We start from the raw sequence: 1,049,438 nt of genomic DNA on the forward strand, positions 1-1,049,438 counted from the left end.
AGAAACTGTGAAAGAAAGAAAAAAAATGTCTTTCTCCCTTTTTGAACAAGGGGCTGGCATCTTCATTGGGTGTGACCCACACAAATAATGTTGCTGCCTCTGCACATGGCTGTTAATGGAAAGAAGCAAAAAGAATAAAGAATAAAGAAGAGGAACTAGGAGGTATGAAAATTAATGGGGTATGCCTGGGGGAACAAGGAGCTAATTAGCATTCAGAGGTTGAAATGGTTGAATTCCATATTGTTACAAATGGGCCAGATACATTCTTTTCCAGCTAATACTTTATTTCTTTCTGGTTAAAAGCAAAGTATGTCACAAAATATTCAGACACTAAAGAACTGAATGGAAAACCACATTCAAAGAAATAACATAGATCAGGGTGTTACACAGTATCTAGAAAATCACAAATTACCACCAACCCATCCCAATTCAGTCAAGTGCTACCTACTCAGTGGTAGGAATCCAAGTCTCCCATTTTTGCCTGGCATGTCCATGCTTTTGAACCTGAGCTTACAATTTAAGAACATTGTTTTAAGGAAATCTAAACACAATGCAGGTTAATAAACAGTGAGATCATTATCTTTTCACCTCAGCATTAGCTACCTCCAATTTGACCAAAGGGTATCTTTTGTTTTTCAGCACTTTAGCCTGCCAAAAGATGACGTTCTCTAAACACATTTTCAATGTTTTCTTTTTAACTGTTAATATATTTCCAGGATGCAAGTCCATTTCTTTCTAAAAAGTTCCTAGGACACCCATTGAAAAGTCAAAAGCAATGAACTAAAAGGGATTGCTATTTTGTTGGAGAAGAACGACACCCTTTGTATCGAAGTGGGGAATTGCAGACTGTGGTCACCCTCTGCACAGTGTCTCTTTGTCAAGTAATACATGCTGAAAAAAAATAATACAGATGGGAAAATATTGTGCACTGTCAGATCTTGGAAAGGGCCAAAGGATTTTTCCTCACCAATGTCTTGTCGATGACTTTCACATTCTGGCACCCTGAAAAAATAATGCATACATTTAATATGAAATGAATGCAATAATAATCAGGCAGGTAATCGTTTTCCCAAGGAATGTAAAACTTGACAAATGTAAGGTTTATGATTCACGGTAGCCCTGCCAAATCTTATGTGGCATGAGACCATTTTTATTACCTAAACAGTCCTTAACACAAAATGACTGGCACATATTTTTATTAACACAAAGAGTGTATTCTTTCTGCCACATTTAATAGAGAGTTGGTGACTGAAAGCTCTCTTTTAGGATATGTCTGTAGCAAATTAAAAATGCATAGTGAGGATTCACAGAACAGCATTCTTCTCACACAGGCTGTGTCCACACAGGCTCTGCACAGTAGTGAGCTGACCGTGGATCCTGGGCATTCTATTCCATGGGGACAATCTGGGTGACATGGATCACAGAGCAAGAAACCCTCATTACCTTCAAAAGTGGGGGAGTTGATAATTAACTCAAGATTATTCTTTGCATCTAGTGGTCAATCTGAATAAAATTCAAAACAGTTACTAGTAATAATGGTGCTTATTTATTCATTCATTTATTGTGCAAATGCTGTTTATGTGTCAGGCACTGCTCTAGACACTAGAAACACTGCAGTGAAGACAACAGACCAAGATCCCTGCCCCAAGCCTCTTATATTCTAGAGAGGAGAGAGATAATACATAATGCACATAATTTAAAAAGTAAAGCATATGACAGATGATCTATAGAAGGTGAGAGGTGCTATGGTAAAATGATGAAATAATAATAGGGAACGTCTGGCCAAGATGGAGGCGTAGGTAGACACGCTGTGCCTCCTCACACAACCAAAAGTAGGACAATAACAATTTAAAAACAAAAAAACAACCACAACTAACAGAAAATCTAACTGTATGGAAGTCTGACAATCAAGGAGTTAAAGAAGATACACTCATCCAGACAGGTAGGAGGTGTGGAGACCAGCGCATGGAGAGGACTTGCAGCAAGGTGGTGGCTGGAGGACCAGGGCCAGCAAGGTTGCAGCTGGCAGACCCAGCACTGGATTGTGGAGTGGGGTGGTGTGCAAGGCTGCAGCTGGCCAGCAAGGCTACAGCAGCAGCTGGTGGAGAGGGCAGTCCCACAATTGTGCACAGATAAACTGGGAGGAACAATTGGGGAGCAAGTCAGATCATGTAACCCAGAGCTCCAGTGTGGGGAAACAAAGGCTTAAATCGCCGATTGAAAACACCCATGGGGGTTGAGGCGGCAGCAGGAAAAACTCCCAGCTTCATAGGAGAGTTTGTTGGAGAGACTCATAGGGTCCTAGATCATACACAGGCCAACCCACCCAGGAATCAGCACCAGAAGGGCCCAATTTGCTTGTGGGAAGCAGGGCAAGTGACTGAAATCCAGCAGAGAGCAGAGCAAGTGTCACTGTCCCCTCTTGGACCCCTTCCCCACATACTGCATCACAACAAAGCAACGTGGGTTACCCCTTCCAGGTGAGCACCTAGGGCTCTACTCCTCATGCATAAGAGGTGTGTCAAGACAAAAAAATGGCCCAAATGAAAGAACAGATCAAAGTTCCAGAAAAAATATAACTAAGTGTCAAAGAGATAGTCAACCTATCAGATGCATAGTTCAAAACACTGTTGATCAGGATGCTCACAGAATTGGTTGAATTTGGTCACAATTTAGATGAAAAAAAATGAAGTGAAATAAAGGAAAAAGTGCAGAGAACCGATAGTGATGGGAAGGAAACTGGGACTCAAATCAATGGGGTGGACCAGTAGGAAAAAAGAAACATCCAATGAGAAAAGAATGAAGAAACAAGAATTCAAAAACATGAGGAAAGGCTTAGGAACCTCCAGGACATCTTTAAATATCCCAACATCCGAATTATAGGGGTACCAGAAGGGGAAGAGGAAGAGCAACAAGTGGAAAAGTTATTTGAACAAATAATAAAGGAGAACTTCCTTAATCTGGCAAAGGAAATAGACTTCCAGGAAGTCCAGGAAGCTCAGAGAGTCCTAAAGAAGTTGAACCCAAGGAGGAACACACTAAGGCACATCATAATTACATCACCCAAGATTAAAAATAAGGAGAGAATCTTAGAAGCAGCAAGAAAAAAGAAGACAGTCACCTATAAAGGAGTTCCCATCAGACTGTCAGCTGATTTCTCAAAAGAGACCTTGCAGGCAAGAAGGGGCTGGAAAGAAAGATTCCGAGTCATGAAAGGCAAGGACCTACATCCAAGATTGCTCTATCTAGCAAAGATTTCATTTAGAATGAAAGGGCAGATAAAGTGCTTCTCAGATAAGGTCGAGTTAAAGGAGTTCATCATCACCAAGTCCTTATTTTATGAAATGTTAAAGGGATTTATCTAAGAAAAAGAAGATAAAAAACATGAACAGTAAAATGACAGCAAACTCACAATTATTAACAACCACACCTAAAACAAAAACAAAAGCAAACTAACCAAACAACTAGAACAGGAACAGAACCACAGAAATGGAGATCACATGGAGGGTTATCAACAGGGGAGTGGGAGGGGGAGAGAAAGGGAAAAGGTACAGAGAATAAGTAGCATAAATGGTAGATAGAAAATAGACAGGGGGAGGTTAAGAATAGTATAGGAAATGTAGAAGCCAAAGAACTTATATGTACGACCCATGGACATGAATTAAAGTGAGGGGGGAGGGGAATATGTGTGAGAGGGGGTGTGCAGGGCAGAGGGGAATGAAGGGGGGAAATGGGACAACTGTAATAGCATAATCAATAAAATATATTTAAAAAATAATAGGAAAAGAAAATTGGAAGTTTAGTGAGTGGATGGAGAACAAATTGTATTTCAAACAGGGTGGTCAGGATGAAACCATTTGAGGAAGTGCAATTCAGGTGTGACTTGAAAGATGTCAGGGAATTAACCATGTAGATTTCTGGGGAGAGAGCCCTACAGCTAAATCGTGTCTGGCATAGTCAAGGAACAGCAGGGAGATAAATGGAATAAGTGATGGTGACAGTAGCAGTTGAGGTCATAGGAGCGACAGAGGTCAAACCACATAAGGCCTTGCACACCATTGCCAGCACTTTGGCATTTACTCTGAGTAAACCCAGAGCTGTTTGAGGATTCTGACCGGAAGAGTGATGTGATCTGAAATAAGTGAAAGACATAGTGCTGAATGGGCGGGGAGGAGGAGGTAGGTAAGGGTAGACAGTAATACCTGAGGGAAGAGAGATGATGGGAAGGATACACAGACTATCATAATATTCAAAGTAAAGAGAGATGAGGATGGCTCTGGCCAGAGTGATGGCAGTGGAGGTGATAGGTGAGATCAGATTCTGATTCTTTTTTTTTGCAGATGGAGCCTCTGTGGATATAAGGGTGTGAGGAAAAAGAAAAGTCAAGAATGACTTGGGATTTTTTATCTGAGCACCTGAAACAACGGGGTGAACATGAACTGAGATTAGAGAGTCTGCAGGTAAAACAGGTTTAATAGGAAAAGTTAGCAGTTTAATTTTAAACAGGTAGAGTCTGAGATACCTAAGTAGAGGTATTGATTAACCAGTTACATTTATGGCTCATGTGTTACAAAAGAGGAAGAGTATGATGTAGCATTCACCCTTAAGGTACCCATCCAAATGATTCCATCTTCTTCCCCCCTCAAATTTACTTCTCTCCACCAAGGAGCATGGCTTAATGACCACTGGAGGAGAAGAAAGTTGTCAATTGTGATGACAAGTCTTACCACTCAGAGCCATGGCCAGCCGGAATTCTTCCTTTAGTATCTCCAGGACATCTTGAACACCTTTCTCTCCCTAAGCAAGTGAAACATACAGATCTTTTAGTTAAGTCATTCTGTCTTGTTTCATGTATTCATTTCACCGTTGAGTTATCTACCTTTGTTTTATTTATTTATTTATTTATTTATTTATTTATTTATTTATTTATTTATTTATTTATTTATTTATCTTCCAATTACCTGGGAAGCCAAGCCCCAGATGATCGGTCTCCCCACAAACACAGCCTTGGCTCCCAGGGCCAGAGCTTTCAGCACGTCAGTGCCTTTCCGAACACCCCCATCCAGGAAGACTTCTACCTTCCCTTCCACGGCCTCCACAATTTCTGGCAGAGCATCAATCTGCAGAAAGAGGAGATCAATAATGTGATGACACTCTGCATGAAAAATTGTTATCCAGCTCAGCCTCCACAGCCCACTGACCATCTGACTAGGGCTCAGAGTAAAACAAGGTAGGTAGATTTATAATCACCAGTAAATCGCTCCTGAAATTAAAAAAAAAAGGTGCACATGCTAGAGAATAAAACACCAAAAAACTAAACTTGGAATGAAGTGGCTTATTTTTCTTTCAGGGTTCATGATATTTTTTCTGTTCCTGATATTCAAATACAAAGGTCATGATTTAAAAAATATATAAACACAATTTCAAAATACTTGATGACCTTTTATAGCTATTCTTTATAAGATACATAAAGGTAAATTAAGTATCTTGCTCATATAAATTATTCTGAACATTATTTATTCATGGACAGTCAATTGCTAACATTCATGCTCAGATGGGAGTAGAAGCAGTGATGTATAAAAATACAAATATGGCTAGGTGAAAAACTTAGTGTCTGATTTCCCTGTGCAACATACTTTGCCTCCAGCCATAGAGAACTCTCCATGAAAGTACTTCTCTTGTTTTAAAGGAATTTGACCATGTGCACCTTGAAAGCCCTCATCTTCTTTGGCAATGGATGGTGGGCTTTTATCATCACTTGAAAACACAAGATCCTCACAGAGATTGATCTGATATTTTGCATCATTGTTCACACCACTCTAAACCCACTTATTTTTCAAGGCAACTTTGTAGTTTCCTGCTTTAAAAAAGTGCACTTGCCCAGTCCTTGACATTCACCTTGGCCCTGCAACATCCTTTGGCCAATAACATGAGCAGAGGTGGCAGAGTGTCATGGGTCTCGACTTTCTCTTGTACCTGTGGTGTGTGCCATGAGAGGAGAATCCCTGGGCAATGCTTCCCCTTTAGCTGGGTCCCAGGATAAATAGTCAGGAAGCACAGCCAGCCTAGCCAAGCCCAGCTGGACCTCAAACTGGGAGCACAGCCACCTAACCAGAACCAAGTCCATACCAGCAGACCTCCAGTTCACACAGAGTTTCAAGGAAATAAATTACTGCTGATTTAAATCACTGAGTTTGGAATCTTGTTTTATACCATCACATGGCAATAGTGAATATAGTTGGCTAATAGCCAATATAGTTAATAGCTAATAGCTGACACAGTCGGCTACTTTGATGTAAATCTTTGCACTTGAGAAAGAAAGCAATTGCAAGGTGATCCATAGGTCAAAATCTGTAGGAATTAGTCATATTCATAACAACATATTTAAGTCTAAAATTAAATCCAATTCCCATTCAAAACACACACTGAAAAGGCTACCACACATTCAAATGTAGTTTTCCTCAAAATAATTGTGCTGAAATCACTCAAAGGCTTTCCCACTTCGCCCCTAAAATTTTAGAGGCTCAACTTTAAAAGAGTTTTATGTAAAAGGCTGAAAACCAACCCCAGCAACAGATTTGGAGGAAGTGAAGGCAACATTTGGCATGCGGCCCCTAAATGTTTGGCAAGTAATGTGATTTTCCCCTTTTCCTTTTGGCTTTTCTGACTTGACAAACATGCTCTGGATCCATTTACATGTGCCCCTTTACCTATACATAGTCCTCCTCTTACAGTCAGGCCAGTTACATCAACACATAAATGCTACAATTTCCAAGGGATGATGCAAGCTATAATTAAGCATATTTCCCCATTTGAAACCAGAACCAAAGAAAAATATTAGCTAGTTTGGGTTCAATACACATTTCCAATGTCATGCAAATCAAACCTCTTTAGGTTATTTCCATGCCCAACCTGGCCTAAAAGGAAACTGTTAAGGATGCTTAAAATGTAAATCCTGTGTTATAAAGCAGAACCCAGATTTGTGTCTCATACGTCTGTGGACAGGGATGTTCTATTGCTATTTGTTGCTGAGGATTTCTATCCTTCCTCTCCCTCCACCTATTTTTTTCCCTTTACTGCAGTTTTGGTAGGCATGTATTTCAGAGAATAATTCTGATCAGAGGAGATTAAATAAGTAAATGCCAAATCCATTAGTTTATGCTGCCTTCTTTTCAGCTTGCTACCTACCTATGAGACCATTCATTCCAGCTTTCTTTTCCTTACTGGTTCTTTAGACAACTAGCTGTGGGCTTAACTCCAGTGGAGTTAATATACAGAAAAATATGGTCAGATCTGAATATACTATTCTTCATTCATCCCCCTCATCAAGGACCTGGTATATTCAAATCACTATGCCAGGTGGTTTAAAAGATCAGAAAATAAAACATCAGAGATGCAAGAAGAATCACACATGAATCCAACTCGCAGAGACTCCTCTTCCCTGTTCCTGCTCTAGTCTGCTCCCTGCCCTCCCAGACTCCCACTCACAGGGGGCTCTCCCCTTCCTACTTTCCTAGAGCATCTATTATTATATTCCTAATTTCTGACATTTTAGACATGGAACCTTTTAAAGGTTTCAAACCAAAGCAGTTGAACATACATAAAAGCAGATAAAACCAGAGTTGCTTTAGTTAAAAGCAAAGTAGACAGAGTCCAGGCCACTGCCCATAAACCCTTTGCTCTTTGTCTTGCTCCTCACACTTCCCCAGGCATCCCTGGGGAGTTTCTGCTAAGCCCATGTAGAAAGTCTCTGGCCCATTTTGGCAAGCCCTGATTCTTTGCAATTGCAAAAATGGCCACAATTATTTCCCTCCCTACCTTCATTTCCTTGTAATGTGACATTTCAGCTTCCCCCATCATAGGGGAGAAATGTGGCCACAAGAGTCTAGTTCCTCACCCCTTGACCAACAGAACATCAGAAAAGCAATAACATGTCTGTTCTAAGCTTAGATCCTAAGATACCTTGCATGCTTGCACTTAACTCTCTAGGAAATCAACTACCTCATGAGAACCAGATCAGCTAATGTGCTAGGTGTGAGACAATGCAGAGCTGTCAGTCACCCTACTGAGGTCATTCTACAGCAGCCTGTCCAAGTAGAGCCAGCAGTGGACCACAGAGGTATATGAGTAAGCCCAGCCAAGACCAGAAAAGCCTCCCGGTTGAACTCAGGCCAAATTGCCAACTCACAAAATTGTGACATACATAAATGGCTATGGAATTTGGGCCAGTAAGTTTCAAAGTACTTTGTTACACAGCAAAAGCTAACTGATACATCAAGTGTTTCTCAAAGACAGAATTGCATGAATCCCTTTTAAAAGGGAAAATAAAATCTCTTAGATCTCATAGAAGAGGCACTAGGACTCAATTTTGGAAACACATGACTCAGCAACCCAAATTTTATGAAACTAATTTTATGAAAATGTTCTGCAGTTAAGAATTTTCACTGGAAAAAAAAAGATATAATTTTAAGCTAAAAGTAGTTTGGGTTCAGTTAGCATCAAAACAAAAGTGAAAAAAAATATTCTGCTATGGCTCAAAGGTTTTGGAGAATCTGTATTTAGACCTCAATTTGAGATGTTCAGTACTAGGGATTTTGGAAATAGATTTGCTCTTCTCATATTGTTCATTAATTGCTTAAATATTGATCTTGGTCACATGATTTCCTTGATGGTAAGGGCCTTGATATAAATGTAATCTTTAACTCCTTTTGGGTAGAACAGTGGTCTGGCAGTCGTTCTCAATAGCATGGTAGTAAGACGAACTGATGTAAGACTCCTAGTGATAAGTATTTCCCCATCCAAGGGAACTCTGTTTATAGAAATGGGCAGATCACAGAGTCAAGCTGCATTGTTTTTACAATCAACAAAACACTATGAAGAAGCTCAGACTGAAAACTTTAAGCAACTTGCTTACCCAGGTTGACAAAACAAGACAAGGACTTCAACCCAAGACTCTGGACTCCTATTTCAGTGCTCCTCTCATGACATCACTCTGCCGCACACTAAGCCTCTTTGACTTTGACTTATGATGTCACAGAATCTGCAGGACAGAAAGTCTTTCTGTGTATCTACTGAAAAGTTCTACACCACAGCCTTCTTCAAGCCTTTTGCCACCTACGTCAAAACCCACATAGTGGGAGGAAAACATCATCATGTAAACTGAATCCTTTTTCATATTTCTCTCACCATCACCAGCCTTAAATTTACTCTAAAATATGAGGCAAAACTCAAGCAAGCATCCCCTCTCTTACACACAGCAAGCAAAGGGGAGGGTCATTGTTTTTCTTAAAAGTCTCTGAGACCACAGCTCAAAAGCCCTTTTAGATAAGTTTCCATATTCCCTCAGCCAGAGTGCAATAAACCACACCATTTAGATATTTTCCCCTTAAAATCTAGTTAGATTTGATTTCAGTAGATTTAGATTTTATTTTTAGAAAACAAACTTAATTTGGCCCGCACACTAAGTCTGTGTCTTCATACATAAGAGAGGTATAAATCTGCAAAAAAGCCAGGAGCTGTGACCAACTTTTTCTCCCTGCACAGAGAACATTCCTCACTCTCCACCTCTATTTACCCACAGGCAGCATTTAATATCACCTAAAAATATGGTCTCTATAAAGAAGGCTGAATTGGAAAGGGTGGAAAACTTTCAGTTTTATGATTTAAATTGACAGTATAAGCCCTGGCTGGTAGCTCAGTTGGTTGGAGTATCGACATAATAAGCCAAGGTTGTGGGTTTGATTCCTGGTCAGGGCATATATAAGAATCAATTGATGGGTGCATGAATAAGTGGAACAACAAAAATCAATGTCTGTCTATCTATCTGTCCTCTGCCTAACTCTTTCTCTCTAAAACCAATAAATGAAAAATTAAATATCCTCTAAAAAATAAAATAAACAAATTGATAGTGTAATTCTACAGTGTGCAAAGGCAAGTTCATTCCTACCATCAGTGCTTTAGGAATAACTGTGAGTACAGGTATGTGTGCCCAATATTCCCCTGTAGCCATTGAGTCTGCTCTAAGACCCACACAACTGTCTATGGATTTAGCTAAATCAACCTGTTAGCTCAATAAAACAATAATCCACTCCTACATGACTAAATTATTTGTTCTACTCTACTCCAAGTTGTTTGAATAAGTTCAACTGGTCATCCCAATTAAAGCCATTCACTATAATAATGATGACTGAGTGATTCTGATACATGTGTTGGTACAGTTCAGAGGTAGTCTAGATAAAGTCCATCCACATTGTTTGGTAAATATATTTTTTTTAGTTTTGTTACATGATGCTAGCTTACTTTGCCTATAATAATCAGACTATAGGATGTTGAAGTTTAAAGGCACTAAAGAAATAATCTAATGATGTTTGAACTTTAAAAGATGAGGAAACTGAGGTTTGGAGTGGAAATTACTCCCTCTGCCCTGTCACAGTTCAGGTGTGTGCCCTGTCATGCTTCCCTCTTTCCTGGACTGTCATAGTTATCCAGGCAAGCTAGCACATGGATCTTCCTGCCTCCTGTCATGCCAAAATCCAATTTATAAGACTCACTGTTGCTAAATCGAGATGCTTCTATTGCATATCCAATGACTCATCATATTCAAGAACCTCCTCCCTTACCTGTGGATGGCATACTGGATTCCCCAGGATTCTCTCACCCCAACCAGACAGTGCAAACCAAATGAATTACTTGGAAGTATTCCCAAACACATCCCATTTTTTTCCCACCCCATATTTAAGTTTACACCTGTAAGAACAGGAGTCCACATGGGGACAGAGCAGAGGTGACAGGTAATAATAAAATCCTCACTTCACCCAAAAGAATTTTGGCAAAGTCCCCACAAGTGGATAGCAGGGGAAAGAACTACTTTTTAATGCCCCACCCCACCTACAGCCCCTGACCCTATTCGGGATCATGGAGGCCTAAAAACCACTCCTGGATATGTGTCTGTCTCCATGACTTTGATCTACATCTGGGCCCCTAATTCTTGATTTTAAAATCTGCCCCAGTGCTTCTGTTGGTCTTGGGATTAATTGTTCTCCTTTATAGTTTTTAACTCAGTACCACACCTTCCAGCCAGTTTAGTTTACTTTTACATCTAGATTTTCGACTCTGATTTGCCTAGCACAGTGTGTACAGTATAAAAACCATAGATGTACTTCAGAATCACCTGGATAGCTTTATGAATTACTGGTGCCTCTCCCCACAACCCCCAGAGATTCTGATGAATTTATCTGGGTTGCAGCCTACCTGCCTCCCCTCACCTGGGTCATACAATTTCCATCTCCTTTCCCAGCCATCCACCATCTCTCTACAGGTTGTCAACCCCCATACCCACAGGCAAGTACAGTCTTTCCTTCCTCCTGACCTCCTGTCATGGTTACACCAATTATCTCAAACTTCACTAAAGCCTTGTGCAATTACTGTAACTGTTAGCTCCTATCCTTTGGATTGCTATGGCATAATTATTTCTTTCATATTTCCATTTACTTTATACTTATCAGCATACCTGTGAATACAAGAATAATCCCTGCCCACAAATGACTTATTATTTAACTTTTTAAGTTTGCAAATAAATGTATTGGACTAATTAATGATCAAACATAGGTAGTTACGTGCCACTAAATTTAAAATCTGAGATCTCATATATTCACATACTCATATATTTTACCTTAAGCATTCACACAAAACCATGTGCAGAGAAGAAGCAGACACAGAGATAGAACTGTGATGGAAATGGGAAATCCAAAAAGCAATCTCAGCCTTTGATGCAACTTACAGTGGCTGGCACCCCATCAAGTTGTCGAGCTCCATGATTTGACACCAAGATCCCATTCAAACCATGTTTAACTGCCTCCCTGGCATCATCTCCTAGAAAGAACAAGACAATTATTATAAGAAAGGACTAATTAACAAAAGGCTTGGGTTTACAGGTTGAAGGATCCCAGTCAAAGGGAACCTGACCTCAAATATATACCTTGCTAGGAACCCTCAGCATAGAAATATGAACATCCAAGGGTTAGATATAGAGTAGCATATCTATCTTGGTCAAAGAAAAAGCAGTTATAACAGTAAATTATAAAATAAATTTATCAATGGATAGTAAATTGGCATGCCCTTAAATTTGTTTATCTTCTTCATAAGGAAGTACTTCTGCTAAGTATGTTTTATTATTAATTATTAATAAGATCATAGCAGTAAGCAGAATCAATCCTCTACAATTTTGATAGCATAAAAGGATATGTAAGTGCCAAGCACTTTAATAAGTAATGAACAAGTCTAATTCAAAAACATTATTTAATACAAAGTTATAACCTCAATAATTATTTTAATTTATACTGTTCTATAAGTAAATGTATTTTGCCCACTGAAGTATATAAAAATCTAATATTAAAATTATATCTTAAATCTCTAATCAGTCTTCAAAAGATATTGAATTCTAAAAATAGATTAACATTATCTTAAATCAATTTCCAACATATATTTTAATATTTTATATTTTAAAGTATTATTCTCAGCATGTTCCCAATAACAAACTATTTAATAACATAGTAATGAAAGTAATTCTACTTCTCAAGTTTAACAAAAATAGTTGGTCCAAGGTTGTAATGAAAGTCATATTTTGGAAACTTCAGCAGATGTATACAGAATATTCTACAAATTTATTAATTCAATAATGGAGATCAAGGGGAGACCTGATTAAGAATAATTTTAAAAGATTCATAGGAGAACCTTTAATTCTGATTATTTTCATATTGTATGCTAAAATATCATTTCCCAACTGTGTTTCACAGAATACTAGTTTTTAAGTAGTCCCATATTTTAAAATGATGCTAGTATTATTTTTCTTCTAAAATTATAGATATATGAAAATGTTAAATCTGTGTTTTATGGGCTGAATGTTTATGTCCCCCTGAAAGCCTTATGTTGAAGCCCTAACTTGCAAAATGATCGTCTTTGGAAAATGTTTAGAGTTAGATGACGCCATGAAGTTGGGGCTCTCATCATGGTACTTGTACCCTTATAAAAAAAAACACCGAAGAGCTTGCTCCCTGCCACCCCCTCTACATCCCCACACAGAAGAGGTCATGTGAGCACACAGTGAGAAGGCTGCCTCTGCAACCCAAGGAAAGAGTCTGCACCAGAAAATGAGCATTGTGGAAACCTTATCTCAGACTTCTGGACTCCTAAATTATAAGAAAATGAATTTCTGTTGTTTTAGCCACAAAATCTATAGTACTTTGTTATGGCAGCCAAGTCAACCAAGACATCATGCCATCATGCTATGGTCGCTGTTGTCAGAATCCATTTTTAAGTAATGCTATGACAACCCCTACAATGCAATGAAATAGTATGAAAGGTGTTCTGATATGTAAACATCAGTGTTTACCAACTACTTTGCGTGTATCTATTTGCCTATAAGCCTGGACTATTATGCATTTGGTCATGTACTCAATAAATGACTGATATCCTATATTTATCCCATGATAAATATAAACTCTAATGTTTCTATGGGACTATTCTAGCTATCTGTTTCCATCCAAGGGTGTGTTACACCTTGTGAGATCTCACTGGCAGCTGTCGAGTCGCTGGTAGGGAGAAGGCCCTAGACTCAAGATGGAAAGATGACTTTTCTCCCAGACTCAATGAGTGATTCATATTTTACATTTTAATGTTTTACATTTGGACCATATGTGTTTTATTTCATTTTTTAAAGATTTTACTTATTTATTTTTAGAGAGAAGGGAAGGGAGGGAGAAAGAGAGGGAGAAAGAGAGGGAGAGAAACATCAGTGTGTGGTTGCCTCTCACTTGTTCCCCACTAGGGACCTGGCCTGTAACACAGGTATGTGCCCTGACTGGGAATTGAACTGGCAACCCTTTGGTTCACAGCCCACTCTCAATCCACTGAGCCACACCAGCCAGGGCATGTTTTATTATAGATCTTTGTTTTCCTAGATTTCTAATTGCCTTCCTTTTCTCTTTTCTCCATTTATTGTGAGATTTTGGAGTTCCCTTAAGTTCTTGAAACATTTCAATTATTCTATCTAACCTATTTAAGCCACTTTATTACCTTCCGAAGACATACCCTGAGCCCTTAACCTCCCTGCTCTGTCTGCCCTGGTTACTCAGCCTACTGCCACCTGTCACCCTATAGGGTTGTTCCAACTCTCTTGGGGTTGAGTCTCTTGTTGTCAAGTTTAGGAATTCATTTGGCTTAAGTCTTCATGTATAATGCATTCCTTTATAACTTCCAAAAAAGAAGAAGCCTAAACGTACAGGTCACTTAAATCACTTCTTTAGTGTTTGAATAGTTGAATTAGATACAATATTCTACATTGAAAATCCTTTTCCCTTAGAATCTTGAAGACATTGCCCCTTTGTCTTCTAATGCCCATTGTTGTTGACAAGAAGATTAAAGGCAGTTTGACTCCAATTTCTTTGTGAGTAACCTGTTTTATATTTGTTCTCTCTTTACACACATTTTTGCTCCTGAAATTTCATAAGAGATGTAATAAGCTGTGTTTGTTTTCAGTGTAATGATGTATGTTAGACAATGCCAGCACTTGGGCATTGTCAATCTCCAGTAATCTCCTCCCTGTCTCTCTTACCTTTTCATCTGAAGACCTTGTCAATTAAACATTGGACATTGTAAAGGGATTTCAAGGCTCTCCTTTATTTAATCATATTTTTCTTTTACTTGTCTTATTGTTTGGCATTTTAGGAAATGCCATTGAATCTACTGTTTAATCAATAATTTCATTCTTAATTCCAGAAGTCATATTTTTAAAGTATTTGGTAACTTCTTTTTATATTCTGATTTTATTTTCATGGCATACTTTTCTTATTTAGGTATATTTTCAACTTCTCTTAGTCTATCATTTGGAATTTTTAAATTTATTTGTATTACTTTATCTCTTTCTTCTAGGATCAGCTTTTCTGGAGATTTATCTTGGTCTTTTATGTTTTGATTTTTAAGATATGCCTTGTGATGCTAATTTTTCCATTTATATTTAAGGGAGAAAGACTGGGGACTGCTATAGGCTTCCTGGGCTGTTTCATGAATCATTTTAATTCCTACCAAGTCTTAGCCTGGAATAGAATTGGAGCATCATGTAGGGCAAGGCAAAGAATGCTAGGTATGGGACTGTTAAACTGCAAATTCCTCAAGTGTCAGAATGAGGATAGCATCATATCGTATTGTTAATATTATCTACCCATAGGTTATCCCAGCCATCCATGCATTTCCTTAGAAAGGATGCTAAGCTGCCCACAAAAGGTAAGGGAGGGGGACAGGGTTGCTGGCCAGTACAATAGTTTCACAAGAAAAACTCTTTTGCTTTCAGTCTCCACTTGTCATTCCCCATCCCTGTCACACTTTCAGGTTAGACATGCAGAGCCTGTCAGTCATTTCATTATATATAATTTCCCCTGCCTCCTTTCAACTCTCACCCTTACATTTTATTTCTTTAATACACTTCTTGAAATTTCTCTGCTGTTTGTGCCCCTCAGCTTCCTTTGCTTCGCTTCGTAAGTCATATGTGTTTTGGGGTTTCAGTACTGTAATTTCAGTGAAGTCCTAGGTTTGATGAGAGACTATGAAAGTACTTAGTCCAACATTTTGAACCAGAATCCCAATAGTACACTATTATTTGAAATATTTAGAAAATGGCTACTAAAGTTACAGCCTTAATAAAGTGCAACAGAACTTGATCTGATGACATATATGTTCCAGATCTGCCTGGTTCTACACACAGTAGCCACTAGCCACATACACCTATGAAGTAATGGAAATGTGGCTGTGTGAAAAACTGGGATTGTTCTTTTATTTTAATATTAATGAACTTAGCCACATTTGGCAAGTGCCTGTTATATTGGACAGATCAGCCTTATTGATTTCCTCAATTGATCTAATAAGCTAATTCTAATAAACTTTATTCTAATAAAGATATGCCGTGTGGTTTTTTTTTTTTTAAAGTCTGGGTATAAACATAATAAGCCTTAACAAACAATGTAAAATATATTTGAAATTGGTGTAGTCTGTGCTAGTTATCTAGTTGTATATATGATTCCCAAACATTAAATCAAAAGTAAAAATAAAAAGTCAAAATACATGAACTGTAATATTTTATGAACCTCATGACTGAGAATGCATGTAACCCTCCAACTTATATCCAGGTGTCTGCCCCCATGTAGCTGCACCATATGTTTTGAGAAATTGGATATTATCAATAAACATATCCTACATCATATAAGAAAGTAACCGTTTAGGCTTAGTAGTCAGACGACGTAGATTTGAATCCCTTATCTGCTAGTTATATAAGTGGCAAGTTACTTCACTTTGCACATGATTGTCCTAAACCATACAATGGGGATAATAATCTATATAAGATTAGTTTGTGGATTTAATTAGTTGAATGAGCATTTAGAGTAACATCAGATACTCTATTATCTGATGTTATTATCATCATCGTCTGGTGGGGGAAGTATAAATTAAACAGGTGAATAGGTGGAGAAAAATTCACTTGCTGGGTGCTTTGGCAAGTCTGAGTTTTGTTAATAACAATAAAATTTTCATCCTCGTAAGGATTAAGATTATAAACAGCCTTTCATTTGAAGTAACTGCTACTTGAATAAGAATTTATTATCTTCTATCATCCAAGTGAGCTCTCACTTTTTCTAGGCAGTGCTGGGAATGCGGGAAATGGTTTGCTCAGAAGACAGATCCTGAGTATCTAGCAAAGCAAAGGAAGAAAGAATAATTGGTGAGCAGCTACTATTGTAGCTACTAATGAAACACTGTCCACAGTTTTATAGTTTATATTAACCTATAGAGAAAATAACGTTGCCTTAATGAGAGAGTCAGAATGTTCTGATTTAGAAGAATATTCATGAATCTTTGATTTCTCATTAATCCTCAGAGTGAACTAATATAGTATTCCACATTTGTTAATTGGTCAGTCACTGCCTTAATCGACAAATAAAATAGTCAATAAAAAATAACTGTTTGTTCTCTTATTAATGTATTGTTTCCATATTTAATCAAAAATGCCAAAGTGAAATGTAAACACTCAGGATTCACCCTCAAATCCTTGGAGCTTTCCCCGGGGACTCTGCCATCTCACGGGATTTGAATATGGAAATTAGAGGCACACGGCTGCAGTCTAAAACAGCCCAGGGAATGTCTAAGTGGGTGCTTTTTGAGAGTGGCTTGAAATAACTGGATATAGGAAAAGAGCTAGTTAGAGAGCAGTTTTTGCAAAACAAAAAGCCACTCTGGAAGTACAACAACCTAGTTTTAAGAAGTTTTTTAATTAAAGAAGAAGAGAAAGCTCTAAAAAGCATTATGCTTTGCTCATAAAGCCATTTGTTCCTTAGCGTGAGTTCTGGCGAAGACCAAATCCTGTCTCAAAAACATGTTTGGAGTTCGTGTTAAAGTTTTCCAAGGGCAGAGTTTAACCACAGCAAGAGATTACATCTTGATCTCCAATTTGCATTCATTAAAATGCAATTCTTAAAATGGTGGAAAGGGGGAATATTTCATTGATATATTGCCAGTTTCCTGTGATTTTCTGTGGCTCAAACATAACCTGCATCTTTCTGGTAGAAGGAAAATGAGGGAGGATGGGTGGCTCTCACTCAGTCCATGGGACTTCTGGATGGAGATCTGTGAAACAGCGAGCAGTGGATTTCCCAGAACTCACACCGCGCCCTCTCCACACCCCCACCCTGCCACAGGCTCCCGCCCCCTTCCCCACACTGAGAATGTGCACTGACTTGGTGCAGTTGCTGTCGTAGAAATGACTCTTGTTTGTTAAATAAATGAAATAAATAGTTACAGAGAAACTAGATGATGTAAACTGTATGTGTATAAATAAGTTATTTCCTTTCAGATGCCAAACGTCCCATCTCTCTTTCTCTTGTTTTTGAGCTCTCTCTAATTTATAAATTCATATAGTTTCTACTGAGGATTTTACTCAATAAACATTGGGGCTGTCTACTGTGTGCAAAACATTATGAAAATATTAGAAACAAGTCACACAGTCCATATGGATGAGAAGGAAAGAGGTGATGGTGGTGATGGTCCCAGGCTAAGGTGACCACAGAATGAAGTTCTAGAAACCAAAATATTTTTTAACATAACACGTAATTGTAATGTCTGATTCAATAGATTTCCATCATCCCCTGGAGGACAAAATTGTAGAAAATGATACATATTGGGGATCTTAAATTGAAAAGTTAGTTAAAAAATTAAATAACCTCATTTTTATATTTGTTCCACACTGTAAATGGACAAATATGTGACTATACTAAAATTGTATTCTTTTTTGGTGTTTTTAAGCCAGTTGCCTAGGACACCTCTGTGATGAGAGTGAATTAAATGCTGGGAACTACACCAATTTTCTAATTCAATACAGCTTCTTGCTTCCCTCAACTCAGCCCCAATTATCTCTTGCCTGAGCAACAACAGTTTCCTAAGTGTGCTCCCTGCCCCCAGTTCTGCCACATCCATCCATTAGATCCATTATACAAAGTGTGATTTTTCTAAAATGTTCCTCTGATGAGGTTGCTTCCCCGATCAAGATCCTTAGTAGTTCTCAGACATTGTAAAGTCTCCATTTTCTAACATGGTTTACATGTTTCATTAATTGTTATTCATAACTGCTTTACTTGGCCATGAGTTCAATCCAAGAGTCATTTGACCTGATATCATAGCAAAGCTGAAGCATCATCACCTTTCATCTGAAATGAAACCTTTCTTAACCCACCCTTGTAATTGCCCACACTGTTTTAAACCCACCCTGATCTTGCACAGATTTCTCTCTCAACACTTGTAATACCTTACCGCACCCAAATTCTTCTTTACTCATCCTTTTCCTACAGGAATGGGCTCTCCTTTTGACCAAGGACCTCAAAATATTATCGTTTTTTAAAATTTTATCACACAGTAAGCATGATAAATATTTATGAAGGAGTGACTGACTGAGTGAATGACTAAGTAAATGGATCAATGAACAGATGAGGCAGAACCTTCAGGTTAACGATCTCAGGACCTACAGCTGAATGTAGCTGCTGGAGGTAGCACAAACAACCATGGATGATACTCTGGATACAAGTAAGGTAAGTGAAACTTCTCTAAAAGTGTCTGTAACACCAGGATATACTCATTGAAGCATAGTTCTCAGAAACTGAACTAGAACAATGATCAACAAGAAAGAGTGTAACAATATTTTTTTAAGTACAGATTAAGACAGATCTAGGTTTAAACATATTTCCTCTACTTGAAAGCTTCACTGGGCCCATTCTTTTTTTATTAGCATCATTTCTGCATACATAAGATTAAAAAGATAAAGTCAGAGGCATGCCTAGAGCTTTATAAACAGGGGCCATGGGATTCACACATATTCAAAGAAAACCTATAAAAAAGTTTTGATTCTAAATCATTGTTAAGCCTGAGGTAAGTTAATAGAATTCTCTCATCCTAGAGTCATTTACTTAAACACTCCATTTAAAATAATATGTGTTTGGCATTTATCTATTTAGCCATACTAAAAATATGTTTTCAAAGGCAAGAGACCATATTTGTGGGCGAACACATCCACACTCCAAATTATTAGTCACTGTACCTCCCTGTGGGACTCAATACATGTGGGTACAGGGGAAGTAGTCAAGTTCCTTAATACCCACAACTTGATCACTGAGGTTTTCAGTGTCCTAGTCAACTGTTCTTTGCAGAGAGGTAATATGGAATTCACCACATTCTTAAGTCAGCCCCCATCTTTGGTACTGGGAAGGAAGAGGAGAAAAATATTAAGAGGTTCTTAAAACAGGTCTGGTTATCAGAAAATCATCCTTGGAGCTTCTCATTGGCTTGAGAGTCACTACTGCAGCTTTCAGCCAAAGCAGGACCTTCTACCTAGACCTCATTAAGTTCCACAATTTGGTGACAGCTGCAAATAAAGGCAACAAGAGCCTCATGCTTGAAAATGGGTAACTTCTTACTTCATGGGAGACCTGCTCTCCTTCAGTGCATCACCTAAGAATGAGGATACTATCTAATTCCTAACATCAAAAGGGAGAATTGAGAGATGGAATGTCTCTTTCAATCTCCATGTTAATTATTCCTGATTATTTACCTTTAAAAACATGATCATGTCCACAAAGGATCGTAAAACCAGTATGAAGTCAAATGGAAGAGTAAACAAACCTCTCAAAATGCCTTTGGCGACGATTGGCAGCGAAGTCAGCCCTCTCAGCCATTTAATGTCCTCCCAGCTGATTGATGGGTCTATTGCTTTAGCGACATAGGTAGCAAGTCCACTGTTGTCTCCAAAATCTTCCTTAGGAGAAAATGCTAAATCATTGGTTTCAAAATTTTTCATTCTGAAATAAAGAGGTATATAAAATGAGAGACTCCTAAAGTTAGAGATATCTTTACAATGACTCATTCTATAGAAAAAGAAGAGTTACTCATTTCAAATCAACTGGGTGTTCACTACTCAACCATCTAGAGCAGCCATTTTCAACCTTTTTCATCTCATGGCACACATAAGCTAATTACTAAAATTCTACAGCACACCAAAAACTACATTACATTTTTGCCAATCTGACAAAACTGGATGGCTGTTGTTGTGTGGCTGTTGTCATTTGTTTTATTTGACAACTTAAGGGAAACAGGTCAGTGCCTCTGAGTAAATGGTCAGGTACTGCAGGTGTTGAAACTCCTGTAGCACACCAGTGTGGCACAGCGCACTGGTTGAAAATCACTGATCTACAGGCTGTTTGCATGCATATTTTCCATCTTTGATGTAGGATTCCAGGCTAAAATGGGACAATCTAGTGGACTTAATGGGTCACTTAGAGTTTATTTTTCATCTTAGGCTGTTTTTCTGTAAATAAATCAGTTTCAAAGAAAAATACATGGCCGAGTTCAAATATCTCTATCTTCTTAAGCTAATTTATGAATATAGACAAGAGATTTGATGCTACTTTCAGCCAGCAGTGTACACTAATCACAGTGATGGACATTTACATGGTGCATTACAATTTACACAGGGCTTTCATGTACCAATATTATTGCAATTTTTTAAAATTTTAGAAAATAAGATTGATACTCTTAATACCCACAGCTTGATCATTGATTCCTATTTCACATGGAAAAATCTAGCTAAGGTAGCATTTGGGCTCCACACTGGGTCTCTTTACTCCTAATTACATTGCGTTTGTTTAGATCTCAGCTGCATCCAGGCAATTGCATTTGACTTCAGGAAACCTTGCCACATCCTTGTGAAAAACTCTAGGGGAGACTGGAACTTCAGTAACCCACATTAACTCCTACCTGTTGCCCCTGCAGATTCTTTCCTGCCTACTGTTGTATGGTCACAGGCACAGGGAGAAAGGGGGTGTTTCTCAGCAGATGAGCTATCAGCTCCTGCTTTCCCTCCTCCACTTAGTTGTTCTTTTTGTGGCTCTCTGCTGCTAACTGAACTCTACAGTCTTCTCGACAGTCCTGATCAGGGCATGAGCTTTCCTTTATCTCTTTGCCTGCGGTTAATTTTACATGTCTGCTTGACTGGGCTGAGGGATGGCTAGATAGCTGGTAAAAGGTTTCTGGGTATTTCTGTGAGGATGTTTCTGGTGGAGAGTAGAATTTGAATTAGTAGAGTTACTAAAAGTGATCATCCCATCATCCAGTATGTTAAGGGTCCACCTTGAAAGAAAAGGCGAGGGAAGGGCTTATTTGTTCTCTCCGCTTCAGCTGGGATAGCCATCATGTCCTGTTCTTGACCACTGGAGCTACCGGTTGCCAAGCCTTCAGACTCATACCAGGACTTACACGATAGGTCCCCTGGTGCTCAGGCCATCAGGATGAGGCTGGAACTATATTGATTTTCCTGGGCCCCCAACTTGTAGACTGCAGATCATGAGACTTCTCAGCCTCCATAGTCCGTGAGCCAATTTCTCATAATCTCTCTCTCTTTCTTCCCTTGCTCCCTGTGCAGCCACCTGGGCTCCTGCTGCTACTATCTTTGTGTGTGTGATTACTTTTAAAAATAGCTCTAATAAGTTATCATTCACATACCATACAGTTCAAGTAATATTATAAACACACACATACATACACATGTATATCCTATTGGTCCTGTTTCTTTGGAGAATCTGATTAATACACATAGCTTCTCTTGTTCCTGGAGTTTGAGTCACAACTGATACAGCAGACTTGTAGTATCAGGTATTTTAATGTATAAATACCCCAGCTCCCTCACCCCCAAACAGACTAACTCTAAGATATCTTCTACATGATATCTTCCAGCATTCCCCAGCAGAATTAGGCTTCAGTCGCCCACAGTTGTAGTTGTATTGATAACATGACCTTTGCTCATGCCTTCCCTCCCATGCACCCCTTCCCCACTCCTTTACCAATATTCTCTTCATCGTCTAGAGGAACCATTGGCATTGAAACCACTGGCTCTCAGGCTGCTCCTGCAGAAACCCACACTGCGGCACAGCTCCACTGAGTGGCTGCCCTCCCCTATGTCTATTTTCATTAACTCAACTTAGGCCAGGGTTTGTCTAACTCACCTCCAAGGCTCTGCTCCTGGCTCACTCTGTATACCTGAAGTCTTTTCTTTTAGTCTAAGGTCCTGATATCCTGACTAGATTCTGGCAGTTCCTTAAACTAGGGGAAAAGTCTTTTCTGCCTGCACCTCTGACAACCAGCTGGGTGGATGGACATCTGGATACACAATGACACCATCCATGTGACTCAGCTGCCTACAAACCCAAATGCAATTTCGAACTTCATTCTTCTGAAAGGCTGTCTTTGAATGATGGGATGACCTGGATTCACCTTGCTTTTCTTCACGTTACAAATTACCCTGCTAGCCAATCTTCTCTTTGGGTAAAAAATACAGCTGTATATAGATCTCTGATTCGATCATAGCTCTTTCTTTCCTTCTACTAGTTCTACCATTGAATATAGAAAGGATCTTGGAGAGACAATTTTAAGTTTTATTTAAGCATAGAATTACATAGCTATACTATTTTAAAATTACTTTTAAGAGAATCACAGGGTTTCCTTTAATATAAAACTATGTTACATTTTCGTGTACTATCAGCTAAAAAAACAGGTCGAGTAGCTATGGTCAGGTATATATAATCATAGGACATGAACATTCACATCCCACATAATTATTCAAGCCATTGGCAAATTTTTCATAGTAACAATTAAACAATAAGCCCTATAGTTTCATGGATGTAGGTGGCCCTTATCAGTCATAGAATATTCCAACTCCAGGAGAGTCACACTAGTATCCACCCATTTGTTGAGCTTTGGTGTGGATTTTAGTTGCAATACTCAACTATCTCTTTTTATCAGACCATTCAGGTTGTACATTTTACCACAGACTTTGGTTTCCCATTGTCATCCTAACTTGAATTAAGCTAACCTTCTGGTCAGTAAACATATCCGCATTATGGAGAGCTGTTCTATTACTTAGAAATGACATTAAGTGATATTAAATTCCAAACTTTTAAGTAATATTGTTAATAGGTAGAAAGTCTAGTCTGTCTCTTGTGTAGCAAGACCAGAGGGGAAAAAAAAGAAAAACATCTGTATGTGTATATACTCTGCACAGCACCCCACCCCCCTCCCAAACAAGCTGCAGTGTTTCAGCAGGGGCGGGGTGAAAGGGTGAAATGGATAGGAAAAAACAGAAACATGGATAAAATTATATAAATAACTGTTGTTATTCTTGGACGGTGAAATGCAGATCAACACTTGAATGAATGTTGCCTTACAGAAATTTCAGTGCACAATGAAGCCTTGTTGTTACTCTAAAACGTTGTTCAAAGCCAGACGCCAAGAAAAAGTTTTCAGATATCTTGACAGAGACCCGCGATGGAGTGTGTTACCAATGGCTCCAAAGGAAACCTCCATGAATGCTATTTTTATTTGAATTATGACATATACACAAAAAAAAACACTTAAAGCGGCTTCTGATAACCAAAGTATTCCATTTCGTAAGGAAGGAAAGGGGCAACATCAAAATAACAACACGATTACTTATGACTTAATTCTCTGAATCCCAATCTATTTAATGACCCAAAGGCAAGGGGTACAATTTCTTCTTTGTAAGGAACTCATTGTACCTTAAATGTTCCTCAAATATGCTTTTTAATCTAATATAGAAATTATTTTAGCTTTTAGTCAGTTAGCATCATAAAAACAGTAACAACTACTAAAAGAAAGTTAAACATTACTGAATTGCCAATAGTAATACTAGTACTAAATATTATGGAGAAATATATATTATTTTATTGTAAGTATTGATAATATGATACTAAAGATAAAGCTACATGCCTCCATAGCAGGAAACAGATAAAATAACAATCAGTAGAGCCTGTGGTATCAACACAGTATAAGAGAGACAGAGAAATTCATAATATGGATAGGAACTGGTACATGGACCACCAGCCTTCAATTCTGTGGTGACGAAAAACACTTGTATCAAGAACATAGCCCTGCTAATTTCTTCCTCCATGTGGCTGGACAGTTAGAAGGATGGTGGAAAAAAATGGATTTTAAGTTTGAGGTCAAACCTGTTTAATTTCCTACTAGTCATATTTCATTGGTTAAATCTTATATGATCTAGTACACTTCTATTTAATGATTCAACATTACTTATTGAGTGCCCACAGTGTGCCAGTGTTTTAAATATTTAGGATATATGTATAAATAAAAGTCAAAATTTCCTGGCCACATAGGGTTGGCATTCTAGCAAGAAGAGATAGAAAATAAACAAAAAATATAATCAATAAGTAATTTATGGAACATGGCAGATCATAAGCGCTATGAAAATAAAGAAAAAAAGTAGAGCAGAATAAGAGGTGAGTGAGCTAGTAAAAGCTTAACTTGAAAATTGAAATAGGCTGATCAAACTTGGCCTCATTGAGAAACTACCCTGTGGAGGAAATTAGCGGATCAGTGTTATTGTGTATGCTTCTTGTTGCTGCTATAACAAATGACTACAAACCTAGAGGCTTTAAAATGATGTCTTAGATTACAGTTCTGGAGGTCAGAAGTCCACTGTACTACACTCCAGGTGTGGACAGGGCTATCTTCCTTTCAGAGGGTCTGGGGCAGCATCCATTTCCTCACCTGTTCCTGCTTCTAGAGGCCACTACCTTTCCTGACTCCCGATGACAGCACCCCATCCTCTGCTCTATCATCACATCTCCTTCTCTGACCCTGACACTCCTGTCTCCATCGAATGAGGACCTCTTCATTACATTAAGTCTATGAGATAATCCAAGATAATCTTCCCATCTCAAAGTCTATTTTGTCTTATAAAATAACATATTCACGGGCTCCAGGAATTAGGACATAGACATCTTTGGGAAGTCTTTATTCCATTTAACACAGTTATATTGTGGATGTTTTTCTAACCAAAGAATTCAGAGGCTATTGGGCCATGTATCAAGTTCACCTTCACAATATGTCTCTCCCCAAAACCTTTCCAGGATCCCCACATATATCATGTCTCTGTTCTAATCTCTACTGTTTCTTTTTATTTTGGTTTCCCAAATAAAGACATGTAGAGCCCTCCCTGACATAATAATGTAAGAAAAGTGAAGACCTTGGTGGTGCACTGATTTGGGGGAGGAATGTTATGGGCAGAGGGAAGAGTCAGGTCTGAGGCTCTAAGGCACAAGCACGCCCAGCACGGGGACAGAAGAGTAGGGGAGCTGGTGTGGCTCGGGAGACAGAGTGAAGATGAGGATGCTGGGAGATGACGTCAGAGAAGTAATGAGGGGCTCAAAAGCCATTTTTATCGTGAGACCTGGGAAGACAACGGCAGTCTGATCTTTGTGTGTGTGTGTGATCTGTTCTGGGTATCGTGATTAATAATTCATTTCAGGGCTCCAGGAAGCATGTCTCCAAGCAAATCACTGAAAGGTAGGTGTCATGATTTACCTTGTACTTAGCCAATGATTGAAAATTATTTTATTCTCTTTCATATGCCAGTATAGATTTGGCTCTATATCAAATAGCCAAATCTTTACTCAGGGTAAATGAACCATTCCGGTGGGGTACAGAGAAAGAAAAGGCCCCTGCCTCAAAGCCTCTGGAATTGGTCTAGTGAACTGGCTCCATTCCTTGCTTCTTCCACGAGAAGATGAGAACTCTCCTTTCTCCCCCTTCCCTCAGTTTCAGGAACCTCCGTGCCATTCAGAATGTACACACATACATGTGTTTTGCATATAGACCAAGCAGAGACTACCAAACTCCTGAACTCTGGCTGGTCCGCGATGCCAAGAGTCAGAACCCTCCCCCACCCCGGCAGAGGAAGTAGCAAGAGCTGGAAGGAGCCACAGCTTTACAGACTCATTCTCCCCTGGATTTCCTGCCTCCCTTGCCTGCCAAACCTCACTTCTGAAAAGCCCAGCTTCACCTTCTATGAGTCAGGTCAGTTGCAGAAAAGAAACCCGATTTCCTATCACACTGTAACAGATGAGCTTTTCGGTTGTATGTGGCTTCAGGCGGAAGCCTGGGCCTCCCATTAGTGTGCTCTGCCTTCGGCCCCTGAATGTGGGCTGCAGGGAAACCGACCAGAAGGTGCTGGCCTGCCCTGAAGGCTACTAGGAAGAACAAGGCCAGCGGGCGCTCTCAGGGGTGGGGGAGCTGGGCTATGGGGTGTTTCCTGTGTTCCCAGTAATCTGGATGTATTGCTCATTATTTGATCATCTTCAGACGGGAGATGTGACAAGCTGCTGAGCCTGGGCCACTCCTGTGCACATGGACAGCTGAAAAGGGCCTTTGTCTCATAGTCTTTTGGGTCATCTGGGCAGGAGCCCGGGAGCAAAGGCAAAGGGGAAAAAGCAAATCAAGCTTCCGCTCCTGACTGAGTGGCCCTGGCACCAGAGGAGCGAGACATGCCAGCCAGAAGTAACAACTGTGTCATCTCCCCCATCTAAGTAGATACCACTGTGAAGACATTTTGTTATCCAGAGCAAGAAAGTGTTTCTTCAGCTAAAAGAATAATCCTACAGTTAGTGTTATTGTTGTTAGTAGCAGTATCAACAGGAAGGGGGAAAATAGCAGAGTCCAAAGGAAAATAATGTTTCCTGTCAGAAACCTAGAGCAAGAAACTAATTATTTTGGAAAATCTAAAAAATAAGGTAATCAAAATAGAGAAATAATGTGAATGCAGATCTCATTATTAGGGAAATTTGAAGCCATTTAATTTCTGATGAATTTTGGGGGGAAAGCAGGTAGGAATAGGTCAGAGACCTTTTGCTTTTGTTTGGATAACTCTGTATCTGGGATGCAGGAGTCAGGTCTGACTGGGAAAGCACTGTCTCTTTCTGACGTTGGCCATTGAAGCAACCACATGCAGAAACAATACCCTACACTTGCCTGGAGGTAGAGAACATCACACAGCTAGTTTACATATGGCTCAACAGCAAGATTCTATGCACATTAGTTCGTACTCAAAGAGGTGCATACTCAGCGGGGCTGTATGACAGTTACGTGACACACAGAAGTACATACAGACTTATGTGCTAGTTGAGACGCATCCTATTTTATAACATCTGTGGAATTGCTAGCTTCCAGCAACTTCTTGTCCTTGTGTGGAATGCTGATTTTGTTCTGACTCTTGCAGATTTTTGATTTTTTAGAAGTGTTGAATTTCAACGTAGGCAGAAGAACAACAGCCCAGGTAAAATGAGGCCTAGGATCCAAAGCAGTCATCCCTCATCATTTCACATCCTCTCATACAGGCTTGGGAATCTCATCATCAAAGCGTCTTCCATTAAAACTAAGATTTTGATTCCTGTTCAAATGCATTTAGCCTTGAAGGTTATCAGTCACAGATTGGTATGAAAAAGCTTAGGGAAAATTTTGTTGGGAAATGGGGGAAGGAAAAAGCAAAAGGGAAAAGAGGTCTGCAGTTTAGGGAGGTTGGGGTCTTTCTCAGGACACTCTACTGAATTCCCAGTATAACTAAAGATGGTTCTCATCCTAAATCATTACAGGAAAAAAGACAGTTCCTTGCCAATGGACAAGCTGAATGACCTAATAAAACCATCATTGTTCAGTTACAGATTGATAGGCACATTGTTTATGCTAAGATGACCAAGTGAGTGAATAAATGGACGAATGAATGAATGAATGAGCCAGTGAATAAATGACTTAATGTTCATCTACAACTAAAGAGGGATATTGCTCGAAGAAATAGTTGATGAGGGCTCAAGCATGCAGCTTCTTTTGTCTCCACTCTTTAATCTTTCTTCAACTTTCCTATCCATAGTTGTCCCACATACAATAACATATAAAACTATTGCCTGGGCTGTGTTAAATATCTTCTATTCACATGGTAAGTCATACTTTCCAAAGCCTTCAATCCACTATGGTACATGAATTTATTTGACTTTTTTAAGTATAAGGGCAATTTCTATCTCTCCTTTATTTAACTCAAGTATGTGACACCCACAAAAGGGGTGTGATTTGCTGGAAATTATGTGGATATTTGGCAATGAAACTATCTCTAGAATGCAGACCTTGTCATTCCTAGATAAGATCCCTTTCAGTCATACTTTGGGACCAATGTTCTGTGAAAAAACTAATGCCCCAGGCCATACAGTTGGAAAGTGGAGAAAACCTTTGGAGCTGGCTCATGACAAGAGCAAAGAGAATTAGAAAGCCATCTCAGGGGCCCAGGAGATCAGAGACCCATGGTTACCTGAGTTGGGGTGGCAGCTTGAACCTGTTACGCACATCATCGAAGCGGTTGCCCAGGTAGGGGGTGTCTACCGTCACAAATATGGCCTTGTAGCCCATCCGTTCAGCCCTCCGCACTAGCTGCTTGGTGACTTCACGGTCCTTGTAGATGTACAGTTGCAACCAGCGAAGTGCCTCATGACCAGCCTTGGCCACTTCTTCAATTGAGGAGGTGGCCCAAGAACTCAGCATCATGCCAGTTCCCAGGGACTTGCAGGCTGAGGAAGAAGGGGGAAGATCAAGACAAGCCTAGCATTTTCCCATAACAAAGACTTCTGCTATAGCTCAAGACTAAAGACATGTACAAGGGTGATTTGGCAATAAGGAGTCATATCTTCAAATAGTTACAAATAGCATTCCCTTCCACACTCTGTAAATTGATCTCGAAGACAAAAATGAGTCAATTAGCCAAAGGGGTGCCATATGTATGTGAAAAAATTGGGAACCATCTAACCTTAGGGGATTGGTTAAAATATAGTTTATATATAAAATAAAATGTACATTCCATTAAAGATAACTTTTTTGTGGTGGTTAGTTTTATGTTAATTTAGCTAGCCCATGGTAGCCAGGTATTGGCTCAAACATGTCTGAATGTTGCTGTGAAGTAATTTTTTTTAATGAGATTAACATTTAAATCAGTAAACTTTGAGAAAGGCAGATTACTCTCTGTGTGTGGATGGGCTTCATCCAGTCAGTCAAAGGCCTTAAAGAAAAGACTGACCTTCCCAGAGAAAGAGGAAATTCTGTGAGCAGTCTTTCTTAGACTCAAACTGCAGCATCTACTGGAAAGATTTTGTATTGGCCAGGCTCCACAACAGTATGAGCCAATTCCTTAGATCAGGGCATCAAACTCATTGTCACCGGGGGCCACATCAGCTTTGTGGCTGCCTTTAAAGAGCCAAAATAATTTTAGGACTGTATAAATGTAACTACTCCTTAACTGTTAAGGAGCTGAAATTGCATTCAGTCTTTTGAAAGCAACCGTGAGGCGCATGTGGTCCCCAGTGACAATGAGTTTGACATCCTCGCCTTATATAGATAAATAGATGACATTGTATAGTTTTAAGTTTCAAATTTTTTAAATTTTATCTTTAAAAATTTTATTAAAGGTATATTCTACCACTTATGTTGCCTTTAAAAACTTTATAAAATATATACACTAGACATCTCAAGTAAACAGCAGTTTTCCCACATTCTTTTGGGCAAGATATGAAAAAAATGAGCAAATAATGAAAATTGGAATTCTCTAACCACTTGTCTTAGAAAACTTGAAAGAATGTGGGTAAGAATCTTTCCTACAAAAATAGGTGGTACAGTTGGGGTCAGCTTTAGTAGAGGGAGAAATTGATATAATGCTTATATGCAAAGACATAAATAATAAACATAGAGACGATGTGACCCCGGGTCATTCGACTTAACTGTGTGCCCCCATATATCAAGTGAGAGCAAAGTAGCTGTCCAAGTGACACATGGGGCGTTGATGAGAATCAAGTGACGTGCTGCTGAAAAACAACTTTAAGAGGTTAAAAAGTGTCCATGTTTCTCAAACTTTAGTGAACAGACAAATCCCTTGGAGTGTTTATGAAAACACAGATAGCAAAACCCACCCCCCAGAGTTTCTGATTCAGCAGATCTGAGACGGGGCCCAGGAATGCACCTTTGTAACCAGCTCCAGGTAACACTGTTGCTGCTCGTCCTGGACCACAGTTTGACGTCTACTATTCGCATCAACATTTGATAGTAAAACTCTAAATTCAAATGACCATAAAATGGATTTTGTTTTTGATAAATATTAATGTTCCTATGCCTTTGAAGGTGTTTTTGTTTTTTTATCCCTGTTCTTCAGGCCATAGGCTGGATAAAGAAGATCTGAGCTACAGATTATATCTTCTATCTATCACTAATCTGTTCCCTCCAAGTGTTCCTTTGATAATTTCTCATCACTTATGAAATGTTGCCCAGCAAACCACATTTTATTAAGTATTAAAACAGATGCACATCGGGACCACTGTGTGATTTTCATCAAGGTCTGTAAATACGAAAATTAGCTCAGGGCATCCGCTGTTGTTTGGAAGGAATGCCAGGGGGCATTGGTAGTTTGGGTCAGAATCCCCTAACCAACAATTTCCCACAGAGAAGTTATATCCTGAAGAGGATGTGATGTAACAAAAGTCACACAGAGGTGGGCCGCAGAGTGGGAGAACCCAGCACATCTGACCACTTCTCCAGAGCAATGATCTTTCTAGAACTCCCAGATGCCCAAAATTCTCCCCTGATATCAAGCATAGATAAATGCATTCCCCCAATCCTTCAGGGTCATGACAACCGAGAAAGCAGGTTTGCCACATGCCCGAGGGACACTACCACACTGCCAGCTCTGGGAAGGCATGGAAATGGAAACCAATGGGCAAGGCCTGTCACACACTGTAAGAGCAGAGTGGCTACACAAAATGGTTCAGCTAAAAAAAGCACCAAATGACAGGATGCCACTTGTAATTTACACAAAGGCATCAGCAGCTCTGCTAAAAATAATTTAAAATCTTCAAAAAGATCTTTAATTTATAAAAAGTATCTACAGACATTCCATACAGATCATTAAAATCCTACAAACCAATGCATGAAAAATATTGACATCACCTGAACCATGATGCTTGCATGTCAGTGCTCACAAACATTTTGCCCCAAACTCCTGCAATATCTGCCCAAGGCCAGTCCAGGCATCTATTTTCAGAGTCTCTTGGCTCAAGTACCAGTGGCTCCTGATGTTATTGGTACTGTGTGTTTTCCAATGATTAAATCATCAGAGCTGAAAGTTTGATTTGGGGCCCCCCAAAATCCTGAGTTAGCAGTTGTTTCCAGTTGTGGACATTCAGCAAATATTTAGTGATTTGGTGAATTTAATGAGACTCCCTCCCTGGATTATGGGGGAATATCAGAGTCAGTGCAGACGTATTATGAACTGAGGTTAAGATATTACTCCCAGAAGAGAACAGGAGCGAAACTTAGAAGCATCCACACTGTTTGGAACATATAATACTCATCACTGTGATCACCATTTACTTGTGATTATTTGCTGTGATCAAGGAAAATCATTGATGAATTACATCCATTGTTTTCAACACTGATTTATGTTAGAATGAAATAAGGGAGCCTGGGGTTTTCAAGAACCGTTCAGAAAGGCTATCATAAATTCACCTAGTTCCACTAAGGACAGATCTGGGGTTAAGTTGGTGCATACCAGAATAACAATGCTGCTTGTGAAAATACTGAAATACTTCCATTCTAACTGGTAAGTAACCATGGCTCTAAAGTAAACAATTCCCCTTCCGAGTCCCTTCTAAGTGCCATCACTCCAGTCCCTTGGCAAGGAATCCCCGGCTCCCTCCCCCAATCCAGAAATTTAAAGGTTAATGCCTGGCAGAGCTGGGGGCATCCAGAGCCCTGTGAGAGCTCTAGAAACAGCATCTGAGACTCTCAAGTGACCTAGCACAGTCAGACTTTGTTAAGAAGCTCTGATCAGAGTCATGCTAGTCTAGTGCTTGAAAGCACAATGTTTTTGAAATCTGTTTTCTCTCCCTAATTCATTTTCCACAATGAAACTCTGACCTGCTGCTCTGAAGAGCAGCAACTTCCAGATTTTATTTTACAAAGGACAGGGGTCAGCTTGCATAGATAGAGACCTGCTTCCAACTCCTGGGTAGTAACAGAAGACTGTGGTGCAAGTTGCACTTTTGCAACTCCTGGCAAAGTGGAAATTACCTCTGAGGTGATAATGCTATAAAGGCCAGGCCTGCTCATGATGAAGGTCCATAGTGTGAATCTAAGTCTAAGAATCTTGGCTAACACACCCAGGAGGCTGCGTCTTCAAGTAAACACTGATTCCACATGACGGGACACTACTCTTACTTCCACTCACCCCCTTTATCATCCCTGACACATATCTTCTGGGATGGACACTTAAACTTTCAATGCTCTAAGTCAGTTTCAACCTTTTTCACCTCTTGGCACACATAAACCAACGGCTAAAATTTACCAGCACACCAAAAACGATACTTTTTGCCAATCGGAGAAAAAATAGGAATAATTTTGATTCATTCACACCAGATGGCCACTGTTGTGTTAGTTGTCATTTTTTTTTAATTTAATAATTGAAGGGGAAAGAGATCAGTGCCTCTAACTAGTCAGGTATTGCAGGTTTCAAAAATACTAGTGGCATGTTGGTTGAAAATCACTACTCTAGATGATATATTCAGACTATATTTGACATCTCTTTCTCTTTTTTATTTACAGGTTACATTAATACATTATACCACTGATATTTTAAAATGCCTTAACATACACACATGCACTAAAAGAGACACAAGTAAGTTCTTAGGCATTGAGTCATTAAAGACGATGCCATATGCATAACCTAGGAAACAATATCTGTATCTCAGAAAGACAACAGGACATAGTGCATTGAGGGTCAGAAGGCCTGGGCTACAGCCCCAGCCTGGCCACCCACAGCGCACAGTTCATCTGCAAAATAGCGGCAAGTGCAGGGGCTGCCCTGTCCACCCAGAGGATCACTGGATAGTCCACTGAGACAATGTTTGTGAACATTTTCTGTGTAAACTCTAAGGTCATGCATTGTTAAAGGGTTAAGTGAGAGAATACCTAACATTATTTAGGAAAAGAAGTTCTACATAGCTTTTTAAATTTTCTTCATTTTGCCAAGACCTGGGTTTCTTAACATCATTATTCATAATCTCCATGCTCAGCTTTCCTCTGCAATGCTTTTGATGCTCAAGACACCCACTCCTCTTTTCTCCTGCACATAAGGTGTAAAATGTGCATGGCCCTAAGGAAGAAAATGATTAAAGGACAGAGCAATTTTCTCCAGGCCAAGGAACTCCCTGCTAGGCCCTCTATATGATGAGAATATTAAAGATGATTCCTACATTCCCAGGGTGCACTTCACTTTGAAAAGCCAGGAGTAAACAACAGCAAATAATCTGAGAGATGCAGCAGAAATATGCTTTCACCCCACCCCGACCTCTAATTTGTCTACAGATTCCATGGTGGGAACAGCAAGTAGATCTTAAGGGCTGTCAGTATTTGCTTAATCCAGCTGTCAAACAATAATACCTGGAAGAAAATAATTAAGTTTTTACTGTATTCTCTTGTTTCTCTACTCTTTCATTTCCCTGCTGGGGCACTTGCACTTCATAGGTGACACCACAGACCCAAAGGCAAGTGCAGCAGAAGGCAATGGTGAAACCATTGCTGCATGTGGTTTTCTTTTCTTACGTTCCCTTTTTCCTTTTGTCTTACTTTGAAAACCCTGTGGGCAGAGTCCAAAATGAAGCAAGAGAGAGCACTGAAAAATGAGAACCCCAGGTCACAAAGTACTCAAATGGTTACTGGGGAAGAGCAGAGGACAAGTAAGCCATTGGCGCATGTCTGCAGTAGCTGAGCAGGGCTGCTGAGGACAGGACATAGTGGACATCACTCACTCATTCATAGGGTCTCAGGAGTTGGAGTTGACTCAGTAGCAGCTGACACACATTCTGCCATTTGTAATACAAGTGTAAGTATAATTATATAGAAATAAATGTGATCAATGTCATTGTTAACCCTCACCCACGACACCTATTGCCCCACCACCATGAAACAGGCTACGCGCTAGTGGAAAATGTTGGTGCATTCTGTTTAACAGAACAAACATTACCCTCAGACCACTCACAATAAAGTTTCTTATTAGAGTTACATCACATGCCCTAGGGTGGGAAATGCTCAAGGGTCTGCAATGAGCTGGCTGAAGACTGAGCGCAGTTCAGCATGCCCAAACTACCATTCATTAGAGAGTTAACTCAATTTCCTATGCTATGGAACTTGAAATCCACTACAGAGGTTTATATCAACTCATATTAGATATAAATGCAGCCACCTCTGGGGTTGATGTAAATCCTAAACTCCAGTGTACAGTGATTGAAATGGACTAGAGCTTTGCAAAACAGCATGAGCTGGTAGAATCTTCCCTATGGCTAAGAAATGCAATGTGCTTCTAGACTTTGGTAGGGTTTTGCTTTACCTCAGGCCTTAATGAAAATGTTTATTTCTGATCCAGGTAATCTGGATGTGGAGGAGCGAAGACAGGAAATCTATTATGGACTTAAGTTTTAGGGGGCTGGACACTAAGCTTAACTGTCCCAGTTCTTTGAAAACCACTTTGTACACATCTACACATCTATCTCATTTATCTAGAGTCTACTTCTTACTTCCTGCAACATTTTAGGCAGCTGTCCTGAAATCAGCTGGCTCTCAGAAGATCTTAGAGAGTCTTCAAATGGGAATGCCATTCATTCTACATTTAACAGTTTCATCTTTGAGGGTTTGAATTACGCCTTTTCTCAGGAAGCACCAGGAACTTTCATTTCAGACTCTTTCCAGTGCTTCTCAAGTTTTGATATGCATAGGAATTACATGGGGATGTTGATAAAATTCAGATTCTGACACAGTAAGCCTGGGATGGGACTTGAGAGTTTGCATTTCTAACAAGCTCTCCAATGGTATTCACGCTTCTGTTCATGGAGGATACTTTGAGAACAAAGTAGATATTTTCATTTGCAAGGCTTCATCCAAGTTCATGGGAGGTATCTGATGGTCCAGGTAAGATAGGACATTATAGAAAAAGGAGGAGTGGGTGGTGGTGGCGGAGGCAGTGGCTGGTGCATGGCTTTTCAATCACCAGTCACATCCTGCTGATGGATGTGTCTTTTCTCTCCACTGGCATCCCTATGGAGGGAGGCACAGATACATGTGCCACACTCTCTTATGTGTTCATCTCTTACTAGTTTTAAAGTCAAGGTATTAAATTGAACTATAGTAATAGCCCTTCAGCATACTTAACCATCATCAGATGTATTTTATAAGCTTGCTTGTCTAGGATTAGCCCAGTTCCCTAGCTTTTAGATTAGAAGCAAAAATAAATGACAAAATAAAAGTAAAATGGCAGAAGATGAGAAAGAAGAGAGGTTACTCAAAGCTGAGACGGCACAATTTACCAATTGTAAAATTGCTTCCAAATGTTTAATGTCAGGTTTACACATATAAAGAAGATGCTGAGTCATCAAGTAAAACTAAAGTTTGCCATGCTATGATTGATGAGGAAGGGGGTTGTGATACATTTGAGGATGATGTTCATCCGCAGCCATGATGACAACACCAAACAAAGGAAAACATAAAACCTTAGGTATCAACGGGAGTAAATGTCTATTATGTGGAACATTGATTCATGTGGGACAACCACACACCCAGATTAGGGCAGAACAATGAAGCAATGTGCTACTTTGGGTTCAGATGATTCCTTTGAAAATAGCTCTCCTTTATGGGAAAGGTGAGTTAAGTTTCCCAAATTATGTGTTTGAAGGAAAAAGGGTAATATCATCAAAGGGCCTCAAGTTTTTTTAAAGTACATTTGATTAAAAAGCTCCTGCAAAATTTAGTCATCAAAACAGCTGTGCTGAAACTTTGTTAAGAAAATGCACTTTGTCATCTGCACAGGAAGTCATTATATAATGGTGAAAATATGCAATGACAAAGTACCAAGTGGTTGTGTGGTTCCCAACTCAGGGTCTGACACACTGTCGTGTTTGCATCAACATGCACCCTCACATCCACTGAGTGTACCAACCTTTCTTTGCACAGGAACTACCATTACACAGGTTTATTAAAGACACAATTAACATTGTCCTGTGAATGTCTAAAATTACCATTGAGATTACTTAGAAAAAGAATGTTCTGAAGTTAGTGATCTAAGAAAAGAACAAAACTTCCACTAAAATTATGCTTGCAATACTTAGAAGTGGTCAAACAAATCTTAATTTACTATTTAGGAAACTCAGTCAATTTAAACACTGCCAGGAAAGGACAGGAAACCCGATTTCATCTTTCCTATACCTTCATCACAGTCCGTTGACTGAGTTTGGGCAGTAAAATCACGAGTGATCACTCTGTCACTATATGGTAAGAACTCTTTTTCACTGTATGGAAATATTTTTGAGGAAAAGTTAGTTCCAATGACAACTTAGTCCCTCCCTCCTTGCTTCCTCTTCATCTCTGTGCAGAACTCTGCAACAGAATAAAACAGTAGCTGCATTGCACTGATTCCCAAGTTATTACCCCGTCATTGTATCGACTTGTCAGGTTTGGGCATAGCTGGCAGATGGAGACCACCCCATACTAAGATGCCATTTCAAAATTGTTGTGAGGGTTATCAGCTCTGCACACGACGATGTCCATCGCCTCCCTCAACTGAACAGCCTCTGTGTTGGGATACACAGATGAGCCTCTGACTTCTCAAAGTCACGCTTTGTCATCAGGCACACTAATAATCCCAGAAGAAGCAATTTTATCCCCTCCAGAAAGCTGCCCAATAGCTCAAGTTAGGGTACAAAATCTTCAAAATCATATCTTGCGACATTGGTCTTTAACATTGCTAAAGTCTAATTTTTAATAGCTATTTAAACCTTGAATCTATAATTTTTGAAAAAATTTAGATATTAATTATATACTTTATATAAAATGTATATGCATAATATATAAAGAAGTCTATAATCTTTTAATATATACATGTACATGTGTGCAGGAGTGTTCCACTGAGTTTTGATTGTTGGCAAAAAAGGTTAAAAACAAATCAGCTGAAGTAATTTAAAAATGAAGATGAGAAAAGGTGTGAATCAATGTTCTTTAATACAATATCGCAGAGGTATTTCCTGCCAAATGTTTAACTGATGTAATTTGGACAAAGTTTTCTCCATTAGTCCCTCCTTACTTTTGTTTCTCAGTAAAAACTGATAAAAAATGAACAGAGACAAATAACGGAGTCCAGCTGGAAAACAAAGCAGATCCAACCCCGCCTTAACCACTGACCAGCTCTAGACCTCCGGCAAGGGCCTGCTTTCCCTCCACGTCTAGTGAGGGGAATGATGAATGATGATCGTTTTGCAGGGCTATTGTGAGGATTAATGATAGGAACGTGAAGTCCAAGCTTCTGGTGCATAAGATACTCCCTTCAGAAAGCGAAAGTTTCACTTAAAGCAAATCTGGTGTTTTTCCTGGATTTAGGGAAAATTGAGAATAACGGGGATATTTTCCTCGTAGTTATGCTGAAATGTATATCTACTAGGTCACCTAGTACATCACATAAATATATAAATCAATAAAGCTTTCAAAAATACATCGTTTGGGTCTGGAGCAAAGGAAATGACAATTTTTCTTGCTGAATGGTCTTTCACTCAATGTTAGGGTTGATCACTTAATCTCGGAAAATCCAGAAAATTCAACAGCTAAAGCTCTCACCTACACCCTAATTCCGTTCACTGGGGTCTGTATGGCTCTTTGTGTTTCTCCGCAATCCGCTCCACCTGCACCTTAATAGGTGGTCAAGTCAGAGCTGAGTCCCAAAACTTCACTTTGGAATGTTCTAGCCTTTTAGGCTCAAAAAGAAAGTGTTTAGATTTAATGGTTTTATGGCCCATCAAATCCTGTGTGGTAGCCTCTAATTGCATCCAGGGGCAGGAATTTCTTTTAAAAATCTTTTTTTTTTCTTTTGACAGTTTAATAAGAATTTGCTAATACGCTGAGCATTCCTGGAACACGTCAGGTGGGCTGGATTTCTCTGTATTTGAGGTCCCAGCGCTCCCTCCTGTGGCGTTCGTCTGTATGGCAGGTTAGAAGCAACGGGACTAATGCCTGTTTATTTAATCCCTTTTTTTCCCTCTTGCTTTTTGCCTTTCCATATTTAAATGGAGCAAAAGAGCTAATGTAGCTCCTAAGATGGTGAAATACAACTTATTACAGCCACTGTGCACAAAACCAGAGGGAATTCCATGATAATGTCCTAAAAGCCTCAGTGAGCATTTATTAATTGGTTCCTTAAGAAGTCAGAGATGCTCTACTTGTCTTGCAAGATGGAAACTTAACCTAAAGACACCACCTATCTTATATGCTACTAGCATTTATGTTTATTACTGCTATTTTCTTCAATATGTTAAATACTTGTAGAAATGATTTTGTAATCATCCCTGAAGTTTATATAAAAAATCAAAAACCAGCTTAGTTTCAAATGAGTGTGCCATTATAAGTACAAGAATTTATATGACTGCTTAAATATAATGATTGTCAATTACCAAACTGTTGACTGGATCACTTAATGCAATAAATCTCTGAGTCACGATACAGTGCACGCCAAACTGCAGTCCACTTAGTGCTTTCCAGCTGGCTTCCTTCTATCTTAACAGTTAAGACAGAAGGAAAATTCTTGTTAAATTTTTGTTTGTTTAAAATTCAAGCCCCTTTATTTATGTTTCTGAAATCTATACAAGACTCGTATTTCCTAATGAGTTTCGTATACTTTGGTTTTGTAGCATCCTTTCAAAACTAAAGGGATAAAACTATAAAAACAGAACATTTGCAGTTAATATTCCAAGACTATGGCATAGAGCTTGTCTTAGGGTTCTTGCTGCCATTAACACCGTTTGGAAGTAGCAGTAACTGACCACAATATTATTGACAGCGTTGTGTATGTGAACCATAACCTTGAGCAAAGTATTCAACCTTTGCAAGCTGCAGTTTTCACATCCTCAGGAGTTGGAGAAACAGCTTTGGGCTCACACGTGTTTGGATGGTGCTCAGGGGTAGATGAGTTAATAAATTCAAATTGCCTGGCACACATCTATTGTTATCATTATTTTCCACAAGACTTTGAAGTATCTCTTTTTAAATTTATATAGCATTTATTAAACACCTATTTGTGTTTTCAGGAAGATCCAGTGATAAATGCCTATCTCCTTGTTCCCCTCTATTCCAGAAATGCAGCTATGAGAAAGGAAAATCAGGCACACAAGAGCTCTCTCCATGACCTGTGTTCTCCAGGGTGTAAGAGGCAGAAGATAGAGATGGGATTTCAAAAAACTAAGAAAGGTCAGTTCTCTACTTTGAATGTTCTTATAACTATGCACACTGGGCTTTGGCCACTTGGCACCCTTATATACAACTCAACAATTGTGTTGAGGGAAACAGGTTTTTATTAATAGGCTTCCAAACTTGGGGGTGCTGAGAGCACTCCTGCTCTGAGCCTTTCTCTTTCATGAGACCCAGAACTTCTCCTGCTCCCAAAAGGCTGCAAGCCAACACCATGCCCAGAAGTTCCCCATTTCCTTATCTCTCCTTAAGCCAGTCACACAAACAGACCTCCATCCTCTCTGGCATGTGCACTAGTGGGTTGCAGAGTCATCATCCTCTTGCAGCAAAACCGTGTGCCATGTTACACTGGATCATAGTGTCCCACAGGCTGGAGCCCAGGAAGGCACATGTCCCAGTGTAGGACCCTGTCTCCAGGAGTGGACTTCCATCCTCCGCAGGGTCTAAGCTGCTGATGGGCCCAGCATCTCCTGGTCCCACAAGTCTTCCCATCCATGCAGGGAGCAGGGCCAGAGGCCCAGAATGTCCAAATGCCAAAAGTCCAGAAAGAGAGCTTGCACCAAGCTCCAAAGCAAGAGAGAGATTTCTCCATACCAAGCACCCATACCAGAAGCACAAGCAAGCGAGAGAGTGAGTGCCCTCAGAAGAGAGCCTTTCTGCCCTTTGCTTTTAAAAGGCCCTCCTGAAATCCCACATGTGCAGGAAGACAGTGGTAGTGCCGGGTTTTCTTGTGGTGCATCAGTGCCTGTCATTTTTGTCAGCTCCCCAGTGTTTTTGACTCTCTTTCAGCAGCCATCTATAGTCAGGGCAAAAGGTTCCCAGCCACGCAGAGGTGCACATGCATCTGTCAGTCCAGTCGGGCATCCAGCCCCCCACAGCTCATGCAGGTGCTGTATGAGCTTCCCCGACCCCCTCCCACTCCCCCCTGTTCTGCTGTGTCACTAGTGGCTCCACCAGCGCAAGTTCTCACAGTCATATTTTCTTTGTGTACAGTTTGCCCCTGGCAGTAGCTTCTTCCTTCCACAGCCCTTCCCTTCAGGAAGGCACAGGGCTGTGTTACCTGCCTTTGTTCTGAAATGTGCTGTGAGTACTGTGCCTTCTGGTCCTTTGGCACCTTTCTGCCCCTTCTGCATTTCTGCAGAATTGGGGGAGCTCCCCTAGTTTTCAGGGATCTCCCCTGTTTTCCAGGGACCTCTGCTCCACACTACTCCATTACAATCTCTCTTTATGTATTTGATAAAATTTTAAATGGGCACAAAACTAATACATACAGAATAAAAATTATAAAGATCATCTACTCCTCTTGGGAACTTTCTGTTTTTGTTTTTTGAGTTTTCTCATTGTAAAGGGTTGTTTTGTTTTGATTTTAATCCTCTCCCAAGGATACAGTCATTGATTTTAAAGAGAGAGGGAGAGAGAGAAATAGCAATGTGAAAGAGGTGACATGAATCAGCTGCCTCCCGCATGCGCCCTGACCAGGGATCGAACACACAACCTATTTGGTATAGGGACAACACTCCAACTAACTCAGCCACCCAGCCAGGGCTCATTGTGGAGTTTTTTTCCTTTGCTTTTGTCTTAGCAGCAGAACTTTTTCTTTAAAGAACTGTTTGTTTGAACTGCAACATACAACGTAGGTGGAACCTAACTTTTCTGAGATCCTTGGGTACAACCCCAGGCTCCTTTGAACACGGTAAGCAGCTCACTTTATCAATGAGGAAACAAGGTAATCCTAGAGAGTGCAGAGGACCCGTCACAAGAAGTGAAGCTAGTTAGTGGTGAATTTTCACATAAATCAGATGTTCCAGCCCGGCCAGACAGCCCAAGGGACAGTTGTAGCCCACAAAAGTATTTGCTTTGGCCCACACATTGTTGCCCCAATTTTGATTTATGCGCCAACATTTAAAAACTAGGAGATTGCACATAAAAGTCAAGATTTCTAGCTTCTCTTAAAATTGTGAAGATTGGCAGCCCCACATCCTCACTCCTCCTTGGAGCACCAGTTAGCTGGCACCAAGCCAGGGCTGCCCCCTGTGGATGGAACCTGGAATCTCAGGTTTGCTGGTCTCCAGCAGGGAGCTTGCATTGTTGTTTCCAGAACTTCCTTTCTCTTTGGGTATTTACATTACCAGCCTGGCCCTTAAGACCATTTTTTGAAGTTTAACAAACTCCATTTTCCTGCATAAAGTTTAACTAACAAAAATGTCTTCAGCAAAGTAAAAAGAGCCATTTTCGCTCCCATGAAGTCATAAATGGAGTGTACTTTTCTAAAAGTGTTTTTCATGTGTAGGAACGAAAGATACAGGGAACTCTGAACTCTGAGCAGAAAATAAAACTCTGAGGGAAAGCTTTTGGGAAGCTTTCCCTAGCATTAATCTCGTGTAACCCTCACAAGAACCCCTAAAGGTAAGAGTCTTATTCAGTTAGGGCTGCCATATATAGCAAATAAACATATAGGACACACAATTATAATGATTTGTTGTTTATCTGAAATTCACATGTTCGTCGCCACTTTGAAAATGAAAAACAAAAAAGAGTCACTCATTGGCCCCCGCACAACCACACAGCCGTGTGAGAAAGTGGAGCTCTGTTGCCAGTTCATACCACGGATGTGCCCGCAGTGGCAAGAAGAAAGGCCAGGAGCCCCTGAGTCAGCGCCCTGTGAAGATGAGATTGTGATACCATGGCAATGTCCAGACCTTTCTGGAAGCCCACTTTAATTATTCAGGCCAGACCATTTTCTGGGGATTTTAAATAAACCCCACCAATACTTACCAACCAGGCTGAAAGGAATACTTTCTCCAGAGAGAATTGCTCACTAACCCCAATCTCTTGAACTTGGCCCCAACTTCTTCTCACTAGGGGCCAAGGCCCTAAAAACAGGAAACCTTAATGTGGGACCAGATCATTAAGAGATTGGAGGAAAAAAAGTCCTCTAAACAATTTCCATAGATTTCACAATTTCCGCAAGGATCAGGCTTGCTTGAGAGGATTTCCATATTTTGAAACAATAAAGTAAATCAAATATCAGCTGCATAATGCCATGCCAATTTTTCTGAGTTTTGAGAAAAGAAAGTAATCTCTTCCTTAAATTTGCTTGGGGCTATATATAACCTTGAGGTAGCCTCCGCCTTGGTTTGCATCCTTCCTGAAGCCAACAAGGAGACAAATACATGAGCAAGTCTTTAATCTGGGAATCAGCACAAGGTAAATTGATGGAGTAGGAAAGTGAGAGGCATGGGAAGGTAGTCAGCCAAGTGGGAGTTAGCGAGGAGGTAATTTCTGAGGGCAGTGGGGGCTCAGTCCCACTGGGAGCCCTGGGCAACAACGTTAGAAGCATGTCAGTGATCCCGATCAAAGAGAAATGGGGCATTGCTAAAACTCCTGTGCATCATCAGCTGAGGGGTCCCTCCCACTCACCCACTCCCAACCCACCCATCCTGATGTTTGTCATTCTGCCGCCAGAGAAAATAGCAGGCAAAAAGCTGCAGGTTCTGATACAAATGGTAAGTAACAGGGGCTTATATCCCAGGCACCAAGGCACACACCCTTTCCTTCCAAGGCACCTATCCATCCCACAGCCAAAACATGCCAACCAAGGAGCACTCTTTGTGATGAGCTGATTGCCACTGGCTTTCAGGATTAGTCTCAATACTAAATAAACCATCAACCCAGAGGTGGTCACTGGAATATAGAAGAAAACTTAAGGATGTTTAAACCCTGGAGGGAGAGTTCTGCTACAAATCTACTACAACTCCAGAATGTAAACTGTGATGTCACTGCCCAGACAGACACCTGACCTGGAACAGATTCTCCAGGGCACTTTCATTGCCAATTGCTGTGTTCTCGTAGCACCCCACCTTGGTTCTGCCAGATCCACCTCATCCAGGGTCTGTCAAGTGTCTCACTCTCCTGGGGGACCTGCTTGGCAGGCTCTTCAGGTGATAAAATAATTACTTTTAGGAGATTGTAACTGACAGATAAATGGGCTTCCCCTCACGACATTTGATGGGATATTTCTGGAAATTCAAGGTTAAGAGCCCAGATCCGAGAGCCAGGCGGCCTGGTCTGAATCTTAGGCCAGGGTTGTTATATGTGACTCTGGGCAAGCTGCTTATCTGCTGTGTAAAATGGGCTTCATCATAACACTACTTCTTCAGGCTGTTCAAAGGATTCAGTGTTTTAATACTTGTATTTAGAATAGTGCCTGGAATGTGCTACTTACTTTATAAGTGTTTGATCAAGAAATGTAAAGGAATAATACAATAGGTATTTAATAGTGCCTCATGGTCAGGGCCAGGAGGAAATAATGTTAGATAAAATAGTCTAACCCAGGCTATCGTATTGTACTTTTGAGGTAAGTTTTCTTCTCATTTTTCTTTCCACCTGACCAACAGTAAGGAGCACAGACCTTGGACCCACTGGAAGGGAGGTGGAGAGTAAGTCCTGTTATTTCCTAGCTACAAAAACCCGCTTTCTCTAGGACTCTAGCTCTTTGCCCACACAATGGGCACAGGGACCCCTGTCACATATTAAATAAAGTAACACATATACAAGTGATCGCAGGCTCTCGGGTGTTTTACAAAGTGAGTCCTGCTGACTGCCTTCTTTTACTTCCTCTATTTCTTTTTCATTCTCTTCATGGTCCTGTCTCCATTTTTCTTACCTCTTATACAGTCAGTTTTTATTGTTTTCCTCTTACAAAATAATTTAAAGGAAATTTTATAAGTATAGACCAAAAATAGGAAGAATATAAAGTCAGGAATAATCCATCAGTCGTCATATATAAACAGTCGTGAAGACTAGCCTGCTTCTTAATCTTTAAAAATAAGTGCATTTTAGCATCTTCCTAGTCTTTGTAACTGATTTTAGAAATTTCTTATATTTTCACTTCACAACACTATACTCTGTCTACAATATGATTTTTAAATTGTTTATCCCATTTTTAATGCACCCTCTTTTTTGCAACCTACTTCCAGTTATGGGACATTTGTATGTACTTTTTCCAAATTCCCTCCTATTAAAAATAACAGAGTTATGAAGATCCTTGGAGAAATGTCTTTCCTCAAAATCATTACTATTTCCTTGGAATTCTTAGAAGAGAATTCACATCATCACAGAGAATTTACATTCTTAAAATGTTGATACACAGTGCCAAATTTTCTAGAATGATGATTTCACTGTATCCTCTTGTCAACAGTATTTAAAAAATACACATTTTTCCTTCTAACCTCATCAAACTGTATTTTTTATTGACTGATTTTAGAGAGAGAGGAAATTAAAGAGAGAAAGGGAAACATCTATTTGTGGTTCCAGTTATTTGTGCATTTGTTTGTTGCTTCTTGTGTGTGCCCTGACCAGGGATTAAACCCACAACCTTGGTGAATTGGGACGACACTCTAACCAACTGAGCTACCCAGCCAGGGTCAGACTGCATGATCTTAAAATAATAATTTGATGTTCAGAAGATATACTATGATCATAATTTAATTTATTTATTTGTGAAATTGAACAATTTTCATGTTTATTGGTCATTTTAATTGGCCATTTTATTGCCCATTTATGAATTTCTTATTTATGTCTCTTTTCATCAATTTTGTGGTATATGTTATTCTATTTTACAAATATAAGGGCTCTCTGCACAAAAAGGACATGAATGAACCCTTTGCAGTGTCTTATTTTTTTATTTTTTATAAGTTGGTGTTTTGTTGTCATTTTTAAATAAAAATTTTAGATCATGGAAGTTTCATGTTCTTATGTGGATTTATTTGCTTTGGTTTTAATGGTTGTTGTCTATGGCATGATTGGGAAGGCCTCTACTATCCCAACTTTAAATAGACCTCCACCTAGTATCCCCCTTCCCTTTTTCTTCTCCCTTCTCGAATTTCAGGGTCACCGTAGGCAAATGTCTGGGGCCCCAAGGCCTCTTGTCTGTGGGTGGTCCTAGAATTACAAAAAGTCCCGGGCTCTGACCCCAGTGCAGACTCACTGGCTCGAGCTGATACCCCTGGCAGAATTCTGTGGAAGCCATTTCAAGAATGGAAATGAATCCACAAGATCCTTAATTCTCAGAACTAAAATGCTTTAAAATAGTATTCAGTTGCAGCTCTTTGGGCCTGAAGTACCTGCCCTGCTTAGATTCAAAAGAAGTCAGATAGACTTCATTCCAAACTATGAATTTCTGAAGCAGAACGTAGGGAGATTAATCATTGTGCATAACTTCTCAATGTTCACAGTTTCTGGAGGAGTGGGAAGTTAGTAAATTAGCCCTAATAAGAAATTTCTTTACATCATCTTTGAATTTCTCATCCCTCCTTTCTCCTAAGGCAGCTGGAAATACTCTATTGGGAATATAACCTATCAGTTTTAAAAAAATCATGATCCAAAATCATGACAGGTTGCTGAATTTGTTTTTCCTTTGTGAGAATCTCATGGGTTTGGGGGAAGCAGGAAGGGCTTTGAAATAAGGTAGCCATGGGGTTAAATCCCATGTGTGCCACTACCTAGCTGTATGACCCCAGGTGAGTCAATTTCTCAGGCCTCCCTTTTCTAAGATGTTGATACTAATACTCACAATCTAATTAAAAGTTATTGAGCCACTACTGTGTGCCAGACACTGTTTCAAGCACTTCATATTGTATGTGCAACCCGAGGAGGTTTGTACTGTTTTTACCCTCATTCGACACCTGATAAAACCAGAGCCACACTGTTCGAAAACAGAGTTGCAGAATGGGCAAGGCCAGGCCTTTGGATGGCGTAGCCAAAGGGCTTATTTCCACTGGCTGTGAAAACATCCAGGGAAGTGTCTGTACCATGCACACAGGGAAGGGAGTCACTACACGTTAGTCCTCTTCTGTCCCTTTGGGTGAGAACCTTCTTCCTACCTCGCACAGTTGCAAGCTCCCCATCCACGTGAGCCATGCACTGCATGGCTGTAGCCCCAGCGCATATTGGCATACTGACTCTCTGGCCTAAAACAGAAGTCGACAGGTCTACCTCAGCAACGTTCCGGAGCATCCGTGGGTAGAGCTTCCATCTAGAGTTTAAGGGGAAACAAAGTTTTAGAATTTCAAAAGCATAATTAGAGTTTTGACGTTACATTTTAGTTAAAAAGAGAAAATTTTCTTCTATTTTTCCCACCAAGCAAATTACTTTACAGAGCTAAAGGAAAAATGGAACAGAGCTAAAGGAACAATTTGAATGTTTGTTAAGATAGTTAGCAATAAGATAATAATGAATTTCTCAAGCCATTATTCAAAGTGAGGTATATTTAACATACAGTAGAGTTCACCTATTTGAGTGTAAAGTTTTCTGAGCTTTGACAAATGCATACAGTCCTATACCTGCTAAAACAATCAAGATCTAGAACAGTTTACTGTCCTGAAAAGTGTCTCCATCAGCCTTTGTAGTGAAGCTCTCCCCGACAACTCCCCTGATAACCATCAATCTGCGGGGGGCAGGGGGTTGTGCCTATAGTTTTATTTTGCAAGAATGTCATGTAAATGGAATCATACAGTATGTAGGCATGTAAGTCTGCTTTCTTCGACTAAGCATAATGCATCTGAGATTCATCCATGTTGCTACAAGCATCAGTAGATTGTTCCCTTTGGTTGCTGAAGAGTATTCAGTGGTAATAAGGTAGCAGAGGTTATTTACCCATTCCCCTGATAAGAGACATTTAGGAGGTTTCCAATTTGGTACAATTACAAATAAAGTCACATTTCACTTAGAACATTACCTTAGTTTTTTGTGTGTGAACGTAGAGTGTTCATTTCACTTCCTCCAAACCATTTGAAGATGGTATACAGAGGAACTGCCTCAGGCAGTTCCTTTTAAAATTATAATGTTTTCATTTTTCAAAATCCTTAAGCTGAATTCTGTATGCATTGAAGTATAATAATAAGGGAAGACAATTTTTTTCAATGTAAAATTGAGTCTTTTCTTCAAAAATGTTATTTGGCAAAGATTGGAGTTTTTCACTTAAAAAAATTTCGACAACTGAACATTATCTTAAATGCCTTTTCCTGCAATTGTTTTGGGTTACAGTAAAAATACCAAAACCAAAACCCAAAACTTCACTAGCAAAATTTACAGGAGAGCTAGTTCTCTTTCCTCTCAGCAAAATTTGTACCTCCTGTTTGTTGGGAATCATTTTGCTCCTCGTTTGTAACTGATGTGAGCAGAAGAAAATGCAGCCCTGTTCTAATGAGCATTGAGACAATAAACCTTGAGGACACACACATACATACCTATCCAGCACTTAGTTTTCATTACCGAGCTTTAACTCTGCTTCCAGAATATCAAGGTTTTTAGTTAATGTAGTGAAATGTGATTTGGTAATGGAGTAACCAAAATAAATAGAACCTCCAAAGTCTTAAGTGAAGCCCACTTCCTGTAGCGGAAGCAGAAATTCTGCCTTCACGTTGCTTTGAGCAATAGCTAACAGTCTGTAATCTAACCCTTCCCCACATAATGAAGTAAAAACATCCAGCTGCTGAGAAGCGTAATAAAGAAATTTTACTGTGTGATTTCTTTGCAATTCCTTTGAACATCATAATCGTCATTATTTTCCAGCACACCACATGCTCGGCTGCTGGAAGTCTTTTCTTCTCCCCTGACCCTAACTGCCTGATTCTTTTATCTCCATTTTGAAGGGGGCAAGGCAGAAGCTTTAAGGAGAGTTTTTATTACCAATCACTGCTAAGTGTATTATTAGAATGAAAGAAAAAGATTTTAATAGCAGCCATTGAAGTGTAGGTCTTGGGAGACATTAATATTTACTTAGGGCTAAGGAAACAATTGAAGCTTTTATGAAAAACACACACAGAACTGCAGGGTATCAGCTGTATGCATATGTGTGTATGTGCCTGTGGCAGAGGGACATTTTTAAATGTCCAATTCCCACTTAACCCAAGGTTCAATTCCATCTCAGGCTGTAGCTTTACACTTGTCCACACGGTGGCGCAGTCACTTTAACTGTGTGGTCCAGCTTTCCTACACATCTTGTTTTGTTCAGAGGATGACATTAGATAGACTTATCAGCGAATGCACAAAATGCAATTCCTAGACAAAATTAGACAAAAAGCAATAGAGTGGGAAAATGTATGTTCTCTAAAAAGCCCTCCACATTTTGATATTTTCCAAAGAGCAATTACAAGTAACTTTGTCAGATATTTTCAGTAACTTTCTAAGCCCCATCCAACTCCATCCCCAATTTAAGTGATTTTTTTACCCCAAATCATACATAAAATAGGAGTTGACTATAACTGTGGACTGTGCTCTTCTGAGACCTCCGCTTTGGGAAAGGATATGAAGATTAACAAAACAATTGAACAAATTTAATAATAAACCATTTTCTGAGGATGGAAAAAAGATACCTGAGTAAAGGAAGTAGGGTAAAGATGGGAATCCTTTAACAGGACTTTTGACCCATACTTCACATCTAACAAAGGGCTCAAATTTTATTTATCAAAAAATCAGATGCCATACACACTGCCCAAAGGGGCTACTCTGTTGAAGGAAGGTATTCACTCATCATCAGCTGTTTATGCTGTGTGCTGTTACTGAATCCCACCAACTGAACACAGTGAACTAATGTCTTATAAATCCTGTGAGGTGATCACATTGCATTCTAATTTTTCCTCACTATTTTATAAGCATTTAAAACATAAAATACATGTATAGAAAATATACCACAATTTTTATAATCTTATTGTTTACCATTCATTTTTTAATGGTTTCTTCAGCCCCTTGAACCTCCTGAAATGGTGCATGATTGTGTGTGTGTGTATGTGTGTGTGTGTGTCTGTGTACACTTGTCTGGATGAAGAAACCATGGCTGTGGGGGGGGGGGGGGGAAGGAGCAGTGGAAAGGAGGGGATAAAAGCACAGAGGGAAAAAGGAGAAGGAAAAAATAGTTGGGATCTGAAATCCCTTTCCATATGAATCCTCAAAAATAAGAGATAATTAGCTGCTTTTCATAATGCAAGAGCAAAAAGCAACATACTTACCCATTTTACAAACTAGCTAGATGATTCTGTGACATTTACACCTTATGAAAAGGATGCTGAAAATGCCACTGGTAAGTTTATATTGGTTCTCATATATTAAAGAGAAAGAATGATATTACTTTTACCATCTGTTATTTAGAAGTGTCAATAAGCGATGCAGCAGGACTGAGACTAGCTTCCTTTTCTAACATCACGAAACTTCCAAATGCCCAAATTCTAGAATCATTTTCTACCAATGACAGTTCCACAATAAGCCACAAAATATGTGAAAAACATGCTTGAGAAGGATACATTGAGTTACTATATAAGAGAATCAAATTAGTTTTATTTATTTGATTTATTGACTTTTAGAGAGAGAGAGAGCAAACGGGAGAGAGAAACATGGATTTGTTGTTTCACCTGTTGGTCAACTCCTACATGTGCCCTGACCGGAGATCGAACCCACAACCTCGGTGCATCAGGACAATGCTCCAACCAGGTGAGCTGCCTGGCCATGGCAAATAACTGTTCTATTTGGAATTGACTCCAATCAGGTCAGACCAAATAAGATGTAGCAAGCTGACATTTGCTCTATTCTTGTCAAGTTTGCAATAGAATACTCTGTTCTTCTGGGTGGTTCTGTCTATTTAACTTTATTTGTCCTTTTATTGAGGGGGACACAATCATATTGGAGTTCCAAGTGTTACCCAGAAATGTCTCCAAGCAACTGCTGGGTCACATAAGTGGCTCATGTCCCCACAACTCCAAATTGTGGTTGTCGGAGCTAAGTGCAAAGAGACAAAAGCTGTCACTGTGCATGACCTTCTGTTGTACTTGTCAGAGGGAGAGGTACATAAATCTCATAAATGTCTTTAAAATGCCCTGTCATTGTGTCACAACAGGCTATTTGAGGTCGGTGTCTTGTAGTCTTCATTTAAATCAGAATGAGAGATTTCAGATCGATTCCCTTCATCCCATCACCCCAAGGCCACACTGATCCTGGCACAAAATCCACTCTTAGTTCCACGTGATCAGCTCATCACAGGGTGAAGGGTCGCCGAGCAAGTTACACAGAAAAGAGGCCTGAGATGCTAGATAGGCAATGGTCCCGGATGTTTGTTGTAATAAAAATCTCCTCAAGAATTTTAAGCCCCTCCTCTACTCTTAGCCAACTTTTCCCTTCCCGTGGCTATTCCAGCACCTTTTCAGCTCACTTGGTTTCCAAGGAACATCTGAGACAAAGTCAAAGCTAAAAGGGGTTTGGGAGAAGCCCCAAACTTCACCCCATTCTTGAGCTCCTACACTGATTTTCAGGGAATCTCTGCTGCTTGCCGATGAACACCTTGGTTAGCATGGTTTCGTTTCTCCTAATTCACCCATGGAGAGCAATTTTGAGGGATTTTGCTGTAAACTAAAGAAGAAATCAAGAAGGAAGGAAGGTTCTTTTCCCTGGATAATTTCTGCCTTTTCCCCTTTAATTTATCGCCATCTCCAAGCACCCACGACACTCATTGGCTTCACTAAAGGCTGTAATGTAAGTGGCTGAGCCTGAAAGACTCCAGTGGAGTAGGGCTCTTCTTGCCTACTTGAGCAAATAAACCATTTTTATAACTGTTGGGAGATAAAATACTCTTTTAAAGTTATTTTGCTTCTTGTTTTTATTACAAGCAAAAACATATAAACCATGATGCCCACCATCTTACGCTTTGAAATATGAAAGTCAGGGGAAGACTGGCTTGGGAAGAGAGATGAAACTCTTTGCAGGAGAGATAAAACAGCAAAGTTGAAAGATGAATGCTACCGAGACAAATTGAGGTCTAAAGTGAAAGTTTAGATGACAGTAATCAAAATGAATGACAAGGGGGAAAGCCAGCAGGATGGAAACATTTGAGGCAACAGTCTGTTATGGCTCAACCGGGAATATGCTTATCTTGCATTTAATGTTGTCTTGCATGAAATGCTCCTTCCTACACCATGAACACACTCTCACTGCCACACTCAGAGACAAAGGAAATGGGGTTGTCAGAATTCACCACTATTTTCACACGCAGTTAAATTAGTTAATTCATGTAATTCCAAGTGAGGAACCTTAGGGTTGGCTTTTTCAGTCAGTTGTTCAATATAAAATACTTTATATATAATACTTGAAATACCTTAAAATAATCTAAAGCCCAAGATGTCTCACAACCCCAAGAATTTTCCCCTCTCTGCTAAGCATATATCTAGACAAATGACTCTACATCATCAACATTGAAAATAGGAGAACTTATTTTGGTAGAATGTTTTTATGTAATTTTAACACATGCCTTAAAAATAAATAAGATTTCTTACCTGGAAAATGCTGCAATATTATCAGCCAAGGTTTCCTGATCATTTGCCCCAGACCTGTAATAGTCATATACAGACTTTGGAAGTACTGATTTAGCATGTTGTTCATAATCACTGATGCAAACTAGCCGGGTGGACATGTTCACAGGTTATTGCAACCCCAGTTTGTTTTTGTTTCCTGTGTTGCCTTCTACATCTTGATAATTCTGTATTTGTCAATTATTAATAGACTTTTTCCAAAGTTCAGATTTAGTTCTCTGGTGTAACATTAAGTGAGCAAACATATGCTTAGACTTGAAATTTCATTTGGAGCTATCGGCCAAAACAAGAGCAACACCTAAGCCGTCAGAACTGGGGCTGGGGAGGCTGTGATGTCTGTCACATTTCAAAGGCAGAGCACTGAGTTGAAATTAACGACATAGAGAAGTACTTGCATGAATGCTCTCTTGGCTCAGTTCTGCATGAGGCTGCGTGAGATTGTATACCTCCACACATACCTGCCTTCGCTTCTTACTTGGTACCCAGAATGGACTGCCCCTCATTTTCCTCCCACATATGGATCATGCACATGTCATGTGAAGAAGAGCTTATTGGAATGAGTTGGCCATCCAATAAACATGGAGTGTCTATACACAATACGAAATTTAGCAGATTATAAACATTTGGCTTTAGGAAGGAACCTTAAGGCCAAATATGTAACTAATTCTTAAAAGGTCTTACCTTGCTCTGGAGAGGAAGTAAGGAAGGGCCATTCCAAAGGACCCTCTGGTTTCAGGCTAGAATTTCAGTTAGTCATGGAACACCTGGAGGATTTTCCCATTACTCAGACTTGATTCAGAAAGCAATGGATTTGACATCAGTCACGCCTGAGTTTTAGTCTAGGCACCTCCACTGAGAGCCAGCTGCTCAGCAGCTGAAGTCCATCTGCACACACCTGTACAAGAATTTTCTCTTGAACTTGGAATTGGAGCCTGCTGTCTTCCAAGCATGTGACATACTAACGTGCTATGGAATCAAGACACCCTGGAACAGCCCACAACAAAGGCCTTAAGGGAGTTGGTGCATAAAAACCCACCACTCACTCCTCTGGTGGCTGACTCTTCCACGGGTATTCCATGGTGCAGTTGTCCGCAGTGTTAGCGTGTGCTTCCTTTTCAATCTCACTTCCTTACCCCTTAATTTAATTTAGAAAGTTTTATACTACTAGGATTGACATTTAATTATCTATAGGTTCATTCCTAAAACTCACAAATGCTTACCTTTTGCATCGGTGTGGTGCCAGGTAATGTGACATTAAAATTGCCCTTGGAAGGAGAAAATTAGTTAATATGATACAGGAGTCCTATAAGAAATAACTCAATCTCTCATTTAAGTCATTGTGGAAGTCGATCTGTGGGATCCTTATTGCTGCTGAGAACTGAATCAGAATTTGCATACTAGAAGCTTGACATTTTATTTACATATTTATTTATTTGCAACTTTAATAATTATTAAAACTGTTAGCACCTTGCAGCTAATGTAATTTTGATGAAGAGGCTATTTAATATTCTAGCATGGATCTTAAGCAGGCCACGTCCTGACAAAACTAAGGAAGATAAGGGCCAAGTGCCGCTCCAAGTGTGGCCCAGACCAGGAGCGTCAGCCCCCTCTGGACACTTACTAGAAACCCCCTCTGGACACTTACTAGAAACCCCCTCTGGACACTTACTAGAAACCCCCTCTGGACACTTACTAGAAATGCAAAGTCTCAGCCCCACCCAGTCCTGCCGAGTCAGAAACTCTACAGCCCTTTGTGCTTAACAAGACCTCCCTGTGATTCTGGTGCATAGTGTTGTTTGAGAATCACTGCTTTTGTGACCATGTAGAAACTTTACTCCTTTAATATGACCGCTTCTCTTTTCCTTTTGATTCCGACTGGCCTTACCCAGCACCCGGACTCACCTGCCTCCTTGTCCCCTGCATGGCCACCCCCTTAATCACTAAATCCTCAGGACAGTGAGGTACTAACTGGCATCAAATGATCTTAGGAACAAAGCCTCAGGTTTGTTGACCACAGAGACAGAGTTTAGGTCAAGCTAGAGATAACAATGAGGCCTCAGCTGTTTCGGCTCAGAAACGCAGCAAAAACAGATGAAGTGAGGTCATGGATGACTTCAGGACCAGCAGCACTGATCAACTATCCCCTCCCCTAGTGCTGAACAATCAGGGGAGACCATGACCCTGACCACAACCCTCACTCCCTTAGTCACTGTGATTAATGATTTTTCCCCTATGCAATCCATCCCCTGGGAGCCATCTGTGTCTCTGCAGGCTACTGCCTGAGAGTAAACCGTTACTTTCTTTGCTGCAGGCTCCTGTTTGTGTCTTACTGGGCTTCGATTCCCGCAGGCAAACTGACCCCTTTCGTCTGGTAACACTTCGGCAAGATGGAAAGTAAAGGAGGTTTGTTTGTTTTGTTCTGTTTTGTTTTTACAGGTTTGAATTTCTAAAAATAAGTTAAACTTCTACTCTCATTCTGTATTATTGCAGCCCAGCAGCCGATCTGGAGAACCGTCTTAGTGGATACACTAACATATAATGTCCTCATTGCTCAATTAAAAAGTGGCTGGAGTTTAGAACAGTTTTTGTTAATTACCTCATTTAAATACCTCACCTTATTTCAGAGACAATACCTTCTGGAAAACTCCTCCCTAGGCTTCAGTGAAGTTGAAACTGCAGAACTAGCTCAAAACAGTCCTCCCCTGTTTCTAACAAGAGACTGGGTTGCCTTTCAGAGACAGCAGACTAACACTGCCAATCACACAACCACATGTGTGCAGAGGAGAGTGTTTTGACCTCCGGCTTCACTGGGAATCAAAGTGGCCTCCACCCCACCAGAACCAAAGTACCCGAGCGTGACAGGAACTTGAACACTGAAACCTTTCAGCAGAAAAGGGTCCCTTGTGCAGGAAGATCCAGGACTGAAGCCAGTTACCATATCTTACTATAAATGGCCGAGTTCCAAACTTCTCCATTCAAAACCCACACTGCCAGTGCTTCTGTGTACTAGCCTGGTCCCCCCAACCTCTACCCCTCAATCTTTGCCTTTTAAAACTATTCAAAGACATTGAGGAGTTCCAGCTTTAAGCAATAGCTTCCCATTCTCCTTGCAAATAAAACAGCTTTAATTGCTATAGGGAGCTGTTCCACATGGCATGGGAATGTAGCTCAGTCCCCACGTGGAAAACCAGTGGGGAGCAGACTTGGCACACAGGAGCCACGCCCACAGATAGGTTCTTCCGTGGGGAATCAGGCTGGCATTGTACCTAGGCTGCTATGAGACTTCCTTTTACTAAAACTTCCTCACCCTGAATTGAGGCTGCAAGTGCTTACTATAACTTCCTAAAGTCTGTGCTAAACCTCCCAAGTATGGAGTGTAACCAATTCAACCACTTCCCCGCCCCCCCCATCTGTAACATCCTTCTCTGAAGTAATTAGCAACATTCTTTCCATTATCTGTAAAAGGTAATCATCTGCAGCGAACCTGTGCCTAGTAAATGAGGACCATCCTCAATGTACTGTACCCAGAGAAGCAATAAAAGCCTGTCCAAGCAGGGGTCAGGGTCCCATCTCTCTCTCACTTAGAGAGCGGCCATGCTGTCCCTTTTTCTCCACAGGACTTCTGTTGTCCATGTGTATTTGTTCATAGCCACCACAACACGCGGATCCTGCCGGGCAGGATCTGCATCAAATTGCTCCATTGCAAACCCGATGTTCTGTGTTTGGCTTCTCTGTGCGTGCGGTTGGCAGACCCTCATTCCATTTGGTTCCATTACAAAGTGAGGTGCCGAGGACATAACATGACAGAACACGGTCAGGCCTTGCTCAAGCTGCTAGAGTCTGTGTTTGCCAGTTCCCCACCCCCCACCCGCCAATCCGGGAAGCAGGATGGTAAACACCAATATAAGGCATCTGCTGGAATTGAGTGTTCTCCTTCCCAGTGGCCAAAAGAATAGGGATTTTTGTTTACTCAAGACTTAATGCAACCTTCCCTAATATCCAAGTAAAATGCCTCACAATCTCCACCACCCTTGGGTGTTTTCCAGACCGTGGAACTCTCTTCCTGCCTGCATCCCACGTGAGAGCTCGCGGGAAGCCACAGAACTCCACCCACATCCTCCACGGGGTCTTCATTCTCATTTGTCTCAGGTGTAATTCAGAATATCACTTGGAGAATGTCTTATTTTCTGTTTTATCTTTTTCAGAGGTTTTCCCCTGTAAATGAGGTACAGTGGGGTTAGTAGAATCTTACTCATCTCCAGTATTCTAGGCTCTAGAAAGGGCTGTTTGAGACATTGCAAGCACCGATATTCAGATAGACTAAGAGAGTGGTGCCTCTTACGGGCCAAAAATTACTTCACTTGGGGCTTTTCTTCTCATTTTCCTGACTGCTAATGACTTTGATCACCTTTTAATGTGTTTATTGGCCTTTTTTTTTCTTCCCACTTTGTGAAATGATTGCTCACATCCTTGGCCATTGTTTATGTTAGATTTGTTGTTATTATTGGCTAATAGAATTTCTTTTTATACTTTGGACACAGACACTTTGTGGTTATACATACATGTATGAGGTACATTTTTACTAACTTCTTGACTTTTTTTGCATATAAATAATACCAATGTCAGCCTCAAATTTGCACAATTAAAAACATTTGGTTAGATATCTCCATTTTTTCTTTCTCCTCCTTCCTCTCTCCTTTTCTTCCCTTTCCCCCTGCCTTTCTTTCTGTTTTCATCTTTAACTTAGTTTCCTTTGTCATGTTCTCTTTCTCTTTTCTTTTCCTTCTCCTCCCATATTATTACAGTGTTCCTATTCCCCCACCTTGTTCTAATCACAGCCAACTCCTAGAAAGGCAGGTTGCTTCTAGCAAGGTGGACTTTGTTTTCTGGTTCACCCACTGAACTTGTTCCCCCTGGGGTATCGGCTTTCAGCTGGGGTGAAAGGATACACAATTTTTACAAACTTCTGTGTTGGGAACCACCCTGACTGGTATCAGAGGCTGAAACCCCCGCCTAGCTAAGGCTAAGGGGACGCCCTTGGAACCGTAAGCCGGCAAGGAGACAAAAGCTTATCTCCCTGGCAGGAATGCTGCTTCTGCTGCTTTATTCATGACTGAACCCCCAAAAGCTTGGTCGGTTAGCCAAAGACGGGTAAGATTCCCCACGGGGGGAACGACCTAAGCCAGGCACGATCACTTTGGGAGGCCCCCCCCAAAAGAAGGACTTGGGGGGCTGCAGCAAAAGGGGGTGATGGACCCTCGCTCCTCGGCTTTGACATAGCCTGAGTTCTCATCGTCTGGGAGAAAATCTCCTTATCTCTCAGTTGCCTTAGTTCCCTTGCTCCACCTAAGCCTGAAACAATGACAGGGTGGTGCAGCTCGGTACTGAGAAGTGCAGATTCCCTGGGTGATCAGGCCTAAGAAAGAATATGTAAAATACTGTGAAACCTTCTTTGTTTAGAATGCTCTCAGTTGAATGAGAAGGGTCTTAGGAGGAAGTTAGTTTGTTCCTCAGTCTTACAGCTCTTTGACCCCCAACTCAATAGACCAGCAGAGTTCTTTGTTTTCTATAATTCCTTACTTCCCCTAATGAGTACTGTACTTTACCTGAATTATTATGCAAAATGAGCCTAATAAAAGCAGGTATGGACGGTAAATCAGCGCGCTCCCCCACTAGGGGGGGTGGCCATTTCGTCCCTACTTCCCCACAGAAACTAGTCTGTCTCTGTGCATGTGTTGTTTTTTCTCGCGTGTTTTGTCGAGCCATCCACACAGCGTTCCGTGGTCACTGCTGGCCGGTGACCCACGCGCAACACTTCTGGAAAGTCCCCTCTTTCACATGGTGCAACAGGGCAGGATTTTGCAAGCAGTCGCCAGGGAGTGTTCAGAAGACATAAAAGAGGGGTACAAGGAGTTTACTTGTGCTTTTCTGCAACCCTGAATTAACACCCTTTTGAGAATCCACCTTGAAAGTGGTGTTAAAACTGGAAAAGCCGGCATTCATGCTGCCTGTCACCTACCAGACCAGATAAGCAGAGACAGGGACTGAATCTTTATGGGTGCTTTATTCAGACCACCGGCGATCTGAGGGGAGGGTGGGTTTGTACCCTAACAGACCGTCTTACATTTTCTTTCAAGACAGCCTTTTCATGAGGGGGAAGAAGTGTAGGTAAGGGATTTGGAATTCAGGAAAGGTTAATCAGATAGATAAAAGCTGCAGCTGGGCAACTTCCCTAGCATCCTTCCGTCGGCTGACCGAGCATTTTCTTTATCTGTGTCCTGGGCAGTGGACTGTCCCTCCCTGGAGCACAATGGCTCAGGTGCCACCTTGGTTGCTCACGGTCTTTTCTGGAGCACGAAGGTCAGATTGCTCCTGGTCTCCCAGAGTCAGGGTGGGCTGAACCTTCAGTTCCTGAAACAATAGCTTTTTACAGCATTGACCACTAGGCTTATTAACTACTATATTAAACTAAAATTTCCCAACTAAAAGTCCCCCGTCAATGCGGTTTGTCTTCTGCTCCTCCAAGGTCCATGAGGCTATTGAAATAGATCTACAATACAGGGTTCAGCACATGCCCTTGCAGGAAAGAGTAGCTTTAGGACTCTGCTTACTTCTCTGCTATCCCCCATTGTTTGGTCTGTTTATTCTGTGCTGTTTTATGAACATTTTGACGCTTTTAGAAATATGTGTGTTGAATTTAAAATAACAGTTGGTTAGAGCATCGACTTGGTCTGGGTGCATACAAGAAGCAACCAATGAATGCATAAATAAGCGGAACAACAGATAAATGCTTCTCTTCCTCTCTCTAAAACCAGCAAGTAAAAATTACATAAAATAACTATGAATTATTTCAGCAGGATGATTTGGGTTCACATATTTATATAGATCACTCAGTTAGTAACTATGGGTGACAAATCATTTGACCACTCACTGCCAGTCGTGAATTAATGATTCGGTTTTGTTTTTCCTGCCATCCCAGATCCAGTGTGTGGCAGCAGGCCATTTTCCTGGCAGGCAGGGATGTTTCCTCCACTCTCCTCCCACTGGTCACAGGATCCTTCAGGTTCCCATCTTTATACAGGCGTCTCCATGGCTCTACCTCCCCACCCCATGGAGCTATGAAACCAAAAGCACAGGGTGCAGGGCTGAGCAGATGTCCTCCATACATCCTTCAGCCTCAGCAACATTTGCCAGCCGGTTGGGCCTCTGATTGGTTTTGAAGTTTCTTGTGGGGTTTTTTTTTTTTGGTGTGTTTATTTATTTACTTGTTTGGCTTCTTGAGAATATCCATTAACTTCCTGCCATTTCAGCAACACATTATAAAATGTACTTTTCACATTTTATCTTGCATCTGTAGGCATTTTGTGACCTTTTTAGCAAACCTAATTCACAGTATCTTAAAATACTGAAATCTATGCTTTTTCTTTAATTGTGGGTCTTTTATCATACAGACATTAAATTTTATAATGTAGTCAAAGTTATCAATAGTTTTAGGGATGGCATGAGCTCTTAGGTCTTACTTAGGAAACCTCAAGAGGTCGCAAAGGCATTCTCCACCTGGAACTGATCTGCGTGAGCTGGGGTAGTCACTATTGCTCTTCCAGACCCCCCTTAGGATTGTGTGCCCTGATTGCATGTGGTAAGGTTGCAGCATGACACCTGTCCTGGCCAGAGAATCATGGGAGGAGGTATGTTGTGTTACTTCTGGGACAGAGCAGTGTTGCAAATGGTGGCTCCTCCATCAGCCTGAGTTGCCAAACATGGGCATCACGAAGCCCAAGCTTCTGTTTAGCCAGTTCAGAATGGCTCGATAGGATAAGTAAGAATAAACTTTTGTCATTTTAAGATACTGAAATTTTGAAGATTTTATTACTGCAGAATAATCCATCCTACCCTGACTAACTTAAAAATTGTATTAGAAAGTGAAAACAAAAACATGCTGGGTATTCTGTTAGGGGATGAGTGGTGGGAAAACTTTTGCAGAAGGCAAGAAGGATGAAAATTCATGTCACACAGTGGCAAAACCATGGCTATTCATGTCACTTACAATAACCTGGAAGGCAGATTGTGTACTGAATAAACACACACCCCTAAGGGAAGGGACTAGAAAGTAAAGTACGTAGCATGAAGTGGCTACTATTCATTGTATTGGGTGAATTATTACAAGAAAAGTATATAATATTATAAAGATTTGGCTGGCCTATAGACAGGACAAAAAGATTCTGTAAAAAGAAAGCCCAGAAATTTGAGACTTGAAACACTTGTAGACTACTGGTTCCCAAACCCTATCGATAAAATATAAATTTTAAAAGGTGTTTGATGAAGGATACTTCAAACTTGATTCCATGCAAGGATCAAATCTAGGGCATGGCACTCATATCCCTTGTTGACACAACTAAGTAAGCCATCTCAGAGCAAGACCCAGGGAAGAATGTGATGCTAAATAAATCCTTTCATCAGGACAAGATGGCCTGGAGAAAAGAGTAAAAACATGTGGATGGCAAGCCAAGGTATGCTGTTCTAGTTATTCAAGGCTACAGAGCAAATCATCCCAAATTTAGTGGCATAAAGTGACATCCATTTCATTATACTCACAGATTTTGTAGGTAAGAAATTTGGACAAGGCAAGCAAGAATGGTTTGACTATTCCATGATATGTGTGCCTCGGATCATAGGACACAAATGGATCAGTGCTAGAATTGTCTACAGCACAGGTGGCAAACACAAAGCCCGCAGGCCAAATCCAGCCCTCCACCTTCTTTTATCCTGCCCTGCACCTTGTTTCTACTCAACGGCAGCTCCGAGCTCTCACTTAACTGTTAAGGAGCAGTTACATTTACACAGTCCTAAAATTACATTCAGCCCTTTGAAGGCAACCACGAGGCTGATGTGGCCCCTAGTGAAAATGAGTTTGATACCCTGGGGCCAAAGGCTAATCACTCACATATCTGGCTCCTGGCTGGATGTCTCAAAGGTTGGGGTAGCTGGGGTGTCACCCAGAGCACCTACTATGTGAGGCTACTTTATGTTGCTAGGACTTGCTCACAGCATAGCAGCCTTGAGCGATTGCACTTCTTACTTGATGACTTACTCAAAGAGTGAATGTTCTAGAAAACTGTGCAAAAGCTACGTCACTCTTTGCAGCCCAGTCTCAGAAATCACATAGATTTATTTGTTCTACTTTTGGCCTAAGTAGCCTCAAGCACACTTAGATAAAATAGGAAAGAGAAAGCTCAACTCGATGAAACGAGTAGCCAAATAGTATGGCCACATTTTAAAGCCGATATTTATGCACATTGAAGTCAAAAGAAAGACAAAGAGCAACATAGGGGCAAAAAAAGTGGAAAAGTGCAGCATTTGCCTCTTAAATATCAGCAATCTAAAAAAAAATGTCATAAATTGTACAAATTGAGAAACTACTTTCTATTCTTTAAATGGAAAAATTACAATATGGTAAATCTCAACATTCAATTCTCAAACAATTTCCTAAAAACAGAACTAAAATAAAATAAAACACCTACATGTAAGTTCTAAACCAGCGATTTTCAACCAGTGTGCTACAGGAATTCTTAAAACATGCAGTCAGGGGCTCTGGCCTCTTCTCCCTGAGACTGTCAGACAATGACAGCAGCCAACACAACAACCATCCAGTGTAAATGGATCAAAATTATACCTATTTTTGTCAGATAGGCAAAAAATATATATTCTGGGAGTATGCCACAGAATTTTAGAGATTAGTTTATGTGTGCCATGAGATGAAAAAGATTGAAAATTGCTGTTCCAAAGGATCAAGTCAGGATGTAAAGTGCTTAGAACTCACTTCCTGGTGACGGAACAGTGCGCAAAGCTGTTAGCAGGGACGGCGCAGGACAAGAAGCCAGTGTCCTGCGGACCCTTAGCGCACTGGTCAGTACACCAGCGCGTGTTCTGCCACTCTGCGAACTGTGATTGATCACATGTAGGGGATATAAATACAAATGTCTCCCTGTGGACAGTGTCCAAAAATCAGTGGAAATTACATGTAGGTTTTGTATGTGTATGAATATTAAAAACCAAGATGCGTTTTATCAGAAAACAAGATAGGACTTCAGAATTACTGTAGGGCCTACTGAAGATCACCGTTCTCCCCTTACACGGTGCTTATTCGGTGACTGTCAGTCCGCCTACTGGACAGTGCTCACCAAACAAAAAAGTGACTCTTACCAGAATCCCCTGGGATTTAAGCATAGCTTTCTGGGCCTACCTTCAGCAGTTCCAATTTAGTGGATCTGGCACGAAGTCAGAGAATTTACATTTGAAATATTTGATGCTGTAGGTCCACAATTAGAGTCACTGCAGAGGGCAGGAAACTTGCTCCTTGGAGTTCATTGGTCTCCAGGAAAAGAGAAGTTACATTCCGATTCAAAGTAGAAATTCTCATGAATCACCACTGATGTCTAAACTCCCACACGTCACAGAGTGGGGATCCTGGCTGCTGAGCGGAACACCATTATTAGATGGGATTTTCTATTCTTCTGCCTCAGGGAGAGAATAATTTCATTTTGCTTCAGGAGACAAACTGGGGTAAATATTTAGTTCAACAAATATATCCAGCTCACCCCTTCAAGGGACATGGAAACATTGTATGCTCTTATTGATTCCCTTGTGGTAGGGCCCTGCTAATTCTGGGCCCCCAGGTTCTAAAACCCAGTCCCAATGTGTGGAAGGGGGTTTCCCCCAGCACTACCAAGCAATGTTCAGGGCACCAGCTGGGTGTCATACAATTCAACACAACACAATTCTGGCAATACCTACTCAGAGGTAGACTCAGATTCCACAGACACAGGGCTTGGTCTTATAAGACTGCCGGCCAATCAGAGACCAATTGCAAAACCAGGTCATTACCTGTGCTTGTGACCAACTGGCTATAAATCGGAGATTTCACAAGCCCCTCTGTGTTTGATGAATTTGCTAGAGCAGCTCAAAGATCTCAGAAAACCCACTTACTCACTAGATTGCTGTTTTATTACAAAAGATGTTGAAGGATGCAAATCAACTGCCAGATGAAGAGCTCCACAGGGAGGGTCCCCAACGAAGGAGCTCCTGTCCTCGTGCACTTTGGTGCCCGGCAAGGAGGCCCGTGGAAGCATTCTGGTTCCCCACCCTGGAAGCTCTCGAACCCCGTCCTTTTGAGGTTTTCTCTCTTTTTGTTGTTGTTGTTGTTCAAATACAGTTGTCTGCATTTTCTCCCCACTACTCCCCCCCACCCCAGCCATCCCCACCTCCCTCCCCTGATCCCAACCCCCCTTGGTTTTGTCCATGTGTCCTTTATAGTTGTCCCTGAAAACTCTTCCCCCCTTCCCACCTCCCCACAATCCCCTCCCACCTCCCCTCTGGTTGCTGTCAGTTTTTTCTTAATTTCAATGTCTCTGGTTATATTTTGCTTGCTTGATTGAGTGGATCAAAAAACTATGATACTTCTAAGTTTTTGTGGAGGCTTCATTAAACAGGCACAACTGATTAAATCGTTGACCTTTGGTGATTTATTCAACCTCAAGCCCTTCTCGCCTCCCTGGAAATCAGGTGGGACTGAAAGTTCCATCCTTCTGGTTCCCCTGACAACCAAATCCCTCCTTAGGTGATTTCCAAAAGTCACCTCATCAACATAACCCAGGTGTGGTGGAAAGAACCTTATTATAAATCAACAAGACACACACTTCACCTTTATAGCTTTGAGGCATATTCAGGAACTGAGGATAAGAGACCATTTAAAATAAAGTATGGCACAGTGAGTTGGGCATCGCCCTGCAAAGCAAAAGGTCACCAGTTTGATTTCAGTCAAAGCACATGCCTAGGTTGCGGGCCATGTGAGAGGCAGCCGATTGATGTTTCACTTCCCTGCTTTAATCCTTCCCTTCCCTTCTCTCTAAAAGTAAATAAAAACAAATGCTCCCATTGCTGTTATCATTCAGAAAATTCCAAGAGTTTTGGGAGCTGTGAGCCAGGAACTGTGGACCATGATCAAATACATATCAGAAATACATTTTGGTCATCTAAATGACTAAATACATATTTCTTATAAAAACACAATATTGCAAGGGTCATGTGGTTAATTCTGGCCAGTGAATAGTTAGTGGAAACGATTGTGTCTTTGGCACTGGAGCATTTAATTGCCAGTGCAAGAAAGATGCTTCTTATTTCTCTTTCCCTTGGCACAGCAGCCAACGATGCTCTAACTGTAGCTGCTCTGTCAGCCTGGGTGGCAGACTGAGAGTGAAGCAAAGAGTCCCAGGCAACATGTGATGGTCATATAATGTGATTGCAAATTATAAGTTTGTTGTTGTAAGTTTCACATAGTGTCCCAATCTTACCTATATATATATATATAAGGCCTAAGGTAAAAATTATTTTTCAAATAACTAACTGATTACTTCACCATTAGTTATTCAATAACCTATCTTTTAATATTATTCTTTAGGACAAAATATTTCATACTGTTAATGGTGGACAGCACCAGATGTTACCAGTAAAGTTAGACTCAGTTATTGAGTTTGGCTAAGAAAGAATTCAGGGCCAAGAGCTCAAATAAAAGTGAAAGTTGATTTAGAAAGTCACAGAGGTAGAAGAAGTGAGCCAGCTGGGCTGTGTGGACTCAAGAAACAAGTTACAGAGGCAAGTGAAGGGCTGTTAGAGCTTAGGAGGAAGAAAGGCAAAGAAAACATGTTGAGGGAAAAGAGGAGGAAAGGCGTGTGTGTGTGTGTATGAGAGAGAGAGGGAGAGAGAAAGAGAGAGAGAAAGTGCAGTCCAGAACCTCGTTGTCCTGAGGGCTTAGTGCCTAAGGGAACAGTTGTGCAAGAGATTATATGAGAGTCTTAGGAGGCTATACTCTGGCCCCCTTGTTCCTCCTCTAAGGGGGTCTATCATGTGACTAGCAATGTGCCAGGGGAGGAAGCTCAGGAGAGGGCCCAACCACATGACCAGCTGAAAGGTCAGGGGGTCTAAACCACACAACCAGCAATATGCTAGGGGAAGCCCCACCCTAAAATACTTGTTTGTCCAGTTTTGCCCATTGCTAGTTACCCAGGGCTTTCCGCCCCGGTGACCTCCTGCACCTGGCCTATTCTTCCTACTCTGTGTCTGTTTCACTCCCTACACTATCCATACTATTCATATAACGAATAGAATCTAAAATTTGTCCTTCTGAATAAAAAACTGACTTTATGCACAGTATTTCCCAAATAGACATGAAGATATTCCAAAAATTATTTGTGAAAGAAGATGGGTAATGAATGCTAGAAATTATGCTCTAAACAGTATACAGAAAGTATATACCAGTAACCTCCAGAGGGGACTGTTCTTTAAAAACAGCCATCCTTGGAACACATGAGCAAGAGTAAACTAGCAAATAATAAACTGTCACACTCTCTGGTTTTAGAGATTTAGTATCAGAATTGAAATGACCTCAAACAGTGTGGTTTTGTCTAGACTCTATTCTTCCATTAGGAGGAAAGGCACTTGACACTCAAACACGATGTAATTCTTCAAGAATATAATTTGAAGCTAGATGGGAAAGACTGTGCTACCTAAAAGGCAGTGCTGAGAGCAGATTACTGCACTTGGGTGCACATCCCGGAATAGGCTCTCTTCCTACAAACACCCTGTCTTAGCAGGGGAGAGAGAGGTGCGTGTGGTCTTCCCACATGTGTTAACTACTTGACACTCTTATGTTATAGATGAGTATTAATAGCATGATCATTGTAAATCATTTCCAACCACTAAAGACTGAAAGTCACACGCCCTGTTAGTTTATTTACAAACTGGGAATTTGTAGGGGTCAGAATCTTTTGGGAATTGCTAAGAGATTACTTTTATGAGCAATGTGTGTGTGTACCATGCAAATTACTCAAAGCAAGTGGACTTGCAAAAAGGAACGAGCTGAATGAATTTGCATCCCTCCTTTCTCATTTTGTTGACAGTGATAGTTTGATAGAATAAAAAAGGACATGACTCAGTTTTTTAAAAGAATTATACATTTTTTCCCTGGCTGGCATAGCTCAGTGGATTGAGCGTGGGCTGTGAACCAAAGTGTCGCAGGTTCGATTCCCAGTCAGGGTACATACTTGGGTTGCAGGCATGACCCCCAGCAACTACACATTGATGTTTCTCTCTCTCTCTATCTCCCTCCCTTCCCTCTCTAAAAATAAATAAATAAATCTAAAAAAAAAGAATTATACATTTTTAATATTCTTATATGTCAACTCAATATGATATAGGCTTTATAAGCTATAATAATATAATCTCTGCTTTCCACTGTAAATATATTTGCTCACTATATTATATTGATATGCACTGTGTACCATATACCATATTACTATATATAATATAGTATCATAATATAGAATATTATGACAAGCTAATTGATAAAAATTTATACAGACCTTAGGCTAAGGCAAAATTGGAAAACATTAATTATTACTTGTGAAAGGCAGTTTCTTTGGAGTAGTCACTTCTTTAGAAACATTGGGTCCAAGCGGGATGAGGCAGGGGCAGAAATAACAGTGGAGGTCCTTTCTCAGTAGCGCAAAACCAGGACTACCTACCACCACAGTCTCTGTAGGGCAATGCCCTCCATTGGTAATTCCAATATTAGCACATCAGCAAGAATTGTTTTTTTAAGTTAGTATTATGTATCGGTACTACAAAGATCTTTCACGTATTTGTCTCATCAAATTTTACATTGTCAGGTCCTAGGAAACAGAAACAATGGTTACATTTTAGAGTTGTACACTATGTTGTCCAAATGGTGTGTGTTTTATGTGTTAGAAGAAAACAACCCTGCTTGCCCCTCCCTGCTTCCACGTGGCCCCCACTCTAACACCCCTCCCGGAGACAGGCTCCACTGGCAGCCCGCCCTTTGCCTCTCCCACCCCTGCTCCTCTTCCTGCCTGGCATGCCCAAAGCTCCAGTGCCCATCTAGGGACAGGGAGCTGGCCTGAGGATGGAGACCAGAGATGAAGGTAGCAGGGCAGAGACAAGGAAACTGGATCCTGAGGCCAAAAAAAGCCACCATCCAACTTCAAACTGCCTGTTTTCTGACTTGCATTATGTAACAGAACATCACCCTTCAGCTTTTTTAAGTTTTTCATAGTCGGGGTGTCTTCTGCTATCATCCAGGAATAGCTCCTCAACAAGCTGGATCTCAGTTCATTGGAATGCCAGGAAAGGACATAATAGGGTAATAGGATGTATAACATAGTAAATATACATACATACACACATGTATGCTATATAAACACACCATATTTGCATATATGTCAATACATGAAATTTAACTTTATATCATAATATTGGCTTGTGATTTATATTTAACTTAGAATTAAATGTGACCATATTGCATTTCTAGAACTAGAGACATTAGAAGTCATTGAAATGAGTCTCAGCACAATCCCAGAAAAACTCATTAGTATTAGTTCTTGTTCTGTTTTATTTTCTACAAATTTATTGGATAAGCATGGGTTTGTGTGTGTGCTTCTGTGAGTTTGACACTCAACATTAAAAGAACACTTTTGATTTGGAGGTTCTGCTTTGGTTCTCATCGACTGAAATCCTTCCGTGTAGTTACCCACTGTCAGTGGTGGGGACAGAAACTACCAGAACACTGGCAGCTGCCGCTTCTGGTGCCACCACAACGGGTGACTGATTCCTCCCCAGTCTCTTTACAAACTACTCTTTCAAAGCTACGTGCTGCCAGACTGGAGGACCTCACAGTTTCTTAGACTGGAAACAGATAAAATACCTAATCAACCAGGTCATTTGGCTTTTTAAAATTCCAGCAGAAGAATGTTCTGTTCTGTACAAGAAGACAGATAGAAGACATGTATTCTGACCCTGAACTGCAGGTGGACATTAACCCTCACAGCTGATGAGGCAGAGTAGCATTAATGTGACTCTGTCCTTAGTAATTACCCTTTTTCTATCTTCACAAACCCATCCAGCAGCTGTCAGGCTCAAAGAAAGACTCTCCCAATCTGTTGAATGAGACCTTACTATCCCAGCTCTTTCCTTAATAATAAACAAAAACAGAATGTTTCCCAAGGTTCTGGAGGTTATTATAATTTTTCTCATGCCAATAGCCTCCTTATAACCAGAACAACAAAGCTGCTCTACATCTTTCATGCAGCCCCGAGTGAAGTCTACCAGTCAGTTCATTACAGAAAATAAAAGCAGACAATTTTTCAGGTGTTCAGTTCTTTACATCTCTGTAAAGCCCTAGCGATGGGCAGCTCAGGGAGTAAAAAAACAAATTACATGTTTTTTATGGCCGGCTCTCTTTCCACGCTAGCATGAGATAGTGTCATAATAAAACCTTGTGGCTCTTTTCTTTTCTAAGCCATGCTTTACCCACTGTGGAATAACTCCTGGAAGTTAAATATGTGTGTGTTTAAGAATCTTATTGTCATCCTTGTCTCAGAGAGATAAAACCATGAAAAAGATAGGAATCATTGAAAAGAGTACAGTGAATTTGCAGCAGAATGACACACAGAAAAATCTACCTTAGTTTTCTCTATAACATGAGACTTTCAAAAATTGTCCCCTGTGAGCCTTTCTATCACTCCTGAGAACAATAACAATGTATCAGCCTCTGGAGTTTTCTCACAAGTCAGCACACCTGTGTCTGCCTCTTTCTCCTCCTCGTCTCCACATTCATCTCTTCCGTTCAGTCAGACAACACTGGGAGCCAGGCCAGCTCCACAATTCTCAGCCCTTTTACCTTAATAGGATTTTCCAGAAGTCATGCAGACATGGATCTTACCAATTATGCTCTTCGTCAGCTCTCAGTAGCAGGAAAGTGTCTGCTAATGAGATTTCAGTGCTGATAGACAGCACTGTTTTCCAGAAAGGAGACAGCATCATTTTCAACATGCAGGAAACAGTTTCTCAAAGGATAACCTAATTTAAAAAGCACAGGAAATATAAAATGATGGGCTGAAAATTATGGTTGTATGAGCAGGTTATTTATTTTTGGTCAATATTTCTCAGCAGAAATAGATTGGGTTTTATTATTGTTCCGGTCCAAAGTTACTGCCTACCGCTCCAAAAATCAGCTTTTGATAACAATAAATAATTCCCACCCACAGAGGACAAGCAAGTTCTCAAAATATTTGACTACACATCAAATGAGCAGTACCTGGAGTTCAGGTTCAACTAATGAGGCACAATCTATTTTGTATATGCCTTCTTCCCCCATTTCCCTTGAATGACACACAAGGGGTGAGGCAGCAACTTCTAAAGTCATTTCTCAAAGTGGGTTCCATGGATCACTGATGATGTTCCTTGATGGAAATATCTATAGGAAAAAGCATGTGCTTCAATACAGACTCTGGTTGTTTAGGTCATAACCTTCCAGGTCATCCAATTTTAGTCTCTCGTGGTCTTTGAGCTGTTTAAAACTCTGCATGTTCAGACATCCAGTGGAAATGCGCAGTGAATCTCCTCTGTGAGTGAGTGCACTCGGCCCATCCTGAGTGAGATCAGCAGACTCCCCTTCCCCTCCTGAGGGAAAACCAGTGTCACTCCCAGGTAAACATGCATGCTAATGCTCCTGATCCAGAAGTGGGTCTGCTTTTCAATCTTTTCTGTTTGGTTCTCTCATTGATTATCAGGTAAATAAAATCTTTAATGTAGATTCACTTTTATATCTGTGTGTGTAATTTTACCCCTTTGTAAAAATTACCTTTTAATGTGTGTATGTGTGTGTATTGGTATGTATGAGGTCTGTCCAGAAAGTATCCATCCATGTACTATGAAAAATAGTGACATTTATTGAAAAAGATACAAGATACAAGAAACATTGTACATAGGACAATGACACCTCAGTCCCCTTCAAAGTAGGCACCTTGGGACCTCACACAGTTCTCCCAATCACCATCAGTTGCCCTGTCATATTTTCCTTAATCTCATCAACAGTCTGAAGTCTCTTCCCTTTCAAAGGTGATTTTAGTTTTGGGAAAAGCCAAAAGTCTCAGGGCACCAAATCTGGGCTGTAGTGGGGCTAAGTCACCTGGGTGATTTGATGGTTTGCTAAAAACTCTTCAGGAGACATGATGCATGAGTGGGCACCTTTTGGTGATGAGGCTGCCAATCACCAGTTGCCCATAGCTGCAGCCTTGTGAATCCTCAGAATAGATTCCACAGAGTAATGTTCAAGCGTAATGCAAAATCTGATGTGTATTTGTTGCTGTACTTGTTCAGGCATTTTGAATGTAATGGCTACACAGTACACATGCTCACTCAACAGTGTCTACCACTGCCACTGACTAGTACAGTGAAGTCATCATTGTTCACACATGCACATTCCAATCCATTCTCCTTGGCTACCAAGTTATATCAATGTTGCACAAACCATTCTGGTTATATTAACCATGGCTGGACTTTCCCTGGACAGTTTGGAAAAGGTTGATAAAGAGAAGCTGGGACTCTGGGACCTGCAGTTCTTTTCCAGACTACTTTTTATTTCAAACAGAATCAAAAATAGAGAGAAAAGTGCAATGGCCTTCCCTCCAGTTAACTACTCTCTGACTTCTGTAATTGCCAGCTCACAGCCAAGCTTATTGCTTCCATCCTTTCCCCACAGCTTCCAATGGGATTATTGTGAAGCAAATTCTAGACATCACATCATTTTAGGTATCTCTAAAAGATAAAGGCTTTAAAAAAACGTAGTTACAATACAATTATCATACCTAAAATTTAACAACCTTTTCTTTAAATGAGCAAGTATTCATTTATTATTTAAATTGCAATTTACTGATGAGTCATTTTCTGGTTCTGAACAGCACTTCTTAGTCAAAGAGGCAGAGTTCCTAGGACCCTGTTCATCTCTGCTGTGCTATTTGAAGATGCATCTTCAGGGATATCTTGCTTTTATGCAATGGCTACACTTCCAAAATATTGAGCTCGGTGAAATTTTAGAAATCAAACACTTGTCCAAATGTACCACAATGAATTACTACTTAAAGAAAACCAGCAGCAAATAATTTTGAATGGGCATCTCACATGAATGTGTTTGTATATCTAGATTTTGAGGCGTCAGCTCTTCTAAAATGAGCCACACCTTCACTGTTGATCTCCTTTATGAGAATTCTTAAAGGATGACTGTATTTCAAAAACACAAGCAATAACTAGAATTACAGTCTCTAAATTGCTCTACAAGGCCATGAAAGTAAGAGGCATTCACTTAACATGTTAGGTCTGCCTTGGACACCAATAGGACGTACTCTGGAATTAAGAGATGGAACGGCCTTCACTATTCATACATAAGAACTGTCTTAAGTCAGCCTGAGCAAAGAAGAATGTAGGTCTCTGGAGAGACTTTTACCTATAAAATTAAATTCATACAGGAAAACAAACAAACAAATAAACATCAATCATTGCATACTCTTTCTTGGGAACCTATGGTGACCTAGGGAAGGAGGAGGGTGGAGAGAAAATTCTTCTTGTGCTGGATTTGCTTTCTCTACATCTTCAAGGCTAATTTACTTCTGGGAAAACAGAAAGAATTGAATGGAATTAATATAACTAACATGGGAACTCATTATAACATATTTCATTCAAATGTAAAACTTGCTGGAAGAAAACATTTTATTTCTAGTTTTAGACTGAAGACTCAAAGTGTCAAACTTAAGGAGAGACAAAAAAGGGGGAAATGGATAAGGAAGCTGTGGGCAAAAATTAATAGAGGGAAAAAATTCCATCAGCTGTAATGTTTTCTTTCATTGCAGTGGGACAGTATATTAATTTTTGAGTAATTGATGATGCCCCATAGCAAGGAATAGCATAGCTGTGTCCCACTTGTTCCTTTGCTCTCCTCCGTACCCCTAGACCTTATCATTGTAAATTTAGAACAGTCAGGTGGAGAGGGGAAAAAGTAAAAGATAAAAAAGATTTGCAGCAGAAAAAGGATGAGATTTGTTTGTGAAAAGAGAAAAAAAATGAGGCATGGAAGAAAAAGGGAAGAAGGAAAAAACATATCCAGAGTCCAGGGGAAAGTTTGTGGGGAAAAGAATGGAGAAAGAAATAGAAGGTAAAAAGTACCCATGAAAAAATTATAAGAAAATAAAATAAATCAAGCATAGCTTTTAAGAAATGTCAGTCTAGACAATGAGTTGGACTTTCCTTAGTATCTTTCTAGAGAGAGAATTAATTGCTTATAAGTCTAGTTCCTGGGCTGAGTTGTATTGACTGGAAGGGCTGAACCATGTAGAGCCACTGAATTAAGATGAGTCACATTTTGGGAGTGAATCTCCAAGTCTTTGGATTTATGATAAGATATGCACCTTGAATTAAATTGTCCCGAGTCAATAGTGCATTTTGGCATGAAGGCCAGAGTCTTGGAACAATGAAACAAAGAGTGGGTTCTTGAATTAACTCCAGAAAGTCAGGCATTGCTGAAATGAAAACTGTAATTGGAAGTAGGAGAAAGAAAAATAGTTCCAACTTGGAAATCAGACTTTTGAAGTAAATAGAATATATTCAGTTGAGATTGTCTTTAAAACAAAACAAAAAAATTGCCTTGTGAAATTGCAAACTGGACACTAATCTTAAGAGAGATTCCAAGACCATCTAACTTCTTAAAAATTATATCCTGTTCTCAACCGAAGGAGCGGGCCTGTGTCAATCCTGCTTGGAGCAGTCAAAGGCTGCTGCCTTGCTCCACTGGTGGGGAACAGGTTCATTCCAGGGAGATCTGGCTGCTGCCATGGACGTCAACTGGAAACATACTTTGGAACCACTGGAACAGGATAATAGCTCCCAGAAACTTGAGATTTGTGCTAATACCATGCCAGAAAAAAGGCCAAATCAAAAAACCTTGAGTTGTGACTTAAGCATTCCACCAAAATGATAACAATGCACCTCCTTATCATGCCAGCATCCAGCATTCTACACCAGGGGTGACTTATGAAGTCAAAACTAGAAAAGTTGTCATTAATGTTATGGTTTTGACAGAATGTGTCCAGAAGAAGTAAGTGGCTAGAAGAATTACTAAAGTGAACCGTCTGCCAGGGGTGAGGAGGCTTGGCAAATCTATTGATTGGAGTAGGTAGGTGAGTGAGCCAAGGTTTGCTGGGTTTTAATCCCGAATCAAGAGCTTCATGAATTTTCACTATCGACGAAGCAGACCTAGGCTGAGGCATTTAAAGAATAGATTGCAATGGATTTAGGACCAGCTGGCCTTAATGGGGCTCACACAAGAGACCTTGATCAGACTGGAGTGATAGCAAGGATATTCCATCTTACCCAGGTTTTCTTAGGTGAGCATAAACAACATGCAAATCTCAAATAGAGACCCCCAAGAGACAGTTTTTATTGCGGACAGGGCACAAATTTGCTTCTAGTCCAGGTAGGTTTCCTGTGATGGGAGATTTGAAAGAACCCAGCATGGGTGAGTGCTTGTAGAGGACACCTGGGGGACTAGACGGGCCAGCATTGGCTTCTGTTGTGGAAAAGAGGAGCATCTAGTGGTAGCCTCTACTTCAAGGGTGTCTGTCAGATGAACCATCTTTCGTTGTATGAGGAATGGGGACTAGAGGAGAGGAGTAGAGATTCTTGGTGAGGGAAGGGATTAAGTACTAAGTCTGATCTGTTGGCCATCAGAGAGTTTTCCCATTCTCTGCCTTCAATGTTTGTGGAAAGGACAATGCTGAATTTTGGCAGAGACAACTGAACCTGGCAGGGATTTTGATCTGCCCAGAATAAACTAGAGAAGTTGGGGGCTGCAAATGGAAAGTGTAATAGGTGCAAAGGCCCAATTTCTTTTGACACCTGGGTATTCATGGCCTCTCTCTCCCCTCACCTCCCAATCAAGGAAAACTATGGCAATGTCACTTTGGCATTTTCTACTTTTCTGGAACTCTGTGGCTTAACTGTGCAGTGAAAAGGTCCTTATCAGCCAAGATGGGGTATCTGTATCAGAAAGGAACTTTCTCCAGGAAAGGTAAAAGTTGAGAGAAAGTAGGGAAGAGCCACACAGAGGGAGAAACAGTTCACACTCTGGGGAAAATATTGAGAGTTTTTCAGGGATAGACTAATGAATAAAAGAGGGGATAAAGCTGGCTTGAAAAGAGATGGCTTTTGGTGCTAAAAGAGTCAGAGAATGAAAGGAATATAAGGAAATTAATGTTTCCTTTTGATTGTTAGATTATGGGCTTTGAGTGCAACAAACCACAGAGACTGGGCTATAGAGCCCCAGGATTCACCTAGACCACAGAATCCTGTCTCGTAGAAAAGTAAAAGGGGCAAGAGAACATACTATTCAACTTAATAACTCAATCACTACCCATTTACTTCCTCCCAGCATTTACGCTTGCTTCCAGAATCACATCAATCTAACTTTAGGAGCTGAATAGTCAAGGCTGAGCTGTGGGGCCCTGTCTGACATGGCCACCGACCAGCAGTGACCACAGAATGCTGCAGATGGTTCATCAACACGTGAGAAAAACATACACAGAGACAGCCAGGTCCTGTGGGGAAGTAAGAACGGAATGGCCACTCTCTCTAGTGGGGAGTGCACCGTTCCCCCGCCGGGGCAGCTTTTTATTGGGTTTGTTTGCATAAGAATTCAGGTAAAGCTCAGTACTCATTGCCGGGAAGTAAGGATCCAACAATAGATAACAAGGAAGTCTGAGGGCCTATTTTGAGTCAGGGTCAAAGAGCTGTAAAACTTTGAGGAACAAACTTACTTCTTCCTTGGACCCTTATCATTCAACTGAGAGCATTCTAAACAAAGCAGGTTTCACAGGATTTTGCATATTCTTTCTTAGGCCTGATCACCCAGGAACCCACCCTTTTCAGCACAGAGGTGCACCACCCTGTCATTGTTTCAGGCTTAGGTGGAGCAAGGGAAGTAAGGCAACCAAGAGATAAGGAGATTTTCTCCCAGACAATGAGGACTCAGGCTATGTCAAAGCCGAGGCGTAAGGGTCCATTACCCCTTTTTGCTGTAGCCCCCAAAGTCCTTTCTTGGGGGCCTCTCAAGTGATTGTGCCTGTCTTAGGTCGTTACTGCCTTGGGGAATCTTACCCGTCATTGGCTAACCGACCAAGCATTGGGGGCCAGTTATAGATGAGGCAAAAGGAGCAGAAGCGGTGCTCCTGCCAGGGAGATAAGCTTTTCTCTCCTTGCTGGCTTATAGTCCAAGGTCATTCCCTCAGCCTTAGCCTTGGCGGGGGTTACAGCTTCTGATACCAGGCAGGGCGGTTCCCAACACCTGTCTACTTCTGGATCATCCTTTCTTTCTAGTGTGAGCCCTTTCAGAGACCCAACCCAATCAAGGGGTTTCCACAGGCCCTCCCTTCCTTAGCCAGTCGTTGTCTCCTCAGGCAAAGCTTTCAAGAGCATCACCCAGACTCTGTAACACACTCTTGCCCCTACTCTTAGGAACAGCAATTGCCCTCAGGAGAAAAGCAGCCCAACACCAGGAGCTCATTCCTAACCTTTCCAGCCTTCTAGACCCTGGCCTGGTGACCTGGTAATCCATTACACATGCATCTTTTAAACTCTGGTGCCTTCAAGAACTTCAGCATTGGATGTGGATTTCCCTTGCCACTCCCATGGTCAAGGTGAGCCACAGAGAAGCTAGGTAACTTGACTGACTTGACACCAGTGGAAAGTGCAGCACCTAGGATGCAACCTCAGGAGGATCTGCTCTAGTGTCTGTTTTCTCAAGTTTCTGCCCCTCACTGATATATGTTGCTTTCTGGTGATCAAAGAACAAATCTTTTTAAAACCTAAGGAATATATTTCTAACACTCCAGTATTTCGACCAAAGATTCATATTAGTAATGTAGTCCTGGGAATGTTTCATTATCAGAAGATAATGGGCCAGCCCCAAACTAGAAATACTACATGTTTGTCAGTTCATTCTGGAGAATGAACAAACAATGTGATATTTATTTCATTCAATGAAATTCTATACAGCAATAGAAAGGATGAACTGAAAATACATCATTCTGAGGAAAGAAGTACCGTATTCTACTGTGTTTTATGTTCAGTCCTTTATGTTTTTAATAAATTTTGAAAGTTTAAAGTTTTTTAAAAATCTCACAATATTATTTCAAGGATCAGGGCAAATCTAATCCTGCTGTCTGATGGATAGTTTCTGTGTGTAATTTGTGATTTTGTATTGTGAGTTCATCTTAGTGGGGCTGCATCTATAGGAATCTTTATGCCAGGTTGAGGGTGTTTTCAATAGCAGTTAGTTCTGTGCTGAATTCTGCTAGTTGACCCCCCTTTTCCATTAGCATTTTTATGAGTATTTCTTGGTTTGAAGACTGTGAAGCTAGTGTAAATTCAAACTTCACTTTGTGTAAGGTCAGGCCCATATGTTTTCTCAGGAAAGTCTAGTTTTTCAGCACAAAGACAGGCCAAGACAGATGAGCTTTCTTAGAGTCTCCACGTGCTGGTGAGAGATTTTTGTTTTGTTTCACTGAGGACATAGCTGGGAATTTTATGCAATTCAGTTCCCACACCCCACCTTGCTACAGTCAAAACCTTACGTCCTATACCTACACGGCCAGTGAAACCCACACTGTCTGGTGACCTAGGGCAGCAGCAATCCACCACCTCCACCCCTGGGGCAGCCCCAGGGCCAGCTCATCTTCACTTGCCTCATGGTTGTTGGCTCTTGTGTATTTTGCTTTCTTTTGTGGTCAGCTCTGCCTTTAAAAAAAATGTCAGTTGCACATTCGCCAACATTTCTAGTGTTTGTAGTGGGAGAGATTTCCAATTTTCTGCTCCACGATATTGGCTGTTAAATAAGTTTTAGAAGTGTTGAAGTCCTCCTTGGAGATTCATATCATTGGCCTGCTGAAAGGTCAATAATTTAACCCTTTTCGGAAAAATGTACATTAAGACCTCTCTTGACTTGGGTTTACCCTAAATTTGTTTGCATATTATAAATTAGGCAGCTCTCCTTGCTCAAGAACAGTTGGGAACCTTTCCTGAGGCCTCTGCTCTAACTGGTCTCTAGGATAGTGTGTAGCCACGGGGAGGGGCCTTATCTTTCTGCTGCAGCACGAAAGCAGGCCTGCAGTCTTAAATGCCAACACTACTTATATATGTCAAAAAGCATGGAAGAAAAAGAAATTGCCCTATTTTATGCCATTTAAAAGGACAGTTTGCTCTGCTAAGAGGTACCGCTTATGTTTCCGAACAGTAGAAAAAACTCTCTGAGGGAGGGTCAAATGACTTGCTGCTAGAGCTTAACCACATGGCTTTGCCCACAGCTGGTTCCCATTTATGGAGCAGTTGGTGATACGAGAAGTTTAGAATACTCTGCACAATATTGTTATTAGTCAAAATAACAAATAGTCAATAGTCAACCCATAACCTGCTAGTTTCTAATGCTATTTATTAGGTTGAGACTCATGCTTAGAATTTACTGCACAGAGAGTTTGAAGGATAGTCCTATAGAATAACAACTCTTTAATTTTGTGAGCTTAGCAGTTCGTCCCTTTGGGGCACAAATGTGGTCTGGGTTTGGGATAGTAGAGACCCTATCGTCTCTACTCTAGTAACTATAATAATTTTAGGAATTCTCCTTGCAAGCCCTCCAGTAACAACAGAACACAAGGAATTCTGATGGCTTAAATCTTTCCCAAGGGTAATTCTTCAATTAATGTGATCAATCAGATGTCCATTAACTAGAATCACACTTAAGGAGATATATGGAGTCTGTAAATTAATGATTTCAATATACACTGATTTCAAAGGTGTTAAAATGGGAGATAAAGCTCATGCAAAGCTTAAGTTAAAAGAAATAAGAAAAAAACGATGCCTCCATCACTCCCCCATACAAGAGGGAAATGCGGCTCAGAATCTACCCCTGATGGCTCCACAAAGCAGCTCCCATTGGGATAAGCACCCGTCCTGTTTCTCCACGTGTGTTCTGGAAGGTTGCTCGTGTGCATCCGAGGGCTCCGGAAGCCGTCCCTGCCACCACAGTTCTTAATCCTGCCCTCCTGGTTACACATTACCACCTCAGCCCTCAGCCCAGATCCGATTTCTTTTTCATAAACTCACACAGCATCTCTTCAGCTTTCCATTTGGAACTCTTATCCCACTTATTAATGTCCAACCTCCCAAGTAGCATAATTCCCATGAGAACACACTGTCACAGTTTGAAAACTCTGGAAACCTGCAGACCAACACTGGTCAATTCCGGAAGGAAGACCACCAGCACTGGGTCTGTGGGGTGTATTTTCTCTCCTGCCATGTGGGTGTTCATACTACTATTCCTCAGTTTATGCTTGGGAGGCACTCAGTTTACAAAGGTAGGTAAGATGAAGTCATTGTGGCCGAGATGATGGATCCCAGCCTCCCTTTCCATCAGCTGTGGCCCTGTCACTAAGTCCCTTCACAGGAAATATGACCAGGAATGGTGCATGTGTGTCTTTTGGCAGCCTACCCTTAAAACCTCCCAGGAATGCTGTGCCACACACTTTCCCCTTTTGACTGGTTGGGATGAAAGTGACCACAGCCACCTTTGACGCCATGTGTTAGAGGACAAAGCCTCCCTTGACCTGGGTCCCAGAAAAACCTGCCCAATGCAGAGCCACTTCTACCTAGATGCCTAAGGTGGACTAAGTGAAAATGAAATTCTCGTTCTAAAAGGTCCTGAATTTGAGGAATCTGTTAACCATCTAGCTAGCCTAATATAGTTATCAACCTCAAGAAAGTTCACGTTGTAAGGAAGGCTCCGTTACTGTGCAACATGTTCCAAAGAGCCTTCAAGACTGCGGTAAAGCAGGGGCTCATGTTCCCCAACTCAGTGTCATCGACTGCAACAGCTACAGGTTCGGCTCCCACCAAGGACGGGTGGCCAAGTGCATGTAGGCTGATACTACTTAATGGACATTTTTCACTATATAGACAAGTATGTATTCTGAGCCAGTTTTTCTGAGGGAGGGACTTGGTGATATGGAAATTCTATCATTTTACTACACATCCCCCTACTTTTTTTCAAGTGAAAAATTTCATGTCTTATATTAGTCCCCAAGTGTGTCTGCAAGAGCCACCTCATCTCCACTGTGCTTTTCCACTGCTGTAGCGACGGGAAGGGTTAGATGCAGACGAGTCTTCAGAATGCCCTAGGAAGCGCGGTCAGGCCCGTGTCTTGAAGCCCACTTGCCATCTGCTCCAACCCTGGCACCCCCAGACCTCAGGACAGAGGGAGACCTGAGTGGTGAGTGCAGTTTCTAGACAGACAATGGGCTGTGACAAGGAGCCCCCTGATGGTTCTTCTTTGGTTGTGTGGCCTTTCCAGACCAGCCAAAGGCACACGGTCTGGGTTTCACCAAGCCAAGCAGGGAAGAAAAAAAATGAACAGACTGGACTGAGGATGGACAGAGGAAAATTAGCTTTATATCAAAGTAATATTTTACAGTGCCTAGGCAAAGGACTTGTGTGAAAATACTTATATAAAAAGCAATAGATTGTTTTGTTCTTACTTAGTTATCATTATACTTAGGTTTTAAGGCAAATGGGAATTTACATAAAGTGAAAACTTACAGGATCAGGGATTATGTACAATTTTGTGATTAGGTTCTTTACAATTCAGGCAATGTACTGCTAGAAACTCCTATCTTGATTCCAGTTGCTGTAGATACTATTTGGGGAAGCAAAGAATACATGGATGATGAGAAAAATAATTATCAATAGTATTGATTAAATAATCAATACTATTACAAAAGAATATAAATAATAAATTTATAACATTGAAATACAAATAAGTATTTTCAGTATAAAACTTGCATTTGCACAACGAAGCTCTTTAGTAACAAATACAATTACACTATATTGGAAACACATCAATGGCACGAGTCACACACATACAATGTAGCAATTCACACGAAACTGGACTGAGAACAAGGCCATGTGCTGGTCTGAAGCTATCACAGGCCTTTCAACTGAACCTCCTGGTTCAGGAAAACTATTTCAAAAGCTGTCATGGGTTCATCTGAATTGATGACACATTTGGTTTTTTCAAGACAAGCTATAATCCTCAAGAGGACTGAAATGTAGGGCTGAGGTAAAGAAATACTAAACAAGGATCTTTTCTGTTGGCACAAAAGATTTAAATACTTTCAAAAATGTTGTTATATTTGATATGGTGGGTATACCACACATTTATAACACTGGTAGAAATAACTCTTCAATACTGAGATAAAGGACAGGTAAATATTGATACATCAGCAAAGCACCAATCTCCTTTATTTCTCTCACTTTGTGCCAATTTAAGGTTATATGCTGCAATCTCAGGAATATTCTACCCTTTTGTGTGTATGGCTCTTTAATGTTTCCCATCCTGTAAAGCAACATACTGGGTCAACTTGCAGGACTCAGTAATAAAACTTCACATGTTAAGTACTTGCCCTGAAGGACATTTTATCATCTACCCCAAAGGTGTTACAGGATGCAGATTCTGCAGGCTTGCACATACCCAAATCACATAGCACCACCGTTGCTATCTACAAGGGGATTTGGCCATAAACAAGTCAAAATTTGGTTTTCTCCAGTGTCAAAAGCCAAACTGGCCAAAGCTTACTTTTTACTACGTAAGTTGGAATTTCTCTACGTAGCGGCCTGTGGCTAGCAGGGGTCCCATGCACGAGATTAGGTTACAAGCATGAGCCGACGCAGCAATCTGAATGAGCCCTGTCCTCACCCACTCAGTGCTTATACTTCAGAGGGAAAGACGTGGGTTGGCTCTGGGTTGCCTTGGTGTGAGATCTCCGAGCAAGTTGGGATAGGGCAGCAGAACTGCCACAAGATGAGGAATAGAAGAAACTACGGGAAAGGCAGCTAAGTTTCTACTTTCCTTCTAATCAATGAAAAGCACCCTGCTACAACTACTCACACACAGAGCAGTGCACTCCCATTTCAAATTCCAGTTGCTTTTGATTAGTTCACCTAATTTTGATTTATACACGGTACTATTTTGTATTTAAATTACTGACATTGCAATGAGAAGAGCATCATAATTTTTTACTCTTTATATCAAAATCGTGTTTCCATGTACTTGACTTCCAGAATCAATGTATTAGCTATAAGAAATATCCTTAAAATTCTACTAAAATATTAAACTAATTTCAAATTATAGTAGATTGACTTTTTCTCTTTAGTCTTACATTGTTGGTACTCAAAGCAAACCTAAACACTACAAACAGAAAAAAATGAAACTGGATGTGTACTTATCAGACCATTTGGTAAAAACCATCTTTTGCCAGGAGGTTAAAAATAGGAAAAATGGTTTTCATAGCCAGGCATTTAAACTTTTAATGAATTTTCTTCTCCAAGATGTTTTTCTCCCCTCCATTTTTTTAAAACTATTGCTGAGGAAGAAAATACATTTTTTAAAATTATATAATTAGGTACTATTTGGGGTCCAACTGGAAATTGGCCTTACATTTCTAAAAAGCCAAAGTAGATTTTATTCCTCATTCCCTCCTCTCTAGTCAAAAATTCCACTTTAAAAACTTATTTTATTATGAGGGAAGGGATATTATACAGAAAAAGCAAGTTGAATCCTTTATTATTCTATAACCCTGAACTTGAACTTAATGACCTTTGAAAACTTGCTTCCACTAGTTGTAAGAGAAAAAAATTCAGTGACAGGAAAGCCCACCCACCTCAGCAATGACCCAGAAAAGCTTCCTGGTATCAGGGAGCTGGAGCTGCCACCATCAGAAGGATGGCACTTCGGATGAAGATGTGACAGAGACCTAGCTGGTGCAATGGAAAGGAAATGAACGAAAGTCAAGATTTTCCAGTCCCTCAGTTCCCTAATGGCCTTGAACTGGAAGTCTTGATGCTATCTTTCTGAGAGAAAAACTACTGGTGACTCTTCTGGGGGTGGGGGGTGGTGGTGGTGTGTGTGTGTGTGTGTGTGTGTGTGTATGTGTGTGTAGGGCAGGGAGGAGGGGGAGGGGCTCCAGCCATCTTATTGAGGGCCTGCGGGAGAGGGTCAAAGTGCTGGGAGGACAATGAGATCTGACATCCTCTGCCCAGCGGGAGCTCCCAGCTTTACAGCCGCAGGAACTGGTCCCCCTTCATGAACCTCACCATGCTGTGGGATGAGACTGTCAGGTAATAGAACTGGAAAGATGAAAAATAACCATCTCCAAAACTGGTTTCTCACAGAATAAAAACTCCCTTTGTGTGAGGTTTGCAACAGGCTCATTCGAGTGCAGGATAGCAAGTTGCAGAGCCTCCTCCTCTCCCCAGGAATCCAGCGTTCAGAGCTCATAAACGGAAAGGGTTACCTAAACAGCCAGGTAAGAGTACACTGCACATTTCTTCTTTAAAATGACAGAAACTTTTGAATTTCATAAACCTGCATTGCTTATTATTCTGTCCAGACCCAAGGGGTATAGAATCAACTTCAGTCATCTCTCATAAGCTGGGAATCTAATTTTATGAATTTATTCTAAAACATAAATCAGGTAAGGCAGAAGTAGATGGATGGATTTTTTTAAAAGAACTTGGGCCCCCTGAGTACTTTTAGCAGATTGAGCATTGAGAGATTTACAGGGATAAAATTCTTTACAAGATTAAGGAAGAAGGAAATGAAACCAAATCTTTCATTTCCAGATATTCACTTTCATTAATTCTTTCAGCAAAAGGACATCGGTGAAGGAAAACCAGAAATGGTTTTTCAGTTATTAAAGTGGTTCAAATCAGGGAACCCCTGGAGACAGAAAGAAAACAACACCGTTCAATTTTCTTCACAAGGCTACCTTGTACTGGCAAGACTTAGGGGACTTCTTGGTTGAAAAAAAAAATAGTGTTAAAAGAATTTTTTTGAAAAAACTTACATTTTGGCAAAAAAACAATAAAACTCTTTCCTGTAAAATCTACTTCCTTTGAATCTCCAAAGGTTACAACACAGCATTTGAGGGGCTCGGCAGTCACAGCTTCGTGGCTGCAGTTCTTGATTACCTGAACCCTGAAGCTGAGCAAACACAGCCAATGTCCACCCGGCTGCGGTCTGCCTCCTCTCGCTGCAGCGGGGTGAAGAGTGTGGGGAACCCACAGGCCTGTGATGGGATCACTGGAAATACCTCAAGGTCAGAAGTAAAGCATGACAAAGGAGATTTAGAGTCGGGGTAACTTCCAAGCTCATTTCTACAATATCCAGGGCCCTCTCAATTTCCATCTCTCCAAAAGGGACACTGTACTACAATGCCTGATGTTTCTTACAGTTTGACAAAAAATACATATTTAATGCAAGAGGAAGCACAGCTTCTGCTGCACTTGAGATGGCGGCTCTGCCATCAGGTGGCTCTGCTTTCACCGCGGGGCCTGCAGCCTCGTCCATGAACGGTGCTCCCGAGGGCTGGAGTCAGCTCCTCAGGTCCAGACTCTCTAGCTCCAAGCAGGTAAACTTGTGCCCATCCCAAGCTCCCAAACATATTCTAACACCACGTATCCGGATTGTCATGCCTGAAAGATTCTCCTTTATATACATTAGGCTTAATGTCATGAGACCACATGACTAGAAATTGTTTTTTTCTTTTTATAAGAGAAGCTTGCTCACTCAGGAAACAATGAGGATTTGGTTTAAATGGAAGACCAGAAGGAAGCTGACATATCCCTCTGCTCTATAGTCTTGTAAATACTGTCTTTAAACCTATGGTCCCTTCTCAGCATGCTGACTTTTGCGCTGCCGCAGGGTGTCTTCCGTTGCCTCCATGTCAGGTGAACGGGGCTGCTCAGGGGCATCTTCCTCAGTCTCCTCAGGTTCCTCCTCCTCCTGGGCCTCCCTCGGAGGCCCCTGGTCCCGGGTGTCACCCCTCTCCTCATCCACACCAGTAGCCAGGTTGTCCTCCTCCTCGTCTTCCTCTGCTTCGTCCTCATCGCCAAAGTCCTCCTTCTCTTCTTCATCATCTACAAGACTGTCCTTGTTTTCTTCTTCGTTTGAGTCATCTTTTTCTTCCTCCGCATCCAGCAACTGGTCGGCCCTATGAGCCTCCTTGGACTTCTGATTCTGCTCTGTAGAGGGAAGAGAGGGGAATGGCCTCTGAATAAGCAATGGTCATTCAGCAATGAAATAACTGGTTTTGCCTGTGAAATAAAAAAGGTGGTGGGCACATGGAGGTTTTCTCCATATTGAAGCTGCTATTACACAGGACAGACCACTGGTTGGCGCCCCAGCCCCGTCCAGGGTCCAGGGCTTCTCCATCCCTCTCAGGAGATTTCACTGACCGTGTTGACTCTGGCAGAGCATGCAGTCAGGGAGGGCAAAGGTCCTGCATGTTTTGTATTCTGTACCTTTTAGAAGGTTCAGTGACCCACTCACTGGTCGTGGTAATCAGTTCACCATGATAGGCTGGGCCAATCAGAGTTCCCCAGCAGTTTTGGCAGAGTCAGAAGGAAAAGCTTTCTCTCTACAGCGATCGCTATTGCTGTTGACAGCCACTCAGTCACATGGAAAGAGAAATCTAACATCCCTTGGGCTGGGCTTGAATCTAGAACCTCCCTGGAGTGTCAGTTATGTGTGCTAATAAATCTTTCTTTTTCTCTCCCTACGTTACTTTAAATTGGCTTTCTGTTACTCTAAGAATTCTGTGGAACATAATATAACTTCTAATTATAGTTATGTTCCACATCACAACATTTCAATCAACGATGGACTGAGTATACATACCAAAGCAGTCCCTTAAGATTATGATGGAGATGAAAATTTCCTATCACAGCCCTCGTGATGCAGCTGCACTGCATTACCTGTGTGTTTGTGGCGATGCTGGTGCAAACAAACCTGCTCTGCTGCTAGCCGTGCAGAAGCGTCACACACAGAGGCTGCAGCGGGCTGTGTCATCTATGCACGTGTAAGTGCTGTCTGTGGTGTCTGCACGAAGGCCAGCTCACACCTAACAATGCATTTCTCATAAGTCTCATAAGTATTCTTGTGCTTCAGTGGTACATTGTTGTACCTATGGAAATCTTGAAGCCTTGAAAACTTCAAAACCAAAAAGAAATATAAGCTTATTTAAACCCTAACATAAAATTCAACCATTACAAAGTCTCATAAAAGTCTTCATGACAAGTTTCAAAAACAGGATTGAAAACATGCAAATTCAGTGCTATTTGGTCTCAGAAACAGTGTGGAACAATACAAAGATTTAAGGATACTTCTTATAAAGCACTTTGAACAGTTATTGGCACACAGTAGAGACTCAATAAATGGGAGTTCCCCTCCCTCCCTTTTCATTCCAGTCTGAATGAAGAAAAAAGGTGTCAACTGACTCATATGCTTAAAGGGGAAGAGAAATTGCCACAGTGAAATATTCCTTAATTTAAGAAAGTGCATTTTTGTTCAAGTCTATCTACAGAACATATTTCAGGGGATTTGGTAGCAGTGGTGGTTTGGTCACCTAGCAAACTGGGGAATGAATGTCCACCACCCACATGAGCACAAAAGGACATAGCACAGAATTCCCAAAACACTGCTGCGTGAGTTTATCGTACTTACCGGGGTGTTCGGACAGATGCCTGGGACCTGGCACACAGAAACATTCTGATATTACCACCAAGACCTGGAAGGGGGGAAATGTGATTTTATAGTGAGTAGACAGGACTTTTATTACCGAGGAACCTCAAAATTAAGACGTATAGGACGCAACCCTCAACTTTGTCGCTCATTGGCTATGTGGCCCAAGAGGCTGCTTAACTGCTCCCTCAGTTGTACTCTCTCTTTAAAAAATGGGTTTGGGCTGGCCTATCATCAAGGTGTGTTTCATGTCCAACAGTGCATAATTCTGTTACAAAGTCTTTCTTTTCAAAAACTGGGAATAGAACTCTGTCATTCTCTCATATTCTCTCAGTTCCAGATCTATTTTCTGGTCCGGAGAGCCATTCCCTCGGAACGTGTCACTTTCTGAGCCACTCAGAATGGCACTGTTTAATAAGGGGGTAGGTAGGGGAACGGTCCCTTCTTCTTCATCTTCCCTTCCAGGCTTTTATTTTCAGGTTTCAGCTTTTACCCGGGGAGGTGCAGACGGACATGCACCTAACTGAGGGGAGCAGATGGATGTACGGCCTTCCGCCGACAGTGACATGCTACAGTGAGAGGCTCTGCTCTAGCCACTGGTCATCAGTGTGTAGAAAAATAATCTACCTAAGCACCAAAATTTCAACAGTGTCTATATCAACTGAGACGGAGACCAGACAATAAAGGCGAAACATTGCTGCCTGTATTTTCCATTGCTTTTCTCCTTGTCCAGTGCTTTGCTATTCTACCCTTCAGAGCAGAGTTACCCTTCAGAGCAGAGTTACCCTTCTAGCAGGAAATGATGCTGCCAGAGTGATTTGATATGTAGACTGCACTTAGGGATCTTTCCATATTGGTTTAAAATCCAAAATATATACTTGATTTCTAACATGTGAAAACAACATTTAGTAAAATATTTCAACCATCACTAGGTTCAATCAAGAAAACAAACAAAAATCAAACTAGCAGTCTTGTTTTACTTCCCATCTTTTAAAATTAGGCACAAATAGGAAACTTAATAGTCAGGCTTATAGGAAACAGTGACTTGGTCAGGAAATTCTTTTCCATGAAATCATCCTGCTGCTCATGTCCACTATACAGGTTAAATGCCAGACACACTCTTAGAGGGAAGGAGAACCTCCAAGGTCAGCAGGGCCCAGCTTCACCTGTCTGCAGGCCTGGGCTCTACTTTGCACCCCAGGCCATGGTGAAGATGACACAGTGCACTCACCTGCACACCTGGAGACCTCACACAAGACAAAAATTCTAGTGATGTGTGTTTTAACACATGTTATAGCTGCAGAAAAGGCATTTTAAGTAGAGATATGTGTATGCTACTCTATGAAAATGTATTAAACAATTTGAATCTATTACTATTTTAAAATTATTTTGTTTAAAAAAGTTTTCTTCCCAACTTCTTTTTCCCCCCAACTTCTTATAAAGAAGTAATGTATCACTTAATCACTTGAACAGTCTTGAATCAACTCTCTTCTTCCTTTGGGTCAAGCCTCTAATAACCTTCCTACACTGATTATTTGAATCTAAGTTTCCAAATGAACATAGGGCATAAGCAGGCCTGATGTTATTCTTGAGCTTAAATTCAACCTCAAAGATAAAATTTAAAACTCTTTACGCAGAGAAGACTTCTCAATGGTCTTGCAATAGGCTCACACTCAACCTACAATCCCCATAACTCCAGCTCAGAATCTTCTAGGATCCCATGCTGTTCCCCCTACAAGAACCTCCTACTTGTGTGGCTCCAGAACACACCGCAAGAAAAACCTACCACTAGACAAGTAGATGGGAGAAGCACATTTGCATCCAAAGTCAAATTTATATAGAGAGTCAAATCCTTTTAGGCTAGAGCATTAGAGACATGTTAATAGCAGTAAGATTAATGCATCAGAACAAAGTGTTCCTAGGACCTAACGAATGACATCTAAGCCCTGCCCCCACCCATGAGGTTAGTTAGCATCAGCAGTCAAATCTCAAATATAAACCAGAATAAGAAGTAAGCGCATTCATGGCAAAGTAAAATTGAGCCTCCTTGGCTCCCTGGACTTTGTCACAAGAACTTAGAACTTGCTATAGAGACAACTGCTAGTATTTTAATCTTATTTTTAAAAAGACTTTGCTAAAGAGCCAAAATTCATTATAAAATGTAAAGACAGACTTTTAAGATATCCTTAACTAAAAGTCTGTCCTTTTAATATAAATTTTTACTAATCATTACTTACTCCCATCAAATAGCGTTTAGAAGCTATGTGATTAATATGTAGTATAAGGGCTTTTAAAATTTATATTAATTAGTTTAAAGCTCAATCAAATTGATCAAGTGTAGGCAGAGAGAAACATTAAAAAATTACTATCAGAGAAAAACATGCCAAAACACTGTAAAGGTTGCCTTTACAGTTAAATAAATAAATGTATTACTCCAACTCTTCCTAAAATATCTAAAGAGGAAATACAAGATACTGACTAGACACTGATTGTCATACTCAAAGAAGACATAGTGATGTGCTTTGCATCTTACTTTTTTTTTCACAATATGGACTGTGTTTTTTATCAACATTATCTTATAAAGTCCACCTTGGGAAAACCAGCATGTATGCATTAAGTAGCTGGCCAGGATTAGAGGTTCAAGTGGAAGACATGAACAGGAAAAAACCATCTCACCTACTCAAGGAATAAAACCACAGCCTTGGCCTTCACACCGCAGTGCTCCCGTCAAGTGGCAATGCGTGCGATCACAGCTGATGGGGCTGTCTCGGAAACTATCAATTAAAGTACGATCTCTCTTTCTTATTCCATCACTGCTTATATTTTGGTCAGCACACATCTTCATAATATTTAAGGGACAGGATTAGGAGTAATGATTTTATGATTTTTCCATTATATCTCAAATTACCATTGAAAGCAAATCAACAAGCAAATACTACCTAACTGCTTAGATTACACACAGAGTTATATTTGTTTATGTGCTTTTTCTTTCTTGGCTGCTCTGTAGTTTTTCATGAAACCCATTTGACTTTAAAGACAGGAAAAGAGATTGACAGTTTCTCTTACCAGACCCATGAGAAGGCCAAGGATCAAGGTGGCTATGATGAAAAAGACATAAGAACACCAAGCAGGAATTCCAAGGGTCACTGTGAAATAGTTGTGAAGATGCTGTAATCACAAGAAAAAAAATTACTTATAATAAGGACCAAAAATGTTTAAATCTACTTCTTTAGCTGTAACTCAAGTCTGCAAATTGTTTCCACATATAAGAACTCCCACAAAGGTGATCCTGTTGTTTATGCCTTTATGATTCTTCAAGAAGTAGTCAAACTTTACAACACTGAGATTCTGAGAGTAATACTCAAGGTTATACCGAGTGTGAGTTATATTTCTTTGGAGTTCATGACCTGATAGAACTCTGGTAGAAGTGGGCACCAGAGTGCCTTCTTCCATGATGATAGGTTTTTTAGTCACTCTCTGCTAATAATTATATATTCCTCAATTTTTTACTCATAATTTGGCACACATAAAAAATTAAACTTCTTGGGCCTTCACCAATTTTTAAGTAGAACTAAGTATACTACTTACAGAGTATCAACATTTAAATGTCTCCATACTTCCTTTGTTTAGTTGGACACTGATTTCTGTATCCCTACCCATCCGGAACAACTCTCCTAAATCACCATAAAAGCTAAAATGTAGTATTAGACAGAAGGTTTTCCCAGATTATTCATTCCAAGGAAATGAGACTTCACCAGGCTTTGAGTAGAGTATACATCCTTTTACGCTTACTATTCCTTGGAACTCTATTTGATACCAAAAATCAAAAAAGAATGAAGAGATACAATCTGAGCTAGAAATTATTTCCATGCTAAAATTACACAGAAATTACAGATATGAACTGGTAGTTTGGAGTCCAAGCCCACATACATGTGGACATGCAGGAGCCATGCTTCCTCATGATGCTAGTCATCATTGGTTTTAGGTCCTTACTGCTTCAAAAATAGTCATTCACTACAATCCCAGCAATTACTAGGTAATTTAGCAATGAGGTAGCTAAAAATGAGTGCAAACCCTATTTTAATTTAATGTTGTATTTCTCAAAATCTAAGATACTCAAGTATCTCCCATTGGTTTCTCAGTTCATAAATGTCAATACAATGAAATAATATATGTCATCCTGGCTTAAGTCTGAATGATAAACAAATAAAAAAGCTTATTGAACTAATCTAGAAAAATCTGAGATCTCTTCTCTCCAATTTCTTATTCAGTTGAATACACAGACCTAAAGACAGCAAGTATTTTAAACGCTGACACATAATCAAAGTGTTTAATAAATAATTGTTAGGTAAGTAAAAGACACTAGCAAATCTTCAAACTATTCACAGGAAATGCAAACAACCTCGATCTGTAAAACTGTCATTTGTCCTCTGTTGCCTATATTGGTCATGAATCTCTGTTCAGCCAGGGCAACTATTTATTAAGAATAATCCAGCCCTGGCTGGTATGGCTCAGTGGGCTGAGTGCCGGCTTGTGAACTGAAAGATCTCAGGTTCAAGTCCTGGTCAGGGTACATGCCTGGGTTGAGGGCCAGGTTCCCAATTGGGAGCATGCTGAGAGGAGGCAACATAAATATTGGGATATTAAAATGTTGTTTTATTCAAATCCTTTTCAACAAAAGTTCTTAAATGTACTGCACTAGTCCCTCCTTCAGAAAATTCTATGTACTGAACACAGTCTATGCTTTTCTTGATGACTCAGTGCTGTCATCAGGGTTAATCTCTGAAATGTGCCGAAGAATTAGGAGACCGAGAAAGCCAGTCAGCCTTTGTGCTGACCCATGGATGTAAGAATTCTGGAGCTTGCTGTATAAATAATATCTGCCCACTTGCCTTACTCATATGATTGGAATGAGTAATGCACAGTTTTCAGTCCTTCTAGACAGGATCTTTGCCTTTCCTGTAAAATAAATGATTTACGTAAGCCTCAAGAAACTTTCTATTTTCTAGAATGCAGTAAATGATTTGCCTTTGCATCATTTACATTCTGACTCACATTTCTTAGCACAGTCAAAATACTCTCCACTTCAATGTTCTTATATCAACTTATACTTTAAAGTATTTGTTTGAGCTTCTTAGAGAAACCCTGATAGAACTGTGGTAGAATGTGGTCTTTTTGGTGATTATTACTGAAGTCTCATTAATCAAGTTCTATTTTCATAACTTCAGACATAAATCTTTATCTATTTACTTTATCTGACTCCACAATGGTTTTAGAGTGCCTTAAGGGTGTTAAGGTTCTTGCCCTGACTGGGTAGTTCAGTTGATTAGAGCATCATCCTGATATAAAAAGGCTGTGGGTTCCATCCCTGGTCAGGGCACATACAAGAATCTACAAATGAATGCATAAGTAAGTGGAACGACAAATTGTTGTTTCTCTTTTTCCTTCAAGAAAAAACTTGTAAATTAAAAATCAGTAAATTAAAAAAATTTGTTTAAAGAGTGTTAGGGTTCTTGGGTATAGGTACTTGATATATATATATATATAGTTTTATATATATACATAGAAATAAATATGTGTGTGTGTGCATATAATCTCCAAGCAATCTGAATCAAAACTGATCTAATTCAGTTTGAGATTTCTGTGTTTCTGTTTCTTTAATTGCCAGGCAATGATAGCTTTCACTTGTGGAAAACACTGATCCTTGTTGAATACTATATACGCTCACACAAGCATCCTACTCTGTGTCCTTAAAATATACAAAAATGTTGCCTGATGGGCCTGATACCTTGTATTGTCATCAATGACTGAGTTAGAGCCAACTGGGGCTACACAGAGATTTCAGTAAGAAGACTGAGTGAAGATACCATTAAAGAATACATAAGGACATTCCAACCAGCGGTCAGATGAATAAGGAATGGAGGCAGGCCAACATTCCTTGGATCCATTCACGGATCAAAGGTAGAGCCTTCCCTCACCCAAGGAGGCCAGGACTGCCTCTAAAACCCGAACTACTGAACCACTGCAGGTCCGATTAGGTATTGCCCACGGCACCCACCCATCCCGCTCAGTGCAGTCTCATTCAGACCTGGCATGGCCCAGAAGGGCAGAGAACCTTTTGAATTTATATCCCACCTATGTCACAGGATATGCTCTGAGGAGTTTGGGGACAAGCCCTATATACTTCTCAGACACAGATCCTAATCCTCAAACTACAATCTCTGTGTGGCAGCAGCTCAGAGAGACTTCTCCAGAGATGGCCTAGAGGTCACTTCCCCATCCATGTCACACCCTCCTCAACGTGGGAACCGAGACACACCCTTGCAGCCCCCCTCAGCACTGAGAGATCTATCAGTGGATGTGTACCATCTCACCTTCATATTGTTCTAGATATTGGGTACGAGAACCCCCATGCCCAAAAAAAAGCAGTAAGAGAAAAGGTGCCACTATCTATTGATAAAATACAGGGGATATTTTAGAAATTTAAAATATACTCTTACTATTCTCCAGTCTAAATACTCATGGCCTTTAATTCTCATCATGCGACATTTACAAAGCATTAGATCTCCTCCATCACACAGATTATCCTCCCAAAGATGCAGTGCAGCTTATTATAGCTAAAATTCCCCATGCGCCTGCACCAAAAAGTAACACTGAAAAGAGTTAAGGTACTGTATTAGCTCAGTGAGCAGCACACAGTCACCAAATCAAATAATATCTAAATATATTCAAATGCTAAACCTAGTTAGCAAAAGTACACATTGTAAACTGCTATAGAACCCAATTTTAATACTGCTATCAGATTTTGTTAAAAAATAAATAAAAGCAAAATAGTCCTTTATGCCTAATCAGAGTGGAAAAATAAAATAATGATGACAATAGTGATTGGCTATAACTAACAAAAGCAGTTATCAAGTACGTACTAGGTGCCAGGTTCTATGCTAAGCATTCAGTGTTCTAGCAACAACAGTTTATACAGGAAAAACAAATGGGTTCAGAGACATACACACAAAGTGGAAAAGAGAAAAGACAATGCTTCCCTGCATCACCGTACACAACTGCAAAGAGAGACCAGAAGACAGGAAGACTACAAAGTCTCTCCAAACATTGGCCACAGACAAAACCTCAACCCAGATCCCTGACCCTGACTGTGGCGCCACTTCTGACAGTGGTGCTCCCAAGGTCAGTCTTCTGCCCATCACTCTCATGACATTACTCCCACCTCATGCTGTCCTTTAAACTAACATTTTTCATCAAGTTGAGTCACCTTTTTAAAGCTGAATGCAATTTAAAGAATACTGCTACTATAAATAGGAAGCCAGTATCAGCTCTGTATCTAGAAGACATCCACTGAGAGAGTCCCCTAGCTGTCCATCTTCCAGGCTTCAGTGACTCCGGTGAGGCAGGTAGATGTCAAGACTATACATGAGGACAGGTATTATAGCTAAAGTAACAGTGACTTCTTCTGTGTCCATATAAAAACTAGAATACATAGGGGAGTACCATCATGACTAGGATGGGAAAACAATCTGAATATTGGTGATGGAAAAAACACTTGAGATAATCTATCCTTCCCCAACATTGTGGTACAAATTACCTATCAAGGATCCCAAGGATTCCAGCTGACAGCAGGAAGTTCACAGGATCTGGCTTATAAACTATTCAAAGGACTTCCTCACCTCAAGGGTATACCCAAGCAAGAACATATGGGAGGCTGGAGTAGACTTAGGAAAGCCAAATGCAGAATCAGACGAATCCCCTGGGTTCACAGGTACTCGGCTGTGTGGATGTGTGTCTCTTCACCACATGATCCTGACATCCAATCCTGAAGAGCAGCTTTCATTTCCAAAACACCAGGCCCAGCAAGCATGGCTTCACTCCTAACTCCTCAGGCAGAAACTCAAGGAGTTTAAGGAATCATTAAGCCAGTGGGCTTTGGTCTTAAAGATAGTGCTCATTTTTGTTTTATCTTTTTCACACAGAAAATTAGAAATGCAGAGAAAGATAAGAATGTTTTTAAAGAAATCAGCCATAATTCCAATATTAGTGATAGCCATTATTGATACCTGATGTATCTCTCTAGGTGTTTTCCTGCATACAAATAAAAACTTTATATAAACATAACACTATACATACTGTTTTATCATCACACTGCTGAATAATATGCAATTTTCTCCATGGAAGTATTTATATTAACCAACTATCCATCCAGAGGCGACTTTTGCTGTGGACAGCCTGACACCCGGGCTAAAAGAGATTGAGGATGGGCATCAGCAACTGTGCCTCACTGGCATTAGCCACTCTCTTTCCTTCTTCCATGTTTTTACCTTCTTCTCGAAGACTTTTTCCTCTTTTATTTCTAGCTCTATTTTCTCTCTCAGTCTCTCCTTCCCCCATCACATGCTGTGTTTCTTCTATTCACTGTTAACCTGGTTGCACTACAGTTTTTTTTACTGTCTAGACATGAGTTAAAAACAGATTATATTCCCCACAATCATACATTCAGCCCTGATGAAAGGATCTTGAGCAAGGAAGAAGAGCCAGTTAAATAAGCTACCTGAGTTGGCTGGGTGGTCAGCCAGGACTGTCTCAGTAAGTGGTTCTATAAGAGCAACATGTTAAGACTGCACCTAACGGTTAAAGTATTGGGTTGGCCACAAGGTCTGTTTAGTTTTCTCTGCAAAATAAAAGACACATTTTTCATTCTCACCAACCACTTTATTGATTTGGGTATTTTGAGTATGTCAGCCATCTCCTGTGTAGTAGAACATTGCTTGTTCTTCATTAATGTCTTGATTTGAGCACTATCAACTTCAATGGTCTACCCGACTGTGGAGTATCGTCCAGCAAGAAATCTCCAGCATGAAACTTAGCAAAACACTTTGACCATGTCCGATCAGTCACAAAACCTTCTCCATACACTGCACAAATCTTTTTTGTATGTTTCAGTTGCGTTTTTACCTTTCTTGAATAACAAAGCATAACATGCCAAAGATGTTGCATATCTTTCATATTCAATATCAAAATGGCTACACAAAAATTCACTAATCTTGGTACCTTTTTTTAAATGTGCACTGTTATGACAGCTGTCACAAACCACCTAACAAAATTGTTTCAAATGAAGTTAAAGAAAACTAAGTGCTACTAGAGCCATCATACAGAAAAATACAAACAAACTTTTTAGCCAACCCAATGGAAACCAGAGACCAACATGTAGCCAAGGACTGGATCCTACCAGGCCAGAAATTCTTACTCTCTGCAAACAAACAACTGGGCTAAAATCTAGAAACACAGGTGGTGTGAGCCCTTCCCAGAAATTTCATGAAAGGCTAGGAACTTGTTTTTAAAAAACAAAGAAACCAAAAAAATTGCTAAGCTGCTTGGGCAAGCTATATGATGACACAGAGGATATACCAGATTTCTATTACAGATTTTTAAGGTAACATATATACACATGAGAAGATCAAAATTATCTACAAACCTACCTTTTATGTTCTTTTAGTCAGGTGCACTCCCCCCTCCACACACACACAATCTACAGTCAGAGCAAATGTATTAGTGATCCCAATAAATGGACTAAATGGACTAAACCGATCAGTTAGAAGAATTAATTCTTGATACATACTTTCTACAAGACTCACTCATACAACAACAAAAAGATTGGCAGGGGAAAAAACATCCAGGCAAATGCTAACCAAAAAGAAAAAAAGTATGGTTTTAACATTAGATAAAAGCAACTTTATGAAATGTAAAATGAAAAGTTTTGTGTGTCAAATTTATAGTTTATCTTATAAAACTGTCTTTTTGTTCCTTTTTAAATATGTGTAAAAACATTCTAAATATACATATAAACATCATATATACCCTACTTGTCAATAACAAAACTGAGTATCTTAATTGGTTACTCAGAGATGGGTCATATTCTCTTCTCCAAATGGCCTTTCTCTGCAGCCCAGTGCATCCACACAGAATCCATCCACGCTGTCCATGGCTGGGCACTGCACATATACAATGATAAAACCACTTTTCCTGGCCTTGATGTGACAATGCACATTGTAATCATTTGCCTAATCTAATAAAAAATTTTAACTTCTTGCTTAATTTTTTGTTTATCCAAGTACTAAATGCCAAGTCATATGTGATCAGGGCAATCATTTCTCTGATTACTATGTTTGAATGTAAAACACTTTAACCATGTGTGAAAGCCATGACTAACTTCTACCTAAAGTGCACATTAACCCATGGAACAAAATTCATCTCTTGACCTGCACTTATCACAGGTTATATGCTAAGACCATGTCTCAGTGATTGCTGACATCCATGCATTATAATTATCCTATTAAATTGGACATTTTAAGGCTTAGGCTCTCAGGTGGCTGCAAGGATAAATGTATGACTCTGTCAACCTTTAGTACCAACATATTGCAAAACACAGAATCCCTTACTCTCAATTCCCAGTTGTAAATTCATAAATCTCAGCCCTTGAATAAACTTCTCATCATTATTAAGAAAAGAGTAAAAGGAAACCATATGAAACTTATACTATCTGGAGAGGAAAAAGACCAGTTATTGTTTAATGTAACATCCAATTACAAAAATAAAAACAAAAACCAGTTAACAAATTTTGACCAGAAACAACTGTACCCAAGTGACCAATTTAGCTTCAGTTGTTAAAAAAAAAAATCCTGAAGTTGGCATTCTATCTCACAACACAGAAAACAAAATATAACTAAGAAACTGGGATACAAAATGTTACTCAATTTCCCTCGGCATCCTTGTATCTCAATGTGCAGGAGACACAGTCAAGGAGAATTCATGAGCTCCTTGAATATTAAGTTCCAAGTGTGACACCCTGACCTACATTCATAGCATAGGAAAGACAAACAGAGGAACTCATTTCTGCAGATTTGGAATACTTGAAGGATATGTTTAATTCCACAGCAACAGTGTTAAATCTAGCTGGATTTAGCCCACTTTACATAAAAAGAAGCACAAGATTTTGTGACATTCAAGGTTATGTAATTGTCCAAACTTTTAACCTAAATAACAGTTCGAATTCACTGAAATGATTCAGTGAAATGATATAATCACATATAGCAGGGGTGTCCTAACTTTTTCTTGAAGGGCCCAAGTAAATACTGTTGGCTTTTCGGCCACATGGTCTGTCACAACTAATCAAGTTTACCATTGTAGAATGAAAACAATCATAGACAATAGGTGATAAAATGAACATGGCTATATTCCAATAAAACTTTATTTACAAAAACAGGTGGCCAGCCCTCTAGCTATAGTTGACATACAGAACACTTTCAGGCTTAGATGATCTTTGATCTGTAGAGATTATGACAACGGGAATATAAGAAGAAGCAAAACCACATAACCCTCATTCAGCTTTGACAGAGATTCATCACTGATCTACGAAAATATAACTCTGACACAGCAGTTAGTGGTCGTGTTTATTTTATGCCTTTTTACACAAAGAGACATTTTTGCTGGGGACCCCTTGTGAGAGTAGTTGTGTGGCTTCAGAAATGAAATTATAAAAGTATTTACAATGTTTATTTCCATTTAGAAGTTATATTCTTACTCTTAAAAAACCCTCTGCAAAGATAATCAAAATGGGTATATTTAAGGTGACTTACCCATATCTTGCCAGAGATGGTAAAAAGCCCAGCCATTCCAGACATCCTAAAAAAGAGAACCACTGGTGATGCATACTATGTAAAAACAGAACTCGGTCACAAGGATCTGCCCTTCCACTTTTTGCAATGCACTGTTCCCTCTCCTGGATTCATTCGTGTTCATACAGAGCTTCAACTCCCCCGCCATCATTTCAGCCACTGCTGTAAATACAGTCACATCCCCTGGCCCTCTCTCCCTCTATTGTACATACCTGGCAAACACCCCGTGGGCAGCTGTGTGTCTCTGGGGAAAACTCAGGGGAGCAGCTGACTGTTCTCCCTTCATAATCACAAACCTCAGTGAGCACTCTGTATGGCATCTTTCAGGCTCACATTTTTTCCTCTCTTCGCACCTTCACACCCCCCCCCCCCCAACCCTCCCTCTGTAGTCTCAGATAACACTCCTCAGTATCACTGTGAAATCAGAAGCCAGCATGTGATCTCTCTTATCTTCCCACCACCAAATCTGAGCCTGGTGCACACCTACAACCCCTCCTCTGATTCCCACGCAGAAAGTCTATCTGCCCTCCCACCGTCTAATTGCTCCACTTGTGCCTTGGACCTCACCCCTTTGGCTCATCAATGACTTGCTTCTTTTTTTCAACCCCTCTGCCTACAATAGCAATTTCTTTCTTTCTGCTGGATCATTTTCATCAGCATGAAAACACGTTCTACCCTCTCTCACTTTTTAAAAAGAGCCTCATGGGCCTCACATGGCCCTCCTACTTCTCCTAGGAATAGTCCTCACTTGCCATTTCTTCCTCCTTACGTTATCTTTAATCCATTCAAATCTGCTTCTGTCCACACTACTGCAGTATCACTGCTTGTCAAAGCCACAATGACCTTGCATTACTTCATTCAATGTCCACATCTCACACTTGGTATTCTTTCACCTCTTGCTAACATGGGACTCAGTAACTACTCTTCATTCCAGAGCACCCTCATTTACTTGGCTTCTAGGAAACACATACTCCTGCTTGTGCTCCTGACTCACTAGTACCCATTTTCAGTTTCCTGACTTCTTTTGCTGACTCCTTCTCTACCCAAATTCTTAATTTCAGAGTACCTGAAGCTAGGTCCCGAGCTCTTTTCTCTTTTTCTCTCTCTAGATGAGCTCCTCCCTTATAAGGCTTCAAATGCCATCAGCATGTTCCGTATTTGTATTTCTCAGTTCTCCATGGAGATCTATCTCCATGCAACCAATCTGACAACTCTGCAAAGAAGTTTGCATCTCAAACTTATAACATGTTTAACACTGAACTTGGTTCTTTCTTGCTTGAATCAGTAACTGGTACCAGGAACCACCAAGTACTCAAACCAGAAACCCAAAAGATTTTTTGTGAACCTCCCCTCTCCTTCACCTTAGCCAGGTCTCCCTTCAAAACACGTATTAAAACCACCCACCCTCTCCATCCCACTGTTGCCACCCTGACGTGCACCGGCACTGTCCCAAGGCTAGATACTGCAACAGCCTTCTCACTGTCTGACCTCATCTGCGCTTGCCCTCCCCAGCCTCTTCTTCTAAGAGCCACATTGTCATTGCATGCAACTGATAACATCCAAGTTCCTCAATGTGGTCAGAGGCCTGTATGATCTGGCTTCTGCCTGCTCTCTTTTCCACCTTATATACCATTCACTGTCTTGAGCCCAGCCGCCTTTCTGCTCAACACACCAAGTTCTCTGCATGTTTTGGCCTATATGCATGTAATCCATGTTCCTAGGAATATTGCCCCCTGCTCTTCACCTGACCAGGTTGCTCTATATGAATCCTCCCCGAAAAGTGACCTCTCCTAGGCCCTCATCCAGTGGAGATCTATGCCCACAGTGATTCCCTGTCTTAGTAAAGGCTTTTATTTGGTATTTTTTAAACAGCCTATGATTCTTTATATCCTTAGTTTTTTTCTTAATCTGCTTTACTTTAAGTTACCTGAGAACAGAGGGACCATGTCTGTCTTGTTCACTTTTGAATTATTTAGCACCTAGAACAATGCCATTTTTATGGCATAAAATCATTACTCAAATATTTGTATAATGAAAACCTGCTTTTAGACTAAGCTATATATTTCCTGAGTATTATATAAATGTTACTAGATTATTTATTTCTGTATTGCATAATTCGATCCTTTTTCAGCAGGGATATTCCTTACCCTTGTATATACTAATCAAATTAATTACAACTATGACAACTCATTCAGAGTGAAAACCAACTATGAAAAAAGTTATTATGGTTTGGGCCTTATCTACCTCACCAATTATTATGTAGAGTGCCATCATGGCCATAAGTTACCTAGCAGTGTTCTGCTAAGCAGCCAAAGACACCGTAGGTTTTATTTTCCACATTGATACAATAGCAATTGCTTCATAAACTATAATTCAAAAAAGAGTCACTCCCATATCTTATCGATCATTTAAAAGGAAAAAAGAATGGTAAATTGGTAAATGTGGTCAATACCGTATTTTGTAAAGGGAAAACAGTTGGCATGGCTTACTGTAGAAGTTAGGGGGAGGCTTTCTGTAACCCACTTGAATCTGGATACTACTTCCAATACAGGAACAAGCAGCTGACACATATGTAGGTGATAAAACCAGAAACACAGCATGGTCTAACCATGGTCATGTGTAGTCTGGGTAACCGGAAGTGAATGTGAAGAAAAATGTAGACTTTCAAGGTCCATGAACTGTTCACTTGATACTGCCTGTTTTATCAATAACACCTTCTCATTTAAAAAAAATTACAAGTTACGTTAAAGAAGCAGGGGATTTCCAGCCAGTCAGAGGCTCAACTAATTGCCATTTCTTCTGTACAATATAATTCTGCAGGTCTTCGTAGATTCCTGGGCCACGGTAGCGACGGAATATCCCATCCTTTGCACTATAAATTAAAAAAAAAAAAAGCCCATTAAAATAACAAGTGTTACAGATAATAAAAGTCAAAATAATTATTGGTTTTACCTATGAACTACACTCTGAATTTTAACTTGGCTCAAATAAAGAAAAAATTATACTTAGGCATAAATCAGAAAGCATGCATAAATATTAATCTATTACAAGTGAGAAATTCCAAAACAGAAAGCATTAAACATTCTATTTTATCACTGAAAAATTTGTGATTATAAGCAAAATTCCTGCCAAGTAACTTTTCATTATTTTTGCTACCAAGTATTTTAATTTTTTCTCTTACAGCAACAAAATAGCTATTCTTATCAAATTTTAAAACATTTATGTCCCCTGAAAATTAACAAAGCACCTCCTATTTTCACATACTACTCCTGTCTTCCCTCACTTCTGCTTTCTCTACACAGTCAAGCTTCCTAACAGAAGAGTCTACATGTGCCACTTTCTCCTTATATACTACTTATTCACGACTCGTGCAACTTGGGGTTCTGCCTCCCTGACTCCACAGAAACTGCTGAAACTGCTCGTATGGGAGGTTTCCAATGACTCTGAAGTGCCATACCCATGAAACACTTTTCTGCCTTTTTTCTTTTGTCTGTCACTGGCACTGCCCACTACTAATCACCCCTTCCTCCTTCCTCCCTCTTCTCTGTTGGCTTTTATGAGCTCTCTGGACTTCTCCCTCCTACTCTGACCATCAATTCCTTCCCAGTTCCTTACTCCCTGTCCTAAGCTTGGTCAACCCCAAGTTCTATCCATGGCCTACTTCTATTCCCACTGCATGTTTTTTTTTCTAACTATATTTCAACCCTTATCTATCTCAATGCTATCTCCAGTCTAAATCCTTCTTCTGAGCTTTAGATCCTCAAATCAAACTATCACCTAAACATCTCTATTTGAAGTTAACAGACACTTCACACTATCTTCTCCTTTTTGGCTTCTGTCTTCCAAACTTCATTTTATTCTAGTAGCTTTTACTAGTCACACATGGCCTACTGGTTGTCATCACGGACTTTTCCTTCTTTATGGCTAATCAGTCACCAAGTCCCAGTGATCCCACCTCCTAAGCATGTCCAGAACCCACCTCTTCCTTCTCTTTCCCCTCTCCCTACCTGAGCCTTCTAGCCTCATTACCCAGTATAATCCAACCCTTTGGGCCAGCCGTATGGAACTAGTTACAGTTCTCATAAAGTAGCTCATTTTCTGCAGGCTTTTCCATGATATCTCCTCCCTCTGGAAAGTCCTTGTCTCCCTTATCCATTTAACCGATTTCTACTTATCTATTAAGAATCATCCCACCTTTTATGTCATCAGAAAAGTCTTCACTGACCCCCTCCCCCAACTTCACTGCCTGGAATTAGGTTCTTCTCCCTGAAGCACTCTGGGCAACCCTGTCCTCCACCAGCTATCATTCCTGTAGAGCTGGCCTTCAAATGTGAAGCTGAATGTGTAATGGTTATGAAGAACAACTCAGAATTCCTGGTATATGCCGACTGATTTTTAATATTTACCAGACCAGAAAATTATTTAAACTTACTGAAAAAATGCTGGAAGCGTGGTGACAAAGAAGCGGCCACTTAAACCTACAAGAAGCAGAAACAAAAAAAGGTTACCAGTCAAACTCAGACTAACCCAAGCACCCAACCTAAGTTATAATTATAAGAGCAAGCAGCCTTGAGCTTGCTTTTATAACCACATTATTAAATCACATATACTATTTACTTGTTTGACTTAAAGAAAATTTCTTTTTACCCATTTTTATTACCTAACACTTTCCTGCCACTGACATACAACTTACGTATCTTTGATGTGTCACATAGGAGTTTTCTGTCTTGGGCCATCACTTGGAATTGTACGGTGGCTGACATCACAGGCTAGAGTCATGCAACCTGGGTTAAAGCCTAAATTCTCCACTTACTAGCTTTATGACCTTAGATAAATCACTTAACTTCTGAGTTCCAGTTTCCTCACCTCTAAAATGGGTATATTAAAGTCTAACTGAATTGTTTTGAAGTTAATTGGTTCAGTATGTTAAATGCTTAGCACATGGTAAAAAACTCAATAAATTATAGGTATTACTACATTAGATGTAGGTTTAAACGCATAATAACAAAGAATCTAAAATAAGATCATGTATAATCTTTGCACATTTATAAAATCTGCAAGTACTGTCAAGGGACTCTATATACACTAAACAGATTTTTTCAATTTGTCTTAGGAAACCTTTACTGAACACTAACTACATCAAATGCTATGCTAAGTACATCTGAAGACAAAGACAAATAAAACCCTTAATCACTCAGCAAAATATTCACGAATTATCTTCTTTGTTCAGGGACAGTGGTTAAGCATTCAAGACAGAGACAAGTAAAAACACTCACAGTCTTTGTTCTCATGGGGCTTACTGTCTAGTGAGTGGCAAAGGAGAAAGAAACCTTAACACTTAAAATTGTAATTATAAACAGATAGATGATATCAGGAAAGGGGTATGCAACAAAACCTGAACAGGACTAGGAGTGAAGAACAAATCCCTGGCTCTTGCCATGTTTACAAGTAAGCAATATTCACGTGGGCACCAAGAATGAGCATCCCTGGTTCTGGCAAAGAGAAGGGAACTTAAAGGATGCTCCCAACCAGCATGGGGACATGAGGGAGACATCACTTGCACATTTCTCATCACTTCTGCCTTTCCCACTGAAGAACAGTTTGCACAAAATCAAGCATCTATTCAAACAGAGTAGCTCAAATTTCTTATCTTTTGTGGTCACTTGCAATTTGAAATGCTGAAGGTTTACTTTTAATGACACAAAATCTGCTAATACCCATTTTACAAATTAAATTTGCATTCAGCATAATAATGTATTGATTAGTGATGAGACTTCTCAAAGACGGGTTCTCAATTTTTTTTCTCATATCAAATCAAACAGACTCTAAAATGGCGCTAGGGCACCTAAAAGAAAACACAGTACTCTGAAGGCAGTAAAAGTCAATGTTACTAAAAGAAATATTTACTGCATACATTTATCACAGTACACTTAAAAAAAAAAAAAAGGTAGTTGTACTGGCAGTAACAAAACACAAGTGACTGGAGAACTCAACTGAGGACTGCTAACAAGCACTGTCTGCAGGGCATTTCTGCCCCTACCACTGTTTGGAATTCCGCCCTAGCAGGGAACAAGGGTATCTCTCTTGGTGTATTTCCAACTCTAAATTGCCAAAGGAAAAAGGTGTTGTCGGTGGGGTTACAGCTCCTGAAACCAGGTAGGATGGCTCCCAACAGTAATCCCAAGGACTTAAAAATTATCATCTGCTTTTGCTTACAATAATTATTATAAACTATTTCATAGCTCATTTCTTTACTAGCTAGAGATTCCCATGACCACCCAAAAATTTTATCTAAGGAGAGTAACAATTCTAATGAATTATGCTTTACATATATATGATCTTTTAAAATGGAATAAACACTTCAACTTTCTATTTAGGTTTTATTTTTATCAGAAATGTATACATATAATTTCTAATAAATGTTATCACTAAGACAATATTTTTAAGTTGTTCTTTAAAATTCTTCATATGTTCTTGGTCATCGCAATAACTTAAAAAGTAAACAATAAATATAAAACATATTATTTTGGGTTGACCAAAAAGTCAGTATGGTTTTTTTTTGTAAAAAAAAAGACACATTTTTCATTTTCACCAATAATTTAATTGATTTGGATATTCTGAGTATGTCAGCTATCTTCTGCATGGCATATAACATATCAGTTGTTCTCAATTAATGTCTCAGTTTGATTGCTATCAACTTCAACTGGTCTACCCGACTGATGAGCATTGTCCAGGGAGAAATCTCCAGTATGAAGCTTTCCAAACCACTCTTGACATGTTCCACCAGTCATAGCACCTTCTCCATACACTGCACAAATCTTTCTTTGCATTTCAGTTGCATTTTAACCTTTCTTGAAATAATAAAGCATAATATGCTGAAAATATTGCGTATTTTCTTCCATCTTCAATATTAAAATGGCTACATAAAAATTCCCCAAGTTTGGTAAGATTTTTGTTTAACACACATTGAGATGACAGCTGTTACAATACAATCTAACAAAACTATTTCAAATGAAGCTAGGACAATTAAGCGCTACTAGAGCCATCTCATGGGAAAAAACAAATGAACGTTTTGGCCAACCCAATACAATATGCGACAGTATTTCCAATGTCACAGGCCTGTTTATCTGGAGTCAAACCCCACTTCTGCCTTGTATTAATTTTTAACCAGACACATTAAATTTATACTCTCTGGTCTTTCATTTTATTATAAATAGGCATCATAATTTCTCATAGCATTTTACTATTAAATAGTTTTACACTTATAATCACAAAGAAAATAGTATGCAATATGTAATAAGTACTACATAAATGCTAGCAATTAGTTGCTATACTAAAAATCCCTGATTCAAAATTGGAGTAAAGTGAGAGGATGTAACAAATACAAGCTAACTTATTTTACCTGCACTGGAAATTCTACATTACTGGATAACATATCCTTACTAATTAATGTGCTCATGGAAATCAATGAGTATGGAGAAAATAAGAAAAAAGGAACCCAGTGACAGATGGTCTCTACAACTATTCTGCATCTTTCTGATTCAGGCTAGAAGGTATGACAGAATGCTTACCCCCAAAATTGCCAGGATAGAGGATATAAGAATTTTATAGCTCTTGATATGAATTCTGAGTTGTTTTCAGTAACAACTGTACCAATACACAACCATTAATTAAGGTTCACTTAAAATAATAACCATTATTGATAAATTGTTGCACCTCAAGATTGCTTTGATTTATATTTGTTAATATTTCTTCAAATGACAACCCATGTGGAATAGTAACAAGGTTACAGCATCTAATTCAGGTATGACTTCTGTTTGTTGTCTGGAATAATATATTGTCGCTGAGTATGTATTTAGTAAAATCAACAATGACAAAATCAAGAGCAACCAAAGTCATCCCTAGATTATGACAACTACTAAGCCCTTAAAGATCCAACACCATAGAGAATTCATCTCAGATAAATGTCACTTCTAAGAGGTTGAGAGGTTAGAACATATAAGTGTTCCAAAAATGTCTCCTAACCTTTAACATCAATATTATAAAGTCTCAAGGGAGACGTTCATTACCTGAAAAGATGATCAACTTAAAACAAAGAAGCACCATCTTAGGCTATGGCTTTAGGGCTTGAAAACCAGTTAAGTGTGGATCTTAACAAAGAATTATAGCAGCACAGTGTGGCAGCAGTTCATTTTAGATCTGCGCAATGGTTCACTGCAACAAACTTCAGTAAGTGTGGAGGAGAAAAGTACACTCTTAAACCTTCAAGTAAGAGAGATGAAGTGTGACCACAGGTCTCACAAAATTTCTACATGCCTTTTTCATTTTAAGGGTTAGCTACCACTTAAAAATAAAGACTATACTGCAACATAAAAGAGGCATGAATCCAAAATGCAGAAAATTTTTCTTATTAGCAAGTTTATCTTAAACATACATAGCAAAAGAAAAAGAAGAATTAAAACATGGGAGAAAGAAAAATTATGACAGAGACCTATATTTTATATGAAAAGCAATGGAAATTATTTAAGTTCTATATTAAGAAAATGGTGAGAGCTGCTAGCTTTTGTTCGACCATTTATCAGCTATATTACCTTGAACATATGACCTAACCTGTCTCTAAGCCTCAGTTTTCTGAGTAGTACAGAGAGAAGTTTGCTCTTCCTAGGGTTGTTACGAAGCTGAAATGTATATAAGTACCTAATTTTTCGGACTGTAAGATGCACTGGACCATAAGATGCATCTAGGTTTTAGAGGAGGAAAATAGGAAAAAAAATTTTGAAGCAAAAAAATGTGGTAAATATTTAATAACATAAATAACATAGGCCTCCCCCACCACAGTGAGCCAGGCAAGCTACATTTGGACTATAAGATGCACCCCTCTTTTCCTCCCAAATTGGGTGTGTGTGTCTTACAATCTGAAAAGTACGGTAGTGACATAAATGCTTAACTAAGTAAATATTAATTATCACCAAAGAGAGAAGCAGAAGGAAAACAATGAATAAAAAGTGGAGTGAACCTCATCTTTGAGACTGAAATAAAGTTGTCAATAGAATAGAATGCAAAAGACTAATTTTTATAATTAAAAAATATTAACACTAACTGAAGTACAGTAAACTGAATCGGCTTTTGTCATTAATTAATGGTTTTAAACACAAAGCTTACTCTTGGCCATGGTAGAGGTCTGGTTCACCTCTAATCTAGTCAGCAGCTACTGTTTTCCTGTCCATGACAACTATGTTCATCTGCATGGAACAGAAGGTTCAAATACATACGCATTAAATTTAATGTCCCCAAGTCAACTTAACCGACACATCACCTGATTTATGCAGTATTAAACAGGCAATGCAATGTCACCTAATCTTCCCTCAATTTCTACATCTAGCTGTGAAAATACAATGTGTTTACAATCCTGTCTTTATAATTTTGAAATCCTAAAAAATTTCTTATTAACTATACCAATGGAATAGCTACAGAAATAACTAAAGAACTACGTATGAACACTTCAAAAATTCTTGCTTTCCTTCTTTTTAAATTTTACCTGCAGGGAAAAGAAATGAAATGATCTCTTACCAGCACTCTGTGACAAGGCAGAATATACTAATAGAGATCTGTAACCTAGTATAAGTCTGCACACAGAAATACCCAGTGAAGTGCTCAATTGTGAGGAAAAGTAGTAACGTTTCAATGGCTTCCCAGTGCTTGTTCAGGATGTTAGATTCTATAAAAGTGAAGTAAATAATACTCAAATAGCTTCCCTGAATAGAGACAAGCACCTCAGAAACGTGCTAGTGAATCAGTACCATATAAGTCACTCTTTGCTTGGCTTCTAGGATCCTCTATTTCATCTCCTTCCTACTTTTCTTTTGCTTGCGCTTCCTTTCTTCTGAAAGCTGGAGTCCCTGGTTCTCAACCCTCAAAACACTTCTTGGCACACACTCCCTAAGTAATTTCAATTCTTCCCATCATTTCAAACATTGCATATACTGATGATCCTCAAATGTGTACCTCAGTTCATCTGTACTTGGATTTCTATGAAATATCCCAAACTTAAATCTGTCCCAAATCTGCTCTTCCTTCAATCTTCCATCTCTTTCTTTTTCTTAAATCATTTTTTGTTGTTATTCTATTGCAGTTTCCTCAATTTTCCCCCTTTGCCCTCCCCTGCCCATCTCACTCCTCCATCTCTCCTCCTACCAACTGCTACCATAATCAGTCTATCAGAAGATACCTTTGGATATTCTAGCCAAATGCAGTCTCTCAAATCCAGCCACTTTCAGCTGCCACTAGTCCGAGCCAACATCTTCTCCACTCTGGACAACTACAGTAACATCTTAATGTCTCTTTTGGCTCCCACTTCTGTCCTACAGACAATTTTTCATATAGCAGCCAAAGGAATTATTTTAAAACATAAATCATGTCATGTCACTCCCCTGCTCAAAACCTTCCACTAGTTTCCTTCTTACCACATTTAGTATAACACTGAAACTCCTTGCCATGGCCAACAAGACCCTACAGGATCTGGTCCCTTGCTACCTCTCCAGCCCATTTACCTGGAGCATCACACTGGCCACCATATTGTTCCTCTGAGAGGCCAAGTACTTGCCCCACCTGCACATGCTATCTGCTCTGCCTGGATGCTCCTTCCTGAAAGCTTGTTGAAATTCACTTCCTCAGTCTGTCAAGATCTCTGGTCAAACAGTCTTTCCCGATCAACCTATTTAAAATAGTGGATCCCAGTATTTTCTACATTTTTACCCTGCTTTCTTTTTCTTCATAACCCTTGCTATCATCAGACATTATTTTCCATTTTATCTTTGTTAATGTCTATCTCCTTTAGTAAAATGTAAGTTTAATGAGGGGTCAAGTCTTTGTCTCCTTCTTCCCTTGTACCATTAATCACCTGTTTCTCATCTGTATCATTGGTACCCAGAACAGGGCCTAGTACACGGTAGGAACTCAAATATTGTTGAATAAACACATTAACCGACAGCACTAACACTGTAAGTTAAACATATAAATATATGACAGCATAATCTGAAGTAAAATATTCTCTAGGCCACCCAAGCAATCAAGTGTGTAGACTTCTGTGTCCTAATTTTTGTTTATGGTAACAGTAAGTTTTTATCATTTAAAATAACTCTAGAGCCTGTATTTTTTTAAAAAAAATTTTAATACACAAAACATTCACTTTTGCTTTTTGGACTTGGTTTTTTCACTGTTCATACAGAATACCAGACGAAAGACCTTTTTTTCTTTCTTTGATAAATATTTCAAATATATATATATTGTTTCTATTTACATAAATAGTCTGAGTCAATGATGAATTTGTTTCTAAAATATATTCATCATAAACAATTTCTATTACCTCATTCATCAAAAGAGAATAAATTGACAACAGAAAAAATAATTGTAAGTCAACATTTTAGATGGAAAGACTATATTCAATTAGACTTTAGATTTGTGAATCCATGACAAAGCTGCTTAATTCTTTTCATTCAAATCCTTCTGTGAATTGACAAGAGATATACCAAATGTCTGCATTTTCAAGAAACTCCTCAAGAAATGTGTCTGGTGCCCCCTAACGAACAAGACTTACACCTGATTCACTGAACTCAAACTACTAAAAGATGAAAAAAAGTATACAGCAAAAATATAATTGCAATGATTTGACCTCTAAACAGAAGAACTCTTTATAATAGCCAAAACCTGGTCTAATAACTATATTTTCCATCTCTAAATAGCAGATGGGCAGAAATGGTTTTGATTCCAATGTTTAAAAAGGTGGAAGCCTGAGGACAGATAGTGTTTAACAGAAACCTCTGTCCATGTTGTCAAGACATTGATCTTAACAGACACTATCAATTTTGTTGTCCAAGTAACTGGGAATTCAGTACTGAGTCTTTTTTGAACTCACAATTATTACAGAAAGTTAATAGCTACACTTCCATACCTACTTTCTTTTTCCTTGTAAAGGAATACAATAGGTTGAAATAAAATGTAGATAAGAAAAAATGCCTAATAAAGTTTGAAAATAGTAAAATTTGAGATTGGAATCATAAAATCCCAACTTTTCTCCTAAATTTACATATAGTACACAATTATTTTTAAAACACAAATACAAAGATTCCTCTATCTTCCTCCTCTTTCTTTAAAAAAATTACATCAACAGCTAATAGATGTCGATGAAAAAACAGATTTAAGAGTTTACATTCTGGAACCCACAACAAAACACTTGATTCAGATAAGATCATTATGTATCATAAAACCCAAAAATCACCCCACAGATTATTGCTAATCACAAAGTGAGATCTTTTCTTTGCAACTGAGATGTTTAATGTTACCACCTTCACCAAGTGCTTAAACTCGCCATCACTAATGGTAACAGCATGTGTCTTCTGATAGCATCAAATATCAAGTCATAGCATCACCTATGAAGTACTCTCGCTGTATAAATCTAACCAAATCATGCCTCTAGGCTGAACTTCAAGTTCACAGAAAATGCAGGAAATACAAAATATAAGGAAACACCTAGGCAAATATGTGGCTTATTCTCTTCAGAATATCAATGTCATGAAAAAAGCGAGGGACTATTCTAGACCAAGTACAATTAAAACACATACCAACCAAATGTAAATGGTAAACCTCGATTAGATCTTGGTTCTAAAACTATAAAAAGACATGTGGGAAGTAATTGGGGAGATTTTAATATGCCCCAGTGTTGAAGGTAAAGTATCATGATGCCTGCAACTTATTTTTAAATAAATCAGCAAAAGAAAAAATAATAAAAATATAAATATATGTGTGTAAGTACACACACACATAGACTCAGATATACCAAAATGTTATCTGTTGATTCTAGGTGGTCATTTCATGAGTGTTAATATATTCAACTTTCACATATTCCTGAAAAATTTTGAAATAAAAAGTATCAAATTTTTGCCTTTAATGCTTGACATTTACAGTACCTGGTTCTTGAATGACATCTACCTTCCCCACACTGATATGAAGTAGTTCACCAATCTTCGCAAATGTCTCCCACTCTGCATCAGTCTGCTGGCAGGATGGACACCAAGGGGCATAACTATAAAAGAAGAATGGCTAATCAATATAAACATATGAAAAACATCTATAAAACAAAACAGAAAAGCAGAATACTTAAATTAAAAAATAAATCTGTCTAAAAGGAAGCACAAAAGCAAGTTTTCTCAAAGTCATTTGATACAGAAAAACAGGAGCATTTTGACCCCCTATAATTTAATGTATGAATATTATTTCACTGGGAAAAATTAGCCAAAGTTTAGGAAGATTTTCACAACTATTATAATACATAAAATACTTTATTTTGAAGTCATTATTACAATCAACCCAAATGTTGTCACTTTCTAGGTAGCTTTTGATTTTTCAGGGAAAACATTGCTTTGACTGCCCCACTAAAGGAGGGCAGTTTTCACAAGTGTGTTCTTAAACTAGACAGACCAGTTTCAGATCCATCAAAGCTACAGGTGTGATGAGGAGAGACAGATTTATTTCTAGTGGGTCCTCAGGTATGCAGGTCATTTCCAAAGATGTGTGGCAGCGACTGTGGACAGTAGAAGCTGAGGGCTAAACCAGCTCTAGCCAACACTTTCTTAAATAGAAGAGAAATTAGAAATAACTGGGCCTTCACCCAGATCCCTGGTTTTTACATTTATCTTTTCATTCAATAAACTGGAACTGCGTACAATGCTGGAAGCTGAGGCTACAACTGTGAACATGACAGATGTGGTACTCCTCTCCTTGTACATACAATCCAGAGATGCACATTGGTAAGCACAGGGATGCTATGTAGACACTCAGAAACTGGGTGGTCTCAGAAGGGCCCGCAGAGGAAAAAAGCATCTGTGCTAAGATCTAAAGTAGAAATTAACCAGAGAGGGGTCAAAGAATGTTCTATTCTAAATAGAGAGAACAGTGTGTGTGAAGAAGGCTCAGAGAGCTGAGAAAAGAGGGTGAAGACATCATCCATAGCCTTTAAAGAGTGGCATAAGGACTTAGGATTTCCTTTGAAGCACCATGGTAAAGCCTAAAGAAGAAGAGAAGTATGTTCAGATTTACATTTTCAAAACACAACCAAGCAGTTTGTGGAATAATGGATTAGGGAAGGGTAAGGTGGAAGCAAACAGAACTGGAAGTGAGGCAGGAGACAGCATAGGAAGAACTCTGAGACTGCACTGCTGCTACTGGCCAGTGTCTAGCATCCTAGTTGCCAGGCAACACCTTCTACCACTTAGGTAGAATAAACAGTAAACTGAGGCAGAGAGGAGGAAGGAGACATGTCTCACACGCTAACTCAGTAGTCCTGAGCCTGGCCTCATAATGTTGCCAGGTGTTTCAACACCACAAGAAACACTATGTTAGCAAGAAAGAGAATAAAGTCCTTGAAATTCTATGCAGTGTTTCCACTATCTGGGAAAGAGAGCCTTGAAACTGTGCTTTTATCCCAGGGCCTGGAATTCGGGAGAGGTTCAATGGTACCCATAGAAGAAGCCCGTAAGACAACTTTGGTTAATTGTCTACCTCTGGTCACTATATGTTTTATGAGGGAGTCCCTAATGCGTACAGAAAGAGCCCATAAATAACTCTGGGAAGTGCCCCAGTTTTAATTAACTGCCTCCTATCACATATTTGTTTTATAATAAGATGAACAAATGGAGTCTGGAGCAAGATGAGGATTTGGGCTAACAGACCCTCACACATACCTAAGTTTGGTTAGTCACATTCCCCCAGGAAAGCTGGCACCACATTTATCCATTAATCAATATGTACATTTTTTTTATCTCCTATCCCACCAATTATATAAGTCCTCTGAACAAAGGACTCTCTCTCGGGGGCTTGAGGCAGTCCTGGAGCTCTTGGCTTTCGGGCCACCGGGCCTCGGGCCACCCAAGCGCTTGCCAACCTGGTCTTCAGCTGCTCTTCCTTTTGCCACCCTACTTTGCCCTGAAACTTTGCCTTTCACCCCCCACTCAACCTAGTCCCATTTTCTTCCATGGGAATGGATCACTAATAAACTGATTACATGTTAATAGATTTGCTGGTAATTCTTTACACCTGTCAGCAAGAAGCACCAGGTCTCTCCTGTCAACAGGAGGCTGGGCTATCTGCCTGGCAACATGCTAATAGCCTTACAATTCTTTTCCATGACCTTGAAAAATATCACAAATACTCGGACCACAAAGCTCCGAAGTGGTCTAGGATTTCACCTGCAGAAGTAAAATGGGAATCCAGAGAAGTCTGCTATTTAGACAGTATAGTGGATCGAATACTATCCTCTGAAAAGATATGTCCAAGTCCTAAGCCTCAATACCTGTGAATATGGGACCTTACACATATAATTTCTTTGCTTGGGACGAGATCATCCTGAATTTAGGTTAGGCCATAAATCCAATGACTGGTGTTCTTATGAAAGAAAGAAAAAGGAGGTTTGACACAGAGACACAGAGGGAGGCCAGGCAACGACAGGGACAAAGGCTGGTGTTAGGCAGCTACGAGCCAAGGAACACCGAGGATTCCAGTAGGCTCCAGAAACTAGAAGAGGCAGGGAATGGACACTCTCCGAGAGCCATCAGAGGGAATCGTTTATGCCAAAATGTTGATTTTGGATTTCTGGTTGCCAGAATTATGAGAAAATAAATTTCTTTTGTTTTAAGCCACCAACTTTGTGGTATTTAATTTGCAGTAGTCCAAGTCACCCAAGATCTAGTATGCTTTATTAAGCAAGTGATGAATTGGGCAGCATCCCATCTTCCAACTAGAAGGGTGCCCTGAGAAACTGTACAAAATGGAAGAGTTTTAATAGCAAAGGGTGGGGCAAAGGATCTATTAACAAAAGAAAAGAAAGGATTATTTTTGAGCAGGACACTTTTTCTTTGAGGGGAGCGCCCTGGAAGGGTTTTCAAGCAGATTGCCCCTTCTTTGAGTTGGGGAAGGGCAGGCAGTGGACAGAGATTACTGGGGCTTGACCAGAAAATTCCTGACTGATTATGTTTCTGGGAGAGACTGAAACTGCAAATACATCAGGTTTTAATCTAGGTTTGGCATCGTCGGCTTTTAGCACTAGTGATGCCATTTTGGGCCTGTGGTTTTCTTTTTAACATTTCCAAAGCACTTTTCTGACACATTAGCTCATCTGAACCTTACAACCTCACTGTCAGACAAAACACATTTAAAGAGACTTCCTTAAGGTCACCTAAAATCACATAGAATAAGAACCCAGAAGGAGGTATTTATGTGATAATAATCTCCAAGTGTAACAGGGGGCAATCAAGGGGGGGGGGCCAAATAGGGATTTGTAATGGGGTTCAGAACTCAGGGTGTCCAGGAAATATTAGGAAAAAAAATATATAGAATGTCCTCAACCCCACAAGTCTGAGTTGGGGGAAGGGACACATGGAGCAGGACCATTGAGAGCTGTTTTGCATAGCAACAGTTTTGCAGCTAACCTCTGGCATGGTCATTTAAGGTATCTATAACCTTTAACTGGTTGCATAGATATGTTAAATAGCTGTGGCCTTGCTTTGAGCCAGGAGGATGGAAGTGACTTCCACCCAAGATTTAACTGGGAGGCAACTCCCCCTGGTTACAGGGCCTGCATGAGAGTTTGGAGATGATTGGCCCCATGCCATGGGGCCACACCTGCTCAGACTTACTCTGGCAGCCCAATAAAGCTGGAAGAATACAGGAATGCTGGCAGGTGTAACTGATTGTGCTAGGAGTCAGAAATGGGGCCACAGGGAAAGACTGGTGCAGGGATTTAAACCCAGGTGTGGCAGCTGGGCCAAGTGGGGACCATGTGGCTTTGGTGGAGTCAGGACCAGGTGGCTTTGGGGTGCTCCCTTTGGCCACGTGGCTTAGGAAGCAGGAGACTTTGCCTGGAAGAAAAGGGGTGAAAAGATTCTTGTTGGTGGGCCATGAGAAGGGCCACATGGTTTTGGATTAACTGGAGAGTGTGGCAGCGACAGAGCTGTTATGCAGGGATGCTGAACCATGGACTTCTACTTCTCTTCCTGAGATACAGTACCCTGAACTGGACAGAGGGAGAAGGAAGGACTGTGTGCCTCTGTGGGTATTCTAAAGGACTTTAGTATTTTAATGAAGACATTAAGTCATTACTCTTTAGTCTGTACAACTTTTAAATAAATAATCCTTTCCTTTTCACCAATCTCTGGCATTGAGAGACATCTCTCCCTGGCAGCAGGCAAGGTGAACCTACTGGGGGGGGACCCCCAGAGGAAAAAGGGGGGTCCTTTAGGTGATAGTATATCATTTGCTCCCCCACCCCATCTGTTCTATAACAAAGAAAATAATACCTAATATCAACCAAAAGAAAGAGGGAAAGAGGAAGTAGAGAAAAAGAACAAATAAAAAATTATGAAAAATAAGGAAGAAATCTTAGAAGTACCACTCAGTGAACTCTAGACTCTCTTTGCTTTGTTTCCTTAAACCTCGGTTTTTCCATGTAACTCAGGGACCCACATGCTACCCTCAGTAATTACTAAATCTTGCAAATCCCATCATTTAGAAAGAATCCCAGTCCCTAATTTCTAGACAGGCTAATATATAAATTGGGTTTTGTTTTGTGTGTGTGTGTGTGTGTGTGTGTGTGTGTATTATTGACACTCAGATATACAAACACCATTGAGGTAATTTTAAATATTCCATTTTCTATGTAGCTGCTACCCACTTGTCTGTAGCACTGTTAATGCTATTCTCTCTGAGATTTAATCACAGCTTATTATATCAGAATGCACCAATATCATTCATTCACCTAGTGTTTTCTTTTGGTGGAGGTAAACCAGCTCCAAGTCTCAGGTGTGGGAATTGGTCCTTTGTTGTTGAAGCTTTTTAAATTACAGTGGAACCTCACTTCTGGAATTTAATTTGTTCTGAAAAGCTGTCTGAGAAAGCCATTTCCTTGAAAACTGAATCATACTCATACTCGCGCATTCTCCCTTTGTCGCCTGGGAGATGTGTATGATCACACAGATATGAGTATGAAAGGGTTGTCAGGTGGAGAAACGAAGTTTTATTCGACAACTGAGACATCTTTTTTCCATGAACAACTTGGTCGAGAAACAAACTGTTCAAGATGGGAGACATTCAAGAACTGAGGTTTGACTGTATTAATATTCTTCTACATTTAAAGGCTGGTCATTTAGGCAGTAATTTAGAACCTACAAGTAAAATACCTCCAGAGGCTGGGGGTGGGGGGCAAAGGAAAGTCATGTATGTGACTTTCTTGCTGTTCTTTATCTATATATATGTATAATTTATTTTATGTACATATGCATGAATAAAACTCATGAAAAATATTGAATGCAATATACAGTTATATTTCTTACAACTAGTTCAGAGTGGCAATCTTCTCCTAATTACAACACAGAACAGACCTGACTAACCTTTTCTTTTATATATAAATTAATCTTTCAATTTAGAAGCCTCCAAGAGAAACTGGTACCTTTACAGCCATGGAAACCATACAACAGTATCTTTCCTATTTAAATTTCTGCAGATGACAGTAGTATATAAAAGTAATAAGCTTCATAAAGACATTTGAAACATATTCCAGATAGCCAAAAACACTTAAGTTCTGCTGTATGAAAGGTGGCTGACGGCCCTTGATTCTTTAATTGCATAACTCAATTTGGCATGAGATTTCATTAAGTGTACTAAATGCTTCAGGGAAGGAATTAATTATATTTCCTAGAAATAAAGTTTTACTAAAAATACATTTTTACTCTCCAATAATGGGCAATTTTTCTTCTCTCCTGGCTCAAATTTCACCAGTGCTTCCCAGCATTCTCTTTGCTTATCCTTGCAGAAGTGAGATGGACAATGACAAATACAATTCATGTTCACTTAGAACTTCCTGTGACCAAAATACTTGGAAGAATCTGTGACAAAAACATGAAACAGGTGCACTAGGTTCATCTTTCTGTGATTTAACACATGAATCTAAATCAAATGCAAACAAATGGTGCCTTCACTATGTCAAGTGCTATTTGAAAGGGTCAGACCAGTTTCCCAACCTGCCCCACCGCTCCTGACCCAGTCAGGCCAGTTTTCCGACCCTCTGGACTGCTCCTGATTGTTGTCCCGACTCAACTGATAGATGGCGGCTTAATCAAACCTCCCCGACTCCTCGCGAAACAATGTCTGGCGCCAGCTGCAATGGCCCACGGTCAGACTGACCCTCCAGTACCCGGGAACAGCCCACCCTTTACCTAACCCATAGTCCGGACTCACATTTTGGAACCCTGAGGCACCCACCTAGAAGAACAAGAAACTAATCCGTCCCTCACTCCCTCACAAACCCCACACTTTTTCTTTTAAAAACCCCATTCCTGCCTCCCCTCCCAGCCCAGTCAATCCCAACTCAGCCTGCCTGCAAGCGCAGCATCAAATAAAGGCACTTGGATCAGATTATCCAGTTCCTCCAGCCTCTATTTCTCACGCATTTCTAACACTATTCTTCATTTCGGAAAATCCAGAAAACCTCTTAATGAACCAAGATTTGAAAATCTTTCACTTGAATGTATTTCTTTAGAAGTTCATTTCTAGGAAATGTTATAAAAATGTAGAGAGAAAATAAAAATTGACAGCTGTACAAAAACTGTAACACTTACTAGAGAAAATGGAACTGACTACTTTCACTAGAATTAACACTCCATTAAGGTGGTGACTGGTGCATTGCTTGTACCTTAAGAGAGCCTGGCAGATCCTAGTACACAATAAATGATTATTATACCAATGGACAAATGTTAGATGAGAGTGACTATCATCTTAGTACCTAAGAAAATATATACAGATATTTCCTTGAGTGATATACTTGAGAAAGTTCTTCATTAAAGAAACAAGTCTATTACTTATTCATTCACTTAGTCGAAAAGAATTACTGAACACACCTAGTACTTGGTAGTTACTCAGGCTCTTGAAATAAACAGGAAGAAAAACTTAGTTCCTCTTCTTAAATGCTCATCCTCTAGAGGAGGAGTCAGACAAAAACTCAACACAAAAGCATATGTTAATTGTGATATGGGCCTTGATTATATGCTAGATAACAGTGAAAATGAATTTTCCCCGGGGGGCTGGGAAGTCAGAGCACCTGTTTCAGTGGTGAGGCATGAAAGGAATGACTATACAGCAATAATGCTCTTCATCTGCAGAAAGTAGAAACACAGTAAAACCAGGGACAGTCAGTCCTTTGTATGCCACAGGGAAAAGGACTGGCCTTATGTGGGCCAGGGCTCTGGCTAGCTGGGAACCTAAGCACTGATTGATTAAGCAGACTCTGGGCCTTCCCTCAGGGTCCTCAGCGACCCAGCTATTCTCCCTGGCATGCATCAGAGACTGTAAAGCACAGGGCTGCATTCTGGTTCTGGCCTTGCCCACAACTAAGGATCCAGTCTTAGTCAAAGCTTCCATCTTTTCAAGTATTCATCTCCCCTAGTGAATGAGCATGAGAATAATGCTCTACCTGAGTACTGGGATGATCAAATAAGACAGTATTGAGAACTTGTGGTATAAGCAATATAACTGTTCACTGTGACTGAAATGAAGAAGATGATGATGAGGGGGGATGGTGATGTGGATATATTCCGTTCATGGAAACAATCTGAAATCAAGTACTTCTGTTAGTTTAAGAATTCTTTTTTTGCATGTTTTAAATACCCATAACAGTACCTAGGCAGTGGTTTGCACTCAGAGATATTTGGAAATGTGCATCAAGGATGCAAGTTGTTAAATTATTCTGATATCACATGACTACTAAAAAGACAGGTTCTGCAGTGTGAACCATTCCCACACATCAAAGAACTGTCCAATCCAAAATGCCAATAAAGCCCTGGTGAGAAACACTGCTAGATTCTCAACAGATAGGAAATATTTGGTGAATATTTGCTAAATAAATGAATGGTTCATATGATATCTATTTCTTTCAGGGCACAGTAGACTGCCAATCTCTTGAAATCAAGGAATGTAACTGGTTGACTTTCACCTTACCAGATCCCCAACCCTGAAACTGACACATGATAAGCAATGACTATCTGAAAAATCCCATCACCAAATCAAGACAATCTATTACACTACAAGAAATTATAAGTATTTGGCATGGGTAAGGTAAGGCAATAGTGTTAAAGATGTTCTCTTCAAGTCTGGTAAAGACATTGGGAAAACAATACTAAAACTTAGAGGTCCAAGTGAAGTAAATGAGGCTTTCCTCCATCACCAGATGACTAATTGCAATTTGTAAGCACGACCATCCCAGTAACTAAGTCAGAAAGAGTAGTGGCTTTATAAAGATCAATATGCTTTGCAGAGGAATTTTAACCCAAAGCCATACTTTCTCTCTGGATATCAATTTAAAGGTAGGTGGGTCAAAATTAAGATATTTGGATATCTTCACATTTCTTTTTTGAAGGGAAAGGCACCAGAACAGTATACAGAATGTATTACATTGCATACTTTTGTGTTTCAAAAGAACAAAATCAGTTTTCTCAAAGACTGATTAATGGGAGCCAAGTAAGTGTACAAAATAGCAAAAGGTTACAAGTCAGTGAATAAAAGATAGTATGAAACAATAGAAATAAAACATTAGAAGGTATTTTAAAAATTAGATAGCCTTCCCTAACCTTGACAAAGAGCAAACTTTCCATCAGAGGTTGATAGAAAAAGCACAAAAAGCCAATTATATAAATGTGGCAGAAATGGGGGTACAGATTAAAAAACAATACATGAAGGCAAAAAATAAGATCAAAACAACATATCACTCCACAGCATTAAAGAAAATGTAAATGAGTAGTAATGAAAGAACTTCTCAGATCTGAAAGTTTCAGAATTGCAAATATTCATTTTTAATTGACCTTTCTACTTAGCATAAAGAAGTGCTTTTTAAAAACAAATTCAATCACAAGGATCAAAAAAAACTGACTTAAAGAGGAACAAACTAAATTTTACAATAAGAGCTTTTCAAGTCTCAGCAGACAAACACTGTTAGGTCCTTAAAAATGAATTAAATTATTGATACCAATATAACAGGAATTGTATTATAGGAGCTCTGTATAAAGTGGAATATAAAAGAATTTCCAGAAGAGAGGAAGCATATAAGTAAATGAAAAAATAACTGTCAAATTTTAAATACCGTCAGAAAGCCTAACTTGGTTCTGTAGAGAAGTTAAATTCACCAGCTAACAATGTGGGCCTCTAATAATTTCCATTTATTATGACCAGTCCCCCTGAACAAAGTGTTAAAATGGAAACTACTATTAACACACTCTGTTTGTTATATATATCAGGGAAAGAAATCTGATAACTTATTGGCTATTTAAGTGAATTCTCAGGCGGCCTATAAAGGTACTGAGAATATAACGCATTTTATATTTTTAGAAGTGTTCAATTTGGTCAAAGGGGAGAAAGGGAGTGTCACAAATGGATAACAGCCACAGTACTTCTTCAGTACAAGCACCTAGGTTTGGTATAGAGAAGTTGGATGCAATGGTTGAAATCCTCTTTCAGCCTTGCTTCCAATTCCGAAGTGTACTAGATGAAGCAAGAACTTCTAAAATGATCAAGTGTCTACACAGCTTCCAGGTTACAAGTGTAATTGTGTGTCACAGCCCAAACACATTCCATAGAAAGGACACATAACAGGCTTAGAGTAACTGATTACTACATCTAGGCTTATACATTTATGAAGAAGTAGTCTGAACTGTCAACATGGCCAAGCATAGGAGTTGTTGCCTATTTATAAGCTTAACATGGTTTACACTTACTTTTAGTATTCTTAGTTCTTTTACTTAAAAAAACAAAAAACTATTCCAAAAGGAAATGTAAATGAGCTGAAGCCTTTCTGCTTTGACTTTCATCACGCACACACAAACTCAGTTTTAATCAGAAAACACTTCTAGAAAAATTCCATTTTGTAAATACTTACTGAAAAAAAGAACTATCTGTAGTACTAGGGGACAAAATGCAGCTGCTACACTTTTACAATTATTATAAACATGAGTCCAGAAAAAGCTCTACCTCCTCAACTCCATTCAAAGTAGTTAAGTGGTTTATTTTAACAAGAGTATGTCTACAGATCTCTTTAATAATTTCATTGACTTATTATGATCTCAAAGGCTTTTTACTTCAAGGTCTAAAATATCCCCTTCTTTGCAACCAAAAGGTAAATGTATATTTGAGGGGTAATGTGCATTCTGTTCTTGAACAATGTATTCTGCTAAGTGACGTAACTTCGGCCCTGGTCTCTCTGGGATGTTTGCACTTCGTAGGCTTCTGCTCACACCTAAAATGAAAACTTTAAAATTTAGCCTTGAACAAATAAAGGAAAGCTCCAGTTATATGAGTGTCTCCTCAACAAAAATCTACGTATCAAATAGCAATTATCAAGTATGTATACCACAGAAATCACAGGAGAAATTAAGGAGACGTGGTCTGTGATCTTTTCTCCATTCTCCATTTTCTCTGCAAACCCACCATGAGTGGTCAGACTCTCAAGCCTATTCAAACATCTGCCCCGACTACTTCAAATCTTGCATATGATCGCTTTCTTCCTAGCAGAAGCTATTTTAATCTATGATGACCAATCCCTTGGCCTGTGCCTAACTCAAATCTCCATTTTCCCATCTCCTCAGGCAAAAGCACTATCCACGATTTACTTTCTGTTATTCAAAGGAGGCAATTTACTAATGTCCTTTTCTTTATGACACTAGCACAAGGGAGTAATAGTTACCCATAAAGTCTTATCTCTAAAAATTACAAGTATCAACATTTGAAATCTTGTTTTAAAGCTTCAAAATCACACATCTTTGTGCTTTTTCACAATGTTATCTTGGGATCCTCAAAATAAAGACTAAGATACTTTACACAAACTTGCTTGCCCTTCACCGTGGTGCAATTATTCATTCAACAAACACATTGCCTAGCCCACTGTATTTGTACTGCACAAAAATGTCACTGAATGACTGACCACCTTTCTCCTCTACCTACAAACCCATATCAAAAGCACGCTATTTTTCCTGCAGATGGCCTCCGTCCCCCCTCCCTATACCCTCCCCTTGTTGCTCACCCACCGCATCTCAAAACACTTCCCTAAAGTAGGGGGCAAGCAAGGTGAAGGAATGGAGGAGATACACTTCACCCTCAGCTGTCAATGCGTAGGGCTGGGAACGCACGCGCAGCGCGGGCAGTTAGGTCCGGTGGCAAAGTGGGCCCGGGGCCTGCACTCGACCCCTGCGGGTAATGCTGGTTGGGAGCGGCCTGGTCGGCCCTGGGAGGAGGTGTCTGAGGGGACAGTGTGGTGTGGGCCGGTCGGGCACACTCACAATTTCAGCATCCACTCGCCCTCCAAAACCAGCGTCCAGTTGGAGGCGGTCATGGGAAGCACCATGCTCCGCTCAGCCGGTAGCGAAGCCTGCTCCGGCCGGACCTCCTCCGCCGTCTCCGCAGCGACCCAGGCGGCTAGAAGCACCAGCAGCAGCGGGCTGCAGCGCCCTCCCGCCATATTGGGGCGCGGAGCGAGGCTCCTCCACAGGACGCGTGGAGAAAAGTAGCAGCGGGTCCACGGCCTCACTTGCTGCACCACTGGGCCTCTAAAGGTAGACACAGGGGCGGAGGGGCGGAGGGGCGGAGGGGCTGCGTAGCTTCCGCTCAACGGAGCAGCCTACAAACCATAGTGGGTGGAAGAGGCGAGGACCGCCTCTTATCAGCCCGACGGGTGCGCTGAGGCCACGCCCCCTCCCGCCTAGACTTGCCGCTGTTGCCCGGGCTGTCAGTTGCCTAGGCAACAGCCTGCCATTCTTCCGGACCACCAAACTGAAAATAAAGAGATGACCCGATGTTGCTCAAGTTAGAACGTGCTCCGCCTGCGCCCAGGCTACCCAGTAAAGAGAGGCGGGGCAGCGGCTGGATGGCGCGTGTGGGTTTTTCTAAAGAGAAACTTGACCAGTAATTTAAGAACTCATCCTCTCTTCGATGGTAGCAAAATAACAACCATGGGCTGCAAAGTAAACCTGTTTAACGAAGAATGGAGTGGGCATGCGTCTCTTGCTAAAAGGACAGGAAAAGTTTAAGTACTCTCTGCATGTGTATATTGAAATATCATTGCCTAATTGGAGGTAATTGTGAAACTAGACTATGAAGTTTCAAAACTGTATGTTCTTTACAAAAACAATTTTAATTTTATAAAAACTTAAAACGTGGGTACTAGTAGATAAAATGAGTTAATTAGAAAAATGCCAGCCACAATTAAGTGCACCTCACACTTTCCTCAGTTACAGTTAGATCTAAAATGAAAGTAGCCTTCAATATTTCCAAATTTCTTCCCAGATACACAGTAGTACATTTGTACCTGGAGGCCACCACACTCTTGTATGACTGAAATACATATTAGAGGGATGGTGAGCTTTTCAAAATGTGCTTTATAAGAATTCATTAGGTGTTCAAAGTATAAAACTGAGTATGTGATGTGAATCCTGAGAAAGAAGACACCCACTAAGAAGGGCTTCTGGTAGCTAACTGGACTAAAATTGTTTAAAAACAGAGCCTAGCAGCCATTTCTGCACAGCCTCTTCTCACACAAACTGCACTGTAGAGAATCCTGCACTGAACCACCTGCCTGTGCATGTAACTACCTGCCTCTGTACAGAACTTCCTGCCTAGGCTGTGTTTCTTGGAAGCTAGGATGGGTATGAGCCAGCCCACATAAAGGAGTTCCTGGAATCCTACTTCAACCAATAGGACTGAAACTTTCCCCATGTAGTAGAACTGCACATCTCCAAACAACCAGAGTAGCTCTATTCCAACCAATCAGGAGAGTACCTTTTGGGCCAATCAAACTTTGAGGATTTGGATTCTTCATTTGAATGAGGAGAGACCAATCAGGAACCAAGGGCGGGGACTTTCATCTATATGCCAGTTTTCCTGTAGCTGTGAGAGTACACATTCCCTTTCCAGCTAAGATGAAGGCAGTATTTTTCCCTGTACTGCTCCAAAGTCATTCTGTTTTCACAGACTGCTGTGTTACAGTTAAGCCTTTTTGTACTGAATAAAATTTCTTTCTTCACTTCACCCCAGGTTGTAGATTCCTGTTGGCATTGAATGGCTGCCAACAACCATCAGTTGACAGTAATCAATATACCATGAAAAATATGTGATTTTTGTCCTTTTATTTAGCACAAACAGCTATACAACTATGATTATCGCAGGGCACATAAGATGAATCTACAATCACTGTGTATAGCAAAGAAAGGTTAATTTTGCCTCCAGAGAAGGTCTTACCTGCCTTTGATGTTAATTCGTAGTAGCTAAATTCTGTATGGAACCTGTCCTTATCAAGTTATGACTCAAATTTACAAACTATTATAAATTTGGAAAATGTTTCTGCAATAAATGTTACTAAGAGTCACTGTTATACACAGATTATTATCAAACTCAAGGGATTTTCAGCTTGGGGTGCTCTATTCAAGAAAGTTGTTGCAAGACAGTTTTATTTACTTTGAATATAGATTCACATTCAAAGCTCTGTCTCCTCTAAGGAATCCTTAGTCATTGCTTATAAACACTATTTGGTCAATTACATGTTGGTTCTTTTTTGCAGATGGCTACACTCACTTATCAGGTTGGGTTCCTGTCCAGCACATTCTGTTTATAGCTGCATCTGCAAAATGCTGTGCTACATTTTAACATTTGGCAAGAATAGCATTTAGTAAGAACTTCTCAGACCTTGAGACCCTTTCCTGTCTAACAAGATCAATCTTTAAATTCAATTGAAAATGTTTGACTTTGCTTAAAAAGCAAGGACTCATTTGTGTGAATTCTACCATTCTATTCAGTTTAGTGTGTATGTGATTTGTTTTAAAAAAGCTATTAAGAATAGGATCTGATAATAAGGAATTACTATTGATTTTGTTGGGTGTAATAATGGTGTTATGAATACGTATTTTTAAACATGTTTTGGTTACATAGTGCCATACTTATGGCTGAAATAATATACTGTCTAGAATTCACTTTTTAAAAGTCCATATATAAAATTTGGAGAGTGGAGGGAGGATGGGTGAAACCAAAGTGGCACAGTATCAGGTAATGTTAAAGCTAAGTTCATTTTTACTATTCTATCTACTTGTGTATGTTAGAAATTTTCCAAAATTAAAAAGAGCATATCTGAGACACAGAGAAACTATTGCTTGCAACAGCATGGATGGAACCAGAGGGTATTATGCTCAGTGAAATAAGTCAGTCAGACAAAGACCAATACCATATAGTTTCACTTATAATGTGGATCTAGGAACAAAATAAAGCCAACAAACAAAATTGAAACAGACTCATAGATACAGAGAGAAAACTGGTGGTTGCCAGAGAGGAGAGGGAGATAGGTTAGTAGGTGAAAGAGGAGAAGGGACTAAGTACAGCTACAAAATAGTCATGAGAAAGTAAGTAAAGCATAGGAAATATAGTCAATGACATTGTGATAACTATATATGGTGCCAGTTGAGTACTAGAAATATGGAGGGGAACATTATGTAAATTAAATGATTGTCTAACCACTAAGCTGTATACCCAAAACCAATACATAATTTTAAAAAGAAAGAAAGAAACTATTGCTGAAGCTTTGCCTATATCTAACACAAAATATATGTTCAAAAATTGAATTTCTTGGCCTTCAGACTAAGGTGAGTAGGAAAGAATATATCAAAAATGTCTGTGAACTAGTGTGTGGTGGGGTGGCACAGACCAGGGTCAGGAAAGCAATTGCTGTCAAACCATGATTGACATCTCAGCCTGACACTTCCTACTAATGTGACTTGGGGCTAAAACTATTTAACACCAAGGTTCTATTTAAATGCAGGTAATAATAGAACATACTGCATGTGATGGTTGTGAAGACTGAATGAGATAACTATAATGCCTAACTCATGGTATAATTCAATAAAGGTTATGTACTATTATTTGGAGGCAACAGCATGTTGTAATGCCTCTAAGGCTCTCTACTTTTCCTAAATTAAAATCAAATTCACTTAGCATGGTACACAAAGTCCTTTACAATCCAGCTTCAGTTTTGCCTACTTCACGGTCCAGCATTCCTATAATTCTCCATGTTCCAGTAATTCAGAGCTACTTCCCATTCCCCAAACAAGTGAGAAACAGGGGCATCATTCCAATAGCTCTATAGAGCAGAATCCTGTGAACAACCACAAAAGTGACCTAGAAACAGATCTTTCCCCTACTGTTGAGATGACTGAGCCTTAAGAGTGACCCAGAGCCAGAAGGAACAGCTTAAGTGGATCCTCTAACCAATAAAAACCATAAAACAATCAATAAATGTTGCTTTAAGCCATGAAGGTTTAGGGTAATTTTTCATGCAGCAATAGGTAACTAGGAATGTACACATTTAAAGAATGGAATTATAGTTTTAAGAAGATTGATACCTGGTACTGGGGAAAAGAGCTTTTTCCCTGGAGTAGAGTCCACAGGTAGCACTGTGGAGCAGCCCTGGTTACACAAAAATACATGGCTCCAAGTGGGAAAAGGAATACCTTGTCCGCTGATGAGCTGCTGCAATAGCAGGAGAGAGAGGAAGAATGTGGCAGATGCACATTCAGTTCCCTTTTCTTTTCCTGCCTGCAGAGCAGTATGCTTCCACACTCTCTTTGAATTTAGGCCTACCATTGTAACAGTTCTAGCCAATGGTCAGCAATCAGGAGGGATGTGAATGTATCACTTGGAGTTTGAAGCATTTAATCACTGGTGCCAGGTACTCTCGTTTCCCTTCTCCTATTGTAGAACTTTTACAGAAGGATCATGACTGAGGAGTCCACAAGACAAGAGAAGCCTGAATTTTTAAGATGGGTCATGGAGAACAGTTACCTTAATGGTCCCCTGGATTCTTAATGAACTCTGAATAGGCAAGAAATAAATTTCCATGATGATAAGCCTATTTGGGTTAGCTATTGCTGCATAACTCACCAGTATCATGTCTAATGGTTCTTGGAGTTGGTAGGCTCAACTAGGCTGTTTTTCTTCACAGGATGGGTACCAGACACTTGGAAGCTAAGGCTACAGGTTATTTGAAGTCTTTTGTGCTCAGATGTCTAGCACCTGGCATAGGATGGCTGGAACAGCTAGGGACTCATGAAACACCTCTCTTATCCTAGCAGTCTCTCCATGGGGATAGCTGGGCTTCCTTTAGCATGGTAGTTTGAGGGCTCTCATACTTCCTTTCTCTAGAGCAAGAGTTCCTAGAGCCCCCAGGGGAAGCTACGGTGCTTCTTAAGATCTTAGAAATCTAAGAATGTCACTTCTACCACATTCTATTGGTCAAATCACCAAAGGTCAGTCCAGATTACAGAGAAGAGGAATTAGACTTTACTACTTAACAAGAAGCAACAAAATAAATTGTGGCCATCTTTTATCTATAAAAAGTCCCCTCTGAAAAGTTAGAATTGTTTGTCACTGAAGCATAATCTACCTGTTCTGATTAACTCTCTATCTTCCTTTGATGACTTAGTCAAGAGTAGTTTGGGGGGGTTATGGGTATTGGTGATATTTCCAGAAAGCAGAGTAGGAACTACCTTTCTCCTTTTCCCTTCTGTGGGTAGGCCTGCCTTGTGATATGCCTGTTTGGGCAAAAGGTATGGGAAAGGATGGTTTTTAAGCCTTTGAGTTTAACATGCTGACACCATGGTATCTGAGCACTCATAAGACTTCACAGGATTTTCATTAAATTTGTTCCCCAAAAATCCAAAAGAATATGATAAGATTTATATAAACAGGCTCATATGGATCAGATACCTGTCTTTTGCATCCAGAACCCTTTTTAAACATTGAATGATGCCAAGAAAGATAAGAACATATATTTCAATGGTAGAAACTTTAAATATATATAGTAACAAAAATAAACCTTAATAAAATTGGTAACTTGGGACCTGATATTAAGAGGATAATCAACCCTGACTGGTATGGCTCAGTGGGTTGGGCATCATCCTGCAAGGTGAAAAGTCCCAGGTCCCAGGTAAGGCACATGCCTGTGTTGGAGGCCAGGTCCCTGGTTGGGGGTGTGTGAGAGGCAACTGATAGATATTTCTGACATAGATGTTTCTCTCTCTCTCTTTCTTCCTCCCTTCCCCTCTATCTAAAATAAATAAAAAAAATCTTTAAAGAAAGAGGATAATCAATGAAAGATAAAAAGATTGTATTAAAATTACAAATGCCATAACCATAGGCTGTAGAAATAATAAACAATGGTTTTCCTGTTGAGGATGGTGAAACTGGTATGGAAATATTAAATAAGCTACACAATGATGTAAAATTAGTCCATAAAGTAATAATGGTACAGGAATTTAATTACACAAACAGATTTGTTAAATGCCTTACAGGAAGAAGAGATGGAGAGAGAATTTAAATAGGACATTTTCTAGAACAGATGGTAGAAGAAACCATAAAGGATGAAAATGCACTGAATTGTCTGAGGTTAGTGACTAGAAACAAATCCTAAAGGAGCCTTGATAAGCTTCTGAGAAATAGTAACCCTAGGACTACCTCTTTGTTAAAGAGAATCACTGATTTACTTATTTATTTATTTACTTGCTTTAATTACTTTATTCGTTTATTTATTTAAATTCTCACCCAAGGACATTTTTTCATTGCTTTTCTGAGAGAGAGAGGAAGGGAGAGAAAAACATTGATGTGAGAGAGAAGCATCAACTACTTGCCTCCTGTCAAGGTTCCCAGACCGAAGATCATACACACTGCACTGGGGGAATCAAACCTGCAAGTTTTTGGTTATGGGACAATGCTCCATCCCAACTGAGCCACACCAGCCAGGGAGAAAAATCACAAATTTTTCTGAAAACTAATAAGTGAGCTCAGGAAAACCTGCATATAAGAGAAATACATACCAGTAAGAAAAAAAAATTCTAATGTAATATAGGCAAATATCCCATTCAAGAACAACAAAAACTATTTTTAAAAAACTAGACTTCTGACCAAGATGGAGGTGTAGGTAGGTACACTTTGCCTCCTCACACACACAAAAGAAGGACAACAACAAATTTAAAAACAAAGAATAACCAGAACTGCCAGAAAAATCAAGCTATATGGAAGTTTGACAACCCAAGTGTTAAAGAAGAAACATTCATCCAGACTGGCAGTAGGGGTGGAGATGGGCAGCCAGGGCAGCTGAAGGACCAAGCGAGGGGGCGACTGAAGAGCGGGTAGTCACACATTTGCGTGGAGATTAACTGGGGGGAGCAACTGGGGAACAAGACAGATGGTGTAATCCGGGGTTCCAGCACAGGGAAATAAAGCCTCAAAACCTCTGACTGTAAAAACCTGTGGGGGTCGAGGTGGCAGGAAAAACTCTTAACTTCACAGGTGAGTTCATTGCAGAGACCCACAGGGTCCTTGAATGTACATGAAACCACCCACACAAGAATCAACATCAGAAGGGCCCAGTTAGCTTGTGGGTAGCAGAGGAGTGACTGAAAACTGGCCAAGGACAAAGCAAGAGGCATTATACCTTCTTGGACCCCTCCACTACACACAGTGCTACAATGCAGCAACATGGGTTGCCCTGCTTGGCGAATAACTAAGACTCTGCCACTTATTACATGACAGCTGTGCCAAGACAAAAAAATATGGCCCAAATGAAGGAACAGATCAAAGCTCCAGAAAAATACAACTAAGTGATAAAGAGATAGCCAACCTATCAGATGCAGAGTTCCAAACACTGGTAATCAGGATGGTCACAGAAATGGCTGAGGATAGTCGAAAAATAGAGGAAAAAGTAAAGACTATAAAAAGTGAAATAAAGGAAAACATACAGGGAACCAGTAGTGATGGGAAGGAAACTGGGACTCAAATCAATGGTTTGGAACAGAAAAAAGAAATAAACATTCGACCAGAACAGAATGAAGAAATAAGAATTCAAAAAAAAAAAAAAGAAGAAGAAGAAGAAGAGGAGAGCTTAGGAACCTCCAGGAAAATTTTAAATGTTCCAACATCCAAATCATAGGGGTGCCGGAAGGAGAAGAGGAAGAGCAAGAAATTGAAAACTTATTTGAAAATATAATGAAGGAGAACTTCCCTAATCTGGCAAAGGAAATAGACTTCCAGGATGTCCAGGTAGCTCAGAGAGTCCCAAGAAGTTGGACCTGAGGAAGCACACACCAAGACACATCATAATTAAGTTACCCAACATTAAACATAAGGAGAGAATCTTAAAAGCAGTGAGAGAAAAGGAGACAGTTGCCTACAAAAGAGCTCCCATAAGACTATCAGATGATTTCTCAAAGGAACCTTACAGGCAAGAAGGGGCTGGAAAGAAGTATTTCAAGTCATGAATGGAAATGAACTATCTCCAAGATTACTCTATCCAGCAAAGCTTTCATTTAGAATGGAAGGGCAGATAAAGTGCTTCTCAGACAAGGTCAGGTTAAAGGAGTTCATCATCACCAAGCTCTATTATATGAAATGTTAAAGGGACTTACGTAAGAAAAGGAAGATAAAAAATATGAACAGTAAAATGATGACAAACTCACAACTATCAACAATGGAACCTAAAAAAAAACCGAAAACAAAAACAAAAACGAACTAAGCAAACAACTAGAACAGGAACAGGTTCACAGAAATAGATATCACAGGGAGGGTTATCAGCAGGGGGAAGGTGGGGGCAAAATGGGGGAAAAAGTACAGGGAATACAAAGCATAAATGGTAAGTACAAAATAGACAGGGGGAGGTTAAGAATGGTACAGGAAATGGAGAAGCCAAAGAACTTATATGTGTGACCCATGGACAGGAACTAAGGTGGAGGAATTATGGTGGGAGGGGGGTACAGAGTAGAGGGGAATACAGGGGAGAAAAAAATGGGACAACTGTAATAGAATAATCAATAAAATATATTACAATTTAAAAAATGTGTTAAAGTAAGAATTTTACGTAAAGGAAGACTCATGAACAGAAAAAATAAAATTAAAGGAACAAATAAGACATAAATAATAGCTAGAAGACTTTATGTGGTGGAGATATCAATTTTCCTAAATCTATAAATCTAATGTAGTGTGATTTAAAATTCAAAAGTTGAGTTTTATAGAATTGTAAAAATCAATCTTGAAAAGTAATGTCAGGATTTTGTAAAAGAACAATGATGTAGGTCTTGCCCTCTCAGATGCTACAATATGCTATAAAGTTATGATAAAACAAGGAGGTATTGTATTCATGTAAGAAGAAGCAAATAGATAAATGGATCAGAGTTAAAAACTCAAGAATCAAATCTATATGGATATTTACATATGTTAAAAGTAGTAAGTGAGTAAAGGTAAAGTAGACTTACGCTGCAGTTAAACAGCCCACAAAATCTCTGAGGCCTGACCCATAAAGCTCATTTCTCTGCATGCAAAACCCACCTTGGACCCCAGAGGCTCTCTATTCCAGGGGTCCTCAACTTCCGGGCCATGGACCAGTACTGGCCTGGGCCTGTGAGGAACCAGGTGCACAGCAGGAGGTGAGCTTGAATCATCCCAAACCACCCCCACTCCAGTCTGTGGAAAAATTGTCCTCCATGGACCTGGTCTCTGGTGCCAAAAAGGTTGGGGACCACAGCTCTAGGGAGCTGAGCATGAGACAGGATCTTCACAATACAGCTGCTTACATCTCACAGCTCTGCCAGCTCAACATGAAGCCTCCTCCCTGGTCATCGCAAGGAAAGAGAAAAGTAAAATGCTTCAGGAAACTTTTGGCTTTCTTAGTCCAGAAGCAGCACATATACTGTTCAGCTCATAATCCACTAGCTAGAACTAATCATAAGACTGCCTAACTTACAGGAACCATGGTATTCCATGGGAACTTACTTTTGATGTACACTAATAATGTCCACAGTGGTATTTCAGCTTAATGGGAAAAACTGCATTCATTCACAGTAGCGTCAAGACAATTTCCTCTATATCAAGAGAAAAATCTATATATAGTTTCCTAACAGGAATGGCCCAAGCAGATCTGCCTCGGGCCAGCCTATTGTGTTGGGGTTCTTGACTTTGTGGAGGAAAGGTTTCACAACATGAATCCAGGTGATTTTGAGAGTACATTTATGAAAGATGAGGGTGTTACAGAACAGACGGGGGCAGGGGTCTGCAATTATTGGGCCCACCCTGGCTCACCAAAAACTGTTATAGAATACAGGGGGCCAAGGGCGATATACTATTACCAAAAGGAGCCCCCCAGGTTCGTTATGTCTGCTGCCTTATAGGAAAGACATCTCTCAATGCCAGAGATTCATGAAAAGGAAAGGAAATGTTTATTTAATGCTATACAGACTTAAAGTAGTGACCTAATGTCTTCATCAGAATCCCAAAGTCCCTTAAAACACCCACAAACACACATAGTCCTTCCTTCCCTGCTTTGCCCAGTCTGGGGTACCATATCTCAGGAAAAGAAATAGAAGTCCATGGCTCAGGCAGTCCCCGGTTCTTCCCAGTAACCCGTCTTGGCTGGTAGGCCTCCCTTGGTTCCCAGCACCATCAGCGGCATCGCTGGGATCTCCAGCTAAAGCTGCATGGTGGGTCTCTCTACTAAAGCTGTGGGGGTCCCCACTCTGGCGAAACCATGTGGCTCCCTCACATGGCCGCAGGGGTCCCCACTCTGCCAGAAGTGCATGGCTTTCTCTTACATGGCTGCAGCCACATGGTCCTCTCTCCACTGCCACAGTCACATGGTTCTCTGCACTGCCACAGCCAAATGGCCCTCTGTCTGCACTGCCACAGCCATGTGGTCCTCTCTGCACAATGGCCGCGGGAGTCCCCAGTCTGGCAAAGCCGTGTGGTTCCCTCTCTAATGGCTGCCACATCTGGGTTTAAATCCCCAAGCCAATCTTCCTCTGCAGCCCCATTTCTGACTCCTCCCATGATCAGCTGCACTTGCCAGCACTCGCATATCCTTCCAGCTTTACTGGGTTGCCTTAGTGGGTCTGGCAGACGTGGTCCTATGGTGTGGAGCCAATCATCTCCAAGCTCTCACGCAGATGCTGTAACTAGGGGGAGTTGCCTCCTGGTTACATCTTAGGGGGAAGTTCCTTCCATCTCGCTGGCTCAGAGCATGGCCACAGCTATTCAACATATCTATAAAGCCAGTTAAAGGTTATAGATAAGTAAATGACCATTCCAGAGGTTAGCTGTGAAGTTCAGCTATGCAAAACTGTTCTCAATGGCCCTGCTCCATTTGTCCCTTCCCCCAACTCACACCTGAAGGGGGCAAGGGGTGAGAACATCTTATATATCTTTTTAATATTTCCTGGACACCCTGAGTTCTGGGCCCCCTTCCAAATCCCTATTTGAGCCCCGCATTTTGGCTGTACACTGTAACAAGGGCAGTGGAACAGAGGAATGACTTAGGGTAGAAGAAGCAACAGGAGAGAGCCTAGGCAGTGCTCTTCTTTGGCACCTTAGAAATGTTATAGAAAAGAAGTGAGCCCAGACAGGGCTGCTGTTAGCTTATTAGGAAGTGCAGGTCACAGTGACCGAAGTGAGCCAAAGTGAGGCTGCTTTTAGCTCACTGGGAAGCCCGAGGAAAGGGCACCTTGCAGAGGGTAAGCCTGGGAAGAGTTGCCACTGCCCACTGGTTGCAAGTCTCATGAGGACACTTTGAGTTGAGGAGGAAGTAAATATTCAACAGTTCCTGCCTGAGAAGGGACATGAGCGTGCACTAGAGCAAGCCTGTACAGGTCTTTGTCTTGAGGGTTTTTCTCTCTCTTTTGTGGGTGAGAATCTTAGGAGAGGGTTTCAGCAGAATATGTATTAGCTTTCCAGGTGCATTTTTTACATGCAATTGCATCAAAATGAGCATATAGGAGTGTTTGGGATTATTCTTTAGTCTGCTATACTGTTTTACTTTTATCTTGAGTGTGTCTGGTTTTAATAGGATTTTTATTGTGTTTCCTTGACTTTCATCTCTCCTTGGGTTTAGCTGGCACAAATGGCATTACTTGGGTCTCTGTTCTCTATTTCCCAGACCAGGGTGCCTTAGGCTATGTATTCTCTGGTTAGGGCGAAGAGGTATAAATCATTCGCTCTCAAGTGTCCTTGTTAGGGATGATATGGTAGGTCTCGTGAGTCACTGGCTCCTGTAAGTTGTTTAAATTGTTTGACCTTAAGTTTCTTATCTACTTCTCTATTCAACTTGCCCAGGAATTTTCCTGGATTTTTACTATCCTTTCACAATACATCAATCTATACATCAAAATAAACTCCAGATCAACTAATGAAAGGGCACAAAATAACAAATGCTCTTGGAAAATGCTCTTCGGAACACATAATTTTATGATTGTTTAGTGGTCAAAACCTGCCTTAGTAACATATGAAACCCTGAGGCCATAAAAGGATTCTGATAAATGTGCTATAGAATACAAATAATTGTTAATTAAAGCCAAACCTGGCAAAATGACCTGAAATATAAACAAGAGTTTTATATTCCTGAAATTCAAAAAGTCCTACAAATAGTTAAGAACCAGACAACCCAATAGGAAAATAGAAAATATTGTAAATAACCATATAAGAGGGAATACATATGGCAGCTGAATATGAAGAGCTGCTTGTGTACACTGCTGACCAACACAGTACATTTCAGTGGTTAGACAATCATTACTCTACAAAGTGCCCCCCTGATATTTCCAGTATGGAACTGGCACCATACTCAGCTATTGCAATATGATTGACTCTTTCCCATGCTGCATTTTGCATCCCCATGACTATGTTGTAACTACCAATCTGTACTTCTCAATGCCTTCCTGGTTTCTACCCAGTCCCCCAACCCCCTGCCCATCTTGCAACCACTAGCCTGTAAACCTGAAATTAATACACAATAATATTGAATGTAAACTGTAATTGAAAACATTTTAAAAATCAAGTAATAAATAAAAATTAAAATTTAAATAAAATACAGGAAAATTTTTAGAGAAGTACATTTTATAGCTGTTAATTTGGTAGTCCCCCTCACTCCATTCTGAAGATTTGCAACCTGAGATTTCCGTTAATTGAGTTCAGCTACAATACAAAAATGCTAAATGGAAAATTCCAGAAAAAACAGTTCAGAAGTCTTAAATTACAAGTCCTTCTCAGTAGTGTGATGACCTCTCATGCAGCCCTGCCTAGACATGAACCATGTTTTTGTCCAGCGTCTCCACGCTGTGTTCAATCCTGCCTGTTAGTCACTTGGCAGCCACCTAGGGTGTCAGATCGAGTGTCACAGTGTCACAGTGCTGTGTTCAGGAGACCTTTAGTTTACTTAACAATGGTCCCAAAGTGCATGAGTGGTGATGCTGACAGTTTGGGTATGCCAAAGAGAAGCCCTAACGCCCCTCTCGTAAGTGAAAAAGTGAGTACGAACAGTACAATAGGAAATTTTGAGAGAGAGATAGACCACATTCACACAATTCTTATTACAATCTATTGTTAGAATCGTTCTATTTTATTATTACTTATTGTCAATATCTCACTGTGCTTAATTTAGAAATTAAACTTTATATTAGGTATGTATGTACAGAGAAACATAGTATATATAAGCTTTGGTATTATCCAGGGTTTCAGGCATCTACTGGAGGTTTTGGAACATATCTCCTGCAGAAAAGGGGGATACTGTAGAGTTTATTTGATGATTTCTTGTGATTCTCCTTGGGATTTAACCAAACATTATTAGGACAAGTTGTTATGGGAGAAACTCCCAGAAACTTGGTTCTTCTTGCAAATGCAGTAAAGAATTACAGATCAGCAAGTCTATTAGTGTGCAAGCAGGGCTGATTGGTAATCTGTTTCCATGAAAGAGAATGGGACTAGCTAAGGTGGGGGTGAGGGGGTGAAAGACAGGTTCAGGGCAAAGCAGGGTATGGACAAAATCAAGGCAGACAAAGGCCGGGTAGCAAGTGCAGGGATGGCAAGAGTAAGAATGAGGGAGTGAGGGAGTGAGGAGTGAGGGAGTGAGGGAGTAAGGGAGCAAGAGCAATATCCTTTGCTCTGAGGATTTATATAGTTGGTGGGATAGGGGTGTGAATACCCAAAGGTGTTCATGGGCTCCTTTCTTTAGGCACTGTGGGTCCTTTCTGGCCTTTTAGGCCTTGGGATGAAAGCACATTTTCAAAGGCTTTCTTCCCCAGACAATGGAAAAGACACATAGAATTTCAAGCACTGCTGAGCCAGTGGCAGGGTATGTATCCCTCCTCCTCCCTGCCTTTGTTTCCCTCTGGCCACTCATTCTATCACAACAAAGGGACCCCAATATTACAAAATCCTCAAGCTCCCCTTCTATAACTTCTTGCCCCAATACTTTTTATTATACTCTCTGATTACATGATATTTGGGAACCTGGCCTTTGTGGGTCAATTTTAAAGGAGAATTAAATGGAAGATGGAAACAAGGGAGTCATAAATTTTATTCTATGGTAATTGTGTGCCTCAAACCTGGCTGACTGTGCACAGAGAGGAAAAAATACTTCAATGAAACCAAAACTTACCTACAATGTTTGTAGGTAAGAATTACCTACAATGTTTGGTGATCTCTAATAATTACCAGGTCCTGGACATTGGAGCACACCAGCTGGTGTCTTCACTTCATTCAACAAGTTTTATGCAGCATATAGGGTGGGGCAAAAGTAGGCTTACAGTTATTTGTATGGAAATATACATAATTAATAAATAATAATACAAGAATAAACTCTTGTGTTCTGCATACTCACAACTGTAAGCCTACTTTTGCCCATCCCTGATGTGTGTGTGCAAACCCTGGATTAGATTGTGAGATGCATGAGTATTTGTTCTTAATGAGCAAGGCATTAATTGAGAATGCTTTAAATAATAAAAGTTAAATGATGTTCAAGAAAATGCTAAGTGTTGGATGGTCAAGAGCACTTCAGAATGGGAAGGTTGAGAATATGCCATGGAAAATATTGAACTTTAGAGTTACTCTGACATGAAGGTAGGAAAATAACATAAAGAAGAGGGGCTGCCCTGGTGGTGTGGCTCAGTTCGTTGGAGTGTCATCCCGTTCACCAAAAGGTTGCAGGTTCGATTCCGGTCAGAGCACACACACCAAGTTGTGGGTTCCATCCCTGGTCAGGGCACGGATGGGAGGCAACCAATAGATAGTTTGTTTCTCACATCAGTGTTTCTCTGTCTCTGTCTTTTTCTTCCTCTTTAAGTCAATGGAAACGTGTCCTCAGGTGAGGATACAAAAATAAAAAAAGAAGACGGGCAGAGAAAATTTCAGACAGAGGAAATAACGATATCATGAAACTAAAAGAATCTCCAAGTTAAACTCTCAACCTTAAAAAATTTGAATCGTGTTTCTTATGAACAAATATCTGTTGTCTTTATTTGAAGGATGGGAATTCAGGAACTGTTTTTGTGCACTTAACACATTTAGTCAGATTTATATTTATTGCAGAGGAGAAACTGGAAAGGAACATAGATGTCCATGGAGTTTGTTGCTCTGCCCCAAGGAAATAAAACCTGTTAACTAAATCATCACCTCTTGGTATCTACACAGGAATTTGACTTACATAGCCCATTTTAGTAAATATTTATTTACTTATTTATTTGTTTATTTATTTACTTATAGAGAGAGAGGAAGGGAGAGAGGGACATCTATGTGAGGGAGAAACATCGATTGGTTGCCTCCTGTATGTGCCCCAACCAGGGGCCAAACTGACAACCCAGGCCCGTGCCCTGACCAGGGATCAAACCTTCAACCAAGTGTACAAGATGACACTCCAACCACCTGAGCAACACCTGGGAGGGCTGTAAATATTCTTGGTATTTGAACCAAGTATTTCCCAATATACTTAAATCATGCTTAAAAAAAACAAGTTATCATTTTTTTTTACATTTCAGTGAAAGTAGAAAACAACTGTTCACTTATAAAATTTAATACATTTATAAAATTTATAAGTATAAAATTTAATACACTTAATTTTGTATTCCTAAGTATAATCTTTTTCCCTATTTCAAGCTCCTTTCCCTTTGTCATCAAAGAAAATTTTGGAAGTCAAAATTAGATACAGAGAAGCATTAAAATTTTAGCTAATGCAGGCCAAGAATTCAGCATCTTGCATTTTACTTAATAAAATACTTTGGGATAATTGCCTGGCAGGAATTTTTATGTTCTCTGGTAGAGCTGGGAGGACAGTTAAGGTATATTTTATAAGAGAGAACATAACTAAAATGTAACTAAAACAAAAGTCCGTAATTCACATAATCAGTAGCATAATTTGCTACTAAAACATAAAATAATAATTTAAAATTATAAATGCAGTAGGATAGATTCTATGTAACACCATTTAACTCAACCATTAGTGGCATGCTGGCCAATGTTTAACAACCCACATCCTTGAGGCCGAGAATCCTGATTTGTTGAGTTTTCCAATTTCCATGCTCTAAATGCTCCCACCACAACTGATTTCAAACTGCCAACTCAATGTCCACCAGCTAGCAAAATTTCTGAAAATTTGTCAATTGTCTGTGACAGTCTAGTGCAAGGTGACTCCAACACCACAATGCAAGTACTGATAATATCATACCACCACCTATAATATGCTTACCTTTTCCTTATTATTCTAAATACTAAAGAAGTGGATTTAAAACCACTGACATATTTTTAAAATATATGAATATAGATATGTGTGTATATGTGCTTTGCATCTTTATGAAGGTTAAATGCTATACTTGATTTAATCCCATGCTTTTAGGCATTTATTAAATTTCTTTCACTTAAAGCTTTTTTAAAACATAATCAAAGAAAAAACATAACCATTCACACATGCTTTGTGTGAATTTTACATATAAATGTAACTGGTGTTGCGTTACTGCCTGTGTCTTTGGTGCGTGCACACGAGCACACACACCCCCTCATTAGTCATTAAGTCACTCAGTTTAGTACAGGTGGTCAGGCTGTGGCAAAAATCCTCTTTCCAACATAACTAAATGACGCTTTTCTTATATTCCATGACAGAGTTATGACACTGTCTAAAACCCAGTGAATAACAATATTAGTTCTTTTCTCAAAAGGCACTTAAAATAAAAGACGACATGTGCTTTAAAACATCTCTAATATAAAGCATGCATTGTGTTGGTCGAATTTTCACCTTTTATTATTTTTTCCCCAATACAAATGAAAATAAAGCTAAGTAATACTTAAAAACACTTGCTTTCCCCATATAAAGAACCAGAAATATTAGCCTAGTTTTATTTTTCCATGTTTAATTTGAAAGTATAAGCACTCTCTCCATTAATCCTATTCTATGCCATACAAAAGAGTTTTCATCACATTATCGAAGGTGATTTAAACGTCCTCTCTAAAAAATAATTTCCCCTAAAACTCTCACAGGATAAAGGAAGTAGAAAATAGAAGCAACCTCAAACTCAGGATTAGGAAGAGCAACAGAAAACATTCTTCCTGGTAAAGGCTCACACACCATTTTGTGCTTTGGTTAAAAAGGTGGTAAGTTCAAGTAAAAATCTGTGTTGACTATCATAAAAAAGTAACCACCATTCTTATAATAGTGATGATTTTTGTTAGAAAATTACTGTATCAGTGGTTCTCAATGGAGGATGGGGGTGACTGTGTTCTCCAGCTGACATCTGGCAATGTCTGGAGATATTTCGGTCCTCACTGCTTGGGAGGATGTTTCTTGTTTCTAGTGCGTAGAGACCAGGGATGCTGCTAAACCACCTACAGTGCACAGGAAAGCCTCCCACAGTGAAGACCCAAAGATCCGTGGAAGCCTTTCACTATACCCAAACATTTATGTGCACGTAAATGCACACAGGAAAAGAAACGGAGTATCACCAGCGCCACAAAGCCCCCGACATACCCATCCCCATCACAATCCCCCAGTGCCCCCAACAGTGATAACTTCTATCTCAACTTACACAGCCATTGTTTTCTTGTCTAACTTTATTGTTTTACTATCTACATATGTATCACTAAACATTAGAGAAGAGTTTTGCCTGTTTTGAATTTTGTATGAATACAATTTTTATATGAATTTTGTACCTCCATTAGGTATTTTTTTGCATCTTACTCCTCCAATCTAACATTGTGTCTGTGAAGTTTATACATTTTGTGGAACATAGCTGTGGTTCCTTAGAGATAGGGGAAGGGAGGGAGAAAGAGAGGGGGAGAGAGAGAGACATCAATGTGAGAGAAATACCAATCAGTCGCTTCTCTTACACACCCCAAACAAGGACTGAACCAGCAACCCAGGCATGTGCCCTGACTGGAAATCCAACCTGCGACCTTTCACTTTGTGGGACAACACCCAACTAAACACCTGCCAGGGATTGCTATTGCTTTTACTTCTACCAATCTGGAGAGTATATAATGATATCTCATTGAAATTTTAATTTCTATTTATCTAATCACTTACAAAATTGAGAACCTTCACAAATGTTTATTGGTCAATTTTTTCTTTTCAGTTAAGTTCCAGTTCAGGTCTTTTGCTCATTTTTTCCCCCTTTCAGGTTGTTTAATATTTTTTATCAGCTTGTAGAAGTTCTTTATATATTCTGGATATTAGTAATTTGCCAGTTACATGTAGCTGCTTTTTCACTAGTTTTGTGTCATTTTGATAATAAAATTTTGTAAAGTTTAAAAGACTTGTATTTACCTATATTTTCCTTTTTGTTAATGAATTTTTTGTCCTATTTAAGACATTTTTTCTAATGTAAGATCACAAATCTATTTTTCCTATACTATCCTCTAAATATTTTTCAGTTATACCTTTAATTAAATATTCTAATGTTAAAGCAACCTTTCATTATTGGGGAGGGGAGGTTTTGAAAGCAAATTAATTATGGTGCTGTACCCCTTTACAAATTTTTGGATTCAGTTTGCCAATATTTGATCTAGAATTTTTGCATTTATTTAATGAATGAGAATGATACTGAATTTTAATTTTTTTGTCTTCTGTGTATTTTGACATTGAGTATGCAAGTATATTCTTGAGCTCTCTGAAAGACTTATGTGAGATTGCAAGGTTTTTTTACCCCTTGATTGTCTTTTAGAAAAGAGTGGTAAGGCATTTATAACTGAAGGACTGCTGAAGCATTAGATAGTGTCTTTAGGTTGTCAGTATAATATGATAGAAATGCTAACACTCAGAAACACTCAAATATAGCAAGCTAAACTTGTTTTCTTGGTTGATTATTGTCACAGAAACATATCTGCAAAAATTGAATGAGACTCTAAATCAGTACTCCATGAACTTACTTGACCACTGAACATTTCTTCAATCTTAATTTATAAAATGGAGTGTGTTTCCTGGCACACACTGATAGACCACACCATTCATAAAGGCCAATAATAACATGATAATGAAAGCAATTGCGTACATATTTGGTAATTTTTAATTATATTTGTGAAGATTTTTCTAAGAAAAAAATTTTCTTACGTTTGATTTCTCCTAATAGATACCTACCAATTTCCATGAATACTGAATTTCCAAGAATCACAATTTTCACAAACTTTACTGATTTTTAAAGCATGATTTGGTAGTTAAATGTATTTCATAACCATTTCTTTCAAATTCCCATTTTTAGGTGACTTACAAATGCTCTTGTTGACTGGGTGGAGGTAGGCAAAGGGGAAAGGAATTGGGGACATCTGTAATAGTGTCAACAATAAAAATAATATAAAAAAGTGCCCTTGTTAAAAATGCACTAAAAATGAAATTGATAGCTATAGGATATAGTATATATGTCAACCATATTAAAGATACTCAGAAATTGCTCGTGGCTTTAATTCATAAGAAGACTTTATCATTTTTTGCCAAATCAGTTTATATACATAGTTTCAACTTCTCATATATCATACAAGGCACACTTCAGAAGATCAGATTTGTAAATGATCAGCTATTGTTTTAGTATAAAGAACACTCTAACATAAGTTTCAGTTAATTCATTTTCAGAAATTCAAGTAGTAATTGGACTTCTAGTCAAGATGGAGAGATAGCTAAGCACAGCTCACCTCCTCATACAACCACAGCGAAAATTACAACTAAACTTCAGAACAACTATCACCAAGAATTGTCAGAAAATTGAGCTGTACAGACAACGAAGAAATTAAAGAAATCACATTCATCCAGACAGGCAAGAGGGGCAGAGATGCAGAGATGCACAGAGACTCACAGAGTTCCAGAGACATGGTGACATGGAACGAGCAGCCCCACACCCACTGTGGTAGATAAAAATTGGGAGGGATACCTCAGGGCTGGAGTGAGGGATTCCAGCCTTAGAGCAGACCACCCAGCCCAGGGTTCCAGTGCCAGGAAGATAAATTCCCATTACTTCTGGCCCTGAAAACCAGTATGTGGGGGGAGGGGGGGGAGGGGAGGTTGGGGTAGAGGAAGAAACTACATGACTCACAGGAAACTCCTCTTAAGGGACCTAAAACAGATTTAGGACTTGTGCAGACGGCCCCCCTCTGGGCTTCAACACTAGGGCAGCAGCTCAAAGGGCACCAGTGGCATATGGGGAAAAACTGAAATGTCTGGCATCGGGGTGAATGCTGGGGCACAGCTTCCTCCCAGATAAAACTCCAGAGGCTAAGCAGCAGCACTCTCTCCTTTCTCTGCCTTCCCACACATAGAGTCACAAAGTGGCAACACCATATTGGAGACTCCATAACCTGGTTCACACAGATTGCCTTGCACTGGCGATTACCTAAGGTTTCACCCCATCCAACTTACAGGAGCACTTTCCCACAAGAGGACACACGACTAAGACAGGGAGTCAAAGCAGCTCTACCTAATATATAGAAACAAACACAGGGAGGCTTCCAAAATGAGGAGACAAAAAAGCACAGCACAAACAAAAGAACAGAACAAAACTCCAGAAAAAGAACTAAACAAAATGGAGAAAAGCAATCTATCAGATACAGAGTTCAAAACACTGGTTATTAGGATGCTCAAGGAGATAACTGGGTATTTCAACAGCATTAAAAAGACCCGGGTAAAAATGCAGTTTACACTAATAAGTGACACAAATGAAAATTTACAGGGAACCAACTCTGGAGTAATGAAGCTGAGAATCAAATCAATGATTTGGAACACAAGGAAGAAAAAATTCAACCAGAACAGCAAGAAGAAAAAAGAATTCAAAAATATAAGGATAAGCTAAGGAGCATCTAGGATAATTTCAAATGTACCAACATTTAAATCATAGGGGTGCCAGAAGGAGAAGAGGAATAGCAAGAAAATGAAAAATTATTTGAAAAATTAATGAGAGAAAACTTTCCTAATTTGATGAAGAAAATAGATGTACAAGTCCAGGAAGCACAGAGAGTCCCACCCAGATAGATGCAAAGAAGACCATACCAAGAGACATTGTAGTTAAAATGTTAAAGGTTAAAGACAAAGAGAGAATCTTAAAATCAGCAAAAGGAAAGCAGAGAGTTACCTACAAAGGAGTTCCTATAGCATTATCAGCTGATTTCTCAAAGGAAACTTCTCAGGCTAGAAGGGACTGGCAAGAAGTATTCAAAGTGATGAAAAGCAAGGATCTACATCCTGGATTACTCTATCCAGCAAAGGTATCATTTAGAATTGAAAGGCAGATACAGTGCCTCCCAGATAAGGTAAAGCTAAAGGAGTTCATCACCACCAATCCATTATTATATAAAATGTTAAAAAGACTTTTTTTAAGAAAAAGAAGATCAAAACTATGAACATTAAAATGGCAATAAATTCACAACTATCAAACATTGAATCTAAAAGACTAAACAAACAAGTAGAACAGTAATAGAATGATAGATATGGAAACCATTTGGAGGGTTATCAGTTGTGAGGGAGAAAGGGGAAAATTGGTGAAAAGGTACAGGGATTAAGAAGTACAAATTGGTAGGTACAGAATAGACAAGAGGGTGTTAAGAACAGTATAGGAAATGGAATAGCCAAAGAACTTACATGCATGACCCATGGACATGAACTAAAAAAGGGCTTGTTGGGGGAAATGGGTAGTGCCTGGTAGATGGGAAGAAAGGGGAAAAATTGGGACAACTGTAATAGCATAATCAATAAAATTTATTTTAAAAATGTAAAAAATAATGAATAAAAATTATAAATAAATAAGGTAACCATTGGCCCTATATTGCTAATGGAAAATATTTTGATATGGTTAATTAAAACAGAAAATTTGGAATACGCATAGAACATTTCCATTTGTTAACACGAGATTTTATTCCCAAAAGGACTGATGATGAATTTATAAGCAAGTCAGGAGAGAGTAGGTAGAGATTGCCAAGGGTATTGTGAAGTGGGTTTGTTCATTGTGTGATAACTCATTGAGCTAGACACTTGTAGTTTGTATATGCTTTTCTGTGTGTATGTTACTTCAACTAAAGCACTTGAAAATTTTATCTCCTTGAGTTTTAACATAAGATAAAGTTGATCATATTGGAAAATATAATAAATTAGGTAAGTTATGAAATAGTACATGTATTAGGTAGAGCTGCTATGACTCCCTGTCTTGGTAGCATGGCCTAGTGTAGTAGGTGACCTGTAGGGTCAAGTGGCACAGCCTCCCCTACCACCCAAGATGGATACTAGAGGTATGCCCTTTCTGTGGGCTGAGTACACCCTCCTCTTGTAGTGGAGCCTTGATTTCTGTTAGAAGGTCTACGGAAGGGATTACCCAGGCCAGTCAGCTTCAATGATTGTCTGTGACCACTGACCACCAACTTCTACCTTCCATGGAAGATCAGCTGTGCAGGGGCAGGGTGGTGGTGTTCTGATGTGGCCTGTAGCTGTCTACTTGTTGCCATGGGCTTTGGGGTTTCTTGGGTGGTGCAGGCCAAGGTCAGTCACCCTCTATATTTTGCCTGGGGCTACCCTGCCTGAGCTGTAAGGCAATCTGAGATGGCTGCTACTTGGGCTGGGCTTGGAGATTTCCAGGATAAGCCAAGTTGTGATCCAAGGCTGGTGGCTGCTAGTGCTAGGCTTGAGGCCACTTAGCAAGTGGTATGGGGGCTGGCTGCTCACTGAGGGTGGATGTTGCTTGTTTGAGAGAATTTAGGAAGCTCTACATACTACATAGAAATAAGCACAGGAAGCCTTCTTAAATAAGGAGACAAAGAAACATGGCCCAAATGGAAGAACAGATCAAAACTCCCCCAAAAGACTAAATGAAATGAAGATAAGCAATCAATCAGATGCAGAGTTCAAACACTTGTTATAAGGATGCTCAAGGAACTTAGTGAGGACCTCAACAGCATAAAAGAGATCCAGTCAGAAACAAAAGGTACATTAATTAAAATGAAGAATAATTTACAGGGAAACAACAGTAGAGTGAATGAAGCCAAGAATCAAATAAGTGATTTGGAACATAAGGAAGCAAAAAACAGCCAATCAGAACAACATGAAAAAAAAGGAAGTTAAAAAAAAGAAATGAGGGTAGTATAAGCAGCCTCTGGTACAACTTCAAGCACTCCAACAGTCACATTATAGGGGTGCCAGAAGAAAAAGAGAAAGAACAAGAAACTGGAAATCTATTTGAAAAAATAATATAAGAAAATTTCCTTAATTTGGTAAAGGAAATAGATATGCAAGTCTATGAAGCACAGAAAGTCCCAAACATGATAAATGCAAAGAGATCCACTCCAGGACACATCATAATTAAAGTGCTAAAGGTTAGAGATAGAGAGAATCTTAAAAGCAGCAAGAGAAAAGAAATTGGTTACTTACAGGGGTGTTTCCACAAAACTGTCAGCTAATTTTTCAAAAGAAACTTTACGCCAGTAGGGATTGGCAAGAAATATTCAAAGTCACGAAAAGCAGGGGCCTACAGCCAAGATTGCTCTACCTAGCAAAGCTATGATTTAAAATTGAAGGGCAGATAAAGAGCTTCCCACACAAGAAAAACTAAAGGAGTTTATCATCACCAAACCATTATTATATGAAATGTTAAAGGGATTTATTTAAGAAAAAGAAGATCAAAACTATGAACAATAAAATAGCAATAAGTACATATCTATGAACAATTGAATCTAAAAAACAAACTAAGCAAACAAGAAGAACTGAGACAGAATCATAGATATGGAGAGCATTTTGATGGTTGTCAGAGGGGAGGGTGGTGTGGGAGAATGGGTGAAGAGGTGAGGGGATTAAGAAGTGCAAATTGGTAGTTACAGAATAGCCATGGCGATATAAAGTACAGTATAGGAAAAAGAATAGCCAAAGAATCTACACATGTCTCATGGACATGAACAATAGTGGGGAGATTGCCTAAGGGAGTGGGAGTGGTAGGTGGAGGGGGCCAAAAGGGGAAAAATTAGGACTATAATAGCATAATAAATAAAATGTAATTTAAAAAATAGCTCATGTAGCATACTATTTTGGAAAATACATGTATTCCTGGACACACAAAAAAAACTTGAAATAGTACACCAACAATTTTCTAGCAGTTAATGTTGCAGTGTAGCTATAACTAATACAGTTTGTAGATAATGCTATAGTATTATATATAGAATTTCCTCATTTTTATAGCTGGCATATTTGTGCCTAATTTAATCAGTTTTATCTCTATGGTACTTAGGTTATTTCTAAACTTACTCTCCTAAACAGTGTTGCAATGAATAATCATGTACATACTGTAAACTGCATATGTGCAAGTACATTTGAAGAACAGTTTCCTAGGGGTGAAACTGCTGACTTTAAGGAAACATGCATTTGTTATCTTGACATCCAGGGCCAAATGGTCCTTTGTAGAGACTGTCTCAATTTATGCTCAAATAAGCAATGTGTGAAAGTAGCTATTTCCACACCCTCAATGCAACTTGTATTACTCCATTTTACCCCCAAACTTGCTTACTTCAGAAAATGCAAAAACCATACAACAAACCAATGTTTCAGTGACATTATAAATGATCCCCTCCTCGTTCATTTTTTTCTCTGCTTTTTTTTTTAGATTTTCTAATTAACAGGAAAATGTCAAGTTACAGAACAGTGTGTATAATGCACTACCATGGTGTAAACAATTGGGAGAAAATAGAAGTATGTAGTTATTTATATACATGGAAGTTCTTTAGAAGGTGAGATAACACACACACTCCCATGAACTGGAGAGGTATTTCCCAGTATCAAGCTTCATAAAAAATGGCAGAGGCCTTCACCATCAAACTACTCAGATGTTGCAGAGAGGTCTGTGATGTCATGGGGCTCTCTCCTTCACCCGTCATCAAGAGACGCATTCTGTATGTGAGGTTCACAGCATTATCTCCCACATGTAATCAAGCTTCTCCATTTTATATGGTATACCTACTTGGCACCTCAAATATTCTGGTTCTACTCACTAGAGGCTCTCCTTAGCCAGGGACTACCTAAGGGCCTTTCAGGGACAATGCCTCTTCCTCCTAAACAAATGTCAATTAATTCATTTGGAGGACCAAATGAAAGTGTGAGACCAAGTCCCTTGCCTTTCCCTTGGGAGGCATGTCCCCTGTAAAGCAAATGAGCAGATGTCAGAGGGCTAATGTAAACTCCTTCCTCTCAGCAAGATACACAATAGTGTCTTAGGGAAGCTGGATGGTTGGGAATGGGTTAAGATATGTATTTTAAACAGAATATCTTTTGGTCCATGTGAATATATTACATATTATTATGATTATGCAAATACAAATAGCAGAAGTAATAAATTAGAAATACTCAGTTTATAACCAATAGAGTGTGATATTTCTGAATTCTTATTTTGTCCACTTTCACAGAAAATGCTTCTGTGCTGTAGTTAAACATTGCCAATTTAATTTGGTAATGGAATAGTTGGCAGAGGGAAGGCTGGGAGCAAGGAAAAGAATGTAACAAGATTAAAATTCTTTGGCTAAGGACAGCACAGATCCTTGTGTTTGGTTTTGGAGCTCTGCCTAATAATAGCCTTTTATTCTTCCTGAATTATATTAGTGGATTTTATGTGCTTTTGGAATATATTAATGACATTTCCATTTTTAACTTTGACCATTGGATTTTGCATTTTCTGAAATAATAGGTAAGCTTCAGGACATTACCTATTAGTCTGTCTTTGTCACTTTACTGGCTTAGCAAGACATAACTGTTTTGCCTCAGGTACAGATATAGTATATTACAGGCCTAGAATTTGGGTTGAATTTGGCCTGCCACTTGCTTTTATGTGACTTCAAAGTTACTTAAGTTCTTTGAATTTCACTGATATCATCCATATAACGGGGATATTAATGCCAACTGTTTTAGCCCAGGTTCCCGAGGGGAAAAAAGAGCCTGAGGCAGGTTGAAAGCACTGATCCTTAATTTGGATGAGCACCCTGTGTGTCTAAAAATCTGGAGCAGCAGGAGCAATGGAAAGAAGGGGAGGGAGGCACAAGGAGAACAGAGCCAGGGTAATCAGCAGATACATATCCACCTGGCACATGCATCAGACCAGTCCATTGGAGGGAAGAAAACGAGGGAATATATTAGCTGGCCTTCACACATGTCCTCTTCCCCCCCGGGCAAAGTTTGCATCAATGGAATTTAACCTTTCCACACTGTCAAGTGGCTTCATTTGGCCCTTTCTGCCACCATTTGAGATGCCATATACAAAGCCCTGTGGTACGATAGTTCATTGAAATTCTCAAGTGTTTGGAGGAGTCAGAACTAATAGAACTGTCTGGCTGCTTAGTGGTGGCCATGGGGAAGTCCAGCCCCAGGCAGTGTGCATGAGCTGGAGCAGAACTGACACCCACAGGAGGGGGCTGACGTTCCTGAAGGTGGCTAGTGTCTGGAGAATTGAGGATGTACATAATAATGTTTGCATCCAGATGGTATACGTACTTTTCCTCTATGTGTGCGTGAGATGGTAAAATAAAATAAACTGCTTCATGCCTGATGCACTGAAACATTCAACAATGCTAGTTCCCTTAACTGGTTATAATAATTATTCTATTTCTCTCCTTGGGATATGAGTAAAATTAGTAGGTGTGTTTATCCTTTGGACACTATAAAGAATCTTTCTTGAACATTCTAAGAGTGAATTCTAAAAGCTCCCATCATAAGGAAAAATATTTTTCCTTTTTTGTTATCTAAATAAAATAATGAATGTTGACTAAACTTATTGTGGTAATCATTTCACAGTATACAAAAGTCAGTTCATTATTCTGTATACCTTAAACTTATGTAGTGCTGTATGCCAATTATATCTCAATAGAATTGAAGAAAAATCCCTTTTAACATCAACTAGTTAGTAGTATTTTGCCAGTATTGCTTTGTTAATATCTTCCTACACAAATTTTAAAGCAAATCCTTGGTATAATAATGTTTTACCCACAAAAGCATCAGAATTTATTACTAACAAATAAGAACTTTAAAAAAATCTCCAAATTACATGCTTATCACATCCAAGAAAACAAACAAAATTACTTAATACCATTTGATACACAGTCTGTTGAAATTTCCCTAATTTCTTGACTATGTCTTTTAACTGTTGATATGATTAGTTCCCAAAGTCAACGTATTGCATTTGGTTGGTAAGTCTTAAGTTTCTTTTATACCATTTATATTTTGAAGAAACCTGTTCATTTTTTCTGTAGAAGTTCCCTATTTGTAATTAGGATGAGGTGGTCAAATCTACCCTCATCCTTAACCTCTGGTAATGACTGATCTGGTCCATACAGTTTTGTATTTTCCAGTATGTTGTCAAATAAAATCAGTGTATGAAGCCTTTTAAGTGACTTCCTTCACATCACATAAAATGTTTGAGATGCTCTCATGTTGGCATATCAGTAGTCAGTTCCTTTCTATTGTTGAGTATATTCCACTGTTACTGTGTCTTCTTCTAATTAAGGGCCATTTTAGTTATTTCCAGTTTGCAGCAACTATGAATAAAACTAATATACATATTAGTTTTAGCATACAGGTTTTGGTGAGAACTTGGGTTTTCATTTGACTTGAATAGGATTTCTGCCAAATAGTAAGGATATGTTTAACTTCATAGGAAAACTGCCATCTGTGCTCCCTGGAGGCAGTACCAGGTTGCATTCTCATGGTCAGTGCATGAGAATTTGAGTTGCTTTATATCCTCACACTCACTTGGAAGCTCAGGGTTTTTGTTTGTTTGTTTAATAGTTTAGTCATGCTAGTAGGTACGCAGTGTTCTCTTGTTCCAGTTTGCATTTCTCTATGATGTGACCTTGAGCACCTTTTCATTTGCTTATCTGCCATCTATGTATCTTCTTTGGTGAAGTATTTGTTCAAATCTTTGCCCCGTTTTTTATTGGGTCATTTTGTTTTGTTATTGTTGAGTTTTTATATTTTTTGGATATATCATTCATTAGACATGGAAATAGCAAAAAACTATTTTTTAATCAGTTTGTGACTTATCTTTACATTCCTTTCAGTTTCTTTCACAATGGAAAGTTGTGAATTTTGATGGAATCAAACTTATAATTTTTTCTTTTATAGATTATGCTTTTGGTGTTGTATCTGAGAACTATTTACCTAGCTAAAGGGAACAGACATTTTCTGTTATGTTTTATTCTAAAAGTTTAATTGTTGAGTTAATTTTTTTATATGTAGAATGAAGTATAAGTCAAGGTTCATTTTATTCCTTGTGGGTATCAACCTGAGCATTATTTGTTAAAAAGACAACAAATTATTGTTTTATTAAATTGCTTTTGCATCCTTGTCAAAATTCAATTAACCATGTTTGTGTGGATCTATTCCTGGATTTTCTACTCAGTTCCACTGAGGTAGGTGTCTGTCCTTCCCCACTACCTCAGGAGGAAAGAAGGGGTGGTGCTGCATCTCCTGAAGTTAGCAGTATAGCAGGCTCGCATGTCTTTCCCTCCTGCCTTTCTCAGGGTTACTTGAATCCTTATGGGTGCAGGGTGCAGGATAGTCCCAGATCGCTGGACATCGGGTTCTCACTGCAGGCAAGGAGAGGTGCCAGGGGCTAAGGTCTTTTTTTCAGGAGAAAAAAAATAGCACTTTATTATGTTAAGTCACTGAAGTAGTGCTTCCTATTAAACATTAACTCAATTCTCAAGGACATGTTATTATTTTTATCATAAATGCTAAACTGTACTATTGCATTTTCTTTTTATGCCCTCAAAATATACACAGACTAACATCCCAGCCTACCATCTCAGCGTGCACCACAGCTGGGCATGCAGTGGGCTGAGGAAACGCACAAAGTCCAGGGTCCTGGAGGCGAGTAAGTCGGAGGGGGGTTCGTAGACAAATTAGCACAAATAAATAGAAAACTTGAAGAGGAAAATAACCAATAAAAATCAATAAAGATGCTCATAGCTTTCTGGTGAATTATATACATTTTGAATAAAGAGGTAATCTTGGTTTTAGAAAGGAAGCCCTATTGAGATTTTGTAAATGTTCATTCTAACTCTGAAGTCTCAAAGCAGTTCCAATCAAAATCTCCACAGGATATTTTAAGAAACAGAAAACTATTCTTAAATTTATGATAAATAATTATGTTCCCTTTGAACAAAGAAGAGATAAGAGGAAGGACATGCCAAACTAACCATGTGTCTGCTGCTTCAAAGGGTTTGTGTCCCAGATAAGGAAAAGAACTCCAGTCTCTGGTGAAGTCCCATTTCACCAGAAATAAAGACATGCTATAAACCCATAGTAATAAGAACAAAGTCCTGAGACCATACTGAAAGCTAACAAAATAATCATCAGATTCATGTGAATGGAAACTTGGTATAAGATAGAGGGGACACCTTGAATCAGTACAGAAAGGATGACTTCTTAACTAAACAGTGTAGTGTTAGGGAAACTGGATAAACATTGGAAATAAGGTTGGGTCCCCTCCTCACACTATATCTTCAATGAGTTTGGGGTGGCTAAGGACTTAAGAAATTCTCAAAAAAGCACAGACCATTAGGTAAAAATATTAGGTGGATTTGCCTTACAAAATAAATAAGAGTTTTTGTCAATGTAGTACATCATAGACAAAGTTTGGGAGAGGAGAAATGCTGCGTCAAAAACCTATAAGATATTCATATCAAAATATGCAAGGGCATACAGGCAAGAGTGGATCCCAATAGAAAAATAGGCAAAATATCTGAATAAGCCATTCATAATAGAGACAAAAACAGAGAACAAGAATATGAAGAGTTACCTTACTGCACTAGAAATCAGATTCGGGAATGCAACAATAATGAACATATATTTTTTGGAAAAAACAAAATAAAAAGCCCCAGTGATATTATATCAAGTGTTAACTAGGGATGGGAGCCCTTATGCATTTCTGGTACAAGTCTAGACAGTGCAGTATTCAGAAGTAATTCATTATTTCATGAAATCATATCTGTAAAATCCTTAGAAATTACCCCTGAGAATATAAACGATAGAAATTCCTGCATGAGGGTCTTGTGCAAAAATGCTTATCTATGTGTTACTTGTGGTACCAAGAGTAAGAGGGAATCTACTTGTCTATCACTAGAAAAAAAACAGAAGCAAAAAAGTGATGGATATTGTGTGGTAGTCAGACACCAAGAACTAGAAGCAGAACCAGTAAAGGGAGGGTCCTAAAAAGAGGTTGGGGTGACAATAAGAAACCGAACAAGATCTAGAGCAAAATATGGGTGGTGATGATGCAGGTGATAAACTAAGATAAAGTAAGAGGAGGGCTTTGTATGTAACTTTGACAGTGTCCCAAGAGTCAGGTGCATACTTGTTCTAACTCCACACTTAGCTGAACCAAACCAAACACATCAGTGTGTGTCTCCACTGCAGACATGCAGCCTGTCTTGTTGAGACTACCCTTTGTCCGACATCTGCGTGATAAATGAACACTATACCCACTGCCAAAACAAGTTTCTATCCTATATACTTCCTGTTTTTATCCTCAACAGCATTAAAAATCATTTTTATTAAAATGATCAACACACATGCTTATAATGTCACATAAATTAGGAAACCCAAGTAGAAACATACTTATACTCATGCACATGGTCTTTTCCTCACAAGGGTGAGTTATGGGTCTTCCAAAGCTTGATTGGTATGTCTTAATATGGTGCCAAAATAATTTATTTTTACCTTATTTTTTAGGTTGTTGATTTTTATGAATATGATGATCATTTTAATTGCTATCAAAATCAGGAAAACACAGCTCAGGAAAAACTGTCCTTACTACTTCAAATAGTTTAAATAAATAAGAAAAAGTTCTATTATCCTCAAACAGTTTAAATAAAATTCATCAATAATTTTTATATTTTTATTTAAAAGAAAATATTACAAGTTATTATTTCTAAAGCAACAAATACCCTTTGTTTTCTATGAGGAAAATAAAAAAAATTTCCTTAAATAATAATATTTTTTTTCACCTAGTAAAATCATACATAAGCACATTTTTTATTCTGCTAACATGATTTTCCTTCCACTCCTCTTCTTCCTTAGTCTAAATAAGGAAGCCTATAACTAATATGTGGACACTCCACACCACTCGCTCTACTGTATACTGACCAAGAAAAAAGAAAAATTGCATTCTAGAGTATTTTGAATATTCTAAGGTATCTGCAATTCAGATTGGTATTTTGTTTCTGAGAATGAATGAATGAAGCTGCAAGTTTCCAGGCAGGTGGGATTCTAAAATTGTTCAGATTGGTTCTAGCTGATTTTTAGGATTTTTGCCACTAGATGGCGATAGAGTTTATAATTACACAGTTCAAGTAGGCCATAGGATCTTTTAATTGCTGTACTATTCATGCATTTGATTTATTTTAAATTATTCTTTATTACACAATTTTAATTATTACTGAGATAACTGAAAGATAATATTTTTAGAAACTTGTCTCTATTTCTTTATGTAATCTTTAATACACCACATAAGTATTACATACTTTTAAAATGATGTATGTATTACATATAAATTTAAAATATAAGGTAAAGATAAGTGTTAAACAGCAGCACATGCACCTTTGTTCACTGTCTCATAAGTCAAGTTTAATCCCAGGACTTTCTGAATTTCTCAATGGAATAAAATTTTTTTATTTACCCATTTGGTAGTTTGACAAACAGCAAGAACATAATATATGTCAAATAATTGGAATCGTTTTGCTCTTGTCTTCGCCTAGATGCTACTCAAGATAACAATAATCAGTTCAATAACATGCTATATCTTTAAAAATACAATTACATGAGTTGAATTTGACAATCATAACAGAGTATAAAACTCAGTGAGTAAACTGAACTCAATCTTTGTTGCATCTCTTAAAATAATCATATTCCTGCACTTGTTTTAAAAGTTTCCCTGTCATCAAACACACAGAGATGAAAAAAATAACTATACCTGTTCAAGTGTCTAAAATTGGATGAAGCTAAAATGTGTCATGTGACTATAAATGAGAGTAAATTTCACATTTCCCTGGTTCACGTGACTTCTTGCGTAACTCCAAGAAGTCACCAAACATCGTTTAACAACCATATAACAAAAGAGGGCCCCTTAATTACGTGAGGGATGTGTACAATGTTTACTCAATGTCTATATTTTTCCTACATAGTCCTCTCTCCCAGAGAGCAGGCAATCTCTGACCCAGTCCTGAACTGTGGAGTAAACTTTAATATGTTCCCAGGTTCTTCTCACTCCATGGGGCCCTGGCTCTGAGCTGAGAGACACCAGTGCCAGCTACTGTGCTAGTCAGAGACGTCTGGGTGCCAGACCTCCACGGCCTCTCATCCAAGCCCAGATGGCCAGTACCCGCTCTGCAGAGGTCTGAGGTTCAGCTCCACAGTATCTCTTTACTCAATTTCTCATTTTAATTAATCCAGCACTTTCCTTTTATTTCCTTAGCCCTGGGGGTGCTAAATTGCTTCTTGCAGTTGCTAATTCAGCAATACCTCTGTCCTTTTTTCTTTCTTTTGTATTTGATTCCTTCAGTGCTGGGTTAACAATTCTTATACTGAATTTCTCACTGTCAGCTAAACAGGCATGGTTTCTGTTCTCTGAGTAGACACTGACTGATAAACCCTTCCATTTGCCTGAAGTGCTCTTCAAATCTTCTGTTGAAATCTGGGTAAATTTCTCATCCAGGATGAGAAGTGAACTAATATATAGTAAACATTTATCTTTCTTCTGAAATTAAAATAAGAGGCTCCAAATGACAGGATAAAAAAACACAAAGGGAGATTGAGCAAACATGCCCATTATTTTGACAAAGTATGTATCTTGATTTGACAGTGAAACCATATTTTTATAAATGTTACTTAAGCCGACTGAAAAAATACAGTTTGACCACTTTAAAAAATGAGGAGACACTTTGACTCTGAAACTGGAAGCATCAGTGTCCCATAAAATAGTGAAAGAAAGCTGATGTTTGAGGAATTGCATTACATCGTCCATAAAATTAGCAAAAACACCTTGTATTTTAAGTAACTTCTTGTTCTCAGAGATGAAGGAAACCATTTGGACCATTTCATTCTTATTCAACAGCATGCCTTTCTCAAAGAGTAACCACAGTTTAATTGGGAAGGAATAGTCAGAGGAAAATTAAATTAGCTGGGATTAAGATTCAAGTATTATGGCTTTTTATCTATTTGATAGTTCCTGTTTATGTATAACATTTCCCAGATCATGAACTAGAATAAATGGCTGTTTTATTTTGTTTTGTTTTGTTTAATGAAATGTCCTAGCTTGTTTTTCTTATTATATGTTACCATTGTGACTATATTTCTGAAGATTCAATTCTTCTTCTCATGATAAACATACCTGCTTTTTAAACTGAGCTTATTTCCTTACAATAATAATTCTTGCTTTTCTTGAAAAAAATTAAGATATATTAAATTATATGGAAGAATGTAAAAATCACCTGAAATCTCATCATCCTAATTCATTATGCACACATATTAATATATATATATGTATATATACATATATATACATATATATATGTTTATGTAAAATCTATGATAAAAACTTTTTCATAGAGCCAGGCTAACATACTTTATTCTCTAAAAGATTGTTAAATAATCCATCCAACTCCTCCCCTCAAGACAATAGATAGGAATTTAAGGAGAAATGCTGGTGGAAGCAAAGCTTGGGGCCATGGACTCTGGACTACTAGTCACAAGTCTTCTCATCTTCCATTGAAGTTGAAAATGCAAAATTTTTACCTTACAATGGATTGTGATTGTAGTGCCTGACCTTATGCCTTAGTTCTGAGATTAGCAATGTTTTTTCTGTCAAAGGACCAGAAACTAAATATTTTAAACTTTGTGGGCCATAGGGTCTCTGCAACTACTCAACTGGTATTACAGAGAGAAAGCAGCCATAGTTAATAAGTAAATGAATTTGTATGACCGAGTTCTAATAAAATTTTATTTGCACAAATATGTGGAAGGCGAGATTGGGCCCACGGGGCCATAGTTGCACATCTACTCTGTGAGTCAGATAACTAAAACTTCAGAAGTTATGGTGATTAATTATATTAGCAGACATTCTGCCTTACTGTTTATTTTAATGGAGATGGTTTTAGTGTTTTATTAAGGAGGATAGTGTCCATTATGTTTCTTTTTTTTAAAGGAGAAACATTTTATTTTATAAGTAAAGCTAAGATAATTATTTTTAAAACTTTTCCTATATTTAAAAATTTTTTAAATAAATTTTAGTTTTCAGTTTTATTTGACACACAATATTACATTAGTTTCAGTTGTACAACACAGCAATTATGCATTCATATAACTTATGAATTCCCTTAATAAATCTAGTACCCCTATGACACCATACATAGTTATTCCAATATTATTCACTTTATTCCTTGTGCTGTACTTTACACCCTCATGACTGTCCTATAACTACCATTTGTAGTTCTAATCCTTTCAAAGTTTTTCACCCAATACCCCAAACCCCCTCCCATCTGGGAACCATCAAAATGCTCTGTGAGGCACTACCTACGAGTCTGTTTCTGTCCTGCTTATTTGTTTATTTTGTATTTTAGATTCCACATATAAATGAAATCATCTGCATTTATCCTTGTCTGACTTATTTCACTCAGCACAATACCCTCTAGGTCCATCCATATTGTTGCAGATAACAAGATTTCATTCTTTTTTAATGGCTGAGTCATATTCTATGGGATATGTGCACTGTTTCATTATCCATTCATCTGTTGCTGCTTAGGTTGCTTCCATATACTGGCTATTGTACATAACACTACAATAAACGTATGGATGCATATGTCTATTTAGTTTCATGTTTTGTGTTTCATCAGATAAATACCCAGAGGTAGAATTGCTGGGTCCTTCTTTGTCTCTTGTTAGAGCCTTTGTTTTAAAGTCTACTTTGTCTGGTATAAGTATTGCTACCCCGGCTTTTTTGTTTGTTTGTGTCCATTTTCATGAAATATATTTCCAACCCCTTACTTTCAGCCTGTGTGTCTTTTAATCTGAAGTATCTTTTAGACAGCATATATAAGAGACTTGTTTTCTTATCCATTCAAGACTTTTGAAGTTTGAAAATATTAGTTTCTTTTCCCCAAATTTTATTTAAATTTTTATTGTCAAAAATCTAAAGATGGCAGAGGAGTAAGTGGAAGCTACACTAACCTCCCCCCAGGACCAAACTGGAATTACAACTAAATTATTAAAAAAATCATCCTGGATAACCAAATGAACACCAGCTGGAGAGAAGCCTTATAACCATGGACAGACTGAAGAAGCCACATCACCACAATGTGACTTGTAGGAAGTGTAGAGGAGGTGTGAGAGGGCTGGATCGGGTCACATCAGGAGAAGCTGATCCTGGAGGGATATTTCAGCTGCTGGGGGGTTCCCCCTGAGAAGTGTGTGGTCTAAACCTCAAGCTGGGCTCCCAAGTCTACAGCACCAGAACTGGGAAAAGAATCCAGATAATGTATGGCTGTGAAAAACAGTGAGGTTTCAGTCCACCATTGAGAGATGGCTAGCGATGCAGAGAGCCTTTTAAAGGGCCAAAACACAAACTTTCATTTGCAGCCACTTACCCTGGGCTCCAGCAGAGGGAGGGCAGAGTGGACTAGAGACACATGGGGAGAGTCTGGGGCTAGTGCCTCTGGGGACAGAACTGAAGGAATGGCAGCCAGGATCCCTGTGCTGCATCATTCCCCATACTACAGGAGCCATCTTTCTAAGATAGAGCACTCCTCTCTGAAAGTCATCAGCCTGAAGGGAAGCAATAGTCCTGCCCACAGAAGTCACTCTTGTTTCACCCAGTGGTTTTAACACCTGCTGCTGAGGAGCACAGCTGGAAGACTTTCATTCTTTAAGCCTAACAAAAAGCCTGCAGTCAGTAGCAGATCTCTGGGAACTCTGAGACTTTAGTTGATCCTCTTCCAGGCCCAGTGCTGATAAAAGTCAGCTTTGGTGTGCAGCCTGATTCTTTCTGCTCACAAACAGGCTCAGCAGAGGGAGCCATACTCTGGATCACTGATAGCTCCAACAGGTTGACCAGGGCCAGTCACAGGCAGTATTTGACATATGGTTGTACCAGAGTCTTTACAGATCTGCCTAATACATAGGAACAAACACAAAGAGGCAGCCAAAATGGAAGACAAAGAAACAGGCCCCAAATGAAAGAACAAGAGAATTCTCCAGAAGAACTAGATGAAATGGTGGCAAGCAATTTATCAGATAGTTTACCATAATGATCATAAGGATACTCAGCAGCAAGAAAAAAGACATAGAAACCATAAAAAAGGACCAGTCAGAAATAAAGAATGCAATAGCTGACATAAATAATACACTGAAAGGAATAAACAGCAGGTTAGATGAAGCTGAAGATCAAATCAGTGATTTGGAAGACAAGGTAGAGAAAAACACCCAAGCAGAGCAGCCAAAAGAAAAAAGAATTTTAAAAAATAAGGAGAGCTTAAGAAACCTTTGGGATAACATTAAATGTAACAACCTTAGCATCATGGGAATACCAGCAGGAGAAGAGAGTGAGCAAGGGATTGAGAAACTATTTGAAACAATAATGACCCAAAACTTCCCTTATCTGGTGAAGGAAAGACACACAAATCCAGGGAGCACAGAGAGCCCCAAACAAGTTGGGCCCAAAGAGGCCCACACCAAGACATATTAAAATTAAAATAGCAAGGTCTAAAGACAAGGAGAGAATCCTAAAAGCTGCAAGAGAAAAAAGCAAGTAGTTACTTTCAAGGGAGCCTCAATTTGACTGTCATCTGATTTCTCAACAGAAACTTTTCAGGGCAGAAGGGAGTGGCATGAAATACTCAAGGTGATGAAAAGCAAGGACCAACAACCAAAGCTACTTCACCCAGTAAGACTATCATTTAAAATCAAAGAAGAAATAAGGACTTTCCCAGACAAGAAAAAGCTAAAGGAGTTTGTTAACAACAAACAAGCACTGCAACAAATGGTAAATGGCTTGCTTTAAGAGGAAGATGGAAAAGAAGAAGAAGAAAAAAAGAGGAGGAGGAGGAGAAGGAGAAGAAGGGGAAAAAACAGAAAAATAAAACTGCACTAAATACGTATCTATCGATAATGGCTTAAATGTAAATGGCTTAAACGCTCCAACCAAAATTATAGGGTAGCTGAATGGATAGAAAAACAAGACCCATGTATGAGGTCTGTCCAGGAAAAGTCCAGCCATTGTTAATATAATGAGAAATATTTGCATGACATTGATGTAACCTGGCATCAAAGGACAGTGGACTAGAATGTATATGCCTGAACAATGACAATTTCACTCTACTAGTCAGTGGGGGTGGTAGACACCATTGAGTGAGCATGTGTACTGTGTGGTTATCACAATCAAAATGACTGAGCAAGTAGAGCAATGAATCCGCATCAAGTTCTGTGTTAAGCTGAACATTCCTCCATGGAAACTATTTGGATCACTCAGAAGGCTGCAACTATGGGCAACTGGTGATTGGCAGCTTCATCACAACAATGTGCCTGCTCATACATCACATCTTGTACAGAGTTTTTGACAAAACATCAAATCACCCAGGTGACTCAGCCCTCTACAGCCCAGATTTGGTGCCCTGTGACTTCTGGCTTTTCCCAAAACTAAAATCACTTTTGAAAGGGAACAGATTTCAGACTGTTGAGATTTAGGAAACTACAATGGGGCTGCTGATGGCAATTGGGAGAACTGAGTGAGGTCCTAAGGTGCCTATTTTGAAGGGGACTGAGGCGTCATTGTCCTATGCACAATGTTTCTTGCATTCTGTATCTTCTTCAGTAAATGTCTCTATTTTTCATATGACATGGCTGGACTCCTTCTGAACAGACCTGGTATATGCTGCTTCCAAGAGATCCACCTCAGATCGAAAAATACACACAGACTAAAAGTAAATGGATGGAAAAATATATTTCATGCAAATGGGAAGGAAAAAATGCTGGAGTAGCAATACTTACATACAACAAAATAGTTTAAAACCAAATGAGAGACAAAGAAGGACACTACATAATGACAAAGAGAATACTCCAACAAGAGGATATAACCCTAGTAAACATTTACACACTCAACATAGGAGCACCTGAATACATAAAGCAAATCTTGATGGATGTGAAGGGAGAGATGTATAGAAATACAGTCATAGCCAGAAATTTTAAAACCCCTTTGCCTTCAGTGGGTAAAATTTCCAGACCAAAAAATCAATAAGCAGACAGTGGCCTTAAATAACACACAAGATCAAATGGATTCTGTTGACATATTTAGAGCATTTCACCCCAAAGCAGCAGAATATACATACTTTTCAAGTGCACCTGTAATGTTTTCTAGGATAGACTACATGATGGGACACAAATTGGTCTCAGTAAATTTAAGAAGATTGAAATCATATCAAGTATCTTCTTAGACACAGTGCTATGAAACTAGAAACCCATCACATGATGAACACTGAAAAACACACAAAGACATGAAAGATAAATAACATGCTATTAAGCAATGAATGGGTCAAAAATAACATCAAGGAGAAAATGAAAAGATAGCTAAAATAAACTAAAATGAGAAAACAACAATCCAAAATCTGTGGGACACAGGAAAGCAAACCTAAGAGAGAAATTCATAGCATTACAGGCTTATCTCAACAAAAAGAAAGAAGAAAGAAAGAGTGAAAGAAAGAAAGAAAGAAAGAAAGAAAGAAAGAAAGGAAGCTCAAATAAACAATTTAACTTTACACTTAAAGGAACTTGAAAAAGAGCAAAACAAAGCCCAAAGTAAGTAAAAGGAGAGGTGTAACAAAGATCCGAGCATATATAAATAAAATAGAGTCTAAAGAAATGATAGAAAAGAGAAATGAATTTGAGCACTGGTTCTTTGAAAAGATAAACCAGATTGACAAACCTTTCACCAGGCTCATTAAGAAAAAAAGAGAGAGAACATAAATAAATAAAGTCAGAAATGAAAGATGAGAAATAACAATTGATACCAAAGAAGTACAAAGGATTGTAAGAAAATATCATGAACAAGTATATGCTAACAAACTGTACAACCTGGATGAAATGGATATATTTTACAAACATACTATCTTCCAAAATTAAATCAGGAAGAATCAGAGAATATGAATAGACATATTACACCTAGTGAAACTGAAGCAACAATAAAAAAACTCCCAACGAACAAAAGCCCTGGATCAGATAGCTTCATAGATGAATTTTACCAAATATTCTCAGAATTAACACCTCTCCCTCTCAAACTATTTTAAAAAATTCAAGACGGGAGAAGACTCCTGAGCTCATTTTACAAGGCCAACATTCAAACCCAGATAAAGACACTAGAAGAAAAGAAAATTATAAGCCAAAATCCCTCATGAACATAGATGCTAAAACCCTTAACAAAATATTAGCTAACTGAATACAGCTGTACATTAAAGAGTTTATACACCATGATCAAGTAGGGTTTATTCCAGGACTGCAAGGTTAGTATAACATTCGCAAATCTATAAATGTTAATCACCACATAAACAAAATGAATGCTAAAAACTACATGACCACACCAATAGATACAGAAAAAGCATTTGATAAAATCCAGCACCCATTTATGATAAAACCTCACAGCGAAATAGAAATAGAAGGGACATACTTAAACATAATGAAGGCCATATATGACAAACCACTGCCAGCATCATACTCAACAGACAAAAACTACAAGTGTTCCCCTTAAGACTGGAACAAGACAGGGATGTCCACTTTCACCTATCTTATTTAACATAGTACTGGAAGTCCTATCCACAGCAATCAGACAACAAGTGGAAATAAAAGGCATCCAAATTGGAAAGGAAGAAGTAAAACTGTCTTTATTCCCAGATGACATGATTCTGTACATAGAGAACCCCAAAAATTCTACCAAGAAACTACTAGAACTGATAAAGTAGAGGATATGAATTCAACAAAGTAGAGGATACAGTATTAATGTCCAGAAATTAGTTACAGTTTATATCCCAATAACAAACCAATGGAGAGGGAAATTAAGAAAACAAGCCCATTTACAATTGCTTCAAACAGAATAAAGTACGTAGGAATAAACCTAACCAAGGCTGTAAAAGACCTGTACTTGGAAAATTAGAAACACTAAAGAAAAAAATTGAAGAAGATACAAATAAGTGGAAACACATACCCTGTTCATGGATAGAAAGCATTAACATCATTAAAATGTCCATAGTATCCAAAGCAATCTATAGATTCAACACAATTCCTATCAAGATTCCAATCATGTATTTCACAGAACTAGAACAAATATTTCAAAAATTTATATGGAACCATAAAGGCCCTACATAGCCACAGCGATCCTGAGAAAAAAGAATAAATTTGGAGGAATCACACTACCTAATATCAAACTGTACTATAAGGCCTAGTAATCGAAACAGCATAGTAGGGGCATAAAACAGACAGATAGATTAATGGAATAGAACAGAGACCCTAGAAATAAACCCACACCTTTATAGTCAATATTTGGCAGAGGGAGAAAGCACATACAATGGGCTAAAGATAGTTTATTCAATAAATGTCGTTGGGAAAATTGGACAGATACACGTGTAAAAATGAAACTAGACCACCTTCTAATCCTACACACAGAATAAATTCAAAAGGGATTAAAGACTTTAATGTTAGACTCGATACCATAAACATCCTAGTGAAAAACATAAGCAGTAAAATCTCAAACATTGCTTTAGATTTAAAAAATATATATAATAAATAAAATAAATATATTGCTTGAGATTGTAGCAATATTTTTTTATATATCTCCTCAGGCAAGGGAAACAAAAGGAGAAAAAACAAGTGGGACTATGTCAAACTAAACAGTTGCTGCACAGCAAAGGAATACATTGACAAAATAAAAAGACAACCCACAGAATGGGAAAGCATATTCACTGATATACCTGATAAGGGATTAATATCCAATGTTTATAAATTTCTTAGAAAACTCAACACCAAAAAAACAAACAACCCCATTAAAAAATAGGCAAAGGACCTGAATGGACACTTCTCCAAAGAGGAGCTATAAATGGCCAATAGACACATGAAAAGATGCTCAATATCACTAATCATCAGAGAGATGCAAATTAAAAATACAACGAGATACCATCTCACATCTGTCAGAATGGCTATCATCAATAAATCAACAAGTGCTGAGGATAAAGGGAAACTTTTTGCACTGTTGGTGAGAATGCCAATGTGGAAAGCAGTATGGAGATGCCTCAAAAAATTAATCTGCCTTTTGCCCAGCAATCCCACTTCTGGGAATATATCTAAAGGAACCCAAAGCCCTAATTTGAATGAACATAAGCACCCAGATGTTCACTGCAGCATTATTTAGAATTGTCACTGTATGTATGGAGCAGCTCAAGTGTCCATCAGTGGGTGAGTGGATAAAATAACTATGGGACATTTACACAATGGAGTACTACTCAGACTTATAAAAGATGAAAATTTTACCCTTTGCGATAGTATGGATGGACATGAAAAACATTATGCTAAGTGAAATAAGCCAGTTAGAGAAAAACAAATACTATATGACTTCACTCATATGTGGAAACTAATGAATAAGCTAAACTAACAAGCACACTAGATACAAACTCAGAGAGAAAGAGCAGGATGACAGCTAAATAGAGCAGGGGCATTTTAGGGTGTGGAGGGATTGAGCAAAATGGAAAAAGGACTCATGGACATGGACAACAATGTGGTGATTGCTGGGAATAGGAGTATAAGGGGACTAAATGGTAATGGAAAAAATACAATAAAGACTTATTTGAAAAAAGAGGAATAAATTTTTATTTTCAATAGCAAGTGAATTTTTTCAAGTCACTTGTTAATATCTATACAATAATTTTTTGCTTTCTTTTTAATTTATTGACTTAAATAATAAATGAAGAGATTTTCCTGATATTGTGCTGAGTATCCTGAATTCCACCGTATATTTCACATGTATTATTTTTGAATTGCTGACTTTATATAAACAAGAGTGAGAATTTTCTAAGTTTCTTCCTCTATTAAGGGGTGACAATAAAAACATATATTCTGAAAAACAGCATTTACATGACTTTACTGCCATTTTTATGCTTTTTAAAGAATAATTATGTTCTCAATCTCTTTTTAGGCAATTGGCCCCCTCATGTATTTTACACATTTGGAGGTCAGTTTGGGTAATTTTCATTTTTCTAATAAAGTATCCATTTTCTCTAAATTTTCAATTTTAGTGTAACAGAATCACATATAATCACTAAATTTTGTGTAACAGAATCACATGTAATCATCTCTTCATTTGTTTTTATTTTTATTTTTTTATTATAAGTGAATATGTTTTACTTTCCCTTTTATCCACTAATCATATTTATCTATTTTAGGTTTAGCATTTGTTTATCCATTAGGCTATATTTGTTTAAGTTAATATTTTAAAATTTTAGTTTATATCTTTTTCATCCTCTTTTCATTCTCATTTATTGTATGTTCTTCCAGTTTCTAAATGAGTGTGAACATAGTGGTTAAGGGTACACATGGAAACCAGACTTCCCTGGCTTTAAATACTGGCACCAGCACTTGCTAGCTGTGTTACACTCAGATTTCTTACTTTCTGTACCTCAGATTCTTCATCTAAATAACAGGGACAATAATATCCACTTCATAAAGATTTGTAAGTAAATAACTATATGTAAACATAGTTATATATATTAAGAACACAGTATAGTTATATACATAAAGAGCACAGTACATTACTCAGCATATACTTAGCATTGTGAACTACAAGAATTTTTTTTGTTTATTCTCTTTCTCTTTTGATAATAAAGGCATTTCAGACTGTATGTTTTCCTCTGATTATACTTTAGCTGTTTCTCAACTGTTGTGAAGTGTTCTTTGTAGTTTTTATATGTAGATTTGAATTTAACTTTATTTTCCTAATTCAAAGTTCAGTTGGTATTATGTTTAACAATTTTAATTGTTCATTTTTGGACATAAAATATTTATGTCTAGAGATTATGATTAGAAGGTGTGGCATATAAAATTGATTTTATCAGTTTTGGTTGGTCAATTATATGGTTTTTATAAATACCTCATACATATGAGAAAATTGCATAACTCTACATATAAATATTTGCTGTATTATAAAATCAGTTATTGATCATTACTCATATTCTACTCAAGAGCTTACTGATTCTGGAAGTGGTATTTATAATATCTCACCATAGTTTTATATTTTATTAACATCTCCCAGCATTTCTAACTGTTTTTGTTTTTGCATACTTAACTTTCATATTGATTGGTTTATAATCTTTATATCTTCCTCAATAACTGTGCCTTTGCTTTGCATAATATTCCATTATCCTGTTAGTGCATTCTATTTATGTTCTCCTACTTTACATTAGCATTGTGAAACATGTGTTCTTTTAATTTTTGTTTGACTTAGAGCTACAATGCCACGATGAATATTTCTCCTTTTCTTAAAGGAATACTTTCCTTCTTTCTTAAGTCTGGTATAAAATTCTGTTTATTCTTGAAGTTCAGGAATTTTGCCAGGATATGACAAGTCTCATTTTACCAGCATTCTGAGAAATTCATTCAGTCCTTCAACTATGAAGAATTTATCTTTCCTTCATTCAGAGAAAATTTCTTTCATTATTTAATTACCTCTCCTCCATCTTTTCCTTTATCTCTATTTGGAATTCTTATTAACTACATATTAGAATGACTGGAGTTAAACTTCACTCCCAGATAAGGTTAAGTTAAAGGAGTTCATCATCACCAAGCCCTTATTATATGAAATGTGAAAGGGACTTATCTAAGAAAAAGAAAATGATAAAAAATATGAACAGTAAAATGACAATAAACTCACAACTATCAACAACTGAACCTAAAAAGCAAAGACAAACTAAGCAACAATTAGAACAGGAAAAGAATCACAGAAATGGAGATCACATGGAGGGTTATCAGTGGGGAGAGGGAGGGGAGAGAATGGTGGGGAAAAGGTATAGGGAATAAAAAACAGAATAGGTAGGCACAAAATAGGGGGAGGTTAAGAATAGCATAGGAAATGGAGAAGCCAAAGAACTTATATGTACAACCCATGGACATGAACTAAGCGGTGGAGAATGCTGGTGGGAGGAGGGGTACAGAGCAGAGGGGGAAAAAGGGGAGAAAAAAAATGGGACAACTGTAATAGTATAATCAATAAAACATACTTTAAAAATCTAAAAAATACACAAATTAAGTTATTAAAAGCAATTTAAGTTCATCTGAGAGGAGCAACTATGGTATCTTTTATACCCTTAAAATTTACAAAGGGAAGTTTTTCAGTATTTCTTTTTTTTTAAATCAGACAAGAAGAAGAAATAAAAGGCATTCCAATTAGGAAGGAGAAAGTAAAACTGTCATATTCAGATGACATGATAGTATATATGGGAAATCTTAGGGTGCACCAAAAAATGACCATTTCTAATAAGTGAATTTGGCAAAGTAGCACGATAAAAAATTAATATTCAGAAATTGGTGGCATTTTTATTAACCAACAATGAACTATCAAAGAGAAATTAAGTAAACAATCTCATTTACTATTGCAACAACAACAACAAAAAGTTATCTAGGAATAAATTTAACCAAGGAGGTAAAAGACTTTTACTCAGAAAATAATAAGATACTGAAGAAAGAAAATGAGGAAGATATAAATAAGTGGAAATATATATCATGTTCATGGATAGGAATAATTAACATCATTAAAATGTCCATACTTACCAAAACACTCTACTGATTCAATACAATTCTTATTAAAATACAAATGAGATATCTCACATACCTAGAACAAATATTCCAAAAATTTATATGGAACCACAAAAGACTCTGAACAGCTTCAGGAATCTTCAGAAAGAAGAACAAAGTTGAAGATATCACACTATCTGATATCAAACTATAGCAAAGCCATTGCAATAAAAATAGTGCTGTAATGGTATAAGAACAGGCAACAGATCAATGGAACAGAACAGAGAGCCCAGAAATAAACCCATGCCTTTGTGGTCTATTAATATTTAACAAAAGATGCTAGAACATACAAAGGAGTAAAGATAGTCTCTTTAATAAATGGTGTTGGGAAAATTGGACAGATACATGCAAAAGAATGGGACTAGAGCACTCACTTATACCATATACCAGAATAAACTCAAAATGGATAGAAGGTTGAAATGTAAGTAAAAAAACCCCATCAAAATCCTAGAAAATATATGCAGTACAATTTCAGACATTTCTCATAGCAATATTTGTGTTGATATATCTTCTGAACCAAGGGAAACAAAGGAAAACATAAACAAATGGGACTACATCAAACTAAAAAGTTTTTGTACAACAAAAGAAATCATCAACAAAATGAAAAGGGAACCCATTTGCCAATGATACATCTGATAAGGGCTTAATATCCAAATGGTTTTTGACTTACCTCATGATTTCCAAATATTTGTAATTTTGTTTTGTATTTAGAGATACTAATTCCCCAGGATCCTACTGCCTCCTATATCTGGTCTCAGTTGTATTGCCCTCCCTGTGAACATCTCTCCTGAATCACAAATTTGAAAAGTATTTGTTTTAGTTTTTAGTTCACAAATGACCTTTATGTTTTGTAATTAAATCCCTTCACATTTATTTATTTAGTCAAAATTGCCATCAGTTCCCTACAGTAGTTTTTTGGATAGAACCCACCTATTCAAAGTGATCAGACCCATCACCCCCTCTCTGACTTCTGGGTTAACCTTACTTTAGTGTTATTTTTTCCCTTAATCATTATTGACTTACCCTTGGGACTCAGTATTAAGTAGATGTTTGGAATCTGCCAGAAACTCCCACGAAAGTCATAATTATGGCTAAAATGTAAGAGGAATTTCTATTATGGTCTTAAACAAGGCAAGGGTAGCTGTTATCATGGTCCCTGTGTTGTCAATCTCAGCCAATATGGTAATCCAAGGAAGAAACTGAATACATTAATTAGAAAGGAAATTATAAAAGCTGTATTATTTAAAGATGTTATCATCTGCCCAGAAAATCTAAGAGTATAAACCAAAATATTATTAAACTAATAAGAGAATTTATTAAGGGGATAAGACATTACATTAATGTACAAATCTCACATATCATTTATAAGCAGTGTTACAAATTCTAAAATGTCTAGAAATAAACCTATCAGGAGATAAGTGTAAGATATATAAGAAGAAAACTCTATAAAAGGACAAAAATGCATGAGTATGTAGAGAAATGTAAAATGTTAGATGAACATGATAGTGTACATAGAAAACTCTATAGACTCCACAAAAAAAAATTTGACCTAATAAGTAAATTTTGCAAAATAGCAGGATACAAAGTCAATATTCAGAAATTAAAGGCATTTGTGTACACCAACAATGTAATATCAGAAACAGAAACTGGCGGGGGGGGGGAATCCCATTTACTATAGCAACAACAGAAATAAAGTACTTAGGAATAAACTTAACCAAGGAGGTAAAAACCTGTACTCTGAAAACTGCAGAACAATGAAGAAAGAAATTGAGGAAGATATGAACAACTAGAAGCATATAGCGTTCATGGGTTGGAAGAATTAACATCATTAAAATGTCCATTCTACCCAGAGCAATCTACAGATGCAATCCTTATTAAAATATCAATGACATACTTCACAGATTTAGAACAAATATTTCAAAAATTAAAATGGAACCAAAATGACCCCAAATAGCCTCAGCAATTTTGAGAAAGAAAAACAAATTTGAAGAGATTACAATACCTGATATCAGACTATATTACAAGGCCACTGTAATCAAAACAGTCTGGTACTATCATAAGAATGGACACATGGAACAAAATAGAGAGCCCAGGAATAAACTCATGTCTCTATGGTCAATTAATGTTTGACAAAGGGGGAAGGAACATACAATGGAGTAAAAATACCTTCTTCAACAAATAGTGCTGGGAGAACTGGAATGGTACATGCAAAAAAATGAAATGAAACCACCAATTTACACCATATATCAGAGCAAACCCAAAATGGATAAAAGACTTAAACATAAGCTGGGGCACTATAAAAGTCCTAGAGATAAAAATAAAGTGGAAAATTTCAGTTATCCCCTCTAGCAATATTTTCACTGACATATCCTCTAGGGCAAGGGAAATATAGGAAAGAATAAACACATGGGACTACATCAAATTAAAAAGCTTCTGCATGGCTAAACATAATCAAAACCAACTGTATGGGCAAACATATTTGCCAATGATACCTTGGACAAGGGTTTGATCTCCAAAATAAATAAAGAAATCATACAACTCAACACCAGGAAGACAAACAATCCAACTAAAAAATGGGCAAAAGACCTGAACAGACATTTGTCCCAGGAGAACATATGGAGGGCCCATAGACAAAGATGCCCAATATCATTAGCCATCAGAAAGATGCAAGTTAAAATCACAATGAGATACCACCTCACACCGATCAGAATGGCCATCATAAACAAATCAACAAACAAGTGCTGGCAAGGATGTGGAGAAAAGGGAACCCTAGTGCACTGTTGGTGGGAATGCAGGCTGTTGCAGCCACTTTGTAAAACAGTATGAAATTTCCTTGAAAAACTAAAAATGGAACTGCCTTTTGACCTAGCAATTCTACTGCTGGGATTATACCCTAAGAATCCTGAAACACTAATCCAAAAGAACCTATGCACCCCAATGTTCATAGAAGCACAATTTGCAATAGTCAAGTGCTGGAAACATCCTAAGTGGCCATCACTAAATGAGTGGATCAAAAAACTGTGGTACATTTACACAATGGAATACTGCACAGCAGAAAGAAAGGAGCTCCTATGTTTCATGACAGTATGGATAGAACTGGAGAGTATTATGCTGAGTGAAATAAGCCAGGCAGTGAAAGACAAATACCAAATAATCTCACCTATAAAAGGAGCCTAACGAACCTAATGAACAAAATAAGCTAACAAGCAAAACAGAACCACAGGCAGTGACCAGAGGGGAGGGGGCAATAAGTGGGGGAAAAAGAGGAAGGGTCTAGTCAAGGAACAGGTATAAATGGCCCAGGGACATGGACAACAGGGCAGGGATTGACTGTGGGAGTGGGGGAGGAGGCGTGGGAAGGATAGGTGGGGCAGGGGAGAGCAATGGGGTAAAATTGGGACAACTATAATAAAATAACAATAAAAACAAACAAGCAAATGTTAAATGAGACAACTCAATGTTGTAAATATTTCACTTTTCCACACATTATTACTTAAATTTAAAGCAATAAAAAATTCACACTGGAATTTTTATATAAACTTTAGAAAATACATTTAAATTTCATTTGAAAGAGGAAAAAAAACAAATATAAAAAACAAAAGAATAACCAAACACTTTGCTTAAAAAATTATAATAAGGAGTGACTTGCCTAATAACAGAATTTATTCTAAAATTATAGAATTAAACCAGTGTAGCAAAAATTTTAGAAAATTAATTTAGAGGAGTCAGATAGATGGAATAGACTAATAACAGATTTATCGTAAATGGAAAGTCCAGCATATAATAAAAGTAACATTTTAAATTAAAAAGATTAATTGTTCAGTAAAAGTTACCTGTGAATTTGGCATTTGAAATAAACATAACTTCAGTGAACTACTTCAAATTTGTTGCATATTGAGTTTCCCAGGAAATAGTTTTTGAGACAGATTTGTTGGCAGGAATTTTATTGGGGATTTGCTCTTTGGATCGCTATCTGAGGGGGAAGGAAGCAGCAGTGGGCAGAGAGAGAAGTTTGAGCTGCAATTTAGTCTCAGTGGCATCAGCCAACCCTAAGTGGAGGTCAAAGCTGGGGTGTATTACATTTAATTTTCAGCCCTGGGGTCAGGGAGCTTGCATGTTATAAGTCCCAGGCGGATCAGTTGCTGGATGTGGGCTGCCCCTGGGAAGGGTGTGTGTCCTTGAATGAGACAGCCCTCCTCAGCTGAGGGCAATTTTCCAGAGAGGGTTGACACTATAACAATATTCACAAAATGAATTCCAGATGTGTCTAAAAACTAACTGTAGGAAACTAAAATATCAGATGTGGATTTTTTAAAAAGTAGAATATATTTATAATCATAGGATAAGAAGGCCCTTCTAATGATCGATGAATTTGAAGCCTTGGAGTTGAGAATGCCTATAAACATATTTTAATATAAAGAAAGCCAATGTAATATAAAGAAATATCTGCAATGTGCTTTAACCAATGCATGATATATGGGGTATAACAAAACGTAACTTTACTTTTGCCTCCCAACAGACATCCTAAAAATTATTTAAGTGGTTCAAGCTTCAGTAGGTCCCATGACTTTTCTGTACTATATTCATGTTAATTTAAAAACATATTCTCATTTCAGTCCAAGATATTAAGCAACACTTTAAGGTTCATTTTAAGATAAGAGTTTTCCTCCTTTTCTCCAGTTCTGTGTTGCATCATGTGGAGCCCCAGCATTTGAGAAAAGGGATGTGGTTGGATTCTGTTTCTTCCTTATCTCTTCTCACCTCATACCCTCTGGCTGCCTGTGGTTTTACACCCTGCGTCATGGTAAAGGTTAAGGAAAAGGGAGGAGGGGGAACAGGATGGAGCAGGAAATGTTCTGCTCAACTGGGGATGGCCTCTGTCACAGCTATTTCTCATTCTGTAGGCCTGGATGATGTTTAAAGAGGACTCTCATGGGAAAAATTGGTGGGGTCTTTGGAGACATGGATGATCTCCCTCAACTTCAGTCATAGAAGTCATGCCTCTTTGGTTGATAACTTTGGTAACTTGTGGACCACTCCTCAGTCTCTCTCCCAAGTTATTTTGGTTATTTTGGGCACAATTAGGAAAGACTCCCACATTCCTGGATCCACTGTGAGTGGGAAGGTAGTTACTCCCCAAATGCAGCCCTTTGCACACTCTGTCACTAGTCTGCTTTTCTCCTTGCAGTCACTTTGAGGACAAACAGCAGTCCACTTTTACCAACTGCAACAATATGGAGAATGTTGCTCACTAGGTGTGAGAAGAGAGAAGTATTTGTATAAAACAAAGCCTGGGGTTGGGAAGGAACTCACACTGGGCAGAAGCTCTCTTAAGAAATTCCTTTATAGATTTCCCGCCAAGATGGAGGTGTAGGTAGACATACTGCCTCCTTGCACAACCAAAATAAGGACAACAAAAATATAGAAACAGAAAAACAACCAGTACTGACAGAAAATTGAACTGTATGAAAGTCCGACAATCAAGGGATTGAAGTTAAAGAAGAAATATTCATCCAGACTGGTAGGAGGGGCGGAGTCAGGCAGCTGTGTGGAGAGAGGTCGCAGCAAAAAGAAGTGCTGGCTGGCAGACCCTGGGCACACAGACAGCAGCAGGCAGACTCAGCAAAGAGGTGGATTGTGGAGGGGCGCAGCACACAAGGCGGCTGGCAGATATTTGCATGCAGATAAACTAGGTGAAACTGGGAATCAAGACAGACCATGCAACCCAGGGTTCCAGTGAGGGGAAATAAAGCCTCAAAACATGGATTGAAAACACCTGTGGGGGTCAAGGTGCCGGGAGAGACTCCCAGACTCACAGGAGAGTTCCCTGGAGAAAATTGCAGGGTCCTAGAATGTACACAAACCCTCCCACACAGGAATCAGCACCAGAAGGGCTCAGTTTGATTGGGGGAAGTGACTGAAATTCAGCAGAGAGTAGAGCAAGCACCATTGTTCCCTCTCTGACCCCTGCCCCACATACAGCATCACAACCCAGAGAGGTGGGTTGTCCTGCCCTGGTGAACACCTAAGGTTCCACCCCTCATTACATAACAGGTGCATCAAGACAAAAAAAAATGACCCAAATGAATGAACAGATCAAAGCTGCAGAAAAAATACAACTAAGTGACGAGGAGGTAGCCAACCTATCAGATGCACAGGTCAAAGCACTGGTGATCAGGATGCTAACAGAATTGGTTGAATTTGGTCCCTAATTAGATGAAAAAATGAAGGCTACGCTAAGTGAAATAAAGGAAAATGTACAGGGAACCGATAGTGATGGGAAGGAAACTGGGACTCAAATCAATGGGGTGGAGCAGAAGGAAGAAAGAAACAACCAAACAGAAAAATAGTGAAGAAACAAACATTCAAAAAAACGAGGAGAGGCTTAGGAACCTCTAGGACATCTTTAAACATTCCAACATCTGAATTATAGGGGTACCAGAAGGAGAAGAGGAAGAGCAACAAGTGGAAAAGTTATTTGAACAAATAGTAAAGAACTTCCCCAATCTGGCAAAGGAAATAGACATCCAGGAAGTCCTGGAAGTTCAGAGAGTCCCAAAGAAGTTGGACCCAAGGAGGAACACACCAAGGCACATCATAATTACATTACCCAAGATTAAAATGAAGGACAGACTCCTAGAAGCAGCAAGAGAAAAGGAGACAGTTCCCTACAAAGGAGTTCCCATCAGACTGTCAGCTGATTTCTCAAAAGAGACCTTGCAGGCAAGAAGGGACTGGAAAGAAGTATTCCAAGTCATGAAAGACAAGGACCTATATCCAAGATTGCTCTATCCAGCAAAGCTTTCATTTAGAATGGAAGGGCAGATAAAGTGCTTCTCAGATAAGGTTGAGTTAAAGGAAATCATCATCACCAAGCCCTTATTATATGAAATGTTAAAGGGACTTATCTAAGAAAAAGAAGATCAAAAATACATACAGTAAAATGACAGCAAACTCACAATTATTAACAACCACACCTAAAACAAAACCAAAAGACACTAAGCAAACAACTAGAACAAGAACAGAACCACAGAAATAGAGATCACATGGAGGGTTAGCAACAGGAGAGTGAGAGGAGGAGAGAGGGGGAAAAGGTACAGAGAATAAGTAGCACAGACGGTAGGTAGAAAATAGACAGGGGGAGGTTAAGAATAGTATGGGAAATGTAGAAGCTAAAGAACTTACAAGTATGATATATGGACATAAACTAAAGGGGAGGAATGTGGGTGGGAGAGTGTGTGCAGGGTGAGGGAAGTGAAGGGGGAAAATGGGACAACTGTAATAGTATAATCAATAAAATGCATTTTAAAAAGAAAAAAGAAATTCCTTTTATAGACTTCCTTTATAGACTCCCAGTCAAGATGGCAGAGTAGGTAAACACTGTGCTTGCCTCCTCCCATAACCACATCAAAATTACAATGAAGGATATAAAGAAGTCATGACTGGATGAGGGCAGAGATGCAAAATAAGCTGACCGCACATCCATGTGTGGCAGTTGAGAATTGGGGGGATTATCTCAGCTGCAGATATACCCCCAGAGGAGCAAGGAGCGCCAGCTTGCACATCAACCTTCCCAGCCCAAAGCACCAGAGCCAGAAAGTAGAGTCCCCACATCTGGCTATGGAAATCAGTAGAGCTTCCATGAATCAGGTGAGATGGAAGGCTGCTAGAAACCCAGACATCCTCTTAAAGGGCCTGGCAGTCTTGCTCACTCCTGTGATCCAGTGAAGGGACAGCAGCTTCAGGCACCAGAGAAACACAAGAAGAAACTGACTTGTGTAGCTTTAGGGCACAGGTGGCAAACACAAGGCTCATGGGCCAAATGTGGCCCTTCACCTTGTTTTATCCTGTCCAACACCTTGTTTCTACCCAGCAGCAGCACCAAGCCCTTGCTTAACTGTTAAGGAGCAGTTACATTTATACAGTCCTAAAACTACATTCAGCCCTTTGAAGGCAACCTTGGGGCTAATGTGGCCCCTGGCAAAAATGAGTTTGACATCCCTGCTTTAGGGCAAAGACTGGTAGTCAGCTGCTACTGTGCTAGTGTTGAGCCTTCCTCCAACACAGCTAGCAGGCAGACGTCATCTTTCCTTTGTTGAGCCCTACCCCCACATGACCAAATTTGAATTTACACTATCCTGGTGAACACTACTCACCTTACCTGATGAATCTCTGAGACCCTGCTTCTCCAAACTTGCTTACTGTCCAGGGCTCTTTCAGTGGGTAAGCCTTGTGTGAAGCTGGCAGGTGGTGGCAGGCCTAGGGGTGCCCTATGTCTTTTGCTGGGCTGGGCAATGGTGGAAGGTGGTTTCATTCACAGCATGGCCTCTCCCACATGCCTCCAGGTCCAGCATGGGCAGTTACAAACCACAGATCACTTTGCAGATCATATGAGGTAGCACTGGGCCAATAACAGGCAGCTGCTGACCTTGGTCTTCAATGAAACCTCTCTCAAATGGCCCTAGAACCAACACACTTGGTCATCACCTTTAGACCGCAACAGAGCACCACTCAATTAGCTCTACAAGTAGCACATCAGAAGGCAGCCAAAATGAGGAGACAAAGAAACATGAAAGGACCAAATGAAAGGAGAAAACTCTAGAAAAAGAATGGAATGAAAAAGAGGAAAACAATCTACTGGATCTAGAATTCAAAATACTGGTTATAGAAATGCTTAAGGAACTTAGGGAGAATTTTGAAAAAGAGACAGTAAGCATAAAAAAAGACATAGAAAGTATGAATGTGAAGCAGTCATAAATTAAGAATACAACAACAAAAATAAATATAATAGAACACATCAACAACTGATTCAATAAAGCAATGATTGAATCAGCTATTTGGAAGACAAAGTAATAGAAAATACCCAATTGAACAACAAAAAGAAAAAATAATTTTTTTAAAAAGAGGACAGTTTAAGGAAGTTGTGGGATAACATCTACTATAACATTTACATCATAGGGTACCAGAAAGAGAGGAAAGAGAGAGCAAAGGATTGAAAACATGTATGAAGAAATAATGACGGAAAACTTTCCTATCCTGGTGAAGGTAATAGACATACAAGCCGAGGAAGTACAGAGAATCCCAAACAAGATGAACACATAGAGGCCTACACTAAGTCACATTATAATTAAGATAGAAAAAGTCAAAGACAAAGAGAGAATCCTAAAAATAGCAAATAAAGTGCTGTTAGTTAACTACAAGGGAGCTCCCATAAAACTGTCAGCTGATTCCTCATCAGAAACTTTTCAGACCAGAAGGTATTGGCAGAAATATTTGAAGTGATGAAAAGCAAGGACCTACAACCAAGACTACTCTACCCAGCTGAACTATCATTTAAAATTGAAGGAGAGATAAAGAGCTTCCCAGATATGAAAAAGCTAAATGAGTTCATCACCATCAAACTGGTATTACAAGAAGTGTTAAAGAGATTTCTTTAAGAAGAAAGGGAAAAACAACAATATAAAATGAATAATGAAATGGCAATAATTACATACCTATTAATAATCACTTTAAATTTAAATGGATTAAATGCTCTAATGAAAAGACATAAGGTAGCTGAATGGATAAGAAAATAAGAACCATATATATGTTGTCTGCAAGAGACCCAATGCAGATCAAAAGATACGCACAGACTGAAAATAGGGGTAAAAAAGATATCTCATGCAAGTGGAATTTAAAAAATCTAGGGTGGCGATAATTATATCAGACAAAATAGACTTTAAAACAAAGTCTATAATAAGTGATAAAGAAGGAATTTTTATAAAGATAAAGGGATAAATTTGGCAACAAGTTATAACCCTTTGAACATTTATGCACCCAACATAGGAGCACTTAAATGTATAATTCAAATCCACATTGATGGACATAAAGGGAAAAATTGACAGTAATAGAATCATAGTAGGGGGCTTTAACATCCCATTTTTATCCATGCATAGATCTTCCAGATGGAAAATCAACAGGGAAACAGTGATCATAAATGACACATTAGACAATGTAGGGGACCTGTTTGTTTCAGTCTGGCAAATGTGACTCAGCTCTGTATGGAAAACCTACAGAAGCGAAGTGGTGGGCAGGAGCCAGACCTTCAAACTGAGTTTTCCCGTGGGAATCAGGCCTAGAAAATGCATACTGACTGTTATGGCTTGCTCTTGCTAAAACTCCATCACCCTGGTCTAAAATAACAAATGTGTATTGTCTATCTTCAAGGTAATTTCCAAAGTCTGTGTGAATTCACCCAAGGACAGAGCTAATCAGCTCACCATCATTCCCCTCTGCATGTTATTTTCATTTCCTTGATTGTACCTAAAATGTAGACAATAATATTCTAAGTAATAGATAATAAGTCTTTCTCTGATGTAAGACCTGAGAAAAACAATAAAAGCCTGTCTACGCAAGGGTCGGGGAGCTCTCCTCTTGAGAGAGTGGCCAAGGCATTCATAGACACTTTCCCCTTGAGGAGTCGCCATGCCATTCCCTTTTTCTCCACAGGATTTCTGTCTCCCGTGCATTTATTTTCTCTTTCAGCCACAACAGACAGACTCTACTACTGGTCAGAGTCCACCACAAAACAAGATGGATTTAATTGACATTTTTAGAGCATTTCATTCCAATGCAGCACAATATATATTCTTTTCAATCATACATAAATCATTTTTCTGGATAGATCACAGAACACATCTCAATAAATTTAAGAGGATTGAAATCATATCAGGCATTTTTTCCCACCACAATGGTATGAAACTAGAAATCAATTACAAGAAAATCTGACATGTACACTCATGGAGGAAAAATAACATGTTACTAAACAATGAGTGGGTTAATAATGAGATCAAGGAAAGAATCAAAAGATAACTTGAGGAAAGTGATAATGAAAACACAACAACCCCAAATCTCTTGGATGCAGCAAAAGCAGTCTTAAAAGAAAAATTCATAGCAATACTTGCCTAACTCAAGAAATAAGAAAAATCTCAAACAATCTAAACTTGCACCTAAAAGAACTAGAAAATGACAGCAAACAAAGCCCAAGGTGAGTAGAAGGAAGTAAATAATAGACCAGAGTGGAAATCAACAAAATAAAGGGGAAAAATACAAAAGATCAATGAAAGAAAAATCTGGTTGTTTGAAAAGATAAACAAAGCTGGTAAATTTCTAACCAGAATCCTCAAGAAAAAAGACAGAGTCCCAATAAATAAAATAAGAAATGAAAGAGGAGAAATAACAACTGACATAACAGAAATACCAAAGATTTTAAGAAAATACTACAATTATATGACAACATATTGGACAATCTGGAAGAAATGGATAAATTTATAGACATACATTCTTTCAAAACTGAATTTAGAAGAAAGAGAAAATCTGAACAGACTAATTACTACTAACAAAACAGAATCAGTAATCAAAAAACTCCCAAGAAACAAAAGTCCTGGACCAGATGGTTTCCCAATTTAATTTCACCAAACATTCAAAGAAAAATAATACCTCTCCTCAGACTATTCCAAAAATATTAAAGAGGAGAGAAGGCTCACACACTCATTTTTTAAGGTCAGCATTATCCTGATTTCAAAACCAGACAAAGACATTACAAAAAGAAAATTATAGGCCAATATCAGTGATGAACATACATTTAAAATTTCTCAACAAAATATTAGCAAACCAAATTCAGCAATACAATAAAAAGATTACATACCAGACTTCCAGCAAGATGGAGGCATAGGTGGATGCACCGTACCTCCACGTACAACCAAGATTAGAACAACGACAATTTAGAGGCAGAATAATACCCAGAACTGATAGAGGATTTATCTGAATGGAAGTCAGACAGCCAAGAAGTTGAAGTAGACAGGTTCACCCAGATCGGTAGGAAGGGCAGAGAGGAGCAGCCGGGTGTGGGTTGCAGCATGGGTCGCGGCATAGAGAGCAGAGAGCAGTGGGCACATAAGGCAACCGGGAGTGCGTAAAGCATCCAGGGCGTACAGGATCCCAGCGGGTGGACCCTGAGTATGCGAGCGGCAGCTGGTGGACCCAGTAAGGCGGCGATTGTGGACCGGGGCAGAGCGCACCGTCCAGGATCCCAAGGAAGGGACTGAGGTCCCAGGAGATTGGAGCTACCGCCATCGTTCCCTCCCACCCTCACCCCCACACACAACATCACAATCTAGTGACTGGGGTGCCCAGCCCTGGTGAACATCTAAGGCTCCGCCCCTCACCATAACAGGAGCGACCAGACCAAAAAAAAAAAAAAAAGAGAGAGAGAGAGATGTCTCAAATGGAAAAACAGATCAATGCCCCAGGGCTCATCCTTTTGAGCGACCAAGACATAGCCAATCTATCAGATGCACAGTTCAAAACACTGGTGATCAGGAAGCTCACAGAACTGGTTGATTTTGGGCACAAATTACATGAAAAAATGCAGGTTACCATAAAAGAGATGAAGGGAGATGCATGGAGAACCAATAGTGATGGGAAGGAAACCAAGACTCAAAACAATAGAGTGGACCAGAAGGAAGAAAAAAACAACCAAACAGGAAAGAATGAAGAAATAAGAATTCAAAAAAAATGAGGAGAAGCTTAGGAACCTCCAGGACATCTTTAAATGTTCCAGCATCCCATTTATAGGGGTACCAGAAGGGGAAGAGGAAAAGCAACAGATTGAACACGTATTTGAACAAATAATAAAGGAGAACTTCCCCAATCTGGCAAAGGAAATAGACTTCCAGGAAGTCCTGGAAGCTCAGAGAGCCCCAAAGAAGTTGGACCCAAGAAGAAACACACCAAGGCACATCATCATTACATTAGCCAAGGTAAAAATGAAGGAGAGAATCCTAGAAGCAGCAAAAGATAAGGGGACAGTCACCTACAAAGGAGTTCCCATCAGACTGTCAGTTGATTTCTCAAAAGAGACCTTATAGACAAGAAGGGGCTGGAAAGAAATATTCCAAGTCATGAAAGCCAAGGACCTATATCCCAGATTACTCTATCCAGCAAAGCTCTCATTTAGAATGGAAGGGCAGATAAAGTACTTCTCAGATAAGGTTGAGTTAAAGGAAATCATCATCACCAAGCCCTTATTTTATGAAATGTTAAAGAGACTTATCTAAGAAAAGAAGATAAAGAAAAAACATGTATAGTAAATGACAGCAAACTCACAATTATTAACAACCACACCTAAAACAAAACCAGAAGAAACTAAGCAAACAACTAGAACAGGAACAGAACCACAGAAATGGAGGGCACATGGAGGATTAGCAACAGGGGAGTGGGAGGAGGAGAGAGGGGGAAAAGGTACAGAGAATAAGTAGCATAGATTGTAGGTTGAAAATAGATAGGGGGAGGGTAAAAATAGTATGGGAAATGTAGAAGCTAAAGAACTTATAAGTATGACACATGGACATGACTAAAGGGGGGGATATGGGGGGGGAGAGGGTGTACAGGGTGGAGGGGAGTGAAGGGGGGAAATGGGACAACTGTAATAGCATAATCAATAAAATATATTTTAAAATAAAGATTACATACCATGACCAAGTGGGATTGCATTCCTGGGATGCAAGATGGGTTCAATATCCCACATCAATTAATATGGTACACCACATAAACAAAATGAGGGATAAAAGTAATATGATTATCATATTTTTGGATCATAAGACGCACCTAGGTTTTAAAGGAGGAAAATAGGAAAAAAATTTGAAGCAAAAAATGTGGTAAAATATTTAATAACATAAATAATGTAATATTTCACTGATGTTAACATAAACAGAACTCAACAGCAGCATTAACAACCATTATTCCTCCCTAATTTGGGGGGGGAAATTGTGTCTTATAGTCTGAAAAATATGGTATATCAACAGGTACAGAAAAGTCATTTGAAAAATATCCAGCATCCATTTATGATAAAAACTCTCAGCAAAGAAGAAATAGAGGAAACATATTGTGACATAATGAAGGCTGTGTGTGACAAGCCCTCAGCTAACATCATGCTCAATAGGAAAATTCTGCATTTCCCTTAAGATCAGAAACAAGACAGGGATGTCTACTTTCACCTCTCTTATTCCACATAGCACTGGAAGTCCTAGCCACAGCAAGAAGAAGAAATAAAAGCAGCTGAAATGGAAAGGAAGAAGTAAAATTGTCATTATTTGTAGATGACATGATATTATATAGAGATAACCTTAAGTATTCCACCAAAAAATACTACAAATGAAGGAATTTAGTAAAGTAGTATGATTTAAAATTAATATTCAGAAATTCATTGCATTTGTAGGCACCAATATTACAGTATCAGGAAAAGGAAACAAGAAAACAATCTCACTTACAATTGCATCAAAAAGAAAACAAAATACCTAGGAATAAATGTAACCAAGAAGGTAAAATATCTGTACTCAGAAAATTGTAAAACTCTGAAGAAATTGAAAAAGACACAAATAAATGGAAGCATATACTGTGCTCACGGATAGGAAGAATTAACATTATTAAAATGCCCACACTACCCAAGGCAATCTACTGATTCAGTGCAATCCTTGTGAAAACACCAGTGGCATTTTTTGACAGAACTAGAATAAAAGTCCAAACATTTCTCTGGAACTACAAAAGACCCCCAAAAGCCACAGCAATTTTGAGAAAAAATAAAGTTGGAAGTATTTGGCTACCTGGTATCAAACTATACTATAAGGCTATAATAATCAAAATGGTACGGTATTGGCCTAAAAGCAGATACATAAACACATTCCACAGATGTTTTATATATATCAGAGGAACAGAATAGATAGCCCAGAAATAAACTCACACATATACAGTCAATTAATCTTTGACAATGGAGGCAAGACTATAAAATGAGGTTAAGACAGTCTATTCAATAAATGGCATTGAGAAAACTGTACAGATACATGCACCAAAATAAAAAAGAAACTAGACCACCTTCTTACATTACATATAAGAAAAACTAAAAAATGGATTAAAAACCTAAATGTAAGACCCCAAACCACAAAATTCCTAGAAGAGAATAGAAGTAGTAAAATCTCTGACATTTCTCTTAGTAATCTTTTTTTCTCATATATCATTGCATGCAAAAGAAAAAAGAAAAAAAACAAATAGGACTACATATAACTAAAAAGTTTCGCACAACAAAATAAAGCATCAATAAAATGAAGACGAATTACTCAATGCAAAAACGTATTTGCTAATGATACATCTGATAAAGGGTTAATATCCAAAACTGATAAAGTACCCATACAACTCAACACCAAAAATACAAACAATCCAATAAAAATATGGGAAGAGGACTCAAATAGACATTTCTCCAAACAGGACACCTAGATGGCCAATAGACATATGAAAAGATGGTTAGCACTAATCATCAGGGAAAAGCAAATTAAAACCACATTGAGTTATGACCTCACACCTGTCAGAATGGCTATCATCAATAAATCAATGAATGAGCGTTGGTGAGGATGTAGAGAAAAGGGAACCATTATGCACTCTTGGTGGGACTACAGATTGGTGCAGACACTACAGAAAACAGTATGAAGTTTCTTCAAAAAGTTAAAAGTGGTACTACCTTATGACCCAGCAGTTCCACTTCTGGGTATTTATCTGAAGAAATCCAAAATACTAATTTGAAAAGTTGTATACATCCTTATGTTGATTGCAACATTATTTACAATAGCCAAAAATTGGAAACAGCCTAAACCCAATAATAGACAATTAGATAAATAAGAGGTGGTGTGTGTGTGTGTGTGTGTGTACATACATATATATTTTTATGTATATATATATATATATATATATATTACTTGGCCATAAAAGGGAATGAAATCTTGCTATTTGCAATAATGTGGGTTGACCTAGAGGGTATAATACTAAGTAAAGTACCTCAGGCAGAGAAAGAAAAATGCCATATGATTTCACTTACATGTAGAATCTAAAGAACAAAATAAACAAAACAGAGACAGACTCAGACACTGAGAGCAAACTGATGGTTGCCAGATTGGGGAGCTGGGTGAAAAAGGTGAAGGGATTAAGAAGTACAAATTGGTAGTTGCAAAATAGTCATGGGGATGTAAAGTACAGCCTAGGGAATAGCCAATAACATTGTAGTAACTGTGTGTGGTGCCAGGTGAGTCTAGACTTATCACAGGATAACTTTGTAAATTATAAAAATGTCTAGCTACTATGCTGTATACCTGACTAATACAGAATAATGCTGTATATAAACTGTAATTGAAAAGATTTTTTAAAGACCATGAAAAAGAAGTCCCTTAGAAATCCCAGACCATCTTTTCAAGCCCTTGTGGATAAGATTGTTTATCTATTCCTTTTAGGTTCAAATGCATTCTTTTTGAAAACATCCCATCACAGTATGTAACAGAAAATGGATTAATATCCAAAACATATAAAGGTCTCTACAAATTGATATAGTCAATTCACAGAAGACAAATACAAAAGGACAATTATACAAAGAAAAGATTCTCATATTCATTAGTAATCACCAGAATAGAATTTAACTCAGCTGGATTTGGATCATCCAAAACAAAGAGATTCAAATAATCTAGTTTGGCAAAGATGTGGGAAGTGGATATTCTCATTATCTCCAGTTGTGAAATGGAAATTGAACAAGGACTATTAAAATGCTGGAGTGCAATTTGGCTGCATAATTTAAATTTGATTTGCTTATTTATTTATTTTGATCCTCACCTGAGGATATGCTTTTATTCATTTTAGAGAGAAAGGAAGAGGGAGGAAGAGGGAGAGAGAGAGAGAGAAAGAGAGAAACACCGATGTGAGAAACAATGATCAATTGCCTGGTTGCCCCCCACCCCACCCCAACTGGGGAACAACCCAGGAATGTACCCTTACTAGGAACTAACCCTGCAACATTTTGGTGTACAGGACAATGCTCCAATCAACTGAGCCACCTGGCCAGGGCTATAATTAAAATTTTAAACTCTTATACTCTTCAATCTGGTAATTCCACCAAAAGTGACTATAGTAAGTTTTCTAATGATGAATGGGAATAGATCATTAGAGGTCAGGTAAATATACACAGTTGTAAAATAAAGATTTATTTTTGCGGACATCTGATTTGTGACTATTATAGTTGTATCTGCAGCATATATCTTACTGGAGATTTTTTAACAAGAATATATTCCTATAATGCTTGTGCTTTTAAAATATTTTTGAGGCCATTTTAGTTTATTATTCTTTTGCAGTAGTTTATTTCCACAAACACATTTTAAAATAAGGCATAAGATGATATCACCAATACATTCTCTTTTCCCCTGTTCCAGCCTACGACCTTCAAAGACGGAAAACAACACTTTTTTATCAAACATTTATTGTGAAAAGAAGTATTTTAAAATGTCAGAATTCAACGGGCAAGACATTTCTGTAAGTCTTGCTTTCCCAGTTTCTATATTCTTTTCAGGTTATAAACACCATAAAAACTCTAATTTTCACAATTAAAATAGTTTTCATACAGTAAAATGAAAATAATTTTATTTCCACAGCCAATCTATGTTAAAATTATATATCTTCTAATTACAGAGGTGTCTGCAGAGCTGTTTTCTAATACATCCTGGGCTATCAACAATGTGGTTTGTACCACAGGGCCCTGTTTGACTTGTTTTTATAGTTGATTGGATCTAAGTGTTCACATGGTCCAAGATCCACAATCAGACTCCAGTCCCTGGTATTTAGGAATGAGACTGAGAGGCAATAAAGTGTCTGTACTAGTTGTTTGAACAGAGGACACAGAAACTCAAGAGAGACAAGCAGCAATGTTAGACATATGCATTGAGAAGGCAAATCATCCTGCAGAGAGGAGAGGATTACAGCAGACACTGAGAGAAGCTGAGTGGGAGACAGCAAGCAGTTTTCTGGGTTTGTAATAGTTTTTCTTGCGTCGGAAGTAATCACAATTAGTCATAACATTTACTGAGCATTTACTGTATTCTGCGAACTATTCCAACCACTTATATAGATATAATACTTCTTTCAGTCTTTATAACAAATGACTGAATACTCATAGCAACTCTGTAAATGGAGGGAGAGTTCATACTGCCTGAGCTGTGATGACTCTGTGGCTAAATTCAGCTGTGATTGTCAACTAGAACACTTACACATGACCATTCAGTGTAGCTTGGGCTTCCTAACAACATGGCAGCCTTAGGGTAGTTAGGTTCATGACTCCATGACCAAATGTTCTAGCATTAAGGTGTAAAAATTCAAGGTCATTAGTCACCTTGCCTCAGAAGTCATATAGTGTCAGTTCTACTCTACTGTATCCATCAAAGCACTCCCAGGGGAGGAGACACAGACCTCCAACCTTTTTAAAAGTATATTTTGTTGATTATGTTATTATAGTTGTCCCATTTTTTTCTCCTTTATTCCCCTCTGCTCTGCACTAACCTCCCACCAGAATTTCCCCCCTTAGTTTGTGTCCACAGGTTGTACATATAAGTTCTTTGGCTTTTCCATTTCCTATACTATTCTTAACCTCCCCCTGTCTATTTTGTAACTATAATTTATGCTTCTTATTCCCTCTACCTTTTCCCCCATTCTCCCCTCATTTCCTCCCCACTGATAACCCTGTATGTGATCTCCATTTCTGTGATTCTGTTCCTGTTATAGTTGTTTACTTAGTTTATTTTTTTTAGGTTAAGTTGTTGATAATTGTGTTTGTTGTCATTTTACTGTTCATATTTTTGGTCATCTTCTTTTTCTTAAATAAGTCCCTTTAACATTTCATGTAATAAGGACTTGGGGTTGATGAACTCCTTTAACTTGACCTTATCTGGGAAGCACTTTATCTGCTCTCCCATTCTAAATGAAAGCTTTGCAGGATACAGTCATCTTGGATGTAGGTCCTTGCCTTTCATGACTTGGAATACTTCTTTCCAGCCTCTTCTTGCCTGTAAGGTCTCTTTTGAGAAATCAGCTGATAGTCTGATGGGAACTCCTTTGTAGGCAACTATCTCCTTATCTCTTGCTGCTTCTAGGATTCTCTCCTTCATTTTAATCGTGGGTAATGTAATTATGATGTTCCTTGGTATGTGCTTCCTTGGGTCCAAATTCTTTGGGACCCTCTGAGCTTCCTGGACTTCCTGGAAGTCTATTGCCTTTGCCAGATTAGGAATGTTCTCCTTCATTATGTTTTGAAATAAATTTTCAAAATCTTGTTCTTCCTCTTCTCCTTCTGGCACCCCTATGATTCACATGTTGGAACATTTGAAGTTGTACCGGAGGTTCCTAAGCTTGTCCTCATTTTTTTGAATTCTTTCTTCATTCTGTTCTGGTTGAATGTTTATTTTTCCCTTCTGCTCCAGGTCATTGATCTGAGTCCCAGTTTCCTTCCCATCACTGTTGGTTCCCTGTACATTTTCCTTTATTTCACTTTGCACAGCCTTCATTTCTTCCTCTATTTTGCAACCATCCTCAGCCATTTCTGTGACCATCCTGATTACCAGTGTTTTGAACTCTGCATTTGATAGGTTGGCTATCTCTTCATCACTTAGTTATATTTTTGGAGTTTTGATCTGTTCCTTCATTTGGGCCTATTTCTTTGTCCTGGAACACCTGTCACATTGTAAGGGGCAGAGCCTTACATATTTGTCAGGGCGGGGCAATCCAGGTCACTGGGTTATGGTGCTCTATGTAGGGGAGGGGTCAGAGAGGGAAAAATGCTGCTTGCTTGGCCCTCAGCTGGCTTTCAGTCACTTCCTCCACTACCCAAAAGCAAATTGGGCTCTTCAGGTGCTGACTCCTGGGTGGGTAGGTTTATGTATGTTCTAGGACCCTGTGGGTCTCTCCAGTGAACTCTTCTGTGATCCTGGGAGTTTCTCCCACTACCACAACCCCCACAGGTTTTTACAACCAGAGGTTTTGAGTCTTTCTTTTCCCACACTGGAACCCTGGGTTGTGTAGACCTTCCACCTTTTAATGGGAATAGTGTCAAAGAATTTATACTATGTTTTATAACTACCAGAAAATCACTGATCTTTTGAAGAATCCATGCCAGTTAAATAGGTTTCTAATCATTACGTCAAAGGGTACTTTCACACATTATCCTATTAGCTTTCCAATTTATTTTCTCTAACTCTAGTCTTAACCAAATTTCTATTATTTAAAACTAAAAGGGCTCTAAACAACAGGGCCTCATTTCAAAAAAGTTTAATTACACTGAACTCTAAGTATGCTGTATTGGTAATAAGCAGGCATGTCTTCAACAAAAAACTGCCTTTTATTACTGTGGAGAAAGACTATGACCTTCACTTCTATTACTCATGTCACCAAATCAAAGCAACACATAACACCTGCAACTCAGAAGGGACATTGTATCACCTGTAACTCGAAGTAACATTGAGCCACAACAACTCATAGCATGCATCACAGCATATTGCAGGAAGAAAAAAAAGAGTGGTATGTTGCTCTTTTTAAAAAATGAGAAGGAAATGTAATTATCAACTAAGAACACATTCATAGAGTCAAATTCATCTTTCCTGGTATGCCATTCTTTGAGTTTTGACAAACTAGAGTATATAGTTATTGTCATGTAACCACTATAACAATTAAGCTATAGAACAATTTCATTTCCTCAAATGATTCCTTACTGTGCTCTTATAGTCAATTCTTTTCACCCATTCTCTGCCTTTGGCAACCACTGACCTCATTTTTTCCCTTTAGTTTAGAATTTTTCAGAAGGTCATATGTACAGAATCCAATCGTATGCAGGTCTTTTACTTGCCTTAATGTGTTTGAGAGTGATCCATGTTGTTGAATTTCTCAGTAGCACATTTCCTTTTATTGCTGAGTAGTATTCCATGGTAAGAATATGCAAGTTTTAAAAATCCATTTATCCAATGAAGGAAATTAGGGTTGATTTCAACACATAACATTTTAAAAACAGACGGAGAAGGTAAAATGAATCTTGTCATAGAACTTTTAATCTCTTAAATATCTTCATATTTTATGGTCATTTTGAGTTATTATTAGCAAAGTTAGAAATCATCAATCTGATGGAAATCATGCAGGCTTTGGGGGGAGCAATGGTCTCTGTCTAATCAATCATTTTCCCACTGAATTCCTTCTGATTTGATGCAACTGCTCCTGTTTCTCAACTAGTATGTTTGTGGAGTGTTGAAAGAGGATTATGTTCCAATAAGAAACAGCTGGCCTCATAACAGATGGATGACAAAAGGATTATCCAAGTGTATAACTTGCAAAAACTGGGCCAGGAACTGAGTAGAGGATGGAGCAACCTCTTTGGCTGACTTTAAGGCTCAACTTCTAAATGATGCTTTCAGTAAGGCAATCTTGGGCTTTCTGCAGGATGGAGAGTGAACAAAGGCAGTGGAAGGCCCCAGAGAGAAAGAACATGGGTATCTCTGCTCTTTCCATTTTCCAGGTCCCTCTCAGCAATCACTTAGGGCTAGTCATTTCACATGCTATGCAAGATTTCAGTAGGTTAGATGTGAATTTTAAATCCATTAAAAATGAGCTCATATCCACACTGTCTTCATGACCCCTTGCCTTTAAAACAACAGAGAACAATGCTGCCTCACTGACTTTCTCGTTCTGTTGTATCATTTGCATAAAACAGGTGTGCCACAGACAGTTCACTGCCAAGTCTATGTGCCCGCGCAGTTCCTAATTTCACTGTCAATGCAGTAATTTTCCTCCTTTGTTACAAGCCTCTCAAAATCACTGTAAGTAATGTCAGTGCATACCGAATTGAAGTCAAATAATACATTTGCCTTTCCCGCTAACTTTGAATCTTGACAAAGCAAGATCTGAAAAATTAGAGATGGGTCTGGAAGTGAGTCACACAATACTAAATTTCTCTGGTTTTGTGACAGCCAATATTTCTCAAAACAAGAAAAATAATAGGAAAAGTTCTCCATCATGCGTAAAGCCTCAAGTTATGTTTTATTTTTTTTAATCACTTTTACTTTATAATGGTCCTTTCCTTTAAGGAATTTTTATCAAAAAATGAGATGAATATCCACTTAGATTTACATGTTGACTGTTTTCCTTTTTATGTCTCTCAACTAGCTTCCCACTAACACTGCTTTCTTAGTAATTCATGAGCAGTGTCCTGATTATAAATGACTAGACACTTACAGATTTATTTACAGATATTTCAAGAGGATCACAAAACACACTTATTTGTCTACACTGCTCATATGTTACAATGATTCAGAATGAAAACCGATTCCTCTATTGTCATCACCCATTAGTGTATAAATAAATGTATATAAATAATTACTTAAGTATATATCTATATTTTTAAATGTGTATCTAATAAAACACAGATACATCTAAGACATATTATATATACATGTGTAAATATAATGCATATACAACTTTTATCAAGTGGGCTCATGGAAGTCCCATGATTGAACCCCCAGTGGCATCCTGCCTATGGCTACACCTGCAGCAGCTCCTGTACTCCTCTGACCATATCCCTTGCCTTGTTTGCTTCACTATGACCCCACAGGCCTCTTAGTTTCTTAAAGACAACAAACTAATTCCTACATCCTGGTCTTTGTGTTGAATATGCTGTTGGCCTCAGAAAGCTCTTCTGCTAATGTGAGGAGAACTGAATCCCTCTCATCTTGCATATCTTGGCTTAACGTCACACACTGAGAATGACATTTGTTGGCCAATTTAACATAGCTACTCAACAGTTCCAGTCCTCTTATGTTTTTCTGGGCTTGCCTTTGTTCTTTACTGGCATACCATCTGTCCCTCTGCAGCAAAAGATAGGTGCCTCTCTAGGCACCTTTCCTTCCCTTGGTTCCCTCTTAGTGCTGTGGCTCCCACTCTAAGCACCTTATCTTCTCTGCCTGGGGTCTTCTTTTGGTCACAGGAGCATGCTCAGCCTGAATCAGGAGGCAGCCCAAAGTGCCAGCAAGTTTATATCCCAGAAGCAGCCCTAAACCAAATGAGTGAAAGTTGATGAACCTTAGATTCATCAACTTTGTGAAATAGCCCAGAAATCCATGGTAGCATTGAGTTATAATTGTCCATGGCAATTGCATTTAACACACTTTTCTAATCTTCCTTCTCTTTGCTCTTTCCTTTCCCTCTCGCCTACCTCCATCATCTCCCGAGTAAACCATTTGTACACATATACTTGTTTTAGGGTCTGCCTCTGAGAGAATGCAACCTAAAGCACTCCTTCAGCTAGAATGTAAGCTTCACTAAAAGCAGGAAACATCTGACCTATTCATTATTACATACCTGTCATCCCAGTGCTGGGCACACATTAAGCACGTAATAGATATTTGTTGAATAAGCAATCACATATGAATGCTTGTATATGTGGAAAGATATAATTTGGATATCTTTGAGAAGTCTTTCCCAGGACCCTAAGATCTACCTATCTCCCAACATAGAAAGCTCTTCATTGCCTTGGAGCCCAAATACCAAAGAGAAAATACAAAAGCATATGGAGGAAGTGAAAAGACAATCTGGGACTTTGGGGATTCTAAGTTGATGTTTAAAACTGTGCCTGAAAGTTGAACATTTGATTCTGAGAGGAGGATTTTTTTTAATGACACAAGTTTATTTTTTATAGTTCTGGGGGCTGGAAATCCCAAATCAGGGTGCCAGCATGGTTGCCTTCTATTCTGAGACCTCTTCTCTTACAAGGGGCCACCATCTCACTGTGTCCCCACATAACCTTTTCTTTGTGCGTCATTCCACAGTGAGGGAGAGGGGGAGAGAGGGAAAGCCAACTTTCTTTCTTGTGTCTTTTCTGACAAGGGCACTAATCCCATGGTGGAGCCTCATTTTCATGGCCTCACCTAACCTTCATCACCTCTCAAAGAGCCCATCCCCAAATACCATCACATTTGGTATTAAGGCTTCAAGATAATGAATTTTGGCAGCACACAGACTTCCAGTCCATAACACCTTACACATAAGACTTTGTAGAGGACTCAAAAATGTTAACAAGATGAGCCCTTGCTGGTGTGGCTCACTTGGGTATAGCTTTGCCCCATACACCAAAAGGTTGGGGGTTCAACTCCCAGTCAAGGCACATATCTTGCGAGTTTGATCCCTGGCTGGGGTACATATTGAAGCAAACAATGGTTCTCTGAGAGGAGGATTATTTGAGAGAGAGAGGATTCTGTTTGAACATTCACATTGTGAGAGAGTCATATGTTAATATCATTTAATAAAAATAATTACCATAGACCTATTACATATTGAACATTCACATTGTGAGACAGGTCCTGAATTACATTGTAGGGAGTGAGGATGATAAATCAGGGGAACTTGCCACTCTGCAACTGTCTGGCGATATTTCTCCGCTGAGCTGTCTCTGCCTTAACCAAGCAGAAAAAGGGACAATTAGATTTCCCAGAGATTGTCAGTGGCTTTAATAAAGTCTTATGTTAATATAATTTGATTGAAGTAATTATCATAGACCTATTATATGTTTTCAGGAACTGTTTAGGTTTTTACAATGAACCAAACAGCATAAAACTCATGCTCTGGCAGAGCTGTATTTGAGTGGACAGAGGCAGTTCAAAGAGTAAATTTTTAAAATGACAAAGATAGTAATATTAGTGGAGAAAATTAAGTAAAGTAAGGAGATGGAGAGAAATTCTGCTGTTTTATATGTGGAGGTGACATTTGAGCAGCAGCATAAAGGAAATGAGGAAGAAAGCTCTGCAGATGTCTCTGGAGGGAGAGCATTTGAAGCAAGTAAAACAGCTCAGGGCAGAAGCTATGAGGTAGGGCTGCACTTGGTATATTTGAGCAGCGGCAAGGATACTAAGGCTAGCTGGATTGGGGAGAGCAAGATGGTGAAGGGGTGGGGCTACAGACAGAGCAGGAACCCTCTGGTATCAAGTTTAAACTCTCCATTATTTCCAAATGTCTCTATTTGTCTCCAGGTCAATTAATCTGACAATAATTGCACATTAATCGAATAGCTGATCTATGATAATGGTGCTGCATGGTCACAAAATGGCTGCTGTCCTCTAGCCTCAAGCCACAATGTAAGGAAAAACAGCAAATATTTACTTCTATATGTAAAATTTTGATCAAAGAATAAGCTGTGTATTGAAAATTGAGAAAATCATAAGTATGCAGCATGATGATATTTTCACAAGCTGAACATATTCATATAACCAACATCGAGATTTAAAAAAGAAGTTAGTCAATCTTTCAAGGGTAATCACTATTCTCACTTTTACCACTATATATAATTTGCCTCTTTTTGAACTATATAAATGGAATCAAATAGTATATATTCTTCAGCATTTGACATCTTTTGGCCGACATTATGTTTATAAGCTACATCTATGTTGTCATACATGGTTGTATTTTGTTCATTCTCTTTGCCATATGTTAATTATTTCTGGTGAATATACTACAGTTTATCCATTCTGATATTGGTGGACATTGGTATTTTTCAGTTTTGACTACTATAAATAGTGCTTCTACAACTATCCTTGTCCAAATCATTCAGTGAACATTTCTGTGGGTATTTAACTAGGAGATGAATTATTGCATTAAAGAATATGCCTCTTTTTAGCTTTAGTAGATCTTGCCAAACAGTTTTCCAGACTGACTGGCCAATTTTTTTCTCCCTTCAGCAATGTATTTGAATTTCAGCTGGTCCATATCAGACAACTGGTATTGGCTGTCTTTTTAATTTTATGTATTCTATGTACAAGTATTAGGTTATGGTTTTAATTTATATCCTCTTCATGATTAACATGGTTTATAACTTTAATTTTTGTTGGAAATTACATGTTTATATCTGAAAAGCAGCCTGTAAATTGGTCCAAAGTAGTTACAGGAATTATAAATGAGGACAATAATAGTGCCCACATCACAGGTTGGGAGACAGTCGCATGAAAGGATCAGTTTACAAGTACTCAATATGACACCTGGCAGAGAGTGAGCACACAGCTAATATTATGTATTATCATCATTATTTTATGTGATAAACAATGAATATCCTAAAAATGTGATTATCTTTGCTACTAAATATTCTATTTGAAGTTCAAATCCAGAAGCGCTGCTGAGTGAAAATGAACAAACAATGACTCACTTTCGTAGAGCCAGGAGAAACACAATGGTACTGGAACAGAAATAAACTAACCAAAATAACATCAGAGACTGCACTAGATTTATTTCCATGATAAGTATACTCTTGAATGTCAAAGTGAGGGTCAAAATAGCAACATTAAAAGGCTTCATTTTTAACAGCTTGTATGCACTTTAGGTTTGATTATTGACATATTCATTGAGCTAGATGTTTTCATCTTTGGCCTGTGAATTAATGTTCTTTGACAGTTTATAAAATGCAGTCAGTCATATTCAGTACAATTCATCTGAGATTTACTGTATATTTACAAATGTTACCATTAGGTATCAGCTGGGTCATTTAATAGAGTCAGGACTGAATTAAAGTCAACCTACTGCATAGAAGAAACAGAAATCAACATGGTGGAATGTAATACTGGACTAACATCTGATCTTAACCTTAAAGAATGAGAGTGATTTATTGCAGTCAAAGGCAGGAAACACACATGAGCCATTTTAAAAATAGCAACTAAAGAACTGACAAAATACTGTACATGTAATGTTCAGAGATCATGAGGTTTGGAAACATAGATACACAATACGTAAGTAGAGGTTGCAAAGATTATGATGGCTCTTTATCATGGTGGATTTGGTTCTTTAGCCTGTAAGAGCTTGTGAAATGCTTCTGAGTTGTGAAATAGCATGCCTATATTCTGGAAAGATAACCTTGGAAAGAACAAATGTGTGACATTAGGCTTGGGAGCAACATAACGCTAAAGACTTGGTGCATGATGAGAGCCTGACCATAGTAATAACAGTGAAAAGCAAAAGTAGTGGTTAATTAGAAACATATTTTTGAAAAAAACTTGATTAAGTTCAACTTGTTGAGTGAAGAACATTGAAGAATGGTCTAAGATGACACTGAAGATTCTAGCCTAGTTTTAGTGCTTTCTAATTCTAGAAAGTATTAATAAGACTAGATGGAGACCAAATTTGGGGAAAAGATAATGAGTTTAGTTTGGGACTTTTTGATGCTGATAATTTACTTCTTCTGCATTTGTTAACATAATGGAAATACTAATTAAAACTAATGGAAAAAATCAAAGGTGAAAGCATTTGTGGGGAAAAAGATAAATTAGGGGCAGGAGAAGAAAGATAAATATGAACAACTATGGGGTCAATTTATGAGACAAACAAGTTTGGACAATGAAGCAAATTGGGATTCTATATGGATGAAAATTTATGATAAAAGTCTAAAGCATAACATAGATTTTTTTCTGTAAATATTTAGAATCTCCTTTCTGGTATCTTCATTCCAGCCTAATCTGAGTGGTGAGTAATCAGCACCAAAATAGAGTAATTAAGAGAAATCATAGTAATTAACTTCTATATTTTTAATACTCTTAAAATTGGAAAAGAGATCTTTCAAGTGAATTGTCTTTTCAAGTAATTCTTTTAGCAATGCTTTGTACTACTATAATTCATTTATTCAAAACATACTTATTTTAAATGTCTTACTATATGCCGTGCACTATCCTAAGTACTAGGGTGTAGCAGTGCATGCAATCAATCCCAAATCTGTCTTCCTCAAGAACTTTTTAATGGTTATCTGGAAAGTAATTTTTACCTGTAAGAATTCACAGTAACTTCTTCTTTGTTTACTTACTTTCTCTTCCCCCTCATCAAAGACCACAACAGCCAAACATACCCATGATTGTAATATGTAACATGCATTAGACTTGCCAATTGCAGTGGGATGAGTGACATCTGCCTAATAGAGATGAGTGGGTATTGCAATTTCAGCACAACTATGCTAAATATAAAATGCTAAACAAACATTTAACATGCCACCTGAAATTCAGTAAGTATAGCCACTATTTTATGAATAGATATTAATCTACTTTCATGACTGTTCTAATTTTTCACATCTTGAGAGCTTTTGACATTGCACAGTTCATTTTCCCAGAAAGGACAGCAAGTCCTAAAAATATTTAACTAACCTCTGAGTGAACTAGCTCTGCTGTCACTGTAAAAATTTGGGTGTACGCATTGTATTAATAGGCTTTGGCTCATTTCTGCTTTTTCTACTTCCATCTTTTAAGAACAAGTCTTATTTCTCAGTGGTCTGCATTGTGAAAAGATAAAAGGCATATTTTAAATGAACCCCACCATTGCTATTCACTATTATTTCCCATTAGAATTTGATTCTGGAACCTTAAATAGTTAAACCATAAAATCAAAGGCAATGAGGACACTTTATCATTGTAAGAAACTCCCTTACATAATGTTGGCTCACATTCTTAAAGCTGGCTGATATTTTATCTTTATCCCAGAAAAGTTCCCAGGATTTGAAAGTAAATATATACTTTTCTCAATTGTCATTAAAAATAAAATGTTCACTACTGATGTTAGTAAATACTTATTTTAAATCATATTCAGACATGTTTTTATCTTATTTGAACTGTGGCCTCTGTGTATTGTAAATCTTGCTTTGAAAAGTTGTTGTTATTGTTACTTAATATTTGCTGCTTTGATTAACACAATTCAAGACTCACAAATATTCAAGATGTCTGAAGTACTAAAATTTAATTGAAATAAAACAAAACATTTCAAAATAGTCATATTGAGGACATCCAGAATTTAGAAAGACATTCTTACCTTGAATGAGCATCATTTTTTGTACAGTAAGGTGCTATTCCATTGTATTTATAGTTTTTACAGATGCCTGAAATATGTGTCTTTCCTTTGAGACAATATGAAGAAAGTTAAATATCTACAAGAACTCCTAAGAAAGTATGTTTTAAATAAAACTATCTATGCAAAGAGAGAAAAAGAAACTTGAATAGATTTTTATTTTTCTCAACACTGACTGGTTTCTCTGGAAAAAATTCCACTAAGGGAAGTCATAAAATAAAATTATAAATAAGGTAGCTTGCTGAAATTATTATGCATGAAAAACTTCCTCTGTAGTGTGTTCCAAGATGAAAGGAATTTGTATTCATGTTTCAATGTTAGTCATACATTCATTACATAATGTTCTATTTCATTATATATTCCATAATTCTCAGATTAGATCTTAAATCTTTTTATGCATTATATCTCCAAGATTTTATTTGGAGTATTGGCTTGATTTTTCAAAATATATGATTAAGATGGTTTGTATGCACTTTTGTTTTTAATACCACACTATTCATATCTTTATAGGCTTGCCATGTCTCTATGTGATAGTTACAATAAAAATACTGCATGGTCTTGAGTAAAGCAATGACATGCAAAGTTTCTCACTCTACCGTAGGTCAAGGTTTATTTCTCACTCTACTGAAGTTCAAAGTTAATTTCTCACTTTGCTGAAGTTCTGAATTTATTTCTCACTTTACTGAAGACAAAATACATAAACAAATCTCTTTAAAAATAAACCACCAAGAGTGCAGTGGACATGAGTGTTGCGCGTGGGTCACCGGCCAGCAGTGACCACGGAACGCTGCGGATGGCTCGCCGAAACACACGCGAGAAAAAACAACACATGCACAGAGACAGACTAGTTTCTGTGGGGAAGTAGGGACAGAATGGCCACCCCCCCTAGTGGGGAGCGCCCTGATTTACCGTCCATACCTGCTTTTATTAGGCTCATTTTGCATAATAATTCAGGTAAAGTACAGTACTCATTCGGGGAAGTAAGGAACCATAGAAAACAAAGAACTCTGCTGGTCTATTGAGTTGGGGGTCAAAGAGCTGTAAGACTGAGGAACAAACTAACTTCCTCCTAAGACCCTTCTCATTCAACTGAGAGCATTCTAAACAAAGGAGGTTTCACAGTAATTTACATATTCTTTCTTAGGCCTGATCACCCTGGGGAATCCGCACTTCTCAGTACTGAGCTGCACCACCCTGTCATTGTTTCAGGCTTAGGTGGAGCAAGGGAACTAAGGCAACCGAGAGATAAGGAGATTTTCTCCCAGACGATGAGAACTCAGACTTTACCAAAGCCGAGGAGCGAGGGTCCATCACCCCCCTTTTGCTGCAGCCCCCCAAGTCCTTCTTTGGGGGGCCTCCCAAAGTGATCGTGCCTGGCTTAGGTCGCTCTCCCCGTGGGGAATCTTACCCGCCTTTGGCTAACCGACCAAGCTTTTTGGGGGTTCAGTCATGAATAAAGCAGCAGAAGCAGTATTCCTGCCAGGAAGACAAGCTTTTGTCTCCTTGCTGGCTTACAGTTCCAAGGGCGTTCCCTTAGCCTTAGCTTGGCGGGGGTTTCAGCCTCTGATACCAGTCAGGGCGGTTCCCAACACATGAGTAGCATGGTGGCATTTCTTGGAGCCAAAGTCAACCATGCATGTGTTGTTGAAAATACCTACAAAATGTTGAGGCACGTATCTGTTTACGATGCCTTTGGATTTTAAAGTGAGCTAAATCTATCCTAGTCAGTTATAAACAGTCACATGGGTTGACTAAAGCTGCTGGGAAAGTGTTCCATAGTTGATGTGTACTGAGAAGGTGCTGTATTTTGAGGCAGAAACACCTAGGTTAATAGCAATCAGCTTCCTGTTTCCACAACTCACTTGTTGGAGAAAGTCACAGGTGTTCAGGTGGGTGTGGGAGGATGTGTGTGCGTGGGAGGAGTTTTATGCCACTCTTTTTCTAAGCCAATCTGACGAAAAATAGGTATAATTTTAATCCATTCACACTAGATGTCTCTTGTGTTGACTATTGATATCTTTTTTATTTGACAATTTATGGGAAAAGAGGTCAGTATGCCATGGCACACTGGTAGAAAATCACTGATATATTAGGATAACTCTTGGGTGTGTGTTTTACACTATCTCCCAGAGTTCTCTAGTGAGACTGAGCTCCAATAAACTCACAGTGATGACTTATTCCCTTGCTAGCACACCCTTTGTTGGCTTCTTTCTCTGACTCTGTTCCCAACTCCACTACTGATACTTCCTGGATCACCTAGCAAATAAACTTCTTGCAGTCAAATTCTTATCTGTGAGTCTGATATAGGAAACCTATTAAGACAGATGGGATATGTTTAATTGATTTAGTGTTAGCCAATGGAGTCATGTTTGAGTAGTACTAAAAACTATGTTATGTGTGTACATATAAGTGATAAGAATGACTAGAGAACAGCCTACTGAAGTGCATAAGCCCTACCTACTCATACTTTTATCATTTGTCTTTCTTAAGGTGCTTGGGGTTTGCTTTAACTTCACCAATAAATTAGAATGATATTATATTTTGTGGTCAATATTATTTCACATTAGCTCATAAACCAAGGCCTACTTAAAAAGGTTTTACAACGCAGAAGGATATATTCTGAAAAGAACACACTTCACTTTGTGTCACTTTTGTTGTTTAGGCTTTACTGAGCTGAGGGGGGGACATGATGACTAAAGGTTATATACTCAATAATTGGTGATGGGACAGCCAGGAGCATGACTGAAAGGCTGTTTTCATACATTGGGCTGGCTTTGTGGTCTTTCTCTTTCAGCCAGTGCATTTCTAGAGAATCACAAATTTTATTTTATAAGAATGATCTCAGATCTCACTTAGTAACACTATATTATTATATGTTTTGGGGAAATAATATTAATCACTTCATCTCATGTTAAAAATAGGAGAAAGGAAATAGAATTAAAGACGGAAGCTATTACTGGGACAGATAGAATAAGACATATTAAATTGATAATAGTCAATTACAACTGTGGATACTCGACTATATAACTGGTAGAAAATAGATTTTTTGTTCAAGAATCAACCCTACCAATTAATATCCTCATTATATTTACTTAGCAAATAAAGCTCCTATTCATTTCAAGTTGCCCTATTCTCAGCACTTTACAGGTCCCTTAACACAAGCATACACAAGAGTTGTGTATAATGAGCAGTCCTACAAAGTGCCAGAAAACAGACCACTCACTAAAATGACCAAAACAAATACAAAATATGAGCCTTGTCCTCAAAGGAAGGAGTAGGATGATCCACAAAGTGCAAGGACTTCCTTCTTATCACTGGAACATCAAGAATGCGTGAGTCAAAAGTTGGATTGGTGTCCTCCTTAGCTGTAAAATGTAATGCTTCTATCAAGTAAAATTGTGAAGAAACAATTTTCAAATATTAGTAATACTTATATAGCATAGCTTAATTAAGTAAATTAACTTTGGAAGTGAACAGTGTCTGTCAGAGGTCCAGTTTTTCAAGTTGCTACAAATGGTGTCATTCTACAGAAAATATCACGGAGAAGTTAGAAAACAATTTCAAAGTCTCAAAGCTGATAAGTCTGGATCTAGACACTGCCTTCTACCATTACACTATGACTAAAGAGAAACAGGACCCAACACAAGTATGACATAAGATCTGTTAACTTGAAAAAGTGGAGATGGGAAACATGAGGTAGTGCCCTCACAGGCCATTGCAACCCTTTTGAACAGAGAAGATCATTCTTAATTTTATTACATTATCCATAACTTATGGACTATTCTCAAATTTATGAAAAGGATAAAAATTCAAAACAGACCTTGTTATTAACCTTTGAAAGTATAATAAATATTTTTCCATCATTTGTTTTGTCTTTGTTCCATGGCCAATTTTACGTATTTTTCTGGGAAACACAAACAAGTGAGGGAAATCTCATTCCAGACACTCTCTGTTCAGTTATTTTCCAACCTTTCATTACTTGAGGTCAGTCTTGAAAGCAAAATATCATCTGATTGTATGGGAGTTTCCACATTAATGAATTGGCTGTGATAATATCTCACTAGTCATCCAAAGGGACAGTAGCTCATACTTTTATTTAGTTCCATTATTCTTTTGCTTCCATTGTTTACTTGGCTATATCTTTGAAAGACAAATAACTAGGAATAAACGTAAGCCACGAATGCATTGTAAATCTGTTAGTGATATTATTTACTTCCTATGAAGAGCAACAACAGACTACTCAAGTTGTGCCAAATCTGCTGGATAAGTTGTATCAAAATTTTAATAAATTTGGGTAGCTTTTTCTAGCAGTAGCTATACACACATCACAGAATGAAAAACATTAGAGTCACTAAAGTAGGAGCAATTTTGTAGGCCTTCTCTCCTGGAACCTTTTTTGCCCCTAGTGACAGGAAGCCTAGTCATTAAGATCCTTGTATCTCTGCCCTGATCAAGATTCCATCTCACAGTAAGCCATGGTATCAGCAAATAACCGAGGGCAAAAATATTGGGCACTGGGACTGATTCTTATTAGCTAATGACAAGACATATTATATTGTGTATCAGACTGCCTTCTCTAGAAGCAACCCTAAAACCAGGGTACCTTGCAAATGATTTATTAAGTGAGTGTTCCCAGGAAAAGCAGTAAGAAAGAAACAGAATAGGGAAGGAAAGCTAAACAAAAGTATGACTTCAAGTAAAGTTTCATACTTGGCCTGATCCCACAGGAGCTCTTGAGCATAAGCCATACTTTAAGTTGATCCCTGCTCGAGACAAAGAGTGTGGGCTTCTATCCTCCTGTGTCAGTCAGGCCTTGGTTACAGACTGTCTCTAGGGAAACATGAAAACCCGAATACTTCTGACGCTCCAAGAACCTGATGAAATAGCCCAATGGCAATCTTTTAAGGAAAATTACAAGTATGAGTTGTTAGGAAAAAAACACATAAAATCAGAGACATGGGTGCACAGAAATAGGACAGAAGGCCTGAGGGGTCAGAGGTGAGGACAGTGAATTCTTACTATTCATACTAGTGTGCAGTTCTAGTACACTGGACATGATAGTACTTGCTAGTGTCCATTTATAATTGAGCTTAGTTGTGCTACATTAGCCAGCTTTCTTGGTTAAATAAGAAACCCAGTTTAGTTACCTTATTTGAGGAAGGGCTGGATTTTGCTCACACTCTGGGCCATAGTTTGCTGATCACTGATTAAGTTTAATGGTGTGAAATAAAGTTGCTGTACAATTGTACCATTATTAATACTGAACATGAGGATTTTCTGCCTAAGCTGAAACAAGGCAAATCTCTTATTTTACCCCCATTGCTGGGATGATGCTCATAGCATTAGTCCATAGGGTCTGACACTTTTATTTATTTTAAAAGTTTCTTGTTCCCATTAACTTTGCATTTACTTGCACTCTCAATAAGACATTTTGCAGGAGAAAGAAATAATTTTGGTATCAAACTGAATAGGGAAAAAGAATTAAACCCACATGTTTCTACTGTAGGACTTTAAGCACTATTAGTATATATTGTAAATCACCAAGAAAGGCAATACTATATACGAAATTATCACACTGAAGTGATTGTGTAATCCTTAATGTGTGGGGCATCTTTTAAGACTAATATCCATGGATGCACTTTGGTGAATTCTGTTATGAATAATTAATACAGAAAATTTATAGACCAATGAATATTTGCTCATGATTATAGATGCAAATATCCTAAACAAAATGTATGCACATTGATCAGTGTATAAAATGATAATATATAAATATGATAAGATGATTTAAGTTATAATAATGTGTAAAGATATTTCATCACATTATAAGAAAAATATATATAATAATTTTAACAGGTCAAACAAGCATTTGCAAAACATATGCCTATTCATGATTTTTGAATAAAACCCAACTCATTAAAGTAAAAGTAAGAGGAAATTTTAAGTTCTACCAAAAATTGAAAAGAAAAACCTAAATGTGATCAAATGTCATTCTAAATGAAGAAATATTTTATGTATCCTCTTTAAAATTAATTGTAAAGATCTCTGCTGTCATTAGTTTTACCAGTTGTATTAGAGGTCATGGCTAGTATAGTAAAAAAGAAAAAAGAAATGAGACACATACAATTTGAAAGTAAGAATTACATCTCTGGTTATTTGCACTGGATGTTTGCTGACATAGAGAACACAAAAGAATTCACAAACATTATTAGATATAACAGAGTTTATTAAGATAGGTAGTTATTAGATTAATAATCACAATCCATTTGTATATTTATACAATAGTGCATATACCTAGTGAACATAATTAAAGAAAAATATACCATATATAATAACATCAGAGACCTGATCCAAAGTTAGCTCCACTGTAAATGTGGTCCTCTATTTCCAGACAAAAATAATCCATTCTTCACTCACTAAAGATACCTAAAATAATAATATGTATACATTAATACATATGAATAATACATATTCAGCATTAGTGAATTCTCAAACAGACCTTTGCTCAGTATCTACCTAGCCCCAGGCACAGGGCCAGGTACTGGGACAGGAAAACAAGCATGACCTGATCATTGTTCTTGAGTTCCCATATACATTTAGGCAGGAAAGGCTGTTAAAAAATGAGAATTATGCCATGAGTATATCACTTATAATGTTATGCAAATATAGTACACACTGCTCACTATCAGAGTTCAGAGTAAGAAAATAACTTGTCTGCCATTCACAAAACTGACACACTTTATAGGCCTGCAGGGATGCTTTAAATAAGTCTCAGGACAGAACTGATCAGAAGCAGGCCTATTATATACTTGGAAAAAATTACCAAGATTAGTCAACTCCTGGCTTTTTCTTTTGATATAGCTCAGATGACTGTGATTTTGCCAAAGTTATAAATAGCCAATAGGCCCTCAAAACACATTTTCCTTATCATGAAGCATAAGTTTTATATCTTCTACTTGGGTAAATTTTATCAATGTCAACTATAAGCAGCCATTCTAGAAAAAAGGCATGAACCTAAGTTTAGCAGAGATGTCTGCCTCTTTGGGTCTTCATTTATTGTGCCTTTTCTGTTATATATTTGTAAATTCTCTACATACATAAATAATAATTGACCAGGTGTCCTTTCAGCTGTCTGCATTTAGAACTAAAAAAATTATAATACATCTTTCTTCCTTTTTTCCCATTAATGATTTTACTTTGAGCCAGGCTTGACAACTGTAGAAACAATGGGGCCTTAGCACATCATTTCACTTTCGGTAATTTGAAAGACAGGGTGAAACCAATTTCTGTGACTCATGCTTAGATCTAAAGTAAAAGAGACAGAGAGAGAAAGGAGGGGGAGGAGAGAGAGAGAGATTCAAAGTCAGAGAGGGGTTTAATTGTTTGGTGATATTAGAAAGACATAATTTTTCCCCACTCACTAGAGTGACTCTTGATGTATGGAGAGGATCCATTATCATTACTTTAAATTCCTAACAGTGTATTTAAATGCATATGCCTAACACTGACAGAAAGCATGAGACATTACAAAATAATGCAAATCGTAAAACTGAATCATTTTTTCACGTTTAAGAAATTGATTTCAAACCTTTAAGAAAGTGGGGACTGGTATAAATCAGTTCTCAATAACTGATAATGCACTTGACAAAGGTAATTTTGACAAAAACAAAAACAGAAGCCTGAGGTCAGCCAACCATAGGCAACTTTATATAGTAACCTTTAGGATGCTTGATAGTATATCTGGCCTGCATTTTTAGAGGAGTTTTGAATACATGGTTTTATATTTCATGTAAAAGTCTTTAAAAGTGAATATGGTAATTTTCCAAGATGAAGAAATAAAATCATCTTTGACTCTGTTGCTATGTGTTTATTCTAGCAAGCAATTCTAGAAAGCAGTATTAGGAATTAAGTTGTTAGGCAGCTTATTTTTGTTAATGAAATTTTTTTTACCAAAAAGATATTCCTGTATTATAGAAAGATTTTTTAAAATAAATCTTCAATGGAAAGGATGGCATTCTAAATCCATTTTTGAAAATGGTCTATTTTCTGGTTAGCTACTGGACAGAATGCATTGGCTGTAGGACACTGGCCCTGACCTCCCTTGGACACTCAGAGAAACCAACTAGCTGCATTTCTGAGTCTGTCTGGCCCCAGGAAATCACTGACTTAAGTCAGAATCATGAACAGACCATTATCAACAACCTTAACATTGGAGGAGAAAAAAAATCTGATGTTATGAGAATCCATATCTTTCCTGCTTTCTGGAAATGCCTGTCTGATCCCCCATGGGTATGCCTGGGAGGAAAATGAGCAAATATTTAAAAATTTGTTTAGTAGATATTATGCTCTCAATTATTCATTTATATTCCCCCTATGGCTTTTAAATGAATTTAATTTAATTCATTTTTATTATCTGGATTAATACATGGATTCTGGGATTCTATTGATAAATATTATGTCTAAAATAGTAACTAAAATGAAAGCACTTTAAAGAGCCACAAATCCTAGCCTCTCCACAGTGTATTCTTTCACCCTTTTCCCTATATGTATATGCGGGTGTGTAAGGGTATATGGATGTGTGTGTATGCACTCATATACTTACAAAAAATATAGGTAATGAGTGCCCTTGAACGTATTTCCCATATATGGTAGTTATTGGCCATTTGCATTTTTCTCCTCTATAAATTTTCTATATAACAAATTAAAATGAGTTACTTATAGAAATATAAATCTATAGAATTTTTTTTTATATAAATAATTTCATATGCTTGTTTTACTGGACAAGTCACTTAGAAATGTTTCAGAGAACTTTCCTGGTCAGAACATAGAGAACTACTAATTTTTTTAAACTGCTGTGTATAGTGATTCCACAGCAGAGATTGAAAAGGTTTTCTTTATCCATTCCCTTGTATGCCTCTCTGCATACATGTAAAATTTTTCCAGCATAACCAGAGCAGAATTGCTCAGTCAAAGGGGATACACATTTTAATTTTTAAGAAATCCTGCCAAATCTCCTTCAAAACTGCTGTGCCAAATTATTCTCACCAGTCATGCATGAAAGTTAATGTATCTCCCACCTTGCCAACATGAGGTTACCATTTTAATTTTTGCCAAGCCAGTTCAAATCCCTGAATCAAATTTGTTTGAATCTTCTGTTCCCTGGGTAACAAGTGCAGTTACATATATATACACATTTTTAATCTATATTTTTTCCTTTTTTATTGATGTTCAAATACAGTTGTATCCATTTTCCCACCACCACTTTCCCCTGCTCTACCCACACCCTCCCTTAATCCCCCCACCCCAGTTCCGTCCATGTGTCCCTCATTCAGGTTCATTTACATCCCTTTCCCTTCTTTCTCATGTTATTTCCTTCTACCCTCCCCTCTGGTCACTGTCAGTTTGTTGTTGATTTCAATGTCTCTGGTTATATTTTGCTTGCTAGTTTGTTTTGCTAATTATGTCCCACTTACAGGTGAGATCACGTGGTATTTGTCTTTCACCGCTTGGCTTACTTCACTTAGCATAATACTTTCCAGTTCCATCCATGTTGTCTCAAAGGGTAGGAGCTCCTTTTTTCTTTCCGCTGTGTAGTATTCCATTGTGTAAATGTACCATAGTTTATTGATCCACTTGTTTACCGATGGGCATCTAGGCTGCTTCCAGCACTTGGCTATTGTATATTGTGCTGCTATGAACATTGGGAGATATATTTTTAATATAGTTATTAGACAGTTACATTTCTTCTCTCTGAATTTTTATTTATGACATTTAGAGAAGAAATGCAATGATTCTATTGAATATATTACAATAACTTTATCTTTTAGCTATATTTTGTGAAAGTATTTTCTTGTTGAATTAATGTTATTTATATGTCCTGGATATCTGTTTAAATTGTGTATAAATGCTTTCCCCTACTTTATGACTTGCATTTAACTTTAATAATGATATATTTTGTAATTTTTAAAAAATATCTTTGAAATTGCACTGTTAAAATTTATTAAACTTTATAGCATTTTGGGGACTTTCCTAAAGCTATAAATATATTCATTCATTTTTATTAAGGTTTTGTTTGTATATACAGATTTTAATCCATCTAAAATTAATTTTTGTGAGTAGTGGGTGAATGGTAGGGTTTGAACTTTTTTTTTCCAGATGAAAATACTGTTGTCCCAGTACATTTAGTGATTACTTCATTTTCTCACTGATAGAAGATGCTACCAAATTTATATGGGACATTCTCATAAATACATATATGGTTTGACTCTCTAGCTTGTTTCATCTAAATTTTAAAAATTATAGCACTTACAAATATCAGGACATTAACTATTATTGGCAGCCATCATCATCTTTATTCATTTAACAATGTTTATTGAGTTCCTGTTATATGTGTTACACTATTCTAAGCCCTGGGAGAAAACAGAGAATTAAACAGGCCAAGTCCCTGTGATCATGGCTGTTACAGGCTGCACTGGGGTCAGGGGTACTGAAAGCATTAATAAGGAATGGGTATGATACAGCTGATCTGCAAGATGTCAAGCTTCAAAAATTTTAAAAATATATTTAATTGATTATGCTATTACAGTTGCCCCATTTCCCCCATCACTCCCCTGCATACCCTCTCCTACCCTCATTCCCCCCTTTAGTTCATGCCCATGTGTCATACTTATAAGTTCTTTAGCTTCTACATTTCCCATACTATTCTTAACCTCCCCCTGTCTATTTTCTACCTACCGTCTATGCTACTTATTCTCTGTACCTTTTCCCCCCTCTCTCCTCCTCCCACTCCCCTGTTGCTAACCCTCCATGTGATCTCTATTTCTGTGGTTCTGTTCCTGTTCTAGTTGTTTGCTTAGTTTGCTTTTGTTTTAGGTGTGGTTGTTAATAATTGTGAGTTTGCTGTCATTTTACTGTACATGTTTTTGATCTTCTTTTTCTTAGATAAGTCCCTTTAACATTTCATATAATAAGGGCTTAATTAGGGCTTGGTGATGGTGAACTCCTTTAACTTGATCTTATCTGAAAAGCACTTTATCTGCCCTTCCATTCTAAATGAAAGCTTTGCTGGATAGAGCAATCTTGGATGTAGGTCCTTGCCTTTCATGACTTGGAATACTTCTTTCCATCCCCTTCTTGCCTGCAAGGTCTCTTTTGAGAAATCAGCTGACAGTCTGATGGGAACTCCTTTGTAGGGAACTGTCTCCTTATCTCTTGCTGCTTCTAGGATTCTCTCCTTCATTTTAATCTTGGGTAATGTAATTATGATGTGCCTTGGTGTGTTCCTCCTTGGGTCCAACTTCTTTGGGACTCTCTGAACTTCCAGGACTTCCTGGATGTCTATTTCCTTTGCCAGATTGGGGAAGTTCTCCTTTATTATTTGTTCAAATAACTTTTCCACTTGTTGCTCTTCCTCTTCTCCTTCTGGTACCCCTATAATTCAGATGTTGGAATGTTTAAAGTTGTCCTGAAGGTTCCTAAGCCTCTCCTCATTTTTTTGAATTCTGATTTCTTTATTCTTTTCTGTTTTGTGGTTTCTTTCTTCCTACTGGTCCACCCCATTGATTTGAGTCCCAGTTTCCTTCCCATCACTATCGGTTCCCTGTACATTTTCCTTTATTTCACTTAGCATAGCCTTCATTTTTTTTCATCTAATTAGGGACCAAATTCAGCCAGTTCTGTGAGCATCCTGATCACCAGTGCTTTAAACTGTGCATTTGATAGGTTGGCTACCTCCTTGTCACTTAGTTGTATTTTTTCTGCAGCTTTGATCTGTTCTTTCATTTGGGCCATTGTTTTGTCTTGGTGTGCCTGCTACATAGTGAGGGGCAGAGCCTTAGGTGTTCAACAGGGCAGGACAACTCACCTCTCTGGCTTGTGATGCAATATGTGTTGGAGGGGTCCGAGAAGGAACAATGGCACTTACTCTGCTCTCTGCCAAATTTCAGTCACTTCCTCCACTTCCCACAAGCAAATAGGGCCCTTCTAGTGCTGATTTACATGTGGGTGGGCTTGTGTACATTCTAGGACCCTATGTGCCTCTCCAGGGAACTCTTCTGTGAGGCTTGGAGTCTCCCTCAGCACTGCAAACCTCCACAGGTGTTTTCAATTGGTGTTTTGAGGCTTTATTTCTTGGCTCTGGGGCCTTGGGTTGCATGGTCTGTCTTGATCCCCAGTTTCACCTGGTTTATCTGCATGTGAATATGGGACTGCCATTCTGCCAGCTGCCTTGTGCGCTGCACCTGTCCACAATCCACTGCCTCACTGGGTTTGCCCACTGCCACCTCATGCCCGGGGTATGCCAGCTGCCACCTGTGCACCCAAGGTCCATCAGCCACTGCTTTTTTTTTCCGCAACCCCTCTCTGCCCAGCTGCTCAACTCCTCCCCTCCTACCAGTCTGGATGAATGTGTCTATTTTAACTCCTTGGTTGTTGGACTTCCATACAATTCAATTTTCTGTCAGTTCTGGTTGTGTTTTTGTTTCTAAATTTTTGTTGTCCTTATTTTGGTTGTGCAAGGATGCACAGTGTGTCTACCTATGCCTCCATCTTGGCCAGAAGTAAACTTCAAAATTTTTGACCTTCATTTATAGTCATGTTAAAGAATATAGATTTATTTTAGCTATACTAAAGTCTGTATAACACATTTTTGTTTTGTTTCTTTTTACTGACTCATTATTAGACTTCACATCAGAGGTAATCAATATGCAAAATTTTTAAAGTATAGAAAAAGCATATGGTAAGTCCTTTTCCCTCAAAAAATTTAAAATCTATCTGGAGAAATGAGATATAAGTCATCAAAGATATGATATAAATAGACAAATTCAATAATAAATGAGAGGCTTCAAAATATTACAGCGTTAATTTTCAAATGAACTGTATAAACCATCAAAACCAGGCCAAGTTGAGGGACTGGACCATTGTCATGTGGAAAGATTGATTTGGACCCTGAGTGTAGCAGTGGAAATTCAAATAAGTGGATACAAAGGCCACACATTGTTGATCAGGAGAGTTCCTCATTTCTTATGTCCATTTTATTGAAATGGAGAAAAGGAACATGTGTCCATTAGAAAATAGGATGAAAAAACAGTGTGAGGAGAACTTTTGATAAGACTCTAAATAAGAAGTTTTGAATGTATGTTATATCCATGAAGGGAGATCAAAACAAAACTTTTAAGCAGAAGAAGAACATGGTCAATATGTGGTTTCCAAGAACTGGCATTCCTGGAAACCTGGCAGGGAGGGGCTGCCCTAGACAGCAAACTGTCTTCTTTATTTTGGTTTTTCTTTTAGAGTTCCCTCTTCTCCCCAAGGTCCTCAGTGTCATTGGGCTGACCTTTTCTCCTGTGATAGTGACTTTTGTGTTTTGGACCTTTCAGAAGTACTGACTGTTCTTCTCTAAATTTCAGCCCCAATGAAGAATTAAATAGATTTTGTAACATGTATAGTGAATCTAATGATGACCTATAATCCAGGGTCACCTGAACATATCTCTCTAGTGAAATACATTTGCATTTCACAATTTGCTGAAGGGGATCAGGAGATGAAAAACTCTATTAGAAAATATGTGAACATTTTAGATTCTGGGGCATCCTGGAAGGAGAGATGCTTTTGTTCTGGGGAAGTTTCAGAACCTGCGGTAGCCTCTAAAATGACCCCCAAAGATCTTCCACTCTGGGTTTTTATACCCTTTTGTAATCTTCCTTTTTTGAGTGTGTGCTGGACTTAGTGACTTGCTTTGAGCAAACCAGAGATGGCAAAAGGGGTGGGATATCATTTCTGAGATTGTTTTAAAAAACTGACTTTCCTCTTGCTAGTCTTCTCTGGTTCTCTCTCTCTTTTTTGTTCACTTTAATGCAAGCCAGTGTGACAGAGAACTCAAGGTGGACTCGGTCCAACAGCCTGTGTGGAACTGAATCTTGTCAATCACCCAAATGAGCAAACTCTTCCTGAGTGGAGCCCTGACTGATACCGTCATTGTGGTCTGTGAGAAACTTTGAGACAGAAGACCCAGTTAAGTCATAGCCAGATTCCTGACCCTTAGAATATGTTGTCTTAAGCCACTACATTTTAGGTACTTTGTTATACAGATAACTAATTCAGTCCACCGCACAACAAAACATTTTGTGGGTATTGCAAGGAATCACAGAATTGTAGGATAGGAAGAGACTGTAAAATCATGTTTAAAACTCTCATAATATTCCTGCTAATGACAGTCAAGTCACACTCAAACACCTTCCATGTTCTGAACATTTTAAGATAATTTTCAATTGGGTTTGGAAATTTTCCCTGTAATAGTCACTAGATAATGATGAACTTCCATGTCTCTGTGACAGGTGCCATTAATGTTGCTTTCTCATTTGGGAATGGGGAAGTTTTATTATTGGTTAAGACTGATAGAAAAGAAGAAGCATGCTGTCCAGGAGAAGGTCATGCATGTTTGGTCTAATAAGCCTTTCGGTAGTCCAATTTCTTGTGTAAAACATATTGTCTCAGGAAACAGAGATGGAAAATGGCAATTTAATAGTGCTCTGAAACCATACTAAACAAGAGTGAAAAATGAATTATCACCAGAGTTGTAATAAAACCCACAACAATTTTCCTTAAAGATAAAACACATGTGACAAATTTGCCTTGACATGGCAATGATTTGGCTTCTTTAGGAAGAAAACCTGTACAATGATAAACCAGGTCATAAAATCACTTTATTAACTTCTCTTCATTAAGAACAAGCATGGGACACATGCAATGTGTTTTAGAACCCCACAGCCAACTACATTGCTAACAAATTGAAGTCGTATACCCAAAAGTGGTGAAACAATTCATTCAATAGCAGCTGGGAAGGACTGGTCAGCTTAAAGAGGCTCTAAGGATGATTTAACTGGCAAGGACAATTGAAAAAGGCTGCATTCCTGCATGATTTATGTAGCCTAGGCAATTGAGAGCCTGCTTTTATTCCCTTGGGACTCACCCCCCACCCATGATGAAGGCTGCTTATTGCAAACAACTGCTGCTCTTTGCCTGTGAGCTTTAATTCTGGTGTGGGCTCATGTCTAACTGAAAATGCCAGAGAGAGGATAATGTTCTGGATGTTACATAGGGAACTATGTTAGTTCCCTAGTCCACTACCAGTGTTCCCTGAGATCACTTCTGATAGATATTTATGTCTCTGAATTTGCCCACATAAATCATTCAGACACAAATCCACGTCTCAGATTGAATTTGGTGGAGTTCTATACCCAGCGAAATACTTAACAATCAAACACCCCAAATGCAGTAAGTTTTCTTGATTTAAAAGCCAAAACCAGATTTAGGACCTGGCCTTCATGTATCTTATGAATGATGTTAGCTTTTCTTTTTCCTATGTTTAATTTTAAGGTGATACCAGAAGCCCACCTGCTTTTATTACAACAGTGAGTTCCAACATTGTCTCCAAACTTTCATGAAATGGAGGGTAAAATGTAGTATTCCTCAACCCAAGAAGACTCTGCACCCATACAGAAAGGTTCACAACACAATAAACACACTTACTGAATACTTATCATGGGCCAGGAAGTGTGACTTTAAACTTTAGATACTGTTCTTATTGTACTTTTTTTGTAGCAAATTTGTTGTTGACATAATAACTGCACATGTTTACAGTGTACGATTATATGTAAACATATGCATATATGTAAAACCATTAATACCATCAAAATAGTGAACACATCCACAACCCTCAGAAATTTCTTGATTATTTTTTATAATCCTTTTCCATTTCTTACCTCTTCTCCCAGCTTCCTCAGGCAACTAACTGTCTATATAGATAGATTAGTTTGTTTCCTAGCATCTTACATAAATGAATACTACAGAATATATTTTTATTGTCTAGCTTCTTTCACTAATAATTATTTTGAAATGCATCCGTATTGTTGTGTCTATAACTCCTTCCTTTTCATTGCTGAGTTCATTCATTGTATGCACTTTCTACAGTATGTTTCTGTGCTTGTCTGTTGAAACATACTTGGTTCTTTCCAGCTTTTGATGATTAAATGTGAACATTTATGCACAACATCTTATATGAACATATGCTTTCATTTCTCTTAGATAAATACTCAGGAGTGGATTGTACAGTAAATGTATGCATCACATTTCAAGAAATGGCTATTGTATCCTTTCATATTTCACCAGCAATCAAGGAGAATTTTACTTTCCCACATCCTCACTAGCACTTGTTATGATTAGGCTTTTTATTTTTAGCAACTCTGCAAGTGTGAGGTATTATTTCTTTGTAGTTTTAATTTGCATTTCTCTAATGACTAATGATGTGCATTTTTTCATATGCTTGTTGGCCCTCTGTATATCTTCTTTGGTGAAGTGTCTTTTCAAACAATTTGCCTATTTTTATTTGGTTGAAAGTTTTCTTATTATTTGGGTTTGAGAGACATTTAGTCATTCTAGATATAAATCTTTTATCAGATATGTGATTGGCAAATATTTTCTTAAAGTATACTATTTGTATTTTTGTTCCCTTGGCACTGTCTTTTGAGGAGAAAACATTTTAATTTTGGTGAAATCCAATTTATCAATATCCTTTTATGGATTATACTTTAAGCATCTAATCTCAGATCTCTTTACCTAAACCTAAGATAACAAAGATTTTCTGCCATGTTTTCTCTTAAAGTTTTAAGTTTACCATTTGAATTCTATGGTTCCTTTTGTGTTAATTTTTACTTATGGTAAGAGATATGAATCAAAGTTTATTTTTCCTTTGGATATCTAATTGAACCAGCATGGATTTAATAAAAAGACTCTCCTTCTCCACTAATTTATTCTTGTATTTGTTCCTAAGATCAGTTGTCAATATGTGGGTTGCTCTACTTATGGATTTTCTATTCTGATCCACTGATCAATTTGTCTATCTTAACACAAAGACAAGATGCTGTCATGATTTTTATAGCTTCATAAGTATTAAAATAAGGCAGTGTTAGTCCTCCAAGTTTGCTCTCCTTTTTCAAGTTATTTTGTCTATCCTAGGTCCTTGCATTTCCATATGAATTTTTAAATCAACTTGTCAATTCTTACCAAAAAAAAAATCCTCCTGAGGTTTTGATTGGGACTGCATTAAATCTATTTATTAAATTGGAAATACTTGCCACCTTAACAATACTGAGTCTTTTGATGCATAAACATGAGATATCTTTCCATTTATTTAGGACTTTAATTTCTAGTTAATTCAGGATATATTGTAGTTAAAACCATAGTTTCCAGTGATTAGGACTTCCTCATATTTTCTCAGTTTTATCCCTAAGTGTTCATATTTTTGATGCTATTATAAATGGTGTGATTTAATTTCAATTTCTGATCACTATTAGAATAAAGAAATACAATTAATTTTTGTATGTTGACCTTCTGTCTGGCATCCTTGTTAAATTTACCTAGTTCTAAAAGCTTTTTTTGTGTAGATTCCTTCAGATTTTCAATATAGATTATATGGTCATCTTTGAATGAAGACAGTTTTACTTTTTCCTGTCTATTTTTTGGATGATTTATATTTCTTTTTCTTGCTTTATTCAGTGGATAGAATCCCCAGTATGGTGATGAAAGAAGTGATGAGAGTGTACATCTTTGTTTTGCTTTTGGTATGAGAAAGCATTTAGTATTTCACCACTAACTATGATGTTAGCTATAGATTTATCATAAAAGTCTATTAAAAAGGCTGTAGCATTTATCTTTTATTCTCAATTTGCTGAGAATTTATATTAGGAATGAATGTTAGATTTTATTGATGTTATTTTTGGCATTTACGGAGAAGATAATGGGGTTCTTCTTTTTGATCTATTAATGAGGTCTGTCAGTAAAAAGTCCAGCCATTGTTAGTATAATGAGAATGGTTTTAGGAACATGGATGTAACCTGGCAGCCAAGGAGAGTGGACTGGAATGTGCATACATGAACAATGATGACTTCACTGTATTAGTCAGTGGGGGTGGTAGACGATGCCATTGAGTGAGCATGCGTAGTGTGTGGTTGTAACATTCAAAATGACTGAGTGAGTAGAGCAACAAATCTGTGTCAAATTTTGCATTAAGCTTGAACATTCCTCCACAGAAACTATTTGGATGATTCAGAAGGCCACAGCTTTCTGGGCAACTGGTGATTGGCAACTTTATCACAACAACATGCCCAATCATGCATCACATCTCATGCGGAGTTTGTTTTATCTCAGCCCCCCTACAACTCAAATTTGGCACCCTGCAACTTCTGGCTTTCCCCGAAACTAAAATCACCTTTGAAAGGGAAGATATTTCAGACCATAAATGAAATTCAGGAAAATACAAATATGGGTCAGAAATCCAAACTGAGGTCCTCCTCCTTGGTGCTGTTCTTGCGAGACCGAGTTTGGTAAAGCAGAGCAGACACTTCATTCTTTGATCAAGGAATAGAGAAGAGTGAATTCATACTCTAATAATACCTTTTCTCTAATGAGGAATGAGCCTTCTGTAGATACAGTTTATGTCAGGAAGATTTAATTATTCAGGCCCTGGCCAGGTAGCTCAGCTGGTTACAGCATCCTCCCTATATGCCAAGGTTGTAGGCTCCATGCCTGGCCAGGGCACATCCAAGAAACAACCAATGAATGCATAAATAAATGAAACAACAAATGGGCTTCTCTCTCTCTCTCACCTTTCTCTCCCTTCTTCTCTTGCTCTAAAATCAATTAAACATCATTTTAGGCATGTGTAGTTATTCTTCTGTTGCACTTGGGCCTTTTGCACACAATGTCCCATTGCCATCTTGATTTTTTCATTCAGTACCTTGATCTTTGTGGTGGGAAATCCTTTTTACTTTTTGTAAGCAAACATAGTTTAGTATTGAAAAATGTTAGGGTCTTTTGGGTAATATTCTTTTACCCAAAATCCCTTTACAATGAGAGACATTTGTCTTTTAATTAGATTGTTTCAGTCATTTGCATCTAATGTGATTACTATCATGTGTTTTCCCTTTGTCTTATCTATTCTTTGTTTTATTTTTCCTTTGTTTGGATCAATTGAGTATTTTCAAATTTTTATTTAATTTCCTTTATTATCTTATTAGTTATAACTTTTTGTTTGTTTAGTAGTTCCTGCTAGGTTTATAGCGTGAATCTCTAACTTATCACAATCAACTGCCAATTATTATTATGCCACTTAGCATATACTGTAGTTTACAAAGCTTGCAATGATATGCTTCCATTTCTCTTCCAGATTTTATGATTGTTGCCATACACATTTACTTATACCTATACTATAAAGTGTATATTACATTGTAATTATTTTTGCTTAATAGTCAATTCTCTTTTAAATAAATTTTAATAAGAAAAACAATCCTCTATATTTACACATGTAGTTTCTATTTTCAGTTTCTTTCATTGCTTTATGTAAATTTATAATTCTGTGTCATTTTTCATTTGCCCCAAAGAACTCTATTAAGATTTCTTACACTGTCCGTTGGCAGTGAATTCTTTCAGGTTTTGTATATCTGAAAAAATTATCACCATTTTACCTTTTTATTTAAAAGTTGTTTTCTCTGTGTACAGAACTCCGCATTGATAGAGTTTTTCTTTTGGGGGTGGGGCCAGGGAAAGGAAGGTTTCAGTATTTCAAGATACTGCTTAATTATTTTCTTTCTTGCAATGTTTCTGACAAAAATCTGCTGCTATTTTTTGTTGTTGTTCCTCTACCCAGAAAATGTCTTTTCTCCTCTCTTGCTGCTTGTTAGATTTTCTCTTAATTATGATTTTTAGCAATTTGATTATGCTGTACCAAGTTATACTTTTTCATATTTCTCAGACTTGGTGTTCATGAGCTTGAATTTTTTGTTTTTTAGTATTCATCAAGTTGGGAAAAACTTCAACTTTTGTTTTTTTCAGTAACCCCTATCCATTCAGAATTTCTATTGACATGTATAAGTGGGGCACTTGATGTTGTACCATAGCTCACTCATGCTATTTCCAGGGCTTATTTTTCTCTTGATATTTCATTCTGTACATCATTCCATCTTTGCTGGAAGATGAATTAAGGAATAAGCAATTCCTCATTGTAATTCAATACATGAGTAAACTGAAACAAAGGGAATAACATGCTCAGGTGATGAAGTCAGCATTCAAACACAGATTTTCAGATTTTAGAGCATTCATTCTTGACTACGACTCTGCAATTTTTATAAATAATACTTCTGTTCTTGCATTAAAAATTACTTATTCTAATATAATAACAAGAAAATATTATATTGAAGTTAAAAATGTAAATGAAACTGGAGATATTATTGTAAGAACCAGATTACTTACACACAGGCAAGAGACTCTAGATCTTAGTAGCTAATCACATGAAATACATGACAAAGGAAATCAAGTACAGACATTAAAGAGTTGTTTTCAAATAGCTAAGATTCACCATAAAGAACTAGATCTGAATCCTAACACAGTGCATTCAGTTTAAACATTAAGAAGTTCTTATTTCTAAATATTTAAAACACTTTACATCTGTTACCGTAAGTTGTGAATCAGATACACTGTACTTGTACGTATCACTAAATGTTTTCTCCAGTGAGTGCTCCCCAGAAAGCCACTGACTTAAACCTTATCAGGGCTGCTTCATGGAATATGGGCTAAAATTTCTAATTAGATCCCTTTCTGGAAATTTGTCAATGAGAGGCCCATAGGATCATGTATCAGCGTTAAGCGGGGAAAATAGACCTTACCAAAGAGTAGTTCCCCATTATCCCCAGTGGATACATCCCAAGACCCCCAGTGGATGCCTGAACCCACAGATAGTACCAAACCCAATACATTCCATGTGTTTTTCTATACTACAATACATGCCTATGATAAAGTTTAATTTATAAATCAGGCACAGAAATAATTAAATGATAATAATAGAATATATAATAATAATAGAACAATTCTAACAATATGCTGTAATAAAAGTTATGTGAATGTGGTGTCTCTCTCTCTCTCACTCTCTCTCATATCCAGTCTGATAGCCCGGATGGCTGCTGAGTGATGACTAATGAGTAGACAGCATATACAGCATGAGTACATTGGTCAAAGGGATGATTCATGCTCCTGGCAGGATAGAGAAGGTCGGAGAGGAACAGTGCGACATTTCATTACACTACTCAGAATGCTGCAAACTTTAAAACTTAAGAATTCTCTATTTCTGGAATTTTCCATTTGATATTTTCCAACTGTGGCTGACCATGGGAAATTGAAACATTGGAAAGCAAAACTGTGGATAAAGGGACTACTGTAGTTTATTTTCATAGTTTTCTTTAGTTTTAAGTAGTGGGCATCTTTCTCACTTTGTTTCTGATGTGTATATAAAACTATGTACTGAATTAACATATATATATTTGCCACCCACAAAAGGCCGATAAACCTAGAAGTGACATCTTACAATCTCTTTCAGCCCTTTCTAATTCTAACCATTTTTCATGGATTGCAGTAGCTGGCAGGTAATACTTTGCATTTGACGGCTGAGAAAGTAATGTTTATTAAAAACCTTGAAGTGGGAAAAATACAGAAATAGTTTCCCTTATTCTTCCCTATCTGTCTCCATAGAGCCAGGGAAGCTGGCAAAATGCCTGGTACAGAGTAGGTGCTTAATAACTGGCACCCATTGCTTTTATGAATGAAAATGTTTGGGGGATAAAAATATTCCTGGGAGAGAGGATAATGTGGAACTTGAGAAAAAGGAAAAGATAGAAGAGGGGACAGTGTGGTATGGCACTAAGAATAATTCTACACCCACTCAGAAATAGAAAAATATGTAGGAGGTGCAGATAAAACAATGAAGAACACAATCAATCAATTTTTTGTCCTGATCAAGATCAATTAACAAGTTATCCAAAGGCTCTAAAAAGGGCAAAGTGCTCAATAAGCTTGGTTACCATCTCCTTTGACTCTGGGGACACCTTTAATCTCAAGGGGACTTTAAGGCTACTGACCCAAGGAAAGAAATGCAAAACTGAAGATTTCAATACGATTGAGGTGGGGGGATAAAGCAGAGAGGAATTATATTTTAAATGTAGTTATTTCAGGACAGGTAACAAGTCAGGCTTGGATGACAAATGCCTCTCCCACCATAATCCTTCCCCATGTTTGGTAATTCCATGCTGATTTCGGAGGCTTTGTTCTAATTTACTTACTAAATGCTTCAATTTTCACAAGTGTTTTGTCCACTTAACAGCCCTGAAACAGAAATTGAGTATATAAAATACTACATATGTTTAATGGAACATTTCCATATTGTAATCAATTTTGTACGGGGAATATTATCATTCTATTATTTTTCTCTTAAAAAAACTACCTTCAAATGTCTTATCTTACCACCTCCCCTGAAATTTTTCAGCTGATATCTGTTCTTTTCTTTTGCAATTTATTAATTGTTTTGTATGCAAGTCCACTGTACTGAGTCAATTTTCACTCACACCTACAGTCCTGTAATGTTTTTTTCCAACTCTTCAGACAATAGATATATGAGTATTACAGGCAATGGGCTGTTATCTGCAACTCCCAGAAGACACAGTCTCTTAGATATTCTAAGTATTTCATTACAAGCTGTGGCAATAAACATTTAGGAATGAACTGGAAAGAATTGTGTCCACTTGTGCAAGATAGTTCTGTAGTTGCAAAAATTATTCTGGAGAAATTACATTTTTCATCCTCCTTCTTATCATTTAATAGCATGCTTTGAAGCACATGCACCTTTTGGGGGAGATATGCCCTCTGTCCAATGAGATTTCTAGTAGAGAAGACCCCACTGACCTTTTCATCAAACCCTCATTGATCCTTTTTCTAGACTGAGTTTTTTTTGTCATGCATATATTTAGCTCTGAATTGGAAAATATATGGAATCCAGGTCTGAGAGACTTAGCAAACAAATCATGCATGGAAATTGTATAGTCATCTTCTCTCTTGAATTGTCTTACAATATTGGTTTAATGAGATGGAGACAACAATGAGCTTTTTCCAATTACCATTTTTCTAATTCAGCATTCAGTTGCTGAGTGTCAAAGAGAGCTCCACAAATCATTCAAAGGTCAACAATTTAATGCTGTGACCATAGGTTTAATGCTTTCACTTTCTCTTTTTTAAGATAAATTTTGGTAATCTTTTAATGTTCCTCTTTCCATTCTGAAATGTTAGGCCTGTGGGCAGTGCCTCTCCTTTGCTCCAAAACACAGAGGAAAAATACCGTTTTGAAATATGAGGGCTTCAAAAGCTTTTTTATCTAGATGGTAAGAACCATTGCCTAAGAACATGACATTTAGAGTGAAGAGAAACTGGCTCTTTTCTTTTTAGCTGTGGGATATTAAGCAAATTACAAAGCCTCTGGTTCTTTTCCTGAAAAATGGGAGTAATATTAGCTATTGTTACAGAGCTGTATGAGGGTCAAGTAGATTAACACATGTAAAGTTCCTGGTAAAACACAGTACTGTGCATTCAAATCTTGTCAACTGCCCAGAGGTAGAAAAATCAGGAAAGTATCAATATATACCTGTCAGGATTCATGGTTTGCAGTGATATGTGGGCCAGTTTGATATTTAATAATAAGGAATCTTGTCCTCTAGCCACATAACTTTCCCCAAGGAATTTGCATAATTCATCTTAGCATTTCTTTACCTATCACAGTCCTAAAGGCAGCTAACTGCTGTGGGACATACAGAAAAACTGGAGGAAAACCTGCTGGTTTCCCTGGAGTCCAGCAGATTGGTTGCTTTTGCTAGCCTACTGTGGAAGTGTGGTCTGATTCAACTCTACTTTTAATTTCTGGATGCCCTAAAACCACATTTAACCCCCTAAATCTGTAATAGCCAACATTTCAGTTTTCCAAGCCCATCAGTAAAAATAATTTGTGTATACCATCTTCAAAGTACATTATCTCTCAATGTTATGCATGCATTTTGTGCTAATGCAGTTCACACATTTTCAAACATTAAAAAAATAGAACTAGAAGTTCTAATATTTTCTTGCCGTGTTCTAATAGGTCATTGTGCACATTCTTCACTGCATTCCCTGAGACTGAATGCTTTTCCTGTTGAAACTTGTGTGATGGTGGGGAATGTATGGGGCAGAACAGTTGATGCTAGAAACTAGCATTGTTTTGTGTTGGCTATGCTTGCAGATTCTCCTGATCTCATTTTACAGGCAGCTGAGTCAGGTTCCTTTACTTTGCCAACAAGGACTGGAAGAAACTGGACTTTTGGCTGAGTGCCAGCCAACTCTTCTGCTATCTTTGTGCTTTTATAACCAAACATTACATTATGTCCTTTGAGATTTACAAAATTGGCCTGAATCCCCACCCTGAGTCTTAAACAAATTTTCTTGCCCTCGTTAAGATTTCCACAAGTTCCAGGGAGGTTTCTATCCCCATGGTTACCTTTCTCTCCACTTTCTTATTCTTTTGAAATTCTCCACCTTGTTTACTCTTGCAGCCTTGCAGGGTGTGTCCCATATGTGAACGTCAAGCATCATTAAGGCTGTAACAGGGACATGTTGTGTCACTTATTTAGACAAATGGATCTCCAACATGGGGTTCATACCCAAAACAATGATTCAGTGAGGCAAAAATAAAATCTTGCAACTTATATTTATGTTTATTTTCATCTCATGCTTTTAAGTTTAAACTTGAATACATGTAATGTGCACAAGCCAAAGTTTTAAAACATAGCCATAATTTCTTTGACACCATTCTCATGAAGAAGTAGGTTCTTCCTTGTCCCTGCTCTGGAGTTTGAATTCATTTATATTAAGAGAGTATGACACAAGGAAAACTATGTGCCCTCCTAGGCTAGGTCATAAAAAGTCATGTCACCTTCATTTTGCTGGCTGAAGCACTTTCTCTTGCAACCCTGAGCCGCCATGTAAAAAGTCCAAATATCCTGAGACCACCACGCTCCTAGGGAGAACAAGCCAAAAAATATCCTGGTCCTTCAAAAGTACTGTTGAAACCAGCCTAGGTACCAGACATGGGAGTAAACAAGATTTCAGATAACTTCAGATCTGGGCCTTTTGAGTCACTCCCAGCTATTTGAGACTTCCCAAATGAAGGTCTAAGGAATTGTGGAGCAAAGACAAACCATTCCTTGTCCAAATTCCTGACCCACAGAGTACATGAACATAAGAAAATATATGTTGTTTTATATTATTTTAGGACTTGTGATGGTTTTTAATGCAATAATAGATAGTCTGAAAACATAATATATTAGTAGATATAAGTAATTTATGGATAGAGCTACATTGTAATAATATGTGAAAAAGGTTTTTACTGACAGAGTGCAAGGTCAAGAAATTTGGAGACTGCTGAGCTGCACATAGACAGTGATCATAGGGCAAATAGAAACTAAAGGTACGGATAAGAAGTTTGCATAATGAGATAGGCTAGTATGGTAGAAGCCCAGAGTTGAACAGCAGAGAGGAAATGCAGTGTATTAGCCAAGCAAGTAGTCAGAAATCAAACTGCACAAATGCAAGAATCAAAGACTTCATAGAAATTAGGTAAAACACATTCATCTACGTAGGTGAAGTAGAAAAAGAACTTAGATATTCTGAGGTGACCTAAAGATGTAGAGCACAATTTCAGGCCCATCAAGAGCTCTCACACACTTTCTAACAGGGTAGGAGGAAACTTCAGGCCAGTGAGACAGCAAGTGCACCAAACCAGAAAAGGGGGCTGAGTGGCAGCTCACAGAGGCAAATCCTGCAAGTGAGGGTTCTCTTTATCAGCACAGATTTGTTTATTTTTTGAAGGACTTTGCACATTTCATTCAAATTATTGTGATATAACTCACATACTATAAAACTTACCCATTAAAAGTACACTGTACAGTGGTTTTCAGTACATTCATCACGTTGTACAACTATCACCACAATCTAATTTCAGAATATTTTCATCATACCAAAAAAAAAGTTGAAAAAAATAAAGTGGGAGGAATTGGTTTGTTTGATTTTAAGAATGTTTATCTAACTGCACGGGTCAAGGCTGTGGTACTGAGAGAGAAACAGACATACAGATCAATTGAACAGAATAGAGAACAAAGAGAAGGATCCACACATATATTCCCAACTGAGTTTTGACAAATTTGCTAAAGCAATGCAATGAAGGGAAAAACAGTCTTCTCAACAAATGGTACTGATGCAAGAGGTCTATCGTCCATGAGCAAAAATAAAATAAAATATAGTCTGTCATACACTGGACTTCCCCAAATTTAAAAACATTTTTTGAAGAATTTTGTCAAGAGGATGAAAAGACAAGCTGCATAATGGGAGAAAATGTTTGCAGAACAGATTAGTGGTGGCCAGGGTTAAGGGGACATGGCTGCAAAAGGACAACCTGAGGGAGTCTTGTGGTGATGGAACTGTTCTTATCTTCTTTGCATCAATGTCAATAACTTGCTTGTGATATTCTATTGTTGTTTCCAAGGTGTTATCTTTGGGGGAAATTGGATATAACATACACAGGCTCTTTCTATATAATTTCTTATAACTGGATGTGAACCTACAATTACGTCACATTAGCCTGGATTCAATTGTGATGGCATCGAGATGACATGATGCTGTTAATCTGTTACCACACAACAGTCCATAGCAAAAGAGGAAAAAGCACTCAATTTCCAGTTAGGCAGGTGCAAAGAGTAACCTCACAGGTGCAAGGCTTTTCTGCAAACAAAATGGACTTTGTCCCTGAAGATGCAACTCATTGGATACATAGCTTGGCATGGGGAGAATGGTATGGATTTCAGCCCCCCATGATCAAACACATGAGGAAAGAAGAGTCCTTCTGATCTCAAATGACAAGGATTGTATGCGGAACAAAAAGGGGTCATTTTCAGTCAAAGAGAATGGACAGTCAGAAACGTGCTGCAAAGGAAACATGAAATTGTAGGGAGATTTGTCAGGCCACTGATGGTAGAAGACAATTCACAAGGGCAGCCATCCTAGCCCACCTGTTACAAGCTGTTTCACTAAGCAGTGCAGATAGCTCCTGGAAATCTGCTTACCTTTCATGAATCTCTCATTTTAGGTTGAAAGTCAGTGGGGGAAATTAGAAAGTGTTTTTGTGACATTCACACTGTAAACACACTTGTGGTATTTATATCTTCTTTTCATATTTTAGTGAGCTTATTTCTAAGTCTGGTATTTCTTATCTGTAAAATGGCTACCACATAAAGTTTTTGAAAAAGTGGAATATACACAAATTCCTTTTTCTCAGTAACTGGCACATGGCAAGTTAGAAATTTCATGACATCTCGACTCCTGTCCTTATGATACACATTCAACAATGTTCTGAGATAATCTTTGTGAAATTATTTTCTATAATTAGCTGAGACAAGTATAACATGTGATGGGGATAATATGTATTGTGTCATTTTAGTTGCAACCTCACAAACTAATTACAGAATTTAAAATTTGTTACTAGCTCAAATAACTAGTTATATCTGGCCTACTTGCCTATTGTATTCTAGGAAGCAACTTTGGGGGAAAGATGTGCCTTTTCAGTTCAAATCTGTCCATTCCATTATAACACACAACAGTTCCAGTGTTCGTCAGTGCCTCTCATAGTCACACTTTAGGTGTGATACATTACTCATGAATGTTTTCTGGATTTCTTTGTAAGGCATTCTACTTTTTTCTTTCCTTTTTAAATTCAATATTTTGAGGTGACACTTGTTCACAAAACCATACAGTGTACAACTCAATGAAGCCTCATCTATACACTTCACATGGGCCCACTGCCCCAAGCCAAGTCTCTTTCTCTGTCCATATTTCCCCCCCAGTTTTGCCCACTTCCACCTGTCCCCCACTTTCCTCTCCCTCTGGCTATCATCACACTGTTGTTTACACATACACACACACACACACACACACACACACACACACACACACCTACCTTCTAACCCCACTCCCAGCAGCTGTCAGTCTGTTCCCTGTGTCGCTGCCTCTATTTCTATTTTGTTTATCAGTTTATTTTAGTTCATCAAATTCCATACATAAAAGTTCCCATGAAAATGAGAATCAGATAACCAAAATTTGAAGTTTTTGTTAACTTCTTATAAAAGTAATATATACAAATTGAAATAAAAGTTAAAAATGTAACAGGACAACTGAAGAGTAATTCCTTCCTTTCTGACTGCCCAGCCCCACTTCTCAGAGAGAACCATTTTTAACTCTTCTATGAATTGTCCTTAATTTTAAGTAATTATGTTAATTTTTATATTTCATGTTGCAAACTTTAAACTGTTTACTGGCAGTTTAATTAAGAAAAGTAATTTATCTCATTTCTGCCTTTTTCTGTTTACTTCCTTCCCTTGTCAACTTTTGTTAGTTTTGTTTTAATTATTAGTTATTTCATTGGATATCATTATGCTTTTAAATAATATACTTATCCCTGGTTCTTTTTATTTTCTTGCTTCCAATGTCCTCAATGTTCTTTAATTTCCTCTGTATTTGGCTGAGGTACATCCTTAAGTAGAATTTTCAGAAAATCTATTTGAATCTTCTCATGTCAGAAACCATTCTTTATTTTCCCCTTACTTACTTGATTGGTAGTTGGACTGAGTTGGAATTGTTAGTCCCAAATAATTTGTCTTCCAAACTTGAAAGACATTGTATATCATCTTCTGGCATCTGTTGTTACCGATGAGAAATATGATGTCACTCTGTCTCAAATTTCTTGGGAAATCACCTTATCAGTATTTTTCCTCTTTGAAAGCTTATGGGCTCTTGTTGTTGTTGTTCTATTAATTGATTTCAGAAATGGATTTTTTTCATTTATCTGAATTTCAGTGGGGCTTTTAGGCAGAAGACTTCTGTTTTAATTTGGCAATGGGAAATTTGTTGCTATAATTTCTGTGAGTATTGTCACCAGTCGTCAGCCCTGTCTCTGGAACTGCTATTGTGTGGATACTATATCCCGTAAACTTACCCTTGATGATTTAAACTTTTCTTTAAAATATTTTTTCTCTTTTTATTTATATTTGTGCTTTTAGTCTTGGCTTTTCATAATCTCTTCCCAAAATAGTAGCCAGAGGGAGCAAATTATGGCATTCTGACTCAAAGAAATGCAGCGGCTCCCCATTTCTCTGAGAGTGAAACAAAGTCCTGGCAACAGTAAATTAAACCCATACGATCTGCCTCTGGTGCCCCTGTAGCCGCATGTTCTGGACACAAGAAGCGTGTGTATATTTCCACTAGTATAACCCCAGCACCTACTACATAGCATCAGACCCAGGCACATAGTAGGAACTTAACTAATATTCATTGACTGAATGAATAATTTTATGTACTGGAAAAGTAAATGATCTTTTCCTTCTAGCTCCTCAATTTGACATTTTATTCAGTAATTATACTTCAAATTTACATGAGTCCTTTTTTCCCCTCATTCCTGGATTATAGCTTCCTGTTTTTTTATATACTTGCAAAATTATCGTATGTTGCTCTGAAGGTAGTAATTGGAACATATTTCTAAGTCCTTTTCCCTCAAATTTTCTTAAGAGAAAAGGTGTATCCTAACTTTCAATTCATTTCCTCATTTTTCTCTTAACCTACATGGCAATATGCAACAATCAAGACTTGATTGTCAGTGCCAGATACTTAAATCAAATTAGCTTAAGAAAAGAAAAGATTTATTTCTTTTTTTGCTGATGTAACTGAAAAGCTCATGGGTATGTCTGTCTTGATTTATAGATAGATGAATCATCTATCTCATTCTCTGTCTGTTCGATGGGTTATCTCCTCATGGTGGGCAAGATATGTGTTCTGTCAGGTTACAGATCTCAGTGATACATGGGATTCTTTCCAGCTTGTTGCAATTGCAGGAAAATAATTTCAGTGAAGATTCTGATTGGCCTGCCTTGGGTCACATGGCCAATCCTAAGCCAAGCCTGTGGCCAGGTGTTTGGGAGTCTTTGATTTTTCAGACCTAGGTCATATGTTCCTAAGATGGAACAATGTAAAAATGAGCTGCCTCACCTAAATTACATAGAGCCCCATGCAATAAAGAAAGATTTTTATTGCTGTAAGAAAGGGGAGACAAAAATTGTGCATTAGACATAATCTCTGCATGTTTTGAGGAAAACATTGATCCTCATTTTTTAATCAGATAGTTTCAGTTAGCAGGTTAGATAAAGATACAGAAGATCATTTATATTCAGAGAAGGCCACCTGAGTGCAACCAGTAAACTATTTTATTAATTGCTTTTTAAACTAGATGAAGCAATATCTTCAAACTCATATCTGGGCAGAGTTATTTATGTCTCAATGGAATGAACAGGATTCCACTGATACTGTGACTTAATTTTTATAGTCTATCATAAATACTGCTTGCTGAGGATGAAATTAAATTCACAAGATTAGATTTTCAAGGTATTTATTCTTATTTCTTTAAACTCATGCTAGACAAAAGTTTTCCTGGAAAGGAATAATACCTAAGCTGCTGATAAGACCATAGAGGAGCAAACATCATAATTAATTCATTCTGAAAGGGTAAGCAGTAAGGTAAGTAACATAATAACATAATAACATGATAGTGATACTTCTCATAATAACTTTACTGTTGAATACTCTTAAGTATGTCAAAATGTTTTCACCTGTATCATCTAATGACTTATTTTTTTCATCTTGTAAATCAGCAGGACGGATATCATTGTGCTCATTCACCAAACAAGAAATTGAACTCTCATATAAAACACCATATAGCCTTTATCACATTGTGTTAGAGGTCTTTATTTATGTCTCTACCTCATCCGTTAAGATTATGAGCTACGTGAGGGTGGTGTCTTGTATTATTTATTTTTGCATTCCTAGATCCTAGTGCCTGGCATATATCAGGTGACAAAAAATTAAAATAAAATTTAATTGCCAGTGGTTACAAAGTTAAGTCACATGTGGCTGGGGTGAAAAATAAGTTCTTATGTTGTTCAATACAGCATGTAGACTGCTTATTAAAGTGCAATGATCATGTTACATGTGCTTCTAAATAAATGAACACAATAACCTTGAATGGGTCTAGTGGGATGCCATCTAGCAAAATATGTGTCAGGGGTCCCAGCAGGAAGCAGATGACACACTTAAACAGAATAATTGAAGAAGGGTAATAAAGGGCTACTGTAAAGGTTAAGGAGGAAAACAAGGGATAGTGCAGAACCCTGGGTCTAATAATAACAGCAGGGAGCCACTACTATTCTTAGACTTGAAGAAGTAATGAGAAGTAGTTCCCAAAACTCATGGATAGAGTTGTAAGTCCAGTTTGGTAGGAGCTGGGGTCCTCAGTAGATGGGACCAACTAACACAGAGATCTAGCAGGCAGGGAGCCAGGACAATGAATACCCTCACTTTATCCTCCTTCCTTTCTCTCATCTCATCCTTGTGTACTCCATGACTGAAGCCAACTTCAAGACAGAGAACATGATATTTCTGATAATAAATCCATCCAGGCCAGCATCTAGATGCCAGAACAAAAGGTAGAATGGAAAAGGAGAGAGAGTGCATCTGGCAGGGAGTTGGCGGGGGGAGGGGTCAACAGAAGATATGTGGCATGGAGAGTTTGCTATTCTAAGCCTTAAGTAACAGCAGTGAAGACTCTCTTGAGTACTTATCCTATGCTTGACAGGAGACTGAGGAAGCTGATATACTTGGAAGGTACTGATGTGCTGATAGAGCTGCTGCCAGTCTTTGGAAGAGTAACTTGTTCTTGTCAAGAAGCATTCACAGGTGGGGTCTTAACCCACCACTTACACTGCATGCCTCTGTCAGTTGTGGCTACAGTCCTGAGCTCCAGAGAGTTGCAGGCTGTAATTTGTATCCAAGATATTCTAGAGAACAACAGGCATATCCTTTGCATAGAAGTACAGGCTCAATGTATTCATACTGTTAGTATCAAAGGATATTCTTCATTAATTGAATATGACAGTATAGTTACCCCTCCTTTTTTAGAGAACAAAATACTGATTCAAAGATTGTTCTATGAACTCCAAGCAACACACCCAACAGAAGCCAATGAATCAATTCAGTCTATTTATTCATGAATAGAGTCTTCTGTGTGGTGTGTCTGAGGGAGTCCTAACTTGCAAAGTCTCAAAACTGCTCAGCCTGGCTAAGCCAGCAGGAGTCTCCCTTTTAACTTGGCATGGCTTTTCCTCTCAGGTCACAGTGATCTCAGCTGTATGGGTGTGCAATATGTACACCCAGAATATCAAAGAAATGACCTGAATAAATCTCTTTCAAGCAAAGAGTTTCTGGTGTTGGTGTCTAAAATGTGGGAAGAAGTACATCTGGTTTCATCATTGTATGGTCCCGGTGAACTCATTAACCTGTCTAAACTTTGGCATTTCCATCTATGGAAAGAGACATTTAACTTTTCTTCCTACATCCTCAGGGTTTTGAAATCTCTGAAGTGGTATCTAATTATAAGATATAAACACATAATATATAGCTATCAAGCAAATAAATTAATACTAGATATTTGAAAGGGTTTACATTGTCTTTTGTTCTCTCCAGAATAGTTCATGGGACTCATGACATAGCGTGTCTTAATTAAACTGGAGGAAAGGTGCTTTCATTCCATGAAAAGCATAAAAATAGGAAGGTCACATGAGTTTTAAGATTCAGATTTCCTGTATGAGAAATGGGGATGATAAAGTACATCCTGGATTTTCTCTGGAACTAAAAGAATAGGCACTTAAAAAAGATGAAGTATCTTAAAAATGAAAGTTACTCCTTAGGATAGTACCTGAGTCATATCATTTGATACATCAATTTATTTTCATGTTACGCAAATATTGTTTTGTTACTCTTGACTAATAGTAGAGTCAGAATCCTAATCTGTGACAATGGAATTTTTAGGGTTTTTATAAAGACACTTTGAAAGTCATGACCTGAATGACTTTGGCCAAGTGGAAGAAACCTTGAATTTGCAAGGAAAGAACACTCAAGAACTGACTTTTTAAAAAATCTTCTATACATTTAGTGAGGTTTTGGTTTAATAGCTAGGAACATTCATATTCATATAATTTATTCACTGCTGCTACAATGCTGTGCTATAAATTACTCCAAAACCTAGCAGTTTGAAATGGCAGACATTTATGACTGCTTATGAGTATGTGAGTCCACTGGAAAGGGCTCTGATATTGGTTGGACACATTTCTGACTATAGTCTGCTATGAGTTGGGAGGCAACTTTGTTGACCTTTGCTGGGTTCTGTCACATGCTTGAGGGTGAGGAGACTGTCAGCTGGTCTAGGATGGGTTCAGCTGGAATGACTAAGCTTTACTTCACTGGTTTCTCACATCCCTCCAGCAGGCAAGCCAGGGCTTATTCTCATGGTGGCTGGACATGGTTAAGGCTAAGGCTCAGAACTGGCATACTGCCACTTTTGCACAGTTCTTCTGGACAAACTGAGTCACAACACTAACTCAGATTTGAGTAGTAGGCAAAGTTTCTGTTGCAGGATGGAAGAAGCTGCACTATCACATTGCAGAAGGTATGGCTATAGAGAGGTGGGGGAACTGGGGTCAATTTTGCATTCAGTCTACCACACTACACTACTTGAATTTCCCTACAAGAAATAGTTAAGGGCTTAAAAACATCTGCAAAGCTTTAAAAATTTGGATCATTTTACCAGCATGCCAGTATGACAAGCAGCCTGCATAGAGCAAGCCAAATTTGTACTTAGAGGGATTTATAAGACATGCCAACTATTTTTATGAATGTACAAGTTTGGCTGACATACCTTTTCTAATATCTGAAACATCTCATTTGTGCTACTTGAACAATCAAATCAGATGCAGTAACTGGTGGTGTTACTCTTATAATAGGATAATTCTTAAGCTGCTATTTATTTTACATATTGGATTTAATTTACAGAATAAACATACATCGTTGTTTGAAAACTTTCATCTCATTTGCTTGTATTTTTAGAGACAGTGGAGTTAACTTTATTTAATCATATTATCAAATATGGGCCTTAATATGAAGGGCAGTATTACAATATATTTACTTGTATTGCTAATCACTAAAAAGTGCATGTGTGGTGTAGAGGGGAACTTGGGGTATTTAAAATTCTTTGCTTCTGCAGCTGTGGACTATTTCTTCATTAAAACATGAAGCTTCAAAGAGAAATTTAGATCAATGACCATAATATATTTTTCTTTGCCTTTGTTAACATTTTTTACTTGTATAAATATTGAATATGAAGAAAACAAAATTGAAAGATATTATTGGGACAGTAAAACCAGATAGTTACAGTGAAATTACTTAAATCACTACAGAAAATGTAAAATTAGATAATTAAGAAAACAGTGACTATAACCCCACTGATTGTTTTAGATATTTGAGAATGTGGCAGAGGCAGCTGCCTGGTATGGTTACATCTAAGAGAGAGTTAGGCATTATGAAATGTAGCAGTAATGCACTTAGAGAAGTGGACAGCTTTCAAAGTATATTCAAGTTTATATGGCAATAACATGTAAACATGAAATATAGAAATAACTAAAATTAAGGTAGGTCTGCATCCATGTTGAGATAATGAGGTAAGGGAAAGGTGAAGAATATTGAAAAAAGTAATTTACTCATGTTCTCTGCTGACAAGTAAACAGATAATTAACAGTAAGAATCAGTAAGTAGTAATATAAATATATTTTCAATGACATGGATTTAAATGCCAAGAGAATCAGGGAAAATAACTGAAAGTACTTGTATACTAAGAGAGACAAATTTGGTGGGTTTCAGACAGGAGCTGTTTCTACTTATAAGAAGCTTTATGGATTTAGTCGTCACTTAGAAAGCAAATGTGTAATTTGATGAAACTAAAATTTAAATGTTAAAAACAATGCATACATGGTACTGCTGTTATTGGTTCAATGTTTTGAAATATGAAGATAAATGTTGTCCAGTTCAGCAGGTGTGTGAGAGCTTCGAAACATGTACAGTCGCACACAAACACTCTGATGGCATCACCAAGCAGCTATTCGCAAGATGCAGCTCTTTGTCTAATTTTTTCTGTAGATTTCATCTTACATTCTTGAGAACCTGACAAGCAACTTTACAGCTAAGGAGAGTTAACAAAAACGCAGTGACCAACCATCTCCTTCTGCCTTTTCTGGGTTAAACAAATCAAATACAGTCGTGCACCAAAAAACAATGTTTCAGTCAATGAAGGATCACATATGTGATGGTGGTCCCAAAAGGTTATAATGGAGCCAAAAAAAATTCCTGTCACCAGTGACTGGTAGCTATCCTGGTGACAGTGCAATGCATTACTCATGTGTTTGTGGTGATGCTGGTGTGGACAAACCTACTGTGCTACCAGTCATATAAAAATACAGTGCATACAGTTAGGTACAGTGCATAATACTCGATAATGATGATATATGACTATGTCACTGGCTTATGTATTTACTATGCTCTACTTTCACAATTATTCTGAAGTGCACTCTTCCTATTTATAGAGAATTCCTGCTGTAAAACAGCATGCCATGTTATGCAGCAGCAGCCTCACACATCTCATGTCTAGCATGTCTCTTCATTGCATCATTTTCTTTTGTGCTTGTCTTAGCCTTGTATTGTTTTGTAACATGCTGTACAGGATTTTAGCCTAGAAGGAATGGGCTATACAGTATAAAATGCATAAATATAAGCTATATTTTATTACTAAAGCATACATACTTTCAAAAATGGAGGAAGAAAATAATTGGTCTTATCAAAATTTATAAACATCTTTTACTAAATGAGGGATTAAAAATTAAATACATAAAATGGAGGCAAATAATTATGGAAATAGATAATCTAAATATTTAAAAATTTAAGTAGAAATATTAGCAACCTAGAATCATGTAGTGCCTTTTTACAAGTAGTATTGGTGATTGTACTATCAGAACAAAAATCAATTCTCTGAACGTTCAGAGGTGAAAAAGAGGGAAGGCATTCAGACAGGTGAATTCTCTGAGTGCAGAAATTATTTAAGCAGTATTTTAGCTTTTCCATTTGCTTCAATCTTAGTTCTTTGTCATAGCACAAAAAAATTATTTGAACATGAGTAACTAGCTGATTGATATGTTACCATTGAGAGTGGAATCAACATGGATATTTTCCCAAATGTCCATCAAAGTTCAGCATGTAGTTTCAGCTATTTTGCCAGCAATGTACATCACAGGAAATGAAGGTGATTATTTTATATATAATAAAATAATTGGATTCTCCACAATGTCAAGGTATTCCTTGATAAGAAATTAGATTCTAAGGAAGATGGAACCAGAACTTCCCAGGCACTGGAAAAATCACTTGCTCAACGATACAACTAATACACTACATGGGTATTTCTTAACTTCAGTTTGCACACCAATCCCTTGGGCTTTTGGCTTAAATGCACCCTCTGATACAACAGGTCTGAGATGGAGCTTATGAATCTGTATCTTTAACAAGTGTCCAAATAATGTTGATGCTGCTGGTATGTGGACCTCATATTGAATAAAAAAGTGATAAATGATACCATAAGCTTCCCATTTACTAGTTTACTAGCTTCCATATGAGGTCTTCCCAGAAAGTATCCATCCATGACATATGAAAAATAGAGACACTTATTGAAGAAGATACAAGATACAAAAAACATTGTACATAGAACAACGACAACTCAGTCCCCTTCAAAGTAGGCACGTTGGGACCTCACATAGTTCTCCCAGTCACCATCAGGTACCCTGTTGTATTTTCCTGAATCTTATCAATGATCTGAAATCTCTTCCTTTTCAAAGGCGATTTTAGTTTTGGGAAAAGCCAGAAGTTACAGGGCACCAAATCTAGGCTGTAGGGTGGCTGAGTCACCTGGGTGATTTGATGTTTCACCAAAAACTCTTGCACCTGCACAAGATGAGATGCCTGAGTGGAGGCATTGTTGTTATGAAGCTGCCAATCACCAGTTGACCACAGTTTCAGCTTTCTGAATCATCTGAATAGTTTCCACAGAGGAATGCTCAAGCTTAATGTAAAATTTGATGCAGATTCATTGCTCTATTTGCTCAACCATTTTGAATACGATGGCCACACTGTACACATGCTCACTCAACAGCATCTACTGCCCCCACTGACTAGTACAGTGAAGTCATCATTGTTCACACAAGCACATTCCAGTCCACTGTCCTTGGCTGGCAGATTACATTGATGTTGTACAAACCATTCTCATTGTATTAACAATGGTTGGACTTTTTCCAGACAGACCTCATATAATGGTGTAGAGAGAGACAATTAATTATAGGGTTCTATAGATTGCCTATCACAGAGTAGGAAGTCAATATCATTTGAATTACTATATTATTCTTGAGAAAATATGGAGTTAAAGAGAAACTCTACAGACCATATCTTAGCCATATTTAATTAAATTTAGGCTTTATCTATATTTGGTGCAGTTTTATATTTCATTTATATGAATAATGCTAATGAGAAATGCTATTTTAATAACTGAATTTCTCACATATTTGCAGGAAAGATTAATTTAAATAGTTATAAATAAGATACACCAAAAATTATTTTATGGGGAATATGTATTTTGTTGGGTGATTTTCTTTATTGTTGGGTTTTGCTATTTCCAGACTGTTTTTGTTGCTATGGTGTTGTTTCAGGCCAAAATTTTGTATTCACTTGTATTTATCACCTAGTTCCATTATCCGTCTTCATACACAAGACATATCCTGCTTCAGGCCTGCTGTGTTATGTGGGCTTATGTGTTTATAGTATACTAGTAAAATTAATTAAAGCTATCCCTCCTACACCACAGAAAAATAAAGAAATGATACACTTATGGGGTAATACATATTCTATTAGTTTAAGGAAAAGTTAAAAAATACTGTACTTATTTCTTCCTATAGAAAACAGAGGTTTGCAAACTGAAGGCTACCGGCCACATCTAGCTTGCTACCGTTTTTGTAAACAAATTTTTGTTGGAACACAGACACACCCTTTCATTTATATTTGGTCTATGCTGTTTGCAGTCTACAATGATGGAGTTGAATAGTTCCGACAGAGACCATAAGGCCTGTAAATCCTGAAATATTTACTCTCTGACCTTTACTTAAAATGTCTGCCTATCCTTGCACACAACTGAAAATTATATCTGCTCTGATAAATTAAATTGAACAGGTAGCAGGAAATAGCATTATTATATTCCTATGGTATTGTTAGAATTAGAAGGTAGAATCATTGCCAGTCTTACATTGTTTCAGCCTTCTGAAGGTGCAGCAGCAACATAGCTCAAATAGCAGAATGTAATTCATTGGAGCATGGATGTTCTCTTCATTGTCTTTTTTGCAACTTTATTTTTCTTTTGATAACAATCGCCAAAACAAAAGTGACTACTTTTTTTTTAAGGCATTTCATTCTTTTTCTCTGTAGTCAAGCAAAAGGTGTGTGTTTTCCATATTCACATTGATGATCTGAAAAATTTTTACTACAATTTTAAGTAAACCATTTTCCAAGTTATTTTTCTTTTTTAATTCATAACATAATCACTGCCATCTGTTGCTTGGCTTAGCTGTTCTCTGCTCTCTACATGTTTGTATATGGGAATCTGATGTTCAGTGTACACCAGCGGGGTAATATATAATAGGGAAATGCATATATGTTTATAAAATATCTGTATTTAACCGACATATATATGTACAAATTGATTCAAATTTTGATTTGCCTTGAAGTATTAACCTGGTGGATGCAAAATTCCAGCTCAATGTTCCTTCTTGTTTCTATGACTCAGTTGGGCACTATAAAGCTGGGGCCACAATGATAATGGGATCATTTATGTGCTTATTTCAGTCTTTAAAATTCAAACACTGAAATGCATTTCTCTTTTTTTTGTCACGTTATTCAGTTAGATGAAGAATGAAAATTCCCTAGCACATTAGAATGTCAACATTAACATAAAAGATGATATTCAAATGAGAAAAAGCAAAACTTCATAGTCTGTAAATCATCATAGATTGACATACATGGCAACATTTATTTCTAATTATTTAACTGCTACAGTAGCATTGGGACTGATTTTTATTAAAATAAATCACTGTGCTGGTTCCCTTATGAGCTACCCTCCCAAACACACTGAGTATAATTCTTTTTCATGAAAATCAGTGTTTCTAGACTGATTCTGAATAGGTAGAATGACTGAGGACCAGTGATTTCTGCCGAGGAAGTACATGGAAAAATGGAAAAAACAAAGGACCTTTCGTCTGACCTGCTGGCACAGAGCACTGGAGGCCGCTGGAGACTGGACATGGGGAAAACAATAGCTCTAGAGTCACCTGACTGTTTGGTGTTTGCTTCTGTATCAGGTAGGCTAGTTGGAGCTGCCCAAGCTAAAAACTCCAGAATGGTAGGGGTGTAAATAAGATAGAAAATTATCTTTTCCTCATTTAAAATGTAAATGTACCAGGGCAATGGGGTGGTTGGGTGACCAATGACTTCCCTGGCTCCCGGCTTCCATCCTCAAGGCCACTTCATGGCAGGAACTTCAGCCATCAAGTAACAATTCCATGGAGCAAGAAGGAGGAAGGAGAAATGGTGAACAAAGTACATTGTCCTTCTAAATTAAACTGAAGTTGTTGAAGGAAGTCATTGAGAGGACATGACCTCTGGTTTGACCCACAAGCTGAAACTGGGCAATCAGAGGCTCCTCACCCCACCCCTGTCCTTGGGAGGTGTGCCTGTTCAATCTACCATTCCCACTGTGGGAGCTGTTTTCCAGGAACGCAGACTCAAGAGAGCAATGTATTGTTGAGACGGGGAATGCAACTGAACCCATTAATACATAAATTTTTAAGATTCTGGAGGGCAGGGGTGGAGATTTGCTTGCCATCACAAGCCTTGAATGTGAGGCTATTGTTTATTAAAACTACCACTTACCCACCTGAAGTGGTCTGCCTCCTTCTTTGAGCTCTCGCTGCCGTCTAAGTAAAGGGGCCAGTTCCGAATTTCCCCCAGACATTTCTGAAGTTTTGAAACAACAGAGTCCTACTGCTAATTGACTTTGGGAGAATGGATTCAGGACAGACACCCAAAGCTCCTCTAACCGAGCCTCCTTGAAAAGCAGCTTCCCCCCACCAACTTTGTATGTTTTAAATAATATGAATAGTTACAACCAGTCTGAGAGTTTGCTCTTAGATCCAGGTGGGGCAACTGAAGCAAAATGAGAGAATGCCAGGCAAAAGCAGTCCTAATCTGAAACAAAGTCCTATTCTTTTTTGTTAAAAACCCTGGAATTGAAAAAAATAGTTTTCCATATTTTATAGCTATTACTATAGTAGTAGATGGCGACTGCATTTTTTGTGTAAGAAAAACAGGTATAAAACTGTACATGTTAACTTCAGTGTCATTAGGAAATGGATTATTACCTGAAACCAGTCAACAGTCCAGAAGACTTCTTTTAAACATGTGAGTCCATTCATGGTGTTCAAAAGCTCAAAAACAAAAAGAAATTTCCTTTAAATTCTGTTGAGTTATCACTAGAGACACAATGTCTGGTGGTTAATTTGAAGCGAAAGAAGATCAGAGATATGTTGACATTTATTTTTATAGAACAAGAAAGGTGTATGTCTGGAAGATAAAGTGACTCATGAAGATTATGTCTTGACACTTGTGCATCTCAGTCTCTGTTTTGGAGGGCCCAGAGATGGCAGGAGGGAAATTGGATGAGGCGAAGAGTCTTTCTTCAGTGCTTATCCTTAGCCTGAGGCACTATCTCCATGGTCCTCATCCTCCAACACCTGCATTTTCTGGGAAGTCTGGATTCTGAGACAGTGTCTATCCTTAAACATTTTTGGATTTGGGTTTCCAAATTCTTTTTTTCAAAGTAGGGTTTAAGGTGATCAGACAGATTTCAATGAAAGCATTTGCTTTAAATGAAGGCTAAAATAGAGGGTAAAAGAATAGCAGGTCATTTTTCTTATTTTTCAAGAAGAAAAACCCCCACCATTTTTGGAACATAACTAAAGCAATCTAAAAGCTTTTTTCTTTTTGTGTGTTGGAATTTAGAGAAAATGTATTGTGCTATTAAGAAAGGGTTTAAATAAGAGCCTCCAGGGAAGGAGAAGTATAGCTCTTTTCTGTGCTGGTGGTAATTTTAAGTTGTCTTCTTTTGAATCTCTGCCTATTTCAATGTTTTACTTGTTTTACTTGATAACAGATCTCACTGAGTCAGAACTTGGCAATTTCATCTTGATGCATGTTCTTATTTAACATCTGAGATGCATCAACATTATCTTTTCTATTGAAGTGAAGTGTAATGATGATAATAATAATGATGCTAATGACATTCATTTCTTAGCTTAAATACTCTAAAAGTATATTTCTTGTTTAGGAATTGTATTGGGCAGGTGAACAAGTGATGAGGATGGCCTTCACTCCTCCTCAATGCAGGGCTCCCAAGATCCCATTGGGGATCATCTTCATTTCAGACAGCCAGGTAGGGAAAGTGTATGGGGCAGTGCACGTGGTAGGTTCGATATACCAAAGAATATTTAATGTAACCTAGCTGTAGTTGGAGTAAAGCTGGTTCTAGGCAGTTTTTCTCCATATCTCTTTGTTATTTCAAAAAGGATAGAGTTAGAGGAAGCCTGATGCCTAGATGCAATTAGAGCTCACTTATTCATAATGGAAAAGAGCTTTTGAATTCTAAAAGTTTAGAGATGAAAATGGGTTGATTAAACTTTATAGAATCAATATGGGCAAATAAGTTGACTAAATCACATACTACAGAATTAAGATGCTGTCTTCAAATACTGCACATAAAATGTTATTCTAGGATACATAAAGGTAATATAGTGCAACTTTAGAATAATTAAAATTGCATTAACTACTAATGATTAGCATTTTATGAAAGAGACTTAAATACATGATTTCATTTGATCTTTATAATAATTCTTCAAGACAGTGTAGTGTAGTGATTAAATATGCCCGCTCTGGGGCCAGACTCCTTGGGTTTGAATTTTAGTTTGTACTTACTGGCTGTAAAATCTTGGATAAGCTTTTAATTCTTCTCTGACTCAGTTTCCCTCACTATAAAATGGAGATGATAATAGTAACCCAGTTTATGGAGTTAAGGCAAGAATTAATGCATTAAAAGTGTAAAACACTTAGAACAGTGACTGGCACATAATAAGCTTTTGCCATTTTATTATTTATCTATTAACACATTCATATTAGGCTATTGTATTTCAGAATGGGTAAAAGACTTTCTCAATGCCACATATCTAGTAATTAGTAGAAATGGCTGTTAGAAAGTATGCCTGGTCAAATTAACACCTGTCCTTCTCAGTGTGGCAGGCCTGAAGAGAGTTGTGAATGGATAAGAGACTGGGCTCCGTACCACACAATCGGCTTTCTAGGGGAACTGGGAATATTTATATTATGTTGTGGTTAAAAGTAGGGGGACACTACTCAGATCTGAGTTATAGGTTCTAGAAGTGCCTGGCATTGTGGTTAGGAGATAAGTTCTGAAGTCAGAGTTTCTAGGTCTCAATTGTGTGACTTTGAGCAGGTTAATTCACCTTCCTGTGTCAGTATGGTAACTGGTAAAATGGAAGATAATAATGTTGTCCAGCAGATTAGTGGAGGGTAACAATAAGGCTTAAGCAACAAATACTTTTATTGCCTCACCTATCAGGAAGTCTAGAGATGGTTCAGAAGGTTAACAATCTCATGAAGGACAAAAGCTCTTTGCATCTTTCTACTTGGATATTTTCTTTGCACAGGAAGAGGAAGAGAGGGGAGAGAAGAAGAGAGAAAGTATTTCACTGAAGCCCCATCTCCTTTAATCCAATGGCCAGATGTGGGTTCCTTAACTATCTCCTAAACCAACCATAGACAAAAGAGAATGGGATTCCGTAATTGCTTTAGATGAACAGACCAGCAATTTTCAACCAGTGTGCAGCAAGAATTTTTAAAACATGTGATAACTGACACCTCTTTTCTCTTAGATTGTCCAATAAAAAAATGAAAACAACCAATGCAACAATAGCCACACAGTGTGAATGCCCTATCTGGAATCATAAATATGAGGTCTGTCTAGAAAAAGTCCAGCCATTGTTAATACCAGAATAGTTTGTGCAACATTGACGTAATCTTAGCAGCCAAGGAGAGTGAACTGGAATATGTCTGGGTGAACAATGATGACTTCACTGTACTGGTCAGTGGAGGTTGTAGGTGCCATTGAGTGAGCATGTGCACTGTGTGGCTACTGCATTCAAAATGACTGAATGAGTAGAGCAATGAATCTGTATCAAATTTTGTGTTAAGCTTGAACATTCCTCTGCAGAAACTATTTGGATACCTCGGAAGGCTGCAGCTATGGGTAACAGGAGACTGGCAGCTTCATCACAACAAGGTATCAGCTCGCACATCACTTCTTGTGTAGAGTTTTTGGCAAAACATCAAATCACCCAAGTGACTCAGCACCCCTACAACCCAGATTTGGTGCCCTGCAACCTCTGGCTTTTCCCAAAACTAAAATTGCCTTTGAAAGGGAGGAGATTTTAGACCATCGATGAAATTCAGAAAAATACGACGGGTCAGCTGATGGTGACCGGCAGAACTGTGTGAGGTCCCCAAGTGCCTACTTTGAAGGGGACTGAGGCATCATTGACTTATGTACAATGTTTCCTGTATCTTGTATCTTCTTCAATAAATGTCTGTTTTTCATATTATGTGGTTGGATACTTTCTGGATATAACCAATAAGATGTAACTCTATTATGTAACCTGTAATATAACCTTAGAGTTACACCTTATTGGTCATGCTACATAATAAGGATATGTCTGATTGGTTAATCCTTATATACAGGTATAGGCACCCAATTTTTTAAAAAGGCACTTTCAAGCAAAGAGAGTAATTGCTATTATTATTATTTTTGAAATCAATCACAACTATACCTATTTTTGTCAGATTGGCAAAAAATATATAATATATTTTTGGTGTGCCACAGAAGTTTAGTAATTAGCCTATGTTTGCCATGAGATGAAAATGGTTGAAAAATTGCTGCAATAGACCAATTATAGTTTATTCCCTGGGAAGAGGGAGGAGCCACCTTCACTATGCACCATTGCCGCCTAAACCAAATCAAGGTTTGCTTACAAAAAAAAAAGGGTAAGAGGGTGCTGGTGAAGAGTAAGTGTTCTGGGAAGTGCTTAGCTTAGTGCTCTGGCTTGTGAGTACTTGGTTAATAAAGGTCAGTTTTGCCATCTCCCTGAGGCTGGCATTCCAGAGGGCAATTCTGTGCTCTCACAGAAAACAGACCTTTTTATTGTTTTAAAAACAGAGCAGAGCATTGAATTTGATGGATCATAGGCCTGGCTCATGTAATTTTGGATGTTCTTACAGGTCCCTTTGCATGCAAAAATTCCCACACTTTAAAATGTTTCTTTCTTGTATCCTTAACCAGAAGTGGAGAAAACAAAGGAGCTGAACCAAGCTGCCTCAAGCCTTGTCCTACATTTTGGGAGGTTTTATCTCACAGTCCTCTTGGATCAAAATGCATCTGTTTGCTGGCAAAAGAAGCTCTCACAGCCCATATTTGTCTTGAAGATGAATACTGTTCAGAATTATACAGCTTGAGCCTCCTTCTTACATTCACATTCTCAACAACAGCTGGGAGGAATCAAGAATACTAGATGAGTGACTCAACCAGCTATTGCCACAAAAATGCTATGTTAACAAATGACCCCACATCTCAGTGTCATTCAACAATTAGCATTTATTCTCATGCTCATAATCTGCAGGTTGCCTGGGTTCTGGCAGATCTAGGATGGGTTCTGTTGGCTTTGCTTGCAAGCTGCAGATTGGGCCTAGGTCTTCCCCATGTCATTCCCTGAGATGTGTTTATCTCATGGCAACGATAAGAAACTCAAGAAGGTAAGCCAACCTCGCAAGCATATTTCAACCCTTTCCTCATGACGCATTTTCTAACTTCCCATTGACCTAAGCAAGTCATATTGTCCAACACCAATGAATAAATTGATGATTTAAGTTATTCATTGAATGAATGAATAAGTACACAGGGTGTCTAGTTGAATACTGTAAGGTCACATGGAAAAATGTGTGGATACAGAGAGGGCAAGGAGCATGGAAAAATGATGCAATAAGCCACCACAAAGAGGCTCAATCTACTTTCTCATTTAGCTAAAAGCCATTTCCGATCTCTCAAATTTCTCTTCTAGGGGGCACATCTCTTATCTGCCTTGCTTTCCTAAGCAACTTTGGTGGGTAAAACCTATTTGACTAATAGTCTTTACAGAAGGTAAATGAGAGATTTTGGGGGGAAGAAAGAAAGGGAAAGAGAAAAGAACACCTCTGGTAGAATCAGTTGTAAGGACAATTGGGAAGCCCAGGAACCTTGGAAGCAGAGTTTTGTTGAAGTCCTCTAGGGTAAAGAAAAGCAATGTGAGAATGTGATTGGCACCTTCCGTGCTAGCAAGCCAAGGCTGCTGGTTAGGTCTATGGACAGTATACTTAATTTTTAGTTTAGGGGCATCCGATCAAAACAAGCCAGTTCTGAAAGAGACTCTTTGTAGCTAGTGGCTTCCAAGGACCAGGAAATGGCCCCAAAAGAGCAGGAATTAGGGGCTGTGTTAACCATGTGATTATTATATAGCTGATGATGCAAAAATATTTTTGAATGCATCAAAATATTTATTTTCTGATCAGATTTTTGATAATATTTTGACTGAATTTATAAATATTGGGTTTTGGAAGCCCCAAAGCAGAGGACAGGGAGAAAAAACACTTAAGGGAAAGGAATGTTTCTCTCATTACTTGTTTTTGCTTCTTCTTTTTAAAAAATCAACTTTATTGAGATATAATTTACTTACAATAAATTAGGCATACAGTTTTATGAGTTTTGACAAAAAGTGCACACACATAATACAAAACATTTCTACTCATCCCTCCCAGAAGTTCCCTGGTTCCCCTTCTCTGTCAATCTCTGGTTTCGCCTGGCCACGGGAAACCATAGACTTGCTTTCTGTCAACTTATGCTAGTTAGCCTATTTTAAATTCCTCTAGTGGAATCATGTAGTATGTATTCTATTGTGCCCAGCTTCTTTCACTTCATCCATGCCCATTCCTTTTTATTGCAGAATAGAGTTCCATTGTTTGGGCATACCACAATTGATTCATTCACCTGTTGATTGATATTTTTGATTTCCAGTTTTGGCTGTTGTGAAGAAACCAATGAAAATTGCTGCACAAGTCTATGTAAACATATATTTTTCATTTCTCTTGGGCAAACACCTAGGAATAGAAGTTCTCAGGTTTATTATAAGGTAATGTTTAGCTTCATAACAAACTGTTCTCCAAAGTGGATTTATCATTTCATATTTTCTCCAGCAATGGATGAGATTTCTCAAGCACTGGTATTATCAATCTTTTAAGTTTTATCCATTCTAATGGGGATATCTCTTTAAAAAAATTGAGAAATGTTTGCTGGATGAGTGAACACAAACATTCTTAGACCCCTGTTTCTAAATTCTCTCTCTCTCTCTCTCTCTCTCTCTCTCTCACACACACACACACACACACACACACACACACACACACACACGATGGGGCCTTCTGTTTCCCTAGGAAATAAAACCGTGGCTTCTCTGAGGATGGGCTTTCTGTCTAGAAAACGCAACTTAACCGCATGCCTAGGCTTCAAAACCAGTGCACACTAACTCTCAGGCTCAGAGACGTTTCCCCAAAGAGCTCTCACTCCAAGCCTCTCAATTACTTTCTTCTGTAGTAATAAATAATAATTGTCTTCAAAAAGCGAGTTTGTGGCCAGCGCTGGAGAGCTCCAGGTAGAAGGGAAAACTGTGGGTTGACTCTCTAATCGCTTCCGAAGGCTCCTCTACCCACCAAATTTGGATCCAAACACATTCCCAGGATCCCACTCAAGTTCCCAGGAAAATCTCAGGCACGGTAGGGCTCCTGGACACCCCCTGGCATCCCTACAGTCCCAGCACCAGGCATGCTCCTAGTGCGTGCGGGAGGCTCGGGCTATGGCTGCAGTGGGTTCTGGGAGCCGAAAGGTGCCGCTGCGGCCCCGCTACCCAGAGCCTGACCCAGTGCGCAGAGTTGTGCTGGAAGCCGCTGGGGGAAGGAGGGACTGAGCGCGCGCGGGTAGCGGGGAAGGGTGGGGGTAGGAGAAGGGAGGAGGGTAGAGGGAGGGGGGGGCGAGCGTGTGTCACTCGCTTTCTCCCTCTGTGTATAGAGGATGTGCTGAATGGTGCGCTTGGAGGCGGCAGCGGCTAAGGAGCAGTATCCGGCGGCGTCTGGAAGCCTAGGCTGCGGAGCTCGGCTTCTCCTCACCCTCCCAGGCTCCACAACCACCGCGGACGCCCGACCCCCGCGTCCCGCCCGGGGCATGGCCGGGCGACTGGCCCCCGCGTGCCCCGTTTGCTGAGCCGCACCAGAAGAGGTGTGGAGGCCGGGGGAGGCCGGCGGGGGAACAGAGTCGAGAGCCTCTGGAGCAGAGAAAGCAGCCCGTGCCCTGCGCCCCGTCTCTGCCGCGATCTCCCGGGCCGCCCGGAGCCCCGATGAGCCCAGATGGCCGGGGCTCAGCCCGGAGTGCACGCTTTGCAACTCAAGCCCGTGTGTGTGTCCGACAGCCTCAAGAAGGGCACCAAATTCGTCAAGTGGGATGATGTAAGTATTGGGGGACCGGGATCGGGGAGCTGGCCGGGGCACTGGGCAGGGTGGTGGGGCTGACGGCGTGGGGGTGGGGCGAGGGGCGCGTTATGCAATGGGCACACGGTGATCCTACAGGGGCGTCCTCTGGGGCACAGGTTGGTGACTGCCGAGGTGGGGAGCAAAGAGCAGGGGCTTCGCGCGCGCGCTCAGTGTTCTCGGAGCTTAGGAGTTGACATCCTTACTGGGTCTGGCAGGCGCCCCTGAGGGTCTTCAGTATTTGGGGCCAGTGGAGTAGGAATGCCAAGCTTTGCCTTGTGGCGGGTCCTGAGAGTTTGGAAAGTGGAGAGTGTGAAGTTGGGACTGTTTGGTAAGCGCTTGTGTGAACAAGACGCTCCTCTATTACCTCCTTGCTCTCTTTCAAGAAGGAACAGCCGCGAAGTCCAAAACTGTTTAGTGACTGCTAACCCTCTTAGCGCTTTCACGGGAGACCACGCGTCTGAGGACGTCGCGGTCCAGCCGACAGGTGGTCGATGATGCCGAACTACAGCGCTTGGCTCCCGAGTGAGGGGCCCTGAGAAGGGCTGGGGAGGACACACCTCGGGAGGGCTAGAAAGCAGGAAGGGCATTGAGGGGTCCAGGACGGCTCAGTGGGCCTGCAGACAAAAGGGGAGGGCTAGTTTTTGAGAACTGAGCTGGCCGGAGTCTGCAGCTTGAAATACATCTGTTAAGACATTCCCCCACAATTTACCTGCATCTGTTGCCAGATGGGGCAGAGCTTAGCCCAGCCTCCTATCAGCAGTGTTTCACCTGAGCCCTGGACCCTAGGGCTTCAAGTTATTCCCGCCCCCCTCCCCGTCCCCTTTTCCCCACAGTTTGCATTCAAACACTTGATCTTGTTGAAAACATGAGAATCATCAGATGGAGGACCATATCAATTTTGTGTCCTGGGGGTCATTCAAAAGGTGTGACAAGAACACAAATTGAGCTTCCGGAATCTGAGGAAATTTAGGTCCATACGACTAAGACATTTCTTTAACCAGGAGGAATTATAGGAGAATGAGGTGTACTTCTTGTTGAAAACATTTCCACCTAGTAAATTATAGCCTATTATCCTCCAGGGTATTTTTCTTTAATCTTCTTAAGCCATTTTCCAGTGTCTAAAAACAATTTAAATATTCCAGGTAGCGAATCCAATTACTTAGCTGAGTGGGTCTCTGTGTCTGTTTTGTCCAGCTGAAGTGCAAATGGAACTCGGAGTAGGAGCCGCAGCTTCCTTGAAAGCGCGTGCCAATTACTGAATGCTGTCCACAAGGATGTAAACATGCAGCCTTTCACTGTGGGCTTTATGCTTTTCTTCTTCTGTTCCAGTCTAATGACTATATGTTTTTATAAATGGAATAGAATCTAAACAGTAAGTTCAAACACAGATTAAATGCTTTGTGTCAGGGAAAAACAAAAAAAAAAAAGAAAAAAGAAAAGAAAACACAGTTCAACAACAAAACAGTCTATCCCATCTTGAGGTCTTCGAATAGGGAGCTAATGTGATGATGGATTCGCTGAGAAAGAGAGTGAAGAGCAGACAACAAGAGAAAGAAACGGCGCAGAACAAAAAGAGGGTATTCCAGCATAAGCTTGGGATTTATTCACAGTGATGATTTTAAACTGCATTTTAAGTAATTCCCCAGAATGTCTTGTTTGGAAGAAACTGTCCATTGTCACTTTGGAAGTGCAGGTCTTTTATGGAAACATTTTTATGCATCCAGGTAGATGGTTTTTATTACTATTTTTTCTGCTACATATATTTCTTCATCTACCCATGCCAGGCCCTGGGGTAGATCCTGGGGTAGAGGAAAGTGGACAAAATCCCAGCTAGGTAGAGGAGAAAGACAATTATCAAGAACACCAATGATATAGAGATGCAATCTGAGTGAGGCAGTGAGAGTAATGGAGAGTCAGATACCACCTGAAGGTGAGAACTCCCTCTGAGCAGTAGAATCTCTGACCTTTTATAGGGAAGAACTCAGATTGAATCCAGGAGTTAAGTTCCCTTAAATTTGGTGAACCATCCTGCAAGTTTCTTGGGTTTCTTGGCCTTTATGGTGATTTGTGGATTAAGAGGGACCCAGGCTTTCCTAGGTTGCCTGTTTTGTCCCTAGGTGTCACCCCTCTACTCTTCCCAGTTATTTGTCCTAGAATCAAGCCCATTAGTTGATTTAGCTAATTATATTGTATCTTAGCGTGACTGTGTTGAAGATGAAAGAGAACTAAATGTTGAGTCCAAACACTTGGGTTAACCTGTTGGTTCTTTTTCCAGTCAGCTGTGTGACTTTAGGTTAATCGGTTAACCTCTCTGAATCTTTGCTGCCTCATGCAAGGCTGTGAGAATGTTGCAATTCCTACCTATTACATCTAAAAGTCGGGAATAGCCAATAGGATACAATAGCACTTATAACACCTGAGTGTGCATCAGAAATACCTGGAGGGCTTGGTAACAGCCAGACTACTGATTCAGAAGGTCTGAGGTGGGGCCTGAGGATCTGCTTTTCTCATTAGGTCTTAAATGAGTATGATGCAGCTAGTCGGAGGAACCATACTTTGAAACCACTGAGGTAAGAGTTGTGAAAGAACTTGAAAAGTGTGATAGATAATGCAGTCTTGTTGGCCTGTGTAGGTGTTCACCGGTTTGGGAATTTTACTTTATCTCCCTGTTTGCATTTTGAGAAAGTCATCCAGTTGCTACCCAAGAGTTAGAAAGGTCTCAATGACATAATCCTGGACAATCCTTTCTCTGATGCTCAGGCTGGCTTAACTCACATTTAAACAATTCTTTTGAATTTTTTATATGCAATGAAAAATTTCCAGCGTGTTCACCTGCTTCTAGTGGGGTTGTAAGAGAGGGAAAGGAAAGAAGATTTTTGAGAGGCCATCTAGTCTTTCTGTCTTTGAGCAGGGGAGGCCTTTTGACCCTGTCTTTGGAAGATACCTGCTGCCCTCTGCCACAGGCATATCTCCACATCTGCTCATCTAGAAGAAAATACATGCTGGAAATAACTTTAAAATCCCTCCAATATCTCATTTCACTTACACATTGTGGAACTAAATTGTGCTGTCTGGTCTTTAACAGGAAGGCTGGGTGAACTCATGAAACAGATTCTCAATAGCCCATCAGAAAACATAAAGGCACATTTGAAAGTGATGAGTTTGGAGCTATTTAGTATTGTAAAGAGATTATCTCATTTCTGGAGTGGCTAAAGCACTATAATTACCAGTCCATTGTCTTTACCACCCTATGGAATGGAAGATGTTACCCAGAGTTTGCAGTGCCCTGTGTAGTCTGTTTGTGGCCTACCAATGCCATGGTGAGACTGTGGTAGTCAGAAACTTTAACACGGCACTAACCCATCATGATAGACTGCAGGTGGGTAATGGAGCCGGAGTGGGGTTCTGGAAATACCCTATTGTTCCAGGGCCAAGCATTAACCTTTCTTTTGCCTAATCATGGAGAGGTCTGGGGGTCCCCAGGATCTGTGGAGCATATGGAAGCATTTCATTGAACAGCAAGGCCAAAGCTTGTCCTCCAGAGCTTGGTTAGCCACTAAAGAACTGATCGGCTGTGACTACCTGTTTCACCAGTGATATCAAAGGATGCCACTTTATTCTTGCTTTTACTTTGCATTTGTATATTATCAGGCTCTGGTGGTGGGAGGTGGGTGTAAAGGACTGTAGCCATTAGCGGAGAGTTCTGGTGAGGTGGACAGTGGAGGGGGTTACTTTCTCCATCTCATTGTAGGGAGCTTGGGAGATTGTAAGCCTGGCCTCTGTCATTTCTGCTATTTGGCCTTGCTCTGTATGGGAGAGCACATGGAGGGCCGGAGGAAGGACAAAAACCATATAGAAGGCTTCCCTATTCCCGATTTGCCCTGTTTAACGTCTGAGGACCCTGTCTCATTGTTCCACAACCTCTGGGGGGACAGAAGACTTCTTATCTGTTTGTTCTTTCTTTTTCTCCACTTTTGCTCTTCAAATTCAGATCTGGCTGTGGGTGAGTTACTACATGTGTCTCAACCTTGGCTTCCTTATCCGTAATGTGAGAACTATAGTGTTTCTTGCTGCTAGACTGGCTGTTAAGGTTAAGCGAGTGAAGGCATATACATTGCTTTGTGTAATGCCTGATGTACAGGAAACCCTCAGTAAAACACGTTTTTAAAAGTTACTGTCTCCCCAATAAAGGCCCATGAATTTTATCAAAGTGGTCAGTGTGTGTTAGACGACTATTTTATTCCATAAGTGGGAAGATCCAGACCTTCCTTCCATTTCCTTTAAGGTGTGCTTTGAGTTTCATACTTGATATTTTAAAAAGAAACAAATTCAGTTTTTAGATTTTTAAAAAAACTTTAGGTGTTTCAGAGAAAATGAATCCATGTAAAAAGTCTGTTTACAAAGCATCCAAAAGTTTTATTTCTACTTAAATTTCTTTAATATAAAATCACACACACACACAGTAGGTACACAGGTATGATTCCTGGAAGGAGGGAACAGTTAAATAAAATTCATGTAATTTAGTAAGAATATATGTATATATATAAATAATCATAAAAATAATCTTATATCATACAACCCGTCTTGCATGCATCATCTGACATTCAACATTTACAGTTGTGAGAAGGCTGAGGAAACTCAGAGGTCTGGATTTGTATTAATGCCCCATGGATTTAAAACCAGTAACTCCTTCCTCTTTCTCCACCGTTCCCCACTTCCCTGTGCACAGCTAAAACAGGTAAAAATGATAATAAAAATCATGCTAGGATAGTGCACATTTCTCAGCATCCTACACAAAAGCTTATTTAGAACTTTTGCACTGCATAGAACCTACAGTGACAGTTTCCAAAATGACAAGATGACAGGGACAAGATTAATGAGGGAGCAGAGGGGAAGGCTTGATGAGGTGGGCACTCAGCAGAATTCACACTGGAAGGATTATGGGGAATTGGGGAGAAACAGCTCTGGTTGGTAGGCGGTGGATCCGGATGTGGTCCACATAGATTTTAGACTGGAAGGCTGCTGGCAGGTACCCTCTAAAATGCTGCTTGAATTTGCCCAAATATGTCCATTTTTCATTTCCAAAGAGATGTTGTGAATTTCTCATTGACAGTAATTACTGTAACCTAAACGTGAGAATATTATTTTTCCAAATAAAGCTCTTTTAAGCTTTCTATCAGAGTGTAACATGCATTTGGTATTGTAAAACATGCAAATCTTGTGTCCAGCTGAACATATTTTCACAAAATGACCCCTCCCAGGGAAGCAGCACCAGACCAAAAAAAAAAAAACAGCCTTGCCAGCCCCTGGGGTCCCTGAGTGTTCCCTTTCAGTCCCTACACCTGCCTCCACCCTCCATGGGGAATGGTTATCCCGACTTATAACTCCATAGATTAGTTTTGTCTGTGTTTGATTTAATAAAGCTATTTTTATTTCAAGTGAAAAGCAAAACAAAACAAAACAAACCCTCTTTAGCCTAAAGCATTTTTATTATTGCCAAATGAACCTGTTTGAACAATATCAGCCAAACTAACTAATCTTCTGTTTCGATAACACTTGATTTGGTCCTTATCTGCCCTAAGGTGAAGTCTGGGAAGTGAGGCAGGTGTAATGAATGCTCAGAAGGAGGAAGGAGTTAAAGCTCTATATAGCATCTAGGCTGTTATTGGCATAGCAAAGCAAAGCAGTAGAGTGCTTTTGCTGCAATACATTTTCCTCTCATAGATTTTCTTTGCTATCTTTCTCGACTGATAGCCTCACCTATGGTGCATTAGGGTAATTTGCTCTGGATATTAGCATATCTCAAATACTTCCCTCGAAAGTTTAACCTATCAATAAATAGTTTACCTACGACATTAAAATGAAACAGGAACATTTTGCTTTTTAGGTTGAACTTAATAACCTGTAGTTAAATATTCTTTTTTTATATAGAATCAGAATTGTTTCATGTTATCATGAACAAGGAGTGCTAGCAGAAAGTAGAATGGGATTGATTGTGAATTGTAGACCAACATCATGGGTCTCTCTGAAATAATGAATCCTTGGTAACTGAAAGCATTAGTTTTCTTGTTCCTCCAGTTAATATTAAGTTCTTGCAGACTTTTCAGATTATGTTGTAAATTCCATCTGCTCAGACAGATTTTATGATGCTCCCTTTCCCCATCTATGCCATGTGTGATCCCCAAATCAGAGCCCTGTGTCCCCATGTACCAATAGGGAAGGACACATAGATGAGACATATTTCTGAGATCAGTTAGTTATACATGAGATCCTAAGGAAGCTATCAGTTTCTGTAAAAATTAACTGAAATAGCAGAGAAAGAAAGCCAGAGTCTTTAAAAGTCTTTTGGATTCTCCTCTGATATCTTTAAGGTATGTTATTTGATTTTACATGTATTAGCTTCACATGTTAATTTCAATTTTTGGAAATTAAAAAGATTGCATTCTGAACAAATGTTTAGGTGTATGTATTAATTGATGTCAACTAAATCCATACATTTATCAAGAAACTAAATAATTGTGAGTGGGGAAATAGATGATTACATAAAATAAGAACAACATTTAATATTAATGATATTAATATTAAAATTATTAAAACCAAAATATTCATAATGAAATAATAAAATATTTAATATTTAAACAGAATTTAAAAGCATCTTACATATGTTTTTCACTACAAGGGCTCCTTTAGTTCACAACATTTGTTTAACATTTTGTTTCTTTTTATTGCATTGAAGTTTTATGAGCTTCAGGGAAATGGATTAATTAGCAAGAAAAATAGTCTTACCTGAACTAATCATGATGGATATCAATATATAACATTGATATGTAGGAGATTAAGAGATTATTTTTCTGTTATAAATCAGATTTTTCTTAGGGACTTGTTTATGAATTAAGTAAGGGAAAGTTAATTTGATTCATTTTATGCTAGGGGCCATATGAGCTCAAAAAGGAGATGGAACACCACAGAGTAAGTTAGCAAGTGGTCTGGTAGATTTAAAAAGAAAAATGAAGGATGTTAACCACGATGCTTCCTCAGGTGTGCTGCCTTGGATATAGTTGGGTCTTATTTAGCATCCCTTCCCATGCCCTCTTAGTGGGAGTTTATATTGGGTTGGCCAGAAAGTCCATTTAGTTTTTGCTATAAAATAAAAGACACATTTTTCATTTTCACCAATAATTTTATTGACTTGGGTATTTTGAGTATGTCGGTTATTTCACACTATTGGCTTCTACTGGGTAGAGGCCAGGGGTGCTGCTAAGTGTCTTCCAATGCATAAGACAGCCCTGCAGCAAGGAGTTATTTGGCCAAAATGTCAGTAGTACCAATAAACTTCACAAATCACTTTTGACATGTTCGATCTTTCACAGCACCTTCTCCATACACTGCACAAATCTTTTTTGTGTGTGTTTCAGTTGCATTTTTACCTTTCTTGAAATAATAAAGTGTACTATGCCAAAAATGTGGCATCTTTCCTTCCATCTTCAATATTAAAATGGCTGCACAAAAACTTACCAATTTTGATAAGTTTTTAAAAAAATGCATGCTGATATGACAGCTGTTACTATACAATCTAACAAAATTGTTTCCAATGACATTAAAGACAACTAAGTGCTACTAGGGCCATTATATGGAAAAAGCTAAACAAACTGGGTTTGGCCAACCTAGTGTAACATAGTCGCTGGACATTTAAAGTTATATTTACTAGACTCCTTGAGGCGTCTAATATTTTGGCTGCCAGTTAAGTTCCACCGATATGAGATGCGCTCCTACAAGATGTAAAGGGCAGAAATGTGAAAGAGGCTACTTTTCTGCATTCTTTGGGTTGTTTCTACAGATAAGTGAGATCTGAAGAAAGAAGTGTTGTCTTCTGTGATCTTCTATGGGTAGAAAGAGCCAGTGGTGATAGTGGCTGCCCCTGTGCTCAGATGGCTCTTCCTTTGTCTTTAATTAAGCTCGTGTGTGTTTGACCCCAGGAGTTCCTTCTTGATCTCTGACCTTTCTGACTGTGGTGGAGGCAGTAGCTCTCCTCAGGGTCAGTGCTGAAGCCCACTGCTCCAGTCCTTTGAGGGATTCTGTCAAGTGCTTTCTTGTCTATAATTAAATTTTTTTTATGCTCACAAATTCTAGAGAGGCTTTTGTTTCCCTCCCTAACCCCTGCCCCGCATGGTCTCTTATGGTTCTAGGATTTCATGACTTTCAGCCCTAATGTGCAATAACCATCGAGACATCCTATGTAATTTTTTTCCTGCAATATTCCATTTGAGTAAGACAGAATTTTGTGATAATGCTGCCTTGAGTTCAATTAGAGAGTGACATTTGTAAGTGTAACAGGCACTTATATTTGGTCAGCACTATAATTTATTTACATCATCCCCATGCTGTTATTGAGACCATGTGAGTGGTAAGAAAAGATCAAGTGTATTATTCCCATTTTTCCATGGGAACACACTGAAGCTAGTGACTCTTGACTTGCCCAAGGACTCACAACTAGTTAGAGCCAGACTCAGAATATAAAACTAGCTCTTATGGTTAAATTCAGGGCCCTTTCCAGGCTACCGTGGCCCAAACAGGATCCTTGTGGTAACAAAAGACTTTTAATAGAATCTAAATGATTATAAGTTGAAAGTAATTCATTGACTTTTCCAAAGGATCTCCTTAATTTTAGGATTCATACAAATGAGGCTTAAATTCCTACAGACTCATCCCTTTTGGCTAATGTCTTCCAAAATAGGTGTTTTGATGGTATACATACAAACGTCACCTTGGTCTACACTCTGCAGGATGTGGGGATATTGGAAAACTTCATGCTGCTTTGAGGCACAGAGGCCATCATACCCTGTAGTCTACAAATGGTCTGCATCCATCAGTGAATGACATGTGCATAGGAAGGTATTCAGGAATGGTGTTAAAACAAAGGTCATTTTTTTCATTGCCCTGCGACACTCTTGTATCTAGCATGACTTATGACATAAGCTTCTCCACCTTTTTCTCTTCCCAACATACCTACAAATGTTGTCTTTTGTTGGAATCCCATTAAGACTGGTCCCATGGCTTCTTATGGAAATCTTTGATCTTGGAAGGTTAAAGATGTGAAGGAAATGTGGAGGATGTCACCTGCCTCCAAGCAAGATACACAATGGCTTGAAATTCAAAGTAGTATCTAGATCCAGTGCAGGAAGCTGCATACAGGGAGGGAGACAGGCCTTGTCTGTGTCACAACTGGACCAGGGCTGCTAGAGGACTGTAGCTTTAATATTATCTTCTTTCCCTAGGGCAGAGTGTAGATCTGGCCCTCAGTTGGTGCTCAGGGAATGTTTGTGGAATGAAGGGAGAGTCTGGTGTGTGTTTAGCTCACAGTAGGTTCACGCAGGGGAGAATACAGTCTCAAGGCAGACGTGGAGCGCAGTCATGCTCCCAAGAGCCCTTCATGACCCATTGCCTGTGGTGTTGGTGGAAAGGCTCTGCTCTACACGCTCTCATTCCATCTGAAATCTCCCACAGTCCAAGGACCCCGTGGCCTTCTTAGCTAGGGTTTCTCCACAGGGAGATATTTGTTGTCAACACAGAGCTGACTGCTATCACAGCACTGATTTCCTGTACGGTCTAAATACACCTTGAAGTTGAGTGTGTATGCCATTGTGACTCAATATTGGTTGAAAATTATAATGCTTAATCTACTGGCATCTGATATGGTGAATGTTACCAGTGGCTTCTGTTTTCTGAAAAAGAGGCCCATACATGTCCCCAGGTAATGCAATGAAAATTGCCCTTAAAGAAATTCTGTCACTGTTGGAGTGGCAGAACAAATGACTGATGGTTGTGAAAACATTCTCTTTACCACAGTAATGATTCACAAGAAGAAATACGAATATATGAGCTTTATTGACAAAATGAGAAAAATATCAAATAAAAGACATACAGTTTAAAAATCGTATTTATAATAAAACGTCCTCCTGTGTTATTACCTCTGTACAGAGGGAATGGAAGTCATTGGAACAATATTATTGACTTCCTTTCCTCCTGACTTTTAGTTTGATGTAGTGGGTCACCTACATTCTCCCACCTTTCCTCTTGTCCCTGGGAAAGCAACACACCTTCCTTATGTTCTGGCTCATAGTAGGTTCACATAGGGCCCTCTGCTTCCTGTGTTTTCTGGATTTTGGCTTCATTATTGTTACCCTTTGAAAGTGTCTATGAAAGCTTCCCCTCTGTTGAAGTTCTAAGAAGGTATCAATATCTTCTTAGTCGTAAAAATCCCAACATACAATCCAGTACAATACCCTCTAATCCCCCTTCCTCCTGCATGACTGGCCTGTTCCTTACCCTCTTCCCTCCACCATTTCCCTTTCCTCACATCCCACCCTCCTGTTCGCTGCTCCAAAGCCTTGTTTTGCCTTAGTCTTTGCTTTGGAATTTCTCTTGCTAAGGCTACTGGCAAACTGCTAGGTGCCAATTCCAGCTGGTACTTCTTTAGAATCTACCTTGCTTCCTGTCCTGCAGTATTTTTCCATCTATCTATTCAGTATTCAGACTTTAAATACATTTGAATACAGGTACACAAATCCCTAGTACAGTGCCTGAAGTAAGCTACATGGTATTTGAAGAAACACACTTCTGACTCTTCCCTGTATTGTATTTAAAGGGATTTTTACACCTGTCCATAAAAGGCAGTTATCTTAATGGTGTTTTTTTCTACTGTTTTGCATCCTCTCTCCTGGGCCTTCTTACCTCCTCTGTTTTCCTCTATTTGAGGAGATTTCAGACTGACACACTCCTGGAAGAAATGCTGATGATGCACTTAGAAGTTTTGCTTTACTGATTCTAATCTAACACGGTAGCACCCAGGATTGCCTTTATTGTGTGTGTGTGTGTGTGTGTGTGTGTGTGTGTGTATTTATAGTCAGGACTGCATTGCTGACATTTGGTGGGCATCACATCTGATTTTCAGTGATCCATAGAATTTTTTCCCTTATGTAGCTATTTTTTTCCGTAACATATACATTTGCTGTATTTGGCTCAGCTGTTTCCTGATGCAAGGCTTGGATTAATTGCTGTGGAACGTTGGTTGTTATTTTTCCTTGTTGACTCTGTCATATTGAGTAGTTTAGAAGTGCACATCTTGATTCATGTGCTCTCTCTTGTAATGGCCTAAGAACACAGAGTCACTTTGGAGTCAGGATTGCAGTCAGCCTTGGCCAATAGACTGTCTGACAGTGGTACTAAGGAATGCACGGTGGGTCTGTGCCCTGGTCTTTGACCTTAGCCTTAGGGTTCAGGGTTATAGCTTGGGTAGGGTCACCATGATGGAGTACCAAGACTGAGTAACTTAACAGAAAGTTATTTTCTCACAATTTTGGAGGCTAGAATCCGGAGATGAAGGTGTTCCCAGAGTTAGTCCTTTCTGAGGGCCCTGATGGAAAAATCTGTCCCAGGCTGCTGTCCTTGGCTTGTAGGTAGCCAGCATCTCCCTGTGTGGTTGCCTCTTCCTTCTGTATGTCTGTGTCCAAGTTTCCACTTTTTGTAAGGATACCAGTCCTATTGGGTTAGGGCCCACCCTTTTGACATCCTTTTAACTTAATCACCTCTGTAAAGACTGTTTCCAAATACGGTCATATTTTGAGGTACTGAGGTTAGGACTTTAATAGATAAATTTGCAGGGGGAGGGGCAGTCCATCCCTTAACATACCTCAGCCTGATAAAGCGTAGCTCAGGGGGTGGCAGCTTGATGGCTCCAGACAAGTATTTGAAGACTGACGCTTAGAGAAGCAACTAGATGGTTTTGCACCACTTGGAACACAGGTAGCAAACACAAGGCCTAGGGGCCGAATCCTGCCTGGCATCTTGTTTTATCTGGCCCAGAACCTTGTTTCTACCCAGTGACAGTGCTGAGCTCCTTGCCCCTAGTTAAGGAGTAGATACACTTATACAGTCCTAAAATTACATTTGGCCCTTTGAAGGCAACCTCGAGGCTGATGTGGTCCCCAGTGAAAATGAGTTCGACACCCCTGGCTTAGACATTCAAACCAGTTGGTAGCTGCATATATGGAAAACCCCAAAACTTTCTAATGAATTTCCTGACCAAGTTTGCTTTGTGAAGAAGATGTCCCCATTAATGAGAAACCTATTTCCCACGAAAAGGTTTAGGGCTATATTCCCAATAGAAATATAATGTGAACCACATAGGAAATTTAAAATTTTCTAGTAGCCACATTAAACCAAATAAAAAAAAACAGATGGAACTGATTTTTAACAATACAGTTTATTTAATCCATTATGTAGATTTCAAAAATCAATATCAAAAATTATCAATGAGTGCCCCAGCCAGTGAGACTCAGTTGGTTGGGTGTTGTCTCGTAAACCAAAAGGTTGCCAGTTCAATTCCCTGTGGGGGCACAGGTCTGGGTTGTGGGCTCAGTCCCTGGTTGGGGCGCATGCAGAAGAAAACTGGTCCTTCTTTCTCACATTGATGTTCCTCTCCCTTTCTTTCTCCCTCCCTTCCTCTCTTTAAAATAAAAAAAGATCAATGAGCAATTTTATATGCTTGTTTTCATTTTCACTTTGAATCTTATGGCACATCTCAATGGAGCTAGCCATGTTTCAAATGCTCACAGCCACATGTGGCTTAGGGAGCCCACCTGGACAGCGCAGGTGCAGAGCAGGCACTGTCAGGGGGCCAAACCGTCTCCACAAAATGGTAAACAGTCCTTGAGGAATGAAAAATGGTCTTTACTTTTATTGTGTATAAAGCACAGATATACATCCAGCACATAGATATTCAGAATATCTGTGATATTAAAATTTCGTGGAGATGATTATGAATATAAACATTTAAAAAGTTTTCTAGAAGGGCAGTGATGCAACAATGTTGAGCAACACTGGCATAGGAGCAGGTGCTTAAAAGTTTAGTTTCCAGTGCTTCCCTTACTGGCTTAGGTGTGTTTCCTCAGGCAAATTATTTAACGTGAGCCCTAGGCTATTTATCTGTAAAACAGGAATAATAATAGTGTCTCCCTCTTAAATTATTATAAGTAATAAAGGAGAAAATCCATTAAATATTCATATTGCATTGATTATCTCACAACAAATGTTCAGCTCATGTCTGTTATACTGTTAGGGATTTTTGTAAAGAATATTTTGGTGTGTGAGTGTGGATTACTAGTGTCTTTGTCATTTCCTCCCAGTTTCTTTAGTACACACACACACACACACACACACACACACATATGTGCACACACCCATGTGCACACAAATATATGTGTGTGCATATATATCTTCTAAATAATATTTTATTCTGTTTTAAAGTGACTTACTTTACTTTTACATTTCATCTTTTTTGAGATATAATTATCATATAACATAGTAAGATATATGATTGATTTAATACTGAACATTGATGAGACAACCATGGTAATGAAGAATTGTAGGACTTTGTAATGTTAATGTTGATTCCAGTGACTCTTTCTCTTGCTCAGATATTTCTCTTTATTTTGGATGTTGAGGTTCTTTGTTCCTTGACTGTCTCCCCCCGCCTCATTTGGGGATTCATGTAAATTGCAAAACAGCAAATTGCAAAACCTTTTATATCATTACATTAGTCTTCACTAGTGATGAGCTAGGGAGGAGGTTAAATGGTTTCTATCAAATAAAGAGGAGTAGATGGAAATTTACTGTACATCATGCACTAGTACTAACTTAAAACAGGCATATATATTAGGGTTCTCTTCTTCAAGGTGGGTATTTATTAGAAAAAATACCTTATAACTTTAAATGAGCAAGTGAAAGTTGCATTCTTAGAGGCCATGTGTTTACAAGACATGGGTGTGCTTACATTTTATTTTAATCTTACTGTATTCCTGATCTAAAGCCTCAGCCAGTGGATCTCAAAGTGTGGTCCCTGGAGCAGCAGCAGCAGCAGCAACACTGAGAGCTTATTTAAAATGCAGATTCTCAGTCTCTTTCCCATACTTGTTATATGGGAAACTGTGGAAAGAAATTGCAGATTTCTGCGATCTCTGCGATCTCTGTTCTCGCAAGGCCTCCTGGTAAAATCTGATGTGTTCAAAAGTTTGAAAACCACCATGTTGTGGACTACATGTCTCATAGATATTGATGGAGAGATAAAAAATAAAAAACAGCCTGCCTGAGAGTTGTCTCCATTTTTCTGCAGTAAAATGCTGTGAGAGTCATAATCCATCTGCAGTTGCTTCAGAAATGAAGGGCGGCCATGTATTTCAAACCTCAAACTGGAGCACCTGTTCTGACAATTAAAAATACTTGAGATCTGGATTGAGTGGCTACTTTGGCTTGGAGAAAATATAAAAACTTGTCACTATGTGGGAGGTTGGAAAAAAGCAGGTGGAACTGAAAATGGATATTCGTGTATTTCTGGGTCAGATCCTGCCTTGCGTGGTAAGAATGCCAAGTTCTGGCTGATCTTGGAATGTTAGAGGTGATTATGGAGGAAGCAGGCAGGGAGCCGAGATAAATGATCATTTAACAGAGGAACTGTGTCCGGAAGAGTGTGGTCAGGAAAATGTTGAACAAAGGAGCTTTAATTTTGAAGGAGGAGAAGGAATAATCTAGAAATGGCAGTATCTGAAACAATGAGGCAGGCTACAGTGTTCCAAAATATAAATTTTGAGCAGTTTTATTCTTTTAACTTCAAATATTTGAGTGGGATCTTGCAGCGAATGGTCACTAAGAGTTTGAGCAGAATCTTGTCACTCTAATAAGAAAAGAATTGACCTGAGAATAAGTTACACCTGCAGTTAGTTCCAAATTTACCTGGAAGTGGGGATGTGTGCTGTGTCCAGCCTTTTGGAAACTGCATGTCAAGAGTGAATCTTAAGAATATCAAGATAAAACAGAGTGGCATTTTCTCAAATAATTAAATACAGAACTGAGACAGGATAGCAAGAAGCTAGAATTCCTTGGCAAATGGAACTGGGAGACTGAGACAGAGAGCTGAACAAACCGGAGGAGTAATTTACAGCCAGATATAGAAGGTCACTTCCCTAGAGAAAACATCCAGGCCTCAGTTGTGTTTCAGCTTCAGGTCCAGAAAAGCAGCAAAACCAGGTGGGTGTCCCTAGGACCAGCTGCAGTGACTAATGACCACGCCCCCTCCTGCCCCTGCCCCCCTCCCACGGCACTGACCAGTGGGTGGAGACCATGACCCTGAAAGGGCACACCTGGAGAACTGATGAACAGTCTATTGAAACCCTTCCCCAAGACCACCCCTAAGATTCCCACCTGCAAGAAAGTGGTAAAAGCCTCAAGACAAAGGCCTCACTCCAGTTCTTTCCCTCTGGAAGCCTGCACCATTCCCTTTCCTTTCTTCTTCCCCTACTTCTTTCCCCACAGGCAAGCATCTCTTAAACTCTAAGGCAATGGGCAATGGCAGCCTGTCGCAGGCTAATCCCCTGAACCTGTCCCCAAAAAACCCCTGTCCTCTGACTTCCCAGTGAGCTAAGGCAGCCCAGCCTAGGCTCTCTTGTTGCTTCTTCTATGCTAATCTCTTCCTTGTTTCACTGTCCCCAGCTTTAATAAATGTACCTGTATTGCCACCTGGACCTGTGTTGTGAAATCTTTCCTACACCAAGTCAAGAACCCACTACCAGCTGGCCCTAGGCAGACTGGCTCGGCTCAGTCCCAGGCCCCCTGTCTAGTGACAGAACGGCGATCCAGGTATACCACTTCTGGGTATACATACTGAAAACAACTGAAAGTATGGACGCAAACTGATATTTTGAGACTCATGTTCATAGCAACATTATTCACAAAATCCCAAAGGTGGAAGCAACATAAATGTCCATGGGTGAATGAATGAGTAAACAAAATGTGATATACACATACAATAGAATATTATTCAGCCTTCAAAGGGAAGGGAATTCTGACACATGCTACAATAAGGATGAACCTTGAATACATTCTGCTAAGTGAAGTAAGCTAGACACAATAGGGCAAGTACTATATGACTGTACTTCTTTGAGGTACCAAACATAGTCAAGTTCATGGAGACAGAAAGTAGAATGGTGATTGCCAAGGGTGAGGGGAGGGAGGAGGAGTCAGTGTTTAAGGAGTATGGAGTTTCAGTTTGGGAAGATGAACAAAGTTCTGGAGATGAATGGTAGTGATGAGTGTAGTTAATTTAATGCTGCTGAATTTGACACTTAAAAATGGTAAGTTTTATGTTACATATGTTTGCCTCAGTGAAAAAGGAATGCCATGATAAACTTTCATTTTATATGTTTTAATAAAGCAGTTTGTAACCACAATTCACTATAACAATAATACACATTTTTATGTGCCAAATATTGGTCTAGGTGTTTACCCAAATTATCCTATTTAATTTTCACAAAAACTTTCTGAGGTAGGTATTATTTCTCTCCCTCTCTCTCTTTCTCTCTTTTTTTCCAGCTGTGGTTGTATAGAATGAGGCACCGAGAAGAGACAGGCAGAAACTTGAACCCCAGGGGTAGGCTTCTATAACCTGGCTCTTGCAATAAAATTTACCGTGTTGACTAAAACCATCAATCTGCTCTACCCACCAGTAAAAGAATCCCCAAAATAATTCCTGAATTATCTCTCTGTGTTCTAATTTTCATTACAAGTCTTTTTGATCAGATAAAGTATAAATGATTTCATAATTACAATGTGTATGAAAAAGTGGAAAGACACTTGTAATTTATGTCTCTTTTTTTAAAAAATGCAATTCCTGCAAAGGCCTAAGTATTTCAGTATAAAAACTCATATCCAATGACGTGTTTTCTTGTGCAGATGGTATGCCTTTCTGAAAATTGCCAAAAGGAAAGCACACAGATTTTAGAAATGTTTGATATTATAATTACAGTATATGCAGTTTTTGCTTTATAATGTGCATGCTTTAAATTTGCCTGATGTTTTATTTCATCATGTGAAATTTAAATTTGTAACAATTTTGTGTATACCCTTCTGAATATGTAGAAGATGGCCTTATTTACTGTTACCTTGGAAACAGCAAGGCCCAAATGCTATGTTAACTCTCTTTAGCACAATTAAAAATAGTTTTATAGAGCAAATGTAATTTAAAATATTATTGCAAGCATGGATTTTAATTAATTTAATCATGAAATTTATATTGATGTTTAATGTTAAAATTATTTGGAAAACTAAATATAGCTTTTTAAAGAAAACATGTCACTGCCTTTAAAGAACTTGTCTTAATTAATAAATATATTCATTGCTGGGCTTTTCCTTTACAAGTAATGTCCAAATTATCTGATTATTACTAAAGTATCTCAGTAATTAATAATCCTATGATATCAAAGATGCCATGTTTAATTTTTTGAAATTTTTATTAATAATTGATTATCTTGTAGAAACTCTGGAAGATTATTACTTGTTAAATAACTTCTGTGTAGGACTTTCTACAGTGATACATATTGATATACATGTTTTTTTTCTTCCATTTCTAGGACTCCACGATTGTCACTCCAATTATTTTGAGGTCTGACCCTCAGGGATTTTTCTTTTACTGGACAGATCAAAACAAGGTAAAAAATGATATTTGTCTTTCTTACATTATCTAGTTGCTGATTTGCAAGGTATTTTATCTACATAAGTATATCGGTTCCATAGATGACCCTTTATAATTTATTTAAAGATTCTACTTAAAAAGTATATCTAATATTGACATGTCTTAGGATTTTCCAAGGACTCTAGCCTGAAATATTAGATCTGCTAAATCATAGAACAATTGGTATTTTCAGGAGAACAGGGGAATGTGAATGACATTTGTTGGAGAAGAAAATTGGCCAGTATTCCTGATTTAAGTCCCTTCTCCAACTCTACCCATAAAGGATGAAGAAAATGATGAGAAAACACTTTTGATCTTAATGTCTATAGCTCTGACTTTTACTTTCTCTTCCTTTTGCCCTTTGCTGCTCACTAAGGGTTCTCCTAGCCTGAGCAAGAATTTGGCCCTGATCATTTGTTCTCACTAGAAAATCAAAAATAAGATTCCTTTAGCCTGCACTTCAATTATTCAGAAATTTCTTCCCAAGCTAGTTTTCTGTTCACCATATCATAAGTTTAGGATCTCATAATTATGAAACTGATGGAGATGATTCCACATTGAATTATTAAAAAATGGAGTGTCTGGAGATTGTAAGATTTATTTGGTGTTTAATGGGCAGTTAGACCAGAATATTCATAAAAAGTGGTTATTATTTCAATAGACAATGGCTATTCTGTACTTGAAACTATGAGGCCACAGAACACAGAATGTTTGGGCTCTGTAAAGTCCGATATTTGGAGCTAGGATAAGCTTTATCTGGAGCACTGAATACACATTGAACACAGTAAAATGCCTGGCACCAAACTGTGAGGTGCTATTAGCCTTTTCACATCCCCACATTAGGTCTCTATACCCAGAGTTACTGGAATTTGTCAGTCTGGCCTTCTGCTTTCTGGGCAACCTGGATTGCACCTGTGAGCAGTGGTACAGAACTGGCCCTGTGCAATGGCGTGTTTGGGGTCAGGGCTGAATCTGGGCGAAGCTCTTAGGGTGCTGCAGAGTGACATCTGCTCCCCAGGGCCAGTCCTGAAGGGGCTTGTTTATACATCATCAAAAGGCAAGTTTCTTAGCCTTGTGGCCCCAAAGTTTCCTACTGAATTGGGGTTCCCTGGAATCATCTCTGGGTACAGGAGTTGGGGCTAAACTGTAGACTCTACACTAATCTCAAAAAATGTATTTGAGTGAGACTTCATATTCAATGTTCATGTTTATTACTGGGTGTGTTAATCACTTCGTCTTTGACATTCTGTTTGGTTTCCTGCTGTTATGTATAAAACAATGGCTTGAAAGAGGTTTTTTTTTCCTCCAAAAAGCTATTTTTAGAACTGTTGAAGCTGTATTCATGAAAGATATATTTATAATGCCTAGAGCATTTTAAAATTTTGGGTATACATACAAGAGGCTAAACTGTCAGTTTGATTTTTTTAACTGGTAAATCAAGCTTCTGTAAAAGCAACAGAAGGTATTCGGGGTTTTTAAATAATTCATGGCAACTCAGTTAAGTCCCTGTGTAGGACCAATCATAAGTATTTCTTTGCTTAAGAAAGAGAAAGATTTTAGAGCTAAAGTCTCTTTGGTGCCTCTCCATTGTTCTGTAAACCCAGTGTTTCGACTCATGCTTATTTTCATAGTTAGGGAAATTTCTTTACGTTTTTTTATACTGACCATTTTTTCTTGGTCATGTTGCTCATTGTGACCAATTAAAACAAATAATGCAGTACCAATTCTTTTATCTCTATTACTTTTCTTTTCATGGATATTAATCTTACAGTTCTAGCTAAGAGCTGGTAAATTTTATTTTTTACTTTTTGAATACCTTAGGCATTCCTCAGTCATGTATTAGAGGTTGGAGCTTTATTTTTTTAGTCAGTGATCATACATCAGTAAGCAAAAGATGAGAGGATTTAAGAGAAAGAAAGATTAAGCTTTCTGTGCTTCCAAGGTTGTAATTTTCTTCTGGCTTTAAGCCCAGTCCTGGAACCAGAAGGAGTAGTGCCTCTCCTTTGCAGGAGGTGGACTCCTGTAAGTGGTGTGTTAGAGTGAGTGTGTGCTAGGAGAAGTCACCAGTGCTCACGAATGAGGGGGCATGCCAAGCTTTTACCCATGTTTTTGCATAAGATCATTTGAAGGCACTGGCCAAGTGGTGCAATCACAAGGTTACATACAGGCCCACTTTCTTTAAAACATGTTTTGCTGACAATTACTCTCAGTAATGTGAATCTAGCGCATTTCCCATAGCGATGATATATCAGAGAAAAAATAGGATACTTGTAAGTTTATCCCTTGTTTTACACATTGTGTTCTCCATTGGTCTAGAAGCCTATACTGGTACTAAGTGTGTGCACCTCTCTTCTCCCTTCTGGCTCCTTCCCAACACTTTTCTTTTTTGTCCAGGAAGCCTGTGCTGAAATGCTTTGATTAGTAAATGCCGGGGACCTAGTCTGCTCTGAGGCAAGCTGAATGGCTTTAAGAAGCTCTTGGTAAAAAAATATTGTTCCAAGGTCTTTCTTTTTATAGCATCGAAAGAAAATCCTAACATTTTACACTGAGTCTTACCCACGTCCTTTTGCCTGTCATGGCTACATTATACCACAGAGCAGAGCCACCCATAAGCCTCTGCTTTCACTCTCAGGGACAGCAGTAACATGCTTCTTTCCCCAACCCCAAGGCAAAGAAGTTGGGCAGCTCAGATGATAGATTTAGGAATTAAAAACCAGAGCTAGCAAGTGGTTTTAGGTAGCTCTGGTGAAACATGGAGAGCCTGTTTGGGATTGATGGAAGCAGATAAATATGTACATCATCTTCATGGATACAGATGTATGCTCCGTACCTGCTATGCACTTATTTTCATTATTCTTTTCTCTTTATTGTTGGCTCTGTAAATCTTATTGACTCCAATTAGCAAAAATGAGTTTCCGAAATGACTATTTTAAGCCTGGTGGTTTTTCTCGTGTCAGCGAGTATTATGCGAAGAGGATCAGTTTAGTTGTAACCTTGGGTGAGAAGGGGCTCCTGAGTTTTGGAGAAGTTACCCCATTAGGCTCAGCCTTTACTCTGGAGTGCTGCCCTGCTGGGACCAGAAACCAACACAGGAAGGGTCAGCCATGAAAGCCATGTGAGCTGCAAGAAGACTCTGCATCACAATTTTGGAAGAAAGCTAAAGATAAAAAAAGGGGCCAATGCTATAGAGAGCTAATAAAAACCTATCCTGCTAGGATATGAAACAAAGTAGACCTTTGCCTTGCAACTGGATGCCCTGCTTCTGTGCCAAGAATGGTGTAAAAATAAAACTAGCCACTACTAGTTCAGATCGAGGAAGTTCAATGGAGTTCAGTACACTCTTCCTTGCATCACTGAAACAGGAGTTGGGAGGGGGGCAGTAGATGTATTTCAATTAAAAAGAAATAGGAGAAAAATACACATTTTAAGTGAAGGACTCCAACTACTTTCTCACAGCTTCTTGGTATCTTTCCAGGTAGCTTTTAAATGAAGCTGTATATGCATTAACTGGGGGAATGTTTCATTTTATTTTGTTTATGTCCATTTGTATCCTAAATGATGTATTACTTTTACTGTTCCACAAACTCGCTTTTCACTTTACAGGTGAATTAGAGAACTCTTCATGTAAGTACATGTGTATCTACCTCATTCTTTTAAATTGCTCTATCTTATCCCACGGAGTGGGTTACTGAATTTTATTTAACAGAAAAATTTCTCATTGCTGGACTGTTGTTGTTTGTCTGTTTCTAATTTTGGACTACAGGCAACAATCCTGTAAGAACACTCAGCTTTCCGTGTCCCTCTCTAGGTATATGGGTCAGGGTTTCCCTGAGGTAAATTCTCAGAAGTACAATCTCTGATTGAAGGCTATACATATCCTAAATTTTATTTAATAGTTGTGTCATATTATAATCCTTCAGGCCTTGTGTGGGAGAAACTGTTTCCCATCAATGCTAGTAAGAAACATTTTAATTTTCTCTGCATATTCTACATGTGGTTCCTTTAGCTGTTATAAATGTTGCAAATACTTTCTTCCTGTCTGTGGCTTGTCTTTGAATTTCTTAACTTTCAACTTCGGCATGACAAAAGATGACTTGACATTTTCAATTTTGATGTATTCACATTTCAACCCTTTTTTCTTTTTGCCTTATTTAGGCCTCTTATTCATTGTCCTCATTGCCATCATTATTATTAATTTGGGTTTTTAATCCATGTATAATTAACTTACTCCATTTGGGCTCTATAATAAAATACCAGAGACTGGGTGGCTTATGAACAACAGATGTTTATTTCTCATAGTTTTGGAGTCTGGAAGTCCAAGATCAGGGTGCCAGTAAGTGAGGGCTCTCTTCTGGGTTACAGACCTCTCCTGGCATCTTTCCATGGTGGAAGAGCTAGGAGTTTCTCAGGGGACTCTTTTATAAGGGCACTAATCCCATTCGTGAGGACACTCCCCTGGGGATCTAATCATCTCCCAAAGGCTCCACCTCCTAGTACCATCCTCGGGTATTAGCTTTTCAATATATGAATGGGGGATGGGGGCAAATGTTCAGACTATAGCATTCACATAATATATTTTGAGGACTGGTGTGAGGTGAATCTCTAATTTGATTTCTTTAAATAAGTGGGTAGCCCTGTGTGTTAGGGACTCCCTTCTTTCTGGTTGGTTCCAGCTGTGATAGCACCCTCTCCTTTGGCTTTCTTCTAGCTCAGGGTGTGGAGGGCCTGGGAGGTAGGAGCTGAGATGGCAGGTTGACCTCAGTTATGCTCCCATTCACTCCTAGTGCTGACACCTGCACCACCTGGTTTGGTAGTTCGTAGATCACAGGTGACAAACACATGGCCCATGGGCTGAATCTGGCCCTCCGCTTTGTTGTATCTGGCCCAGCACCTTGTTTCTACTTGGCAGCAGTACCGAACTCTCACTTAACTGTTAAGGAGTAGTTACATTTACACAGTCCTAAAATTACATTCAGCCCTTTGAAGGCAACCTTGAGGCTGATGTGGCCCCTGGTGAAAATGAGTTTGACACCCCTGTCATAGATTCTCTCCTGTGTTTTAATGCCTGTGAGCATTAATGTCCTTTCCTACTTCATTTTTATTTCATTTATCATCTGCCTTTCATACTTTTTGATTCCACAAGTGCAATACTTTCTGTTTACTCATGATTAGAGATTACAGACCTAAATTTAACCTGCATATTTGGTCATTTCCAGGATATCAGGACAGGAGCGATGGGCTCTACCATCTGCTCCATCTGCCCTCTCGTTCTGGCCTGTGATTTTCCGTGAGATGCCTTTGGGATCCTTGCACAGAGCGATGATTAAGTTCTATGAATAGCAGCTATAGACTGCCCTCTCCTATGGTAACCTTAAATTTTTTTTTACAGAGTTCAAAAGCAAAGTTTAAAAATTAAATATTTACATAAGCCATAGTGACATATTTCAGCATGAGTCCAGAGTTCAGTAATATTTTGAACGATGCATAATAAACTTCTACAACAAAATCTAGGTATATCCTATTAAAAAATTAGTCTGGCCTCCATAAAGAACCACCTGCATGCCCCATTTCATTAATCATTGTTTAGCAAAGGTGCTTCCTCTTTTGGACACTCTTCTCCAGTATATCCCAGAAACATCAACGTTGACCTTTATTGTGTATGATGAATAGGGTGGAGCACTGAACACTTGAATGAGTGCGATGAAGGGGTTATGAATTAAGAAGATGAACTCAATTCGTTTTCATTTGGTAGCTTCCCCCAAAGCCTATAACAATAACTGAAATCACCTCTGTAAAAATCAAGGTGGGTGTGAGGAGGACTGGGACTGCTGCTTGTCTGAAGCATACACCAATCATTGCCAACTGGCCTAAGCCTTTTCCTTTCCCCTCCCTGAATTCCTGAAGAAATTATTAGCCAGAGGAGATGCAGCATGAAATCCATATTGAAGTCCTCAGTACTCCAGAGGCCGTAAGTTGCAACCTAGTGGCTGGCATTTGCTTTTTCTGGCTACTAGAGCTTATTTTGTCACCTATACCACTGGGAAGTTCCTAGGAATTAATTCCCAACCTGATGCTTGGAGTTTCATGGGTAAATATCATAGCTCCCTCACCTCTTGGGTGGGAAAATTCAAAAGTACATGGTTTATGTCTTTTCCCAGCTCTCTGCAGTGGTATTGAGCCCATGTATGCAGAGTGGTAACTGGCTGGAAGACACACCTTTTATGGGCTTCCTTCTCTTCCTTTCTTGATTCCCCATTCATGATGTATCCTGGAACCACCTTTAAAATAAACAAATTTTACTACAATCCATGTCTAGGAACTGCTAAATATAGGTACTTAGTGCTTGACAACTCAATACAGATGCCCTCTAATTGAGGGTGTTAAAAGGATTCCTTAGCAAGAGGCTCTGGTACCTGTTTTGTGAATACTTTGTTTTAAACCAGGGCAGTTTTCTTAAAACTCCTAATTAGGGCGGTAGGAAGGTGATTAAGAAAACCAGGTTTGAAATCAGATGTGGGTTTGAGTTCTGGCTGCACCTTATATTAAATGAGTCACCTCTGGAGAATCTCCCACAATCCAAGCTTCACTTTCACCAACTGTAAAATGAGTTATTACCTTTCAGAGATGTTGGTAGATGTGATGCATGAAGTGTCCAGCACAATGCCTGGCAATTCGTAAACTCTCAGTCCTTTGTGGTGGCTTTAAAAAAAATGACTAATTTAATTTTACTTTTTAAGTTTCACTTTCATTGAGGTATAATTGACAAATTAAACTGTAAGATATTTAAAGTATACAATGTAATGATTTGACATACATATACATTGTGAAAGGATTCCCCCATCTAGTTAACACATCCATTACCTCACATATTTATTATTTTTTGTGTGTGTGGAACATTTGCGTTCTACTTTCTTAGCAAACTGCAATGGTACTGTACAGTATTATCAATTATAGACACCATGTTATACATTAGGTTTTCAGGCCTTGATCATCTTGTAACTGAAAGTTTGTCCCCAAAGCTTCCCCCTCCCTGCACCCCCTCCCTGTTTTTGGCAACCGTGTTTCTACTTTCCTACTTTTTGTTTCTGTAAGCAGATTTTTTTTCTCTATCTGGCTTATTTCACTTAGCCTAATGCCCTCAAGGTCCATTATAGTTGCTTTTATTATTGGTATATAATAAACAATTAGTCTCTGACTAAACAATTAGTCCCTAATTGTGAGGGACCACAAATGTGCTGTTTTGAAAGCCAACTGACCATCTGTTTACATATAGTTTTAAATCTATTTTTTTCTTCTTAAAGTACTAGTGACTTGTTCTCTCTTTAGCCTGTGTTGTGGTCTTTTGCTCTAAAGCATTGAAGCTTAGGTCTGCTTGAACAAATAGGATGTTTATGTATTTCATGATGTTTGGGAAACAGGGCCATGGAAGGCAAAAGAAGGCAGTTATTTTTTAGAAGACCTTATCAAGATAACTCTACTGCATCATAAATGAAAGTTTTTTGGACCCTTGGGAATTTGAAGAATATTATGGAATAAACTGTAGGATGATTTAGAAGTCTTGGTTGGGAGAAAATGATATTCATAGCAAGAATTGGACTCCACAATTGGGTGAAGAATTGGGTGTCTGTTTTCCTAAAATAATGACTTTAGGATTATCCCAGCTATATTGGCATCAGGCAGCTCCTCCCCATTCACATCCTTCACAGTACCTGTTCCTTAGAGTTTAAATGTTGGGGCATAATTTAGATAGTCAGTTGTCTGTCAAATTGCTGAGGAACAAGTTTCTCATCATCAAATCCACTTCCAGATTAAGCTCCATGTATTCTTAACCCAACCTTCTTTTCACTAGCATAAGCTCCAAAGTTTTTACCTCAGTGAACTCCGGCTTATACAGGATAATCAAATGTTATGACTGCTTAGGCTATGTACGTGCAACATAGCAAGGAATATTATTAAAATGAAATCTTTTACAAGTCCTTCTTAGAGGTTGGGATTCATGGATTTTTAGTAGAAATTTCAATCAAGTGTGACCTGTTGAAATGTATTGTGAAATTAGGCAGCTTATAAGAAATGGCGTCATTGCCGTTTCTTTGGAAATCATTTTCAGGGTGTAGGTGCATTAGTATGATTTTCATGTCACCATCAGAGCACTTCATCGTGTGAAGAACAACAGCTGTGCTCATTTGAATACTTTGTAAGCAGGGTTAAAAAATGTATAATTCCCTGGATTTAATTCAAACTTGATTACTCCTAATATGGGGCAGGCACAAGTAGATTTACAGTAGCGAGTGCACAAAACACAGTTAATCAGTTAATAAAACTGTTGTAATAATCATAACCTGCCTGTCTTTTTCCATAGGAACAATTGTAAACCTACTTTTGCCCACCCCTGTATAATTTAATTACAAAATTATGCCTCAGTTTTTTGAGTTGCTTTTATTTAGCTGGTCCCAGCCTAACATGAGAAATTACATTGAGTGCTTTCCATGCTCTGGAAAGCTATTATACTGGGATATTTTTACCTTTTAATATCAAAATTAGTTTGAGACACTGGATTGGAGGAATGTGTGCAGGAAATACATTTTGTGTATTGTTCATAATTTGATTTCCTGTTATGTGGAAAACCCATTTGCTTTGTTGTGAATAGAATTCCCAGATACCTGGTATTGACATAATGTTGTGCTCCTTTGTTTGAATTACAATGTTGTAGATGGAGTGAACATTTCTGTTTTTCTCTAGTTCACTTTCTCGTCAATCCAAGATTGTTTGACCCTACCGATGGGGTTCTTGTTAAGCTCTTTCTACATTTAATAGCAAGATAGCCTCTTTTTTTTCCCTTCAGGATAGTGCAAACTGCCAGTTGTAATAACAGTCACGGGGATGTGAAGTACAGCATGGTGAATATAGTTGACATTATTGTTATAACTGTGTATGGTGTCAGATGGTGATTACTTCATATAAATGTCTAATTACTGGGTGGTACACCTGAAATTAATATAATATTGTATGTCAACTGTAATTAAAAAATAAAAATATTTAAAACAAAACCAAGAAAAGAATAAAGCTTTTATAAACAAAAAATTAGATGAACAGTTGAGTCATTTAAGCATTTATCACAATAAAAATAAGCTAAAATAAAAATGTAATCATTACTTTTTTCATATTTTATTGTTTATTCTATTTAAATTTGAAAGGGCAAGAACAAATTTTGAACATGCTTTAATACAATTTGCATATACCTTTAGTTCATTGTTTGTATTATCAATGTTATCATCATCACCAGTAATAGCAAAACACACATATGGTGTTCTCTGCATGCCAGGTACTGCTCTAATACATATATATACACACACACATGAACACACTCATTTAATCATTTCCACAAGCCTCTGAGGACAGGGCTGTTATTGTCCCCATTTGCAGGTGAGCACAGTGACATGCACACAGAGGTTAAGTAGTGAACCCTGGTCATCCAGTTGGTTCATAGGAGAGGTAGAAGTAGAAGTCAGGCAGCCTGGCTGTGTGTCCTGGTTCTTAATGTATTGCGTTTTGAAGAACCTGTTTAATGTACAAAGTTAGGTTTCCCTGTGAAATGTTTTCCCTTAGAGTTGTCTGAAAATAAACCTCAACAGACACATTACTTTTGTGAGAAGAAGGCAACCAGTATGAAATGGTTCTCAACTTGGACTGTTCATTGAAATCACCTGGAGAGATTTACAGAATGCTGATGCCTGGGCCCTGCCCCGAGAGAGTCTGATTTAATTGCTCTGTGGTGTGGTCAGGACATTGGGCTTCTTTTTTTTTTTTTTTTTGAAAGGTTCTCTCATTTGATTCTAATGTGCAGCCAAGGTGAACACTAATAGAGAGCAAGCTGACATCACAAATTAATTCAATAAGCTTCCTGAGAGGATGTGCTCACTTTGCCTTTCCTGTTTGTGGCCTCATTTCTACCAGAAGTAATGCTCAGTTTGAGCACCAAGAGGCCCGGCAAGATTCTGAATTATTTGGCTATGATTGAACGATATCCCCTCAATTGGACTTAGGAAGGCAGGAAATTGCTAGCATTTTGAAGGAAGATTCTCAGTATCTAAGACTGAATCAAAATAAATATTTGTGTTAAATTAAGTAGATGGAAATTTATTTAATTTCCTATTCCCTGAATGTTCCAGGTATTAGGTGTTTGTTTTATCCTTACTGAGTGTGTCCTCAGCCTTCACACCCTGTTTATGCGCTTCTGTGTTTATGTTTTTCTAGATCTGTCAGAGGATGTTGCTGTTTGAATTCCATATTTAATTAAATAGCTGCACTGTTGAACCAGGGAATGTGATTTAAAAAATGATTTTATATAATTTCATTTTATATCTTAAATTTCTATTACAGATACAAAAACATATATCTTATTAAATTACAACATCATGTCATTTCTTATTAACATGTAGTAGGAATCCTTCCTTTATTGACACATACACCCATAGGAAAACCAGAGAACCAAACCCTACATAGGTGTGACAGGAAGTTTGTCATAGTCATCTTTACAGAGTAGATTTGAGAGTGGTAAAATTCATGTTTCTCCTGTTAGAATTTTTGGTTTTCAGTTGTGTCTCCTGTGGGGGACATGGTTGCGATGAGTGCTTTTGCCGAGGTTTCTCCTCAGCATTGTGCACCACTCCCCGCTCAGGCACCATGGCCTGGAAGTTGTGTGGCATGGCGAACAGTGTACCCGTTTGAAGTGAATGCCTCAGTGAAAGTTTTATGGGGCAGAACTAGTTGCTATGCTAAGAAATGAACTGTTGTGTGGTATAATAATGGGTGCTATTTTTAGACAAACATTTGTTTCTGTAGCGTGGCCTCCTTATGCAAGAGGGCAGCAGTCTCAGCACTGTATTGTGAATATTGAGCTATCAGAGCACAAGAGTAGATGGGACTTCAGATGATGTTGTGGATTTTTCATGTAGTTCAGCCCTGATGTATTTCATTACTGGAAGGAAACAATTAAAAACAAACAGGCAAAACACTCAACACAGTTTCATTTCAGCTTTATGGTCTTTGTAGGGTGAGTTCTTCCAGTAGCTGGCCCCATGACGAGGTTCAAACTCAAGTAGTTTATTTGGAAGGGGACTCTAGGAAGCATAGACAGGGCAGTGGGGAAATGAGATAGGCAAGGGAGAGCAGCTGATAAAGTGTGAGTTACCAAACAGTTCATGCTCTGGGCAACTCAGGCTCCATGCCACCAAGAGCCTTGGAAGGCTTATCCTCAGAATCATCCCAATTGAGAGGCAAGAGAACTGTTGTATTTTCCCACCAGGTCCCACCAGTGTTTGAAGGTAGCTCTCCTTGGGGCTGTTGTGCCCTCAGCACTCTGCCAGCCCCTCAGAGGTTGGGCAGGGTGGGGACCTCCAGACCAGTGGCGTGAGAAACCCCTGAGGTATAGTTGCAGTTGGAAACTGTCAGTTGGCATGCATAGGAACACATGGGCACCAGCACCAGCGACTACTCTGAGGCTTTAATTTTTGGGTCAGACTTTATAAATCTGCCCCACAGGATGCAAACTGGAGGCTAAACCCTTTCACAGACAGACCTTGCTTAGCCTGCATTAACATATTAAAAAATGTAAGCATGAGTTGCCAGCATTTAAAAATCTGGGGAGTTCATATACAAAACTGGTTTCTCAGACAATCAGAAGGCATGGCAACATGGCTAGACATACCTTCCTGGTCACACTGGGCTGCCTGCTTTAGACAGGACATGTGGTATCCAATAGGCTACAGTCCCTATCAGGCCAGCCTACCTCATTTATATGACCTCTTTTGCTTATTTAGACCTTTGAGTGTAAATATCAGGCCTCTATGTGGTAATGTCCTTTACTAGAAGCTTCAATGAGCTAATGATTATTATGAAGCTTCATTTGGAATGAAGTTAATTCTGTCACACTGGGTTTATGGAACACTGTGGCATAAAGACTGAAATGTAGCTGAAGGTCCCATAACCAGGCCCTAGCCATACGAGCCATAAACAAAGCAGTTGAGGCCAGAGCCCATTTTGTCTCTGGGAAATATGCATCTGAAGCCTGTGAGCCCTGAGGTCGCTCTCAGCTTTAAAAGGCTATTATTCCAAAATGACTTTCATGTGGAATTGTGCCGGGTAAGATTTATAAATATGACTTGTTGGCAAAAGATTTCATGTGGAATTGGGCTGTTAATCTACAGGAAAAAACAAATGATGGACTTTGGGACACCAGGCAGAATTGCTTCCTTTGTGGATGGATAGGATTACCTTCATCCCCAGCTCAAGGCACCGGGCACCAACTAGTTCAGCCAACCAGTGTAAACCACCCTTCCTTCACTGTCCAATATGGTAAATGTTGCTTTTTACATTTAAATTTTAATTAACTAAAATATAGTTAAAAATAAATTTATTTCCTCAGCCACACTAGCCACAATTTCATGTGCTCAGTAGCCGCCTGTGGACACATACAGTTAACAGACATTTCTATCACTGCAGGAAGTTTTACTGAATGTCTTTGCAAAGAGATTGAATTAGGAATGGTCTATTCACAGCCAATGCAAAGTGAGGGAAAGCTTTTTTGCACTGGTGGGCAAAGAACCTTTCTGTATTTTGCTGGATCCTGAGTTGCAAGGATGTTATATGGACCTGAAGTTATTTATATTTTTCCCATGAATGAAGGTGTTGGGATAGTTCAGATACCACTTTGGGAGCCTAGCAGGTAAGTTAACCCTGCAGAAGACAAACTAGTGTGAACCAAGTCCTTGGTGACATCATTTGATATGCCAGGTCAGGTCACTTCAATGGCATGAGCTAATCAATCTGCTTCATTGTCTAAGCTGGTTTAAGGCGGGGTGTTGTCCCTTTGCAATCAAGATTGCTAACTGATACATTGGACATTTATTTATTTAAAGATAGGCAGGGACTCAGATATCTAGGATACTGCTGCATCTGGCCCATAAACAGGAAATGGAAATAAAAGAAGGCGTAGAATTTGTGCAGTCTTTATTTATGTAGTGGCTTCAATTCCCAATGGAAGATTTTATTGTTCATTGTTTTATATATTTTTCTAAGTTGGACTTTAGCTATCAGGGATAGTTTAAATGGTTTCTAGTTGTAGTTGGGGAAAAATGTGTCTTGAGAAACATGGGGAAAAGTGAAAATTTTTGCAGAAAATTAAAGTTTATGGCAACTTTCTATATTAGCCTAATAGTCTCCATTGTACCAGGAGGATTTCTAGGGAAGGAAAGTTGGATGTATTGATAAACTTCTGTGTCATAGTCACCATGCCAAGGTGCCTTATGCAGACTATCTTATTAATCAATTGGTTGATTTTCCTTATTTCCCATTGGGGAAACTGAGGCTATAGCTAAGTTTATTTTCCTGGAAGGCTGTTCCTAACCTGGCCAGTCTAGAATACCTCATGCTCACCTTTACCTCAGCATTTACCTTTTAATCCTGTGTTAACTTTACCTGACTCATTTTACTGCCCAATGGATGGTAGTCTTTGAATTGAAGAACTTTATCCAATATTTGGCATTTCTAGCACACTGCTAGTACACAGTAACTGCTCAGTCTGTGCTGGTCAAATGAACGAGACTTACAAAGCTGTGTCACTTGTCCAAGCTTATAGGCTATTAAGTGGTGGAGAACCAGGGTCTGTGAGGCTAGAGGTCCATTGACTTTTTGTACTATTGCCAGTTCATTAACACCTTCTCCTTATGTAAACCTCCAGTTGCCTCTTAGCAGTTTGTGTGACCTCCAATATCTATAGGAAAGGGAAGGCACTGGAGGGCAGGCATCTCCACCTACTCTGCCACCAGCCTCAGAAGCCCACCTTTGTGGCCATCTCTACCTCTTTGGCCCTAGACCCTGACTTGTAATGATTTTACACTAACATAATCTCATCTATTTCTTGTGTTATCAGTATTTTCCCTTTGACAAGATCCATACAATAATATTAAACATGACAAACCTCGCCCTTCTTAAGAGACAATTCTATACTCTCTGAATGTGTTCTTTTCTTTCTCTTTTTATTTACAGCAAACATCTTTAAAGAATTGCCTATTCTCTCTGCACCCACTCACACCTTCCACCAACTCCTCAATCCACATCAACCAGAATCCTATACTCATCACTGCTCCAAACTCTTTTTTCTCAAGCAACCTATAACCTTTATGTTTCAAAACATATTGGCCATTTATAGCTCTCTTTGTGCTTGATCTGCTTGATCTTTTATTAGAATTTTACATTGTCGTTTGCCCTATTTTCCTGGAAACATTTTATTTTCTTGACTTCCTTCCTCTGATACATTTTTCGCTTCAACCCAAACACTCCTCTAAGTTGCAGTCTCTCTCCACTCACCAGAATCTCATCTTCACTTCTAGCTTCATTTACCACCTGGACACAGTGGCTTCCAGATTTATATTTCCATCCAGTGTCCCTGAGATACCTGAAACCTAACATTTCTTAGGTTGGCGTTGTTCTCTTCCTCCCTTTGCCTCTGAGCTGGTTTTGCTGCTGTGGGAATGGCATTGCCCTTCACAGTGTTGCACAGTCTGTACCTGGAAGTCTTCCTTCACACCACCTTTGTCACTTTCCCTTCAAGCTCTTGGCGCCTTGCTTTTTGTGTTCTATCCACACTAGCCCTCTTCCATTCTCAGAGCTGGCATATTCCTTTAGTCTGAAGTCTTCACAGTACTGCTCTGCTTGGAATATGTGTGGTCTCTACACATTAAATAGAATCAAATATTTTGATTCTAGAATCAAATATTTTGTACATAGTTTTGTAATGTCAAGCTCCCTTATTAGAATGTTGACTCAGTGAGAGTAGTACAGTGTTGTCCCAGTGAGTGTTTAACAACTGGCTGTCCTGGAGGGAAAAATGATTTGTAGCATTTGCTGATTTCCATGGTGTAAATACTTCTGCTGAGTCTGATTTCAAGCTACCAACACATTGTCACTGAACCTGTACTAATTGGGAAAGAGAAGGACCCGTTTGGCTCTTATAAGCTTAGAAGAAAGGTCTAGCTCACAGCCAGGGCATGTCTGTCCTCTTCACTGCTGTATCTTCATGACTTGGGACAAAGCTTGGCACACTGAAGATAACGACTAGTAGTTGAAGGGATAAAAGCAGTGTTTTTAATGCCACTGTAATGATTTAGTCCAGGGTGTAATGTTGTATAGTGGTGTAGTTGAGCATATCATAAATCTACAGGAGAACAAGTAATGTCTAATCATCCCTTATTAATTTTGTCTTGTGTTGAAAAGGACTTTTCCCTTTCTCATTTTTCCCTTAATTATCTGCTATAGTTATTTATAGAACAGATATATTAGTCACCTTCTGCTGTGTAGCAAACCACCCCAAAACTTACTGCCTTGAAACAACAAGCATTTATTTAGAGTACTCCTATATGGGTTGGCAGTCTGGTGTGGGCTCAGGTGGATCCTCTTTCTAGTTCAGCTGGCTTCCTCTGGCATCTGCAGTTAGTTGTGGGATGGACGTGTGGCCCTGCTGATCAGGGTTGGCCTCTCACTGCGAAGAGGCATGCCTACAGAGAATGATTTGTGGTGAATATAGAAATCACATACAGAAAAGGAATTGTTTCCTTAAATTGTAGAAGATTCTCTGTAATGGTGAAGTGTCTCAATGGAGGCAGAACTGACCGGTGGTTTCCTCATCTTCCTGAAATATCGAGGCAATGCTAAACCGTAGTCAGGCAATTGTGGTAATTTCACACACCCAACATTATAGCCCTTGTGCTGCTCTGCTGTAGTGGTTTCTCTCCCCACCCTAGACTTTGGAGTCCTTCATTGGTGTTTGAAGATGAAAAGATAGGTGTGAGGTGTTGGGGAAGAACAGTCATGCTCCAACCCAGATGTACGCAGGCAGCCCCTCCTGGCTACAGCTCTGAAAATTAGAGAGTGTTTTCAAGAATGGGACTGGATGGGGGTAACTGGAACCAGAGAAGGACCTCAATTAATCTTCAAGGCTATGAGTTTGCTGTTATCAATATCTCGCTTTCTTGAACTATTTTTCTCTTTTTTCTCTTCCTAAATGACTTTGAGGTGATTTTTTCTGTGCCAGATATAGCCTTTTTTTCTTTCTTTCTTTTTTTTAATATTCTTGTGTTTGGAATATGAAAATAATTCTAAATCTGTAAGAACACTGGGAAAGTGGAAATTAAACCTGAGGATTCTTCACTGTTGGAAAATGAACATGGGGAACTTTCCACAAGAGAAGTGGAAATCATTCCCAGTCATTTCTCCCAGCCTGGTCAGGGCCACAACATGAATTTTTCTGGGATGAGAAACACATGAGTTTGACCAAGGGAGAGTTTGGTAGGTATTGTCAATGAGGCATGGGAAGGGATCAGTCCTTACGCTAAGCTCATTTTTTTTTTAAAGCTGAGTGTGCTCTGGGGAGATGCAGGTATCAGCGTATTTATATATGACTGAGGTAATGGAATATGCAGTGAAAGGGAAGGAAGGCCGTTATCTGGTGAATGTATATTTGGTGTAAAGCCATTGAGGCTAAAACATTTAGTTTATTGCCGTCTCTTTATTTGTGCTTTGTAGAATTAGTTCATGACCTCCATAATTGTTTTTTTTAAGATATTCTGCGTAAGATTATGAACTCTAAAATCCAACTCCCTGGATTCAAAATGTGGCTCAGATATTGTAGGTTTCTCTGTGTAAGGCTTTTCACCATTCTGAGCTTCAGTGTCCTCTTCTGCAAAGTGGGAATAACACATCTTCTTTATAGGAATCTTGTGAGGATTAAATGAGATAGCACATCTAAAGCACTTGGCATAGCACACAGTGTAAATGTTCCATACTTGTAGCTATTTTTAGTAGAAATTTTAGTAATTTGAATGTGCATGTGTATGTGAATTTGAACTCTGACAGGTGGTCAGGTACTTTGGGTTTATATTTTAAATTTTTTTTTGCACCTGACTTACTTGGAAAGTTGGGGTCCCCAAGGAATGCTATTGTCTCAGGATGCCGATGCACTTCTGAATGAGTATAGATTGGGGGACTATCAGAATTAGTATGTCCACTAGACACCCAGTGCTCTGGAGTGCTGGTGATCCAGATGCCCGAACTCAGAGAGAACTTGAGGCATGTGGCCCATGTCTGCAGACCTTAGGAATGGAAGGCTGAGTGCGAGAGGATAGTTTGTCATCCAAACCAAGGTTCTGGGCCAGCCTATTGAGCCTGTGTGCTGGGTTGGCACTGTAAAATGAGACTAAATTTTCTACCTTTTTTGCAAACAGGAGCTATGTGTGATTTCTCTCTGTGTTTCTGGCAGCTTTCAGCAAGGCTTCTTACATTACAAGAGTGACATTAAGGTCTCAGTCAAGATGATGGCACAGAGGGACACTGATTTAGTTATTCTACTGGTCATTGTCAATTATGTTCCAGCAAGTTCCCTGAAATCTCTTTGTTTCCATCCATCCCTTCTGAGTGCTATGGTACAGTGTACTCTTCCCTGTTGTATCTGAGGACTCTAGCTAGGGAGGGCTGCTCTAATTAATAAATTATCCTATCTGCCTTAAGGACAGATAAGGAATCTACTGAGTCTGGGGAAAATGGCATATGTATATACACACACACGTGTGTGTGTGTGTGTGTATGCTTTTTATATTAAATTATATGTATATAATTTAAAAAGAAGATCTTTAAAGTAGCTATGCTTGGATATCTACAGGACACATGTAATAATCTCTATTTAAAAATAGAGGTAAGAAAGAAGAGGGATGTGAAGTTAGGACTTTGGAGTAAATCACAATTTTATTCAAATGTAAGTGGGAACATTGAAATAGGAAATAATTCCATTTGCAGATTTACTTTAAATCATTTAAATTTTTAGTCTTGCAAGTCCTGGATGGAAAAACAGAATGTAATTGCTTAGAACTTCTTAGGAAAACAAGTCAATGCATCAGTGGGAAATAGGCTCTGCTGTGGGCGTTATCACAGTTTCTGCGTTCTGACCTGGAAGAAGCACATTACATTAAAAGGGTGTGCTACCATACATAGAGTTGAGGTGACTTCTAATCTCTGACGTTATAGAAATGTAAAAACCATGGAGAGATTTTAAGAAAAATAAAAAAAATTGAGACTTGACTGTATGAGGTGGAGCCATTTGAAACTGGAGATCAAAATGGTAAAATGTATAGGCACTTTCACATAGCTCAATGATATAGTCATTCATAAACAGCAAATTTTACTTTTGCTAAATTGACCTAATGATGACAGCATAGAACCTGACATTGATGTGGCAAACCTGAGTTAACTTCCTCTGTTGTTAATGAGTGTGATTTTATTCCTATAACTTAGTAGATGGTATAACACTTCATAAATAACAGGAGAGAATACAGTACTTTTAAGAATCTATGCAGGTTTCTCCTGTTTAATTATATGCATTTAATTGAGTGCAAGTATGACTTTTGTGTAAGAGGTTAGCTTCAAATTGGAGATTGAGGAAAATAAATTGGAATTAATTTTTGTTAGTATTTATCACTTTATATTCTAATGAGTTGTGTAGGAGAGGAACTCAGGTCAGTTTTTATTTTCAGTGTAGGGTGGTAGTTAAAAGTATGGACTCACAACCATCTGCCTAGGTTTGAATCCTTGTTCCATAACTTGTGAGCTGTGTGACATTTTGCAAGTGACTTACCCTCTCTGTACCTCAGTTTTCACATATATAAAAAGAAGATAATAATAACACATCCTTAAAAGGTTGTTGTGAGGATTACCTGAATTAATAAACATGTTTAAATCAGTGCTTATCGTGTTAAAAATGCTATGTAAGCATTTATTATTTTTCATTGTGGTCTTCTTTCTGCAACTTAAATACAAGTTTGTCTGGAGAATGACTGCTTATCTCTCAAAGTGAGAAGCTGTACTAATTCTCTTGTAGTACCAGAAATTCATCTATGGGGAGTGTCACTTTGCCAATATAAAGTCTACACAAGCTAGATGAACCTACAGGGTGGAGTTTCCTTAATCAGTTTACATTTAGTGAAAAATGGTTGGTGGAAATAAACTACCTCTGAGTGTTTGCTTGGATGGGAACTATCCCACCTGCTCTTGCCTTTGTATGTTCTAGTGCAGTTTCTCTACAGGTGTGTCCTTTCCCACAAAGCAGTTTGGTGTAACTATTCTGAACCTCAGTAAGTGATGTTTGGGTCTGAGTGTATGAACGTGCATCCTCTTATTCATTCATTTATTCAACACAGTTTTATTGAGCACCAACTAAATGCTGGGTGCCCTTCTAGACATACTTTACAGATAATAAACACTGCCTACATGCTTAGTAAGTCAGATGGTATGCTATTGAGAGAGATAAGAGTGATGGGGAGAGTTGAGAAGAGGTAGTAGTGACCATGTAGGTATTCAGGGAAGGCATCTCTGAAAAGCTGATTTTTTGAGCAGAGATATAAAGGAGCCAGAAGATAAGCCATGTAGCTATTTGGAGGGAGAATATGCCAGGCAAAGGGCTTAGTAAGTGTGAGGTTCACGACTTCTGGTATAGTTTGATGAACACAAAAGTGGCCATTTGTCTTGAGCAGAGTAAATGGGGGACTGGAGTAACACTAGGAGACAAGGTTAGAGAGGTCTCTGTAAGGCAAGGGCAAATTATATTGGGGTTTTAAACCATTTTAAAGACTTTGGCTTTTTCCTGAATGAAATCTGAAGCTGCTGTAAAGTTTTGAGTAAAGGTATGATGTGAGTAGACCAGTATTTCAAAAAAGGACTTCGAAAGCTTACAGGCCGGGCAAGATGGTGTAGATACATTTCTCTTCACTCCTCTCCACTAATACCGCTCTAAATCCTAGAAATAATGGAAAAAGCAACCAGTGGATGACTGTATAAGGAGCCCAGAGAGAGGCAAACCAATATGTGACATGAGGACCAGAGGAACAGCACCGTGGCAGGACACTTTATGTTCCTCCAATCAGCTGAAAAAGGTCTCCCAGCCAGCACTTACCCCTAACCCCAAAAGAGTAGGTATCTTAACAGGAGTCCCCCCAATATCACCAGGAGCACTCAGCACCATTGAGGATTAATTGGGATCTCAGCTAATGATGAGTGGCTAGGAAAAGTGCTTTCCTTCTTACCAGGCCTGAAACGTCTCTCTCCACCAAGACACCCAACATGTGGGTAGCTAAGGGAACCAGCAAAAAGGATCCTGTCAGGGCAAGCAGTTTATCCTGGGAAACCTCTTGTCCCCATGGGGTGGCAACTTCCCTCCTACACCCAGAGACTCTGGGACTTCTGGTTTCACCAGTAAGAGGGATTGCCCTGAAGCAAGTACTTGGCCTGGGAAATCTGTTTGTCCCCACAGGCCTGACGCTCTTCTGCTCTACCCAGAAACACTGGGGACTGGACAGACCCCTTCTGTCCAGTCAGGACCTGTGGAAGCCACAGCAGTATCAGATCAGTGGAACAGACTAAAGTAGCATAGCAAAGGCTCTGAAAATTAACTGTCAGTGAAACCACAGCCCACGACACTACACCAGGACCCACATGATAAACTAAATAGGGTGATGGTCTGATAAAATAAAAAATTTAAATAGGATTCAGAATCTTCTAACATTATAGATAAAATATCCAGGATGCAGTTGTATAAAGAGTATTTTAATGCCATGTCAGTTAGTATAAAACTAGTCCAGGCATGTTTTGATATTCCGATATCAAATTTGAAATTAGCTAGAGAAGAAAACTGTTTTAGTTTTTGTAAATATGGCTTGCAGAAAAGGTGTTTAAGTAAAATAGAACAAAGTGAGCTTTGACTTATTCAAGTCAACTTTTCACTTTACAATGTCAAATACAACTGTCAGTCTGTAGGCACATCAGGGTGTGAACCTCATCTACCCTTGAAGTAAAATTTGCATGCTCTAATCGGGTAGTGGCACGTGCAGAGAGATAATTAATTATAAACTGGCTCTATTTAAATACATTTGCACCTTTTTGTTTCACAGCCCACAGATCCCTGTATGATTTTGAAATATAGAAAAGCACTTTGCAAATAAAATCTCATCAACATTCAGAATTGTTTTATTTGTAGCCGTAGAGATAAAAGTTGACTCTTGATATCTTTAGTTTATTATTAGAATAACTCAAAATATTACTCTTTTATCCTTATCTTTCTAAGAAAAAGAAAATGGTTTTCTTTGTTTGGCTGTATATTACATTCTTTGCATATATCATCTTCACAATTCTGAATATTTTTAGGTTTTAAATAATAGGTTTTTGTAATAATGATAATCACTTAAAATTTGAAGTAATGAAGAAATTATAAATGAATAAGATAAAAATTTCTTCTAATATCTTTACTCAGAAAAATACATAGACCTGTGCATTTATACACATTGCAAAATAGTGCAAAAACAGGAAAGCTTTTAGAACAACTGGAACATAAGATGCATACTAATCCAGTTTATGTTTTATATTTAATTTTACTTGAAATTAAAAATAAAAAAGAAGCTGAATATAATCTGAAGAGCTGAACTCCAGATAACAATTTCATTATACAATAAGTTGTCTCTAAAAGACCCCTCTAAACTTGAGGGGAAAAATGATTATAAAGAACTTGATGTTCAAGTCATTACTTATGTAAGTAACATTTTGCCTTTCAACCATATCTAATTCTTACCGTAAAAGATGAAGAAATTAGATTATGCGTGCTTCCGTTTTACTTTACTTTCTCAGTCCCTAAATGTATTAGTTATAATATTATTTTTCCATTTTTAAGGCTTCTGCCATGCCATGATGCTCTGTGGTAATAATTCCTAAATTTGTTTAAAGTTAATTCTGTGAGAAAATCAGCAATCCAGTGAAAACAGGAAATGCAAAAAGGGCTTAGATATGGAAAAGGAAACCCAAACCCATTCATAATAGTAGAAATGCAAATTATAACCATATTGAATTTGCATTTCTTACCTATCTGATTTTCAACAATCTAAAAGTCTGACAACGGTTTTTCTAATGGTGAGGCTGTGGGGAAATAAGCTTTATCATGCATTGCTGGGAAAAGTGCTGAAAGCCCCTCTCCTATGGAGGGTAATTTAGTAGCATTCACCCGAACTGTAAATTTTGACCCAGTAATTTCTCTACTGGATGTTTATCTGTGTATATTTGCACATGTATAAATGGCATATGTACAAGGTTATTCATCTCAGAGTTGCTTAGGAAAGCCTATCTTAGAAACAACCTCAGTGTCCATCAAAAGGGGACTGGGTGAATAAATTGGAAACATTTGTACAATGAAATACTTTGCAGATAAGGAGGAACAGGGGGAAGGAAGGGAAGGGAGAAAGAAGAGAGCTTTGTACTGATGTAGAAAGAACTCTAAGATATATTTATTAGTACATGTTCATGTCCAGAAAATGTGTAATAAAGGGAATTAATAAGAATATACTAGCTTGTATTGGTATATAGACCTATCTATATGACATTAATGAAATTGTTTACCTGGTGTGGGAGGGAATAGGACAGAAGGGGGCACTGGTAGACTGGTCACTGTAGCTCTTTAAATTATTTTGATTAACCAGTGGCCATTATTTATTACAAAAAGAAAGTTAAGGTGTGAATTAAATGGATTCAGTTCTCAACAGCATTTTTTTTTCCTCAGGCTCTTCATTCATGACTTTTTAAATTTGATTCAGTGTTTGGTTTGCTGGATTTTGTTATCCAGTTTATTTATGAGTGTTCTATGCCCTAAATTGCTGCATGAATGATAACATCCATCACAATTTTGTGAATCTTCCCTCAAAAACCTTTAAAATCCTTTGGTCACATGTATTTCTACCTCAAAACTTTGTTAGTTACTGTCATTTCACTTTTTTCTAGAATGGAATAATGGCATTTTCTCCAAAGTGGAGTATTTTTCCTATACTTTTTTTTTGTTGTTGTTGTTGTAGTTATGGTGGCTTCTTTTAAGGTGGAGCAGGTCTCTAAAAATGAGTTGTGCTCTTTCATCTTACCCAGAAATTTGGACTTCTTTTGCAATTATCTTTTACTGTTGTATTATTTGTGGATGTTAGCTTCATATCTAACTTTCTATTTTGGAATATACTAAGGGAGTATTTTTATCTCTTAAGAGATTTAATTTTAAAATTTTCTTTGTGAAATTATTCAAATATTCTTCATGAATGTGTGAATGAAATATAAGAATAACCTGAAGTTTTTTATTTGCTTGCATTGTGGATGCCAGGCAACTGGTGTCAGTCTTCACTGTACTGTTTGGGTTTTGAACCATGTGAGCCTTCTTTAACAGGGAGGTAGGCTACTTAACAGTTTGATTCCACATTGACTGTAATACAAATATGGTAGAGTAAATTTTTCTTTGTGCAGAAGGTACAAAATGTCCAGCAAACTTCTGTGGGTTTTCCTCTGTGATGCCAAAACAATCTGATAGAAACAGTAAAGGGAGGAATGTCACCCTGTTACTGCTACAGAACTGGGCAAAAAGTAGGCTTACAGTTGTTCATATGAAAATAATGCAATAATTAATAATACAAGAATAAACTCTTGTTTCACATACTCACAATTGTAAACCTACTTTTCCCTCCACCATGTATGTACTTGTGAGACTCTGCGAAGCAGATTCTGAGATGGAATTTTATTAGGGGAAACACCTGTGTGAGTAATAATAATAATAATAATAAGGAACTGAGAGAGACTGGGGGAGCCTTCTGACTGTGGTGTAAATTTGACCTAGAGTGACAGAGAGAGCAGAGGAGGCTGGTCGGAAGTGTCCTCAGCTGGCATGCATTTTAAGGAAGGTACAACAAACCTGAAAGAGAATCCTTGAATGAGTCAACTGTCAGAGAAGTCCCATGTCTCCTAGGAATAAATCTGCCTTAATCTCTCTGTTGGGGTTGGTTAATGGCTGGGAGCACCAGTAGGGGCCCTATCCTCAGTATAAGCATAGACATAGAGATGGCTCTTAGAGGTGGGCAGGCTGAATCCACATTGCATCTTTCAAGGCTTACAGTGGCCTCTTTGTATTTGTTCTTGATTGATCTCATCCACTCCTAGCATATAGACTGTCACTTAGTCTCAGTCTATAGACCTCCTGCTGAACCAATTTTCTGGTTGCCTTCTGTCCATCTTCACTTCGCTGTTCCACAGACCTCCAAACTCAACACCCCTCAATGAGCTCATGGCCCTTCATGAACTATCCCTCCTACATGATCTGTGACTTTGTTTTAGTTCAATCCCTGTCTTAGTTCACCACATCATCTTTCTTCCCCTTCCTATTTTTCCACCTTCACCTCAACTATCCAACTGGTTGGTATGCTTTTGCTGGTGTCTAAAATTCTAGATTCTGATTCTTCCTCCCATTTCTATTGTGACAGTTCTAATTTAGTCCACAGGCTCCTCTTCATAATTAAATATGTTTAATTAAATTAATTTAATTTCTCCACTTTTTGTTTAGCTAGATTTTGTTACCCCACTAATTTTAAAGAAAGATCCATGAGTTTTCTGCTTCCCAATTGCTGCATGAATGAATAGAATGGAATGGATGGGATCTGCCACTCTAAGTCCATCCCATTTCTTACTGGTAGTGACTGACAAGTGTCTGTCCTCCTCCTGGAATTCTCATTGCTGATATCCTTTTCTGCAGTTCTTTGGCACTTGTAATTATACAATTGGTCAAAATCTGCAATGACAGATACTGGCAGAGTACTGACAATTTTTCCACCTCTACCCATCACTTGGGTACTATGAATGTTTGCATGTGTGTGTATAACATATATGTGTGTGTATACATATACTAGAAATGCTAAAGACTTACTTAATTCTTTACTGTGTCAATCAGTTATTTGTGTAACAACCATAGGATCTCTGTGGCATACCACAGTAATTAATATTTCTAGTTCTCTTATCTGTAGGTTGGCTGGGATTAGGCAGGGGTTGGCTGATCTGGCTTGGCTCAACTGAGCATGATTTCAAGCTCTGTGTTAGACCTGGTCTGCTCTGGGCTCTGGCTGTGGTTTAGGTACTGGTGTTCCCTACATGTGTTTATTGTGGGACCCAGGCTTAAGAGCCAATGTCCATTCTTAAGAGGCTTTTCTCAAGGTGGTGGCAGAAGTATCAGAAAGTAAGACCAACTGCACAAGTATGTTTGAAGTCTTTGCTTATGTAATATCCACTAACATCTTCTTTTGGGCCAAAGCAAGTTACATGGCCAAGCCCAGCATCAAAGGGTCTGCTGTGAAGAACTGCAAAGGAAGTGGACAGAGGGAGGGGTGAAGTCCTGGGAACAATAATGAAGTCTAACACAATTACCACAGTTGCTTTCCATAAAATGAAAACAGATATAAAAATACCCGGGCTCTGTTGTGTGCGTAGCCTTTCATGCTGTATGTTTAACCTTATCAGGAGGGGAGGTGTATTTTCTTGTTAAAATGGGAACCTGAAAGAAGCTGAATATGGGTTTCAAGACCAAGGAAGATTTGTGGGATTATTACTTGGTAATCTTTTGATAAGAATAGCCAAGAACTTATAAACAGTATTCCTGGTTCTTTTGGAAGCTTCTCAGGAATTGTCCATTTTCATTTGCATATGTAATTCCTGACCCAATCAAAGTATTGTGATTGTTTTTACTTTTCAAAACTAGTCTTATCTAACTATGTTAGGGTCTTATATAATGAGCTAAATACTCAGACATTAACACATGAGCATTGGCTGTATCAGGAAATGGATTCCCAGAAGATGAATTTATAATTCTTAAAGTATTATGTACTAAACTGCTATAACTAGTAAATAATTGGTACTATTCTGATTCGATTGGTAATTAAAATATTTCAAATCTTTCCGAGGAGAATTCTGTAAAGCAAATTATTTAGAAATTAAAATGTGGTGTCCAAAGAGGTGAGTAGTTGTAATATTTAAAAATAATGTTGCCTGAATGCACATGATATAAGTTTTCTTTTATTAGTATTAGGAAGACTTATTGTATGGATAGACAAAAGACATTTCCATTTGAATTTTGTAAGGAACAAAGATATTACACAGAAAAACAGGTCTTTTACTTCTTCACTGTAAATGTTGGCAGGTGTTTGATCCAGACACAGGTAACACAGCTTGTGGTTGAAAGTGCTAGAATTTTCTATCAAATTTTAAAATTTGTCAAAACTATAATACATTATCAACCATATCTTCTTAAGAAACATGGATATGGTAATGTATTTAATTTTCAGTGATTCAAATTTTCTGTGTTCATATTATTCATGGTGAAATTTATTCAACAACTACCTGTTCCAACTTGGAAAGGTTTAAGAACTGACAATTTCCCACCTCTTTGATATTTGTCATCCTCAGATTCCCTTGGAAACCTCCACACCTAACCCTTTACAATGCATTAAGGGAATGTTTTGCTTGGAAAAAAACTTGCACAAGTGTGGAAGAGCAGAAAACTATAATTTCACAGAATATTCAAGAAAATGTTGTGACATGAAAACTAGATAACATGTTCCTAGCAAGTCCTGAATTGATGACCATGTGGCTTCACTCATTTTCTTTCCCCCATATACTATATATGAGAAACATAGATTCCATACCAATCACTAAAGTCAGAGTTCTCATATAATATTCTTTAAAAAACAAAATTCTAAAGGGCAGGTGACACAAACACTAGTGTGTTACTGAAGTGTGGTCTGCATTCCCATTTGTTCATAGTGTACATTCCTAACACCCTTTTTGTGAAACCTGGTTAATCAGTAAACAGGTCAGAGTGTGGGCACCACCTGAAATTCTCAGATAAGTACTTCCTCAGTATCTCTTTTTGTATTGACCTACTGTTTAAAAAGTTAGCATTATTTCTGCTTTATATGTTAATTTGTTCATATTTACAAGTTTGTTTTCAAACTAATTGTTCCTGAGTACTGGTACTGTGATTTTGAAATGTCTTAACCTTCCCCAACATGGACAAGTTATGTTTTTGTAGTTAGTGAGCTCAATACCCACATACAGCTCCGGGTTTATGACGGCACAGCAAACTGAAGATTGTAGACAATTATTTTGATAGGCAGGCATCCAGATTGGCTGGCTGGTCTGTTTATAGGCAAAGCAAGCTGGATCTTGGGCTGTCTACAGACAGCCTGTTAAGTACATAATGCTCCAATTGCCTTCTACGCTCAGTGCCCAAGTCACTCCCTGTTATAAGCTGGGTATTTAAGAGCAAGCATTAACTCTTGTGGGTCACCAGGGAACCATTTAATAAGTAACTAGTGGCCTGGAGATGTTCATGTATTCCTCTAAATGCCCTGATTTTGTTACGGGTGCAGTTCACTGAAGGTCACTCCAGTTTTAAATATTTAATGTCCTTTTGCAAGTGAGTGAGCCAGGTCCAGCTGATTTGTTATTTGTTGCCAGCCAGTACATAGTAAACTAATCAAGTTCATGATTATTATACTCTGCCAAGGAAAACCTGATCAACAGATGTAATTGGAGTTCAGAGAGGCAAAATAAAACTGAGTTATGATAAAACATCCTCATTAGGTGACTGTATATATGCAGAAGGATCTTAGGTTACATACCTTTGTGGCTATTTTTCTGGTAATTTTTTATTTTGATATATTTTAAATGTACAGAATATTTGCAATATTAAAACAAGGAACAGCTATATATCCTTTATACATTTTACTGATTGTTTATAATTTTCCTCACTTTTTCCCATCATTCTATCTACCAAATTGTCAATCCATGTAAATTTTATTTTTCCTGAATGTTTTGAGGTAAGTTGCAGACATGATACCCCTTGACCTCTAAATAATTCAGTATATATATTCTAAGAACAAAGATCTCTGAAAAATAACTACAGCATGTAATTATCAAAATAGGATATTTAATAATGATATATGCTGTTACATAATTGTGGGATTTTTTTTTCCTGATAAATTATATCGTATAGTTAGAAATAATAAAATGAAAGTAAATGATTTCACTTTCAAAATGCTATCACATTAGCTGCACTGGAGCAGATTGTTATGCTATGTCACTGTAAAATACAGCTGACTGAACTATTTAGTGGTCATATGTTAGGCTAAATTTCAGTTATTAAGTAGCTAGATGATCTGAAAGTCAATTAAATGAGGGTTACTTATTCATCAACTTCTTTGCATGTTTTGCATATTTTAGTTCCTTTGAAGATTCCTTCTTTCCCCCTCAGTCTTGCCAGTGAGATGATTATTGGCACTTACTCAAGTCCAATTTTCAAACTGCATTTGTAAAGCAGGTTTGAATTAAAGATGCATGGAAGGTTGACTTTGGCCTTAATATTCATCCAAAATTACACCTCTTTGGAGCTAAATATTTGGATGAACTTCAGTGCTGGCATCCTTGAACTTGATCACCATTATACAGGATTTCTGGTTTTAAGTATAGAATTTAGTAAAAATATAATTGAAATATCATAAAAAGCTTATAGAATTTACCTAAAATAAAGAGAACTGTTGACTAACAACACACTTTGCAGAAGAGTCAGTGTAATAATATAAATAATATAAGGTACACTGTTTGGATATCAGATTTTTTAAAATGTCATCAATTTATTTAGACTTTCTAATATAGCAGTATTGTAGCAGGAATTAAAAAGGTTAAATCCTATTTCCTGAAGACTTTAGGGAGATACCTGCCTTATAGAATCATCTGTTCCCACCTGGCTATCTCATTATCATTAATATAGTCCATGTTTCAAAAAATGTCATTAAGCCAGGTGTAGTTCTTTTGCCTTAGAAGACCATTTTAAAAACATATGGCTGGACTGTAGATTGCTAAGTGGGGTTAAAAGGAACACTAAAGAGCCACATGAAGTGCAGGTGGAGCCACCTGTGAGGATGGCTTGGCTGTGCAGGAGAGCCCTCCTTTAGCTATAACCTTCTGAGTGTCGTAACATCCAAGCCCCTTGGATGGTATGGGGAGTCCAAAAAAATGAATACAACATCACCTGTGCCATCAAGTTAATTACAGAGGCAGGGCATGTATCATTCCTAAGCCAAATATAGAGGCAGGACTGCACTCCAATCGTTGACATCTGTAACTACATGAAGACATTCGCTCATCCACATCTTGAAGAAGTCCATCCCAGGAATCTCAGAATTTGTAACACATATATAATAGGATACATTAAGAGGCTGACAGAGGACATCCAGAATAAAGAGGACTGTTAAACATTTTGTAGAAGAGTCTGCAGGAAAACAGGCATGTTCACATGTTGCTGGTGGGAGTGTGAATCATTACAACACCCATGGAGAATAACTTGGCGATATCTATCAAAATTGCAAATACGTCACATGCTCTTTACCCTGGAAGTCCAGCTTTTATGATGTTTCTTACAGATTCATTTATACACAGTGCAAAATAAGTTGTGTGCCTTGTTAGTAAGAGAAAAAGATTGAAACCCAAATTGAATGTTTAAAAATGGGGTCTGATAAAATAAACTCTGATCGATCTAGCCATGGAATATTATGCAGCTGGGAAAGAAGAATTAAAATAAGAAGAATGAAGACATGCTCTATGTACTGATTTGGAAATAGCTCCTAGAGGGAAAACAAAAATAATCTCATTTGCATGTGTTTGTATAAAGAGACTAGAAGGATATAAAAAATGAATAAAAGTGCTGTGTGGTGGGTGGAAACTGGCAAACGGATTCAGGGGTAGATGTGAAAATCTTCACTGTGTAAATTTTTTTATAGTTTAAAATTTGTGAACTCTGTTTAACTAGTTAATGAATTTAGTTAATGAACTAGTTAAAAAAATTGAAAGGGCTATTGCATTCTTATAGGAATGCCAGAAACTGTTAATTTTCTACTGCACTATCTATTCCCCTAATTGTTTTGCTTTGAAGCCATAGTATTGTCTCTGGGCTTAAAATAATATTTTCCCACCTTCTCTTGAAGCTAGGTGTGGCTCTGAGACCAATGAGATATGTTGAGAAGCGTAGTGTGAGACATCTTGGTACATTTTACATGGATCTATTCATCCATGAGGGCCTTGCCTTCTTCTTCCTAAATATGGATTTGATGTTGAGGGCCTCAGCAGACATCTTAGGCAATGCAATGACCTTGATATTGGAGACTATGTGACAGAGCAGAAAGAAACATGAGTCCCTGATGACACTGTGAAGTCAACATACAGGCTGCTTCCTTGGTCTCTTTTGCAAAGAAACAAAACCAACAAAAACTCCAGCTCCTCTCTTGTGTGCACCACTCTTACTTTGATTTTTATGTTGTTGATTATACTTTGGGATCTAACCCAGTATTTACACTCAGTATAGGAGAATTATATTTTGTTTAGGATCTTTTGTGGATTTTGGTAGGGGGTACTAAACCTCTGCCCTTATTTAAAATCTAGTCCCTCTTTGGGTTGATATGTATGGCTCGTGATGAGGGTTTCCAGAGACTCATGAGATATGACTACCAACTGCCTCTGACTGTTTTGCAGTCCAAAGTGCTGATGTTGAAAAAATTCCCATAAGTGTATCACGTCATTCTTCTTTTTAATATAGATGTATAGCTGGTTTTAATATTTAATATGCAGTTAAAATAACCATGTCAAATAAATGTTCAATCATGGACTTAAAGATGTGAAAATGTATTGATTTTAGGAATGGTGCATGTCTATGTTATTGCCATACCTATAATTCAGGCAAAAGAGTGTGATGAGTAATAAAGAAATGGACATAGAGACATGGATAAAATTTATTTTTTAGATTCATAGGATATTTGCTGTAGTGATAGAGGGGAAGGTCTGATGTATTTTCAGCCACAATTCTATTAATGTGACTATAATAAACCACATGTACTAAGTAAATACTAACCTTTTTAAAAAATGATTTGAGAGTGAAAAATATATCTCATTGTGGGAAGACTCGCATTTTTTCATATTAGAAAGGGAAGAGAATTTCATCAGTGGTCACCCAGTATGATCTGTCTAAACCACTTTTGCTCACTGAAAAGTGATATAATAATCCCACTAAAGAGCAACCTTAAAATACTAAGAAACAAACAAATTCAATTAGTATTTCATAATATCTAACTTCTTTTACACCTGGGATGACTTCTTTGGGGCCCCTAATGCTGATTCTAATTTGCATGACTTATTTACAGCCATTTCTTGCCTTAATTAGAAAAAAAAATTCTAAAACACACTTTTCACATAGTTATTCTACATTATGGTGACAGGTTTTCCTGCATGGTATTATGTAGAAAATCTTTTAGGAAAGTCAAGGAAAAAACTATGCAAAAAGAAATTTTTTGAAAGGTATAGCAATAATTTTTCTCTGTTTTATTCAAGATAAGGCTCTTTTTCCTTGTCAGAGCACAATAAATTTTAGAGAGAGGTGATTTGACCTTTACAGTAAATATATTCTTTGTTCATTCACATCTGTATTTATTATTCTGAAGTTATTTATTAATCATTGATTTGTGCCAGAACCTTGGAGCTGGAGATAATGGAGTTATTCCCTGATGCCTCAGAGCTTTGTAAAGGAATCTTACACTGAATGAACTCCTCAGTAAATGCTGGTGATTACCACTGAGACAGGTGCTGTGGAGAGAGTAGGCCATTCTGCAAGGGGGTATGACAGAAGAACATGACTGAATCTGTGGGTTCAGACAGCCCTGTGCAAGTGGAAGCTGAGGTCTAGGTAAAGTGTGGGGTGCACCACATGTTCTAGGTGGATGAGTGCTATAGCTCTGCTATGTGGGGGAGATTTACCTCTGGCACCTGTAGAGCTTTACAATGTGAGGCCAGTGTCGGTGGAACTTAGAGAGCAAGAGGGAGAAACAGGTGAGGAAAAGGGAGAGGGAGGTGGGGCAACACCATTTAGGCCTTAAGCAGTTCCTTCTTTATCCCGTAGTCATGTATGTTTCTTAATCTTTTATTTTGAAATAATTTTAGATTTTGTAAAAGTTGCAAAGTAGTACAATTTCCCTTAATACTAATATCTTATTTCACAATAGTATACATTCATTGACTATGAATACACAGCAATATCATGATTTTTCAAGGCTGAACAATGACCACTTCTGTGGATGATCCATCCAAACTGGCTTTAATTGCCCTCACTCACATTGATGGAGATGTCACCATTGTCAACAGTGTTGCAATGGACATCCTTGTATGGTGGTTTTGCACTGTACCCAGATGTTTTCCTTGCAATAAAAGTGCTGGAATTATTCAATCAAGTACATAAACATTTAAGTATTTGGCTGCATATAGTTAAATTTATTTCTGGAATAAGACTTTTGATTTTAACTCTCACCAGTAATGTACAAGAGTATCCATTTCCATGAATATTTGCCAAAATAAGAAATTTTCAACAATGTGAAAGTGAAAATATCCCTTTTTTGCCTCAGTTTTATTTCTTTATTCTGACATTGGAATCTCCTTGAATACATTATTCCTTCTTTATTTTACCATTTTTTAGTAACTTGTGTTATACTTTAATTTTCAGTTAGGTTGCATCTTTTATTCTCATTGTTTTAAAATATTAAGTGTATTAAGATTTATCAGTTATATTGCAGATAATTCTTCTGGTTTATAACTTATCTTTTGCTTTCATAATTGGTCAAATATTATTTATGAAATAATTAAAAACATAGCATAATGGATATATTTGTACCTATGACTCATATTTAATATAGTAATGAAACAAATACTTTGATTATTGCAATAGGTACTGATCTAAGTATTTAAACATATTAGGTCATGTGATCCTCATAAAAATTACTTAAGATAGGTTTTCTTACTATCTCCATTGTACAAATGAGCATACTCAGGCACAAAGAGGTTACTACTGCACTTTATTACTGATTACAAAACTCTTTATTCTGGATACTCATTCTTTGTCAAATCATTTGCATTACAAATGTCTTCTCCCACTTGGAACTATCTCTTTTAATTTTGTTTATGCTATCTTTTGGCATGCTGAAGTATGTCATAACTATTAACCATTATATGACCATAGTAATGAGGTCAATTTTATCAATCTTTTCCTTTGTGGGTTTTGCTTTCTTGTAAGATGCTTATGAAATCTATTAACTCTTATGTGATAAAGATAGGCTTTAGTACTTTCTTCAAAACCTCTCAAATTTTTATTTTTGAATATTTAGAGCCTGAAATATGAACATGAAATTGACTGTATGTTTATGTATGAGGTAGGAACATAATTATTATATGTTATTATCAAAAGCTTATAGTCTTAGCAGTACATATTAACATAATTTTCTTTATAAAGTTATGGGCCTCATATTTTATTTATTTCTGGATCCTTTTGAAGTTTTATTTTTGCAGAGAATGAAATAATTTTGTTTGCTACCTTTTCAAATTGGATAATCTAGTGTATAGGAATGCTGTTAGATCTTAGAATATTGATCTAGTAACCATTAACCTTAGTCAACTATCTTTTGCATTTGATTAGTTTTTCTGAAGATTCTCTTGGATTTTCTAATGTAGGAAACAAATAAGTATATAATCTACACATAGTCACATTTTTTTCAAAACTTTTTACTACTTAATTTCTTCTTGCCTTCTTGCCATCACCTAGGGCCTCTGGCACAATGCTGAATAAAGGCGGAGCTGACTGGGTCATGTATTTTGTCTGATCTTAGAGGAAAAGCCGCTTATGTTTGTTTTACTATTAAGCATGCTATCTGCTTTAGATTAAAGATACTGTTAAAGATACTCCTTAACAAGTTAAGGTAGTTCCCTTCTGTACTTGAGTTGCTAAGAGCTTTTAAACAGTCCTCAATCGATGTTATGTGTTTTGTCAAATGACTTCTCTGCATATAGTGAAATGAGCTTTTCTATTTTTTGTGTTAGTATAACCTCCGTTTGCTCCTTGCTAATATTTTACCTTGCTCTATACTCAGAAGTGAGACAGAACTAGAATTATTCTTTCTTATATTTTCCTTGTTAAAATATCAAGATAATAGCCCTGGCTGGCATAGCTCAGTGGATTGAGCATGGGCTGCGAACCAAAGTGTCGCAGGTTCGATTCCCAGTCAGGGCACATGCCTGGGTTGCAGGCCATGGCCCCCAGCAACCGTACATTGATGTTTCTCTCTCTCTCTCTTTCTCCCTCCCTTCCCTCTCTAAAAATAAATAAATAAAATCTTTAAAAAATTAAAAAATATCAAGATAATAAAACTTTATAAGATAACTTGGAAATTTTTTATTTGTTTCTTTATTAGTTATTTTTTAATGTTCCAAAATCATCGCAGTTATTCTGGTCTCCTGGTCTTGTGTGCTGTACTTGTTAAGGAAAGGCTCCCCTGCCAACATTATAAAAATGCCCATCTCTCCTTTTTTTTTGTATTTTAGATACTACATTTTATTCTGTTAGCCTTTAACTCTTAAATCGATAATTTAGGGTTTTTCCTCCATGTACATGACCAAGATGGGGTTATGCAATTCTTATTTTAAAATCAGAGAAAAAAATCCAAAGCTGTTTTTAGCAGGAGCCTCAAATATATTCTTCATGGTACCAGCTGGGATGCCCAAGAGAATTGCTATAGATTTCAGGCTTAAAATAAATCCAAGTCTCTACCTAATTCAACAATATAATTCTGTCCTTAATGCAGAAGTAAGCCTTCATCTCAAAATATAACTGAAGAAGAAAATTTACTTAGAGAATCTTTCCAACTCTTATAGACTATTACTTAGTCAGAGCGAAAGATTTTAGCAAGCAGTTGGAATTCCCAAGCATACAGGAGCAAGGTGAATAGCTTGGGGAAAGAATGTGATATTTTGCACCTCTGGAGCAAAACTTTCTTTTTCAGATTTGCAACCAATGATGCTGTCAGTGACATGATTTTATTTCATGTTGAATAAACTTAAAGCAAATTATAACTTTTTAAAAAATTTTATTTTAAAAAAAGATTTGTATTTATTTTTAGAGAGAGGAAGGGAGGGAGAAAGAGAGGGAAAAAACATCAATGTGTGGTTGCCTCTCGTGCACCCGCAACTGGGGACCTGGACCACAACCCAGGCATGTGCTCTGACTGGAAATTAAATCAGTGACCCTTTGGTTGGTAGGCTGGCACTCAATTCATTGAGCCACACCAGCCAGAGCTATAACTTTTTTAAAAGAAGCAGAGGCATGATGGATAAGTTCATCTATGTTGTCTGTATTGAGTTATGTAGGTCCTTCTTAATTCTGGCCTTTATTCAATACATCTGTTAGAATGAAAGTTTCCAATGTGGTTATTTATAATATTGATTTTATTCCTTAGCTAGTATATTAGGGAAGGCAGTATTTTGGTATGCTGTTCTTTTCTTCTTAGCATTTGCTTACTTTTTACTCTTGTTAATGTCAATATTATACTCTCTGGAACTTCCTCTATTGTATGTTTTGTGTGTGCATGCATACACTACATAAATTGTTTCTATAATATCTATCTGCCTGTGGATACTTATGACAGATATGCAGACATTCAAATGCAGAAGACGTTCAAGTGTTTGGATTAGATAATTCTGGTATTAGACATGTAGACATGGGAGGTTGCTTGTTTGTATTTAATTTAGTGATATGTGTTTAAATTACATTTTGTGTCAGACAATGCATTGTGTTCTGACTGTCACTCACAGGAAAAAAATAGAGAGTGGGAGAGTGTCTACAACAATCACATCATGGTAAAATGATTGATATTCCAGTATTATGAATAATGTGTTAAGAAAGCATGGGGGAAGAATCTGTTTATCAGAGGTTTGGATACACTGAGTAAGGATCCACAGAAAATGTCAGATTTGGTGTAGGCCTTGAAGGAAGGTGTATTTCAGATAGAAGGGGCCAATGCACTAAATCATGGGTATACTTTGCCTCTGGGGAGTAGTAAATAATATGGGGAGTATGTGGGGAGCAGTGAATGGTGATTATGGAGAGGAAGGTTGGGTTTGATGGGCTTATCCATTTTTTAAAAAAGAGTAATCTGGCAGTTGTATGGGGGATCATTTGCAAACTGATGAAAGTAAAGATCACTACAGAGCTGAGAATACAATTCAGAGGCTGAATAGTGGTAATATTACGAATGTGGGGAGACACTAGAGAAATGGAATTAATGACCAAATTGATATGCAGAATAAGAATGAGGAAGAAACAAAAATGATGTAGAGAAGTCTAGTTTGAGTGACTGGGGAGAAGGTAATGTAATAAGTGGAATGAAGAATTAAGAAGAAAAAATTGTTTGTTTTATTTTATTTTTAAATTATTTCCGTGGTGATGATAAAGAGAAAAATACAGTGAATTTGGCTTTGAACCTACTGCATTCATCAGCCTGCCTGCTTATTTGGAGGAGATGTGTATGTACGGTAGGGGAAAGAAGCTTGGAGCTTTGGAAGAGTGAGAAGTATGTATTGCCAGGACATGAGATTGGATGGAGACAAGAGAGAATGAGCTTGTCCAGAGAGAGATACTCAGGAAAACCAGGTTCCTGATCAGTAGAAACTTTTCTGGAGTATGATGGGGAAGACTAGCCGCTGGCTGAAGAACAGTCAGTGTGATGTGGGAGAAGAGTTGGAGAACACTGTCTTGAAAATTGAAGGACCAAGGTTTCTAAAGAGAGTAGCCAACAAGATTATGGACAGGAGTTGTTTCATTAATTTCCTAACTTCTTTGCTCCTCAGTTGGTACAAACCTGAAGTAATTCCCACACAATCTTTGAGAATCCTTGGGCAGGATTTAGCCCGTTTCCCACAGGGAGGAACTTGCTCATCAGAGCACCCTTTCTTGCCTCCACTCCTTTCCCTGTCTCAATTCTCAACTCCCCTCTGAATGCCTCCTGGGGTCACCTCAGGATAATCTACTTGCATGTAAATTTTTGAATCAAGTTGTATTTCTGGGGGGAAACAAACCTAAGACAAAGGAAATGGAAGTTTGCTTTTTTCTTTCTGAAAGTGGAAGGCTGGAATAGGTTAGAAGGAAGATAAACTATGCAGAGAGAGAACTCAGATGTGGTGAGGTGAGAAACAAGTAATATTCAGAAGAACTAGAGGAATATCAGGGGCTCTTCATCCCTTGAACCACAAATGAAGAGATTGGAAGGAATAATGTTGGAAGTGTGATCATTCTGGATCATTCATCCTATCTTTTCTTCTAGAAGGAGACATTTACTGAGCATGCCCCTGGGATAGTCCATCCATTCTAAGTCTGTTGTCATTTTTAATTCAACAAATATTTACAAAGCACATTATATATGTTATACTCATGGTTTTCTGTCCTAAAAGCTAGGGTTCCCTTCCATCATTTTTTCTTTTGTCACTTATTTGACAACACTGATAGCTTGTACTTTTCTGACATTGAATTCAGTTAACCCTACTCTGCTTTTGCCATCTATGATAATAAATATGTTTTGAATTTAAGTTGAATATCCATCTTAAAATTGCCTTAAATTCTTTGTGGTAAATCCACTGATAAAAATAATCAGGAAAGACAGAGTGAAAAAATCAAATGATTTAAAATAGTTCATTTAATAATGTTGCTGTGAAATATAGGAGGACTAAGAGAAGGTAATTAATGTCGTGAAACTTGCAGAAATAGAGCAAAATGACATTTTTTCTTATCGTATTCTCTTATCTGGTTCTTTTCTGCCTTTTAACTTTATTAACATGCACATATTACATTTATGTAATTAAAAGTCTTGTTAATACACCACCTATGATGTCGTCTTGGGGAAAAAAACACAAACCTGACATTATGAAGCCTCTAGTGTTAATTACTGATTTACTGGAAATACTGAGAAAACAACATGTGACTAGTTCATGGTGGCTAAGTGGACAAAATGTATAGCATAGGAAACCAGAAACTTCAGGATAATCAACCTGGTTTAGTAAACCAATAAATTGCAAGAAAAAAATAAGACACAAGGGGAAACTATAGTTTAAAATACTCACCAGTTACTTTAACCAATTGTAATGTATAGACTTTATTTAGATTGTGGTTAGAAAAGAATTGTGACATTTATGAGACAATTTGAACCTTCAGTATTGATGATATTTGATGGTATTCAGTATTTGATGATAAAAAGTAATGTTATTTTTAATGTGTTTTTGTTATGTCAAAATAAATAATTTACTCCTTTAAATGTCCATTCTGAATTGTTTACAGACACAATGATAAGATATCTGGGATTTAATTAAAGTGGAATAGATGAATGAGGGAAGAACATTAGCTGTGGTTGGGGCAGACAAAATTTGAGGGTGGTTTAGGTCTATGGGTATTTATTATATCATTGTGTTTACTTTTGTGTATGTTGACAATTATCCAGGATAAAAACAAGAAAATTAAATTAATACAGATAGGTCACATTCAATGTATGAACATGTGTGGTTTATGTTTCTATTAAAATATCATGGTTTCTTAAATTCATGTACTTTATAGAAATAGAATAGGTTGAGCAAATTCAAGAATCAATTAAAATCATCCTGTATTAAGTTTCTTTGAAAATCCAGCTTTGACCTTTATTCACAGAAAAGAATATGAAAAGAACACATTTATGCATGTTCTTTCTCTTATAGATGTTAGCACAGTGGATTATTTTTTTAGTCGATTCTTCAGGTGTTTTTACACCCCTCTCCCATTATCCTATTATCTTTTTAAAAGTATTTTAATCAGTAGTATATATTGCCAATATTTTGAATAAGATGTCTAAGACTTATACTCTCCCTCCATTAAATTTGCTTATTTTCAGAACTGTAGGATTCAATAAAATGAGGTAAGAATGAATGGTAGTTTAATAATGGAGTATGAAAGTGTTGTCATTGTTGTTATGTCTTTAAAGGAAATGTCCTGAATGTGACTTTGAAATCTACAGTCTTTTGTATAATATAGTAATTGGTAAAATTAATGAAATTTATTTTGGGAGCTTAATCTAGACTTTGTTTCTGCTTAAAATGATATAAAATACAAAATAAATAACATCTTATACTGTGTTTTAGCTAACACACTAAGTTTTTAATTATTTTTATTCTTGAGAATGGTATTAAGAATTATCAAAATTGCTATGCTGATTCCTGTACATGTATCCTAAGAAATTATTTCAAAAGAAGAAAAAAATAAATCTGCATAAAAATAATCACTATAGTACTACCAGGACTAAAAATATTAGACATGAGTTGAATGATAAAAAGTTGCAAAAAGTAAATCAGCAAAATGAATTATTGAACGACCATGAAAAATAAATTTTAAAAATGAAGCAACATGGAAATATTTAGATATAAAATTAGGGAAAAATAAAAGCAGAAAAAATTATGCTTGCAGTCTGATTGTATATATAACATATGTTAATTTATAGCTAAAGAATAGAAGAGGATATTAAAAAATGCAGCCAGCCGTTGCACTATAGTAGTGGTATTAAGGGTGATTTATTTATTTTTCTTTAAAATTTCCTTTAGTCATTATAATGATATAAGAAATTTAAAAGTACAGAAAACAAAAAAAATGAAGTCATCCATGAAAATCTCTAATTATATTGAAAACACAATCTTAAAGGGAAGAAAAAGGAAGATTAACTTAAAGTTAACCCTAAGAAATACAGTGAATAAATTGCAATGAACTGCCGTATGTTTTAAAGTCTTGTTCGTACTGTGAGAGATGATGTGTGGCTTGTCATGGTTCTGTCCTTATGAAGGGAACATGACACATACATCCTACACTGTTAATGACTCATTGCATCACTGAGAAGATAAGTTTGATCTCTTTCTCTCTCCTTGATGGCCCAGTGCCTGTACAGTATCAGGTTCTAGGTGAGCACTTAGAAAACACTAGAGGAATGAAGGGCTGATGGGGTGCTGTGAAGTGCTTTTATCCTACGTTCGTTTGGAGCTCCCAGAAGCACTTTCTTTATGATACTTTCTTTGACAGCGTCACATTTTGAGAGTGTCTCATTAATACTGAGCTACTTGTTTTCTTTTGTTAAATAATTGCCTTTCTTCTCTTCCTGTATGACTGCTTTGCAATTGTAGATAAATGTTTTCAAGTGCTTGTGTTGAGTCCCACTCTTCCTGCATTTTTTTTTTTGAGTTTGTTACTTATCATGTATTGGTTCATGTCTACAGCTTAGTGGTTAGACAATCATATACTCCACATAATGTTGCCCTAGATATTTCCAGTCTCCAGCTGCTACCACACATAGTTACCACACTATTATTGACTGTATTGACTGTGCTTTACTTCCCTGTGACTATTGTATAACTTCTAATTTGTGCTTCTTAGTCCCTTCACCTCTTTCACCCAGTGCCCAAGCCCCCCTTCACCCGCAATCATGTTCTTTCTCTGTATATGTGAGTGTGTTTCAATTTTGTTTGTTCATTTTGTTGTTGTTGTTTAGATGCCACATGTAAGTGAAATGATATTGTATTTGTCTATCTTTGATTGACTGATGCTCAGTGAAATGTCAGTTTTCCTATATTCTTGAGGAGTATTTACATACTGGTGGAAGGAGGAGCCTGGGGAGGGAGTTGGCTTTTTATGAGGGTTTGTTGCACTGGGAGGCATTTTCACAGCATCTGGATGTTTCCCATTGTCAGAGCCCCAAAGAGCAGACAGGTATTTGAACCACACTGTTGGTAACTGTTTCTCTCACTTTTCCTCAAGATGCTGTAGGATCATCTCCTAAGGTCCCAATGATTTGTTTCACAGACTTAAGGAAATTCTTGGAATGTGGGATCAAGAAGGCAAAATTCTGGAACTGAAGGAAGTGTTTCTTTAGCTAATTCCTTTTTACTCTACAATTACGTTAAAATGGAACTCTGAAAAGCTGGCTGCTTTTTAAAAGATTATTCATGCAACCTTTGATAAGAGCTGGCAATGGGAAGGAAAGGGAAGGTTATTCATAGACATGCTTGGTTTGGTTCATTCCATTACTGGGACATTGCTGCTGGGAAACAAATATCGCCCTGTCTCTTGTTTATGTAGTGCATTTTTTCAAGTTAATTAAAGGGCTTACCAGGCATTATCTCACTAAACACACGGATGTCCTAATAAAATGTGGACAGACCTATGCTTAGTATCATATTACATCTGTTTTATAGATGTCATGTGGAGTGCTCTTGGAATATAAAAATATGGTCTTGTCCCACAGAGTGTTATGACCTTTTGATGCACATGATCTAGATATCAAATATGAGGAAATTGACAGATTGAATTAGAAATGAGGGCTAAGCACTGCTTTTCATTTATTTCATGAGATGATTGAAAATAATAAAAAATTTAAATACTCTTTTAGATAAACTAGTGGGCAAAATAAACATTTTATTAATGAATTTAATTTGTTTAACCAAAGTCACAGGTCAGTTAGTTAAGTGAAGCAGAGAATGGAAAAAATTTTGGCCTGAATGATGTTAAAATCTTCTTCAGTTTTTGTCTTGGCTTTTCAGTGAAGATTACGATCAGGTAGTCAAGGTTGAATTAATGTCTTTGTTTCTAAAAATGCTTTGCTGGCACTTATCTTTGGAGACGATGATTAATAGTGGGCGAGATAACGTTAAAGAAGAACCGACTGTATGACTTTTACAGATGGTCTTCAAGGGGCAGCTGCTCTGACCATAGGAATGCTGGCTGCTATTTTAATTAAACCTGAGGGCAGAAGAGAAGGGATATTTTTGTGGGTGGGAAGTAAGTACAGAGGTTACACAATGTAACCTTGAGGTTTGTCTACAATTGTGGAATAAAATGAATACTTTACAGGAACAAACCAGTATTCAGTTTTTCAGTTCAGCAACCAGTTGACTTTTCCATTGTAAGTGAAAGTAGGGAATGGATTTTCTTGGCAAATGTAGCATTTGTTCTCAGAGGAGTTAGTTATTGCCTTAAAACAATAGGTATATGTAAAATGTAATTTAGGAAAAGAAAAGGAATGTATAATCAGGGTAATTTAACTGTGGTATGTTATATTGTTTTACTTCTCTGATCTTAAAATCATGTTTTTGTCATTTTTTAATGACAAAATTAGTATTTGCTTATTGATCTCTGTTTGTAAAGGAAAACCAGATGTACCTGCATTATAAGTATGTTAAATTAAAAAGTATAGTTCTCTCTTCATGTCCTGACCCTCACAGAAGTCATCATTGGGATAAGTGTGATGTGTTGCTGTGCAAAGTATTTTATTCTAAGTGAGAAAAGCATTTTATTAGCATTTTATTCTAAGTAAGAGGAAGACATACATATACATGTAAAGGTAATATCTAACATTCATAAGTGTTTTCTCAGCCCTACCTCTATTTAGGGACTTTTACATACATTCACCATCAATATTTTACAGCCCTCTATAATATAGGTGCTTTTTCAACCTCCATTTTACAGATGAGGAGACAAGACAAGGAGAAATTAGAAGCAATTTGTGCAAGGTGACCCGGTGAAAGGCTGAGTTGGGATTCAAACCCCAGAGTATGTAATCTAAGCCAACATGTTTAATGATCACATATAACCCTAAATAATTAATAAACTGAAATCTGTATGTGTCCAGATGTATAATTTTCGTTTATTTATAAAAATAGGAGGTAGTGCTGCGAGTTCAGATTCTTAGAAGTGGGGTTGGATCAGAAACTGTGTTTATTGAAATTGTAAAAGCTACTGCTAAATACTCTGCCAGTTTACACTCTCATCCAAAGGATGGTTTATAATAAAATAGGACAACCTAAGAAAAATATAATAATTCAATCAATAATTGAGTTCTATACCATGCATTCAGGAGTTTTGTCAAAAAAGGACAAATTCCTTTCCCTCTGGAAGCTTCTGATTCATTTATGTAGGCAGAAATACAGAAACTGACAGAGAATATTTCTATACTAAAGCAAGGCCATAGTCATATTTTATGGTTTCCTAACTTTGATCTTCTCCTACTGTTACTGAGCTAACCAGGGCTCAGCCACCTGGTGCCTTTACATATGACCCAACAATTAGTGTTGAAGGAAACAGGATTTTATTAACAGGGTTCCAACCTTGATGGGGGTGAGGGTGCTGAGAGCACTCCTGCTCAGAACCCCTTTCTTCCACCAGACCCAGAGCCTTCCTTGCTCCCCAAAAGGCTACAAACCAAATCCATGCCCAGAAGTTCCCTGTTTCTTCTTCATCTGTCCTTCAGCCAGTCCCACAAACAGATCACCATCCTCTCTGGAATGTACACTTGTAGGTTTCAGAGTCACCATCCTCTCGCAGCAGCTCTCTCCTTCAGGAGAAGCATGTGTCCTGTTACACAGGATCATGGTGCAGTCCAGGGAGGTACATGTCCCATGAGAGTGACTTCTCTGTATGTCCTCCTGTCTCTCTCCTGGACATTCAGACCTCCTGGCAAAAACTCCTCTCTCACTCCAGACCTTGTGGCTGACCTCTCTTTTAGGCTCTCCTAATTCAAATGCTTGACCTGGAACTTGCTGCATGACTTCATATCTGGTCCTTCCTATGGTGTGCTGGTGTCTGCCATTTTTGCCAGTCCCCTGTATCTTTTTTTTTAAATACATGTTTTTGATTATGCTATTACAGTTGTCCCATTTCCCCCCTTCATTCCCCTCCACCTTGCACACCCTTTCCCACCCACATTCCCCCCCTTTAGTTCATGTACATGTGTTATAAGTTCTTTAGCTTCTACATTTTCCATACTGTTCTGACCCTCCCCCTGTATATTTTCTACTTACCATCTATGCTACTTATTATCTGTACCTTTTCCCCCTCTCTCCTCCTCCCACTTCCCTGTTGCTAGCCTTCCATGTGATCTTCATTTCTGTGGTTCTGTTCCTGTTGTAGTTGCTTGCTTAGTTTGTTTTTGTTTTTGTTTTAGGTGTGGTTGTTAGTAATTGTGAGTTTGCTGTCATTTTTTCTATACATGTTTTTTATCTTTTTTTTCTTAGATAAGTCTCTTTAACATTTCATATAATAAGTGCTTGGTGATGATGAACTCCTTTAACTTGACCTTATCTGAGAAGCACTTTATCTGCCCTTCCATTCTAAATGAAAGCTTTGCTGGATAGAGCAATCTTGGATGTAGATCCTTACCTTTCATGACTTGGAATATTTCTTTCCATCCCCTTCTTGCCTGTAAGGTCTTTTTTGAGAAATCAGCTGACAGTCTGATGGGAACTCCTTTGTAGGTTACTGTCTCATCTCTTGCTGCTTCTAGGCTTCTCTCCTTCATTTTAATCTTGGGTAATGTAAATTATGATGTGCCTTGGTGTGTTCCTCCTTGGGTCCAACTTCTTTGGGACTCTCTGAGCTTCCTGGACTTCCTAGAAATCTATTTCCTTTGCCAGATTGGGGAAGTTCTCCTTTATTATTTGTTTAAATACCTTTTCCACTTTTTGCTCTTCCTCTTCGCCTTCTGGTACCCCTATAATTCGGATGTTGGAACGTTTAAAGATGTCCTGGAGGTTCCTAAGCCTCTCCTAATTTTTTTGAATTCTTGTTTCTTCATTCTTTTCTGTTTGGTTGTTTCTTTCTTCTTTCTGGTCTACTGCATTGATTTGAGTGCCAGTTTTCTTCCCATCACAATTGGTTCCCTGTGCATTTTCTTTCATTTCACTTAGTGTAGCCTTCATTTTTTCATCTAATTTATGACCAAGTTCAACCAATTCTGTGAGCATCCTGATCACCAGTGCTTTAATCTGTTCATCTGATAGGTTGGCTATCTCTTCATTGCTTAGTTGTATTTGTTCTATAGCTTTGATGTGCTCTTCCCTTTGGGTCTTTTTTTTTGTCTTGTTGCACCTGTTATGTATGAGGGGTGGAGCCTTAGGTGTTTTCCAGGGCAGGGCAACCCAGTTGCTGGGTTGTGACACTATATGTGGGTGTGGGGTCCAAGAGGAACAGTGGCGCCTGCTCTGTTCTCTATTGGATCCCAGTCCCCTCCACCATTTCCTCCAAGAAAACTGGGTCCTTCTGGTGCTGATTCCAGTGTGGGTGGGCCTGTGTACTTTCCAGGACCCTGTGGGTCTCCCCAACGAACTCTCCCTCGAGGCTGGGAGTCTCTCCCTGCACCTCAACCCCCACAGGTGTTTTCAATCCGTGTTGAGGCTCTATTTCCCAGCGCTGGGACCCTGGGCTGAGGAGATTGTTTTGCTCCCCAGTTTTACCTGGTTTATCTGCATGCAAATGTGGGACCACCAGATCAGCCAGCTGCCTTGTGCACAGTGCCTTGCTTCACAATTGCCACCTCGCTGGGTCTGCCCGTTTCCACCCAAGCCTGGGGTCTGCCAGCAGCCGCCTGTGCACCCAGGATCTGCCGGCTGTGGTCTACATGCCCGGGGTGCCTTGTGGGCTGGGTGCCACCATTTTTTGTGCCTCGACCCCTCTCTGCCTGGCTGTCCTACTCGGCCTCACCTATCAGTCTGGATGAATGTATCTATTTTAACTCCTTGGTTGTTGCACTTCCACACAGTTCAATTTTCTGTCAGTTCTGGTTGTTATTTTGTTTCTAAATTGTTGTTGTCCTTATTTTGGTTGTGCAAGGAGGCACAGTGTGTCTGCCTGCACCTCCATCTTGGCCAGAAGTTCAGTGCCCTGTATCTTTTACCTTCTTTTGGCCACCACATTTAGTCAGGGCAAAAGTTCCCAGTAAGGCAGGGACATCAGGGTGGGAATTCACTATGTCACAAGTCACTGTACTATCTCTCAGTAACATCTGCAATTCACCCTGGGCAGCAGTCCTCTTCCTTTCAGGAAGGTACAGCTGTTAACTTGCCATTGTTATGCAATGTGTCTTAAATGTAGTGCCATCCACCACCCTTCCTTTCTCCCAGTCAAGGATTATGTGGATTATGCTCTGTACCCATTTACACTGGGGTCATACCTCATGGGTAGTAGAGGCTTGAACTCTACTCATCCTTGATCCAGACTAATCAAATATTTAGCTAGTGTACCCCTGGAAATAATTTTGAAAATGTATGTATCTCTTCACAAATGTTTACATTAACTTCTATATTTTTTTTCATGTGAAGTTTAGATAACCAGAGAAGATGTAAATTCTGGTTGTATTTTAATAAGGAACATTAAGAAAAACTATTTGATCACCCTAATGTATGCCATGGAATCCATATACCATAGTTATTTCACACCAACATTTAGAAAACATGTAAGTTTTCTCTTACCAAGAGATTTAGGATTATTTTTGCTTTAACTAGGAATTATACATTCTTCCTACCATTAAATTTTGATCTAACAATATTATTTATTCATGAAATTCTTGTACTGTTATTTTATCATGTGTTTCTGCAGTAACAGTATATATGTGTGTATACATGTATTTATATGTGAATTAAATTTTTTTTTTCTGTGACTGTAAGTTTCTAAGTATAAAAAACATTATTCTGGATGGTGTATTTCAATCATTAGTAGTTACACTTTACAAAACAACTGTTTCTTGATAAATAATTATTAAACATTCTATAATTTATGTATATAATAATTTTTAATATAAAAAGTAAACCTTTTGGGGGATACATCTCTTAAAGACACAAATAAGACTATCTTTTAAAATTTCATTATCTCTAGAGTAAAAATTACAATTATTAAAATAAGCTTCAATATCATTATCATTTCTCTTATTAGTGTGCATGCTGAGAAATATGTTCAGATCAACAAATGGGAGGTAATAGAAATATTTTTTTTGTAGCAATGCCCTATAAGTCTTTTAACTCCTTGGTTATATACCAAAAAAGTCATCACTGATCTATCACCAAAAGTCAATTTATTAAGTAGCTGGTAATTTAATTAGGCTTTTCTCAATCTTGTTAAATCTAAAGAATTGGGAACAATGTGACTTGTAAAATGATTTGTTTACCAGTATTGAAGTCTTTTTCTCAATTTTTGGGAAAGCCTTCTAGAGATCATCCTCTATACCAGTTAGTTTTACACATAGGGGCAGCATGTGTAACTTAGAAAGGTTTTAGAAAATCAGAATACTGATAATTTTAACTAATATTGACCATCTAATATTTTCTTATAAGAAAAGCTTTTATCATAATTTTATGTCTATCCAAACTTTGGTGTTAAAGTTTTAACTCATTCAATTTCTGGGAAATATTTATCATGGATATAATTTAATTGAAAAATCCACCCCTTGTTATCAGAAAAAGGCTGATTTTGTCTCCTTTTTTTCACTTAAATAAACATGTTAATGCACACTGCCATGCTCTTCATCTCTTCCTGAATCCCGAAGGTGAGCCAGAAGAGGCACGAAGCCTTGCCGTGGGTTTTTTGCTTTGGAGAAGCAACACTCTGCTGATGTCAAGATGTTCCCACCCTGTTTCCATTTGTTCTCATGGGGCTCTCCCTCAGGGGGTAAAAAGACAAGTGTAGTAAATGATACTTGTTAGGCCTCCTACTGCCTTACTCTCCCATAGATGTCTGTACAGAAAAAGTCAAACCATTGTTAATACAACAAGAATGGTTTGCACACTGTGGATGTAACCTGGAATCCAAGGAGAGTGGACTGGAATGTGTATGTTTGAACAATGATGACTTCATTGTACTAGTCAGTGGGGGTGGTATATGCTGCTAAGTGAGCACGTGTACTGTGTGGCTGTCACATTGAAAATGAGTGAATAGAGCAATGAATTGGCATCAAATTTTGTGTTAAGCTTGAACATTTCTCTGTGGAAACTATTTGAATGATTCAGAAGGCTACAGCTATGGGCAGCTCATGATTGGCAGTTTCATCACAGTAACATACCTACTTGTGTATCACATCTCAAGAAGAGTTCTTTGGCGAAACCTCAAGTCACCCAGGTTACTCAGTGCCCCTACAACCCAAATTTGGTGCCCTGCCGCCTTTGGCTTTTCCCAAAACTAAAATCACCTTTGAAAGGGAAGAGATTTGAGGCTGTCAATGAGATTCAGGAAAATATGGTGGGGCAACTGATGGCAATTGGGAGAACTGTGTGAGGTCCCAAGGTGCCTACTTTGAAGGAGACGGAGGCATCATTATCTTATGTACAATGTTTCTTGTATCTTGTATCTTCTTCAATAGATGTCTCTATTTTTCATATTATGTAGATGGATACTTTCTGGATGGACCTCATGTATCTGAACTCCAGATACATATGTAGTGGACTCATGGAAGACCCAAAGCACCACTGCAAGATAGGAGATTATTGTGTCCCAGTGGACTACACTTGCTGGTATACTGCCCTCAGTAAGATTCTGGTTGGAAGAGGGGCATGGCTTTGCTTTGTCATTAGTGAGAAGGGTGCCAGTGAAAGTGTGCAAGAAAAGCGAATGGCCAGCATTGCTATGGGTGTCTTGTTAGGCTAACCAGATTTAGGGAAGTTGAAAATTTGTTGAAATCTCCCTTAAAATGCTCCATGTCCATGTTCCTCTTAAAAAATGTTGGTGTGCCAGCATATCTCTGTTTGAACAACAGTATCCTAGAGCATTTAAGTGGAAGAGTTAATTGGTTAATATGAGAAAAATGCTAGTGATGAGCATTTACAAATTTTACTGAATTTGAAATTTAGATTCTCTACCTATAATTATATTCAAATAAAAGTCTAGGGTGGTGTGGATTGGTCTATAAAAGTCTTCAAAAAAGAAAAAGATGCAAAACTATGGGTCTTAATCATGAAGTAAAATGGAAAAATATTAATCATATTATTTTTGATTGTTGAAATTGTTTACTTCAATTTTGTATTTTATAGTGGAAGACAATGTTTATTCCAATTTCTGTTAAAATCTTGCAATTTTCTGTTTTATAGATAAAAATATTGAAAAATCTCTTGGTATATCAGTTTTTCTAAAATAAATTATTAAAAGCAGTTCATTATCTAAATTCTACCCTGAGTTAAAATAAAAATCTGCTTTCTAGGTCAATCTTCATTAAGCTATTAATATCCTTTTCATATTATAAGACTTCTTAATTTCTTTTATAAGCAACTGCAAGCTGCTGAAATATGAATGTCATTACTTTGAGTATTTGATTTTTGAATTGTCTTCAGTGGTTTTGCCCTGATGTCAGCAACTCTCTAATAAACAGAGGTACATTGTCTATATTTACTGAACTGTATTTATGTTTTTATTTTACTTCTGCTGACAACTGTGCCTCTTTTCTTTAATTTCATATCAGCAAGTTCAAGAATTGTCATGGAGACACTCAGTTATTGGTGAATCTGGAAAAGCCTGAATTTTATTCTGCTCTATTTTCAAGAAGATCATAAAAACCTCTTGAGCATGCATAAATAGAAGTCAACTTTCAAAGTTCAGAACAGTTTCTGAACATTTGGTTCACTAATATATATTTTCTTAAAACATTTTATGTACATTTTATTCTAGATAAAATATGCATGAAGGAAATATGATTGATAGAAAGTGCACTGGAGTAACAGTCTGGTGATAGAACTTTCCTTCCTGCTCTGTGACCTTTGCCAAACAAACCTGTCTCTGAGTCTCTTTGCTCTAATTTATAAAATGAAATAGTTGAATCATAAGGATCATTTTTATTCCAAGCTATGTATTTTAGGACCTTCAAGAGAAGTAATTTTAATTGTTACTTTGTTTTAGAATTATAAATGGTATAAAATTAAAAACACAAACCATATAGATAATATATCACATAAAAGGCAAAATATTTCTGTGTTTTCTATCCTTGGCTAAAGGCACTCACAGTTCACTGTTTGGATGGCTGGATGATACACACTTGCACACTATTATTTATTTATCCCTCTCCAAATGTTGAAGAGCATTTGGAGTCCTTTCAAGTTTCAGTTACACCCACATGCAGAGACTAGACTCTCAAAGAATTTTCTTGTACATATTTTTGAGTTCTTATGTGAAAATGCTTCATCAAAATATGTGAACATTTAAAATTTTAACTTTTCTACCATAAAAGTTATACCAAAAAATGGTCATTCTGAAGTTTTGATTTATTTGCAAATCTGGAAGATGGAAAACAAAGTCTCTGTCTTCTCAAGTTCCTTCCTCCGCCCATTAAAGTGTTTCCAGGTGACCTTTTGATTGTACACCGTGTTTCTTGCTAGACAACTCTCAAAGCTTGATGGTGGCATAAAGTATATTTACCAGTTCACCTAAGAATTTATTGGGCCCAGTATTGCATGGAGGCTGAGGCTACAGTGGTGAACAAAAGCAGTATCTTCTGTAGTTACTCTCATGGAGCTTAGAGTTCAGGTGGTCAGTGGCAAAGATGTGACTTAGAGAATGGCAGAGATACCTGTGCTGGGGGTACATTTCTCAACCGAAGACAGAGACCTGTCAATATGGAGGGACCTGTCTCAATCTGATGATGGTGGCTGTCATGGAAGGGCTCCCTGGGCAGTGATCTGAAGGTGAGGAAGAGTGAATTTCTCAACCTGGTGGGGGCAGTAAGTGAGCTGAAAAGAAGAACACTGTAATAGAGGAGACCGAACATGCAAAGGCTCTGTGGCAGGAGGTAGCAAAGCAAGTTTGAGGAGCTAAAAGGAGGCCATTGGCTGAGACCAGAACACAAGGTGAAGGTTGGTGAAAGTTAAAGCCAGCACAGGGACTTGAATAAAGCCTGCCCTCTTGGCCAGATTTGATTACATCTTAAATGCAGTAGAAGGATTTAAGCAAAGGAGGAAATATAGGTGGTGATGGTATGTGTGTGTGTTTTGCTGACGTAAGAAACATCCAAACCTGTAGAGAATTTTTATTTGAGCCAATTTGAGAGTTTACTTGAGCCAAAGTGATGGCAGTTGCCATGGAGCAAATTCTCAAGGAATTGAGAAAATACTCCGGAGAATGGCAGTTTTGCAGCTTATTTTATATTTTAGAATCAAAGAAGGAGACATAAGGAGGGCTGCATGAAATTTATTGGTGGTGGTTTAAGGGGGTTGGTAAGAAAGCAAAGTGGGGAAATCTCTGATTGGCTAAAAAGTAAAACAAGGACATGCATACTCCTTTTATATTGGTGGGTCTAGGATATTAGTAATTAAAACTTACAGGACACAGAGATGGTCTGTGGGGAGTAATGAGGGGTTCTGTGGTCTGTGCTCTGGTGCAGGCAGCTGTGCCTAGAAGTGACTGGAAAAGATTACTGAGACATTTACAAGGCATGTTATCTTTGGTGCAAAAAGACAGGAGATAGGCTCACTTCAGGTAAAGGTTGATCTTTGTCAAGCAAGCTACCGGCCTAGGACGTGACTGCCAACCACGAATGTTCAGACCATCCTAGGTGGTAACTTTAGGTCTCTGCGTTTGTAAGACCACCATGCAGGCCTCCCCTGAGCTTGTCAGGTTTAGTATGTGGCCCACTTTTCATCCACAATGTCCTCAGGCAAGTAACATGCTTAAATTTGCATTAACATGAGTTGTAACAAAATATGGAAAGAATGCTTGGACTTTAAAAAGTTAAGATCTTGCTTATCTTGTACTAGCTTCTCATACAAGCAGATAGTTTATAATTTTTTTTGGAGGTAGTTCTCTTCAACAATGCGGTTATTTCCCAAAGTTCGGCAAGGAAATACTAATAATGTCATTTTCCTCCTGGGCAGATAGTCCCTGTCCAATTTAGCATCCACAGCAAAGTGTTTATATAATTTGATCCTTAACTACTAGACCAAAGAAAAGACAATAGTAAATGTGTTTTTAAAATCCTCCTGATTTAAGCTGCTAAAAAAAAGCTGAAGTTAAACAAAGGCAGTTTTAGTAAAGAGCAGTTTTAGCTGTAATGTTTCAGCTTTTGGAATGATGTACAAATAATGATTTAGTAGAAATGGGTCTGATATGCACTGATGAAAGTAACTGTATCTTCATTCACTAAAAAGCTATTGAAATGTGCTTAATGCTACATTTCACAGCCTTGCTTTCCCCCATTTCGTGTCTTTTGTTTCAGGGACTAATGTGGCCTTGTTCGTTTTTCATATGATAATATCCTTTGATGTGTCCTTGGAGTTGCCCATGAAGCAATCAGGGGCTTTGGGAGGGTGTTTTATGGATAATGTGCTGTTTAATTTTATCTTTTTCCTTTCAGATATATAAAGGGCCCAGGCACCAACTAATTCAGGAATTATTTGGGAAACTGCACTTTTTGGCTTGAGGATTGTGTCTGTGGGGCTGCTAAGACTATAGAAACAAACCATGCTAACTTGCAAGGGGTGCAGTTATTGCTAAAATATGCTGCCCACCATCTAATCTCTTCGTGTGTTACTAGCTAAGGAAGTCTTCCCGACTCCACTCCAGCTTCTTCAGGACTAAGATTGATTTAGGTAGCTAGGTCTGACTCAGAAGCTATGTGTTTACCATGTGAGTTTGAGGCCACTTAGAAGATCATTTTGTTTTTCTGATCTCTTGACCTCCTGAAAGCTCCTATCAGCCCTTTGTTTTCCCACCTACCACCACACTGTAAATACAAGACAACCCACAGGCATCTGCTTGAATGTATCACTTCTTACATTTCTGGATCAATTTGTTAGTTTCAAAGGCCATCAAACCCCCAAAACTTACATACCTGACAGAGAAAAAAAGGTAAAGCAATTTTTGAATGACTTTGAAGCTGTTGGTAGTGGAAATCACGCTCTTCCACAGGATGGGGAGGAAAGCATTCCAAGGACCAATGTGTGGGAGATTGTGGTATGACAAGATGATTTATTTGGGTGGAAATAGAAGGTGCCACCTGGGTTTCCAATGTCCCATTTCTGTCTGTCCCACCATGGAAAAAGGCCAGCCTTGTCCTCAGCAAGGACAAAACAAAAGCCAGTGTCCAGAGTTCCTGCTTCATATTAAAGCTTAGTCTTTTGGAGCCCATGTCATCAGCTGCATGCCCACATGGCTGCTAGACCCACTTGGTTGTATGTGTTCCTGGGCGAGAAAATGTGTGAATACATGAGGTGAGTACAGGTCATGAGAGACATAGAGATAGAAACAGAGAGAGGGGGAGAGAGAGAAAGAGGGAGAGAGCGAGGGCGAGCGAGTTTCTTTGTGCCCCTGGGATTATATTAGCTTGGGTTTGGAATGGACTAGGTGCTTTTTCAATAATGAACTTCCCAAGCTTTTGCAGACTTTTTGTTGGGCCCGCCCCCTAGTTAGACTGACATGCCTCTATGGTCAAACACCTCCTTCTGTGTCCCCAGCAGTCCTGTACTGGATGGGGGAAGGGACAAGAGTTAATCCCCTTGGATCAATGCTGTGATCCCTCAGGTGTGAAGTTGTAGCTTCCTGGTGAAGCAAACAGGTTTATGCTCCCCAGGTTATTAAGCTCAATGTCTAATTTCCTTTGCTTCCTTTATTAATACTTAGCTAACTACCTGCAGCAACACAGCTATGGTGTTTGGGGAGCATCTTAGTTGAGGGATCAGAGATACTAGAAAGTCCTGTCTTAGAACAGGACACAGGATAACTTTGAATTACAACCAATTAAGAGCTATAATCTGTTTTTATATAGTGTTTTTTGTTGAAGGCTAGTTTTTTTCCCTTCAACAGCTGATAGTTTGTTGCCCTACCTCCACCCTTTGGAGCACTACCGCCCTAGGTTATGCAATCTGTTTGGAATTCTCCCTCAAAAGTCTAGTTTGAGGCTAAACTGGGTTGTGAACATTAAGAGCTTGAATTTGTTGGATGTTCTGTAACCAGTGGCATTGTTTTGGTTATGCAGACCCAGGGGCTCTGGGCTCAGATCCAGAACTTGCACAGAATGATCAACCCTGGAATATTGCCTGCATCTCTTTGAAAAGTACTTAAATGGGGGAAATATTAGATAACCTACTATATCTAAGTTTTTATATGTATATATATATATATATATATATATATATATATACTTATGTCTATTTTTTATTTTTAACTCACAAAAAGGAGCAGTGCATATACCACAAATAAGAGCGATATCTAGTTTATACAGAGTTCATTTGATGATACCCTAACCATTCAATGATCCACTGTTGGTCTTTCTTTCCTTTTTAAAATTCTTTTTACTTAAAAAGCTATTTATATGATTTTGAGGAGTTTGTTAAAATTAGCTGATATTTTAAGATCCTTTTGACATTTTACATGATTATAGGACATGGGGACATAAGTTCAGAAAAACTGGAAGGCTCTCACAGTTGAAGAGCTGCCATATTTGGGAGTTCTTGGCAAAGTTTTATGTAAACTGTATGTTTTTCACTTAGGGAGCCTTTATAATAGATTTAAAAGCACCCACCATACTTTATTGAATATAGCAAAGCTACTGAGGAATATGGAATCAGAAGTTAGAGAAAGAATCCAGACCACAAATACAAGTCTAACGTCATCATGGATCTCAGAGCAGACACTAGGCTATAAGATTTGCTCCTGAAACTTGAAACAAACAGGACCCTGGAACTACAGTTGAATTGTGAAGTTCCCTTCTAAAGAGTGAAAGGAGAGTCTGTTGTGCTGTTTTGGTCTCCACAGTTTGAGAAGGACTTCTGAAACAGAGATAGAATTCAGAGATAAATTTGAGTTTAAAAATACCATCCTGTGTAAAGATAGAAAGTGGATGTATTTAAGCAGAAATGGAAATCTGATAAGGGTTCATAGTGTCTAGCCAGCTCAAGGTAGGTTCCTGGGAAGTAGAAGATCCTTGTCTTGAATGAGGTCAAAGGAAGGGCCTCACAAATGCTCATATTTAAACATATGTTGCAGAACCACACACACAAATGATAAAGTATAAGAGAGAAATTGAAACTGTTTCACTTACTGTACATGACACAAACCTCTACTATGGCTGTATAGAAACCTAAGTACTTGGAGCTCCAAGTCTACTAATGGAACATTCAGAAGCCTGAATAACAACGACATAGTAATGTCAACTGATTTATGGAAATCATGGATTTTGACACAATTAGTAGCAGAGTCCCCATCCTCCTGCCTCCCCAGACATTCTCTCAAATATGTCCTCTACACACAATTCTCCACAGAAGTACTTTGATTTATACACTTTTTCTATACAATTTCATTCTACCTGAGGCTGAGGGGCTACAGAGCAGCCTTGGTGTACCTCTCCCAAACCTTGCTTTAAATCCAATTTACTGAAGGTGATATTATTCCCATTCATTTCTAGAACACCACTCTTACCCACATATTATTTTTAAAGCAGCTGAAACCTTCACACAGAAGCCAAAGTGTGTTATGGAATTCCTCATAAAGACTTATTCAGGCATGAGAGGTCTGGAGTTAGTGTTGGCATGGAGCTCTTCAAACAAGCAGAGGTGAAGAGACAGGGTCAGAGTATTAGGGGATAGTAGAGTTGAAGAAATATAAGCTAATTGATAAGATAACCAGGAATAAAGTTCAGGGGAGAAAAAGGGACCAAGTAAGGAAGAATGAAAAAGGACAGATGGAACATCCCATCTCTCTCTGAGAATGGAAGGAGGGCAGATAGAAGAACATTACTGAGAAACTTCAAGATGGAGAGATGGATGGAGGCAATAATGTGGAGAAAATAGGAAGGAATTTGTGGGAATTTGATGTCAGTGACCTTAAATTTCTTATCAGAGTCAGAGGCGAAGTCATCTGCCAGTATCATGATACACACAGCTAAAGGTCCCAAGGAGAGTTTGAAAAGGTTGGGCTGACTATTGAAGTGAATTTTTAATTCACACATCTTCATCCACCCATTCAACAATATTTAGATTGCTCTTCATTATATACCTGAGGTTCTCTTAGGATAGGTGTGATCCTTGTTTCCAACACTGTGGAATGTATTGTGGTACCTTGCTATTCAAATCTAATGAGCAGATGAGCAACATCTGCATCCCCTAGGAGAATGGGCATCGCTTTGTACACTAAAACTGAGCAGCATTGGTGCAGGGTAGGGTGTTGGATTCTAGAGCTATACTATCTGGGTTCAAATCCCAGCTTTCATATCTATGGTCTTGGGCAAGTTTTAAAATCTCTATTTCCTCATGTAAACTGGAAATAGTAATAATACCTACTTCATGAAGTTGTTTTGAGGATTAGGTGAGTTAATATCATAAAATGTGTTGGCACATAGAAAATATTACACAAGTATTAATAAATAAAGTAGGCAGCTAGACAAAATCCAGGCTATAATAGAAAGCAGGAAGCATGGACTAGTGGATCTCAAAGGGGATAGTCCCTACCACTTCACAGAATGTAGTAGTCCTCTCTTATCTATGGTTTTGCGTTTGCATTTTCAGTTGCCTGTGCTCAACCACAGTGTGAAAATATTAAATGGAAAATTCTAGAAATAAGCAGTTCATAAGTTTTAAGTTGTGCGCCATTCTGAGTAGTGTGATGAAATCATGTGTGGCCCTGCCTGGGCCATGAGGCATCCCTTTGCCCATCGTTTCCACACTGTGTATAGTCCCTGCCTGTTAGTCACTTAGCAGCTGTCTTGGGGATCAGATCGAATGTCTCCGTATCTCAGTGATTGTGTAGTAACTCTTCTTTTACTTAACAATGGCCACAAAGCGCAAAGATAATGATGCTGGCAATTCAGATATAGCAAAGAGAAGCCGGAAAGTTCCACTTTTAAGAGAAATGGTGAGCAGTACAATAAGAGACATATTTTGAGAGAAAGAGAGAGACCAATTCACATAATTTTTATTACAGTATATTACAATTATTCTATTTTATTACTAATTGTTGTTAGTCTTTCACTGTGCCTAATCTGTAAATTAAACTTTGCCGTAGCTGTGTGTGTATAGGAAGAAACAAAGTATATATAGGGTTAGGTACTATCTGTGGTTTCAGACATCCACGGGGGGGGGGTGGTGTCTCAGAACAAGTCCCCTCTGAAAAAGGGGGGACTGCCATATGTTTTACAGTTTTGTGGGGTTTGGTTCTTCCATTGATTGGGGAATGTAGCACATCTTGCACAAGTCTCAAATTTCCTAGCAGATAAAAATAACAAGTTAAGAATGTTGTGATGCCCCACACAACTCCATCTCACATGTAATTGCAAGTGTTCGGTGTTTCAGAGTTTTATTGTACACTGGATTTTCCAGGACTGCCTCTGCCTTGTAAATTGAACAATGATTGTATTTTGCTTTGTTCAGAACGTTACCAAGGATTATTCACCATTTCACTGATGGTGAACCAATCTCACTGTATGAGACGCCATGCAATGAACCTCCATCAACATGGGGCACTCACTGTAGTTCTCTTTAATTGTATAAGAACCCCAAGACTGCCCATGTCTTCTAGTGAAGCAGTGGTCAAGCACTGATATGTGGAAATGCATGTGCTTTTAGAGTAAATCACTTCCTTTTATTTCTTTGTTTTACAGTGGGGACAATATGTTTTAAGGCATTATATCAGTGCCAGAGTTGGGGCTGATAGGAATAGTAACCACTGGGACAAGCAAATGTCCTGGGAAAGTGTCAATCAGAGGTAGTTGTTAGAGGGTAGACAGTGAGCTGTCCATGAGGAAAGTACTTGTTAAATGGGCACAAATTGTCACGTGAAGGATTTAGCATAGCCTTAGCTCGCCAAACTCTGTTTACTTGTGTAAGATATTGACAACCTTTTATAAAGAAGGTATAAATTAATATCTTTCTGGTGGAGAGCAGTCACTACACTAAACTGATATTGAATTTATGCCCAGACTCTTGCACATACTCTCACACTTCTGTAGTTAAGCTCAGTTGCTAACATGAAAGTGTATATTCCTTGATCCCTTCATTCTGCACATGAGAGTGACATTATTAGAGAGATAGATAAGAACTTGAATTAAATTTTATGTTAAAACTTACTCTTTCCTAAGTTTGGTATATTGTTATTTCTAACAACCATATATAGATAGCTTAGACAATGTGAGGGTTATGCAAGTGATTTTTTTCTTCTAGGTTATAAACTGCAGACTCGGTGTTAATTTTCAATACCTTTTTGCCCTTGGTAACTAAAAGAATGCCTGGCACAGAATAAGGACATAATATATCTTTGACAAATGAATAAACCTCTGTGTGGGGGGTTGTTTAGTTTGGGAAGACAAATTGAGCTGAAGTCATGCATTCTAGGCTCTTCCAGATTTGTCACAGAAATGAGTTTCGGATTTGTATAAGTGACTTAAAATCTTAGTTTCATCATCTAAAACCTAAGGTTAATAATTCTTCCCCAGAAAATGTATAATGTTGTTCTTAAGATCAAACAAGAGAGGTCAGATAAAACCATCAGAAAACCACAAAGCTCAGACCAAATGCAGGCTTTAATAGCTCCACAAAAAGTGTAGAATGAATCAGATTTTGGTTTGTTCAGAGTGGAATGGTGCATTCAGGATGGTGTCATGGGCTGAATAATGTCTCCTCCAACATTCATGGCTGCCTGGGACCTCAGAATTTACCATGCATTAGAAATATGTCTTTTACTGATGTATCAGTTCAGATGAGGTCATACTGGATTAGGATGGGCACAGAGACACAGAGACAAAGACCATGTGAAGAGGAAGGCAGAGGTTTGCATGATACGGCTATAAGCTAAGGACCCCAAAGATGGCTAGGGGCCACCAGAAACTAGGAAGGGCCAAACAAGGAGTCTTTCCTAGGGCCTTCAGAGGGGCATGGCCCTGCTGGCCCCTTTATTTTGGACCACTAGCTTCCAGAGCTGTGAGAGAATGAGCTTCTGTTGTTTCAAGTCACCCAGCATGTACTTCTTTGTTACAGCAGACCTAGGAAACTAATACAAAGGATAATGTTTTTTCCTCTTGTGGAGAAAGGGACAGGGTCAGAGGTGAAATAATGTTTCCAAAAATTTGCCTGCTGTCTGGCATCACTTCCATTGGCCAGGTCTTCTTTATGGAAATAGAAGCAAGTAGCAAAGATTTAAAAGCATGGCCTTTGAGACAGGCATAGGTGGGATACTGGTCCACCACTGGCAACACTCTGGAAACTTGGGCACACTCCACTTCCCAGCTGTAAAGTCCAGGTGCTAATAACTTGTTTCCCATTCATTAATCTAAAGAGTAAGTGAGACAATATATGTGGCTTAGAATATAGATGTACATTTAACTTGGAAGAATACCTTCTGAAGGTTGCTGGTTATTGCAGATAGTTCTATTTTACCAACCTATAAGTGATGAATGTGAAAAAAAAATGACACTTTTCATTTTGATCCAGGATTCTTGATCACTTCTTCCTCCAAGCATCTGAATTTGCCTTTGTCATAATGATGATAACCAGAACTAGTCAATTAACTTCACTTGGCTGACTTCCATTACTATTGACTTCCATTACTATTGACTTCCATCACTATTACTATATGTATGTATTTTTTAAGTAACTACCTTTTTGCCACTATATAATAAGAAGTCAGAATGGAAAGTTATGAGGAGTTTGAAAAAGTCTTTGAGCCTTGCAATTGCTTTGTAGACTCAGTTGATGTTTCAAACTAAAGGCAAGGTTGTTAATATTAGTTGTCATGGGAAGGTTCCAGATGGGTGTTTGCAGTGTGCTTGGTTGAGAGATGAGCAGGCCAGACCTTCCTCACACAGTATTGCTGCCCTTTGTGAACTTAGGCATGACGCAGTTGTCCCTGATGCCCAGTAAATGGGCCTTCATTTGGTTTATACTCTCAAATGCAACCCAAATGCATTAAGAAAATAGGTATTATGAGAACTGTCAGAGAAATTCAAGGTCAAAGTGAAAATTCACAAAGATTTACAATGTGTAAAGAGACCTAAAAATTCCATTCCATAGCCCTGTATACTTAACTATATTATACAAACATTTGCTTGCCTATTTTGTTAAATCGAATTGAAGCCAAAAGATCAAATAGCTGGACCTTTAGGCATAGCTCTTTCTAATTTTTCCAACAGTTTATTATGAAAATTTTCAAAACAGCATTACTACTTTATCATGTCATATAGACTCGTGCAAACATACAAAGCCATTGACCTTGTTCTTGGCTCCATAATAGTTGTATGTTAATTCCATTTATAGCCATTCTGAACCCCACATGACAGTGTCACAATTTTGCTTTAAATAGTTCTATGTATTGTAAAGAAATTAAGAGGAAAACCATATTTAAAATTTTTATTTACCTATATATATATTTCTTACATATATTTATTATTTCTAGCACTTTAAACTCATTCCTGAAGATTCAGTCTTCCATCTTGTATCATTTCCTTTCAGTCTGAAGAGTTTCCTTCAGGATTGCTGGGGTCAGGGTCTGCTGGAGAAAACCACTCTTAGTTTTACGCTTTGAAAACACCTCTTTTGCCTTCCTTCCTGAATGAGTATTTTGCTGGGTGTAGAACTTGACAGTGCCATGCTTGCTTCCTTTCAACACTTCAATAGTGTTTGCCCACTTCCTTCCCCATCATTGTCATTCACATCATTGTTGGTGATATCTTGTTTTATTCTACTGGTTTTCAAGATTTTTTTGTTTATCTTTGGTTTTTAGCACATATACAATGTGAACCTAGCTATAATTTTTTTTGTATTTATTCTATTTGGGTTTTGCTGAGCTTCTCCAATCTGTAAATTCATGTTTAACCAATTCATGTTTGGCCATTATTCTTTAAACTGAATATCTTCTGTTCCAATCTCTTCTCTCCTGATGGAACTCCAGTGATTTGTATGGTAGACATTTTTTTATTGTCCCATTTTACATTACTTTCAATAATTTTATTCAACATACATCTTCAGTGTTGTAATCAAATACAAATAAATTGGTTTTCTCAACTTTGGTTACTTGATCATTTTCTTTGAAAGAAACCCAGTCCTTTCACTATATTCTTTTCATATGGGTTATTTGCTTGTTTGAAAGAAATACTGTTTAACTATCGAACAAGTATGTGTGACCAGGCCATTATGTAAATCCCCCATGACTATTGTGTTTGATTAGCTAAAGTACAATTTTACCTTTGATTGATGTATGTATCTCAATATTTATTGACTATTCCAAATCAAACAGCTTTGTCCAGTTACAATGACCTAGCTTCCACTGATGGGTAAATAGTCCAATCTCATTGCAGCTCTGAGCAGTGCCTCTTTTAAGTGGAATTCTCTTTTGCTCCATCATCATTAAGCTTTTTGTTTATGTCCCTTGTAAGGACTTGTTTGCATTTCTACTATAGAAACCATTGTGCAGTTCTAAGGAGTCTTTCCTTTTTAGGAAATTGGTTCTTCAAATAAATTGCCAAAACCCAGGCCTTCGTTGAACATTTATATTGTCTCACAGCTCCATTTAGAACAGGCTGTAAGACCTCTCTGTCCTGAGCAAGACTTAAGGACTCATTCTTACCATCATATTGGCAAATACCCTGGAAGCCAGCCATTTGGAGGAAAACAAATTGAAGAGTCAAGCCCAAAGGCTTGGTAGAGTCCCAACGCCGACCTTTCGGTCTCTCTTTCTTTTCTTTTCCTTAAGAAACTAGAAGAACGACTGTTTACTATTGATTGTAGTGTGTATCAACTTTTGAAATTCAGCAGCTGAGCATTAAAGTTGTTTTACTGTGCACATTTGCTTTTGTTGAATTAATTCCAGGTCTCCTCATTTCCCAGGGCATAAAATCTTGGTTAAATTCCATGGGAAAGGATTATATTCTGTGTATATAAACATCCAGCCAAATACTTGTAGAATTCGGAGAGATCATACATTCTTAACAGTGACTCAATTCAAACACATGCATGTAGATTAAACCTCTTCTTCAAGAAGGCATATTGTGTTAATAGTTTGGAAAGTGACTTTTCGCAGCCTGATTCAAAGAACTCCCATTCTTCAGAATAAAGTATACCTTAAATTCAGGTGGAAGAATTAGCATCAACCCTAAAGAACTTGCTTAGAGAGAGGCAATTAAGCTCCAGACTGCACAAGAGGAATAGAATCAGTAGGTAACTTATAGTGAGATTTGGCACATGTGAGATTAATGGAATTTTTTAAAGTAAACTGTTGCTTACAATCTCAAATTGTTTTCATTTTGAGTTATTTTGGCTAAAAACAGAAACCAAAATTTAAACAAACAGTCTGCTTAATGTAGAATAAACATGTAACGTAATTTGCATATTTGTTGGATGCTTGTTTTGGATATCGCTGTGGTGAAATGGAAGTGGTCTCATGGGCTCCTGAGCCAGGTTGATGTGCGTTAGTGTACTCGTTCACTCTGTGGCTTTGGGCAAGTCACTTAACTCCTTGAACCATGAGTTCCTTTCCTACAAGTTAGAAATGATAGTATTTATCTTTCAGGGTGAGTTAGTGGTCAGAGATTCAAGCAGCACCCAGTGTGTCTTTGATAAATTCTATTGTTATTGGGAATAGACAAGACCCAGAAAATGAATGCATATTGTTTATGACTAATAATTTCCAGGTGCTGCTGTTTTCCTGCTACTAGCTATATTTAAAAATTTTTTTTGAAAAATATGCACCACTTGTATGATGTATAGCCATAAAAGTATATGTTCATGAATTTAATTGTAACCGTCACTCAATATATCAACTGAAAAAACTTTTAGAAACGTTTTTATGGAGTTGTGCATATAAAATAGCAGTATTTAACTTTTTTTGTCTCATGGCAAACATAAATATATTTTTTTGCCAGTCTGATAAAAAGATAAGTATACTTTTGATTCATTCATACTGGATAGCTATTGTTATGTTGGCTGTTGTCATTTTATTGACAGTCTAAGGGAAAAGAGATCAGTGCCCCTGACTAAATAATCAGGAATTGCATGTTTCAAAATTCTTGTTGAAAATCACTGGTATAGAAGACTACGTAATAATAAGTGTACAATCAAAATAATTTTTACAAACTGAAAAGACTTTTCTAACCATTCATTTTTTAAATCAAGAAATAGGACATTCCTAAGCTATATAAATTCCTATGTACACCTGAAACTCATATAATATTGTACATCAACTGTAATTGAAAAATAAAAAAAAATTAAAAAGAAAAGAAAAAGAAACAGGACATTCCCAGCACTGCCCAGAAGAGTCAAGTACTCCCTCTATTCATTATCTGTGCTCACCAAGGATAGCCACTCTCCTGACTTATACTGTTGCCTGGCTTCACCTGCTTTTTAAACTTTATATATTGTGAATCATACGGTGTGTATTTTCTTACGTCTTGCTTCTTCAGTTCAGTATTGTGTTTGTGATATTCATTTTTAAAAATTTATTTATTGCAGAAGATTTTAAATATACACAAAAGAAGAGGAAGTACAATGAACCTTAATGTATCCTCTACCTGTTTAAAACCTTCCTAACTCATAATGCTTTCTTACCCATCTAACTCCCCGCTGCCCTGAAATCACTGGATGATTTTCCCCAGATAAACTATCATTTTGCCCATAAATGTTTCAGTATGTATCTTGACCAGAAAAGGATACTTTTGTCACAACTAAAAAGTTAACAATAATTACATAATATCTATATACAGCTCTGACTGGTGTGGCTCAGTGGGTTGGGCATCATCCCGAAAACCGAAAGGTCACAGGTTGATCCTGGTCAGGGCACTTATCTAGGCTGTGGGCCAGATTCCCAGCTGGGGACATGCGAGAAGTAGCCAAGTGATGTTTTTCTCACATATCAGTATTTCTCTCCCTCTCTCTCCCCCTTGTTTCCCCTCTCTCTAAAAACATATAAATAAAATCTAAAAAAAGTATCCTGCTAGGAATCACCATTTCCCCATTGTCTCAGAAGTGATATTATCACAGTTGTTCACAAGAGGGTCTGAATGAAGTATGCACAAACCGTGTTTTAAATGCTGACTAGAGTTGGGGACTGTATTTTGTTTACACAGGGTGAATATTTGAGCAGGAGTGTGGTTCTTCGTGATGACACACAGGAAGAGAGAAAAATTCTTCATATCTTCAAAATAGGTGTTGTTGGGGTTTAAAATACCTTAGAATCCTAAAAACTGGGATAGTCTTTATTTCCTGACATTTGGGCACTTGGCATACTTCAAATCCCTTTTTGCATGTTGGAGGTGAACTTTTAGCCTGAACTGTCTTTTAGCTGCTTTACTCCTTTGATTCACTTGCAAAGTGACAAGCCCAATGGGCTATCTTAGCTCAGCTTGCCTGAGGAAATCCATCACTGAGGCCTGAGAATGTTTTTTGAAAGGAGCTACATAAAGAAAGCCAGAGTTTCCTCGCACTCAGATTCTCACTTCTGCCAGTGGGGCTGGAGAGGGTGTCTTTAAGAATATAACAGTAAAGCTTGACCCATCAAGTGTTTGTTCAAGTGGTTTTTCTTTTCTATTTTATCTTATTTTCAAGCTGCTAATATTCTTAATCACAGAAAACATTTAATTGATACTTCAATTAAATATCTCTCAGTTTTTTCCAGTTTACAGCTTTCGGTGACCATGTTTTTTTTAAGTTTCTGTCACCTATGCAAGAGTTTTGCTCTTTGTGGCTTCCATCACAAGATGGCACATTGGAATACAAGGAGGGGCATCCTGTCCTTTCAATAGTCACTGGTTGGTTGTGGGCTCTGATGCTGTTTGATATCAATCAAGCCATGTCTTCCGCGGTCACTGAGAATTCGATTTCTCTTGGAGGTCATCCTGGCACACCCTTGATGATCTTTACCACTGCCTCAAGTCACAAGCTCACTTCTCACTAAGAACTCCTTGCCCCAAGCTCAGCCCTTCTGTGATCCACCTGTCCTGTAGCTTTCCTCAGAACCTGTGTGCTCCTGGCCTCTTTCTCTTCACTCTCTGTGAGGCTGCCTGGTTACCTACCTCACCTCTGCCATTGTGTTGTGCCTGGGTCATACTCAGCACTCAGTCATGGTGATGGCTGAGCTTAGACTACACACAAAGAGGGAACCAGCAGCAATGGTTCTGGAATCCTTGAACCACAGTTGAGTATTTTTCCAGTATCTTTTGGCTGTTCTTTGGGGGACAGGGTAGGGACCTGTTACCAGAACTCTCTGAGCTCTTTCCTCCCTGTCTCCTTTACTTTACAACCTCCTACTTTCTCTAAGACTTGTTGCAAAACTCTGTGCTTGTTAGTGGTTCAGTGCCTTCCTTTAAATTGCATAGGTATGTTGACTATTCTAGTTGCTGCATTATGAAAAATAAGAAACATGCAAAATTGATTTAAAAATATTTTAAATTTAACTCAATACATCTAAAATATCATTTCAACATGTAATCAGTATAAAAATATTGCCATGTTTTACATTCTTTTTTGGGGGCGGGCATAGATGCTTTGAATTCTGGTGTACATATTTTACACTTACAATACATCTTAGTTTGGACCAAGCTCATTTCTTGACTAGTGGCTGCCATTGGGACATGCAGGTCTAGGCAATCCAATGACCCATAAGGGAAAGCCTCTAGATCATTTTAAAAGGAAAACAAAACAATAAGTAAACTAAATTCTTTGAATGGTGCAGTTCGGCCGCCTAACTTAGCTTCTATTCTTTTTTAAAAGAGTTTATTTATTTATTTTTAGAGAGGGAAGGGAGGGAGAAAGAGAGAGAGAGAGAGAGAAACATCAATGTGTGGTTGCTGGGGGTCATGGCCTGCAACCCAGGCATATACCCTGACTGGGAATCAAACCTGTGACACTTTGGTTTGCAGCCCACGCTCAATCCACTGAGCTATGCCAGCCAGGGCTATAACTTAGCTTCTATTCTTAGTGAGTACATTTTAGTTATGTAACAGCAAATTCCCAATTCTGCCTCCCCTTTCCTCAACACGCACAATATTGCAAATTGATTTTAGTTTAAGGTTGCAATAAAAGTAGTAACTATTAAGACTCAAATGAAGCATGCTCCAAAGATTAAGGAATGAGAGTCAGAAGTGATCACTTTTACTTTAACAGTCACAAAAAAAACAAACTACATTTGGGATTAGTACACTTCCTGAAACAACCCAATCAAAGGGATGACTGCAATATAAAGATGAGGCCACAGTGACTCCAAATCTTACCTAAAAATATGTCTAATGTTTATAACAATGATAGATGAAAGTGATAATCTTAATTAAATGTATTCTAATATTTTGAACCAATCTAAGCAAGTCTGATACATTCCTTATGAGTGAGGTGTTACTCTAATGACAAATTGGTGGAGATTTAGAAAAAATAAAAGAATAGGTGAATCATATCGGCCCATATTTCTGTCTCAGCAAGAGGATGATGGGTTTAACCATTCTCTCTGTCCACACGCATTCACTCAGTCCCCAAATCTTGTGGATTATGCCCCTTTAATACCTGCCTGTCCTCCCAGTCCACCTGGGTTGCAGGAATGGCCCCCTCACATGTCTCTGTGCCTTCTATTTGCATCCCTACCTCCACATCATTCTTCTAGGCAGTGCTTCATAGGTGCCAAGTACAAAAGATCAGGTGTTTTTGCCTCACTCCATTATAGACTAATATTTTAATGAAACATAAACAAATGGATTACTAAGAAAATTAAATGAAAAAAAAACAGACATGAAAAATATGAGCCCATTTAAAAAAATTGTATTAGGTTAAATAATCCTGGCAGTGCTCTCTCAAGTTGTATGACAGTTTCTAACTGCTTACTCTCACTTTCTGTACTTTCTGTACTTTGGGCTGGTGAAACAACTACACGTACTTTGGGCAGCACTGCTCTAGATATTCATAGTGCAATTCCAGGGCCTCTACCTGTGTGGCTTTTTAGATATAAATTTCAATTATTTGAAATTAAATTAGCTAAAAATTTACTTCCTCAGTTGCTTTAGCCACATTTTCCATACTCAATAGGCTCTTGAGACTAGTGGTCTTGCATCAATATTGCAGATACCGAGTATCTCCAGCATTGCGGGAAGTTCTGTTTGCAATGCTGTTGTGTATTCTTGCTACCCCAAGTGTGGTTCCTGGTGCAGGTGCACTGGTTTCACATGGGAACTTGTTACAAATACACAATCTTAGGCTCGAACCTATGGGAACAGAACCTGCATTTTAGTAAGTTTCCCAGATGGTCCATATGCACTTCAGACATAGAAGCCCTACTCCAGGGTATTTCCAGGGCCATCTAAAATGCAAATCTGATGAGTTGCCTCTCTAATCTCCCCATAACTGTTCAGATGAACTCTGTCCATGATGGTAAGCACTAGCTACATGTGGCTATTTAAATTTATATTAATTAAAATTTAATAAAATAGAAAACTGTTTCATCAGTCCCACTAGCCATATTTCAAGTATGTAATAGTCACGTGTGGCTCGAAGCTACTATATGGAGCAGCAGATATAGAACATTTTCTTTATTGAAACCAGGGGACAGGGATGGTCTGGACTGTGGCTTAGCATACAGAGTTTAGCATCATCTAGCTGCTACCTCTTTCTCAAACTTCAGATCCGATGATGGTCTAGGTTGATCCTTCTCTTTAATAGGAATAATCATGTAATTTAATTCCTATGTGCCTTCACACCTGCTGTTCCTTTGTTTTGAACACAATTTGTTTCCTTCTTCATTCCCTGCTCACCCCTCCATATTCTTTTACTAATCTGTATGTCAAAATTCATCCATGGGTCAGCTGTTCAAAAGGCTTTTCTACACTTTTGTCAAAACTTGTAGAACTGTATGCCCAATATGACCCAAAAGCTTTTCTAGAAATCCTTCATACCCTCTCCCACCAGACATAGAAACACCCCCATTTATCCCATTTCATTACGTAGGTAGAAGCCTATATATGCATGTGTTACAATCTTTGTTATTGTTGATTTATCCTCTCCCTTTAGGTCAGCTTTTCTTAGTCACAGCCCTCTTCACATTTTTGGCCAGGTAATTCCTTGTTAGGAAAGCTGTCCTCTGCATTGTAGGATATTTAGCAACATTTTCTATCTCTACCCATTAGATGTGAGTTAATACCCCTCATTGTGACCACCAAAAATGACCCTAGAAATTGTCGAGTGTTCCCTGGGGGACAAAATCGCCAATGGTTGAGAACAACTACTTTAGACCTATATACTCTATAAGGGAAGTCTCTCAAGGTCTATGAGATGCTTTGAATCCATAGCATTTTATAATGAACTCTTTTAACTTGACCTTATCTGAGAAGCAGTTTATCTTCCCTTCCATTCTAAATGATAGCTGTGCTGGATAGAGTATTCTTGGATATAGGTCCCTGCCTTTCATGACTTTGAATATGTCTTTATAGCCCCTTCTTGCCTGTAAGGTTTCTTCTGAGAAATCAGCTGATAGTCTGATGGGAACTCCTTTGTAGGTAACTGTCTCCTTTCCTCTTGATGCTTTTAAGGTTCTCTCCTTCTCTTTAATCTTGGGTAATGTAATTATGATGTGTCTTGGTGTATGATTCTTTGGGTTTAACTTCTTTGGGACTCTCTGAGATTCCTGGACTTTATTACATGAAATATTGAAGGACTTAGCTAAGAAATAAAAGAAGATAAAAACTGTGAACAGTAAAATGACAACAAACTTACAACAATCCACAACTGAACCTAAAACATAAATAAAACCAAAAACAGACTAAACAAACAACTAGAACAGGAACAGAATCACAAAAATGGAGATCACATGGAAGGTTATCAGTGAGAAGTGGGGGAGAATGGGGGAAAAGGTATAGGGAGTAAGAAGCATAAATGGTAGGTGCAAAATAGACAGGCAGAGGTTAAGAATAGTATGGGAAATGGAGAAGCCAAAGAAATTGTATTTATGACCCATGGGCATAAACTAAGATGGGGGAAGTACTAGTGGGAAGGGTTGCAGGGTGGAGGGGAATAAAGGGAAGAAAAAATTGGGACAACTGTAACAGCATAATCAATAAACTATATTTTAAGAAAAGGAATCCATAGCACTTTAGTTTCTGCATTCAGTTGGTACTGTGTTGGCACCAATATTGAATGAATGATTGTCTGGAAAAATCTGTCATTATCAGATGTTTCCTTCTCTTGCTTCCTAACTTGATTTCCTGAGTGAGCCCACAGACCAAGAGAGAGGACCCCACAGACAGGACAATCAGTGGTAAACTATGTCTCCCATGTCCAGCTGGTTTGGTTGGCTGACCTACAATTGATGGACGGACAAAATCATCAACCTCCTAAATTAAAAACTGGGACTGTGAGAGAATTGGAGGTGACACCGCTCTGTAATGCTCAGTTTTATTATTTTATCTATGAGCCAGAGTTGCCAAATCTACCAGGTTCTCAACTAGCTCTCAGCACAGGGCTTTTAGATTTGTAGGAACCCAAAAAGATGATGCATTCCAGCCCATACGTAGAAGCTTTTGTTAGGTCCTACACAAGTCATCATTAGTGTTGCGAAAGAATGTACCGGTTCGCAGCTGCATCATTTAGAGCCAATCAAATGCAGAGATATAGGACAGTGAAGCTTGTGATCTGAAAGCCCTAAGATTAGTAGTGTGATGTTATCTGCTGCCCATCAGGAGGTCCCATGGCACTAGAGCAATGTTACAGGATGGTGGCCCCACTTAGCTCTATAGTACTCCTCCGGCCAATTATAAGGGCCCCAGAAGTTATATGCCAGGTCTGCAGCAGCTTTAGGGTGTGCTTTTCTGCTTTTCTCTTCTTTCTAGAATCCTCTCAGAGGACTGATCCCCTCTGTCTACATTCTGAAAGCCTAGATCTCATAATGCTCTTTGTGTTACCCAGAGGCTTCACATGTGTCTATGCCAGTCTCTAATGCATTGCCATTCTCTTCTTTTGGACTGGCAGTAAGAGGGTTAAGTCCTCTCCCCTGTCTAGGTTCATCATTTTTGCCACTGCCTTCCTAACACCTGATCTACTTGTGATTCCACCAGGCATGGTACGATACCCTTCCAGTAGCTGTGCTGGCATCTTGCTGTGACCTTGCCACAATACTATGATTTAGGCTCCACATGGAAAGGTGTATGCTATCCTTTGTTGCATATTTGGTAAAGTACACGTGCAATAAAATTTACTGTCTTTACCTTAAGTTCAGGGGTATTAAGTACATCCACATTGCAGTACATCTATCACCACCAACCTTCAGGACGCTTTTCATTTTGCAGAACTGAAACTCTGAACCCATTAAACAGTAACTTCCAAGACTCTCTCCGGCCAGCCCCTGGCAACTACCACTTTTTACTCTTCTCTCACTCTCCAGCCCCTGGGAATGGCTGTTCTACTCTACTGTTTCTATCAGTTTGTTTTGTTTTTTTTTAAAGATTCCACATACAAGTGAGATCATGCAATATTTGTCTTTCTGTATCTGGTTTATTTCACTTAGTAGAATGTCCTTTATGTTCATTTACATTGTCACAAATGGCAGGATTTCCTTCTTTTTTAAGACTGCATGATGTTTTAGTGTGTGTATGTATAAAATATTTCCTTTATACATTCACCTGGCAATGGACATTTAGGTCATTTCCATATCTTGGTTATGGCAAAAAATATTGCTGTGACCATGGAGATACAGGTATTGCCATAAGATCCAAAGCAAATAAAATCAATATCTTGAGGAAACATGTATACATTTCTGTGCTACAGAGGTGACTCCTATTTCTCACTCCGGGACACGGCTGCCACAGCCCTGGCACACTCTCGGCCCCGGGCATCTGTGTTTAGCTTCCTTGGTAGCCCCCTGTGGTCAGTTAGATGGACTGAGAAAATGACCACCGGGTCACCTGAGACTCTGATAACCACAGAGTCATGGAGCTTTGTTCCAGATTTTTATTTAGTCCCATGACATATTTATTGAGTACCCACTCTGTTCTAACCCCTTGGATACAATTAAGATGATGTGAGCTTCAAGCTGCTGGTCACTTAGCAGGAATGGAAATGAAGCAAAAACATGATTACAGTATGTAGGGAATGAATGTACAAAGGGATATGGTAACACAGAAAAAGCATGAGTCAGAATGATGATAAGAATAAATATTTTCTTGTAAGGGTATACTTTATACCAGGTACCATCCTGGTCATTTTTAATATAGTTTACATGTCTGTTTCAAGTCTCTCAACCAGTTGGGTGGTAGACAGGTGTCTGAGATATGGGAAACTCCTTTTTAAAAATTGATGCTTGGCTGAGCTTTGTTCTTTCATTTTCTTTAAAAAACTTTTTTATTGTGATAAAAAAATACAGTTAGAAAAAGTACACAGTCCCAGAGCATATAGCTCAGTGGATTGTCACAATCTGAGTTCACCGATGTAACCAGTGCTTTGACACCCAGTGTAAGAAATGGGGCAGTTCCAGCTTCCCTGGGGTCCTCTCACAGCCCTGTGCCCTTCCAGATGCTGCCCACCTGGCCCTCTGGGCAAATCTCCTGACTTTAACAGCGTAGGTTAGTTGTACCATTTTGTCCTTTAAATCAACAGAAATAAACAGCATTCACTCTTTTGTACCTAGGTTCTTTCATTCAATATGGTGTTTGTAAGATTCATCCATATTGTCACATGAAATTGTAATTCTCTTTGGTTTAGAACACTCCATTGCGTGAATATTCCAACATTTGTTTATCCATTGCACTGTTTAGGGCATTTGGATTGTTTCCCATTTTTATCTGTTCTCAATAGCTTGCTACAGATTTTCTAGGGCACATCTATATTGCACATATGAGAAAGCATGTCTGCTGGGCGTGTAGCTCAGAGTGAAATTACTGAGTTATAAGCATCATGTGCTTGAGTGCCGAATGGAGTCAACATGCATACAAGCAGCTCAGGAACCGGTGGGAGCCAGCTTAGCACGCCACTGGTCACAGGCAGTGCACATGTCCGACTTTAATAGATACCACCAATCAGTGTTCCAAAGCGGGTTCACTCCGTGCTGCAAATAAGAGTAGCCAGAGGGTTAAAAAAGCAAGCAAGCAGAAGGAGCATTCCAGAAATGTGCAGTGTATAATTGTCAAAATCAGTTGTTACTGGTTCAGCCATGTGCATGAATTTGAAATCCTGCCATGGGTTCGCCTGGCTTATTCTTGCCTGAAATTTCCAGCCACTAATGGAATGTAACACTTTACCCCTTTTGAACTTCTTCCTTCTCAACGTGGCACCACATTAAAGGTCAACTATAAAATTTCCACATCCTATTAAATATTGTTCTTAGAACCAGATATGATACTTCTAAATGCTACTCTTATTCAAAGACATACGTGTTCTCGTTGTTATGGGAGGATCTAGTGAATGTGAAATTTTTTGTTTGAGAATCCAGATTTTTTTTGGCCTTAGTTGTCTTTGTTTTGACTTTGTTGATCTGGCAACAGTTAATTGATGAATTGTTTTGGAGTAGGAGATTACTAGATTAAAAACAGTATTTTGCTAAAAATAGACCTCTTGCCTGATTACCATTGTCTCAAGAGACAATGTGAGTGAGTGTCTGTTTCTATTTACCACAACGTTAAATATCATCCAGAACATAGTGCGGACTGGATTAACCCCTTTTTGTTTATGATATTATGGTACAAATTTATTTTTTCCTTTGTTAGTATCTACATTCAGAGGGCTCAGATCATGTAGTAAATATGCTGGATAAGTAGTGATTTGTGAGGTAATCACTTCACAAAGTCATTTCCCCTAAAAGGTAGAACAGTTATGCCTTTGCCTAGCCCGATTTGTGTAACTTCTATTGAGTTAAGAGGTTGTTTATTAGACATCTTTGAATATATGCTCTATATATGATTTTATAGCCTTTGTTCCCACCATATAGAAATATATGTGGTTTTGAGAAAATGGTGATCTTATATGCAATATATTAATTCATATGAGGTATTCCATTTATAAGCCAAGCTGTAAATCATTCTATTAGGTGAATAATATTAAAGGCATCTATAGATAAAATCTAACAGCATAATAAAAATAGAATACAATAAAGTAGAGGTTGATCCTGAAATGTGAGACTATTCTATTAGAAAACTTATGTACAATCACTACCTCAATAGATAAAAGGAGGAAAACCATGTGATCATACTGATTAAGTGACAAAAGATATGTGACAAAATTTAACATCCAGTTCTAATAATTTTAAAAACATTTACAAATTAAGACTAGTAAGATATTATCTCAAGCTAAAAACTGACATCATACATGGATGGTAGAACTATTGTGGCACATTCCCATTACATTGAGAAGGAGCCAGGGTTTTCTACTGTCCTTCATATAGTGAACACAGTTCAATGAAATGAAATAAGAGCTGTGAATATTAGAAAAGAGAAGCCATATATAATTTATATGACATAATTGTCTACCCTAAAAATGTGAGATCGACTAAAAAAGAATAATCCTCATATGAGTTCAATGAGAATATTTCCAAGATAAATATATGAAGAAGTTCACTTATGTTTAGTAATCACACATTTGTGAAAATGACCCTTAAAACAGCAACCCAAAATAGAAAATATGTACATTTTTAAAATCGTATGAGGTATATAGTGTTAATTTATCTTTGTGTTAAAAATTTGAAATGTTCTCAAGGCTATCAAAATAATTATAAATAACAATCTCATATTTTACATGGAGTAATTTTTTACATATACACTATATTTCCAAATTAAATTAATGCCAATAAGTCAAAGTTAGAAATTTATTTTTGAATTTGGGAAATAAGTTAATTTTTTTTGAAGAAAGTACTTGAGAAACACTAAGAGGTACTTTTGCTAATCAAAATGTGAAACCTATTATAAAACAGTTAATGCTGAATTTTTATTGACAGGGAAAGCAGCACATCAGTACAACAGAACAAAAAGTTCATAAACATGCCTAACTACTATAAAAAATCATATAACAAAGGTACTAAATTTGTTGGGTAAGAGAACATTACTTGATAAGAGGCAGAAGCTATCAAAAGAAAGTAAAAATAAATTTGACAGCATTATTGAAAATGGAGTATTGTTTCCACATAAAACAATTCACAAATTAAAAGACAAAATGCAAAGGCAACAAACAAAACAAAGCCAACTAGGAATAATATTTTGCTAACTAGGTGACATTTAGAAGCTTTAATTCATTATTCCGTAACTAGACTATAAGAAAAACAGAAAAATGGGCAAAGAATATAAATGGGCAATTAACAACAGAGAAAAGGAAAAAAATGAAAAGAAGTACAAATATAAGTGTAAGAAAATAATAAAATTCACTAGTAACCAAAGAAAGACAAATTAAAAGAATAATTATTTTCATCCATAAAGTTGCCTTTTTTCCTAAAACTAAGATATGCAGGGGGTGGCGGCAGTGATGGTGAACACCACTCTGAGCTATCTCACAGATTTAAATTGACTCAGCTTTTCTGAGTGGCTTTTGGCATCTTTATCAAAAGCATAAAAGTCCTGAAGTCCTTTGATCCAACAGTTTCACTTTTAATGTATTATTCTAAAGAAATGATAAAAGTGGGCAGAAATTCCAAAGAAGTTCATCAGAGTGTACTGATCAAGACAATAATAAATTGGAAAATAAACTGTAAATATTTAAACAATAGGAAATCAGTTAAATAATTATGATATACGTCTACCTGAGAATCTTATGCAAGCTTTAAAAATGATGTTGCCAAATTAAATTATACATAAAAATTCTCATGTTCTGTCAAGAGAAATATGCAGACTTCAAAGGAAAATGAATAGAAAGATCTTATTATTTTTCTTCTTTAAAGGTAATTCCTAGAAGCTGTATGGATAAACACCAAAATAACAGTGGTTTTCTCTGGCTGGTGGGATTAGGAATGATTTTTATTTTCTTATTTTGTATTGCCTCATATTTATAATTTTTTATACAGTAGCCACAGACAACTATTATAATTTATCATAATAAAATTATATTTTATTTTACAAGAGAAGTATTTTGGTTTGTAAAAACAAATCAGAAATTGAATGATAGAATTATTTATTAATTCAGAGTTTGAAAGAAGAATCTCTATTCACTGTTTTCCCTATTACTACTTAATTGGATAATCTAGGTTTTTCATTAACTTTGATGTAGACACAAATATAATCCACAGTATCATTTAGTCACCAACCATGGGATTAATTAGCTGTTTACATAATTGGATCTTAGTTTAAGCAATCATACCTATGCAAAGAATGTGGGTTTTTTTGCAAAACCAATGAAGTACCAGCTTTTAAAATTAATCCTGTTAACTTGTAAAAAAAGCTTGTGTAGTATCCCAAGGAAAAATTAGAATATTCAAGTTAAAGGTGACCTTGAAAGATGGACAGATTTGAATTCAATATTTACCTATTCTTTAAGGATTTAAAATCATTGTCAAAAAGGGAAATGAATGGTCTGAAGACAAAATCTCTTTCGTAGAAGTTATGCACTCAGGGTGGCCCCACTAGGATTAGAGGAATGAACAAGTAAGTGATGATTTGTACTCTCAGGAAACTCATTAGGCGATAAGGTAGCTTGGAGAGTGTTGGTAGGAATGGGCAAGGTAAGACCTTGGTTTTGGTAAGATATGACTTAAAGAGCTGTCAGGTTACCCAGATGGAAATCTCTGGCAGGTATTTGGGAATATGGAATTGGTCCTCGAATCAGACATTCCAGTGGCAATGATACTGATGTGGGAGTCTGTTGCCAAAGTGACAGCTGAAGCCCTGTGAAAGCATGAATTTGAGGTGAGTTCAGTGCCCACTTACAGCTCAACTCTAACTCCAGGGAATGCTCTTCTCATTCTATTCTTGGAGTGATGCTTCAGGGCAAGTCACTCACATCAACTCCACTAAAAACAGTGCTCTTTCCACCTTTTCACGCAAAGTGGCCCATACTAGATGAGTCCACTTGCACACTTGCACAGTAAGATAGAGGAAGTACAGCATGCAAACTTATGTGTGCAAATTTATTTGTTATAAAACGAAAGGTGTACATGTACTCACCTGTAAAAGGGGGAAGGGACAAACAGGAATCAGTGAACTGGTGAAAAGAAGAATGATATGGAGCAAAATTTCAGGGATTGTTTAGCTCATGCTGTCAAACATTGTATCCTAAGGCGCTGAGAACTGAGACAGGCGCTGGGCCTAAAAGTATAAAGAAATAGGTAAATCTTGCAGATCAAGGAGTCCACTGACTTAAAAAGAAAGGAGAAGACATCAAGGCAGCTGGAAACAGAAGCTGGTGCCTGGGGAGGAATGGAAAACTCTGGGTTCAGAGTGTAGTATCATTGATTGAAGGACTCCTGTTTCTATTTAGAGAAACCTGGCTGTGTTTCTGTGTAGAACTAAAGGAATCAGAGAAAATAGGGAAATTAGAAGTGCAATAGAAAGAGGGAATGCTTAGTTATACCGTCCTGAGGAAAGCGGAATGGGATTGGATCAATATTCCAAGGCCAGGATTGGCCCTAGAAAAGAGAAGCCTGGTCCATTTCTCAGAGATGGGATGAGACAGAGGTGAACAAGAAACCAACTTCTTCCAGAAGAGAGACAAGTTAAGTCATTGAATCCAACTTAAAATTGGGTTAAATGTGAAATAAAGGGAGAGGCCCAAAGTCATCAACGAGCCCCCTAATAAGCTTCCAGGGAGCCCTTTTATGACCTTTTTCTCATTAACCTTACTTTGGTAGCTATAGTAATAATTTTAAGCCATCTTATGCAAGGCTGTACTAATATTATATACCTTAATAATAAAGTCACCATCAGATGTAAGGAATAGGAAACCAATTTAGAGATTTTTTGGAAATAGGCCAGTGGTGGATGTGGATAAATTAGAGATAGTGTCAAATGCAGTTAGCAGAAGTGTGAAAGCTTATGTCTGGTAAATTGTATTTAGTTTTACCAAATACTGCTTCATTGTTTTCTGTAACTGTGTTTTCTCTTTCTAATGCTTGGAGGGGAAAGATTGTCAGGCTAGGTATATTCTGTGATGACTTTTTTTGTAAATAAAGTTTAATTTTCTTCAAACTTTTATAATTTTCTCTTTCATCTCAAGTTTTATCTTTCATCATTTTATTTCACATCCTGACAAAACCAGATATTTATACTTTAAAATGAATGCATCTTCTTTGCTCTTAAAACATAAACATAAAACAAAAGCATGTTCATGATTTTGCATATATATATTTATATTTCCTTGCCACCAATGTTTCAACCACTCATATTAATTACAACTTTTAACCAAAGTAATTGCTGTAGATTGAGTGCTTGTGTTTCTTCAAAGTTCATAGATTGAAACCTAATACCCAGTGTGATAGTATCTGGAGGTGAAGGCTTTGGGAGGTGATTAGGTCACAAGGGTGGAGCCCTTATAAATAGGATTAGTGCCATTATTAAGTATACATCAAAGAGCTCCCTCACCCCTTCCTCCACGTGAGGACACAACTATAAACCAGGAAGCAGTTTTTCACCACACACCAACATGAGGGCACCTTGATCTTGGACTTCCCAACCTCCGGAGCTATGGAGACTAACTATCTTTTATCTGCCACCCATCTATGTTTTTTTATTATAGCAGCTCAAGCAAACTAACACAGTAACTAACTTTTATTTCCTCACTATCATAGAGAAAAAATAGGAGTTGATACAAAAAACTTTTTGTCACACACAAGCACCTCAACAGATCAGCAATAAGTACACATTTTATGAATGCCTATAGTCACACAGACATCCCTTTTTATGTTTTGTAAAGAGACAAAAATAAATATGTGCTTCAGTATGTTCTAAAGATAGCCAAACTGTTTTATGGTAGACATTCTATCATTTATAAAAATAAAATTATGCCTGATATTAAATTAAAATTATGCCTGATAATGTTTTTGCATTCTATTTTATTTAAATTATCTAGGTATTCAAAGATTTTTTTTTATTAATTATCAATTTAGTATTAGTCCAATATCTTAAAGTTAACAAAGGATATTGAAAATTATGTATCAGATAACACATTACAAATCAACATGATCAATGTTAATAATAAAATCATCTATCAGAAATAAATACAATTTAGTTCAACACATAATTTTACATTTTTAATAATATTAGATATGCAGAAGTAATGTCAGTTCATCTGATCAGTGAAACCAGTAGAAAAAGTTTATTAAGCTCAGATTAACCAGTTTTTCTATGTGAAAACAAACTTTTCTGTGATAACTCTTGAGAAAAGAATATTGAATGGGATACTGAGTTTATTAGTTAACATGTGCCTTATGACAGATCCTTTTATTAAACACAGGAATAGCATTTCATCCTATGCTTTAGAATTTTGTGATAGAATTGGCAAGGACTGTATACTTTCAGCTCTCTTGGTTCAGAGGAGCTGCAGCATGGTAGCCACTACAGCACTGTAAAATGAGTCCTTTGTTGGCACTGACTGGAAGATGGTGATGAATATCCTGTCCACAGCTCTAAGGACTTGGCTACAAATCTGTAAAGCCGTTTCACATTTTTTACTCCTTTTGACATGATAGGTAATTCCCAATAATTTGCTTGTAAATCAGATCTGGCTTTACAAAATAGTAGACAAAGGGATATTCAATAAAGTCAGATATGTTATTAGATGTAAGTTAAGATTTCCTAATGATAAATCATTCATACTTTCACAATAAACATAAATTGGGAAAGGACTTAGCAATTATCTAGATGATGACTCCAATTAAAAAAATTAATTGTGATTACAATTGCTACATGTCAATAGCTTCTTCTGTATAAAACTGAAAACTATGCAGATGAGGTCAATGTTCTCTCCGACACTTCTGGGTCTTCCAAGCAAGCACACAAGTTAACTATATTATCAGTTCACTGTGCAACCTTCCAAACTTTTTATGAATATTAATATACAAATATACATAACTTCAGAAAATATGCAGTATTGTTTAGTGTATGTTCAATAAACAGCACTGTGTTTTATATAACTTGCTTTTTCTATTTCATATGTCTTAGAGATCTTAACGTACTAGTAGAAATAGAGCTACTTTACATTTTTTATTTGATGCAGGGTATTTCATCATATGAATGCCCCAGAGTTTTATGCCATTCAGTTTGTATATGGATGTTTGGCTAGTTTCAGATTTTTCCCTATTACAAATAATGCTGGAATTCAGGTGCTTCCTTGTGCTGGCTTTTAGAACACCTAAAGAGGGGAAATGCTGTGTCACAAGGTATATATAACTCACATTTTAATAGGCATTGCCAAATTACCCTCCAAAAGGATTGCACTAATTTTGTCTCTTACCAGCAATCTTTTAATTTTAGGAATGAGGAAAGTGAGGCAGAGAGATTTTATAGCTTACCAAACACCATAACCACCTAAGGAAAACATGTCAGGTATCCAGTCTCCCTGATAGATTTCTAAAGCTTATACCAAATTTACTGCAACTTTATAAAAGAAAAGAATGTGTATCAAACTAGCTTCTTTGAACATTTGCTTTGTGTTTTTCTTATTCTTTATGAACTTTGCAAAACCAGTTCTGAATGGTCATTTAAATCGTGATCAATTTAGGGGTTATGGGAAATTATTATAAATATAAGATTCTTAACTTTTCTGTTTTGTTATTTTGGGGGGTTGTGCGATTCTGTAATCTTCCATCTGCTAACATTTTTATGGTTCTGATATTTTCTAATATAATTGAAATTCTTCCAGTTTAGAAATTTCATTTCCATAAACATAGCAATAGAATTTTTATTTTTTCAGTTGATGTATTTTCAAATGTGATGAAACAAAAATACAAATAATATACTTGAAAGATAGAGCCTGTATTTTTTGTAAAATATTATTTTAATGGAGTTTGGGTTCCCTCTTTATGAGTTCTTCCACATGTTGGGGTCAGGTTGGCTTGTAAATGTCTGGTAATCCAAGCTAGCATTCAGTTAACTTCATTTGGGTTCTCTTTGCCTTTTGATCTAGAAAAATACATCACTTGAACTCTCACATATTTGAAGATAGCTGGGCCCACATTCATATCTATTTTTGGATAACTAATATGTCTTTGTAGTTGCCGTGTGTCAACTTGATGTTGAAGCAAAGTTCTGTAGGAAACAAAAAATACAAGAAATGAAATGAAATATTCAATGGACACTGAGTAGAAGCGAGGAACTGGGCTAGGCATTTTTATGTATGTGATCTAATGTAGGCTCATGAAAAGCTCTCATGCAAAATTTTATTTTACTTAATTTCCATATCAGAAAATAGAGGCCAAGAGAGGAGAGGATTATATAAAGTAAATACAGAGGTTCCCAACCTTTCTTTTCTTTATTCCACCACCCTGCCTTCCCCCTTGGCAGAAATCAGTGAACGGTGGAACAAGACAGCCTCTTGGAAACAGTAGGAGTTTGAGCTTAGTCCAGAAAGGTGGCCAAGAGTTTGATTAGATGAGAGGAAGAGGGGTAATGTTTAAGAATGGAGAAGAGTCTGTGCAAAGACACAGAAGTAAAGACAGGCATGGTGCTCAAGTGTAGTTTACTCACATTTAGCTACAAAGAACAGAGCCCGGTCCATTTGGCTTTGGCCAGGCTAATTTCCCAGGAAACGGGGCTTTTGTAAGAAATCCAGTAGGCCCCCATAAAGAAGAGCAACCAGAAATTAGGAGTCAGGAGCTAAGATGACTTCTGTTGTTTTTCTAGAGAACTTAATGCCTGTTCCCTGCATCTCTTGATATTCCAGATAAATGCATTATCTCTTTGTAGAATGCCTTATTTGCTTTGCCTGGTGGGTGGCCATCTGCCACAGCAGAGATGCACTAGGGTCCCTGAGCCTAAATGTCAGATTCCAAGGGCCCGATGTCCATTCCTGCTCCAGTCTGCTGTAATAAGGAGAATGGCTTTGAGTGCTTACTTACCTTGATCTCAGAACAGGGTCTTTGACAGTGTGGCACAGGCTTCTTCTCTCAGAAAGGGATGATTGGCATTTGAACCGCAAGGAGCAAGAGAAGTGAGAGGTTGATATGGTCAGAATTACTATGGGGTATCTCCAAGGCCAGTGGAAACACATGCATTTCATTCTCTAATTGGGAAGGAAAGGTTTGCAAGGTAAAGGGGTTTGGTGCAGGGAAATTTGAAAGGATGGAGAGACTGAGACTCAGAGGTGACCTAAGAGATACTGGCATTGAGCACATAGAGGTGGGAGGGAATGACAATTGCAGAGGAGACAAGAGATACTTTGAAGGAAAGACAAGCATGATTTCTTGATTGGTTATAAAGAAAGGGCAGCATTAAGCTCCAGGAATAGTGACAAAGTTGTGTGCCTTTGGGAGATAAAGAAAGGAGGTGGAAAAGGAACATGATTTTCAGAAGAGAGAAAATGCATCTGTTTGGGGGATGTCTCAGGTTCAACTATGGTATATGGATACTGACCATTAAAATGGGGTGTACAAAGTGAATTAGGTTAGGTGTGAAGCCAGGTAATTTGGAGTTAAAGAGATGAGCTGGGGGATGGGCTTTGAAGGAAAATGAGGAATCAATGGCCAGTATCCTTCCATCTAAATTTGCATCATTGTGAGAATGTTGTGTCTGGGTTTGCCACAGGATTTCACTGAACTTCCTAGAGGACAGATAAAGTTATGAGGTGATGATTCAAGACCAAAACACTTGAAAAATAACATAATCTAATATTGTGCTAGAACACTGTGACAATAGATAGAGTCCTTCCCTTAGGGAAAACTCTAGAAGCAAGTCATGTTTACTGTGGATAAGACTGATGATGGAACCTGCTTTAAACCCTGTGCCAGGCAGATGGCCAGTGATACCTAACATGTCCCTTAGATCACAAATGCAACTGGAAAACTGTTAAATATTCAAACACAGGGATAAATATTTCTTCTTCTTGTACTAATGGGACCTGGCCATTCCCTAATGCAGACAACATTGCTCTGAAAGAATGGCTGCATTTTAGCCAAGCCATGAACTCCTTTTTTGAGACTCTGCCAGTTCCTGGTGGAAGCCAGGAAATATATTTTTAGGCCTCTGTAACTCTGGCTAAGGGAACCATGTAGTGCCTAATGTTGTCATCCAATGGATATAAATAGAACCTTTAAGGAGACAAGCCATATGCTTTGTAGTGGTTACTTTATTTAACTCCAGATCTGATTTACAATCACTGTAATTTCTAAAAACCACTCCTTTTATTCATGAAGACTATTCATTACACATAGGAATGCTTTATAGTTTGACTGGAATCAGAAACCAAGAATACTTTCTTCCCCAAAACTTGTAATAAGGTCAAATACTAAAGGCTAATAGTAATTGCTTTTAGCTGTTCTCTTAGAATTGAAAACAAATGTAACTGAGTACTCACAAAATAGTGTACTGTTAATAGTGTATTTGTACAGTATAATTTTAATTTCCTAATTATTTTATGCATTGCCTCAAAATTAAATGAGACAAATGCTTTAATTTTCTAATATTTGAAAAGTTAAAAGAACTGGTTTTTATAATTAAGATCAGTTTTATACTTTTATATTGAAGAATTTTTATGATAAGAATTAATATAGAAAATTTATAATGGTACATACTTTAAACCAGTATAAAATATGCTGCATACCCCTTAGAATGACAAAAATTGAAAAGACAGACAATATGAAGTTTTATATAGGTATAGATAACTAGAATTTTAATGCATCGCTGGTGGGAATGTAAATTGGCTATAACCACTTTGGAAAACTGTTTATTAGTATTTATTAGAATAATACATGTGTCTACCATATGAGCCTAAGATAAATGAGCCTATTTTTATCTTCAGAACACAGTTATGAATATGTTATTAACATTTTTATTTGTAATAGACCCAAGCTGCAAACAACCTAATTGTCTATCAACAAAAGATGGATAAAGCCATTGTTAGAATGAACTATTAATAATTGCTACTATATGGCTGGAATTTCATAAATGTCATATTAAATTAAAGAAGCCAGGTACCAATCAAATATGATTCCTTTTGAATGAAGTTCAAGAAAATGCAAAACTAATCTATGCTGATAGAGATGAGAATAGTAATCCACTTTCCTCTGGGGAGTATTGGAAAGTGGCACCTGAGAATTTTGGGGTGATATGGAAGTGTTCTAGGAGTGAATCTGAATAATGGTCCCATGGGCATATGCATTACTAGAAATTCATCCAACTGTGCACTTAAAGTTAGACTTCTTTAAACATTTGTATATTATACCTCACAATAAATGTATGAAATAAGTGTTGTATGCCTCAGAATGATTCACAGAAAGTTGTTTTCTTTTTTCCAATCCCACAGAAAAGGAAGAGGCTAATTTTAGTGCAGAAGGTTGAACCTGGGCCAAACTGAGGAGGAGATGGGTGCAATTTAAGTATTGAAACAAATACAAAGGGGCTTTAATTTTCTGTCTTTATCACAAAGAAGTAAATTAGTTCTACTATGAAAATAGTAAACTGGTGTGGTTTAGGAGACTTAGCACTTTTTTTGCCCTGTAGAACAAGTAGTAATATTTTGATATTTTATATCATGTCATATCAGATACAATGTAAAGGAGAAAATATCAGTTTTAAGTAAGTTTACTTTAAATTTTTTGATATAAATATAAAAATATATGGGAAAATCACAATAAAAGATAAATAATCAAAAAATCAAAAGCAAAAAGTAAAAAATTAAAATTAAAATATATAAACTTGGCTTTGGGTGGTGAACACACAATACAATATACAGATGATGTATTATAGAATTACACATCTGAAACGTATATAATTTTATTAACCAATGTTGCCTCAATAAATTCAATAAAAATACCCCAGAATGACTTTTAACATAAATAGCACAAGATGCTATGGTAAAAATGCAGATGGAATACAGGTGAACCTTAAACAACATGGGGAGGGGTGCTAACCCCCACTCAGTTGAAAATTTGGCATAGCTTTTTAGACTATCGAGTTGGCCCTTCACATTCATGGATTCATTCAACCACAAATCAAAAAAAAAAATATATATGAAGAACAAAGTAGGAGGGATCACAATACCTGATACCAAACTGTATTATAAGGCCACTATAATTAAAACAGCCTGGTACTGGTATAAGAACAAACACATAGACCAATGGTACAGAAGAGGGAGCCTAGAAATAAACCCAAGTCTCTATGGTCAATTAATATTTGACAAAGGGGACAGAAGCATAAAATGGAGTAAAAATAGCCTCTTCAACAAATGGTGTTGAGAGATCTGGACAGCTACATGCAAAAAAAATGAAACTTGATCACCAGCTTACACCATACACAAAAATAAATTCAAGGTAGATAAAAAACTTAAATATAAGTTGTGACACCATAAAAGTCCTAGAGGAGAACATAGCTAGGAAAATCTCAGACATTCCACACAGCGATATTTTCACCAATTTGTCCTCTAGAGCAAGGGACATAAAGGAAAGAACAAACAAATGGGAACTCATCAAATTAAAAAACTTCTCCACAGCTAAAGAAAACAGCATTAAAATGAAAAGAGAACCAACTATATGGGAAAACATATTTGCCAATGACAAGCGTTTGATCTCCAAAATATATAAAGAACTTATAGGACTCCTCTCCAGGAAGACAAACAACCCAATTAAAAAATGGGCAAAAGACTTGAACAGACACTTCTCCAAGGAGGACATACAGAATGCCCAGAAACAAATGGAAAGGTTGTCAGCATCACTAGCCATCAGAGAGATGCAGATTAAAACCACAATGAGATACCACTTTACACTGGTCAGTATGGCCATCATAAACAAAGCAACAAACAACAAGTGTAGGAGAGGATGTGGAGAAAAAGGAACCCTCGTGCACTCTTGGTGGAAATGCAGACTGGTGTAGCCACTGAGGAAAACAGTATGGAATTTTCTCAGAAAACTAAAAATGGAACTGCCTTTTGATCCTGGAATTCCATTGCTAGGATTATATCCTAAGAACCCTGAAACACCAATCCAAAAGAACCTATGCAGTACAATGTTCATAGCAGCACAATTTACAATAGCCAAGTACTGGAAGCAACTAAGTGCCCATCAGTAAATGAATGGATCAGAAAACTATGGTACATTTACACAATGGAATACTATGCAACAGAAAGAAAGAAGGAGCTCCTATGCTTTGTGACAGCATGGATGAAACTGGAGAGCATTATGCTAGTGAAATAAGTCAGGCAGTGAGGAACAAATACCATATGATCTCACCTTTAAGTGGAACCTAATCAATAAAACAAACAAGCAAGCAAAATATAACCAGAGACATTGAAATTAAGAACAATGTGACAGTAACCACAGGGGAAGTGGGAAGAGATAATGTGGGGCAAGGCGTGAAGGGTTTTTAGGAATGACTATAAAGGACACATGGACAAAACCAAGGTCGGGTGGAAGCAGGGAGGGAGGTGGGGATGGCAGGGGTGGTGGGAAGTGGTGGGGGGTTAATTCAGACAACTGTACTTGAACAACAATAAAATACTTTTTTTTACTTTTAAAGATTTTATTTATTTATTTTTAGAGAGGGAAGGGAAGGAGATAGAGAGAGAGAGAGAAACATCAATGTGCGGCTGCTGGGGGCCGTGGCCTGCAACCCAGGCATGTGCCCTGACTGGGAATCGAACCTGCCATGCTTTGGTTCGCAGCCCGTGCTCAATCCACTGAGCTATGCCAGCCAGGGCCTAAAATATTTTTTAAAAAAATCACAAAAAATTATATCTATATTTTATATAACCAGTCCTGCAAATAGGATTATATGCATACTTATAGGGTTTTTTAGTGCATTATTTTGTGGTGATGCTTACCTTGTTTTTCTCCCCATTTTCCATCTCCTCTTATTATCACAACCTATTGTGTGTCTTACAAAATTTTTTAAGCTCACACATTAAGGCACAATTATGTATACATAGATAGATACATGTGTGGGTATATAAGTATATGTATACTCCCACACACACATTCATAGATAAGTACAGATTTCTTTGCCTTTGTGCCTCAAAAAGTGGCATTATATCATATCCACTTTCCTACACCTTGCTTTAATCTTCTCAATAGACCTCCATGAAAATTCCTTCAAGTCAGTTGGTTTGTCATGGTGGGCCCAATAGTCCTTTGGGCGGATATGCCATAATTTACTCAGCTAGTGCATTGTGTGTGCATTTTGATTGGGCAGGTCTTTAGTGTACTTCAGTGAGAGAGTTTTGGACTCTGAAACAGCAACTAGGGTTATGTCACTTCAATTGTCTGAGCCCGTTCTCCTCATCTGTCAGTGGGAAATAAATTTATATCTGCTTGCCCACATTACATGGAAGCTATAAGAATAAAAAAGATAGTATATAGGTGTGTGCATATTCGCTATGATAAGAAGAGCTTTGCCATTTTTAACCCTCATGGCTTGCTTGTGTTTAGTGCTGGCTGTATGAGAGGTGTTTTTCTAAGGGCTTTTAATGTATTTATTTAATTTATTTAATTTTCACAATAATCAAATTTGTATGTTATTATTTTCTCAGTTTTCCTGATGAGAGAAGCTGAGCTAACTTGCACAAGGTCAGCAGGAGATCTCAGATTCAAACCCTGCACGTCCCACTTGAGAGCCTGTGCTTTCACATACCATTCGGCCTTGCCTCTCAAATGGGCTGTTCACTGGACATTTTATTTTATACTTGAGTATTCATAGGTAACATAAAAAGTATGGTACTCAAGAAAATGATTAATTATATTGACAATCATAAACAATATTAAATTTAAAAACAAAAGAGGAGAATGTGTATCACTTAGCTATTTATGTGTATGAAACCGTCCCAAATATAGTGGCTTAAAACAACCAACATGTGTGTAGGTCATTATTCTGTGAGCCTGCATTTGTGGCTGGGCTCAGCTGGGGGCTTTCGGTGTCATCTGGACCCACTCAAGCATCTGTGATTAGCTGCTGGGTCAGCTCAGCAGCACTGCTCTGGAGATCTCCTGACCGTAAACCAGAATAACAGTGGGGGCAATACCATGGTGCTTTCATCCTCCAGCAGGTTTTGTCAGGTTTATACCAATAGTGGCTGTATGGTTTCAAAAGGGAGAATGGAACATACAAGAATTCTTGAAGCCTATGCTTAGAACTGGCCCAACATGGTTTCTAACACATTTTCTGAGTCAAAACATGTCACCAGGCTAACCCAGATTCAACCACTTGATGAGAACTACTGCCAACTCACATGGCAGAGAGACAAAATTATATGGTGATGAATAATAATTGCTATCTTATTCAGCATGGGTGGAAAACAAAAAAATATAACTATTTCCATTCCATAGAGCTCAGGCACTGATTTTGTTATTATATTGCGTGAGTGTGTATATGTTTTCTGCTGAGAATTCCTTCTATATGTTTATTCTTTATAAATATATAAATATATATTTTCTTTGCAGATAGCTAGTGTTCTTTTGAGGGGAAGACCTTTCTGAGATAGTGGCTTGCTCGCTCTTAATGTCTAAGTTGAAGCAAATCTCTCTACACTTAAAGCCATCCTAATGTTCTTAAGGTCATTTAAAGCCCTTGTTCTTAAGAACAAGTTCCATTGACCTTAAGAACATTAATTTTAATTTCTATTTTTCAAACAGACAGAGAATACAGCATTATATTGTGGCTTTTCAAAGGGGCCGGACTATTTGGCGATGTAATCAATGTATCAAAGCCAAATTCTCTAACTCAGATGACTTACAAAGTTGTACATTTCCCAAGTAGCACTGTCAAATTTTCCAAGATGGGTACCCTTTCTGAACCTCTAGCATCCTCTCTTAATACTTTTAGTTTCCAGAGTCCTTGTCACCTCATGCTAAAGAAGGACATATATTTAGCAGATGAGTAAACTGAAGCACAGGAAAATATCTCTAGGTTTCATTCAGCGTTCATGGACTGAGATGCAAGTGTTTCTTATTTTTTGACCCTTGGCCATATACATTGTCTCATCTGATTTTCAGTTTGTTCTATGTTTTTCTAGGAACTATATCTTTTTTCTTTTAAAGGCTTAAAATAATATATTTATTAACTCATTCTTTCAACATGACATTTTTTCTGAGAAGAGTAGGTGCAAAGAAATTATGATGTCTTTGCATAAAGAACCTTAGAAAATTATGTTAAATTGCATATTTAGTGAATGTTCCTTTTTGGTTTTTAGTCATATAGCATAGTAGATAAAAGCATTGATTCAGGAATTGGCCAGGCTGGTATTCATATTCCAGTTCCACCACATCTGTATGACTCAGACAGTTTATCTTTCTCTCTCTGTCATCCTCTCATCTCTTGTTGCTGCAAAGTCATCTTATTGCATAGAAATGAGATTATACATACATATGTAAGTATAAGTGTATGTGTATATATGTGTATATATAGTAGACTGCCACATTGTAGTTGAAACGCAATAAATGTTTATTATTACTCTTTCTTACTGAGGTATAATTGACCTATAGAATTCTATGAGTTTCCAATGTATAAAGTGATGATTTGATGTTTGTATGTATTGTGAAATGATTGCCGGGACAAGTCTAGTGAACATCCATCACCACATGGAGTCACAGATTTTTTTTCTTGTGATGAAAACTTCTAAGGTCTACTCTCTTAGAAACTTTCAATTGTGCAGTACACTTTTTATTAAATATATTTACCACGCTGTATATTACACATTACATTCCCATGATTTATTTATTTTATAACTGGAAATTTGTACCTTTTGACCTTCACCCATTTTGTACTCACCCCCACCCTGTGCTTCTGGCAACCACAAATCTAACCTGTTCTTTGTATCTATGAGCTTGGGTTTATTTTTGTTATTCCACATACAAGTGAGAACTTATGGTATTTGTCTTTCTCTGACTTATTTCACACAGCACAATTCCTTTCAAGGTTTATTCATTCATTCCTTTTTATGGCTGGATAATATTCCATTGTGTACATAACACATTTAAAAAATTATTCATTCATCAAAGGACACCTAGGTTGCTTTCATATCTTGGCTATTGTAAATAATTACTGCAGTGAATATGGGGGATTGTATATGTACTTTTGAATTAGTTTTTTAAAAATAAATACCCATGGAATTACTGAATCATATGATAGGTATATTTTCAATTTTCTTTTTTTTCTTGAGAAACCTCCTTGCTCTTTTCCTACTGGCTGTAACAGTTTACATACTCACCAACAGTGCACAAGTCTTCCCTTTTCTGCACATTCTCACCAACGGTTTTTATTTCTTGTCTTTTTAGTAACAGCCAATTCTAACAGGTGTGAGGCTATATCTCATTGTAGTTTTGCTTTGCATTTTCCAGATGGTTAGTGATGTTGAGCATCTTTTCATGTACCTGTTGGCCTTTTTATGTTTTTATTTTTATTACTCTTGCAAACAAGGTGGAAATGCCCCTCTTAGGTTAGAAGTGGCAATGACAGGACAGAGGATCATAGTGTCCACTTTCTTATGTTTCTCCATCTTAGCTTTTGAGTTTTCTTTAAATTGCCCTGATGATTCATACCTTACTCTTGGGTAAGATCCAATGAGTTAATACATTTAATGTGCTTAGTGCAAGGTCTGGAAAGAGTAATGCTCTGTAAAGCTATTAGCTTTCTTCCTTTTTTATCCCTTCTCCTCTGGTGACTGAACAGCTCTTATCCCAGCCCCATTAGTTTGGATTCCCCAGAAGCAGACCCTGAGGTTCAGGTAGTGTGCATTAGGTATGGATCCCAGGAGAGAAGGGCAAAGGGATGGTGGGAACAGGCCAGGGACAGGAAAGATGCCAAATAAAGGTTCCATTCTATGGGAAGTCGCAGCCTCAGCATTATTCCTTGGGATGCTGTGGCACATAAGTGCTCCTCAGAATATGTCCTGCCTTGCAGTAAGGGAGATTTCATTGGATGCTCCTGAGCCAGTCTGCCACTGATTGTGTACTGTCCTGGTGGGATAGAACTTCCCAAGCATTTCCAGTTCTCCATTCTGATAGGGCAGTTCCAGTGGCCGAAGGAAGAAGGCTATATGTGCAGGCAGTGGGGAACAAAGCATGTGGAAACCAGGGGTGGGTACACAGCTCTGCAGAAAGGATTGAGGTGGGAGATCTGGGTGGGCAGCAGCTTCTCAGAGTTTATAAGGGCCAGGTAAACAGATCTTTTATTAAGTAGTGGTCTTCTGGTGGGAATGGGAAGGCTACCTTAGGTCAAAGTCACACACCATTTTTGTGAGCAGCTACTAAAGAAATAGCAACCAACAGAAACAAGTCTTTCTGTGAAGATCAAACACCCAAAAATCTGTGTCAAGCTTCAGTCTCCCCAGTTAATCTTCTGCCAGACAGGATCTGAACGTGGTTACAGGTATGTGATTAGATGCTAATGATGGAAGAAAGAATCAGCCTTACCAAATCCCTTGTAAAAGGAACCACCTGGTGATCAATTCTCAGGCCACAGAGGACTCTTTCTCCTAAAAGAATGGTTAACCTGAGAGGTTAACTTCTAAAAGGGCAAGGTCTTGTTGTTTTAACAAAAGCTTTTAAAATTAACCAGATTAGAAAAACAAAACAAAACAAGGAAAGTTTCAGGAAATTTTCAGAATCAAGAAAGAATTTTGAAATTCCTCTTTTCAGAAATCTAACACTAAGAGTTTCAGGGATATTCATCAAAATCAAAATGAAATATTCTGGTTATATCAATTTTTAATTATAGTCTTTTAGTTGAAGAAATGTAATAATAAAAACAATTTGAGACATTGATTTAAATAGGAAATAATTATTAGAAATAGAAAATTTCCAAAAAGTTGTTCATGGTCTTTGACATTTTAAAAAAGGCTCTTACATTTGTGAAAAAAAAAGTGTAATTATTTTTAATGTTCCTCATTTTGAGGTCTCATGAGAAATGAGGAATTACGTATAAGTAATATTCAAAAATTTTAATTTTGAATATTTTGGAGGTAAGTTAATCACTTTATCTGTGATTCATGGCTTTTCATCCTCATTCCAGTCTTGTCTGGGTTAAGGAACAATGGGAAGCAATTGGAAAGAAAACTGCCTCAAGCTCCAGAACTAGAAACAGAATTACAAATGGGGAAGGGTGGCTCGATTTCAAAATTAATTATGAAGGCTGTCGAGACAATGTGGCATCTTCTTACCTATTTTGATTGGCAGAAAGTATCCTAGGTGGACAGCTCATTTTCCCTTTGCTCTGTGCTTCTCTGTGATTTTAAGTGGCATCCACTCTGAAATGTGAGCCTCCATCAAAGCCGTGTCTCCATGTATGTACATTTGAAGCAGCAGAGACAAAGTGGCCTGTACTTGTACATGACTCCATTGAGTCCCATAACCCGAAGGCCTTAAGCTTCAATTTATTTCTTTTGATTATTGGCAGATTGCTGTCTGTGCCATCTCTCCATTGTGCCTGTTTGAGTGTATTAGCTATGCTCTCCCTTAATTATTCATGCTTCCAGTGTCACCATTCCAAATTTATGACCAGAAGGACAGTGGATTAGAAGCCTGAAGAACTGAGGCTTAAATCTCTGCCAGAGATTTACTGTCTTTGTTGTAGGTGTGAAGTATTAATAGGCAGGCCAAGTCACTTCAGTTCTTGGCTTAGTACATTTAGTGTAGAATTCTCTGAGAAGGAGTGCATTTCTCTGACACAGCTGGGAAACCACACACAGGGAGTTGTAGACTGGGATTTCAGCTTAAAGCTATCAGTTCATATCTGATGGGCATCACCTCATATCAGTGAAAAGCTGATGCTAGTGTGCAATGCAGGCTTAGAGGATGCTTTCAAGGTATGTGTCAAAGGCAGTCTTGCTCATTTAGTGTTCCCAACTTAATACTTTGTAATTTTTCATTAGTAGCTTAAAGAGAAGATCACGTAGTAATCATGTAGCATAGATAACCACTGTAAATACCTCATCTTATGTGTTGCAATTTCTTATTTATTTTAATTTATTGTTTCTGAGCTGTTGGCTTTTGTGACCTTGTGCATCAAAATCATTTGCATCTGTAAGGTGGTTAGTAATTAGATACTCTTCATCCTACCTTTTGCTGTCTTTGAATGGCCTTTGTAGCCTTTAAAAAAATTCCTGAGTCTAATGAAAGTAGAAAAAACTACCGGTAATGTAATTTTATGGAAGTTTTGTTTTAAACTTTTAGTAAACTGATGCATTTAATCTTTCTATTTGTCTGTTGACAAATACTTATTGAGCCTGACAGTGTACCAGGGATGCGCTGGCTGCTGCGTGAGAGGGTCATGAGAGCTGACGCATCTCTTACATTGAGGCTGTCCATCCACAAACATTTATTGAGTCCTAACAATGTGCCTGGCACTTTGCTAGCTGCTAGGGATTCAGAGTTGAAGAAGCCTAGTTCCCTTTATTCACAGAATTTATAGAAGAGACACAAATAAGAACAATGCAGTAGACATTGGGAACATACTCTGATGAAGGAGTGGGTCAAGTACAGTGAAATTCTCAGGTAGGAATGATTTACGCCAGCTCAGGAAGAGTAGGAAAGGCAGCCTTGGAACATGGAGAAGAGTTGGCCAGGTGAATAAGAGCATGGAGGGGCATTCAAGGCAGGGTAAACTACTTGGTCAAAAGCATAGAAACCTGCCAGGCTCCCAGGATCTACCGCTGACTTTGTGTTATTGAAGAACAAAATGTAAGGCAAGGAGTAGGTGCATGGCTGGATGGTGGTCAGATCATAAAGAGCTACATATGCTTTTCAAAGTGGTTCATATCTTACCTGCCTGCCATTAACAGAAGGATATGTGCCCTTCTAGGAGTCATCTGTTTTGGTTAAGAGATTTTGACCAAAATCTCTTGGAGTGATTTTATGATGATAAAATTTAAGGCCATTTGTTTGCTTCATTAAATATGATTGGAATTGAGAATGGCCATAAATGAAAGACATTTATTGCCCTAGACTTAGGGACCTAGATATGAGTATTTGCTCATTGGTGGGTCAACACTGACAACTGCCCTTAGCAATCTCTTTGAAAGGCAGGCAGTTCTGAAGGACCTGGAGGATGTCAATTGAAGTGCTTGATTTGAGCTCCAGATATTGAAGGCTGGAAAGGCAGGTAGTAAGAAAATATGTACAATGGGAGATTAGAGTGGTACATTTATCATAGGTTGGAAAGGAAAAAATGATGCTGAGGGAAACTTGGCGCCCCCAGATACAGAAAAACATGAAGATACTGTCCTCACCAAACTGATTCCCAAGGGGCATTTCTGGGCATTAGGTGGCTGCTGGTCTCCGGTTCCACTGGGATCATAGTTATTCTTATTTGCAATGAACAATCACCCAGGTCTCTCAGATGGTGTGAAACTGCTCGCTTCACTTTGGAAAACTGCGTCTACATTTTTGTGACTCCTGTTGGAGCTGTGCTGGTCCACTAACACCAAAAAAATCTTATGTGGCACCTTCTTTCTATGAAGCCTTCATAGTGTGGGGATAGAGAACAAAAGGATGAAAAGCAGGTCCTATAAATTGGTCCAAAGATATCATGTCACATTAGAATAAATGTGAGCTTTATTTTGGAGAGATTTTGATTTCATTAGTTGTTTCATGCTTAAGCAATACAGCTGGACCACAGTGTTTCTAAGATTGCTTAAAAAAGACTTTATTTCTTTTTAGAGAGAAAAGGGAGGGAGGGAAAAAGAGAGGGAGAGAAACATTGATGTGAGAGAGAAACATTGATCATTTGCTGTTCTGCACTCTGATGGCACCGAACCCTCAACCCAGGCATACACCCTGACCAGGAATCAAACTGTCCCAGTTTGAGGGACAATGCCTAATCAACTGAGCCACACCAGTCAGGGCCTAAGATTGCTTTCAATACCACTTCATTAGCACACCAAGGCAAACTGATCCTTACTTGATTAACCCTCCTACTACTCCTTGTTTACCTTTGCAGTATAGAACACTGAGTATAGAACTTCATTGGCAGTCCATCTATCATTAGATAGAGGAGTGCATGGAGGGAACAACCTTTATTTATACCATGCCTTCCTCTCAAAGCTCAAATTAATATCCATTTGATAGGCTTGAGATAAAACAGTGTCTATGGTTACATCACACTTTTGTTTTGCTTTGCTTATATTTAGGTGACCTTATGTTCAGGTTTATCTGGGACAGTCCCCTTTAAGTGACATTATATGTATGGGTCTATTTATGGACTCATTTCTGATCCATTTATCTACCCCATACCAATACCAGATAGCCAGAAATATCCTCAGGTGACTATAATTTGTCATCAGGATTGAGCATCACCAGTTTAAACAAATCATGATTCATTACCAGGGGCTGAATGCATTACTAATCTAAGTGAAATTGGAATCTTATTTACAAAGAAAAAGGAATGAGTATTGAGTTCACAGATAACAGTGTCTGCTATATTATACTAATATGCTTTTTTATGAATAGTCCTTTTGTCCTATTCATTTCATGGAACTTACTTTATTTCATTTATTTTTCTTACCAAAAATCTACATGTGACTTTTGGACGCATTCCCTTTATTACTACTGAAGCATCTTTTGGAGTCATCTGCTACTATTTTCCAGAGCAAATCTTATCCATATGGGCTTACATTGTTTGAGATGCTGCAATTTTAGAAACATTGTGTGATATTCAATACAACCTCTGGAAATTTTAGGCCAAGGCATAAATATCATTTGCATAAATTAGAATAGTTTTTTTGTCATTAATCATGCATATATTAGGGGTGATCTATGAAACCACTTATTGTATTGATTTTTAAAAGTGGTCCTGAAAAGACCCATTTAAATTACATATAACATTTGCAATTGTGAGATCATGCCCACCTGGGAGTAATTCCTAAATCTGTGTCAATTTTTTTAAACTTTCTGTTATGCTAGTTCTATTTAACTAAACCTCTGAAAGTATCCGAATTAGGATTAATTGAGGTAATTGCAGGTTAAGGTCTCTTTCCCAAATATTGTTCTGTTGTTCAAAACAAAGTAATCTAGAAAACAATGGAAACATTAATAATTTTGTTAGGACCTGGCTGTAAATTGGGCCCCTCTTTTCCAAGGGATACTTATCAAGAAAGAAAGTTTCCTTTTACAGACAGCTTATTCAATTGTTTTCTGTAGATCTTTGGTTTTGTAACTTCTTTTGACCAGAATTCAAAGTGGCAAATTTTAAATAGTTTGACAACTGCAGTCTAACATGGTTAATTTATGTGATATGGCTATGAGAAGCTTTTGGGTTCCAATAGTGCGTGCCTTTTCCAGAAGGTAGATCTCCGCATACCACACATTCAAAACTAACTGCGTTTCCAGGACATGGGAAAATGGTATCATGTGTCTTCCTTGCTGAAGGTTTACTTTATCTTGAATAATAAAATTATAGATCTACTTAGAATTGAACTTAATTGCACAATATTGTGTTGCCTCTGCCAATTAACCCAATGGGGATTTGTGGCAGTGTGTATGAAAAATGTTTTGTAATCACAGAAGCACTAGGCAGTTAATCGTTGTCATTACTATATTGGAAAAACTACCTGTGGACACTCAGAATGGAGAAAAAAATCTTAACTGTGAGCAAAGAACAACTCAACCCTTAGGCAAGTACTTGATCATCAAAACATTTCCCAATGACTGCAATTCATAGCAGATGAAAACTAGCTCTTAAGCCAGTGTTTTTCAAACTAGAGGTCTTGACCCATGAATAGGTTATAAAATCAGTTTATTGGTTGGAGACTAGCATTACAAAATATGAACCGTAGAACATAGTGTAACAGAATAAACTAGAAAACACTAGTGATAGTAAGGATAAATACTGTTTTGAGAAGATTTCCAGTCTCACACACACACACACACACACACACAAACACTAGACAGAAACATTAAGTTTTCTTAGTGTGAACACTGCTCCAAAACAAAACAAAACAAATGCAGTGACAATAAATGCCACTGCCCTAATCCTTGTTTAAACTCGTTAGGAACATTATTGATGCCCTAAGATTTAATTATTATATATTAAATTTAAATTTTATACATTATATACTTATTTTTCCTGAGTCCAGACAGAGCCTTAAGGTTTTTCTATCACTGTTCTCCTCATAAAGCATTGACTTATTAAAGACATCCAGATATCCACTTTAATTCAACACATTTATTGAGAATTAGGAACACATTAAAAATATATCAAGGAAAATAAATTAAGATTAGATAATCATACTTTATGAAATATTTATACCCCAAGAAAACTACATTATTTAACATAAAGAGTCAATTTTTAAAAGGCTGATACAAGTTTTAAAATATTGTTTGAATTATTTTTACATGTATTGTGTATAAGGGAGACTGCATCAGCTGTTGCTGCATTAAACAAGCAAACAACAAAAAAAAACACAAACCCATCCCAAAACATAGTGACTTAATCAGCAGCCATTTATTTAGTGCCAATTCTGTGGGTCAGTAATTTAAGCTGGTCTATTCTGGGTTGTTCTTGTCTTGTTTGGCTCCCTTGTGTGTGTGGTCAGTCATGAGTCTACTAGGCCGCTCTGGTTCTAATGGTTGGTTGACTGTTGGCTAGGGTACTTCAGCTTTCTTCTCCCCCAGTAATCTCTTATCCTCAACAGACTAGCCTGTTCTGAGGGAAGAGAAGGGACTGTGAGTGACAAAGAAGGAGGGGAGGAGAGAGAGAGAGAGACAGAGAAAAAAAGAGACAGAGACAGAGACAGAGACAGGAAGTGTGAAAGGCAAGTCAAGGCCTAAATTGGAACTGGCACAGTGTCACTTTGGCTGCATTCTGCTGGCTGAAGTAAGTTACAGGTCAGTCAGGTTTAAGGAGGGAAATGTGGTAGGAGAAATGGCAAAGTAGTCACAGGGCAAAGGACAGAGATAAAAGGAGGCCTAATTGGGACCATCAACCCAAACAGTTGGGTGCAATCAACCCAAACAGTTGCTTTTTTCTGCCCTATACTTTTTCCTTTGGTCAATATAAAGGAATCCTTCCAAAAAATGTTCATAAAGACCCCATTTCCAGCTTCTGTCTGAGCTGCTAATAAAAATAAGATTAATATGGAAATTAATCCAATCCTTACATTAATAGAACATTTACTTAAACTGGTCAATTTTTTTCTCTCTATTTCATTGTAAATTGATTTTAAAACTTTAATATTGCTAACAGAAGGATTGTGTTTGCTCTGAGAATACTATGGAGCATAACTTACTAAACAAGTGCTTTTTTTCTAAAAGGTATGGGTAAACAGAATAGTAACTCAAGCTAGATTTTGTATATTGAGCCTAAAATTTAAAGAGATATTTTTACATTTATTCTCTTTCCATAGATGTCTCTAAAAGTCCTAGTTTTTAGATGGAGCATTCTCCAAAGTGACCTTCACCTGTAGAACATAATTGCTATATTTAGCCTAAAACTTGGGCCAGAAATGCTAACATGTCATTTAAAACTTGCAGATAAAATGAATATAATCTGCTGAGAATAGTTTCATCAACTAAGTCTAGAAATAACCAGGTACTCGAGTGAGTTTTACATAATCATTTGTTTCATTTTGGACAAATTAGAAAGAATTTAAAAAGATAGTGCTAAATTACTCCTCATATGGTAATACATGTATAAGGAAAAATGAGCAAAATATGGCATTTATGTCTACCTACCTTGCCTGTGAATGTTGTGGTCTAATGTAAGTAGTGAGATGATATTATGAAGTAGTTAGGATAACTGATTCCAAAGACAGGCTGTTTGGGTTTGAATTTAAATTCCATCATGTGTTACCTGTGAGTCACACATCGCTCAAACCAGGAGCAGGGGGACAATAATGGCACCTACTTCTTAAGTTGTTGTAAGAATTCAATAAGGCAATATGTGTGGAATACACAGTACAGTGACCATGCGTGGGTAACACCAATAAATGTTAACTCTCACTGTCCATGTTTATTTTCATTTTAACTTTCATGCATTTTCACTGATTTATTCTAGGTTGGTTTGGACTCATATGTTGCATGCCTGTGCCAGGGGCCTGGGAGACAGTGAGACAAAAGATAAAATCATTGCCCCAAAGGAGCTAGAAAGGTGGAATACCTGACCCCAGCCAGACACACAGATTTATACATGGTGATGTCACTTATAAAGGGGATCTTGGGCTTGAAGGTCATTCAGAATGTCCATGACTTACTTTGTATAAAAAAGAAAGATGTCAAATGTACAATTTTCTGGACCAAGGAATACAGAAGTATACTTTTTGCCGTTAACTGAAGTGTACTGAGTTGGCTGGTTTTAGCTCCTATATTTCTCATCAATATACAGAAGTTCTATTATTAAATATATTAATTTATTATACAGAAACTTCCCAAATTATATAAGGCATACTTTTAGAGTACATTAAACCTTAGAAAAGTGGTACATTATTTACTTTTGAAGCATTTATGCACTTTAATCTTCATTTGGTGATTTCTAATTGTCGTCTGGAAAAGATTGCTTTGTACTAACCTTAATTTTGACTGAACTTTGCCACAAAACAGAGGAAGTGATTTTAATTCTCTTCATAGATCTGTGAACCCCATGAAAAGCATCAATTGGTTGTGGAGCTAGCCTGGAGAACAGACTGTGTCAGTAACAGAAATCTTTACTATTGATTTGATTACTCTTGATTTGGTTCCTTCCCTTTCCCTGCCATGGATTTATAGTTGCTTTGAAAATAGTGAGCAATGTGGTAGGGAGAAGTGTGCTATATGAATTTCATTGGCTCAGTGAAGAAATGGGTCTTGAGTTCAACCTTTTCCTGCCAAGTGCCAGGCTCTGTGTCAGCCCCAGAAATGTTGTCTACAAAGACATTTCATAACTGCATGTCTATAGAGAAATCAGAAAAAGTTCGGCTTAGTTTGGCCCTTATTTGCTCCTGGGTCATTAGAACAGGTATGGTAAATGCAATGTCTGAGTGACTTCTTTGTAAAAGAATCAGTGGGACCTATTGAAACAGGTATTTAGTTAAGATTGATTTTTTGGGAGGGCTACTTTAAATGTGTTTTCAATAAATACTTTAGTAATCTGATATGCATGGATTGGGATTAATTATGAAGAGGAATTCATCATTGATTAAATATTTTTGTGGAGAAAATATTTTGAAATTTCTCTTAGAATTAAAGATTCTGATGCTATCAAATTGAAAAAGGGCAGGGATTTTTAAAATTATCAGTAAATATATTATTTATTTTTTTACTTTAATTAACATTATTTTTAGCTTGTGTAACAGTAGAGGCTGGCTAAGCCAGGCATAATTTTAAAATTTAGTTAAAATTTGCACACAGTAAAATTTACCTTTGTAAGTCTATAGATCTGTAAATTTTATCAAAAGTGCACAGTCTTATAACCATCATGGCCATCTAGTTATTGAACAGTTCCATCACCCCTCAAATTCCCATGTACCCTTTTGTCATCAAACCTGGCACTGATCTGTCTTGTTTTTTCTACAATTTTGCCTTATCCAAAATGTCATGTAAATGGAATCATCCAATATGTAGCCTTTTGAGTCTGGTTCCTTTCCTGTAACACAACATATTGGAGATTCTTTGGTGGTGCTGCATTTGTCAGTCGTTCATTCCTTTATGTTGCTGAGTGGTATTTCATTGTATGGATGCACCACAGTGTGTTTATCCACTCCCCGTTGAGAGGTTGAGAGACATTTGTTTCTAGTTTTTGGTGAATACAAGTATAATCACTTCATTATGTTTTTCTGTTTTGGAAAATGTTAAATTAGATGGTGAAAGATGTACTTTGTGAATGTGTGGAGGGGGTAGGCAGGTCTGATACAGTCCAGAGGTGTTACCAGAAGCACCTGTTGACCACTGGTATGATCAGGTACATTGGTCATTCTCAAACTATGTTCCCATTGGTCACCACTGCTCTGATGTTGCTTAAATCCAAGATTTTCAAGTTTTTTTCCCCAAATGTTCACAGTTAGGTTAACTGACATTGCACTTTCTAAATCTTAAGTTTTTCCTCTAACAAACTGTTTGAAATGTTTTGTTATCTTACAGAGCATAAAATAGTACCAAATTTGGGTTGTACCACATAATCGTGTAACCTCCAGGTGCACCATCCATCAAAAACAATGGAATATGGAAATTATTCTAAATTAATCTATCAGGATGTTAAAATAGGACTAAAACTTCTGGTTCCCATTTTGGTAAAGTTATGAAGATAATGGGAGCTATATTTCCTCATGAAGATCACTGAGCAGAGCTGAGAGGCGGGGAGAGGCTGAGAAAGTGGAGAGAAGAGCCTGAAGGAGGACTTTCGGAAAGAGCCGATAATGTTCTCCGATTCCTGTCACATACCTCTAGTGTAGTGAAACAAGTCCAATAGGACCATTTTTAGGATAGCCTGTAGCCAGCATGGGGTCTTCTTATATTCTTTCCCAGAGGCTGCTAAGAAGAGTGAGCAGGGCCTAACAGAGAAAAGAACTGCAGGCAAAATGGCTCTAGTCCAGGGAGTGGATATAGCTGATGCTATTGGTGTTCTGTCCACCTCTTCTTGACCTGAGGAGGTACATCCACCACCAAGCTACTGTGAGTAACGATACTAGCAAATCAAAGCTGTTTCCATTCTCTGGAGGATTGCCCTGGCTGACAGGAGCCCCCTTACCCAGAGATGGCTTGATGATTATGTTTCATGTATCTTTCCTGTTTAGTTGTTACCCTAGAATAATGAAAAGGACAAAATATACTAAAATGATGGATCCTGATAAATAGAGATAGAAAACTTGCCTCCCTTATGTAGAGATCATACAATTCTAATTAATATTGAGATTAATTCTTGGTGAGATATATTCTATCAAACACAAGTCTCTCTGTGTTGTTCATTCTGACAGCCCTACAGATACCTCTGACTGGGAACTACTTTTTTTAACTTTGAGGAATAAATGAGAAATATAGTTGCATATATTTGAATGTTTAATGTGATGAGTTGAGTTACACATGTATTATGTAATGATTACCAAGATCAAGATTATTAACACATTTGCCACCTCACAATGTTAAATCTTTTGTGTATGTGTGTGTGGTGAGAATGCTTAAGAACTACTCTCAGCAACTTCAAGTATGCAATGCTGTGGTAACTATCATCCCTGACAGGGCACTCTGAGTTGCTTTCTTCTTTTTTTAAAGATTTTATTTATTTTTAGAGAGAGGGGAGGGAGGGAGAAAAAGAGGAAGAAAAACATCAATGTGAAAGAGAAACATCGATCAGTTGCTTCTTGTATGAGCCCTGACCAGGGACTGAACCCACAATCCAGGCATATGCCCTGACTGGGAATCAAACCAGCGACCTTTCACCACGTGGCATGACACCCAAACAATGAGCCACACTGGTCAGGGCTGAGTTGCTTTTTTCTTGATGGCAGCTGGATCTTTTCCTTTCCCTCTTAGTACAAGAAATACCTGGTTATGTGGAGGAAAGGAAGAGTGGGGATATATAACCATACTGTTCTTGTTTTATGAAAACTTCAATGATGGGAGAGAAACAAGAAGACATAGCTTAGAGGATGGGACTACGTAGAACAGAATTAAATTTAGAGTTGCCTTCAGTTATTAGACAAACCTCAGTGTGACTGACTCTTAAATACCTAAATTCTCAGTTCCATTTTTTGAATTCCTAACATTGTCCAAAATATATGGTTCTCTGATGCAGTATGGAGGTAATAGAGTATTTGTAAACTGACTGCCTGGGTGATCTTGAGAGATTTACTCAATCTCTCTACATCTCAATTCCCTCATCTGTTAAATGGGGAAGAATTAATTAATGTCTATAATGCCTAGCTTAGACTAAACTCTAGATCAGTTGATTGAGAAATCAAAATTACTTCTTTAATAAGGATAAGCTGAACATCAAAACATCAACAGAAACTTCAGTGGTCTAATATTTCAAATTGTGACATTAAATAGTTGATTTCAAGTGCTGAGGTTATTTATTCCATATATGACAATATCAGTTGACTCAATTCAGCAGAAATTTGGGTGTCTATACTATGTAATACAAAAGTCAAGAATTTAGTTCTTATTATGTATGCATGATACACACACACACACACACACACACACACACTTTTTTTCTCTCTCATGCTCTTCATTAGTGTGATGTAGAAAACCAATGGTCACTATTTATTGGCAACAAAGACTGTTTATACCTTAGCAAGGAATAGGTAGGAAGTTTCCTTCTAAAGGTTTTTGGGGTTTTCTTCCTGTTGCCCTGAGGATATGTAGCAATTCTGCTTAAGTCTCCAGCATGAATGGGATGGGGAGATGATGAGAAAGTCTTGAGAGCTGGACCCAGATTCACCAACTCTTATCTCAGAGAGGAAATTCCTCAGAAGTCAAAGACCTGGCCATGTTGAGAATAATTTGTCATTTGCCTGACACTGTACATAATTCTAAATATTTAGGAGCATAGGCTGTGGTAATAGGCATACTTGGGTTCACTCCTAGCTCTATCAATCCTACCAGTGGATTTTGGACAGTGTCCATTTTCTCATCAATGAAATTGGAACAGGAGTATTTAAACTGGAAGATGGTTGTGAGGATTTAATGAGTGAATGCACATAAAACACTTGGTTCTGGATATGGCATGTGATAACACCATGGGCGTTATTGTTGGAATTTTCTGATTCAGAACCATTTCATTTTACCATGGAATAATTAAGTATCATTTAAAATATGCCAAAGGGTGGGGGAGCTCTTTAGTATCCAAGTAATAATGTCACTGATAATTTCTAACTAAGTTGAGGTTATTATACATTTTTTTGCTAGAAGGGAACATTGATGGAAAGTAGAAGCCAAAAACTGAACAAGAATTTTCATTCTTCATTTATGATTTCAAAAAATGCTTTGGAGCACCTACCAGAGTGGGTACCTAGGTATGTCACAAGTTTATATCTTACTGTTATCTTATACTTAACTTAGATTTTGATACAGGACTTTATGTACTTCAGTCATTTCTAAAATAGAGAATTGTGGGGCATAAATACATTTCTGCATTTCCAATCACATTTGCAAAGTCATCACAATATTATTTTAAAAAATCTCTAATCTTTTCACTGGCAACAGTTTCTTAACCGTATGAGCCTGTGCCAAAGACAGCAAGTATAATATTCAGTGATTTCTGAACCATTGTTTCATTGTTTTTATTTTTCCACAATCACCATTAGGAAATTATTCAAGTGTCATGGTAGAAATAAATCACTGGAGTAGGGTGGAGAATTACTTTTTTATTGTAAAAATAACTGTATTATCCTGGATACTTACATACTAAGTAAAACTGCCTAACTCCTTGAGTTCCTTATTTCTCAAATGCTATGTTAACATGCTGTCAAATCTCCAGATTTTTCTTGGTCAGCCAGTACCCATACTGTGGCTTTGTGTATGGGCAACTTTGAATGTGTATCGGTTTGCCACAATAATGTGTAACGACTCACCCCAAAACTTCATGGCTTAAAACAGCAATCACTTATTTTTTGCAATATGGTTATGGTGGTTCTGCTCATCTGAGCATGCCTCAGCACTGCTTATTCACATATCTACAATCAGCTGTGGGCTAGATGAGTAGTGTAATGGGACTGGCCAGGCTCTCCAATGCCTGGGGCTCTTCAAGGAGAGCACTAAGCTCTGCTTCCCAAGGTACCTTATCCTCAAGGCATTTTCTCAGGTTAGCCCAGTCAGGTTCTCCTGGCAGCCACCTAGCAGCAAAAGAGGAAGTGGGAATGCTCAGGACTGGCTCTGTCACTGGTCTTGAGAACCTATGTAGATCATTTAACTTGAGTCTCAATATCTTCATGCAAAATGGAAATAATACTTCCTATTGTGAGAGACGGTATAGGGAATTAAATGTAATATCGCATGTTAAAGGGCTTTGCTAAGGGATTACAGAGGTATCATATTATTTGTAGATTCCCAGTAAAATAGAGTAGTGGAGTAATGTAAAAAACCTGATTTTCTGTTTACTATTTTTTTTAGAAAATAAATTTTTAAAATATTTTTTTTAAATTTTATTTATTGGAGGGGGTGGGGAGAGAGAGAGAGCGAGAGCGAGAGAGCGAGAGAGAGAGAGAGAGAGAGAGAGAGAGAGAGAAAACATAATGATATGTTGTTCTACTCATTTGGTTGTTCAGTGGCCCAGTCTTGTACGTGCCCTGACCTGGGATTACACCCACAACCTTGGCATATTGGACAACACTCTAAACAACTGAGCTACCTCACCAGGGTGAAAATGGATTTTATTGCTCACTATTCCTATCATTTAGTCAAAATTAAAACATATGTTTTGTATCTCTATCCAGCAGAAGACACAAAGATAGATTTTTGGCTTTTAATATATCAGCTCAGTAAGATAAAGGAATGTTCACTTCATTTTAACAGTATATTTTGACTTCTTCTTCTAAACACTTCTTCAGGCATATGGTAAAATAAACTTTCAAAATTAGTAAGCTTTGAGGGAATAAATACTGATATAAATATTCTTTCTTTGTGAAATGTAGAAAATTTTCTTAAATAACTCAGCTAATTTTATTTAATGCTATTGAACCATAGTAATTCTTGAACATCATGATTGGCAAATTATATATTTAAATTGGAACTGCCACTTTTCTTGGTACCACATCAATGGAAAAATTTACTTGTGTTTTTGGTCAGTGAGGTTTAAATTGAAAATAGTGTTCTTTAGAGTTGGGGCCAGAATAATTACTAAACAGTCTCTATCAAAACAGCCATTTCTTCCTAATGAAAATCACAACTGCTGGAATTTTACAAAGCCTGGAGAGCCAGAGTCACACACGTATGCTCAGGATGCCAGGGTGCACAGATTCCCTTCAGCAATCACTTTTCGAATCACATTGCATGACTTTCTTCACTTCTTTCTTTTTCCTTCCCTCTACTTGCTGAACTACTGTGTTTACTCCCTTAAAGAATTTGTGTGCGTGTGTGTTCAAAAGTACTTTACTCAGGAATTTGAAAAATTCAAGGGAAGGGAAAAATGTTAATATAATTGGATTCTGATAAAGATTGATGCTGCTTATGATGTAATGGTGAATGTGTGGTGAGTGGGAATGAAAATCTCCAAGACTGTTGCTACTAGCCTGTGTTTGGGGCACTTTGGACACAGATGTTCACATATGTTATTATACCTTCATTTAATAAGAAAAAAGTTTGTATTTAGATAGATTGCTTGGTTGATCAAGCAGCAGATTAATTAATCTGTGAGAAAATAAAAGGATGGAATTTTGCAAACAAAACCTAGTGATGAGAATTCTTAAAATTAAGATTCCAAAATTCCTCTTTCCTTGACATTTGCTTCTGTTGTGTCCTAATCCTGATGCTTGTGATTGAAATTCAGTTTTTGCTCCTTTACTTTTTAAAAGTGAAACCTGGTAGAAGAATCTTATTTCTCTGTCAATAATGTTTGGAATAAATGATCTGTATTTTGTTTAAATGTCTTTGTCATATAGCAGCACTTAAAAATTATAGAGCTGCTGTTACATAATTGGCCTCAATCCCATCTTGCATCCCTTCTGCTGATGTAGCAAAACAAACCTACGCAAATATGAAGAAATGATCCACAGCAGATACCAACCCCCGTGCCGCACAGTAGAATGCATTGTTGTACCTAAACTCAAGATTTAAATACTGAACATTCTTTCACCAGGGCCATGTGTTAATTGCCATACCATTGTGTTTTGTTTGCTATTTAAGAAATTTGTTTTTTTATAATAAGTTTCACTGAAAGTGGTAGGCGTCATTCCCTTTGAAGCTTTTGGTTTTCCCTGAAGAAATGTGAGATGGGAATGATTACACTCTAATTTCTTCTCATTTTTCTTCCTGGGGTTTATTCTAATCTCCTCAGGTTTTTGTTGTCATCATTATTGTTGTTGATTTTATAAGGTTAACATTTAAGACATTCAGTTGTAGGTTATATGATTAAAACTGCCGGCCACTTGATTGCTTTATCTGTGCTTTCATGAAGCTTTTGTGTACACCTCTCCCCAGTAAAATCACAAGAGCCCATTCTTTCATTTTCACTATTGATAGAATTAAAAGTATATGTTCTAAAATTGCCCTGGCTGGCATAGCTCAGTGGATTGAGCGCGGGCTGTGAACCAGGGTGTCGCAGGTTCGATTCCCAGTCAGGGCACATGCCTGGGTTGCAGGCCACGGCCCCCAGCGGCTGCACATTGATGTTTCTCTCTCTCTCTTTCTCCCTCCCTTCTCTAAAAGTAAATAAATAAAATCTTTTAAAAAAATTTAAAAAAGTATATGTTCTAAAATTAATCAAAACCTTAAAATCAGATTAAATTTATTATAAAGAAAATAATTAATATTGCTTTAGATTTATGGTTATTCTTTCTTCCTTATAACGTTATTACTTTCTGGCTCTTTTTTGCTCTGATGTAGAGACATTTCTGCATAAGAATCTCCAAGAAGTACAGCACTTGTAATAGTGGGGGCATGAAAGAGTTTAACTTGTAAATTGTTTGATTAATAGAGAAAAGAGGCAGGGAAGAGGATCTTGTACTCAGAGATAAAGTTGTCCTTAAAAGTGTAAAATTAGAACTTGAACATCTTGGAATCAAACAAAACAGAAATAAAATTAATATTTATGTAGGTGTATAGCTTAAGCATCCTACAACCCAATTATATAACAAGGACAAAATAAGGTAACCCTGGTATAACATCTTGTAAAAGAAGAAGTGAAGTTATATAATTAGACTGCATTTATCAAGTGGCACATTCCACCTACACAGGCTCTGAAGAAAGAGGAAGGAGGTGGGCTGGGAAGGATTTCTAAGGAATAATAACTAAGAACGGCTTGATACGTGCATTGGTACATCCTTTCACACTTTTTTTTAGTATCATGCATAATTTCCCTCAGGTGCCTAGTGACCTACAGTTTTATTCTTTAAAGATTTGATCAAGCTCATCTTTAGGGTAAAAATAAGAGCTCATTGCTTTGGGAAATAGCCAATGCTCATGCTTTAAGAACTGAGTCTATGTAAAGAAGGCAAGAAACATTAAGAACATGTTTATTTGAATAGATTGTTTTCAGTATTGTTAAGTAGAGCTGTTAGTATGCATATAAAGAGTACATCTTTTGTGCCTTGAGATGAGTAAAACAAAAGAGTGGATTAATGTAATATTATTAGTGTTATAGATAATGCAAGTAACGCAGTATCTTTTGTTAGTTCATCAGTGTCAGGGGAAGGTGCAAAAAAGAAAGAAGAAAGATAACAATAGGGCTTAGTGATGATAATCTGGTTATGGTTATGGTGGGGCAGTCATGCAGCAGAATTGTTCCGACCACCGTGATCAGTTGCAGTTGTTCCTATTTCCTTATTCATCAAGACAATAACACTTCCCTCACTCCTGTGCTATTAAATTGGAAACTACAGTAATTCCTGATGAGAGCTATATTTTTGTCCTTGAGTACACTCAAATTGAAAAATTAAACTCTGAACTAATTTTCCAGATTGTTTTCTACTCTTCTTCCCAAGGCTGGCATTTGTTGACAGTGGGTGAACCAGCTAGGAATATGTCCTCATACCAGTTCTATCAGACATCAGCAGTTTAGTGCCTTTTGCTTGTTTCAAATGTGGGGTGACAACTTTTAGTCAAAGAAATAAAAAATATTAAAGTCCCTGCTAAAGTAAAAGTAATTGTCAAAACTGCCAAAATTGTAACCAGTACACAACTGCTCTGCTACCATTTGCATCTGTGCCCCCCTGAATGCCCATGTGACTTCCCTATTTTCAATGGAATTATTTACTCAGTGATAAACTTCTGAAATTAAAAAGAGAACAAATAAGAAGTAAGCAGTGATTATAAATGTGTACCACCAGTTCCTGAAACATGGGTTGATCCCAGTTAAAGAGCTAGCAATAAATAGAAAACAAAGCTTGTCTAAGAGATGAGAAAAATTTCCATGAATTCTACTCTTTTGAAATTACTATTATTAGTGTTCAGTGAACAAACTTTAATTGTTTTTTATCTTCACCTGAGGACATTTTTTTCCATTGCTTTTGGAGAGGGAGAGGAAAACACTGATGTGAGAGAGAAACATTGATTGGTTGCCTCCCCTATGTGTCGTGACTGGGGATGGAAACTGCAACCTTAGTATGTGCCCTGACTGGGGTTCAAACCCACAGACTTTTGGTGTATGGCACAAAGCTCCAACCAACTCAGCCACCTGGCCAGGGCTACATGGTTATTATTTTTTAAATAGAGTAAGAAAAGAAATTGTTTCTAATATGGAATGTTGTAAATACTATGGGCACTGGCATGAGACAGATCTGGGTTCTGATTTCACCATTTCTGTTTAAGGTGTGCTTGGGCAAAGCTGATTTGTGGTCTGCAATGTTCAGATAACAATTGCTCATTGAGGTGTCAATATAGAAATGCAAATGTATCTCCATATGTAAACACTGTTGAAAATAATAGAAAGGGAAATACAAGAGAAAAATCATCATATTGTTATTAGTAGATGTGATGAGTGAGGATTGGAGAAACTGACTGAAACTTTTAATATAAGAACTTATTTTAAATGATGAATTATCAGTATAGCAACTTTCCATATTTGCTTTTAGTCTTTTTTAAAGCTTTCATTGTTTTGTAATTTACAGATGTGTGTGTATATATATGTATATCTATATGTTTATATATGTATATGTTTGTATATCAGTAATGAAAAAGCCCCAACATGAAAAATTTTAAAAAATTTACCTGAAATCCTACCACTCAGAAATAACTGTCATTAATTTTCATTGGAGTAATGCCATTACACATACACTTTAAGCACATATACAGATATAAATGTAGATAAAAGGATTGCAAATAGCTTTATAAAAGTAGGATTATACTGTAGATACTATTTTAAAATTTTAACTTGGTATTGTCTCTCTATGAAGTATGTCTTTTCCTTTCCACTTACATCCATGTCTCAATTTTAGTTATTTGTGTTATTATTTTTATATCGTACATGCTTAAAGCATGTCCTAGGATCATAATTTCCTTATTTGATTAGTGCTAGCACTATGTTTCAATGAAATCAGCATTCTCCAGCCACCATCTACCATGGGTTCTTATTATCTTGCTTTTTCTTCATATTGGCTCTGTTTCATCATCAAGGTCAATTTAAAAATATTTTAGGAAGACTTATAGGTGTGTGTATTTTATAAGGTCTTCAATATTAGCTGATATTACTTGTTTGCTTTTACTGTTGATAATACTTTAGCTCAATGAATTGTTTTTGGATTACTTTTAGCCATTTCTCATGGCCTTGTAGCACTACATGTTTCTCTGCAGAAGTCTTAGGGGAATGTGATCTTTCCCTGTGATGGACTATTTGCTTTTTATGCTGGAAGCTTTAAAAATTATTTTTATTACCTTTAGATTGGGATATTGCACATAGTTGCTTTGCCCCCTTTTTTCATCTCACTTGAATAGCCCTCTTCACACATTCTGGTTTTTTCCAATTAAGTATTGGTGACTTCTTGACTTTATTCCTTTATCTGAGACCAGAGTGTTTTCCCTTCTTAGGCTATGGTTTGAGAGCTGAGTATTTTGAATTCTTCTGTTTTTCTGTAGAAGGAAGGTTGGAGGAAGTACAGATGCCAGGTACATTCTTTCTTGGACTGTAAGGCTATATTTTCTCTTCTGACATTTTGTTAAATATCCTGTACAATGTGTTGTCTGTGTTTGTGTTTGTAAGGGAGAAGAGGGGCCTCACGTCTCATAGGGAAACATCCTCAGACTTTAGTCAGCTTTCTTTATTCATTTGAGAGCACTGGATGGATTTATCCCTTTAAAGAGACTCATTCTCTCCCATTCTCCTGAGAGGTATTTTTGCTCTTCTTCAGACAAGGGAACTTATGATGACACCTATTCAGCTTATTTCTCTGTCATTGTGTGGTTATGGATGAAAAATCTCAGTAAGTTTGGACTCAACCATTGGCTTAGGGAGGAATCTGTGTTTGGAGTCCAACAGTGGCTTCCAGCAACTCCCTGTCCCAGGAACTTCTGCTATTTTCTTAACTATTAGAATTATTGTACTTGGTCAAGCTTAATTTTTTGTTTGTTTGCTTTTGTTTTATTTTGTGTTTAACTGATTTTGCTCTTTTTAGAGTGTATTCTGTGAGGCGGTTGCCATTCTCAATCTTAACTGGAAAATCAGTATAGGATTTTAACCTAAGCCTTGAAAGTTGCTCCTCTGGCCTTTGCAGATGGAGTGTTTACCCTGTGTGAGCTGAGCTTATCAGAAGGATATTTAACTGAACCTAATGACTTTTTTACACTTAGCTCTTGCCAATGTCAAGGGTCCTGTATTTTCCTTCCTTTCATCCTTTCTCCCTGCCTCCCTGCCTCCCTTCCTTCCTTCAACTTTTTTTCATGTTATTTAAAAGCTGAGAAAGAAGAACATTCACATGTCACTAACATTTTTTTAGAGAGACAAAGGAGAGAGACATTGATTTGTTGTTCTACTTATTTATGATTTATTGATTTTAGAGAAAGAGAGGAAGGGAGAGAGAAAGAGGGAGAGGGAGAAAAATGAACTTGTTGTTCCACTTATGCATTCATTAATTGATTCTTGTATGTGCCCTGACCAGGGACTAAACCAACAACCTTGGGGTATGGGAATGATGCTCTAACCAACTGAGCTACACAGCCAGGGACTCACTGACTTCCTTGTTATTGAGAAATTCTTATTTTTTTCTCTTAATTTATTTTCCTTTTTCCAAGGAGATTTATAAAACTAAAGAGAGTGGGGAATATTCAGATAAGACACACTATCAAGATTGTTTTAAAACCCCACTATATTTCATGTTTTGAAAGCAAAACAAATAAAAATAAAAGTAGCTAAAATAAAATATGCTTAAAATTTGAAGATCTTTTCTAACCAAGATAATTTTTCTGTTGGAATTCTCATGTGTTTGGAAGGTAGAATTTCATTGGATTGACATTTGTAGATGAAGGGCTAGTTTTCTGTGTTTTAGTTTCAAATGCTATTAATTGAATAATATTGAATTTTTTAGCATACATCCTATTCACATGTGAGAATAACAAAGCATTATTAGATTTTCCTGCTGTGTTCTCCACTGTGCGTAGAGCACTACTTGAGAGACCTGCCTCATACTGTGTTGTGAGGATTAGATGAGTGAATATATAGAAGTCACTTAGTTAAGTGCTTAGTGAATATTATTTGTGGTGGTGGCCACTGCTGCTATTTTCCTGTCATCCAGTGGGAATTTCCTCATTGGGCTTTGTTCCTACTGAATATTCTCTTTCAGACCACTTATACCTTAATGAGATTTTGCATAGTATTTAAATGATAAATTCTATTGATTTTTCCATTTGAACTTCTGTCTGGAACATGTAGGTTTCATTGGTTAAAGGGTAATGTAAGTGAAGTCAAAGACCTTTCATGGGCAAGCCTCAATGTGCCCTTCATAATGGTCCCTAGCAGTAGTCTTCTTATCCTTTGTCTCCTTGTACTGATAGGAGAAACTAATAAAATATATTGGTAAGGGAAAAGAGCAAGTATGGGAAAATTTATATGATTTTATCATCTGCTGTGAGAACAAAGAAACAAAACCAAACATAAATATTTGAATTAGCCTGTATGAACATTTAATAAAACAACTCTGAAAACATACATAAGAAACAAAGTAGGTTTTTGTAATACATGTAACTGCTGGAGACCTTGCCAGGACATATACGAAACTCCTGAAACTCCACAAGAAAATGACAGATCACGCACTGGGGGAAAAATGGACAAGATTGTTGAAAAGAATGTTCACTATTGAATAGGCTGTTCATAAAAGAGGATACCAGATAGCCAACAAATGTATGAAAAAGTGCTCATCCTCATTAATAGTAATGAAAATTCAATCAAGGGGAGCTTTCACTCTACGTCTACCAGATAGCCACCATTAAAAATCCTTATAACAGCAAATGCACCAGGAAATTGGATATGTGTTGCTGGGGTGTAAATTGGTGTACATGCTTTGAAAAACTGTTTGATATTTTCTACTAAAGTTGAATATGCACATATCCTGTAAGCAATCCCATTTCTAGCTACATACCCTGTGGAAATGTATTCTCATGTGCTCTAAGAAAAAGACATAATAATGCTCTAATCAGCATTATTTCTAATAGCCCCCGACTAGAAACAACCCAAATGCTAGCAACTGGAAAATAAACATGGCTATTATTTAAAAAACACACACACAGCCTCTGTGGAAAACAGTCTGGTGATTCCTACAAAGGTTAAATTGAATTACCATATTAATCCCACAATTCCACTTCTAGGTATACATGCAAAAGAATTGAGAGCGGAGACTCTACAGATGCTTGTATGCCATTGTTCAGAACAGTGTTATTCATAGTAGCCAAAAGGTGGAAACAACCCAAGTATTCATTCATAGATGAATGTGTGAGCAATTGTGGTATATCCACTCAACAAAATATTATCCAGCCTTGCCCTGGCTGGCATAGCTCAGTGGATTGAGCACGGGCTGGGAACCAAAGTGTCCCAGGTTCGATTCCCAGCTAGGGTACATTCCTGGGTTGCAGGCCATAACCCCCAGCAACCGCACATAGATGTCTCTCTCTCTCTCTCTCTCTCTGTCCCTCTCTCTCTCTCCCCCTCCCTTCCCTCCCTAAAAATAAATAAATAAAATCTTTAAAAAAATATTATCCAGCCTTAAAAAGGAATGAAGTTCTGATGTATACTACGACATGGATGAACATTGGAAATATTTGTTCAGTCATAAAAGGAAAAATATTGTATGACTCCACTGACATGAGTTACCTAAAACAGGCAAATTCATAGATACAGGAAGTATAATGGAGATTACCTTGGCCTGGGAGGAAGGGAGAATAGGGAGTTATTATTTAATAGGTATAAAATTTTTGCTTGAGAAGTTGAAAACATTCTGGAAATAGTAGTGATGGTTGCAACACCATAAATATACTTAATGCCACTGAATCATGTATTTAAAATGGTCAAAATGGCAAATTTTTTGTTATATGTATCTTACCATAATAAAAATAAGCAAATTATAGTATATTCATAGAAAAGAATGTTATACAATGATGAAAATAGACATACTATAGCTACATCAACAAGATTATTAATCTCGTCTCTCAAATATAATGTTGATTGAAGAAAGCTATATACAATCTAATGCATAGCATTAAATGTGTGTAAGTTCATTTATGTAAATGACTAAATAAGCAAAGCTAAATTGTAGAGCATAGGGATGAAAATGAATGATTATAGTGAAAGGAGAAACACTGAAGGCAGCACCGTAGAGGCAGGCTGGTGGTTCTGTCTAGTGAAGGGGCTGGGGGTCAGGAGGGCAAACAGGGTCTGTCTGGGTGCTGGCAGTGTCCTGTTTCTTTACAGGTATTTGCTTTATAGCGATTTCTTTAGGCATGTGTTTTAAATGCATTTTTCTGCATGTGTTATATTTCATAATGCATGTTTTAAAAAGAATAAAAATAATTATGTGGCGAGAATTGTAGTGGGAGAACTGGACAGAGTGGACATGATTCTCTTGATTTTATACCATTTGTATTTGATTGCTTTAACTATGAAGTTATTACATTTAATTTTTTAAAATTTGAAATACTGTACAAGTAAGCTGTCAAATGTTACCTGGATTAGGTAACTGGAAAAATGTTGACTTTACCTATTTAGCCTATATAGCTTTCCAGAAAACATAGACTCACTTTGTGTACATACAAAAATAAATGTTTTAAATATAAGTATTAAATTTGATTTAACTTCAAAATCCAACATTCTGTATTAAGTTTCACTTGGAAACTCTACTGCATGACTAGATCATTAAACAATAGCCATTTAATTATTGCATATAAAAAGAAAAATAAGAAGGAGGATGGATTTATTTGTTCCACCTTCAGACTGTGAAATGCTGGGCGAAGGCCTGAATCAGGGTAGCTGTTCTCCCGACAGATGAACCTTTTGACCAAATTCACTTCCTTGTTTGGATCTCCCGCATTAAATTTAGGAATAAAGCCATTTCCCTATGGAGGATCAGAAGGCATTGGTGTGCAAGCAGATTAAGCTTCATGTTGAGATTGTCACCTGTTACCACTGTTCTTCCCTGGTCTCTGTGCCCTGCTCTGATATCCCTCTTCATGGCTACACAAAAATGAATAATCCCTACTAAAAGCAAAAGTCTTATTTTGGGGTAAGATGGCATTGAAAGCAGGATAAACATCGGGGTAAACCATGTCAGCTTCTTCCTTTCAAAGCCACGCAATCAGCTCTCAAAGCAGTGTCTTACTGGGAAATCTATACAACAGTGTATCAAGTGTAGTCAGTTTAGGAAAGGGTATGTTTTAGGATCACATGGTTTGTACTTGGGCAGCCATTCTTCACTGAAAATCCCTGGGGTGTTTTATGTATATAAAAGATCTTTTTGCCCTCTTATGCTATTCATTTGATTGAATTATTTAGTTTTTAAAAAATTATAGACACCATGAACTCTAATCAGTAAGTAACTCAGCAGCAAGGATGAGATTTTTTCAAAAAGTGAATAGAAAATGAAGATACTTGTTTACTAGATTCCTTTAAACTTTCAGACCCATTTAACAATAAATCTTTGGATACTAAAGAACAAAGACCTACACAAATAGTTCAGTCAAGTACCCCTTCTCTCTTTTTCTTAATTCATTTCGTAATTGATTTTGTGACTTTGGCTTTGGTGTAAAAAAAATTCACAAAAGTATAGGAAGAATTTAAGTGAAGAGGTTTCCTAGTATTATTTTCTTGGCATGGTTATAGTTTAATTATCGCCTTTTACTTTTTTCTTTTAAATTAACAAATAATAACTGATATGCTTATCATTCAACAAATACGTGTATACATTTAGATGTTTACCTTCCTTTTATGCTAAAGTTCTAGTCTTTGAGGTTATAACATACCTATTACAACAGCCACGATTTTAAATGCTGTCTACATAGTAATTCAGATATTTAAGGATGTTTGATTTTATTTTTGTATATTCCTAGTATACTTTACAGCTACTTACTGTTTTTAATAAAGTGAAAAATTGGGATAAACTGTCATAGAAAAATCTGATACGGGATATTAAAATTTTTTAAAGTTAAAAACATTAAAAAATAAATATATGTATACATAATAGCGTTAAAATGTTCAAGTTACCATTTCAGTTCTCATACCTTCTAACTATTGTATGCATTGGTTTGTATCTAACACCAGTCACAATGATGTATTAGAATATACTATTATCTAAGTAGCTGTTTCTCTAACGGCTTTTGGGAAATACCTGTGATGGGGATGAGCTGTATCAAGCATTAGTGTTTTACTTCCTGCTGGTTTTAGTTTTAAATAAAAAGGGGAAGAGCACAAAATGAAGCAGGAACAATCTCAGGTATGTCAATTGTGCTTTCTTTTCTTATACTAATCTTGACTTTTATTTCCTTGTATGGGGCAAGGTTATACAGACTCACACTGTTAGGTCAGCTGGCCATATTAAGTAAAAGATAGTTCCTTTGCTGTCCTCTTCTAAGTCATCTGACATTTTACATTTGCATTTGGAGGCAATGGAGGAACAAAACTAAACTCCCTGTTTCTCTAGATTTGCAGAAAAAAAGCTGTTTTAAGTCAACTCTTTATTTAGATTTTTGGTCAGTAATGAGATAATCTTTATTTTGTGTGATATCCAGCAGAGAAAATTATAGCAGCAATATGGAGGCAGGAAGGAAATAGATTTTATTGCCTCAAGTTCACTTGTTTAAGAAGTAAACAAGCAAAGTTAGGAAAAATAATCAAAAGGGTTATAGTTTGTTGGGGTTTTTTTGACTATGTTTCTCCAAGCTGGGTCTTGTACCAAGTGCTTTCATTCAAACCACTACATTTTTTTCTTTTTAATACTATTTTTTCCAATAAAACTAATGAGATCATAATAGAAATTTTGGAAGATGTTCATATTAGATGAATATGAGTCTGTACTGTAACAAGTATCCACGTGTGTTAGGATTACAGTCCTTTTCTATCCCACATTCCGTGGAGATAAGCGGTTGGTAGTTGGTTTGGTACTCCATGGTCCTGAGGACCCACAGTCCTTCCATGTCATTATCCTCGAACATTGCTTTCACTTCATGGTCTAACATGGCTGCTTCAACTCTGGCCTTCAGAGTCACCTTCCAGCAAGAAGCAGAAAAGAGAAAAGATTGTCTTAGATATTCCCAGAAGTTTTATTCATCATTACCATTTAAATTCCATTGTCTGTGCTTAGTCACACAAAGACGGCTGGAAAATTTAGTCTTAATTCCAGATAGTCATGTGGCCAGGTGAAATCCCTGGGATGATTACTATAGGAAGAAAGGGAGGCTGAATATTGGGGGGAAAGCTGACAATATTTGCCACAAAGATGTAAAGAAAATAAGTATCACCATTTATTTATTTTTATTTTTTATTTATTTCATTTCTAGACAGTGGAGAAGGGAGGGAGAAAGAGAGAGAAACATGAATGTGTAGTTGCCTTTTGCATGCCCCTCACTGGGGACCTGGCCTGCAATCCAGGCACATGCCCTGATTGACAGTTGAACCAATTACCCTTTGGTTGGAAGACCAGAGCTTAATCCACTGAGCCACAGCAGCCAGGGCAGTATCACCATGTAAAGATACTCTCACCTTTAATTTTCAGCATATTTCCTTTCATTACTTAAAAAAAAATTTAATAGCATCACACTATATATTATAATATGCAGTTTATACAGTAATATACCCTGAACATTTTCCTCATCATTTAACATCTTCAAAACGCAATTTTAATGGCTGTACAATATTATATACTATATACTTATCACATATTTAACTGAATTTATACTTTTGAATATTTAGATTTTTTCTAAAGACATTAATGTTTATGTTTGTAGTTCTTTAAGGTGCTTAACTTAGAGTTACAATACATATTTATGATTATTAATAATTTCCAAAAGCTGATACAAAGATATACTCCCATAGTTTATGTCTAAGAGTATCCATTCCATCAAACTTTTACTAAACTATTATTAAATAGTTTAAACTTTAAGATGATTACCAATTTGGTAATTAACATGTAATCTCTTATTAATTGTTTTAACTTCAATTTTCTTGATAGTGAACAACATTGAAACATTTTTTCTTGGTAATTTTTGCAGGTAGTTTTAATTTCCTTTATATAATCTTTTTCTCTTTTCCTATTTATTAGTATATGAAAGGTCTTTATATGATAAAGATATTAACATTTCATCTTTAAATATTTTCATATGTTTTCCCAGTTTGGAGCTAGCCTTCTGTTTCAATAAGTATTCATATTCTTGGATCTATTTGTTCTGTCACTATATTTACGACAACTATTCCATTTGAATTAGTAAGCAGTAAATGTTCATTTGATGAGAGATTGAAAGAGTAAATAATTAGATTTATTACCACATTTCACCATATTTAATGCTTACTGCTACATTTTCTGCTTTTAATTGGGATGGAAGCTTTCGTTTTGAGTTGTATCTTGATTGACTAGCACATATATTTTAGTGATATTTTTTAGAAAGATTTGATACTAACTATTACACGTGATGTGCTCATGCATATCAAAATCTCCTTCCATTGATTTTAGCCAAGTAAATGTATGATTGCACAGAATCCTTCTCCACAGACATTTTCCTTCAGACTGTGGAGACCTTCTCCCCTTATCTACTGGCCTGTGATATTCAGGGTGAGGGTAGGCTGATTTTTATTTCCTTGTAAGAGATTTTTGTTGTTTTTATTTTCTCTTTCTGAAAGCTCTGTGTTTTTTTTCTCTCCCTTTGAAATATTTTTAAAAAATCAGCTCATTAAGATATGTATGAAACAATGTTAAAGTTTCATATTTTTAGCCTGGGATCTCAAGACATATGTTAGGTGGACAGATTTAGAAATGTTTTCTTCTACTCTGCCCTTACTTCTTATTCCTCCTGGGTCTGTCTGGCCTCATCCTCTTGAGTGCCATTTTGCACTATTAGGATTTAGTCTTTATATGAAATGTCTTCTTTTTGATTGTTTTAATTTATTTTTTCTCCATTTTGGGAATATTTAAAGAAGTTTGTTCATGCCCCAGTGGTTTGCGTTTTCTGCTCTGAAAACTTATGTGACCTATTTCTAATAAAGATTTTCACTTTTCTGTGTTTTCTTTCTTGACATTGTCTTGTTGCCCTGTCCAGCTCTTGTTTTGTTCCTGCCCAAGTCTTAGCTCCTGTTTTATCTCAATCTCTGGCCTCATCTTCTTGTAGTTTTTATAGCTCTTGTTTCAAGGAATTTTATTGATTCTATGAAGCAGATGATTCACTGTGTTTGCTTTAGTAAACATTTCCTCAAATGTATGCTCCTCTTCCTCATTTTGGTTTTCTTTCTTTCTTTCTTTCTTTCTTTCTTTCTTTCTTTCTTTCTTTCTTTCTTTCTTTCTTTCTTTCTTTCTTTCTATACAGTGCAGTACCTTTAGGGCTCAAACTTTTAAAACTTTTTAATTCTTTTTAATATTTATTCAACCTTGAACAAAGAGTAATCTATGGTGTAGAGCTGACATTTGCCCATAACCATGAAATGGTGGCTGGATTCTAGGCTCCTTTCATGTCTATATATTTTAAAAATATGGTTTTTTAGTAATCTTTCTAGGGATGTTATAATGATATATTTATGTTGCTACTTCAATGACATAGGTGCATGATGGACTTGGCAGCTTTTTTTTTTTGTCCTGGCCACCTCCTTATCAGGTGTACAGTGTAACTGTGCATGCCTATTTTTTACCAGCTGCATCACTGAAATACACTCCAAGTCAAAAAGATCAAAAGCTGGCTTGGGTAGCTGCTTCATAAGGCTGGGGCCTCTCCACTGGGGTAGGCTACTCCCAGGGCCTCCTCATGTGTACCTCTGAACTGTGGGGCAGGATCTGGCAAAGATTGCCTTGAATCGTGCTGTATTTCTCAAGATGGAGGTGTGTAAGGTGGCCTTTGGTGTTTCCTTTCAATCCATTTACTTTCTCTTAATGTGTAACAGAAGTTTGATGTTGAATAGTGTTAGTATTATTTCAGGGCTGAGATATTACTTCCTGCATGTTATGGTCAGTCAGAAGTATCTGAGAGGCACAGCATAAGGTGCTGAGATATATTCTCTCAGGCTGCCATCAAATGTTAAGTGCCAACTTTATATTAATGCCCTTAACTTAGACTATCCATACTGTTCTCATCCCTGTACTACAGGGTGGGGCAAAAGCAGGTTTACAGTTGTCAGTACGTGAAATACAGAGGTTATTATTATATTATTATTTTTTAATATTGTGTTTTCCATATGAACAACTGTAAACCTACTTTTGCTCTACTCTATATATAATGGTTATATTTTCATATTATTTGATGTTCTGGCAGAAATTATTTTAAGATTTCATCCTAGTCCATGGAAGTATACATTATCTTTCTACATCCTCTTATCGTTTGGTCCCCTCGCACTCATGATCCAGTTATTTGCTGAGGTTAGCCCCAGAACAGACCTAGAGGTTTCCAAGTGAGGTGGCTCATTTGGATAAAAGCAATTTTCAGAAGGGACAACTATGAGCTGTGAGCAGCCAACACTCTCAGGAGCTGAAGTGTGGGACCAGGCAGGCCCCATGGCAACCAGCACACAGTGCGTGACTCCTGTACTTTTCTTTCTGTATGAATTGTGTGTGTGTGCACTATTTGCCCATTTCCCCCTTTGCTAATTAATTGTTAATTATTGAATGAGTAGCTATTCAGTGCCTATTTTATGTCAAGGATCTGGAATATTTCTGAGAGATTTCCTTCAGTAAAACACCAGGGATTATTTGCCAAAACCCTTTAAATTTAGAAAAGGCTCTCTTTATAATAAGGCCATTATCCTTTTATCTATTATATTTGTAACAAAATAACTTCCTAGTTTCCTTTTTTCCTTATAACTCTCTATATATGATGATTTTTGCCTAGAAAAGTTGAAAATGGTTATACTTTGAATTTATCAGTGGGTTTTATTAAATACTTCTTTCATTTGCTTTATGTACTTAAAAAGCATATACATCATTTATAAAGCTGATACTCAGAGCCATATTTTATCTTGTACTCCAATATTTACCTTTTTTATTCTAATAGGAATGTACTTTTGAATTTTTATGACAGGAAAAATTTATAGTGCTATTTAAAAAATATTTCTTACCTGTTCATGTGTGGCTTTCTTTACCCTATACCCTAAGGGATCACACCTCAATATTAAATATGTTTGTATATACTTAATATAAATTTATATTTATGTATACACACATTTGTATAATATTACATGAAATACTATTATACATTTAACATACTGTTTTATATTATATATGATATAATATTATTTGATAATATATGCATATAAAGCAGTACACTTGTATACATATATTTCACACAGGGTTTCAGATATCAAGGATATTTAATAATTTAAAATTTGTGATTAGAGTAAAGAAGGAGATAAGATGTTACCATCATATTGATGGTAACTGTCACCCAAAATACTGCATTCTGTCCCCAAGAGCCTTGCTGGGCAAGTAGGGAAGGGACGGAGAGCCAGATGGTACCTGTGGTTTCATGTCCATGAATCCTACAGGGATGGAAAGCAATTACTCAGTACTGGTCCCCTGGGAGGCTGTCGACAAGGCAAGCATGTTCTCTGCATTCATCTCTACGAGGTGTAATAATTAAGCCAACAGAATCATGGCATCTGTCTGATGGATGTACAAAGACTCAGCATGGACCCACTTGGCTTGTTCATCACCTCAGCATCACCTACATGAATTAGTAATTGCTCAGGGAATATACGGCATTCACATGTTATGATGATCTTTGTTTCATTACTGCCTAAGAAACCTAAGGTACAGTGGGCAGTGAAAAACCTGTTTATAACCAGTGAAGCTTAAGCATTGAAGGTTTAGGTTGCTTTTACTGGCGCCACCCTTAAAAAAGATTTTAGATGTTTCATCTAGAAGAGGATGCAGTTGGGGGAAATTGCAGACAACTGTAATTGAACAACAATAAAATAATTATTAAAAAAAGAGAGAGAGGTGTAAAAAAAGAAGATACAAGTATGTGCAGGATTTTGCCACTTTAATGCTTCTAGTTGGCAGCAGCTTGCTAAGTGAGCTAGAAACTAGAGGACTGTCTATTTCAGATGTAAGTGCCAGCAACCAATAAGCTGGGCAGCAGGGGACCAATCAGAACACTGGAAATTCATGGCAAACCTTTAGGTCTGTGTTTTAGGTTTGTCCTCCACTCTTGCATTCCCATCAGGAGGCCAATAAAGATGGAAATGGGGCTTTTTGCTGCCCTGTTTCCTCTCCTGAAGGGGCCTGGAGCCTACAAGCAAATGAGAAGTGCCTGCTCATATAAAGAGCTGAAACTCTGGCCCTAGGATGCTGACAGGGAAAGAAAATTCTGGAGAGAAAAGTTTCCGTCTTTTGTTGGGTTCCCTAGAAGCAACTCAGACATGGGGATTCTTGTGCAAGTGATTTATTGAGGGACTGTTCTCAGGAGAAATTGAGTGAGGAAATCGTTACAATAGAGTAGGGCTGCAAGGGAAGTGAAGGTGGAGCACAAGAGGTCTCATCTCAGCCTGGTCCCACAAGAAGCTCTGGAGTAGGAATTGTACCACCTGTACTCTAGCATTTTGCTGGCTACCAGCAGCCTCCCCCTTCCAGGGATGAGCACACACCCTTCCAGCCACCTTGAGCCAACATGGTGCTCTTCAGTCAAGGCAGTTCCCCTGAGTTCAGGTGGGAGCTGTCAGCCAGCACCTGCAGCTTCTGCATGATGGGAGCACCAGCCCAGTGAGGGGATCTGAGTGGGCACTGATGAATCAACTCCAGTTACTAACTTTACCTTCCTCTTCGTGCCCCGAGCAGTCATTCTAATACTCTCTTACTCTCTATTACCCTGTTTTATATAGTCATAGCTCTTATCACTCGCTGGAAATATCTGATATATTTGTATATTTACTGCTTATTACCTGTATCTTCTCTACTAGATTTCATAAGCCCCAAAGCTCATCAAATATTGTATCACCACCTTCTAAAACAGTGCCTGGTGTATAGAAGGTACTCAGGACATGATTTTTTGAATGCATGAGTGAATGAGTGGGGGTGGGGTGAGGTAGGATGGCAAAGAGGCTTTTTGGGGACCATCAGATATCTGTGTAGTACCCAGCTGTAATGGACACTGTCAGTGCTCTGTTTGGATTTTCTCAATCCTGGCTTTTTGGGCCTGGGGTCCCCTTTCCCAGCTTCTGCATGCATCACCCCTAACACCTACTCCCTTCTTCAGAAGACAGTTCTGGGGCTACTCTCTCAAGAACAGGAGTGTCTGGAAGTTTCCTCATGGGGAAGTCTTCAGCCTCTCATTGACTGGGGTGGGATTATGAATGGCTGACTCCCAAGCCTGGAGGCTGGAAACATTGATAAAAATTTACAGTCCAGAGATCCCCACAGGGCCAGGCTGAGATCAGGGCTCTGCCTGAGATCAAAACTTACTTGGCTTCTTTCTCTTCCCTATCCCATTTTTTCCACTCCCCACTATCTGTTTTTCCATTGAGCACTGTGCCTAATAAATCACTTGCTTATGTACCTTGCCCTCATGGGTCTGCTTCTGGGAAATCAGATCTGTGACATCATCTAAGTCTGTGAGAAAGTCATGAATCAAGTAACTACAAAATCACATATAAAAGTATGCCTGTGGTTTATGCCATGAAAGAGTAAGGAAATTTCTGGGGCAGTGTCACATTAGTTGAGATAATAATAGATAAAACCGATGGGGCACTTTCAGCCTAGCCAGCTCTTCTTTAAGCACATGACATGTGCGAAGTCAGTGCGTCTCAGACTTTAATTTAATATGCACACAGATTCCTTTGAGGATCCTGTTAAGAAGCAGAGTCTGGTGCGGCGGTCTGGTGTAGGGCCTGAGGAACTGCATGTCCATGTAGCTCCTCCCCTGCCCAACCACACCAGAAAGGCTGATGTACTGGTCTCCAGACCACACAGTGAGTAGGGGGTTAACTTATCATTCCTCACAACAGCTCTATGATGTAAATTCTATTACTATATGTGTTTTACAGATGAGGAAAGTGAAATACATAGAAGTTAAATACTTTTATTATAATTACACTGTTAGAGGGAAACCAGGATTTGAACCCATGCAGCCTGGGCCCCCTACATGCCATGTCAGATGCTATGAAGGAAGATCTTTCCAGAAGGGTGAAGTTATAATGGGGCTGATGGCCAGTAACCAAAAGCAGTGTGTCACTGTGGTTGATCTCGAGATTAATACATCCTTAATACTACCCCAGGTGTGTCTGGTTCTCAGAGAGACTGTTCTGCCATCAGTTTCTCTTTCTTCCAGGCTCCCATGACTGCCACCCATTAGGCTGCTCCATTCTGACAGTGTTTCCCAACTGCTTAAAAGTAACTAATGAGCGAGTACCAGTGCCTAATAGAAGTGAGTGACAGCAGCTGTAATTTTTCAAAGATCACTTGATTTGTCTTTTGTGATTTTGTAACATGTAAAACAACAGGGAACTAGAGATTTATAACCTGATTCACTCTAATTGATTTCTTGGCCTCCCTGGGTCTAATTAATATTTTTCTCTGTACCCTAAAATGGTGTAGAAGGCTTTCTAAAAGCTGTTAGAAGGCAGCTTTATCACGTTTATGAAAAATTGAGACTTGGCTTTTATTGGGTAGGTAAATAGAAATTGATTTTGCTGTTGAAGCCCTGATAAGGAGGAGGAAGATTGACTGCAGATCTCAGCAGGGCCCCGGCATTACTCTGTCTTGGTTTGGGTTCCCACAGGAGCAGACTCTGAGATGAGGACTCCTGTGTGAATAGTTGTTTAGAAGGTGGTGCCAGGAACCCCCTGCCAGGAATGGAAAGTGAGACAGGGAAAGAAGAGTCAGTCACACTAATGGTGCAATATCAAACTAGTTACGGCTTTTCTGGGAGACTGTCTTGCACTTCAGAGTAATTTCAAGCAAGGAACAAGGCAACTGGGGTATTCATTTACCATCACCATCAGTCCTGGGTCGAGGGCTGCTCCTTGGGGGAAATTGCTTCTGGGCATAGGCCATGGCATCCAGAGAAACCCACACTCAGAGAAGTGCTTGTATTGGAGCTGTAGAGTTGGGCCTACATGGGGATGGTCAATGCCAAGAGGATTTGCACAAAGCACCTGCAGCACCTGTTGTGTTGCTTTGGCACCTGCAGCACATAAGTTGCACCTGCATCACAAGTTGTGTTGCTTTGATATTTTTGTGCACCAGTGACTCCCCCAAGCCCCCAAGTTCCCAGCATCTTGGTAACTAACTTTGTGTGGAGTCCATAATCTGGATGATCTATGCCACTGACTTGAAGACATTTAACTAAGGCAGTTATCCACGCTTTATAATATAACACTGCACCTGATTTAAAAGAATATATATCAAATTAAAATTATTGATGTCATTATGCAGACTATAAAATGCTTTGAGATTTTATTCATCATTTATTTGGAGTGCCCATCATTGGGACATGGCTTGGAGTGAACCCTCAGTAGCAATTTTAAAAAAACAGAGAATGCCCAGCAAAACTGAAAATTTAACAGAAGCCTGTGTGTTCCAGTAATTTTTAGTGGGTTTAAAAATTTATCCTGAAAATACAACATTTACATTTAGCACTGTCAGAATGGAAGGAGGAGTAATAACAAAGGACATTGCAGGCCAATCAGAACTAAATCTGGCTCCTTCCCAGGATCTGCCTCTATGGTGTCATTACCTAGTTCTTCTGACTGGCCCCACAGGCTATCTTCCCCCTTCCCAGGCCCAGCTACTCTTTGCTCATCTGTCTGTATTTTTCCTGCCCATGGGAAGAAAAACTGAGCAGAGAGTATGGTCATTGACTCCAGGATCAAGGTTTAGGTAAGGCTTTCCTGCCTGGTTCTGTTGTCCAAACTGTAAAGCTACTCACAGGAGAAGCTAGTTATTAACCTGTACTCCTCAACCATTTCCTGGGGAGTAATGTGATTTTAGGGACACTGTAGACCAGGAGAACGTTTTCAAGACCTATTTCTGATTTACTTTTTGATGTTTGGAAATGTACATCCATGTTTGTGTGCTTCATTATATAACTTGCCCATACATTTTCATTTTATGTTAACAAAACATAGTGTTCACCATATGCCAGACAGTATCCTAAGCACTTGGCAAATTGCCCTCACTTAGTCCTCATGTCTTCACAATGAGGTGGGTAATGTTTTATCCCTATTTTACAGGTGTGAACATTGAATCACTGAGAATTTATCATGATGACATTCTCATGAAAATATTAAGATTGATAAAATGCATATATTAATTAATTTTGACTTGAGGAGTCAAGAAAGTTAATCCTTCTCTTCCTCTCTGTCCCAACCCCAGATGGCTTTAGGAATGTTTTTCAATACATATTGGAGGGTTTTTCTGTGTTCTGTCTGAGTTATTAAAAGCACACTGTTGTCCTGGTTTTGTTGTAGTGAGGGATAGGGTTTAATCTCAGCACAGAAGGAAGAAAATACCACAGAGTCAAAATTATCCTTAAAAATGCTTTCAAACACCTCAAAGCAGTGCCACATGATTTTATGTGCACAACCCTCAATGGTAATTCTAAGGAAGCTGAAGTTCTAGAACAATAGAGCTTGACTGAAGAAAGGAATGAAAAGAAAGTCTACACAGATGTATGGGCTTTCGAATTAGCAGCTTTTAAGATAGCCATCAAATCCCTAGTGGTACATGGGGACTGGGCAATGCATTAAAAAGTATTTGCTTGCCTACAGAGTTGATTCCTTTCTATTTTCACATTAACCTTCTTTCATCTCAATGCCTGGTAATTGGTTTATTGTTACTGTGAGAGTGTTAACTCAAGCATAGTTGTGATTTGCAAGAAATTGTAGCCTAATGGTTTAGAAAAGGATCTCAAGATGCAGAAGGCCTGAATTTGACTACCAGACTCTTTCTTCTTAGATAACTGAAACTGACAAATACTTGAAGTATTTGAACCTCAGCTTTCTCATCTGTAAGAAGGGCACATAATCTGTACCTAATTTATAGGACCAGCATAAGGGCTAATTCTTGTGTTGCCCTTGGAAGGCTGCCTGGCACTGAGTAAAAATGCTCTGAACATCAGATATTGTTATTGTTCTGGAGATAGAGGGTAATTTAAAGCATATGTGATGAGATGCAACTATACTGTATTGTCCCTGCACCATGAACCATGATGAATGGACTTAATAAGGGCTTGGTTTCATTACTTACAAGCTTGCAACCTAATCAAGTTACTCTATCTCCCTGTGGCTGAATTTTCTCAACTGCAAAATGAAGGTATTATACTACTTTTCTCATTACATTATTATAAGCATTTATCAATATATGAAAATGCTTAAAATAGTGTCTGGGATTTTGTCTATGTGTTATTACTACTCTATCTCAGAACCTAATATAGAGTAGGTATTCAATAAATATTTGATAGTGAAAGGACCATCGATGCCCACAGTGGGGAAGAACTTTTCACATAAAAGTGCCAACTTTTGGTTAATAATTTTGTTCCAAAGATATATTATTTGGCCTTAGCATGAGCTGGTTTCATATGTGGTTATATTCATGAATGTTACCTCTGATCTATGAGAAAAGTTTGTAAGTTTTGATAAGCTGTAAAGTTCATTATGGTGGATATGAGTTTTCCAAAATTCTCTTGCTTAGAAGCATACATTTTATCCATGGTAACAAGTATTGTCAGTTATTTACCTTGAGGTGATCGCTTCCCTTCATTCACTTTTGAGATGTCTACCACGTACCCACCTCTGAATAACCCTAGCTCACCTGTCAGTCATTCCTTCAGGTAAAACTGATGTTATATGAGAAGAATGACTACTTTAGTTCAAAACTCAAATAATCCCATGAGTGCTTCTGTGCACTGTGTGAGTAACACTTCTGCATGCTTCCCAGTTTGCCATGCAGAATATCTTAAAAAAGCATTCTCTTAAGAGTCAAAATTTACTAAAATTGATACTTTTTCCTGTTTTAAGAAGAACATTCTTAAGTGAGTGTGTGAGAATGATGAATGTGATGCCTTCTGGTACACTAGAAATTTGGTATCATCATCCTGATGCATGTGAAGGTGCCAGCAGTGTTATCCACCATTGCTCTTATACAAAGTGCAAATGTCAAGATAGTGAAAAGAGGAATAACCTCCTAGTATTACATTTTGACCTTGGGGAAACTCGGAAAGGGTCTTAAAGAAACCCAGTGATCTCTGGGCTGTACATTGAGCTGTAGAAGCATTCAGTAAGCAAAACTAGTAGACTCTATTGTTAATGAATAAAGGAATGAAAGGAATAGCAGAGTCAAGGATGACTTACTGTTCCATTGCAGAGCAGCGGGAGACTAGGGAAGGAGTAGGTTTGTGGTAGAAAATATTACTTCCATTTTGGGGCACGAAGTAGCTGGAAGTAATTGTATTTGAGTTGCTCATCTGAGGACTTCTTGTGCAATTATTTATTCAAGAAAGATTTATAGAACACCCAATTTGTTCTGGGGACAATAAGAATGTATTTCATTCCAAACACTTTTTCATGCAGAAGTCATTTTTTCTTGGGGAAATTGTAAGCTTTCTTAGAGGATAACCTAAATAATATATTTAGAAAAAAGTTTTTATGATCCTATCACAGCACAAGGCAATGACAACGTATCCCAGTTCACAAATTCGACATCTCCTTCCTGCCTCTCCACAATAACCTACAGTTTATCTTCCATCCTTTATCCCTGGTCAGATTAATATACACCCACATTCTAACCTTCATCATTAATCAGGGAAATCGAAACACTACAGTGAAATGTTGCATTCTCAATAGACTGGTGAAAATTAAGAAGTCAGACAGGACCAAGGATTGAACATAGTATATATTACCAAGAGTGCTTGTAGTCTGCTAGTTAGGAGAGTAAATTGTTACTGCCACTTGGAAAATAATTTCATGTTATTTTGTGTTAAGTGAGTGTTACATTCCCTACTATTCAGAAAAATTACTTCTAGGGATGTATTCTATCAAAAATATAGCACTGGTACACCAAAATAACTTTACAAAAAAATGGATAGTAGTGCATGCTCATATGAAGAAGAAAAGGTGGGAGGGAGAAATCTAAATGACCATCAGTTGGAGAATAAATAAGTGTGAGCCCTACACTGGAATATAGGTCAATGCAATGAATGGTATTGGTGGACTTCCATGTTTTCAGTTGGAGAGGTGTGTAAATGGGTGTTTATTATGGTGATTTAGAATATACTCAAATGTATAATATACTGTATTGTTATATTTGTGACAAAAATAACATTAAAATATAACAGAAGGAAAAGTGTCCTTATTAAGCTTTTACATCAATATTCAGTCATTTTTGTATTTTCACATTATATTACAAATGTGAGTTTGTTTGCATGCTTCTTAATAATTATGGGAGCTACAAGGGCAAAGACCTTATTTTAGTCATGTTTATATCCTGTTTTATTTTAAAGAATTTCTGGGATGTATTATGTACTAAATAAATACATGTTTACTGACCAAAAGTACTAATCTAAATAAATATTTAAATCAACTGATTCCACTGACTTTTGAGTAATGTTTTTGACATAAGGACATTAACTATCATTTGATTACTAGTCAAAAAATAAATAAAATCTTTAATTATTATGTTTTTCATATACTGGCTTTTACATAAATATTGTGAGATTTTTACTTTACCCACATACACTAAAAACAAAGAAGAATGTCTTTTTATATTTGGTTTAATATGATGTTCAACCCGATAAGACAGTAAATAAACTTAACTTTTTCTTAATAGGAGAAAGATTACTGAGCCATTTTGACTAAGTGTATTGAGTGGGTTTGCCTCAATCAAATAGTACAGGGAATTGACTAAGATAGTTACTACAATTATTTTCATGTTAAGGCCAGCTGTTAGAACAATACTACATTTAAAAACAAATAGGTGGTGGTCTGTCAGTAACTAGCCATCGAATATGTCAATCGAATTACTTCAGTTAGGCCTTGTTGTAGCTTGACGAGAGAACTTCTTACAAGTTTATTCAGTGCAGTGGTGTGTGCGCATCAAGTGTACCATCTGTCTTGCAGAATTGTCTGAAGTCATTTCCCATGACTACCAGTGTTGTTTGGGGAATCACACAGATTCTCATTGTCCTCCTTTCCATCTGTGTCTGCTGCTCTTCAGTCTTCAGAGAGTCATGACAATGGGGAATAGGGACTGTGCTCCCCGAGAACTGGGAGTTCTCTACATCTTGTCCAGCTGAAGTAATAACACAAGTTTATTGGCCTAGAAAACTTCTTTTAGGTCCCTTTTCCCATTAACTTTGTAGTTGTAAACAGTGTTTTGAGGTTAGAGGAAAGATTATATGAGGAAAACAATGAAGAAAAAGGAGGGAGCACATGCCTGGACGTTTTCTCCTAAATTATGCCTTCTTGTTTTGCGTTCCTTCCTCTGAATGTTTTGATAAGTCAGCCAAGGTGTATCCAGCCTTTACTCATCTTATTCACCTACCAAAAAAATAATGGTGCAGCTGGAAGATTTCTGGAGCAATTTGGGGGCAGGTCCAGAGAAGTGTTATAAAAATGCCCAGTAGCTTTACATATTTTGTAGCTTCATTCAGACATTATTTATATGTGATGAAGCAGTGATATGTTTGAGTAACCATTTATATGGAAGATGAGAGTTGAAAACTTTATCTTTTGACATGATATAATTTCTACTCATATATAGCAGTGGGCAAAAGTAGGTTTACAGTTGTGAGTACATGAAACACAATTTATGCTTGGATTAGTTATTCATTAACTCTTGTATTATTTATTATTATTATTAACCTATTCTTCCCACCCCTGAACAGCCTGTTATATGAGTGTATATTGTATAAGATTTTTCCTTGTCATGAAAGGACTTGGGTGACATGAGTTTTCATAGACATGCACACATTTGTGTGTGTATCACATTTATATATGGATGTGTATATATATTACATTCATATATGCATATTAAATGAGTGTGTATGTATATATCAATATGTACATATAGTAATATATATATCACTTGACATTTTTCCCCTATATTGAAAACTGTCAGTCTTTCCCCTTCTCTGCAGGAGGGATGAATTTAAATGCAGAAAAGGTGTTTAGTCATGTTTGTGGCATTAATGTTCAGTATCTAGTCAACACCAAAGTAGTATAGAAAAGAGTCACTAAACAACATGTTCTCTTTAATTGTTTGTTGATGAAAATTTTGAAGGGGAATGGGAGAAAATGGAAAAGGGCAATTTAATACCAGGTAATAATTATAACCACTGAGGGATGGCTGAAAGTGAATGCTATTGATTGGCAAAAGAAAGCTTTCTTGGGAGTCTGAGGAAGTTGGCATCGTTAATTCACAACCACTGTGAAGGATCTTAAAAGGTGAGGTACAGACACTGCTGTTAGAAATAAAAGCAATGCATTTTTCAGGAAGGTTTGTGGCAGCCTATTCAGTCAAGAGCTATTAATTTCAGTGCATCCTGCCTGTGTTACATGAGCAGCACCCCAGAGAGGCCACCTTCGCTCCTGAACCTCATTCTTCATTTGCTGTTTTTCCAGCTTAGTAGCTTTCTCTTCCGTCTGTTACCAGAAGCTCTCCTGTGTGATTTTACAGCCTCACGTGCTTCTCATTGGCCGTTTCAAATCATGGCCCCACCAAATGCCTGTTCTCTCTAATAAGATGAAACAAGAATATGAATTAAGATCCTGAAGCTCAACACTCAGAAGAATCAACGATAAAGTCTGTGTTCTCCTTTCAAGAGCTCTTGCGACTCACAGGTGCTCAGGGTCAAACCTACACCTTTTGTAGTCCTGTTCCTCAAACTATTTACTATTTTAAGAAATACTACCTTGGCCATATTTCTAACATTTATTTTTAAACTGATATACTCTAAAGTAAATGCACAGAAAAGGTTTTATTCACTGACCAAACAAAGTTCTGTTTAGAAGTGTAGAATGTGGACTTTTTTTTCTTATCATGGAATGAGCCTGGGTGAAGTACTGATTCTTTATTCATTCGAGTATTCAAACCTTTGTTTGCTTTTGGTTTTTGTTTGTACATTTTTTTGCTCAGAAAAATAAATAATTGCATGTGAAAACCATCTATTTTTTAACCTCAGAAGTACTTATTCATCACCTTTTGCGTTCAAAGCTCTACTGTTATTACCCAACACATGGGGATTTAAATGCAGTGGAGCATTCAAAACAGCCAAACAGATGCCTGGAGCGTGTGTTATGTTAATCGAAAGAGCTGTCTGAAGTACCACTCTAACTATAAACCTGCTGAGAGAGAGAGAGAGAGAGAGAGAGAGAGAGAGAGAGAGAGAGAGAATATTTATGAACATTTATTCATTTATTTATTTTTTTACTAAAGAAGTGACAAAAGGAAGACTTTCAAACATCCTAAGGCAAAGCCCCACTCACTGGAGCAGCCATTCATTCCTGCCTGCTCCATCCCACCACTGCCGCTTTCTGCCTCTCTCTTCTTTCAGAAGTATGCCCATGCCTCCTCTGATGGAAGTCAATTAAGATGCTTTTCTTTGACTAGTCTCCTTTTTAGATTATTCTACCCATTACCTGACCAACATACAAAGGCTTAGGACCCAAGCAACTCACTAATGATGCCTTAAAACAGTATTTTGAGTTTCTGTTTTTAATGAAGTTGCAGTAAAACCTTATTTTATCATGCACCTCAGCATATCGATAAACACCACCCACCACATCCCCACACACACACGCGCACACACACACACACAACTTTTAGGTTCAGGTCCTTTTCCATTCTCAGTCAGCATTATTGCTTAAGGCCATATAATTCAGTTTCATGGATGGAGATACAGCCATGATCCACTCCCAAATTCATATCACCATCCCTCCACATTCCCCTTTTGCTTTCCAGGCTGTCTGTCTGACATTGCAACTTAATGTCTCTCTCTCACCCTGAATCCTCATCTGCAACTGAATTCTTTATTTCACACACCCCACAAACTGTCCTCCTCCTTCATTCTTCCTTTTTAATAAGTTCCAAAGTTGTCTATTTACTTACTCAAACTATAACAGATAACTTGGTATCATCCTTGGATATCCCTTAGACCCTTTCGTCTTGCTACCTAATCTATTACAATGTCCTGTTGACCTTATGTCCAACATACAATACATCTAGAATGCACTTGCTTCTCTATTTTCACCTTTTTTTTTATAGCTCAAGGGCCTTCCTGGCTTTCCTTGCATTCTTCCTCCTCAGGACTTAGCTTTAATGTCACCTTATGTATCAGTTATCTCTTGCCACAGTAATACTTTATAATAACCACAAAACCTCATTGTCATATGATACAATAGTAGGCACTTGTTCTCAAATTTAGAGGGTGGGGCTCACCTTGACAGCTCTGCAGGACTTGGCTGAACTCACAAGTCTGACCCTCAGCAGTCTGCTGGCTGATCTAGGATAGCTTCAGCTAGGAAGTTGGGGATGACTAGGTTCTTCCCCATGTGTCATCCTTCAGTGGGCTAGCTAGAGATTATTCCCATGATGGGTGGCAGAGGTGCAAGAAGGCAAGTAGAGACACCAAATGTTTTTCAATGTTCTGGTATGTCACATCTAGTATCATATTGGCTGAAGCAAATCACATTTCTGAACTTGGGGTCAAGGGACAGGGTATTGATACTTGGCTTCCTGAGTGGAGATCTGCAAATTCCATGGTCAGGGCCATGGTCAGAGGGAGGATGGTGAACTGGGACCATTAAAGCAATCAGTCTATCATATTAGTTCAGAGAGGTCCTTCCCCCCACAGATTGGAGTCTCACCTTCCCCATTTATCCTCTCTCACAGCACGCTTTCTATTACTTCATAGCCATGCTTGGAAGTGGTCGTTTTAATACCCATTTACTGCCCAAATCTATGATCTCTGTGATAATGGAAAGAAAGGAGTTTTCTGTTGCTTACTCATTTGGAGCCTAACATGATGTCTGGTTCATTGTAAGTGCCTGATAAACGTCGGATGTTTAACAGGAAAGAATCAGCAGTAGAGATCTCAGGGTGTCCCAGGCTAGGGTGCTGTTTCCATCTGTGGGTAGAGATTAGAACTTTAGGTCAGTGAATTGGCCCTTCCACCATAAGGCTCCTGATAACGTGAGCCTTTTGAGTGATGACCAGTTACTAAGGGTGTGACTATGACATACCTCTCTCCTTGGGCCAAGTTGGGGGCAGGCGTTGGTACTATAACATTGTTTTCAGAAGGGCCTTCCCTGCTGCTTTCTGGTTGCTGCTTGTTAAACTGCTGTATGGAACCACAGGAACTAGTCAAAGGAGCTGAAGAAACCCTCCTCACTTCCTGGAAATTCAACTCTCCTAGTAATGTAACCCAAAGCAATGTATACCCTGCTAATAGCATATTAGGCAGTATCATCTTCCATCCTAAAGGCAGCATTATTGTTACTAACCTTTCTTGCTATTCAAAGAAAACAGGCCCCTTCCCAAATGCTGAGTTTTGTACCTCACAATTTAATAGTCAAGGCATTCTCTCTGTCTATTGTAAAAGGTTTTCACAATAATTCATTGAGAACTAGAAAGCACTGAAAAATCTATAATACTTTTTCTACCAAATAGTGAACATAAGCCTCATTAGTACATTTGAGTACAACTCATGGATTCAAGAGGAATCTAAATCCTTTGAGAAAAAAGACAGCCAGAACCCCAACTCGTTGGCTCTACCAAGACCTGCCATGAGACATCCTCTCCCATCCTCCACATACCAGACAAAGGAAGCTTTCGCTGCTGCTGGATGAAGATCCCCATCATCCTGCTGCTCATGCTGTTTCTACCATCTGGAATATCCTCTCCCACCTCTCCTGCCAACCCAGAGTCTACTAGACATCTAGGTACTAGGTATTATTGAAATTGAAAATGTGCATATGCTTTGACTCAGTATATTTGTTTTGAAGGGTTTATTCTAAGGGTATAAATTGGAGCTGTGCTTTGGGATTGCATGGCAATACTTCAGGGCATCAGCAGTATTATGTCACCTCCAGGAGTTGGGATTTGGTGATCAAGAATGTGGCTTTGGCATCAGGGCACTTGGATCAAATCGTTTGCTGGCTCACTGAATGTCCTTGGCCAAATCACTTAAACTTTATTGCTCTAACTGTCTCATACATAAAGTGGCATTAATATTAGAATATTAGCCACCACCTCTTGGGATTGTTGGGAAAATTAAAAGTGTCAACAAACTTGATGTACTTTGAACAGTGCCTTGTACCCAATACGAACTCAGTGAACACTTACCATTTTCAGATGTTTTCATCACTTGTGGAATTTTCTTCTTTGTCTTGCTACAGTTCCTTCTAATAGCAGAGTTAGACCCTTTGTACTCTGTGCAACCTCTTACCTGGTGTTTTAGCTAGCATAGATGTTCTATGAACAGTTGTTAAGATGTCAAGAGAAATAATGAAGGTTCTTAAACTAAACTAATTTCTTTAGAGGAACACATGCCAACTCTCCAGTTTGGGGAACTGTCCTCTTACGAGAGCATCTGCAGATGCCGTGACAGTTATTCTAGACCCTGGCAACTTGATTATGTGGTCCAGGTATGTGGCCAATTTAAATTGGCCATGAGTCCAATTAAAACAGGCTCGACTGGGTCAATATTAGCCTTTTAATTATGTTTTATCTAACATCAGGAGACAGTGTTGTGCTTTAGCTGTTTAAAACTTTGCCTTTCAATTAGAAGTTTAATAGCAATGCATTGCATCTTCTCATTGTGTGCTCGGAATGTGACTAGCTAGCTTTTTCTCCTTTGATTAAAATGAATTCTAACCACTGCTGCTGATAGAGATTGCTATTTGCATGCTCTAATTCCACTTTCAATTTATAACTTTTATTGTTTTACATGCCTATTTATCCATATACAAAATGAATTGGAAGGCAAATTATTTTCTTTTTCAGGTAAAAACTAGGGTCCTTTTTATTTTCCAAAGAATAATTCCATTTATCAAATGTATTGTGTAATTAATATAGCATCTGGATGTTGGGATGGAGACCTGAAGAGGTGGGAGGCAGTCTTGGTACAGTAAGATTTAAAAGGTATACAGACAACTAGAATTTAACAAATTCCATTGGTTGTAGTGCTCTGTTGTGAGGTAGGGAATCTGTTACAGAGCTTGGTGTACTTGGAGAGAGTGTACGATCTCTGCCAGGAGAACAGATAGAGGTGAGGAGTAGCCTTTGCTATAAACCCAGGATTGACTCCACCTTAATCTCCTGTGTGTGTCTCTGAGACAGAAGGTTTGCTCCCTGAGCAATTCCTGAAAACATAGGAAGAGCATCTGGGCTGAACAAAGGTTTCCTATTCCCTCTTTGGTACATTACTGTGTATACATGTGGGCTTTCAGAGTAAAGGTCAGGATCTTACCTCCTCAGGTGTTTTATCTCTGGGCCACATTTGCCTTTCTGGCGAGGGGCACTGCTAGTTCTTGACACTTCTAGTGCAGAGCAGATGAAAGCTAAGAGAATGCCATAATGATAGATACAGATTTTAAAATCAGTTTGGGAGAGAAACAAGGGAAATTCACGGGTAATAAATCATTAACTTTCACTGTTCTTCTTATACATGGTCCATTACGTCTTTCATAAAAGGACTAGAGAAACGATCTAAGGAGGGCAATTTTTAAATCTCCACACAGTGAAACTATAATTTTTTTTCTTCAAATTGGACTTTCATGTCCAGTCCTAGGTAGGCTTTTTTTTTCCTGGCAAAATCAGCAGGGACTTCCAAGTGACTGAAACATACCCTGCGCATTGTTGCCGAGAACATTTATAGCACATTGTTCAGAAAAGAATAGCTGAGAATGACAGGGGGCTCTTCAAATGGGCCTCATCGAATCCCAGATTGGAGACATGTTTTTGTCATTTCAAAGTTTTGGCAGTAGGGTATAGGATTCAAAGCAAATACCAGCTCCTGAGGAACACAAGCCTTAATTAATTTCCAGCAGGAGATGAGCCATTGCCAATAAGCCATGAATGAAAATGCAAGAGAGCACCAAAGGCCAGATTCTCATCTCAAATGAATAGCATTTCTTGCTGTTTTCTTGACAAATCAGACAGGGAGGTGAGTGGGCTCCCATACCAGCTCTCTGACTATAGGGGTGGATGGGCAAAGACAAAGCAGTAAGTTTGGGCCCATTAGAAAATGGAGACAAAATCTGATGGACTCAAAGACATTTTTCATTGTTCCCAGTAGTAATAGCTGTAATATTTATGGAGCCTCTGTTTACCTGGCCCCGTTATTTCTGATATCATTGTTAAACCTTGGTCTTGGGAGGTTCATAAGGGCCAGCTGCCCATCACTCCATTGATGCTTGTAGGGGCCATTTCTGCCAAAGGTGTGCCCAGGTGATGCTTGAACTTCTCCTGTGACCAGAGACTCCCTCCCTCCAGGAGCAGCCTGTTTCATCTCTGAGCAGCTCAGCCAGTTTCAATTTTTTTCCTTAAAATTGAACCAAAATGAATCCCCTGCAACTGTGACCCATCCAAGCTGATTTATCTCTGAGGGCTGAACACAGTGAATTAAAAACCTTTTTGTGCTCAATAACTCTTTAATAAAAGGGGAAGGTGGGTCTCACACTCTTCCTGAGGGGCCTCTTCTATGGACAAAATGTGTGTGTCCACTTGGTCTTATGTAAATGATAATAATAATAATTATTGAAATCATAAACAGCCTTGCATATAGAGCACTTCCAGTGGGCCAGGCAGTGTTATGACTCTCATAACAACTGTGTGAGGTGCTTACTAGGATTATCCCATTTTACAGATGAGGAAAAATGATGCACAGAGAGGTTAACTTGCCCACCAGGATTTGAATTCAGAATTTGCAGTCCTAATCACAACATTTTAATGCTTCTCATATTTATCTACTTATCTATTATATATCATAAATATATCATATTTATCCTTATTTATCTATTTCAACCATACCCATCTGGAAGACAGGAGCCGTTTCCAATTTCTTGTGGGAAACTGAGATTTCTAACATGTACTCCACATTGGATATGTGCTACTAACTTTAGATGTGTTGTCCTGCTTAAGCCTCTTAACATTCAGTAAACATTATCAGCCTGTTTTCTTGGTAAGAAATGAGCTCAGAATGATTCAAGATAAGAGAAAGCAGCACAGTCAGGATTTTACCACGCACTTCTGAGTCAAAACCATAGAGTTTCCATTCCATCAACACCTCTTGAGGTCCATAACCAGTTGAGGCTCTCAGTAAATGAAAAGCCAACTTCCTGCAAAGCAGAGCCCCTCCATCTATAACTAGTGGTATGAGAGAAGGTGGTAGGGTGTGTTCTAGGTTATTGTTTGACATCAGGCATTCAGAGGCAAAATCACCAGAAAGTTAGTACTCTGAAGTCCCATAAGCCTTGGAGGTGCTCACCTCACATTTGCTACAATATAGATTCAGCCTTTAGCAACTGTTAGAATTATGTACTGAAAGACTCATTTCTGTGCCAATGCAGTGATTAGCTTTGATTTGTACAGAGCTGCATGCAGAGGAGAAAGTCTGGCAGGAGGAAGCTTGCTTTGAGGGCTGCTGAAGTAAATTGGGTCCACATATGTGGCACCCTAATGATGAGGGGGCAGAAGTGGAAGGGGAGCAGGGTGCTCCCTGGAATGAGCACCGGGACCATAAATGGGAGCTTGTTCTTTTACCACTACCACCAGAGGGATGTTTAAGGATTTGTTGAGTTTAATTCATTTATTTCTTTTTGGAACTTTAAACACTCAAAGGATGTGAAGCCAGTAGACAAATCTCACTGTAGAATGAATTGCTTCATGGGGTTGCAGTTTGCAGAGATTGGCTACAGGGAATAAGTGATTTGTTGGAAAAGGAAGAAAAATAAGGGTGGGAAGATCAAAGGCTCAAAGGCTCAGACATATCTTCTCTTGGTTTCCCTCAACTCTCTCCTCTCTCCATCTTAGTTATGAATTCATTATGACTGGCAGCTCCCAGCTGGACTCCTGGAGATGGTAAGAGCTGCCCAGAAATACCACGAGCAGTGCACTGCATCTGTCAAACTGTGAAATCTTCTGTAGAAGTGAAGTGTAAGAAAGAAACTTGTTACTTTTTGGTCAAATTCCCTCAAGTTTTTGATTAATTCCTAGGTCAACCTCTCACTCTGGACAAATTCCTTAATGTTGAAGTGGGCCTAAGTATACCTTCTGAGTCTGCCTTAGAGGCTGAGTGTGATAATACCTCACTTTATCAGGCAACAGACAGTAGAGGCCAACACACAACAGAGGCTCAATAAAATATGATACTATTAAGTTATTGTTTTATTATTCGATTGTGGATTTATTGAAAATCAAATGAAGAACTCTTCCCTTATCAATTTTATTTTTATTTTTTTGCGGGAATTTTTTTTAAATACTTGATTTGGAAGCAGAATCGTTAAAGGTTTTACTGTGAAATGTTACCATCAGGGAAGACGGCTGCTGCATTTTTCACGCATTAGCCAAATTGCCAAGAATTATGGAATGGCGGGCACACTTAACAAGGCCGTTTGCAGTTTTCAGGCACATCTTTTTTCTTCAGCTCATTTTCAGATACTTATCTGTGATTTCAATCATTCAGATGACTTCAGAAATACAATGGAAGCAGAGCAGAACTAAGGGTTTCCAACTGTCAGGTCTGGTGAGAAATGATGTAAAATGGGATATTTAGCTGTTGTCTTGCATGGCCTCTAAATATAATTAACAATAGTATCCGCATTTTAGTGCTTAAAAATAGTGCTCATTGTAAAGGCAGCATGCCTGGTGACCTAAGGGCTGGAGGTGGGTGCTGGTGGGTATGGGGGAATGTGCTTGCCCACAGGGATGCTCTGAAGGGTCAATTAAAAGGTTCTTAGTCTCTGGAGTGAACTTTAATTGGATCCATAAAAATGAAGCAAAAATGGCTTTCCTTCTATCTCTGGTGTCATCTTGAAATGAATTACAGACCGAATGAATCTGCAGAGGTAAAACTAGCTGAAGAATTGAACAGTCCATTGATTTATTACAGATTACCCACTGGAATAGTCAGCCCAAGACCTGACTGTTCTCCTTTAGCCTTCAGACAGTATTTTAATGTTAATGAGGATTTTTTTTTTTTTTTGGTGCAGCAGTTTCCCCATCTTGGCCTGTTAATCATTAATCATGCTGTTAGTTAAGAACACGTGTACTTGACTCATGGTTGTTTATTTTTTTTCTACAAATTATACAGTAGAGCTATTTATTGTCTATATTATCGGGAACTCTGAATGTCAAAGTGGTTAATCCAGAAACTTTTTACTTGGGTCGAACAAGCAAAATGCATGATTGCTTTGTGCACAACTCTTTCTTTCAGGAAAAGGACAGGATGTTTTATATATATATATATATATATATATATATATATATATATATATATATATAGCCAACAATTAAGAACCATATGAAATAGGAAAACTATACCTAAATTCTTTCTAAGCAGACCACTTGCTCTTAATTAATTACTCAGTACATGTGTTACAGAACAAGGTCAAGGGGGGTGTACGGTATACTATTACTGAAAGGATCCCCCAGGTTCACTATGCCTGCTGCCAGAGGAAAGACGTCTCTTAATGCCAAAGATTTGTGAAAAGAAAAGGAAGTATTTATTTAAAGCTATACAGACTTAAAGTAGTGATCTTTAAGTAGTGGTTCTCTCCTGGCAAAGCTGTGGGGGCCCCTACTTTGCCCAAACCACATGGTTCTCTCTTACCAAAGCTTCGGGGGACCCACTCTAGCAAAACCACGTGGTTCCCTCTTCGCATGGCTGCCGAGTCTGGTTTTAAATTCCTGTGCCAACCTTCCTCTGTACCCCCATTTCTGACTCCTCCTACAGTCAGTTAAACCTGCCAGCATTCCTGTATTATTCAAGGTTTACTGGGCTGCCATAGTGAGTCTGGGCAGGTGTGGCCCCATGTCATGGAGCAAATCTTCTCCAAGCTCTCACGCAGGCACCGTAACCTGGGGGGACCTGCCTCCCAGTTACATCTTGGGTGGAAATCACTTCCATCCCCCTGGCTCAAAGCATGGCCACAGCTACTTAACATATCTATGAAACCAGTTAAAGGCTATAGATATGTTAAGTGACTATGCCAGTGGTTAGCTGCAAAGCTGTTGCTGCACAAAACAGCTCTGCATATTCCTGCTCCATGTGTCCCTTCCCTCCATTCACACCTGTGGTGGGAAGGGGTGAGGGCATCTTATATATCTTTCTAATATTTCCTGGACACCTTGAGTTCTGGAACCCATTCTAAATCCCTATTTGGGCCCCCCCTCTTGGCTGCACCCTGTTACACATGCACACCTAGCACTTACCATCTGTCAGGTAATCTAGATTATTTGTAAATATTAACCTAATCCTCTATTCTATGAGTGAAGCACTTTGAATTTTCTCATTTTACAGATGAGAAAAGTAAAACACAGTCAAACTGAGTACCCTGACCAAGTTTGCAAAGCTCGTAGAAGGAAGAGGTGGGATTTGAATCCAGGGAGTGTCTGTGAATTTCATCAGTATTCTATCAGTACTTTTGTTCATACCTCTTAAGTGTAATAAAGTACAATAACAATAATAAAGTCTGCCAACATCAGCATTGTACCTCTTTTGTCATTATAGTTCATATTGACTCCCAGGTAGGAATTGTATTTTTTTAATTACTAAAAATGGTCTCAGTTGAATTTAAAATTAAAATCCACGTAGAAATTTTTAAAAATGTGGTTCTAGAACAGGGCATTATTGGGAGAAAAGACTGTATTTAAGTATGGTTTATGGCTCAGGGGATCATCAAACAGTAGGACTGGGAGGCTGAGTATTTTCTTACCCCTTTATTTTTGGAGATGAAAAATCTGAGGTGGAGGAGGGAGAGTGCCTGGATCAGGGTCACAGGTCCCACTCATGATAATGCTCAACCTGGACACATGGCTCTCAGGTCCTAGTCCCATCTTTCTCCTGAACCATTTTCCTGAAATACTGTCACACATCACAGCCCAGAAGACTGGCTGAAGTCATGCTGGAGGGTGAAGCCAGTAGATGCCTTTGGTCTTATCTGTATTCCCCAATCAGCTTGTCTTTCCATAGGACCTAGAGAAATGTGGGTGCGAGGGCTGTCCAGTTCTTTGATAGGGAGGGACCACTGTCTTTTTAAAAGATGGATATTTGATGGCTTTTGCCTGGGCTAGAGTCGTATAACTGATGGTTAGTTTTTTAAGGTGATCCATCTCAGTTTTCTCAGCCTTACTGGTGCTTGATTTGGAAAAACCACAATGAGGGTATGCTTTTATGGAAGACAGATAATATATGCCCCTTGCTAGTTTTTAGAAGTAGGAAGGGCCATTGCAGGACTGGGGACTCCTCTGCTATCCTGACTCAGTGGGGGATGCCACCTTGCCTTAGCTGATGGAATGTTACAGAACAAACGAGGGGGGCCTGGGACGATATACTGTTATTGAAAGAAGCCCCCAGGTCCGTTATGTCCGCTGCTAGAGGAAAGACGTCTCTCAATACCAGAGATTTGTGAAAAGGAAAGGATATGTTTATTTAATGCTATACAAACTTAAAATAGTGACCTAATGTCTTTATCAAAATCCCAAAGTCCCTTAAAACGCCCACAAACAGACACAGTCCTTCCTTTCTTCCCCCTTTGCCCAGTCCAGAGTACCGTATCTCAGGAAAGGAAATAGAAGTCCATGGCTCAGGCAGTCCTCTGGTTCTTCCCAGTTAGTATTCCATCTCGACTGGGAGACCTCCCTGGGTTCCCGGCACCCTCAGCTGAGTTGCCGGGATCTCTGCTAAAACCAGGGGGTGGTTCCCCCTTCTAAAGCTGCAGGGGTCCCCACTCTGGCAAAGTCACGTGGTCCTCTCTCCCAGGGCCACAGGAGTCCCCACTCAGCCAAAGCCGCATGCTTCTCCCCCCTACAAAGCTGTGGGAAGGGGGAGACCCCACTGTGCCAAAGCCTTGTGGTTCTCTTTCCAATGGCTGCCATGTCTGGGTTTAAATCCCCACGCCAATCTTCCTCTGCAGCCCCATTTCTGACTCCTTCTACACTTGGGCACACTTGCCCTCAATCTGCTGTCTTCTCCAGCTTTTCTGGTCGCCATCATGGGTCTGGGCAGGTGTGACCCTATGTCATGGAGCCAATCTTCTCTGAGCTCTCACGCAGGCGCTATAACTCTGGGGACCTACCCCCCAGTCACATCTTGGGGGGAGGTCCCTTTCCATCCCCCTGGCCTAGAGCATGGCCATAGCTATTTAGCATATTTAAGTGACCAGCCAAAGGCTATAGGTATGTTAAATGACCACGCCATGGATTAGCTGCAAAGCTGCCCTGTATGTTCTTGCTCTGTGTGCCCCTTCCCCCAACTCACACCTGTGGGGGAAGGGGTGAAGACGTCTTAAAATCTCCTGGACACCTTGAGTTCTGGACCCCATTTCAAATGCCTATTTGGGGTCCCCTCTCTTGGCTGCACCCTGTAACAGGAAGGCTTTTTTCTCAGCCACCATGGCCTTGCAAGGTGTCCAGGCATTCTTCCTGTCTTGGGCAGGGGAGTTGGAAGCACAGTGAATCTTACAAATATCTTGGGCTGTCACTGGAGGGTATACACATGGAATGGGTTAACTGAAAGGAGGCCTGGAGAGATTCTCAAAGCAGAGATGTAGTCACTTAATCTGGACAATTAATGAGTGTTGATTTGATTGTGGATGATGCATGGCAACTCAGGGGTCAACTGTTTGGTGCTGGTTTGGCTTTCCTGCATCTCCAAGATACTGTTAGGAAATCAGGGTTCTTATCCTCTTTTGAATTATTAATCCCTTTGTTTGGCAAAGCCTGTAGAGCCCCTAAAATAGTATTGTTTTCAGTACTTTACTGAGGTAAATTCACATATAGTCAAATGAACACATCTTACGTACAGCTTAATTGTGACAAATGTGACCATAGTCACCCATATCCAGACCAAAATAAGAACATTTCTATCACCCTAGAAACTTTCCTCATTCTTTTCCCAATCAACACTCCCTACCCCAGAGGCAAAGACTGTTGCTTTCACCATTATAGGTAATTTTGAGCTTCTTATAATGGAACCATAGTCAGATACTGTCTGCATTTAGCTTCTTTCCCTATTTGTAGTGTTTTTTACTTTAATCATGTTATTATGCATATTAATTGCTTTTTGTTCTTAATTCATAATTAAATAAGGTGGTTAAGTATATAATTATACATACATAGGAAACTAGTTATTTTGAAATATAGTTATCAGCATATTTTATTTTTTAAATTTATTTATTTTTATTTTGGAGACAGAGAGGAAGAGAGCGAGAGAGAGAGAAGGAAAGAAACATCTATTTATTGTTCTGCTTATGTACACATTCATTCCTTGCTTCTTGTATGTTCCTTGACTGGATATAGAACATGCAACTTTGGTGTATGGGGATGACGTTCTAACCAGCTGAGTGACCCAGCCAGGGCTGTATCAGCTTATTTTAGAAACCATGTAGTACATAGTTCAGTATGTGTGCCTCTTTATTAGTACATTAGTAGCAAGCTCTAGAGTAGGCCTAGTAGTTTACTAACTACTGTAACTTTGAAGTGGCATTGAGTATATGTGATAAACCTTTGCCGCATCTATAATATCATATGAAAACATCAATCATTTGTTCTTGGTAGCAAAACCATATTACCAATATTAATGTGGTTTATTATTTACATCCTTAACTTAAAAAAATGGTTGGTTAGAAGCTAGTGAAAATAAGGGTATTTTGCCATCCAAGTTCAAGGACCCCCTGCATCCTGAGAATACCATGTTATAAATCCTTGTAATATATACTTGTCACATGGGATAGTTCTCTTGGTTGCATGGTTCAATGGCTTTTCTTTCACACCTCACATTTTTGGCCTTTGAAATTTTTAATACAGTCTGTGTGGGCTGGACAACTGGTTCCATTTAACTCTTCTCTTGTATGTTAGTACAGGAGCTATTAGCCAAAAGGTCTCATTAAATATCTGATTTTATACAGCAGTAAGTTGCTTGTTGCCATATCTCTTAGTGGGCTTGGGGGGGCACTTGAGACAAGAGAAGGACTTCTGTGACAAAGAAGATTTGGTTTTTAAGAACACTCTGATTATTCCTTTGGCAATATTCTTCTATTAGACATTAGGAGAGAAATTCTCTCTGTCCCCAGAAGAATGTGAAAGTCCATACTAGACCACAAGGGTCATGAAAATAGAACCATGGACAATAGAATTTCTAAGCCCACATAATGGCTAACATATAAAAGCATTTATTTTACTGTTTGAATATTAAAATAAAACATTTTAAAGATTTCTACAAATATAGTTCTTATAACTGGAAATAGTAACTAAAATTATGTCATGCTTTGTTAAGCTTTGCTGTCTGTATTCTAAATTGCGGAGTTTTGTTAGTTGGGTCCACTAAGGAGAAATAAGAGGCACCACGATGATCTAGTTTACAGAAGTGTCAAGTTTAAGTCTACTACTCCAAAATTAAGGAGAGCCATAGGGTGAGAAGCAGTCTGTGTCCATAATCCTGTTGACAGCACTTTTCTTCAAGCTTTGATTTATAACTCATCTGCTTCCTGCCGATTGCCCTGAGCTCAGCAATGCCATGCCAGTTTCCATGGTGCTGATTTGCATACCAAACCAGGACTTGTGTTTTTATTTCCCTCACACATTTCCAGTGCTAAGTGTTCTTCTAAGGAAGGGATTAGCATGCTAGCCAATTAAGAGATTTTGCCAGAAATAAAGCACCCAGGGAATATAATAACTTCAGGCTGTGTTGCTGCTGCTGTGCCTAAGAACCAACAATATAGTTGATTGGTTTTCTTAGGCTGGCACTGAGTCTTAAAGATAATAATGTCTACAGTGAGATCTGTAAGGATTTCTTATTTTTTTCTTACTATATCTTTTAAGCAGTTTGCAAATAAAACATTTTTCATGGTTTTATTGTGGAGCATGAATGGATTTTTGCAAGTTTAGTTGTGGAAATTTTTGTTGTTGTTGCTGTGGATCTCTTAAATGGAAAAAGCTTTTGCCACTCTCACTTAGGAATAGTTTCTTAAAAGACATCACGTTTTATTAAAAAAAATCTTGAATCATCTAAATCAGTATTTTTAATCAACTTTAATTATTAGAACAAAAGCTAGAAAATATTTAGCTCTAAAATTTCTCTGACTGATGTTACCAGTGGAAATAGGATTCTTCCATGAAGTCATGGATTCTTGCAAAGTTGTGAGAAAACCTATTTGGGGACCCACACATAGGAGGATGTGGGCAATTATGGCAAAGTTTATTAGAGTGAAACAAAGGACTTTTCTTAGGTGGCTGATGGCTCAGCTCTGTCCTGCTGTGGAAATCTAGCTTCTGGGGTGTCAAACCTGCACCCATGTCTATCAGGTCCAGAACAGCCAGGACGCAGAGATGTAGAACTTCTCTGTATTTCATTTCCCCATCTGCACATCCACTGCTGAGTCTGCACTTGGCCCACATGGCTGCTACAGAGAGAGTGTGTGAATGAATGAGCAAAGCCCAGGCTTTTGATTATATTATATTGGGCTTGGGAAAGAGCAGGCTTTCTTTCAAACTAACCAATCACTTTCTGGGCTCCTCACAGGTTTGTGCTGCTCCCTCATGCCATCTAGGATCCTACTGCACCTGTCTCAGCAAAGGAATTTTCCCTGCTCTTTTACCCTCTATACTCCTGTAATTCCAGCTACCAGGCCTGTTGTTCCCCTAGGGAGATTGCAAAGCCAATTCTTCCTGCCTGCTTGGGGCTAAGTCCTCTCTGTTGAGGATCCCCTGGGGAGCCTGTGAATCAAGCTTAAAAATCTGATTCCATGTGCCCCTTCCTATATTAATAACTGACCTGCTACCTACACTAACATCTGCTATTAGTAACAGAAGGGAATGAAAGACCAATGCAACCACATGGGTGAATCTCAAAAACATGATGCTAAGTGGAAGAAGCCTTCCATGAAAGAGTATATACTGTTTTATTCCATTTAGATGAATTTCTAGAATAGGGAAAAATAATCTATAGTGAAAAATGGAAGAGTAGTTTCCCTTGGTTAGTGGGCGTGAGGATTATTAGGCTGATGAAGACATTTTAATGGGGTTTGGGGTACATGCAGGTGCATTCAAAACTCATGAATTTGTGCAATTCACCTTATATAGATTTTACTTCCAAAGAATAAAAATAGTTTGTCATTGCAGTATCTAGGGTTACTATGTCAGATATTTAGAAAAACTAGAAACTGAGAAAAAGTGACATGACTAGTGGCAGTTTAATTAGCAGTATTTGAAAATTATACATGGATATGTTCATTCTGTTCAAACCTTTATCCAAATGTCTAGATACCTTTGGAAAGGTGTCTGTCTGCTTACAGAAAGCACTGCCTGGAGTTTTATGTCATCAGCAATGATCAATTGAATTGGAAAGTAGATCATTTGGGTTTAATTTTGATCCATCTTCCTTTTTAGACATGAGAGGAAAGGCATCTGTGATTATGCTGTTGACTGGGTGAAATTTCATAATCCTGTTTCCTAGGTCAGGCTTAGTTTTTATCTCTGTTAAATGCATCCGTTTTCAGACATTAGCATGTCTCACGATTCAGAAATTCTTGGCTTTCTGAAACACTCCCATACTCTGGAATGATCTTTTGCCTTTCCCAAATGCTTTGACTTTTCTAAGTTGCCACTTGAACTTGGCTAGGAAGCTGAGGAGGAGGTGGTACCTTAGGCAGTTGAATCTTGGGAAACGTGGCTCTGAATTTTTGCCCTGAAGTTATGGTTGGTCTATATTACACAATTGGCAGAAACACACATGCACAGATGTGGGCTTAGAATGTGTGCAATGGTGTAAATGTTAAGTAATGTCTACAGGAGGCAAATGAGTTCTTGATCTCCACTTGTTTCATGGATTTTCTTCTCTGTAGATGCCCCTCTCTCCTCTTACCACTCAAACTCAGAGATCATGCTCCTGTGTGTTTGACACAGGGAGCTGTAGAAGACATAGTAGGCAGCCTGCTCAGATCCCCTTCACCCAGCTCTGCATCTAGATCTCAGCTGCTGTGAGGAATGGTTTCTAAGGCTCACAGCTGCTTCCATTCCCAGAGAGTTGCTCTTGGGTGGTGACAGCTGTCTGGTCTTGGAGGCTACAGATTCAACACACCCACACATATGCACATGAGCACACACACAACACACAATTGTCCCCTCTGTCCCCAGTCAACAGGCTTGTTCTGTTGCCACAAGTAGGTAAAACTCTATAGTGTGAATTATGCTGCAGAACTCCCTGTGGGGTCAGGCCAAAGACTGCACTCAAGTACTGGTCTTTCTGTTTATCTTCCCCAAGAAAATGGTGAAGATCCACAGCAGAACTTCAAAGGGACCAAGGAGCCCACTTTAAGACAAGATCAATGGCTGCCTCTAAGATGAATTTCCATGTGGGTTATTGGGTACATGTAATTAGGTATTAGCTATTTTCCTGTTTTCTTGCTCTGAGACCAGCTGCATGTTGTGCTTGGGGAGTACAACTCTTCTAGCATGAAAACAGAACTAAGGGTAATTATCCTCCCACATATTAACATGGGAGGGAAAACAGGAAAAGCATGTTTTTAATATTTTACTCCTCTTTCTTCCTTACCCCATCTGAAAGGGCATAATTTATACTCATTCCATTTGTAGAACTTTCAAAAGAAAGAACACGTACAGATGAAATGTAAACCCTAACCTGGAATCATTAGAATATGCCAAAGACTTTGTAGCTCCTGGCAGCCAAGAGCCTCCATGTTTCTCTCTTGTGGGTGAGGGGTGTGGGTGGGGGAATAGCTTCAACCTTTGTTTGACTCTGTGTGTTTGAAAGTGTCGTTATTTGTTTCAGAGTAACTGTTCTCTTCAAAATAGTTGGGATTATAGAATCATAGAAAAGGTAAAACTATTTACTCTGCATATTTGCTTACATTGAACATTATGTAGATTTGTATTTTACTGAAATGTGAAAGGAGAGGAAAACCATTTTTTTGTCTTTAGAGTAAAATTTTGGTGCCCTGGATGACTTCTCAGTCTGCTTGCAGCATGGATTTTATTTAAAGCAGAACACCAGCAGTCTTTTTTTTCCCTTTTAATAAGAGGAACTGAACAAGAAGGAAATGTATCAATTACCTAAATACTTACAAAATCTTGCTGTGTGACAACCCCCTCAAATTAAATTAGTTTAATTAGCTCAGGAGTCTATGGTTCGTCAACAGAGACTATGCCCACCTGGTGGCTCTTCTGGCCCTGGCTGGGCTCTCTCATGTGCTTGGTGGTCAAGGGGCTGCTGTTTGGAGACAGTGGGGACACCTGAGCTATCTTTGTCTCTCTTTCTCCAGCAGCCTAGCTTGATCATGCTCCCATGATGCTAGTAAAAAAGCAAGAATGAGAGCAAGCAATTTCACTTACCCAAAACTGCTCAAGCCCCTTCTCATTTCACATTTGCTAAGATCCCACTGGCATGTCATATAGTCAAGTTTAGGGTCACTATAGGAGAATGCTATAGCATAAATGGTTAAAGGTGTGAATAGTGGGAGGGACAAAGAGTCGGAGACACTGAGGCATCTATTCTACACAAGTAAGCATTAAATCTTCTACACGCTGGAGGAAAGTAGTAGCAATAGTTATAGAAGGGAAGCTGTAGAAATGCCAAAACATTATAAAATACATGAGAACCCAAACATTCCAGCATAATCTCTTCATAAGAGGCAGTATAGTGCCAACAGTAGGGCCTTCAGTCAAGCACCCTGACTTTAAATTCTGGTTCTGCTGATTTCTAACTCTGTGCCCTTCAGAAAGCTGTATAACCTTTGTTTGTTCAAGTTTCCCCATATGCTAAAAAATGCCAACATACGACACAAAATGCTTAGTGTCATTCTTGGCCTGTAGTAAGCACTAAAGAAAAACTAGCTACTATTTTATTATTAAGCAGAATTAAAAATTACAAAAACATACTTTTAAAATTAAAATAAAAAATTAATTCCTGAATATGGTGTTGTTTAATGAGAGAATGGAAGGTTAATGACTCTGGGTCCACGAGGGGGATGGGCTGTTCCCAAAATACCAGGAAGCACTCCAGCCATGCTTCTATCAGCTTTTGGCACCTGGTTTGAGTCAAGTTCAATTCACTTCAGTTCAATAGGTGGAGAACCACTAATAAGGATTCATTACAGATTTGACTGTACCCAGTTGTGGGGGCTATTAAATAATTTCTGTGATTCTGATGTTTTCACATCTGAAGATGAAACTTAAAGCCTGCAGGGAAGGGAAGGTGGGCATAAAATGGTGGGGAGCAAGGACAAGCTGGAACCCAAGAGGGAAGCTGGACCCCACTAAAAGAGATTGGACTCATGTCAGATCTCACTTCCTCTGGCCTTGACAAAGCAGGTGTCCTACAGGAGAAGCTTCATCATGGAGCTGAACACATGACCGACCACAGAAGTGGGGAACCTGAGAGAGCAGGAAGAGGTAGGGCAATTGCATGCCCAACAAGTGAGCCATCAGTTAAGTGGCAGTGGGCATGGACTACAAAGCACTGTGTGACCTTCTGAGGGTGGTGAACAGTAAGACAGCTGCTTCACTTCCTTCCTCCAGCTTTCCTACAAAATGTTTCGTCTCTCACGGCACACCCTAATCAGAAATATACAGAGAAGGAAACAGAAATTTTGTTTAGCCCAGCTAAGCTGACCCATTGTAGAGTCACCACACACTTCTAGTGACAATGTGCTACACCAGAAAGAGAACTGGCTTTCAGATTTGGCAAACCCCTTAACCTTTCTCTCCGGGTTTCAGGTATTAATATTCTCATGTATAAAAGAGAGAGTGGGGTGGTCTTTTTCAACTTCAAAGTCCCTTCTTGATCTAAGTCTATACCATTGTTATCTTACTTCCTACCTCCATTAAGTTTCTTGTGCCTGCCAGTCTTGCTTACCTATTTCCTGCAGTTCTGTCCCAAGGCAGTCAGCTAAGCCAATGTGAGCATGGGTCGAGTAAAAGGAGCCCTGCGTGTTTGTCTAAGCTTTCAAAGCTGCTGAAGTAAATGCTGGGAGCAAAGGGCAATTGTAAGTGACAGAATTAGATATTTACTGTGTTAACCATGACCACTCATAGATTCCAGAGAAAGCTGACCATATTGACCAAAATGTTTCACTCCGATTTTTCTAATGATATGCAATCTTGACTAAATTTGCCAGCTCTCAGGGGGCTGAACACTATTCAGCAACATCAGTTTCTTTGCCTACTCCCAGTTACAAGCAATTATAATCTCAGCAATTTTACTCTCTTCGAATAAGCACTTGTACAGATTATTGATATCTGGCAGGGCTGAGTTCCTTCATGCAAAGACTCATTTATGGTTTTGATGCTATCTCTACAAAGTGCTTGAACCCCAGATCCAACATTACTGGGCATTCTGTAATGTTATCACAGAATACTCTGGAACAGAAGATTCCAAGAAAACTGAGGGGCATTTTTTTGTGTGTATGTTCTTACCCACATCTTTCCCTTCCTCCCCAAATGGTGAATTAACCAGTTCTTGTGAGGTACTAGCTATAGGTTTACAATCCTTAATTGACTATTTTTTTTTCTGGAAATTGATGTTGCCTAGAGAGAGCTGCCTTGCCTATAATCATGCCCCCTTCTTGCAGCACAAATCCAATGATCCAAAGAGTGTTTATCCCAGTGTATAAGATCCAGCCCCTTACCACAATTTAGGACAACTCTGTAGGGCCATGTCAATTCATAGCTCAAGTGGTGTTGGCTGAAACTTCTTTAGTAACTATTATAGCCTGACTTCTGCTTCGAACTACTCCCTTCCCTTCCCTTCCCCTTCCCCTTCCCCTCCCCTTCCCTTCTCTTCCCTTCCTTTCCCTTCCCTTCCCTCTACAGATGTTGATACTGTAGGCATTCTCTAATAAATGCTTGCACAGAAATCCGCATCTCAGCATCTACTTTCTATGGAACCAAAGCTGCAACTGTAGTGACAGGGAGAGAGACCAAGGTTTAAGAGGCAGATACACACTGAGGGTGGAAGCTACGTTCTCATTCTTAGATCTTGAGGGTTAGTTTCTTTTTCATTTGTAAGACGTGTTTGGGAGGCAGGGAGGAGGGTTAAAAGAAATGCAGTTAGTACAGATCTCCAGTCCATGCTGGAGACATAAACACTCTTTTTATCCCTCCACAGTATTTATCACCTTCTTTTCTGTCCTGTGTACATTGCTCTTTTATTATGTTTTATGTGTTTTGCTTACTTTCTGTCCACTGTCCCTTTTGCCCACATACCCACTAACAAGAATGGAAACCTTACAAAAACAAGATCTTTGTTTTGTTCACTAGTGTGTTACAAACAAATAGTAAGTGTCAATAAATCCTAAGTGAGCAAGTGAATGAAAGTGTGAAAAGACTGGTTGGGAGGCTGTGACTATAATGCAGGGGAGGGACAGTGGAAGGTGAATGACATGACAAAATGGACATGAGAAACAATGGATAGAGTCTAAGGCTTTGGAAAGTAGGCTGCACAGAAGTGCCTAAAAGCTCCAGGAGTTCTCAGACCAGAAGGCACATCAGATTCCCATGGAGGGGTTGCTAAAACACAGATTCCTGGGTGCATTCTGGAGGTCTGAGGTGGAGCCTGATGATTTGCATTTCTAACAAGTTCCTATGTGATGTTGTTGTACTGAACTTGGGTTCACCCTGGTTTAGAAGAATCTGCCTCTGGTTCCCCTCCTCCACCCCCGGTTTGCAGCCTTATCATCCCCCATGCCCACCCTGCTCCCTTCCCAAAGGTCTCTTTCCTGGTCCTCATACTCATCAAGTTCTCTCTGGATTAGACAGGGCACATCCTGTTTCTGCTTATCTTCCTTTGGCTTTGAGATCTTAGCTTATTTGGCAAGTCCTTGGGGAAGCCTTCATGGGCCTCCCAGAGGACTGTAAGGCCCCTGTGACTCATCCCAATAAGTGTTCTTTAATCAAAACCTCCTTTGGGGAGTTATTTCTCTAAGGAATGTCCACCATTATAGATTGTGAGGTCCATGGTGACAGGGGCTGCAGCAGTCTGGCCACACAGGCTGTCTCCCATCAGCTATTGGAGTCCATGGTACTAGTGAGTACTCTGCAAATATTTGTTAAATGAGCACTTTCACCGCTCCCCCCCACCCCCAAAAAAACCTCCAGGAAATTTTGTGAAATTGGGAAACTTGAAAATCTTTTGTATCTTAAGAGGAAAATGCAAGTCCTGAGGCATTTTTATGCCCAATTGTGACTGGATATGATATGTAAAGATAAGTTCAACATCTAGGCAGAGTATTATTACCCAAGCTGTTCACTGTGAGAGAATCTTTAGCCTTTTTTGGTCCCTGCTTTACTATTCATGATTTGCCCATCTTGGTTCAGTTTTAATAAGGTTTTTATTATTTTGTTTATTGTAGAAATAAAGAGGAAAATGTTAGTGTTCACCTGGTAACAATAAGCTTCATAGTTTTAAAGGCAATTATTAAATAATCCATTCATCTGCCCCCTTTTAGTTTGCTTCTAATTAATTTTTCTTATTTTCTCTGGAACATTATTGGCATTATTTTCCATCTGTTCAGAGTATATTAAGTGTTATTTCTTTTGTTTTCTTCTTTTTTTTTTAATCTAGCATCTCAACTTCTATATTAGAATGCAGACACCAACACTAAGTTTGGAATTCAAAAACAAAGTGGGGGTTATAACCAGATAGACATTATTTCTCTACAGCTTTATCTCTGCAACACACCCTAGTATTCATACTAGGTTTTGAATCAAAAATCAATTTGTGAACTTTTATATGACCTCCAGGATTTAAAGAAATTATTTCACTACATTAAATATATGTATTTGTATTTTTTCCTGACCTTATAGTACTTCAAGTACATTATTAACTCCTAGTTTGATTTTCTGGGGAAAAATTTTTTAATGAATGCAGTGCACCTGAATTAAGTCAATTTTGACTAGTCAAGTGCAGACATTTTAGGTCTTCTGAACCCTTCATTTCAGAACATTTTTAATCTACTAAGCTAAATGTTACTTGATAGAAACTGCCCATTTTTAAAAAATATTCAGTTTTGCTGCTACACAGTTGCACAGATAAACCAGGAAAAGGTAGAGGTTGTTTTATTCATCCCTGGGTTCCCAGAGGTTAGCACAATTCTTTCCACATCTATGGGTTTGGTGAATGATTGTTGTTAATACAGTTTTACTGTTATTTCTTTACCCAAGGGCACCACATTTTCTTATATGTGTATTTTGTGGCCTTGCATGACCATATTATGTTCCTTGAAAAGCAGATTTTTAAAAAGTTGGGGAAATAGATGGTTTTAGTGAACAAATAAGATGCTTTACTTTGTGTATATTTTTGTAGTCTGAATTCTGTGAGAGTCAAAGAGTAAAATTTTTCAAAATATTGATATATAATCTGTTAAGTCTTAAAAGTGAATGTGGTGCCCCCTTGTTCTTATAAAATTGTCACTTTTTTTTGTTTGGCCAAAGTAATATATTTTTACTGTTCCTTCTGACAGCTAATCACTCCCACCTGAAGTAGTCTGCTGAGCTTATTATATCCATATCAACTCAACATCTATTTCAATATATATAATGTAAATATATATTGTATACATATACATACATTTACATTTTAATTATACAATGGCTGTTTTTTATAGCTTCTAGAATGTAGCTCTTGGAATCTTACCTATATTATTGTATCTTTTGTGAAATAATGCTACATAACAAATTACCCCAAAACTTGGTGGCTTTTAACAATAAGCATTTACTTGGCTCATGTTTCCTTGGGTTGGAGGTGGGCAGGGGTCAGCTGGGCACGCCTTCTGCTCATCTGCTCCCCTTGTCTGGCGGTTAGCTGACTGCAGTGGTGAGGTGACTGGGTCATGTGTCTCCTATTATCTAGCACTCAGCCCTGTGTGCTCACATGATGACTGGGCGGGGCTACAAGAGTGAGCATGGGAGTGCAGGCCTAGGCTCCACATGACGTGCTATCACTTCGAGGCAATCTGGTGGCCGAATAAAATCACAGGGCCAGCCAGATTCAAGAGGTGGGGAAAGAGTTCCACTTCTGGGTGGCAAAGGGTCTGGTACAAAAAGGCTTGGTAGTTGGGGTCATTTGTACAGTCTCCTACAGCTATTCACAAGCCAACTTGAGGAATTTCCTTAAACCTTAGCTATGCAAAAAAGAAGGGTTCACACTTCCTTCTTCCTTTTTTTGACCCCATGGATGGTACATAATTCTGGTAAAATGAGAACTCTTCAGTCACAACAAAGGCATTAGTGACCTACATGCATAGTGTCACTATGACATGATACGGACTAGTGGCCTCACTGAAAGTACTGGCACCAGGCTTTCAGCAACAAGGGTGAGATGTGTGGTATGATATTTCGGCTAACAGTACACCCCAGGACTTAGCAACTTTTTCAGCATATGTTGCATAAATGAGTTATTTTCGACATGCTTATATTGTTATTGTGTGGTAATTAATGAAGTGAATTTCCATATTAGAATATTTCAAAGTAGACAGACATGCATACGAAATTGAGATGGAATGAGCACAAGACATCTGAGAGTCCATTTAAGAGCAGTTAATACATACTGAGTATTTGTTAGACCCTGTTTTAGGAGCACCTTTCTCTTGGCACATTTTGTTTAGGAGGTATTAGGTATTATGAACATCCTTATTTTGCAGAGAAGGAAATTCAGGTTCCTTATGAACAGCCTTATTTTGCACATAAGGAAATAGACATTTTCTTGCTCCAAGTTGGATAGCTAATAAATGACAATGGCAAGATTTGCTCTCAGGCAAGATTATTCCAGGCTTGGAGCCCTAAACCGGCAATTTTCAGCCCTGTTCATCTCATGGCACACATAAACTACTGAAATTCTGTGGCTCACCAATCAATATATTTTTTGCTGATCTGACAAACAGTAAGTATAATTTTGATTCATTCACACGAGATAGCTATTGTGGTGTTGGCTGTTGTATTTTTTAATTTGACAAGGGAAAAGAGGTCAATGCCCCTGACTAAATAGTCAGGTATTGCATGTTTTAAAAATTCTTGCAGCACACTGGTTGAAAAATCACAAAATCACTGCCCTAAACCAATATTCTGCAGCTGCTGCTTCAGTTAGGACTTCCATATGTGGTCACTCATGTTATCCTGGCTGCTATCCATTAAGCCAACTTATAGGGAAACTGAAGCATCACTTGCATATCATTCCATGGCCATTTTTATCCAACTCTGTCTTTGTCCTGACATCCCCTCAGTGTATAACTAATACAACTCTCCTTTGCCATCCATCCAATGAGTTACCAAGAAATAAAAAACAGTTTTCATAAAAATTACTCTTTTCCCAGCTTTATTGTTTTTCATGTACATACACATTGTGAAGTGGTTTCCACAGGCAAGCTAATTAACAAATTCATTACCTCACATAGTTACCTTTTCGAATGTGAAAACATTTGAAATGTACTCTAGTAAGTTTCAAGTATTCATACATTGTTATGGACTCCAGTCCTCATGCTGTACATTAGGTCTTTAGAACTTACTTGTCTTGTAACTGACAGTGTGTGCCTTTTGATTAGTATTTCCCCTTGCTCCTGCCTCCTAGCCTCTGGCAACTGCGATTTTAAAGAAAAAATGAAATAGGAAAAAAAGGAGGAAGGGAAGAAGAGAAAAGGGAAGAAAAGAGAAAAAGAAGCAAGTGTAAGGAATTGTGATATTTTTCTGCCATCCTCAAGTCTCTGCTCACGCACTGATCAGCCTGTACTTCTTTGTTAGCACACGTACTTGGAATAAATTGTTTAGGTAGGAAGCTAATTGTAATGCTCAAAAGAAGATGGTACACAATACTAGGAACTCACAACACTATTCTCCTTGGAGTTTTTTGTTTGTATGGGTATGGACTTGATCCTTTTTATAGCAAAATGTAACTACATGTGAGAAAATTCTGATTCAAAACAGATTTTAAATAAGGTAGCCCTTTGGCTGCTCCTAATTGTTATTCATCAAACCCCTTATTACCTTCCAAGTACTTCATAAATTTGTTTTTCAGTCCCATTTCCTCATATAAACTTCCATGTTCTGCTGCCTATGGGTTTGGTGTATGTTAATGAAAAGTGACTTTTTAAATAAACATTCTTGCTGCCCTGGAGGTTAAGAGAGAATTTGAAGAAACTGGAGGGGTGATAAGGGTCCCGGGATGGGAACAGGAGGTTTCTGATAAGAGCCAAAGAGGGCAAAAGTTCTTTTAAATATTTTATCAGTCTGTTATAGTTCTCAAAAATCTCATATAAACAAGTCTATTGATATATGATCAACACCAAAGTCTGACTGGCTTTGACAGTAGGACATGGTCTAAAACCTGGTCTTACCAAGTCACCAAGATGTTTCCAAATAAGTAAAAATCCCCCATTGAAGGCCACTGCCATTCACCACCCTCCATCTGCTCTGCCCCAGGTGTAGCGTGTGGGAGGACTCAGCCACCATGGCAAACATGCCAGTGCCCCTCGGTGCTCCCTGGGCATCTAGCTCTGCTGCTAGCTTCTTGTTACGAGTACTTGTGACACTCTAAGAGGTCTCTGTAGCCTATGGAGTAATGTCAGCAGTGTGTGGGGCAAGCTGGAAGAGTCAGGGAGTTGGTGGAAGTAACACTCCACCAATTACCGATGGGATTTGGTAGAAAAGTACCCCAAGTCCCTCAGCTTTCAGTTGGGACAAATCTGAGGTATTTTCCCAGCAGCAAGGCTGAGGCCCATTGTCAGCAACAGTTATCTGTTTATTACTCTACCTTCTGACAATTTTTAGTTTTTTTTTAATGTGGGGTCACTTTTTCCAGATAAACTCTTTGTACTCTAGCCCCGATCTCAGGATGTCTTTTGAGGGGTACCCCACTGAAGACATCTACCAAATATTCCCAAAATTAGGTTACTGAAGCCATCCTAATTATTTTATTAATTTTTCCTGTTCTGTTCTTTCATCTGTCAAACATTCTTCATTTCCTTTTTCCCCTGCATTCCAAGGTCACATAGCCCCATCCTACAAGGTAAATTTTTTGGAATAACATATAAGGGATACCACCAACTAAGGAATAATGTGTAAAATAAACAAGTAGGTAGATACAATACAACGGTAGAATCTTTTTCTATTTCAACACCGGAATCATTCTTTGGATGGTGCCCTTAAGGAAAAAAACACTCAATAAATTCCAAGATAGGATATGTTTATAAAAATAGGAAAAAAAGATAGGAGGTATTCTACAAGTATTTCTTAAATTAATTTTTAAGAGTATTAGATCATCAGACATGAAAGAGAAGAACACTTATCTAAATCAACACAAGGCAATTTTCAGAAAAGAGGAGAACCCAACAATTTATAGCAAAAGTTTTGGATTAAAAATGACAGGTGGAGGCGTAAATTTGGAAAAGCTTCCCTAGAGTTCTCCTTTACTTGCTTGAGTGGGCAGCATACTTGGTGTGTCAGAGCAAAGGAAGTAGATGTTACTGACCAGACGTGTGCTCAATTGTTTGGGGCTGTACCACATGTCAAAGTTTGGCAGAACTGACATAAAAAATATACCTTGCATTGTGTTAGAATTGAAAGGAACAGCTCATGTTCATTAGAGAAGCAAAGCCTTTCAAAATTGCTGCCTGTTGCAGTCAGATCTCCATCCCACAGAGCGGAAAGCGTTTCATTCAAGCCAGTTCACTGATTGCTTTGGAGACAGGTTCTCAAGAGGGGTTTGACACCAGAATGAGCTTTGTTACACACACACTTGCAGAATTTAGGCATTCTTTTCTTTCTGATATCCTTTATATCCTTTCTAAAGTGTAATCATGAATACTTTAAATACTAGATCTGTAGGAAAATGTACTTACAAAGTACATAATGTCCTCAGTGGTTGGATAATATGCCACCCCAGTCTTGCTGGTGTAAAGCAACAACACTTATTTGTTACTATCTGTAATGATTCTGAGGGTCTCCTAGGTCCAGCTAAGTAGTGACCACTTGGAGTCTCTCATGAACCCACACTCAGAGGGTCCTTGGGACTACAGTTATCTCAAATGCTTCCTTCTCTGTTCACACACCTGTTGTCTGCCTGGGGAGACACAAACAGTTGGAGTTTGGAACCAATGGGGCTCTTTGCCTTTGCTCTCTGTCTCTATCTACCCACTCCATGTTGTCTCCCCAGTAGGGTGGATTCAGGATAGCTCAGCATCTCACTTGATGGCTCAAGGCTCCAAAGAGGCTTGTCTGGAGAGAGAGAGAACCAGGCAATGGTTGCACTGCCCTTGATGATATAGGCTTCTGTAAATTAGAAGCAAGTCCCTTAGGCAGCCAATATTCAAGGAAGGGGCATAGACTCTCCCCCTTGATGGAAGCACTACTAAGGAATGTTCAGACTTCTTTCTTAAACCAGTAATGATCCCTTTCATCAGTTCAGAGCCTTATGAATGTTCATAAGCCCACTACATGTAGCCTAATACCATGCCCAGTCACTGCTGGAAAAAAATAGCTAACAATATATCATAGTTATAATACAGCAATACTTGTGCTAATTTTTATGTGCTTTTCAGCTGTGCCTTTAAATTTATTTATCTGTTGGGAAGGGTTAAGTGAGAGAACTATAGATTCAAAGGTAAGATGATGACTTCTAAATCAAGAAAAAAATATGTGTTATTGATTTTTGTATTGAATTCAACTGATGACTACAATAACTGCTATATGCATGACACTGTGCTAGGCCGCTAGGATTAATATAGCTAGGATTTCAACCCTGCCTGTCTTTAAGGATCTATGCTTTTGAACATATGTGAGGCTACATCTACGGCTGTTCTCAGGAATGCCTACTTAAGTGGGGAGCAAGGTGGGCAAAAAACTTACTATGGGATTAAATGGTAAAGCAGAATGTTCAGGAAGTGCTAGAAAGCACAGAAGATGGAAGGCTTGACTTTCCCTTGGGGATTTGGAAGCTTCACAGAGGACAGTACACTTGCCCTGATTTGCAAAGAGTGTAGCCCATTGAAAAGCTGTTGTTTCCAGGGAGCAAGATAGTTTAGAATATTTTGAAAACCTGTATGAAGCTACAAGTACTCCTACCCACCTTTTGCATTTAATTAAGAATAATTAAAAGTTTATTCTTTTAAAAGAGATTTATCTTTTAGTGTTGCCTAAGTAAATATTTTGCTCTCTGTTAAGTGTTCCTACTTGGAAGAAGTATAAATATCTACTGATGTGTTTATATGAGTCTCTCTAACTTTGTAAAAATTCCCAACCTGTTTTTTCCAACTCTTGATGTTAAGTATTAATTCCCTGGGAAATGATAAAGTGATATATTGACCTCTACAGAATAGATTTTAATACAGAGTAAATTATGTGGTCTTAGTTTTATATTGCTGCTCATTTATCTAGCTTTTAAGTGCTCACCCATACCATGAGTCTAAGCTCCTACAGTGTAGCTGGCAATTTCCAATTGTTTTAAAGCTTTCTAGGAATGATTGGTTTCCCGTGGCATATGATTTAACCAGTTTCAAAATGTACATATCTTTCTCATGACACAGAAAATTGTTCTCAATGTAGGTTATCTACTTCTTCAAAGTTTCCTGGTGACTTATTTCAACTGTTAACTCATGAAATTTCAAAGTCCCAAAGTACTTATTATTAATTGTATCATCTGTCCAAGTAACCCTCACTGTCTATTCTTTTTAAAAAATTAAAAAAAAATCAGAGCCAGGTAGTATCTTACTTTTATTTTATTTCTATGGCCTTCCAGAAATATTCCAAAACTATGCCTGATTGTCAAGATAGAAATGCAACACTGAAACAAAAGCCGATTGCCGGAATGTTGGCACGACCACTTTCACGGTGCCCAAACAAAAGATCTAAACAAGATGGAAGGTTTATTCCTTTTTCATGCTAAGTTCTGAACCAGTGGGCAGCTTACAGTGACCCTACTCCATGTTGTTGTTCAGGTATCCTGGTTTCCACTATATGCTAGGACATTCATATGGCTGAACATAGATCACATCATGGGTCTCACCCCAGCTGTGGGAGGGAATGAGAAAGTAGAAGGCAAGCAGTTTCCTTTTAAAGACATGATGCAGAATGCTAGTAGACCATTGATGCTCACATCCTATTGGCCAGAACTGAATGAGATGACCATGCCTAGCTACCAGGGAAAGTGGGAAATGTACTCTCTAGCTCAGTGACCAAGAGTCGCACCATCACTTAGAGGATGCTCTTTTCAAAAAGGAGAAAGGTAGCATGGATATTAGAGAATAGTTAGTAGTCTCTGCCATAGAGACCTGCTAATTATAGATTAGCTCAGGGTCTTCCTAGTTTTACTTCATGCACAATTCTCTATTTCAATTTTTAAACTAACTTGTGGTTCACTTAGGCTCCCAGATATTTTTCTGGGGCTTTTATGAATATAATATGTATGCACACACACACACCCATGAAAATAGGACTAGAGGTAATTTTGCTTATATTGTTCACCAAATCTTTTTCTCTTATTTTTCTTGCTAAACTCCTTTGTCACAGCTTAAATTTAAATTCTGCTGCTTTTGCAGAGCGCTCAAAATGGAAAGAAGAGGCAGAGGCAGCAGTTGCTGATGTCTGTAGCCAGCTTCTTTTGTCATTGTGTTGGCTTTTCTAATCTTAATTTTTAGGGTGTTTTTTTGTGTGTGTGTGTTGACCAATGGTGGTCCTAACCACTCCACTTTAATTTTAATATTAGTTTGGCATCATTTCTATAGAGATGTTTTATTTGTTATTAGTAGATTCTTGGAGGACTTATAAATATATATATGTATGTATATGTACATATATACATATTGTTATGTAGGAATTATAATTTTATGACTTAAATAAGTATACATGCATGTAAACAATAGCTACTGCTCCTCTACATGCTACTTTGGGCATATTAGAGTTAGTGCTATTTGGATATGGTCTGCGACAGATACCCCAAAATAAAATATCTTCGAAATTTCTTGCTGCTTTAAGGTTCCTAGAACACTCCCTGGTGTGGGAGATTTCTCAGAAAGGAAAATGAACCATAAGCATAATTTTTATGTTTTAGCCAACTAATCATGGACATCTAGTCAGTTGACTAACCAGATACATATAAGCTACAGTGCTGGATGTAAAATCAAGGACAAATTATTAACCTTGAGCAGCCCCAGTGTTTTCACAATCCAGTGTCAAATCAGAATACAAGATTCAAATGATGCTCCTAACTTATTGCTATTGCTCAATTGGCTAGCTTTGGGAAATCTTAAATAACAAAATTTAATTCTGTATTCCTGTATTCATTTCCAGTATTCTATATAACAGTTTTACATGTGCCCCTATTAATACCAGCCTCTTTCAGAGAAGACTTTGAAAATATCTCCTTGCTTTTCTACAAGATGTGTTTGGAAGTGGTTGAAAGTCTCTCAACCCAGGATGCCAGGTCTTTGAGTATAGGCAGTGTTTTATCTTATCAGCCCAAAATAAAGACTCATTTTTATTCACCACCCTTGCAGTCATTGTTTTGTTTTTACCTTGCGTGCAGACAACTGGAACATTTCCTCCTTTCAGCTGCCAGAAATGCCAGTGATCAGTTTCCTCTCCAAAGCTACCCTATTTTGTCCCGTGTGCAATGACAACATCACCAATGGCAGCAGGATCTTCTTCTGCTAGTGGAGCCCGAAGCCAAATTCACAGTGAGACTGTTGAGCATTGTTCTTTTATTAAAATCATTTGATTAGGGCCATGGTCCCTTTATGGAGTTTGCTTCAGAGTCCACGTTGTGATACTCAGCTATGCCCCAGCATGCTCTAAGTTAGAGTTCTGTCTCCTTACCTTCAGCCTGGCTCTCACACAGTGTGCTTTCATGAAGACCCTGCCTTACAAATTTTATGGAATCTCTTACACAGCAGGCATGCACATTAAGATAAACATTACTTAAATATTTGTAAAGGAGTTATGTTTCAGTTTTCCTTCTTGTTAGTAAAAATTGATATATTACACATTTGAAGATTGAAGAATAGGTAGGTGACAAGCAGGTATTCAGGAATAATTCTTTTCTTGGGCAAAAATACCAGTTAAAGATGTCACTTTTCTGATCCCTTCTCTTGTTTTAAAAATGTAGAATACAACTTTGGGACCTTAGAATGAATGGAAACAATGATATTGAATCAATAATAATAGCTGTTATTTATTATTGCTTACCATATGCTGGGCCTTGAACTTAGATCTTTATAAGTATTAACTCAATTATTACAGCAACAAAGGGGGCAAATATTACTCTCATTTTCTTTTTAGATAGAAAGCTGAAGCACAGAGAGCTTAAATAACCTGTATCAAGCCTCATAGCTCTAACTATAAAGCTAAGATTTGAATCTAAGCCATCTGATTCCAGAGCCTGTATGTTGAACTATTGTAACAAGGACACAGTTCTTCCAAGTTTTGTGTATAATACTCAAGAATCTGCATTTCATAACCATAGAACAGCCATGCTACATTAATAGAGTGTTCCTTAGAAGGCTCTCAAGTATTGCCATAGCTCATGAGTTGGATTACCTGTCCTCTTATCCTTGGTCCAATTGCATCAGACCAGCACTCATACCTCATATCCAGTGACCAGTTCTGTAATTCTGATGAACATGTGTCACTGTATGGAGTTTCCTTGTTTCTTTAGGAGAGAATGGTTTAGGATTTCTATTTTCTTTATAGCGTCCACAGTTTCCTTCAAAGTCAACAGAGTGTTTCACAAGTCTATTTTGAGGACAAATTCTTTGGCATGTAACAGATTCTGAAAGACCATGTCTGGGCATTTTGATGGTATTTGTTATTGGTTGAGATGAAGAATGTTCTTTGGATCTATGATAATAGCAACTTGGTCCTTTGCTCTGTCATAAGGAATAGCTGTAAAATAGAATAAAGTGTGAAGGAGAGAAGTAGGGAATATGATGTCATTTTCTCCCAGGGCATAAAGTAGGATTTTTAATATTGTATATTTAATATATCTTAGACACTTCTCAATTATATGAGGCTGAACTCTATGAAATGGCCATTCTTGTAGGTCAAAACAGTCAACTAACAGAAATTTCATCCCTGCATATGCACAGATGTAACCAGATTTATGTGTACATACATATCTAAAGGTATTTATACTGCCCACTCAGTCAATGAAATAAAGTTTAAAATTACTCAGTGGGATTTTGCTTAATCTCAAGATGATTCTAAATCTTGTATAATTGAAATTAGGAAGTGGTTCAGGAACGCGTTACTAGGATTCTATCAGAGAAGAATATTTTCAAGACAGACACTTGCTTTCAGAATATTATGCCCAACATCATATTCTTAAGGCAGCATTTGTACCATGAAAGAATGAGACTAAATCCATGTGACTTTTCTCCATGTTAAAATCAGTAGTGTGTTACCTAAAGCTGACATTTTGAGATTTTTTAAAAACAAATCTGCTGGAGGTGAAGCCTCCTCTGTTGGCAGTCTGATGCCCTTCACTGGGTTTTGTTTTGGGGGCACATCTGTGCCTCAGCGATATGAGCAGAGTTTCATGCCCCGTCCTTCCAGCAGAAGTCACCGAGGTGCACCTTCTGCTTCCGCCAAACTGTGACGTCATCAGTTACCGTGCTCCCGACTGAAACAGGGACTGTAGAATATTTTGAGCCTAAACAAAAAGCTTGTTGAGTAAAGTGATCATTTTTTTCTTTATTTCTATTTCTTTTTTTAATTAAAGAAATAAGCCCACGTTCTCACAGAGGGTGGAGCTACCTTCAATTTGGAGGAATTATATCATATTTGGGTATGGGAAAAATTGACAGCTTCCAGAGAGATAGTCTGTAGGCTTTTGTGTTTGCTTTATGTGGTTTCACCACTTCATTCTATAGGATTATGTGATATAAACCAACACACACATGAAAGCTGCACAGATAAGACAGTTGGCCCAAGAATGAACAGACATGGGTCTGGGACTCATGTCTGCTATTTAACCATCAACTCTGTTGGGCCTTTCTCTCCTCATCTATAAAGCAAGATGATTCGAAACCATGAATTGGACGGTGAGGTTGGGTGCTGGGTTTCTATTCTTGGCCCTAGAATTTCTGGCCACTGAACTGGCAGAAGAACACACAAAGCATTTGACCTTGCTTCCATCTTTCACGCTGCCCTTGGTATTTAAATGAACATGATTCTACTGACTTGCTGTCAGTGGGGCTTGCGTTCTGGGCTGCTTTCCAACAGTAGGGATGGATTTATGCTGATGCATTGACACTTACTCTCCCAGATGCCTTCTCTCCCAGTTTCTACTGTAGAATTGAGCAAATCTGCTGACGTCAATGAGAGTTTATTTGCTCTTAGTAAACAGACTAATGTAGAAAAACCTAAGTAGACCCTAAAATAGATAGAACATAAGTGGAATGTATATCACCCAGAAAATTGTGTGCATCTATAAATCATGTGTAAGTTTTCACTTGTGGCATAATATCAGTGACCAAAATTTATTGAACATTGTTTTAAATACTTCCCAGTTATGATTTCATTTAAACTTAATCACCACCTTATAGGGTATTTATTTTACACTATAGTAGAACAACTGTGGTTACCTACAGATGTGAAAATGGAGACACTCCCTACTCTTCTAAATATTTGGAACCATGAATATGAACACTTACAGTACTCTTGTGACATGTGGCTCACTTGAACTAGTAGAGATACTTTCCAGCTCTACTCTGAGTCCTGTTTACCAGGTACATTACTCAGGGCACATGCTCTTCATAAGACTCAGTTTTCAGGTAGCATGTCATGGTGGAATAAACATTGGGTACAGCAGAAAACTTTGGCTTTAAAGCTAGATCTTTCTAGTAATAGTGTATGGTCTTGGACAAGTTAATAAACCTCCCTAAGCTTCACTTCCTTCATTTGTATGTGTGAATGATATAACCTACTTTGTAGGTTTATAAGCACTAAATAGAATGACATACATTAAATCATCTGTTGTAATCTCTGATATATAGCCAGTGTCAATGTAAATACTCTTCCTTCCCAAGACTTCATAAATGTGACAAAAATGACTTGTTAACAGGATTGGAAACCATACAGTGCAATAAGTCAGAAATAATTTACTGAAGGACATAATATACTGATTGATATATTTATATACTGTTGGTTTATTGGTTGAATGAATAACTTGTTAAAAAGCAATAAACTAAAGTTTATATTTATCACTAACTCATATAGTTCAAATTTTAATTCTAGTCCCTTTGTGACAAGGACTTGGTAAGCCTGCTGTCAGCAGTGACTTAGAGAAATGTTACTATCTTGATATAGGTCCAAGTTTTTTCTTCTGTGGTCATTCTGGTTCTATGTGGTCTCTTTTTCTTTTGTTCCTTTTCCACACCTTAAGCTAGCTGATAGCACACACCTCCCTCCACCCCACACTTTTCTATGCATGGTTGCATGTGTCCTTGTGTCAAGGTTGATATGACATTGTGGGACATTCTCAGGTGCCCTTTGCAATGGCTCAAAATTCAGACATTGAATTACAAAGACTTCATCAACTCTCCTATACCCATAGCTATTTCTGTACCAAATGGTGTCAGTGTAGATTAATGCAGTGTAAGCCTTAATGAATGGTGGTATGCCCGTCAGGGCTTGTACTCTAAATGTCTTTTCCTGTTGACTGTGGAATGCTTTCTTTGATCTGCTACTGTAACATATGCTTTCAAAGTAGTCTCAGAAGTTGAAAGAAAAGGAATATCTTTTATGCCAGTGTTTCTAAATTGCTTCTATATAATTAATAAATAATAAAAGAATAAACTCTGTTTCACATACTCACAACTGTAAACTACTTTTGCCTCACCCAGTATGTATGCATTTGTGTGTATACATATATTGTTTATTAATTATTGTATTGTTTCCCACAGGAACACCTGTAAACCTACTTTTGCCCCGGCATGCGCGCGTGTGTGTATGTGTATGTGTGTATGCTGTAGGGGGAGGGGAGTGTGGCAACATACATGGAAAAATATAAGATATTTGCAGGCCTGTTGGTGCTGGGGATGACCAGGTAGAGTCTTGTGCTGATGAGGCTTCATCAGGTATGCCAGATGGCACACCTGCCACAACCCATTCATGACAAGCTGACTTGTCGTGTTGCTCTGTTCTAGATTGCCTTGGTCCTGAACCAAAAAAAAAGGTAATTTTTAACACAAGTTTCTACTTACCTCTTTGTAACCTTCAACCTCCCACCCCCAAATAGTTGCCATTAATGTCATGTTTTTTATTTTCATTTTCTGTGTTATTATATCAATTGTCACCTTATCTGTAGGAGTTCAACTTGCAGGTCACAATGGTCCCTGTTGGCTGCACTTGAGTGTCTTTGCATGCACATGAGCAGATCTTTCCTCTATCAGTGCTTGTTTCCCTCCTGTCTTGAGAATTGCTTGGTGCTGCTGCATTGTCTTCCTTCAGGCACTATACACATGAAAGTTATTCTCTTTGGCTTTAGAAGTGAATATTGAGTTCTGTGCAATTAATGCCATTGCAGGGATCTTTCTAGCATCTCCAATAATTCCGTTCATCCTAGAAAAGAAAGCATTAGTATAATTAATGTAATTTAAGAAATAATTTTTCAATGAATTTTAAAATGATGTTTTAAAATGAAGAAAAGTGGAACCTAATCAACAAAACAAATATGCAAGCAAAATATAACCCGAGACATTGAGGTTAAGAACAATCTGACAGTAACTACAGGGGAGGTGGGAGGGGATAATTGGGGGGAAAGGGAGAAAGGTTTTCAAGAACAACTATAAAGCACACATGGACAAAACCAAGGCGGGGGTCAGGGGAGGGAGGTGGGGATGGCTGGGGTGGGGGGAGTTCAACTGTACTTGAACAATAAAATTAAAAAAGAAGAAGAAAACACTACTGGAGATCAACTGATTGCTTGTAATGGCACTGATCAGGGAGAACTGGGTTCCGGTACTTCTTCTAAGGACCTGTTGATGACCTGGAGGAATCCCGAGTGGGAGGAAGGGTGGGACAACAGCAGGAGAGAATGGGAACATTTGGAGCCTTTAGCTGGAGAAGAGAAGCCTAAGGAGGGGCAGGAAGCTTCTTTCAGCTCTCTAAGAAAAATTTAACGAAAACTCATTCTGAAGTTTCCAGCTGCCAGAAGTAAGGCTAAAGGGTAAATAAAAAGTAATCACAGTAAGACATTCAAACAACACATTTAAAAATTCCTTGCTGGTATCAATAATTGGGTGTTATCCTTCCAAAACTTTTTCCATATTTTATATCATGCAGATTTTTTAATTGGATCACAATTTATGTATTTTTCTTAAACTGGGAGGCATATTTGAACTCCATATAATAAAGAGATGCTAATCATTGGGACTTTCTCATAGCAGAACAATGCCTCATGAGTAGTGAGTTTGCCACGAGTACTGAGTGATTAGAAATAGCATGGCCCAGCCTGTCTCTAAATTTAATATGCATGCAGATCCCCTGGAGATCTTGTTAAAATGTAGATTCTGATTCTACATTTCAGAATAGTGGGTGTGAGGTAGGGTGTGAGATTCTGCATTTTTAATAAGTTACTAGATAATACTAGTTCTGGGATGCTTAGAATGGTTGCTTGTTTGGGTTGGGATAAAATACTTTTAAGTTCCCTTATAACTTGAAGGTTTTATGTTATCCTCATTACGTATGAATCTCTGGAAAAGAATGTTGATTATATATGGGTGTTTTATTTACTGTTTCAGAATTATTCATCAGTAACTTCTTTTTTCTCTAATAGAGTCTGCAACACTATGATTATAACCTTTCTTATTTGAAAGTTCATAGCAAACCTTATAGTTCTTAACTTCTACTTATAGTCCTTAACAAAATATGTACATATACATTTTAGGATCTTTTCTATGTGTCTAAGTTTCCATAGTAATACATGCACTATATTTAAATGATGTCCATTGTAATTCTAACAGAAGTAGCCAGAATAAAAATAATAGTAACAATAGCTAAAAGCTTACATACTATGCACTGCTTTATGGGTTTTATATATACTAAATGATTTAATCTAAAATACAGAGCTATGAAATAGTGATTATTGTTATTATCTAATCTTATAGAAAAAGAGTAAGATACAGGAAAATGAAGTAATTTGACTAAGGTCACCCAGTTAGTAAGTGGCAGAATTGGGATTTGAAGACAGTCAGTCTGGCTCCTAAACTGGTGGTCTCAACTATTATAAGCACTTTGGGGAAATTTATTAGGATAATGCTGAATAAAATGCTGAAACTTATGTCAAATGTGGGTTTCACTTTGTTATAATTAGAGTAGCTTTTTTCTATTTAGTGATGACTTAGTCTTGGAAATATTCATTTCTTAGCCTTTGAGAGCATCCATGCTGAATTTTGTAAATTCTGACTTATCTGTGGAGTTGTTTTTAAATAAGGCATCAGTTGAAATCTCCAATTTCATGAAATTAAAGTATCACTTGTAAGATACATTTGAGACTTTAAAAACCTCATAACTATAATTTTATGACATTTGCTAAAACTAAAGGATACTTGAGTTTCAATATTGGTTTGAGTAATTTAATTTTTTTTTGCAAAATTACCGCTAATGCCTGAAGTATTTCATATCATCCTTAACAGGGAACTTAATTCAGATATGTAATTTCTTTCCCAAAGAGGCCTATTTTCTTAGTCAGCAAACTATGCTTAAGACTTAGTATTTATTCTATTAAGTTTTCTTTATGTAATCAAGAAGAAAAAGAGTAAAATTAAAAGCAGATAACAAAAAAAGATGAAAAAAGAGTAATTAAATGAATGAGAGTTTCTGTTATCTCAAACCACAAAGTTGTTCACAAGGAGGAGATATACTCATTTTGGGTCATTGTGGCCTTTTCTAGGAGCTGGAGCAAAGGTGAGCAGTGGAATAAGGGCGGTCAAAGCCTGATGAGGTGTCTGTGACCAAGGTTCTGGTGCCCAAAGAGCTAGAGACATAAGAGACTCAGTGATGTATGTGGTAGTCCTTCTGGAGTGATTCCCAATTCTAATAAATAACAGGGGCTCTTTGTTTGTATTTCCAAATACTTGTATTTATTAAATTTGAAGGATAGATAGTACATTTACATGATTCAAAAAATTTTAAAAGCAGGATTTTTAACAATGAGAGGCATGTTAATCATGGAGCTCAGCACATCATAACGGAAAGCCCAAGTACTGTCCTGTTTGTCTGTCGGTGTATTTCCTGCTCATGGAGCTCCAGCATCATAATTATTTTGTTAGGGTTAATGACATGTATGCCTTTTTATTAATAAGCTCTTCCTGCAGAAGACAATAAAGTGGTGAATTCCTGGAATAGTAATGACTGAGTAGAAAGTACAGCCCTGGTGTGGGTTCTCTGTTTTGTTGATTCTCTTTGCATTTTGTGATGTGTGATAATGGTCCCACGCCTAATTGGCAAAGCTGAGACAAGATGATACACTTAAAATTCATCAATAAAGAGGTTATTTCACCCAGATATCGGAACAAGGACTATGTAAAACATTTTTATTGTAACCATTAATGGTTCTTCTTTGAGACGTAATTTATATACAGTAAAATGTACAAACTTCAAGTACATTACTGAATGAATTTTGACAGATGTATACTGCTGCATAACCATAGCATAGATCAAAATAGAATATGGTCCTAGAAAGTTCTCTTTTGCCCTCTGCTAGGAGATGCCTCTCCTCACTATCTCTGCATGCACACAAATACCAGAGACGGCTAGTGTCCTATCTCCCAGCTCAGTTTTACCTAGCCATGCCCTTCATTTAAGTGAAATCACATGGCATATTTTTATGTGTGTGGCTTCTTTCATTCAACATTAATGTTTTTAAGATTCATCCATGTTGCTTCATGTTGCGTCACTCCTTTGTAGTGGCGTGAAGTACTGTTGTATGTGAGTTTACCACAGTTTGTCCATTCTCCAATTGAAGGATGTCTGGGTTGTCTTTAGTTTTGAGCTATTATGATTAAAGCTGCTACAAAAAATATTGAGTAGGTCTTTTTTTGTGGACATAAGTTTTTATTTCTCTTGGGTAATTACCTAGGATTGGATTTGAGTCATAGGGTAGGTATCTATTTCACTTTATTAGAAACTCCAAAACAGTTTTCCAAAGTGTCTGTGTCACTTCACACTCTCATCAGTAGTGCATGAGAGAAAAAAATGGTCTTGATCACAGTGATAAGCTGTCACCTACTCCTTATGTGGATTGTTCCTCAGTCTTATTTATCACTGAGCTGGAGGAAGGAGAGAGCATTCATTGGGGTTGGGAGGCAATGCAATTATAGAGGCAATGCACTGGAGAGGTAATTCATCCTCCACCTTCCAGCAGGACAAGCTCATTTGCTCCCAGAGCCCCACTTCGGCCCAGTGTTGCCTGCCAACCTTCCATTAAGAGTTACACCATCAGCAGACTGGCTGTGCTACAGAATTAATTATGGGACTGGCTTTCAGCCCACCTGTACCTTGACCTCATCTCGGCTTGCTCTCTCTCCACACCCACACTGCACTTATCTGGATACACAAAATCTCTGTGCTTCTGTTTTTAGTGATTTGATGGTTGGGTCTCTTCTCACTGAAGCTTTGTTGTCATGACTTTTCTTAATAACAAGTGTGTGAATAACTTTGGGCAAGTTACTTATCTTCTAGATTCTGTGTCCTTGTCTGCAACACAGGGATAAGAATGCTGTGAACATTAAAAAGTTAATGCAACTGTTAATGCCCGAAGGGGGCTCTGCATGGGGTCTCGTGCACATAGCTTGTGTTCAGTAAGTGTTGACCATTCTATTTGCAGCATGGCCTCTCCTGCCGAACTTCTTACATATCATCTCTCTCTACACCTCTGTGTCTACTTAAATAATAATTCTGGTTAAACACTGTCTTTGGAACTGCCTTCGGAATTCTTGTCAAGGCCCCTACCCTTTTCAAGGCTCAGCCACAAACTGTCACTGAGAAATAGTAAGATGACATGTGAACACTTTCTACCTCAGACTTTAAAGTTCCTGCCAGGTTGTTATGGGCCCGTTAGATTTCCTATTTCACATTTCCCAGGACAAAGATTACATTTTAAGGATTATTTGCTAAATATAGATCTCTGTTACACGCTTTCAAGGATTTTAATATACTGTTAACTCTAGTTTTGACACATAAAAGAGTATCTCCCCTTTATAAATTAATTGTCAGCACATGCCAAGCACCCAAATACTATTCTTCATTCCAGATGTTCCTATGATGTCATAGATGTCTAGGGTTCCTTTCCCATTTATAACAGTGAGTCCTGGAACAGAAAGGTCATTGTTTTTATCTTAAGCGATGCCATCTAATAGCTGCTTTCTTTCAAGCTTTTCATCTTGCATCACTCAGGCAGGATGCCAGTGACCCGGTCTGGCTCCTCACACCCGTCCCCTGCTGTGTCTCGCATTATGCTTGGGTCTCATATGCCTGTATGTGGACCTCTCTCCTTGCCCCGTCCCACTGTGATCACTGCCCTGGTACACTTCTCTGGATACTTCTCTTCTCCATACCTTTACTCATGTTACTTCTTTTTGACCAACATGAAATCACAATCAGCTATACATTCCCAGGTTTTGCTGCTCCCCTTCACAGCAGAACTCTTAGAGAATGGTCTTCCCTTAGAGTCTCTGCCTGCTCCCTCCTGTTTTCACCTCAGCACTGCTGAAAAGTTCTCACCACAGATACTGGTGTCCAGCATCTCGTCCTCAGTTTTCATCTCACTTGGTCCTTCAGCATCGCTTGACATGGCTGATAGGTGACTTCTTCCTTGAACTTCTGTCTCCTTATAGTTTCTGGAGCACCATTTTGCTGCTTTTGGCTCCTGAGGTCTCTTCATCACCAAGGTGATGCCACTTTTCCTTGTGTGTTTAACCTGCTTGCAGCAGCCTTCCTTCCTATCCCAGACTGTCCTAATCAAAGCTGCATCCTTCACACCTTCACCTCACTTTCTGCCTTTTTTTTGAATAGCACTTATTCATGCCTGACATTCTCATTTATTAATGTACATATTAACCTTTCATGGGACAGTTTGTAACAATCAAATTGCACCTTTGGCAATAATGATAGTTGACATTTATCAATGACCTGCTATGTGCCATTTCCTGTACTAAGTAATTTGCATATATTAGCTCATTTAATATTTCATTTAATATCTGTGATGACCTTATAAAGTAGGAACTATTATCTTTATTTCACATAGGGAAAAACTGAGGTGCAGTGAAGTTCAAAAACCTGCACTTGGTCCCAAAGCTGTAGGTTACAGTGTGAGGGTTCAGATCTGGCCATTCTGACTCCAGACCTGTGATAAAGATCACTGAAGCAGCAACCACTGCATTTTTCTGCTTCCCCATGCTTTCTGAGAGTACACTGAAAGATCTGGTGGGACAGAGCATCTTCAGTGACACCAACTGGAGAGAACTAACATTTTATATTTCCTCTGGAGCACTGAGAATTTCAAGGTTTGGGTGTGTGATGATTCAAAGAAGTAGCAGATCATACACAGTGTGATACTCATCTCACTTGCAATGAGTTTTCATTAATAGTGAGTTCCATTGTAAGTCTTGTGTAAGCCTTATAGTAAGAAGATACATCTCTAAACCTTGTTAATAGATACAAGACATATGTTAGTTTGCTTATTAATGAATCAGTGATCTGGGATAAACTGGAACTAGTTCCCAACTAAAACAAAATAAGGAAAAAGATGAGCTGGTTTGTATTTTCTTTTTTTTTTTTTGACTCTCCACTTAATCATCAAAGCTTAGCCCTTCATGGATTTTTGACAAGGGAAATCAGGCTGGACCACATTTTATGGCTAGCGACAGCAGGTGTTTCTCACCTGCTGGGTTCTGTCTCCCAGGTTGAACTTTGCCTTCTTTACAGGAGTCCACACTCTGTCAGCCTGTCAGCACTCCTGTAAACTGTTGATCTGTTGCTGGCAAGCCTGCATAGCCCTGAGCCACCATGTGAATAAACCCTGAACTGGGTCTAATGTGTTCCTATCAAATCCCATCTCTGTTTCTTAGCTGGCTCCCATGGCGCCCTTGGCTCCAGCCTGCTGTTCCCCTCAAAAAAGACCCAAAACTCATTGGAAGTGTTATATTGTTACAAAGCAAACAAGGGGGACCTAAGCAATATACTATTACTGAAAGAAATCCCCCAGGTCCATTATGTCCTCCATCTATAGGAAAGATGTCTCTCAATGCCAGGGATTAGCGAAAAGGAAAGGAAATGTTTATTTAATGCTATACAAACTTAAAGTAATGACCTAATGTCTTCATCAAAATCCTAAAGTCCCTTAAAACACCCACAAACAGACACAGTCCTTCCTTCCCCCTTTGCCCAGTCTGGGGTACCATATCTCAGGAAAGGAAATAAAAGTCCCTGGCTCAGGCAGCCCCCCACCCCCACCCCATTCTTCCCAGTAATCTGTCTTGGCTGGTAGGCCTCCCTGGGTTCCTGGCACCCTCAGCTGTGTCGCCGGGATCTCTGCTAAAGCCAGGTGGTGGTTCCCCCTACTAATGCTACAGGGGTCCCCACTCTGGCAAAGATGTGTGGTCCTCCCCACAATGGCTGCTGTGTCTGGGTTTAAATCCCCGCACCAATCTTCCTCTGCAGCCCCATTTCCAACTCCTCCCACACTCAGCCTCACATGCCAGAACTCATATCCTTCCAGCTTGACTGGGCTGCCATCATGAGTCTGGGCAGGCATGGCCCCATGTTATGGGGCTATTCATCTCCAAGCTCCCATGCAGGCGCTATAACTCGGGGGGACCTGCCCCCCAGTTATGTCTTGGTGGGGAAGTTACTTCCATTCCCCTGGCTCAGAGCATGGCCACAGCTATTTAACATATCTATGTAACCAGTCAAAGGTTATAGATACGTTAAATGACCACACCAGAGGTTAGCTGCAAGGCTATTGCTATGCGAAACAGTTCTCAATGGCCCTGCTCCATTTGTCCCTTCCCCCAACTTACACCCTGGGGGGGGGGTGGGTGAGGACATCCTAAAATCTCCTGGACACCTTGAATTCTGGACCCCATTTCAAATGCCCATTTGGGGTCCCCCCTCTCAGCTGCACCCTGTAACAATATGAATGACTTCATATATATGTTTACATTTGGGGGAAGAGGACAGTTAGAGAGGACAATGTGGAGCCCCACAGGGTGAAAGTCTTTATTATTCAGCTACTATTGATCCTGGGGACCCTCAAATTCCAACTATCCAGTAAACCCAGTCCACGGGGTATCTTAGGGGTAGTTTTATACAAATGGATAATGAGAGGTAGCAAAGCTATACATTAACTTCCCCAAATTTTTCTCCAGTCTGCACCCTCTCCCCATTTCCACAGAGATTCCCTCTTTCAGGGTCTTACTATTCCTCTCCTAGTCCAGCTTTTTTAATGTACCAAGCACCTGGGCTGTGGATAATATACAGACTCTCACTCATTAGGTCCAAGGTGGGGTCTGAGAATCTGCTTTTCTAACCAGCTCTCAGGGGATGGCAGATGCTACTGGTCCACCAGATCACACTTTGTAAAGCAATATCAGGTCAGCAGTTCCCAAACCAGAGTCTGCATCAAAATCCTCTGGTGGTGTGGCCTGTTGAAACACAGATTTCTGGGCTCCACTGCAAGACATTCTGATTTGGTAGGACTCAGATGCGACCCAGGAATTTGCATTTCTAACCAGTTCCCAGGTGATGTTGCTGCTGCTGCTGCTGCTGCTGCTGCTGGACTGGGCCCCATGCTTTGAGAAGCACTATGCTAGGTTACTGTAGGAGTCCCCGACTGCTCCCTCCACTTTGTTAGTTCCCTGCCACTAGAATTACCCTTAAAATTCTAAAGATGATAATTTTGTACACTTTCTCACCTTATTTATAAAACTATTAATGATTTCAAATGGGCCATTTAACATGCTTCTGGACTCTTTGGTATGCTGTAACAGTTAGAAATTAGCATCCTTGAGACAGAATTTTGTCCAGGGCCTCTCTCTCTGGTTATCTAATGACTGTTAGGAGATAGAGTCTTCCCAGTGCACATCTCTGTATTATTTATCACTGCCTTAAGTGATTCTTTACTTGGGAGACTTATGCAGACAGCAAAAGCATTTGTTCAGAATGAATAAACATACACTATAGAATGATGTTTACAAATTTTTAGTAATCCATAAAGAAGACCTCATACCAACTATGAACTCATTATACTATACAACAGAATTCTTCTTAACCCCCACATTCAACGTTTTGAGAAACTGGCCACATCAGCAAGAGAAGCTGCCTCTTTCTTTACTGACCTGAGCTTCTCTTTGCTTTGCCATAGTTTTGCTAATTCCCCTCTGTGAGACTCAATGCCATTTCTTCTCCAGGATGCTGGATGAAAGGGTTATTTATTGTGGCTGATGTTTGTTTTGTTGTGGGGCTCTTGGTCCTAATTTTTTTTCTTTGAGTCTGTAAATACTCCGAGTGCAGCCCATAACAAGGCTTGACTTGCCTCCAGAATGCAGTGCCAGATGTGTCTTCTAGCTTTACTAACCAACCTGAGACATGGGTTTTGTGGGCTTGTTTGGTTGTGTAGTTTGCATCAGCTGGGCACCCTGTTCTTAGTCCCCCTTCTTTTTTGCTTGTAAGTTTCAACAGGAACATTTCATTCCCCTTTCTTGGCTAGGAACAGTTACTTTATTTGTGGGGTCTGAGCTAAAGTTTGATTTCCTCATTGCATGATGTTCTGGCTTTCTTTGTGTAAATTCATGTCCTTTCACACCCAAGTTCTTCTAGTTCTGATGACATTTGAACTCTTTGTGGCCTTGGTCTTCGTCTCCAGCTTCAGTTCCTGGCATTGTGGTGCCTCTGTTCTAGCCAGCCGAGGAAGTCATCCATAAACTCTTATACCTCTCTATCTCTGCACATTTAGATCCCCCTTCCCAAAATGTCCTCCACAGTGTCTCCTCTCCTGGCCCCACCCAACTTAGTTAAAGCCACAAAGCAGGGCTACCAAGACCTTAGAGTGAATCTTGTGAAGCCCAATGAAAATCAGGTGGTGAAAAAGCAACTGTCTCTAGCTTGTCTGTTTTCGTTTTGCGTGGTTTTTATAGGAATCTGTGTGTGAAGGAGGGAGAAGGTATTTGCCTCAGGCAAATGTTTGAACATCCAGGCACAGTTAGAGGGAGATGTAAGGGTTGGTAAATGTGGGCACAGTTGATGCAGATTTGGTATGCTGAAAGGAATTTGTGTTCCTTAACGATTTCTACTTTCTTCTTGTAAAGACTTAAGGCAATTAAAAGCAGAAAATGACTCCAAGCACACTGACATTTAGTTTTTAGCATTCTTGGTACACTGTATGCTCACTCTTCATATTTTTAGAGTTTTTGAAAAACAAAGAAGCTTTAAAATTGTCAAAGTCGACTCTTCTTTCCCTCTTCACCACGCCTTAGTAGGAAAAAAGAATGAGCTGGGTTGTTTGCTCTGAGGATTTTTATGTCTGGACACATGCATCTGAAGGATTTGAAAAGGATTGCAGCTTGAAACTTGAGTTCCTTTCATTCTTTATTTCCTTTTGTGTTTTCACCCATTGGCACCTCTGATCAACATTATATATTGTTCACGTTAGGAGACAAAGCACGGGTTTAGAACTTTGATGTTCCTGGTGAATATGGTGGAATGTTGCTACACCTAAAGAGGATCTAAAAATTCATCAGGCTTGATGTTTAAAAGTAGCGTGTTTTTAATTGTAAACATGTTAATTAGCAACAGCTTCCCTCTTCAGGCCTGTGAAATCAGATGTCTTGAGTAGCAGGTCCTATCAATCATCTGAGCAGACCCCCTTTGGGGTCAGTACACCTGTCTTTCCCACTGTTATGACGAGGGTTGTCCTGGCCATTGGAAGATGTCCAGCAGCACCCTTGCCTCTGCCCAGGAGACGCCATAGCCCTCCCCCCCCGCCCCCCCCGCCAGACAAATGAACCAAAATATCTCTAGATTTTACCAAATGTCCAGGGATGGAGAGCAGAAGAGTGGGCAGCAAAATTGCTCCCTATGGAGAAATGTTGGTCTTTTGAGAATCTGAAAGTGAGCTGAGCAAAAGCCAGTTGGTTCTCACCTTTTTCAGGCCAAAGGAGAGTAGAAGTATTCTGCAAAACATAGACTACATTCTTTTCATGATATAGCATTTCCTTTCCCCCCAATTCCAGTCAAATTTTTATGGTAAAGTCTTCCTCAAGCATCTAAAATAGCAGAAGAAAGAAGATGGCATGGTTTTGTCAGGTGGAATAGATAGCAAATCAAGGTAGGGAGGAGGAGGGAGGCATGTCTCACCCACTAACTCAGCATCCTGAGCCTGGTCCAGTAATATTGCCAGGTGTTCCAACATCACAGGAAACATCATGTTAACATGGGAGGAGGGCAGGCCTTGAAATTCTATGTATGTTTTTCATTGTCTGGGAAAGAAAGCCTTTGAAACTGTGCTTTCACCCCAAGTCCTGAAAGGTGGGAGAGGGTCCACAGTGCCCAAAGGAAGAAGCCCATTAACATCTTTGGGTAGTCATATCCTCCCATAGAAAGTTTTCACCACCTTTACCTGTCAATCAATATGTAACTTCTTCACTACCACCCCTCCAAGAATATAAGTCCTCAGAACAAAGGACTCTCAGGTTTGGTGCTCGTGGCTCTCTTGGATCTCTGGCTGCCCAGCCTCTCTCACTACCCTTACTCTTGCCTTCCTGGCCTTTGGCCACTCTTACCTTCACTGCCCTTACCCTACTTTGCCCTGAACCTATGCCTTTCATTCCCCAACCCCCACCTTAACTAGGCCCATTCTCTTCCATGAGAAAGGATCACCAATAAACCCTGCTTGCACCCTAATAGACTTGCTGATCTGTAATTCTTACTGCACTGGCAAGAAGAACTGAGTTTCTGAGAGTTTCTCCTGTAATGGTTTCTACTTTGAAGAGTCTGGTGAAGTAAAGAATGGTCCTGGTATAAATTTGGGAGAATAAGGATATTCATGCTTGGCATTAGATCAGGGAAGGATACCAGGTTTTAAAAGAAGGTTAAAAGTGTCCCAGACTTCTGTTATTACCTTTTTAAAAAGAAAACAACAGTGAACATAACTGCCTGACATTATAAAGATGGAGACAGCCAAACTATTTAAAATGTTATCCCATAGTCATGGGCCTAATTTTAACCTTTTTCTGATGACGGATTTCACTCTTTTATGTACTTCCTCAGTTTTGTCTGACTGTGCAACTCAATCTTTTATATTTATCCATGATAGAAGGCCTACACTTGATATAATTAAGCCAATCTTATTTTCAAGGCTTGAATAATTAATTACTGTGACTTTGACATTTTAAGAATGTTATGTTGACCTTGTTCTTTGCTCATTGATGAAAATAAAATATAAGGAATGTGCATCAGAGCAGAACCCTTGACATAATAAAGGTTTAATTTGTAATGTTTCCTAATATTTAGTTTACCCAGCCCACATCATGCCTTTTTTCAAAGTAATGATTAGTTATTATTTGAACTATTAAACATATACCTCCTTAATCTTACATTAATCAAGGCAATGACAAGCAAAATTTTGTCCCAGAACTCTTAACCTGCTTTAAAATATAACTAATGTTCACTTTTGATTGACCCATTAAATAAACCCATGGCGTTTTAGGGTGAAAATCATTTCCCTGTCCCAGGAGCTCAAATGGTACTTGACAGTTGCCCTGGGAAGATGACTAGGAGCGTGTTCCTTCCCCCAAAGAAAGGAGCAGGGGCAGGAGTTGTGTCCCTGGAGGCTTCTTGAAGTTCCAAAGGGAAATTTCCTTCCTTTCCAGAAAGAAATCAAAGAAGTAGGATGGGAGTGCCCTGGAAGAGAACTCAAGAAGAAAATGCATAGTTAGGTAGAAATCTTGCTTGCTGGAGAGATAGATGGAGGATACAAAACTGCTAGAGAAAAGGGAATTTTAAAGTGTTTGGGGGTGAGGGGACTGTAAACAAATCCAAGTGCTAAATATAGAAACTATGGAAATAAATAGCCCATGCTCCCTAGATAGCCTTGGCTTAGATATTAAGCAGCAAAGCAGCTCCCAAAGGGTTCTTCTGTAAAGCTGTAAACAGGAAAGGATTAAGAATATACTGATTAAGAGAAACAAACATGTTTTAGCTCTGGATTTTGTTCTTTGTAAAAAAAAAAGCAAGAATGTCAGAGCAAGCACTTAGTATAATTAAAATTCTTGAGTGTATAGAGGGAAAAAACCATACAGTACATTGTCTAAAAATATCTTGAAATTTGCAGCAAGGGAGCTTTGAAAGGGTAGGTGCCTTATTCTAATTATGCTTGCTAACTAGTGGGGAAATGATGAGAAACCATGGGCACAAGTTCTGATGGCAGGACTGAAACCAACCAGAAGGCAGAAGTGGAATTGAAGGGGAATCCAGTTGGAGCTAGATGGTGGGTGTAAGGTACACTTCATGTGGGCTTTTCTTTTTCTTTTCTTAGATTGGTTTTTATGGAAATCTCTATTAGTTTGGTCACACTGGGTACATAATGGACCGAGGTACTTAGTTTATTTGCTGTTAAGTTGAGAATGAGGCTATGCTCAGTCCTTCCAGCTGGTCCTGGTGGAATGCATACACTTCCATGATAGACCACAGAGTTCCACTGGTGGCATTTTCAGGAAGACTGTGCAATTAGTGTTTGAACTTTTAATATGAAGAACTTTTATTGTTTACATTCAATTTGCTGTTCTGTGGTCAAAGAGATGAGTGAATGATTACAGTTTGGTAATAGTGTCTGAAAAGGAAAAAAGTACAGCAGAACACTTTGGTTATTGCTGGAAGCATCATCAGTGGGAATTGGAAAGTCAGGGCATTTGAAAAGGTGAAATGAGAGGAGCTAAGTAAGATGGAGGAATGTGACAATGAGGTTGGATAGAACAGGAGGAAGGTTGATACTTTGAGAGGGAAGAACATGGGGGTTGGAATGAGCTGCAGAAAAAGTACCAAACACGGTTCCGTTGAGGAGGAAGAGAATCAGTGAGTTAAAAAGAAAAAAATAACTAAAAAGCAGGCAAATTAAATGAAGAAACAAGGCCGTTTTTACTTGCAGATGATATATTTTATGTAGGAAACCCCAAAGAATCTACAAAAAAAATCCACTTGGAACAAACAAGAGAGTCCAGCATGATCACAGGATACAAGGTTAATGTATGAAAGGCAATTCTTTCTCTGGATTGCAGCAACAAACAATTAGAATTTGCAACTTAAAAAAATACCACTTATAATCACACCAAACATGGAATGACTTAAGAGTATGTCTAACAAAACCTATCATGGATCTGCATGTGAAAAACTACAAAGCACTGATGGAAGTAGTCAAAGAAGACCTAAATAAATTGGGCGATATTTCTTACTCATGGATGAATTCAGATATTTCTTACTCATGGATGAATCTCACTTCTTCCCAACTTAACAATAGAATCAATTCAGTCTCAATTAAATTCCCAGAAATCTTTGTAAAAATATCAACACACTTTAAAAAAATATGTATGGAAATGCAAAGAACTGAGACTAGACAACACAATATTAAGAAGGAAGAACAAAGCTGGAGAACTCACACTATTTGATTTCATGACTGACTTTGAAACTGTAGTAATCAAGACACTTAGAGAAGTCTTGCTGTAACTTCAATGAGATTTCGGCTAGAAAGGAAAAGAAGTGGGTTAAGTCAGATGTGTTGTTATCTGGGGTGTTTGTATCCACAGTCTTCTAGAGGGTCTCAGTTTTACCATCATACAAATTAGTTCTTCACTTACGTACCCCCCCTTTTAACATTCCATGTATATATTCGAATTCTTTAGAGAGGGAAAGAGAGACAGAGATGGAGAGTGATTGATTTATTAGAACGAATTGGCTTATTCAGTTACGGAGGCTGAGAAGTTTCACAATCTCCTGTCCAAGCCCAAAGGCCTAACAACCACAGGAGACGATGGTATGAGTTCAGGAGAAGACTGATGCCCCAGCTCAAACAGTCAGACAGAGCAATAATTCTTCCTTTTTCCTCCTTCTTGTTCTATTCAGATCTTCAGTGGATTGAATGATGCCTACCCACATTGGGAAGAACAATCTGCTTTTCTCAGTCTATGGATTCAAATGCTAATCTCATCCAAACACACCCTCACAGATTCACAGAAAAAATATTTGGCCAGTTACCTGGGTACACTGTGGCCTGGTCAAGTTGACATATATACTTAGCCATCACAAAGTGCCTGTGATATTTTATGATGAGATAGTGGATTTGTCCTTAAAAAAAAAAAGGCATATAAGCCTTATATTAACTGAAGTATCCTATTATAAAAGATAACCTGTAGAATTTCAATGACTCAACAATTATTTTTCATTCACTTAAGAGTCCAGTGAGGGTGTTTGTGGTCTGAAGATTGCTTTCTTCTACTTGGTGATTAGAGACCTAGGCTCTGTCCAATCTAGTGGTTCCAATGTTTTTTATGGTCTCCTTGATTACTGAGAAAAAAAAATAGGAAAGAAAAAGACTTGGAAATGACCCTCATCTCTTTCAATCATGTTTTGTTTGGGAGAACTAGTCACATGAGCCTCCCTAAATGGAAAGAGTGCTGTGCAATGTGGCTCATCATTAGGCAGTGATTTTCTAGCAGTTTTCTGTACTGTGTATGGCAAGGTACAAGTTATGGTGGAGGGGAAGCCACCACGTCTACCTGACGGTCTGCACAGCCTTGTTCATGCTGAACTGCACAAACCCACTCAGCTATGCAGAGAGAAAAGAGTGGCACCATCACAATACAGTAATAACCAAAGGTAACAGTGACAATTCACACCTGAGGTTTCTATGCTCTTTAACTGGTTTAATAATGATTCCATCAGGAAATGTTTTTAAAAGCACTTGGGAATGCTTGTATATAACAAAGAGCCTCTTCATTCTGTGTTTTCTTCTTAACTTTAAAAATAGACTTACGGGATGGATATGATATAAAGTGAGACTCCATCATGTTTACTTGCCACCTCCTCAAGCCCCTGACATTTCGATTTTCAGTTGTGCACATATTTTGTTTAAAAATAGCATCTGAACATCATAAACATCAAGCATTTTCTTTAAATAAGAAGATATACTTTTTCTATGTGCTGTAACATAAATATGAGTGTTTATAAGTTAGGGAGTTATTAAGAACTCGAAAGTTTATAACTAAGGAGATTGTTAAGAACAAATGTCAACGTGCTATTTGTTACTAATCTCTCAATACCCATTCCAGTGTTTCTCCCCTTGAGAGTGTAGGAGAACCTTCTGGAGGGTTTGTTATAACACAGGTTGCCAGATCTCGCCCCTCAGAGTTTCCAGTTCAGTAGGTCTGGGATGGGACCCAGGAATTTGTGTCTCAACTCTGTTGAGTTCCCAAGTGATGCTGATACTGCTGGTCCAGGGGCCATACTTTGAGAACCACTGATCATTCCATCAAAAAATACCAAGAGAGGTAAAGAGAAAGGTATTAAATCTATGCAATTTCTCAAAGATTGAGAAATCTTGAGCTTTTGTACTAAAAAAATAATGCCAAAAGACATACAGTGCTTAAGACTCAGGTTAATTTAATTCCATAATCATAAGGCAGAATAGTACCAATTTTGGTACATGGAGATTTCTGTACTTAATTTTGACTGACCCACATAGAACAGATGTGGTTCAGCTGACTTAAAATTGAAAACCCAAATAACCTAGGTTGTGAAACACAATAGGTTTTCATGACAGGGTCTAAAAGGAGACAAATGGGTTATTTGAGTGCTAGGAGTGATTAGGGAATAAGTTGCTCAGACATTAAGGAAAACAACAAGAAAATCACAAAAACTTTATGGGCAATCAAGGTAGCATATTTTCACTGAACACAAGCCCAGGGTCTGCGCAATACAGTTTTTAAAATTTTTGTCTGGGGTATTTACTTTCTTAATACTACAGGGGAAGTAATTCTGAGGAAGATTTATTTTTAGCATTTACTTTTATCTAAGCAAGAAGAAATATATTGTGTAATAATGACAAGTGATCTGTCCTCTGGGTGTTCAATGCCTACATTAAGAATTCATGAATTATTTACTTAGAAAAGTTATATACCCAGGGATAGTGACCTTGGTCAAAATTTAATCTTCATAAAAGATTATGAACTTCAGTTGTTCTAGACTCTGGAGAATAAAGTAATTTATCATAACATGAAAAATTGTGAAGTGAAAGAACAAAAGTCACAGTGGGTCCCTTTTGAAAAGTGTGGGTCCTTCCTGGAACGGCGTATACGACTCACTTCAAAAGGAGAACGATGATATTGATCAAAAATATGAATCTCTGAGGAGACGATCTGGAACAAGCAGATATCTCACATTCCAGGAAGGCAATATTTGAGTGGCCACGGAAACTAATGAGTATTTCTTATCACTGTTTTGCCCTTGGAGAAAAATTCTAATACAATTATTTTTTTCTAACTATCTTTGCAAAAGAGGCAGTAAAACTGAGAATGTCTTGATTTGAAGGAAGAAGAGGATGCAAAGCAATTGTGTACTGCATTGTGCCAGTGACAGTTTTATCTGGGAGTAACTTTTTAAGAAAAATGTTGTTAAGAAGGGAAGCCAGAGTAGGTGGTTGAAAATTAAATCAATCTTCAGCAAAAGAAAGTGACCTAATATACAGTGGATATAAACATATTTTCTTTTAGCTCTAAATATGACAAAAATAAACTCCTGTTTAGGAATTAGGTAAGCTGATGATTTTTATAACTATTAATTTTTTATCAGTAAGAAATATTCCTTCTTTAAAATCATGCACTGTTTCTCAGATTACGATGTGACGAAGCCTTGGAGAGAACTCTTTGCTCTTTAGAGTAGATAATATATACTCATATGTCTATTTCTGGGGAAATGATAAAAATACTTTATTTTTTAACACTTCATTTACTTATTTTTAGAGAGGGGAGGGGAGGGAGAAACAGAGGAAGAGAAACATCAACTGGTTGCCTCTCAACATGCTCCCTGATCAGAGACCAAACCAGCAGCCCAGCCCATGACTGGGAATCGAACTAGGAACCTTTGCCTTTCAAGAAGATGCCCAACCAGCTGAGCCACACCTGACAGGGTAAATAAAAATATGTTAAAACCCGATCAGTGATGAAATACCATGTACAGTGATTGAGAACGCACAGTCTCAAAGAATGTTTGTTTGTTGGCTATATGATAATACTTAAAGCTGTTTTCAGAGAAAATGTATTAAAAAATTCAAAAAATATAAAGAAATGTATGAAAAGCCAGATAAAATAATTAATATAAAAATGTGATTTTTTAAAAGTAGTGTGTGTGATCCAGGATACTTTTAAGTTTAATATTATTTTCTAAGTTGATTATTTGATACTGGTAGTTGTTCTGAATCATGTTCTCTAAATAGACCCAGGTGCAAATAGTTGTATGCAGAGATTTATTAAAGAATGAGTTCCAGAAGACAGCAGGAAGAGAGTGGGGGAAACAGGACAGTGAAGGGAAAGAAGTTGAAGAGCTTTAAGGTTAAGTCCTAGCCACAACCTGGGAGTTTGTTCTGCCCCAAGGCAAGGTTACTGGGCTTTCATGCTCCTGCGCTGGTTATGAGCTATGAGCTTCCTGAGGAGAACTAGCCTCCTGGGCACTTCTTATTCTCTGTGAACCTGGGTGAAGTGGCTCCTGGTAGTTAAAGGGCACAGATGCCAGTTGTTAGAATGGAAGTAAGCACAGCAAAGGGGACCAGCAGGACATATAGGTGGACATCAGTGGTTTCTTACAGGAGCTTTATGAAAATTTCCTGAGTAACTGGAAGTTGGCCCCAGATTTAATGAATGATTTGAAGCATTTATAGTTCTTGATGTATGTATACAGCTAGCCTCATTTTGTGCGTTTACATTATGTGTTGAGGTTGATCAACAGTTAAACCAGAAGGAGTTTACTTCAGTGAATTTACAGAACATAGGTGCATTGGGGATGATTTGTTGACTGACTCAGTGCATGTTCTTTTCAGGAAAATTCATTAAGTACCTTACTTCCCAGAGACACAACCAGTACTTATTCCTACAAATTAGCACTGGAAAAGCACAATTGGATTCCTATTGTCTTGCCACCAAAAATGATCTTAAGAAGTATGTCTTCTTTGGAAAGAAAGACATTCATGCACAACTGTCAACTTAAAATATCTCATTTTGGAAGTTAGGTTAATTTCTTGCTTCCATATTCACAATTTCAAGTGAGATTAAAAGCTCATCAGAATCCTGGGGTCATGGTCTGACCAGTGGGACTCAGTTGGTTTGGTGTCTTCCCATAAAACAGGGTCAGTGATTTGATTTCTGGTCAGGGCACATGCCTGGGTTGCGGATTCTGTCCCTGGTTGGGGTGCATACAAGAGGGATCTCAATGTTTCTCTCTCTCCCTTTGTTGTTCTCTTCCCTCTCTCTAAAAATAAATAAATAAATAAAATGTTAAAACAAAGTCCTGGGATTACTGCTCTTGCTTTATCTTTTAAGTTCTGGTATATTCTTCTTTCTTTCGAGGTTTCTTTCTTTCCTTTTTTTATTTTTGGTCTTGAAATATTTTGTAATTTCCCTTTTAATTTCTTGTTTGGCCCATCTTGGTCATTCAAAAATGTGTTCTTTCATTTCCATGAAGCACAGGTTATAAAAAAGACTTGGAATGTTTTTAATGAAGCAGTAAAATTTTATTAAATCTTTTAGAAAATCCTGTGTTTGTTAGAACACAGGGAGTATGTTGGCAGATTAAATGCAAACCTTTAGGTGGAAAAATTCATGAAATATGTTGGAGTAAATAGATGAAGGAGAAACATGAGACTATCTGAATGGACATTGCAAAGTGACTATTAGGGAAAGGAAGAATAAATGGCATTTTTGTATACTTCTAAAAATTTTGAAGTCACCAGACATGTCATGATTGTGTGATTAAAGAGTAAAAGAAATACATCAGTTGCCAGCCCAGACGTCTCACCCCAGGGTTGAATCACAACATTTGGAAATAGGCCAAGAATCTTTAGAACCTCTCCTTGACTTTGTCTATCCTCTAGGGTCCCATGTGGAAATAACTGCTTCAATTTATAGTAGTATTGATGCTACTACAAACACAGTAGTCTGAAAAAGACTTTTTCTTCAACAGCCTTGTTATCAGTTCTCTCATTGCTTTTAGGACTTTGGTTCAGTTATTTCTTAAATGAATCCAGGCAGCTTTTCCAATGTCCTATAGAATGTCCTGCAACAAATTCTAGCCCTGGTGAATTCATCTTCTTCACGGGCGGCTGCTGTCTCCAATGATATCTAGGACACAGGTTCTCAAACTTCAGATTATATATGAATCACTCCATCTTAATGAAAATAGATTTCTGGGTCCTATCAGAGATACCGATTTAGTGGATCTAGGATAGGACCTGAGAATCTGCATTTCTCACATGTTCCTATGTGATACTGATGCTGATGTTATTGGTGTAGGGACCAACCACACTTTAAGAACCACTGGTCTAGAGAAGTGAAAGTGTTTAAGTCAGGTAAGCAGACAAATAACATGGTCAAATATTGCATTCAGATTAAGGAACTAGAAGCAGCTTGGAGTGCCAGGTATAAAAGCCTGGCTGGCTGTTCAGCTGTAGCAGAGTCAGTATAGTCAGAGATAATATTGTAGATGATTTAAAGGGAAAATCTGGCTGAGTTTAAATCATCTGGTCTTTTCAAGTGGAAACAGCTTGTTTGCCTGTTTAACTTATATAATCTCCATAATTCTGTTTAAGAGAACTTTCATGGAGATTGGATTTCCTATGCTCACCCAAAGATAGTTTTTAGCATTTGTGAAACTATTTGCCAAATGCCAGATACTGTTTCTAGTTAATCTGATTAGCACGGAACAAGGACTTCTGCTGAGGACAGACGTCACAGAAAACAGTGACAATGCGACCTTTATCATCATAGTTAAAATAAAAAAAATACCTCTGAAACCTTAACAAATGCAACATCATTATTTGTTCATAAAAATGCAGTGACTTCCTCCATAAGATGCCTGTTAATAAATAAGGACTAAGAACTAGGAAAAGAAAACATTTGCTATAAGATCCAATATGCCCCTGATATTATTCCTCCTCAGAATATGTATAGAATTTCCATAGTGATTATGAAGGCTTTTTACTCAGTTTTTTTGTCAGCCAAATAAGTTGAGAGTAGAGCCAATTGGTAACATTTTAAATTCCACTTGTTTCTCATTCATCATTTTAAAAAATTGCAAGAAGAGATTTTCAAATGTAATGTCCTTGAGAACGTTGGAAGCTGTCTGACAGGTTTTCCCCATAGTCATAGAGGCACCTGGTTATAAATGTCAGATTATCAACATAAATACTATTACAATTAAGTTTTATTAATTTTATGTCTTAACAAAGCTTTGGTGCTATGGATATAATTTTATGCTTAGCTACATTAACTTCCAACTTAAGCAGCTTTTATTCTTAGATGAATACATAAAAATTTCTCAGGGAGCTGGGGAAGGAAGTAAAAAGGAGGAAATTTGGCCATTGCATAACCATAGACTGAACTATCTGATTATCTGCAAAGAAAAAAATTAACTAGGTATTTGCCAATATAATTCACATTGCCTTGTGGAGACACAGCCTTTCAAAGCCAGTGTTGCATTCTATCTATCCTGGTAGCTTTTCTTGTACATGAACAAAGATGCAAGTGTCCCTTCTTCCATTTGTGTCACTCAGCTAATACTCTTGATATTTTATCAATCCTGGAAAATAATTTTTTAGGGAAAAAACAGGTCTGGGGGTAAATGAATTCATTTTCCATCCTAGACTCAGTGATCATGGGCAGTTGATAGATTTTCTCTGGGCCTGTTTTCTCATGTGAAATATTTTTCAGTTCCAATATTCTATGATTCAATTATAACCATTGTTTCATGCTGGATATGTGTGGGAAAGATAACAAGCATTGCAGTCATTTGTATCCTGGGTTAGAGTGTCGAGATATGTAAATTCATTCACATTCCTTTCTGATTAAATGCGTGAGCACTTGGAACAGTGGGGGTAATGTATAAGTTATCTATTGCTATGTAACAAGTTACCACAAACCTAGTGGCTTTAAGCCATAAATATTTATTATCTTACAGTTTGAATGGGTCTCACCTGCTCTGGGTCTCCCAAAGCTGCATTAAAAGTGTCTGCAGGGCTGCTTTTCATCTGGAACTGGAGTTCTTCCTCCAAGCTCAGTCAGGTAGTTACCGTAATTCAGTACTTTGTCACTGTAGGAGTGAGGCCCTTAGCTTGGAGATGCTTTCCCTTTTCATCGGCAATAAACAACACTGCCAGTAGGCTAGCATCTCTGCTATTGCTTCAAGTCTCTCACTTCCAGGTCCTCTTTTGAAAATGTTACCTCTTATAGTTAAATTTAAGGCATCTGATTGGACGGGAAAATATCACAAGCCTAAGAATGTGTCTGTGTGCAGTTCTCCCTGTTTTCTAAGGGGAGGTGTTGGTTTAATATTTCAGTGCATTTAGCAGCAGCCCAATGAGGAGGGTGTCCGGGCACCTGCATCTATGTTTGACGGACAAACACACAAGGCACAGACATCTGTAGGAACTTGCTACATAGTACACAGGTTCCAAAGGACAGTTCCAAGTGACAAGTTGAGTTTTCTGCCTCCTAGTTCAATGAAATTTGCACTACACTCACCCTAGATTTATTTATCAAAACCCACTTGTGCCACTTTTCTATTTTCTCCACTGTGGTTGGTACTGATGGCCTATGTATGCCATTCCATTGGTGTTTCCTACTCTGAGACTCAGTGCATATCGTGGGGAAAAGAAAGAGATATAGTTGAGGGAACAAAAGAAACAGGAGACCAAGTGAGAGAGAGCGTAGGAATTTTTTTGAAAAGTACCCTACCCAGATTTTCCACTCCCTCCGATGTATAATAAACTTATGGAACTAAGAGCTGAGTCTATTTCATTTGCTTTTCTTTGAATTAAAACCTTCCATTTAAGATAGTCAACACTGGGCATTTTAGTGAAGTTAGCAGTCAATAAAACTTATTAATGTCTTCTACTTCTGGGAAATGGAGATTGAACAACCTAATGAACGTACCACATGTAGAGGTATACATAATCACCCCACACCCAGCCATTAGTATCTTCCCTGTGAAATGCTTATGACTGTAATTGCTGCTCTGATTATATATTGTGTGAACCTGAAGCATGTTATTATAGTGGGTAACTAATGGAATTTAGTAACAGAGCACAGAAATTGGTATTCTGGAAAAGACTTGAGTTTTAAATTGTATTCTTCCCTGAGTTTGCAGTGCATTTCATGGCTCATCTACCTCACAGTGTGTCTGTGGCTGATGGATTAAAATCTTTCTGCTGAATAGTAAACATCGGAGACAATTTAGTTGTTCCTTAGTTTGCTTCTCTCAGTTCTCTCATCACTCATTGAAAATATCAAAAATAAACTCTGAATTACTGTCGATGCACCTTTATCAGTACCAACAAAGTGAGAGGTCACTTCTGTCCTCACTTCCGTAGATGTACTGTGGATGGGGGAGACCTAGGAGTGTGATATCCTAAGGGGGCCATTGTGTACCTTGCAAATAAAGGGGGTCTGTTAGTTCATTGTTCTTTTACTTATCCAGGTACCCCACAGGTCTTTGGGGACCACAGTACCCTTTCCATTGTTGTAAGAGCTTGGAGTTGAGAGAGAACCAAAACTTTCCTTCTTTTGCTTTTCTAAGGTGTTATGAAATAATAGGATGTAAAGGTTTTATAGTATAGCATTTTCAGCAAACATGGATAACATTATTTCAATTGTTGCTTAAATTTCTAAATAATTAGAGACTTTTACTTGTATAGGGTAAAATTTTATGCTAAACACACTTATTAGGAGTTGATGGCTTTTGTGATTCAATAGTTTTTCTTCAATTAAATCAAATTGAAGATTATTTACCTAATGGTACATTTACCTAATGGCACATTTTTGCATTTAGTAGGTATAATATTTTTATTTGACAGTTCCCTATATAAAGAAATTACAATTATAGATTCTTCTTCATACAATATACTATAACACATAAGTAATGTATAGTTTTATCAATCATGTTCACCTAAAAAGCTTTATCATAATAACCTATGAATGAGTACCTATCAGTGCTTGTCAAAGTGTTGCCTGTGGACCGGCAGCAGCAGCATCACCTGAGAGCTTATGAGAGGTGTGGGTTTCCAGGGCTGACCCAGTCCCACTGAACCAGAAATTGTGAGGGATGGCGCCCAGTGGATGAGTTTTAACAAGTCTTCAGGTGACTGTAATGCAGGCTAAGGTTGGAGAGTCACTGGCGAGAAAAGCATGGTCATGCTCATTTTATAGATGATGAAACTGATGCTTGCCATGGCTTAATGATTGACTGAATACGTGACTACTTGATTTTAGGGCCCTTATTCAGACCCCGGTTTCCTCTTAAAAATCATGTGACCTCTTTATCTGAAAGCTGAAAAACAGTAATTCTTAAATGAATTGAGAAAAAGATCATTTCACTGCTTTCTAATAACGAGGGTAGTTTGTTAAAACTGTTAGCATGGCAAAATTAACCTAGAAAAAGTTTCAGGGAGGCTGGTAATGTTTTGTGGTCCTGTGCACTGGGTTGCTCATTTTCTTTGTAGTGGAGGAGAGAATAGGATGCAGTTAAACTTGAGAGGGCTGGCTGTTGCATGTTAATAGAAGTGGGAGGCACTATTTTAATCATCGCTTTCTAGCCCATCGAGTCCATGGACAGATTTTCCACCTGGGTCTTTCCCATGCCACATTACCCACGTTGATAGTGCCCTGTGGTGGTTTTTCTGCACACACAATTTTACACGCTGGAGAGAGTTTCTTAGTCACTGTGGTATTGAAATGAATCCCTCGGGCAGCTGGCATTAACTACCCTTCTGTGACTTGGGGAATGAACATTTCCTCTTGGGCTGAAAGTAGAAAACAACGTTCATTATCTGCAATATAGAAGACTATATAATGGTACCTTGCTAAGATCTAGTTCCATGTGAACTTAATTTGGGCTTTGTGTGTATAAGCAAATAAGTAGAGTCTATTGTTTGTTCAACTGGGAAGAATTTTCTTGAATAGAAAAATGTTGCTATAAAATTAGAAAAATGCATTATGTATATGTGTGATTTTTATTTTGCATATATGTGAAACATCATACAACATATATGAAGAGTGCATTAAACATAGACATCAGTGTTTTATGAGTAATTGTAAAGAGAACACCCACATAACAACTGTTCAGTCCAGGAGCGATTTTGCTAACTCTCCAGGCATTTCTGCTGTGTATCCTGAGTGACTTGTAGCTTTCTGCACTCAGTTCCTGCCTCTCTGCATTTGTGCCTGCTGTTTCTTCTCCCTGAACACTCCACATCCCCAAACACACAGAATTATAAGGCCACAAAACTTCTAATTTCTATGGTTTGGCTGAAAAGATGCCTTTGTTGCCCATGTCTGCAGTGCACTTAAGATGTCTCCTTTAGAGTAAAATAATTGGTTTGGGGCATTTGCTCCTCAAAATAGGTATCAGATCTTTGGGCTTTGGTTTTTTGTTTTTTTTTTTTTACTGTCATTTTTTAGTACTTAGCCTGTACGTGGCACACTGCAGTATTTAATAATGCTCAAGTAAATTAATGAGTGACATTTCCACTTGGATAAGCCCCTCAAATCAGCATCTCTATAATGCACTATCATTTTGCCCAAACTCCTGAGTCCCAGTGGGGAAGATGGAGATCCTAGAGTTGTTTATAACTGTTCTATTTCCTTTTGTTAACCTCCATATTATCACTCTAATTTTTCTTTCCAATATTGCTGCCTTCACTGGGTTTTTCTTTTCTCAAATTTCTACCCAGCAAGTTCTAGGCTAAGATTCTTCGAGCTCGATTCTCTTTCTGTTTCTTCTTTTCCAACAAATATTTTGGTGGTGGTTGTCATGGAGGTAAAGAACCTGGGCCAGAAGCTCCACCTCCTCATGTCTGAGGACTTCATTATGCATTTGCCTAAGTGAAGCACTGGGTCCTGTGGCTAATACCATTCTTTTCTAGCCTTCATAAGGCGACCTTCCATACTAGATGGTGTGGTCTTAGGGGAACCAGGGGACCCATTACTCTGTCCTGAAAACTCCTTGCTGACTTGCTGCCCGCCACACCCCAGGGTTTGGGAGGATTTCCGCAGTCACATGTAATGAGGAATGGGGTAAGGGATCTGCTAAGATGGTCAGGGTGAGCAAAAGACGAGAAGGCACTGGTTCTTGTCCTCCCTTCAGCCCACCAAGAGGTGTGCTGTGGCCGTAACTTCTGTTGGGTTTGCATTTCAGTGGAGGGACATCTCCTCCTGTTTGATCCTTATTGTGCAGCAAGCATGAGATCAACCTTGGGCAAAGGGAAATAATCAGAGCATTTTGCACTGAACATTTGGAATTAGTGGCAATTGTTTTAAGTTTTCTGGGAGCCCCAGCTGCCAGTACTTGAGGACATTGGGGTTTCTGGGAAGTGAGAGCCACTCCTGACCAGAGGGTCCGTGAGTGGCTGAATCAATGCCAAGCCTCCTGCTGGGAGAAGGGGGCTAGATTCCTTCAGGCACTGGCTCATTGTCTAGAAAACAGGTTGGATGACTCCACTCATTGTGCCACAGCCCCATCTGGCCGGTGGTAGAGTCCACTGTTTAACTCGGTGACTTGTGAGTCACAAACCTCATGGCTTGATGTCCTTAGCCAGACTTTCAGAGTTTCCGTCCTTTTGACCATATCCCTGTCTTGTGTCATATCCTACAGCTTTTCTTCATATGTGCTGTGCCCGGCAATGGAGCACTAAGTGTAGCCTACATGAATTCCCTTTTGTACCACCCTGAAGTATGCTTTTCCTTATGCTGTTTCTTACTCCAGGATGCCTTTCCATGTTCCTCCTCCTCCCTACCCCTACCCCCTGCAATGTTCTCCTTCTTTAAGTGTCTAATGGCTGTGAATACCTTAAGGTTTCACTCAAACCTCCAGTCCTTTCTTTCATAGATATTTGCTGGTGGTGTACCCTCCAACTGAGGGTATAGCATCAGCCCCCTCTGTCCCCACCGCTCCATGCTCAGTGACTCCTCTGAGGACTTTTCTCTGAGTCCCCAGGGGAAAACTCTTTTCCCTCTGCTGACCTCCATAGTAGATAACTTTAAATTTGACATTGACACTTTCTTCTTGATCTTACACATATACATTTTTTAGTCTTCTATTTGATGGCAAGGCCATCTGGAGAAGCGATTGTATCTTAATGAGTCTAGTACTTTAGAGCGAGTTGAATATTATAAGCGTTCAAAAAGTATAATAAATAAATGAAAAGGTCAGGGCATAGGTAAGTATGTAGAAGGCTTGGGTGGGGTAGGTAGTGGAGGCAGATCCATCTCTTTCACCTTGGCCAGGTGAGCTGGGTATTCTGTGAGCTGCGGGGAGTAACATCATCGTCTACCTTTTCCCCCTAATCCCTCACCCCACTCACATAGCCTCACTTACACCCAGAGTGACTCTTAGGATTATTTCTCAACAGGAAAACAGGAAGGCCTGATTCATCATGATTTAGCAATGGTTTGTATGATAAACTGGAGACCCAAACCACACACATTATATTTAAAATGTATTAGACTATATATTAAACTGAATAGTTAGCAGTTTGCTATCTTTTTTTTTCATTCTAATACAACTCATCATTGGTGTAAGAGGAAAATATCCCAACTGCAAAGAAATCTTCAGTTAGGTCTCAAGATATTACTGTATTTTGCCATGTATAATGTACACTTTTTTGCCCAAATTTTTGAGGGAAAAATAAGAATGTGCATTATACATGGGTAGTACCTGAAATACCTTGTATCTGTTCTTGTGTTTTGTAATTATCTGTTACATAAAATTCCTTGTGCCATAAGATGTTAAAAAAATAAATGCTAAAATTCCTAATACAAAAAAATAGTATCTAAGTATAAATAAATGAATAATTGAATTAAAACATTAAAATGGAAGATTTTTTCTTCAAAGTTTGGGCCAAAAACATGGGTACACATATATACAGGAGCACATTATGCACAGCAAAATACGATCTATTTTTAAAAGTGACATCAATGATATAAAACAAAGAAAAGAGATGTATGCGGACGCTTAACAGTTTCACATTTTTGCCTTCCAGGAGACGGAGCTGTTAGATCTCAGCCTTGTCAAGGATGCCAGATGTGGGAAACATGCCAGAGCTCCCAAGGTAGGACGCAGAGCATGGTGTCCGCACCGGATGCTGCCTTGATTACTTAGCTGTGTCATGGTATCAACTAATTGACCCAATTAAAAGTTTCTCTGTTGTAGATGTTGTAAAACACAATAAAACAGCCAGTCCTTCAAAAAGCCAGTATGCCCTGAACACTTCCACTTTTTTAAAAGATGGAAACAATGAGCAAGTATACGGGCAGTTGGATATAAGGGCTTGCTTTATTTTTGTTTGAAAAAAAAAATAACAATGCTAAAGTTGCTCGGTAATTCTAAATTGTCAAAATGTGTTTGAAATTACTTGAAAACTTTCTGGGCCTCATAAGCATAATTATAGTAACCTTTTACACATGATAAACAGAACCTGATAGCTCAAATGCTTTGCAATTGAAATCATTCTGTCCATGAAGCCAAAAGGCTGTAAGAGTTCTTTCTGCACATGTTACTAGTGAAGACCGGCAGGCTTTGGGATCAGCTGTGTGGAATGTCAATTTGTTCTGGTGTGGAAAACATAATGAAGAAATAGTCACAGCAATGATCGCACTTTATTTTTTGAAGATGGTGAAAAAATGCTGAATAAGGAATATATATTTATATATATGTAGACTTAGATTATCTGATAGGGTATAGCAGGATATGTTGACTCATCATCAAAATGAGAAATGACTCTTCACTGTGTTTTAATTTTAATGCTATAAATACTTCCTTTTAGCACAGAGTATTGGCAAATAGGGCAGTACAGGTGCCATTCAGTGTCTCTTGCCTCTTTCTATAATTGACAGAAAACTAGCAATTTTCTATTTGAGTATCTGCCTGCAACTTTTTGTTGTATTCTTTAAAAGTCAAAATGCTTTCTTTGATATCAAAGAGTATCTTTGTTTTATCTGTGGAGATGCAAGAAGACAAAAAAGTCACCTGGAATAATTATTCTTCAGATACATAACAGTGCAGCCATCACTGGCAGATTGTGCCACAGAGCAAACACCCAAATACTGCTTTTATTACTGAAGGGGTTAAAAATTATCTGCATGAAAATGTGAGAATGATAAAGAAAAATCAAAGTTATTTTCAAGAAGGTTACTAATGGTGTTTCATGTGGAAACAGTATATTATTTACATTTATCTCAGTAATTTAATGGAACCTCAATGGTTTGGGTTTTCAATTTTGTATCATTAATGATTTGTTGATGATTAAAAATTGCTCACAATTGTCAGTATAGGAAAGAATATGTTTTTTCTTTTTTTGCCAAGCATATTTCAGCCAAATTTTATGTAAGCCTGTTAGAAGTATGTTGATCACACAGTAATAAAGTTCACCTTTAAATTCAAGCTTATTGGCCTAATTTGAAACTTCATTATCAATATTTGTTAAAGACAATTGCCTACACTATATCAGACCCCCCTTTATCCTTAGGCATTGTGAGCATAAGTCAGTTCCTCTGGTATATGGAGAGTTTTTTCAGGCTTGAATCTTTTTATTTTAGTCCACCACCTGCTTACCAGTTATTCTTCATTTATGGATGTGATTTGATGAATGTCTATGGAATGATGACAAATGAACAGAACTGGGGTCTATACGGTGCTGATAAACCACTGTTAGATCCTAATGTGCTTCTCTTGAGGATAGACACTCAGACAACTCTGGCTTTTACCATTTTTCTACCAAAGATTGCTTTCTCTCTGGATTATCCATGTTCTTGGCTTTCTTTCTTCCCATTCCTTGATAGTTTTCAAGAACTTCAATCTACTTTAATATTTTCAAAGCTGGGTTCTGTTGTGTATTATATGTGACCTTCCTGAGACTCAGATTTCTTCCTCATTGGTTAAGTCTTGATAATATTAATAATAACAATGATGATGATTATGATGATGATGATGAACCAGTACTTTACAGCAATCCTGCAAGGATTAAGTAATTTATTAGCAAACTTTCAACAGATGAGTTCACAAATTTAACTGTTCCTGGAATAACCTGGAAAGCTTTAAAAAAAATGCTGATGCTTGCTCTGGTCATCATGGGTTTCATTCCCACTCAGGGCACATACCTAGGTTGTGGGTTCCATCCCCAGTCAGGGCACGTACAGGAGGCAACTGATCAATGTTTCTGTCTCACATATGTTTCTCTCTCTCTTTCTCCCTTCCTCTCTCTCTAAAATCAATAGACATGTCTTCAGGTGAAGATTTAAAAAAATGCTGATGCCTGTGCCTTATGCCCAGAGATTCTAGTATCATCTAAGAATCTAGTTGATACAAGTGTGGCATGGACATCTGGGTTTTGAAAAGTAAATTTGCAGCAAAATTGGAGCACCATTATGTTAACTTATCACTACTATATAATAAGTACTATTAGCCACTATTTTTGGTATCATTATCATTTTTTGTATCTATTTTTATTAAAATTTTGTGGCATATTTGCAGGAAGTTGGCTTTTATTTCACTCACTTAATTTGGAAAAGTTTATGATATAAAGAGAAATTAGACAAGAGACTTGGCTGAAAGGGGGTTTGTGGATTGATAGGGAAGAAAGAAGCTAGTAATCACATCAGTTTAAAAATCTTTAAGTTGTAAAAGAAAACCCCAGTTCAACTGGGTAAGTAAAATCAGAATTTGTTAAAAATGATAGGAGTGTATTGGAAATTTCAGTGGAAGTGCTGGGTCCAGGTGAAGTCTCATTCAGCTGTTCCAAAAATGTCACGAAGGTCTAGGAGCTTCTTTATTTCACCAGTCTGGCTTCCAAGCCTCTGGAATAGATAAATGACTTCTATCCTCAGGTCCTCAGGTCCCCCTCTCCACACCACCCCTGGCAGATCCTGGATTCCCCAGCTGCAGCTATCTAAGTCAGGGACCAAAGTATTCCAAAGTACTGTTCCGGAGTATTCCAGAGTGACTATGGTATGACCGCCTCACAGCAGGAGGCATATGGTTTGGAGGAGGAAAGCTAAATAAGAAGAGACCACTGAGTTGACTAGAACGAAAGCAGTGGGACTAACAGTGGAAGATTAAAAAGTGTAAAGATATCAGTCTGGAGTAAGGAGAGCTCAGAAACCTAGGACAGAAAGGCAATGCAACAGAAGACAGACAGAGTGGAAGACTTTCTGTGGGGCTTTACAAACCACAGAGGAAGAACATTTGTAGAGCAGGTATCAGAATACCCAGACATCCTGCAAATATTTATCTACGTATTCATGTTGTTTTTGTTTTTCACAGCATCTCATCACATATAAATTCACAATCTAGTTAAAGATGAACTGTTTTCCATGCCTGCTGTGATTTGAAATAACATTTGTAAGAAATGGAAAAGCTTCTGTGTGTTACCCAGTTAATGAATTTTAAATGTCAGCTCCCAACACAATGCATACAATTCCAGATATGATTTTCTGTATACAGCCTTTGTTCAAGTTACCCATTTTGAAATTTCTCAAATTAAAAAAAGAGTAATTGGGAGATTTTTATGCAAATATAAAAGCTAAAAGTTAGAGGCATCTACCTTGTCCTTTGAAATCTGAAATGCATTTATATTGTCTTTCCTGCTCTCACCCTCCCTCCCTCTCAGGCTTATGAAGCACATTTAAAGGTCAAGGTGCTATGGTAATAGATCTTGTCTATGCTATAAGCCAGTGATTTTCAACCTTTTTCATCTCATGCCACACATAAACTAATTACTAAAATTCTGTGGCTCACCAAGAAATATATGTTTTGCTGACCTGACAAAAAAATTAGGTATCATTTTGATTCATTCACACTGGAGGGCTATTGTTGTGTTGGCTGTTGTCATTTTTTAAATTTGACAATCTAAAGGAACAGAGGTCAGTGCCCCCTGACTAAATAGTCAGCTGCGGCATGCTTTAAAAATTCTTGCAGCACATCAGTTGAAAATCACAGCTATAAACACATACTCTCTGGTTCTTCATTCCAAAAGGATCTTTGCTTTTAAAGAGTGTTTATCACTGTGGTTTCTGATCCCACAGATCAATTTGGTGGCTCATGTGCAGTGTTAATAAAATGGAATCGGTCTGATGAGAATGAAAAATGTCTTTGTCTTATGCAGAGCAACTTATTTTTTGAAACTTCTTTCATGTTTGTGTGTGTTCTGGGTCACAACATAAAGTGTTTTTTCTTTTTATTTTCTTTTTCTTTTTTTTTTACTATGGGTTATGTTGGAAAAATTTTGGAAATGTTGCTGGAAAAGATAGTTTCTTTATCCTCAGGATTCTTAGCAGGTATTTCATCCTTAGGTGTATAGAAAAGTCGATGGGACTGAAAAAGGCGAGATGTGGGTTTGGTGTCAGCTCTGCCATTAGGAGCCTAATGGAATTGTTCTTTCATTCTGTGCCTCTACTCCCTCATCTATGAAATTGGGGGTGGTAGGTACATGATAATAGGTGTAAGTTCTGTTAATATTTGATTCTAATTAAAATGGGAAGTAATCAAGCTGAGGCATTCCATTTTACAGATTATGAAATTGACATCCAGCAAGTTTACATGACCTAAATCTGCTTAACTTGGTCACAGCAAATCAGGTGAACTTAAAAAAAAATCAGGTCACCTTCTAAGCAAGGTAAGGAGATATCCAAGTAAACAGACAAACAAATAAACAAAAGGAAAAATGACTTCTTGAAAGCAGGTCTAGGATTGCTTTGGACTCCAGAGAGAGTGACTCCATGGTGAGAGGCTCTCCCAGCTTTAGGACATGAAACTACGTGCCTCTGACATTCAGCTGTCAATAATACATGCAGCAGTATCATTGAAGGATACTGCTGTGGTTTTCTGCAAGGAAAACTGCTTCGTGTGCTTAGCTGACAATTAACCTGTTCATTCAATTGGTAAAGGACAGTTTATTTCAGATGTGTAATGTTAATTTGAACACAATTCCTTATGAATGCCCAGGTCGCAGTTAAATTCTAGGTGGCATGTAGTATTACCAGAATCACATCAAGTAGGTTAGAGTAAAATTAAATCTTAAAAATCGATCAGATTCTGTTTTCTTACATCGTATATGAAAATGACGACCTTTAAATTCATTCTTTATGGCTCCAACAGATGGTCATTGAGCGCCTGTTTTTGCCAGGCACTGTTCTGGGCACTGTGAAAAGAGCGGTGAACAGCACAGGCAAATAATTCTGCTCTCATATAACATTCTATTCTGGGATGGGGAACTGGTGCTGCTGCTAAACTGCCTTTCAACAACAATGGCCAAAAAAGGTAACCACTTATTCATTGTGTCCCCTAATTTGGGGGGTAAAATATTCTCAACCTTCTAGGATTAACCCACAACCTGACGTCACTGAACATGCAGAGTTAGAAAGCAGTGTGTACCACAGACTTTACCCCTATGAACAAGATCCACACCACTCTCAGTGGGTAAAACAGGTAACAAATAGGTCCCATTGAGAAGAATAAAGCAGGACAGACATCACTGATCATGAGTTGTGCAGAGGCTTGCTGTTTTGTAGAGCCTTGATGGAGTAAGTTCTCTTGATGAGGTAAGGTCATATAAGCAGAGGTATGAATTAAAGGAGGGAGGAGATTTCCAGGCAGAGGGTACTGCAAAAGCAAAGGCACTGAGGTGGGAGCATGCTTGGAATATTTGAAAAATAGAAAGGAGGCCATTTCTATTGGCCTTGTATAGTGGAGTGCAAGAAAGAAAGAATGATGAAGCCAGGGGGGTGGCCAGAGGCCATATTATTTTTGGCTTCATAAGCCATGCTAAGGGTTTTGGCTGTTCCTCTAGGGGAATAAGAGGGGAATAGAAGTTTTTTAGCAGAAAAAACAAGCTCTGACTTCTTTAGCCTTTAGAAGCATCACTTGTTAGAGCGTTGACTATGGAGGACAAAGGAACCATCAGAGAGAACAACTAAATGGCTGTTGCAAATATCCTGGGCAGTGATGATGACGAAGAGGTGTAGAAAAAAATGTCAGAATATGAATTTTTTTAGGGTCAAACCACAGGGTTTGTTAATGCGTTGGATGTGAAGCATGAGAAATAAGAAAGGATTCAAGTATAACTCTTAAGTGTTTTGACTTTGGAAGGCAAGAAAATTGGTTGCCATGTCCTGCAATGAACAGAAAAATCCAGTTTGGATTTTGGGTATTTAAAGTGTGAGCTGCCTATTAGACTTCTAGGTAGAAGTCATGTCATGTTTAGAGAGACAAACCTTCAGTTTAGGGGCAATGCTGGTCATGAAGTTGTAACTTTAATTATTTGAAGCTTAGAGCCAAGTGAGGTCTCCTAAGGAATGTCAGTATAAAAGACAGCAGTTTGATGTCTGAACCCTGATTGGAACCTCCATTTAGACTTTGAGGAGGTGAAGAGGAACCAGCAAAAGAGACTGAGAATGGAATATACCCCCAAAATTGGAAGTGGAGACCTCAAGCGGACATTGTACTTCACCAGTATTTGTAGCAGCATTACTCAGAATAACCAAAAGGCAGAAACAACCCAAACATCCATCAATAGATGCATGGATATACAAAATACACCATATACATACAATGGAATATTATCCAGCCTTAAAAAGGAGTGAAATTTTGAAACAAGCTACAACATGGATACACCTTGAAGACAGTATGCCAAGTGAAATAAGCTAGACACAAAATGACAAATATAATGTGATTTCACTTATATTGAGATACCTTGAATAGTAAATTCATAGAGCCAGAAGGTAGAATGGCACATTCCAGGTGCTAGGGAGGGGAGATGGGGAGTTATTGTTTGGTGGGTACAGAATTTCAGTTATAGAAGATTTAAAAGTGCTGGGGATAAAAGGTGGTGATGATTGCACAATATAAAAATGTAAATTTACTTAACGTCACTCAACTGTACACTTGACAGTCATCAAAATGATACATTTTATAGTGTGAATATTTTGCCACAATTAAAAAGAAGGAAGCAAGCAAGAATGAGAAGCCAGTGAGGTGGGAGAAGAAGCAGGAGAGAGCAAGCACTGGGCTCCTAAAAAAGTATCTCAAGAAGGAGGGTATAGTCATTTTGGTACAAAGTGGAATTTCCTTCTAGCTTTTTTTCTTTTTCACTTTTGCACACTTGTAGTATTACTGATGATATCATTTTACATATGCTTTCAAATATCCCACTGTATTACTAGCATTTCCTGCTAATACTCTAAATAGGCTATTTACTTAAGTGTTGTCAAATCCCAAATAGCCCTTCATAGAATCTGGATGCCAATATATAAATCTCGTAATGAGCTGTTATTTGGATATTATACAGCAGTGGTTCCAATGAATCATCCATGAGGCCTAAAGTTGAAATGAGTGCTTTATTTATTGTCCCCTTTTCTGATCATAAGCTGTTTCCCTGACTTTGTACAGACTTCACCATTTCATGAAGCTGCAGTCGTAAAAATTGGTGTAGATATTTGAAATTCAGGGAAGAAGGAAAAAACCCTTTATACAGCAAAATAAAGGTTTCTGTCTTTTTCACTCAATTGCTAAGTGGATCTACCTTTGGCCACATTCTTGGTTCCAACTATTTCTGAATTTACTTGACATGGTGTAATGGTTGTCTTTTGGGACTATTTTTTTATTTTGTCATTTTGTTTCCATAAATGCATATTTCTTTATATCTTTAATAAATGGAGAAACATAGGACTAAAAATTCACAGAATTATGTGTGTGTAATGGTTTTGACAGCTAGCTATTCACATTTATCCACAGATGTAAATTATATGGCATAGTTCCTTTTTTAATGTTCATTAAATTCCATAGATGTCAGTGGTTTCCTTGGAAACAAAAGCCCTTATACAACTAGTCAGAGATTTGGTAACAGAAATATCAGGACACAGAAAGGAAAGAGGAATGGTCCCCGTGGTAGATATTTGCCTTTTAAACTCTTCTGTCTTATCTACCTGCCCCTAACCCTTCTGGCCATTCCATAGTGGGTGGATAAGCAAAAATTTTTAAAGCTATCATTAAAATATAGACTATCTTCTCTACTGGTTAAAAGCTTTTTACTTTTTAAAAAACAGTCAGATAGGCTAAGTCTTTTTTGGGATACTGGTATAAATCCCCAAATTTGTTGTCTCTTATCAACCATTAAATTTGAGCATTTGAGCAGTTGCTCAGTATGTATATGTGTGCCTATCTGTAAATACAGTGAACTGAACACATATGTGGCTGAATAAGGATTCTGCATTTTGTATAATAGCAAGCATCTGTCTTAGTGCCTCACTTGCCAAAGAGTTTAAAAGGTCCCTGAAGGGTTGTGAAGGGGGAAGGAGAGACTCCAGTTCTGTCCAGGGGTAATAGTTGGTGAAAGACATCGCAGCCAAGAGCATTCTCATTGTTGGCCAGAGTAGGCCCCCTGTTGAAGACAGGGTGAGTAGCATGAGTTAACTAAACCTCAGGATGAAGCTCATTTTATCAGTGCTTCTATCTGATACAGTTTCAATCTAAATCCACTTCTATATGCAGGGTACAGGCTTGCATTTTGCAAACATTTCTCAATTCTTTGAAATGCAATAGTACGCCATCTTGTGGATATATCTGATATTAATTTCTTAGAGTCGTTCTACCTAGTGAATAGCTCTCTAAGTCAGGATTTTCAATCTCTGGTTCTATGTAATGTAGATATATGAGAGGCACTTGGGGAGCTTTTAAAATCTCAATGTCCAGGCCACACCTAAATCCATTAACTCAAAATGTCTAGTGTGGGGTTCAAGCACCAATATTTCCGTTAAAGCTCCCGAGAGATTCCCGTGTTCAGCCAAGTTTGAAAACCATTATTCTAAGTAAAAAGAGTCCCAATTAAATGGAGGCTAGAAGTCTGAGATCAGGTTATCAGTGGAGTTTTCACCAGGCTTCTCTCCTTCACTTGTAGATGGCTGTTTTCTCCCCTTGTCTTCACAAGTTCCTCCCTGCGTACCTATTGGTGTCCTAATTGCCTCTTCTTACAAGGATATTTGTTATGTTGGATTAGAGCCCACCAGAATGACCTCATTTTAAATTAACTACCACTTTTAAGCCCTTATGCCCAACTACAGTCACATTCTGAAGTACTGGGGATTAGGGCTTCAGCATATGGATTTAGGGGAGCATGACTGAGCCCATAGCACTATTTCCTCATTACATGAAAAAGCAAAGTTTATGATTTACATTTTTTAAAGGAGTAGTATTATAGGGTTATTTCACAACTGATGTAATACAGATAAGTAGTTTTTTCTTTATAATCATTGGGATTGTCAAAGTGGATAGAAATGTGTAGCGGGAATCATTTCAAAAGTAAACATTATTGTTTTTTCAGAATGCTTTTATTGCAGAATATGTTGTTTTCTTATTATCAGTGTATTCATACTTAGTTTTTGTACTTCAGAGCACTCAACATGTGCCTTTATGCATTGTAAGTGCCCAACAAAGTAAAGACATTACGTATACAAGTTCTTAGGTCAAATGGCAAAGCCTCAAGACATTAACTAGCTATTTAACTCAGCAAGTTTTTTCACACCTCTGAGACACAATTTCTGCATCTGCATTATGGAAATAATTTCCATGTTTACTTTATCTGGTTGCTATAAGGCACAGGTGGCATACACAAAGCCCATGGGCAAATCTGGCCCCCCACCTTGTTTTATCCAGCCCGGTACCTTTTTTCTATCCAATAGCAGTGTCGAGCTCTTGTTCTGCTGAACAGTTCTGTTGAACTGTTAAGGAATAGTTACATTTATACAGTCCTAAAATTACATTTGGCCCTGGCCCATTGAAGGCAAGAGTGAGGCTGATGTGGCCTCCAGTGAAGATGAGTTTGACACCCCTGCTATAAGGATTCAATTGTAAATTGCATGTAGCTCTGATATTTAAACTTCCAGATGGCAATCTATTCTGTATGTATTAACTGTAGAGAAATGAACTTGAAGCATATTTATCTTTGCAGCCAAACACCTGCCCTCAGAAGACCATCATAGCAACCCGTTCTGTTAAGACTTAGAGTTCTCATTTAGAAAACTGTCCAGATTTGCAGTTAAGTAGATTTTCCCTATAGTCAAAATAATTTTAGAACAATTTACTTTTAGTTAAGTACAGCTTGGAATCTTTTTCTGCACTATGAAGCTGTTGAAGCAAAATATGAAGCACTATTTTGAAATGAAAGAACAGATTTGGGGGTCAAAGAGACACAGGTCAAATCCCAGTGAACAAATTAACTGTGAGATCATAGGAAGTTTCCTTGGATTCTCTGTGAGGATAGATAATACCTGCTAGATAGGGTCGTCTGCTGAGCTGGATTACAGTTGGTGACAAGACACAAATGATAATGATGAACACATGTTAGGAGCTCACTGATGGCTGATTAGCCCCATGCCTGCCTTAGGTTCACTTTTTATTTATTCTTCTTAGCACTCAGTGAGTCTGGTAACTAAGCATACATATTACTTGAAGTGCCTTCTTGTTGGAGGTTAGGTTCTAAAGCAATTGGGCATATAATTTGTCACATGTTCCCATTGGAGAAAAACTGGACTGTAATTTGACACATGATATAAGGGAGTAAAAGTTGGGGACCGAAGGTAATATTCGTGTGTACCTTGGAGTCATTAGGAAAATGGAGGATGTGCCTACCTGAAGTGGGCTAGCCAGCCACCATGCGTGATGTGGTGATATTAATTTGTGAGGCTGCTGGTACAGTGGAAGGAATTTATGAGTAAGTGCTAGTTTATTCTGAGAAATTTATTTTTATCATCTTAGAATGGAAAATAGCTAAAATTTTCTAAGTTCCTTCCACTTACCATAAAAATATGAAATCCTAAATTTTAGACTTTGGATGTGATACCTGACACACAGTAGGTAGGTATTTTCAAGAATGAAAGAATACTTTCACCATAGTTTTTTCTCCTTCCCAGATGTAAATATTGTTAACATTCTTAGCTACTTAAATGTGAAATCTCAGCACCCAAAGAAAAATAGCATCAATCATATATAAAGAGTAGCAATTAAAAGTCAAAATAATGTAGTAAAATATTTGCTATGTGACAGATCTTTGTTAATGGCAGAAAGAAAGTTTACTAAGACTACTGAAATTAATGTTCACAGGGGTTTCTAAGATTTCATTTATTTATTTTTAGAGAGAAGAAGGGAGGGAGAAAGAGGGAGAGAAGCATCAATGTGTAGTTGCCTTTTTTGCATGCCCCACTGAGGACCTGGCCCACAACTCACGCATGTGCCCTGACTGGGAATTGAACCGGTGCCCCTTTGGTTCACAGGCCAGCACTCAATCCAGAGCCACACCAGCCAGGGCTGGATTTCTAAGAGATGGACTAATCACACCAATTAAGCAGAATATTTGTTGGTGCTTAACTGTGAAACAGGGTCATTGGATCTAATGAGCCAGGAAACTCACCTTTCAGCCTCACATACCAAGACATTTTCTCTCTGCCTTTTGGTACTTCATCATCCAGATGTTTCTTGACATTTTACTTTCTATCAAAAAATTACTGATTTTAGGTAAGACCAGTGGGTCTAGAAGAATTTACTTAACACTGTTGGCCATAAATGGGTATAACCCTGTATTGAGTCACATTATTTTCTCTCAGGAGCAAGGAATACTTTTTAAAAACAGTTAACTCCTTGCCTCCAAGTGAGTGCTTTGGAATACTAACAGATGCTGTGAGACAGGAAATGTCTGAATAAGTTGGGGAGTTACAGAGCCTCTGATGTGTTGGACATGGATTGGGGTCATTTCCCATTGTTTTTTGATGATGCTCCTTTTTGTGAAGTGCATTTCTAAGATTAGTGTTGTGCTGAATTCACTTTGGGAAATGTTCCTATAGTTTGTTCTTATGACATTAATATTGGGACCAGAACAACAGTTTAAGGGTGAGGCTTATTCCTACAATAGTGCAGATACCTAATTACAGATGTTTAAAGATCACCTTCTTGGGTGATCTTAACCAGAAAAGTCTTTCTTTAGTTAAAAATCTTTGGTAATATACTGTTGAATTTCATTTTGTATTATATAGATTATTTTAAAATTTAAACTCTATTAGCATTAGTCCCACTTTTCACCCCTAAATTTAGTCCTTGTCTTATAATAGAAAGCCATCAGCATCACCAATATATCATTCAAAACATAAGAATTTTATAATTTCCACAGTAGCTGGAATGTGGTCTAGTGTTTGGGCCAACTTTATGCCTGGGGCACCACTGGGGTGGGATTCCTGTGATAATTCTTTCTGGAGATCAGTTTCCTTGGCATTACCTCTTATCACTTGTGTAAAATTGACAGCACTTGGATTCCTGGAAGATAAAGCTTGAATTGAGGTTAAATTAAAAGTGAGTAGAAGTTACATGGCAGTAATTTGTAAGAGCTGTGAATAGCTTCTTCCTGGTTCCCCAAAAGTGTGTGCATGCACGTGTGCTTGTGTGTGTGTGACTTTATGGTCTAAAACTGAGGCTTTAACTCTATAACCTCACCTGGCAGGAAAAGCATTGGTTGGCAAATAGTGTTATCTGTGTGGCCACAGTCATTCACTTAACTTCCCCATAGCTTTATTTCCTCATCCATGATATGAAGTTCATAATACAATGTCTCTAGGTTGTTAGGAGGATTTAAGGCCATAAAATATGTTGTAAGATATGTTTTATAGTCTGCACATTTTAACTGGGAGCCATTGTTATCACTAAACTAAAGGTCATTAGTGCAGATGTTTAATAGACTTGAAATCAGTATCATTATTTGACAAATTAGACTCTTTGCTGCATCAGCTGTAGTCTCCATTTTTTTCCTTTAGATACTTACAGTTGCCATCTATATCAGTTAGGCATTTCACTTCCTGGCTGAGTTTTCACTTTTCATGATATCTTGACCATTTTTTAAAAAGCTTGCTTATTATTCATATTTTGAAAATACTAGATAATGTTTAAATTTTTACATTGAACATTTCCTTACAAAGGGGTCTCAGTATTGGCAATATCTGAATAAAATTGTTTGCCAACATAATTTTTCCTTTTACAAATGTTAATTAAAAATTATACTTTACTGTCTCTAGTTGAAATTAAATGTCACTTTTTATCTGTGTATGAATTACATTTGCTTTTTCTTTACAGTATCTTAGTGTAAATTTAATGAGTTAAAAAGAAACCTCATGGGTTGAAACATAATACATATAATCTAGGACATTAATTAGAGAATTGATTATTTTTACAATTAGGTAAAAATTTACTGTATAAAATAGGAGTTAATGAGAGAGATTTAGTTTATTTGGGGGACTCTGAAAATATGTTTCCATATTAATGAGTTTCCATTCATACAATTTTGTTTGAAAATTAAAGATTATTTTGAAGGCATTGTCTGCATATTTTTACTTACAAATATGAACACCAGATAGAAATCTAAATAAAATTAATTTCAGATCTAACATTAGTACTGTCTCACACATACACCTAAGAATGTGGAATACCTGATAATGGTAATAAGATGATATGTTTATATATTTTTTAAGTTTATATTGCTGTCAAATAAATTATCAATGCATAATATTGAAAAAGAATAACTTACAGTACCTAAAATAAAAGTAGATGATCAAATGAGATATTTCATATGAGTTAATGGTTGATAGAACTTTTGAAAATTATGTTAAGGAATAAATTATGTAAGCAACTAGACTCAATATTTAATTTTTTTTTGCTAACTACTCAAATTTTCATGGTTATAGTTGATAGTTCTTAAATCAAATAACTTATTTAAAAGATGCCATAGAGAGCATTTGAAATACCATGGAAGTGTTGCTAGGGTTCTTAATTTTCCATTTATAAAAACAAAGTAAAGTATTATTCTTGTGTGTAAAATACAAAAACTAATAATATATCAATTCTTAGCTCTGTAAATAATTTCCTCCCAGTTGTTAACTAACTGTTCTACATTATTCTAAATTCTTTAGGTAAATTCTTAGAAATGTTCCAAGTAACTTGAAAATCAGGTTTCTAATCACATCCTTAAATGTTCTGCTTTTAATTTATCAATATTCATGCCCAATTCAAGATTATGAATTGAGAAACTATGAAGTTGTAAAAGAAAAATAATATGTTGAGCTGAATGATGCCTTGCCTTTGTAAGCCAAACGAGCTTTTCTGGCAACAAGATGTTAGACAATAAATCATGTAATCAAAACCATATAGTTGCGAGGCAGTGAGGATCAGGAAGTTCAGGAGTGTCATCTGACTCTGTTGGTGGCATCTTTGCTGCGATTAATAAGGCGTGGCCTTGTTAACTCAAGGCAGAATTTCAAGCTGTGGTGAGTCCATTCAAAAAAGTTATTTTAGTCCTAACAAAACATATTGCTTTAACGGCTTTAGTTGGTATTAGTTGCATGTGGCAAAATTTCATGCACTATTAATTTTAGCACTACATGGGAGCACTAGAATTATGCTTCCTTGGTTCTAAATAAATCCTTTTGGTTATATGATGGAGAAGAGAAAACCAATTTTTTAGGGTCTAGTCCTGAATTATTGCCTTAATAAATGCTCAGTTACCAAAACCGGGACCTTGTATAAAGAATTGTTTAAGAACAAGGTGGGAGAGCAATGGAAAGGATAGCTGTCTTTAATTTTGTCAACATCTGAAGCTATAAAGAACTATAAAGAACTACTTATATGTGGAATTTAAGAAAACAAAACACTTGAACAGATAAAACAAAAACAGAAACCTAGAAACAGGCCTAAGGGATAGTTGCCAGAACTGGAGGGGGATAGGGAATGGGTGAAAAAGGTTAAGGGGCAATAGTCAGTAATACTGTGATAAGTTTGTCCAATGACAGACGATTACTAGAATTAGTGGCGTGGTCACATTGTGAAGTATAAACATGTTGAAATGTTGTATTGTACACCTGAAATTAATATAACATGTAATATTTTATACCAACTATACTTAAAAATGGTTGAATGGTAGATCTTATGTCAGCTATATTTACCACAATATAAGTCAAAACACTTGAAAAAAAATTTTTGCCGTTTTTTTATTGTTGTTTAAATACAATTGTCTCCATTTCTCCCCACAACTCCCTCACCACCCCAGCCTTTTAAAAAATGGGAAGTAAATACATTGCCATAGAGCTTGAATTATTTTAAATATACAAAAATGTCATGAGTTTATCCCTTAAAAGATTAAATTGTATTCATTTATGACATGTGTTCGTTCACTTAACATGATTTCTTAAGCACAGCCATGATGCTAAATATTTTTTATACTCATGAATTTATGACTCAATAATAATCCATTGACTTCATATTATATTAGTAATTCACCATCCATTTACTTTTGATTAGTTATACAATTTCCATTTTTTAAATTATTAGTATGAAGCAAATATCTGTCTTTACTTAGCATTTTTATTGTTATTTCCTTAAACTGTAGCTGTAGTCTGAAAAGCAGTCACCTATCCAAATCAACTTGATTTAATATGTTATCGTAGGGTTCTTCTTCATTTTCTCTCCTTCCATACATATATTTCTTTCTTCTCGTAGTGGTCATTCTGATTCCTTACTGCATTTGTCACAGTACACAAAAATAATTCCAGAGTAAAAATACTAGTGCCACTGATAACAAATCTACTAGAGAAAATTCAACCTGTCTTTTAAGTTGTCTTTTTTATTTTTTGTATCTGTATTTATTTATTATTTTTTATTGTTGTTCAGTTACAGTTGTCCCCATTTTCCCCCCATTCTCCCACATTCTCCCATTTTCTCCCATTACTCTCCCCTGCCCTAACCACCCCCACTTCCCACATTCAATCCTCCCCGCATTGTCTTTGTCCATGGGTCCTTTATACATGTTCCTTGACTTACCTCTTCCCCTTCTTTCCCCTGTTATACCCCTCCCCTCTGGTCACTGTCAGTTTGTTCCTTTTTTAAAAAAAAGATTTTATGTATTTATTTTGAGAGAGAGAAGGGAGGGAGAGAGAAACGTCAATGTGCAGTTGCTGGGGGTCATGGCCTGCAACCCAGGCATGTACCCTGACTGGGAATCGAACCTGCGACACTTTGGTTCGCAGCCCGCGCTCAATCCACTGAGCTATGCCAGCCAGGAGTTTGTTCTTTATTTCCATGTCTCTGGTTCTATTTTGCTTGCTTGTTTGTTTTGTTGATTAGGTTCCACTTTTAAGTGAGATCATATGGTATTTGTCTTTTACCACTTGGCTTATTTCATCTTTGAAGTTGTCTTTATATCTTAGACTATTTCTTACTAAAAATATAAGTTCCAAATTTATTAAAATTATTTTCTGTAGAGTTATAATTTGCTGTCCTATAAAATTCATTTATTTATATTATTTTAATTTCAATATACTCAATTTTAGAGATTACTAATCTTCATCCTCTTAACTTCACATTTTAAAAATGTAAAATATTTTTGTAGATCAACATGCAAGATCACACACACACACACACACACACACACATGAATACTCAGGGAAGGCTCACTTCCATCTGCATCCCCCTCATCCCTTTTACTCCATTCCTACCCATCTCCTGGTTTTTCCTTCCTGTTTTTCTGTTGGCAAAAATAAGGAAAAACACACAGGGCTAGCTGGCCCCCTCCTATCATTTAATAAAAAGCTCACCTTTTCCCAGTGGTTTGAGATGCTACTTTTTCACAATATATACAAAATGTCCCTATCTTTCTTACACAAAATGTACCATTTTATCTCTACGCTTTTACAGCTTAACTTTTTCACTTAATGTAACCTCAAAACCACTTCACGTTGGTCTTTTTCATTCTTTTATACAGTGGTATCCACTGCATGGTGGACTGCACTGTATTCAACCAATCTCCTATTGATGAGCGGTTAGGTTGTTTCCAATATTTTGCTGTGTATATCAGGCTACAATGAACAAAACAAAGTAAAACTGAACCAAACAAAATGACCTTATGTATGTCCTTGCCTTACATGTGTGGAGGGTAAATTCCTAGGATTGTTTATTTTGCTAATTTCTTCATAGGTTATTGTGCTTTGTTTTTATCATTTTCTATGTCCCCTGCAATTAAGATGACTTTAGTCCCTTTAGCTCCAACATTACCACAAGTTATATTGTCAAGTTTTTAAAAAGTTTTTGTCATTTTGGGCCCTGGCTGGCATAGCTCAGTGGCTTGAGCACGGGCTGTGAACCAAAGTGTCGCAGGTTTGATTCCCAGTCAGGGTACATGCCTGGGTTGCAGGCCATGACCCCCAGCAACTGCACATTGATGTTTCTCTCTCTCTCTCTCTCTCCCTCCCCTTCCTCTCTAAAAATAAATAAAAATAAAGTCTTAAAAAATTAAAAAAAAACTTAAAAAAATTTTTTTGTCATTTTGGAAAGAAATGCTGTTACTATGCAGAAGATTAATCATCCTTTCACATATTTAAGAGTTATATATATGTATTTTATGAATTTCTCTTCATGTATTTTGTACATTTTTCTATCCAGTTTTCGGCCTTTTTGCTCTTCAATTTTTTTTTAGAGCTCTAGAATTAGATCTTTATCACAGAGTTGCAAAAATGTTACCCCATTTTGGTTTCTGCCTTTTGAATTTGCCAAGTTATTTATCATTGTATTTTTATGTAGTCAAATTATTAGTATTTTCTTTTATTTCTTTTTTATTTTGAGTCACAGAAAGTCTTTTTCATATCTAGTTTATAAAGAAATTTATCCATAGTTTGTTTTTTAGTATGGTTTCATGTTTTTATATTTGAATATTTGATCATCTAGGGATTTTTTTGTTGTATCATGTGAGGTATGGGCCCAATTTCTTCCTTTTCTAACTTTATGTCGTTGTGTCACAACACTTTCAAAATTTTTTTAATGTATTTTTTCCATTGCCATTTTAGCCCCCTTATACCGCCCCCACAACCTCCTCACTGTTGTCCATGTCCGTGAGTACTTCTACCTTTTCTCTAGATCCCTCTGCCCCCTGAACTTCCCTACCCCAGAGCTGTCATCCTGCTCTCTATGAGTCTGTCTCTATTTTGCTTGCTAGTTCAGTTTGCTCATTAGATTCCACATATCATATGGTGTTTATCTTCTTCTTACTGGCTTATTTCATAGCATAATATTCTCTAGATCCATCTACACTGTTTCAAAGTTTTGGTACAGTAAAGGAAAACATCAACAAAATAAAAAGACAACCCTTGGAATGGGAGAATATATTCACTGATACATTTGATAAGGGGTTAATATCCAAAATTATAAAGAACTTAACAAAAGTCAACACCAAAAAATAATACAATTAAAAAATGGACAAAGGACCATTTTTTAATTGGTCCTGGATAGACACTTCTCCAAAGAGGACATACAGATGGCCAATAAATATATAAAAAATTCTCAACATCACTAATCACCAGAGAAATGCAAATTAATTTGGGCCTGCAGACCAAAAGGTTGCCAGTTTGACTTCCAATCAGGGCACATGCCTGGGTTGCAGGCCAGGTCCCTGATTGGGGGCATGAGAGAGGCAACTGATTGCCCTTTCTCTCATACATCATGTTTCTCTCCCTTTCTTTCTCCCTCTTTTCCCCTCTCTCTAAAAATAAATAAATAAAATCTTAAAAAAATACATGAGTTAGTAAAACAACTATGGGGCATTTACATGGAATACTTCAGCTTTGAAAAAAAAATTATACTCTTTGCCACAATACTTTTTTTTAAAGTTTGTCTCTTGACATAATCTGGTATCTATGTTTTCAACATTATTTATTTAAACATCGAATTCTGTATTTCTTTCAACTCATTATCTAGTTGTGTGACAACACCATTTATTTAAAAATCTGGTTTTTGTACCATTTATTTAAAAGTCCAACTTTTGTCCTATTGAGCTGATATACCATCTTTTTCACATACAATCTTTCCATATATACCTGGCTGTATTGCTGGACTATTTAATCAACTCCACTATTTAGTCTGGCTAGTAATGTATACTGGAATACTTTAAACTCAAGTTCAGTGAGGAAAAAATGGGCTTTTATTCCAGAAAAACGAAAATAAGTTGAAATGTATAATTTTTGATCAACCCATTCTATTTACTAAATTTTGCTCTTAATACTATTCTTTTTCCCTTTTTAACAACTACCCCCAATGGAAAAAATATTTTCTCCTTAAGCATTTTTTGTGTATTTCATATATGTAGCTTAAAGCATGCCATTTTCTAATTTTTTAAAATAATGTTTAAATTGATTTTTAAATATCCCTAGAAAATGAGACACAAAACCATTATCATTTAAACAATTGGCATTATTGGGTAAATTTAACCACAAGATCCAGGACATAAAAATAAGAAAAGAACATCTGTGGTTACTCTGTATTATAAATCCAACTTTTAGAAATTTATGCCATCATCTAGTTGTTCATTCTGTAATTTCTGAGCACATTTTATGTAAAAAAATAACTCCTGTGCATTATTCATGTTGACAGGCCCTTTATGTGGTTGTAAAACACGTGGGAGCAGATTAATGCTGCACCTGCCCTGTGCTTTTCAAGTCTATCAGTTTTATGGGATAGAAATCTTGCATAATGTCATAAATTTTCTTACATGCTTGTCTGCTTGTGGTGGCATAAGGAAGTACCTTAGCTGCATTGTGTGGGTGAAAATGTCACATTTTCTGATTGTACTTTTATCTAAGAAAGGTGAGAACTGTCAGTTTCACTTCCGAACTGTTAAGACATGTTCCAAATTGAGTAAGTCTTTTCTTTTAAATGACTGTCAGGAGTTGCAACTGTCTGCGACCTGCCTATATTCTTCTCTGAGCCAGGATTTTTCTTGACAGTGTTTACCTGGCACATCACCATTCTTGCCATTTATGGCCATTGGCACATGCAAATTCAAATGATATTAGCCATTTGGGTAGCAGTGGACTAAGCCTGGTTTAATGTATTTAAATTGTTTTTATGTTTTGAAAAAGTAATTCATACACCTACTAAAAAATAAACTCTAATGGCATTAAAGGTTATCATTGAAAAGGACACTGTCCCATACTCAGTTTTCCTGTTCCCTTACCAGAGACAGCACTTCGTGGTTGTTTCCTATTTTTATTTCACAAGGAACTGTGCATATACCAGCCCATTTCAAAATAGTTTAAATTTTTACATAAATGATGCCATGACACTAAGTGCTATTTAATCTTAATGTCTCAGTAATTATACTATGTGAGTACACATATATCTACCTCATTTTCAGAGGCTGTAGTATATTTATTTTATAGATGCATCAGAATTTGTTTGTCTCAATAGTGTTTTTTGCCATTTTTTGGCTGCTCTAAAGAATGTCTCAATATGTATTACTAAATATATCTTTGGGTATAATATGGATATATTTGAATTTCCTATCACTGAAATTTCTATATCCAAATGCACATACATTTTAAATTACAATATATATTACCGTATAGCTCTAGAAAGTTGGTCTAGATTTCAACTTCCACCAATAGCATTCAAAATTACCTATTTATTCACACTCTTACCAATATGGTGTTTTATTAACCTTTTCTTTATTTTTGTAAATGTGATAGATGAAAAACTAGTAGCTCCTTATTGTTGACATTTGTATTTCATGAATCTTGAGTGGAGGGGAACCCTTTCTCCTATGCTACATATTTGTATTTCTATTTTTTCCATTTTCCAGTGGATTGTTGTACTTTTTCTTATTGCTTTATAAGATATTTTGATACATTAAGAGCTGTCTGTCCTGTGTTATCCTGAGATTTTTATTTTGGCTTTGTGGGATTTTTTTGCTTTTTACAGATTTTTTTTGTAGTTAAATTTACTGATCCTTTTCTTTATGAGTTTTCAATTTGGAGTGCTGCTTAGAATACCTGTCTATTTTAAAATAATAAAAGTAATTTTATGATTTTTCTGGTGTTTTTATGCATTAATTTTCAAGGTTATATCTTTGAGCCACCTGGACCTTATTTTATCACAATGACAAAGGAGTCTTTATTAGTCAGGATAGGCTAAGGTAGTCCATGATAACAAACCACTCCTCAGTGTTGGTGGAATAACACATCAGAAGTCACTCCTGCTCATTCTGTGGAAGGTCTGAGAAACACTGCATGCTACCCTCAGCAATGGAGGCTGTTTCTCTCTAGAGCTATTCCATCTTACAAGAGGCCATCTTGCATTTGCTCTGGCAGGAGAACAGCAGCTGGAGAATCAGGAGAGAACTCTCAGAGTGTCAGCCAGGGAAGTGGGTGTGACATATTCCTTCTACTCACATTTTATTGGCCATATCTAGTCACATGTCCCAACCCAATTGTTTGGAGACTGGGAAATACAGTCTCCAGTATTCCCAGGGAAGGAAGAAGAACCAAATATTAGTGAACTGGTAACATCTATTTTAATATCCATTTTATTTGACTCTAGATAGCTGCCCGGTTTTCTAACATTTATTACTGCATAATCTATTTTCTTCTCACTGATTTGAAAGGTTAGGTTGATTTTATACCAAAAGTCTCTATATTTTCATTCTTCTGCTATCATTGACTTTTCTATATATATTTTATTCTGGTAATAAATTTTTCATTATTATAGTTTTTTAATATACATTATTTTGGTAGGAATAGTCCTACTTCATTAGTTTTCATTTTCATATAAATTTCAGATTCATTTTATATTATTATCTCAAAAATCTAGTTGATTTTTGATTGGTTGATATTACTTTAAATGTTTATATTAATATAATAATGGCATACTGTATCTTTTGTATATTTAGTATACTGAATATTTCCATTAAAGAGAGTATGACTTTATTTTTCTTTCTTTTTATTCAGGTTTTTTTTCATATTCATTCTTCATATTTTTATATATACATATGTTACATATATATAATGGACTATATACCACACATATATAATAGAATCTCTCTCTCACTCTCTCTCTCTCTATATATATATCTTCATATAAACCTTAGATATTTAAAGTTAAGTTTTCCTGGGTATTCCATCCTTTTGATGCTGTTCTAAGTAGGGCTTTCATTTATATTTTTAAGTGTCTTATATTTAATAAAGGAAAATTTGGTAAATGATTGTATATCTAAGAACTCTACTCAATCTCTTTGTAATGTTTTTCAATTGATTTTCATCCTAACAGGCTTACAACCATACCATATATAAAAATGATAATATTGTCTCCTCATTTCTAAATTTTACATCTATTTTTTAATCTTTGGACATAAGTTCAAGTATTTGGATGATTTCATAAAATGTTCATCCCAAGGATTTGTCCAACCTTGGTGGTTGGACAAATATTAATCAATGTTGTATGATGTCATTTTTATTAAATTCTAAGCTCTTGAATTAGACTATAGGAAAATCCCTATATTTTGTCCCAAGTGATATAAAAAGAAAAATAAAACAAAGTTCTTACTGTCTTTGTTTTTTCACTTGAAACAGGAAAGCCACAAAGAGTATGCAAATACCTATAATTCAAAGTCAAATGTGGTAAATGACACCAAGTGTTTGGGGATAACAAGACTTTAATTTTGCCCAGTGGGCTGAGTGCTGGGATGTCAGGAATGGGAGAAGATGGACAGGGCTTCACAGTGAAGGTAGCATTTAAATGAATGTTGCTAGATGTGCAGAAATGCAACAGGAAATGCATTGCTCACATGGCCATACCAGACCCCAATATAGGCTCGTATTTGAAGCATAATTTTATCTAGCAGCTAGAATAAGTATGCCTATGGACTTTCATTATTATTTGGAGACTACACCTATGTGGGGATGGAGCACTAGGAACTCATTTGTACATGTCTTTATTTGAAATTTGAGTGTCCATTCTATAGAGAATTAGGATCATTTCTTTCTCATTAATTGAGAGCTCTGGGTTGTCTATAATTTCATTTATTATTCAGAATCAACCCTAGACTTCATGTCATAAATTGGACTTTTTGGGCCTTATAAGTGGTTATGTATAGACATAAATTGTCTGTTTTTATAAGTGAAAAATGTAACATTAATTTTGTTGCAAGAATAAAACTTTTATCTTTATAGACAGGCTTTAATTTAAGGAATATTGCCAGTCAACTTTCATTATAACAGATGAGTTGACCCTGGCTGGTGTGGCTCAGTGGATTGAGTGTCAGCCTGGGAACCAAAGTGTTGCTGGTTCAATTCCTAGTCAGGGCACATTCTTGGGTTGCAGGCCTGGTTCCCAGTAGAGGGCACATGAGAGGCAACCACACATTGATGTTTCTCTCCCTTACTTTCTCCCTTTCTCCCCTCTGTCTAAAAATAAATAAATAAAGTCTTATATAAAAATGAGTTGGGTTGATGGAAAGAATACTCTATGCTAAGGGTTAACTGACCTAAGTTTTTGTTTTAGGTTTTGGCAAATACCTGTATATCTGTGGACACAAAGCAAGCTTTCCTCAGTTTCCTGTTGTATACAGTCCAGGACAAAATTCATAAGTTCTTTCTGTCCTGAGTCTGGCTATTTTAGCCAATCCCAATCCTGCCCCATATATCAAAAGGTTTATGTTTATCTGTGTAAAGTATATCTGGTGCTGACCTGAAAATAAGAAGTTAAAATATATGTAGCCACAGAGGATAAAATGGACAATTTCCAAGCTTATGCTGCATTTCCTTTCTTCTTTCCTTTTTATCCTTCCTCTCCTGAGAAGAAGGATATCAAGTTCCTTGGGAAAACTCTGAAGTTCTAGGAAAGTTACTATATTTTAGGTTTATTATATATATCAGAGCCTTCCCCATGGCACCTGTTTCTCTTGGTAACAAAGCCCCCTTAGTTTTGTTCCACTGGAGATGTATTTTGTGTTTCTCAAGAAAGATGCCCGAGCAAGACTGTGGATAAGAATCCACAAAGATCTAGTCATGAAAGGGCCCTTGAATGTTCCAGGATTTTGCCTTTAGATATTTGAATTTCTTTTCTATCACCCTGTTTATTTCAAAGCTTAAGCCATCTCTAATCTTTCGTGTGATATATTAAAAGTCCTTATCACTTACTTCACTGTCCTTCTGAATACACTGCAGAATAAAAAATATGTATTATATGAATAAGGTCATATGAAGCATGCTCTTCAAAATACTTATTGCATTAAAAAGGAATGGGTGAAATATTTTTGTGGATGTTATATCATTTTCACTGCTAATGAGGGAAATGTATTTTGAGACAGTAAAGCTGTTTGATTCTGTGCTTTGGTAGCAATCTGATATAATGGTCAGGGTAACATTCTGTGATTTGAAGATTCTAAATTTAGAAGTATAAAGATCCTTTTCATTATCCTTCTCCAGAAATATTAGTAGTTACCAGTGGTATTTTTTTTAAAAAAGCAAGTCTTAATTCTTCACAAGATAGATTCAGTATTGAATCCATAAAACATAGTGAGAACACTTTGGAAACATTATTCTAACATCTAAAACTTATGCCCTGGCTGGTGTGGCTTGTTGGATTGAGTGTCAGCCTGCAAACCAAAAGGTCACCAGTTCAATTCCTACTCAAGGTACATGCCTGTGTTGTGGGCCAGGTCGCCAATAGGGGTTGCACAAGAAGCAACCACACATTGATGTTTTTCTCCCTCTCTTACCCTCTCTCTAAAAATAAATTTTAAAAATATTTAAAAAATAAACAAAAATGGTAGAATTCTTGCTGATTATGACCAGCATTTTCCATCTCAATAAAATACCAAACTGCAGTTCTTGAAGTCACATGAGTCCAGACCAGCACAAAGAACAGTATCTCTCTCTCAATTTCTAATTCCTACCCACCAAACTGATTTCCTCTGATCATTTCAGAAGTCCTCTACTTTCTTCCAACAAACATTTAAAGGGTTATTCTTTTTAGCTTAGTTCTCAATGCAGTAGTCAGAAATCAGTGTTACTTTCAAAGTCCCAGGTTATAAAATAAGAAATGTATATTATTGCTAATGAGTATGCAGCTCAGATCTGTGGTTCTTATTAGGCTGGGTTTACTTGTCTGTGGTCTGTTGTGGGTTGGTGAAGTGGCTCTGCTAATTTTGGCTAGGCTCTCTCCTGTGTTTTGGGGTCACCTGGCTCTTGGCTGATGTGGGCTGGCCTCTGCCCTTCTCTGTGTGTCTTAATACCACTTCCTCGAAGTCAGGCTAGGCTGAGTGTGTTCTCCTGGTGGAGCCAGAGCTACAAGGGAGGGCTAACCTGGAGTATTCTCAAGACAAAAGCAGAGGAGTAAGAGGGAGACTGTATGCACACAAGGCCTCTTGAGGTCTAACTCCAAACAGGCAGCCATTAATTATTCAATATTATTTAGCCCAAAGCAAGTATCAAGGTCAGCAGAATTTAAGGCTGGGGAAATAGACTACATCATGGCACAAGGACCTGCAAAGTTTCATTGCAAAATGGTTTGGATATGGGAGGGTGGAGAATTTTGGACTTTTTTTGTGATGAATCTACCCCCATTTTCTTTCCCAGAAGCTGATTCCTCAGCGATATATCATTCTGGTTGCTTGAAATTTGCCATGGGGTTATTTATGTCATTGACAAATACTAGTGAATCAGGGCTTTTTCCTTTTTCTTTTCCGTAGCTGCTTGTTAACATTTACATGTTACATTCTCTGCCTAGAAATATGATGGAGAGTTTGGAGGATCAAGTCAAGTCCTTTCTGCAATTTGTTGCATGAGTTAGAGATTCAACTTTTTTATTCCTCCCTTAATGAGGTATAATTAATATACAACATTATATTAATTTCAGGTATACAATATAATAATTTACATTTACATGTATTGCAAAATGATTACAACAATGTCACCTGACATCCATCACCATGCAGAGCTACAGAAGTTTGGTTTTTTTCTTGTGATGAGAACTTTTAAGATCCACTTTCTTAGCCACTTTCAAGTGTACAATACAGGATTATTAACTACAGTCATGATGCCGTACATTGTATCCCCACAACTTATTTATTTTATAACTGGAAGTTTATATTCTGACTTCCTTCATCTATTTCACCCACCCCTTACCTCTTGCCTTTGGCCACCACTATCTGTTCTCTGTACGTGTGACTTCAGTTTAAAAAAATTTTTTTGATTTCATATATAAGTGAGATCATACAGTATTTGTGTTTCTCTGTCTGACTTATTTCACTCGACACAATGCCCTTGAGTTCTGTCCATATTAATGCAAATTCACCTTACTCTCACTTGTTCTATTGCTTTGGTTTGAAGGCAAAGATATGGAGCCTTTTCAGAAAGAAAACTGACTGAAGAAGCACTAGAAAATGGATGAAATGCAAAGAGTAAGGCTACTTCAATTGTTTTTCAGTTGTACCAACTTCACAATGAATTCCCAGAAAAGCAAGATTATAGCATTTCTGTGTGAAAGATCCACTTGGCTGGGGTGTTCTTCATTTTTCAAATGTCTATGTTAGGGATGTTTGGTTGAATTGTTGGAATATGGTAATGTATGGTGGAAACAGGATAAACACTGTGATATTTCAGGCTGGGAGAAATTATACTGGTAACTATTTCTAAGCCTCTGATAGCTCAAAGAAAGTCCTTTTCTTAACTTTCAATCCATAGCATCCTGATACTTGAATTGTTACAGATAACCAATGCCTAAAAGCTGGAATGAATCATGTGATACTAGAATTAAATGGTGTGAACCCATGTTTATTTTAATGTAGGTACAGATAGATGGATTAAAAGAGAAATAATCATAGATGTGTGCATGTATACAGGTTAGTATATACATGTATATTCTCAAGCTCTACCCTGTAACACAACCCAGAAGCAACAACACTCCCCAGGAGCAGTAAGCATACCCAGTGCCCAGATCATGGATTTTAATATCATTCTCCAATAAAAGGAACCATGGCTCCTTGGAGAAATGGCTGGTTCTAGGGATGTGGCAGGGAATTTACAAATGAGCCTGGACCATCTTGTAGGTCCAGGGAGTAAGAAAGTGTAGTTGACCCTTGCACAACATGGATTTGATGTGTATGGATTCACAATACATGGATTTTTTCCAGTAAATATTTTATCTTTCTTATGATTGTGTTAATAACATTTTCTTTTCTCTAGAAAACTTTATTGTGAGAATACAGTATATAGCATATATAACATTCAACACATGTGTTAATCAAGTATAGGCTACTGGTAGTTAAGGTCTGGATATGTCAAATGTTATACTTTGAATTTGAACACACCCCCTCAGTCAGGGGGAACATCACTCCAGATTTTAAGTGTGGACTTCTCATAGAGGCTGCCATGCAAAGAGAACCACATGTAAAGGGTGAGAAAGATCAGCCTTGTGGTGGGAAACCTGACAAACACGACTGCGGTGGGTCGCAAGGTCAACATTCAGTCACGCTCATGATACATGAGCTGTGTGATGTCAGGATGACAGTTACTGGTGGTCTCCCTCCCTGAACTGGCCATTCCAGTCTGGTCATGAGGAAAACAGAACAGAACCAACATAAGGGGTATTTTTAAAAAAATGCCTAAATGGTACTTCTCTAAGCTGTCAAGGTCATACCAAACAATGAAAGTATTACCGTAAGAAACACTCAGAGTACAGAGTACCTGAAGGAGACCTAAGGCTAATGTCATGTCATATCTTGGGTGGGGTGCTGGAACAAAAAAATTATATTTTAGGTAAAATCTATGGAAGTATTAATGAAGTACAAATATTAGTTCAAAATAATGTATCAATACTGATTCTTCATTTTTAACAAATATATATTACTAATGTAAAATAGTAAAAGCCAGGGAAACTGGATGTAGGTGTAGAGAACTCTCTCTATCTTTGCAACTTTTTTTTAAAGCTCTATTGACACAAATCTATTATAATCGCTGTAAAAACATTCAAAATTGGGAATGTATTATTTTTAATTTTTATTGAGATATAATTGACATATTAGTTTCAGGTGTACAGCATAATGATTTGATATTTGCAGACTTGTGAAGGAAATTTATGTAAAACATGATTATAATGATATAAATATTAGACTTCTCTTACCAGACTTTCCTACAATTTAAAAATGGTCCTGGGATATGTCATTGTTTGGTTTTAAAGTCAAGTGTCTGTAGTATGAATTTGCAGGTAGTAGATTGCAGTACATGCTGAGAACAATGATTCTTAATTTTGGAAAGCTTTACACCTTTGAGCATATTAGCATTTTTATGTAAGTAGCTGGAATCAGACTGTAACAAATCAACTGTGTTGGGGCTTATTTCTAGCTATGTCATGTGGCAACTGAGAAATTTTTTCATCATGCACTCATTGTGCTTTCTACCCTTATCACACACATATTCCTATTTGTTCAGGACATCTGGGAGCCCTGTGTATGCAGGAATAGTAATAATAATTATTTTCTTATTGCTGATAACATGTAATTTTATTACTAACATTAGTTCTTCATCTTTGGGTTATAGAATCAAGATCACAGTTGAATTTTTATCAAATAAATCTAATTTTCAGTATTTTATATAGTGTACTGTGACATTAAAATTTTTCATAAATGAGTAGCTTTTAGTAGCATTGACCTACTGTCTGCTTTAATTTTTATAGTTTATTCATTTTTTTTGTTGTAGTTGGTTGACCAGTAACTTCAAAAATGTTATGTCCATGTCTTAATTCCCAGAAGCTATGAATGTTAACTTACTTGAAAAAAAGGGTCTTTGCAGTTGTTATTAAATAAAAGATCATCCTGGATTATCCAGGTGTGTCCTATGTTCAATGACAAGTAACCTTGTAATAGTCACCCAGTGAGAATTCGATGTAGGCACAAGAGGAGGAGGCAGCGTGAAACGGAGGCAGAGATCAGAGTGATGTAGCTACAAGTCAAGGAATACTTGGCACCACCAGAAGTGGGAGGAGGCATGGGATAGAACGTCCCATAGAGTTTTCAGGGGAAGTATGACTCTGCCGAAGTCTTAATTTGGACTTTTAGCCCCCAGAACTATGACAGAATGAAATTCTGCTGTTTTAAGCCCACAGAGTGTGTGATAATTCATTACTTAATCCACAAGAACTGAACATTAAAATACACAATTGGTAACATCATCTAAAACTGCACCATCCAATATTGTAACCAGTAGCCATATTTGAAATGTGGATAGTCCATATTGGATGAACTGTAAGTATAAAATACAAAGTGAGTTTTGAAAACTTAGTATAAAAAAAGTACAAAGTATTTTATTAGTGGCTTCTTATATGAATATGTTGAAATAATATTTTTGGATATATTGGGTTAAAACAAATACATTATTAAAATTAATTTCTCCTTTTAATTTTTATCTTTTTAAAAAAATGTGGTTACTAGAAAATTTAAGAGGATACATATGGTTTGCATTATAGTTTTATTGGGTAGAGCTAGTCTAAAACAACAGTGAAAACATTTAGAGGTCTGTCTCCAAGAATTACAACCTAGCCACTGCCAGTTCTTCACAAAGTCATCCTTTTACTCTTTATTCACTCTGTAAAAGAATAAAGACTTTTATTGCATTACTGTTTTCAAGTCCTGTTATAAAGATTGTTAGGGTACAGATTGAGACATCGTGTTGTCCATTTCTGTAGTTAAGCTGAGCTATACAGGAGATCCTTTTTGACAAAAGAGCATGTTCATTTCTTATCTAACAAACAGGCACTTTCCTTTATAACCTTGTCAAGTAGAAAGTTGATTTTCTCATTAAAAACTTGACCAATTTAATAAGAAAATTATGGGTCAGGTTACCTTACTTATTGCATACTAATGAATCTATTGCAAGATATATTTGTTATTGCTGCAATAAACTACATTTAAAAAACCACTAACACAATGCTTTAGAAAACATTTGTTCAGGGATGTATGGTCGGCTCTGTTGTGTTGTGTTATGCTATGTGATGACTGAGTTTGGCTCAGGTCTCAAATCGGGTTTGGATTTTCCTTTCTGGTCTTTATGATCTCCTTGTTCTTCCATGGCAGTGCCAGGAAGTAAGAAAGATGAGCAAAGTCCTTTCTGCCTCTTCAGGCCTTCAGCCTGAAGTACTGATGTACTTCTGATGTACTTCTGCTTTCATCACATGCTATTGGTGGAAGTCAACCACAGGGCCACACACAAAGTCAGTGGGGCAAGTATGCACTGCAGCCCTCTGCCTATTGAAACACACTGTGGAATACCAGAAGGGAGGGGGCAGAGAGCTAAGAACAATAATCCCAACTACCACACAAGAAAACACCCTTTTCCCCTTCTGACTTTCATTTCAATAGCAAATATATATTAACTGATTACTTAATATGTAATTATATTCTGCAGTAGGAGAAGTGGAAAGTCAGAGACGAACAAATAACTGGGATCTGCCTTCTTAAGACTGCATAGCTAATAGAGGATACAACTCATATTTAACACCTTGTGCTTCCACATCTGTAAAGCAGAGATAACAGTACTGCCTGCTGTACACCATTATCACGAACATTCCCGAGGCAGCACACCTGAAGGGCAAGCACAGCACCTGAGCATAACGATTATAAAGATTATAGCTGCTGTTTGTATTTATCTGTCTAGTTGTCCATTTAACTAGTCCGCTGGACTTTAATTTTTTTAATTGAAGTATATCTATATTTATATGTACTATTCAAAGAGAAACAATATGGAGGAAACACCTTAGCACGTTAAACCCTGTATTTGAGTTTTGGCATAATAAAGGAGATTTTTCTTTTTCTGCTTTTTGGTAGCTTTAAAAATTTCTACAGTGATCAGATTATCTGAGACTTAAAAAATCAAAATACATTTTAAAAGGTGATTTACCCAATGTGTTGCATCAAATTCAGAAATTCTGGCTCCAACATTTGTTTGCTAAATTATGTAGATAATTATGAAAACATTAAAGTTTATTTTGTGTTTATGGATATAGCTTGGAATTTCCTAGGAATATTTTCCTTTTATATATTTATGAATTTGACTTCCAATAATTGATACAAATTTATTTTAATATTATATATGTTTAAACTCTGTAACTAGTAACATCATCTATTTGTTTCTGGCTTTACTCTCTCATTGTTTAATAGTGTCGAGTGTTACTTGTTTTCGTGTCATGGACAAAGATAGGGTGCTCTGCCACAATAAACACTCATCAAACAATGGAGAGTCTCCCACATGTATTTTAACTGTTAGAAATTGGAAGAGTGAGAAATATGAGTTTTTGTTTTTCAAGTTGTCAGTGTAAATAAGTGAAAAAGTTTTAAAATATGAGGCTCTGTTTCACTAGCATTCTTCTGCTGAATTTGCCAAATATTCTGCTGAATTCATTACAGATTTTGGAGATTTACTCATTGCTACTCTTTAGCAGTTGGCTAAATATAAAAGGACTGACATCAGAAGGCTTCCATCATTGCTGTTTGATGACAAAGGAAAAGGACATCCAATGGAGTGTCCAATTCTAGATCCTTCTCTATTTGCAGTATCAGAAGCATTTTAACATGTAAATCTTCTAATTTCTGCAACTTTCCCTGTCTCAAATTAGATTTAAAAACTTCAAGAGCTAGACTCATCGAACTCGTGCCAACTCTAGTGCCTTCCATAGAAGTCTTGCCTACTGTGTATTCTGTCATCAACTGTAGTTTTCTAAACTGAATTGCATTTAATTATAATCAAGCAATTCATGCTGCATTTGAACATTGGGTGCATCTTTTTCCTCCTGGAAATATTGTTATCAAGTAGCCAATCCTGATTTTCTGAGACTCTTACAAATTAATTGAGAAACAAACAAGTATATTTCTGAAGCATTTTTAGCTTTTAGGAAGACAAATTATTAGGTTAGTCAATAAAAAGTACCATCTTTATAAAAAGGTGGATTGGGGGAGTGTTATCAAGATACAAAACAGAAATCTGTTTTATTTTTAGAAGTACCCTGTTTTCTTAATCTTGACACTAAGAGAGGAGTGATTTCTTTCTCTTTTTTTTTAAGATTTTATTTATTTATTTTTAGAGAGGGAGAGAGAGAGAGAAACATCAGTGTGTGGTTGCTGAGGGTCATGGCCTGCAACCCAGGCATGTACCCTGACTGGGAATCGAACCTGAGACACTTTGGTTCTCAGCCCGCGCTCAATCCACTGAGCTACGCCAGCCAGGGCAGGAGTGATATCTTTATATATTTTTATTTTGGTCAAGAAAATTGAGAAAGATTATTGCTATAGCTAATATTTTGAGAGGATATTTCAAGTCAATATCCAGAAATCAAAGGCATTTCTGTAGACCAACAATGAAACAGCAGCAGAAATCAAGAAAAAAAAATCCCATTTGAAATAGCAAAAAGAAAAATAAAATATCTAGGAATAAACCTAACCAGAGAGGTAAAAGACCTGTATTTAGAAAACTACATAACACTCAGGAAAGAAATCAAGGAAGACACAAACAAATGGAAACATATACTGTGTTCATGGACTGGAAGAATTAATATAATCAAAATGTCCACACTTCCCAAAGCAATTTACACATTCAATGCAACTCCTATTAAAGTACCAATGGCTTATTTCACAGACATAGAACAACCACTTCAAAATTTTATATGGAGCCATAAATGACCCCGAATAGCTGCTGCAATTTTGAGAAAGAAGAGTAAAGTAGGAGGGATCACAATACCTGACATTAAACTATACTACAAGGCCACTGTAATCAAAACAGCCTGGTAATGGCATAAAAACAGGCACATGAACCAATGGAACAGAACAGAAAGCCCAGAAATAAACCCAAGTCTCTACGGTCAATTAATATTTTACAAAGGAGGCAGCAACATAAAATGGAGTAAAAATAGCCTCTCCAACAGATGGTGTTGGGAGAACTGGACAGCTACGTGCAAAAAAAATGAAACTCGAGCACCAACTTACACCTTATACAAAAATAAATTCAAGGTGGACAAAAGACTTAAATATAAAACGTGACACCATTAAAGTCCTAGAGGAGAACGTAGGTAGGAAAATCTCAGATATTTCACACAGAAACATTTTTAGTGAAATGTCCCTTAGAGCAAGGGACATAAAGGAAAGAATAAACAAATGAGACCTCATCAAAATTAAAAGCTTCTGCACAGCTAAAGAAAACAGTATCAAAATTAAAAGAGAACCAACTGTGTGGGAAAACATATTTGCCAATGATACCTCAGACAAGGGTTTAATCTCCAAAATATATAAAGAACTTACATGACTACATTCTAAGAAGACAAGGAACCCAATTAAAAAATGGTAAAAGGACTTCAACAGACACTTCTCCAAGGAGGACATACAGAAAATCCAAAGACACATGAAACGATGTTCAATATTGCTAGCTATCAGAGAGATGCAAATTAAAACCACAATGAGATACCACTTTACACCAGTCAGAATGGCCATCATAAACAAAGCAACAAACAACAAGTGTTGGAGAGGTTGTGGAGAAAAGGGGTCCCTAGTGCACTGTTGGTGGGACTGCAGACTGGTACAACCACTATGGAAAGCAGTATGGAACTCTCTCAGAAAACTAAAAATGGATCTTCCTTTTGACCCAGAAATTCCACTGCTGGGACTATATCCTAAGAACACTAAAACACCAATCCAAAAGAACCTATGCACCCCAGTGTTCATAGCAGCACAATTTACAATAGCTAGGTGCTGGAAGCAACCTAGATGCCCATCAGTAAATAAATGGATCAAAAAACTATGGTACATTTACACAATGGAATTCTATGCAGCAGAAAGAAAGAAGGAGCTCCTACCCTTTGCAACAGCTTGGATGGAGCTGGAAAGCATTATGCTAAGCAAAACAAGCCAGGCAGTGAAAGACAAATACCATATGATCTCACCTTTAACAGGAACCTAAACAACAAAACAAAGAAACAAGCAAAATATAACCAAAGACACTGAAATAGAGTACAGGCTCACAGTGACCACAGGGGAGAGAAGAGGGAATTTCAGGGGAGAATGGGAAGGGTTTACAGGAACAAATTTAAAGGACACATGGACAAAAACTAGGGGGAGGGTGGTAATGGGAGGGAAGTGGGGAGGGTTGGTTAGGTGGGCTGGATTGGGAGTAAAAGGGAGAAAACTGTATTGAACAATGATTAAAATAAAAAAATAAAAAAGAGGATATTTCAGCTATATCAAATTTGGTGTATTTGCCCCAGACTATCTAGCTTACTGAATATTTGTTATCCACCAAATCTACAAAATACAAACTAGAAATAAGGATAGGTATGGAGGGTGCATTGTCCTTATGGCCTGTACAGTTTTGACCAACTCTTCTAGAAGAAACGTACCTATAAGATACCTTAGAGCCCCCTCCCCCATTTCAGAATCTTTATGAAAGGGTGAGAAATAAAAACTCCACAAATGTATTGTGGGGTATTGGAGGACAATGGAGAATAAATAGGCAGAGTAGAAAGGAAAGCTCAAATGGGTGAAAAAAATCAAATAAAGTAAAATAACCTGAGATTATGTTCCAGTTAAATGTGAGATCACAGAGACACTGAAATGAAGAACAATCTAATAATAGCCAGAGAGGAGGGGGGAGGGGTCTATAGGGAGAAGGGTTTTCAGGAACTGCTATAAAGGACACATGGACAAAACCAAGGGGGAGGGTGGAAGCAAGGGAGGGAGATGGTTTGGAAGGGATGGGAGGGAGGGATGGAGAGAAAATGCAGACAACTGTAATTGAACAACAATAAAATAATAAAAAATAATCTGAGAAAAAATTTTCAATGTTTAAAGGAATTCTATCCAATAGAACTTTTTGCACTGCCGGAAATGTTCCATATTTGCCCTGTCCAATATGGAAGTCAAGAGCCACACATGGCTATTGAGCACTTGAAGTGTAACTACTGTGACTGAGGAAACAGAGTATTTAATTTTGTTTGATTTTAAATTTAACTACATCTGGCTAGTGGTTGCCTAATGGGACAGCACAGGTTCACAGCCTTACCACACAGTGTGGTCCTCACACCAGCAGAATCCACAGCATCTGGGAACTCATTAGAAATACAGAATCTTGGCTCCCTCCCAGACTTACTGACTGACTCAGGGAATGCATTTTAAACAGCATCCCCAGGCAAACAGTATGAAAGTTTGAGAAGCACTACCCTAGAGCAATTTTCATTTGCCAATTAATCCCCATTTTAAAAAACTGGGAAATTTACTATTTTTATCATGCACTAGAATATTAGCAACATATTCATTTTTCTGCAGAATAGTATCTGATACAACAGGAGTGAGTTGTAATAGTGTTTGAACTACTTACTTTATATGTGAACAAAACACCCTGTTGATCGATCCATTGATTCATTCATTCATGGAAGGAAAAGAGAGTTCTTCTAAGGCAGGTTTTGTCTTAGGTTTTTTGAGCATCTCTAGTTACATTTGGGTGTGTGCTTTGTTTTATGGGGGAAGGGAAGAATATAGATAGATTACTGTATGCAGTTTTGGAACTGGGATTTTAAAATTATCATTAAAAGTGTTTAAAGCAAGGAAATATAAGAGCTAGAAGTAGAGAATTCTGTTGATAAAAGTTTATTGCATTGGACCTCTTACTGAATGACTTAATTTGGATTCTCCCCAAATCTTACTCTGAGACAAAAATACATGAAGTCTATTCCACAGTGATCCCACGGACCACAATGATTGGAATGGGGAGAGTGAAGCAGGAATGGGAAGAATGTCAATGAATGGTACATTGCTGAACAAGTTACAGATACAAACAGTTGGGACTCAGTGTCTCCTGGGGGCCACTTGAGGCACTGTGGGTATTTGAGAGAGAACAATATCAGCATGTTATGGGAACTGTCCACCTAATTTTCAGGTGATCTCCTGAAGTGGTGGATATGGTGTGGAGCTCTAGGAGGGTTTTCTACATCATAACAGAAATTGCTTATGTAATAGTATACTACTGTGCAGAAAAATATCAAGGGCTTTTGGGGAGTGAAAGCTAAGAACCAAGACATCCAAATCTGACCTAGGTTTCCTATTGTTTAATTGTCTGGATAAGGTAAAGTAGAAGCATTGGACTTTATAATCAGAGAGATTATTTCCTGCTCTAATATCAATATTCTTCCATACCCTTCCTCACAAATATTTATATCTTTACTGAAATTTGCCCTTTTCTCTCTTTTCCTATTCCTTGAGAGAACACTAAGAATACTATAGGCTATTTTAATCTCCAAAACACAGGTATAATTTGTTTGAAATTTCATTTGGCCCCTGTGTGTTTAGCTACTTCTAAGTTCAAGGTATTGTATATATCTGAATGATACTCTCAGAACCAAGAGTGAGAATGTGTGGTATGACAAAGATTTTCTGCTCTTTACATCCGTTTATGTTTATCTCAAAAATGATTTAAAATAGCTTACATATTCTGGGTGGAGAGAAATAATGCCAAGTATTTATAGGAAAAGTCTTTTAGCTATAAAAATATTACACAAATCACATTTAGTTGTATATTATCCAATTAACTTTTTTACATAAAACAAAATGTTACATAAACTTAGGTTTTCTAGTAGAAAATCTAAGAGACCTGGTCACATTAACTGTGGAAGATGCAAAGGTATGTTTCCTTTCTTTAAGTATCTCAGTGTCCCTTCAGGAGATAAGATGTTTCCCCCAAGAACAACATGTAAGGGAGCACATTTTACATGCAGTCATGTGAGTAAAACTAGAAGGAGAGTGACTTCTAGTCAGTCACTGTGAATGTTCAGGAGAATGTGTGTGTAAGAGAAGGAGCAGAGAGGACTCAACATTGTAATTTCACATGGTCAGGAAGGGCTATTTTAGTGGTGGAAGCATTGGGACCAAGACTTAAGAATTAAAGAAAAATCAATAAACATATCCTTGAGTGAGGATTAGAAAAAGAAAGAATTAAAGATAGGTGTAGAGACTTCCAGGGAAATTATGTAAATAGAGTTGAGTGTGACTACTCTGGGTCTAGGTGACCATGTGTGAATTGACCAAAGAAGACTATGCACCAGATAAGAGAAGATGCATATGGTTGTAAATGGCAGGGAGAAACGTGAAGGCCAGTGATAGGACTTGAGTGAGCAACATAATCCTTGGTGTCTCTTCTACAGCAGAGCAGACTAGATTTAAATATATATATATATATTTGAAAATAAGAATTGATCATGGCAATAGCAATTTATTGCCCCAATTGTTCATTTTCTTTTATGTTCCATATAAAAACAGTATTTTGGGTTTATTCATTAATGAATTCATACATTTATTTGCTTTTGTTGAGTGCCTTATGCTAGAACTGCAACATTGAACAGGACATGTCCTCTTTCTGAGAGGAGCTCACACTCTGTATAGACAAATGGTTACAATTCAATGCAATAAATCTCAATAAAAGTGCCTATGTAATTATATACAGTCTAATCAGACTCTTTCATTGATTTACTGTTTAATTCTTATTTTCAGTGGAGTCCCATATACTTTGTAAGAAGACAGAATGTCTGAGCAGAAAATATCATGAGAGAAAATCTAATTAGTAAAACACTAGAAGCCTATTTTTATTCATGAGTAATATTTCAGTCTAGCAGGATGCTCTGATGCAAACTGAAATGGGCCTACAGACCCATCTCTAGGAAAACCAGACTGAGGTCACTCACAGTGGTGTACACAGGGTATCACTGGTCCTCAGTTGCCTGGGTGGAATAGGGCAGCAACCCGCAGTTCTTGAGCTCCAACCAGATCTAAGGTCTAAGGCCAAGACTCATGGGTGGTTCCTGGGTGACAGATGCCAATGCCCTCTGCAGGCCAACTGAATTGTCATGGTTGGTGAGAGTCAGGCATAGGACCCAGTTTGCCTTCACTCTCTCCCCGCTCGTGTCCAGCTTTCTTTTCTACTGCCAGCCCTGGCCTACACTTGCGTCCCACCACTAGATGCAATGACATCAATCTTCTGAAGACTTCTTCACCAGCCCCCACAGTTTTGGAAGATGGAATCACACTAATAACCCCTGATTCCATGCACTCTGAGTAGCTCTGCCTTCCTGACCATGTGCCAGCTGCGTTAGTGCCCCCTAACTCTACCCCAGCCATCAGACCACCTCCAAGCGTCAATCACGACATGCTGTATACCTGTGTTTAAATAATCTTCAGAACATGTAGATCGTGGCTTTTTGTTCACCTGTCCTAAAAAGGCTACAGAAATGAACACACCATTATGTGTGAACTCTTATTTTGTTGATAGCTACAGTGAGTAATGAATGAGAGTCTCTTATGAATGGAGCACTTTCTAAAAATGTTCTTTGTTCTCTGTTTTATTTTCATGTTTTCTTTTTTCTTTTTTTTCTTTTAATCTCTTTCTTTTTTTTAAAGATTTTATTTATTTTATTTTTAGAGAGGAAAGGGAGGGAGAGAGAGAGAGAGAGAAACATCAATGTGCAGTTGCTGGGGGTTATGGCCTGCAACCCAGGCATGTACCCTGGCTGGGAATCGAACCTGCGACACTTTGGTTCGCAGCCCATGCTCAATCCACTGAGCTATGCCAGCCAGGGCTTATTTTTCTGTTTTCAAAGGTGATCTTTGGATTTTGCAAAAGTATGTTAAATAAAAAAACCAAAATCTTTTCATTTTAAGAAAAGGATAACTGCTTTGTCTATAGATGTCTTATCTAACAATAGTCTAATTTTCCTACAATTATTAAGTACTTTAGATGCATGGGTTAGCTCCAACACCCTGATGAGTCTATCCTAACCCAGCCATCTTGGAGAGAGAGAGATGAGTCCTTTTGGATGAAACAACTTCCTTTCCACAATGCCTCTGGAGGCTCTGCTTACACAGAAGGTTGGGAGCAACACTGAGATTTCTCAGAGCCCCAAGAGAACCATTTTTAAACCCAGTCTGTATAAAAATTCTTCCTGTATGTTTCCACCAAAGCTCATTAATGTAATTTTCACATGATTATTGCAGCTAATGATTATATAAGTATCTCTGATCATGTGGAAAATTAAGGATGTTAAATTAACATATTGACTCTGATGTTTATAAATAATGATTGCTTATATCAATATGATTGTTCTGATGTCTGTGATGTCAGCATTTTTTACTGAATCTTTGAAAAATCAAGGTTGACATGTCTTTAATGTATAAATTAAATATAGAACATTTATTTTGAAATACATATGGTGCTTAACAGCTTTTATAATACTTTTCTGTAGCTTCTGCAGTTGTCATGGGAAAGGTCTTTTACTGAATCAGCTTGTATTTTCAGAAATGTGACTTTAGTTATAGGCCTGGAATAGTGCTTGACCAATAAAAAACATCCAAAAGTGTTAGTGATTATTGGGATAATTTTACATGGAGGTAATAATAGGAAATTGGGCCATTTGTTTAAAAGCCTAGTTTATTTGTAACTCAGGTATGTATGTGCCCAATTTTGTTATAATGCTTGAAATTTTTAAGGTAACTATGTGAGTTATAACATTGTGGTAGGTTTGTCATTGTTCTTGATTTGTAGGCTTCAAATATCTGTGGCAGCAGTTTGTACCTGAAATTATTATAAATGGATTTCCATATTAGAAATGAGTGTGTCAAACTTCCATTACTAAATAAGGTCACAGTAGTGATTGTGATTAATGGAGCTGATTCTTGACAGTTCTGAGGATAGTTCCACAGCATTAATAAATATGTACTTTCATAAAAGAAAATTCCTTTAATTTCCTTACCTATAAAATGTGGGTAATAGTATCTGACCCATGGATTGCAATGAGTTTGAGAGAATTTCCTGAATTAGCTAAAGGAGAATAAGCAAGCGTGCTTGAGACATAGCCACTGGGTTGTTAGCTCGTCACTTTCACTCCTGCCTATGATCCTTGCAGAGGACAGGACACATATTTGTAATTTTTAATATTCTGTGAACCCTCAGGCTTGTCTGGGATTATCTGAAACCATAAATACTGAATTTAAGAGTGACAGGATTCTGCTGAATAGCTACAGTGGCATGTGTTCAGTGTTATCTTTTCCAGCTAATACAGTTCCAAGAGCTTCAGCTGTACCCATTAGATCCGTGCACGTAAGCAGCTGAAACAAGAATGGCAGAACATGATGTGAAGCTGCACTTCAAAAGTTTCAGGTGTAGACACAAGGGGCACAGAAATCCAAATTTAGAAAGAAAAAATTGCCATTGTCATTCAGAATTTATAAAGTTTGTTTGTGTTTTAAATACCCTGATGGAATAGACTAGTTTGACAACCTGAAAAACAAGTGTAGGAACTCAGGAATGTCAGACAAATATCATGTCCCTAGCAGGAGGCATACTGAGGGAACCATGTCACTTAGAGAAATGAGACACAGGGCTCAACCTTCCCAGTTAACCTAGTAAGAGGAATGAGAACACTGTTACAGGGTGGAGAAAAATGAGTCCTATAATGTTATCATTATTTGTGAAACTCATGGATGTAGTGAATTTGCTTACCTAGTTTATATGTCACACAATTTTATATGTACTTCTCGTCCTTAGGCAATAATTTGCCAATAATGTCCAAACTTGGCCTCCTTGCTGTGAAGTTTGTGGTGCCTGTCATTTCAGAAGGTAGAAATAAAAAGCAAGAAGTATAAAACAATTGGAAGTTTTTTTTGTTTTATTATTTTTTTTTCAAGACAATCAAACCCTAGAGCAAGCCCCCTTGGACATAACAGAAGCTTAGGTTCAGGATTGAATGGGCACTGCACCCATCAGTGCTCTGCTCAATAGTGGCTCCTGGTCTAATTAACTTGGGAGGCCTCATATTGTTCTCTGGAGCATAACAATTGACATTAGTATGTTAAACATGCTGTTAGGGCCTGTATTAAAGAAACCATTTTAATTTTAACCAAGTAACTTCCAAACTTATTTGACCAGAGACCCCTTTTATTCCTTAAAGCGATTGCCCACTGGTACATTTTCATTTAATCCAAACTTGATTTCATCCCTGTACTGTGTTCCTTGGACTGGCAGCATCAGCATCACCTAGAGCTCACTAGAAACACAGAGTCTCAGGCCCAGCCTCAGACCTGCTGAATCAGAACCTGCATTTTAAGCGGTTCACAGGCAAGCTCAAGTTTGAGAAGCACTGTCTAGTATTACAACTAATTTGCCACCTTCACTTCCATGACGTTTGGGCCATGTCGAGACATTATCTCATGCACAGAATTTAAATAATCTGGGGACTGCAGGGAAGTCATTGAACCCGTAGTGTCTGCATGTGCCTCCCTTCTAGTTTCTGTGATGCTGGGAGGCGCTTTCGGAAGCCTGAGTGAGCCTTCACATCCTGCTCCATTTACTCTGTGGCTTTTGAGGGATGAACCTATAGATTCAGATGACAAACAGCAGACAAATGTCACCCAGGCATAGTGTCAGCTGGCGGAGTTTACAGAACCAGATGTATTTAACGGAAATCAGAGCATGACTCACACTTCAAGAGGATTTGCATATGCACAAAAAGGGCAGGGGAGTACAGAACTACAGCTTGCTCTTGAAAATTGTCATTGATTGTACAGCTTTCAAATATGATTATTGGTTTGTTCTGACAGGTGAAACGTTTATGAGAAATCAAACACTGCTCATATGCAAAATGCCCACAAATGTATCTCTATCAGCAGCAACTAAAATGTAGACAATTGACCTAGAAGGGACAGAAGGAACCTTCTGGGATGATGGAAATTGTCTTTATTTTGATAGAGGTTACATGGGCATACACACTTCTCAGATTCAGTGAGTGATTTGCTTAAGATCTGTATATTTTACAGTGTATTAATTATACTTCAATAAAAAAGTGAATTTTTTGTTTTACAAAAATGGACTATAGTTGACATTAGATGCAGCAATGTGGGCTGCCAGGGGTGCTCTGATGAAAACGTGTACTTGGAAAAGCCCTTCACTCGATATGGAGAGTACTTTACTGGAGGACATAGCCATTGTGTCCGCATTGTGCAGGCTGGTTAACATTGGCCTCACGGGCACATCTGTCAGCCATGCCAATTCTCCAGAGAAACTGTGCAGGCATGTATAGCGTGGGCTCTGTAGAGGGTCAGATCCGGCTCTAGTCCTCTCAGTCCACAGCGTGTCACTTAACCTTTTGTAGTTTTCTTGTCATAAAATGGCAATAACGAAAGTTTTTTTCTTTGTGGAGGTGTTTTAAAGACTGACTTAATATTTGTAAAGAACTTAGACTAGTCCTAGCACATAGCAAATACTCTATATGCGTTCATTAGATAAATAAAATGGCTCCTATGTAGTTACAACCACCATTACTAACATCTTAGCCAATTTTATTTCCTTAACAGCACTTATCACTGTTTAAAATGATCTTTTTGTGTGTGTGTTTTTGCATGTTTCTTTTCAGTTACCCACCCACCTACTTCATGAGCCCCATGATACAAGGAAATGTTTCCTTCATCACTCTAGCTGCCATCACAGTAGAGAACTGCCTGACACATAGTAAATGATCGATAACGGACTGAGTGAATGAAGAAACGGATAAAGTTTAAAGAAACTTAGTTCTTAAAAAAGTGGATCCTGAGATGTAATCTCATTTTCTTGAATACTGAATAAATTACTATACAGCTATCATGTGCTGTTAGTGATAACTAAATAACTTAGTGGGCTAAGACATCTTGTTTATTAGGATCAAAGGAGTGTCTTGAATAATGAGAAAGAGCCAGGAGCTGAAAAAACCAAGAGATGAGCATTTCCAGGTAGTAATTGGAACTGCTTGTGCAAAGCCCTGAGACTCAAATCATTTGTAGCATGTCCCAGAATCCGGAGGTGCATATATCAGTATTTACACTAAGATTTTATTTGCCTCCAGAGAAACAAAATCTTACATTTTTAAGAATACTTCAAAGCTTAGCTAAGGCATTTACTATCCATATTATTATGCTAGATTTGCTTGTTTTCCCTTTAGGATAGTATGTCAACTAAAATTAAGCAATTCATATTATAATTGGGAGTAAATCCAAGTTAACAATGGAAAAGTTTTGACCTTCAAATTTGGCAACTGCTTTATTTTCATTAAACCCTACACCTGGCTGCAAACTACATGAGGTAGGGACCTAATCATGTTCATCTATGTATATCTCAGAAGCTTCCCAGAGTAGCTTGCATTCAATAAGCACAATTAATATATAATCCAGTTAAATGAATTGAATTTGAAAGTGTAGAACACATTCACAGGATCTTCAGACCCAGGATTTAAAGAAAGGCTTAGTGTTTTCCTAAGACAGTTGGCTGGAAGGACAGAAGGGTCACCCACACAAAACCCTCCTTGGGCCTACTTCTTGTATCTCATGATTTTCTTATTGATCCTGCTAGGCCTTCAGTTTATTACCACCCCCATCCCCACTCCCCAACCAAAACACCATCAAAAGCTATTAATGAGCCATGAATTAACTTCGAGTACCATGAGTTACAAGATAAGCTTCTCAGGACAAGAGTTAACAGCCCTGCAAAATGTGTTGGGCTGAAGATTCATGTTTGAGTTGTAGGACAGGAATTAAGTGTTTATTTCCAAGAGGCTCAGGTGATGTACACTTATATTCAAATGACAACAGAGTATCTGTTCAATAATGCATTAAGTATTTATTATTTTGTTGACACTTTCTCTGATTCCACCATGCAGCACGATTTTCATAGAGAGGGGCTCACTTTAGCATTTGCAAAACTTTTTAGTGGAAAATATTTGATATGAGACTAAATAAAGGTTACTTTCTTTCAGCTATCTCCCATGACCTGCATTTCTGAAATTTTTTTAACATAAGGATACATTAGCCCTCTGGGCTACCTTCTGCCTTCCCCAACATCATTTCCATAGCTGTAGTTGATCAAAGATGTTCAGGATTTTCCAGAATGGTCCTGTCAACACGCATCTGTACTTAGAGACCTACTCGAGTCATCTAGGACAGTATCTCTCAAATTACAAGGTGCATCCAGATCCCTCAGGGAATTTCTTAAAGGCCAGTTCTGATGGAGGGTTTGCGTGGGGCCTGGAATTCTGTGTCTCTCACAAGGCCCCAGGGGATGCCCTGGCCCAAACTCTTGAGCAGCAGAAGTCCAGAGAGAAACACATTTGTCTTCTGGAAATGAATCCCCTTCTGTCTTTTTCTGTTTTCTTCATTTTAAGAAATTTCCTTCTCATCCTTAAAACAGAATTGTATATCCTTTGCCTCTGAAATGGGTGGATATAAACCTGTTAGGCTATGTGTGCAAAACAGACTCATATTACATCCTGTCAGCATTGGTGTCCCCTGTAGTTGAGGCCTTGATTTCTGGAGTTGTCCTTGCAGTCAGCAGCATGTTATGCCTACACTACATTCAATTTTAGGGTAAAAAGAAAGTTTTTGGAATTTTCTTCATGAGGCAGTACTTTTGTTTCTGTTTTTAAAACTTCCTTCTCATTTTTCTGGTATTGTAGAGCAGGCAGTGGGGAAACCTGCTGAAGCTCACCCCTCTCACACTTTGTGCTTTATGGTGGTGCTTCTCCAGCACCTTTGTCAGCGGAGACTGCTTTTATATGGTGTTGAGTGGACCAGGAAGCACTGCTTCATTTCTGCCTGGAAAAGCCAGGGAGTCGCTGACAATGTGATTTCTTTCCCTGAAATGTGGAAGGATAATTGGCAAAAAAGAAAAAAAGAAACATAGCACAGTGATCATTTTTCACTGGGGCCAAGGCCATGAGCAATGTGGTACTTTAACTCCCAGTAGTTTCTGGACAAGGCCTAAAATAAATCATAATCCTAAGGGAAGAAACGTTCTGTTTCTTTCCAGGGGTATTTGAGAAAATAGGAAATCCATTACAATTTGATTTTTACTTCATTCTTAGAAAACCAAACAAGTTGCCTAGTTTTGTTTATTTGTAGTTTTGTTCATTTGCTTGTACACACATATAGACACGTAGGCATGTACACACTTTTAAAGGTCAGAATAAAAAATTGATGGTAAAAATGGAATTTACACTTAAGCCCTTCTTTTTTTTTATTGTTGTTCAAGTACAGTTGTCTCCATTTTCCTCCCTTCACTTCCTCCCACCCCAGCCATCCTCACATCCCACCCTCAGTCCAACCCCACTTTGGCTTTGTCCATGTGTCCTTTATACATGTTCCTGACAAACCTTCCTCCTTTCCCTCCCATTATATCCTCCCACCTCCCATCTGGTTACTCTCAGTTTGTTTTTAATTTCAGTGTCTCTGGTTATACTTTGCTTGCTTGTTTGTTTTGTTGATTAGGTTCCACTTATAGGTAAGGTCATATGGTACTTACTTGCCTTTCACACCCTGGCTTATTTCACTTAGCATAGTGCTCTCCAGTTCCATCCATGCTGTTGCAAAGGGTAGGAGCTCTTTCTTTCTTTCTGCTGTGTAGTATTCCATTGTATAAATGTACCACAATTTTTTGATCTAGTCATTTGCTGATGGCCACTTAGGTTGCTTCCAATGCTTGGCAATTGTAAATTGTGCTGCTATGAACATTGGGGTGCATAGGTTCTTTTGAATTGTTACTTCAGGATCCTTAGAGTATAATCCTAGCAGTGGAATTGCCAGGTCAAAAGGCAGTTCCATTTTTAGCTTTCTGAGGAAATTCCATACTGTTTTCCTCAGTTTCTGTGCCAGTCTGCATTCCCACCATTTAGGCCCTTCTTTTGCAGTCTAAGTTCCAAACACTCATTTAGTCTAGAAGTTCAGCATGCAGAGGTAGAAAATGAACTAATGAGCATGAGAAAGAGTCAAATAGTAGAAGATTATTATAACAAGGTAATTTTAGAAAAATGAAGAATAGAGATCTGGATGTACTTGTATTTGTAGTTTAGATTCCAAAGATGAAAGTAAAGATTGTAGTCCCAATCAGAAAGTCTAAATGGAAACCTGAGTTATGGGGATTTGAAGATTTAAACACTGAATTTTGATTTCTAAACAGAATTGGTCTTAGCTGAATTGGAAAATACAGGGATTGGATGGCACTTGAATGGAGGTTAGGATTGCCCATGGAGCTGTTTGGTGAGGGAGACAGTTGAAAAGTTTGTGTTGCAATAACACTAATGACAGAGGATAAAATCAGGGTGAGCCCAGACAATTTAGGAAGTCCTCAGCGAAAGCGTACATGACCTGAGCCTCAAAACACAAATCTGAGGACAATGATAAGGGCTGTTATGGCTATGTTTAGATAAAAGAAAATTGCAGAGGTAAAATAGGTAGTGTGAATAGAACAAGCACAATTATTCACTTCTGGTTTGAATTTTCCATCCCATGAAACCACCATTCAGTGCAATGGCATACCAAACATCATGAAGAAAGAGGTGTGACAGAGGAAGTCAGAAAACCCCTGTTCAAAATGAGTTCAGATATCTCAGGAAGTCGGTGATGCAGACTCAGGTAGTACAGATTGTCTTTGAGATATGGAAAACAAAAAGGGTATTAGAAGTTAGGAGCACCCATGACTTTCACTTACATCTTTGTCAAATACTTCTCAGGAATATTAGAATGGAGGGGAGAAAAGTTTAAATTCTACCCCATAGTAGTTAACAGGAATCTTGCAGTGGATAGTGGATTAGTGAGTGATTTGGGGTCCATTGGTACTTTCTGAAAGAGGGGCTTCTTAAGCACCCCTGGGAATTGAACATGATGTCCGGAAAGAGAAGAGGTGGTTCCTAGTGTCCACCCAAGCACTGTCTGTGGATCCCTTTGCTTGTGTCTTATCTCCTCTGCCCTGGAACCATGCTCTGGTAGGAGGGACCTGGCCACATGTTACCACCAGGCATCAACATTTTTGGTACATGTCAGGGCCACCTGAGTAGCTGCCACAAGTACCTACTCACTTAATTTTAATTTTCAGAGCAGAAACAACCAGCTTGGATGTTTTAAAATGGCTTAAATTCTTTATTAATGAAATGAAATCACTCATGGTAGGAAGAGAAAAAATTCTCTGGCAGGTCTTTTGAACATGAGCTCATATATTTCAGTATCATTGTGGCTAAGGTGATACAGTGACATAATTTATCAGTACTCTTCAGGCCGAGACCTGCTTATGGGTGATAAATTCAATTTTGTGGGTCAAGACTTACAATGAAAAAAATGAAATAGAATATAATGTATACAAGTACAATAAAATGGGAGATGTCTGAGTGCACCACTGCTAATAGAGTTAAATGCTGGTTTGTGAAATGCATGTTTCAGTTACATGTACATACATATGGATGGATGTGCTGAGTGATGATGCAAAGTGTGTTTCAGCTGAGAGAATGATGAGAAAAATGTAAAACCAGTGATCAACATCAATTATTTCTGTTAACTGAAGCTCATCATGATAAAAGGAAGAACACCCAATAGTGTGAAGATTTACTCTGCTCCAGTGTGTTAATTCTTTCCACTTCCAGTTGAAGTAGGCATCATGTCTTACTGTGTTTATGGATGACCCCTCAAAGGCTTGAAAAGGTGAATTCACTCTTAGTGGCTCAAAAACATTAATTAACTTGAGCTTTCCCAGTTACTTGTAAGTGTCAGAGCCTGAATTGGACCATGAATCTGCTTTAGCCACACTAAGTATGTAACTTTGTCAGAGTTCAAGGTCAGACAACAGAAGGTCAGGTAGTCAGCAAAGACCTATAGGACAGGAGATAGGCTGAAGGTAGAGAATGTAGGCATTTAAAAATCTTCTTCTATTGTTTATTTTTATTGATTTGAACTGTAAAAAGAGTTTATATTACATTGTTATCACATAATACATATTAATATGTAATTATATTGATTTAATATGTATTAATAGCATATTAAACATTAATAAAGTCATATTACTATCTTCTTCAATTACTTCTATTGGAAAAAGATATATTCTAATATATTCTATCTTGGGTAGAACCAGTTTCCTGAGTGAACAGACTCAGCACCTTGGGTGCAATCAACAGAGGTTAGCCAAATTTCTCATGAGATCCAGGAAGGTTTATTAATAAAGTCAGCTTTAGCGGGGGGCAGTCACAACAGGAAACAAATTCCTGGTACCATCCTGTCCCATTTTTCACACATGTTAGTTGATCAAGAGGGGAAGCCTCAGACTTCAGAATCATGTGGATAGTTTTAAATACCTGGGGAATGAATTTCCTAATAACTGGAGAACGAGAATGGGCTCTAGAAAAATCTTTGGGAAATTGTTAATGAAGTGCTGAAGGTTTTAATATGGTTATTCTGATTTGGAACATGAGAGCCATTTTGCCATGTCTTCTCAAGGTCTCCCGTAAAGAGGGACTTGTAAATTGCTAGGTTAGGTTCTGGCTGTGAAGCAAAATTGCTGGTGTCATATTTCATCTCTGTGACTTTTCACAAGTTCCCTAATTGCCCATGCCTCAGTTTCCTGACCTATCAATGGAAGTAATAAAACAATTGCCTTACAGGATTGTTGCAAGTATTACATAAAAAAATACATAAAGAACGTAAAAGGGAAGCTGGCACCAAGTGAGTGTTCAGTAAATGACGGGTGCCATCATCACCACCACCACCACCATTGTCGTCATCATCATCATCCTGACTGATTGATTTTATTAGATGATAGTGGTTGTGTTCACCTGATAATGTTCCACTGCTAATTGCCCTGGAATTATATGAATGAAATCTGTTTGTATGTAAGTGCTGAAAGCTTTTCATTCTAACAGCATGACATCAACAATAGGTGTGGGTAGAACCAGGGGTTAAGCTGTTTCTCTGGAAAAATGGTCTACTTCTTACAATTGAAAAATGAGAATTGGTCAACCCATCATATGTCTGTTTTTGCCCTTATTCCTGGAAAATTACAAGATGATTTTCAATCACAGTAACTATTAGTTTCTGTGACTAACATGTTTATTTCTTTCCCATTCTTGTGAATTTGATTTTCTATTCTTAAGCTAAAAAAAGCACTATAGGCGTGTTTGTGCTTACCACTTTTTAGAAAGAGGCAGGAAGTTTGCTGACAACTGTTTAATTCCTGTACTCATTGTAATGGATGCTAACTGTAGTTAGTATCCACACTTCCTTCTGGAATTTAAACTTTTTTGAGAGCATGGTTTCTATAATGTTATATTTTATTTTTTCATTCATATAAAATTTCATTGAATGCCTAAATGTTTTTAAAACTCTAGACACTAAACTTTCACAGAAAAATAAGAACTGGTCTCTATCTTTAATGGTCTGGGCATATATCAAGGATACAATTATAAAATAATAATAATAATAATAATAAAGTATATAAACATATAAGATCAGGAGGATGGAAATTTCTTTCCATTTTATTAACTGCTTTATTTCTACTCCTAAAACAGTGCCTGAAATAGATTAGATGCACAATTAATATTTCTTCAATAAATTATTGTTTTTAGCATTTTACATGTATTAAAAATAGTAGAACTAATATTTACTGAGCAACTCATCAGTATGCCTACGTCTATACTGAGTTTTTCAACAATACTATGAACTTGAAACAATTACTAATGTTAAAAACCAAGGTGAGCAGAGAGGTTATACAGTTTTCCTGGGGTCACACAGCTTTTGAGAGGTAGATGGAGCCTCTAAGCCACTATCTTAATCCATTACATTGTCTTACTCCAATATTGCAGGAGTGTGGGTATAGTTCCCCTTTCATGGATAATGAAACACATTTCCTAAGGCAGGACCTGTTCAGTGGGAGGTGTAGTCAAATGGACACTCTCAGGACTTGGAAGTATGTACTTTTTCTCTACACCACTCAACCTTTCATGCACATAGACAATTAGGCATACAAGTGTTCTATAAAAGTCTGTGCAAATTGTACTGAGAGCCTTGCCATGTAACCACAATCCATGATCCCATGACAGAACATGCCTCATCATAAATAATATAATAACAAATAAATATACATGAGTATATATCATACATTTATGTGTGTATAAATATTCATGAATATCTAAATGTAAATAAGTACACATGGATGTATTTTATGCATTTTATATATTTATACTTATATTTTTTCATTTATTTATTTTACATATTATACAATTCTTTTATTTTATATCTTTATGTCTTTATTTTGTGTGTTTTATATATCTATTTTATATGTTTATACATGATTTCACATATGTTTATTTTTGGTAATTATGTGTCAGTTATAAGTGACATTTTAATTGACAAACAGTGTCTTCTGTAAGTGTATTAGGGATAGGGCAATGGATAGCCATATGTAACATATGTAATTTTGGCATTCTATTTTATGCCTTACAAACAAATAAGTTCCAGATGTAATAAATATCTAAATCACTTAGGGAAATCCAAACGTATTAGACTATGTGAAAAGTAATTTCTATAACTGCAGAGTGGGAGAAGACATTTCTAGACATGATACAAAACCCAGAAACCAGAAAGGAAAACAGGCAAATTGTCTACTTACCACTGTTAAATGTCTGATTGTCAGAAAAATACAATGGACAAATGTGCAAGAGAAGTTACAGGTTAGAAGAAAACACTAGATAATCAGAATGAAAGTAAATATAGTGTCATCCCTAACGCACAAGTGGCTCTTAAAAATCGTGAAGTAAACAAGGTTCTCAGGCATCTCTGGATGGCAGTCTCACATGCTTCTTAGCCACAGGTCTCTAGTGCTTCAGGAATCAAATGACTTTAGCCCCTAGCCAGGTGCTCTGGAGTCTGTTGGGTGATCAGTCTCTCTCTGTGGCTTAGGTACAGCAATCTGACAGGTGCTGTCCCTTTCCTAGAGGATCCTTGGGATCTTGCTCATTGACCCTCTCCTTAGCACAGCTAAAAAATCCTCGGTACTCTCACCAAAGTACAAGATGAGTATCTTGTCAGTGTACAGCTACGAGATATCTCACCTGCTCCACAGTGAAGGAAGTCATGCATGCTTCTTTTCCTTGGTGGTTCTGAGCACATCTGGACTTGCTATGCCCTCTAAGCACTTCCTATTTTCTCTCAATTGTTTAATTGAGAAGAAGAGAGGGTCAGCAACATGCTCTCAGAAGGTCATCTTCTCTGCAGTTATTTTTAAGCATCTTTGAGAGCCTTCTACACTGTAAGGTCCCCTTAATCTACCCTTGTATCCCCAATGGATACAAAGTGGGCATTCAGTAGGTGTCTTGGCAAGCACAAGCAAATGATTTAACTGTCAAACGAGAGCAGGTTGCTGATTCCCTCTATCTTTCCCACCCACAGGCTTCAGGGCCAGTGGTGAAGAGTCTGACTTTTGAGGCATGTAGCAGGCATTAACACCTGAAGCTTTGCTTATGAGTGAGAAATTCTTTAATTGGATCCTTTCAAATGATACCTAAAATAGAAACCTCTTCACTTAAAGGCTTCAAAAGATGACGGGATATATTTTTCCCTAGAATTCATAAATGCAAATAGCATGAACTGTTATTATTTCATAAGAAAAATAGGCTACAGAGATACTCAGACACTTAACCAAGGGAGCTGGATTTTCCCTCCCAGTTCTTGAAGGTTTATGTGGATCATACTCTTCAGAACACGTCCCAAATGGACATTTATAACTCTTTAAAATTGTGTGATATTTGAACATTTAAATTTGTGACAATTAAACATTTGGATAGATAATATTTGGATATTTAGATGGTATATGGATAGCAGATATGTAAATAAAACTTGAATGTTTTCTAATATGATGCTTTTATGTTTTCTGCCTTATATTTGATTTTAAAAATGCTTCCTTCTTTTGACTGGTTAGATTTTCCCCCCTCAGATTATTGGCCTTTTTTTACAGAAATAAAAATATTCCTCTTAGCATGTACCAAAGTTCTTAAGTTTTTAAAATATCCTTTAGTTAAACCATCCTGTACCTTCTTTTGAAATTATGATTTCTACTTTCTATTTTATTTTACTTAGCAATATTTTGGAGATTTGCAGAGTTATTTGTGGGTATATATATATATGCATTATCTTAAGTGTACAGAAGTGAGTTGTTCAAAAATTGTTAGTTCCAAAGAATGAACTATGGGAATAATAAGAATCCTAAATATGAGAATGTCACATATTCAGAACTTTCTTCATCAGAGCATTTTGAAATTCTTACATTACATTTTGAAATGTAAGCTGATTACATTAAGGTCATCATGAAATGGTATTATTTAAACTAGTTGTATTTGGGCAGAAAAACCTTGTAGCTTGAAAGTCAGCAATCAGTCAGTGGCTAGAAAACATATCTAAGGTTGGAAAATCATTTTAATGGTCTCCTGTATTCTAGTGATTAAAAAATGTTTAAATATGTATGAATTTCATAGCTAATATTGATACAGGCAATGGGAAGTAAGGATATATTCTTTTGACTGTTTATGCATGAAGCATCTATGGTTAGCTCTACAGAACTTGAGTGAGAATTGACCCATGTGATTCTTTAATAAAAGCTAAATCAAGAATTTCATGGTTATAGTTGAAATCTATGTGAAAGTATCAATTTTCCAACTTACAGACCATAAAAGGATACTTACAGTAGAGCATGATAGGAAAGACCATCAGCCAAAGGCTTCCTGAATATGATATGAATTTTTGAAAGGTAGAGTGATTTGCTGCAAGAGAGAATTGCTTTGAATGCATTTTCTAGCCAAGGTCTTTGACACCTTGAAATGTGCTAGTTGCAAGATAATCTGGTCACAAAATAAGGAATTTGATCATTGTAATTCTAACTCATGTCAGTAGGAAATTATAACTACTACTTATTCTGGCGGTTTGCGGAGTGACTTAATATTAATCTAAGTACAGCTGATTTTGCATGAACACTGGGGACTGACTGAAACACTGTTTGATAGCTAATGAACCAGGCAGATATGAAACAAGCAATGACTGGCCACAACAGAAGATATTTCTAAATCATTCATGCTTCCAATAGAAATAAGGATTCCTATGGGGAGCTGGGGTGGTGGGGGGAAAGGACCTTTCCAGATCTTCTTTAGGAAGGATGACCATCCAGCCTGACTTGTTCAACTATGAAACTCTTTATATTGGAATATTTCCTTAGGCCATTTTAAACATCAACCCAGGAGGATTAACTGAGCAAAAACAAGAAGGTGCCTTATCATAACACTGTTACATAATTAATATAAAGGAGCATTGTATTAAGATAAATGAATATAGAAAACAAGGATTTGGTTTTCATGAAGTATACTCTTTTCTAGTTCTGATTTCAGATAAAAACAGAAACTCTGAATATAATTGAATCCAGAATATTTGTAGAAATAAAATAACTACATTTCATTTTTGTGTGTGTCTGTGTGTGTACAAGACAGAGTTTAAGGACTCTGTAGTCTTTTCTTAGTTTTGTTTTGAGAATTTTATAGCAAAATATACGTATGTTTTAAGTATTTGTGTTTTTACCTTTGTCTTTTACAGACGTTTCCTGATTCTATAAAATTTAAAACCCACTTAAGTGAATATCTACATTAAAAGTTTAGTGAAAGCTTCAAACTAAAATTATTATCTTTTACAAGTAATCCAAAAGGATCTTTCTTAACATAAATTATCAAGATTTATAGTGCCGTGCATTCAATTCTTCTTTATTTTATTGATGAAACCCAGAATATTAAAGTACCTTTGCCATGCTGTAGAAATCAGTAAAGCTGCCATACATGAAAACCGAGCATGCTAGGATAATACCATTTAATTATGAAACAGCTACTGAGTCACCTTTATTTTCCTGAACACTAGTAAATCCCAGAAAAAACTCAGCAAAGCCCAATTTTCTGGAGAATAGAGAAACTGCCTTTGGCATTTTGATTATAAGAGTATATTGTGAAGTTTACTGCAAATGACACTTGACTAGGGGTTCTAGGCTTGGACTATATTTTTCTCAAAAGTAAAATTATTGGCTGGTGTGGAAGAGGTCAGTTCCTCCATCTTGATGGGATGGGACCCCTGATTTTTATACCATAATGGAAGAGTATACCATTCAATGTCAATTTAAAAATAGATTTTGCCAAGGTGAAAAGGAAATTGGCAGGGAACATGTTGACCATTAGCCAAACTGGAGAAAGGATATATGCTCATTTTTTCTCTATTTACTATCTCTCTCCAAATCCCGCCCTCATCCAGTCTCCACCATGATCTGATCTGCTCCATACCCTAGCAAGGTGACTCTCCTGGACAGTTCAGGTTAAGGTTTGACCAATGGGAGGCACAATCAGGCTATTGGAGGGCAGGGCATGAGAGATGTGGGTGTTTATCTCCCACTACCCTCCTCTTTAACTCCATATTTCTGGCAGTGGCTGAATATCTCTCCACCTACAGCTCCCAACAGGCAGCCCCTCTCTTATGGTTCCAGCTCTCACCAGTGACAGTAATTCTGTTTTTATCACACCCCTGCCTCTTACTCCACTGGATGTCTTCAGACCAAGGGGTAATAATAGCTCCCTATGATGGCTAGTCCTGGGTGTACCAACTCCCCTTGTTGGTCCTCTGAACCTGCCTATACCTCTAAGATCTCCGTTCATTAAAGTCTCTTCACATGGTTTATCTGATTTAATTTTTTCCCCTGGGATTTTGACTGATACAGGATTTTTAAGTCCTAGGTTTGGGAACACTTAACGAATAATAAGGTGAGCATTAGGAGTCAGCTTGCCTTGCTTATTTAGAAAAGCACATTAGTATCTCTCTGTACTCATCCCAATAAGGGGTGTTTAGGATGGATCATATCTTAATGTTATATTCTTGCTCTTTTTCTGATCAGTTATTTTTATTAAGAAATTCTATGAAGTCATTATGTAAGATGTTTTCAAATTTTATCTGATGCACAATTTAGAGATATTGTTAATTCATTGAATAATACCGTCAAAATTCAAAGAGGTTTCAAGGATCTAGAATCCTGGACATACATGCAGGAATGGAGTTTTTGTTGACATTGTATACAAATTATAAGTAAGGACATATGAAGTTGCATGCACTGAGTGATTTGCTTTGATCATAAATTCACTGTGAGGCAACCTTGTGATTTGGCTGTTTTAAAATATTCACTGCATTTTAGGCATCACTAAAAGAAATCAAAGGCCATCAATATTCTGTGCCAGTGAGACCATATCTGCAGACATGCTTCTAGTTTAGGGCACTACCACACACAGGTAAACAATCAGGCAAACTGCATGACAAGGGGTTCTAAGCACAGGATTTTGAGTGCTGGATTTTAGCAGCCTGAGTTTTACTCTTGGCTCCTTCACTTACCAGCTGTTTTGGCCCAGCTGCCTACCTTGTGTTCCTCATCTCTGAAGTCAGATGCTGAGACTTGGGCAGTGTTCATTAAGAGAATGTACATGAAGAGTTACCCAGCACGTGGCAAACACTTTTCAAGCAAACCTAGAATACCAATAATTATGAGGGTGTGACTGGTATGGAAACCACATCATATGAGGAATAAACAGTCCAGGGAACTCAAGACGATTTAGTTTGAGGAAGAGAAGATGCACTGAGGAATAGGGTAGGCTTCTTTAGAAATGTGAACAGTTAGTTGTCCAGTAGGAAAAGGAATTGCCCTAGAAGTTAGAAGGAGACACTGAGTGAAAACTATAGGGAAATATAATTTGGTCCAAAATCAGAAATACTTTTTTAGTTTGCCCATCTGGCCAACAATGGAACAGTCTAATGAGTGATGTCTTTTTGAGTCATTTGTGAACATAAGCAGGGTAATCACTATGTGGAATATAATTTTAGCAGGGACTTCTGCAATGCAGGCTTGAGTGGAGGAGGGGCAGGGCAGAGGGAAAAGGTGACAAAATGACCTTTAATTTCCCTTTGGGAACTCTCTAATTTTGGCTCTTTGTGTATGTTGGACAGAATATCAGGGAAATGGCTGCCACCTCTGTTTGTATTCATGTTGCTCTCTTTAAAATCAGCATTTTGGCAGTAGCCCTGAGACACTTTGTCCCGATTTGGTGTTAACACTCTCACCTATGTTTTCCTGTTCAGATGGTTTTGTCTGGCGGACACTCTTTGGGTGCACACAGTGGTTTCTGTGTTACCAGCCGTGTAGACTTCTTCAACAGTTTTTTGGTGTAGGGACTTATGAACTGAACCAAATCCTTTTTAAAAAGGATACTTTTTTTCTTGACCAGAATGAAAGTGTGTTGAGCAGGGGAAGAAACCTTACAATGTTAGTGTGTGTGTGTGTGTGTGTGTTTTCTCCCTGCCAGGTATGTTTACCCTAATTGAGGAGGCTCCAGAAACCTTTCAAGTGCATCAGTCTTGTGCCTAGTTCTGTTGTCCCACTAAGTGTTGACAGTTCCAGCTTTCAGAGATACTCAGCACATACCATGATTTTGGTGGAAGGAGAGCCTTTGTGTAGAAAAGTGTCTGATATAATTCTAAGGAGGAATTGCTGTGCTAGGACACCACACAAGACAAATAGTGTGCCCAAGACTGTGGAAAGCCTGCCTTATAAAAACTTGTTTCAACATCGGGCCTCCTGCTAGGACGAAAATAGCAATGTCTTCCATTTCGGAGTGAATTTGGAGAAAATGTCAACGTAATATCTCAGGGATAATTTATTTTTGAAAAATGAGAATTCTTTCTACTGACTGTTTCCTTTTGGAAAGACGTTTTTAGCGTTTCGAGCTGTGCTTTCCTCCCCTATCTGGATTTTAGCTGTTGGTATGAGTGGAGATGATATCAAAATAGAGAAATGGATCTCACACAAATCAGCCTCGTTTGTTTAAGTTCAACAAATAGCTTCTAGGTAAGAGACAAAATTGAATCTGCTGAAAGACACGCAGGTGATTGAATGGAATGAACCCGGAGGTCTCTTTCAGTCCTGGGTTTTATGATTCCATGAGCACAGCAATGACCGGTGAAGGTGACACTTCATTACTCATCAATCTGCCATTTCAAATGCCAGTTCAAGTGAGGAGGGGGACAGAATATTCGTCAACAGAAATTCAGTGGAAAGACTAGCAGAAATTGGATATATTATCTTTGGTTTGGTGAGCCTTTCTGTTGATTAAAGAAAAAGATGTTTAAAAGTATTTGTTTAAAACAATGAAAATTTATTTTTATTGTACACTTAGTAAATGCCAGGTCATCCATGAGACATTTTGTATGCAGTGTGGATTCCATTATTGCCATCATTTTATGGATGAGGAAACTAAGGATTGTAGATCATCTGAAGCAGTGTCATGAAGCTGACACTAAACAAACATTGTCTTAGCCACTATATTATACTGCTTCTCTACAGTAGATATACTGATTCATCACGCAGGGCATCTCCTAGATATCAGAGCAACTGCCACAGACAGTTCCTTGTATATCAGCATCACCTCCCTTCACCTGAATGTGGGAGAAAAATTGGAAGACCTCTCAGTGGCTAGGTAAGACACAGAGTAGAGGGGAATTAACATCCTTGAGAGACAGCCCTCAAACAATGGGATGATAGGGGGTGGTTTCCCAGTACACAGTCTCTCTGTCCCTAAGAGAAGAGTTCTGAGGCACAGTTCTACAGTGTGCCCCCAGCAGGACTGAGTCCCCATGCAATGCAAAGTAGTAACAACCTCATTTTGCATTCCTTATTAATAACTCTTCCTTCTCTATCTCACTGTCCACATTCCTTTTTTCTGCTTCTGGGATCACCTCCCAAATAAACCTCCTGTACTTACCTCCTCATCTAAGGTGCTATTTTGGGAGGAGACAAAACTAAGATACTCCCTAAGAATATGTAACCACTATATTTGTTACAGGCATAATTCTGCTAATGGACTACAGTGTCCCTCATGCCTTAGGGTTATCTATCACAAAACCTAAGTTTATTGGGGAATATTTCTAGGGCATCAATGGAAGGTAGTGATAATATGCTGAAGTTTGCTCTTTGGATTTAAATTACTCAATAAAAAAAACTCCTCCACATATTATCATGATTTGTTTGAAGCTTCAAAAATCCTAATGCTTTAGCATAAATATTTCAAGATCACTTTTCCCAGGCTTCCTCCCAGCCCACTCCCAGAAGAGTCTGCTATTAATTTCCTTTGTGGTCTTAGGTGAGTCAGAGATTATAGATGAAATGATTGTCTTCTCATTCCTTTTGAAAAATTTTAAACCAATCTTTTCTATCTATTCCAAACCTAATATTTAGCTCACATGGATTAAAACAGCTATGTTAATTTGGGGAAGAGTTTTATTAAATGCTGTTGGAAAATCATCACATACATTTTTTTCTTTCCATTTCTTGTCATCTTTGAAATTCATGAACTGGTAGAAGGATCATGGGACCATCCTTTGGTAGTGTTTTACATGTGAGGACAGTCAGTGTAGAGTTTACCCTTGCCCATAGTTTTCATGTCAGAATTCTACCATTGTTGTACTGTTTTCTTCTAATCTCTGCTTTCTTCAGTCTTTGCATCTCAAACCTCTGGTGGCTTTGCTTCATACCTCAAGCAGAGTCCTTGAGTACATATGCCTTTTTTCCTTTGCCTTAGAGAAAACAAGATCCCTTCTTAAGGACTCTGTTTTTAGTGGAGCATTACCAGAGATTCCACACTTTGTACCAACAGCCAGTCTAGCTGAAGGATTTTATTTGAGCAAGTCTACCATCTGCCACTCGTGACATATGACCAACTCTATAAAATCGGGCTAAAAATAAGAACTGGTTCCTGGAAGCTAGTGCTACTTTGGACATTTAACAAAAATTTTGTAAAAGGACTGTGGAGTTAGAACAAACACCAACTAATAGATGTCTCCACACTAGACCTCACCACTCTGCTGCTGAGTTGTCAAGAGTGGGCTTGTACCTGATTAAAGCATTTTACAGATTTGTATGCAGTGCCAGTGGGCCAGATGGCAAGATAAGATTCTCATGGATGCCATGCTCAAACACTATAACAACAGTGAGATGAATGCTAAAGCTTCATAACAACATGGAAACTCTATGCTTGTTTTTCATTGGTGAGAACACATTATGCACTTTTGAAACACATTTTGAATATCAATTGATGAATGGTATTCATTCATCAATTCTGTACTCAGGTATCCCTAGGTTATGTCCATGTTGCCGTGATCTTCCTGTTAAAAATTCACTCTATCTTTGTGATAAGAAATAAAATAATTAGTTCAAAAAAATGGACAATTAGTGTAGATATTTTAAATGGACTTGTTTATTTCTGACTCATCCTTTGAACCCCTCTTAGGTTGCCTTCTTTTAAAAAAAAACATTTTAAAATTGCTTGTTATGAGCAATTTCTTCCCTCCCTTTCTTTCTCCCCCCTTGCCCTCTCTTCTCCTCACTCTCCCCTTCATTTTCTTCTATCTCCTTGTCTTCCCCTCTCTCTTTCCCTTCCTTTTCCTTTTTCTTTGTTTTTTTTTTGCTTATCTACAAAATTTGTAATGTAGGTACTTGAGAGAGTTATTTTAGTTTTGATAGCCACTGTAAGGTTCCCTGGAACCCAGTACTGGAATTCTGTCCTATTTTTTACAATTGTGACTATCATAAGAGGTTTACTAGGGGAATTTGAAACAATTTCAATTGTGAGTATTTTGTTAAATAGTAATATTCATGAAACAACTGTACTTTAGATGGTTCTCCATTTGCAAAATGTCATTCCATTTTAATTTTTAACTTTCTGTTCTGATTCCTCTTCTAGGAAATAAATGTTTTCTGGGAGGACGATATATTCCTTCCTTTCTTTTTTATGTTTACTTTTACTTCATCATTTAGCTGTTTTGCAAAAGCCAGAAGTTCAGGAGAAAGGTAAACAAGGCACTCCTGGGAGTTTGTTAGCTAGGTGAAAACATATGCTAAAATGACATAGAGAGATGTGACATGGTCTACTAGAAAGACATTGAGATGTTAAGGAGCAGAATTAGATTCATATTCTATCTCTGCCATTAGTTAGTTGTCTTAGAAAAGCATCAAGATCCTCATTTGAAATTAGAAGTACAAGTTCCAAACATATATTGTGTCCCTTCAAAGTGCTAAGCATATGCTGACATGCTAGAGAATAAATTGAATAACACAGAGGTAGTATCTTATAGAAGAGAGGGTGAGCTGCAATGAATAATGATTTGTGTGATAAAGCAGAGTCAGGTTCTATAGTGAGAGGCTCGATTAGTATTGCTCAGTGAAACCTGGAAAAGAAGTTTGGTTTCTGTCCAAAGAAATCAAGAGCAGAAAAAGTCCAAGTAAAGAAATGATATTTGCTTTGAATTTTGAAGAATGAATAGGATTTTACCAATGAAAACCATTTTGGTTAGGTATGGCATGCATCAGGTAACTGTAGGACTTAGGGAGAACCTGTGAATAGTGTCTGAGATGAAAAGTTCATTGGCACAATGATGATCTGTGGTCTACAATGCTGAGTGTGCTTGCTCCATTAAATACCCCCTGAGTTCACCAGCTCTCATGGGTACCAGAATTTCAGCTGTGGGAATTTTCCTCTATTTCTAACCTAGGTATAAACCTGCTCACCTTGAACCCTGCTTGACTTTGCATCCTGGTTTATTGTCTTTATCTACTCCTTTGTGAATGTGATAACCCAATATGCAATAGCTACTTTGTTTGCAGCATGGTATCCTCTCTTGGGTGCTTCTTCCTGCAGCTACCTGTCAGCTCCAATTGTTGGTCAGGAAGACTCCTTACCTGAATTCCCCATAAGCCAGCATGGTGCCCTGTGGGTTCTCATAGAAACTAAACAGGAACAATAGCTCCTGAAGCCATATTATGGAACTATTGTGAGGATAATATATGGAACATGTGTTCAGTTTGGAAGTAAAAAGACTTGGATTTAAATAATGTTCTTTTTTAAAAGATTTTATTTATTTACTTTTAGAGAGGGGGAAGGGAGGGAAAAAGAGAAAGAGGGAAACATCAATGTGTCGTTGCCTCTTGTGCACACCCTTACTGGGGACCTGACCCATAACCTAGGTATGTGCCAGCCTGACTGGGAATCAAACCAGCGACTGTTTGGTTCTCAGGTCCACACTCAATCCACTGAGCCACACCAGCCAGGGCTAAATAGTGTTCTTACTGAGTGAGCCAAGGTCAATTATTTAACTTCTCTGAGCCTCACTTTTCTTATCTATAGGATGGGGCTAATAGTGTTTCCTTAGTAGAATAGCTCTGAAATTTTCTATTCAATGAACATAGATTGAAAACTTGCTATATAAAGGTTACTGTTCTAGAGACTGAAGGTACAGCACAAAACAAAGTCCCCTGAGTCCCTTCTGGGATTTAGACAGGAAGCAGCAATTAACTACATCCTAATATTATGTCAGCAATTGGGAGGGGATTGAATGCTGAAAAAAGAATAACAAATGGTAGAGGGAGAGAGAGAGGAACAGAGTGGTGAGGGTAGTGATATTGCAAAGGGTGACCAATGAAGGCCTCATACCCCCATGGAATGAAGGACCAAACCATGCAGAAATTTGGAAGAGCATTTTAGGGGAAGAGAATAAAAACTGGAAAGGCTCTGTGAGGGACTGAATTGTGTCCCCCTTCAAATATTGAAGCCCTAACTTCCAGTGTGGCTGTTTTTGGAGATAGGGCCTTTAGGAAGGTAATTAATATTAAATGATGTCATAAGAGTGCAACTCTAAGCCAATGATCCAGTGTTATAAGAGAAAGAGATACCAGAAATCTCTGTCTCCCTCTCTGCACTCTCGCAAAGGAAAGACCATGTGAAGATCCAGTGAGAAGGTGGCCCTGTACAAGCCAGGAAGAGAGGTGTCACCAGAAACCAGCCCTGATGACACTTGATCTCAGACTTCCAGCCTGAAGAACTGTGAAGAAATAAGATTCTGTTGTTTAAGGCACCAGCCTGTGGTATTTTGTTATGGCAACCTGAGTAGACTGATGCAGGCTCTGAGGCTGAAAGAGCATTGGCAGACACAGAGTAAGTGATGAAAGACAGTGCTGGGAAATTAGGTGGAGAAATTGTCAGGATCCCGGACACCTTTGCCATGACGAGGAGTCTGGATTTTATGCCAAAGGTGATGGATATTCTTGGAAGACATGCTTCAAGAAATGAAAGGATATGATGCATGTTTTTAAAAGATTAGTCTGGCTATGGAAAATTGACTCTGAGCTGGAAGAAGCTTGGCTTGGGGAGAGCAGTTAGGTAGGCCAGGGTGTAAGACCAGAGAAGAGATGGTAGGAAGTGGCTGGGATAAATTTACAAGATGGAGCTGACAGAATTTGTTGATGGATGTGAAATGGGGAGAAACAAGTCAGGGGGACTCCGAATTATTGGTCTGAACAACTGGGCCAGTGATAGTGATCGTGTAGAGACTGCTGGTTTTAGGTCTGCAACACTGTTCTCTCAACTCCAGCTTGGCCCACTCCTCGCCTGCATGCCTTTGCTTACACATCACCTTTGCATCCAGGCCTTTGCTGACCTTTACTTCAAATCGTGCTGTCTCTCCATGTGCCTTTCATGCTTTATTTTTCTCTATAGCATTTATCCCCACCTAACATATTACATGTTTTACTTACTTTGTTTTATGTTTTCTAGAATGCACACTTTATGAGAGCATTATTTTTCTTGGTTTTATTCACTGATTTTTGGTTCATTGTGCTTTGAACATTGTTTGCACCATAACAGGTGATCAGTAAATACTGTTGAATATAGGGGTGTAGGAATGCATGAATGAATGGATGAAGGTTGGGGAAGAGAAGTAAAAAATTCTATTAGTATGCCTTCTAAACAGCCATGTGGAAACATCTAGTTGATTATGAGCTACGTAATTAAATAAGACATTTACAGTGACTGGTATCTTGCCTATCACTTAGTAATGATTATTATTACAAGTATTATTCTTCTATTTTTAAGCCCTCTGTTTCTACCTATTAGTACATTTTTGTTGAAATTATCTAAGACCTGCAATTTATAGTTCTGTGGCTCTGTGGCTGGGAGAAAATGACAAGCGGAGTGGCTACAGGCCAGCTTTGTCCTGTTGTAGCCACTCACCATAGTCACCCAAATGGACACTTATGCAAATTCCCTGCTTCCTTCATAGGCTCTCATCTCTGTGCTGAGTATTAATACCCATCTGTGGGCAAGGACTATAATCAAGCAGGGGCAGTAATCAAAATGATATGTACAGCAAAATCAAAGCTCTTTACATCAAAATCCAAACCACACAGTAAATTATAGGAATACATGGCATGGTTTAATCAATGGCTCTAATCTTACTTATAAGATTGATGCAGAAAGAACAGAGATTTGGTTTAAAAGTGGTCAAGAGGAACACATGAATTTATCTCATAAACTTTAGCATGTTATGATTTATTTGTAAATAATAAAGTTTGTTATATGTCTCATCATACAACTATTCTCTTTTGGTATATGAGGACAAAAAAACTTTACTGTTTGTCTTTATATAATGCCTTGCAGAGTGATATGCCCTCTAAAAAGGTTATTTACAAGTGATATGATGTAGGCATGAGAAAAAAATGACTAATGTGCTTGTTCCTGACATTGTTAAGTAGATTCTTGTTTTTGCTATGAATTGTGAGTCAAAGGTTTGGCATGGTTATTTTGTGTCTTTCTGAAAAGTGAAGTAATTTTCAGCTTGTTTGGTGACTTTTTTTATTTTCCCAGATTACGGAGTTGATATTTACCTGCCCTTCTCCATCCTTAATAAGTAGCAGTCAAGAAGCAGGTTGATCTTTTAAGGATGTATTTTCTGCTTTTAACAAGCCCAAAGTTATATAAGAAAAATCAAATAAATTTTAATTTAAAATCAAAGATTTCACAGGTATAGAAGGAAAGATTCCTTTACTTTATTCACCTAAAGTGCACTTTATCCAAAATTATCCCACTTGTACCTCTGTAGAAGTAGATTTTTTACCTATAACTTTTTTTATACAAGAATATATCTTTACGTGCACATACTATCTACCTACAAAAGGCCTCCTAATGAGGTCATGCTCCTTTGCAAACACACTAAGAGAGTTCAAGATGAGGGACAGTTCAAGTGCGGAGCACTGCCCACTTTCATTCAGTGTCTGTGTCTACCTGGGGATGTTGCATGTTCAATGGGAATAACATGAACTTTCTAGGTGTTATCTGGACCTTGCATCCCTCCTCCGTCACTTACCAGCTGTTGTTAGTTGTTGTTGTCGTGATTTACTTCCTAACCTGTTCTCCTGCATGAACATGCCACCCAGAAACCTGCAGTGATTTTCAGTTCTTCTCTTGTCTTAACCTCATATCATGTCAGTTGTATGTCCTTAACATTAACATCATCTCTTATTGGTCCTCTCTTCTATTCCCCCTGACAATGTTTAGGTCTTCAGCATCTTTCATCTGGACCACAGGGATGATTTCCTAAGTAGACTCATATCACAGATTGTGCTCCTTCCATCTTCCAACCTGTTGCTACAGTAGCATTTCAAAAATCCCAGTTAAATCCTATTAGTTTCCTATTTAATTTTTTTCACTGCTATCTGTAACTACAGGATAAACTTATAGATTTGAAAGTTTATCATTTAATGTCCTTCATGATCTTCCTGACCTCTTTGTTCAAAGGCACAGGTATACACACACACACACAGCACCCAACCCTCCAGGCACACTCATCCACTGGCACTACCTTTGGCATGACAACCTGTACCCAAGTCTCAGTGCCTCCCTCTCCACCCTCTTACTTAATCACTTTTGAAAATTGTTCTTAATATGTGCTGCTTATGAAAAATAAAGGTCACATGCAAATAAGAAAAAAGACAGAGATGGTTTATTTAGAGCTTGTGAGGGAGTCAGCTACCATCGCTTGCATTTGGCAGAAATTCAAAGGCAGGCAGAGAAGTGGGAATCCTTCATAGTAAAACAAAGGGAGTCTCCAGTTGTGCTCTGATTTGAGATTGTTGGCACGGGGAAGCTGGCATTGGGCTAACTGGAAATTGGTGTGTGATGTGTTTCGTTGGAAAACGTATTAGTCTTTCTCTGGTTGGTTCTGAGTTGGAAGGTGTGTGTAGTGGACAAAACTAGGGACAGTGGAAATCATTGACCACATCATGACTGTTTTGGGCCAATTTGCTGCAGAGGTTATAGTTTTGCTTTCTGTTCTGGTTGCCGGAGAGACTGGTTTGGCTTCTGGTTGGTTACTGCAGAGGCTGTGGTCAGAGTTCTGTTCTCATATATGGTCTGGTCATTGTCCATTTGTGTATTTGGTCTCTCATGATCAATCAATATTTGTTGAATGAGTAACTGAACAATTCAACTTACTAAGTGTCCATTCCCTCATCTTCCACTTCAGTGATACAGTTCCAATGTCTCAGGTGCTTTAAACCTCAGGAAATGATATGTTCTATTCTTAATATATGGAAAAGGGAGATTCTACAGAGATCTAGATGTACTGATTTCAAGAGAAATCAAATGTCCTTGCCCCAAGAAATTTCTTAAGCCTTTTCCCTTAAACATTATGTTATACCACCATCCTCAGCTGAAACAGAAACTTGGGAGCATGTGTTCTCCCATTTTCCACAGTCCATTCCCATTGCATACCCCCCAGTTTGGCCTTCTTACCTTATTTCCATTACATGTCTGCAATGAAAAACACTTGAAGTTGTAATTCTGGACTCTTATGAAAGTTCTTCCTTTATAAATAAAAAGGCTGACTTTTAAAGCTATTTTTCCCACTTAAAAGCAATAACAACATACCATCCACTCTAGAAAGGAGGTCATGCAGATGAATGAAATAACACTTATACAGAGCTTGACAGTCTACCAAATATCCTAAAATAACATGGTATATAATGTATGAATATTTAGATTCTGTTTTAATAGAATTAAAAATCAGTGTAAAATACAATGTGAATTTCTTGTCATGCTGTTAGACTGTATGAAGGCATAAGGCTATAATGATGCCATTAGATAATTTAAAAACTGGGTTCTAGTAATGTTTTTGTGATTGATTTGAAGAGGAGGAGATGAGGGTGATATTTTATGCATATACATCTTCATAGAAAAACAATGGGCTACAAGGTATACCAAAAAACACCATGCAACTAAGTCATGGAAATCTGTGTATTTATCTCCCACAGAAAGTTTTGGTTAAACAAGTTAATTTTGTCTTTCGGCATCTGCATAATAATTGTATTGGTTTAAATGTGCATCTGCATAGAAATCATTCCTTTTCTTTCAATTGTATGCTTTAGACAGGGGTTAATATAGTTCCTGGCAAGACATTAAATAATAAATTATTGAAGTTGAATGCTTAATGCCTTTTGTGGTTGGGGCTTTTATAACTTGATGCTTGAGACCCTGGTCTGCAATGTGTTGCTGCTGCCTTTGTTGTTGTTACCAGATAACCGTCATTTGAGTTTTCTGGGTGGACTTAGTTTAGGGCACCAATGAATGCCCTCATATAGCATAGATTTCAAATATACTTGCTATAAAGAGGCACAGGGTGTTATTTAAACTAACATTTTAAATATGACTATTATGATGCTCATGAAAAATATGACCATATAAATTGTCTAGTGGTATTGTTCCAGGAACCTCAGATGGCCTCAGATCATTGAAACCATGGATGGTATGCCATGATCCGCCATGGAGGTCACAACATTTTTCATTTTCTCACTGTGTAAAAGGTCATCCACAAATCATCACTTTACATGGCACAACCATCATGGTTTCTAGAAATTACCTGAGGGTTATGAATGAGGTTGCGTTAAACAATAGGATTTCACCCTGGCTGGCGTGGCCCAGTGGATTGAGTGCTGGCTTGCAAAATGAAAGGTCACCTGTTCGATTCCCAGTCAGGACACATGCCTGAGTTTCAGACCAGGTCCTCAGTAGGGTGTGCACAAGAGGCAACCACACATTGATGTTTCTCTCCCTCTTTTTCTCCATCCCTTTCCCTCTCTCTAAGGAGTAAATAAATCAAATATTTGTAAAAATATTTAAAAAATAAAAAACAATAGGATTTCTCCAAATTAGTGGATGGAGTATAATCAAGTTACTGTTCAATGTGAAATGATGAGTGTCAATATAAGTCAACTGAGTATGTGCTCATATTATGCCAATTTCAGTGGCAATATTTAGCTCAGATATTGTTTGTGAATTAGTGTTTTGTCTTTTTGAACCAGTTTTGTCTCTATGGATATAAAAGTTACTTATGCAGATATGAGAACTTGTTCTTTGTTAATTGAAAAATAATCGAAATTATTCTACTACAGTCAATATATATATATATGAATGTGGCAGTGTGGAGATATAAACAGGGCAAGTTCTGTTTACTGATACATTCCTGAATCCATTTTAGTAATTCATAACACTTTTCTAGACTTCTTGGCTACAGTTACATATTGCCATCATTTAGTATCAATCAGAAGGTACTGTGTGACCATTTTCCTATAATATGCCTAATACCTGGGAAGTCATCCTCTAACACATGACTAAGAATATTGTTTTTAGATAAATGGGCACATGCAAGCCAACATTTAGTGGACCTGCCTCAAGCATACTGCACTCAGAGCTTTGTGAACTCCTCTGGTAGTTCTGCCCACCAAAGTTTACTAGAAACACTCCCCTCCCAAACATTTATCCAGACTGGAGGGGAATGCATTATCAGGACTCAACACTGTTCAGAATTATCTGTCAAAAAGAAGATTTTAATATATGCAAAGTCTCTGTGGCATATTGGTTACCGTATTTGGTGATAATTATCTTTATTATTGACCTTTTAGTATTTATTCTGAATGTAAAGTTCTCTGTATTCTGCTAAATGTCCCTCACTATTGCCCTCACCCACCCATCAGCCCACATATTTTACTTGAGTTGTAAGCATTTTGAGAAAGCTCTTGAAGCTTTCCTCTAAAGCTCCCCACTAAAAATTTTTAACATGCATGTGGATCATCAGGGGCTCTTGTTATTGTTCTGACTCAATAGGTCTAAGTCAGGGCCTGAAATTTTTCATTTCTAGCTCACTTTCAAGTGCTGAAAACACATTTTGAACAGCAAGGCTTTAGAGCATTGCTTTTTACTAGAACTTTCTTTGATGATGGAAATGCTCCACATTTTCATTTTACAAAGAAGTGACCACTTGCCACATATGGCACTTTATTCACATTTAAGTATAAATGTGAATAAATTTAAATTTAAGTATAAATGTGAATAGCTATTTAAATGTGAATTTTAATTAATTTAAATTCAAATAGGTATCACATTTAACTATGCTAGAGGACTCAATATAAGTCTTTATAGTTCATTGGCTTTCTCCAGTCTCAAGAAGGGCCATCTCTAGGTCAAGGGCTTCTTACTTATCTCTGAGTTTCCAGAATCTTGCATAGGGCCGAGAACATCATATGTGCATAGTGAATGGCATTTCTATGAAGAGATCTAGTCTACAGTTATGGGAGCAGATTCATAGAACTGTCATATAATACAAAGATTTGACTTTAAAGCTACAAGACCTGGTGTGTAGGTAGTTCTGCCTCCACTAATTACAGGATAATTTCTGATAAGTCACTTAATCCCTCTAAGCATCAATTTCCTCATCTCAAAATTGCAACCATGACTATGGTAATACCTACCACACAGTGTTGCTGAGTTTTGCACATGAAATGTTCGCCAAATCACCTTTTCAAGTGGTATCTGCTATGCAAATGCTACTTTTTTCTTAGGGAACATGTGTTCTTTTCGTCCCCTAAATATTTATATTTTGGGTAAAACAATACAGGAAGATGCCTCATGAGGACATAGTTGCAGCTTAATTGGAAGGCTAAATAATAACACAAAGCCATGTACAATTTTGCATTTTTCCTCACATGGAAACAACAGTTCTGATGGCCAAGGAGGGAAAGCTTTAGCAAGTGACTTCAATTTCATTGCATTGCATTTTATTTTATGTGGAAATGAACATAATATTTTTGGTCTGGAATTTTGTGTCTGATTTAATTCCCTCATAAAAATGTGTCATAAGTGTTTTGCTAAGTCTGATTGGAATTGTATGAATCCACCTTGTCTTAAAAATACCACTTTCCAACTTGCCAAAAACCTAACTTCCCCCTTTGTTTATAGTGATAAGACAAATAAAGGGCATATTTTCTTTTTGTTTCTCTTAAACAGCTTTGATTCAGGATAGTCTGTTTTACTTTTCACATTATATATATGTATCACAGACATTGCCTACTTCATGAACATAAAAACCACAATAGCTAATATTTAGTAAGCATGCAAAGCACTATTCTTAACACTTTAGTTGTTACTAAGACTCAGTAAGCCTTTAAGCCTTTTACAATCTGCTGGTTGTCGAGTTCTGAAAATATTGACAGTCTTCTTATTACTGGTGATGGCATGGAGCAGCCATCTAGTGACCTTGGTACAATCATGATTTATAAATGGGCCAAACTGGGAGCTGCACCAGCATGATTTAAGAATGATTGATTAAGGCAAATCAAGGCATTTTTGAAAGAGGACAGATTGATTGTTTTGTTTTTTAGTGAAAGTGTTTATAGTTTGTAATGCAGCAGTTTGCTTTTATATAGTCTTTAATAAGCTTCATAGCCCTCATTAAATAATTTAAACATTTTGTTTAAAACTCGATGTTGCAGGGAATTCAACTTTCTATTTGCACCTATCAATGTATCTTTATAGACATTGTCCCTTCATTCTAGATTACATTTTAAAGTAAATCAGCCAATCTGGTTAAATGTAAAAGCCAGAGTGATATGTTAATGATCTCTCAAGACTGGATCAATGCTGTGTTGGTTTTGAGTGTCTATGGCAGGAAAATAGATCAGAGTTTAGATGGACTCTCTGGCCACCCCTGTTGCATTCTATCCCACCTCCCTCCACAGTTTGGCTTATATGCAAAACACTTGATTTTCAATCACCTCTCAGGCATGATAGACCCGAGGACCTCTGGCTGGCCTATAAGCAGAAAAGTACTACAGAAAACATTCTTTCATGAATAATGATGCAAAGAATTGTGAGAACAGCATTTTGTGCTATTTCAACCTTGACTAAATGAGAACTGGAGGTGTAGCAGCCATCTTCTGACCAAAGAGGTAAAACTCAGAGGCTAAAGGTATGAGAACATGAAGACAGAAAAGAGCCCAGAACCCTGCCAGCGATGACAGCCCTGCATACTGGCAGATGTCGTCTTACCTGAGACCAAGAAAATGCTTTATCTACTGTTAGTTGAGTTTTCTGTTGTTTGACCCAAACATCCATAACTAGTAGTTTCACAATTCTGGAAGAAACCAGACAATGGAGGCAAATGTGGAAGTGTGATGTATGCAATGACTGTACTGATACAAAGAAATGACTCACGCATAGTTCTAGAGGGCTGAAAACTTGGTTTCCCTAAAGGAAAAGACCATGAAGTATAAAGTGACCCAAATAAAATTTTTATAATATCTGAGGATCTGTTTCAGAAATTATCTAATGCTGGAATCTTCATAAGAAGACTCAGTGTGTCCTGAGGCAAAGGCTTCACCCCGTTCTGAGTTGCCAAATTTCATCTTTGGGCCATGGCTGAGAAAGAAAGCAAAATTGTGTTTCATTTAATGAAGCTGAATCTGTTTCCTTAAATTTCAATGGATTGCTAGTAATTTTTCCCTTGAATCCATCTAACCAGTTGACCATATAAAAGGCACCCAAATAGTTGAAGACCATTGTCCAATAGCCCTTTAACTTTTCTATTCTTTGGTGGAAAAGATCCAGTTTGTTCATTTATTTCTTATGCACTTGGATTTCAGGTACCTTAGCACCCTTACAGTTTTTTTTTCTCGGATTATGTTCATTTGTCTTTTTAAAGTAGTGTTTCTGCAAATGAATACTTTCCTCCAGGAGCAATGTGACCTGGCTCAGAGGAAGCCACATTTTACAGTGTGTGTGTGTGTGTGCATGCATACCTTTAGTTGTATATTGAAGATATTTATAATATGTGTGAAAGAAACAAAAAAAAACCACAACAAATTGAGTGCGTGTATATAACTCCTACCAGCTTGCCCTGCCTCTGTGTACCCCTCACTGAACCCTTCCTTTCCCTTCCCACCAAAGTAAAAAGTGTTCTGAATTTTGTGCTTATTTTTCTCATCTGTCTCTTCATACTTGTACTATACACCAAAGCATTCTAAAATATATTATTTAACTTTACATGTTTTAGACTCATGTAGAAAAAGAATCATACTGAGTATACATGGAATCATATTGTATGTATTCTTATGAAATTTGATTAATGCTACTTGAAATGTATGTATGTTGAAGCAGTTAGCTATAGTTATTCATTTTTTACTGCTCACTAGTCATCTCAGTTTTGCCAAGTTTAATTTTTCTCTCCTTTCCCTGATGAACTAGTTTGAAATTACATGCTGTACTCTTTTTTCTCAAATCTCTTATTACCCCAAAAATGTTAGCATATTTAGTAAAATTTTATTTAATCAAAATTATATGCTTCTATTGAGTAATAAAAATATGTTAAATAATTGGGCTTTGGCTATTATTGTCCAGTATTTAATTCTGTCTTTTTTAACCACACAGAGTAAACATTTTTAATATCAGCAATGCTTATTTAAATTCATTCACTTGCTAGTTTCTGGGTTCATCTCTTCTTGCATCCTTGACTTTGTACTTGGGATAACTTTCCTTCTGCCTAGAGTGTTTTCTATATAAATTCCTCTAGTGAGGATCTGCTGTTCTACCCTTCCTATTTTTGCTTGAATAAAAATAGTCTTCTTTTATCTTTTATAGTGTAAATTAGATTCACTGGGTTTCAGTTCCTTGTTTCTTCTTGGCACATTGAGAAAAGTATCCCACAGCCTGTTGCCCACTGTTGTCGTTGACAAGTAAGCTGTCAGACCAGCTGTTATTCCTTTGAAGTTGTTTTTTCCTCTTCTTTTAATATTTTCACATTATATTTTGTCTTCTGCAGTTTCACTATAATGTCTCCAGGTGTGGGTTTCTTTTTAAGTATCCATAGGATTTGTTCAGCTTCCTAAATTTGAAGACTGTTAATCATTTCTCAAGCATTTACAGCTGTAATTCCTTCACCCCCCCATATATTTACAATCTGTTCTTAATACAGTAGCTAGAAGGTATGCTTTTACAAATTTAATTATATTTCTTATTTATTATTTTTATCCTTGTTCAAGTACAGTTGTCTCCATTACCCCCCTACTACTCCCCCACCCTAGCAATCCCCACTCCCCATCCTTGATCCTACTCCCCTTTGGTTTTGCCCACGTGTCAGCTGTTATTCCCTATATTACCTCTCTCCCATTCCATTTCTCTTGGGCTTTTACCTAGGAATAGTAACTCTATGTTTGAATTTTAAGGAAACTCCAGATTGCTTCCCTAAAGAGTTGTACCATTTTACATTCCTACCAGCTGTATATGACAGTTCCAGTTTCTCCACATCCTCACCATCACTTTTCATTATTTATCTTTTTTATAGCATTTCTTGTGGTATCTCATTGTGATTTTGAGTTGCCTTTACCTAATCCTAATGATGTCATGTATCTTTACATAAGCTTACCGGTCATTTGTATAAATTTTTTGGAGAATTCTTTATTCAGATTCTTTGCCCATTTTTTAGTTGGATTACTTGTCTTTTTATTATTGAGTTGTAAAGACTGAGTCACATTTTTTGAGGTTTGTTTTCCTCTTATTTTTATTAACCCTTTGCTATTAGTTAAAAGTGAGTAACTACTAAAATGACCACATTTTTTAAAAGAGGAAGGAGTGAGGGGAGAGAAGAGAGAATCCAATAGTGTGGAATCCTGGCAAACATGATAAGTAAGTTTCACAAGTTATGAACAGGTGAATATTTAGTCTACTGGAGTAGGGGAGGAAAAACTTTTCCATGACCCTCTTAGGGTTCCTGGCTGGATGAGAAAATTAAACTGACAGAGACATATTAATAGGAGAAGAACATACAAAATTATTTCATATAAGTTTTACATGATGCAAGAATCTCATGAGAAAATGAAGACCCCCAAAAATAGTTAAACCTGAGTATTTTTATGCTAAATTTGATAAAGAGTGGACAGTTATGGAGAAATATGATAGATCAAAGGACTCAAGGTAAGTATAATAAACTGGGGGAAGTTTGGCAAGGCCTATTTGTTCAGAATCTTTTAGGCATCATTTGTCTTCAGAGATAAAGATGCTCCTTTCTTTCAGGTTTAGGGAGAATTCTTCTCACATGTGAGGGTTTTATGACCTGTTTCAGGAGAGAAGGACTGAAGGGAAGTCAGAGTGACCTTTCTGTTCTTGCACTTTTCTCAGACTCCTTCATTTTAAAATATTCAAGGAGACTTCTGGTCAAGATGGTGGCATAGGCAGATACAGTTGGCCTCTTTGCACAACCACATCAACATTACAACTAAAATATAGAACAACTGTCACTCAGAATGATCAGAATTCAAGTTGAAAGGAAGTCTGAAAACTATAGAATTAAAGAAACAACATCCATCGAGACTGGTAGGAGGGGTGCAGATGCAGAATGGGCTGGTTCCTTGTCCATGTGATAAATATTCAGGAGGGATATCTCAGGAGCAAGGAGTCCCAGACCCACCTCAGGCCCCCTAGCCCAGGGTTTCAGTGCCAGGAAGATAAGTACCCACAACTTCTGGCTACAAAAACCAGTGGGGATTGAATCAGTGGAAGAAACTTCTAGAGTCCAAAGCAGTTCCACTTAAAGAACCCACAGATGGACTCTCCTACTCAGACTCACTCCATCTGAGCTCTAGCACCAGCACTGGGATAGCAGCTTGAAAGGTATCAGTGATATACAGGGAGAAACTAAAGTGTCTGGCTTCAAGGTAAACAGAGGCCATTGTCTCTTTTCAAAACCTTCCCCCCACAAAGCTGGCAAGCTGGTGGCATATCTGAGACTCCATCACCCTGGCCAACACTGTTAAACCCTACTTAGAGATCCCCAGAGACTTTGCCACACCCAACTTCTGGGCCCACCCAAGCTTCTTTTCTGTAAGAATGGCTGGTCTTGGCTCATGCTTCACAATTTCCTAAATTTTGTCAAACAAGCAACAGCTGGCCTCAGTGAGCCCCAAGCTCAGCACTAGCAGTATCCAGCCTAGATTCACTGGTTGGCTTTGACTGGGAATCTCCAAGCCCAGCACAAGTAGCAGCCATCTCAGATTGCTTTACAGCTCAGGCAGGGTGGCCCCAGGCAAAACACAGGTTGGAGCTTACCTTGGCCTATACCACTTGGGAAACCCTAGGGCCAGCACACTAAGTGGACAGCTACAGACCACATCACAGCACCACTGCCCTACCCCTGCACAGCTGATTCTCCCTGGAGGGCAGAAGTTCATGGTAAGTAGTCACAGCCAGTCTTTGCAGCAGACTGGCCTGTGTAAATTCCTCCCATTTATCTCCCAACAGCAACCAAGGCTCAACTACAAGATGAGGATGTACTCAACCCATACAAAAGACATACCTCGAATACCCAGCTTGGGTGATAGGGAGGCTGTGCCACTGGATCCTACAGGACACCTACTACATTAGGACACACTACCAAGACATGGAGTCAAAGCAGCTCTACTTAATACATGGAAACAAACAGGGAGGCTGCCAAAATGAGGAGACAAAGAAACATGAGCCAAATGAAAGAACAGATCAAAACTCCAGAAAAAGAGCTAAATGAAATAGAGAAGCACAATCTATCAGATGCAGAGTTCAAAACACTTGTTATAAGGAGGCTCAAGGAACTTAGTAAGGACCTCAGCATCATAAAAAAAGATCCAGTCAGAAATGAAGGATACACTAATTGAAATAAAGAACAATTTACAGGGAAATAACAGTAAAGTGGATGAAGCTGAGAATAAAATCAATAATTTGAAACATAAGGAAGCAAAAAACAACCAATTAGAGTAAAAAGAAGAAAAAAAATCCCCCCCAAATGAGGATAGTATAAGCAGCCTCTGGGAGAACTTCAAGAGGTCCAGCATTTGCATCATAGGGGTGCCAGAAGGAGAAGAGAAGGAGCAAGAAATTGGAAATCTATTTGAAAAAATAATGAAAGAAAACTTCCCTAATTTGATGAAGGAAATAGACGTGGAAGTCACAGAAGCAGAGAGAGTCCCAATTATGATGGATGCAAAGAGGCCCATTCCAAGACACATCATAATTAAAATGCCAAAAATTAAAGATAAAGAGAGAATCTTAAAAGTAGCAGGAGAAAAGAAGTTAGTTACCTACAGGAGACTTTCCATAAGACTGTCCGCTGACTTCTCAAAAGAAACTTTTTCAGGCTAGAAGGGACTGGCAAGAAATATTTAAAGTCATGAAAAGCAGGGAACTACAGCCAAGATTGTTCTACCTAGCATAGCTAACATTTAGAATTGAAGGGCCGATGAAGAGCTTCTCAGACAAGAAAAAATGAAAGGAGTTTATTATCACCAAACCATTATTATATGAAATGTTAAAGGGACTTATTTAAGAAAAGAAGATCAAAACTATGAACAACAAATAGGTAAAAAAAAAAATCCCAAATCTACCAACAATTGAATCTAAAAAACATACTAAACAAATAAGAAGAACAGAGACAGAATCATGGATACAGAGAGAGTTTTGATGGTTGCCAGATGGGAGGGGACTGTGGGGGAATGGGTAAAGAGGTGAGGGAATTAAGAAGTACAAATAGGTAGTTACAGAATAGCCATGGGGGTATAAAGTGTGGTATAGAAAATGGAGTAGCCAAAGAACTTATACCTATGACCCATGGATATGAACAATGGTGGGGGAATTGCCTGAGGGAGTGGTGGATGCTGGGTAGAGGGGGGCAAAGGAGAAAAAATCAGAACAACTATAATACCATAATCAATAAAATATAATTTAAAATAAAATAAAATATTCTATATATTAAGGTATAATATTTAGTAGCAGTGCTTCCTGAACTTCATCACTATATAGAAAGATATGTGCAACCTACACATTGGTTTTAATGAAGTAATTAATTCATATTTCCTATGCCATATCAACTTTTGTTCAATTGTTCCATGGAAACTTAAATGCAACGATGGAAGCCAGAGTCAGAACTGAAGGGCTTCCTTGAGCCTTTAATATGTAAATGAACATTGTAAGTGTTCTGGAGGTGGCCTGGCCTGAATATGAAATCCTTTTACTTTCCCCATAATCTTCTTTTGAGAGCTGTGTTCTACAGAACACACTGGAGAAGCATAACTTTAAAACATTAATCCCCTTAAAAGAATGTATTGTCATAGACAGCTATTGTGACAGTAGGACAGGAATGAAGGCCAGTGGAGAAGCAGCAACTGGTAAATTGCCTGTTACCCAGTCAGAATTAATATAGGGAGGACCTGAAATTTTACCAAATTAAAATTAATAATAATTAAATAGAAAGAGGAAAAAACCATGGAAGGTTTGAGACAGATAGTTTGTGATTCCTCTCAGCTAGCTGGCATGTTTATTTTTCACTGGAGTTCATAATGGACCCCCTGCTATGTGAATTAGATTTTGTGGTCTTGCTTTGTTATGGTATTTCAAAAAGTTCTAAATTTAATGCATGCTGCTCTTCAAGGTGTATGCTTTGAACAGCCCTCCATTTATGGGCTGGGTTCTGGCTGTGTAAGCTTCTCTATCTCTATTTAGTTAGAACAATAATTTCCTCAGTGCAGCATTTTAATTCTCATTCATGCAATATTTTGGTGAATCTGATGTTTTCTCATAAATATGTAGGCAATAGAGCTATTTCTGGAAATAGGAATTGAGAATTTAATTGTTCCTGGCTCTCTTACTGCACTCTCCACAACCACAAAAAAATAGCCTTTGCTAGTTCCTTTGCTTCAACCTGTAGATGTAAGATATTTTGAAACTATTTCAAGTTCATACTAAGTGCAAAAATGATCATTTCAAGAAATTCCCCTAAGGATACTGGTGATGCCTTTATTGAGATATTTAGCTCTTTTCTTTCTTTTTTTTTGGCAAAGTAGTTGAACTTTTGTTTCAAGGGAAATTAAGAATAGATGACTTGCTTGTAAAGATATTGTTTGCAAACCTTTGTGGAATTTATTTTGGGCCAAATTAAACCACACATAACTCAAAAGAGTGGTCCTTTTTTCGTTGCTATTTTATTTTGTTTTATTTACATATTTTATTATTATTATTATTATTATTATTATTATTATTATTATTATTATTTTAACTATAGTTTCAGTGATGGAGTTCTGGTGGTTACTTAGTTTTATTGTTAAGTAAAAGATTGATGATGATGCAGAAGCCGACCCCTGATGTAATAGTTAAAGCCACCTCTAGCAGCTAAACTGATGTGGTGAAACTTAGCCTGACCACTATATAGAATGACTGTGGAATAGAAAAGTTCTCTTCCTCATTGAGATCTCATAGTGATCATGCATGTATTTTGGAGAATTAAAGAATCATGGATCAAAATGCTAGATTATTAAGATATAATATAACAGAGGAATGGGGGTGCATGGTCCTGTCTGGAGCTGTATGCTATAAAAGATAACTCCCAAAGCTCAGTAGACTAAGAATTAATAGAAGCTTGTTTTGTTTTTAACAAAATGCTCCTTATGGTGCACTGTTCTATTCAAGCAATGATTCATAGACCTAGGATCTTTCAAGATGTAGGCCCATTATCTTCAAGTGAGACTTCCAGTTTACCCTGCTTGGTTGCACCAAGCCAGAGGAGAAAGAGTAAAGAGAATGGAAGGTCACTGATGGAACATATGCTTTAGTTCTTACTCCACTTGCTAGAAGCCACATGGCTGCATCTTACCCTTGGGACACCGAGTCCAACCATATGCCTCAAAGAGGAAATTGGTTGTTCTGAACATGCAACTATATCTGCTGCATATATCTGGATATTTGCTTTTTTATGTTTATGATGGGGAAATTAATCTGAGTAATGACGTGGACTTAATTATCTCCAAAGGAAACAAAATTATACATGCATCTTAATTATATATTTGAATACCAGCCTAATAGTTAATATATCAACATTTTCAGTAATTTCCCTAAAAAGTTCTCTTTAAATTAAAGATTTTTTGAACATTCCTGGAAGGCAGACTTTATTGAGCAAAGTATCTCTTCTCAATTTAGAAAACAAATAACCAGGTCATATTTGTCTCTCCTGAATTTCCTTGTGACATCAGACTGAATAGCTAAGCATCACACATGGCTAGAAAATAGATTTTGACAGCCTGGCTTTGTTAGTTATTATTTCAACAGGTACCATTAGCCTGAAGATGGAGCTGCCTGCCATAGCACTAGTATGCTAATGGGAAGTAAATATTCATCCAAGGGCCCAACCTCCTTTTCTAAATAGAAAATGACATCATGTAATTGGTTTTGTCTGAACTGCTCAGTGGGTGAAAATGTGATTCACATGAGTAAAGGCATGATGTCATTATTCCCAGAGAAGATTCTCTTGGGGAGGCTGGGCGTTCAGCAGTCTGATTCTTGGAGCCAGCAGCAGCAGTACATAAACCTGGCACAGAACTTTAATCTCATTTATACAATATAGTAATGTTCCTCTCCAATGGAAACATGGCAGCTGTTTTAAAAACAGGAAATGCACAAGTGATCCAGAATACCACTGATGCCTCTAAAAGAACTCTTTGAATTAAGGAATTGTCTGCTGTGGTCTTGACTCCCATTGGTCTCTCACCTATGTAGTGTCAGCGGTGAGACAGGAATATAATTACAGCCTTCAGTTCATTCATTCCCAATCCCAAGTGGCAAAGAGGGGCAGGACTTAGAGATGGCATTTACTTATTCATTCATTCATTCAGTAAATGCCAACCACCCACTATATGTGTGAGAGTGATCTAGGTGCTGGAGATATAGCATGGATATAATAAAATTGCTCCTCTTACGGATAATAAGCAAATAAATATTAATATTAATATTCTAATGCCAGGTAGAGCTAAATGCCATGAAGAAATATAAAGCAGGGTGAAGTGCTAAGAGGCATGGGGTCATGGCATGGCATAGAAAGGGTGGCCTGTGAGTATGATAATTGAGTGGACACCTGAATGAAGTGAGGAAGAAAATCATGTAGAAATTTGGGGGAAGAAGATTACAGGTGGAAAGGACAGCAGAGACAAGGGCATCCTGGCTGAGGAGCGTGCTTGCTGCAGGGTGCAGCTGTGGGCCATCGCCGTATTTGAGGCTTCTGTTTCATGCTTGAGCACCAGGATGAATGCCACTTTGTAGTCTTTGGGCTCTGCACTTGGGCTGGGGACTGCAATTTGTCATTTCTGAGCCTTGAGTGATGGGCAAAATTGGGATATACTACCACATTCAGGCAATGCAGTGGTGTAATGTCCATAAAGAATTTTACAGCAGTTACAAGTGTGACTCAAGTTGGTCTGCTTTTTATTATCATAATGCTTAAACCATTTCAGGGATAAAATACTCTTCCTCACTGTACCAGACCACCTTCATATCCCTGTATCCCTTGGTTACAATACTGCTTTTGTCTGAAGTGAGCCAGGCACAAACACTGACTTAAACAAAAACCCCTAGATTTTTTATTAACAATATATTGTTAATAATTAACAATATATCAAGTATATATTAACAATATATCATTGTTTAGAAAGACTATATATGTGTGTGGGTGCATTTATGTGTACCCTTATGCACACATATATATGCATACATATATTCATTAGCATATTTAGCAAGGCTATATCATATTTAGCAAGGGTGTATGAATTTTAAATGAATGGCATATTTGAAATCAAAAGATCCTACATGAAAAATGTTAAATTATTAAGATAGAGAAACTAGCATTACTCAGTACCTACAATGTACCAGGAAGGTATCATTCATAATTTTATTCATTTGTTCAAAAACCATTTGGTGGGACTTACTCTGTGCTGCTGAAGATATAATGAACAATAAAAGGGATGCACAAAACCACAAGTATGGCGTTACTAGTGAAGTTTTACAAATAGGGACACTGAGGAATGGCAGAGTTCAACTTGTACTCAAAGCCACACAGCTGCTACAAAAGAGCTGGAACTCACATGCAATTTTTTTCTATGCCTTGTTTCTTGTTTGAAAAAAACAAAAATTAAGTTCAGATGTTGGTATATAGTATATAAAAACAATCAATAAGATAATCCAATGCAATCTAGAATCTAGTAACATGGAATTAATTGATACTGGGATAACTGGGAAAGGATATGTGATCTTTCCTATAAGAGCAAGTCTTCATCCCAGCCATGGTACATTATATTAATAATTCTGTGACTTCCTGACATGAACATAGCTGCTTCTCCACAGCACTACAGGGGCAGTACCCAACACAATGTCATAACCACCGCTTCTCAAATTTTAAGATGCATATGAATCTCTGCTTGTTAAATTGAAGATTCTGATTCACAGGTATAGGGTGGGGCTTGAGATTTTGCATTTCTAACAAGCTTTTATAATGCAGATGCTGCTAGTCTGTGGGCCACACTTTGATTTTAAGGCTTCTACAGTTATTTCTGGCACCAACCAGAAAGTGTTGGGCCCCATCCCTACTATTGGTTACTTTGCAACAGTGTTTTCTGGACAGACTTTCCAGTGGAACAGCTTACTGGATTTGAAGAAGGGACAGAGCGATGGTAGAAGGGATAAAGGAAAAAAAAGAAAAATGTTATGTTGTATTCTGTACCTCATTCCTAAAGAAACTGTACATCAATCAGCCTGATTCAGCTCAGCTCATCGGAACACACATGCCCTCACTTGACAAGGTGTTGCTCACCTTGAGGTATGAGAATTTTGCTCCTTGGTGTAATCTCAATTTTACCTTGCTCAAACAAAACAAAAAAAGCCAATAGTATGTCTGGTCATATCATTCATTCTAGCTATGTGCTAATGTTAATTTTAAGTTCTTTGGCTACTATATTAAAATTATCCCTTTTGCCAAATATTTCAATGTGAATATTTTGAAAATATGCAAGAGAATTACTTTATTAGATAATGCTTCTGAAATTTTAATGAGCACACATATCATCTTATTTATAAATATCAATTTTGATGCAGTGGGTCTTGGGTAGGGAATGAAATTTTGCAGTTCTTAAAAGCACCTAGGTAAGACGATCCATGGACCACTCCAAGCAGGGAAGACTTAGAATATTTGATCTTACCGTGAATTAAGATGGCATTGTATGTGTGTGTATTATTTGAAGTGATGAGGAAGCTCTATATTCATGAATAACTTGGATGATAGAAAGAAGATATCTGCCTCATTACATAGGCCAGTGATCAGAGATTCCTCAATTGCATCATTTTCTTACCATGAAGGACTATTCAAGCATCAACTATATAAAAGTAATTTTGGTCAGTAAGATGATGGTCTATTGCAGTTTTTCTGAAATTGGGCTCTATTTTAGAACATTCAGCAGATTCTAAAAGCATAGAAGTAAAGGGCTCACCCCAGACCAACCTAATCAATATCTTGGGGCATGGTTCATAAGTAATGAGTAATTTCTAGACCAGCAGCAGCAGCAGCAGTACCTGCAAACTTATTAGATGTGTAGACTCCAAGGCCCCATCCAGATCTACTGGAACAGAATCTACATTTTAAAAAGACCCCCAAGCAATTCCTGTGTGTGTTCAATTTCAAGAGACACTGCTAAGTGGAAGATAATTGGGTATAGTTGCTACAGCAACATAATTGTAAGGCATTAAGTGCTGCCTTTCCTGTCTAGTAGTTTGAGCTTCTGTCTGATATTAGGACCAAAAGAAGACAGACAGAGATAATGGGCTCATCCAAAGCCTGGTACACTGACTGAACCTGAGGCATGGGGATGGTGTAACATAACGGGGAAGACACAGAAAACATATCCATTTCCATGTAACTAGTGCTTTGCATCACTAGTTCCACCTAAAGCTCCTCTCTACCATGGTTTTTCCTCACTTTCTTCCACAAAGCCTCACCACTTGCTTCCAGATTGAAATCTACTGAGTAAAAGTTTGTCTGAAAGAAAATGAATTGATAATTCAAGTCTGAAATTGCTTAACCATTGCCACAGCTGTATTCACAGTCTCGCTACCTTTCAGTAATGCAGTTTCTTATGACTGGGTTAAAACTCAAACAAAGGACCGAAGGATCAAGTATTTATTGTGGAACTACTTTTGTGTCTACCATCTTTCTGAAGATGACAGTGACTAATGTAAAGGGTTAGTTGCTTGACACTTGTTGAAGATACATGCACTTAACTCAAATGGTGTACGAATACTATGTTAAGTTCTGAAATAGTAAAGAAACATAAAGGAAAAGCATAAGAGTGGAGCATAGGTAGTCTGAGCAAAAAAAAAATTAGAGCAGGGTTATGTCAGTTTGAGCAGAGGCCTCACAAAGCCACTGGAACTTTAGTTGAGTAAATACAAGATGTGAGACTTTCCATGTAGAGCCAACAACTTACACAAAGGCAAAACAATTAAATGGCAAAAGATGAAGGAAGAAATAATATTGAAACTTGCTCTTAAACATGCAATATTATTTTATAGTTTACACTTTAAATTTGGGGCAAAAATTTTACATATTTTGGGGAAATTGTAGCAGTTTTTCTAATTTTTATTAAGGAAGGTAGTCAGTTTTGAAAATAAACATATTTTAGATAGTTATAATTTTCATTATTTTTTTCTCAAGAGTACAGATTATGATGTTTCCTGGTAATTTTTAACTTCAAAATGTAAAGCATAAAGCTTTTATGAAATATTAATTATGAAAAAAGCTTTTCTGCTAGAAATGATCTAAAAACTTTAGTGTTAATTTGAGAAAGTTCTTTGCATAATTTAAAAATGTTCAAAATTGCTTGGGTGTTATGTACTGATGCTTCATGAACTTCATTCTGTTAATATTATACTTGTAAAATCTTCACTATGTGGTGAGGTTTATAGAGCCAATTTTGCAGTCCGACAGTCATGCCTAATTCTTTAGATAAATGCTATTTGGAATTTCTGTTGTCATTAAACTCTTCAATGTGGGAAATAGGACTTATAACTCCAATCTAAATAAGTATTCTCTCTTTTTGCATAATAATATTAAAGTGTTAATAAGAAGCACATGTATTCAAAATAATGCAAAATTATATACACAATAAATTCACATATTTTTAATATCTTTAGTTTTTATTATCAATTCTACTTCCACTTGTTTATTTACTTTATCCTATCTGCTTTAGAATGCTAATTGATAACAAATTACATCATCATAGAATAAGTGTAGACTTCAAATTATATATTACTATATAAACATTTTTACTTAGATTATAGATTAATGTAGTGTATTTTCAACAAGAAAATAGTGCTGAAAAGCATTTCAGAAGATTATTTTTAAAACTTCCCCAAATTCATTTATTAGGTTGAGTAGTTTTTTGGTGGAGTCTATAGGGTTTTCTATGTACACTATCATGTCATCTGCAAACAGTAACAGTTTTACTTCCTCCTTTCAAATGTGGGTGTCTTTTATTTCTTTTTCTTGTCTGATTGCTGTGGCTAGGACTTCCAATACTATGTTGAATAGAAGTGGTGAAAGTGGACACCCTTGTGTTGTTCTTGATCTTAGTGGGGAAGCTTCTAGTTTTTGCCCATTGAGTATGCTGTTGGCTGTACATTTCTCATATATGACCTTTATCATGTTGAGGTATGCTCCTTCTACTGCCACTTTGCTGAGTGTTTTTATAATAAATGAGTGTTGTACCTTATCAAATGCTTTTTCTGCATGTATTGATATGATTGTGTGATTTTTATCTTTTCTTTCTTTTATGTGATGTATTATGTTGATTGATTTGTGAATATTGTACCATCTGTAAATGAGTGGATCAAAAAATTATGGTACATTTACACAATGGAATACTATGCAGCAGAAAGAAAGAAAGAGCTCCTACCCTTTGTGACAGCATGGATGGACCTGGAGAGCATTATGCTAAATGAAATAAGCAGGGCAGTGAAAGACAAAGAACATATGATCTCACCTGTAAGAGGAACCTTATCAACAAAACAAACAAGCAAGAAAAATATAAACAGAAACATTGAAATAAAGAACAGATTGATGGTAACCAGAGGGAAGGGAGGAGGGGGGTAATGGGGAAAGAAGGGGGAGGGTCATCAAGGAATATGTATAAAGGACCCATGGACATAGCCAAAGGAGGGTAGGATTGAGGGTGGGAGTGGGGGTGGGTGGGGCATGGGGAAGGGGATGGGGGAAAATGGAGACAACTGTACTTGAAAAATGATAAATAAATAAGTAAATAAATAAGTAAATACATAAATAAATAAAAGAAGGAGAAGAAAGGTAGGTTTCCTATTAAATCCACTAAAATCTAACCAAATTACCCCAAGGAATGTGACAGTGCCTAGATTGGAGTGAACCTTTTGAAGACTAGAGTAGTATACAGTTTGAAAACCATGATAAACTGAGTATTCAACTTGGCTTAAACAAAAGTAAAATGGGAGACAGAATACTGCCTCTCTATTTTGGAAACAGGAGCTGAAAGTTTAGATTATGTATAGAAAAAATTTGAATGCGTTTGTTATTTAAGAAGTTAAATGGTAGTGTGTTAACCTTTAGTGATAAGATTTTATACTATGTTATCACCAGACAACAATAATCCTCAGAGTTATCACTTTCAAAGTGTCTTGAAGGATCTTCTGATATAATACCTAACATGTTCTTAAATAGCACTAATTTGAAAAAAAACTAATTATTGTGAATTTTCAAATGGCTTCTGATACAGATATTTTATTTTGAAAATATTGTTTTTTTCTGTAACAATGACATTCACTATCCATCCATTTTTTCTTTTCTTTGTCTATGGTTATTGTCTGCTTTTTGTCCTATACCCAGAAGGTAGTGCATTAGGAAGCCCAGTTGCTACCAGTTGGTGATTGTATAGTACTTAGTATTACCAAACTAAATGCTTAATAAACATTTCTTATTTATTCTTTTTGGGGTGTGCATTTAATTTAGCTCATTTCAGTTAATTTTCTCAAAACTAATCATAAACTAGTTACATAATAGTTCTTAATTACTGTTTTGGAAGGAACTATTTTTTATAGACTAGTTGTTTTTTCCACCATGAGATTGTGTGTGTCTTCTGTATCCTTCACCTTAATAATATCACATTGAAAGTCATGCAGTAGGCACTAATCAGATAAATAATTTGAATTGTCCTTTGATTTGAAATTCACAAATAATGAATGCAGCTGAAAGTCAATGCTTTTGTGAATAATGATTTTGTTTCTTACAGAGTGTTGGAGGTGGTGTCTACTTAAATATCACTTTTTTATGAAAGAGGAAAAATTAAATATTAGGAACACTTTCAGGCTTAAAATGAAGAAAACACACTTAATAATGGTGTGAACCTTCATGAACATCCACAGCTTAAAGAATTATTTTAGTATGCCATTTATTTATAGTTTAATAAAATCTGTGTTTTTTTACAACTTAATTTGTTTTGTGCTTGAAGGAAATTATTTTAAAACTGTGATTCTGCAAGCCCAGGATGAAATTTGTCTTTTCTGTCCAGCTTCACAAAGTGGCATGCCCATTAACATATAGCAGTGAATAAAAAGGATATTTCTCAAAAATATATGTTTGTATAACATCCTATTATATCCCCCTTAAGGAAAGTAATAACAGCAATACTTTCAAAATTATTTATCTGTCCAGTAAGCCCCATACAATCTCAATTATAGGAAAGTGGATTCCCTTTTCGGAAATGCTGCTTGCAGTCCTTATTTTCACTCAGAGAAATAAAAAGCAATTTAATTACAAAGGACTCAATTTTATATATTGGAAAAATATATATAAATGCAGACTGCTTGCCAAGTGGGACTGTATATAATAAACTGAATTTTGAAAACTTATGCTCAAAACATAATCAGAAAATCACAATCTGTGAGGTTGTTATTAATAGAAAGAACTGTTTGGCAGAAGTAAACAGGGCAAGCAGTCCTACTTTCTTTTTTACCTTTTTCCTAAAAGTCCTTTACTGATTGAGAGGAATTATTTGGGGGTGAGGAAATGGTAGTGGAAAAAAATGTGGGAGAAGTTTTCTTCCTACTTATCTGAAACCTTTGTCTACCTATGGAAACAGTGAGAAGTGTGTCAGGCTGAATAAAACCTTGGAAGATTAACCAGGCCAGTGTTATTTGAGAGCAGAATTCTTTACACCAGCCCTCTTTTTCTATCTAGTAAGCATTATATTCAAATAAAACATATTTATTCTCTCTCCAGTTCTATTATAAGATCCTTGAGACAAAACCTGAGTCTTCTACTTTGCCTTCCTAACAACTGATACAATCTCCCACCCATAGATGATCCTCCATAAATGTTTCCTGCTAAGCTTACTGATGTGATTCTTCCAAAATATGTGACCCCTGGCATTTAACTAGCATTGTACCTCAGGCTCTTCAACCATGCAATAGGATAATAATTCCACCTGTGGTTAGTTTTTCAGGTAATGGGTACAAAGTACCCAGCATAATTAGGGCTCCATAACTGATGAACACTCCATCTTTCACATATAGTTTCCTGATTGTCTTTGTTCCATCCTTTCCCACTGCTTCATCTTTTGTGCGCCCTTAAGTGACCATCACGCACACATTACAGAATGCACATGTATTTTCTCTTTTTTTCCTGACTGCCTTTATTTATTTATTTAATTATTTATTTAGCTTCATTGAATTTATTGGGGTGATGTTGGCTCATAAAATTACACAGATTTCAGGTACATAGTTCTTCAGTACATCATCTGTAACTTGTATCCCACCCCCATTACGTTCTTCTACCTCCCTCTACGTGGCCTTCCCCTGGCATTCACATATGCACATATAGTAATCACCTGCCACATGCTGACGTACCAGCTACACATTGTTTTATCAAATGCTGTTGACATTAATGGTTATGAAGTTGGTTCAAAAAAGTCAATGTATGGAACACATTTTTAAAAAATGATTTATTGTTTAAGAATATACTCCTAATTAAGCCAAGTGACTTGGTTGATAACCCTTGTCTGGCTCAAATCATAAGTACTTGAACAAATAATGCATCCTTGGGGTACTTTTAATTAAAAGTATTGAGTTAATACCTTAAAATTATAAGCATCTTTAAGGCATTGATTTGAGTTCAGTTTAGAACAGTCCTTTTCAATAGAAATATAATGCTATCCACATTTGTAATAGTAAACCATGTTGCAGAATGGTATAACTGCAAAAAAAAAAAAAAGCCCATAACAATAGTATCTTCTTAAAACCATTTCATTTCTTTTGACTGTCTTGCTTCAATCTCTGTTCCTCAGTTTAAATACCAATTCCAGGAGAATAAGGATTTTGTTGAGCTCTTTCATTGCTGCATCTCCACATTTTGAAAATGGTGCCCAGTACAAGAAGACTCTATAAATAGTAGTTGTAAATGAATATATGTTCTTATGATTTTATGTAGCCTTAAGCTTTTCAAAGTCAACATGAAGGGAGGGGACTTCCCGGTGCTTCACATGGAAGAAAGCTTTTGAAAACCGGCCCTTAGTTATAACAGATTTGTATTTCATGGAATCTCATTCAGTGGGTACTGACTGATGAAGCAAGCAAGGCCTCATATTCTTTAGCAAACTTGAAAACACAGCTGTTTCTTAAGATTTTTTTCAATTAAAAAAAGAAAGTGAAAAGCATAATTGTCAAATAAAACTTTGTGTAAGAAGCAAACTTGCAGGGTCGCCATCTGTATCTTACCCTTAGAGTGGATTCATCCAAACATAGAACCTGGAGTTGATAGTTGTGTGTTCCTCAGGCAATTCTTCACAAGTCTCATTTTTTAAAAGATTTGGTTTTGATAAGAACAGGAATGAAAACCAGTGTGTCTCAAAGTATTTATTTTTTAAAGTTTTTTCTTCATTCTTGCATTCCTGATTAGTTTTAATTTCTCAAGTAAATTGTAAGCTGCTTAAGGACAGAAATAAAAGCATACTTAATTATCCCTTCACATTCCTGGGACATCCCTGTGCATGGCAGGCATTCACTACAATTCAGGCATTGGTAATGCTAATACTCTTATATGGAGTTATTAGTCACAGGGAAGTCCATTATGCACATAAATACAATTTATTGGCCTGAAAACTTTCAAGACAATTCTGAGAAACACATTAGCCAGAGTGGGGCACAGAAGGTCAGAGCCAGAGGGCCTCCTCTGATGAACCTGGGCCTGAATGAGCTCAGCCGATGAATGGCAGAGCCTCATTCTGCTATACTAATGTTAAATATAAACTGAGGCGTTAAAATTTTAAGAGTTTATTTCAGTAAAAATTGATTCAAATACAGCAGTGCCCAACTGGAAATGGTTAGAGGCACTCCATGGACAGGAACTAGAAGAAAGACTTTTATAAAGATGGGAAAGCAAAACAAGGAACTTATTTGATTGCCTGTCCCATAAGTGGTTGACTTATTTGGGAAAGTGTTAGCTGGCTGTTTGTGGTTGGTATCTTTAGGCTTCGATTTCTTAACCTTGAGGCACTCTACACTTAGGTTTTGTTTGCTTGTGGTAGGCAGCTAAGGCATTATAGCCACCTGACACTAATGGCTTTGTTTAATTTAATACCAGTAATTCTTCAGACTTAGTGTGCATCTCAATTATGTATAGGAAATATTAAAAATGTACAATGGATGTCTGGACTCTACCCACAGACACAGAACCTACAGAGGTGCTATATAAAAGCTGTCTAGGTCTTGGACCAGTTGCTCTGAGATGCAAGGAGAGTACATATATGAGTATCTGGGGGAAGTAGAGAAACCAAGGTGGAGGGATCAGGTTATCTACTACACATAACAATTTTTTTGTAAATGTGTATATTATATGATTGACTGGATAATTAGTTCCATGTTAATTTATTATAGATTTATTTTTATTTGTTTTTTATTAAACTGGGTTGACATTGGTTAAAAGATCACATAGGTTTCAAGTGTACATTTCTGGTACACGATCATATAGATTTATTTCTATTCAAATTTGAATTTATAACAGTAAAGAAAAATTTTAAATCACAGATAAAATGATGTTTCAATGTTGTTTTAGGAAATGGAAATTCTGTTAAAGTAGCTATTTTAGGAGGTTTTTTGTTATTATACCCCCAAAATATTATATTGTTATAGGGAAAAATATATAAAAATTAAACTTTACTAAACCGAATGCAAATGTCACATGCTACATGATTATATTGTAAGTGTGAAATGGAAAAATAGTTGAGTGGAGTTAGAAAAATTAATTAGAGTGTAGGCATATAAATTTACGGAACATTTTATACTGAAAACTAAATACCTAGAGTATTTCCAAGCCAACAAGTATTCATTGCTGTGGGCATTTGCTTTCTAACCTACCCAGCTCCCTAACTGCACCTTAAATTTCTGCTTTCAGAATTTTAACAGGCTTAAATAACCACCTATTGCTGTAATCTTGCAGGACACTTTTAACCAGTTAAAAATGAGGACAAGGGGACATTCAGAGTTTCTGGGTCTGATCTGTTCTGAAGCTCCTCAGAGAACTTCTACAGTGACTAAAGTCCAGCTGTTTAGATAACAGCCACTTCAATAAAGTTATCTGTAACATGGCCCACTTCAGAGACTGGCCTGAGATGGAGCAGTTTTTAAAGATAACTATTTATTTTCTAATAGCTTTTTTTTTAAAAAAAAAGTATTGTTGTTCAGTTACAGTTGTCCCCATTTTTCCCCCATCGATCTCCCCTACCCACCCCCTCTCTCCCACATTCAGTCCTAAACCCTCCTTTGTTCTTGTCCATGGGTTCTTTGTATATGTTCCTTGACTTGACCCTTCCCCCTCCTTTCCCTCCTCTCTCCTCTCTCCCCTCTGGTCACTGTCAGTTTGTTCTTTATTTCCCTGTCTCTGGTTCTATTTTGCTCTTGTTTGATTTGTTGATTAGGTTCCACTTATAGGTAAGATCATATGATATTTTTCTTTCACCACCTGGCTTATTTCACTTAGCATAATGCTTTCCAGTTTCATCCATGCTGTTGCAAGGGATAGGAGCTCCTTCTTTCTTTCTTCTGTGTAGTATTCCACTGTGTACCACAGTTTTTTGATCCGCTCATTTATTGATGGGCATGTAGACTATTTCCAGCACTTGGCTATTGTAAATAATACTGCTATGAACATTGGGGTACATAAGGTCTTTTAAATTGGTGTTTCAGGATTCTTAGGGTATAATCCTAGAAGTGGAATTGCTGGGGGGTCGAAAGGCAGTTCCATTTTTAGTTTTCTGAGGAAATTTCATACTGTTTCCATAGTGGCTGCCCCAGTCTGTATTCCCACCAACAGTACACTAGGGTTCCCTTTTCTCCACATAGTCGCCAACACTTAACTGTTTGTTGATTTGTTTATGATAGCCATTCTGACCAGTGTGAAGTGGTATTTTTTAACCACTTTATAAATGTAGAATTTGTGTATTTTTTGTGAGGTCATGTGAGGACTGAACAGGAAAGATATATTCATTGTAGAAAATTTACAAAAAAATATTGAAACATGATGAGGACCCTGACTAGCAGGATCTATGTGTCGTGGCTGCAGGAGACAAATTCATACAGACTGCAGAAGTCCTGTGGAGAAAAGGAATGGCATGGTAGCTTTCTAAGTGAGACAGAGCCCTGCCCCTGCCTGGACAGGCTTTTATTGCTTTTCTGGGTACGTTACATTGAGGATGGTCCTCATTTACTATGCACAGGTTCACTGTTGGTGATTACCTTTATAGATAACAAAGGAAAGAATGTTGCTAATTACTTCTAAGGTAAGGATGTTACAGATCAAGGGGGAAAGTGGTTGAATTGGTTACACTCTATACTTGGGAGGTTTAGCGCAGATTTTAGGACATTACTTTAGAGATATGCATTAAGCATTTGCTGCCTTAATTCAGGGTGAGGGAGTTTTTGCAAAAGCAAGTCTCATAGCAGCCTAGGTACAATGCAGGCCTGATTCCCCATGGGAGAACCTATCCGTGGACTTGGTTCCTGTGTGTTGGACCTCATTCCCCACTGGCCTTTCCAAGTGGGGGCTGGGCTCCATTCCCACACCACACGGAACAGTCCCCTATAGAAACACAATTCTCAGTTAATTCCCTCTTAAAATTTTGGTCTGTTACCACCATTTTTTCCCTCTTTATATCTATACATAAACTAAATGTAATTGGGATAATATTTTACATAGATTTTTGTAATATGAGCTTTCAGTTATAGCATGAAAATTTTAACCTTTCATCATAAATTCTTCAAAAACGTTATAATAATTTATGATAAAAACTATATGATGTTTGGGAACAACCTGGCCAGGTTGCTCAGTTGATTAGAGTGTCATCCCAATAAACCAAGGTAGTGGGTTCAGCAGGATCTGCCAAAGTAAGGCATGTATAAGAATTAACCAAAGAATGCATAAATAAATGGACCAACAAATCTATGCTTCTCTCTCCCTTCCCCTTTCTCTCTAAAATCAATAAAAAATTAAAAAATCTGCAAGATGTGTGATATTTACTTCAAAATATTAGGGAGAGGGAGTGATACCCATGAATGAGGTGTAGTTAGAACAAGCTAGCACTTAATTCATATTTGTTCAAGTTAAGTAATGAGTACTTATGAGATCTTTATGTGTTTCTTCTATATACTTTCATCTGTTCAATATTTTCTGTAATCAAACAATTTAAAACCTTATTTTTAGTAGTTACATTGTATTTCAATTTAGATGTTTATTGGAGCTTTAGATTGTTGACAGTTGTTACTATTATAAACAGTTTGCAATTCCTTACAATTTTAATCTGTGATCAGCAGAGGGTGGGTAGGGTTTTTTATATAATAGATGTGTTGCTGCTGCACCCATATCTCTTTCATTCAGCTAGTGCACCCAGCCTTCAGCTGCTATGTATTTTGGCTGCTAATGTTTCACCCTTGAGAGGTCAGGTAGGTTATGTTACATCCCACCCAAGGGTGGCCCCACAGGCAATGAGTGACTTACATAAGGATGTAGATGTATAACTCTTTTGCCTCTAGGCAGGATTTTTGCCCCAGATCTCCCAGGGATAAGACTGATCTAGATTCTAGGTCTTTGCCTAGTTTCTCCCCTACCCTATCCTGCTTCACTTACTTCCTTACAGGTTTCTCCTGAGAGCCCTCCCTCAATAAGTCAAAGGCACAAGAATCTGTTTCTCTGCCTTTGATTCTGGGGAACCCAACCAAGAAAACATAACTAATATGAAAATATCAGATTTGTGAATACAGCCAGGGCTGCCTCTCAACTCATAGACTCATGCTTAAAATGACCTGAAATGCTAGAATAATCTACCTTATCTTTTTTATTTTGACTAACTGAAATTTCTCTAAGGAAGCTTTAATTCACTTTAGGAATGTATTAGCATTCCCAGATTCACCCAGATCATTTAAAAGTTAATTGGTCTATAAGTAACAAATGGGCATTTTTAGAATTTTTCTCTCTCCTCACAATAACTTGGTACCAAAATTTGTTGAACTGCATTCAATAACTATATTTTTTGGTATAAACACAGTAAAACTCCAAATAGGATTAATTCAGTGAGTCTGTACAAATTTCCTAGATTTAATGACTCTGTCTTGGGCAGTGTTGTTGTAGAGATCAACATTTCAGTTGCTGGCTTATATTTCCAAAAATATAACATGGTGAAGCTTCTTAGCTCTGTTCCATCTCAGCAGTGGCATGTTAAGAAGACAAATGAAGATTAGGAAATATTTTTTTTCTAAATAAAATACCTCAATTTATGTGTTACCGATAAGCAGTGTTTACAACATTAAATAATTTAGTCCTCCTACATTTAGTGAATACCTTAAAAGCATGGGCAGCTCTGCCAGGTGCTGGGAGCCCACAGCAGTAGAATAGGATTCCTAGTCCCAAGAGTCTATTGTGTGGAGGGGTCAGGGGTGTTGGGGAATAACCTGTAATCAAAGATCTGTAGCCCAGACTTGTCTGCAGCATGGTAGGACACAGGGTGCAATTTGAGCAATGGAATGAGCAGAGTAGAAGGGAACCCAGAGAAACTCTGCTGGGAGCTGTGTATTTTCTCATTAAAGGTGAATATTACGTAACTAAAATATTTCAGCTGAATGATCTGGAGAGATAAACAATCATAAAAGGTGAAAATGTCTTCATATCGTTATGAGTGCTCATTTTATAAAAAGCATAACTTGGGTGCACACATTTTCTTTTCTCTCCTTCCTCCACTAAACACTGGAAGTCTGAAAGGTAGCTTTGGATTAGTAGGGTTTCAAAATGTTTATGTTGTAGCAAGTGCTCTTTGTGGTTGAGCAGGGGATGAAAATCATAACTGCCCCCAGGAATCAAGTGGGTCCAAGCCATAGAAGCAACAAGAGGCTTGACAGAGGTCTGGGATCTAAGGCCGGCTAGGTCCAGGTGCGATGCCAGCAGTCAGTTCACCAGTGCAGCTTCAAGAAGCTCTCGCTTTTTCCAAGTAGTGTTTTGAAAAAGTTTTAGATTGGCCATGTTCATGTTTAGTCATCCCCAGAGGCAAAAAGGAAGGAATCTATGGAGAACTCTATATAACATGTTTTGAACCAACAAGAGAAAACTGGCATCTTGGTAGATTGTGTTATTGTCAAAATATTTGCTGCCAATTCCTGTCTGTCTTTCCTTGAGCCCCTCTCATCTAAAGGATTATCCTTGTGGCCCTATTGTAAAGGCTGGAACATGGGTTGATTTGAACAATGAAACATAAGAAAAGCAATAAAATCCATTTCCCAATAAAAGTTATAAGAAATTTTGAGTAACTTGGCCACAAAGTATTCTAGGCCATTCAACCAGAGTTTTAGAATCATTTTGTCAGTTTCTACAAAGAATTTGGGGTTTTGATTAGGATTATACAGTATAGATGAATCTGAAGAATATTTATAGTTTAAAAAATATTGAGTTATCTGATTCATGATATGGTATATCTTTTTATTTATCTCGTTAATTTTTCAGTGATGTTTCATAGTCTTCAGTGTATAAGTGTTTCATATCTAACTTTCAGATTTACCCCAAATATTCTAAATTTTTATGCTATTACTTTTTTCATTTTAATTTAGTTATCTGTTACCAGTATATAGAAATAAAATAGGTTTTTATATTGATATTGATATTGAACCTGATGATTTTCCTAAACTTGCTTTTTTGTTATAATAGATTTTTATAGGTTCCACTGGATTTTCTACAAGGCAAATGTGCCCTTTTTTTTTTTTTCCCTAATCTGGTTGCCTTGCCTTTTTGCACTAGCTAGAACTTCTGGGACAATATTGAATAGTAGTGGTAAGAGTGGATACATTTGTCTTTTTCCTGATCTTGAAGGCAAAGCATTTTGATTTTTATTACTAAATATGATATTTCTGTAGGCTTTTTCACAGATGCTCTTTATCTACATAAGAAAGTTCCTACCTAGTTTGCTGAGAGTTTTTGTCAGGAATATATGTTGGATTTTGTCATTTTTTTACATCTATTGAGATGATCACATGATTTTTGTTGCTTTTATTTTGTTATTATGATGAATTACATTGATTAATTTTCAAAAGATAAAACCACCCATGCATTTCTGGGATGAAATCCTCTCTTGGTCATGCTGTAGTATTATTCTATGTGTATATTATTGCTAAAACTTTGTTTTCAAATTAGCCATATATGTTAATGGAGGATATTTATCTGTGGGGGTTTTTTGCATGTGAATTTTTTCGATTTTGACATTGGGGTAAAGTTGGCCTCATAAAATGAGTTGGGACATTCAATTTTCTTTCAATTTTCTGTAAGAGTTTGTAAGTAATTGATATTTTTTTCTTCTTCGAAAGCTTGATTGACTTTGTCAGTGAAGCCATCTGGGCTTGGTCTATTTTATAGCCATATGTTTCCACTTAACTTTTTGTACATATGTAATACTGCAAACTGTTTTAATGTCTTCGTATGCTAATTTTAACATCTGTATCAGTTCTGCATCCATTTCCATTGATCGAGTTTTCTACTTTGTATGTGTTATATTTTCTTACTTTTTTGAATGAATACCAGACACTGTGAGTTTTACATTGTTGTGTACTGTATATTTTCTATTTTAACATTTTTGGTGTTGTTCCAGACACAAATTACTGAGAAATGCCTTAGTCTTTCTGGATTTTGCTTTTAAGAATTTTTTAGAAAACATCATTGCTCAGCCCACTGTTAATTATTTCCCATTACTGAGACAATGCCTTTTGTATTTTTTCTACCCAATGTCCCATGAATGACCTTTTCCAGTCTGGCTAGTAGGAACAGGTATTATTCCAGCCCTGGTGAGGGCTGGCCATCATTACTTCTAATTCTCATTGGTTTTTCTTTCCCCAGCCTTGGGTAGTTCCTTACATGCATGTCCGATTAGTGCTCACATGAGTACTAAGTAGAGGCCCTGTACGAATCTCTAGATTTGTTCTTTCTGTAGCTCTCTTCTCCAGTACTCTTGCTTTAGTCTGCCTGAATTCTCGGGCCCATCTCCTCAACTCAGGAAACCTCTGGGACCTGTCTGGGTTCCTGTGTATAAGTTGGGTTATACATAGGACTCATCTCACTATCTGTCATTAGTTGATGTTCTGTATCTTGGAAAAAGTTATTTCATATATTTTGGTTGTTATTGTTTCAGGTAAGAGGGAGATTCTGGCCCCTGTTATTGCATTTTTACTAGAAATAGAAATAACTAAGTTGATATAGAAATCAGTGTTCATTCTTGTTTCAAGATATGGTATGCTAAAGAAATTGTCTCCAAATCGTGTTATATATCTTGGCTACATAATTTACTAGCAAACCTGTTCATTTTTAATGAACAGTTGCTTTGCCAACCATTTTTTCCCAAACAGCCTATTTGTTTGTTTATTTGTATTTATGGAATGAAGTTGGTTAATAAAATTATATCGTTTTCTGTTGTACAATTCTATAATACATCATCTGTATATTGCAATGTGTGTTCACCACTCCAAGTCAGCCTCTTTGTTAAAAAAATTCCCCACTTCCTATTGACTTACGTAGAGCTCCATTATTTAAGCTTCTGAAAATAGCCTTTCTGACATGTAAAGAGCTTATTTGACTGTGTGTGTGAGTCACTCACTTTTATGTAGATTGAATAGGTTACTGAATCTTCCAAATGGAATTCTGGTGACATTGATAAATCCTTCAAATAGGTCTTTTGTAAGTTTGTATCAAAGAAATTTTTATGGTAATGCTTGGCATAATTACACATCTTTTCTCTTCTTCCCCTTTTAAAAATAACATTGCATAATGCAAAATAATTTAAGCAGGAAATGCTTGTTTTTGTTGAGTCAGATTTCTTCCTGTACCTATGTTGGGGAGTAATTCAGTGGCTTATGTTGATAGTTTCAGTGTGATAAGATGGGAAAAACAATAAATTTCCTCATTTCCTGAATGATAATGTAGGCATAAGTCAGGAACTAAAAACTTCTATCTTGAATATGATAGGATTAGACTGAAGCTCAAATATTTCCAGAAGTAGAATATTCATCTGTTGACTTAGTCTTGAATTTCAAAATTTGTTTTGGTGCCTCAATTTCTATAAGGCAAAGGGTACTTTGTATATGTTCATTTTTCTGTTTATTTCTTAAATTATTTTTTAATTATGTAAGTGCATGGGTAATAATAGCATGATCATTGTAAGGAAGTCAAACAGCTCAGATAAAATGAACCCCCCCCTTGTATCACCTTCATATATCTAACCGTTTTCTGTACAAGGAGGGAATCATTAAGATGAATTTGATGTGACTACCTGCCACTGATGGCCCTGTGACCCACTCTGGCCCCATGCCTGCCACCTTTGAGGTTTGAGAGCTCATGGGCAGATCTCTCCTTTTGTAAAAGTTTACCTCTGCACTGTGATTGTCTGTTCCAATCATTTGTATGTGTTACCTATCTTTTGTTGATTTTTCAAAATTTCTGGTCATCAGGGCACCACCTATTCTATTGTGTGGATGAGAAAGTGGTACAAAATGAACACTGACTTTTTAAAAATGCTTTATTCCAAAAACAGTTTCTGAATTAAGAACAATATTCAGTATATCATTGGTTAAATTTTCTTGTCTAGGTCACACAATGAATTAATTTTCTTCTAATTCCAAGATTGTAATTATACATCATTAGATTTTAGCTGGTAGTTTGATGTTTATGGTGGGTTCCAAAGGTAGTACTATTTATAGTAGATGCAGGGCTCTAGTTTGCTTTAGCTCTCTGGAAACATTATTAAATCTCCATTCAGAACCTAAGAAATGGGAAAATTGCAGTATTTTATTTCTCATAAAGTTTCAGAGTGCCTCATGCTTTAGCACAATTAAAAGGTAAACCTTAGGTAGTCCTTCCTTTGCATATAAGAGTCTGCATGTCTAAGATGGCTTAGAAGATTCTGAAAAGGTGTAAGTAGTGTGTTAAGTATTGATATATTGGAAGAGTATAGGAAAACACTTTGGAAATATTATTTTTCTTCTGCTTTTTGAAAGTTCCTATTTCTTTTTCTCTAAATTTTTTCAGATGTTCAGAGGTTTTTTAGGTTGAATTACTATGTGTTTAAGGAATTCTAAGACAACAATTACCAGGAAATTAACGCAAATTGCATAAGAATGTGTTCTAGACAAGCTATGTCTTGTATTGTAGTGGAGATAATACAATGATCCATCACAATATTTTAAAATTAGTAATGTACTTTAAATACTTGAACATTTTCTTTCATTTCAGAAGGTAGCTTGCTCTTAAATCAGAAAACAAAGGCCAGCTGCCAGAGTGAATGAAGTACTTAGGAACTAAAAGAGGAGAGAAAATAGGCTTTTCTAGTCTATAATTCTGAGTGTCAAAATGCTGCCCTTGTCAGGTCTTTAAAAATAAATTTTTATTTTTTTCCTTATTGCTCAAAAAGTTCTATAATTCTTTTCCCTCCAGAGCAGTTAAGTCACTTACTCCTCCATCCCTCCCTTGCTGTTTTCTTTCCCCTTCCCTTCCCTTCCCTTTTCTTCCCTTCCCTTCCCTTTCCTTCCCTACCCTTCCCTTCCCTTCCCTTCCCCACCCTCCCTTCCCTTCCCTTCCCTACCCTTCCCTTCCCTTCCCTTCCCCACCCTCCCCTCCCTTCCCTTCTCTTCCTTTCCCCATCACTTGTGGTTTACATACTACCTCTAACACTGGATTTTTTTTTATCTTGGTTGGTAACTTAACTTTTGCTTTCAGACTTCCAGTGTATAAAGTGCCAGTGATACTTATCTATTTCACAGACCTGTTACAGTAATGATTGAGTCACAATATGTGAGAAGCCAAACATCATGCTTGGTACCTTAATACTTAATAAGTGCTTTTTTTTCTTTTTACCATCCTCTTTTTTTTGTTTGTTTTACTTAGAGATTTTTCCCTAGTCTGAGATTTAGTTCAAAATCTTTTTTAAAAATCCTGAGGAGGAAGACAGCTGAATCCATGAGCAGAAAGAGAATAGCATCACCAACAACAATAATAATGAACTGATATTATACATTTATGGAGTGCTTGCTATGGCTAGTAGTCATTTTAAGCTCTTCACTTGCATAAATTCATTTTATTACAATTCTCTGTCATTATGTATAGTTTATACTTTAGGAAGCGTGTCCTTAGATTAAGCCAAGATCACGCAGCCAGTATGTAATGGGATCTAAACACACACGCACCTCAACCAACGTGCTGGCCTCAGACCCTGCACTCTTAGTTCAGCTAGTGTTTGGAGCAGGGCTGATGTAGACCAAATGTGAATCTGGCTCTACTTGATCTGGCCTTACCTGCCTTTTTGTTTGTTTGTTTGCTTGTTTGTTTGTTTGTTTGTTTGTTTTTAACCAGTCGTGGCATTGATCTGCATTTGCCTCAATACCTACCTCAGGGTCTTTGTATGTGCTATTCCATTCTTTCTGCAATTTTTCCAGACCATCCAAACTTAGCAAAATGTGATTTCCCCAAAAAGGCTTCTGTGATCCCTCTATTCAAAGTAATCACACAGCCACACAGCCTTCTTATGTTTCCATGGCTTGCTTAATTTAGAATGCTTAACAATAATAGGATGTTATTATCCATATTTTTTAGGGTTTCTTCCTTGTTTTCTCGTTGCCCCCTCAAAGATATAAGCTGTAACAGAGCATTGGCATTGCCATTTTGTTTTCTCCTTTTTATCAGTGCCTAGTTTTATTCTCCTTTATATCAGTGCCCAGCACATAATAAACATTCAATGTGAATGAATGAGAGGCTTGCATTTCATACTGTGGTGAAAGTAGGCCCCAGGTTTGTAACATATAAAGAGAATTTACTCTCCAAAAATATGGGGGACATTTATATGTATCCCAACCTTGCCATGATTACTAACTAGAGATTTTTCTCGCTTCTCTTTTTTGTGGGCCTCTCAAGGAAATGGTGGTGGATGAGTTAACAGACCACAACTTAAAGCTACGTAGGGATGTAGGTTTTCTTCCCAGGGTCCTTTTTGGTACAGAGTTGGCTAAGGGCCTTCTTAACTGCTATCTACCACTGGTGCAACTTCTAAACCAGTCAGGGATAGATTGTGGTAGGTGGGCCCTAAGTAGATGCATGAATCAGGTTGACCTGTATCCCACGAAAAATAGTCTTTTGTTCAGTGGAATATCTAGTACAAAATCTTCATATTCCTGTTGATACTTTTAAAACTAGCATTGATGCTTATTTTAAAAATAATAATAAGCATTGAGGCTAAGCAAGAGATAATATCCTCATTTTATAGGTGGAAGAACTGAGCCAAAGAAATGACTTACATAAATAAAAACTAGCCTGCACTAGTCTCTGTGTACTGGTCTGAACAACTTCTTGAAGATATTAGAAGCTTACTTAATATAAAATTTTAAAGGACAATTATGATTATAATAAATATTATATGTATTGTGTCCAAGGAATCTGATAAATAATTGTACATTAGATGTGCTAGTGAATTTATTGCTTGAAAGTAAATTTAAAAATCTACAAAATTTTTATTTAGGCTCATATATTTAGTGTAGAGAAATATTAAAATATGGAAGTTAACAGCAAATCTGCAGTCATTTTGTGTATAACTGCTGCCTATATATACTAATAATAAGTGTTTAGAATTTTTTAATTTATTAAATTTAAAAAATTGAATATTTGAAATACCCATCTGATATTTGTTACTGAACTTTAAAATGATATATAAGGACTTAAGTAAATATCATCTGTCTAAAAGTAATTTTGGAAAGTAATTCAGAAGATAGTATTTTAAATATAATTCTGCAATTCTACTAGCAATTATTAAATATATTTTGAGGGGAAAATTATCCAAGTTAGCCATCTTATCCTTGGCATTTTCTGAAAAGGAAGACTTTGTTTTTGTTTTTGCTTTTTGTTTATTTGTTTGCTTTTGAAGGATGCTCACAACAAGTACAAGACAATTATTATAAAATATTTAACCATGCACTTGACCATAAGATGGATTGGTTGTGACTGCTGGATTATAGTTTTATATAATTTTATATATCTCTAAACATTACTTTGACTACTGATGATTAATTAAAATGATTATCTGTGTGATGATAAATAAACAAGATTAATAAGTTTTTTAATAAATGTACAGACTATGTTTTGAATAAATAAAATATGGAAAGTATCTGAACTCTACATGAATTTTAAAAATCAGTTAATAAACAGTAAACAGAGAAGAAGCTCATTAACTAAAGACATTTAGTTTTATTTCTTAGGGAGTGCTTTTTTAAATCACTTCATTCATTTGCTAGTATATTGCACAAAATATTTTTCACAAGTACTTAAGATCCATATTTGTCTTTTACATGGTAATGACTTCCTGAAATTTCTTTTTATTTCTTGGTCACTATTTATCGTTTAGGAGGATAATAAAACCAATAACAAAAATCTATTTCTATATCAAACTAAATGCCAAGAATTGAAATACTCATTTTATAGCTTACTTTATATAACCTTCAAAATAATTCTATGAAATAGAGTTGTTTGTTCTTGCTACAAATATTTATTGAGCAACTGGTATGTATGAATTCTTTTAAGAGCTTGGAATGCATGGTAAAATAAGGTTGGTGAAGGTCCCTGCCCTCCTAGAAATTATGTCCTTTGGGGGGAGAAGCATCCAGTAAAGAAGACAGTTTTATATAGTTTGTGATGCATTGTAAAGGGCATAGAACATTGTAATAGTTACTAACCCATAGACAACAGGTTAGCTTTTGCTGCATCACAAACTTAGGTCATCAAAAGTTAGTGACCTAAGACAACTCTTTACTTAGGCTCATGTTTCAGCTGGCTGCAGTTTGGGCTGGGCTCAGTTGGGTGGTTCTGCTAATCTAGGTCAGGCTAACTTGAGTTCAGCTGAAGCAACTCAGTTTTAGAAACAATCTTCCTTTTCAGATCAGGAGGAGGCTGGCTGAAGCTGTCCTCTACTGAGATGGCCTGTGCTGCTTCACCGGATCTCTCACATTGTAGCAATTGAGCCCAGATTTTTCACACATTGGTCACTTGGGCAGGGGTTGCAAGTGCAGCAGGAGTCATTGAGAAAGCAAACACATTGGCCTTGGCTTCATTCTTCTGAGTATGCCATGTAAACATTGACCAGACCATCTACAAGTCTTCCTGTGCCACCCATCAGGGTTGAACACCCCATGAGAAAAATAATGCTCATTCTGCTGATGCAGTGATATTAGTGAGCTTGTCAAAGTCTACCTTCATACCAAGCAATATATCTATTTTTGTTTTTCTAATGTAATTTTCACTCAGAAAATAAGCATCTTACTGTAATCTCCCTAACTAGTAAGAACAATAAAACCATAGGAACTTCTTGATATTCTGAGAAAAATAAAAGCGTTGCCTTTCTCATAGAATTCTGCTGCTTCCTTCTTTGTTACATGCAATGGAGAGATGCCTTCTCATCTACTCACCTGGCCTGTCAAACACTAGTGCAATATTAGAGCAAAACACTGAGCAGGAGTTACATTGGGGGGAGTCTATGTATTTTGTGTTGCTGTTGTCATAGGAAGCTGGAAATGTATACAGAATCAGTGTTGATACTTTGTATCAGGCATTCCAAGAAGAGAAGCTAAAGAAGGTCATATAGCAGAGAATCTTATTTCTAAACTCTGGTCTACAAAACTTAAGGTATTTTTTGTTGTTACTTAAAGTCATATAATATTGCATTCTTAGTATGTGTGCTAATATTTTCCCTTCAAAGTCCATTGTATTAAAATAGTTTAAAGGATGTAATCAGCTCACCTACAATTGTAGTGAGGGAATCAGTATGTTAATTTTCTGCATTTTAATAAAAAATAGAAACTCACATAAAGGTAATATTTGTGGTGATTTCTATGTGATTCACAAAGTGTTTCTCTTTACTGGCATCTTTCATTAATCCATTCAACAGATATATTTTAAATGCTTAATATGTGCTCAGCACTGAGTTAGGTGGTAGGAATACAATGAAAAATGGCCCTGTGTCCCTGAACTTAGAGTCGGTTAGGTATTAGGTTGACAATTCAGTCGTATACTTTTTGAAAACTACCTACAGATAATATCTTTAATAAAAATCATAATCATGAGGTAAGAAATTTACTGAAGGAAATCTGAAAACATTACATCACATAATTGAGCTGGATACAGTGATAATTTTTAGCAGCTTATTAATTTAGGAAAAAGTTATTTATTGAAAACATCTATAAAAATCAGCCCATGAGGTATAAAGTAGCTAAAGAAAAAAAAGAAGTATGGTCTAAAGAAGTATGCAGACCCTGTTGAGTACCTTATCTTTTCTTTCTTACTACACAAACCGATTGCTTTGTTTGAGAATTCAAGTATTTTACAACCAGTACAACTCATTTTGCTGTTTTGGTATGGGTTCCATATACTATTCTAGTCTCCAGGATTGTAAGAATAGGTAAGAGTTATGAGAAACTGGCCCTGCCTAAAGTGTTGACATCTTTGCTTGCAATTGAGATCTTAGAAGGGCCCATTGTGATAAGAGCAATAGCCCCAGGAATCACAAAATTATAGGGATCACAGAGGTTGTACCTTACAGTTCTGTTTGTGTACAAATACTTCACACTGTCTTTAAATGTTTTTTCCTGTAATTTAGTAAAGAAAACTTTTACCAAATCTCTGTTCTTCATCTTTATTATTCACCTGTTATCAGTGACTCCAAGTTCATGCTCAGACGTCTTCTTGCCTGAATCCAAGTCCTGGAGTCACTCTTACTATCTTTATGACCTTCAGCAAGTGGTTTAACCTTCTTAAGACTTAGTTTCCTCCTCCATAGCATGGAATTTGAGACATAGGTCCTGAATGCCTGGTAGGGTGATCACAGACACTTCAACGAGACCATGTCTGAAGCAGTTGACGACCCTGCCCGGAGCATCGCAAGCACTCCCCAAATCCTGGTCTTTGGTGTTTCTATTTGTATTTGTACTCATATTTGCATTAGTTCTATAAAATATGCATAAAATATATCAGTGTTTCCTCAGTAGCATGAAAGACTAGTAAAGAAGGGTTTCTTTCTGTTTCTTGCCCTTAGTGCCTGGCCCAGCTACTCATGGTGTGTATTCTCTTTTGAAGATTTTTGAGATACCCTAACGGCTCACTTCCACACACCCACTGGTCCACCTCAGAGTGATCCTGGTCACCCTCCCTCCTTCTCTGCCAGCTGCACTGGAGAAACACACTGTGGTAGCCTAGACCCACCAGACCTTGTTCCATTCATGGCCTGGGCAAGAGAATGCCTTTTTCCATAACAAAAACCAACCTGTGTCAAACCAAATCACTTGGCACAGTTTCTAACCCCAAATTCATTTCTTCTCTTATTTGCCCAATAACCTCCCTCCTCAAGGGCCATGCCTAGCCTGGGAGAGACCTACCTTTGGAGGGTGCCTTGCACCCCTGCACTCCCAGGTGATGAGCACAGTTCCTGCAGCACATCAGGCACTCAGTGTGTGCTCCTTGGAGAAATGAAGACACAGATGTGCCCTTTGTCTTGGAGGTAGTGGGCTCTATCCTGGCCGCCACCACTGTGCCTCCCTCTCCGAGGGCTTGCTGAACTCTGTCCCACTTCCTGAGGCTGCCTCTGGAGAGAAGCCTGTGCCCTCTTGGTAGTCCACTCAGAAAGACGGATAGCGACACTGAGCCTGCTGGGTTTTCAGGCTGGGTAAACTAACATGCTAACCAGGGATAAACTTCATGCAATGGGCCATAAGAAACATCCTCATGCCAGGGTCTTAGCCTGCTACGTAGCCCTTCTGCGAAGTCAAGTTACCCTAAATTAGTGGCTGTTGCTGGACCATGTGCAGTCTTAAGGTTTTAGCATATATTTACAAATAGTCTCTTTTTACAAAGATATTAAGAAGTATAGCAGTGTATAATATATGCCACCATTTTTTTAAAAAAATATGCATACTTTGGGCTTCTTGTTTCTATTATGCCTGTTTTATTTCTCCTAAGGTTGGTACTTTGTTTTTAAGGTATAGGAAATGCAATTCCAAAAAATAAGTAATCAAACAAATAAAGAAATAAAATTTATATTGCATGGCCTTACTTCATTTGTTGAATGTATTTTACTTATATATATTTTTATAACTAAGATAATTTTCCATATTTAATATTTATAATGACAGCTGCATTAGAAAAGTTATATAAACATAAAACTAAAATTAACAGTATTCCATGCATAGGTTCTAAAGATACTCTGACTATTAAAAATATATTATTATGCCCTGGCTGGTGTGGCTCAGTAGATTGAGCACCAGACTGCAAACCAAAGGGTTGCCAGTTCAATTCCCAGTCAGGGCACATGCCTGGGTTGCAGGCCAGGTCCCCAGTGGGGGCCATGTGAGAGACAACCACACACTGATGTTTCTCTCACTCTCCTCCCTCCCTTCTCCTCTGTCTAAAAATAAATAAGTAAAATCCTAATATATATCATTTATAAATATATATAATATATATGATATATAGTATATATTTTTATATAATCTATAGATATAATATATGGATAAATATATATTATGTATTATATATTAATTATATTATTTGTAATAATAATATATATAATTAAAACATTCCATAAAAGAAAACTACGTGAACTATTCTGACATTTAAATCTTTTTTTACTCTTGTCAGCACTGCTATAGAACATGGTAAATGTGATATTAATGGCCATACATTTTTCTGAAAATTAAGTTTTCACATATTTCAATTGACAGGGCAGATGGACATGTTTATCATTTGAAATCTTATACTATTTGCAGAGTTATTAATATACATATATCCTTGTTTGAAGGAAATGAAATGCTTATTTATTTTCTGGCACATGATTTGCATTTAACTAAGTACAGTTTTTTTCATACCTAAGTGCATTTATCAATCAAATGTTTTCAACTTCCAGTTATTCTTCGAGCAACTGCACTCTCATAGATAAGAAAATGTTTGAAGTTTTGCTGATTGGTTGGTAATAACTCCATTATTGGTTCTAAGCAGTTTGCCAAGTGCTAATCTCCAAGCACTGGAGAAAATATTTTGATTTTTTGTGCATCTTTGCAGAATTCTTAGATTATTTGCTGGTAGGATAGTGGCACAAAACCCCAATTCCAGACAATATTTTTGCCATTTTGCTGATAATTCCTAGAGAGAATACATTTTAAAAATTTGTTTTAAATTTTCTACTACTCCTCTGACTCATGTTTTCCCATCTCCTTTCCCCATGTTACAGAAAATCCATCATCCTAGGACAGCTTTAATCTTCTGATCTATCTGTCCCAGCTAATCACCCTTCTTCAACAACCCTGGGCTCAGCTGAACAAGGGAGTATGTGATCCTTCCACTGACCAGCTATGTGCTGTGGAATCTTGGCACCTGAGTTTACCATTATCTGGACAATAACAAAATGAGACCCACCTTAGAAGTAAATATGAAGGTTGAGTTAGTTTATAGAGGGGAAGACACTTTGGATAGTGAACCACAAAAGCCCCAGTAATAGTAGAATACTAGGAAGTAATCTCTCTAACTGCCAATCTGATCAAGCATTTCCTCCGACACACCTCCAACAGTACAATGTGTCCAAACTTGTTAAAATGGCATTCAGGTTTCTCACGAGGGCTGGCGGCTGCTTGGACTGGCTGTTTCCTCTGTTTCTTGGAGATGCTACACATGTTTTTTTCTCTCCCTGGGTTTCCTGGCGGGATGCTTCTCCTCCTCCTGCACAGAATTTACCATTGTCTCCTCCTGACATTGCCCCTCTCTCCGTCTCATTCCATTTCTCTCTTCCCTGAATGGTTAGCTGACACCCTCTTACCTGGTACACGAGTGTACATGAGCCGTACAGAGTAACTCTTCCAAAAATGCCAGGGTTTGTCTTTTTTCGTTTCCCCCCGTTGAGCACTATAGTCACATGGACCAGTTCTTGCGTGAATACAGAGAGAAAAGAAAGTTACTTTATTTCTGATCTCACAAATTTTTAATCACCTTCTATCCATTTATTTTACCCTTCCCCCGAAAAATCACACTGATTTATTTATCACATACTTACAAATAGTGTTTTTAAAAAAGATATTTAAAGGTATGACAGAATACATAGTATGCTACTCTTAAAGATATATTATTTGTATTTCTTGTACATTCATCTAAAAACCTCTGGAAGCATAAATTAGTGTTAAAAAAAAGTTTAGGAATTGGGGTTTATTACCTAAGTTGATAGGATCAGGGTTGAGAGGGAGACATTTGTTGTATACTTTGGTTTTACTTTTTTGAATTTTGAATCATGGCAGTATATTTCTCATTTAAATATTAAGTAACTTAAACATTTAATATAAAAATTTTTAATTTTAAGAAAGTCACTCATAAAACCTTTGTTTACTCAACTAATTGGTAAATTAACTCACTTACATGCTTGCAGGGGAGAAAGTAGTGTGGCCAGCTTTGCCACCATTTCCACCCCCCGTCTTTCTATTTTTTCTACATTTCCCAGTATGATGCTTTGACATCTCGAGGGTTGGAGCAGGGATAGAGAAAAGTCCAGAGGCATAAAGATTTGACATGAAAGGCACAGTTTTAATTGGGTGTTGACAAAAAAACAAGCTTGATATAAAATGCATATTTCTCAGTCAAGCCCCATTGCAGAGTACCCTCCCCCCTTCTCCACTAGAAATGTGCCCACAAGACCCCAGTGACTCCTGGAACTGCACAGTTGTGAACCCTGTGCAAACGATGTTTTTTCCCATACATACATACATACATACCTGTGATAAAGTTTAATTTAAAAATTAGGCATGATAAGACATTAACAACAAGTAATAATAAAACACAACAATTATAACAAAATACTATAATAAAAGTTATATGTGAATGTGGTCTCTTTTCCTCCCTCTGTCCTTCCCTCCCTCCCTGTCTCCTAACTGATCTGATTACCCATCCAGCTACTAACTGAGGAACAGGCAGGAAGTCTGTTCGTCGTGTGGGTGTGCCAGACGAAGGGATGATGATTCACGTCCCGGGCTGGACAGGGCAGCTGTGCTCTGTGTCCTCTTCTTCCTGAGGTCCATGTGATGGAAGGGGGCCACCGTTTGTTGCGTTGCCAATTGCTGCGGCACAAGAAAAGGGCAAGTGACAAATTATGTACTGATTTTAAGGTTTCCTTCTACAAGTGACACAGGCCACTTCAGCTGATGTTTCCTCGGTCAAAGCAAATCATACCTAACTTCTATGTGGACAGACACATGCAAGGTCCCCATGTGTTTAGAAATACCAAAAGTAATGGCAAACACCACTGGGAAGTGTTTTTGGAGAAATAGAAGTCAAAAGTGGGATTCCTTTTACATTTTAACTTAGTTGTAACCTGGTCCACAGGGTGTTTTTAGGGTTATACCCGAAATCCACATAATTACAAAACAATAGGTGAGCATGCCCCAGCCCCCTGCCCTTTCTCTTCTTTTTCTGTTCTTGTTTTCTTCCTCTCCTGTTTCTCATACGTTTTCCTCTGACCTCACCATAAAAACACAGTTTAACCACTAGAAAAACAAAACAAAGCTAAGTAAAACCACCTGGGTGTCCTGTAAAATATTTGCTTTCTAAAAAACACTGAAAGCTGGGTACCACTGAATTTTCTAATATTGCCAGAGTGGCACTCAGAAGTGGCTCTTTTGTATCTTTTCTTTTGAGAAGATGGACATTGGGTAGTTCTTACTGTGATGAAGAAACAAGACTTTTCTCAGGGAGGACCAATGGCAATTTCTTTCTGCCATAGGCTTCCAACAATGGTTCCCCAGTCCATTGCACTTTCTGCAGTCTCTTGCCTCCTCTCTCACTGAGCAGAGAGCATACTTGAGCCTCAGTAGCTTGCTCCATGTCGACCCCATGTGACTGGTTGGGAAACATAGGCTGGGATTCAGGGAATGGATTTTGGTTTTAGTTACTTCTCCAGAGACATTTTGAATTAATGCAGTTGGTGAATAAAGCAACAATCAAATGTTTATATTCTTCTCCAGTTAGTGGAGGGAAGTAGAGGAATTAGAGGAATGTAGCCAATTAGTCTGTTTAGTGTTTGTTTCTAATACAAATTTATAAGCCTCTGAAATCCTTGCACCAATGAACTTCATATTACTATGATACCAAGTAAAATGCTTCATAAAATATATCCTGTTTTGCTAGATGTGATGGGAACAATTTTTTGAAGCTGTCAAATTGTTCAATGAGATTAACTTTTCTCCAAGGGACCACTGGAAATTTTAGCATCTAAGAAAGAGAGGAGGGAAAATACAGTTGGCTCAGTTGAAAGAAATCCTTTGGAGCTGGTAATTATGTCACATCTGTTTGGAGAAACCAGTTGGTCTTTAAGGGAGTGAATGGGGTAACAATTTAATTAAAGATGGCTTAGATTACATGCAAATTACTTGCCATTATTATTGGAGGAATCTGTCAGATGGACAACTGGGAAAGCACTGTTTTCCATTTTTCTTGGGGGAATAACTCTTGGCACAGCTGGAGAATTTAACTTGCTATTTTGATATTAGGCTTTAAATCTGGTGTTTGGACAGATCATCACACTGGGTCTGTGCATCTCCCCGGTTTCTCTTCCTTGTTCCTTTCCTACTCAGGCTGTTGGTTTAATATAAGACCCAGCCCATATATAATTATTTGATTTTTGGGTGCCTTCTCCAGCTTGTGAGAATTTTAGAAAAAAGTAATTTACCTCTTAAAATATGAAAAGTTTGTTTAAAAAAATTTGTTAGCATCTGCCAAGGATTTTTAATCTAGTATTTTTAGTTCTGTGTATTGAACTTAACCCAAATGAACTTCCTTATCTAATAATAGTCTTCTCTCCCCAAAATTGTCTTTGATACTCTGAAAGATTTTGCTGAAGCAACTCATACTTTCTCAATGTAAAATTGTCTATATCAACTTTTTTATGGTGTTCTCTGTATTGAACTTGGAGATTCTATATTTTAACATGCCAAACAACTAGCAAAGAACTTCTCCATAAATAATGAACTTGAAAGTTACACATTTTAATAAGCCAAAGCACATATCAGGAAAAATCAGAAGTTTAATGAAGCTACAATTATGAATCTGTTTAAAAGGTCCATTGTAAATGAATCTCCACGTATTGGCTGGGCATTTATAAGGTAAATTGCCAATGAAGATAGAGTTCAAATAATCAATTCATCTAACTAACGACAGCTAATCTAAAAATGCTTTCTGTGAGCCAAAGGAAGCTATGGAAACCCTTTACCCCATTTTATCTGTTGTAACTTCAGATGACATATGTTCCCAGTTTTTCATTGGCCCAAGATTTTTCATTTTAATAGCATATTATTATTGGAATTTTATTCTTAAACATAGTTTTAATAGAACCATTGTGTAGGTATAATCATATAATAAAACCAACTCTCACTCAATAACCGTTAGTCTCACAAGTGCCACTCTTTCAAGTGTAATTGTAAAGTAGCAATGGTCACACTGGGTAGACATGTGATGTATTGATATCAATAAGTTTGAGTTACTCCATGCTGGTGGGGTCTGAGACTGTAACAGTAACTGAGAAAGCAACTGGGAAGTAACTGTTGCCAAAGATCATGGTAAGTAATAAGTCTGAACCCTTTAGGATAGTGAAAGTTTTAACAGGTATGATTTCCCAGGTGCCACAATCAGCAGTAAGCAAGTATCAAAGTTGAAGTAAAGAGAATAATAGAGGTCAGTATCCATCAAAAGACAAGAATCCATCAATTTAAGATTTAAACCAAGAAACAGGACTTAGTGAATATCTGATAGCTAATAGATTTGGAATGCAGGGCAAAGAACATTTGCCACAACGAAGTGGTAAACTAGAGCTGCCTCGTAGTGGTAGACTTGAGGGTATTTATTATTGCCTCCTGAGGAAGGGACTGGAGAGACTGGTGCCAGAAGTTGAAAAGATGTTAATGTAGCAATTATAAAGAGGTTAAGAATGCAGTACTTGAAAATAAATGTTTTAATAATAAACATTGGTAAATGTAGTACCAAAGGAATAGAATAAGAAATACATTATTATTAAACATTCTTTAGTGAGTATTGGAATTTTATGTATCTCACTTTCTAAAGCTATGATTTTGAGTTCATTTTGATTTGTAATTTTGAGATTTGCTATTCAAAGTAGGTTCTTGCAGCATCTAACACCTTTTACCCTATAGCTGCTACTCTAGCCTCTGTATCATTATGTCAACAATTCATTTCCAAAGGAGATGATTACAGGCATCTTTTGGTAGCTATGCACCATGGTGTCCAAGATAATTTTAAAGTTTTTCAATTAGTTTAACTTAAAAATATTACAGAAAGTTAAATTAATCAGACAATTATAGAATTAACAATAAGAATCTCTTTACATAATTTAAAGACATGTAAAATGATTGGGAACTTGCATTTCATATGTATTAGTGGGGCTAGCATAGATGTATGGAGTATGCCTTATCAAATTCTAGAATAATTTTAATGTATTATAAGTAAAACAATATATGGATTTGAATTCAAATACCAACCTGAAATACAACAGATATGTTCACCTAGGTACTAAAAGTGTGGCTTACCTAACACCTAACACCTAACACCTCAAATTCATACTCCCACTGCTTTGAATTTTAAACATAGGTAAAATACCATGTGGTCATATCAAGTGACAGACTGGAAGTGATTCAATTCTGTTTCTTCATCTTTACCATCATTGTACAATCCTTTCTTATGTCTGATCTACTGTTTAAACTCTGGTGTACGTGATAACACAGAGGCTGGAGACATGGCCCTTTGACCAAAGTGAGTGAATTCAAACCAAACTGCTCTTTTCTTCTTGTCCTGAAAACAGATGATGTAGTGTTGAGTCTGTATGTCCACTGTGTGCTGGGACTCAGCTATGAGTAGAAGTTCTGCAAGACAACTTCCACGTAGCATGCAATGGCTATAACACATGAAATAATAAAATGTGCTCATTAAAGAAACATAAATATAAATATGAAATACATATAAGTATATATTTAATTTAAATAGATGTATCAAAAGATATAACAATACATGGTTTCAAAATATATGTGTATATATTAATAAATATATGTGCAATATTATAGTATATAAATATACATAACTAAATTATATGTATATACAATTTAAGTACATACATATATAAATAAATTATACCTATGTGTGATTTAGTATATACTTATGTGTAAATACATTATATATATAGTTATATATAAAATGAAAACTCAACAGTGACCCAGCATTGTTTAAAAGTAAAACCAACAGATTTTTTTTTTGGGGGGGAGGGTGGTATTTTATTACTGACATTGTTAAGAATTGCCAGAAAAGTATGATATAAAAAGCAACCACATTTTATTATAATTTTTCCTCAAAAATCTTTTGGATGATGCATCCCTTTGTTTCCTGCTTGTGTGGCAGACAACTCCTTCTGCCCTGCCCTTGTATGCATTACTGCCTCAACACTCTCATGTCTAAATTATATTTTCCCATTAATGTCATGAAAAACCTGTAATCCATTGGCCATCAAAGCCTAACCTTTTTGCAGTAGTAGCAATCCAGTGCTAAAAGTTTCCTGGTATCCAATAATATATTTTGGGTCTTTGTTCTGTATTGCTGCAGAGAGAAATCATGCACATGCCCTGCCTAGCTTGGCAATAGAAATGGTGCCTTGCTTCAGAATGCTTCCAAAACACGTTTCACATCAGAGAGCACTAATCTTTCTAAGACAACTTGGGAATGAAGTCATCATTTTGAACTGAAGGGAAAGAGGTTATTGAACCTATTTTTCAGGTGCATTGGAAGCAAACACAAATTCAAATGAAAAATCTTTCAATGAGATCCAATCTGAGGTAGAAAGAAAAGGCTGCCTATGTTCACAATTCTGTTTGTATTCTAACAGAAATCTGGTTGATGTTATTCATCAAACTGTAGTATTCTTTATGCTCATAAAATACAATGAAAAGAAATTAAAGAGAGTGTAATTTTATCAGTTCATTAACCTAATGATGTTTTAGTGTTTCAGCAATGGGAGCCTCTAGTCAAGACACTGGCGTGAGGAAGCCATTACAGGTAGGAGAGGTCAGTTAAACATATATATATATATTTTAGCAATATTAGGATTCTGGAGTTGACTTCAATTTAGGCTTTTTCTATGACCTCAGGAATAATTTTTATTTTTCAAGAAGCTGCTCCATCTGAAATTGCACCGTTAGGCCTTTTAAGAACTGGTGTAGGCACAAAACAACACCATTTCTTGTGTCCTTGCTTACATTTCTGCTTTCTTTGGAGGGACTACAGTATGGAACATTTTTTCACCATCATTTCTGGCAGTGATTATAATTTATGACCTGCAGTGGAGGACTGCATGATGCCTTAATTGAGTAATTAGTGTACATTTTGACATAACAAGGGGCAAAGAGTCTGAGAAGATTTTCTAGCAATGTAAAAGTCATCATTTTAACTACTGGGGATGAGACCCAAAGGTCATTGTACTGATAATATTGGAGTGAATCGGGTGTCACTCCTCATAATGAGGAGATTGTTTATTCTGTCAACCAAATTATTTCAGAACCAAAGACAGGTTACTTCCAAGTTAAAAATTTTCCACTAGCCAAATCTAATCCCCTATATTCACAACGAAATTAGTTGTCTGAGTTATTTTTTAAGGATAGTAACATTCTTATATAAACTATAATTTAAAAATGTACTGTTGTCACAGAAGTGAATATATTTTTAATTAGTGTTCTACAGAAGTTAATTAAACTTCAACTGGACTATTTCCTTTTTTAAGAGATTTTACTTATTTATTTTTAGAGAGAGGGGAAGGGAGGAAGAGAGAAACATCATTGTGTGGTTGCCTCTTGAGCACCCCCTACTGGAGACCTGGCCCACAACCCAGGCACGTGCCCTGACTGGGAATTGAACCAGGGACACTTTAGATTGCAGGCCGCTGTGCAGTCTACTGAGCCACACCAGCCAGGGCTCAACTGGGCTATTTCTAAAACAGAGGGTTTTTACCATGTATTCACCTAAACTTTTCTAGGTAGGATGACCATTATATTAAATAGAGGCAGAAAAAAGGGCATGTATTCTAAAATTGGAATTAAATGATCAGTTCTTTTGGGATTAAAACAATGGTGAAGTTTTAATTAGAAATTTATGTAAGCATGCAATCATCACTTTTAGCGAATCTCTGATTCACTGAGATAGTACGAGAATTTATGAAAATCCTATATAAATAAGCTGTAAATAATTCAATATTTCAATATCAAAAATTGAGATTTAGACATAGATGTTATATTTACAGTTATTAAGTTCTTTTAGTATACAGGGTATGGTACAAATAATGCCCCTTTATATTACAAAATTTTATATTACAAAATCATAAGCATGTAATTCTGTAACATAATATCACATTTGAGCACACCACATGACATTTTAGGTGAAATGTTCAAATTGCTGTCCATCTCGTGTGAGACATTCACAAACCCTACCTACCACATTCAAGCAGGCGTTACTTCTGCAGGACCCTGTATTTTATATATTTTTAACTACTATAGTTTAAATCATGTGATAGTTTAAACATTTCTTTTTACTAAATATTTAATTCCTTTCTTCTCTGTGCTTTGTTTGAGGGAGGTACTGAAACTTTAAATGTAAACCTACTGAAACTTCTCCAAAATATTTTCTTAAATAAACCATTTTTAGGTTTTTGGAGAACTCATGTGATGTCAACTTTTCTCTCCTTTTTTTAAACTTTGTGGGTTTTTGTAGTGTTAAACAAGAGGATTCAATATATAATCTAGACAAAGACAAATGCAGGGTCTGGCAGAAGCAACACCAGCTTCAGTGTGGTTGGTACGTTAATAATATGGGTGTGATAATTTATAGTTTTAATTTGAATACTTTGTCTAAAATGTCATATGGCATGCTTGAGTGTGATATTGTTATGTTATAGAATTACATGTTTATGATTTTGTAATAGAAGATTTTAATAATAAAAAGGGGCATTATTTGTGTCAGGCCCTGTACAGACCGGATTATTCCATGTACATGATGTACAAGGACAGGAAATATTAGGAGGTCACATGGGGGTGTAGCTTTGAGCAAGTTCATTAACCTATGCTGTCAGTGTCAGAGCCCCTGACTGTGCAGATGCGTTATGCAGCAATGCACGGCACACACAGACACTCACCCATTTACACACAAGAAAGATAATCTATGAAGTGACATTGGAGCACAGAATGAGCACTCTTTTCATAGTAAGTTTCAGTAAGACAAATTACATTTTCTTACAGTGTAGTTACCTTCACTTAAATGCATCATGTATGTTGTAATTCTTTGGACAATTAAAAATGAAGACATGTACAAAATATAAAACAGGTGCTGAAACCAAGAGTTACATTCCCATTAAAGTCTTGTAAGAATTCTATTTGCTTTCTGCCAGTTGCTGTCATGAAATATCCTCCGAAATAAGATAGTATTCCCTAAAACCTTCTGCATGAGGATAAGGCCAAAATATTTTCAAAGAAAACATAAACTCTACCAGAGCTGAAAAACAGAAGCATTTTAAACTTTATCATTTAGAAGACATATTATCTCTCATAATAAAAAACCCTACCCCTAAACAATATTGTGTCCCAAAGAGTAAAGCCCTCTCTGTTCTCTTCTAGTGTTGTCTCTGCCCTAACAATGAAAACCATGCTTAATATTAAAGCAACATGCTTCTTAGCCTCACGATATAGCTATCCCATATAGTATTATGAATGAATATTCTTATAGTACTTTCTTTTGCTTCATGTGTAAAGTAATTCCACAAAAAGGATATTTCAAAGCAGTGCTTCTCAAACTCTAATATTCATACCAATCACCTGAGGCTCTTGTTAAAGCACATTCTTCTGCAGTGCAGGGCCGGGGCACAGTCCTGAGTTTCTAACCAGCACCCAGGTGACGCTGATGCTCTTGGCCCATAGACCACAATGTGAGGGAGGGTGCCATAATTCATTTGTATAGAAATGCCTCCAGAGTTCTTCAAAGAACTTTGGATATTAGATTATAATATATCTTCCTTTTTTAAAAAAACTGATATTGAATTTATTAGGGTGACATTGGTTAATAAAATTATGTATGTTTCCAGTGTACAATTCTGTAATACATCACCTGTTTATTATATTGTGTTCACCACCCAAAGTTAAGTCTCTTTATATCACCATTTATCCCCCATACACCTCCCCCACCCCCCTCTCTCTGGTAATCACCATACTGTTGTCAGTGTCTGAGTGTTGTTGTTGTTTTTTTGGCTTAGTCCCTACACTGTTTTTGTCCAGCCCCCTAATCACTCTCCCCTCTGACAGCTGTCAGTCTGTTGTCTGTATCTATGAGTCTGTTTCTGTTTTGTTAGTTCATTTTGTTCATTAGATTTCTCATCGTCTTTACTATGTGAGAGGAACTATCTTTTAGAGCAGTCTTTTGCATATTTTAATGTGTATATGAATTACCTGTGGACCTTGCTAAATCAGATTCTGATTCTGATTCTGATTCTGATTCTCCAATTCAGAATTGGCGCCTAAGATTTGACATTTCTAGCAAACCCACAGGGCTGCTGCTGCTGCTGCTGTCCTACAGGCCATACTTTGAGTGACAGGGTCTTAGGTTAAAACACATTTAGATTCACTAACAGGGATCAGCTTATAAGAGTCAAGGCTGGGGGTGGGGAGAGAAAGGAAAGCAAAATGTTAGTCAGGGCACAAAGTATTACTATCTAGAAAACAAAAAAAAAAGATTCAATATACAGTATTCCATCCTGTAGGAGCAGCCCCCACTTTTAACGGCTCTGCCACTTATTTACTATTTCCACTTTAAAGTGACTGTAATAATGCTCCTTCAATTAGAGAGCTGTTTCAGTAACATTTGCTTTGTTAGAGCAGTGGTTGCATTAAACAAATGACTATTAGCATGCAGGCACCATTACTGTAAATTACATTGGTAATAATGACACTAATTATATTCATATTGTATACAAATATTAGAAATTTTATCCTGATCATTTACCTCTCCTGTGCCTCTCTTCCTAGCACATACATAACTCTGTGGAATTTGTAGCAGAGTATGCAAGCTTTCCTATGTAGCTGTTTTCCAGTATCCCAGAGTTATTCAAACTGATGCATTGATTGCTTAGAAACTTGTGTTACCCACTCAGAGAGTAGCTAATTAGAACTGTCTTCCCAATCTCTGCTTCTCACAGTCTTGGTAAGTTCAAAGTTTAGTGCCTCAGTCAGAAATAATTTGCATGGCTGTGAGGGAAGCAAAATATAAATTTCATATAAGACATATACACATTAAAAATGTACACATTAGATGCTGATGTATAACACACAACCCAAAGTGTAGTTAGTGGTTTAAACCAAAAGCCATTTGTTATCACTGTTGGGTCATCTGGAGGTGCTTATCTAGATTCAGCTCAGCAGAAAAGACTAGGTGAGGCTGCTTCCACATCAATATCGATATCCCATGCCTCCTCTGAGCCATGCTGTCCTCCTCCCAGAGGTCCACACCTCTGAGGGTACACTCAACCATGGACGCACACGTCAAGCCTTTGCTGCACCACAGCTGCTAATGTCACACTGTCAAAGCCCATCACACAGTTGAGCCCTGTGTCTAATCACTCTACTCACGATGAAGCTAAGGCAAGTCATATGTCCCAGCCTAACTTTAGTGGAGCACAGAGGCACTGTCTTCCCAAGGACACAAAGGGGAAGGAGTGATACTTCCAGGATAACAGTCTGACCCACCACAGGCTGTTTTCCTTTTATGCATGTAAGTACAAGTGATATCTAAAGCCTGTGAGCCACTTATTTCCCTAACGTACAAAATAGACATAACTTTACTTAGCCAAATTAGAAACATCAGGATTGCTTTGGGTCTTTAAAAATCTCAGGTTTTTGTTTTTGATTCTCAGGTTTTTTATAGAAAGTGAGATATTATGACCCTAACATTCATGTATGTGTTATTTTTTCAGTTTGCTTCTATATGCTACTAGTCACATATAAGGGTTTTAAATTCCAAAAAAAAAAAAAAAGAAAAATCGTGTGATTAAAGTCTTAGGCAAGATAGACATAGTAGTTGAGTCATAGTTAAGGTGGCTGGACATTCATTCAACCAAAAAACCATTCATTAACAATTTTATATGCACCCTTTGTTTTGGTTCTAGAGATGAATACAGCATAGTTCCAGGCTTTGCAGTTCTTAAAATGTTGGCAGACAAATGAATGAAACATTCAATATAAGGTGGCAGGTCCGATGTACTATGTGTATACCACTTCTCACAGGGAATGAGTTTAACCACCCGAAAGAAGAGGAGGTGCTAGCTCTGAATCTCCAAGATGAGGAAAAGTCACCAGGGGGTTAGAGGAGTTAGGAATTCCCCATAGAGAGATAACATCATGCTCTATTTATGGAACTGCAAGTAAAGGTGTAGGATTGTTGTTTGTATCTGATACCTTCTTCAGGTGTTAGACCCTGTTGGGGCCTTTCTGGTGAACATAGAGCTTACTCACAATATAGGAACAAAGTGAGGTTTACCAGAACATGGAGAGATATGAAGCAGAAGTAGATGCTCTGAGAGGCATTGACTGCACTTGAAATTGGACCCAGTGCCAATTTCATGATACAACAGAGTCATTGGTCAGAGCCTGACAACCAGTGAAAGTTTGTCTTTACAAATGATATTAGTCTGATTTGGGGCAGAGGAAATGCAGAAGGAAGACCCAGTGGTTCCCATGTAGCAGAAACAGCTCCAACAGCTCCCACAACATTTGTGTTCCTTCCTCCTCTTCCTGGACACACAGTAGTCTGCATTTCCCAGTCTGCCTTGTGGTTGGGAGAGCATGTGACTGAGTTCTGGTTAATGGAATGTGAGTGAAAGTGTGGCTCCCCACCGTTCACCCCAGCCTGTCTGCTCATTAAATGCAGAAGATTCAAGACCTTGAGAAGAGCAAAAGGGCCAGATGGAAGGAGGCTGGGTGGCTGGATGACTGTGTGGAGACGAGAATCACATTTTTCTCCACCCATTTGGACTGTAACATGAGCTTAGAAATAAACATTTGTTCTGCTTGGATTTGGGAGTTGTTTCTTAGCATTAGTAGACTACACTGAATAACAAAATCAGAAATGCTAGATTTGATTACTATCTTTTCTCTCCTCGCTACATGTCTATGGATAAAGAACAATCACAAAAGATCTTCACAGAGGCGGGGTGTAGGATAGAACTTAAGAAAGAAACTCAACTGGGGAGAAATGGCAAGTGGAGACTGGCTGTCATGAGGCAGCATCTCCACTCTTTCCTAAGGGACCAGATAATGTTCTCATCACAGTTTAAGTTCAGTACCATGTCCATTTCAGGGGAAGGCTTCATTAATTCATTGATTTATTCATGTATTTATTTATCCCTAAATATTAATATTATTGAGCATTTAATACAGTCAGGCAATACAGCTGGACCCAAAGTTGCAAAGTGAGCAAAAATAGACACAATCCTTGTCTTCTCAGTAGCTCATAGTTTATTAGTAAGGAAGAAAACTCAATTAAGTTTGTATTAGGTGATGGGATAAAGGTTACAGTTTAGATAAATCATATAAACATATAATAATTTTATATACTCTCCAATTTTTCATATTCAACTTTTTTTCTATGTTAACCTCCTCTCTAAATTTGGATCCAAGATCCAAGTAGCAACCTATGCACCTTTTTTGCTAATAATTTTTTATTAAGGCATAATTCACCTTCAGTAAAATACACAAGCACTGAGTGTACAGCTCAAAGATCTTTGGCCTATGTACAAGCTCATTTAGGAGTCACCCAGATCAAGATATGGAACATTGACCCATCACTTTCATTTTGTCCTAGTCCACCTAACTAACCCCACCTTCAGGGTAACTACAATCCACTTTGTATGACTAAAAATCACTACAGTTTGTTTTTGAACTTCATATTAATAGAATCATACAGTACACAGTCTTTGGGTCTGGCTTGTTTTATTTAACTCTGTGCATTCTGAGAGTTTCTGAAGTGTTAAATATAGCCTAGGGCATCTGTAAATACTGGATGAACCAAAATTTCATCCATCCACACCTGTCAGAATTAAGCTAATACAGTTGACCCTTGAACAATACGAGGCTTAAAGGTGCTGAGTCCCCCCTCCAGTGTAATAGAAAATCGGTATATAACTTTTGACTGCCCAAAAACTTAACTACAATCATCCCTTGGTATCCACCGTGGTTACCAAAATCTGCAAATGCTCAAGTCCCTTATATAAAATGGCATAGAGCAATGTATATATAGTCAGCTCTGCATCCACAAATTCCCAAATGCAAAATGAAAATACTATATCTGATCCACAGATGGTTGATCTGTGGATGTGAAACCTGGGGATACAGAGAGCTGACTGTGTATTTACTGAAAAAAGTACAAGTGTAAATGGACCTATGCAGTTCAAGCCTATGTTGTTCAAGGGTCAAGTGCACTTCTTCACCTGAAGGTTACTTTAGGCAGGGACTATGTTAAGTTAGCTACAGACTATCGAAGAAAATGATCCTGAAACACGTTAAAAGTAGAGATAAAATTGCAAGCATTGGAAGATGTGTCTAACCTTCTTATAGATAAGCTCATCCTAAATACCTTTCAAGTGCAAAAAGAGAGGCTAATTATAAATCACTCTATCCAATTCTTACTATTTATTAAGACTACTGCCTTAAGGGTCAGTTCTAGACAATTCTTCAGTAACCTTCTATTAATTACTTATCTTGAATTTCAAAAATTCATTTTCAATAATTTTTATTAATGCCATCAGAAAGTCATTAATTTAGGCAGGCCCTCCTTACTTGTAAAATTAGTGGGGTGCCAATTTATGTATGGAATTCTGCAAGTTCATCTTAAGGCTTAAGAAAGAGAAGGAAGAAAAGAGAAAAAGTAAATGTGTTGAGGGTCTACTGTGTGCTCATGGTTCAAGGTACTATCTTCTACATTAATAAATTAAATCCTTCTAAGAAATTGTGATACACTGCATGCAATACATCCAGTAGAATATTAGTTCTAATACATTGGTATTTGAGTATGAGCTGTGTTGTAGAAGTTTACTTCAAAGTCAATATTTTACCCTTAAACACAGTTATAAATAAATACTACTTTTCTACAATGTTTTATGTGTATAATATGTGTATTATGTTTGTAATATGCCAGATGTTATCAAATTTAAGAAGTTGTTGATTATAAAAGGAACGCTTATTTATATAACCAGTACTAAAATGAAAAGATTGCCAATTATTATGGTATATCACATTTTAATTTCTGAGATGTTAAAATATGTCTTGAAATTAATGAAACAGTGTAGAACTAGAAGCAATCACATTGTAAGGTATAAAAATATAGAATATATTTTACACCTGAAACTCATATAACCAATATAATATTGTATACCAACTATAGTTAAATAATTTTTAAAGCATAGGCTAAGAAAAACAAAATGAATACAGCCAAGAATCAAAAATTGGAGTGGTGAGAAGAATGGAGAGCTCAGAACAATTACAATATTAATTCAAGGGCCCTTGCAGCAGAATTAAGAAAATAAAGAGATGCTGGGAGACTTGTGTTCCCTGGACCAACAATAATAACAGCCAAAAGAGGAAACACAAACACCTACAGCAAAGAATGAAATTGTATTTAAACCACATAGAAACCAAGCAAAGTTCAGAATTACAAAATATATCCTTTTCTTCTTTGTAACACAGGACTTCTCCATTGTAGCAAATGTGGTTGGTACCCAGTCTAAATCAGCTAGCTACTAGTAGGTGCTAGTGCTAACACTTAAACTTGCAAATGCCTATGGAAGATTGTCCTTGAGCAATTGGTTTCACCTTTTGCAGGCTTGGAGGGGAGTCCCCTACCATCACCTCATCTCCTAAATCTTAACAGCAAAGAATATCTGGTCCTGCAGTATGGAACCCAGCCCCCTTGCATCAAAGCTATACATATTCTAAGAATGCAGTTCACACTCCAGAGCTCCTCTTGGGACCAGACTAAGACTATTCAGCACCCGAATGCCCATCTTCACTTGACTATCCAGCTCTATCCTTCCTCTCTTACAGATTCCTCCTGCTAACCCCCACCCCACTAAATCACTTTATAAGCATCTGTTTCTGGGGAACTGAACCTGAGACACCCACTTCATCTGTGTTGTCCTCCTCATGCTTTCTTGCTGCTACACCACCTGTTGTCTTCTCCCAGAGTCCCACCAAGGGGGACAGATGCCATTCTGTGTGGACCAATAAAACTAAAGCTTTTCCTATTCCACTCTCCTGTCTCCATACTTCCTCCTCTGCTGGATACACATAGTCAAAGCAAAATGCAGTGACTTTTTCTTGGGACCAGGAAAAGGCAGCATAAAGAAAATGATTTTGCGTTGATGAAAGTTAGTCTTCTGTGCATGGAAAGTAAACAATGCCCGTGTAAGTACAGGTCATTTAAAAACAAGGAATTAAATATTCTTTACCATAATAAATATAAGAATATGAGTAAGTCCAAAAAACAAATGTTCTAAACCACAAAAAAAAGGTAAAAAAAAAATTTGTGCCTGCACATTACTCTAAACATGGGAACATAACTAAGGTAAGAATATTAAGTTCTTATCTTATACAGGGCTTATATAGGGGTGGGCATAAGTCCAATTATAGTTGTATGTGAAACAGTTTATCCTTATATTATTATTTTTTAATTTTTATACTGTTTTCCATGTGAACAACTGTAAACCCACTTTTGCCCACCCCTGTATTTGTTTGACACAAGTCTACCGAGGCAAGAAAGATAGGAGGGTGCCTCTGCTTCTCAAATGAGAAAGGCTCAAATTGAAACATGGCCAAATCAAGCTGGCATTTTAGCCAAACCAGCTGAAATGTGCAGGCCAAGCTCCTAAATGGATTTGGCTATAGATGGTTCATGGTCCTCTGTGGAATAAGCAGTTCAGGATGAGTCACTATAGATTCTCACCATCCTCTACTGGAAAGGGATGGTCCAGTGTGATGCACTGAGCATACACATGTATGAGAGCCTGCTTTGTGCTGGGCACCAGTCCAAGCAATCCAATCGGGACACAAGGGGAAGAGGATGGATAAGGCCCAGGAAGCTCCTGATTCTGTGAGGACTCAGAAAAAAGATAAGCATGACTATGGAACCAGAATCAGAGTCAAGAGGAAACTTTGTAAATGATCCTAATCCTACTAAGATAGACATATGAATACCACCCCAAAGACAAAAAAAAGAAGAAGAAGAAGGAGAAGAAGAAGGAGGAGGAAGAGGAAAAGCACATGGTCATCAACAAATAGAATGGAACAGTGTAAAGACTTCACTGAAAGTCAGGAAGGTGTGAGCTGCAGCAAATGTTTGGGCACAGTGATGGTATCAGTGAACATCCTTTGAGTTATTTAACTGCAGTTTTAGGTGTGCTGAGAGGGGCAAATGAAATTTATTCAGCATCTAGGGGATCAAGGTGACTTTTAGATTAACCTGGATTGAGGAGAGGGAAGCAGATGCTTGTGCATTAAGAGAGCGTGGTGAGGCCTGGAGACTCTGAGTGCCTGAGAGATGCCCAGTGATGCCCGAAGAAAGCAACTTGGAAGGGTTTGAACACTGTTCTTATGGCTTCTCCTGCCCAGAAGCCAAAATGCAGAGCGGGCATTGTATGAAATTAGGCAGGGAAGTATTACTACCAAAGCTTTTGTAATACTTAATTAATTTTAAAATACAAAGAAAAACAACCCAACACACATTTCAATGTTTCATTAAAAGTTGAAAAATAAACATAACAGCAACGAAGCAAAAATATAAAAGCCAGAAAAAATCTTCATTCACTTCAATGTCATGTATTAAATGCCTTCATATCCCCAAAGTAGAAAGATTGTTATATTCATGCATTCTAGTCACAACTGTAATATTCTATAATCTAATATTAGAGAAGACATTTAAAGAAAAACAAATATTTAAATACAACTTTATGACTGTGACAATTCAGAAAATTCAATAAGTCACGGGAAAAAATAATCTCTCTGGGGTTTTATGGGAAGGACAGGAATAACACTTTTGTAAAAAAGTGTCCCCAAGCTACCTAAGCCTGAGTCAGCTTTATTTCACAACTCAATTTTGCTAATCAATTATGGCACTTTCTCCTTTCCTAAATGCAAATCAAGATGAGAGTAACACTGAAGTGTGTCTCTGCCTTTTCAAGGTCATGCTTGGCTAAGAGCAGCCAGAGTTTCTTTTTCCTTTTTAAGCAGGCAGCAGTGATCTGATTAAATATTTATAAATCCGGTTGGGTAAAGTTAAATGGAGCAGAAGATGCAATTAAGAAGTAAAACCAGTGTCACACTGCAGGGTCTACTTAAATGATACAAAATGTTGAAATTGTAAAACTTTTGGGGAGCACTATTTATAAGCCAGAGTTGGGTGTTTGGCATGAGTGAACAGTGCTTTATAAGATTTGTTAAATGATATTCAGAGGGCATCCAAAAATACTATCAGAGTAATTCACACCCTCTCCATTTTCTCCAGAAATAGCTTGACTGTTCTCCAATAGGGCTGGGATGTAGAAGAGGGAGGTAGTGATGTACTGTTTTACTACCAGAGCCGTGAACGTTGTAGCATCCCCTTCAAGAATGCTACCACATGCGCCTTTGGAACTTGCTGAGGATATTGGGTGAGATTGGTCACATTCAGGGTAGTAAGGCCTTGCCCTGAATATTTGAAGTATGAGCAGAGCTTAAATATTCAACTACTTGCTTTCATAAATTAATACATAAACAAAAATATCGATAAAATTTGTGATTAGCATTCTGCATCCCTTCAGTTGATTTTTATAAAGCCCACCAGTCCAGTGTCCAGAAGGAAGCTGCTAACAAAAAAAATATAAAGGAAAAACAATAATTCAAAGGTTGGGTGATGGAGAGAGGAACATAAATTCATTATAAAATATCCTCTTAACCCATAGGAAATAGGAAAAAAAGGAGCCAATTACAGAAAAGCTTAATCTTGGCAGATATGCATGTTATTTAATTATAATTAATGTCATTTACTCATAAGTATTTTCAAGATTTGCATTTGTTTTGGGTTGAAATGTCAAATATTTGCATAGAATTGTCTAGTTAATTTAATTATAATTTTGATAAGATCAAGTTCAGTTAATCAATCTCAATTAGGCTGGTTAATTTCATACTAAAAGACTGAACCGAGGGGACACAAGTCATTGCAACTTTAACTGATTGAGTTATGCCTTTGGGCACCAAGAGATTTTGGAAAGCCAACCTCAGGGAAATCATTCCATACAGACGCTGGGAAAACTAACTCAATTTTCATGTCTTACCAAAAGTCAGTTGTGTTACTGTCATATGACAAAAAACTTGAAAGGAAAATCAACTCTGTATTATCCATAATAACAGCTGAATTAAATGAAGCGAGATATAGGGAGAAAATCAATTAAAAATTAGGGAAAATGAACCTTTCTTTTTGCTTGGGTACTGGAGGGGCTGTCAGATTTTCTTACGGTAACTCTGTGCTGTTTAATTGTTAGGACACTGGTTTGACTCCTCAAATGATAACTGGGATTGGATGAAAATGTTCATTGTGTTTTCTAAAGCACCAGTATGTTCATTGACATCTTACACCACTATGGTTGGTTACCCTTAAGGTGAAAGGCAGAGCAGTGGTTAATGTTGGGATGGGGCAGGAACAAGGACTGGCAAATGGGCCTGGCCACGGGAAGGGAAGGGGAACGTGTTTTCTGCATCACAAGTGGGCGGAGGTTAGCCGTTGTGTTAACTTTGTGAAACTGCATTCTTAAGTAAACGTGTATATTTAGGATTCATACACATACAGTTTTACCGCTTTTATATTCCAAAAGTTTTTAAGAGGAATTTGCTAAAAAAAAACAAAAACAAAAAAAAAGTTGGGTTCCTATATTCATCCCCGATGAAGTTGTCACAAAGACCTGAAATTTCCTTTAAGTACTGACTCCATCATTTTCTTTGATGATGACAAGTTTCCTGAATACATGCATTTTTATCAAATGCACCCTAAAATCTTTCTTTGAATTTTTTAGCTAGGACTTTGTTTCTGTAATACAAAAACCTACTTGCAATTTCCAATCCATTATAAAAATTACTATTTTCTTCCAAGTTGAATTAGAAAACCTCTTGGATGAAATGGTGCTCTGTACTTCCAGCTGCCTTCAGATGTGTGCCCTGGCTTCCACTTACCTTTCTAGTATTCCTTCCTTGTCAGTGAGCACCCTTATTGTCTTGGTAAAATGTAAAATGTTCCATGTAAGAGTTGTCTTTACTCACAGTGGATTATTGAATCCATGCTGTTTTCCCCACATTGGTTACTTAGTTCACTACTTTATATGTAATTTTATATACTGGTATCCTGGGGATAATTGCATTTTAGTGAAAACAGTGACCTCAGTTAGCAGTAATATGGCCAGCTATGAGCTGCAGTGTTAATATACACCTATTGTCCCAATTTTCTAGTAAAGCTGATAATGACTGAAGAACCTGGTTGATTCAGAAAATCATGCCTGGCAATTACATCTGTTATCAAGTTGGCTTTTTGAACCTTCATCTTAAGCAGCTTGCCTTTAGCTGCCAATACAGAGAATAGAGAAAAGCAGAGCCAATACAATCATCCTCTTATGCTTTATGTATTTTATCTGGTGAATGAACCTTTGAAATTCTAAAATACTAGTGTACAGTAAGAGGTAGAGCATGTGCTGTGATGTCAGACACACCTGAATTATGTCAGACACACCTGGATGTGCATTCTTGCTGTGTCACAGACCAGCCTTATGAGACTAGGCAAGCTAATTTCAACTCTTAGCCTCAGATTTATTATCCAGAAAATGGGTCCAATTATATCTTTCTTATTGGGTTATTAAAAGCTTAAATGAGATAACAAATGTAAATTATTTAGGTAGCATGTAGTATGCATTCCTGGGCTCAAGAAGTGGTGACCATTGTTTTTATTAAACATTCCATCAATATAAAAAAATTAAGATTGAATTTGAATTAAAGCTCTATTTTGTCTTTTAAACCTTGTGTATGTGAGAAATAAGTATACACTGTATGATTTAGTTTCTGTGAAGTATAACCACAAACACAATTGTTTTGGGATAAATATCATAATAGTAGGTCTGTCTGTGAGGCATGATATAGTCCAGGAGAGGCACTAAGGTTTATAAGGTGTGAAAATGTTCTCTTTCTTGATCTAGGCAATAGCTATTGAATTTTACATATGTAAAAATTTATCCAGCTACTGTATACTTAATATTTATGCACATTAAAACAATAAAAATAAATAATTAATTGTTTCAAATTTATTGAGGAAACTATGGCAGACTTTTGGGAAATTTAGAAGTAATGAAAATACTCAGTAACTCTGCCCCTGTTATCTCAAGTAAATATTTCACCATCAGAAATATTCTTATAACAGATAAAAATTATTTGTATGATGGTATTCATTGCAGCATTTTCTATTATTTTAAAAACCAACATTAAGACAATATATATTAAGTGTATGATAATCTGAAAAAATATATAATTAATGATGCACCAATTTCAGAGTTATGCAGTCATCAAAAATAACTATGCAAAATGGTGAGGCCATTGTAGAGGACTCCTTAATAGTGTTTTATCAAGTTAAGCATATATTAGGCATTGGATCCAGTAATTCAACTTCTGGATATTTAACCAATAAAATGAAGACTTACGGGTTCGCTCAAAGACCTGTAACATGAACGTACATACAGAGCAGCCTTGCTTATACTAGCCCCAAGTGGGAAACAATCTAAACACCCATCAGTAGGAAAATGGGTAAGGAAATACGTTACATTCATAAAATGCAATACTACTAAGCAACTACAACATGAATGAATTTTTTTTTAAAAGTTGAATGAACCAAGACAGACATAAAAGATTACATATTTTGTGATTCCATTTATATGAGTTTCCAGAAAAGGCAAAATCAGTCTATGGCGATAGGTATTAGAGGTGGGGAATTGCCTGGTGGTGGAATAGTCTTCACTCTGTTTGGCAGCATCTGCAGCAGCCAGTGTGTGACCTCAAGGGTCTGCCCGGTAGAACTGGAAGGATATCAGTCCTGAGCTTGTGGTGCTAGTGAACCAGTGCCAAAAACCCAAGTATTTTCACACTGATGTAAAAAAGGTGAAGTTCAATCTATTTAACCACTGTAGCTGATAGCATTCTGTAAGAGAAGATTTTGAAAAATGCCGCTCTAATTTGTGTCAGTGTGGAAAGGAGTTACGAAAGAGGGGTGCAGGAATTCCCGAAGCCTTCTGGCACTCGCTCTGGCATTATAGAAGGATAGGCTTGGAACAGACAGCAGCTTCTATACAAAATGATATTAAAGCCCAGAGAGGTTATGTGTCTCGCCCAAGGACACACACAGCCAAGATTAGATCATATGTATCCAATTCCCAGTCTCCTTAATGAGAAAAACGAGGTTAAAAGGGCTGTGACAATTCTCAGAAAAATCGAAAGGGTATTTGCTGCACAACAGTAAAAGAGCACAAACTCTGAGATAAGAAGCCAGATAAGAAGCCCTGAGGTGAAGCTGCTGAAGACATGATGCTTCGGTAGTGAAAATACGGTTCTACACACAGCCTTCTAACAATTTCCCATGGCAGGTGTGTGGGGGTCAGCACTTCCAGCCTCTGCAGTATCAGATGTTTATCTAAACTCATGCTCACACATTGGATGTTTTTACTGAATATTTTGCTTGTTCCCATTCTACTTCAGGAAGTGCTAATGATAAATTTTGAATTGTGCTCTCATTAAGAAATTTATAAAAATCTGTAGAAATTTCATGGCTGTATTTAATTATGTATCCATTTATCATTTTCCAAAAGATTAATGTGTGTAATAATACCCCTCTGTGTTTTCTATACCATTTTTAAATTTCATATATCTATGAGAAAATTTTAATTTTCTGTCATGTTGTTGTAAATGTATTTTACTCCTCCTCCTTCAAGAGTGTATGAACAGCAAGACTGCCCCCCACAACTTCCAACATATGCCCAAGGGACATCTGTAGGGGCTTAAAATAGCCTTGTTTCTTGTGATATATTTTCACAAATAAAGAAAAGTTCAAATTTTTAAGGAAGTGCCTTTCAGTGGCATTCTACTGGTCAGTGACAGATTTTCAGTTCAGTCTCTTGACAGAACCCTAAGTGGGAAGTGGATGGTTGTGTTGTTGATTGTTTTAATCTCATTTTGTTTATTTTATCAGTAGTGAATATAAACATTGTATTACAGTTGCAGAATTCAAAAGGGACAAATAAATAATGAATGACAAAACCTGTCTCTCACACCCTTCTCCAGCCATCCTGTTCCCTTCCCCAGAGTAATATTTTCATATCGTTCAACACAGAAAATGTATAAAATGGTAGTGAAAACTCCCTCTTAACTGTCTTCCATCCACCCTGTCTGCTTCTCTAACAATTATCTTAATTTTGCATATACTTTAAAATACATTATTTTGAACTTACGTGCATATATAAGTATATATTCTTCATCCTATCTTTATATAAATTTGTGTAATACATATATTACACAAATTTTTAACTTTGTTTTCACTTAACAGTGTCTTCAAGGTCTTCATGTATTAATTCAAAAAGAGGCTCAGCAATCTTTTGTATAGCTCCATTCAATTCCATTGCATGAGTGAGTCATAACTTATCTTACCAATTCCTTAGTGATAGAATTTAGAATGTTTCCAGTATTTTACTATTATAAAGAGTTCAGCAGTAAATAACCTTGGTTACACATTATTAATTCATGTGTGGGATTATTTTTGCAGTATTCACTCTTATGAGGGTATGTGCTTTGGCAATTTTAGTAGGTATTGTCAACTTACTCTCAGTAGAGCAAATTTATGGTAACAAGGGAGGTCACCAGAATCCTAGACACTGCGTGCAGGCCCCTCCCAAAACCCATCCCTGACAATTCTATTTCCAGCAGAAGTAAGCACTATACTGAATTTGTATTTATGATCCCCCTTTTCATTTTATGCTTTTACCACTTCTATATATGTATATATTCCTAAATAGCACAAGTAGATATAAAGGTACAGATTCCTAAATAGCATATTATTTTCATAAATGTAAATACAACCATTCAGTATACATTTTTCTATAATGTGCTTCTTCCTCAGTGCATTCTGTTTTTGAGATCATCTATGTTGATGCATAGAACAGTAGTTGTTTCATTTTTCCTTGTGTGATGTGCCATTGCAGAAACACACTATAAGTCATTTATTCATTCTAGTGGTAGACATTGGTGTGCCAATTAATTTTTTTACTATTTCAAACAATGTTGCTGTGAATATTCTTGTCAGTGTTTTCCAATGTACAAGTTCTCAAAAGTTCTGTAATGCTTACAATATAGCTACAACTTGAGTTTCTGCATTGCATGCCATACCCATGTTCAGACTAGCTACATAATTATTAACTTTTCCAAACAAGTAGTCTAATTTATTTGACCATCAGCAGTGGGTGAGAATTGTTGCCTCACATCCTTGCTAACACCACGCTTCTCAGTCTAGTGAGTGCAAGATCATATCTCACTGTGGTTAGTATGCGTGTTATGTATACTAGTAAAATTGATAATCTTGTCACATGTTTATTCAGGTATCACTTCTCTGAACTATCTCTTCAGCATTCTGCCTATTCTTTTCACTTCTACTGGTTTTTTAATAATTTTTTTTCTAATTGACTCCTAAAATGTCCCTTATATACTTAGGTATCTTTTAGTTGTATTTATTCAATTTCTAAATTGAATGTAGCACTCTTTGATTTCAAACCTATCTTATTCTCTAATATAAATATTTAGTCTATTGAATTTCTTCTAAGGTTCATCTTACAAATTTTGATGCTCAGTGTGTGTGCCATAATTCATTTCTCAATGTAGTGTTATTTCCATTATAATTTTTGCTTCAACCCTTGACTTGTTTTGAAGTGTGTTTTTATATTTATAAAAAACATGGGATATTTCTTACAATGTTTGATTATTTATTTGAATTAAACTGCATTGTAAGAATGTGTTCACTGTGATGCTGATACTTTGAAATTTAATAACATTACCTTTATTTCCAAAATGTGGTCAAGTTTTATAAATGCCGTGATGTGCATGAACAGAACATATATTCTCCACTAAACCAAAACTGTACATTTTAGTTTTCAACTATTCTATGTTTTCACTGTTCAATATATCAACTACAAAAGTCTTATTTACCTATTATTAATATAACTAATGTTTCCAGCTTTTCTGTTTGAACACTGGGTCTATTTTATATCAAAAGTGTGAGACAGGGATCCAACTTCTTTTTTCCCCAAGTCCAAGTTGTAACAATAGCTTTTCTTGATCATTCCTCTTGCCCACTACCTATATGTCATGTCATTTTCTACTACATGACAGATTATTGCATTTTTGGTTTACTTGTGGATTTCTATCCTATTGATCTGTCCATTCATACAAAATGGGATTTTTTGATTAGATGACCATCACTAATGAAAATTAAAATGGGGCCCTGGTGTAATGGCACACTGAAGGGCCTGAGTCAGAAACGTGAAGCAAATACTTTAGAAAGATAGGCAGGGTCATGATCTTCTGTCTGAAGAAGAATGTGCAAATAATGAATGAAAACAGAAGTTTCAACAGAGTTTGCACATTGTTAGCAGCTATTTAAACCCATTAAATAAGGACTTTTTGCTCTGTAAAAGGTACCATATTATGGAGATAAACATTACACCAGATTATACTCACAGTACTTCCTCATGTGTCCAGAGAAATGGGCAAATGAAGCTGGTGCATGTTTTATGGTGTTTGACTCTAGCTTGAAACAACTAGATTAAAGAAATTTACTTTTTGAACAAAAATAGCAAGACATAATGGTTGCAATTAGAATGTGATGTTAAAGTTAATATGTAAGTATATTTCTCATACCTAAAACACCCCCTGCTAGTAAATGAAGTCGATGTTCTGTTTACATGTACAATCTACTTTGTATGATATGTATTCCTCATAGAAATTAATGCTCACTTACAAAATTTCAGCAATATATCTTCCACCTCTGGGCCTCCTCTCCTTATGTATATAAAAAATTAATAATTACCACCCTGGGAACTTGTGAGTAGAAGGGAAAGATGATAGAAAAAATAGTTTATCGAGATTTTTTTAATTCTTCCAGGTTAAAAAGTACATATCTGAAAAATGTGATAATATTATATCAAAAACAAAATTGTCATCACTCATCCAATATTTTAGGACCCATGAATCTGTTTAAGCATGTTATTTTGTTTTATAACTTCTTGTTTCATTTTACTTTACTATATTTTAAAAACTACAAATGAAAAATAATATATACAGCAATAGAAAAATAATATGAGTTTAATGGTGAAATCCAATCTACTGCTCTTTGCTTTAACCTACCACCCATAGCCCAGTTAATGAGTCAGTTAGGATACAAAGAGGACTATTACCTTCTCTGAGACATTGGTATTTTGTTTTTTACCTTAGTCTAGAAAGTGCCTTATTTACTGATCTAATATGGTTTATGAACTAATTCTATGTTGCCTGAACTTTGAGAGTATTTCTACCTAAATAACACAAAATGGGCATTTAAATTAAAAATCTATTGATATCTTCTGAGCTATTGATAATATCAGATCCTTCAACAACAAAGCTGTTGTATTAGTTTTGAAGTACACAGGCACTGCATAATATTGCCCATTAAAAACCAGGTCAGGTACATATTTTGGTTGCTAGGCAGCTGGTAGGGAACCAATCCCTTCCAGACCTGTGGCCATTTCACACCAACCTTTCTGAACTTCCCAGGGAGTTGACAGAGAGGTTCTCATGTTCCTGCCTTTGTTTTTCATTTCCGTGCCATAAGTGCTCCATTTGTGTGACAGCTTTTATCAGGGACAATTTTGGGAAGTAAATATGGTTGATTTATACTAACCGATTCTGAAGATTAACATTAAACAGAAATAAAGTTAAAGCCATAAAATCATTTGTGGAATTTGAGAGTGAAGATGAGAATAGATTAAGCTTAAAAGACAATCCCTGTCACATTTCCATTTTCATGAAATTTGGTAAAAAACATTTCAGAGGAACATGAAAAAATGGGACAGTGAGAAGGAAAAAAGGAAGGAAGGAAGGAAGGAAGAAAGGAAGGAAGAGACAGATGGATGAAAGAAAGAAATGCTCTTTTTTATCACCTTGAGAAATGTTATATGTGAAGGTGAACTATAATGGAACATTCCTTATGTGACAGACTTTTTCAGCTCTCTGGGGACCTGTACTATGTCAATTCCTCCAGCAGGTACAAACCCACCTCTCTAGTATCCTCAATAGTTGTGAGCTTTGACCATCATACCCATGGCATGAAGGAGGCAGTCCAGTAGGAGGGGCTCGTGGACCCCTCAAAGGCATTCCTGGTTGGGGTTGCCTGCTGACAGAGACCTGGCCTACTCCTTAAACATTGTGGAGCTGGAGTAAAACAGCAGGAATCAGTGTTTTCAACCATCTGGGAAAGAGGATCAGGGTTGAGAGCTTTCCTTCGAAGAGAGGAGCTATGTGCAGCAGGCATCAGAGAAAGCACAAAGCCCTTTTTTTTAGATTCTATTCCTGTCACAAAACAACTGAGATCTCTGGTATCTTTGGGTGGGAAGGAATTATGGGCTTTTTTTAGTGATGACAAGAGGAAAAGAGGGCTGCAGTTAATTATCCATCTTGACAGGGGCAGACAGAGGCTGTGAAACCTGGTCTGTCTTTTCTATTCATAAAACAACCAGAGCAGGAAGCCTAGGTTTGCCCATTCTAGAAGTCAGTTATGTTGAAACAGTTTTGTCATTTACCTTCTGAATTCAAATACAGACTTCTCCCTGTAAGGGGCTAAGTCAAGCAGATGATAAGAAAAACAACAAACTAGAATGGTATCTTCAAGTCCTTTCTTTGGGTTAATGGAATTAGAGAAATTCTTGTCCAAATATAATTTTTAGAATTTTAAAATTAACAAAAGGATCAATCCAAAACTTCTTTACTGACCATTCTATAGAAGGGTAGATTCCCAGACAATACTAGAAGTTTATTAGCAAAAAAAACATGGCTTTAATTATAGTATCCTAAGTATATTAAGTAGTTTAAATTGACTATTTTGTAATTAAGTACAAAATTAAATTATAATTTATTAACTACATCCACATCAACAGTAAATTGCATTGCTCTATATTTCAGATAACTGTAACCTTTTCAAGAAAGAATTTTGGCAATATTCATCAAAAGCCATGTCAACATCAGTCTCTTTAACATAATAATTCCACATCTAAGAATTTAACTTAGGAAAAAGTTAACACTGAATAAAATCATATTCCTGAAAATGTGTTTCAGTTATAATGGTAAAAAAAGACAGAAGTAATCACAGTAAGGTATTTAGTACGGCAGTGGTTCTCAGGGGGAAGGTCACTTTGCCCCTTAGGAATAAGTCACTTGGTAAAGCACAGGACTGTCCCCCACAGCAAAGAATCACCTAAACCAAAATGTCAATAGTTAGAAGGTTCAGGAACTCCACCTTAGGGCCATTAGAGTGCACTGACTCAACAGGAAAATATGCAACTTTAAAGCTCATACTATGAATGCTAGCCTCCCACATGGAAAATTATTTTGATCCATATGAGAATATAATAGTATATAAATGTATATATACATTATGACCAACAGTAATTGACTGTGAACTAGTGAGACTGAAATTTTACACCTCTCTCATTTATACAAGGCCTCCAAAGGCTTTCGAGTTTAGAGCAATGTATTTCATATGGTTATAGAGTTTTGTGAAAAAAAAAATTAAGTAATGTTATTTTAATTTCTTCTTTAACTAAGAGTTTTCTTCCCCCCTCCAAGTTATACAAGTTTCGGTTACCACTAATCTATACCCACCCCTGGTTACAATTTTCATGACATGAAACCTAATTCGTATGACCAAGGGGGGCCAGGGGAACCTGATGGGAAATTACCAAATAGCTAACTGCAAAAATGTAAAGAGGGAGAAAATGTTTTTCTCGCCTCTAGTTTCTAAGTGTTTTGCAAAGCTGTTATGTTAGTTTATGACGAAAGAAATTATTTTTAATAAAAAGAAAGTTTATAGATTGACAAGAAGAAAAAATGTGGAGAAAACCCACCAGTTTAAGCCCTTATTAGTGTTTTTATAGTTGAAATCTTGATCTTATGCTGCCCTGTCTGGCTCTGTAGTTCACCCTGGTCTCACAGCTCTCTATCACTCACAGCGGTGTCCGACTATTTCACCAAGAGGGAATGTGTTCTAGTTGTCTGTTGCTACTCAGCAAACCACCCCACAACCTATGTGCTAACTGGGCTTTGTGGGGTATTTCTTATTTGCGGTGTCTCACATGGTTGCAGTAAAACAGTACCTGGAGCTGAAGTCTTCTGAAGGTTCCACTGGCCTAGACACCTCAGATGGTCCTCCCTCACATGCCTGGTGTCTCTGTGCTCCAGCTGTGGCCTCTTCCCACAACAGGGTAGCCTGGCCTTCACAAATGGCACGTTAGTACTCCAAGAAGCAAGAAGCAGAAAGTACCAGTCCTCTTAGCCACTGGACCCAGGACTGGGAAAGTGTCACTTTTACCATATTCTATGGTTCAACAGTCACCAGCAAGCCCAGATTGTGAGGGGTGGAAGAACAGACACCTTCTCTCAGTGAGGGCTTGTCATGCACACACTCAGAGGGAACAGCTTGACAGCAGCCATCTTTGAACACAATACTGCAGCAAAGGAGATTTGATTTCTGGAATTGCCAGAAGGTAGGAAGAGGGCTGCAGTATAGAGCAAGCATCTTTTCTACAAATATGGATGTGATGAAAATTTATACCATATGGTTATATCCATATGTCCATGAACTGTGAGTATATGAAGTTCAAAACTTCTTTCAGTTCAAGGACATTTGTTAAGAAAAGCCCTCAGAATTGGGAATAACCTCAACAGATTTCAGACTTCCAGTTTTACTTGTCAATACAGTCAGATGGTCTAACATTCTAAAATACCACTGACATTAGCAATCCTAAGCATGCCCACTTCTCCTTTCTCACAGTAAGGCCCTTATCACTAGTAGATGACTTCTGCCCCTGGTCATAGTCACACTGATTCTTTCTTAAGCTGTTTTACACTTTCATCACATCTGAGAAAATCTTGGAAAGTTAATGAGCCTATGAGAAAGGAAAATAGGAGGGCCTTACACAGGAATTCACAGTCCCCCTCTCCTCAAGTGTTTAGTAATGCAACAGTGTGAGGGATTTTGACTTATGGGTATTGCAGATTCACCCGGGCCTGTAGAGTGAAAAATTATATGTGGAATTAAATTGCTTCCTCAAAAAAATTATCAAGACATATGCACACCTGTGACATGCAGAACATCTGGGTTATGAATGAAAATATCTGAGCCAGCTATTGAAACTAGTCCTTAAGAAGTATCATTTTGACAAGTAGCTTTCCAAAAACAGACCTTCCTAAAATCCTCCAGTATCATTTTCTATTATGGGAATTGATCACAATAGAGAAGTGACATCTGGATGAAATTCCTATATATTTACTAATAATAGCATTTTTCTGTATTTTTAAAATGGATAGTCATTGTGTTTGGATTGAAAAATTTTTTAAAGATACAAACTACTTTCCTGTAGAAAGGCATCTCAAGCTAAGAAGGCTACCTTTCCATGACTGTGGAGTACTTGGTTGGGTAACTAAGGAAGTTGAGCTCACTCAACACTATCAGCATCAGCATTAAATTAATCAGAATAATTGACTAGTGCCTCTGTGCTGGATAACAAAACTCTTATACTGTTTCTAGATGTATGAGTAAATGACCAAAGCTGTTATTTGCACTGGATGACTGATATTCCGTGGATTCAGCTAGTCTTACTTGTAATTCATGAGTAAATTGTCAAGATAATTAAAATATATGTACATATGAAATGCAGAGACACTTGCAAGCATTGACACAGAAGGACAGACTCAGTCCTCCTATTAAAAGCATGCTGGTATACTGCAAATTAACCAGAACTTGGCATTATTTTACTCTCTTTGTTCCCCATTCTCTGATAAATTACATGCTACATCTGACATTTATTCAAAGATAGCAAACAATCCTGTTTCCTTTTTTTATGATTTTTTATTTTAAAAAATTAAATTAAAGTTTACATTTAATATTATTTCGTGTTACTTTCAGGTGTACAGCATAGTGAACAATCCTGTTTCAATGCCTCAATTCTGGGACTAGAAAAGTAAATCAAAACTAGCTTACACCTTCCACTTCCCATTTTATTTTTACAACCAACTTTTTAACCACCTCTCCCTACAAAAAAATCATCAAATATTTTCACTATACTCTTAATTCTCAATTTCATTTTATCACAGCTGTAATTGAAATGCCATTTAGAACACTCTCTTCATTCATTTACTTGGAAAATAGAACTATTTGTAAGATAAGACTTGATTTCATGAAGACTCTAATGTAAGGAAATGCTCTGGGATTTGTCTCTGATTTGGGCTGCATTTCAAACCAACTTGTCTAATACATTGTCACACACACATTTATCTTCACTTATTCAAGAACCAAATTAGTCACCCAGTCGACATGTATTCGTGACTGTTCTAGGTGCAATGCTGATACTGGGAGCCTAGAATTAAAGATGACTAACAAGTTACAATCTCTCCCTAAAAGGACAGGGAAGGATTCAAATGACTTGCTTGCTGTTACACTGTTATATATCCCTGTGCCCAGGTTATACTTGGCACAGAGTAGACTCAACTGTCCTCCCTCCCTCCCTTCCCCAATTTCTCTCTTTCATCTCTTTTTCCTTCTTTCTTTTCTATTGTCAAAATGAGTGAGATTTTTAAAACACAAACACCACTGGGAAAAGCAGAAGTAAGAACATAAAAAGGTTAGCAGACTGGAATTTGAGCAAATGTCTTCCGTATCTTAGCACCTCGGTTGGAGGTTATGTCAATCTTATTTGCCATGAACCTCCAGCATTAGTCCAGTGTCTTGACAATTGAAGTAATCAATTAGTAATTGATATCAAAATAAGCAATCCAGTATATTTTCCACATAACACAACATAGTTATTGAAGTTCCTAAGAATGGTATGAATTAATCAAGACAATGTTAAATGATGCTGTTTATACTCTACTCAAGAAAACAGATTTGCAGCTTTTTTTTTCATTTATCTACAAAATTCATTTATACAGAAGTCCTCATTTAGCTTTGGTGACTGATGAATGAGCTATTACTTGAAATTCTCTTGATTTGCCATAACCATCACATCTAGAAAGCAGGATGAGACTTCATTTCTCTAGCTTTCTTGACCAGGCGAAGCTTCTGTCAAAACATGGTCTCTCACTGGTAACATACTACACAGTCTGCAGAGGCCCATGGGTGGAGGAAACCTAACCAAGTTGTAAATCACAACATGGAAAAAGTCTTACATAATTTAGAAGACAGAAAAAAAAATCTTGTCAGCCAGCAATCAGCTAGCAAAGTATATCAGAAAGGCTGCCCCTTGTACCTGTCAGGCTGAATGGGTCCTTTCACACAAACTTCCTTTCCAACTCATCCGGAGCCTACAGACAACTCCCTCCCTTCCCTTTCAAATTACCCCACAAGTCTTAGTTTTCCTTTGAAATGTTTCCAAACCGCTGGAGCACACCTCATCATAGACCCTCATTGATGAATGTAAGATGGAGGTTGTGTCAGATATAACTAATGATTAGAATTATTCCTACCTTCTCCACGTTGTTGACAGACAGCGAATAAAAGCAACATTGTTACACCTACAATTGACTTATTGAAGTTAGGACTTGTTTTTGACTTAGGAAAATAGAACGCTTTTTCCAGGGCTGTTGTAAGCCAATGATTTAGAGACCTGATTTCCTATATTTATTTTCTAAATAATTCTCCCACTGCTCAAGTAATGAGGCATATTATTATGATATTACAGCCACCTGGCTCTGCACAGCGCATGTGTGTCACACACACGGACACATGGGAAGAGAAAGCATACAGATTCCTCACTACTGTTGAGAAAAAAAAAGACACTGTAATTGATTTCTACAGTCTTTTCTATTGTAGTGGTGAGGTTCTTATCTTGGTTAAGCATTTCTGGATTAAGTAAGCATAGACTGCCTGAGAGGCAATGCAAGTATAAATAAGGGATTAAGGCTTTAAGAGCTGTTCTCATCTGGCTTGGTATTTGGGCTCCACTGTTGGGTTGTACTGCAGACCACTAACCCCCTTCAAACATGGAGGAAGGTTTTGAATGTCATTCCAAGATGTTTAGAGTTTCCACCATAGGCAGAGGAGAACCTTTAAAGATCACGGGGCAGAGGACTAATATAGTAGGAGAAAAGCTTCAAGGTAACTTGCAAAGGGGAAGTTTCAATGGCGAGGGGTTGCTGAGCTCCATCCTCCTTCCGGACACACAGACACTGTTGCCAGGCACTGTTGATTCGCCATCTCATAAACAGTGCTGTAAATGCCTGTGACGGTTGAATGACTGGCTGACAAACCCAAGTAAAGAAAGAAATATGATGAAGTGGAGACATATCAACTGATCATGAGAGATCAGGACAGGGCATACACTTGTGAATAATTTATATTCATTTCTTGAATATTAGCTGAATAAAATACACAATTTGCTCCATGCATCCTGTAATAGTTAGCTTTATTTTACTTTTTTTTTTTCCTTAGCTATAGCTTCCATTCTGACTTTATTGGCAGTTTTGGTTTTATGACACTCGGGAGGGTAAGCATTCCTCAGCCAGACAGAACACCTTTTCCCATAAAACATTCAGGTAAAGAAGACACAAGTTATTTGCATAAGCCTATTTAAACATTTTAACTTTCATAATCCCACCAACTCTTTCACTGGGAGAACAACCTGTATGTTCTCTCAGTCTAATTTAGCCCACACCAGGGCTTCGCCAGTGGAACCTGGAGCCACAGTTCATGAGGCTCCCATGTCAGGTAGTCCAGAGACTTCTCTTCTCCACCTCCTGACCATTGCACCCACTCCCGCACAAAGGCTTTGGGTCCCCAGAGAGTGGTTGAGTCAAGGGACCCTGGCCCATTTGTCAGTCTTCATCTTGATATATGTGCTAACCATTGCTCAGAACAGCTGCAGGTCAGATTTCTCATTATAACCCTTAAATATTGACTTTCAAAATGTCTCCAAGCCAGGGTAAATACAGAAGACTCGTTTGGGGGCTTTTTAATCTGGGGGGATGCAGTTAGTAAGGGGTCCTTTTGGCCTGCACCACCTTGGGTAGTACTGTATTAAAAACTTTGCTTGGACCCCATTAATGCCCACCTACTTTATACCTAGCCATAGAAGGTATGGGGTATACATGCGCTTGGCCAGGGCTGCTGTGGCAGGGCTCAGTCACATGGATTCTGGGTGGTTCCATAAGCTGAAACAAGCATATGCAAAGACTGAGGCAAAAGCCTTGGGTGTCCCTGGCAGCCACAAGGGCTGCTTGGGTCCTTGGCTGTGAAAGCTGCTGGGGTCTTCTGCTCTCCATTTCCTCCAAAGGGAGGTCACAGCTGAGGGGATCCCTTTTGGCAGCAAGTCATGAAGGGCAGGGTGATTGTCTCACACAGGTAAAAGGCTGCCTAGGCTTTTCCATATGGCTGTCTGATTTCTGTGCCCCACTGGGATGCTGTATATCCTGCATTGTACTCCAGGACCCTCTCAGCTATTCTCATCAGTACAGAGATGTTGATCATTGTTTTTCTGGAGGTACAAGTCATGAGACCTCCTACTCCACCATTCTTGCTGATGTCATGCTCCCAAATGTTTGTTGTTTTGTGTGTGTGTAAGAAATAAAGATGGTCCTTGAGGGGCAGGAATTTTTACATGACATTGACTTTAGTCAAGGTGCATTCATGGTGCTAAGCTCAATTGGGTGACCTAGGACCCAAGGAAAACTAGTTGGCTTCTGCTTTCTCCAAAGGTACTGATGACTGTCCTTGATACTGAAATTTGACTCAGATAACTCTGAAGACAGAAATTTCAGGCAATGATGAAAGGTAGAAGAATTTCTTCTTATAGAAAAAGATAACCTTCTCTGCATCATTCCAGTTTCAGTGTGAGCACTCATGTAATGGTTTCATAATTAAGTGTTAATATTGAGTCAACACTGACCTTCAAGCAACACCTCACATTTGGAAGCCACAATGAGTTTTGAGATGTAACTTTCTTTTCAAACTTCCCTCTGTTTATATTTGCATGAAATTTTGAAATAGCAGTGCCATTAAGATCAGGTACAGAGAAATGAGGTGGCTTCAGCTAGCTGTAGAGCGCAGATGCAACCTCATTTCCTAGCTGTGAGTAATTTTTCTTCTGTAGAGGTAGAATTTTGAATTGACTGAAAGCACTTTCTGTAGGAGGAGCACTGAGCCCAGGATGTTCTGCCTGCACAGGAACTCATTTATTTAACTCACATAGTGGCCTCAGATGAACACACTTCCTCTTCTCTCTCTAATGCTTTCTATGCTCTTTCTGAATGACCAGGTAAACAGTCCCAGAAGTGAATGATCCCCAAGGGAAAAATGGAGATGTGTGGCATGTACAAGACTATATACTGCCAAAAATCATTCCAGGACCCCAAAAAGCTTGGGAGTTGTCCGAATTCAGAATAAAATAGTAGAGAATCCAAAGTGATACAGAAAGGAAGAAATACACCGTCAGCATCTAGTAGACAGATTCCAACTCTGCTTCCACTTCTTTTACTTTCTGGCTTTGTGACCTTGGGCAAGTCACTTATTCTTATCAGGAAGGCAATTTTCTTCTCTTTCAAGTAGTGATCAGGGTACCTGCTGCCACTTTGCTATTTAAGGGTCACGTGCATCTTAAGAGCTGGGAAATTGCTTTGAAAATTAGAAGGCACTGTGCATGTGTAAGTGGTTATTAAACTTTCCTTCTCCACGTTGTATTCATATCAATGCAACCAAGGAGCTGGAAAAGGCTCCAATTACCAGGCATTACTGACACACAATTTTAGGGCATGATCAACTTTTGCAGATGTTCCATGCAAAATATTTTTTATTACATGAACTGTTCCCAAAATGGGTACGGCACATGCTCTTTGAGTATATTCATGAGGTGAAATCTTTTCAATGAAAGACAAAATGGTGAAAGGCAAAAATGTGTTTCATAAAGAGACAGCATGTATGACACAATTGAAAGTCACAAAATCAATTTGATAAAGACTTAGACATTGGTGTACCTATTGACATTTTCTTGAGCACCTGCCACTAAGTAAGGCATGAAAGGTTATACACCATGAATGAAACACAGTCTTCATTATCAAGGGGATAACACTCTGGAGATGTCAAGGAGATGAATAATATATGTCTAAAAATTATTTGAATGCAAAACCATATGTGGAAAATACTGTAAGAAAAAAATGTAGTGCAATGGAGTTGAAAAACGGGATAAACACTCATCTCCTGGAAGTGAGAGAGGTGGTGTTTGAAGTGAACATGAGGAATGAGTAGAACTCTGCTGAGAACGAGGCAGGCATCCCAGGTGGAAGGATAGATTGAGCCAAATCATGGAGTCAGGAAAATACAAGGCACTTCTGGAATGATGTATGGGCCAGTTTGGCTGGAAGGGGGTTTACATTTGGGGCACTAGTGTGGGAGATCAGGCTGAAGAAGGTGAATTGAGGACAAGACCGTGGAAGGCTTTATGTGCCAGCCTTTCTTGGATGGAAACGAAAAACCACTGGAGCTTTCTGAGCAGGACTGTGGTGTGACTCAAAGTGTGCCAGTGTAAGGCGAATCTGGCAGCTCTGTTGTCTGTGTGCACATACTGGGAGAGGGGAGTGCTGAGCAGGCCAATTAGAAAACATGCAATGGTCAGGGGGAGAACAAAAATGAAGGTTTGAACTAGTAAAATATGTGTAGGGATAGGTATAAGTATAAATAAAAGAAACCTTGGTATTAAAAAATTGGCTGGACTATAAAATTTGCTGGATTGGGACATTGGGAAAGAGGAAGATATCAGAGAAGACTCCCATTTCCAGCCAAAATGAGAAACCTTGGAAGAAAGCATTGAGTAAAAGACAGTGGAAGAATGGATTGAGCCACATCATGGAATCAGGAAAATACAAGGCACTTCTGGAATGTTGTACTTTTAAGACATATTGACTTAGTGGTGCTCCTGGGACAGCTAATATTATTGGGTATTTCTTCTACACTGTACACATTTACATGAATTATTCTATTTAATTTTCAAAATGGTTTTGTGAGAAGAGGAAGATCATATCAGTTTTACAGATAGAGAGAGTGAAGCTCAAGAAGTAAAGTAACCTGCCTAAGTTGGCAAAACTGTCATTCAAGAAGAAATCTAAATATTGCATTATTTGTATATCACCACTGCAAAAAATCTAGCAGACAGCCTAACAGGGAATTCACATAGTGGCTTTGTCTGAAGTTGAGAAAATGAATTTCCTCCTCTCTTGGACATATTGCAGAGTGCTGTAAAGCCTATCCAATATGTATGCATACTCATAAAATGTAGAAAGCAGGGGTGCCCTTCTGGTCCAGTGATCATTTCTAATGGATATCAGTGATTCATTCTGATGAATGTTTCAGTAGCATTTTGTTAGCACAATACAATCACATTAGTTTCTGAGCTTTGTCTTGGGAATACATCATGATTTAGGATTTTCTTATATGTCCACGAGTGCCGCTGATTCTACAGGGAAACCCATATTGTATCCTTAATATCTAGGAGAAAAGTAATGTAACAAAACTTATTTTTCTAAGCTCAGTCGTCTCCTAAATAGATCTAGCTACAAACAGGTATATTCAGAACGTGGCTGATAAACCTTCCATCTGTGGCTGAAATGAGCCGTTGATGACATTATAATAAACAACATTACCACTGTTGTGTTCTGGCTGTTTCTTACTCAAGTTGTATGTCTGTAGGAAATGACTAGCATCCTAAACCTTTGTGACAAAAATTACATTTCTATTTTACAAAGAAGAGGTTTTTATGCCATAAAAATGAGTTATTGTTTTGAAATCAGCTGTGCTTTTATGAACATTATTTTCTGGCAATGGCTTTGCCTTATCTCCATTCTGTGGTTTCCAGGTAGTGTATCTTCCTCTGTGTGTCTGACGATTTATAATTGCACCCCCCTAGGCAGAAATCAAGGGCTGGCATTAATTAACAGTTACTGGTGAAATGGCCCATTGATAAAACAAATACATTCCTAGAATAATAACTTCAGTTCTTCTCTGAAAAATCTGTAATGGCAGGCTCTCACTTCACAGAACTTTCTCATTTCCCAGAACGTGTAATGAAACCAGCTTATTGTTTCTTCAGGTTACTAAGTATCAAGCAGTTTGTTTTCTATGCTCATTCTGTCTGCTTGTGGCTCGCTGTTGTGTTCACTAAACCCTACAGCCAACTCCAGAATTAGTTTTTTTAAATAAACAATTATGGGCACCACTGAACACGGATATTATCAAAGGAAGGATCTAATTGTCCATCACAGATTTGAACCAGGCAGTTATTCCTCATAAAACCAAAGGTCAAGACTCAGGGAATTAGTCTTGCATGGAGACATGTGTCAAATGCATTATAAAGGCATCACTTTCTTGTTTTAAATGCTGTCACTTTTATCCATCCAGATTTGCAAGCTGGAAACTTAGGAGTCATTATTTATATTTTTCTCTTCCAACTCATTTTCAACTCACCTTAGATTGTAAAGTTTTGCCTCTGGAATCCATCCAAGAATGTCCTGGATGCACTCATTTTCCTCCTTTTCACCATCTGCTCTTAGTTCACCTTGATGTTTTGCAGTAGCCTTCTAACTCACTCCCCACCATTCACTCGAGCTCCTGTCCAGCCTTTTCTGCACACTGCACTTAAAGTGAGAATTCAGATGAACTAGTGCAGCAGGTGAGCCCCAGGTTTAGAATCCTTCAGTGCCTTTCATCGCTCTGAGTATCAGGACCAACATTTTCATCATGAACTTGAAGGTCCTGCATGTTCTGGCCCCATTTATTTCTCTAGACCCTTGGTTACCATTCTCCTCTTCTCTGGGAGGAAGAGAGCCCCTCCACTGGGACTGATCTTTCTCTACCATTTCTCCTCTTGGTTAATTTTTTTATCCCCTTTCAGATCTCAATGCAAGTGCCACATCTTCAGAGAAGACTTCGTACTACCCAACGCCTATCTCCAGGATAAATTTTTATCAATTTATTAATTTTTAAAATATTTTATTTATTTATTTTTAGGCAAAGGGGAAGGGAGAGAAAAAGAGAAGGAGAGAAACATCAATGTGTGGTTGCTTCTCATGCATCCCCTACTGGGGACCTGGACCGCAACCCAGGCATGTGCACTGACTGGGAACTGAGCCAGCAACCCTTTGGTTCAAAGGCCAGCACTTGGTCCACTAAGCTACACCAGCCAGGGCTATCTATTTCTATCTATCTATCTATCTATCTATTATCTATCCATCATCTATCTACGTATCTAAGTTATATGGTCATATTCAGTTGGACTGAATCTCTGTACTTTAGAGTGCTTATTTCTTTTGTACATTTATATTTAATTGAGTCTGGTTTTCACCACTAGACTATAAACACCATGAGAATAGTGGTTGCATCTGGTATTGCTTAGATTTATATGCTCAACACCTAATTCAATGTCTGGCACAGGTGGGTTCTGAATACCATGTTTTACTGTGTATAATGCTCACTTTTTTGCCCAAATTTTTGAGGGAAAAAATAAGGATGTGTATTATATATGGGTGGTACTAGTTCTGTATCTATGCAAATGTTTTAAATTCTTTTATTTATGCTTACATGTTAAAAGTGGAACTCTAAAAAGCAATAATGGTATTTGTATGTTCAAAAATAAATGCTAAAACTCCTTTATAATACAAAAAAACCAAGTATCTAAATACAAATAAATAAATAAATAATTGAATTAAAAACTAAAACCAAGTTTTTTTCCCTGAAAGTTTGGGCCAAAATGTGGGTGCCCATCATACATGGCAAAATACGATATGTATTAGTAGAATAAGCTGAAGTGTTTTGCTGAGCTCTAAATGTTGATCAAATAGTAACTATACTGGCAAAATATTACATTCCAAGGAAAGGAGGTATTTTAACATTTCTCAGCAAATGGTTTTCAGTGAAGCACAGAAGAAAGGAAGGCATAAATTCTTGAAGACTAGAAGAAATTAAAAGGAGAATGCAGAGGCAAATGAAGTACATGAAATAAACCTCTTCTCTTAGCTACTGTTATCTTATGTTGGGAGCAGATAAAGTAGAATTGAAGAAGAATCTCTAGACTCAAGTTGACAGTACTTGCATTTAAGTATTTTCATTCTTGTACCAATTACTAATGAAGCAGCAGAGGACCAGTTCAGGACCCACTGGAAGGTCCAGATGGCCAAGGGACTGTACAGTATTTGATTTTGATTACTAAACAAAACCCTAACTCTTACTTCCCCCAAACCTCCCTTTATCCTCTACCATCACAGTCCTTTGAGTGTATTCTTAGAGTGGAATTAAACCAGTGCTTTCATTAGAAGTTTTTTTCCTAGGATTTCATGTGGACCTTACATGAAATTCACCATGCAGAATGAATTAAAAGAACAACTCCTGGCAGTTAAGTGGTTGAAGAATCCCAGCTGATGGCTCATTCTCTCTCTCTTTATCTCTAGCTTTATATCTACTTGTATCTTTCTCTTTGTGTGTATCTGAATAATGAATGTTTTTTACCAGGAGCAGATTAAAAGATATACCCAACAGTTTGGAAGTTTGGATTCTATAATAGGGAATGACAGGTTGAATGGACAAAAAACAGACATGAATATGTTGCATGGAATAAAGCCTGGAACTAATTTTCCTGTGATTAACAGGACTAATTGAATCGAGTATAATTTCATAAAATATTGCATTTCACCACAGGTCACTCATAAATTTCTCTCTTGCTAGATTGTCAGTTTTCAATTTAGTATAACCGAAGAGTAAGAATTTTACCTTCAGGTTGGCTGCAACTAAAAGCATGAAAAAAAAATCTTTTTCTTCTGGCAACCATCTACTGTTACATCTCTTTCCACTGAAAGATCAGAGCAGTGCAGGCTGGAGAGAAGAAGAGTAAACATCCTCAGACATTTTTTCTAATTTTTAAGGAACAGTTTTTATATTTGGGGAGTTTATTCTTTCCTGGCTTCAGCCAATTATACACTCAACCTGCTTTTTTAAGGGTCATCATTTCTTCTAAAGGCCTAACAGGTATTTTATCTGGAGCCTGTGACCCTTGCTTTCCTGTGCACACCTGCTGTCTTTCAGCTCCTCCTGCACTTGGATCCTTTTGCCCGAGGGCTTTCTCTGGTGGACTGACTGTCCCTTTGGGTGCTGGGAAGTGAGCAATCCCAGAAACAGCCCTCAGAATGACCCATGGGAGTTATTGGATAAATACCCAGCTTCTCATCCCTGAGGTGGCTACTACACCATTCCCAGAGAGCCCTGAATGAGGATACCCCAGTTTGCCCACAGTGGTAATTGCCCGGCAACCTAGCCTTCCTTGTCCCCCTTCCATCCCCTTCTTTCATTCCCCTACAAGTTTCTTCTGAGATCATCTCCCAAGTAACCTACTTATACTTGTTGCAGACTTTAGATTTTTCAGTAAAAAGAGTATGATTTTGGATTTCTGTGAGAATGTCTACTTCCGGTGAGGGGCGGGGGAGTAGGGGACACAACCTGAGAGGGAGAGTCTTGGCATTCATGAAAGCCTGTAGGTAAAATGAGATTTCATCCTCAAGCCAGGTTAGTAAAACTGCTATGTCTAACCAACTGTAAAACTATGGAAATCCTTTTATGCCTGTTAGTAAATAGCTGTTTCCCAAACTGTCTAGAAGGCATGGCCGCTGCCCTGATCACCAGTCCCTGGTCATAACAGGAAGCTTTGAAGACTCTCATGTGGTGTTGTAGGCACCAACTTTCCTGAATGATTAGTGTGCTTGCTGTGTGGGCAATGTTTTTAGTAATATTTGTGGTTAATTTGGCATACTCCATACCCAGATTTAAAACAGAGCTCTATCTTTGATTATTGCATAGAGGAGACCTTAAAGTTTATTCTCCTAACTCAGTTTTTGTCATTTCTGTGCAAAGACATCCTTTAGCTCTTGGTGTCCAACTGATACATGCTGGATTTTTAGGAAAGTGAATAGATGAAAGAAGGAGGAGGAGAAGGAGGCGGATGAGGAGGAGGAGGAAGAAGAAGAGGAGGAGGAAGAAGAAGAGGAGGAGGAAGAAGGAGAGGAAGAAGAAGAAGAAGAAGAAGAAGAAGAAGAAGAAGAAGAAGAAGAAGGAGAAGAAGAAGGAGAAGGAGAAGGAGAAGAAGGAGAAGAAGAAAGAAGAAGGAGAAGAAGAGGAAGAAGAAAGAAGAAGAAGAAGGAAAAGAAGAAGGAGGATAGGGAGGAAGGATGGAGAGATCAATACCTGATGAATTTCTTGGAAGTTATGCCAGCATTGCAATTTAAGCTGGTCCTACAAATACAGAATTTTCTACATGGTAGCTCCATGGCATTTGTAAACAATGGAATGCTTATTAGAGCCCAATGGATTGGACTTCCATGAAATTATACTCACATTCTCCTGCCTCTGTTTTTCATCTTGATTCAAAATGTTCACAGGAAAGAAATAAAAGACTGAACATGCTCTGGCTGGTGTAGCTCAGTGGATTGAGCACGGGCTGCAAACCAGGCATCGCAGGTTTGATTCCCAGTCAGGGAGGGCACATGCCTGGGTTGCAAGCCATGGCCCCCAGCAACCGCACATTGATGTTTCTCTCTCTCCCTCTCTCTCCCTTCCCTCTCTAAAAATAAATAAATAAAATCTTTAAAAAAAAAAGACTGAACATCTCTCTCTCTCACACACACTCACATACACACATTCACAATTTCATAGTGAATGTTTGCTGTTTGACCAGATATGTGTGGTTGATTATCCTAGATCCAAAGCCAGATGCCAGAGCCACTACCTACACTGCTATCCCCAGGCATCAGACATTTAACATCTGGTCCTGCACTCTCAGCTCTCTTTCCAGGTTTTATAGCTGGAAAAGCATTTTTATGCTGATTTCATGGTGATTATGTGTTAATCACCTCAGGGAGATACTGAGAATTCAGGATAAACTTAGGTTGGTGAGCAAAGAGACCAGGTGTGTCTAATGACAGCCATCCCTGAGCTGTATGTATCCTTGTGTATGCAGTGACCCCTGAAAGCAGCCTGATTTAGATTCATACTTGTATTCTAAAGAGCAGGCCAGAAGTTTCAGAAGCTGTTTTGTCTCAAATGCCCCAAAGTAGGCCATAGGTAAATCAGTTATCAGAATCAGGGTCATATTATAGCCTGAGTGCATCTTATGGTTTCTTATGACACAGTAATTACAAAATTAAAAAGGTACACTCTTACAAGTATGAAAACCAATTTCAGGGTTGCTTTTGGTTTCTGCTAATGCAAGACAGGATTTAGATATAGTTTCTCACTGTTTAGATTTACTATTGAAGTTTTAATGGAATGCCAAAAATTTCAGTTCCCAAGTCCATGAATGATGTCAGCACAGCTCTAAGTTAAGGTGGAATAACTTCTTGAAATCAAGCAACAATTTTGTGCCCAGAAAGTGTTATGGTCCACAAATCTCTCTGCCTTTGGGATCTACAAATTTCTCTGCCTTTGAAAGTTCTTGACTTTTTAAACACAGATTCTTATCTATGTAAGCATACAACTTTTATCCTATGTGTCTATTTCTGTGAATATTATTGTTTTAATCTTTTACTCTTGTCTGTAACTGCTGATAGCATTTGGGGAGTGGAAATTAGAAAATTAAAATTAGAAAATTTTTAAAAATTAAGCAAGTAAGCCCAGAGAAACAAAGTAGGAGCCTTGATAAAACATTTATTAATTTTTCCAAAGCTATTCTACAACCATGTACTCATTAAAATGGCTAAAATAAAAAAAATCTAATAAGACCAAGTGTTTATGAGGGTGTAGAGTAATAATAGTAGTGATATAAAATAGGTAACACCGCTTTGGAAAATGTTTTGGCAGTTTCTAATAATAATCAATATACACCCACCTATCTTCTGACCCAAAATTCTACTCCTAGGTATTTACTCAAATGAAGTAAAACATATTCATATAATGCCTTTAGGTCATTCATAACACTTTTATTCATAATATTCCCATACTGAAAACAGGCAAATGTCCATCAAATGGTGAATAAATATAGAAACAAATTATGGTATATTATAATGGAATACTAATACCATAAATGGGAATGAAATTCTTATACATTCCACAGAATGGGAAATTATGTTTTTCAAGAGATTTGAAGAGACAAAAAAGAGAATATACTCCACAATTCCATTAATATTACGTTCAAAGACAGACAAAGTACTCTGTAGTGATGGAAACCAAAATGTTGACTCTGGAGTGCTGGGGGACTGAGGGGACAAGAGCATGATGAGAACTTTCTAGAGAGATGAAATGTTTTATACCTTGATCTGTGTGATGATTACATAGTCATATACCATTGCCAAATTAAGATTCATTATCTGTGTATAAATTGTATCTCAATAAGTTGCTGATAACCTTAATAAAAGCTGCTGTTCAGCTTCTGAATTCTTTTTTGACAACATTAACATTATTTATTGTTTTTCTATATTAGCTCAGATGCCAAATTCAAATTCAACATATGGCAGGATCTCATTCATGTGAAATCACTGAGACAGGTACTATGGCATTTAAGGAAATGCCTCAGAAAATTGAAACTTTCCCTTCAATTGAAAGTCTTAAAAAAAGTTAACCAGCTTTGCCACAAAGTCTCTTGTGATTGCTTCTTTCTTTTCATGGGGTCTCATATTGGCCATCTTTTCATGTGGCATTGACCAAAATTTCTTCTGCACATGTAATATTCTTTCAGGCTAGCTGGACAAGTATTTTCTAAACACTTGGATATTTCATACTTTAGAAAGATTTTCACTGTGTGGAATGTACCACAATTCCCTTTACGTGTGTCTCTCTTTAGCCCTTTTGCATAATATCAACCAATAGGTAGAAGTCTTTGCAACTTTGGTAAAGCCAAATAATTAAGGTGGGGGAGAAGAGATACATGTCATCACAGGATCAGCTTGAGGAAAGCTGAGGGACACCGAGTGCTTGGGCCCATTAGCTTTGAAAGAATTTTCTCCTCCAAAGTTAACCTATTTTGATTATTACCAGATAGATCTTTGATCCTGCAGAGAAGGGCTTTGTAGCACATCAGCGGATATTCGTGGTCTCTTATTAATTTCTTGTCATTTAAAAATCTTTCCTATGACTCAACTGTCTCTTTCATGTAATTTTAGCCCGGCCTTGAAATGATTTTTAAAACTCTTTCTGAAAACAGATGCTTAGTTTGATGGAGTAGAGAAAATTGGCTTCATCTTTATTGGTAGGAATTGTCTAAATTGTCAGTGACTGATTATTTGGGACAGAAATGGAAATTATAGTCTACTCACCTCCAACTCAAATGATTTTCTGATGCTTTTGATGCAGCCTGACAACAAAATAGCTCCTGTGACATTGAGGATAGGAGCACATGTCATATTCTACCCTGGCATGCACACTGGGCCCTATCTTATCATTTAAACAAAATGTTTACACTTGTTTTTTACTTGCCACAATTGAAAGAAATACTTATTAAGAATTGAGAGAAAGCTACAGACTTACAGAAAGTGCAATTATATGATCTTTCTAGAGAAGACTTAAGAAACACCAGGAGGGAGAAAGTATGCCCTCAAAGGTGCTTAAATCATAAAAGCTGCCTCTAGAAGCTCAAGCCAAGGTCCTGTGTTGAGTGAGGTGCAGCATTCCGGGTTGTTGTGGATGTCTCAGTCTGTGAGTTGATGTTTTCTCCATGCTTCTGGATTACATGAGTGTGGGAGGGATGGGGAAGAGAGAGGGAATGTGTGTTCAGGTTGAGTCAGAACTGCCTCTTTTACTTCAAAGCTCATGTCATTGGCTTGGCATCGTGATGCTTTGCCTACCCTGCTCTTGAGTCCCACTGCACCCTAGTAAGGATATAGGGTGAAGAATGTGAGGTTTGGTGGTAAATTGGTAGAGCAAAACTAACTAGACAGAGACTTTAAAATCAGCTCTTAAATATGTTAAAAAATAAAGCAAAAAGGTGAAGAAGAGAACACTAAGGATCCATTTCTTCACAGAAGCAATGATAAAACAAGCAAAAGCTGTCAGCTCTAGTTAACTTTATCAGAGCTCTGGGAAATAACCAAAGGTTTAAAGCAACCAAGCAAATGCTGAACTGAAAGAAAGTTGACTTAAACATCATTAGGGAGCATTGTGACATTCTGACTGGGCCCTGCCACCATCAGCGTGGTAGTGATGATGAAGGTGTCAGCCCATGTTCCCGATACGGATACCTGATTCTAGAAGAAACATAATGAAATTTGTCTTCATAGAACTGTGTTCCTCCATTTTGACCTGTCCAGGGAAGCCCTGAATGAATGATGCAAGAGGCCGGCCTTTCTTTGGCCTGGTGTGGAGTTCTCTAAAGGCAGAGAAGCAACTGTGTAGATGGCATTCCTCAAAAACACTAAAAGGCAAAGCAAAGGGACAAGCTGCTGCCACCATGTACAAAAGATTACAGTCAGGGCATATGATAGACATGCCTAAGCCCAGGAGGAAAAGCTGGAGAGGGTTACTTTGGGAAATAAGGGCTTTGAAAATATTCCAATATAATAAAGAATCTAAAAAGCCATGCACATGCCCGGGGTAGGGTGCATGCTTAGAAAAGACTTGAAAAGATCCTGAACTTTTACCTCTGGCAGGTCTTTAGTCTCCATGCCGGCAGGAAGTGAAGGTTAATTCAGAGTTGTGAACAGCCTGTCTAAGCATTGGGAATGTTCAATACAGAGCCAGTCCCCAAAGCCAAGAATTTTTGTTTGCTTGCTTTCTGTTTTGCTCTAGACATTAAAGAAATCTCTGCCAAACTACTACTCACCCGCCGCAAGCTGAAGGAATTGATATTCAGACTCCACATGTAACAATTAGCTTTTAAAAATAGTTTAGAAATGCGGACAAAGGACTTGAATAGAAATTTCTCCAAAGAAGATATAGAAATGGCCAATAAGCCCATTGAAAGATCCTCAACACCACTAATCATCAGGGAAATGCAAATGCAAATACCAAGTGTCTAACAGGATGGTGTGCGGTCTTTTTGCCAAACACAACACCAACACCTCTGTGGACTGGAAATTGCTCTTTTAAAAAAATAGGTGGCATTTTTAATAAGCATACCCCAGTTTAAATATAACCAACTGAAATTCTAAGCAATTAGCCAATGTGGCTTCACATGGGTGGGGGTAATCTTAACATTAATAATACCTGAAATGAAGCAACTTCTGGAATATTTCTAATATCGGATTCCTTCCTTTGGTGACATTTTGGGCAATGCACTATTTTTGCTAACGAGAGTAAATTCTAAACCAGGAAATGTACATAATTGAGGTCTTACTTTATGAAATAAACAGTCTTTCATCTTTATGAGGTACATGTTGCTGACTAAGCTGTGGACCACTAATGGCATTGCCCCTACCACTTCCATGAAACTGCACCTTCTTAGTGGCTTGTAGTGTATAAACCAAAGAGACCTAGGAGGCTTGTGGCCAACACATAAAAAAGAAAAGAGGAAAGAGTGTACATATTATGTATGTTAAATCACAGGGCAGGAAGGTAACCGATTTATAAATAATTCTCAGTTGGAATAGTCCTTGTGTGAATTGGCAAATAAGATGCATTCATTCATACAACAAAATAAAACATTTGCTTAAGAATTAGAAAGCGATTCTAATTTTCTTAAAATGGTGAGTGGCATAGCTCAATCAAGAAAAACAAATCAAGTTAAAAGGCCTCATTTGGAAAATAATTGTTTTTATCTATAAGGGCTCTGACCTGAGCTGGGACAGGAGGAATAAAGACTCACCATTTCCCTCCTCTCACCTTTTAATCTTCTGTTGGTTAGTTTCACTGTCCGAACTCAAAGGGTGAAGGCTGACTAGCTCTGTGCCCTGGGGCACGGAGGTCTGTTCCTTAAGGCACAGAACAGGATGGTGAAGGTTGGAAACTGGGTCAGAATGGACATTTGGAAAATATACAGTACATTTGCTCAACCAATATCTTTTCCCTTCCTTTCCATCAGTAGCATAGCCCATTTTTATTCATGGTGGCAATGTAATTATCTGAAAGACTGGGTGTGACATGTGACTTATTTCTGACCAATATGATGTAATGAAAAGTTGTAAGGTGGAACTTCAAGGAAGATTTTTTTCAAAAGGGTATAGACATTGGGGTTTGCCTTTTGTCCTCCCTCCCCTTCTCCTTCTTGATGCCTGCAATGTAAAAGTGAAGGTTGAAGCTCCAACTGCCATTTTGGACCGTGAAGCAACTTTGCAGCTGGAACTTGTTGCTAAGCATCTTAGAGAAGAAACATACAAGGGGCTTGTGTTCCTAGTGATTGAAGCCACCACACCAACCCTGGATCCCTATTCTTGGCTTGTACTACAAGAAAACAAATTAATTCTTGTGTATTAAAAAAACTCAACAGTTCAAAAGTTTCATCTTATTTATTTTCTACCAGTAAATAAATAAAATATGATGTAGATATTTTTATTTATTTTATTTTTATGTAGGTATTTTTAAATTATTATTTCTTAATTTTTGAGATTAGTTTTAGGCCACCAAACTGTTTGTAATTTTACATGGTATAATTGACTGCCTTACAATAGGCCGCTTTCTGCTTATGAGCTATATTCATTTGAGATGAAGTTTGTGCCTTATCAATAGATGGAGACATCATTAACTATAAAAAATGTCTGCTTAGTGTATTAACTGAATGAATGAAAAATACACCCCAACTTATCTTGTTTTTTCAGCACATGAACCAAGTGCACACTTTAGCAAAAGTTTGCTTGTCTTCACTAAACACAACAACAGGTATCCCAGCACCTTCAAAGTCCAGCAGGGCCGGGTAATGATGCATAACTTCTCCTGGAAATGTAAAGACAGCATTTCTTAGGAAGCATATGAATATGAATGAGATGATGATCATTATGGAAATGTCACCAAATAACCATTACATTTCTGTTGAATAACTTTCAAGCAGTTGTATTTTCCATGGAATATATTTTAGCTTTGTTTTGCTTGGTTGGTAATTATTGTGCTGAATTTAATAAATAGACATTATTGTATTTTTTGGAATGTTCCTAATGAGATAACATAAAGTTAGTGCACAATTGGCTATGATGCATGACTACCTATTCAAGTACCTAAGGATGATGAAGCTTGTATTAGATTTTCTAGACCTCACTTACCTAATTTGAGAGGTAGAATATAGATCACTTCTGAGTTTTAAAAACCACACATTCAGGAAATGTAGTATGTATGTAGAAGACTCCTTTGATCCTACCAACATCAGAATATGCGGATGCTACAATTTTACTAGTGGGGAGAGGGTTGTGCTCAGATTGATATGTAATAGACAATTAATGTACAATTTCTAGACTGTGCACAGGACAACACACGGAACTTGCAAATCTGGTCCTGCACCAGTTAGCTGGATAACTTGATTAGACCACATTTAGTTTTTCCTCAATGAGAGTACTTTCAGCCTTTTGGGCCATTATTGGTCTCATCAACATTGGAGAGGAATTGCACTTTCAGCCAGCTAAAGTACTAGTGCCTTTCAGGGTAGCCTCTTTTTTTTTTTAAATTTTATTTAAATTGTTGTTGCAGTACAATTTTCTATCTTTTACTCCCATCCCAACCCACCCACCCAACCCTCCTCTCCTCCCTCCCATTTCCACCTGCTCCTAGTTTTTATCCATGTGTCCTTATACTCATTCCTGTAAACCCTTCCCCTTTTCCCCTGAAATTCCCCGGAAATTCCCTCTCCTCTCCCCTCTGAACTCTGTCAGTCTGTTCTTTATTTCAGTGTCTTTGGTTATATTTTGCTTGTTTCTTTGTTTTGTTGTTTAGGTTCCTGTCAAAGGTGAGATCATATGGTATTTGTCTTTCACTGCCTGGCTTGTTTCACTTAGCATAATACTTTCCAGTTGCATCCATGCTGTTGCAAAGGGTAGGAGCTCCTTCTTTCTTTCTGCTGCATAGAATTCCATTGTGTAAATGTACCATAGGTTTTTGATCCATTCATTTACTGATGGGCATCTAGGTTGCTTCCAACACTTGGCTATTGTAAATTGTGCTGCTATGAACATTGCGGTGCATAGGTTCTTTTGGATTGGTGTTTTAGGGTTCTTAGGATATAATCCTAGCAGTGGAATTGCTGAGTCAAAAGGCAGATCCATTTTTAGGTTTCTGAGAAAATTCCATACTGTTTTCCATAGTGGTTGTACCAGTCTGCAGTCCCACCAACAGTGTACTAGGGTCCCCTTTTCACCACAACCTCTCTAACACTTGTTTGTTGCTTTGTTTATGATGGCCATTCTGACTGGTGTAGAGTGGTATCTCATTGTGGTTTTAATTTGCATCTCTCTGATAGTTAGTGATATTGAGCATCTTTTCATGTGTCTCTGGACCCTCTGTATGTCCTCCTTGGAGAAGTGTCTGTTCAAGTCCTTTGCCCATTTTTTAATTGGGTTGCTTGTCTTCTTAGAGTGGAGTTGTGTAAGTTCTTTATATATTTTGGAGATTAAACCCTTGTCTGAGGTATCATTGGCAAATATGTTTTCCCATACAGTTGGTTCTCTTTTTATTTTAATACTGTTTTCTTTAGCTGTGCAGAAGCTTTTTATTTTGATGAGATCCCATTTGTTTATTCTTTCCTTTATGTCCCATGCTCTGGGGGATGTATCAGTAAAAATGTTGCTGTGTGAATCAGGGTAGCCTCTTGATTGTGTGTTCTTAACCTTGAGCCCTGCAGAGGATGGGTCAAATCTGGGAACAAGCGCTGAGACATTTGAAAAGGCGTTGCAGTTAAAGTGAAGGAGGAGGACTGCTAAAAAGGTGACTCTCATATAGGTTTGTAGTGATTTAATTTTATCTCCCCACCTCTCTTGAACCCTTTTACTCAATTTCATTAATAGCTGTTAGCCTAAATTATCCAGACACCCAAATCTCCACTTCATTGTGCCCTTGTAGATAGCCTGACTTCTGAGGACATGATGTTTATAGATCAAATATTTTACAATAACGTCAAAATCCTGGTGGAAGGTATCTCTAAATTGTGATGGCAAAATATTCCCTCCAAATTCCAAATATTTTGAATTTACATCATGATGCCCATAAAACTATAACACCCCTGGTATATATCAGAAACTTTTATGTTACTTTCATTTAAAATAGGTTAAGCAATAATCATTATTAGTAGGTGGTATATACTACTACTCACCTTAAAACACACTAATGTTGAAATACACCTTTGAAATTGTTAAAAAATTTTAAAGACATTATTTAAAAGTTGTGACTTCATGGCCAAAGCTGTGGCTTTGAAGTAAATTTATACTTTAAAGAGAATTTATGATCTTTTGAGTTGTAAATATCATATCCAAATTTTAAATCTGAAGTTAGAAGTTCTAAAATGCAATGTTTGCAAGGACCTGTGTATAAAACTGTGTTATTGTTTTGACAACAGACTTTCCTTTAAAAGAAGAATTTCTTCTTACATTATCAATCCTTAAAATGGGAGATCACATATACTGGGAAAATAGGCTATTCAGACAATCTATAAAACACCATCTAAACTCCATGTGAACTTCAAACAGCCCAAACCAAATATATGCTGGACGATGTGCATTGTGGTTGTTGGAAAACTTTAAAATACGAAAAGTTCCCATTACTCTTGGTATTTTACTTCTGAGAATTTTCTAGCCAAAGTTCTGTTTGAACTGAGGTCAAAAATCAGTTACTGTGTGGGCTTTTTCTTAAGGGATAAATTTAATGAAAGGGCCTAGTTATTGCAACATGTGCTGCCTTCATTTCAAAAGATTTCCTTTAAGCATGGTGATTAAAGCCTAGGGAGAAATAAATTTGTACTTCTCAAAAGCTCAAACAAGTACCCACAGGAAAAAAAAAAAAAAACTAAGTCCTGAAGCCACATGTATAACAAATAAACATTTCTTTTAGCTTAAAAAATCACAACAAATCATTAGTTATTTTTGCTCCTTTTTCTTAAAAGTGAATTAAAAATTTTAAAGTGTACATTGGACAAAATACTTCTGTTTGTTTCCAAAGGAAAGTGAAATGTGAAATGCTTTATTTTGATTTTTGTTTACAAAGAGTAGGGAAGATTTCAAGTATTCAATAATTGTTTTTCTAAAGTCTAAGTGGTAATACTATAGTAAACCTTATATGATGGGTGTCTTAAGTTGGATTCTGTAGAGACAGAACCTGAAAGAAGGTTTGGGGTACAGAACTTATTTGTAAGGTGATATCAACATGCAGCAACATAGGACTGGGGGCTGATACAAGGAAGGGAAGGCAGACAATATTATTTAAGTCATCAAGCAAATTGCCACTGTGGACAACTAGAACTTAATCCCACGGACGTGCACTGGGTGAGAATGTAAACACAAATGTAAGTGTTATCTCACATGAAGGGCAAGGAAGCTGGGGTGTTTATATAACAACTTCTATCAGTCTTTGATTGATGGGCACTTCTGGTTTCTGAGGGAGGACTTTTGACTCAACCATTTCCTGCACATCCCATGCTTGGGCCCTGTGTGCACCAGCCACAAAACCCTTAGGCAGAGAACTTCAGTTATTTGCTGTGAAAGTCATTGACCTGAGTCTACAGGAATGGCAGGAACCCAGGAGATAGTGCTAGGACACTGACAGCATCTGCCACAATGAGTCCAAAAAGCTTACTATACAATCCAATGACATAGTGACACATATTTCCCAAACAATAACTATCAATAGTAAAATACCCATCAGAAATTATTCAAATCCTCCAGTAATCAGAGAGATGCAAATTAAAATATAATATGAAACCAGTTATTGGTATTTAATTAGTTGATAATTTTTTTATCAAAAATATGTTTATTGGGATGATTCCCTATCATCTTGACACAGGTGCTTTTGGTGCTACTTCCTTTGAAAGGAGCATCCTCTGGAAGCCTTGCTTTTCCTCATGTAGGCTGATGGAGGACGAGGAACAGCCAACAGACAAAACTAAAGACAGTGGTGATTTTGCAGCGTGCTGGGCATTTCACACCCATGAAGTAGGAATTGTGGCTCTGCACCAGGGACTTGCCTTTCCTCTTCTCTTCTCCAGAGAGGGATGAAGGAAACCCTTAGCATGTGGCCTGTTTTCACAGGGAGGTTGTCACCGCTGAAAAGCAGTTATTAAATTTTTATAAAAAGTTAAATTGTGATGCAGTTTAATACAGTCAGGGTACATGATGGTATTAAAAATATTAAAATTACTTTAGGAAGCAATTGGGCATTGTGTTTCAGGAGGTAAAGCAATTTCTATATACTTTGACCTAATAATTAGGTTTCTGGGAATAAGTGTTAAAGAAATTAATCAAAACATGAGAAGAGTGATTATACCCTATGTGTCAAAAAATGGGAAAATGGTTAAGTTATAGTGTGTTCAATGAAGCAATATTTATATAACCACCAAGATTATGCTTGTGAAGGTAAATATTAGTATGAAAATAAGTAGGAAAAGATAATACACAAAAGTATATATGCACTCCATTTACAGCCATCTTACTTTTTAACAGCATTAAAAATGACTGAAAGAAAATATATCCCAATGCTAACAGTGATTAGAATTTAGCATCAGTATCAATCACAATTTTTCTTGGCAAGTCATAATGGAAAATTACTGGCTTAAACAATGAAAAAGTTTCTTGCCTTGAGTGAGTGGAAAGTCCAGCAGCTGAGCTCCTGGTGTGATCCAGCAGCTCATCCAAGTCAGTAACAGTCCAGTCAGGGTCCTCGTCATGCTGTCTTCTGTACTGTCTGCTTCATGTTCAAGCAGGCTCTCCTCTAGGTTGTGACTTTAATGCCCACAGAAACTGGAATTGGGTACTGTTCTGTCAAACTGAGGATCAGAATAAGGACTTCTCTTGCTCAAATATTGAATAAAATCCCAAAGTTCTGGGTTATATGCCAACCAAAGAATCAGAAATGTCAGTAGAAAAGATTGGCTTTAAGCCAATTAGGGGACCCACTTGCAACTGTGGGTGGGTCAGTTCCATTCTGAATCTATGACTATTGCCCAGTGAGGGAGGCATAGCATGAATGCTGAGAAAGTAATATCAGTATCTACTGTGGTATATAAATATATGTATGTATATGTTTTACATGTGTGTACATGCATGCATGATGTGGACCCTGGCTTGTGGGGTCCACCACGTTGTGGATGATACAGGAGACATTCTCATGGGCTACCAAGTCCTGTGGAGGAAAAGGGGCAGCATGGCTTTTCTCTCAAGGGGAGCAAAAACTAAAGCCCTTGCCATGACCAGCCTTTATTGGGTTTCTCAGCACATTACATGATGGTCCTCACTTACCATGCACAGGTTGGCTTTAGGTGGTTACCTTTTACAGAAAACAAAGGAGAGGATGCTGCTAATCACATCACAGAAGAAGGATATTTGCAAATGAAAAGGGAAAAGTAGTTGAACCGGTTACACTCGTCCTTGGAAGGGTTAGCATGGATTTTAGGAAGCACTTGCTGTCTCAATTTAGGGTGAGGGAGTTTTAGCAAAAGCAAGTCTCAAAGCAGCTTAGGTACATTGTGGGCCTGATTCCCCACAGGAGAACCTCTCCGTGGGCATGGGTCCTGTGCATCTCCGAGTGGGAGCTGGGCCCATGCCATGCAGAATGGTCTCCTACACATGCACAGATATACACACACAAGCACAACCATCTACAGAGGAAACACAACTGAACTGCCAAGCTGATTCATTTGTCCATTTATTCATTCAGCCAACACGTATTTACTAAGTACCTACTTCATTCCAAATACTATTCTAGACACTACAGATACAACATGAAATGACATAGGTGAGGTACCCAATCTCATGGAGCTATCATCTCAGTGGGAGAAGACTGGCAATAAATACATAAATGAATACACAAGAAAAATCATGTGAAAAAATTAAAGCAAGATACCCATTGGGGAAAAAAGGTAGATCTCTTTGTTGGGAGTGGTTAGGAAAGGGCTTTTTAAGGAAGAAACACATAAGCTGAGATCTGTATGAAAAGAAGAGATGCCAGGGTAAAGAGCATGCCAACAAGAAGACCCATCAGTACAAAAGACCTAAAAGTCCAAGCAATCTTAGGATTCTGGGAAAACCACACAAAGCCTTGTGAGGCAAAGATAAATGGTATGAGAAACAGAGTGGACTAAGAGTTTGGAGTGGTACAGAGATATCAGGTCATGTAGAAGTTTGAAAGCTATGGTAGGAAAGCAATGAGACGCATGGGAGTATTTAATAGGAAAGAGCAAATATCTATTCGTGCCTTTAAAATATTTCTTTATGGACTATTTATAAAATGGATTGTGGAGTGTTAACAGGGAACCCAGTTAAGAAGTAACTCTGCTAGTCCAGACAAGAGATGGTGGTGATTGGAACCAAGAGGGTAATGGTAGATGAAGAGGAGTGGACAGCCTGAGGATGCGCTTTGTGGAGCTAATGCTACTTGGCATACTGATGGAGAAAATAGATAATAAAGTCTAACTCTACTATTTTTTTTTACTTGAGTGGATTTATGGGCTGTGACTAACATGAGAAAGACTAGGAAAGGAGGTTTAGAAAGGAAGGAAACAGGGAAATTAAGAATACTTTGTGAAAATGTAAAGTTTGAGATGTCTATTAGTGCAGTCCCATTACATATTTGTGGGCCTAGTGCAAGAATGAAAATTAGAGCTACTTGTTCAAAAAGCAAGAAGAAAAGTGCCATTAAAAGTACTCAAATGTAAAGCCTTTTTCTTTTTTCTGCTTTCTTTCTTGATTTGTGGAATTTTTAAAAAAATAATTTATTATTATTGTATTCCAGTTGCCCCAGTTTTTCTCCCTTTGCCCTCTTCTGCCCAGCCCACTTCCTACCCTCATAGTCAATCCCCACTCTGTTATCCACGTCCATGAGCCATTCATACATGTTCCTTGACTAGACCCTTCCCCTTCTTCCCACCCTTATCCCCTTTCGCCCTCCCCTCTGGCTGCTGTTCGTCTGTTCCTCATTTCCATGCCTCTGGTTCTATTGTGCTCATTAGTTTATTTTGTTCATTAGGCTCCTCATATAGATGAGATCATATGGTATTTGCCTTTCACATACTGACATATTTCACTTAGCATAATATTCTGCAGTTCCATCCATAATTTGCTACTTAAGGTCATTTTAAATTAAGAAAAATTAAAATTTTACAGTATTTGTATGAATTTTACCATTCATCTTTATATTATGTGACACCCTTATAAAAACAAATATAAGAGCATTTAACTCATACTGAGTCACCCAAATTATAAGTGCACATTTAATAGTTCGTATGTGCATATGTATTTTGGTTTCTTTCTCTTTTTCAGTATAATGTTGATTAATATAGGGAAGTAACACAAATAAGATAGGGCTTTTTGGTTGTTCATGTTTCTGAGAATGATATTGCCTTCTTACTGCACTGAAGCAAGTCCTAATTCTACTGGAAAGCATGTCATCTCATGGCTGTCAGTCCCTTTAGATGAGGCACTTACTGTGCTCATTTTGAGTCTCAGCAAACTCCCATGCATTGTGGATACACAGGAATTATGTGCTTGTGGCATTGCAAACGCTATATGTGATTGGTTGGGGCAATGAGGCAGAGTGAATATGCACATTACACAAATCTCCTCTGCCCATATGAATTCTTCATTTTCCCAAAATGTTGAAGAATTTCAGAATGGTGACTGTAGAAAATTAAGCCAAGCATGAACCCTTCTGAGTGCAGTTGCACAGGACCCCACACCCCTGCAGCTGGTCCTACAATTATGTGGAAATATCTAGGAGAAACATATTTGAGTTTAGTGTTTTGAGGAGAGGTCATTGTTGTAGATGAAGACTTAGGAATCATTAGGATTTAAATGTTAAATTGTTAAGTTATGCGTGGGTCACCGGCCAGCAGTGATCACGGAACACTGCGGATGGCTCATCGAAATGCAAGAAAAACATACACAGTGACAACCAGGTCCTGTGGGGGAATAGGAACAGCAGGGCCACTCCTCACGTGGGGAGTGCCTTGGCCACCCTCTCTCCTGGAGGGCGCCTCTTGGCCACCCTCCCTGGCGGGGAGAGCACCCCATTCCCCCTCCAGAGAGGCTTTTTATTGGTTTTGTTTGCATAAGAATTCAGGTAAAAGCTCATTACTCATTGCTAGGAAGTAAGGATCAAACAATAGAAAACAAGGAAGTCTGAGGGCCTATTTTGAGTCAGGGTCAAAGAGCTGAAAGACTTTTAAGGAACAAACTAACTTCCTCCTTGGACCCTTCTCATTCAACTGAGAACATTCTAAACAAAGCAGGTTTTGTAGGATTTTACATATTCTTTCTTAGGCCTGATCACCCGGGGAACCTGCCCTTTTCAGCACAGAGCTGCACCACCCTGTCATTGTTTCCGGCTTAGGTGGAGCAAGGGAACTAAGGCAACCGAGATAAGGAGATTTTTCTCCCAGATGATGAGGACTCAGGCTATGTCAAAGCCGAGGAGCGAGGGTCCATCACCCCCTTTTGCTGTAGCCCCCAAAGTCCTTCTTTTGGGGGCCTCCCACATGATCGTGCCTGTCTTAAGTTGTTCCCCCCTTGGGGAATCTTACTGTCATTGGCTAACTGATCAAGAATTGGGGTTCAGTTATGAATGAAGCAGCAGAAGCAGCGCTCCTGCCAGGGAGATAAGCTTTTGTCTTCTTGCTGGCTTATGGGTTCCAAGGGTGTTCCCTTAGCCTTAGCCTAAGTGGGGGTTACAGCTTCTGATACCAAGCAGGGCGGTTCCCAACAGTTAAGGCCATAGACAGTCTGAGGCCACCTAGGGGGAGGTGTGCAAATGAAGCAAATGACTCAGGAAAGAATCCTAGACACTTCAGTGACATAAAAGAGGATAGACCTGCAAAGTATATTAAGGGAGAATGTTCATTAAAGTAGAAGGAAAACAGGAGAATGCAAAGGCCTAAAAGCCATCAGAAGATATTTTAGGTAGAGAGGGATGGTCACTTATATTGAAAGCTGCTGAGTGGCTACGCAAGATACAAACAGAAACATCATTATTAGATTTGGCAACATGGAGGTCATCCATGATATTGATGGAAGCAATCTCTTAGGTGTACTGAGGACAACTGAACATTTAGGAGATGATGTGCCATGAGAAAAGAGACAGCAACATAGACTGCCTTTTCGAGACCTTTTCCTAAGAATCAGAGAAATGGAACTTTGCTTGCAGAACAATGGGGTTTCAGGCCAGTGCTCTTGATGTGTGCAGTGGAGGTTCATTTTAATGCTGTATATTATTCCATTCTGTGAACCTCCTTCAAGTTTTATAGACCCTTTCTAAGTTATTGGACATTAGGACTAGTTCTAAGTATAGCTGGTTTTTAAAATTCTACCTTTACAAATTTTTATATCTACATCTATTTTCCAAAGTGGTTGTATCAATTTATACTCCCATCAACAGAGAGAAGACTTCTCAATTATTTATGTCCTAATTCATGAATGTGAGACTCTGGCCAAATAATCTTTCTGACCCCAAGTTCTAAATGGTCTCACTTTGAGTTTCACTTTGATCTCTGCTAGTCATGCTCTACTCTAAGCTCCCACGGGCATAAAGAGCTTTATAAATGTTTGTTTGTTGTTTCTCTCTGAGCAAGACTCTAAATTGTCAGTGGATGATTAGAGCAATAGTTTCCTTCATGGCTCTCAGGCCATGATCAAATGGAAACAAAACAAAAGCCAGGAATGCCCTGCCACTTTAAGCCTGTTATTTCAGGGTAATTGAGCATTTACATTTTGTAGGCTGTAGTTGATGAACATCATTTCATGGGCAAAAGAAGAGTAAAGTAAATGTAGATCTTTTTAGAATTTCCTCAAAGACTTTGGTTTTAAAGTCTGATTCATGTTGGAAACATGTAGATTAGATCTCAAGAGTTTCTAGCAATTAGTTTACACAGCAAAAGAGAAGGACTCAAGACCCAGAGAGTACTGTTAAAATGCTAAGGCTAAGACTAGAGAATCCTAAGATCATAGAATTTTAGAATCATTAGAAAAAAACAATAAATATTTGTAATTCTTTATAGTTTTTCACCACAAAACTCTTAATGGTGGGAGATATCTTAGTCTGAGTTAACTAGAGGCAAGGATTTGAAGGAAAGTAGTTTGTTTTGAAGGATGTCCCAGGAAAGATGATGTGATACAGAAAAGGGATCTAGACAGCAAAGTAAGTGTTTGTTATCAAGCCATTTACCACTCTGAGCAACCAGAGTCAGTCCCACTGAAACTAAGGGGAACAGGGTCAAATACAAGCTTCAGAGCTTGCCCACCTGAGATGTAAGGGAGTTGGGCTCTTTATCTACCAATTCCTTCAGTCATTGGCTGAGGGCTGTTTCCAGGGACATTGATCTGTAGCACTTCCAGCCTGCTAGGCACTAAGCAGAATCGGACCACAGAAAAATCATCCCAGACAAAAAGATACTGAGCCTGACAATTGGAGGTCAAGTCCAAGTGCAATGAAATGGGAAAGGAAACATGAGTGGGACACCAACAGAGGGTTGGGTTGGAGAGATATAATAGTGGTTAAACAAAGTTCCTCTACTACTACTTAGACACTACTCTAAGTGGGGACCTCTTCCAATCCCTTTGGAAGACAGCCATTGAATCTAACCCATTGGTCGACAAATAAGGACATGGAAGCTCAGTGACATTTTAAGCAACTTGGTCAGACTCACAAATGCAATAGAAAAATCAACACCTTATATTCTTGTGTTAATATATGCATCTGCTGAACATCAGTAAATTGTGTGTCCTCAAATATTTAGACAAAGAAGAAGAAAATAGCTGTCTTGGACACTCATGTAAAGCATTTCAAAATGCAAAACTGCTCAGCTTATACTTATCCCCAGCCAGACTCAGAAACAGACAAGAACACTAAACTAGACAATATCCAGGATCCCAACAAGAGTTTTCTTTTGCCATGGAAACTGGCTGTTGTGCTCACAGAATATGTCTCAGGATGAGAGTCCCTGTGTCTTCCATGTTTTCCTTCTTGACTCAAACATACAGTTGGCAAAGGAAAGTTATGGGATGTGGGTAGAACATTTTTTTGTCCTTTGAACTACATCAGAGTTAAGCAGTGACCCCAGCTTAGCATGTCATCTGGAAGTAAATTCTCTGGTTCTAGAGTTTTGGTCATCCATTTGTTAGACAGGTTTGATGCACCCTAAGCCGAGAAAGTGCTACCAGAGGGATTCACATGATCTGACCTGCTTACATGGTAAAGCTAGATCAAACTTGAAAGTGGAATTTGGACCCATAATCATCTTGATTTGATGTCCCTTTGGCCCAACATCACCTAAGAGTTGATATCCACTTCACCTCCAGAGATTGTGGTCTGGCTGCCCATTTCTGTCCCTTTATTTTATAATTGTAACAACCATAGAGACTTCTTTCAGACACCATTTGAAACTGACTGATCAAATTTGAAGAAGAAACGAAACTTCCTGCCTCATGGAGGATACCCGGTCTTAGAACATTTGCATATTAAGTCATAAATACCAAAGACTAATTTATAGAATAAAATTTAAAATGCATTAAAATCACACATACTCTCATAAATCCAGGTTCAGTATGCTTTTTAAAAATCATTTAGAACAGGGGTGTCAAACTCATTTTTACTGGGGGCCAGATCAGATTCACAGTTGCCTTCAAAGGGCAAAATAATTTTAGGACTGTATAAATGTAACTGGTCCTTAACAGTTAAGGAGCCAAAATTACATTCGGCCCTTTGAAGGCAACCGCGAGGCTGATATGGCCCCTGGTGAAAATGAGTTTGACACCCCTGGTTTAGAAATATAATTTCTTTAGTAAGTCAGGAGAGAGTAAGGGGGGAAAATTGGGACAAATGTAATTGAACAACAATTAAAAAAGGAAATATATTTTCTTTAATTTTAATCTTCACATGAATTAATATTTGAAAAACACCTAAGAGTCAGTGGGCATTTGTGCCTAATTTTCATTAAAGGCAGCAGTTCAGCCTGTCCCCTTGAAGCACTTAACCTGATTTCATATCTTAATAAAAGAATGCCACTTAAGAGTTTAGAGACTGTGCTGTGCTCTTCAAGGCATTCCTAAGAGTGCATCTTCATTATTGATGAAATTCCTCCAGCCTGGGATAATAAAAGTTTAAAGCAGTAAATAAAAGACCAAGGAGAATAAAAGAACTCTCTCTGACCAGACTTTCCTAATTCTAAATATAGTTTCAGAATCTCCCTTTTCACTTTTAGCAAAAGCTTTGGAGATGACATTTAACACTGGTGTGTATGTGTTTGTGTGTGTGTGTGTGAGAGAGAGACAGACAGACAGACAGACAGACATCGATACAAGAGAGAAACATCAATCGGTTGTCTCCCAGATGTGCTGGACCAGGGACTGATCTATAACCTAGGTATGTGTCCTGACTGGAGATCAAGCCTTCAACCTTTTGGTGCACTGGATGATGCTCAACCTACTGAGCTACCTGGCCTATATGTACGTGTGTGTGTGTGTGTGTGTGTGTGTATGTGTGTGTGTACTTAAATAATGAAAGGTGATTTTAGAAATATTTGGAGAATATATATCTTTACAGAATTTGAAAATAATTCATTTCTCACCTCTCCTAGTAGTATTTTTAAGCATTCATTTTATATTTTATCTAAGCAAAGTTAACTGTGGGAATGTTTTCTCTGCTGCTTTTGCTTTAACTTTTTAAGTTGTAGTTGTCAGCAAGTAACTGCATAGCATAGTTTAATAGCCACCTTTCACCTAAGTTTCTATATGAGATTTTAAAAGCTATATGTGGTGGGGAATGAGACCTGTAGTTAAGATGAGGGAAAAATAGTGCACTGTAGGAAGAGAAGAAGGAATGTTGAAGAACTGACTTTAATTCTAGACAGCCAGGTAATGGAAAGGGAATAGAGTACTTCAATATAGGAGCTGGAGGTGAAAGACTGCAAGTTGATCATAAATACTTAAGGAATTACAAAAAGTCAAACTGTATATCAGAGATAAATATTTTTCAAACTCTTGAAAACAATCATGTTGAGGCATAAGACAGCTTCACATATTCTCCGAGACCTAACAATCTTAACCTGACAAAAGCAAAAAAAAAAAAAAAAACATTAAAAATTCCCTCACAATATGGTGTCCTAGTTTAGTTTATGAGCCTTAGTATCAAAGGGATCTGATTAGAACTGCCATTTAAAGTTTAAAAAAATAATAAATGTAAATGGCTGTTTAGCTGTAAATGCATGGGCAATAAACCATGCCGATTCTTTTCTCTTAGCTAATTTATAGATTATCAATTTCTTTCTGCTTTCCCCCCTTGTCTTCCCTGTTTGATTTTTGTTTTCATAGTTAAAATGCCAAGGAGAGCTCATTATTGCTTACTGTTTGGGGTTGTCTTGTGAAAACCATTTCTGCTTTATTTATTGATACCAGGTTCTCATTACAACTGTGTCCATGCAGTGTGTGGGCTATGAGGCCTCCACCTTTGTGACTATGTCTTTTCGAAATTGCTCCAGCAGCTGACAAACCTGACCCCTTTGGCCCATAGGGATCTCTTTCATCTCTGTATTCTAATAAAGCCTACTAACAATTCACACATAACCTTAACCTTTGTAAGCTTTTATAAGTTATTTTTGGTATACTCATCTTTGTCCTCACTGATTAATAGCTTAGCCAGGGCAAGGACAGTGCAAACTTGTCTGTGTGTGTATGTGTTTTCCAGATACCAGCCCAGTGGTCAGCACATGTTATATCTGCCATTAATATTTTTGTTGAATAAACCAACTTCATTTGGATGGCATGAGATAGCCACTTCTATAAAATAAATCCCCTCTAGGGGGATTAAAGTGATATTTTGGTGTGTGAAGTTGTAAATGATCAATTATGAGCAGTCTGTCATCTGTTAAAGCACCTGGAGTGAAAGGAACAAAGCTGTTGAACCCTCAAAATTAATAAAAACTAGTGTCTCCTAAATAAGATATGGGATGCAGAGAAAGTGTAGATTGGTCACAAGAGTCATAATGAGAAGTTATGATGGAGACCACACCTAAATTACTTGTAAGAGGAGGTGATATATTACATATAGAAAGTTCTATGCAAAGAGCTTTTCATCAAATATTGCATAAAGTACTATCCAGACTACAGAAATTAGATTAAGTTCTTAGGGGAAACTGCACCTCCTCATTCCCAGTTATTTCTCTGAGTTTTTAAACACTGCACTTTTCTTATTCATCCGTTGACACTGAGGGTTATCAAAAAAAGAAATCAACCATGACCCACATTCTGAGAAATAAATCATACTGTTTCTTATTTTCCAGTGTAACCTGAAGAAATTATTTAAACTCTTCTTTAAGCCTATCTCACATAATCACAAGTGAGTAGATAGATAATAAGAGGAACATTCATATATAGAGATCTGAGGAAATTTCTTATAGCAATCACATTTTCATAGGAATAAATTGTAGCTAAATAGAAATAATTTAATAAATGCACATCTGGGTTCCCAAGCATTGTGACAAATGATAGAATATTATTCTAGTGTGTTTTCAGAGCACCTATTTTCCTTTCAGTATACTTGCTGGTATTTTCTTTGTTGGAAGATTGATTATATTACTGGCACCAGGTCTTCACCGCAACCACTTTGCTGTAACCATGTGACTTTATGACTGCTTTCCACTCTGACTTTGGGCTCAGCTGTGTGACTCACACTGACAAATACAATGTTGGCAAATATGTCATTCACAGAGATAGGAACTCAGAGTATAGTCAGGCTTGTTCTTCGAGTTGCTTTTTGACACTGCTCTGAGAAGGATATGCCCAGGCGAACCTGTCAGAAAAGGAAACCCACGGAGCAGAACTGAGTACCCACAGTTGTCTCGGCCAAGGCCATCCTGGGTCAGGTAGCAGCACTGTCCCTGAGTGCATGTGAGCAGACTTAGTCCACACTGGCAGAACCTTGCAAACCACCCACAGAAGTATAAGTTAAATCACTACCTATTATTTTAAGCCATTATGTGTTGGGGGAGTTTGCCACATGGCATTAATATGACAATACCTGACCAATATACCTTAATTTCTCAATATTTAAGTATATAATTAGTCATTGCTTATTCATCATAACTATAAAGTATATGGATAATAAATAGTAATACCTTGAATATGTGCATGATTTCATTTTGAGGATAAGGTATCAAAATAAATTAAATATACAATGGATTTCTACTAATTTTGAGAAAGTTTGAACTATGATCTCTTCATTTTTTTCTCACAACAACAAAGAATTGAGTGGCTGTGGAGGAATCTAGCTGACCTTTGTCTTCAATTCCTTAGAATTATATAAAAGTTTTTCCAACTGACAATATGACAATAGGCTTTAGCAATGCTCTGGAAGGCAATCTGCTCAGCTGCATGGAGTAGAATGGAGCAATAAATGTTCATTATTTGTCACTGTTCTATATGGGCTAACTGGGCAGATCCAGTCTTGGGTGGCACAGCAGCAGCCTCACAGCCAAGATGACCTCACTCTTATTCCTAGGTCCTCATGGAGACTAGCTGAGGCCTCTCTCCGATGTTTTATCCTCCAGCAGACTGGCCAGAGCTTATTTACATGGTAGCGGGAAGGTTCTCAGCAACCAGAGAGGGTAAGCCTCAGAGGGCAAGAACCTCTAAAACCTCTGCTGGCATTACATTCACTATTTTTTCTTTTGGTCAAACCAAGGACAGGGGGCAGGAACCCTTGCAAGATCATTGTTACAGAGAGAAGAATCATGGCAACCATTGCACTAATAACCTGCTTCTTATGTCATGCCTATATCTTCTTGATGAGCAACCAGAACCCCAACGTGTCCATTTCTCCAAGCTCTTCAATAAGCCTGATACCCTGGCCCACAGAAGACAAGGCCACCCTGGTTTTAAAATGTAGATTTTATTATTATTTAAATATAGTGAGGCCAAATGAGCTGGAGAGGACTGCCAGGAAAAGATGGTTTGCTACTCCCAGTTCCCAAGAGGAGGGGCCACACCATGCCACAAGGAGCCAAGGGAGAGGACCAGGGCCAGTCAGGAGAGAGAGGGGCAAAAAGAGATGTGAACAAGACCTCTATTTTGTTTTTTAATGTAAAGAATGGACAAGATAGAGTAAGCAGGCTTAGCATTGGCTGGTTTTAATCATTTCAGTGGGCTCTAGTGTGCAGGGGCTGGTCCTAGGTGGTTAGTACAAGGGAGCATTAAGAGTTAAACAGAGGAAGTGGGAGAGGTACATGGGGTTCCAGAATGGTTGGTTTGCATGTGAACTTCTAACTTGAGTTGTTTACTATTCTAGGAATTAGCTAGCCCTGGGAGGGGACATCCTTCCAATGTCAGCAACACCCCAGGCATGAAAGCATCAGAAAAAAACAGAAAATAAAAAGGCATGACTAATACAGCCCCACTTCAAAATTATATTGCTGAGACAATAATATACCGCCATTCTAAAAGAGAGAAGTTCCAGGAGTCCAAACATTCCATTATATAATCACGTAACTTGCACCTGTTGATGGTACAGTGACCACGACATTCTCAAAGTATTTTTGAGAGGATTTCTCAGTCCTGTCTGAGGTTAAATTCTTGCTACACTGCCCCCTTTTTAGGATTTTCTTTCCAGTGTTCAACATTAATGTAGGACCATCTTGGTATTCTATCAAATGCTAAATGTGTGTGAAATATATGACATGTTCTCTGAATGTATGGAATTTTTTGAGTGGAAGCAATATGAGATAAATAGAAAACAGTGTTAACTTAATGTACTTTAACAGTGATTTATTGGGCACCTACTATGTGCCAGGCACTATGATAGGTGCTGGAGTTTTTAAATCAAAATGCCATTTATGCCCTTAAGGGGCTCATAGTTCAGTGAGAATAAATTATAGGGAAAAATAGTGGTCCTACAGTTAGAACTCTGTTGAAATGAGTTACACACAACTTTCAAGAAAAGATCTTCAAGGTAGGACTTTAAGGATGAGTTTGATATGTTACTGTAGGTAGCATTTCAGGCAGAGAGAATGTATGTGCAAAGGCACAGAGGTCAAAACTAACATGTCACAGGAACTGCAAACACTTGCTGTGTGACCAGACCTAAGTTTTTATAGAAAAGTAGTGAGAAATTAGGCTAAGCCGGAAGTAGATCATGATCAAGGAGGCTGTTAAATACCATACTAAGGAGTTGGGGCTTTACCAACAATGAGGAATGATCAAAGAGCTTTAAGGAGAGAAATAATATAAACAACCTTCATTTTTTAAAGGTTATTCAGGCTTTTCTGTGGAGGTCTGTAACCCTCTGAGGGTAGGGGTTTGATCTGTCTTTTCCACATCTTCGTCAGCATTTAATGAAAAGTCCAGCTCATAGTAGGTATGCATGTAGCTGAGACCACTGTGCTAATTAAATGCCCTACATACTTCCCTGTATTACCCAGGTCTTCTTCAAGTTAAATTGGAGACCTGTGACTAGTTCTGGCCAATGGCTGTAAACAAAGTGACTTGGTGACCATTTGGTTATAGGAGGTAAAAATGAGAAAACTTAGGAAAAGTCTCAAAACCTTGCATGGATGGTTCAGAAATGGTTATAAGGAATAAGTTTTGGAAGAAAGTTAATTAGTTCAAATTTGGATATCCTGAGTTCAAGGTGACTATGAGATGAAGTTTTCATTGGAATAGAGTTAAACACTGTGATATATGATACAGACAGCAATTACTATGGACAACCAGGAAGAAAAGGCGTTAAAAGATGTAGCACTTGATGGGACCTGCTAGCCTGACTCACAATCCAGATTTGCTCAGAACTCAGGAGTTTCCTGGGATGCAGGAGGGACTTTCAGTGCCAAAACTGATATAGTACCAGGCAAGCCAGGATGGTTCATTACTCTACGCCTGCTGTGCCATACCACCTACAAAGAAAAGCTATTGAGTATTTGTCCCCTGCACTCAGAAATTTGGATTAGAGAAATCTGGACTCCTCTTCTGCAAACTTCTACATCTCAACTATCATTCAGTTATATTGACAATGAAGCCTGAATACAAAGATAGGGAAGAAACTGTGGGTACTGTAGACAGTGGTATGCCAGAACCAACTCACACCACCTCACAAAAGCTGATTTTGCTTATTTTTTCTCAACTCCACATTTAGTGAATCACACTGACATATTGTAAATGCCCATGTTAGGAAATTGATGGAACTCCACAAATACTGTAAATCAAGGCTTCTCTCCTCTACCCCCAACCCTAGAGCTCGGTTTTCAATCATTTTCCGGCACACCACTGCCATAAGCTGACTTGAAAAAGTCTGGCAGACATTTCATTGTAACACAAGCCCAATGTCGATTCAATTGGTGCCCCACTCCATCCCTTTCCTAAGACGGTGTGTCCATCTTGCAGATGCTGTGTATGTTGGATACTAACAACTCACAGCTACCCCCTTTATCTGAGAATTATCCTCAGTTGCCAGGTGCTGCCTTGACTAGGCATTCCTGGGAGATAATATCCTGCAACTAGGGATGGCCTATAGCCAATGACTGACTCAGAGTGGTGTCAAAGTTACCTTTGGTACATTTTACGTAAAGTTGGGAATGCTGTGGTACCATGCTCGCTACAAAACTCCCCTTGGGATCAGGCTGAGACTAGTCTTCATCTGAAACCCCATCTTTGCCCACCTGCTTCCCCTGCCCCCTCTTGCTTTGCTTATTCCTGTGTATTTGACCCCTGAAGCCTCTCTCAATAAGTCACTGGCTTAAGAGTCATCAACTTAGGCTCTGCCTCTAGGAAACATGGCCTGACATACCTGGCCAGGGAGAATTTCCATGGTATAAACATATGCTCTCTAGTATACCTCACATGCTAAACTAACAAATGGTCTTTGTGCTTCTTTTGAACAAAGAGCATTCCTTTCCTTTTTGAGCTTTGTGGAATGTCATAATGTAGTTTTTCCTCATTTCCTTCTATATCCCTAATAGCAACCTCAAAATCCTTCAAAGGGGAGTTTTCAATTTTGTATTTTGAACTTTGGATCCCTTTTTATTTAACTAAATTGAGAGAAAGAGAAACAAAATTCCAGTGTAGTAGCATGACATTTAAGGTAGAGAAGCTTGGTGGGACTAGGCAATCATGTGGAGCAACCATTTAGGGCTGAATTATACCATTTGTAGCTACTTAACATGCTGAATCATTCTTCTCTGTCTGGAAAAATCATAAAAAGGGGTCCGTCAGCACTCTGAGTCACTGCTAAGAAGCTTATGCATCCCTATACCTGCATTTAAATGAGTGTTTCCGGGGCACAAATATAAGGACCTTAGAGAAATGAAATGAAGTACTCTAGCAGAGAAAGACAATATTGGTTTCCATCTGCATTTGTAAATTACTTCAGGAAGAATACTTCAAGAATTGGTTTATTGATAATCATTTTGAATACCTTTTGTACTTGATTTTTTTTTAAATGAGGAAAGATCATAGAAAAAGGATTATAATCAGGTGGAAAAATTTGGTGATATCCAAACTGTGAAGGAATAGGAACTGGTATGATGCCTTCCACCAAGTGGAAATTCCATAAATATGTGGTGAATACATAAAGCATATCCACATAAAGCATAGGATTCAGGACCTGGAACTGTGAATACCTCATCTTTAGTTTCATCCATCTTTTTTTTATTTTATAATTTTTTTATCTTTAGATACATGATATTAAAGATTTATATTCAGTACTGTATACTAACGTCAGTTGAAATAAATCTTGTTTCTGTTATCAGTAGAATATACAATAATATCTGTTTCAATTTGCTTTATTTTTTAAATTTTTTTATGTTGTTCAAGTACAGTTGTCTCTATTTTTCACCCTACCATGCCCCCCACTCCCCATCTCCCCCATCCCCACCTCCCTCCCTTGAACCTACCCCCTCTGGCTTTGTCTATGTGTCCTTTGTACATATTCCGTGATGGCCCTTCCTCTGTTATCCTTCTCCCTCCTCCCCTCTGGTAACTGTCAGTTTGTTCTTTATTTTAATGTCCGTGTTTGTATTTTGCTTGCAGAGTGGGCAAAATCCTTCCAAAGCTCTCAGTGCTGCTCTTCCAGGTGCATATCTAGATGTGTGTTCTAGGACTTGTATCTAGATCTTTTCAGATGCCTCTCATGTGCCAGCACTGCCACGCTGTCACATGAGCAAGGGCTGTACCCGGGACAGATTTCATTGGCAGATCTCTAATTTACTGATCCTGAAATGTACACCGCTCAGAAGAGGTCACAGTTTGGCATCCTTAGGCTAGCCTCTTGCACAATTGTTCAAGATGGGATGGAATTGGAAAGAACTGTAGTCTCTTCTCTGTGAATGATGCTCTACACACATTTCACTGCATTAATACTAAACAGTTTCTAGTTCATGGTATACCAAGTTAGTTCATGTCTGCCTGCCCTTGATTGTATTATTATATTACTTCCTTTTTGGACTATCAAATTTTTACCTTTCTTGATATAGGTGGTTTTTCTATTTCCTCCAAGGCACAGATGAGTTGTCCTATATTAGAATCCCAAGTTTGGCTGAGTCCCTCTCCTCTGAGACCCAAATTTAGGAAACTTCCACTGTTTTCTAAATTTGAGGTGGCTTCTTACAAACTCCAGGGATCCAAATAGCATCATTCTTATAATTATTGCTTTGTCCCCTTTTATTATTTTTCCCTTTATTTTTAAAAATAATTTATTTATTTATTTTTTTAATGAGAAGGGAAGGGAAGGAGAAAGAGAGGGCGAGAAACATTAATGTGTGGTTACCCCTCATGTACCCCCAACTGGGGACCCGGCCCACAACCCAGGCATGTGCCCTGACTGGGAACTGAACTGGCGACCCTTTGGTTCACAGACTTGTGCTCAATCCACTGAGCTACACCAGGCAGGGCTTGTTTTCTCTCTTTAAATTCTAATTTGTACACTATCTCCATGAAATCTTTCCAATTCCTATAGACTGAAGCTAATTGCTTCCTCTCAATGTAAATTGGACAGTTTTGTTAATAGCCCTCCGTGGTTTTCATACTTTATCTTTCCTGACAGACTATGAAAACTCCTTAAGAAGATGAACCATGTCTTACTTAACACCCTATTCCAATTCACTCCAGCACCCAGCTCAGGACAATTCTGCAAACTTCTATATTTCAACTATCTATCAGTTATATTGACAACAAAACTTGTTTTGCAAGGATAGGCAAGAAACTATGGGTGTTGTAGACAGTGGTGTGCCAGAACCAACTCTCACCAGCTCACAAAAGCTGACTTTGCTCAGTGTTTCTCAACTCCACGTTTAGTGAATCACACTGATAGATTGTAATTGGCCATGATGGGAGAATTTACATGGTGGAACTCCACAAATACTATGAACCAAGGCTTCTTTCCTTTACTCCCAAACCCAGAGCTGAATGAATGTGTACAGACCTGAGTGAGCAAGCAAGGCTCATTGGCTGGTCACACCAGTTAAATTAGGTCAAAGACATTTTATTATGTTGGTTCTATTATCTCACTTTTTGAAAGGCAGTATGACCTATAGACTTGACATGACCTTGATATCACAAAAAATGTGTCTCAAGCATCATCTTTGTGGATCTCATCATCAACGCTAGCCTTTGGCTCTCTTTCCAGGTGTATTTTTCACAAAGAAACAAAGTTGTTTAGTGATGGTAACACATTTTTTGTCAACATGATAAGGAGTAGAGAAAAACAAATTTGCATTTAAAAGCAGATGCTGGGCCAGTGTCTGGGCCAGGCTTGCTAATTGCCTCACTCCTTTGTGGCCTTACAAAGTCTGATAATATTCACAGTGACAAATCCTATCATGTCATAGGCCTCAGTGGCCACTCACAAATGGGAAAAACTTGAAATATTAAAACTGCCAATTTAAAGGGTCTCCCCTGCACATTTTCTGCAAAATTCATTTTGATGTAGATTAGATTAAAGACAATTTAAGATTCACGTAGATGTATACCACAGTCTGTAAAAACAGTGCTACTATTGACCCGACTTCACCTTTTTGTTCAGGTTCACAAATTTTAATTTCAAAATACAGAATTATGGTGTTAACTTAAAAGTCTGAGCTATAAAAGCAGGGACCTTCATATAAATACACTGCAGAATTGTTGAAGTACAGATCCCAGCATCAGCTGGTATGTTTTCATTTAGGAGCCTGTGAAAGGGTAGAGGATATTTTTTTGGTATAAGTTATATAATGATGATATTTTTATTAAATTTGCAGGCCTAAAAATGTCTTTTAATGGATGAAAATATTTTTATTTACCAGACAGAAGATGATCTGCTTTCTTTGCTATTGGTGACAACTAATGCCAAATCTATCAAATATAAAAACTGTTTAGAATTTAAAGGGGGATAATGTAGGATCTACTTAGCTTTGAGCAGTAGAAATAGAGAATTCTCCCAGGGTTTATACTAAATGAGCTGGGTTATTATTAAGTAGTAGGGATTAAAACAATTATCAGATCATGTATAGCACTGTTCTGAACGCCTTAGGGACCCTCTAAGGGCGGGTGTGGCAGTTTGATTCTCCTTTTTATATAATAACATCACAACAGCCCAAACAAGAAGGGAATTCCAACAAGGATATACACCAGGCCATCCCAAGAGGCCTCTGGCATGCCAACAAGTTAAGAAAAATAAGGAAAACAAACATGAGCCCAGAGTCATTTCTTCATGTTCAAGACATCACGAGACTTTGGTTTTTATATTTTCTATTTTTTCTCTCTATTTTTAAGAGTACTTATAGTCATCCCTGCAAGGTAGCATAGAAAGAAATCACACAGTTGTACATTTATGGCCATTGTGGTAAAGCTTATAACTGTCTTACCCGACATAGTAAATTTTTCAAATTAGTGGTGTATTAATACATAGTTGTTCATACTGACATTTGTGTATATAACAATTGATAAGTTTCCAGAGGCAAGTAACATATGAAATCAGAAGGCCTAGGTTTTAGTTTTTCTTAGCTAAGTGGCCATTTCTGGATATTTCAGACCAACCCTGTAAAATAGAAATGTTGAATGAAGTGACCACTCAGGTCACTTACAATTTTGAGATTATAAGATTTCACATACTTCCCCAACCAAAGATGGACCAAAGTTAAAAATAGAGATCTCAGTAGGTCAGGGCTTTTCAGATGTTCCTGTGCATACAAGTCACCTGGGGCTCTTGTTCAGATGCAGATCCTGAATGAGTAGGTAAGAGGTGACCTGAGATTCTGCACTTGGACCTACATCCCGGGGGATGCAATGTCCGTGGTCCACAAACTGCACCTGGAGTCTCAGCTTGGTACCCTGAAGGGAGCTTCCTGAGAGCACTATTGGCTCTCCACTCCTTTTTGTGCAACTTTTGTACCTTGCTTTGCAAGAATCCCTTAGTATATCTTTGAGGAAATAAAAAACAATAGTTTTTAGACATTTACATCAGTAAGAGCTCAGTGCTTTGAATGAATTTTATAACTAGAACAGCAAATAATTACCTCTTTTAAAAATAGAATATTTAACCCAGTGTATCTTGTATCCATTAAACATTAAGCTTTCATTTGGTTCATTCTTAGAAAACAAAGTTCCTCAGCCAAGTTGAGTGTTTAAACATGCATTTATACAGGAATGAATTTTTATCTTAACCTTTGGTTTGTTTTAAAAGTGGGTCTTACATTCTATATCCCATGTTCTATCTAGCACTTGGGTGCCTTTTTTAGGATGTGTCTGTGAATTTTCATTCAAGAGTATGTATTGACCTCTTAGGTGCAAAATAAAAACAGATTTTTTAAAAATAGGCAATTAATAACCTGTGCAAAATACAAGGAAAAAAAAGAAGACTTTTTTTTAATAGACATCTTTGTCTTTTTTTTAAGATTTTATTTATTTTTAGAGAGGGAAGGGAGGAAGGAAGAGAGAGAGAGAGAGAAACATCAGTGTGTGGTTGCTGGGGGCCGTGGCCTGCAACCCAGGCATGTGCCCTGGGAATCGAACCTGCGACACTTTGGTTCGCAGCCCGAGCTCAATCTACTGAGCTACACCAACCAGGGTGTAAAAAGAAGACTTTTAATGAGACTAACATGAACCTGAACATACCAAACAAATAAAGAGAAAAATAGAGGAATGGATTTGATTTTTAATTAATTTCCCAGAGTTGTGATGCCTAACATGAAAATGTCTATAAAGCGCAGATTTTTAAATAATAATGTCAACAGCAGTGATGTTAAAGAACTCAGAGCCAGGCAGATGTTAAAGTGGTAAAATCAAATTTCACTCAGGAACCATTGCAATAGAGGACAGGAACCCTCAGTATAGAACTGGGCTCAATTCTGAATATAGCAAGGGCAGGTGGGGATTTATACCCAAGGGGCAGGGTGGGGTCAGTGGGTGGAAAATTACTTGGTGGAAACATCAGGCACACGGGAGAATGGTGGCCAAACTGATTTGAAATGATGCTTTTGGAAAGCAAGCCAGGGTGATCTGATACCCAGGGTAGGAGATAAAGAATTTGATTAGATTTGGAAGGTGACCAGGGATTAAGTAGTGGAGAGCTGTCTCTAAACTGACTTGGCAAAATCCTTGCTACTAGGGGTGATACAGGCCTGACAAGACACCAAGGTCAAGGCCTAGAGGGCTTAGAGTTGGGTCAAGGAGAGTATCTTGTCAAAAGTAGTGGTAAAAACTAACATTTATTGAGCACTTCCTTGGTACTAATACGTACAAACCTTTGCTAAGCAAAGCCTCTGAGGTAAGTGCTCTCCCACCCCTGGTACAGATGAGGAAATGGAGTTGAATCACCATGACTATTTACGAGGCTAGTAAGTGACAAAGGCAGACCCACCCAGGTTGTTTGTCCCTAAATTAAAATGCCCCTGAGCAAGCTGTCTTTGTATCTGAGTAAGGTGGAGGGATTCCTCTTTGTTGGAAAGCTTTTGGACGTTCATTGGGAGCCAAGCGAAAATAAAAAATTCATCTAGACCTCTGAATGTTGACCAGCATGACCTCCCTTGCTTTGATACAAGGCCTGTTCTGGAAGCATAACGCCTGCTTACTTTCATGCTTCCACCCTCCTGTCTTCTTCTCACCACCCCAACTCCACCCAGCCACTGCTTCATATCCTAGGACTGCAGGAGTTCCAGGCTTAAGGGTACCCAATGTCACTGAACATCACTTAACACACCTTTACATAGTGGCACCAACTTTTCTGATTGTATCACATCACCCTCATGGCTACCTTCAAAGGGCCAGATGTAATTTTAGGACTGTATAAATGTAACTACTTCTTAACAGTTAAGCGAGAGCTCAGCGCTGCCACTGGGTTGAAACAAGGTGCTGAGCAGGATAAAACAAGGTGGAGGGCCGGATTCGGCCTGTGGGCCTTGTGTTTGCCACCTGTGTGCTAAGTGGAATAAGCCAATCAGAGAAAGACAAGTACCGTATGATTTCACTCATCTGTGGAATCTAATGAACAAACTGAACAAGTAAAATAGAGACAGACTTAGAGAGCAGGCTGACAGCTCTGGCAGTGAGTGGGAGAGGGGGCATTGAAGGGGTGGAGGCATCTAGCAAAAAAAGAAAAAGAACTCATGGACACAGACAACAGTGTGATGATTGCAGGGACCTAGGAGAATGGCTAAAGGTGGAAATGGGCATAAGGGCATATAAATGGTAATGGAAAAAAAAACAATTAAAAAAACTATTCAATAAAAATCAAGTTTTCTGATGTGACTAGTTTGAAAGCTGACCATAAGAGAAAAAGTATAATTTTCTAATATCCATAAGAATGATCTATGTAAAGTAGAATGTTTGACACCAAAGTTGTTTGTTGTTGTTCTTTTTTCAATAAAATAAAAGGGAATTTTGACTCTTAGAAATCCCAGAGAGACAAGAGGGACTCTAATAACCAACCTGAAATTGCCTTAATTTAAAGTTAGCATAAAAAATGGAAAATGGTGTGTAAAGAGGTGTAGAGATATTAATTAAAATGGACTATCTGAGATGCCAGGAATATCATCACTGAAAATTGAGTTAAACAGTGAATGTCAATGGTGAATTAACATGAATTGATTTATCTGTCCCTGTCCAAATGCATTTTATCCACAAAATGTGTGATATGTGACAATTAACCAGAGGTTATAGATTCTAGCTCAAAGCAATCAAATTCTAATAGAAGACTTTATTCAGGTCAAAAAATATTAACAAAAAATTTCCTTCACTGAAAGGGCAAGCTGAATGAGTTTGTAAAAGGTTTGGAATTATGCTAACTGCCTCTTCTTGATCTATTGTTCTTAATGATTTAGAAAACCTGTGTGCTGCAAGTTAAACTACTTTAACTATAGTCATGTCAGATAAGCAGGCCTTTCTTTAAAACAGAGTTTAATTTACAAGAGAAACTACACAAGAGAAGTTTACACAAGAGAAACTATAAGGGCAGTTCAAAGCTCATACCTTAGTTGAAACTTTTCCTGTGCTTTCCAAGCAATGGAAGTTTTCTAAATGCTTGCCTGTTGGAGAGCTGAGGTCCAAGGCAATGGAAGCTCCTCTTTTAGGGAGTATCCAGAGATTTTTTTGTTTTGTTTTATTTATTTTTTTGTCTTTAGCACACACCTTGCCTTCAAACAGCCCCAGAGACATAAAACTCACTGTTAAAGTATTATTGTATAGTAGGACCATTTGCACTATTTTAAGGACTCTGAAACTACAGAGAATGAAAGATCTACTGCTGTGAAAAACAGGATAAATGCTCTAGCAAAAATAAATTTGATTTTCACCCAAGGTTTAACCCCTTAGTGTACTTGTATATAAAGGAATGAAGTGCCCTGGGTGATTTTGTTGGGGTTTTATTTATTTGTTTTTTTCCTCATTGACCTAATTTTTTTTGAGTGTGTACTGCATGAATTTACTTATAGGACATCCTAGAAAATTCAAACTAGTATATAGTGTTAAAAACATGTTGGTGATTTGCTTGTGAATAAGAAGATGGGGAGGTGCAAAAGGAAGGAATTGTAAAAGGGCACGAAGAAATCTTGAAGGTGATGAATATTTAAAATATGTTGATTGCGGTAATGATTTCATGGCTATGTACACATGTCAAACATCAAAATTGTACACATCAATCACCTATTATTTATTTTAAGTCAAATATACCTTAATAAAAATTAAGGTTAAAAAATAAAAGTCAGTTATTTTTAAAAAATCAGTGTTAGGTATTACACATACTAACTATGGCTAGCCTCCTGGCTTTTTGAGGCTGAGATTCTTGTCATCATAATGTTTTGGGGTCAGAAATTGGCAGTTCTTATTTTTTAAATATATTTTATTGATTATGCTATTACAGTTGTCCCATGTTTTCTCCCCTTTATTCCCCTCCACACTGTACCCCCCTCCCACCATCATTCCCTCACCTTAGTTCATGTCCATGGGTCATACATTTAAGTTCTTTGGCTTCTCCATTTCCAATACTATTCTTAACCTACCCCAGCCTATTTTGAACCTACCCTTTATCTTTCTTATTCCCTTACCTTTTCCCCCATTCTCCCTACTCCCTCTCCCTACTGATAACCCTCCATGTAAACTCCATTCCTGTGAATCTGTTCCTGTTCTAGTTATTCGCTTAGTTCATGTTGTTTATTGGGGCTTTTTTTCTTTTAGGTTCAATTGTTGATAGTTATGAGTCTGTTGTCATTTTACTGTTTGTATTTTTTATCTTCTTTTTCTTAAATAAGTCCCATTAACATTTCATATAATAAGGGCTTGGTGATGATGAACTCCTTTAATTTGACTTTATCTGGGAAGAACTTTATCTGTCCTTCCATTCTAAATGATAGCTTTTTTGGATAGAGTAATCTTGGATGTAGGTCCTTGCCTTTCATGACTGAGAATACTTCTTTCTAGCCCCTTCTTGCCTATAAGGTTTCTTTTGAGAAATCAACTGACAGTCTTATGGGAACTCCTTTGTAAGTAACTGTCTCCTTTTCTCTTGCTGCTTTTAACATTCTCTCCTTCTCTTTAATCTTGGGTAATGGAATTATGATGTGCCTTGGTGTGTGCTTCCTTAGGTCCCACCTTTTGGAGACTCTCCGAGCTTCCTGCACTTCCTGGAAGTCTATTTCCTTTGCTAGATTAGGGAAGTTCTCCTTCATTATTTTTTCAAATAAGTTTTCAATTTCTTGCTCCCCCTTTACTCCTTCTGGCACCCCTATGATTTAGATGTTGGAATGTTTAAAGTTGTCCCGGAACTTCCTCAGCTTCTCCTCATTTTTTTTTAATTCTTTTGTCTTTATTCTGTTCTGGTTGAATGTTTATTTCTTCCTTCTCCAAATCATTGATTTGAGTCCCAGTTTCCTTCCCTTCAGTGTTGGTTCCCTTTATTCCACTTTTCATAACCTTCATTTTTTCCCTCTATTTTGTGACTACATTCAACCATTTCTGTGAGCATCCTGATTACCAGTGTTTTGAACTGTGCATCTGATAGGTTGGCTATCTCTTCATTGCTTAGTTTTATTTTTTTTCTGGAGTTTTCATCTGTTCTTTCATTTGGACCACTTTTTTTTGTCTCAGTGTTCCTGTTATGCAGTAAGGGGTAGAGCCTTAGGTGTTCACCAGGGAGGGGCAACCCACCTTGCTGCATTGTGATGCTGTAAGTGGGAGAGGGGTCTGAGAGGGAACAATGCCACTTGCTCTACCCTCTGCTGGTTTTCAGTCACTACCCTCTGCTGGTTTTCAGTCACTACCCACAAGCAAATTGGGCCCTCCTGGTGCTGATTCCTAGGTGGGTGGGTTTGTGTACATTCTAGGGCCCTGTGGGGGTCCAAAGAACTCTCCTCTGAGGCTGGGAGTTTCTCCTGGTGCCTCAACTCCCACAGGTGTTTTCAGTCAGAGGCTTTGAGGCTTTATTTCCTTGCACTGTAACCCTGGGTTGTGTGGCCTGTCTCACTCCCCAGTTGTTGCTCCTGGTTTATCCCCACACAAACGTGGGACCGCCCGGTCTACCAGTCACCACCTCACCTGGTACACCAGCCACCACCTTGCCACAAGTCCTCTGCACCTGGCTGCCTGTCTCTACCCCTCCTACCAGTCTGCATGACAATTTCTTCTTTAACTCCTTGGTTGTTGGACTTCCATACAGTTCAGTCTTCTGGCAGTTTTGGTTATATTTTGTTTTTAAATTTATTGTCCTTCTTTTGGGTGTGCGAGGAGGTAAAATGTATCTATCTATACCTCAATCTTGGCCGGAAGTCAAATTGGCAGTTCCTTTCTGGAGTTTGGCCTGTTCTCTTATAGCTAAGTCTTTGTAAGCCATCCAAGGTGATAGGAAGGGGTAGGAGCATAGTGTTGAGCTTTTGTGTTCTTGTCTTCAAGGCAGAACATAAAGACCCTAGGGGTCTTCCATGCCCATTGACTTTAACTCGCCAATGATCAAATGCCCTCCTTTTGTATACAACACTCTAAATCTGTAGCTACAGCCAGTGTTTGTTTACAAAGTGGCTTAAATCAGGTTGACATTTGCACTTTCTCTGAAGTGGGACTAGGAGATGTAGTTCAAACAACCTTTTCAGTAATCCACACTAGTGTGTTTTAGTATCACCAGCTGGCTCCAAATAAGCCATTTGCTTTCTCTACAAAGAGGGGCAGGACTTAACCACAGTGTCAGAGCTCATCAATTCAGTTGTTTCTGAGTTTATAAATGAGTGGTTACCAAAGTGTGGTCCCTACACTAGCAACATCAGCATCCTTTAGGAACCCTGCTGAATCAGCACCTATGCGGTGAGGCCCAGTACCATGTGATGTAACAAGCCCCACAGGTGCTGCTGACACTCACTAAAGTTTGCAAACTACTTTTATGGCTACTTGTTTTAAGCTAATTCTAACTGATAATTCCACCATTTAAAATTAGCAGCTTTCATTTTTATGATCATTTGTGTTAGACAGGTAAAAGTAAATAATTTGAACTGCTTAAGGCAGCAGGATATATGTGGGGATGTTGGAATATTTTGGAACTAGATAGAGGTGGTTGTTGCACAATGTTGTGAGTTCACACTAAACACCACTGAATTTCTTTTAAAAATGGTTAATTTTATCTTACATGACTTCTTAAAAAATTTTCAGAAGAAGATATAAGGTAAATGAAAGTTCTTTGAAACTCAAGTGGTTTAGGCATGGCAGTCTATACTAGAAACCTACAGATTAAAAGATTCCCCAACCCATAATCATTTGATGTCCAGTATACATTAATTTTTTCTAGACACATATGATATTATATATTTTAATAATGCAATTACTAATGTTCCCTGGGTATACATGAATATCAGAGTATCCATCAAACTGTGATTCCAGTGCTGGTGATGGAAAGTTGCTTATTAGAATATCTTGATGAGTCAAACAATAGTTTTTAACTGCAAACAGAACAAGGAAAATCATTATTTGTTGCCTATCATTGTAGTGTGGATTATAAAAGAGGTAGAAAGAATAAAAATCAGACTTTTAAGATTAAGTATTAGGAAATATCTGATAGCCCCCCAACCCTCAGTTGCATAACACGAGAGGGTCCATTCATGTATATTCCATGAATGACTTACTCCTTGTGGAATATAACATAAAGTCTTATATTTTATAATATAGTCTGAGGATGCCCTCTGAAGTTGTGCAACATATATGTCTCGGGTATTGTGCTTTGTGGGCAGAGGATTTGATAGCTACAGAATATATTTATTATAAATTTCATTAATGAATTATGCTTTTAGTAAATATACAAAAAAAGATTTTATGAAGATTCATTAAATGTGAAAAACAATAATTAAGGCTTAAAATAACATTTTATTTTATTATACAAACCTATAATCCTCCTCCTTAAAATAGACATATCACAATATAGAATATTGGAAAACATTTAAGATATAAAAAACAAAACAATTTTCCTTCATTCTTATGACTGAGCAATAACAGCTGTTGTATGTTGTGAGTGTATGTCTATATGTGTGAACCCAGATCACACATTTATGCATAGACTCCAGTCAATAACACATGGTATATCCCACTTTGAAAACTCTTTTCCATTAGCATATCATATTTCCTTTGGCAAGAAATGCTTTTCTACAATATCAATACCATTTTAAGAATTGCATAATATCCCAACTGTGAATATAACTTACTTGATTAATTGATTAATTTCCTCTAATTGAATATACTTAACATCATCAATAGGTTCTGTGACTTTAAGCAAAATGACATATAATGAAACCAATTTTACCATAGGTTAATTTATATAAACAAGAGTTAAGTTCCTATAGCATCTCATTAAGTTCATAGAAAAGTGACATCATTCAAGGACTTTGTGCATCTACCAGTCTACCAGTTGCATCTAGCTTTTCATTAAGGTATGTAAGGTCTGTTTGAAAAAATTCCAGCCATTGTTAATATAATGAGAACAGTTTGCACAACATTGACATTCATGTAACCTGGCAGTCAAGGACAGTAGACTAGAATGCACATGTATGAACATTGAGGACTTTACTATACTAGTAGTAGGGGCAGTAAATGCTGTTGAAGGAGCATGTGTACTGTGTGGCCACCACATTCAAAATGACTGAGTGAATAGAGCAATGAATCTGCATCAAATTTTGTGTTAAGCTTACACATTCCTCCATAGAAACTATTTGGATGATTCACAAGGCAGCAGTTATGGGCAACTTGTGATTGGCAGCTTCATCGCGACAATGCATCATGTCTCATGCAGAATTTTTTGGCAAAACATCAAATCACCTAGGTGACTTAGACACCCTACAGCCCAGATTTGGTACCCTGTGACTTCTGAGTTTTCCCAAAACTAAAATCACCTTTGAAAGGGAAGAGATATCAGACCTTTGACGACATTCAGGAAAATATGACAGGGCAGCTGATGATGGTTAGAACTGTGTGAGGTCCCAAGGAGCCTACTTTGAAGGGGACTGAGGCATCATTGTCCTATGCACAATGTTTTTGGTATCTTATATCTTCTTCAGTAAATGTCTCTATTTTTCATGTTACATGGCTGGACACCTTCTGAACAGACCTCACATATCCCATGATTAACATATTTGCATCTATATTTTGTGCTTTTACTAATTATTATTCTATTTTATTGATTTGTAACATCTTTGTTTATACTAAAAGCATTAACCTTTCTCTTTGTCAAACATTATTTCCAGTTTGTCACATTATTTTTAATTTTGGTTTTAATGTCTATCATTTCCTATCCTAACATTACCTAAAAATGTACCTGTAGTTTCATAATCATGGTTCTGTTGTCTACATTTAATTCTTTATTTGAACATCAGTATGATTTGTGATATGGTAAAAAGATCTAAATAATTTTTCTGAATAGTTAAAAGCTTCATCACCATTTATTGAACAGCTCAATGCTTTCTCCACAGATTTGGAAAACAAGTATATCAGCCTAGATGTGTAAAATAGAACAAGTTACTTCATTTCTGTGTCTTAGCTCTCTCTCCTGAAAAAGTGAAGATGTAGCACCTCCCTCAAACAACTGATATACAGAAAACATTTAAAAGGCAACTGGCACAGAAAAAATACTTAATCAGCATTACACTAGAAGTACAATTCATACTATTTAGTTATTACTACTCACTCCAATTCAATGTACTACTGTTCTTTTCAGAATATTTACATTTATATGCCTAGATGAGATGGTCTGTGCTCCTTGTGCTTATGTTAACTTTATCAGGCTTTGAATGGGGTACTCAAAAATTCATAAAATAAAAAAGTTCTACATCTTATTATTTCTATATTATTAAATATAAAACTTATCTTTGCCAAGATAAATGGACAGAATTCCCCCCCCAAACACTTATGAAACCTGAACCTACGTTTAAAAAAATTCTCACCCAAGAATATGTTTGCTGATTTATAGAGAGAAAGGATGGGGGAGCAGGAGAAAGAGAGAAAAAAAATACACCAGCATGGGAGGGAAGCCTACTGAACATACCCTAACCAGGTCTCAAACCTGTAACCTTTTTGTTTTTGTTGTTGGTATACGGGATGGTGCTCCAACCAACTTAGCCACCCAGCCAGGGCAACCCTGAACCTATTTTTAAGACAAAAATTTGAAAAACATGTCAGGGTTTTTCTTGATTTTTGATTCATTAAAAGGGGTGGGTTTTTTTGGATCAATTTTGATAAATGAGATTTTTCTAGAATAAATTGTTGGGAACATGCCATAAGGTAGACACCAGTGAGGAAGTTGTTCTGACTGCCTAAGCAGGAAGTGATGGTCCCCAATGCTAAATTCATCCATTTCACAGTAATTTCAGGCTCTATAAATGGCAATACCACCTTCCCTGTTGAAGCAGTGAGATCCTGGGTGTCTTCCTTAATTCCTCCCTTTCCCTTAGCACCACCTACCACCATCCCCACATCCCATCCCTCAATAAGGCCTGTTACCTCCATGTCCAAACTACATCTAGAATGTTAACTTCTCTCTACCTCCACTGATTCCACATTTGTCCCGCCACCATGATAGACTTAGAAATAACCTCGTAATTGGCCTTCTCTAAATTTGCCCATGCCACATAGTTAACAGCCAAAAATATAAGTCAAATATGTCATTCTCTTATATTAAACCTAAGAGCTTTTCTCTGTGTTTCAAACAGAAATCCAAATTTGATCCAACAAGAGCCCAGCGACTTGGTCCTATACTTGTGTCCCCAACTACATCATCATAGATCACTGTCCCCATCTCTTTCTGTGTTCCAGTCCCTCTGGTTCATGTTGTTTGAATGAGCCAATGCACTCCCACTTCAGAGCCTAGAACCTTCTTCTTCAAACTTTTATGTGGCTCCTCCTTCTGTTATCAGGGTTATGTTGTATGGGTCCCTCCTCACAACACCTGCCCCCAATCAATTCACGATTTCACCTTCTCTCACTTTATTTTCTTCATTGACTTACAACTTTCTGAAATTTTCTGGTTCATTATTGTTTATTACCCTTCTGTGATGTAAACATTATGTGTGTTGTTCACATGTGCCTGGCACATGTTTGCCCTCATTAAAAATACCTTGAATGAGTGAGTGAATGAGTGAATGGATGCAGTCAGGATGATAGAAATGGATGGATGTGAGAGACTGAAGAATGAGAATTTTTAAAAGATAGATATATGACTAGAATATATGCATATCAAGCTGTACATTTAAAATGCATGCATTCTGTGCTCTTTAATGTATCCCTTAATAAAATAAATCTATAAATATATATTTAAAATAGCTTGAGAGAGCACACAGCTTAAATATATAATATGCCTAACTCAGAAGCTTCCATTTTTACATAGGCTAAGACCTAATATTACATGCAAATTAGAAATTTCTTTGAAAATGAGCTTTGGGATTCTGAAGAGTTTGTGCTGTACCCTGTGGTTGATAAATAAAATTTTTCTCTTTACTTAAGGTAGTAAGTGTACTTAAAATGAGCTGGTAATCATCTTTGGCTTAAAAGAAAATGGTAGGCTTAGAGGGGAAGTTTGTTTCAGTTCAAAGAACACTTCAGCATGTTCACCTAAATTAGATATCTTTTCATTACCATGTAACATTAAAAAACTTTTTTTCATCTCACATGAGGATATGTTTTCATTGCTTTTAGAGAGAGAGGAAGGGAGAAAAAGAAATATCAATGTGAGAGAGAGAAGCATCGATTGGTTGCCTCCTGTACATGTCCTGACCAGGAATCAAACCTGCAACCTTTTGATTATAAGATGATGCTCCAACCAACTGAGCCACATCAGCCAGGGCACCATGTAACATTTGTTAAATATTTGAATACAAAAATATTTCATGACATTTATAAAATGATACTTAGATTTACAGGATGATTTCTTTCTTAAGACACTAACGCCCTTCATTAAAATTTTCATAAATGTATTTTATAAAAACACACATATGAGTCAGTTGTCATAGCAATATGCACAATGTAGAAACTCAAATATTTTTTGAATAAATAAATGAACAGATGAGGATAAAAAATAAAAATATTACAGATAATTATTTAAGCTTCCAGAAAAAGCTTTATTTTATTTATGGATTTTAATATTTGAATGGATTTGATGTTTAATCTATCATAATTAGAAAATTGCAACAATTACCAATTAATTGTACACCAGAAATGGGCTGTATTATTTATTAGCTCCTAAAATGTTTTGAGATGTATAAATATCTTTCAAGTGTACCCTAAAAAACTGGCCCCAGCATTCCTGGGACTTCAGAGCTTAGGGAAAGTTAAGTACCTTTTTTTATTCCTTGCTAAAATAAGGAAAACTTTATTGATTTGAAAGTATTACTTTCCTTCAACTTCTTTCCCATTCATTTTCACTAATTCACACACGAAGATCAGAAGAAACAGTGTTGGCTACTGGGGATTAGGTTACTTATTTTAACTACACTTCTGCTGTAACTGTGCATTTCCCAAAAAAGCTAGACCTGGTTCAAGCATTTATATTTGTGGCTTTGAGCATAAAAATGAGATTGAAGTTTGGAAGCTCCCCAGTAGTGGGAGAAGTGGGGATGGTGAGATTCAGCCAAAGAAAGTGAAGAACAAAAAGTCGTTGGTCCGGGGTACTGCATCCTTAAAATCCGAGCATTTTATACATGCTGACTCCAACACATCCACCTAGCCAGCTTCTATTTTCAGCATCTTCTTTTTTTTCAATTCACCACCTATCATTAGGCCAAGAAAACTTAATCATTCACCAAGAGTAAAAATATTTTCAAGTTTCCTCCAAAAACACTGAATTTCATGAGTCACTCATGTCTTCTATCGGAGACATAAAGCAACTTCTTTCACAGCATTGTGAGGGCATACTGGGGGGCGATGGTTGAACATCCACATTTACACACAAGAAATTAACCCTTCAAGACTCTGCAGTTCAGTGATTTTTAATATAACCAGAATGGTATATCCATGACCACTATATAATCTTAGATTTTCATCCCTCTAAAAATAAATCCTATACTCACTAACAATCACTTTCCTTTCTACCTTCCCCCAGACCCTGGTCACCATTAATCTACTTTCTGTCACTATATCTCTGTTCTAGACCTTTCAGGTTAATGGACTCATACAACATGTGATCTTTGGTGAATGGCTTCTTTAACTTAGAGGAACATTGTCAAGACTCAACCACATTGAAGCATGGAAAAGTACTTCATTGTTTTTAACTGCTGGGTAATATTCCATTGTAGAGATTATATCATATTTGTTTATACAATCACCAGTTGATGAACATTTGGCTTGTTTCTACTTTTTGGCTGCTTTGAATGATGCTACTCTGAACTTCCATGTACAAGTTTTTGTTTACACATGCTTTCATTTCTCTTGGGTATACAACTAAGAGTGGAATGGCTGGGTCATATGGTAACTCTGTGCTTAACATCTTGAGAAACTGTGAAACTATTTTTCAAAGTGGCTGCACCATTTTACACCCAGCAGCAGTTTTACTTTTAAGTGCTTTATCAGATAGAATTTACAACTCTTTTTTCTCATTCTTTCAGTTGTCTTTTTACTTTCTGGATAGTATCTTTTAAAACACAAAGTTTTTAGTTTTGATGAAGTCTGATTTGTCTGTTTTTTGTTTTGTTGCTTTGCTCCTGGTGTCTAATAAACCACTGCCTGACTCAAGCTACGTTTCATATTAATGAGGAAATTTACACTTAAATTGTTACCTTTGTTTTTATTTTAATTGATAGACACCGAGGATGGAATACAGGAATGGTATAAAGGTTGGCATCCATATGCTTATATGAGCCAACCACTATATGAATGTAAAAATTTACTTTAAAATAAAAGCCCTTGTATTTTCAAGGTTAAGAAAACATGTATGCAAGCTAGCCCCATTGGGCCCCATCTTCTAGAATTCTCACTTATAAAATACAGGGAAATACTTTATTTTTGATAAGATTAAACCTTCATGTAAAAAATTCGTGTATCATTTTGAAATTAAAAATACATCAGTGTCTTTAACAAAGGACCACCAGGAAAGCTCTCCACTATAGTCAGTTTATTTATGTAAGTCACCTAGTTGACAGACTGCCCCAGGTACCTTAGAAGCCTCTATTAAAACTTTATTTTAACAATAAAAAAATATGAGTTCCTTAATCCCTGAAAATATGACATCTGTATGTTTTTCACTTCTAGAACCTGTAGAAACAATTTCTTCATGCAGGCTAGGATTACCAGGAAGGCTAATAACAGGGACTAAAATATTTTTATTGGCCAAATGCTTGTTTATAGAGTTTTATTGGCTGAATGGGTATGAAATACTTAATGACTCTTTGATTGACTCTCCTAGTGTTTCTGCTGGTCTTTTGAGAACATTTACTTTGCACTATTCATGTATTTTCAAACTCGTAAGAGATATAGTCACCTCATGTTTTCTCTGTTGAAAGACCAACTAGCTTTATAGTTTCCCCTTTTCATTTCCTTAAACACAACTGGGTGGCCTTCATCTGTGCTCTAAAAGCACTTATCCCTTTACACTCAAAAGATCTGTTATTTTTCTTCTCTCCCAGAAAATTAGAACCTATATAACAAAGACTGTCCTCATTTATGAACATAATCCTAGTACAGATAATGGATACCAAAGAATACAGTTTGTTGAATGAAGGAGGAAAAAGAAAAGGGATGAATGAAAGAAGTATTTATTTCTCTGAAAGAAAAAAGAACATATTTAAAGGCTCTTCAAACAGTGCCCAAAACTGTCGAACACTATTCTGAATTTGTAATTTCCTCTGTGGTGCATTATGGCACTGTGTGCCACACACATCGCCCAAAACAGTCATGCAAAATGACACCAATGACCACCATCAATTATGGGATTTTTATTTAGATGCTAGAGCGTGACTACTGCAGGTCCATTTCAAGGTCTTATAGGAGTAGTAAGTTCAATAATGGACACTTGGATACTGACTTCATTGACATTAGCAGTGTCCCTTACACATGCCTTTGATTACTTGTAATAAGCTCACAGGGGGAAATTCAGAACATGGGCTCGTAGCTGGCTCCCTTCTGTACCAGAATGACCTTTAGTCAATATTGTAAGATTCTCTTATAAAGTCTTGCATTTGTAAATCCTCATTGGTAGCCTGAAAAGTAACTTTTCATGTTAAATGTCCCCATTTAAACAAAAACATTATTCTCAGTTATTTTAAAAAATGATTACCTTTTTGTTTTTTCTCCATATCACAATAATGTACATGGTCTTTGTAAACATTTGCAGAGTATATAAAGGATGAGGAGAAAATAGATTCTTATAAACTAAATATTTTGATAATGTCAAGGTACCAAAGGCCTCTCTACTCATGACAATCAATCAAAAAATATTTAAAAGATTAATAGATTTGAATATTAAAATTTTTTAATTTCAATAGGAAAAATGTATTGTGACAAATATTAAGACAAATGATACATTTGGAAAAATATTACAACATATTTTTCAGGAAAAAGGTCAATGAATACCATCTTATATAAATCAGTAGGCCAAAGAGAAATATCCTCATAGGGGGATAGCAGCCTGAATAAACAGTTCATACTGTAAGAGACAAATGAATGCAGTTAACAAGAAGAGATGCTTCCCCTAACTAGTAATTTTAAAACACAAATAAAAATAATAATGCATGCTTTTTTCAGTAGACTAGTAAAAAGGAAAAAATTGTCCAATAAGTCATTTTCATGAGTTCATATGTTATTTGTGAGGATGTAAACTCTCTGTAAAGAGTGTCCGGCAGTATGTGCCACAAGTTAGATATGAATGCCTCGAGGCCCTGCAGTTCCAAGCCTGGGAATTTATCCCAAGTAGATCATCAGTCAAATGCATGAAAGTAAATGATAATATACACACAAAGGTGTTCACTGAAGCATTGTTTATAAGAATAAAACTTGTTCAGTGATGAGAGGTGTTCAATTATGATGCACTCGTGTCATAGAATACTGCAGAGCCAATTAAAAGAACAATATATGCCTATGTTTATGAACATTTCATCAATGTATTGCTAAGTAGGCAAGTCACAAAGGACTACGTGTAGTTTGATACTACTTATACAAGATTACTTGTGTTTATTAATTTATTACTTTATGTTTATATAAAGAAATGTTATAAAGCAAATATTTGAGTGGATTAGAGAACTCAATAAGTGGAATAATTTGAGTTAGTCCTTGCCAATAGGATGAATTGAGCTCTCCTGATATGAAACTGGGTGGGAGACATTACAATACATGCTAAAACTTTCCATGCATTAAGTGTTATCTTCTTAGGGTGATTTAAAAACTTTTGATCTGCCAGGTTGCAAAGGATTTATAAAATCCCCTAGGGAAAACTGTGGTAGAGGAGAGGAAAGATGAGCAATGCTGAGAAAAGTGGGAAGGAGAGAAAAGGGTAAAAAGAGGATAAATGGTATTTTAGAACAAAGGTGAAAACAAATTGCCTAAAAATTAATTAGGGCAGATCAACAAGTAAAATGAAAAGAAATGGGAATACTTATTGTTTTCTATCCATTTTTTGTAGAATTAAGAGAGCTTCAGACTCCTTGAGTTCCTTTGTCATTCCTCTTGGAAACTGTTCTAACAATTTCAGTGATGGTGTTATGGCTTGGAGACACATTAACTTATATAATCTTTCTTAATGGACACATTCATATAACTCTCAACATAAACTTCTTCTTTCTGCGGGTTAAGGTCTTAGAGATGACAACTTTGGTTTTCATGTATAATGTTGGATTATTTTGATGAATGGTTAGAAGGATATTTAGAAGACATTTTCTTATTTTCAAAGGAAAGCACACACATGAAAAGGCCTATTTAAGACAGTGCTTGCCTAGATGCTACTAGTAATTTCCTATAAAATAAATGTTAGGCCTCCTCCAGATTTTGAATTATAAAGAGCTTTATATCTCTGTTTCTGAAGAAATAACACATTATCAATCTTTATGCATTATAGAGTAAACTCATTTATACAGAGTAATGGAGAATGAGATGTAAATAAAGCAGGAGGATAGTTAATCTTGAAATATTTTGAGAGTCTTTAGCAAACACATATTCACATCTATATTTAGACATTTACAAATAAGCATCATTTACTTTAGATTCCTTTAGTTATTTGTATCAAATTGATGAGAAAATTTCCCTCCTTTAAACTCCTATAATGGGGTCAGGGGGGCATTCTGCCCACAGAGCCCCTGTGTCCACCATGGATGAGAGTAATTCTACCAAGACATGATCTGCTTGGGGAGGAGAGATGGCCAGCCTCTCAGAGGAGAAGGGCTTTGAGCCTGTTCCTCAATGGGCTTTTATTGGGTTCAGTTTGCGGAGGAATAAAGGGCATAAAGCTCATCAATCATTGTCAGGCAGTAATGATCAAACAATAGATGGATAATATTCAAAGAACTCTGAGGGCTTATTCTGAGTCAGGATCAGATAGCCAAAGGGCCCCTAAAACTTTGGGAAACAAACTCATTTTATGCTTGGACCCTTATTTAAATTGAGGGCATTCTTAGCAAAGCAGGTTTCACAGGATTTTACGCATTCTTTTCTTAGGCCTGATCACCCCAAAACTGCCCATTCCAGCAAAGGGCCACATCCACCTCCGGCATTGTTTCAGGCTTAAGTCAGGTTGGGGATGCGGGCAGCCAAGAAATTAGGAGGCTTCTTACAGATAGAATGAGGACTCAGGCCCTTGAAAAGCTGGGGGTGAGGGTCCATCACCCCTTTTCTATAGTCCCCTAAGTCCTTCCCTGATGCCCCCCTCACAACCATGCCTGTCTTAGGCTGTCCCTCCCTTGAGGAATCCAACCTGTCATTGGCTAAACAGTCATCCACCTGGGACCAAACGGGGTGAAGTAAAGGGAGCAGAGGCAGTGCCCCTGCCAGGAAGATAAGCTTTGTCTCCTTAGTGGCTTATGGTCCCAAGGTCTTTTACTCAGCCTTAGCCATGGTGGAGTTACAGCTTCTGAAACCAGGTAGGGTGGTTCCCAACATTACAATGCTTTATAATTTTAATAAGAAAAAGATAAACAGCTAAGAATTTTTTCACTGTAATTTTTCATGTTATACTTAAAATAAATTGACATCAGTCACCACAAAAACATATGAACTCTTTCTGTACAATGTCACACAGTACAGTTTGCAGATTTAACTTTGATCCCCACACTAATGTGTTAAAGTGAGCAGGCATTATTATCATCCAATTGTGTGAAAACTAAACTACACCTCAGAGAAATCAAGGTGCCTAATTTTCAAAGCTAGTTAAATGCAGGAGCAAGAAACATAAAATTCTAGACATTATTTGTCCTTTATCACTCCTTAAATTATGCTTCCCACGGAAGAGTGAATTAAGGAAAATATAAAATTAAAATACATGTGTTTAGAATATAGTCAGCCAAGTATATACTAACTGTATATACATAATTTACATAAATGTAAATATAGGGGTCAGCAAAAGTAGGTTTATAGTTCATATGAAAAATAATACAATAATTAATAAATAACAGAAGAATAAACCCTGTGTTTTGCATACTCATAACTATAAACCTACTGTTGTCACCTCCCCTAGAAATAGGTCTTGCTTGACAAATAACACAGTAAATATATATAAATAAATGCAATGAATTTTTCTGGGGCCTGTAAGAGACTATATTATTTGGTAGACACTTCCCTATTGTCTTTAATTTTCAAGTTATTGATTTATTCTTTAGCACTCACAGCTTGTTATATGCTGCCCCAAAGACTTGTAATTATGATTTATTCCTATAAATACCTTTTAAAGAAGATACTACTATTACCTCATCCAACAGATGAAGAAACTGAGGCTTAGAAGAGCTAGGAAAACATGAGGTCACATTGCTTTTAACTGGCAGAGTCAAAACTCAAAATTCAGACAGAAGGATACAATTTTTACTGTCTCTCCCAGTGCCAAAACCCTTAGCTAGACACGTGGATTTTCCAGAAACTGTAAAGGAAACATTGTTTGTGTTTGTTATTATTAAAGAATTGTTGGACCTTCTTTTTTGGACAAGTTTTGGGGAGCTGAATAAAAAAGATGAAGGAATTAAGAAATACAAATTGACAGTTACAGAATAGTCACAGGGATGCAAGGTTCAGCATAGAGAAAACAGTCAATAAATAACACTGTAATAACTATGAGTGATGCCAGGTGGGTACTAGAATTATCGGGGGAATCACTCTGTAAATGATATAAATGTCTAATCACTATGCCATACACCTGAAACCAATATAAAATAATATTGAATGTCAACTGTAGTTGAAAATTTTTTTAAAGAAAAAAGGTATGCTTGCCTTTAACTTATATTCTGAGGTACCAGAAGCCCCTTTGGTACTATCTGAATGTGTCAGAGTTCCATGTTAGGAGGCGGACACCACAACAAAATAGATAGGATAAAAACCTCACCCATAAAGGACTCACTGACTAGGGAGCATTCCATCAGTATAGCTGTATTCTTTTACAGGCCTCATTATTCTTCTAAAACTTGGCCACAGAAATACTGAAATTTACTTAGATGCACTGACCCTGTGCCTGCCAAAAGTTAAGGGGAATGGAATGTATTTCACCCTCTATGGAGAGCAGGGTTTAAGCCAGAAGGGACAAATGACTTCTAATTGCCTGCTGTGTACACACCACTACCCCTCGGCCTGAGGACTTTTTGTGCTGGGATGGTAATGACAGTGCCTGTGAATTTTGCCAGTGGTGAGATGGCTGCATGTGTCAAAGAAGGCTGGGGCGGGGTGGTATGAAACATGAGTGGTGAGCTATCTAATCCTTAGTTTTTCAGTTTGGCAAATGCAAACTAGATGATGAGGAGGAAACTAACTGATTTTCCACCTCCTGTTTTTTAGCTGCTCTGCATTCCATGCACTTTTCCTTACAGTGAGGATGATTATACAAATGATGACTAAACTTTCATTTCTTTCCCAGGAAGGCAAGTGTGTGATGCCATTAAACCATATTTCTTTCCTATTTTAATTTCACATTTGGGCTATTTTATATTTTAATGTAGTGTCTAAAATGTGGAGGTTAGATAGATGTTGATTTATTTAAGTTTATGCTGCCAGCTGAACTGTTTTCACAATCAAATTGGATATGCTGTGTGTAATGCAATGTGATATGGGACAACTTAGGCTTTACAATCAGATGTACTTAGAGTCAATTGTCCCTTTTCCCAATTTTGTAAAACTGGGCAAACTGTCTTCCCAAACTTCAGGGTTCTCATTTGCAAATTGGGAAAGAAAAACATAGCTACTTCTTGGAGTTAGTTTGCAGGTTAAATAGAGAAGAAAAATAACGAACAGCTGGGATGCTGCTTGACCTGTAGTTACTGATCAGTTATATTTACTATTTTTATAGAGAGCTGAACCATTAGGAATCTAAATCTATTTGTTGCCATGATGAATTTTCTTTAAGTGTGTGCTGGGGTCCAGCCTCGGCAGGGTCTCAGGGTCCCCAAAGGATTCACAGCACAGGCGAAGAGACTGAAGCGAGACATCCAGTGGGGTGCCAGAGGACAGCCAGGCTTTTTGGGCCTGACTGACTCACAGAGAAAAATCTATCTTTATTTTTATAGGGGAGATTATACAACATTCAATGCATAGTGTGATTATTAAAACAGAAATGGTTACCATAGAAATAACTTCGAAAAGTACAGAAGGTTTTACAGATCAATCATGTTAAACTAAGAAATAACTGAAAAGTACAGGAGGCCCCACAGATGAACCATGTTAAACAAAGGTTATTTTCACCAAGAGGGTCATTAATCAGATAGCCAATGAAGCTATATGGGCACAAACTTTCAGGTGCCAATTAGTAGTAACTAGGTGTCTATTAAGATTCTAGGGATTGGTCTAAATTAAAAGGGTGCAAGGGATGATTTATAGGTTATATAGAAATTAGCTATTGTCCATTGAGGTTAGATTTGTCTAGGTTAGGTAACTGGTTTCCTAAGTCTTTTGATTTATACATCTTGGGGTGGGGGGCATGTTTTGTATTTGTTTCCATGTATTGAGATTATTATTTTCAACTAGAACTCCTTGCTTCTTTACACTCCTGTCCAGGGTATGGGATGGGTAGTGGCTCTAATAAATCTTAAACTTTTAAGTGGTGACTCCTTAAAAAACATTCCTAGCAACAGTTTCCTTCAGCGTTCTGGCAGTTGGTCTGCCCATAGTTTAATTTTGTCCTTAACTTCCCAGGTAGGGGAAGCAGGCAGCATTAGGGTTGCTAGGGGTCTCTATTCTGTGGTCAGCAAGTCATTTCACGCAGAATCAGAGGCATCGTGCAGACTTTTTGTTATAACACACAAGTATCCAAAAATCCCACCACCTAATGCTAGCAGGGACAGACATACAGGAGGAGATAGACAGATCTGGCCACAGTCACCTCTGCTGTGCAGATGCGTCTCACCCGACCCAACTGTGTCAAGGGTCAGCTGTTGGTCGGCTCCCAACAAGTGTGGATCTCATTAAATACATGAGGATTAGTCAATATCAGGAAAATGTCCCTCCTTCAACTCTGTAGCAGACATTTGCAGTGCACTCACCCCTAGATGTTACCTGTGCAGAGTTTCCATACTGTCTTGAGAACATGATCTGGTCATGGAAATGCTAGAGAGTTGACATCCCAGAAGAGACTCTCCACCAATGGCAGATGGGAACTGACAGATCACTACTTTATGTTCCAGGCTCCTTGGGGACATTCTGAGGTGTGTTTTCCTTACGGTCTTGGAGTGGCCCTGGTTGGATTGAGCCTCAGATGCCCAAAGTGCTTAAACCACTCATTAACACATTCCTTATTGACTTGCTTTCCTCCTTGTCTTGCTTGCCCACTTCTTCATCATGCATCCTGTGATCACTTCCAAAGCAACCTCTTGCCCCCAGACCTTTGACTCAGGTCAGCTCCTGGAGCATCAAAACAAACTTTCTATAAACCAAGCATGTGTATTGCAACCTAGAATTCTTACCGATATAATACAACTTCTTGAAATAGACAGCATTTCCCCAGCTCTGAAAATGCCTTTCCTTTGGACATCTCCAAATCCTAGGACTAAGTTAGTTGCTCCCAGAAAATGGGCACGTAATTCCAGTCCCCCTTTTTCTGCTTCTTCTGAGTGTCAGCCTGCCTGGATGTCTTCAGCACCCTTTCCTATTTATTCTCTTTCTTTCTAGCTTGTAAAACAACATTAATCCACACCCTGAGCTTGTTCCTGGAGAGGAGGAAAACTTGAAGCAGTTAAATTTTTAATTAATCACTAGACTACTATTTAGAGACTTGCCTTGAATGTTACTTATCTCTTTTCTGTGGCCAATCCCAAGCATAACAAAATTCATAGTTTGCCTTTACATTTCTTATAAACCTTTCCCCCCCTTTTATATCTGAATAGTGTGTTAGCTTTAGTTCAATCAACTCACGCTTGGTATTTTTAGAGCACTTTGTTTTGCCTGGAGATGCATAGCCAGGTCAACTCAATTTTTTCCTCTGCACCAACCTTTACACTGAGGCCCCTCATGAGTGAAATAAAGACTGACTCTAAAAATTCATTACCACTTTATTTAAAACAAATATAGAAGATCTTGTTCTGATAATAACACTGTTGAGATATGAAGGACAATATAGTACCAGCTCTTATTTTTTTTCTATTGTTTTCCCATAGTCACATTTCTTTGCTATAGTCAGTCTGTTCTTAATTTCGCTTAAGTATAAGAAGGAATCCATCTCTTTCATTTCTGAATTTTGTACTGACTAAGGAAAGACTTTCATATACCTGACCCTTTATATGAATGATGACTTAAAGTTACATCCATATAACTAATTCAGATAGAAAATACTGCATTAAGTGCTGGGAATAAAGTTAAACTAATATACAAGTTGTTCAATAAGCCTAAAATTCAGTAAAGACATATTTCATGGGTGTGGAAGATAAGGAGGTCAAATTTTTCCAAAAAATGAAATCTAAGCCCTGGCTGGCATAACTCAGTGGATTGAGCATGGGCTGTGAACCAAAGCTTCACAAGTTCGATTCCCAGTCAGAGCACATGCCTGGGTTGCAGGCCATGGCCCCCAGCAACTGCACATTGATGTTTCTCTTTCTCTCTTTCTCCCTCCCTTCCCTCTCTAAAAATAAATAAAATCTTTTTAAAAAATGAAATCTAGATATCTTGAAAAGATCTTTTATTTTGGGTGTATCTGATATACAAATAAAATAGCTTTTCTTAAGTCATATTAAGGAATGACGTTTGAAGCTAGTCTTTAACTCTTTTAAAAATTATCCTTTAGCTTGTATTTATTCTGTCCATTACCTCATAATATTTTGAATACTATGTTATAATGACAGCAACCCAGGCTGTAATGCAGTCCTTGTGTCTCTGTGTGGATGAGTCTTCAGTATCCTATTACCTGGAAATGGGAATCATTAACTTGGGCAACTTGACTTTCTTTGCAATAGACATGAAGTGACTTAATCACAAACCCTGGTGATTGATAGAAGATGAGCTTATTTGGTCAGACAGCCTCTATTTTGTAACTCTTAAAGGAGTTGAGTTGATCTAGGACTTAACTGTTAAAAGTGCAATTAAACTGTAGCCCCCAGGGTTCCTGGTTGGTCTCATTATTTCCAATGTGGAGACATATTCAGGATACAGTACTGGGGAAAGCAAGTTTTGAGTGATACCTTAGTGAAAATTGAAATTTCATATTTAAGTCATCTCTTTCTTTTTTTGAGATATTTATATTTCATGTTTTGCAACAGAGAAATTGAATGATTTTAGAAAATAGTGTGAATAGCTTATTAAAATTTCCAGGAATTTATATCAATTGCAGGGACCAAGAAATGTTTTTAAGTCTAGTAGCAACCCTGAGTAAGTAAATCCTTCCCTGAAAACTGACCAGAAGATTCCATCAATGGGAAACATTCAGATATAAAGTTCCTTAAAGGAACAGCTTTTTGGAGGAGGTGTTTTTTCATCCAAACTGTTTGTAGGTTTCTGTTCTTGTTACTGTTTTTCATTTTGTTTGTTTGATTTTTAAGTGCACTCACTGGTGTCCCCAAACCTGAGAGTGATGAACCCCAGAAACAACCATTTCTTTATAATCTCTTTCCAGTAAATTACTTCCCCCATAAGGTCCTCTCAAAGCTTGTGCTTTTGCTGTTTATCTTTCTAGACAGTTCCCTCTTTGCTTAGTCTCTGAGGATCTGCTGAAAACAATGGAGTGCAACTTCTATTACTTGAAAGAACAAGTATCTTTTTCAGTAAACATATCAATATATTAAATAATGAGGAATGAGGTTTGAAGCCACCATGTCAGCTTGGGATATTGTGTTCAACATGAGAAATCTTAAAAGGACAGGTAAAAAGAAAAGCAAAGTCATTTCTAAAAGGAGAGAATTCTAATATTACCAAATTTGGTGTCATTAAAAGGAAATAGATGAAGAAAAGGTATAGTTTTGAAGAAAAATGAAATGATTAATGGTGGAAGAGGAAGAAAATATAGTTGAAAAGTTAGTATGATCCATCACCAAAAAAGGGCATTAGTAAGGAACTGCTTATAATATACTTCAAAAGACTTCTCTGTTTACTTCCAGCACTATACAATTTTAAAATATTGTGGTTAATATTGGGAAAAATATTTTTCAAATCTAACTATTCCTTCAGTTCATGCTTAATAGCCTTTTGTTATTTGTTGTAATTATGTTAATCATCTCGGATACAGAGATACTTATATAATGAATCCTCAAGTACCTCCTCAAATTCAACCATCATATCATTTGGTAGCTTGCTTTATTCTCCCAGTTCCAGACAGCACCTCTAAACACTTCATTAAAAATTTTAATTACACAAAACCCCATAGTTTTTCAATACACACACACACACACACACACACACACACACACGTGGGAAATTTTTACAGGGATGCCACAAAGTGTTAATCATCTTTCTTATAAATTCCTGGTGACTGCCCCTAACAGTCCATAACTGTACGTTAGGGACAGTAAGAATCCCCAAAGCCCTTTTCCAGAATTATTTTCTATCCTGCATATTTCCTCTGGGATCTCTCTACTCGCTTTGTGTTCCGGTAGTTCAAGGACAATTCAAGTGAACTGCTGACTCCCACACCTAGTCCCTGCAGTTCTGAGAGGTGGCACTCAGTTTCAAGGGTTTCTGAGAATTATTTTCCTCTTCCAAGTATATAAAAAAGAATTTAAGTACTGTTCAAATATATTTTCTCTTCTAACCTTGCCTCAGTGGCATTCCAACACTGATGCAATTAGCCATTTCATGGAGCAGCTGGTATGATTCTTTAATTAGCCTTTACAAAAAGTCCATTCTTTTTGAGCATTCTTTTTAAATCTTACATTAATGCTAGAATGCTAAAAATGCCCCCTTGTAGCTATTACTGTTTGTTTATTTAATACTTTTTTTACTGTATTCCCCTCTTTTACTAGGTCATAGCAAATTGATGTTCTCTGTGATAGCATTTGATCTTTCTAGGTGGTCTGATGAGTGCATCATCGGATAAGCTTTCAGCTTGTTAGTCAAGTTGAAGTTTCAGTTATATTGGAGACAGCTGTGAAATGGGATTCTCTCTTCATCACTTACCTAAAAGTGTTCCCCTTCATGCAGCCAAACCAAGAAAAAGGTTTTATTAACTAAAGAGAGAATTAATGGCACCAAGTCAAATAATTGAGCTGGAAAGGTTTTATTTGTTTTCTTTTTTTTTAAGTTCACTCCTTCTTTGTAAGAATGTTGTACGTGAAAACCTCAGAAGGGCGATCAGACTAACTGGCCTAAGTAATCCATCCCTGTTAGCCTAGATTCTAGCTAAATAAATAAGAATTCAAGTTAATTCCTTACTCAGAAGCTGGCCGCCAATTTACCAAGTGATTGATTTAATGCTAATTTTCTGCATAGACCTCTCATTTCTTCCAAGGCCTGCCCTATGAAGGAAAATAAATTCAGCCAAGCTGACTGAGCCCTATTTCAGGTCTTACTTTGAATTCTGAAGGTTGGGGAATTTCCTTTTCCCAGCAGGACTGTATCTTCAAGGCATCCTCACTTAGGATGTTCCAAAGAATGCAACTTGACCTGAAAAGACTGCAGAAGTTTTTTTTCTATGTCCTAACACCAGTACTCTCTGTTTGTACAAGGTAGGCTTTTTTAGCATCCACCTATGAGTGAGATCATACTGTATGATCTCTGCCTGACTCATTTCACTTAGATACCATGAAGGCATAAATCCTGAGCCAGAACTTCTCTCTCCACAGCCTTTGGGCAAGTTACTTAACCTCCCTGGGCTCCAGGGGGTGTTGAGGGACTTCAACTCATTCCTCTTTCCAGTAAGAATAAAAGGCAACTTTGCTTTCAAGACATTCTGCCTGTAATTGTTTTAAAATTATGCTACCATGTTGGAATCTCTAGTCATAGACTGACTTTTTTCTGCTTGCTCTGCAGGACCCCAAATTACGTGAACTTCTGGATGTGGGGAACATCGGACATCTGGAACATCGCATGATAACGGTGGTATATGGACCCGACTTAGTTAACATCTCCTATTTGAACCTCGTGGCTTTCCAAGAAGAAGTGGCCAAGGTAGGGTGGGTACTTTGAAGAAACTTTGAAGTTGTCACCGATATCTGAATTCTTATGATACTGTACTGATGCCCAAAAGACTTTGAGTTTTTGTCATGTTTAACATGTGTTAAAAGTCCATCTCAAATAATTCAGCTGCCAAGGAGAAGTATAATCAAACCCTTTCTAGTAATGTCATCTACTTAGAATTATGGAGTTGTTTCATTAGGAATGAAGCATTTGATATAATAGATTTGCACAAGAAGCTATAGGTGAAACTACATTCCATTTTACCAAAACATCTTATCCCAATTCATTCTCTCACATCAGGGCACTTCCCACCCTACTGCCCTCCCAACACTCTCCGGGAGGGCAAGCATCTTTGGCACCTTTACAACTCATTTTTACCCTGTGCAGCAACTAGCCCATGACTGTGCACATAGTAGCTGTTCAATTAATATGAGAAAGAATAAAAAATAAAATTTCAAGTAAAAACATTTAGTAATAAATAATATTTATTCATCTATGGACTAGAAAGATAAATTACACAAGGCCTCTCCATAAGAAGTTGCTAATCTATTAAAATAGTGAGCTTTTCAGATGCATACAGAAATAACTAGAGTACTGGCAAGATATATCAGACAACAAGCTGAGAATTTTTGCAAACCTCAGACTCAAGTTTGATGTTTTCTCTAAAAATGTTTAATTGTCATTAAAAAACATTGAAATGAACATATTGAAAGAGAATGTTTCTTTATTCATGTTTAGAGGATACTAGTGATAATCCCTTCACACAATTTCTTGCAAGAGTTAAGAGTGTGAATCTAAGAATATTTTGAAGTCTGTGCATTATCTCTATGCCCTTACAGAGCTCCCCATGTAATGGATCATAAACACAGGGTCAAGACAGGCCAGAGCTCTAACAGTTCTCTGAGCTTGACCGAATGTGCTGATGTGACCTCTGATTCTTTAGTGATTATGGTAGAGGTTTATTTCAGGTTGTACATAATATCAACTTCAAGTCTTATAATGGAATGAGTAAAATGCCAACCAGTTTTAATACTCTGAGGTTTTTAGAAACTATTCTCCAAGAGTGTCACAAATCTAATCTACAGGGTGCAGCAGAGGTAAGGCCTGCTTGAGTATGGTTGATAGGGTAATAATATGGGTGTAATAACTTATTGTTTTAATTTGAACATTTCATCTAAAATGCCATAGAGTACGCTTGAGTGTGATATTGTTATGTTACAGAATTACACACCTATGATTTTATAATAAAAGATTTTGTAATAAAAAGGGGGCATTATTTGTGCCAGACCCTGTATTTATTTTTTATCTTTAAGAACCAAGTCACCCATTTGCTCTATATTATAATTTATGCTTGGAGAGACTCCAGTGAAACAGCTTCTGTGTGACAGCATTGTACTTGCCTTGTAATAGTCCTTATTCTGGTATCCCAGTAGGGTTGGGTTGTTTATACTTCATCTCTCAGTATATGGATGGAAGATGAATATAGATAAACCCTAAGTATTTGCAAACTATTCTTAAAATACCTTTCCTCAGGTTTTCAGGAACATGTATAAAGGACACATGGACAAAACCAAAGGGGGGTAGGATCAAGGGTAGGAAGTGGGGATGGCTGGGGTTGAGGGGAGTGGTGGGGAGAAAATGGAGAAAACTGTACTTGAATGGCAGTAAAAAAAATGTGAAAAAAATACCTTTCCCCAAATGCAACCACATTCTGTTTTTAAAATGACCAATTTATGAGACTCACTCTCAGTTAAAAACATTCAATAAGTGAGAGATTCTTCCTAAGAGTGAATACAGAATTTATACTATAAATGGATCTGCATATCTTATATTGCATTAAACCTTTATGCAGTTATGTTTGAAATATATTCAATTTTCTCCTCTCTGTTGGTTCCTAGGCACTAATTTTACTTAGGGGTTTTGACTTCTGAGCCCTATAATATTCCTCATCAGGACATTTCTTTAGCAGCTACTTGTCATTCCTAGTATAATTAATTAAGCTACAGAATGTTTTGCCTTCCCTGGCTGTGCTAAAATATAGGATATTTTTCCCCCAGTGAAATTGCTCAGCCAGAAGGTTAAGATTTACAAACACCATTTATTCTGAAAATGTGTTTTCCATCCTTCTAATTCTCAGTATTGTCTCATAACATCACACCTTTAATCTCCAGGGCCAATGTACATGATACCTTGTGTAGTGCCGGCAGCAAAGGAGACAGCTTCCTCATTATGCAGAACGCCTGAGAGAAACCTGAACTTTTCTGAAAGTCAAATGCCTCCAGAAGAAATTGTTTAGAAAGGGATTCTGGCTCATTAATTCATTCAACACATATCTGATGTATGCTTTCTCTGTGTCAGCCACAGTTCCAGAGTTACAGGTGCACATTTTAGAATATTGAGAGCTAGCATTCTGGGCAAAATACACAGATAAACACATAGAAGTAAATGTATCACTGGTCAGATGGAGGTCTATGAGGGAGAAGAAAGCAAGAGTGGATGGAGAGTAAGGGTAGGGAAAGGAAACTTCTTCCTCGTTAGATGCTCTGAGAAGGCAAAAATCTGATGGAAATTGCTTAATTGCAACACTTTCATAAATTCATGAAAAGTTGTCTTGGATCAATTAAAATTTTTAATCAGCACCAGGACTTAACCACATTAATTCCTAATGATACTATTTCTGATTTGAATGCTTTCTTTCTTACATAAATCACCTGAAATTGAATTTTTTATTTATTCTTTAAGACAAGGACTCCCTTAAAAGATGGACTTGGGGACTAAAACTGCCTTTTGGTTTTTCCCTTGGTAGCTGGACTAAAAACATGATCTCCCTTGCGATTAACCAACAGTCATACTTGTGACTATACAGCATGATTTTCCAGCCCCTGTTCCCTTGGGAAACCTCCTTTAATGTACCTGGGAAATAAGTGTTTGTTTTCTTGTCACATCTGCGCTTTGAGTCAGAGAGGAAAAGAGTGATCAGCTGTGTTAAATGCTGCTCATGGGTTAAGTAAGATAAAGACCAAGAACTAACTACTAGATTTAATGATACAGGTCATTGCTGGCTTTGATTAGAGCAACTTCAGTGGAGTGCTGGGGTCAAAAGCCTATTGGAGTGGGCTCTGGGGAATACCGCCAGAGGCAAATTAAGAAGCCAAACATGATAGCTCTTTTGAGAATATTTTATGAAAAGGAAGCAGAGAAATGAAAATATGCCAGAAGGGGTACGTGAGGTTGAGAAATGGTTCTTAAGATAGAAGAAACAAGGACAGATGTGTGTGCTGGTTGGAATGAGCTCGTCGAGGGACCATGGCGCGCTGATGTAGGAGAGCATGAGAACGGCTGGCCAATGCCACTGAATAGGCCAGGGCAGTCGGGTCTAGTGCAGGGCACAACACGCTACATCCTGGGGGCCAAATCTGGCCCACCACTTGTTTTCATAACTAAAAATATTCATTTATTTACATACTGTCTGTGGCTGCTTTCACAAGACAGAGCTGAGAAGTTATTACATAGACCATCTGGCCCACAAAGCCTAAAATGTTAACTAAATTCCTTAATTAAACAAAAAAGTTTGATGACCCTGTCATAGTTCACAAATGGAGGGGCTGGACACAGGCAGGAGCAAGGGCATTTCATCTGTAAAAGGACAGAAAGCAGGGTACATCAGCAGGGGTGCTGATGAGTGGTGTGGGTGGCAGAGACAGTCATACAAGTTTTCTGATTGCCTCTATTTTCTCAGTGACAAAGGAGACGGAATCAGTAGGTAGCTGAGACAAAGGACTGTTTGAATCCTCCAGCCTTTTTCAGCACCAGTTGGTGAATTTCTTTAAAGAAGTGACTGGTAAGGTTAGCATGGACTACAGAAGTCAGATCCTTCACATCAACTCTGAAAATAATGTCATTTTGAACAAGTTAATGTTTAACAGATCAGTACAATGTTTTCCATTGGTCAAGGAGTCTGAAGATAACTTCTCTTCTCCCTGCCCAGTTCTAGTCTCTCTTTCCAATACTTGGTTTTTCTTTGAGGTTGGGGACCACACGGAAAGGGACTTCTACTTGTGTACATGACTCCCTGCGTGCATGCAGTCTAAACAGCAGAGTGCAGGTACTGCCCACATTGCTCTGAGCCAGGGGCGGGGTTCACAGGACTGTCATATGCCAGTGTTTGTCTTCAGGTCTAAGGGATCCTGGGAAACTGATAGGAGACTAGTTCATCAAGAGAATGAGATCTGTCTTGTCATTGGCAAAGAGGAATACTGGTATCAAAGACAGCAAAGGTGAAGCCTTCCCTGTTTTGGTTTTAGAAAATTAAAATGATTTTCAGCATCTCTTCCCTCTGGATCCTGGTCCATGGCTGGGTCCCTGGAAGCTCATCCCCTCAACCAGCCCCCCAGCCCCTATCCCTGATTCTTGTTCAATGCAATGTATTACTGAGAGGGCCCATCAGCCTTAGAGACAAGATTTGACATTCAGGTTCTAATATTCAGCCCTAAATAGTTCGATACTCTGACCAGCCCCTGGGTGGAAACATTATTGAACCACGGCCCAGCTTGTCAAATTTCGGCCCAGATGTTGCTCCAGTATGTTGAAATATAGTGGATTGGAGCAGCAACATCCAGTAGGTTAAGGCTGAGCTACCTGATGACAGGGTCATGCAGAGGAAATTTTGTATGCACTTCTCTGCACAAGGATTGACAGGCACCATCACTTTCAATCCTTACTTCTACACACACCAAATTCTCCTAAAGCATGTATAAATTGGAAAAGAAAAATAAATTCATTCATCTAGTTTTCCCACACTTCTAATAGGAACTCAGCCAGATTTTTAGAAAACTTTTGATTGAAATATAATATACACATTAAAGTGAAATATAATATACATGGAAAAGTAAAAATGTACAGAAAAGTGATGGATTTTTGAAACACACCCATGTAAATAGCACTCACATCAAAATTAGAGCATCACCAACAGGTTACGAGGCATCTACCCTCCTAACAGACACTTATTTTGACCTCCAAATTTATAGATTAGTTTTACCTGGTTTTAAATGTTCTGTCAGTGGAATCCTATATTTTTCTTTTTGGTCTGACATTTATTAATCAGTATTATATATGACTCTTCTGTATTTTGCATGTGGTTGTCATTTGATTATTCTCTTTGCTAAATCGTGTATACAGTAGCCTCCCAATCTTATCCACGGTTTCTATTACTCACAGTTGACCACATTTCAAAAATATTAAATGGAAACTTCCATAAATAAGCACTGATACGTTTTTCTTAATTACACATCCTTCTGAGCAGCATAATGAAAGCTCAGGGCACCTGGTTTATGTCCAGTGTATCTGGAAGGGAGAGAGAAGTCAGAGAGGTGAGGAGGAGTGACAAGTGACCCAAATAGTGATAGATGGCCACTGTAAGAATTTGGCTTTACTCTAACTTCCATGGGTAACTATTGCATCATTTTGAGCAAGGGATTGATTTGGTGTGATATTTTAACAGCATTGCCCTGGCTGTACTGTTAAAAGCCATAGAAGGGGGTGCCGGAGTGGAAACACAGAGACAAAAATGCTGGGGCTAGAGGTAATAAGAAATGGTTGATCCTGGAGATATTTTGAATTTAAGCCAAAAGAGTGGCTATGGATGCGAGGGACATGGCATGAGAAAAGGAGGCTGCTAGGGCTGATCTCAGCTCTGTTTGAGACAGAGAGCTAGCTGGTTAGGAAGGTAAAGTCAGTAATCAATTTTTTACATAAAATTAAAAATAGAATTTGTCCAAATTAGCAGAATGAACACAGGTATGATCTCTTATCTCTCTTGTGATGCTGTGAAAATTATGGTAAAGGAGCATAGATACCCAATGATGAAGAGAAAGAGATGGGTCAGTAGATGACCTATTTCAGTACGTTTGCAGAAGAAGATGGAGAGAGGAGAATGCCTGATGAAGTGGAGGAAACCACAATCTAAATCATGGATAGGGCTACAGCCAAGGAAGTCACCGACTTGATCAGGTATAATTGAGAGAGGCTCCACACTTGGGTGCTACTAACCCAACAGATTGTGTGTTGTGTTGGGGTGACGATAGTGTCGATTGAAGGAATAAGGACAAATAAGGAAGACCTTCTCCTCCCTCTTCCTGTGCTGCATGTAGGATAATTGATAACCAATCACTTCCCATGTCAAAAGGTGAAGGTTTGTCTTCTTTGGAACTGAACAAACTATTTGAAAAGAATTACGGTGGCAAGCATTGGAGTTAAGGATCCAGAGTATAAAGTTCTTCTCATTCTAGCCTTTATGGATACCACATTGTAGCAGCTGGCACCCACATGCTTACCCTAAATGGAAGTCCGCAAGCAAGTAAGTTTGACTTACACACTCAGAGCTCCATGTCAGCCCATCATTGCCCTCATCTAAAATGTGAACTGAAAACAAAAAAAAATCACAGACTATTGAGAAAGAGTACAACATTGAAAGATAAAGGAAGCCAAGATAAACAAAAGTGAAATGATGATAGAAGATACAGGGATAATTTGAGGAACAAATTAAATTTTTTTAAAAAAGAAAGTCTCTTCAGGGAAAGTTTTCAGTATATTATATCCATGAAATAAGAACAAGATGTTATGAAAAATAGGTAACAAAAATAATAAAGTCTTCTCAAAAATAAAAAATAAGGTAACAGAATGAAAATCAAAATTCTATACAACTGTTGTAGGTGAAGGGACTCTCCCAGAATGTAGAACCAAACAATGATGAACACAGCAAACAAATAACCAAAAAGCTGAGGACAAAATGTTGGCAATAAGACAGAAAAGATAAGAGATGTACACATAATCAGTCTGAAGAATGTGGCAGCCAGTCAAAAGGAGGAAACATGAGAGGCAAATATGAATGACATAGTGCAAGAAACGATGTGAAAGCTAAAGAAAGGTCTCAAAATTGAGACCTCAAAGTTGAAATAGCAACTATAGCAGAGTAATATGCTCAGACAATGTGAATAAGAAGCTATAAGATATTAGATAATTTTTTTTAAAAAGCTTGTTTCTTTCTCCCAAAAGAAGATTAAGGTAGAAGGAGGGAAAAATTTAAAAGAAATGTATTATGCAATATAAGCCATGGTAAAGCATGTAGGAATTTCAACAACTGGAAGAGCAGTCAAAAAAGATTGATATTATCTTGATATTGGGAATGTTCCCCTTGGAAAGCCACGTGGTTCATGGTGTTGGAACTGTGGCAATTAAGATAATTGTAGCCTTGCAGAAAATTTCATTTGCATTTTTGTGAGCATGTAAATATTTATTTTCCTGGTTTTAAAATTTTGAATCAATTTATATGCAAATATTTGAAGTCAGTTATGGATACTGAACAAGATAAAAACATTTCAAGTTTGACAACTGAAGAAGTAAATGTAAGGTAACAAGGGTTGGAAGTAAGAAGACTGGTCATTAACTGTCCTCTTCTCACAAACAGAGAAGCCAAGAAATACTAGAGAAGCCAAGAGATCTCTCATTGGTGGATCAAGAAATGAATTCAGGATGTTGCCTGAGGTTGTAGAAGTGTCTGGGGAAAGAATACTGGTGATTCAATCCAGCAAGGGGAAGGACAAAAGGCAACAGGAGTTGGGATAACAGATTTAAAGCCTCATCAGTCAGAGCTGGGCAACAGTAAATTCTGAAATCAGTCAATCAAGGAAAAAGCCATGCACATATATTCTCCAAAAATATGGAAGTACTGCCAGAAATAGAAATGCTGAAAATGGTTTTCAAGAAGCAGAACTAGGGTAATCATGTCATAAGCAATCATTGACTTTTGTTGTAATCCCTCTGGGCATAGTGTTTTAAACTACATATCGTTTCTTTGATAAACAATATATTTTTAGATTGCTAACACTTAAGAATTTGCTGTGGCTGTCACTGGTCAAAGCGTTTAACATGAATTACCTCCCTTAATTTTCACAACAGCTCCATGGAGTAAGTCCTATTATTAGCTTTAATTTATAAGGCAAATGAAATTCAGACAAGTTAAAAAAAACTGATCAAAGATGATTCTTTAGGGCAGGGGTTACATTTAGCTTTGAATAACAGAAAATTAAACCAAATGGTGACTTAAACAAATTAAGAAATTGAGGGTTTTTTTGTTTGTTTGCAATTTCTTCTCATACAGCAGGACCCTGAAGGTGGGTGGGTGGGTGGTTGCAGCATCCATTCAGTGCCTCAAGGATAACAAGGCCAAGACCCCACGATTCTCATGGCCTTTCCCTCCCAGATCTGGATGCCTCTGCAGCTCCAGTCCTTCCATTTGGGTCCCCAACAACAAAAAGAAATGAGCACCCACATCAGGAAACCACATTTTCCTAAGGATTTGCAGCAGACTTCTGCTAACATGTAATTTACCAGGTGTCACAGTGCCACCCTAGCTACTGGGGAGGGTGGAAAACGTGCATTTTTCAGTTGGATATATTCCTGGCCTAAATAACATCGGGCTTCTGTTAGAAGGAGAGAAAATGGATATTAGCTAGCACTTAGCATCGGGTCCCACAGCTAGTGAGTGGCAGAGCGGGGTTCTGAAATCAAGTATATTTTTAACTAAACTGGCAAAAGCATTGATAGTGTAAAGGTCAGTAAGGAGCATTTAATTTTAAATTAGAAGACAAACACAAATTGTCTTTTAAGATTCACCCTTCCATAGCCTTCATAGGTAGTGTGGGTTACCAAACATGAGATAATTAGAGCCAAGGCAAAGAATAGTTTTCATAGTAGAGGAAGGACTGACAGGATAGTTTCACTTACCAAGAACCAAAGACCCCTTCATCTGAATAGGAAAAATCTAGCTTGCAAAAAGGTTTAAAATAAGCATAGGAGGCATAATTTACATAATTTAAAACAAATGAATTTCCCAATGAGAAAAATTATATTTTAGCCAAATGACATATACTAAGTTACAAGTTAATGAAGAAGTACCTGTATGTAGTTTACTAATTAATTTTCAAGGAATATGGTTTTAATTTTGTCAAACACATTTTATTTAACAAAAAAGCAGCACCATTTAACTCCCAAGAAATTCTCATTGCTCCTTTGTTTCAGTCAACATACATGTCACTAAAGAAATTAGCTGTTTTTTTCTTTTAAAATCATTATCTATCTGATTTCTTCAAATAGAATTTTTTAAATAAAATAAACAGTGGTATCAATTATACTTGTAGACCCTGATTACATACACTTATTTTCTTCAGTACACAGCACTCTGGCAGATGTGAACAAAGTAATAAATAGCATGGAACTGCTAAGCTGAGAAGACATAACAGCAATTGTTTTCACAAGTAACACAAAGCTTTTGAAAAGAACCATTTCAACAATATAGCAGACTGACATGAAAGCCATAGAAATGAACCTTTGGCGTTTCATATGGTGGGCATGCAATTAGCATTTCTCAGTTGTACAAATGAGAAGCCACTCAGCAAACTAGCAGGAGGGAGCAGAGGGTGTCTCCTCAGCTCAAAAGGTTCAAAATGTGCCTGAGATTCACAATGATACAGCTGATATCCTTTCATCATGAAAAGATAGCCAAAGCAAAACATCTTTCTTTTCTACTCTGTGCCATGGATGTTGCTCTATTGGGGGTTTTATTTTTTTCCTTTTGAAGAATTCTCTTAATATTCATTTTAACTTGATTTCACCACATTAAACTTTTCCCATTGGTCGGGGAATATCAAGAGGTGTTGGAAGAGGACTAAGGGTATAAGAGACCTAATACCTCTCAAAATTATTTCAAAATGTGGATCCTCACACATTCCAAAATGTACCTCTTCTCTACTGCACTTGCCAGCACGTGGGCACTTTCTAAGGCCATCAAGGTACCATTTCACCAAATGGAGCTTCACTTATCTGGGGAAAGATAGTCAGGCAAACATTCTTCACAATACAGTCCAAAACATGAAACAAAGCATAAAGTGTGTCTATGTTGCTGACACAACTGTCCTAAGCCCTCATACCAAAGTGTCTGTACTTTATTAATTGGAGAGCCCCCCAGCCTTTCCAATTACACACAGTATTCCAAAAGTTTTCATAGCCTGTTCCAGTGTAGTTTGGTTTAAAGTAAGAAAAGAGTAATGCCATTATTACAAGTCCTGTAGCCAAGAATGGTGATTGAATACTCATAACAATAGAAAATACATTAAAATAAATTCAAAAGGCATAAACTATCAAGCATAAGTGTAGTTCTCTTTCGTTTACATTTCTTCACTCATGCAGTCATCACAAGCCAACCAGTATGGATTTATTGCCTATTTTATAAAACGAATGGGACACAGAACCGTGAGAATGTATATTTCTTTCATCTGCTTTGCCACAGTACTCTTATGAAAACATATAACTAGTTTTTCTATGCTCTTCTACCATTCTGCTCCCTGCTTCTCCCCAGTGCCAATGGTTTGGTTTGCATGGACACTATTAGGATATTACCTTGACTGTTCTGGAAGTATACCAATTAGAGATCTTTCCCAGGATTTTTCATTCTGCAAGTGAGAAACCACTCTCTCTAGTGGTGGGAGGTGCCATATGTCACATCTCTTGGTAAAGTTGGTGGCCATGGGGAAGAAACTGGGTGGTAGAGAGAAAAATGCCCTGAGGAAGAGACAGCAGTGAAAAAGCAATGAAGAAATTCCTCCTGGCATTCAGGCCCCAGATTTCTGATGGTTTTGTATTATAAATATATTCTTTTGTTACAGTTTGTCCAATTTTTCCTTTGGTTTCAGGAAATAACCCCTTGTTCTTGATAAAGTCTCCTATTTCCTAGGCTTGTCTGAGTTGTGGTTCCATCAACTGTAGCCTGAAGACATTTGAGTCACATAGTCTGAATATAATTATTCACCCTTGCATGACATTATTTGAATAGGACGACTGTCTAGTGTCCCTATGATGATAATATTGGGTTCTAAAATACTTCCTGGTTTTACTTTTGTTTTGGTAATTACATTGTATTTGACAGCCATTTCTTTTTAAGTATGAGATAAGGATGAAAACATTTTGGCTTTAAAATATAAGACCTTCATTGCCACCTAATACAGAGAAACTACTAGCAATTTTACCAAAATTCTAAATCCCCTATATAGTATCATAAATGCAGTGACTTCTTAGTCCTCTCTGTTTTCAGTGAAAGTTTTTATAGCTCATATGCCATCTTTCACATGAAAAAATGCTTCACTGTGCCATGAAGACAAATGCTCGACAAGACCAGTTCTGATGCATGCCAGCAGGTGAGAGAACGTGCGCAGCCAGGCTCTGCAGCTCAGAGTGAGACACACAGTGTTCTCATCCAAATCCCAAACTGCTCCCCACAGAGGACCAGAGGTAATAGAAATGACACCATTATTGGAGTAGAGGTTTGCCAATAAATAAAAAATAAATAGAAAATGATTAAAATTGCTAGGGCCTACATATGTCTTACAATTATTAAAATAGCTTGTTTTAAATTCTTATACACTCCAGGAACCTGCTAAAAATTGATTAAATATAGTAAACTGAGGCTTCCTAATAAGGCATTTTTGGAAATAACCTGCTTTTAAATTTGTCATTTGCTACTCTTTTTACTTCATTTGGGTAACCACTAACTCATAATTATTTATGTAATTATATAGTATAATAATTTACACACACACACACACACACACACACACATATATATATATACACACACACACAAAGAGAGGAATTCAGTATTCCTTTTGGATTTTTTTTGTTTTCCCAAAGAATCTTCTGAATGAATACATATTTTTGAGAGCATAGGTTAAACTCTGCCTTTTCTTTGTCATTCCAGGTGCTTGGCATTAGGCCATGATCTGGGCTCCTCAGTGCCACGACACCATGGGTGCCATTTACAACATGCAACCTTTGCGTGGCACTTCTCTACCAATAAGACTGATACCCCCCACTGGCCTGTGTTTGAGCTCAAACCTCAAACAAACAAACAAAAACCCTCTCCTTTTTAATGACAATGGCACAAATATCCTAAAATAAAAATGGGGTAAGAATGTGAACAGAAAATTTGCAGTAAAGAAAGTAGAACAGCCCCAACATACCTAAAACAATGCTCCACCATGCTAGTAAACCAGAAATGCCAGTCAAGACCTGTGCAAGGGCCACACTGCATCCCTCAGGTTTGCAAAGTCTTCTGAAGATCTGATAATAGCAAGCTGTTGAGAGCATGGGAAAATAAAAGCTCATTGCCAATAGGAAAGTACAGTGTCCTTATCACTTCAGTGAGCAAGTAGCAGCATCTGGTACTAGGAAGATGCATGGATTCTAAGAATTCATCAGGATATCCATCCTAGTGAATCTCTTAGATGTGCCCTAAGGCAACAGGAAGTATGTTTGTGCAAACAAACAATTTTGAAGGAAAAAACAATGAATGTTCATCAATAAAAATATGAACTCATAAATTGTACATTCCTCCAGTAGAATAGTATAGTAGTTAAAATAAATTTAATACATCCACATGCAGAAGCAAGGACAAAATGTTGGTTGCAGGTATCCATTAGTCAAAGGATACATACAATATGATATGTAGTATCATACTTATGTAGTATTTTAAACATGGATGGTCCCATACCAAGGAGTGGCAAACTTTCTGTAAAGGACCTGGTAGTAAATATTTTGCACATTTGGAATCTCCGTTGCAACTACTCATACTCAACTCTGCCATTGTTGTGTGAAGGCAGCCAGAGACCACATATGAATGAACGAGTGTGGCTGTGCACCAGTAAAACTTCATTTTCAAAAGCAGGAAGCAGGTTGGCTTTAGCCTGCAGGCCTTAGTTTGCTGAACCCTGACCTATACCCTTCTCCTCATAAGTCTCCATGAAAATAGATGGTATTGGTATCTACCTTTCAAAATGAGCTTGCCTCTGGGGAGAGGGAGAAGAATGGAGTTGGAGAGAAGCACAACACACAATTATTCTGCATTGTAATATCCTAAGGACATATTTTTTTTTTTACATATTAAAACAAATATGGCAAAATGTTGACATTTGTTAAATTTAGATCTGTGTTAGTTACACTGTTCTCTGTATTTTTATATGTGCCAAATATATGTAAAGCTGAAAAAGGAAAGAGAAAGTCAGTACACTAAAATACTAAAGATAACGTGGACCAGGACAATGGGAAACAGAAAGACCTGAAAGAATGTTGTTTCTTCCAGAAGACCCTGTCTTTGTCAGTATACCCCTGGCAGTTACAATGTAGGACAAAAAGTTAAGGGGTGCGAATTGCCAATGGAAAAACTATTGTTCTCAGAACTAGGAATTCTGTTGAGCTGCTGCATGGGTATTTGGATCTAGGGGAAATGTGAATCGTGTTATGATTGATTCTCTCTTTACAAGCAAGTTTAAGTTGAATGTATGACCTATCTCTATCAGAGTTCAAGATTTTGACCTGCATTTTGTGACTGACCTCCCCTCTCTCTCCATCTTATCATCTCTCCTGACATTTCCCCTTCACCGTTTGTAAAATGGGGTGGTAATAATAGAATATATCTCATAGGGTTGTTGTGAGGATTAAATAATTGTTTGAAAAATGCTTAGAATAGTATCTAGCCTACAGTAAGCACTAAATTGGTGTTTTATACAGAAAACAACTAGGTGGATTTACTTATCTTTTTATCTTGCTGAGTTATCTGTATCAGCAACCCTAAAATTCTTTATGACCAAATGACTGAAAGCACAGTACCTATGAGTATAAGTATTAGGGCCCATGAAACAAGCAATCTAATCCCAAACTGTGACTTTTATTAGCTCTGAGGACATAAGTTTTATAAGTGCTATGAAACTGAACCCTTATCTATAAAATGAGGCTAAAAGCAGTACCTACCTCCTTGAAAATAGTTGTAAGAATTATGATATTATATGCAAAGAACTTAGCTCAGTGCACAGTAAGCTCTCAAAAAATACCTGTGGGAGTGATTGAGAGTCATGAAATAATTGTTGGTAGTATTAAACAAACACATAAACCTTGTGCTAAGTATGACAGAATTTAAATAGCTTTAGAAATAAATTTTGTGACATGGTAGGACAACTTGACTCTATAATGTAGAAGAGACTGACATTAACTGCACCGCAACCTGGAGAAGGGAATTGCAGAAATAATCTCACAGAAGTAATATTTAAACATGCACATTTAAACTCCAGATGAACCTCCACAGAAGGAGATCCTTAGATCCATTTTCATTAGTTCAGGTCTCTGTTATCTCTTTTATGAGAAGAGATTGATCACAAGCAGAAAATGTCACTTAAGGAGCTTCAGGGTTTAAATAGCAGAGGCTGAACCAAGCTTAGTGGCAATCATTAGAACTTTGTCTCTGAAAGTAGAAAACAAATCCTCTAGATTAAATAAGAAGCTGTCTTTCTGAAGCCAAACTAACTAGGGCCAGCTCCGGATTGACGGTACTGCCAAGCTTGGATCTGTCTGCCCCGTGGAAAGCATGCCATAATCTCATGATGAACAGAGGCTCCTTTAAGCTGCTCTGGCCTCATCTCCTTAACCATGTTGTTCTTAATACAGCCTTACGGGCTTTTGTATTTTCTAAAACTAATAACCAAAGTAATTTCTTTATTCGCTTGGAAACTGAGTAGACAAAGATGAGAATAAATGCTTCCTGGAACACCTTGTTATTCAAAATGTTGTTGCTGGCCCAGTAGTGTGTTCATATTTTAATAGGCATAAACATATAAGGGTTTCATGAAAAAATGCAGATTTTTTCTGCGTTCTGAGTCAGAAGATCTGGTGTGGGGCCTTAAGTCCTACATTTCTAACAAACTTTGGGTCAGTGCTGCAAGTTGACTCTAGAATTTTGCTCCTCTGTGGTATGGTCCAGCATAGACCTCACTTGGGAGCTTGTAGGAAACAGAGATTCTCTGTTCCCTCTCCAGATGTCCTGTGTCAGCACTTACATTTCAGCCAGACCCCCGGTGATCTGTGTGCATAGGAGAGTTTGAGAAGCACTGCTCTAGAACATATGTATGTGAGCCAGTATCCCCATGACTTTGGTTGAACATCTCTTGTTTACATAATGTAGCTACTAATGGTACCCAAAAATCTTGAAATATGTTATCTTGTTGTAGCAGGTTCTAGCAATGCTCTGCCCATATCCCCTCTTATTCCTTTGCCATTCTCAAACACATCACCTCGGTGGACTTTTACTCCCAACAACTAGCACCTGTGTCTGTGTGAGCAGCTTCCTCTGGATGCTGGGACCCTTTTTGCCTATCACAGAAAGTAGGAAGTGCCTGGGGGTTCCCCCCACCCAGCAGCCTTAACCAAGATTAACAGGCACAGGAATGCCATACTTCAGGTCCCTTGCTCCTGATCAGAAAACTCAACTTTGAGGTGTGGTCCACACAGCAAAGAATTAAGCCAAACTTAGCATTTGCCTGAGTTTGTTTGGTATCTCACCCTTCTGCCTTCTTCCCATGCCAGCTCTGCTCACTTTCCTATAATGTTTCAGAGAACACTTTGTAATACACCCAATACTCATAAATTCTTGTCTCAGGGTATGCTATTAGGAAATCCAAAGTAAGACATGCTGTTTTAGCTCAGTGTAAAATAGTCAGGGACCAGTACCAAACCAAGAATTGGATTATTTCTAAAGTTCTCAGCCTTGGCTGTGTAACTTATTTGGTTAGAGCATCATCCCAATATGCCAAGGTTGAGGATTTGATTCCTAGTCAGGACATATATCAGAATTAACTGATCAATGCATAAATAAGTGGCACAACAACAATAAATAAGAAATAAACAAACAAATTAAAAATAAATAAACTTTTCTTGGTCACTTCTTTTTTTCCTGAATCTTGGCTCAACTTGGATTAGATCTCGTGTGTATCTCAAAAGGTTGCAAGAGGCCAATGGATTCTAGGAATTCCATACTTGAAAATTTAGATGGTCACATTCTGAGAATGTGATGAAAATAAATTATGCTTTACTTTTTTAATGAGCCAACTGCAGCTGTGCAGTGAAGAAAAGGATGATGTTCTCCTGCTCCTGGCTTTGTAAAGGATCTATGGAAAGGGCAAGGGATCTAGAAAACCTGCACTGACTAAAGTGGCAGCCACAGCCACTAGCCACACATGTGGCTATATTGAGTGCTTAAAAGGTTGCCAGTGCAAATTGAGATGAGCCATAAGGGTAAAATGCACACCTCATTTCAAAGACTTAGCACATAAAAAGAATGTAAAGTATATTAGTAATTTTTGTTGATTACATGATTAATAATAATATTAATATTTTAAATATTGAATTAAATAAAATATATTATTAAAATCAGTTTCCTCTATTTCTTTTTACCTTTTTAAGTGTGGGTACTAGAAAATTAAATGTAGTTCACTTATAGCAGTTGGTTATATGGAAAATACAATAATTAATAAATAAATAATAATATAAGAATACGTCTCTGTTTCATGTACTCACAACTATAAACCTACTTTTACCCTACCCTGTATTTCTATTGGATTGGATATAATACATGCCTTAGTTCTCAACCGAAAGGTCAGAACCAGCTAACTCTCCCCAAATTTTTTTAATTCCTTCACTGTACCTATTTCTGGTGTGGAGATGACCCCCAGTAAGCATACAAAATTGTACATTGCCCTCAATTGTAAATAAATTTTACCAATGCATAAAGTTGCTGTAGAGCTGGAAATGTCTAAAGCTTGATCCTTAGCCCAGAACATATTAAACCAGAATCATATTTTTAAAATCAGTGTCAGTAATTATTACTCTAAGTTTGAGATCTGATTTGAGGAAATTTTATTTTGCAGCTGTTAAAAAGTTATTTCTGTGATTCTCTGTGTGTCCAAGTTTGGTAGTCAATTATTTGGCTTCAGTCACATTATTCTGCATTGTCTTTCCCAAGTCCTCCACCAACAGTGTATAGATAGAGTTCCAAGTCCCACCTGGATGACCACAACTTCCTAATTGAGTTCCCCCTGTGTGGTTTCACAACCTCAAATCCATCTTTGACATGGCTGCCATACAATCTCCCTAACCCACAGTCTATGCCATAGTGCCTTCACTTGACACAATAAAAAGTAAAAGCCTTTTGGTGATATTATATTATTTTGCTAAATTATCTTCAGATACCAGAACAGACAGTCAATGCTGTTTATACTCTGGTCCCTATTTTACTTCTTTGTTGTTGTTATTGCAACTCCCCATTCTTCTTCAGTTTCTATTAGACTTCTTACCATTCCCTCCAAGTCCTGCCATGTATGCTAACTTCTATTTTTGTCTCCCAATTTTATCTGCTTAGAATGCCCTGTTCTTTTTCCCATTGCTCTATGCCCACATTCCTCAAGTCCTGCCTCAAATGTTACTGTATTACATGATGGAGTATTATCACTGCCTTAAGTTAAAAGACAGAAAACAAAAGACCAAGAAATAAGAGTAAAAATAACAAAATTAGGTGGAAAAACTGTTAAACTAGAAAACATGATTTCATTGAGGAGAAAGCCAAGTGAGCAATAACACTGGATAATTAGATTACTTAGCTCTTATGTCATCTCTTAGAGAATTTTCTTTTTTGGACTAGAATGTTAATTGTGTATTCAAAATTGTTATCCAGAATAGCACTTCACCTTTATTTGTAGATTTGATCTTTTCCATTTTATTGAAAACCAAGTGAGATCCCTGGTGAATGGTGTGAGGTAGGGACTAAGATTAGGAAGAAGTGGAGGACTGACAGAGTTAGGGGAGGCAGAGAACTGGATACTGTGTGATGTGACTGTAACTGGTTTAGAGAACTTCTAGAACTGTAATTAACATTTAAAGATCCACTTTGGCTTGAGTAGTAAAGTGGGACAATTACATTTACAGCTGTGTTGAAATATATTTGACTATATTTTAAACTTTTCTAGAACTCTTTATCTATTAATAGTACAAGAATACTAGGATGAAGTGTTCATGTGTTGAAAGGCAACATACCAGTTTCCTGTCACTGGGGATTGTTAAAAAACAGGAAAATATTATTTATGTGTAAAGAACATTTTCTTAGGAAAGGAGTAGTTACTCAGGGATTTGAATTTAATTATGTCATTTTTACAAAAAAAAAACCCTTAGGCATACAAATTGAACTAATTTGTCTTGCTGGTAGCCTAGTTAAACATGTGTCTAATGACTATACAGTATTTAAGCTAATACAAGTGTGATTTACATTTTCCAGGAATGGACAAATGAGGTTTTCAGTTTGGCAACAAACCTGCTGGCCCAGAACATGTCCAGGGATGCATTTCTGGAAAAAGCGTAAGTAGCTCTAATTTTATTGCTCAGGGTGTTGCTTCTTCTGAGTCAGTTTCCTTTCTCCTTTGCGAGCCTTTTGTTTAGACTGCACTGGCTTCTCACATTGATAAACATAAATTTCCCTTTGGGATTTGTTAGAGGACTGATTTCTCCAGGGTTTGACACTGGAAGACTTCCAAAAAAGATCGCTCTTTTCTTTGAATTGCTCACCCGTGTTACCCTGAGCTCCTCTGAATGTCAATGCCTTTGGCACACAATAAGGAGACACTTCCAAATCCTGGCATCTATGTTCAGGTCCAAAAAAATATATTAATTTCAGATAGTCCTCTGTTTCTACATTTGCCTGTGTCATATCAATTATTAATCTGAGGAAGAGAGTGAGCAACACATGGCATTCATCTTTCCAGATTCTTAGATCTCTGATAGATGCTACAATAACTTCTCTTAAATCAAATCAATAGGCTGATGTCCTGATTCTGGACCTTATAGACAGTCACAGCAAGTGTCAGTGACAAAAGAGAAAGGAATGAGCAGAATAAAAAAAAAAGAAAGAAAGAGAAGCAAATCAGAGTTACCCAATCACAATGGAATTACAACAGTCTTTCTAAAAATTATTTGACTGAGGAGAACAATGATTTCTGCCTGATAAGCCTCAGTGAATTGGTGTGCTCACTTTGTAAGCTATGGATGTCCAAGAGATGGGCAGTCGTGAAATCAAAACCAAACTGGAAATATTTCTAGGTAGTCCTCTATTTTATTTAATATCTTTCTCTCTTCCTTCTTCTTCTGTAAACCATACCCATCATTTCAGACCTAAGACTTCAGCCCACACTTCTCTCTTACTCTTCTATGAATTCCTTTTAGTTTGAGTCAGTACCTCACAAGTCTTCACTGAAATGCTTTCTTATCGTCTCATGTCATCTCCTTAGCGTCACCTTGATTTTGACCTTTCATGTATGCCTCCTTCTCTCTCCCTTTCTTTCTACCTTTTTTTTACCATCTTTGATCTTACCATCCTTATCCAACAGACATTTCTTGAACATCTGTTGTGCCAGGCAATGTTAGTGGAAGGCAACACAGAGATAAATGTTTTATCTGAAACATAGCATGTTATAGCTGGTAAAACATCTCTTTGGCTAATCATTTATTATCTATTACAAATGTCCATTCCAGACAGGTGTCTTCCTATGAATAGCTGCCACGGACACTATAGAACATGTATTTTAATGAACATGTTATGAGTATTTCTCTTGTATGTACAACTAGATGTGAGACTGCTATGTCATACCATGTGCAGTTTCTTAAAGTGGTGGTCTGAATTTACCCACCTGTCAGCGGAGTCTGAAAATTCTGCTTCTTCTCTGTATCCACATGTCCAGCAACAGTTGAAGAGTTAAATACAGCTTTCTTCACACAATGGAATATTATTGTGAGTGTATAACTATAAGCAAAAAAACAAAAAACAAAAAAACAGATGGATCCCAAAAACATAATACTGAGTGAAAGAAGCCAGACATAAAAGAATGTGATTCCATTTATATACAGTGCAAAAACAGACTAAAATAATCTATGTTATTTAAAGTCAGGATCATGGTTCTCTTTTGGAAAACAGATTCTAGAAGCGGGTGAGAGAGGGGCTTCTGGGTGGCTACTAGTGTGATACTGTTCTATTTCTTGGTTTGAGTACCAGCTGTAGAGACTTGGGCATTTTGTAAAGATTCAGAAAACTGCACATATGCAAGAGCCTTTTTCCAATGTATTATATTAGCATTTTAAATATGAAACACCATTTTTCTGCTTCTCCCACAGCTATACTAAACTTAAGCTGCAAGTCACTCCAGAAGGACGCATTCCTCTCAAAAAGTAAGCTGCAGGAGTATTTCTCATCTTTCTTTTTCTTCTTCTCAGACATTGCGTTGAATCCATGCCATGTCTCTGTTTTGTTTCTCCACGGGCCCAAGTGGGATCATGGAAGTGCGACGTCACCCGTCCTCCCGCACACTCCATGTTCACATCAGTGTATCTGGCTTCCTCCGAGAGGTTTTCCCGGGCTTCCCCTTTCTGTGGCATCATTTTCAAGAAACACTAAAGCAAGAAGGGTGTGGAGGGAGTTGGGGAAATCTTGCTGATAACCGAAAAGATCACCTGAGATTAAAAACTATTCTAGAAATGGAAATTGGGTAGCCATGGTGTCTCTTTGCACCAAGATGACACTAACTTGAAAAACTGGAAAGCAAGAGGTTACAAACACAAATATCAACTGAAGCCAGGCAGGGAAAACAAAAGAGGACACAGGCCAGAATCAGGAAGAAAAGTGAAGAGTGAAATCCCATCTAAAGGAGACAACAACTCAGCACCACCATAGTTCCTGTGGGACTAGTAGGCTCCAGAGCTCCAGACACTACATTTTCTACTGTTTCAACAGAATCAATAAATCCAAATTATTATATTAAATGGCCTACTACTTAAGTTACTGTATATTTTTAAAGGCCAAATTACTGACCAAAGAAAGCACATCTTTAGATCATATTCAGTCAAACGCCTTTAACCTTTGGTAACCTTTGCTACCAGTGGACTCCTGTTAATATAAAAGTTAAATAATTAATTATTATTAATAATATTAACAACATACACCTTTAGAGCAATGAGTAGCAGCAAAGGGACAGAGTTGGCAAGGATATTTATTTTAGTACTTAATTTTAGAGACTATTTAATGCAATGTCTTTTTAATTGAGTCATCACCATTGTCTGAAAATATTGATTTTATATTAGACACTTTGATTATAAAAAGCACATGCATCAATCTTTCAGAACAGATGTGCAAATGCCTGGAGCAATGGGGAACTTTTATTGCCTTAAAGCTGAATGACAAGAGGTTTGATTCAATGGAATGTCTTTGGTTGATGCCACCTACAAGTGCTGTTCCCCAGCACCTCTCACATGTTGTGCTTTCGCTTTGCAGCATATACCGTATGTTTTCAGCAGATCGGAAACGAGTTGAGACTGCTTTAGAGGCTTGCAGTCTTCCATCTTCAAGGGTAAGCATGTTGCCTTTCTAAAATTCCCACTACTAAATAACTTCAAGTAATCATACTAAAATATGACTTGTCCCAATGCTACTCAAATATGTTTTTAATTAAGAAAAACATAGGGCATATTTGTTAATATTTACAATATGTGGGATCACTGTAATTATATTTTCCTTTACCTCATCCCCCTTACCCCAATATGTTAATCCAGAAAGACTCTTGTCTCGTATAAAAATATGTTGACCAAAAACTATTAACGTTATCAAGAATTTAAACTTCTCAGTAATAAGTCCTTTCCTGGTGTCCCTTGAGATATTAGCTAATCATTATGGATTATGATTAGGAAGATATTTGAAATATAAATTTCATCTTATCTCACTCTTTTTAAACTTCTCATTTTAAGAGTTCAAAGTTAATAAACAATTAGTATAGCAGTGCATGTTTATAAAGAAGTATATGTACATGCTCGGCAGGGCTGTGCTCAAAAAGATTTTGCTGAGAGGGGTGCAGGATCAAAACAGTTTAGAGACTGCCTACTTCACTCGTGGGGTGGAGAAGCAGATGAGAGGACAAGTGTGTGATATGCTTTTTTTTATGCCCAGTGTATTCAAACCACTTGGTATATGTTAACCACCTGAACCAAAGTGCTTTGCCTTCATTTCAATGCATTTCTACATTCCTGGCTCTAAATTGATTTGTTATCATTGTATCTGGAAGAAATGAATCTATTGCATGAAGCCTTTTTCTCATGCTGTGTGCAGAACTCTCTATTACAAATTATTTTTACCCTGGCATCTAAGCAACAAGTAAGCACTTTCCCAAGAATAATACTTACACTGTAAGGAGAACTCCTGAACCTCTTGAAACACACTGACAATGTTCAATCACACTGAAGGAAGTTGAGGAGCCATTCTTAAACTTGTGATTAAATTATGGCAAAGTGTGAGTGCCATTATTAGATTCACCAGTCAATTCTTGTTGTGAATATTTTTCAGAAAAATTAAGTTTAATAATGACTTTGGTAGGCAACAAAAAAACAAGAAGAAACAAGAGTGCCTTTCCACCACCAGTTTCCTGCTGTAGGTGAAAAAGGATGATGATGCTGCAAACCCTGGGGTGAAGCTGTGGAAAAGCTCCCAAAACATTGGAATCTGCACTTTAATAAGCAAAATGAAATGATCAAACTTGCTTATTACTGCTCTTTCATTAGATGCTTTGGAGTAGGAAAGATATAACTGTCAAGGTGCTGTCATTAACAAATGTTTTCTTGAACTCTTACTGTGTGCCCTCGAGCACTGAGAATATGGTAGTGAACAAAATGAATGAACGTTTCAAGGACTATAGAGTCTGGGGGTACTAGTCCAACACCTTGACTAACACCTGTACTTTGGGGGGAATTCTATGAGAAAAAGGAATGCCATTGAGAGTAAGGGAAGCTCACTCCAGAAAAAAAACAACAATGAATGAAAAGACCTGAGGTTGGAAAGAATTGATCAGTTTGAGTAACTGAAAAAAGACTACTGCATTTACGCATAAAAAGAAAGTGTGAGAGATTAATTTAGAAAGATGAACAAAGAATTTTTTCCTCTGTAATTGCTCCTGATTTTACCTTTATTGGATAACACTTGTGAAATACAATTATCAAAAAATTTATTATTATAAATCTAGTGAAGGGAAAGAAGGAATAAAAAATAAAACTGAATAGAAAGTCAAACCCATCAATCAAATTCTCTGTAAACTGCAATTTTCTAAACAATTGGATTCTGAAAATTCAGTCAATAAATATAAATTGAGTTTTTATGATCCACTATGTCTATTACAGGCTTCAGACCTATGTCAACTGGAGACAACTTAAAAGGAAAATGAGATTCAAATAACAGGAATCATGTTTAAATTGAAAAAAATTATCTTTAATAAAGTAAATGTTATGACAATTTTCTAAAAACAAATTGGAAAATTTTAAAAACTATAATCAAACTCCATCAGAAAGTTTTGAAAGATCATTATTCTTAGTAAAGTATGCTTTACTCGGAGGAGTTGCAGAAATAGAATGCTTTAAAAGATCTTAAAAGCAAAGACAGTTTTAGAGCTAGGAAATAAATACTTCTACAAACTGACTATATTTTAAATCCTTGTTGTAATTTCATATCTACAGAACAGTGGCTCTAGAAAATATCCATTAATTAGCAAAAAAGATTCTGGATATACTGACAAGAGGTGTTTTAAATACTACACAGAAGAAAGGGTTATGTAAATGGTAGATAGTACTGTATATCAGGAGCCTCATTTCTTAGCCAGTGGCCATTCAAACTAGATTTAATTGTGTTCTGTAAATAGATACATTACCAGAAACACAGTGGATATCCTGTTGAGATTTCTTAAGTATTATCTTTGTTCACATTGTTAGGGATAATTAATGCACTTGAACTTGTGTCCTGGCCAACATGATCCACTGGAATAACACATTCCTTTAGAGGGTATCCCTTTAGAGATTACAGTTGCTTGTCCAAGTTATTTTAATTGTTAATAAGCAGTGCTATATCTAAAAAGAGAGACAAAGCAATTACTGCCCTTCTATTAATAATCTAAACACATTTTCCAGCGAAACCTTTGAAGACCTTTGCATACTCAGAAAATTACCACTTTACCCACAAAGTTTCTGAGCACTGAAAATAGTTTATTTGCACCAAATTACCTTTGATTTAGGACTTATGAACTTGAAAAGAGCTCAGTGACATTTGGAATTGTATTGTAGTCTTGGCACAGCACTGGCATACATGTTCGCATTATAATGAAAAAGATAAGGAATAAATCTATGTGTTTCTTTTAAATAACAAAGTTTACTGGAGTTATGAATATACATGCAATACCTACAGAAATAGTATTTTTTGGATTAAAGGAATACTTTAAATTTTACTAAGGAATACTATGAATAAAACTAATAAAAATTTCTCACAAGATAAATGTAAGATTTGTCTTTCTCCTATGTCTTACATTCCAAATATAAATAAAAAATATAATCATTTCTGTAGCTGTGACTCTTAAAAGTACTAATATCAAAATTCCATTTTAAAACCACATTAAGAGGTTTATTATGAGTAGTTTACCTGCAATTATTTTTTGTGCTCTATGGCTTACTCAACTTTTGGCCTTTAGATAAAAAATATTATGAATATGTTGAAACTCTCAATTTTCTGAGAAATAATCCATTGTTTTATTAAGGTAAAATATGTAAAATCTGTAAAATTTATTGAGATAAAACTCTTGATTTATTAGAGTCTGCTGTAATAAATTAATACATTTAAATAATATTTTCCTGAATGTTAAATACCTGTTTGTTATAGAGTTATTCTTTAATCTGGAAATGTATAGGAGGAAAAACAAAACCACATCTAAAAATTGATGTGACCATTTAATTTGCTAGTTCACAGTGTGTTATGGAATCAAGTGACCTGGATTCAAACATAACACCTCTCCCCTCCAATATCACCAAGGACCTTAGACAACTTTTGTAACCTCTCAGCTGTTAGTGCTCACATCTGTAAAGGTGGGACACTAACCTTGTCAAGAGGGTTGATTTGAGATTAAATGAAAACAGTCAAATACAGCTCCATCTGCTTGGCATACAGTAAGTATTCAATAAATACTCATTGCTATTATCCTCTGAGTATTTTTGTTAGAGGTGTGGGGTTTTTCTCATTATTATTTTTGATTTGGCATGTGGATATGCTATAACCACATATGGAATATGGAAATACAGATGCCAGCAGTACTACCAGCAAGTCTTTTTAAAAAAATATTTTCCCTTTTGCGATTTTTTGTATACAAGAAAGGGACTGAATCAACTCCACTTTTAAAGTTTGCCAGTATTTTGCAGTTTCTGAAATAAATGTGCCTGATCCAAACTATGTTGACCTTCTTCATTTTCCCTCCAAAAAGCTCTGATAATAGCAACAAATAGTCATGGACCATCTGTTTTCATATTGGAGGCATTAAGTGGTAGGCCAGCTCCTGAACTGTGGGCAGAGCACCTAAGGTCTTGTCCCACTGCCTGATTTCTCCAACAACATTGATTGGGTGTCTGTTACCTGCCAGGCATCATGCTGGGGACACAGGAATTAAACAGATATAGTCCCTTCACTCAAAAGCTTGGTCTAGTAGAAAATTAGAAATATAAAAAAAATGAAGGGAAAACTGTGATAGATGCTGTAATTAAGGTATATAAAGGTGGATTGTGGACACACAAAAAAACTATGTGTCCTCTCAAGATGGTATAGTCAGGAAGGGTTCACAGAAGAGTATTTAAACAATGAGTATGATCTTTAGAGTATGGGCCCTTGGGCTTCCTTCTGCTCAAACTGGACAAAATGAATCTGTTCCATCTACTTCACTAAATCATGAGATCCAGGAGGGGAAAATATGTGAATAAGCTTTGTGATTTTCAGCCTTGCTTGAAATGTGAGGAATAAGAATCATCCCTAACTTTTCCCTACATATCTCTCATATATTCTTTCACTTTAGCTTTCAATGATGCTCCTTTTTAACTCACTTTTTCAAAATATTTTCACCCATTGACTCCAAAGGCTTTAGGGTATCCTCATCAGTCAAGCTGGGCAAGAGAAAAATGAGACAGGGAAAATCAGCTATATTGAAATATTTCCTATGTGTTAACATTCAACTGGTAATGATAATAAATTGTGTTTATTTCAGATTATCTCAATAAATTGTCCCTTTAATAGGAAGTCCTAATTCACAGCTGGTAAATAAGCAATGGTTAGAATCTTACTAAAGCATATTGTTATATGAGGTTATGTTTCTGGAATCTTATGTAAATGACTGTAGCTGAATCTGATCTTTTAAGGGAAACATATAACACACAAGTCCTTGCTATCAACTTCCATCTTTCTCATAAATTCCATTCATTCATTTAGTGAATATTTATTGTGCACCTGCTGTGTGTTCCACACTGAGATAGAGCAGTTAACAAACAAAACACAGGTCCTTGCTTGTGTAGATCTGTAGGCTGGCAAGTAATAGAATCCTACAGCTGGGAACACAATCTAATTAAATGAATGTTGAAACATGAGACAAGCAAGGTGTGATGGTAGCACAGATGGAAGAAAAAACCCTCTCTGAGTGGAAGAAAAGGCTCCCAGAGGAAGAGATTTTAACAAGAAGGGAGGAAAAAAAGGGAGGGTCAAGAAGGGAAAGAAGACAATTACTGATATCCTTAGGTAAAATCCATTTATATGTGTGCTGGGTAAGGTTGAACTGGTGAGAGGGGTGAGCTCTAAATAGTACCTAAATAGTAGGGAGGATGGAAGAACACCCACGGGGTTTATAAAATCTAATAACGCTGGATGCTTGAGTTGGCTAACACAGCTAGTGAGTATTTCTTTACTATTGATTTTTAAGTCTTTCTCTTCCCTGTGTCTCTCAGCCACAAGTAGAGTAGAGAGGGTCACTTCTAGCTATCTACAAAGCTACTTAAAGAGATATGGGTGTCTAAGTCACAGAAAGGATGACAACTGAAAAATGTACATCTTCTAGGCAAAGGATTTCTTTCATCTTGTGAATCAAATGGAATTTTGGAAACCAGTTTTACAGGTTGTACTTGACTCCATTTTATGTGGCAAAACACCAGTAAAATTATTCATGGAAACTTGCCACTGCTCTTGGATTTGGTCACTTGTGCTCATAACTTCAAAACTGATGTCCAGGTAACTAAGCTTAATGGCATAATGCATCTTGCTATGTATAATGATAAATGTGTTGTTTGATTGGCTCAAAATTCTATTTTGCAAAATAGATTTTCCTGCTCTATAAATGGATTTAGTAAAGAAAATATTATTTTCTTTGCCCATTCTACAAATATGGCAGTGAGCTAAGTGGTGAGCTAAGTTTTCCTATCTGTTAGCAAGGAGTGTACAACTTCAGACAATAATTTTTAGAAACTTCTATTAACAGTACATTTCAAAACCTATGAATATGGTAAAAGGAAGGATGTTTTCTTTGGTGTAAGGGCTTGAAAATAAAAATACTCATATAAACACATACCTGAAATAGGAAAACGGCATAAAGAATATCCTTCCTGTTAACAAAGGCTTGAATACATGCTTCCGGTTTCCATGGCAGCCCGACTACACAGAAAAATAAGTCACAGAAGTGAATTTTTATGTCAGTGATTTGTTTCTCAAACAATAGGACCAGGAGGAGTCACTGAAAAATAATGATTCCTGTCTTATGAAAACTGTTTTACAACTTATCAGATTACTTAAACCAGAAAGAACATTATTTAGGAAAAGAAGATGCAAAAATGAAATTTATCTTTTCATTTTGAAAATGTCTGTTTCTAGGTACTTTACATTTTTTCAACCACTGTGAATGTTATTCATGCCACTGATCACTTAAAAATGGTTAAAATGGTAAATTTTGTATTATGTATATTTTATCACAATAAAGATGAAAACCAAAACAAAAAGCAAATTAAAAATATGTTAAAGAGATCCTGTTATTACTAAGTCTAACTTTACTTTAGAAATGTACTTAGGAAATTGCCTTGCCCTGGCTGGTTTGGCTCAGTGGATTGAGCACTGGCCTATAAACCAAAAAGTCACGAGTTCAATTCCGAGTCAGGACACGTGCCTAGGTTACGGGCCAGGTCTCCAGTTGAGGGTGTGTGAGATGCAACTGTTTCTCTCTCACACCACAGTGTTTCTCTCCCTCTCTGTCTCCTTCCCATCCCCTCTCTCTAAAATAAATAAATAAAATCTTTTAAACAATAGAAAAAGAAATGGCCTTAACATCCCTTTAGGAGAAGAAAACTCTTACACTTAAATTATAATGAAAAAGCAACAGAAAATAAGGCTTTTAATATCTCAAAACCAGTGATCAAATGAACCCCACAGGCCTCATAAATGGCCTCATTAATGTCTTCTGTTTACCCTGACCCAATAGAAGAAAAGAGGAAGGAAGGAGGGAGGGAGGGAAGGAACAGAGAAAAACAAGAAGGGAAGAAGATAGGAAAGAAAAAGACCACTTACTGACCCTGTTGTTTTATTTCTCAGAATGATTCAATACCTCAAGAAGATTTCACTCCAGAAGTGTACAGAGTTTTCCTGAACAACCTTTGCCCTCGACCTGAAATTGATAACATCTTTTCTGAATTGTAAGAGGATATATTTTAACCCACTCTTCTCCAGCTTCAGGGGTCCTTGAGCTGGTTAGGGCAGGGTTTTGAGCAGCAGAGGGAGAGGAAGAACGTCTTGTGAACTATGGCTAATAGCAGTGCTACTGTGTAATGGTTGGAGACAGTCACGCATCCCCACCCCTGAGGTGCAAGCAGTGCTTTTAAGTAGTGCAAGTTTGCTTTGATTTGTTGCTGGGTGTAGCTGTTTCAGTATTCTCAGGGGCTCATCGTGGTTTGAAGACTATGGCTAGCACAGAGGCGGCTTGGTAGAGACTGACTCATGTTGCAGAAAGAACTCTGAATTGGGAACTAGCCATCTTACCCCTCTTAATCACATTAGTGAAATGAGAAGTTCAGATCATGAAAAAGCCTCCCAGCTGAAAATTGCTTGCTTTTACATTAGAAATTACATAGCCATTATTTTTTTTAGTGAATGAACAAAATAAGAAACAAACTAAAACACTAAGGCAAATGTGGGGAAGTGACAATTTACTTTTTTAATATACTGAAATCTGCATGATAACAGATAATCCAAAATTAATAAATAAAGTGAGGATTTCTTCATATTGAAGATAGGCAAACAGTGCTGCTTAAAATCACATTGGATATATTCACTTGCTGATGTTCATTGACATCATCTATTTATTGAACACATGCAATATTTGTACCATAGAACTTGACTTTGGGCTGTCAACAAGATTAAAATGTGAAGTTTGAATCAAATTTTAAAAAAGAGTTATAGGCTCCTGGCTGAAATGTAAATTTAATGAAAAGAAAAATGTACTTAAACACATTGTTTACTTTTTTAGTGATAAGTAATAATTACATCTTCTAAGTGATTAATCAGATATGAGAATTTGATGGCTAATCCAGAAGTTTAGTATCATAATCAAAAGCAGCCCATACCTCTGTGTTAAGTTAGAGTTGTGCATGGCTTCCTACTGTAGATTTTCTTATGTATTTAGTATTGTTGAAGGGCATTGGGATTTAGTGGCAGTGACTGCAAAAGATATTTGTAGTTTATAGAGATGCAGCAATTGCAGTGGAGCAGTCCAGTGTTCTCCAGGCAAGATAGGCATTTCAGTAAAACATGCTTTTACCAGGTATGGCAAGATTTGACTTCTCTGTAGCTAAATGCAAATATGTGGATGAGACTTGGTGGAAAACATTCTAATTTATGGTTTTGAATTGTGTTTAGTGGTGCCAAAAGCAAACCATACCTTACCGTTGATCAGATGATGGATTTTATCAATCTTAAGCAGCGAGATCCCCGGCTAAATGAAATACTTTACCCACCTTTAAAGCAAGAGCAAGTCCAAGTATTGATTGAGAAGTATGAACCCAACAATAGCCTCGCCAAAAAAGGTCAGTCCACTCTGTCTGACACCATAGGGAAGCTCTGGTTTCTAACTGTGAATGTGTCATGCACTGGTCACTCTCCCGCATTTGTTTGCCTGTTTTCCTTTCTGTCTTAAATCACTGGTGGCTCAATCAAAAGTAGATTTTTTTTCACCCTGGCTGGGTGGCTCAGTTGGTTGGAGCATTGTCTCATACACCAAAAGTTTGCAGTTTCAGTACCCAGTCAGGGCACCTACCTAGGTTGCAGATTTGATCCCAAGTTGGGGTACACATGGGAGGCAACAGATCGATGTTTCTCTCTCACATTGATGTCTCTCTCTCTCTCTCCCTCTCTCTCTCTCTCTCTCTCTCTCTCAAATCAACAAAAAACATATCCTCAGGTGAGGATAAAAAAAGTAGATTTTTTTTACTTTGATATGTGATTTGTGTTGTTACATATATGCATACATGTAATATATTTTTTAAATGTCTAACCATTTATTTTTTTAAATTTATAAGTTGCTTTTTGGGTCTGTTTTAAGATATTCTAAGAAGTGATCCACAGATTTTTCTAAATTTCTGAAAATGAAAAGATTAGGTCTTTATATTATTCTAGTTTATGTTATTGACAAACTTTTCCACTTTGTAAAATATTATAAAAATTTGACTTTTTATGTAAAAATATAGTATTTTTAGGAAAAATAATGAGTCTAAAAATTGATATCTAAAAGACACCTCTAAGTTGCCTGGAAATTCTTTAAAAATTTATGTTTTAATTTGGGAGAAATGAATTGCCAAAATAAGATCATGATGAATTGATTGCCAAGACTTTTCAATGATATGTGGCATCATTGTCCCTGAAAAGGATCTTTAGCTATTTCTTTACCACTAAGACCAAGCCTTGGCTGGACTGAGACACCTTCACTGCAAAAATTGATGTGTTGTCACTAATGCTATTATAAATTGCCTGGATATTCCATAGGGAGGAAAGTGAAGTACAATTAACCAATGCTAATATGCAGTCAATTTGTAAGTAACAGAAATAGATCTAGTAAGCTGAGAATTAATAAGAATGGTTATCATAAAAGTAGATTAAAAAGTTTTTCAGCACATTGTATTTTTTCTGGAACTGGTCCTCTAAATGAAAAATAAAGTATTTTTTAAGTATAAATTAAAATCATAATTAATTTTATCCTACAGATTATCAGTTCAGAATTTATAGATCACACTTTTTAGTGTTTATTTCCTTGGTCAAGCATTTTGCCTTTGTTGCTGCCATCATTCTTATTGCTGCCAAGGTCAGTGGAAGGAAACAACTGACCCAACAGTATATGTGGGCATTGCCAGGCCTACTGCTCTAATCGTACTTAGATATGATGCCCTTTTTTCCCTAGTGCCACAAAGGTGGCTTTCCTCCTTGTCATTCAGCAGAGAGCAACTCCTTGGAGATTTCTCCCGAAATAGCTGACAGTTCCTTTCTGAAATCCAAACTTCACCCAAAATAACAGCTTTATAGCAGATAAAACAAGACTTTTAACAAATGGTTAGCTTTTGACACAAGGAAAACAAAAAGCTTTTGTGAAACCAATGAGGCACCTCAGAATCTAAACTCTACCCTTTGGCCCTCCCTTCACACCACACTGCTTCATGCTTCAGGTGGCATATGATGCCTCCATACAGCAATTCTGATGACTTGGAAAAGCAGAGGATACAAAGAAAACAATTATAATACATTATTGAAAAAGGTGAATCCTGGAAGAACCAATTTTTATCTAATAAAAATTAAGTTGATACATCTTAGCATTTGCAAGAATATTTCATGCCAGCTTATAGCTCTGCCAGGTAAGAATTCCATAATCATGACAGGCACACAAAATTCAGGTATATTTAAAGTAGCAACACTATTTTTCTAAAACTTAGTAGGATTCACAATGAAGCTTCTGTGTCAACTTTGATGTGATTTTTTAAATCACAGAACTCATTTCTCAACCAGAAAACTCCAATGAGACAATTGACTTGAGCTCTCTCACACCAGGTCATTTTGTTTGCTGCTTTGGCTCTGTTTATGTGAACAAATAAGATTAGAGAAGATTTATTTTGTTGACTATTACTTCACAGTGAATAGGCTGATGATTTTGAAATCCTTATTTGTAGGAATAAGAAATTGTTGGGTTAGAAATTAATTCTTTAGTAGCTAAGAGTTTGAAATGTTTTTTTCCAAAAATAAAAATGTATTTTTAATTTGATATTGCAATTTGACTTTAAGATCTTTTCAGGAACTCATTTTGTGTCTTCTTAAATCCAAAAAGGTACAATTACAGGAAGTATTATTTGACTTCAATATGGTGACTGATGAGCCAGGAAATTAGCTCTCTTTTATTATGTGACTTTCAAAGTGTACGTTAACATCTTTCCAAAAAAGTAAACCAAGGCTTTGAGGTCAAAATATTTACCCAAGTTATAACAGCAAGGTGTTCTTCAAGAAAGCAGAGTTTTTGACTTCCCATCAAGATGAAGGTGAGCATGCCTTGCTTCCACACATAACTATAGCAAAAAAATAGAACTAGACTACAAAACAAATTTTACCCACAATTGTCATAAAATTGAGCTGTGTGGAAGTCCAACAACCAAGAATTTAAAGAAGCCACATTCAGAGAAAGAAATAATAGTAAAAAAAAAAAAAAGAAGCCAAGAAGCCACACTCATTGAGACTAGAAGGAGGGGTAGAGATGAAGAGAGGCATGGAGAGGTGTAGAGACTCAGAGTGATGCAGAGAGGTGCATAGACAAGAACAGGAGGTCTCACATCCATATGTGGTGGATAAAAAATGGGAGGGTTACTTCAGAAGTATAGATCTCAGCCTCAGTCTAGACCACCCAGCCCAAGGTCCCAACACCAGGAAGATAAGTCCCCATAGCTTCTGGCTGTAAAAACCAGTGGGGATGAGAGCAGCATAAGAAGCTGTGTCCTCTTAAAAGGCCTGAAATGGACTTAGGACTCAGGAGGACCCACCCACTCTGGGATTCAGCACCAGGGCAACAGCTGGAAGGACACCAGTAGCACATGGGGAGAAAGTGAAGTGCGAGTGGAGAGACACTTCCTCCCAGGCAAAACTCCAGATGCCCGGCAGCAACACTGTCCTCTCTGTGGGTTCTCCCCAACATAGAGCAACAGAGCGGTGATATGGGTTGCCCTGCCTTGGCGATTACCTAAGGCTCTGCTCCATACAACTTAATAGGTGTACTAAGACAGTGAGTCAAAGCAGCTTTACCCAATACACAGAAACAAACACAGGGAGGCTGCCAAAATGAGAAAACAAAGAAATATGGCCCAAATGAAAGAATAGAACAAAACCCTAGAAAAAGAACTAAATGAAATGGAGATAAGAAACCTATCAGATGCACAGTTCAAAACACTGTTTATCAGGATGCTCCAGGAACTCTTTGGGTACTTCATTGGCATAAAAAACACCCAGACAGAAATAAAAATTGCATTAAGTGAAATAAAGAAAAATATACAGGGAACTGACAGTGAAGGGAAGGAAACCAGAACTTAAATCAATGATTTGGAGCAGAAGGAAGAAATAAACATTCAACCAGAACAGAATGAAGAAACAAGAATTCAAAAAAATGAAGAGAGGCTTAGAAACCTGTGGGACAACTTTAAACGTTCCAACATCCAAATCATAGGAATACCAGAAGGAGAATAGGAAGAGCAAGAAATTGAAAACTCATTTGAAAAGATAATGAAAGAAAATTCCCTAATTTGGTGAAGAAAATAGACATACAAGTCCAGAAAGCACAGAGAGTCCCAAACAAGATGGACACAAAGAGAACCACACCAAAACACATCATAATTAAAATGCCAAAGGTTAAAGATAAAAAGAGAATCTTAAAAGCAGCAAGAGAAAAGCAAAGAGTTACCTACAAAGGCTTTCCCATAAGACTGTCAGCTGATTTCTCAGGAGAAACTTTGCAGGCAAGAAGGGACTGGCAAGAAGTATTCAAAGTGATGAAAAGCAAGGACTTACAATTACATTACTCTATCCAGCAACGCTATCATTTAGAATGGAAGGGCAGATAAAGTGGTTCCCAGACAAGGTAAAACTAAAGGAGTTCATCATTACCAAGTCATTATTATATGAAATGGTAAAGAGAATTATATAAAAAAAGAAAAAGATCAAAGTGACAAACACTAAAATGACAATAAACTCACAACTATCAATAATTGGATACAAATAACAAACTAAGCAAACAAGCAGAACAGGAACAGAATCATAGATATGGAGATCATTTGAACAGTTATCAGTTGGCAGGGGGAAGAGGGAAAATGGGGGGAAAGGTGCAGAGATTAAGAAGCACAAATTGGTAGGTACATAGACAGGAGAATGATAAGAACAGTATAGGTAATGGAGTAGCCAAAGGACTTATGTTTATGACCCATGGACATGAGCTAAGGGGGGATCACTGGAGGGAATGGGGATACTAGGTGAAGAGGGGCAAAGAGGAAAAGAATGGGACAATTGTAATAGCATGATCAATAAAATATATTTTTAAAAAGAAAACAGAGTTTTTAACTTTCAGTCAACTGGTTAATACATTTTGATCAATAAACACATAAGAAAATAAGTAGGGAAGTTTAATATTACATTATAATTTTTTTCTGCTTTAGTTTTGACTAGTTTTTTAAATATGCCCAAGCATTAATCAATTGAAACACAAAATCAGTCTCATTCATCTGAAAAAGATACTTTCATATTGCATATATTTGATAAAATTCTAAGAATAATATACATATATTATATATATATATCTTAAGTTAACTTAAGATACTTAAGTTATTTAAGTGTACATATAACCTCTGATATCAAGAAACACATTTTAAAGTAGGAGTTAAACAAGGAAATAATACACAAAGCTAACTTATTTAGTTTTTGTATGCATTCTATATGTTTTATATGAAAGGGAGCATAAAATAAAATGAAAATTTTTCAGTGTGGCCAAAAGCCTAAATGCTAAAGATGACCATAAGTTAACTGACTAAAATTAAACTTCATGGCCCTGACCACCGTGGCTCAGTTGGTTGGGCGTCATCCTGCAGAGCATAAATCACCTGTATGGGTCCCTGTCAGGGTGCAAACGAGAGGCAAGTGATCGATCTTTCTCTCTCACACCAATGTTTCTACTCTCCCTCTCTCTAAAAACAAATATGTACATAATTTTTTTAAAAAAAAATAACAAAGCTGTACCTCATGGAATTATGAAATGAGTGCAGGAAGAGAGATAATGGACTTCGATGATTTGTGGACCTCCTGTCATTAGCATGTTGGCCACATTCTCACACCAGAATTTTCATTTCTGGAGATGTATATGTTGGTTATAAATAATAAGAGGATTTATGTGTAGTCTCTGATGCAGAGGAGGCCAGATGTTCACATATTTGGGTTCCACAAGAAAGGGTTTGAATTTTGTTACAGAAAATACTATTCTAAAAGGAGTTTGGTTTATTTATTTTTACTTTTTTACAATTTAAAACCATACATTGAAAACAGCTGTGGCCACAGGTCAGCGAATGTGTCTTCTTTGTCATGCCATTGGCCTTGCAGACCTGAATATGCCCAACACAGGAATGCTCGATGACCATGCCTCTTATAAACTCACAGGTCATGAATGTCAGAGTTTGGACTAATGTCTCCTGAGCAGTCATTTTCATACTTAAACTCTTTAGAAGAAGGCCCCTGAATAGAACTATCATGAAAAATAAAATAGCTACATGGGGGCCTTTGGCAACAGAATGTAGGCCTCTAGATTCAACTGATATACCTGTAAATGAACATCAAATTCTGCTCAAATAAACTACTAAACCAAAAGAAAACATTTGAGTTTGTTCATACTTTTATTTTCCTTTGAAGAACAGGTGTTTATGAGTATTGTTAAACAACTGAATTACAATAACAGATTATAATATTAGCAGATGTTTCAAGCTACATTTCTTTTTTATTATCAGTTCTTCCTATTAAAATTTTATAAGGTGTACTATATGAAAGCTTCCCCACATTGTTGAATTTAATCATAAAAATTAACTGCATAATCTGTTTAGATCAGTACTCACTGCATGAATAGTATAATAGTTGAAATGAACTCTATATTAATAATAGCAAAGCAATATGGTTTTCTGCAAAGCAAATGGAGTTTGGATACAGCAAGCATTTTTGCTTCAAATAGACTTACACTAATAATGACTGCATCAGTGTATCAGTAAATATAACCCTATTGTATTTTCACTATTGTTTCATTTTAAAATACTGATACAACTGAACTATACTGTATCATTATGGTCAACAGGAAGAAGCACCTAGAGTGTTCTAGAAAGAGCATTGAACTTGGGAATCTGAAGAGCATTGAACCTGTATTAGGCAGGTTGTGAGAAAAATGAACTCAAACTGAAGCACAGAAAGGAATTTGCTGGTGCAAACAAGCAAGGTGTTAATGACTTCAGGCATGGCCACAGCCAGGGGATCAAAGATATCATCAAGAATTATTTTTTGTGATCTCCCATCGTTTTCTCAGTACTGGCTGTTGTAATTCTTGGGCAGTATCTCCTGAAGTGACAAGCAAGCTATCAGAAGTTCCAGGTTTCTCGGTCTCTGTGCAGAAATTATGTTACCTCATGTTTCCATCAAAAGTGCCAGAAACCTGAGTTTGGCCTAAGTCACCCGAGGCCACTCCTGAACTAGGACCACTGTAGACCAGAGGATGGAATGTAATAACTGGACAGATTAGGTCACATGACTCTCCCCAGATGAGGAATTAACTGCCTAAACCACATGGACTGACAGTGGGAGAGAGGTGCTTCCCTGAAATTCAAATGGGGTGTGCCACCTAAAAGAAGGAGCCCACTGGGCAGATAAAAAACAGCAGAGCCCACTAAATCTGGGTCAGAAATCAACGATTCCTCATTATTGCTTATCTTACCTTAGGAAACCATTTCACCTCTTTGATCAGTCCCACTCCGAGTTTTCATCTTTAAAAAAATTCCCTGGAATAATTATTTAAATTGATCATGGTAAGAAGATTGCATCTATTGATTGTTGCCCAGTAAGACTTTGTTGACCTGGACAAATGAAAAGTGATAATTGGCATTTAAACCAAATAATTTCAAATGATTAATGGGTCTAGAAGTGAAATTTAGAATATTGGTCAGAGGCATTCCTGAATAGCTAACAGGCTTATTTAACTTGCTACAACTAAGAGTAAGTTAGCATCACTTAATCATGAAACCTGGAAAAGTATGGCAGGTTGCATCTCTGCACGTGTGCTTATTTCTAACTCGATTATATATATAAATTAGGAATTGTAACTTAAAATGTAAAGACTCACACTTGGAATCTTATTTACTTTATCACTTAATTTTCCTAGTAGATTTTTAAAAATCGTTAATTTCTTAGCACCATTTCTCTTTATTAGGCAGAAATCATAAAAAATGATTCCTTTCATTGATGTCTATTATGCATTCATAATTAAAGGAAAATGCTGGCATAATATGATGGTTGGGCCAGTTAATTTGAGGCAGGTGACTTGACCTGCTTGAGCTTCAGGTTCCTCATCTGTAAAATGGGATGATAACACTAGCAGACATCGGTGCTTTTCCCGTATCTCTTGGCACTCATTATTCCAACACAGTCAACAACATACTCTGCATTCTCAGTACATTCTCTCAACCCAGCCACAAACAACCTACAAATGCCCAGGACTCCATGGCCCCAGGAGTGGTTTTAATTCAGGAAATAGTACCTCATCTTCCTTGCCTTGCGTGTGGGGCCATTTTCATGCATTTTATCCATTTTCTCCTGGAGCTCCTCAGTGGGATTTAGCTTTAGTTGTCCACAACCATAACCTACTATATTTTACTGTGTATAATGCACACCCACATTTTTGGCCCAATCTTTTAAGAAAACAAATCCTTTGTTTTAATTTTTTAATTCAATTTTTTATATACTGATTAATGTTTTCCAGGGTATTATTTTGCATATGTATATAATGATTGCATTCTAGAGTTACACTTTTAATGCATCAGCATAAATAAAAGAATCAAAAACTGTTATATGGATAGGGAATTGGTACTACCCATGTATAATGTGCATCCTTATTTTTCTCTCAAAAACTTGGGCAAAAACTGCACATGATACACAACAAAATATGGTAATTGATCCTGTTTACTTTATTAGCTCTTTCCTTCCCTTCCCATTTTTCCACTCCCTTACAGTTATTTTGGGGGGTACCTCCTAAATGAACAGCTCTACTCAAAACCTACTTTTAGAAGAACCCAAACTAAGACAAGCACTCTTTTATAAATGTCCTTAACAGAATCAAAGTAAAAGGTGTGTCAGATCAGAGTAGCTGAGCATTGAGAGAACAAATTCAAAGGGTCCCTGCCCAGGGCTCCTCTTTTCCAAACTGTCACATAACTGCCTTAGCTGTTAGCATTCATGAAGCCTTGGCTGGTGGCTTGAAATAATAGGATCTCCAGTCCACAAGAGACTTAGCCATGTAGCCCAATTTCTCAGGTCATAGAAGAGGCAGCTAAGGAAGTAACAATGTTGAGAATAAGATCATATTGTCTGTGTCCAGACCTCTGCTTGGGTCCTTCCATTGGGACTTGCTGAGAAAAGAGATGCAAGGCTGACTATTTAGAAGTTAGCAATTGGTATCCATGGTGGTGGTTTTCAAACATGTTCTTTTTTTCTTTTTTTAGACTGATTATTGATTTATTCATATTGATTATGTTATTATAGTTGTCCCAATTTTCCCCCTTTGCCCTCTCTGTCCAATACCCCTTTCCCTCCAGCAATACCCACCCTTAGTTCATGTCCATGGGTCATGCATATAAGTTCTTTGACTTCTCCATCTCCTATTCTATTCTTAACATTCTCCTGTCCATTTTATAGGACTTGTTCCTGACATAGCATCCTTTTGTTTCTTCTAATAAAATCTCACCCAAAAAAGGTCAGTGCATAGGAAAAAGCTTTAAGGGCACTATATTGGTTGAATAGAGGGGAGCCTGGAGTGTAGCTAATGGCCCATTTTCTCTCCTGCCCCTCCCATTCTCTGCAGGCACTTCTGCCACAACCCTCAGAGACTCAGGATGCAGTTTAGAAATCACCCATCTGGAGGAAATATTAACTGGTTTAAAGGTCTGCCTCACAACTAAGGTGGCATCCATTTCAACATTTTATATAGATTCCCTGCAAGAAATAAAAGAACTGTAATGAATGAACAAAGTCAATTTAAATGAGATAGACTTTCTTCCTAATAGACAAAGACAGATGGAAACTATATGATGTAGGCAATTCTCTTTATGCCTTAATTAAGTTACTATACTAATAGAGAGCTGCCAAAAAGCCACTCTAGTATTTTATTGATTAATATCCCATTTAAAATTCACCTATATTGACTTTCTAGCCTCTGTGGAAGGTTGAAGAAGAATGATATTGTCATCTGTGAAAATATTTCAAGCTACACTTAATTCTGTGTTTCATATGTTCATAGATTTCTCCAAAGTATGAGAGAACAGCCAAAATGAAAAAAAAATTGTTTTTTCAAGATAGCCATTATGAGACCATTGAGCATTAGTTGACTTGGTAACTTCCTCTACTTTCCCTTCCTTGATTGTGTTTCCTCCTTTCCCAGGAAGCAGGAAGTGATATGAAAAGATGAAATGCCTGGTCCAGGAGTCCTGGGTTTTTTTCTTTTCTCCTCTAGCCTTTGTTCAGTGACCTCAAAGTCACAACCATGTCCATTTACAACCAAAATGACCTTGTTTATAAAACACCCAATCAGGAAAAATATAAGTAGTAAAGACAAAGTCAAATGCCAGTCCCAAAAGGTGGGAAAGTAAGTTTAATTGCCTAATCCACCCCAGTCTGCTGAGTTTTGTGAAAACCTTTTCACTTCATCTGTGTATACCTTTCTGAGATGCCTTGCTATTCTTTTTGAAAGCTACTGGAACAAAGCAGACAATGGCTATTTTTTCCCTGGATGTAACCTTCCATAAGAACATAGTGTTAATAATCTCTGACTAGTATACCTTTCCCCTTCTTAGCAAGAGTTAGGTGGGACTATGGCTCAGTTAAAAGGAACAGCTTGACAGGTTGCACTGAGCTGGAGAAAGGCCACAAAGCCACAGGCATTTGGCCCCCAGACATCTGCATTACCTAGAGTCCACTTTTGTTAGCAGTTGATTTTATACCAAATAACTGGTAGGGAAACAGATGAAATGCAGAGAGAACCAAGTTCATACAAAACAAACATGACCACAAGGAAGCCAGATGAGGGGAAGTGTGGCTTTCTACTTTAGCACTTAACAGGAAAGCTTGAATATGTGCCATGGCACTGGGTGAAATAATGTCAGAAGCTGGGTATGACCAATAATTTCATTAATTCATTATAGAGATTCTAGGAACCCTGTCTTAATTCTGAACCACTGGATTCTGTAGGACTCAGTCACAAAAGCCAAATTATCTACAGAGTAAAAATAGCATTATTTGAAGAGGAAGCTTTAACTGAGGACAACTGACAAAATGAATCTTCTGACCTAGTACTCTACATTAACACAAAGAAAATGAGTCAAAATTCTCCTTATTAATGTCACCATTGGTCTTTTTTTTAGTTCCCCCTGAAGCCCTCCCTGGAAGAATTCCAAAACAAAGCATTTATTTGAGAGGTGATCCCAGGTAGGGTGATTTAGGAAGTGAGAATGGGGAAAGGAAGGCAGCCCAGCAAGGGTCGTGTCATCCAGCAGGTTAGCAGTATGTATGGCTAGATCTCAGTCCTGAGGCAAACTCTGGAAGCCCATGTGGAAGGATTTTTCCAAGAATCTCGAACATGCCAAAGGAGATGTACTCCAAGGTATCTGGTGCTCACTGAATTCTTTTCTTTATTCTAATACACACCTAGTGAAGTTGCATGGATATTTTAATCAACAAACTTGTATTGCCCACCTGACTTAAGAACTACAAAAAGTGTTATAAAATCAAGATAAAGTCTTCATTCTCAAGGAAACTATAATTCAGATAGATGATGATATATGCAAATAACTATACTAAGAAAGGATGTGATACACTTCCGTTTGTTCATTCAGCCAATATCTATTGAGTGACTGACCTTTACGTGTTAAGGAAGCATGGAAAAAAAGATGTTTTATTTGGAGTCTGGGGAATGTCAAGAATTGCTCCAAGCTCTTATCACCTAATTATCTTGTATAAACCTCAGAACAAATGTTTGAGTCTATATTAATACCCCCACTTTACAGTGAAGAAGCTGAGTCTTTGGTTAAGTAACTTCATGAGTTTGTTTGAGAAGTATGGCAGAAAGGCCATGAAGGCCTTCATGCTAATCTTGGCTCATTCATTCATTTTGTCAACCCACATTATTTGAGCCTAACTGCCTGTGTCCACCCTTGAACTAGACAATAAGAAGGTGCCATTCTTCTTGTCATGAGCCTGTCAGTTGCAGAACCTCCTCTATGAGGGAAGATGATGACATGAAGGCTTTTGAAGAGGAAAGTGACATTTGAGCTATGATTCAGGAACACTGCAGAGCAGAAGGCTGGATGAGGCACAGATGAGAGTCAGGTGGCATTTAAGGCACTAAGTGATAACATGTTCTAAGTAGTTATCAGAAAGCATTAATGAGCACGTATTCTGGACCTGTCTTTATGTTAAATGCTGGAAGAGTTGAAAACAAAAAGAAGGTCATGCTCCTTGACCTTAAAAGCCAGTCTATAACTTGACCAAGGAACATGACATTCTAGTTGAGAACATTTTTGCCTTCTTTGTGTTATGGTCTGGAACCATTGCAAAGGGTCTTTTCTGATAGAGCAACATGGTGGTAGTGCACTAATAAAATGCAATGAACTGCTTCCGTACCTTCTGAGAACCTCTAACCCTAAATGGTAAATTAGTCCTCACACAGATCTAGTGGAAAGACTCCAAACCTATATAGGGGTTCTAATCTGGATTCTGTTTTTATGTAGTCATTTCAATTTTAAAGGACTGTTTAACCTCACTGGGTCAGTGTTTATTTGTCACATCATATAATAAAACTTGGTCTTCCCTACCAAACAGAACAATGAGGAGTAAATAAATTGCAGATGTGAGAAGATTTTGAAAGGGGAAAGTGCTAAATCAAAGTGATTATTCAGAACTTTCATACAAAACCTGACAAGGTCAACTTAATTCAAGGAAAACTGCAGGACACAGAAAGCCATGGTAGATGGGCAAGAGGGTTAGTCTGCAAAGGCTTTTGAGAAGAGCACATGGTCATTTGGTGGCCATTATCACACAGTAGCTCGGGCTTATATTTATATGTAAATAAAACAGGTTTAGTGATCAAGATGGAATAAGAATACTGGGCACTTTTCAACCTAAAATGAGAATGCATGAGAACATGTATGGAACATACTGACTCCAGGATTGAAAAAGAAATTGATAAAATAGATAAAGAAACCAGCCAAGTTCATATTCTCTATAAAAGCACAGTCAGTTGGCAAATGTAATAGGAATAAGTTTGTGTCCAAGCAAAGATAATTGAAGAGGGAACTTTTAGTAGAAAATTACTGAGAGCAGGCACAGATTTTAGTGCGCCATGGGATGTTAAAGCCATCTACACTTACTTTCTCTGAGCTGTTCTAGCAGAATTTACATAAGGGTTACATCACCACAAATAGACAAGATCCAAGGAAATGGCTTCTCAGTGCTATGTGTGGAAGTGATTTGGAAGGTGCTAAGTAATCCATTGGACCAGAGGCATTCCAACATGCTCTGGTATCTTTATATTAAGAGTAGGGATTGAATGAGAATGAATGGATTATCAGCCACCTAATCCCAGGGACATCCAAACATTTGGGAGCCAGATCCTGCCTAATTGGCATTTGGCTCAACAGAATGAGGCTGGTGGTCATACTAGCTGGCACACATGTCATCTGCTTTGCCCATCTCAACAGTGGGGTGACTGTGTGGGTTTATGGGCCTTCTGTCTTCCAGGACAGGATTTGCAGTGAAGTCTCTGTGTTTCAGGGCTTTGAAAGATGTTATTTGCTTGTATTTGGGCTATTTTTATTTCTTTAAGCTAACTTGAATATTTTTTTTTCAAAACCTACAAAACAGTGTCACATCTTCTACTTAGCATTTCTTTTGTCCTCACACTGACATGACAAGTTTTCTGTTGTATTTTATTTTTCTTCCTAAGTTAAATTCACAGTTTGGAGAATAAAAATGCTAAAAGATGCCTTTAAATTACTTAAAAAGACTAGAATGCAAATTTAGTCTGGAAAAGGATTTTACACCGTGATAGACAAATCCACATCAAAGAGCTAATCCTCACGCCTCTGCCAGACAGGTCATTTGTCCTGCCTAAGCCCAGCTTCTTTTAACAGAAAGATTAAAGTGGCACGTTTTAGTGTGATTAGTAAATCATGGGAAAAAACTCTTCCTGGTCACATTCAGGACTATTTTTAGGACTAATTCAGGATGCCCTGACTGAAACCAAATGCCACAGAGGCAAGACCCTTTCCTTTCCATTATCCACGTCCCTTTCCCCAGTCCAGTGCTGGGAAAGTTATTAGTCCTAGTCACCACTGTCTCTCTCTCTGTTGCCCTGGCATGAGCTCCCATACAAAGTAAACCTGTGATCTCAGAAAAGTTGCTTACCTCTCTAAGTCTCAGTTGTTCAACTAAAAAATGTGAGTTTAAAAGTACACCTTTCATAGGATTTCTGTGCCTGGCACATTGTCAGTTCTCACATAAAAGTAGCTCATCCTCCCATTATTATTTACCTTCTCCTAGTACTAGATTATGTGCAGTATCTTCTGCACATGCGCAACATAGTGGTTAATGGTGCACATAGTGGTTAGTGGAGCACAAAGCTTACCTACCTAGGTTCAAAATCTAATTTATCCACTTACAGACTGTGTGACTTTGGGCAAGCTACTTGCTTTGCATTTCTCATTTATAAAATAGGCATAAAAGCAGTATCCACTTCATAGTCACTATGAGGATGAAATAAGTTAATATTTGCATATAGCAAGCAATATATAAATTTTTGTTAAACATTACATTGGAAATTGATTAAATTCATGACTCTCTTCAAAGGCTGGCTCTCTCCCTTGCTTCTTTTCCTATCCTGCTCGCATTTATACTATATATCTTCTTTCAAGTCAGAATCCATTACCAAAAAAACAACAACAACACAATGTTATGTTTGTAAACACAGCCAGACACATTTCTTTTCTTGAACCTCCACAGCATTATTTATTTTTTCTTTAGCAGTTTGCTGCTGCTGCCTCACTGCTGCTTTTAGGACTAGCTCAGGTGCACTTCCATGTGGGTAGTTTGATGCCATGATGGGGTGATTTCCAAGGTAACCATCATGGTAAAAGACACACACCTTGAGCAGGAAAGAGCCTGACTTCAAGACACCTGAGTGAAGTGCCATGAATTTTATTTAGAGATTAGCTTTCGATTATGCCCTTCTGTACTTTCTTCCTCCCCTGGATCACTGAGTTCGTGTAAAAAATCATGAGAGGGTATGGTGCGGAAGACTCATCACCAGGTTCAGAAGTTTCAGTACAATGAAGAGCTTCAGCTGTGTTACCTGATCTTATCAAAAGTCAGTTTTGTGGGTAGAAGGTGAGGGCCTGTGTATTTATTTTAAGAAACATCTCACTTGGGAATTGAAAAAGAAATTATGTTAGGCTGAGCCAAAGAGGTTAGGATGAGAGAATACTGACAGAGGCAGTTAAGTTGCCCTGCGCAACATAATAAAGTACAATCAACTCTTCTATTGTTTAAAGATTGATTTGTCCTACTCTGAACTATGAGTCTCCTTCTCCTGGTCTATTCTGATGGCTTTAGACATTTAATGCTCTTTGATTAGCGTTTCTGCCAGGGGCCAGGTAGAGAGAGGGAATAAAGATAAAACTCACAGATTTTCTGGGAATCTTGGTTGGGACTCAGCTCTCCACACCTTTCCCATCATTCTTAGGTATACCTGTCGACCACCAAAGTACCATCAATTGAAGCCAGACCATGCCCCTTTGTTCTGGTCTGTAAGTTGTCCTTGCATTTCTTTGATATTTTTGTCTTAAATTTTTCCTCTGCAGTGTCCTTTACCATGAACTCAGAATTATCATTTTTAGTTCTCTACAATACAAATTAGTTTGAAGGATTTAGTTTTCAAGAGGATACATAAAACCACTTATGATATGTATTAATACATAAATGTTAATATTTGTGGAATCCAATAATCATTCTTTCAACTAATATTTATTGAGCACTTATGTGCCAGGCATTGTTCTGTGTTCTGAAGATCAATGATAAATTGACAAAAGCTCTGACTTAGGGCAGGACTTCCCACTAAACACCTGCATCTCTTTGCTGGAGGCTTTCTTTGGCCCCTGGAACCCTCTCTTTCCAAACATAGAGTGGCCAAAATACTGGGAAGTTAATGACCTCAGAAGCAGTTAAGTGGGACTTGGTGTATAAATACTTTAACTTCCTCTCTTAGATAGGACAGCCTACACATACAGTTCTACTCCATTTCCTAGTGGTTCCCCAATGAGATTAAATTTCAGTTGCCTACAGTGGTGATTTGCTTTCTAATTCGCTATTATTGACTGACTTCCTTCCTCCCCACCAGTGATTCCAAGAAACCCCCTTTTAACTAAACTGAAAACCAAATCCTGGTCTCAAGATGTGATTCAGGGGAAACCCAGAATAAGATACTCTGTCTTCATGAAATTTACAGTCTTGTAGCAGGAGTCCAAAGGTAACAAACCAGGAAAAATATAGAATGATCGATGGTGATGAATGCCATGAAGAATATTAAGTAGTGTGTAATGAGAGTGCCAGCAGGAAGGATTGCTATTTGTACAGGATGGCCAGAAAAGTCTTGGAAAGGCTTTGTGTCATGGTAATATTTAAGCATTCCTGAAATAAATTTTTTCCCCTCTATCTTAATTTCTATATTGAAATAACCCAGGGTGGTATCTAAGTTCTAGGAACCTTACCTAATGCCTAATCATCAAAGAAGGAATCTTGTATTTGGTCATCTATCCAAGTTGATAACCCAGTACAGCCTATTTCTTTCTGCTCTTAGACATGGATCATCCTTTTTAGGACCACAGATTCAGCCACATGCTTGCTAGTCAAGGGTGAACCAGGAAGGCTCTCTCTAAACCCCAAGTCCAGGTCCATCTATTTAGACCCTGCAGACAGCTCTGCTCCTGCTGTTCCTGGGTACTGGGCAATAGCAAGGTTGGCAACTTTCTGGCATCTCCTGGGAAAATAGCCATGGGCTTCTCTCTTTAGGACATTAAACTTGTCTGGGACTTCCCCCAGACTTGGGGACAAGGAAGCCTTGGCAGGAAAGTGGCCTCAAAACCAAACAGAAAATGAACCATTTAGTTCTTATCTAACCATCCCTTCCTTCCCTGAGGCAAATTTAGAATGCTTTGTTGCTGCCTGTGGTGGAGAAGAATGAGAGGGACTTGGAAATAATAAGGGAGGAACTATCTCATTTGTTAAATACTGCCAACTACAACAGTACAAATACAATAATGCAATTCATTTCATCTGCCTTAGAATTTACTTCCAGAAGTCCTTAATTTTTTTAGATTTCATCATATAATTTATCCAGCAGTTCTATGAACTCAGATTGTAATTTTTTATGACAGTTAGAGAATAAAATACAAATACAAACCTGGACAAATACAAACCTGGACATATTCCATCCTCTGATGGAATGAAGTCATGAGGGACAGTTCCCATGATCACCATGAAGGGAGTTGAACAACTCGCCAGCACTCAGAATCAAAGGTTGGCTTGACTGCATCATGATTCCCTTAGAAACACAAGTGTTGAAAGATCCTTACACATACTACCATTCCTGTTCCACACTAGCAGTCTGTAAGGTTGGCAAGAAAGATGAAGAGGTCTAAGCAGTTTCCCACCTGATAAGTACCTGAGAGCTTAAGCTAACTCTGTGAGTGGCTACGCTCGACTTGGGAAAACCTGACGGACAAATTATCTATGTTGTGCCCTCTGTAGTAAGATATTAGTCACTGAATACTTTTCATTAGAAAAATATAAATATATAAATAAAAGGAAACCAGGAAACCCACAGTAAGTCCCTAATCAGGCAAAAGTAGGCATGTAACAAAAACCTGCAGTTCCTCCTTTCTTATTTAATTTTACCTAAAAATAGTAGGATCAAAAGGTAAAGCATGCAAAATCCAACTTTAAAATATAATCAACTAAAACGTCTGCATTATATGGTATAGTAGAAAAATCATGGAACTTGAGGAAAAATATGGTGAACTGAAAATATTCATCTAATTAAAGTATTTCTTGAAGTCACACTAAAAATGCATTAAAAGAAATATTTTTAAGGTATAACCTGGCAAGTATGGGGAAAATCAGGTAAGAGTCAATAGTTTTATGTTTACAGCTAAAGAGCTGTATGTTTATAGCCAACCAGAGCTGAGAATCGTAGATCATCCATATGAAAAGCTGGGAAACACCCCGAGTTATTCTATGAAAACCTTAGCAGTCACAGAAATTAATAGTACCAAGATTCTATGAAAATGGGTTCAGAGGTATGGCCTAAAATAAGGAGGGTTGGTTAAGAGCTGTTTAGTCAGGACTAAATAAGGAATAGTCAGAACTCCCACCTGGGAAAAGACTAAGTATTTAGTTTTAAGAGATAAGAAAAAAGAGGGTCTGAGGATGACACAGGCCCAAGTGAAGATGTGGCTCCCATTTTGAAAGCAAAGTGACAAAGTGATCACAAACATACTGAATGCTGAGACCTCTAGCCTTCTTCCTCATGTGGCTCTAAAATGATGGCATCCAGGCCATTATTCTCCAGACAAGTAATGAAACAGACCTCTTATGACTCTGACTAACCCAAGAAGAAAGACCTGAAAGTGTTTGATTTAGGGATTATACCAAAGAGACAAATATTGATCCCTCTACAAGGATGCTTTGTTACCTCTCTTACTTTTCAAGTCCATCAGATGCATTCAAAAATTCAATCAGTTTTTAGTCCAATAATTTAAAAGACAAACAATTAAAAGTTACTAGGCATATGAAGAAAACTTTTGGAAAAAAAAGTAGGAAAAAATCAGGAGAAATGTAACCATAGGGAAAACAATAATTATGCAGTGAGAAGAAATGTTTAAATATACATGTATCATTAACATCCTTAGGAAGATAACACAACATATTGTACCCCTGAAAAAAGAACATAATGCTATTTTTTAAAGAAATGTCAGAGAACAAAAACTGGCTTTAAACATTAAAAAGAAGGTAGCAGAAACAAAACCCTCAAAGAAGAGTTGAAAGCAAACTTGAAGAAATCCCCCAGAGAGAACAGAAAAATTAATGAAAAATCAAAAAAAAAATGTATAAAAATTTAAAATTTAGCCAAATAATATTCCAGAAAGAGAGAACATAGGACATTATCATAATATAATTCATGAAAATTTTCACAAATAAAAGGATAATAGTTTTTAGACAGAAAGATCTCAGAGTACCAGCATAGGGGATCAAGATAGACCTATATACCAAAGCACATTGTCAAATTTCAAAAAACTTAGACTAAATAAAATGTTAGAAATTTCCAAAGATACAAGAAAGAAAAAGAAAAAACCAGGCCACATTTTTGTTTTTAAGATGATAAATCAATAAGTCTTCAAACCTTTTAAAAAACGCACCTAGAACATTATACCTAGCTAAACTAGCAATTAAATATGCAAATGTCATGAAGCAATGTTAGACATCAAGGCTCAGAAATTTAACACTCATGAGTACTGACAAATTTGCTTCCACTAAAATGAAAGAGTAAGACAGGCATACAAAAATAAAAGACACTCAACAAAGAATAAAAGTGAAAGAAATAAAAATTGATTAACCTAGATTGGAGCAGGTCATAAGGCTTCAGGAAAGACCCTAGCCCTGGCTGGCGTAGCTCAGTGGATTGAGCGCGGGCTGGGAACCAAAGTGTCCCAGGTTCGATTCCCAGCCAGGGTACATTCCTGGGTTGCAGGCCATAAACCCCAGCAACCGCACATCGATGTTTCTCTCTCTCTCTCTCTCTATCGCCCTCCCTTCCCTCTCTAAAAATAAATAAATAAAATATTAAAAAAAAAAAAAGACCCTCAAGAAAATGAACCTGGGAAAACACTTCCTGTATTTGACCATATTGGGAAGAGGTTTAGATAACTGATGGAGAGTTGGAAGTTGGATTAGAGATATGTGCAAAGAAATAACAAAACAAGACAATTATTAACTATGGGGAAAGTTTAAAATTGTGCATAAAAAGAAAAATATCTATTGGTTTACTATATGACTCTGCCCTGAATGGAATGTATCTTCATGATAATATAAGTATGTTTACTGATCTAAGTCATAAGATATAACTATCTCTAAAAGATGGGAAGAATGTGTATATGCATTATGGGGTCGAGAGAAGGAAGAGCAATACCTTCATCTCCCATGTGGGAAGTCAAAACTTAGTAATGCAAGCATATTATTTTGAGATACAGAATATCAAAAGCATCAACTAAAAGATTTGGAAGCATTTTCTTTCACCTAAGGGGGAATGAGGGAGCTAGTTTCTACTAGCTATCCTAGTAGAAGTTAGTTCTGGATAACAGCTAGAGGAATAGATCTAAATTTAGGAAACAGTACTAGCCAGTCACTCTGGACCATGCTGTTTTGCCCATAGTCATTTCCTGCAGTAGTACCTGTGCATCAAGAGCAAATCACATGGAGGCTTCTCAACTGCACCTTGGCCACTCTACCTACCCACTGGCCACATTCTTCCTCTCTCCACTCCTTCCCTCTAAATTCAGCCTATCAGCAGTCAAAATTGGGTGCCTTTTCTCCATCTTCTGCCAAACTTGGACAACAGAAAAGTGAAAGAGAAACTGGAGCAGAACTGGATCAAAATGATCCTCTCCAAGGATTCCTGAAATTTAAATCCTTAAGAAGCCAGAAGGCTCCTACGTGGCCAACACAAAATTAGTGTCTTTGTCTGCTACCTGGGCATGTTGCTCTGACTCCAAACTCTTTAGCTACATGTGTATTAGGACACTCTACTGAATGAATAGAAACCCAAACTGCACATCAACAGATGTCAAGAAGGATTTTTCCATGGTATGTTTAATAAATTCTTGAAGGTCAGGATTCTGATGGGAACATTCTTGGTTATTCTCCACCTGTGGCACATAGAGTTGGGCCCTCACTAAAAATATGTTCATCAGTAACCACTGAAAAGGAGTGCCCTAGCTCCAGGATAAGTTCAAACTTCTCACTCTTCCTGAAGAGACTTGAGCAGAAATATCTTTCTCAGATGTCCGGAATAGAATGACCAACCCAGAAAGTCCTGTTGTAAGTAAGTTTAGAGTCAGGACCTGAGAGGATAGGAGAAGCAGTCCACAAAGCTCTTTAGACAGTTCTTTTGTTCTAGTCTCCAGAGCTCCCTTGTCTGGACACAGATCCTTCTCATTCTTGATTGTTCCAGAGACCCATGGGATGGCCTCAGGTTTAGAGAAGGCATAGAGAAGGCTCATGCCCTAGTAAATTACTTGAAGGTCTTTGCATGCATTTGTGAGCATGAAATACATCCAGCTGAGTGTCAGTGGATACACAGCACAGTTTAAAACATCCCTGAGTGCTATCATCTCTGTCATAGCAGAATTTTGAATTTCTGTCTTCCTGATGTGTTCAGGAGGCCACCAGGGGGGCCTCAGTCACTATCTACCCCAGGGGCAGGAGACCGGCAGGAGGAGGTAGAGGTGCAGTTGCTGGCCGAGGCATTTGTGCCAAATCATGTGACATTCGAATTTCTTTGCAGTGAAGATATTGCTGAAGTACGAGGAGTCATATAAATGGCCATCATTTTGTCACGCTGCTTTCCTCATGTGTCTTTTTGGAGATTGTTCTTCCCCATTAAGTTAGATCTTTTCACTTTTGCATCACCAGTTTAATTTTTGGTTGAACACCAGGACTTTTTTTTTAATGGAAAAGCTTCAAAGAGCAGTTGTTGTTGTTGCTGTTTCCCATTACTTGAGAAATTTATATTTTTCCTGCTTTGGCTCTAAGTTAGCAATTTTCAACCGGTGTGCTATGGCAGGCACACTTGGTGCTGCTAGAATTTTTGTTTGTTTTGAGTTGTAAGCATTCTTAAAATATGCAATATCTGACTATTTTTAATTTAGCTAATAAAAGGGGCACTGACCTCTTTTCCCTTATATTGTTCATTTAAAAATGACAACAATGAACAATATAGCTGTTAGGTGTGAATGAATCAACATTATACCTATTTTTCTGTCATATTGGCAAAAAATGTATTTTTGGTGTGCCACAGAATTTTAGTAGTTTATGGGTGCCATGAATGAGATGACAAAGGTTGGAAGTTGCTGCTATAAGTGGTTTAAACAATATATATTCTTATGAAAATCTTTAGGTGACATTATATGAGTGACATATTCAATTGCAAGCATACCAATATTTTGGTACAAAATATGTAAAGGGTTTATTTTTAGCCATTGTCAGCTGGCCTTATCTTTCTGAACTCAACATCTTTTACTGTTGATTTTATTCCAGAAAACTGTAGCATTGCTTTTAATTGTGGTTTGTTGTTTCATAATCTCATTCTGTTATGAGACATTTTGTTTTAATTTAGCTAGTAAACACTCCTAATATATTAGACCACCTGAATTTATAAAGTGAGTTTTAGAGGTAAAAGAGACTTAAGAGTCCATATCTTTTACTCATCTTTATGTTTGGGAATTTATCCCTGATCAGTTACTGCCAGCAGGAATGGAAATGGGATTCCTTTTGCTGTTACTAATTTGTTTAGAAAATCAGTATTTTCCTATCTTAACTCTCAAGGTTTTTCATTCCTGTATGCTCCTGAGTGGACCAGGAAAAAAAAATAAGAAATTTTGCAAAAACCGTGCAAAGGTGGTGGAAAAGGACTGATGCATTTAAGTTAGTAACAACTACAAATATTTCAGCCATAGGCTATATGCAAAAAAGGGAAGTTCTGTGAGGTTCTCTTATTTCTGTCTCCAAGCCTTTACAAGTCAGAACTATTTGGGGACTAATTCATCATGCCAACCACCTGCATTTTTGCAAATGAACTCCAGACCCCTTAACTGACACTTTGCAAATTATACTGACTACTCCTTACTTTTTCATTGGCTTTTCTTGACTTTCACATATCTCTGCTTAGTCATTTGATGCATCAAAATCTTGCACATTTATTCCTTTAGTTAGCGAGGCAATGCTTTGGGGTTGGAAGGTTTTTCCTGATGTTTGCTCACCTAGCCTGCAGTCATATTCTGAACTGTGTTCTAACCTCAATCATTCTTCTTGTTCCAAGTTAGGTAAATGTGTCACTGGGGATTTGTGCATTATTGAATATGATTAATTATAAATAACCCTCACAGACACTCATTCACATAACTCTTGTTTCTTACTGATTTTAAAATTTCTAATTCTTATGAAGTAATAAAGTTAGGGAAGATAATCCAAAGGTTATGTTTAATTGATTTATAGGATATTAACCAGCTCTGTATTCAATTTCACAATATTTTTCCAGGTTTTGTTTTTTTTTTCTTTTTGTTTGGGGAGTTTTCTGACACATACATGTATGTATCAGTGTCTCATAGAGTTCTTTGAAATGACAGCGTCATATTCTGGGTTTCCTCATTAATGGATTAAATATAACTTTGACACATTTTTTTGCATGTTGCAAATTATAAACTTGATTTAATTGTAGCATCCTCATTTGAGAATGACAAATATACAGCTGGTACATCCTCACTTTTCTGTCCTGTACCCATGATGATATGAAAATTAATGACAAGCATGCTTCAGAATCTTTCTCACCATGAGTGCTCAGAAGGCACTAGAAGCAATAAATAGGAATCGATGCTACAGTTAAATTAATTTGTCATTTCTACCATGTTGGCACATGTTGTATTTTAATTGCTTTTAAAATTTGCTGATTAGACCAAAGGATATTTATTTGGGTAAGGGAACAGACACAAGCCAACAACCTCAAGATTAAATTCAGCACCATAAAGATGGTATGTTTGGCCACACAGTATTTTATTGTTGTCATTTATGCCTTTAGAGGTATGCCCTTGCAAGTTTTCCACACCCCACAGCTACCTAGTGCACACATTACTCCAGTAGTCATGTTGCTCTCCCTTGCTGGTCCCTGTAGATGCTTGTATTTACTGCTGGTCCTCTGAGAAATAGCTGTAGTTAGAAACTAAAGCTGTATGAAGTTCTCATTGGCATAATGCCAGATATTAGCAATTTCATGTGATTCAACCTAATCAAAAAAAGAATCAAAGTGATGCTATCCTTGGTGATCTGTCAGGTGTAAAGCAATTTATTTTCTCTTTTGAATCACTGATCATCAAAAAGAAGCACTGATTGAGCACCTACTGTGCACAAAGCATTGTGGCAGATTCCAGGATGACAGACACAAATGCGCACCCTGCCTTGGAGGAGTTCACACCTGGTTTTCAAGGTGTGAACTATCTTATTTTCTATTAGATTATGAGCTCTTTGAGGCAGAGGCTGTGCTTTGCTCTGCTGTATTTTTCTGTCACATAGTAGATGATCAAAAAATCTTTGTTAAATGAATAGAAGGTAATGAGAGAGGGGAGAAGGAAGGCAAATGTAGGGGAGGAAGGGACACCAGTTTGAGAAGAAGCTGACAAATGGACTTGTCATAAAAAAAGGATGACTATGAAGAAATTAGATTTTAAAAATTTACCTCTTAGTGGGTTTTAAACTCCAAAATAGTTTTTAAAGCCATCTATTAAAATAGCTTTGGCCCTAAGTTGTACTGACTTGTGTTTGTTTCCAAAACTTGGAACCAGGTGAGAGGATGTGTGCATTCGATCAAAGGCAGAATGAGCGGCGTGATCACTTTGCTAGGCGATGGCCCTTGGAGGTTCTGTATAAACTGGACATCTCTCAAAAACTGATCACACAAGCATATAAGATGAGGACCTTTTTGTCATATTTCATATTTTCAATGCAAGAGAAATTCTTAGCACTTTTTCCTTTTGTTGTTATTAAAATTATTATGGTGCATGTTAGGGTTGTTTTGTAAGGAGCTCGTGGTGTAAATAATTGTTCTTATTTAAGAGGTTGTTTAGGAAGATTTTTCTTTTTAGAAAACTCAGCTCCCTTAATCAGGAGCCAATAACCAAGTTTTTTTGTTATGGGAAAATATTGAAGATGATTTAAGTATAACATTTCAAAAATTGGGAAGAGTACTCATCAGCCATCTTGTGAATTTTATTGGCTGTGGAAAGATTGACACAATGGTAAATAGTCAGTGCTAGCTTTGCTATTTATAGATGACACACCTTTTACCATTCAAGAATAAATAACAAATTAATAAAAAGTAGAATTATTAGATATCTTTTTACCTTGGAGTTTGCTGTAGGGGTGAAGGGAAGGAAAACTACTGTTGAAAGAGCAAATTGCTAGAACTTTAACAAAAAGCAAATTGCTTACCTGTACAAAAAAAATAATACCTTAAAAATAAGCATAGTCTTTTTTTTTTTAATTTAATTGTTGTTCCAGTACAGTTTTCTGTCTTTTACTCCCATCCCAGCCACAGTCTTTGAACCAGCAGTTCTATTTCTGGGATTTCATACTAAGGAAATAATTAAGAATTTGTGCAAAAAGAGTTTATAACATATTGGTCATTAATATAAATGAGAGTTACTAAGTCTATATATGATTCATCCTCATAAAATAATTATACACACATATTTTTTTCCACTGGAAGGACACATACACACATAAGATTTTAACAGTAGTTAACTCTAAGAGTTAAATATGTTAAGAAAACGTTTTATTTTTCTTCTCTGCTTATCTCATTTCCTAATGTTTCTTCAATGAACATATACCATTTTTATATTAATACAAAACTATTTCAACAAGAAACAAATTCTACCCTTCAACATTTGCTGGCAAGGTTTTTTTTTTTCTTTTGAATGTTTGATTATTAAGATTGAAGAAACAAACTGTGGTGCTGGATCAAAATAGTTAAAATTACTATGATAACAATAACCAATTCAATACTTAGCATTGTCACCTCAGAAAGGTTACAACAAAAGAATAAAATTTGAGCAAAGCAAATAAAGTGTGAATCATGTTTTTTCCATTTGAAATAAAGTCATTTTAAATAAGAAATTTAAAGACCTCCTTTGTTATCAGCTTTTGATATTTTTTCCTAGGAGAGATTATTTGTGGTCATCTTTATTGTCTCTTTCAAAAAATATCATTTTTTTAAAACATTTTCACTTCATTTTAAATAATAGAAGCACTTGCAATTAACTTTGTTGATTATAAAAGTAACATATTTGTAATGGAAAATTTGGAAAATCACCCCTAAATCCTTTTTTAAATAAAATTTAAAATTCTTTATTTTTTTATTGTTATTCTGTTACAGTTGTCCCAATTTTCCCCCTTTGTCCTCCTCCACCCAGCTCACCCCCCCAACTCCCACAGCCAGTCCCCACACCGTTGCCATGCCCATGCATCATTCATACATGTTCTTTGACTAGTCCCTTCCCATTCTTTCCACTCCTATCCCTCTCCACCCTCCCCTCTGGTTGCTGGGAGAACTGGACTGGTACATGCAAAACAATGAAACTAGATCATTGTTAATTCTATTACTCAGAGATAAGCACTAATAACTTTTAGTCCATCCATAAAGTTTAACCATTCTAATATTTAAAAACAAGAGGTTGGTGTTTAGGTATTTAAAACCTATGAAAGTCAGTTAGGTTCATGTAAGTACATTTTTCTCTGTTGTCTGTGGTACTTGGAGATAATGGCAATGAAATAGAATAATTTATCTAGATCAAAATGCAACCCTGGCTACTGTCTTCTACTTTGGATGTGACCAGAACTTTCTGGGAGAAAAAATTAAAACCACATGATACCAGCAGCCCATACAAAGAATACATTCACACTCTTCTTAACTCTCCCTTCCCTCCAGGACAGATATCAGTGGATGGATTTATGCGCTATCTGAGTGGAGAAGAAAATGGAGTCGTTTCACCTGAGAAACTGGATTTGAACGAAGATATGTCTCAGCCGCTTTCTCACTATTTCATTAATTCCTCGCACAACACCTACCTCACAGGTACGAATATAGTTCTTTGACAGTTACTTTAGCCAGTCTCACCAAATTTCACCAACCTCTACTTTTGTTACTCATAAGTGAAGGTATGTTTTCTTTTGTTTTCTGTGAAATGCTTCTGAGAACTGGGGTTTGAAACCAGAGGCTCTGGATATAAGCAGTTATGTCCTCAAGCATGTGAAACAGTATCATTTCTTCACATGTGTCTCTAAGTTTTCAAGTCATCTGAAAGGTATCCATGTCTATATCTTCAAACCAATGGAATTTTTGTGTAACTGAACTCACTCTTCAGTGGACTTTAAGCCATTTATGATGCTACTTAATTCTCTGGACTTCTTTTATCCACAGAAAAATTCTGGAGGCTTTAATAACTTCTGCACAAAGCAAATTGCCAATTTGCTGAGGGTGGACCAGGGTTTTAGATATTTTAAAAAATTGACCTGTGAAAGACAACCTATATTTTTTGTAAATATTATAAAGGAGAAAAAAAAACCAGTGTTTCCTAATTTGTCTTAAGTTGAGTATTGTCATTGTTTTTAGATCATTGACTCAAAAAATATTAAAACATATATATACACACAAATATATATACATTATCTCAACATAATTTAAAGTTAATATTTTTAATAAGTACAGATTTTAATAGGCTGAAATGCTTTTTATAATCAAAATGCCCTTCCAGAATACTTTCTGTGTGCCAAATCTCTAATCATAGGCATGAAAAGAATTTGTAGAAAATCTACTGGTTAATAAAAAAGAAAAAATAAAGGTTTTAAAAAACCACATCTCTCTCCTGCTTCACACAATTCATTATCCAGATGAATATAAGAGAGAGAGACCTGAGCACCCACATTGCAACCAAATTCTGGGCTCCCATTTAGTATCTGAGCTGTAAACCATTCACCCTGCCTTGGTGGAGGTTATGATGTGCTCAGGGCTTATTGCCCTGGGGTGTGTGATTTGCATGGTGGGGTAGACCAGCAATCCTATCTATATAATGACAAGGGGAATGCGGGCACTGGATACCCATGGCAGGGTCCAAGAGAGTCTCACAGCGTCAGCCATCTGCTACCTAAGCAGTTTCTTCTTCCGAATTCTTTAAAGAAGACTAATCTTCCTGGCTCAAATGCAATTTGTGTTGGTATCAAGTTCAGCATTAGCCTGGTATCCCACACTCCATTAAAAATAGTTTAGAATAGAAATGGCATAGATAGAAAAGTAGCCTCAAGACAGCCACAAAGACCCATGTCAGGATGGTGCTGTGTAATCTGAGGCCATCCACTCAGGGTCACATAGCCTGAGTTCTAAAGTCAAGTGAACTGCAACCTGCATGACCTTCAGGAAAATTAGATTGACCCTCAGGCTACTTACAGACTATTTTGTTTCAACTGACATTATCTACTAAGAGAGATTCATGCTATAAAACTAATTAGATTTATGCTTGACTCATCCAAACCCTGTTCTAGTCATCTGTTGTTGCATTAGCTAATCACTCCAAAACTTGATGGTACAAAACAGCCACCTTTTTTTTTCATCCACATTCTCTATGTCAGAGATTTAGACAGGCACAGAGGGGATGGCTTGTCTCTGCTGCCTAGTGTCTTGGGCCTCAGCTGGGAAGTGAATGGCTCGGGGTAAAACAAACACCTTGAGTGCTGGAATCATCTGGAGGCTTCTCCACCAATGTGCCTGGCACTTGGGCTGGGACAGACAACAGCTGGGCTCAGTGGGGACTGTTAACCTAATTGCCAACAGCAGGCTTCACCACGAGCTTGGGCTTCCTCATCGAGTGGCAGCCCCAGGGCAGAAGGACTTCTTCCATGGAGGCTCATAGTGGCAAGACCCAGTGTCCCAAATAACAAGGAGGAACATTAATTGCCTTTTTGCTCTGAACCTCTGAAGTTCTGTACTGTCACTCCTTTCATTATTTGTCCAAACAGTCACCAAAAGTGTAACTAGATTCAAAGGGAGGGGACAGAGACCAGAGTTCTGAATCAGAGGAGTGTCAAAATGTTTTTAGCCCTATTTTAAAACCACCAACCTTAAAAGAAGAGTGCCCACTTAGCCCACTTCCTTGGATTCAGTTTCTTAGGTTTATTTTAAGACTTCCGCAGCTCCTACTCAAGTTTATAAGCCTTTATAATAGGTTTTCTCCTTCTTCCTAGGCATTCTTAATCTTATTTGGTACCACTGACCTTTTTGGCAGTCAAGTGAAGCCTTAGAACTGTTCTAATGGTCAATGGATAAAGTGCACAGTCTATGGAAATATTTTTATCAAATATGAAAAATTAAATATGTGGTAAAATAATATATATTTTATTAACACAAAAGTTACTGTAAATAATATGTCATGATATTTGTAACAATTAGAATATATGAAAATATCTGTGATTTCTATTTGAGACAAAATCACAGGTTCTGCTAGTAGTACTGTGATCTGTGAGTTCCATTTGTAACTCAAGAGAATGTTAAATTTCACATAGAAGATAATATTGAAGATGTAATCTTTTATCTCATTTACATTTGAGGAGGTCTATAAAACCTCAGGTTAAGAGTGGAGAGCTTTGATTTGATAGAAATATAACTTCAGAGACTTTGGCACATGATGGAATCTTGCATTTATTATATACTCAGGGTGGCAAGATTCTTAACAACACTTAAATACATGTCCGGCTAAATTTTGGACACTGTATATGGTTTCACCTACCTGGATGTCACAATATGCAGTAATTTTACCAATAGTCCTTTTAAGTCCCAAAATACTTTCAACAAATGTATTTAATATGGTTTTTCTGTCATTTGTCATATAATAAATGAGACAGTAATGCCAGGATGATTGAATGACAAGTCTTCCTGGATCTATACTCTGTTCTTTAAATCTTCTTTCAAAATAGATTAATTTTCCTCTTTCTGTGTATCATCATGGACTTATGGTTTTCAGATTTTATGTTTGTTCATCCAAACAAAGCCACTCTTTTCCTTGTGAGGTTCAGATTCCCTCAGCTTCAGTTGGTGGCAGCCTTTTTAGGGGGCTCCTGTGTCCTTTTGGCATCACCCATTGATCTTTGAAAATGTCTCTGTTTTCTGGCACATAAAAATCTCCCAGGATCACCTTGTTCATTTCTGCAAAACACATGGAAATGGACTTTTCCCCCAATGATTTCTGGTTCCTTTTACTGGGAAAGAAATTGTATAAGTAACTGCAATTTGGGCCCTCCCCTGCCCTATAGAACATTATCTCTAGATCTTGTCTATAAACAAAATAAGATAAATATATATATTTATTCTTATTAAGGTACAAGTTCACATAAGTATTTCCACACTTTCTTACCTCCCAATTTAAATGCTTGATGTTATAGCTGTGCTTTCTTTTATCAATCTTCACACCTAACAAACTATACATAATTACTCATTTGTTTTACTGACAACACAATAATAGTTCTAAGAAAATTGTTCAAGATCAAACAAATTACAGAATACTGTTCAAATTTGTCTCTGCAGTTCTTTGTTTTCTTTAATTGCATTCACTAAAGATTTTCAGTCCTGCTATTTTCTCCCAGAATCACTGATTTGCCCTCCCTCTGAATAGCTTGATGAGCACACATGTGATATCAGAATTTGGCTCCATTTATTAGTTTGTTTATGGGGTTAGCATATTAATGGCCAATAGTTCTCAAAAGGAAGAACTTTCAGCTACTAGGAAAGACTCCACTCCCTTTCCAATGAAGAAAGAACTAAAGTAGCTGTCTCCAAATTTCTGTACAGTAGTTTCATATCACCACCATCTGATTGATATACAAGATTTCTGAACAAGTAAACCAGTTGTCTCTCCAATTATTTAATTTCTAGTAATAGTAGAATTCACACATTTTCAAATATTCAATTTTTAAAACTACATTACCTATATTAAATGATGTTCTCATCTTTAGGGTTTTTTAAAAATGTATCTTGCTCACTTTTCTGAGTTATATATTATTATACTAAAGTTTGCATTATAAAAATCCACATTCTAACAATATTGCCTTGTCCCCAGTATCAAATCTTTTCTTTTCCTACAGGGGAATTAAGGAAAATTCCATATAATTAGTCAAAAACTTACATGTAAATACTAATAGAGGTTCTTTTTTTAAGTATTTTTATTGATTATGCTATTACAGTTTTCCCAATTTTCCTCCTTTATCCCCCCTCTGCCCTGCCCCCCAACCCTCCAGCATTCCCCCCGCCTTAGTTCATGTCCATGGGTTGTACACATAAGTTCTTTGAGTCCTCTGTTTCCTATACTATTTTTTATCCTTCCCCGTCTATTTTATGCCTACTAATTATACTTCTTCTTCCCTGTACCTTTTCCTCCCTTCCCCTTCCACAATGAAGTCCCTCTGTGTGATCTCCATTTCTCTGATTCTGTTCCTGTTTTAGTTGTTTGCTTAGTTTTTGTTTTCATTGTTTTTCTTTTCTTTTAGGTTTCTTTGTTGATAGTTGTGAGTTTGTTGTTCATATTTTTTAGCTTCTTTTTCTTAGATAAGTCCCTTTAATATTTAATATAGTAAGGGCTTGGTGATGATGAACTCCTTTAACTTGATCTTATCTGGGAAACACTTTATCTGCCCTTCCATTCTAAATGAAAGCTTTGCTGGATTGAGTAATCTTGGATGTAGGTCTTTATCTTTCATGACTTGGAATGCTTCTTTCCAGCCCCTTCTTGCCTTCTAGGTTTCTTTCGAGAAATCAGCTAATAGCCTTATTGGCACTCCTTTGTAGGTAACTCTTCCCTTTCCCCTTGCTTCTTTTAGGATTTTCCCTTTATCTTTAATGTTGGGTAACTTAATGATGATGTGCCTTGGTGTGTTCCTCTTTGGGTCTAACTTCTTTGGGACTCTCTGGGCTTCCTGGACTCCCTGGAAGTCTATTTCCTTCACCAGAATGGGGAAGTTTTCCCTCATTATTTGTTCAAATAAGTTTTTAATTTCTTGCTGTTGTTCTTCTCCTTCTGGCACCCCTATAATTCAGATATTAGAACATTTCAGGTTGTCCCAGAGGTTTGTAAGACTGTCTTCACTTTTTTGAATTCTTATTTCTTCATTTTGTTCCAGTTGGATGTTTATTTTTTCCTTTTGTTCCAATCACTGTTTTGAGTGCTGGTTTCCTTCCTGTCACTCATGGTTCCCTGAATATTTTGCATTTTTTCACTTTGGGCTTCCTTCATTTGTTTTTTCATTTTTCGACCAAGTTCAATCAGTTCTGTGAGCATTTTGATTACCAAGGTTTTAAATTCTCCATCAGATAGGTTGGCTATCTCCTCATCACTTAGCTCTTTTTCTAAAGTTTTGCTCTGTTCTTTCATTTGGGCCATATTTCTTTGTCTTGGCGCAGCCCCTAAGTTGTAAGGGGGTGGAGCCTCAGGTATTCACCTGGGCAGGGCAACCCTCTTTGTTGCACTGTGGCGCTGCCTGTGGGGGAGGGGGCTGAGAAGGAACAATGCAGCTTGCCTGCTGAGCTCTAGCCTCACTTTCCAATGGACTTTCCTGTGAGACTGGGAGTTTTTCCCACCACAGCAACCTGTGCTGTAGTCCATGGTCAGCTCTGAGTTTCAGTTTCACCTTCATCCAGTCCCACCTGTACAGTCCACCTCCTTGCCATGGTTTTTCTGAGTTGGCCTGCATGTCTGCTGCCTTACTGGTCTGGTTATTCTGGATCATTTTTTCTTTAATTCCTTGGTTGTTGGAGTTCCATGCAGTTTAATTTTCTGGTGCATTTGGTTGTTTATTGATTTTAGATTGGTTGTTATCCTCCTTTTTGTTGTTTGAGGAAGCGAAGGGTTTCTACCTACACCTCCATCTTGGCTGGATCTAATTATCCCTAATACAGGTTCTTGAGGTTTTGCCTGAAATCCTTTTTTCACTTACAAGAGGTTTTACTTTATATGTTATTAGTATCCCTGTTTTAATTATAAGTGGAATGTGGAACTCATATCTCTCAGGAATCTTTGGGTAAATATAAACATCAATGATACAGAAATTCAAAATTTCCAAGGTCAATTAAGAATACTATAAATTCCCCTGGCTGGCGTAGCTCAGTGGATTGAGCACGGGCTGTGAACCAAAGTGTCGCAGGTTTGATTCCCAGCCAGGGTACATGCCTGGGTTGCAGGCCATAACCCCCAGCAACCACACATTGATGTTTCTCTCTCTCTCCCTCCCTTCCCTCTCTAAACATAAATAAATAAAATCTTTAAAAAAAAGAATACTATAAATAAAAATATAACCAGTATATATACAATTCAGTAGAGTCCAACTAAATGTTACAAGCAATATTAAGAAAATGAGTTAGATTTTATACTTTATAGTGATTTCCAGAACAAGTGGGAACTTTTTATATAGAAATGTTATTTTATATAAAGTGTGTTTAGTGGTAAAAGGAAAGTTTTCTTATTCAAATAAGCTTGAAAAATGCTAGGTACAAACAAGATTGACACCTAGTGCAGCATGTTTTCAATACAGGAACAAAGGCTTATAGATTCAGGTCGTTATGGCTGTGACTAACCTACTCTCCCTGTCACTACCCCATTTATTTTCTTAGAGCATTTTAGGAACCAACATTTCTGAGAAATGATAGTCTAAATTAAAACCAAAATTTTGATATTTATAATGTTTTCTTTTAAGTATTCAAATGAACTATAAAAATCAAATGTACAACATGAAAACCAATCAATTTAGCAATGCACTATTATTATGTCTATTTCTTTACCCATTATTTCCCCTTTGTCAACTATCAAGGCACCAGGAGGAAAAATAAATTGGATGATTGAGAGAAAGATTTTCACAGAGCGAGTTGATTTTTAATTACAATGGTCATTTTCTAGGCGTCGGACAGTCTTGGCAGTACATAAAGGAGCAATTATGTTTTAAACTATTGTTTTTCCTTGAGAAATCTACCCCTACATTTCAAAACAGATTTCCCTCTGGATAGAACAGTATGCACTCATTTCAACCTATGGTTTTTCAGCTCTTCATAAATCTTCCCATATTCCAAACCATTTGGGAGACATTGGCTCCACATACAGCAGCAATGCTAAGTAGTATAACTGAATGATTAACATCCTTATTCAACTTAAAAAGAAAAACGTAACTTTAGGTTTTAGGTTTTGTGATTCCTCTTATAAATTACATTGTTTGATTGAATGTATCAAATAATTATTCAACTCTTCTCTCACGTAGATGTTCTTAGCTACAGAAAAGTTCTAGAAATGACTCAGGGGATGGTTGTGCCCTTGCTAGTCTCCCACCACCAGCCCAGACGAAGTGTCGCTCCCTCCTTTCACATCTCTCCCACTCGTGTAGCCTGCAGCATATGCAGCCTGTTATAACTTATTTTTGGTTTGAGCACACACAGACCTATGAAAGTTGTGTGGTAGAATGGAGAGAAGATGAGCTGAGCAAAAAAAATAGACCAAATTTAAATTTGTTTCTAAGGAAACTACATGCTTAGCTCCTTTTAGCCTTAGTTTCTTCATTTGTAAAATGAAGATATATTGAAACAACCAGGGCATTTTTGGCTGCAAGTAACAAGATACTATTACTTTTTAAAATTTCTTTTCAATTACTGTTTACATTCAATACTATTTCGCATTAGTTTTAGGTGTACAGCATGGTGGTTAAACAATCATAAACTTGACAAAATGTCCCCCCAGTATTTCCATTACCCACCTGGTACCATTCATTGTTATTACAACATTGTTGACTATGTTCCCTGTGCTGTACTTTACACTTCCATGACTGTTTTGTAAGTACCAGTCTGCACTTCTCAATCCCTTCACCTTGATCATTCATCCCCTCAACCTCTCCTCTCTGGCAACCATTAGCCTGTTCACTGCATCTACCAATCTGTTTCCATTTTGTTTGTTTATTTATTTTGTTCTTTAGATTCCACATGTAAGTGAAGTCATATGGTACAATATTTGTCTTTCCCTGACTTATTTGGGATACTATTACTCGTTGGCTTAAATATTAGGGAATTTATTACCTCACACAACAAGAAGTCCAGAAGCGGGGTGGTCGGATGTTGATTAAGTCAGGAATTTATTGATGTGATGGAAGACCCAGATGCTTTCCATCTTTTTGCTCCCTTATGATTTCAAGATGTTGGTGCACCATCATCACCTCCCTATGAAATGAGGTCCACGTGTGGCACAGTGAAATTCCCTGTCTTGGGAGCCTTTGTAAAAGTGAGGGCCCCTCATTGCCACCTAGTAGACTGTCCTTTATGCCCCATTAGATATAGCCTGGAGTTACACCACACAGAAATGCCCACATGGCCCACTAGCATGGGCCACAGAACTGCTGTGGCTGGCTGAGAAGAGTTAAGATTTACACCAGGGCTAGGGAGAGGGGGATCTGAAGCACATCAGAACCTAAATATAAAAGTCTATTGGCAAGGAGAAAGAGGAAGAAGAGAAAGAAAGGGCAATCAGAAGTAAAACACTGGGGTGAGTTCAAACACCCTGGCACATAAGAACCTTTTCCTTTATCCTTTATTTGCACTTGCCTCCCTCACCAATGGTGAAAGTAAGAAGCATGTCTCCTGTCATTTTTTATTCGCAGTATTTTGCCTCCCACAGAGGATGTACTGGGGCATGTGCACAGATGCTGATAATTAGTAAGTTATATGTTTAAAGTTGTTTCTCCCACTGCTGATAATTAGTAAGTTATATGCTTAAAGTTGTTTCTCCCACCTTCCCACCTAAGCCATCTCATGGCAGTTGGATCTGTGCTGAAAAGAGTTCCCTGGTCTCGCAGATGCAATGGGCAAACCCTATAGAAAAGATCAGATCACGAAACAAAGACAGACTCAGATGGAGAGCAGATGACAGCTAGTGGGGCAGGGAGGTTAGGGAGTGGAGGGGAAAAAAAGAAAAGATCAGATCAGATTGATGCCCCTAGAGACAGTCAAGCTGAACACCTTCTCTGCATTTTTCTCTCAAGTGCAGGTGTGGGATCACAGGATGGCATAAAAGTAGGTTTGTGAGTACAGGGAGCACAGAGCTTATTGTCATATTATTATTTATTAATTATTGTCTTACTTACTGTAAAAACAACCATAAACCTATTTTACCCACTCTGAATGGCTGTCCCTGCCTTGAAAGCGAAGAGAAATAGTCCCCATTTCCATTTATTAAAGGAGACAATGTTTATTAAAGAAGGTCACTTAATTAATAAATGCATCACATTCTTCTTACACTGAAGGTTGATAAGATGACAATAAATGTTAAATATAAATATAGACAATTAACCATTACCCTATGCAAGATGAGAAATTCCTCAGAAGCCTGAGTTAATAGAGGGATTATTTTCAATTTTCAGGTCTCTTTGATCTGTGGATGCTGTGGTAATCTGAGACAAAGCTCAAGTGAATGTAGCCAGCTAGCCAAATTGAATACAATCCAGTGACAAGCTGCAGAGCTATGACTTGGGGCAGTATTAGGGATTAATCTGAGATGGAGCTTCAGCTCGAAAGTTCCATCATGAGCTTGGAATGTACTCCAGGGGTGTTCACAGCCAGGCAGAAATGATGTCAGATACCAATTTCAGAAATAACAAGGATTGAGTGACTCATGACATGTTATTAATCCCAACCCCTGAAATCCCCTGGCCCCCAAGCTGTGTTTATTTGATCTAATCAAATGGAAATATAATGGGGGCATGGGATATAAGAATGAGGAGTTAGGAACTTTAAGAAAGAAAAAGTAAACCAGCTTTGAGGCTTTAGGCAGAAATGGAGAGAATAATGGAGGATATTAATATCCATATTTAGAAAAAATCTCCATAAATGAAGGAAAACACATAGGGAACCTAATATGCATTCCAAGGAAGAGTACAATTATAGAAATATGTGAGTTTTCTCAAAATATGCTTTTTTTGGGAGACTTCCATTTCTAAAGAGATTATTCATTGTAAGAATGAACAAATTCACTTTGGAGAGATTATGTTGGGTTTAGGAGTTGGACAGTAAAACAACACACACCCATATACCTCCCATTCTTTCTTTTCTTTCTTTTTTTTTTTCAGAATCCTTTCCATCTCACAAACAAAACCCTAGGCATGAAAGACACGCCTTACCATGTCTTTCAAAACGTTGATGGATCAAGATTTTAAAAGTACATTAATTTTCTTCTATTTGTTCTTTGAATGATTAAAAAAGTACAAGTAAATTCAAACAAATGTTCCTAGAATGTTTGTTATAATGTAGCCTCCCCTTAAGTTTAAGAATAACATGTAAATGACTGTCTTTTCTACTTCACTCCAACTCTCCTTTTTCCTTTTATGCAGCAAAGACCATTATTACAACGCATTCTGAGGTGACTGTAAATGGCAAATTGATTATCTAGCATCAGGAATCCTCTAGATTATTTGGTCAGCATTTCTGCTTTTGCAAACACATTTGTGTGTTTAAGATGCCCTATTTTTCTAGCAGAGAAAACTGATTATGCGAACCAACTTAATCACCCTTTCAGTGCATTTACTAGGGCTCTGTAGAACTCAAGAATGTCATTCTGCCCTGACCTGTGTTGGCTCAATTGGTTGGGCATCATCCCACAGAGTGGAAGGTAACCAGTTTGATCCAGGTCAGGGCACATGCCTGGGTTGGGTATGAAGACAGCCGATCAATGTTTCTCTCTCACATCAATGTTTCTCTCTCTCTTTTTCTCCCTCTCTTCCCCTCTCACTAAAAATAAATAAATAAAATGTTTAAAAAATAAAGATAATAAAAAAGAATGCAACTAGTTGGTGAAAGACAAATACCATGTGATCTCTCACCTACAACAGGAATCTTATGAATGAAATAAACTAACAAACAAAATAGAACCACAGGCATGGAAACATGGAACAGATTGACAGTGACCAGAAGGGAGGGAGGAAGGGGATAATGGTGGAAAGAAGGAGAAGGGACTAGACAAAGAACATGTATGAATGACTCACAGACATGGACAATGATGTGGGAATTGACTCTGGGAGTGGGGGAAGGATGGTCAGAGAAGGGCAAGGGGGAAAATTGGGACAAGTGTGATAGAATAACAACTTTTTAAAAATCTTAAGGGAAAAAAAGAATGCCATCCTTTTGTTATATGGATGATTGGGTGTTGTAATATCCATTTTTGTTTGTTTCCTGTCTCCACAAGGCAGATCTTGTCCATTTCAATGTCATTTTAACAGTTTTCATCAATATGTCATCATTAAACTCTTTGAAAAGATGATGGAGGCTTATAGAGTATAAATCAGAGAAAATATGTAATGTGGAAAACCAAAGACTTCTATTTGTGTGTTGATAATGGGCTTACCTTGAAAGTTATTTATTATTAGTCTTATAAAAATAATTTATCAAGAAATTAGTGCCTCCAATTTTCTTAGGTGAAACAGGAATAGCTTGGCTTCCATTCCTCTCAGGACATCTCAGGTGCCTTGATTATTACAATTCTCATCATTTCACAGAAGTGTGTCAATTCTGACAAAGGTTTTTAATTTGGACAAAGTGTATCTATTTTTTTTCCTTTGTTGCTTGTACTTTTTGTCTCTTATCTATAAAACCATTGCCTAATCCAGGTACAAAGATTTATCCCTATGTTTTCTTTTAGGAATTTTATAGTTTTTATAAAAACTATTTAAGCATAGTTTTTATAAAAGCTTACATTTAGAAACAAGCTTACCCTGACTTGTATGACTCAGTTGTTTGGGCATCATCCCACAAAGGGAAAGGTCATTGGTTTGAATCCTCATCAGGGTATATGCCTGGGTTATTGGGTTCGGTCCCCCATCAGGGTGCATGTAAGAGGTAACTGCTCAGTGTTTCTCTCTCACATCAATTTTTCTCTCTCTCTTTCTGTCACCATCCACTCCCCTCTCTCTAAACATAAATAAAATATTTTTTTAAAAGAAAGAAACTTAATCCATTTTGAGTTAATTTTTTGGAATGTGATGTGAGATGGAGATCTAACTTCATCATTTTACATGTGATCAGCCAGTTGTCCTAACACCATTTATTTAAAAAATGATTTTTTTCTGTAGTGTTTCATCTGGGCACTCTCGTTATAAGTCAATTGACCATAAATGTGAGGGTTTATTTCTGGACTCTCAATTCTATTCCAGTGTTCCATATGACTATCCTTATGCCAGTACACTGTCTTGATTATTGTATCTTTGTAGTTAAGTTTTGAAATTGGGAAGAGTGAGTCCTACAACTTTGTTCTTATTTTTTTAAGATTGTTTTGGCTATTCTGAGTCCTTTTCATTTTCATACTAATTTTTGGATCAGCTTGTCAGTTTGTGCCAAAAAGGCAGCTAGGATTTTAATAGAAATGGTCAACAGAAAGTACAGAAGACACTTCTGGCAGCCAAAAGAGAGTTTTATTCATACATGGCTTGCAGGAAGACATAGTCTTCAGCATAGACCAAAAGTCTTCCTATTCTAAAGAGGAAGAAGAGGCCATAGCCTTTAAGGGCTGTGGCACAGAGAGCTGATCTTTAACAGGATTGGTTGGGACAAGCATTAAAATTTTAAGTATGTGCAAGCAGGAAGGAGGTTGGTTGGGGCTATAGGGTATCTTCAGTTTCTGGTTACTCATGGTCAGCGGGTAAAGTTATGAGATTTGGCCAAGATTGGAGTCACAAGGTATGGTCAGCAGGAGTGAGGTCACTAGGCATGGACCAATGCCTTAGGTTCCCTTTGAGTCTTCAAAATAAACTGATAAAACAAGTCTTGAGATTAAACTGACAATGCAGGAAATGCAGTTCCCCATGTAAACAGTCAGTTCAAAGTACAAAACTGTTTAGTGACTCAAGCAGGTCCAGAGATCAAATTGCAGGAAGGTCTAGATATTTGGTCACAAAATATGATATTAGAATCCCCAGAATTGAACTTTAAGTCAATTTGGAGAGTAGTACTATCTTAACAATATTAAGTCTTCCACTCCATGAACATGGGATGCCTTTTATATATTTAGATTGTGTTTAATTTTTTAACAATGTTTTATAATTATTCAAGTATAAGTTTTTCACCTCTTTTGGCAAATTTAAATTTACAAAAGGGCACTTTTGAAAAGAAAATATTTAGCTTTTCTAAGCATGTATGCCTTGGACAAACATGACAGAGGAGTTGACTTATACAATAAAATAACCTGTCAACAGTATGCCCTCAGAATTAAAAGACTGAGTACTGAAGATATAATCCTGGGTATTCCATTTACCAGCTTCAGAAACTTGAGTAAATGAACTCTTCAATGCCATTTTCATTATCTGAAAATAAACTTGTTAAAGGTAGTTATCCCAAGAGATTTTTGTGAAAATTAAGCACAGTGATACATGTTGGGTTCAAACAACTATAATTGGCTCACGTAAGCAGTTAATGAAGTTGAGTTATTGTTATGGTAGCAGTGCTTTCTTTCTTACATTCCCTCTTCCCCCAAACCACTGCTAGGGAGTCACAATTGCATTAACGATAACCTCACTACCTTTTGGTATGTTGAGGCAGAAAAAAGGCTGAGCACAACTAGTCAATCTCTTAAATACCTTGTTTTCCCATTGTTGTGTAGAGCATTTCTAGGAAGCCACCAATGTCTTCCTTACTTCATGGGACTCTGGGCTTCATTTTGTTGGTGTTTTACAGCTGGCCAGCTGGCTGGAAACTCCTCCGTTGAGATGTATCGTCAGGTACTCCTGTCTGGTTGTCGCTGTGTAGAGCTGGACTGCTGGAAAGGACGGACTGCAGAAGAGGAACCAGTCATCACCCATGGGTTCACCATGACAACCGAAATATCCTTCAAGGTAGAGTGTATGAATGTTGCTGAGAGAAGGAACTGGGGAGGTAACTCCTACTACGGAAGAAAGTCCCAGTGGTTATAATTAGGTCCACAAGCCATTAATCGTCTTTACCATTTCAGAGGCTAAAGTTCAGCTGTTTATTCATGGGTAATTGGCATCAGGTGAACTGATTTATAGTTACCAAATCTAAACAAACTGTCCTATGAAAGGCAATGCCAATTTATTTTCTATTTAGCACTCATTCTTTTTTCCTTGCATTTTATCATTGTGAAAGATAACATAAATAATACATAACAAAAAATACATGCAACTTGTACAGTTTAATGAATGGGTATAAAGTTTTCACCCATGTAACCACCACCTAAATTAAGAAATAGGAACTTTCATACCAGAACCACCTTATGTAGCCATTTCGATCAGAATGACCTCCTTACCTCCAGAATAGACTACTTTCCTGACCAATATAATGATGACTCTTTTTTCTTAAGAGCTAGCTTAAGAAAAAGGGGTCGGTACTAGCCTACATACAGCCCTGAACAATGTAGTTTTACCAATGTTTAAACATGATATAAATGAACTCTAGAATGCATTATTTTGTGGGGTTTGCTTTTTTTTTATTTTTTTTTTTTTGCTTTGTTCACTCGGTCATCGGGACATTCATCAATATTATTGTATGTATTCCTAGCTGTTTGCTTTCTAGATGATGATGATGATAATGACTATTGATAATTATCATATAATGTTTCATTCTGTGATGCTAGAATGGAATGTGCCAGCTTTTGGTACATTGATACCTAGGGGTCAAAGACCCCTGGGAACACACCTGCAGTCAAAGTTGGGTTTATTGGCTTATGTAACCAGACAGCACAGGTATCATGGGAACTGTGGTTGTCTCAGTAAAAGCATTAAGAAGACTCACAGGATTTCGACATGCATTAGGTGGAAGGAACCAGAAGCAGGGTTTTTCTGTGGATTGGGTGCTGTCAAGAAGCAGAAATAATCTTATGATTAGGTATTTTAATAAAGCTGTTTAGGAGGCAAGATTAAACAGTAACTTATAAGAATATCAACCATTCTTCTTAGCCAGGAATGGTCATCTCCCTTCTCTTTCCATTTATGGCTCCATTCTATACCATAAGGAGCCCCACATTTGTGTATTTGGACACCCAAGCCCAAATATCCAAGTTCTGTTTATACCTGCTGCAAAGAGCTATCCTCAGGAGCATAGGGCCATTTGAGTGAGGACATCTGGGGTTCTAGGAAACTAGAAAATGACCTAGAAAGGGGATATGTAGACTTTACATGCTTTCTTATATGAATTAGATTTCTCACCTCTTTGGAAGGGAATTGACAGAGAAGGACCCAAAGATAACCTTTAGAGCATAGGTCTCATGGTATGAGGTCCATTACCTGGATTGCCTGGTTCTCAGGGCAGAATTACCTCTGGGTTGCTAACTCTTGCCTTAAGCAACCAAGAAACAGTACCCAAGTGTTTGGGTAACTAAGGTAGAGTGGGGACAGGCAGTTGAAAATGGGGAGGTCAGAATGTTGAACAGTCAAAATACTGGATGAATTAGATGTTAATATCACCAAGATTGGTAACAAAGCTTTGGATGATGAAGAAGACAGTGAACCACATGCCAAAGTATTTGCTGATATGGGGGCTCAGTAGATGGCAGATATGAGGATGTGGTAAAAGCTAGTTTGGATGCTTCATGAGAACTGGATTTTGTGTTGTTTTAAAGTAAGATTGAAAAGTAATATTTCAGAAGTAGTGTAATTGAGCAAACTGTGGCCCATGCACGTAGTGCCTTGATGTATGACCGAACAATTAGTGTTGGAAAAAACAGGTTTTTATTTGCAGGGGTGAAACCTTGTGCTGGGGGGCTGGGGGGAGCAGCCTGGGAGCACTTCAGCTCAGAACCCTGTTCTCTCATGTGACCCAGTACTTTCCTTGCTCCCTACCAGGATATAAACCAAAAACAAGCCCAGTAGTTCCCCATGCCCCCATATCCTTATTTTAAGCTGGATGCACAAACAGTTCTCCAGTCCCTCTGAAAAGTACACTTGTGTACTTCAAAGTCTCCATCTTATTGCAGCAGCTTTTTCCTTTATGATTTGGGGTGTGTTGTCCTTAACCTCCATAGAAGAGTCCAGGAAAACATGTGCCATATTGCACTGGAGCCCGGAAAAGCACAAGTCCCCAGAAAGTGGCCTCTTCATAAGTCCCAAGCCCCAGGAGTCCAGGTAGAGTGTGGGTCCATGAGGCAGCAGGTCAGTGTCTCACATGGCAGAGTCCTTGGTGGCTTTGGAGTCAGCTAGAGTAAGCATGATTAGAGTAGCAGCATGCCTTCTTCCTCACAACACCAGGCCGCATGACAGAATTCTGACTATAAACAACATGGCTGCTACATTATCACAGGCAATGTGGCTGACTCCTTCATTACAAACTGAAGACCACATGGCTGAATTCTGTTCTGGCTCATGGCTTCTTCCTTATGGCTACTCCTCCTCATTTCTTTTGCTTACTTTGCCCACGTGACTCACCCCCATGGCAGACCAGCTCTTTTATAAACAGACTAGATGCTACATCATGTCTCTCCTACCTCATGGCTGCCCACCCTTCTTTTAAGACTCAGAGTTTCCTGTGTGAACTTCTATGTGGCTTCTTCCACAACAAGCTACATTTGCCAGTTCCCCATATCTTCTGCCTTCTCTTGGCTGCCATCTTCCGTAAGGGCAAGAGTGACTCAATGACACATGGGCCTCTGCCTTTCTGCCTGTCATGCAGGCACTGTACAAACCCCCAGCTACATCATGAGTCCCTGAATACTCCAGAAGTCATGTACACCTTTGCCCAGGGCAGTAGCACAGCTATTATCCAGCTACCAATTTGTCATAGTTGTGGAAGTATCTTAAGTGCCATATTGTTCCACTTCCTCTCCCTCCAACAAAGGGCTATGGGGTTGTTTTTTTTAGGACCCCCCCCCTTGGTTTGCACACCGTTTCAGTAGCATAAGTAACAACAAATTCCCAATTTTGGGCTTTTAGGCCGGGGGTACTTGCGATGTGATAAAAATAAACAGCTATCACTTGAGAGAACAGCAAAAAAGATCAAAGATTGTTAAGGAACAGCCAGGTTTCAGATGAGGTAAATGGAGGTCCTGACCAAGGGTACTAAGTTTGACAGCAATAAAAATGTGTTTGGAAATAATATCATTATCACCTTAAAATACGTTTGGTGTGTTGTATTTAGGAAATCTCACTTTTCATGATTTCTTAAACTCGAGCTACAATATAATAATTAGAGAAAAATAGCAACCTTTACTAAATTTTACAACCGAGTTTAATATGGGATTGACCTTAATTCTGATCAAAAGCTTCAAAAGTTGCTTCTGCTCTGGAGACTGAGCACTGTTAAGGTCTTTTGGTTTTCTTTAATGAAAAATCAATATTTTTTGTTTTGTTTGTATAGTCTTCCACCTCCTAGCTTCTGACATTTTGCTTTGCCAGACATCTTTCCCACCCCTAGTCTGGTTGGACTCTTTAAGAAAAAGTGGGGGACAGAGGCCCCTCGTGTGGGGTGAATGCAACTTGGGCCCATCCATCTGCTGATGGATGGAGATGACCCTGATGGAACTGTTTCTGAGCTAAGGGCCTGAGGGCCTTGTGCCTGGATCCACTGCCAGGAAAGCCCTTGCCCACTGTCCCTTCATGTGAGTTCACTTTTTTCTATTAAGTAAATTATAGTTTCTTAAAAATTTATAATCCTCAAGGTCCTTTGGATCTCTTCTAAGGCATATTTATTTCATGTGAAGCATTAACAAAAAGACCTCAGCCATCAGGTTAGCTTAGAGTGACTTCCCTTTACATTTGACCACACAAGCGATTCTTCAATCTCATCTGGAACCCCAGATTGAATGTCTACTCCTGAGCTTCAGAAGCACAACTTCTCAACTACATCCACACACTTGCTGAAAGATTGAGGGATTAAAAGACTAAATCTAGCCCAGAATACTGCCTTCTCTCTCTCTCTGCTGGAGTTTGGGATATGTGGTGAACAAAGATTAGCAGATCCATCTCCCCTGATGGTTGGTTGGTCCAGCCATGCTTCCTACTGATGTGTGTTTTGAGGATAGATCATTCTTGCAGAGATATGGTGGTAGTGATGGGCAATGATGAGTGCCAAGTATAGAAATGCCAGCCTGTTTTGTGGACAAATAGAGCAAGAATTCTCTACACCAGGACTAGGACAAGGGTGAGGCAAGTGAAGCACCTCATATGCAAAAATTGAGGAGGTGCTTACTCTCAGTGTCAGATGCAGATCTGACACCTGAGAATGTGTACAGGGACTTTGTATGAAAGGTAAGAGGAGAAATGGGGGACAAGGCCCTATGTCATCTATCCCCCCTCACTCACTCAGCTACAACTTCACTGGCCTCCTTGCTTGCTGTTCCTTGATAGCTTTTGCACAGATTGTTCCCACTGCCTTGAATGCTCTTCCCTCAGGTATCTGCATGGGTCAACACTTACCTCCTTGAAGCCTTTCTCAAACAACACCTTCTCAGTGGGGTTACTGGGACCAGCCACCATGCCCACTCTCACACTCCTGATACAAACCCTACTACTTCTTTATTTTTTTTCTTTAACCTAACATCTATTTTTGTTTAAAGATTTTATTTATTTATTTTTAGAGAGAGGAGAAGGGAGGGGAAAGAGAGGGAGAGAAACATCAGTGTGTGGTTGCCTCTCGCATACCCCCTACTGGGCACCTGGCCTGCACCCCAGACACGTGCCCTGACTGGGAATTGAACCCGTGACCTTTTGGTTCACAGGCTGGCACTCAATCCACTGAGCCACACCAGAAAGGACTCTATTTTTTCTACTTACCAGCTGGCACTTCTCACCTGGTACCACTCACTCTGTTTAATTTACTTAATTATTATGTTCCTTGTTTACTGTCTGTCATCTTCTACCAGCATGCAGGCTCCACAAAGACAGGGATCTTTGTTTTGTTCCCTCCTCTGTGCCAAGTACTTGGAAAAGAATCTGGCATTTAGTAGGTACTCAATAAATGTGTGTGTTTTTTTTAAATAAATTTTTCCATTCCAAAAAAAATAAACCAACTACAGCATAGCTTTCATTTTTAGTCTTTCTTGCCCCTGTTTATCAGATGAATGGATTTTGTCTTTCTCTATTTCCACATGTGAAATTCTATTTCCACATGTTCCAGAAGGTCTGGCACAAATAATGCCCCCCATTTTATTACAAAATCATAAGCATGTAATTCTGTAACATACTAATATACCACTCAAGCAAACCCTATAATATTTTAGGTGAAATATTCAAATTGAAACTATAAATTGTTACACCCGTGTTATTACCCTACCAACCACACTCAAGCAGATTTTACTTCTTCCAGACCCTGTATATTGAGAGTAAAAAGATTCTCCCAATATCTGGCAGTTTGGCCTACCCTGTATATTTGGACTTGACCTTCACAGGCTAATTAGACTATACTGTACAGCCATAGCATGTTTTATAGCAGGGAAATAAACTGATTGTAGAAGTTTGTCATTTTTATGTCATACAGTTTATCTGTTCTCAGCCTATGTAATCAGGAACTTCTGGGCAATATATCCCGGAAAGCGAAAGTTCCTATTGGCAGTTACCTACTATTTATTGTATGGGCCAAAATAAAAGTTTATGTTCTGGGAAAGGGGACAGACTGTAATTCAGTTTCTTTCTGGAGAGCTTTTTATTTTGCACTATAGATTTATTTATTATTTACCCCATATATCTGTCCTTCTGTTTCTTTGCCTCATTGCCTTAGCCTTTTATGGTCATGACATAGTAATTTGCCACTTGGTCTTCATTCTCTCTGCTCCCTCTCAGTCCCCTTCCTCCCCACAGGGGATACCCATCCATCTGCCCCATTCCCAAGCTGCTCCTTCTTCTCCCCCCTCAGGCAGCTACTCTGTAACCAGCAATTGGACAAGATGGGAAAATGGGTAATGTGATAACATATATGATGAAACTATATTAAATTTGAGTGTGTGGTTAAATGGAGCATTTCTGAAAATAAAGCTTCATTCACTGGGAGAAATAATAACTTAGGATGCAATTTAACTGCTACATAAATGCTCACATAAAATGGATATCAAATACACCCTGCTGTTGCCTGTCAAGGATAAAGGATTTCAAGGGCAGTTTTTCCCACCGGAGTTTAGTAATTGAGCCATATGGTTTATAGATTATTGAACCGAGTGTTAGCACTCTGAAAAATGGTTTTGGATTAATAGGGAGCAATTGCACAGTAAGGCACTTTCACATTCCTGTGTCCACTGATGGTAGCTTATATAAAGAACAAAACTTTAAAACTGTAACTATTTTTCTTATCCCGAGTGATCTCATGCACTATGCAAAGTATCTCAAAGGCATAAAAAAAAAGTCCTAAAAATGGAACTTCTGGAGTTTTCAGTTGCTCCCAATTAAAATTATTAGATGAAATTCAGTAAATGTTTTTTTTGTTGTTGTTTCAAAAGTTCATACTGGTTTCCTAAGCTGGTGGCTAAGGTTATGTTAGAGACAGGAGAGATGGCAGAGGGAGAGGATGGGAGGAAAAGAGAGAAAGGAAAGCATAGGAGCTATGAGTGCAGCTCTGGAGCTGACACCAGGGTTCCAATAGCCCTCCCATTGACTGGAGAAGCATCTGGACAGGTCCAAGCCTCTTCCTTGTGAGCAAACTGGAGATGATGACAGTGCTTACCTATTAGGGTTGCAGTCAGCATTCAAGGATGCTACCTCGCATGTGGACATTGCTGAGAAGAGTGCATGGCTCACCATGAGTGCTCTATAAATGTTAGCTACTGATATTATAATTGAAATTTAAGAAGTCACACTTTAGCTTTCTTTCTACAAATGTAATGGTTGTGGTATTATTTGTGCAAGGAGCTATTAAGTTAGGGTGAGGGCAGGAATTGAATTAAGTCATTTATAGAGGCTCTGTGTACCCTCCACACACAACCCCTGACATCTACCCCATCTTTAGGAAAAGGTCAGAAACCCAAAATAGATGGCAAATTAAACATAGCCCTGCCTTGGTGAGAGACCCCATGGGAGCTGATAAGGGGATGGCAGATGAGCTTGGAGGATCCACTGCAAACATAAGTCCTAGGTCAAGTGCACAAGACTAGAAGTGCACCACATCAGAGGTGGGAAGGAGAGAAGTAGGAGACACAAGGTAGGAAGGTCTAGGAACTGCTGGCCTGGCTGCAGTTCAGGCCACACCAGCATCTCTACTGTGGGGAGAGAACTGACCCAAAGAGCTAGGAAGACAGAGAGGCATGGATTCCCTACAAGTCTGACTGCAGGCCCAGAAAAACACTCACACTTTATTGGACAAAGATAAAGAAAAAGGCTCTTGGTGAAACAACCACTTCCTAAGGAAGAGAGTGCAGGGTTCTCACTGGTCTTCAGGCCTGACTCTTAACTGGGTTGAGTCTACAATCAAGCTTTATTATTAGAAGCAGCTGAAGCAGTTCTTAAACAGCCAAGGACAACAATCATTATCAGAAAAGTATCAAAATCTAATTATACTTTTACTTATATTTGCATTTGAAAGACTTTTAATTTTTTTGGACTTTACTATATTTTATTTTTTTAATTTTTCATTGTTGTTCAATTACAGTTGTCCCCATTTTCCCCCATTACTCCCCCCACCCAACCCACCCCCACCTCCTACATTCAACCCCCACCCCCCATTGTCTTTGTCCATGGGCTCTTTATACATGTTCCTTGATGACTCTTCCCTTTCTTTCCTGTTATCCTCCTCCACCCGCTCTGGTTACTGTCAGTTTGTTCTTTATTTCCATGTCTCTGGTTCTATTTTGCTGGTTTGTTGAGGGGGTCAATGTAAGACTCAACCTTGAATGGAAATTTCAGCCAGGAAAGTGATAAAGTTAACCAGGCCATTGTATATGGAATCATGATTCAAGCTTATATAATGCAAAATTACATTTACTTATGGTTACAATCAAGTTTTAAGCTTTACTTAAGGCAATGATAAAGACTAGTCCAGAGGTTGACAAACTATATTCTTGAGGCCACATTCAGCATGCCACCTGTTTTTGTAGATTAAGTTTTGTTGGAACATAGCCATATCCATGTGTTTACTCATTATCTGTGGCTGCTTTGAGGCTATGAAGGCAGAGTTGAATTGTTCCCACAGAAACCTTATAGGCAGCAAAACCTAAAATATTACTATCTGGTCTTTTATGGGAAAAGTCCCATAAAGTCCTTTATGACCTCTGAAATCATCAATAGAAATCTTCAATAGAAGAATAAATAGTAGCACAAGTAGATAAATATTTTTCTTCTATTAAGAATGTTAAGCATTCATTTATTTATTTGAAATATTTAGTGAACATCTAGAATGTACTTTAATACTTCCTAGGCCCTGAGGGCAGAGCAGAGGAGAAAACTGAGTGCTTATCTTCAAGAACCCTACATTCTAGTGGGGAGAAGTAGACCAATATAAACACACAATATAGCACATGGAGATATGCCCTTTAAGGCAACATAGTAAGTACTGAAGGGAAAGAGGGGCTGCAGGTGTGCCATTTTCAGCAGGGTGGTGGGAGAAAAACTTGCATCATGAGACATTTGAGCAGAGACCACTCCCAAGCCCATTATGGAAGTAAGCTTTGCTTTCAGATAAGAGTATTCCTGACAAAAGCAACAAAGATAAACAAAAATGATAGAAATGAGTGAAGAGATTAAATCTTGCTTGGTGTATTCAAAGAAAAACGAAAGAAGGTCAGTAGGCTGTATCAGGGTTAACAACGTGACAAGGAAAAGGAAATGAATTTAGAGGGAGAGCACATGCCATATGTGATAAGGAATTTGGATTTCTCTGTTACATGGAAGGCTAATGAAAACAGTTTACTCCAAGGTAGTGAACTCATCTGATTCATGTTTAGGAGCAATCACTCTGGCTGTGGTATGTAGTATAGGGGGCAAACAAGGAAGCCAGGAATGCAGTTAAAAAGCTCTGTTAGTCAGCCTCTATTGAGTTTTGCTGCAATAACAAGAAACTCCAGGATCTTGGTGATTTAGAACCACAAAGCTTTATTTCTCTCTTGGGTTGGATGTTGACTGTTGCTCTGATTGATGTTGCCTTCAATCTGCATAGAAAGAATAGCCCCAGTCTGTAACATCACAGGACTCATTGCAGGGAAAAGAGAACTACATGGTGGCTCTTGAAGACTGCTCAGCAGCAGAACATGTCACCTGCACACATATTTCATTGACCAAAACACACACATGCCATGCCTGTTATCAACAGATGTCGCTGGAAGGGGAAGTGGAATGTGAGAATGATGATAAAATCTACTGCAGTAGTTAATGCAAAAATTTTTGGTAGAGGTGCTGAGATATGGCTATATTCTGAATATATTTTGGACAGGATTGCTGATGAATCAAAAGATATGAGAGAAACAGACATCAAGAACAGCTCTAATGTGTCTTACCTTTAACTGATACAACAGGGCCAAACTTACAAAACACAAAATCTAGCCCCCCGCTCTTGACACTTACCATGCATTTCCTTTATATCTACTCTCAATTCTTTTGAGGGCTCTGGTTTTAGGTGGTTAAGCTCATTAGCTGGAGGAGAAATGCTGCAAAGGTTAAGAGCATAAACTCTAGAGTCAAACTTTTCTGGGATTTCCTGGATTCTCCTATCTGTGAACCTGGGCTAATTGGTGAATATCTTGAGCCTCCATTTTATAATCTTTAAAATAGTGGCTACTATTTTTCTTATAATATGTTTATAGCATGAGATATGTGTCTGGAACATAATAAATGCTCATTTAATAGTACCTCTTTTTAAAAATACATATTTTATTGATTATGCTATTACAGTTGTCCTATTTTCTTCACCTCTTTATACCCCTCTTTGCTGTACCTCCCCCCCACCATCATTCCCAAACCTTAGTTCATGTCCATGTGTAATATATTTAAGTTCTTTGGCTTTTCTATTTCCCATACTATTCTTAACCTCCCCCTGTCTATTTTGTACCTACTATTTATGTTTCTTATTTATGCTTCCCTGTACCTTTTCCTCCATTCTTTCCCCTTATCCTCCCCCACTGATAACCCTCCATGTGATCTCCATTTCCGTGGTTCTGTTCCTGTTCTAGTTGTTTGATTAGTTCATTTTTGTTTTTGTTCTTTTAAGTTCAGTTGTTGATACTTGTGAATTTGTTGTTATTTTACTGTTCATATTTTTTATCTTCTTTTTCTTAGATAAGTCCCTTTAACATTTCATATAATAAGGCCTTGGTGATGATGAACTCCTTGAACTTGACCTTATCTGGGAAGCACTTTATCTGCCCTTCCATTCTAAATGAATGCTTTGCTGGATAAAGTAATCTTGGATGTAGGTCCTTGCCTTTCATGACTTGGAATACTTCTTTCCAGCCCCTTCTTGCCTGCAAATTTCTTTTGAGAAATCGGCTGATAGTCTGATGGGAACTCCTTTGTAGCTAACTGTCTCCTTTTCTCTTGCTGCTTTTAAAATTCTCTCCTTCTCTTTCATCTTGGGTAATGTAATTATGATGTGCTTTGGTGTGTTCCTCTTTGGGTCCAACTTCTTTGGGACTCTCTGGGCTTCCTGAACTCCCTGGAAGTCTATTTCCTTCACCAGAATGGGGAAGTTTTCTCTCATTATTTGTTCAAATAAGTTTTCAATTTCTTGCTCCTTCTTTACTCCTTCTGGCACCCCTATGATTTGGATGTTGGAATGCTTAAAGCTGTTCCACAGGCTCCTAAGCCTCTCCTCATATTTTTGAATTCTTGTTTCTTCATTCTGTTCTGATTGAATGTTTATTTCTTCCTTCTGGTCCAAACCATTGATTTGAGTCCCTGTTTCCTTCCCTTCACTGTTGATTCCCTGTACATTTTCCTTTATTTCACTTTTCATAGCCTTCACTCTTTCCTCTATTTTGCAACCATACTCAGTCATTTCTGTGAGCATCCTGATTACCAGTGTTTTGAACTATGCATCTGATAGGTTGGCTATCTCTTCATTGCTTAGTTGTATTTTCTTCTGGAGCTTTGGTCTACTCTTTCATTGTGCCATATTTTTTTGTCTCAGTGCTTGTTATATAGTAAGGAGCAGATCCTTAGGTATTTGCCAGGGCGGGGCAACCCACTTCATTGTCTTGTGGCACTGTATGTGGGGGAGGGGTCCGAGAGGTACCAAGGTTACTTGCTCAGCTCTCTGCCGGTTTTCAGTCACTTCCTCTGCTACCCACAAGCAAATTGTGCCCTTCTGGTGCTGATTCCCCAGGTGGGTGGTTTTGTGTACATTTTAGGACCCTGTGGGTCTGTCCAACGAACTCTCCTGTGAGGCTGGGAGTTTCTCCTGCTGCCTCAACCCCCACAGGTTATTTTCAGTCAGTGGTTTTGAGGTTTTATTTCCCCACACTGGAACTCTGGGTTTTGCAATCTGTCTTGCTCCCCAGTTGTTCCTCCCAGTTTATCTGCACGCAAATGTGGGACCACATGCTCTGCCAGCCTCGGCCCTGCCCAGTCTGCCAGCTGCCATCTTGCCATGAATCCTCTTCACCCAGCTGCCCATCTCCACCCCTCCTACTGGTCTAGATGAATGTTTCTTCCATAACCTCTTGGTTGTCAGACTTTCATACAGTTCAATTTTCTGGCAGGTCTGGTTATTTTTTGTTTTTAAATTTGTTGTTGTCCTTCTTTTCATTGTCTGAGGAGGCACAGTGTATGTACCTATGCCTCCATCTTGTCCCAGTACCTCTTGTTTATAATAGTAAGAGCTTAAAAGGTAGGCTTAGGGTGAGTGGAGAGGGAAGCAGCAGCAAAATAAGTTAACCTTAGTTGATTTGAGATTATGTGCCCATCATTAACTGGGGTCTTTACCTTCTCTTGATGCATTCTCACCACAGGCTTATGGAATGAAATCTATCACTGCACTTTAGAGGTCAGTAAACCGAAGCACAGAGGTGTTAAGTGATTTTCCCCAAGGACACACCTTGGAAACCTAAGAAGTAGGACTAAAACAAAACTGGGTTTGAATCCCAGGCCTGTGTTCAAATAAATCAAATAAAGAATTTAAAATATTGGTGTAACTTACTATAGTGCACTTATTTTTGATAGCATCAACTACCATAAAAGTGAAACTGACCATGTATGAAAAGCAATCTCTGAAATCACTTCTAAGAAAAGGTGAGAGCAATTATTTTGCTTCATGTATGCACATCTTTCTTAGAGGATATGTGCAAATGTAGTACAGAATTAGAAAGCCTTATTTATAGTCTGGGGCCAGGGAAATAGCTTTCTGGCTTGCATATAAAGAAAGGTAGAAAAGATAGTGGAAGGCTCAGGCATAAGGAATAAGGGTAGAAATCCTTGAGTGAAAGGAGAACATGAAAAGAATAAATGCAACTAAAAAATAAAACATTTGAGTATGTAAAATCACAGTAGTTTTGAGAGTGATGTAATTAAAAATAAATGAGATCCCACTTTAATACCAGTTCAGTAAGAAAAATATTTTGAAAAAATAATGCCAAAAGCTGGTAGATATGCCTTGAAGTCTGGTACTCTATAGATTTTTCTGGGCAATTGAAGATGGAAAGTAATTTGGAGAAACACAGGAGACTTAAAAGTATTCATATTCTTAGATTCAATAATTCCCCTTCTAAAAATTCATTCCCCAAATAATTCAAACTACTAGGAAAAATGAAGATGTTTTTATAGAATTATTTGAATGATAGCCCCACAACCAGGTAATGGTTAAATCAATTATGATACTGCTACTCCCTAGAATTTTGTACAGATATTAAGGCTTATGACAAACACATTTTTAAAAATATAGGTTGAGAATGAAGCACTGATAGATGTTACAGCATGGAGGAATGAAACCATGCTAAATGGAAGATGCCAGACTTAGAGACCACATATATGTAATTCCATTTGTGTGAAATTTTGGGAATAGGCATATCTATAGAGACAGAAGTAGAATAGTGGTTGCCGAGGCCTGGGTGTGTGGGGTGGGGGTGGGGGAATGGGGAGTGACTGCTAACCGGCACATGATTTCTTTAGGGGGTGATAAAAATGTTCTAATTTACACTGGGGTGATGGCTGCACAACTCTGAATATACCAAAAATTATGTAATTGTATACTTTAAATTGGTGAATTATATCCCAATAACAATGTTAAAAATGCAAATAGCATACTTACTATAATTAAAACTAAATTATACAAACACATGGAAAACAAACTGGAATACGGCCAAATGCCAACAGTGGTTGGTTCAAAGGGTGAGTTTATGGGTGAAAATGTTTGCCTTCTCTTGTCTAAATTTCTAATATGATTAGAGTTCTTTCATTATAAAAACAAAGTAGACCCCTGGCCATGGCTCAGCTCATTGGCTGTTGCCCGACAGAGCTAAATGTCACCAGTTCAACTCTTGGTCAGGGCACATGCCTGGGTTTCTGGCCTCATCCCCATAGGGGCGCGTGCAAGAGGCAGTCAATGAATGTTTGTCACATTGAATGTTTCCCTCCCTTTCTTTCTCCCTCCTTTCCCCTCTCTCTAAAGATAAATAAATAAAATATTTTAAAAACAGATGTAATGAGCAAATAGAACCATTCTCCTTCACAGTTGCAGCTACCCCTCCACCAACATTTAGTTTTTTGGTATTTTTTTTTATCTTGTTAAGTCAAGAGTCAGAAAATTTACAGTCCAGCAGCCTTCACAACCCCTTCTGGACATTTTAGACCATTTGATACTATTTTACAAATGAAAACAATAACTATGTTAATGGGTATAACCCCAAAGAAAAAATATACACATTAAAGTTTTGACATATGGAATAATACATGTGTTCTCCTTTTTAGGAAGTGATAGAAGCAATCGCTGAGTGTGCATTTAAGACTTCACCTTTTCCAATTCTCCTTTCATTTGAGAATCATGTGGATTCGTAAGTATTTAATACACTCAAAAGGGAATCTTTTCCCAAATAGGGCATGTTTAATAATTGTTCATCTGATATAGGATTATTGGACATTATTAGTGGTGTTCTTTGTTTATATTATGTATTAGGTAGCATCTTTCCATCTGTATGTGGTAGAATTCATTTATTTAAATCTCATTCACATTAAAATAATCCAGTGGACTTGTGGAATCTATTTTCATGCCATAGTAGGATTTTTCAACTAAGAACTCTTTTTGCAATGCAATGCAACACACTTCCTTCTATAACTCACATCTCTAATTCAGGGGCCACTTTTATAATTCTCCTCCAGTAGCTCCTTCTGTTGCATGTAAATGTATGGTCAGCATTGTCACACTAAAATGGATATTTCCACACACATCGGAGCTGGTGGAGGGACAGCTATAGATTCTATTCTGCCACTTTGCACTTATACAGGACTCAGACCAATAAATGTTCCCTCCATCTTCTTCCCATTGGTTCTCCTGTCTGTTAGAATTGGCAGGTATTTTCCTATTTCAAAATAGCCCACACTCATCACTGAGCTACACAAAGAAAAGGTACAATAGTTCTGACTTAACTGTTTTACCAGTATATTTGTTTTATGATAAAGGACCAAAAAAAAGACACATTTATTTCAGATACATGGGTATTAGTTTATCATATATTTATTCAATTTAAAGAGCTCCAAAATGAAAAAAAAATCTAATCTATTTTGAATCAAAATTCAGGAAACTAAAAATCTCGTGCTTTGAATTGACATCCTAAGACAATGTAGTAGTAACTATCATTGCTCAGCTAGCACTCGGGAAGCCGTCCTCGCCTTCATTTCAGTGGCCTAAGCTGGTTTTCTGGGCACGCCAGCAGCACCTGTCCTAATCTGGCTCACAGGTTTTCCTCCTCACTGCAAGTCTTTTCCAGTTCACTAATCTGCCCAACTAATTTTCATACATGCTTCACTTCAGTAAATCTTAAAGAAGTTTGGTCGTGACCAAATTTCAGGTTGCATAATTTCTAAGTGGTTGCATGGGATCAGTGGTTAATGTATATGTGGTGAGATACCTTGATTTTATAGTTGTCTGTATTTCTAGTTTGCCCTCAGGAAATCTATATTACATTTGCTGGCTTGTGATTCTATTTCATTAGGAAAGAGTCAGCCAATGAATGATGTAATAATCATTTGTTACATAGTCTTCTCTAACACTCCTAAGGTTTGACTAAAAAGAATTAATTCCATCTTATTGCTATTTCTCTTCTAACTGAAGGGAGCAGCATGACTTTAGTCTCTGCATTCAGTACCTCACTTGCTGCACAGCTCTGATTTACAGCTGCCTTTCCTGAAGCATTTTCTCACCTCTGCTCATTCATGTGTAACTGGGCTGGAACAATGCTTTAGCATCTTTCTTCTGGGCACAATAGCTCCCAGACTTGGTGCATTATTTCCTTTTTGGAGATATAGCTCCCATAGCCTCAAATGTAGCACATTCATTTTCATCAAGAATTGTTTCTGTGTAAATTAGAAAAAATGAGAAGCTATTTACAAAATTTATAACTGTATTCTTGATTGTCACACCTGCTTCCTTGAGGTCTCCCATAAAGTAGCCAGAGGTATCAATAACCAACACCATCACAAACTTAACACCACCAGTATTTATGTCCTGAGCAGTGCTCCAAGCATAAGCTCATGTAACCCTCACTACAAACCCAGGTGCTCCTAAGAATAAATGTTGTCATGGTTATCGTTATTTGACATGTGATGAAAACTTAGTCCCAAAGAGGGTAAGTAACTTGCCCAAGGCCACTTAGCTAAATCCTGACAGAGCTGGGGGATTCAAATCCCACCAGTCTGGCTTCAAAAATCATGCATTTGACCACTACCATCCCCCACACCTGAGCCTTGAAAACATCAACTGAAGACAACCACAAGGCAAATTGCTATAAATGTTCACATGTATGTGGTTGTGCCCTTAATAACAGAACATTTTTTGCAGTCTTTTAACACCAATCATACAGAGAGACAAAATTGGGCATGAAAACTAAGCCTACATTGCACACAGAAGCAAAAACAATAGTGCCATAATTCTGCTCCTTCTGGTTTAAAAATGAGATATTTAGCAATTAAAAGTTCATTAATAATTCACACATACCAAAAGAAAACAGGAAAACAGCCTCTGGATGCCATGCTATTTATCTCCAACCACTGAGATAATCTAAAGGCAGTGGAACATGGAAATAATGAATTCTATTGTGGGAGGAAGTTGTTTGCTCCATATTCCAGTTGTCCTTGAGCTGCACATGTCAAAATCACTCAGCCACAATTCTCTCCTGGGAGGACTCTCACACACCCAAAGAAAACTGATAAGCTTTCGCTGTGCTGGTAAACCCTGTGCTTGACCTGTAGGCTACCTCCCCTCATTGCTGAACTGGGTGACAGACATCATTCATCTTTACCAGCTGCTTCACTAGGTCCCACTAAACCTAGATGGAACCTCAGCATCCTTCTCCACACAGTGACTCAGGAGCACACCCACCAAAGACATCTGAACTCTATCTGCCATCTCTGTGAACCGTGTTATTCTGCATGCTGCTGATATAGAATGCCAGGCTCAGATCTCTGGTCCCAACTCACTTGAGCAAAAACAAAGTCACACTGGAAAAAATAAAGCCCACTGAGTTTTGTAGTTTTCTCTCCAAATAACTGAAATCATCTATTCTTGGACAACAAAGGGGAATCTGCCACTAGCGGCTGGCCACTTATCCTTATTCATCTGCTACCCAGAAGCCCATAAAATGCAGATTCCTGAGTCCTGCTCCTACTCCTGAATTCAAACTCCTAGAAATAAGACTTCAAAAAGTCCTAGTTAATTCTGATGCTCCACCAAGTTTGTGACCTGCACTTTCATAAGAAGAATTCTACACCAAAATTTAGCAAAGTAACCTCTAGCCATGGTTCAGCCACAGACAATGTGAGATTTTGTACAAGATTTTTAATTTCCGTGCACTGAAGATTCCCCATCTACAGAGAAGGAAGTTGGCTTAGTTCAATGTGGAGGACTTACCCCATGAAATGGGGCACATTTCTAGGTCAGAAAACTGACCACTTTGCCAGGTGCCTACACTTTGTTAAAATACTACAGAACTTTAGTATGTCCAGATGTGTCTGCTATGATCTGAAGCTCAAAATGTATTTGTGAATGTTTTTCTCTTACTTCATCTCCATGGTAGCCACTCTTGAAACTCTAAATGCTTCAGGATTTTTTTATTTGCTAATTGCAATTTCAATTTTAATGCCTTTTATTTCTGCAGTTCTGACCCACAATTAAAGCTGGCATGTTTTCCACTGACTTTTCCCATTCAGTTTGCTGTCTGTTCTGATTCATTTTCCTGTCAGGTAGGCATGTGTGCTTGCAAAGAGCATGAATTGCCTGATTACCAAATAGGACATTTTACTGCTTTCTTTGACACTTACATCTTACTGTCTCCATCGTTGTTGATTTTGAGGCAGCTTTTTAAAAGTCCAGGTCAGATGTAGACCCTTGCTCTACAGGTGCAGTCCCTCCATGGACAAGCACCAGAGGCATCACGGGGAACTTGTTAGAAATGCATAGTCTCAGGCCCCACCCCAGACTCTGACTTCAAATCAGCATTTTCTTAAGACTCCCAGTGATTTGAATAAAGTATTAGCATGCTGCTCTAAATACCACAATCTATTAACCACCTGTATTGGAATTACCTGCAGACTTGTAACAAATTCAGGTTTCAGGCCTCTACTCTCAACTCAGTGAATCGGGACTGGGGATTAAGGCCTGCCACCTGCAGCATTAACAGCATCAGGTGACTCTTCTCTAAGAGGAATTGAATGTAAGGTTTTGCTCCAGAAAATTCCTTCTCTGTCCTAGGGGACTGCTTGACGGAGGATAGAGGTATCTGTCTATCACCTGCAATGGGACACCTAGAACATCCCTCTCCACTGGTGAGAATATAGTTCCCAGAGAAATCCCAAAAGCAGGGCATTAGGCTGAAACCCTTTTCTCTCCAGGTCTCTGAGCAAAGGAACTTGAGGCTCCCAAGTTCCAAAACTCAAAAATATCTTCTACTTCACCACATGCTGACTTGTTTTATCACAGCAGTCTTCAAACTTCAGCATGGGTCAGAATTATCTAGAGGGCTTGTTAAGACACCTACCCTGGGCCCCACTTCCAGAGAGACTCTGATTCAGAATCTTTCTTAGAGGCCTTGAATCTGTATCTCTAACCAGCCCTGGGTGCTCTTGATGCTGCTAGTTGGTGGACCACACTTGGAATAGCAAAGCTCTGTGATATTTGATAGTTTCATTCTGCAAAAGGGAAATGGAGGGACTGGACAATTTCTTTTGTGCCACCTGGAGTGTGTGGGCCAGCACAGATGGACTTGTTTTACCTACAGCTACAGAGCTGGCTGGCTTGGTTGAGCCCCTTGGCCAGTTAAGCCTGCAGCAAGAGTGTCTGAACTGAGGATGCCCAGGGTGCCCTGCCAGGTCAGCTGCATCTCTTCTTGCTCCCCAGCTTCTGATAAGTGGTACCCCTAGTGTTTTCCAGGATCGCTTTTCTGATGGCAGGTTTTCCTCTCTGAAACTGTTGAGGAATGCCACAGTATGTTCTGAGTATATTCATAATGTATCCACAGTGTATTCTCGTAAGCCATGCAGTAAAATCTCACATGGGTCAAGAAGGGCAGGCTGAGAAGTTGGGTGATTGTTATATAGGGATCTGTGAGTTCTGGGAATCTCTCCTTTGTCTCTCTCTGCAGTTCCAAGAAAGCAGTGAACTTGAGCTCATATTAGAGCCCCAGAAAACTCACTTGACCCCCAAAATATATGCCTTTTTTTTTTTACAAAGGGGGAATATAAAGAGTGATTTTTCCCTGTGGGCCACTGCAATATGATTTGAGCGCCCAAAACATCCCTTCTTCCAGGAGGGAAGAGTCCATGATCCAGGCCTAATAGTCACGGGAGAGGGAAGGAAAGTGATCACATTTATAATCAATTCAAATTGTATAAAGAAGGCTTTTGACCACTGACTTATTCTTACTTCAGTCCCAGTTCTGCTAAAATGCGTTAACCTTGTAGCACCTAGAGACAACTATTGGAAATCAAGTTTGGCAGTCTGTAGATCAAAATCACAGTCCATAAATCCCAATGGAATTGGATACCTTTATAATGATATCTAACATTCTACAGAATGAAAAAAGACATATTGCTTTGTAAAAGGTCAAAGGAAGTAGGAGTATTAAAAGAATATGGATGTTCCTCAGATCAGCTGTTTCTATCAGCAGGCTCACAAGTCCTCTAGTCTGACTGCAATCATCTTACTATTGCCCCAATCTTTTATTGTTTAAAAGGCATTTGCATCCATCACTTCACTTCATCTTCTCAGCATCCACTGTCCCCTTCCAAGAACAGTTATCCTATCCATATTATAGGTGAAGAGTGGATGAGAGCCTGGAGCTCAGCTCAGCAAGTGCTGCAGCTCCAGCCTTTTCTCATAGACTGGGTACCTATAGGCACACGGTTGAGCTGACACCACCTTTCCTTCCCTATTACGCACAGAAGAGCTGCACAGAGCTTTCCTTGGGGTGCTCGCTGCTTTTATTATCTATGGACTCACTCCCAAGGGGACACTTTCTGCCTGTCTGCCCTTTTTCTTCTACATTTTGAGATATTCCGCCTCTATTTCTCTCCCTCTCCTTCCCTCCCTCCTTACAAACCTCTCTGTTGACCTCTCTCACTTCCTCCCTTCTGTCTCCCACCTCCTTATAAACCTCCTTTGCAGCACAGTTCTCTGTTGGTTGGACAAATTTCACCCACGAATTCACCTGAAGTCATAAACGAATTCCACCCCCAAGTGTCTTGCATTTGACTTAGAATCAGGAAATTAAGCAAAACAGACTGAGTCCCTACATCTGGGACATTCAAGAATCCAGTGGCAAGCAAATGACCTGCCTTCCCCTCCATCTGTGTCTCTCCAGATCAGCCTTATGAATATCTCTCCCATCCACCAGAGTGGTGTTCAGATTCTCATACGGTAGGATAGTAAGCAAAGGATTTTGAATGACAAAAACTAATCCTGAAGGGTAGGATGAGGGCATTACCTCTTCCTGTAATTGATGTCACAGAGTAATCCTTCCAGTCCAGCCTTTTTGAATAAGCCTCCTGGCTTTCCTTCTTTCCTCCTCATTCCCCCCAGCCCGAAGCAGCAAGCCAAGATGGCGGAGTACTGCCGACTGATCTTCGGGGATGCCCTTCTCATGGAGCCACTGGAAAAATACCCCGTAAGCACTTTTGATGTTTACCCCTGAAGGAACACACATATTATTTACGATTGGAGGTAGGGAGAGACTTACATCCCTTTCCTGTTTACCTCCCTTGGGAAGATGGTGCAGTTGAAAACGGGCCCTTTGACTGGGAGGAGAGCAGCAGTGTGTGCCATGGAGGATGGGAGACACGCGTTCTCTTCCTCTGCCCAGTCCTCCTCCTGCGCCCACACTGCCAGACGTGACCCAGTCAGGACTGCAGAATGCCCACAGTCACACTCGGCCCGCAGAGACAGCCTGAGGGGACAGCTCTGATCCCCTGCCAGAGAACCTCATCACACCCTTCTGAGAGAAATGGGTCAGCAAAATGGGACAGTGCAGGCGCCACAGTGACATCTGGGCCTGTCCCTGTTGACTGCTCACTTCCTTGCATGTGCCTCTTGGTGTAGTAGAACTTAACGTCCTGTTGCCATGGTAACAACACTGCTTTGGGAAGGAAACAGCAGAAACATGCTCATGGAGACTCTCCCCCCTTCCACCCTTTCTCCAAGTCTCCCCTTACATGATTTCCTTCCAGTCCCCAGACTCACTGAAAGCAAGGAATACTATCCCAGTTTATGGGAGCTCACTAGACTTTCTAAAAATAACCCACCTCGGGGCTTGCACACATGCTCTCTGATACAATATCTAATAACCCCCTCACAGGAAATTGATCTTGCCACTAGAAGTGCAAGCTTGAAACACCTGAAAGAAGGTTTGAAAATAAGGGTTGCTGAATCTCAAGGCTGCAACGAACTCTGAAGCCGCCTGGTCCACTCCTGCTGATGCCACAGAGGTGGCAGCTTAACTGCCTAGCGCTGGGATGGGGCTTCTGCTGTTGTTACACTGCACCGAAGAGTAGATTTTAGGCACCTGCCTGGAAGCACCTGCTTGCCTTTCCCAACTCTTCCTGGCAGACGCCACACTCTAGCTGGCTTCCCTCCTTTGAAAATCCAGGCCAGGGCTTCCTTATCTGTCCTAAATCAAAGTGGTTGGATGTATATGGTCATTGGAAAAACTCTTGGAACTTGGTGTTAGCATACCTAATCTACTAGTGTATTTCTAAGATCTTATTCGTGTGGATTCACCACGGGAAAATGAGTACCGTAATTAAAAATACCTTTTTTATGTAAAAACCAAGAGCTATGAGCCATCCCTGTGCAGAACACACTCAGATTACTGGTAGTAAAGAGTAACCTAGAAGCTCTTGCTTGGTACCCAGAGCTGTTCTGGGGAGCTGGGGAGAGAATCTGAGGAAGTAGAAGTATTTTTAAAAAGTATGCTTTCTTTTTTCCCATTAGCTGGAATCTGGAGTTCCTCTTCCAAGCCCTATGGATTTAATGTACAAAATTTTGGTGAAAAATAAGAAGAAATCTCACAAGTCGTCAGAAGGAAGTGGCAAAAAGAAGCTCTCAGAACAAGCTTCCAACACATACAGTGACTCCTCCAGCGTGTTCGAACCCTCGTCACCCGGAGCCGGTGAGGGGCTGGCGGGCTCTCTGTCTTCTATTGTACATGGGTTTGAGGATTCCTGCTCTAAAATTAGCTTAGAAGCGCTTCTAACATTTCTGTTTGGGAACAGACCTAAATGAATTGGCTTTCTTTTGCCACTACAAACATGGTGGCATAAAACTGCACAGATGTCTCGTCCCCCAGTTCACGCCAGAAGGTCCGAGTGGGGTCCTTGGGCTAACATCCGGGGCTGCAGGGCTGTATTCCTCTCTGAAGACTCTAGGAAATTCTGCTCCATGCTCTCTCCAACTTTCAGAGGCCACCCACAGATGTGGGCCAGTGGCCCCATTCCTTCAACTTCAAAGCCAGCACTCTCACTTCTCACTGACCCTTCTGTCATCACATCTGCCTCTGACCACAGTCAGGAAAGGTCTTCTGTTTTTAATAACGCATGTCTTTACACTGGACCCAATGGGATAACACAGGATAATCCCTTGCCCCCATCTCAAGGATTTTAACTGAATCTCTTCTGCACAGTCCCTCTTGCTGTATATTCAGAGGACATGTATTCACAGAACACATATTCACAGGACACAGAACATAATCGCAGGACATGGATGTTTTGGGGAGGCCATGATTCTGGCTACCACAGAAGCTAAGTAATCTTTGGAGTGGCCTCATGGTTCTGAGTTTCTCAATGACAGTGATCCCTTGACATTAATTACAGGACTAGGCATAATATGTTCACTGAATGCATTCTCATTAATTATGCTGAAGAGTTCTGGGCAATTCAATTTATCCATATTTTAAAGAGCTCTATTAAAATGTGAAATGGTAAAGTTACTTGAATTATCTATCAAAGCTACTAGGTAATGCTTAACATTAATAATTTCCCTTTTAGATTTAGTTTAAAGTAGATTTCTTGTGGTTCATAAAAAAGAATTTTAAGTGCTCACCCATTTTCTCGAAATTATTTGTGATATTTAGTCAAATTTATTTTCCAAGTTTAGTCAAAAGAATCTAGGCAATCTGAAAAGTACAGGATAAAGATTTGATTGGAACATAGGCACGTGAAGGAAACTTGAGTCTAGGAAGCTCTTCAGTGAAAAGTTTAGCTGACAGTGGAGCAGTCACGTTGGAAAACTGTTTGGCAGTATCTACAGAAGCTGAACATGTGCGGCCCCTATGCCCCAGGGAATTCTGTTCCTATTCCTAGGCATATACCCAAGAGAAATGCGCATAAATGCTCACCAAGAGACAGGTACAGGAACTGGTTAAAGCAGCACTTATTCAGAGTAGCCACAAACTGAAAGCCAACCAAATGCTCATCAATGAAGAAATAAATCATGGTACATTCACATCATGGAGTAATATGCAGCAATTATGATCCACAACTGCACACAATAATATAAATAAATCTCAGAAATATAATGTTAAACAAAAGAAGCCAAATTTTAAGAAAACTGTATGATTCCTTTTATGTGAAGTGCAACATTAAGCACTAACCTATGTCATTAGAAGCCAGGAAATGGTTATTACCACTGGTGGGGAAGTAACTGGGAGGAACCCTCGGGGGCTGCTGGAGACTGATTTAATTTTGTTTCTTGATCTGGGTACTGGTTACTAAGGCTTGTTTAGTTGGTAAAAATTCATTGTACTGAACACATATGGGATTATATTTCTCTGTATACCTATCATATGGCAATTAAAAGATTTAAAAATAATTAAAAAAAAATTAAAATATAAATTCTGTGGAAATCAGGGGAAAAAAAGTTGGCCAAAACTCTGATTTATCTTTTCTTCTATTTTTCCATGCTAATTGTCAGTTCCTTTTGTTTAAAAATCTTTATCAAAAGATATTATATAATTCAAATCCTTATCAATAGATATTATATAACTCTTTGAAAGGGTTTTTTTTTTTTGTTGGTAGTGCTTCAATGTGTATTTCAAACTATTACACAATTCTCTTTTTTCAAAAATAACTTTTGTTCTCAGTAAGAATGTTCTTTTTGCAGTTTTGGAACGAGCAGCATTAGCAGGCTGCCTGTCCCCTAGCACAGCTCGGTCCCCAGAATGCTCGCAAGGAAGCCGTGTCTTCCTCTGCATGCGGGAGCTCAGTTCACCATCTGCCATTCCCACTCCCTGCTCTCTGCCTCTTATTAACCAGATGCAAACACCAATAACGATTTTTACAGGCACTGAACATTATTGCTTAATACAGAAAAAGAGTAGCAATCTGTTAGTAATTCAGTAGATTTCCTAAAAACTAGCCACAGAGTCTGTTGAGCAATCTTTATTTATTTCAGTGGAAAATGCTGGACATTTTAATATGTAGGTAGGCCTCTGAATACAGAACATGGGTAATTTACCACTTGGTTTGTAGATGTTCTTGGTACTGGGGAACTCAAGTAATTTGAAAACCATAAAATGGTTCTTATTTCAAAGCAAATTTACTGCTCACAGCCCCCATTGGCTGAGTGCCTTTTCCGGGTCCCAGCACTTTGCCAGTACACGTACCTTTAAAAAGTAGGGTGAAATAAGATTGTTTTTTTGGTTCAATGAGATTCCTCCAAAGTACCTCTGAAAACTTATAATGGAGAAATCAGGTCCCTGCTCATAGAGCAAAGGAAGACAAGTCCTCTCTCCCCTGGCCCCCTACATAACCACAGAATGACCCGGTTGAGAATTTGGAATGACAGGTGTAATGTTGTGTCCTGTGTAGCATTGTGCAGAAGGCTGTCTGAAACAACTCTTTAAATTACTTGACAAAAAGAATCCCATCCTAATTAAAAAAGCAAAAAAAAAACAAAGTTACTTGGGAAAAGAACTTGAGGCAAGAAATATGATTGTATTAAAAATGTGTCAACCTCCTAAAAGAATGTCTTTAGTACATTTTCTATCTAAAATATCATGGATTTGCCTTACAACTAACACAATATCAGCATCATAAAGTGTTCATACGTGGCTTTCTTTAATAAATAAGCCATAAATAATCTTTGTTGATGCAGAAATTATCTTCCCTTTAAAGATATTTCATGAGTACTTTGCACACCACTGCCATTTGGTAATTGGTTCAACTTCATCATCCAAATGAAAACAGTTCCAAACTTCTTGGATGGTGTTGGGGGGCACTGTCATTTATATAGATTGAGTTAGGGCAGCTAACTTTCAGAAGGCCCAGAGTGGGCTGTGCCCAGGCAAGTTGCCTCATTGTTGAGCCAATGTTGCCATCTACTGGACCATCATGCCATTGCACTGTGTGAACCCTGGAGTGGTCAAATAAACCTATTTAGAACCCGGTAATCCGCCCAGTAGCTCTGTAAATTCTGAACTGCTTCTTGGGAGCTTTGGTCACCTGGATGTGCTCAATGATCAGAGAGTCTACCTCTTCAGTTCACCCTTCAGTTCAGCACTACTTTCTGCATTTGTAAGCATGTGTAGTAATAATTCAGCACTGAGTTTCAGCCATCGACCCTGCATCCACCAGCCCTACTGTTTGTCCTTGGCACACCTACCAACTCCTCCATTGTAATGACAGAATGGGATGGCACACACTGCTTCTGTAAAATGACATTCTTCAGATAGTCAATGGCTTTTCTGTGCATACCCTTGATGGCTGGGCAGTTTCACGAGTGTTCTTGAAGTGAACACGAAGATTTGGACCTCTTTTTTTTAAAGATTTTATTCATTTATTTTTAGAGAGGGAAGGGAGGGAGAAAGAGAGAGATAGAGAAACATCAATGTGCGGTTGCTGGGGGCTGTGGCCTGCAACCCAGGCACGTGCCCTGACTGGGAATCGAACCTGCGATGCTTTGGTTCACAGCCTGTGCTCAATCCACTGAGCTACACCAGCCAAGGTTGAACCTCTTGATTTGCATGATTTTGTGGGGTTTTCTGGGTGAAGGGAATAGAGGATTATTTTCAGAGGTTACCTCTGTTTGCTCATAGGCAGAGCACTGGTGAGACTATTTAACCTAGCAGAGTCAGCCACTCAATCTTCAGAGAGAAAAACAACCCATTGAAACAAATGCATTTTAGCTAAATGTGAAGGCGAATTATGTCTCACTGAGTTAAATTTCTATAATGCCTAATCATTTTAAGTATTTATTTATTCTCTCCTACCCTTTTAAACAGAATTTCACCATTTGCCAAGATACTCTCTGTACATTGTTTAGGTAAGAAGGCATTCATTGCATGAGCCTGCAGGCAAATCATAGGGTGCAGGTGGTACCTTACAGGTGTTGCATGGTCGGTGTGCTACCACAGCCCCACCTGCACCAGCTCCTGTCCTGTTCCTTGAATTTGGTGAGGTCCTCTGTGGCCTTAGAAAGGCAACTGCAGGGTCACTGAGCACAAGCCAAGCACCACAGTGAAGAGTAAGGGTTGAAAGAAAAGAGGGAACAAGGGCAAGTGATAGTTTACCTGTTTTAGGGTGATGCAAACCCTTAAAGAGAATGCGTACATCAAGATGGGTACATGTGCCATAGAAAACTTACTGCATATGATGCCATATGTTTTTTAAAAAGGCTAAAATGTTAAGCATTTTTATAGAATTTATAAATTTCAAATGATATTTACAAATCAAATTTAGAAAAAAACGCATATTCAAAGTGTTAGTGTAAGTCTCATGATTAATAACATTTAAATATCCAAAAGAACAATTTTTTAAAAACCATGAAAGACCAATTTCCAATTGGTAAATGCACAAGGTATGTGTGCTTCAAACCTGTAAATGTGTATTTCATGATCTGTTATTAAAATTCAACAGGAGAAGCTGATACGGAGAGTGACGATGACGATGATGATGATGACTGTAAAAAGTCTTCAATGGATGAGGTAGGTGTCTGGGGTTTGACCTCTGGTCACAGAGCCATCCAGCTAATTTGCCTGTGCTCAGCGACCTCTGGACCTAGTCCTTGGTCCTCTTCTGCCATCTAGTGGTGAAAAAAGTCTCAGTTCACTTGAAAACGTTTTCACTACCCCTTTTGAATAAGATGACAACTTGGATCATTAATAAGCAGGACATTGAAAAAGTTCTCTGTAATGAATGATGTTATTGAGATTTCCCTTCCATCAAATTGGGTATCTAGAGGGAAAATTCAAAATGTGTGACATCCTACTGCCTACTTCAGTTTTTGAGGCAATTGAGTGGATTGCTAAATGGTCCAAAGGTCAGAAGGAAATAACGTATGGAGAAATATTCAGAAATATGACATTCATTCCATTGTTGTATTTTAGAATCAGTAGAGATACCTATTGGTATAAGTTCCAGCATCCCAAATAACTTTGTGAGATCAGGTATATTAACTGCACAGAATCTAGAAGTGAATCAGAGCTAGGTGAGTTGGAATTTTGAAACTTTGTTTTAGCAGGAGTTCTGGTTAAAAAAAGAAATTATACTGAATCTGCTTTCAGATATGGTAGAAAGTATCTGTCTCAGTACTTGTATCTTTACAAATCAGTTAAGGGTAAATAACAAGTAGTAAACTGTTCTTACTTGACATGCTTCCTCATAATTATTTAATGTAGTATAAATTTTTAAATTATGTTTCCCTACTAAATTGCAACTTAATGTTTTGGAGGAAAATTATTATAATGTCTGGTAAAGTATTCCCACCTATGAATTATTTTAATTATTTATTAATTCTTATCAGTGATTTCTGATAATTTAAAAACTGCCTTACTAATTAGATAGTCCATTTCCAAATGAATATTTCCCAATTAACATTTAACCTAAATATTGCTACAGAAGTGATCAAAAGAAACCTCATCCCCAAGTATTCTCTCATCTGAAAATAGGAGAGAATATTAGATTGATCTCTAGAAGTCTATCCAGGCCAATAGTGCTGTATTGGTTTTCTCTTTAAAGGACACAATGACAAGGAGGGGGTGGAAATGGGAGGGAGGTGGGGAGGGCTGGAGGGGGTGGGCTGGAATGGGGGGAAAAGGCAGAAAACTGTACTTGAACAACAATTAAAATTTTACAAAATTAAAAAAAAACTAAATCAAAATAACATGGAATATCTAAACATAGTTAAAGTAACATGATGTTTTACTATGTCCGAAGCACTGTTCTGAGCTCTTTCCCATAAGTGAACTCATTTAATAACCATAAAAACCCCATATGTTACAAGAACTGATTTTATCTTAATTTTAATGAGTAAACTGAAGCACAGAACAGTTAAATAACTTGCCCAGGATTGCACAGCCTCTAAGTGGTAGGCTTGGGATTTCAAACCAAGCAATCTGGCTCTAGAACCTGAGCTGCTGACCCCTCCCGTACATTGCCCTGCTTGCCTAATAGGCTCACAGGTACCAAGAAGAGAGGGAAGAATATTTATACAAAGAAAAACTACTTGTTTTCCCACCACAACCCACTTCCACAGGCAACTTTAAAAAAATAAATTCAGTTCACCTGGGGGTTACCCACATACTAATTTCCTCTTTGCACAGTGAGTTCTTGATTTAGTAACTTTAGATATCATCTGTGGCTGTCCTGCTGTGGTGGATGAAATGTAGCTCAGTGATTCTCAAACTTTCGTGTGCATTTGGATCCATGTAGTAAAATGCAGATTCTGATACACCAGGTGTCTAAGGATCTCCTGGGGAAGCTGATGCTGCTGGCATAAGGAGAGCCCCCTAAACCTCCAGCTCCTGCTCCACTCTTGAGTAATGGGAAGCTTTGCCTTGTCTTTCTCCCAAAATGAACTTTCTAATGGCAATCATCATCGTCAGAAGAGGAGGGATGCTTTTCTGCACTCGGGGGTTACAAGATCATTGCCCTGGGAAAATGACTCTGGATAATATAATGTTGATTCTGGGAATGTTATTTTTATTCCTGCTTCCAGGGGACCGCAGGGAGTGAGGCCATGGCCACAGAAGAAATGTCTAACCTGGTGAACTACATTCAGCCAGTCAAGTTTGAATCATTTGAAACTTCAAAAAGTAAGTTTTCCTGAAGAAAAACTCCTAATGTAACACATAGTAAGTGTATTTTAAACAGAGGATAATTAGCCCCAAAATACCCTTAATAGAACCACTATTCTGTGCTGGTGAAGTTTTTAGTATATGCATGGGTTGACTATGTAGTTTATATACACATATTTTATATACTTTATGTGTGTGTGTGTGTGTGTGTGTGTGTGTGTGTGTGTGTATGAACCATATGACAAAGTATTCCATGATGTTTCCTAAAATACTTCATAGGGCTACGTACGTTAGGCCAAGGTACAGTTAATTGAGAGTTTCACATTTGTAATTGCCTGCAACAACACAGCAGACTCCATCCATTGTACAAGGGACAGTGTTGGAATAAACTATCTAGCTGCCCCAGAAGGGAAGCAGCCAGTGACTGGTCAGCCCTGATGACTAGAAATAGAACCAAATCAACCACTTTGCCCACATTCCATTTGTTCAGCCTGTTTTATATATTTAGGAGAATGTATGGTCACCCTCGTATCACTTTGTGTTTTTCCTCTATCCAAGTGCATGTCCATAGTGGATGCAAAGAAAACTATCGCCTTTTCTCCATCTAGAGAAAACAGTCCATTCATGAAACTACCCTTCATAGTTGCATAAAATGTAAGATGCTATTAGGTTAAAAGATCTTTAGGACTTTTTATCTGCTTATAAGTCCATGTTCTTCAAAACTGAATTTTTGCTTAAATGCAGCAGCCTCTTATGAAGGATAGTTTTACAGATATATAAAAATCTAAGCTTCTACCTAGCACACAGGTAAAATTGTATAATTCTGCTGAAAGGGTCTTAACTTGGTATATGGTATCTATATTTCTACAATAAAGAATTTAATTTCCACTACAGCTTATATATAAATATTCTAACATTTTCTTTGAAGTTACAATTACTGATGCCACCTGTCATAAGTTATCCAATTTGAAATGTGCTAAAGTAGTTTTTTCCTTTGCTGTAAAATAAGTATTTTTCTAATTCATAAGTCACAAGCTCCTAAACAAGCAGCCAAGTTGAGAAGGAGCTGATATATTTAAGTCTTTCAGAACCTGGTAACTATAGCATCAGCCAAAGATTTAAAAACAAGTACTTTTCTCCTTGTGTTTTATATTATTTTGTCACTTTTAAAAAACAATACAGCACATAGCTTACAAAGCATCTATTAATTGACTTAGTTTTAATTAGCAGTCATGGTTAAAATAGTCATATGAAAATAGACTTGATGGACATAAAGAAGAGAACTAAGAGTTTAGCTTACAGATGATTAAATTGCAGATGGTGAGGAGAAGGGTGAAGGAATCTAGGAAGTATTAGGAAGAAGAATGAGGCTATAGTAATGGAAAGTGGGTATCAAAGGGGAAAATGCCTCAAAGGGAACAAAAGTTTAGCAGCTGAGTGCTGTGTGGGAGCTCTGTGTGACCCTTATCTTGGTGCTATATGTGACAGTTCCATTCTTAGCTGGGGCAAGACAGAGAAGCTGCCTGCTTCTTAGACCCTCCAAACCAAGATAACTTTGTTTCCATTTTCCCACTCTAACTGGAAGCTGGGATTTCACTTTTGAAATGTTGCTCTGTGTTCAAGAATATAGAAGCCTCTAGTGTGTTCACCTCCCAACCTTGTTGTCTAATCGGAAAATGAGGCCATCAGATGGGGAACTTTCCAAGGGTCCTTTTGCTTTGAAACACCTTAATTCTAATGTCACATATATCAGTTGTTGAGCCAGAGCGTGTATACAAACTGAGGCAAGGCAGTGACAATGTGGGTATAAAAGAAAGAGCCTCTAGCAAACATGCCCATGGTCTCTCTAGTTAATCCCGGCAATGGCCCTGAGAAATCAATCTGAATGGACGACAAACAAAAGATTTACACGGCCTATGCTCTTTGGATGAAACAGCTGTCATCGCCACACTACCCACAACTAAAACTAATTTCCCCACCCTAATGCCACCATGTCCCTGACTTGTGCAGCTGTAAGCACGTCTGACCCAGGTAGTAAATACTGGGAGAGACAACTAACAAGACTCAATTTTTATAGCAGATAAATAGTCCTGAAGTATATGTGTATAAAAGTTACATTGAATATTAATCTCCCTAAATTCACTGAACATTTGCCTACTTCTTATATGTTATAATTTAAATGCTGAATTTTATCTCTTACTATTTTTTTGTCACTAACTCAGAAAGAAATAGAAGTTTTGAAATGTCTTCCTTCGTGGAAACCAAAGGGCTTGAGCAGCTGACAAAGTCTCCGGTGGAATTTGTAGAGTATCCTTGATTAGACGAATGTTGACTGAGTTGGCACAAGTGAAGCCGTGTGTTATTTAATTTCTGTTTTAAATAAGCAAAATGATGCATGAAATGGCTTAAGTCTGTCATGTGGGCATGATAAATCATTTCACATTCATGTGCACTGCTGAGGAGGGGTAGCCTGGCACATGCAAAAGAAAATAGGAGTGAAGGATTTCACGATTGTTTTCTTACCCTCAAGCTCTTTGTCCTTTGTCAGTTTGCTGAATCTTCCTGAATTCTTGCGTCTGTAACACAGGAATAATGATGCCAGTTTATGGCTCACTGTTTGCATTAGGGACAACATATGTAAAGTATGTGTGTGTGTATGTACAAGACATAATACATGTGAGGTGCATATACCGCACAATACATGATAGGTAGGTGTGTGGGGCACACACCTACCTAACTTGCATCCTGGCACATTTCATAGACGTCCAATCAAAAAACAGTGGAAATAATGATATGAGAATATAAATATATATTACTCATAATAACTTTGTTGAAACTTCTGACAACAAAAACTTGTTATTACTATCTATGAACCAAAATGAAATAGCTCTTTAAATATTGTTCATAAAATTAATACTAAATGTCCCAAAGAGCTCAATTTCATGAGGCAAGTTCTAGAATTTTTAAGAAATCACCTTTAAAGCTCATCACAGGAGAGAGAACAAATGTAAACTCCATAAACAGCCACAGTATAAAAGTCACTATCATTAGTATTCATAAGGTACTGTCTGTGTGACTGCCCTTTCATTATCTGTCTCACTTTATTTAATCCTTACAATAGACCTACGACATAGGAACTGTTCAATCTGTTTTATAGACAAGGAAACTGGGGTACAGAAAAGGGAAACAACTTGTCGTAGATCATATATGTAGCTACCAAGTCCAAACTCCATTTGGCCCAGTCCCACAGCCTGACCTCAGAAACAGCTAAACTCTGCCTGACTCAGTAATAGGAATAGTCTGTCGCACTCTAAACACGTAGATGTTGTTTAATAAGAGAAAGATTCTCGGGGTGGAAAACTGATGATTGTAGGATCCCAAATACAAAACAAGGTCAAAACCTTCAGTGCTATGGTTACCTTGTTATTAATCATAAAAAGTGCCGCAGCCGTGACACACAGGGTTCCCAGAGAAGGGTGAGGAAGTGAGCAGAGGGTGTCCCAAACGCAGCCGTGTGTGGGGCACGATATCTGCCTCCGCTCAGCACGGACTCATCCTCTCACAGGACTGCCATCCGTGAGCATCCTCGTGTGTCTTTAATCATTAAGCCCATGCTTAATAATCTGCAGAAAATCATGTTCGCTTTGACTCAGCCATTTTTGCTACCTATTAGTTTTCACCTACAAGATTCTGCAAAGGTGATGCTACATTTATATTGTAAAATCACATTACTCTGTTTGTTCAGCAGGGTTTTTACGTATTTCACCTACAAGCCCAATGAAATCATCAATATTTCGTTCATGTCCTCAGTGGAGAGAGGTAGAAGGTGGTTTCTCAGTTAATATTATTGGCTAATTCTTCTTATAATTGTATTCACTACTTAACATGATGGTCCAGATATAACAAAATGCAGCTTAGCAGGATCTATCCGAAAGGAACACGTGTTGATTCATCCAACTATATGCCGCAGCTTTTCTGGAATGCGGGCTGTCAGATGGTTGCCCTGAATTTCCAAACAGTGGGTAAGTAGCACAGTTCATGCTCACTTCTGTTGTTATGAAGCCACATTTCCAAAAGTCTAAAACCCACTCCTAAGGAGAGAAAATTGCCAGACTTGATTGAAACAAATAAAAGCAAATTTCAGTAAAGGAAATACCAATGCCAAAAAAAAAAAAGTGAATTTTTCAAACTGAGCAATTGTCTTCAATGGTTTACAAATAAATCTTTATTTCTACTGGTTTTTGCATTATTTTTTAAAATATTGATTTTTGTTGATTTTAGAGAAAAAGAGACACATAGAAGAGGGAAACCTCAATTTGTTCGACTGATTTATGCATTCATTGGTTAACTCCTACATGTGCCCTGACCCAGAATCAAACCCACAGCCTTGATGTATTGCAGGGATGCTCTAACCAGATGAGCTTCCTGGTCAGGGCTGCATTATTTTAAAACAAAATTTTTTATACTTTTTAAAGTAATATGTACTTAATATAGCAAATTTGGAAAATTAAAAAATGTATAAAGAGAGAATAAAACTATTTGGAATGCTATCACTCAGAGATACAACACTGTTAACTTTTGGCCTTGTAATCTGTAAGGTTTTTTAGCCACATTTATATAAGCTTTTTCACTTAATTCCAAATATCTATTTAAGTGCTATATAGAAATGTGAATTTTATTATCTGTATGTTAAGCACATTTCACAATTCATTAAAACCCATTTCCTGTCACAGAACATCACAGAGTTTTTCTACTGTAAACAATGCTCTGAGAACAGTCTTGAATATAAATCGTCAAGTCTGTCTCCTAATGTTCTTTTGGAAATGTTCCTGAGACAGAATTACTCTGTTAAAAGATGTGAAAGTTTTAAGAGTGTTTTGCAAAATGCCAAATTGTTCATCAAAATATGTTGCACCAGATTTCCTGCTCGTCAACAACATATGATGGGAGGTGTTTCTGCTCATTTGAGATCTTGGTTAAGTATTATCATTAAATAATAATAATTCACTTTCAGACAAAATATTATCATTTCACTGTTGTTTTAATTCTATTTCTTTGATTATTATTGACGTTAAGATTTTTAAGTATGTGGATTTAAAATTTTTTATATTCCTGTTTTTATGAGTGTGTTTTATATTTCTGCCTTTATGAATTACCCATTTAGGCCTATTGTCAACTTCCCTATTCTTTTGTAACAGCACTTTTTATATAAAGGGTATGTTTTCTTATGTTGTGAAACAGGTGAGATTCGACTTGTTAATGTTTTATTTTATGGAATCTTGGATTGCTTTTAGGACTACAGGCTTCCCCACCCAGGATCAGATTCATATTTACTCCTAATTCTTTCATGTTTTTTTATTTGTAATTTTACCCTTTCATTTACTTAATTTTAATTTTGCTGTATAATCTCAGCAAGGTATCAATATTTTCTTTTTTTTTTAAGATTTTATTTATTTATTTTTAGAGAGGGAAGGAAGGGAGAAAGAGAGAGAGAGAGAAACATCAATGTGCGGTTGCTGGGGGCTGTGGCCCTCAACCCAGGCACGTGCCCTGACTGGGAATCGAACCTGGGATGCTTTGGTTCACAGCCTGTGCTCAATCCACTGAGCTACACCAGCCAGGGCTCAATCTTTTCTTATGGTGACCTGAAGTTACAGCTTAATAGTTTCAGCCTTTTATGTTGTTCTTTTTATTTTTTTCTCTTTATTGTTGTTGAAGTACAATTTTCTGTCTTTTGTGTTCTTCTTAGCTTGGTCCATTTTTTCGATATTTATGCTTTTCCATTAACAAATTTGTCTGCTTTCTGGAACCCAAACCTTACTGTTACTGTACTGTTTAATAAATGGTTTCATACCTAGAAGTGGAAATTCTCCTTCAGGGCTGGTAATTTTCATTTCTTTTCTTGCCATTGCCTCTGGGATTCCTGTTTCAGATTAATTTGGTTTAATTGTTATCCTGTTTCCTTTTCCTCCACTAAAAAAGTGTTATTTTTATTAAAATCACATTAAATTTATATTGGTTTAATTGTCATTATGGGTTCTTCATCCCTCAAAAAGACAGATTTGATTAAATTATATTAAATTTATAAATTCATCTGAATAATTTATCTTTTAATTTTTCTTATGACAGAAAGAATGCTTTTCACTTAAAATATTGTTACATTAAGTCCCTTAGCAAAGTCACTTGTCTTCATTAGAAATCTAGCTTATTTAGATGATTTCATTAACATTATATCTCTCTTTTTTAACATTATGTTTTTTAACAGATTATTTCTGGATATTAATATTTGTATGTTTATTATATAAATTTGGTTTATAAATTATAATTTTCCTAAACTCCTATAATTGCCTATTTTGCCAGTATTGAGCTTTTCAGATACAAAATTACAATAATTTAATCACATCTACTTTTCCTCACTTCTTAGAACTTTGGACTGATTGTTCTAGAATAATATTAAATAACAGTATTGAGAGTTGCTCCTTTCTCTTCATCCTAAAATTAATGGGAATTCTGCTGCTGTGATACCATTGAGTAGATGTTGGCTATGACTTTGAGATATTCTTTCATGCATTAAAGGAGTATGCACTTGTCCTAATGACTACAAGTGTATTAGAAATTTATGTTAAATGTTATTAAATGTCTCTGACTTCTGTTGGGATGCTGATGTGTTCATTTCTTCTTTTGTGAGAAAATGTGATAAAATATATTGATAGATCTCATAATATTTATTCTTGTGATCCTGTGATACATTCTACTTATTTGTTGTGTATTATTTTAGAGTATATTTTATTGATTATGCTATTGGAGTTGTCCCATTTTTTCCCCTTTATCCCCCTCCACCCAGTATCCCCACTGTCTCCAGCAATCCCCCCACCTTAGTTCATGTCCATGGGTTGTACATACAAGCTCTTTGGCTTCTCCATTACCTATACTATTCTTAACCTCCCCCTGTCTATTTTGTACCTACCAATTATGCTTCTTTTTTAAAAAAAGATTTTATTTATTTTATTTTTGGAGAGAGAGGAAGGGAAAGAGAAAGAAGGAGAGAAACATCAATGTGTGGTTGCCTCTCATGCTCCCCCTAGTGGGGACCTGACCTACAACCCAGGAATGTGTCCTGATTAGGAATCGAACTAGTGATCTTTTGGTTTGCAAGCCAGCACTCAATTCACTAAGCCACACCAGCTAGGGCCCAATTATGCCTCTTAATCCCTGCACCTTTTCTCCCATTCTCCCCCTTCCCCCTCCCCACTGATAACCCTCCATGTAAACTCCATTTCTGTGATTCTGTTTCTTTTCTAATTGTTTGCTTAGTTTGTTTTTGTTTTTTTTTAGGTTCAGTTGTTGATAGTTGTGAGTTGTGAGTTTGTTGTCATTCTACTGTTCATAGTTTTTATCTTCTTTTTCTTAGATAAGTCCCTTTAACATTTCATGTAATAAGGGCTTGGTGATGATGAACTCCTTGAACTCGACCTTATCTGGGAAGCACTTTATCTGCCCTTCCATTCTAAATGAAAGCTTTGCTGCATAGAGTAATCTTGGATGTAGGTCCTTGCCTTTCATGACTTGGAGTACTTTTTTCCTGCAAGGTTTCTTTTGAGAAATCAGGTGATAGCATGATGAGAACTACTTTGTAGGTAACTTGCCTCCTTTTCTCTTGCTGCTTTTAAGATTCTCTCCTTCTCTTTAGTCTGGGGTAATATAATTATGATGTATCTTGATGTGTGCTTCCTTGGGTCCAACTTCTTTGGGACTCTCAGAGCTTCTTGAATTTGTATGTCTATTTCCTTCAACAGATTGGGGAAGTTTTCCTTCATTATTTGTTCAAATAAGTTTTCAATTTCTTGCTCTTCCTCTTCTTCCTCTGGCACCCCTATGATTCAAATGTTGGAATGTTTAAAGTTGTCCCAGAAGTTTTTAAGCCTCTCCTCATTTTTTGAATTCATGTTTCTTCATTCTGTTCGGGTTGAATGTTTATTTCTTCATTTTGTTCCAAATAGCTGATTTGAGTCCAAGTTTCCTTCCCTTCACAGTTGGTTCCCTGTATATTTGTCTTTATTTCATGTTGTATAGCCTTCATTTCTTACTTTATTTTGCAGCCATAGTCAATCATTTCTTTAAGCATCCTGATTACAAGTGTTTTGAATTCTGTGTCTGATAGGTTGGCTGTCTCCACATGGCTTCGTTCTTTTTCTGGAGCATTTTTTGTTTTTATTTTTCTTTATTGATTTTAGAGAGTGAGAGGAAGGAAGAGGAAGAGAGAAAGAGAAACATCCATTTGTTTTCCACTTATTATACACTCATTGGTTGATTCTCTTATGGGCCCTGACTGGAGACTGAACATGCAACTTTGGCATATTGGGCCAATGCTCTAAACAACTGAGCTAAGCAACCAGGAACTTTTTCTGGAATTTTGATCTGTTCTTTCTTTTGGCCCATGCTTCTTTGTCTCAGTGCACCTGTTATGTTGTAAGGGGTGAAGCCATAGGTATTCACCAAGGAGGGGCAACCCCCTTCATGGAATTGTGGCACTGTATGTGGGGGAAGGGTCAGAGAGGGAACAATGCCACTTGCTCGGCTCTCTCCCCATTTTCAGTCACTTCCCCCACTTCCCACAAGCAAATCCCACCCTTCCAGGTGCTGCCCTGGTGCTGATTCCAGGATGGGTGGGTTTGTGTATGATCTAGGATCCTGTGGGCCCCTCCAATGGAATCTCCTATGAGACTGGCAGTTTCTCCCACTACCACAACCACCACAGGTCTTTACAAACAGAGCTTTTGAGGCTTTATTTTCCAGGTGCTGGGTCCCTGGGTTGCATGGTCTGTCTCACTCCCCAATTATTCCTCCCAGTTTATCCACACATGAATGTGGGACCACTCGGTTGCTGCATGTCCTCTCTTCCCCAGTTTCCCATCTCTGTCCCTCTTACCACTCTGGATGAATATTTCTTCTTTAACTCCTTGGTTGTCAAACTTCCATACAGTTCAATTTTCTGGAAGTTCTGGTTTGTTTGTTTTTTGTTGTTGTTGTTAAATTTTAAATTGGTTGTTATCATTCTTTTGGTTATACAAGGAAGTGAAGAGTATCTACCTATGCCTCCATCTGGGCCAGAAGTCTCTGCTGTGTATTATTTTTAAATACTTATGATTCGTCCCCTTCCCAAGTAGCTCAGTTGCTTGGAGCATCATGCCCTACACCAAAATGTTGTGGGTTTGATTCCACACCAAGGTATATACCTGAGTTGTGGGTTCAATCCCCAGTTGGGGCCTGTATGGAAAGCAACTGATAGGTCTCTCTCTCTCTCTCCCCCCTTTCTCTCTATCTAAAATCAACAAACATATTTTCAGATGAGGATAAAAAATAAAATTAAAAACATTATTATTTGCTTATGTAACTTTTTTAGGCCTTTGGAGTTAATTTTTTTTAAGTCCACGATTTTCCTTTCTTTAATTTTGTTCATTTTTAGTATGATAGTTATAATAGCTTCATGACATGAAAGGTACAATTTTACTTATTCTCCCTGCCCTAAAAGTAATTTGTTTCACAAAATTTTGAAATATGTCTACCATCACCTCCTTATTGTCCACCCCAATAGAGATAAGTTAGAATAAATGACAGCGTGTTAGATTTCTTATGACTTTAAAATGTGTTTCTTTTTTTAAACCTAATAATTGCAATTAGTGTGGACATTCACTTCATAGAGTCTTAGAAGCCTCTGACCAGTAATCTTTGTCTGTTAGAAGTGAGTCAATGTGTAATTAGATATTGCTAGTAAGTAATTGAAGGAATGAAAATTTTTTAAAGGAAAATTTTTTCCTATAAATTAAAAAAGAAAAATTACAGCACCCACTGTTGGTGATATGTGGAGAGCCTATCCTTAGAAATGGATTAGAGCTTTGAAGTGGTTTAAGATTTCTGAAGGGCATTTTAGTAAGGTTTATCTAAAAGCTTTTCCAAAGTACATATCTTGACCCAGAAATTTCACTCTTAAGAATATCATTAATGATATCTTCAAAGATTTCCCCACAATGATTGTCATGTAAGCATTATATGTAATGGTGACAATTTGGAAAAGACAAATTTTCCCAAAGAGGGGCTTGGATTAATACGTGTATTCAAATGTTATTCAGAACAATTTTATATAGCTGTTAAACTAAAACAGACAAATGCTCTATGAAATGTACATACTGCATGTTCATAATATGCCTGAAGTAGGAAAACAGAATATGCACCAACCTGTTGGTAGAGACTTATCTCTGGATTTGGAGATTACAGCTCAGTTTTTCTTCATATATGTATTTCCTAAATTTCTATAATGCATAAATATTTCTTTTTAAAGAGGGAACAAAAGTGGACTGTGATATAATCTGTATTTCTTCCTGCAAAGATAAACAGAGTCACAGTGAGGTTTGTGTTTTGTTGTGCAGACCTGGCTATGCAGATAAATATGGGGATGTATGAATATAATGGGAAGAGTGGCTACAGACTGAAGCCAGAGTTTATGAGGAGACCCGACAAGCATTTTGACCCATTCACTGAAGGCATCGTCGATGGCATAGTGGCCAACACTTTGTCTGTTAAGGTAGGTACATTTCTGCTACAAAATTGTCCCCAACAAAAGACTTGAACAGTACCTATTTTGCATAAGTAAAGTAGTTCAGTCATCAAAAATATAGTTGCCAACGAAGTCTCAACTTCCTTCGTACTTCTTTTTTAAGGACTGAATCCAAATTACCTGTATTTTGCTGCATATAATACACACCCACATTTTTGGCCCAAAGTTTCAGGAAAAAAATCTTTTGTTTTAATCTTTAAATTCAATTATTTATTTATTTATATTTAGATATTTGCTATTATAAAGGAATTTTAGCATTTATTTTTTAACATATTATGATATAAGAAATTTTATGTAACAAATAGTTACAAAACACAAGAATAGACACAAGTTATTTCAGGTACTACCCATTTATAATGCACATCCATATTTTTCCCTCAAAAAATTTGGGCAAAAAGTGTTTATTATACACGGTAAAATATGGTCAAAATTTTCAGAAGCTACATGTCCTACAGAAGAAATCCTGTTCTTCTTGTTGATGCAGTAATGAATTGCAGATCAGCAAGTCTATTAACATGCAAGCAGTGTTTATTAGTGAACACTAACACATTGTCATGGAAGAGAATGGGCTTTGCCCAGGTAGGTGAGAAAGGCAGAGGTTCAGGGCAAAGCAAGGTAAGGGTAGCCTAAAGACCTCAGGTCTGTTGTTCTGAGAGCTTACATAGTTGGTGGAATGGTGGGGGGGGGGGGAGGAGTTACATATTAATTGACCAGTAAAGGTGGTGACAGCTTTCCCAGAGGGATGTGACTACCCTAATTGAGGTATGTGTGAGGATATGTCAGCCTGAATGCTGATTTTGCTCCAGACCCCAATTGTTCATCTTGTTGTAAAACAGATATATGACAGGAGGCAGTTAATTAAAGTTGAGGCAGTTACCCAAGGTTATTTATGGGCTCTTTCTGAAAGCATTAGGGATCCCCCTCATAAAACAGATAGTGACCAGAGGTAGACAATCAACCAAAGTTGTTTTATGCGCTGCTTCTTTGGGCACTGTGGACCTCCTCTTCCTCCTCCTGCTCCCAGTCCTTGGAATGAAAGCACAGTTTCAAGGCTTTCTTTCCCAGATAGTGGAAACAATACATAGTATTTCAAGGCCTGCCCTCCTCCCATCTTAGCATGGTGTTTCTTGTGGTGTTGGAACACTTGGCACATTATCAGACCAGGCTCAGGATGTTGAGTTGGTGGGTAAAACACATCTCCCTCCTCCTCCCTGCCTTGGTTTGATGTCCATCCTGCCCAAGCTAACACATGCAGGAGATGACGGTTTAACAGGATAAAAATTGGGCCCTAACCATTAAAACAAGTTGGGTGCCAGCCCATTCTTTGGTGTAAATATCACAGCAGTGAATTTGCCACAAAAATTAGTGCTCTATATTGTAAAAATCTTCTGGCCTGTTTTTCTCTATTAATTCTACAGAAATATCCACACTGAACAAAATTAGAGAAAGAAAATATTCTCAATAAATTGTCAAATAGTGAATAAAATCTCTGAACTTAGTATAGCATAGATCTGAAAATCTGTCAGAGTATTCAGGGATTTAAAACACATGTTAAATTAAAAATTGTTTTATTAAATGTTCAGCTGACCTTAAAAATTAATTTTAAATGGTTTCTGCTGTCTTTGAAATTGATGTTATAGCAAATAATTTTTTTAGCTCTGAGAAAATATTTTTAATATCATGAATGGGAAATCATTTTTATAAAGAGCTTTTTACATGAATTCTGTAAGCTCTTAGTTGTTTTAGCTAAATTTTATCTACTTTTTAAGAGTTTTATTTATTTTCAGTTTTACTGGATAATCATTAACTAAGAAACATTTTTATTGGATATCAATTCAGTTTTCCAATTAACCCTATACAAAAGGCATAAGAAAAACTATATTTAAAAAGCCTCTGTAACAGTTTCACTAATTTATATCTACCCTAAGCTCATTGAGCCCATTTTTACTTTACAGTTTGTCAGTTTATACCAAAGATTAAAAATAAAATTTCAGTGACACCTCTCACAATTATTTCTTTTGAATTTATTCCACAGCATATATCTGAAGAGTGGAGTTGGCAGAATTAGAGCTTTAAGATTATATTTATTTTAGGAAGTTGTCTTCCACAAAGGATGTGCAATTCCTGTCATTTGATTAAGATATACTCTTAAGCATCACACACTGATAAAATGTTATTTTTTAAATTCTTTTCAATTATTGTTATAGTTGAGTCCAACTAAGGTTTTATCTGTGCTGATTCATCTTGTTTTGTGCATTTTGGCTTGCTCTTTTATGTTTTCTTGAACATTCTATTGTGGTGGTGTAAGCAATTATAAAACAATGACACAGAGACAGGAAAGTGAGTTGAAGGGATGCTGTGGAGCCCCAGAAAAGTGTGCACTGCTGCCTGAGTGCAGAAGGGAGACACCAGTCTAGAGCTGTCCGTGTCCCGTGAACAAACGGCCATGCTGCAGCAGAGCCCTGCACTTAACCTTGCCACTGGAACCAAGGTGAAGTGCAGATATGTCTGGGGGTACCTGTGTTTTGATCCTCCAACATGAACTTTGTAGTGCCGGAGCGGACTTGTGGGCTCAAATGCAGTGCCGCCATCGTCTCATTGACGAGAGATGAGGGTTAGTTAAGGACTTCTACTTTGACCAGTCACCATAAACACACAAAAGCACTGGTGCCTCTGAATTCCCCTGTGACTCACAGAACTTGTGTCAAAGATATAAAAAGTCTGTTAAATAGTTCTCATGCAGAACCTCAAATTGAACAGAGATGGTTGCTAGCAGGTATCGTGTACAGTGATCCCTTACTTATCTCGGGAGTTACATTTACCAGAGAACCCCACAGCAGGTGAAAATCCTCGAAGTAGTGGCATTATATTTATTTTATTATTTATATATATTTTAAAGACTTATAAACCCTTTCCACACTCCTATAAACCTTTCCCACTCTTTTATTAACCTTTCCCACATTCTTATAAACACTTCATATGCTCTTAAATACTTTCTACACCCTTAAACCTACGTCATTTTAGCAACATATAAAATTCTATATGGGTACTCACCAGTGAAGTATACTACAAGTTGTACAATGAAGATCATGAATTATGTAGCTGAGCAGTACTAATGGCAATGAAGGTGATGACAATGAGCTGGATGTACTGCACAGCCAAGAAGAGCATTACAGCTCTTCTGAAGGCACCACTTCATCAGGTGCTTCATCAGGTGGTGCAGTATCTTCGCCCTGGGCCATAACTTCTATTTCCACTAAAGACGTAGGCACAACTGATCTCTTCATCTGAGTGATGAACATAGTTATGGGGAGTTGCTGGCACTGCTTTTTATCTGCAGAGGCAGCTTTTCCATGCAGAGAAACACTCTTGAGTCCAAAGCATCTCCAAAATTTGTCAAACCAGCTCTTGCTGGCCCTGAATGGGGTTGGTCTGGTGGGAGAAGCACTCAACAGTCCTGCTTCTGTGTTGTCATCCTCATCTTCATCCTCATCACCATCATGAACATCCGTGCTTTCCTCAAAACTGTCATAAAGTTTCTTGGCCCTCATCCAGATGGTGTTGGTACCCAGCGAAACATTCTTCTTCCTACAGTCACTTATCCACAGGGCCAATGCAGACTCCATCCTCACAATAGCCTTATTGCGGGAAGTGACCACCATTTTTGCAGTCTTGCAAAATGTTGCTGTAGACCTAATATTCTTCTCATCTTTCTTTATGTAGCGAACAGTAGATTTGTTGATCCCGTAATGGCGGCCCACAGCCGCATAGCTTTTGACTTTCTTTTAACATGTCAAGAAGTTCCACCTTTTCTTTGATGGTAAGCATATCCCTCTGGCACTTGGGTTCACTGCCAGAAGCCTTAGAAGGCACAGAATGTTTGGGTGGCATCGTAGGGCTTGAAATAAATTCAAACTTTTATGAAAATTTCACAAAAACACAACACTGCAGAGCAACACTACACTCAGAGATCAGACATCAATGTGAAGTGGACAAGGAGAGATGCTGAACGTATGGGTACAGTGCGGGAGAGCAAACACACCGATGCTACAGTCACTGAGCCAATCGGCACCCAGGATACAGAACACAGTGCTATGGTTGGTCACCTTCCATTCCATCAGCCAATAGTGTTCTGTGTACAATCTCATGGTGGCAAACTTGCACAAGTGGTAGTAGCATACTGCATGTCCATTGTGTACAGTATGGTATTTATCCGCTGATGAAGTACATGCTGTATTTTATTTCAATTTAATATTCTTTAAATATGTTTGAATTAACATTTTTATATTGTTATATTGTTTTAAATTTTGTAGGCAAAAATAATTAAAATCATAAGTATTATATAAATATCTATATACTGCAAAAGCCTACAATATAGCAAAAACTCTGTGATATAGAATTAGATATATTTTTTAAAAAACCCTCGATACAATGAAGCTGCAATAAGTGAACTGTGATATAACAAGGGATGACTGTACTCAGGCTAAAGAGAACATTCAGGAGAAATTAGTTGTCCCAGGACAAATTCAGACAGCCTCTACCTCATGGCTCTCTACCTAAATTGTTTGGAATTTTTGACCACATTAGTATTCAGCTGACTTTGGCCTCACTCGACCTCTGATGGCCATTCTCAGGCTGCCATTGTGTTTGTTTTCTGACTCAGTCACAATCTTGAAAATTCTGCCCCTTTCACTGACTTGAGCTCAGAAAGCTCGTGGCCAACAGGCAGCTGTGTCAGCCAGACCAGCCAGATCCAATGGGTTGCCCATCAGCACTTGCTTTCCACTGCTGCCTCTCTGGTATCAAAGCAGGGGGTGCCTTTACTTGGAATCCTGAGGGTCACTCAGATTTTGAAAATTGGGTGAGAAGAGGCAGACAGGGAAGACATTTTATAAATATGTGCTTTTAAAATCTCTTAACTCCACAATATCTGATCGTTTTATACCTAGGCAAAGGATAACCACAGTTGTGCGGATGGCTCACCAGTTGAGGTTAAGAGTGATGATAAACTGGGCTTGATGGCTTAAAGTCAGTATTTGTCAGTTTTGGTTTTCAATTATCATTGTGGCTTTTTATTTAAAGTGTAACAACTTTGAGAATTAGGATATCACAGTATCACCAGTACTCCTTCAAGTTAAATTTTATGAACAACAGGAATTTTTTTTAAATGCTAGAGTTTCTATTTATGATATATTTTAAATTTGTACTCTTAAGTTATCTTTTCATTTTATTTGTAATTATGCTAAATTCAGGGTTTTTCTCTTCTAACATTATTAATTATTAGGAAAACCTTTATAGTCAGTTGGCTCTAAAGACCAAACTTCCATTTAATAGGTGTGTCTGAAGTACAAAAGGCAGAAACCTCATCCAATTTTTCATACTTGTTCATTTATTTCCTCCTCCACAACTTTGCCTACTGACTCCTCCTGAGCCCAGCACTTGCACTGTTCCTCTCCTAATTCTTCAGCCAAAAGAGAAATCATATTTGTACACTTGCTTCTATTTATCATTCAACATTCAGTATCGGCATTTGTACCTTCCAAAAGCATTTCCTCACCTCACTATTGTTCATTTATCAAGAGCTCCTTTTTTATTATTTTCTAGGTTATTTCAGGCCAGTTTCTTTCTGATAAGAAAGTTGGGACCTATGTGGAAGTGGATATGTTTGGTCTGCCTGTGGACACAAGGAGGAAAGCATTAAAGACCAAGACATCACAAGGAAATGCTGTAAACCCTGTCTGGGAAGAAGAGCCCATTGTGTTCAAAAAGGTTGGTCTTGTGTCCTTGACATGACATGGAACTGCATATTCCAGGTGTTTGACACTGAGAAAAAAATAAAAAGAGAATTTTTTGTTGCTTAATTTGGGAATTTAGACATTAATAAAGCAATAGCATTTTCAAAGCTATCTTGAGAAAAAACTAGTCAAGATCTCTGTGAATTACTTGTTTGGAATTTCAGAAGTATATTATAAATCAATTAATTCTAGTATACCTCATTTGGAAGACCAAAATAACATATAAATCTAATTCATATCCTCTCATAATATAAGTGATACATAATTTCATTATGACTCAAATGAAGTAGAGTGGGAAGTAAGGTATAATATGGTAGTTGAGAGAAAGGAAGTCCATACTTACTTAAAAATATGTTAATTAAATTCCCTAGAATCTCTAGCCACTGGGAGCTGGCCATTCCATATTGTCTGGGTTCTGTCTGACCCAGTAAAAAACCTTTCACATTCAACTGGGCCTTCTCTCTGCCTTCCCCTCAAAAGCAAATCTTTTTCACACATTTCTGTCACACAAAGGAAGTCTTTTCTATGATAGACTTTCTTACCATGCCCTTTGTTTTATCTGTCCAAAGTATCTACAAAGGAAGTCTGCAAAGAGAATGTTTATATTGAAGGTCTCTGTGCTCTAGTGTTTTTTATGTTAATTGGATTTAATAATAGTGTCTCCTTCATAATATTCCCTAATACACTGAAAACATTTAGAAAATGCTTGGCACATCAAAAATAGTCAATAAATGTGGGTTTGCTCTTGTTAGGAAAGGAGGTTTTTAAGGATACAGTTGGTCTAGTGCTTTTGACATGGGATATAACTCTGCACTCCATGTGTTTTAATATGGAAGGGAAAATGTACAATTACTTGGTGCCTCATTTGAGATTTTACAAATTTATAAAGCAATCTCATTTTGAAAACTAATCTGAAAGCTAACTTCTTTTTGTTTTTTTTTGTTTTGAAAATATGCAAGTAATTTGCTTTGCAAATATAGTAGCAAATGCTTAAACAATAAGATCACTAACTCTTTATACTTAAACATAGAATTTCTGTCATTTCCACATTGAAAATATTCATGTCAGATGCAAATGGTCTGAGTGTTGAACAAATTTTTCTTTAGGAGAAGGTGATGAAACATAGATAAAGCAGTATCTCTGGTAACACCTCCTTTAGAAAATTTAAATTATAGAACAACTTGTCATCAATTCACTAAGTAGAAGCTTCTAGTTAAGTTTGGAAAAGCAAGACCCATATGAATAATGTCTTTCTAATTCTTTTTGGGAGTGGCTCCTTCTTGTAACCACATGCATCCTCAATGCCTCTGTAGGTGGTTCTTCCTTCCCTGGCCTGCCTGAGGATAGCAGTTTATGAAGAAGGAGGTAAATTTATTGGTCACAGGATCTTGCCAGTGCAAGCAATTCGTCCAGGTATGGATAGACAGCATGGTGAGAAACTTTGTATATAAGTTGTAAAGAAAATGATCACTGTCTTACATGATTACTAAAGAATGGTTTGTGAAGCTACTTGCTGCTTTGGTGTTTTGTTCTGTAACAATTTTGGACCAATAATTCAACCTGACACGTGCTTTTGAATTCTCTTTCTTGAGGAGAAAGTTAGAAATAAAAAAATCAGAATCAACATTGTTTTCCTGTCTGATGAGAAAAATAATACCTTATCACTCAAAACCATGTGATTAAAATGAGAAAGAAATGAGCTGTTTGTCATCCAGAGTCACCTAAAATAAACACTTCTATCACATAGCTGCTCCTGTGTTCTAACTAACATTGCAAAGAAATTATGTGATGTGCAATATCACTGTCACCCTCCAGGCTATCACTACATCTGTCTGAGGAATGAGAGGAACCAACCGCTGATGCTCCCAGCTCTCTTTGTCTACATAGAGGTGAAAGACTACGTCCCAGACACATATGCAGGTAAACAGCCTAACTCAGATGGGTGTCTCCTTCTGGGGTCATCCACATATTTGTGGAAACAAAGGCAGGAAATTCTGTCTTCAGAATCACCTCTATTTTGTATATGTGTTTAGAAGGTCAGTTACCCAAGCCTTTATTAATAAGGTTTAATTTAATTTAGTTCAAGTTCACATAAAGCATCGAGCATATTTATCCACCAGGAGGTAGTATTATTCTCACAGGCTCGACATATTGTAACCCACAGTACTACAGCAGTCTGTCTAGATCTGTGGAATTAATTCGCCTTGAGTCAGTTTTAGAATGCTGATTCTTTCCATTCGTGGAATCCTAAGTTTGGAGAAGTTAATTTATGATGATGTCAGCAAGGAATAATAAATTTAAAACACTTATGATGCTAAGTGACCTGGGTGTAATATACTAAAAAGTGGTGCAGACGATGGCAAGCTTGGAGCCCAGGCCCCGTCCAAACGTGGAAGCCATCAGGTTCCCCAGCTAGACAGTGTCCTGTGCTAATGAAACCCATATTGCCAAACCTTTTGGTTGTTTTAACAGTCTCTAAAACAGGCCTTTTATGTGAAATGTCTCCATTGATGAAATGCCATTTGGGCCAAATAGGCCAAGTGTAGGGGTGATTGCTGGAATGGATGGAACCCCCCAAAAGAAACGAAAGAATATGGAGTATTGAGACATTCTGATTTGGAACCTGTTGAGTCTGGCTCTCAGAGCTGACTTCTTTTGAATGCTCTCTTCCTGAGGTTTCAGCAAAAGCTCTTGACTCTTGTCCATTTCAAAAACTTTGGGTGAATGAGTGGGTAATTTTATTGGTAGATGTTAGAATTAAAAATAAATGATGAATTGATGGGTTGATGGGTGAGTAGATGGATAATGGATTAATGGATGGATGAATATATGGATGGATGAATGCATGGATGGATGATGGGTAATCAATACTTCCAGGATCTTTGATCTACAATGTCTCTTACCTACTTAGATGTGATTGAAGCTTTGTCAAATCCAATTCGATATGTGAATCTGATGGAGCAGAGAGCTAAGCAGCTGGCTGCTTTGACACTGGAAGATGAAGAAGAAATAAAGAAAGAGGTGAGGGGATGTTCTAATCATATGCATGGCATTAAGCATGATTTCCACACCTAGGTGCTGGTTTCGGCTACGTAACATCACGCCTCAGGAGAAGAAAATCGTGCATTAGAAAAACGCTTTGATGGAATTCAGCATCATTTCACAAAACAACCAGATGACTGACTGAATTTTTCATATCATTCTCTTCTGGTATGCTGTGGCTACCACCAGTGTCTTATTTTGTGGTCACATGAAAAAGTACACATCTTGCTGTTTCAGGTGAAAATTTCTAGGTGATTTCATGTTGATTAAAGGTAATTAAGGCACTTAGGAAAGAAGATGATTATCTAGTCACTTAGTTCCCTTGTCTTTAAAGTACAGGATTTTCAAAGTACTTTTTTGACTTTTTTCAATATATAAAGTACAGTATTTAAAACAATACCTGGTGTGTAGTATGGACCATTAGCTATTTACTATTATTATTACATTGTATATTTATTAAAATATATATTCCAAAATAGTTGTTATATTATTTTAAATTATGTATAACATTGCAAAGAATAATAAATAAGGATCCAGAAATATTAGAAGTGAAGTTTTAAAATACAAAGCTTCTATCTAGACTGGTGATCATTTGTTTTTTTTTTAAATGAAGTATCATCTAATATTTATTATAGATGATCCAAATATTAAAAATGGTAATAAAATTAGGTATTTTCATATTTTATTTGAATATTCAGAAAATAAATTCAAGGGAAAAGATAATAAAAATAGAATAACTATCAGTATGGGAGGATTGAAAATTGTTTGGATAAACTATAATAGCAAGTTCATTTAAGTTGATATTATTTACTAATAGCCTTCTTCTTATTCTAAAAACAAATCTTAGACTTATCATAGGAAATTTTAACATCCCCACTGGATCAGGCTGAGGCTAGACTCCACCTAAGACCATATGTTGATGTGTTTCCTCTCCCCATTCTATCTGGATTTCCTCATTTCCCTACAGCTCTCTCCTGAGACTATTCTCTTAAAAAATCATGCACTCAAGAATGCGCATGTGCAGTTCTCCTTCTAGGAAACCCAGCAATGCTAAGTAGCTTCTGTTTATAATTAAGTTAAAAATTGAGTGCCTTTTCTGAATTTTTCATTTGGGAACTGGAATTTAAATGTCTGACAATAGTTATATCTTTAATTCTGGTGCTTCTTTAGAGATAATAGTGCTTCTTTCTTAACAATGTCCTTTGAAAAGATTAACTAAGACTACAGAATTCAATGGATTTCTTCTTTGCTCATAGAGGCATCAATATGAAATCAAAACTCTCCTTAGAAATCCATCAGAAACTCTGAATCTCTTTTTTCTTCTACCTTCTTTAGCATCTACCATATTGAATAAAATTTAGTTCAAGGTAAAGACAATTTATGTAGATATAAATAATCTATTATTAGTAGCATTCTTCTCCAATTAGAAAACAGGAATCTCTTTTATCAACTAGATGTATTTTACTTTCTAAGAAATAGAAGTTTGAATGAAGCATTTTCAAGTAAAAGTACATGAATTGTCACTATTTAGAAACAAGACTCTTTATATTGTCAATCTCCACCTGCTTGTTAGCCAGGTTCTCCAAGGAGCAAGCTCACCCTTGAAGGGAACTTTCTGAGACACTGGCAATTTCACCTCACGTAATGCAGCAGTTGAGAGAACAGTCTCCTACGGCACATGTTGCTGACAGTGCCTCAGAGAGACCATTTCTCTAATGAGATTGCAAAAATGCCACTCTAAGGTATGGAGGCCTAGGGCCTTTGAGATTGCAGGGACCCTTCCACATTACTGTCCTTTCAAAGCCTCATCTTTGCAGCAGACATTATTACAGAACAGACAGGTGGGGGGCGGGTATGCAATTATTGGCCCACCCAGGGACACCAAAAACTGTTACAGAACAAAAGGGCCAAGGGGGGGTGTGCAATATACTATTACTGAAAGGAACCCCCCAGGTTCGTTATGTCCACCGCCTTATGGGAAAGACATCTCTCAATGCCATGAAAAGGAAAGGAAATGTTTATTTAATGCTATACAGACTTAAAGTAGTGACCTAATGTCTTCATTAAAATAACAAAGTCCTTTAGGATACCCACAGATGCCCAGTGCTTCCTTCTCCTCCTGCCCTAATTTGGGGTACCGTAACTCTGGAAAAGAAGCAAACGTCCAGAGTCCAGGCTCCTGACACTGTCAGCTGTGTTGCTGTCCAGGCAGGATCTCTAATCAATCCAAAGCCATGTGGCACCTTCTCATGGCCTACTGGCAAGAGTTCTCAACCCTTCTTCCAGGCAGTCTCTCCTGCTTCCCAGGCCATGTGGCCAAAAGAAGCACCCCAAAGCCACATCGTCCTCTTCTACCACAGCTGCAGGGGTCTGCACTCTGGCAAAACCTCATGGATCTCTCCACAAAGCTGCAGGGAGCGCAGGTTGCGACTCTGCCAAAGCCGAGTGGTGATTCTCTGCTAAAACTGCATGGTGGTTCCCCAACTAAAGCTGCAGGGGTCCCCACTTTGGCAAAGCTGTGGGGTTCTCTCTTACATGGCTGCGGCATCTGGGTTTAAATCCCCGTGCCAATCTTCCTCTGCCACCCCATTTCTGACTCCTTCCACAATCGGCTACACTTGCCAGCACTCTCATATCCTTCCAGGTTTACTGGGCTGCCATTGTGGGTCTGGGCAGGCATAGCCCCATATCATGGAGCCAATCTTCTCCAAGCTCTCTCCCAGGCACTGGGGGAGTTGCCTCCCAGTTACTTCTTAGGGGGAAGTTACTTCCATCCCTCAGAGCTTGGCTACAGCTATTTAGCATATCTATGCAACCAGTTAAAGGTTATAGATATGTTAAATGACCATAGCAGAGGTTAACTGCAAAGCTGTTGCTGTACAAAACAGCTCAATGGCCCTGCTCCAGGTGTCCCTTCCCTCAGCTCACACCTGTGGTGGGGAAGGGGTGAGGACATCCTAATATTTCCTGGACACCTTGAGTTCTGGACCCCATTCCAAATCCCTTTTTGGGCCCCTCCTCTTGGCTGCACACTGTTTCAACATCACTTATCAAAAAGCGATTTGGAGACAATGCAGCACTAAAAGATATAAAAACACAGTAGAATTTTAGGTCAACCTTTTGTTTCTATTCTAACAAATGGTGATCAGAAAGGACTTTCAGTAAATATATACTGTTGGTTAAACTTAGAGAAAATTTGGACCTTTTCAGCTTTAGAAATAATTTAAAGACATTTAATCAGATAGATTCCATATGGTCGAACAGAAAAAAATACACTTTTTCCCTTGAAAAGTCTAAACCCATAACTGACCTCATTTTTGAAACAAGAAGCAAATCATTTTCCCTTACCATGTAGTGCTAGGAAAGAAGAGTCATTTCACACCTTTGAACTCCGGTGTGCCCTTTACCTGGTCATGCAGTAACGCAAGTGTATTTGAATGAGGCCACTAGAAATAAGTAGCTGTAGTTTTCTCAGAAGAAAATTCTATCTAGGACATGGCAGGCACTGGAGACACTATTTTCGCAGCAAAGACTTTTTTAGTAGAATCCTTTTAACTTGCAGTTGTAAAGGTCATTTCTATTTGAAAATTAAAGATTTCATTGGGCTGCAAAATGGTCCCACATTACTAATAATCTAATAAGTTACCTTCATAGAGTAATTTGAAAACCAAATAAATAGAAAATTGAAAATTCCCCCATGCTTTGGACAGTAGATATTTATTTTATGCCATGTGAAAAGATACATACGTATGTTGAAAGTTATGGAATAATAGAGATTAGAATTACTAGATTTATTTTAAATCTCTTTTAAAGTTGTTGTTCAGGGTGGTAGGTTAGTAAAGTTATAGGAAGTTGCCTTACCTGATTAATAACAAAGGCTTTATAATATGTTTAGCTATTTCTCTAAATAAAAGGTCATAGAAAAAATTTAAAAACAATAAACAAAAGAAACAAAAAGCCCCTCAGTAATCTTGCAGATACTGTTAAAATTTTTGGTGTATATCCTTCTAGCATGTCTTCTATGTATATTTATTTTTCTAACAAATGGTTTTAATTTTTTACAAAATGTTTCACAGCCCTAATACTTTAAAGAAGAAATAGAGATGCCTGTAACAGTTTGGATTTTCCTGTGGGGGAGCTCTGCCTGCAGGCCCCCTCCCCTCCCTGCCACCACGGATGAGAATAAGTCTACCAAGACATGCTCTGCCTGGGGAAGAAAGGTAGCTGATCACTCCAAGGAGAAGGGCCAGGAGCCTGTTCCTTAATGGGCATTTATTGGGTTCAATTTGGATAGGAATACAGGGCATATACATAAAGCCCATCAATCATTGTTAGGCAGTAATGATCAAACATTCAAAGAGACAACATTCAAAGAGATAACATTCAGAGAACTCTGAGGGCTTATTTTTAGTCAGGGTCAGATAGCTAAAGGGCCATAAAACTTTGGGGAAACAAACTCATTCTATATTTGGATGCTTATCCTTTAAATTGAGGGTGTTTTTAGCAAAGCAGGCTTCACAGGATTTTATGCATTCTTTCTTTAGGCCTGATCACCCAAGGGAACCCACCCTTTCTAGAACAGGCCCGCACCCACTTCTGGCATTGTTTCAGGCTTAAGTCAGACTGGGGGAACTAAGGCAGCGAAGAGATTAGGAGACTTCTTGCAGACAGAATGAGGACTCAGGCTATGTCAAAGCTGAGAGGCGAGGGTCCATCACTCCCTTTTCCTGTAGCCCCCTAAGTCCTCACCTGGGGCCTCCACATGATTGTGCCTGTCTTAGGTCACCCCTCTTTTGAGGAATCTTACCCATCATTGGCTAACCAGTCATTCACCCGGGGCCAAGCAGGGTGAAGAGAAAGGGGGCAGAGGCAGTGCCCCTACAAGGAAGATAAGCATTGTCTCCTTAGTGGCTTATGGTCCCAAGTTCCTGTACTCAACCTTAGCCATGAGGGGTTACAGTTTCTGAAACCAGGCAGGGTGGGCAGTTCCCAACATTTTCCATTTTTAAAATATGCCTATAAAGAGACAAAAGTCACTGCCAAATGTATCAATCTGAAAATATTATTTATAACAATAACTTCCAAATGCAGTATTTAGTAAAATCCATCAAGGAGTGGGGTTTACTGAGTAAAGATTTACTGAGTAAAGATTTACTGAGTGTTTACTATGTAACTGGCAGTGTTCTAAGCCCTTTAATGTATTAACATAGTTACATCTTAGAACATTCGTATGTCTTACTTCTATTCCCATTTAACAGACGAGGAGAGTGGGGTGCTGAGAGGTTAAATCTGTCACCCAGGGCCACACAACTAGTAAGGAGCAGAGTCGGGACTGGAATCTAAGCAGCCCAGCTCCAGAACGCATGTTCTACACCAGCACTTCCTTGTGTTTAGTGTGCAGAGCAGGGCATGGTGACAAAATGCTGACCCTGGGCCGGGGTGGGTGGGACCTGAGGCTCAGGAGCTCTAACAAGCCCCAGGTGATGGGACGATGCTGTTTCGTGAGCACACCCTGAACAACAAAGGTCTATTCCACACTACATCATACTATGTCCCTCAGGGACAAAAGTAATTCTCTAGTAACCTTTAGTGAGGACAAGTCCTTCATTCCTCTTTCTGCCCTCTGCGTCAGGCCACTGAGCACAGACTATAGGACCTTTACCTTAAATAGTAATGTCCTTGGAACTGAATTTTTTGGTGAGTCCAATGTCAAGGTTTCCCCCTTTAAATTGCTGAATCTTATAAGACCTTGTTCTACAATAAGTTAGGTCCATATATATGGGTTCTATTTGATCAGTTTGTATACCGGCTGCTGGCCAAAATACATACACTTATCTCCCAGCTCTAATTTCCAGGTCACAGAGGCTACATGCAGTCACCAAGCCTTCATGTGCCCCTCGGGAAGGTTGCGGTCTTCCACAGAGTGCAGGCATACCTGGGAGGCATTTCGATTTTAGTTCTAGACCACCACAAAATGAGTATTGTAATAAAGCAGTCATGATTTTTTTTTTTTGGGCTGGTGGAAGGTCTTGCCTTTCATTTGTAAAAAATGCAACAGCTGTGAAGCACAATAAAGTGAAGTGTAACACAGTCAGGTGTGCCTGCACCTGATATTTCAAACCTCGCTCGGCCCTCAAGGCCAACAGTTCTGTGCTCAAGATTTCCCTCTATTATCTGTGTGGTCTTTACATTTTGAAAATGAAGTTATTTGATAATACTTAAATTCCATTTATTCCAAGAGGCTACTTTTTAAATTGTTAGATTCAGTGTTCTTATAAGTGAGCTGAAATTTATCTAAAATCGTTTATGTTCTAATTCAGTGTATGGCACCATGGATACTTTCAAAGGAATTTGATTATTTGAAAGGAAAAAGTCCTATGGTCTGGAGTAAATTTCACCAATAAAATAACCCAGTAGCAAAAATCCAAGGCAGTGCTCTCATAATGCCACAGAACCAACTCAGAAGGCCTTGGGTGCCATTTAACTTTTCCAGCACATAAGCTTAAAATATGTCCATGGTTCAAGAACTTGATGATACAATCAAAGATGAGATTTAGTAGTCATTTTTGTCATCCTTGTGACAATCTTCCCTCTCCAATAATAATTCAGCACAATAACCATTCATAGAAACAATAGTTTCTCCCAGCCCCTGAACATTCCAGCATCCAATCAAGTCAGAAGAGAAGGTTTGCCTTCAGGATCTGGCCTTCAGGTGACAACACTGCCCCTTTCATTTGTATGTGGCTTTGCAGTTTACCAGGCACTTTCACTGGGTGCCCTGGGTACATCGGGACCCCAGTTAGGACAAACATGTCATCCCCAACCATTTTTAGAAGAGGAAATGGTTGCTTATAATGGTAGAATGACTTACCTAATGTCAAAGGCCAATAAATGGAGCAATTGGGGTCTTTTAATATGAGGTCTCAAGATAAGACCATATATTCACTTGAATTGAAACCACTCAATGATTATTGGTTCAGTTCCCCTGATGCTTTTACCAACTTCCTCCATCAGATTCCAGTGAGTTGCCTCAGGTTCATCTGCCTAAAGCAGCAATGAATCCAGAAACCTGAGTATTGTCACCCATGCTGTACCCAATGCCACAGAAGTCATAAAAATGTGACTCTCGATGACAAAGTTTTCTACTCCTCTCTAGAGCGGGGCTTATCAAATTTTCATGTGCATGCAGCTAACCTGGGGATCTCGTTACACTGCAGAGTCAGATTTAATTGGTCTGGAGCAGGACACACAATTCTGCATTTCTGACAAGCTCCCGGGTGCTGCTGCTGCTGGCCTGTGGACTGTGTTTTGAGTAGCACGGCTTTCAGACTTTTTAGCCTGTGTCAGAATCACTTGGATGACATCTTAAAGCTCAGATTGCTGGGTCCCACCTCAGAGTTTCCAATTCAGTAGGTCTGGGGTGGACCCAAGACCTGCATTTCCAAGTTTTTAGTGAGGCTGATGCCAATCCAGGGATCTCACCAAGAACCGTTGCTTTGGAGGCCTGCGTCTGTCTCTCACAAGGACGCCGCTCACCCTCGGTGAAAGCCTCTAATTCCATCCATTCTAACAGGTCAGCTTAATCCCAGGCACCTGCAAAGGTCTCGAGAAGAAACTCTTCTCTGGGAATTGTCTAGAATCTGTTCTGTGAGTGATTGATCACAATCTTTGCCAAATGATTTGGCTTAATTAGTATAAAATATACATTCTTGTAAGATGAGTGTAAAGGTGGTTGGTCTATGTTCTTGAAAAAGGAATCCATCATTTCTGCCTAACTGCCAAGAGTTCATTTCCTTTTAACTTTGGAGATTGTGTCAATATTTCTAATAAAGTAGAGTTGGAAGGAAAAGTAGCAGGTACCACAAATAAAATAGTCAGCAAAGCCATGTCCTTCAATCCTTTAACCTCCTCCTAAATAAACTGCGGCAATTATGAGTCTAATGCAGATTCTCTAACTACAGACAACAGAAAAGCAGCTTCTTAATTTTTTTCATTCATTGATCCAGTTAAAGAAAACTTTTTGTTGTTTTAGCATAACATCTAGGTAGTTTTTAGTTATGGGATTTTGTCATTAATAATATATCTATTGATTATATGTGAATAGAAAAATGTGGATTTATTCATTTATTTATTCATTAAATTTTTTAACCCAACTGTCAGTCACCTTATATGTATATATATATATGTATAAACATTATATGTATATGTAATTAAAAGAAAAATCAGGTGTTCTTGTAGAACTTACAGTCTTGAGGAAGAGACTGATGCAGTAAAAATTCATACATATTCACACAAACTTGCAGCTATCTCTAATGTTTCCACAAAGTGAGACCCTGTAAATGCTGATGATTTCTTGCTCATGCTGTGTCAAGAACCAATTGGATTCATGATCCAGTTACTGCTGGAGGAACATGCAGGGTATTAATTACAATGAAAGCCAGACTCATTTTCCTTGGTAAATCAAGAAGCTTTAAATTCTGAAGTCAAGAGATGGGTTTATTCATCTCTTTAAAACTGTCTTTTACTTCTAATTCATGCTTGTAAGCTTCGAAATATAGGAGTTTTGCTATATATTTATTTGACAATGTTCAAACATAGACAAACATTGAAAGAATTATACAATGAACACCAAATATCAATGCCTGGATTCCATAATTAAAATTTAAATGCATTCATTTATCACATGTATGTTCATCTAGCCACCCCTCTGTGCATTCATTGCTCCATCTTATTTCTGAGGCATTTGAAAGTAGGTTGCAAATATTAGTATATTTTATCCCTAAACATTTCAGAATGCATACATTAGGATGTAATTTTAAGAAATGATCTGAGTTTCTTAGAAATTTGGGGAAGATACATTCTCTTATTTCATTCAGCTAGTAGAAATTTAAGGTGTGGATTACACATGTGTTTGAGGAAGCTCTTTCTTGAGGGAAAGACTGGCTGTGACCAGCCCCACTCACTGCCCACATTTGTGCCAGGTGGATTAGATTTCTGCATGATGAATTACGAGTCTCGCCCTTACTCTCCCAGAAAATCTGATGGCCTTGCCCCTTACCCGCCTTGATCTGCTGTCCAAATCAAGGTGCTGCTATCCCAACCACTACCTGGAAGGGGCTACACTTTTTAGATGACTCGGGCAAGGAGAGCACGACCCAGTACCTCCAACAACTCAGGCACACGTTTGGAATTTGGGAGACCCTTTACTTTGATATTAACCAGCCAGTGAAGTTCCCCACATTCTAACTCTATTGCTGGATTATTACATCCAAACTTTTCATGTCCAGGATGGAAATCTTTTCAATTAGCATATCAATTGGCATCTCCTTCTCTGTAAAACTTATAAAAATGGTCTTTACAGTTATCCTCTTACTGACACACTTATAACATATGTTAAAGACACTTCTGTTTATTTTTAAATAGAAAAACTAAACATTTTTTAAATAACATTTTGACTTAAAAAATTCCACTAATCCGTGTGAAAAATGGTGTAATACTTCATTTGGCCACTAGATGGCATGGCCCTACTTCTGCACATTTTTCTTTACTCAGCTAAGCAAAATTCAGTTCAACTAAAACACTAGCTTCGAACTTTCTTTTCTTGAAATTTGCTTAATTGGACCCTAAGAGTGTCTCCATTAAATTGAGAACGCTGACATTTCTAGTTGTTTGGTTTCTATCATAATTTCCAGTTCGATGTGAAAGAATTTTGTGCTTACTTTATTCCAACTCATAAAAGAATATTTGGAGAAAGTCTAAGGAGAAACAAAGTCACAAGTATTAACTTCTACTGGTTACTTTAAGTGGGACAAGAGATTTTGTTTTTTATTTCAGCTTAGATATTCATAGAGTGGGAATCATTAAATATTTCAGAGATGGTATTTTTAAAAAATTAATTACAGTAATGTATTTCTATAGGGTTTTTTTGTTTTGTTTTGCATGTCTTATATTAAGCTGTTGTATTGAACTCATTTAACTTTGTATACATAAATGCCTCTTTAGTACAACACGGTAAGCTCTCTGAGAATGGTGTTTACATTGACACAACTCTTATCCCAGCAGCAAATTTACTATCACAGTCCCTTAAGTTGCTGTCAACATAGAATACAGAGTGAACTAGTGCAATGGAGAAAGTCAGACTTTAGAGCATAACATATATTATACACAATCCTTCTCCTAACTGTGTGGCCTCTATCATGTCACGTGACTGTTAAGAACGTCCTTAGTGAAGACCTTCAGTAGTGCCCCCTGGGCCTTTGCTCCACAGTGGAGCTGACAGTGTGCCTGTGCCAATGGCCGAGAGAAAGCTGGTGCCTGTACAGCATCCAGCACACTGCCTGCAGCTGCTTCCATTGCCTATCTCCACTGGGGAAAAGTCTGTTAAAGTGTGCCTAGACTGTCCTTAGTTAGCAAAATATGTTAAACATCAGTCTAATATATTTGCCATCATAGATTCTCACCAAACTAATAAATAAAATTTGAGTCTAGAAAATCATAAGAGGCCCCTGGCAAGTATCTAACTATAGAAACCCAAATTCCTGTCCCAGCATCCAGTGTCTTCCTTACCCACACTCTCTCCCCACCTTGTTCAGCCCCTGGGGTGAGGTGGGACTGTCAGGCTGCAGACCAGCTGGGTTTCCAGCACCACACCCCCTTCAGCGCCATTGTGGGTGCCTCACTCACCTAACACAACCCCAAAATCCCAGGCCCATTCTAAGCAGAGGGCACAGATGGGCAGCTTCTGAGCCAAATGCAGGCTCCACTTTGCTGTGTTTAGCCCCTCGGTGACTTAAAATTGGGAAATATCATGCAAAAATTCAGGTTTCCAGCTTTTCTCAAAGGCTGGGCAATGACAGGCTGCAACTGAGTGGCAGCCGCCCCCCTTTCAGGAGCTATATCTCCAGCTCCGGGCACACCCTCACTTTGCCCTGTTGCATCAAATTTAGTGCACTTACTTCATTTATGGCATTTCCATTAGCTACTTATCAATGTGTGGTGCGAAGGGCACCCACCTGGGGTTGTACCATGGGGCCCATCCTGCCCGGAGGCAGGCATCTCTGCAGGTATGAATCCTGGACTAGGCATTTCTCCAAAGCATACCTCAAAATGCAGCACTGAATCCTGGTGACCTCTTTATCCTCAATTGTAACTATAAAGTGTCTGCCTGTGTGTTTATTCAAAATTTATCTGCTCTTTAAAAATTACTTTTGAATGTATATATTATATCAGTGTCTGACATGTAGAGACTTCATCATACATACCTTTATATTTATTTTTGCTTCATTTTGACTCACATAGATGAGGGAACTTGGTTTCCCAAGCGCATGCAAGCTACATGGAATGCACAAGTCAGATATAAGGCAAAAATATGCAGGCTGCACACATTTTGAATACACTTCTAGCTTGATTCCCTCAAGGCACTAATTCTAGTTGCCAGAAAGAAACCACTCATGATTATCTTCATAGAAACTGGCTTTTCATCACCTCCATACTTTCCTCCATCAATATTTTCTTTTCTTCTTATTCTTCTCCAAAGGGCTAATTACAGCCAGTTGTCACATTGGAAAGAATCTGGCTCACTCCCCACATGGTTCCAGGAACCTGCCTGGATATATCTGGGGAAGGTCAGGTGCCCGTGGAACAAGGCACCATCCTTCTTTGTTTCTGAAGCAGCTGAGCTGGCGTACACAGGGGCCCCCTTCAGCTGGGGGCTTGGGAGGCTTCACTGTATCTACTTCAGAGGACCAGCCCCAGTGGCTGGCTTCCCAAATGACCTAATGCTCCTTCCAGTGTTCCCTTTACTTTAGCTTCTGCTGTGAGATGTGAATGCTTTTCCTTTATGAATTTTGCGGCCAAATATTTACTGTATTTTAGTTTTCTCAAGTGTCTCCCATGAGCCTAAATGCCTGCAGGAAGAAGGAGGGGGAGCCAAGTGAGTAAAGAGGAGCAATTCCAAAGGGGCAGAAACCACTCACTTCCAGCCCAAAGCGGGAATGCAGGCCCAGGGTCGCCTGATCCTCTTTTTGAAGAAAAGCTTCATATACATGTGTGTGTGTGTGCATATGTGTGTGTGTATATACACACATATGTATATATACACATACTTATACATATATATGTATATATAGTGAACCAAAGAACACATTTTTATGCCCCCTATCAGTCTGCAGTTTGCAATTTCTTGCTGAACAAAGAATGCACATAAGGCATAGTGATTCTAGGGAGAATTTTTCCAATGGATGAGCTAAATGACTATGCTAGCATTTACCCTGTTGAAGTAGCCATCTTTCAAAGACAGAGTTCTGCATAGTGAGTTCTCTGAGTACCTAGGTTACCGGTTTAGGCCCCCCGCCCCCCAAGTGATCGCCCACGCCTGGTCCCAGGGCCATGGCTTCCAGGAGCACTGAGCAGGCTGTGGTAGATGAGCAGGGGTTGTTTGTGGAATGAAATGAAATTCTACCATTACACAGAGTGGCTTTGAGACTCATGTTTTAAAGATGCTTTGACAGATGGTGAAAGCTCCTTGTGACAATCAGTGTCATTATTTTCACTCGTCTTACTTTTTATAAAGATGTTATATTATGACAATCTGTTGTCTATAATTACATGACAGAATGTCACAATGTTGAGCTCCAAATGACTCCTGGCTCTTTCCTAATGTCTATATTTTTAATGTACTACAAAGTAGAACATTGACACAGCATCACTGTCAGTAAAATCTGCCATGGACCTGGAGTGCAATTCTAAGAAAAGGGTTACAGAACATTTAAAGTGTTGAAAAGTTCCTTTACATGGTCTGTAATCACTATGGCAATCACTCTCTAAGGACCAACATTTACTAAAGGTTTATTCTGCACAGGGCTGTGCACTAGTTGCTGGAGAGTATCAGGTGGGGACTTCATAAGTTTCAATGCCTTTGTTATTATTGTGATTCATTTGTGGTGTTACGTAAGCTTCAATGCTTTATTTATTTAACACACACATGTTTACTCTGTACCAGGAACTACACTAAAAACTTCATGAACATTCACTTACTTGGTCTTCTAAACAGCTTTACAATAGAGATATTATGATCTCTAGTACTTACTTACCTTCATCTGTAAAGATGAGGAAACTGAGGCACAGTTAAGTGAATTGCCTGATACCACACTGCTAATGAGTGGCAGGCTAGGATTTAAACTTGGTAGGTCTGGCTCCAAAATCTGTGCTGGTATCAACCGTATCAATTAGCTATGGCTGCATTAACAAACAACCCCTACATTTAGTGGCTTACATCACCAGATACCTAGTATTTTTCATGAGTCATTTGGTCAGCCGGGCAGTTCTGCTTCTGGGGACCATGCTCAGCTTGTTCTAGCTGGGCTCACCCATGTGCCTGTGGCCAGTGGGGGCTGGCTGACCTAGGACTTCCTTGCCTAGATGACCCGGCTGTCCTCCACCTGGTCTCTCAGCCTCCATTGCTATCGCAGGGGTCTGAGAAAAAGGAAAAACTCAAAAGCGTCTTTTCACTTCGTGGCTTGCATCATCTGCTACAGTTTCATTTGACCAAAGCCAATCACGTGTTCAGGTCCAAAGTCAGTGTGTGAGGCACTGCCTGGGGGCCTAGACATAGGAAGCGATAGAACTCGTGTCTTTCTTACAGGTAACCTATCAGTCATCGTTCAACTCCATGTGGTTTTTACGCTGCTTTCTAGAGTTTCAAATTTTATACTTCAGACTCCAAATGAGTTGTGAACACGCTATCAAATGTAGCCTTGTTGGTTTAGGAAGGTAATAAAAAAACAGTAAGAAATGTGGAAAATGAAAGGATGTTTGTGATTATAGGCTGATCCAGGGGAAGCACCATCAGAGGCGCCGAGTGAAGCCAGGACGACTCCAGCAGAAAATGGAGTGAACCACACTACATCCCTGGCACCCAAACCACCCTCCCAGGCTCTCCACAGCCAGCCTGCTCCAGGTAAACACTCAGAAGAGAGGGCTGTACAACAGAACAAAGGGCCTCCAGTTTATTCATGCCACCAAGGAGGTGGCAGGATTCAGTTACCTAAAGCATCACATGAGCAAGGGTTCATGGACTTAGGAGGGCTCCAGAAATGTGTGTTAAAGCAATGAATGGATGGATGGATGGATGGGTGGGTGGATGCCAAGAGAGACATCTAAGTGACCACCTGGATCTGCTGGTGACTTATGAACCACACAGTATCACCCAGGTTTCTGGTGTCATTATTTAGTGGTGGATTAGGATCCCTCTGCTGGCAAGGTGCGTGAAGGGTTCTTCAGACTTCTTGTAAACAGCTATGCTTTTCTTAGTTCTTCCTCACTAAGTCAAGTCTCTGCGAGAGCTCCTCTCCATCTTTCTCCAACTTATTTTCATTAACTTGAGTGTGTACCAGGTGCAGAGCATTTGGCTAAGTCCTTCATATGGATTATCTCATTGAACTCTTATAATAGTATCTGCTTATGAGGGTAGTTTGTTATTGTCCCCATCGGGCAGGTGAGTAAACTGCAGTTTTGAGGTGACAGAGTGCTTCTTGAAGGTGACATAGCTAATGAAGAGTGATGTCAGGACTGACACAGCTCCCTGTGATCCTAAAACTCTTGCTTTCAGCTTCTGTGCTTCTACCAAAGCTATGCTCATGTCTCACTTCTCAGGAAAACCCTTTGATTTAATGCTGCTCACTTTGGCATTTAACCTAAGACTGCTTTAGGCAGCCCTCTGTCATAAGCATGTCCTGTTACCCCAGGAGATGGTAGGGTTCCCAGGTTAGACTTCAGTCGGACATTTCCTTTGCAAAGAGCTAAGGAATAGCATGTGCTTAATAACTTTTTGTTGAGTTGGTCAATAAAGTAAATAAAAGGCGAAAGAATTTTCTTACGGGGAAGTATAGCTTCACGTCTCCATCCTTTCTTGTCATGCTAGTGCACGGCTGCAGCCAAATCCAGATCCTCCACTTGGGACCCGAGGGGTATTTCTCATGGGGGAGAATGAGATTTTGAAAAGAGCAAATCACATTAAGTTTGTATAAGATGTGACTGGGGCCTATGCTTTTAAGAAGGTTGTTGAGATTGGTAATAGTGAGATGAAGACTGAAGAGGAAGATTTTTCAAATGAAGATTTTTATATAACAAACACAAACATTTTGAGTGCTTCTTGAATAGAAATGAGCCATTTAAATATATATGAATAAATATAGTTTTGTGCTTTTGAGAGAAAAAGAGAATTTACTGTTACTATTTTATTTTTTTAACTTCATGTGTTGAAATAATTTGACTTATAGGATCACTTTTTAAATGGAACAAAATGCATTACAGAAATGATTTCTACTTCCCCAGTGTTAACATCTGTCCGAATCATGTACAATTATCAGGTCAGAAAATTAACCTTGTCACAATACCCTGAACAGAACTGCAGGCCTTGTTTGAACTTCACCTGCTTTCCACTAACGTCCTTTTATTGTTCCAGGTTCCAGCCCAGGACCCTACACTGTATTTAGCTGGCATGTGTCCTATTTTCCTTTAACTTAAGGCAGTCCCTCAGTCTGTCCTGTCTTTCATGATCTTGACACTATTGAAGAGTACTGGTCGGTTATTTTGTAGAATGTCCCTCAATTTGGACCAGCTTGATGTTTTCTCATGATTAGGTTACAATTATGAATTTTTGGCAAGAACATCATAGAAATGATGCTGCGCCCTTCTCAATGCCTCATATCAGGGGTACCTGATGTTGAAATGTGGTGCCATTGGTGAGGTTGGATCACTTAGTTAAAGTGATGCGTGCCAGGTCCTCCACTAGTTATGGTTTTCTCCTTTATAGTTAATGGATGTATTGGGGGAGATACTTTTAGATGATGCAAACATCCTGGTTCTCCTCACACTTTCACCCAATGATTTTGGCATCCACTAATGGATCTTGCCTGCAACAACTATTACTGCCAACTGGTCAGCATTTGATTTTTAAATGACCACTTGCCATTCCTGATTTTGCCAAAAGGTGGCACTAGTATTGCTTCTACTGAATTACTTTTTCAGTAGAGGCAATATCCTTTTTCTCTGTAAATGGAGCATACAGATTCACATTTAATTGTTGGCTTCAAGGTAACAAAATGAGAACATTTCTTAGAAGATTTTTTGGAGTAATTGTCTCTCAGAATTTGTAATTTCTCCTTAAAGACATTTAAACTCAAGGTCCAAATGTTGTTTTCACAGGAAGAATAAAATTTAAAAAGTTAAAAGTGGCTATTTATTTTATCTTTTTATTTCAGGTTCTGTAAAGGCACCTGCCAAAACAGAAGATCTTATTCAAAGCGTTTTAACAGGTAAATATCATCCTTCCCCCACCATGGAATTAGGCACCTGAATATTACAGAGTGTAAGAAGAATATATCCATCTATCTCTGAAAGATAACAATGAATATTTCTTATCTAAAAATATGTGTAGATATATACAGTCCTAGCTCAGGCCACATTACATGATGTGATCATGGAGAAGTAACCATACTTGGCAGATAGGATCCTGTTGCTATAAAAATAATTTCTGCCCTGCCTGGAGTGGTTCATTGGATTGAGTGGTGGTCTGCAAACCAAAGGGTCACCGGTTCAATTCCCAGTCAGAGCACATGACTGGGTTGCAGACCAGGTCGACTGGGTTGCAGACCAGGTCCCCAGTGTGGGGCACACAGAAAGCAACCACACATAGATGTTTCTTTCCTTCTCTCCCTCCCTTCCCTCTCTCTAAAAATAAATAAATAAAATCTTTTTAAAATAAATAAATAATTTCACAAGATAGCTCTTTTAGCATCCAAAAATAATTTCATACTGAAAGTGTGACTCAACTAACAAAAATGTATGTCTTCCCAAAGTGACAATAAACTGCAATTTAGAAATGCAGAATATGATACATTTGTGACAACGGAATAATACACAGTGCTTGGAAACTGCAGTACAATTTGGAAATAGTTTATATTTGGTTAGTTCCATGAACTAGTGCAGCTAAAATTGGAACAAGCTTTTAATACAATTAGCAGTAAGTAGTATTGTTTGAAAAACCGTGATAACACTTGACCCAATGTGTAACAGAAAGGTACACAGGTGCTCACCAAAAACAGCACCATTGGTAACAGCCCAACCGTACACAACCCATTGTCCACACACAGTAGGAGGGTCAGTAAATGGTGGTATCATCACAGGCTCAAATTGGATGCAGCTCTGGGAATAATAAACTACAGCCACATACAACATCGATAAGATGCACAAGGATCATGTGGAAGAAAAGAAGCCAGACACAAAAGAGCACATTTTTGATGATTCCATCTAAAGTTAAAACACAAGAAAACTAATTCATGCTGTTGGAAACAGAGTAGATTATGCTTGGTAGGGAGCAGGTACCAAAAAGAGGGCCTCTGGGTGTGATAATATTCTTATTTGATCTGAGTAATGGTTATTGAAGCATGCTCACTTTGTGAAAATTCACAGGCCTTAACATTCATGATTTACATACCTTTATGTATGTATTTACATTTTACCAAAATAACACATAAAATATGCATAGGAAAATTATTTGAAGAATGTATTTTTTAAAAACTTGTTTTTAAAGATTTAGTTCCCTGAGTAACAATACGATGTTGACACATAAAACAGGAGACAGAAGTATAAATAGAGTATAATTCTATTATTGTTTAAAAATAAATAGGCCCTGGCTGGTGTGGCTCAGTGGATTGAATGCTGGCCTGTGAACTGAAAGATCGCTGGTTCGATTCCCAGCCAGGGCACATGCCTGGGTTGTGGGCCAGTTCCCTAGTTGGGGGCACATGAGAGGCAACCACACATGGATGTTTCTCTCCCTCTCTTTCTCCCTCCCTTCCCCTCTCTCTAAAAATAAACAAAATCTTTAAAAGAATAAAAGTAATAAAAATAAATAAATGCATAGAAAAAAGGCAATGGGTGTACTGACATATTAGCAGTGATTATCTCTGAGTGGCTTGTTTATGAGTAATATTTGTTTCTTTATATAATGAACATTACCTTTATACTTAAGAGCATATTCAAAGAATAGCCTTTCATCCACAGACTTTTTTTAAAGTATATTCTCTTGAACTTGTCAAGATTATACATCGGAACATTTTGAACCCTGTTGCTAAACCTGCCATAGCCGAGGTGCTGCACACCAGTTTTAAAGAAGTGGGACTGAATCTGTTGACAAAAATGCAGCGATTCCTTAGGATTATAAATTCTTAGTATAATAAGTTATTATGCAACATAATGAGTCTATTTGGGCCCAAGGGTAACCACTAAATAAATATACCTGATTTTCTCCCTGGCCTCTTTATCAAAAGAAATCAAATGTCAGGAGAATAGACACATAGTAAAAAAAGAAAACATGTTGCAAATGCTTAAAGACCTCAGCATTTAGGAACATAATTTATTATTCTGATTTCAACATTTATCCACTAGATATCTCATTTTCTATTCAGGTCAGTTGCTATTCATGGCATATATTATTTCTGAATTTCTTGACAGTTCTAAATATTTATGATAACATGTTTTTGTTCCCAGCAGCAGAAAGTTCAAACCAAAGCATGGGAACATGTGACCTATGACATAATCTAGGTCCAAATAGATGATAATTCATTGCAGTTAAGACACCATCAAAGTTAGAGCACCCGACTGTTCATGGACGGCTAGGAAAGAAAAGCACTGGCCTGCTGTTAGACTCCATGGACTGTAAGATGCATCTTAATTTCCAAAATCTTAACATATTTCTAATGCATTTTCCAGAGTTAATAAAATATGTCAATAAAATACAGAATGTCTTCAGGTCAAGTTCTTTCACATTAAACGTTTTCTCAGCATTGGATAAAATATGTAGTAATTTAAGATGCCACTAACACTTATGGTGCCTTTGGGAAAATCGCATTAAGGGACTGTCCTTTACTTTATTGCTCTGTACTGGAGCATTGTGATAAATATGCAAACCTACTGTGTCTGTACTGTGAACAGTGCCCCTTAGAGATGGTGCTGTAGATACTATGCAGTTATTTGTTAAGTATCTACAGGCACACTGCCAGAAACTGTGTTAAATACTTTGCATGAATTCTTCTATTTCATCATCAAAATAACCCTAAAAAGTAAGGAAGTACTGTGATCCTTAAGGTGGATGCTAATAGGGCCCCACCCACATTTCTTTTACCCTCTGGTGCGCCCATCCTCTAGCTGTTGTGAGTGCTGGTTAATAACAGCTCATAGCTTCCCCTGCTCTTGATAATTGCCCTCAGCCCAGAGGAAGCTTCCTCTCCAGTAAGATGTGCCCCCCCCCCATCAAATACACAGAATGCTGACATTCTTGTCTCATGGTGAGGCTGACTCTGTGGTACAAGTCACCCTCCAAAGTTCCCAGTTGAATCAGGCAGGAGCCAGATATCAGCTAAAAGCATATTGTTGCTTAGCTACTGCCCCTTCCCTCTCTGCTGCCCTCATTCCCCTCCTCCTGAGATACCCCTCTGTAAATCACATGCACCTGGTTGCCCCTCTCGGGCTCTGTTTCTAGGGAACCCAGACTTCTTTAAAAAGTTACAAGTAAAGAAATTGAGTCTTAGAGAAATTTCTTAACATAGTCACAAAGTTAACTAGATTAGATAAACATTGCTCAATAATCAGTTACTACTCCTCTCTGTATCTATACTTTTGGTCCTTCCATGTCTGTTAACTTTTCTACCCATTTGTTGCAGAAGTGGAAGCACAGACTATTGAAGAGCTAAAGCAACAGAAATCATTTGTAAAACTTCAAAAGAAGCACTACAAAGAAATGAAAGACCTGGTTAAGAGACACCACAAGAAAACCACTGACCTTATCAAAGAACACACTACAAAATATAATGAAATTCAGAATGACTACTTAAGAAGGAGGGCAGCTTTGGAAAAGACAGCCAAAAAGGATAGTAAGAAAAAGTAAGTTGAATGAGTGTGTGTTTGATGACATGAGGAAGAGGCATTTACATGGATTTTTGATGTTTTGTAACATATTTTGGACCTATACTGCTGCAAGAAGGAAAGCCACCCCACTCCCTCCATTCTTTATGGCTCCTCTGTCACCTCAGTGCAGATTTGCCTGTGGACCGAATTTCTTTATTTGACCAAATTATGAGAACAGATATGCAGGAAGTTCTACCCTTGAGGTCTAGCCTATGAGCCCAATATCAGTTGGCTGACTTTCATATTACAGTGGCCAATGTGGTGGGTATGAAAATTTTCTGTATACCTAGAACCTACTTGAAGAGACAGCCTGTCATACAGGAAAAAGAAGTCCCCACTTTGCCGCACCATCCAAAACCTACAAAGCCCTGCACAGGTAACTCTTGTGTTTGGATCTATGGGACCCTATAGCTCCATTCACCCAGACTTGATGGAGAGAAGCATCTCTTACATATTTATTCAACCAATATTTATTGAGTGTCAACTGTATGCCCCGGGGACACAGCAGTTAACACAGTCTATACAGTTATCACCCCCATGTAGCTGATATGGTAACTCCAGGAACTATGTGAGCATGGAAGCTACCTGTGGGTGAGCTGAGTCAGAGGGCCTGAACTACAGCCTTCCTTTCACTTCTTTACTGAATTATCTTGATGCCAGGTTATAGGGAGAGGTAAGGTGAATTTTTCCTATTCATATTATGAACATAAGACTTAACATGTGATTATAAAGCACAATCAAAACATAGTACTAGTGTTTTATGAAGCAACTAAATCATTATTTTGTAGAGCTGGACTTGCCTTAGAAGCATTCTAAGCAAACTTCCAGGGAAGAAGCGGGAAGCTAAAGGCATTAACATTTACCCACAGTTACACAAGCAGTTTCGAGAAAGCTTGGTCTAAAACTTTTCCTAAATTTCCCTTTTAGTGATATATATGTAGTCATTTGTCTATTCACATATTTATTTACTTATAAGTCTTATCCTGCAAACTTCCAAGAGTGCTGAAGTAACTTGTAGAAGATGTGTGTAAAAATCTTATGAAAATAGAAAAAGAAAAACAACATACACACGGACTGAGGGGCTACCAGCTCTCTAGACCTGCTGTCCAGTACAGGAGTCACTTGCTGCAAGTGGCTGTTGAGCCATTGGGAAGTGGCTCATAGAAATTGAAATGTGCTGTAAATATAAAATACATACTGGATTTCAAAGACTTGATTTAAAAAGAAAAGAATATAAAATAACACATCTTTTTTATGGACTTACATTGATTTTATTTTATTTTATTTTATTTTTATTGTTGTTCAAGTACAATTGTCTCCATTTTCACCCCATCATGCCCCCCCATCCCCACTTCCCGCCCTCAATCCCACCCCCTTTGGCTTTGTCCATGTGTCCTTCATACATGTTCCTCGGTTCCCCCCACCCCCCCCATTATCCCCTATTATCCCCCCTCCCTCCTCCCCTCTGGCTGCTGTGAGACTGTTCTTTATTCAATATTTCTGGTTGTATTTTGCTTTAATTGCATGTTGATATCATACTATTAGAGGCATATTAGGTTATATAAAATATATTGTTAAAATTAATTTCATACATTTTGTTTTACTTTTTAAGGTAGCTACTAAAAAATTTAAATTATGTGTGAGGAAAAAATTAAATACGTGGCTCATGTTATATTTCTACTGGACAGCACCAATAATTTAATGTAATTTCTATCCTTGAACACTGAATTTAGCCCTTAGCTTCTGGGAAAAGGAAATATGGGTTAGACAATTCTCCTTATTTGATTAAAGGAAACTTGCTGGCTTTTCTAAGAGAGACAAACATTTTCCCAGTATTAAATTACAAAAGAATTCATCTCATGGATATTAAACAGGGAACATTAGGCAATGGGATATTTTCAACTCTGTTTTTACAATAGATGCAGAAACGTTGTTCCTTTGGTTATTTTTTTATACTTTCCCTCAACACAAAAACAAAAACCCCTAAGCATCTACTATCAAAAGACATATGAGAAGAAACTTTCCTTCAAGAGACAAAGCCACTGAGGCCTGAGTATATCTGTCCATCTCCCACCCCATTGATATACATTAAAATTCTGAAAATAGCTCAGAGTTATAAATGGACATAATGTTCATTAGTTTTTTTATTCAAATATCCATCATCTCACCTGAGCTTTTCACATAATTGAAGAGCAGATCGTATAAGGTTATTTTCTGTCCAGATACTGGTGTGCAATGATTCCGCGCCGTACTTAGGAACACAGATGTTGCTTTTCCTTAGGAGTCTGTCCCCGGGTGAGCTGCACTGCAGCCTCCCCACACAGTGGCCTTAGGCACATTGTCTCATCAAGCCTGTTTTCTTCAGATGTTAACTGAAGAGGCACATACTACTCGCTGGGTTGTTGGAAAATCCTCTTGTAAAGTAGAAAGTGCTTGGCACATACTGACTGGTCTAAACAAATGTCTTGTCCTCGGGGTTGCAGCCTGTACCTGAAGTGGACTATCGAAATACATTCAAACACAGTGCTCTCCGGGAGGAACTCTGGTGAACCCCCACCCCCCACCTGACCATGACCTGCATGTTTTGTGAATCCAGCTCTGTGTCCCTGCAGATCAGAGCCCAGCAGCCCTGACCACGGCTCATCAGCCATTGAGCAGGACCTTGCTGCCCTGGATGCCGAAATGACCCAAAAGTTAATAGACTTGAAGGATAAACAACAACAGCAACTGCTTAATCTTCGACAAGAACAGTATTACAGTGAAAAATACCAGAAGCGAGAACATATTAAACTGGTAAGCTTGAGAAACATGATTTATGTTTGTATGGCCGGAACCCTGTTTTCTACAGAAAACTTTTAATGAAAACCTTGGATAACTTCAAGGGAGACCATGGCAGGTCAAGCTGGCAGCTTCCTTTTGCTTTTCCCCCCAATAATATTATCTTGATGCCAGGTTATAGAGAAAGGTTAGATGCATTTTCCAGATCCATATTATGACATATGATTTAACACATGACTGACTTACAAGCACAATCAAAACTCAATACCTAGGCTTTAAAAAGCCACAAAATCACCATTTCTTAGAAGTGGAAATTGCACACACTAATATGTTATGAGCCCACTATTCCTGCATCTTTACCAAGCTCCTCTCTGTTCCCTAACGAGGCTATGTTTTATTGCTTTTATTTTCACTGACTTATTTTGGGGTTATTTCAATTCCTTGAAATCTCACAAGCAATTGGAAAACACTTTAAGAAAATTAAGAACAAGCTGCAAATACATGTTCAATATTTTTTGTATCTCTGGGATTTTCAAAAGCTAAAAAAAAAATCACACAGTCCACTCTTCTACATTTAGAAAAGGCCGTATCAAAATGGTCAACATGGAGTGCTGTCTACCCACTTGCTGAGGCTCCCAGGGAAAGAAAATGCCACCATCTCTGTTAATGATCAGTTTTGTCTTCTAAAATGTTTTCTCATGAAGTATGACATTTTTTCCATTGTTGTTGATGCCTTGACACATAGTAAGGACATGATAAATGTTTGGTGATAAAATAAATGAATCAATCAATAAAGTGACCTTAAAAACAAGCTTGTGTCTAAAATACAACAAAGGATTGAGCTTAACAGAAATCAGTGTCCCCAGAGGAAATGAGCCCTGGCAGGTGTTTGCATGACCTGCCCACTTCTTCTCTGGAGGTGGGCCCATGGAAGAGAATTCTGAGCTGTCTCTGCTGGTAGGTTGGATGCCAGGAGATGGTTTAGCCTGGATAAAGTGCAATTCTGTTGTTCTAGTACTGGTTCCCACGACAGTATGCAAATGAGCAAGGCTAAGTCACAAGAGGAGCTTATCTAAAATCATATTCTACATGGTCAGTTATTGTGAACTTCGGCATGCATCAGAGTAACCTGGAGGGCTCATTACCCAGATCATGGGGTCCCACCCTGAATTTCCAGGTCAGCAGGCTTCCCTTGGAAGGCTGCTGATGCCGACACTTCTGTCCCAGGGCTGCACTTTGAGACCCATTGTCCCACACCTCAGTGGGAGACTCAAAGTTTATCTTTAACAAGCTCCACATGATTTTGATGGGCCACCTTGTCTATGAGCCACTAAAATAAGATCTGAGCCATTAAAGACCATCGGGGCAGCAGTCAGGTTCAGTGTGAGAACGGGATTGCCTTGACAGACCTGAGAAGGTCAAAGCACCTTTTAATGGGAGATGATGGCTTTGGGACCCAGTGACAACCACTACCATCTGACTTTCTCCAGTATACCATTCCTAGTATTCCAGGAGATAAAATAATAATAATATAAAAATTAAAATACTAGCATATATTGAGCACCCACCATGGGGCCATATACTGTGCTAAGCCATTTACAAGAATTGTCCAATTTCACTCTCATAATAACCACTGGAAGTTGGTACTATTGTCAGTCCGTTTGGCAGATTAACATTTTTACCAAGCCCTGCCAGGCGGCTCAGGTAGTTTGGAATATCAGCCCGTACATCAAAAGGTTGCAAGTTCCATCCCCCTTTTCTGTGTGTACAGGAGGCAACTGATTGATACTACTCTGTTTCTTTCTCACATCAATGTTTCTCACTCTCTCTCTCTGTCTCTCACTCTCTCTCTCTGTCTCTCTCCCTCATACCTCTCTCTTTAAAGTCAATGAACATATCCTGGGGTAGGGATTAAAAAAAAAAATCTTACCAAGAAGTTTAGTAACTTTCCCAAGGTTTCACAACTAGAAGGTAGTACAGTTGGGATTTGAACCTTTGATCTTCTGATTCTGTAGCCCCTGCTTCAAAATCATAATGCAGAAGCTTCCACTAGTTCAGATTTCAAGCCAAGGTTATCAAAATGACCACACATCTACTTAGAGCACACAGCCAACTCCATCATTATGAGGACTGGGATACTGCATCTCTCTCTGTTTTTTTCCTTAACAGATTTATTTCACATGCCATGCAGTTCACTCAGTTCAAGTGTCCAGTTCAATTGTGTTTAAATTGTGGATCTGGATGTCAGATAAAACCTCGGTGCCTTCGGACACATGCCTTTGTTAAGAGGGCTAAGCCCCAAGCATCTTGGATTTAGAACCAAACCAAATTTATTTTATGCCTATTTGGGAGCACTCACTAACTGTGAGCATCCACAAACTATGAGCCTTTTAGATAATGTGTGTATCAGAACTTTCTATCAACTCCATTTGTAAAAACCAGAAGTTGTTCTACTGAGAAATCTTATTACTGTCAATTCTGAATTATGAACAGGCATTTTAGGCTGAATTAGATAAATGCAAATGTAATTAAAAAGTGAGTAGGCCCCAAGTAAAAAGGAGTATTTGGGTGATGAGGAAAATGAAACAGAAAAAAATTTATCATCCAAAGTTGCTTTGGGAATTAAACACAAATGTGTTTTGGTTAAGGATTGTACATTTCCAATGTGTGCAATTCAGGGATGTAGAAGGAAACCATGGCATTGGTAAGCTCCCTTTTGAATGTTCATTAAAAAGTTAATATTTACAAAACACTGTGAAAGACAGTGGAGGTAAAGATGAAGAAGACGTGGTCACCACACACTTGGGGAACATTTATTATAAACAGTTATATTACCACATGATAAATGAAGCAATAAAGGTATCAACAAACTGATAAGAAAACACACTTGAGAGAACAATTTGCCTAACTCTATATACTGATTAACATGAAGAGAACATGTTTAAGTAATTGTTCATATTATCATGTGAGGTGTAAAATGCATACCAAGTGACATAGGCTCTACACCTTCAAATACTTTTGTTTATATCTGTCCAAGTAAGGATCTTCATCTTTAAAGTTCCCCGTACAAATAACAGCAGCCTGGTGACTCCAAGTCTGGTCCCCTAATCAGCCCCCTGGGAGCTCGTTAAGCATGCAGCCTCTCGGGTCCCACCAGACCTGCTAGGTCACAACTTGCATTCATAGGAGTCTCAGATGACCTGTTACATGTCCTAGTTGAAGAAGCACAGTTTTAGAGTTATCAATTCTTATGTTTGCTCAAAAAGAATAGAATAAAATTCCTTTTAGTTGAGATAGGAAATAGAGTGTGTTCTGCACTATTGACAGCTTGATCATCAAGCTGGATGAGTATCTATTGGTGACAAAGTCACAGTTCCTATGGAAATCACTGCTTTGATTTCCTGTCTAAATTCACAAGAAAGGAAATGGTTACTTTCAGGTGGAGGTGAGTGAAAAAGAAGGTGTAATTTCCTCAACCGCATTTAAGTTCTGTGCCCCTGAAACATTTCTGTAGATATTGTGAGGGTCTGTGGACTCCAGTTAAGGACTCTGTTCCAGGGAAGAGCTACCGAGTGGGGGAATCGGCTCTAACTTGTTTAATCAACTGCCATAGGTTGACCCTAAGTCTTGTCTTTATCATTAAGTTTAAGTTTTAATTTTAAACTGACCTTGGTAAGTGCACAAAATTCTTAAAGGATCCCCCTGAGGGTTCTGCATCACTTTCAATAATCAGCCACAGCATCCCATTCAAGGCTCAACACCCTCAGCCTGGTGCGAGGGGATCATGGGGTCCATGGGGCTGCTCCTCAGTCCCAGCAGGGCTTGGACTGACGTTTTGTCTTCTCACTTCCCCTTTCTTTCCAGTGGCTTCAAGAAAAGATTTACTCACTTTCTTTCACAGTCACGGCACTCTTTATCCTATGCATAGGCTTGTTCTGTTTGGCTTTACTTCCCACCATTTCTCTTCTCTTGTATTTTAATCTCTCACATGTTCTAATCCCATTCATTTCTCTCTTCCTTCACATTGACCTTAGTAGCTCATATTCTTCTTATACATCCTTCTGCCTGTTCCACTAGCAATCATTTGTGGGCCCCAAATCAATATCAGTACCCATCCACCTGAGTGCCCCAATGCCCTGCCAATTCAGTGTTTCATAGTGAAAGCTCTCCGGGAATGTTGATCAGTATGAATTGAAGGCCCATCAGGATGTGAGTGGTGATGTGTGCAGGACTTGTGCCAAATCTCATCATTTCTGGGCACTGCTCCCCACCTGAGTAGCTGTGTTTCTTCATTTGTGCCTTGAAGATGAGAATAATTTTTACTTCATTAAACCATAAGAAGAAATAATGAGGTGATATATATAAAGCATTGTTTTGGCCTTTCTTTTCTTTCTTTCTTTCTTTTTTTTACAATACATAAATTGTCTAGGAGATCATGAGTTCAAACATAAGTGTGTATTGCATTTTTTGACATCTTGTTATAGCCTGAGGGGGCTCCTTATCTTCCTTTTGATGACTTCTATCACCAGCATTTGCTGTCACTGCCTGTCTGGGAGCCAACCTCGAATTTTCTCCCTTCTTGGTTGCCCATCTGAAGTATATGAACCAGGAGTAATTGTAGTGTCAGCACATGTCTCTGCTATAGGAGTGGTAGTGTTCTCTGTCTTCTTCCAATATTCTGACTTTGACATGGGCTCATTTGTCTTGAGAAGTAAATGATACAGCTTTCCCCAAAATTTTACATTCTCTGCCAAGGAAGAAATGACCAAAAATAAATAAATAAATAAAAGACTTTAGAGTTAAAATAAGGAATGACATAATTGTCAAAATATGTTCTTATTTGTCAGTTTCCCTGATCATCATTGTGTAACCATAATGGAATGGATATTTTTCTTTTTGCATACATGTGTATATGCATGTATATGTTTAGATATCATTACATATATACACATATATACATATACAGATCTGTCCAGAAGGTATCCAGCCATATAATATGAAAAATAGAGACACTTATTGAAAAAGATACAGGATACAAGAAACATTGTACATAGGACAATGACACCTCAGTCCCCTTCAGAGCAGGCACTTTGGGACCTGACACAGTTCTCCCAATTGCCATCAGCTGCTCCATCATATTATCCTGAATCTCATCAATGGTCTGAAATCTCTTCCCTTTCAAAGGTGATTTTAGTTTTGGGAAGAACCAGGAGTAACAGGGCACCAAATCTGGACTGTAGGGAAGCTGAGTCACCTGGGTGACTTAATATTTTGCCAAAAGATTGCACAAAACATGGTGCATGAGTGGGCATGTTGTTCTGATGAAGCTGCCAATCACTGGTTGCCCATAGCTGCAGCCACTGAATCATCTGAACAGTTTCCATGGAGGAATGCTCAAGTTTAATGCAAAATTTGAGAAGACTCATTGCTCTACTCGCTCAGTCACTTTGAATGTGATGGCCACACAGTACACATGCTCACTCAGTGGCGTATATTGTCTCCACTGACTATAAAGTGAAGTCACTGTTTTTCACACATGCACATTCCAGTCCACTCTCCTTGGCTGCCAGGTTACATGGATGTCATGCAAACCATTCTTGATACATTAACAATGGCTGGAGTTCTGGAAAGACCTTCACATAGATAGACAGATAGATAGATGATAGATAGATAGATAGATAGATAGATAGATATAGATATAGATATATACATATATGCATGCATTTCTTATTTAGTTAGATATGGTATTTATATATATTATTAGAAATTATATTAAATTCCATTGCTTTAATTATGAGTAAAAATAAGCATATTTTTATATACATATATATACAGGGATTGATAAAAGTAGGTTTACAGTTTTAAGTACACAAAAGAGTTTATTTTTATATTATTATTTATTGATTGTTGTATTATTTTCCATGTAAACAACTGCAAACCTACTTTTGCTCACTTCGTACATACAGGTGTAATATACGTATATGTCTAGCTATATATTTTTGTATATATGTATATATACAAATTACATTATATTATATTATAAATATTACATATATAATATGCATATATTGCATGTAACATATAGTTAGAAATGATAATATATAGAGTTTGAAATGGTATTATTTTTAATTTCATTGCTTTAATTATAAACAAAAATAAACATACTTACATACGTTTATTGGCCATTTGTATTTCTTTTTTTCCACAAACTTCCTGTTCACATCCATTGCCTATTTTTATGTTGGAATGTCTCCTAGTCTCTTTACCCATAGAGTTTATGCTATATTTTCTTATTTATTATTTTAGGAGGTTGGGCAAGTTAGAGAGTGTAGAGTGTGCTTATATCATCATTTACTCACCCATTTAAAATTATTGAGGGTCTACTGTGGTCTTCACACTGGTGGAGGGATTCTGTGTGACAAAGCCTAAATGTGGTCCCTGCCAAGGGGCTTACCGCCATTAAGAATACAGTTTGTGGACTTGAGACCTACTTTATTCCAATGTTTATCAGTTAGCTCCATTGCACAACAAACATCTTAAAATTTATTGGCTTAAAACAGCAACCATTTATTTATCTCATGGTTACGTGTGTAGCAATTAGAGTTCAACTGACCTGGATGGTTCTTATGGTCTTGGCTGAGCTCATTTATGTGTCTTTGGTTCAAATGCCAGTTACCTAGGGGCTCTGCTTCTGGAGGTTGGCTGACTGACCATCAGCTGGGTCAACATAGATGACTGATGCACATCTCTCAGCATCCAACAAGCTAGCCTAGGCTTATTCATGTGGAACTGAGAAAGGCATTCAATTGAGAGTAAGTGGAAGAGTGCAAGGTCTCTTAAGAAATATTGTTTCTTTCTGCTTTGGCCTAAACAAGTCATAAGACTTGACCAGATTTGCCCTGGCTGGTGTAGCTCAGTGGATTGAGTGCGAGCTGCGAACCAAAGTGTCACAGGTTTGATTCCCAGTCAGGGCACATGCCTGGGTTGCTGGCCACGGCCCTCAGCAACCACACATGGATGTTTCTCTCTCTTTCTCCCTCCCTTCCCTCTCTAAAAAATAAATAAATAAATAAATCTTAAAAAAAAAGGTTCTCCTACAAAAATATATAAAATTTGAAAAAAAATTAAACTTAAAAAAAAAGACTTGACCAGATCCAAGAGATATGGAAATTGATGCTATCTTTTGTTTAGGGGAGCTGCAAGTCCCATTGCAAAGAAGGTCAATACAGAGAGTGGTGGAGAATTAGGGCCTTTTTTTTTTTGCAAAATCCACATACAGTTCTTATCATGTGGATATGAGATTCAATAAAACCATTCACGGAAACAACACAGTGTTGAACATAGAACATAGTCATGATTCTTTACTGAAGGACAATTTGCACAGAATTTAGAGTGAGGAGACATGACTTCCATTTTTAGTTATGTAACTTCAGCTAATACATGTTACCCCTTGAGTGCCTGCATCCTCGTTTCTAAAATAAAAAGCCTATAGAAGAATGCCTATAAAGTTTCTCTCTGGCTAGTTTCACTTAAATCATAGAATACAGAAATGATCCAACTCTCAGACCTTTCAAAACAATGATTACAGATTTCAGCTAAAGCAATAAACATTTCAAGTTGGGTTTTTCTTTTGTGTGCATGCACAATGTAAATCTTAATATATTTTTATGTGCTAATTAGTGACTGTTTATGTATGATTAGGGGGGAAATGTCAGTAAACAGAACCATCCCCAAAGGCAAAGAAAATAATAGTTTTGACTTGCATCAACTTAAAAAAGTTTGGGGAGCAGGACATATTCTGCTGAAAGGAAAATTCCAAAATAGAACCCACAAGTCAGATAATTTAGTTTGTGCCCTCTGGAATTACAGCACTCATTGCATTCCATCTGGTAAGTGAAGGATGCTGAAATGATATATTTTGCATTAAGAAAAAAAGTAGCCCTGGCTGATGTGGCTCAGGCGGATTGAGTGCTGACCTGCAAACCAAAGGGTCATCAGTTCAATTCCCAGTCAGGGCTCATGCCTGGGTTGCAGGCCAGGTCTCCAGTTGGGGATGTACAAGAGGCAGCGGATGTATCTCTCACACATCAACATTTCTCTCCCTCTCTTTCTCCCTCCCTTCCCCCCTCTCTAAAAATAAATAAGTAAAATCTTTTTTAAAATTCCCCATAAAAAAAAGAAAAAAGTAGCTGGCATGTTGTGTTATTTATCTTCATGGGCAGCTCCTCTGGGTCTAGATTCCAAATAGACTGTTGAAATATTAAGCCCATGATTTATTGCTATTTTAGTTATAAGCCACAGGACAAATCATGTCTCTTTTAACCAGGACTCCCTTGGTAATTATTTTAAAACCTCCAGTTTGAATATTATTGCTGCTTTCCTACATCTGAGTGGTAAATAATAATTATTTATTTTATTCATTCCCTTTTTTATATTGTATTTTTCCATTACCTTTTATTCTCCTTGTACAACCCACCCACACACAATCATCATATGGTTGTCCATGTCCATGAGTTCTTTTTCCTTTTTGCTTGATCCCCCCACTCACTATGTCCACACCCAGAGTTGTCAGCCTGCTGTCCTTCTATGAATCTGCCTTTATTTCGCTTGTTAGCTCAGTTTGTTCATTACACTCCACCTATGAGTGAAGTCATATGGTTTGTCTTTCTCTAACTGGTTTATTTCACTTAGCATAATGTTCTCCAGGTCCATCCATGCTGTTGCAAAGGGTAAAATGTTTTTTTACAGCCAAGTGGTATTCCATTGTGTAAATGTCTCATAGCTGTTTTATCCACTCATCTACTGATGGACACTTCACCTACTTCTATATCTTGAAAATGTAAATAGTGATGCAATGAACATAGGGATGCTTATGTTCTTTCTAATTCGTGTTTTAGGTTTCTTTGGATAAATTCCCAAAAATGGAATGGCTGGGTCATAAGACAGTTCCATTTTTAATTTTTTGAGGTAACTCCATACTGCTTTCCACAATGGCTGCACCAATCTGCATCCCCACCAACAGTGCAAAAGGCTTCCCCTTTCTCCATATCCTATCCAACACTTGTTGTTTGTTGATTTATTGATGGTAACCATTCTGACAGATGTGAGTTAATTCTCATTGTGGTTTTATTTTGCATTTCTCTGATGATTAGTAATGTTGAGCATCTTTTCATATGTCTATTAGTCATATGTATATCTTCTTTGGAAAAATATCTATTCAGGTTCATTGCCCATTTTTTACTGGATTGTTTGTTTATTTATTGTTAATTAAATAGCTTTGACGCCTTTTAGAATTATGAAGCCTTGTCCCCAAATTTTAGTGGCTTGAGTTTCCTTCATTTGATTTAATGAAATATAATGATCTCATATGACTTGGTCAGATACAAACATTTTCTCATTTTATTTTAATCAATAATTCCATAATTATACTATTTGTGACACCACACCAACTTTTCAATAACTTCTGTAAGAACTTCATTAGCATTTATACTTAAAAAGGGATAATTTTTTGCTTTACTATAAACTTTTACCTAAAACTATAAATGAATCATTTTCAGTGAAACTTCTCATAAAAGTTACCTTTATCAATAAAATAAATATTTTATGTCCATAAATCCTTACTTTTTGCTATTTGCAGGATATTTTAGACCACTATTGAATCCTAAAAACACTTATAGCCATAGAATAATTCTGCAATTTGTCAAGGAACTTTGGAGATAATTTAGTTTCTGTATTATACTGGTAACAAGGAAACAATGCCCAAAGAATTGATTTGACAAAACGCAAGCATCATCTAGACTGATTAAATGAGATAAAACAACTAGAACTCCCTTTATCAAATTTCTTGATTTTTTAAAAAGAAGTTTGAAGCTATTTCCTGTTGATAGCCTCATAAAAGAATCCCAGAATATCATTCAAGGGGGTATGTTACATTGATCCATTTATATTGCCCAGAAAGCTAAAGGGCTGACATTTACATTACCATAATTTAAAAGTGAAAAATAAGTTAAATATTACACATTCACTGGGCCAATTTATTGACATTGACTAAGAATGTTGGTCAGATTTTTACCTTATTTCTTTGCGTAACAAGAAAAGGAACATTCCAAGTATCTTTTAAACATTTACACGAAAATAAGAAGCTATTAATTTTGTTGAGCTATAGAAATTTAAAACTTTTTATAGGTATAAAAGAATATCTCAGAGAATGACCAAGATGGTTACCCTTTTGGTCTAAGAATTTGTCTTCCTTGCAAAAAGAAAAGAGAGCTGGTGGAGACTGCCAGCTCCTTGTGGACAGGGCCTGTCTCTCAGCTCACAGTTGGGCCATCCACCCTAGCACAGTGTCTACTACTGCCTAGGTGCTCAGTAAATATTGGTTGATGAATAAATGGATATTTCCCAATTTGAATGGCCAGGATACACCCCAGTATAAACATCCACCTTGTTTTTAAATTGTCAGTAATGTATTCAGTCCATAGAATCTATGGTACAGGTCATTACTTAGTTTAGAAGAATCATAAATTCTTTGTAGAAGAACAACAATTTATAGTCAAAACTCACCATGGGTGTTTTGACTAGCAAAAAGAAAAGAAGGAGCTATCTTTTCCATAGTGGAGGAATGGGAAGAAAGATTAAATTGTGTCTGAAGTGTGAACATACAATACTTGACTTTTTGCCCATTTTCCAAAATTGTCCTTCTTAGAAGAGACTCCAAAGATGTCAATTCTGTCCACATTTTTTTATCCCTTTGGAGTTAGAGTCAAGAAATTTTTCTCCTTCATCAAAAATCATTCTCTCACCCTCAAATGACTAAACCAAGTAAAATTCAGCATGGATTTAAGAACAAGCATGAAATTATTTTCCCCTGTGGCTTCCCTTAAAAGGTTTGGAACATTTAACTTGGAGAGTTGTTATGAATGGTAAACAGACAAGCAAAATTATTGAAATTCATCTACTCCTTTGGACCAGAAAAAATCATATTAAAAGTTAAAATTAAATGCTGTCTACTGCATTTCAGTTTATCGCGTACCCTCTTCTGTTATTTTCTAGGAGTTTTAAACTAATTTTTTCTTATTTTGTATCTTCAGTGAGTTTTTTAGCCAACATGCAATTGATAGGGTCTTTTAGTAGAGCCTGTCTGTTGATAAATACACCAAAAGTGAATGTATCCTTCAGTTAAAAAAGCACTTTACTTATTGTGTAAAAAATTTCTTTCCTTTGTCCTATTTTTAAATCTCATGCAATAGAACCCTGGGCACAAAACTCAGAGTTTCCTCCATCTTGCTTGGGGGGTATTAAATTTTTTATTTCTGTTTTGTTGTTGTTGTTGTTAGGATTCTCATGGTTGTAATTGACAGAAACTCATAGTGGACTGTCTTAGACAAAAAGAATATATATAGAAACATACAGGGTAGATCACCTGATAAAGAATTGACTGTCTAAACCAGGGGAAAGGAAAAGATTGAGAGATGAATGCCAGAAACCACTTTATAGCTCGCTCACTCTCTCCCCGCTCCTCCTTCCCTCCCTTTTTCTCTTTCAACCCATCTCTTCCTCTGCCTTTGCTTTCTCCTTGTCAGTTGCTCTCTTTTTCTGTCATCATTAGTATTAATTCTTTTCCAAAGCAGTATATGGGCTTCCCCTTTTCAGAAAATATAGACACTGATCCCTTCTAAGTTGCTTTCTTTCTCCAGTGACAGGTTGGAAAAATCTTGGGAAAAGCCTGGCTAGGGTCATATGATTGGCCAAACTTGTAATGTTAGACCAGTCCCCTACGGCCAAAGTCAGGGTATGACTGATCTCACTTTGTGTGGGGTTGGGGATAAAGAATAAGGCAGCTCCTACTGAAACCACATTGAAAACAGAGCCAGTTCTCAGAAAGCAGAGGAAGATCTTCCAGGAAAAGTAGTGTTGGGGAGAGAAAACTGTAGGTGAACCCTAAATGCTCTTTTTAGGGTAATCAAGAGATAAATTATTGATGTACATATATAATCCTTTTTTATTTTTTATTTTAATCATTGTTCAAGTACATATATAATCCTATTGATAATTTAATGTGAGTTTGACTATAGTGGCATATTATTAAGCAGTCATGATCTTAATTATTCTGTCTCCTAGACCTTAAATAGAAGAAGTTTAAATGAAAACCGTAAATGCTGTAAGAGCAGAGTTACAGTAAGAGTAATTGTCTTTTGAAAATGTCTGGAAAGGGCCAAATGTTACAGGGATGGGTCTGTTGTAAGAGAGTAGAGGAGGCCAAGAGGAACTGAGCACAGTGGAAGAGCCTTTCCAGATGTGTCTTGTTAAACACAGAGGTGTTCTTTTTAAAACTCATATTCCTTAAGATTTTAGGGAAGCACTATTTTTGTCAGTTGAATGCAAAAACTACATTAAAAAATACACCTGGATTTCAAAATAAGGCATTTGTTCTTGAAAGAATAAAACTGAGCTTGTTAAATATGAAAATTATATAGTTTTGAAAGTATTTCCAATATGATAGCACATGGCTTGGACATGACTTTCCATAGCTATCACCAAGGACAAGGGCAGTGTGGTTTTAAGAGTTAAATGATTTCATTGGTAATATTTTTGAGTGTTTATTTTATGTAGAACCTGGGATTCCAAAAATTGTTAGGAAAAAGAGATTGCAGGAGTAGTGTCCTTTTGGGGAGCAATAATAAAGCATGCATACACAAGTATAAATACCTATTAGTGATATAGAAAAATCCAGTCAAGGTGCCAAGGCTTGCAGTTACCTGGGCAACCAAAGGGGAAAATTACCAAAGGCTGACTTAGAAAGGAGAAGGGTGTGGACCAGGGGAAATCTTGGCTGGTACCCACTTTTATAGCAGAAGCAGTTACAGCAGCACAGTCCAATAGAATGTTAATCATGGGAATGTTCTATATCTGTGCTGCCTCCCATTCAAATGGAAATGTCATCAAGTGGAAGAATAGCATGAGAAAAAGTATAGAAACAGGTATATGCCTGGAAAGTTCTGAGAGCAAAATACTGCCTAGTTTATTGGGTATGCTGAATGCTGATAAGGAAAGGAAATGTAATGCTGGCACATAACATATTTGCAAACAGAGAGCTAGTTAATGATTTGGTACATACCAAAGGGAAGAATATTTGGGATGGAATGGAAGGACAAAGGAGAGACTGACTGAGGACAGCAGGGAATACTCGCCAAGTCCAACCCACAGGTAATGAAAACCCATACCAGAGGGCTGGTAACTCAAAGCCATGGGATACAAGGTGACAGAAGAAAAGACAAAGTCTTCATGACTCATTAGATGGATAAAGTGCCCAGGAGGCAGGAGGGAAATCACAGGCAATGTCCACTTTCGAAGTGAATGATGGAGCTTTGTGGGAAAAGACAATTACTTGTCTTCTGTGAGAGGCAAGTCCTAAACCTGCTTGTAAAAATGTTGACATACTAGCAAGCCATCTTCAGCTAGACTCGATCAAAGGCATTTGATGGTGCCAACATGAATTGAAACCCCTAAAGGAGTCAGAGAGGGAGTGGCCATGGTAACTGCTGGAGATCCTACAAATTAAGGAAAGAGAGCTTGGTATGAGAGTGGCTGGCAACTGGCATGCTTTTGCGAGGACGAAGTCATGACTCCTGACCTGTGTGCAAAGGTACCCTGAGGCAGTGTGTTGAACTCACAGCAGAATTGTGGGGCAGTTTACATTTTTTAAGGAGAACAGAGCAACATCTGTTGGACACTGTGCAAAGTATTACTATTAAGTTGTTTGCACCTAATTATTTCTTTTAGCCCAAGGGTGCCGTGAAAAAATTAATGAGATCCTAAGAGTGCCATGAACTAAGAAAAGTTTTGCATGTCTGGAATAATAAAAGTTAAGTCCTGAGAAATGGCCACTAAGTTTAATAACACACAAGGTTTTTATAATCTTAAAATGAGGTGAGTTCCAGAGGCCAGGGTGGAAGTGAGATGGTGGGGTTGGAGGGTAGGGGGTGGAGCATTGCAGCTGTGGAAGCAGCAATTGGTCTTCCATTTTAAGGACAGAAGTGAAAGGAAGGTCAAAGATGGAGCAAAAAAAGTTCAGGGTTCTCAGGATAAGGAAAAGAGATGTGTCTTTATGGAAAGGGAGTGTGTCTGGTGCAGAAGGAAGTGTGATAGGAGGAAGTGAAATGGTGGCTTAGGTCCTGCCGTAGGTGGGAGAAGACAGGATGAAAACACAGGCAAGAGCCTTTCTCTTTGGTGGAAGGGTAAGGAAACCAAGTTGAGAAACTGTGATGTGGTCTATTAAGATGTTTTCTCTCAGCTTTCAGAGCCACTCCTGGAGGGAAATGTCATCCCCGTGTCACACATGAGGAAGCTGAGTTTGGGGTAATGAAGAAAATGCAGATCAAGTTCCAAAGATCTTTTGAGCCAGAGAAGGGAGAACTTGAGAAGGGTGTCTTAGTTTGGGCTGCTGTACAATCACCATAGACTGAGTGGCTTAAACAACAAATGATTATTTCTCACAGTTCCGAATGCTGAATGCCCAAGATTAAGGCACCTGCAAATTTAGTGTCTTATGAGAGCCCACTTCCTGGTTCATAGATGGGTATCTTCTCTCTGTGTCCTCACATGGCTGATGGGTTAGGAGCTCTGTAGGGCCTCTTTTGTAAGGGCACAGATCCCATTCATGAGGGCTCCACTTCTGTGACCAATGAACTCTCAAAGGCCCCATCTCCCAACACCACCACATTGAGGGGTAGGATTTCAATATAGGAACTTAAGGGTGGGGGATGCAGACATTTGGTCTATAGCAGAGGGCTTCTTCTAAATTGTTTCCATCTTTCTCAATAATCCAGTGCTTCTCAAATCATTACATGCACAAGTATCTCCTAGGAATCTTGTTAAAATACCATTTTAGCTTTGGAAATCTTATTTTTGATTTCTAAAACAGGATTTTGACTTCCAGTTGGGCTGGGTTGGGGCCTGAGAAATTGCATTTCTAATGAGATCTCTGGCAATGCCAATGCTGCTGGTCCACGGCCACACTTTGAGTAACAAGACCTAGAAAGCCTGGACATTACCTCAGAGTTTCTAGGATGATGCCTGGGATTAGTAGGTGCTTGATAAATATTTGTTGGGTTGTGGCTACACTGAATAGTGTAGACAAAGATGTGTGTTCTGGGAGCAAGGGAACAGGGAACTGGTTCTGAGAAGAGTAAAGAGCAGGTGCAATGGTCTGAGGGTGGGGCACAGAGGAAGGCCAGGGGGCACTGGAGATAGGGAGCATCTGTGGAGCCCAAGGGAGCCATTGCATGGGGCTAAAGCTGAACTGGAATAGGACGCAGAACTGAGTGGTCAGAGGGCTATGAGGTCTCAAGCTCCGGCTTTGTTGACTGGATCCCAGTGTTGTTGAGATGAGGGCAGGAGGTGGAAGGAATGCAGTAAATGTGAGCGGGTGCCAACAGAATCAAGAAAATACTCTGGAGTTCCATGAATGATAGAGGTGGCATCATGAAAACAAAAGTGTGAATACCACTGAATTTGAAAGCATTTCTGGAAGATAGAGCAACAAACAGTCTGTAGAATGAGGACAAGCCCATTGGAAGTCCCCTACTCTGGCAAACAGTCCAAATCATCTGGGAAGATTTGGATACTGATTCCCAGGCCCTTCCCCTAGACATTTGGAGTAAATACACCTAGGAACAGGCCCTGGGATCTGAATTTTTGAGAATTGCCCACCGTTGCAAGCACAGTTGGGGATCCCTGGGTAACACCCTATAACACCTTGGGGAGGATGGGAGAGGGGAAAGGCCCTGGGGCAGGAAAGGTGCTGAGTGTGTATCCTCAGCTAGAATGGCAGTGTTGCAGGAATTCCCAAGGAAATTTCCTGAGTCTTTGCACACCAAACTTAATGGCTAGACAACTTGATAAATGGCACTACAACCCTGAAATATTTCATGATGTTTAAAATGGTGACAGTCAGGATCAGTCAATGCCTTTTGAATAATCACAGAGATTTTCTGCTGGCCCAAACCCCAGTGCGTGTTTGCCCAGATTTAACCCACCTCACAGACGAATGCATCAAATCTCATGTTTGTGTTAGCTTACTGTGGTGTTTTTAAATTGCAGTCCTGTAGGAAAATTTCTCCCTCAACTTATTTTATTCTCTTGGCTAAGAAGTGTTCTTTTACAACAGCTTCTAAAATCAGAATGAGAAGCTGTGCAGAACTTTTTTTAATTTGATGGAGTCCCAATTGTTTATTTTTTTCCTTTGTTTCCCTTGGCTCAGGAGATGTATCAGCAAACATACTGCTATGCAAGATATCTGAATTTTACTGCCTATGTTTTCTTCTAGGATCTTTATGGTTTCACAACTTACATTTAAGTCTTTTATCCATTTTGTGTTCATTCTCCTGTGTGGTGTAAGTTGGTGGTCTAATTTTATTTTTTTGCATATACCAGTCCAGTTTCCCCAGCACCATTTACTGAAGACTGTCTTTACCCCATTGTATGCTTTTGCCTCCTCTGTCAAATATTAATTGATGCTTAGGCATGGGTTTATTTCTGGGCTCTCTGTTCTTTTCCATTGATCTATATGCCTTTTTTTTATGCCAGTACCAGGCTGTTTTGATTGCAGTGGCCTTGGAGGATAGTTTGGTATCAGGTAGGGTGATCAGGCAGCATGGGGAAGGGGTGAAGGCCACAGGCCTGAATGTCTGGGTTGCACCCAGCTCTGTGACTCACTGCCTCTGTGGCCCCATGCCAGAAACTGGAGCCCCAGGTGTCCCAGAGTTGTCACGTATAAAAGGAAGATACCAGCACCAACTTTCTAGGGCAGTTATTAGAACTGAATATGTTAATACATTTAATAAACTATCAATGAAAGTTTTTTGACATTATGATTATATTGCCCTGTCACTGGGGTGGCTACACCTTATATGAAACTGGCCCACTCACCCTGCTGTATCTGAGAATCTCCGTCTCTGGGGAACAGCAGTGGGGCCTTTCACAGGAAGCCCACACTGTCCATTTGGTGTCCAGCGAGAAGGGCTGAATCCAGTTGCTCCTGTTCCCAGGCAATGGCAGAAGGTTGTGTATGGTCTTTATATGGAATCAGCAAAGAGAAGGGATTGGAAAGCAAACTGACCCTCACATAATTGACAAGCATTTTTGGAGCACCTACTGAATGCTAGGAATTGTGCAGAGCACTGAGGATAGGAAAACACAGTTGCTGCCCTCTCAAAACTTGGTTTGATGAGAAAATAGATGGAAAAACTGCTTTCATGGTGATATATTAAAAACTCTGTGGTAGCACAGAAGAGAATTTCTGATGTTCTTTGGCAGTCACCCACACAAGGACAAGCCATCAGTTTCTAAGATGGGTAATTCATATCATCCATGAAGCAATTAAACAATAAATGATAGCTGGAAACCAAGAATTGTAATTCACAGTTAATTGTAACTCACATTTGCATCATGCTCATTTTACTTTAAGCTACACAGTACCTCCAAAAGATGAAGGCATTAATAATTTAACTTACAACCAAGAAAATGTAGGTTTCCTTGACCAAAAGCATACTTTTGATAAGCCATGAAGTGGGAATTGGAACCTAGGTACTCACTGTTGTTTTTGCACTGGTCAAGCTGCTGTACCCAGCACAGTAATCTAAGGAACCCTGTTTAAGTAAAAAGAGATAAGAAGAGGAATTTCATTAAGATCAGGATAATATGATGGTTTTAAATTATGTCCTCATTGCCTGTGATAGATAATTCTAACTATTGTTAAATATCTATGAGAGATTTTCTAACTACAGATAATGTTTGGGGGAGCAAAGGGACAGGGTGCTTTGTCTGTGATAATGTAAAATAGCGAACTGGCATTTTCTTTCCCCAGCTTATTCAGAAATTGACAGATGTTGCTGAAGAATGTCAGAACAATCAGTTAAAGAAGCTCAAAGAAATCTGTGAGAAGTAAGCCTCCATTCTCATCACAATGAACTTGTGTATATAAATGTATTAAACATAAACTGCCATTTGATTTGCCTTTTTTTCCCCTTTTACTTCCATTTTGACTTCAGAGAAAAGAAGGAATTAAAGAAGAAAATGGATAAAAAGAGGCAGGAGAAGATAACAGAAGCTAAATCTAAAGACAAAAGCCAGATGGAAGAGTAAGGAGAAAGAGCCCTTCTCCCTACCTTTTACCTGGGGGTTATTTTATCCTGTAACAGAATAACAAGTTCTCAACCATAAAGACCCTTCTGTGAAACTTCCCCTCTAATTAACCTTTCAAAAGATCCCTTTTGCGAGGTTTGCAACCCAAAACTCAAAGAGCAGTTCAGAAAAGGACTTTGCAGATAAAGACTGAGTCAAGAGTGTCCCTCAGGAAAAGGCTAAATACTCACTTCTAATAATGTCAGGCAGCCTTCCCAGCATGTAGTGGAAACAGAGTTCGCCCTTGGCTATAGAACCTGACCTTTGTCCAGAGCTGGTACATCGTACCTGCCTCACGGCTGTAATAAAAATGCTCAGAAAGTCTGTAAACTTTCACTTGGGAATCCAAGACCCTCCTGTTTCTTGATTCCAGATGTGTTCATACAGTGATTTATTTATTTTCTTTTAGGGAAAAGACAGAGATGATCCGGTCATACATTCAGGAGGTGGTGCAGTACATCAAGAGGGTACGTTGGTTGTTAAAGATCAAAAGTTCAACCGTGTAAATTTAAAGGTCTAATTCAAGAGAGGGGTTTGTGAACCAGCCAGCATCCCATCTCGTAAACAGAAAGTTGCTCTGTGGAGTTGTATGAAGTAGAAGGTTTCATAGGCAGGGAGAGGGTGGGAAAAGGAGGTTAAAGAGTGGATTATGACAGGCAAGGTCACCTTCACTTAGGGGAAGGCTGGGTTTTTCTCAGGCAGATGACCTTCCTAAGGCTGACATTCCAGACTAGTTTAAAATTTCATTCATGGAAGAGGCTGATATAGCATTTAGGTTAAATATTAAGTCTGTGTGGGGCTTAGCAGAAGTGACTCCATTTTGTGCCTGCTGTTTCATTTTATCCGTTAATCCCCATCTCCTTTGCAAACCGTGTGTGAATGTTGGACAAGCACACTGTGAGCCTCTGGAGGAAAACAAGCCTTGCTGCATCAATTTGCCACCAGCAACAGGAAGAGCTGCTTCACAGAGCAGATACTCCATAACCAATGTTTCTGCAAGTTTCGTTGCAAACCTGTACCAAAAAGGCTCACTGAAAGATAGATGTCAAGAACCACATCCAAGTCAGGAACCCAGAAACATGATGTGGATGGAGATTGCCCCAAAATAGCATTAGTTGGCATCAGTGCTAGAAAAGGTGACAACCTCCAGAGTCCACTATATTTTTTTCAAATTAAAAAAAAATGCTATTATGGAAATTTTCAAATATTAACAAAAATGTAAGAGCCGTGTAGTCTGTCGATCACCCACCGTCATTCTGGAGTCCCCGTCACCCAGCCTCAACACTTCGCAGCTCCAGCACCTGCAGGGGCAGTTCCTGACCAGGGCAGGAAATAATGCAATGTTTGCCACAGGTCTGAACAGCTTGTAATTTTTTCTGGAAACAGTCACTTGGACATTTAGATGATAGTGACTTCCTTTGTAACTTTCTTGTAGTTAGAAGAGGCACAAAGTAAACGGCAAGAAAAACTCGTAGAGAAACACAAGGAGATACGTCAGCAGATCCTGGACGAGAAGCCCAAGGTAAACTGAACTGAATAATAACACACAGTAGTTTCATTTTCTTTCCATCCAATTAGAATAAGACCTCCCTAGTTCATGTACTGTGTCCACAATCTCAGATTGTATCTCACATGTGAAATTTAGGGATCTTTTTCTATGCTGGCTAAAAATCTTTATAGCAATACTCAATAAACCTTTATCATCAACTGGTGAGGTTTAAAAACTGCAAATGCCCGGAATCCAACTCTGGAGATCTGGTTTTAATTATTCTGTGGGTGGATTAAGCATAAGTATTTTTGAAGAACCTCGGCCCCTCTCCCCTGCCAAAATAGAATTCAGAGATTAGCTAAACCTTTGGGCTTTAAATGTCTGATGTAATAGTGTAATGGCAGACTCTGTCCAGCAGAGGATGTCCTGTACCAACATCACCGTGGTTTTTATCTAGCAAAATATTCTCATAATGAAGAAAAAAGCAAATCTTTTTTCCCTATAATAAGAACTTATTGGGGCTCCACTTTAGAATTACCTCTGTTTGTATATTGGTCAAAATCAATATTGTATGACTATTAGCTTTAAGCAAAGTGAACATCTATAAGTCAAATATTTTAAGTTGGCAGACAGCATCTCAGTTTCACATCATTCCATCCATTATGATTCATCAGGGAGTATATTTCTATTTGTGAAAAATGTGCTTTTCATTTTTTCTGTTCTTTGATCTTCAGTTTCAAATATCTGCTTTAAAAGTTACTGGTATTTCATGAAAGTTCTTTTTAAACCTTCAAAGTTCAAAAGTGTTCACTTTGTTTCATTATATAGTCCATTCATTAATTTACTTCTTATAGATTTCTTGTGGTTAATTCTAAATATATTTTGGGGTTATTTCTGCTCCTCTTTTCATATTTGTTACCTATGACATTCATTTAATATTTTTGACTCCTAAAGTTTTACATTGGGCGATATAGATTCTCAAGCAGTAATGAAAATCTGAGAATCATTACTTAGATATTCTGCTAATTTTTATGTTTTTATATAAACATACAACTTAAATATTCTTAACCACCCTCTTGTTTATTATGCATTAGTAAAGTGGAATAAACTTTAACATGATTTTGGAAATTATTGTGCTTTCCACTTAGGATTGATCTTCTAAAAATATTCAAATATTTTGAGCAAAAGATCCAGGTTCAACAAAAAATTAAGAAATACCTTAACAATAGTCAGTCCCAGGTGATATATTCAAATATATACATTCTCAATCCATGTTGTCTGAATTCAAATTTGTCATTACTTTGTACACTGACATAATATCCTTAGCTTATGATTGATACCTTATTAGCCAGTTTTCGTATTGCTAAAAAAATCTGTCTTGGAAAATATTGCTATTCCTACAGAGTCTTATTTTGCTGTTTTGTTTTTGGTCTCCAAAAATGTCAACAATTTTATTCATAGATAAAATGGAAACACAAATATGTTTAAATTGCATAACTGTCAATAAATAACCCTTCAAAGATTTTATATTATGCTCTAGGTCAACATGATTAAAAACAACTTTAGCAAGTGTTGAAATACCTTTTAAACACCTTTATTGGATATAACTGAACATCAGAAGAACTAAGAACTACTAGACAATTTTTTATTCAGCAACAGCTTTACTATAAAACCAATGAAAATTGGCTTAAAAATAAAATTCAGTAAGTCACATTACTGGAAGTTCAGAGGTATTGCAGTTAGAAGAATTGTTAGTTTGGTGGCTCAACAACCTCATCAAAATCCAGGTATTTTTAGAATGTCCACTGTGCCAGAGCCACAAGATGGTTGTCACAGCTCCATGCACCACAATCCTACATAAAACCATTGAAGGGCAGAAAAAGCAATGCCTTTGTCCTTTATAGGTTGGGGAAAACCTTCCTGAGTCTCTCCAGTAGGCTTCCCCTCATTGGCTTGTGTTACCTTATATGCTTTTCCCTAATCCAGTCATGTGTAGGAGAGTCTAATTTTTATGATTAGTTTGGAGTAACTAAGACTCACATAAAAGCTTCTCCTCAGTTCCATGGTCACGAGGTACTTGAACTTCACTGTTTTCTTATCAAAGAAATAGATAGCAATTGGGCAGATAACTAACAGTATATGCTACTACCATATCTACAGCAATTTTAAAATTTCTTTCTTGGCCTCTTGGAAAGGGATCTGAAGTGTTTCTATGAATTTGTAGTAATTATATCGCCTTCATTTTTGTACTGTATATAGCAATCAATATGATTTCTCTTTGCTTTTCATCCATGAGGTTGTTCTTATGATCATCTTATGGTGTCTGGATTTGAAGGTTGCTCTTGAAGATTGTTGGTTCCACGTCAAACTACAGCATTTATTGAGAGGTGTTCTTCAGGGCTTAAAAACATTGGGCTTTGGAACCATGGCTTTGATAATAAGAGCAATGACTATTAATACTGTAGGACATGGTAGATAATAAAGGGAAATGACCATGATGAGAGGGCGCAATAATAAACACTGGAGTAAAACAATAAGATCAAGTGTAGGCCGTGTGGAGAAAGATCAAAGCACAGGACACCAAACAGAGGCAAAGGAAAGACCAGGCCAGCGTAGCAGTCAGCACACACCTGCAGTTATTGGACGTGGACCAGAAACAGAACAGCACTGGCTTCGAAATAATCCCTCTTCACATTCAGTTTTGAGATGGCCTTTGAAGCTTGACATATATTATGAGGGAAATGAATAAAAGCATAAAAAACAATAGAAAGAGGGACAACTCAAGAAAATGAACCTGACCAACAGTATCCATAGCTGAATCAGTTCTGTTCAGTCAGAAAAATGTGAAGGCCGGGTGATTTTATGACATTTAGTGATTTTTGAATTGTTCCATCAGTGAATGTTGGGCAAGGAAATTGAGTTGACACTATAGTGGGTAATATTAAAGACAGTTGCAAACTTCTCATAAAGAGGAAAGCAAGCCAAATCTTGCCAGAGTTTACTGAGCGGACCAGAGTCCCTCCTCAGTTTTCTATTTCCAAATAGAAAACGATAATGGGTAATTTTTTTGCCTACAGCAAAAATGTACACTACATGGCATCATATTTCTTCCCATTTGTCAGTTTCTTTTGTCATATTGTCAAATCTTATTATTTACTTCCTCTTCATCCACTTGTTTAACTAATGTAATAATGTGTTCTATGTTCCTAACCTCCACCTAAACAGGGAAGAAACTCTTTTTACATCCCTAATTTCTGCTACTATTTTGAGCTGCTCTGAACCCCAGTCACAATTTGTATAAGTTCCCAAGCCTTTGGTAACCAAACCACTCCTTTAAAAGTGAAAAGCAAATATAAAAAAAATTAACAAGAGAAATTTAAAAATCCAATCCTGAAAAGTAACAGTTCTAATGTGGCAAGGAGTTTGGCTAGACTTAGAGCAAGATACAGATGATGATTAATTCAGAGTGTAACTCTCTAACCTTTCACTCAACTATGCACTTATGATGGGGAAGGATCAGCTCACATTCCCAGCACTTCTGTCATCCTGCAACAGGCCAGTCATCGGACAGTATGCCTCAATCAAAGCCATTTTGTTTCCACATGGACCAAGAACTTCTGTCCTTCTGGTCCGTATTTGGTAGGAGACCAAATGCAGCCAGCCACAATGTGAACGTTTACTTTAATGTGTCCCACTTTGTGACACACACCAGGACTTTTTCATACGTACCTGTCATTTTCCCAATACTAATTAGATATCTTATTCCCAGTAACTCTCATTTGTTTTTAAAGTCCTGCTTTGGTATGACAAGGATAATGAAAATAATCTAACATACATACCCTAAACAGTTTTTAAAGCAGAAAATGTAAAAATTTAATTGATCTAAAGAAACCACTACCTGATTTTACCATGGCTTTCAACATTGTAAGGGGGAGAATGGCCAAACTCAAACTGAGAAAAATGTTTGCCGGTAGAATCCTAAAGAGGAAGTGTGTTAGGTGCTTTGAAATATTTGAAGAAGCAATATGTGGACACGGAGATGAGGCCATTGTAAAATGCAGGACTACAGGGCTGAAAAAAAAAACACTGGAGAAAGTTTCAGTTCAAAATAGGAAAACTGTTTCTAAGAGCAAAATTCACCTGCTGTATTGTCCATGTATTGTGCCTAAGGCCAAATTAATTTAACGAATCTACTACCCGGAGTCCTGCTTATCCATTTTCTGTCAACAAAAATCAGCTGACACAAGTCTTCTGCACTTACTATAATCATTGGTTGAGAACAGTCTTTGAATTTAACAAAGAGGTCTTGGAATTTGTGGATGAAATCAAGGTTCAAGTAATATTTTCATATTTCAGAGTCTTACCAAAATCTTTGATAGAAAAGTGAACAGTTCATGATGTTTCTGATGGTTTGAATGGATTCTTCATTCATTACCTTCTGTAGCCATCATATGCACATGCACACACACATTTCTACACAACACTATCAACTGTACACAATCGGAGAAAAGGCTCATGTGTTTAATCAGGTTGGCATCAAAATGGATTTGCTCGAGCTAATTACACTAGTGTATGGAGATCCATGTCTGTGAGCAGAGCTGGCAGCATGCACATGTTTTCAGTGGTGGGTAGACAACATGAAATGTATTATGTTCTAGCTTCAGTTTTTCTACCTTCTCTTCTTTGAATCTTTCATATTATTACAAAAAAAAACCCAGTTTTTCTGTTTTGGGAAATAGATAACGAGCTATCACAATTCTTAGTATTGTGTCTTTCTTTCAGATGAAACCAAAAAACCCAAAACTTGCAAATTATTATGAATCATTTGACACATCTTTATAATTGTTAATGTGCCAACTGCAGTGCACCCACCCTAGCCAAAGCCACCACCATCTGTCACCTGGACTTCTAAATAGCCTCCTACCCGGGTTCCTGCTTCCACATGTCCACACTCACAATCTTGTCCCAACACAGCAGCCAGAGCCATCCTTGTACAACATAAGTCAGCTTACTCCTCTATTCCAGACCCTTCCATGGTTCCAGGCTCTCTCAGAATAAAATTCTACAAGGTCCAATGTTGTCTGATCTCACTCTGCTGCAGCATCCTCTCTTTGTTTCCTCATTGACCTCCCTGCCCCAGCCACACTGGGTTACTTGCTGGGCCCCAGCAAGCCAGGACACTCCCACTGTGGGCTGTTGTATAGACCCTCTCCTCTGCCCACAATGCTCATCTCCCAAGTGTCTGCTTGGACAACTCCCTCCTGCCTTTCAGGTCTTTGCTCAAATCCAACTTCTCCAAGACACTGTCAGTGACCAATTTACTTAAATTCACAACCCCCTCCACCACTCTCCCATCCCTGGCATCTTGTCTCCTTTTTAGTCTGTCCTATTTTCTGGTTTTCACAGCATTTATTATCTTCTCTTGTTAGGTCATTTACTTCTTCCTTAAGTGTGGGTCCTTCCCCAGTAGAATGTAATCTCTGTGAAGGCAGGGGCTTTGACTATTTTGCTCAGTGATGCTCTCAAGTTCTGGGCACCTGGGAACAATCCCTGGCACATAGTTCATGCTTAATATGTAGATTTTGAATAAATGACTTACATAGAGGGCTAACAAAATTAACTCTGTGTGTGAAAAATAAATAATTCTCTGTCTTTGAGAGAGAAAAGCACAGCCATTGAACCCAGGCTCATTGGGCTGCATTGTTAACTGCTGTCAGTAATTCAGTACAATTTTTTCTCAGGTATCTTGATAGTAGTAGAATCTTGTGGAGAATTTCTCAAAAGTAATAGCTGCGACCATCTTTAACATCTAATGCCTGCAGAGAGCAGGGAAGAACCAAGGAGGGTTCAGTGGCCAGTTCCCTGGCACATGTGGTGCGGAGTGTTGGACAAGATAAAGGAGCTGGAGGTTTTGAATCTCCATTTGAGAAGGCACTCCAAGAAAACTCCCAGTTAAATAATTTGAAACAACAGATGACTTAGAGATCAATTTCAATGCCACCAAAATGACAGCCTCCCTTTTTCTTCACACAGGGGGACGATTCCTCCTCATTCTTGTCGGAAAGTTGCCATGAGGATCCCTCTGTTTCCCCCAACTTTACTCCCCCCAACCCTCAAGCTCTCAAGTGGTGACCACCGTCCTTCCGGCCAGGTAGGACTGGATGGGAGGGGTCGCTTCTGAGAGAAGGGTGGCACGTGGCCATCCTGTGGACAGGCATCACGGACTTGCTCCTTTGTTCTTCACCCCCCCTTTCTCCACATTCCCATCGTTTTTCTGCTCCAGTTCCCAGCCACACCCACAACGCACTTCACACGTCTGCCTGCCGTCCTCTGGCATTTATTTCTTCATCATTGTTCTCTCTCTTTCTGACACAAATTCCATTCTTACGTATTATCTTCTTCCCCTTTCTTCTCTTTGTTTCTCAGTTTATAAAACTGGCTCCCCTTTTGACTTTGGTCTTTCTCACTTACACTCACACTATTATTTCCACATTTGAAACATTAAGTTTCTACCTCTCACAGCACTGGTTTTACCACAACCTTATCTTAAAGTCCAGTGGGGCTAAATTAGCTTTCAGGGAGTCTTCCTGACCCATTCCACTCAAGTTATGACACCCTCCTTTTAAAAAATCAAACCAAAATCATTGCATTCCCACATGGTATTTTGAGTTAAAAGGATATCTCAGAATTTCTTGATTCTCTGCAATCAAGAGCTCTTAAAAATGCCCAGCTAATAGGGATGCTTGTGTCCATGCCTGCTAGCTGAAGCGAAATGAAACTTAGAGAGGACTTGAACTCACTACAGGAGATGCATCATGAAATCTATTGTATTTCTTTTGCTAATAAGAACTGGCCAAACCCATTCTAATGGGTGTGCATATTAGGAGGCAAAAGAGGGATTACTGTGGTCATAAAAAAGCAAACTTCTGTTCTGAGGTATTGAAACTAGAGTTTTACAGTGAGGATAACAATGTTTTTGTCTTTAAGCACTTGTTGATCTGTGAAGCAGTACAGTTTAGAAATACGTCAAAGAATTAGAGAAAACAGCAATTTTATTCAGGAATAAGTATAAGCTCTTCCTCTTTCTCTGTGTCAATTGCCACAAACAATGATTTTTCACACTTTAATGACAACATGAATTATCCAGAGATCCAATGAAAATGCAGATTTGGATTCAGGAGGTCTGCGTGGGCTGTGAGGTCTGCATTTCTGCCTGGCTCCCAGGGGATGCCCTTGCCACTGCATTTCCATGGACCACATCTGCCCGGCAAGGATCTAGTGCACATCTGCCTTTTGGCTAAAAGGACAAGCTTTAATCTGCCTTCATGGTGCTTTATTGCATTTAATTTTTTGGCCTAATTATGAGCCTGACCCTTTGACATCTCTTTATTGTCTACTTCTGACTATGACAATGGTAAGAGAGAAGCAGAGGGTGTCATTAGAGAGCAGAGCCATAGCTGAATTCTGTCCGTGTCCTCCCAGTGCATCTTGCTCCCTGGGGACCTTGTGGCCAAGCCCACAACGGAAGCTGGGGCGGAGGGGAGGGGAGTGATGCTGATTTCTTCAGGAAGGCATCAGCAAGACCTTGAAATTGTCTTCTTCATTTGGCTATAAATATTTTAGCTGTCTCTTAAATCATCAGTTATAAGCATCATTGGATTTTTTTGTTGCACTGGTAACTCTTGGTATTTTTGAAAGTTATTGTGAAACATCTACTGTCACAGGTAGAATATTAAATTCTCTCCGAGGAGATAAATTACAGTGGAGCTCAGGACACAGGTGTTGGGTGTTGGTTTTTGAAATAAATGGGATAGGAACATAAATGTTACATTTTTGTCATCTGCTCTATCAGGCTTGTGATGGCTGGTTCACAACTTGTATTTCCTTCAGAATGGCAACTGAGTTTCCTGCTTAGCAAAAATATTTATTTTCAAAGAAGATAGATATTCTCACAATACCTGGATATTAAAAAAAACCTTCAATCACATAATTGTGATTGCCACATAATTGTGGGTGCCTTTAGCTTCCCACATAGAAAAGGCAACATAAAAATAAACCAATTTCACACTTTCTGTGAAAAAATAGGCCTTATTTCAAAAACAAAAAGAAAAACAGTATTTTATCTTTGAAAAAGAACAAAGAGTTCTTCTTTCATAGCAATATTTGAACAGTACATTTTGTACCAAGTTTAGTATTTCCTCAAATGTTTCTTCCTCACCTTAAAAAGCTACATGGACCCCTGGCTGGCGTAGCTCAGTGGATTGAGCGTAGGCTGCGAACCAAATCATCGCAGGTTCAATTCCCAGCCAGGGCACATGCCTGGGTTACAGGCCATGGCCCCCAGCAACAGCACATTGGTGTTTCTCTCTCTCTCTTTCTCCCTCCCTTCCCTCTCTGTCTAAAAAATAAATAAATAAATCTTCAAAAAAAAAAAAGCCACATGGATGGACTACAGCTGAAAACAAAACAAACAAATGAGCAAAATATAACTAGAGACTTGGAAATAAAGAACAAACCGACAGTGACCAGAGAGGACGGGGGAGGGGCATAAAGGGAGAAAGAAGAGGAAGGGACGAGCAAAGGAACAGGAATAGAGGACTCTTGGGCACTGACAATGGGGGTGTTGACTGTGGAAGTGGGGGAAGGCGGGGTTGGGGTGAGCAAGGGGGAAAAAGGTGGGACAACTGTAACGGAATAACATACTTTTTTTTAAAATTTAATTTAAAAAAATGAATGATTTAAAAAACATCACATTTGTCAAAAAAATATTTTTTCTTACTCTAAGATTGATCCCAAAAATATTCATTGCATATATACTTGAAATTTCACACTTTCAATTTGTGAATGCAAACCTCATTGTTATTGGCTACAGATTAATAGGTGAAGCTGAGCAGCTAGTCATGTTTTTAACCTGGGTAACTTCTATTTTTTAAATAAATACTAATCACTATAAAGCAAGATTTATAGTGATAATCATTTCTTTTCAAATGAAACAGGGTGTTTGCTCATTTTGTGTATGTATAAATCTTCATATAAAGAGCTGTAGAATGACCAACTTCTAAAAATACTGATGCTGGAGCACTGGGAATTATACATTTATGCCAAGTATATTTAAGTGTCTGCTTTATTCTAGGCTCCGCCAATTTCAGTAGGGAGCAAAAAAGAGCAAAAACACAGTCCCTGTGTGCTTTAAAATAATAAAGAGCAATTAGAATCCATAGAAAGGCATTTAAAAATGATTTTCCCTGGCACTTAAATAATGAAAACAGTAACAACTAACATTTAATGAGCACTCACACTATCTAGTAAAACATCTTCAGAGCACATCACATCATGCGTACTTTCTTATTCTTGCCATTATGCACTTGAGGAAACGAGGGTTCCAAAGGTTAATAAACTTTACTGAGGTAAAATAGAGAAGTGCCAAACTTTGAGGACCCCGTGTCCTTCAGCTTTCTTAGTAAATACCCGAGGCTGTGATTATACACTTTACGTGTCAGGGGTGTGGTATCTCCCACATTTCACAGGGAGGTAAGCCCTCAGGGTACGCCCTCCAGGCCTCAGAATTCTCCTCTATAAAATGGAGAGAATACCAGCCCCTCTGATGAAGGAATCAGCTCTCTCTGAGTGGTGACAAGAGATAAACTCCAGTCCCATGTACCAAATGCTGCTTTATTTGCTCATGGCATACCCCAGACTCTATAATATCACAACAAAATCTTGCCAGGGATTTAGCCCCAAAACTGGTCACAACAGCAAGAGGAATTAGACATCATCGGCAAGATGTTCAAGCTTCTCAATACCCTTTGTTTTCTAACAAATGTCTTAGAGAAAGAACATCTCCCAGGGCTAGATGCTAGGAAATCTCCAGCCCTGTGAATACAGATCCTACCTGTAGGAAGATATTACTGGCAGCCAGCAGCTCCTGTCGCTGAGAAATAGGCAGCTCATTTCTGTGTTCATCGCCTCCAGTGGAGAAGTACAACCAAGCAGAGAGGGAGATTGTGAGCCCTTGGGTAGCCCACACACATGGGTGAAAATGCTTTCAATGTAACCTTCCCTGTCCCTGGCTGCTCTAAAGCATCAGGACTGAGGGCAGACACCCTTGCCCCCTCCCAACCTTGCCGTTTCTCCTCCCTCCCTTCCTTTCCACCCACGTGTCATCCAGCTTGTACGTGTTGGTGCTGAGTTCAAGACAGACGAAATGGGTTTGCTTCCCTTGAGATCCCTTCCCTCCCTCATCTCTCCACACTCCCCTCTTAAATCCTTCTCTTCCTCCAGCCCTGGAACAGCATCCTTATTAAGTAAAACCCACTTCTCCTACTTGAAAACATGTGGCCTGAATTATATAAGAAAGGCGTTAGGGTATGCTTTGGGTACACAGGGTCTATTTTCTTTTGTTGTTGTTAAGCAATTGTTTTTATGGTTTTGGTTTATTCATTTAAATATTACTTACTCAGCCTCAGTATTTACCCCTGAGGTTACTAAACCTAAAAACACATATTGAAAGAGCAGTGTCTCCTTGTAGATTGTATTAAATCTCAGTCACAGCGTAGGAAGGGGCTTCTCCAGAGTGTGCAACGGACGACCTTGTCCTCCTTTTTCTCTGGAGTCAGAGTGAGGGCATCTGCTTTGGGCTACACTGTGAAAGATGTAATTAAGAAAAATTTCTGAGTGTAGGAATATCTGAATACCTAAATACAATGGGCCCTTCGTATCTGTGGTTTCCGCAGCTGAGGGTTCAATGCAGCTGGTGGAAAATATTAGGAAAACAAAAAGTTAATGTTGCTGATGTGTACTGTGTAGTTAGACCTATGATGGTTGCATCTGTACTGAAGGTGTACAGACTTTTTTCTTGTCATTATTCCCTGAAGAATATATTTTAACAATTGTTTACAAAACACTTACCTTATATTAGATATCTTAAGTAATCTAGAGATGACTTAAAATATATGGGAGGATGTGTGTAGGTTATGTGCAAATAGTATGCCATTTTCCATAAGGGACTTGCGCATCTGTAGACTTTATCTGTGTGGAAGGGGGTGAGGGCCTCTGAAATCAATCCCAAGAGGAGACTGTGTATCACTTGAAAATCTATAAGTGTGCAATGAAGAGGCTGTCTGCCAGCAGAGAGTTGTGTAAGACTGGGTGACCTTTTTATGATCTCCTTTGAGTCCATGAAGAATACGATTAATTAAACTCAGAATTTTGCCACTAAAATAATAGGTATGAGATCCAGAGAATTCAAGGTGTTGGAGGACTCATTAAATAGGGTTGCATAAATATCATGCTGCAAGATTTAATGAGTCCATAGGGTCACTTATAGAACAACAGAGCAGAGATGACCTAGAAAAATAAATTAGAATCGATATTATGCTTCTGAATTAACAACTATAGATTGCTGTATTAACACCTGAGAGATGAAGTCTATAATTATATTTAATGATGGATGTTGGTGTTCCCATCCCAGGGAAAATGAAAATTGCTCATTTTTAGTTTTTTACTTGTCAATAATAAAAATAAATTTACGTGTGTGTTTATTTCTGTGGTCTCCAGGAACCATGAATGCTTTAAGTGGCTACAACTAGGTAAATAGTGTTTTTTCTTTTATTAATTCAACTAATACTTATTGAATGCCTACTGTATAGCAGACACAAGGCTAGGAACTTAGGAAACAAAACTATGCAAAAAAAAGAAACAACAACAACACAGGCTTCCCCCATACCTCAAATTGCCCACAGCCTAGTGCAGTTTTGTCCAGCAGAACTTTCTGCAGTGAGGGAAATGTTCCATGTCTGCAAGTTCAATGCAGCAGCCACTAGCCACAAGTGGTTATTAAGTATTTGAAATGTGGCTGATGCAACAGGGGAACTGAACTTTTATTTTATTTAAATTTAAGTGTAAATAGCCACATGTAGCTAGTGGCTAACAAGTAGGCAGCAAAGGTAGGTAGCATGCTGAATCTCAATTTCTCATGTGTAATTTACTTTTCTAAAAAGAATTTATGTTGGAACAAAACACTGTGATCATCATTATAGCCGTTTGCAGGAGAAAAAGGACTGACACATTTTTGGTTGAACCAAGGAGAGCTTCTGAGAGGCAGGAACCCTTGACCTACAGGGTTGAGCAGAAGTTTATCAAACAGAGGAGCAGACAGGAAGGAACTTCTGATGATAATGATAAAGCCTGAGGTCAAGTAGCATGTTACTGCTGTGGAATTGCTTGTAATTTCATTATTTACATATTATGTTAGTCTCCTTGGGTTGCCATAGCTAAATATCTCAGACAGGGTAGTCTAAATAACAGAAAATTATTTTCTCACAATTCTGTAGGCTGAAGTCCAAGATCAGGATGCCAGCAGGGTATGTTTCTGAGAGGTCTCTCCCTAGACTTGCAGGTGGTGCTTTCTTGCTCTGTCCTCACATGACCTTGACCTGCACTTGGCACAGAGAGAGGGAAAGCTCTAGTGTCCCTTCTTCTCCTTATAAGGACACAAGTTCTGTCAGATTAGGGTCTTCAACATATGAATTTTGAGGGGACATAATTCAGTCTATAAAACATGTCATTCAATAAGCAAATATCTTTTTCTTTTTTTTAATTTCTTAGAGGAGGAGATATATATACATCTCACACCCAGTTTACACAAATTTATGGAAAACTATCATCTATGGATCTTGCATCTGATTATTTTAATCGCTGCTTTTGATTTACCTGTTGATAGATAACATAGAGTTGTAGAAAATTAGCAAGCATAAAAACACCTACAGCTAAGTGTTCACCTTTGAAAACTCAAATGTAATTAAATATTGCTTAAGCAAATTTTAATCTTAATGTTTTTTATTCTTTGAGGAGAAACCAATGGTGAGTGGGAGCTGGTCATACTGTCTCATAGGAACTCATTTTTTAATATCTTTCAGGGATTCTGTGACCCAGTAGTTAGACACAGCCATTATTAAAAAGTAAATTATATAAATTTACAATTAAACAAATTATATTAAAAATGAAGACACCAAATACCCAAAACTCACCCTTTGCTGATTATCTAAGACATTTATTTCTCTATTGCCTGGGCTCTTGGTAATCTAGACTATGGTGTCTGCATGGCCACTACAACAGAGTCCAGCTGTGCACCTCTCCCTCACCCTTTGTACGACGTGGTCACTTTGGGGGTGGACATTGGCCATCATGGGAATATTTACACCATGGCAACCAGTAAATGCTGTAAGTGAGGCTCTTTTCTGCCCTAGGAGAGCCACCTATTAAGTATTAATTAGCACAAACCTTACTGTTTTATGGCATAGGGTTTCCCTAGTATTAATGCAGAGTTCCTATTGCAGCTTACCACAGTTGAAAACTTCTCATCCTTCATAAACAAAACAAAACTTTCTGTTGAATAGTGATATTTTAACTCTTTTAAACCTTTAATTCTGTGTTTCATGCGTAAGAAAGGTGCCGTGCCACCTTGCCCTCCTAAGAACCCCCAAGACCCACATGTAAAATATTTCAGAGGCAAGAAAAGCCCCCCGAAACAAAACCTAGCATGGACAACATTTTTCTAACCCACTCAGCAGTTCCTACCTGAACATTGCTTCAGCTGTAACATAATATCCCTCTCACTGCTAATACTACCCTCAGCTAATACTAAGGTAACACTAAAAGTTTTAAGTGACAATAAATGAAATAGAATAGAAAAATGCAGGGGTGAATAACAGCTTTCATATTGTTTTATTCTCTGCATGAAACATTTCTTTCCAATTTTGCCCTTTTATACCACTTCCAAAGGAGTAAGGGAGGTGGCCGGACATTGGAAATGAAATGCCACTTGGCAGAATTCACATTTTACCTTTTATAAAAAGTACAATTAAGTCATGTCTGTTACCTCTACCATGTGAAACCCAGGAAGTTGGAGTGACTTGTCTAAGGTCACATAGCAAATAAGGGACAGCACTCGGTTTCCTGCTCTGGTCTTTCACTTCCAGTTGACACCACACCACCTCTTGACTTTGACTAAAACCCTGTTGGCTTATGATGCCTTTCATCACATTGCATTATGTGAGGCTGGTATGAGAGTGATTCTAGAAGAAGAAATTTCTATAAGTAAAAAAACTTAAATGATTAGAACTTTTTGCACTTTCTTCAGGTGTAACTTACATGCCCAAAATTTTGAAAATTATGACTCTAGGTTGAAGTTAAGCACAGGACAGATAAAATGGTTGGCATATAGAGAGAAAAAGAGGAGGGTCTCAGGACATATTTTCAGAAAATTCTTAATTTTAAGAGGACTGCTAGAGGATTAAAAGCCTGAAAGAGATAGAAAAGGGTCAACCTGTAAGGTGGGAGGAAAACCAGAAATTCCAGAAAAGCCAAAAGAAAAAAAAACCCTACCAATATGAAGGGAGTGACCCATAGTATCTATAGCAACTGAGTGGTGCAGAAAAGTGTCCTTTGACTTTAGTGACCAGGAGGAGGTCATTGGTGTCCTTGGTATTAGTGATGTATCAGTGGAGGGGTCGGAGTAGGAGCCAGGTAAGAGTGGAATGAACAGGAGGTGAGGAATAGGCTCTTCAAACATTTAGACTTGAAGAGAAGCTGGAATCTGGAATAGTAATGGGGGACATAGGGAATAACGAGAAATCCATTTGAGAAGAGATTAATGAGTACTTCTCACTTATGGTCCTGTCCAGGTCATCATGAGATTACTATATAAAATGATTGCCACTGAAGAATAGGGAAAGATGACTTTCACTGTTAATGATTGGCAGAGTTGTGTTTTCCTGTGATGAATCAATGTTTGGTGGAAGAACAATATCTTAATGAGTGTGCAGCATAAACTATCAACAATGAAGGGTTTCCTTAGGTACTGTAAATGTTAGGCTGTTTTCTCTTGCTGTTTATATTTAGTACATTAACAGTAATACTCACACAACATGCATCATGAACTTCAGAGCTGATCCAGGAATGTGCAGTCTGTGTGACCACTACACTAAAGCATCTATCAACTAAGAGGTCAACACATTTACCATCTGGTACTTAGATGTCACTGTGCCTCATACAGCAGTGAAATGGTTTTGCACGTAATAAAGGGAAATGTTTTCTTTTCCCCTTAAAAGTATCTTCCTTCCTTCTCTGGCCCTTCCAGGCTGAGTCACAACTCCAGGAAAGGAAAGTATGAGACTTCCTGAGGGAGAAGATCCTTATTAGTGAGGCAGAAATCTTGAAAAATTGAGATTCAAGAGAAGAAGGTATTTCTCCAAATTTATTTTGCTGCTTTTACCACATAAGCCAGGCCTGAGAGGCTAGAGGTTTACTATATACATTCAACAATGAGACAATTCGGAATATGGCCATAGAGGAAGAGGGAAGCCCACCTCTGCCAGTCCCAGGAAATGTGGGAAGAAGAAGGGGAGAGACAATAGAACATGAAGTGAGATTTGCATGCAACTCTCTGGCTTCTACTCCTTGGGCCAAAATCTGGAAGCTTCTGAACAGGGCTCATGGCTTCCTGTGTCACGTGAGTCTTGGAAAGACAGGAAAGTACCTGTGTGCCACAGGGATGGGAAATGGTGGGTGCTGGGGGGACTGGTGGAAACCTAAGACCAAAACGAAAAAGCTCCCTCTGGTCAAGAGGACCAGACCAGAGACTCAAGCAGTGGCTGCAATTCAGTCACCCCAAATGGCCAGCAGCCACTTCATAGCAGAGACCTGTGAGGATATGGAGGGAAGCCTCGTAAGTCTCAGCCTACTGCCTTCTCTTCTCCCACTTTGAAGACACACTGAGGTCCATAATCAACTCAGCCACCACCTGGGGCAGCTAAAACTGGGAAGGACATCCTTGAAAGACTGAACTTTACCCAAAGAGAGTGATTCATGCAAGAAACTTTTAAAATCAGTCCTGGAGGAAGTGGAATTTTGAAGCAACTCTAAGGAAATAGTCTTATTTCCTTTAATAGTTAGAAAAGCTAGGACAACTTCCCTTTCTGTCACTGGAAATGTAGCTCCAACACATCCAGGGAGAGTGGTTTGGGGAAGTGTTTCTGCTGTGGCTTAAATGACAACCCTTTCGGGGGCAGGCAGCTCAGGGCTGTCTGTGGTAGGCAGTGCCAGCCACTCAGAGCCAATTGAAAGGGAATGGCTCACCAGGGAGTTTTCTAACCTGATTGCAGGTTTCCTGGACACTGTGTCCTCTCCTGACCCAACACCTGCTGTGACAGAGAGATGTTTGTAATGAGATGAATAACAAACAGTTTTGTAAAGGTTAGGTCACAGGGAACAAAAGGCACACTCGCTTAAGTGGAACCAGCCTTTTCCTGTTTTCTTTTGTAATTTTTCTTCCAAAGATTTTGTCAAAGCCTTTAAACTCACATTTTAAGAAAAAGAAACATTTGCTGTTTCATGGCTGAAATTTATGCTCAATTCTGCTGAGCTGTAACCAGAATTTTTTTTAATGTCTGTTTTATATGTAAAGACTCAGGATATGCTTCTGTTAAGATCAGTTCTAAAGTGAAATATTCTTAACAGACAAACTAATTGGACTGGCTCTTGACGGCACTTTGCTGGTGATATTTCCACAGATTTAGCCTACAGAAGTGTCCACGGGTGACATGTATGCCCCCGCATGCGGAGTCAGCAGAGCTCCATGTGACCTGCAAGTCCTCTCTCTGCCCTGATATGAGCATCAGAACTGGGGATCAGCTGGGTGTTTTAGAATTTTTTTTTCTTCTCCTTTAAACTTTGTGCCTAAGTATATCTTTGGCATGTTGGTCCATTTAGTCACAGTCATTTACATTTCTACAACTCCTCCATTTTTAAGTCTTCCTAGGAAACTTAAATGTGAAAAATGCTGGTAGGTGATATTTTACAGGAGCTCAAGATGATGAGTAAAGACACCTAGAGTAGCCATCACTGCCATTGTTCTGTCCAGGATCCAGGCCTTTAGCAACATTCTATCTAAAAATTAAAGCTAAGTTAGTTAGAAAACACAGAGGTTACATACTGAGAAATATTTTATCACCTAGATTTCTAATCTTGGAATTATAATACTCATCAAATACAATGGGAAATTGGTTAGTTTTTTTTTTTAAAAAAACTAACCAATTAGTTTTTGGTTAGTTTTAAAAAAAACTAACAGTGGTGGATTTGAAAGTAGCACTACATCCCTCTGTCTGTCCATCCATCCATCAACCCATCCATGACTTGCCTTAAGATGTGTATATAAAGCCAGTGGTGGTTCTTAATAGCATAGTGTTAGTAAAACTATTAGAATGCAATATAGATGTTACCAGAGAAGGGACCTGGCTCTGAGCTGGTCTTTCTAGGGCCAGCCTATAGTGTGTGGGTTCTTCAAGTAGGAATGATTTTACAACACAAGTCCAGGTGACTATGAGGGTATGTTTATTAAAACTGGGGACAGTAAGACAAGGAAGGGCGTAGCATAGGGGAAGCAACAGAAGCCCTGACTAGTGTGACTCAGTTGATTGAGTGTCCTCCCATTTGGGGCACATGCCTGGAATCGGGTTCAGTCCCACTCAGGGCACATACAGAAGGCAGTGGATTGATATTTCTCTCTCACATCAGTGTTTCTCTCCTCTTTCTCCCTCCCTCCCTTCTCTCTAAAAATAAATAAATCTAAAAAAAGAAGAATAACAATAAGAAGCAACAAGACAGCCTAATCTGGGCTGCTTTAGCTCACGGGGAAGTCAAAGGAAAGGGGCCATGGGAACAGGTGCAGGGTTAGCATGGGATGAGCTGCCGCTGCCTGTTGCTCCCCTGGTTGTAAGTCTCATGGGATTCCTTACAGTTTGGGAGATGCGTACTTGTAGCAGAAAAAGAAAGGAAAGAAGAGGGGAAGGGAATGACATGGGCTGTTCCTTGAAGGGAGAGTATGTGCTGGGTCCTTTACTTGAGGTTTGTCTCTCTCCCTTGTAGGGGAGAATCTTAGGGGATGTCTCAGGCGAGGGTTTCAGCTGGATATTCATCTGTTTTCCAGGTGTATCCTGTCATAGTTGTGGTCTCCATTGATTGGTCAGTGGCAGAGAAGTGGGTTATTAGTCATAGCAGCTGGCCCTGGTGTAGCCCACCTGGTTTTGCTCTTTTTCTGGGACTGGAGCTGAAATACAGCTGAGGCCTGAATATTATCTCTAGGGAGGTGACCTTCTGTATCTGGCTGTAAATTGTTCAGCCAGTTTGTTCAGCCCTCTGGTTCAGTTTCCCTACTGCACTTGTCCTGGCTTCCTGTCCTGTCTCATAAGGAGGGAGCCCCTGAATAGACTTTTGAACTCTTTGAATTTTGTACCATGCACATTACCTATCTCTTAAGTTTGTTAACCCATTAATTTTTTTAGCAAAATACATCTAGATATTATTAGGCACAACCTTATACCACCACACCAGCAAACAGATTCCAAGCAGGCACACCCCCCAGTGTCTTGTTGCACAGCTATCTCCACACCAGCTACTCAAGTATCTTGTCCATTATATTAATTCAATCCCCTTTGATTCCAAACCACATGCCTTCCTTCTCTGTCATGCACATGGCAGGTAAATGTAATTCCCATTCTATTGCATCGTTTGTTCCAGTCTTCTTTCCTCTGTGTTCCTTTGTTTTCAGCTGCTATTAATTTTACACAAATAAAAGCGGGAGGAAAGCATATTAATTGAAAAATTGATTCCACAACCCTAAGGGTTTTGTTTTCATTACTTTCAGTGTCCAGGAATGGTGTTTTCCCAGATTTGTTCTCACTTACTCACTAGAGGATTTTCCCCCTGAACTTCTGACATCTCGTGTTCAGACTAGTTAGTGCCTTGGTCTGCTGTTTGCATTAGTCAGACACAAATGTGTTGATGGGCCAGGAGCATGTTAAATTTATAATCATCAAACATGGGATAAAAGAGCTATTACCAACTCGGGCAAACGAAAATAGAGAATTTTTTTAAATTATGTAGACAATTAGAGATGCAAAGGGTTTTGAAATATGCCAAGCTGACACCTTCATTTAGCAAATGTTGAAAGAGGCCAGAGAGATCCACTTACAGGTAGTAGTAGGACCAGGCCAGATACTGAGTTTCCAGCCCTCTTACTTGGTCCTCCCAGCCTCACCCCCAACCACCCTATTCTCCCAACATATTCCATATTAGTGAATTACAGTGAAACCAGTGGAAAGAAATTACCTATAACTATTTGAATATTAAAAAACTATCTGCTGATTATAACACAATTGAAAACACAGAACTGAAAAGAATTTCATTAGGCACTGGATACAATTTAAATTTTAAATATTGACAGTTTTCCTCTATAACAGCAATAATTTCTCTCTCTCATATGTTCATCTTTAAATATATAAAATATATGTGCATATATTTCTATATACTATATATAATGTAAAACATAGAAACCATAAAATATAGAATATTTATATAAACTGTGTATAAATATTCTTAAGAAGTCTTGTAATTTCTGTGGGACAAATTCCTGAAGTGATATTTAAATGGTTTCTCATAAAATAATAGAGAAGAAAAAAAGTGTCTATGAGTATGAAAGAGGAGACAACTGTATATAGAACATCAGTATATAATTAGAAGGCAGAAGGCAAATGGATCTGATTTTGCAGAAAATATAAAGGAGAAAGCTAAGTGCCCAGAGCACTGAACCCCAACTGAGAGGGACACCAGAAAGAGAAAACCATATATCAAAAATATATGATAGGAAATCTTTTCACAACTGAAGAGCCTTCAATACCAGGCCAAAGGACCAGACTAACAGCCCAGCAACAGGAGAAAAATAAGCCACAGTAAGGCCCAAAGCTTGGAACACTAAAAACAAAGCATAATTCCTAAAAATTTCTAGAGAGAAAATTATAGGTCACAAATTAAAAGTCAAAATGGGGTCTGGCTTCTCTGTAGAAAATCTGGAAGTTTGAAGAGAGTGAAGCCAAGTCTTCACAATTATCGAATGGAGAATTGTACATCTAGACTATTAAGAGAGTAGACCTCAAAAACATGTTATTCATGCAAAATACCATGCCACCTATATATTTTTCTAAAATTCAAAACAAATTCTATGCTTCTGTCTGTTTTTGTACATGGATATGAATATAAATAAGAATAAAGAAATTCTGGGTTTTTTAACCATTGGTTTACTTTACGCGGAGGGGTTAGGATTGGGAAGGTAGTCACCAGGTTCTTTACCCTTCGTGTGTTTCCATGTGTTTCTAGAAATAATGTATTTATATATATCTGGGTGATCAAAATTTTCTTAACTTTAACGTAAAGAACTCCATTACTGCTGTGTTAGTTTTAAATGGGAGATTGCTTGAAATTTTAAGCTGTTCTCTAACTATTCATCTGAATCTAATTCTTTTAATTGCCTTCTTTCTGTTTCTAGCTTAAAAAATATGAATTTCAGGCTCAGAGGAGCCATCATAGTTCCTTAACATTATCACATTTCTGTTAATGAGCCTTCAAACTTGATTGGGTTTTAGTAGAATGACCAGTTCTGAAACAATCCTAATATTACCTGTTTTAGTCAGCTATGTAAAAACTCATTCTGTTGCTGATATGATCTAAGATACAAAAACTTCAAAAAGCAAACTGGAGAGACCTGAGTTTCCAATAAAAAAATTCTCTGTAATTTTGAAATTATGGCTAAGTATATCAATAAATGGAAACAAAATGAAGCAATGCTCAAAGGACAAGGCTGAAGTGAAAGCAGGTACCCAGAGAGGTAGACAGAAATGTAAAGCTATCTTTCAGCCTTGAAAGTACCTACCAAGTTCACACTGAGCTTAGATTTTTTTATGATGTGTGGGTAGTGAGAAAACAGGAAATAAAGCCAAAGTGAGGAGTCTAATGAGAGACCCCTACATAAACCTGGGACTTCAAAGGACCACAAAACTTCAATATGCATGAATTTAAAAATAAACCCATTTCTCAAGGAACTCCAAGAAAATTGTTGGTCTCAAAACTTGCTGTTGAATAAAGGAAGAAAAAATTCTTCTTGAGAATTTATGATCACAAGCTGTCATTTATGTGAGTTTGAAGCCTGAATTCACACCACCCAACAAACTCAGGATTTAATTTAAATGTTTCTCAGCCTGGAAATCTTCTAGACTCCTGGCATAATTCATCAGTTAGTCTATGAAAGAGCACATATTCAAACCAGCCTTTAAACTATTACTACAGTTAAAGTTCCAAGAAATACCAGTTCATCAAATCAATTGCAACTATTATAAAAATGTCTCTGAGTGAAATTCAGGAGAAACAAAAGACAGCAGAACAAGCCCTATAAAAAGTTAATATTTTGAAATTATGAGAAACATAATGTTAAACAAGAACTTTCAAGATTGACAATATGAATAAAGAGAAGTTGATTTTAAAAAGTGGTAAAGTATATTTGAAAAGAAATTGATTTTCTATAAATAAAAATATACTTACATTTAAAATTCAATGTCTTATTTTAGCCATACAGAATTATTAAATTTTTAAAGGAATTCTATAATGTTACCCAGAATATAGCAGAGTATCAAAGAGATGAGGGAAAATGGTGTAGAGATTAAGAGACATGGAGGATAAAGAAGAGGAGGTGCGTGAGAATAAGGACAGGAGGGTATTTGAAGAGCTGTGTTAGAATTGATGTAAGACACTAATGTCTAGAGTTAGAAATTCCAAGCAAGATATGTTTTAAACAATTCCATATCTAGATACATCATATGGAAATTTCAGAAGACCAATGACAAAGCAAATATCTTAAGAGCAACTAAAGAGACACTACTTTTAGAGAAACAACAATTAAATTGAAAATTGATTTCTCAGCAATAATAATAAAAGCAAGAAGACAATGGGATTATATCTTCAATGTAGTGAAAGAATGTATTTGCCAATCTAGAGTTTTATACCCAGAGAAAGTATCATGTACAACTGAAAGCAATAAAAACATTTTCAGCTCATCCCAGAATGACAAAGGATAATGGTGGTGGAGGGGTTGCAGCAGGGAGGGCTGAATGTTTGCCACCAGCAGATCTTCACTGAAGGAATTACTAATCTACATGCTAGTCAGAGGAAGTCTAAACAAAGACCAAAGAAAATTATAAATAGGTACATATAACTAAATGAGCATTGACTGCATGAAATAATAATAATGTTTTATAGGGTTAAATTAGAAGTAAAATATAAAACAATATCATTCAAGATGAGATTTTTGGAATTAAAGTGTTTTAAGTCCTTGTGTCACTCAGGAAGAGGGTAAAGATATTGATTAACCCTAGGATGAAAAACATTGAAATAATTTAGTGCCACTAAAATAATAAAAAAGTATATAACTTCATATGTTTCAGAGGGAAAAAATCTGAGACTGGAAAAAGTAATCCAAGAGAAAGCAAGAAAAAAATAAGACACAAAATAAGATGAAAAATGAATCCATTAGTATGAAAACTAAAAACACATTTAAAATTTTTTATTTGTAAATAACAAAGATTGCCTTATTACAAATTCTGTAAGTTTAAAAGCCTGCAAAGTGTGTCGATATATTGCTTAGGAATACAAGCATAATAAACTATTAATTTTTAAAATATTTTATTTATTTATTTACTTTTAGAGAGAGGGGAAGGGAGGAAGAAAGAGAAGGAGGGAAACATTGATGCGAGAGAGAAACATCAATGGGTTGCCTCTTTTATGTGCCCTGGGCAGGCCCCAAACCTCAACCCAGGTATGTGACCTGACCAGGAATAGACCTGGACATTTTTCACTTTGCAGATGACCCCCAACCAGCTGAGCCACACTGGTCAAGGCAAACTATTATTTTTTAAATGTGGGAATGATAAACCAAAAAATGAAGACTGCCATTTCCTTTGAGGAATCAGGCAGAAGATGGAACCAAGGAGAGCCATAGTCGGAACTTGAAGCCCGGTATTTTGTAAACTGGTCAGTGGGTGTTTATTGCTTCATTTTATGAATGTTTTATGTTCTTTAATATCTACTCAATATTTAAGAAACATAGTTTTTTTAAAAAAAGAAGAAGAAAGTGAGTAGTCATCTTTGGTGGATTAATCATAATTTTGACAGATGGGATATTTTTCATATGTCAGCATCTTTAATATTTTTCATTATATTGAAATGATTCACCATAATTACATATAGAATGTGGAAAATAAACTCATTGTGATCAAACCACTAGCTTGCTTAAACCCTCTGCAGGTTTATCAGAAGATGTAGAGCCAAGTCCTGCTTCTCAGCAGGTTTCTACATGGCCCTTGGGTCCTCTCCCACCTGCCAGCCCCATCTTCTGCACCATGCTCTAGCTATTCTGAGCCTACCAACAAGCCTATGCCTTTGCTTTCTGCTGCTAGGCCACTATTCCTCCAGATTTCCCTGTGACTGGTTTCTTTTCTTCAGTTCTCCATTCAAATACTATCTGCATTTGAAGACTTTCTGACTACTGAATAGGCTCTATCTCCTTTCTCTGATTTACTTGTGGCTCTTCACTCTCAAATATCCTATTCATGAGGTTATTTGTTTATTGCCTGTCTCACCTCCATACAGGCCTCACATCCCTTTTTTTGTTTTTTTCCCAAACTTTTGGCATATAGATACTCAGCTGAAATTTATGGAATAAATTACTATATTTTGCCTAATATTTGGGCAATAGAAAGTTAGGATGGATGGATGCATGGATAGATAGATAATAGATAAATAGATAGATAAACAGATGGTAGATTTTTTTTAAACTTGGGAAGCAATAAAGTTCATAGAGCCATTCATTCATTCAACAAGTATTTATTGAGTATCTCTATATGTTAGGCATTGTGCTAGATGCCAGAGATACAAAGAAAATAGGATCGTAGCCAGGAACCTCACACTTAGAATAAGCTGGCCTTCAGTTGTTAGGAGCAGGGGCCTAAAATGGTCAGAGTAAATTTAGGACCTAAGCAATTTGGAGATCAATTTACTAAAGCACTAGGGGTAGGATTCTAGATGTTTATTTTTGCTAATTCTATAGTAATGCCTAAAGACAGCATGGGGATTAAAGGATGAGAACATCAAAGATAAGAAGAGCTTTAGGACACAAAGCCAATCATTGCACCAACATCAGAGTTTCCACTAGCAAGCAAATGAAGACAGCAAAACATGGGTCTCTGGCTCAGTTTCTTAAACAATAGCCCTACATCTCCTCAAACACCTTCTCAGAAGTGACATTGAAAACCTCAATTGGGGAAACCCTCTGAATTCCAAGACTGACTGATGAAATGATACTTCTACCTTTGATCTATGGCAATAAAATTAAGAAATGAACCCAAGAGAACAGAGAAGTCTCTTTAATTTTTTGGAGACATATGTTTTTTATTTTTTAAGTGTTTTTATTGACTATGCTACTACATTTTTCACAATTTTCCCCCTTTATCCCCCCTCCACCCTACCCCCCAACCCTCCAGCATTCCCCCCCTCTTAGTTCACATCCATGGGTTGTACATATACGTTCTTTGAGTCCTGTGTTTCCTATACAATTTTTTCTTTCCCTGTATATTTTATGCCTACTAATTATGTGTCTTTTCCCCTGTACCTTTCCCCACTATTCCTCCCTTCCCCCTCCCCACCAAACTCCCTCTGTGTGATGTCCCTTTCTCTGATTCTGTTCCTGTTCTAGTTGTTTGCTTAGTTTTTTTCATTGTTTTTCTTTTCTTTTAGGTTCATTTGTTGATAGTTGTGAGTTTGTCATTTTATTCTTCATATTTTTTATCTTCTTTTTTCTTAGATAAGTCCCTTTAACATTTCATATAGTAAGGGCTTGGTGATGATGAACTCCTTTAACTTGGCCTTATCTGGAAAGCACTCTATCTGCCCCTCCATTCTAAATGAAAGCTTTCCTGCATAGAGTAATATTGGATGTAGGTCCTTGCCTTTCATGACTTGGAATACTTCTTTCCAGCCCCTTCTTGCCTGTAAGATTTCTTCTGAGAAATCAGCTGACAGTCTGATGGGAACTCCTTTGTAGGTAACTGTCTTCTTTTCTCTTGCTGCTCTTAGGATTTTCTCTTTGTCTTTAATCTTGGGTAACTTAATGATGATGTGCCTTGATGTGTTCCTCTTTGGGTCCAACTTCTTTGGGACTTTCTGGGCTTCCTGGACTTCCTGGAAGTCTATTTCCTTTGCCAGATTAGGGAAGTTTTCCTTCATTATTTATTCAAATAATGAAGTTTTCAATTTCTTGCTGTTGCTCTTCTTCTGGCACCACTATAATTCGGATATTGGAACATTTTAGGTTCTTCCAGAGAGTCCTCAGCCTCTCCATTTTTTTTGGATTCTTGTTTCTTCATTCTGATCCAATTGGATGTTGTTTGTTTTTTTTTCTTTTTTTCCAAATTGTTGCTTTGAATCCTGGTTTCCTTCTTGTCACTCTTGGTTCCCTGAATGTTTTGCTTTATTTCACTTTGGGTATCTTTCATTTGTTCTTTCATTTTTTGACCAAGTTCAATCAGTTCTGTGAGCATTCTGATTACCAGGGCTTTAAATTCTCCATCAGGTTGGCAATGTCTTCATCGCTGAGTTCCAAGGTTTTGCTTGGTTCTTTCATTTGGGCCATATTTCTTTGTCTTGGAGCACCTGATAAGTTATAAGGGCCAGAGCCTTAGGTATTCACCAGGCAGGGCAACCCTCTTTGCTGCACTGCCTGTGAGGGAGGGGCCAGAGAGGGAGCAACTCAGCTCACCTGCCCATCTGTAGCGCACTTTCCCACAGACTCTTGAGTCAGACTGGAAGTATCTCCCACCAGAGCAATCTCAGCTGTAGCCCACAGTCAGCTCTGAATCTCAGTTTTCCCCTTAAGTCACTCCCTCCCTTGCAGCTCCCTGAGCTGGGCAGTCAGCCCCACTGCTCAGCTGCCTTGCGGTGGTTTTCCTGAGTTACCCACCCTGCAGGGTAGCCTTACCGATCTGGTTGTCTTGGTTGATTTTTTCTTTAATTCCTTTGTTGTGGGAGTCCCATACAGTTTGATTTTCTGATGCTTCTGGTTGCTTATTCATTTTAGATTGGCCATTATCCTCCTTTTGGTTGTGAGAAGAAGCGAAGGGTTTCTGCCTATGCCTCCACCTGGGCTGGAACTCCTTCTTTAATATTTTCTCCTGGCTGGTGTAGCTCAGTGGATTGAGCGCGGGCTGGGAACCAAAGTGTCCCAGGTTCGATTCCCAGCCAGGGTACATGCCTGGGTTGCAGGCCATAACCCCTAGCAGCCACACATTGATGTTCCTCTCTCTCTCTCTCTCTATCTCCCTCCCTTCCCTCTCTAAAAATAAATAAATAAAATCTTTAAAAAATATATTTTCTGATATAGTATTATGGTTCCTAATTAATTAATATCCTTTACCCAGTTTGATATGATACTGAAATATTAACATGTGATTTGAAATGTTTAAGGCCATTTTGAACCAATTATGCCTGATGTGGGGACACAGGCCCTAACCACATCTTTGTTTCTGTGAGATGCTCTGATTCTGTTCATTGTCTCTTTGATTTGTACCCTGTTTACTGAGGCTTTTTTACTGAGGATTCATTTAGTCTCTACTACCTCTCTTAGACAGTTCAGAAGGCCCTTGAGAAAATTGCACATTTTAAATACCCTGGGATACTTCTGACCATGTCATAAGGTCATCACAATTGTCTACTATTGACATCTTGTTCCTCAGGTGCCTAAATGTGCACTCCTGTTTCTCAGTGACTTTTGTCAGCCCCTTACAGGGTGGATAGTGACACCACCGCACATCTGATCCCTGGGCCTTGAGAATCACTTTACTACTTCTCTCCTTGCTTATTAGAACCAGACTGTTCATGCTGCCTGTAAGATAACCAACAAACCAAACTGCATTTTTAAACTCAAAGGCTCGGTACTTTCATTTAGTATTAAACCACAGACTGTTGGGCCAGTAAGTAGGTCACACATTAAGTGATCCAACTTTGTCCTTTGCCATCTGGCTACATGAATCAATGTCAGATGGATACAAATATATCTCTATAAGGGGACCCTGGGAAACAGTGTTAAACACCAAGAACAGTTTGTTACTGGTTCCCTAAAGAATGTTTTCAAGGTAAATCCAAAGACATCAAAGCACAAGTTTAAGCACCAGCTATGTGATTTCACTGTCTATTATTTTCATTGGATGGTAGAGTCTGGATAGGCCTTATTTCTGCTTCATTTATGTTAATTTTATTGTATGCCAAAAAAATCAGGAGAATTCAGGAATGGCATGGAGTAGGTGAGGAAGAGGGCATCACAGAAACTACAAGTAGCCTCCAGGGCAAAAAGTAGTAATAATACTGAGACAATGAGGCTTGTGTATCCAACTTGCTATTAGATTATCACATAACCACTGGAGCTCACTATGTAATGAAAACCAAGACATCAACTTTGATCTCCCCAGAAGGAGCACCAACTATACAACTCAGACAGTAAGTGGAAGAATTATTTTTTTGTTTCTTTTAATGTAGGGGAGAGATAGGAATGTCTTTTTCAAGTAAATATGAAAGATCATGTTCAACATGGTAGCCACAGGTGGCAGCTCAAATTTGTACTAATTAAAAGTAAATGAGATGAAAAATTAAGTTCTTCCATCACACTAGCCAAATTTCAATAGTCTCTTGGAGCTAGTGTCTCCATTGTTGGTCTGTTTCAACATACAACTTCCCACCATCACAGAAAGTTCCACTGAATGGCTCTTACTAGACCAGGCATCAAATTCAGGCTGCTGCCCATTTTTGCACAGACCGTGAGCTAAAAATGATTTTATATTTTGAAATAATTTAAAATAATCAAAAGAAGAATGATATTTCAGAACACATGAAAATTATTTGAAATTTAAATTTGAGTGTCCTTAAATACATTATTTCTTAGTACAGCCACTCCCTTTCCTTTATGTATTACCTATGACTGTTTTCTCACTCACTGCAACAGCCAAATTGAGTAGCTGTGACAGAAACCCTATAGCCTGCAAAGTCTAAAATGTTTACTCTCTGGCTCTTTACAGAAAAGTTTGCCAACCCTTGAACTAAAGGAGGGGAGGTAGCAGTGTTGGAAATCCTTTTTATAGACTATTCCATGTTGTTTGGAAAAGGAAATCAGAGGAAGGGAACTTGTCTCCAGAGCTCATGTTCTGATTGCTTAGGATACCCTTGTGTTTCAGGATTTGATGGGGGACTGGTGGGAAGGCTCCAGAAATGCTGGAGGGAGCCTTTAATGTGAATCCAGAGGGCTTCACCAAACCCTCAGCTTTCTCAGTGTCTTTTAGTAATTTTTAAAAGATATTGTATAAAGGTCAGTTCTCTCTGTAATCTGCTCTCCTTCTCATTGTCAGAAGGCAAATTAGGTTCTCTCAAAGGCGTGACAATATGAAACAAGAAAATTCACTTATCCTCTTGACAGCAACGCCAGTTATCTCCTTAACCCTCTCTTTGGTGAATGCCCGAGACAATGAAAATTATTTTGTCAGCAAGACCTGAGCCCACACAGCATCAATGTGCTCTCATTACTATCACCTCTCCCCATCTTTTGAGAATGGGCTCACTGATAAGAATAGGTCTTCTCTTATTGAGCCAGGCTTAAATACATGCAGGAAGGTCATTAAGTCATTCTCTATCAGAAATGCCACAGGCTGTTGAGAATTTCCTCAGGACATCAGGATTATATTTTCTGTGCTGATGAATTGACCTATGCCATGACAAAGTACCCTAGGGAGCCCAGCCAACCCATTTGATAATGTTGGTGGACAAGATTATATCTGGGGAAAAGAAAGTCATCAAGAAACACATTTCTTGTTTAAGCCTCTAATTCCTCAGCATTAGCATTAAGCCTAACTGATTTCAAAGGAGTCAGTCAGTCATCAGGTAAAGTCTATGACTGAAAGGAATGCTGTCCAGCTTTTCTTGGTCGTGACTCCAGTTCAGGCATAAATGCAAGTCCTCACCTTGACAGTGTGTGTCCCTGACCTCCCTTGTCTGCTCGTTGGCTGCCAGAGTCAACATCATGGTGCAATATAAAGAAGACACTTTCCATCTCTAGGATTTCTGAGCTTGATCCCTGTGTACCTACTTTAGTTTGTACCATCTTTGTTTAGATCCCTGGGCAAATAGATGTTTTTGGAGTACTTTGTGGGTTGATTAGAGGGTATCTAATTGGTTCAATGTAGAATGCCATGTTGATACATATACTTGCATAATAAAAGGGAGTTAAAAATTAGCTATTTTGATGTTTAGATTTCTCACTGACATGTGCTGAATTTATTTAATTCCATTTTATATTAAAGAATGGGGAGAGCAGAGTGCTTCTTAGGATATATATATAAACCATTTTGTTTTTAAACCACACAAAAAAAGATACTTAGAATAAAAATTTACATTACTGAAAGGGTTTTGAAATTATTGAGATCTGTGAACATACAGCAGTTTGGAAGTGAGAGATTTTTTTTGCTGCATAGAGTATCTAATGCCATATATGTGGTTTTGTCAGAAAAAAAGCATGAATCCAAACTGTCTTGCTTCACATTGGCTACATATATATTCTAAGTCTCTTTTTAAACACTTATACTGTCAATGGTCTTTGATTTATAACCATTGGACCAAGAAATAGCCCATCAATAATAAAAGAGAGTCTTAGCTTTACTCTGCATCATTTCTGGAGTATATGAGGTCCAGCAGATGACAAATGTGTAAGTAGGAATGAGCACTGTAGAAGTTGTAGAAGGAGGTTTGCCAGAGGGAACAGCAGGCATGGCTGCCCAGTGGCAAGGGGATCATAGGAGGAAATCAAAATAATTTGTTACACTAGAAAGAGATGAGGCCCAGGAAGAAAACGAGACCAGGATAGGCAAACCATTGCAGGAAGAAATAAGAATAAAGTGTGTCCTTTGTGCAGAGGACTAAAGCAGCCACTGAAGACACATGGTTCAATTTCTGTTTTGGTAGAATCTCTCTATGATTTGGAGAGTGAATTAGAAAGGGGAACCAGACCAACCAGAAGGCTATTCCTATAATCCCTAAAATGGTGATATTCTCTGCTTGTATCTTTGATAAGAAAGCACAGCTAAGGATCACCCAATACATGTTTGGAAGAACAAGAATATTCCCCAACTAGTGATTAAGGAACATAAAGAAAACAGTTAGGATCACTAACCCATTACCTCCATTTCCTTTAAGTATCAGATTAATACCCTTTCTAATATATGAAACTAAATTTTATAGTAGTTGTTAAAAAATATTTGAGTCATATGAGACCCTACTGAATGAAAGGCCATCTCTAATGATCTTAGGATATACCTTAAATATTGGGATGTTAAGTAAAATTCCGCAAGTTCCTTTTATTATAATGTACCTCTTTTTCTTGAAAGCTAAGCCCCCAAATAAAAACAATCAAATGTCAATTTATTTTTAGATAAGTGAATTTTTAAAAATAAATTTCACAAATACTTCCCCATTTTCCAGTCAAAAATTAATTTTAAGTGGTTTTAAAAGTCAGGTTCAGACTTAAGAATTCACCTAGTAGACATTATGTGCCATTTGTACATGACATTTTAATGACATTTTATTTTTATTGACCTAAGGATGGCAAGAACTGAGACTTAAGTGTTTCTATTATTAACAGTGAAAAAGAAACTATTCTTGGCTGTAATAAAATTTAATTGTCTTAAAATTTAAATAGAACAGTTGTTTATAGTGAGGGAAATGGAAAGTTATATAGGATACTTAGATTGTGGAACACTGGGTCCTGAAAAGTGCCCATTATAATACTTTTTAAAAAATAAATGTGATTTAAAAGTTTCAATCTTCTGAATGTCAGAGGAAGGTTAGCACCAGGAAAAACAGCCAGAAATTATGAACTTGAATCTCTTTGCATGTCTGTGGGCAGCACTACTGCTTAAAAGATGATCTTAGTGACCACCAACATTTTATAAACTTGAGTGCAAAGTAGTGGATTGTATTCCTCTTCCTTGGATTAAAGCACATGATAGCTCTTGATCCAGGTTATGAAAATCACTATCATAAGATTATGAGAAATGAGAGGGAAGAATGAAGATTGAAAGCCTGCCCCACAGATGACTCCCTTGTTTAAAGAAACATTTGATCTTTCTTTCAGTGCATGGCTTACTGAGCAAAGATCTTTACTATAATAAGTAATTGTTTAAAACTTTACCACATGGATTAATCTGAGTCCTTACTGAAACCCAAGTGGGTTTAGTTATTTGATAACAATGGCCACGTCTCTTAGATAACAACTCATGTTGGTAGCTGGACAGCACAATCAAGAATTGTCACTGTGGAAGCATATAATTTTTCTGTCAGAACGATAGTGGGTTGAGTGGTGACCCCCCAAAATATCTCCATGTTCTAACTCCCTGGACTTCTGAATATTACCTTATTTGGAAAAACAGGCCTTTGAGGATATAATTAAATTAAGGATTTGTGATGAGAAGAGCATCCTGAATTTTTCAAGTGGGCCCTAAATGTAATGGCATATGTCCTTATAAGAGTGAGGCAATGATAGATTTGACACAGACAAGAAGGGGGCAATGTGACCACAGAGGCACAGACTGGAGTGGTGCAGGTCCAAGTCAAAGCATGCTGGCAGCCAGTAGATGCTGGAAGAGAGAAGGAACCAGCTCTCTCCAAGAACCTTTGGTGGGCGTATGGCCCTGCCAAAACCTTGATTTCAGACTTCTGATCTCCAGAACTGTGAGAATAAATCCCTGTTGTTTTAAGCCACACAATTTATGGTAACATGTTACAACAGCCACAAGAAACTAATACTCTAACAATGGATTCTATTCCCTCCATTTGTTTATACCATCTCTAATGTCAGCTTCTCTGCTTTTCATGCTCCTAAACATCCTTCTGGAATATTCTCTGTGGCAGTTGAATAAACCATCTACCTTTTTAATAGATTTAAATGTGAAATCTACAGAACTCAAAGAAAATATTTGATCAAAAGCAACTCTTGAACTAGTAAATTGCTTTTTTCTCAAGTTTATTCACTCAACAAATATATTTTGAGCATCCACTATGTACCAGGTATTTTTCTGAGTGCTGGGGATATAATGGTGAAGAAAATGGACAAAAATTCCTGCTTCTTTGAGGTTTGCATAGACAAGCAAGAAGTAAAATGCCTAGCATGTTGATGGAAACAAAAACTACAGAGAAAATTGAAGAAATAGGAAGGGATGGGGAATGGAATTTCTCTGTTCTTAATGGGATTGTCAGGGAAGGCTTTACTGAGAAGGGACCTTTAAAAAGTTGGTTCTCTAGAGAAACAGAACCAATAGAAAATATTTTTTAAATCATTAGAAAGAATTGGTTCACGTGACTATGGAGACTGCCAAGTCCAAAATCTGCAGAGCAGATATCCCAGCTGTAGTTCCAGAGCCAGGACGTGCTGTGGAACCAAGAAGATGCTTCAATTCAAAGGTCATAGGCAGGAGAATTCTCTCTTACTTGGAGGAGGGTCAGCCTTTTGTTCTATTCAGGCCTTTAACTGACTGGATAATCCAGCAGACCCAATGATATCTAGGTTTAATATTATATGTCATGTCCCAATAAACCTGGGAAGTAGATATTAACACACATGCAGATACACACACACTCTCTTACACTCAAAACAGGTAAAGTGACTAGTCTCACAATACACAAGTGATAAAACTAGGCATCAACCATGACTATGGCAGACTCTAAAACCTACTTTCTTTTCATTTTCTTATTAGACTTTTTTTCTAGTTCTTCTAAAATAACTCCTTGAGCTGTGGACTCCAAACTATTCAGGACTGATCTATGTGTTATTGTTTTTTACACATTTTCCCCAGTGTTCTAGTCACATTTCATAGAACTGATGGGAATTCACAATGCTGCTTTGAGAGCCTGTAAGGACCTCAAGACTTGAAGTGAAGCAGCATTAACAGGTCGCCACCTATGAGCCCAAGCACAGCCTTGCATCTCCATGAGCCAATCCAAAATAGTGCGAGCTCCTAAAAATGAAAGGACATGGTCCTTATTTTCAATTCATTGGCAATCTCATTAGAATAATATAACCACATGAAATAATGAGATGAAATAAGGGTTAGGCTGTGTGATATTGACCATAGGTAGACAGGAGCTCAGATAGATACATACATACATACATACATACATACATACATACATACATATGTACATAATAGGTAGATAAGTGATTGGTCTGTGGAGGCTACACAGGGGAAAGGACATTTTAAGTTGAGTGACAAAGGACATTGCAGATACCTGGGGAAAGTGGAGTGTCTGCAGAAGGACCAGCTTGATCAAACTATCTCTGAGCAAAACATGGACTTCCTTTTTTAAAGTTCTAAGCATTCATAACTTCCCAACAACTTTGGCCAGTATGCTTTTTGTGGGGAGGAGGCAATAACTTCACAAATGCTGTAAGACTGAATTTAATACATAACCCTCTATTGATTTCATTTTCTTCTTTAATTTGGTAGAGACCTTTCCAGACTGAATCTCATCAGAATAAAGTGACCTGAGCCACCCATTGTCCTGAACGACTTCACTCTCTTTTTAAATTTGAAATCAGTTTTTATTTTATATGCAGGCATAACATCCCACCAGAATTTTAAGTAAAAAAAATAATAAAGCACTTCCCATCAGCATTTTCTATGATCACAATCTACACACAGAAGTACCTTAGTGTTATCTCACAAGGCAGTTTCTCAGGATGTGTGAGTAATGGCTATTAAGTCATTCTATGGACTCATTTCTAAAATAATGTGCTTTGTCATGGTAACTTAATTACCTTTAGCTGTGGCTATATTTTAACAAACAGACCCCTTATCATAACTGTTATAAATACAGACAAACTCTTTTTCCCTGTGGGAGTCATGAGGCTAATGTGTTTTCCTTTTTCCTTCTAAAACAGATCTTTATTAAAAGGAAATCAGCACAATGATAGTCATTGAGATCAACAGTTCTCTGAATTCTGTGTTCAGCTAAATCCTGAGGTTTTTCTGCCTTCCTAGCTCTCTCCTTCCTTAAGACAAATCTTTTTGCTGGCAGAGGCTCTATAGCAAGTGCATTGGTAAATGTGTGCAGGCACTCCTGATATATAATCTCTGTTCTCATGCTTGTGCTAATTGATATTAAAATCAGAACTCTAGGGTAAATGCCAAGAAATGAATTCTAAACCATGGAGGCCATGATTTCTGATGGTTGTATGTATGTGCACGGGGTTATCAGGGTCTGTACTTCCAAATTCAAGTTCTCCACTGTCTCTGAGCTTCTGTCCTTGATTGGGTGATTCATGCTTGTGGTAACATCTTGGAGTCATTTCATAGAGATGTTGAATGTGTTTGGAGAGGTTTTAATTTGATTTTTTTAACTGCACAGAGAGATACATATTTGATGTGGTCTGTTGTGCAGTAATATGGGAGTGAATGTAAATAAGACGTTAGCATTGTCCAACCTGTGTCCTAGTTAGAATTAATACCCTTTGTCTGTTGTTTTGAAAGCATTGGCTTACATGACCACTGTTGCAAGCTGTAATAAAATTGAGCTAAAACAAGGAAATGATGCCATCAGTGTAAAACAGAATGAAATGTGGTCACTGCAAATGCCGCATTTGATAACACTCTGAAAGCCTGGAGGGAATGGTCAGGGCCCGTCCACTCAGACACAGGGATAAGCAAACCATCAGTAAAAATGCCTACATAGAAAGTGAATGGTGATATTTTTAATATGTGTTTTTAATATTAGGATGAGTTTTTGGTGTTCTTTGTTTACCTTGTGTCAAATAAACTGTCAGAGCTATTTGTTGTTATCATTTCCTGCTGATGACTCCGACTTGGCCGTTTGTAGGCCTCGTCTTACATTTATTCGGAAGTATGGTGTTCAATCACATAAAGTGCTTTGTGGCAATATAAAATCTTCTATGGAAGGGTTCCATATTATTTCATATGAACTAGAGATTACATGGACTCAGGTTTTAACAGGTATAGTTTATGGGCTTGATAATAAAATTATTTCAGTATAACAACAGACTAAAGTATGAAAGAGAAGAATTATAAATTCTGAATATATGTTCTTTAACTGATGTTAACTTGCACATTGAGTTTTAAAATATCGGAAAACATACAAAATTTACTGCGGTGAAACTATGAATATTTGAACTCAAAGAATGGTGATATTCCAACATTTTGTGTTTGGCCAAGCTATGAAGAAATCGTGACCTGATAGCATCATCTAGACAGAAATTTTGAGGAACTTTTACACCATAAATATACAGAACCTCTCTAAGGCAGTATTTCAGAGTTAAGACCTCCTGGCTTTGGACAATTTTATTTTGTGAAAATTAGACATTGGCTTTTTCCTTCCCTGCCAGAACAAAATTAAATATTAGGCCATTAGTTTAGGGCAATGCCATCCAAACTTTTTAATTTTATTCCCCTAAAAACTGAGTACTCGCCCCAACCTAGGCATATTCATTCATTCATTCATTCATTCATTCATTTATTATATTATTAGAGTAACATATATTAAGTATGTAAATAAACATATAGTATATAAATATATTTTGAAATTATAATGACATAATAATAATATCAAAGGATGAGATAAAAATGAAAATGGTGTTATATTTTATTTATTAATGATCCAAAACATCTACTTGCTTTCAAAGGGAAACCACATGTATTTGAACAGACTTCATTATTTTCAAAACTTTAACACTTTGATTCAAAAATTTAAAGTGCTGACTCTTCAATTCAAAGTTTAGTTCCTTTACAACACTTGCTTTTAATGACTGTCATTGCCTGGAGAAAAAGACTCCCCACATAGATTTGAGGATTGAAATGGAAAAAGTGAACCCTTTGCCTCATTACACACCTTTCGCTCAGTCCTTTCCAGCAATTATAAAGGTTTACCTTCATGATGGTTGCATCATTTCCAAGTGTCTGCTAATTACAGTAGCTTTGCACTTTCATTAACATGCTATATACACTTAAGGCAAGGTTTGTGCTAAGTATAAAGGAAATAATTCCATATTACAAAGTGTCTCCTTAATAATGTTATTTTTAAAACCGATTCTCCACTGGTACCTGATTGTTTTTACACATTAGGGAGTAAAAACAATGTGGTATGACTAAAGAAGTAGTTTTAAAAATACTATTAAGCCCTGGCTGGCGTAGCTCAGTGGATTGAGCATGGGCTGCGAACCAAAGTGTCACAGGTTCGATTCCCAGTCAGGGCACATGCCTGGGTTGCACATTGATGTTTCTCTCTCTCTCTCTCTTTCTCCCTCCCTTCCCTCTCTAAAAATAAATAAATAAGATCCTAAAAAAAAAGAAAATCATTTAAAAAATATACTATTAAGAAGACACCTTGAAATACAGATTTACTTTGGTCAATGATTGCATGGGAAATGTCAGCTTCTCCAGTTTCTTTAAGTTTACCACTTGCATAATTGTTAGCATGGTCTGTCTCTATTTCAGTTTCTTACTTGCACTAGTTACATTTCAAGTGAAATGGGTTTAGTCCATTTGTGAGTGTTTCGTTAAAATGGGTAAATATAACCTGTAAATCCATTTAACCTGACCACCTGTGAACTGAATGTGTTTCCAGAAGCTGGAGTGAATGTAAGAGCAAGGGCACTACTGTCCAACTCTCAAAGCTGGGAGACCCTCCTCTTTGCTCAGGAGGCCATTAGCACTATGTGGCACTGGTTACCATCTGACAAAAACTAATATGGCACCAGTGTCTAACTTTATAATAGATAGAAGTAAAACCAAATGTTCTTGCAAGTGCCGATTCTAGTACTCATTCCCCATATTCTGGTGGGTCCTTCTCTGGCTATCCTCTGAGTATATTCATGCTTCTTTGGAGGCTACAGGTTCAGGACACCAGATCTCTTTTTTCTTCATAGGAAAAGAGATCATGAGATCTTTTGGTGACTAGACACTTGTGGTATTTTGGAGGCAGGAAAGATCCAGGAAGTGCCCATGTTGTAAGCATTATCTTTCTGAATATATATATATATACAAGAACACTAGATCTATCAATTTTTGCTTTATATAATTTGAAGGTATAACTGTTGGGTGGACATATATTTAGCACTGTTATACTTCACTATTAAATTGACCCTTTTATCAATATAAAATGTCTACCTTTAATTTTTCTTGTTTTAAAAGAACAGTGTTCAATACAGTAGCCACTAGCCATATGTGCCTATTTAAATTTAAATTAATGATAAACAAATTTTAAATTCAGTTTCTTTTTTTTAATCCTCATTTAACCCTCATACAAGGATATGTTTATTGACTTTAGAGAGAGAGGAAGGGAAAGAAAACAGAGTTGTGAGAGAGAAATATCAATTGGTTGTGCCCTGACTGGGAATTGAACCCACAACCTTTTAGTGTATGTGATGACACTCCAACCAACTGAGCCAGCCCACCAGGGCAAAAATTCAGTTGCTTAGTTGCACTTACCACATTTCAAGTGTTCAATAGCAACTTAGCTAATGGCTACCCTACTGGATAGCACAAAGGACATTTCCATAATCTCAGAAAGTCCTGTTGTACAGGGCTGACTTAGAGCTACTACATCTGATATCAAAACTACTACAGTAGGCTTCTTTTGGTCGATGATTGCATGGAGAATTGCACAAACCTGTAATCATAGATAGGGATTTTAACATATACCTCTCTGTTACCAACAGAGCAAGCAGGGAACCAAAATCAATGAGGATTTAGAGGAGTTAAATAGTGCAGTAGCCAACATAATCTAATTCACACATTTAATCCGACAACAGTACAATACATACTCTTTTCCACACACATTGGAAATTTGCCAACATAGACAATGTGTTAGGTTATAAAGGAAGTCTCAAAACCTCAGATTATTAAAATTATGTGGAGTATATTCTTTGACCATAGCAGAATTAAGCTAGAAGTCAATAACAAAAAGATAACTAGAAAATCCCCAGATATTTAGAAAATAATCAGCACACTGCCAAATAACCCAGAACTCAAAGAAGAAATCAAAATTAAAACAAGAACATATTTTGAACTGAACAGTCATGAAAATGCAACATACTGAACTATATGGAAGCTTTGCAGTATTTGGAAACACTTCACTTTAAATGTGAATATATTAGAAAATATATTTCTAAATATATTAGAAAAGAAAAAAGGGTGAAACTCAGTGCTCTAAGCTTCTGTCTCAAGACACAGCACGTTAAACATAAAGAAAGTAGAACTTAGCAAATGCTAAAAATGAGGACTGAAATTACAGAAGAGAAAATAGTCAATAATAGAGAAAATCCAGAAGGCGTCAAGCTTGGTTTATTAGTCTAAAATGATTAATAAAATTTATAAAACCCCCACAAGATTGATTTTTCTCTAATGAACTTAATTGCATTTGTTACCCAGATAGAAAGAAGTTTACTTTGAAGTTGTAATTTGCTAAGTTCCATCCAAGTCAATTCTCTTTCTATTAGGACATGCTTTTTGAAAGCCTGCTTTTCATCAGTTAAGTTGAATTATAATGATAAAAGCATAACCAGGATAACAAAAGTGCTGAGGGGAAGAAGAGAGCCGAGAGAAAGCAAAGCTGTGAACACATTGAGAACAGAGGACGTGACATTTAAAATGAATCTTTCCAAGGGCCTCCATGGACATTGCGGGGACTGAAGGACAATTAAATATTAATTTTAAAAAAATGAAACAGAGCTTCTCCTCTATTTCACCTTTCAAAAAGGTAGGCGAAAATGACCAACATAATGGGGAGGCAGGTCTCCCTAAGGGGAGGTCCTTATTATTGAAGACACACACTGAGAGTATGTTACTCCATCATCATGAAACTCAGCTGATCTGCTAGCACACAAAGGAATCACACCTATGGTTTGGGTTTTGCTAGCTCCGTACTGGTATACTTGCTAATTGGTGATTCTCAAACCTTAATATGCATTCAAAGTCATCCGGGGATCCTACTAAAATGCAGGTGCTAACTCAATAGATCTGCAGGGGTAAATGACAAATTCATCCCTATAGTCTGACTTGACAAGGTCCCAGGTGATGATGGCACTGCTGGTCCATGGACTACACTGAGTAGGAAGATTCTAATCAAAAGCCCGAATTGGCAGCCCCAACACCAACTCCTGACAGTGGCTTTCACCTGGCTGTACACTGTGGAATTAGCTACTAACACTGACAATGTGAGAAATTTCATATAAGCACCTGACTCTTCCCTTGACAACAGAAGAGCCAGCCAGAGCAGGCTTTCTTCCATGTATGGCAACAATCAGGCTGTCACTTTAGGAAGGCCATGATTCACTGTCTTCCATAAGCCCCAATTCTGTCACACTGACCCCTTGCCCACAAACATTACTCCTATTCACCTGCCTCCCTAATCTCATTAGGCCAGTGCTCTCAGTCACCTGGAGAGCTTTGAGACATACTGATTCCTGGGTCCCCCTCCCCAAATCCACATCATTGGTCCGGGGTGAGGCCTGGGCATTTTAAAAGCTCCCCAGTGATTCTGATGTGCAGTCAAGATTGAGAATTGCCATTTAAATAAATGTGACCATGCCAGCAAGATTCTCAGCCACCATCCTTAGAGATTCTGATTCAGAAGGTCAGGACCACCCACCTCCTAATTTTTGCAGGACCTGAGGGGCAAAAGGAAACCTTCAGCTGCTAGACTTCCCTCTTCTCTTCCCTCACTCCCTGCTTCCCTGTTCTTTCTTTACCATGAAGGATCTTTTTGTGGATAGGAGTAGATGCCCAGCACACATGCCCAAGACCTGTCCTTATATCCACCCCTTGGTGATCCCTTAGACTGAAGTATATGCGAAATGACTCCGAGGCCTGCTCTCGGGAATTGACCAGGGGAAGACTCTGCAGAATGGAAAGGGGTCTTGGGTCTATTTTGGAAAAGAATTCTGGTATCTCCATGGGGTGTTTTCTGACAACAACCAGTTTTTTGAGACCAGCAGGATGTCCGACAATTCATTTCAATACTGACACTGGCTACCCATAGTTGTTAGCGCAGACCTCACAGCTTCAACCTTCAGTCTCACAAAGCCAGCCCCACATGAGATGCTAGTTGCAAGTCTCAGGCCACCCATGCTTCTGACCAGCTGCTATGAGTTGAGGGCCCCCACAGCTTTCTCTTCAGGTTTGAGAATTTTCTTCAGGTTTGAGAATGGCTCACAGAACTTAGAAAGTCACTTAAGTCTAAAGGTTTATTGTAAAGGGTAAGCATGAACGGTGGGTGGGTGAAGAGGTCCATGGGCCAAGGTCCAGAGCAGGAGCTCCTGTCCCTGGGGTGCAGGCACACTGCCCTCCCAGCAAGTGGACATGTTTTCCAGCTCAGAAACTCTGAGCACTGTTGTTCAAGAATGTTGGCAGCTCTCCAGTTACACCCTCCCGTCCCTGGAGGATGGTGGGGGTGGGGGGGGCTGAAATCACTTGGCCTTTCTGGGGGTCAGCCCCATCCAGAGGCTATCTAGGGGCCCCTGCCATAAGTCATCTTAGTAACAGAAACTCAGATGTGGTGAAAGCGATTAATTATAAGTAACAAAAATACTCCTCTCACTTAGAAAATTCCAAGGGTTTTAGGACCCCCTTGCCAAGAGTAAGAGACAAAGACCTAATATATTTCTTATGATACCCAACCTGACCACCCCAGCATGTCTGCAGGTGAGCTTGCCCCATGAGAAGTGCGTGGTTAAAGGGGAGTCTGAAGAGGCCATGATGGCCCAAGGAATGGGTCCCTTTGCCCAGATCTAAGGATGGTCTCAGAGGGGGCCTGGGATGGCCTGAGAGTCTCACTCACAGTCTCCCTCAGGGGATTCGGAGGCAGATGGTTCACAGGGTGCAGAGAATCCTGTGGCTTTCTGGGCTGGTCCAGAAAGGCTGCAGTGGTTGGTTAGTGATGTCTGCCACAGTCACCACTGCTATCTCTCAGGAGCCATCGTCCCATGCTTCCATCTCCATTCCCTTCTTTCTTTATTCTGTGCATCTCTGCTTTTCAATTAGTCTGTCCTTTCAGCTCCATCTGGGATAACTGAAGTGTCATTTCTTAACTGTAGCTACCAACATTGATAAATACCTTCCTGTTAGGTCTCTCAAAATAAAGGTGGATTGTTTTTCTGAAACCTAATTGAAGATTTTGAGAAAGTTGCCCCTTACAGAAGTGTCCCCCTTTATCAGTGAGAAAGCCCAACTCCAGAACAGAGGCAGGAACTCCGCTCCCTCTAACCACGCGACAGTCCAAGGCTGACCTCTGGCTCTTCCCCCAGAAGTGAGAACAGCTCTCTGCTCACTTGTCCAATTACCTTATTTATTCTTCTTTCTCTGGAACTGATATCACTGTTTTTCTCAAAAAAAAAAAAATGGAGATCCTCACACATGCAGGACCCAATTGGCCATTTGCTGGTGGTCTCGGTGTTCTCAGGATGGGCCTGTGGCTCTGGGCAATCCACTCTCCTCACCATTCCCTTGTTCTCAGAAATCCTATCGGCAGAGGATCACTCCCAGACAAAGAGCAAACTGTGAGTAGAAAGGCACTTTCTTTTTCTGGGGTTGATTGGTTAAATGTGAGAAGGGTCACGTTTATATCTTAAGGTTGGAACGCTCCAGAAGTCACCACAAACTTCCAAAAGCATGGTTTGCTCTCTGATTTCCTCCTCCCCTTCCCCTCTGAATGATGTTTATCATTTTCTTATACTAGGGAGCAGCCATTTTTACCTGCCCAGTGCTAGATGCCACAGGCAATAGAAGCTTAGTCCAGCACCCTGGTTTCCTCCAAAGTGTGGCCCCCAAGTATCCTGGAAGTGAACTCTGATTTTGTCATGGCCCTGGATGGTGGCCACAAGTTACACGATGTCATTCACAGTGCAACAGCCCATATGACCAGTGGGGAGACTAGGGTCAGGGAGGTGGGTGAGCTTCACCCAGCTAGTGAGTGCAAATATCCCCCATAACTTCTACCAATGGCATGAGTTTAAAATCAGTCTAGACTCATGTGCACATATTGAAGTTTCTGAAAAGTGGCTTATTCAGAAAAAAAAGGAGCATGTAGCAAAGGAGTGATAGGTATATAAGAAATAAAGTAGGATATCAGTCCACTGGTGAAAGCCTCTGGGAAAAAAAAATGCCCAAGCCATAAGGACAGAGCTTAGCCAATTTTTTCTTAAGTTTTATAATTGCTATCTACATCAAGATATAAAATGTTATCGGCTACCAAGAAGCTTCCCTCATGGTCTAGTGTGATCAGTACAAAACCTCCATCCCAAACTAACTACCATTCTAGCTTCAGTCAATATAGACATCAGTTTCTTTAGCAATTTTGGAGCTTTATATTCACAAAATCACACATCTGCCAAATGTCTTCCGCATTTGGCTTCATTTATTTGTCATATGTAGCCATAGTTGGGTATTTTTCAATGTTACACAATATCTGAACACATCACAACATATTTATGCATTCCACTGTTGATGGATACTTGTGTTGCTTCCAGTGTATAACTATTATAGTCTGCTATGAACACATATCTTCAGGGGGCAGGGGGTACATCGCAGACCCTGTGCATGCCTGAAGCTGCAGATAGTACAGAACCCTACATGTACTGTGCCTCTCCCTATACATAAATACCTATGATAAAGTTTAATTTATAAATTAGGCACAGAAAGAGATTATTGATGATAACTAACAATAAAACAGAACAATTATAATGATAAACTGTAACAAAAGTTATACGAATGTGGCCTCATTCTCTTTCTCTGATCACTGACCTGATAACCTAGAATGTTACTAAGCGACCAAGGGAACTGTGTACAGCATGAAGACACCGGACAGGGGATGATCCATGTCCTGGGCGGGATGGAGTGGGTCGATGTGAGATTTCATCATGCTACTGAGAAGGGTGTGCAATTTAAAACTTATGAATTGTTTATTTCTGGAAATTGCCATTTAATATTTTCAGATTGTGTCTGACTTCGAGTAACTGAAATGGTGGAAAGCCAAACCACGGGTTAGGGGGAAATATTGTACTGCTAAGAATAATGTAAAGACTTAAGGATAACAGCCTCTAAACTGTAAATTCAATATAAGCAAGGAAAAGAAAACATTTCCCTAGATTCTCTCCTGTGTCACTCCCTGAAACAGTGACACCCTGAATGAGATGCTTTCCGCCCCCTCAACAGTCTCTTGTGCTGAGACATTTTATATAATTGTGTGGGTTCTGGCCACAGTGTTATTCTACAAAGAAAATGCTCCCCGAAAGCTCTAAACATTTACTTGCCGTGAAACATTCCTAGTACGTTAATGCACTGTTTCACCACTAGAGGGCAATTACGATTCCACAATACTTGGCTTTGCCAGACCTCAGGTCAAAATGATTAATCGTGGTGAGGCAAAAACAAGAAGCCAGAGAGAAAAGGGGAAGAGCACCCAAAGGCAAAATAAACATCCATAAACTTAAGCTTTCTTGGGTAGAAAGGGCATAAAAATGTCACCCATAAGTCACTTTATAACTTTTTTCCCAGCTTTCTCTTTCCAGTTTTTAAAAATTCCATGGTCCTCAATTGCTGAAATGACTATTCAGTAGGAGGGGACTAGGTGGGACAGATGACAGAGGACATTTTTTAGCACAGCCTCAAACTCTGATGAGGGAAGGGGGAAGCGTACAAACTCCCAAGTCCCTGGGTTCTGAGCAAGCAACAAGGAATCCTGCCACCCCTTCTTCCTTACAACTAATATTTCCCCTGGTAAACCACAGTGTTTACTACAATCAAGCCACTGGTGGGTAAGGCTGGCAGCTGCAACACCCCTTTCTGTCCACCCCCCAACATCCCTTTCACCTCCCACAAAGTTAGCCAAGATTACAGACAGGGAAGTGTTGTTTTTGCAGGAGGGGAGAACGGTAGGGATATTCATTATGAAGCTGAGTTGCCCTTAGACTATTTATAATAAATTTCTACTAGAAAAGGACATTTGGCTGACCACCATTTTCTTCTGCCTCGGCATGACCAAATACAGTAAGAATTCTAAATGAAGACTGAAAAGCGAGGAAGAAGAGCCTACAGCTGAAGCAGTCTGTTTTCTCATCTCAGGCTAGCGAATGACAAACTCGGGAAGGAGCCTCCTGTGTATTCCCTGTCCCCATTATCTCCTTTCACTTCTCTGAAGGGCTAAGAAGCCTTCACTGTTAGCCAAGACTCCTTCGTGCTGCAGCTTAATTTTCCTTGTGTAATTTTAAATACAGATCATGTCTACAGTGCAGCAATTAATGGATAGCCTAAAGACTTATTATTTCAAACTAATTGATATGTAGCAAAAGTTTAAATAACACAACAGGGATAGGAGAAATTTTAAATGATGTGTGCACAGTGAATTTAGAATTTTTCTCTGTTGTGGAAGTAGCAAAAAACCATAGGATTACTAAGGGGACGTGATCAAAATTTAGAATTGACCCAGAGATCTTTTCCTGCTGACAGTCTTCAGCACAGGAGTGAAAAGCAGAACAATTCAGACATTTCAGAAATGGGGGTGGCCGTGGTCAGGCCCCTCCCATACCCTCCTTCACCGGTTCTAGGACATCATGTCATAGAGGAATGAAGGCCAGAGTAGATTTTGAGTTATGTTCTTAGACGAGCATTAAGAAATGGGAAAACAATGCCAGTATTTTCATTGTAATTCTGTGGCCAAATCCCCCTCTTGATTTAAATTCAGGAGGGAACTCTGTAACAACCAAGTTCCCCAAGCTGTCTTGTTCCAAATCACCAGCACTTCCCAACCCAGTATTCACTCCAGCTTCTAAGAAATATAAGAAATGTGCTGCAAATATAATGACATTGCTGGCAAAACAGAGTAAGACAAAACAACCCACCCTTCTAGCAGGGTTGAGTAAGAAAATTCAAAACATTTATTCAAACATGTGAATAAACACTCTTCAAATAGGAGAAAGCAGGAACGTTTTGTTTGAAGAAGCAATTGACACCTCTGATGTTCGATTGTGCTGGCAACGCTTTCAACATCAGAGCTGGGACTGTGTGGAAGCAGAATTCACCCCATGCATAAACTGCAGAGGAAAAACACTACCTTAAAGAGCACTTTTCCACACTGATTTATGTCATGAAAGTATCTGAATGACTTTGACCAAGTTGCTTAAATCTCATGGTCTTGGGTCTTTTCAAATATAAAATTGCCACATGGATGGGTGACTTTTCAGGACCCTTCAATTCAAACCATCCACTTTATTTAGGTAACCCTACACATTTAAAAGGCATCAGGTATACAGAATTGAATAAATAATCATCCTTGGTTCAAGACACGCTCTTCTCATTGGTCCATGGAGGACCATGTTGGTCTGTTTATAATATAATAAATACCCATGAAATAATTATGCAACACAAGAACTAGAAGACCAGTTTCCTGCTTCCTCAGAGAGGCAAGGTTGCCTCTCACCAGCTATCCTCCAAGGTAGCCATGAATCTAAATCTTATGTGTGTAATTCTTGTGTTTTTATATTTATGTAGATATTTATACATGTGTTATACAAATATCTACATATGTGTATGTACATACAGGTACACATTTATTTGTATAATACACTTTATTTTTGTTTCCATTGTTTTTAACTTTATAAAATAGCATCATATGAAATTAAAAGTATCATACTTAAGTATGATAATATATATGAAAGTATTATAAGAAACTATACTGTATCTAATCTTTTGAGACCTATATTTTTCACTTAAAATATATTGCTAAACCCAACAGAAATGTGCACATATATTCACGAAAAGACACAGACTACAATGTTCATAGCTGCACTGTTCATAATAGCCTCACAGTGGAACTAGCCCAATGTCCATCAAGGGTTCCATCAATAAACAGAATATAATACATCACACAATTAAATACTGTACAGCAGTGAGAAAGGACATTCCAATATGGTACACAGCATTATGGATGATTTTCACAAAAAAATATTGGGTGAGAGTAGTGAGACACTAAAAAGAATTCACAACATTTTTACATTTCTATGAAGTTAAAAGGATAGCTACATGAGGTGGGTGCCGGGGTGGACAGTGATGGGAGGTGGTATGAGGAGCCTTCTGGAGTGCTGGTAATGTATGTTCTCTTCCCTGACCTGGGTGATGATTAAATGAGCATGTTCGCTTTATGAAGGACGGAATGCAAATCCACACATGTTTTGGATCAGCTATTGTTGCATAAGAAACAATGCCTGAAAAACTCAGTGGCCTAGAACAACGAGCATTTAGTATCAGTCACAAGTTGGTGAGCTGGGACATTCTCCTGGCCTTAGCTGGCCTCACTCATGTGTCCTCTGAGGGTCGGGTGGGCGACTGCTGGTCTCACCTGGACCCTCTTTCATGGCTGGGGATCAGCAGGCGTTAGGTTCGTCTGAGATGGCTTCAGCCCAGATAGCAGGCTCCCTGCATACTGCCGCTCTGCCAACAGGCAAGTCCAGGCTTGCTCACAGGCTGGCGGCAGGGTTCAAAGACCAAGAGTGGAAACGCAGGAGGCCTTCTGAGAAATAAACTCAGAACTGGGACGGTGTCACTTTCACCATATTTTGTTGACAAAAACAAAAAAGTGACAAGTGAGGAGTGAAGAAATCTAGTCTTTTCAAAAAATCTATCTACCACACTTATGATATATGCACTTTATGTATACTAACAAAATGTTTAGTAAATTTAATTATGTGAGTATCTATAAGGTGGGACAAAAATAGGTTTACAGCTGTGAGTATGTAAAACACAGAGTTTATTCTTGTTTCTTAATGACTGTATTATTTTTCATACAAACAACTGTAAACTTACTCTTGCCCCACCCTGTACATATGTTTTATCTATATGATTAGTCATGGCTCTAGTTCGATTTGACTTCTAACCTTCTATTCTATGAATATATTATAGTCTTTCCTTCTCCTGTTGATAGTGGGCATTTTAGAAACGTTCAGTTTATTGCTGTTATAAGCAGATCTGCCTTAAACAATTCTGTACACATCCCCTAGCATAAAAACTCTGTTCAAGAGTTTTGTTTTTGCTTGCAAACTTCTTAGTATCAATAAGATCGGTATAAAATGGTATCACACTGAGGTCCTACTTGCCTTTCCCTAATCAGAGAGAATGGCCATCCTTATATTTTGTTTGTTTACTGTTGCTTTTGTTTTGGCCGCAGGTATTTCTTAAGTAAAAGGCCTGTTTGTATCTTTTGGTCATTTTTACATTGGGTAATTTTGCTTTACCCAGTTTTGTTTTACGTTGGATAGAATTGTTTTATTGCTTTGTAATAATTCTTTTTCTCCTGACACTATACTCTTGTCAGAGGTGTGTGTGGTGAACTTCTTCGTCCAGTTCTAGACGTGTTTCTCACTCTACTGAGGGTGGACTAGAGTAATAGATTTCTCAGTTTCAAGTTTTTAATTCTTGTTTTAATGTTCATTGTTAACTATCGGGGCTTTTTAAAGCAATCGTTATGTAACCCAAGATCTGTAATATATTTATTTATTAAAAATTGTAAAGGTTTAGTTTTGGCTATTAAATCTTTAATTTATCTGGAGTTTATCTTTGTGCATTGTTGAAGGAGGATCTAATTTCATATTTATTTATATAAATAACCACCTTTTAAAACTTGATCTATTAAATAATTCCTTTTAATTCCCACTGATCTGCAGTGCCATCATGCTCATATATTAGTGTCTGCACCCATCTGTTGATTACTATTGACTCCATGACCTGACTTGTCTCTGATAAGATACACCCCCCTGTTGCTAATTGATTCATCCACTTCTAAGGCCAGTGCTTAGGCAAAATTAGCTCGTTCTTGATTTGCTCAGTAACTTTACCTCAAAGAAGCCCCAAATCTGGAACTTTCTTATACATAACATCTACTGACAAACAGAAAGTATTTCAAAATAGCACAGCCTAAACTTTTTCAGTTTAAACTTTTATATCCACATTAAAAAATCATAACCAATATTTTGAAACCCATGCTTCTCAAACTTTAATGTGCACATGAATTACCTAGAGATCTTGTTAAAAAGTGTAAATTCCATGGGTCCTGGGACCATACTTTGAGTAACAAGTCTTTATTCCACACAACTGAGTTGGAGAACATTTCCTTCTAGAGATTGCATTCCGGCTATCATTTGAAAACCTTTTGAATTTTTTACCTGTCTTCTGTTAATTCAAGAATCCTAATTTTCCTTTCTTTTTAAATCTCTCTGGACATTTTCAGAATCCCTTTCTAGTTCTGAGGTTGGTCAGATATTTTTTGTTGAAGTCTTTGTTCCAGTGTAGACTCTAAATTGAAGTCAAGGAAAATATTTTCAAAGGTTATGGATTATTCAACTGGATAAATGTCTATTTGAATATGGTAAGATCTGGATAAGTGGGAACAGGAAGGAGAAGAAAAAAGGATGTGATATCCTTTTCTTCACTCTACCATAATATATATCAATTTTACTTGGTTCTTCTTTGATTTTATGTCAAATCTTCTGCCAGCCTTTTTTCCTAGTGAATCATTGAGGGAAAATGAATACGTGGAGTTTATGCTCATGCTTGGTAGGAGAGGCAATTCCACATAGTTCAGACTGTGGCATAAGAATAACTGAGTTTGAGTTCTGACTTTATCACTTTCCAGCAATGTGACTGGCTGTGTCACTTAGCCATTAACTATTAGTGTTTACCTCATAGAATAATGTCAGAATTCAAAGAGGTAATCCATGTAGATAATCCATGCCAGTCCCTTAACCAAGTACCCAGAATGTAATAAATGCTCAGTAAATATTCATAGTAATAGACATTGTTATTTAACAACTATTACAAAGTAGTTGCTAAGGGCCTAGTGGAAGAAAACCTTTGTGTTTAAGACACTACCAATTACTTTGTCTTCATGTGTGTTAATTGGAGGCTTTGGTTTCATGGATTAATTCAGAGGCTCGTCTTCCCACAGTGACTCACAGTTCCTGAATCAATAATACTTACTGAGCTGGCAATTCACCTTGTATGACTAGTTCATGCTATCTTATAACTTTGCCTTGGATCACCAATTATATTTTACCTTTCTAACCCTTAAGAGAAAAATGTTATATACTATTAAGGGGTCCCCAAGGCAACTACCAGGAAGCCAATCATTTACATTAGGTACTCAGTAAATATTCATTAGTCAATTCAACAGTTAATTAAAGTAATCACAGACCTCCTCAGGGACTCAGCTGTGTGAATCAGGAAAAGCATCTTAAAAGACTATTCTCTTCAAGGAATTAGTATATTATCAGTGTGTTCTTATTTGTTTCTTAGACATTATTTTCCTGATTCCTTAAGAGAACTCACTGTAAGAGTTGATACACTGATAAGATAACCACTAACCAGTTTTCAAGTTCAACTAGAAACTAAATAATTTCAATTAGTTCCTTAATGTTTAACTCATTGTTGGCTCATCATGGCAGACACAACTTTCTTAAAAGAGTGCATAACAGCATGGTGCTCATGTTTGACCTGACAAATTCACAATTTTATTCTGTTACATATTTTCCAAAGAAGCTGGTTACTGATTTATTAAATAAATATTAGACATAAAAACAAATACTTCAGGGGAGTAGGAAAAGGAGGTAAATAGAAATTTATGGGTGAGTAAAGAGGAAAGAAAGCCAAATCACCAGCTTTTTAAATTATATTTTAATCAAAAGGATTGTATTTTAAATCAGGTTTTATGTCTTGATTAGTAGCATTTCTATTGAAGTTGATGGCATTTGGCTCTTTAGTGTGAAATGCAAACATTCTTGTATAAAGCAAGAAGTGTAATTTGTGTATTTGTATTAGTGAAGTAATCTAGGCACAGGAAGTGTTAGTAAAGGATGATGCACCTGCTGTGCTTGTTTGAAACATGAAGGTAGGATAATTCATTAATTGGTGAAATGGGTCATCTTCTTTGAAACAGAGCACTTGGTCTAAAGGCATACTTGGTCTAAATATGGAACATTAACTTTTGATTTATTAAAAAACATTGAAAATATTTATTTATTTTACAGCAAAAGCTTTTTTTTTAAACATATATTACATCTCTGGTATTGTTATTCAATATTAAATTAATGTAAAAGCCATTTCTCAAAGATATCATTGTATTTCTGATATTAAATCCAGTGCAATAATATATTTCTTCTTGTGGAATGCATTTGGTCTTCTTTTGATGGGATAAACTGCTTTTGAATATGCTCATTATATCATACATTATTTATTCTTCTCATTGTTTAGCATAATTTTTTGATAGCCTTTCTTTCCCTTGAAGTGTTATGTAACAAAACACCAGAAGCAATTGGCATTAGAGTTTATTCCTCTATTCACATGCTCCTGGATGTAAAGGGGGAAAATGTGCATCATTACTATGCTGGGCACCTTTCAGCCCCAGCCTGTATTTTCTCCTGTACATCAATTTCTCTTCTCCATGGAAATAATTTCACAGCAGTTTAGACATCTGTTACATTATATATGACCACTGAGGTTAAGGTCTATCTGGTAGGAACCAAAATATATCCAAATTCAAGTTTACTTGAATTGCTGCTTGAATTTAATTTAATGGCCTCTTCAAGGCCAGTTAGATCTATGTAGATTCAGAAAGGAATGGATACTTTTTTATCTAAATATTAGCACTGGAAGATTTATGATAAATCTTCAACTCAAGTAGTTTATCAGCAAGTCAAATAACATCGACATGCATTAGATAGGAGGGCACAGCAATCCAAAAACTATAAGGAAGCCCTCTGTAATTTCACATGGAATATATGCTAGCTAATAAACTTTAATAAATGTGTTAGATTGGTAAGTTTTCTGAATGGGATTTTATATAGAACTATGAAAATTATGGATGTAATAAAGTTGTTATTATTGCTCACTGATTTCTGCTATATCAAGAGATATTTCCAACTTTTGCAGTTTTTTATCCAACTTAGCATACAATTAGACAAAATCATCTTGTTTTTACAAAACAATTCAGAGTTCTTATGTTTTTATTTTTTTAGTTATTTTGAAATATAGTTAGATGTGCAGCAGAGAATAAGGGAGAAATGGCACAGATAGACCCTTGGTAAAGTTAAGGGGCAATTACCAGGACAAGTGTGCCAAGGGACTGGAGTTTAATGATGCCTAGTACTTCTGGTCCTAGGTAATTCTTATTCTGTGATTCCAAGGAGAGGTAGTCACTCCCTCCATTTTGTTACTATTGTATGTTGCTTATAACTTTATCACACTACTTATCTCAGCATATCACATTCTTGTTTTGTGTTTCACATTCTCCTACTGGTCTAGGGAATCCATGAAACCAGGACGTGTCTCATTCACGTCTCTCTGCCTAACATTATTCACAATGCCAGGTACATAGAAGGGCACTCCATTAATTTTAAATAAATAAATGAGTAAATCAGTGAATATATGAGGGATTAAAGGCAAAAAAATGAGTAAATGTAGAGAATGAGCCTTGAATCAGTGACATTCGCTGTCCAGTCCAGTACTGCAAGTACTGGGACGTGTTCCATGATTTAGGGTTGAGATGGCTCTCTGGCTAACAAGGCCAGCTGAGAACCACAACAGGCTTGGCAGAACCTGGTAGACTTTTCTGCCATCGGTAACTCTTCCTAAAGCCATTTATTTCTGTGTAAGTAAGGGTGCTTCTGATCCATCAAGTGGGCCTTTAATTCCCTAGATTATGTGACTGGAAGTAATCACCCAAGTTTTTGGAAGCAACGTCAGCATTATACAGGGGTTGGCAAAAGTAAGTTTACAGTTGTGAGTACACAGAATATAGTTTATTCTTATATTATTATTTATTAATTATTGTATTATTTATTTGCATTACAACCATAAAACTACTCTTGCTCACCCTGAATATGCTAGGAGATGGTTAGCTGATGGGCAGGTAGAAGCAGAAAGATGTAGCTGACTAGCTCTGCCTTATTATCAAAGCAAAAGAAATAGGAATGTTATCTTAAATCTGATTTGCAATAATAATTGAAATCACCTATTCTGGTCCTTACATGAGTAACTTCATTAGAGCCATACATTCTAGGTTCTATATGTACTTTAATTCAGTCACAACAATGGAAGAAAGACTTTTTTTTTTCACTTCAGCATTTTCCTTGTAAAAGAGAAATAGATCAAGATTGATGGAAAGTAATAATGCCCCAGGGTTTCCTAATACTAGCTCTTTTTCTGTTATAGCTGTAAAGTAGCTATGAAGTATTTAAGATTTATTGTTAAGATTATTCTTTAGTTCTACTTTATATCTAGAATAACCAAATAAGCCCCAAGCAATGTTAAAAGGCCATCTGTATGGAATAAAAATTGGCTAATAAAGATAAATCATAAATAGGAGAAACATTATTGATGCCGACATGTGTGCAAATTATTCCCCTAACTTTAATGCAAATTCTGCAGCACAGATTATGTATGTGAGAACATATTGTAGATATAGTACTAACCGCTGTAATAAGCAGCACCAAAATGTCATTGGCTTCATACAATAGAAATTTATTTATTCTTTATCTAACAGTCCAATGTGGATAATTCTGCTTGGTGTACAGCATTCATCTACATGGTGATTCAGAAAACCAAATTCTTTATATAATGGGCCTCTATCTTCTCCCAGGACCTTTCTGGAAAAGGGAAAGGGATGGTAGACATGCCCTTTATGACTCTGAAAGGCCCTGCACTGACATTTCATTGGCAAAAAAGTGGTCAGATGGCTGCCCCTGAATGCAGTGAAAAGGATTTGTAAAATATTGCCCACATCTGGGCAGCTGCCATCCAGGCACAGGAGGGAATGTAAATTTGGGAGATAGCTAGTCATTTCCTGCAATGTAAGCCAAGATAATGGAATTTAAATTTGTTATACTCTAAATTACTCTAAACTGACTGCCCACATAGGAGCCCAAAGATAAACGCAGTGGAGTAAACGCTTTGTTCAAAATCACCTCTGAAGACCTCTTGGGGAAAAAAAGGTGGGGGGAATCTATCAGCAGAAGGCTCTGGCCAGAGGATTTACAAAGGTGCGCTGCAGAAAAAGCACCTTGCAATGAGGTTTATCAGATTTCCCATTCCAGGCCCTGTGGGTTTAACATGCCCACATCAACACACTTTGATAAATGAGGAAATGCAAAAATGGAGTGACTTCTGAATTATTTAACAAGTGCCTTCCAGAGGAGCTGCCTAGAAGAGGGTCAAAAGCTTATCCCTGGTTTACATTAAGTACCTTCTCCCTCCTAGTGATGGTTCAGGACACCAGCACAATGTGGTGATGTCTCTGTGCAGCAAAGAGGATGGAGTCTATGCCCTGTGTGGGGAGTCCTTGGCAGACTTTGCTGGTTATCCATCAAGTCCAGAGACAAGTCCAAGGAACACATAACTCAGACATCCCAGGAGTTTGCATATTGACTGCTTGGTGTTTTTATTTTTAACTTCTAATGTAGATGCCATCATTGACAAACCAAAAGATTTAACATAAAGATCCAAATTGCTAGCTTCTTTTGAACAATCAGAATATGTGGCAACCTTGGGTGTGCATGTGGCAGCAATCTAGTTGGCATAATCCGGTGGCTGCACTCTGTAACAGAAAAATGCCCTCTGCAATCAGTGCAGTCCCCACCTGGGCCAGTTATTCATTTACCTTCTACCTGGCCCTGTTTCAATTTGCTCTCTCTGAGAACTTCATCCTAGTCTCCAACTTCACCCTGGGTGCAGAATTCTCACATGACAACCAGACTTCCCAAAACCCTCTTTAGGACAAGGGAACAAATGTCTACTTGCCTCTCAGATCAAGTTGTAAATGCCCAACTTAAAACCACAGCTATTTAAGTAAAAGACTAAACATCGTATTTAGAAGAAGTAACTATATAATTAGGAAATTCTCTCTCCCTAAGCATCAAAATCAATTATCTTGATAAAATCCAAGCACAGTAACCACTCTTGAAATATACATTTATAAAAAGAAGAAGAAAAACCAAAACTAATTTTAGATGATCAAGAGAAGGGCGTTCTCCAGGGACTTGGATGAGTTCATTCTAGGACATCTGACAGCCTGTCTCTTGTTTTTTAAATGTGTTTCACAGGCTTTGTCAAGAAAGAGCAGTTCTTGCTAGAGCTCAAGGTAGGTAATTACTAACACTTGGGAAGTTTTAAAGGGAGTTAGGACAAAGGTATGTGCAGATGAGGAGATACTAATTTCAAAGAAGACCCACACAAGGGTGGGACCTCCCTAGAATAAGTTTTCAAAGACCACTTCTTGACATGTCTTAAAAGATCTCAGCCAAGACTTCTCAAGAAGGATTTCCCATTTATCTGATATGGTGGCAGGCACCATCTGCACTATAAACATTTCCTTCTAATATGACTCAGTATAGAAACTGAATTAATAATATAAGTTCAATTCTTCCCTGCTGGTAGCATTCCACTTGACTGAAGGGAAATACACACTTCATCTGAAAATAATTAGCTTTCAAATGACCTTTTATTTCAATTGACTTGAGGCTTTTTATTGATCCATTTAGGGTTTATGTGGCTGAGAGAATGGGATTCTTCTGTTGCTGTCTGTCTTAGCCTCTCCCCAGTGAACATTAATTGCCCTTTGCTGTCATGTGCTTGCTCCTTACGCTGCAGCTAAAGCAGGAGCCACAAACTGGTAACTTGCACACTAAGTTGAGCTTTTTATATGACACTTGGCACATGTTAACATTCTGAATTTGAGTGTTTTAAATATGAAATAAAATTTCAGTTGGCCACAGTTCTTGGCATTTCTTTATTGCCTTATACCAAACCTAGTTCATGGATTTATGTTGTTTCTTGGCCCCTATAGATATTTCCATTTAGAGATTCTGAAATTAATGCACATGTATTAGATTTGTTAATACATGAAACGTCCTAAGAACAGTACCTGCCATACCATAAGCACTCAGTAAATTATAATTATTACCACAATTATATTACCATCATTATTTTTATGGTTTTATATTTCTCTGCAATTTAGTTACAATATTTATTGGATTGGTTCTAGCCCAGGAGATTTTTCTTCTCCCTGTTAAGCCAGGATATTTTCCTTACTCCATTTTTTCATTTGCTTATCCTTTCTTATAGTATCTGCCTCTTTACGGAAATAATCTGATTAAGTTAGACTGCACTTAATGGCAAACAGGAAAACAGCCAGCTGGCCAAATAAGCAGATCTTAAACTGAAGAATTGTGTCAGGGGCAGAGAAAAGCCAGTGTCTTCCAAGCATGACAGATGCAGATATGAAGAGCCCAGTGAAGGCTGAGAAATGGACCGGGCTAACTGCAGCTGGGTGGCTGTCACTCCATCCAGGAGCCTGTGCTCCATCACTAAAGGGCCCCTGTAAGCCCCTGTGCCGTGGCACCACCCCTCATTACCATGCGAAAGCAACTTTGAAATCCTGGTCAGGCAAGAAAAATACGCCAGAGTTGTTTGTTACTCTCCTCTCAACACACAGAAGGATACGGGGTTACTGAGCTCTTCACCAATCCTGCTTTTATAAAGGAGTGTTTGGCCTGAAACGGTGAAGAGGGAGCCCTGGATTAGGAGGCAAGAGTACAGTGGTTAGATCTTGATTCTGCTCTTGACCCCTTGAAGGGGAGGCTTTCATTTCCATATTTAAAGAATGATGGTTAATAATGCCCTGATGGATAATAATTCACTGAAGGTTATAAAACAAGTCCTTTATCTTCCTTAGCCCAGAGCATAGGTCTTCAAAATTTAGACTACCTTTTGGTGTTTCATGTAAAAAGTAACTTTCATTTTAATTAGGTGTCTCTGAACTATGATTGATCATTTTGGTAAAATCAAAATTGTTTTCCTCATTTGCAATCATTTTTATTCCCAGATACGATAAGAACCAGCTAAGCCTAACTAACTAAAAAGAGAAAACTCTTAGACCTCAATAGAAGACGCCTATAAGGGAAGAGGACTTCAGTGCTGACACAAAAGTGTCAAGCCCTGAGGCAAACACAGTAGCTAGGATGAAGTGGTTTACAAAGTAGCAAAATCATTGCCTTACCTTTGTAGTGTAATTTGCTTTTAGTTGCTAAATGGTTGTGTATATAAGGCATCAAGAGTTTGGCTCCTGGGACATGGCAATTTATTTCATGTCAAGGCTACAGAATTTCACGTACCCTTTTGAGAGAAATTATGGGCATCATGCGAGAAAAAGCAACAAGAACACAGCAAAACAAACATGAGCTTCATTGGCATACAATAAATAATAAGTATTTCTTTAGTTTAGCAGTTTGCAGGGTTCAGCTGATGCAGCCTGAGGTAGCTGATCTTAGCCAGGCTTGTTCATACGTCTATGGCTAGTTACAGGTCATGTAGATCACTCTACTGATCTCAACTGGACTTGCTGACATCTCTGGGTGCCATCCAGCTGCTGGCTGACCCTGGATGATTTGGGCTGTGTAACTGGCAGGATTAGGGTGACTCAGCTTTGTCCCATGAGCCCGGTCCTCTACCAATCTAGTCCATCCAGGCATGTTCCCATGACCATGGGAAAGTAAGAGGAGTGAAAGGTAAAATATACAAGTGGTTCTTCTACTTGGGCCATATGTACTAACATCCTATTGGCCAGAGCAAGTCACATGACCACCTCATATTCAAGAGGTAGAAAGACTCTCCCTCTTCAGTAGGAGGAACTTAAAGTCATAAGGCAAAGGCTGTAGATACAGAGAGAGGTGCAGTATTGGGGCCACTAATTCAATCAATCTATTGAAGAGGAGAATCAAGCAGGTTCTGATCCTAGTTTTGCTACTAATGAGCTGCATCCTTGAGAAAGCCTCTTATTTTGGCCACAGGTTTGTACTAAGTACAAGGAAAAGGTTTGCCTATATAATTTCTAAAATCTATTTCCAATACTACTAACTCTTGGAGGGGTTGACTACATAATTGTCAATTCCCTTTCAAAGGTTTCTACAGTAATCTCTAGACACCTTTAAGATAACTAGAAAAAAAATTTTGAAATACATTTTAAGAAACACAGTAGGTACAAATTATGGGTTAAGTAAGGGAATTGCAGCATTTCAAGAGAGGCACATTAGGGAAAGAACAGTGAAGAAGGGATGGGGTAGAGCTAGGAAAAAAGTCACAGGATCTATGTTCTTTGTTGCGTTAAGAGCTAATTTCCTCTATAGGTAGTTTCATGGAGTATATGAATGTATAGAGGAGTTTACACATAAGAACTATGTCAAGAGCATTTGGCTTATGACTTGAAATAAAATTTTAAAAGCACATCGCTTATCACTGTGGAAAAATTCTAAATTTTTCATTCTCCACAGCATCGAACACAGAGCCTTGCTCCAGTCAGGGCATTCGAAGATATTTGTAGATAAGTACTTCAAAATCACCAACAATCCAGAATGTAGCCCAAAAAGAGAGATCTAGCCCTGCCCAGTGTGGTTCAGGGGGTTGAGTACCGATCTACAAACCGAAAGGTCGCTGTACAATTCCCAGTCAGGTTACCTGCCTGAGTTACAGTACAGGTCCTCAGATGGGAGCACACAAGAAGTAACAGATTAATGTTTCTCTCACACATCCTTGTTTCTCTCCTTTTCGTTCTCCTGTCCTTCCCCTTCTCTAAAAGATAAATAAAATCTTTTGTTAAAAAGAGATCTAAAAAGTACCATAACTGTATTGCATTGACCAAATAATGACTCAAATGATATAATTGGAAAGAACTAACCCCATTTAGTAGACATGTTTCCAGATGTTTTAAGCTGCAAATTCTTTTTTTCTCTCCCTTTAGAAATAAAGTTATACAAAGTTAATTAATAAGCAAGCACAATATGCTAACTACTTAACATGCATGATCTCATTTAAACCTTTTAACAGCAACCGGTGGAAACCGTCATTATTATCCCCATTTTATATATGAGATTATGTAAATTCCAAGGGGTTAAATAAGCTGACAAGGTTATATTTGGTAAAATGCAGCCTTTATAGAAAGAATCTTATTTATCCCAAATTGAATTATCCACTAGTTTAAATCTATGGCAACAGTTTGTGACTGCATTCCTTGCCCTTTGCAACAGGCTGGTTGGTATTTGTTTAAAAAATAAAAATTAAATTTACTATCCTTTCCAATTAGGAAAGTCTGCCAAAAATATAGGCATGCACCATACTTTAGCACTTGATTAAAACCATCAGGAATTTACATCCTTTGTAAATTAATTGTGTTTTTCTACATTGGAAGTACCACCCAAATTATTTCTGTTTAGGTCTCAAGTGTTTTTTTATTTTGCCCTAGAAATATACTGATCACCATTTTACTCATTTTCTTTATATTTCAGTTGCTATTGGCAACCTTGAATTACAAGGTTGAACAAATGTTTCATTTTATTTCAGTGGTTTGTTAATTTTGAACTTTCAGTTCATGTTCTGTGGGAATTGTTCATCTACAGGGTTCACTCCTGCTTTGGGTTGTAGAGAATCCAAATAGTCTGAATTTGCTGTGCTTCTGCTGGGACTCCATGAGTTTATCAATTGTTGAAGAGTGTTTGCTTTGATTTATTGGCCCTGGATACCCATTCTCAGGGCTTACTTGAATTTGGAAATTGTACTCATTTTGATACCAGTTTGGGTTTCCGATCCCTTGTCGCCAACATTTTCCCTCCAATGGACCCTATGAATCAGAATCACTCACTTCCTTGCCTTGTTCCCAAGATTATGGTTTGAGATTTTCTAGTCCCAACTTCAAGTGCAGATAGCCCTGGCTTTCTGTGGGTACTTCAGGCTCAGCACTCCAACAACCAAACTCCTTAGGCCTTTTCCTCACCTTCTTCGAACATGAAAATCCGGCTCAACCAAGATGGAGAGTCTATTCTACCCCGCCTGGGCCTTTTAGTTTCGCATTCCTTTGTTATTCCTGTGACTTAGGAATTTCCTTTTCTCATATTAAAACTCAGCTATAAATGTAAATAAATGCATATGTTCTGTCTTAGAATTACCTTGTATTTGGAGTAGAAGTCAGAATTTCCCACTCAGCCATTTTGACTCAAACTCCCACTACAACTTATTGTAAGGACATTTGGAAGAAAAACAAAACCTGGAATGGATGGGATACATAATGTAGTCCTATTTTCCCACATGCTATTTTTCAACAGTCCTCAGGTAACCTGACCGATCTTACTCTGTAATTTTTATATGATCCTGTTATTTTTGTTCTTGGTTGAACGAAGCATTCATGAGATTATTCTAAAAATAAGATGAGGCTTCGCAAGGTTGCTCAGCCTGACTTTGAAACTATGCATTCTATATATGTACTTTTTTAATGTTTTTTCCATGATTATTAATAACTTCTTAACTGATGAGGTGAAGGTTAAAATACCATAGTCCCTGCAGTAATTCTTCACAAGTTTTGGGGGGACCCTCTAGTCCACATTCAGTGTTTTGCATTTAAAAAAAATATATTAGATTTTGTTTTTATTTTAGAACACTATTTTTATGCTAAAAATAAAATAATCATATTACCAATAATCACATTACTATAAAAATGAGAAATAGAAAAAATTAAAATACTCATAATACCAATACAGTTTATATTTTAGTATTTCCTTTCAAAGTAATTTTGTATTCTTAGAAAATATCCTCATAGTATAATCATAGTACATATACAACAGTATATAGACTTTCTTAATTAATCACAGCAATACAATCTTTTTCCCCTGTTTTTATAACTTTTGGGGGGGTACATTTAGTAACTGCACTGTATTTCATTAAGTGGAAGCCTTACATTTTATTTTATTGAAACTAAGTTTTACTGATTTTTTGTCATTATTTTGCTTGTTTGTTAGTCTTATTATTTTCCCTGATCTTTAGCAGTAAATTTCAAAATAGGTTGAGCAAGATAATTATAGTACCATTATTACCATCCTATTTCCCAAAGGCCAGAGATATTTTTAAAAGGGTTAAAAGACTGTGAGGAATTAAATTTTTTAAAATACAAGATGCTCCCAGAGAACAAAAAAAATAAGTGAAATAATATAAAATATTTAATGAGAAAACAAACAAAAACAAATGGCCTTATGTGTATATTAAAGGTAACAGAACTATACAAATAATATAATTATTTCTAGTGGATTTTAGCAGAGTAATATCATTGTGCATCCTTATATTCTGTGAAAAATAACCTCAAAAACGTCTTAAGTGTCACATGCTTATTGTATTAATAAGTTATAACATTGAAACTATATCTGCATTTTGCAATATAAAGCCAATAGGTAAATGTGAATGTTATCAAAAACCAAAATATACAAAATCAATTAAAGAATAAAAGATATGCAAATAGAAAATCAGAGAAGTTGAGGAAAATTTCTATAGAATGACATTTAAATTTGAAGTATATTATGTCCTAATATTTTTCAAAATATGTTCTAACAGTCCACTTGAGGTGGCCAGAATACAAAGACAACCCAGTAGCAGTGAGCACTTTCCACACCCAGAGCTTGGTTTATGAATGCCTTCTGCACTCAAGCAGGAAAGGTGGCTGATTCCAGGTTTGAGGCAGGGAAAGTACAAGAGGGATCTGAGTTATCTTGTTATACCTAGAAAATCAAGCAAGTGCTAAAAAGTAGGAGGGCATGTCAAAGGAACCCAGAGCCTGCCTTGGAAGGGCTTGCACTGCCCATGCATGGGACAATTTGACCTCAAAAAAGGATAATGGCTGTAACTGAATTTTTAAAGAGGACTAAATAAAAATAAAAACGTATTGTCCCTAGTTATTTTCAGGGAAAGAGGAGAAAAGAAAACTCATTTTCCATCTTTTGAAATACTCATTGCCTCAAGGCCTTACTTGGAAAATTTGTAAATAAAGGAAAAGAATTAAATGCTTAATCTGCTTTTCTAGGAGGAAAACTCTAGTTCACATGCATATGATAAGTGAAAACTGTTCCTTATAGAATAATACTAGTTAAATAAGAAAGAATGAGAATATTATCACTGACCATCAGTGAGATGGACAAGAATCATCAATTTCATGAAAAGGTGCTAAGAAAAATTTACATGGATCCAGAGTTTCATCCCACAGAATAATTGCCAATTGCAAAAGGAAAAACATTTGACAAAACTGAGGTCTGGTTTTTACCATTTTTTCCAAGCCATCAAACTTAGAATCTCTGGTAATGCAATACCTGACACTATACACTCACAGATACATTGCAATATGAGATAAAAATGAACACCTGTTGACTGTTCTTGCCCAACAGATGTTTAAAATCCATCTAACCAAGCGTACTAGTTTAACTTCCAGTTGTAGGAAAGGCAGGGTTTCCAGTTCCAACTTAAATAACTCCATAAGGAAATCATCAGACACATTCAGAATGCGGGCATTTTATGAGAAAATTGAACAAGACTCTTCAGAATATCCAACTCATAAAAGAACGAGAAGCAATAAATAATTCAACTGAGAAAAAGGTGAAAGACACAGCCACCAAATGCAATACATGAGCTTTGAATTGTGGTCAAAAAAGATACTCTAGAAAACTTTATGGGCCTTAATATCAGGGATGTTTGGACATGGATGGATGTTAGATAACATTGAAGAATTAGTATTAATTTCCTTAAAATGATTACAGTTGTCACAATATAGGAAAATGACCTTATTTTGAGGAGATGTGTGGTGAAGTATCTTTAGATGAAGAGTCATGATATATGGAATTTATTTTTAAACAAGTCTGCAAGAAAATATAGTGATAGACAATAATGTACATGTGGCATGAGGTTAAAATTAATTAAGGTTTTTTTTAGAGTTTTGGTTGTTGCTGTTATTTTGTTTCACTTTTGTTATTGGTTTATGTTTTATTTTGTGTTTTGTTTTTATTTTGTTTTGTTTGTTGTTGTTGTTGTTGTTGTTTGCCTCTACAGAGAATGCTGCAATAAGTGTGCCAGAAGTGCTTCCATCCTCAAATGTTGCTGGGAGTCCGGGCCAGATTCCCAAATGTAGAGGGCTGAGTCAAAGCCATGCAAATACATTTTCCTGCTTATAGACATTACCAGATTATTGCCAAATGTTTGAAAATATTAGTTTCCCACCAGATGATAATATTTGCATTTCTTCTTCTATGAATTTCTTGAGTTTTGCCCATGTTTCACCAAAAAAGTTATTTTCATTTAGATAAATATACCTGATAAAACTTTCCTTTATAGCTTAAATTTTTTTTCTGTCTTTCTTAAGAAGGTCTCTATACCTCATGATTATAACTACATTTTCTCATAAGATTTTCATTGCTTTGTGTTTTATATTGAGGTCTTTAGTACTCTTCATTGGGCAAAATGACTTGAGTAGAACCTGAGGTCAAATTGTGAAAAATCTTCCTATCAGTCTGTACATTCTCTGTAGCAATTTTTTTTTAAGTGTCAGCAGTTCTGTCTTTGTTATCCCACTGTAACTTATTATCTCTGGTTTCAAATTGTTGCCTTAGAAAATTAGCTTTGATTATATGTCTTTTCAGTAACCTAGCTTATTTTATATTTATGCCACATTTACATTATAGTGAGGTGGTCTTTTATTTTCTAACTTCACTTTCACCTTAATTCTCACTTATATTTAAACCTCTAAAAAAAAACCTTTGTTTACCTAAATCAAACCCTGCTTTACTTCTTAAGGAGTTGAAAAAATGTCAGAGGCAGAATAGTATCCCAAGTGCAAACATTTTTGACAATATACTCAGGCAGGCCTGAACACATTTGAACTTGAGTGCATTGCCTTTCTCTCTTATCTAACACAATTTACAGAAGCAATGAGTGGCAACATCTTTTGAAAATCAAATTAAGAGACTTTGAAATTGAGTCTGGCTCATCAAATTGGAGAACCTGGCCTGTAATAAAACAAACTCTGGCAATGCTTTTATTTACTAATATTTGAATATAATATAAGAATCTGCCTTAAAAATAGAGAATAAATTCGACCATCCTCCCTTCTTTTTGTCCATTTTCTAAATATATCTTTTAAACTTAAGATCAAGCAACCTTGTGTGCTAATTTAGAAAAGCTCCAAGTCATATTTCACAAAATCAAGTTTTTCATGATCTATTTGTCCTATGGTGATTTTCCCTCAAGAATGTGTTTTAGGGGGAATAAATAATGAGGGGGGAAATACAATAAAAATAAACTATTTTAAAAAAGCATGTGTTTTGAGGCCACAGCAATGAAAAGGTGGAGACAGCTGGATTAAATTATGAGTACTTTGTGCAGCTGGACCACATATCGTTGAATTCTGCCACTATATCAGTTATTGTCACAATACTGCCGCCTATCTAACAACTGCAAAACTCAATGGCACAAAACAATAAACATTTACTAAGCTTGTGAGTCTATCAACTGGCCAAGCAATTCTTCTGATCAGGGCCTGGCTCAGCTCACCTTGGTAGCCTTGCTGAAGCCTGTGTTTAGGTAGTGGGTCAGCTAGGGGCTGGCTGGTTTATAATAGCTAGACTTTCATGTCTGATAGTCAGTTGATATGATAGAGAGGTACTGTAATAGGGTATAGCCAAGAGGGGAGCCCCAAATAGGGATTTATACTAGGATCCCGAAGAGCTTGGAGATAATTGGCTCTACACCACAGGGTCACCTGCCCAGAATACTGGCAGCTGTAGCCAATTGTGGGAGGAGCCACAATTGGGGCTGCAGAAGAAGATTGGTGCTGGGATTTAAAGCCAGTGAGGCAGCCATTTGGCGTCTCTTTTTGGAACCGGACGTCACTCTTCTGGGACCACACATCTCTTTTTTGGGACCACATGTCTGTTTAGGACCACATGGCATTGGTGTCTTGGTTGGGACCATGTGGCTTGGGTGAGAGTCAGGAACTCGAGGCTTTGGAAGTGTTCGCTTTTGCAACGTGGAGGGTGCTGGGAGGACTGTGCATTTGTGGGGAACTTTAGTTTGTGTTATTTCGAATGAATAATAAATTCCTTTCCTTTTCACTGAATCTCGAGTATTGAGAGATATCTTTCCTTTGGCAGTATACATAATGAGCCTGGGGCGTTCTTTTCGGGGAATAGTATATTGCCCTTTGAGGCCCCCGCCCCGTTGCTCTGTAACAGTATAACTGGGTTGTGTGTCAATTAATTCCAGCAGCCTAGCCTGAACTTCACATGATGCCTGAGTAAGCTTCTAACAGTAAGAGCAGAAGGCCACAAGCCCTTTGAGGCCCAGGCTCACAGCTGCATACTGTCCCTCTGGCACTTTCAATTGAACAGAGCAAATCAGAAGTCCACCCCAGACTCAAGGAGATGAACCACACATTCCATTCCTGATAGGAGGAACTACAAAGGAGGGGTGAAGAACTGCTGTCATTTGTGCAGTCTATCTACCATTCCTACAGAGCCTGCAGCTTGAGTTGCACATTGTAACTGTACAAGTTGCACTTGTGCATAAATTCTAGTGCATGAATCAGGATGTGTCAATTCAATGAGATGGTCCTGACCCCCATCAGAGGAAGGATTAAGAGCAATCCCTGATGTCTGGGATTGTGGGGAGGGAAATTAGGAGGAATCCAAACAGAAATTCCACAGTTGGACCCCATCTCTTGTGTCCTCTGATTAAGCCTGTTGATAGGGGGCAAGTTAGACACTGTGCACAAGCCTAATAGGACTCAGGAGGGTAGATTCAGTTGATTGCCAAAAAATTTTTAAGTCAGGAGAATTTACATGAAGATTTGGATTTCTGACTTCTCTTGAAAAACAAGATTCTGTCAGAATCAGCAAGAGCCAAGTTTCAGGAACCTCTTTAGAAGGAGAATGTCCTCCTCACCATCCTACTTTTCTTCACATGGCCTGCTTCTCATATTTTCATGACTTTCCTCTTCCCCCTAAATATGAGTTTGCAACACTTGGGCTAGAATAGCCCCTAGATTCCTGATAGCTGGGCTTTATTGGAACAGAGCCAGACTTTGCTCAGCACACTTTTCATATTTTCTTACAGTAAGTATATACTTCATTTATAAGAAGAAAAAATAAATAAAAAGGAAGAGCTCTAACTTGAAATTTAATAATAAATGCAATTTTATAATTAACTCATTAATAAATGAATGACTTTTCTAAGAGTGAATTATATTCCCTTTAATATATTAATTTAATTTATTAAAATTATTTAGAATACAATAAAATCTAACCCATGATAAAAGATAGAATCCACTAAAGTTATAATTTAGCCATGGCTATGTTATTTATTAAAATTATTTAAAATAATTATTAAAATTAAATTATTATTGTGATACTGTTATTTATAATAAGAAATATATACTTTTTCCTTATTATAGGAACTTCCTTAAAGAGTTCCTGGCACAGAGCTCCCCAAACCCTTGGAACTATATAAGTGACAATCAAGATCAAGGTGTCTTTTGTTATATTAATGAAGTGACTTGTGAAAAGCACCTAGGAATGGGGGCTGATTGCCCCCAGACCCAACCACACGATTAGAGGGTTGGAACTTTAAGTCCCATAACACCTTCTGGGAGAGGAGAGGGCCTGGAGGCTGTGTTCAGAAGCCAATGACTTATTTCACTGAGCATAATACACTTCAGGTTGATCTATGTTATCACAAATGTTAAGATTTCATTCATTTTTATGGCCAAGTAATGTTCCATTGTGTATCTGTACCATACCTTCTTTATCCAATTGTCCATTGATGGACACTTGGGTTACTTCTGTATCTTGGCTACTGTAAATAACACTGAAATGAACATATGGGTGCATATATCTTTTTGAATTGGTGTGTTGGATTTCTTCAGCTATACCCAGAAGTATAATTGCTGGGTCGTAAGGCAATTCAATTTTTGATTTTTTGAGGAACCTCCATACTGTTTTCCACAGTGGCTGCACCAGTTTGCAATCCAGCCAACAGTGCACTAGGGTTCCCTTTTTCCCATCCTCTCCAACACTCATTGTTTGTTGAATTATTATTGATAGTCATTCTGACAGGTGTGAGGTGATATCTCACTGTAGTTTTAACTGAATTAAATAAGTCAGACAGAGAAAAATAAGTACCTTACTATTTAACTTTATATGTGGAAATAAAGAACAAAATAAATTAACAAATGAAACAGAAACAAATTTATAGATACAGAGAACAAACTGAGGGTTGCCAGATGGAAGGAGGATGGGAAGGATAGGAGAAAACTGAGACAGGATTAAGAAGTACCCAATTGGTAGTTACAAATAGTCACAGGAATATAAAGTACAGCATGGTCAATAATGTTGTAATAGCTCTGTATGGTGCCAGGTGGGTACCAGAATGATCAGATCATCACTTTGTAAATTATATAATCATCTAAGCACTATGCTGTTACACTTGAAACTAATATAAAATAATATTAATGTCAACTGTAGCTGAAAATAAAAATAGAATTCAGCAAATAAAAAAAAAGAATTTAGACAGTGAGTTCATGCTCTAAGTAATCAAACCTTATTCCTGACTTCTGGAAAGGAAATAACCACAATGCTTTTGTTGAATGTGACATCACTGAGCTATAATCATTTCTAGCGTAAACAGGTGCACAATGAAGCATTTTGTAAAATACATTCAGTAGAGTAGTAATTCATCAAGTACTTCAATACTTTGTTAGCATACTGTGATGCTTAATTTTATATGTCAGCTTGGCTAGGCCACAGAACCCAGATATTTAATCAAATATTTTTATAGATGTTTCTGCAAAGGTATATTTTTTGGATGAGATTAACATTTATATATTATTTATTCACTTTTTAAATTGAATTTATTGAGGCAACATTGATTAATAAATTATATAGGTTTTAGGTGTACAGTTCTATAATACATTATCTGTATATTATATTTTGTGTTCACCACCCCAAGTCAAGTCTCCTTCCATCACCATTTATCCTGCCTTATACCCTCTTGTAAACCGCCCCCCCCTCTGCTCTCCCCCTCTGGTAATCACCGTACTATTATCTGTGTTTATGAGAATTTTTTTGTTTTTGTGTTTGTATTTTGCTTAATCCCTTCACCCTTTTTACCCAGCCCCCTCCCCTCTGAAAGCTGTCAGTCTGTACTCTATCTGTCTAATCAGTAACCTTTGAGTAAAGCAGATTACCTTTCATAATGTAGGTAAGGTTCATCCAATCAGCATATATATATATATATATATATATGCATGCTATAGGTTCTTTTTTTCTAGGGAACCTGAACACAGATATTAAGAATATTTAGCCCTGGCCCATGTTGCTCAGTTAGTTGGGGGCTGTCCCATAAACTGAAAGGTTGTAGGTTCAATCCCAGTCAGGGCACATACTTAGGTCGCAGTTTCTGTCCTGTGGTAGGGACACATATGAAAGGTAACCAGTTGATCAATGTTTCTCTCTCATATCATTGTTTTTCTCCCTCCTAACCCTTTTTCCTCTCTCTAAAATCAATAAGCATGTCATCAGGTGAGGATTTTAAAAAATATATTCTGCACCATTCTTATTTCACTAAAATTTCATTCTCATTTTTAAAAAATGCCAATGGCCAATGACTTAATCAATCGTGCCTATGTAATGAGGCCTCCATAAAAACCTGAAAAGAGGAGTTTGGAGAGCTTCTGGGTTAGTGAACAGGTGGAGACTGGGGAGCCCTCCTAGAGAGATCAGGGAACTCCTCACCTCCACTGTATTTTGTCAGATGCATTTTCTCTTTCACCTGGCTGTTCCTGAGCTACATCCTTTTATGATAAACCAGTAGTCTAGTAAATAAAATGTTTCTCTGAGTTCTATGAATTGCTCTAGCAAATTAATGGAACTCCAAACTTGTGCCAGTTGGGCAGGGCACAAGTAACAAACTGATGTGTGAAGTGGGGTGCAGGTAGGGAGCTGTCTTCTAGGATTGAAGCTTTAACCTGTGGGTTCTGATGTTCTCTCCAGGGAGATAGTGTCAGAACTGAGTTCACTTGTTGGACACTCAGCTGGAGTCATAAAGAATTGCTTGGTGGTGTGGAGGAAAAAAGCTACACACTGAAATTGGATGCAGAATGATAATGATCAAAATTAGATTATTAAAAATTATTAGAAAATATTAGTTTATGTATTTAAATTTTCTCACATTTCATGTTTCCTTTGTTATATATAAATTGAGAAAAGAGAGAGCACTCCCAAGCACCATGGAGTCCTGTACATCAATGACCTAAGAGAAATTGACTTCTAGGTCAGATAAAATATATCTATGGCTGAAGGTCCTCCAGTCTAGTCTAAATGAAAACAGCAATCTGCTGTTCCCTAAACCTAAGGCCCCTTGCTTTTCTACCTTTCCTTGCATTCCTTGGAAATAAAACTTTAAAGTCACATGTTACTGAATTAAAATGGAGGCCAATTGACAATGAGGTCCAGATGGTAGTAAATTGGAAACTGTCAAACACCAGGCTGAGGTTTTACTCACACAAACGAGTGTGACAGCGTAAAAGCCCAACATCCTCTAAATGGTTGGGGCACCTGGGAAAGAATTGGCCATCATCTTCCTGTATCGGAAGCTCCAAGGCTTCTCCTGTCCCTGACACTGAGGGTGGGGCTGTGTACACAGTGCCTAAGCACTGTGACTCCTAGGGCCCCGGGGCACCCCATCCATAGCACATTTCCTCCTTAGCTATTAGAATTCAGATCCTGGCACAACATATTCATTAATATGCCACAGGTGTTATTTAGGAAGAATAGGAGACTGTAAATATGCCAGTCAAGTCACTTTTAGTGTCATTTTTAATGTGAAAAAAAAGTTATTCAAATAGATCCATAATCCTTCATCTGAGACTCTTGGGGCCTGTTATTTTTCACAATAAATAAATTTCTGATTTTAGAAAGGTGATATGATACATATACTGTAGGCATAATATCCCAGGGAAGGCTGGGTCATCCTCATAATCAAATAAATTACCCCTACAGTACTGTACATGGATATTCACACAAAGTAGGATAAGTATGGATTAAAAATAGCCTTCTACCAGCTAATGCCAATGAGCTTGCCACAAATTTATAAAAGACTTCTGCATTTCAGAACTTCGGGAATTTTAGAATTGCAGATAAAGGATTATGGATCTATATTAAATAACTAAGCTTTGCAAAATTTCTCAGGCATAAAAGCAACAGTGCCAAGCAGTTGAACTAGAGGATGTTGTCAGGCCTCAGGCATCATCCAGAATGGGGCGGAGAAAGGTAGTAGAGACACCAAGGGACAGACACACCTGAGCACCGTCCTCCCCCTAGGGGGCAGGGTCCAGGGGTGATGGCAAGCACCGGAGACTGCACTGAAGCTGCAGATGAAGGACGCACAGACAGGATTAAGACAAAAAGTAAGATTGGGAATTTAGGAAGAAAATCAGAGTGTCCACAAGTGAACCAGCAGCGCTGGCATCACCTGGGAGCCCTGAGAAATGCAAGATCTTGAGCCCAAGCTGGGTCTCCTGAATTGGAATCACAAATTAAGATCCCTTCAAGTTTGAGAAGCAGGAAAATAAATTCTTTAAAGGTTTTAAGAACACAAGAAAAGCTGCCTCAGTGCTCCTAAGAAGATGAAAAGCACTTGGTCTCACATGGTGTTTCTAAGATTATGCTCCCCCACTTACCATTCAGTAAGCAAAGAGAATTTTATTTAACATTCTGGGTTTCAACTGGCCTCTGCTATACTGAAGAGCACCCACCATGGCCCTGCCCCTCACCCCACTTCTCTGAAGACTCCAGCTTCTGTTTGTTTTATTAGGGCCACCTTGTAAGACTGCATTTGAAGAAAGTGTTGTGTGACTCTGAAAATTCTCCAGAGCATTAAACAGATAGATAAAAGACAGTTTACACGGTAGCTAAAACAGTTTACAAGGCAAATAAAACTTAGAATGAAAATGGAATCAAAATAAAGAGTAGATAAAAAGAAGTCAAAGTAGAAGTTAAAATTGTTTACATGAATATGTTTGATGTGTAAAAATACATTTAGCTCCTCCTTTAGAAGCTTGGTTTCCCGGCCTCTGGGTGAGGTCGAATCTCATAAAGCCCACACCTTGACCCTCTGTCCATTCCGGTCAGCTTCCCTGCTCTTCCCAGCTCTATTCATGGCTGACCTTGGCACTCCCAGCTGTCAGTAGCTTCCAACCCCTACATTTAAAAACTTCAGATCATTGCTTATTACTCTGTAAACTTTTCAAAAGACACTCGGCATTATGTGTGCGTGTGTGCAGATACACTTGTATTATTGCAGGTCTTTAGCCCTATTATGCTACAGATAACCTGAAGGTGACTTTCAGCTATAGACAAATGACATATCCAGCTAAACTCTGTTTTACATCTTCTCTGTAGGTAACCAGTGGATGATATTAAAATTAACTTATTCCTCCCCTGTCTTTACATGTATCTTACATGAAGTTCCTACATGGGTGGTTATGGAAACCTGAATGGTATAAAATCATCTTCCCCTCTTGGTGTCTCCCAGCTGCAGGTGGAGCTGGAACAAGAATACCAAGACAAGTTCAAAAGACTGCCCCTGGAGATTTTGGAGTTCGTACAGGAAGCCATGAAAGGGAAGATCAGTGAGGACAGCAATCACAGTTCTGCCCCTTCCTCCCTGGCCTCGGACCCTGGGAAACTGAACCACAGGCCCCCCTCCAATGAGGAGCTAGGAGGAGACCACCCAGGAAAAGAGTTTGATACTCCTCTGTGATTATCCCTCCCAGGCCTTCAGAACATGCATGACCACTCAAGCTCCATCGGACTCTCTCATTACAAAGATCACTGCCCAGAGCATCTTCCTGAGAAACGTCCCTTAGCCTAAAATCTATGTCAAAAGGAGAGTTCCAGAAGGATCCATGTGGACATCCCCATGCCCAGGTTCCATGTGTGATGTGGAAACCACAGCAGGTCTACTAGTGGAGAGTGCATGTGTGTGGGATTTGTGTTTTCTTCCTAATAGTAAATTCAAAGCAGGCAACTTCCAGGCTCCACGGACCATTTAATGAAGGACTGTGTCTTCTTTGAAGAAAATCAAGCTCATGTTTTTATTTGAAGCTCTAGTATAAAGTATTTTACAAGTAATAGAAGTAGTTTGAGAAATGCATATCACTATTTAACACTATTGAACAAACGACTTTGAACATTTTTTTCCTACCTGCCATTCAACTACCATATTTTCAAGTTAACATGCATTTTAAAATTGTTTCATCCTTTGCTTTGCAAGCACTGGTGGCTTGCAGTGTGCTAATTTATTTATCGAAGAGGCCTCAGTATATTTGTTGCTGACATGGCTTTATCAAATACCATGGTGATTCAAATAAGCTGGTTTTCTTTCCTCAAAAAAAAATCACTAGATTATATCCTTGCCCAGTGAAGCTCTTCCCAGACTTAGCAATATGGGGCTCATAAGTTTCGCTGCATGACCAAGTTGTCCACACGCTTCCAGGAAGTGGGCTATCCGAATTGGCTATTTGCACTCTAAGTCTGGGTATTCATTGGTTGCTGGCCTGAAATGAATAACTGCAAAGAATCTGTTCAGTTGAATAAAAATAGTTAAGTCAATGTATGTTGAGTAGAGATTCAATCAGACTAAACAGGTTCTAGTGGTTCTTTTGCTGTCTGACATTTTTTATGGTTCATTTATTTTTAATATAGAGATAAAGATGGAATATTTATCTAAAGTATACACAGACCCATATATAAATGATATATATTATTTCCATGTATATATGTACACACTAGCCATATAAACACAGACACATATACCATATAAACACACTATTCATTCACATGTTGATGTGTGTTTCTTAATTGGCAATGATCCAAAACTCTTCCACAAGACTTACAACCAAATTTAGGAATAAAGAGATAGAGATGAAAATTGTCTGACATCTAGATTTTGTGGATACATCATATTGATATTCTAAGAAACAATTGATGGAGTCATTGATACAAATTGAATTAGATTTAGAATTAGAATGTGAATTTGATATATATTTTGCAAGATCAATAACTGGATTTTAAGCTTGTTTCAATAATCAGTATATAGAAGAATGTATAGGACAGAAATATGGAAATTTATTAGTATCTTCCATAATTTTTAAGTCTGAGAGATTTCAATTTTATTCTAAATAAAAATCTTTCATTATATATTTACTATGTACATTTAATTCATTTAATTGTGTCTTTTTGTTAAGTTCCTATGTTAGATGGCATAAGAAAAACTATATAAAGGTAAAGGTGATCAAAAGCACTATTGAAAGGTCTTAAATAAGAGAGTATAATTATATAGAGGAAAATATAGTTCAGAGAGTAACGCAAAGAACATTGAAGTCCTGAAGCAAGATGCTCACAGCTTTAGTTTACCCTAAAATAAACCTATCTGAGTGTAGCTTAGCAAAATGTCTTAAAACACAAAAACCAATTGTGTCCTAAAAATTCTTTCAAGAATTTAATATTTTTATGGAAATTATTTAACTTTAAGCAATAACTAAGGATCACAATTAAGTTTTAACCAAAACGAAGGCTTAGTTCAAACCTTAGGAAAGAGTGTTTGATTAAAACCACACCTGGCCAGAGACCCAAAGGGGAAAGTGCCATCCTTTTTGGAGATGATAGTATTTTGATCTGAAGGATTCAGGGTGTTGATTAAACACTTAATAAAACTTAACTTCCACTGAAAGAGATATCTTTTATAAGTCATTCTACTTTTGCACTTTGAAAGAAAGGCATTATAGAAGGAAGAGTGGTCAAAATTGAATGCTGCATTTTTATAAACAAAATTACAGACTGTCTAAAATTGCAGAAGAGTGAACTAATAAAAGAATTCATAACCAAACATAATAGTGATTATTACAGAACATTGTATTACATTTAGTCCAGAGATAGACTAAGGCTGAATAATCTTGACTTAAACAAAACTGTTTTGGTAGTTGCATTTCATTATCTTAGACTCTAGTCATTTTACAATATGTTTGTATTTGGCCATTCACTGTAATCACATTTTTATATCTGTACAATGACACTTTTCGCAGTTGTGGGGTAGAGTGTAACACTGTCCATCTTGCATCATTGAAACTACTACAGTGATACTATCATTTAATAATATTAATATTACTTGAAATAGACTAAGATAAGGAAAAGGGGTCTATATGATGTGCAGCTTTGTGCCTTTATGTATTTGCCTTGTTCTTTGTTGAATGTGTGAAATTCTGTACTGTGGTTTTTCCTAGAATAGAGAGTAAAGCTGTGTATTAAATTAGACTGTGCCCCTCTGATACCTTTACACTACTGAGAATAGCGTGGTTTTGGCCGTGTAAACCAATTTTCAAAGTTCTAATGACATGCCATGTGGTTTGGTTTTTAACATTTCATTCTCACATTTCAATATTGCCAGTTAGTACTCCTGTAATAGCTAAGCAGTCGTTAAATAATTCTGAAAGAAAGGGCCATTGCTTGCATCACTTTGAATTTAATGTTGTGCTTGTGCACTGTATAAATATTGTTTGTGGTGGATTGGATATTGTGACCTTTGCCTCTTCAGAAGAAAAAAAAGATAGGACAAAGCATTTGAAGCTCTTAAAATGTACATATTTTGGTTCTTCTATCAAATTATTTAAAATGCATAATTCACATTTTTGTAATAATTCTATGCAATTTTGTGGCATGATGTTTCTTCCACTTGTAATTTTATGTGCTTTCATCACAAATCCAAAGGAAACAATAAAAATTTCTTAACACAACCCAGCTGTTATTTTTTGGTGTCAGGGCCAACCTTCTTGTGATGGGCAGAATGGTGGGAGCAGGCATAATGCCAGTCTTTAGGGATGTAATGCCCACCCTGACAGAGCATGCGGGTACCACTGCAGAAACTCAAGATGCTGCCATGCTTGTGACCAGGGAGTACAGTTGTCATCACTCTGACATTCCACCACCCCTCTCTGGGAGTGGCATCGTACTTGCCCTTTATTTCCACTAGATCCTCCCTTTCTCCTTTCTTTCCTTCCTTGACCAAAGCTAAGGAAGGCAAAATAGTCAACGGTTTTTTGACCAATAGCAAGAGCAACAAGAACTGATGGAGTACTTAAGTAAGTTTTCTTATAAAACAGGTAAAAAAGAGTCTGCAACACTGATTTTCAAAAAGAAATATATATGTGAGTTATCGGAATGTTCCATAGGCTCCTCGAATGCAATGTATTAGTTATCTATTGCTACATTACACATTTCTGCAAAACCTAGATGTTTAAAGCAGTAAGAATTATCTCTTATCTCCCATAGTCTTTGTGGGTCAAGAATTCAGACAGCGCAGAACAGAGATGGTATGTTTCTACTCCGTTATATCTGGGGCCTTGGCTGGAAGATTGGAAGGCTGGGAACTGGAATCCTTTGAAGACTAGTTTATTCAAATATCTGGGTGTTTATGATAATGTCTGTCAGCTGAGAGGCTAGCTGGGGGCCTGGGCTGGAACTCCACATGTGTCCTTGGACATGGCCTGGGCTTTCTCACAATGTGGTGGCTGGATTCCAAGGGTGAGCTTCCTGATAGAGTGCCAGGCAGAAGCTGTGTCAAAACTGATATGACCAAGCCTTGAAGTTGCATAGTATCACATGCTGAGTCCATCATTGGTGCTATCACAAACCCCTGCCCAGATTCAACGGCAGGAAACAAACACAGATTGCAGTGTCAACTTAGAGCCATGCTGGTCACATTGAAGAACATGAGGGATGGAATAAATCTAAGTTGTGGCTAAAGTAGGTTTACAGTTGTCCATATGGAAAGTAATACAATAATTAATAAATAATAATATAAAAATAAACTCTGTTTTGCATACTCATAACTGTAAACCTACTTTTGCCCCATCCTGTACACAGGCATGACCATCTTTGAAAAATACAGCCTGCCACATACAGTGTGCACCAAATTTAATTTGTGGTTACCCTCAAACCTGCTCCACCTCTTGTTTTCTACATCAATGGACAAAACCAAATCAATCCAGTTGCTCCAGCCAAAACGTTGACATCTATGACAGCCCCCTCTCCCTGGGTGCCATTCCAATACATCACCAAGCTGGGTCGATTCTGACCCTGTGCAAGTCCTCAGGTCTGTCCACTTTCCATGCCTTTTGCTAGTACCCAAGTTCAGGCTACTATCCCCTCCCACCTGCCAAGGTCCTTCTAAATGTTTTCTATGCCTCTAGTCTTAATCACCATACTGTAGCTAAACTAATCATACAAAAGCAAAAATTGGATTAAAAGCCTTTAATTGACCTCAGATGCCTTCAGGATATAGTCTAAACCCCTTAATAAATGTCTGAGGTCTTACATGATTGGTTCCTAAATAACCCCCTTAGTCACCCTCTCACATACCATACCCCAGGCTTTTGGGTAATCTTGCCTTCTTGGCTTTTAAAATATGATCCTTCAACTACTTAGACCCTTCTTTTTTGTTTCCCTTTTCCCTGGCTAACACCTAATGATGAATCTTTAGGTTTATAGCATAAATGTTACTTCTTCAAAGGTTTCTTTGATCCGTTCAAGTTCCCCCTCATCTGTGTTCCCATTGCATCCTGTATCAGTTATCTCCTGCCGCATAACAAACACCACAAACACTTAGTATCATAAGCAACCATTTTCTATTGGTGGTCAGTCTCCAGGTAGGTGGAAGGCTCTGCTGATCCAGACAGGGCTGGGCTCAGCCCATCTATACATCTTCAGTCAGCTATAAGTTGGCTAGTGGCTGATTCTAGCTGGACTCTTTCAAGACTATGGAGCCTTGGCTGCAACAACTGGGCTGTCTTGGCTCAGCTCTGTATGATTTCTCACTCTACAGCAGGCTAGCAATGGTTCTTCACATGTCAGAGGCAGGATTGAAGAACAAGCACAAGTGTTTAAGGCCTCTTGAAGTCAAAACTTGCACTGGCACACAATTACTTCCACCACATTCCATCGGTGAAAGTGAATCATGAGACCAACCCTGATTAGGCATAAAGGGCACTGCAGTATTATAGGGAAAGGATATAAACACAGCGTGCTTGTCCATGGTGACTATTGAAATGCAATCAATGCACCAAACACTTTGCAGTTTCTTCCACATGTAGAGTACATGCAATTCTAATATAATGACCCTCTTACTTAAAAATGTCCTCCACTGATATTTTTGATACCAGGCATCATGTCTCATTCACCTTTGAATCCCCATCTCCACTATAATGTAATTGCTCAATAAACACTGCATTTATGATGAATAAATGTATTTGCTCAACATGCTATAAGTGTTAAGGTAGAGAAACATAAACAATTGATATATAAATAATAACTTAAAAAACAGAATTTATAGGCACCTGATGAGTCAATGACACTTAATAGCAAGACTAGACCACACAGAAGCCACATCCTTTGCCTTTCACTGATGGCACCAACCCCACACACAAAACAGCTAGTGAGGGATGAAAGCAGCTCAATCACCAAATACCAGGTTCTGAAACACAGGTGAGAAAACTAGACTCACTACCAATCCCAAAGCACCAACAGCCTCTTTCTGCCCACAGGAGAGAACTCAGGAGCCATTCTTGCCCTTGGCATCTAGTTATTTCTTTGTGAATTCTGCATATATTTTCAATAGCAATTTTATTAAGCCAACCTCACACACAATAAAGTTCATCCTTCTAAAGTATGCATTGCAATGCCTTTTAGTAGAGTTGAAGTTGCTTATCAATCAATCACCACTCTCTAATTCCAGAACATTTTTATCTCCTGAAAAAAGAAACCCACACTCAATAGCAGTCATTTTCCATTTCCCTCTTCCCCCACCTTCTCTTCCTAACCCTTGGAAACCTTTAATCTGTCTATGTTTCTGTGGATTTATTGATTCTAGACATTTTATATGATTTGATTTATATTATATGAGACTTCTTGTGTCTGGCTTCTTTCACTGAGTATAAAATTTTCAAGATTCATCCCTGTTAGAGCATCTATCAGTACTTCATTCCTTTTCATGATTAATTATTATGCCATGGCATACACATTTTATTTATTCATTCACCACTTGATGGACATCTGGATGGTTTCCACTTATTTTAAGTAATGCTGCTATAAACACTCATGTAAAAGTTTTTGCAAAGAAATATGCCTTCAGTTCTCTTGGATATATATCTAGGAGTGGAATTGCTGGTTCACAAGGTAACTCTATGTTTAACTATTAGAGGAACTGCCTAACCATTTCCAAAGTGGCTGCACCATTTTACATTCTCAGAAACATGAAGTGTCCAATCTCTCCACATCCTTCCCAACACTTGTTTTCCATCTTCTTATAACAGTGGGTGTGAAGTAGCGTATCACCATGGTTTTGATTTGCATGCCCCTAATAACTAAGGATATTGATAAGGCATCTTGACCATATCTCTGTCTTCTTTGAAGAAGTGTCTACTCAAAACCTTTGACCATTTTTTAATTGGGTGGATATTTATTTTAAAGTCTGGGTCTCATTTCTTGACTTTTATCATCCAGTCCCTTTTGTGCTTGTCCTCCCCAGATCTCTGTCTCAGGAAGGATCTCTCAGTTATCATTCTTCCCAGGCCACTGAATAGCTGGAAGTTATTTGGAAAATGGTGCTGTTTATTTTTATATGTGAATCCAAAAAGTCTTTTGTCTGCTTTTTTAAACTAAATGTCAAATATTTGTTTATTTTTCCAGATTTCTCTCTTTCTCCTAAGAACAAGGTGCAAAGTAAGTCTCATAAATGTGGGTTGAATTCACTGGGAATAAATTTCCTGTGGAAGGAAATTTATTAAGCACAAGTGAAAGTTTAAATGCCAACATGGAAATATTTGCTGCATAGCCTTTAAAAATTGAGGTGAATTACATATCAAACTTATGCTGTCAGAAAGTTTAATGAATCAGTGAGATATATATTGATAACAAGAAAAAATCTTTCCAATTAAACTATGACTCCTCATCAAACATAAAGGCATATACCAATTTCAGTAATGTTAAAAGTAAAACTATTTTAGAATCAGTGAAACATCATAATTTCTTTTTTATATCAAAGCAATATCTATTTCATAGGAGCCTAAGTTTGTATATTCATTTATTTACAACAAACAAGAATACCAGTCTCTAGAGAGTACCAAACCAAGCTCAAAAAATAATTGGAAAGGAGAGATAAATTTGTACTGAAATCTCTAGAAAAAATGTGTCAGAATAGAATGTGATTCTAATTTGTACTGCAAATGTACTACAAAGTCTCCTAAAACTGCTTTTCACATCTTTTTCTGTGTGTGTGGTTGTCACAGATGTATCATAGGAGCTGCCCCCAACCTCACTCAGGCCCCAGCCTGTGTGAGCTCTTGCTTTTTCTCCTCCTTACCATTATCTCTGGACTTATTCTACTTTTTTAACCATCTTTAACCTTTTTAGTAATCATTTAACCTTTCTGATGTAAGTCATTCTATCCTTCCTGAATGCTGTTGCCTAATTCAGCCCACAAAAGGCTCACAAACTCAGTAGACAAAAATAGAATTATTTTTACACTGAAAAAAGTTATAGATACTCCAATGTCAACATTATTCTAGTAGTGTATTTAGTCAACACATATTTAATAAACACCTACTGTATTTTAGACACTGGTTTTGCCCCAGGCTCAATTTGGTTAGAAGCCCAGGTTTCTGGTCAAAATCATGCTCAGTGAAGTATATTTTTAAGGCTACTCCCTCCAAATGGATCAAACTGCATGCCTCTACCCCAACATGGTTAAAAAGGAAAGGTCTGTTTCCCTTTTAGCACAACAGTGTCAATGCCACACATGCACGTGCACACACACACACATGCACACACACACGTACACCAGACTGTGAGAGGGGGTCTTCAACATTAATTGCCATTTAACACCTTTTTATTCTCCAACAGTTGCTTTCCTAAGTCACTTCCCACTTGCTTGAATCGAAGGGCAACCCCACTTTTTTGAGCCTAGGATATGGTCCATATCCCACTGAGAGTGTTTGGGAGTTCAAGTAGTTTATTTGGGAGATACATTTGTACTGAAGTTTCTATTGGTAATGCCAAAGGAGAATTTGATTCTCAATACATTACAAAGTCTCTTAAAATACTTTTCCCATTTATTTCTCTTCTTGTGTTTGATTGTCACAAATAGATATCTGTCCCCCAAATCTCTCTCAATATTTGATTTTGTCTACATTTCTTTAAGTAACACAAAGATGTAAAAAATCCAAGGAAACTTACTTTGACCAGCAGGTTATCATTGTGAGCAAATGGGCTCACTCTCCCTGGGCACCCTCAGGAAGAGTTGTGGGGCACCCCTTACAATTGACCTGCCTAAGCACAATCAATCTGGGATATTCGTCCACCAGCGCCCATCCCTCATTGCTTTGAGGGGCTCTCCTGTGTCAGTAACTCTTTAGCACTTCCAGCCCATGACATCCATTGACCAAACATGTTTCTGTGGCAAGAAAGCATTGTCAGAGAGACAAAAGGCTTTTTAGGTGAAGGGAAGGTGATCTCATGTGACCTCTGGAGCAGGCTGAGGGCTTCATTTTAATACCCAACACATCCAGATGGGTCTCATCCCATCTGTAAGTAACATACACATGAAAGAGTCCGGTAAACTGGTTTCTATAACACTACCTATGAAGTAGAAATTATAACAGCCTACTTATTAAACTTCAAACTTCCCCTTGCCCACCTCTCAGATTTACAAGTGAACATAATCCCAATTTAATCCATTCTCAGAGGGCGGAACCCAAGGAAGACAACTGTGTTGGATCCGAAACTGCCTTTTGGGGTAATTGTGTAGAGAATTCCAGAGTGCCCAGCACATCCAAAGGGGGGTTGTGATTTTTCAGATTGGCAGGTACCCTAGTCCCAGAAGATGTCTCTTTATGGGGGTGCACAGCCAGTAAGAAGGTTAGAATCGAGCCACCTTAAGCATGGGGCCCAAGGCAGGGACTCCCCTTGGCTGGATCTATAGTACTATTTCCAAACATAAGCAGCTGGATACTTCTTAAAATATAAAGTAAGGTAGTTTCCCCTCTCCTGCAATATTTCCCCATGTGGTTCTCCCTTTATTCAAAATGCTAAGCCTTTCTGTGTTCCACGTCTCAGGGAAGGGGGAAGCAAGGTGGGAAGCTAGAGATCTGTAAGTTTCTTCTTCTGGGCCTTGTCACTCAAAAGCCTGAGTACACTCAGCAGAGATACTATCTGAATACATAACTGGAGAGGATTCTAGTTATGGACAAATGTTTGAGAGAAATAATTAATAAATTAGCTTCTGCCTGAGCTTGGAGAAGTAAAGAGATGAAAGGTATGTCTTAAGAGTATTGGTCTTTAGGGGTTGCAGAGAGAGGAATTTTTCCTTCTTATGCAAAATGCCAAAGAAATAACAAGGCTCCAGAGGAAGCACAGTCAACCTTATTAAATTGTACTTAGCTTCAAGAAATCCTTATATCCTAGAGTGGCGTGAAATTAACAGAAAAATTTCAGGATTGCCAAAAATGGAACAGATGAAGCAGAGAGAACGTTGGATTTAAATGGACCAGGAAGACAGAAACCAAGCAGGACAATGGATGACTCTATGGAGTGCTACATAGAAAGATGATTGAAGATGAGGTAGGTATGCCCTCTGCAACATCTTGGCACTACACAAGCCCACTGGGATATTGCTGCAGCAAACAAAGAGTTAACTGAGATTTTTAGCAGATGGGTGCTCAAAAAATAAACTAAATTGAGTTGTATAAAAATAATGCACATCCTACCCAAGGCTTCTGAATTCATAAATGATTCTTTGTCCCCAAAAAGCCTGAGCTCATCCAAAATGTTCTTAAAGATGACTATACTCTTCTACGATATTCAAGATAAAAGGTTGTTCCACTGGCCAACAGCCATGGTGAGGAAGGAGCTCCCTTAGAGATTCTCATGTCAACCACCCATCCTGTTCTCACTTGCCTGAAACATTAGTAATGTCTCCTTTAATCCCCAGATTTGCCCTTCTCTGCTTTAATACCTGGGTGTACCTGAATTTTCACCTGAAAATATTGGATTCCATGCTCTGCCTTTTCTATTTCAATGGCCCATGATGGTCTATAGTTCAATACATTGAGTTATTCTATCTTATCATGTGCTTGATCCTGATTCTGAGGACATAAACAATGTTCTATGCTTTTTGTATTTTTATATTTATTACTTGCATAAACTTCATGTTATGCAAAGAGAGACTGGATAACCACATGGCTTACGTTAGTTATTCCAGCTACCCATTCCCTTCCAAATCCTCTGTTTTTCCCAAGTTCCTTCCTGTCCTACCCACTGTCCTACACATTGTCCTACACATTGATTTTATAATGGCCTCCAAGAAAACTATCATTTTCAACTAATCACACTAGTTGACAATTCTTCTGACCTCTCTTTCAATTCATTGACCCTCTCTCCTCAGCTGTCTAGTGAGTTGTTTTTGTTTCATGTTGATATATATATATATATATATATATATATATATATATATATATATATATATATATATATATATAATGATGAATATCAACATGAATATATATATATTCTAGATTGTTTTATTTAATACTATTTTAAAACTCTTAGGTCACTTTTCATAGTGGCTATTCTTTGAAGATTATTTCAACTTATCTTTTCTCCTTTATGTGTAATAAGTTGTCCTATATTTGTAAAGTTCAGATTGGTTTCTGCTGGTTCTTGCTTTTGTTGATTTATTTTCTTGTATGCTTTTTAATTTTTTACTGTATAATGTTAATTTTTCTTGAAAAATTATTTGTGAGCATTCCCTAAAACCAATGATAGAGATGCCTCTGACAAAGAATCAGTGTTCATTTCCACATAGTGCTCAGGGAGGTATCCAATCCATATACCTTTAGTGCTTTTTTAAAAATGTTTTTGAACCATAATGTACATAATGGTTCATTTTAAGAATGAAAATTCTTATGAGGCTAGCTTGTAGATACAGTCTCATTAAGGCTATTTTTCTCCAGCCATGAATCAAATAAAGTTTTTGCTCTATAATAAATGTAGCATTAGTATTACTTCTGGTTTTCCTTTATTTTAACAGTGAATTGTCTGATTTAAATGGACTTTTAGACTTCAATTTTATTCTGTCTCATCCAGTGAGGCTATCAAAACTAAAGTTCAAATTTGCCTGAATAAGTATGATATTCTCAGAATAAAATCAGCTTCAGAACTCTGCTGATTTCTCTGGATTCCAGCTTTCCCTTAGACTTTAGTGTGGTGATTACTTACTATCTTATCTTTTCATTACCTTTTTTTAATTGTTGTTCAAGTACAGTTTTCTGCCTTTTACTCTCATCCCACCCCCCACCTAGCCCTCCCCATTCTTCATTACCTTTAAGAAAATATTTTGGTTTCTCTTTTATCTGGAATTTTAGTTGCTCTCTGCAGGAAAGTCACTCAGTTTTCATTGGATATATTCTGAAATTTTAAAACTGTGTTCCTGAAGAACACCATTAATGCTGTCTAGGCCAGTTCCTGTGTCTGGATAACATGAAACTATTATTGTCAATAGCCTGCAAAAGCAACCAATCAAAGTCTGAACATTAAGTGGCCCCTTTGTTGTTTGGGAAAATTCATGTATCTCAGCTGAAATAGCAATTAGGTAGAAAAATATCAGGTTGAGACAGCAAATACTCTCCCTATAACATAAAGACCTTCACATTGTCAAGTGTATATATGATATCCTTGTAAGCTAAAATTAGCATTTGAGCTCCAATTTCACTTTGACATGTGTAAAAATTCTTCTAGCCTGACAGTTCCCTATTGGCCAGACCTCTGAGGAGTCAATTATTCTCACCAAAGTCAATTTTAATTTATGCACATGAAATTACTCCTGAATTTCTTACATGATTTTTTATAAAAGTTGTAACATCAAATTAAAGGACGAATGTCTTCTGGATAGCAATATAAAACCTGATCCTGAGTCACCAAATTGCCAAAGAAACAGATGCTTTTGTGATGTGAGATCTATCACTAAGAAATACATACGGTATTTTTGTTCTTTATTGTATCCCCAGTGCTTATTGTAGGCCTGGGCCAGACACAATGGATGACAATCAATAAAGGTTGAATAAACTAACCTGTAGTAGATTTTAAAATGACACTAATTCATCACAGCCTCCACATTTTCTGTAATGCAACAGTAGATCCTCCCATTAAGAGGTGATGTCTCTTCCCCACCCTTGAATCTGGGCTGGCCTCAGGAAGGGCCTTGGCTAATAGCATGAGATGACTCCATTTGTCTACTTCCTAAACCTCTATCTTTTGGAACCCTGACATCACAATAAAACCAGACCTGTCTGTGCTAGCCTGCTGGAGGATGAGAGACCTCACTAAGCAGAGCTGGCTTCATTTTCTCAGCTGTAGCAGAAGGTGTGTGGTAGAGTCTAAGCAAGATTAGCTTAGACACCTAGCCAACTAGCAGCAGAATTTGGGCACATGACTAAGCCCAGGTGGGCGACAGACCTACCCAAAGCAGCAGAACCACCCAGCCAATCTGCAATCTTGTAAACATTAGTAAGTGGTTTTTGTTTTGAGCCACTCAATTTGTTTGGCAGTTTGTTACACAGCAATAACCAATTGAAACACAATTTTTGTGACAAGCCCTCCTGAGAGCATATAAAGGAGAGAATGCCAAATTAGGAATAAGAAGTCTTCAGTTCCCGATCAGTCTCTGCCATGAGCTTGCTGATCTTGCAGAGAACTACCTTCTCTGTGTCTCAGATTGGAAACTCCTTCAAGTTCTAATTTTATATGTTGTGTGGAATCCCCCAAAATGCTTTAGTCTACATTCCTACCATCTGTAAATAGTGATGAAAATTGATTTTTAAAAATAGTTGAGCATTTTTTGAGTCTGCAGGAAATTTGCTCATATGTCAAGCGTTGGAAATTACAGAAAATTGAGCTGAATGTGTTCTTATTCTGAGGCACTGTTGAAAGTATATTTTTAGAAGAAATCTTTATTGGATTTTCCTGTGATTTTTGTTTTCTTTTGTTTTTGCCATTCTGTTCTCAAAGTAGTAGTCAAAGAAAATCTATTAAAATAACTACTTGTTAATCGAGGTTTTAGTATACTTTATACTTTACCATCATTCCAAAGAGAGACACAAAACAGATTTAGCAATGAAACAAAATTACCATCCTACTATCTATTGGGCTTTTACTAATTGGTTATGTTACTGGAGTAGGGAGATGTAGATAATTGTGTCCTCAATTGTGTAAAGTGTAATGGACTCATATACAAATGGATTCAAACACATAGACTAGTGGTTGTAAAGAGAGTGCATGTGACAGCTATTGTTAATATGTGAAGATCAGAGACCTTGTTGAAGATCTGAGGAAAACTGGGAACCCATGATTCAGAAAAGTAAACATCCATGCACATTCTCACAGTGGACTTTTTTGTGCTTTTTGCTCTCAGTCCCTTCTAAGCGCTGCTGTATGCCTGAGGGTTTTTCTACCTTATCAACCTGCAGAGTCTAGAACAGACACTAGGAAAGCACTTTCCATAGTTGAAAATATAGCACAGACGGTGGCCTAGGATCAATCATTCAGGTAAACGTGCACAAAACATTGGGAAGCAGGCACTGCACAGATCCGCTCTGGCTGGATTGAAGGTGAAGGCACAGGTGTCAGGGACTCTGGTGGGAAAGGGTTTGGCATGCTGAGCTCCGTGGCAGCTGGGTGAGGCACAGTGACTCTGTCCCAGGGGCACAGGGTGCTGTCTGGAGCAGCATAACTTTGGAGTTGTCCTTGCTGTGTAGCTGCCATGCCTGATCCTCAGACCCTTTCAGGGATGCTATGAGGTAGTTATCTAACACTCTTAATAAATTCTTGAAGTACTTATGCAACATAGAACTCTGACTACTACACACATAAAAAACAGATTTGTACATAATTCCAAGATTTTGTAAGACCTTCTGAAGACTGTTCATGGGTTTGCTCTTGTAGAACACATAGGTGCTCACACCTTATGTTATCAGATTAGAGAGGTAAAAGATAATAGGATTGAGAATGGAGGCAGATGGGGCCTCTTGGAATGGAAGAATAAACAGTAAGTAGAAGAAGCAGCTATGCCTCTAGTCTTCTCTTTGCTACTAACTCCTAAGTTGTTCAGCACTCAGTAGTATCTATGTCCCTTGCCCTGAATCCATGCAGCATTGTGATCAATAGAATGAAATGGTAGCAATGCTGAATGACTTCCAAGGTCAAGTCAAACAAGGTGATGACACAGCTTCTGCCTTGTATCGTGGGACATGCTGAGCCACCATATGTCTAACTACCAGAGGCCACCATGCTGTGAGCGAACCCAGACCATATGGAAAGCCAAGTGCTCCTGAGGTCCCAGCTGAAAGCCAGCATCAACTGTCAGACAGGGCCCTATTGTTTTTTCATGCAAACTGATAAATTACCTCAGGACAATGGGCCAATGGGCATCAATCAAGACTGTCCTGGGCAAAACTAATGTAAGGTCATCTACTGAGCATCTATTCTGAGCACTTGGGCCTTTCTTTACCTCTGGGGATGTCTTTAAAATGAGGAAAGTGTTGTGAGGTAATGGATGTTACAAATTTCAGTGCCCACAAGAATAAGGCAAGTAACAAAAACACATGAGACCACTGAAAATGAGTAATAAAACATGGCAGGAGCTCCTGCAAACTGAAAAGCACACACTCATTCCAGAGAGAACAAAAACTCAGCTTCCGTATTTATTTTCAGAAAGAAATGTAAGCCCAGTATTTTCTGACATTCTGATCTTTTAAGAGAAGCCAAAAATTTTAAGATCTAAGTTAAATTTAAAATTCTCAACTTAAATGTAAATTAAATAAGTTAAAATTTTCAACATAAATTCAAAACTTTTTAGACAATTTTTAAGGTAGTCTAAGGGCTAGAAGATTTCAATTAACTCTTCAGGCTTATGGGTCAAAATTAACATAAATACCCTGCTGCCACTGTCGGGCATCTGCTAATTCTGGCACTCCATGGGTTCACGTTGGGGGCAGCCTGTTCGAGGGTAGCCCACTCTGTGGGAAGAGCCAGGCTGTACTGTACAAGAAACCACTTTTTTCAATTGTCTCAGAATTTCAGATTAAAGCTGATTGAAGCTCTCTTTGTATACCTTGTGTAGGAGTTTTAACCCTATCATAACCCTATCAGTTTACATAGATCTTCACTCACATGCAGAAAAAAAACATATAAATCATTAACTCCATATATTAGTCAGGTATTACAATAATGCCATGTAACAAATATCCAAATAGCTTAAACGCCAAGCATTAACATCATAATCACAGATCTAGGGGTTGGCTAACGTAGGCTGGGCTCAGCTGGATGTCTCTGCCTTAGACTGTGGGTCAGCTAAACTGAGGACTGAGTTCAAGTTTATGCTTCTAGGAGCAGCAGCTACCTAAGAGAAGGTCCCTTCACTGCAGATCCCTAGTGGAAGAGCCAGGCTGTACTGTACAAGTTTAGTTAAGGCTTCAGTCTCTCTCATATATGCTAAAATTTCATTGGCCAACCCCAATATCAAAAAGGCCAGGAAGTATTCTCTACCCACCATAGAAAGGGGAGAGCAGTGAATACTTACCAAAATAAAATCCAAACTCTCATGCCCAAGATGTCTTTTTTTAAAGCTGGTTTCCTTTCTAAATAATCCTCCCAACAACCTCTCTCCCAGGCCTTGTTGGCTCCCGCTGGGGCTGCCAGGCTCTGGGACTTCACCACAAGTGGCCTTTGGCTTGCTGAAAAGCATGTGGTGGGTGACAGCAGATGCTGGAGACTTGGAACCACTCAGGACAAGTGCTCTATATTAGGAACAAAGCATTCCTTGGGCTACGTCAAACTTTAAAAATAAGCCTTTGCTCCATACACAACTAATGACCTTGGTAAAGACATTCAAAATGCCCGATTTAAGAAGTTCAAGTAATGACTTGTAAGCAGTTACCATAAGGTTTTTCCATCTCATCTGTGCCCTGCCTCAGTTTTTCCCGGTTGTTTTGGGTACCTACTCCCACACAGGCTGTTCTCCACAGAATGCCACCCTGGGCCAGATCCGCAACTGTGATCTGTGTAGGCAAACATCTCGGCACATAAACAGACACCAACCTGACGGCAATCAGCAGTAGGTAGTGCCTCAGGGGGTTCTTTGGTACAGATGTTGATTTTTATTCCACTGTCTGATGCCTTTAAGAAGAAAAGTCAATGTACGTAGGTTATTTCTTCAAGGTTGAGCTGCAGGGGGCCCGGGGATAGGGCACAAACTCCTTGAAAATATTTTTTTTTGAAGAAACCATGGAGCAAAGTGACTCTGTTGTTAATTCAAGCCTGAGTGGAAGCACACACACACCACCTAATGTTTTATAGCAGACCCAGAAATCTAGGTGTATGAAAAACCTGGGAAGTAAATAATAGAAATCAACTAACAAGATAGGATAGACATTCTCAGGCTCTCTGATTCCTTTTGCTGTAGAACCCAAAGATAATTGGGCCAACCCATGACCAATCTTGGTAGATGATCACATTCCAGAGAAGTACAAGTCCCTCATTTTTATGAAGTAAATTAATTTTAAAATTTTACAAGAAGATGCAAAGTGGTGTCACGGGTAGGGGTAAATTTTATTGCATAACATAACATACTTGTCTTCCTCATCTAGTTCCTTGAAGTCCTGCGTGTCACAGCAACTATTTAATTCATTGGTTTCTTCCAGTTCTTCCCATCTGTTTCTCAAAAAATTACAAAAAAGACCTGGATCCCAAGAAGACAAACAATGGATGCCCTGGTAAGGAGACAGGCAGTAGATGCAGATGAGTAAAATTAATGCCCTAGTCACGCTTGCTTTGGTCAATTTCCACACACCTTGGATAGGAGTTGGCTCTTATACTGAGTCTGGAACTCCACACCAAGCATTATATTCACAGACACTGTGTAATTAAGAAAACAGAACTGTGGCATAAGACCTTGGTTCAAATCTCAGCCCCATTGTTTAACTAGCTAGACAAGTTACTTTGTTTTTATTAGCCCATCTCCTCAACTATAAAACAGGAACAAAATTCCTGCTTTCCAGTATCATTGGAAAGATTAAATGATACAATGAAAATGAAACTTGGAGACAAGTCAGTACTCAACCAGTCTGTGCCAATTCCTAATGACAGTCACAGTTGGAAAGGACTCAGATCATCTAGATAAGCCATGTTTCAAATTTGTTTTTCACTTATGTTCTGTCCCCTAGAAAAAAAATATTAAAGCTTCCTGACTCACCTAGTGCCAGTTCACTGAAGTGGTCTTTGGGAAATGGTACAGTTTCTAGAGGCAGGACATATAGTATTGGAGATTTCTTTCCCATGTACCCTGGGTACAAGTTAGAATTAAAAAGATGATGGAGGCTGAGTTGGACCACCCTAAATCATCCTCTCTCAGGAATGAATGACAAATTTCAAGGAACCAGGTAGCTGCCTTCTGAAACATGCTCTTCACCCCTCAGAATCATTGTAGGTTTGCCATGCTGAGTTTTTAGAAGCTTAACTGAGTTTCAGTTTGTCTCTGCCCACTTTTATTGATGAGCTAGTCTGCACCTGCAATGCCTGGTGCCCTGAGAGCATTAACCAAGCTATCTGGAGTGCAGAACAGATTGCTATTTATCCAACTGTGTGTCCATACAATCCAAGGGGAATACATCTAAATTAAGGAGATTTAGGACTGCTACGTGGGCTTGTGCAGTCTGTGGCCCCCCACTAATGGGGAAATGGAGAGTGAAATGAAGCCCTGAGTCATGACACGGGACCACAGCTGGATGGAAGGGATGTTGTCTTTGTAACTCAACTGCCTAGAGGGGGTACAGTTTTTTTTTACTCTCACAGGGCTTTATAAATGCAGTCACAGTTCTGGGGGGTCTGATAAACCTTCTGGTTATTGATATAAGAATAGTAGAGGGAGATAGAAACTTACCAGAAACTCCTTAGGGAACAGATGCTATTATGGGGACAGAATGTGTAATTGCTTTCAAGACTTCTCATAGGAGCCATTGCCCACACAGGAGAGTAAAAACTTAGCTAATGGCCATAGACCAAGCTCAAATTTTGAGTAGAGGGTCTCAGAAAAAGAGAAGTACACTATTTAAAAAACAACAAAAGTCAGTTTTCACAAGAGATTTAATCTGGCAGATTGTCAAGAATTGGTAGTTTCATTTCAGTTACTTAAGCTATTTAACACACAGGAATTCTGGCTTCTCAATGTTAGACCATCTCCTCTATCAAGAAAACTGCCATCTGTTGTGGCCATATGCTTGCCAGGACAAGAGTTCTTTCTCATTTCATACCTGCATTGTTGAAAGTTTCAACCATGAGTTTGTAAATAGAAATGTCTTCTCAGCCTTGATAATGAGTCAAGAACACATCCTTCAATATTGAAAAAGAACTTCAATAGAAATACCTATTATAAATTTTGCCACATAACTTAGAAATTAATGTTTGCTTCTTGAACCAGACTGTGAATTATTATCCCCTAGCCCAGGATAGGGACATTACCTTGTTTCTCTTACAATGCCTGAGATAGAATAGACACCCTATAAATACTTACTGATTTAATGAATGAAGAAACTAAAGTATGTAGTTACTTTACATAGCCTTACTTTTCAAAAGTCAATGTGGAATTTGCTCTACATTACTCTAGCAAGAAAGAATAAATAGTATTTTCTTGCTAGATAAAAGATGTTTTATATATATACACATGTGTGTGCTTTGTATTATTATACATTGTATATTACACACTTTATATACTTTATATACATGTGTACATATTATATACTTTATCATATTATATACTTTATATACATAGATATCACATAGATATAATAAAGTATATCTTCCATTTCTCTACCAGCATTCATAACAAATAACCTTACCTAGCCATAGCTAAGCATTGGGAAATAGGTAGAATTTGTCACTGCTTCCAGTTGATGAGCCAATTCTCAAGTATTCCCTTTCTCTTCCAGGTACACGTAAATTCACACACTGAAACGCAATAAGAATGTTTCTCTAGACCCTTTTACCCCAAGTGTGGCCTATGGATATTATCTGTGGGCTAGTTAGAAATATAGACTGCTATCTCTACCCAAGACCTACTGATCAGAACCTGGGTTTTAACAAGATGTTGGACTAGAAGACCATGGTTAAACCAAAGTGTAAGGGCCCCTGTGATGGACTGCTCAACTATACATGAAGAGGCACCCAATGGCTAAGAGAAGTTCGGTTCAAATAAAGAGGACCCACCAACCAGTCTCTTCAAGCTTGTGCTTCTTTCTCCTCAAGTTCTTTGGATAGAATGGGTAAGAAAATATTCACTCCATTAACTTGTGAAATTATTTCATCCCGTGCTTTGTTTTCTGTGCCTTGTCAGCCCAGGTTGTCTTTCTTAGATGAAGTAACTATTTAGCTAACTCTACAACTGACCCTGCACAGAGCAGGAACAAACGTTTAGGCTTTTAGTGTTTTCTAAAGGTGATGACAATAATGATAATGATATGCTGAGGGTGCTTGAAATGCTTCCTCCTAACCATTCTCGCTAATCTGCTCAGAATTCTAAGCAGCCAGTGATTTTCAAACCAGGTTCTGTGGAGCCCTTGGTTTAATGGCAACACGGAGGGAGAAGAAGGTAGGAGCAGGAGGGGGAGGCAACTAAATGGCTCAGCAAACCTACACCGGTTGCAGTTAACATTCAGAGGATGGGTGGTGCAAAGATGAGTGTCTGTGCTTTGACCATTTTTATATACAGTGTCAGATGATTTTTAACATACATTTTTTTGGACATAAGATTTTACTATTAAAGCAACATTGACCTAGATTATTGCTGTGATCTTAAAGTTAGTGAATCCTGGAATATTTAGTATTAGGATATTTCTGGAACAGAAAGAGAAACATTTAAGGAAATGAAAAAATATAGTTTAGTTTGAAGCATATTTTTCAGTCCACGGGGGTTGATAAAATTTGTTTGTTCATTCCAGATTCAGACCTAAGTTTCGGCAATACCATGAGATCTTATGGCAACAAATACCTATACAGGTAATATTAAAATTTTAATTTTTTAAAGTCATTTATTTAAAATTAAAGTCCTGAATTCTTTGAAGAATGTGGAACACACAATCAAGAAGTTTCATAGAAGAGTCTCCTTGTATGGGGAAATTCTGGGCAAGATGATTAAAAAATACAAATCTCCTCGGAATGTGTTAAATTCAGTTTTGTCTGAAGTCAAAGGAATGTGCCTGGTACACTATAGTCATTCTATGAATCTGAGTTTACCTTTTTGTTCCTGAGGCAGCAAACCAGTTCAGTTCAGAATCACAAACCTGGTAAGTTAAATTGTATTGATTATAATCCTTCACTCTTAGGTTCATATCTTGTCAATTCTTAGAAACACACCAAATTTTTTAATTGTTTCCATGTATGTGTATCTGATTATCTTTTCCAGAGATGGCAAATCCTATTTCATATGCTCTCCTTACAGTGTGACATTCCTTCCACCAAGTGGCAGAATTATGTCCTCCCCCCTTGAACATGTTCAGACTTTCTGTGACTCCCTTGTCCAGCACAGTACGCAGGAAGTGACACTATAAGACTTACAAGATTGGTTTATAAAAATGGCACTTATTTCTGCCTTGGTCTCTTGGGAGTTTTGTTCTCGGAACCTTGCTGCCATACTGCGAGGAAGTCCACGCCATGTGGGAAGACCACATGTAGGTGTTCCAGCGGATGAGGCCACCTGAGCTCCAGGCCAACAAACAGCATCAACTACCAGACATGTGCCTACGGAAACCTTCAGATGACTCTAGTCCCAGGCACAGTCTGACAGCAGCCCTGTGAGAAATGCTGCTGCACTGAACCCAGTCAACCCTCAGAACCAGGAGAGATAATAAGAAAATGTTCAGGATTGTTTCTAGACACTAATGTTGGGGCTATTTATTACACTGCAACTAATGATACTCAATAACCTGTGTTAACTAAAACAGAAGACCCTTGATCCTAAGTGATCAACTAAATTTTCTACTCTAAATAATCAATTCAACATTAAAAGTGGATGTTATTACCGTATTTTGCCATGTATAACGTGCACTTTTTTCCCCAAATTTTTTGAGGGAAAAATAAGGATGCGCATTATACATGGGTAGTACTGATTCTGTATCTTTATGTTTTAATTCTTTTATTTATGCATATGTTTTAAAAGTGTAATTGTCGAAAGCAATAATGATATCCATATGCAAAATAATACCCTGGAATATGATAATTCATTTTGTTTCTAAATATAAATAAATTTAAAAATTGAATTAAAAAATTAAAAGATTTTTTCCTGAAAGTTTGGGCCAAAAATGTGGATGCACATTATACATGGGAGCACATTATATATGGCAAAATATGGTAATTTTAGGCTATTTATTTTTGTGTATGTAATTTTAAAAACTTTATTTCATTTAATTAATTAATTAATTAATCGTTGTTCAAGTACAATTTTCTCCATTTTCACCCACCACTCTCCCCTGCCCCACTGACCCCCACCTCCCACTCTCAGTCTTACCCCCCTTTGGTTTCTCCATGGGTCCTTTATACATGTTCTTTGATGGCCCTTCTCCTTTCTCCCCCCTCCCCTCTGGTTACTGTCAGTTTGTTCTTTATTTCAATGTCTCTGGTTATATTTTGCTCGCTTGTTTGTTTTGTTGATTAGGTTCCAATTATAAAACTTATTTTATTTTATTTTTAAGTATATTTTATTGATTATGCTATTATAGTTGTCCCATTTCCCCCCTTCACTCCCCTCCACCCTGTACACCCTCTCCCACCCACATTCCCCTCCTTTACTTCATGTCCATGTGTCATACTTATAAGTTCTTTAGCTTCTAAATTTCTCAAAGTATTCTTAACCTCCCCCTATCTATTTTCAACCTACAATCTATGCTACTTATTCTCTGTACCTTTTCTTCCTCTCTCCTCCTCCCACTCCCCTGTTGCTAACCCTCCATGTGAGCTCCCTTTCTGTGGTTCTGTTCCTGTTCTAGTTTTTTGCTTAGTTTCTTTTGGTTCTGCTTCAGGTTTAGTTGTTAATAATTGTGAGCTTGCTGTCATTTTACTATACATGTTTTTTTTTATCTTTTTTTCTTAGGTAAGTCCCTTTAACATTTCATAAAATAAGGGCTTGGTGGTGATGAACTCCTTTAACTTGCTCTTATCTGAGAAGCACTTTATCTGTCCTTCCATTCTAAATGCAAGCTTTGCTGGATAGAGCAATCTGGGATATAGGTCCTTGTCTTTCATGACTTAGAATACATCTTTCTAGCCCCTTCTTGCCTGTAAGGTCTTTTTTGAGAAATCAGCTGACAGTCTGATGGGAACTCCTTTGTAGGTTACTGTCCCCTTATCTCTTGCTGCTTCTAGGATTCTCTCCTTCATTTTTACCTTGGCTAATGTAATTATGATGTGCCTTAGTGTGTTTCTTCCTGGGTCCAACTTCTTTGGGACTCTCTGAGTTTCCTGGACTTCCTGGAAGTCTATTTCCTTTACCAGAATGGGGAAGTTCTCCTTTATTATTTGTTCAAATACATTTTCAATCTGTTGCTCTTCCTTTTCCCCATCTGGTATCCCTATAATTCAGATGTTGGAATGTTTAAAGACGTCCTGGAGGTTCCTAAGCTTCTCCTTGTTTTTTTGAATTCTTATTTTTCCATTACTTCCTATTTGGTTGTTTCTTTCTTCTTTCTGGTCCACTCTATTGTTTTGAGTACCAGTTTCCTTCCCATCACTGTTGGTTCCCTGTGCATTTTCCTTCATTTCTTTAATCATACCCTGCATTTGTTCATCTAATTTGCGACCAAAATCAACCAATTCTGTGAGCTTCCTGGTCACCAGTGTTTTGAACTGTGCATCTGATAGGTTAGCTATCTCTTAGTCACTCAAAAGGATGAGTTCTGGGGCACTGATTTGTTCTTCTGTTTGAACCATCTCTCTCTCTCTCTCTTTTTTTGGTCCGGTCGCTCCTGTTACTGTGAGGGGCAGAGCCTTAGGTGTTCACCTGGGCTGGGCACCCCAGTCGCTAGATTGTGACATTGTACGTGAGGGCGGGGCCAAGAGGGAACAATAGTGGTAGCTTCGTTCTCCGTGGGACCTCAGTCCCTTCCCTGGGATCCTGAGTTGCGCACTCTGCCCTGCTCCACAATCACTGCCTCACTGGGTCTGCCAGCTGCCGTTTGCGTACTCAGGGTCCACCCACTGCGTTCTTGTGCACCCCAAATGCCTTACACAATCCCGGTTGCCTTATGCACCCAGTTCTCCCTGTTCTCCACTCCAAGACCCGCGCCAGCTGCTCCTCTCTGCCCCTCCTACCGGTCTGGATGAATGGGTCTATTTCAACTTCTTGGCTGTCCGACTTCCATTCAGATAAATTTTCTATCAGTTCTGGATGCTATTCTATCTCTAAATTGTTGTTGTTCCAATCTTGGTTATGTGTGGAGGTACGGTGTGTCCACCTATGCCTCCATTCTGGCGGAAGTCAGGCTGTTTATTTTCTAAGGGAGAAGATGGACTTTACTTATAAACCAAACATATCATTCTACCCTCATAACTCACTTGACTAACTTCTCCATTTTTATCACGAGTAACTATTCTGTTATCAAGATCTTCTGATACTTTATATTTGCAAAGTCTTCTGAATCCTTTCGTACAAAAATTTCCCTTGCAACCTTCAGCTTCTTAACCTCCAGCCTCCACACTCAAGTCACTCTACTGTCCCCACCTCCCCCGAACACATACTCCCACTACCTAACCTAGAGCTACAAACTAATATGCTGATAGAGGCCAGTCAGACCATGCAGAAGAGTAAATTAGGCCAGGTGTAAGACAATAGGGAGTTCTGGGAATTGTAGCAAATTAGATTTTGCAGCTCTCATCTAAGGGAGGCAGAGCTGCTCAAGTCCAAGTGTTGTCAAACAGGAATACAGGCCAGTATTTTCACATCATGTGATTTTTTAAAAAGAGGAGATATTCTTCCAGATTTCTATGACAACTCACCAATTTAATTTAATTTAAGTGGATTAAAGCAACAATCTTTTACTTACTGGCATTTCTGCAAATCAGCATTTTGGGCTAGGTTCATCTGGGTAGTGTGACTCACAGAAACTTATGTGCCATCTTCCCACCCAATTCCCCTCCAGAACTGTTCAGAGATGGGCACACAACCCAAACTATTCCAGTAAGACTACTTCTCCAGGGTCTTTATCATTGAAACTGATGTCAAAGAGCTACATTTCTTCTTCCTGGTTCTTGGACTAAGCCCCGTCCTGCCACTGCCCATGTGGCTGGCCAAGTGAAGAAGCCTGCCTTCAGTAGGAAAGAATAAAACTAAAACTCAGAGAAAAGCAGGGATGAAAGACCAAGAGAGTCCCGACAGTGTTCAGGTTGTGCTTCAGCTTACTTCCTGCAGCTTAGTTATATGAGCAACCAACCTCTCTTTTGTCACCTTGGCCAGCTGGGTTTTCTTGCTGGCAAGTAGAGAGTCCTAACAAATGACATTAGAAATGTCCTTCAGAATCCAGCACAGCATTGGACCCACAGATGTTATTTAATGAATACACATTAAATTCAAATAAAAGAGAATAAAATGTGATGCTACACAACCCAAAAGAATGACTAAATTTTTAAAAAGACAAAAAAATTAGCATTGACAAAGATGAGGAGCAACTGGGACTTTCAACCGCTGCTGGTGAGAATGAAAATTAATACAATGATTATGGAAACCTCTTTGGCAGTACTAAGTAAAACTGAATATATATGTATGCATACCCCCAGACTCAGTAATTCTAAATTCACATTTTACTCAATGGAAATGTGAATATATGTTAAACAAAATACATGTCTAAGACAACATTATTTATAATAGCCCCAAACTACAAACAACTCAAAATATCCAGAAACAGTAATATGGATAAATAAATTGCAGTGTTTTTATACAAGGAAATATTATATAGCAAAGAGGATGAACAAACTCAAGTTAATGTAACCATCAGATGAACCTCACAAACGTAATGTTGTGCAGAGTAAGACAAATGCACAAGTATACATAGTGTGTGATTTTATTTATAAAATACAAAGCGGGGGAAAGTAATTGTCACTATAGAATCAGGACACAGTAATAATATGAAGTGATATAGAATCACCCATTGAGGGGCGTTGTGACTGGATGGACACATGGCCTTTCTGTATGAACGTCACAGTGTGTAAGCTCATGGCTTGTGCACTCATAAACTTTTATGAAAAATTTACTGAGAGAAATTAGAATAGGAGGGGTTTTGTGGTTCTTTGGATAGCTGTATACCAGTGGGTTCCACCTCTCCCTCTGAGTGCCATGCCCGGCACACCTTTTCTCCGTAGTAGAAGCGGGGGAGGTGCGGACTGTGAGAAGCACAGCTATACCCATAAAGGAGCAAAACTTTCAAGAGAAAACACTTCTGTCACAAGGGAAACATGTTCCTCGACTCGGCCCATCTGTCACACCATATGTAGCAGCATCTATCAACACCAAATTTGCTGTATGTAGCCGAGGACGTTCCTTCCATGAAGGAGAATAACTTGTCCCAATTAGATCTGAAGATTAACATGTTTTGAGATTTGGTGCTCTGTGAGTTAAGTTAGTGACAATTTCAAGTGGCCTCAACTCAACAGAAGTGGATCCTGGCCTTTTCAAAACCCAGAACCCCACACCTAAAACCTTGAATTCCAGTAACATTATCTCAGTCCACAATCTTTCAACTCTCTTTTCTTTCTTCTCATTTTTCTATACTTATACTTCATTTAGACTTTGACTCACAGGCCATTTGGGATGTTATATGAGCACCTTCCACGCATAGTAATTTTCCTAACTTATCCTTAAGGATCTAGTAATTCTGATTAGTCTAAACATTAACTTTTAGTTGGTTGTTCTTTTGATCTGCAATGACGTTTGCCCGGAAAAACCTCACCTCGACCATTCCAGTTGTTTTAAGCCCTATAACTAGTCTTTTGCGATCCACTAGTGGAAAATCACAGCCATATTACAACAAATTCATGGTCTCTGACCAATACCACACTTTCATCCCTGTCCAGTTAGTCTCTTTAAAGTTCATAGTCACTTCTCTTTTCTATTTCCCACAAGGACAATTCCAAATATACACCCATTCTTTCATTTCACCTACTCCGGGACCTCCTCTCACTTCCTATTCCCATGAGAAAATCCATCTGGTTAGCTCTCCCTCCCACAGGGCCAGCTTCTAGGTGTGTGACCTGTGCAGCCACTTTGGACTCCATGCTTGGGTTAATGGTTTGTTTTCACTGTCTTGAAATTCTTAAATTTTGTGAACACAGGGCTCCACATTTTGATTTTCACTGGTCTTCCCAAACTGTGTAGCCATTTGGCAGGCTCTTCTGCCAAGTGGTAGCATGCCATTCGTACTCTTCCTGGTGTTCTTGCTTCCAAGATTACAATATCTCTCCTTCCCCTCAAGGTGCATTCCCTTTTTCTTTTGAATTTTTTAAAATTAAGGTGTAATTTACATACTATAATATTTACCTTTTAACGTATATAATTCAGTGATTTTTAGTGTATTCACAAAGTTTGGCAACTATTACTACCATCTAATTCCAAAAAAAACAGAAAATAACAACCACCTAGTACCATTAGCATCACCCCCCATTTCCCGCCCCCCACCAGCCCCCGACATGATAACCACTAATCTATTTTTGTCTCTATGCATTTGCCTATTCCAAACATTTTGTATAAATAGACTCATACAACACAATATGTGGCCTTTGGGGTCTGGCTTCTTTCACTTAGTGTAATGTTTCCAAGGCCACGGTGAATTCTTTCAACCAACCGCTCCTGCCTCCTCAGAGCCTCTGCCCTCAAGTCAACTCTACTGTTTGTCATTTCTTCTACAGAATCCTGTCTGTGAGCCAATGCCTTTAAATCCTTTCCAGTCTTCACAATGAAATGTATTCATTCCATCCCACAACTTCTCCCACTAGCCCTTGCTCTCTGCTTCCCTTCCTAGCCAAGCTTCTTAGCTCTCTTTGCTTTCTCATCTCCCATTTATGCCCCAACTTCCTCCAGTCTGACTTCTGTTCCCCCAGGCCAAAGAAACCAAAGCAAGTGGTTTTTGGTTCCACAAAGCCAAAGAAAATGTTCCTGCACCATCCACAGAACCAGTGGATTAGTTACCTAACCCACGATGTTTCTGCCCTTAGATTTCTAAACTTGGCTACAAGGTTTAATGTGACTGACCACACCCTGTTGATATCTCCTTTTCTATTGGTCTCTCAGTTCCCTATCCCCAAATCTCTTTGACTATTCTGCTCACTGATTTCTTTCCCCAGAATCTTCACGTTTCCCTCAATCTCTAAATTTCAGCACTCCTCAGAACTCTCAAATTGGTTCTTTTCTTATTCTCACTCTATAGTTTTCACTGGGTCCTTTATCCAAACTGAACTATTATGTATATGTTAAGGATTCCCAAATCTATGTTTCTAAGTCTGTCTTGTCTCCTGGGTTCCAAACCGATATCCAAACCGATATCAAATGTCTATGAATATCTCTCCATCTGGATATCCACTGGCTCCTCAACCTCCTTAAACCTGTTTATAATTAAATTCAAAATGTCTTCCACACTTCTTTTAAGTAAATGAGACTTTGTGGTCTATCATCCAAACTATTCCACACAAAATCTGGGACACGCCATGGACTCAAAACTGCCCACGCACAGTTAATCTCCATCTTCATTCTCCCTTCTCCATCAGTATCTCCCAAGCATTACATTTGTCTCCATTCTTCTTCCCATCACCTCATCACCATTGGACTGTAACCCCACTCCAACCCCAGCTAATCCATCTAATAGTGCTTGTACAATGACCTTTCGGAAGCACACATTTTATTATACCTTTGTTTGCTTAAATACTTAACTTTGTAAATAAGGCTCAAATTACCTTTATAACTTTCCTTCCCACTGTCCTACTCAGAATAGGTCCCACAATATTAGTTCACAACTACATGTTTAAATACATATTATTTTCTCTTTTTGAATAATCCCTATATCTCGCCCTCTTTTCTCAGACTGAGTAATATCTTGTGACTCTGTAAAAGATTTCCCTAAGAGCTTACTCTACCTAAAAGTTTTCCCTTAACCATTTGGTCTAATTTGATTCCCCTTTTTGCACTCAATATGCATGTTTCTCTAATGGAACACTGGGCAGCATCTATTCATTTACTTGGCTTTTTTCCCTACTTGAGTAAAAGCTCCTTGCAGGTCATTCCATTTTAGCCTTCATACCCGACTGTTTAGTTGTTATAGTCTGAATGTTTGTGTCCCCTCCAAAATTCATATATTGAAATCTAACCTTCAATGTGTTTGTATTAAGAGGCAGGGCCTTTTGGAGCTGATTGGGCCATGAATGGAGCCTTCATGAATGAAATTCATGCCATTACAAGAAGAGGCCAGGGAACTAGCTTGCTACCTTTTAGCCACGTGAGTATACAATGAAAGGCAGACAGTCTGCGACCCAGAAGAGGGTTCTCATTAGAACCAACCAAGTAAGTATCCTGATCTCAGACTCCCAGCCTCCAGAACTGTGAGAAATAAATTGCTATTGTTTACAAGTCACTCCATCTATGGTACTTTGTTATAGCCACCCAAACTGATTAAAGCACTCATACCATAAACGGAAAGGGGGCCACATAGTAACCCTGACAAGCTCAGGAGAAGCCAGCACAATGGTCCTTACAAACTCAGAGACAGAAAGCAAGCCCACAGGTGGCCTGAAGATAACAATTCCTCACCAAAAGTGGGTCGTGCCATGTAATCATGTCCTAGGCCTGAAACTTCCTTAACAGAGGTCAATGTTTACCTTGGAAAGTGGCTATTACCTTTGTGCATCTAAGATAACATACCTTTGAAATGTCACAGTAATTTCCTTTCCAGACCCCTGGAAGGTGTACCACCCCGAGCAAGGGTACTCATTGTTCTCTTGTTCCCCACATACCATCGAGATGTACTGTGTTAACTATCCTATATCTACCAATGTAAAAGTATGTGTCTCCCCATTTTGCTTTTTTATCCAATCTCAGAGATTTCCCCACTTTTTCTCTTGCCTTCCTAATCTACTACCAATAGGTTTCATGTAACCCTCCTTATGTCTCCTCCTTTGATTCTAATTATTTTAATACATTACATCATTTTAATAAGTTATAAAACTGCCATTCTTCACAGCATTTTCTCCATCCCTTGAGATTTTGCTTCCCACCACTTGTTTCGGTTTGGCTCAGATAAACTCTCCCAACCCTTTTTCTTAGTCTGGACATTCTTTCATCAACAGCACTATGAGGGGCATAGGGTAGGTGCTCAGTTAATGCCTAATAAATCAGTTTTAAGGGTTCTGTATAACTCTGCTGTTCTTATTTTAGCTGATTCTTAAAGAATTTTGTATAGAAGGCATAGGAGTATACCCAATGGGTTGGAGACTATACAGAAAAAAAAATCTTATCAACTTAACTGTGTTGTGGTGATTGGCCTTTTAAAGAATCTGATTAAATCTGGACTCTGTCCACTAAAGAAGTGGTCACACAAATCCAAAGGTTTGTGTGCAATTTTGTTAAATTCCTCAACCTTAATAAGCTCTGTTTGAGATCTTAGGTTTTAAACCTGAGTTCTACTTCCTCCTCTGTGCTTTTTAACAGATGTAGCTCCAAAGAAAAAATTCCTTTTTTACCACCTGAGATAAACAGACTAGCTTAAGGGCATGAAAACTTGATTAAATATATTGAAAGGAAGGATGTAAAAAGTAGAACAGTAGCAGCTTAGCCCTGGAAGCACAGAAAAAAAATAGCCATATAAAGACAAACTTAGCAGTGCCCACCTTAGTACAATGGGATCAAAGTGGTAGTGGACATGAGGTTTTAGCCCATCCCACACAGAAGAACTCCCGTGGTGTGAAATACAGACATCAGGCTCTTTTACACTTGGATCATTAATTCTTGTTTGCTTTAATCATGCATTTACATGACAAATTTTTATTGAACACCTATTATGTCACTGTGCTAGGGCTAGTGAAACAAGGGTGAATATGACAGATCTGAATCCAGTTCTCCTGGAGTTTGACTATTGTTTGGTTTCCTTGCTTACTCAGCTAACTTCTGATTCTGAGGCTACTAAAGCCTTTACCAGAAACTTAGGTTATTAAAGATTATAATTCAGTCATTTTTTTCATTCCAATGAGAGATGTTTCTAGCTACCCTGAGTATAGACTTTAAAATGCACCATGTGTAAGATGTATACTAAACTTAGTAGGGTGATCACTTCCTAAGGTATATGAAAGTCTAATCACTATGTATACCTAAAACTAATATAATATCGTATGCCAACTTGAATTGAAATATGCTTTCAAAAATTTACTGTGAAGCAGATCTTCCTTTACCATAAAAAACCCCCACACAAATCATTCTTTTAATTATATAAATGGAAGTCTGTTGCCACCATGGTTGTAGGAAATGGTATTTTAAAAGTACTGTGTTTTGTGTATCTTTAAAGGGGAGTTGGACAGTGGGGAAGAACTCTTATTTGTCCTTGGTAGGAGACAATGGAGAGGTGATGACAGAGATCCCAGAAAGAAACTGGTCCTTCTTTGGTATGAAGTAAGCTGTAATAATCTTTGGTGCTGAGACAGATCTAATGGTTCAAAGTCAATGGCCTGAGAAACACTAGACTTGACCTAAAAGCCGGGCAGTGAGGCATTAGGTGCCTGACCACATTCCTGATCCAAATTATAATGGCTTTGCCAGCAAGAATAGAGCCAAACTTTAGCAGAGAAATACATACAGCCCACCCCTACTATTTTCCTAAATCACTGTCCTCTCAAGGAAGCATTCATCCATCCTGGCCCATCTCCCTGGTGCTTGACTGAGAGCCCCCCGCTGAAAGGCAGACCACTCTCAGAATAGTTACTGCTAGAACAAAACTTAGGCATCGGAGGCTAATATGTGATCAAGACCTCACTCATTCTGCATCAACTTCTGCCCCCTGGACCAATTCAGCAATGACAGCTTCTATTCCACAAGTAGGTTCTCTCCATAATGTTCTGGTACTAAGATGACATGAAGAGGGAAGATATGATTTTTCCTAAATATAGCAGGAAGCATGCAACAACCCCTGGGCAGAGACTGGAAAGAGCATGGAGCCTTGGAGGAGGAGAGAGGCAGCCACTGTTCTACCTACTATGACTGGCATTTGGAAGTTGAAGCAAGGGTCACAAAAGTTTTTCTTAAAAAGCAGATATTTTCAGTTTTGTGGGCCATAAGGTCTCCATTGCAACTATGTACTCTGACTGTTTTCAGAGACCATTCATGGACTGTGCCCGAAGGAATGGGCATGACCAGATTTGGTTCCCTGGAGCAGGTGACCAACCCTGGATGAACATTGCATTTGAGGAAACTGCTTGCAGACCCCACGAGGTGTGTTTGATGACACAGGGCCTCACTGCATCTTTCCAGCCACTTAGCCTCCAACTTCATTGTGCACGGAGAAATAGTAGAAGTAGGTGCTAATTTACAACATTTAGATCTCTATGCCTCTTAAATTAACAAACTTGGATAAAGTGAGCCCATCCCTGGGTGATGGGATTCATTCTTACTGTTTTTCAGCTTTGGAGCCCAGGGCCATTTTGAATTCTCCAAAGTAATGAGTGTTTACATGTGAGACCTCTTGTGAGTGGCCTGTTTTTATTTGTTTGCCTGTAGTTTAGTATTGCCAGTAGTATTTTTTTTCTTCTTAGTGAGGTAGTGCCCCTAGTGTAGTATGCAGAGAGAGAATGAGATATCAGGACTAATGTAATATGGTGCCAAATCTCAGCCCAGTTGGTCCACCATCGTTAGCTGTCTCACCTTATATCAGGGAGTAAGACACATGACCCTGGAAGCCACAGAGTACCACGGGACTCCAGTACAGGAATGCTCTATAAAAAGGAGAGCTGTGATTCTTAGACCAGATTTTTCAGGATGCACTACCCCCTCTCCCCAGTGTCTCATCTCTAACGTAGAGACAGCAAGCTCCTCACAGAGTTGTGGTGACAGCTAAATGGGAAAGCTGGGTGAAGGCTGCTAAGTGGCCTAACATTTTAAGGAGTCAGTTAATGTTAGCCAACATTATTTTCTGTGCCTTTGTCCTTTCTGGTTTAGACAAGTTCTCTGTCTCACCCCACTTTACACAGTCATAAAGGTTCTTCGGTGAAGGCCAGCCAAGCTATGCCCAGTCTGAAACCAAAACAAGTTCATGGCCAGTAGCCATCCTCACATATTACCAGCTTCTGGGCCTACTCCAACTGAAGCAATCATAGCCCACCAGAAGGCTTCTTGCTCAGTGGGGTTGTGGCAGAGTGATATCATACTCTCTATGCCGCTAGTTAGTTCAAAAGGTTGCGTTAGTTTAAGAGATTTTCCTAAAGATCTCTGTAAAGAGAAACCAGGATTCTCAGACTTGTGTCAGGGACATCTTGTTTCCCAATAAGACTCCTCCCAGAGTGGAGGGAGCCAGGTGGTGGCAAAGACTACATGTCAGAAATTCAGAAAGAAAAGACAAGAACAGTATGATTTTACCCATATTTGTGGGATATAAAACAAAAAGCAATGCAATAAACAAAAACCTCATGTACACAGACAACAGAAGGGTGGTTACGGGAGGGGTGGGGGAAAGACCGAGTGGGTAAAGGAGGTCAAATATAAGGTGACAGAAGGAAACTAGATTTTCGGTGGTGAGCACACAATTACATATACAGATATCAAATTGTAGTGTTGTAGCCCTGAAATTTATATAGTGGTATTAACCAATGGACCTAATAAATTTAATTTTAAAGAGTAACTAGGAAGGGTATGGGTAGAAAGAAATTAATGACTCTGTGACTATACCTCAGAGGAGGTTTTTATAACATGGTGTGTATGTGACACTGGCTATTCTTGAAACTGTAAATTCTCAGTTCTTAATTCTACACTGGAACAAAGAGTAATTATGTTCATTTTGGATGACATATTGGCAAATTTGGCAAATCCATGCAAGAAACCTCCTGTTTCACAGTGAAGTTTCCCTTTTTCCCAACATGCTATAGGGATTGTGCCAGTACTGGTTTGGACAGTCTAGGCTTTGGTCCTAAAAAAGCACTTAATAAGGTTAATGTTAAATGGCATGTGTAAGAAACCATTGCCTCAATTATCTATACAGAAACTGGAGAAAAAGCAGAGTGAAGGAGGTTTTTTTGGTGTGGGTTCAAACCCCAGTCATGTTTAAGTGTGGCCTCAGCCTCCTCTGCAGTGGGTTCCCTAAACAGTCACATAAATCTTGCAGACCAGGCACCACCTGAAAAGTGTCTCTTCCAGATAACAATAGTGGTGGTTTTAAAACATGAATTCTTTGGGATTCTTCCCATCAAAAGGTGGGTTCTAGGTCCCTTCCACTTGCATCTGAGCCAATCTTGATGACTTCCTTATAATCGATATAATGCAGCAAATCTGACTCACCTTCCAAAGAGGCCGAAAAGGCAAAGGCCATGAGGATGCCCAGGCAGCTTCTGCTGCTTCTCTTGCTAATTCTGGGAAAGCCAGTTATCACGTAAGAAACACGACTACCCTGAGACTGCTGTGCTGGTGAGGGCGTGTGAAGGTGTTCCCATCAGCAGTGCAGATGAGCTCCCGGCTGATGGCCAGCAGTCACTTTCAGCCTTGTGAGTCACTGTGGACACTCACTTAGTCAAGCCATCAGAGGACTCTAGCCCAGCCAATGGCTGGCTTCAACCATATGACAGGCCTCCAAGAGATCCCTTCCCAAATTTCTGGCCCAGCAAAAAATAAGTGGCTCTTTTAGGCTGCTACATTTTGTGGTAATTTGTTACTGAATTATTGAGACAAAACAAAGTTGTTATGGCTAATGAGTTAATAACAACAGGAAGAATCTGTAAGCTCTGTGAGGACAAAACCATACCCATTATGTTCCCGCCTGTAGACTCAGGGTCAGGCCGGTAGCAGGTGCCCAGTGGGTCAATAAGCGAACAGGGCCCCATAAGAAATTTGGAAAATATTTTATTGCTCTTGTACTTTTAAATACAGAGTTTGGCAGAAGTAATAATGCCTGCTTGAATGTGGTGGGTAGGGTATGTGAACATCTTGCACAAGACGGACAGCAATTTGAAATTTCACCTAAAATGTCAATGGTGTGCTTGGGTGTGATATTGTTATAACAGAATTACATGCTTTTGATTTTGTAATAGAAGATTTTGTAATAAAAGAGGGCATTATTTGTGCTGAACCCTGTATATTACTTTGGATTATTTTCTTTAATCACAGAAATAAATTTTTACTAAGTTTACCCTGGCTGGCTTTACGTAGTAATGTTTTCTGGTTAAAGCTAAAATCAAATACCATAAGTCAGGGCTATTTCTAAGCACAGAGACCTTCAAACATAAACACATATGTAAGAGTGAACTGGCGATTAGACTTGCATTGTTACGTCTGCTCTAAACTCTAGTCATTTATTTATTTGGACAGCACATCCCCTTTGTTCTAGGTTTAAGGGGCACAGTCAGTGTGAGACTCCTAACATTTCACATTGGGACACACAAGCTTACAACTAAAATTTGCCTTAACACTCATGAAGTGACCTGAAGCAGTTTGCAAAATCAAAGAAATTGTCAAATAGCACAATTAGAAGGGCAGAAGCCACTTGAAAGGAGCAAACGGTAATGTTTCTGGATGGGCTAATTGCCACCTTTGGGCAAGGACTTGGTCCTGAGGTTACTGGCAGCTGAGACAAAGAGGAAAGCCTATTCAGTTAATGACCTGACACCAGTTCTGTCTCTTCAGGCAAAACTCTTCCCTGCTGTTATCTGGATACTTGTAGAGCAGACAATGTCTCCAGCCACAGCGATGGACAACACATAGAAATGTGTATGTAGTTCAGATGAGTCACTCTTGCTCAGTAATTTAGAACGGCTGAGGATATAGCCCAAGATCCAGACTTCAAGGGAAGTGGGAGCAGGGAGGGCATCTTAACTGGCGCTGCTGTGATCCTGCCCTGATGTGTTGTGTCCCTGAGCTAATTTCCTGGCAGGGCCTCTGTGAAGATGTTTCCAAGGGCACAGTTCCCTGGCAGGAAGCTGTGTGCTCCAGGGGACCTCATCTGACACCCCTCTATTTCTTCATCGTCAGCCCTCCTGCTGCAGTTATCTCTCTGCCTCCCTAGTGATTGTGGTAACAGAAAGATGGCTCTGAATCAAGCTCCTGTTGTACAACTGGCCACCCAGAAATTCAAGAACCTTCCCTGTGCTCAGGGGCAGGCTGGGGCTGCTCCGCTTCCCCTCCCATCTCTCACCAATGGCTCTAATGTGCTCAAAAGGTCCAGCAAGCAGAACAGGCGCACAGAGCAGCCCAGCACAAAAGAATGAGTCCTTCTGTCTTTGGGCAGCCAGCCCTGCGAGCCCTTCTGCTTGGGAGGAAGGGAGAGTGTCCTCTTCCCCATAACCTATAGAAAGGACTGACTTTCTACCTACCAGGAAACTCAGTCCCAAAATCTCCAACCAATTTCACTAACTCCTTTTACATAGGCTGGCAGTAAGGGAGGGATGAGAAAGGGATTGGAGGAGCAAAGTTGGTCCTGTAGTTTCTGTGTAGTATTTACCTTCTATCCATCATTCAAAGATAGCCACAAAGGTCCTGTATAACATTCTGCTTATTGCATATGCCCCAATGACTCTGCATATTGGTCTGGCTATCTGCCTCCTCTTCCAGACTGTGACCTCCTTAAAGGCAGACATTGTGTCTTACCATCTAGCATCGACAAAAATTTCAGTGAGCAGACACAATTTAAGATTGGGATTTCATGTACCTTGAAATCTTTCCACTGGCTTTCATTTTAGCAGAGCTTTTATGATGCAGGTCCTAAGATGAACTAATTACACCAGTATTTCTGAACTTGTTGAAAAGCTGAATTAAGAGAACTGTGTCCTCAGGAAACTCAAAGCCTCACTGTGAGGCGCTGATGGAATCAGAGAAGGCAGCCTCATCTGACCTCTTCAGAGTACTGTGCCAGGTGGCTGGAAGAAAACAAGGCTTGACTTCCTGAGCCTGAAGGAAGGGGATCGTTTCCTAACAGGTGGGTCTCCTTTTCTCCTTGTGAACTGGGATCAATAACAACCTCGGAGGGAACAGAGTTTGGGTGTAAGTCGTCCCAGGGCAACTGCATATGTTATCCTCATGGCTTAGAATGGCCAGATGTAGATCAGGAAAGTGCAAAGCAGCTGAGGTCATTGCAGAGGCAGGCTCAGAAGGATTCAGGCATTCCCTTTAAATCCTCATGGTATGTGTTTCTAAAGAAGAATCCAACAACTGTTACCAAGAGCCCGAAAACATATACTTTAGACCCGGCAATGCCACTTGGACAGATTGTTTCTAAAGAAATGATCAGGAGTGGGACACACATATAAGAATATTAATTAAATTACTATATTAATTAATATAATGGAATATTATGTAGTTGTCAGAGGTCACATTACAGTTAACAAAACATGAGAGCGTTCATGATATACTAAGTGAAGAAAGCCAGTACAAAATGATCCTGTGCTATGCCCTGATTGCGTGGGGGATGGTGTGTGAAAGTAGAAAGAAGGGTTAACAATGGTTCTCTGGGCAGCAGAGAGATTATGGGGGTTTTACTTCAGTTCCCATACCTTTCTGTTTCACCCTTTTTTTCATTAAATGTATACTGTTTTTGCAATCAAAAGAAAAAAATAGATAATATTTTAAAGAAATAAAAATAATATCTGGATTAGCAATTAATTTATTATTTATATCTGGAGACAACAACTGAAAGAAATTTTGGCACAAAAGGGATTTGCAGGGAGAGAGAAGGATTACCAAAATGGGTTACTTTGTTTAGATAAGAACATTCTTTAGGCTGTAATCTGGAGGTAGGCCAGGTGGCATTCCAATTGTGTGTGTTCACAGGAGAATTAAGAAAAAAGGAAAGGAAGATGATGATGATGAACCTACTAAGATTAAACATGACAATGATAAATCCTAGTTATATCAATAGGTTGACTTTGTGGCCAACTTAAGGTATCCTACTATCAGTCAATACCTATCCACGTATCCTGGGACTTACGATCTTGGGCTCTCAATTGAGTTCAAATTACAGCTCTTTTATTCATCAGCAGTGTGATCTTGGCAAACTGTTTACTCTCTCATAGTTGCCACCTTCATAAAAGGGGAGTAACAGCAAAAAGGTAGGAGGGGCCTGGAGGGTGAGTGAGAGGAAAGAATTGAGAAGTACAAACTGCCAGTTATGAAAACAGCCCCAGGGATGTGAGTACAGCAAAGGGAACATAGTCAATAATATTGTAATGACTGTGCATGGCATCAGATGAGTACTGGACTTACTGGAGTGATGAGTTCCTATGATGTGCAAATGTTTACTGTTGTACATTTGAAACCACTATAACATTTTGTGTCAACTGTAATTTAAAAACTTTTAAAAAGTGTAAAATATAATAATGATGATAACATCACTTCATGTAAATTAATCTGTAAAGTACTAAAAGCACGGTTTAGCACATAATAAAAGGCCAATAGAAGTTACATGCTACTATGATCGTTACAGCACATAACCTCCTGTAGCAAACTGCAGTAGAGAATCCATTCCTGGGTGTCAGAAAGCCTGAGCTGGAGGCCAAACCCCACCACTTCATAGAAATGTGGCTTGAACCAAACACTTTTCAGAAACCTCTTCTGAAATGTGGTGATAGCAACATCTGTCTCTCCTTCACAATGCTGTCATAAGAGGTCAAATGAGGTACACTGATTAAAAATCCTGATGAATAGAAATAAACTGGAGAGCTCCCACCATTCTCCAGATGTCGGTATAGGCTTTCAACACCCTGCCCCCACCCTCCAGCCCCCACCCCCGGGTAGAGGATTATAGCCTACAGAGGTTAAGATGAGCTGCAGCTCTGGGATAATATCCAGGTGTGTCTGCTATACCAACTTTTCAACCCTGCCACCTGCATGGTAGAAGTATCAAGTGCAGTTAACAGTAGCTCGTCTTTAAGGTTCTGTTGTGAAAATACGATACCTGGCACTGTGTCCTTTGTTTATAATCATGACAAACCAGAGAGTATCTAGGTGCTCGGCAAAAAGGCTTGGTCAAATAAAATTCTGTCCATATGTATAATGGGGTGTTCTGTGGGCACTAAAAATAACTTTTAGACATAAACTTAATGGAAAGGGGACTTTCTCCATATTTATTGTCAACAAAGCATGCACATAAAGACTCATCTTCATAAATTACATGCGGGAGTCAGTAAGGAGAAGAGAAGTGGTCAGGTTTTAAGCAGAAGGCTCTACCAGTTGAAGCTGTGCTGTATGGAATGATATTTTTGTCAGTGGGCTGTAAATCAAGACTATTCACCCACCCACCTAAAGGCAATTAAGGAAATTAAATTAAGTAAGAAAAACCCAGAACAGGTAGAGGTAAATGCTATTTAAATTAACAGGGCCAGAGTAATTTCTTCACTAAAAAATGTCATACTGATATTACCAGAGGGTAACAAATACTACTATAGACAGACCAGATAGGGATTTCAGAATGACATTAGCCTTGTAATGTGGGGTATATTTTATTTCAGATATTACATGCAAGGGCCCAGAACAGAAGCCCCTCACTGCCTCTCCCATGCATACCATGGCTTCAGAGCTCATGCATCTTCAGAGCCAGCATACAGGTCAGGTAGTGAACACAGTCCATGAGAACACCCAGGGTCTGCTCACCATACTTGGACTGTGCCCCATGTATAGTATAAGAGGAGCAGGGTAGCTGAGCTAGAGCACTATGTGTATGGAATTTTTCCTGTCCTTCTGAATATAGAAGTGCTCAAACCTTACTTAGAGACAAGTCAGTGAGGGAGGGTCAGATAGACAGATGTGGATAATCTACTCATTTTGGACATTGGGCAGTAAGGGACTATCTCTAGTTAGCAAGCAGCCCCTCTCCAGTGGCAGCTGTCCATCCACCTTTCCCCTTTCCAGAGGACAGCTATGGCACAGAAGAGGAAGAGGCTAAAATAAGTTGATAAAATAAATTCCAGAGGGATTGTTAAACAGATTCCATGTTTTAATATGCCCAAATGCATCTCATATTAAACTAAAACTTATTGTTCACTACGGAAGACTGAGCGTGTTAATGGCTCAATTATTTTTCTCTATATATCCATGTCCTTTGCTGTGTGGCTTTGCAATTCTTTCTACTGAAGAGAGAAAAGTCAATTCTTCCTGTCTTTAAAACTGGACTAGGCTACGTGGCTTGCTTCAGTTAAAAATTGCAATAGAAGTGATGGCGTGCTACTTCCAAGCCTTGGCTTTAGAGAATTTATGTCTTTCCATTGCTCTCTTTTGCATTTGTTACCACCACTACACCATTTGCAGGCTAATGGATGAGACATAAATGGACCAAAGCTGAATTACCCAGTCATCCCAGCCAAGGCCAGCCGAGATCGGCTGACAGTCAGCCTAACCCCTGAGTTCAGTCAAGATCAGCAGAGCTGCCAGCTGAACACCCACTGAATCCAAATGTGAAAGCAATCAATTTATCGTTATGCGTCCCTGAAGTTGTGTGGTTATGTTACACTCCTGTGTGTTGTTGCAACTGCAGATAACTAATGCAATTATTTATATTCTCAGTGCTCAGCTAATTAACATCTAGACCTCTCACTCATCTGTGAGAAATGTATCATTATTTCACTCTGCAGATAAGGAAACTGAGACATAGTGAGATTAAGTGATTTCTTCCAAGTCATAAATTTAATAAGGGAGGGGGTTTTCCTATTCCATGTTTGGGGCTCTTTTTAATGCACTATAAGTTAGTGAGAGGAAAGCAGAATTTATGTCATATTTACATATTTTTTAATAAATACGAATGTAGCCTGGGTTAAAATCTTGGTCCTCCCATTTACTAGCTTGAGGAATTTTGCAAGTTTCTCAGCCTTTCTAAACCATAGTACTACTTCCGTAAAATGGGGATTATATCATCTGTCTTGAAAGTAACTAATTTATATTTAGGAAATATTTATTGAGTGATGATTATGTTTTAAATTTTAAGTGCTGAGAATTCCTAACTGATCAAAAGTATGAAGGTCTAAAGGCAGTGCATATCTCGCATGTCTAAAAAAATAGTTTCAACTTCTGGGGGAGAAAAGGGGGGATTTGAGTTTGGACAAAACACCTGGGTCAAAAATATGAAAGAAAGATTTCTGTTATTAAGATTTCTAGCTGAACTCCTCCATTTGAAGTTAGAATTAGTAGAGTGGTGCTTGAGAATGATGTGGGATCTCAGAGCAAAGGCGAACAGCCCCCTACCACCTCAGCACCTATTTTCTAGGGAATTCATTTTTTGCTAAAACATAGAAAAATTCCCATTCTCTGAGAATAGAAACCACTAGAACCACAGGGCATGACTTTTGCTGTAGTGAACATCTCATGAGGATCTGTATCAACAAATGAATCAATGACAAGATTCCTGCCTTGCTCCTCAACATTTCAATAGTTAAACCTAGAATCTGGCATAAATTCTGGGATAGGACTACCTTTGAGACCCCCAATTAAATGATCCTGCTGCTGAGGGACAGAGCTTCAAAATGGACATTGTTTCAAGTTACAGGAGATAAAAGTATATTTTTGTACATCTAGTTTTAAAGACTTAGATTCCCATACTTTATTTAAAAGCCAAAAAGTTAGCTGTTGTTATGGTGTTATTGTGTAAAATAAAGTAAAGTGCAGTGTCTCACAAAGGCTGAAGAAGAGATGGCTAGCTCTCCACTGAAATGTATGTTCCCTATCCCAGGACATGGTGCTTAACTGGAAAGCAGCTCCTCAGCCAGAGCCTACATTTCCCAGAGCCCCTACCATCCAGGCAGGACCATGTGATTAGTTTCCACCCAGTGAGTGGGAGCGATGTGTGTTCTTTCCAGACAGAAGTGTCTTCTCTATTTTCTCTTTCTATATTGGCCACTTAAATTGCAAAAGACCCAGACGCTTCAGGGAAGCAGAAACACAAAGTGGAAGGAAACTGGAAGGCCCATCCTCTTGACCAGGAACACCAGCATTAGACTGTTATGTGAACATACAATAAATGTCTCTTGTGTTGAGCCAGTGATATTTGAGGACTTGTTTGTTACAACAGTTAGTACTACCCACTTAAGTACAAACCTGTCCCCATAAATCATAAAAGGACCCTAGCAAAAAGAAATGTCTAGGTTTTGATCAATTAACTTCTAAAAGAATGAATTCCCCTGTGGCAACGTGTAGAGCTGATGCTGGATTAGAGGTTGCTGGGGTAAAAGTCTCCCTAGAATAGCACTGCATGAAGCTGTGTTTTAAGGAGTCTAAGCAAAGAATCATGTGGAGAGAATTATTAGGTTTAATACAAAGTCCACAAATTTCAAACAAAAGAACAGTCAGATGGAGGTCCAAGTTGTGGCCAGATGTCACATCCTGTTCCTGCCCCAAGACCTTGTTGATACCAGATCTCCTTTATTTGTTGCATCATCCTCGCTGCCGGAAAGTGTTAATGAGCTTGCTTTTTTTTTCAGACAGGTGTGAATTGCATGTACTTTATTTCCTAATATGTCACTTGATATTTTCACATAAAGAGTTGTCTCTTAACATGGCTTCTGAAGCTAATGTGAATTTAACCTTCACAAGCCTGCAGAACTACAAACTGTAGTTCAAAAATTCATTTTGAATGTTCCTGTTAAACCTCACTTGCTCAATGATTTCCTTAGCTCCATGTTTTCCTTGTCATAAACTAACCCTCAACAGGAACCACAGACATGTTTTAGAACTGTGTTCCAATTAATACCGAGACCCAAAGGACTTAAATGATTCACCCAGGATCATTAATGTGGTAGGAATAGAGCCAACTCTGCATTTTTTGGCCAATAAAAAATTCGTCAAAGACAGTGATTGCCATTCAATGTGTCTTCACAGTGGGAGATCAGCAATTCAATCATAGTAAGCACTTATTCAGGAAAAACCTACCACATTAGATGCTCCAGCTCTTCAGTGGACTGATTCTATCTAGAGCAGCAAAGTCTTCATTCAGTTGAATGAAATATTATAAATAAATTGAGACTATCTATACAAAAATGGATAAATAATTTATGGTATGTGCACAATGGAATACTGTGATACAACGAGAACGAACAAACTCCAATCATATCTGACCACATATTCAAATGCCACAAGTGTAATATTGAGCAAAAGAAGCCAGAACAAAATAATACATGATTCTCTCTATACAAAGTTCAAAAGCAGGCCGGATTAATCTATTGTGTTAGAAGTCAGAATGGTGGTTGCCTTTGAGAATTGGTAGTGCCTTGAAGAAGGTACAAGGGGGCTCCTGGAGAGCTGGGAATGTTCTATTTTCAGACCTGAGCTCTCATTCCCCAGGTATTTTCTACCTGTAAAAAGCTCACCAAGCTATGCTTGGTGCACTTTTCTGCAGTATATAATTCCATAAAATGCTTACTTAAAAATCAAACAAAAACACATAAAGACCCCCATAGAGATCCCTCAAAGTTCTGAGATATTTAAAGTGGTGACTAAGGTTCAGGTACAGTCTGTGCTTCATAGGTAATATATAGAAGAAAAGCCAGACGTTGGCTGACAGTGGTAAGCAGTCATGGTTATACACTCAAGAGATTCACTGCTGTACTTAACACTTATCTTCACATCCCAATGGGAATGGGAGGCAGCCAAGGCTTAGATATCCTCCAGTGCTTTCATTATGCTTCTCATTTGATTCTGTCCCAATGATACAAGTAAGTCACAACCAATGTGTATAAATCTAATATTTTAAAGCTGTGTTGTTTCCCCAGCACCACCAGCAACTTCACCAACCTCTTGGTATTGTTACAGTAATAGTCACTTGCTATGGTTACTGATACTTTCTGCTTGTGATTGATGGCAGTATTGCTACATAACAAATTATGCTCTAAATATCACAGCTTCGGTTTCTTTGTTGTTGCTTTCCTGGGTTAGGAATTTGGGGTTGGCTCAACTGGACAATTATCTCTTGGGATCTCTCATGTAGTTGCAGTCAGATGTTGGCTGGGCTGCAGTCAGCTGAAGGCTCAACTGGGCTGGGCATCCAAGTCGTTCACTCAGCTGGCTAGCAAGTGGTGCAGCTGTCAGCTGGGCTCCTCTGAGGCTGATGCCTGGAGCATGAACATTACTTCCCCAGCACAGCAGGTAGTCTCAGGGTAGCTGGTTTTCTTCCAACTTCCCCACAGGGAACTCCCTGAGAATCCAGAGGAACTGTTGTTGTCTCAGAAGTCACACAGCATTGCTTCTGCTGCATTCTGTTGATTACAAAAGAGACATAAGCCCACCAACCTATGAGGGGAGGGAATTGGATTTCACCTCTCAACTAGAGGAATATCAAAGGATTTTTCAGCATTTTTAAAAACTGCTTCACTATGTGGCCAGTGCAATAACCAAAGTACATTTCATGGATTGTCTTCCTTTTACTGATGTTCACCCAGAATGTTACAAATAGTCGTGGAAATACAAATCAACTAATCAAATTCCTCTGCTAGATGTATTATTATCAAAGAAGCATTTGGATTCTCCCATTTAATGAGGATAGTTCTGTAAACATTGAGCTTATAATTCTGTAGCAGAAGCTTTGTTATCCACCAGTTCCATTTGAAGTCACCGAGGCCTAGAAGGGCTCACAGCCACCCAGCTGTCAAGTTGCAGGATTAAAATTTGAATTCATGTTTTCTAAGCCCGATATTTACAATCATGACTCTGATATTTTGAGATTAAATGAGTTTCTGTCATTTCTATGACATATTTTGAACCAAGTACCTGAATGTTTTGGAGAGAAATATATCTTACATCTTAACATTGTATTCTGGGATATTCTGACCCATTTATTTAAATTGGCATTGTACTAGTGCCAACTGAGTGAAGTATTTGCTACTCGTCTGAACAAAGATAATGAAATAAACAATCTTTAGATTCTTAGAACTGTAGTAAAACCACACACCCAAGAAGGAAGGAAGGAAATTTTATTCTGAGCATAGAATATATCAGTTGCCTGGCTGAAGGACCTGAGGATTAATAAGGATTCAAACGGCAGGCAAAATGAAACTAGATGGAGTTGCTAAGGGCTCAAGGAACCAGAGTACAATTCACTATGATCCTGGACAAATTAAAAAGTCAGCTTACTAGAAATGAAATAAAATATGGTAGAAACAAATGTAAGATTGGCTCATCTCAATAAAAATTCAGATCACTGAAAAGGTGGGTAAGGCTGGCTAGATACAACCATTGTAAACACTCATACCAGGGCGATGGGTACCAGTTGGCAATATTAATTTCTGCTGTGGAGCTCGTGGGCAAGACCAGAAAGTACTACCACAGTATGCAGCGGCAAAATGGAGTGAAAGTATCTTAACCACAGGATGCTGTAGTGATTATATGGTAGATACCTTTCAGGTATACTTTCTCCCCCAATCTAGTAATACCTACTCAAAATTCCTTTGTCTTTTCTTTAATGGCCTTTATCACTATTATATTGTAAAAATTATATTGTAATTTTTGGTGTGATAATTTAATTAACATTGTCTTTCCACTAATAGTTCAGTGAAAGCAAGGTCTGGATATATTTCCATCAATCGGTGTCTACCACAATGCCTAATGTAGAGCTGGTGTCTTCTTGGTATTCGTGGAATGAGTCAAGTAATATCAGAGTGAGAACAATGTAAATCAGAGGTCGGTGGACTACGGCCCACTGACCCACTGTGTCCTGCTGCCCCCTTTGTGTGGCCTGTGAGCTAAGAATGGCTTTCATATTTTTAAATGGTTAAAAAAAATCGAAAGAATTGTGTTTCATAACATGGAGATGATATAAAATTCAAGTCTCAATCTCCATAAAAGGCTTTATTGGAACACAGACATGCTCACTCACTCATATATTATCTATGTAACATGTAGCTTTTCTGCTTTGGGGATTTCACACTAAAAGGACAGAATTGAGTAGTTTTAACAGAAACTATGTGGCCCACAAGGTCTGAAATATCTACTATCTTGTCCTTTCCAAAAGAACATTTCTAATTCCCAGACATACACAACCTGACTTCCCTTGTCCTTGGAGACCCATCTATAGGGACAGATTCCTAAGGTGGTAGCTGAAATGCAATAGTTAAACTGATTTCTGTGGTTCCTGCATTGAAACATAGATTTAGCCCTTCTTATTTTCTAATAAGATGAAGGTTATAAATAAGAAACTGCTTAGGTCTCCACAACAGAAAGAACAATTATTGAAGAAATAAATTAATATTACAATGAAAATAATATAGACTAGGGTTTAGCAACAGCTTCAGAGTCATGTGGACCTGGGTCCACATCCTGTAGACATGTAATCTTAGGAAAAATAGTTCTCAAAGCCTCAACTGACCTTTATGTAAAATGGAGTGAAAGTATCTTAACCACAGGATGCTGTAGTGATTATATGGTAGATACCTTTCAGGTATGCTTGCCCATCCAAAAATCCTTTCTCTGAGAACTGTTCCCCCAGTTGCAGGGGCAACCTATGCAGCCCTTTTCATCTCTCCTCCTTAGCCACAATTGATTGGACAAAGCATAGACACCTGATGCATGTCTGTCCTGGGCCAACTCGATCTCTTCCCATGATATTAAAAACAGAACATAGAAACTTTAGTTAGTTCATTTAAGGCACTTGGATTGAAGCCACCTATTTGGACCATAAGAAAGCACAGAGGATACTGATTTGCAGACTGAGTAGAATAAAAACATAGTAAAATATTTATGTAGAGAGAATAAAAATAGTCCCTTCCTGTTGGGATGGAGCCTTCCTGAAGCTATTCTACATGGCAGCTGGGTCTCTGCTCATGGGTACAGGTCTAAGGTCATAAGTCCTGCCTGGGGACCCATCTCCATGTCCATCTCCAAGCTGCATTCACCTCTAAGTACCCCAAGCATCCACATCTCCTCATGGGAGTCATTTCACAATTCATGCTAAATATCTGCGCAGACCCCTTTATGTAGAATTCTCCAGTATCAAGGGAATGACTTTGGGAAACAAAGCAATTACAAAGAAAGATGGGCTACCCAATCCCATAAGACTAACAAGCATTAGGAATGGTGTGGTAGCAACATATTCTCAAAAATTGAGCTTTGGAACAAAATGGACCCAACAGCATACCTTTAGAGGTCTGAGCCCTCCAGCAGCTGCACAGGAGTAGGATATATGTAGGGACTTAAAGGATGGAACATGATGGAATAGCAGGAAGGGGGCAGCGATTCTCTTGCTACAGATTTGTCAGAGAAACACATGGCAGCTTAGGGAAGCCCCTAAAGTTAACAAATTTCCTTTCCTGCTTTCATTCTCTTGGGTTCAGCCTGACAACATGTTTGACCTTGGTTCAGGGAGAGTTATGCACAAATCCCACTTTTAAGCTAGTCCTAAAGGACTTCATCTTTGTCATAAGCATGGCCTGACTAAAACAATATGTTAAGTTCCTGGTGCATGATCATCACTCAACAGCATAATGGTTGTTGTCATTATATTTTAAAATTATTACTAAATGGCATTATTACTTTGGAAGCCAATGATCATACTTTTATAGATGCATTCTGCAGTATATGGGCATGAAATGGCATATCTTGGATTTGCTTCAGAATAATTTCATAATAAAACTTAAACACAAAGTAAAAAGAAATAAATGATGCAAGTTCAGCAAAATCTTGGTAATTGTTGAATATGAGTGATGGGTATACAGGAGCTCATTGCACTGTTCATTCTACTTTGTGTATATTAGAACATTCCATAAGAAAAAATTATATTAAAATTATTTTAGGGTTAAAATAATTAGACTACATTTTAACCATATTAAGTTTCTTAGACCAGTTCATCATAGATGTTGTAAAGTTTTAGAACGCTTTATTATTTCAAAATCATATATATCTTGGGTGATGTGGAGTGGCTGGAGACAGGAAAATGGTCCAAATGACATTTCAAGAGTCACCCCCTCAGTGTGCTCCCACACATGTGCACACTTTTCGGGTCTCCTATTCACATTGAACTGCTTCTCCCAAAACAACACCCAAGGTAGTTTTCTTCCTGAGAATACTTTAAAAACCATAAATAATCCAGGATATGTGAAAGAATTGTGATATTTCCTTAAATCTCAAGGCAGGGGGATGGAATCACCTTGAAATTATTGATTTCTTCTTTCTCCATTACAGGATGCCAATGGAAATGAGTGATTGAGTGTCTGTTTTTCTGGATGTTCTGTTTGATAGAAAATAGATGCTCCTGGACACTTTCTGTGCTGCACTGACCAGCTTTGTTCTGTAAGGACAACAAACTGCCCGCAAGTCTTGGTCAATGGAGTCCAATTGCTCAATAAGATGGGGTTTCCCCAGTTTAGAAAAATGGGAAAAATAAAGAGCAGCTATGGCCTAACCTAAGACAGAGAGTATAACTTTTCAGCTGTGGATTTCAGGTTGAAAAAAGGAAACATGGGAAGGAAGAGGCAGAAAACAAAGGTACCAGCAAATTGAACACAGAATCTAGGGCTCACATGTTCTCTTCTCTGGAGGCAGCAGAGGAGGAGCTGTGCCGTCATTCCTGAGATGAAGAAGCTGCCCGAGGTAAGCAGAGAGAGTGAGCAGGGGATGGGAGGAGGGACTGCAGTAACTCTTGGGTGCTTTTAACCCACTACCTCACAGACATGGTCTAGAAGTCCAAATTCTGGCCTATTCAGGCTAGAAGAATTAAGAGAACTTTCTACTTGAATAAAAGATGATTCCTGGAGACAAGTCAGCCTAACAAAGTGGCTGAAAGCCATCCTAAAGAAAGGAGCAAGTCAGAACAGTACCTGGCTCAGCACCTGGTCCACGGGAGGTTTTCCATAAACGCATTCATTCATTAGAGAAAATGCTGGTTGGTGTCTATTGTGTTCTCTGTGTTTAGGAAAATCAGAACTGCACAAATAGACATAAGGTCCTTAATCTCCTGGAACAAAGAGTCTGTTGGGAGGACTGCTTGCAGATAAATGTATAATTGCTAAGAATGATAAGCAGAACAGCAGTGATCTAGAGGAACTCTGGGGTTCTTTAAGTGCTTTGTGCCCAGAGGCACCCAGTGTCAGGTTGGCATAGTAACTAGGAATTCAGGCTGTAGAAAGAGATTTTGGTTTCAAATCTGAGTTCACCCACTCCCTACCTGGGTGACCCTGGGCTGGTTACTTAACCTCTCTGCCTCTTTGTAAATAGTGATGGTGATGATAAAGTAAATATGATTTTCACCCAACTCCTTTGTCCTCTAGCTTCTGGTTGGATTTCACCAGTGGGAAGCACATCCAGAAGACTGGAAGGTCACGGCAGTTTTCCTGTCCAGTGACCATCTCCTAGAACACTTACTAACCTTAAACCCCACCTCCTTCAGGCCAATAAATGGTAAGACAGACTGTTGCTGGCAGGGCAACTTCCCTTGGAGGTTTCTCAAGATTGCCCCTTCACTAAACACCGTTCACCCCTCCCATTTGGGTGTACACGTGTTTTATACTGGGGTCCTGACCAGAACACATGAACAGTGCCTGACCATAGATAAACAATCAATAGACAGAAGCTAATGTTAGTCCAGTAAAACTTTGTTTTGGAGTTCAGTCACTTCATAGAAAATGTCTATGACCACCATATTAAAAACATATTGAGGAGAGGTAGCTCATCTTTTCCCAAATTCTTTGGGAACACATCAAAAAAGGATAAGCAAGTTAGGAAACCCTGCAAAATGCTAATATAAAGTGGCGATACCTATGTGAAGCAATAATTTTGATCACTCGCAACCTTTGCCTTGGGTCCAAAGTTCCCAGTGTCATTGTAAGAAATAATAATGCTGTCGGCCTTTTGACAATGATGAGAAAGGGGAAGTTTTTCAGCAAGAGAGCCCCAGCCAAATTTGAGGCTGTTATTTACCCACTTAAGACAGAAACGATCCTCTCTGGACTCCTCGTGATCTAATCCTTTAAACCTTCTTTTGGCACTGGAAACAATGTTAAGCTTCTGGATCAGGCCCTTTGGTTTCTATAATCCATGGGAATTTGAAGATGATAAATTTGTGGACAGCCTGAAAGTTCCTAACATGCAAATGGAACCCAAAGAGGAAATCATTAGGACAGAGCAGCAATATTCAGCCACTGTGCCACAGAGTTCTCAAAACATGCAATACCTGATGATTTAGTCAGGGTCACTGACCTCTTTTCCATTAAATGGTTAAAAGAAAAAATAACCACAGCCAACACAACAGTAGGTATTTGGTGAGAATGAATCAAAATTATACCTGTAATTATTTCCAAGCCTGTTAGCCACTCCTGAAAGTTCTGCCTAGAGGATACGTCTCCAGAGGAGCCAAGCCACTTCCCATCTCCTCCATGGCGATCATCCATCCACTCATCCCGCCTTCATCCTGGCAGCTGCCCCAGCCTCAACCCTACATGGCACCTGAAAGCTTTTCTTTTTCTTTTCTTTTCTTTGCTTTTTAAAGATTTTCTTTTCTTTTCTTTTTAAATACCTATACAGAATTTTAATAATTGGATTATGTGTGGCAGGAGATGAAAAAGGTTGTAAATCTCTGGAATAGAGTCATGTAACTCCATCAACCTGTCTCAAAGGCTCCGAGTTGTATACGTCACTTGCTGCAGCTTCTCTCCTTCACATGCTCCATTTTGCCATGGAACAAGAAAAAAGGCAGAAGCAATGAATGATAGTGAATAAAAAATTCTATCCAATATGACCACTTATCAGCATCTACTGTGAGAGGTCTGGAGGGGAACAAATTCAAACTGATGATGTGAACGAGGGGCAGGAATCAGATTAGAATGAACTTGTTCAGGCTTTCCTGCCTACCCCCCACCCTGACCTTGGTCATCCTTGTCAACGGTAACTGACAGCTACACAAAACACAGAGCCTGTCTGATTTATTCTGTTAATCAGATTTGTGGGGCAGCTTAGTCCTAATTTATCGTGGCTTAGGCTTCAGTATTTAAAGTAAGAGGATGAAGAAAAAGTTCCTTTCATTTCAGCTATAACTGTCACTGTTAATAGGGCATCCACTAAGAGAATGAACTTTTGTGGGATGTTCAAACAATGGCTATGAAAGGTTTGGAAAAACCTCAGAAAATGAATACCTATTTCTCTAATTGTCAGAGGCACTCACCTAAATTTGCCATCAAAATCATGCCAAGCAGAGAGAGCCTGGGAAGAATGGGGTGGGCACTGTTGCATATACTCTGAGGGGCCACTAAGGGGTCGTCAGGAGGAAGGAGTGTTGTGTCAGCTGGTGTCAGAAAACAGGGACACTCTCTACACTTTGGCTCATGCTTGCCTTCTGCATCATCTCTTCTTCTGCCACCTGCAGTCTGATGAGACCTTATCTGACTCATTTGTATTCCAACAGACTCGGTAGAGGCTACACTGAGCCAGAAAGGGAAGATCATTGAGACCCACCCCTGACTTCCAAGCCCAAATAGCTCTGATTCATTTCTGGCATAGACTGTGTGCTTAAAAAATGTTCACCAACCTAAATGAAGTCAGTATGCAAGGTTCACTTGTGGAGCAGACCGGTGAATGCTGCTGTAGCTGTTGATTTGCCCTAAAAACCAGCATGTGAGTTTTTAAGCCAGAAGAACCACTTCAGCCACAAGTGAAAGTAGAGCTGGTAATTTCAGGTGTACGGTAAAATCTAAAGAATTGTTGGGGCCACCCTCTTTCCAGGCTCTTGAAATTCCAATTTAGCAAATTACCTTTGGGGGAAAAGTTTGCCTCCCCAAAAGGACTCCTCTGGGGAGAAAATCCCATAAATTGTTTTCCTTGACAATCTCTTCAAGGTCTCACAGAGATCCTCAGGACCCTATTCCCCCAGACTGTAGCTTATTGCTCTCATCTTGAGCTAAAGGAGCTCATCAGTTGGCACTTCCACAGCCTATGTGACCCCCTTGGATAACATAGAATGAACCAATAAGATGCAATTCTTGGTAATTTGGATCTGTAACCAGAAACACTAAGGCACTGAGCAGCAGGGTGGGCACAGAGAGAACTCAGCCCATGTCCTACATGGGCAGACTCAGAGCTGTCACAGCGCATGTCCAGTGGAGCCCGTTTCATTGATTAAATGTCCCATAACATTTTTACTCCGTAGAAGAAATGCAATCAAGATTACCTTTCTGGCACCTTTTCACAAAATAATCTAGACATCCCTATGCCCTTTACTTTGTTTTTCTGGCTATATCATACTTTCGGCTATATCATACTTTCCCTGTGGGAAAGATTTGTTGCTTTGGGGAATACTAACACATCCAGAGTGTTCTTTGTTTCTGGAAAATGTTAGAGCAGCATAATAGGTGCTGCTCTCCCTCCTTGAAACAAAAAGAGAAAAAGATTTTTTAAAATCCAGATACTTAATTGCAAAGTAGCATAAACTTGGCCCCACAATTGAGGAAGATGTAAGGCAGGCCGAGTGTGGAGGATGCTCCCAGCCACGCCTCCCCCAGCAGAGATCTGCCTTCTGTTTCTCTGGTTCGACCATGCAGAGGGATGTCTAAGAGGGAAAGGAGGGCAAGTAGGATGGGATACCGCCCTTTTAATTTTTATTTTTTGAACTTTCAGTTCTTTTCCCTTTCTTTGGGGGCATGAGCTATATACTTTGCAGGTGGTGGAATATAGAGACTAACAGTTACCTTATTTGAAACACTGCATACAAGAGTATTTTCCCTAGTTACACCCATTCTGGTCCATTCTGAATGTAATCAAATAATATTGCAGTTGCTATGTGCCCCTGTCCTTGGCCCCTCAGCCCACCACTGAGTCATCTGCAACTGTGGTGGAAACAGTTTCTGATTGTTCCATTAGCTCCCCACCTAAAGCATCTGCTTCTCTTGTTTTCTCTGTTTGAGGACTTTCTCCAGAGCCTCAGAAACTTGGTTCTCATTTCAATCTTATTTTCCTAAGGATCAGCTTGGCCGTGCTGCCTGCCTTTGGATTACAGTGCGAATCCCTATGGGATTCTGCCTGCCCTTAAACAGAACCTGCGAGTATCTTTGGCCTTTAAAGCAGCAACAGGAAAAGCCCCAAGTCACCCCCTTTCAATTACTATGGATAGGGCAGGGCCCAAGGGGCCAGTGGTGGAATCGGTAACTAACTTTAAAATTTGTTATATGAATATTGATGAACTCTACACAAGAAACCAGCTAAATCAAACTTAATTCTACCAACAAATTACACAGCACACAATTCTGTAGAATAGATTTTTGACAGTATTTTTTATAAAAAATATTTATGTTTATTGGATCTCTGATAATAATGCTACATAAACAATTTCAAAAACCTCATTGGCTTAAAACAACACGCATTTGCTTTACTACCACAGGTCTGCTGGCTGGCTATGGCCTGACCATTTTTGGCTGAGCTGAGTGGGCCCAGCTGGACCCCAAGCTGCCAGTCAACTTCTTGTTTACTCTACATTCTTTCCAGGAATCACAACTGAAGAAACAACAGCTACCGAGGGCACACTTCTCACAGCACAGGATGGCAGTGTGAGGGGCCGCAGCAAACCATGCAAGCACAGTTAAAGGCCCTGCTTGTCCCATGTCAAGTCCACTCACATTCCGTTGGCCAAAGAATGTCCTTGGGCTGAGTCCAAGGTGTGAGCAGAGGAGATGTACACTGTGCCTCGCAGGGTGGGAGGAACTGCGTGAAGAGCACAGGGCTCGCATACGTCAACCTGTTTCCTACGGGGGTGAAGAATTGGAAATCTGCCACAGTATGGAAATTTTTGAACATACCCACAGTAAACAGAATGTCACAATAATCCCCCATGTCCCTATCACATAGCTATAACAGTCATCTCACTATTAATCTTGTTTAACTCCCTCTCATTCCCTCATTGCTTTGAAGCAAATCCTGGATATTATGAGTGTCTTTTAAGGTAAGAAAGGGAATCTATATTTTTTCAGGACATGGGAGATTATTTATACCTCAAAGAGTTGACAAACCAATAAAAGGGATTTACTAGTAAGTTAACTTGACGTGAAATACAGCACAAGAACATATTCAACCACATCAAGACTCAATTTCAAGATGCTGTCCAGGGCCCTTTACACTGAATGCTGATGAGTTTTATATTTAACTGGTAGGCCTAACTGGGAGAATGAATACCAGAGAACACTAAAAGTAAACACCTACTCTTCATCCAGTTTATTAAATCTAGTGACAGAAGAGAAAGAAGAGGGAAAGAAAACCTGAAGTAACAGAATTTTAAGATGCAAACCGAAGTTACTTATCTGTAGGTGAGAATTGTACTGCGTTTGGTCAAAGCCTCATTACTTCAAGATGGTTTCATCTATTGGAACATTTTACTCTGCAGGACAATTACAAAAAATAAACTTCCCATGAGTTACAAACATCAAAGAACGAGACTTTAAAAAGCACAAAAATAAGGAATATTTCAGAGTGTGTTTAATAAAAGGATTCACCAGATCAATTTACTAAATATCCTTTTAAATTTGTATTTTAAATGGCATCTCAATTTCTGAAGCAGCCAGTGGAGATACATTTTTAAAGTCCTGTGGATGATGACTGCATTAGTTTGCTAGGGGAATAACTGAGTGCCACAGACTGGATGGCTTACACAACAGAAATCTATTTTCTCACAGTCTGGGGGCTGGGAGTCCAAGATCAAGGTGTCAGCAGCTTTGGTCTCTCTTGAGGCCTCTCGCCTTGGTTTGTAAATTGCCACCTCCTCACTGTGTCCTCAAATGGCCTTTTCTCTGTATTTCTCCCTCTCCTTATAAGAACACTAGCCATACTGAACTAGTATCTCATCTTTATAACATCATTTAACCTTAACTACCTTTTATAAAAGACCATACCTCCATTTATGGTTACCTCCATTTATGGTTACATTGAGAGTTAGGGCTTCAACATATAAATTTTGGGGGACACAATTTAGTCAGTAAGTGTTACTACAACCACTTAGAACCAATACCACTACTAATAATATTTAATAAGCCAATAATATAACAATAGGTAATAGTTAACATATAGTAATATAACACTCATTATGTGCCAGGAACTCATATGCTTTATTTAACACAAATATTAAGTAATTTAACTGTAAGAAAACCAATCCTATTATATAGGTACTATTATTTCCCCAATTTAACAGATAAAATTGTGGCACTGAGAAGTTAAAAAGAAGCAGAAGGAGGTTAAATGGGGACAGAAAGAGACTTGTTTTGGGGTGAGGAGTGCACTATGTAGTGTGCAGATGATATTTTACTGAGTTACACACATGAAACCTGTATGGTTTTTCAACCAATGTCACCCCAACCAACTTAATACAATAAAACAGAAGAAGTAGAGGTAGGGTTGCCAGTAAAATGCAGGGTGCCCAATTAAATTTGAATTTCAAATCAACAAGTAACGTTTTAGTATATCTGTGTTCCAGATATTGCCTATGACATGCTTACAGTAATTAGAGTAAAAAAGTACATGTTTTGATCTGAAATCCTAATTTAACTGGGTATCCTGCATTTTTATTTGCTAAATCTTTAAGTCCTAGTTAGAGGCAAGGTGTTTTCTGTTACACTGAAGCAGTGGATTTTAAAGTCCATTTCAGAGATCCCAACGCTTTCCAGGAACACATTAGGAGGTTTCTGAGAGGGCAAAAGAGATGAGGAGTCAGACCCCCTTTTTCAAATACTGCAACTGCTTTTTAATCTCTTTTACATACACTGAGATCTCCCTTAAATGTTCATTTTAAGAAAAAAGTTTATTCCCTTGACTTAGAAATAAGTTTACAAAATCATGGTTTTTCTCATAAAACGAGCATACGTTTTGGCATTTTTTTTGTAGGTTGTTTTTGTTTGGGGGCTTCACTTTTTTTACATAACTTTTCCCTTCATCTTCTCCAGTCTTGGCCTTCTCTAACCCTGTATCCCCACAAAGGCCCAGCAGCACTGGCCGTGTACTTGCCGACTCTGGAAGCAGGACTTCCAGCTGTGGCCCAAAGCCTGCAGGCTGCCCCAGTTGTTGTAAACAAAGTTGTGTTGGAGCTAACATCATCCTCTCTCTTGGCTATTATTCACAGCTGCTTTGGGGCTACAAAGGTAGATTTCTGTACTTGAAACAAACAGATGGCCTACAAAGCCAAAAATATTCACTATCAGGCCCTTCACAATAAAACTTCGCCAACTCCCAATCTCTATGAATCTGCTTCTGATGGCTGCTGGCATGGTTTGGAAATAAGTTGTTGTGAAGATTGTTCTGCGTTTAGAAGAGGTAAGATTAACTGGGCAAATTGATTTTCTATGATAACTTTTAATTACTTTATGTCACTTGGAAAAATTGTCTCATAAAATAACATAGCTATCAGATCAAGTGTTTCTATTAAAGATTGGGTCACATGGATTGTTGCCAGTAATGACCTGTAATTCTGGAGAGATGAAATGAAGACAAAGGTTTTACTGGTACAAAGTCAATCAATGTTTTTTACACGGTTGATGGCTATTTTCGGGGTGAATCATGAAACACAAGCCTGATAATTTTTTTAAAAAATATTTTATTGAGGTGCAATATTGTATTAGAGGCATATCACATAATGATTTGATATTTTTCTACATTACAAAATGTTCACCACAATAAGTCTTGTTAATGTTCATCACCATGCATGGTTACAGAATGTGACTTCCTTGTGATGAGAACTTTCAAGATTTACTCTTTTGGCAACTGTCAAACACACAATCCAGTATTACTCAGTATAGTTACCATTCTGTACATGACACCCAATGATTTATTTACTTTATAGCAGGATGTGTCTACTTTTGAACCCCTTCACCTCTTTCATTCATTCCCCCAGCCCTTGCCTCTGCAACCACAAATCTGTTCACTGTGTCTGTGAGCTTGGTTGTTTTTTCTTTGTTTTGTTTTGTTTTGTTTTGTTTTGTTTTGTTTTGTTTTGTTTTGTTTTTTGCTGTTTTTAAGATTCTACATATAAGTGAAACCATGTGGTGTTTGTCTTTCTCTGTATGACTTATTTCACTTAGCATAATGCTTTCAAGTTTCACCCATATTATCGCAAACAGCACAATTTCATTCCTTTTTTAAAAAAATTACAGTTTACATTCAATATTCTTCTGTATTACTGTCAGATGTAAGGATTTCATTCTTCTTCTATGGCTGAATACATCACCTTTTCTTTATCCATTCCATACCTTGGCTTTTGTAAATGATGCTGCAATGACCATGGGGTGCATACATCTCTTCGAATTAGTCTTTTTGTTTTCTTTGGATAAATACATGAAATTGCTGGATCATATGGTAGTTCTATTTTTAATTTTTTAAGGAATCTGTATACTGTTGTGCATAGTGACTACACCAATTTACATACCCATCAACAGTGCACAAAATTCCCTTTTCTGTACATTCTTGTCATGACTTATTTTCTGCCCTTTTGATGATAGCTATTCTAACAGGTATGAGAGCTCTCATTGTGGTTTTGATTTGCTTATACCTGATAATTAGTTAAGCATCTTTTCATGCTTGTGGACATTTGTATATCTCTGGGGGCAAAATGGCTATTTATAGCCTCTACCCATTTAAAATTTTTTAAAAATACATTTTATTGATTATGTTATTACAGTTGTCCCATTCCCCCACCCTTTATTCCCTTCTGCCATGCACCCCACCTCCCCACCCTTAGTTTATGTCCATGGGTCACACATTTAAGTTCTCTGTCTTCTCCATTTCCTATATTATTCTTAACCTCCCCCTGTCTATTTGTACCTACCATTTATACTTCTTATTCTCTGTACCTTTTCTCCCATTCTCCCCACTTCCCCTCCCTGCTGATAACCCTCCATGTGATCTTCATTTCTGTGGTTCTGTCCCTGTTCTAGGTGTTTGCTCAGTTTGTTTTTTTTTTTTAGCTTCAGTTGTTGATAGTTGTGAGTTTGTTGTCATTTTACTGTTTGTATTTTTGATCTTCCTTTTCTTAGATAAATCCCTTTAATATTTCATATAATAAGGGCTCTGTGATGATGAACTCCTTGAACTTGACTTTATCTGGGAAGCACTTTATCTGCCCTTCCATTCTAAATGATAGCTATGCTGGATAGGGTAATCTTGGATGCAGATCCTTGCTTTTCATGACTTGGAATACTTCTTTCCAGCCTCTTCTTGCCTGCAGGCTTTCTTTGAGAAATCGGCTGACAGTCTGATGGGAACTCCTTTGTAGGTAACCATTTCCTTTTATCTTGCTGCTTTTAAGATTCTCACCTTCTCTTTAATTTTGGGTAATGTAATTATGATGTGTGTTGGTGTGTACTTCCTTGGGTCCAACTTCTTTGGGACTCTCTGAGCTTCCTGGACTTCCTAGAAGTCTATTTCCTTTGCCAGATTAGGGAAGTTACCCTTCATTATTTTTTTTCAAGTAAGTTTTCAATTTCTTGCTCCTCCTTTATTCCTTCTGGCACCCCTATGATTTGGATGTTGGAACGTTTAAAGTTGTTCCATAGGTTCCTAAGGCTCTCCTCATATTTTCAAATTCTTGTTTCTTCATTCTGTTCTGGATGAATGTTTATTTCTTCCTTCTACTCCAAACCATTGATTTGAGTCCCTGTTTCCTTCCCTTCACTGTTGGTTTCCTGCACATTTTCCTTTATTTTGTTTTTCATAGCCTTCACTCTTTCCTCTATTTTGCAACCATATTCAACCATTTCTGTGAGCATCCTGATTATCAGTGTTTTGAACTGTATATCTGACAGGTTGGCTGTCTCTTCATTGCTTAGTTACATTTTTTTTTCTGGAGCTTTGATCTGTTCTTTCATTTGGTGCATTTTTTTAAATCTTGGCACACCTGTTATGTAGTAAAGAGCAGAGCCTTAGGTCTTTATCAGGGCAGGGCAACCATATCACTGCGTTTTGACACTGTAGGTCATGGAGGGGTCCAAAAGGGAACAATGCATCTTGCTGGGCTCTCTGCCAGTTTTCAGTATCTTTCTTTACTACCCACAAGCAAATTGGGCCCTTTTGGTGCTTATTCCCAGATGGGTGAGTCTGTGTACATTCTAGGACCCAGTTGGTCTCTCTAAAGAACTCTCCTATGAGATTGGGAATTTCTCCCCACAGGTGTTTTCAGTCAGGGGTTTTGATGCTTCACCTCCCCACACTGGAAACCTGGGCTGCTCAGTATGCCTCTCTCCCCAGTCTTTCCTCCTGGTTTATCCGCACACAAATGTGGGACCACCTGGCCTGCCAGCTACCACCTTGCCTGGTCCACAAGCCGCTGCTTTGCCCACCCCTCCTCTAGCTGCCACCTTGCAGTGAGTCCTCTCTGCCTGGCTGCCTGTCTCCACACCTTCTACAGGTTTGGGTGACTGTTTCTTTCTTCACTCCTTCATTGTCAGATTTCCACACAGTTCAATTTTCTGGCAGTTTTGGTTGATTTTTGTTTTAAATTTGTTGTTGTCCTTCTTTGGTTGTGCAAGGAGGCACAGTGTATTTATCTACGCCTCCATCCTGGCTGGAAGTCCCTCTGCCCATTTTTTAATTGGATTGTTTAGGATTTTTTTCCATCAAGTTGTATGAGTTCTTTATATATTTTTTATATTAACCACTTACCAGATATATGATATCCAAATATTTTCTCCCATTCTGTAGGTTGCCTTTTCATTTTATTGATGGTTTCCTTTGCTGTAAAGAAGCTTTTTTTTGTTTGATGTAGTCCTACTTGTTTATTTTCTCTTCTGTTACCTTTGCTTTTGGAATTCAAGTCAAAAAAAAAAATAACCAAGATGGATATAACAAAGCTTGGCACTTAGATTTTCTTCTGGAAGTTTATAGTTTCAGGTCTTACATTCAAGTTTTTAATCCATTTTGAGTTCATTTATGTGTATGGTAAGGTAGTGGTCCAAAGAAACATGACTTATTCCAATTTCAGAGCACTCGCTGAGTTAGCCTTTTTCACCCGGTGACACAGGAATTTTTAAAATGTGCAATACCTGACTACTTAGTAGGGGCGATGACCTCTTTTACCTAAGATTGTCAAATAAAAATATGACAGCAGGCAACCCACCAATAGCTGTCTGGTGTGAATGTTCTGTCTTGAATCATAAATATCTAGAGTTACATCTTATAGTTCACCTTGAATCAAAAGGTTGCATCTGATTGGTTAATTCTTCATACCAGAAATCTGTATACACAATTATAAGCAGCTTTCTTAAAAAGTCACTTTGAAGCTAAAAGGATAGGTAATTGCTATTATTATTTTTGTAAATCAATCAAAATTCTACCTAGTTTTGGCCACATTGGCAAAAAATATATTTTCTGGTGTGCCTCAGAATTTTAGTAATCAGTTTTTGTGTGCCTTGAAAAAAAAGGTTGAAAATCACTGCTCTAACACAGTAAAATAATCACCAACATTACAATCCAGACAAGACATATAATGATGCTTAAGATAATCTCAAGGGGTTTATGATAATCCTAGAATTAGCATTGGAAATTTTAACAGGCGTGCCATGTCTGTGAAGTCACATCTTAGCAACATCTTAGTCCTCCTTCATGGAAAGTTGTCCATAAACACATTATCCACCACTTGACCCTGGAGAATCAGTTCATGATTTGCTGCTTCATTTAGCATTTTTAACAGATCTTTTCAGCAACTTCCCAGATTTTTCCTGAATAATCAAAGAGCTATAATTATCTTAGGGCCATGATGCACTCAAGGGGAGTAAAACCATTTAGAAAAATATTCCTTTCTGAAGCTGAACACTATACTTGATACAGGCATCCCTACATTTTGAAAATTCATGTTAGGTCCCTTTGCTTATATAAAAGACCTGTATTAGCATCTATTTTCCCTAACTGAAAGGAATCTGAAGAGGATTTTTGCTTTTATGAAAAAGGTGAAAATAGTGTGCAGCATTTCTTTTTCATGAGTCATCATAGAGGCAGCAATGAGAATGGCCCTGCCAAGTTCTTTCCCCAAAATCACACTCAGCATCTCAGCATCAGGCCACCATAGCTTTGAACTGTGCCTGTGAGCATCTGTGCTTTACCTCAATTCATTTTGTGCATTTTTAAGCAAGACATGCCCTGAGGTAATTGCTTCACTGCTTTATGCCATTTTAGCTTATGCAAAAGGTTGTATAGGAATGCTCTACTGTCAAATAGTGGAAGAAACCTTTACCATAGAAACCAGATGTTCAATCTAGCTGGTATGTTTATCGATATTACTTTTTCTTGCCTTTTACTTATACACATTCTTTCTGTGAAATGATTATTTGCAATTAAAAGAAATTAAGGTGTCCAAACAAGATTTTTAAATATTTTAAAAGAAGGATACTATAATATAATTTAGTTTTTTAAACTGGATGTAAAGACAGACATAGTAATATTCACTGAAATATTAATTTTTGCACTATTAGCACAGTATGGATTTCCTTCCCTTTGAAGCTTTAAAGGAGCTACATTAACAGAAGTTTTCAAAACATAGTTATTATAAATACAATTTCTTTATATCATTTATAATGTCCACAGAAATAGGCTATGAACTACTTCCCTAGGAATAAGATGTCTTGGTCTAAATAAGGAACAGTCATTTTAGAGATTTTTTTGAAGGTGCAAAAATGTTTTAAACAAATGGCCAAAGTGTGCCATCTTGTTCATTTGGTGCTCCCTACAGTGACCTCATTGTATCTGCCTTGGTGATTAATCTGGGATTCATCTGCATTGGTCCTAAGATGCCTCCTCAGAATGAGGTAAATTGATCTATACCCAGGGCTTAAAGAATAATTTCCACCAAGGGTTATAGTAAGATGCAGGTAGATTTCCAGGTAGAAATTGGAAAGAAGTTGCCTTAGGAGACACATAGGGAGGCTGAGTGTTTTTCTGACAGAATGAATCTCCACTTTCTTCCTCTCGTAGACATGGCAAGACATCATCAGCTTGTGAAAACCCACACTGAAATAAGGGCATCCAAACTCCCCAACACAGCCCTAACCAAGCCAGTAAACTGCACCTAATACAGAGAGGAAGACTTAGAATCACCCCAAGATGTGTGTGCTCAGAGCTGCTGTGTACAGTTATGTGATTTGTGCACTGCACAGTGGCACCCAGCCAAGGGAGAGTGTGGCCTGGGCTGTTACATGGGCTGCTGTTTCCCCAGAATGATAACCTTTTCCTAATTTTGCATACTATTCAAGAGATTCTCCAACCCTCTGACATCAATTTAGAAACCCCTGGTTAAGAATCATTTCTATAGAATGAGGTATTTGTCCCAGAGTAACTTTTTAAAATATTATTTTTTCCTTTTGTTCATTATGGGAGAATAATTCATTCATTCATTAAACAAGATGTGGATTTTGTGCCTTCTGTGTAGTAAAGTTCTGAGGATATTTCATTGGGTAGACTGATTACATTAGTGGCCTCAATACTACAGCCTTCCCTGGGTCCATGCCCTTTGCATACAGGCATACCTCATTCTTTTGCACTTTATTGCACTTAATTGTGCTTCACAGATATCGTATCTTTACAGATTGAAGGTTTCTGGCAACCCTGCATCAAGCAAGTCTGTTGGCACCATTTTTCTAACAGATGGTTAGCATTTTTTAGCAGTAAAGTAGTTTTTTAATTAAGGTGTGTATATTGCTTTTTAGACATGATGCTATTACACATTTAATAAAATCCCTGCTCCAGTATGACTGGTGTCCTTATATGACTGGTATGAAATCAGAATCCACAATTCAATGAATACCTGGGGCTACAGGAAGCTGGCAGAGTCAGGGAAGGATGTTTGGTCCCCCAGAGCCTTTGGAGGGAGCGAGGCCTTGCCAACACCTTGATTTCAGACTTCTAATCTCCTGCACTGTGAGAATAAATTTCTGTTTTAAGCCACCCAGTTTGTGGTACTTTGTTACAACAGCCCTAGAAAACTATTGTATTTTGCCATGTATAATGTGTACTTTTTATCCAAATTTTTGTGGGAAAAATAAGGATGTGCATTATACATGGGTAGTATTAATTCTGTATCTATAGAAATGTTTTTAATTCTTTTATTTATGCTTATGCATTAAAAGTATAACTCTAGAAAACAATAATGATATCCATATACAAAATGATAACCTGGAAGTCAATACTTATTTTATATATAAATGCAAAATTGAATTTAAAAAATTAAAGTGAAGACTGAAATTTTGGCCCAAAATATGGGTATTATACATGACAAAATATGGTAACATAGTAGTTCTGGAAGAACTTAATTGCTTGTTAAGATAAAATAAACTAGAGGATGTTTGTGTGCTGAAGGGAATAATCTAGTAAACAGGGAGAAAATGGTGATGCAAGAGAGAGAGAGGATAATTTCCAGAGTCACATCCTTAAGAAAGGGAGAGGACATGGGATCCAGAGGACACCGGATCTCCTCAGTGGCAGGAGGGGAGGCTGAGAATGCGGTATCAGAGCCTTGCAGATTTGGGAATAGCAAGACATATGTGGGTTTGGAGTGGGGGTGGGGGGATCGGGAAAAAGTTTCAGGAAAGAGAAGAAGATGTGAAGGAGTTGCTTTGGAAATCAGGGAATGGAACACTCTCAGGAAGTGTTAAAAGATTCCAGACCCATCCGATTTGTAGCCTCAAAGTGGAAGTCAGGCCAGTCAGCACTGTTGTGCATTTTCCACACAAACATTCTGGGTTCTGGTGCTGGTGTAAATTATTCAGGTGTTTAGCTGAAAGGCATGTTCTGTGTTGGGTTTTTTCTTTTTTCTTTTTTCTCCAGGTGAATATAAAGAAACAGGAATTAAATAGCTTGTAAGAGAGTGACTTTAATTATTTACCAAAGCGAATGATTTTTTTTGGGGGGGGGGGTGGGGAGGGGATTGAAGATTTTGCTGAGTGGCCAAGCGGCAGCTGAAGTTGAGCCCTGGAGTGTATTCCCAGGAGTCCCCTTCAGAGATGGCCTATGTGTTCCTCTGACCCAGGCCAGGCTACAGAGAACTTCTTAGAAGAGAACAATCTCAGTCCTGACTTTTGTAAAAAGAAGGGGAGGGGACATGAGGCAGATTCCTGAGGTTGGAGGGAAACAGGAAGGAGATTCCCCTAAAACAGGAGCTAATAGAGGTCCTCAGTATCCAAGATCCAAGATGGAGCCTTGAGGAGAGGCAGAACCTCCAGGCCGCTGCACAGACACCTAAGAGGCATTCTCTAGGCACCGTGGCCCTGGGCCTCATCAGAGAGAAGTCCCTCATCTAGGAATTAGAGGGAGCTCGCTTAGTGGTCTCATTTTCTAACACCATGCTGGCTCAGTGGGCCAACCAGAGTGGAAAGAAGGAAGGAGGGGCCTCAACAAATGTTTCCCTACCTGAGACCATCCTGCCTCCCTGCTCCAGGTTTGCCATGACCTTGCCGTTGAGGCTGAGCATGAGGACTCTAACACTGACTTGGATGAATGTGCAGTCGCAGGGGCCAAGGTTAGGTAATTTGATTTTTAAGAAAATTAAGAAAGGTGCCATCTGAATCTCAAAAACACTATGCTGAGTGAAAGAGGCCAGGCATTTACATGAAGTTTAAAAGCAGGGAAATGTAATCCGTGGTGATAAAGATCAGAATAGCAATTTCCTCTGGGGGTTGGGGTGGAGACAAGTGACTGAAAAGGTGATAGAAATGCTCTTCTCAGGATTATGGTCATGGTTATACCACCATCAAATAGAACACAAGGTTTGTCCCTTTCACTGTATATAAATTATTTCTCAATAAAGTATTGACTTGGAGCTCCCATAAAGGTAGGAGATAAAGGAAGAATGGAAGAAAGAAAGAAGGAAATCAAGATGAAAAAGAGGAAAATAAGATTACCCCAGGCTATCTTAGCTGTTTCAGCTGATTCATACTCATTGTACACTTGCCACCCATTTGGGCCATAAACTTATACTAAGCACCTACCCTGTGCCAAGTGATCAGAGGTTTTTGTTTGTTTGTTTGTTTGTTTGTTTGTTTGTTTGTTTGTTTTTGTATTTTTTAAAAGTGGAATTAATAGGTGCACAGAGCTCAGATCCAGGCGGGGTTCTTGGGACAGGCTAGAAGAGGAGGTGAAGGGGCACGGATGCTGGAGGAACTGGGGATTCTCTGAGACCAGAATCTGCCTGTACTTATATTTCTCTCTCTCCTTAAAACTCTGGACACAGAACCACAGTCTTGAAGCCCAGGGCTTCCCTGCCACAAGCTTTGTGAAGGAGCTTGTGACAGATGCTGGTGTAATATTAAGCTGGGAAGTGATTCCCAATTCTCAGAGAAGCGGCTACTCTGAGCCCCAGCCACAGCAATGCAGTTCCTGTACTGTTTCCCTTTGTCACCAGGGAGATGGGGCAGAAGGAGAAGGGAACCCTCTCAGACACACTGCTGTTCTCAGGAGAAAAATGCTGCCCTGAGGAGACTTGGAAAAGTGACATTTCCTCAGACTGGACCCATCCTGGGGTGACTCTCCAAAACACCAGGTTAAATTGGCCTGATTTATCTTTTTCAGCTCTCTTTAGGAAAAAAAATATGTCCTTCTGGATCTTGGTATCAATAAAGGAGGATCTGAGACTGTTAGAAGCACTGATAGACATTTGGGAGGGATAACAGAAACAGTAAGACCCCACACTGAAACTGGCAACACACAGCCTTCCAGAGAGCCGCGTCTGCCCGAGTTCTTGTGGCTGAATAACTTGTTAGCTGTAGCTTCTTAGTATTTTGCGTTCAGTGAAAGATCTCAGGACCATGATTTCCTCTGAAACATCCCAGGATGCTGTTCATCATGAGTTTGGAAGTAAAATTTAAAGGTGTTCAGCAAGGCAACATTTGCTGATACCCCATAACCTGGGTTGTGACACTGCTTTGTCAAGTGGCAAGGTTTTCTCTCCCTCTGCCCAAATGAATTGGAGATGTCCTGAGACATGGTTCTCGAAGTATGGTTGCTGAATGACCAACATCAGCATCACTGGGACTTTGTAAGGCAAATTATCTGGCTCACTCCAGAGAGACTTAATCAGAATCCTGAGGGCATACCCACCAATGTGTCTTAACAATCCCCCTGAGGCCTGCTGAAGTCTGAGAAATACTGCTTTGAGCAAATCAGAAGCTAGGCTTTCTCTGGTATCAGTTCAGAAATGATATTAGCTTCTGGTAAACACTTTCAAAACCACAGTGACTTAAACAAGGTACAAATTCATTTCTCTAACATATAAAAGAAGTTCAGAGGTGGATGTTCAGGGTGAGCATAAAGGTGCTGTAATGTCAGATGAAACCTAGGTCCCTTCTATTGTTCTGCTCTGCCATCCTTAGTGTATGGTTTCCAATCTCAAGATTTAGTCATGGTTTAAAATGGCAGCTGGAGCTCAGAGTACTATGTCTCTGTCCCAGATGAGGATCAGGAGAAAGGGGAAAAAGAAAGTTGGGTCCACTCTAACTATTTGTATCCTGTCAAAGGAATCTTCCCCAAAGTCCCACACAGCAGTTCCCACTTACATTTTTTTGGCCTCCCATAGTTTTTAAGATAAGTTAGAGAATACAGTCTTTGCTTAGACTAAAATTACAGTTATTGGTAGGAACCTACAGACACCTCTCCTTATAGATACACACAATTCCAGATATAAAGCAAGGTCAAATTCTTAAATGCCAAAGAAAGATCCAATATGATTATGACTGCATTTTTATGAATCTTATGAAAGAATATTAAATCATATATTCTGAATCTCACAGATTATCTTTTTCAAACTTTTCATTTCACAGATGAACAAACTGTGATCCCAAGAGGTAGATGCTCATGTCCACAGAGGACAGAGCTGATTAGGATTAGACTTGGGATACTAAAACCTATGGGAGACAGAAAAGATTTATTGTGGTTAATTTTATATATCAACTTAACTGGGTCACAAAGTACCGGATGTTTGGTTCACCATCATTCTGGATGTGTCTGTGAGAATGTTTTTGGATGTAGATTAAGTGTGAGTAAAGGAGATTGTTCTCTTCCCAATGTAGATGGGACTAAATGGAATAAAAAGTTGAATAAAAGACTTTTGTCTCTTTGCCTGAACTGCCTTCAAACTGAGACATTGGTCTTCTGCCTTTGGACTAGACTTGCACTGGAATCATTGACTTATCTGGTTCTCAGGCCCTCGGACTCAGACTCGAACTACGTCATCAGCTCTCCTGAGCTTTGGCTCGCCAACTCAGATCCAGGACTTCTCAGCAAATATAACTGTAGAAGCCAACTCCATATAGTACATATCTATCTATCTATCTTGTATTGGTTCTATTTCTATGGAGAACCCAGCCTAATAAAAAATCTAAGGCTTCCCAAAAGATATTCTGATGCAGTAAGCTCCTAAGAGACTATGTTAAGAAAGAAATTTCCAGTCAAGTATTACTAATCAACACAGGAAAGACCCTGGAAATCACTATAATTTTCTAAAACAGCTATTCTTTCTAGAAAGAACATCTACATGCTTAAAAGACATATTGTTTATCACTTAGAGTGAGTTTTTGGAGCAAAATAAACAAATAAAATTGTTGCTTTGGGATTAAGTTTTATTGCAAATTCTCAGGACTTATTTCTAAATTCCTAGCATCTGTTTAGACTATTTCAGGTTCCAGTCATAAAACATGGGCAAGCAGTTATGGTACCTGCATTCTCAGCCTGGGGAGAGTGGGAAGGGTGCAGAGAAAAACGGGGTGGGAAATAAGTGAAAGAGTAAAGAAAAGCAGTGTGCCTGCCTCAAGAGAATTTTGGCATAAGAACCATGATTAACGTATGCACTAATTAAACCATTTCCAGATTCTGCAGTCTGAAAGTAGGCCATCTTCCTCAACACCCAATCACTCAAGGTGATTGAGAGACTATTGCAATCTCCATGTCTAAAGGCCACTTGACACTTGAGTCAGCCTCCCTGAGTGGCAACTACAGAGACTGTGTTCATTAGATGGCTCACTCCCTTCCTCACTGTGAACTCTTGCCAAGGCAGCTGTTTAAATAATCAGCTAGAACAATAAGGTCAAGGCTGTCCTTTCGTTATTTCCTTGGGACTCTGTGTTCGGGGGGGGGGGGGAAGCTTCCCTGGACTGATGGGTGTGGCCAGGGCAAGACCACATGGAAATAAAAAGTGGGAAGGAAGAGAGCCACCTCAGGAATTTCACCTGAATGAGATGACAAGTGGGCACCCCATTGTGTGAAAACCACCAGAACCCTTTGGGCATTTTGTTTTCAAGAGCAGAAACCAATGGCTGTCCTCAGTGGTCATGTCCAGCTCAGTTTAGAAAAGAAAACAACATCAGTACATATTGAAGAGGTTAAATCCACCAGGATACAATCTCAAAGTGAAAGAACAGTAGCATGGGAAGGAAGGTCGATGTTAGCTACTATCATGGAGGCTACAGTGGGTGCTGTTTGTAGCCCACTCATATCTCCTTATAGGACTGCTGGGAGGATTTGCTGCTAACAGAGAAGTTCCCTTCTCCAGAGAATCTCCCTGGGATGAATAGGAATCATGTGACTCTGATGCACCGGCCAATCTGGGAGCAGCTCCTTGTCAACCACCGGCTCACAATGGGGTACAGCACTCTGGCCTTAAGGAGACAACTCTGAGGTATGACCCATGCTCCAGAGCTCCCTGTGAATCAAGTCGAGCCTAGATCTCCCTAAGGACACATCCTTGCTCAGCTCCCCATGCATTCCTGCTTCCTTCACTCCCCTTCTCTTGAGAGGCCCCAAATCTCACACACCCAAATCCTTGTCTCAGGCTCCGCTTCTAGAGACCACAACCTAAGACAGTCACTGAGCCCAGATATCTTTTATTGAGCTACTTTAAATCCCTTCTGCTTTTTTTTTTAATCTTTACCTGAGGACATTTTCATTTGCTTTTTTAGAGAGAGAAAGTCAGGGAGAAGGGAAGGGAGAGAGAAAAATATCAATGGAAGAAAAGCATTGATTGGTTGCTTCCACATGCACACAGACCAGGGATCCATGCCAGGACCAGGAATGAACCCCACAACCCTGGTATGTGCCCCGACTGGAAATCAAACCCTTCCGCCATGGGATGATACTCCAACTGCTGAGCCACACCCACCAGGGTTAAAACCCTTCTGTTGTAGTTGAAGACCTCACATAAATTTTTGTTTCTATTCTGTGGTCAGTACCCAGAATTAAAAATTCAAAGGTCTTTTCCAATTGTATTTCTACATCCTTGTATTTCCCCTATTAATTGGAGCCTGTAGTGGCCAGAGCTTTTCCCTGTCGAATCACTTAACTTCATGATTCACTTTACATCTGCTTTTCAGTCCACAACAGCACAAGGTGCTGGGGGATAGAGACAAAGTCATGGGGAATAAAACAATGCTTCATCTCCCTGAAACCTCAATGTTCTTTAAAGATTTTGGAAGTAAAAATCGAACACTTTTATGTTAAGGTCAATATTGCTATACCATGGAATAGAGTATAAAATTCACATGAATTTCTAAGGAGAAACAAGAGACTTTAAATAAATTATGGCCCTGGCTGGTGTGGCTCAGTTGGTTGGAGTATCAGTCAGTAAACCACAAAGTTGCTGGTTCGATTCCTGGTCAGGACACATACCTATGTGTAGGTTCAGTCCTGGGTCCAGGTGCATATGGCAGGCAACCAATCGGTGTATTTCTCTCACATTGATGTTTCTCTTCCTCCCTTTCTCTTTCTCTAAAATCAATAAGTATGTCTTTGCATGAGGATTTTTGAAAGATCAAAGAAATTATTGGCTTTCTATCAGCTGCTTTTGGTTCTGTCCAAAAAATCTCTGGACAGTATCCGCAGAGATCTGAGACATGTCCTAGCCCAATCATGGCCATAAGAGAATTGCAAGGGAAGGAGTCTTAAGTCTACATTGTTGAGACAAAATAGAAAACACTCCTAAGGTATTGTTCAGTAAAACTGAGCTTCTGAAACTGTAATGTGCATAGAAATTACCTCAGGGGTCCTGATTCAGCAGGACTGGAGTGGGTTCCAGGTTTCTGCCTTTCTGACAAGCTGCTGGGTGGTCCCAGGTTGATGATAGTCCCAGACTGCTCTTTGAGTAGCGAGAATGTAGAACCCAGCCTCCCACCTGTGTATACATCAGGCTTCAAATTACAGATTTCCACGCCTGCAGGAAGGGGGTGAGGATGAAAGGGAGATAAACATCCTGCTCCAGAGTGTCTGTCCTTATGGCATCAGGCCCTGCAGGCTTCCAGGTGAGATACTAGTGAGCCCTGCCCCTCTCTAGGTACAACCAGGCTGTAGCCATGCCCTCATATTGGATCATGGGGCTGCTGGGAAGAAATGCTCTTGGTTAAAAACCCCACTGAACTAACATAAAAGTCAGTTTCCCAAGAGTTCCCTGTAGGCAGAACTGTTGCTCAGCCAGTATACCTCAGGAAGCCTGTCCAGTTGTTAAGAAATACTTCCCTACCAGGTGATAAACAACCCCTGTCCTAAACCACCACAGCACCCTTTCATGGACTGAGCTGCCCAGGCCCCTCTGGTCCAGCCACGGAAGACCTGCCACTTGGAGCCTGCTCCAGACCATGGCTCCAGCATCACAGCTGGTCTGCATTAAGGTTGCTAAAGAGTCAGAATATCAACCCTGCCTGCAGGAAAAGCTGTGAAGGACTTCATCATTTCAGTAACATATACTTTAACATATGTATTTTTTAAATTAAGGTAACATTCATGGAAAATAGAATTAACCATTATAAAGTATACAGTTCAGTGGCATTCAGTGCATTCACAATATTATATGACCATCTAGTTCCAAGACATTTTCATTAATCCAATACCCAATACAATTTTCATTACCCAAAACTCATTAGTGTTACCCCATTCTCACTTCCACCTACCCCTAGCAACCACTAATCTGCCTTCTTTTTCTACCAGGATTTGTCCCATTTGGATGTGTCATGTAAATAGAATCATATACTGTATGACCTTTTGTCTCTGACTTCTTTCACTTAACATTTTCAAAGTTCATCCAATTGTAACAGGTACCAGTGTTCTTCTGGGGGGCTGAGTAATATTTCATTGCATGCTATTCATTCATCACTAGAGAAACATTTGTGTTGTGTCCACCTTATGTCTATTGTGAGTTAGATAACACATTCTTAGAATTGTCCGTTGGAACTATTTTTGATCCATAGGATGAAAAAGAGTTCTGTCACCTGCCTGAATCCACCTAGCTTTTTAGACTTGGCCTGAATTAACTTTTCTTAGTTTAAAGCAATTTGCTTAATGCACAGGCATGAAAATTTCTGGATATCTGAATCCAGCATTCTGTGGGTGCTGAAGGCAGTTTAAAAAGAGGAGCTCTAAAAATGTTTGAGTAATGGCAGAGTTACAGGAATAAATGGATAAGGAGACTGCATCCCAATGGATCTGCTTGGCCCTGGATTTGCTGCTCAATGAATCCCCCTGCTATCCACCATCCTTACATGTCCATTATATTTCTTTAAAGCCATATCTTATACAAGCCCACCTAAGCTGGGATCCCCCTAAACCCAACCCCAAAACAAGAACCGGTTTCAAATAGTTACTGAGCGATGGTGAATTGAGAAGGGGAATGAAGGAAAGGTAATAGAGAATGTATTAATGAACAAGTTACCCCTTGGACACCTGAGACTCGATCCTTCTGGAAACACACCACAGAATAATTGCCCTGAAGTGTGAGGAAAACAAGCTATTCATCCACTAATTTGTATCCTTCATTTGTTGCTGACTGCTTCTGGTCTTGTTCAATCCCTGGTTTATCTAAGCTGAACACAGACAGGTTGAGCACCCTCCTCTGGGCAAGGAAACCCTTCAGGCCAACAGTGTGGCAAGTGCTTGAGATGAGAGGATATACACATGTGTAGAAAGTGCCCCTCACCATGCTGCCATGGAACTCAGGCAGGACACCATGAGCACCCACTACAATGCTCAGCAGTGGGGCCCCCGTGAGCTGTGGTAGAGGAACTAGGGGAGAGAGGCAGTCTGGACATGGACATCAGAGAAGTTCTCAGAGGACTTCCTGGAAAAGTGGGACTGCTGCTGGGCCCTAAAGGGTGAGGAAGAGGGCAGAGGGTATTTCCAGGGGGAGCTGCCTAAAGCAAAGGCACTAAGAAAACAAGTATGTTTTATTCGGGGCTCACCACCAACCATCCTAAAGGACAAGCTACAAAAGCAAACTCTTTGCCAGCAAAGGCAATGATTGCATAAAGGGACAGAAGAGAAATTTCTTTGCACTCAACCAGAGGCATCTTTGTGGGGTGAGGGGTAGACTGAAAAGGAAGGAGAATTGTTGTTTCTTGTCTCTAGGTTTTACTAAGGAGCAGCAGACTTAATTGGAAATGTGGAGGGAAACTTGATACCCCAAAATGAGGAGGATCAATGGATCCAACGAACTCTAAGCCCCTTGTTTGTGTGTGTCTCCAGTCCTCTAAAGTGACCCAGGAAATCTTCTCCGATATTCACACTCCATCCTGCTGGTGCTGCCATACTAGTTTATTTCATCACATAAATTCAGTTACATAACTCACAATAGTTAACAACTTGTTTCTATAAATCATTTTTAACTTAAATCAGAACCTGTCTGCATACGATTTTATCCCTGTGTTTGTGTCTTTGGGCCCCACTAACAGTCTGGCCAAGCCTGTGAGCCCCTTCTCAGAATAAGCTCGTTATTGTTCTAACAGTTTCACTGAGATATAATTTCCATACCATAAAGTTTGTGTATTTAAAGTGTACGATTCAATAGTCTTTAGTATATTTACAGAGTCAAGCAATCATCATCAAAAGCTAATTTGAAAACATTTTTATCACCCCCAAAAGAAACCTCAGACTCATTACTCACTCCCACTCTCCCCCTAGCCCAACCTCAGGCAACCACTAATTTGCTGTCTGTATGGATTTGCTTATTCTGGACATTTCCTATAAATGGAATCATGCTTTATGTGCTCCTCTATGACGGGATTATCATTTAAGGAGTGATTAGCACTCTGTTCAGAATGGTGTTTTAAATGCATAATAAAGCATAGGATTACAAAAGAAAACAACTTATTGAGACACAATTAAAATAGTTTTAAAATTAATTTAGGATTTGCATTTCATTAAGGTTTTAAACAACATGTAGTAGGGGTGCATAATAACTACTACAGTTACTAAGTAGTCAAGAAGGCAGACAATATTTTGAAAAAGTGGCCATGATTTTCACGCAATAAGAGTGTAGCTGTGATGTCTGCAGATGACAAAGTCACAGACCTGCAAACACTGCTGTGGTGTATTGCCTACATTCACAATTACAGGAAATGTTACAATTCAATTAAAAATTACTAGAAGATGGAATGTTTTTTCCTCCCTGTATCAGCACCCCCTCCCTGCCTGAATTCTACCTATGGACTTGCCAGGTGAGGAAGCCCTGATAAGATTAAGAGCTGGACTTGGAAGCCACACTAGGCACTCCGCCTGATTTGAAACCTGCATTAGCCATCTCATGGCTTTGTGACTCAGGCAAGTTATATAACCTCCTTGTGCTTCATTCCTTATTTGGAAAATAGGGGTAATAAAAAGTTTGAGAAAGTTCAATGAGTTAGTGTGACATTCTTGGAATAATATGTAATCCGTAGTCAGTGCTCACTAAATATTATCTATTCTCATTATTTGAGAGTCTGCACTCTAGGCTGATCATTGCCTTGAGGAAGCTTATAATGTATGTGTAGGATGAGGCACATAAAGAAGAAAGACTCCAGACTACACACTATGAAGTGTAGTATGTCCATCTAGCTGAGTTTGGGGTGGTTCTCAGAGTGAGTACTATTTGAACTGTGTCTTGAAGGACCAGTAAGAATTCACAGGCCAAAAAGAACAGGAAAGAAATTCCCTACAGCAGAATACATGTCCAAGGGCATTGCTGTGTGAAACAGCACACACTGATAAAAATTCTAAGTACAGCCTTCAATTTTAGAACGTCAGATAGAAAAAGCTGTGCTTATACATACTCAGTTCTTTGGCCCGTGTTTTGGAATATTTGCCTGAGCTGTCACAGTCAGGGTTTCAGGTGAGGTGAGGGTGCCGTGGGCAGGCAGGTTGCGACCACATGGAAGTACAGAGCCCCCATGAGACAGTCTCTGGTCCCCCTCACTGGAAGCCATAATTTCCATTGTAATTTTTAAAAATAGGTTTATAACTTTTAAACTAAAATATCTTTGTCCCAACAGACCACAACTTTCACAGGACAAGGGTGGGTCAGGTTCATGGCTACCCCCCCTGTACTAAGCATGGTAATATATCCAATAGGTGCTTAATAAATGTTTCTGGGAAATTACAGATAAAATGGGGGATCCCTTTCTGGTTTGCTTTGATGCCAGTAAGGGATGGTTTCCAGAACATGCTTGAGCAAATTAGAGTCCACAGAGGCATGGTAATAGAAGCTCCTTGGATGGAGCCCTGTGGCCTCAAAGTGTGAAAGCCACTAAAGGCTGGACTATTTCAAGCTTTGCTGAAGTGAAATTGCCCCTTACATGATTAAACATGCCCACCGTTCTTCAGCTCTGCACCTACTCTTCTAAATGCCACTGTTCCTTGGTGATAGTCCCCTAGATGCTGCCATCAGAATGATGAAGGGGGATTAGTATGTTATACCCCTAATATAGTGTTGTATGTCAACTGTAATTGAAAAAAGAAATTAAAAAAAAAAACAGAATAATGAGGGGGAATCCATCACTTTCAAGGGGGCATCCATCACTTTCTGTGGCCTCTATGGTTGTCTGCCCCCTTTTGCCCTGAAATTTTCACCATAAAACAAATACATAATCATCATAAAGATTAGTGTGGCTATGGAGGCAGCAAGACTAATGGAAAAGATGGAAGAGTTGAGGTTTGGAAGGGAAAATGTCTTGTTTTTTTTCCCTATAATCAGAGCCTGAGACATGAATTCAGGAACCTATGATTTATTGAGGGGTGTTCTCAGGACAAGGGGTTATGAGGGTCATGCTATAGAGGAGAGGAGATTGCTGACTGAGGGAATGGACTCAGCTGTAGTTCAGCTTCAGCCTGGTCACATAGGAGCTCTGGAACATGAACAGCATCCCAGAGGCAAGAGGCTGGTCTCATGCCTCCTTGTGTCATTCGCTGTTCAGGCTTCCGGAGGTGGGGGTAGGTAGGAGGGGTGGGGCAGCTCCTATCAGGCCCAGAGCAAATCTCTAGAAAAGAGACAGTTGTGACCCATTGCCAAAGAACTGTCACAGCAGCTGGGAAAGGGGACAGGGCTTGGTGACAGAGATACAGGCAGAGCACCAATCATATCCAGGAGTAGTGCAGCTTTCCAAACTTTGCTAAAGTGAAACTACCAATTAGATAAGCTAATATGACCACCCTTTCTCATCTCTCAACTTCTTCTTTATATACAATATAAATATACAAACACAGGTAGAGTAGTGACCAACACAGTGGTTTATATAGGTGTCGGTTAAGGATCCTTGGTTACAAGCAACAGAAACCAACTCTTTATCACACTAGAAGAATATTCATCTGAGTGATGTAAGGAAGCTCACAGATTGTGCTGGACTCTGGAGAATTAGGCTGAGAGACAGAGCAACACTAGGCCTCTAAGCAGCAAAAACTAGTCACTTACCTGGAATGGGCACTACCAGTGGAGTAAACGTGGGGTGTTGTGATTGTTGTATTTTTTGATTTAGTGTTTTAGATTCTTACTTTACTAATTGCATCTATGCTCTGAGCCACGCCACTTCTGAGAATGTGTTTTGGGACCTTACATTAGACCACCTTTGCTATAATTAAGCTGTATAACAAGCATCCCCCAATCTCAGTGGCCTTCAAAAGCAAACCTTTATTTTTCATCCATGGTTCTGCAGTTTTGTCATGGAGGTTCACTCCAGGCTAAGAATAAAATATAGATGCTCCATCTGCCTTTCCTTCCAGGCTGAAAGAGCACTAACTCCCAGGAGCATATCATTTTTTTAACAACAGAAGCCAGAGGTGCAAGCTGCAAAGCTGTTTTTGTAATGGAAATTCATTTTGGATAAGAAGAATGCCATATCTGCTTCTATTGCATTGGCCAATGCAAGCCACATAGGCAAACTGGGTAAACAGGAGACCACTGGGTGGTAATGTATACTCTCTCATGGAAGGTGTATGGGCAAGGGAGCACTTGCTGGAAAATAATGTGATAGAACCCACAGGACTCCTCTGCAATGGGAGGGAAGTCAGAGCGCTGGCTCCCACTCAGACCTCAGCCAAAGCAGTTTCATTTTTATCTGCTTTCTATCTTGGGTTTCAGTACTATTTTATTTGAAAGGTGTATTCTATAAGAGTTTGGGAACAACTGATTCCAAGTCCCTTATTTCTCCAGTAGGAATCTGGGGTCACAAGGTAAATGCCTTGATGTTTTGTGTTGCTACCATGACCCAAGCTATGGGATTTGAAATCGGTTGGATGTGTGTATTTTTTTAATCCCACATCCAAGCTCTATCATTATGTTAGCAGAGCACCTTGGACATCCTCCCACCATCACAAGCACAGGGCCACCCAGTGGCCAAAGTCATAAGGCTCTCCCTTTGCTGACCCTTCAGAAGGGATAAAACATATGATGGGGCCTCCACTTGCCATGATCCACACTCAGACTGGAGACAGCTCTCTGTGCTTGCCATGATCCTGGGATGAAAGGTAAAAATGCACTGTTCCTGCCACTAATGTTCTTATTTGTAATTCTGTTAAACTGCTGGGTTTCACACCTTGCCCTTCTCTCCCCTCTCCCTTGGGGAAGTCCAAGGCATGACTTGGGCATACACCTGTCTTCTCAGTGAAACACAGGCATTTTTGAGGGTTAGGGTTCCTCTTTTCCTATTTAGTTCTCCCCCTGCCTTCCCACCTCACACCTCCTTTCCACTCCGCAACACAACACCCATCCTACCTTCATGCAGCAGGAACTCTGAAAATGATTGTAAATTAAATAATGCATTTTCTTCCCATGACATAGAGACAGCTTTCTACAAAAGATGTGATTTCAGGAATGATTTTCCAGAAATTTTGAAGGTACTTAAAATTGGAAACTAAAATCTTGTGCTATCTACAAAAGCATATCTGCAGAAACTAGCCCAGTCCAAATATACGGGAATAAAGAAACACTTAGATCCAGTCAAAACCATTAGGGCCTTTGGGTCTGATATCAAATAAGCAGAATAAACAAATTCCAGTGCAAGTAGGAACTGATTATGCTGTCCTCTTCTTTTAAGCTTCCCAAAGCTAAATTACAATGTTTGCATATTTCAGAAATTTCCTTTTAATGGATTTCTTTTTATTATATGTTCCAGATGGCCAATGGAACCTAAGACAGTAAACATACATGCCCATTTTAAATTTTGACTAAATTCATTTAGCAGTTTTCTGGCATTGCCTGTGCATAGTGTAGCAGGAAAAGGGGTGGCTATTGCATTGATCTGTAATAAATCTAGCTGTGTTTTACCCATGTTGTTGCTCTAGACATTGTGACTTCTGGCTATACATGGGTTGACAATAAGGGCAGTAATTGTATATTCAGGATGAGGTACAAGTAGGTGAACAGTTGTTCATGTGGAAAATAATATAATAAATAATAAATAATGATAATATAAGAACAAACTGACCTACTTTTTCCTTACCCTGGATATACATACACATCTCTACCCAATGTGCCAGGTAAGTAGCCATATCTGTCCTCTACCCTGAAATTCAAAAACTGCTGGTTAAAATGAATGCTTTGAGACATATTGAAAGATTTATGTCAACCACCCTACTTCTTAGAATTCAATACTTATTTCATTTTTCCATATGCAGTAATCTTCTTGTATCTGCTTTTTTAAGACCAGGATAGTTGAAAAGCTGTTCCCACTCTACAAGTTTAAATTTTACAATATAAGCAAGAGAGAGATCAAATCGTCAGTGGGTCTTCTTCAACTCAGCCTGCCTGTCTCTTCATTGCAAATGTAGAGAATGCTCAGATAACCTGTTCACAATAGCCCAGTGCTGGACAAGGTGTGATGCCTTTCCAGAGTGCCTCATCACTGAACAAATTTTGTTTCAGAAAGTCAAGAAACAAACCAAATCAATGGGAGTGAATTTCAAATACCTCAGCAATCAGGAAAGCAGAACACATATAAATGCCCACAACTTAATCATGAACAGCTAAGCCAGCAGAAAACAGGGGAGCCTTGAATAACTGAGCCCTCTACTGCAGCAGACAAGGGTTATCTCCCAGCTGTTCTTACACATTCAAGATGGTGAACTGAGGGCCATCCTTCAAGAAGAGTCAGCTTAGGGAAGTGTTTCACCTCTCAGCTTGGCCTTCAAATTCCAGCTCAGATGCTCCCTTCTTTCTGAAGACTTTCTTGTCTTACCCTCCCCAGACATACCTAATTATTTCTTCTATGTTATACCTATGAACCTGTATATACTTCCATTGCAATATCACTTACATGGATTTGTCATTTTAATTTTATATATCTGTATCTTATGCTAGCCTCTGATCTCCTCATGGGCAAGGACTGTGGCAACCTACCCAAAGAACTTTGTTCCATGCCTATTCCTTAGTATAAAATCATGGGTTTTCAAGTAATTCATATCATCTAGTTTATATTTTTCCTCTGCAAGAGGAATCAGCTATTGTAACCTCTTCTGGGCAATTAGAATCAAGAAAAAATGGATAAAAGTTATTAATGGACAATTCTATGGAACTGAGGTATTACCTTGCCTGCTTCTTCTTAGCTTAACCTAAACCTACCCTCCTCACAAAGATGAAGGAATAGGCTCCGGTTACTATGGATACCATATGTCCCTACCACTCAGTGTACTGGACTGGCATATTTATTTAACCAGCAAGATGGCAGAAATTGAATTATATGACAAGGCCTAGAATAAAGAAGCCTAGAAGTTGAGCATCACTTGGCAATAATCCCTGCATCTAAGGTCATATAGACTCAAGGTGAAGCAGCCATTTACACTTTATAGCAACCTGAAATGAAGAATGATTACCCAGAGATGTCGGACAATGAAGCAGGCATGCAGGGAGAAACAGAAAACTATCTGTTCCATGTGTCTCCAGAGAGAGACCAACATTTATAAAGAGAGACATATAGAAAGAGGTGAATGTCTATCACTTTCTTTTTTCCAATATTTTCCCCATGACAAGACTGCTATTCTTACTTTGAATTCCATGACCCACCCTTCCAACATATATTCAATATTTGTTTTAACTGATTTGTGTGGGTTTTAGTTTCTCCTGCATACTAAGTCATCCTGAAAGACAATTCATCCTTGACCTCATATGTCCATTAATTTGTATGAACCTATAAATTGGGGCTTGGTTAATTATGTTCAGAGCAGGAAAAAAATCTCTCTGCACAGCCCACTTATGAATACTACCTTAACAACTAAATGTCACTTTTTTGGTATCATACATTTTGAAATGTAAAGTTTACAGATACTTTTAGTCAGACTAATATGAGTTCTAATCCAAGATCTGCTCATTAGTAACTAAATCAATTTTAAAGTTACATAACCTCATTCTGCTTGACTGATTTTTTACTCTAAGTATAATTGTTATATAATATTATATTAGTTATATTAGTTTCAGGCATACAGTATAGTGATTTGACATTTTTATACTTTACAGTGTTATCACCCCACTAATTCTAGTAATCATTTGTCATCATGCAAACTTATGGCAATATTATTGACTACATTCCCCTGCAGTTTTTTACCCATCTCTCCACCCCACTCTTTTGGTAGCCAGCCCCTTGGCCTTGGTCTCTGTTTCTATGGGTCTCCTTTTATTTTGTTTTGTTTTATTATTTTAATTCTACTATACGAATTTTCAAACATGCCCAAAATCAAAGCGAACAGTATGGTAGAAACCTAAGTATACATCTCCCTACTTTAATAAGTATCAACACAACCACAATCTAATCATCAGAAAGCATCACACAAAACCAATCTAGAATCTACCAAATGATTGGCCGGTACTGTTGAAAAGTATCAAGGGCAAGAAAGACAGGAGAGACAAAGGGATTGTCATAGATTAATGAAGACTAAGGTGACATGACAAATATAATGTGGGACTCTGGGTTGAATCCTGCCATAGAAAAAGGGCATGAGTGAAGGAGGGAGGGAAGAGGAGACTTTAGAATAGTGTTATGTTGGTGTTAATTTGCTGGGTTTGATCACTGAACCATAGTTATATAAGAGGTTATCATCAGGGGAGGGAAAGCACGGCAATATGTATTCAGGATCTCTGTGCTAAAAATAGTACAACTTTTCTCTAAGGTTAAAACTGTTTCATAATTAAGTTTTTAAAAGTAGTATTTATCTAGACTTGATAAATTATTTGCTCTGTTTCTTCCCTGCCTCCACTTAAAAAGCTTTTGTAGCCCTGACAGGTGTGGCTCAGTGGATTGAACGCCAGCCAGCCTGTGAAGCAAAGGGTCACCGATTCGATTCCCAATCAGGGCACATGCCTGAGTTGTGGGGCAGATGCCTGGCAGGGGTACAAAAGAAGCAACCACACATTAATGTTTCTCTCCCTCTCTTTCTCCCTCCCTTACTCTCTCTCTAAAAATAAATAAATAAAATCTTTAAACAAAAAAGGTTTTGTAGAACATTTTAAAACATATGTTTGCAGGATATAATTTTACCAAGTGGCCTCTGACTAATAAGAACTCTAATTTATAACACAATTGCTGTAGCATTACCACATCTAACAAAATTAGTAAAAAAAAATTTTAATGACTCATACTCAGTCCACAAATCATTTTAGCAAATGTCTCAAAAATGGTGTTTATGGTTTGGAGGGTGTGTGTGTGTGTGTGTGTGTGTATGTGTGTGTGTAGCCAGGTTCCGAACAAGATCCTGGTCTTACATTTTTATTCAATCTGTCTCATAAGTCTCTTTTTATTTATAACAGTTTCTACCCTTCCTCCTTTTCCCATGCCATTTATTTGTCTAAGAACTAGGTCATTTTTCCTGTAGAATCTCCCACATTTTGCTTTGGATAGTTTTAAACTTGTGGTTTACTTTCTTATTACTATAAAATGGGAACAATAATGCTCTCCTCGGGGGGTGCTTTCTAAGGCTTACATGAGAAAAATTTATGAAAATAAAAGCCCCACACATAGAACATGTTTGTCTCCAACCTCTGTCCACCACTGCTCCCTCTAATCCTTTTTGAGGGTTTACCATTTATTTGGTTGGAAGAGTCACCACTTACTCATTTAACACTAAATCTTTATGAGACTCACTCTCAGCACTCATATGCACTAACAGACTAGTTTTCATAAATGATTATAATAAAGACCTGACCCTAAAAAGAGACAAACAAAAGAAAATTCTATGTGACCACTACTCCAAGTGTGGTCCAGGGACCACCTGGCAGCTCATCCCTGCATCCTCTGGGAACTTGTTAGAAATGCAGACTCTTGGGCCCACCACAGACTTGCTGAATTAGAATCTGCATTTTATCAAAACCCCCAGGGGGGTTGTGTGCACATTAGGGCTGAGAAGTACTAGTCTTTAGAGCACTAAAAAGTTGTTTTGGGCACAGAAATTGGGGATTCCTGTTCTTTACCCTGAGAGAGAAGGTTGTAGTCACCCCTTAAATTGGGGATGCCTTAGAATGCCTTGCCTCTTTTCCCTAAATTCCTTCCTATTTAAATTCCAACATGTAGGTGGTCAAGTAGACGAGTTCTGTGGGCAGCCCGTAGGAGGTGAGCTCTTTCTTTCCTTTCTCCAATGACTCTTCAAAATGAATATAAAGAAACAGATGGGGCTTCTTAGGGGCTGCAGGCAGCATTTGGGTAAACCAGCGGTGAATTCTCACATGCTCAGCTGTGCAAGAATGGCCTTTCAAAAAGTCCTTAAAAATAGCTGTCATTTTGCTTTTGGGTTTTGCTCACTTCAGAACTTTTAATCCCAAAGACTGTAGGAAAGAGACGACCTTGTGTTGATTTGAAGAGATGCCTCCAAGTGGGACGTGTCAAGTGACTTTAAAAGGTTTGCAGGGCTCAGGGACCATCGTGACCGCACAAGGATGGTCTCCCCCCAGAGCAAGAGTGGAGTGTTTCGGTTATACCTGAGTTTGCCAGTCTGCACACCTTTTTATTTTACAAAAATTTGCTTTTGTTTTAACATAGAGTCATAATAAACATATAAGAAGAATTTTAATCTTGCCTCAGACTTCAGAGTAGAACTGATATCTGACTTTAAGCCAGGCCAAATTAATGGCTCTGGGTATTACAGTTCCTATTAAAAGCATAGCTTTTAATTGCATAAATAGTATATGAATGTATCTGGAGCATCTTGAAATAAATCTCAGAAATAATATCTTTGTACCCATAATTACTTAAGTATGACTCCCTAACAAATAAGAATATTTTAAACATAACTAAAATAATAATTTCATGCTAAAAAGAATTCACAGTAGTCCTAATTATCTATTAATAGCAGTTCATGTTCAATTTCCCTCATTTTCTCACATTTTCTTTCCTTTTACAATTGGTTCATAAATCAGGATCCAACCAATGTCCCATAGGCTGCATTTTGTTATCATATATCTCTTAAGTCCCTTAATATATAATAGTCCTTTACATTTTTAATGCCTTTTATGTGTTGAAGAAACAGGGTCTTTGCCCTGCAGGATTTGTCCAGTTCTGGAGAAGTCTGATAGTTTCCTTGTTTCATCTTGTAACATATTTCTCTATCTCTGTATTTCTTACAAATGGCTAGTTAGGTAGTAGATGGTTTTAAATAAATATGAGGGACACTAGCACAGCTTTGAAGCTCAGCTGAATTAGCTCTGCTCAGGCTCTGTGAACTTGAGGTTGTCTCTTTCAGTCTATCATGCCATGATTTCTCACATGGCATTGGTGAGATTTAGATATTTACAAAGCGCTGATCCAGCATATAATTGGTGCCTTATAATTGTTTATTTTTCCTTTCTTCTCAGAGCCTCATGCTTCTCAATAATCCCCTGAGATGACTTGACTGTTTGACCTAAGTTTCCTCTCCAGCCACAAGATTCTGTGACCTCTGTGACATTTTAGTATCAGAGACTGGGTCAGTCACATTGGCATAGAACAGCATGGACTGTTTCCTTATGCTCTCTTTCTGATATAAATGGCATAAAAGCAAATTTTTTATTATTTGCTTCATTCAATAAATATTCCTTTGTCACAGACACTTCTCTGGGGAATGCAAAGATAATGAAGACACAGTTCTTCTCAACAGGGGGCTCACACAGTCTGGGAGTGGGGAGGGATAAACATGCAAGGTATGTCTGAGGGAGGCTCTTTCTGCAGAAGGGCAATAAAAATGGCATCATTTTACACAACCAGCATTTTCTAAGCTGTAGAAAGATAGTGAAGTCAGTATAAACAAGCCCAGTTACATTAAGAAACATTTGACTTTGACAAGCTGTAAAGTCTTGCCCTCGATTTTCTCTGTATATTATTGCTTCTCACACTCTGTATGACATAAACATACCTTCACACAACTACAGACACATAGAGTTCATATGCCCATGCATACATATATGCACTAAGGCTACTTAATATTATATTATATATTATAAAGCCAGTAGTGTAATATATATAATATTAAGTACACTAGAGCCATAGGACTATGATATAAAGTGTTAGAGAAAATTTGTTTTCAAGTAGACTGGACCTAAGACTTCTTAACTTTCTTAAGTGTTTTCTGTACTTCTTCAATCCTCTCGAGCACAACATTCACCACCTATCACAGGTGACTTGAGACAAACACAAGTGCACAGAGGCATCATAATGCAGTTCCACCATAATGGAACTTTCCCTGAATCAGAAAAGAAAAATCAGAATATAAAAATGTCACAAAATAACAGGACGATCATCTCAGTGACAAATGATAGCAAAATAGCCGCCTGCCCTCCTTCCACCTGAGCACACCAAAGAATGTATCGAAAAGCATTTCTTGGTACTTTGTAGAAAATAGGAGCAAAGTGCAAATATCAAGAAAGCTTTTAAGAAAAAGAATTGTTTATCCCCAAGTCTACTTCAGTGTTTAATATATTTTTGACACATCATTTAGCCCCACAGAGGTTGGGGCTATCTGAGATACAAACAATTTTCTTAAATACTGTTATGTATACCGGGCACATAGGTTCAAGGTCATGACTTGCTGCAGGTTTGTACATGACCGTGACTAATGTGGAACCATAACATTTAAGCTGTCAGTTTGGTTATAACACACGTTAGATGCTAGGTATCCAGAACAAATCATTTATCAAAATAATTTTGCAAGTGTTGTGCAAAGTACTTATGATGCCTTGAGCACAGTGATATTGTTTGCGAAGACTATTACAAACGCTTCGCAAAGCCAGCTATTGAAGACTCTGATTAATTAATGTTAAACACATTCTTGTGGTTGTGTATCTTAGCAATACCCAATACTCAAATAATACTTCCATTATTTGAAAAGAACAATATTTATTGCTTATGGTTTTATATTTCTTTGTTTAATAATTTCTAGATTATAAGTAAAAATAAATTTAAAATCATGCATTTTGTGACAATAAATATAATAAATACAAATTTGAGGTGTTTTTTAATTTTTTAATGCATTTCAGCACATGCTAGTAATGAATATATCTTTGGAATACACATGACCTACACTGTAACTTTTCTGACTGTGACCTTTGCTAGGTTAAGGAGATATAATTGGGTTTGAGATAATTTTATCAGAATGCAATGATAAATTTAACCAAAATCCTCCTGTGACAACCAGGTAGGGTATAAAGAAACTGGATTTTCTTGAGAAATACAATTTCCTCTCCTTCAACCAGTGGGTTGGTTTCCATGCTGCTCAAGCAAAAATCAGATCACTCATATTATGGCGTGTTCAGAAAATATCAACAATAACTTCTACAGCCCTGGCCAGGTGGCTCAATTGGTTGGAGCATCATCCCATACACCAAAAAGGTTCACGAGTTCAGTCCTTGGTCAGGGCTCATACCTAGATGCGGGTTCCGTCCCCTGTCCGGGAGTGGGCGGGAGGCAACTAATTGATGTTTTTCTTTTGCCTCAATGTTTCTCTTTCTCTCTCTCTCTCTTCCTCTCTCTCTAAAATCAATAAAAGTATATCATCCAGTGAGGATCTTTTAAAAAAGTAACTAGTACAGTTCAAATCAACATAAAATGAACACTTAAGGGTACAGTCGGAGAAAAGGACAAAGGCTTGAAATAAGGGAACTGTGCATTTAAACACCTGGCCTCCCCCTGAAGCGACACCTCACTTCCCTGTGTCTCCTGTATGAGGGGTCAAATTATATTTCACTTGTAAAAGGCAGATACATATTTTCCAGCTTTGTAGGCCAGAGAGTCTCAGTTGATTGTGGCTATTCAAATCAGCTATTGTATTGTGAAAACTGCCATAGAAAATATCTAAATAAATAAGAATTCTGTGTTCCAATAAAATTTTATTCACAAAGTGGGGAGCTTGGGCCACAGGCTGTAATTTGTTAACTAACCTTCTATGTAATTTTTTATATTTTCCTGCCTAACTGAAATAAAATTTCTTCTTCAGTATGCATGTTCACATAAGAAATTTTTTTCAAAAAAGACAAGCAAAACTCAATAATATAAATGTGATTATTTTGGAATAAGTAGGTTCCTTGTTAGTTATTTTTTTTAAAATTATTTTATTGGGAGGAATTTTAGGAACATGATTTCAAGTGGACCCTAGTCCTTGGTTAGCCACATGCTGAAACTGGAATTGAACATAATGTCCATTTTTCTTGGAGAGCACTCCTATTCTGAACATTTGCATCTGTTCCCAATTCCCAATTTATAATACCAAATAGCTTTTCTTCTGAGTTAATGGAATCAAAGAGTATGGTTTCATTGTATGCATTTGATAGACTCAGTCCATGAGATGACAATTTTCCTTGGATATTTGGTTGTAATATAACAGCCACCTGCATGATGGATTTGGCCCTAATGTTGAGCTTATAGAATTTGAGAACACCAGTCTCTGACTGTACTTTCCCTTGTGATTATGAACAACGCTCACAAGGCTAGGAGCTACCATTTGCACAAAGGTGGTACAGGATATAATGTAAAGAAGCTGGTTCGCCTTCCATTTTATTCTTGTTTTAAAAGCCCAGTAAAGGAGAATCTGAGCCCATCAAGGAGACCTGTACACGCTGAGACAAAGTGGTATTCAGTGTAGAGGAGCGGTTCTCGTCCAGTGGCGATTCTGCCCTCCATGGGGCACCTGGCCAAATATTCCAGGCACTATCTGGAGATATTTTTGGTTGTCACAACAGGGATGTTAACTGGCATCTAGTAGGTAAAGAGTGGGAATGCTGCCACCCATCCTATAATGCATAGGAAGCCCCACAACAAAGAATTATCTGTCCCCAAATGTCAATGTAAAAAGGTTGAGAAAGGCTGTCTAAGCCACTTCTAGACTTGGTCAACCCTGGGCCTTGTCCAGAGCCCCATGCTTCAGAGAGCCTCCTCCAGGCCTCCTCCAATTGTTTCCTCATGGAGCAAGAAGTCTGGGCCAAGAGGTCAGGCCTACTCAGAGCCCACACCTCCTCTTGCAGACCACATCTGGGTACTCCAGAGCCCATAAACACGTGCACAGGGCTGAACGGGCTTCTTCCTGCATCTGTCCTCCTTAGAGCAGACCTCTCTGATAGTGTATATATCCCTATGCCCATGGGGATTGCCAGCTGGGGAAGCAGTGCATGCACATACAGCCTCTCACAAGGATGGGAAGAGCTTTGGTAGGGCAGGGGGATGTGTACACTTCATTTGTTATCACCCTGACCCAGTGGCTAAGTTGATTGAAGCGTCATCCCATACACCAAAATGTGGGTTCCATTCCCTTGTCAGGACAAATACCTAGGTTGCTGGTTCACTCCCTGGTCAGGGTGTGTGTGGGAGGCAACCAGTCCATGCTTCTCTCTCACATCAATGTCTCTCTCTCTCTCTCTCCCTTTCTCCTTCCCTTCCTCCCTCCTTTTTCCTTCCTCTCTCTCTGAAATCAATAAACACGTCTTTGGGTGAAACTTAAAAAAAAATTCTAAACTTCATTTGTTATCTTGACCCAACCATGCAATTAATTGAAGGGGCCTGATCACTTTATCCTATGGAGGACCTGAAGCAGCGTCTCACACCCAGATAAGTTTGGGGGGTCCAAATGCCAATGCATTTCCTTGGTGATATGTATGTGTATATTTGATGGGTGAGGACAGGCTTAGTGGGCCATGCCAGCCCAAATAGTGTCTTGGGACAAACTGGACCAATAGCAACCTGTTGGGCAAGATTCTGAGAGCTGCAGAAATCCCCAGATAACCAAAAACCATGGGGATCTAGACCCCACTGATCTGACTTCTCCTGTGATAGTTCTGGACATTCTAGAACAGGCCTACGTTCAGGGGCAGCGATTTGCAGAATGGAATCTGAAGACCCAATGTCAGGAGGCTGTGGGCCCAATTCCCAAGGCCAGTGCTCTGTTTTGGGCCTATTCTACATACCTCTAGGGAGTCAGCATTCTCTGTCTTTCTAATGGGCAGTGGGCCACTGTTTATTCCTTGCTAGTTTACATTCAGGCATGCAGTTGCCAGTTATGAATGGGCCAGCCTGCAGGCATGCCTTGCTGAAAGCAAAAGAAATGTTCTGAAAACATGATTTGCAATGGATTGTTGTCAGTGGAATCTTATTTAGGTGCAAGCAGAGAGGTTACTATTTCAAGTTGAATTACTTCCTGAATATCTTGTGCCCCTGGGCTAATTTATCTAGTCTAGATTTTTATATACAGTGTTTGCTTGAAGCAGGGTATAAGAGGGTTGATTCAGGATATTTAAAAAGTAAATATATGTATCCTTCTGCTGAATCCACCTTAAAGGTAGTTATCTTTCTTGAAAACAAATATGTTAAATATACACCAACACACACACATAGACACGTTCCTTCTATCCAGAGGCACTGTGCATCCTAAAGTAACATCTTCGAGTTGGAAATACCTTTTGAAACCACCCTAATCTACCTTATACAAAGTGTTAACAAACTGTTGGTTTTGTTATTATAAAATAGACTTTGAGATTGGCAGGAAAGTCATTCCGCATGGAAATTATCACCAATCTGTCCAAATGAACTTTTACCAACCAATTCAATTGTATCCTGCCCCAGTCTGGCCGAGGGAAATCTCAAACTCAAGAATGCATCAGAATTATCCAAAGGGTTTGTTAAGACACAGATTGTGGGCCTCACCCCCAGGTTCTTTCATTCCTTATGTCTGGGATGGGGCTGAACACCTCTGCATTCTGACAAGGTGATGCTGAATCTGCTGATCTGGGACCAACCTTTGACAAATAATGTTTTGGCTTTCAGCAGGGGTCAGCAAATGTTGTCTGTAATGGACCAGACAATAAATATTTTAGGCTTTGCAGGCCATATGGTCTCTGTCATCACTAATCAACTTTGCCCTTGTACCCTGAAGGCAGCCACAAACAATATGTAAATAAGTGCATATGGCTGTGTTCCCATAACCCTGTACTTACAAAAAAAAAAAGGCAAGGGCAAAATTTGGCCAGTGGACTGTGGTTTGCAACCCCTGGTCTATGGTATAAAGGGTTTTGCAATGGGATCTTTAATTTCATTTTTCATTAGCATCCTCCACTGGGCTCTGGCCACAGCAGTCTCCATGCAATTCCCAGCAGGCTTGTCTCCTTCACCAGGGACGGGTCTATATTCTCACTAGTGGTGGCAACACTGTCACATAGCCGGCAGGAAAGAGGGAAGGGGTTAACAAGAAAAGAAGAGAGAAATAAGAAGAAAGAACACATTTTAACAAACCAAAGTGAGTCCCAAACTAAAAAAGGTTTGAAGACATCTTTTAAATGTTCCCTCATCCTCCAACTCTTTTTCTTACTAAATTCAGGCATTATTCACCCTTTTCAGGCTATCAGTCTTTGGGATTCAGTGCATGCACACCTTCTTCAAGCTTCAGTTGCAAACTTCATGGAAAAGCTTATTCTGAATTATATACTACTGCTAAAAACAGGAAGAAAAGTGGCTCCAAAAATAAACAAGAAGAATATCTAATGGGAAAGAAAGGAAGGCCGTGGAGTTTCTATTACTGATGCTGTGTTTGCAATGTATCTGACATCCTTCAAAGTTTCTGAGTCTCATCCCCTGACCTCTGAAGAAAAAAAGGCAATTTCCGTTCATACCTTCTCTTTATCCTTCCATTCAAACAGGCAAACCAAAAATATTTTACAGATAATTATATTTTCAGTTCACTCAAGGGTGCTAAATTCACTAGATAAAAAGTTGCATTTCAGTTTCTACAAGTCTATTACAGATACAAAGGGAAGGACAAGAATGAGGTAATCAAATGAATTATTCATTTATGTAATCATGCCACTTATTTGAATACACTGTCTTCACATGTCACGCATAAAAAATGTTAATTTTTTGTGAGTGATTTCACTATTTTTCATTTAAATCAAAACTACAAAAAACATGTTATCTTCCTATTAGACAGCCAACTGAACAGTAAAATAAAGGATAAAAAATGTTCATAAAAACATTAAACTAAATACAACTTTGTAATTTCCTTTTTATGATATGAACATGTTAAATTGCCTATTCTACAAACATATACATAGCATCTTCCTATGGCTTCAGTCCAAAATCAATAATAATGTTCCCAGAGAAATGGCTCTGAACAGCAGTCTCCCACCCTTCTCTGATCCGAATGCTGTGCTTTTTATTGAGAGAGTTTCCACTTGTCTGACAGACACTTTGATAATCCAGTTGCTGACATTAGTACCAGCAATTAAAATAAGTTCAGTGGCACTCCATGCAGAACCTTGAATAATCAATATTGTTTTAAAACAAAGTAAAAAGTCCTCAAATTAAACATAATTATAATGCAGTTATTATAATTAATTAAGAGAGTACAATGGGCTCAGAAGTAGGGTAGAAATTCTGAAAATGTTTAAACATCACCTGTGTCTGAAAAATTACTTTGGAGCTTGATACTACTCAAAGACAGGAGAAAATGCTTGATTCTCTCTGATCACATTATGCTAGACTTACACAAAACACTTCCAGAACAAATAAGAAAATTCCACACTTGAAGGCTTATAGAATAAATATAACTTACCTGTTCCGCCCATCTCCAGCAATACCTGCTTCCTGCTCCATTCACCTGTAGGAGTCCAGAGATTAAGCACCACTGGCAGCTTTTCATGTTCTTTATCCATTTTGGTTTCATGGTTGTCTTTCATTTTGTTCTGAGCATCAAAATCCTTAAGGGGAAACTCCTTTTGTAGATTGTTCCTCAATGGTGTGACAATTACGCTTTGGTTCAACTGGAACGTGCCCAGTGGCAAAGCTCAGGGAGCCGGGCTGCTATATATAAACGTAGCTTACCTTCCGTCCTTTGGATATTGGAACTTTTTTTTAATGAGTAATATCCTTTTTCTTCCTCATAACTGGGATTTTAGTTCTAAAGGGAAATCATATAAAAAGTAGGTTACCATATATCATTGTTCGTGCAAACTGTATAGAATCATCAATCTCATTCTCTAAGTCTGGAAGCAAATATTTTTGGATTTTAGCATTCAAAAAATCACTTTCTTGGTACAATTTTAATTATGTATTACTTACGTTTTATTTCCAGATGTGCAGCTTCTTAGGATAGGTTATTAAAAAGATCAATCTGCCGAAAGTGTCCAAGTCCGCGTGGTCCTTGCTCCACGTGAGACCATTGATGCCTACCCACAGCTCTGTAGCACCTCAGGGTTGACCCCAATTATATCCGGGAGTGTCTCAAAGCCCGAAGTTAATTTATTTTCTCCTAATTGAATTGTATATATATCCATATAGTAGAGAGTACTTTGAAGGCAAAGAGATGAGGGAGTTTTGCAAAATTCAAATCATGAAGTGACTTCATCTACAGAAACTATGACCCTGTCCACAGATTTGAAGTACTACCAGTTCTCAGATAAGCTATTTTAAAAGCTTTTTTAATGTCACCAGATTATATTTTAAAAAATTATCCTGTACTTTTCAAAATTATCTTCCCAGATTAAAGGAGATTAAAAGATATAACAATGAAATAAAATACCTGACCCTATAATATACCTTGGGTGGGGGAAAATATTGTTGTTGAAGACATTTGGAAGAGACAATTGGACAATTTGTATTCTATATTGGATAATAATATTGTGTCGATGTTAAATTTCCTGATTTTCACCATTGTACTGCAGTTATGTAAGAAAATACACTTGTCAGGGCAAATATATGCAGAAGTATTTAGGAAAAAAGTTTATGTCAGTAATTTACTATCAAATAGTTTATTGAATATACATGTACATGTGTATGTGAAAACACACAGACAGACAGACAGAGACAGGGAAATAGAGTGAGACAGAGGCAGAGTGGAAGCAGTTGTCCCAAAATGTTAATTGGTGAATTTAAGTGAAGGATGTATATGAATTTATTATATGATTCCCTGAACATTTTAATTTTCCAGAATGAAAAGTAGTTTTTGAAACATCAGCATAGTTGATAATTAATTTTGATGCTAGAAAAATGTGGCCCTGGCTGGCGTAGCTCAGTGGATTGAGCTCAGGCTGCGAACCAAAGTGTCAAAGGTTCGATTCCCAGTCAGGGTACATGCCTGGGTTGCAGGCCATGACCCCCGGCAACCGCACATTGATGTTTCTCTCTCTCTCTCTATCTCCTTCCCTTCCCTCTCTAAATATAAATAAATAAAATCTTTAAAAAAAAGAAAAAGAAAAATGTTACTATGCTGTTTTCACATGTATCTGGGTTGAATTTAAAGTCTTCTTCCACCTACCATGATTATAATAAATGTGTTGTATTTTTCCAATGCATGAGCCAAGCCACACAAAATCAGTCTCTTGCTGTTATGCACAGAAACACAGAGACTAACACTGTAACTTCCACCTAGAAAATTCTCAGTAACTTTTTGTTCTGGCCATGGGTGGGTTTTGTGAACAATATTGAGAACACGGAAGAATTTTGTATCATTGTGGCTGATTCCCCACCTGAAGACAGGAAATAATATAAACATATATTTAATATATTTAAACAAATGTTTAAAGAAAAAACATATTACTACAAAGGAATGAAGCTTAGATTGACAGCCAATCTCTTCTAATTAAAGAGAGAAATAGGTATGATGATACCTTCAATGAGAAAATATTGGTCAGCCTAGAATTCTGTACTTAGTAAAAAAATTTTTTTTCAACAATAAGGGAAAAATACAAGCATTTTCAAACAAACAAAAACTGAGAAAGCTGCCCTGGCTGGCGTAGCTCAGTGGATTGAGCGTGGGCTGAAAACCAAAGCATTGCAAGTTCGATTTCCCCGTCAGGGCACATGCCTGGGTTGCAGGTCATGGCCCCCAGCAACCGCACACTGATGTTTCTCTCTCTCTCTCTCTCTCTCTCTCTCTCTCTCTCTCTCTCTCTCTCTCTCTCTCTCTCTCTCTCTCTCCCTCCCTTCCCTCTCTAAAATAAATAAATGAAATCTTTTAAAAAAAACTGAGAAAGCTAAACTGGGTGGTTATTTTAATATTATACTTTAAGTTACACATATTCATTATACAGGATGGGACAAAAGAAGGATTACAGTTGCTTGTTTGGAAAATAATATAATAATTAATAAATAACAATATAAGAATTAGCTGTGTTTTGCATACTCACAACAGTAAACCTACTTTTGCCCCACACGGTATATACTCATGACAAAGGAGACATATACAAAAGTATACAAAAGTAAGCAAGCTGACTCACAATTCCTCTTTAAAGATTTCCTAGAATGCATCCTTTATGAAGAAAGTAAATGATTCTAGAAAGTAGATTTGGATTTCAGAAGCCTGCATCTTACATTAGGAATATGCTGCAGAGTTCTGTCTGCGTCACTGTCTCCTTGGGTTTTTGTGTCATTTTTCCTTCTCAAACCGAACTTGCAGGCAACTTTTGTGTACCACAGCACCACTTCTTTAGGACACCCAGAAGGATCTTGAGAGGCAAGGCTCCTCCTCAACTGAGGAAGAGTCTGAGACCAGAGCCTCCACTACAGGACCTGAACAGAGAAAAAGGCAGTGGGCCTAGGGGTCAGTGGTTATATAAACGGGAAATTCGAGAATCTCAGAGTCTCTCTGTGCTTCAGTTTCTACATCTGTCAATGAGAACAATAATCACTAATTCTTAGACTTAACTCATTAATGTAACAGAAAGCATGGCGACCAGTAAGAATCCATTGTTCCCTAATAATAACTATTGTTGTGGTGTGAATGTGTACTTTAACTGTTGTCCCTGGGGCATTCCTAAATCCACATGGAAGGAGAGAGCTTTATGGTAAAACTAAAATAGCCATATTAATTGAGGCCCATATATCTGTGCTATAGGGCCTTAGTCTCAAAAAAAGAAGTTTAGGAGAAAGAGTATCCAGCCCTACCGCAGAGAGAAACAAACACAGGAGATTCAGGGCACATGGGATAAGGAAAAGCAGGGACCCCCCATGGAGAAAATATGACTGGGATGGGGGTGGTAAATAGTACTTCAGTACCACCTTAGTGGCCTAGGCTGAGTGTTGGTTAGATTGGGGTTAGAGTTGATGTGTCAAGCTCTGGCAAAGCCAGGAATGTCACTAGGAGCAGAAAAACAGAGCAGCAAGCAATGGCTCACATATTACATAAAACCATCCTTCTTGGGAGATTTCCATAGAGTGTAGGCTGAGTATCTAACAAAATGTTGAAATCATGGTACCTAGAATTAGGTGGGAATACTAAATCGAAGTGAGATTATATTAAATAGATGTGAAATTATATTAAAGAATAGAAATAATTTTCTGGCCAGCACTGATAAGAGCCCCTTCATTTTCCATTGCATTATCAGGATAGACCAGAACGCTTTGTGCCTTCCAATCAAAGCATGAGCTGCAAATACTTCACTTGAAAAGCATTTGCTCTTATCTAGCAAAGTGCCAAGTGCTTTTATTCTATTATTACTAGTTCCCTAAGGGTAGGGGGTCAGGTTCATAGACTCCCCAGGGACTCATCTCAGACATTTTGTGGGTTCTCATTGATGAACTGGATTGTTAACTGGATGAATGAGTTCACTGTAAAGCTTCAGACTTTCATTGCTGGGTACTGAAGATTTCAGGCTTCTTTGCTGTAGCTACTCCAAATCCTCATCTTTTCTAATCACTTAATAGGAAGTTGAGGGAAGGCATACAACTGGATTGTTAGCCAAGTGAGTGTCCTGTAGAGGTAATTTAAAGTCTTGGGCAATTGGAACATTCTCTTGTCCCAACAGAAAACCCTTCCCCCTTGTTAGTGATTGCTTGCTCTCTGGCTGTGTCTAAATGCCCTGGAGTAAAAGACTCTGAGAACTACTGCTCAAGTCACTTCAGCTCACAATGATGACCACAGCCCTTTTACAGGGCAATAAGACCAAGCTTTTTATACAACATACTTAATTGAGGCGGTGTCTCCATGAGTCCTTTCTCAAAATGTCCTTTCCAATCAGCAGCTACAGCATCACCTGCGAATTTCTCAGAAATGTCCAGTCCTGGCCCCACCCTGACCTATTCATTAAGAATCTCTTGCAGTACATTTTAGTGATGAGTTTTAACAAGTCCTCTAGGTGATTCTGATGCACCCTCAAGTTTGAAGAAACCTGATCTATAAAGACCAATCAGTATTTACTGTTTTAACTAAATTGACCTGCTAAGTAAGCTGGACAAAAATAGTGGTTGCATATCAAAATGTTCCAAATTATTGAGAAGTTTACCAACTATAAAGTAACTTTCTCAGGAAGTCTAATTCTCTTCTTATAAACTGACACACCAGACCTGGAGTTAGAGCCCTAGATCATTGACAAAAAGAAAACAAAAAAACTTAAAATTAAGGAAAAGAAAACCCACTGTACCGTGACCCATTCCAGGGATTCTGATATAATTAGTGTGGTGTTCTGCCTAGACATCAAGCATCACCCCAATGGATTTTAACATGCAGCTGTGATGGGCTAATTGCCAAAAATACAAATTATGCCCCTCCTTACCCTTTGCAATGTGCCTTTGTTGTTCCTCCCATTAAAAGGAAGAATGACATTATCTTAAATGTGACCTTGGTACAGGTAGCAAACTTGACATAAGCAGAGACTTGGAAAGTGTTTACACATGGGAATTTGCTCATTTGTACTTTTGGAATCTAAGATCCATGTAAACCAGCTTGGAGGATGAAACACCATGTTGAGAGAGGCCCCAGATGGCCCAGTTGTAACCATGATCATCAAAAACACAGCCAGTCCCAGCCCACTTGCTGATCATAAATGAGTGAGCAAGGTCAACCAAGATAAGCCAAACCTGAACCTAGAAATGACCTGCCACATTATGAGCTTAATAATGAGTGTTTGTTATAAGCCACAGTTCTAGGGAGACTGGTTAAAGCAATCATGGGCAGGTAGAAGATAATGCTTATGGTCAATGAAATGGTGACTCTTGAAAAGATAACCATCAAGTTGAAGAGATCATTCAAGACAGACAGTTCCAGATAGCTGTGAGGTTGGTTGGCTCAGCTCACAACGCCACTCTGTGCTTCCTCCTTCTCTCCTTCAGGCAAGAATGTCCAGTTACTAGTACCTCCTGCAAGGTTCCTGATTCACTCAGACATCATTAAAGCAGAAGGAGAACTGGACCTTGATGAAAGCATAAAGTGGGGAAGACATTCAAAGAACATTCAACACAGACTTGAGTGCAAAATGTGTTTTTAAAGAATATTTGTGGTTAACTATCTGAGACAAAGCTGGTTTTCTGAATACCCAAGCAGAGAGGACAGTTTGTGAGATTTATATATTGAATCATCACAAAAAACTTTTTGGTATGTATAAGGCACTATATTTCTTGACCAGTAGGAAAGACCAGTAGTAAATAAATAATGATTAAACATAATCCCTTGTCTATAATGGGTGAGGGTTCCAGTACTCTTCTGCCACTTGCATTGAATAAGTAGGATGACATTTTTACTACAATGGAGGGTTGTGGGGGGAGGGGGAGGGTGTAAGTTTAACCTGACTCACATGTTGTCCTTAATTCATTTTCTATCCTCATTTGGCTTTACTCCCCTATCCCCTTCTAACTCTATTATCTTATTGCTCTTGTTCCTAACTGGGCCCCCAGTCTTCTTAATCTTAGCTAACTTCTTTGTATTTTTAGGTTTTTATCTTGGGTTGAACTATTCCCAAAAGTCCATACTAGTGGCTACATTAGTGGTCCATTTTCTATTTGTATCCTTTCTGTATTTGCTTTTATCATAATGATTTTCACTTAGACTAAGGTGATTCTATGAGCATCTTCAGAGTAGGAAATACAGCTTACCCACTGTTGCACATCATATGTTAAAGAAGAATTTGACTACAAGTGACAAAGACATGAATAGCAGAGCCTCAATAATAAAAGTTTGTTTGTTTCCTGCCACCTCAGAATTAAAAGGAATCTGGAGGTAGGCATGTAATGGCTTTGATTTGTATTGTTTCCATTGCTAAAGAAATTTGGCTCTTTCTATCTTCCTGCTTTAAGATGCTTAGGTTATGATTGATTTAAACCTATATTATTATTATTATTTATTATCTTAATGAGGGCAACATGACTGTTGTGCTTCTAGGTATCATAATGATAGCTAAGTCAGGACAAAGAGGATAAGGAAATGCCAGCCAGATTTATACTTTTACTCGTGAAAAAGTCTTTCCAGAAATTTCCCAGAAAACTGTTTGGGTCTCATAATGTAAAAAATGTGTCTTACCGTCATCCTTTGCTGCAAGAGAGCAAAGTAGAAATAAGTGCAGAATTCTTGTTATATATGTTGCATATTTGTTGGATAGATGAGAGAATTGCATTTCAGATAAAAGAAGGTAATATTGAACTTCTCCCTTTAAGAGTTCTTGACTTTAACATCTCTAACATCATGAAGACTACAAGGGTATTTAGCCAGGTGATTATCATGCCTGACTCATTTGAGACAATCCTAATAAAGGCCATTGACTCATATATTTAATTTTTCATGGGATGTGGGTTAGCCATGTAGCTGTTGTAAATCATGGAGTCCAGCCATTCTAAAGTCCAAATGAAGGACTGTATAAAGAAAGTGGATCTGAGAATGTTATCTCAACTTTAAGAAAACTTCTAAGGAAAATTCATTTTGGGGTGTAAAATGTCTAACTGCCATCTTTTACTGACCCAAATTTGGAATTCACTGATATATGCAGGAATCAGTCTGGTAGAGATCAAAATAGGACTGTTATGGCTGAAAACTATGAGTTCAAGAAAGTGCCTTCTATCTACTATTCACTATGGCTCATTTAGCTAGAACTTACATATGAGTTACAGATACTTGGGGAAAGACCAGCCACCCCCAGTTTATTAGACACTTCATCCTAATAAACTTACATCATGGAAGAAATGAGAATGAGTGCTCTTTGCTGGCAGGCAGATCCCACAGGGCAGGACCTGAGCCAAGTATACTCAGATTCTTCTGAACTCACCCGCTAGTTGAATCTTTGTTCCAGGGGAAGAATGCAGAAGGGGATTGAGAGAGGCCAGAAGGTTACTCTAGTAGGAATCTTTGCCTCCCCAGTAGACCAAAATATGAAAATACTTTCTTACCTCCTCATCTAATTACACCAATCAGCCCTTTTCTCTAACACCTGCTGTTAAACTAGCCAGGTGCAAGGGATGTATATCTTTGGGGACTCCATGGTAACAGGGTAGAAAACTCAGTGGCAGATGGAATATATTTATCCAGAAAGTGTTTGCTAGTGGCACCTTGGAATAAGTAAATAATTGATGATGGTGGCGATGATGAAAATATGAGTAATGATTCTACTCAGGAAGTTACTTGAGAAACAAGGAGAGATGGATTTTATTTTGGCTAAACATTGAAAAAAGTGAAAATGGAAAATCAAAACCATAACCATTAAAAGATATAAATTAAGAGAAAAATAAACAATGTGAGAAGATGTGATGAAAAACTTACTGGCCATGACAATTTGGTACTGACCTCTGCTTAGAACAGAATTTCTTAACTTTCTTTTCATTATTGCCTCCCCTAAAAAAATTGTTTTAAGACTTTTTCATACAAAAGTCACCTCATCTACCCCCGTGAAATTCTAATTCCACAGAAATACTGCATATCTGTTTATTTGCTGCAACTCTTTGGGGGACCACTAGCCACTGTAACATCTAAGATTTTTTTCACCCCCCTTCCCCACAAAGAACCAATTTTCTCACTTTGGGGACATTATGTCCCCAATAAGAGTGCATGTTTTAGGATAATAACACATATTCCACTCTATATTCTGGACCCATTCCTTCAGAATTTTTGGATTCCTTATAAAGAGACTTGAAACGCATGATCCAAGAGGAAATTAAGGGTTGTTTTAATGAAATTATCAGGTATTTTTTTAAACAACCCACTGTTATCCATCAAAATACTAACAGCCAAGTAGGTTTTATGTTTAATGATATTCAATCAATTGATACACCTTGCCCTAGCAACCAACATTTCTTCACATTATCACTTTACACAGAGGTACACTACCAATCAGTCAGGCAGGCAAGAAATCCTGAAATTAAAAAAAAAAATTTAGACTGAAGAAAGGCACTTGGACAATCAACCATAATTAGGTGATGAAGCCCCACAAAAAGTCCAGACATCAAATCTGAGCCATGCACACCAACTCCCACTCCAGCCATGTGAAAACCTGCAGCTTCATGGTGATGTGTGGAGGATCCTGATGTTGGCCTCACCCCCAGTTTCTGATGGCAAAAAGGGAAAAGCCTCCAAGGCCAGATGCGTTGTGCCCCAGGGTGCCTGACTCAGAAAATCAGAAGATGGAGATGTAGGATAATGGCTCACCTCCTGACTCTCCTCTTCACACCACCACAGTAAAAATTACAGTAAACTACAGAATGACTATCACCCAGAATTATCAGAAAATCAAGCTGTAAGGGAGTCTGACAACCAAGGAATTAAAGAAATCACATCTGTCCAGATGGGTAGGAGGAGCAGAGATGTGGAGATGCAGAATGGGCAGTACCACACTCACATGTGGTAGATAAAAATCAGGAGGGATACCTCAGATGTAAAGGATCCCAGCCCCACATCAGACCACCCAGCCTAGGGTTCCAGTGCCAGGAAGATAAGTCCCCATAACTTCTGGCTATAAGAACCAGTGGGGGTTGCAGTGGCAAAGAAACTGTAGGATTCTCAGGCATCTTCTCTTAAAGGGCTCACGATGGACTTAGGACTTACAGAGACTCACTCCCTCTGGTCTCCAGCACTGTAACAGCAGCTGGAAGGGCACCAGTGGCATACAGGGAGAAATTGAGTATGTGGCATCAGGGTGAGTGTCAGCAGGCAGCTTCCTCCTGGACAAAACTCCAGAGGCCAAGCAGCGTCCATTATCCCTTTTCTGAGTCCTCCTCTACACAGAGCCACAGAGAGGGAACACCATGCCTGAGACTCCAGCAACCTGGCTCACACAGATTGTCCCCCCTACTGATAATTACCTAAGGTTCCACTACACCCAATTTATGGGCGTGCATTTTTAAATAAACCATGCTACTAAGAAAGGGAGTTAAAGCAGCTCTATCTAATACATAGAAACAAACTCAGGGTGGCTGCCAAAACGAGGAGATAAAGAAATATATGGCCTGAATGAAAGAACAGAAAAAAACTCCAGAAAAAGATCTAAACAAAATGGAGGTAAGCAACCTATCAGATGCAGAGTTCAAAACACTGGTTATTAGGACACTCAAAGAACTGTTTGGGTACTTCAACAGCATAAAAAAGACCTAGGCAGAAATGCAGGTTACACTAAGTGAAATAAAGAAAAATTTACAGGGAATCAATAGTGGAGTGGATGAAGTGGAGAATCAAATCAATGATTTGGACATAAGGAAGAAAAAAATTCAATTAGAACAGCAAAAAAAAAAAGAATAAAAAAAATGAGGTTAGAGTAGGGAGCCTCTGGGACAACTTCAAACATTCCAACATTCAAATCATGGGAGTGCTGGAAGGAGAAGAGAAATGGCAAGAAATTGAAATTTTATTTGAAAAAATAATGATAGAAAACTTCCTTAATTTGGTGAAGGAAATAGACATACAAGTCCAGGAATCAGAGAGAGTCCCAAACAAGATGGATACAAAAAAAGACCACAACCAAGACACAACATAATTAAAATGCCAAAAGTTAAAGACAGAGAATCATAGAAGCAGTAAGAAAAAGCAGGTAGTTACCTAAAAAAAGAGTTCTCATCAGACTGTCAGCTGATTTCTCAAAGGAAGCTGTGCAGGCAAGAAGGGACTGGCAAGAAGTGCTCAAAGCGATGAAAAGCAAGGACCTACAACTTAGATTACTCTATCCAGCAATGCTATTATTTAGAATTGAAGTGCTTCCAGATAAGGTAAAGCTAAAGGAGTTCATCATTACCAGGCCATTATATGAAATGTTAAAGGAAATTATATAAGAAAAAAAATCAAAACACTGAACATTAAAATGGTGATAAATTCACAACTATCAACAATTGAATCTAAAAAACAAACTAAGGCCCTGGCTGGCATAGCTCAGTGGATTGAGTGCGGGCTGAGAACCAAAGTGTCGTAGGTTCGATTCCCAGTCAGGGTACATGCCTGGGTTGCAGGCCATGACCCCCAGCAACCGCACATTGATGTTTCTCTTTCTTTCTTTCTCCCTCCCTTCCCTCTCTCAAAAATAAATAAATAAAATCTTTAAAACAAACAAACTAAGCAAAAAAGCAGAACAGAAACAGAATTACAGATATGGAGATCATTTAGAGGGTTATCAACTGGGGGCAGGGGAGAATGGGATACAAGGTACATGATTAAGAAGTACAAATTGGTAAGTACAGAATAGATGGGGGGGATGTTAAGAAAAGCATGGGAAATGGAGAAGCCAAAGAACTTATATGCATGACCCATGGACATGAACTAAGCAGGATGATTACTGGAGGGAGTGTAGGGGTTCCAGGTGGAGGGGAACAAAGTGGAAAAAATTGACACAACAGTACTAACATAATCAATAAAATATATTTTTAAAAAGAAACACTAAAATAATATATGACTCCAGTGGTTGGACTCATAAATATTGAAGTGGACCTGCTCTCTTTTGTCTGTTTCATATGTTTCTATCAACAGAATTTCTTTTCCAACTTCCATTTTTATCCTTACAAACACAAGAGGGTGACTTGCGGCTAAGCTTGAATTCCACTGAAGTGTCTCTCTTGCCACCCCTCAAAAAGCTGTCAGTCTTCTATCACCAGATGCCTATGATTTTAATTACAAATATAAATAAAAGTTTTATATTTATTTTAAAAAATTTAAACAGATTACAGTTTTGTTTGAAAGCCAGATTCCAAATGTAACATCCTTTAAAACCAGTTGAGGAGTCGGTGGAAATTATGGTGGCTTGCCTACATCAAATCTGTACCACCAGTCCTTATTAAGGCATATATCAGCTACTGCTACATAACAAACTACCCCAAAATTTAGTATCTTAACATAATAAACATTTATTATTGCTCACAAGTCTTTGGGTCAACTGTGGGTACTTTCAGCCTTGTCTGGGCCCACTCATGCTCTGTAGACAGCTTTAGAACAAGGAGGCAGCTCTGCTGATCATGGTGGAGCTCTCTCCCGTGTTTCAGGGTTGCCCGGCTGAAAGCGCCTGTAGGATGGCCTCAGCTGACATAAATCAGCTCTCTTCCACGTATTTCTCTTCCTCTAGCAAGCTAGCCTGAGTTTGTTTACACACTGGTGTTGAGTATTCATCGAAGGTTAGAGCCATTGCACTAAGTAAATTGAGTAGGTTTTATGATCTTGAAACAAATTAGTAAATAGCAAATTAGAAGTAAAGAAACAAATGAAACAGCATTAACTGCCACAGTATTGATTCTTTATGAAAAACAGAATAGCATGATAGAAAAGGAATTAGAGGCTTTATTTCTTAACTTGACCAAGATGTGACTCCAGAAAAATAACTCATACTGTCTGTCTCAGCTTGTTTATCTGTAAAGTGGAAATGTCCTTTTTTTCTATCTCCTAAGCTTGTTGTGATGACAAAACAAGATTTTTAAACAGTGATGCTCTATACAAACATGACATATTGTCCCAACTCACTATATGTTTGCTTCCTGAATTCCTTTTCTTAATTGCTGTGAATAAATAAGCAGGGATTTCTGTTATCTGACTAAAGGATAGAAGAATCTGTTCTGCAGGAAGAACAGGATGTTTTGTTTTAACATATGGCTATGTCAGTAAAAAGCCAACTGACCTTGGGAACCATGAAATTGGGAAAGCCATGGGACCTCTGGACATTAATTTTTTTCAGAGTAAAATGACAATAACAGATTTGAACATTCCTAAGATTTCTTCCATTCCTAAGATTCTAAACGAACTGGTCTTTCATTGCAACAAGTTAAAATCTGCTGTTTGTGTTGGTAAAGTGAAAAAAAAAAGAAAGCAGATAGGATTTTATCTGACTCAGGAATTCTGATAGAATAAAGGAAATAAGTTTTCCTAGAAATCCCAGTTAAGATGGTGGTGTAGGCAGATATGGCTCACCTCTTTACACAACCACATCAAAATTTCAACTAAAATACGGATCACTCACTCAGGAATGTCAGTGACCAAGCTGAATGGTAGTCTGACAGCTACAAAATAATTGAGTTGAATGGAGGTCTGACAAGTACAAAATTGAAGAAACCACATCTACCCAAGCTGGTAGGAGGGCACAGATGCAGAAGAGGCTGGTCCAACACCCACATGGATAAAAATTCGGGAGGAATAACTTGGGAACGAGGAGTCTCAGACCCACACCAGGCCCCCAAGCCTAGGATTCCAATGCCAGGAAGATAAGTCCCCAATACTTCTGGCTGCAAAAACCAGCAGAGATTGAGTTGCTGGAAAAGGCTGCTGGAGCCCTAGGCTGTTCCTCTCAAAGAACAAACACATGGACTCAACTACTCAGACTCACTCCCTCTGAGCTCTAGCACTGGGGTAGCAGCTTGAAAGGCACCAGTGGTATACAGGGGGAAACTGAAGTGTCTGGCATAAAGGTGAGCAGAGGCCATTTGTCACTTTGCTAAACCCTCCTCCCACAGATCTGGTAAGCTGGTGCCATATCTGAGACTCCATCCACCTGACTAACACTGTTTGACCCACCTTGGAGATCCCCAAAGGCTCTGCCCCATCCAATTTATGGGCTTACTCAAGCTTCTTTTCCATAAGAATGACTGGTCTTAACTCCTAAATCAAGAGGTCAAACTCATTTTCACCAGGGGTGACATCAACCTCAAGGTTGCCTTCAAAGAGCTAAAATAATTTTAGGATTTGTATAAATGCAACTACTCCTTAACTGTTAAGGAGTTGAAATTACATTTGGCCCTCTGAAGGCAACTACCAAGCTGATGTGGCCCCCAGTGAAAATGAATTTGACACCCCTGTCCTAAATCCTATCAAACAATCAACAGCTGGCTTCAGTGAGCCCTAGGAAGCCAGATTAGATACTTAGCTTGGCTCCTTCTGGGAATCTCCAAGCCCAGCACAAGTAGCAGCCATCTCAGATTGCTTTACAGCTCAGGCAGGGTGGCCCCAGGCAAAGCAAAGGAAGAAGCTGACCTTGGCCTGCACCCTTAGGAAACCCTAGTACCAGCACACTCAGTGGACAGCTACTGACCACATTGCAGCACCACTCCTGCACAACTGATCCTCCACAGATAATAAAGGTTGGTGGTCAGTGTCACAGCCAATCCTTGTAGTTGACTGGCCTGGATAAATCCCTTACATTGATCTGCCAACGACAACCAAGTCTCAAATGGAATAGGAGAGTGTATTCAGCCCACTTGAAGGGCACACCTCAAGTACTTAACTTAGGTGATAGGTTGGTCCAGTGTGCCACTGGACCCTACTATATTCAGCCACACCACCAAGACACAGAGTCAAAATAGCTTTACCTAATACATAAAAACAAATACAAGGAGGCTGCCAAAACAAGGAGACAAAGAAACATGGCCCAAATGAAAGAACAGATCAAAACTCAAAAAAAAAGAGCTAAGCAAAATAAGATGGAGATTAGCAATCTATCAGACGCAGAGTTCAAAACACTCTTTATAAGGATGCTCAAGGAACTTAGTGAAGACCTCGGCAGCATAAAAAAGACCCAGTCAAAAATGAAGGATATACTAATTGAAATAAAGAACAATTTAAAGGGAAACAACAGTAGAGTAGATGAAGCCAAGAATCAAATCAATGATTTGGAACATAAGGAACCAAAAAACAACCACACAGAACAAGAAGAAAAATAAATCCAATAAAAAAAATGAGGATAGTATAAACAGCCTCTGATATGTCAAGAGATCCAAATTCACATCCTAGGGATGCCAGAGGGAGAAGAGAAAGAAAAAAAAAATTGGAAATCTATCTGACAAAATAGGGAAACTAAAGTTCCCTAATTTGGTGAAGGAAATAGATGTGCAAGTCTAGGAAGCACAGAGTCCCAAACAAGATGGATGCAAAGAGGCCCACTCCAAGACACATCATAATTAAAATGCCAAAGGTTAAAGATAAAGAGAGACTCTTAAAAACAGCAAGAGAAAACAAGTTAGTTACCAGATGCTTGCCAGATGGGAGGGGAGTGTAGGGGAATGGGTGAAGAAGTGAGGGAATTAAGAAGTATAAATAAGTAGTTACAGAATAATCGTGGGGATGTAAAGTACAGTATAGGAAATGGAGCAGCCAAAGAACCTACGCATGACTCATGGACATGAACAATGGTGGGGGGATTGCCTGAGGGAGTAGGAGGTGCTGGGTGGAGGGGTGGAAAGGGGGAAAAAATCAGGACAACTGTAATAGCATAATCAATAAAATATAATCAAAAATAAAATATCTTAAAACTTAAAAAAAGAAATTTTTCTAATCAGAAATGAATCTGTAGGGATAAGAGCAAGGGAGATGGACAAAGAAGGAAATGGTTGAGGAGGACAGTAAGGAGGGAGAATATAGAAGAGTAGGAATGACTGGAAATAGACATCAGATTAGCGGTGTTAGCCACAGGTATGAAACTAAAGTTCTACCAACAGGCACACAGAAAGATTTGCAAAGCCAAAACAATATTTAAAATTTTTAATGGAATGCCTTTGTTGGGAGAAACATTGTTTTGGACATAATTCCTGAGCTCCAACCCAAACACAACTTCATGTTACCTACCTGGTTCCTTTTAAGAATCTGACTTTACAACCCCAGGTTGTTAATGGGAAGTAATTAAAACATGACTACCACCCTTTAGACAGCACAGTCTCTAGACTCCAATAGCCTTAGCCATATACTGAATGAGAAAGTTACTTAGTCTCTGTCTCTAGTTTCTCTAAATTATAAATGGTAACATCTAATTTAGGGGGTTTTAAGAAGATGAGTGGGTTAGCAAGTCTGAAGTGCATAGCACAGTGGCCGGCACATAGAAGGTACTCAATCAATCTTAGTTCATCTTTCCTAGTTTTTGTCTATTTCTCTCCTGCCACTTTTGTCCAGTTTCTCTTTATTTCACTTGTTTCTCCTCTCTTCTCTCTTGTCCCTGCCTTAGGGACTCACATATCAGGGACTCCTGACAGCTCCTACTCCTTAGAAAGGACCTTGCTTCCTTCCCTGTTAGAATTAGCCACTCCCCCACCCTCACCTGCACCAAAGTCTTCTGTTGGATTCACCCTGCAGTGACAAGTCAAAAAAGGGGGGCTCTGGACTTCACACATAGGTAAGCATGGCTTGCCTCCTCATATAACCACATCAAAATAACAAGTAAACTATAAAACAACCATTATTCAGAACCATCAGAAATTGAGCCGAATGGAGGTTCTACAACTATGGAATTGAAAAAGAAACTACATTAAGACTGGTTGGAAGGGCAGAAACATTGAATGGGCTGGTCCTATATCCAGATGGGGCATATAAAAATTGGGAGGGATATCTCAGGAGTGAGGGCTCTCGGGCCCACACCAGACCCCCCAGCCCAGGGTTCTAGTGCCAGGAAGATAAGTCTCCATAACTTCTGGCTATAAAATCAGTGGCGATTGAGGCTGTGGAAGACAGAAATTTCCCAAATCCCAGGCAGTTTCTCTTAAAGGGCCCGTGAACAGATTTACTCAGACTCACTCCCTCTGAGCTCTGTAGTGCTGAGGCAGTAGATTGAAAGATATCAGAGACATATAGGGAGGAACTAAAGCTGGGGGTAACTTTCTCCCAGACAGAAGTTCTGGCACGGGCCATTGTTCCTTTTCTGAGCCCTCCCCCTACAGTGCCAGCAGGCCAGTGCCATATCTGAGACTCCACCAGCCTGGCTCACACTGTCTGCCCCACCATGGTGATTCCCTGAGACCCTTCCCCACCCAGTTTTCAGGCCCACTCAAGCTGTTTTCAGTGGCTTTTCTATATGAATAGCTTGTTTTGGCCCATGCTTCAGATTTTCCTAAATTCTCTCAAACAAGTGGCATCTGGCTTCAGTGAGCCCAGTACCTCTTGCTAAGTTGCCCCAGGGCCAGCACTAGGTGCAATTGGCTTTGGTGCACAGCTTGGCCTCCCTGGGCATCTCCAAACCCAGGAAAAGTAGCAGCCATGTGCATATTGCTTTGTATCTAATGCTGTATAGCCCCAGACAGAACACAGATAGTGACTGACCTTGGACATGCCAACAAAATCAAGGCTTAACTACAAGAGGATGGTGTACACAGCCCACATACCTTGAGTATCCAGCTTTTGTTCTATTCTATGGAAGAATAGAACAAAACTCCAGAAAAAGAACGGGAGATAAACAAAATGGAAATAAGCAATGTATCAGATGCAGAGTTCAAAACACTGGTTATAAGGATGCTCAAGGAACTTAGTGAGGATCTCAACAACATAAAAAAATCCAGTCAGAAATGAAGGATACACTACTTGAAATAAAGGACAATTTATAGGGAATCAAGAGTAGAGTGGATGATGCCAAGAAGCAAATGGGAGATTTGGAACAAAAGGAAGCAGAAAACAACCAATCAGAATAGCAAAAAGAAAAAAGGATTTAAAGTAATGAGGCTAGTGTAAGGAGCCCATGGGACAACTTCAACTGTACCAACATTCACAGCATAGGGGTGCTGGCAGGAGAAGAAAAAGAGTAAGAAATTGGAAACACTAAAAAAAAATAATGAAAGAAAACTTCCCTAACTTGGTGAAGGAAATAGACATACAAGTGTAGGAAGTACAGAGAGTCCGAAACAAGATGGACCCAAACAGGCCACTCCAAGGCAAATCATAATTAAAATTCCAATGGTTAAAGATAAAGAGAGAATCTTAAAAGCATCAAGAGAAAGGCAGGTAGTTACCTACAAAGGAGTTCCCATAAGACTGTCAACTGATTTCTCAAAAGAAACTTTGCAGACTGGAAGTGATTATCAAGAGTATTCAAAGTAATGAAAAGCAAGGACCTACAACCAAGTTTAGTCTACCCAGCAATTCTATTATTTAGAATCAAAGGACAGATGAAGAGCTTCCCAGACAAGAAAAAAGGAGTTCATCATCACAAAACCAGTATTATGTGAAATATTAAAGTATCTTCTTTAAGACAAAGAAAATAAAAAATATGAACAGTAGCATGGTAATAAATACATATCTATCAACAACGGAATCTAAAAAAAACACTAAATAAACAAACAGGTAGAACAGAAACAGAATCATAGATACAGAGAATGTTTTGATGGTAGCAAGATGGGAGAGGAGTTGGAGGATGGGTGAAGGTTATTAAGAAGTCCAAATTGGTAGTTACAAAATAGTAATGGGGATGTAAAGTAGAGCATAGGGAATAGAGTAGTCAAAGAACATACTATATGCAGGACCCATGGACATGGACAATAGTGTAGAGATTGCCTAAAGGGAGTGTGGAGGTGGGGTGGAACAAAAAAGGAAAATTTGGGACAACTGTAATAGCATAAACAATAAAATATAATTTAAAAAATTGATTTAAAATGCTGGTACCAAAGCATTTTATACTCCAAGTTATTTTATTAAATCGTGATGACTTTTTTCTCTAAAAAAAAATGGCAGTCTCTCTTTTGTAGACTTGGGGCTTCTAGAATCACTTGCAAATCCATTGGTAAAAGTTCCATTCCAAAATCAGTTTTCCAAATACCAAGTGGCAGAGAACAAAAAGTGATTTGAAAAGCATTTCTGGCCCTGGCTGGTGTAGCTCAGTGGATTGAGTGCTGGCCTGCAAACCAAAGGGTCCTGGATTTGATTTCCAATCAGGACACATGCCTGGGTTTCCGGCCAGGTCCCCAGTAGGGGGCGCACAAGAGGCAAATACTCATTGAAGTTTCCTTCTCTTTTTCCTCCCCTTCCCTTTTCTCTATTAATAGGAAGGAAGGAAGGAAGGAAGGAAGGAAGGAAGGAAGGAAGGAAGGAAGGAAGGAAGGAAGGGAGGAAGGGAGGAAGGGAGGGAGGGAGGGAGGAAGGGAGGAAGGGAGGAAGGGAGGAAGGGAGGAAGGAAAAAAGGAAAGAAGGAAGGAAGGAAGGAAGGAAGGAAGGAGGGAGGGAGGGAGGGAGGAGGAAAGAAAGAAGGAAAGAAAGGAAATCTTAAAAGAAAAGCATGTCTGCTTGAGAAGATAAAACTGCCCAGCAGCTGTACCAACTTACCTGCAATATCAAGGGAAGTTATTTTAATTACTTTCTTTTTTCAGCTGAAATTGTTTGATATGGCCAATAGCAAAATATAAATGCAAAAGCAGCTAGGATTCTTGCTTTCAAGTGGAGGTTTTCTTGAATAATCTTGCACTCAGTGCCAGTTGAATTGTTTCAGTTATTTCTCATTGGTGCTGCCCTTGTGAAAAGTTAATGGTGTGAAGTGATTTAGAGAAATGCAACTTGGATTTCTTTTAATGGTTTCTTAAACAATCTAGAAGGTTGCTGTAACCATTAATGAGACTCCTTTTAATTATTTATTTAATTGGTTGTCTATTCTTGCTACATGGGACTTTTCTGGGTAATTGGTTATGTCATTTTCAATCCACTTTACGCCTGTGAGATTTATGCTTGCTCAAACCATTTGGGAACCATTTTTGTCTCTGTTCTTTCTACCCCCTATTATTTTAGATGCCTTATGTGTGCTCTTCAAGAGCAAAGTTAAAAGTAAAGTTTGCTCAATGTGTGAGGTGCCAAGATATCCTCCTTACATGCCTCCTTATATCTGATTGCCCTTGGATCTACCCTCAGAGGCTAGAGCGGGCTACCCAGATTTGCAATCCCAGCAGAAAGCTCGACATAGATGTACTAACAAAGGGAAAAATGGCCCTCCCGACAACTAGGCCAGGATGTCACTCACTGAACATAAACCAGGCTCACACATATAAACAGGACAGAGGCAAGGCCACTTCACAGCCACAAAAAAAATTATTAACCGTGACCCCCTCTGACTAGGTCTTCATTAACCTTTCCACTTCATAGAGAAAAATTATTCAGACACCCGAGCTTCTCAGAGTACCGTATTTTTAGGACTGTAAGACATGCCGGGCCCTGGCTGGTGTAGCTCAATGGGTTGAGCATAGGCTGTGAACCAAAGGATCACGGGTTCAATTCCCAGTCAGGGCACATGCCTGGGTTGTGGGCCAGGTCCCCAGTGGGGGCCACATGAGAGGCAACCACACACTGATGTTTCTTTCCCTCTCTTTTTCTTTCCCTTCCTCTCTCTCTAAAACTAAATAAATAAAATCTTTTTAAAAATTAAATTAAATTAAATTTTAAAAAGACACACCTAGGTTTTAGGGGAGGAAACTAGGAAAAAGTTTGAAGCAAAAAATGTGGTAAAATATTTAATAACCTGTGACCCCACTCCACTGCCACCGCCCCCCCCCCCCAACCTCACAGAGAGCCAGGTAAGCTACATTCGGACTATAAGGCGCACTCCCATTTTCCTCCCAAATTTGGGGCGAGTGTGTACTATAGTCTGAAAAAAGGCAGGTATATTCTTTTTGCTGCAGCAATTTAAATAAATCTCATGTTGTTTGACTCAAGCTATGTTCCTGAGTGGCTCTGGTCAGTGCGCTTTAATAGCAAGTTCTTACTGGCTCCTCTTCTCCTCCTCTGACTCTTTGCTCCTTTTCCTAAGCCTTCCAACCTAGGATGCCATCTATTTCTCTTTTCTAAGTCACCTTTTCTTCATTTATAAAATGGATATGCATTATTATATATACTGTGGTAGAAATTGCTAGTTCCCTGTCAATATCCATTCTTTCTATCCTCCAAAATGTTTAATATTGAAACATTTGAAATGAGTATCAGGATGCCTATGCACCTATCATAGTTTTAGCAATTGCTGTTAACCCATGACAAATCTGGTTTCATCTGTATCCTGCAATCCAACACCATGTTATTTTGAGGTCAATCCCAGAAATACCATCCATTATGTCATTTAATTCATAAGTGCCATATGTATTTCTAAAAGATAAGGACCTCTCTCCAATGTATCACACTTAAAAAGTAATAATAGTTCATATCTTCCAATATTCCATCAGTGTTTCACTTTCCCTTAGTGCTCCCTTTCTTTGTTTAAATCATACCTAGATAAGTTTTATATATTGTGTTTAGCTGACATAATCTACTCCTTGAATTCTTTTTCCTTGAAATATTTGTTGAATAAACCAGGTATTTTGTCCTGTTTGGCTTCCCATAGTCTTGATTTTGATGATTGGTATCACCTAAATGTTGTTTAACGTGGTCCTTTTTCCACTGTAGTTCCTAAGAATTGGTAGTTAGATCTAAAGCCTCAATAAAAATAAGTTTGAATTATTAAGAAGAATTTTTCACAGTGGTGGTATGTACTTCAATTGGGAAGCTTTTTAAAATGACATTAGCATGTATCTATGATCATTGCCTAGGTCAATCTGTATACAATTTTTAGGAATTGCAAAATGGCAATATTCTGACTCTACTATTTCCTCTTCATTTGTTAACTAGAATATGTTACCAAGGACACACCTACAAAGTGAAACTTCCTTTAATCAACTGTTCAGACACCTGAAATGTAGTTCTCATTAATTTGTTTTCAAAACAATAATTTATTCCCTAAACTTCTCCAAAGCTGAGCAAAGAGATGTTTTATTCTGCTATTTGCTTTTGGAGTTTGAACTAATTGCTGTGTTTCAATCAATTCCAGTTACCAGCTGTATTAATGGTCTGAATTTCTCACTTTTAGTCAGTCACTCTTAGCGTTCGCTCCTTAGACCTTTTGACATGCACTTAGTAGCTTTGATAGCTTCCTTGTTCCAGGCACATCCTAGATATTCCCTTGATCCCAAACCAGACATATTCCTGGTGCCATTCCTGAGGCTGTGGCATTTAGAGATAACACTCTGGTGTAAGAGGTGCTTGCTTATGTTACTGAGTTTGTCATTGTATCCAGACCTTTTCAGTGGAGAAATGTAGAAAACATTCGTGTGCATGTGTTTGTGTACATCTATTTTTTTAAAGAAAATATGTAATACATGGTTAATGAACCTTTTCATTCAAATTCAGGACTACAGAATTTTTGGTCTTAACTGATTTTTACATCTTTATGCCTTTTTTTCTCATCTAAAAATCCTGGTTCTCGATAATATTCAGCAAAATTTCCATTGCTTTATTCCACTGTCCTCAGCAATATCAGCACCACCACCAATGTATGATTACTGAAAATATTTTATTACACTTTTGGTTTTTTTCACAAGGTACAGTCTACTATAGATATACTATGAAATTCTTGTCATTTAAAGTCTCTCAAAAGAGTAGTTTGTGACCAAATGAAATTATAATCAGATTTACTCGTGTCATTTTGGTTTTGACTTTTAAAAATTGTTTTTTAATGTAATTTTCTTTTATAATTATTTCAAGTATTTATAAGGTTCCAAATCAGCACAAAATATATTCAAAGAAGTTGGCCCCTATTCTAGTCTGTTCCACCCTGCTCTTGTCCTTTCTCTCTCAGATACTAATTTTAAAATTGCATGATTCATTCTCTAATATTTTCATATGGCAAATGTATATGTGTGTTTATATATTTTTCCCTTTTTAGATAAATGTTAGCATACTCTTTTCTGTTATACTTTTTCCACTCATCCCAAGATTCTTTCATAAGAGTTAATAGAATTATTTCTGATTCCTTTGTACAGCTATATAATATTCCCTACATAGTATTCCCTATTGAGGGACATGTGTGTTATTTCCAATATTGCTTTTACAGATAGTGTTACAAGGACAACTCAGAGCAAAGACTTGCCTTCCTTGGAGATATATATTGACACAGACTAAATTATTATTTTTTAAAATTTTATTTTAATCATTGTTTAAGTACAGTTTTCTGTCCTTTACTCCCATTCCAGCCCACCCACCCATCCCTCCCCACCTCCCTCCCATTTCCACCCCCCCTTAGTTTTCATCCATGTGTCCTTTATATTTGTTCCTGCAAACCCTTCTCATTATCCCCTGAAATCCCCTCCCCTCTCCCCTCTGGTCACTGTCAGCCTGTCCTCTATTTCAGTGTCTTTGACTACATTTTGCTTGTTTCTTTGTTTTGTTGTTTAGGTTCCTGTTAAAGGTGAGATCTTATGGTATTTGTCTTTCACTGCCTGGCTTATTTTTCTTAGCATAATGCTTTCCAGCCCCATCCATGCTGTTGCAAAGGGTAGGAGCTCCTTCTTTCTTTCTGCTGCATAGAATTCCGTTGTGTAAATGTACCATAGTTTTTTGATCCATTCATTTACTCATGGGCACCTAGGTTGCTTCCAGCACTTAGCTATTGTAAATTGTGCTGCTATGAACATTGGGGTGCACAGGTTCTTTTGGATTGGTGTTTCAGGGTTCTTAGGATAGAGTCCCAGCAGTGGAATTGCTGGGTCAAAAAGCAGATCCATTTTTAGTTTTTTGAGGAAGTTCCATACTATTTTCCATAGTGGTTGTACCAGTCTGCAATCCCACCAACAGTGCACTAGGGTCCCCTTTTCTCCACAACCTCTCCAACACTTGTTGTTTGTTGCTTTGTTTATGATGGCCATTCTGACCAGTGTGAAGTTGTATCTGATTGTGGTTTTAATTTGCATCTCTCTGATTGTTAGCGATATTGAACATCTTTTCATGTGTCTCTGGATCCTCTGTATGTCCTCCTTGGAGAAGTGTCTATTGAAGTCCTTTGCCCATTTAATCCTCACCTGAGGATAATTTTATTGAACTTTTAGAGAGACATGAAGGAAGAGAGAGAGAGAAACATGAACATGAGAAAGAAACATTGATTGGTTGCCTTCCACACGCACCCCGACCAGGGATTGAATCTGCAACCCAGGTGTGTGCCCTGACCAAGGATTGAACCTGAAACCTTTTGGTATATGGGACAACACTCCAACCAGCTGAACCACCTGACCAGGCCAGACTAAATTCTTAACAATGGGCTATAAATGGAAGTGACATACTCAGTTTCAGGTCATGGCTTTAAGGGACTAGATGTGTTCTGCCCTTCTCCCCTTTCTTCTGGCTGGATATAGGCATGGCAGTGGGTCCAGGCATGGAACATTAGAACAAAAGGGAAGGACCATGGGTTCCTCATACCATGGAGCATCACATTTAGGGAAATGCTACTACACCCAGCTCATATTTTTATATGAGGAAGAAATGAATGTGTGTCTCCTTTAAGCTATTTTGAGTATTGGTTGCACATGGCTGAAACCATGTTCTAACTAAAGCCTTGAACTTAAAGAGTTGTTATGAGTGTTAATTAAATGACACAGGTAGTGTACCTAGTAAAGGAGGGATATGTCCTTAGGTGACCCCATGTGGTTCAACGGTTTCCTTTTCTACCCATCAGCTGACAATTCCCAAGCTCAATCATCAGCCTAAATCTTCTCAGATCCATATATCCAATCCTTAGTAACAGCTCTACTGCAGACACAAAGTGTCCACAATTGAACCTCTCTTCCCTATTCCTCTTTTATTTGTATCTATGGAGGAAAAACCACCATCTACTCAGGCATTGGGTAAAGCCACCCTCTTGACCTTTATCTCTTTTATTTCCTACATGCAATAGATTTCCATGCCTCATTATTCTACTTCCTAAGAGGCTTATGTGTCCATCCTCTTCTCTACCCTACTAAGCCTTCACTTTCTTATCCACTGTCTTAGTTCAGACCTGCAGCATTTCTCTCTTTGACTCTTGCAATCAGTGCCTACATGGTTTCCTTGCTTCCAGTCTTAACCTTTATCCTATTACAGCACTTCTTGTCATTGTCAGCACGACTCTCTCCCAACCAGACCAGAAAACATTTGAGGACAATAACATTGTTTTCCTTCTTTATATTCTTAGTGCATGGCAGACCCATGGGCATGCAGTACAGGCACTCAGAGATATTGCAGGTTTGGTTCTTGACCACCATGGTAAAGTGAGTATCAAAATAAAGCAAGTTGTAATCTCTTTGCTGGTGGAGAATTTTGCTATCAATTTGTTTAAAAAAAAGGTAACATCTGTTAAGTTCAATAAAGTGGAGCACAATAAAATGAGGCATGCCAGTAGTCAATAATTAATATGAATTCACGACACTTATAACCAGATATCAGGCAAAAGACTCAGAGCCTTATGTATATCAACTTAATTCACCCTCGCCATAACTCTGTGAAGTAAATACTACTATTATTTGGACTTTACAGAAGAGGAAACTGAGGCCTACAGTGGTTAAGTGATTATCAAGTTTATTGAACTAGAAAAAGATGGAATCAAGAATGAATCCCCAGTGTTTATTGAATAAATGAAAAATAATTGAATGAAAGGATGAATGAATCAGTGAAAAGAGATCATTATTTTATGAATATTTAGTGAGTCCTGTACCTGTGCCAATTTTCAAAGCTTTTTCTTACACAATTCAGAGAGATATCTGGAAGAACCCATTTGGCCCCAAAATGCACCTTCTATCTTTCCACTGGTGCTAGAGATTTTACCATTGTAACTCATTGTTTTATCTTGAAACTTGCCCTCTTAAGTCACCAATGACCTTTTGAAGACTAATATCTTCAGGTACTCACTATCATTTGTTCTTTGGCATGGATGAATGAAGGTTATTGTAAGAAAAGTTGGGATGAGAAGGATCATGAGGGTGGTAGTCTTCTGAGTTGGGTGGAAGGGAAGACAGATTTTAGAATATAGCTGCCAGCAACAACAGAGAGTACCTTCCCTTATGTCTGGATTCTTTATGAGTTTTCATTGCAATATATTTATTGGCTTTTTGTTTGTTTTGATTTCTTTTTAATAAAACAGCTTGGATGTCAGAACTGGAAATGAAAGGTGATAACATGGAAATCTACTCTGACCATAAACTCGCCAGTGATGGAGGAAGTCTCACAATGCCAGAATTTATGAGACCAGATGAGGCCTGGCTTCCCACCAGGAACCTTTCATCCTCATGCCTGGGTGATAAATTGCACCATCATTTTCAGGGACCGTTTGTTACAGAAAAGCAAATTAACCCAGTAATTTTAAAATTATACCTCTAAGGCTTCACAAAGATACATCCAACCTGGCTATATTTTGTCCCTGAGGCCCTAAGCTTCCTGATTCTTGCCTGATTGTACCAACTCCAGTTGTTATTTGATTCTGAAGGAAGTGTCATTATTTTTACAGGCTTGGAGCCCATATGGCCAAAAGTTAGGAATTGTGAATGTTTTCACTACCTCTTAATTTTCCCATGACTTTGTGCTCTACCTGTCAGTATTGAGTTTCCTTAAACCAAGTTAATCCTGAAACTTGTATATATTTTAAGGGTTTGGGATACTTGATTTTATTTTCTAAGTTGTATTCATGTTTGTGTAGAAGAGAAATTACAGCTTTTCTATGACTGTATGTTTTATGGTATTAATTGGTGACTGTTGATACTGTAGTATTTGAATCAGTTCTAATGGTTTTTTAATTAATGTTTCTTTTCAGCTTTATTGATGTATAACTGACAAAAATGTTAAGACATTTACAGTGTACACTGTGGTGATTTGACATACATATGTTGCACACTGTAAATGGATCTCCTCATCTAATTAATTAACACATCTCTTACTTCACATATTTATTGGGGGGGACTTTGAAGTTCTATACTCTCTTAGCAAGTTTTTAAAAAATTAATTTATTTTATTAGGATAACATTGGTTAATAACATTATATAAATTTCAAGTGTACACTATTATAATTCAGTATCTGTCTACTCTATTATGTGCTTACCACCAAAAATCTAGTTTCCATCTCTTACCATACACTGACCCCATTTGCCCATATTGCTCCACTTTCCCCTGTGGTAACCACCATTCTGTTGTCTGTATCTATGAGTTTGTTTTTTATTTATTTTGTTAGTTCATTTGTTACCCAAAGTTCAATTATACAAACCACGTTATCAATCATACATTACAGTGTTATCGAATATTGCCACCATGTTTCACATTAGATCCTCAGAACTTATTTTTTTATAGCTGAAAATTTGTACCCTTTTACTAACCTCTCCCTGTTACATGCACTACCCCAAACCTTGCAACCACTTTTCTTTTGTTTCTATGAGTTTGACCTCTTTTTAAAGATTTCACATGTAAGTGATACCATGCACTATTTTGCCTTTCTCTGTCTGATTTATTTCTTTTAGCATAATGCCCTCTATGTCCATCCACATTGTCACAAATGGCAGGACTTCCTTCTTTCTTGTGGCTGAATAATATTCCATAGTTATATGAACCACATCTTTTCTATCCACCCATTCATTGATCAACACTTAAGTTGTTTCCATGTTTTGGCTATTGTGAATAATCCTGAACTGAACTTGGGGGTTCAGGTATCTTTCATATGTCCAGTTTTCATTTCCTTTGGCTGTGTATACACAGAAGTGGGATTGATGGATCATGTGGTAGTTCTATTCTTAATTTTTTGAGGAACCTCCATATCCTGACACCTCAGCTTATCTAGATGTCCTTTCCTTATAGTTAGATAAAAAAATTTTCCTTTGTGTGAATCTTCTTTTTTTCTTTCCCAGGTCATTCACTCACTATGCACCCATCTCTTCATTTATTTATTAATTGAATAAATACACATTGAACACTAAGTATGTCCCAGATGCTATACAAGGGGATATTGATAAATGGTCCCAATCTCATGCATGCTTGAGTGGATTTTGCAGAAAGGGTAACAGACAATGAGAATAAGTACAGAGTACTCTGGAGAATGCAGTAGCACCTCGTAATCCAAACTAAGCTCAATGTGTATTATCAGTTCTATCTCTATTTCCCTCTCCTGTTTTCTGCTCTTCTCTTCCCCACAAAGCTTTCCTCCCTTTTTATGTGTTAGCATAACATTATTTTTGTCTAGATATGCTTCCTCAATATGGCCACCTACTGTCCCATATGCATATTGTCCCAGGATGGCAACCCTAGCAGAAAGAAAGCTTCTTTCCTCTGTGTGTGTGTGTGTGTGTGTGAATTCCAGGAAGTATTCTAATGGATCCTTCTTAAATCATTTGCCCATTTCTTGGAACAATCACTGTTGCCTGTTCAATGGGGTACTTTTTTTTGGCCTATCCTGAGCTATGTTATTTTCCATGTGGGGGTAGGTGAGGCAATATGATTGCTAATTCCAGAGAACCACCTGGAAAGGGAAATATCCACCATAAATTTTATCATACCCTTTGACCCCTTCTGAGTACTTATCACAACTTTTAAAATGTTATATCTTTGTTTGTTAAATGTCAGTTTCTTTAGATACTAACACCCCAAAAAGTAGAGATTGTGGAAAATACTCTAATACTTATACATACTGCAGAAGTTTATATCCCTATCATACTTGGATCCTATTTGTATATCCCTATATATGTAGTGCCTGCTACATAGTAGGCATTTGAGACTTAGTTGTCAGATAAATGAATAGCTGGTACTGTTGAATTACTCTACTCCTATAAATGGTCCTGCTTTTTATCCCTAAATCTTGTGTTTGAATTCTGCTAGAAACCTCTTATCTTGTTTGAAGTAAGGTGCCAGGGTGCAGGGGATGAGATAATGGGATTGTGCTGTGAATTCAGGCAGGTGTGAGTTTGTATCTGAGTTTTGTCACTTCTTACCTGGGGGTCTGATTCCTCCATTGTACTATGAAAATAATGCCTACTTTGCACGAATTTGACAATTAAGAAGGTAAGTGTGCAAAGGGTTTATGACTGTGTTCCTGGTGGTTTTAAAACATGTCTATAAATTTGTTGTCACTCTCCCTCTCATGAGATGGAGACTAATTCTCCACCCCCAAAGATGGGGTAGCCTCAGTGACTCCCTTCTAATAAACAGAATGTTGTCAAAGTGACCTGCATGACTTTAAGGCTCTCTCAGGTCACAAACTTCTGGAGTCCTCAACAGTATGGTAAAAATCTGGCTACTTCAAGCTGCTGTGCTGGAGAGACCACACTAAGATAGAAAAAGATAGAAGCCTACCCACTCCAGTCCACAGCTGTTTAATTGTTTCTAGCCCAGGCACCAGGCATGCAAGTAAAGAAGTTGTCAAGATGACTCCAGCCATGTCAGCCTGATTGTCGAGCCACATTAGGATGCAACTACATCTGCATGAGAGGCTGCAATCAAGGGCCATCCTACTGAGCCCAGTCAACCCCCAGAACCAGGAAACATAATGAGAATTAATGGTTGTTGTAGTTTTCTAACACTAAGGGTAAGTTAGTTTGATATAGATCAATTTATAGATAATCAGGATAGTCACTGACATCATAGGTGATGAGTAAATGGTGATTTTAAGGCATAGATCTTAAACTACACACCACCATACATAGCATGTATTAGGTACCAAACAAAACAGACAAATAATATCAGGATTAAATATCTTTGGGATTAATCCCCAATTTTTGCAAATAAACTAGAATTGACCTACTACTATGCATATTTGATTTAAAGTAATGTATGTGAAACAGGGTATCCCAGTGATTAAGGCCACAGGTTCTGGAGACAGATCACTTGGTTTCAAAACTTACTCTGTTAGTTCCTGAGTGAAAGATCTTAGGCAAGATGCTTCTCCTCTGTAATACTCAGTTTTCTCATAAAATTAGAATTCTGAAAATACTTTTATATTAATAATAAAATTAAATAATTCCCATAAACTTAGCTCACTGCTTGGAAACCAGTGCATGATAAATGTTAGCTCTTATTATCTTGAGAATCTACAACCAAGCAAATGCAAGCTACTGGGCCAAATGGCCATGAACTTCTGAACCATGAGTTACGTTCATGAAGGCACGTTGAATTAATTCAGAGAGCCTTCCATGGAGGAAATAGCTCAAACATAAAATGCAGGATTGACAAAATAGCCTGCAGATGCTTAAGTTATCCTAAGGTAATAATTAATATTCTATGGCATGTTTTCATTCTGTTTTTTATTAGATAATATTGTTGTTGCCCAAGCTGGTATTCTCATTGTGTCACATTCCTCTGGCAGTTAATGTTCTTCCTGCACTTTACAAACTCTTTAGAGATTGCATCAAAATGCTCATTTTTTTGGAACAAAATGTATGGTGATGGTGAAATTCTTTCCTTTGAATTAGAACCATAAACATTAATTTTTGGAATTCTGTTCTGTAAGAAAAGATTATAAAGCCTTGTGTACTCAAGTGGTACTTAAGCCTTGAAGTGGCCCTCTGTTGTATGTTGTTCATAAATTTTCTTATGCATTCATGGTAGAAGAGAGGAGTGCAGAAATATTAACGGTACAGTCCTTGACTATTCATTCAGTGTTTTGACCCTGAAGCTCTACACAGGTTTGTAAGGTTATAGCTTCATATCTCTAAGTGAGATCAGTTTTTAAGTGATTTTTCTCAATGTTTAAGGTTTGCTTCTTGTTTTTTGGTTGACATTTTGTTCCACTTTTACAGATAAAAACAATACTACTATTGAAAACCAACAAAGCAGATGAAAAGAGGAAGTGGCTTAACAAAGGGAAGCCCCAGGAACTCCACTCCTTTCCCCTTCTCTCTACCTAATTTTTTCTGTGACTTTGAAAAAAAAGAACTCTCTGTCCCTGTTTCACTGACTCTTTGTTGTTTCTTAGTGTATTAAATGGAAACAACATCTTCTCCACAGCGAGTGGATAAACGTTGATATGCAGGGACAAAAGCTTTAGAAAAGTGGATGTACCTGTAATCATCTTGTGGGTGGTACACATGGACACGTGCCATGTTTCTCAGGGCAGGACTCATAGTTCATCTGTGGCAAAATACAGAAGAGTTATTGTTTTATGTTCCCCTGTATCACAAGACAGTTTTTTGAGTGCTTGTCAATATGTGAAAATTGAATAAAAATTTAAAGAGAAAGCTACTGAGGCCACTAGGTTTTTAAGGATAGAAATATATAAGGGAATTTAAAGATAGGTATATTTCTATAGTAGTTTATCCTTTCTTATGGCTGAGTAGTATTCCATTGTGCATATGTACCACACAGCTTCTTTATCCAATCATCGATTGAAGGATGCTGTAATTGTTTCCATGTCTTTGCTGCAATGCAATATATACAGAATCATACAAAGGTATTCTGACCCAACATAACTCATGCATATGTCTTTGTGGATAAATGCTTTCAACTCTTTTCAGGTAGATGCCTAGAAGAGGAATTGCTGGGTCATATGGTAGCTCTATTCTTAATTTTTTTGAGGACCCTCCATACTGTTTTCCATAGTGGCTGTACCAATTTACATTTATGTACACTTGGAACCTATATAATCTTATTAACCAATGTCACCCAATATAGTGAGTAATAAATAAAACTTAATAAAGATGGATACTTTTGACATTTGAGCCATTTTAGATATCCTTGTATGACTATCAAGCCAAAGAGAGTACAGCATAATATCTTACACATGGATAGCACACATTGATTAGACACAACTTACGTGCAAAATATTCTCTTCATTCTTTATCCAGCATAATAATAATAACAGACTCCATTCTCACAATACCGGACTCAAAGGAGACATATATTTATTTCAGGATTTGACACGTGGAATGTCCTATTTCTTCAGAGCTCACAGTGCTCCAACTGAAGAATGTAATAGTGGAACCTGTGTCATGTTTGAGTCTCAAACTGTGTCAAAACCTAAGATTGTTTGCAATCCAAAGGGGATTTCAATGAGATTTAGGAATTAGATTTTATGGTTGCAGAAAAAAAATTTTTAATGCCTTTGGAAGACAGGAACTGTAAATATCATAAATTTTGTTTCAGAGTCTGTATTTTTATATCACAGCTAACAGAGAATAAAAATGGTAAAGAAAATAAATATATACGACTATTTAGAGAAATGATTTGTCAAAATATATTCAATTGTCGTATTAGTCACAGAGTTGTTTGCAAACACTAACAGTAAAAATAACACATGCAGCATTTACTATGTGCCAAGCACTGTTCTAATTGCTTCACATATATAAATTAATTACATCCTCAGTACAACCCTCTATTGATGAGGAAATAAAACATGAGGGTGTAAGTGAATTTCCCAAGGTTTCACAGAACTGTGGTTTGAACTCCAGCATTCTGGCTCCAGAGTCGGCTCTCCAACTGCTACAGGTGTCTTTATAAAGCTTTAATTGTAAATCTGTAAAACAAATGAGCCAAATATGATGAACTACTTCATTCATTTGGATGTCTGAACATACAAAATCCAGTGGAATCTCCTAATAATATAAGGGTTTACTCTTTTGACAGTTAAATCCTTCTTTAACAACTGTGCTGAGTCCTGAGGACACCATAGCAAACAAGATTTCCTTGAAACTCCTAAAGAAACTCAGTCTTCCAGGGAGGACCTGCAGATAAACTGAGGATTAAAACCCAGTGTTGTAAGTACTAAGATGAGGGTCATCATGGGAGTACACAGGAGAGGCTCCTGACTGAGACTTTCCAGTGGAAGAAAATCAAGGAAGACTTCTTGAAGGAGGTGAGCTACAATATGATATCCTGGGTAGACAAGACTTTTAACTCATGGGAGAGAAGTTGAGGAGGTGCAGTTTTGGGAGGAGTAAAATGGTCCAGATAAAGAGAGCAGCATAAGAATCTGGCACTGCTCTTCTAGTACTAAAAAAAAAAAACAATTAAAAATTTTAAAATATTTTGAATCAATGTGCCCATTACTTTAAATTGGAGTCAATAACTTAGCAACTATTACCTTCTTGTTTTGGAGGAGTATAGGAACAGCAAGGATTATGAAACTGCTATGCCTTTCTTCCTCCTTGTTTTTATTATTTTTTAAATTTTATTTTAATTGTTGTTGCAGTACAATTTTCTATCTTTTACTCTCATCCCAGCCCACCCATCCAGCCCTTCCCCTGCTTGTTTTTAGAATGAGCACTTTAAGATGTGAAATAGATCTAGGCATGTGTGCATGTGTTTATGCCTATGAGCGACTTATTTAAGATCTATGGGAATTTTAATACCATGTCAATCCATAAGGTGAAAATCTAGTGTGTGTGTGTGTGTGTGTGTGTGTGTGTATCCATGCAAAGATATTCTGACCCAACATCACTCATATAAATATTCCTTTTTACATTATAAAAGGAACATCCATCTTATCTCTATGTGACCTCCTTTAAAAGGCACAATTTTGCTTATTCCTGAATTCTTATATACAACCATGAGACAAAAAAATATTCCAGTAATGTATTTTCCATTTGTCTCAGTTATTAAGTGGGCGTCCTCTTTTGTAACAAGCATAAGACCACATTCATAGTAAACCGAAGAGAACATTTTGTGAATTTTTAGAGAATGCTTTTTCAAATTCAGCAAAGGCCATCAAATGCAACCCATGTCTTTCTTTTCTGAGGCAGAAGGACCTGTACCAGTGAGGATGAAGGCACATTTGAGACTGTGCTCGACATTGAAGCTGGAATCTCTCTCTGTATTCAGTCGGCAGTACCAAGGCACCAGATAGAAACCTCGGCAGGTGTGCAGGTGCAGGATCTCCTGCCCATGCAGGGGAGGTGCTCATTTACCTGTCCTGAATTACTGCACTGTCTTAAAATAATGTTGTTCCCTTTGACACTGGTGTTCAAGGGACACTTTACCTTTTGATAGCCACAAAGACATCATCTAGGTTTTGGGTTTGTTTTTTTTTTAGTGCTTAATAATTTAAACATAAAGCACCAAGCAGTGCAACTACTAAATAATGCTCACAGAATTACATATTTTAATGTAGCCATTGTATTTCTCCATCCTGAAGGACATTCTGGACATGCTGTTTTTGTATTGTGGCCCAGGTTCCTACTTTGCACAGCAATGTGGGCTAAAAGTTTGTGTCAGTCTACAGACTCATTAAAAGAAAATGAGAAAAATTTAAGAAAATGTGGGAAATTCATGACCCGTAAGTATATTTCATAGGCTGGATTCCACCGCAGTTTGTACAAATATTAGCAATGTGATTTCATTTTATTATTTACTATTTATTATTGTAAATAATAAGGCTGAAGGTAAAATCTCAAATAAACTAATGTACAAACTGAACTAACAAGCAAAATGGGGACAGACTCATAGATAGAGAGCAGGATGACAGCTAGTGGGGGGCGGAGAGGTTAGGGTGTACAGGGATTGAGCAAAAAGGGAAAAAGATTCATGGACATGGAAACAGTGTGGTGATTGCTGCAGGGGATGGAAGGAGGTATAAGGGGACTAAATGGTAATAAAAATACAATAAAGATTAAGTTAATACAATAAAATAAAAAAGGAAAAAATACAAGTTCATTTCTTATTAGCTGCTCATTGGTGGAGTCCATGACTCTGCATCTCTAACAAGCTCCCAGGCAATGCTGATGCTGCTGACCCATGGACCACATTTTGAGAAGTAAGGCATCAGGGTGCTTTCAATGGATGTCTCCACCCAGACCGGCTTTTGATTTGGCTAAACTATAAGGCATTAGGCAGAGGCTCAGTGGACACCCAAAAAGGTTAAAAACTTGGCAGATTAAATTGTCTTTTGTGAAACCCTTGTGATTATTGGTGTCTTATTTTGCAGTATATGTTGCAAATTCATGCTGTGTTCATGATCAATTGGCATTTGTCTATTGATTCAGCCTCGAAGCAAGTCCCAGTAATCAGGTGAGCACCAAACACCAGCAAGCCTCTTTTTGAAGAACAGACAGTTGCCAAGGGTCTTCTGTCAGCTCACTCTCTGCAGCATTTGTATACATCAAAGGCATTTGCTTGACAAAACGAAAAGAACAAAGTTTCCTCCTCCTTAAGGTAAGATTTCATAGCATATGTCCCTTGCTCTGGAACCAGGAGGCCATTGTGTTAGGTCCCCTAGAAGCAGGGTCTGTGTACAAATTGTATTAAAGGAGTGCTTTCAACAGATGCCTGTAAGAGAGCAGGAAGTGGGATAGACAAGGGGAAGGAACCAAGTCAGGATGTGTTCTCAAGAAAGATAACCTTAATCTGATCTGCGAGGGCTCTCAAGCATAAATTGCAGGGCAGAATGTCTGACCTTGGGTCAAAGGGGCCGAGTTCCGTGTTCTCTGATTAGTCAGTAAGCATTTGAGGGTGGGAGAATTAACCTGCCAGGCATCTCCAAGCCGTGATGACTCCAATCAGCCAAGGGCAACTGTCCAGAGGAAGGTGCAGCTGTGAGCTGTTATTGGAACCCCTCACCACAAGGTTGAGTGTACAGGATGATAAAAAGGAGCTAAGCCAGGTACCAACAATGTCCACTGTGAAGGAGAACAGATATGCCAGTAGACACAGATTGCTTCCATGGGAAATCCTCACCTAGGACTGTATAAACAAACCCTCTCTCCCTATAAGGCATTTAAGAAGGACACAGACGTTACAAGTAACCGGAGATCCAGAGAGGGAATGTGACAGAGCTAATGCTTTGGCTAGCCAGTCCCTAGTCATGATAAAAGAAACATAGGTACATTTAGGACCCAGGAGCAGATCTGGAACACCTACCAGGAGCTCTGGGGAGAGGGGTGCGCTGGGGGGCAAGGGGAGGATAGGGAGCTGTCCTACGTAGCCTTTTGGCCAAACAATGCATCCTTGTTCTGCAAAGGCCTTCCCAGAGAAAGCTTGGCAGGCCAGCAGCCATTCTTTGGGGGCTTTCCATCTAGTTACCTTCTGCTGGCTTCACCTTCTCCAATGCTCTCCTAGGAAATCAAAGAGAACTTCTGTCCTATCAGATGACAAACATTTATTTTCTTGGCACCACCACAAGAATGAACAAATGCCAGACTACTAAATTTTTATAAATCAAAGATTTCAAAACCTGAAAAACACTTTCAAGGAATAAAGGGGCGGGGCGGGGGGGAAAGAGACTCTATCATTTATTATTTTTAACCCAAGTGTCTGTGCATTTCAAAGTTCATTGAATTTATTTTCTGTATCCTATCTTTCTTATTTTAAACAAACTTATGTAAAATAAAGACAAATTTATTTTGAAGTGCCCTAGCCATAGGCAATGATTTGTCACCAGAATGTACATATTTTGAAAGTCTCTTTTGTGCTAAAATTGTGTAATGGTGTCTAGTCTGGGAATGTAAGTACCTTGGGGAATGAACACCATGTAGTCAATCTATTCAACACCTTAAAATTAAATTTAAAAAAAAGGCAAAACTCTATTAGCAAGTATTGAAAGACATTGTCTAGACAGCTTCCTTCAGGCAGAATAAACAGTGGCGGGCACAACTGGATGCTTTGCCCTTTGGAAAATGGGCAGTCACAGATAGGGGAAGGCTGGGGAGGAGAGGAGGGAGCTGGGAGAGTCTCCACATTTGGACAAAGCAGCAGAGAACCCTCCAGACCATCATGTTTCTCTGGGTCCCATAAGGTGGGCTATTAGGCCTTCTGCTATAATGACAGACTCCTATGTGGCTGGAGCTGGAAGATTCAGAGACCAAATTCACTCTTCATTCTGGATTTGGATTTCACAGATGACACATAGAACTCCTGCTCTATTTTTCTACCTGCCCATCCACAGTTCTGCCTAGCTCAGTGAACAGCTATTTTCTTATTCTAGTTCCCAGGCCAAAATAGTTTCAGTTATCTTTGCCTCATCTCTTCTTCTTACAGCTCATGGCCAATCCATTAGCTAATGCTGTTGGCATTACTGTAATGGGATAGGTCAGACCAGAGATTGCTAGAGAACAGAGGAAACCTCAGTCCAGGGGAACCCCAATCCACACAAAAGGCTGCTTCTCTTCTTGCCAGGAGAAGGCAAGGGATGATGAGAGCGGCAGAGGCAGCAGATTGAAGCAGCCTGCCTTCTCCCAAGGGAGGGGCCACCAAATGGGAAAGACTGCTGGAGACAAACTGTAAACAAACAGCCAAAATGCACTGCCTGAGGCAACTGAGCAACTGACTCAGCAGAACGGAGTTTGTACATAGCATGAATGCCTGGAGATGTTGCCTTCTTGCTAAACATGGCAGCCAGAACAGGGGCAAAGGCAAATATGGCCAACACTAGTCCTCATTGGTTGAGAAGCTGGACACTCCCATAGGCTTCCAGAGCATGTGGTGTTCTGGGGAAGGACTTTTAAACAGCAGGCAGACAGAAGCTCTTGCACTTACTCTGTTGGCTTCTTGTCTTCTTAGGCTCTTTTGCTTTGTCCTGCACAGAGGGGAGTGCTTATGGGACTGGCAGATGCTGGGCCCACCTGGGGCTTAGGCCCTGCACAGTTAGAAGCCAGCTCTCCTGAGACAGTGTCCCACACTGGAATACATGCCTCGCTGGGTTCCAGCCTTTGGGATGCAACAACCCAGTGCAGCCTGGCACATGAGCCCTGAACTGCTTCCACTTTTTCACTGAGAGCAGTGCTTAGAGACTGAAAGCAGCACATGGAGGCATGAGCTGGGAAATTCCTTTCCCCTGCATGACCAGCTGGATGACTGTGCAGTGCACCAGAGAGAAAAGGGTTGGGGGGGGGAGGGGAGAGAGAGAGAGAGAGAGAGAGAGAGAACAAACCTCTGTGAGGCAATGGTGTCTCTGAAGCCCACAAGCACATACTCCAGAGAGGATGGAGACCTGTTTGCATGGCTGGTTTAAGCTCCAAAAGGACAGATAAGCAATAATGGGGTACTTCTGGGCATGGCTTTGGTTTGCCATCTTTTTGGTAGCAAAGGAGGTTCTGTTTCTTGTGATAGAGTAGGAATGCTCCCAGCACCCCCAAATTGGAAACCCTGTTAATACAAACCTATTTCCTCCCACACAACTCTTTGTGTTACATCTGTACATGGCTACAAGCAGCCAGACCACATGCTGCCTGGTTCTATTACCTCTAAAACCGGATGTGCTTATTCACACCTCCTTCACTGTTATTGTGGTCCACATCAGTACCACCTCTTGCCTGGGTTGTTGGAATATCTCCCTACATGGTCCTTCTATATTGGCCCACAACACTTTCAACAGGGCAGCCAGAGATCATGCCACTATTCTCTACTCAAAACCCTCCAGTAATTCCCAAGAGTCTTAAAAAAACAGACATTACAAGAACCACCTCCCCACTCCCACATATTCTACTTTACTCTTTTTACCTCCTTACTTATCTCCCTCCATCTGTCTCCTCTCCAACACAAAGCCAAGCTGGGCTCTTCTAGTTTCTGGAACATCCCAGGCATGATCTCAGCTGGGGACCTTTGCTTAGAATATTCCTTCCCAGATATTTGCTTAGCTAACTTCCATGCCTTAGCAAGTCTTCACTCAAATGCCCCTTTCTTATTGCCTGATTTCCATATTTAAATAACAAACCTCCTGCCTCAGCTGTTACACTCCCTATCCACCTCTTGATTTAGTTTTCTCCCTTAAATCTTACCACCACCTAACATACTAGAACTTACGCTCCTATTTTCATTATGTGTTGTCCTCAGTAGAATGTAAGCATCACAAGAACAATGATTCATTTCTGTTGGGTTCACATGTTGATGCCCAGTACCTAGCACAGTGCCCAACACTTTTGTGGCCCAATAAATATTTAAGGAAATCTTACAACCTGCCACACACTCAGCCAGTCACTGCGCTGGGCCCTAAGAGTAAGTAAATCAGCAACACAGACATGACCCTGCTTTTACACAGTTTATAATTTAGAGTGGAGGAGCCTAATATGATAATCACTAGTCATATTTGGCTATTTAAATATAAATTACTTAAGCCCTAATTGGTGTGGCTCAGTTGGTTGAGCTTTGTTTAGCAAAGCAAAAGATCGCCAGTTCGATTCCCAGTCAGAGCACATTCCTAGGTGGCAGGTTTGGTCCCCAGTCGGGGTGCGTTCAAGAGGCAACCACTTGATGTTTCTGTCACACATTGGTGTTCCTCTCCCTCTCTTTCTCCCTCCCTATAACTCTCTCTAAAATAAATACATTAATTAATTAATTAATTAAATTTAAATTAGTTAAATTTAGGTAGAACCGAAGATTTAGTTTTTCGACTGCACTAGCCACATTCAAGTACTTTATAGTCTCCTGGGGCTAGTTGTTTCTACTGGACAGACCAGGTGTAGAACGTTTCCAGCATCACAGGAAGTTCTAATGGATAATGCTGCTGGAGATTTTAACTCTTGATAGGTAATTAGTCTTCATCTATTCCAATTTTCTCATTTATAGGTGAGGAAACTGAAGGTCAAGGAAAGGGTGTCTTGACCAAGATGACACAGGTAGTTCATAACAAATCCAGTATTAAACCCAATTCTTCTGATTTTGCAAGCCAGTGAACACATAAACATGATATCAAAGAGTGATTTACTTCTCTTGACAAATTAAAATATAAAACAAATAAATAACCAAAACAAAAAAGCCCTCCCTTTGCTTTATGGCCAGGGGTGTCAAACTCATTTTCACTGGAGGCCACATCAACCTCGTGGTTGCCTTCAAAGGGCTGAATGTAATTTTAGGACTGTATAAATGTAACTGCTCCTTAACTAGGGGCAAGGAGCTTGGTGTTGCCACCGGGACAATGTGGAGGCCAGGATTTGGCCCACAGGCCTTGTGTTTGCCACCTATGCCTTATGATGTAAATATATTCAACTATAAAGACAGGATTATTTAGCAGGCATTTCTCTCTTTTCATTTCTCTCTTATCATCTGAATCCTCTTTCTGTTTGTGAGGTATTTCCTACTGTATGATACTTCATGAAATGCAGAGCCGAACTCCTTCTAGAAGCTGAAAAAACCCAGATGATATTTTTCATTCCTTGTGACCAGGCTTACTTAATCAGATGCACTTTACTAAAACACTTCCACTGCCATTTGAGGAAAGAGATTTCAGACTTGGAGTCACCTAGTGTTCAAGTTCCAATTTCAAGTTCCAATTATCTGTCTTTTCTCCATTCACCTGTATTTTGCTGTGTGTTATGCGCACTTTTTGCCCAAAGTTTTGAGGGAAAAATAAGGATGTGCACTATACGTGGGTAATACTAATTCTGTTTCTATATAAATGTTTATAATTCTTTTATTTATGTTTATGCATTAAAAGTGTAACTCTAGAAAGCAATAATGATATCCATATGTTCAAAAATAAATGCTGCCCTGTCTGGTGTGGCTCAGTGGATTGAGTGCCAGCCTGTGAACCAAAGGTTGCCAAGTTCAATTCCCAGTCAGGGCCCATGCCTGGGTTGCAGGCCAGGTGCTCAACAAGGAGCGCATGAGAAGTGACCACACATTGATGTTTCTCTCCCTCTCTTTCTCCCTCACTTCCCCTCTCTGAAATAAATAAAATCTTTTAAAAAAATGCTAAAATTCCTTTATAATACAAAAAACAAGTATCTAAATATAAATAAATAAATAAATAATTTGACTAAAAAATTAAAACAAAAGACTTTTTGTCCTGAACATTTGGGCCCAAAACGTGGGTGTACATTATACACAGGAGCACAGTATACATGGCAAAATGTGGTATGTGAGCTACCTACTACTTCTATATATTTTTAGAACTCAAATCAGACAATTCATTTCTGTTGCCTGGAGCTAAAATCTCTGACTAACAAAATGCACCAATTACATTAAAATTCATTGGATTTTAAATGAATGTTTCCTAATATATCTGTTTATATTGAACTTGGACATCAGGCTTACATGACAATAGCTCATGGCTGAACAGTAGTAGTAGAAGATGGACTGCTCAGGCCCTTGCACTTCTCATTCCTGTAGAGGAATTAGCTGATTGAATTGACTGTGCTTTCAATGATGAAGAAGAGCAAAATGTAACCATTTCCAGATTCATGAGTCACTTTAGCTTTGGAAAGCCCTTCAGGGAAATACTTGGAAAGCTGAGGCTTAAAGTATTCTGATGCTTCAGAAGTTCTGATGATAAATACTTCCCTGTGAGATGTATAAAGTTCGGCATCAATAACTGTCCATCATTCTCATCTACTCAGCAAACTGTCTGAAGGGAAAATGCAGTGAGCAATGTTGACCTGGTGAGAAAACTTTTCAAGTTTGAGAATGTTCTCAGAATAAAAAGGTTCATGAGTATTTAGGAATAAAATTGCCTTGTATATGAATTTATTGTATTTAATTTCTATTTCCCAGATGATTGGGCATTTACTTTTTTCTAAAACTGAAGTCTGTATCAACTACATTGACTTAATTGATATTTGTAACCATCTTACCCAATAACTGCAAAAAGCACACCCTCTTTAAGAACAGGCAGTAGGTTCATTGAGACAGACCAAATGCTGTGGCATAAAACGTTTTCTACATAATTCAAGTGATTGAAATTTTTCAGAGTATGTTCTTTGGACATGATGGAATTAGATTAATAATATAAGATAGCTAGAAAAACTTCAAATTTCAACATTAAATAACAGACATAAATAATCCATAGGTCAAAGAAGAGTCACAGTGGGTATTAGAAAATATTTCAAACTGAATAATAAAAGTAAAATTCTAAAGGAATTCAAGTAGAGGAATCTTTTATCATCATACTCCAAGGTAATGGCATATGATTAAAATCTACTTAAAGACTGCATAGTTCTTTACAGTTTGTAAATATTCTGACATTTCATCTTAACAATGACTGTAAGGAAGATGTTAGTATACATGGGCAGAATATGAAATACCTAACACCCCAACCGAGTGATAAAGAGGCCTCTTGTCTGCTGGTTGACCTATGGAAGGATGATCTTAGTCACTACCCTGCCTTCCAGCCTGGCTCCTCCAATCAGCCTCCACTCTCTGTACCTGAGCCTATTCTGTGGCTTCCCTTGCAATACATAATAACATTCCAGAATGTGTGTGTACTGATTTGCACATTCACCTATTTGTTGGATAGTTTAAACCAAGGTTAGCTATGGCTTACCCTCTACTACTTAGTGAATGGGCCAACACCCATCAATAGTCTCATAGGGTTAGTATCTACCATGTTGAAAAGACCAGATGTAGGGCATTTCTATCATCACAGAAAGTTCTATTGGATAGTGTTTATATGTTATCTCTTGATGGATAATTTAACCCAACCTCCATGTTTTTCCATGACAGGAGGATCTTGTTGTCGAAACATATTTGGTACTGAAAAACTTAATTCCACTTAAAATAATGGCTACATTGTAACAGAGAATGAAGGTTTTCATAGTAAAATAAGCCTGATAAAATGAAAGGAGAAAAATCATTTTAAAAATTTATTTTATATTTTTTAAAACTTAGGTTAAAATGGAGTTTTGTACTAATTATTAGACCAGACAGGAAATCAATCAAATGTGGACTTTTATGTATACGTAGTTATCAAGAATTATGTATAATACAACATTTTTAAGTCACATTTGACTTTTGTAGCATGATAATGAAAAGGCAATTTTTTTAAATTGAGGGCTTCATCAGTTTTCTCAATGGATCCTCTTAACATTTGATATTCAAACTGCTCACCTCTAAAGTACATATTTAATCAAAATCCTGTTCTCATTTCTCATTTTCATTGTTAATCCTGTGACTTGGGGTGGGGGTGGTTCAAGAAGTTCATCAGTATCACATTTATTGATATCATACAACCTGGCATCTTTTGCAAGATTTTTAATTTCTCTTGGCAGCTTTTTATAATATATTTACATGATATTTTTGAATGTCATCCATCGCATGATTGAGAGTAGAAGACAATGTTAAACAAGGAGAAATGTTTGATTCAGAGTTAATTTTATATGTAGTCAGAGTGACTTCTATAACTGTAGGGAAGAAATCATTAATATTCAAAAAACAGGGATCTGTTCCCCATCCTTACTGCAACTACTTCAGTATAAAACATTAAAAACAAAAGAAATATGGGACTCAATTAAATATTACACTCAATCAAATATTACATTAAATAGTAAACACTTAGTTAAATACTACTATATAATATTAATATTCAATTAGTTTCATCTCAAGAGCCAAGACTGCTTTGGCTCACTGATATCCATGTTCTGTTCTTTTGGGGAACACTACACTGCCCAGCCCCCTTGCAATTAGGTGGAGCCATGTGATTGGTTCCCACCAATGGAATGTGAACAAAGTGATGTGGGTCACTTCTGGGCTAAGGTAGCAAAGAACAGGTAAATATTGTCCATGTTGTTTTGCTTCCCTCATCTGCCAGCCAAGTGCAAAGGATCCAGCAAAGGATATCAGTACCCAGGAAATGATGGTTCTTTTCCTAAGAAATAAACCTTTATTGAGTTAAAACACTGAAATGTTAGGGTTTTTATTATAACAAATAGTCTACCTTGAGTAGTATCTATCATAGGTAAATCCAAACACTGTATTAATATATTTATATGGGATTTCTGTTAAATGGACTAAATTTGTCCTAGAATTTTCAGATTTTGTATGGTTACAATGATTCATTGTAAAAAAATATTTTGAGACCTTACATTATGCTTATCAGTACACAGAACATGGCAGGAAGTGTCTAGACAGGAGAAGCTGGAAGGGAAGGATAAAAAGTTATTGAATCCCAGTTCACACCAGCTCACACACCATCATTTCCTTCCTGGGTCACTGCCAGCAGCCACTCACTGCTCTTCCTGAGACCACAGTGGCCTAACTCCAATCCACCCTTAAACCCAGTTCACAGTGGTGTATCCAAAGCTCCCATCTGATTGCTTTATCCCAGTTTAAGAACACTTCAGTTGCCCACCCCTCTTTGGTTTTGAGATAAAGTCCAAATTATTATCATGATTTACACAAAAGCTTCTGTTTGCATCTCCTACCTTATTTCATGTGAACTTCCAGCCCCTCAACCCTTTGCCCCAGCCAGATCAGGACCAACTTGCAGTTTCTCATGCAAACCATTCTCTTAGAAACCTCCATGCCTTTGCACATTCCATTTATCCTGTCCACATTTTCCCTCACTCACTGCCCCCTTTACTAGAGTGGTTCTTTCAGGTCTCAGCCTGGTGTCATCTGTGTTACGTGTCCCTCCTATGTGTCCCTCCCATGTGTCCCACTACATATTGTATCTCCCACTCACCTGCTGTTGCCACCACAACATATACCATGACCTATATAGTTATGTGTATCTCCTACAAATTTGCAAACTCCCTCAAAGTGGTATAATTGACCACTGTTTACCTTTACAATACTATATTATGGTAATACAGTGCTTATCATAGGATGTTTTAATAAATAATTATTGATTGAATAAATGTTTGAATAGTACCAGCAATTACACATTATAACAACACATGAAATAATTAGAAATAAATACAGTGACATATAATAATATTCCAAGTTAAATAAAGTTAACTTCCAATTTATGTTCTATTAGAAATATGTGCAATAAACAAAAAAAAAAGTCATTGCAGTTGTGCAAAGTTAAGCGTTTTGAGTTTGGAAGATTATCCTGGATTGCCCAGGTGGGTCCTAAACACAATCTCATGAATCCTTATTGGAGGAAGACAGAGGAAGAATACTGCCATAGGGACAAAAAGCAGTGTGGAGACAAAGCAGAGAGAAATTTAAGGATGCTGGCCTTACAGCCTAGAGTGATGTGGCCAAAACCCAAGGAATGCCAGCAGTGACCAGAAGGTAGAAAAAACAAAGAATGGGTTCTCCCCTAGAGCCTCCAGAAGCAGAATGGCCCTGCCAACAGGTTGATTTTGGCCCAGTGATACTTATTTAAGACTTCTGGCCTCCAGAACTGTGAGAGAATAAATTTTAGGCCACCAAGTGTGTGGAAATTTGTTACAGCAGCCCCAGGAAACTCATATAAGGCGGTAAGAAGACATAAGTATGTCTTCTTAGTCACTAGCTATGGGAAGATTCAGGAGGTAGAATTTGAACTTGACCTTGAGGTAATTGGCAGATTTTGTTAGTTTGGATGTTAATGGTTCATTCCAGGCAGGGATGGATATTTTTGACACTGGCAAAAGCTTAAAATTTTAAAGGAGAATAATAAGGGTGTAAATGCCAGAAATACAAGTTGCTATTAAAAAATACATTTCAGAGGCTTAAAGCCATAAAAATCTATTTCTCTCTCACATGAAGTCCACTGAGGTATCAACAGTCAGTAGGTGGTGGGTACTTCATACAGTCATTGAGGGGCTCATGCTGATGGGGGCTCTGCCATTTTCAACAGGTAGTTTTGAGGGTTGCCCAGCGTAGTAGCTTCAGGATGGTGCACAAAGAAAAATCATGGAGAATCATGCATGGGAAGTCTTTATAAGGCAGGCCTGAAAACATTTGTGAAACTTCCATTGTCTATCATTATGAAATGAATGTTTGTGTTCCCTGGACCCCAAATCCACATATTGAAATCTAGTCTCCCATGTAATGGTATTTCAAGGTGTAGCCTCTCAGAGGTAATTGGGTCATGAAGGTGGAACCCTCATGAATGGGACTAGTGCCCTTAAAAGAACAATCCAGAGAGTCAGCTTGCTCCCTTTCCACCATGTGAGGATACAAGGAGAAGTGAGCAGTCTGCAACCTGGAAACGAGTCCCCACCAGAACGCCACATGCTTGCAACCTGAGCTTGGACTTCCAACCTCCAGAACTAAGAGAAAGAACAAACACAGTTTGTACCAAACATAGTTTGTTCTTTCTAAGCCATGCATGGTCTTTTTGTACAGCAGCCAGAGCTGACTAAGATAGCTACATTTCAGTCACATGGCCATACCTCACTTTAAAGGAACCTGAAAAATAGGCCATTTGGGATCCCAGAAAAAAAAGAGGAAATGGATTGGTAAACATAGAGTCATTCTTTGGGTTCTCAGATATTTACTTTGTTTTTCTTCCTAGATAAGGACACATTCCCTCCCCAATGGAGACAAGTCACAGCTCCACCCAGTCACTACATTCAGCTCCATTCCAGGATCACTCTATCCAGAGGTGGCAGCCTAATGACCTATCATCTAAACAGGCAAATTACCTGCAAACTCCCACAACACACAAAACACAATGATCCTGCAAAGACCAAATAAAATCTCCTATTCATAAAAGGGGATACTGGGACACACACACGTAATAATTATGAGATTCAACTAAGCAGCCATTGTGAAGAACCTCCCCCCACAAGTATCCTGAGGCTGGGCGGAGTCCCTTGATTCTCCCTGATTCTGCTCCCTGGGAGCAACCCCCTTGTTTATGTTCCCCATGTGCTCAGATCTGCTCTCAAAGAGTTTTTTTTTTTTATCCAGAAACCTCCATGGCCATACCCAAGGTACCCAAAGAGTTACCTTCCTTGGGGATACACAACTGTCATAGCTACATTCTAGCTGGTGCAACTTTCAGGTCTGTGAGGGTTATATTATTTTATCTTGTTTTTCCCAACACGTAAGCAAAAAGGACTCTTCTTTTCATGTAGCTTACATTCTAGTAGAAAAGGTCCCTTTTTTCATGTAACTTACATTTTAATGAAGGAAACAGAATGTTGATTGTTTCAAAGTGTAACCAATCCAAAGTTTTTCAGTCCTGGCTCAATTTCTTTGGCAATGCAATTCCTTCAAAAATTTAGTACACTTATTTCATTACATAGTTCTGATCCTAAACATAGATCTCAAATCTGTTTTTTGATAATTTATATTCTAGTCCCCATGTCTGCCACATCTTCTTAGCTAATGGCAGCCACTTTGAGGCCATGTGAAATAATAGACTCAGATGGAAAGAAGGTAAGGCCATTTATCTGATCTTTGTCACTGGCTGGATCACTTTGTTCAATTACAAAGTCTTCCTGGAACTTTCTCTGTCAGAGCCCTTTTGGTTTTATCTATTACTCTGTGAGGGTCCAACCGTGTAACAGGAGTTCTTTCCATTTCCTCTGATACTTGCGTTGAAACCAGTTATTTCTTGCTTAAGCATATTGTGATCTAATATTTCACTAAAATCCATTTGCAGTTACCAACGCACAAGCATGCTATGCTGACTTTTCCATCTTACTCTCCTGAGACTAGTGTTCTCAGAAATTGGTCCCCAGACCAGCGGTATCAGCATTACCTGGAAAGCTGTTAAAAATACAAATGCTCAGCCCACATCTACCAGAGCAAAAACTCTGGGTGTGGTGCCCAAGAATCAATGCTTTCACAATTTTTCCAGGTGAGTCTGATGCACCTGAAGCTGAGAATCCCTGTTCTGCAGCTACAGCGATAGTCCTTCCATGTTACGGCAGGTGGCAACTTATATGGTTGGAGTGGGGAATACATGTTGGTGGTAGAATGACACAAATCATACAGAGAAACAGGAGCAATCAACGAATGTTTTAAAGAAATTATTTTAGATATTGAACAAGTCAACATGGTTTTCCCTAAGATTTTTTAGTTAATAATTGCAGGCTCCCTGAAAATACCCTATTCTGCAGTCATAGTGCATGCAGTCGACATTAATGATTTTACTTTAGATGACATCATTGCAGAGTGCTCATATTTCCTTTGGGATCAGTTTCTTCCTCATTGTGTGTGGCCCCAGGGGTACCACCAATCATGGAATTCCATGCCTTCGGTTATAAGGAGAGATGCATGACTCAGGCCTATGCCATTAGCAATTATTATGTGACTCAAGCACAGTCAGTTAGAATCCAGTCAAAGCCAGTAACTAAGTGACACTTGGTGTTAGCTGAAGGCCACAGTTGTCTGCTCACCTGCTCACAAGGCTGAACACAAAGCCAGTCTGGCTCTTCATGGTACCCTGTATTAATTTAGGGCCAGAAACACTGGCTGTTGTAACATCCAAACTCTCAAATTTCAGTGCCTTAGCACAAAAGTTTTCTTGCTCATTCAAGAGCAAAGGTGGATTTTTTTTGGGATGGCAGTCAGCCTTCTGTACAGTCATTCAGTGACATAGCCTCCTTCTATCTTGCGCCTTCATCATCCTTTTGGCCCTGGAGTCTCCAGCCTGCTTCCTTGCACCTGTTCATCACACAGGGGAAGAGAGAGGGTGAATGCTTCAGTGTGGAAGATATTTATGGACATGAACTAGAAGTGACACATATCACTTCCTTCCACATTCCATTATTCAGAACACAGTCATGTAGCCACATCAAAAAGCAAGGGAGACTGGGAAAGGAGGTCTGGCTATGTGCCAGGAAGTAGAGGAAGAAGATATTTGTCAGCCCACAGCAGTCTGTGTCACATACCTACCACACTCACAGTGATTGGTTCAAGTGGTGGACCCAGTGTAGCCAATCAGAGCTTTTCTCTGGGATTTGTATATACTGAAATTGAGTGCAGAATTTTTTTGTCTTAACTTAAGGTCATTAGCTAGAATAAGCCTGAAGTTGTCTGTCCAACACTATTTCCTTTCACCTCATTTACAGAGTAAGAAAAAGAGCTTAACACCCAGAGAGAATTTGTGCCAAAATGCTGATTCTTGACCACTTTAAGTCCTGCATCAGCTCCAAACTAATTCTTGCTAGTGACCTGAGCCAATAAGATCCCTTTTCTCTCAAGCAAGTTTGAATTGAGCCCTGATATATACAGCCTCGGTGAAATGCTTGACTTCTTTCCTGATGTAACATCATTGAGTCCTAGAAGAAATAATAGCTGTAAACTTTCTGACCTGGGGAGGAACTTAGACATGCAATTTCAGGAAGCCAAAGATCATATGATCATCACAATAGATGTAGAAAAAGCATTTGACAAAATTTAACATCCACAACAAATTGAATATAGAAGGAACATATCTCAACATATTAAAGACCATATAAGAAATAACCCAGAGCTAAATTATACTTACTGGTGAAAGGTTAAAAGTTTTTCCCCTAAAATCAGGAACAAGAAAAAGATGTCCACTTTCATCACTATTATTTAATATTGAACTGGAAATCCTAGCTAGAGCAATAAAGCAAGATAAATAAATAGAAGGCAGCCAATTGGGAACATAGGAAGAAAAATTGTCGTTATTTGGAGATGATATGATTTTACATATAAAAAACCCAGAGACTTAACAACAAAAAAACCCCCCACTGAAACTAATTTAAAAATCCAGTAAAGTTGCAGGATGTAAAATCAATATATAGAAATCATTTGCATTTCTATACACTAACAATGAAACATCTGAAAAAGAAATAATATCCCATCCACAATAGCATCAAAAATAATAGTACCTAGGAAAAGGTTTAACCAAGAAAGTGAAAGACCTGACTATGAAAACTACTATGAAGAAGACACAAACAAATAAAAAGATAATCTTGTGTTCATGAATCAGAAGAATTAAAAATATTGTTAAAATAGCTATACTACCAAAAACCATCTACAGATTTAATATTATCACCATTGAAATTCTAATGAAATTTTTTACACAAATAGAACAATCAACTCTAAAATCTATATAGAACCACAAAAAGACCCTGGAAAACCAAAGCAACACTGAAGAAAAAAAAGAAAGCACTGCTGTGTTCTTGCCTACTGGTTGGCATACTGCTTGGTGCCACATCCCCTTCCTCTCCACCAGGAGCTCCACTGACTTTGCCTGGCTGAATCTCTCCTATACTGACACCTGGAGGTGCTGGACTACTGACCTGCACCTGTCATGTAGCCTTACCATGCCGTGTTTCACCTCCCACTTTGCCTTGAATCACCGAGGAACATCCATGGTGTATTGCTTGGTCCTCGTCTCCTGGCTATTCCTCACAAACCTTGCTGTACTTCACTGCTCAGGATCTGACACATACGTAGGTTCAAGAATGCCTACCATTTCCTTCAGTGACCTTCTCTGCTTTACTTTCCAATCCCTGAAATTATACTTTTATAGATGTGGTCCTTTGGTTCACATTAAAATATAAATTCCCCATAGGAGACACCTTATTAAGCCTTGCAGGGAATTGCTAATTTACATCTTAATGCAAATGAGGTTATTGAATTTTGTCCCCGCTTAAAGCAATCTTTGATGGGGGTAGGGGAAAAGTAGGGAAAGCCTGAGCACTAGATAGAGATGTAAGAGAGCATAGATAGAGATGGGGAGACAGGAAAGGACACAAGAGGGTAAATTTGGGCCCACAGTTCTGTTGGGGGCATTTAGCATGGATAATATTTAAGGTATTTGGGTTTTTTTTTTAACTTTGATGGGTATGCTTTTTGTTTTGCTTTGCTTTGTTTGAGATTCAACTCTTCCTGGGTTAGTTCTCCGATGAAGTAATATAAAGCATTGGAAAGTAAAATGAATAAAGGTAAATATGAATGCATTCTTAATGATGAAAATCAGTCAGTGCATGGAAGACCCTGAGCATATAGGATGATGGATATAAGTGAATCACAAAACTGGCTGTTTTGTTGGCTGTAGCTAAAAAAAATTAAAGAGAGTGGCTTTCTCTAGGGACTGATGGCTCTGCTGTGAAAGTACAGCATCTTATTTGGTCATTCCATTTCAGGACTGGTACTATACATGCATTTTCAGAAACTCAGTTTTGCAGGTGCATGCAATAGATCAGTCTCAAAAGACTGACTAATAGCTCTCAAACTCACAAGAGTATCAGGAGAGGTAGACCTTTCTAGTGTATGTAATATTTTATACACTGTCAGCACACGTGCTTCCTAGAACCAGGATCTTTGGGAAGCCAAATTGGTAGCAAGATGGTATGCTGGTAGAAACGAGTGTTAAAGAAAAGCTGACCTCCACACCTGTGATTTAGTTCTTATGGGTGCCAGGAACCATGCTAAGCACTTTATTTCTCATTTAATCCTCTAAACACAAATGAAGGGTTTTATTATCCCTGTTACAGATGAGTAAGTGAAGTTTCAGGAATTTAAAGCTTTCTCCAGATCTTCAATCTAGAAAGAGCCTAATTGGGATTCAAACCCTGATAAGTGAGTCTATAAAACCAAAGTGGTTTCCTGCTACATGGAAGCTCTGAAGATAAATCTGGACAAGGATGGATGAGCAAGATGAGAGTGGGCAAAGGGAAGAGGAGACTCCTCAGACCCATGTCCAGGAAGAGTAAAACCAAAGGGTTGTTAGTGTGGATCTCGGGGCTGGGAGGGTTAAGAAAGACTCTTGATCTGCATAGACATCAAAAGAACCAAATCTCATTTTTTTTACTTATAAATATCTGTATGTGTTGTGTTTTACCTGTGACTGAAGAAATAATTTGGGTGAACTAGAAAAATAAGTAATAAAAATAATAATGATATCAGCTAAAACTAAATACAGTAAAAATACGCTCCCCTAATACCCATGTTCTGTCTCACTGCACATACTTGAAATGAATCAGGGAAGAAAGAACAATTTGAGGATTCTTTGGAGATAAATTTCTACTCTCAAATTTTAGTCTAAAGGTTTTTATTATTATCTATTTTGAAAAATTTTAAATAAACTTTATAAAAATTTATTTTAAAGTTTATGGTGATTATAATAGTATACTTTCAATCTGATAGATCCTTAAAAAAGTAAAATGAAGGATTGAATTGTTATGGTATTCTTTCATATCTTAGACATTGGGGGAAAGATACTTCACAGAAAATAGAACAACATAATATGCTCTGTGTCAATTACATGCAAGAAAGTATCCAAATATATTACCCACCCATTACCTTTATCATGTATAAACCTTCTTCATTGTGTCTCTTCTACTCACTGAGGCAACACAACAATTCTATAGTAATTGGGAAATGGAATTCATAGAATTGTTCAACTTAGTGGAATATTTTAAGGTAGGTGGTTTGTAAGTAATTCAGCAATAAATCCTTAAAGAATTGATGGAGAAGTGAAAAAGTCAAGAGGTGACTATGCTTACTATAACATAAGACAAATGAAGTAACTCCACTAATAGCACTGAAAGTTTCTTAAACATGTTTTTGTCTTGTGCTTATAATATGATCATTCTTCTGCTATAATCAAACCTACTACTTTTTCTAGCTCAATTTCAGGAATAACTTTTAGAAGTCAAAGTAAATCATCTATATATGCATAAAAATTCGTAGTGAGTGCTTACATTTTATCTACCTTAGAAGCACTCTTGACATCTACTACTATTTTCTCATCTTGGTATTTTCAATTATCTATTCTATTTTAAATACAATAAGGATCTAGAACAATGAGATTTCAGAAAAATTTCTGAAATAATAAAATGTTCTATATCCATGTGTCCAATATAATAGCCTCCTTAACATGGGTCTACTAAGTGCTTGAGATGTGGCTAGTACAATAAAGCACTAACTTTTAAATTTTATATATTTTTAATAAATTTAATCTAAATAGTTATATATGGCTGGTGACTACGATATTGGACAGGATAGCTCCAGAACACAAAACATACATGTAGGCAGATGGTTATTAGATATTGTGGTGATGAGTTTGTGTATCTAAATGTTGAATCATTATGTTGTATATCCAAACCTAATACAGTATTGTACTCTACAATAATTAAAAATAAATTTTTAAAAAAGGGAGAGGAAATAAATAAATAAAATATGCCTGCTTCCCCTTGTTTATTTTTTTCTGTAAATTGTTGATTCCCATCTTTTTCTTTTTTTTTTTTGAAAAGCATGATTTTTTCCCCCTGAGAACTTATAAGTTGTAAACTTCTGAGACTAAAAACTATTGGGAAAGTGTTTTCATGAGAAACCAGTTCTTTACTGAAGTTTTTTCCTTTTTTTTAAACCAGAGACATAAAATAGTTTCATGGGCAGCTGCTGCCCAAATATTTAGAGACTATCTCCAATTTTTCGTTCCTGGGCATCTAAATACTAGGAGGCTCTTAAGTCTGTGGATACACAAAAATGAAACTAAATATAACAACCAGCAGTGATCGGTGATTCTGTAACAGGTTGAAGCCAAGAGGGGACCCCCAAATAGGGATTTGTAATAGTGTCCAGAAGAGCTTGGAGATAATTGGCTCCACACCACAGTGCCACACCTGCCCAGAATGCTGGCAGCTGTAGCCAATTGTGAGAGGAGCTGGAAATGTGGCTGCAGAGGAAGATTGGCGCTGGGATTTAAATGGAGTCCCAGCAGCCATTGGGCATCTCTCTTTTGGGGACCACACATCTGTTTAGGACCACGTGGCTTTGGTGTCTTGGTTGGGACCATGCGGCTTGGGTGAGAGTCAGGACCATGAGGCTTTGGAAATGCTCCCTTTTGCCACATGGAGGGTGCTGGGAGGACTGTGTGCATTTGTGGGGAACTTTAGTTTGTGTTATTTCAAATGAATAATAAATTTCTTTCCTTTTCACTGATCTCTAGTATTAAGAGACATCTTTCCTCAGGTGGCGGGCAAAATGAACCTAGAAGGTGGGGGGGGGACCCCTGGAGTCTGTAACAATTCCACTACATAATGATCAAAGATGATCTCTCCTAATACATTTAAATGTTTATTTAGATTCTTAACTCTTTAGAAGATTAACCAGAGGCCAGAGAAATGTATTAGCTTAAAAGATGCTACCACTTGAAGATGAACAAGAGATGATAAAACAGCTCTAAAACATGAATAAGAATGTTTGACAGTAAAACATTTACATTTTATACAACATCAGGAAAATATCACTGAGTAAACTGAGTTATACCTATGGATTGAAATTCCATGATGAGAGGAGTTAATTTCACACTGAGGTTAATAACTAACTATTGAATCACAAGTGATAATTATCTATAAAATAAAAAGTCATGAAAAACTGGGAAAATCATCCTTTCTCTGCTTGTTTCTCAATCAGCTCAACATGCAGTACTATCTTGGGCCAGCCACACTAGTCATCACTCTGCTCAAACTAAGATTCTTAAAGAGAGATAATTCATTTTATAATAATAAAAAGGCTGATAGTTGTCAATACCTCATCTGATTTACTCACAGAGAAATTGTACCATATTTGTAAGTTCACAAGGTAAGGGCATCCTGTTTTAGATCCCATCTTATTTCTCATACATGGTGCAACACGTGAATATGTTCATTTTTATAAAGCTTTTCCTCCAAGTCTCTTAAAAATATACTTGCATACATGTAACTGAACGGTCTTAAATGAGGGAAGGAAAAACATGAGATGATTTCCATTTTTCCCACGTGCAACTTCAAATGTTCTGGGCTGATTTGCATCTCCTACTCATAGTGGCATCGGAAAGATTCTAAAACTCCTGGCCACTGTCTGATTAGTCAGGATAGGCTTGATTAGGCTAAAGTGATGAACTAACTTTGAAATCAAAGGTGTATATTTCACTCATGTACTCTGCTGAGGATGTGGCGGCTCTCCAAGACAGCAGATGTTCCAGTGGTGACTCAGGAATCTATCTGCACCCACACTGTGGCTCCATCATCTCAGCAGATGGCTTCTAACGGTAAAGAGATGTAGTAGACTGTTCTGCATGGTGTGAGCCCAGCTCCCACTCAGAGATACACAGGACCCATGCCCACACATAAGTTCTCCTGTGGGGAATCAGGCCTGCAATGTACCTAGGCCACTATGAGTCTTGCTTTTTGCTAAAACTCCCTCACCCTAAATTGAGGACATTTACTGCAAAGCAACTTCCTAAAAACCATGCTAAACCTTCCAAGGATGACTGTAACCAGTTCAACTACTTTTGTGTTTTCATTTGCAAATATGCCTCTTCTGTGATGTGATTAGCAGCATTGGCTCCTTGGTTTTCTGTAAAAGGTAACCACCTAAAGTGAGCCTGTGTGCCCAGTAAGACAATAAAAGCTCTTTGGAGCAAGGTGCCGCGGCCAGCGAGGCAGTGGGTTCGAGACGCGCAGTGACGGACTGAAAAGAGAGAGCGACCAGTTGCTCTGGTGGCAAAAGGCAAGTTTATTGAAAACTCTTGTCATTATATAGTGAAATGTTCTAAAAATAGAATGCTTGCTACACGAAGAGAGTCTTTGTTCAAGAAAGTTTACACACCCCTTCAGGTCACGTACAGAACATCCTGATTTAGATTAACTCCAAGGACACGACGCATCGCCCCAAGGCCCCGGCACCTCCCCGTCCTTCTCTTGGGAACAATCCGATAACACACAAGGCCGGGGTAGTGTCAGGTCACCTCCCCCGAGGCCAAGGAACAGGCCCAAGCATCATTCTCACAATGCAGGACCCTAACTCTTGACCCCTTCCTGGGGGCTTGGTTCCCCACAGCAAGGGCTGAGGCTTTTGCTCCCCTTGAGAGAAAAGCAATGCCATCCCTTTTCCTCCACCAGACTCAGTAGTCTGTGTAAATGTCTCATTTCATCCATAATGATGCGGACACTGAGAGCCGGTGTCCGTATCAAAGAGAGACTTGAGCTTGCACAACTCTGAGAGTGAGTACCTCGCTCAACTCACTGAATCTTGGTCCATGGATTCTGCCTTTATTAAAATTTTTGATATCTTATTTATCATGGATTTCTTTGCATTCATTTTTATTTTGTTAAATATTTAATTAAAACAGTCATCCTGATTACTGAGGTTTTTGGCAACCTTCTAAATCTGGTGCCTGAAGAAAGTGCCTCACTTACCTCACCCTCATCCCAGCCCGGCATTGGATGAAGAATGTTCCTTGATCAGCAGCCTGTCCATGGGATCTGTGGCCATGGATTCTGACTTCTGGAGCTTCTTCCTTTCCCATCATCCTTTTCAGCCTTGTTTGAGATTGACATATGACTCTGACATATGTCCACATCCTACTTATGGAAACCTGTGAATATGTTACTTAACATGGCAAAGGGAAATCAATGTTGCAGATGGAATAAGGTTTTTAATCCTGAACCTTAAATTAAGGAAATTCTCCCACATTATGTAGGTGCCCCAATCAAATCATGTGAGTCCTTAAAAGTGGAAGGAGGTGGAAGAGTGAGTCAGAGAGATTCAACATGAGGACTGTACCTGCCCTTGTTGGCTTTGGAGATGGAAGGAGGCCATCACAAGTCAAGAGCATGGGGACCTCTGGATGCTGGAAACAACTTGGTTTATAGCCAGCAAGAAAATCTAAATCTCGATCCTATAATTGCAAGGAACTGGATTCTCTCCTGGAGCCTCCAGAAAGAAATGCCTCCTACTGTTATCTTGATTATAGCCTGATGAGATTTGTTTGAGTAGGACTTATGACCTACAGAATTTTGATATAATCAATTTGTGTTGTTTTAGCCTACATAGGAAGTAATTTCTTATAGCAGTGATAGAAATCTAATCTAACACCCTGAAAGCCAGTTTAACAAATATTTTGTTCTTGCTACATGCGTCACTGTCTTTCCAGACTCATAGGCCTCTTTGTTACCTTATTGCCCACCACTTGATAAGCCTCCATCAAATATGTGAGGCTTTTGTTATGGTAGCATCCACTCCCAGTAACAATTTCTATGTTAGTCAATATAGGTTAAGTTATCCTGTGGTTACAACTTAACCAGGAATCCTGTGATCCCAGTAATAGTTGATTTCTTCTTCATGGAGAATCTGCTGTTGGCCCAGAAGAACTGCAGGGCATCACCCATCTAAGATGTGACTCAGAGACCCAGCCTGCTCACATCTTACAACTGTTTAATCCAATATGTATCTTTCAGGGGACCACACAGGGAAAAAAACACTGGAGTCTCTGAGGATTTCTCAGACCAGAAATGGCATGGGTCACTTTTGCTCATAGCTCATTGGCCAGAATTAAAACAAGACTCTGCATAACTCCCAGAGGGGTGAAAAATGCAGGTTCTGTGTGTTTGTGTGTGTGCTCAGGCGAGAACTAGACATTAGTCATCAGTAGTGATATACGTCATCATTTAAAAAGAATTCATACTGGTGCCATTTAAAGCTCTGTTTTTAATTGGATTTAATTTAAACCTAATTTAAAGAGAACCTTTGTGGTTCCTTTCTGGGATACTGGCAGGGAGAGAGAAAGTGTGGGCAGTTTTTTTATTTCTCCTCTCATATGAGTAGCCTGAGGTGAAATAAAGGAAATAAGTAGTTCTGGGGGGAGAATGTTTCCTCCCCTCCTTCTAGGATTCAAATCTTTCAGCTTATAAAGATGAGGAAACAGGAGAAATAGAATACTGAACTGGCTGTCTGTTGGTGGTGGGATGTGCCCAGACAGGGTCCACAGAGCTAATCTCCACTGAGACGGTGTTGGGTTGCTTCCCTGGTGATGTTTAGCATCTTCCTGCCTCCTCCCTGCTGAGGAACCCATGGAGAGCAGAAGCTCCTAGACATTTCACTCAGTTGGGCATTGCAATGCATTGCAAGACCATTTGGTTTGCTTCCTTTTCTATCCTTCATGCTTCTTCATGCAGAGTCCTGGGTTTTGCTGAGGTCCTGCTGTGTGGATTCTGAAAGTCTCAGAGAACTGGGATATGATGAAGATTGCCTCTATCTTCTTACCAGTGTGCTCCATCAAGGTCCCTCCCTACCTGGCTCCCCCTACCCCACCCTAGTTTTTATTGATGTCTATCTCCCTGGAAGAAGCAGGTACTACACTCAATGTTCATTCAGTCTCCCAAACTCTAGGGCTACATCTCAAGTTCTCCCAAGATCTTCTTCCAAACCCTACTTTGTTGTAATGGCACGAAGTGAGACTGCAGGTTTGTGGCCCAGCTGTGTCCCAATAGGATGCCAATCTTCCCTTCCAGTGGTACATGCAAATCTTTAGAAATGGTTTTCCCAGAGCATCTTCCTTTCCTTGACTGGATTTGGGAGAAGAGCTCCTCTCCTTTCACAAGTAGAAAGAGAAAAAGCAAAGTTCTTACTAATTCAGCAACTGAAGATGCCAATGACTTCTTTTATTTATTTTTTTCTCCTCAATCTGTCGAGGTGCCAGGTATTGGACTAAGCACTAGTGATGGGCCATGTAGTGCCAAGACATTATCCTGGGCGTGTCTGTGAGGGTGTTTCTGGATGAGATTAACATTTGAATCAGCAGACTAAAGCAGACTGCCCACTCTAATGCAGGTGGGCCACATCCAATTGAAAATCTAAATAGAACAAAAAGGTGGAGGAATTGAGAACTCTCATCTGATTGCCTGGGTTAAGACATTGGTCTTTTCTGGCTTTCAGGCTCATACTGAAACATCAGCTTGGATCTCAGGGCTGCTTGCTTTTGGACCGGAACTTACACAATCAGCTCTGCTGGTTCTTAGGCTTTTGAACCCAGACTGGAACAACACATTAACTCTTCCAGATCTCCAGCTTGCTGACTGCAAATCTTAGGATATTTCAGTCTCTAGAGTTATATGAATTAATTCCTTTCAATATTTATTCTGTTTCTCTGAAGAGCCCTGACTAATATAATACCTTTTGTTATTGTTATTCTGTTATCAGTTGTCCCATTTTTCCCCCTTTGCCCTCCTCCACCAGCCCACACTGTTGTCCATGTCCATGGGCCATTTATACTTGTTCTTTGACTAGTCCCTTCCCTTCTTTACACCATTATTGCCCTCACACTCCCTCCTCCCCTTTGGTTGCTATCAGTGTGTTTTGTGTTTCCACGCCTCTGGTTCTATTTTGCTCTTTAGTTTATTTTTGTTCATCAAGTTCCTCTTATAGGTGAGATCATATGGTATTTGTCTTAGCATAATATTCTCCAGTTCTATCATGTTATCATGAAAGGTAGGAGCTCCTCCTCTCTTTCTGCTGCATAGTATTCCATTGTGTAAATGTAACACAGTTTTTTTGATCCACTCATTTACTGATGGGAACTTAGGGTCTTTCCAGCATTTGGCTATTGTAAATAGAGGTGCTGTGAATATAGGGGTACATAAGTTCTTTTAAATTGGTGTTTTGAGATTCTTAGGGTACATTCTCAGCCTTGGAATTGTTGGATCAAAAGGCAGTTCCATTTTTAGTTTTGAGGAAATAACATACTGTCTTCCACAGTGGCTATACCAGTCTGCATTCCCACCAACAGTGCACTTGGGTTCCCTTTTCTCTAAATCCTTGCCAGTACTTTTTTGTTGATTTGTTAATGATACCCATTCTGACAGGTGTGAGGTGATATCTCCTTGTGGTTTCAATTTGCATCTCTCTGATGATGAGCATCCTTTCATATGCCTATGGGCCCTCTCTATGTCCTCCTTGGAGAAGTGTCTTTTGAGGTCCTTTGCCCATTTTTAAATTGGATTGTTTGTCTTGATGATGTTGAGTCATATGAATTCCTTATACATTTTGGAGATCAAACCCTTATCGAGGTATCATTGGCAAATGTTTCCCAGTGCTGCTGGTTCCCCTTTCATTTTGCTGATGTTTTCTTTAGCTGTGCAGAAGCTTCTTAATTTGATGCAGTCCCATTTGTTTAGTCGTCCCTTTATTTCTCTTGCTCTAGGAGATATATTGGCAAAAATATTGCTGTGTGGTATATCTGAAATTTTACCCTATATTTGCCTCTAGGGCTTTTATGGCTTCACAACTTCTATTTAAGTCTTTTATCAATTTGAGTTTTAATATAATACTTTATCTCATTTAATTTTTAAACCAACCTGATGAGTAAGGTAATCCCATTATCCCCCTTTCAAAGATGAATAAACTGAGTTTCAAGTCACTCATCTAGAAAGAGATCTGGGTGAACCTGTGTATAGAACCAGCCAGCAGCAGTTTCTGGCTACATAAAAGAAGAATGTGAACTGGCAGGCGGCAGACAAGAAGGCCATTCTCTGAGAGACCCTCAACTGAACAGAACGGGGTGGATGTAAACACCTGGCAAGCCTAGAATTCTATGAGACGGCCTTGCCTGAGGTCCCTATGAAGCTTACAGTGAGGAATGCTGGGAGGAATACTTGTGTAAGTGGAAAAAAGATTCTGTGATTTTCTGCAATAGATTACAAGAAGTAAAAACAAGGCAAGCTGTGCTATATGTAAATAAAGTTTCTTTTGAGGGTAAAATCTTATTGAGGCATACTCTGTAGAGCTCCATGGAGCTCAACATCAGTCTGGACATTTAACTAAGAATCACTGTTTTGTTTTTCTTTTTCTGATATCCACAGAAGTGTGGAGAAACTAGAGTCTGAGAAACTACCTTTATGGTCATTACAAAAATTTACCAAACTGCACTTGGAAAACTCCATTGTACTTGTGAGTTCCTCTGCTCTATTTATCTTTCATTCTATTTAACTCACTGCTGTTTTTATTTATTCTTATTTTTCTAAATTTAGCCCAAAGGCTGACTCAGCCCAACCCTAGTGCCCACTGGAAAAATGTCGCTCTGCCCTCATGGAAATGACATTATAGTAGGCAAAAGAAAAATGTGCCCAAAGCTGTTCAGGTCATTAAACAGATGAAACTAGAATCATGCTTCCTTGGAGACACATCACTGTGGTTTTAAAAATCATGAGGAGCAGTGGGCAATAGATACTGTCTCTCCCAGGTGCCACTTTCAAACTTCTAGATCTGCATTTGGGGCTGGGAACAACAGGGTCACCTTAAAAAAGCAGCATAGAAGCTACTGACATTTCAAATAGTATTTAAACTAAAATAAAAGCCTTTCCCACATTCTGTAAACAGTTTCAAAGAAATGATTTGCCTTTGGGTTTTCAGTAATCTACATCATTATTCCCAGAACTATTCTTCATTCTCTTTCTAAAAATAATGAAAAGTGTCAAAAAGTTAAATTAAGTTGTACTCAGTTGTATATCTCTTTAATTATATTTTACAACTAGATTCTAGATGTTCCATTTGTATAATTTCTGAATGTCACCTGTGTTCACTTACTATTTTTTGTACAATTCCTCTGCATGTAGTTTGCCATGTTTCATTTTATTTCCTGTATCAATTCAGATTTCAAAAGACAAGTGTAGAAATACGTCTTTCCATCACCATCAACAATTTGAAATAATTCTTCATTTATTTTCTAGGTACAGTGTTTCTATCTATTGGTCTTTTTATCTACTATAAAATATATTTAAGTTTATATATTATATTTATAGCTAAACTATGTATGCTGTTTTATTTTTATAGTTAACTTTATATTTATATCAACCTCTTACAGTATTTACTACATTGTCACCAGCACATCTAAGAAATATTTTAAGTTTTTTCAAATAATATGTTTTAAATAATATATTTTACTCCTCTTAAATATAGGATTAATCAATATTTCTGTTTATATGATCCAAAATATCATTTTCAACTTCACTCTGTAAGGCACAAGGTTTCATTTACCTCAAAGATAGGCCAAGTGGTTAAGCACTGTGAAAATTTAAAATCCTTATTAATACCAAATATAACCTCACTATTATAGTATAAAATTAAATTTGCATGAACAGGTAACTTACTTTTCCTTTCACTCCTTTTTTACCTCTGTGGTAGACATAACAGTTTCCCTCATCCCACCAAGGCATATACTTCTCAATCCCCAGAACCTATGAATACACTTCCTTATGGCAAAGGGGACTTTGCAGATGTGGTTGGATTAAGGATTTTGAGATAGAAGAGATTATACTAGATTGTATAAAAGAGCCAATGCAATCATAAATTATCTTAAAAGTTGGTAGGGGAGGGAGAAAAGGAAGTCAGAGTGATGACATGTGAAAATGACTGACCCTCTGTTGCTGGCTTTGAAGATAGAGAAAGGGGAACATGAGCCAAGGAATTTGATGTCCTCTAGAAGGTGGACTCGGTGAGGGAATGGATTCTTCCCTAGCACCTCCAGAGGGGAACACAACCCTGCAGCTTCCTTGATTTTACCCTAGTGAGACTCATTTTGAATTCCTACCTACAGAACTATGAGATAATAAATTTATTTTGTTTTTAGCCACTGCATTTATAAGTAAATTGTTACAGTAGCAATGGGAAACTAATAATCTTCCCTTCCTTTTATTTTAGCAAATATTTATTAAGTCCATACATTACTGTCTTTTTCCTATTTTAAATTTTCTAGTAAAGAAAACATGTCTCTTTCCACTTGCAAATTTCCCTGAAACAAAAGGTAATTTAGCCCTGGCCAGGTGGCTTGGTTGTTTGGAGCATTATCCTGTGTACCAAAAAGTTTGCTAGGTCAATCCCTGGTCAGGGCACATACATAGGTTTCGGGTTTGATCCCTGCTTGGGGCATGTATGGGAGGAAACCAGTCAATGTTTCTCTCTCACATCAGTATTTCTCTCTCTCCCTGCCCCTTTTCTCTCTCTCAAAGCATATCCTTTCTTAACAAATTTGTAACTAAGAGCTGCCACATTCAAATAGGGATATAGGAAAATGCTGAGAGGAGACATCCCAAAGCAGTAGATCTGAGACAAAATAAATGTGATTTCATTTTGAACAACAACAGGAAGCAGGATTATCAGGTGATGAGTTTTCCTGGGCCATGTTTGTTTCCCAAGAGTCAGGGCTGAAGCAGATTCACATATACTCAGCATAGCGTAGTATGTCATATATAATGTACACTTCTTTGCCCAAATTTTTGAGGAAAAAAATGAAGATGCACATTATACTTGGATAGTACTAATTCAGTATCTGTATAAGTGTTTTTAATTTTTAATTCTTTTATTTATGCTTATATTTTAAAAGTGTAACTCTATAAAGCAATGATATCCATATATAAAATAATACCCTGGAATATGATAATCAGTTTTGTTTCTAAATATAAATAAATTAAAAATTGAATTAAAGATTTAAAGGAAATATTTTTTCCTGAAGGTTTGAGCCAAAAATGTGGGTGCATATACTATATGGGAGCACATTATACAGGGTGAAATATGGTATTGGTAGGTAAAACTCTTTCTGAGCAGCAGAGTGGAGGGATCCTGTCTTGGGAGTAGCCCTAAATTGCCTTTTTAATCAGCTGGAAAGAAGGAAATGTAAACCTATTTCACAAAGACCTCAGAGAAGATGTCATGAGACTTAACAAGGAGATAAGTCAGCATAGATAAGGGAAAGAATGGAAGTGAACAATAAAAATCTCAAATATCAAGCACACTGAGAAGCACAAAGAGAAACATTTAATGCTGAATAACACAGTAGTAGACATGGAAGAGTGGATTAAGAACAGTGAGCAAAATAAAATTTAAAAGAACAAAGAGTTAAGGAGGACTAAAAAGAAAATGATATATAGAAGACCAAATAAGACAATGTATATATAACACATCCAATGCATTATAACTCATCTTTAAAATAGAGAACTGAAATAATAGAACATCAAATAAAGATATAATTTAAAGGTATAAAGAACAAAAAATGTTCCAGACATAATAACTTCAACCCAAAACTTGGGAAGGCATGCTATCTCTCAACATTGATGCAAAAATATTGTAGTAATATTTATTTCAAAGACATAGAAAGATTTTTTGGAAATCACGGTGTAAAAATTAATCACATTTCAGGGGAAATTTCATGCTGCCCTCAGACTTCCTCACGGGAATGTTAGATGTTAGAAGCAAGGTCTGCAGTCTTTGGAGAAAGAAAAAGTAAACCAAGACTTGTCTACAAAGCCAGAAAACCATTTAAGTATAGGTGGATCCTGTGATCCCTTTAAAAAATCCTTATGGGCCAAATGTCAGCAAACCACCTTATGCATGAAGAAAATAGAACAAATGGACTACCAGTGGATCCATTTAATTATAAGATGAAAACTAAATCAAATGTTAATCAAACCCTGAAAATACAGGAATGATAAAAGTAACATTCAGGAAAGGAAGGAGGAGAAAAGTTGGAAAGTAAATAAACTGATAAGCCTTACAGCCAGATGTCAAAGATGTTATAAACCAAATGAAGTAAAGATATATCTAAAGTTACAAACGTAAACACTAAGTAAAATAGTGTAAGCAATTAAAATTTTGGGTGGTGAAGAGAAGGAACAAGAGTGGGAAGGAAGTGGACATATACTTTTACTTATGCTTATGTTAAGTAAAAGTATATGCTTATGGTAAGGAGTAGGAATTAATCTTACAGATATAGTAAATTATGGCACATGCATATAATGGGTTGATATGAAGGTATTAAAAAGATTGAGGCTGCTTTATATAGAGAGATATCTTTTTCCAAATAGATTAAATTTAAGATCGTAATCATGTATAAAAAGAAAGAATATATGTATATAAATTTGTAGGGTAAAAATAAATAAAGCACAGGAATACAGTGATTTCCTCTCTGTAAGCACTTGAATGTTTGAGAATAGGAGACGGTCCTTACTTTTCACTGCATACTTTCTTTTCACCTTTTGGATTTTGTGTCTTGTGTGTAAATTACCTATTTTAAAATGTCCTGTTATTTCCTTTGCAAGACAAAATGAATTAGAATCCCGATTTTGTCCTACAGACTTTCACACTCCTTTAAGGTGAAATAGACAAACAGATAACTCTAAAACAATGAAGCAAGTGCTATGAAATAGAAATGTACAAGGTGCTTTGGGGAAACATAAGAGGCTTAATTCCTCCTGGAGGGGTTAGAGGAGTTAAGTCTTGAATAGAACAGAGAATGATTTAAGAGTTATTTATAAAACAGAGTCAATCAATACTACTTTATGACTGCTGGAGGTGTAATGTGAGGCTGCGGAAGAAGTCAAAAATGACTCACTGGTTCTGGTTTCAGTCCCTCATTGGATTGTAGGGACACTCATTTTTAGTGCAGCAAACACTTATTACTACCTCAGTAATGTTCCAAGCACCATGTTGAGGTCTGGTGATTAGAAGTTAAATAAGAATTGATCCTTGTCCTCAAAGAATGTGAGTCAAATGATGCAGTGTGGTACATGGTAATGATGGCTTCATTTATTCACCATGCTTTCTGCAGTACCTCCCACTGTAGACAGATCACCTGTCATGTTCCTAAGCCCTGGGCCCAGCCCAGTGACTTGCCTGGGACAATGAGATGTTTACAGACACAAACAGACATGTGCAATGAACTTGTGCATTGACACTTGCTAGTGCCTCTGCCATTGCCACAAAGATGTGACCAAATAAAAGCCTCGTGTGAACTAGCCAAGATAGACACACTCATTTCTTCCTGGTGGCATTAACATTATTTTAAAAAAAGGGGAGGGGTAGAACATAAGCATCGTGTAGATTCTTTGCTGTTAATTATTTGTTTGCAAATCTGCTATAATTAACAGAATATTGTATATGTGAGGGAAGTCTGATGGCTGCCTCTGTTCCATAGAGTAGAACTATGCTATGATTCTGTGCAAGTTGAAAAAAGTTGCAAGTTGAAAGGTACACTTTCTCTGGGGCAGAGAGATCCCAGTGCCAGGCAGCCGTCTTGGCAAGGGACACATCTCAGCCACAACTTGCTCCATGGCTGGGCATTCATGGTTGTCCAGGTGCACTGGACAACCTGCCCCACTGGAGGTGGTAGCTCTGCCTACGTCTTACATAGGCCTCTCTCTAATAACCAAAGTTCATGTGGGTACCAGAAACTTGTTTTTTTCATTGATTAATTGTCAGCTTTTTTTTTTGAAGTCTAGAAAAGGAAATGCCTTTGAGGAACCACCTATGAAATACAAAGAGAATAAAAGTTTTTGAACAAGAGGTAAATTCTAGGCCTTACACTGTTCTGTCAATATTTAATTAATATTGTCTTCTTTGTTCTTTGACTGCATTTTGTTGAACTGATGTGCCTACAACTTCTGAATTGGAAGTTGGGGTCCCAGCATGTCATCGGCTAGGCAGATAAGCTGAGCAAGTCACACAGCCCCTTTGAGACTTAAATGTTCATCAGTTAGTTAGATGATTGGGTCATATAATCCCCCAAGTCACTTCTTGGTGGACAATTGTAAAAATCCATTACTCTTATCTTGGCCAGTGTGAATCAAAATGGTAGCAATGACTAAAAAATGAGGGACAAAGAGATTGATTTTTTGTGTGTGAGTGAAAAATTTGGGCTTCCTGAGACATCAAGGAACAATAAATTTAACTGAATTGTACTCTTGTTGTGATTCCAACCGCATGGAGTCAGTGAAGGAAAGAAAAGAACATTGAGTCTTGTTGAATGCACAACTGATATTTACATTGTAAGTTAATGTATTTTTCTAATCTTGTTATGGCATAACAGAGATGGCAGGAAGGAATCGTTGTATTTACAAAACTGATTTGTTCACATTTGAGGAATGGAGAGAAACATAAAACCATGCAATTAGGCCAGCACTTTAGCAGCCTTGTTAAGTAGTGTGCATAGTTTCCATATGCTCTCATTTCATTTTGTGCAATCTTGTCATAAACATCAGGTAAGTAGGAACAGGGCACTCATTTGTAAATCATATCCTGTAGGTTAAATGCTGGCTACCAGTTTCGAGGCTTTCTGATTTAAATCTAATAGCTTGTATGCCTCACACTTTGAGGAAATAATTACAAATGTTTTGGCATCAGAAAAAAATAACGCAATTTGCCTTTGAATTATTTGGGAAAAAATTCTTTATTTTTCATCCAGAAATATGTCAAAATTTTAGTTGTGCTTTTTGCATAAAATGCTTAGCAATTCACTTTACCGTGACACAGAATAAACTTTATTTTTCACAGAACAACCCATTAACACAGTATGGAGTGCTCGGTTTACTCTGTTGAGCTCGTAACAGAGAATATACAGAGAAGTGGTATGGGAGGATAGGAATGGCTTTCAAGCACTTTTAAGGGCACTATTTAAATCTCCACTGGCAAAGTTTTACCATCAATAGATTGGATAAATAGAATTTGATACATTCATACAATAGTAAACTATATAACAATAGAAAATAATTAACTAAAGACACAAGCTACAACACAGATGAATCCCACAAAGATAATGACGAACAGAAGTCAGACACAGAAGAGTGCATTCTGTATGATTCCATTTTACGTGAGGTTCAAAAACAGAGAAATCAATTCTATGGTGTTTAAATAGTGATTACTGGTGGTGGTGGTGATGGTGGTGGTGGTGGTAGCTGTGGTGGTGATGGTGATGGTGGTAGAGGTGGTGATGGTAGTGGTGATGGTGGTGGTGGTATTGATGGTGGTGGTATATGTGTGTGAGGGGTAGTGACTGGGCAAAAAGGTAAGAGGACTTTTTGGTGTGCTGGAAATATTTTATATCTTGACACAGGTGGTGGTCATGTAGGTGTTAATATAAGTGAAAATTCCTCACTTAAGATTTTCATTTTTAATTGTATGTATGCTATACCTTAATCATCATCATTATCATCATCATCATCACAACATATTTGAATCTCTGTGGTCTAATCAGATCCTGAGCTTGGCTCATGCAGAGAAAATTCTATTCCTAAACCAAGTTGTTTGGAATGGAATTAAACTGTCTTCTCCATTTTCTTTCCATTGTCCTTTTACACTTTAACGAACAATTGATTAAACAGAAGTTTAATTTTTTTTATTGACATTATATTTTACATAAACTCAATCCTTGGGCAATTTTCTTCATTATTTTTCCCTTGCTTCTCAGGGTCTCCAACACGTTTTACTTCCTCAGCACACAGCAAAACAAGACACAAGGTTAGGGAGGATGGACTCTGGGGCTGAGGTAGCCCATGTCAGGATGGTCTGTGCACTGCGCACTTTTCAAAGATGTATGTCCCTAATTAAGGCAAACTGAGGAAATGGGCCAGTGGTGATCTTTTCATTGACAAAGGACAGCAAGTAAAGAGCTAGGTAGAAGCTGTGATTAATGTCTCACTTTAATTCAGGACAAGAGATGTACTGCTCTTTCTCTAAAAAGAATACAAAGTGATCTTTTGTGAATATAGTTGTGGTTTTACTAAAGCTTCTTATTGTTTTTATCCTCAGTTCATATAAACCAACAGTAACAATAAATCAGATAAGGGACTGCTTTCATTGCTGGTTTGCTTTGGCCTTTGTTGTGGTGAACGTTAATTCACATGACAAGATGTTGCCCCAGAATTGGTAACCAGAGCCTGTGGCTGAGCACAGAGAGGGGTTCAGGGATGCACAGTCTAGGGAAAGACTCCATAATTGGATCTAGGTATCCTCCTCATGACAGAAACAACTCTGTTCACTTGCCACTTTCCCTACAAATCCTTTAGCCTTGTGGAGATGGGCAGTGTTTTCTATTTTCTCTGTGTTTCTAGGGGCCACTGTGGAAGGTTGTTGGGCTTAAATTTCTTGTGGCTGCAACACCCAATTGAGTGGCCTGCCTGGCATGTGAATCCCAGTAGTAAGGTGCTCTGGGCTGGACTGTCATGCAGGGAACTGTGGGCTTAGCAAAAAAGGACTAATAGGTGGGAAGTCCGGAAGAACTCTCCAAAGGTTCCACTTAAGTCATCCATGGCAGAGAGCTGGCATCAGTACATCTGCTGCCGTGTTACTGGTCTCTTAGCCACAGATGCAGATACAGTGAACTGAGAGATGATGAGGATAGTCACAGGTCAAGGGTAGAGATGCTGGTCTTTCTCCTTCTTCATCCTTTCTGCCCAATATGCTGGAGGAACAAGGCTTTGAAGGGCAGTGGGCTGGAGAGAAGGTGTTTAAGGATCAGAACTTGTGCCACCAGCCTTCCACTTCAAGGAGGAAGGGATCCAGCAGGAGCCTGCAATAGAGATGGTGAGAAGATTGGATTTAAATTGAGCTTGAAGTTGAAGTTTTAACATAGTCTGAGCTTTAATATTGAAAATTATAATGTATGCCACGTAGAAAGACTGATGTATCTTTTTAATACTTTTTGTACTCTTGCCCCTACAGCATTCTATATTTTTTTAGTTTATTTCTCTATTACAGTTGACATACAATATTATGTTTCAGGTGTATGACATAGTGATTAGGCATTTATATACCCTACAAAGTAATCACTCCAATAAATCTGGTACCCATCTGACACCATACATAGTTATTACAAGATTATTGACTATTCCTTATGCTGTACTTTATACCCATGTGACTGTTTATTTAATATGTACTTAATCCCTTTTGGTTTTTCACCCATCTCCCTGATTCCCTCCCATCTGGTGACCATCAATTTGTTCTCTGTATCTATGAGTTTGTTTCTGTTTTGTTTGTTCATTTGTTTTGTTTTTTAGATTTCACATATTTATGAAATCACATGGTATTTGTTTTTCTCTATCTTATTTCACTTAGCATAGTACCCTCTAGGTCCATCCATGTTGTTGCACATGACAAGGTTTCCTTTTTTATGGCTGAGTAATATTCCATTGCATGTATATATCTTTCTATCCATGTGTCTAGCAATGGACACCTACGTTGTTTCCATGTCTTGACTATTGTAAATAATGCTGCAATGAATATAAAGATGCATGTATCTTTTCAAATTAGTGTTTTGGATTTCTTTGGATAAATATCTGGAAGTGTAATTGCTGGATCATATGGTAGTTATATTTTGAATGTTTTAAGGAAATTCCATACTTTGCACTAATTTGTAGTTCTACCAACAATGCACATTCTTGACAACACTTGTTTGTTGATTGATTGATTTTAAAGATTTTATTTATTCATTTTTAGAGAGAGAGGAAGGGAGAAAGTGAAGGAGAAAGTGAGGGAGAGAAACATCAATGTAAGAGAGAAACATTGATTGTTTGGTTGCCTCTTGTATGCACCTCGACCAGGACTGAACTGGCAACCCAGGTGTGTGCTCTGACTGGGAATTGAACCAGAGAACTTTTGCTTTGCAGGAAGACAACCAACCAACTGAGCCACACTAGTCAGGGCTGTTTGTTGATTTATCAATGATAGCAATTTTTACAGGTGTAAGGTGATATCTCATTGTGGTGTTAATTTCCAGTTCTCTGATCATGAATGATTTTGAGCATCTTTTCTGGTCTCTTGGCCATGATTATGCTCTATGGGCATTCTCAGTACAAGCTCTCTGAACTATTAATCAGATCATGTCTCCACCTTATTAACATCTCAATTTCCAATGGGTTCAAAGTCCTATAGGTGGCATTCCATGGTCAGGCCCACTGCTGCTTCTGGGACCCCGATTCCACCCACTCTATGCGTCTCTCTGCCACTCTGGCCTCTGCTCTATTTCTTGAACATGCCAAGTATTTTCTTGTCACAGCTTTTGCTGTTCCCTCTGCTGGAAACCCTCCCCCACATATTCGCATACTCGCCTCTCTCTCTCTTCATTCAGAATCCCCCCAAATGCTGCACCTTGGGAAAGCCTTTGTTTTTGCTTTCACCACAGTTCTTAACAATAATGATGTTATATACT

The 1,049,438-nt window shown here is 38.1% G+C and overlaps 3 protein-coding genes and 1 long non-coding RNA gene across 10 annotated transcripts; 1 reads left to right on the forward strand and 3 right to left on the reverse strand.

Annotated features, from left to right (window-relative positions):
* Positions 1 to 266: 266 nt before the first annotated feature.
* On the reverse strand, positions 267 to 52,235 carry HAO1 (hydroxyacid oxidase 1). Of its 2 annotated transcripts, XM_045833313.1 has the most exons (8): positions 52,071 to 52,235; positions 46,635 to 46,786; positions 28,748 to 29,003; positions 20,209 to 20,384; positions 11,780 to 11,871; positions 4,962 to 5,120; positions 4,728 to 4,797; positions 267 to 1,002 (listed from the first exon to the last, which is right to left on the reverse strand). In XM_045833313.1, the coding sequence occupies exons 1-8, from the start codon at positions 52,205 to 52,207 to the stop codon at positions 932 to 934; spliced, it is 1,113 nt and encodes a 370-aa protein (XP_045689269.1). In that variant the 5' UTR covers positions 52,208 to 52,235; the 3' UTR covers positions 267 to 931. The 2 variants fall into 2 exon arrangements, with proteins under 2 accessions (XP_045689269.1, XP_045689270.1); XM_045833314.1 differs by lacking the exon at positions 46,635 to 46,786.
* A 27,247-nt stretch (positions 52,236 to 79,482) lies between these two features.
* On the reverse strand, positions 79,483 to 122,002 carry TMX4 (thioredoxin related transmembrane protein 4). Its single transcript, XM_045832999.1, has 8 exons — positions 121,676 to 122,002; positions 110,276 to 110,391; positions 101,743 to 101,788; positions 100,054 to 100,182; positions 97,272 to 97,317; positions 88,696 to 88,797; positions 85,612 to 85,675; positions 79,483 to 84,131 (listed from the first exon to the last, which is right to left on the reverse strand). The coding sequence occupies exons 1-8, from the start codon at positions 121,852 to 121,854 to the stop codon at positions 83,770 to 83,772; spliced, it is 1,044 nt and encodes a 347-aa protein (XP_045688955.1). The 5' UTR covers positions 121,855 to 122,002; the 3' UTR covers positions 79,483 to 83,769.
* Positions 122,003 to 242,447: 120,445 nt separating this feature from the next.
* On the forward strand, positions 242,448 to 893,456 carry PLCB1 (phospholipase C beta 1). 2 transcript variants are annotated; one of them, XM_045832722.1, is made up of 33 exons: positions 242,448 to 242,931; positions 260,415 to 260,492; positions 454,749 to 454,817; positions 659,099 to 659,236; positions 677,448 to 677,527; positions 679,334 to 679,387; positions 680,487 to 680,562; positions 687,621 to 687,721; positions 688,941 to 689,107; positions 715,186 to 715,332; positions 728,983 to 729,140; positions 743,070 to 743,152; positions 749,389 to 749,473; positions 750,796 to 750,973; positions 755,715 to 755,782; positions 757,795 to 757,891; positions 760,096 to 760,180; positions 761,771 to 761,895; positions 768,301 to 768,455; positions 774,093 to 774,257; positions 775,597 to 775,696; positions 776,099 to 776,203; positions 777,195 to 777,304; positions 791,150 to 791,282; positions 793,588 to 793,641; positions 797,050 to 797,269; positions 799,906 to 800,086; positions 817,938 to 818,014; positions 818,122 to 818,211; positions 818,664 to 818,721; positions 819,690 to 819,776; positions 825,777 to 825,894; positions 890,198 to 890,324. In XM_045832722.1, exons 1-32 carry the CDS (start codon positions 242,833 to 242,835, stop codon positions 825,873 to 825,875), a joined length of 3,522 nt encoding a protein of 1,173 aa, XP_045688678.1. In that variant the 5' UTR covers positions 242,448 to 242,832; the 3' UTR covers positions 825,876 to 825,894; positions 890,198 to 890,324. The 2 variants fall into 2 exon arrangements, with proteins under 2 accessions (XP_045688678.1, XP_045688677.1); XM_045832721.1 differs by lacking the exon at positions 825,777 to 825,894 and having other exon boundaries at positions 890,198 to 893,456.
* On the reverse strand, positions 802,580 to 832,183 carry LOC123814756. 5 transcript variants are annotated; one of them, XR_006784983.1, is made up of 5 exons: positions 832,066 to 832,172; positions 829,636 to 829,709; positions 817,666 to 817,719; positions 817,001 to 817,144; positions 802,580 to 804,818 (listed from the first exon to the last, which is right to left on the reverse strand). It is a non-coding gene; the product is annotated as an uncharacterized LOC123814756 (long non-coding RNA). The 5 variants fall into 5 exon arrangements; XR_006784986.1 differs by lacking the exon at positions 829,636 to 829,709 and having other exon boundaries at positions 832,066 to 832,183; XR_006784984.1 differs by lacking the exon at positions 817,001 to 817,144.
* Positions 893,457 to 1,049,438: the final 155,982 nt, after the last annotated feature.

Source organism: Phyllostomus hastatus, unplaced genomic scaffold (assembly GCF_019186645.2).
Source record: "Phyllostomus hastatus isolate PE091 unplaced genomic scaffold, TTU_PhHast_1.1 phas_contig_17, whole genome shotgun sequence".
Classification (NCBI taxonomy): Eukaryota; Metazoa; Chordata; class Mammalia; order Chiroptera; family Phyllostomidae; genus Phyllostomus; species Phyllostomus hastatus.

Coding starts and splice junctions, on each gene's coding strand:
- HAO1 (XM_045833313.1), bottom strand. CDS start 52,207: ATGTCCACCCGGCTAGTTTGCATCAGTGATTATGAACAACATGCTAAA. Junction 29,004..46,634: donor GGAGCTTGCAACTGTGCGAG/GTAGGAAGAAGG, acceptor CTTCTTCCTCAG/CCTGCAAGTCCCTGGGAACT. Junction 5,121..11,779: donor TTGATGGGGTGCCAGCCACT/GTAAGTTGCATC, acceptor CTCTTTCTGCAG/ATTGATGCTCTGCCAGAAAT.
- PLCB1 (XM_045832721.1), top strand. CDS start 242,833: ATGGCCGGGGCTCAGCCCGGAGTGCACGCTTTGCAACTCAAGCCCGTG. Junction 677,528..679,333: donor GATGCATTTCTGGAAAAAGC/GTAAGTAGCTCT, acceptor CTTCTCCCACAG/CTATACTAAACTTAAGCTGC. Junction 793,642..797,049: donor TATTCAAAGCGTTTTAACAG/GTAAATATCATC, acceptor CATTTGTTGCAG/AAGTGGAAGCACAGACTATT.
- TMX4 (XM_045832999.1), bottom strand. CDS start 121,854: ATGGCGGGAGGGCGCTGCAGCCCGCTGCTGCTGGTGCTTCTAGCCGCC. Junction 100,183..101,742: donor ACGCTTCCAGCATTTTTTCA/GTAAGTTTAAAT, acceptor TTTAATTTATAG/TGCAAAGGATGGGATATTCC. Junction 88,798..97,271: donor CCATCTCTGGCAAGATATGG/GTAAGTCACCTT, acceptor TTGTGATTACAG/CATCTTCACAACTATTTCAC.